Raw genomic sequence first — 1,153,433 nt, 5'->3', positions numbered from 1 at the left:
AATAGAGTGTGTTAAACAAAATATCCTTTTTTTCTTTTCTAATCCTTGGGTATAAACTGCATGCAATTATTGAACATACCACCCTTTGCCATTGCACATCTGTACATATTTGGATATATTGAAATGTCTAATCTTGTAAAGATGCTTGCTGTTTGAGGTGCCACCCCACCAACTAGGATTTGTTTATTAGCTAGTGTGAAGCCACTAAACTAGTACATTTATAAACAAGTTAATCACTGGTGGCTTTTCAGAACAATTAAGTTGTATGGATTCCAGAACTGTGATGTATTTTCTTCCATTATATGAAGTTGCCGTAACCACAGTACTCAAATGGAGTAGAGCTTTTGAAAACCAATTTTGTTCTGTTTGCTTGGCTGCAGTGGTCATTAATTGAAACAAATATTTCTGTTTGTCTGCTGCTGAAAGTCCTAAAATTACTGTAGCAAAGTGGGTTGCATTCAAATTGTCAATTATTAAATAAGGAATAGTTCTGCAAAATGAGATTATGGTTGGATAACTCTGGAGTACATAGAAATGTCGCTGTCTGACTGCTGTTTCTGGGGTTGGTGTTTTTTTCCCCCCTGCCAACAACTATGGTAATTGGAAGGATCAAAGACAGATAAGAGCTACATTTTAAGTGTCCACTAATTTGGGATGTCTTCATCTTTGTGCACACATTTGAGATACCCAAGATATCTCTAGTGGGTGCCCAACATTAGTGGACATTTGAAATCTTAGCCTATGATCCTTTGCATGTGGCATACAGGAAATTAGAATTCCCTTCAGTCTGGGGAGGTTGTAACTGTGATTAAAATGTTTCCTTGAATCTCTTTTCATGCTTCAAATGCTACAGATAGCAATATATCTTTCTCTTAAGAACTTTGTGGATCCTTAGGTTGTTTAGGACCTGCTTCTTATTAATTTTGCAGTAAGAACCTCATCTGGGAAGATGCTGAGCATCTCCAGAGAGGTAATCAGCACTCTCAACTTCTATTGATGTCATTAGGACGTGAGGGTTCTCAGCATCTTCAGGATCAGGCCCTGTGTCAAAAAGTACTCTGGCTAAGCAATACTCCTATAGTTATTGTATTCTTCTCTAATTTTGATCTTAATTGGTGGCAATGGCTCCTCTGACCAGGGCCAATCTTTGTAAATACAAAGGGTCTTGGTTGTAGATATTTAAAGAAATTTGATCTTTGAAACTTGTATTGTCCCTGCAGTTCAAAGGGTTTGGAGATTTCAGAATTGCTTCAAGGAACACAAGTATTTCCTCTGACCACCCATTCCTTGCAGCTCAATGGGAATTCAGGTATGTGATAGAGGTTGTCTGGCCTTCATCAGATCATACTTCATAGGTCTTTTTAAAAAACGTCTTCCAAGTGGAAAGGATTTGCAAGGATGTAGGGATTTGTAGTATTTTGTCTCTTTATTCAGATCGCAAAAGGGAATTGTTGACTGAGGAATTGATGGAAATGGCATCAGTTCTATTTGTGAACATGCCATCCCCGAGGGGTCTTTCACCCAGTCTGTTAAATACTTCAGATGAGCTTCCTGGGAACAGCTCAGAAAGCTGAGAAGGGGCAGCCCACATTCATTTTCTTCTGTTGTAATATCTTCTATTTTTATCTTTGGCTCTTTCCCATACCAAGGGGACTTTGAGATGGACTTGTCTAATGGTGGGGAGGGGGGAGCGAAATGAGTTTGGTGGCTTAATGCAGAGACAATAAAGAAATGAAAACCTAGGGAATATATTCATCTTAATAGTTTCTGTTCTTTCTGTAATGAGGGAGGCAATGCCATGTGTCCCACTCTGGTTAACTCTTTTTTAAATGTTTTATTGCTTAAATAACCAATTTTATCCACCTTTTGTATAAACTACAATTCCCAAGTATTTCATAGAATCATAGAATATCGGGGTTGGAAGGGACCTCAGGAGGACATCCAGTCCAACCCCCTGCTCAGAGCAGGGCCAATCCCCAACTAAATCATCCCAGCCAGGGCTTTGTCAAGCCTGACCTTAAAAACTTCTAAGGAAGGAGATTCCACCACCTCCCTAGGTAACCCATTCCAGTGCTTCACCACCCTCCCAGTGAAAAAGTTTTTCCTAATATCCAACCTAAACCTCCCCCACTGCAACTTGAGACCATTACTCCTCGTTCTGTCATCCGCTACCACTGAGAACAGTCTAGATCCATCCTCTTTGGAACCTCCTTTCAGGTAGTTGAAAGCAGCTATCAAATCCCCCCTCATTCTTCTCTTCTGCAGACTAAACAATCCCAGTTCCCTCAGCCTCTCCTCATAAGTTGTGCTCCAGCCCCCTAATCATTTTTGTTGCCCGCCGCTGGATGCTTTCCAATTTTTCCACATCCTTCTTGTAGTGTGGGGCCCAAAACTGGACACAGGACTCCATTTGTATTGACGTATTTGAAAACTTGATTACTCAAGGAAGAGGAGCTCCTGGGGTTGTTGTTTTTCAGTGAATGTTTGTGGGGAGACTTGTCAGAAGTACTAGATTGGCAAGTATCAGAAACAGAACTCTTCTGTCTGTCCCTGGGACATGCGCAGCACAGGCAGCAGCTGTTGCCGGTTGCTCCACATGGCCAGCATGCTTGCCCCCCCGCCATGCTCCAGGCCTACTTTATCCTCTTTCCCCCTGCTGAGACTGCCATTGGTATCCTTGCTGGCAATGGTGTTTTTAGTGATCCCTTAAGAAGAGAGCAAAAATTATTAGCTCCTAAGCCACCAAATAGCTCATCGGATGGAACTAATTTAGATCCAAACCAACCTCTTTTGGATCTAATACAGTTATCTAGAGGTGAAAGGCACCATATGTCACAAACAAGTCTTTGGACTATTGTGCCCCAGTAACCAAGGCACTCTTAATAAAAATGGTCTTGCATCCACAGATAAATGTAGGATATTAGACACCTTTACTGTGTGCAAAAAAAAAAAAAAAAAGGGATGCAATACAATTTTCTGAAGCATGTTTTTTTAAGTTTCTACAAATCTTGCTCGTTGCAATGGGTGTTGTAGAAAATCCTAAGATTAACAGAGAGACACATGAACTGTACTTGTTTTCTCCTTCGCTCTCCTCTCTGTCGACATGTCTGTTTAGTGTGGCCCTGCTTTAACTCTTGAAGCTACATCAAGCACATGGAGTGATGTAACCTCTATGAACACACTGTAGCTGAAGCAGAAACATATGGCAGCACAAGGAAAAGTCACCTATGGGTCATAATCCTTTGCTACTTAAAAATAGCATTTACAGAGAATCCTTTTCAGAGTAGCAGCCGTGTTAGTCTGTATTCGCAAAAAGAAAAGGAGTACTTGTGGCACCTGAGAGACTAACAAATTTATTAGAGCATAAGCTTTCGTGAGCTACAGCTCACTTCATCGGATGCATTTCAATGCATCCGATGAAGTGAGCTGTAGCTCATGAAAGCTTATGCTCAGAGAATCCTGTGAGGATTCCATGAAACCCATGGAATTTCTGCTGAAAGCTCCCTTCCCTCTAGGGCAGGAATCTGCAGTCACATGGACCAGCCAGGAGATATGAAGTTTGTTATGCCCCAGGAAGCTTGAGAATCCTCAAACAGATTCTGTTCATCAAAGGGTCTTTGTGCCAAGGGGGTTGGCCTAATCTGTGATGCTGTCCATCTTGCCCATCACCACAGGGAACCATTCTCTCAGTTTCATTGACTGCATTTCCAGAGCCTGTCTCCAAGCAAGACTCAGTCATGGAGCAGCTTTTAATGCTTCTCTAACTAATATTAGCTGGGAAATCTACACAATCTTGAAGAAGCCATGTGGTGGAGGGTGGTTGTTCCATTGAGTTTCCCCTCTTGTTCCCACATATTGAAAAATTTTGCAGCTGCAGAATTAGCCACAAAATTCACCATTTGCCACAGAACTGTGCTAAAGAATCTGAGCTTTCAGTTTTAAAAAACTTGTGTTTGTAGCCCATATGGATGCTGAGGTAAACTTGAAGATGTGAACCAATATTAAAACAATGCAATGATGCCTGTGTGAGCCTGCAAACAGCCTAAACCACTATTTCTAAAAGGTGTGAACTATCACATTCATCTCATTCATGGCCCTATGGCTTCTCTAGCCACATAACCTGGCATTTCTCTAAGATGCCATAGGATTCAACATTTCACTGCAGAAAGGCATGCAGCATTTTGTTTTGTGGCTCCCTTCCCTGCGGGCAACTGCCAGTTGCCCTGCAGCTTTTCCCCCAATGGGGAAGTTAATTGGATTACGTGTATGCTCCCTGAACTGTGCTATGGAGCAAGAGGAATTTGGGGAATCAAAGTGAAAATCCAGCTGCGCAAGCCAAAGTGCAAGCAGGAGCACTAGGCAGCCTGGAGAACAGAGCAGGCGCTAAGGGCTGTGGAATGAAGCCTGGAGAACATAATGTAAAAAAATTATTGAATAAATTAATACAATAATTTAATGTGTCCACATAATTCAGGAATCACACTTACTGCTGCAGAATTTGGTCCCATAGTGCTGCAGATCACCTGGAGCCTGTCCTGTGATGTTGCTTTCCTTCCCTCTGCTCCTCCCAGCTAAGAAGAGCATCTGGGCCAGTTTGGTTGTTTTTTTAAGGAAGCTGCTATTGTGTGTTAACAGATATGCAAACACGAATGCCTTTGGGCATCAGAATCGGTCAAGCCTTCCACTCATGTTCTATTAAAACATTTTAAAGGAATTTCTCTAGCCAAATAGGTGACTGGTTTTCAGAAGGGGTCATTCAGTTTTAGCAATGGCTCCCTAGTTTTTTATTTTAAAGTTATTTCTGACTTGGTCAGCATTTTACAGGACTGTCATAATACTGGGAATTCTGGGTAATTAAAACCGTATCAGTTTGATCACTAATGGCAAAACACATCTGTTGCTATAGATCTCTCTCATTTTTCAGCTCCCTCTGTGGGATTCTGGTGGTGGGGGGGGGCGTTATGCGACATCAGTTAAATCTGTCTATTACCACTCTCAGGGTTGGTGCCACAGGATACAAAATAACAAGCATTGGCTAGAGCTAACTAGGGCTGGCTGTAAGTGTGTGAAGTAGTTCTTTAAAAAAAGAAGGGGAAAAAAAAAAGACAGGGACATCCTGAACCACAGGCTCTGCTGCTTTCCCTGTTTCAGCTGCTTGGCTCTTTCTCTGGAATATAGTGCTTTCCTATTCCAAAATATTTAAGCTCCAGAGCCCCAGTGATTGTAATGTACAATTCTGTATTTAGAAGTCATAAACTCAGTGGATGCTTAAAATATACCACTGCAATGTGAAAATATCAAGTGTACCTTTGCAGAAAGGTTTTGCCAGTGGAAGTCCCCTAGAATTGTAAAGTATGGAAAGAACAGCCTCAACCCACCCCAAGTATTGGTGTTACATTGAGCAAAAGTGGCTTTCGTATGAAAAAGGAGCATTTTGATCTCTCCAAAAATGGAAAGGTTTAATTATATGGGCATGATTACCAGATTGTCTTCTGGATATTCTGGATTAGTTATTTTTAATATTGGAAAATTTGGATTTCTAGAAAAACCTTTTCCTCTGAAACTCTGTGCTAAGCTGGCACAGCATTTTACAAAACCTACATAGGATTATAATATACCACTGTATTTTATAACATTTTCCATCAGCTAAGGACCTCGAAGTTCTTTACAGACAGTAATGAACTAATCCTCTTGAGAGGTAAGGAAACATTATTTCCCTCATTTTACAGATGAGAAAAGTGTGGCATAGTTTCAGCCATCCTTACTCATGTGGAGTAGTACCTTACTACGTGAGTAGTCCCATGGTTTCAGTGGCACTGTTTGCATAGCAAAGTACTACGCAACATGAGTAAGGCCAGGTCTACATTACAGACTATATTGGTATAACTATGTCGCTCAGGGTGTGAAAAATCCACACCTCTGAGAGACATAGTTCTACCAACCTAACTCCTCATGTTGACAGCCCTATGTCAACAGGAGAGCTTCTCCCACTGGCATAGCTACCGCCTCTTGGCGGTGGATTAACTACGCCAATGGGAGAAGCTTTTCATGTAGGAGCGTCTTTACTTAAGCACAGCATCGGCACAGCTGCGCCGATGCAGCATTTTAAGTGTAGACCTGCCCTAAGAGGAGCATAACAGAGCCCTGAGATATTAAGGCTAGGATTGTGCCTCAGCCCAATGCCACCATGCAGGTGGTATGAAGAAGTAAGGTTTCTCTTCACCCTCCCAAATTGCAGCTCTGGGTTTGATGAGCAAAGCAGCAGATAGAGACTCATACATCCTCCTCCCCATGAGCTAGTAGTTGGGGGCTGGGGTGTGCATAGGAGGCAGGGAGTTATCAGAATCTTGGTTTCTCCCGTACACAGAGCTAGCCAGGTGTACGTGGGGGAGTATGCCAATCCAAAAAAGATGTGTAGTAATCTAATCATCCCCTGGAGCAAGAGGGAGAATTGTGCCTCTGAGCCACTCCACAGACATAGGATTGATCCTAAACACTCAGTCTAGCCTTAATGATTTGACCAGGGACACACACAGCCTGTGGCAATCACAATAGAACCCCAGTCTCTTGACTCTTATGTCTGTGTCTTGACCACAGGGCTATTTCTTCCTTTGATTCAGTGGGGCTAGTTGCACATATAAGGGGAGTAGAATATGGCCAGCTTTTAATAGATCTGTTGCCGTGAAACATCTGAGTTAGAAATGGAACTGATTAGTGAGGATCCTCTTCTGCAAATAACATTTCCCTTTTGAATTTTTACACTCTGGCCAATTGTGTGATTGAGTTGCTGGTAAGTCTCCCATTGACCTCCGTGGGAATGTCTTATGAAGAAAAATGGTAGGATGGAGCCCCATTGGTTACCTAGAGGTTGTATTACAAGGACTTGGCTGTGTATCGTGTTCCCTTTTGTGCCTCACCTGCTGACAGTGATATGACAGCTGTCTGTCTCAAGCCTCAAGAAAGCACATCATTTCTCTAACATTCTGTCCCCCATTGTGGGGTACTAATGAATGCATGGGGCAGTGCCATATCAAGGGTGTTCTGCGTCCAATTTAGAGACTCAGATCTGCCCTGCTCCTCCTCTCCCTGGCCCACAATTACCCCCTCCCTCCGCCACTCACCACTAACTACTATTACAAAGAGATCTTCTTAGCCCGCTCTGAAGCAACCTCATTAATTAGCAACCCCAGTCTGTTTGTCATGCTTCTGAGTTCTCTACAGAAATAGCTGCCAGATTTCTTTACCTTTCCTGTCCCATGCATGTTCTTAGGTAGTCTTGATTAATTTTAGCTTGGTGAAACTCCTTTCATTAGCAATGATAGTTAATTGAAGACAAGAAGAATATGCAGTGCTGTTTTTTCTGTTAGGGAAACTCCCACCTAAAGACCCTTTTGAACAAGTAGCTAAGAAGAGCAATGGGTGTCTTTGTTTCCAAGTCATCCTTAAAGATTTGCTTGAAGAAACTGACCAAGAGTTCTATCTTGTTCTCAAAACTCTGAATTTAAATCCCATGAGTAGCTGCTTGCTAAGTTTCGAGCAAGCCTGTTTAGCTCTTCACTGCTGAGACTTTTCAGTTTCTTGCCTGTCAAACAAGGAAACCTTTCTCAGACTGTGTAAATACAATGGAGTCAATCGTCCAGTTGTGTTCATATTGTGTCTAAGATGGGGCTGAAGGCCTCACATTCAAAAACTGTTTCAGGATCTAATCACCTTTCATCCTTTGCACATACACCTGGCATTACTTTCCTCCCTCAAGATCAATTCTCTTTGAGCTGCATAGATATTCCTAATGTTTCAGCTTGTGGAGTAGCAGCTTCCTTGCATGCAATGAACCCAGAAGACCATAATTCTGATAAAGCATCTCAAAGGCCACCAAGTAAATGACAAGTTGTTTGAATGTCAAGAGCCAGACTCTGCAATTTTTTCCTCACACTTACCTTTTTTATAAGATCATACACCATATTTCAGCCAAAACAAGAAACAAACTCTGAAATGTTTGTTTGCAAGCTATCAGCTTCTGAGTGAAGTTCTGGCATAAAGCTTCTTGTGTGAAGCCTCAATTTTTGTCTAAAGTGTCAAAAAACACCCCAACCTGATTTCATCATGGACGATTGCCTCTACCCATGCTGACCATCTTGTCATGAGTTGGCATTTGAATATAGCGCTAATCTGCTTTTTCAACACATCCCAATGTCTAGTAGAAACAGAAAATATGGTATTATATTTGAATGATTCCAAAAAAGAACAACTTTTGGACCAACCATTGCAGGAACTTCTCCAACAAGATTCAGTAAGTGGTTTGCACATGGGATGAAAGATGTGATAGATTTACCTGCTGAATTGTATTCAGTGTTAGCTCCACGGTCATAGATTTGTTCACTGCAATCAGCCATATCAAAGCCATATTTTTCAGCTTCTCTAAAATAACCTTGGTAATGCCTTCCCTTGTTTTTGGTGTGGATATCAGTGAAATCTACAAAGCTCTCAACATTCCATCTTTCAAAACGTCAACATACCTTAACACCTGAGACACTTGTTCTGCTTTGGAGAGGTCTGGAGTGTAATCAGCCATAATAAAGAAGTATTTAGCTTTCCTAATCTTGTTGAAAATAGTTCTGCTGCTATATTTCTTGCAATCCTACCAATACATTTTGAATTTGGTTTGGTATCTCACCTTTTGCAGTACTGCGCTTAATAGTTTCAATATGATCTCGCAACACATTATCATACCTTGCAAGCAACTCAAATAAACCCCCCAAAATTATCATTTAGAGGACTGTCTAATATCTTGTCTGAATCTTTCAAATCTAAATACCGCTCGCATAAGTACAGCAAAATATCCAAGGGCTGGTGTAAAATATTGTACCACATGCCCTTCTACCTGCCAAACCCAAATCAACGTCCTCACCAGCTAAGGAAGGTGCAAGTAGCAGAACTGTCCACAGATTATCACCAGGAACATGGTTGAACTTTGTGCATTTGAAGAATCTTTAGTGACCACATGCACTCTTCTGATCTTTTTCAGGGGTCTGTTGCAGCTTGCACTTTTGAGCACCACTATTATGCTTGTAGGTATTCATGGCAGAAATCAGTTGACCAGAAGAATTCACCCACCATGCTCTTCACGAATAAACTGTGAGGTTTGGAATGACTGCAGTAGCAGGAGAAAGATACATAACTAATAGCTCTGAAGCTAAAAGGTCATAATATCTATGGCTATAGCTCAGTCTCACAAAATGTATGTGGAGGGCCACACGGGACCACAGACCTGCCCAAAATATATTTTTAAGCTTGAGCAGAGTCACTGAGGCCTATGTAGATATTTTTCTAGAGCTGCTGCCTCACATAGCTACCTGAACTCCTGATGCAGCCTCATACAGTACCCCAGGCTCTCCTCCATTCCCTCATGGGCAGGCACTGCCCACTTATTAGTCCCTCCATCAGCACACTGGGAGTGGGTGGTGCCTGTATCCATAGAGGAGCATAGTATAGCAGAGCTGGGAGTTGCGGCAGCCTGGGCAGTAGAAGATGTGTGGGTGGGGAGGGTGGCAGGCTCCTCCTAAGAGCTGGGAGGGGGCCAGAAGCAACAGGGGATGTGGACCCTCCTCCACTGGCCACCCAGCATAGGGTGACCAGGTGTCTGGTTTTCAACCAGAACACCCAGTCGAAAAGGGATCCTGGTGGCTTACCACTGACCAGGCCATTGACTGTCCAGTTGGCGGCACTCCGCAGGGGTTGGCAGGCTCTTTGCTGGCCACTGGGCAGGGTGGCTCCCAGGAAGCAGCCGGCACGTCCATCTCCTATGCTTAGGGGCAATCAGAGGGGTCCAGGTGCAGCCCCTCCTGCAGGCGCAACTCCCATTGGCCGGGTCAGGGCAGGGGATGAACTAGTGCAACTTGCAAGAGCTCAGCAGGCAGCTATTGAGGGGTTGTGGTGCAGGTCTCTCCCACTGCTGCCAGCCCCCTTCTTCTCCTCAGCCACAGAGGAGTGCAGCCTCAAGCTGCAGTGCGTGCTCTGCGGTGAACCGTGGTCCATTGCCCGCACCTAGAAGTTCAAGGTATGTATTCCCGTTTCTGAGTGCTGGGAATGGGGCTGCTGGAGGGGATAGGAGGAGAACGAGATGAACCCAGCACCCGGCCCAGCCACCTCGCAGGGTGGGGGCGAGCCTGGCCCAGCAGCACTGCCCCAGCACCTCCTCCGCCCCAGTAGCGCTGCCCCCCAATCTGGGACAGTCCTCCGAGTCCGCCGCTGGCTCCAGCAGCCACGGACTCTGGGCAACTCCCTCCCCGCAGCCTTGCCCCCTATCATTGCATCCCTGCCTGTCCCATCCCCCCTGCACCCTCATCCCCCCCACCCTCCCATCCTTGCAGCCGTCCCATCCCATGCTGTCTCCCCACACCTACCCATCCAAGCTCAACCAGCAGCCAGGGGCACAGAGCAGAAACCCCTCAATGCCAGGTGTCCAGCCTTTGGCCTCTTTGCTCTGGGGCCCAATCTTCACGCCCATCACAGCAGCACTGCAGCCCCCTGGGCGAGGGGCCTGTGGGCACAGGATGTCTCCTGCAGCTGGGGTGACCAGGTGTCCAGTTTCCATCTCCCACTTTCAAACTGTTGCAGCTCCTGGCCTTCTCCTGGTTCCTGTTTGGGCCTTGCAGTGAAAATAAGTACGTGAGCGAGGGAGTGGGGGATGGAGTGAGCAGGGATGGGGCAGGAGACAGGTTAAGAGTGTTCAGTTTTCTCGAATTAGAAAGTTGGCAGCCCTAACCAAGCACCTTGTATGGACAGGCTCTGAGCCAGGCCAACAGGGAGGGACAGGACAGGGCTGGCTGGGCAGAGGCTGCACCCCCAGAAAGACTATACTCCCCACTGAATCTCACTATACCACCAGCCCTGTATCCCCAGAATTTGAGGGACCCTGAATCTCACTGCACCCTGTCCCTAGAAAGACTCCCAACTCCAGTGAATCTCACTGTACCCCCATTCTCAGAAGACCCTCCCGTTTTGATGTGGATGTCAAAGGCACCTGCAAAGCATTAAACGTGGCGTGGAATGGCCCATTAAGGGCACTAAACACTGGCCTGAATACACCATTCAGGGCAGTCAGTGGGGCCTTGGATATAGTTTTTATATATATAATATAAAAGCTTATAAAAAGATATAAAAGCTTTTGTGATACTAACCAGAGAAGCCTCGTGACCCATGATATACGAAAGGAGTGAGAAGGGGGGAAAATAGTCATAAAGAAAAAATAGGGCTCTTTATGGCTTCCTAATGATCCCAAGCCCAGTTCCACTGGAACCCTTTGAACTCTGCTTCACGTGGCCTTGATTGGGAAGATTCTTTTCAATATTTGACCCTTTCTTCTTTGCCATTTTGTTGGTGACTGTATCTTAAATCTTTGGGATACTCAACGGAAAAGAAATATGTGGACAATATGGTCCTGACTATAACACCCCTTTATTGAGCTACAGTTGTGATGCATGAAATCATTGCAAAATAATAAAAAAATGGTTGGAAGACAAATACCATAGATACAGTCCCTAGAAACCACCACTCACTTTAATTGAGAGCAGCTGCAATATTGCAAAAGCACTGCAAAGGTTGCAGTTCATATTTTCCCTCCCTGGCTTTTCTAAGGGAGCAAAAATCCATTTAGACCATATATATTCGGGACTGTTTTTGTGTGCATTTTTTTTTAAATTGCTCACAATCCGTTTAGATCATAGAGGGTCTACAGCTTGAGGAGCAATGTCTCTGCCATCCTCTCTATTTTTATGCTTGCAAAATTATACATGCAGTGTTTTGTGCCTATAAAATCTCCAGTCAAATGCACAAATGGGCATCTGCCAACCCAGATCGGTGCGTGTCTGTCTAACTATTCAACTTTCACAGGCAAAATGTGTGTGCACAAATAGAATATTACTGTAGAAATAAAATAGACCAGAAAATGTTTATTTTCTATCTCCCTTTTTAGAGTCTTGTTTAAAGATGGATTTTAATGTTATCCCGTTATTATTACCTCTGGGAAAAAAAACGTGAAATTAGACAGTTCTCCCCATGCTCATATCTGTAGTAAAGCAATTGTTAGAGCAAGGAGAGAGTTAAAACCTGGTGTTCTTCACTCTCACCAATGCCTTGATCTGGGACTACAACATCTCCCTGTGCCAAAGTGGTCAACTGCAAAAATATTCCTGTGTGTATATCTGGAAACGTGAAACAATTACTGAGAAACAAGTATTCAACAAACAACTTAAGCAGCCCAGGTGCACAACTTACACTCATAACAATGCTAGAAAAATAAACCATTTAATTCTCCTTAAAACCCAGTCAGATGATCTTCCACTTAGCCTTTTGGACAGCAACAGAGCTGGCTTTGCATACCTGGCACTGCCACCCCTAAAGACCAAATAAAATGGGTGCAGCTCTGGGGGTGGTGGTGGAGGGTGGTCTATCTAATTTTCTTTATACACACAAAAGCCCTCAAAGGAAACACCAGCCACATCCTGCCAATCGATAGTTCGGGTAGTTAGTCTGAGGCAGTTTTTCTATTGTATTTAAGTTTAAAAAAAGGTACAGATACCAATTTGTAGAAGGCTATTGGCGACAGTGCAGAAGAAATATCCTACTGCAGCTTAGCTTACAGATTGATCCCTGTAGTTTTGGGCATGGCTGTAACTACCTCATCAGACCTGTGCCAAGTTTCTCTCTTTCTTAAATAAGAAAAGAAAAAAGGAATTTCATTTTGTTTTCAAATCTAGGGCTCCTCCATCCAAGGATCGCGAAGCACTTTATAAACACGAATGAATTCTGCCTCATGCCATCCTGATAAGGGAGAGCAATAGTACTATTCCCTTTTTACAGGTGGGGAAACTGAGGCAGAGAGAAGCTAGGCGACTTGCCCAAGGCCACATAGGAACCGTGTGGCAGAGTTGGAAAAGGACCCCAGATCTCCCTGACTCTCCAAAATCATGATTGGTGTGGAGAAAGTAAATAAGGAAGTGTTATTTACTCCTTCTCATAACACAAGAACTAGGGGTCAATGAAATTAATGAAATTAATAGGCAGCAGGTTTAAAACAAACAAAAGGAGGTATTTCTTCACACAATGCACAGTCAACCTGTAGATCTCTTTGCCAGAGGATGTTGTGAAGGCCAAGACTATAACAGGGTTCAAAGAAGAACTAGATAAGTTCATGGAGGATAGGTCCATCAGTGGCTATTAGCCAGGATGGGCAGAGATAGTGTCCCTAGCCTCTGTTTGCCAGAAGCTGGGAAGGGTGACAGGGGATGGATCACTTGATGATTACATATTCTGTTTATTCCCCGTAGGGCACCTGGCATTGGCCCCTGTCGGAAGACAGGATATTAGATGCACTTTTGGGCTGGCCCAGTATGGCTGTTCTTATGACTCCAAGTCCTGCATTTTAGCTCTACTGTAAGTTCATCCTTCTCCTCTAATGATCCATTTCCCCTGCTAATATTTCAGAGGAGCCCTATAACGTGGTGAAAGGGTTCATAATGAGATTTTATTCTGTGGAATTTTTCTAGGGTTCCGCCACCTAAACATTACTTTGGGGGTGGGGGGCAGAAGGACCCTCCCTTCACCATGTCCCACAAAAGATTCTCTGATGGAGATGGGACAACTTGGGAGGTCTGTGCAAAGAACTATATTTGCTGCGTACACTCTTGCTGTTAACAAATTGCTCCAATGGGAGGACTAACCAACTAACTCAGTTGACATACTAAAACGGATTCCCTATTTTATAGAGATGGAACCTCACAGTTAACTCATCTGCTAGACTGTGAAAAATGAGAAAAGATAGAGCACAGGCTACATGAGGGAGAGAAAACAACAGCTAATGGGAAAGATTTTTTTTTCTTCCTCTGTTGCTGTCGAGGGAGGTCAATACATCTTTCTCACTGTGTGCTCATTTTTCTTTATCAGTCTTCAATCTTTTCCCTCTTCACTCACTCCATATTTGGCTCTGTAACATCAGTGATAACTGTAATCCAACTTGCTCAAACACTTCAGAGAGGGGAACAAAAAAAAAGATACCCAGACAAGTTATTGCAGGAATTGTCAAAGGAAAGATATTTCATGCAAAATCCACAAAGTAGTACTCAAGAGAGCCCTATAGATTATTTGGATCCAAATTGCATTCTGTGAAACCTGGGCCCACTGCAGTGTTGCCACATGTTCAAGTCAAGAGCTGCCTAAGCAAGCCCGCAAAAGAGGCTGTAAAACGGCAGGCACTGATTTTTGAATGCTCCCTTCAGTCAGCTTTGGCAGCCTATGAAAGTTACCTAAGAAATAAGCACTCATATTGACTCCTGGAGTAGCTAGTCCATCATATAACAACCCTCTTCTCTCCTCATCCTCCACCAAAGTTGTATTGCCTCTGTTAGTTAGCTGTCTGCTATGACTAGGCCTCTGTCCCACCTCAGATAGTGCAGGATTGCTCCTGACTGAGTAATTTTTGCTTTTAGGCTTGCCGCAATGTTGCCAGGTCAGTGAGTTTCACATGGCCTTGGACAGCTTTTGAAAGCTGGTCACATTTTTAAAAGGAGTCATGGATAGTTCTTGTGGGAGGACTTTTTCTTATAGTGTAGCCACATTTGGCAGCTAAGTGAGGATAGGAAATAAGTCAGTCACAGCTAGTGTCTGAAATTTGGAGGTGAGACCAGGCGCAGAGGCACAGCTCTGGTGGCTAATATACCCAGGAGGAATCCAGAAGGAAGGTCCAGCCAATGAGAGTGAACAGATTGGGACAGTTTGATTTCAAAAGAAAACATTATCAAGGTATGTAAAATAATGAGGCTTGAAAAGATTCAAATTTTATTGGTTAATGTCAGCAAACACTGATTTCACCATACACACCCAAACCGATGAAAAAATACTTCCATCAGTAATCAAAATTTACAAATAGGCAAAGTGAGAAAAATGCTACTTGAGAACTTTTTAGAGTTTGATTTGAGGATATTTACTTTCTATATTTTGACCTGAGATGTTACCAATTTGTGGTTTAAGAGTTTTAAAGCTTTAACTTTTTGAACTTCAACATCTGCTGTCACTAAATAATTATTATACCCTCTTTTGTCTGAGTCCCACCCAAAATTTTATGCAACTGAAAATTTAAATACATAAAAATTGGAAAAAAAACCTTTAACCCACAATTTTGCACAACGGTGACAATTTAATTAAATAAAAATCTAAAAAATTATTAAAATAACTATAGATATTATCCATGAAAATTATTTTAAAAAATTGAATTCTGCCAAGCCTAAAAATAATGAACAGCAGAGAGAAGATAAATAGGATACTTTTGTTCACCTTTTCTCATAATACAATAACAAGGGGGCAGTCAATGAAATTAAGAGGCAGCAAAATTAAAACTAATAAAACAGTGCACATGTATTCTGGGGAATTTATTGCCACAAGATGTCATTGTGGACAAGAGCTTGGCAGGATTAAAGAAAACAACTAGATATTTATATGCATAATGTCAGGAGTTAAAATAATCCACAGAAGAACAAGATTTGTGGAATAGACGTAAACCCTCCTGCTTCAGAGCATCAGTCTACTGGGAGCTACGAAGACGATTTCCCTGAGGACAGTGTGTTTCATAATTGCTTAGGGCTGGGTTTCTTGCTGCTTCACGTGGTGCTGGCCACTGTTGGAGAGAGGATGCTGGATTAAATGGACCATTGATCTGATCCACTATGGCAATTCCCATGTTTGTTTGATCTGCCCCATGCTCATTAATTAGTACTGCTTTTCTGTAGCAGTTTTCAAAGCCATGCTGTGGCATATTCTTGTCAGTCTCTCTGGCAGCATTGACCAGCAGGGGCAGCATAGGTTAAAACACTGTGGTTAGCTCCATCAAGAGCACAATTACTCTAAGGGGGAAAAAACCAACCCAAATCAAACTCTATGATAAGTCTCTCCCTGCCCTGCTCCTAAACAACCCAAAACAAAAACAACCAGCTAGCCTCAGACCCCCTCTTCCCAAGTTTGTGGGAAACCCAATAAGCCAGGTTTGTTTTTTTTGTTGTTGTAATGTATTAGCTGTAGAAATGGTGGTTTACAAAAGTAGTTGTAAAATTGAACCCAATACACAAAATTCACAGTTAAATCAAATCACAATAGCATTTTAATTTTTCTTCATGGTCACTCTCTAAAGATAGTAAGTATTGCTCTTGAAATCTGTGAGATATGTTTTTCCCTTGTGTGGTTTTTGTCTCTGTAGCTGATTCTTGTCTGAGTCCTGTCTATCCAGTGAGTGATTCTATCTACTGCATATGATCGTAATAATGCAGTGCTTGTTTTTTGTCTGCTGATGCCCATTTTATGCTGTTCTAACTTTGCTATTGTTTAGCTGGGGAGTTGTGTTGAATACCCCTGAGAATACCTCAGTGTTCACTGTACAAAATTAGTATAATACAGTCTTATCCTAATTGTATGCCCTTTCATACGAGTAAATCCAATGGCAGGGCCTGATTGTGCATCTCTTATTCACAGAGGTTGTTCCAGTGAAGTCAAGGAATACTCACTTAGATGAGGAAGTGCTCTCCACGTGAGTAAGGGATGCAGAACTGGGCCCCTAAAAATTAAATCCTAAGCAAAAGATGTAGGTATTTTAAAAAACATAATCTTTGAATTAATTGAGAGGTTAGAGTTGCCCTGTGGTTGTGGACTTGCTCAGCAGTGCAGATCTTTGGAAAAAAAGTTACTGTCCCAACTTTCTTCTCATCTGATTTGCATTACTGTTCTAGCCACTTCATCCCCTATTTGGACAGAATGTTGAGGATTCACAAAAATACCCTAGGGTTAGATTGTGACTTGGGCTACCCACCCACCCGGGGGAGCAAAGACTCCCCTTTCACTTCTACACAGGCTGCCCCAATCTGGGGTCCGGGTGCACAGGGGCAAGTGAGGCTAAATGCCCACTTGCTCCCACTTTGACTCCACTTCTGCCCTCAACTTGCTGGCCAGTGCAACTCACCCACTAGGGTGAGAAGGTAATAAGTTACTGCTGGTATATGAAAGCAGTAAATTACTAAGCCCAGGGAGGAAACAGGAAGGGATTCACGGCTGCTCTGGCTCAGGGGATCACAGTTCCTTCTCCGAAATGCTGCTGAGGTGGCATGGTCGTGCATTGCTCCTTACAAGGGGCTTCCCTTTGTGACAAAATCTAGCCCATATCTCTTACATAGTACACGGCTGCCCTGGGTCTCTAAGCACTTTCAAAGATAGGTAATTATTATCCCCAATTTACAGAGGGGAAACCGAGGCAGAGAAAAATACAACTTGTCACACAGTAGGCAAGACAGGGACTAGAACCGAGCACACACAGCTACCAGTCCAGTGCCTTAACTTCCAGCACACACTGCCTATTACTCACAAGTGAATTTGGAGAAGAGAGTCTTCCATAGCTTCTTGTTTCCAACCAAGCATAATAGGCTTTTTCTACAATATTATATAATATATGTATGTTACAAATTAATCAATACAATAAATAATTTATAAAACTAGGGAAAAGACAGATAGATAAAATGTCTCGTGTCATTTAACTTAAACTTGCTATTCTCTGCAACATCCACCTCCAGCTCAGAGGAGAACACGAAATAAAAAGGGTGAAGGTAGAATAGAGAATACTTTGCTTCCCCTTTGAAATAGCATCTCTCAATAGGTTAATGAAATGCTTTGCATCACCCTGTGTCTCTGCTCTGGGTGCCCCTGTGTATCTGCAGGGCAGATGGGGAAAATAGCATGCAAGGGGTATGATCCCCAATCCCCTTGGTACACCTATTTAGGACCTAGACAGAAGTCTGATGCTAGCTCTCCCTGTGTCCCAAGGGGACATGGCCAGTACCTGTGTTCCTTGAGGGGGACTGTAAGCTGTACTTTTAGAGGAGAGCTCTGCAGAACTCTCCCTCCACTGTTCCCTGATGCTTTCTGTCTGTGCCTGGCCTGCACAAGCAAAATACCTAAAAGCAATTCCACTTGTTGGCTGTTTTTCCCCCTAGTGCTCTAGAGAGAAGGGTCACAATGTGGACTGTAGGTCTGACTATGTGTTACAATACAAGTAAGATTTCAAAATTAATTGATAAATGGGTGAAGTGGAGGGAAATATTTCATTAGGAATGCCAGTTATTGTTCCAGTGTATCAATTAACTAATGAGACACTAACAAGAAAGCAGGGATGATTAAATTACATACTACTGCTTCTTCAGAGTTCAAATTACCCAAGCTTCACCCTCTTGCACCTTCACTTTTTTGAGGTTAAGAAGTTAAATAGTGACATGTGTCATCATAGTCACAGGGCTAGATTCTGCTTTTAGTTACATTGGTGTATATCTGGAGTAAATCCATGGTATGTCAGTGAGTAGAGCCCAGATTTGCTCGTGTACATGAGACCAGAATCTGGCTCATAAAATATGAAATTTCTTTTTCTTTTGATCTAATCCACAGTGTAGCTGGAAACAAGAAAGCCATATGAAGCCCCAGATCATACAAGTCAGTCTTTAAAGATATCAACTTTCTTTTACGATCTGGGTGGCCCTCACCATGTCTGGGAAAACATTAACCCAGTGGCCCTGGTAATGCATCACCTGCTTTTTTCCAGACTGCTGTAATCAATTTGTCTTTATGCACCACATTACCAAAAGACACTATTAAAATTCGTATCTGTGTGTTCTCCCCAGAGTATAAACCATCAGAGATCACCAGGGTTTTGGAGTTTTTTTGTGGAGATGCAAAAGTTTTAATTACATTTAAAGAAGGATCAAATTTCTTCTCTACAATTGTTTCAAATATATCTATTAGAGTCATAGAGGGATATTTTGCCTTCAAAAACCTTGATTGACCCCCAAATACAGGCTTTTATTTAAATTTCCCAGAGCCTCAAAACTGTTCTAGGTAGGAGAGCGTTGTCTTTAATCAGTACTTTCAAATTCCATTGGTAATGTTTGAGTTTTTCTTTTAAAGGCTTTAAATCACTTCTGCTTTAAACTCTAAGCTAGTAATTCAGGGAGCATAAGAATACATTTTGGCCTCAAGGACCTTAATTGCAATTAGGATAATTTTTAAGATACTTACAGTATTCATTAAGAGCTGAACCCTGATGTCATTATCCTGGCAAAACTACTGAAGTCAATTAGAGTTTTTCCCAAGGAAGGAATGAGTAAGACCTGAGTAAAGCCTTTAAGATTTGGCCCCAAGATACATATTCTTTGCTATCAATCAGGGGGGAGACAATACCTTTTGATCTAGCAGAACTTGGTTTCACTGTTACACTAACATTTCTTGGCACTGTGGTGAAGGAAGGAGACTCAGCTCTTTCTCCAGATGCTTCTCCCTGCTAAGCACACTCCCAGAGGAGAGAAATATATCAAAACGGGATGTCTTTGGATTGGGAACCTTTCCCTTTTGTACTGGAAGCCTCTTCTCTTCAAGAAGCACCTTTGAAAAGTAAAAGCAACTTGAAAATAAAAGAAATTGATTAGAAGAGAAAGATACTGTTAAAAATAATCCCATAAAGAACATTATAGTAAACAACCTCTGAGCAGAAGTTGCCAGTAACACCATAGCAAGTACACATATGAGTGCCTCTCCACTCACTCCATCATACCCACCACCTATGCCCAAGTGTGTATTCTGCGTAAGTGGAAATCCAAGGGAACCCTGGGTTACTTGTTGTGGGGAACAAAACTCTTTAGAACTCAGACCCTGTAATCCTTCTCTCTAGACATGTAAATGTGGTTTAGCTTTTCTAGTATTCCACTTTAATGACTCCAAGTATCTCCTTTTATTATTACTTGTTGTAATATTACAGTTCCTGTCTGTTCTATGTACATTGTCATAGTTCTTAATTTAATAGGGCTTTGTGTATTTACAAAGATATAATGGCGACAGCAAGAGGTACTGTCAGTAAATAGTATCGCTATAAAGGTGGTAAATTCTGTTTGCCTTATTCATACTGGACTCCTGCATTTTATTACTACTGCTGATTCTACACCCATAGCACATTTCATCTTCCAAAGACTTAAACAAGAGTTAGCTATCACAGCAATCCTGTCATGTAGGTATTATTATTGCTATATCCATTTTACAGATGGCTCTCAGCGTTTTTATAAAATGTTACATGACTCATAGCAGCTTGTCCTCTCCACAGAGCAAAATTACTGACTAAATAATGACCTTGGAAGCAGTCCACCTTCCCCAAACATACTGACCCTCAGCGATCTTCCACCATCTGCTTATTCCCCCAAAACCTGAGGAAGTAGATCAACCTTGCAGCATGCCCTGAAGGTTAATACATTTGGGCTACATCAGACCTAGGAGGGGACAGAATTCCAAAAGCAAAAGAGAGTGTCTCTCTCTTTTAAACCAAGGGGGCTCAAGTTTGAGCACCGTTGCTGTTTGCATCTGTGGCAGTATCTCACAAGGTGATTTATAGCCTATAATAGGTCAAAACCAACACCAGGGTCGCTTTCTCATAAATTAATGTGGTTCTTTACTGATTCTGTCTTTTCAAATATGGTGAGTCCTGTAAAATAGAGCCCACGGTCCATATACACGCAGTGTTTGATTCTGCAAGGTGCTGAGCACTTTGCCCTGATCCAGCAAAGCACTGTAAGCATGTATGTAGTCCCATTGAAGAGGCTGGGACTATCTGCTTTGCTGGATCAGACCCATAGCACTTAGTACATTGTATTATGGAGCTTTCAATGAAGATAAGATGGCTTGGTTGGACAATATCATATGTTTAGAAATACTGAATAATGCTATGTGGATTGTATTATAGCCTGGACAGCTTGGTTATTTTTCATTGATTATTTTTATTGTTTAGCTAAAGTGATTAATTTATGAAGACTGCATTTAGAATTATTTAAATACAGGCCAACTCCAGTTCTCTGAGTGCCCCAAGCATGTCCAATCAGTTTAGATAAATGAATTTTGGATCTGAGGAACAAACATATTTTGGATCATGCAACATTCCGATAGCTGGGGTTTGGTTAATTGGGAAGTTACCTGTAATTTATACTCAAAGGATCTTATACAAAACTTGCTAAGTGTCCTCTGCAGCCCCACTGTCACAGGAGTGAGTGAGTGGGGCTGAGAGAGCAGGGCTGCAGAAGGCTCCCTGCACGACCATGCGGCTGCTGATACTGGATTCCGGCAGGCACAAGGTTCGGGGGAGGCTGCGGTCCTGGCAGAGCACAGCAAAGACCACTGGGCTAGGGCCTCAAGAAGGAGGATAAGCCCTTGGCTGCAAGAGAGAATGTTCCTATGCTGAATGGTACCCGCTCAAGGATGGAACCATTCGGCAGCAAGGTGGTCTCTCCCGTGGTGGGGCATGTCTTCCTCCTTGTAGCCTTGGCTCAGTGGTCTCCGCTCTGCTCCACCAGGAACCCAGGCTTTCCTGCACCTTGTACCTACAAGACTTGGGTGTCATTGGCCCCATGGCCATGCAGGGAAACCACTGCAGCTCCGCTGTCACAGCTGTGCTCACTCGCTTACCAGCCAGGAGTGTGGGAGCTGTTCAGCAGTGGGGTGACCTTCCCTGTCACTGAGGTCTCATCCTCCTTCTTGCAGCCTGGCTGGAGATCTCTGCTGTACTTGGCCAGGACCACAGCCTTGTGCCCTGGTGTCTTGGGCTCCTCAGCCATGCAGGGTGCCCCCTGCAGCCTCCTGTCAGTGCTTCCCTAGCCCTGAGCCCAACCCTACTGTCCCCCTTAATTTCTTGCACCTGTAAAAATAAAATTTGATTAAAATCAAAACAAAAAATGTAAAATAAAAATAGATTGTAATCGTGAAAATGGGGGGGGGGGGTGAGAGAATCAAATTCTTCCAAACCTAAGGATAAGCAATCAGTGTTCCGCCTGGACCAGTCTTCAGTTCAGAGTCCAGTATCTGCTTGCAAACTGTCAGGGACTATAAAACTTTATCTCACTGGAGAGTTGAGAATCTCTCTTTTCCAGTGCTATTAGGCATTAGTTGCTAGCCTTGGTCAGTTACAAGGTAATAGACCTTAGAATGGCCACATTATTATGTACTGTAAAGTTATTTTAGGTAATATTCTGAGGTTTCTAATAAGTGTTATTACATTGGTTTTCCTTCCATTAAGGTCTGCATGGCTGAACTTACGATACTAAGGCAGCCTGACTTTAAAGGTGGAGGGATATGAAAAATAGCATCAATTAAAAAAAAATCTAAAGCATACCTAAAAAGAAGTTTCTGAGAAATATGTAGCACATGATAGGGCCAATCCAGCCTTCTTTGAAATCTATAGGAATTTAGACATTTAATTCTTGTGTGAGCAGACTGAATAGAAACAAGATCAGGCCCAAACAACACATGATGCTATGTTGTGGTATAAAGATTTGTATTAGCATTGTTTGGGATGACTTGCGTAATACACTTGTGTATTTACTGCTCATGAGTAATGCAGTCAGCCTAAACACACACCAATGAAAATGGAGAGTTTTGCCTGAGTAAGGACTAAGAACTTTATCTATCTCTGTATTTATGTTGCCCTCCTCACAGGAGGAGTAGTATCTGAGCACCTTCCAAGCATTCAAAAATAGAAATAAAAATAAGAACCTCTTTCTGTTTATAGGATAAAGAGCTTAATTTATTTCTTTTAGGGGAGGTGGGAAGACAACTCAAATATGAGAGTTTTGCATTTTGTTCTGAATTTAGATAGTGTCTGTGGCCATTCTTATCTTGCAGGAATTAATTCCACATTCTGTATCTTGATCCTTTGAAAATAATTTCTCCTGTCCCCCCACCTTACTGGTTGAGAGTTTGATGGGGACATACCCGTCTTAGGAAGTCATGGTCATGATGGAGAAGTGATCTGTCAGGTAAGTAGGGCCAGTCCCAGGGAGGGCTTTGAATATCAGGACATAAACCTTGAACTGGACTCTGTGTTCAATGGGGACCCAGCACACAGGAACTGGAGTACTGGGATGGTGAGTTCACAGTGATTGACATTGCTAGGCAGATTGGTTGTGTTGTCTTTTTTTATTTATTTAAAGAAATAGAGCATTTTCAGGACATGTGACTTTGGATATGTCCACACTGGAATAAAACACCCGTGGCTGGCCCGTGTCAGCTGACTTGGGCTCGTGGGACTCTGGCTGTGGGGTTATAAAACTGCAGGGTGGACATTTGGACTCAAGCTGGAGCTGGGCTCTGGGACTCTCCCCCCTTCCAGGGTCCCAGAGCCCAGCTCCAGCCCAACCCCACACATCTACACTGCAATTGGCCACTGGACAATCAAGGTGCTAAAGGAGCACTCAATGAAGGCAAGGCCATTTTGGAGATGCTAAATGAATTTTTTGCATCTGGCTTCACTGCAGAGGATGTGAAGGAGATCCCCACACCTGAGCCATTCTTTTTAGTTGACAGATTTGAGGAACTGTCCCAGATTGAGTTGTCAATAGAGGAGGCTTTGAAACAAACTGATAAATTAAACAGTAATAAATCACCAGGACCAGATGGTATTCACCCAAGAGTTCTGAATAAACTCAAATATGAAATTGCAGAACTACTAACTGTGGTATGTAACCTATCACTTAAATCAGCTTCTGTATCAGATGACTAGAAGATGGCTAATGTGATGCCAATATTTTTTTTAAGGCTCCAGAGGCGATCCTGGTAATACAGGCCAATAAGACTAACTTCAATTCCAGGCAAACCGGTTGAATCTATACTAAATAACAGAATTATCAGGCACATAGATGGACATGTTATGTCAGGGAAGAGTCAACACGATTTTTGTAAAGGGAAATCATGCCTCCCCAATCTATCAGAATTCTTTTAGTGAGTCAACAAACATGTGTGTTTGCTGGGAGGGAGCCTGAGTGAGTGTCTGATTGGCTGCTAGCCTGCAGGGGGCGGGCATTAGGGTGTCTGTGTGTTTGCGTCAGGGAAGCCTGGCTGTTTAAAAATAGCCGGAGCCTCGCGAACCAGCTGAGCGGCAGCGGAGCAGCGGGGACAGCAGAGCAGCTCACAGCAGGAGTTTGCCTGGGACTGGTAAGTATCCGAGTGTGTGTGTTTGCTTGCTGAGGAAGTATCCGAGCGTGTGTTTGCTGGGAGGGAGCCTGAGTGAGTGTCTGATTGGCTGCTAGCCTGCAGGGGGCGGGCATTAGGGTGTCTGTGTGTTTGCGTCAGGGAAGCCTGGCTGTTTAAAAATAGCCGGAGCCTCGCGAACCAGCTGAGCGGCAGCGGAGCAGCGGGGACAGCAGAGCAGCTCACAGCAGGAGTTTGCCTGGGAGTTCGCCTGGAGTGAGCCCAGTGAGGCTTACATCTTGCCAACGTCTCTGAGGAAGCTCCGTAGTAGGTAGGTGATATGGAAGGGGGGAATTCAGCTGTTGTGACCTGCACTGGATGTGCCATGTTTGTCTTTCTTCCACAGGACAGAAGCGACTTTGTCTGTACAAAGTGCAAGCTGGTCTCCATATTGGAAGAGAAGATTGAAGGTCTGGAGCAACAGGTAACGACCCTGCGTTGTATACGAGAGACTGAGGATTTTCTGGACCAAACTCAGGATAGCCTTCTAGGGGCACAAAGCTCTAAAGATGTAGAGCAGGTTGCACAGAGGAGCCAAGAGGCCAGTGAAGAAGCTTGGCAACATGTGACCTCCAGAAGAGGTAAGCGGAATGTCCGGGTTCCAGTAACACAGACACAGGTAACTAACCGCTTTCATGTTCTCTCCACAGGTACCAATGCGGAGAGTGGACCAGATGATATGTCTGGGGGGAGAAAGCAGAAGGAGACTCCGCTGGTTGGGAGGCATGAGATGCGATGTCCTGAGGTTGGAGGTTCCACGACCACCACTCCCAAGAGGAGAAGGCGGGTGGTGGTGGTCGGGGACTCTCTCCTCCGGGGGACTGAGTCATCTATCTGCCGCCCTGACCGGGAAAACCGAGAAGTCTGCTGCTTGCCAGGGGCTAAGATTCGTGATGTGACGGAGAGACTGCCGAGACTCATCAAGCCCTCGGATCGCTACCCCTTCCTGCTTCTCCACGTGGGCACCAATGATACTGCCAAGAATGACCTTGAGCGGATCACTGCGGACTATGTGGCTCTGGGAAGAAGGATAAAGGAGTTGGAGGCGCAAGTGGTGTTCTCGTCCATCCTCCCCGTGGAAGGAAAAGGCCTGGGTAGGGACCGTCGAATCGTGGAGGTCAACGAATGGCTACGCAGGTGGTGTCGGAGAGAAGGCTTTGGATTCTTTGACCATGGGATGGTGTTCCATGAAGGAGGAGTGCTGGGCAGAGACGGGCTCCATCTTACGAAGAGAGGGAAGAACATCTTTGCCAGCAGGCTGGCTAACCTAGTGAGGAGGGCTTTAAACTAGGTTCACCGGGGGAAGGAGACCAAAGCCCTGAGGTAAGTGGGAAAGCGGGATACCGGGAGGAAGCACAGGCAGGAATGTCTGTGAGGGGAGGGCTCCTGCCTCATACTGGGAATGAGGGGCGATCAACAGGTTATCTCAAGTGCTTATATACAAATGCACAAAGCCTTGGAAACAAGCAGGGAGAACTGGAGGTCCTGGTGATGTCAAGGAATTATGACGTGATTGGAATAACAGAGACTTGGTGGGATAACTCACATGACTGGAGTACAGTCATGGATGGTTATAAACTGTTCAGGAAGGACAGGCAGGGCAGAAAAGGTGGGGGAGTAGCACTGTTTGTAAGGGAGCAGTATGACTGCTCAGAGCTCCGGTACGAAACTGTGGAAAAACCTGAGTGTCTCTGGATTAAGTTTAGAAGTGTGTGCAACAAGAGTGATGTCATGGTGGGAGTCTGCTATAGACCACCGGACCAGGGGGATGAGGTGGATGAGGCTTTCTTCCGGCAACTCACGGAAGCTACTAGATCGCATGCCCTGATTCTCATGGGTGACTTTAATTTTCCTGATATCTGCTGGGAGAGCAATACAGCGGTGCATAGACAATCCAGGAAATTTTTGGAAAGCGTAGGGGACAATTTCCTGGTGCAAGTGCTAGGGGAGCCAACTAGGGGGAGCGCTTTTCTTGACCTGCTGCTCACAAACCGGGTAGAATTAGTGGGGGAAGCAAAAGTGGATGGGAATCTGGGAGGCAGTGACCATGAGTTGGTTGAGTTCAGGATCCTGACGCAGGGAAGAAAGGTAAGCAGCAGGATACGGACCCTGGACTTCAGGAAAGCAGACTTTGACTCCCTCAGGGAACAGATGGCCAGGATCCCCTGGGGGACTAACATGAAAGGGAAGGGAGTCCAGGAGAGCTGGCTGTATTTCAAGGAATCCCTGTTGAGGTTACAGGGACAAACCATCCCGATGACTCGAAAGAATAGTAAATATGGCAGGCGACCAGCTTGGCTTAATGGTGAAATCCTAGCGGATCTTAAACATAAAAAAGAAGCTTACAAGAAGTGGAAGCTTGGACATATGACCAGGGAAGAGTATAAAAATATTGCTCGGGCATGTAGGAAAGATATCAGGAGGGCCAAATCGCACCTGGAGCTGCAGCTAGCAAGAGATGTCAAGAGTAACAAGAAGGGTTTCTTCAGGTATGTTGGCAACAAGAAGAAAGCCAAGGAAAGTGTGGGCCCCTTACTGAATGAGGGAGGCAAGCTAGTGACAGAGGATGTGGAAAAAGCTAATGTACTCAATGCTTTTTTTGCCTCTGTTTTCACTAACAAGGTCAGCTCCCAGACTGCTGTGCTGGGCAACACAAAATGGGGAAGAGATGGCCAGCCCTCTGTAGAGATAGAGGTGGTTAGGGACTATTTAGAAAAGCTGGACGTGCACAAGTCCATGGGGCCGGACGAATTGCATCCGAGAGTGCTGAAGGAATTGGCGGCTGTGATTGCAGAGCCCTTGGCCATTATCTTTGAAAACTCGTGGCGAACGGGTGAAGTCCCGGATGACTGGAAAAAGGCTAATGTAGTGCCCATCTTTAAAAAAGGGAAGAAGGAGGATCCTGGGAACTACAGGCCGGTCAGCCTAACCTCAGTCCCTGGAAAAATCATGGAGCAGGTCCTCAAAGAATCAATCCTGAAGCACTTAGAGGAGAGGAAAGTGATCAGGAACAGTCAGCATGGATTCACCAAGGGAAGGTCATGCCTGACTAATCTAATCGCCTTTTATGATGAGATTACTGGTTCTGTGGATGAAGGGAAAGCAGTGGATGTATTGTTTCTTGACTTTAGCAAAGCTTTTGACACGGTCTCCCACAGCATTCTTGTCAGCAAGTTAAGGAAGTATGGGCTGGATGAATGCACTATAAGGTGGGTAGAAAGCTGGCTAGATTGTCGGGCTCAACGGGTAGTGATCAATGGCTCCATGTCTAGTTGGCAGCCGGTGTCAAGTGGAGTGCCCCAGGGGTCGGTCCTGGGGCCCGTTTTGTTCAATATCTTCATAAATGATCTGGAGGATGGTGTGGATTGCACTCTCAGCAAATTTGCGGATGATACCAAACTGGGAGGAGTGGTAGATACGCTGGAGGGGAGGGATAGGATACAGAAGGACCTAGACAAATTGGAGGATTGGGCCAAAAGAAATCTAATGAGGTTCAATAAGGATAAATGCAGGGTCCTGCACTTAGGATGGAAGAATCCAATGCACCGCTACAGACTAGGGACCGAATGGCTCGGCAGCAGTTCTGCGGAAAAGGACCTAGGGGTGACAGTGGACGAGAAGCTGGATATGAGTCAGCAGTGTGCCCTTGTTGCCAAGAAGGCCAATGGCATTTTGGGTTGTATAAGTAGGGGCATAGCGAGCAGATCGAGGGACGTGATCGTTCCCCTCTATTCGACACTGGTGAGGCCTCATCTGGAGTACTGTGTCCAGTTTTGGGCCCCACACTACAGGAAGGATGTGGATAAATTGGAAAGAGTACAACGAAGGGCAACGAAAATGATTAGGGGTCTAGAGCACATGACTTATGAGGAGAGGCTGAGGGAGCTGGGATTGTTTAGTCTGCAGAAGAGAAGAATGAGGGGGGATTTGATAGCTGCTTTCAACTACCTGAAAGGGGGTTTCAAAGAGGATGGCTCTAGACTGTTCTCAATGGTAGCAGATGACAGAACGAGGAGTAATGGTCTCAAGTTGCAATGGGGGAGGTTTAGATTGGATATTAGGAAAAACTTTTTCACTAAGAGGGTGGTGAAACACTGGAATGCGTTACCTAGGGAGGTGGTAGAATCTCCTTCCTTAGAGGTTTTTAAGGTCAGGCTTGACAAAGCCCTAGCTGGGATGATTTAACTGGGACTTGGTCCTGCTTTGAGCAGGGGGTTGGACTAGATGACCTTCTGGGGTCCCTTCCAACCCTGATATTCTATGATTCTATGATTCTATGATTCTATGTGGACCAGGGTGATCCAGCAGAGGTAGTGCAGTTGGACTTTCAGAAAGCCTTTGACAAAGTCCCTCACCAAACGCTCTGAAGCAAACTAAACAGTCAAGGGATAAGAGGGAAGGTCATCTCATGGATCCGTAACTGGTTAAAAGGTAGGAATAAATGGTCGGTTTTCACAGTGGAGAGAGGTTAATAGCAGGGCCCTCCAAGGATCTGTATTGGGACCAGTGCAGCTCAACATATCCATATAGGATCTGGAAAAAGGGGTAAACAGTGAGGTGGCAAAGTTTGCAGATGATAAAAAATTACTGAAGATATTTAAGACCAAAGCTGACTGGGAAGAGTTACAAAGGGATCTCACAAAACTAGGGCACTGGGCAAGAAAATGGCAGATGAAAGTCAATGTTGATAAATGCAAAGTAATGTACATTGGAAAACATAATCCCAACTATACATATAAAATGAAGGAGTCTAAATTAGCTGTTACCACTCAAGAAAGAGATCTTGGAGTCACTGTGAATAGTTCTCTGAAAACATTTGCTTGATATGCAGTGGTAGCCAAAAAAGCTAACAGAATGTTAGTAATCATTAGGAAAGAGATTGATAAGAACACAGAAAATATCATAATGCCACTATATAAATCTATGGAATGGCCACATATTGAAGATGACATGCAGTTCTGGTCACCCCATCTCAAAAAAGATATATTAGAATTGGAAAAGATACAGAGAAGGGCAGCAAAAATGATTAGTGGGTGTATGGAACGGCTTCCCTATGAGGAGAGTTTAGAAAGACTCGGACTTGTCATCTTAGAAAAGAGATGACTAAGGGGTGGGGTATGACAGAGGTCTATACAATTATGAATGGCGTGGAGAAAGTGAAAAAGGTAGTGTGATTTACCCTTCACATATCACAAAAGCCAGGGGTCACCCAATGAAATTAATAGGCAGCACATTTAAAACAAACAAAACGAAATACTTCTTCACACAATGAACTAATGGAACTTGTAGCCAGAGGATGTTCTGAAGGCCAAAAGTATAAGTAGGTCCTAAAAAGAATTAGATAAGTTCATGGAGGCCCATCAATTGCTTTTAGCCAAAATGGTCAGGGATGTAACCTCATGCTCTGGGTGTCCCTAAATGTCTGACTGCCAGAACCTGGGACTGGATGTCAGGGGACAGATCACTCAATAAACTTCCCTGTTCTATTCATTCCCTCTGAATCAGAAGACAGGATATTGGGCTAGATGGACCACTGGTCTGACCCAATATAGCCATTCTTATGTTAAATGCTGTAGAGCAGTCTAACAGGATGAATTTTGATGTACTTCTTCTTTCTATGAACATTAGGTACTCACCTACCGGAGCAATGGGTGCTGTCTTTGTTCTCGTAAGGATGCGGGGCCTAAAATTTAGGTCTGCAGACTCTAAGATGGCTAATGTTTCTACAATGCCACCAGGAGTGAGTTTTCTTTTGTACTGGTCAGCCTATTACATGGTGTAGGCTGGGCTGTAGATTTCCCTTGTCAATGGAGATATTGACAAAGTAGGGTAATGTCAACACCCTAGTAACAAAATATGATTAGTATGTGCCAGGCATTTTCTACTATCCTCTACCATCCAGGAAGGGATGGTGCAGAGTCACAGATGATGACTTGGTTGCCATCAGTGCTCCCTTGCCTACTTGTGTGAATGGGCTGAATTCTTTGATATGTTTATGATTCTGTATTCAGCCTACTGTTCTTCATGCTCCAGGCAGCCAGCCCCATGCAGCTGATCTTCTGTGTGATATCAGATAAATCCTGCAGTGAGAGAAGCAAATTCTAGGGTTGAGTAGAAGGAGTCTCAGTTTACTATGTGATGTATGCTCCCCATTTTTCCCCAGGCAGGTTATTCACAAACAGGAGTCTGAAAACTCCACGTGTCAGCTCTCACATAGTTTCTTTCATGGTCTTTCATCATGGAAACCAGGTTTGTCTCGCCTTACAGATGAGTCCAGCTGGTTTCCTGATGTTCACTGAAAGCAAGGGGAAGCCAGGCAGAGGCCCCTTCCTCCATACAGATTCTAGACAGCATGGCTTCTTGGAGGAGCCCCTCACAACAAGGCTCTTTCAAAGCCAGCCACCCCAGGAGCTATCCCCCAGAGGGGAGTCTGATTAGGTGGGTAACCCACACAAGTAACTGTAGACTGTGAAGACTTGCATAGGGTGGCCCTGCATGTCTAGGTGGAGACAATCTATGGGTACAGTGACACCCTGGCATCCCAATGTTCACCCCTGTCATGTAATTAGGATATATTTTGTATAAAGTATGCCTTGTGAGGTATCATTCTAAAAGTCGACATTAATATCTCATTGGATTGTATATGCTATTGTCGTATGTGAAGTTATGAAGTTTGGCTATGTATGTGTTACTGAAACATGTTGTGAGATTGAAAACACCCACAAGCAGCCTTTTGGGTACAACAGTAAAAAGGCCAAACAATGTTCATGGCTTATTGAGGAAATGCACACAAGCACAAGGATTACCCCAGGAACTGTGTACAATAGAAACTTCTCAAAAATAGCACTACACAATGGGAACTGTTTGACCCAGGTCACAGCAAAAGAGCTTTCCAGCAAGTGGGAAGAATTTATAAAAGGGGGGAAATGATATAATCATAGGACCTCTCTCTCTCCCTACAACAACACACCTGGAATCACCTGAGGAACAAAGACTGAACTGGGGGAAGGGATGGTCCCAGGTTAGAGGGATTTCTAGCCTGTGTTTGAAAACCTGGGAAACCCAAGCAGAAAAGCCAAGGCAGCTTGTGCCTTAAGAATCTGCCAGTCTGTTTATCATTCAGGATGAGAATTTGCTAATTAATATCCTACCTATCTAGTATGTTAAGCTCATCTTGCAGTTTTGTTTATTTATTAGGTAATCTGCTTTGATCTGTTTGCTAACACTTAAAATCTATCCTTTTGTAGTTAATAAACTTATTTTGTGTTTTAAGCCAAACCAGTGTGAGTTTGACTAAGGTGTCTGGGGAAAATCTCAGCTTGGTTACCACAAGTGTGCATGGTCCTCTTCACATTGAGGGACAGGTAGACCGAGTATGAAACCCATATACTGGCCACATTTGATCAGGGCAGGACAGTACTGCTCTGGGGTCCAGGGCTGGGAGGCTGATGGTTAGAGCGCCTGCATGTGACTGCAGCTGGGTGTGTCCCTGCCTGTGTGAATGCTGGTGAAAGTGCTGGCTTGGAGGGCTTTGTAACTTGTCACAGTAGCTGTGTGAAAGGAAGCCCAGGCTGGTGGGTCAGAGGGCTCAGTGGTACCCCAGTTCCAGGTGGCACCCTGGGGGGAACCCATCACAGGTACATCTACACAGCAAAAGAAACCTTGTAGCAGTGAATCTCAGAGCTCTTGGTCAAATGACTTGAGTTCACTCTGTGGAGCTAGAAACAGTACTGTGGACATTTGGGCTCAGACTGGAGCCTGGGTTCTGAGACTTGGCGGGGGGGGGGGAGGGGAAATCTCAGAGCCTAGGCTTCAGCACAAGCCCCAATGTCTACAGTGCTATTTTGAATGCTAAGAACTTGAGTCAGATGACCCGGGCTCTGAGACACACTGGCTGGTTATTTTTTTGTTTGTTTGTTTCACTGTGTAGATGTACCCTAAAAAGGTAGGACTTCTGCCCCATCTGCAGCCCTCCCCACTCACAGATCTGAAACCCTACAGAGTGGCTTCTCTGGGGCTGTGAACTAAAAAAGGGAAACATGCCTCAGAGCTGGATCTCCCCTCTTTTCTGCCTTCCCTGGGCAGATCCAGAGGCTTCAGTTCACTTTGCTCATGGGAGCAGAGGAGAGCATGGTGGGCTGAGTAAAGACTTCAGGATTTGGTCTAATAAATTTAAATCTGTATATTGAGCCTGATTCTCCTCTCACTAGGAACTCCATTGCCTTAAATGGATTTGCTCCAGATTGACACCAGGATAAGCAAGAGGAAATCAGTATACTATTTACAAAATATAATCATGTAAATGATTTGTAACTCTATAGTGATTGAATTAGAATGCAGTCTAAGGAGTATGTTAGGATGTACACCCCTGTCCCTTGAGGCATGTGTGAATATAGTAACACAGCTTGTCATGCTGTGTTTTTACATTTTTAAATCTAAATAACATATAACATTGCATATAATACATACCTTAAATGGCAGATGTGTAGCAAACATATATATACAGGTTTAAGCAGCAAGATATAATTAGGTGTGGTTTTGGTACAAGTTTTGCTTCAGGTTTACTTTGTTCTTTCAGCCACCCATGTTAATTATACAACTAAGCTCATACCCTGGAGAGTTTTCATTTTTTTGTGATTATATCATGGATGTTTAGTAATATCCTTAGAAAAATAATAAAAAACATGAATATTTGGAGATAGGATATTTAGGACTTTGAATATCTAGGTTTGGCCCCTTCTTACTACTTTCAGTCTCACTCAAAAACTTCAAAAAATTTTCTTTGCCTTTAGATAACTAAGCAAATTTACCTCAGTATTCTCTCTCTTGAGAACTATGGCACCCGATATCTTAATATCTGATCATCTCATAATCTTTAATGTACTTAATTTCATGATACCCATGTTAGGTTATGTACGGAGGCACTACTATGTCCATTTTATAGATGGGAAACGGAGGCAGAGAGATTAAATGACTTGCCCAAGGTCACATAGGAAGTTTGTGTCAGAGTAGGGAACTGAATCCATGTCTCTCAAGCCCAAGGCTAGTGCCATGACAACTGTATCAGCCTTTCTAATTAAGTTGCTCATGTAAGGAATATGGAGGAAAAGCTATTTAGTTAGCAAATTTGGAAAATGTGTAAGTACAACCACTGTAGACCATTTAGGGTGAGCATAATTTTTTCTTAAAGATTTAAAAATAGTAACAGCAATGCTACTTTATTAGACTACACAGTAGTTAGGAGTGCAATGGCAGTAGAACACTATGAATCTGAGTCATAAGGCTGTAGATAAAAATCCAAGGGCAGATCTTTAACTGCTGCCAAATAGTCATTGCTCCAGCCAACCAATGACCATTGAATCCAGCGGAGGATCTGTCCCTCTGTGTACATTGTTGACACTTGTTTCATTGAAACTGTATTATACTAATTGGTAGTGCCTGAGCAGGCAGACCCAGAGTAATCATTGTGAAAGTTTGCATAATAGACATTAATTTGAATAGGAATGCTGACTTTTTAACACCTTCTGAAGTATCTACTAAGCATCTACTGTGCGCCAAATAATTTATTACACAATTTGTAAAACATAGAGCAGAAAAATATAGTTAGCCACTAATTTCTAAACTCCAATGGTAATATGCTTCCATGGTGTAAAATATTTTCCAGTAAAGTGCTGAAGAGAAGCATTTTTTTCGGCTGAGCTCACTGAAAGTTCAAAGGATAAATATATCACAATGACAAATTGCAAAATGCTATTCATACATGGAGGTAAAAATTGTTCCCTCATTTGTTTGTATTTCATATAAGCTGTAAAATTGTTATTTCCAAAGAAAATACAGAACAAAATGAATTCTGATTAAAAATACAAGTATTATTAATGGACCTTAGCAGAAATTTGTCTTAGCTTGAAAAGAAAAGTTACAGAAGCTGAATGTGTTCTCTTTGGGTGAAATTCACTCCAGCACAAAGGGTATACATAGGGCTGTCAGCACCACTTTATCTCTGAATCAGCTCCCTACAAGGTGGGTGACAACTGGATTGGCCAGTACAAGGGATTTCTACAGCTCCTCCATGCTGGGAGAGTGAGTGTGTGTTGGGGGGAGAGAGAGCTGGGTAAAAGGTGACATGGGCACAGATCTAGTGGCTTCATCCTGTCCCCAGGTGGGCATGGGAGGGCAATTCTCAATCCAGTCCTCATGAACTTCACCAGCACATTATGGTGCTAAATGGACAAAGTGTATTTCACTCTTTAACCTTGTTTAAGGTAAAGTTTGTTTTGTACCCCATCAATTCCTGCCTACCTTACACGAAAGCAGATACTGCAAGCCCAGGACTATTCATGTGGGTAAGTCCTAAAAGTCTTGACAGGATACAGATCTCTGTCTTTGATTTCTTATGAAGAACAGGGATTTTCAACTGTCACTCCTGTTTCATCGTCTCGTGTTAGGTCACAATGAATCAACAAATTCTGAGGGTCAAATCAGAAAGATACATTCTAAATGATTAAGTTAAAAAGGAGGGAACATGGAATTCTGAATAAGCAACATTAAATTGGATCTTTGCTGTAGCTCACGAAAGCTTATGCTCAAATAAATTTGTTAGTCTCTAAGGTGCCACAAGTACTCCTTTTCTTTTTGTGAATATAGACTAATATGGCTGCTACTCTGAAACCTGAGTTAATAATGTTATTGGTATAATACATATAGTAACATAATGTGCTGGGATCAGAAGCGTTAACTAGCACAAGCAAAAGTTAAAACCTTAAAAGTCAATACTTTCACTACTCATGGTTTTCTCTCTTGTATTTTTACTATTTTAAAAAATCACTTATGGAATTAATATACTATGATTTCTCATTCCAAATAATTATGTCTGTCTCTTTCTCTCTCTCACACACACACATAGCATTCTATAACAACAGGACTATTATAGAAAATGATCTAAAACATGTGGACTGCAGCCAATATTTGGATATGGTGTAGTTAATTCTGGAAGGTCTAAAAAGGAAATAATTCAACTCATTGCAGAGGAAAATGTGCTACTCTTAAATACTTTTAATTACAAAGAATCGTATCAAAATATGCAAGCTTGCACTCCAAATATTGAAAAAAGAGCTGATTCTACAGAGTTTGGGGATGGGAGCTTTTGACCAAATTTCTAAAATTGTGTGCAAAAGAACGTGTGCACTTCTGTACCTTTCATCTGGTATCTGTGGAACACCCAATGTGTAATCTTCAGTGGTTTGCTAGATCACACACTATGCATATGCTTAAATATTGCTGCTAAATGCTATGCGTCTTGTGTGACACTCATGACTTCAGAGCTCTATCATTAATTCCTGCAGCCCGGTGGCCTGCAGCCTCTCCTGGTCACTGGCGCCTGCTGTAGCACCTGCTCTGCAGGTAACTCAAAGACCTCTCTTCACCTCTGCCTCTTCTTCCACTGCTGGATCAGAGTGGGGAAAGAGCACTTGGTGGCTGTAGTTGGGACAGAGATGAAGGGTGCTCAGTACTGGCCCCAGACAGACCCCATTCAGCTTCCTTTCACTCAGCTGGCTCCCAGCTTCCCCTTCCAGAAATCGTCAGCCACATCCAAACTTTCCGCTCAGCTTCTACCCTAGACAACCCTCCCCCATTTCCTCCCCACACAGCCACACTCCACCTTTTCCCAGCCATATCCTCACCCAGCCACTTCACCAAATAACTTCCATCTTCCCTCCAAAAAGCCCCATTCAGCACCCAGCTGCCTCCCTAGCTAGCTCCTGGCACCTTTAGACATCCACCAGTTTTCACCTATCAACACATCTAGTACCTGCCACTCACCCCAGCACTTTACTCCCTACACTTAACCGCTGTTAAGTATTCTGCAGCTCCTTCTCTTTTTTCCTTCCTCCTCCGCATTACTTTGAGCTGGGTGTGTTGAGCATACGCTGAAGTTTACAAAGATATGCAAATTAGATGATTTATTGATTTGCATAAATGGTCACACGTGAAGCTGCTCAAAACTTGGCAGCTGTACTTAAATGCTTTACTGGACTGGGGCCTCAAATTGAGGTTTGTGTGGGCCTGTTTCTATGCGCTCTCACAACCCAGGCTTGTACGGCCTTTTGAAAATGTGATCATTAATGTTTGCCAGATCAGTAGTTTTACGGAAAAGGAATATTTCTACCACAATAATTCCCTGCCCAATTAGTAGGGGCAGTACAGAGCTGTCAGTCCTGCTCAGCAAGGCAGAAGACCCAGACCCTTTCAGGCATTTTCAGAGATGCAGAGAAACTAATTGATGGACTGCTTCTGTCACCCTTCCTCAAACTGAGTGTACCTTACTCCACATGAAATAAATAGCAGTATTCACAGAGTAAGGTGCTACTTAGCATGAGTGAGGGTGGCAGAATTAGGCCCTTATTTATTTATTTATTTATTTATTTGCATTAAACAAACAAGAGTCTCCAGCCCAAATGCAAAGAATCAGATCTTCATATGGAAAAAAATTCTGAATTATAGGATGATTCTGGTCTAACAAACATATTAATCATTGAAACGGAATTACCAGACGAGATCTTCCTTTCTTCCTTTCTTCCTCCTCCCACATCTGCACTAGTGGAAAGTAACAAGCAATGACAATCCCAAGAACATAGATGAGAAACAAAGCTATCCAAAAGAAATCTAATAAACAGAGAATTTAAGATATTAATACAGAGACTTCCTCTTAGAGAGCCTTCTCTTTGCATCACAAAGATTGTACCAGAAATCCAGTGTATAACATTGAAACCTGGTTGCAGCTCTGCATATTTCTTGGGCTGAAGCCCATGGACTTTTGGCCCACAAGGTGGACATACTACACTTTGGGGCTGTGTTTACACAGGGGAATTTTTACCAAAAAAAATAAAAATAAAATCCCACACTTGCTAATTCCAGTGCAGCTGCACCAACGTTAGCAACAATGGAATCCTTAGTGTAGACAGCTTTCCGGCTCCGGCAGACGTTTTCAGCATTGTGTCAATTAACCCTGCTTTGAGTGGGGTTAATTGACACAGCGCTGAAAATGGCTCTGGAGATGAAAACTCTTATGTGTAAGGGCTCCCAGAATTGCTAAAGACGGTGCAGCTGCACTCATATTAGTAATGGTGGGAATTTTCTGTAAAAATTCCCTAGCGTCGACAAGGCCTGAGAGCGAGCCTTACATTTTTTTCTGGGTCTTGTTTGTCAATTTCAATTTTGCATCCCTCATGCATTATCTCAGCCATCTGCAGATCATTGATTTTTAAGGCCGCAGTTCCTTTGATCGTAGTAGGTTGGGTGGAAAGAAAGAAAAGAGGGGAAGATTTGCAGTTCACTCTGGTCCCTCCGATACATATTCTAAAGGTTCTTCACACATACAGTTTGTGCCCACGCTTTTCTTTCTTGTGTTTTGTATTCCTGCAGAATGAAGGGAGCCTAATCAAACAGGACCAGTGAAAATGAGAGATATGGTTAGTCATAAATGAAGGTGATAGTCTCAGGAATCCAATTCTCCTCCTGGAAGGACGAGTTTTCCATGGATAGACAGTCAAGATACAAAAGATGTTGCCTTGGAAGATTATTTGGTGAGTTCCTAGAGTACCCAGTTTAGGTTCCAAGGAGGGCAATACTGTTCCTGAAATGGATTTATGAGTTTGGCCACTCTGATGACCCACGATACAGGGGAATATAGACAGAGCTGCCTCAGCTATCTGTTCACTGGATAGGGTAGCCACTTGCACCTATAGGGCTAGATCAGTGGTTCTCAAGCTATGGGGTGGGTCTCCCAAGGGAGGTGTGAGAATGTGTCAAGGGAGGTGCGAGCTTTGTGCTTTTTTTTTTTTTCTTTTTAAAGAGCTCTGGCTCTTAGTCCCAGGTAGCTGGGGCTCATGCAGAAGAGCCATGCACACCCAGGACAAGGGGGATAAAGAGGAAAACCAGAGGCTGGAGCCCTACTGCCCTGGGGCTGACAGCTGCAGTCCTGCCTCCTGGCTCTTCCCCTGCCCCCTGATCAATTCCTCACCAGGAGGTCAGCCAGGCTCAGGCTCTCCTTCCCTCCCCCTCTCCCCAGTCCCTCACCTGGAGGCAGTAGGGCTTCAGCAGTCAGCAGGAGCACAGAAGTAAGGGTGGTGATGGGATGCTAAGTCCGAGGTGAAAAGTGATGACGAATATCACTTTTCACATTGCCACCCTTACTTCTGTGCTCCTGCTGGCACAGCGCTGCTTTCAGAGCTGGGCTCTCGGCCAGCAGCCACTGCTCTCTGCTCTGCCTTCAAAGCTGGCTGGAGGAATATGTTGTGGGGTGTTTTTTTGCAGGGGGAGGGGAGACAACTACAGACACAAAGAAGGAGGACCCGATCAAATAAGTTTGAGAACCACTGGGCTAGACTGTGCCTTTAAGTTACTTACCCAGCATTCAGGGCACTGCTGAACAAAGTCACTCTAGGAGTTGCTCCACGAAGGTCTGTCTCTTAGAAGGTGCAATTCTTCTTGTACCTCCAAGAAGTAGAGGGCCAGTGCATGCTGCACAATCCCTTAGAATGTTGCAAACTACTCCCCTGTCCATGTCCAGAAATCCTTGCTTGCTGGCACTGTAAAAGTTGCAGCCAAAATTTGCCTTCATCGCAACCCATAGCTCTCCTGTGAATTTTAGAAGAGAGAAGTCTTTGCACTTCGATTGTTCCTAGCTCTTTGCACCCCTCCTAAGAACACTCAAACAATGGCCAAGCACCATCTAGCACATAATGTGCTTATGCTGTGGCCCACAGGCTGTTTTGCAGCATTCAAGGATATCTAGCCACCTGAAAGACCACTGATAGAATCATAGAAATACAGGGCTGCAAGGGACCTCAAGAAGTCAGCTAGCCCTGCCCTCTGCTCTGAGGCAGGACCAAGTAAACCTACACCATCTCTGACAAGCGTATGTTCAGCTTGTTCTTAAAAATGTCCAATGATGAGAGTTCCACAACCTCCATTGGAAGCCTATTCTAGTGTTTAACTAACCTTAGAGTTAGAAAGTTTTTCCTAATATCTAGCCTAAATCGCCCTTGCTGCAAATTAAGTCCATTACTTCTTGTCCTACATTCAGTGGACATGGAGAACAATTAATTGATCACTGTCTTCTGTAATAGCCCTTAACATATTTAAAGACGGTTATCAGGTTGCCCCATCAGTCTTCTTTTCTCAAGACTAACCATGCCCAGGTTCTTTAACCTTTCCTCATACATCAGGTTTTCTAAACCTTTCATCATTTTTGCTGCTCTCCTCTGAACTATCTCCAATTTGTGTGTTCCCAGAACTGGACACAGTACTCCAGCTGAGAACTCACCAGTGCCAAGCAGAGTGGGACAATTACTCCCCCCCATCTTACCTATGACACTCCTGTTAATATACTCCAGAATGATATTAGCCTTTTTCACAACTGCATCACATCGTTGACTCTTATTCAATTTGTGATCCACCATAACGCCCAGATTTTTTTCAGTAGTTTTATTACCCAGCCAATTATTCCCTGTTTTGTAGTTGTGCATTTGATTTTTCCTTCCTAAGTCATATACTTTCACTTCTCTTTACTGAATTTCATCTTATTGGTTTCAGAGCAATTCTCCAATTTGTCATGGTCGTTTTGAATTCTGATCCTGTCTTCCAAAGTGCTTGTAACCCCTCCCAGCTTGGTGTCATCTGTAAATTTTATAAGCATACTCTCCATTCCATTATCTAAATCATTAATGAAAATATTGAACTAGGACTGACTCTTCCAGAATCCCACTAGATATGTCCTCCCAGTTTGACTGTGAACCATTGATAACTACTCTTTGAGTAGTCTTTCAACCAGTTTTGCAACTACCTTATAGTAATTTCATCTCGGCCACATTTTTCTAGTTTGCTTATGAGCATGTAATGTGGGACTGTGCCAAAACCCTCACTAAAATCAAGATATATCATGCCTACTGCTTCCCCCCCCCCCCAATCACTAAGCCAGTAACCCTGTCACGGAAGAAAGGTTTGGCATGATTTGTTCTTGATAAATCCATATAGGCTATTCCTTATAACCCTATTATCCTTTAGATGTTTACAAACTGATTGTTTATTAATTTGCTCCAGTATCTTTTCTGGTATCAAAGTTAGGCTGACTGGTATATAATTTCCTGAGTTCCCTTTGTTCCTCATTTTAAAGATGGATACTATATTTTCCCTTCTCCAGTCCTCTGGGACCACACTTGTCCTCCATGAGTTCCCCAAGATAATTGCTAATGGTTTTGAGATTGCTTCAGCTAATTCCTTAAGTATCCTGGGATGAATTTCATCAGACCCTGCTGACTTGACTACATCTAACAAATCTAAATATTCTTTAACCTCTTCTTTCCCTATTTTGGCTTGCACTCCTTTGTCCTTGTTGTTAATATTAATCATGTTGAGTATCTGGTCACTATTAACCTTTTTATGAAGACTGAACCAAAAAGGAATTAAACACCTCAGTCTTCTTGATGTCAGTCATTAGCTCTCCTTCTTTGCTAAGGAGAGGATCTAATTTTTCCTTCATCTTTCTCTTGAACTTAATGTAATTAAATAACCTCTTCTTATTGCCTTTTATGCCCCTTGCTAAATGTAACTCATTTTGTGCATTTACCTTTCTGATTTTGTCCCTTTTATGCTTGTGCTAGTTTTTTGTGCTCCTCCTTAGCAATTTGCCCATGTGTTTCTACTTTTTGTAGTATTCCTTTTTGATTTTCAGGTCATTAAAGATCTCTGGATGGAATCATGTTGGCTTCTTACTATTCTTCCTATCTTTCTTTTGCATCTTGTGTTGTGTAATATATCAGCAATTCAGAGCATCTGAGACCCTGGCTAACACAGGTGGGAGTTATTGGCAGTGTGTACTCAGAGAAGGGCTCTTGTGTATGGGACTTGTGTATCCCCATGGTTTAACACAGCACGAGCCTGTTGACATCAGGACATAGTTCAAAGTCTGTCTGTTTTCCCAGGCTTTCAAGAAAGGGGAGGACTGAAAAATGAGTCAGGGAAATTATTTTAAAAATGTATAATCTTACATAAATTTTAACCTATAATTTATAATGAAGACTGGCGGTCTTTTTAAAAATATGCTCTGGCTCAACCACAAGATATGGGGCTTGAAACTGGGTAAAATTCTATGGTATTATGAGAGAAGTCAGACTAAATGATCTAATCATCCCTCTGGCTTTAAAATCTATGATTTTTACTGAGACTGAATAACTAAATATGTAGCAGGAGTTAATTAATTTATTTAATCAGATATGTCAATGTTTTAAATGTTACATAATCCAGGATATATGGCACATTTAATACAAATCTAAGTATTTAAATAAATACATCTCTAATTCTTCTCTTCCTAATGATAAGATTGTAAGCTCTTTGGGCAGAGACCATGCATTCTTTTATGTGTGTAAAATACTTATCTCATGATGGCTGCTACCTGAGTCAAATAATAATAATAATTATTAATAATTCTTGGGATCATGATCTTTGTTGATGGACTAATGCTTAAAGCTAAGCCAAAACCTTATGCAGTGTTTCCTGGAGGAAAGTAGAGTATTCCAGTCAGGCTGTCGTCGTTCTCCTTTATGGCTGCTCCATTTAATGAACACAATATCAAATTCAGGGATACAGGGTCTAGGTGGAACAATGATCCTTACTTGACACGATTGGTTAGCTGTTAAAAGGAATGGGTGCCTAGATATCTCCACTGACCACTAGGGTGGAAAATCAGGGACTACATGGCTACTTGGGAACTTGTTCAGCAGTAAGTGGGAAAGGGCATAAGAAGGTTGTGTAGGAGTATGTAGGCCCATTTAAGGGCCAGGGTGGAATTCACAAATAGAACAACCTGGGGATAATGCAGAAGACTCCCCACTCTGTTCTAGTGGCCTGTTTAAACAGGAAGAGGAAGCTGAACAGGGTGGGAGGAGAATGGAAGCTGAACAGCCTGCAAAAGGGTGGTGAGCTCTCTCCATCTCTAGAAGGCTAGCCTGACGAGGCACAGAGACTTTGTTTGGGGAACTCTGAACCCAGGTCCTGAGGTAATGGTCCGTGAACTGTTATTTCCAAGTACTCCTTTCCTGGGGCTCCATTAAAGAAGACTTACTTATTTTGACTAGTTTGTTTTGGCTTATTATTAATCTGATCTGTGCAAGATAATTTATTGGTGTCAAGTTGGGGGAAAGAAAGGTGAGGATCACCTTCAATGCCACTCCTGGGCATAGGGGAATGCATAGAATGGCCCTTCCTGTTACAAGTATCTTCAGCCAGGGTGGGCAGACAGCATCTGTTTCTCATACTATTGTGTCCTTTGAGAAATATTGGCTCACCTTTTGATTACAGTTTGATGCAAACATATCTGCTTATAAGGAGTTGCCTCAAAAACTTTGCAGCTTGAAATCCATTCCGTGTACTATATGTCCTCTCTCCTTCTGTGTTCAGGTACCCTGGATATGAGAGGCTTGAATTAAAACTAAGCTTTGTGATTAGTCAGAGGCAGATTTCTATTATAAATTCTTCCTTCTTTGGTCCATCAAGAATACCATGTTGATTCAAGTTGTAGCAATTTTCAGGGGATGAAGATGCTACAGATGAATGATGAACTCATGGCCCTTTATATCTCAGATGGTAACACTTATTTGTTTTCTGTTGTTATTGCTATTCATTTGTATTGCCCAACCAGGATTAAAATTCTGTCATGCTATGTACAGTACAAACGCCAGTACAAAAAATGACAGCCCCTGCCCTGAACAGCTTTCAAAGTAAGACAATTCTGGACAGTTGTCTGATGTGAATGTTGTCTGATTATGTCATTACATTAATACCTTTGAATCATAGCATTGTCACCAGAACTGTTAAGAACTTGGTGAAGACACACATGACTATTAATAGCCCATATGGGATGAATCAATAAGAACAGTGGTTTTGGAGATAAAAGATCATAGGAATCTTATGTACCATTGTCTTACAGAGACATCAACAAGATGAATGGATGTTATAAAAATTATTTACTGCTCCACCTGAAACTATTGATTTTTATGATCTTTGTTTGAAATCTTGCTCTTTCATGCAACAGTTAAATCTTTTGATGTACTGGATGGACTTGGAGATCTTCAGATTTCAGAGCTCTGTGTGGGTACAAAATTTGTATCCTCATCCAATCTGTGATCTGCAAACATGGTCCCTGGATATAAAGCAGATATCCACAGATTTCCAGGGCTCTAGATATAACATTTGGATCCACATCCATCCACAATCCGCAAACATGGTCCCCAGATATCCAGAGATTTACAGGGTTCTACAGATTTCTTCACAATGTGAAGAAAACTGAATATCGTTCAAAGTGGCTTTCTGTCTGTAGGATTCTTGTGATAGTCCATCTGTAAAATCTCAGCGCTATCTCTATCTTCATGGCTAGTTGCTTTGTGAGCTCTGTTTCATCGCTGCTTGGCCCCATTGTCCCTGCTGATTGTAGCTTATTTGAGAGGAAAGAGGCAGTCCTGGAGGCAGCTACATCTTAGCCTATTGAGAGCTTTGAAGATAATGACCAGGACCTTGAAGTGGATATGGAATTAGATGAGAGGCGACAGTAGCCTATGAAGCACTAGTGCGATGCTCCCAGTGTTCTGTTTTGGGAGATGGATGCCTTCGTGTAGTCTTCACAATCAGCTCTATGTAGAGTGAGTCCACCCTGGCAAAGATAAAGGCATGAATAACTGTGACTACATCTGCATCTGAGAGGAAAGAATGGCAGAAGATGGGAAAAGACACTTTGGGATACTAGCTGAGGAGTTTGGTAAGATTTTTAAACCGAGCACCTCCTAGACAGTTGGAGGACACACCTTTTGACAAAGGGCTTCAATCAGTCCCTTAAAGTGTTCCTCTTTCCCATCAGTATAATCTCCACCCAATCAAGTTTCATTTTGAGCCAGCTGCACTTCATCCAGGAGCTGTTTTTCTTTCAGAGTCTAGTAGAGATGACAGGTTTCAGGGTGTTAGTAGCCGTGTTAGTCTCTAGCCGCAAAAAGAAAAGGAGGATAAATTTGTTAGTCTCTAAGGTGCCTCCTTTTTTTAATAGAGATGAGTAACTGCATTGTCTCTTTCTTAGCAAGTGCAGCTGTAATATTGAGAATTTAGTTAGACATATAGGAGGGAAGGCAGCACCAAAAGGTCCTGACTGTTGCATGTGAGAGGTCTTGTGGAGAAGTGAACCTGGTGAGCCAGCACTTAGTGGTTAATTGTACAGAAGGCTCATGAGAGGTCTAGAAGTACTAGTGTTTGCCCTTTTCCATGGGTATAAGAAGATGCAATGCAATTAGTTTCAGAGTAGCAGCCATGTTAGTCTGTATTCGCAAAAAGAAAAGGAGTACTTGTGGCACCTTAGAGACTAACAAATTTATTTGAGCATAAGCTTTTGTGAGCTTCAGGAAAGCATATGCTCAAATAAATGTGTTAATGCAATTAGTGTATCTCTGTGCCATATCCTGGTGTAGATACCTTACTTTTCAAATTATTTTTTGTTATTTGCATCAGAAGTGTCACTTATGAATCATGCTATTTGCAAGATTCGTACCTTATTGTATGTCTTATACCCCTCACTTGGAGCCTTTGTGCAGCGGTTTGGAGGTTAAAGTGAATGGGGCAGGACAAAATAACTAAGTCACTGGAGGAAGCAAATAAGTAGCTATTAGAAAGGTTGGTTGACAAACCTTTATGCCTGACAAGCTGTAGTAGAGGAGCTGAGGTGCATTTGTACAGCTGCCCAAACTTGGCTAGTTCAGGTTTGAGAGAGAGGACCGGTGGTGCTGGGACACTTTTTATAGTGGGGGTGCTGAAGGTGAACACCATATATGTGGGTTATTATTACGTCAACCCCGACGTGCCGGCAGCATCCCCAGCACCCCTAGTTCCAGCGCCTATGGCAGAGGACTGGGGGCAGTGGGAATCCCCGGTACCTGTCCCTTTAAACCTGCAGCAGCAAGTTGGGCATGGACGGTGCTGGACACGTGAGTTGGTCTCCGTGTGCTCTAGCCTGCCTCTGCTTCCAATGCTGCTGTATTTCTAATGTTGTATCTGGCCCCGGTCCAGCCCCCGATCCTAGGGTTTTCGCCCTGCCTCCTACTCCTCCTCGATTTGTTTTTTCACACAACCCCCTCCTATTTTTTCCACCCACGGGCAAAGGTGTTTTTGTTTCTATTCATCCCAGTTTAATCCGTGGGCAGGACTCGCCTAATAATATTTCTAGCCCCAGCAGCTCGCATCACACACACGACCACAGCTCTCGCTCGCTCGCTCTTTTTGTTTCAATGATCGCTCTTTCTCTGCCGCTCCCCAGCCCCCCATCTCCACAGTGTGCATGACTCCTGGCCAGAGGGCCGAGTCCCCCGTGCCTTTCCAATGTGTCTTCTCGTACGGGGTCCTGAGCCGGTCCCCGGGCGATAGCCGCCGCTTGCTTCCCATTTTTGCAAGAAGATATTTCCCTCCCTCCCTCCCTCCTCCCCCCCCCCACTTGGTTTGCTCCTGCTCTGCTTGCCGCGGTCCCCCCTCCTGGCACTTGTAGGGCTGCAATTCACCCTCTCTCCCTCCTTCCCCACCCCCCCTCTTGAACTGCTCCGCGTTACTAGCGATCCCTGTTCCCAAAGCGTACGGGAGAGAGAAGAGAGGAGAGTCCCGTCCCCCCCCCCCCCGCCGCCGCCGCCGCCGCCGCCACCAGCACCGCTACCACCATCACCTCCTCCTCCTCCTCCTCCCCTTCTCTCCTTTTTGGCAGCACCAGGACGTCCGGTGTGTGGTGGTGGCAGCGGGCGGCGAGCGCTCGGGTTGAATCCCCCCCCCCCCGCCGCCCCCCTTTAGCTCTCAAGGTGCTCGGAGCGATTGTTCCCGGCTGAGCGGCGGCGGCGGCGGCAGGCGGCAGGATGAGCACGCGAGGGGAAGGAGCCGGCCAGCCTTCCACTTCCACTGCTGCCCAGGAGCAACCTGCAGCCACAGCGCCTCAGAAGAGAGGACGGGGCAGACCCAGGAAGCAGCCACAAGTCAGTACCCGCTCCCTACACGGAGCGCGCGCGAGAGGAGGCGAGCGTGGCCATGGACGGGCTCCCGCGGCCACTGGAGTCCCGGGGACCGGGCGGGGGGGGGGGGGGGGGGTTGTTGCGCGCCCTGCCCCGCTAAGCGGCCGCCGGCGGGGGGGGGGGGGAAGGCGCAGCGGCGGCGGCGGCGCGGGGTGGGTTGCCGGGCAGAGGCGCTGGCTATTGTGCGCGGCGCGCTGCTGCTGCTGCTGCTGCTGGCGCTGGCGGCGGTAGCGCTGTTCAATGGAAATGTGCGGCGCGGAGCCGGCCAACCAGCGCGCGCTGGGTCATCCCCGAGCCGAGTTTGAAATTGCGAGAGGGCGAAGGGACTGAGCTGCGCTGGCGCCCGCCTCTCGGAGCCTTTGCGAGCTCCGGGGCTGTGGGGGTCGGGTCCCACCGCCGGCTGCTGCCGCCTCCGAGCTTGACCAGCCCAGCCCCTAGATGCCGGGGCTGCGGCTGCAAAGTCGCTTGGCTTTTGCTCCCCTCACCCCACCCCACCCCCTTCGTGTGCACGAAGGTGCCCCCCACTCCCGGCGGCGAGGGGGGGAGGCTGCTGGAGCGGGGGGGGGCAGCGCCGCAGTCCCGACACCTTTTGCATTTCCGGAGCCCTTTGCCAGGCAGGTCGTTCTTCCACCTCCCGGGGGGGCTGTTCCGGGTTCTGGCTGCGGGCGGGGAGAGCCCCAGCGCTCCCCCCTCGCTTTGCACCGCTGGTCAGTTTCAGGGACTCCAAAAAGGGCCCTTCTTCACTTGCGGGACCCGACAGGGGTTGAAGCTTGCTAGACTTGTGCCCCCCGCTCCCCCCCTTCATTTCCTGCAGTGACATTGCCACTCTGCTTCCCCGAGTCTGGCTCTTTTCACCCCCTCTGAAGCGATGTATGCTGCGGGGATTTTGCCTGCGGATGCAACCAATTAAGCTTGCAGCTTTGCAGAGGCAGCACGGGGAAGCACCGAGCTGGAGGTTTTGTTTGCCATAATTCTCAGGCTTCGGAAATACCGATTGGAAGTGTGTGGGGATTTCTAGTGAGCTCATTTAAACTGACTTCCGCGGGCTTTAAACGTGTTTACTCCATTCGTTAGTATCCCACCACTTCCTTCAAAGCGTGTCAGATGATTAGAAAATATTATGGGAGCTCTGAGATGCAGAACATCCTCGAAAGCATTCTCCTAAACTGGGGCATATGCAGCTGCTCCTGCTCTCCAGTGTGCTCCTGAAAAATGCACAGAAAATACTTACGGAAAACCACAAAACCGGAGCCCCACGTTTTCCCGCTCTGCCCTGTGACACTTAATTAGCTTTGCGATCTCAGCTTTATACCCCACAAACTCACTTTATACCTGGCTCCGACAACGTGGTCTTGCAACAAAACCAACCAGTAGCATTGGCTCTGCAAGTTTTGAGCATGGCTTTTTTTAGCATTTGAATAGCTCGGAGAGAAAGAAAACTGCATCTCCTAAAACGTGTTCGATCCAGATGTGCACCATGTCTCTGTGGCTAGCAACTGAGAATCGTATCGTTTAGTCTCCTTTCCAGACTATATAAATGTACCAGGGAATTTAAAATCTAAAGGGTTTTAGGCTGGTTTAAGTTAACAAACTGCATTTAATTAATTTTACCACATCCTGTAATCTGAATGAAATGTTCAATATTTAGAACTAGAAGAGTTTTACAGTATTTATGATTCACTGAATAAATATTTGGAATCCGAACTATTAGTCATTCATATCCATTTTAATGACTAGTCAATTTACTATCAAACACAGGGACCAGTTAAGAAAATTGCTAAAATAATCACTGTTCTTGTTTAGATGTGTTAAACTTTTTTGTTACAGATATTTTATTTCCAAATATATATATGGTATGCCAAAAATCTGTTGTAAAGAAATCTTTACATTTACATTTTAACAAAAGACAATTAAGTTTGGACAAATGCAAACTTCATAATAACAAAGGAAAATAAAAAAAAATCTATTTGTGCCCTTAAGAGAAAACTGCAGATTACTTCCCAGTTTTTCAGTATTGAGCTTTTTCAAAAAATGTTTGTGATAGAAACTACGTACCATAGTTGTATACTCTTATGATGAAACGTAAATGAAATGAGTAATTAATTTTGAAAAATGATCTTTCCACAAAGTTCACAGTCGCCATCCCTGTTAACAATTTGTGTTTTCTGGTATGTTTTACAGTTATTAGAATATGCAGATTTCCCTTATGTTCTTACATAATTATAATTTAATTGAAGTCTCCTTTTAATATGCAAACTAGAGTTCTCTACTTCACTTTAAACTTTGTATCATTTATACTTCATGTTTTTAGGTAGTTCTTCAGTTGTTGTTTATACTTAAGGTCTATTTGGGTAGTGTCTTGTGGAAATTCTTGCTACAATAGCATGTTTTCCTGTGTTTAGGAACCAACTGGAGAACCATCTCCTAAAAGACCAAGAGGAAGACCAAGAGGAAGCAAAAACAAGAGTCCCTCTAAAGCAGCTCAGAAGGTGAGATTATGAGAGAGAGAGAGAGAGAGAGAGAGAGAGAGAGAGAGAGAGAGAGAGAGAGTTCTTAACAATTACTGTCCACTCATCAGTTAGTTTCCAAATTATTCCAGTCATTCAGCCTTTGAACTGTAGAGTTTGAACCATTTTTAATAATGGAGGCCACATATTTTCTGCATTTTACCTTTGTAAAATCAGAGTTAACTTTTGCTGCAGAAAGATCCTAGCACAGAACATATGAGGTCAATTTAGTTTTTGTACAGTGCATAGAGTATGAAATAATATGACATATTTGAGATATTGATTGAGATCTGCAGCTAGCATTGTGGTCTAGAAAGAAAAACAATATTATTAATTATTAATAATATTTTCCAGTTTAAGATTTAAAAAGTCTTCTATGCATAAAAATGAAAATTCATTTCCTGTACATTTATTTACATTACTACTTCAAACCAAATCTGTCTATTAAAGCTAAGTGCTTTGTCAAACATATGGTAATTAGAAGTAAATCCAATTATGTGTTGATAGAAATATTTCTTGAAATTTACAGTTTTAAAATGTGATGGTAAAGTAAACTGTGAGTTACAGTAACAGCCTGCTATGTATTGTTTAGTAATCACTTTCAAAGAGGCTGTTTCTTGAAGCAATATTAGTCTTTTGAACCATTCCTACAATTTGGTGTTGCTAGCAGATATATACCATAGGGGTTCTGAATAGTTTAGCAATGATACAGACCAGTCCAATGAAGACAGTCCTTTTAGTTCATTGATTTTAAATTGCAAGTTCAACCTGAAAAACTAGCTTAATTTAAATTTGCCAATACTGTGCATTATAAAATCTTGCTAATAAGGCTAATAATACATTTATATGTGACATTTTTTTGGTGAACATAAGAAGTAAATAGAAGTATGCAGTTTTGAAAATAAGTACAGGAGTAATGGTTCTGTGGAGGGTTCCACAGCAATTAGCACTAATTTACGGGTACTAAGTTGAAAACAAAAGCTTATGAAATCTGGGAGTGAACTGTGGTGCTTAAGTGTATCAGTGTCTTTTACTCTTTAGTAGTTATATGGTAAAATGTGTTTTGGAAGATGGCTGTTGGCTTATCTAATTATGGTTAAATTTTAAATGTGGTTTACTTTGTGCCTGAGGGCACTGACCATGTTAAGTTTGATAGTTTTCAGTGTTATAAATTACCATAGCAACTAGTGATAAATATTAAGTTCTTTCATGTCTGTTTTAAATGTTTTGAACATTAGCTGAAGGAACATTTTCCTATAGTGTTTGAATTTCCAATTGTTTTTTAGTGTCTGGGCTGGGAAAAAACAGTATATTTAATCAATAAATGTATAAATTAGTAAAAATTGTATTTTTCGGGTTAGATATTTAAAATGTACAAAAACCGCTTTGCTACCCTAAAAAGTGTAGGTATTTAGGGTTTTTTTCTTTGTATTGTTAAAAATGTATATCAGAATAAGTATTAAACAGTTTACATTTAATTCTTCAAAAGAGAGAAAACAAATTTTTTTATTAGTTTGGAAAATTGAAATTTGAGATTAAATATTTTGAATATTACTGTTGGAAGAGTAGACATTACTGTGTGTAATATTTCTAGCAAGAATAAAATTTTAAATTAATTCTTCATGGAAATGTATATTTAAAAGATATTTCTAGTAGAAATATTAAAACCTGTTAATAAATCTGAGTGATTTAAAATCATCATAAATTAGAAAAGACTTTTTTATTATACAAAACTATATATTATGCAGTTTAGTTATGTTCAGATCATTTTGGTGCATGTAGTTCCTTTTTAGTCTGAATTAAGAACTGAACAAGTTAAAAGCACCTTTTCAATTTTCAGAGTTCACCAAGTAACTACTGTAATTAAGGCAAACTCCGCAGAATGTTATGTATAATAAAATTTGACCAAGGGGCACATGTCTTATTTACTATTAAAAAATCTTTGATGTTTCCTTAAATATAAGTCTGATGTTTTGTTTTGTTTTTTTAATTTTTGTGATGGAATGGTTGTTAAAATAGGTATCTTGGGTAAGATGCACAAGTTTTTGTTAAATATTCTGAAGTGTAAAACAGTTGTAGAACTTTTAAAAATAAGTAAATCAATAAATAAAGTAAAAACTTTGGGATCATGTTTCAACTAACTATTTGTTGCCCTTTTTTAAAATAGATGTTGTAATATCACATTTGACACCTCAAAGTGTTTATTTCGTACAATTTCTTTTCTGATAAATTTCCTCATAGTAAACCTGAATTGAAAAGTTTGCTCATTTAAAAACAAACAAAAACTCATAGCTCAGTTGTTGTTGGTATCATTTTTTAAAATAATGAATTACAGTTGTAACTTTCTGACATATATATTAATTGAAGGGCCTCTATATCCTTTTCCAGTTCTCAAAGCCTTGCTTGTTAACATTGCTAAGGCCCTATACATGTAAACTTGGTTGCTGTACATGCAGTTGAAAATTGCTGGAATTTCTATAGAATAGTGTGTGGCCTATGGTTTTCAAAGTGAGCTCATTGAAATGTACTATAGTGTTCACAACATGTAAGATAAATGTACACCACTAGAACCCACAGAGCGGACCTGAGAAGGCACTCATGATTAATTGATCGGGTATTCTCTTGCAAACCATTACACATAACAATTAAAAATGTATTACACAAACTGGCAGGGAGCTAAAAATACTCACACAAGTATTGGAGCTTTGTTTTGTTATACTTTAAAAAGTAAATACCCTTAAATCAGTTGAGGCACCATTTTCCCTGTGATCATGATTCTGTGGTGTATTTAAAATTTCTTGGTGTATGTTTTTTGTTTTTGTTTTTTTTACTTGCAGAGCTTGTGTTTGGACTTAGTAAACTGGCCTTGGGGCATTTGAAAACAAACTGTGCTTGTTAGGAAATTAGCAATGTGAAACTTGACAATGCATGCAGAATGTTGCAAGACCAATTGGACAGCTAATAATGTAGCAATTACTCTAATTTCAGGTAATACACACATAAAAACTGACTTGCCTATAATACATATCTAGGCTTGGAAAGGTAGTTTTTTATCCGTAAATGTTTGTTGGTGAATGTTGATTTCACTGTTCACACACAAATCAATGAAAAATATTTCCATCAATAATAATCAAAATTTTCATATAGGCAAAGTAAGAAAAATGCTGCTTGATAACTGGAGTTTGATTTAAGGATATTTACTTTGCATAATTTGATGTGATCACAATTTGTGTTTGAATGATTATAAAGTTTTATCTTTTTTAATCTCAATGTCTACTGTCATTAAATAATTATTGTCTGACCCTCTCATAATTTCCTACAACTGTGAAAATTTAAATTGATACAATTTTTTAAAAAATGCTTAAAGCCCATGATTTTGTGCAACAGTGAAAATTTAAATAGATGAAAATAAAAAAGGCTTAGAAACAAACCAATATCAGTCAAAATTATATAAAAATAGAATTTTACCAAGCTTATACATATTTATTACATGTATTCATTAGATGAATACATCAGGTAAGCCTGCAATTTACAAAAAAACACCCCAACCTCTCAGTCGCTTTAATTTTCCACCAACAATGAATGCAACTAACATATTAACAGATGACAAGTAGGAGACAGACACAAAAGGACTCTAATCACATTGTACTAGAGAGTTCAGAATTACTCTATCATTGGAGCTTATGTCTCTGAACAAGACCTTCTGTCATTCATTTAAACCAAAAATTGGAGAATAAATGGAGGACTTCTCTTTTCTAAGGATTATCTGTTTGACTTTGCAAAAAGGACAACATATTGACATCCCTCCATTATCTTCTTGGTTGCTCCATACCTATGTTTTATTTGTTAGACCGAGGTAGCACTGTTACCAGTACATCTCCATTTCCCTTATGCATTCAGGGCTTTTCTTTGTTTAGCTCCTATATTTGTGCTTGATAAAATTTCCCATATTTGGAATGAAGAAACGCACTTTTGGAGTAAAACAATAGAAATAGTTACTATGTGCCATAACAGAAAACTTCAGAAATCCCAAGAAGTGCTCTTATGTCAAATTCACCTTCAATTTAAAAGTTTAGGTCAACTAAAATAGAGTCATTTGTTTTTCATTAGAATGAAATTAAATAACTCAAAAATACATGAGTTGGGAAATGCACACTTTGCAAACAAAAGTTAGTGGTACTGTTTGTATCTGCACTTTGTTATATGCCTTCTATGAGGAGAGGTTTGTGTCTCTAAATTAAATAGTTGGGTGAAATCCTGGCCCTGTTTAAATCAGTGAGAGTTTTGCCACTGACTTTTTTGGGGCCATGATTTCACCCTAAATTGGTTGATGAAAATCTAGTTGCCTTATGAGGAAAAGTTAAAAAAACTGGGCATGTTTAGCCTTGAGAACAGAAGATGTGGGAGGGGCAACCTGTTAACAGTCTTCAAATATATTAAGGGCTGTTGTAAAGAGAACTGTGATCAATTGTTCTTCATGTCCACTGAAGGTAGGACAAGAAGTAACGGGCTTAATCTGGAGCATGAGAGATTTAGATTAGATGCTAGGAAAAACTTTCTAACTGTAAGGGTAGTTAAACTCTGGAGTAGCCTTCCAAGGGAGTTTGTGGAATCTGCATCACTGGAGGTTGTTAAGGACAGATTAAACAAACCTGTCTGGGATAGTCTAGGTTTACTTGGTCCTGCCTCAGTGCAGGGGATGGGACTTGATGACTCTTGAGGTCCCCTCCAGCCCTGCATTTCTATGATTCTATATGATGTACAAGTGGTCATTGCATCTAAAACATGGAGACTTCAGCCACTGAGATGTTTTCAGTAAGATGTGTCAGGCAGGACAACTGTTTGGCCCTAAACTGGATAAATATGACATGGAAGCTGTAACAAGATTAGTCTGTTCAGTACCTCAGAGTCCTTTTATTATTGTTTTTAACAAAGTGACTTCAGTAGAGGGACACTTAATTGTGCAAGTTCTCTTGACTAGTTTTGACAACAGTGATCTTTGTTGAGAGAGCTATCAATTACTCTAGCTAACCTATGCCTATGACACATTTTATCTTGACTTCTCAACAGATCATTTTGCAAAACAGAGTTTACAAGATATGGATTCTGTTGCATTTGTGTTTCTGCTTGACAATATATGGATGCCCGAAGAGCACTTTATATCCATTCAATTATTTACACTCATCTTGTCTTGTTAATTGCTTTCAACTGTACAGTTTCAATTTCTGCTTGGCATTGCCCACCCATAGACCAGGGAGGCGCTGGTGGTGGGAAAGTCAGACTCCATTTTTGCTGAGCCCAGTACAGTGTGAGGCTATGAAGCAGTTTCAAGTTGCCTTGTGCTACCAAAGCTTAGATGAATTGCAGACCTTTCCATTGACTCTTAACTGTCTTTAATATGAAAAGGATTGAAATGGCAATTGTGATAGCATGAAAAATACAATTTTCTAAGACATATTTTGTGCTCTAAAAGCTATTTAATTCAGTTCCACTCCCAAAATGTTTTATCGCAGCAATTAATTGCTTATAATATTGCATATAAAAATGTGTTAATTTTAAAAAAAGAAAAACACCCTTAAACTGCATATATGCTAACCTTCCCTCCCCTTGCTCAGCCCTCCTCTGTTTTATGTTCAGTGTTAAATGTTGTTGTATTATGTTATATAGAGCAAAGTCATGTCTCAGCATGTTGTGTCTTGTGCTGAGATATAACCCAACACAACACACCTTACTCTACATTGCATCAGAGGATTAAAAAGAAACAGCTTCCTTTGATTAAGCAGATATAAACTGCAATGCGTAGCTGAGATCACTTGCAAGCTGCCGTCTAAATAATACTGTTTGTTATGTTTGGGAGGTTTGGTGTTCTCTCTAGATTTATTCCTCACTCAAGACATAACAGTGTAATGAAAGCAAACAGCTAGCAGAGTAGTTAGATTAAATTGCTCTAAATACAGTATCTATTCAAAAGGCAAACTAGTGCTGTTGGGTTGATGTGTTTAACTTCTTGTTAATTACATTTTACATTATTCCGCACAATTTTATTTATTTGACAGGATCACTACTAAATAACTAGTCATGACTCCAGGTATTTATATTAAGTGTCAATACTGTGGTCCCAGAGTAAACTTGTGCTTTATTTGTCAAAATATTAATATTAATAATAATTATATATCCAAGTGAAAAAATGGAACTATGTTTCCTAGATTCCTTGTCTTTACTATAATCTTTTTATCATTATTTTCCTTCTTGTTTGTTCAAGAAGTGTTTTGTCTTTGCCTTTTAGAGTGAGATAAAATGTCCATTATGGAAGTCTTTGTCATTCATCTTCTGCAGTTTAGTCTATGGAAACCTTCCTGTTTGCTTACAGCATCTCTCTGTACCAAAACATAATGAATTGGAATGCACTGCTGTTTTCCCAGCTCACCTCTGGGAAAGATTTGGTTTTGATAAGACCTATAGAAATGTTATTCTTCTGACATGAGGTGGAAATCATATACAGCACTAACATAGTGCCTTTCATTACAAAGGGTCCCGAAGCACTTTACAAACTGATATACAAACTATACACAGGAAACACTATTCACTACTGAAACGTAGCCACCTCTGGGGTGAAACAGATTGTTAACAGCACTCAGCCACACTGCATGACAGTTTAGGACTGGAAATGAAGATTAATTATTCAAAGAAATCTGCATGTACTCTTTCCAGTCAAGATACTTTATATAGACTATGTCAACTTACTGGGATTTTTTAAGTTTGATTTCAAGACCAGGTTTGCTGTAGATCTGAACAAGTTCATGTTCATTTTTTTAAGGACATTGGCAGCATGATCTTATTTTTAAGAGTAGTAAAACCTTAAAAAAAGGAGGGGGGTTGTTGGTCCTTTACTAAGATGTAAAGTGTTGATTTAGAACATTTTAAACTGATCCTTTCTTAAAAATTAATGCCTCAGATAGTTCAAACAATAACTATGTGTCTATTGGACATCATATACTAAAATTAATTTCTGTTTGCATTATCCAGGTTATAAGGACATAATAATGAAAGGTTTGAAGGGAAACAAAAACCTCTTAAATAGCTAGAGAATACAGCAAATGTACTTCTTTAAAAAGTATTCTCATAAGAGGGTTTCACCTTACATGTAACACTGGTATAAACTGTTAAAGAGCAAGTTTACTCTTTTAACAACTCTAAGTGATAATTTTGCCCTTTAGGAATGTGAATTTTATTTTTCACACATTTCTTCTTGCTGAGATTTATTTCAAGGTCATTTTACTGCTCTTATAGTGTAGGGTTTATAGGGATTGGCCCCAGTACTTTCCCAGCTCTTTTGTGGGATTCATTTTACATGACAAGGCATTATGCACATTTTACAGAGATATATCAATAAGTGATTTATGTAATGAGACAATTGACTCCTGAGGGGAAAGTCAAATACACACACTGCTGTGAAGAAGCAATATATGAAAACACGTATGCACCAGGTATTCAAAAAACCTTGATTCTAAGGAATGATTATGCACATAGCGTGAAATCCTGGCCCCATAGAAGGGAGTTTTGCCATTGACTTGAGTTGGGCAAGGATTTTACCTGTAGTTCACCTACCTAACTACCATTATTATTAATCAGATATTGACATATGCATGGTGGACATACTTTGTCTGTAAATAACAACATTTTATATGTAATTTTTTATCCAAGGATTTCAAAGTTGCATTACAAAAATGGGTAAGTATATTTATCCCACAATCACCAAGCAAACTAATGACAGAGTCCTGAATGGAATCTGTGTTTTCTCTGTTTGAACTCCTTGCAGTAATCGCTAGGCCTTGCTTACATATTCTTTACACGTCCTTTAAACTCTGAACATCCTTACACGTACATACCTTATACATCTGAACATCCTTACACGTACATACCCTAGAAGTGGCACCTACTGTTGAAATTCCTTCAACCCTTAACATGAAAGCATATTTTGGAATGATGAAAGGTATGTTCAGAGTTTAAAGGATGTGTTTGTACCTGAAAAGGAAAATGTTACTCAGAATCAGGAAAAAGAAAAGGAGTACTTGTGGCACCTTAGAGACTAACAAATTTAGTCTCTAAGATGCCACAAGTACTCCTTTTCTTTTTGCGAATACAGACTAACACGGCTGCTACTCTGAAACCTGTCAGAATCAGGAAAGTATCACTAAGTAGAAATACACACATGTTCAAGATGATATTCTTTGTCAAACATGCTGATTTGCTTTCTGAACATTATCAATAGAGAAAAAACAGGCAGACTATTGCGAATAGTTCATCAGTTTAAAAGAAGTTTCCTTCCTTCTTGAAACAAACTGTATTCTTTTTACCCCACAAGAGGGGATTTTAGTATCTTTAAGTTTATGCTATGAAATGTTAGAAAAAGGAATCTCAAGATTCAAGCCATGGGGGGAGAGAGAGAGAGAGAGACTTAATGTCACCCATCTAATCAGCAGATACATAATTATGGATCATATTACAAGAAATATGTTCCCAGTTACCAGCACTGCTAAATAATGTTGGCTTATAAAATATGTTGTTTTTTCACTTTACAGAAAGCAGAAGCCACTGGAGAAAAACGACCCAGAGGCCGACCCAGAAAATGGGTAAGTATTCCATTTCCAACCATTTGATTTATTTTTCTGCTTTATAAAACATGTTTTAATGCCATTCTTTAGAAGAAGACTATTTCTATTTCATTTTTTTAAAAGAATGTCTCATTTCTTTCTGTTCTGTTGGGTCAACGAAAGGGTTAAGGCAGCAGACACGTTATCTCAACTTCCTACCTTTAGACTCTGATAGTTTGTTCAAGACACTTTACTACTAAATGTTTTCTGGCATTGAATACTCTTATGTCTCTTATCAGCATGAAAAGAGTCTCAACTCTTCCTTCAAAAAAAAAGAGTAACAATGAGATAACTTGTTCCGTAATTGAGTAACAAAGGTTAAAGGGGGTATTATCAGGCATCAGAAAGTGATTATGAAAGGTGATAAAATTCAAATGCAGTGTGTACAAGATAAAGTTAAATAAACAAAACCTCTTTGTCTCTTTAGTAATGGTCCACAATCCCTAGGAAACAGAGTACATTTCCTCGCCAAAATCCTTAAAAGGAACAAAAATAAATGTTGGGTAACTTGCACCAAATGTTTTCCCTGTATGGGCCAGCTGTATACCTCACATAGAATGGGTGATTTTTTTTTCATTTGTCTTGTTATTAAATTTTAAAATATTGCTCTTTCACACTGCTATTGGCTCCCTGGATGTTGAAGTCAGAGACAAATGCATTTTTGGAAAGTGCCCTTGATCCTCTTGTCATACAGATTTCTGGTCGCTTGGAGTCTAGAAATTCAGTGTTCAGTTGTTGAGTACTTCTTGTATGCATCCTTTTTTACTTCTCTCCGTTTCAAAAAGAAAGTGATGAGACTGTCACCTGAAAAGCATCTATAGGTGTTAATGGGAGAAATTGAAGGTGCAACCGTATGTTCCATAATAAATTCTCTATCTAGTTTTCCTTCTCCCATTACCTTTAACTTCTACACTTCTGTCCTCTATTTTTTTCTATACTTCTTTTTCCTACCTCATCTCTTCTTCATTCCTTTATTATGTTCCTTCTTCTCTTCCCTCATCTTCATGTTGTCATTTTCCCTCCATTAGCTCATCCTTTCCCTTTCCAATATATATTAAGATTGTTGTCAAGACATCCAAGCTTCCTAGAGCTAAAACAGCACCACCGGAAGCTTATAACTACAACTGACGTTCCCCAAAGTGTCAGCAGCTAAGCACAAGAGAGGAGGGATGGCTTTAGCATACACTATAAAAATAGTCCTATTGTGGTCCAGTGATAAAAGTGCCTGGGGATCTTCCTCTAATATTGTGGAGAAAATCAGACAGTCATATACAGTATATACTATACATGTCTACAGTATTTAGACTAGGCAAATTCTTTGTATACAGAGAAGAAGCCCATTGGCATTAGGAGATTAGATGGTTTATAAAAACTTTCATGAATTGGTAACCTTCTCAAAGGTGGCTTGCATAAGACAAACACTAAATAGCTCAGTAAAACGTTTAGCGATTTCTGTCAGTTTCCTTATAAGGTTGTCTAGAGTTTACTAGGGCCTGAGATTGTATATGTGGATGCTAACTGAACTTGTCTAATCCTCATATTGGGTGCAGTCCCCAGGGAGGCAAAATGAATGGCTGTTTTACAAGAATAATTTATAACATCCAAGCCATCTATACTAGGTTTGGTATATGTGGTTGTAGGCAGAAGGTTGTTAACTCCATGGGAATGGAAAGTGTCACAGTCTGTGGTGTTAAGAGGTGCACCATCCCAGGCATTGTATCTGGAGTTTAAGAGGTTTCTTCTCTGAAGAGAAAAAAAAGGTTATTTTTGTTATAGTCGGCATATTACACTTTGGTTTGTGTAGCTTATGCTGGCAAGAGCGAGCAGGCAGTAGCAGCAAAGAAATAAATACAGTACAGTTCTTTGGGTGAAAAAATTGAACTGCAGAAATAAATTCTTGACTATCCCATAGAGGCAATCTTCACTTTGCAACAGTTTAATGCTTTCCAACAATGTCATTCATTTCCTTGAAATTAGGGAGTATTTTAAAGCCCTGCAGTATTTTCTTATTGCAAATATTAGAAATGGAATCCTTTACCCATTCACTACTGTACTGGATGGTTGTTTTTTTAGTGAATTTTAGAAATAATATATGAGCTTGCACCTAACAATGGGATAAAGTTGTAGACATTGGGAAATATAAGTGCCATTTTCTCTCTCCTGCTTTTCTTTTTTCCAGCATGAGTCAGGCTTATGGGCTCCTCTTTACATGTGGTAAAATGGAGAGTCATATCACATTTTATACATGAAAAAATATTGTTAAATTATTAGGAGCCATTATCATATCAACAATTTTTTAAACAGTATATGCAGTGGAAATTAGTGAGGGATTCTACCTAAAAACAGATGGGCATGGCATAATAGGGCCCACTGTGTTTTAACATCTATCTCAGTGAGTCTCAAACTTTTTTACTGGTGACCTCTTTCACATCACAAGCCTCTGAGTGTGACCCCCCCCCCCAATAAATTAAACACACTTTTTAATATATTTAACAACATTGTAAATGCTGGAGGAAGTGGGGTTTGGGGTGGAAGTTGACAGCTTGCGACCCCCTATGTAATGACCTCGTGACCCCCTGCGGGGTCTCGACCCCCAGTTTGAGAACACCTGATCTAGCTTCTGTTCAGAAAACACCGCTTTTTATCACATGAATTTAATTTGGGTTTTTAAAGTATATTCTTTGTTAATCTAGTACGTTTGTATCAAGCATTACTTTAAACAGTTTATGTATCAATTAAAATAAGGAATGTGTATATTTCCTTTGTGTTTGTGGGGGGCAAGAAATTGTATAGGATGGATATTTTTCTAAGTTTGTAACCTATTTTTGTGAGTTTAGAGGATTTGTGTCATATGTTGTTCATCAAATTGTAAAGTATTATTTCTGCTGTTTCCTTCAATATGCACATGCAGAAACAAACTAGCTAACAGCCTTCTGTAGAATTTTGGTAGCCAGTCTTTCTGCCAGTTCAAATTAAGTATTTAATATTTGTGACTCACAGTTTTTTTAGAAGAGGGACTAAATCTAGTTGACTGTGAATGTATAAAACCTGGAGAAAAAAGCTGAAGTGAAGAGAGTGGAAACCTGATTTACCAGAAGTGTACAATAAACCAAGTTATATTTTTAATAAAATAATGTGTATTTGAAAAATAGTCCAAGAAGATAAGATCCTTGTCTGTTGAACAAACTATAAAGAGTGAGTGGCTCTATAGGAAATATATATTTGGTTATAAAGAAAAGCCACCCACATTTAGAATTAATTGATTAAAAGCACTGAAGATAATAAGGAAAAACCAGATGGGAACCATCATATTTGGAATAAGAAATTCAGTTTCAGTTGTAGTAGACCCATCTGTCACCACAAGTTGCTGGACATATGTATGCAGTACAATAACATTTTTGGGGGGAGAAAATCCTATTATTTTACTGATGAAAAAAATTTCTTTGTGTACTAGTTACTCTTTAATTTTAGAAGTTTTGTTACAGGGATATGATCTAGGTTCTTTGATGCCAGTGGAACATACAGATGAAGCAACCTGGCTTTTTATTAGGAGAATTACTATTGTATGTGTCATAGATGTTCACAGCAATTTACAGAGATAATAAAGACATGAGGCCCCATTGAAGTTGATCGGAGTTTTGCGATGGTCTTCAGTGGGGCCAGGATTTCATCTGTGTAGCCTAACCCTACTCACACTGGAGTCAGTGAGAAACAGGAGTAGGTCTCCATTGCCATGTCCCAAGGAGCTTACACTTTAAACTTCCACATTTTTTACATTTGTGTAAGGCTAGTAACCTGACTGAAGTACTGTGTTGGGGCAGGAGCGGAACGGAGACTGAATAAGCAGTTATAATACAATTCATTCCAATGGATCATATTGAAAAGTCCTGGAAATTTCGCAGACTTCTGGTGCTCTCAAACTTCAGTTTAATGGCGAAACCTGAAACCTCATTCTGATGATGATGCTTTAAAAGGGTATTTAGGTTTGTCTTTCTTTTTTTCCCTCCAGACTGGTTTTTAGCATTGTCTGATTTCACCCCCACGTTGTTTAAACGGAAACACAACTTTTCAAAGGCACATAAAATAGCCAGGCATATTCCAAAGCTCAATATGCAGATGTTATAACTTTGTAAGGGGTCTGGAGTTGATGTGGGTAAGTGACTGACATAATGATATAATAGTATGAAACTATCTGGTAATGGATTGTGCAAAGGAGGGACAAAACTCCAACTATAACTTTCTTATAACAACAGAGGGGAAGTAGTTAATTTCTAAGCACAGTGCGTGCACAAACACACACACACACAACCATTGAAACACAAATTTGTAGTGATAAAACAAACAGAACTAAACTCCATTTCCCTATGCAAGGGTTTGAGCTAATTTTAACATGCGTGGGTGGACAAATCTATGTTTCTGAAGTCTATGGAAGTTGTGCCATTGACTTCAGTAGGGCCAGGATTTCACCTTAAATGCTGAAAATTAGAGTAAGAGGTACAAAACTGTTTTTAAAAAAGTGAAGAAAATGATTTCTAGCTGATAACTTTTTCTCCAAATTGTACAAATACATTAGAAGCAAGAGGAAGACCAAGGACAGGGTAGGCCCATTACTGAATGAGGGAGAAAAAACAGTAACAGAAAATGTGGAAATGGCAGAAGGGATAAATGACTTTTTTGTTTCCGTTTTCATCAAAAAGTTTTATAGCAATTGGACATCTAACTTAATGAATGCCAGTGAAAATGAGGTAGGACCAGAGGCTAAAATAGGGAAAGAACAAGTTAAAAATTACTTAAACTTACTTAGATGTCTTCAAGTCACCAGGTCCTGATGAAATGCATCCTAGAATACTCAAGGAGCTGACTGAGGAGATAGCTGAGCCATTAGCGATTATCTTCAAAAACTCATGGAAGACGGGAGAGATTCCAGAGCACTGGAAAAAGGCAAATATAGTGCCCATCAATAAAAAGGGGAATAAAGACAACCCAAGGAATTACAGACTAGTTAGCTTAACTTCAGTACCCAGAAAGATAATGGGGAAAATAATTAAGCAATCAATTTGCAAACACCTAGAAGATAATAAGGTGATAAGTAACAGTGACCAGGGATTTGTCAAGAATAAATCATGTCAAACGAACCTAATAGCTTTCTGTGACAGGGTAACAAGCTGTGTGGATGAGGGGAAGCAGTAGATGTGGTATATCTTGACTTAGTAAGGCTTTTAATACCGTCTCACATGACCTTCTCATAAACAAACTAGGGAAATACAGCCTAGATAATGCTACTATACAGTGGGTGCATAACTGATTGGCAAACTGTTCCAAGAGAGTAGTTACCAGTGGTTCACAGTCAAGCTGGAAGGGCATATCAAGGGAGATCCTGCAGAGATCTGTTCTGGGTCTGGTTCTGTTTAATATCTTCATTAATGATTTATATCAGTGGTGGGCAATATTTGAGCTGCACATGGCCCATCAGGGTAATCTATTAGAGGGCCGCGAGACAGTTTGCTTACATTGATTGTCCACGGGCATGGCCGCCCGCAGCTCCAAGTGGCTACGGTTCACTTTTCCCGGCCAATGGGAGCTGCAAGAAGCGGCAGCCAGCACGTCCCTGTGGCCTGCACTGCTTCCCGCAGCTCCCATTGGCCGAGAACAGCGAACGTCTATGTAAACAAACTGTCTCGCAGCCCACCAGTGGGCGTGCGTGCCCTGACGGGCCGCGTGCTGCCTGCGGGCTGCAGGTTGCCCACCACTGATTTAGATAATGGAATAGAGTGTACACTTATACAGTTTGCAGATGATACCAAGCTGGGAGGGGTTGCAAGTGCTTTGAAGGACAGGATTAAAATTCAAAATGATCTAGACAAACTGAAGAAATGGTCTGAAGTAATTAGGATGAAATTCAATCAGGGCAAAGGCAAAGTACTCCACTTAGGAAGGAACAATCTGTTGCACATATAAAAAATGGGAACTGACTCTCCTAGGAAGGAGTACTGCGGAAAGGGCTCTGGGGGTCATAGTGGTTCACAAGCTAAATATGAGTCAACAGTGTAACACTGTTGAAAAAAAAAGCAAACATCATTATGGGATGTATCAGCAGGAGAATTGTAAGCAAGACATGAGAAGTAATTCTTCTGCTCTACTCCATGCTGATTGCGCCTCAACTGGAGTATTGTGTCCAGATCTGGGGGCCACATTTCAGGAAAGATGTAGACAAATTTGAGAAAGTGTAGAGAAGAACATTTTGCCAAAAATGATTAAAGGTCTAGAAAACATGACCTATGAGGAAAGATTGAAAAAATTGGGTTTGTTTAGTCTGGAGAAGAGAAGACTGAGGGGGGACATGATAACTAAGTTTTCAGGTACATAAAAGGTTATTACAAGGAGGAAAGAGAAAAAGTGTTCTCATTAACTTCTGAGGATAGGACAAGAAGCAATGGGCTTAAATTGTAGTAAGGTCGGTTTATGTTGACAATTAGGAAAATATTCCTAACTGTCAGGGTGGTTAAGCACTGGAATAAATTGCCTAGGGAGGTTGTGGAATCTGTCATTGGAGATTCTTAAGAGCAGGTTAGACAAGCACCTGTCAGGGATGGTCTAGATCAGGAATCTCAAACTCAAATCATCATGAGGGCCACATGAGGACTAAGTACATTGGCCCAAGGGCTGCACCACTGACGCTTTTTCATATAAAGAAACAAAAGCCCCCTCCTCTGACCCGGCCCCGCCCCCACTCCACCCCTTCCATGAGGCCCCGCCCCTGCCCTGCCTTTTCCCACCCCTTCCCTGTTCCCATTCCAACCCATTCCCCAAATCCCCACCTCTGCCCCGCCTCTTCTCCACCTCCTCCCCTGAGCACGCGGCTCCCCGCTTCTCTCCCCTCCCTCTTGGAAAGCGCTAAGTGCTGCCAAACAGCTGTTTGGCGGCAGGAAGCATCTGTACGTAGGCAGAGGAGCAGGGTTGGGGTGCGCTGTGGGGGGGAAGGGGGCTGGCGGGTGAGGGGAGCTTGGCGGACGCAGGAAATAACTCTGGAGGGCTGGGGGGGTGGGGAGCTTGGCGGGCTGTGGCAAATAACGCCGCGGGCCTTGTGTTTGAGATCCCTGGTCTAGATAAATAATACTTAGTCCTGCCTTGAGTGCACTCGGACTCAACTAGAAGGCCTCTCGAGTTCCCTTCCAGTCCTATACTTCTAGGATTCTAGGATTCTCCAGATTTCATCACAATGCAGTTTGAAGTGGCTGAGATATCAAACATTAACCTTGAGATTTATTAGTAGTAAGATTTATTAGTAGTATTTGTATTAGTATTAATGTAGTTCCAGAGTTCCCGAACAGGATCAGGGTCCCATTGCTCTAGACACTGTAGAAATACATATGAAAATACAATCTAACGGAAACATTAGATCAGCCATTAATGTAGTTGAGCTGCTATAATAACTGGGGTCTCTCTAAGCCATAATTTAAGCAGAACTTCTGTCTTGGTCTGGTCTTGTTGAGCTGGGGTGGGCAAACTTTTTGGCCCGAGGGCCACATCTGGGAATAGAAATTGTATGGCAGGCCATGAATACTCACAAAATTGGGGGTGGGGTGCAGGAGGGGATGATGGCTCTGGTTGGGGGTGCGGGCTCCGGAGTGGGGCCAGAAATGAGGAGTTCAGGATGCGGGAGGCAGCTCCGGGCTAGGGCGGGGGAGTGGGGTGTGCGGGGAAAGTGAGGGCTCTGGCTCGGGATGCGGGCTCTGGGGTGGGGCTGGGGATGAGAGATTTGGGGTGCAGAAGGGTGCTCTGGGCTGAGAACGAGAGGTTCAGAGGGCGGGAGGGGGATTGGGGCACGGGGAGAGTCTCGGGGGTGCAGGCTCCAGGCGGCGCTTACCTCAAGTGGCTACCGGAAGCAACGGCATGTCCCTTCTCCGGCTCCTACGTGAGGTGAGGCACGGCCCGGCGGCTCTGCACGCTACCCCGTCCACAGGCATGGCCCCTGCAGCTCCCATTGGCTGTGGTTCCTGGACAATGGGAGCTGCGGGGCTGGGGTGCAGAGTGGAGGCCCCTGGCTGCACCTGCGCATAGGAGCTGGAGGCAGGGCCATGCCATTGCTTCTGGGAGCCACATGGTGCAGCCCCTGACCCTGCTCCCTGGCTGGAGTGCCAGAGGGGGCCATGCTGCTGCTTCTGGGAGCCACGTGGAGCAGCCCCAGACCCTGCTTCCTAGTGGGAGCTCGAGGGCGGGATTAAAACAGCTGGCAGGCCGGATCTGGCCCGCGGGCCGTAGTTTGCCCACTCCTGTTGTTGAGCCTTATGAATGAATCAGTGCACGCAAGACTACTGCCTGTGGACGGTCATCATTTTAGTCACCTAAAGATCTTGGATGGGCTTTTATAGCTATAGTGGTCAGACTATTTACCACTGTCCTCACAATTCCTAAACTGAAAGTGTAGACAAGTGACATGAAGTCAAGTTACGTGAAGAACAAGTTAAAAGTCTTAGAAAACATCATATTTATTTCTGTCGTTTCCAAACAGGATGATCTGCAAAAAGTATAATCTCTCAAAAGGCTAGAATGATTGCAAAAGCAAGTTATCCAGCAACCTTTAAGATTATCTCTAATTACTGGTGAATTTTTAAAGATTCATAATTTTGCCATTTAATTATTTTTTTTCCATTTGACATTCTGGAGAAGGAAAACAACTTCTCCATGCTGGAAGCCAATGAATGGAAAATATGCCTTAAAAACATGTTATTCTGCCTTGGATACATTTAGAGAGGTGTGTGCGTCTTCATTTCTGTACAAGCTTTGGCTAGGTCTAAGATAAGATTAAAGTAAAGGATTTTGTATGGAGCCAAATTCTCGCTGGTATAAATGGGTGTGACTCCATGGATGGCAATGGAGTTCTGTCCATTTATACCAATAGAGAATTTGATCCTAGATCTTTATGGTCTACAGTTAGGGCATGTCTACACTTAAAATGCTTTGTCAGCGCAGCTGCATCATGCATTGGCGCAGCTGCACCACTGTAGCGTCAACATAGTGCTGTCTACACGACGGGTTAGGTTGGTATTTTTCACATCCCTGAGTGACGCAGTTGTAGCGATATAGGTCTGTAGCATAGACCAGACCTTAACAAGGGCTTTGATTTATATTATCAAAAGGGTAGTTCACTGTATGCCGGAATGGGGTAACACAAGATGTCCAAGTTAGCCAAAGAGCAAAACTTTGCATTTCTATAACATTTTCTATCTGAGCTTCTCAAAGCATTCATAGTCATTAAAGGGAAACTGTCAACTCAGATTGGCCCCAAACAGCAAATGTTCATGGTTGAAAGTGAGGGAAATGCAATATGTAAGGAAACAGTATCAATAGTGAAAAGTAATTTGATATTTTAAATGTTTGTTTTTTATAATCTCAGGTGTTATTAGTAACATAGGTAAGAAAGTTAGTGTATTTTAAAATGATTTTTCATTTGACAGTATCCCTTAATTTTCATAGTACTTCCTGTCAGGTATGTAAGTATTCCTGCATCCCCTTTTTATGTTTGGGAAAACAAATTCAGAAGCTACATTGCCAAAAGGGTAGCCCACTTTTTCTGAGGGCATATTGCGCCTGCAGTATGTGTAGCCACAGTTCAGTTGAAGGTACAGTTCTAACTACTTGTGTCTCTAAGGACCTGACTGTACAAATCAGTTAGGTAGAGGTAAAAGCACTCAGATTTGCTCCTGCAGTTCAGTTTTTTGCCATGAAAATTTTGTGGGTATAAAAGGAGCTGTTGAGCCTCAGCCCATTGAAAATGCACTCCATAGAGGCTAGGAGCCCAGATTTTAAAAGACATTTAGGTATCTAACTTCCATTGAAATAAATGGGAGTTAAGCAGCTAAATACCTTTAGAAATTTGGCCCTAAGTGTCTTGCCCAGGGTCACATAGGAAATCTTTGGAAGAGCCAGGAATAGAACTCTGATTTCCTGACACTTGCCTTGTATCATAGGACGGTTGTCCTTTCCTGGTAGCTTTCACTTGGCTACAGGTTAGTTGATGGAGGGAAGCACACGTTTGAATTGTTTCCCAAACCAATGCATCTGCTTGTTTCCAATTCCTATAGGCTAACGATGCACCAAGCACATGTCTAGCTGTCAGGACAATGACGTAGGGAAGACTTGGAAGGGCCTTGCAAACTCTTTGTGTACAAGATGGATGAGGGAGTGTCAGGACCAGCGTGAGTTTCTGTAACTGGGCTCTATTTTCCTATTTTCTAGTTTCTTTCTGACAGAAGTGTGAATCCTAGTGAACTTATCTCCATCTTCATGCATATATAACTCCTTCATTTGTCTTTTAAAATAAGAAATACAATCATCAAACCTAGCTGCATAATTCCTTAAATGTTTTGAATGTAAGTAATCTATTCTATTGAGACACAAGCTGATTTTTGCTACAGATACTGGACATGTCCAGTTAAAGGCCTCCCACCAGAGCTGGCGCTAGGCATAAGCAGACTATGCAATTGTTTAGGGGTCCTGAGCAGCTCATGGGGGCCCCATTTGCTTTTTTAAATATTATTTTCATAAAAACTTACCTGTGTTAGTATTTTACTCATTTTAAACACTATAGGTTTTCAAAGAGATCCGAAAATGAACGCTCCAGGATCAGCTTAGTTTATTAGTATGTGTTGGGGACATGGTGGGAAATATTCCTGATTAGGACCCCCATGGGCTAGCACCTCCACTGAGTCCCACTTCAGAAATAAAAAAGTCAACACCTTACATCCTTGAATATATGGGGGCTGGGGGGAAACCTGACACAATGAATGGAATACCATGTGTAAAAGTGTCATCTGATAGTTAGGCTGAGAGTCAGGACTCCTGGATTCTCTTCCAGTTATTATTCTCTATGTAGTATGGGGGAAGCCACTTAATGTCTCTGTGCCCAGTGCTCATTTACACTATGGCCTCTTGCGGTAATGATAATTTCCTCCCATTTTATACTGCTAGAGTGGTGATGCTTAGTGTAAATGAAAATAAAGCCTTTTATGCTTAAATTCACCCATCTGAAATAAGAAGTTTGATAATACTTATTAATTGTGATGCTTTAGTCCTGATTTTGCATTCTTTACTACCCAAATAGGAGATCTGGATACAATGCAGGTTTGAGTCTCTTCCGATAGTTTTGGGATACTTAATGTTTGGAAAATGCTTTGAGGTCCTTGAATGAAATCATTGCATGCCGTAAGTGCAAGAATTATTATTATTTCCTTTCCCTTAATTATAGGACAAAGCTTTGCTTCATATTGAAATTCAGCATTATATTTTAGTTAGAGTACAGGATTTTCAACAAGAAAGGGGGCTGCTCTCATTAAATACAAGCACCTGATTCAGGAAAACCAATTTTTAAACCAACAATAATGTACTTCATATGTGTCTTTAGTAGGCATTGCCCATTATATTCATATGTCTACACTCAAATTTGGTACAGGTTCAAATTAAAAAAGTGTGAAGAACCCAGCACATTTACAATAGATCGATTATTTTTCCTTTTTGCAACCTATGTGCAGTGTTCTTTAGATCTTAAAATAAAAATAAAATACCGGGACAAAACCTGCTAATTGAATCTGAAAACACTAACATCACAGAAAGATGAATCCAGATCTTTACCATTTAAAGAGTCAATTAAGGTATGTAATTTAGCAATTTCAGATGCATCAGTGACATTGTCAATAAAGGAACAGGATACCTGCTAAGGTCTTGGAGAATCCAAATATTTTCATTCTTCAGGGAGACTCTATAACAGGAAGCACCAAGGCCCAGGGAGGTAAAAGACTGAATGAAAAAGCCATATGTTGAGGAACATAGGTTTCAGAGTAGCAGCCGTGTTAGTCTGTATTCGCAAAAAGAAAAGGAGTACTTGTGGCACCTTAGAGACTAACATGCTCTAATAAATTTGTTAGTCTCTAAGGTGCCACAAGTACTCCTTTTCTTGTTGAGGAACATGTAATCATGACGTTATAGATGATAACATTTATAATGCACTGTTTGTTCTGCAATCTTTTGTCATTTTCCGTTCAAAGTGATTCTGATTTTACAAACCACTCTTATCAGCATGCTCTGTGTCAGTGACTGTAGATGTAGTATAACTTCCCTTATTTACAAGCAGAAGGAACTATCAGTCACAGAGTTTTCTTTTTTGTCATTGCTCATTTGGTTTGTCCAGCTTTAATGTTCCCTTGATTTCTTGGTGGAAAAGTGACCTTTGTATTGTGCAAGAGTATCCTCAGGGCCACTCTTAGTTGACAGATCTGAGGAGAAGGTGCTACATCTATGAATATGGCCATCTGTAGGCTTCATTATTTTTTTCCAGAGGCTGACATTGCAGAATTCAGTACTTTCATGGAACATGGCCCTTGTGTGTTTTACAGTGTGGCTAGAAGGACTGTATACAAGGAGAGCTGCTTTCCATGAGGAGTTGGATTAGATGACCTCCTGAGGTCCCTTCCAACCCTGATATTCTATGATTCTAAGTCTTTCACATGAGGTTATTTCTTGCTTTACCTGTTGAAAAATTAATTCGTTTCCTATTGTTTGGACGTTAGGCAATTTAATATATGTATTGTGTAATTTGACATATATTGGGGAAGAAGATTCCAAGATAGTAATTCTTGTCAAAGTAATTTATGGAAGCTAGTAGTGCATAATGTGCTCTTTTGTTTTGTTTGTTACAGTAGAACCTCAGAGTTACGAACACCTTGTGAATGGAGGTTTTTTGTAACTCTTAAATGTTCAGAACTCTGAACAAAATGTTATGGTTGTTCTTTCAAAAGTTTACAACTGAACATTGACTAAATAAAGCTTTGAAACTTTACTCTGCAGAAGAAAAATGCTGCTTTTAGCCATCTTAATTTAAATGAAACAAGTACAAAACAGTTTTCTTACCTAGTCAAATCTTTTTTTAAAAACTTTTCCTCTTCTTTTAAGCGATTTATGTTTAACACAGTACTGTACTGTATTTGCCTTTTTTTTTTTTTTTGGTCTCTGTTGCTGCTTGATTGAGTATTTCCAGTTCCAAATGAGGTGTGTGGTTGACCAGTCAGTTCATAACTCTGGTATTCTTAACTCTGAGGTTCTACTGTACATTCTATTTGGACATATCATCATAAGTTTATTCTTTTCTAGACTGCCAGTCTAAGTGTCTGTAAATTGTTGGGTCAAATTCTGTTCCTAGTTACAGTGATGTACATAATAATATGAATAAGCTAAACTTGCAGTAACAGCATTAATTTTAATGGATTTACACCAGTGTAAATGACAGCTGTATCTGGCCCATAGAGGTCTGTATGCTTTGGTGTACCAATGGGCGTAGCCTACATTTTGGAGCCATTAAAATTATTAATGAATCAGTCAGGTTTAGAATTTTATGTTTTACATCCTCTCTGTTTAGAATAACTGCTTAGCACTTAAAACTCATTAAAACTGGTAGTTCCAGTATACAGGAAGAATGGCAACTTTATTCAATACTTTACCTTAATCCATCTTGACTGTTACATCAATTATCCTAATAAAGATCAATTGGGAGCTTTTACTAGTTGTAATACAAACACATATCTGAGCTTTGCTATTATGATCTTATCAAAGTTGCACTGTGCTAACATATTCTTGGGGTTTCCTTAGTAGTCACACACAACTCATTCGTACTCTGCCCATTCATACTGCATTGTTTCCTGTTAATGATGCTTTGAGAAATCTGCTCAGGAACCCTTTTCCATCATTTGTTTGATACAGTGCTTGGCTTACAGCATTAAAAATTTAGAGCAAAAAAACCAGACTCTTGTGGGGTGCAGGCCTAGGTATAGAGACAGTTTATGCCACCATTAGATGCAACAGAGGTCTGTCTCCCTGGACTGTATTGGCCTGATTTTGGAAACACTTCATTCAGAGAATTCATGTTGAAATCAGTGGAAGTTTTCCAGGCATGAAACAGCTGTAGTATCAGGCCTTATATGCGAGGTAAAGATTGTTTCAGTAAATACTTCAGGTGGCTATGATCAAATAGACTGAGCTGGGATCCAGGAGACGTAGAAATCTTGGTCCCATTGAAGTCAATGGTTCTTTTCAATTCATCCCTGGATTCTAGTTCTTAGTCTACCACTGACTTGATGTGTGACCTTATGCAAGTCATTTAGCTATCGATAAAATGGGGGATTATTATCGTGCTAACATAAAACTGTGAGATCTGTTGATGACAAAGAGTGACATAAATGCCAAATATTCATCTGCTGCACAGATTTAAAATGTTCTTTGTGTTTTGTTCAATGTTGAGTAATTGTGAGCATATATCATAATAACAGTTGAATTTCAATAAGTTTGGTACACATCTTACTTAAGTAGTGGTGTTTTGGTTAGAGGAAGGTGGAAGCACCTTCTACAGACAGTACAACATTAATAAAGGATTGATTAGACTTGTACAGCAATTTAGGATGGGAACGACAAATGGACTTAGGTGTTGCAACACTGAGTGTCAGAGTGCCCAAGTTTTAGGCACCTAAAAATCACAGGAACAACACTGCAATCCACAAAGATGAGTTAGGCACTTAGTTTCCCTGTACAATGAATGGGGAGAGATAGGTGCCCAAGATAACAAGTGGGATATTCCAAAGAGAGAGGTGAGTGCTAAACTTCCTCCTTTCTCAGAGACAGAGTCCTAAGTCTAAGCTGCAGGGAGGCACCTAGCTCTGCTAGTGATTCATGAATGGGAACCCTTTGCCTGGAGTCAGGCAGCTTAGGAAGCTAAGGTGTTTCTTGTGGGAATTAATTAAGTGCCTGCCTCGCTCCACAGAAAATAGGGTGTGGGATAGACGAACCCACCTTATAACTTCTAGGCCAGTGGTTAGGGTGCTCATGTGGGATGTAGGAGACCCAGGTTCAATTCCCTCAAATGAACAGGTGTCTCCCATATCTCAGGAGAGTGCTCTAACCATAGGACTACGGGATATTCTGATTTATGTGGCGGAGGGGGGCATCCCTCTATCTCTCCTGTTGAAGCTGTTCAGCTGTGGCTATGTAATGAAAGAGTGGTTGGAGCAGTGGGACTGGACACAGAGTCTCCCACGCTCTACTACTGAGTCATTCATTGTCTCTCTCTCTCTGACCCAATGACTGATCCACTGTTGATAAATTCTTAGTCATTATAGTTCTATGGTTAAATCATCCCCCTCAGAGTTGGGAGATTCCTGTTCAAATCCTTTCTCTCCACCCTCTGGCAGAGAGCATGGAATGAACCTGGGTGTCCCACATCCTAGGTGAGTGCTCCAGCCACCGAGCTAAAAGTTATAAAGTAGGCGACTCCACCACTTTCTCATCCAGCTTGATTTTGAATGGGACCTGATCCAGAGAGCATGTCTACAGGATCAGGCCTCAGACACAACTTAGGTGGCAGAACACCTATCTTCCCCCCCAATCTGTGGAGTGCTTTGGGGCTTAGGTAAGCTGCCTAAAGGGATATTGGAATGTACATACCCATTGGCAAAAACCTAGGCATCTAGGGAACTTTTACCATGAAAACTTAGGTGCCAAGTGAGTTTAGGTGCCTACAGGATTCGGTGAGAATTTATATGTAAATACCTATGGTGTTGTAGAACTAATATTTAGTCTCCTCTAAGTTACACTAACACAATGTCATTGACTTCAGCTTTTGTGCAAAAGAGAACTTGTCCCTGAATCTGTAAACTCTCTTGGGAGAGAAGGTTCTTCTTCGATTACGGTCCCTATATTTATCACCCTGTCTGTGTGCATGCACTCCATGTTCCTGAGACTGGAAGAGTCTTGCTAGTAGTGTCTGTTGGTCTCTGCCTGCACTTTTTCACTTCTCATGCTCGGATCTGAGAGTAAAAGGGGTGGTGCAGACCAACTACCTCTCCAGTTCCTCCATATCACAGCCTGGTCTGAAACGGAATCCTTCCAGTGTCCATGGAGCTGATCCTCCTATGTTGAACCTATAAATAGTATAAACTAAACATTGTATAAAGCAAAAATTTGTAGTTAATTTAGTTAATTTATTAGATATTTAGATTTTGCCCACTCTCTTTCATTTCTCGGGCACAGAATTTCAATTATGCCCATGATTCTGGGCTTCAAGAACTGTGTCTTCTGCCCTGCTCCTTCCCAATCAGCAATGACTAGCAGAGGTGCCTCTACTGCCTCAGAGAAGTTCATATCTCCACACATTGCAGTATCTGTACAGAGGGCTGAGGCATGGAGGAGTGCACCACCCAGCACTACCACTTTGGACACAGGGACAGGCAAAGGTAAAGCCAAGGACTCCTCTTCTCAGGCTCACCGTGAGGACAAAGAAATCCTCTTTAAAATCTAGAGAAAAATTCCCCTCTAGATCCACTTCTAAGGGAGGGGCTGAATCTCTGGCATCCCTATAGGTCAAGTGATTCTCTGCAGCCAGTGCAGAAAAGCTCGAAAAACCATCGAAGCCATGGTATTTACCTGCAGGCTGCAAAGATTAAGAGTACCTCCACTTCAGCACCATTAACAGGAGAGGGTCTGTTGGTATTGAGTAAAGAGAAGCATCTGAATTGGGAGCCACTTCACCTCATGGCCTGGTATTTTTAATGGATGGGTGTCAAACCTAGTGCAGAAGTATTTGATGGCTGTTAAAGCCACCATTTAACAATAGCAGAAAAGAATCCACCAGAAGGTGTTACTTAACTAAGTGTAGGGTGACCAGATGTCCTGATTTTATAGGGACAGTCCCAGTATTTTGGGTTTTGTCTTATATAGACGCCTGTTACCGCTACCTCCTGTCCCGATTTTTCGCACTTGCTATCTGGTCACCCTAGCTAAGTGGAAAAGAGTCGTTGTTTGGTTTCAGCATCATGAAATCTCCCCAATGGAAACTGTAATTGCTACTATTTTAGATTGTCTACTTGCCTTGAAAACCTTTGGTCTTTCCCTTAGCTCCCTACAGGTTCATTTAACAGCAATTAGTGCCTGTCACCCTCTTATTGATGACTACCCCATCTTCACCTATCCTGTGACTAGGTGATTTCTGAAAGTCTTGCTCAGAACCTTCCCTCCACTAGCCAGATCTGCTTCAACATGGAATCTTAACTTTTAGGCAGTAACTAAACCACCATTTGAACCACAAGTGACATGCTTGCTGTCCTGTTTATCTCTGAAGGTCACCTTCCTGGTGGCCATCACTTTGGCTAGAAGGAGAGAAGAACTAGAGAAACACAGATGGCTGACCATATTTCATAAGGGTAAGATTTCATTGAGACTGCACCCAAAGTTCATCTCCAGAGTAATCTTAGACTTCCACACGAATCAGACTATAACTTAATCATGTTTTTTTCCTTAAGCCTCATATCACCAATGAGATTCCCTTCTCTGAATCTACATTTGGCACTCATGTTATATTTTCCAAGAACACAGCCCTTTAGGAGATGGCCTAGGCTCTTTGGGCCCTAGCAAAACATATGAAAGGACAAGCGTTATTTTCACAAAGACTATCCAAGTGGATTTTGGGCTATATTTTGCTCTCTTGCCGGTTATCTGATGCACCTTCACCTTAAAGAGTGAAGGCCCACTCCACCAGTGCAAAGATCACTTCAGTAGCCTGGCTGTGATGTATATAAAGCAGCCACGTGGAGTTCTAGTCATATCTTCACAAGGCACTATGCCCTGGTACACACCTCCTCAGCTGATGCATCATTTGTGTCAATATGACATTCCAAGGTGCAGTCCAGACTAATAAGGGGATGTGTCACCACCTGCTCTACAAACTTTGGTGCCTCATAATAGTTTGCTGCTGAAACTTCCAACTTGGCACCTCACAAACAACCAAACAGCATGCAGATCACATCATGAGTGTCTGTTTATAGCTCCAGGCCTGGTCCAGCAACTCTGACCCTAGCAATCTGTCAGCAACACACCAGACATACACTGGCTTCAAGCAGCCTTGGTTACTACCCGCAGGGTGATCCCAACACACTCCCAGTTCTGAATTTTCCCCCAAACATGTATTCTGCATTCTCAAGCCCTCCCCTGGGCAGTCCAGATATATTTTATCCATTGCCCCTGGAAGGGGATTAATATAGAACAGTTTGCTACCATAAATGGAGTTACCCACACAGTTCAGTTTAAAGACAGCACTGGTTTAGTTTTAATTAAAGAATAAAACAAGTTTATTTAACTACACAGATAGATTTTAAGTGAGTACAAGTATAAGGCATAAAAGTCAGAAATGGTTACAAGAGAAATAAAGATAAAATGCTCTTTAAACTTAACAAACTAGACCTGGTTCAAGGTGAAATTCTTACCATATGCTCTCAGCAACAGGATTGAGCAAATTTCAGATCAGGGTCTCTCCCAAAGTCCATAGGCTGTTTCTTTTATCTTCTTAGGCAGAAAGAGAGAAATGGATAGGGAGAGAAAACTTGGGATGTTTTTGCTCCTCGCTTTCATAGTTCTGTCACCCTTTGAAATGCATTTTCCTGAGGGTTACCCCCAGATAAAGTTCATTCTCACTGTGAAGACATAGACAAAAAGTCTTGTTGTGAAAGAGATTTCATACTGTTGTTTGCTAAAATGCAGGTTTGCCATGTCTCCCTCTTACTGTTTAAAGGACTTGTTTATTACTTATATGTACATTCATATAAACACACACTCCTGTGTTTAAGACCTGCTTGACCAGTCCTGCCTAACCAGGGCTACGTGGGTTTGAACAAGTGCTACAAACATAACTAAGTGGGAATACATAACTTTCCATATAATGTTGCTACACACATTTCATCATGATACTATAGATCAGTGAGTTATTAGTTTTCAAATGATATCTTGGAAAGGCATGTTTTGTTCAAAGATTATTACAATGGTGTATAGAATATGAATATTGGGGTGTATTCAGTCTCAGTTAGTGGTGCTACAGTCATCAGTACCATAGAGATTCTCATACCCTCTGCCATCATGAGATCTGCTTGTCAGTCACCCACAGTGGGATACACATAGGGACCAGCACTCAAAGAAGAAAGAGAGGTTACTTACCTTCTGTCACCAGAATTCTTCAAAATGTGCGGTCCCTGACTGTATTAAACTACCTGCCCTCCTTCTCCTCTGCTTTGGATCATAATACTCGATTCACGGGAGAGAAGGAACTGGGAAGCGGTCAGTTCTTACTATCCCTCTTGTCCTTGGATCAGAGCTCGAGGAGGGAAAGAGCACAGTTGCAGATCAACAGACATTACTAGCAAAAATCGTCTAGCTCAGGTGCCTGGAGTGTTTTCCTACCCATAGTGAAATCGAGATAGGAACCACACATCTCAAAGAACTCTGGTTACAGAACATAGGTAACCTTTCTTTTCTGTGCATCATACCATTTGTTTTTAACAGCTAGATTGAAATTCTGTAGGTATAGCCAAGAAAAAGAGTCCATAGCACAGAGACCAAAAGAAAAATGTTATTTTAGTCACAGTTTGAAAAAAAAATTGTTTTAAAACCAGATTTTTTAATAATTCTTTTTACAAAAACAACTTCAGCTAGTTACTAGGATATCTTCTAATGGCACATCCAGTGATGGTAAACTGGGTGGTACTTTATGAAGTCCAAGGCAAAGAATAATAATCCCATATAGAGAAAACTCCTATGATTTAGGGTAACAGACCCAGTTGGAGCTATCATGATCTTTCTAAATAATTTGGGTGGATCAAGAAATCTGTGTTAATGCATCATTAAGGTTAAGACTTTAACCATTCAAATGCAAACAAATTCACGGATCCAAAGTAACCTTAACTCTGCCCTGCTTCACATAGAGACTCCTTTGTAGTTATTGCCCCCATCCCTTGTGTCCTGCATTCTTTTGCACCTGAACTCCCATTTACTTCAGTGGGAATAATGCAATATGCAAGAAGATGCTTAAAAGGATTCATTTATTTATTTGCCTCTTTGCTTTTGGTTAAAACCTGTTAGTTTGTGTTAAAAAGGCTCTCATAAAAGGTATATTATAAGAAACACAGGGCCTGATTTTCTCCAGCATCATACCATGTGTCTTCATTTCCATCTGTGCAAAGGGGATTTTACTCCCACACTGTGTTCAAGTCTGACACAAGCTGCAAGGCAGGGAAGAATGATATCCACATTCTTTCTCTTTCTTCTCCTCCAGTTCAGTATTTGAATCCCCCTTTTCCTCATTCAGGAGTACATAAATGTCATGGGTACGAGCCTTGAAAAATGTCTGGTTTGTAGTAATCTGAGCATAAAGCATTTGAAAAATTGAAAAGGACATTTATTTAATTAAAAAATGTCTGAGTGGATTTATTTGGAAACTATCCTAGAAAATAGAAATTTCAGGTAACCGTTGAGAAAGTCATACAGCAAGTGGCAGAAAATAGGCATTTAGAATGAATACACTCTCTGAATCTTAACTACAGAGCTAATCCTGCAGCATAGCCTATATCAAGTGTAAGCAGAATTAGAGCAGGCAACTAGGAATCTGCATGGCTGGGTTCTTGTCTTGGCTCTCCTAGTAACCAGATGGGAGCCAGATTGTACCCTTCTGTTCTGATATAGTGTTTTCAAAGTAGGGAAGGAGAGTGCAAAGGTGCCCTGTCCCTTATTTTTCACAGCAGTGGGGCACAATGGCAGTCCCTGTGTTTCCTAGCGTGCAGGAATTGATACCTCAGCAGACTCCCTGAAGTGCAAAGCATCCTAGAGGGGCAGGGGGGAGGTGGTACCAGAGCTCGCCATGTACTGATCTGCATTTATTTATTTGTATTGCCAAGGTAGTTTGGAGCCCCAGTCATGGACTAGGATCCCCATTGTGCTAGGCACTGCAGAAACAGAAAAAAATATGGTCCCTGTCCCAAAACATTGATCTGGTACATCTCGGAAATATGTTGCACCTCTGAGGGTTTTCGTAGCAGACAAGTCCCTCCAGTGTGCTAGGGAACACCGGGAGGAATTTCCTAAGCTTAATTTCCTTCTTGAAGTCCCTTGGGGAGGTTGCACACTGCTCCTTAAAAGCACAGCTGAGCCCTCCAGAACCTTGGGCCAGTCATTTAACATCTCTGCTCCATTTTACCAACTGTTAAATAGGGGATAATAATATCTACCTCACAGGGCTGTTGTACAGTTTAATGTTTGAATTGCACTTCCAGATCCTTGGGTGAATGGAGCTATATATGGGCACAGTATTATTTTTACTATATACTGTATACAGAAAGCAGTGAAAACAAGATAAGCTCTAGCAATAGTGACAGGAAATATAGTGGAGATCTACTGACCTGAAGGTTAAAAAGGAATGCACTCTCCGGTATAATGCTCAAAGAATTAGTGTCCACTGGACAACAGATTATCATCCCAAATGGAAATAATTTTCCCTACAGACTAAAACCTTTAGCAAACTCCTCAACTGCCCTGTAAAAGTCCCAAGTTATTTTCTACCAAATGCAGTATTTTTCTCCATAAGATGGGGAAGGGGGTTCCTAACAGTAATTGTACCTGGGACCGACTGTGGAGAATCTCCTTTCACAACCTAAGTACTGTGGGGGGTGTGTTCGCTCCCATCTGATTGTGGTGATACCCATCAGTCTTTTGAAAAGATATCCCCTTCCACAAAAATGCTTCAGCACAAAAATGTGGGTTCCCTGATGGTGTTTGTGCAACAGAGGCTGGCCATACTGTGTGATCTTGATCATTGCATCCATATGATGGACAGTTGCAGAGTGTTTAAAGGAACACACACACTTACACAAGTCATTCTTGCTTTTTTCTGTGGATAGTGATAGTTGTCGGAAGGAGAATCCTTTTCTGCAATCTGAGCACTGGCACAATCCATTGCTCTCCTTGACTGTGACAACGTTAGCATCAAGTGATAGAACTTCTCCACAGCAATAATCACTAGAGCCCTGCAAAATCAGTGGATATCTGCTTTATATTCACAGATATCTACATCCGTGGATAATTTTGCGGCATGCAGATCGGATGCAGATACATATATCTCCACACAGGACTCTAATAATGATGTCTTCAGGCAGGGTGTGTGTTTCACTGTCTGCGCCCAGGATGTTGGTGTGCAGGTCTGCTTTGGAGAGCTCTCTTGACTATGGTTCTGTTTTGATCTCTAACAAACCAATACAAATAACTTGAGCCCCAATTTTCAGGAAAATGAGAGGTATATAATTAGAGGTGACTAATTAGCATTCAGCAGAGTACCAAGGCACTGGAAATGGTATTTGTCCAAAGGCAAATATTGCTTAGAGCAATAATGATAAAGTTATGTTCACTTTAACTGATTATTGCAGGAAGATACTTGTAATAAAAACGAATACTGTTAGTCAGCCGGTTACCAGACAAAACACAACATAACAGACAATTATTTTCCTGCTACATTTTTGTTATTAATTTACTGTTGCCATCAAAGGACTAAATGGTGGCTTCTTTCCAAGCACCCCAAGCAAGAGGCAGCCCATTTTTGCAGAGGCAAACCAGGAGCCTCAGAGTCATAGGCCATGCCTATACTATGGACATTACATTGGCACAGCTACAGCACCATAGAGCTATGCTGTTGCAGTGCCAGAGTATAGATGCAGGTTTCAGAGTAGCAGCTGTGTTACAAGTATTCCTGTTCTTTTTAGAGTACAGATGTACACTACAGTGAAAGAAGGGATTTTCCCATCACTGTAAAAAGATAACGCCACCTCCCCGAGTGACAGTCACTAGGTCATCAGAAGCATTCTTCTATTGACCTACCCTCGCCAAAACCAGGGGTTTAAGTAGACATAGCTGCAGAGTTCAGGGGTGTTGATTTTCCACACCCCTGAGTGCCACACCTATATTGACCTACCTTTTATATGTAGACCAATATATGTAGGCCACAGTCTACCTCCAGTTTGCCCCATGCTATGGTGGGGAAATACACTGTACCATGTCAACGCCTGGTACAGCATACCTCCTTCAGAACCCCAGCACTGCTGAGTTGGCAGGTGTGGTGGGGGCTGAGTGGGTGATTTGAGCCAAGGTAATGTCCATTCTCTGCCCTTTCTAGGAGATTCCCACCTACGTGTGAGGGAGGAAATGTAGTGACCGGCAGTGGTTGCTTTCCCTCCCCACAGCTACTTATGACACAGGAGATAAAAGGAGCACATTACACCCTTTTACTCCTCTGTGCAGCCATACAAGCTGGGCCATGATTTCACCCATAACAGACATTGTTTATTTTATAAAGGAAAAAGTGCATCTAGACCATCAGTTTTTGGTCAAAGAGGTGCAGTGGAATCTCAGTGCATCCTGAATCATAATGAAAGGCTTTTTATCTACATTTACTGTAAACAGAGTCTGGAAATTAAAGGTGTTCTGAAAACAGTTACTGTTAATTTGTTTCTTTCTCAGAAACCAAAGTGTCCAAAGACCTTGAAAGCCCATGTGCTTGTAGCAGTGACATAAGGGTTAGGATTGGCGAGCTAAGACTGCATGGTGATCATTTTAGCTGCCTCTTTTAAATAATGTTAGTTGATAGTGGAAAAATTGTAGTTTTGATATATAGATCAGAGGGCCAGATCCATCTGATACTTTCTGCTTTGGCAGCATAGAGCAAGTGGAAAGCTGACTTCATGACTTCACCAGTCAGCTGAGGATCTCCAGGTGGCACAGTGCTATTAGCTGGTTCTACAGCTTCTTCCTACTCTGTCATAGGGAGTGTGAGTGGAGCACAGTGCTGCTCTTATTTATGCTAAGAGCTATGTCAGCCTATGGAGTAGGCCAGAATCTGGGAGGCACAGTTGTGGCCCTTACACTCTTTCCTAAGCTGCGCAGTTTGTGATGTGTTTCTCAAGAGGTGCAGCACAGAATCGGGCCCATAGTGTGTGATTTTTAAAACACTGTTTACACTGAATTTGGCCCAAACATCACTAACACAAAGTCTGAATTTGGCGTCTCTGGGTGGAAAAATATAAGTATTGGATAATGGTTGAATTGTGAATGAAATTGACACCTTCATGGAGCATTTTCACACTTGAAGAAAATAGAAAGCGAGACTGTTATTTCTGCAGATGGAAATATACATGACTAGTAATATTAAGTGTTATCTTTGCTACATTTGAAAATATTTACATTTAAATGTGGGTTTTCTCTCTCAGACATGGTTCTTCTGTTTGGGCCTTGAGTGAAGTCATAATCCTGTGATTGACATCACAATGTATAATCATAGAAATTACTGTGATCTCACAGCTTTATAACAATCCCAGAAGGATGGGGGATATAGCTGCAAGGAAGGAAATTGCTGTTTAAACTCAAATATTTTTGGTAATTATCAGAAATAGTTAGATAAAGTATTAATATACAGTTCCATAGGACCAAATTCATCCCTGCTGTCACACTGTTGAACTAAGTGGAGTTACAACAGAGAGGAACTTATCCTTTTGTGTCTGGAAGGGTTGATGGCAAACATGTGAAGGGGAAGTGAATTTATGCTTCAATGTAATATATTGGAAAGTTTACCTTTGTATGAAAGTCTTCCTTTATCTCTGAATTTCCTGGCTTTTTTGGATTTATATTAGGTCCTTAATGTTATTTCAATGTATTTGTTGGTGTTTGATGTCCTCTATGCTAATTTTATTGGGGAGAAAGAGATACTTAATGATAATAAAAACAAGCTTTCATTGAGGATCGCTCAGTATTTTCATGAACAGTGCACAGATTCCACGTGGAAGTCCTCCACACACGTATTAGAACAGCTATAACATTCATTTCAAGGCAATAAGGTTTAAACAGATCTTACTGAGCATTTCAGCATCTACTTTCCAAAGTTAAATATTATTGCCATTTTTAATTTTTTTTTTAAATGTACTAAGGTCAAGAACCGCAAAGGTATTTGGGCCCCGACTCCCATTGAAATCAGTGGGAGTTAAGCACCTAACTCCTTTGAGGCTCTTAAAATTAAAGACCTGCAATACTAATATCTCATAGAAGACTTTAAAATGAAGGATTCTCATTCCTGGCGGGTGTAAACAGGTGGAGTAAATAGTTATATTTCTGCAAATTGGGCACTCTGGTTTGATTTCCCACTGAAGTCATTTATTTCTGTGTAAAGTGTGCGGAAAACACTACCAGATCAGAATTCTCCCCTCATACTATACACCTGCTAGCACTACTTTGTATATATGTGAATGATTACACAAAATGGAGACTCAGGCCTCTTAGGGATAAAGTATGTGGAAGGTGTCACTTGCACACTGTTGTAACTCACTAGTTATGAAAATAGGCCTCACCTGCCCCCTACACCATTTTTTCACTGGTGCTATTCCATTGAATTCAATTGAATTATTCCTGATTTAGACTGACAGACCTGTAAGTAGAGTCAGGCCCAGTGTGTATTAGATCTCTTTAGTGATTGGAAATGTGTGTCTAGGTTTAGAATAGGACATAATCTTGGACACAGAGGGACTAATTATACTTAGACATACTCCAGTGGCACATGGGTGTAATTAAGTAGATCCGATTTTCGGTTACACAAAAGCCACTGTGGTGGCGTAAAGGAGGTGGCAATGGGCTCTGAGAATACCTCTGCTCAATGGGCCTTCTCAGCTGGCATAGAGCTGGCAAAAGGGCTTTGTGACAGCTTTGCTCTTGGGCCCTGGTGTAAGGGATAAATTTGTGGGGGATCGACTGGCACTGTGCTTTGGCTATTCTCTGGTTTCACCCAGAGCTGGGCAATCTTCTGGCTGCCCTAGGATACAAGTGCAAAGGTAGCATAAAACTTGTGCCAAGTGCAAGAATGGAGTAACTGATAATGAGGCCTGCTGACTTCACTGGAGTTACTCCTGATTTACTGTGGTGTAAATGAGAGTGGACTCAGGTTCAGAACCTGTACAGTCTTTTTAGTGTGGTGCAGTTATGCCTAAGGGGTGACAAGCAGAGTTGAAACTATTCCCATCCTTACATTGTGTATCTTCATGCTCAAGAGCAAGCAAAGTGGGGTATTCCTGGCCTTCCAAATGCTGGTGTCTGCTAGGTGATATTCCTGCAGCAAACTGTGCTATGGGTCTAACAAGGAGTTGCTGATTCCCCTGCATTTCTTTATCTTCCTGCACCTTCAGGTGCCTAGGGCATCCACCAGTTTCTGCCATTTATTTTGGTCTTCTACTGGTCTGTTTAGGCCTCTGAGTGTCATGCTGGTAGATTTGGCTTTGTTCTCTATTGTTCTGCATAGTGTTTTTCTACATCACCCTCTTTTTATCTTTCCAAGTGGTGCCCATATTATCATTTGCTATAGAAATCATGTTGGTGGCATCCTTAAATCTTGTCTTACATATGTCCATTGTTGTCTGCTTACCATATTTGATGCTTTAGATCAGTGGTTCCCAAACGTTAACAACCTTTGAACCCCTTTCACTAAAATGTCAAGTCTCGTGAACCCCCTCCTAAAACTGACTATTTCCAGGGATTTTCTCCTTTACCTGAGTATAAATTATAAAAGCAGTGATCTTGGAAATATAAAATTTGTTTTTATGACATGCTTATTACACACTATTTATTATTAATTATTATTTATCATTACAGTATTTTTATTACATTATGAAAACGGCAACACTCTTCCAAGATCTCACTTTCATAGCTTTTATCACTTTGAAATACGCCTGTTATAAGACAAGGCTCCTATGTTTCATCAAGGAGTATCAGATGTGAAACAGCATGAAGGTATTTAAGAAGCCAACTCAAAGAGTTCCTCCTATACAAGCATTCAGGTCTTGAGCAGTCCAGGCAAACAACGCACATTACAACAAAGCTTAAACATGTTCTTCATAATAATTTTAAAAACAATACTAGCTGCCTGTTTAATTTTAAAATAGCAAAAAATATCCACCTCCGTTTCCATTTCTTATAAAGAGTCTTGAAGTTTAAATCTCCTCAGGGTGATAGATATGCTTGCTTTGATTTGCTTAACTCTTGGAAGTCCAGGGGCTCCAGGCTGCTGGCCCCGTGCTGCTTGGGTTCCATAGGGACAGCTCTGTCTGCCATTAGGGAATTTTTTCCCGAGAACCCCTGTAACATTTTGTGAACCTCCCGGGGTTCACGAACCCCAGTTTGGGAACTACTGCTTTAGATTGATTTGTTCTCCTTAGAATTTCTGATGTTGCAAGAAACTCTTTCCAGTGGACTCTGAAGATATTCCGTGGCCATTTACTTTGGAATGAGTTGGTCTTCTTATCAATTTCTGTTGTAGATTTCCATGACTGTGCTCCATAAAAGGAGGACAGACATGATACTGGTGTTAAAAATTTTTGTATCAGGGCTGATTATGCTACTTTTCCAAATCTTTTCAAATGTATTAAAGTTGTTCGTCGCTTTTGATATTTGTTGTATGACATCTAGCTTGCGATCACCAGCTTTGCACATCTCACTCCCTAAATTGGTAAAATGACTTACTACTTCTAGTATTTTTCGTCCACTCGGTTGGTTATTTTTAGGACATTGCTAACCATGTATTTTGTCTTCCCTTGTTGATGTGGTATCTGCCAAAAGTTGGGTCTTCCCTTTCCTTAAGCAATGTGTTGAACTAAGTAGAATAATGTCATCAGCAAAGTCAAGGTCATCCAATCGTGCTTTATTATTGGTCCATAAAATTCCTCAGTTGGCTTCTGTGGCTACTTTCTTCATGACCTAGTTAGTGCCCAGTGAAAACAATAAGGGAGATATAATACACTCTTGCCTTACTCCAGTTGTCACGGCAAACCATTGATTTCACAGTGTTTGACTTCAAATTCAGCAATATCGTAATTCTAATTATGTTTACTGGTATTCCATAGTATCCCATAATTTTCAAAGATTGTCTCCGTGTATGCTATCAAAAGCCTTCTGGAAATCTATAACATTTATCATAAGAGATGGTTGCCTCCCCACCCTTTGTTCTATACTATGTCTGAGAACAATAGTATGGTCAAAAGCCTGCTTGTTCCTCTCTCGGTTGAAGGTCTATTTGTTTGTTGATACGTTCCAGGATGATGTTACATGTGATTTTCCCAGGCACTGAGAGTAATGTGATTCGTCTCCAGACACTGCAGTTGGTAAGGTCACTCTTCTTTAGCAATTTTACTATAAGGCCTCACTTCCACTGTGTTGGGTTCTTTTCTTCATTCCTTATTCTATCCAAAAATCTAAGGAAAGTCTCGAGAGCTGTTTCGTCACTTGCTTTAGCATCTGTCCAGTAATGTTATCCTTTCCAGCTGCTTTCCCATTTTTGAGTTTACTGATGGCTTTTCTAACTTCTTCCATGGTAATATCTCCTAAACCAATATCAAGCTCTAATGGTGAGTCTTCATTACATAGTTCTAGTAGTTCACTTGGACCTGGTTTATTTTAAACAGTCTGAAATGCTCTGCCCATCTTTTCCTTTGTTCTTCTCCTATACTAAGAATCTTTCCATTTGCATCTTTAATAGGGCCTCCAGTACTGCTGAAGTTTCCTGTTAGCTGTTTGATTGTCTTATACAAGGCTGTAAGGTCACCGCTTTATCTAATATCTTTAGCATCTTGATATTTTCTATCAATATGTGCCCTTTTATCTCTTCTAGCACTCCTATTTAGCTCTCTATTTAGAGGTCTGTATTTTTTTTTTTTGGCCACTTGTTTGTTCTCTTCACATATCTTGGCATTCAGGAGTGTTGGCTTTATACTTCTTTTCTTTCCCATTGCTGCTCAAGTAGCATTGATAATCCATTTTTCCCTTTTGGATTTCACTGTTACTAGAACTGTATTGGCACTTTCTAGACAGCAGTCTCAGATGTCTTCCCACAGGTATGAGTGTCTTGGTTTTCTTCAGTTAACTCCATTAGAACACTCAATTTGTTTTTCAGTTCAAGCTGAAAAGCACTTTTAGTGTTTGCATCTTTTAATTGTGCACTGTTGATGTGTGGTCTTTTAACTGTCGTAATCGTCTTTAACTTAATCTTCAATTTAGCAATACACAGGTTATGATCACTATGATCCACACCTGCTTCCCTGTGTGTATGTACATCTGCCAGTGAGTTCCAAAACATTCTTGAAATGCAAAAGTGATCTGGTTCTTTGTAGTACCATCTGGGAAGTTCCATGTCACTTTCTGGATTTCTTGATGAGGAAATATTGTTACACATATCACTTGGCTGTTCATACTGCAAATTTCTACTAATCGTTCCCCATTTTGGTGCGTGTCCAATCCCCTGCCACATTTCCCATAATTTTATCCAACCCATCCTGGTTACTTCCAGCATTTTGTGTTAAAATCACCCATAGTCACTATGATACCATGTTTTGGGACCTTCATTAACATATCATGTAACAAATTGCAAAAGCATCTTTTTCCTCATTTGGCTTTTCGTTGGCTGGTGCATAGCATTGTGTGACTGTTAGTTGAAAGAATCTAGTCTGAAAGCCCACTCTAAAAATTCTTTCATTGACTGATTCCCACTCAGTCAGTGCCGGCTTTGCTTCATTCAACATTAGGATTGCTATGCCAGCTTCATGTCTACCATCCACATTCCAAGAGTAGACTGATGCTCTTATTTGTTTCTCTGAAGTGCTGTTGGTTCGAACTAAACTAACACACACTAAAAAGCAAATTCCACAACCCTCTTACCCCTTGTGTAGAGAATCTGATACTCTTTTCTTAAGACAAACAAACAAAGATAAAAGGCAATAAGGCTCAAGTCCACAAAGGTGTTTAGGCTCCTAACTTTCATTGAAGCCAATGGAAGTTAGGAGCCTAAATACCTTTCTAGATCTGGGCCTTAATGGGTCCTTTTGTTTGTGCTTTCAGAATGTAGAGCTGGGGAAGGGGGTGGGGGTGAGGGGGAATGGGACTAAAACAAACCTTTCCAAGGGCCTCACTGCTTGTCCTACAAGAAGCAAGTGGTTTGCAGGACAGAGTGGTTTGTTCATATCTGCAGCAGCTTAATTCCTCTGAGTGTTTGGAGGGGAAGCGTTTGGGGGCAGTGCATAAGGTGTGAGGCACAGGCAAGCTACAGAGGTTTTGAGACCAAAAATATGTGTATCTGGTGGAAACAGGCAGAGAAACACCAAATGCCTTTTATTGCTCTTGTTCTTCTGTTGCCTCTTGCTACCCAGAACCCCCAAATTCATGTGGAAGCAGTCTACACAAATCCTATTCCCGACTCTGTGTGGAGTGTGCTTACTAGGAAGACATGGGGGACTGGGAATCAGGACTCCTGGGCTTAGTTATTATATTGCATTAATATGAGCACCTTTGTAGAACCCAGATACTCTCATACAGGTTGTTGTTCTCTCACCTACCACAGCATTGAGAGGATTTGGTGGCAGATGTTCACGATTCTATCACCTGATGGCACAGAAAAGAGAACCAAACACAGGCTTCAAGTACTTCCACTCATTTGTTCTGGTACCAGGCAGTGAGTTTGATTTATCGAAAAAAGAAAAGGAGTACTTGTGGCACCTTAGAGACTAACAAATTTATTTGAGCATAAGCTTTCGTGAGCTACAGCTCACTTCATCGGATGCATTCAGTGGAAAATACAGTGGGGAGATTTATATACACACACAGAGAACATGAAACAATGGGTTTTATCATGTTAGCCACAAGTACTCCTTTTCTTTTTGCGAATACAGACTAACACGGCTGCTACTCTGACACCTTTGATTTATCGAGTTGCCATCTTATGCTTCAGTGTTATACTGTACATATTTTCCTGAGAGTAAAGAACAATAGCCCTGTACAAGCCACAAAATATTTTGTGCTACATTCCTACCTCTGGAGGGCAGAAAAGAAGCACAATGATAATTTTAATGGTATTTGAAGGGCCTAGGTCCTGCCATGGCTAGAAGCATTTTGTCAGCTCATTATAAGTACTTTCATAAACTGTTTGAAGCACTAGTTTTGGACCAGCAATCATGAAGGAAAGTGTTCAGTCCCTGATCTAGGAACAGCACTTGCATTACTTATGGCTTTCAACAGGTTTTGGGGAAATTTTTGCTTCCTTTATTACTAATTAATTATTTTTATTATTATTATTAATTATAATAATTATTATTTTATTTGTTTATTATTGCTGGGAACATTTGTAGGAAAACAGGATCTAAGTATTCATCTGCTCAACTTGTTTATTCCTTATGTACAGTATCACTAATCCTCTCTTTGTGACATCACAATCATTTACACAGCAACAAACTGTGATGTTGCAAACAAAGTATTATGACTTCAGGTGCAGAATAAGCAGATGAACTCTTAAGAAACAAGTTTTCAGGTAAATGCCCCTATTAAACAATGAAGTGGAGGGGGGGAAAAAGAAAACATATGAGGTACATTATCAAGAGTTGTCTCAAATAAAATGCTTTTCAAAATTTCCCATGAGGTCATAACATTGTTTTCGCTGAAGGCAATAAAAACAAATTTTATGAATCCCCCAGAAACTAATTTTTGACATCAGTATCTCTTAGAAATGCCTGAAGTTGCCAATTAAAGCTGCCATGTCGGAATGAAACTTGTTTCCGACAACTTGAGTGCTGAGCTTCAAGACAATGCAATTTTAAACATCAAAGTTATAAATCATTAAAAAATCACAAGGAAGTCACAATATGCATTCAAGATAGCTGTAAGTAGATTTAGAAACTATAAATTTCATTATAGCAGTAGAGTACCTTGTTATAGTTCATTGAAAAGTAGCTGGAACTTTTTAGATTAGAAACCAGGACTACATCTTTCCATGTGTTTGGGAAGTGCTTGAGCACATTTTGGACACTTGTACAATCTAAATCATAAATACAAATAACTTTCCAGGAAGTTTGTTTTTCTAGAAAATAAAAACCCATAAGATAATACAGGACTCCCCCCAACCCCTCAAACACATTTTCATAAGAGTTCCTGTTGCTTTTCAATGGTATATTAGCAGATGTATTGTTTTTGGTAAAATAATACATAATCAGGGGAGATGGAATGATTTGAGTAACTACTAATAGGTATCAGTCCTTTACATTCTACAGTACGTCATTGATTTGAATTTGGCTCAGATCAATAGTGAACAAAAATTTTTACTATCTGAGGCAATCTGAAAGAAATAACTTAGTGATTTCAGTTCAGTGCCTAGAAGACAGGTGTTCATACCATTAAAAATCTCTACTAGTAAGATTTGCTGAACTATCCTCGATATTAGAGACTATCACCGATGATGCAACTGCACCATTGCTAGAGGTGCTGTAATTTTTACAATTATATTATGAAAACCTACTTTGAATACTAGTAAAAATGCCTGAGCTTCAACTTGACTATCACCTTACTACAAATGCAGCTATACCATTGCTGGCTGCTATTGTAATATGGGGTACTAAATTCTCCAGTGTGGATGCACCCCCAGAGGTAGTCTCTCCAAGTCAGGCTTAGTGGCATGGCAGAGCTGGGAAGCTTGTTCCATCACTGTGTGTGCTGTACCTATTCTATACAATAAGGCAATACAGAACTTAACGGATGAAATATTTCAGTAACTTTCTCCCTTTTGTTAGGGGTGGGTGGGAGGGGAAACCTTAAGGAATTGAAACAATGTAACTGCTTTACATGACAGAAAGAATAAGGATGAACCATGTTGTCTAGTGGTCACAACACTATATTAGGAGGCAGGAGACCTGGGGTCTGTTCCCAGCTCTGCAACCAACCTGTTGTGTAACCTTGGGCATGTCACTTCACCTCTGTTTCCCATCTCTCTCTTTGTCTGTCTTGATTAAATACTTATAAAGAAAAGCTCTTCAGGACAGATACGTCTCTCACTACACAGTTCTACTGTGCATAACACAATGGGGCCTTGATCTTGGATGTAGACTCTAGGCATTACTGTAATACAAATAATAATAAAAGAACTACCTGGGATTTGTACCAATTGTAGAGTGTAGTTGGTAAATATGTTTCCATGAAGCAACTGAGCTCTCCTGGGAACAGCTGAGTTGTAACTATGCAGTCCCGTGTATTCTGAAGAGTTATACTTAAGCTACAACATACAGTAAAACCTGCCTTAGAGACCATCTCTAGAGAGACTACCTGTCATGAGTGACTACATGCAGAGGCCACGGAACTTTTTCCTCTATAATTTAACTGTGGAAAAACCTGAGACGAGAGACCACCTGTCATCTGCGGCCAGCGACCACATTTTCTTACTGCCTTCAGAGCTGGGCGTCTGGACAGTGGTCGCTGTTGGCCAATGCCCAGCCCTGAAGGCAGCACACACCACCAGCAGCAGCACAGAAGTAAGGCTGGTAATACTGTACTGTACCTTTGAAGAGAGGTCATCTCTTACAAGCGACCACTTTTGCGAACTTCCATGAGTGGCTGCTCTTGGCAGGTTTTACATATAATATACCCACAAAGATTTAATTGATATAAATTCCAATCCTCTGATTTACTGCAAGAGAATCAGTGGCCTTGATAAGATTCTCTCCTGGATCCCTGCCTTTGTTTTATAAATTTTCTCAGTCCATATCCAGAATTAATGAGGTTTATTATTCTTTTTAGAAGTTTAGTTGATTGGTTAGTGTGCCTCAACACTGTCAAAAAATTGTGGACATCAAGAGAAGGATAATTCCATAGATTCCCCAAAAAGCAGGTTGCAAGTATGATCCACTTGCAGTTTATTGGTTTCCTGAGGCTGATGATACCACAAAACTTCTGTGCTTTTTGTTCAGTGTGTAGTATATAGTCACTTCTCAGACTACCACTATAGAACAGTTCTGCCATACTTTGATAGAACCAAATTCTTCATGTGTGTTTCTGTGTGTGTTGCGAGTAGTTAACTTTCTTAACTGATGCCACCCTCCACTCCATATACAGATGACCCATTGGGACCATTCATGTGAAAACGGGCTGCAGCAATGGGCCCAGAGTAACCAAATGGATGATGTGGCTCTTGTTTACCCATAATTAATATATATATATATATTTTACTATTTCTTTCCATAAGATCATTTCCATGTAAGGACAGAAGTTCACGCCCATGGAGACTTAAACAAATAAAAACAAAACAAAAAAATCCAAAGAAATCCCAACAACCATGCACAACAATATGGCCCCAGGCCAGTGTTTTTTTCTCTGGAGAACCAAGAGGTGGCAAAGTCCAAACCAAGAAACTGAAGATCTGTAAGGGAGTTCAAAACAAACAGATCAACTCCCTCCCTAGGTTTCTGCCTCCCTGCCAGGCTTGCTGAGGTTCCTGATGTTCTTGAAGATCTGGCAGGCAAGTCCAAACAAACAAACTAAAAGACTTATGATAAATTTCAGAACAAATAAATCAATCTCCCACCAGGCTTTCTTCCTCTAAGGCATTTTTGCAGGGGTTCCAGACATTCTCCAGAGATCTGGCAGGCCAGTCCAAACAAACAAAGTTCTCCCTGTCGCTGGCAGCAGTTCCATCTCCATTCACAGTTCCCAGCATGCTCCATTGGGAAGGCCCATGAATCATAGCAGTCCTGGGACTATACTACTTATGATTCTCTCTCTGGCTGGCTAAGAGAAAGGGAAGCCTCTCCCTGCCCACACATCAGGGCTTCAGTTCCAGGCCCTACACAGAGTTAATAGCCTTGGTTCACCTCAAACCATAAACTGCCACCCTGGGACCACTTCCTCTCTCTCAGTGGCTGCCTCCTTTTTTCCCGAGGTCTGTGTTTACAGAAAATCCCCTGGCAAGGGGTAGCATACTTTGGGAGACTTCCCTTAAAGGGCCAGCCTGCCACATTACAGAGCTAATCTGTCCACACTTGCTCTTCAGCATCTGTCAAATCTCAGTGTAGGCTTAAATATAATTGTGGTTAATAAATTACTTATTTTGGTTAGTTAATGACAATCTTATGCTGCTCAACAGAGTCTGCGTGCCTAAGATATACCCACCCATCATCCACTACCTTGTGCCCATTCCCTTTTTTTGAGAAAGACAGAGGAAGTGTCTATTCTATGCCAATGTTTCTCAACCTTAAATGATTTCCAAATTTCCCTCCCCTTGGCAGAGTTTGGGTAGCATCTCTTTATTTCCTATAGTTTTAATTATTGTATCTTCTACCCCAATAGTGGCCTGTTAAGTGACTTATACACACTGAGTTTTGTAACCCAATTTTGTTTGCACCTCTTGAAACAGAAGAAAGAAGTCTCACAAATGGTATTTAAGTAATAAAAATTGAAGCACAGGGCATTTCCTGGGCAGTAGGACTTGCTAGGAGGCATCATTGGCTTTCAACTGATCTTCCCAGCTGGTCACCCATCCTGAGGAAATGCCCTGTGCTGATGTTGCTTTATGAACTGAAGAGGGTAAACAGGCATGCACTTTTTATGAGTGATGCTATTTCAGTTGTATTATGTGCAGGCCATTTACAGAGAATCAGTGCCCTGTACACTTGTCATGTAGATTGCCTGAATTATCTTTTAGCTTTAAGCTCTTGTCGAAACAATACCTACACTGTTTGAACATTTGGCTTACTTCCGCAATTCAAGCACTGATCCAATTTCTAAGGGTATGTCTACACTGTAGCTGAGAGTGCATGTCCTAGCCTGGGAAAGTGCTTCTCAGTTTGGGTAGTCAGACACTCTATAGCACACTCAAAATAGCACTGTGGACATTGCAGCACAGGGGACAGAATGGGTTAGCCATTTGAGTACAAGCCTGCCCACCCCCCAGGTCTGTACTTCAGTGGCTACCCCATGTCACAACGTCCACACTGCAATCTTTAGCATGCTAGCTAAAGGAGCCCTAGGATATCTGTCTTCCCGGGCTGGGAGGCATGCTCCCAGCTACTGTGTAGACATACTTTGAAGGTATTAGGCAGTAAAGCTGCTTGAAAACATAGATTAGGTTGTATGGAGATAAATGGAGGGGGCATATTCAATTTTGAGCGCTGGTATGAAGTCCTAGAGTCCATGAAACAAAGAAATGAGAGTATAGTTATTAGAGTCCCCTCTTTCCACTGTATCACTCTTTTTCCCTGTGCCCAGTCCAATGGGATATGGCCACCTCCTTGCTTCTTTTGTTTTGCCTCATTAGTATCTCAGCCTGAGAGAACTTTGTTCCCAGTAACATTTATCCTAGTGTCCAGCGTAGCCTTCATCAGGAGCCCTGGGCAAGCAATAAACCCAGCAAATTATTCAGCATGGGGGGAACCTTCTAAAATAATAGTGATAGGTTTGGTCTGCAATCCAGTTTGGATATGCAAAATAACTAAAACAAAGAAGAGGAAGAAACCACCTGGTATTTATCAGGTAATCTATACCCATCAGTAGATGAATAAATAGGGAAATATTTGGTACATTTTTTGACTCATGCTCTGCCTGTGAGACACCCTAGAATCTGGTTGAGACATATTGAAAAATCAGTCACCTTTGAGCACATAGAGGTATTTTTTAGGCATGAGGTGGGTGGTTATTTTAGTCTCGGTTTCTCAGTAACTATACCTGGAATGATTACATGAGTAACAATGTGAGACATTTTAATGCCAGAAGAAAGTAATGAGTGGTGTTCACTGGAATTCTTCATACCCACACCTCCTTTGCAAACTGAACCATAGCAGAGCAGCGGTCTCCTGCAGCTGTGAGCTCATAAATCTGAGAATCAATCTAGGTTATGTCGATTTAATTCGTACTAGCCCTCTGTCTTTGCCAAGAATCAAACTGGTGTATTGGAAGGTTTTGATACCAGATCTTGGGACAATCAGACACATTAACTGAGAGATTTGGAAGCTCAGGAAGTTGAGATTGGTTTCATTTTGATTGTTTTTCCCTATCTCCAAAACAGGTCTTTTATTCTGTTGCCTGATGAAGTAACATTGCCAGTGACTAGTTTGAAGGTATTTTGGTATTGAATTGTTTAGATATTGACTATAGTTTTCAGTTACACAATAAAGCCTGATGTGTGTGTTATAATGCCCATGTTCACTTTACAAAATGCTCGTGGCCCGGGGTCTTTCTGTGATGGGTGTATGGCCTGATTAATGTCTTCATTGCCTGCTGCAGACTTCAGAAATTCTGTATAGTCCAGATGCAGGGAGCTGATTATGATGGAGGAGTAGCATGTAGGGAACCATGTGCAAGGCAATTAGGTCAGATCTGAGCAGATGGGGAGAGCTTGAGTGACAGTGTCCAATTTGGGGAATGGGAAGGAGAATGTCTTTGGGGAGATGGGATGCTTTCTGGGAAATAATGAATCCATCCCTGAATGGCTTGTGGCTTGTGAGGACCTCAGACACTCATAACTGAGCAATTCTTAAATATATTTAAACACCTAAGTAAATTCCCAAGCAAAAATCTTGGTTAAATCGTAGTTATGGTTGAGCAGATTGTAACCGAAACACCAGCCTTCTATAAAATACTAACTAATATTTTTAAACTTGGGAAATCCAACATTAAAAATTATACTTTAAAGAAAAAAAAGCAGCCAAGTATGAAAATACTTAGTCAAGGTTGTCCAAAGAACTTTTTTCTCTGCCCATGTTGCTTCCCTCAGAACAGCCAGTACTGAAGACAACCTTTTCCACAAAGAATTCATAGGTACATTTAAGCATTGACTCCTATCAATAAAGAATATATGTGACTAAAATACCTTGCTCTTTATTAGAGTTGTTTGGCATATGTTAATGAAAATGAAATGTTGACAAAAAATGGAACCAATTCTTTTAAAATATGAATTCCTACCCAACTTTCCACCAACTTTCAGTCTTAATCTTAAACATGCACCATACTGTCATCTATATCAAACTGTACCAGTGTTTATATCATTGTCCAGTTAACTCCTTTCGTTTAAACCATACAGACCCCCCACTGTTTCAAAAAACAGATACACCCGCCACTTCATTTGTCACCCATTATGTACATGTCAGTCACAGAGCTTCTGCATCTACAGATAGAAAATTCTAAGGTCTAAATATTTAATTTATGTCATTTACAGGGTAAGGGTAAAGCTTAACGAATTGGCAAAGGATCACACTTCATATGTATGGAACCAGTGCTTTATCATCCTTATTTACTGTGGCATGTTTTACATGCAGACTGTTCAAGTACAATGTTTTTTCCAAAAGTAAAGTGTTTACTGACATAGACTCATAAAGTATTTAGGAAAAATGCTTCAGAAAATATCATTCATGAAGATGGCAATAAAAAAATGCCACTTTACAAAATAGCTATGAAGGTTGGAAGACTGCTTAACTGAGCAGAGTTAAGGTTGTTCGGATCACTTTATTGAATATTTCCATACTTTCCAATATTTGATATGTTTTTAAGTTAAGTTACCCAGATTTAAAAAGTTTTTAAAAATGTAATATGCTTATAAGAAATTTTCTAAGAAGATTAGTGTTAACTGCTGCCTCAAGTTTTTGTTGTTGTTGGTTTTGGAGGTTTTTTGCCTGGAAATTAATATCTTGTTATTCTAAAGGCATCAACTTACAGCACCAAGAAATTGTACAGTATGGATATGACCTTCCAGTAACAACCCCTACTGGCCAAATATGGCACTGCTGGCACCCCCTGGCTTAGTTTCCTTCCAGGGGTGGGTCTCCTCAGATCTCCACACACAGGTCAGTGCTGGAGATGTGGCTTAGCCCTCCAGCTGTGTCACAAAACAAGAAGCCCAAATAAACTAGAAGGGCCTTGGAACAGGACCCATAGGGTGAGCTGAAGAGAAGTAGAAGAACCTTCTAGTTTGTTTGGACTTCTTGTTTTGTGACTTGGCTGGAGAGTGTCTTTCTCTGCTGTGGGTTAGAGCACTGAACCCAGGCTGGTTCTCCAAAGTACCCTTTCCTCTGCAGACCCTCGCTCAGGGCCTCACACAGGAGACTGTCCACTCCCTGTGGTTCCATCACATTGTAATATAAAGCAGTGGGTCCCTGGCTAGTTCTCCTGGAGTCTCTGACCACCTCAGCCCCTGGCTCAGGGCCTTTCACAGAAGCCTGCCCATTCTCCATGGTTCCAACCCCCCAGATTGAGCTCTTTCAATCCTTTTTAAGGCCTAATAATGTCTATTAATCTATCACCTGACCCTGGGTTGTCACACCCCCTGAGGCTGGGAAGTGTATAATTAATTATGGCACAGGTATGGCTGGCACCATCTTCCCTTAAAGGGCCAGACTCCCTGTGACAAATACACTTGCAAGAATACCTGCTGAATGAATCAGTTTCTAGTATAGGGTTGCCAGGCATCCGTTTTTTGACTGGAATGCCTGGTTGAAAAGAGACCCTGGCGGCTCCGGTCAGCACTGCTGACCAGGCCGTTAAAAGTCCAGTTGGCAGCACAGTGGGGCTAAGGCAGGCTCCCTGGCTCTGCGTGGCTCCTGGAAGTGGCCAGCATGTCCCTCCAGCTCCTAGTAGGTGCAGGTACAGGTGCGAACAGGGAAGCTCCGCACACTGCCCCAACCCCGAGCACCAGCCACTTCTCGGAGCTGTATGGAGCCAGGATGGGCAGGGAGCATTCCTTAGCCCTGCTGAGCCACCGACCAGGAGCCGCCAGAGGTAAGCGCTGCCCGGCTGTAGCCTGAACCCTCTCCTGCACCCCAACCTCTGACTCCAGGTTGGAACCTCCTCCCGCACCCTAACTCCCTCCCAGAGCCTGCACCCCAACCCCAGGCTCCAGCCCTGAGCCCCCTCCCAGAGCCTGCACCCTGCACTCCCTCCTGTACCCCAACCCCTGTCCCAGCCCTGAGCCCCCTCCCAGAGCCTGCACCCTGCACCCCAACCCCCTGTCCCAGCCCTGAGCCCTCTCCTGGAGCCTACACCCCACACTCCCTCCTGCACTCCAAACTGCTCCGCCCCAGCCTGGAGCCCCCCCTACAGCCCTAATCCCTCATCTTCCGCCCCACCCTGGAGCCCGCACCCCCAGGCAAAGCCCTCACCCACACCCCAGACCCCTGCCCCAGCCCAGTGAAAGTGAGTGAGGGTGGGGGAGAGCGAGTGACAGAGGGAGGGGGGATGGAGTGAGTAGGGGTGGGACATCAGAGAAGGGGCAGGGCCTCGGGGAAGGGGTGGGGCCGGGGGCAGGGCAAGGGTGTTTGGTTTTGTGTGATTAGAAAGTTGGCAACCCTATTCTAGTACCCAAAACCAAGGAAGTACTTTTAAATGAGTAACTGGTCAATTACTGAATCAGCTAACATGACTCTTTAAAGAAATGGAATTAAAGTTTAGTTTATCAAACTAACATTTGATAAGCAAAACTATGTTAATCTCTTAAACCTGATCCAACTCTCATTAAAACTGAAGGAAAGGCTATCATTGACTTTAATAGGAGTTGATCAGGGTTTTATAAATGAATTAAGAGATAGATCTGTTTAAACTTTAAGGTATAGTTCTTACAAAACATGATTTTGCAGGCAGGTGGTAATTTAAGTTTTGACTTTAATAACCAAACAACATATACGTTATTTGGATGATGTAATTAAAGTTTAACATTGGTTTCTGTGCTGGTCATTTGAGATTTTCAGACAGTAGGAAAATGCTAGAATAAAATTTTAGTTTGACTATTGCTGTAAATGATTTTTTTCTTTAGTACTGGAATGCAGTTTACTGTGCTGAACAATAAGAGCTGTTTGTTGAGCTAAAGTCCAGGATTTTGATTTTAATATGTTTGTCTCTGTCTCTTAGGCCAGTTTGAAAAAAAAAATATTAAGTAAAGGAAGCAAATTAGGTGAACTTTTTTTTTTTCTGTCTTTACATGAAAAGCGTTTTTTTTTTCCTTTCAAACTCCAAAGTATGCCTCTGGTCTGTTTGTTTATTGCATTTTCAGGTCAGGTAGAAATCATAATGCTCAATCACCTGAGTTTTGTGGGATTAAAATCTCTTCCTTTACATTTATGAATGTAGTTTTTGGCATGTAGTTTCCTTTGGTTTCATTTATATAAAAAACAACATAGTAATAATAATATATGCACCAAGAGAGTGAATTATGAAGTGGAAAATTTAAAATAACAATGAACAAAACGCTGATCTCCAAGTAGAATAATATTTCTTCTCTGTGCTTTTTGGTATTCTGCTCCCCTGCTGGGAATTTTGCACATGTCAAGTGAGCAGAATATCAGATCTGTCAATCAATCTTATAGAAAAATCCTTTACCAGTTAAAAGGGTTATAAAGAAGTTTAATTTGGTTCTATAGAAATTTCTTTAAAATCCATTTTAGAAAACTATATGCTTTCTTTAGGGATTTTGGGGCATCCCATATAATTCTATAGCGAGGATATAATTCTGTATTAAATACTGTAGGACAATTTTTGTTTTAAAAAACCTATGGAGCATTTATTTTTTTCTATTAAATTCTATAGGATTTTTTCCATAAGGAGCTGTGAGAATCATTGTGCAGAATTTAGCCCTAAATGTTTACAGGCTTGATGTTATAAAGGGCATTAGCAGATGTAGAGTGCTTGGGACACATACAGGCAGCAAAATGAACAAAGGATACGATAAAGAAAAAAAAGATAAAATTGGGAAATAGGGAAAAAATGAACAAAGGAAAATTTAGTTTGAATATCAGGAATATTTCCAAAGAGCAAGATATATTAGATCATGGAACAGTCTCCCAAGGGATGTACTGGAAACCCTACTGCTTGAATCACTTAAGGGACAACCACCAAGTTAAAATGAAATTTGAGATAAGCTTAGCTATAATTGCTGACACCCTACTGACCAAGCTGTGGGCAGCAGTAAGCACAAAAATAAAATTAAATGTTTACAATTCTCCTCCCCTCTCGCCCTGGAAATTCTCTCGTAAATGAGAAAATGCCAAAGACAGCTGAATATTCATCATTATGTAACATTGCAGATGCCATGATACCCAGGAGACTTATGTTGTCATCCAGGCCTTGAAAAATCCACTCCCCCATTCATATGTGATGAATAGGAAGCTTTCCCTGGCAAGTACCATTAACTTTTACAGAATGTAAGTATTCAGTGAAAAAAAGAAAGTCTGTAGTCTTTATGGTCACAAAGGTTACCTTCAAAACGTGAATTGAATGTAAATCAATATGGTGCTGTTTGTCTGAGTCTGCAGATAGGCAGTTCCTGTGCCTCTGCTGGTGCTCAGAGCTTTGCCAAGGGTCTTGTCATATTCCATCCCTGCTATTTAGAATCCTGTTGACAGTGGTGAAATTGAGAAGTTGTAGCTATTCATTTGGAGGAGAGCTCAAAAATAGAAGCTGGAGGAGAGGTAGAGTAGCAGAGACTATCTCATAGTGATAGCAAACAGAAGGCTTTAGAGTAGCAAACAAAGTGCGAGAATGTTCTTTCTCTCTTTCATCAGCATGGGAGGGGAGGGAGTCAATTCATCAGAGGCTGGTATGAAAGAAGGAGTCACCAAGCAAGGTATAGAGACACTACTCTGGTAGGAATCCCAAATCCCAGCACCCTTTTCTTTTTCCCTGCAGCTAGAGGAGTTTTGGCTTTTCACCTGGGTATTGTTCCTAGATTTTGGGGGGATAAATATGGGTCTTTCTTACAGGTTGTTGACTAGTAGGTTTAGTCCTCTGACTGATGGCTCTGTCACTAAGGGGTGAATGAGAAAATATGTGAGGCTGTAGGTGGGAGAGAAAGAAAATGTGGGGAAAAATCAGAAAAGAGAAGTATGGTACTGACTGGGAGAGATTTTGATGGGTAAAGGAAGAAGACACAAAATAGAGAGGTAGAGCATAGAGGTTTAGAACCCATTGTAGGAGGAAAAAGAAAGATATAGAAGGTGGATGTAAAGAGAAGAAAAAGAAAACAGACACTGAGGACAAAATGGGAAAAGACATGCCATAATCTGTTATACCACAGAAAAGAAAGGAAAAGTGGAGTGAAGACAGGCAGGGTAAGAAAGTACAGCAAACGCAAGAAAGCAAGCTATGCTTCACACAATTTATTAGAAAGTTGATTTACAATATTTTTCAATCAATGGACAAAGAAGTCATAAACATATTGTGAGGAACAATCCTGTATTAGCTTGGAGATGGACTCGATGGCCTAAAAGGTCTGTGACAATTCAAACTTGTGTGATTCTATGAAAATATTAACATTAGAGAAGCATGTGGGGGGGAAATCATAGCAGAGATTGGAAAAAGAGAGAGTTTGGGTGCAAACCCAATCGCAGTTTAACTGATGGGCCCAATGAACACTGATGGATATCAGTGGAAAGACTCCCATTGGCTTCAGAGGAGAATGGAGCAGGCCCTGTAGCATCATTTTCCAATTATACAGTATCATCTACATAGCTCAAAGTTTAATTATAGTGTTCCATTCTCAGCAGGCCAGCAGTTCTTTCTAGAAATAGGAAGAAAAGGAGAACACCAGATTGGAACCTCCAAAATGTCTAAAATGAAAACAGAAAATATTAAAAATAGACCAAGATCAGGGTGAGTCAATTTTTATCTTAAAGACGGTCAGTGACACTGGCTGCTGTTTAAGAAGAGTTATTGTTTCTGGAAAGTCGTGCTGAGCAGTTCTGAATGAAAAGTCCATACTTTTAGAGTAGCAAACAAAGTGCGAGAATGTTCTTTCTCTCTTTCAGCAGCACGGGAGGGGAGGGAGTCAATTCATCAGAGGCTGGTTTGAAAGAAGGAGTCACCAAGCAAGGTACAGAGACACTGTACTGGGAAGGTAAAATAGATTGGGAAGGTGGGACCTGATCCAAAGCTCACTGCAGTCAAGGGAAAGGTTCCCTTGGGCTTTGGATCAGGCTCATGTCTCCAACACACATAGCCAGAAAAGCAAGTATAAAAGTTTATAGGCATTGAATTTTTGTGAGTGTTTCCAAAATTGAGACCCAGCCTCTGACTAGAATGTTGGTGTAGCAGGGTGAGGAGCCTCTCATATAAATCCTACCAAACAGGCTATTTCTGCCATTAGTGTCTACAGTTAAGGGGGTGGAGGGGAAATAACACAGAGCTGGTTAAATCATCATCACCCAGCAAACTCTACACTCTAGTATCACTCTAGGAATATTTAGATAGCATTCCAGTGTTAGTTACTCAACATGGTAACATACTTTATCCCTTCATGCCAGCTAGGAAACCAAATATCATTAAGATTCCAGGTATTATTTTCCAGTTTCTTTTTGCCTTTTCATTATAGATGGGTTCATCCTTCATAATCAGTTTTACCATAGTGGGTACCAGATCACCCATAAATGCAAGCAAGTGAGGGTTTCTATAATTAATCAGGAATTCCTAAAACTCTAACATTCTTTGACCATATCTGGTGTTCTCAGAGTTCTAAACTTTATTTGATCACTAAGTTCCTTTACATAGGCTTTCTGGAAAGAGCACTCTATCTATATTTTCACAGCCAGGCTCTCCACCCACTTGTGCCATATGTTCCATTTAACATTGCAGGTCAGGAAGTTTAGGAGAGATACCTTTCACATCTACTGACGATTAAGTATTCTATATTGAGTCACTTTTTTGGTTTAACTAGCTCCAGCATTTCACAGATGGAGCTTTGTGCTAAAGAAATGGTAATTAAGGAGGGCTTTGCATTTCCACTGAAGAGTGCTGACTTCTCAGCTTTGCTTTTATAGTTTGGTACTATAGGAGGCAATGGCAGACAAAGAATACTTTATATACGGATGGAAAAACAGATTTTATAGACATGGCTGAAGCTATCAAGGAGTTTAGATAACTGGGAGCTTCCATCCCATGGAACTGTGAAGCTCTGCAGGGCTGAAGCTTAAGCTCTGCATGAGTGAAGTTGGAGAGAAGTTTTGGTCCAGATCCACAGCTGGTGTGAATTCTTACAGGTCTGACAGTTTACACCAGCTGAGGCCCTCCCCTGTGTTGCATCTGCTATTGAAAACAGGTAAGCTGTTATCTGGGTTAAGCTACCAGAAAACCATCAGCCTAAGGGCAGAAACAATGAAAACTACAGGAGCTGAACAAAAAAAGGCCACCCCCTGGATTTCCAGGCAGTCTCCACCCTCCATATCACATTTTAAACAATGTTGGTGTGAGGGTAAGCCAATATGCTATCTACTGCCAGAATGAAGATATAACGAAATTACAGCCCAGGTATTGTGTATAAGGGTGATTCATACTCATATATTTACCTTGTGAATTATTTGCATTTCATTCATTTAATCCACAGAAAATGAGATACCTGAGGACAATAGACCAATTTCTGCTTAGAGTTAAACACATGCACACAACCCCATTGAGATCCCTAGGGTTGCAGGAACGTATCTCACAGCAATATTTGCCCCAATATCTACTCTATCTCACAGACTTAAACAGAAAGTAAAAAGGTCTCCCTTTGCTTACACACACACACACACACACACACACACACACACACACACGCTGTGAAATCTGGCTAAGCAAACAGAACTCTGATGCATTTGCCCAACAGTTGGCCAAGTTTGATAATCCACTTATAATAAGTAAGTGAATTCTTGAAGGATCCTAGTATAATAGAGTACCTGTTACACTGTAACATTTACAGCTTCACTAACATGCAGCCAATATATAACAATTATGTCCCCTGCCTGTGCCAATATAGGCATTACACCTCTAACTGCATTTTAGTGCTGCAGGTGATAGGATAGAATTGTTTTCATGTACAGTTAAAAACACATTTTGAGCCTGGTTTTGAAAAGTGACCTTAATTTTTGTTCCTGCAGTTTTGCTTCAGGAAATAATTGTGGTTGCTGTTTTTAGCATTTAGAATTCTAACAACCTAGTTTCACCTACAAATTAGGCAATTAGACATCTAAGAACTAGAAAAGGCACCTGTGAAATTCCACTTGTAGTTATTTCTGGGAGCAACATTCTGGCCAGAAAATCATTGGCTGAATTCAGGCCCCTTTAACTTTCTCTCCCTCTTTCCCCTCCTCCCCCCCCAAAAATAACAACTCCTCAGGGCCTTTAAATTGGTTCATCACAAAGCAGTTATTGCCACAGTTCTAGTTCTTGTTAGGTTTGGTTAGGCCAAGGAGACTCAAATATTTGATTCACCTGAAAAGCCAGTGATCTAGAGCAGTGACTCATAAGAGCGACAATTTGTATAAAATATAATGTCTTTGTGCGACTATAGTGTTAATGAAAGATGCTGGGTAGACAGTCTGAAGAAAAGAACATTCTGCATACAGAGAAAAAGTAGAGTATATGCAGGAGTATTGCAGATTTCCTCACACGATCCCAACAACGTTCCTCAACCTACCGAGGGACCACTTAAAGGATGAGGGAGTAGGTTAGGCTTCATCTTGTCCTCTCAACTTAAATCCCCCAAAGGGTGGAACTTGAGATGGGGAATTCTCTTCACTAGGATCTGAGACCACCAACTCATTTCACATAAGCCATCGAGCAGCTGTCATGTTGTAACAACTTTAGGTCGCTAGCAACCTGGTCTATAGTTGAACTCATGACCTCAAAGCAAAAGCCTCTATATCTCATTACCAGTCCCTGAGACGTCTGATCCCCAAATATATCATATAAAAATACATACTTATAGCTTACTTTTGAAATACATTACATTGCATTTGTGCATGACTGTAGTAAAGTCACAGTGGGGCAAAGATGTCCTGTTGCGTCAGCTCTTTTGTTCTTTTTTACAGTGCCATATGGCATCTCTGACTTGCACAATAAACAATAAATGAGAAGCAAGTGACTTGCACAGCCAAGGGGATATTTGACCCTCGGAATAGAAATGAAGCTTCAACTTTAACTGCAGTATCTCTACTGAGATGCCTTGAATCAAGGTTAAAAAATGGGCAGGCTGTCTGCTGTGCAGTGAAACTGCAATTGTTTGTGTCTCCATGTATAATTTTTGGTGTGTTGTAAATGGACCAGTCTTCATTTTAACACTTCCATTTGCCTGTCTTCAGTTCTGGAAAATGCACAGTTAAAACATGTTTACCTGTGTATTTGCCAGTTTGGAAGCATTGTGTACATGAGACCTTACTGTGAGGGTGGTGTTGGGGTTAATTTTAACTCACTCAAATTCACCCCAATAGCTTGTCCCAAGTTGGATCATGGTAACATAAGTTTAGGCAGGAAATAATATTCCCCCCAAAACTTTTAAAACCGTGGACTAAACTCATCCTGGGTACAAGTTAATTGTGTCAATGGATTTACACCAGGGTGAATTTGGCATGACCAATTTAAAGTTAGAAAGGTTCAAATCAGAAATAGATTCCCCTCAGCTAGCTCAGAGAGGTGTGCTGTGCCAGAGGCCTCTGGTGTTCCAGATAAAGGTGCAGGTTCACATCCAGAGGAGAGCCAATGAGGTTTCTACCTCTGCTCTTTCATAGGGGTTACATGGAGGACAAGAGCAACTTTGGTTTCCACAGGGGATGTTCTGCTGTCAATGGCTGTCATTGTGGCAATGCTGGATTAGAGCATGTCCCAAACACAACAGCTATAGTTTTCCTAGGCTAGTAATACACAATTTTAGACCTGCTCTGGTCCTCTGTGGCACCCCTGTACAGCTACAGCCTCTGTCTTGTCAGACTTCCTGCTCTCAGGAACCCCATGTCCTCTGGGTTATGCCAATGGAAGCCTGCATAATTCAGAAGTTAGTCTTTGTCCTATAAATTTAGCCTGTAATATGGGATAGACCTTGAGGGACTAAATAAATAATAAAATGTATTATTCACTTATCACTTTAGTATCAGCATCTCACAAATATTAGAGACCTAAGCTAGACAAAACCCCTCTGAAATGTTATCCCCATCTTAGAGCCCAAGAAACCAAGGGTCATTGAATTGGCCAAAATAGCACAGGAAATCTGCTGCACAGCCAAGACGAGAATCTAGATCTAGCAGACCAATTCCTTATCCACTAGATCAGATGTCCTCCCTTCTCACCTATTGCACCTTAAAGCAGTTTACACAATGTTTTTAAACAGAACATCTGTGTTCTCAGATGCTTTAGGATACTGCAGTTTAATCTTATCCCTTGTCGGGATTCCTATCAAAGATAGAGTAGCAGTTACAAAGGGGTAATCTTTTAAAAATATGTTTAAAGAGGGTTAGTTCAGATCAGGAAAACATTGCTAAGTAAGGTATTGCCTGCAACTCTCATGCTGAGGTAGATCAGAAGTAGTTTAAACCTAGACATCATTATTTTACTTCGCAACGAACCAGAGGTACCAAGGTGAATGCAAAAAAAACCCTAGTGAACATGTGAATACCCTGTGCTCAATACAGAGACATTGCTAAAGGCTGTGACAGTACAGCTTCTGTTTTCACCAGGCCAGTAAATTAAGTGATAGAACTGAAATTCCACCCTTGTTTTAGGTCCAGTTAGTGAAAGACATAGGAAGGGAAGTCATGACCTCTGACCTTCTGGCTCCGGATACATTCTCTTTGGTTAAAAGGACAGTTTAGTAGTAGCAAGACAAGGGTGTCTTTTGCCAGACCCTGGGTTTCCCACAACAATTGGAATGTCGTCAGGACCAATTTGGAGCAGTTCAGGTTACTGAAAAACTAATCCAGTGGTGCCTGCATATGTACTGCATCATTCCGTAGTCCAAATTTAAGAAGCTTAGTTCAAAAGCAAACAAAAAACCTGTACTGTGCATGTCCAGGACGTGGTTTTGGAATACTCAAAACTCAGTCAAATCAGACCACAGCTGTATTGTCTTCTCTGGGAAATCTCAGCAGCTTTGGAGAGAGGACAAGATGAGACACCATGCCCGCCCCCCCGTCACCCTACACACACCTGTTCTGCCTACTCCTGTACCCAGCGTATCCATTCTCTGCCTCCTCCCATGTCACAAACCTGTGGAAAGCCCACTTCAGGATCCAGAGGAGAGATGGTGGCTGAGCCCCATTTTGGAGGAGAGCCACATCACATGGAAAAAATGGCGTACGTGTGTGGCTCTGTGGGGTGGAAAAGGGGATATCCAGGCCAGCAGTATTTGCTGTTTATATTACAGTAGTTCCCAAAACGTGCTATGTCTTCTACAGGCACAGGCCATCCCCAGAAGTGCTTACAATCAAAAAGACAAAACACAGACAAAGGGTGGGTAAAAGGGACACAATATAAACGCAAAATGATCAGGCGGGTGATTAGTACATCTTGTTATATACACACACACACATACTCTCCCCAGATGCCCTTATACCTAGCCATTGTTTCTTCCTTTTCAGTTCTGTTAAATGCCACTATTCTTGGCCACTGTAACTTGGTTTGTAAGCCTTGCCTGCTATCATTATTATCTACAAAAAAATTAACCATTTATCTACTTTTCATTTTAGTTATTTTAATCCTGTTTGTTGATTAGGCCTTGTCTCATTTCCATTTATTTTCATTATACTTGCATATTGATTGATATTTATTTAATTTATGACGAATGTCCATAATGAAGCTCTGAACTAGTCCCTATCATTTAGTGTCTGCAACTCTTTTGTAGAAACCCCTTTAGATTTATGTACATTGGGTAGAGAAGAGATCCAGCTTTTCAATCCGCACATGCATTTCTTATCTGTATGCTATGTGTGCCAAATTGCAGGTGCAAGTTTGGAGAGACCTACATGGGGTCCTTTGAAAATTTGGTCGTGCAAGATGCTGAAGTAAAACCTTGGCCCCAGTTCTCCAGAGCATTCCGGCTGCTTTGTGCTATCCCAACAGTACAAAGAAAACATAGAGTTGCAGATCTGGGAACTTGAGGACTCTCCTTGCCCAGGGAAATTCTTAGGCACTCTAGACCACCATAATGGATCCTACACCCTCTTCCTGCTGATAGGGACGTGGTTGGGTGCTTCTGCATCCATCTGATCCCCGGCTGCTGTAACAGTCCCTGAGGACTTTTGAGACCCAGAAGAAGGCAGAGCACCAACAGTTGTAATTTGCAGTATGGACTAGGTCAGTGCTTGACAGCTTCAGGATGAGGATATCACAAAGGAGAAGCAAGGCCTCCTCCAGACTTGCACTGAGCACTCCTTGACCCTTGTGGAGAATCTGGCCCACTAGCTATAAATCCAAGCAGAGAGGAATTAAGAGATATAGAGGCCAGGTAGAAAAGATTTGTTTTAAGATGAGATTTGAAAAGAGATGTAAGATGATGTACAGTAGGGAGAGTTCCCAAAGGACAAACAAATGAGTGTGATATTAATATAATACACAATAGTGAGTAAAGGGTAGTGTATCAGGTGTGTTATCATATTAGGACCGTGTGTTAAATTAAATCACTAATGCACACTCTTCAGTTACATTAATTAATGTGCTCTGCTACTCATAAATTCCACAAGGATGTCATCTTTTGTGGTACTGAGTGCCTCTTTCAAGATGCTGAATGCCATCAATTGGTGGCAGTTGTAGGTACAAATCAACAGTATGCAGGACTGGATCAGTCGGGAGGCTAGTTGATTACTCTTTCCTCCATAGTAAAGGGCTCATTTAGGTCAGAGATGAAAATGAGTTCCCCTTTTTGTGGACATCACAAAACTTGTACAGGTTTCATTCAAGAGACGCTGAGGACTAGAAGAACAGAGAAAGATTGGGATGCATGGCAGAGCAGTGTGAAGCATGGCCAAATTCTCTGCTGGTGTAAATTAGCACAGTTTACAGGGAGTCAGTGAAGCTTCACCAGTTCACACCAGCAGAGAATTTGGCCCCTATGTCTGCCCTAGCTCAAATCAGTGTTGTTAGTCTGTCATTTTCACTTGCCAAGTAGATGGACAGGGATGCCAAAATAGTACCAAATGTTTGACCTTGCCCATGGGGGATTTGACTAGATAGTAGTTAGAGTTATAACTTATTAGCCAATCAGACAGTCCCCTTTCTTCAGCCCGATTTATAGATTACCAGATTAGGAAACAGGTAATTAAGTCTGTCATACCATTCTTTGATGCTGAAAAATACATATTTATTTGGTACTCCTGAGAGTAAGGCTCCTTGGACATGGTTGTGTCTGCTGACTGCATATGCACATACTGGCATGTTGGTGAATGCATCCCAGCCCAGACCTGCTACATCCACTCTCATGTCGTACTAGGCCTCTCCTGAGCAGAGAAGGTTGTGCCAAATTACACGTGGGCTTGGTTATTCTGTGCAAAGGGAGTGGGATGATACTAAAAATCATTTCTGCTTGTGCCTTCTGCCAATATCTGGGATTCCTGAGGTGAAATGCATTAACTCACTGCACCACTAGCCTTGTCACACTCCATCCTGGACTCTATTATTGTATTGAAAGCACGGTGCCAAAGAGAGCAAATAAAGAGAAGAATGGAGCTAATTTAGAATTTGTTTTGCTTTCTGCCATAACCTTTACATTATACAGTAAAAGCTGCATTATCCGGCACTTTACCAAAGGGAAAGCTCTAGAAACTGACATTTTGGGAGGGAGTGCAGGCTCTGGGAAGGAGTTTGGGTGCAGGAGGGGGCTCGGGGCAGGGGATTGGGGTGGAGGAGGGCTTTCGGGGTGCCGGATCCAGGCAGTGCTCACCTTGGACAGCTCTCTGCAGGCGGTGACATGTCCCTGCTGCTTCTAGATGGAGGAATGGCCGCGGGGGCTCTGTGTATTTCCCCTGTCCCACCCCGAGCTCTGGCTGCACAGCTCCCGTTCGCCAGGGACCACAGCCAGTGGGAGCTGTGGGGGCGGTGCCTGCGGGTGGAGGCAGTGAGCAGAACTGCCTGGCTGCGCCTCTGCCTAGGAGCAGCAGGGACATTTCGACACTTGTGGGGAGCTGCCCGAGGTGAGTGCCACCCGAATCTAGCACCCCAAAACCCCTCCTGTGCCCCAACCCCCTGCCCTGAGCCCCCTCCTGCACCCAAACTCCCTCCCTCGTAGTTAACTGGAATTTTTGTCTTTCTGGCACCCTCCATTACCCCAACATGCCTGATAACAAAGCTTTTACTGTAAATACATTTTAATACATTCTTACCTTAATTAAAATTAAAAGACATAAAGTAAATTAAAGGCACAACATTAAATGTATGTTATTGACCTGAAAGCTCTTTGCATGTCTTTGATAAATATTTAGCTGGTTTGGCAGGCTGTGGAGCAGATGGGGGATAATTTTACTTTGTGTTTATTACTAACATTAAATTAAATGTATCTAGATATATACAGATGGTTTCTGTTTAATAGTATTCCTCTCCCCCTTGCCATCACATATTCCTTTCCTCTTCCACTGTAAGAGCTTCGGTGTAGGGATTGTGGGCGGGATTTCCAAAAGCGTCTAAGTGACAGGCGCACAGATCCCATGAATGTCACAGGATTGCCAACACCAAACACTCAGAATCAGGCCCCCAAAATCATGAGATTGGCTTAAAATCATGAGGGTTTTTTTAAAAATACATTTTTAAAGTTTGCCTTCTGGTTTTTGCACCCTTTGGATGCACTCAGTTCAGGTTTTCAAGCTTTTCGCAGCAACCATGAGGGCTGGAAAGTTACTTTAAAAAGGCAACAAAAAAAGAAACAGAATCTCACATATTCACATGACTCAAGGAGCTGGAGCTCTAAGAAATACATCAAATATTGCAAGACATTACATGAGACTTGTGCTCTTAAAATTCTACTATGTGTCTTTGTACATGTTTATACAGCCCCTAGCACAGTGAGGCCCTGATTCTGACTGGGGTTTCTGTGTGCCTCTGTAATATAAGACTCCTAGACAGGAGTAATGCTACTGACTTTGACATGACTGATGATGATATATGTCAGGATTACCCCTGTAAATAAACCTATCTAGGATCAGGCCATAGGTACTTTGCAAGTGAATGTAGTTGGTAAGGTGCATATCAGAAGAGCATCTTTCAGACTGTACCAGAATAACCTTTACATAGGAGTATTTCAGGAAGGTTTTAAAAAACCTGTTCTAGGTGATGTCAGGTGCAGCAGTTGCAAGGCAACCATTCTGATCTACCATATAAATACATGTTTATAAATTATTTACTCAACTTTTCTGGTCTGTTGGGTAAAATATGTATTTAGGGCATTTTTGGGGGGAAATGTATCATGTGCCCAGCGAAACAAAACAGCTTCTTCAGCTTCTTTTCTTTTATTCAAGTCTGTTGGTTAAATCTAGAGAGCCAATTCCTGCAATCTTCACTCAGACAAATTTCCCATTGAAGTCATTTTTGGAAATGGCCGACTAAGTGGAACCTCGCTAGTCGAAACACTGTATAATTCTCAGCAAAAAATGTCCGTCTCTCCCCACTACACAGCAAAGATTTAATAGCCCAGGGCTGTAGAGAGGTTTCATGTTACAGAGTATTTTTACAAAATATTCTGCAGAACATTTACTGGTATGTTATGAATGATTAACACAAGCAGTTAGAATTGAGCTGCAATTGTCAAAACAAAGGGAGAAACTCCATCTGGGGGGCATTCTCCTTGCTTTTTTATTGTGCTTCTCTGCTCACCCCCTAGCTTGCAAATTGGAAACATTTGCAACAGGGCAAATCCAGTCCCCATTCCTGTAGCCATGGACAATCCCCTGGCAGTGGGACCATTGTGGTTCTTCTGCATGGGAGTTGCGCATCCGCTGAGTATTACAGGGCTTTTTAGACAGCACGTGGGGGCGGGACTTAGGTGGGCCAGAGAAAGAAGCAGGAGCAGTGCTTGAGAATTTGTTTCTATGTGTATCGTCTTCCCAGCAGAGTTGAGATGGTGCATAAGGGATAAAAGTCACTCATGGTGTGGAGGTCCTCTGGCACCAATTAAGCTCTGTATAGGGAGTGTGTTGAGGGGTTGCTGGTGATGTAACTATACATCCCCTAAGCACCAGCCCTCTATAAGTCAGAGTGGAAGGCCATGGTAGAAGTGGGCAGGGGGAGGTGCTGGAGAGCCACATTTGCAAGGATCCCATAATCACAGTACTTCATATAACACAGAGGTTGTAGCCACTACTCCAGCCCAGGAGCTGGAATAGCAGCCATGAGGAAGTTGTGCAGCCACTCACCTGCTGGGCCTGACTTCAGGAGATGGAATTCACATCCCCAGCCATTCACATAAACCTTGACTAATTGAATATTATGTGTGTGGCATGGATTTCACCCTGGGGCAGTAAAGCGCTGCCTCATTGCCCTATGGGCTTATGGGAAGAATGCATCTCTATCGAGCACCTAGCCCAGTTACTGGCCTATGGATTTGCACCACTGTCTCTCCCCATCATGAGCGTGATTTATCAAGGATCTATTATATCTTCTAATTTCTCCATAGACTCCGACCCAGACTGGCATGTAAAGTCTCATTTAGGACGTGTCCTATCCAAGTAAAAGAAGAAAAATAAGCATTCTGATCAAATTCGCATGATCTACCTGCTGAGTCACTTTTCAGGGCTGAGTATCTTGATCATTATTCTGTTCTTTTTCCTCTTCAAACTACCTGGCTAGCGTTCCTTTGTAGAAATGGAAGATATATACTAAGTAGCATCCAGGCTTAGTAACCTTCTCATTTCTTTAAGCATTCGAATGATTTTAAAAAGAGCCAAACCAAGTATTTTTGAAATATGGTAAAAATCATTTGCTCTCAAGCTGACTGCTGTGTGCACCAAGTTTTGCTCTGTGAGCCAGATTTTACTGACAGTTGTAAACCCTTGAATCTAGGGGTTTATAATGGAAACTGCAACTCAACCTTCCCTGAAACTGTGCAGATGCACTACTGTAATATAGATTTAATTACATGCTGTATAACTATTGCTTGTAATGAAAGCACAGGACATGCAGCCTTCTAGCATCACACAAACTGTTTATGTTTGGGATGGTTTGCAGGTGAAAATCTTAAAATACAGGCTCTAAACTGCTTGAATTCACTCCTTGAAGCCCTGGGTTGTGAAGTGATTTATTTGAGCTACAGCCTATAGACCATACATCACCTTCCTGGTTGGCTTTGTTGGCACCTTGTCACATTCTTGCGGGCTTGAGGAATTCATTGTTCTTGTTTGAACTGATAAGAACAAAAAAGGATTTTCTGCCTGAGACCTTGGGAAAGGCAGAGGGGGTGGAATGTTGACATGGAACAGCAGGGCTGCACTTTCCCAAGCTTTTCAGCCTTTGCATCAGCCTGCATTCTTCAATAGCAGGGAAGCACTGACTTTAGGTGTGTTGGTTGCAGCTTTAATTACTGTCCTCCAGAAGCAGGGCTCGTGGTGTTGGTGTTGGTGGTGGTGGTGGTGGTGGTGGTGGGGCGGGGTGTGTGTGAGGGGAACTGGATTGTTTCAGTGCAAGAGATAGAATTGCTCAGAAGAGATTCTAGCATCACGTAAAAAGATCACAATCGCCAAAAAGGAATGCTAAACTTGAAGTGTCTTATGATTTGAGCCAGTCCCCTGAAGGTCATCTAATTGTGTGTGTGGATTTTAGGAAAGGTACCACACTGATCTTTTTCCCTCCGTTGTGTGTAACCCCTGGATGCTTCACCTATTACTCAGGCAGATCGCATAAACCTGTGGGTTGCGGCTGGCCCTTGAACTCAGCCTTTGGGAGACAGTAAATGTAATAAAGATTGAGAGCATCATTTTACTGCTTAGAGGCTGTGTTTTGCATATCACCTAGCACAATGGGGCCCTGATCCATGACTGCGGCTTCAAGGCACTACTGTAAAAAAAAAGGAATGCATCCGATGAAGTGAGCTGTAGCTCACGAAAGCTTATGCTCAAATAAATTTGTTAATCTCTAAGGTGCCACAAGTACTCCTTTTCTTTTTACTGTAAAACTACTACTACTAATAATAATTAGTAATAGTAACACTTGACAGTTTCAAAGCACTGTAAAACTTTAGTCTCACAATAGTGTCGACAAGTATGAAACATTATCCCTATATTAGGGATGGTAAAAACAGAAATTAGGTGACTTGCTCAAGGCCACATACTAAGTTAGTGGCAGGGCTAGAATGTGAACCAACGAATCTTTGGATTCCCTCCCATGGTCATTCCTATATAGAGCTGGGGTTCCTCAACTTTTTTCCCTGAGGCCCACGTGTGCAGCTGCAATAGGCACTGCAGGCCCACTGTTAACACTTCTCGAGGAAAATTATTAATTTTAATTATTGCATACATATAAACTATAACATTGCAAATAAACAATGTACATTTCCTTTTAATTTAATGCCAGCAGAGCATCTGGGACTGTGTTGCGGCCCACCTCTGGGAACCCCTGCTGTAGAGGATGCTATCTCTCAAATTATCTGAAAAATGGTCTGTGCTACAGGTCTGAGGGCAGCATTTAACATTAAATGGGTGAGGTCCCCACATGAAGAGAGAGACTATGTTATTGTTTGAGTAAAGGGGAATTGGCTCAAGATGCACCCTTCAAATAGAACAGCATATTTGACTTCTGATACTCTGACAAAGGAAAGCCAAGAGTGAAAGGGGAGAGAATAGTAGGGTTTCCAGTTCTTGCCACTATAAAATCCTGTCCCTAATAGTTTTCCCAATATTTGAATGGCTCCAATGACAAACTTGCAGGAACCACAGACACTGGACTGGAAACACTTTAGAGGTGCCTTAGCAGGTATAACGAGGGGTAGGGCCAGGATACACTCTTCCCCTGGACGTAGCACATGGCTCTAGTGGCTAGTGCCTTTGCGGGCACAACCTAGGGCGGGAAGCAGGCTGTGCTTCCCGACCCTATAAACTTATCCCTCCCCTCAACACCAGGCCCCAGTAAGAGAGAGAAAGAGTCAGGCTCTTACCCCTTTTCCCCCACACATCCCCCCGACTGAGCATATGACACTCTGTGGACAGCACCATAGTGGGTGGAAAGGGTGAGGGACTGGGCCAGGCTTTCCTCATTCCCCCCACCAATCACACCCATAACCTCCATCTTCACCACCTCTGGGATAAAAACCTTCGGCTATTGGTCAGCCTTGTTAGTTCTGTAGCTCAAGTGGACAGAGTCTGTCTGGAAGTGCTGTAGCCTTAAGGTTCAAGCCTTGCTAAAGATATGCACTGTGGGGGTAGTTACATTTGTATGTGACAGAATTATATTTAATTTTCTCATTCTGAAAAATGGTTGTTGACTAGGAGTCAGGAGACCTGGGTTCCAGTCCAAGACTCTATGGTAAAAGGGTAAATGGGCCACAGCTGGCCCGGGTCATCTGACTCAGGCTTACGGGGCTGAGGCTGCTGGGCTGAAAGTTGTTATTTAGACCCTTGCAATGTCCCAGAGCTTGGGCTCCAGCTCAACCTTGAGTACCTACACAGGGATTTTTCAGCCCTGCGAGTCTGCATCAGCTGACGCAAGCCAGCCAGAGTTTTTTATCCCTTTGTAGAAATAGCCTATCACCAGACTGCTATGTGACCTTGGGCCAGTCACTTACCACTCTGTGCCTCAGTATCCTCATCTGTAAAATAGGGATAATGATACTTATTACCTTTTTGAGCTCACCAGATGCAAACTGCTATATACATGCAAAATAGTTAATGTGATCAGCATAAAATGCACTGATGATAAGGTTTTATGGATCCCCTGCACTCATGGGAAGGTTTTTTTCTGGAAGGTCAGATTAGTCCTCATGACTTGAAGGAGTTAGCATTCAGCTAAGGCACATTCTGTACCTATGTTTTATAATTAGTTCACAATGATAGCAGCTGTAATTAAACAGTCAACACTTATCTTAAGGAGCAATTTCCATTATGACTTCATTAAAGGCAAGAAAAATCTTAGCAGAAGCAACTGGGGTTGTAGAACAGGCCAAAAACCCGCAGTACAAGGTGAAGTAGTCATGTGTAATACGTGTGAGTGGATGGGTGGATACATAGCTCACAAAACTTGTGTCAGTAAGAATAGTCTATAACACAGCAATTCTGTTTTCTGCCTCCACATTCTCTTCTGCTCCCTTAAAGAGGGATGCTTTTGGCACACATAAGAGCAACTGTAAGCATCTGCAGCACTTCCTGCCATGGTAGTGTTAAGTGCTGAGTTTTTACAGTGCAAACGTTACATCACCTGCACCTGTTCCTCTCTTGCCACACACAATGCTGCAAGAATCACAGGCCCCATGCCTCAGCCCTTTCAGAACTGGTCCCATTGATGTTTGTGAATAAAGGCTGCATGATCAGGCACCACCTTTGCAGGTTGTTTTTTAAATTGTTTTATTTTAAGATGACCCCTATTTATTACATCTGTTTCTCCAAGACCAGCTCTTCTGACATTCCTCGAAACACATTGGTGAGCCTGCCAGCTTTGAGCTTTGCCTTTTTCTCATGCTTGGAAGCTGCCCTGCTTTCCAGGATTGAGCTCACTGACAGTGTATCACTGCTCTCTGCTGGAGAAGCTCTGAGCTAGGCTAGGCCTCTCTGGTCTCAAGCTGGTTGTCAGGAATGCAGATGCGATGGCTGAACTGATAACCTCTAAGCCTTCAAGATCAAACTCGACATAAGACTTATTCATGCTTGTCATACAGTGCAATTTAGGAGCTTTGTTGTGCGGGCTGGAGACAGATTCTTCAGAGAGGAGGATGAGAAAGATAAATACAGCAACACTGGCAAGACCCAAATATCTGCAGGCACATGGATAAGCGCCCTGGTACTACATGATAGGCACTGTAGTGATGGTCACAGATTTCTGCATTAGACTTTCCTGATTGCATTTGCAGCCATGTAATATTTTTATATGCAGGTGTAAGAATTTTCTTCTGGTTAGATGCAATAAAGTGCTTTCATAATGTTGTTGGTTTTTTGCACAGGTGGGTGTGGCAGGCAATCAGTCAGTAGGGTGCTTTGTTCTATTTCTAGGAGTAAATATTGAAAGTGTTTCATTTGGGTCTTATTGATTAGATTTCAGGAGCCATGAAACTTAACCTTACTGTGGCATAAAGTGTTGCTGACATATTCAAAGGCACAGACGTGTAATCTGTGCTTCTCTGCAAAAATCACAGGTGAAAACTATATTAAAAATAGTCTCTCCAGCATGAGCCCTCTTCACCCCCCAAACACACACACAATATATCCTCTAATTTTTTATACTTCTGCAGATCTGGTATCCTTTTTACTTAAAAACAACTTGATGAATATAAATAATAAAAAGGCAGCTTTACAACAGCAATAAAGTGCTATTATAGTCTGCAGCATTCCAAGTGAATTATTGCTGTGCTGTCAAAGAAAACAAAAACATTTGGGAAGGACTGTTTATTTTACAGTGGTTGACCAAAAGTATGCAAGTGGTTATAAAAAATGTAGACAGCTAAGGATGGGAGGTTCCACTTGCTCATTCTGAAAACCCATTTACAAACCTTTGACACTGACTTTAGAGCACTGGAGATAATGATAGGCACTTCCCACGGGGAAACACAGGCACTTCCATATCTCTTACACACCAGCATTCCCTCCACTCCTTCTCCACCCCACAACCCCACAGACAAAAGGCATGGTTTTTTTATAACTGCAGTGGAACAGTTAAGCATGCTGCAAGCAACTATTTCTGTGGAGCTGTTGAGCTTCATAATAGTTTTGCACTACAGTAAGGTGTAGCATATCTGTGGATTTATTTGCCTTGCTGAGAGTTTGCTAGGAGTTTGTCTCTCTTTTATTAAATCTGCACCATTCAAAACTCTACACAGAGCATGTCATAAATATAAAGGGAAGGGTAACCACCTTTCTGTATACAGTGCTATAAAATCCCTCCTGGCCAGAGGAACATCGTGTTACCTGTAAAGGGTTAAGAAGCTCAGCTAACCTGGCTGGCATCTGACCCAAAGGACCAATAAGGGAACAAGATACTTTCAAATCTTGTGGGGGGGGGGGAAGGCTTTTGTTTTGTGCTCTTAGTTTTACGTGGTGGTTCTCTCTTGGGACTGAGAGAGGCCAGAGAGAAATCCATCTTCTCCAACCCATCCTAATCCAAGTCTCCAATATTGCAACCAGTATAAGTAAGTCAGGCAAGGCGGATTAGTTTATCTTTTGTTTTATGTGAATTTTCCTGCAGGAGGTTAACTACCCTGCCTTTAGGTAGAGAAAACTCCAGCTCAAAAAAGAAAAATCCCTTTGTAAAAAAACTAACACCTCTGTTTCCAGGCAAATAGACAGAAAACCCTCTAGCTGCTCTCAGCTTTAAAAAAAAAACCTCTTCAAGTCTGTGCTTTTGGTTCAAAATGATCTCTAGTTCAAAATGATCCCACCGCTCTGCCACCATGTCAGGGTTCCTTCCCCACTCTGAACTCTAGGGTACAGATGTAGGGACCCACATAAAAGACCCCCTAAACTTATTCTTACCAGCTTAGGTTAAAAACTTCCCCAAGGTACAAACTTTGCCTTGGCCTTGAACAGTATGCTGCCACCACAAAGCGTTTTAAACAAAGAACAGGGAAAGAGACCATTTGGAGACGTCTTTCCCCAAAATATCCCCCCAAGCCCTACACCCCCTTTCCTGGGGAAGGCTTGATAAGAATCCTCACCAATTTGTACAGGTGAACACAGACCCAAACCTTTGGATCTTAAGAATGATGAAAAATCAATCAGGTTCTTAAAAGAAGAATTTTAATTAAAGAAAAGGTAAAAGAATCACCTCTGTAAAATCAGGATGGAAAATACTTTACAAGGTATTCAGATTCAAAACACACAGGATCCCCCTCTGAGCAAAACCTTAAAGTTACAGAAAACAGGAATAAACCTCCTTAACACAGGGAAAATTCACATAAAACAAAAGATAACTAATCCGCCTTGCCTGGCTTACCTATACTGGTTGTAATATTGGAGACCTGGATTAGGATGGGTTGGAGAAGATGGATTTCTGTCTGGCCTCTCTCAGTCCCAAGAGAAAACCACCACGTAAAACAAAGAGCACAAAACAAAAGCCTTCCCCTCCTCCCCCCAAGATTTGAAAGTATCTTGTTCCCTTATTGGTCCTTTGGGTCAGGTACCAGCCAGGTTAGCTGAGCTTCTTAACCCTTTACAGGTAACAGGATGTTGCCTCTGGCCAGGAGGGATTTTATAGCACTGTATACTGAAAGGTGGTTACTCTTCCCTTTATATTTATGACAGAGCAATTTTCTGCCATCAGTCTCCCAGCATACAGAACTCCTCGCTGAAATCAGTGCATCAAAGTTGGTAGTAAAATGTGACCTATAGTGGTGAAGTGAAGAGATTTTCCATGTTAACTGTTTCTTCTGTCACCTCCTGCTATGTATTGAGCTCTGTCATCGTCCACTAACCTCAGCACATAACTGGCACTGAGCATCTCACAGGTTCAGGCCCAAAATCACAGTATACATAGTTGGTAATATAATTGAGGGCTTGATCCTGAGTTCCTCATGGATTTCATTGGCAGTATTGAATACAGAGCCAAGGATTGAGTCCTAAATCCTTATATCTGGATGCTCATGGGCTAAATGCAACCCTCTACATCCTAAAACACATCTCTCAACTGTCTTCTCTTTGTAACTGTACAATGAGGACGAAGTTGATCATCCATAGGATTTTATTACTAGTGAATCCAAACAGCAAGCCATCTCTGTTCATCTGATACAGTGCAAGCAAATGTTATGCCTGAGTGCCTTTATTCTGGCTTGAAAAATACACAGAATTTTTAGGTGTATTTCTTAAGGCTGTCAAGCGAGTCAAAAAATTAGTCGTAATAAAAACATTAATCACACTGTTAAAGAATAATGCAATACTATTTATTTAAATATTTTTGGATGTTTTCTACATTTTCAAATGTATTGATTTCAATTATAACACAGAACAAAAAGTGTACAGTGCTCACTGTATATTTATTTTTATTACAAATATTTGTGCTATAAAAAGCAAAAAAAATAGTATTTTTCAATTCACCTCATACAAGTACTGTAGTGCAAGCTCTTTACCATGAAAGTTGAACTTACAAATGTAGTTTATGTACAAAAAATAACTGCCTTCAAAAATAAAACAATGTAAAACTTTAGAGCCTACAAGTCCACTCAGTCCTACTTCTTGTTCAGCCAATCATTCAGACAAACAAGTTTGTTTACATTTGCAGGAGTTAATGCTGCCTGCTTCTTGTTTACAGTGTCACCTGAAAATGAGAACAGGCATTCTCATGGCACTGTTGTAGCCGGCGCCGCAAGATATTTACCAGCCAGATGTGCTAAAGAGTCATATGTCCCTTCATGCTTCAACCAACATTCTAGAGGACATGTGTCTATGCTAATGAGGGGTTCTGCTCGATAATGATCCAAAGCAGTGCAGACCAACGCATGTTCTCTTTCATCATCTGAGTCAGATACCACCAGCAGAAGGTTGATTTTCTTTTTTGGTGGTTCAGGTTTTGTAGTTTCCACATTGAAGCGTTGCTTTTTTAAGACTTCTGAAAGCAAGCACCATACCTTGTCCCTGTCAGATTTTGGAAGGCACTTCAGATTCTTAAACCTTGCTGTAGTGCTGAGTGCTGTAGCTATCTTTAGAAATCTCACATTGGTACCTTCTTTGCGTTTTGTCAAATCTGCAGCGAAAGCATTCTTAAAATGAACAACAGGTGCTGGGTCATCATCTGAGATTGTTATAACATTAAATATATGGTAGAATGTGGGTAAAACAGAGCAGGAGATATACTGTTCTACCCCAAGGAGTTTAGTCACAAATTTAATTAACCCATTATTTTTTTAACGAGCATCATCCCCATGGAAGCATGTTCTCTGGAATGGAGGCCGAAGCATGAAAGGGCACATGAATGTTTAGCATATAAACCTTGTAAACCTTGCAATGCTAGCTACAAAAGTGCCATGCAAAATGCCTGTTCACACTTTCAGGTGACATTGTAAATAAGAAGTGGGCAGCATTATCTCCAAAAATGTAAACAAACTTGTTTCTCTTAGCAATTGGCTGAACGAGAAGTAAGCCTGAGTGGACTTGTAGGCTCTAAAGTTTTACATTGTTTTGTTTTTGAGTGCAGTTATGTAACCAAAAAAAAAAATCTACATTTGTAAGTTGCTCTTTCACAATAAAGAGACTGCATTACGGTATTGTATGAGGTGAGCTGAAAAATACTATTTCTTTTGTTTATCATTTTTACAGTGCAAATATTTGTAATAAAAATAATAATATAAAGCGAGCACTGTACACTTTGTATTCTGGGTTGTAATTGAAATCAATATATTTGAAAATCTAGAAAAACATCCAAAAATATTTAATAAATTTCAATTGATATTTTATTGTTTAAAAGTGCAATTAAAACTGCGATTAATCATGATTAATTTTTTTAATCACGATTAATTTTTTTGGGTTTATCACATGAGTTAACTGCAATTAATAGACAACCCTACAAATTATGAACCTGATCCAATGCCGTCTGTAGTCAGGGGAAAGATCCATCGAATTCATGGGGCATTAGATCAGGCTCTAGGTGCAGCTGTCATGATTCTGGCAAGAGGCCAGTAGGGTCTCAGTAGGGGTATGTCTGCACTGCAATAAAAAACCTGTAGCTCTGAGACTCAGAGCCCAGTTCGGCTGACTTGGGCTCGTGGGGCTCAGGCTGTGGGGCTATGAAATTGCTGTGTAGATATTCGGGCTCGGGCTGGAGCCACCTTGCAAGAGGTGAGGGTCTCAGAGCCCAGGCTCCAGTCCATGTCCAAACATCTACACTGCAATTTTGTAGCCCCACAGCCTCAGCCAGGTGAGCCCAAGTCAGCTGATCTAGGCCGTGTGGTGGGTCTTCTATCACAGTGTAGACGTGCCCAATAGGAAACAAAATTCACCACCCTTCAAGAGCATGTGAAGATGCTTCTTCATAGAGTATATTTGTTCATAGTTCCCGCTTCTCCAGGCCTGGCAAGGGACACTTCCCCTGGATCACTTTCCCCTCCCCCCCACCCCTCAATGTCTGGAAACCAGATTACAGTTGGCAGAAGCAGCCATCAGGTTTCAGAGTAGCAGCTGTGTTAGTTTGTATCCGCAAAAAGAAAAGGAGTACTTGTGGCACCTTAGAGACTAACAAATTTATTTGAGCATAAGCTGCAGCCATGTATTTACAGGAAAAGTATGATTGTCTTTTTGGTGAAAAGATCAGGTTCCTTTCAGGAAAGACATCATCTGATTTGAGAGAGGCTTTCTGATTGCTGCCCCCACTCTGTGAAATCCATGGATTGATCATTGCTATTGCAGGTCACAACATAAAAGTTGGCTAAAAATCTTAAAGATTCCAAAGCAATCTTTCAGTTAATAGTGAAAATAATAATAAAAAAAAACCACTTCAGCAAATCCACATGCTGGCTGCTAAGTAGTGGAAAGATCAGGTTGGGTCTGGTGCTGTTTTTAGCTGATGTCCTGCAGGGGGGAAAAATAGAAAGAAAGCAAACTGCTAAAGAATTTGATTCATCCACTGCCCTATTCCATACACACGAAACATGCGCACACTTAGAATAGTTGTTAATGAAGAGCTGTTTATGAAGGAAGCATGTTAATCCCAGTGAACCTGCCTTTCATAAACATGCTGGGATTACTGAGTCACTGCTGTTTACACATTTTCCTTCCCTTTAACTGCACGCCCTTTCCCATGTGTTCATGGAGTGCATGTGAATTGGTCTGAGGAGAGCTCCTGGGAAGTCCCCAAGTAAGCCCCTTTATGTGGAATTTCATTATAAAGTCAAGGTGGGAAGTATCTATGAGCCTCTTGACAGCTGATCAGTACACTTGCCATTCATTTACCACACTAGTTGATCACTGGTGCCAGAGAATGTACATTGTTACCTCCCATTGCTACATAATTAAAGTTATCTGCTCTGACTAGAGGAAAATAAGCATGGGAAAGCCTTGTGTTGATGTGTGCCAAAAGCAACCTTGGGCAATGGGAGAGAGAGAAAGCAAGCAAGAAAGAAAGAAATGATGTGTGGTACTTGGGCTTTTTGCTGCTTGTATTAGAATCATGCACTGCTATTTCTACTGTTTTTGCCAATTGGCATCAGTCCACCTTTTCTGTTCATGCTCAAACAGCCAGGAACACTATGGTGAGAGAGGAAGCCCCTTCTCATATACTTCTAGCTGAATTGCCAATGTTTTGTGTTTGTAGTGGATCCAGCAACAAAACAAAACAACCCTGTCAAATCAGCTGTGTTCATTAACAAATAAAGCCACTGAATAATATTGCAGTGGCATCTTGGTACTCTGCCATACTCTTCCGAGTGCCATTTCATGCAATACCGTCCATAAAAGGATTTTGATTTACTTAAAGGCAAAAACAAAAGTGTGTGTACATTTCTTTAGACTTGAATAGTTACTTTGTTAGACCAAAGAGCCAAAAGGAAAACCCCCATACCACCTTCTAGTCAAGTTTAGATAAAGGTGAATGAACTTGATCTAAACTGATCCAGTTGATTTGAACTTTAGCACAGCTGAAAAGTACAAATCAATTACAGTTTCTCCTCTGTACAGAAAATGGTAAATGCTGAATATAAACAGAATGTAACAAGAGAATCTGAGTCATCAGCTTGCATGTGCAGCCTGGGCATGCATTAAATGTGTCTTGTGTCCAAATTATAGCCACTGAAATATCTTTAGGGGGACAGAAAAATTTTGGTGAAGAGAGGGAAAGGTCAGAAAAACCCTAGCTATTTAAAATGTATGAATATAGAAGTAGCCTAAAGATGTTTCAGAATTGTAAATATGTTCTGGCAATTTTAATGGAGTTTATACTGGTCAGAGGTTTGATCCCATAATTAACATTTTGTGATTGGTTTCAGAGTAGCGGCATGTTAGTCTGTATCTGCAAAAAGAAAAGGAGGACTTGTGGCACCTGAGAGAGTAACAAATTTATTTGAGCATAAGCTTTCGTGAGCTACAGCTCACTTCATGTGATTGTTAGTCCTGATAGTCCAAATTCAGCCCTGGTGGAAGCAGGCTCACTGTCACTAGCATCAGTAGTATTGTGCCTGCATACACCACGGCTGAATTTTGCCTACAGTATCCAACTTGAAAAATGATCTTTAGGCTTTTCATCTAACCACTGATTCTGAACCAGTCTTACAGCAATACTGCTGATGTGCCCATGCATAGGGCCATATTGTACTCTCTGCACTGTTTCCTTCTGTGGACTCCAGTGGGAGCTACTTACTAGTTTTTGCATCTCAAGACTAAATTTGGACCATAGTATTTTCTAAAGTAACTTGCCATCAAGAGTGATGGAGGGGAATATTTCTGTCAGGAACAGTGTGGTTTCAGTGGACTCAGACACTTTTATTTCTAGAATTTATTGGTGCCTGCACATACTTCTGTGCATGAAAACTTCCTCTTCTTCAGCTGGCATCCTGTAAAGGCACAGCCTGCACTAAGAGTGATTTATTCAGCTTTCTAAGAATTCTAGACTAACAATGTAATGTGTTTTGAGAAGCCTAATAATTGTTATTTAAAATGGAAAAATCCATATTTTAAAAAGACCTGCCCCCCTGCGAATTCATAGAATCATAGAAGATTGGGGGTGGAAGGGACCTCTGGAGATGATCTAGTTCAACCCCCTGCTCAAAGCAGGACCAATCCCCAACTAAATCATCCCAGCCAGGGCTTTGTCAAGACGGGCCTTAAAAACCTCTAAGGGTGGAGATTCCACCACCTCCCTAGGTAACCCATTCCAATGCTTCACCACCCTCCTAGTGAAATAGTTTTTCCTAATATCCAGCCTAGACCTCCCGCACTGCAACTTGAGACCATAGCTCCTTGTTCTGTCATCTGCCACCAGTGAGAACAGCCTAGCTCCATCCTCTTTGGAACTCTCCTTCAGGTAGTTGAAGGCTGCTATCAAATCCCTCCTCACTCTTCTCTTCTGCAAACTAAATAAGCCCAGTTCCCTTAGCCTCTCCTCATAAGTCATGTGCCTCAGCCCCCTAATCATTTTCGTTGCCCTCCGCTGGACTCTCCAATTTGTCCACATCCTTTCTGTAGTAGGGGGCCCAAAACTGGACACAGTACTCAAGATGTGGCCTCACCAGTGCTGAATAGAGGGGAATAATCACTTCCCTCAATCTGCTGGCAATGCTTCTACTAGGATGACCAGATAGCAAGTGTGAAAAATGAGGACAGGGGGTGAAGGGTAATAGGTGACTATATAAGAAAAAAACCCAAATATCAGGACTGTCCCTATAAAATTGGGACATCTGGTTACCCTAGCTCCTACTAATGCAGCCCAATATGCCATTAGCCTTCTTGGCAACAAGGGCACACTGTTGACTCATATACAACAAGGTATTATTAACTGGTATTTATTCTTCTTGGTATTTCTGAGATGCTGATTAGAGAAACAGTTTTTATCAATAGTGAAATATAATACTTTTAACACTTGCCACTTACACAGCATTTTTGAAACATACTCTCTTTTATGCGAAGCTTTAAGAGCTATCTTCATTCCATTTAGTAGATGGGGAAATTGAGGCAGAAAGTGAGTTAGTAGCAAAGCTGGGAATAGAAGTCAGTTCTTCTGACTCCCAGTTCATTCCTTATCCACTGGTCTCTGCAGCCTTTCCAATCCCTAAATACGTTCTGATAATAAAAACAAGAAGTAAATATATTTTATAACTGTAGAAACAAAGCTTAGCTGTTCTGGTAAGGTTTAGCTCTAACTAATGCAAACATTTATTATGAAGTAAATTGTATCTTTCAGTTACTGCAGTTAATTTTAAGCAAGAAATATAGCTTTGTTTAAATGGAAACCTAGTTGCAGTTTTTAATTCCCTCCTCTCCCCCCCCCCGCACCCCTCCCGGTCTCCTCATAGTTGGGAATACTTTGAAAATGGAAAACCTAATCATTGGGCCACTTAGTTATATAGGTGTGAGCAGATTACACAAGTACTCCATCATTGCTCTTCTTCCTGCAAGCAACACTCTGAGCTATAGCTACCGTGTATGCTAGATTCATATTCCAACGCGATCCAGGGAAAGTCAGCTGGTAGTAAAATACACTTGGAAGCCCTCTCACCTGAGGAAAATGCAATTCATGAGTGATCTAGGGACAAGCCTAGTGAAAAAGAGGTTGAACTCAAAATGAAGAATCAAGTTCCACTCACGATTCATCCCTCAATTTCAGCAGGCCTCCCTAATCCATACAGCTTTAGTGTCTTCTGAATCTAGGGCATTTGCTTCTGGAAAGTCTACGACCTCTGTGTACAGTGTCTAGACTTGGTAACATTACACAAAGAGCATGGAGAGTCTAGAATTTAATATCCTTTGGGGTACTTTTGCTTCCTTGCTTTTTATAGACAATGAGTAAGTCTGTGAGAGTCATGTAAGCCTAGAATTACAGTAGATGTTGTAGGCCTTGTATATTCTTTATGGCAAATGGTAAACTGCAAACGCTCCAGCCTCAGTTCTATTTAAATGTTAAGGGCCAGACTGTTGGCTGGTATGAACTGATGTAGTTCCACTGAAGTTGATGGTGCTATGATGATTTACACCAGCCAAAGTTCTGCCCTGAATAATTTAATGTAAAACAGGTGCTTTATTACCTAACTCTAACCCTGACCCTTCAGCACTGTAGGACAACTAAAAACCATCCATCTTCAGATTCTGGCAAAACATTGCAATGGCCAGATACACCCAGGCTGAACACATTTTTCAGGAAGTGAGAACTAGTTCAGACACATGTAAGGTTAGTTACAAATTCTGGTAGCCTTTAAGAGTGGCTTTTTTTTTTTTTGCCCTTCATAGTAGAAGCACATGCAATGAAGCAGGACCAGCAAAACTGCTCCCTTCATTTGCGTTGGGTTTATCAATGAGCAGAGATTCTTGGGCGAGCTACCACAGTCTTTCTCCCAACGTTAGTGAGCCTTTCACATCTCCACACACGATGGGGAAAGCTCCCCCAGCAATTTGCCTGTCTGAGATATTGAAGCAACAGCCACGATGGTGTTTTTGGGTAGGGAGAGAGATTAGGGATTAGAGGAGAGTTTGAATGAGTTCTTGGTTGGAGCACTCAGAAACTGGGATCTGTTTAAACCTCCAATCTTGCTACATTAGTCAGTAGCTCAAAGCACTAACACGACTCCTTCCTACATAAAGAAAATATTTTCTTGAGGATTTACAATAATATTTGTTCAGGTAAATAACACTAGCACACCAGCAGAAAGGGATCTGAACACTGGAACCCTTTGTCTGCATTCACTGAAGCTCTGCAATAAGTAGCTTGTGGATTTCCCCCTATTTGTTGTGTTTTTACAAGAGGAGCTTATGTTATCCTGAGTGCTTCAGGTCCTCAGTGACAGTCAGTGCATGACTCCATTTGCGGTGACTCTCATGAACTCTGCTTATTCTCTTATCTATTTTAGGATTTTATATTGCCACTCCTCACTATAGTGTCTGAGCATCTCGCATGCAAAATCGATAGTAATAGCAATGGACATGGTGGATTTCATGGAGCCTCTTCTTCTTCTCCCTTCTTGGCATAAATGCCCTGTTTAGGGTTTGGATTTATATGGTTTGGTTTTTGGAGCGTGCACTTGGGAAGGTGGGGGTGCCACATTGCGAATGTCTTTCTTGTTATAGTGGAAAGGCTTTATTTGAAGAGGAAATGTTAAGATACCTTTACACTGCAGCCAGGCACATAATTTGCAGCTTAATCTGGACAGTGTCGCTAAATGTAGCAGTAAGGCCATGGCAGCACAGGGTTCAGTGCAAGCTGTAAAAGCCCCACAATCCTTCTGGACACATACTGGCATTGCTAGCCCATGCTGAAGCCTGCACCTCTGCATCTTCACTGCTATTTTAAGAGAGCTAGCTAGATTAAAGCTAGCATGGGTGTGTCTACACGAGTTGAAGATTACACTCCCGGCTACAATGTAGATGTAGCCTTAGTCTTCTAATTATGCTTGCTAGACTTGTCAGACCACTCCATCCCCACGTTCGTCTTTTGCAAATGGACAGGCAGTTCTGTAAAATGGAGGAAAAACTCTCATACATGGGAATTATACCAATCAGAAAAGTTTCTGCCACTTGCCTGGTATATTCTGACCCTTCGCCCACATCAGTTACACTATTAGTTGTCCCCCTTCATTCTCTTCCACCCTGTCTGCTTGTGTATTTACACCACACACATCAGCATGTGAGCTGGCACCTCTGAATGCTAGTATACACTAAGAGGGAACACAGGTGATCCTTCTGTTCCCTTGGGTCTCTCTGGAACTCAGCTCTGATGGGGCAGGGTTAGGAAGAATAATAGACTTCCAGATTGCTAGATTTTCTAAAAGGGATGGTAAAGGTAACTTGTGGGAGGTGGCAAAAAGCATTTTTGTCACTTAGTAAGGTGAGCTGCATAATCATTCACAGCAGCTTCTGCCCTTCTCTGACTTATATTGAGCTGTGCATTGATTTTATATTCTGTCTAGCCCAGATTTGTTGGCCTACAAGTGTGAATATGGTAGATTAAAAGCATTTTTACAATTGTTAACCATCTTTATTTCTGTTCTGAGAAATACAGTTGCACAGTCTCTACACGAGCTTTCCTCAAACTCTGCTTCCTCGTCCACTAATACCCTCTTTCCCATCTGCCTTTCTGCCATAGCTTGGGGCCCAGCTGCTACTGCTACAGGAAGTAGCCTGTGATAAGATTACACATCCTCATTGCTCTGTTGCAAAGGAAACTCTGTTGTCTAAGAGATATGCCTGGTTGAAAGCAGTGTTGCGCTGATCATACGTTCCTGGTCTGATGGATTAAGAGTGTGCTTATAATTTGTATGGAAGGAAGGAGAGCCGCCTTGCATCTCCAAGTGTGGGCTTCAGAGACCATTCAGTCGCACATGTGTTTCTTCTCTTCTGTCTCTCTGTTCATTTTTGGCCTCCTACTTATTTTCTCTCTTTCTAACCCTACGCTTCCAAACACCACCATCTATTTAGTCAGTCTGGTGACTGCAGTTTTATAACAATCTGCCTACTTGTTTCCTAGTGGAAGAATAAAAGAGAAAGCCCTGTCTCCCCCACTGACACTCACGCTGATGGTCTTGGCTGGGGAACAGATACTGTTGGCAGAGATCTGAGAGGAACTCACAGTGGTAGCAGAAGAAAAGAATTTGGCAGGGAGGTGAGCCACATGATTCTGATTCATACTGTACTCTTGAAATGTGGCAGGAGGGCTAGGAAAGGCTTTTAGTGCCAGCACAGAGAAAGCAGAGACACTCACATTCAAACATCATATTCTTTTTATAGCACAGGCATGCCTCACAGAAAAAATATTGAACTTGGCCTTCCAGTGTGAAGAAAATAGGCCCAACTGTGATTTTACTGCTTGAGTCACTCACTTAATCAGTTACTGGTTGCATGTAGGAAGCCTTCTATTAGGCTGACTTGGAAAATTTGTTTTTAATTAATTAATAGTGACACTGAGCTGTTTTTTCATTTGCTCAAAACTGTTTTCATTTGTAGTTTCTTTTATGTAAAAATACTCTTAAGATACCTTAATTCAAAAGAGTAATTGTTTTAATTCAGGCACTTGACTTAAGTGCCTTATAGATGGGTTGTTTTTTGTTTTGTTTTGTTTTTTGGTAGCCGATGTTAGTATTTTCTTAGAAAAGCTACCCAATTAATGCATTTGGGGCCAGATTGTGTTACATTTACTCATGTCCCTTATCATATGAGTTATCCCACACATGGAGCAAATGTGAGTAAGGAAAACAGAATCTGGTTCTTTATTTGTTTTAACATCATACCTTGAAGCATAATACGCTGCGGAGAGGCTGTAGACCAAGTCTGATTTAATGTAGTTTTACTAGTTCTGAAAAAATCTAGTTCTCCTTTGTCAGTTCACCCTGTTGTAAAAATTTTAATGACACAAGACCTGCTATTGGGTAGACCCCTCAGTTTTATTCTGACTAAGCTCTGTTGTCTTTTAGGGAGTTGGCTAGAAACACAATTAGAAAATTGTAGCTGATTCTTGTAATGTAAGTCTCCAGAACCCTGCACATTTACAAGGCCCTTGTTGGCTCAAAGGCTTATTGCTTCCCCATGTGCCATAAATCTGTATCTCCATCAAAAAATGTAGGGGCTGTAGTGTATGGAAGTTCTTCTTCCTCACTGAGTGTGTCTCTGACAGATTTATATTGATGGTTACACTGAACTACAGTCACAGACTTCTATTATATTCAAGCTCCACTAACTCAGTCCCTATTTCCTGTTTAAGGTGAGACAAGGTCCTGTATGAATGAGGGGTGAAATTACAGCTGAACTCTCTAATTGCTGTTACTACAGGAGAACCTTTAAGAAATATTGCAAGACCTTTTGTGTCCAGAGCTACCTCTGCACTCTCTTCACCAATTTGCTTTATGCTAAGGCAGTCCGTGTTTCCTCCTCCCCCTCGCCCCTGGAAAGAAAAGTCAGTAAATACAGTATATTTAAGTAAATCTAATTATATTTATAAAGGGTATTTGAAAAAGGTCAGAAGTACTTTAATGCTTGAAGAATACAGCTAATTTAAGTTCCCCAAAACTTTCAAGACCCTTCCTGGATTTTTAATTAACAGCATGTAAAATGCAAAATACTAAAAGTTAAACACCAACTAATGTTATTTCAGGCTTCAGGCTTAGGCATGTTAGTTTAACACTGCACAGATCTAGTTTTGGAAACAGTACCTGTTCCTGCTTAGATACATTCATATCCTGATGAACACTCCGAAGATTCAGAGGGGTAATCACAATGTTCTTCTGTCTGACCTCAATAGTAGCTACTTCCTGCTGGCTCATGGATGATTGTTGAGTGACTGAATCACTACCGAAGGGTATATGTTTAAATGCTGGCCACAATTCCTGAAGCAGAGAAGTGAACATAAAATGTAATTGATTTATCTGATTTGGTTTAGGTTTAGGTAGGATTCTCCCTCACCCCAACATTTCATGGCGATAGGAAGAGAGAAAAATCCAACGCTTTTCCAAAGCCCCAAAGTGACATGGGGCAGAAAGCCCATTGAAAATCAAGTTGAATACAGTAGGAAGATATATATATATATATACACACACAGAGAAAAAATGTTTTTTTTCATGTTCTCTGTGTATATATATATATATATATATATATATATATCTTCCTACTGTATTTTCCACTGCATACATTTGATGAAGTGAGCTTTAGCCCACAAAAGCTTGTGCTCAAATAAGTGTGTTGGTCTCTAAGGTGCCACAAGTACTCCTCATTCTTAGAGCATCACTAGGTGGCATAAAGATGCTGTATCAGCTGCTTTGCCTCCACCATAATGCAACCAGTGACCCAGGTTCAGCCAGAGAATTGCGGGAATGGCCAGATTTCCTTGATGATCCAGCAATCTCTGATTAGTAGAAATGACACCTCCGGGTGCCGGGCAACTAGCATAAATGAGAGGAACTGAACCCGCCACAGGATTTAAGAGAATGCAAAGCGAGTTTAAAGCTCCTGTAGCACACCCCTCCTATGTTGTGCTGAGCACTTTTTGGCCGCAGCTCAGCATCTGGGCCAGTCAAGCTGTTTTTATTTTATAGAAAGTTTGCTTTAATCAGTAGTTTGATTTTAGGGTTTAATGGTGGTTTGGCTGCTTCTAGCAAAAAATAATAAATAATCTGAAAACATTTCTGGCTTTGGATGAGAGGGGACTTCAAACCATTCCAGATCCCAAGCCCATCAATAAAAATCCTCACTCTTTTTTATTTTAGAAGAGAGGACTGGTATGAAACTAGCTAGCTATGGCCCCCCATTAACCACAATATCTGAGCCCCCCACAATCGTGAATGTCGTTATCCTTTCCATGCCCCAGGGAGGTAAGGAAGTGCTATTATCCCCATTTTACAAAAGGGGATCTGAGGCACCGAAAGACTAAGGGCCAGGCTTTTAAAGCTATTTAGACAACCAAAGATGCAGATAGGCAGCTAGTAGAATTTTCAAAAGCGCCTGGGCACCTAACTCCCTTTGAAATCATCAGTCTGTATCTTTAGGGTCCTAAGTACCTTTAAAAATCTGTCCCTAAGGGTGCACTTCCTACACTAGAATAAAACACCCATTGCTGGCCTGTGTCAGCTGTCTCAGGCTCATGGGGCTCAGGTTTTGGGGCTATAAAATTGTAGTGTAGAATCCTGGGTTTGGGCTGGAGCCTGGGCTCTGGGAGCTTCCCCCTTCGTGGGGTCCAAGAGCCCAGGCTCCAACCCAAGGCTGGATTCCTCACTGCAATTTCATAGCCCCAGACCCAGAGCCCAGCGAGCCCGAGTCAGCTGACACAGGCCAGCTGCGGGTGTTTTATTGCAGCGTAGACATACTGTAAGTGACTTTCCCGAAGCATCCAGCCTTGTCTCTACAAGATGTCAGTTGCTTATAATTATACAGCTTTATCTTGTTTTGCTTTTTTTTTCAATAAGGTACAACTTGAAAAATATACAGTGTCCCCATAAAATCTTCTATAGGTGGTTGATTTGTTTTCTTTGTACTACAATTAATGCTTCATAACAGCTAGTAAATCAGTGGTTAATTCATGGAAATTTTTGAGCACAGCCAAATGTACAAAATAGTAAAAAGAGCATGTGTTTAGATTATATAGCCTCAGCTTGGAAGAAAGAGCTCCAACTTTTCACGCTTTTCCATGATAGCCTGATTTGACCACTAGTATGCATCACAGTCACGTTGATTTACTGTACTATTTCTTCTTTTAAGTAGTTTTAAAAAAAATATTACCAAATATGTTAAGGGCTGTTTGGTGGGGTCACTTTTAGAAATATATTTTAAAAGGTCAGCCATCTGCACGGCTTTGAAAATAGGGCTCAGTAAATCAAGTTTTGGTGTGTGCGCATGCATTTGTGTGAGTGTGTGTTTGTATATGTGCTTGTGTGTGCCTTTTGCAGGCTCTGCATTTTTCTTTGATGACCTATTTTCGTAGTTGATACTTATCTTGCAGAAGATGCTCTTAGGATGTATGCATCTGATGGTAATTAAAGAGCTGGTGTGTGGAGACGTGCACCCCTTTTGGAGGGAGCGTAATTAATGGCTTGTTCTGTCAGCGTGTCTGTTCTCTGCTAGAATTAATTGTGTTTTTCTGTCATGGGGTTCTTTTAGTATCTTATCCTGCAATGCAAAATGCTGAGTAGCTTCAATTCCCATTGACTTTAACGAGAGTAAAGGGTGCTCTGCACCTGGTAGGAAGCACTGGCCCCATGCAACCCGCAGCCCTTTGTTTCCATCTCTGTCCATGTAAATACAGAGATAATAGGAGAGCAAGGCACAATGCCACATGGCCTTTCAGAATGGCTGAATTCTCATTTTTGCCTACAGGTCAGATTCTGCGACCCTTACCTATGTGCAATAGGATGGTACCTTATTCCTCCAGGAGTCCCATTGAAAATGATTCAGCATGAACAAGGATGACAGAATCTGTCTCTGTTTCCGTTTGATTAAAGATTCAATCCCACTCTTGTTAAAATGGCAAAATCCCCATTGATTTTGATGGGAGCAAGAGTGGGCCCTTATCCTTAATACTGTGTAGCAATGGCTTGGTATTGAACTAATTGGCAGTAGGCAGAAAGTAGTTCTCTCTATTAGTCCCCTGAATTGATTTTTAATTATTAGACGATAACTGTCCTTTTAACATTGCTGGGCTCTGACAGATAGTCAAGCAACCAGTAACGTAACAGTGCTCTGAATAGGCCGTATTTTGTTTGATTATACAACTCTGTATCCTCTGACTGCCATTGCGCTCCTTAATAGATGTAAATCCATGAGGACCATTAAAAAGCATTTAAAACGAATAGTAAAATGAACAACATTTGCAGAGCAATAAAGGTACCACCTTTGCAACAACTTCATTCCCATTTTGAAAAACGCTAGTGAATTCATCTCCAAAGTTGCAAATAAATAATATTTTATTAGGTTTCAGATATGCATGCATGCACACACAGAGCCTAACGGGAACAAGATTTTTAATTCACTCCTTGCTTATTCCAGCAAATTTTCTTAAACAGAACATAAAAAAAAAGCATATAACTGGATTTATGAGGAAACATATTGCAGCTAGGGACACACTGTGAAAAAAAGTCATTAAGATTGTTCGGACCATAGGAAGTGGGGGCAGGGGAGGAAATCATGTTTATTGGAAGAGTTTAGGTGAGGATTACTTGAAGTTATTCAGTTCAGGATTTCAGTAGCAGATAAAATCTTCTAATTCAGCCATAAAATCTGTATCTGATTCTTCACACCAAACAAATAACAATAAATGGTTTTAGTTTCTCTGGAGGAAATAGAATGAAAAAGCCACAGGGCCAAATTCTGATCTCACTTACATGGGTGTCAGTGAAATCTGTGGAGTTACTCTGGATTTACACTGATGTAAATGAGAGCAGAATCTGGCCTATAGTAGACAGAACATTGCCACCATACATGGCCTAGGGCTATTGGGTATAAAAATATTTTCAAGTAGATTCGTATTGTTGTAATTTAGCTGACAGAATCCTGGTAAGCAAACGTGGACATAATGTTGCATAACAAATTGTAGCTTAAATAAAATCTGGCTGAATTCCATGGGTCTGATTCTCCACATATTGATACATACACTGGTTTAAATCAGGATTTAGCTCAGCTGAAGTAAATTGAGTGGCACTTATGTAAGTGAGAGAAGAAGCAGGTCCAATATGTCTTGTCTTTTGTTATTTGCCAGGTGCTGTCCTGTCTTGCCCTATCTAGTGAGTTTTATTTCTGTCTGAATGTCTCCGTATTCTCAAGCTGAACACAGACAGGCATGTCTTTCATTCTCTAGTGTAGTGTGATTCCTGCATCACAGTTCATAGACTGCATGTATTATTTTTGTATATACATGGAGCCAGATCTGTAGCTGGGGTAAATCAGCGAAGCCACATTGACTTCAGTTCTACCCCAGATGTGGAGCTGTGCCATTGTTTCTGAATATTTCTTCTATTTTCTGTTTTGCAAGCGTCAGGGTCACGTTCTCAACGGGTGTAAATCTTCGAAGCTTAATTGACCTCAGTGGATTGACACTGATTTATACTCGCTGAGAATTTGGCCCCTCAAACCTTATATCAATTTAAAAAGATGAATTAGAAAAAAAACAGCAGGAAAAAGAAATAAGCAAAGTTGTTGCTGTAGGGAAACATTTAAATTATGCAATACTAAAAAATGTGGTATTCTGAGTATGGCCCTTTAGTTCATCCTAAACAGAGTTAGTATAGTTTCAAAAAAATAAGGAATCTTTCAAGGAGGTCTTTGAACATTTTCTTCGAATGTTCATTGCATCTAAGATCCCATTTTTTGTGTGCCTTTATTTGCTCCAGAATACCGCCAGACAGCCAACAAAGGAGTGCCTGTGCTCCCAGGAATTTTCTGCATTCCTCTCTGGAGTAGGCATTTTTCTCAGCTACAAAGGCCCTTTGGCGAATTCCCTCTAATCATTGGATTTACCCTGGGCTGTGATAGGTGCCATTCATGGACTTGGTCTGCTGTTTGATTGGGCTGGGGCACTAATGGGCTCTTTTCATGATAAACAAAACTAAGGAACGTTACTGGAGGAATCACAAAGCTGCTCTTGTAGGGAAATGTGGTTCTTTCTCTCTCTCTTTCCATTTTCCCCTGTCCTCTCTTTCCCTTTAGTCTTTTCCTCATTCTTTCCCTGTTCTTATGAATGTACATTCCTTTTGGTCTATATGGCTATTTTTAGTAGCAGATCTTGTGACCTTTGTACACCCCAGTAAGTCAGTGGGCCAGTTCAAGGCCATTGTGGACCTCAAAAGTTTCCTTAAACTCATATACAGTAACTGCATGGCCTCCTTTTTTGTAATTGATTTTACATACCTTTGGAGGAGGGATGTGTAAGGAGTCTGATTCAGAGGTTTCCTTCCCATTGTGGTAGGTTCTTCTGAGTTTTCATCCCATAAATAACTGGCATTTGGGGAAGGAGGGGAAGGACAGGATGTTAAGGAATGTCTCACCTTGGCATCAGAATATGAGTTCAAGTTTCCATTGCTCTTAATCTCTGGGTATGTCTTCACTACCCGCCAGATCGGAGGGCAGCGATTGATCCAGGGGGGATTGATTTATCGCGTCCAGTCTAGACGCGATAAATCAACCCCCGAGCGCTCTCCCATTGACTCCTGTACTCCAGCACCGCGAGAGGCACAGGCAGAGTTGACGGGGGCGTGGCAGCAGTCGACTCACCATGGTGAAGACACCATGATAAGTCGATCTAAGAACGTCAACTTCAGCTATATTATTCACATTTGAATACACTTTAGAAAACATATTTGCAGGTGTTTTCTCCCTAGCAGCTGGTTAACAAGTACTATGCTTTTCTAGTAATGGACATGTTGAGAAAAGTAATAAAAATTAGGTTTTCTTTATAAAAATTTATGTCAGCAACCAAAGAACAAACAATACTGCATCTTTTTATTTTTTAGAGGGGAGGAACCAAATAAAATGTAAACCTTGTGAAGCTCCTTCTAATAAGGATGTTTGATCCTGGGAATGGCTAACGCCATTAAGCCAGCATGGAGTCTCATTGACTTCAGTAGAATTCCATGTGGGTAAAATGGTCCCTTCAGATGAATTCCTTTGCAAGATCTGTAGTTCCTTTCATTTAAAGATCTCAAACCTTATTTGATGAAACCTTCCATTAGCCCTGTGCCAGGACGACAAACAAAATATTTCCTGCAAGAAATTCTGAAGGCAAAGACTTTGAAAAATTTTGATTAAAAAATGTTGGGTTGCCCCCTGGAAGTTTCAGAGCAGTTTGTTTTTCATTTCAAATTGATTTCAGTTTTTTAAATCGAAAATAGAGAAATAAAACATTATTTTAAGTCAAAATGAAGCAAGTTTTCGTTTCAAAAATTTCCATGGGAAAACTGAATTTTTTTTAATTGGAGTTGACATTTTCAAATGCAAAATTTCAGTTTAAATTAAACTATATTTTTTGGTCAGGAAAACTTCTACACATTTTTTTCACCCAGGTCTAGTAATTTTATAGACATGTAAACTTCCATGTAGAGTCTGATTCTCCTCTCCCTTGACCACTTAACTCCATTGACTTCTGTTTTCCTTGGTGTAAGTGAGAGGAGAATTAGGCCCAGAAATAATAATTGATTTGTTGAAGGCTAGGCTGTGAGTCAGTGGTGGAGTTGGGAATAGAACCTGGGGTGCTGAATCTCAGTTCCCTGCTCTAAGTACAGTACTTCTCAAGAGCATTTCAATGTGTGATTTTACCACCTCTAGTGAAAATAACAGAATGTTCCTCACAAAGAGAAGGATGTAAGAAACATGTGAAATGGAAATCAAAGCGTGGCCTACCATGTCTGTCTCACATGGTTTCTCACATTTATTAACTGATAAATAATTTTCCCAGTGGCAGTCGAACCTGAAAATGTCATGAGGGAAGATGATATATTGCAAGAAAGTTGGGATGCTATTCTAAAAAAATGTGAACAGTAGATCAACAGATTGCCAAGCCAAGGCAATACACTTGACAACTCCATGTTGTGGTACACTGGACATCTCTTATAGTTCTTCAGAATAGGATTCCTGAACTCAAGCACCTGATGGCAGTGGTTAGTTTTGTGGAATCATAACATTTATACTGTAACCATGCCCAATTGTAATCCTTTTCTGGGACAAGCTACTGAAGGCAATCATTTTTTCTTCAAGTTTTCATATAGCCCTAGCATTTCTTTCTTTCTTTCTTTCTTTCTTTCTTTCTTTCTTTCTTTCTTTCTTTCTTTCTTATGTTGACATGTGAATGGCAAAAGCTAAAACCTGAAAGATACAAGATTCAAAATGATTGTCTTACTTGTGAACAGGTATGAGCAAGAAACATATGACAGCTGGTTAGTTAGAATCTTAATGGACCTCGTTTAAGGGGGTCTACCACTCAGTTCAATGTAAGTGGCTGTAATTTAATAAGTACACTACAGCCTGATTCTGATCTCACACTCGTGTAACTTCATAGACTTTAGAGTTATCACTGATTTACACAAAGGAAACTGAAGGAGTACTTGTGGCACCTTAGAGACTAACAAATTTATTAGAGCATAAGCTTTCGTGAGCTACAGCTCACTTCATCGGATGCATTTATCCAATGAAGTGAGCTGTAGCTCACGAAAGCTTATGCTCAAATAAATTTGTTAGTCTCTAAGGTGCCACAAGTACTCCTTTTCTTTTTGCGAATACAGACTAATACAGCTGCTACTCTGAAACCTGTCACAAAGGAAAGTGAAATTAGACAATAAAGCACAGATTTTTAAAGATTTTTCAGATGTTGCTCCACAAGACCTGAGTGATTTAGAAAGCTAAGTCCCATTTTCAAAAGTGACTTAGGAACCTTAGTTGGCTTCTAAGTGGCTCCTAAGTATCTAAATTGGCTTCTAAGTGCCTAAATCACTTGTGAAAATGAGACTTAGCTGTCTAAATCACTGAGACTAGCAATGCTGAATGGAGCAGTGCCTAAATACCTTTAAAATCTTAAGCTAAGTATTTATAATTGTATCTTTTTGATTTATTTTTGACATGTTTGTATGTGAGGAAGAAAGAATAAAGTGAATATGTTAAAACTGGATGGAATTTTTCAAGAGTAGAATTTTTTATATTGAACTGAAATTGGTGCTTTTGTAGAATCATAACAAACACAGTGTAATAGATAGTGTCATTAGGTTAAATCAGGAAGAACAAACAATTTATTCCATAGATATATAGAAAACTCTTATTAAACACATTGTGTATTCTATGCCAAATCTTGGTCCCATTTGGACAAAATTATCATTGACTGCTTGTAGACCAAGATCTTCCTCTCTGGATTATGGAACCAAGTTAGTGTCTTAAAGTTGTAAATTGCCATTCCAAGACTATTTTTGACTCCATATCCCCATAATTTAGGCAAAAAAAACCCCAAAACTCTTTACTGGTGTAAATGTGTATGCCTAGTCTTACAGCAAAATAAACTTTTTTGTGAAAGCTTGAGGTTAATCTGACGTTCTGGTTTTGAGTTACAGTTCTTAGGGGGCAAAAGGTACTTTTCCATTTTTAAGGAAATTGTTCTAAATTTTTCATTCACTCACAAATCAAAAAATGGTTAGGCTCAAAGACTGAACTTGTTTGATTCCCAAACTAAATCATAGGCCTCTTCTTACCTTTTCAGGGACCCTAATTCCTTCCTAACATTTTCAAAGGAGGGGCAGGGACTTATATAGCTGACAGAGCTGGGGAGAGATTGAACGAGCCAGCAGCTCAGCTGACAGCTCTAAAATGAAAATGAATGTGAATAATGAAAATAAATAAGAGGACATGTGTCTTTGAAGAAAGTTGGGCTAGAAATGATTGTAATACAATACAAAACATATAAGCTGTCAGGGCTATCTTAGCGTTGACCAGAATGATCTGGAAAAAGAGATAAAAAGTGCAGTGGCAAAATTTGCAGATGATACAAAACTACTCACAATAGTTAAGTCCAAAGCAGACTATGAAGAGCTACAAAGGGATGTCACAAAACTGGGTGACTGGGCAACAAAATGGCAGATGAAATTCAATGTTGATAAATGCAAAGTAATGTACACTGGAAAACATAATCATACCTCACTCAAGAAAGAGATCTTGGAGTCATTGTGGCTAGTTCTCTGAAAACATCTACTCAATGAACAGCGGCAGTCAAAAAAGCTAACAGAACATTGGGAATCATGAAGAAAGGGCTAGATAATAAGACAAAAATATCATATTGCCTCTATATAAATCCATGGTACATCCACATCTTGAACACTGCATGCAGATATGGTCGCCCCATCTCAAAAAAGATATATTGGAATTGGAAAAGGTTCAGAAAAGGGAAACAAAAGTTATTAGGGTTATGGAACAGCTTCCAAATGAGGAGAGATTAGTAAAATTGGAACTTTTCAGCTTGGAAAAGAGACGACTAAGAGGGGATATGATTGAGGTCTATAAAATCATGACTGGTGTGGAGAAAATAAATAAGGAAGTGTTATTTACTCCTTCTCATAACACAAGAACTAGGGGTCACCAAATGAAATTAATAGGCAGCAGGTTTAAAACAAACAAAAGGAGGAATTTCTTCACACAACACACAGTCAGCCTGTGGAACTCTTTGCCAGAGGATGTTATGAAGGACAAGACTATAACAGGGTTCAAAAAAGAACTAGATAAGTTCATGGAGGATAGATCCATCAATGGCTATTAACCAAGATGGGCAGGGATGATGTCCCTCGCCTCTGTTTGCCAGAAGCTGGGAATGAGCGACGGAATGGATCACTTGATGGTTACCTGTTCTGTTTATTCCCTCTGGGGCACCTGGCATTGGCCACTGTCGCAAGACAGGATACTGGGCTAGATGGACCTTTGGTTAGACCCAGTATGGCCCTTCTTATGTTATGTTCTTATGGACTCTATGGTCACTCTAGCAAGTCATTGTTTCCCCTCAAATCCTATCTGACTTTGTTATTTAGTAAATGTTATCTGAGGGTACATTAGATTCCATAGGCTAATTTCACAGATTTCACAGGCTCTGATGCTCCGTGCAGCAAAGTAAACCACACCCAACAGAGTGAGTACACATGCTTAACCTGACAGTTGTTGAAGGCCTGGGGAAAGCAGAAAAAATACATCATAGCAGCTGAGTCCCATCAAAGCCCCATCATTGCAAAGGTGCAATCTCCAGAACTGTAATATTATACCAGGCAGGGACCAAAGACCAGTGGTCTTTCAGCTGCCCATTATCAAACTCCAAACCTCAAGTGCACAATTTATTATTAACAATCCCTGTTATTGTGAACATGCACTTGGCTCTCATCGTCGTATCTTAGGGGTTTAATGCATTATAATGTCTTAATTAAACAATTTAATGTATTTAATGCACGCTTCAGGATGTATTACATCAGGCATTGTAGCCTCAGAGTGCACATACTTTAATTGGAACATGTGACTAATGATTGTATATTCATCATTCCAATCTGTGTTTTGACATCTCTATTTTTAATTCTTTTTTTAATTACACAGCCCCCCCCAGAACAGTCAGTGCCACTAACACAACAACAGTAATAAAAGAACATGAATGCAACATTATGTTTGAGACTATAGCCTTGATTCCTAATGATACTATCTCCAATGATGTGTTAACAAATAGATTTCCATAATTAAATCTTGCAGTTTATAACATGCTAGAAATGTAAGGTGCATTTAAATAATGAAATCTTTTCCTGATGAATATTGTTAAAAACTAGCTCCATTCTTCCCAAAGAACCGGTGCTATAAAATGCCCAAAGTGGCTTAACTGCTATCCAATATGTTAATTTCAAATGACAGACTAATAGCCTTTGAAGTCTAATTCCTGATTGCATCTAATAAGCTGGTTTTTATAGTGCCTGAACTTTAAAACATAGGCCTGCAGCTAAACTCATGTGGGGAAGTAACCATGAGGTCACATTTTAACAATGATTGAAGGTGAAGTTCTTTTGGTGTTCTGTTGGAGACTAGAGTGGAATCATCAAGGGGTCGCCCTGGAGGTCAGCGTCTCCAGCAACAAGCTCCACTTTTGTGCAGATTTATTCTCCATGTACTTGAATTTCCTAAGAACGGTAAAAGTAACAGTTTGAAATCAACGGCTGGTTATGTAAAATATCCCTTTCCCCCCACATGTAGGACATGCTGACTTGGGAGAGAAGGATGTGCACACATGTGTTGTTCCACCTTTGACAATGCATTTCAAAGAGACTGATCCACAGCCTCAGATGGCATTTATTAGTTTTTACACCAGACAGTTTATGCCACTGGAAGCTTTGGTCCATAATCAAAGCCTTTTGGATTATTTGATTCCTGCATATGTCATGTTGAGTAATTAAACCACCGATTAAGTTAAAAAAATACTGAAGTGGGACAGAAAATTACACTTAAAAATACACTCTCAATGCAGTACTGCAAATTAAATCAGAGTCCTTTTTACAGAATACACAGAGAAATCCCTCCTCTCTTTAAGTATCAGTGATGCTAATAGGATTTAAATGACCAGCATCAAGGGCACAATAGACAACAGTGTACATATGCGCATGTTTTAGCCATCCTTCTCAAAGTACATGTAGCATTTACTTCCTCAAAAAGCTATAGACCATAATGCTTATGGTTCCTTGTTCCTCTATTTCCGAGCAGATTTGCTGTGGCGAGTTGCTTCCCATCAAGCAGTGTATTCTCAGTTCTAAGCCTGGCTTTTCTCTCATTTGCACTAGAGTAAATCAAAAGTAATTTGATTTTCAACTTGTGTTAGTGTGAAGAGAATCATTCTGTCTGTCTGCTCTTCATATGGCCCTCACACAATTGCTGACAAGACTCAAGAGACCCAACAGTTGGTTGAGGCCCAGTCAGATTTTATTAGAACTGGTCAGGATTTTTTTGACAAAACTTTTTTTGGTTGGAAAGTACCAATTTGTCAAAACCAAAACTTTTTGTGCGAAAAGGTCATTTTTGATGAATTTCCCATTTTGAATTTTTTTTTGAAAATGTTCTGTTTTGACATTTTCAAAATAAAAAGTTCTGCATTTCACTTTGAAACAACTTTTGTTTCAAAATTTGTAGGTTAAAAAAAAGACAAAGATCAAAATCAAAATGAATGTTTCAATTGACCCAATCCAAAAAAAGTTGGGATTTTCAGTTCACAAAACTTTTCAAGATTTCAACTTTTTATCCTGATTCGAGGTGGGAAATTTTTTTGAAATCTTGAAAATTCTCATGGGTTGGAAAAATCATTTCTTGCCTAGTTCTAGATTTTTACACAAAAGTATTTCAAATTGATAGTATATGCTCTGTTTTGGGATTTAAAAAGCCATAAAGAGATTAAGGGCCCATCCTCAACTGAAGTAAATTGGCATAGCACCGTGATTTGGTGATGATTCAATTACTCTTTGTATTTTTAGCTCTCACATGATTAGAATTAAGATACAAATGTTCAACAGTGAGGGTAATTGGTCACTGTAGCACTTTATTTAGGGATGTGGTGAATTTTTCAACACTTTCAATCTTTAAATCAAGATTGGCTGTCTTTCTAAAAGCTATGCTCTAATTAAACCAGAAATTATAGGCTTGATGCAAGAGTCACTGGATGAGGTTTCTGTGTTATGCAGGTGAGACTGATCTCTTCTGGTCTTAAAATCTTTGAATCTATGTTTTGTGTTTTAGGGTTTGTTTTAGTTTAATAGTATTTTGTAAATTGTGCCTTGCTTTTGTGGGCACATCCAATTTCCTGTTGTGTTAAGGCTCCCACATGTTTCTCCAGAAGTATAAAGGGGCCTTAAAATCAGCAGAATTCCCCATAGAAATACCTATGACATAAGGGGGCACCCTAGCTGGCATGGAGCTAATGCCAAATGACTCTTGCAGCCCCTTTTAGGGATAGGGAGAGCAGGACAAGGCCCATGCACCACTGCACACCAAGTACTCCTGGTTGCCCACATCCTCATGGGGGCTATAAGTAAGTAGCCCAAGTGTCAGTAAAAACAGTTATGGGGTACAAAGTTGGTTGGTCTACCTTCCCCACACATCTCTGCTCCCACACTGAGTGCATCTCGAAAGGCACAGGGAATTGGGCCCCTTGTTATATGGCTTGGTTAACCTTGCAGAACTATACTCTGTGTAGTTGGGCCTCATCTGAATTCCACTGTAATTATCTTTACAACATAGATCATACCTACACCTTACAAAATTCAGGCTCAAAGCACATCCTTTGAAAAGGGTTTGTTTTATTTATTTTTCTAGGAAACAGAAGTTAGCAACCTATGGTTTGTACTGACGCTGTTTTCCTTGTTTCTCATGCTTCCCTGTCCCTTCCACCACCTCCACTCCTCACAGAAAAATTGTTTAACTTGTTGGTGTACTATATGCAATAATCATGTTACCAGCTCAATCATGTTATCAGTGGAAATGTCAAGCCCTGTCTTTCCATAAGCCCCTGTGCCTTTCAGCTCTGGTACTTTCAAAACAGTACATATCAAAGTGATTGTTAAGCCTGGCATCAGTACAGACTTGTGCTGGGACCTGCCTCATTTTGTATAAATTTTATTACCTCTGGAATTTTAAAGGATATTAGGTGTAGCATGTCCTACGGGCAGGAAACAAACAAGGGCTTGATTTTAACTCTGATTTGAATCCTAATACTTTATAGTATAGGAATCACTAATTTCTATTTAGTCTTTTTAATAGCCTCTAAGCCAAGTTCTGCCCTCAGTTACACCCATGCAATCTCACTGCAGAGAGTGAGGGATGAAAACTCCAATGCTGATATTCTGGATTTAAACCAGTGTAACTGAGATTCAGTCTGGCCTAAAATCAGTAGTTTTCTGTTTACATTAAAGAAGACACATCATTTCATAAAGCCTGCTATTCTGTGGTAGAATTTGAGGATAGCAGACTTAGAGAATTGACAGAAGCCAGTCAGTGCTAGTCTTAGTTTATTCAGAACATAATGTTAGTTGGCATGTGATGAGATCACAATTTCTATTAGCTGTTAATTGAATTTATTACAGCGGTCCTTCCTGGTATCGCTTCAGTGGAGGTCCTGTCAATGTTTCCATTATAAACTCTGTATATTAGCGGTGTATAATAGCCATAAAAGTTCTCTCCAGACTGAAATATAGTGCACAAACTCTTAGCTTAGATCCAAGAACATTTTTCTTTTCCACAAAATTTGAAGGAAATCGGTTTGGCCATGATTTATTATTTAGAAGATGACAAAAATAGTATTTTGGCTGGACTTTGCCATTTTTTGCATTCCTTTCACTAAAAAAGAAACAAATGCTTTTTAAGTAATAATTGTCTGTACTGTTTTTATGTTTAACAAAATTAGAGAGCTGGTCAAAAAAAATACTTCACATATGTTTGACTGACTGCAGCAAAAAATGGAGGAAAGTATTACATATGTAAATATGTCATAGTACCATATACCTCTTTATGGAGTGGATTCTATTTTAGGCCTGATACAATTCTTCTTCTTCTTAGTTGGCAAGGTTCTCTCACTTTGGAAGAATTGTTTAGAAATCTTATTTTAAAATATTAAACTCAATTTGGGAGTAGGACTAAGAATTGCCATACTAGATCAGAGAAGTGGTCCATGTAGCCCTATGTCCTGTCTCTGACAGTGGCCAGAACCAGGTGCTTCATAAGAAGGAGCAAAATCCCCATAACGGGAAATTATAGACCAACCTGGCCATAGGGGAAGTTTCTTCCTGACCCGAGGCTTTTAATGGTTGGCGTATGCCCAGAAGCATGAGGATTTAGATGTACATCTCATTGTTTGTGAACTTTGAAAAAAGGCACTAATCTACATTTTCAGTTTGCCATTAGTTTCTGTAACTATGCATATAGAATCAGGCAAAAATAAACAATTAAATGTGTTAGATTCTGCTGTAATTTATACTCTGTGCATCCTCAGTTAATGGGATTCCACAAGTTATAAGTAAGAGCAGTCTGAGGCCCAAAAGGATATAGAGACAGTGGGTGGGTGAGGTTCTGTGGCCTGCAATGGGCAGGAGGTCAGACTAGATTATCATGATGGTCCCTTCTGACTTTATCATCTGTAAGTCTATGAATCACAATCAAGAGTTTATTCACCTGTTGGGTGGGAGGAGCCCTCCACCACCCAATCCCACCTGTCTCCTCTGGTTTCCAATAAGCTCGCAACACTGTGTGCTGGAGAGAGGAGTTGACACACTATCTCTCTCTGGAACCCATCATCAAGCTATCTGAATGCCTTTTGCTGAGTGTAACGATTCCCATAGTGCGACATGCTGTTGATATTCGTCAGTGTTACCATCACTGAAAATTGTTGTAAAGAGAATCCTGGGTAGAGAGGGAGTTTCCCTGTTCTTCAGCATGGGTAAGCACCCTTGTAGGCCTGACAGCTCCAGAGCAAAGGCAGAAACAACTGGTGATAAGGTTGGGATTTTTTTAAAAAAATGTGAGCAATATGAAGCAGATGTCTCACTCTTTAATAAGTTCCACACACAGTGGAGGGAGGCGTTTGATACGCCTCAAATATTAATATGTTTCTGAAATCCGATTACGGGCTTGTCTACACTGGCAAGTTTCTGCGCAGTAAAGCAGCTTTTTGTGCTCAAACTGCAGATGTGTACGCACTGCCAAGCCACTTTGTGAGCAGAAACTCCTCAGTTGCAGCGCTGCAAAAAAACCCCACCTTGACGAGAGTCTTAAGGCTATTTGCGCAGAGGCTCCAGCACTCTATTGCCAGTGTAGACACTTGATTGCTTTCTGCACTGTAATTGGCCTCTGGAGCTGTCCCATAATGCTTCAAGCAACCGCTCTGCTTATTGTTTTGAGCTCTGCTGCCCTGGAGACATGCGCCCCTCCTCTTTCAAAGCACCGTTTCTGCCAGCCGTTGGGTGCTGTGCTGATCTGCTCCGGGACACAAAGCAAACCATTAATGTGGAATGCTTGTCCTGTTGAACACAGAGGCAGGGATGTGTGTGTGTGTAGAGAGAGATTGTTGTGCAGAGAGCCCAGGGAGGGAGGTGGGGGCTGATGTCGAGGTTTTCCCTCCCTCTGCCTCATGGCAGGTTGCTTCCTGCCGCTGTCTGAACTTACAAGACAGCATGCTGACACACTCTGTCCCCCCAAACACAATGTCTCTCTCTCCCCCCCATACACACACACACTCCCTGCCACACACTCTTCTCTCCTCCCCCCCCCCACACTTCACTTGAAAAGCAGCTGGCAATGTAGTAGGATGCCCATGGAACAATGGGATTGGGAAACCTGCATCATGTGATGCTGTGCCTGCTCCATGAGGCACTGCAAACCCTTCCTAAAGCACCCTGCGGCCAGTTTCACAGTGGGATAGCTACCACAGTGCACTGCTGTCTTTGCCGTTGCAAGAGCTGCTAATGTGGATGCGCTCCAGCATCACAAGCAGCACAGCTTGAACACACAACAGCAGTTTAATTCCAGCATTTTAATAAAAGTGGTATAACTTGTGTCACAGAAACTTGCCAGTGTAGACAGATCGTAATACTCATGATCTGTGGTCAAGCTCTATCACTAAAATGGCTTGGGGCGAGATTCACCCATGCAGTACCGCGGGTTTTCGTCACCCAAATGTAGGTGTAACCAGCTCAGAGAGGAACATTCCAGGAGAAGGATGGTCTGCTGGTGGGTAGAGGCATCATAGGGACTATTACAACACTTGCTTTGCTGCCAGTGTATCAGTTAACATAGGCGTGAACTGAGGAAAGGAAGCATGGGTGTGACAACACTGCCCTACACAGATCCTTGGCGGCGTCTTTAGCCTCCTGTGGCACTGCAGCCTGGAATAACTTAGAGAAATTTTTTCAGCTGATCCAACTCTGTGTAGGGAGACTGTCCCTATGTTAAGTGGCATCAGGACAAAGGAGTGCAAAGGCAAACTTTAAGCCACTTTTGCATCTCCTTACCCATTGCACACTATGCATTTCAGCTGTACCTCTGAATCCAACCCTTCTTTAAAAAAAAAAAGATGAAATGTTGTAAGCATCATTAGTATGTAATGTAAACTGCATTTGCTCAAGAAACTCCCTGAAAAAGCACAAGAACAAATCCGCACAGACACACCCCTGGAGCCCCGACCTGGGGTATTCTATCTGCTACTCAAGATCCATAAACCTTGAAATCCTGGACGCCCCATCATCTCAGGCATTGGCACCCTGCCAGCAGGATTGTCTGGCTATGTAGACTCCCTCCTCAGGCCCTTCGTTACCAGCACTCCCAGCTATCTTCGAGACACCACCGATTTCCTGAGGAAACTACAGTCCATTGGTGATCTTCCTAAAAACACCATCCTAGCCACTATGGATGTAGAAGCCCTCTACACCAACATTCCACACAAAGATGGACTACAAGCCGTCAGGAACAGTATCCCCGATATTGTCACGGCTAACCTGGTGGCAGAACTTTGTGACTTTGTCCTGACCCATAACTATTTCACATTTGGTGACAATGTATACCTTCAAATCAGCGGCACTGCGATGGGTACCCGCATGGCCCCACAGTATGCCAACATTTTTATGGCTGACTTAGAACAACGCTTCCTCAGCTCTCGTCCCCTAATGCCCCTACTCTACTTGCGCTACATTGATGACATCTTCATCATCTGGACCCATGGAAAAGAAGCTCTTGAGGAATTCCACCATGATTTCAACAATTTCCATCCCACCATCAACCTCAGCCTAGACCAGTCCACACAAGAGATCCACTTCCTGGACGCTACGGTGCTAATAAGCAATGGTCACATAAACACCACCCTATATCGGAAACCTACTGACCGCTATTCCTACCTACATGCCTCTAGCTTTCATCCAGATCATACCACTCGATCCATTGTCTACAGCCAAGCGCTACGATATAACCGCATTTGCTCCAACCCCTCAGACAGAGACAAACACCTACAAGATCTCTATCATGCATTCCTACAACTACAATACCCACCTGCTGAAGTGAAGAAACAGATTGACAGAACCAGAAGAGTACCCAGAAGTCACCTACTACAGGACAGGCCCAACAAAGAAAACAACAGAACGCCACTAGCCATCACCTTCAGCCCCCAACTAAAACCTCTCCAACGCATCATCAAGGATCTACAACCTATCCTGACGGACGAGCCATCACTCTCTCAGATCTTGGGAGACAGACCAGTCCTTGCTTACAGACAGCCCCCCAATCTGAAGCAAATACTCACCAGCAACCACACACCACACAACAGAACCACTAACCCAGGAACCTATCCTTGCAACAAAGCCCGTTGCCAACTCTGTCCACATATCTATTCAGGGGATACCATCATAGGGCCTAATCACATCAGCCACACTATCAGAGGCTCGTTCACCTGCGCATCTACCAATGTGATATATGCCATCATGTGCCAGCAATGCCCCTCTGCCATGTACATTGGCCAAACTGGACAGTCTCTACGTAAAAGAATGAATGGACACAAATCAGACGTCAAGAATTATAACATTCAAAAACCAGTTGGAGAACACTTCAATCTCTCTGGTCACTCGATCACAGACCTAAGAGTGGCTATACTTCAACAAAAAAGCTTCAAAAACAGACTCCAATGAGAGACTGCTGAATTGGAATTAATTTGCAAACTGGATACAATTAACTTAGGCTTGAATAGAGACTGGGAATGGATGAGTCATTACACAAAGTAAAACTATTTCCCCATGGTATTTCTCCCTCCCACCCCACCCCCCACTGTTCCTCTGATATTCTTGTTAACTGTTGGAATTAGCCTACCTGCTTGTCACCATGAAAGGTTTTCCTCCTTTCCCCCCCCTGCTGTTGGTGATGGCTTATCTTAAGTGATCACTCTCCTTACAGTGTGTATGATAAACCCATTGTTTCATGTTCTCTGTGTGTGTGTATATAAATCTCTCCTCTGTTTTTTCCACCAAATGCATCCGATGAAGTGAGCTGTAGCTCACGAAAGCTTATGCTCTAATAAATTTGTTGGTCTCTAAGGTGCCACAAGTACTCCTTTTCTTTTTGCGAATACAGACTAACACGGCTGCTACTCTGAAACCTTGGCTGGTTTGGACACTTTATTATTATTTAAAGTTTTAAAACTACCAAATCATCAATGTTTGCCAGTCTGCTATTGCACAGGTTCAGTAATATTTAAATGCTCTCTTTTACATACTGTTTTCCAGAGTGAATGTGGTGCTTGTGAAAGGTGCTAGACTGACAGCCCTGGAAATTGAAGTCCTCTGTTAATCCCCATGATAGGACCAGTGCAGTCTGGTCTCGGCATGTTGATGCCTGGTGATGTTATTTGCTCCATACGTACTTAGAATATTAACAAATCAAAGCCCTCACCTGGAGGCATGACAGAGCAGTAAGCCTCCTTGCCAAGCCTTGGACTCTGCCGGGATTGCCAACAAGGGTTCCAATTAGTATCAGTTGCAACATGGGTGGTTGTGCAGTGAGAACCTGTCTGTGGGGAACTGGGCTGACACCACCATGTTGTTTCACAGCAGAGAGACTTTATAAAGCATGTGCTATGTCTGCGTTTAGTCTTTAAGGTTTCATAAAGCAACTGATGTGACAACCACTTTGAAGGAGCCAATAAGATTGTGGTGTCACTGAGCTGCATCTTAATCTCATCTGTTAAATGTAATATACAAAGTACTTGACCCAGAACATACGCATGTAGTACTGCATTGCACATGTGGCATGCCTCGTGTGAGGTGTCAGCCTTTCATGGAATTTTGGCTTTTCAAAGAACACTACCACTGCAGCCTAGTAAACATGGTGGCCCATGGGGAAGGGGTGAGTGTCCCTCTAATCTACACTGATGTGATACATCATAAACTGCACTGGACAAAGATCCTTTCCTGAAAGTGCCTATATTATGGATAGGCTGACATAGTACAGTGTTTCAGCTCTCAAAGCATCATTACATCAGAGTTGACAAAGATTCATGCAGATGTGATGGAAGATCCGTAGTGCAACTATACTCTGCTTTAGAGACTTACGGGATATGAAATGACCAAAGTAGACATTAAAAGGATTAGACAAGATAGATTCTTCTATGTTATGTAAACTTGGCAATTAAAATGAATTTGAAGTTGGATGGGGCCTTGCTAGAATTCATAAATGCAAACAAATACTTTGGCTTTAAGATAAACTCTTTGAAGTAATTAAGCTGTTTCTCAAAGACTATAGGAAGGAAGAGAGATTGTGATTGTTAATTCTGTTTTTAAGTATGTAGGAAATGTTCATGTAGGTAATGGAGATAGTTTGACAACTCTACCTGCGTTTTGCCACTTCTAGATTGGATTACTGTAAGGTGGTCTACACTTCAAGCCCACTTGGAAATCTCACCTAGTACAGAATGTGTCTGCTCACTTATTTAGCTGTATTTCCCACCTGGAGCACATTATACCGCTGCGCCATAATTTGCCCTGACTGGTCTCCAGGTGCAAGTTGTTGGTTTCAACCTATAAATCTTGATGTGATTGATACCATCATAGAGACCACCTCTCTACTCATGTGATGTTGCAACAGGGGGTTGGCAGAATGGGATTTCTTAGTGAGGGGTTCCCCAACTCTGAAACTTACTCTTTCACTCTCACATTGGAGCCAAGATCTTTTGAACTTCTGAATACATTGCAGAGCCTATGTATTCTCCTAGGTGCTTTGTGTGTATGTGTTGTGAGGGAGGAATGTGTGTGGGGTTGGCGGGTGGGGTTGTAATGTAGACTGGTCCAGGAACACACAGTAGCGTGTGTTGTTACAACAAGAAAAATGTCCTGATTTGGGCCAGTTGGAAATTTTCCATCAAAACTGTCTTTCTATGGAAAATTGGGCTTTCAACTGAATGAAATTGTTTGTTCTTGCCTGACCCAGAAGTGACCCAGATAGTTAGGATGAATTCTGAGCATAGGGAGATGTACAGTGTTGCCCTTTAATTACTTTGCTTATCTGGGAGAAGGAGGAGGCTTTATAAGGACATTTCATTGTTCCTGTGAATTTTGTGGGTCAGGTGGTATAAATTGATTTAGCTCCATTAATGTAGAGCTAGACTGAGGATGCAAAAGCCGATCTGATGCATCAGAGTGGATCTTGTTCTCTATGCATTCATTTAAAAATTGCATCCGGAGTGCTAGAGGAGCACATTTTTTTAAATTAAAAAAATAAATCAGACTAATGTTATGCAAGTTCTGCTTTTTTCTTTGTCAGTTATTTATGGCACTGGAAATTACAAATTAACATGGGTCCCCAGGAAGTATTTGATCTAAAATAAGGAAAATTCCTTTAAAGGAGAGATATTTAAAAGGCCAATTGTTATTTATTTTATTAAGCACATAAGGGTTATTTGGATCTGTGTCCTGGCAATAATTCCTGTGTTTAGAGTGATGCTGATGGGAAAATTATATCCAGCAATTTATGAAAGGTGATACTGTGTCAACAGATATGCAGTGGGTTGGGACATGTGACAATAATCTTCCATGGCACTCAGAGCTTTCAAACCATATGCTTTAAATCGTTAGTAAAATATATTGCAGAACAGATTCCTCCCCTCCCACCCCCAAAGAAAATAAAAAAAATCTGTGGGAAGAGTGGGAACTAACAGAGTTGCTGCTGTGTGGATCTTCTAGGAACAGGGTTCAGGAGGAACTGGGGAGGGGAAACTATGGCACCTCTTGTTCCAGTGATTGAATTAGGTTGATATATATGAGGAGATGACTGGGAGGAAGGATAGACTTGTGATATTTTGAGCCATAGGATGGAGATTTGCTTGTAAAAATTTACCATTTGAACACTCTTGAAAAAGTTTTGCTGCAGCAAAGACAAATAGAGCAGGATGGTCTGGGTTCTATACCCATTGTAAGACCTGCATCAGAAATTCATGTGGGAAACAATTTTCAATATGGCCTCTGTTTTCAAGCATCTCAGTTTTTGAGTGCCCAGCTTCAGAAATCCTATGCCTGATTTTCATCCACAGAATCATCATCCTTTTGAAAGAAGTACAGCACATCCTAATGTATATAGGTCAGCGGCAGGCAACCTGCAGCCCATGGGCCACACACGGCCCATCAGGGTAATCTGCTGGCGGGCCGCGAGACAGTTTGTTTACATTAACCATCCGCAGACATGGCTGCCCGCAGTTCCCAGTGGTTCACCATTCCCAGCCAGCAGAAGCTGCGGCAAGCTCTTAGTAACAGAACCTTGGGACAATACTAAGTTCTTGGAGCCCTTTTGAATAAAAGAGAGCGCACAAACTTGGGGGAAAGGGAGAGAGCCTTTTTAAATTGAAACTGCACCTCTTTGGCTCAGCCTGTCAAACTGAAAGTTCAGAGAGGAGGAAGCACCTCAGACCACAAATAAACTTCATTTGAGAGTAATGGGTCAAAACGTGAAATCCTTGCTCAGGCAGAATTGTCAGTGAAGTCAGTAAGAATTTTGGCGGAACAAAGACTGAAGCTTTTTATCTGATGTTAGTAATTATTACTGGCATTTCTGAACCTCCTGCAGGCGGCGCTCATCTTACCAAGAAAGGGACTGTGTTTGTGGAAGCAGTGGCAAGGGAGTCCTACGCCGAGGCAATAAAACAGTTTACATTCTGCATTAATATTGGTTTAACCATCATAAAAAGAACATGAATGTTTAAAAATTAAACATTTTTTGTTTTAATACTAAACACTGACGTTTTTTCTTCTGATTTTTAAACCACCATTAAACTAGGCTGGAAACTGTTTTACAGTCTCTTGCCGTATCTTGGTCACTTTTCAGCATGAGAACTGCCAAGCAGCAGAAGGCTCCAAAAGGTTAATTGTAATTGAAAAGGTTATTTTCAAATGCACATCGGTGTTTATTCATGGTGAGAGGTGATTCTTACCTTTTGAACTTTTTGACTGCTGGCCCAAGTGTTCTGATGTGTCAAGCAGATTGCTATTTCCAGTTAAGCACTGAGTATAGGGGAATAGCTCATTCAAACCCATTTGAAAGATCAGCAGTAGCTTTATGATGGGATAGGGGGCGAATCAATATTTTAGGAGCATCTTTCAACACAGTCATTAGTTTTATCAGTCAGAAGTTTTTAAGACAATCTTTCTTAACCCACCACCTGAATAAGTGCCAGTATAAAGCACTTTTCCACCAGCTGGATGCTTTCACTGATCCTGTTTGCTAATAAGAGTACCATTGTGTGGCTAGCAAATTCACACATCGAGAAACAATGAGCTAGGTCCTCAGCTGTGCTGAAATACTTGCTGCAGCTCAGATGGGGTGTGGCAGGGGAGGATGCAGGGTGGTGGTGCAGTGGAGGGCACAGGGGATGATAGCTTTTTACTACCTTTGAACTTCTTCATCCCAAGAGGTAGAGGGGAACCAATCCAGTCACTGTGTAACTTAAAGCAGTCTTAGAGCTGCGCTAATTGGAACCAAGTACTTGAGGCCCCAGAATGCTATTTCCACAGCTGGGAATTGCTGAAGAGGCCATGCCTCCTACACCGAGCTGCTCCTCGGACTCCATACCACCTGATGACTCCTTGGATAGCAGGCTAACCTGACTTTCCAACTGCTTTTCAGTGCCACAACAGAGCAAAGTTGTTTGGGTGAGAGAAGCAGGGGAACAGGACCTGGGCCAGTGTGTCACTTACTTAAAAGCTCCTCATTCTGCCTCTCATTGTCTCACCTGCAAATGCCTTTCACTAGGTATCATTTAATTTAGAGCTATTTTGCTCCACTTTCAGGGACGAGCCTTAAGTTTCCCTTAAATAAGGAGTTGCTTAACACAGACAGTAAGATTAGTTCCCCATTTACTCTACTTCCTGCTATGTCCCTTCTCAGCCTTGGCCCAGTCCATTTCATAAGAGTATCTGTCACTGGTGCTTGAAGTAGGATTGTGTCTTGAAACACTCTCATTATCAAAAAAAAAGATTAAAAATACTATTTCTTGTAGTGAAATCTCTAGGATACTTTTTTGTCAGGGACACAGCCAGCCAACTAGATACCGTACAAAAAAGCCCCAACAGTGACGCTTTGTCCTACACCTCCACCATATCCCCATAAATAAAATCCATTTTAGCAACATGTCCTTCTAATTTCATTCAGGTTCCATCAAACACATTATATATGGCTTTGGACTGGAGTCTGCTCTGGCAGTCTGTGCTCTATGTCTAATACCAATAAGTGTAAACTCAAGAGGAAAAAGTAGGATGGGCAAGAAAGATAACTATGTTTGAGTATAGAAAGTAGAGGGTATTGATAATAAGGCCTTTTATCTAAAAGAGTACTATAGAGAGTAGAGAGTATGATAATAAAGCCTCTTATCTAAGATCAAGTTTAATATCTGTTTTGTTCTTTGGAAACAGTATCTAAAAATGTGCCGAGATATGGATTCCATCAGAGGTCTTCCATCTCTAAATTCTATGAGCCCATATCAGTATTCTGAGATTTGTACGGTTATACAATTGCTGGAGTTTGTACTGCTGGTTACTTCAAGGGCTGAATTTTGTTTTGAGCTATTCACTCACAGCACTCATAGAAATTCATAGGAGTTGAGAGCTACTATCTAAGGGCAGAGTTGTTTTTTCTTTCCAAGGGTGATCCAGAAGCACTTGAGTTTCAAACTTGTTGACAATCTGTGTAAAGATCTAGTGAAGGCTATTTAGCTGTACAGCGGTGGTCACCAACCAGTCGATTGTGATCAACTGGTCGATCCTAGAGGATCTCCCAGTCGATTGTGATCTCCGGTGGCACAGCGGGGCTGCTGCAAAGACAGGCTCCCTGCCTGTGCAGTCCTGCAATTGGTAGAGCAGGGGTCTCCCTCCGCGTGCTGCTCCTGCCTGCAAGCACCACCCCCACAGCTCCCATTGGCCGGGATGGGGAGCTGTGGCCAATGGGAACTGCAGGGCGGTGCTTGCAGAGAGGGTCAGTGCACGGCAGCATATGCCACCTGCCCTCCTCCCCCCTCAGGGGTGTGTTGGCCCCTTCCGGGAGTGGCGTGAGGCCGGGGTAGGCACGGAGCCTGCCTTAGCAACAGCTATGCTGCACCACCAACCAGTAGCTGCCAAAGGTAAGTGCTGCCTGGCGGGAGGCCGCACCCCAACCCCCAGTCCTGAGTCCCCTCCCGGAGCCAGCACCCTGAACCCCCTTCTGCACCCCAAGCTCCAGCCCTGTGCCCCCTCACAGAGTCAGCACCCCATACCCCTTCCAGCACCCCCAATCCTCTCCTGCACTCCAAGCCCCAGCCCTGACCCCCCTCCCAGAGTCAGTACCCTGTACCCCCTCCTGCACCCCAACACTCTGCCCTAGCCCAAAGCGCCCTTCTGCACCCAACTCCCTCCCAGAGCTTGCACTCCTCACCCCTTCTGCACCCCAACTCTCTGCCCCAGGCTCAGCCCAGAGCCCCCTCCCATACTGCAAACCCCTCGGCCCCAGTCCAGAGCCCACACCCCCTCCCAAACCCTTACCCCAGCCCAGTGAAAGTGAGAGTGGGCGGGATGGAGAGAGTTGGCAGAGCTTTGGGGAAGGGACGGGCCTGGGGGAAGGGGTGGGGTAGATCCCAGGTTGCCCTTGGATTCAAAAAGTGATCTTGGGCATAAAAAGGTTGGAGTGCACTGCTTTACAGTATCTGACAGTATCAGAGCCTGTCATACCCTTTGAAATGAGGTAAAAGCATACAGCCATGACCACACCACCTCATTCTTCAACTGCTGTTTACAGAAGATGGAAGAATGCACTCTGGCAGTAACCCAGCTCCCAGGGAAATTTTGGCCAAACTGGAGGATACTGAGGGAACTGAATTGCTACCATATTTTTGTAGGAGTGACATTGAGAGCTGTGTGTAAAGCATGTATATCTTTCAGCAACAGACTGTTTGTCTTCTCACTCTGATTGTTAATGACCATGAAATGCCAGCAGGAGGGCAGCCAGGACAGTGATTCTCATTCTTTCTCTCTCTCTTTGTAGCTATCAGGGATTCTAACACACTGGGATAATCATAGAATCATAGAAGGTTAGGGTTGGAAGGGACCTCAGGAGGTCATCTAGTCCAACCCCCTGCTCAAAGCAGGACCAATCCCCAATTTTTGCCCCAGATCCTAAATGGCCCCTTCAAGGATTGAACTCACAACCCTGGGTTTAGCAAGGCCAATGCTCAAACCACTGAGCTATCCCTCCCCCAATGAAATAATATAGGTTGTCAGTCCAAAATAACAACACTTTACAAAGTGGAAATGCAAATTTCCTGTGATATTCCTGAGGAGCAGGTGGTATTTCCTGATATATTGTTTCTGACCTTCAGGGAAAATGATACTATGAATTGGCTTAGGAAAACAAGCATGGTATCAAGGTCCAACATTTAAAGTGAAACAATGAGAGTCTTTTCAGTGGGATAGTAAAGTTGAGATGAGCAAAAGGGCTTAGATTTTAAAAGTTTTTTTTAACTCTTATAAGTGGGCTGGCATAGTGATAAAGCAAGCCTCATTTTAGACACTGTGGGCTAAACATTGCAAAGTTTGTGATACGTTTTTGTGTGGCCAAAATCGAATGCAAAAAACTATTTAGCACAAACTAGTAGATATTTATAAAGTTGCATTACTTATTGATGGCGTGGCTTTTTCAATTTTATCCCTGGGTGCTAATACTTGTGCACCTCCAGATCAAAAGAAATATATTTAATTGTGCTCTTAACTGTAAAATCACAAGTAAAAATAAATATGTTTCCATTCATTTAATTTTGCTTGGAGAACATGTTTGATTACGATCAGCAATTGTGAAAAACTTATTTGCTCTCATAACTTCTAAAAAACACAGGGCTTTTGTTTTATAAAAGAGGCTCAATAGTTGGGTCTCTTGATCTCACTGGCCACTTTGTAGTCCATGTGAATGAACTTATAAAAAGATATCGGTCTATTTAAATAATGTCCCCTACATTTATTCAAGTTACATCCAGGGTCTAGCTAAAGGTGAGACTGAAATCCCATTCTTAGCTTCTCTCACATGGATATTGGTGCACATTCATATATTGTATTGTATTGTATATAAACTAGCTCATGGCCGGGAGATCTGTCCAATACTTAGGCACAACATGATAAACCATGAGATTAATTTTCCTTTGGCAAAACCCCACAACCCTTATTTATATTAGCTGTCCGTTCTCTTGTGTGCATTCCCATTGGTTTCAGTCAGGTTGGCTTCATTAGCACTAATCACATGAATTAGGGTTTGCAGTATTGGGTCCTTTGTTTTAGGGGATTTTAAGTTGTCTCCTTAACTTTGCTTGAACAGTTATTTGTTATGTAATTCCTCTGTGTGTGTGTGTGTGTGTGTTCATGTAAGGTAATACTACAAAACCTGATTGCAATGATTGATGTGACTAACTTAAGGCTGTGAGTCTATAATGGAAGTCACGGATCCCATGACTTTCCAGGAGTTCCGTGACTTCTGCAGTGGTCCGTGCGACCAACCCAGTTTTGGGTCACTGCATCCCCCACTCCCAGCAGCAGTGGCAGTCCCGGGATGCGCATTGCCCCCTTCCCACACCAGCCATAGTCCCGAGCCGCATGTTGCTGCCCCACCCCAGCACCAGCCACGGTCCTGCGCTAGGTGCTGCCAGTCCCTCCACCCCACCCCAAGCACCAGCAGTGGTCCCAGGCCACGTGCCACACCCCTCCCCCAGCACCAGCGGCAGTCTCCAGCTGCCCCTGCCTCGGAGAACTCGTGGTGCCCCTGGGACCCCCCTAGTGCCCGCAGAAGCCCCCTCCAGAGCACCCAAGATTTAATCAGGGGTATATAGTACAAATCATGGAGAAGTCACGGGCCATGAATTTTTGTTTGCTGCCCGTGACCTGTCCATGATTTTTACTGAAAATGTGATTAAAACGAAGTCTTACTAACAGTCCACTGCAAATTTTTAAAGATGTAGATATCTGACCCTTTATTCATAGATTTTAAGGTCAAAAGGGACCAAGAGCTCCACTTTGTCCACTTTGTGACCTCCTGTGTAAATAACAGAGACCATAGGTAAGGCTGTGAATCTTTCACAGAGGCCATGGAAGTCACGGATTCCGTGACTTTCCGGGACATATGTGACTTCCGCATCTGCAGCGGCTGGTGCGGCTGACCTCAGGGCCAGCCCAGCAGCTGGGGCAGCCCTGGCGCCAGTCGCACCAGCCACTGCTCCAGCAGCTCCAGGCAACTGGTCCTGGGCACTGCCCCGGAGCAGCGGTCCAAGAGCAGCAGCGGCACTCCATGTCACCCCCCGGCCTGGAGGAGCAGCAGCAGTGGTGGGGCCCTGGCCTGCCCCCTGGCTGGGAGCAGCTGCAGTGCCCCAGGCTGCCCCCCGGCCCGGAGGACAGAGGAGTGGCGGTGGGGCCCCATGCCGCCCCCAGCCTGGGAGCGGCAGCAGCAGCGGGCCTGGGCTGCCCCCCCCGTCCTCTCACAGGAGTAGCAGTGGCAGCAGGGCGCTGGGCCAACCCCCACCCCTAGGAGCAGCAGCGTCTGCTGGAGCACTGCCCGCGCCCCCCCTGCTCTCCTTGAGCAGGTAAGATTTAATTAGGGGAATGGCCATGACTTTTTGGTTGTTGACCGTAACCTGTCCATGACTTTTACTAAAAACAGCCATGACTAAATCATAGCCTTAACCATAAGCCATAGAATTTTATTATGACTGATATTCTCAAGAAGATTGTGTGTGAAATTACTGAACACAGAAAAATCCCTTTATACTGGCTGCATTTGGCCACAGTTGGCAAACTGTAATATTCAGGTTGGCATAGTTTTAAAAGTCAGAGAAGCAGTGTGGTCCTGTGGATAGGGCACTATGCTGGGATTCTGGAGACCGGTATGCTAAGCCCAGTTCTGCCACTGAACTGCTGTGTAACCTTGGGCAAGTCATTTCCCCTCTTTGTCTCTCTCTTTCCCCTTCCCACCTTTTCTCTGTCTTCTCTTTTTAGAATGTGAGTGTTTGGGGATTGTAAGGTCTGGGGGCAGGGACTGTCTTTTTTGTTGTGTATTTATACATCACCTAGCACAATGGGGGCCTGGTCCATAACTGAGGTTCTCAGGTACTACAGTATTACAAACAAATCATAATAATAAATTAATAATATAGTAGTAGTAGTAATGGGGACCATTTCTCACTAAGTATTTGTTTGTCATAATGAGGCCCAATTTCAGTTCAGAAATCTAGGTCTAAGTCTAAATCCTGCAGCAGCGAGTCCAAGAGCCCAGGTCTACAGACTTGGGCTCACACTATGGCACTAAAAACAGCTGGGTAGACTTTTGACCCAGACGTGAACTCCCTGGGCTTCAGCACCGAAGTCTGAACATCTACAGAACTATTTTTTAATGCCGAAGCATGAGCCTGAATCTGTAGACCCAGGCTCTGAGACTGGCTGCTGTGGGTTTTAAAACCCAGTGTAGACATACCATAAGAGCCACAGTAAGATAAATAATAGCGATTTGGAAACACTATGGTATTCTGCCAAATAGAATCAGAACTGGGCAGTCGGATTGCTGAACTTCAATTACAAGATAAAAATTGTTTAAAAATGAAGTAAGAAATAAATTTCAGTCATTTTCACTGTTCAGATTACGAGGGTGTGAATAGCAGTGTGCATCGAAGTACTGCACTATTATCTCTCACCATGTGGACACTGTGGGTGCAAACTCAAAGGTTCCTAGTGTAATCCTCTTCAACCAGGACTACATTAACATGAACTAGGAACCTTTTATTTCACGTCTGCAACATCCACACAGGGGAATTACAGTGCAGCACTTCTTGTAATCTGAACTATGGAGCAATGTATACAAGGCCTAAAAAAATCTTAATCATAAAAATAGAGTAGACCTTACTATTATGAATTAAGATCTTCTATGATTGTCCAGATCAGTAGCAGTAAGTTTGGGTCTAATCCCTGTTCCTTAAAATAACCAGAATACAGCAGGTCAATAATACCACAACAAGCAGGCACCATTCCATTGCACCAACATCTATAGTTTGGAAAAACAGATTAATCTACATTTCTCATTTTATACAACAGAAATAACGTCCCTGTAATAAAAACATGATCACAGGAAGAAAGTCTCTGCTGTGAAAATAGGTGATGTGAATTTTTGATCAATGTATCAGCATGAATTGAGCAGCAGGAGCACATAGTTTTGTGCCAGTGTCCTGTTCTGTTTGTATTCCAGCAGCCATACTCCCTTGCACTGCCATTCGGTCAAATCTCACAAGCTAAACAAGAATTGACAAGGTCTGTACTTGACACCTCCAGTGAACACATATGCAGAAGGAAGTGGCACTGGTGATTCACTGGGCGGCACTCTTCCTTCTGAATCACTTAAGGAACCAATGCCCCAGGCAGGTGTTAAAGTGCATTGTGCAGCTGGAGGTGTTGTCTTTCAGATGAGATGTAAAACCAAGGCCCTGACCACTTGTGGTCATTAAAGTTCCCATCGCACTTTTCAAAAGAGTAGGTGTATTGACCCTGGTGTCCTGGCCAAATTCCAGTTTAGATAATGACATCCTTCCTCCCCTGCAGCTTAAACTGGATATGGTATTTTTCACCTCATGCCCTAAACATATGTAATGGTGCCGTGCTGTTAAACAGCTGCCATATCTCATCCCAGAGACGGCTGTGTTTCAGTGGGGAGTGAAATAGATCCCTGTATAGGGTTTGTAAGTCACTTTGGGATCTTACAAAATTACTCAGGATCGTTAAGTCCAAAGCATATTGCAAAGAGTTACAAAGAGATCTCACAAAACTGGGTAAGAAAATGGCAGATGAAATTCAGTATTGATAAATGCTACGTAATGTACATTGGAAAACATAATACCACCTATACATACAAAATGGGGTCTAAATTAGCTGTTGCCACTCAAGAAAAAGATCTTGGAGTCATTGTGTATAGTTCTCTGAAAACATCTGCTCACTGTGGGGCAGCAGTCAAAAAAAAGCTAACAGAATCTTAGAAACCATCAGGAAAGGGATAGATAAGAAGACAGAAAATATCATAATGCCGCTGCATAAATCCATGGTACACCCACACCTTGAATACTGCGTGCAGTTCTAATGACCCCATCTCAAAAAAATGTATTAGATTTGGAAAAGGTACAGAGAAGGGCAACAGAAATGATGAGGGGGATGGAACAGCTTCCTTATGAGGAGAGATTGAAAAGACTGGGATGGTTCAGCTTGGAAAAGAGGCAGCGGAGGTGGCAATATGACAGAGGCCTATAAAATCATGACTGCTGCGGAGAAAGTGAATAAGGAAGTGTTATTTACCCTGTCACGTAGCACACGACCCGGGGCTCACTCGATGAAATTAATAGGCTTAAAATTAATCTAAGGAAGTACTGCTTCACACAAGGCACTGTCATTCTCAGGAACTCATTGCCAGAGGATGATGTAAAGGCCAAAAGTATAACTGGGATAAAAAAAATTAGATATAGATCCATCAATGCTATTAGCCAAGATGGCCAGGGAAGAAACCCCATGCTCTGGGTGTCCCTAAACTTCTGACTAGTAGAAGCTGGGACTGGACAAGGGATTGGATCACTCAATAAATTGCCCTGTTTCATTTACTCCTTTGAAGCATCTGGGACTGGGACTGGCTCCTGTTGGAAGGCAGGATACTGGGTTAAATGGACCATTGGTCTGAGCCAGTATGGCCATTCTTATGGTCTTCCTTTCTGAAAGATTAAAAATGATGTGCAAATGTAAGGTGATATATTTTACTACTGTTGTTGCTATTATTGGTTAAAGCATATTTATATGCTTTTTAGAAAAAAAATTCCAATGTTTGACCCAATAATGACAGTGTTCTGATCCGTTACAGATCTCTGACAAAATACCTTGTAATGTAAAAATAAATTTCTTACCGGTGTTATCAATAATACCTCAAGGGACAGATTTTTCCATCTAGATTCTTTATACAATTCTCTAAGCACTTCCCAAAATGCAAAAGTATGCATATAATGATATAGGGTCTGATCCTGTATGTTTATCTGCATAGATAGATCCTTGCACACACATGGATCAATCTGTAGGATTCAGGCTTTTGTAGGATTTGTAGGATTCAGGATTCAGGCTTTTCTCTGTTTTCCTTTCAGTCTGCAGGACCTGGATTTTGTTAATTTTTGTTGGTGGTATCATGGGAATGCTATATCAGTGAAGTGGGTTTTGCATTTTGCTCTGAAGGGCTCTGAGATTCAAGGACATCTTGATCTCTTCCAGGAACTTAGTCTCCTTTACACACAAGTCTGACCCAGGAGCTCGATAGTCCCATTGTTGCACTGGAATCCAGCTGTGATGGAAGGTCATGATTATGCAGTATAGGGTTGTCCCCAGATAAGTATAGCCAATGCCATTGAAGGCTTTGAAGATGAGGAGTCAAACCCTTGAACTTGACTCAGTATTCACTAGGGAGTCAATGCAGAGAGTGGTGCATTGGTGTCTGCTGTGCTTTCTACACCCTGTGTTACTAAGCACACAGGCTGATGTATTCTAAACCATTTGTAGCTTTTTTAACATTGGTGGTTTCACTCTGAGACATAGATAATTTCACTAATCAAGCCAGGAGATCACAAACGTGAAGATCACCAGCAAATCTGAATCTGACAATGAGTGGTCAGTTTTCTTACTAGCCCTAGATAGAAAAGGATGGTTTTTAGGCCCAGGGTTGTTTGGGTATCCAGAAGACACATGAAATTGTCAGTTTAGAACTTGACTGTTATGCAAAATGCAATATTTACTATTAAGAAAAAAATAAGCACAAAAGGTAATTGAATATGTAAAGAAGACTAAAGTTAGGCGATATCACCTTCATGAGCTCTATTTGCTTGATGTCAAGAAATTATCTAGACTCAGTAAAAAAGGACAACTATACAATACCCAATGAACCACAAATGAGCGAACTAATCACAAATTGCTGAGGGTATGTGCCAGTGGGTGCAAACAGAAGCTGAAGTTAAAACATGGCTAAAAAAGTCACATGTTTCTTAATATAAACCCATCTAGATTACCCCCGAAGACAAACGTTCTTGGTAGATGATGAAAGACAAAGAGGCAATGGTAACTCCAAAGAGGCAACAGTAACTCCTATGCCATCACTCCTCCTCACCCTTTTAGTGCTCCTATAAAAATGAGCACCCTAGCTGTCCCACGTGAAAGAGAATCTAACTACAACACCTAAACAGACCTGCATTTCTGCACAAGTTGCTGTACTGATAGGTCATTAGATCTCTTGTGCAGGGAGAATGTGGATCCAACTATCGTCTGCCTTAATGGTGGGTTGATTCCTTATTTACAGGAAGGGGCATATCCCTCTACTCCCAAGAATAGTGCAGCTAGCAGACCTGCCATCACCATTGCTATTTTCCTCCCATCTGGGAAGAAGGGGACTCTTTACCTCTGGTCATCACTATTAAAGGTCCACTCTAAAGGGGTACAAGATATATTTGATCCTAGTAGCTCAAGAAAACACAACACAGAGATAACAAAATCAGATTATTCCTATTGACCCCCAAAACACAACCTTGCAAAGTGGTGGGATGCCCTTGACATAAGTGAAAGCCCAAAATCTATCACTTAAAAACATACAACAAACCAAAGACACATCAATAACACAAAAGTCACATATAATGGATGGGTAGACAGAAAGCAGAACAGTAGAGGTCCACATTTAATGGGCAGCACAAGCTGAGACCCCCATCCCCCTGTCTTTGCACCTATCAGGCAGGAGGGATTCACCAGTGGCAGCACACCCTTTGTAAGCAATTTACAAAATGGGGAAGTGTCAGTCCTCATGGCGTTGCCCCTGCAATAGAACTCCAGTTACAAAAACACTCACATCAGCAAGGAGAGACATACTGTGAAATTAAAGAGTGTCTGAAAAGGATGCACGTTTATTAATACATAACCAACTACCTGAATCCTGAAGCCAGGAAATCCTGATAGCTGATGAAAGGCAGGGAGGCAGATATACTCTCCTTTGCACCATCATCAGCCTCTCATATATCAGCATGCCCTAGCTGTCTCACTGCCAAGGCCTAACAGTCTTGTAATTTCCCGATCTCATATAGGCAGATTACGTGCTGCGGCAAACCCAGCTGCCATTCATCTCACATGGTGGGTTGATGTGTAATCCCCTGAAAGACATACTTCCCAGTGCTAGCCACAGCAGGATTTTGGGGCCAACCCATCCCCTTCATTTATCCAGCAGGCCGTTCTTACCTTGTCTCCCAGAATCAGCCAGCCACAAGTGCCACTAACTGGCATCCCCAAACCACATATTTAACTAACCAAAAATAAAATCTGCCTAGTGGGGGGGCAAAGGTGTTTACATTGTGGGATAAATTCTTTCAACCAAGAGCAGTATTTGTCTCAGTGTTTATAATACACTTATATCTAATTACTTTATTTTGTCTTTTTAAAAAAATAGAGAGTGAGTGCCAGGAAATAGAAGTTAATTGTTGAGTAATGTGATTGGCTGAAATGTTCCTTTCAAGACGGTTCCTGAACAACAGTACATTTTAAAACTAGACTGCTTTCCCAGTGGCATATGGTGCTTTGTGATATGGGAACAAGGAAACCACTTTAAGCTGTAACGGCTAGCAGGGTTGTAGTTAAGTGCTTTAGGCACTGCATTCTTGATGCAGTATCATGTTACGGTAATATTATGAAAAAAGGTGCAGGGGATTTGCATGCATACCTAACACACATATCTTTGATGTTCATAATGTTAGATCCAAGTAACAAATGTGATCTTCAGGTTAGACACAGCTTCTAAAAGACTACTAATCAATTTTAGCTAAACAGTTACATAATAGTTCTTTTTAAATTATGGAGAAAATTCTTTTCTATTAACCTGGCTTAAATTGACAGTAACCACAGTGACTCACTGATTTCAACAGTTACTTCAAAATTACATTGTGGACACCAAGAGTATAATTTCTCTCTGTGTGTGTTCACATTTACTTAAATGAAAACTTCAGAACAAAGACCAAAAATACAGTCACAATCAGGACAAATCACAGACACAAAAAGAAGATATCCATACCCTCCCCAACCCAGACTTTTTGTCCTGAAAACTAGATGATCAATCCGGCATGTTAGGTCCCCATGCTGCCCAGTGTTCCACTGAACTTGTTTGATTTTTCTCCATCATTGCCAGCAACTGAATAACTGCACAGTAGTGTGAACTAGAGTTGCAAGTGTGTCACTCTGTGCCAGAAGACAGGCTTGAACAGCAGCTCTGCAATAGATAGTATAAAATCATAGTATTAACAATTGCCAAATTCTCAAAGAAAATACATGGCAAATGTCTGATCCAGGTAGGTGCTAAATCTTCCGGTGTCTGAAAAAGTCAAAAATCCAGTAGTCCATCAATCTGGCCACACAACAGTGTGACTCTCAGTTTTGAAGCCAACAAATCCCAATTGTGGATGTTCAAGGAGCAGAATTGTAAAAAGTGTTCCATTGTCTCCTCTGATACAGAGCAGGTTCACCATGGGCAGCCTATAGCTACTATGTGCTTTCCTCATATGTTACCTCAAACAGACGGTTTACAATGAGATACCCACCACCATACATGTACTTGAAGGGAATTCTGTTATTTTAAAGGTACAACAATGCCCCACTGACACAATTTTCTGGGCAAGTCAGTACTGCCATATGGAGTTCTGAAAAATACCCCTTAAGTACCCTCCAATATAGATGTTTCTTAAACTGTGAGCCTCCATGCTGGAGTGCTGTTGCCTGAATTTGGCAATTGGAAATACGCCTTGAGGCAAGTTGTATATAAGAGGGAGCCTGCTGGGCAGGAAGAAAATTCCTTTTTAGGGGCTGCATCCCCTTTTCCCCACCAGTTAACTCATTTCTTCTCCTGTGACAGTTCCCAGTAATACTGGATAATAAGTGACCATCTCCTGCCCCCAACCATACAAACCTTAAGAAAATTAAAAAACAAAACCAACAACATCAAGAAAGCTTCAGGGCACATCACTCCCAAAGCCCCCTTCTTTAACTGGCAAATAAACTATATGTCTCTTCACTAGGTTACATTTATTCTCCCAGAGCGTCTGAAAAAATAACCAGGTCAGTTTGACCAACAATTTTCTAGGGGAGGAAACACATATACCACATAAATGCAAAGAGGTAACAGAAATGTTTTAATTAACATCACCCCTTCTGCCAGCATCAGGGTCCACCTCTTCCACCTCATCACCTTAACCTGGCAGGAGGCAAATTGCTTCTCCTTGCTTCTACTTCAACTTGGCTACTGAATTACTGACAAAGGTGAACCCCAAAATATCTATAACTTTACCAGAACTCATCCCATGAGGAAGGCAGGTTCACCCTATCCAAAGGTTTGGCTTGATCCAAAGCCAAAAGTCCCCTCCCACTATTCTTGTCGCCCAATTTCAAATACTTTCTACAAACTACACAAAAGTGCCTGCCACTGTGCGACATTTAACTGTGTTAGACTGGCAAAGATGCAATAATTTTCCAGCTATTTTCCCCAATCTCTCGGCTAGAATGGAAGCCAACATTTTGTAATCTATGTTCAAAAGAGCAATAGGCGCCCAACGCCTAATCCTCTTTGTCTGCCAAAAAAAACCCCAAAAGGCCTTAATAAAAGGAAGATTCCAATGTGCCTCTAATCAAGGCATCATTGAAAGCACATGAGAGCACCACAGAGAAGGGATCCATAAATCTCTGATAAAATTCCGCTGTCAAACTGTGCATCCCCAGGGAAGTTCCCTTCTTCAGTGGCAAGATACTCCTCTGCTGGCCTCACAAGCAAGTCGTGTTCCTCATCTACCAGTGTTGGAAAACTTGCAATACTATTCAAAAACTGCTACTGTTACTGCTGCTGCTGCTGGAAAGGAGGAGTGATTTGTCCCTGAAAGAGTTCACTGTGATATTCCTGAACTATCCTCAATATGCCAATGGTGTCCCTGTGGACCTGCCCTTTGCTTAGGATATTCTAACCCCATCATACTCCTCTGAGGTCTCTTTTCCTTAAATCCTGCAGATATATCAGAGGAGGTTGCCCCACCGTTTGTCCTAAAGTCCTTTGCAAATGTAGCTGATTCCAGCTTTCTCCTGTAGCATTGTAACATTTCCTTCTTAATTCCTCTAAAGACCTTTGTTTCTATGCATTCTCCAGCCTGCAGTCAACTATCAAGATCTCTCAAATAGCTCTGCAATGCTAAATAATGCTTGTAATCAGTTGAATACAGGCAGCCTGAAAAAGGAATGTAGAGAAATCACTAGGCTCTGCTTGGTCAATTCCCACTGTTCCATTTGGGATGCATAAAACTCCCAAACTGTTTCTCGTACCATAAAGATGTATTCAATCTTTCTGATTAAAACAGCATTATTGAGTAAGGTATTTAGTTTCCTATAACTGCAGCCAAACATCACTGTTCCATACTCTGCAAGGTATGGACCAAGCAGTGGTCCGAAAACTACAGATTGCATTGCACAGCATCTGATCACTGTGGTAGTTTTCACATACACCCTGTCCAATCGATTACACAATTCCCATCTAAAAAAATGTAAATGCTCCCTCCTTTCTTAAACGAGGATGCCCAAAAACATCCGTTAACCCAGGAGTATCAAACACAACTTCTAAGTAAGTTTCATCAGCTTGTAATGCTGTAGGTTGCTTCATTCTCTCAGGTTTCAGAGTAGCAGCAGTGTTAGTCTGTATCCGTAAAAAGAAAAGGAGTACTTGTGGCACCTTAGAGACTAACAAATGTATTAGAACATAAGCTTTCGTGAGCTACAACTCACTTCATCAGATGCATACAGTGGAAAATATAGTGGGAAGATTTTATATACCCAGAGAACATGAAACAATGGGTGTTACCATACAGACTGTAACAAGAGTGATCAGGAAAGGTGAGCTATTATCAGTGGGGGGGGGGGGCGGGGGATGGGACCTTTTGTAGTGATAATCAAGGTGGGCCATTTCCAGCAGTTGACAAGAACAGTAAGGGGAAATAAACAAGGGGAAATAGTTTTACTTTGTGTAATGACACATCCACTCCCAGTCTTTATTCAAGCCTAAGTTAATTGTATCCAGTTTGCAAATTAATTCCAATTCAGCAGTCTCTCCTTGGAGTCTGTTTTTGAAATTTTTTTGTTGAAGAATTGACGCTTTTAGGTCTGTAATCGAATGACCAAAGAGATTAAAGTGTTCTCCAACTGGTTTTTGAATGTTATAATTCTTGACGTCTGATTTGTGTCCAGTTTATTCTTTTACATAGAGACTGTCCAGTTTGGCCAATGTACATGGCAGAGGGGCATTGCTGGCACATGATGGCATATATCACATTGGTAGATGTGCAGGTGTGCACACACCGCACAACAAAAACACTAACCCAGGAACCTATCCTTGCAACAAAGTCCGTTGCCAACTGTGTCCACATATCTCTTCAGGGGACACCTTCAAGGGCCTAATCACATCAGCCACACTATCAGAGGCTCGTTCACCTGCGCATCTACCAATGTGATATTTGCCATCATGTGCCAGCAATGCCCCTCTGCCATGTACATTGGCCAAACTGGACAGTTTCTACATAAAAAAACTTCAAAAACAGACTCCAACGAGAGACTGCTGAATTGGAATTAATTTGCAAACTGGATACAATTAACTTAGGCTTGAATAAAGACTGGGAGCGGATGTGTCATTATACAAAGTAAAACTATTTCCCCTTGTTTATTTCACCTCCTACTGTTCTTGTCAACTGCTGGAAATGGCCCACCTTGATTATCACTACAAAAGGTCCCCCCCTCCCCCGCTCTTCTGCTGATAATAGCTCACCTTTCCTGATCACTCTTGTTACAGTCTTTATGGTAACACCCATTGTTTCATGTTCTCTGGGTATATAAAATCTCCCCAGTATATTTTCCACTGTATGCATCCGATGAAGTGAGTTGTAGCTCACGAAAGCTTATGCTCTAATACATTTGTTAGTCTCTAAGGTGCCACAAGTACTCCTTTTCTTTTCACTCTGTCAGTCACTGCAGCTAAACAATTAAAATCCCCTGTACAAAATAACTGTCAAGAGGAGCAACCTCTATAAAAAGATCTTTCCTCAGTTGCTGACACAACAATACCTCACATGCAAATAACAGTAATCAGATAAGAATCCCCTTCCCGGCTGCAGTTCTACCACGTTCTGTACCTACACTGCATAAGTATAAAACAGTATCCCTACTCCTTTGTAATTATCCAGCCCTGTGGACCAAAAAGATAAGCCCCTCTTCCAATCCCTCTGAGCTTCCATGTCACACCTGGATCCCCACCAGATCCAAATATTGCCCCTCCAAAAACTAAAGGTCATCTGCCTCTGGCACACACTCAGAATGAAACATATGTTTCACGTTTCAACTTTCAGTACCATCTAAACAAAGGCTCAGCTCCAAGTTGTTACAGGTACTTGTGATCCTCATCTAGTTGTCCACCATTTTACTGCTGATAATCCCTCTGTTTTACTCCTCTCTCTCACTCTTTCCTTTTCTTTGACCACTTTTTTTCTTATTGACTAGTCCATTGTTGTCAACTGGGGGGCCTCCTGAGTCCCCAGATCCTGATCCCAACTCTGGTAGTTCTTTCTGAAATAGTTCAAGCCCAATAACACTCAGTTCTGCTTCCCCAAATAAAGGTGCTTGTAATGCCTGCTCTCCGTCATCTGCAACAGCACCCATATAGAAAACCTGTTACCCGTTAGAACTGTGAAAATTCTGTGTAGTTTGGAGAGCTGCAGGCCACCTTCGGCTACTTAGCATTTTCTGTGGATCCTCTCCTTCCCTGTCTGATTTCACAAAACTCTTCTTTTCCTGAAGCTGAGTATATCAAAACCTGCTTCCCAGCTAACAAGTCTGCCATACCTGTAGCCTGCCTATCCATCCCTGGTGATTGAGATTCCTGCATAACCAGTTGTGCCTTCCCCAGTTTCTTCTTTCCCCCCGCCCACTTCTGATAGTCTTCCCCCACATTACTAGGGTTCATATCCCCATCTGCATCATCTCATCCTGGCTCTCAGTGGTTCCCACTCCGTCACCCTGACCCTCTCCATTTCTGAATCAGTAACGAACAAAGTCCCCCAATCCTTCCCCCAGAAGTAGAGAAGCCCTGCCAAAACCCTTGTAGGGTTGCTCAAAATCCTTTGAGCCTCTGGCTCAGGGAAGAAGGAAGGTTCCTTGCAAGGCTTGGAATGATTTCTTTCCCTATTGGGCCATGTCTTGGGGCACTGACTATAAATATGTCCACTTCTCCCACGCATGTTGCATCTACTGAAGTCCCTATAGTCCTCACAGTTGTGTGCATTAGAACAACAGCTCAGGTGACTAGATGTTCTGATATTATCAGAACTGTCACGATATTAGGGCCTTTGTCTTATATAGGCAAATATTAAACCCCCTCCCCCAAATCCTGATTTTCAACCTTGCTATCTGGTCACTCTAACCACAGCACTGCAGTTTCTCACTCCCCAGACACACTAAGATGCTCTGTAGAGCCACAGGTAAAAAAAAAAGTGCATGGCTGCCCAGGATCCCTACAGTAACCCCACTTCAAACCTAAGTGAAATATATTGGGGAGATGTTGCACTGTAATATTTATCTGGAAGAGTTTAGTGATGCCTTTAAATTCACCATTCCAAACCCTAAATCCATCAGAAACTTTAATTGGAGGCTGCACCACTTTAGTGTTACGTGGAACTCAGTGCAGCACTTTTGCTTCATGTGTATTTTCACTGCAGAATAAAGTAGTCACAGGCTTCATAGCAGGTTGGAATAAAGATTGACCACTATATCACCCCAATCTCTAGTCCCCTAATTCCAAACCGTTCCCAGAAAAAAAATCCTCTTCGCCATAAGAGTAAAAGCTGACATAGCATTCTCTGCTGCCTGGCAGGTATATCACGGCTTGCAGGCACGCAGGAGAGAATCCTAAAGAATCTTAACAGAGCCCCAACAACAAAATCCCTAGTGGGACTTTTGTCCATGTCCCCTGTATAGTGCAGACCAATCACATATCTCTGCTGAGACACCCCAGGGCAATGCTTCCATTGTGAGGGGGCTTGCCCAGAAGCCTGATCCCAAATGGCTGTGACTGCTGCATGGGATTTCTTCCTACTCAACCCCTCAGGGACCCCCACACTTGAAACAGACACCTCGGGTCTTTCCTTATTGTCACTGTTCCTCAGTTGCTCACTCATGACAGGCCTTTGTGCTCCCTCCTAAGCACGGGGGCTTCCCCCTTTGTGTTGCTGGGAACCTCAGGGGCAAAAAAAACAAAAGTCCCCACTTCAGATTCTTTAAAAATGCCTCTTATGGGCCACTTTTCCCTCTGGTCATCTCAGATGCTGTATAATCCCCTGGATGGAGTTCCTTAAAGAGAATGGAGCCCCTGCAACAGAGGAGATCCCAGTACTACCCCCTCTCCACTTGCAGGGGATGGGAAGGCTACAGGTATGGCTACTAAATTGTCCTTTACCCCAATATTACTGATACAGCCCAACTGTGGCCAAGCTCCATTGTATTCCTGCCTCTCCTCAAGACTCTATGTAGTGTTTGAAATGGAGGACATGCCTTACAAACCATTTCCCAGAGTAAAGGGACATAGTTCCACCCACTCCTTTCCCAGATCTCCCTCTGGCAATTGCTCCCCAAAGCAAGGAGCTGCAAAGCAAACTATTTTCCCTTTGGAATACATACTCCTAATGTCTGTCCCATCACCCCAAATCCTTCCCCATAGCCCAGAGCAATTCCCAAGTCAGCTTCCCCACAGGTACCACAGAAACAAGGCTCCACAGCCTTGTTCTGTGGAGGCACCACAGAAACAAGGCTCATTGGGTATGCTCTAGGAATTATTCTGGGGAAGGTCTATGGCCTGAGTTATACAAGAGGTCAGACTGGATGATCACAATGGTCTCTTCCAGCCTTGGAATCTATGAATCTATTAATCATAACATCAGCTAATAACACCACAGGATCCATCAGTCTGTGCACAGTAACTTCTGAGTCAATCTCCAAATAGATGGATTCTTCCACCTTCACATCCAGAGAATGTACTGGAGGAATAAAGCCCCTTTCAGTCCCCACCATCTCAGGCTGCTGCCATCTTGGCAGGAAGAGGAAGTGAGAGCTTTTTCTCTCTCACACACACAAACACACTCCATTCCTTTTGCTATGGTTACCAGGATGTTACGGTAGGTTATTACCGAGGCCGAGTATTCATCTGCAAATCAGTTTTTTAACAGCTGATTTCAGCTGAATAAAGAGGAATTTAGCTTTGCTAACATCTTTTAAATTTATTAGTACATACTGTGGATTACAGCATACTGTATACGGAGATATTGCATTTGTTGTCTGGATGGTAAAAACATAGCAAAAATTCAATTTGGCTTTTATGCTGCTTTGCAAGGATTGCACAAATCATTTGTTTTGAACCCTGGGGAACACATACCTGTGATTCTTTTTCAAATATAACAACATGAGCCAAGTGCAAAATGTAATGTACCATATACCAAAATGGTTCCACATCAACGTCTTCCCTGCAAGTCTGGAAATGGATTACTTACAATAATGCAGCACTAAGCCCAGAGACGACCCATGCCAGCAGAAAGTGGGAGGGCAGAGTGAGGGCAGCCAGCTTCAGCAGTGTAAATGAGCATGCTAAGTCCATGTGAGCATGCTCAGTACAAGCTAAGCACCAAAAGTGGCGGGGCACGTTACACCGGGCCCACTCCCCTTCCCCCATCATCTCTGACTAAGTCACTAGTATATTTCTGGTACATGGAAAATATATTTATATTTTGATTGAAGGATAGTGATTCCTTTATAAAACTTTGCTAGGATTTTGGCAAACTCCACTAGAACTCTCTCAGAAACTTTCCAACAGCAGCATCAACTTCCTGGATTATGGTTGCCAGGTTTCCAGTTTTCGACTGGAACGCCTGGTCAGAAAGGACCCTGGCAGCTCCAGTAAGCACTGCTGACCGGGCCATTAAAAGTTCGGTTAGCAGGGCTGACAGGCTCCCTGCCTGGCTCTGCACGGCTCCCAGGAAGTGGCAACATATCCCTCCAGCTCCTAGGCATAGGGGTGGCCACAGGGGCTCTACGCATCGCCCAAGCCCCGAGCACCGGCTCCACAGCTCCCATTGGCTGTGGTTCCCAGCCAATGGGAGCTGTGGGGATGGCATCTACAGGTGGAGGCAGTACACAGAGCCACTGTGCCATGGCTCCGCCTAGGAGCCAGAGGGACATGTCGCAGCTTCCTGGAAGCCACCTGAGGTAAGCACTTCCCAAAGCCCACACCCCGAAACCCCTCATGCACCCCAGCCCCCTGCCCTAGCCCCGAGCCCCCTCCTACACTCAAATTCCCTCCCAGAGCCTGCACCCCGAACCCCAACCCCCTTCCCTAGCCCTGATCACCCTCCTGCACTCTGAACCCCTCAGCCCCAGCCCCAAGACCACTCCTGCACCCTAAACCCCTCATCCCTAGCCCCACCCCAAAGCCCACACCCCCAACCAGAACCCTCACCCCCTCCCGCACCTCAACTCCCTGCTGCAGCCTGATGAAAATGAGCGAGTGAGTAAGGGTGAGGGAGAGCGAGCAACAGAGGGAAGGGGGTTGGAGTGAGCAGGTGTGGGGCCTCAGAGAAGGGGCAGGGCAGGGAGTGGGGCAAGGGTGTTCAGTTTTGTGCGATTAGAAAGTTGGCAACCCTAACCTGGATGCAACAGTAATTATCAAATATAGCACCTTAAAAATATCCGTTTATCTCAGGCATACAAAAACATCTCTAGTCAACCAATTGTCTACCAACACATTTGCTGAGACATTCAAGGCATTCAGGATAAACATATTGGCCAGATCTTCAGCTGCTATAAATGGGTGTAGCACCACTGATTACCCTCATTTCATTGTAGGCACCTCTTTTAGAGGGAAATCCTCCTAGCCTATGGCAGAGTAGTGGAAGGACATAAATGAAACTGGCTTGTTGAGAAGGACCAAACCAAGTGATCACTTACAATGAAACACTGGACTCGCACTGAAATATTATCAGAAATTGGATTGTTGCTGTTCAGCATGGATGACTCTCAGATATATACGCTAAGGTTAGCCACGATGGTTATTCAAATGATCTCCACTGTAGCTTATCCAATGTAATTGTCAGGTGCCAATTCCAAACCATCAGAACATCCAAAGGCATAAACCCTGTACAAAACATGGCTGTGAAAGAGGCACAGTACAGATGATATCATCCACATCCCCTGTAAGTCCCAGCCCACCCCGAAAGAACATGCTTCTCTTCATTCACCTTCTCACGCCATCTCATTCAGTGAGATCTGAGTCTCTCCTCCTTTCCTTTTTTTTTTTTTTTTTGAAGTTGCTGCTGAAAACATGAAACAAAAGGCAGTGGCTGCAGCAGAGCATGCAGATAAAAGGGAGGAGAAACTGTCATTGGCTGCAGCTGGGAAAGTGTTACTTGGAAAGACATGCATGATCACACATGTATGATGCTGTGTCTCAGATTCCTTGGCTTAGGTTATTGAAAGAATTTGGGAAGAAACTGGACTCCTGTCAAGTTGCACCTTGGGACCAGATTCACAACATCACAAAAATCAGCACCACAGTGGGCACTAAGTGGGACCTTAGTTGGAAATGTTATCAGAAAAGGCAAAGAGACTGAACCACCTTCTCTCCCTTAAAAGTAGTCCCTCTAGATTCAGGTTGAGGCATATTGATTGGGCATCATAGGCAAAGTCCGTTAAAGGGGTTTTCAACCTTTTTCTTTCCGAGACCCCCCAATATGCTATAAAAATTCCACAGCCAATCTGTGCCACAACAACTGGTTTTCTGCATATCCAGTAGGTTAAAAGCTACGGCCGGTGTTAGAGGATAGCAAGTAAAGCAATTGCCCAGGGCCCCACACTACACTGGGCGCTGCAAAGCTAACTTGCTTGGGCTTCAGGTTCAACCCTGGGTGGCAGGGCTTGGGCTTCGTCTTTCTGCCCTGGGCCCTAGTGAGTCTAATGCTGGCCCTGCTCTCTGGTTTATTTTGACGAACCCCCCTAAAACCTCCTCCCAGGGGGCCCCGGATCCCTGGTTGAGAACCCCATATCTTATATGTTCTGTGGATAAACAGGTAGCTTCAGTTCCCGCAGCTGTCAGTTTGTCACCTTTCAAGAGCTCTTAAAAAGTCACATTAAAGTTTTAAAATTTAGGGGCTTGTCTATACAGAAACGTAGTGCATGGCAGGCTGGGGTATGAATTTACATTGCATCAACATGCCATGTACTAAGCAGCCAGCAGAGCCTGCTGCCACCCAATCAAAGTTCCGTCGTGCACTATGGTGCACTGCTGTTTCAAACAGCCACTTAGTGTGCTGCAGGCTGGTGCACTGTATATTCTCACCCCGGCTTGCCACACACTAGGTCTCTGTATAGCATGGGCAGCAGGTAGCATAGGCAGGGGAAGGCTGTGCCTCCCCAAACAGCCTGTTGTGGCCTTGCTCATGCTCCACTCCCAGACTCCAGCCTGCTTCCAGTATCCTTCCCACGCTTCTGTGATGCTGGGGGCAGGCAGGCTGGGGCGGGTGCACATAAGATATCAGGGCTGGGGCCATGCCACACTGTGCATCCATCTAGCGCTGGGGGCACTGGGAATGCACCGCCTGCCCGGTGCTCCGGGGCTGGGGGCATTCTGGACACTCCACCCTCCTGGAACTGGTCCAGCCACACCCCCCACCACACTGCCTCCCTGATGTGCTGAAGCTGGGGGTACGTGGGGGGGGGGCGGCAGCTGCAGGAGGAAGGTGCTCTGGGCTGCAGTGGGGGACAGAGGCAGAAGGGGAGGACCAGGGGCTAGCCTCCCTCAAGGGCGCATTTACCCGCTACCCATGTCATATAATATGCCAGACAAGCCCTTAGTTTCAGAAAAGTGAATGGAATGGGGGGAATGCTAAAAAATGAAGAGGTGGGGCAGAAAGAGAGCAAGGAACAGGGAAAATGATGATGTAGGCACTGCTATCATGACATGCAATGGAGAGAAGACTTTTTGTGCCTTCCTCCAGTCAGTGAATCTGAGCAAGACCAAGCAGTACAGTTTGGCCCTAAATCACAGCTTCTGATAGTTGTGGCTATTAGTGGGCTCCCAGATTTGAATTCAATATAAACACATAGAAATGACTTAAAAAAACTGATTTCAGCTGAGTTACACGGTCGTAAACCCAGTGTAACACAGTGGAGAATCTGACTTCTACACTTCAATCAGAGTTATAAGCCCCTTTAGAATGACTAATTATTTGTAACCTCTACTGCCCTAGAAGTTTAAGAGAAGTGTAGTTGATATTACAATTGACATATTTAAAATAATCAAAAATGTTTTGTATCAGGGCAACAGAGTGTAAAATATATTCACATTCACCTACTGTGCACTGAGTCTTGATTACATCCTTGATAAATTGTTGGATATTGTTGATCAGTAATTAACAGTTGACAAGAAATGAGACTTTTCCTATTTACTTGCCAACAATTCTTTTCAAACTTGAAGAATTCTTTGTGGAAAATCTGCCAGTAACTCTCAGTTATCCAGATGTAAATCAATTTAAATTAGTGTTACACTGGAATTATCCTTCTGTAAATGAGAGCAGAATCTGACCCATTGGCTCTTTCCCAGGGATTTCTCTCATGTTTTGATATTTTCCCCAGAACCTAAAACTATTAAAAACATAACAGGCGTCTAGCCCTCTGTTGTGAAGATAGCCTTCACTATGTAAACATAAAGGGTGAAATCCTGGCTCTGCTGAAGTTAGTGACTAAACTGCCATTGACACTAGTGGGGCTAGAATTTCACCGAAGGTGACCAAATACAAAGTCCATAAAAGTACCTAGATAAAAAGTTACTATTCCTGTTAAATCCTAAGCTTGACAGGCTGAAATTTCCCTTTAATATGCTTATCATATTGGATATACATGTAACATGACCATTTCTGTTATCTGATTGGGTTTTCCTAGAACTAAGTTTGGAATATGCAAACAAGGATAGCTCAGTGGTTTGAGCATTGGCCTGCTAAACCCAAGGTTGTGAGTTCAATCCTTGAGGGGGCCATTTAGGGATCTGGGACAAAAATGGGAGATTGGTCCTGCTTTGAGCAGGGGGTTGGACTAGATGACCTCCTGAGGTCCCTTCCAACCCTGATATTCTATTGAGATAACTGAGTTCCTTGCTACTGTCATTAACAATTAGGATGAGAGTGGAGTTTACATTGCTATAGGCTAAAGGATATTGGTCTCCAGTGGTGTGGCTTGTGGGAGTTTGTGGGTTTCTATAAAACTAGGTCCAGCAGCAGGTCAGTTTAATAAACTAATAAATAGTTTTTCAATGATCCTACTTTGTCTTTGCTATTCAAATCTAAAAGTAGGACCAAGTAGGATAGAAAATAAAGACTAGAAATAGCACAGATTTATCAAAATTCTCCACAGATTACTGTTATCCCAGTTTATGAGACTACACAGATCACTATGAAATCTTTGCACTATAAGGGCCTGATGGTATTACTGTTAGATTCTAATGACCCATGGCTGTGTGCATACATAGACACCATGGTTGCCTGTTAACTGCAAACCTGGGCTGTAGGCAATAGAATTCATGATCTTTTGCTCCCAAAATTTTCAGGCATTTTACTTACTGAGCTAATAGAGAATATGCTGTAGCTCTTGGTGACGGTTGGCCATATATGCTGTTTTTAGGTCTCTAACTACTGTAGTGCACAGTAGTCTCCAACTGAGAAATCTGCATACCTGGTTCTATTGGATAGAGGGCATTAATATGCATTAATATAAGCCAGTATATTACAAGTTCTGCACTGTGGGTTCATGTATGCAGTTAAGAAGCTAAAAGCAGCCTTTATCCATAACTAAGGATCCACTCCAAATATCCCAAACAGGGATCACCAAATATGCATGTCTTCCTCAGTTATCAAGTAAGCAGGGGCAAGGTTGGGTTTAAACTAGTTGAGGAAGGTGTGGGTTACACCAGAAATTACTGTGCCACCTCTTGAAATTGTTTGGAGGGAATATTTTTTAGTTTGGATTAATTTCAGTTTAGCTAGTATTATTTGAGTTCTTGAACCTTCTTGGATGTGTAGGTCAACAGGGATTTGTGCATATCATTTTACACTTCTGCTAAATTAGAGCTACAAATACTAGGGTGACCTATGATATGAGTTGATTGTCTAACTACAGTACTTAGTTGGCATTAGTGAAACCATCATAACTGCCATTAGTTTTTCACCTTTCTTGCTAATCTCACCAACAGAGCTACCTATGTTTGATTGTATTGTCAGTGTTGATATTGTACTCGCTTGTGGGTAAAACAGAGAACTTTAGTCTCCAGGGATTGTCCATCTAGCACCTTTCACAGCACTAAGCTCACTTTAATAAGGGAGAGAGACAGATCCAAATGCAGACTTTTAATATTTAAGAACAGTGTGGATTGCTATACTTCGGGGACAGAAATCAATTAGTGGATTGAATTCATGCATAGTATTTTCATCTGTAATCATTATATATGTGTTCCAACATTGTTCATTTTATTTAAAGGAAAAGCTACGCATATTCTTTCAACCAACACCATGAAGTTTCAAAATATAACTTATAACTCAGTTATAGAAATCTCCCAATTAATATTGAAAACTTTGGAAGGATTACTTGTATGACATTCAGCAAAGTATATGAAAGCCCAGGTATGCACGCTAACAAGGGCTAACTTGGCATTCCTATTTGGAAATATAAACAGGATGATAATGAGCAGGAGTATGGAGATGATATTGCCTTTGTATTTGGTACCGATGAAACAACTGCTGGAATAATGTGTCCATTTTTTAAAAAAATGGATTGAGTTCAAAGAAGAGCAACAAAAATTATTTATGGACTGGAGATCATGTCTTACAATGAGAGAGTAAAGAAGCTCAAACTAGTCTACAAAGAGAAGGGTTAAGAAGTGATTTGATCAGGGTCTGTAGTTCCCTACTCAGGTAGACGATATCTGATTTATAGACTTTTTAGAAGAGGACGTTGTAGTCATTGAGGCAGGATATAATGAGGCCTGAGCAAGATATTTGGCTGTGGGGAGGGAAAGGAAAGGATGCATCTTGGATGTCGAGAAGGAAAAGGTGGCAGGATTTGGATATGACCTGGATGTCAGGGCAAGAGAAAAGAAGTCAAAACTAATCCCTAGGCCTAGGTGACAGAGAGGGTGGTGGTGATTGTCAGCAGTGATAGAGGATTAAGGAAGTGAAGAAGGTTTGTTAGGAAAGATAAGGAGTTGGGATTTAACTGTGTGAGGTTTAAGCTGAGGACAAGACATCTGAAAGGTCTGTTCATGATGTCACCACAGTTGTTTTTTTCCATCCAAAGTGCAGTATCGGCCCATGAAAGTATACAGTTAATTTTATTTTGCTTTAGCTAGCAAATAACACAATTTTAAAGTTGGTGAAGAAAATCCTGCTATATTCTAGTTTCCATTTTATACTAAAAGAAATTATTGCTATTTAAGTTCTCTTCTCACAGGAATATTTTTAATATCTGCCAGCATTTTAACACTTTTGCTTTGTATTCCCTGTAGTGCATGAATTTGAGGACGCAGTATAAGACAGTGTCTTATAATCGTGTTTGACCAAAAGAGGTGAATTTTTCTTTCACGTGTCCAGAATTGTGACTGATATTCCACGCAATATAAAATAGTCTACTTTTAAACAAGGCAAAAAATAAGACTTGAAAGTTATATATTGGGCTAAGCTACTCCAAATGTGATCTTTGAAATAAACGAGACTACACATCTTTGAGAACAGTCAGAGATACCACCCTTTGCTGTACAGAATCCATAAGTGACACTCTCAACTGATGGAGTCTTTTATTCAGGACTCTCCAGTTCTGTGTACAATGTTATTTTGCTCCAAAGGATTTCTTTAAAGTCCTTTGTCTCTGGCATTTTTTTATAGATACTAACTTTTTTTTATATCCAAGATGAATTCTCTTTTACCGCAGCAAGTTGGACATTTAAATGCAACAGCCTTTTGAATTAGAGGTGTCTCATTTCAAGACACTCATTGGAAGATGCAGAGATCTGTTAACACAATGAAGTGAAAGCTTAGTGAGCAGAGTAGGTTACATCATTAACTTGTCAAAGAGTTGACAAAGGAGCCAAAGGATACATAGCCACTATAGTCAAAGAAAGCATCACTACAGCAGGACACATATGCCCTGATTCTGTGCAGTCAGTTTCCCTGAACTCTCTCATTGCTTTCAAGGCTGGGGACACTCCAAGCCTCAGGAGACCAGACTAAATCTCGCTTGACTTTACCAAGCAATATTTGCAGGCCCTTATGCAAACAAAGCACCCATTGATTCAAACTGCAGGAGACCAGCCCATAAAAATCATTGTTTTCTAAGTGGCAAAGCTTTAAATGTCATGGGCTTCAAGGGAATATGCTGATTTACGCCAGCTGAGGATCTGACCCCTGCTTTAAAGCTTAATCTAAGTCATACAGTTCTTCCTTATAAAAGTATAATAAGCAGCATATCCAAGATCACAAATCCACAGTATTTTGAATCACAAGAACTCTAGCTAGCAAGCTCTCAGCAGTAAGATACCAAAGGTCCCAAGTGAGTAAGAGTCTCATAAAACTTGGTCAGTATCAGAAACAGTTTCCAGGCAGGCAAAGTACAACATTTTCCCTTCACGTTTTATGAATGACTGCAGTATTGTGCTTCAATCAGAGTCCTCTACTAAAGCCATTCATAAAAATAAAAACAAAACAAACACACACAAAACTTTCTAGGTTCAGTCTGAAGCCATTGGGTGCCAGAGGCTGGGAAAACATACTGGCAGCTCTAACCCCAACTGGTATTGAAAGTATTCAAGGATCTTTTTGGTGGTCTGAAATGTATGAAGTGCTGTGTGGAAGGGCAGCTGGTAGAATTACTGTGACACATACTAGGCAAGGAGCCAGAGCTGGCCTTGTTTCAGACATTGTCTTTCCCCTCATTGAAGTGTCAGGAGCTAATTCATGGAAAATTTGGTGAGTTGGCAGCTCTTTCAGTGGATTTCATTGAGCTACAGTGTGCAACAGTCACATGAATGCAGGGTCCACTGCCAAAAAAAATGGGGATTTCTGAGTTGTAGGAATCAAGTCAGCCAGAGAGAATGTCTGTGGATTTTGTGTGGTTTGGGAGTAAACATGTGTACAGGTGTAATCAACAGGGGGAAGAAAAGTCAGGGGAGTGCTAATGATTGAGATTATTGATGAGCTTCATGAATGCTATTCTTACAAATGATTCTTTTGAACCAAATAATGTCTTTGCACCAAGACTCATTTCCCAAGAGGCAGCAAATGTGCTAATCAGCCTAGGGCCTGTAGTCACCTGGGAAAGACATCAACAAAAAAAGTGTGCATTTTTGATCGCTTCTCCACTGCACAGAATGGAAAAGAAAGGATCAACGCTAAGATTTTAAAAAATGGACGTAGTAAATTGCACTTTCTTTTCTAGTATTTCCTTAGAGGTTTATGCACAAATACAAAAATATATCAGTATCAGGACTCCATAGAATTAGAAAGATATTGCAGATAAACAAAGTATCTGTTGCTAAAACAGAATGCTTTGTGGTGGGGAGTCTGAATTGATCCTAGCATCAGTTACCTTTGTTTTACATTTTCATTGATTTTTCCCACCCACTAAAATATTGCTCTTAAGGACCAGATACATCAAATTGTTTATTTTGAAAAGTTTATGCGATTTTCTAACACACTATAATGAAAACTAGCCTTTGGATATCAAGAAGACTTGTTGGCTTATGCCCAAGTAAGGAGACAAACACAGGTCTTGAGCTGGGAACAGGCAAAGTTGGGAATAGGCAACACATCCATAAAGCAATGGCTAGGAAGAAAAGCATTAGATGCAACGACTTTGCTTTGAATATATATAAAAAAAATTATGTGGGTGCACATTATATGGGTTTCCCATTAAAGTTATTGGGAAAACTCCTATTGACTTCAGTGGGGCTAGGATTTCACTATCTGTGAGTGCTAAGTAGTTTTGTTATTTTGTACCTTTACCAAGACCTATGGAGATCATGCTCTACAGATCAGCAGAGTCAGTCATCAGAGATAGTATTTCAGATAGGACCTATGAGCTTGGTATGTGTATGTTAGCTCATCCGTCCCCCCATCCTCTGCTGGAATTAACTGTGTTGCTGGAATAAGTAAAATCGTCAGGGGTCTGCAATGGTGTTGTGCGCCCATTCCCGGACCAGCCAGAACATAGGGCCACAGAAATGCCACTTTTGGAGTATGAATGTGCACCTGTTCCTACACAAACAGTTCTGAGGGACTGAATGGGGGTCAGCCTGCTTACAGAATGCACAGTGTCAGATATGAGGGAAATTTCTGGATAATATAAGCTTCCCAAAAGTTACTTGATATGTACTCACACACATAAACCAAAATCTAACACAGTATCAATAAAATTACTTTTGAAACTAAACTAAAATTTCATCTTTGGGGACAAATTCAGAGGGGATATAGAAGGTGCTATAAGGCAGACTTCCTTAGAGTAACAGACTCCTCTACATTCAGATTCTATAGCTGTTTAAACCCCCTCTTCGGATGTGTAAACCTGCTGTAAGACACACCCTGAGGAGCTGGAGAAAAGTGCATATTAACGCAGCTCTCACCTTGCTTTAACTTATCCTTTACATATATGTCTGCCTCCACAGAGTGTGCATTACATCAACTGAGACACCTTTATATGTTGGGTGAGGGGACATAAGTATGTCTAGGGCATCTGAGTGAGTGCAAGAGATGTGCATTATTTTTCACATCATCTTTGAATTTGGTCCTTTGTCTATATGTTGTTTCAGACATTAGAAAATGAAATATGGCCTCAATGTATTTTCTTGTTCATAAAAGGGCTAATATTTACTTTTCTTTGCAGCCGCAACAAGTGGTTCAGAAGAAGCCTGCTCAGGTAAGAAATGTTTATATGAATTAATTTTGTAGATTACCTTAATATCCTTTGTTCTTGAGCATGTAAATTAGCAATGTTTATTGTAAGTAATGTAATTAGTACTTAATAAATGGAAAAATGCACTGAACATTTAAATCATCCATTAAATCCACACAACAAAATAAACCCCACTTGTCCACTAAATATTTTTCAGTATAATTACATATAGGCCCCATTTCAGCCAAGTGTTTACATATGGGCTTAAGTCCATCCATATTCAGAAAAGTACTTACGCATGTGCTTAGTGCTTTGATGAATACAGACGGACTACTAAGGGTACAGAGAACTCTTCTTGATATAGGTCTGCTTTTTTTTAAGGAACAGAACTTTTGCTAGACTATCTTATGGTTTGAACGTATTGCTGTAAAAAGAACCTGAATTAAGAATAGAAACAGAAAGTTCTAGTGGTAAAAAGATATAAGCTTTCCAAAAGCATGTGTAGGAGTCCAGTTTCTAAAAAAAACAATAAAACTACAGCCATGATTAATGAATGGTGTTGATACAATAATATTGCACTCTCCTAATGGTGGAGATAATATTCAGGGCAATGCAGTAGGAATTCCACACTAAAGCTCAAATTCACCATCCCTCCCAAGCAGCAGAGACTCCAGGCACAGTTCGGCTGTGCAAAGAAGGACAGGATTCTGGGTGGGGCCTTGCATGAGGTGCATGCTTCTTACATGTTGCAGAGCTCCTCTCCGCAGATGGGCAGTACTACACAGTGAGCAGGGTAAAGGTAGACTAAGAGAAGGCTTGGACCAGAGGACCCTTTGCTGCCTAGATCCCACTATCCTCCCCTCCCCACATAGGGGGCAGCAGAAGAGGCAACAGAGGGTACGTCTACATGGCAAAAAAAAAAAAAACACGTGCACCAACGAGTCTCAGATCCTGTGTCTATAGACTCAGGCTTGCTGGGCCTACGCTACAGCACTAAAAATAGTTAAGTGGACGTTCCAGCTCTGAAGCCTTGGAGGGGAGATGGGTTTCAGAACCTGAGCTCAGCCAGAACATCCATATGGCTATTTTTAGCAGTATAGCACAGAAACAGAGAGCCCAAGTCTGTGGACCCGGGCTCTGAGACTCACTGCTGCAGGGTGTCGGGGTTCAGGCACCGGGCTGCAATAGCCTCCTTGGTGCAGCTTTGCAGCTGCTCTGCAGCCAAAGGTGGGCGGAAGGATTCCTCTCCATGCTGAGCACTAGAGTTAAGAATTGCCTCTTTGGAACTCTCACTTTTAATCTCTGAACTTTGCCATATTTATAGAAAACTAGAAATAAAGTAGAGAATGTATTTAACATGGAAGTAGATAGATAACTCTTGATTTCTAAAAGGTAATGTAGCACTAGAACTATTGCTAAAATTCTGTTGACAAACAGATACATTATAAATATGAATGCAGTTATTTGTATGCCAAGTAAACTCAAATAACTTTTTTTAAACCTCTGGCAACAGTGGTTTTCAACACAAGTACTGACTGGCCTTTACCATAGCAGCTGTAATAGGCATTGCTCTAAAACTACAATGAGCAAAGCCTCTTGCTGTCCCTCCGCTCTGTTTCATGGCAATGAATGTAGATTATCGTCATGGGTGCACACATACTAAAATGACTCCGAGGCTGAAAAGGAGGAGAGGTAGCAATAGGAAGTTTGACATAATTGGCATAATTCACTCTGTCCAATTGCCTTTCTTTCTTTTCTTTTACACTGCTGAATTTCCCTTTAAAGGAGAGGAGTTCAGACTCAGAATTAACAGCAAGAACATGAGCTCATGCGAGTTTCCTAATCTGAGCTGCCTAAGGAAATAGTGATAAATTATATAAACATGCGGACTACATGGAAGTTCATGAGGATAATGTAAATCTTACCCTGCATTCAGAGGAATCTCTTCCTTTTCCATCTGTTTCCTTCAAAATATCCTCACAGATGGCTTTTCAATGTGGCAGTCTGGATTAAGTTAGAAGCGTATCTTTTCTTCATCAGCGGGGCTTTGAAAGGTTACGTTCAAGCACAGCTATGTGATAGTGAGAATGTTGCCACAGTTTGGTCGAATAAAAGAAGCGTAACCCTTGATCAGACTTATCATTGAATGCTGTGGTTTGAATTTCTGGAGATGTTCATTCTCAAGGATTTTGGATTAGTATTAGTTTACATCCAGCTGCTGCCCTTGTTGCCAGCTCAGATGGAATGACTGTTGATTGTTTTGCATTTTAAAAGGCACAGAAGCAAAAACAGATAGTTCCTCTTGTAGTCATAACAGTTCTGTAAATGTCACCATCTCCTAGGTTTTAGGCATTCTCCAGGTCTCAGGCATTCTTTAAATCTCCTTTTATGGACAGCTGCTGTCCAGTTTAAGGCCATGACAGTGCTATGTAAAAACCTATGATAGCTTCAAACATCCACAGAACCTTGAGGATTTCCCATCTTGCAGGTGGTAAATACAACAGCAAGTTCCACAGGGAAGAGATATGTCCACAGAATCAATGCAAACATGTAAATCAGACGATCTGTATGTATTCATGATGGTCACCAGGTGACTTGTATCAGTGGGGAAACATACACACAGTACAGTGAACTTGTATTGGAAAATCTAACTGCAAGCCATTAGTAAGTTTACAGTCTCCATGAGGGATAGGTGTCTAAAAATTTCGAAAAATGAGAAGTGTCAGATATCCGCTTCAAATATGTTTTAGTCACCAGAAAAAAACAAACAAACAAACAGATCTTACTAGTACGATCTACCATATTCTCATTTAAGTGACTAAGTAAGGACTAAGTAGCCACTTTCCTAATTTTTAAATGATTTGTAACAGCTGGATCCTCAGCTGATGGCATATGGATTAGCTGCGTATGCATCCAATGAAGTGAGCGGTAGCTCACAAAAGCTTATGCTCTAATAAATTTGTTAGTCTCTAAGGTGCCACAAGTACTCCTGTTCTTTTTACGGATACAGACTAACACGGCTGCTACTCTGAAACTTGCATACTTAAGTAATACAAAATAAATTGATATTTTTAGGGAAACATCATGAAAGTTATCAAAGTTTTTTTGGGGAACAGGACATGTTTTATTTTTATCTTTTCTGCAGCATAGAAATAGTCTGAGTATAAAACAAGCTTTTGAAACTGTTTATTTATCCAGGTAGAGGGGGAGCCTAAAAATCAGAGATGTTAGAATCTCTAAAAGAAAAGGAGTACTTGTGGCACCTTAGAGACTAACAAATTTATTAGAGCATAAGCTTTCGTGAGCTACAGCTCACTTCATCGGAAGTGAGCTGTAGCTCACAAAAGCTTATGCTCTAATAAATTTGTTAGTCTCTAAGGTGCCACAAGTACTCCTTTTCTTTTTGCGAATACAGACTAACACGGCTGCTACTCTGAAACCTGTTAGAATCTCTGGATCTCATAACTGAATTCAGAAGAGAGAACATGAGTCCAAATATATTTTACCAGCAGTTAAGTAATTTTTTTTACCTAATAGTAACTAAATTGCTTACATATAAAAAAAACCACCAAGCAAACGAACACAATAACAACAATAAGAGGAAAAGAGAAAAGCATTATTTTTGAATAGGTACAAAGGCAAATCAAGTACATTTTTGTGTGTGTCTTACTTGCTAATTAAGGTCCTGGTTCAGGAACGAACCCCTGTCATTATTAAAGTTAAGCATATGCTTAAGTGTTTTCCTGAATTGGGGTCTAAACTTTGCTCCAGCGACTTGAACATCCGAAGTGCTGCCTACCCTTTGCAAGGAATGGCACGCCTTCAGTGCTCATTGACTCAATTATTCAATATCACACAAGTTTAATCCTCTAGGGACTAAAGTCCATTGGACTTAATTCATCTTCCCCATTGACTTCAAGTGGCTTTGAATCAATCCATTAGCGCATAAGGATAAATCTAGTTATTCTATGTTTATTGAAGCTGAGAATTGGAAGTTTATAATTCATAAGAGGCAGGAAGCTTTATTGTCCAAAGCACATATAGTTTTTACCTGAAAGTAATTCCATAGGGATGACAAGCACCACTGCAAAAGAATTTCCAAAACTTTTGGTTATCTTGCTTTTTGTTTGTTTGTTTGTTTGTTTATTTATTTTAAGCAAATATTGTCTGTGTTTACGGAGACTTCAAGGGCTGTGGTAAGGATGGTTGTTGGAGCTGGTCAAAATTTTTTTCACAAAAAGTTCACAGCAATTTGGCCTTTTTTAAAAAAACAGACTCTTTTGCCAAAAATTGTTGATATTTTTGAAATGTTTCTGTTTTTTTGTGAAAGTTTTGTGACATTTTAATCAAATTTTTAAATTGAAATTATTTTTGAAATCATCATTAAACATTTTTGCTTACCCAAAATGCAGCTTTCTATGAACAAAAATATTCTATAACAGTTTTGGACATGATTTTGATTAAAAATTGTTCTTAAATTTTACAGAAACTTTCATGGAAAATGGGTCAAGTTTGAAACAGTTTTTCTGTGTTTTGACTAGCTCAAATGTTTATATTTAAAATAACTCTAAACATTGTTTGGCATAAAACAAATAAAAATTAGAGCAGGGGTCAGCAACCTTCGGCACGCGGCCCATCAAGGCATTCCGCAGACACGGTCCCCCGCAGCTCCCAGTGGCTGGGAACGGGAGCTGCTGGGGGTCGTGCCTGCAGATGGTCAATGTAAACAAAATGTCTTGCGGTCCACCAGCGGATTACCCTGATTGGCTGCGTGCCGAAGGTTGTTGACCCCTGAATTAAGTAACAACAAGCTGATGAATTGCAGAATCAGGTTCAAAAATTAGGAGGTGGCGCTGCTCTCCAGTGTGAAAGGAGAGAGACAAGTTTGATTTCTATTCCCAACCTCTCACTTTCCCACCTGACAGTGCAGCATCGGCGGAGTGCGTAAGCCTGGTCTACACCACAACGTTTTGAAAATAAATAATCACACTCCTTAGTCAACATAGCTATGCCAATAAAACCACTGAAGTAGATACAACTATGCAGACAGAAGAATGCTTCTGTTAGCATATATCAGGGTTCCTTCCCCACTCTGAACTCTAGGGTTCAGATGTGGGGACCCGCATGAAAGACCCCCTAAGCTTATTCTTACCAGCTTAGGTTAAAAACTTCCCCAAGCTACAAACTTTGCCTTGGCCTTGAACAGTATGCTGCCACCACCAAGTGTTTTAAACAAAGAACAGGGAAACAGACCACTTGGAGAAGTCTTTCTCCAAAATATCCCCCCAAGCCCTACACCTCCTTTCCTGGGGAAGGCTTGATAAGAATCCTCACCAATTTGTACAGGTGAACACAGACCCAAACCCTTGGATCTTAAGAACGATGAAAAATCAATCAGGTTCTTAAAAGAAGAATTTTAGAAAATGTTAAAGAAAAGGTAAAAGAATCACCTCTGTAAAATCAGGATGGAAAATACTTTACAGGGTATTCAGATTCAAAACACAGAGGATCCCCCTCTGGGCAAAACCTTAAAGTTACAGAAAACATGAATAAACCTCCCTCTTAACACAGGGAAAATTCACATAAAACAAAAGATAACTAATCTGCCTTGCCTGGCTTACCTATACTGGTTGCAATATTGGAGACTTGGATTAGGATGGGTTGGAGAAGATGGATTTCTGTCTGGCCTCTCTCAGTCCCAAGAGAGAACCACCACGTAAACAAAGAGCACAAACAGAAGCCTTCCCCACCCCTCCGCCCCCTCCCCCAGATTTGAACAACAGCATTGCATACGATGTAGCTAATATCATTCCAGTAGACGAAGGTGTGGCTATGCTGGCAGAAGAGCTCCTTTTGTTGGCTTATACTGCATCTACACTAGAGGGCTCTGTTAGCATAGCTATACTGTCATAGCTATACCAGCCAGGACTCTGTAATGTAGACTCACTCCAAAGCAACTTCTGTCACTTCAAATGATGAGGGTGTAGGATTGTTAGGTGTGGTTACTACAGGAAGTTGTCTCTAGTCTTCTTTGGGCAGTAGGATGTTACCATGACAGCGTGCCTCAAAGGTTGTTATGATAAGCAAGAAAAAAACCCACCAGGACAGATTTTGAGAGCTCTAACAGCACACCAAAAGATGTCTGTTCAGAAAGAAAAAATAAAAACAAACAAGTAATGATTAGCAGTTTAGTGACTGATTTTGTAAACAGATGAAGCAATAAGCTAAACTGTATTAAAGAACTAGGGGTTAGAAGAGGAAGTCACGTTTTTTGGAAGGGAGTTTCTTGTTGTTTATATGACATCACTTCTGAGCAGAATCTAAAGAATGTTACTGAGCCCTAGGCTCTTTGTAGATCCCCAAACTGGTCTAAGATTTGGATTTCCTTGGTTCTAAATATTTTATGTAATTTTTGTTTATTTTGTAACTATATTGAGTGACATTTTTGAGACTGCTGCTTCCCAGAAACTCCTTTTTAAATGAGTTAAACAAACCAACTGGGATTTTTCCTGGCCAAGAAGGAAGGGAAGAGGGAAAAATTACCTTTAAAAAAAAACATGCTGAGGTTAATCACTTTTAAAAAGGTCCCAAATCACAAGACCAATCTGAAGAGCTCAGTTCATGTTTGTAAGGTGATCTGAAGATAAAAGTAACTGGGCAAGCTCTAAGCATTATTATTACTCTATTATTTTGCATTTAAATGGTGCCTTTTATCACAAAGTGCTTACCAAAATTGTGTAGATGCATCAAGTTGGAAATGCAGACACCTGTTAGGCAGAGGGTGACCAATGAGCCAGCACAAGTATAGCTCGCTACATTGAAATTCACCTTTATAAGAACTAGAGTTGATCATGACTGATTTGAACATATTCCCTTATGAAACCTATTGAAAACATCTATGATAAAGCTATTGAAGGGTTTACTTAGCATTTCCACCATTTCATCAAGAATATAGAGTATGCCCCTCAGGACTTTATAAAGTGAATTACAAATACATGCACACATCATGACCCACTCCCTCAAAGCATTTCCCTAATCCTGCCCCAAATGCGTAGCCCAAGAAACCAAACTCTGCTCAGGAGGGGAGTTTCTGTGGAAGGGAGGGAAAAATCTTCCCTAGGCTGAACAGCCTCAGGGCTGGAGTATCCATTGGAGTGTTGGCTCCCCTCTGGAAGGGGGAATGAAGGATCACCTTGTGGTTCCATGGAAGTTAGGTATCCAGACACTTTTGAATATCCTACAAAGCACCTGTCTTCATCTTTAGATGCCTGAATACCTATAAAAATCTGGTCTTTAGTCTCTCTGGCCCACATCCTCCAAGGTGTTTGACTTCTACAGAAATCAGTGAGAGTTAGGCACCTAAATACCTTTGAGGATCTGGCATGGGTAGCGCGTGGCTCCAGCATCTGGGGAGGCTGGCCCAAGTTCTGGAAAATCCCCCATTGCCTGGACCGTGGTCCCACCCCTGCTCGGCCTCCTCCACCTAAGGCCCCGCCCATGCTCCACCCACACTCTGCCCCAGGCCCCGGTCATGCTAGGCTTCATCCCCCAAGCCACCCCTGCCCACCACTCACCAAGTCCCTCCTCTCCTCCACTCCCTCTCATCCGTGGCCCCCCTACCCTCTGAGTCCTTCCCCCTCCCCTGAGCAGCGGGGGGGGACCACAGGAGGGTGGAAGGACCTAGCAAGCGGCAGGCAGTGGGCACCTTGAGGGAGGGGGGTGGAGGAGAGGAAGGAGTCAGGACTCAGCTAGTGGGGGGACCATGGAGGAGGGGGGTAGAGGAGGGGAAGGACTCAGCAAGCAGCAGGAGGCAGGAGCCTCTTAGGAGAGGAGAGAAGGGACTCAATGAGAAGTGGCAGGGGCCTCAGTGGAGGGGCAGAGCAGGAACGGGAAGAGGCGGAGCATGCGTGGGGTCAAAGGCAAAAAGCGGGAGAGGACTTCAGGGGTGGAGGGCAGGCAGAGCCACCACAGTCCAGTCATCCACACTCTCAAAGGCAGTGGGTCAGCAGTTGTGCCTCAGGGGAGGCTTAGCCCCCTCTGGTCTATTCTACCCATTGCCTATGACATCTGGGGATCTGCTCCCCATCTGTAAAACTGGGGAAGGTACTGCTTCCCTCCCTCCCACTAGTGATTTGATCAATGGTGGTAAAGCATATAGGGCCAGGTTTTCACAGGTATTTAATGCCTAACTCCCTTTGATTTTGGTGCCCAAACACCTTTAAAAAGCTGTCCATTGGGCACTATATTTAATTTGTTCTCATGCTGTCTGGACAGCACTGAGGACACTGAGTGTGTTATGCACCTCCATGATGTTTTGTACTGGGGCTGGAGCTTTCCCCGGGACTGCCCCACTCTGGGTAAGGCACTGCAGTTTGGGGGAGCCTTGTGCCATGGGCTCAGGGCTTCTGCCCGAAGGGAGCACCAGGGGTCAGCCTCAGCCCCGGGGGCTTGGGGCATCGGGTTTACATACCACGCACATATCATGGACCCTCGGTTGACAACCGCTTGACTAGATTACCTTCTTGGGTCCCTTCCAGCATTTCATTTCTGTGATTCTGTTTTGAGTGCCATAATTTCTGGGTGCCCAACTTGATACACCTTAGAGGAGCCTGATTGCCAGATTGAGCACCCATTCTCTAAATTCAGACCTCTTGAAGGTATCTCCAGAAAGACATCAAAAAATTAGAACTCCCAGAATCACTAGTTGTTTTTGAAAATCTTGGACTTTGTCTTTCACCTGTAACAACACAATCAATAAACCAGTTGTGACAGGGCCTCTCTCCATGTTGCCCCAATGGGACACTACTCACGCTGTCATAGGGCTGCCAACAATTTGTTGCCACCTCTCATTGTCCGGTGCAGTGGCACTTTAGCCCTTTGGCCAAGGCACACTTGAGTCTCACCCCTTCCAAGTATTAAAGTTAAAAACTAAAGGAATACTATGAATTCAAAACTAGGGTTGTCCAAAGTGTCTTTGGCAGGATGCCACCCTTCTCGTCAGGACTTGTCTTCATTCAGCCAGTCAGTAGTCTTCCTGGTCTCAGTTGTTCCATCCCCCAGGAGGTTTGTCCAGGCAGCAAGTGGTCTCAGATTATTGGCTGAAACCAGGCTTCCCTCACCAACAGAGAAACAGAGCTCTAATATCCTTGTTGGTCAGCCTCAAATCAAGCTGGATATCCCTCTTCACTCCTGACATGTTACTGGTGTGGTGGGGCAGAGGCAGTTTGGTCCACAGGCCCTTTATAACCCCATCCTTGCCAGTGTGTGGCCTGTATGCCCCGTCACACTAATCACTGAAGGTGATGTTAGTTGGAGTTTTACTTCAAAAAAGAGACATTTATCGTATCCAGGAGACAGGGTTTCATAGAACACCTGTAGAGTTATGGGTGTTTAGCAACTTTTACAATCACATTCATAGATCCTAATACCAAGCTAGTTAAGTCAATGGAAAGACTACCATTGACTTCTTTGGATTTTGGATTAGGTCCTTAAATGCTTGGATGTACTAAAATAATACAAGGATATAACTGATCAACTACATCAGAAAGGGTGGAAGATGAAGCACTGATGTATCAGATTGTTCTTCTCAGAACTGTACCACATCTTCTCAGATGACAAAACTGATTCATAGTTTAATTTCCTATATGAAGATATCTATTACCCAGTGCTTGAAATCTCCAAGCCCGTTGATCTTTTCAGACTGGTTTCACATTTTGTACTGTAATACATATAAATATTTAGTTATGAAGTAGCAGAAATAAAATAAGAAATTTTGGGCAAATATAGGAACAACAGAATGATTAAATGAACCAGTGAATATAATACATTGTCATCTATTAAATATTGAGTCTTTGACTGTTATTGTCAGTTAAGGTCCTTACATACCAAGCACAATTTAAAAAAAAACAATTTGTTGAGTGGAAATTGCTGTGTGCTCCATCATCATTTATACACTTCTTGGGAGAAGACGATTGGGAGAAAAACATTTTATTCTTTAGGGATTCCTCAGTATTTCTGGCATTTTATAAAGTCTCACTCTGGAAACTGTCCCTTGAAGATTAATTGATAAGCCCCAATCCCCCAACTCCTCCCCCCAACACACACACCAAAAAACCCCTTGGAATATGAGTCGGAAGCATTACACAGCTACTCTATTAATGATGGGCAGTTATAGAATTGTTTTCTTTGAAATCACAGTTATATCACACGACACCAGTGCTGATTGCTGTCTCCGAACATTACCACATATGGGCAGCCAATCAGAGCATGATACCAGCACCTTTGCTAAGACCATGCAAGCATACCAGCGTGCCCCCTCATGTGCATTAGAGTAAAAAATGCAAACAAAAATCATGAAAATCCATAATGCACAAAATCACAGAACACACACACACATTTTAAAAATGTTTAATCACTGCTGAGTCCACATCCTTTGGAATAGAGCTCTCACCATGCCAGCCTCTGGCAGCGTGCTGGGAGTAAGCAATCTTGCTTGTTCATTGGCTCTAACTTGAAGGTTCCAAAAGGCAGCATTATCCCAGTGCTGTGCTGGCCTGTGCAAAGGGCTGGAGACTGCGGGCATCCTGTTGCAATAGTAAAATGTGATTTGTAGATACTAAGGTCATTCTGATCATCTAGTCCGACCTCCTGCACAATGCAGGCCACAGAATCTCACCCACCCACTCCTACGAAAAACCTCACCTATGTCTGAGCTATTGAAGTCCTCAAATCGTGGTTTAAAGACTTCAAGGAGCAGAGAATCCTCCCTCAAGTGACCCGTGCCCCATGCTACTGAAGAAGGCGAAAAACCTCCAGGGCCTCTTCCAATCTGTCCTGGAGGAAAATTCCTTCCCGACCCCAACTATGGCGATCAGCTAAACCCTGAGCATATGGGCAAGATTCACCAGCCAGATACTACAGAAAATTCTTTCCTGGGTAACTCAGATCCCATCCATCTAATATCCAATCTCAGGGGATTAGACCTATTTACCCTGAATATTTAAAGATCAATTAATTACCAAAATCACATTATCCCATCATACCATCTCCTCCATAAACTTATTGAGTAGAATCTTAAAGCCAGATTGATCTTTTGCCCCCATTGCTTCCCTTGGAAGGCTATTCCAAAACTTCACTCCTCTGATGGTTAGAAACCTTCGTCTAATTTCAAGTCTAAACTTCCTGGTGGCCAGTTTATACCCATTTGGTGCTGAGCTGAAATAATTCCTCTCCCTCTCCTGTATTTATCCCTCTGATATATTTATAGAGAGCAATCATATTTCCCCTCAACCTTCTTTTAGTTAGGCTAAACAAGCCAAGCTCCTTATGTCTCCTTTCATAAGACAAGTTTTCCATTCCTCGGATCATCCTAGTAGCCCTTCTCTGTACCTGCTCCAGTTTGAATTCATCCTTTTTAAACATGGGAGACCAGAACTGCACACAGTATTCTAGGTGAGGTCTCACCAGTGCCTTGTATAATGGTACTAAAACCTCCTTATCCCTACTGGAAATGCCTCTCCTGATGCATCCCAAAACTGCATTAGCTTTTTTCACAGCCATATCACATTGGCAGCTCATAATCATCCTATGATCAACCAATACTCCAAGGTCCTTCTCCTCTTCTGTTACTTCTAATTGATGCGTCCCCAAATTATAACTAAAATTCTTGTTATTAATCCCTAAATGCATAACCTTACACTTCTCACTATTAAATTTCATCCTATTACTATTACTCCAGTTTACAAGGTCATCCAGATCCTCCTGTATAATATCCCGATCCTTCTCTGAATTGGCAATACCTCCCAGCTTTGTATCATCTGCAAACTTTATTAGCACACTCCCACTTTTTGTGCCAAGGTCAGTAATAAAAAGATTAAATAAGATTGGTCCCAAATCCGATCCCTGAGGAACTCCACTGGTAACCTCCCTCCAGCCTGATAGTTCGCCTTTCAGTAGGACCCGTTGCAGTCTCCCCTTTAACCAATTTCTTATCCACCTTTTGATGTTCATATTGATCCCCATCTTTTCCAATTTAACTAATAATTCCCCATGTGGCACAGTATCAAACGCCTTACTGAAATCTTGGTAAATTAGATCCACTGCGTTTCCTTTATCTAAAAAATCTGTTACTTTTTCAAAAAAGGAGATTAGGTTGGTTTGGCACGATCTACCTTTTGTAAAACCATGTTGTATTTTGTCCCATTTACCATTGACTTCAATGTCCTTAACTAATTTCTCCTTCAAAATTTTTTCCAGGACCTCGCATACTACAGATGTCAAACTAACTGGCCTGTAGTTACCCGGATCACTTTTTTTTCCTTTCTTAAAAATAGGAACTATATTAGCAATTGTCCAATCATTCGGTACAACTCCTGAGTTTACAGATTCATTAAAAATTCTTTCTAATGGGCTTGCAATTTCAGGTGCCAATTCCTGTAATATTATTGGATGAAGATTATCTGGGCCCCCCAATTTAGTCCCATTAAGATGTTTGAGTTTTGCTTCTACCTCAGTTACGGTAATATCTACCTCCATATCCTCATTCCCATTTGTCATGCTACCATTATCCCTAAGATCCTCTAGCCTTATTAAAGACTGAGGCAAAGTATTTGTTTAGATATTGGGCCATGCCTAGATTATCTTTAACCTCCACTCCATCCTCAGTGTTTAGCGGCCCCACTTCTTCTTTCTTAGTTTTCTTCTTATTTATATGGCTATAGAACCTTTTACTATTGGTTTTAATTCCCTTTGCAAGGTCCAACTCAACTCGACTTTTAGCCTGTCTCACTTTATCCCTACATGTTCTGACCTCAATTAGGTAGCTTTCCTTGCTGATCCCTCCCATCTTCCACTCCCTGTATGCTTTCTGCTTCTTCTTAATCACCTCTCTGAGATGCTTGCTCATCCAGCTTGGTCTACAACTCCTGCCTATGAATTTTTTCCCCTTTCTTGGGATACAGGCTTCCGATAGCTTCTGCAGCTTTGATTTAAAGTAATCTCAGGCCTCCTCTACCTTTAGATCCATAAATTCTTCAGTCTAATCCACTTCCCTAACTAATTTCCTTAATTTTTGAAAGTCAGCTCTATTGAAATCAAAAACTCTAGTTGCAGATTTATTTTTGTTAATCCTTCCGTTCAGTTTGAACTGAATTAGCTCATGATCACTTGAGCCAAGATTATCCCCTACAACCATTTCTTCTATGAGGTCCTCGCTACTCACCAAAATTAAATCTAAAATGGCATCCCCTCTAGTCAGTTCAGCAACTACTTGATGAAGGAATCCATCAGGTATCGCATCTAGAAAAATCTGAGCCCTATTATTATTACTAGCACTGGTCCTCCAGTCTATATCTGGGAAGTTAAAGTCTCCCATGATCATGCAGTTTCCATTAGTATTTACTTTATTAAAAACATTAAAAAGGGCTCTATCCATATCCAAATTAGATCCCGGAGGTCTATAGCACACCCCAAGCACTATCGTAGGAGAGGCTCTACTAGTTATCTTCCCCAATGTAATTTTTGCTCAGACGGACTGTCTTATCCATTGCATCGCTTCTTATTTCTTTACATTCTACCTCATCATTGATATACAATGCTACTCCACCACCTTTACCTTTATTTCTGTCTTTCCTAAACAGCACATACCCTTCAATACCTGTAGTCCAGTCATGACTATTATTCCACCATGTTTCTGTTATCCCTATAATATCTGGTTTCACTTCCTGCACCAGTAGCTCTAGTTCCTCCATTTTGTTACCTACGCTCCTCGCACTGGTGTACAAACATCTTAATTTTTGCTGTTTGGCCTCGCTCACATTTTGTACCCTATTAGGCACAGTCATTCTACAGCCAGTATAACCTATTAGACTAGTATCCACACTGCCGTCGCTCCTTATGTACATTCTCCTACCAACGGCTGTATCCTTTCTTACTTCATTTTCTTCCCTCTCAATGCTAAAATCTGGCATGGAGTTTACCTGGACATCTCCCAACCATCTCCCCCAAATTCCTAGTTTAAAGCTCTCTTTATCAGTTGTGCCAGCCTCCATCCTAGAAGTCTATTTCCTTCCCAACTCAGATGAAGTCCATCCCGAGAGAACTGCCCTCTATCCATGAATGCCTCCCAGTGGCCATACATCTCAAACCCCTCCTTATAGCACCACTGCCTAAGCCATCTGTTGACAGTCATAATCTTGTCACACCTTTGTTGCCCTTTTCTAGGAACAGGCAGGATCCCACTAAAGATCACCTGAGCCTCAATTTCCTTAAGCGTCTTCCCCAGCCTAGCATAGTCTCCCTTAATACTTTCCAGCGAGAATCTAGCCGTATTCATTTGTTCGCACATGAAGGATAATTAGGGGATTCTTTCCCACTCCCTTTAGGATCCTTTTCAACCTCAGGTCTACATCCCGTATCTTAGCACCCGAAAGACAGCACACCCTTCTATTCTCTGGATCTGCTCTGGTTACAGGCCTGTCTATTCTATCACATAGACCTGCCTTTTCCTGGTGACAGTGCTATTCTCCAGTCTCTCCCCGTTCCCTCTGGCTGCAAGTACTTTCCATTCCTATTTTCCCTTATAATCCTCTTCGACCCATCCTGTATCCCCCGGGGCTCATATTTGGTGTAGTCTCCCTTGACTCTTCCCCTTTTCCTATAGGACTAGCCTCTCTTCTCTTCTTCCTTGCCCTTCCACCTTCAGCAACTACCTGCTGAGCCCCTTCTTCATTTTCCAACTCTGCAAACCTGTTCCTAAGCTCTATTTCTCCTTCACTAGCCCGTCTTTTCCTCTGCCTGGTTCTTTTAGTCACATGATTCTACTGACCACTTTCCTCACCCAGTCTCCCCTCAAAATTCCCCAGCCCTGCTTCCATCTGTAAGTCTGAGCTTTTCTCTTCAGATACCTCATGTCTTTGCTCCATCATCTGCTCAAACCCCTTCCTAAACTCAACCAGACTTTCCACCTGCATCTCCAAACCTCGGATCTTTTCCTCCATCAGCTCTATCAGACAGCATTTCATGCAGAAAAAACTCTTACCAGGTCCCCCCTCCAGGATCATGTACATACCACAGCTTCCACATCCAGTCATCCTCATTGTGTCTTCCACTACACGACTCACTCCCACAGCTGCCTCCGTATCCGTCATAGCCTTCCCACCTAAGTCCTGTTAATCTGGGAAACACAAGCCATACCAAAAAGACCACCCCCCACAGCAAAAACAAACCCCAAACAAGCACCACAATACAATTACGGATATCATGGTACTACTGTGGTTATAGACACAGGGTAATATTTTCAAAAGCCCCAAAGTGTAAGCAGCTGAGGTCCCATTAAAAGTCAAGTCACTTATGCACGTCTGAAAATTGGATTTAGGCACTTTTGAAAATTTTGCTCACAATCTGTACTTTTTTTTTAAAATGATCGCTAATTTTGTTTAAATACACTAGAGTATTGCCATGATACCCTTGCTTTACCTTAGCCCTGTTTATAGCACTTGAGACTCCTGGCATCTGATGAAGTGAAGGGAAAACCAGCATGAAAAATCATTCCTAAACTTGCTGAATTTTCGGTCAGCAGGCTGCTGAAGTAGTTTGATTCTGATCTCTGAACTCTGATTGTTTGATTCTGATCTCTGAACTCTGGTTTTGAAGATTATCTGCCACCCAACATCCATGGGGGAAAAAAGGAGAGAAATAAAAAAAAAACAAATCACATACATTCTGCCTGAATTTTCATCTTTCGTTTCCCACATCGCAGTGTATGATGTCTCACAGAGTTACAACAATGGCTGCTCTCACAGATAGGATGGGTGGGGGGTGGGGAGGGAAAGAGAGCATTGTATTGAAACCAGATTAGGAGTCTGACAGAATGAAACACTGAGCTCTAGGACCCAGTAGATCTACAGTCAGGACAGTGAATGGGTTTTTTCCCCCCTATTTCCCATGGCTATTTTGAGGCAAAATCTGGAAACTAAAATCAGAACAACAAAGGGACAGATACAATATTTTAGGCAGCCTCCCCTTCACTTTAACAAAGTCTTCCAAAGAAGAATGTTATATAATGAGGCGTTAACTGTAATTTATTTTAGTTCATTTCTTTACATTTAGGAAGAGGAAAACAGATGAACACTGAGGTATAAACTTCAATAAATCTTTCTTTGTCTTCAAAGAAAAAGTATTTTGTGCATAGGTTTCCGTCAGGAGCTTTTTTCTGTTAGATTATAGGGTTTAGATATGTTCCATTTAAAAAGAAACGACCATAAAGTTCTTTAGTCAGTACCATCCATTAAGTGAGACAGCCCCAATGTATTTTTAAATCGAACTATCCAATGTAGAAAAAGAAAAGGCTCAGCTCTGTGGTAACATGAATCACTTAACAGATGGAACTCGAAAAGTTGGTTTCATGCGCCATGATGAAGAGGTCCATACTTTATTGCCTTTTCCACCAGACTGCTCAGAGATATTCAAGAAGTTGAAAAATCTTTAAATGCATGGCTCTAAATCCTTTAGGAATTGAACATATTAAGATGACAAGAAGAGTATGTCATTAAACTATAACTACCCTTTTTGGATTACCAGGTATTTGTAGATTTATGGGCAAAATGGCTTAAATTAGGGATATATTTTTAGCCTGCAGCATTTCATAATAAAATAGCAACAGAATTTTTTGCAGTAAAAAAGAGAGGGAAAATGGGGGTTCTTGTTAAAGCCTACACAAAGTTTTCTGATTTTTGTGTTCTTTTGCCTGCACAAGGAAGTGCTCCATGGTTACACAATCAGTAAAGCTTGCAAGGAAACCATTTACATTACCCCATCTCACTCAGGAGTCCTCGTTGCCCTGCCTTTCACTGCAGACCCGCTGTTTAGTCTGAAACTGAAAATTAAACCCAGCACTTCAGCTTTCAAAGTTAAATACTCTGCTTTGCTGCCAGCACACAGCCTCACCAGTGTCTGTGTGGTAAGATCTAGGATTAAAATCTTCAGACATTTTTAAAACGATTTTACAAGGCTTTTAGCCTGTAGTGTTTTCTTCTTTCATTGATTTTGTTGATTTATTATTTATTTATTTAAGAGCCAAATCATTTAGCTCTATTATACCGCACGGTCTCACATGAACTTTGTTGAACCAAGGCAGAGGACCCAGCTAGCTTTCTTTCAGAAATACGTTTTTTATTCTAGGAGCTTTTCTGAGCACTCTTGGGGGAAGGTAGAACCATATTTATTAAACTCTTCCTTTCATGAGTGAAAACAAATGAAGAGCAAACCAGTGAGATTTAGAAACAGTAATAATAAAAACAAAATTCTCCAACTCAACTTCCCCCCCCCAAAGAATGTGCTTGTTATGCCCCCTTGTAGCAGCCTTCATTTTCTTTTTGAAGTAGGTTATGTAAATGACCGAGTTGTTCAGTGTTTAGAAGCCTTCATGACTAGCACTCATAAAAATGTCATTGTGCACTTCCACTTTGAAAGGCTCTTTTATCTTACCTTCCTGAAGCTCCTTTCCAATGGATAAGCATGCTTGAGCAGGAAGCTGCAGGTTGGCCTTCCCACATTGCTTGGCCCTAATGAGGTGTGTACAGCTCTTGGCTACCGTTTTTCAATCTCTTTCTTATTACTTCAAAGCGGCAGCTTTGAGGTCTAAACAAGTTTTAGCACTTGTCAAAACCTTTCAGCTGTGTTTCAAGTGCTAGATATTAATACATATAATATAAATTTGGCTACTCAGAAAAATCATTGTTGCCACTTGTCAGTAAATTAATTATAATGCTGTTGTAAGAGGTAATAACCAGGATTTGAATGTCATTGGACATTCCTTATCAGCCTGCAACAAGCAATCACTCTTTTGAGGAATTAAAAGGACAAATCTCTCTCCTCGTCTTTTTATAACAGGAGGCCCTGTTATCTGATTGGTGCCTCTTCTTTCCTATTCTAAACATACACTAAGGATATGCCTACACTGCAATTAAAAACCCGCGGCTGATGTGTGCTAGCTGACTCGGGCTAAGGAGCTGTTTAATTGAGGTGTAGACATTTGGGCTCAGACTGTTGCCTGGGCTCTAGGACCTTGCGAGGGGGGACGGTCTCAGATCTTGGCCTGCAGCATGATATGTCTACACTACAATTAAACAGCTCCTTAGCTCAAGCCCTTAAGCCCAAGTCAGCTGCCATGAGCCAACTGTGGGTTTTTAATTGCATTGTAGACATACCCTATGGAGACTCTCACTTCAGTGAGATAGGAGATCATGATGTTAGGCTTGGCTAAGACAGGTCATATGGATTTCAACCCACACCTTTATTCTGGATTGTTGTGTCCCTGTTCTTTCATATTATGGCATCTCACGTATATCAAAAACAAAATCATTGCTGTAACACTGACTGTAATTAAACAGGTGGGATGCACAGAAATATATGCTGTTTCATGTATGAGTCCTTAGGAGCTCTTCAGTGGTATTATAGATTATATCATTTCCACCTGCATTGACAGCAACATCTCTCTGGTACTGACAATCTACCATCAGGAGGAAGAGTTTATACCAAGGCCTGTAATTTGTTAGTGTAGTGCACAGGCCTAAATACTAGGAATTACTGACCGCAGAGCTATGTGCTTGTTAATTTATTATTATTAATTGTTATATTTATATTGTTTTTAGCACCACAAACCCATCCAGGTCATGGCCTCATTATACTGTGTGCTGTGCAAACATATAGTAAATTATAGTTACTAACTTAAAGGGCTTACAGTCTAAAAGACAATTTGTAAAAGCTGTTTCCAAACCTTGGGATTTGCCAGTCTGCCACAAGGTTGTATAAGGTCACACTACTGATTCAACCAATATGAATTAGGAATGCCTCCTTACTTTCTTTAATATTTTATTTCACTCCTAGGTAACCCGGTTGTGTCTTTTAGCATGTGAACTCTCCAGGGCAGGGTGTCTCTCTTTATCTGAGTTTGTATAGCGCCCCCAAGATTTCTGCAAGCAGGATTTGTCCCCAGAGTAAATGCTGTACAGAATATATGCTTGAACTCTGCTCTGTGCAAAAAGTCCGCTGACCAGTTATAAGAATTGCTCAATTTTTCCAGCTGACAGCTTTTGCTGTGGTTCTAGTCAGGTGAGTCCATATTTTTAAAGATATTCAGGCATCACTCCGCTCAGTGTTGCAAGGCCTGAGAGACTTAGATGGCTGTCTTATTTTCAAAAGTGACTGAGATACCTAGGAGCCTAAGTCTCATTGACTTTCAGTGATACACAGGCTCTTAAGTGTGTAAGTCACTTGCAATGCTAAGTGGAGTGATGCCTAAATACCTTTAAAAATATTGGCCGTGGATCCAGATTTTGCCACTCTTACTCACATTTACTAGAGCCTTACTCTGCTATTAAGTAACATCATTGATTTTATTGGGACTATAAGCAGAGTAAGTGTCCCATTCTGAGGTGCAGTGCCAACCAGTCAAGGGCTGTGTCACCACCTGCCTTGCAACCTGGGGTGCCTCACAATGCTTTGGTGCGGTCACTCCCAACCTGAGCCCCTCACAAACAGCCAACCAGCATGCAGGTCACACCCTGAATGTGTGTGTATAACTGCAGCCTTCCAGGAACATTGACACCAGCAGCTTTGGTTTCTACCTGCAGGGCGACCCCAACACACTCCCAGTCCCAAATTTTCCCCCAAAATATGTGTTCTGCACTGTCCAGCTCTCTCCTGGACAGTCCAGATATTGGAGGTCTGTTGCCCCTATAAGGGAACAATATCCAACTGTTTGTTACTTTAAATGGAGTTACCCCAGAGCCCCATTTAACCACAACACTGGATCAGTTTTGATTAAAGAATAAAACAAGTTTGTTTAACTGCAAAGAGATAGGCTTTAAGTGAGCACAAGTACAAGGCATTAAAGCAGAAATGGTTACAAAAGAAATAAAGATAAAACACTTCCTAGTGCTAAAACTTAACAAACTAGACTTGGTTCAAGATAAAATTCTTACAAGCAACAGGGCTGACCAACTTTCAGGTCAGGCTCTCTCCCAAAGGCAAATGGCTGCTTCTTAGGTGAAAGAGAAAGTGAGATGGACAGGGAGAGATACCTTCGGGTGTTTTTGCCTCTCACTTTTATAGTCCTGTCCCCCTCTGAAATGTATTTTCCTGAGGATTACCCCTCGATAAAGTTCATTCCCACTGTGAGGATGGAGTCATGGAGTCTCATGGTGAAAGAGGTTCCATGCTGTTGTTTGCTAAAATGCAGATCAATATGTTTCTGCTCCCCTTCATTGCCAAAGAGCGCTCACTTGACAGGAGATTGCCAATCTACTTTGATGACACCTGGCTAGAGACATTGGCTTTTCCTTTGTCTTTTGAGAAATAAGTTTACCCCCTCCCCAGACTTGTCTGGTAAACACATTTCAGACATAATTTCAGCTTGTGTTCATAACTTTACATATAATGTTGCTACAGACATTTCACTATGATATTATTGATCAATGAGTTACTGTTTTCAAATGATACCTCAGAAGGCATATTTTGTGCAAAGATTATTAGACTAGAGTGTAGGCTGTGAAAACAGTATGCATTTGGTCAAAGTAAGGTACTACTCAGTGTTAGTAAAAATGGCAGAATCTGGCCCATAACCTTTGCACATGTGCATTAAATTCATATACCAGATTTTATCATCGACTTTATGCATATGTATTAACTGGGTATTTATTAGCCCTATTACATTTGCAGGAGGTGCCATTCTTAAATAACTTTACTGTGTTAACTGTTTAAAGTTAGATTTTGCCTGGTCCTTACATGGGTGCCTTTTTTTTGCCTCCACTCGCCTTCTGCAGCTGTAACAGTAGCAACAGTCTCCAGTGGTTCCTGTTACAATCCTGCTTTGCTCTCCATGGAATTCCAGAGGAGTTAGCAACAGACAATGGTCCACAGTTCATAAACTGGTCATTTCTGCAATTCTCTTTGGCATATCAGTTTAAGCACTCCGCATCAGGGCCTTACAATGAACAGTAAGAGAAAGCTGTATAAATAACAAAATCATTTGATTTTTAAAGAAAGCCCTGGCAGATTCAAGGGATCAATTACTAAAATATTGCCAAAACTTTAGTGCCAACAAGCTTCTTGAGCCAAAGATAATTAACCTTGAAGTAGTGACAAAAGAATTTTACACGAGGAAACTAGAACAGAAGAAATACTATGGCAAAAATGCCAAGCAGTTACTCCCTGTTGCAAGTGGGAGAGAATGTTAGATTCAGCACCAAAGTCTTATGTCATAATTACCCTGTGAGTCAGGCTTGAAGGAGGAACTGAAGACAGCCAAAGGAGACCAAGGAATACACTGATCTTGAGAACACCCAAAAAGCTACTAACAGTTCTTACACACTGACAAAAGCAACACATGCTCACCTGGTTATTCACAATGGCAAACATGAGGAGCAGCAAACAAAGACACCAGGAAGGAGATCCACCTCAGCAGCTGATTAGGACACTGCAGAAGGAAGTGTTTTGAGAACAAGAAGTGGCTGGCCATGTGATCAGAAAGGCGTTGAGGTTCTGATAGGGTACTTAAGGGCAGCTGTACCCTGAGCGCCATCCTAGCTGTTTCTACTTCTAACTTTTATTAAGTAGTTGGATTAGTTTGTGGTTGTTGTTTTTATGATATTACAGTTTATATGCATTTGATTTTCAAAACAAAAAAGGGGTGGGTGAGAAGGAAGGGAGATATAACAGTGCACTGGAGTCAGGGATATTAGCTCCTGCCACATGATGGGGGTTGTTAACCTTTTGATACCCCAACCTATGTCATGCAGATGTAGCTAGGAAATAAAGTGTAGTCCTTGCCAGAATTCCTGTGTGCCATGCTTTTATTGCAGCACCTTTTCAAGAGAGCCAGGCAGAACAGCAGCCCCTGCACACTGAGAAGTATTAGGAATGCTCGTTCCCACTTCCCTGAGGGCGCACAGCACCACTTAGGACCAGGGAGCATGCAGAGGTGTGTCCCAGCCTGCCCCTACACATCAGCTGGCTGATCTGGCCAGCCATACAAGGAGACAATAAGATGCACCACAGAAGGTAATGTGGTAGCAGTTTTTCAGCTTCTATGTGCCTAAGAGCATCTAAAGAATGTCTCCCAGTGCTCCCATTGGGAGGGTGTAGCTAGACACCACCCCTTATTCTATGTCATAATTAAGTCCATACAGGAGAGGGTTGAGAGACATTTAGTAGTTGTTCTCCCCACTTCCCACCAGTCCCCCTTTAATTGCCTACAACAGCAGCAGTTACAAAGAAAGCAATTTTTTCAGATAAATGCAAAACTGGGTTACATAACCATCAAGTTAACTCAAACAATGCCTGTCTCTTACAGCTAAGACAACTGCATTAAAAGTGTTAAGTTTGCAAAATCAAGCACTCAGAAGTTAAGAACTGCCCGAATTAAGGATACAGAGACAACCTGAAAGTTTTGCTTTTCAGTTGATTGCTTAGCTGATTGCACCATTTCCATGATCTGTGGTTTTGTTCTTGATTTTGTGGCATGTCCATCGGTACAGGACCATTTGTGTGTGGATCTAGCACTGGTGTTGATGCTCCATCACACAGTATCCTTCCCTTTGTTTTGGAGCTTTGTCTCAGTGCCTGGTCCTATTGCATGCAGCAACACCAGATACAAGTCAGTAGGTCTGTGTAAAATACATTATCCTCTCATGAAGGCACTGTATAAGACTGTGATGTCTTCTTCTCTAGTGGCTCAGTCCTGCAAGGAACTGAACAAAGTACTTAGGCACGTACTTCACTTTAAACATGGGAATAGTCCCACTGACTTCAGTGAGTTCCCTGAATACTTCATAACAGCAAAGGTTTGCACATGTAGGAGAAGCAACCCTAGCAGGGTAGCAAACAGGTTTCAGAAGATCCTGTTCACCTCTCCTTTTCTATGGCTAGACAGGAGAGGGCTGGGAGGTTACTTTTTCTATGGTAACATAAAGCCATGGCATAGGAAAGGTTGAGAATCATTGACAACATTCTGATAAATTTAACTACTTCTGCCAGCTTCAACGCCGGGAAGTGTCGCCCAATCTTAGTATATAGTACACCTGCCCTTCTTTCAAATTTCTGTTTAAAGTGCTCTTCTTCCATGGAATCCATAACCACTAGTCCACCTCTGTAAAAATGCTATCTCCACAAAAAAGATTATTTATTACTTTACTTCCTCTGGATCTCCCAGTTCAGGGCAATTTCACCTGTATTCCCATCTGTGGTCTGTCGAGGGCACCCATTCTAGTCTCCTGGCTCCTCAGCCCTCACTTCTCTTGGGCAAAGACATGTATCTCTCTGCCTCCTGACCAGGGTTTTTCCAGGCAGCACAGTTCCCTGCCTACACTGTAATATCCCCAACACACCAGACTGCGTAAAGAGGCCTCTGTCTGTGCTTTGCTTTCTCTTCAAAAGCTATGAACAGCTGTAATTGCCACCAGTCACAAGTTACCACTGATCCCTTTCTAAACAAGCACATTTATTCTTAAGGTGAATGCATTACATAATAAACAATAAAAGTTCCTATACGTAGGCTAAAAGCTTACCCAGGAAGGATGGTGGCCCCACTTGGACAGAAGGTCCTGTCTGTTTGCTGGATCAGAAAGAAGGCCCTGAGTCAGTTTAAACTCATGCTATTTTATCCAGAAGTCCTTTCTTTGTCAGTTGGTCTCTGGAGAATCCAGTTTGACCTGTATATGCAAATCTCTCCAGACAATGGAACTGCTCTGCAGGAGTTACAGCCTGAGGGAATTTGCCCCCACTGTTCTTAGTTCCTGGAGGAGCTACGGTCACCCTTCCCCCTGGAGTTTCATACAATCCCTGGCCCACAATGATACACGAGCTTAAGACAGTAAGGTCTCCTAAAGATATTGCAGGAAATTGCCATATCTATCACATCTAATTTTTGTTCTCTCTCTGTTTAGGTGGTAAGCACTCCAAATCAGCAAGCATATCATCTTCTGTGTTTTGTACAATACCAAACAGCCAGTAAATAATAACTACTGTGTAGGTTACTTACAAATATCTTTCTTCTACTGTCACTTCTAAACTAAGTATTCTGGTCTTAGTGTTTGCATAGAAGGAATTCAACCAGGCTTCAGACAAGACAGTTGTCAGTCTGCAAGTCAATATTCCACTCCCCTTAGCAGAGTAAAAACTTCTCTTCTTGAAAAGCTCTTCTTCCAAACCAAAATGATCCACAGCATTGCCAACCTCAAACATTCAAAAATCATGAATCAAGTCCCAAAATTATTAGATTGTCTTAAAATTATGAGATTTAAGAAAGAAAGAAAGAAAGAAAGAAAGAAAGAAAGAAAGAAAGAAAGAAAGAAAGAAAGAAAGAAATATGTCCTTTTTACTTGATTTCTGGGGTTTCAGCTTTAGGGTGCCCTTGGGTCACATTTTCAAACCTTTTATCACAATCATGAGGGCTAGAATCTTTCTTAAAAAAAATAGCTAAGATTCTTATGCAATCTTTTGCTGGAACTTTAAGAAAACCATTAAATATCGCAAGACTTGTGATAACATTAAAAGAGATGGCAACACTGGCACTAAAACATACCCTTTGGCAGTGAAGACGTCTCTTCAGCTCTCCATCGGTGGCTGTGAAACACTTACTTCCACAAACACCTTCCCCAGAGACTGCTGCCAGTAACCCCCACTCCTTCTTTCTGATAGGGTGGTCAGAAGTCCACCTGCTCTCAGAAAGAACCAGTTAAAGTTGCAGTGTTCTCCCAACTAGCCAATCATAAAATGATGCAAGTGGTCACGTAGCTGTACTCTTGGGGGAATTCTGCACCATTGCACAATGCAGACCCAGCATCATGCTGTTTCTCCTTCTGGATCCCTGGGTTCTGAGGGATAGGAAAGTGGGTGTCTGGGCTTGGGGGCAACCATGGCTGGGCTCTGGGAGGGGAGGGGGTGTAGATATCTGGGCTGGGGGGGCCCAGTGGCTGGGCTCACAGGGAGGGGTGCAGATATCTGGGCAAGGGTGAGCCTCACAGCTCGGCTCTGTGGGGGGAAGGATTTTGGGTGTCTTGGCTGGGGAGGCACCGTTGGGCTCTGGCAGGGGAAGGGGTGTGGTATCTGGGCTCTGGGCACCCCACTGCTGGGGTCTGAGTTGTAGGGGGTGGGTGTCTGCGCTAGGGAGGGCCCTGCAGCTCTGGTGGGGAGGGGATGTGGGTATCTGGGCTGGGGGGGGAGCTACAGTTGGGCTCTGTGGGGGAGGGGTTGTGGGTATCTGGCCCCCCTGGCTGGGCTCTAGAGGGGAGGGGGCAGCGAAACAGGAACTGGGTTATCATAGGGGTTTCTTTAACTCTCTCCTCCTGGTGGAATTTGTGTGTGTGTCTGTATTATTACAGACATACTTGCTGACAGATATTTTGAAATAAATTACCAAAATAATTTAAAATGGCATGATTATGTAGTATTATTTTGAGAAATAAAATGTGCAGAATTTTGCAGAACTTTTAAATATCATGCGCAGAATTTTTAATTTTTTAGCACAGAATTCCCCCAGAAGTAGTAGTTTAACTGTTGGGTATGTGAAATGGATATCTAGAAAGTTCAGACAACTCAATTCTGCCCTCTACATAGCCTTAAAAATCATTGGTGATTTCCAGGCTGCTCCTCATACCATTACTAATTAAATGCCAAAGCTAATACAACTTCAAAGTCAGTAGAAAGCAGCATTTAAAAAAACACACCTATATGTGTTATGTTAAGTAAAGAAAACAGAATCCAAGGTCATCATTTTCAGCTGAATAGTCACTGACGGCTTTGAGCAAAGCGGTTGCTCATCATGATCTTGATGAGCCTCTGAATTTGCAAAGCGTCAAAGCAATGTGTTTTAAAACAGCTTCTCCCACTTCTAGTATTGCCAGCACAAAGATGGCTTCAGATACTGATTTTCCTCTAGCCTGAACTGTTACAACTGCCTCCTATGTCATTCTGCCAGATGGGGAGGATGAGTGGGGAAAACACATCATCTATTTATGAATTTTATAAAGGGTTTAAAAGGTTGGTTCAGTACTGGAATATTCTGAACCTTGGTGAGGGGGGAGTAAAATTAATCCCCACACTTGCGGTTCTGTGACAACTTTCATTGCAGTAATCTAAACACCTCCCCTGTCATGACTGTAAAGGAGTCGTTGCGAGGAAGAAAATTGTGTATCTGCATGCTCGCCTAGTGCCTTTCTGGAATTTAAATACTAATTGAAAAGACAAGGTCAGAGGGCAGCTGACACTTGACTTTGCTCTCTTTCGTCTGGCCATGGCTTTGATCATGCTACATCTTTCTTTGTGCCTGGTACTCCAGAGAGTAACCCAGGGTCATGGCCTGTTTGCTAGTCAAGAGGTATAAACCTGCTGGCTTAAATATTTGAGGCCCATGGTTTAGCGGGGAGGGGGGCTTTTGCTTCATGCTTTCCACATTTCCCTCATAACCCAAAGCAGACTAAACAAAACCAGTGTGAAATCTCATGGCTTGATGCTGCTATGGTTATATTTTTTAAGCTGTCATCCATTCATTTGTACTTGTGTTTATTCCCTGGATTTACAGCTTTTTTCAGCCTTTTTTTTCTTTTTTTTTCTTTTTTTGGATGTTTGAAACCTTTTGAAAAGGGATTGCAGTAAGCAGTGGCCTATGATTAAAGCCTAGTGTTTTTTTTCTCGATGCTGCTCTTGTACAGCACTGTCACACATGGTAGCATTTAGGAGCCCTTCACAGCTGAGGTGTTTCAAACACTAATGAATGGAAGTTTGGTCATATAATGCAGACGAGCTTTAAGGCATGCTTTACTGAATGGTGTACTGTAGTGGCCTGGGAAAGGAAGAGAGTTATAAACTGTGTCAGTTAGCCACCCAGACAAAATGAAGCCATGTGGAAAATCAAATCTATTAAAGTATGAAGACTGTTATAAGCTGTTTTAAGCTGGTCATTCTTAAAAGGTCTCACTTTGCTGTAGGGATAAATGTTTACCTATTCTTCCTAGATCTTTTCACATGCTGTCTTAGGAGATGATGTGCAGCATTTGATAAAAATCAACTTCACACTAACAGCCCTTTTATCAGAAATGTTTATTGTCTGCAGTTTACCAACCATGTCTGGAAAGGTATTGCACATTTATTAAATAAGCAGTGTGAAGAGGATTGTACGGCAGAGCTGGGCCTGCTGAAGGAAAACGTCAAGGCCAGAGGGATGGGGAGAGGAGAGGAGAGCAGCTGTTGTTAAGAGAGGGGGATGCAAGGATATATGTCAAATTTACTTTTTGTGGCTAACCCACCTTCAGACACTGCATCTCACCACAGAGTTGTTTTTACATGTATTTTAGTGTTCAGACTCAGACTCAGAACTTGGTTAATCTTTTAAACAACAGTTGAGAAACATCCACTCAAACAAATTCTCTTCTTAATCTTTGAAAGAAGTCAGGCTAAAGGAAAGAAATTCCACCTAGTGCTTCAGGGTTGAAGTTGCTGCCTTAAACCGAGATATTTTCCTATTTTCCTTCATTTTGTTGTCTGAGGACATCAGAACTGAAAGAGCGTTCTGGTGTTAATGAAGATGCTGCTCTCCTCTTTGCTAGTGTAAACACATGAGTAAGGTTGCATCTAGTTAATGTACCTCTGGCATGAGAAATGTCGAGATCAAAGTCACCCCAGTGTCAAACCCAAAACAACAAGATAATTACGATTGTACTCAAAGCCTCCTCCAATTCCTAGCTATTTATTTAGTCTCACCTCTGTTAAGTCAACGTAAAAGCAGCAGAGGTCCTAAAGAATTAAAAGTGGGCAGACTGAAAGACAACTGAAAATGAATTGATGTGGTCAGCCAGGTCAGAACCTTTTCCAAGAGGGTTGAGGTCCCCAAGTTCTTGGTTTCTTTCCGAACTCCATCTGGTGGTAAGAGGTCAGATCCACAGTCTGGACAGGCATAGCTGGACATTGGAGGAGAACATTTCCTTCCAATTTACAAAATTACTAAAGATAGTTAAGTCCCAAGCAGACTGTGAAGAGTTACAAAAGGATCTCTCAAAACTGGGTGACTGGGCAACAAAATGACAGATGAAATTTAATGTTGATAAATTCAAAGTAATGCACATTGGAAAGCATAATCCCAACTACACATATAAAACGAAGGGGTCTAAATTAGCTGTTACCACTCAAGAAAGATCTTGGACTCATTGTGAATAGTTTTCTGAAAACATCCACTCAATGTGCAGCGGCAGTCAAAAAAGCAAACAGAATGCTGGGAATAATTAAGAAAGGGATAGATAATAGGACAGAAAATATCATGTTGCCTCTATATAAATCCATGGTACACCCACATCTTGAATTCTGTGTGCAGATGTGGTTGCCTCATCTCAAAAAAGATATATTGGAATTGGAAAAGGTTCAGAAAAGAGCAACAAAAATGATGAGAGGTATGGAATGGCTTCCGTATGAGGAAAGATTAATAAGACTGGGACTTTTAATAAGACTTTTCAGCTTGGAAAAGAGATGGCTAAGGGGAAATATGATTGAGGTCTATAAAATCATGACCAGTGTAGAGAAAGTCGGTAAAGAAGTGTTGTTTACTATTTCTCATTACACAAGAACTAGGGGTCACCAAATGAAATTAATAGGCAGCAAGTTTAAAACAAATAAAAGGAAGTATTTCTTCACACAACACACAGTCAACCCTGTGGAACTCCTTGCCAGAGGATGTTGTGAAAGCTAAAAGCATAACAGGGTTCAAAAAAGAACTAGATAAATTCATGGAGAATAGGTCCATCAATGGCTATTAGCCAGGATGGGTAGGAATGGTGTGCCAGAAGCTGGGAATGAGCAACAGGGGATGGATCACTTGATGATTACCTTTTCTGTTCATTCCCTCTGGGGCATCTGTTGGAAGACAGGATACTGGGCGAGATGGATCTTTGGTCTGACCCAGTAGGGCCATTCTTATGTTCTAATATACATGGGTATGGAGGTATCATGGAGGAGGACTCTTGAAATAATGTAAAAGTTATAAAGAGGGTTCATTCGGCTTAGGAAGTAATTATGATTTATGCAAAAGTCCTCAGTGGCAACCATGTCTGCCTTTGTAACTGAAACGCATAGACACAATGGTAATTATTTATTTTGTGTATTCCAGGAAGAGACTGAAGAAACTGAAGAGACGTCCTCACAAGAATCTGCAGAGGAAGACTAGGAGACCACACCATTCGATTTCTACCTCATCAGCAGTTGGGTCTTTTGAAGGGAGAAGACGCTGCCTTGACCACTTATTTTCTATGCCATGGTCTTTCCACTTATGCCTTGGGGAGGGAGGGGGGAATCACATAACCTTAAAAAAGACTATATTAATCACCTTCTTTGTAATCCCTTCACAGTCCCATGGTTAGTGAAAAACTGCTGTAACACAAAGGGGACACAGATTACCGATGCAACTTTTAATTACTGTTTTCTTTTTTCTTAACCTACTAATAGTTTGTTCGAGCTGCTAAGTAAGGGTGACTGGGTCAGGAAAGCTTTGAATCAGATTTAAGTCATTCACTGCACTGCATATAAACAGGAGACTTGTAACATAATTATAACGGGCATTGAAATAGGAAAGGCTCGGTGTGTAACACTATTGGCCTTACAACACCTCCAAGAACCCACTCCCTAGCTTAGTAAACTCCGTTTAGAACACCAAAGATAAGAGATAGATACTACTCTTTTTTTTGTAACCTTCTTGTAGATTTGTACTTGATTTTTTTTTAAACTTACTGTTATTTCAGGAAGAATTGAGAGCTGATTTTTCACTTAATTCAGCCGATAATCAAAAGAAAGGAAAAATAGGTACTTTCATTTTGCAAAAGGGAAGAAAGACAAAGATACGTTGTATACTTACAGATACAAACATATCAGCAGAAGTAGTAATAAACAAAACTCACAGCACTCATCTTCAGGAAACTAGAAATTCAGGTAGACTCAGCTTTCCGCAGAGCCAGACACGTTTTACAAAACTAGAGGTGACTAACACCAAAATACTCTCAAGCCATATAAAGACATAGATTTATCAATTACAGTGGTTTTGGAGGAAAAAATCATGAAAAGATACCCCAGAACGAATCAGGAACTTACCTGAACCAAGAAAAAAATGTTTTGTGTGACCTTACCTAATTTCACCCCTCATGTATCAATATTTCAAAGGGAATGAATCTCTTCTCATTACTCACCAGTTTTGATGTAAGAATCAACACCTTGTACCTCAAGTGAGCTTGTGTATTACTTTAAGCAATATACATTGACATAGGATGGTTCACTGGGCAGTTTTACTCCAGTGACATTTCTCCATCTTTTTCACTCAAAGCAGCACTTTTAGCAACAGATGCAATATTACCCCACTATTCAATACTACCTCTGATTTTTACAATTAACTCAACAGCCTGATAAATACATGCTGCTATACACATACAATGCAGGAAATTATTATTGGGTAAATAATCATGAATATCTGTATTTTCTCCTTATTTTTTCTTCAACACTTAATGACGCAATATTTTCAATGTGTTTCAGCATGACTATGTATTTTTCTTTTTTTAATGTACTTATTCCTATTCTCTGCTAGATTTCTGTGTAATGTACTGTTAACTTGAATATATTTTTGTACTGAATTACTCATAGGTTTGTAAGGATAATTTTCAATGACACTACATGACATAGAAAAAAATTAGCTGTAATGTTTAAATATTACTGTCCAAGTTTGTACCTCAAATGAATTGTTTAAAGAAATGGACTAATCGATTGACAAAGACCTACCTCCAGACTTTAAATGGAATGAACTTGTTACTTTCAGCAATAGTTTGAGATGTTTGAAACAGTTAGGACTGCAACTAATCCCTAATTCAAAACTATTTTTTGTAAAAGAACTTTGCTGGAAATGAACACATTTTAAATTACTTTCATATTAAAAACAAAAAACAAAAAAAACCTTCAAAGAAACTTGAAGCTTTGTAGGTGGGAAGCAACAAGCTCAGCTTTTGCATAATGCAATCACAAATATGTGTTTTTTAAAAAAAAATTAGTAGATTGTAAGAAAATACTTGACAAGTATTTTCATGTATTTTACACAAATGTGATTTTTGTAATATGTTTCAAACCTGATTTATTTTAAATGCTTCTTATGTAGAGTTTTTTTATTCCTCTCTCTCTCTCTCTCTCTCTCTCTCCTAGTCAGTACATCTGCTTTGTGACATTGTATTATTAACTGGGCCGGGGGTAGTTTCTCAGGAAGGCTTCTATCGGTATGGCTTTAGTACTGAGTCAAATGCACCTAAAGATAACTACTTACTGGATTCTTCAAAGACATGATATCAAGAAACAAGGATCTCCTCAAAAGACTGCAGAGGGCTCATTCTCGGGGATTGCTGAGAAAGAGCTGATCAGAGTAGTAAAACTAGACATGTTAATGTTAACTAAACAAGGGATAATCATATCCATTCTGCAGCTCATTAAAGACTGCATCCATTGCCCATTGAAGTCAATGGAAGGACTCCAGTTGACTTCAAAGGATGCTGGATCAGGTTCTAACAATTTCATGTTCAGCAAATGTATTTTGCTTTTTTAAAAAACACAGTGTTCAACAGATGAAACAGAAGTAGTTGATGCATGTGGATCTAGCTCTGAGGGACTTACAGCTCTGATGAAGTTCATCTTATATTGTCTATATATTGTAGTACAATCAAAATACATTACTACCTCTTAGGGCCTACTATACCTCATTTTTCAGACTGAAAACTGCTTGTGGCCATTGAAACAGTGAGAACATCATAAAATTTTTTATATATATAGTTTATTTTTATGGGAGATAAATTTTATAGGACTGTTCTTTGCTGTCATTGGTCACTAGTAAATAAAACTGGACATTAAACTTTTCTACCATTTCTGCAAGATAGGTATGTTTGCAGGAAACAAGTTTCAAGATGTTTAACTGCAGTTTACTGTTCTCCTGTTCCTTTTTTGCTTTGTTCTTCATGTAGAGTTGCTGCCTATGATTGTACTTTGAATCGCTTGCTTGTTGAAAATGGTCCTTTAATGGATTATCACAGTCTGTTCGGCACAATAAACATAATAGCCTCTGTGATCCCCAAGTTGTTTGATTCTTAGACTTTTGTCACAGCTCCATGAAATGGGTAATAAAGTTTGGCCACAGTGGGCCAAATTTGTAAAAGTTTGTATGCAAGTCATTTTTGTGTGAGAACCATGAATAATGTACAGATCTTTGCGCTTGCGTTAAAGGGGAGTTGTTTTTAAAGACTTTAGTAATCACAGGGTTAGTTTGAAAGATTATGGTATATGCCCACATATGGTATATGTCCCACATGTTTGCAACTGTGCCTCACTCTCTTACTGTGATTGTTCTACTCTTATTAGTCCATATAGTTAGTTACGCATATTCTCTGTATTAGTTTATTTCCAAGCTACTTTTTCAACATACCTAATCTATAACCATTATTTTTTTTAGTGTTTTGTGGCATGTACTTTTTGAACTTGGTTATTTTGTAAGGCAAATAACCTAGAACATAATCCCAACACAAATACTGAGAAGTAATATACATAATTTCAGTTCTGAAGCAGAGATCTGAGCAATTTCATTCATTGCATTTTCTGTCTCCTTTTGCTCCAATCTTGTTCCTTGCTCAACAGTGTTACAGGACCATTCCATTTCACATTTCAGTCTTCCTGGTGGTCTTCCTCCCTCTGATTGCCATCACTCAACTCTTCCGGTTATTTTATCTGATCTTATGCTCCAGCTGTAACCCGCCCACCTAGTGGATCGGCCAGCTCACTGAACTTCTGTAACTGTGCTTAACTCCCCATATCTTCTTATTAGTCATTCCTCTAGATAACCTCACTCCCACTTGTCTTCTTGAGATATCTTCCAATAAATCTATCCATGAGGCACTTCCCAATGGGACTGCTCATGTTTAAAACATGCACAAGTGTTTGCAGGATCAAGACCTATGTTTGTCAGCTCCCACATTCTGCTCTGTCCAGTACAACTGTAACAAAGGTTATGATAAGCTTTCACCTCTGTCCCTAAACTCACAGCAGTTCATTTTCTCACATCAGTTTTGGGGAGTTTTCTAAAGCTGTTGCTGCAGGAACTTGGCTAGTAGTCCTTTTTTCAGTGGTTTCACTGCCCATGTTTGCAACAGTGCCTAATGCATGGTTTCTTACACCTCCCTCTGAACATGTGGTGCTGGCCGCTGTTGGAGACAGGATGGACCATGGATCTGATCCAGTGTGGCAATTCCTGTGATCTTATGCCCAGAAGACAGGATGCAGCCTTGTCATACCCCATTCTTTACCCGACACCATAATGAAGTATCATTTCTATCCTTCACACCTTTGCATTCCTTCACATCGTTTTTCTGTTAATTTCCCCCATCTCACTAGGGACACAGCTGCTCAGAATCTCCCATAGTCTTCCTTTCTCCATTTATTTTTAAAACCCAAGAAATATTAGTCTGGGTGCCATATTTTTCTTTTAATTGGAAACTATTGTGACTTATAGCACAATCACTCTCTCATTATCATTATCACAACACACTTGTTGTGTGTGTGTAAGAGAGAGCATGAGAGAGAGAGAGGAAATACTCTGGCTGCCATACTTTAAAAACAAATTTATTTTTGTACATTTGCACTCCGCTCTCCTTCTCATGTACTGGCATGATTTACACTTTTCTTCATTCCAGAGTGGCTCTCCCATTCTGCTATGTTCCCTACTAACACTCTAACAGAAGCTACTTCACCTTAGTCCTTGATTTCCCCATGTAATCGCTACAGTTGATTTATTGTGTCTTCCCTATGGACTGCCTGGTCTAGTCATATGTTGTGCTAAACCATTACCTTTATGTTGCATTTGTTCTCCCTCTGTTTTCCATCATTACTACAGAGCTTTTCTGCCAATTAGCTTGCCAGTACCTTTCTTGCTAATTCACTGCAATGCAATGAACAAGGTTTCAGAATCATTCCTTCCATCACCTCTTTTCCATTCTAATTACCTTTTTCCCCCAACTGGGGATCTCTTTCCTACCTCCCTTTAGTATTTCCTTTGGTTCACCTGCTACAGACACTCATTCCTTCAATCTTTGTTTGCAGATGCTCCAATATTCAAAGCGAACAGTCTTGCGGTTAGTACAGTCTGAAAATACATGAAGTAAATTATTATTAGCAATTAAGATACTAGACCAGTGGTATCTCTGATAAGGAAATGTGTTGACCATTTGTGCTCCAAATAGTAGGACTGCCTCAGCACTAACAGTAAAGAGTTGCCTCCATAATCTACTCTAGTTATAGATATAGCAGACAATCTTATTCTTCTCATCTACTCAATAGCAAAAGGGGAAATTACAAGATTAAACAATTAGAGGTATAGACCTAAATCTTCAAAAAGGGGCCTGATAATAGTGCAGGCATAATTAATGACAGCAAAAAAGTCAGAGCTGTCATATAAAGTAATAGACTTACTTCAGCAACAGTGAGGCAGCTCCTGGAGAGGATGAGAGCAGTGATCCTAATGTACACTATATTAATGCTCACCAGGGAATGAAAATAGTGTAAGTGAGGTATGAGTGGATCACAAAACTGAGTAGAAACCCTAATTTTCACTAGAAGAATACTCTGAAAGCAGAAGTCACAGCATTAAAAATATTACTTCCAAGTTGTGTGTCAGTAACAGGCTATTGGGTAGGACCACCAAAGACTATGATTTTAATCTGAGGGTTTTTTTTTAATTCAGAAAATCCATTAAATGTATATAGTCCCGCAAGGCATTTTATTCTTAGTTCATAGAGTAGACAGAAAAATAAGCACAGTTTTATTACACTGGAGCACATTCACCCATAAAAACATAGTTTTAGGACTATCACATAATAAAACAAATTCTAAAACTTAAATCAACATTTGAAAACAATCTGCAACTCCGTGGGAGGGGCTGCTATGGGCTTGCCTGGACTGCAGAGGATCATCCTTAAAACTACCGTAAGTCTGTAAGATAAGGATTTTATGAGGCATGATTAACAGAATGTTCAAAAATGTATTTACAATGCATTGGACTGTAAAGGAGCTTGAAGCCAAGCAGTATCAGTCTCCTGTCCAAGACACTGTTAGGCCTGTATTGTTGCCAAACTTCACAATCTATACATCTTGGATTGTTTGGGTCCATCCACATCACACAACAAATAGGCAAGAACCCCAATGAAATGCCAGGAACATTGAGGTGCTGCCTGTTTTCTCCCAGGCACCTCATTTTGGCTCTGCCTTCCACAGGATGAACCACAGGAGTCTGTCTAGTTTGCTGTTCTCCTTCACCAATAGGGCGCGTCGCTTAGAGAACAGTCCAGCTTTTGCAACAAGATAAGCAAATCTGGAGAGGCAAATAAAAAAACCATCAAAAGATCAGCTTGTGCCAGTGCAGCGGTTTCGCGGGCCTTAATGTTCCAAATGATCCTGAGCTCCATCTGAGCTCCTGCCTGTTTGTTCTGCTACATCCTCTGTGACTCTGGCTCACCAAGCCCACAACTGTGTCTTGGGACAGCCTCCCTCCATAAGTCAATCAGCCTCACTCTGTTTTCCTCCATCAGAGATCATCTCTTGGCAACCCAGCGTTATCACACCCAGTTACGCCATCAGTTGATGAGTTCCAGCTTCTCTCTCACTATTCTACTACCCTTATCAGCTGGTCTGTTTTCTCTGTTGGCCAGGGTACTCACAACCCCACCTCATTCCTTCTTCTCCTGCCCCAAGCTTCTTTAAAATAAAATTTAAAACAGCTACAATGAAGAGAAAAAGGTCTGGCATTTGACAGCCTGCTACCACTCTGCCTGTCAAGGTCAGGACAACACTGGCTCACTCTGGTCCCACAGACAATGTCACCTTAACTATTTATAATGAATCTGTAGAGGCTTCACAACCATGCTTTACAAACTGCCACCAGACAAGGCAAAGCTAAGGTTCCCTGCTCCAAAAATGTGCTTATCAATGATTCCAGTAAAACCAGCCTCCGTACTGTTGGCAATGCAAAAACCTCCGGCTCCCACTGATAAGCAGTACCTTAACTTGATCATCTGAATTCAGATGAGCCACTGACGTGGGGCTATAATCGCTCTACTTCCCTGGCACATAGTAGGCACAGGCAGGTCTTAGCTGGGCCCCTGGACAACAAAGGCCCATGGAATGGAACCGGGGCTTTTGGAAGCCATAGTGAAAATCCCAGCCTCAAAAATAATCCCAGCTGAATGTAACATCAATGAGGTTTTTTTATAACTATGAACCATCACTGTGTGTGTTAGGGGATTATATGTGGTAGAATAAGTTAATGTGGCCTTAGAATTTAGCTGTTGCTGCTGTGGAAGTTGTAGGTTGTTGCTGCGGAATTTGGTTCCATTGTGCAATGGCAACACAGGCCCCTGATTGCAGTGCCTTCCCGTCTGTATGTGATGTCACCCACAGCTTTCCAGAGATCTCGCTACACACTCTGCTTTTATTTTTCACATTTTCCTTAGGATTCTGATGACTTCTCCATCATATCTCAGAATAGTCAGGTTTTGGTTACATCTATCAACATACTCTAGTCCAAGTGCAAAGAAATAGTGACACAACAATGGCACCTCATTAATTCTGGGCAAAGAGTTAGTCAGCCCATGTTAAATTTCAAAAGCTTTTTTTATCCCAAACCCAATCACACTCATCTAATGGGAGGTTAAATCATTCAAAGGTGCTTTACTGCATCATCGTTCAAAGGCATCTCTGAAAGAACAAAAAGTAATTTTGCCACAGCTGGTGATTAAACTACTAAAGCTCAAATTGTGCCCTCAGATATACATACACAAGTCTCTTTGACTGAGAATTGGATGGTCTTATTTGAGCGCAGAATTTGGGTTATCTACATGGGAGAGAGGGAGGTTTAAACCGGATTCAGCTGAGGTAATCTAGTTTGAAAATACTTGCATACACACACCACAATTCATTATCACACACTAACTGTCGTGAACTCTGGAGCCTCTTTAGTTGTGAACTGACTTTGCTGTGAATTGAGTTAGTGCAGTGCATTGTTTGTGTCCACGCAATGCTACTACTGCACACTGCTTTAGCAGGCCTCCAGTGGCTATCCCACACACCATGTGACTGAGCTGCCCTGTCTGTTTGGCCTGTGTGGCCTCCCCTGCTCTCATTTCAAGTTGACTGGGTGGCCCCTCTCCTGTTTAAAAGTTGGCACAGGGCCAGATTTTGCCCATTTGCTTTTGGATTTGAGCCTATTCGCACTGCTGCAATATTATGCCAGAAGCCCGACAACATGTATCAAGCAGCAGCTTGGAGCTGTGCTGACCCTAGATCTCATCACCATCTGGGGAGATGCCTGGCTGCAGGAAGCTCTTGGGACCAGCCACCATAATAAAGATCATTTTGTGAATGTTGCTAAACAGCTGTCCATGCGCGGGGTCACAACTGGGATAGGCTGGATAAAAAGCACACAGCTCAGGAGGCCTTATATTAAAACCATGGATGACAAGAAAAAAATCCATCAGGAAAAATCCATCCATTTTTTTGAAGAGCTGGACAGGATTTTGCACAACTACTGAACCCAGGAAGGTTGTGGAGCCTGCTGGCTGCTGTCTTCCCCTGTCCCCTGAGGACAACCAGCAAAACTCATTGGAGAGTGAGCATGAGGAAGACAGTGAAGAGATCTCCCTGGAAAGCCAGATCTCTTTGGGACTCAGGACCCTGATGCTGGCCAGGTAGAAGGCAAGCCCTTCTAGGCCAGGGCTGAGGAGGCCGATCCTATGAAAGGAACCTCAGCATGTAAGTAGCTAGCTTCACAATTGTTCATTGTGCTATACGGCCGGGCCACCATCTGTTCCAGGTGCCTCATGGCCGCAGCCAATGTACATGGATGAGAGCTAAGACACTTTCCAGTCCGAGCCCCCTCAGCCCTTTTTGTCCATTCAGCCCCCTCCCCCTACACATTTCCAAGATGGCAGCTGCTCCAGCTGGGCAATCAGCTGCTTTCTCATGATAAAGACTTGAGTATCAACCATTTTTAGGCCTATGCCCTGGAGAGCACATGCCCATCTATCTATTTTCATTTTCCCTTCCCTCATCTGGCCTTCCCAGAGAACCCCTCCCTTCTTCTTCTCTACCCCGTTCACCAGCTTAAAGTGACGGCCAGCAGCATGGTGCAGCCACGGCCTGTATCTCACCCCCTCCTTCCATGGCAAATTCGAATAATGAAAACATGCCATTGGGGGAAATATGAGAGTTTATTGAGACACTGGTCCCAAGGCAATAAGTTTAGTTAGTGCTCTCAGTTTACATGAGGTAAACGTGGACATTCTGTGTTTGTAAAGTTACAAAGAGGACAGCCCCCTGTCCCTGCTGAGGTATAAAGCCCATTCCTATAGCACACAAGCTTTACTGTAGCAATAGCAAAGCTCTTAGGGTACATCTTTACACTGCAATAAAAGACCCATGGCATGGCAATGGCTGGCTCGGGTCAGTGGTGTCAGGGTCTTGGGACTCAGGCTGTAGGGCTAAAAATGGATGTGTAGACATTTGGGCTCAGGCTGGAGCCTGGGCTCTGAGACCCTGCAATGGGAGGTGGTCTCAGAGCCTTGGCTCAGCCTAAGCCTAGTCATCTACACTGCAATTTCTAGCCCTAAGCCTGGTGAGCCCAGGGTCTGACACTCAGTGCTGTGGGGGTTTTATTGAAGTGTAGATATGCCCTTAGTGGCTTTTCACAGGCTTACATACAGAACGACTGATAACAGTGACTGCTTCACACAATCAATGCAGAACCCTATCTGTTTTTCTCTGTGCTGTCATCATGTCTGCAGGGGAAATAAAGCAAAATGTAAGACTGAAAGATTGCTTAGCTTTTGTCTGGACATGATGAAGAATAGCTGCAGGGTCATTCCCCCCTGGTATAGCTCCCCACAGCATTTCTGGGGGGACCATCTTGGTGAATAGCTTTGCGACATATTTTGCTGACCTGCCCTTTGCGTTTTTCAGTAAGGCCATTCTCTGTCTCGTAGTCATTAGCCTCAGTACAATGTCATTGAGAGCCAGGACAGCCTAAAAGGGATGTAGAGAGGATTGCTATCCAGCTCACCCCCAGATTCACCCCACTAACCCCTGCCACACCTTAAGGGCACCTGCAAGGCACAGCAAAATTGCAAAGTCAGTCCAGGAACATATTTCCCAACCTCCCCCTCCCCCGATCGCTCCTCTCCACAAGAATGAAAACATAATTCCTCAACCACAGACACAGACACACATCGCCTCCAAGGCACGACAGCAAAGCCAACCAGCATGTTCCGCACAGACCAAAAGCCAAGTGCACACACCACTTACCATCTCTGAGGTACCCCCTGCCCCTGACTGGGGAGAATCTCAGGGAGGTAAAGTCAGAAATGCACATATCAAAAATACTATCACAGCATTTGTAGAATACAAACAAGAACCACCTTTGGGGGGAGAGGTTTAAATCCTCCCTCAGCCATGCACCTGCACCAGCCTGATCCTCAAGGGCAGGGCCTTTATCGACAACTGAGCAACTGGCAAATGTGAGGTGGGGCAAACAGAAAAGTCAGGTGGAAATGTTCACAGACTTCATGGCAGAGTCCCCTCCAACCCCCCTGAAAACAGTGGAGAGGCGGAGGCAGTATCTGAGGACAGACAGGTGCTCTCCAGAGAAATCGTGGGAGTGGTGAAGGATAGTAGGGACAGCGTTACCATGGCAAAAATAGGGAGCTACAGAGGCAACTTCTGGAGGCAATACAAAGACAGGAGGCCCCGTTGCAGCACATGTTGCTGTTAGGGCAGCAGACAATGCAGTACAGCAAACCCGCATCCAGCCACGTGATGTAGCACAAGAACAATACAGGCTACTGGGAACAAAAGCAACACCTCCTTGCCATACCACAGCAGCACTCCCAGAGGCCATCCCCTTCACACACCCAAGATCAGAGCATTGAGAACAATTGCACCTCCTCTTTTGAGGCCTCTACCTCTCCTGGTACCTTCGAGCCTCGCCACTCAACACCAGAAGGCTCACGAACAAGAGGCAGAGGCCAAGACGGCTACTCGTCAGTGACTTTAAGCTCCTCCCCTCTTTTTGTGTTGTGCCTTACATGGCATTGTTGCAGTTTGGTTTCACTAAGGTTTCTTGAACAGTTGGTTAACACAGTGTTTCAAAAAATTTTAAAGCGTTGTTTCATTATCATTTCACTTAAAGGTTTAGTTTTCCTTGGTCTATAATAGATTGTTTAATAATAAAATCCTTGACAGCATCATTCAGAAGGTGTCGACAATGTATCATACCCAGAACAGCTCTACGTTTTCTATCGTTCATAACGTTCTACAAAAGTATCTGGGCAAAGACACAAAGTAAAATAAGGAGTGCCACCACAGTGCCCCTCCACCATCCAGAAACAATACTGAACTGTTCAGTCCAACCCATCCCGCACAGGTTAACAGCTCGATGTACAGCTGCACCTGACAGTACTGCTCTAGCTGTTTCCATTTTGTACTGGCTACCTTGCTGGTTGCTCAAACTGTTGAGTAAGTCTCTGCATCTCAGCCTCCCACCCAGCATTCAGGCTTTCTCCCTCACGCTCACAAATACTGAGAAAAATACAACGTGCTGCCCTAATTTTAGGCATGGTTTTTCTGCTGCTTCCCACCCATTCCACAAAGAGCAAGACTTTCCTTTCAAACGGCAAATGCACACTCCACCACCAGTCTGCCACTTGGAGATGGTAGTTAAACAGTTCTTCCTTCTGTCCTAGCAGGCTGTGAATGGCTTCATTAACCAAGGAAGCAGAGGATAAACTGGAGCTCCCAGAATAGACGGAGCCATGGCCACACCATTAATGTCCATAGAGTTCCTGGGGGCCAACCTTCCTTTCTCTATTGAGGTAAACAGAACTGAGTTCCAAAAGATCCTAAAATTGTGGATCCTTCCAGCCACCCTCAATGTGTGTCTAGTGGTCAAACAACCCTTAGAGCACCATGGAGAAATACCCCTTTCTGTGTATGGATTCTCATTCCTGATGATGTGGGGAGGGGTTGCACCAATAATAGGCATATCAGGCCCATGAAGAATACCATGCATGCAAAGCCATCTATAATCTCCTGAGTGTTATCAAACTTTATAAACCAGTGCAATAGCCTCTTTTCCATGTCATCAAACACCTGCATTACAATGACCCCAACCGTCAATCTCCCCATGTCAAGTTGGTTGCTTATGGACTGGTAGCATTTGGGGGTGGTCAATTTCCAGATGGCAAAGGCAACCCGCTTGGTCAGGGGTCTGAGGCACTGCCTGTTGGTACACTGCTGCTCCAGCTCCAGCATTAGTGCAGCACCGCTCTCCAACAAGGTTGCCTTCTGCATCCCAAAATTCTCTCTCCACTGCTGGTCATCTCAGGCCTGCAGAATGACCCTTTCCGACAAGTCCATGCTGGTTTCCCAAGCCCAGAAATGGCACTGCAGGGTATGAAGCTGCTCCAGGAACTGCTCCTATACTATCAGTTGCTCTGTGTCTTCTTCTTCATTCTCATCCACTGCCTCTGCTGTTGGAGCTCCTGCTACAGCTGGAGGAGGTGCTACTGCCATCATGTCATCTGCTCGGTGGTGTGCTAGGTGCCGTCCCAAGCTGAAGTCATCTGGTTTGAGTGTTGAAATACAGCCCAAACAGCCTCTGCATATTCAAGGTTGCCAGCATAGCAGTGCAGAGCATTGCCAGGTTTATGCTGGCCGATGGTAATGTGAAAGTGGTGCTAGCCCACCCAGGAAGGAAGTACGGGGCAGAGACAGAGGAAACATGGGAATTTTTAAAAATTTGAATTCTCCTGGCTTCCGCTATGCATTTTACAATGCACAGCAAGAAAAATCACATGATGCACACTGTTCAGCAGCAAAGCAAAGGGCCATGGGATGGGAAGCCATCACCCTATTTACAGAATGATGCACATTGAAAGAGGGCACAAGTGCCTCATGTGAATGCTATTTGTGCAGCTTGTGTACTGCACGTTACCTGACACACATCAAAAAGCTTTAAAGGTTTAAACCCCGCAGGGAGAAAATCCAGTTAACTATATGGCACAAACTAACTGATATGAAGGCACTTTTTCCCTTCTTCTTAACAGTGACATAAAATTATACATAGCATCTCCTGTCCTGATTTCCATAAGAAATTGATTTAAAAAGGAATATAGGAAACATTCATTTCCTCTGGAACACAGGAAGCATTCACAATCTTCTTTCCATCTCTTTTCCCTGAACAACTTCAGGGTTGTTTCTATTCTTTTTCATAATTAGCCTTGACCTGGAAAAGCTGATCTTGGTATTGCATTTTCCGCATGCTCAAAAAATTAAGCATCGACATACATCTGCCTGTAGTATGAGGATTTTCTTTTGTGATCCTCTGAACTCTAAATTATGAGGAAACTCAAGGTCCGATAGACACCTCTGGGATGTGCAACCCTAAAAGTCACTAGGCTTGAATAAACAAAGGCCCTTCCTGACAATGCCAAAACCACAAATCATTGTGTTGCTGCATAAGTAATTTGGACAATAAAGACCCAAGATGATGAACATACGTCTTCCTGTAGGAGATTTTTTCTTATGTATTCCTTATAAACCTGTTTGAATGAATGAATGTGTGTGTGTGAGAAAGAGAAAGAGAGAGTATATACACGGTCACATGGACACTCATAATTGGGGTCTGGTAGTATAAATGTTTGATTGCCATCAGTTTGGGATGGCTGCTTTGCTCCCAAGCTTTGTTTTTAGTGGCAAGAATTAAAAAAGCTAATATCATACTAATACTTAGCACTTACGAACTGTAGCTCTTCTTCAAGGCACTGCATGTATGGAGAGACTAATATGCTGTTCCTAATGAACTTGATATTTTGTTATTAATTCATGTTCACAGTGTTTTCACATTAACTACAAAATTCTCTAGAAAGAATGAAAAAGTGCAAGCCGATCAATCAAACATTCAGAAGTAAACACTCTTTGCCTGTTTCACATTATTAGAGCTAAAGGGCAGATAAAGCCTTAGATATTATAGATAGGGTTGCCAACTTTCTAATTGCTGAAAACCGGACACCCCCAGCCCTACCTCTTTTTCTTGAGGTCCCACCCCCTGTCCCACCTCTTCCCTGCAAGGCTCCCCACTTGCCTCTTCCCATCTCTGTGCCATTCTACCCTCGAGGCCCCATTCCCCACTCACTCTTCTTCCCCCAGAACCTATCTCCTGCTTGCTCTTCTTCCTCCTTCCCTCCCCATTGCTTGCTGCACTCCCCCCTCTCCCTGCCTCCACCTCTCCAGCTGGACTCCCTCTGCTCCTGGCCTGGGAGCTGCAGCTTGATGCAGAGCCTGCTGCCTGCCTGTCCATGAGATTTAAGTAGGAGTCAACCCTAAAGCAGGGACTGGCATGGGTTGATGACCTGGCAGTTGATGACCTGGTTGATGACTTGGGGCCTCAGGAGAAAGAGGTAGGGTAGTGGGTGTCTGGTTTTCAGCAATTAGAAAGTTGGCAACCCTACCTACAGTATCTAAGGCTTTATCTGGCCATTTGCTCTAATAATGTGAAACAGGCAAAGAGTGTTTACTTCTGAATGTTTGGTTGATTGGCTTGCTCTTTTCTACCCGCGGAAACCAAACTTTCGGTGTCCGATCAGTAAATCTGACCAGACACGGCCAGGTCCCCTTTTCGACTGGACTTTCTGGTCAAAAACCAAACACCTGGCAAACCTAACTACAGACTTAATTTTTTTAAGGCCCCATGGCCTTAGCTCACTGGATGATGTCAGAATCTCAGTTTTCTGAGCTTTCCCAGATTTATGTTATTGTAAATGACATTCGAATCTGCCCCATTATTTATACACACATAAATACCCGTAAATATTCAACTCAATCTGCAGAAAGTTAATCCCAATAATCATTTACTAGTGATAAATGTTTAAAAACATCCCTACAGAGATGCTTGGAGAACAGACAGGGCAATTACAAAATTTAAAGTAATAATAATCATAATTTGCATTATTGGCACCTTCCATTCAAGGGTCTGCCAGGCTCTACATAAACAATAATGAATTTTCAAGAGTGACTCAGGCCCAGATTTTATAAGATATCTAGGCATTGCTGTGCTCAGTATCGCAATACCTAACTGATTTAGGATCTTAAATGTCATTTTCAGAAGGGATCTGTGCACTTTGGACTCCAAATTCCACTGACAGTCAATGGGATTTAAACTCCTAAGTGCCTAAATCTATTTTGACAATGACATTTAGGCTCCTAAATCCGTTAGTTGCTGCGACGCTGAGTGCAGCAATGCCTAAATACCCTTGAAAATCTGGGTCTCAGTGACTTAGGGCCCAGCTCCTCAAAGGAATGCAGGCTCCTCATTCCCATTGAAATCAGGCCTAAATACCCTTGAGGTTCAGTATCTAAGTCACTTTTGAAAATGGGACTTAGCCCCCTAATTCACTTAAGCACTTATGAACATTCCACCCTATGTCTCATAACACCCGTAGCAAGAGTAGCTGTATCCCCATTTTACAGGAGCTATGTAGTGGGGTGGGAGAGTAATAGAATCCTGGCTTCTCAATCAATGCAGTATTCTGAACAAGATACAAGCGGTGGGGAAATCTTGCTGGAAGCTCTACCAAGGGGGATATTACAGCAGCCCAGCTCCATGGTCAAAAAGGGAAGTAGAGCTGTTGCAAGTTCATTGTGGGATAAATAAAGGTATGGCTGTGCTAATTGCACAATTGAAAAATATTTTCATACTGTGTAGGGCACCTGACTTTTAGAAAAGGAGCCCAGATTCCAAGGCAGCTCACCTGGCTGGCTGCTGCAAAGCTATGAAGTCTATAAGCATTGGGAACCTGGGTTACTAAGGAGCTGCTAGTCTGAGAGCCAGGACTCCTACGGCTTTTAGGCTTCCAGAGCCTGTCAGCTGCTAGGCAGGGTGCCCAAGAGCAAGAAGTCTGGAAGCCCAGGCTCCCCAGCAGCCTCCAGAAAAGCTGCCAAGGAATCGGGTGTGCAAGCTTCAAGTTTCAAGTTGAAGTCGACAAGTTTCAAACTGGTGTCTGGCAGAATGTTGTCGAAATCGAACCATCTTTGTGAAAAAACAGCAAATTCCAAGAAAAAAATATTTTGTTGACAATTTTTCCAACCAGCTCTACTTATTTCTAACTGGGATGTGTCTGACTTCAGCTTTCAGCCATGGTTATGCTCTTCTCTGCTAGATTAAAGAGCCTGTTAGTATCCTGTATTTTCTCCCCATGAAGGTATTCACACAGTGTAAGAAAGCCACCTCTCAATCTTCTTTCTGATAAACTAAAATGATTGAGTCTCTAAGTCTCTCACTCAAAGACATTTTCTCCAGTCCTTTAATCCGGTTTGTGGCTCTTTTCTGCATTCTCCAGTTTTTCAACATACTTTTAAAAATGTATGTACGAGAACTGTCTGCAGTATTCCAGTACTGGTCTCACCAGTGCTGTATGCAGAGGTAAAATCCCCTCCCTCCTCCTACTCACTAATCCCCTGTTTATACATCCAAGGATTGCATTAGCGCCCCCCCTTTTTTTGTTTTGTTTTTTTTGCTACAGCATCACAACAGAGCTCCTGTTGTGTTGCTTGTCCTCGATGACCACTAAATCCTTTTGAGAGTCACGGCTTTCCAGAATACAGCCCCCCACTATGTAGGTCTGGCATGCATTTCTTATTCCTAGAAGTATAACTTTGCATTTGACTGTATGAAAATGTATGTTGTTTGAATGGGCCCTGGTTACCAAGCAATCCAGATTACTCTATATGGCTGTTGTCCTCATCATTATTTACCACTCTACCTAGCTTGGTGTCATCTGCAAATTTTATCACCAGTGATTTTTTATTCACTTCCAGATCATCAGTGAAAATATGGACCAGTGTTAGGCCTAGTACCAATCTCTGCAGAACCCCAATAAGAGCACTCCCATTCTAGGCTGATTCCCCTGTGATAACTACTCCTTGAGATCTGAGACTTCCCTGGGTACCCATCCTACAATCCCGGGCTCAGTTTCCAGAAGAAGTTCATTCTGGGAGATTTCACAAGGTCATTGGTACACTGTAGGGTGGTAGTGAGAGGACTAGTTGAACCATTCCATCTTGCCTGCATCCAGAGTGGCACAAAGTCTGTTCAGGCTGAGCCAGTTACGCTTTAATTAGTTATTAAATCTGTTGAAAGGGTGTTTGTGCTTGTGATACTGGCGAGACAGGGGCCAGCTCGTGCCAAGGTCCCCATGTCTCAACTGGAGACTGACAGATACATCGCTGGTGGGTTAGTATCGATAGAATAGGTATTAGAATTAAAGAAAGTGTTTGCATGCTTGTGAGTTGCTGCGTGCATTAATCTTACTTATAATATCTGTGTTCTATACTGTAATGTAATATTTGTGCAAGTATATTGTGAGCTTCTGTGAATGCATGAATCGCCATACAGGAGATGGGCATTAATTAGCTTGAAGAGCTGCTCTTCCACAGAAATCATTATGCCCCTTTCAAAAGAGGAGACCCATCGATAACAGATGGGATCTGATTGGGTCTTACAACTGGAAACTCCCTACATTGGGATTGAGGAATGGTCAACAAAAAGACTAAAAAGAAAAGGAGGATTTGTGGCACCTTAGAGACTAACAAATTTATTTGAGCATAAGGTTTCGTGAGCTACAACTCACTTCATCGGATGCATTCAGTGGAAAATACAGTGGGGAGATTTATATACACAGAGAACATGAAATAATGGGTGTTACCATACACACTGTAACGAGAGTGATCAGGTAAGGTGAGCTATTACCAGCAGGAGAGCGGGGGGGGGGGAGGGGGCAGGGGAACCTTTTGTAGTGATAATCAAAGTGGGCCATTTCCAGCAGTTGACAAGAACATCTGAGGAACAGCCTGGGGGTTGGGGGGAGGGAGGGAAAGTGAATAAACATGGGGAAATAGATTTACTTTGTGTAATGACCCATCCACTCCCAGTCTCTATTCAAGCCTAAGTTAATTGTATCCAGTTTGCAAATTAATTCCAATTCAGCAGTCTCTTTTTGGAGTCTGTTTTTGAAGTTTTTTGTTGAAGAATTGCCACTTTTAGGTCTGTAATCGAGTGACCAAAGAGATTGAAGTGTTCTCTGACTGGTTTTTGAATGTTATAATTCTTGATGTCTGATTTGTGTCCATTTATTCTTTTATGTAGAGACTGTCCAGTTTGGCCAATGTACATGGCAGAGGGGCATTGCTGGCACATGATGGCATATATCACATTGGTAGATGTGCAGGTGAACGAGCCTCTGATAGTATGGCTGATGTGATTAGGCCCTATGATGTTGTCCCCTGAATAGATATATGGACACAGTTGGCAACGGGCTTTGTTGCAAGGATAGGTTCCTGGGTTAGTGGTTCTGTTGTGTGATGTGTGGTTGCTGGTAAGTATTTGCTTCAGGTTGGGGGGCTGTCTGTAAGCAAGGACTGGCCTGTCTCCCAAGATCTGTGAGAGTGATGGGTTTTCCTTCAGGGTAGGTTGTAGATCCTTGATGATGTGTTGGAGAGGTTTTAGTTGGGGGCTGAAGGTGATGGCTAGTGGCGTTCTGTTATTTTCTTTGTTGGGCCTGTCCTGTAGTAGGTAACTTCTGGGTACTCTTCTGGCTCTGTCAATCTGTTTCTTCACTGCAGCAGGTGGGTATTGTAGTTGTAAGAATGCTTGATAGAAATCTTGTAGGTGTTTGTCTCTGTCTGAGGGGTTGGAGCAAATGCGGTTGTATCGTAGAGTTTGGCTGTAGACAATGGATTGTGTGGTGTGGTCTGGATGAAAGCTGGAGGCATGAAGATAGGCATAGCAGTCAGTAGGTTTCCGGTATAGGGTGGTGCTTATATGACCATCGCTTATTAGCACTGTAGTGTCCAGGAAGTGTATCTCTTATGTGGACTGGTCCAGGCTGAGGTTGATGGTGGGATGGAAATTGTTGAAATCATGGTGGAATTCCTCCAGGGCTTCTTTTCCATGGGTCCAGATGATGAAGATGTCATCAATGTAGCGCAAGTAGCATAGGGGCATTAGGGGACGAGAGCTGAGGAAGCGTTGTTCTAAGTCAGCCATTAAAATGTTGGCATACTGTGGGGCCATGCGGGTACCCATGGCAGTGCCGCTGATTTGAAGATATACATTGTCCCCGAATGTGAAATAGTATGGGTGAGGACAAAGTCACAAAGTTCAGCCACCAGGTTTGCCGTGACATTATTGGGGATACTGTTCCTGATGGCTTGTAGTCCATCTTTGTGTGGAATGTTGGTGTAGAGGGCTTCTACATCCATAGTGGCCACTACAAAAGGTCTTTTCCCCCCGCTCTCCTGCTGGTAATAGCTCACCTTACCTGATCACTCCCATTACAGTGTGTATGGTAACACCCATTGTTTCATGTTCTCTGTGTATATAAATCTCCCCACTGTATTTTCCACTGAATGCATCCGATGAAGTGAGCTGTAGCTCACGAAACCTTATGCTTATATAAATTTGTTAGTCTCTAAGGTGCCACAAGTCCTCCTTTTCTTTTTGCGGATACAGACTAACACGACTGCTACTCTGAAAAAAGACTAAAGATTCTTACTGTTGTTCTGCTCTACTTCCCATGAAGATGAGTCACACAAGTGGACTCCTCTCATCAGCTGAGTTTGCTGCTCAGAGCAATGTCTGGAGGGGGATAAAAACCCCAAACAAAAGGCAGTAGGTATCCCTATGTTGCTTGGACTCTTGGGGAGGCCAGGTGTTTCTAGCCATAAATACAAGATACCCAGAAGCTCAGCTTGGGTTAGTCCTAAAAGTCAAAGAGAGCTAACTGATTATAGAAGCCTGTATTACCTTTTGAAACCTAGGACAGTAACTCATTTGTGTGTCTATGTTTGCTTGCTTTAATCTTGTAAATAACTCTCTAATTTCCTTTCCGTATTTAATAAATCTTGATATAGTTACTATAGGATTGGCTACAAACATTGTCTTTGGTGTGAGACATACAGTGCAATTGACCTGGGGTAAGTCACTAGGAGTAAGAGATTAGGAGTAATCAGAATATTGCTGTGATTCTTGATGTAAGGGTCTATATATCATAGAGATATGTTGACCTGGGTGGCAAGACAGACCAAAGGGGACTGTCTGTGACTCCGTGTTCAGGCTGTTGTGGAGCCAGAGGAGTTTGCCTATGGTGCAGTTGATTGGTGAAATCTAAGTTTAGAACTCACAACCAATTTGGGGTTTGTGCCCTGGTTTTCAACAGTCTTCCCTGAAGCTGGTACTTACACTCTCGCATCACTGTAAGGAGTACCACAGGGCTTACCAATTATTGTTCATTTGTATGTTAATTGGGTCACTGGCTGAAAAGCGTTCTACAAATTTTCTAGGGGGTTTAATTGATTTAATTTCTCTCAGGTAGCCCAGGGGCCTGATTCTTCATACAAGCACAGAGTGGGTATAAAAAGCTGTTGTTCTGATTTGGTATTGTTTTGCAGTGGTGTAAATGATAGCACAAGTAGGGTGACCAGAAGTCCCGACTTTATAGGGGCAGTCCTGATATTTGGGGCTTTGTCTTATATAGGTGCCTATTACCACCCCACCCCCTAGGATTTTCACCCTTGCTATCTGATCACTCTAGGCACAAGGTGCAGGACAATGGAGAACCAGGCATTTGTGCATTATGGGTATTACTTCAGAATGGTGACTGGAATAGCTCTATGACATCTGGTGCTTTGCTGCACTTAGAGGATGTCTTTCTCTGCACAAACAATGTAAACGTTTAAGCCCAGTTTTTCAGTATGTGTGTGAAATGTGCTGCCTTATTGCTGCTGAAGTTACTTTGGTTTCTTTAAAAGTAAGTAATAATAATTGATCAAATAATAATAAAGGAAAGGAAAAGTACATCTTACATAGTATTAGACAAGATCCAGTCCTACTTAAATAAACAAAGAAATAAAATGATCGTCTAGGCACACAGGACCCAATTCAGGACAGGAATGGTGGTCCGATAATTAGAGCATTAGCCTGCACTTCAGGAGACCTGCATTCAATTTTCTTTTCTCCAAGTCACTTAGCACCTCAGTTGACCTTCTGTAAAATGGGGATATAATGCTTCCCTATCTGAAAGGGATGTTGTGAGGAGCTCAGGCCATGCAGAAGGACCATTCTCCGCACAAATATATCACAGCCATTCCCTCTAGGAGGTCTGCTCAGTACTATGGCTTTAGTCAAATAGCATGGTAACATCCTACTCTGACAAATGGTTCTTGCAGCTGGTATATTGCAAGACTGTGACACAATAATGACTGGAGAACTGTGAGTGATCAGCACTGCCCCTCTACGTTAGCAGCAGCCAGAGAACAACATATAGGCTAGGATAAAAGGACCTAAAAAGAACTAGCCTATCGAATTTGTGGGAAAAAAAGAAAGGAGAGAAATCTTCAAGTGCCCTCTTTCTCAGCTCTGCTTGATAGCAACATGCAATCGGTATAGAAGCAAATGAAAGATTCCCAGGTCTCATTCAAGTGGGCCAAAATTGGGGATAGTAGCATCACAAATTCAAATTTTAAAAATCCTTCAGAGACCCATTAGTTATAGCACAGTGCAGAGTGTAGACCTTCCCAAAACTGAATGCATCCCTGCCAAGACAGGCAAGTGAGGAAGATAGAGCTCTGTGAAGGAAAATATGAAATGCTGGTCTTTGGGAAAGAACCATGCTATATGTTAATAGCATTCCCCGCCTTTAAAAACATCCCTGTGATTTAGCAAATAACTGAAGCATATGCTTAACTTTAACCATAAATTTGAATAGCCGTATAAAGTCAATGGCAATGTTCTCATGCTTAGAATTAAACACATGCTTAAAGACACAGTTGTGGAGGGCAGTCAAGGGTTGTCATCTGCCCCTACCTCCTTTACACTGGCTACATGTATCATTGTTAGCAGCATGCAGGGAGAGGTAGAGACAGCAGCTTCTGCAGGGCCCTTTCTCTCCCCTCTCCCAGAGGTCGGGAGGACTGGAGCCACTCTGCCTTTCCAACACGCCAGCCAGCAAGCAGGAGGAAACAATCTGCACCCGTGGCTCAGGGCTAGAGCAGATGACTAACCCCCTGGAGCTACTGGTGACAAAGGGAGGGCTCTGAGACACCATCTGCTCCCTGGTCTGCTCAATTATGTGTTCTCCCTTACTTGGGGCTTGGGGCAAAGCCAGAATTGAACTCCCTGGATCAAATCCTGGCCCCATTTAAGTCAGTGACTTCAGTGGAACTCAGCTTCCATCATTTGCTGAATTCCAGCCTCCTGCACCACAGCATCACAAGGATAAATGCATAAGGGAGGCTTAGAGGGAGAAAAAATAAAAATATGGATAGGAACTCCAGAAGTGATACCTAACAAGCAGCTATCACTTTCCAAATATTTTTCTTCTATTAATTTTAAGGGGGAAATCACTTGGTGGTAAATGGTGGATAAACTAAAACCAGCTGCACCATGCTAGGCAGCTGTCAGAAAGCCAGACAAATTCTCTGGATATATAGGAAGTCTGATTTTTAAATCAACTGAAGCTATTCCAGCACTATCAAAGTCACTGGTAAGAATATAATTAGAGTACTGAGTGTGATTTTGGTCAACTTATTACAGGAAGAATATTGCTAAGATTAAAAAGGTGCAGCAGATGACAACTAAAATGATTCAGGGTTTGGGAGGAATGAATTATATAGAAAGGTGAGTCAGATTTGGCAAATATCTATTTTAAAATAAAAGGAAACTGGAAGGGCAGAGGGGAGGTCCCATGGAGGTATATATGATCCTGAGTGGGGAGTAACAGATTGATAGGATAAGATGCTTAACAAGTATCTAATTTACAACCCAGAGGTCATGGACTGAAATGGAGGAGGGATCTAGTCCATAAACAATTCAGGAAGAATTTCTTTATACAAGGGGTAATGAGAAGATAATTTGACTGTTAACTTTGGCAGTTTGTTCTAAGCGGTGAACAACACCAGTTCTGGGGGGGGGGGGGGAGGAGGGGACATTTTTGAAAAAGGAGCAAGCACATGAGTATATACCCCTGACCAGATTTTTGAGATTAGGTTAATGAGAAATAGGTTGATTTGTATTTCCTGAGTTTACAAGATCACACCTCAGTGGATCATAGTGTCTCTTCTTGACTGCTAATGTCCTTATATGTGTCTGTTTTTATGTGTGTGTATGTTAAATAAACATAGCCACTAATGTGAATTTAAAAACAGTGCTAACATACTTGCCCGGTAGATCTCTAAGATATATTCCTTTCCATTTTATGTTTTTCTTCATGGGAAGGAATCAGAATTTATGCTTCAAGGTTAGCCCAGCTGTTGAAAATTGTTCCTATAGTCCAAATGTCTTCAGTTTTTCATGTGATGTTGCTAGTTTTCAAACACCTTACAGAGTAAAAAATGTAAGAGTTATGTAATGAAACAATATCAGGGGTCCATCTTGTCGGTTCTCAGCAGTGGCCATTATTACATATTTAAGAGGAAGATGTAAACCTCATAACACACCTGATTATATCACACTAGACCATATAGGAAATTTTCATCCTGAGTCCAACTAGCAATATTGTAATTTTACACTAGTACCGTACCTGCAGATGCTGTAATTATTCATATGTCTAATTTTTTTTATTTCTACTAAGCTATGTCCTGCAGCAAAAATTCCAAAGGTTAGTTATATATTGTGTAAGAAAATATTTCTTTTAACGTGTTTTACTTTTCCTGCCATTTTATTTCATTTAGTGCCCACTTGTTCATACAGTACAAGAAAGGGTAAATAGAGTGCTGGAACCCGCTTTCTCTGTACCGTTCATTATTTCACATACACCTGTCATATCACCTCTTCTCCTTTCCAAAGTAAACAGCGCTACAGTGAAATCCTGGTCCCATTGGAGACAATGGGAGTTTTGTCTTTGGTTTCTATGGGGCTAGGATTTCACCCCTAATCTCTTAGGGCCTGAGCTAGACCATTGAAGTCAATGACAAGATTGCCATTGGCTTCAAAGGGTTTTGGATCAAGCCCTTAATTTGTGTTTATGTGGCCTGTACCACCCTTCAAATTATTTTTTTTCTTTCTTTAGTTCTTTTTTTATGAAAATGAAATGCAGTATTTAGGAGGAGATCGTACCCTTTATTTACATGATGCCTCTAAAACATTTTCTGTATTATTCTTTATACCTGTCTTAATACAGACAAACATCTTATTGGCTGTTTTCACCCCATTGAGTAGTTCCCCTAACCCACCTCTTGTCTTCACTGAGCTGTCCAAAGGGCACCCATATGTCATGTCATGCACGAATATCATACTACACTGTTAGTGGGATAGCAGGGTATCAAAGAAAGAGCACAGTGCAAAAACAATGGCTTAGTAAGAGTGCAAATCACATTTAAACCTTACCACCATCCAAGTTTCTGTTTCATATTTTCCAAGCATTATTCAGGCCCAACAGATTATTAGCTACTCAGATTTTTATTTCTCACAACTTTATATCAAACATTTAAAGATTGATCTCCTTGCTAAGATGCTACAATGTCGTATAATATAATTAACTTAACACAGACCCTGGATAATCATTAACTTCTTTGAACTTTCAATTGATCAGGTGCTCAAGTCATAATGCAGTTTCCTGCTGAGAAGAATGGCTGTCCAAAGACACACTCTGATTGACCAGCTGGGCCTTTTTGATGACACCACAACTGTGCACCAACTAAAACAATATCCCTACACCCACTACGTGAAATACGCATTGCTGAGGTGTTGGAAGGAACGTTACTGAGAGGACAGAAACAGCACAGACAGCTGATAAAAGGGGGACTGGTAGGGAGGGGAGAAAAGGAAGAATGAGGGAGAATAATGATAAATTTTCTCGGAATTATCAGTAGCATGTTGTGGCCTGTGCAGCCAATTTTAAGTGACTTGCAAGTGTAAAAGCTAGACAGGGAGCTGTTCAGTACACCAACTTTAAGGCCCAGTCCAGCAAACCTGAAAGCATGTGAGTAGTTCCAGAATCTGGCCACTATGAGAACAATTTTCTATGTCCTAGGCACTGTATAGGTGCATTGTGTAAGATTCTTTCAGTAAAGATCCTCAGTCTCTACAAAGATTCTGCTTCCCCCTTCAGGTACTTGTGTAGCTCCCACCAGAGCATCTACACAGGCCAATTTCATCTACTGAAGTCACTGGTGTTACACCAGGGATGAATATCACCCATTCTCTATTGAGAAATCCTATAGGATTTAATAGAGATGAACCCATTAAGGTTCTGTCGAAATTATCCTAAAAAACTATGGAATGTAAAGGAGAATTATATCTTTTCTATTGTTTTTTTAATCCATCCTGTTGAATTCAGTAGTAGGCACAGAAGTCTCCACTAAATTCTAAAAGAAGGTTAAAAAAATCATCAAAAGGCTATCACTTTCTGTTTAATTCTATAGGACCTTTACGTGAAGTCCTGAGGGAGACTTCTATATTTTTAGTGACCTATCCCCTTTTTAAGCCACTATGACAATTTGTTTGTGTTTTTCCAGGCTCAAGAGACTGTCACTGAGCATAATTTTGTTACTCCCTAGCCCCATCCATCCTGGCAATTTCAGTCAAACATGATTCTCAGTCAAAGGCAGTTTCTTTGAGCAATATGGTTGAGGCCTAACTGATTTCAATGGGCTCTGCATGGACCCAATGGTCTACTTGCAGGACTGGGCCCATTTTAGGATCATTGAGCTCTGGCTTCTTCAAGGACCTAGGTTAAACTTTAATTTAGGATATTTTGGTCTGGGATACAAGTGAAACAAAACGTGCCTGAATTCTCTTATGGAATTACTACCCAGGGCTTTTTTGTGTGCGTGTTTGTGTGCTCTCCCATCAGTAAACAACGTAATTGTGATCAGCTTAAACATTAAAACAGAAGCAGCAACAAATCTCCAGCTTTGCTTTGTAACCTTTCTATTTTAGGTTACCAGGTCTATATTTTATCATCAAAGAATATTTTTAATGGAGGAGGGAAAAATACATAACAGAATTAGAATAGTACAATGTAAAACAGAGTAAAACAGATACGGTGAATTGCTTCTTCCTGTGTTTGATTAGTAAACTACACCATTAGTAGCATAAGTGCTAAATGATTAGGCGTTTTTAATTCTATATTTTTAACCAGAGTACATCACAATACTTTGAAAAACCATTAGTTCCACATACATCTGTAATTTGTGGAGTCACTGCAATAAAACTGTAGTAATCTTGGATTAGGGCAAATGGCTAGCTTGCACTCTAATGTCCTATGGTCTGTGTTTATCCTGAAGTTACAACAGGCCATAACTTGTTTGTAGCCATAGAATTTGTGTTTATGCATAGACTTGCCATAGCACTCTTGAAGGCTTTTAAGAATTAATATAGATGTGGCCTCATTCATACTTTATCACATATTCAAAAGATTAGAGCTTGGAATCAAAATCAGAAAACTTCTATACACTTAAAAGTGTTTTTCTAAGTCTTCATGGGACGAATAAGCCTTATGTCTGGCGATGAGTAAATAAATTAGCATTCTAGTACTAAGTGCTCTTAAAATAGCTTTGCTATAGATCTATCAATTGTTTATATTTCTTGAATAAGCTAGAAACAAAGAAAGCCTTTTTGTAAAGGTTTATGAGCATTTTTCCATGAAGTACGAGTCAAACAAAAGATCAAAGCAATCCATAAAAATAATTTAAAAAAAAACCTTGAAAAAATGATCAGCATGTTTTAGGTGGAAAAATCTATTTCGGGCAATTAGAAAAATGCTTTTATGGCTTTTTAATAAAAAATGAATTACCCAGTCCCGGTAGACATAGTATATAAATATTAGTTTCAGCTTTATAAGAAAGCTGATATTGTAATATTTTAGCAGCCACATCGTAGACTGGTATGAAAGGGGCTGTAGTAGTAACAGAGAAACCTATCTTCTAAGTGCTATTAGAAAAAGGTACATTCTTGGGGAGAAATCGTGGCCCTATTGAAATCAATGAGAGTTTGACTTCAACAGGCCCAGGATTTCATCTTGTCTGTGGTATACAGGTATATGTGTTCCAAGAGGTTGCATTGAGCCTCTTTGAGAAAAGATGACCTAATACCTATTACTGATGCTGCACTCACATCCATGCACAACACCTTTGACTATGGTGACTATGACCATGCAGGCAAAGGAATCTGCCTGTATGGTTCACTTGCAGAATCAGGGCCTTAGCTGAGATCCTCAAGCCCATATCATCATGCAATCGTAGCTTAAACCTGAAGTTGCAGAAATGGAATCTACTTGTTCATTTAAATTCACCAGGCATCATGAATTCCATTTGAGGAGTTGCTCTGGAATTGAGATTAATTCTTGGGATAGGTTAGGGATGCATTTTTATCATTGGTGATATGATCATTTAAAAATGAGACAAAGAAAATAATAAGCCATGAAAGTGAGGCTTTAAAAGCAAAGCACTCAATTCTTATCTTAAACCAGTATAACTTTACTGCAGCCAAGATACTCCAGTTTTATGCTGGCATAGGCAGAGAGCAGCATTTGGCCAAATGGTCTCCAGTATGCATTTGATACAAAGCATTTGTTGTGGAAACATGTACAGTGTCTCTCATGTGGTGGCTATGGTTAACATTTTCAAAAGCACCTAAATGACTTAGGAACCTAAGTCCCATGAGATTTAGGCTTCTAAATCATTTAGGCACTTTTGCAAATTGAACCCTTAATCTCAGTAAATACAATTCAATAGCTGATTAATAGTTAAACAACATTAGCAATCGGACTCCCTTGACTTAACAAGGCTGCTATTTTATATTAAATAAATACTGTTTACAAGCCACTATTACACTTATGAATGCGAGTAACTACTTATGTAAGTATTCTCTCACATGGGTAATGCTTGCAGGATTGGGACCTTAAGCCTCATTTTAGCAAAGCACTGAAGCATGTTCCTAGGTTTATCACTCTTCAGTAAGTCAGTTAAGCAAGTGTTTAAGACCTTTGCTGAATAGGTCTGGACTGCTGCGTCGGGGCGCTAGTGACATTTGAGAAGGTCTGACTCATAGTCGGAAAGCCTCAACAAATCTATTTGTAAACTGATTGTCGCTGATCTACAATACCTATTTAATGCCTGGGTGGATCTAAGTTGACTGCATATTTAAGAACTATAAAAGGTACTAAAGAACTACAAAGAAATACTTGATCATAAATAAACAATTGAGAAATATGTTGCTGAACAGTGTCCAATTAACTACCCTATGCTGTAACGAAAAACCTACTTAAAACTGATAATATGTTGTCAAGTAATGTCATGTCAGCTTTCAATAAGATAATGAATAATGCTTCTCATATTGTGTAAATCATTTTGTAAAAAGAAAAGGGGATCAGAATAAAGCTTGAACACTGAACCACACATAAATATTTTTTAAAAAGAGAAAAATGACTACACACTGGCATTGTCTTCATTTGGGAATAAGTGGAGGCGGTGGCCTTCATTAACCAATACATGGCCAGCACTTTGTGTCTAGCTGTACCAGTACTGTGTAGACAAGGGCATGCTGGGGTTGGACCAATAGAGATCATCAGTATTTACTGCAACTATGAATAGAAATAAACTTTGATGAGCCCAATCAGTGCAAGCCCCTGCATGTCCCTGTCAACAGTTAGACCCCAGTCTTGCAATTAATAGCACTAGGACAAACTGCTGCTATCAATGGGAGGTCTTGGGCTTTCAGGGTTAACCATGGTACAGCTACACTGTACGTTGGCACTCACATCAGAGTCGGGGCAAAGCCCCAGTGTAGACAAGGCCTTTACTGGGGACTGTTGTATTTTTTTAAAATATACTGTAATACTTGTAAAGTACTTCCCAACAATACATATTTTCAGTATTTATGACAGGCACCCTTACCTTTTCCTCTCAGCATGACAATATACTTTTAAAATAAATATTCATAGGTTCATAGATTCATAGATACTAAGGTCAGAAGGGACCATTCTGATCATCTAGTCTGACCTCCTGCACAGCACAGGCCACAGAATCTCACCCACCCACTCCTATGAAAAACCTCACCCATGTCTGAGCTATTGAAGTCCTTAAATCATGGTTCAAAGACTTCAAGGAGCAGAGAAGCCTCCCTCAAGTCAACCATGCCCCATGCTACAGAGGAAGGCGAAAAACCTCCAGGGCCTCTCCAATCTGCCCTGGAGGAAAATTCCTTCCCGACCCCAAATATGGCAATCAGCTAAACCCTGAGCATATGGGCAAGATTCACCAGCCAGATACTACAGAAAAGTCTTTCCTGGGTAACTCAGATCCCATCCATCTAATATCCCATCTCAGGGGATTAGTCCTATTTACCCTGAATATTTAAAGATCAATTACTTACTTAAATATTGTTAGTTTGTCCCTTCATTATAACCTCATATATCCTTTTCCACATCCCAGAGCCATTTACTAGGATCATAAGTGTAAACAGCTTGTGACGTAAGAATTCCAGACTTTAAAGCTCATTTGTAGACACTTTGCAGCATATGTCGTTTATTAGGGTTTCCATTAAAAAGTATTCTGTTGCCATACTTTACAAACATAAAAGAATGAATAATTGCAAATGATTACTTGATAGGAGACTTCTGTTTTCAATGGAGCTTGGAAATATGTAGGAAATCAGTGACAAAAATGTACCTCATTGACCCATTGCTGGTTATGTCTTTTTAACTCTCATTTCAAAAGAGATACTACTCCCTTAGGGTGGGGTTTTTTTGTGAGGAAAATATTGTTTTTGTTTTTCTGTATATTATTACTGCTGTGCATAGTAGACTCACTTGTCCCCTTTATTTATGACATCAGAGGCCTTGAGCCTGCAATGAGCTCTGTGCAGAAAGACCACTGTAGCTGTGAAGAGCTCCACTGACTACAAGTCACCCATGCTGAGCTATTGCAGAGCCACTGCCAGGATTCTAATACCAACCAAGGTCCTGCCCATTTATATTCTTGATCTTCATACAATATGTTGGGTTTTTAAAACAAAAATTTAAACTCAATAGCCTTGCAAATAAAAATGTTTATACTTTTGCAGGTTTCCTTATTCTCTGTTAAGATGTTCCCCAATTTCACTTAGAATTAGCTGTTTCTATTTTTGGTGGGGGGAAATATGCTAAAAGTTGGTAAGTTTAACTCTTGCTCATAGTATGTCCATGCATATAGACAAAGGGCTTGATTCTCAGTTGACACCACTTTCACTTTATTGACTTCAATGGAGTTAGTCAGGATTTATACTGAGAATAGAATCTGGCTCAGCGTCTGAACTGGATGTCCAGAGAATAACAGGTATAACAAAAGAGTGGCGGCAATTAGAGCTGGTCGAAAAATTTCATACTTCAACTTTTTTAGATGAACAAATGGGACACACTTTTGGTGAAAATATTCATGAAAAATTCAACCCATTTTTAAACGAGCTATAGAGCTGATCAAAACATTTCCAATTTTGAATGTTTTTGATGAAAAAAGGAGACAAGTTTTTCATTAACATTGCGACATACTCCCACCCCCCATTTTTTAATCAGTTCTAGTCATAATGGAGATGCCATAACACTGGTACCTTACTCAAAACTCTGTTGTGATTTTTTTACCCTTGATTGTGTCACAATCACACACCTCACTACTTGCTTTACTGGTATAAAACATGATGGAGAATAGACAGGTAAACAGGCAGAGAGACCTGACTAAGTATCAAATTAGACCCTTGGATACGGGCCCATGAGTCACTGTGACTTCAATGCATGCACCTATCCACAGGCAGAATTTGTCCCTCCAAAAATTATTCTGTACAGAGGCAGGAGTTTTACCTCAGCCTTATGCATCTTACTGAATAAAGTTCCAAACATACAAACGTGCACATGAATAACGTTGTACACATGAACATTCCCATTGAGTTCAAAGGGACTACTTATGTACGTAAAGATACTCATGTATGTAAATGTTTGCAGGACTAGAGCTCATGTTAGCCTTTACTCAGCTAATCAAAATATCCTTTCAATCCAAGTACTATAGACTATTAGTTTAAATGTGATAATTATATAGTTTCATCACCTCCACTATTTGATGGTAAAGATATATATTAAGCAGAAATATGTTACATCATTGTTATCATTTTACTATATGACATGATTGCTTAGTATCTGCTGACATTTTCTTCACTTACCATTGTTATGGTGTGTAATGGTTACATTCTGTAGCCCTACCATTTAAAGAAAAACAAACATTTTTAAAATTAGAAACCCACTGCTTACAGCTGGAATCAAAATCCACATTTCAGCAAATAATTAGCACGTCAGATGTTTGTAAACCTAGACAAATTATTTCATAAGAGGTCAACACCAAAACACCATTATACTGCACCAAATCAAAGTAATGCACATAAAGGGCCCAGTTCTGCTCCTATTGGAACCAAAACTCCCACAAAACTCCCACAGTTTTCAACAGTCAGCCAGATCGGGTCCAAAATGCAGACTTTAGATATTCCATGAAATATTGACCATCTGGAATTTATTATGAAGCAGAAATGCCACCAAACTGGAAATTTCACATAGGAAAAAGAAATCACATTGTGCTTTTATCCTGATAGGCTGGAAATGATGTAACAGAAACATTATGATTTATAACAAATTTATAAGCTGTGCAGGCAGGCCATTCCCAAGGGACATATGTGGTAAATGGAGAATACCAGTGGCAAATAGAATTTACATCAAAGCAATCCAGCAAACCTCAAACACTTATTACTCTATTCATGACCTTTGTTAGTACACAGAGGTAGAATACAGCTTAACATGTAGCATTTATCTAAAACTAAACATTTTGGTTTAAATGATTACTGAAAATGAGATGAAAACTTTATATAAACTATTCAAGATACATTTTTATCATTATGCTCCATTGCCTGTAAATCCTGAAGAAAGTTGATTAAATCAACACTGTTAAAAATATTGGGTTGCTTAGCGAATACAGTATAAATCGTCCACCTCAGGGATCACGATTTGAGCATAATTAAGTTCTGTGATTGTGGTCTCAGTTCAGTTTTTTGTGGACACTAGCCCACATGACAAAGAGCAGCAAATAATGAATCACAAATGGCAATCGCTCCACTAAGGAGAGACCCAGAATAATAAAGCTAGCACTGAGACTACATTACTTCACACCATAGAAGTTGGTGGTGTACAGCATGTACAAAATGGAGGTAGTAGTCTTTATAGAGCTCAGGGGGAAAATGTCCCATTATTCTGCACACAGAATTATGCTTTACCAAGCCTGACCTCTGTAGAAATCATAAATAATAATAATAGGAGTGTAAATCTTTTATTTGTATCACAATAACACCCAGAGGCCAAGATCAGGGCCCCATTGGGCTACGTATCATACAAACAGGTCGTGAGCGACTGTTTCTACCCCAAAGAGCTTATAAGACAGACAAGGTAGAAGGAAAAACAGGCATAGAGAGTCCAAGGTCGCACAGCAGGTTGGGGTGGAGAGAGGAATAGCACACTGGTCTCCTGACTGACACACCACTACCCCATTCCTTGGACCACACTGCCTCCCTCACTGCTAATTAATTAAAGCTTTTATGTTGCCTTTTGCACAGTGCCTTTCTACCAACACTAATGTATTAGAGTTTTATGAGTACTGCATTTACCCAAAATTACTTAGGTCCTGTCCATAATTTCTCATTGCGAAGAGGCTTTGGTTCCTTCCAGAGATTGCTCAGAGCCCCTGACTTAGCATCAGTGAATCTGGGACTTCTTGTTTTCATGGCACTCTAAATATGGACAAATGTTGCTCACCTTGCTCTTGCTGCATCCCACACAGGCTCAAGTGATCATACTTTCCCCCCATTTATCTATACATAGAATAGGAGTTATTTCTTCTAACAATTGCAGACTTCAGATAAGTCATCACTGGAAGGAGAAATCTGGGGGCAGGGGGTTACTTTTCTGAGGCTTGTCTGAGGATTAGCAGCCCACTGGAGTGTTTAAAAAGTGCAAACATCCAAACATTAAATTAAATAAAAATGTGGCTTAATGGCAATAAAATAAGGGCCAGCTTCTTACACTATTAGTCACACTTAGTAATATCTTAGGGTGGGATTTTCAAAAGTGTCTATATAATTTAGCATCACGTTTCTTTGGAAATCAGTGGGACTTGTACTCCAAAATCACTAAAGCACTTTACAGAGTAGCAGCCGTGTTAGTCTGTATTCGCAAAAAGAAAAGGAGTACTTGTGGCACCTTAGAGACAAGGTGCCACAAGTACTCCTTTTCTTAAAGCACTTTAGAAAATCCCATCCTGGCTCTGTGACTAGTTCCATGGATTGCAGTGGGGCTGTTTGTGGAGGAAGGTCTTACTCAGTGTGAGTAAGAATGTCAGATTCTGACCCCAACAATGGAGATTAATTTTATGCAACTATCTGTGATTTATAACAACATATGAAAGGCATCATCAGTTACTCTGCGTGGGAATGCAATGGAATTTCTGATCAGATGATCAAAGACCTCCCAGCCTGTGACAAAATTAGGCAAAATTAGGAATAAAAATTATGGCCTAGATCTTCAGATGTAGCTTCATTGACTTCAATGGAATTATTCTGATTTATAGCAGCTGAAGAGCTAGACCAGGTTGCCATTGCCCAGCCCAGTACAGGCAGATGGAAGCATATGAAACCCACACATGAGATGATATGTCTTTAACATGGCATACAGTTGGTTGGAAAATGAAAAATATTTTCAGCAAAACCTTTCAAAAATGGCATTTTTATGTGTTTATGTATTTATTTAATGATCAGGAAAATGTATGTATTTTCACTGAAAAAAAGAAAGAGAGTGGGTGGGTTGGTCTGGGTTGATTTTTTTTGTTTTGGTTGGTTGTCTTCTTTAACAAAAAAAAAACTGTTTGCTTTTTTCAGGTTTTGAAAACCTGGAAAATTTCCAATACAATGAAAATATTCTGCCAGAAATTTTCATCACCAGCTTTGCTGCACAATCCTTGACCCTTTGGTGTTGGTATCTGTCAATTAGGCAAATACATTAAAGAAAACAAATGTTAAGAAGACCTTTACTTTTTCCCAGATATGCTGCAGAGCTCTGGCTGAGCCTCAGCTGAATGGTTTGAGAATTCTCACTGCTTAGTGGAGCAGCCCAGAGCCCAGAGGCATAACATAGCCCCTCCTTCATCTGCCAATGAGTGGACTATCAGTACGTAGAGCTGCCTTGAGGTCTGGGAGGCAAAAGCTATTAAATCTAAGATTCAAAGCCAGATCTCACACTTGAAAATGCAATGCGCTAAGTGTAGGCCACCAAGACAATCCATGCCATTTCTTTTATATTCAGTCACCCAGCTGCAGTGAGAATAGTTTTTAAAACCCCAGGAAAACATTGGTGTATTTATCACAGATTAAATGCACAAAGAAAAAGAAGGATGCTACAAGGTTAAACTATTCAAACATACTTATAATGTTGGATGTCAAACAATAGCATATTATAAAAAGTACCATGAAAGGCCTACTCCTATAGCAACATTTAAAGAAAACATATGACAGCAATAAAAATGATTTCCACAACTCTTTCACCACTTGTTCTATGTGGGAAAGATAAGAAATAGTCCTGCTCTCCATTTTTTTAAAGAAATAGCTCTCTCAAATAATACATTATAAAAGAACAGCTGTGTGTATTGAGCCTCTATTGTGTGTCATAGGTTATTGCTTTTCTGGAACATGAATTGTATTATTAGCCCTGGTTTGCAAACTTCATAGAATATCATAGAATAGAATCATAGAATATCAGGGTTGGAAGGACCTCAGGAGGTCATCGAGTCCAACCCCCTGCTCAAAGCAGGACCAGTCCCCAACTAAATCATCCCAGCCATGGCTTTGTCAAGCCTGACCTTAAAAACTTCAAAGGAAGGAGATTCTACCACCTCCCTAGGTAACTCATTACAGTGCTTCACCACCCTCCTAGTGAAAAAGTTTTTCCTAATATCCAACCTAAACCTCCCCCACTCCAACTTAAGACCATTACTCCTCATTCTGTCATCTGCTATCACTGAGAACTGTCTAGATCCATCCTCTTTGGAATCCCCTTTCAGGTAGTTGAAAGCAGCTATCAAATCCCACCTCGTTCTTCTCTTCTGCACACTAAACAATCCCAGTTCCCTCAGCCTCTCCTCATAAGTCATGTGTTCCAGTTCCCTAATCATTTTTGTTGCCCTCCGCTAGACGTTTTCCAATTTTTTCACATCCTACTTGTAGTGTGGGGCCCAAAACTGGACACAGTACTCCAGATGAGGCCTTACCAATGTTGCATAGAAGGGAACGATCACGTCCCTTGATCTGCTGGCAATGCCCCTCCTTATACATCCCAAAATGCCATTGCCTTCTTGGCAACAAGGGCACATTGTTGACTCATATCCAGCTTCTCGTCCATTGTAACCCCTAGGTCCTTTTCTGCAGAACTGCTGCCTAGCCATTCGGTCCCTAATCTGTAGCGGTGCATGGGATTCTTCCGTCCTAAGTGCAGGACTCTGCACTTGTCCTTGTTGAACCTTCTTTTGCCCCCATCCTCTAATTTGTCTAGGTCCCTCTGTATTCTATCCCTACCCTCCAGCGTATCTACCTCTTCTCCCAGTTTAGTGTCATCTGCAAACTTGCTGAGGGTGCAATCCATGCCATCCTCCAGATCATTAATGAAGATATTGAACAAAACCGGCCCCAGGACTGACCCTTGGGGCACTTCAATTGATACCGGCTGCCAACTAGACATGAAGCCATTGATCACTACTCATTGAGCCTGACAATCTAGTCAGCTTTCTATCCACCTTATAGTCCATTCATCCAGCCCATACTTCTTTAACTTGCTGGCAAGAATACTGTGGGAGACCATGTCAAAAGCTTTGCTGAAGTCAAGGAATAACATGTCCACTGCTTTCCCCTCATCCATAGAGCCAGTTATCTTGTCATAGAAGGTAATTAATTTAGTCAGGCATGACTTACCCTTGGTGAATCCATGCTGACTGTTCCTGGTCATTTTCCTCTCCTGTAAGTGCTTCAGAATTGATTCCTTGAGGACCTGCTTCATGATTTTTCCAGGGACTGAGGTGAGGCTGACTGGCCTGTAGTTCCACAGATCCTCTTTCTTCCCTTTTTTAAAGATGGGCACTACATTAGCCTTTTTCCAGTTGTCCAGGACCTCCGCCGATCGCCATGAGTTTTCAAAGATAATGGCCAATGGCTCTGCAATCACATCCACCAACTCCTTTAGGACTCTCGGATGCAGCACATCCGGCCCCATGGACTTGTGCTTGTCCAGCTTTTCTAAATAGTCTCGAACCACTTCTTTCTCCACAGAGGGCTGGTCACCTTCTCTCCATGCTGTGCTGCCCAGTGCAGTAGTCTGGGAGCTGACCTTGTTCATGAAGACAGAGGCAAAAAAAGCATTGAGTACATTAGGTTTTTCCACATCCTCTGTCACTAGGTTGCCTCCCTCATTCAGTAAGGGGCCCACACTTTCCTTGACTTTCTTCTTGTTGCTAACATACCTGAAGAAACCCTTCTTGTTAATCTTGCTAGCTGCAACTCCAAGTGTGATTTGACCTTCTTGATTTCACTCCTGCATGCCCGAGCAATATTTTTATACTCTTCCCTGGTCATTTGTCCAATCTTCCACTTCTTGTAAGCTTCTTTTTTGTGTTTAAGATCAGCAAGGATTTCACTGTTAAGCCAAGCTGCTTGCCTGCCATATTTACTATTCTTTCTACACATCGGGATGGTTTGTCCCTGTAACCTCAATAAGGATTCTTTAAAAAACTTAAGGATTCTTTTAAAAACTTCATTATAGCTCATGTGGAACTGGTCTGAAGGGGCTGTTTCTAGCGCTGAGTTCTACAAGAATTAAGGAAGTGGTTCAGTTTTTATTCCATTTATCTCCCCGGTGAACACAAAGGTTCCAGTTTACTTTATTTAAATTAACACTGAGTTAGACCATTAACTATATACATTCATTAAAGTTCATCATCACATCATGACCTGTGAAGTATTGCCAGGTGTATGTATGTTGTTATGTCAGTTGCATTTTATTTCAGAAGGCTATACTCTCGCTTATATTTTAAAGCATGGGTTGATTCATAGCAATACCCCTATAGTCAAATTTGTGAAAGATGGATTTTTGGAAATGCTCTTTTGTACTTATGGAAGACATGCAGGCTCTCTTTCAGTGGAATCACTAAATAATAATAATACAATATATTGCACATATCTGTCTTTCATCAGAGGAAATCAAAGCAATTTGCAAACATTAATTAATTAAGCCTCACTGCACACCTATAAAGTAGGTAAAAATTTACTTTTTCAAATGGCTAAACTGATGCACAGAGTGTTTAAATAACTTTCTCAAGATCATATGGTGAGCCAGTAGCAGAATTTGAAATAAAATCAGCAATAACCCTACCTACTAGATTACTCTGACCTCCTCATTTCCTGGAGCTGAGTTTCATTATGTTTGGCTCTGCAATACCCCCCCTTTTTAAAGAGAGAACTAGAATAGACTATAGGCTTGTTGTGGAATTTGAGATATTTTTACCAACCCTCCTAAAAGCTATATTCTTTTTAAAGAGGGATGATTCTGTGTCAAAAACCTGTCCTGCCATGCTGCCCTGACGGCCTCCCCCCACCCTGCCCCCAGCATTATGGAGACTTCTATTTCTTTCTGCTTTTACCTTTTTCTAATGTTGCTGGAAAATGGCTTTTTTAAAATGAGGTTATACTCTCAAAGAGCTGGCTTAGTGGGAGAGCAACAAAGACATGGGTCAGCATCCCTTTATAGCTCTACTTTTCCTTTCATTTTCATCTCTCTCTCTCTCTCTCTCTCTCTCCCCCTTACTCTCCAGTTATCTGGGGCTGGAGAGAGCTAGGAATTCTGCAGTTCATTTTGTAACATGTTTTACTGCCTTCCCTATTTGTTTAAGGTTTTTGAGCTTCAAATCAAAGCCACACACTTCCAAATGGCCAGATTTAAGTGCCTCCTAGTTCTTCCCTTTCTAAGATGGAGCCTGGTTAAGGGATCTTAGTAAAATTGGGCTCTTTTACTGTTTTATTTTTAAATTTTCTGCAGATAAGTGTCAATTCTTCTTCTATTGTAAAGCAAGAGACCTCTGTCTTTAAAATTAACTCCAAATAGTTGGTCTGGACATGAACTTCACAGCGAGTCCCTCCTCCATCCTGGCTTACATTTTCCCATTAATTTCTCTTTCCCTTTCATCCATTTATTGGCTGATGAGTCTATAAATACACTTCATCTGCTTTTACTTTGCTTTTTAAGAATAAACCAATACCCAACATGTTGTCTTGATTATGTCCAAAAGCAAAAGCCTTGCATGTTTCTAAGTAGCAGCGATAGCTTGAAACTTGACATTTTGTTAATTGTGTCAAACTGGATTTTCAATGGGTCATTTTGTCATACATCTAAAACGTAAATGGATTCATGCAGAAGAAATGCCATATTTGAAAGGAGTGCAGGGCAGGATTATACAGGCAAGCAATAAAAAAAGATCAGATGATTGATCCCAAGATGCGATAAAATTTCCCTCCTTCCTACTCCTCCAGCCACCTCAGACCTCTGCCTCTGCCCAGCCTTTCCCACTCCTAAACAACATATAACAACCTTTCCTTTTTGAGAGGTGTGTTCAGCTGTAATCACAGCTGTGCTGCTTTTTCCTTCCTGAAGCATATTCTTCATTCCCATTGACCTCAGCATAGAACTTCGCCATAGTGCTAGGCATTGTGCAGGCTTCCTAAACTCCTTAAAACTAACGGTCTTGTGCGAATGTGTGTTGTGGATTAGAGCAATCAGTTACAGAATAGCCAGAGTGTTTACATTTATTCTGGGGACAATTTTCAAATGCATGAAAGACATCCAATTCCCATTATTGGTATTATTATTTATTATTTGTATTCTGGTAGCATCTAAAAGCCCTAATCATTGACCAGGACCCAATGTGCTAGATGCCATACAAAGACGTAACAAAGAGAAAACAGTTTCCTCACCCATAGCATTTATTTACAAGTTAAATAGAAGGCAAGCGACAACAAATGGAGGCAGTCAGACAGATTGGGGAGGACAAGAAAACGAATTAATGTTAATCAGCATGATCAGCAGTGGTCTCTGCATACCAGCTGCCAAACCATTGTTCCATTTGGCAGAGCCTTTGGTGAGGAACTTTGTCAAAGGCTTTCTGAAAGTCAAATTACATTATATCAGCTGGAGCACCCTTGTCCACATGCTTGCTGACACACTCAAAGAATGCTAATAGATTGATGAAGCATGATTTCCCTATACAACAGCCATGTTGATTCTTCTCCAACATATCATGTTTATCTATGTGTCTTTTCTGTTCTTTATTATAGATTCAACCAATTTGCCTGGTACTGAAGTCTGGATATTTTTTTTTAAATTGGTGTTGCATTAGGTACCCTCCAGTTATCTGGTACAAAGGCTGATTTAAGCAACAAGTTACATACCACAGTTAGTGGTGCTGCAATTTCCTTTCTTAGTTCAGAACTCTTGGGTGAATACCATCTGGTCCTGGTGACTTATTACTGTTTATCAATTTATTTTAAAACCTCCTCTAATGATACCTTAATCTGAGACAGTGCCTCAGATTTGTCATCTAAAAACAATGACTCAGATGGAATCTCTCCCACATCCTCTTCAGTGAAGTCTGATGCAGAGAATTCATTTAATTGTCTTCCTTAAGTGTTCCTTTAGCATCTTGATTGTGCCCCACTGATTGTTTGGCAGGCATAATGCTTCTAATGTATTTTTTTTTTAAATTGCTGTTAGTTCTTTTGTCCTTAGCTAGTTGCTGTTCAGCTTTTTTCTTGGCTGCCTTATACTTTTACACTTGACTTGCCAGAGTTTATGCTCCTTCTATATCCTTCACTGGGATTTGACTTCCAATTTTTAAAGGATGCCATTTTGCCTCTAACTGCCTCTTTTACTCTGCTGTTCAGCCATGGTGTCATTTTTTGGCCCTCTTATTGGTTTTTTTCCATGTAGTTTGAGCCTCTATTATGGTGTTTTTAAATAGTCTTCTTGCAGTTTGCAGGCATATCACCCATGCAATTGTTCCTTTTCATTTTTGTTTAACTAGCTTACTCATTTTTGTGTAGTTCCTCTTTTTGAAGTTAAATGCTATTGTGGTTGGTTTCTTTGGAATTTTTCCCCTACAAGGATGTTAAACTTAATTACATTATAGTAGCTATTGCCAAATCGTTCAGCTATATTCACCTCGTGGACCAGATCCTGTGCTCCATTTAGAATTAAATCAAGAATTGTTCTCCCCTTGTGGGTTTCAGGACAAGCTGCTCCAAAAAGCAGTCATTAATGTTATCTGCAAATTTTATCTCTGTGTCCTGTCCTGAGGTGACATATACCTAGTCAATGTGAGGACAGTAGACACCACCCATTATTATTGCATTTTCTGCCTTTGTGGCCTCTCTAATTTCCCTGAGGATTACACAGTTCCTGTCACCATCCTGGGCAGGTGGTCAATAGTATATTCCTACTGCTATACTCTTATTGTTCGAGCGTGGAATTTCTATCCACAGAGGTTTTATGGTACAGTTTGATTCATTTAAGAATTTTACTTTATTTGACTCTGCTTTCTTTCACACATAGCGCCACTCACACCCCAGCATGACTTACTCTGTCATTGCTATATATTTTGTACACTGATATTACCATGTCCCATTGATTATCTTCATTCCACCAAGATTCCATGATGTCTATTCTATCAACTGCCTCATTTAATACCAGCCACTCTAGTTCACCCAGCTTAGTAGTTAGACATCTAGCATTAGTACACAAGTACTTGTACATTTTGTCAATATTAAGTTGTTTGCCTTCATGTGTTATGTTTAAATGGGACTCTTTTATGTTTGACTGTTCCTCACTAGCTCCCACCTGTACTTTATCAACTTTTTTCTGTCCTCTTTACTGGGATATGGAATTCCCCCTTTAATAAATTCATCCCTAAGGGATGATTCTGCTCAAACCATGTGGTCCTCTGCACTTCTTGGCTTTGCCCTGCTCTTAGTTTAAAAAAGCATTTTGTTTTGTTTATAGACTGCCTTTCCCTACAAACTGGTTTAATAGATTCAGTTATTTGAATCACCAGCTAGCAAATAGTTGCAGAGAATTTTTGCTTGAAACAGATGAAGGGTCAGAGCCTGCAAACACTTATGCATGTGAGTAGCTTTACTCATGTGAGTAGTAGTTCATGAACTACCTACAAGAGTAATGTCACTCATATGTCAGTGTTTGCAGGCTAAGGAACTGATCAAAAGCTCAATGAAGGTAATGGAAATACTCCCATTGATTCCAACGGGCTTTGGATTATGCCCTTAAATTGCATAAAAACTCAACTCTTTGCAACACAGTTATTAGCTAAGAAGGCAGAGTTATGATATAACCCACCCTCAGTGAGGTTTATAACGAAAAGAGCAGCTCAGTCCTCACTACAATGGTGATGCTGTATGCTGCTGAAATAAAAGGATGCAGCACATCCCCTTTTAACAGTGCAAGTGTCATTGCTCTGTTGTGCGCTAGCAGCATGTGACCAAGTTGCTGCTGAGATCTTGCCTCTAAATTCTATCAAACATGAAGTCGGATGCTAAGAGCTTCAAGGAAATAGTAGGAACTTTGCCCTTTTCTATACGTAAAACTTTATTTTATTATATTAGTCATTAGTCTCCATATTCAGGTTACAAATGATCCCAGGAAAATCTTTTTTTTTTAATCTGTGAACAATAAGCAAAACTAAACAAAAAGGTGAAAAATACTCAGGAGGCAGCACTGTTAGCAGGATTCAAAAAAGGAACTATAAATAAATCTGTGACCTTGCTGTCATGTCGATACATATTTTCAATAGAAAAGGCTGATGGAATTTTTGATATATTTGGTCAGAAAGCTTGCCTTCTCTTTCCATCAGCCACCACAGGAGTGGAAGGGTTTTTTTATTTCCAGCTGTAAGCCAATATCTGTAATGAAGTGGATCCTTGAAGGGGACCTTCAAAGGAAAAATAGCAGTCTTTTACTCTTTATGATTTATGAAAATGACCTTTAAAGGCATTTTTGGGGAGGGGGTTAGGGTTCTTCTCCCCTTCTCCTTCCTTTTGACGTCAGTAATTCAGGTCTTGTCTGACTTAGGTGATTTTATGGATGACTGGAGAACTGGTATATGTATCAAATCACAAGTACTATGGAAGTGAAACCTGAGTAACAGAGAAGATATAATTTTTACTTAAATGTTTAAAAACTTTTAGGGGGTTGAGTGGGGAGGGGACAAGGGGTTGGAGAAATACTAAGAATTCAACACTCCTGCTTCAGCATGAAGAGAACTCCCAATACATAATTCTAAGTCAACCAAGGCAACTCCCAACAAAACCAGTGAAGAACCAGATTTGGCATTCCTGATGTTTCGAAGGTGAAAAACGATCAGTAAAATTTACCTTTTTTAACAAAAGAGCTTTCATTCTGTATACAGCTTGAAGAACAAAATGAAAAGGGCATGAACACACTTTTTTCCTTTGCAAATCGTTTTTCAGGCTCTGGCCCCAGTTCCCCAGAGAATCTAGCCTAATAATTATATCTCATGCCCTTTCAGAGTGTAACCCTTGCCTTACTTATCCTCTCCCCACACCCTTTGCTAATTGCCATCTGTCATAAACATACAGCTAAGGGTAGCATAAAAACCCTCCTTTACCTGTCAGGGGTTAAAAAGCTCAAATAACCTGGTTGGCACCTGACCAAAAGGACCAATAAGGGAAGAAAATCCTTTCAAATCTGTGAGGGGAAGGTTTTGTTTGTGCTCTCTTTGTTGTGCTCTCTTGGGACAGAGAGAGGGACCAGGCAGGAAAAAAAATCTCTCCTAAAACCCTACCTGAAATAAACATCTAAGATTACAAAAATTGTAAGTAAAGCAAGGAAATGCATTAGATTATCTTTTGGTATAGCTTGTGAATTTTCCCTATGCTAAGAGGGAGGTTTATTCCTGTGTTTTGTAACTTTAAAGTTTTGCCTAAAGGGAAACCCTCTGTGTTTTAAATCTTATTACCCTATAAAATTACCTTCCATCCTGATTTTACAGAGGTGCTTCTTTTACTTTTTTCTTTATAATAAAGTTCTGCTTTTAAGAACCTGATTGGATTTTAGTGTCCTAAAACCCCAAGGGTCTGGTCTGTGCTCACCTTGTTTACCTATTTTGTTGGTATATTATTCTTAAGCCTCCCCAGGAAAGAGGGTGAAGGGGCTTGGGGGGATATTTTGGGGAAACAGGAACGCCAAGTGGTCCTTTTCCTGAATCTTTATCTGACTCACTTGGTGGTGGCAGCAGTAACATCCAAGGACAAGGAAGAATTTGTGCCTTGGGGAAGTTTTTAACCTAAGATGGTAGAAATAAGCTTAGGGGGGTCTTTCATGTGGGTCCCCACATCTGTACCCCAGAGTTCAAAGTGGGGAGGGAACCCTGACACCATCCCCTGCTATGTTATGTCTAATTTAGTTTGCAAGCACATCAGGGAAAGAAATTACTTGGTTTTATTTGTCTGTAAAGCGCCATGCATATTTATGGTACTGGATAAGCAATAATAATGTTCCCTGGCCTATAGAAAACTATAGAAAACAATACCACATCTAATGCCAAGCCCTGAATGTGGTCTGCAGTTTTGGCACCAGCTATTGTACTTCATATAGCATCAAATCTCATGCAGAGAGAGATTGAGTTCTCCCACAGACCAAACCCCATTGGCCTTGGAAAGCAGGTTGCTGCCTAAGCTGTGGGAAGCTTTAAAGCACAAAGCACACAGCACTGATATGTTAGTGCTATAGAATATATACCATAATGCAATGGTATCTCAGCCAGCTATACCACTCTATGTTTTTTATAAATTCTTATATGGCTGATTCAGATCTCCTACACTCTTATTACTATGTTCTTATTTTGAAAGGGATGTGGTACTCCCCTCCCTAATCAGCTTCTACTTGACTTGCCCTTGTCTCATGTATTTATTCATTCAGCACCCCGAATAGCACAGTGAAGTAATAAATAAATATACTTTGAAATCACTATGATACAAGGCTTCAGTCCAACAAAGCACTTAAACATCTGGGTGACCTTATGCATGAGAGTAGTCCCATTGGTTTCAATACAACTACTCGTATTCTTATAGTTATGCATGTACTTAAGTGCTTTGCTGTATTAGGGCCCAAAATTTGGGTTTTTTCCATTAAACCAAGAAACTCTTTTACACAGAAGACTGACCCAAGAACATCAAGTTTGAAGTCAGATCTTAGAACCAAGTTTAGGGCTGATTCTGTTCCTATTGAATCCAATAGGATTCTACTTTTGTTAACGTCAATGGCAAAATTCTCAGCAGGGTCACAAAGAAGTAACTATTTCATATAAAAATACCTTGCTTATGTTGCTTACAGACTGTATCTGTAGTAGCAAAGTGTTACATTGATCTTAAACATGTTACTTTTGTACAAAAATTTTGACTCTGAGGACAAGACTTTCTTGTGTACAAAATATACCTGTAAACAAGTACATTCAATGTCATGATAAATGAAACTGACATTTTCTTTTAATTTGTACCGTTTAATTTGCACTGTCAGCTCAGTAATGATTACAACTGTTGATGGAATCAACAAATAATGTAAAACACTGAACTTCGGAATTTCTGTTTGATTGGACACTAGTTTTCCTGCAGCTTTCCTTGCATTTTTTGATGATTTTGTGGATTGTTTTTTAAATGATTTTATCATAATTAATATGTTGGAAGATTATCCTCTGAAGGCAAACAATGGAATTAACAAATAAAATGCCATTCATCATGCTGGTGAAATCTCTGGAATTAGTTGTGAGTTATAGCTGCTGTATGTTCTTGACGTGAGCACTTTTTGTGCTAGTCAGTTGTTGGCAAGAAACTGAAAATCATCAATCTAAAGAAGAGGTTAATTAAATTTTAGTCTTGTAAAGATGAATGAGTATGAGGGGAAAAGATGCAATACCACACAGTGGAAAATGCCCCAGCAACATTTAACTATGATGTAAAGCTAACAGTGATTCAGATGCTGTTTGAATAGCGCTTGGTAGAGCTCCTTCAGGAGACATATGTAAGAGTGGGGGCAGGGGAACCAAAGGGGATATTGAAAAGGAGTTTCAGATTTCTTCCCAAACCTCAGAGCCTAGCTCAGGATAGTCTGCTAGGTTTTATTGCTTTGTTCACACATACAAATTAGCACTGGAGATCCTTAAAGCTAGGGGTTTTTTAAAATCTTTTGCGCCTGGTGCTGATGAAAGAAAACATTATGTCTTAGAATATGCAATTACTTAGTTCCACACAAATTCAAGATGTGTGAAAAGATGGGGATACTTTAATCACAGGGAATTTCCTACTAGACCATTTGAAAAGAGTACTCCTAAAAGCAGTGCCCTAATCTGGTGCTCCTGGACAGAGGAATAAAACATACACTAGTTTTACAGTAATACAATAGCTATGTTCCTACCGTATGACTAATTTTAAATTACTTCCATGACTGTTTCTGTCATCAAATATTGACTTTAGGACACAGAGTAACTAGTCAATAGAACAAAAGCAAACTGAGGCACTTAACAAGAAGAAAGGACATGTGCTTTCAATTATACATTTTTATTAATAATTATTTAAGCAATTAATTATAAAAACAATCCTTTAACTATAAATCAATCATTAAAATTATCTGTTCTACATTTAGACTTTACTGCAAATAAAATCTTTTGACTCCTTTTGTTCGCATGACAAATATAGATTAAGACCCTGATCCCTGCATGTAAATATCTTTATTCACAGGAATGGCTCCATTGAACTCAGTTGGCTACTCATGTAGGTGCATAAAGCCCCAACCCTGCATGTAAGTATTTTGTTGAATTGGGGCCTTATTGCATCAAATCTTATGCACATGAGTAAAATTACTCACATTTACATTCGTTTGCAGGGTCTGTCCCTTTATTGAGTCTGGATTAGACAAAGTCAAAAATAGATCCTGTTAATATGCCATTAAACCTCAGATATTCACAGGCTTGTTTTAAGCATGGTGACAGATTGGATTTCTGTATCTTAGTATAATCACACTGTAAGTATAACATATACATCCACCGCTAAAACTTTATCTAATACCTTTCAACACTCTCGAGACCAACAGCAATTAAATTTGCTTTAAAAATACGTCTTAAGGTTATTCACCAAGTAAAAAAATACTTGCAGTTGTTACTTGCCAATTTGTATAGAAATGTAACAATAGATTAAAAACTACATATGTGTCCTAGAGTGGAAATCATAGAACCATAGAAAGGTAGGACTGCAAGGGACTTTAAGAGGTCATCTAGTCCAGCCCCCTGAGCTGAAACAGGACCCAGTATACCTAGTCTATACCAGACAGCTGTTTGCCCAACCTCTTTTTAAAAACCTCCAGTGATAGGGATTCCACAACTGCCTTTGGAAGCCTATTCCAGTGCTTTAACAAAATGTCCCCTTTGACTTAGACACACCCAGACAGATATGAAGAAAGTTACTACATAAATGGTCTAATTGTGCTCGATTTGAGCTTTCCAACTCAGCATGTGGAAAAATTATAACCAGGGCTGGTTGAAAAAAAGTTCCATCAAACCTATTTGACAAAAAATTGGGGGTTTTTGGATAACCCTTGTGTTTTCAAAAAGTTTCTGCTTTCCATGGAAAATTTCTTCTTTTTGTTGAAAAATCAAAAACTTTTGACTGAAAACATTTTTACAATTTTTTCATTTTTCTCTAAATTTTCTCACCAGCTATAATCATAACAATTTAATGCTAGTACAAACTCATTTTATCTTTCTACCATGTTAATAATACTCTGAGGAAGAGCATCTTAGAGGTACAAGTGTGATAACTGAAAATGCTCCCCCCCCCCACACCTAGACAAAACTTGCACTCAGTACTGTGAATTTTTCTTTTTATAATAAAACAGGATTCAAAAGAGGTTTTTTCACCACTTCACTGTCTGTCTGTCCATCTTAGGGTTTTAGACTTCTACGCATCATCTGGCATTTGGGTATCTTCCATGTAAAATTGATTAGCAATAGCTAAATTCCTAGTAGACATCATGGGGTCTTTAACCTCTCTGTCTTTTGGGGATATAAAAATTCTGTTCTCTTCTTCTCATGGAGGAGATTAAACAGGACTTTTGAGTTTTAATGTAAGCATTCAGGAGATACAAATCCAAAAATTCCATAGCATAGTTTCAGTTAAAACCTCTGATCCTACAACTGGATCTATGCCCATGCAGAGCCCCAGTAAGTCCAAAATTATTTCTAGAAGCCTGAAAGTCAGCGAAGAGCCATTGTGCTAAATGTAACCATTTTCCATGGTGTGAATTTAACTTTTTTAAGCTGGAAGAAATTATTTAGTTTAACAAATGCTCTACTACAGTGCACATTTAGCTTTACCTCAAGTGACCACCTACTCTGTACATACAGAGTGAAACTGAAGATTTGGGGGCCAGCATCTGGCAAGGACTTGTGAATGATAATTATCTTTTGCAAGTGAAAAACTATATTCTGCATCAGGTCTCAGTGGGGTTTAATGCTGTTAGAGCATACCAGGTTTGTTTTGATCCGTATGGAGTAACACACACAGCTTTCATTTCACACTAATAACATCCCCATATCTGGGATACACACCAGTCCAGAGGCTACTAATTAAAAGATAGAATTAACTAAACACAGTTCAGTACAAAACATATGAAACTTATTAAAACTTAAAGTGACTGCTGGTTCTCAATATAAGCAAGAGTATTGTGGGAGGTTATTTAAGCACATTTTACTTCAGCATATTAAAAATTTCCTGCATCTGCCAATTCAACACATAACATTTTAACGTTTCATGTAAAAACAACAGTGAACTTTTAAAGAATAATGATTGGTCCGGCACAGCATAAAAATAAATTCTCTTTGCAGTGTTACCATAATTTTATGTTGTTTTGTTCTCAAAGAAGGTTTTAGAACATTCACATTTAAGAAGCATAGCAGCAAAACCGAGCCACCTTTTGTGTATTTATTTAAGATACCAACAAAATGTTTGGGGCCAGTCTGTACAAACCCTACTCAAGTGAGCAGTAGCTAAATAAAGCTAATGGGATTACACATGTGAGTAAACACAATCTGGCCCTTTTATAATAACAGCACATCACCTACAAGCAAGATTACCCTTTGAAATGGAGGAAGCCATTTAACCTGTTAGCTTCTTCTTTTTTTAATTCTACATATAAACCAATATAAACCATATAACCCATATAAACCAATATTGAGGTATGATGTAAATGCAATGGAATTTATGTGACCATTAGTTATTCTTATTTACATTTTAAAAGTATCCCCACATTAAGTCCCAACAACATTATCTATGATCTTTGAAACAAATACTCTTGGTGCAGATACAATATCTCAGTTGGCAGAGCCTCTTTTCCTCAGTTTTGAGTGTCTCAAACATGCTACAGCCTGTACAATGAGCTTGATGTCTTCATAGGTGACTTATTGAACTCATTAGTCCTAATGCTGCTGTGATGAGATTGCATGTAAACTTACTTTTTAATTACATCTATTTAGCTATGTGAATTGAATCCAGTAATAAGACTAATTAATTAATGTAATTTACAAATGCATGAGGACTGAGCATTTCAAATGGGTAAGGACCAGTTTATCAAATTGTCCTATTTCCAGAATTAGTTAACAGGATTCTGGAAGTGACAACTTCAAAGTTAGTAGAAGAATTTAAAATCCAATAAGGAATCATTGTGGCCATAAGGGCATTTTCTTTAAAACTGATTATCCCATTGCTTTAGCTCAAGAATTCAGTAAAAAAGAAAGTAAAAGGTAAAACTAGTAATAAGGGCATTGGAAAAATTGGTACTTCACAGACCCATCAGTTACTTAATCTTGACTGAAGGTCCTTTAGTTCCCAATTAATAGATGATAAGAGCTGAAACCACTGACCACAGAAGTCGGTGTTATGTGGCTTATCTGTCATCTGTGTGCTATTTGTCTGACAAACAGTGCCAGCCATAGTATTTTTGGGCAGATCAGTGAAATAAATGTTCACTCCCCCACTCAGTGTTCACTCCCACACACACACACTGCACTCATTTCTGTTCCACTACTACACTTCCACCACAAATAATAAATGACAATTAGGCCACAGGACTCATTGTTAAGCCAGGATTAGAGGGCCAGGGGCCTCTGGTCTTAGTCCCATGCTTATCCCAGGTAGTGGGCCACACTGCCTCTCATGCTATTCAACTGCCTCTTCTTGTAGGCACAGGTCACATTGATTGCTCATCGGGGAGCCATCTCAACTGCAGACAGCCAGCTGGGAGGGTGCTTGAAGAAGCCCTAGTGGTGTCAGTTTGTGACTGGCAATGCTGTTTTACATCCCCACCCCCACCCCAAGTGCCACACACTGAAGTGATGTGTTCCCCAAAATGGTGATTGTGACTGTGGTTTTCCCAAGCCCCAAAGACCGGTGTTACTGCACTATGTGTCCTCTGGTCCACCTGCAACACAAACTCCTCTCCATTCAGTCTCCTGTTTTCTGTCACTCTGTAACCTTATAAAGATATCACAGCCTGCTTGTACAGCACCTGGCTCAACAGGGTCATGGTCCATGACTGGGGCTTCTTGTAGAGTTGCCACCTTTCTAATTGCTGGTAACCGGACGCCCTCCCCCTGCTCCCTACCGTGCCTCTTCCCCCAAGACCCTGCCCATGCTCCACCTCTTACCTTGAGGCCCCACCCCTTCCCTGCCTCTTACCCCAAAGCCCCACCCTCATCGCTCACTTCTCTACCACCATCCCTCCATTGCTTGCTGGATCGTCTCCCCCTCCCTCATCCCTCCACCCCGAGCTGGGCTCCCTCTGCTCCAGGACTGGGATGGAGCCTGCCTGCAGGTAGGAGGTGGCCCCAGCTGGGTAGGGGCTTGCACGGGTTAATGACCCAGTGCCTTCCCGACCCCGTGTTAACTGGACTCTTGGTGTCCAGTCAGTATATCTGACTGGACACACTCAGGTCTCCTTTTCGACTGGAATTTCTGGTAAAAAAAAGGGCACTTGGCAGCCTTAAATGGCACCTGGACACAGAAACCAAAAACCAGACTGTCTGGGTAAAACACAGATAGGTATCAACCCTAGCTTCTAGGCACTGTGGCAATACAAATAATAAAGTAATACTAACATGGTTGAACATGGGGGGGGGTGTCACATATTAGATCCTTGTTACCATAGCTGGCTTTTGGAGCTCCTCAATACAGAGATCCTAGCTGTGAACTTCAGGGTTAATCTTAGCTTGCTTTTTTGTTTTGTTCTGTTTTGTTTTTAGTAATTTCTAGCCCTTTTCCTGGTAAAGGTGGAATTGAGGCTGCATTGTAAATTGACATAATGCAATCACTGGTATTCCAAAGTTCCTAAAAATTATTTCCCCTAAAGACCATCATTTATTATTAATTAAACATTATTAATTATTAATTATTTATTATCATTGTGGTTATTGATGTTATTATTATTATTATCATCATCATCCACTGAATATCCATCCATGGTTGGTCTTTGGGGCTTGGGAAAACCACAGTCACAATCACCATTTTGGGGAACACATCACTTCAGTGTGTGGCAATTGGGGTGGGGGTGGGGATGTAAAACAGCATTGCCAGTCACAAACTGACACCACTAGGGTTTCTTCAAGCACCCTCCCAGCTGGCTGTCTGCAGTTGAGATGGCTCCCCGATGAGCAACCAATGTGACCTGTGCCTACAAGAAGAGGCAGTTGAATAGCATGAGAGGCAGTGTGGCCCACTACCTGGGATAAGCATGGGACTAAGACCAGAGGCCCCTGGCCCTCTAATCCTGGCTTAACAATGAGTCCTGTGGCCTAATTGTCATTTATTATTTGTGGTGGAAGTGTAGTAGTGGAACAGAAATGAGTGCAGTGTGTGTGTGTGGGAGTGAACACTGAGTGGGGGAGTGAACATTTATTTCACTGATCTGCCCAAAAATACTATGGCTGGCACTGTCTGTCAGACAAATAGCACACAGATGACAGATAAGCCACATAACCAAATAGTACATGGTCTAAATCCAGTGTTCCCAAATAGCAGTACATTTCATCCACAGAAATTATCTCAAGTTATCCCTGGCTTGTAATATGCTTGTGTAAGAAACGAACAGTAGCACATTTTAAATTCTGGCACCACAATGGGCGGTTTTCTAGAGTTCAGTTCTGCAGCTTTCGCCTTATAAATTAGTGTTTCTGTGTGTACTTTCAAAAGTTTTAATAGGGATAAGGAGAAATGAGTTGTTTTTTCTTCCCCTTCATCAGCAAGGAAAGCAGCTGGAATACCAACTACTCTACTGGTACATTTTCCTCCTGTAACACTCTTCAGCTCAGGAAACTGATTCCTGGAGGTCAGATATTGATAATGAAACATGAGAGACTTGTCAAGTTCTTTACAGTAAAATAACAGCCATCTTTACCTGGAGCGAGCTCCATGAAGATCTTTCCATTTAAGATATCTTTGATTTACTGGAAAATTATAAGTGTTTTGTCTGTGTTTAATGTGTTTTCTGGATGGCTACTATAACAAAGACATTGGGTGAATGGTTACTATACCAATAAGAAATACAATAAAAATGTTTTATGCAATAGAATTTCTAAATATTACAACACTAGGCAAACTACAAGGTAAGGTATCTGTGGTTTATTACCTTTCACTCACCACTTCTCTCTCTGCCAAGTATTTCTAAATGTCATGTAAATATAATTCATATGTTTCACAGATTGTGAACAACTTTTCCTAAACCTTTGACCACCATACACAATGGCACCCAAGCTGAACATAATTTTAATTCAAACAAGACTGCAGGCATCTACAGTTCCTTTTGTACTTCAGGTATAATGTCAAAATGTATAGATACAGGAGTATATGTGATTCCTGTGCAGACAAAAAAAAACCCAATGTAATGGTCAAGTATACTAAAGACAATGTAAAATAAAGTTCAGCTGGACAGAGTCGACTGTCCTTTTTGTTGATGCAGCTTGCACGCATAAAAATGAATTGTGGGTGCAAATCTGAGTACCTTTGTCTCTGACTGATTTGCAATCTCAATCAGTTAGCTAAAGGTAAAACTACTTGGATTTGGCCCTGCAATACAACTATGGGTGCAAAAATGTGGGCACAAGTTTGTGACTGCAAATTGCATCCACAAAAGGGAGACCATCCAGCTGAAACTTCACTTCATAATATAACCTAGCTTATATCTTCTGCGAAGAAAGGCCCATGGTTTTATTTTAGATGATTTAGGACACAGGTTCCCCAAAGATCCCAAAACTGCAAGCTGCTTGAGGCAGGGCCATTTACTATATGACCCCAATCCTGCAAAGACTTAGACATGTGTTTATCTTAACTACTGTGCAAAGTTCCATTAAGCATCCCTGTAAATCTGGAGGATTGAGGCCCAAGTTTGTACAGTGCCTAGCACAATGGGGCCCCAAAACATTCAAGACTTCTAGGTGATACAATAATAATTAAAAATAATATAGAAATTGGATCCACACAGGCAGACCACTGCCTATATAGAGTTTCCAAAATTTTCCACTTCTAAAGTGAATTTCATGTTACTGAGTTTTCAAAAAGAAAAGGAGTACTTGTGGCACCTTAGAGACTAACAAATTTATTAGAGCATAAGCTTTCGTGAGCTACAGCTCACTTCATCGGTTGCATCCGATGAAGTGAGCTGTAGCTCACGAAAGCTTATGCTCTAATAAATTTGTTAGTCTCTAAGGTGCCACAAGTACTCCTTTTCTTTTTGCGAATACAGACTAACACGGCTGCTACTCTGAAACCTGAGTTTTCAAAGATCTGTACTTTGAACCTGCACTGCAAATATATAAAACTATTTCTGTCATAAATCCTTTCCCTAAAAGTATTTGGACTTTACTTTTTAACACTTGCTGCTGTTTTACACATGTTAAAATGTTTTACAATAATGAGCACTAGATTTAGCTGTAACTAGGAGCTCAGCTGGCATGGCAATTAGCTCAGAATAAATACCTAGAGAGAGACCATGTAATGCTCAGGCAATTAAAAAGGGGATCAAGGACAAAGAACAACTTGGACAATGCAACTGTGAATTCTTAAGCTGGCTTCAATGTAACTATTACATGTCTCTTTTTGAAGCTGCCTTACAATAGCAGATACTATGAATCTCTGTATAATCTACTAACATTTTGAAAAATGAAATGAAAATTATTTACTTTCTTTTGAAAATCTTTCACCAAAAATATTTACAATTTTCCGACCAGCTGTACAGCAGAGTCGTGGCAGAACTTTGTGACTTTGTCCTGACCCATAACTATTTCACATTTGGTGACAATGTATACCTTCAAATCAGCGGCACTGCGATGGGTACCCGCATGGCCCCACAGTATGCCAACATTTTTATGGCTGACTTAGAACAACGCTTCCTCAGCTCTCGTCCCCTAATGCCCCTACTCTACTTGCGCTACATTGATGACATCTTCATCATCTGGACCCATGGAAAAGAAGCTCTTGAGGAATTCCACCATGATTTCAACAATTTCCATCTCACCATCAACCTCAGCCTAGACCAGTCCACACAAGAGATCCACTTCCTGGACGCTACGGTGCTAATAAGCGATGGTCACATAAACACCACCCTATATCGGAAACCTACTGACCGCTATTCCTACCTACATGCCTCTAGCTTTCATCCAGATCATACCACTCGATCCATTGTCTACAGCCAAGCGCTACGATATAACCGCATTTGCTCCAACCCCTCAGACAGAGACAAACACCTACAAGATCTCTATCATGCATTCCTACAACTACAATACCCACCTGCTGAAGTGAAGAAACAGATTGACAGAGCCAGAAGAGTACCCAGAAGTCACCTACTACAGGACAGGCCCAACAAAGAAAACAACAGAACGCCACTAGCCATCACCTTCAGCCCCCAACTAAAACCTCTCCAACGCATCATCAAGGATCTACAACCTATCCTGAAGGACGAGCCATCACTCTCTCAGATCTTGGGAGACAGACCAGTCCTTGCTTACAGACAGCCCCCCAATCTGAAGCAAATACTCACCAGCAACCACACACCACACAACAGAACCACTAACCCAGGAACCTATCCTTGCAACAAAGCCCGTTGCCAACTCTGTCCACATATCTATTCAGGGGATACCATCATAGGGCCTAATCACATCAGCCACACTATCAGAGGCTCGTTCACCTGCGCATCTACCAATGTGATATATGCCATCATGTGCCAGCAATGCCCCTCTGCCATGTACATTGGCCAAACTGGACAGTCTCTACGTAAAAGAATGAATGGACACAAATCAGACGTCAAGAATTATAACATTCAAAAACCAGTTGGAGAACACTTCAATCTCTCTGGTCACTCCATCACAGACCTAAGAGTGGCTATACTTCAACAAAAAAGCTTCAAAAACAGACTCCAACGAGAGACTGCTGAATTGGAATTAATTTGCAAACTGGATACAATTAATTTAGGCTTGAATAGAGACTGGGAATGGATGAGTCATTACACAAAGTAAAACTATTTCCCCATGGTATTTCTCCCTCCCACCCCACCCCCCACTGTTCCTCTGATATTCTTGTTAACTGCTGGAATTAGCCTACCTGCTTGTCACCATGAAAGGTTTTCCTCCTTTCCCCCCCCTGCTGTTGGTGATGGCTTATCTTAAGTGATCACTCTCCTTACAGTGTGTATGATAAACCCATTGTTTCATGTTCTCTGTGTGTGTGTATATAAATCTCTCCTCTGTTTTTTCCACCAAATGCATCCGATGAAGTGAGCTGTAGCTCACGAAAGCTTATGCTCTAATAAATTTGTTAGTCTCTAAGGTGCCACAAGTACTCCTTTTCTTTTAGTCTATTCCATGTAAACAACATACCAGCTCATGTGTGGGGTTCATATGCCTGTTTTGGGCTGGCTAAAGGCATCCTAGGCTGGATCTGCTGCTGCTGCTGCTGTAAATCAGAATAACTCCAATGAAGCTACACCAGTTTCCACCAGCTGAAGATCTGACCTTTAGCTTTTCCTCCGTATTTTGCCTATTTTTTATCACAGGCTGGGAGATCTATGATCATCTGACCATGCTCCCATTGCATTCCCGTGCAGGGTAGTGAGGATGCCTTTCATGCCATTATACCTCCCAAATAAAAATTAATCTCTATTTTTATGGCCAGGTTCCAATACCTTTACTCAGGGCTTTAGTATCTTGCTCTATAAACAGTTGTTCTTTCTTCAATGGAACTATTCCTGGATTAACAAGCTACTCACTATGATCAAGGCTGGCAGAATCTGGCTGTAGTGAATAAGGTCCTGTCTTCTTTCCACCTGGGGAAAAACAGGCTGTGCTCTTTTACCATAGACCATGCTGTATAAATCTACACTTCTGTAAAACTCTTAAGACGACTCAAATTCCATAACACAAAACATTCAGACAATTATTCAGGGTTTCCTCCAAAGCCCTACAGGGTGGTGGCCCACCACAATTTCATTTTTTACCCCTACACATTTCCTTCCTGGGAAGCCTACACCCACCATTAACTTCATCTATGATAACGCCAACAGAAACAAAGTTGTCTTTAAAAAGAAAAAAACCCCACACATTTAAGCTTCTACCACAGAAACCTCCTGATGGCTCGATTTTCATTCTTCCTTAAAAATCCTGTGTATAACTCCTGATTTGTACAAAGGTGAAAAATATTGAGCTTTAACTACAACATACAGAGAATGTAGAGCCGGTGCCATCACTTTAAATTTCAGTGGTTTCTGTCCTTATTTTTGTTTTGTTCAAGAGACTGTACACAAGCTAAGTAGTATTAAACTCAGTAGCCTTTGCTAGGCTGCAGAAATTGTGGATGCAGCTGAGCAATAATCCATTGTCCCTAGCAACTAGTGAAAATTGAAAGAGACAGTTCCAATCCGGTTTCATGTGGGAAGGAGCGTAGGAGTAGTATGAGGGTGTTAGTGGTGTACCCAGAGGCCGAGTGTTACTAATATGTAATTAGAAATTCTAATAAAGCTGAGTCACAGGTTATTCAGCACTTTCCTCCTTTATGATCTCTAGAGATTCCTATGACTAATGCAACAGTCACTGACTTGGCCGAAAACGGTATAAATGCCTCACAGCATACAACGCACTGAACAATCACAAACGTTTCAAAGAAGCCAGGCAATGATTTAATTCTGCCTACCTCCTTACCCAGAATCACTCGCAGTTTATGACGGATATAAAAAGAATAAAGAACAAACTATGTATTGTTTAGGCTTACACTGGGTTCTGTTTTGAATTTTAAAGAAATTCCAGCTACTACTCAAACAAGAAACACTTAACTGACTGCAGGAAAAACAAATATATTGCAGTTACAAATATAAAAACTGTATTTGATCACCTTCAATGGATGCACTTTCTGGAGAAAGGAATTACTATTATAATCCAAACACACTCCACTTGTGGAGAATTAAATAGGCATTCATGTGTTTTACCTCATATGCAGTTTGCAGCTCAGCAGTTAAAATCCAGAGTCTCTTTCTCCTTTATTTGTTGTTTGTGTTCCATTCCAATCCTTCATGCACTTACGTATGTGTGTAACTTTGCAAGTCCCATTGGCTTCAAGGACATGCCCCTGTGTAGACATTTGTAGATTTGTGCTTTTGAATAGGGAGGAAAAGATACATGAAAATTAATCTATTTATTGAGGTACTGAGATTGTCCCCATTACTATAACATCTGAACACCTCATAATCATTAATGTATTTACCTTCAGAACAACCTTGTCAGATAGGGAAGTACCACTTTGTACAGACTTGGACCTGAGATAAAGAGGGTGAGATCCACGAAGGTACTTATGCACCTAAACCCCAGACTTAGGTGCCTTAGTCTGGGGTTTAGATACCTAAGTCCCAATTTTGGCTCCATTGCAAGCCACAAAACTCCCATCAAACCATATAGGTGCCTAAACTCACTTGGCACCTAAATTTTTCAAGATAAAAATTCCCTTGGCGCCTACATTCCTGGGCAGGTGCACTGCTGTCTCCTCTAGGTGTCCAGAAATCTATCTTCCATATAAGCCCCAGAATGATTCACAAGCCAGAGGAAGACAGGCCTTCATCAATCTAAGTTGCACGCAGGTCTGATCCAGTCGGTGTGTTCATGGTTGCCTACTGGCTTGGGTCTCCATTCAGAATCCAGCTGGAGAAGGTGCTCACCTTATAACTTTTATCCCAGTGGTTAGAGCACTCACACAGGATGTGAGAGATCCAGGTTCAATTCCTCCCTCTCTGCCAGAGGGGAAGAAGGGATTTAAACAGGGGTGCCCACATCTGGGAATCTCTAACCACTGAGCCATGGGATATTCTGACATGAGGGTGGGGATGTTCCTTCAATGTCTTCTAGTGAAGCTCATAGATAAATAATGAAAGTGACTGGAGCAGCAGGACTGGAACCATGGTCTCCCAACTCCCGGCTACAGAGTCTTTCCCATTCCAACTTTCTCTTTGGCCAAGTGACTACCTAAGTGTGGATAAATAGTTAAACAGCCAACCACTGAGCTCACGAGCAATCTTCATTCTTTCTCTAGTGCAACTAATATTTAATAATTAAATTAGTTAACTGGAACAACTTAAACAGAAGAGACTGAGGGAGCCCCCTCACAACATAATATCCAATAGCCCTTGGTTAGAACACTCAGCTGAGAGGTGGCAGATTCCTCTTCAAATCTGTTCTCCTCAGCAGGCAGACCAGGGACTTACACGGGTGGGTTCCTATGTCCCAGCTGAATACCCTAACCGCTTGGCAAAAGATTACAACAGCGTGCCTCCTTGGGCTGTTTGATGTGGTATTAGGTGATCTCTGAGAATACCTACCTGATTGGGGCTAGATGCCAGACAGGTGGAGGAGTAGCTATCCTTTCTGTTTGTGGATTGCTCTAGGTCTTAGTCAGGAAATGGGTATCTAGTCACCTAGAGTGAGGTTGCACTGCCATATGCCGAGAGGCCATAGGTGCTGGAACTAGGGGTGCTGGGAGTACAAGAGCACCCCCTGGCATTAAGTGGTTTCCATTATATACAGGGTTTATAGTTTGGTTCAATGGCTCTTAGCACCCCCACTGTACAAATTGTTCCAGCACCCCTGCCAGAGGCAGAAACATAGGTGCCTCGGGAACTCTTATAGCAAAAATTTAGGTGCAAGAGTGAGTTTAGATGCCTACAGGGTTTAGGTGGCAGCTAATCAGCAATTTTGTGGATCGCAGTGGTGCCTAAAAAGATGACTTAAGCAGCTAAGTACCTTTGCGGATCTGAGCCTAAGCAATTTGCCCAACGATACAAAGGCAGTGTGTGGTAGAACCAGGACTTGAACTCAGTTCTTCTGAATTTCAGGCCAGCATCTTAATCATCAGCCTGTTCTTAATGGCCATTTTGAATGCCATGGTGTTCATAGAATCATAGAATCATAGAATATCAGGGTTGGAAGGGACCCCAGAAGGTCATCTAGTCCAACCCCCTGCTCAAAGCAGGACCAAGTCCCAGTTAAATCATCCCAGCCAGGGCTTTGTCAAGCCTGACCTTAAAAACCTCTAAGGAAGGAGATTCTACCACCTCCCTAGGTAACGCATTGCAGTGTTTCACCACCCTCTTAGTGAAAAAGTTTTTCCTAATATCCAATCTAAACCTCCCCCATTGCAACTTGAGACCATTACTCCTCATTCTGTCATCTGCTACCATTGAGAACAGTCTAGAGCCATCCTCTTTGAAACCCCCTTTCAGGTAGTTGAAAGCAGCTATCAAATCCCCCCTCATTCTTCTCTTCTGCAGACTAAACAATCCCAGCTCCCTCAGCCTCTCCTCATAAGTCATGTGCTCTAGACCCCTAATCATTTTCGTTGCCCTTCGTTGTACTCTTTCCAATTTATCCACATCCTTCCTGTAGTGTGGGGCCCAAAACTGGACACAGTACTCCAGATGAGGCCTCACCAGTGTCGAATAGAGGGGAACGATCACGTCCCTCGATCTGCTCGCTATGCCCCTACTTATACATCCCAAAATGCCATTGGCCTTCTTGGCAACAAGGGCACACTGCTGACTCATATCCAGCTTCTCGTCCACTGTCACCCCTAGGTCCTTTTCCGCAGAACTGCTGCCGAGCCATTCGGTCCCTAGTCTGTAGCGGTGCATTGGATTCTTCCATCCTAAGTGCAGGACCCTGCACTTATCCTTATTGAACCTCATTAGATTTCTTTTGGCCCAATCCTCCAATTTGTCTAGGTCCTTCTGTATCCTATCCCTCCCCTCCAGCGTATCTACCACTCCTCCCAGTTTAGTATCATCCGCAAATTTGCTGAGAGTGCAATCCACACCATCCTCCAGATCATTTATGAAGATATTGAACAAAACGGGCCCCAGGACCGACCCCTGGGGCACTCCACTTGACACCGGCTGCCAACTAGACATGGAGCCATTGATCACTACCCGTTGAGCCCGACAATCTAGCCAGCTTTCTACCCACCTTATAGTGCATTCATCCAGCCCATACTTCCTTAACTTGCTGACAAGAATGCTGTGGGAGACCGTGTCAAAAGCTTTGCTAAAGTCAAGAAACAATACATCCACTGCTTTCCCTTCATCCACAGAACCAGTAATCTCATCATAAAAGGCGATTAGATTAGTCAGGCATGACCTTCCCTTGGTGAATCCATGCTGACTGTTCCTGATCACTTTCCTCTCCTCTAAGTGCTTCAGGATTGATTCTTTGAGGACCTGCTCCATGATTTTTCCAGGGACTGAGGTGAGGCTGACTGGCCTGTAGTTCCCAGGATCCTCCTTCTTCCCTTTTTTAAAGATGGGCACTACATTAGCCTTTTTCCAGTCATCCGGGACTTCCCCCGTTCGCCACGAGTTTTCAAAGATAATGGCCAAGGGCTCTGCAATCACAGCCGCCAATTCCTTCAGCACTCTCGGATGCAATTCGTCCGGCCCCATGGACTTGTGCACGTCCAGCTTTTCTAAATAGTCCCTAACCACCTCTATCTCTACAGAGGGCTGGCCATCTCTTCCCCGTTTTGTGTTGCCCAGCACAGCAGTCTGGGAGCTGACCTTGTTAGTGAAAACAGAGGCAAAAAAAGCATTGAGTACATTAGCTTTTTCCACATCCTCTGTCACTAGCTTGCCTCCCTCATTCAGTAAGGGGCCCACACTTTCCTTGGCTTTCTTCTTGTTGCCAACATACCTGAAGAAACCCTTCTTGTTACTCTTGACATCTCTTGCTAGCTGCAGCTCCAGGTGCGAGTACATCAAGAAGGTTTCAAACTTCCAGGCTACTCAGTATTTTTTTACATCCTTATTCCCATTGAATTGTACCTTTTTTCTCAAATATTCCCACTGAAGATAATTGGCCTATTTGTGGAATAGAGTTACTCAAAAAAATAAGAATATCAGAATCTAGCCTTGAGAGACCAGGACACAGGCAATGTTAAAGAAATTCATGAGTCTGTTTACCACTTCCCTCATGGGAAACCTTATGCCTCACTAATTGCTAATAGAATACAAACACCACTACATTTTCATATGTCCAAAAGAAAGTGCTAACCATAAATGCCAGCACATTAAAAAAAAACACAGTAGAACCTTTAGTGTACACTTTGCTAATCCTCCCTCATAATTCACACACCTAAATGTGCAACCTCTCCCCACTTCTCAGCACAAATTAAATAACAGAGAACTATACTGCGGTCTCATATTACTAAGACTGACTATTACTTTTACATAATACACTTTTGACTTGGGCTGTCAAGTGATTAAAAAATTTAATCACGATTAATTACACAATTTAAAAAAATCATGTTTAGTCATGCAATTAATCACACTGTTTAACAATAATAAAATACCATTTATTTAAATATTTTTGGATGTTTTCTACGTTTTCAAATATATTGATTTCAATTACAACACAGAATACAAACTGTACAGTGCTCACTTTATATTTATTTTTGATTATAAGTATTTGCACTGTAAAAAAACAAAAGAAATTGTATTTTTCAATTCACCTAATACAAGTACTGTAGTGCAATTTCTTTATCATGAAAGTTGAACTTACAAATGTAGAATTATGTACAAAAAATAACTGCATTCAAAAATAAAACAATTCAAAATTTTAGAGCCTACAAGTCGATTCAGTCTTACTTCTTGTTCAGCCAGTCATTCAGACAAATAAGTTTGTTTACATTTGCAGGAGATAATGCTGCCTACTTCTTGTTTACAATGTCACCTGAAAGTGAGAACAGGTGTTCTCATGGCACTGTTGTAGCTGGCATCGCAAGATATTTACCATCCAGATGTGCTAAAGATTCATATGTCCCTTCATGCTTCAACCACCATTACAGGGGACATGCATCCATGCCAATGACAGGTTCTGCTCGATAACAATCCAAAGCAGTGCGGACTGATTCATATTCATTTTCATTATCTAAGTTAGATGCCACCAGCAGAAGGCTGATTTTCTTTTTTGGTGGTTTGGGTTCTGTAGTTTCCACTTTGGAGTGTTGTTCTTTTAAGTTTTCTGAAAGCATGCTCCATACCTCGTCCCTCTCAAATTTTGGAAGGCACTTCAGCTTCTTAAACCTTAGGTCGAGAGCTGTAGCTATCTTTAGAAATCCCACATTGGTACCTTCTTTGCATTTTGTGAAATCTGCAGGGAAAGTGTTCTTAAAATGAACATGTGCAGGGTCATCATCTGAGACTGCTATAACATGAAATATATGGCAGAATGCAGGTAAAACAGAGCAGGGGACATACAATTCTCCCCATTTTTTTAAAGAGCATCATCTGCATGGAAGCATGTCCTCTGGAATGGTGGCCAGAGCACGAAGAGTCATACAAATGTTTAGCATATCTGGTACATAAATACCTTGCAATGCCAGCTACAAAAGTGCCATGTGAATGCCTGGTCTCACTTTCTGGTGACATTGTAAATAAGAAGAGGAAAGCATTATCTCCTATAAAGGTAAACAAACTTGTTAGTCTTAGCAATTGGCTGAACAAGAAGTTGGACTGAGAGGACTTGTAGGCTCTGAAGTTTTACATTGTTTTGTTTTTGAGTGCAGTTAGGTAACAAAAAAAAATCTACATTTGTAAGTTGTACTGTCATGGCAAAGATATTGCACTACAGTACTTGTATGTGGTGAACTGAAAAATACTATTTCTTTTGTTTATCTTTTTTACAGTGCAAATATTTAAAATAAAAAATAATATATTCTGATTTCAATTACAACACAGAATACAATATATATCAAAATGTAGAAAAACATCCAAAATATTTAATACATTTCAGTTGGTATTCTATTGTTTAACAGTGCAATTAAAACTGCGATTAATCGTGATTAATTTTTTTAATCACAATTCAGTTTTTTGAGTTAATCATGTAAATTAACTGTGATTAATCACCAGCCACTTTAGACCCTTTACTAATACACTATGAAGTATGATAAACACTCATTGCTAATCTATATATGTCAAATAGGTAAACAAAGTAAAAAAATTGTTTGTTTATTCATTAATTCACAAAGTTCAGCAATCTGCAATGAGTCATTACTGCAAATTAGACAAATTATAATCAAATGTTATCCAATCTAATACTTTAGCCTAACTTCTTAATGAGGTTGCAATTGTCTATGACCACTCCACCAAAGACAAAAATAATGTAAGATATTAACACAGTTTAGAAATGCTTTTAAAACAGTTATAGTGCTTTACTTTGTTGTTTAAGATAAAGTATTTACAGAAAAGTGTAATATTTTACAACAACACTTCTGGTACCTCTAATTAAATTGTGTGAAAAAAGCCATCCTTTTGCTTTCATTATTCAGTCACAGTAATACAGCCACTGGGAACTACAAAAGTATTCTTCACACTCAAAGCCGAACAAGAATGGTTATGACAAGTAACTGCAAAAATCAGTTTCTGTGAATAAGGGGTTTTCTTTTCCATTTATGGTTCAGTTGCGACTGATTTACAATAAGCATAATGGCCCTGATTCAGCAAAGCACTTAAGCATGTGCTTTATTCTGCTGAACAGGAATAGACTAAGGCCTGAGTTTAAGCGTTTCACTGAATCAGGATCAATGAGACTAAAGGAATAAATGCTCTTAATCTTGGTGAAGGTGCATTATTTTGTTAATATACATTTCTTTTAGAGATTATCTGCAGACTAATTCCCCTCACTGACACTAGTGGAACTCTTCAAATCCTGATTTACTGTGGATGTAAGGGAGAGGAGAATCAGGCCCATAAAAAGAAATAAACTCCAGTTGCACTAAAAAATATGGCTAATAACATTGACCCTGATTTAGGAAAGCACTTTAGCACGTGCTTAAGTTTATCCTTATACAGAAAAACATATAAGCATATGTTTAACTTAGGTATATGTGTAAAATTAATTATGTGCTTAAAAACTTTCCCGAACAGGGATGTTTTCCTCCATCAGGTCCATTATTCAGAGTAACTTTCATCTGCTTTAATGTGATTATTCTATATATATTCTGAAATGAGTTTTCTGTTTAGTTAAACAAACTTTTTTTTTAAAGAATTGAAATGTATTTAAAAATAGCTGGTAAAGGAATCATAGACTCAACTTGCTAGGACATATTTCCACTTAATGCAAACAAATAACTCTTTAAAATATACTGTTTGTTTTCAAGTTGGAACTGGATGTTCCATTTCATGTGATGATTCAGTTATAACTCACAAAACATACCAATATACTCAGACTTTGTTTTGAAATAAAATTGGTCTCTAAGCCATGTCAGTAATTTTTAATATGTTGCTTATAACTTTTTTCTTCCTCTTTTTTTTAATAAATACTTTGTGTATGTCGACACTACAAGCTAGGGGTGTGATTCCCAGCTCATGTATACATACTTGCACCAGCTCTCATCTGAGCAAACATACTAAAAGAGTAGTGAAGCCACGGTAGCATGGGCAGCAGTGGCACAGGCTAACTTCTCCGAGTATGTAACCACAGGGTCCAGGCGGGTTGGTTTTCAAGGTAGCTAGCCCATGCTGCTGCTGCTGAGGTGAGAGCGCAAATATGAGTAAGCAAGCTGGGAATCACACCCATCACTCCTAGTGTAGATGTAGCCTTAGAGTGAGCTTAAAATATCTGTTAAAATGCTTTCCTGTGAATTATTACTTTCCTATTTAAAATTTATATCTTTAAAATCAGGAAATGCATGTAGTAAGAACAGAATAAGTAATAAAGTCAGTGTGATAGAAAAATAAATATAGCATTTTTGCCTGGGTTAAATGTCAAATGTAAGGAAGTGCAGAACATCCTTACTTCCTATAGAATCACTCATCCTTCCTCTACTGAGACTGCTTCCAAAATGCTGTTATTAAGTCTGGGAAAGGATGTGACAGAAAATCATGGTAAAACACTTGAACACATATGGGTTATAGACTTATCTATCATGAACTATATTTATTTAACAAAGGAGCAAAGGCATATTCCATGAACAAATGTAACATACGGGTCTCCATAATTGCACCTAAACTTAGGTAATGCACTATGCAGTGTTTGATTTAGAATGTTAAAATATTAACAGAAGTTTGCTACAGCATAGTGTTCCTATCAAAGTGCAATGACTCATAAGTATGCTAAATTCAAACCAGATGGGCATAAACACTAACTGAAAAAAATCAGATATTTAGAGGTCAGCATGGGTCTTCATAAAAATGAAGCCCTTGTATGAGTTACTGAAAAATGAACTTCAGTGATAAAAAAGAAAACAAGAGAAAATATTAGTGATTTTATTTTAATTATACAAGCCACTGTCAATTAGAAGAACTAACATTTACAAAACTTTACACGGCTGTTTTAATTTGAAAAAGATGACTATGGTAATCTTTAGACTTCAGATAAACAGCACTTCAGAGTCTCCCGTACAGTAAGGGAGAAAGGGATACATTAGCTCAGTATGCCACGCTAATATTCTATAAGAATCTCTGTGCTTCCCATCAAGGAGTAACCCTGATTATAGATTAGTATGGTACAGAAATCTTCAATCACAGCTCTGTGGCATGATGCCAACCTTAGCTTCTCTTTGAACCTGACCACAAAGGGGGAAAAACTCTCATTCCTGTTGTCATACTAAAACATTTCTGATGCTTTGTTGTTAAAAATGTGTTTTGTTTCGTTTTTCTTTCCTTATGTTATCTAGTGCTCTCTACAATTTACAGATTGTCTGAAATACTTATTTTAAACTTTTATACCCTACCAAAAGAAAAATATGTGGGCTCAAAATTAATATTGTTTTTGACTTATGGTGAAATTCCAGTGATGTTTAACTTGGACTGCTATATCTGTGCATTTTAAAGAGAATAGAAAAGAATACTTTTTGAGCTGAAATGTGTAATGGGAGTTCCCTACTATTTTGTTGCTGGAATCTTGGACAACAAGAAAAATGACACGTCTATAATTTATTCCTTTTAAAACATACAGCCTAACTAAGTAGAGAAAATAAGAGTCCTACCAGTGCTATAAACTATTAAGGCATATGTTTGTATCCCTGCTCCCCGATTAATTTGTTAACCACTACCATTTAACCTCCTAATAAAAACTGATTGTTCAATGTATATTACTGTCAACGATTTTATATTCCAAACCATAATCTCTTGAGGCCACAAGTCAGCAAAAGATATATGCGGCTTCCATAATGCAGAAGCCCACGCAATGCTGTTGTAGCCAGTTTCTCTAGGCTTCTGGGGCCTCCTGCAAAAGGGCCATAATTTTATTTTGGAGCAATATTCCTTTACTTGTGGCATGTGTTTTACCATGAATGGCAAGGATTTTTAGACAAGGTAACGGGTGAAATCCTGGCCCCTTGTAGTCAATGGGGAACTTTATCATTGACTTCAGTGGGAGCCAGGATGTCACCCAATGAATGTAAAGGGGTTTCAGATAGATGCTGTAGAACCTGTAGAAGTGTCGTCACAGTATTTCCAAGACAAAGATCCAAATTCTGTGCATATTTTCTTTTTGGAGTGCCTAATGATTTATTATTTGTATTGCAGTAATACCTAGAGATCCAGTCCAGGGATTGGGCTCCATTGTGCTAGGCACTGTATACACATCTAAAGAAGAGACCTCTCCCAAATCTAAGCAGAGCTAACAGAACTCTAAGTCACTTCAGAGCTGTATTCCAAGCCAATCAGGGACATTGGTTGCTTCTACTCACTGCGTAGTGGAAGAAGTGGCTGGGAAAAGTTGGGGCTTCCTGAATAGCCTTAGGAAAACTTTGCTGTCCTATGCTGGAACCCTCAGTTTAAAAAAAGGAGTGAATATTTCTGAGCAGGCACTGGTCTTCTGGGTGATCTGGAAGACAGTATGAATCTGCTGATACTATATTATTTTGAGAAAGATGTAGGGATAAGGGCCCATAAGTGTTGCTATATATAATTGGAGTTATTTTTAATTGTAACATAGTAAGAGAACCAAAAAAATGCCACCATGGCTAAATAAAAAAGTATAAGAAGCAGTGAGAGGCAAAAAGGCATCCTTTAAAAAGTGGAAGTTAAATCATATTGAGGAAAATAGAAAGGAGCATAAACTCTGGCAAATTAAATGTAAAAATATAATTAGGAAGGCCAACAAAGAACTTGAAGAACAGCTAGCCAAAGAGTAATAGCAAATAAAAAATTTAAGTACATCAGAAGCGGGAAGGTTGCTAAACAACCAATGGGGCCACTGGACAGTCGAGAGACTAAAGGAGCACTCAAGGATGATAAGGCCGTTGCACAGAAACTAAATGAATTCTTTGCATCGGTCTTCATGGGTGAGGATGTGAGGGAGATTCCCAAACGTGAGCCATTCTTTTTAGGTGACAAATCTGAGGAACTGTCCCAGATGGAAGTGTCATTAGAGGAGGTTTTGGAACAAATTGATAAATTAAACAGTAATAAGTCACCAGGACCAGATGGTATTCATTCAAGAGTTCTGAAGGAACTCAAATGTGAAATTGCAGAACTATTAATTGTAGTCTGTAACCTATCATTTAAATCAGATTCTGTTCCAAATGACTGGAGGTTAGCTAATGGGACGTCAATTTTTAAAAAGGGCTCCAGAGGTGATCCCAGCAATTACAGGTCAGTAAGCCTGACTTCAGTACCTGGCAAACTGGTTGAAACTATAGTCAAGAACAAAATTGTCAGACACATAGATGAATAAAATTTGTTGGGGAAGAGTCCACATGTTTTTTGTAAAGAGAAATCATGCCTCACCAATCTACTAGAATTCTTTGAGGGGACCAACAAGCATGTGGACCAAGGAGATCCAGTAGATATACTGTACTTAGATTTTCATAAAGCCTTTGACAAGGTCCCTCACCAAAGACTCTTAAGCAAAGTAAGCAGTTATGGGATTAGAGGGAAGGTGCTCTCATGGATTGATAACTCGTTAAAAAATGGGAAACAAAGGCTAGGAATAAATGGTCAGTTTTCAGAATGGAGAGAGGTAAACAGTGGTGTCTCCCAGGGTTCTGTACTGGGACCAGTCCAGTTCAATATATTCATAAATGATCTGGAAAAAGGGGTAAACAGTGAGGTTGCAAAATTTGCCGATGATAGTTAAGTCCCAGGCAGACTGCAAAGAGCTACTGCAAAGGATCTCTCTAAACTGGGTGATGGGGCAACAAAATGGCAGATGAAATTCAATGTTGATAAATGCCAGGTAATGCACATTGGAAAACATAATCCCAATGATACATATAAAATGATGCGGTCTAAACTGGCAGTTACCACTCAAGAAAGAGATCTTGGAGTCATTGTGGGTAGTTCTCTAAAAACATCCACTCAATATGCAGTGGCAGTCAAAAAAGCGAACAGAATTTTGGGAATCATTAAAAAAGGGATAGATAATTGGACAGAAAATATCATATTGCCTCTATATAAATCCATGGTATGCCCATATCTTGAATACTGCATGCAGATGTGGTCGCCCCATCTCAAAAAAGATATATTGGAATTGGAAAAGGTTCAGAAAAGGGCAACAAAAATGATTAGGGGTATGGAACAGCTGCCATATGAAGAGAGATTAATAAGACCAGGACTTTTCAGCTTGGAAAAGAGACAACTAAGAGGGGATATGATAGAGCTCTATAAAATCATGACTGGTGTGAAGAAAGTACATAAGAAAGTGTTATTTACTCTTTCTCATAACACAAGAACTAGGGGTCACCAAATGAAATCAATAGGTAACAGGTTTAAAACAAACAAAAGGAAGTATTTTTTCACACAACGCACAGTCAACCTGTGGAACTCCTTGCCAGAGGATGTTGTGAAGGCCAAGACTATAACAGGGTTCAAAAAAGAACTAGATAAGTTCATGGAAGATAGGTGTATCAATGACTATTAGCCAGGATGGGCAGGAATGGTGTCCTTAGCTTCTGTTTGCCAGAAGCTGGGAATGGGCGACAGATGATGGATCACTTTTTACTTGTTCTGTTCATTCTCTCTGAGCACCCGGCATTGGCCACTGTTGGAAGACAGGATACTGGGCTAGATGGACCTTTGGTCTGACCCAATAGGGCCATTCTTATGTTCTTTCTTTATAAATAAAAATTACTTTCCTTTCTGTGGCAGTGGATAGTGTTTGAGTTCCCTGCTGCAGAACCAAGGAAGACAATTTGAATCCAACAAATCATCATCCTATACTCATCAAATCATTTCTTCAGACTTGTTTCTTCCATGCTGCCCATGTGGAGTCAAATCAATATTATTATTTAAAAATAAAATTTCAAATAAAAAAAACATTTTATTGAACCATTCCAAAATAAGTAACCATGTAAACCTATTACTTTAACCCATCACCCGATCCCCTCCTGGCTGCTTTCTATCAGACCTCTTCTGTCACATCACATCTAAAATTAGGCCCTGATCATGCAATGAGGTCTTCATGGTCAGACTTCTGCTCTTGTGGGGAGCCCCACTGCAATTGATGGGCCCGTGTAGAGCTCATTGCAGGATTGAGGCCTTAGATTGTAAGGTCTTTGGGGCAGGTAGTCTTTATCCTGTAAAATTCCAAACATATTGCTGGCACTATTCACATAATAATCAAATAGTACTAGTGATAAATAATAGGCCAGAGTGAACCTGCAACGGAGCAATCTTGAAAGTAAAATCTTCATCGAGAGCTAGATGTATTTTAATTTAAAATGCAGATAGTATCCAAAAATGGGCTAACAGCTTTGAATGCATAGAGCCTTTCTCAGCCTGTTCCTGTGGAATCTAATAGCATAATTGCAACTGTGGCAGTTGAATGGCTGGTAGCTTTCTTCCTAGTGTGTGTACATTGCATCTCTGGATCTGCTAAAGTCACTGTCTTAATTGTAAGTCTCTATCTCTCATCACAGCAGATACTGCTGCTTTTTTCTTCTTGGGTTAGTACAACATTGGAACATAACATGGTTCTGTTTCCCAGACCCCTTGCAACATTGCCTGTAAGCTGGGTCTTTTTCTCTCTGCCCTTTGTGTGCTTTCCATAGTATACACACTAGCCCATGATGCCTGAGTTCTCAGTCGACCTGTTTCTGTCCTACTCTCTGGGGGCCATTAGCCTGAGCCCATGTACTTGGTCTGCAGCACTACTTTGATCTTTTTTCTGGACAGTCCAGCTGCTCTTGCTATTTGGTGGCAGTTCTCTATTAGCTCAATGACCAATTTAATTCCACCTGTATTGCGGAGCCAGCTGCAATGTAATCTAGCAACACTGATAAGCAGCAATATTAGACTGTAATAATATGACTAGGTGCTGCTGATATACAATAAAACCAACCCAGGCCAGTGAGCAAATGCAGTGAGAAACCTACAAAAGAAAAATGCATCCGATTAAGTGAGCTGTAGCTCACGAAAGCTTAAGCTCAAATAAATTTGTTAGTCTTAAGGTGCCACAAGTCCTCCTTTTCTTTTCTACAAAAGAAGAGATGTTATTGCTTGAAGATTATAGTTGTTGATGCACAGGAATACCATCCACTGTAGAGCAGCTGGGCAATGCAAGCCATGGATCTGATCACAGCACAAAACCAGAATATCCTCAATGTGAGAGGAAGGGAGAACAGTCACCATGAGCTCCGTCTAGCATTCTAACCCCCTATAAAGACACATTACAAGGAGTTGGACACCTAGTTATAGTTATGTCTATAGTGCTACGTAAGCCCAGGGTCTGTGGAACCCAAGTCTGCAAAGCTCCATGCTTGTAAGCCCGGGCTTGAGCATCCACGAATCCACACTGAATAGAGACCATAGGTTTACAATTTCTGGACCCGACTGTCACCCATGCTCAAATGTCTACACTGCCGGCTTCCACACACTCTCCCACACTGAATTCACCATAGCCCTTTGTGCACTGTGGGAAAATTAGACTGTCCATCCTGTGGCACTTTACAGGAAGCTGTTGCAGTCTACCAACACATCCAGCTGAGCCCTGGGTCTGCACCAGGGTTTTGGGTCTGCACGGTACCAGTAACCAGAGCCAGCAACATGGAGGAGTCACCATTTGAAGAATTTGTCTTCCTTGGGCTTACATTCCTGTTTCATGAAACAGGCAGAGCATCAACGAGCTGCTGGTGGACATTTCGGCAGTGTTTTCTGACCTAGCAAAGGCACCTGTTGGAGGAGGAGGATGATATGTCAGGCAGGCCAGCTGCCATTACAACACCACAACACCAGTTATAAACCACAAAACCAGTAATTAAATAAAGTGCACAACACAAACAATGAACAGTGAAACCAGTGCAAACAATAAATTCCTTCCTTTTGTGTGTCTCCTCCCCTCCCCTCCGCCCCTTCTCTCTCTGCTTTCTAGCATGTTTAGCACACACTGCTGGAGGACTGCAGTGGACGAAGGATTGCTGGGTGTACATTTGCCCTGTTTAACTAGTGTTCAGTCATGGTTTCATGGACCACCCAACTATGGTATTGTACAATGCATTCCTGGTCTACAGGACATGGTACCATGGAGGGACCCAGGGCATGGTGCATGTGGAGCAGCAGGCTGTACTCTTGCCCATTAGCACAAGCAGTCTTTCAACAGAGCACAGCAGAAAGTCCCGTCTTTCTCTCTCAAGCAAGTTCCTGCACCAGCAACTACAGTGCAAATCTCTCTTCATGCACTGCACATCTCTCCTCGCACTGCACTGCCTGCGCTTTTCAACTTGCTGTGACTCCCTTTCCTTTTGTTATTATACCTATTTATTGGCCTTGAACAGCATGTTGACGATAAGTTCATCATGAAAATGCTGCTTCTTTGACCTTTTTGCCAGAGTTCAAAATCTCAGGCTCCTTCTGGGGCGTGGCTGGGCTGCAGGGTATGAAAGCAGACATCAAACTGTATATTAATGTCTCACTACTTCAATGCATCCTCAGAGAAAAGTGACTGTGGAATCCCAAGGCCAAAAGTGATACTTTTTAAAACTCAGCTTCGCTCTATTCTTCAGTATTCAGGAACACTTCAGTTCTCAGAAGCTCCATGGAAAATGAGTTAAGCAGAGTGAAAAGAGTGCACACACAATGGTAAGGGGAAATTCACAAATGCTATATATTTAAAAATTGAAGGCTGGAGATGTAGGGGTGTGTGTGTGCTGTGGTTTACTACCTAAGTTTTCTCAGTCCTTTCAGGCATTCCACATTTTGGAGAACATAACAATCCTGGAGGTTCCTGAATGGCAAAGGGACACTCTAGTCCAAGCAGGGTGAATTAAAATTAAAAACTGAGGATTTAAAAAAAATATGAAAAATCAGATTTTTTAATTTGAATCAGATATTTTATTGTTAAATTGAATTTTTTTAAAAATAAGCCTGTTTAAAATGAAATCAGAATTTAATATAAAACATGTTAAGGCCTAAACTTATTATAAACTCCTAAACATTTAAATAAAAAATTAAATATGTTGAATCCATGAGCTTCTATCAAAAACTGAGTTAAAGGCTGCTTTTCTATATAAAGAAAGAACCAGGGGAAAAACATCTAACTTTTGAGATCAAACTTTATAAATATGGCACAATGGATCATGCATTGTGTTAAGGGCTTATTTTGTTTAATAAAAATAAATGTTATATGGTGTTTTTTGTGTCTAATTAAATTCCAGTTACCTTCCTAATGCAACTTGACACAAATCCTGAGCAGAAAGTTAATTATCTTGTAAATAAGCAACATATCATTCACCATAGCAGTAACCATTTTCTAACATACTAAAAATGTACAATCAATTAATAAGAATCTGAAAATATTAAACTAGATAATTGCTTATATAAATGTATATAGTTATAGTGTTACACCTTGTTAGGTAGCAAAAAGAGGTACCAAATCTTGTGTAAAGGCTATACTTAGCTGTAAATCAATATGTATCATTGGCTGTGGAACCCTTTTAATTGTGGAGGTGCTGAAAACCAGCTCCCTTACCCCTGTCTGCAACCCCCCAGCTGGAACCAGGAGCAGAGCCATGTCTCTGAAGGGGGGACCCAGACAGGGATAAGGGGAAATGCTGGGGGTTGACACTGGGGCAGGAGAGGAGCTCAGGCCTGGGGCCCACAGCCGGGACCCTGCGCTCAGGGCCAGTAGTGGAGCCCAGCCCTGGGGCCAGCAACCTGGATCTCAGGAGCGGGGGCCCTGGTGCCGGGCCCCAGGCATTGGGCCAATGGCCAGGGAGCGGGGCCAGAGCCCCAAGAGCAAAGCCCCAGGTGTGGGGCCTTGGACACAGAGCCAGCAGCTGGGAAGTGGCCTGGCAGCTGGGACCCGACCCCTGGGTGCAGGACCAGTGGGTGGGACCCAAGCCCCGGGCGCAGGGCTGGAGAATGGAGTTCCAGGTACAGGGTCCTGGCGTGGAGAGCCCCGGCGTGGAGCCTCAGGCACAGGGCCAGTGGCTGGGGAGCAGGGCTGCCGGCCAGGACCCAAGCTCTGGGCTGGGGACTGGAGGCCTGGGCAGGGTCAGCAGCCCCGCTTAAAACTTGGGGGTGCTGCAGCACTCTCCACACCCCTAGTTCCCATATCTATGACATATATTAATATTTATATCAACCAATGAAAATGCACCTTTCTTTAGAAACTAACTGAAGTAAAAATGGAAAAATTGATTAAAATTGATTATTTAAACCAGGCTTTCCTCTTGGTGATCTAAACCATGATTTAAATTGCCTTGCTTTAAAAATCAATCTACCCTGACTCCAAGCTAACAATGGCAAGCCAGCCCTGTGTGCTTCAGAGGTTTTCAAGCTTATGGTGACTGAGCAACACATGCATGAGTGGAGTGGGCTGGTGTCCTACAGAAGAGGGCCCAAAGAATACATCCTTCCCTGAAGTGTGACTACCTATCTGGAATTCCTACCGCTGGAAAAGTTTGCTGCTATCAGGGTCAAAATTCATGATGGAATCAACAGGATGCTGCATTAGTGACCACATGGATTACTGCCTCTCTACAGCTTACAATGCAGACTGCTCTGACTATACCTACCTATAGACTACATGCAAATGCACATGATAATGGGGATTCTCAAAGAACTGCACAGCCAGCCCACAAGTTATGACACTTTGCTGTATGCTTTTTACTAAACATATTATGTTCCTGGGTAACACCCACAAGATAAATTTACATCAAAACTAGCCAGCCATGTGTCAATGGGCAATTAAGGAGAATCAACTTATCCAATGGGCCCCTCCTGAGGACTCCTCAGAGAGCATATGGACAATGGAAGCCCAGTGACTCAGCAGGGCATGTAGAACATGTGATTCCTGACTCCATGTCTGAGACAGTAAATTTCCATGCACGTGGACAGAGAGGTATAAATTGGAGACTCTGACATCGTCTCCCGGCCTCTTTCCTGCTCCACATCTCTGGACTGTGATTTCTAACAAAGGGAGCTTTGAACAATGGACTGAGGACTCCAATCTTTTGGATGTACTGAGAGACATGTTACAAACTGGCAGATTTAACATCACTGCTATTATCCTGATCTACTGACTCTGAAATCAACTGTAATGTATAGGCTTTGCTTTAACCATTTAACAACTCTCTTATTTTCTTTTTTTTATTACTAAATCTTTAGTTAGTTTATTAAAGATTGGCTGCAGTATGGTATTTGGTGAGAGCCGGAAGTACATATTGACCTGAGGTGAGTGTCTGGTTCTTTCAAACTGGAAGAACCAAATATATGTGATTTCTGGTTTTAATAATCATTTATCACAGAAGTCTGGTTTGTCTGAGTGGTACGTGAGGGTCTAGGGGGCCTGAAGGAGACTGTCTGTGGCTTGATAATAACTAATATAGTATTTTGGAAACACACATTTGTTACTGGTTTGGTGAAATCTTATGATAGAATATACTACCAGTTTGGGGTACGTGCCCTATATTCTGGCAGTCTGATCTGAGATTGGTACTCTTAACTGTGTCCCAAACTAGGCAGCATGAAACACAACATTGGATGTCTTTTGAGTTCTGAGGGATTCCAATCAAACTCTGACAAACTGAGAGCCAATAAAGAAGTGACAGGTTTCAGAGTAGCAGCCGTGTTAGTCTGTATTCGCAAAAAGAAAAGGAGTACTTGTGGCACCCTAGAGACTAACAAATTTATTAGAGCATAAGCTTTCGTGAGCTACAGCTCACTTCATTGGATGCATTTGGTGGAAAAAACAGAGGAGAGATTTATATACACACACACAGAGAACATGAAACAATGGGTTTATCATACACACTGTAAGGAGAGTGATCACTTAAGATAAGCCATCACCAGCAGCAGGGGGGGGGAAAGGAGGAAAACCTTTCATGGTGACAAGCAAGGTAGGCTATTTCCAGCAGTTAACAAGAATATCAGAGGAACAGCGGGGGGTGGGGTGGGGGGGAGAAATACCATAGGGAAATAGTTTTACTTTGTGTAATGACTCATCCATTCCCAGTCTCTATTCAAGCCTAAATTAATTGTATCCAGTTTGCAAATTAATTCCAATTCAGCAGTCTCTCGTTGGAGTCTGTTTTTGAAGCTTTTTTGTTGAAGGATAGCCACTCTTAGGTCTGTGATCGAGTGACCAGAGAGATTGAAGTGTTCTCTAACTGGTTTTTGAATGTTATAATTCTTGACGTCTGATTTGTGTCCATTCATTCTTTTACGTAGAGACTGTCCAGTTTGGCCAATGTACATGGCAGAGGGGCATTGCTGGCACATGATGGCATATATCACATTGGTAGATGCGCAGGTGAACGAGCCTCTGATAGTGTGGCTGATGTGATTAGGCCCTATGATGGTATCCCCTGAATAGATATGTGGACAGAGTTGGCAACGGGCTTTGTTGCAAGGATAGGTTCCTGGGTTAGTGGTTCTGTTGTGTGGTGTGTGGTTGCTGGTGAGTATTTGCTTCAGATTGGGGGGCTGTCTGTAAGCAAGGACTGGCCTCTCTCCCAAGATCTGTGAGAGTGATGGGTCGTCCTTCAGGATAGGTTGTAGATCCTGGATGATGTGTTGGAGAGTTTTAGTTGGGGGCTGAAGGTGATGGCTAGTGGCGTTCTGTTGTTTTCTTTGTTGGGCCTGTCCTGTAGTAGGTGACTTCTGGGTACTCTTCTGGCTCTGTCAATCTGTTTCTTCACTTCAGCAGGTGGGTATTGTAGTTGTAGGAATGCATGATAGAGATCTTGTAGGTGTTTGTCTCTGTCTGAGGGGTTGGAGCAAATGCGGTTATATCGTAGCGCTTGGCTGTAGACAATGGATCGAGTGGTATGATCTGGATGAAAGCTAGAGGCTTGTAGGTAGGAATAGCGGTCAGTAGGTTTCCGATATAGGGTGGTGTTTATGTGACCATCGCTTATTAGCACCGTAGTGTCCAGGAAGTGGATCTCTTGTGTGGACTGGTCCAGGCTGAGGTTGATGGTGGGATGGAAATTGTTGAAATCATGGTGGAATCCCTCAAGAGCTTCTTTTCCATGGGTCCAGATGATGAAGATGTCATCAATGTAGCGCAAGTAGAGTAGGGGCATTAGGGGACGAGAGCTGAAGAAGCGTTGTTCTAAGTCAGCCATAAAAATGTTGGCATACTGTGGGGCCATGCGGGTACCCATCGCAGTGCCGCTGATTTGAAGGTATACATTGTCACCAAATGTGAAATAGTTATGGGTCAGGACAAAGTCACAAAGTTCAGCCACCAGGTTAGCCGTGACAGTATCGGGGATACTGTTCCTGACGGCTTGTAGTCCATCTTTGTGTGGAATGTTGGTGTAGAGGGCTTCTACATCCATAGTGGCTAGGATGGTGTTTTTAGGAAGATCAGCAATGGACTGTAGTTTCCTCAGGAAGTCAGTGGTGTCTCGAAGATAGCTGGGAGTGCTGGTAACAAAGGGCCTGAGGAGGGAGTCTACATAGCCAGACAATCCTGCTGTCAGGGTGCCAATGCCTGAGATGATGGGGCGTCCAGGATTTCCAGGTTTATGGATCTTGGGTAGCAGATAGAATACCCCAGGTCGGGGTTCTAGGGGTGTGTCTGTGCGGATTTGTTCTTGTGCTTTTTCTTTTTGCGAATAAAGAAGTGGCCAGACTGTAGGTGATGTAATCTAATGGTCAGAACAGGAGTTTTACCTAATGGTAGGAGCAAAATCAGAGGGCAGAACCAGAGGCATAGCCAGGAGACGAGCCACTGGTTGGAGTCAGGAGTCAAAAGTTCAGAGGACGATAGGGACTAGGGCTGGAGAGGGAGAAGACACAGACTGGAGCAAAGCCGGTACAGGAGGCAGGCCTGGTGCAGCTGTAGGCATGGAATGCATTGAGCAGCCACTGCACTGCTGCTGCTACAAGACTTAAATGGTGATCTCTTGGGCCTTCTGTCCAATCCGGAAACACAGTCACTTAGTGATGGTTTATTTGCCCCTGATGAGCTCATTGGGTTGCTAGCCCACAGTTAGCTGAGTTCCTGACACAGACCAAAGGATGTGAAGGGAGTCCAGCAATCTGGAGACTGTTAATACACAATGAGGCATTTGAAAAAGTAAAGAAAATAATAAGTGAAGCACCAGGCCTAAAGCACCACAGTACCTGCAGAGCATCTACAGCTACAGGGCAATGCCTCAGAAGAAGGCTTAGCAGGAGCACTGATAGACCTAGCATTCTCTAGTAGAGCCCTGACAGACACAGAAAGAGGATAGAAGAGGCGCTACTGACTGTGCTTTCTGAATGGAATGATTCCATCAATTCATGTCTGGGCACAAGGCGGGTGTGCAGTCTGATTATGAGCCAATAGAAAGTATCCTGAAGAAGCCAGTGCTGAGTGCACCCAAAAAAACACAATGCATGTTATTGAGACCGTTATTGATGGGACACCAATGGAACAGGGAATGCAGACATGGGGGGGTTATATTGGAAGCAATTAAGCCACGAGGATAGTGCCGTGCACAGAATTTAAGATGTTCCATTTGTTCAACTCAACCTGCATTCAGCTTTACTCCTTGCTGATGAAACACGGTGGCAGTGTCTGAGGAGTAAGTTCTATGAAGTGCAACAGCTGGCAGCATGAGCCACAGAATTCGGTCTGAAGGCCCCGGGAGCCTTGCATTTTGCAGACACTAAGCTAGCCCGGCAATGGCCCTATGGAAGGAGGCATGTGAGCTGTACACAGAACAGGCCATGCAGGAGGATGCCAGCCAGCGGGAAAGTAAAACTATCATTTTACCTTACTGGGAAACAAGGTGCAGATGCCTGAACTTCTCTGAAGCTCACCATTGCCTCAAGCCACCCAGCAGCCTTAGGAGCCATGGGGACCCACTGCTCCCAGAAGCAGAACACAGCTGTGGAATGACAAAGAATTTTCACTGGAGACCAATCCAAAGGGGAGGAGACAGACCCCTATGCTACTGCCTTACACACATTGGCTGCTACTTGCTATTTTAGGGACTTGACAGACTCCCTAATTCAGGATAGAAGAGTCTGCAGCACTTGGGATCACTGCCTGAGGGAGTGGCTGCCTTGGGAAGTGATCTGACATTGGACAGATATTTAGACATGGGACATGTAGCAGAAGCCTGAAGAGAAAGGGATGAAAGCTCTAGGAGACACAGCAACCCCAGCAGTACATGCAGTGAGACAACATCAAAGGTCAGTAAGTGGCCAGGATTCCATACACATAGTGAGATGCGTTTACTATGGCAGATACCATGAGTGGGTAAAGAAGTGCCCCTCAGTAGGACTTGCAAGAGGGGGATGGTACATCAGACAGTGATGAGGTATCAGAACTCTCTCCTTGAGTTTGAAAGCTTATCAGGCTCAGACTGTAGAACAGAAAAGCAACTAGGGATAATATCAACCTCTGTGCATGCAACAATGTTAATAGGGAAATGCCCTGTGTGATTTCAGCTGGGTCGTGGGGTCTCCTGCAATTTGGTTCCTCGGGTTAAATTGGACTGGAACTCACTCATTACAAACATCAGGTACAATCTACCGATGTACAATGACAGTATAATGCAGCCTGTAGGAAAAGTGACTTTATAGTAACTAACCTGAAAAATAACAGATGTTACCAACTGAGTTTGTAATAGTGGATGGTGACCACCACATAACTCTCTGGGGGAAGTAAGCCACAGAAGCCATGGATCTAATCAGGGTGCAGTGTCAGAATTTTATAGCTGTAGCACAAGAAGCAAAAGAGGAACAGTGGAGACAATTTTAAAAACATAGGGGGATGTTTTCAAAGGTGACAAATGCTTCAAAGGAAAGCTTCAGCTGGAAGTAGGCCCCACAGTGGAACTGTGTGCTTCCCACAAAAGAAAATTCCAGGGGTGCTACATAATCCAACATGCAAGGAGCTCAAAAGTCTGCAGAGCAGGAGAATCATTCCACCTGTAGAGGCCAGTACAGCCTGGGTAAACAGCATGGTGGTGGTAAAAAAGCCATCAGCTAAATTATGCATCTGCATAGATCCAAAGCCACTGAACCAGGCATTGAAAAAACGCCACTAACCACTTACCACAAGTGATGATATCATGCCAGAATTTTCCAAAGCCAGAATTGTACAGTCTGTGATCTGAGGAAATGAGTGTTGGCACATAAACCCTGGATAAAGAGTCCAACATGCTGACAACTATTGCAACATCATTTGTTTGACATGGATGTCTGCACATGCCGATGGGCATAAGCCCAGTGCCAGAGGTCTTCCAAAGAAGACTCACCCAAGTACTGGAGAGACTGCTTGGGATGAAAATAATTGTAGAAGATACCTTCATTATAGGTAAAGAGAGCAATGATACAGAAGCAGAACGAGATCATGATAGAAAACTACAAGCTTTTCTACAGGAATACAGGGACAAGAATATAAAACTCAATGCAGGAAAAAATGTGACTTAAACAGCATGAGGTGGCATACATTGAACATCTGCATACAGTTCATGTCCCAGTAAGATCCCAACAAGATCGAGGCAGTCAAAGAAAAATGCCAACTCCCCTGGATGTGAAAAGGGTACAGCGCTTCACAGGACTGATACATTTTCTGTCCAAGTTCTGCCCACACCTATCTGCAATAGCAGAACCCATATGTCAGCTCACAAGGCAGGATGTTGAGTGGGACTGGGCAGGTCCCCAACAGCAAGTGTTTGACATGCTGAAAGAAAAGATAATAGATGCCCTTATCCTGATGTACTACCAACCAAGTGAGCCACATACACTCTAGTGCAGGGGTCGGCAATCTTTCAGAGTGGTGCGCCAAGTCTTCATTTATTCACTTTAATTTAAGGTTTCGCGTACCAGTAATATATTTTAACGTTTTTTAAAAGGTCTCTCTCTATAAGTCTATATATTATATAACTAAACTATTGTCATATGTAAAGTAAGCAAGGTTTTCAAAATGTTTAAGAAGCTTCATTTAAAATTACATTAAAATGCTGATCTTACGCTGGGCCAGCAGCGGGCTGAGTGAGGCCTGCGGTCAGGACCCTGGCTGGCAAGGGGCTGGCAGCCAGAACCCCAGACTGGCAGTGGGCTGAGCAGGGCCGGCGGCCGGGACCCCAGACCAGCACTGGGCTGAGCGGTTCAGTCCGCTGCCACTCAGCCCATTGCCGGTTTGGGGTTCTGTCCGCTGGCTCCTGCCAGCCAGGGTCCCGGCTGCTGGCCCTGCTCAACCCGCTGACAGTCTGGGATCTCGGCCCTGCCCACATAGAGTGGGTACCTACCTTCTCCCTGGTTCTAGCCCATTCTCTTCTTCTCTCTCTGCACTGAGCTGAGGATGGGAGTGCACTGAGCACAGGGCTGGGGGTGAAAGAGCAGGCTGGGGGTTGGAGTGTAGGGTCTGGCAAGGAGCTAGAATGAGGGAGGGGTCTTAGGGTTGGGGCAGGAGGTTTGGGTGTGGAGCGCTTACGTGGGCAGCTCCCATTTAGTGCGAGGGTGCAGTTGAGAGTGTGGTGGGGGGGATGCAGGAGCTCCCATTTGGTGCTCAGGGTGGGGGGTGGGAATGTGGGGGGTGAAAGAGTCAGGGCACAGGGTGTGGGGGGCTGGGTATGTGTGGGGGATGCAGGGGTCAGGGCAGGAGGTTGGGGTGTGGGGGGTGCAGGGGTCAGGGCAGAGGGCTCAAGATGTGGACTGGGGTCATGGGGGTGCTCCCAGCCCCCTGCCCAGAGCGACTCATGGTGGGGGGTTGGACTGGAGGGGATATGCCCTGATTCCACCCCCCTTCCCTGAGGCCTCATCCCCACCTCTTCTCCACCTCCTCCCCAGAGCAGCGAGCTTGCTGGGGCTCCGCTTCACCCCCTCCCTCCCAAGGGCCATCAGCTGATCGGCGGCAGGGAGGGAGAGGAGGAGGGGCAGGAACCCAGCATGCTGGGGGAAGAGGCGGGGAGGGGGGACCTTGCCTGCCCTGCAGCAGCAGCCGGCAGGACCAAGCTTCGTCACCCTGCCCTCGCAGGGGTTGGAGAAGAGCGGGCAGGATTTTTAATGGCACTCTGCTACCTGCTGGGGTCCCGCTGCCGGCCCCGCTCAGCTCCCTGCCGGCCTGGGTTCGGCAGCCGGCTGAGCGGGGCCAGTGGCCGGGACCCAACAGGCAGCAGCATGCCATCGGCTCACGTGCCGTCTTTGGCCCTCGTGCCATACGTTGCTGATCCCTGCTCTAGTGTGATGTATCAGAGAAAGGACTGTGCATAACTCCTTTCCAGGAGCAGTTGGTTACTGATGGCAGCAGAGGCCTGCCACAGACTGAACAGGGATACACCCAAATAGAAAAAGGTCTTCCGGCTCTGGTTTTTGGAGTGGATTGATTCCATCAGTACACCAATAGCCACCCAGTAATAGTGCAATCAGACCTAGACACAACCACAGCAAAACCCCTTCTTAGTGCTCCAAAGAGATTGAAGTGCATATTGATGTGCCTTAAGTGCTACCCAGCAGAGATCATATATTGTCCAAGATGATTACTAGTGTTAGCTGATACCCTGAGTAGGGCATATATACTCAGCATTAGCAAGTTGGGGAACGGGGATCAGGACACTGAATTCATTAACATACCACACTATCTCCCAGTTTCCACAGTGAAGCTGATGTAAATCAAAGAGACTATAGAAAAAGACATCCAACCACAGGCAGTCAAGAAAGCACTACTAGCAGAGTGGCCAAAAGACTCTGCTTCCTATAAAAGGTAGTCTGCTGTAGCCCACTGAGGAATTATGGATAGGACACAGAAGCAGTTAAGAGAATATCAAGATAAGCAGGCAGTTCACTACAGCAGAGAGCAAGGATCTGAGGCTACTTCATATAGGTGAGCAGGTTTGAATCCAAGCATCAAATAGCCACATAGAGCAATGGCAAAAAGCAACGGTCCAAAATGTAGTGGGAAACAGAGCATATGAAACCAAAGACAACTACATAGTAGTGGCAGATAGCTGGCATACCCACACAGGCGGTGCTAGTGCCAGGACCAGGAGAACATAGAAAGATCCTCAGCCATCAGCTGTCCTGATGTCGGAGAGTAAGAAGAAATGAGACATATGAGCAACAGAAGACCAACAGAACATCACCCAGCAGAGTTGTCATAAATATAAAGAGAAGGGTAAACATCTTTAAAATCCCTCCTGGCCAGAGGAAAAACCCTTTCACCTGTAAAGGGTTAAGAAGCTAGGATAACCTCACTGGCCCCTGACCAAAATGACCAATGAGGAGACAAGATACTTTCAAAAGCTGGGGGGAGGGAGAAACAAAGCCTGTGTGATGCTTTTGCCAGGAACAGAACAGGAATGGAGTCTTAGAACTTAGTAAGTAATCTAGCTAGATATGCGTTAGATTCTGATTTATTTAAATGGCTAAGAAAATAAGTTGTGCTGAATGGAATGTAGATTCCTGTTTTTGTGTCTTTTTGTAACTTAAGGTTTTGCCTAGAGGGACTCTCTATGTTTTGAATCTGATTACCCTGTAAGGTATTTACCATCCTGATTTTACAAAGGTGATTCTTTTACTTTTTCTTCAATTAAAATTCTTCTTTTAAGAACCTGATTGCTTTTTCATTGTTCTTAAGATCCAAGGGTTTAGGTCTGTGTTCACCTATGCAAACTGATGAGGATTTTTATCAAGCCTTCCCCAGGAAAGGGGGTGTAGGGTTTGGGAGGATTCTGAGGGGAAAGACATTTCCAAGCAGGCTCTTTTCCTGTTATATATTTGTTAGACGCTTGGTGGTGGCAGCAATAATTTCCAAGGGCGAAAGGTAAAATAGTTTGTACCTTAGGGAAGTTTTAACCTAAGCTGGTAAAAATAAGCTTAGGGGGTTTTTCATGCAGGTCCCCACATCTGTACCCTAGAGTTCAGAGTGGGGAAGGAACCTTGACAACGGTGAAGACAGCAACAGGGTTGAAGCAAGTCCCTCACCAACAGTGAAAAATCAAAACAAGACGTGGAGGTCTAGTTTGAGGATCGGCACACTTGAAGGACTATGAGGCCTAACAGGACACAATAGGATGGCAACAATGGCTATGACCTTATGGTGGGCTGGCACAAAAGACGCAACAACAAAGCATTAAAGGGAAAGATGTGTGTAACCTGCATGAAACTAAGAGGGAGAAGCACAGGTTGCAGGAGGGAAGAGTGGGAAGAGTTTGGAGGAGGCACCAAGAAGCCACTCTGCAAGCACAGGGGTTGAAATGGTAGCATTTTGGTAAATAGTTGTCTTAATAAAGAGCCAGTTTAGTTTTAGAAATATGGAGCCCTCTCATGTTATTACCCAGAATGTGGTACATGAAACAGGGACTGTGTTGGTTTAGCACTGTCCTATTTCCCTTGAACATCAAGGAGGAGTATCCTTCACACATATTCACCCTTCTTTCTCACCACAGGCCTTGCATTTCTAAACCACAATGATGCTGTCAGAAGCAAAGTCAATAAAGACCAAAGAAGTCCTGAGGTCAGGCAACTTCTGAAGCTGTGAATGTAAGTTCACTTTCTTCCTTGTTGCTCATATAACTACCCAAACTGCAATACACTTGTTTTATATTTTATCGGACAATTTTAAAAACATTTTTGAATTGTATATCTTCTTTTTCTTCAAGTAACTGACATCAAACTCAGTTAAGAGCAGGACATAGACTCTTCCAGATGCATGGCATGCTGGCTTGTTGGGTGGCAGAAGATGTGTTAGGGATAGTCTGAATAGCCTCAGTAAATGGAGTCTTCTGATGATAGCGCCAGTCCTTGTGAGACGAAAGAAGCAAATCGAAGGCCCCCCAATTTATAAGAGCAGACGTCTGGGATGAAATCCTAGCTCCATTGAAATCAGTGGCAAAATTTCAAATAACCTCAGTATGAAGAAGATTTTACCTCTGGAGAACACCAAGACTGTCCTGGTGAAATACTGGCTCCATTGAAGTCAATGGTAAAACTTCCACTGACTTCACTGTGGCCAGGATTTCACCCTCTGAGATTATTGCAAACACTTTTTATAAAAATCAGCTTAGATAAGGTCCAGTAAGTGTCTTTGTGTAGTAAGGGTTATTTCAGGTTGCTTTTCCTGTATAGGAAAATGATTTTCCTTCTGTAAAATGTGTGTGTAAGTTTCTCACCTCTTTTTGTATCCTCTGTTGTTATTCATAGAATCTACAGAAGGAAAGGACCTATTAGGTCATCTTGTTTTTCCTGCCAGCACAGAATTGTTCTTTATCAAACATTTATTAGGGTCTTGTTTAGACTAGTTTTACTTGTTCCAAGCAATAAGGCTTCTGCACTTCCCGTGGGAGATCATTCCACAAGTTAATAGAGCTTTCTAGCAGGAAGTTTTTTCTTGATTTTCAGCCTACATTTTCCTTCTTAATTTCATTCTTTCAGTTATATGACCAAATACCTAATTTTTTAGGCTATTCTATAGTACCCATATCATTACAGTAGTCTCTCCCTTCTTGGTGCGTATACCCTGCAGATCTGTGTGCACTGTTATCATGACCCTATAACCATACTCTACATATCACACTCACTTTTTTATAGATCAGTTCCTGCAACCCCGTTACCATTTTGTTGCTGTTCTTTGAACCCTCTCTAATTTGCTAATATCTTTCTGGTAATGAATCACCCAGAATAGAAATCAACATTCCCATGTGTGATCATACTAGAGAACGACTATTACCCCCTTTGTCCCATGATGTGATGCTTCCTGGATGCAGTCCAAAATTGCAGTGGCCTGTTTTGCTGTCATAACTCACAGCAGATTCATGTCTAATTTGCTGTCCGCTATTTCCACTAAGAAAGACTCTCTTGATGATCCTGCTTCTATATTTCTGCATTCCATTGAATGTGTTTCAGATTATTTCTCCCCACATATACTGACTTGTTTTTTTCCAGTTCATATTTCAATTGTAATTTTTAAATGTTAGAAAAAATTTGCCTTTTAATTTTCTTCAGGCTTTATAATGAGCAGTCAACTGAGAAACAAAGGATCCGGACACAACCAAACTCATAACAACATGCAACAATTTGAACCAAAGTTCTGTAGCTTGGCCCAAAACAGACTCATTCATATCCTCTGTTGATAAGGCACAGAGGGGGATATGTAACACACACTACTAGCAGCAGTAGCAATTTTTGAACCCAGTCCTTCTGACCTTGCTCATTTGAGTAATCTCAACTTCTTGTATGAGTAAGGACTACATATTTGCATGCGTAAATTATAGGCTGGGGCTGTTATTCTTAGTACATAGAAGGAACAAGGAGACAACCCTCAGCACAGAGAATTTTATACAAATAGAACAATTAGGTGTGAATATTTAAAAAAAAAAGTTTTTTAACCTCTCAAAGTAACTTTCTCTCGTCATGATTAGATAGGTTTTTTTTTGCCAGGAGTAGGCAGATAGGACAGGTACTATAAGAAACCTTTCTGAAGGTTACATTTTATAAAGTATTGTTTTGTAGTTATAGAGTGGAGAGCAATTTTTGCTGCTCTAAGTGAAAATGAAACATGAAATAACGGTGGGAGGAAAATGAAGTATATCTGTATCAAATTAAAATACAATTACTGAGTGACTTTGAAATAGCACTTCACATCAGTACTCTATGAAACACAGTGGATATTTTCACTCAAGAAAAATACATAGAAGAAAGATGTAAAGAAATTATTTTCTTCGTCCATTTTACAATTAATCATTCAGAACCCCAAAATTCACTACAGCTGTTTACAATAAAAAGAAATGCAAAGCCAAATTTGGCAAATTGAAAGTACATGGGAATTGAGACAAAAGTTAGACCAACAACAACAAAAGGAAGGGAATCATTTCATCAACTGAGAAGACAGATGAGGAATGTGAATACCAGAATTTTCCCTAACTCGTGAATGTTGATGGCTCCATCATGCTTTAATAATTTTCTCTCCCTGTACATGCCCTCCTCTGAAAACTTCCCACATAGTTTAACTTCATATCAAAATGTGGTCTTTCTCTGAAATATGACTGAAAACATTTCATTGTGAGGTTCTATGTTTCATGTTTATCAGTGATTTTCAAACTAAATTGTTCAGTTACCAAGTAAAAAGCAGGATTTTTTAATTTGTTTCTTAAATATCCTGTTCAGGAAATCCAATCTGCAATCTGAAAAGCAAGCTGGGTTCTTTCTGCTTCACATATTACCAACAATAGAGATTCTGCAATTGGGATTTGGTTAACAATGATGTTGATGAAGCAAAAGCCAGAATTGTAGCCAGCACACACTGTGTGCAAAGCCAACACAGCTAAAAGGAGTCAAGTGTAATAAAAACTTATTTTAATCAATAAAGTAAATTGAAATGACTTTGAATAAACAGTTGAGTAAGAAGGTGCTATTTATATACAACTGCTTTTCAAATAGATCCTCACATTGTCCCCAGTTCAGGAAAGCACTTAAGGTGATTAACTTTAAGTTGCTTATGTCCCACTGAAGTACAGTTTGATTTTCTTGAATGAGGACAAACTTAAGTGTATGCTTAGGTGCTTTCCTCAACTGGGAGTATTGATATTAAGATATTCATATCACTGTGTGTTTTTTTTTAAATTTTCATATATTTAATACACATATACTCAGACACAGAGTATTTCATGGCTTCTCAACCCTGTATTTCCTAAAGGCAAGCCTTAATACAACAACAATTAGCACAATATTGATATTTGTTAAGGATGCTTAAAAGACAAAAATGACTTATTAAAAGCCCCAGTTCAACAAAGCACATAAGTATATACTCATAGCTTTAATGGAATTTAAGAATATACTTATGTGCTTTGCTGAATAAGGCACCAGTCCTGCAAACACTTACGGCACTGTTAAAGATTGTAAAATTAAGCTCATGCATAAGTGTTTTCAGGATCGGGACCTTGGAAAAGTGCTTTTTCTGAATCAGAAGGATAATTGGGTTGCATTTTAATAATGTTTAGTGGCAAGCTATTTAACTTCATGAAGCATAACTGAAAATTATTTAGGAACAGAAAAACTCACTTCACTAATGAGTTGTGCAACTAGTTATTAAGGTATATGCTTCCACCTAGTGACTCATAGCAATAGCTTTTACATTTTAGAAGACTACAGTAAAAGCAAATAAACATATAGAAAAACAACATTCATCATCTATTAATGGAAAAGACCACAGTACTTAACTACATTTTGTTACTGCCACAGTATCTACTTTGAAAACAGGGTGAAAACGTATACTCTTTATTGATCAGCAATTATTTATAGCATTCGTTCTGCAAGTACCATGACATCAGTCCTCATCACTGGTATTGTGGGAATACTGAGATTTTAGTCACCTCTGTGTATAAATCACTGCACCACTTGTCTCTAGTTGTGCTGCTGCTGATCCTCCCCCTACAAAGGAGCTAACATGTGGCAGAGCAGGAGCAGCTCTATGACCATGGGAAGAGGCATTTCTGATGCCATGTTAGTAAGGGGAGCACTAGTGGTGACACCAGGATAACAGACGCTACTAAAAGCATCAGAGGCAACTTTTGTTTTTAAAGGGGAAAGCTTTAGCTTTTTATTTCTCAATAATGCAAACACATGTGTGTCTTCTTCAACCTGCCCTGTATTAGAAACAACAGCAGCTTTAGAGCCCTATCCTCCTGCCCTTAGTCTGGTAAGCAATCCCACCAAAGCCAACATGACTTCTTATGAGTAAGGACTACACACTTGCACATGAAAAAGTTACCAATAAGAGCCCTTAGTCTCTATGGTAATTAAAGAGTGATCCTGTGAGATGCTGAGCATTCTGCCCTGATCTAGCCAAGCACTTAAGTACTTGCTTAATTTTAAGCACATGATTAGTCATAGAATCATAGAATCATAGAATATCAGGGTTGGAAGGGACCCCAGAAGGTCATCTAGTCCAACCCCCTGCTCAAAGCAGGACCAAGTCCCAGTTAAATCATCCTAGCCAGGGCTTTGTCAAGCCTGACCTTAAAAACCTCTAAGGAAGGAGATTCTACCACCTCCCTAGGTAACGCATTCCAGTGTTTCACCACCCTCTTAGTGAAAAAGTTTTTCCTAATATCCAATCTAAACCTCCCCCATTGCAACTTGAGACCATTACTCCTCGTTCTGTCATCTGCTACCATTGAGAACAGTCTAGAGCCATCCTCTTTGAAACCCCCTTTCAGGTAGTTGAAAGCAGCTATCAAATCCCCCCTCATTCTTCTCTTCTGCAGACTAAACAATCCCAGCTCCCTCAGCCTCTCCTCATAAGTCATGTGCTCTAGACCCCTAATCATTTTTGTTGCCCTTCGCTGTACTCTTTCCAATTTATCCACATCCTTCTTGTAGTGTGGGGCCCAAAACTGGACACAGTACTCCAGATGAGGCCTCACCAGTGTCGAATAGAGGGGAACGATCACGTCCCTCGATCTGCTCGCTATGCCCCTACTTATACATCCCAAAATGCCATTGGCCTTCTTGGCAACAAGGGCACACTGCTGACTCATATCCAGCTTCTCGTCCACTGTCACCCCTAGGTCCTTTTCCGCAGAACTGCTGCCGAGCCATTCGGTCCCTAGTCTGTAGCGGTGCATTGGATTCTTCCATCCTAAGTGCAGGACCCTGCACTTATCCTTATTGAACCTCATTAGATTTCTTTTGGCCCAATCCTCCAATTTGTCTAGGTCCTTCTGTAGTCCCATTGAAGTCAAAGAACTTAAAGTCAAGGAAGCACTTAAGTACTTTGCTGAATCAGGGACCAAAATATTCCTCTCACTTATGGTTTACAGAGCCAAAATGGTCATCTATAGTAACCTCCCATTATTGTTAGATCATTAGTCCGAATCCAGCAACAGTTGGAAATGAGTGAAATGCCATTACCATCTGACAGCTCTTTGGTGTCCCATGTAATTTAGTTGGTTGTACTGGCAGCAGTGGTGGCAATCCCAGGAGAGCCCAAGGAAATGAAGGGAGTGTCAAAATGAATTGCACTATCATCTCTACAGCTGACCTCTCCAAGTACACTGTAGAGCAATGTGAGGAAAGCTTGCATTGTTGGCTTTGTGGGTAAACAGAGGGCTCCAGTCTTTAGCACTCTCCATCCAGTATCTTTCATGATCACAAATGATATGAAGGTGCAGAGCTACTCCTCAGTATCAGAGCTGAGGGTCATTATAAGATCCTGAATCTACAGAAACAAACAATTCATATCAGTTAGTCTACTATCTCTTGTAGAAAATAAAAAACAATTTTTCATGTTCCTTTTTCATTCCGTTTTTGTTTTAAAACATTTTTAAAAATAATTTGTGTAATGGCAAAATATGCAAATGTTTAGATTAGTTATTTTAATATAAATAATAAATCTTAATGTAATATACACAGAGAGACATTATGGTTTTACACAAATTAAAATTGTAAACTAAAAATGAAATATTTTATCATACATTAAAAATCAGAAAGCATATTTTCTTCCTTTCCTATTCCTGTTAATTTCTCTCTTCCTCTGCTTATGTATTATTTTATACTGGAACGTGGTTTGTCTAAATGATAATTCTGTATATAAGAGAATTATTTTGTACTGATTTAGCTTCCCTTAGTGAAGTTACTGCTGCTCATCACAGGGGAACTCAGAACTCAGACTGAATTTTAAAATGATTCAATTGATCAAAAGTACAGTCACTTTCTACTAAATAATAAACATTTTGTCATGAAAATAATTAATAGAATAGAAAAATATCTATTTACAGAAGAAATTTAATTCTTCATGTGTATAGTTAATACTGCACAGTATTTACACCCACAGCATATAAATTGCAGCCTACCTATTTTAAAATGTTTCATAGTATTGCCCCAGAATTTTCAGGCTTTTGAAAACTGTGGACAAAAATTCCTCTTAGTTGAAAGTCTCTATATAAATTCCTGCTCTAGCACTGATTTAGTAATCAAGGTTGTTACCATCTGACAAGTGGCTAGAGTCAAATACAAAATTGGTTTTAATGGTTTCGTTTGCATTTGCTTTTCTTGATATTAGATTTTTAAATCACAATCATGATTTATGCAGAATGGTACCTTTTTTGGTGTTAAAACAGAAAAACAATTGTAATAGAACCAATAAATTAATTCAAAGCTTACATCACATGACCATGTTCTATTTTCCTCAAGTTTTAAGGAAGATTCAACTTCATGGAAGTGTATGAATGAATCCTAAAGAAATTGCAGTCTCCTTGATTTACACTGGAATCCAATACAAACCCTTTTCCAGAATGTATCCAGATTTATTAGCAATGACCAGATGGGATCATAATATAACCTCAGGGAACAAAACTAATGGGTTTCCCATCAAGTCATATTTGGATATGATCCAATCACTATTAACATATCCAGATTCATTAGGAGTCTCTGAATCCAAGCACAATTCAGCTGAGAAGTTACTGAGAAAGATAATTTTGGAAATTATTTAATTTCTTTCCCATAGCAAATTCACATTGCATCTAAAGTTGAGGTAGCTCACCATATGAGCAGCTGAGTGTTCTTTGTTTGTCATGCAACAATCACTGGGGTTAGAAGGGCTGGCCAGAAGCTGTATTCCTTAGTTTGCTTCTTGCACTTGTGAGGTCTTCAACAGAAACAGGGAAAACTCAAGTCTTCAAAGGAAGTGTAGGGAAAAGAGGAAGTCATCTGCAAATACTTTGTTTCAAATATATTTGCAACTTTTAAAACGTCCTATGTACTCAAATCTGCAAAAGTTTTGGGTCTCAAAAAAGATTTTACATGCATTTTATTTACATCTTTTCATGTTATTGTTAAACAAATCTGGGGTTGAATTTAGGTTTTAATCCTTGCACTTATAAAAATCAGTGGCAAAATTCCTGTTGATTTAAATGGTACAGGATCAGACACTGAAGTGGATACATGTCCCACAGTGCCTACATGTCCAATTACTTTGTAACTGTACATATGCATGTAAATGAATTGTGTGTGCCTGTTATTATTTTATCTTTCTGTGTAAGTATATTTCTCCATGTTAAACAAAAATTTGTTTTCTTTTATTAAAGTTAGAAAACAGTGCCTCCGTTTTGAACACTAGTTCATAAATTAATAGAACTGTACAATCATGTAATTGTTTTGTGGATTATTACTATTTTTAGAAGTAAAATATTGTTCTTGGAGATTTTATTAAAGAGACATATTTTTGTACATTTAAAATAGTTTTTATCTTTACCTTTATATTCCCTTATGCATAATACATTCCTGGGAAATTAAAAATGAAATTACTTTACCCAATTAGCATTAATAATAGAGTAAGGAATGTGTGCAGCTGTAGCAACAGTAGTTGCTAGATTCCTGCTATTTCAATAATAGTCCTGGAAGCACAAAAGTTTTGTTTTCTGTGGGTTCTGAAAAATGTGTTTTTACTACAGAATTAGTAGTCTGGTTAGAATTAATTTTTAAACAACAAATGTCCTTTCCTGCATTACTAATGACACCTTAAGAATTTTAAAAATCCAATTTACTTTTCATCATCTATGCTGCTAATTTAAGTTATTGCATATATCTACATTTGGACAATGAAAACAGCCCAGACATTTTTACTTACATTTCTGGTCAGTTTCACTTTCTGGTTTTCCTGCCAGAATATCTGGGCTGCAACCACCACATGGGACTTTTAAAATCCAAACAAGACAAGCAAACAAAACAACCCTCTTTTCAGTGATTTTTTTTTTAATTTCATGGGAACATTTGAAATGATTGATATTAGAGTCTGGCAAAAACTTTTCTTTAAAAAACAGAATACTAAATTTTGGGACATGCTCCTTTTACATTCTTCAGTGATGGAATGATATGTTTTTTTTAAAAACGGCAGTGTGGGAAAATCTTAAGAATTTGGAAGGTATTCCTAACAAATAATAATTTTAAGATATTTTAAAATTTGAGCATGAAATACCAATGACAAGTGTGATTTAAGTGTGTTGTGCTATAGTTATAATTATAAAAATAGTCACATGGCTAAAACAAACAAACAAATATCGTAAAACTTTTTATTCTTTTAGATAAGTGACTTTTATAAAATTTAAAAATGTTGATTGAAAATTAGTGCTATATTTAAACTAAAAAAGTTTAATTTTCTTTAATATTAGAAACAAAGTTATTTTAAAAGAATTTGACTAGCTCATGTTTGCAGCGTATTAAGAAAACCGTATCAGAATTTTCCTGTTCCCAAAACTGTATCTGATACTCGTGGTGCCATCTAGTGGACAATATTATTAAAGCAAACAGTGCTCACCAAAATAAGGATCAATGTTTTTATTTACTCACCGGACTGGTACAACACTGGGTACAGCAGTCCAGACTTTCCTAGACTGGCTCCTGATTAAATCATTTCTTGGAGTGAGAATGTAGTTCATGGCGTCTTTACTCAGAATGTCAATAAATATTCTAATTAGTGCCAATTGTGTTTCTAGGACCTAGACTGAAACGAGACCTGCAACTCATTTGACTTAGGCCACTGAGCAACCATCAGACACTAATGACTGTCACTAGGTTTAATTTGAATCAGTCTCCTAGAGATGGAAAAAACACCATCTCTCATTACCAATCACTCAGGCCATCCAGTCTCTTTCTCTAGACAGTTTTTGTTTTTGTTAGTGATGGGAGGATAACAGGAGGGAAGACAGATTAGAGGGAATCTCTCATTTCCTCTCCCTCCCATGACCCTGGGGTCCAGCCATGGAGGGATTGACCCCATTTCCTCAGGAGCATATCAGTGCTGTATGGAGTATTGGTCAGGGAAACTTGCTCAGGAGTTACACAAGGGTGATAAATGTACTACCTCCAAACTACCGTCCAGGTAGCAAGGGACCATGCTAAGGAGATGAACTCTGATCCCCTGCATGTCAGCCACATGCACAGATTGTCAGCCTGGCCATAAGGTCTAGTTCTTCAGTTTGTCTACAAAAAATTCCAGACAGTCTGTCAAATAATTTTTTAAAAGTGATGCAATTAGACTTCTAAAATGTTGGACAATCTGAGGGCCTGCAGGGCTCAGATTTTTGTTTTTTAAAACAAGCAAAACAATTAAATTAAAAATCCACAAGCAGTTTTCCCCTTGGGGACAGAAAAAGAGAAGGAAAGACCCACACTTGACAAATACTAATCACATTGCTTAATGCATTGTTGGAAGATGCTCAGGTTTTACATTAAAGGACGTGGTTTAAGAACCAGAGTAGAATACACTAGATTAATCATATCTAAATTTAGGGTGTTTTCCCAAGATGTCTTACACAAACACAAGAATGTTTAGGCTGTTTAGGAGAGGAAGCATGTCCCAGTGGTTAGAGCACTAGCCTAAGACTTGGCAGAGTTTTAGTACAATTCCCAGCAGCATCATAGACTTCCTGTGAGACCCTGGGCATTATGTACTTCAGTTTCCGCCACTATAAAAATAGAGATAACAGTACATCTCTACCTCCTGTGGTTGTGTGAGGATAAATTATAGTAGAGAAGTTGCTCTGTTATAGTTAAGGTTGAACATCACAGCAGCTGATGCAGAAAGTAAGTTTTCTAAAATATGCATGCTTACTTGGATCGTCTTGAAAATTTGCTGTCTCATGAGGATGTAGGGTAGTGTTAGTGGTCCACATTCGGGTCATTTAAGTACAGGGTTCCCAAGATACAGCCCCCCACCCCAAAACTCCCAGCATTTTACAGAATCACCTGGTTCTTTAACTGATTTTTTGGACACAGCTAGGGCTCAAACGATGGTTCCAATTCTCTCCAAACAAATCCCAGTCACTCGGGATTTTTCTTAGCTACTGCACTTCAGCAAATGCTCCTTTGGAGAAGCAATATTGAAAAAGTTAAAGGTAAAGTTTGTAACTCCAGGTCAGAATTACATCTAAAAGATGAATGCACATATGGAGCAAAACTAGGGTTCTGTCCTCAGTTCTATCTACACACCTACATAACTATACCTCCCTAAGTTTAACACACTTTATTCTGTTCAAAAAACTAGGAAATTCAAATGAAAGGTTAAGGTAATGCAAATATAAACTTCTGAAAAAGCATGAAATATAGTTAAAGTACATGCCACTCCTTCACTGCAATCTTAACTCTAACCCCTGGAGCTGGCAATAGCAACTGGGAATGACTCAGTAAGGGTGGTGCCATAAGCAAAAGTAGAGTGACAAAGAGACATGCCATTGTTTGCTGGAATTTTAACACCACAATTATCTGCATGCACGTAGCTGCTTTCATTACATTAGGTGTAGGCGTATTGAATGGAGGGATTAGCTGGAACAGGCTGGAACAGCTGTCACTGTGATTTGAGGCCAGGTGTACATGTACTTTGAGACATCAAGTGTGTCCCATTTCTGCACTGAGTTCTGTAGGTCACGTCAGTAGTGGTGAACAGGAGTGTTCTTGTGATGAGGACTGTCAGCAATCTGGTGAAGGAGCCATAACATTTATCAAGTCTGGGGTGGTTTGCATGGAGTACGCTCAGTGTTTTGAGTTAAGGCTAGGAGTAGATAGCTCCCGTTGCTATACCTAACTTAAATGCAAGCTTCACCTTAGCACAGAGGATCTAGATATCGTTCTACAGTGCTCATATGCACAGTTCCCCAAGTTTTCTGTACATCTGTAAATGTAGAATACTAGTATGGGTTTTATTGACCAGTTGGTGCATCACTCATAGGGCAGAATTAAGGTTGCATTGCAGGAATGGTGCTTACCTTAACTATGTATTCAGGGCCAGCTCTAGGCTCCAGCAAAACAAGCAGGTGCATGGGGTGGCACATTTCTAGGGGCGGCATCCCGGCGCCAGCCATGCTGCCCCTAGAAATGTGCCCCCACTGCCCCAGCTCAACTCTGTCTGCTCCCCTGAGCATGCCGCCACCGCTCCGCTTCTCCCCCCTCCCTCCCAGGCTTGCTGCGCGTGAAACAGCTGTTTGGCGCAGCAAGCCTGGGAGGGAGGGAGGGAGGGAGGAGAAGCAGAGCAGCGGCGTGTTCAGGGGAGCAGGCAGAGCAGAGGTGAGCTACAGCAGGGGGAGCCACAGGAAGCAATGGGGGGGAATGCAGCACGCCCGGGGGAGAAGGTGGGGCCGGGGATTTGGGGAAAGGGCGGAGTTGGGGCAGAGCCGGGGTGGCACAAAAAAAAGTGGGGGCAGCCAAAAAAAATTTTTCTTGGGGTAGCAAAAATCTTAGAGCCGGTCCTGTATGTATTTCCTGATTTTCAGAGTGTAGCTGAACTTGATGTTCTGGAAGGGCATGGGGTATGACCAGGCAACCTGTTACCGATCAGCTCTGTGCTCTTGGAGAACCAGGGTGCAGTGTCTAGCCTGTCTGACTCACGGAAGACCTCCCTGCCCCCAGCCTCTGCCTGAACCAAAGCCAATCATAAGAAAGACTTACAAAAAGCAATGAAAAGGTGGTGGAAGACATACCTAACCCCCTTTGGACAAGGGTGACAGGATTAAGGAAACCCTCCTAGCCTCATTTGCATCGAAGATGGGACAGGGAGGCATCTCCATTAGAATACAGAATGAAGAACAGAAATTCCAAGGCAAGAACCACACTGAACTCTGGAACCAGAAAAGCAGGGAAGCACTGCATGATGGGGAATCTCTGCTCCAGATGTTAATGACCCCACGCCTGCACACACCTAGCTGAGTAGTTATCAGACCAATTCTAGAAAAAATCCTTTATTGGGATCCAAAATACTGAAGCTGCCTCATGCCATTGTGAGCTCCCTCGAAGGAACATAGCCGCCCATAGCCAGGAACGACCAGTTCTTATTGTTGAGCCTGAACAAAACCTTGGTATATTCACTTGAGCCATCAGTTTACCCATAAACAAATCTAGTGATTCTCCCTTGAACCACTGTTCTCTCCCTACAAAAACCCCTACCCACACTCAAGTGCTCTGATGCCTGGATTCAAAATCTGCATCAGTTCCATAGGGACTTCATCTTCTACTGACTGACCATGCTGAGGGCTCAGTCTGTCTCCAGCACTCCAGACCCTCAGTTACCACCACCACCACCACCTGGGAACCCCAATCTATTCAAGCTTCCCAGAGTGCTGAGAACCAAACTCTCTCTCCAGGTATAGCATTCTGTCCCTGACTTGTGTGATCAGTTATAGGTTTCTAAACCTGGCTTTTATAATCTAATACAAGTTAGATTTAATAACTGTTTTATTTGTTTGGTTCCCCTTTTATGGTTATTACCCATCAATCACAACTTTCATGGTTAAGCTGGTTGCTTCTCTTGCTCTCTTCCCCCCCGTAGATGTTTTTTGGCTTCTCATTTGCTCTGCAGCAACACTCCTTGTACCTAAGCTAAAGATTTCTGCAGCACCCAAAAATCTTGTGGGGTTTGCTCATCAAGTGGGTTACTACCAGAACTGTAACATGGAAGTGGGGATAGGGACATGCTGAACCTGGGGCATATATGGGTGGCAGCTTGGAAGTGCGGCTCAACCCAGCCTACTGAGTCCAGGGACATAGAGGGGTCAGCTTGGGAGTGCCGATTAATCCACACTCTGTTAATGTGTGGGGGTTTATCTGATTCTGCAGCTGGAAGAACCCAGCCCTAGGGAACCTAGGTCCTGCAGGATAGCTCCATTAGGAAGAAACATGCAGAAGGGAGAAGCAGAGCTCCATATGAGAACACAAGTGACAAAAGCAGAACATGGACAGAATTACAGAACCACCCCCAGCAGAGTAACCCTAATAAATGAGCATACCCCAAAGTAACAGGCAAATCTGCTAACAAACCTTAACTGTGTTAATGCAGTTTCTGTTAGTAAATAAATTAAAGATTGAGATCGCTCTTATGATGGTGACAGGGACCATATAAATACTCAAAATTGCACTTAATGCTGAAAGAAAAGCAGCATGAGTATTTGATTTCCAACACATCATTACCATTTTCTTCATAAGAGTCTGCAAATCTCATACATTGCAGAGACTATTGATTTTTGTTAGGAACACCTGAAAGTCACTAACTTGATGGCCAGTAACCAGTGTCAGGGGAAGAGGAGATTCTTGTACAAAAATGAGCCCCCTGCTATAACGATTTCTTCAACTACTGTCGCCAATGCAGATGCTAAAGAGAACATTAAATAGAATATTTTAGAGAAAGATGGAGGCAGCAAGGATTCCAGGAAGAATTTTTTCAGTCCCACCTGTTTCTATATCATTTCAGGAAAAATTGTACAATCCTACAAGAAATGGTTTACCTTGGACAAAAGTTCCTACAAAACATCCTTAGTTATAAAGAGACTAATCTACAGTGAAGACTTTCCATAATAAACCCCATTTTTTAATGTGTCTCACACCTGCGTAGAAACTGGATCAGACAAAGCTTTTGAGAGACATGACGGTTTGAAAAGTCATAGGTTGTAACATTTTCCATACTGTCAAATCTCGAGAGGTTTGGATTAGACACTTCCAATTTGTTTTACCTAGGGGGTCTCCTAAAAGATACCTTTATATATTTTCAGAAAGCCCTGGTGTTTATATTTCTCTGTTACTTTGAATAAACCCACCTACAAGTAAATTACTGGAACTAAAATCAACACTTGGCCACAAGGGCTATGGGCCAGATTTTCAAAGGTATTTTCATGCCTAGGCACCTAATGTGATTTTCCAAAGCACCTAAGCAATTCAGGCACCTAAATCCACTTAATTTCAATGAGACACCCGTAACTGTTTAGGTTCTTTTGAAAATCCCACTGGGTGCCTATCTGCATCTTTAGGTACCTAAATACTTTCTAAAATCTGACCCTATGCCCTTCCCCTAGCCCTGCAGTAGTGGGAGTGAGAGACAGTCACTAATTTCAACCCAGAGAATGTGAGGTTTTGTGTTTTTTTTTTTTTTTAGAGTAATAAAATATTTACCATTCACTATATCATTCAACAATGAGGTGCTTAACCACATTAGAGATGAAAAGATCTATTAGGTAGACCATTTATTCACCACCTCTCCCCAGCCAAGAAATAATTAAGTGATACTTAAATGGAAAAGTGAACTGAAAATAAACATTTCAAAATTCCCCATCTGCTGGAACTAAGACATGAATTCAGTTCATTACTACATAAAATATTCCCCTGCTCTTTTCTGGTTCCCTGAAATTGTTGCTATAGCACTTATTATGCTATGGCTACAGTAGCAGAAAATTCCAGTGGAGCTGATGCACAGGGGGTTCAGATAATTTATTTTTTAAAAACCCTACTTGAAGTTCTTCATCTTTATCCTTTTCTTGTGCTATTATACAACAGAAACTACCTCCTAAAAACTTCAACGTTCACAGTGTTGAAAATTAAGGAAAATTATAAAAATGCAATCATGAATGATGATAGAATCATAGAATATCAGGGTTGGAAGGGACCTCAGGAGGTCATCTAGTCCAACCCCCTGTTCAAAGCAGGATCAATCTCCAATTTTTGCCCCAGAACCCTAAATGGCCCCCTCAAGGACTGAACTCACAACCCTGGATTTAGCAGGCAGATTACCTAATAAACTATCACTTGGTTGACATGAGAGATCCTCACTACTCAATTATAACAAAAGTATTTTTTTTTTTCCAATCAGACCATCTACTTATCAAAATGTTCTTCTGCATTTCTGGAACAGAGATATTTAAGATAAACCCTACTTTGTGTTTTCTCCCAGACTGCCCCTTATGCTTACAAAGAGTTTCCCATAAACAGCCACAAAATTAACTCATCATCCTCCTTCAAAATTCTCCTTTCCCATGGTGTCTACAAAAAGCTTAATAACCACTAGGCTGCTGTTGTACAGACCATTGCCTAACATGCTGTCCAACACTATCAATGATTTCTTGAATCCCCTTGTCTAGCTATATCCATCTGTTGTCTTGTTTTCCTCTTAGACTTAGTCCCTGCCTGAAAGGGCTTACAAGCTATCTTTTTGTTCTGTTTGTAGAGAGCCTGGGGCTCGTAGCCACTATGGTAATAGAAACAATAAAAATAAATTTATAACAAAGATGCGAGAGCTGAAATTTTTCCATCATCTAAAAGAGTATAAGGCATTATAAATCTTGTGCTGCAACAAACCTTCACTTTATTACAATTAAAGTCTTCTCACACCTTTTGTGTACACAAACACAGCTGTTCAATAAAGCAGAGTTTGTTTGGACTGTAAATTCAAAATAAAGTTGTATAGTATTAGTGTACAGCCCCATACGCATTCTTTGCAGACGCTCTTCAGAGTAAGACGATTTTCCTGTGGCACCACTGAACCTCTGAAAAACGCTCAGTCCTCCAGCTCGTGCCTACCTGTGGTGATAGCAACAGAGGCTCAGGTGGAACATGGGGGAAGAGGTTAAAGGGAGAGTGCCAGGGCAGAGCTGGCAAGATAAATAAAACAAGGAAGCAGCTGGAACATGCCCCCATTTCTGGTCCTGTCAGAGCAGGAAAGAAATTGACAAAGCGCTCTATAAAATCTAGAGCAGTAGGCAATCATTGATTCCTCTCCCACAAGCATGTATATTAAAGCTTGAAATTACCCTGATTTTATCTACTTTCTTTTTTGCAGAAGAGCAAACAAACATGACAACTCTGGGCTCCCTCTGCTGGTCCTAGAAAGAGCCAAATTCTGTCTTCGGTTACACCTGAGAAACCCTTAAATGTCGTATTTTCTGTTTTTCAGTATGACAGCTGTAATGAAATCAGCAGATGGATATTTTCAAAGTACAAACACCAACTATATATTAACTGTACAATATTGGGTAAGTTTATACCTTAATCTACTTACGTAACCAGGTCAAATTTGAAGTCTCATTATAGGAAACAGACAAATACACAATATTCAAACAGATTTTATGCATACATTTCCCTTATTGCCTCCTAATAACTTCTATCTATTTAGTGTTCTATCCTGTGGGACCTTTTCACCTGGATTTTACTTGAGCACTGAAAGGGAAAAGAAATCCCGCCTCCCACAACTCATTAATAAAAAAAAATTTCTCTTGGAATCTAGAAAAATTTCTTAAGTAATGACAACACCAAGCTGACCAACATTTGTTTGTTTTTAACATAGTATCAAACTGGTATCTCTCTTTCCTTTAAAAAGCATAAATCTTATTCCCTTTGTGTTGCACAGTTACCATATATTACACATACAGATGTAACCACTGGGCAATCAGAATACTTAGGTCCCAGTCCTGAAATACACTTTACATGGGTGGGGATCTGTGGGTAAAAGATCCTTCAATGGGCAACATATTGCACAAGTGGGATCTTAATTATATCCATTTTTTAAACAAGAGCCTTTCTTAAAAAGATAAAGGTATAGGGTAACATTCTCATATCTGTCATTATGTACTACTGTTGATTAATATGCAATGTGTAACTGGATGTAGTTAAATAGCATTTGCTATGTAATCACATGATACTTGGGATCTTGTGTCTACTCTGTAAACCATGATACAGGAATATCAAATTAAGGAGATATTTGTCTACTTTAAAAAGAATCACACATGTATTGCCAACATGTTTATTTACCTATATTACAACTGTTCCAAAAATGTTTAAAGTATAAGTTTTGTTCTTTATACTGTTTATGCCTTTGCATTCTTTCAGATGGACAATGAAAATCTATTAAGTCATTTTACTTTCAATTTCTCAATGCTGTAATGTTTGGGTTGCAAACACTGTAACACAAGTTTTCTTTGTTTAAAAATAACCATTTCTACTGGAATTTTAAAAGATAATCACTAACATTTTTATTTGTTTGGGTTTTCTATGTTTTGATTTGAACCAAATTTCAGTTTATAATGTCTATATAAAGTCACATAATATGTTTTCATAATTTAATACTTCAGTATTAAAACAAACATCAGAACTCCAAAAAAAGAAGTTCTACAGGAAAATTAAAGGGACACTGTCAATTTACAGAACGTGCTTCCGTCTAAAAATATGTTACCTCCTATAGTGCATAGTTGGTTCCATGGTTTCTCCACTTGTTCCTGTGTTCAAGATCAACACAGCAACAAGTGAGAAAAATATTTTAAAATGCATAACCACAAATTTTGGTCAGGGGACTCAAAAGCAGGTGAAACACTTAACTCATTTTCTTTTAAAATTAACTAGATATAAAATTGATGTCCCTTTCATCAATTTCTGATCTAATAGATTCTCCAGACTTAATGATAATTTATACTTGGTAGCTGGACCCAGCCTGATCACATACTCTTAATCTTTGGTGGCCTCTGTTTTCTACATAGTCTCTTTTCCACCCTTCAAAATTTCTTCAAAGCTACCAAGCTAATCCCTTGGCCACCTTGGATTTGTTTTTTCCTTTAACACGTTTTGCCTTAAGCTTCTTCCTCTGTCTGGGATTCATCCATACTGGGTACTGTCCATATTGGTCTAAAAGATTCTTTTTGTTTCTTTTAATCTGTGTGTCCATCTTAACTTTGTCTGAAAAAAGAAAGCATTTACAGAAGTCAATAAAAACATTTAAATCAGCTTCATACAAGATACTTAGAAACACAAGATTTATAAACAGTAACCAATATAATCTCTCTTCACACATGCCACAATTTTTTCAGTATCAGGAATTTCCCTAAGAGATTTGTTCGGGCCCCAAAAAAATGCAACACAGGATGATCCCTTCTGAATAATGCTGTTTGCCATGGCAAAGGAGCTGGTCTGGAGCGTGCATTTGAACAGATGCTCTTCCCCAAGCCAAGTATTGGTTGTTGAGAGCAGGAGCTAGTTGCTGGATGGAGGGGGGAGTGTGCAAACCCATGGAATCTAGGAGCAAGAGCTGGTAATGGAACCATGTTGTTAGGAGAGAGGAACAACATGGACTATGATATTACAGTTCAGAACTACTATTAATTATAGATACTGTGTTTTCTCTAATGTTGATGGGTGAAATGAAGGGTCACTAGTACCAACTAAAATGAAAAACTAGTTTAAAAAAGGCAATTCCCCTCCCCACCCCCATTGCTACTCCATTCCAGGCTTGAAAACCAGAAAGGCGGTGGTGGGGAGGGACATGAGAGAGAAAATGGTTGCAGGGAGTCCACAAAATAAAGGGGGATGGGAGGGTGGCACACGCAGGGAGTTTGTGGGAGAAATGGAGGGATGCACGGAGCCCCCTGGGTGTGCACTGAGCTCAGTCAACAGAAGCCATGAAGCGGCTGATCCACAGCATAGATTCACATCTGCAGGTTTCAGAACCTGGGCTTCAGAGTAGCAGCCGTGTTAGTCTGTATTGGCAAAAAGAAAAGGAGGACTTGTGGCACCTTAGAGACTAACAAATTTATCTGAGCATAAGCTTTCGTGAGCTACAGCTCACTTCATCCGATGCATTCGGTGGGAGAGGAAGATGATGTCTGTCTGTATCTTGTAGCTCACGAAAGCTTATGCTCAAATAAATTTGTTAGTCTCTAAGGTGCCACAAGTCCTCCTTTTCTTTTTTGAGAACCTGGCCTGTGTTTCCCTCTGGAGCCCAACAAATAGGGCAGCAAAATTAAAACCAAACTCACCACCTTGATCTTGGACTTTCTCGGGGGTGATCACCGTGGCTATTTCTTTAACCTCCTCCATTACAACATCAGCATTTGCTTTCAGGATGTTTTTTAATCGGCTGAGTTCCTTCGGCGCATTCTTCTTCCTTTTCTCAGCGCGCATCTTTCTCTTCCATTTACTCCTTAAACTCTTGGCCATTTTTGATTTTAGCTGAGATGAGGGAGAGGTGATCAAACAACCACCACCAACGTATGGTCTGAAAGTGGACACTTCGCGTGTAAACCCGCCACTTCCCCTCGCCCCCCCACAAGCCCCAGCCCCGGACACCGAGCGGGCGAGGAGAAGCCCGGCCCCTAGCCCTGTGCCGGGATGTGGGTGGGCTCCAGGCGGCCCCTCCCCCCACTCGCCGGACACAGCCGGGGACTGAGCCCGTCGCCGGGCCGCCAGCGCGCCGAAGGTTTCCCAGGAAACAGCGGGCGCCTCCCGCGGGCTGGAGCGCGGCTCGGCGGCGGCGGCGGCGGCGCGGCGGCGTTGGGGGTTCGCTACAGCAGGGAGGTCTCAGCCCACAACCGCCCCGCGACGCTCACAGGCGGCCGCGCACACCCCTCCCCCCCTTGGGGAAGGCCCCGGCGGGGCACGCGACCGCCGGGCTCGGCCACTTCACGGGGCGGGGGCCGCAGCTGGGCACGGGGAGGCTGGGCTGGGCCGGGCCGGGCCGCGCGCGCGCGCTTCACAGTCCACTCACCGAGAGTCGCCCGGAGCCGGCTCCCCCACGCGCCCGACTGCCAGTTGCGCAACAGCACCCGCCTTCCGGTGTCTGTGCGGCGCGTGCGCAGCCCCGCGGGGCGGGGGGGGGGGGATGGCGGAGCCCGCGCACGTACAGAGGCACGTGCCGGGGGCGGGGCCTGTGAGCCGCGGAGTTAACCCGTTCGGGGCGGGGGCGGTTGGAGCAAACCTCTCCGGCGAACGGGAGCGCGCGCGGGGCCGGGCGCGTGGTGACCAGCGCGGGATCCACCTTGGCTGGGGCCCTGGCTCCCCTCCGCAGTCACTGGCTCCCCGGGAGCCGCTGCGCCTTGAAGCAGAACAGCTACAGAAACAGCGGCCAAGAGCCCTGGGGGCACCTGATGGACTAACGGACGTGGTGGAGCATGAGCTTTCGGGGGTGAATTCACTCACCCGTTTGTATTGCCCCACAAAAGCTCATGCTCCACTACGTCTGTTAGTCTGTGAGGTGCCCCGGGGCTCTTGGCCGCTTTCACAGATCCACGCTAACGTGGCTACCCCTCTGATACCAGCTACAGAAACTCGCACATTACCCTGTATTCTACAGTCTCTAGGGTCTAGACATGGGGTCACCGTTTGCAAGGCACTGCTGCTTTCCCCGCCGTACAGAGAGAGATCTGAGCTGTTGAGTTAGAGACTAGTTTACGCAGAGGAAAGTGCTTTATCTAGTAAAAAGCCCAACGATGCAGGTTGAAAATACCTAGGAGAACTTGGTCCTTCAGCAGTGTTAATAAACTTACACATTAGCTATATACTGGAGGATGGCTAAATTAGTCCTCCTGCATTTGTTTCATGAGTGATCATATTTGCATACTAAACAATGTGTTCAACAAATCCAACATTTTATTCGCTGATAAAACCCGAGAGAAAATAAGGTGCTATTTTCTAGACAAAATTAACAGTAAACACACACAATGTAAAAGTAATTCCAAAGACTCATGCATCGGACCTTGTTACTGAACATTTAAAATTTTATTATATTTCTTAATACAGCTCAAATATAACAGCAGGAAGAACATTCACTTACAGTCCTCCTTGACCAACTTCTCAGCAAGCCAAACGCATACCTGGTCCTAAACTATCCCAGTTCTTTATTGCCAAGAACAACTTTCACTTTGCCTCCTCTTATTTTGCCCTCACTGGCTTTCCAAAATTTCACCAGCCTGGAAAACAGAACCCACATTCACACCAGAACTCAGGTCTTCCAAGTAACAAGTGCTGCTGCTAAGCAATGGTTTACATTTTCAGTTCTCTCCACTATCTGATCTTTGGAGCTCTCCAATCTGTACAGCTAGATGAACAGATTTTAGGATTAAGATTTTCCAATCTTAATGCATGCAAACATCTATAATTCAACGTTTTTGTGTGTGCAAAACCACATTCCATTTTTTAATTATATTTATGTTAATCAACAGCTGAAAGATAGGCAATAAATAATTAAGCAATCTAACTCTCTGTATTGTTCTGTTTATACTTGTCCTTGGTAATAAAATAATCTCATAGCTCTAAACCAGAGTAGATTAAAATCTTTTAAAGGAAGCGTAGTTATGTTTTACTAGTTAATAATTTCAAGTATTTCAAATCAAGATCCTATTAATATACATTTTTAGAATGACAGAATTTTAGCTTATGTAAAATATCACTATACACTAACAAAATGAAGAGACTTGATCTATTATCCAGACAGACTTATGATTCCAAAGGAACCATCCACAACAATTATAGGATAGCAGAAATAAAATGATGGGATTTTCTGACTGTTCATGTTAGGGCTATCAGAAGTTGACAAGCAAGCATTTTCATCAAAAACTACCCTGGTCACAAATTAAAGCCATTACAAAAGTAACTGAAATGGCTGCAGCGTGCAACTAAAGTAAAATATATATTCTGAGCAGAAACACATCAGTTACATAAAACCCTTTCATTTCTAAGAAAAAGATTCAGTAACCATGGAATGGAAAAATAGTAAGATTCGGTCTCAAAATATACTGCAGTTTGTATATAATCAAAACCAATCCTATTTAGACACAACCCTCTATACACCACATTTCACTACTTATGGAGGAGTTTCACCACAGATCATCTACAGTTATTTTTTATTTAATGTTTCTAGTAGGCGCAGCAGGTGCAGGAACAGATTGATGATATCCAAGTAGAGATTGATGGCAGCCAATATATACTCTTCCGGGGACAGTCTGTGCATCAGTAAATGAGTGTCATAGATGATAAATCCGCAGAACAGCAGCGCTCCCGCAGCAGCAAACAACAGCTCTATTGTCTCACTATAGAAAAACAGCTATAACCAAATGATAACGTGAGAAGGGAAAACATTTGTAAGTTCAAATTTCTTATACAAAGGCACTTCAGTATTAAAACAAAACTACAGTTAGACAATTGTAAATACTTTGCCCTTGTACTGGAATATACATATTGCTAAAAGCCAGTAGTAGAAGAGAAAATTCCAAACTTTTGTTTTCCCCACTCAAAAGAACACCCCCACCCTTGAGGTCTTAGGTCAGTGTCACCATTCTTCTAAGAGATGTGGATTAGATATGATTTACTTCAAAACTCAGTATATTTAACTCACAGTAGTGAAGTTAAGCATGTGCATAAGTGTTTGCAGGATAAGGGCCTAAATGAGCTGGGGGGGGGGTTGCTACTGGGTGATGCAAAGTATTGTCCAGAGGCTAAGCACACTGCTTTTGCAGTGCTCCAAACTGAAGGAGTAAGACAATGACAAACTGAGCATGTATGAACAAACTGAACAAAAAAAGTGCAAGCTGTATGCTAGAGCCTTCAATGTTGTCTATCCCAGAGGTTCTCAAACTTCCATTGCACCACAACCCCCTTCTGAAAACAAAGTTACTACACGACCCCAGGAGGGGGGCTGAGACCGAGATCTGCCACCCTGGATTCTGGATTCTGCCCTGGGTCCCAGCAAATTTATGCTGGCCCTGGCAACCCCATTAAAATGAGGTCCCAACCCACAGTTTGAGAACAGCTGGTCTCTCCCTATCATTCCAAATTTGTGCTATTAGAAGCAATGCTTCAGAGGAAGCTCTACTTTCAGGACAGTAATAGTGAAGGACAATGGGGGGGGGGGAAGTGGCCATCCTGCCTGCATCCAGTCAACTCAGATATCTAGTTAGGTTAAGTTCTTTCCCAATCAAACATACTCCCAATTTTACACTGCCAAAACCAGCATCCTACTGAAATCAATGTGAAAAATGCGGTCAAGAGGTTACAACATAACCTGTGCCAATAACATTCATAGATTGCATCAGCAATACCCACAGTTTTTGGTCTTACAATATAAATGAAAGATTTCTACAAAATGGTGACTGAACAGTATATTTTAATAGTTTAATTACAGATAATTCATCACTACATTAATTTGTAGTCAATTCCCTTTATAGTTAGCCAACTGGAGACACATACATAATACATTGGCTTATTATAGATCAAGGATAAAATTATCAACAGCACTCAAGTGACTTAGGAACTCAGGTTTTATTAAAAGTCAAAGTGTATTGAAAATGGGACTGATGATCCTAAGTCACTTTGGCACTTTTGATAAGTCTATTCCAAGATTTGTATAAATTTTACTTTGAGTTCTCAAGCATGTCCTATTCTAACAATTGTATTCTTTTAAAAATATATATAATTAGGTGTTAAGTATTTTGTTTTAGTTACTAGTTATGTCAAACAATCACTTCTAACCCCAAACACAATACATCTTACCCTCAAGAGACTGGAGAGGATGAAAATCCACAAGCAAGCAAACAGCCTGGAAAAAAAAAAAAGACATTCGTGTGTTAGCTATATTACTATTATTTCAAAATTTTCTTCAAATTTTTCCATCCCACAGAAAAACACCTTGAATACTCTAACAGTTATTCTCGCATATACATGCGAATACACACAAACACTCCTACCATTCACCCACAATCTCTCTGTTGCAGGTAGCAATGAAAACTGCTGTTAATGATTTGCTATTTGAAAGTTCCTTGATATTTCAGTGAAAAATACAAATAAATAGTTTGTTAGTGTAATACTAACATTATAGTTTTAAAATTGTTAACATAAATAGCACAACTGCAAAATAAACTATTTGCCAAAGGAGGGACCTATATAGAAACAAAAATTAAAACTCAGAATACCCATAAGATTCCCTTAAATCAATTACGCAACTCAGCTTTCTGTAGGCCTGACTTTTATTCCTGTATCTATAATACTTGTGCTTTTAAAATAGTCCAATAAGGGAACCTACCCTGCTCCGAATTTGCTGAAATCTCTCTTGGACTGCAAAGTATACACAGTCAGCCCAAGAAACACAGCAGTAGTCAGAATAAAAGCTTGTAAGACAACTGATACATCATAGAAAGTCACTGTAAACAGAAAAAAGTCAATTATTTAAAAATAGCATGCTGTGCATATAAATAAACATTGTGATGAGTTTTCTGTATTTATAGATTGTCAGTGTGAGAAAGCTAGATTTGACCTCACAATCTTGAGACTGATTTGTACGCTACACACGTACCATATGCTTCTACATTTGCTGGTTCTTAACATTTTTGGTATAGGGTTAGCTTTCTTAAATGGGCACGTCAAACCTTTTGTACCTGTGCTAAAAAACATTTTCAGATTTGTGCAAGGAAAGCCAGATCCAAGAGCAGAGAGGGAAGACAGGGTACTAATCCCATTCCTGCAATGGGAAAGTGGTATCTTTTCTCCTACTCTTTAACAGTCAAGTCATAGGGCTACAAAGCAAATGTAGAACTTCTATTTTTTCTATTTAATAGGAAGAAAGGATGACAATCTGATTTCCTCCCTCTGCTCCCAAGACTTTGCTACACATGTTGAAATCATGTGTGCAAATCCAAAATAAGAGCTCCGACACCAGCCAGGTCACATTTGGCAGTTTTAAACAGCAATGGGTGCAACATGTCCGATTCCTTTCCCTATTTCTGTCTGAAATCAACAGGCAATATTTGAATGACTACTAGCGTTTGTTTACCTGTGATAGCAACAGTCAATGCTTCCAAAAGGGTCTATGAGAAGAAATGGAAAAAAAGCATAAACTAAAGATATTCATATGAAAACACTGTACACATTCATCAGTTTGTAGTTTAAGTATTTTGCTACATAATCTTTTACTATATGCAGAATGTACCAGGTGCTATAGAAACCTATTTTTATTTTACAGCCTATCACCTTCCTTTCTCCATATATGGTACATGACAATTTTAAGTTATGTGGCTAACAAATTTCCCTTAAATAACAATAAAAAGGTAGGTACGTTTCTCAGCACTGTTGTTATAATAGAACTGTTTTCAGTTTCTCTGTCTGTATATTTTTCAGTATTAAAATACTTTCTTAGGGGAATTTTAGGACTATGGGTGGAAGTATGTACTTGTGTCCTTAACTCCTTTCCCTTGACCAACTAGCTTGAAATCAAATCCACTACTGTTATATTGGCACAGGACTGAAACAAAACTTGGAATTTTCCTTAGTTTTAGTATTAATTAAAGAAAGCATGAGGGGGAAAAAAAAAGTTTTCAGAACAGTACCTTGGCTGTTTTTATCCTGTTTACTCTTGGGGGAATTCTGTGGTACTGCATGCCGGCAGAAAATGCCCTCCCCCCACTTTGCTTCCCTGCAGAAAATGACAGGGAACCAAAGGGAAGCCAAGGGCTGGGATGTGAGGACGACCATGGGTGCAATTTTTTTTTTGAGGGTGAGGGGGCCTTGCTTCCCCCAAACAGAGATGGGATATGGGGGACACACGAGGTTTTGTGCCACTGCCCTCCCCCCACCACATTTCTGCAAGCGCAGAGCTGCCCAACTGAAGGAGGCTGTGTCTGGGCTCCAATGACTCTGCAGCTGAATGCCACCTCCTGGATCCTAGTGCCAGTCATGCTCTCCTTCTATGTGCTGGGACCCTTCCTGTTTTCTGTGCAACAGTGAGTGCCTGCAGTGGGGCTGGGTAAGTGGGGGGGCGGGGGTAATGAGGAAGTAGGTGGGGGGAAGGGGAAGATGCAGTCTGGGGGAAAAGGGAGCGGAATAGGCCGGGGGAGAGGAATGTGTGAGTGAGGGGAGGGGAATGGAGCAGTGGGGGAGGAGGAGGAGATGGGGAAGAAATGGGAATAGGGGAATTGCAGGGGGAAGCGGGAATCCAGCATGCGGCATCCTCTCAGCAGCAACTGGGGCTCCCACATTAAACAGGCCTCACTGTGACAAGCCCCAGCTCCCTACACCTGGACTCGCCTGATGAGCCTTCCCACACCAGATCCCCACCCTACTGAGCCCCAACCAGCTGCACTTGGACCCCGACCCTCACCCCACCTAGCCCCACTCCCCCAGCACCCAGACCCCTCCCCAAGCCCCCCACATCCAGACCCTCCCTCCCTGAGCCCCAACCACCTTCACGTGGATCCCCTGCAGAGTCCCATTGCCCCTGCATCTGGAACCCCCAACGAGTCCCCATGCATCCAGATCTGCCACTGAGCTGCTTGCACCCAGATTGCCCCACACAGAAACCTCTCACCCCACACCTGGATCTCCCCACACTAAGGCCCTCCACACTTGGATCCTTCTGGGCTGAGCCTGTGCACCCACACCTGATGCGCCTGGCACAGAGGGGCAGGGCCCTGGGGTGTTTCTGGGGCAGGCCTTTTTCAGGGTCAGGTGCAGCCTCACTGCTAAGTCCCTGTACTGGAGGAGGGAGGGTGGGGCTTCAAGGTGATCTCCCACCTCAGTGCAGCCAGTGGTCTGCGCTCCCCACTGCCACGCTGGAGCCACATTTATTTATTGACAAATAAAATTTGCAGAATTTTAAAATATTGCGTGCATAATTTTTAGGCAAAGAATTTCCTCAGGAGTACCTGTTGGATCAAATCAACTGTTCTGAGCCCTCACTTTCTTTAAATCTATTATGTCCCAAATTTACAGTTTTGTCCTATCCTTTTTGCAGTGTGTTATGTTTAAACTGTTGAGGAAATCTATTGGAATGCAACATTCCATACTGTACTTGGATGCAAGTTTTACAAAAATTATTTTATTTTAAACAACTGGACTAAAACCCTAAACGTTTTCTGCATCACAAGTACAGAAACAGACAAATATAAATCTACATTCCAATTTAGATAATGGACCCACTGCATGGCTTTTGGAGAAAACATCTTTGTGTCTTATAAGTCAGGAAAACCTGGTAGATATCTTCAGATTTGAAGAATACAATTTACACAACTTCTTCCAAGATGTCAAAGCCAGAGAAATGCTAGTGGTGCAACCAAAGCATCTCTTTTTGGCAGACTGAACTGTCCCATTACTTGGGACAAGAACTCCTTAGGCTATTGGAGGGGACTGTGATAACTACAAAATTCTACATATGGGCTGATTGGTAGTTATATATTATCATACATAGGATCAAAATTTGAGACTAGCTCATTCATATGGTCTTTGGATTGGAAACACGCTCAAAACTCTTAGCACCAAGAAGGAGAAAATCGATTTTAATCTTGTATACTAGAAGCCACTACTGGTCCCTGTCAATGACTGTGCTTGATCTCAGCTATCATTTTTTTAATGGTTTAGTAAGTATGGTAACACAGAAATTTCCTTGAGTCCCATGTTTCCTATTCAGCACCTTATAGACAAAAAAAAAAAAAAAAAAGTCCTTAAAGTCAAGGGAGATATTAAAAAAGGAAGAAGACAAAAAAAGAAAAGAAAACTTTGTTGAGGACTGTTTAAAGCCCGAAGACGATGTAATCTTTCCATAAGGAAGCTTGCAGAAGACTGATTGGAGGATATCAGGGAACAAGGTGTGGCCGGAGCATACCAAAATTCTGAAGGACTGAGAATTTTATACTATACCTTGCAAAAAGGTACAATGAAATAAATTAGCCACCACTGGTTTGTTTTAAAAAGTTATTTTCAAATAAAATTTACATTAAGCATTACTCTTGTAAAGAATGAAATGATAAGGATACTTACAAATCCAAAGAGTAGGTATAAATTAACAGGATGCTGATGTCTATACAGGGTTAGTGCTAAAATCATAACCAAAGATCCAAGCACAGATACCAAAAGCAAAGCAGGGCTGTAAAGTTTAACACAGGAAAGTCAGAGTTAAATAAAAGTAGTAACACTACTCTCTCTCGATTTTCTTAAGACGCTAATACTTATACCATATGTCTACAGTAATACTAAAATGAGGGGTGTGAGAGTTCCTTTTACCAAAAGATACAGGCTGTTAAGAGATCTATTAACTGGATCTAAAACAGCGATCTATTACACCTATGTTTGGAGGGGAAAAAATAAGCCCACTGCATATGCAAAATGTAAGAAGAAATTTTTATCTGTAAACAAACAAATCCATAACACTTATACATGCGGGCTCTAATTCTGCGAACACATCCGAGTAATTTTATGCACTAATCACACAGAATTCAACATAAACATTAACTAGTAATTTGCTGCTGAAATGAAATTGATAAAGTAGTTCCCCAAGCAAAACATAAGAAGTTTCAGAATTAGATGGGGTGTTTCTAACTATGGCCATGTCTACACTACAGAGCTTACAGCACTGTAGCACTGCTAGTGCAGACGCTCTAAGCCAATGAGAAAGAGCTCTCCTGCTGACATAGTACTGTCTACACCTATGCTTAGGTCAGGCTTGTGTTGCTTATTCACACCCCTGAAAAATATAAATTATACTGACTTAAGCTGTAGTGTAGACATGGTCTATAAATATAATTAAGATTTTATATGGTATCCATTATACAGCATTTTGTGCAGCTGTTTTATTGAAATTACAGAGAAAAAAAGAGTTAAGGCAAAATTACAAGAGCATATGTGGCACAGTGCCTGAGAGGGAAAGTTCCAGATGGAATACTACAGATGGAAAACCAACTCAAATAGGATCAGTTGTGGTGAAGGGACACTAGTAGAAACAGTAAGGAACATTGGGGAGCAGCGGATACAATTTCTGAAGCAAAAAGAATCAGGTATGAAGAATTTCAGGATAATTCTCAGTGAGTCAGCAATGGCCAGAAAGCCAGAAACAGTGACTGAGGATTGGGCGAGATATGGTCCAGCTTCCTGGGACATGGAAGTGACAGTTTGACTATAGAGCATTCCAAATGCTGAGTCAAAAAGCAGGGAGTTAGGAAGACATTAAGAAAAAAAACTGCATTAGTTGAGATGTGAAAAGATTAAGGCATGTATCTCAGCAGAGAGAGGATCAGGATATGTAAGAAGACAGGAAAGAGAAATATAGGAAGAAAGTAAACAAGATCTAGTCAGATTCCAAGATTTCTAGTAGAGGAATACAGTTAAAGAAAATTATAGAACCAAAGACAAAGAGGCTGTTTTACTCAGAATATATCTGGGAGATGTAAAAATATTAATATAATTAAATATCCCCTCTTACTTCCCTCCCACAAATTCCAAAGTGACCATTGCACCAGCTACATTTTACTTTTTGAAAAGATTTCCCATTTCATTTAAGAACTTTACCTTTCATGCACAAATGTCTGAACTGGAGTAGAGTACAGAAAAATTGCAGATGTCACTGTGGTCAAAAGAACTTGAATTGAAAGAATACTGTAGACTTTTCGTAGAAAAGCTAGGATAAAGAAACAAAAATGACATGTCAACTTTGAATACTCATTTCTGAATCACATTTTAAGACTTTAAAGTAGACAGCAAATTCAATCTGAGTTTGCAATGTGATATGGAAGCAACAGAAACTGATGTAATTACTGAACTGCATAAAAACATGCCACAGAGCAAAGCAGTAACAGTTCTTTCACCTTACAGCTTTGATGCACCTGTGCAGTATGTGGAGATATAACTAGGTGCAATGGGATGAAAGAAAGAAAATTTTGGCTATTAGATCATAAACAGTCTCCCAAGATGGTAAAAGACCCATTAGGGATTTTACATTAGGCTGGACACAACTCTATAAAAAAGACTGCTGAAAAATCCTGTATGGGCAGAGACATGGTCCCAAATGATTTAAGTGTACTGAATAGGTTTATAAACACAGACTCCACACATTTAGAGCAAAAAAAAGTCTCTTCACATCAGTAGCCTTATGTCACCACCTAAATTCTTAAGATCAAGAAAAAATATGTTTTTCTACACCAATAGATTTAAAACCTCCAGTCCCCCTGACTAACTTTTTAAAAGCTGTTCTAGAAGCCAAATTTGACATTTATGTTTCCTCCATAACATTGTTTCAGAGTAGCAGCCGTGTTAGTCTGTATTTGCAAAAAAGAAAAGGAGGACTTATGGCACCTTAGAGACTAACAAATTTATTTGAGCATAAGCTTTCGTGAGCTACAGCTCACTTCATCGGACGCATAACATTGCTTGAAGTTCAAACTGAATACTAGAGACTAAATCACCTAGTGAGAAACAGGTGAAATCTGAATAGAGGAGTTCACAGCCTCTTCCCCGCGTTCTGATAAGAGACAGAACCTCAAGTAAGGAGGGTGAACGCCTTGTGCAGAACGCCAGTGCAAGGCGGGTGTCCTGCTTAAATTGGATTTAAGTGGTGCACTGACTTTCTGCTAATGCTGCATAAAGATAACTTTCTGGATGAAATGTGAGAGTAAACTATCAATTAAAGCTATAACCATCAAGGGATGGATTAAGCAGCTGGGAGAGCAGGAAATTCCTCGTTCAGGAATCTCAATTATATTTGAATCCACTTTTGATAATAAAACAAGTTGACCTTCCCCTGAACTGTACTCATCCTGGGTACTGCTTGGTGAGTGACCCTAAAGTGGCTACTAGAAGAAAGCCTACTATTAATCAAAATAGCCATATGGTGTTTTTAGACCCAATGACGGGAGCTGGATTAAAATGCCCGCCCCTCAGACTGCAGCACCCGGGGCGTACGCCGGGAGACAACAGGAAGCGAAACACTGGCAAAGCCGAGCCACAGCGGCAGCGCGGAGCAGCGAGCGGGCTTGTGCTGCACTGAACCCAGAGCGTCCCCTCCGTGGCTACCGGGGGCCCGAGGGGTAAAGGCCCCGCGGGGCAGGGGATGGAGGAGTCCACGCTGAAGGGGGACCCTGCCGGCCCCGCAGCGGGAGCCCCTCACGCCAGCGGGGGGGCGGGGGCTCCGGGTCCGGGTCTCACCCATGCGGATGTGGACACTGGCCGAGGCCACGTTGCTGCCGTAGTTGAAGTCATCCTCGAGGGAAGACCGGGGGTACCGCGGATCGGCCGCCGCCGCCTCCATCGCCGCTGCCACCTGGCCAGCCGCCTCCGCCCGCGGCTGCAGCCAAGCGACCGACGTCCGCTCCGCCGGCTTCCGGGGGAGAGAATCAAACGCCGAGACACCGAGCCAGCCCCAGAACCGCCGAGCGCATCGATGGCGGGGACGCCTGGCTCGCGAGCCGCGCGGGGCGGGAGCTCCACGTGGGGCAGCCTGGGACTGCAGCGCCCGGGCCGCCCCGCCTCGCCTCGCCTCGCCTCGCGCGCGCCCTGACGGAGAGCCTCAAACGTTGCTCCCATCTCGGTGAAGGCTCGCTCTTGCCCGCGGGGCGCACGGTGGCTGTTAGTGTTTAGGCGGGCGGGGTAGTTCCTCCACACTCATTCAACCCCTAAAACCCTTGATTCAATTCAGGGCCAAATGGTGTTTCTGCAGCTGCTCGAACCCTGCCCCAGAAGCCTAACTAATAGATGGCTCCACTCGAACGGTAACAAAAGATGTATGAGCATCTGATCAAGCTGTTTACAAATGGGCTAAACCCAGGGATGCTTAGACCCCTGTCGGTCGCTCCAACATGGTCAGGCAGGTATTCGCAATGAACCCTTAAAAGTTTACTTTTTTACACCCTTTAGCAAACAAGCAAAGTCATGGCCAATGACTGACTTCAGCTAAAAACCAATTTAAGACAGTTCACCCTTCTTTTGACTCTGAATCCATATAAGGTTTCAGAGTAGCAGCCGTGTTAGTCTGTATTCGCAAAAAGAAAAGGAGGACTTGTGGCACCTTAGAGACTAACAAATTTATTAGAGCATAAGCTTTCGTGAGCTACAGCTCACTGCATCGGATGCATTCGGTGGAAAATACAGTGGTGAGATTTATATACACACACACACACACAGAGAACATGAAACAATGGGTTTTATCATACACACTGTAAGGAGAAAGAAAAGGAGGACTTGTGGCACCTTAGAGACTAACAAATTTATTAGAGCATAAGCTTTCGTGAGCTACAGCTCACTTCATCGGATGCTATCCTCTGTGTATGCCGTGTTGGTGTAGCTGTGTCCTGTGACCTGTAAGAGATATTACCTCCCACACCGTGTCTCGCTGATATCCTGCACTGTAAGGAGAGTGATCACTTAAGATGAGCCATCACCAGCGGAGGGGGGGAAGGAGGAAAACCTTTCATGGTGACAAGCAAGGTGGGCCATTTCCAGCAGTTAACAAGAACATCTGAGGAACGGTGGGGGGAGAAATAACATGGGGAAATAGTTTCTTTGTGTAATGAGTCATCCACTCCCAGTCTCTATTCAAGCCTAAGTTAATGGTATCCAGTTTTTCAATCTCCTTTCTCCCTAAGGCCTTTCTTCCCTATCTCTTCCCTTCCTTGCTGACAAATAGTTTTTCCTTTGCACCTGAGTTCACATAGGCCCTAATTTTTTAAATAACACTGGTTTGTGGGGTGGGCCATGTGGACTTATTTTAAGACAAATTCTCTTTGTCTTATTTAAAACCATCTGCAGTCAACCCTATATCAGTAAGAGGCCTTCTTTTAAAAACTTCCCTTTATTGCATTAAGAAAAGGAGTACTTGTGGCACCTTAGAGACTAACAAATTTATTAGAGCATAAGCTTTCGTGAGCTACAGCTCACTTCATCGGATGCATTTCAAGCTTATGCTCTAATAAATTTGTTAGTCTCTAAGGTGCCACAAGTACTCCTTTTCTTTTTGCGAATACAGACTAACACGGCTGCTACTCTGAAACCTTTATTGCATTAGTTATTCTTTGAACCAGACATCCTCCCTACTTCATTCCTTATGACTCAATACTTTCAAGGTCTTTCTTGCTAGTTAGGGCCTTTCACTACAACACATATTTCTTGAACCTAACTTTAATTCTCTAATTATATATTCTATACCTCAGCTGGCAATTACACCTCCAGCTGCATTGCAAACCTACCCTTTGTCTGCAGCATCAGTGGGAGTTGAGGGGGCTCAGAACCTCCAAGGGTTGCTCAGCACCTGGCAGGGTTAAGCCCTAACTCACCATTTCTATTAAATAAAGTTCCTTTGTGATATAGCAACACTGAATTTGATTTATAATAGATTTTCTTTAGCATGTGGATAAATATGTACCATGAGAATCTACAATGTACTTCACATTAACAGCTGAATATAAAGTAAATATAAAAAAGGAGGGGGTATAAATATAAGTAGAATTAGTGTTTGTAGGAAAAGTTTTTCACTATACTGACACAGGTCTGTTCCACTCACTGTGATGGTTTTGTGAGGCTTTAGATTTGTTCCTCTCTCCTAGAAGCCTGTTTTTAAGCCAGAAATGCCCAAGGGGAAATGTGAAGGTTGAAAAAGCAGCTTCTCCAAAATGGTTTGCCTCAAAATTATTATGTGGTAGTACATCTCTTTCCTCATTGAGTCAAAGTAAACAACAACTATGTTCTGTAGAAGTTTTCAGAAATTATTAATAGAGGTAAAGGAGGCCTTTGGCTCTAGAATTTGCTCCTGATGTATACCCCTCTAAGCCTAGTTGTGTCACTTTAGGGTACAATACAAAGCATATCTTTGTTGAGGCTTTCTCCTAATAATGGGATTGATCCTGTAAGATGCTTAGTACCCTCAGTTAAATTCAGGGTAAATTGAGGGTCTTCAGCATCTCACAGAAGACACATAGCAGTTTGCACGATCAGGCTTTATAAATGTTGGATTTCACTTGGTAACTTGACCTTTGGCTGGTTATTTCCTGCCTGTGAACTCTTTAAGCAGGTGATTTTGGATGATCTGATGGGCAAAGCAAGGTGGTGTTCCCTTATTTTAAAAAAATAATTTAGTTATATTAATTATTAGTTACATAATTAGTATGCCAAAGATGCTGATATATTGTAGGGTTAGACACTTAGAAATGCTGTAATAAATACATGTAATACATACAAATAATTTTTTTTAAAAATTAGAAACAATTGAAATGGTAAAAAAAAGTTAACCGCAGTGCCTTCTAATTGTGTACTTCTCCCATGAGAATCTAAACATACCAATTCTACGATGCTGTGATAAAATGATTCTAAGCAAATTTTTCAGATATTCAGTTGTTGTTTCAAGTTCCTACATGGCAGTCTCAGAGGAGAAAATCTTATTTTAAAATTAACATCATTTTCTACTCTGCAAAATTATTATGGTTCTATTAATGTCATTTCGCATTTTTAGACACTGAAGAGCAAAATCATTCAGCTTCAGTCCTGGATTCTTTGAGCCTCAGAATTAGTGAGGACTGGACACTTTCACATCTGCAAGGCTATTCCAAAGTACACTTACAAGCATATACATTACATTGTAACTACAAAATGTAATGATGTTCTTATGAGGCAGGAAGTCAGCACAAAGAAACTCAAGGACAGATGTGCCATCTGCTGCTGTAATATCCTTGATAGTGATTGTGAAAATCCACAAATCAGAGGATGAGAGTTTATCTTCTTTAATACTTCATGAAACAGACAAACTGCTGGTCTGGCCTTTGGCAATCAGAGTTCCAGGCCAGCCTTTCATTCTTCTAGGATGAAGTACTTCTCTGAATGTTTCCTTTAGCTGTACATACACCTTAGCTTTACTTGATAAGACAGTACATTGCTATTCATCTTATGTCCTGTCTACACTACAGTATTTGTCATTGTATATAACCAATGAACTGTAACGAGGTTGACTTCACACTTTGTTCTTGATCATATATCTTGATCTTGAAATATATTGTGAACATATATTTCATACTGTGGTTCAACCTTGCTAGCAAGCAAGACCTTAGTTCAAAACAGGTCTGTTGCCTGCATACCATTGGGAGCACTTTTGTGTGAAGATGTGAAGTATCAGATGTGTTAGGGGAAACATTCTACACAAAAGAATAAATGGACACAAATCTGGTATCAGGAATCATAACATTCAAAAACCAGTAGGAGAACACTTCAACCTCTCTGGCCACTCAGTAAAAGATTTAAGGGTGGCAATTTTTCAACAGAAAGTCTTCAAAAACAGACTCCAACGAGAAACTGCTGAGCTTGAATTAATATGCAAACTGGATACCATTAACTTGAGTTTGAATAGAGACTGGGAGTGGCTGGGTCATTACACATATTGAATCTATTTCCCTAAGTTAATTATCCTCACACCTTCTTGTCAACTGTCTAAATGGGCCATCTTGATTATCACTACAAAAGTTTTTTTCTCCTGCTGATAATAGCTCATCTTAATTTATCTCACAGTTTGTATGGCAACTTTCACCTTCTCTGTATGTGTATATATATATATATATATATATATCTTCTTACTATATGTTCTATTCTATGCATCCGATGAAGGGGGCTGTAGCCCACAAAAGCTTATGCTCTAATAAATTTGTTAGTCTCTAAGGTGCCACAAGTTTTCCTGTTCTTTTCACACAGTGGCTGATGCACTAAATTTCTCTAGTATAGATGAGGCCTCTGTGTGAAGCTACCTTTTCCTGAGAAATCTATTACCCCATCATCTAGCAGCTTTTCTGGGCTGTTCAGTTACTCAGTGATCAAACATGGGGGAAAAAAAACATAGCGTGCAGCACCAGAGCTATCAGACAGGTTTGAAAAAATGCTCACAATGAAATGAAATGAAAATGTGTGACAAGGCTGATGGATTCTGGTATCAGCATACAGTTACAGAAACCTATGCAAGCAGTTAAGACATAGGTTCTGTACTTGAAAAAAAACATTAACAATCCTCTAGACTGGTACCAGCAGCTGAAGCAGGATAGGACAGCTGCCTAGAGTATTCTAGAGTACACTGAACAAACAAAGCTGTGCAGGTACTATGTATGCATGAGCAAACTTTGTTAGCCCATGAGAGAGACAGAAAAGGAATCTGAACTGAACACACTGAACCGTATTTAATGTAACTTGGTCAAATTGACACGTTGAAACATGATTACACCAAGCATGGTTCTATTTCTAAATTTGACTTTAGACTCAAATTTCCCTCTATCCCATATACAACTGGTTTTCTCTCACAACTTATTACTGCACATTGTTCATTTAAATAATGATGAATCATGAATTTTTATATGTTAATATTAGCATTTCAAACTTTCTCTGGTGTTTATTCATAATTTTACATCCTTTTCACATCTTTCAAGGCAGTATCGCCCATTTGATCCTTGACAAACTGGGGAATGAGTGTTTTTAGGGTCAAAAGCAGGTTGAGATCAGTCTGTTATTTTTAGTTCAGCCTTTGTTATAGTAGTCGTTACTCTAGTGAAGTTAAAAAAGGAGCACTACCATTTTATTTCATGTACAAGACTGGGAAATCTAGAGTGTTACTGTTAGGGTTGCCAGGCGTCTAGTTTTCAACCGGAATGCCCAGTCGAAAAGGGACTCTGACAGCTGCTGACTAGGCAGTTAAAAGTGTGATCAGTGGTACAGTAGGGCTAAGGCAGGTTCCCTGCCTACCCAGGCTCTGTAGGGTTCCCAGAAGCAGACAGCATGTTTGGCTCTTAGGTGCAGGGGCAGCCATGGGTGCTCCACATGCTGCCCCTGCCCTGAGCACCAGCTCCTCAGATCCCATTGGCTGGGAGTTTGGCCAATGGGAGCTGCGGGGGCAGTGCCTGTGGGTGATGGCAGCACGCAGAGCCCCCCATGGCCCTCCGGCCTCGGGGCCACAGGGACATGCTGGCCACTTCCAGGAGCCACCTGAGGTAAGCGCTGCCCAGCCAGAGCCCACATCCCAACTTCATAACGGAGCTCACATCCCCTCCCAACCCTCTACCCCAGCCTTGATCCCTCTCCCACACCCAAACTGCCTCCCGGAGTCCGCATCCTTCAGCCCCTCCAGCACCCCAACCCCCTGCCTCAGGTCAGAACCCCCTCCCACACTCAATCTCCTTCCAGAGCCTTCTGCACCCCAAACCCCTCATCCCTGGCCACTCCAGAGCCCACATCCCCAGCTGGAGCCCACCCCCCCAACCTTCTGCCCCAGTCCTGAGCCCCCTCCTGCTCCCCAAATCCATCATGCCTGGCCCCACCCCAGAGCCAGCACACCCACCTGGAGGGCTGCGTCACCGAAACCACCTGAGAGACCACAGACCGGGGTCACCACAGACTGGGAGAGGAGCAGATGCATACCCAGTCGGGGTGCTCGCAAGATGTGGGTGCCACTCTATTACAGCCCTCCACTAAAAATTCCCTGCTATTAGTTCTCAAATGTTTAATTATAAGGAGTGTTAGCTAGAGCCTTAGTTAATCTCAGTTGCCCCAGCAGCTAACTGGAAGAGAGGTGGTCTGTTGCACAGTCTCTAGTAAATACTTTGAAATTCACCCAGAAGCAAACATTCCAGCTCCCTTTAAATCAGATTGTAAGTTCTTCAGGCAAAGATCATGTGTTTCTATTTGTTTCTCCAGCACCTAACACACTGAGCCCTTGATCTGATTGGGGCCTCTAAGTGCTACTGTAATACAAAAAATAAAATAAGAGCCTCATGGGTATAAAAGCATAACCCAGTTGCAAACCTCTTAGATAAATGGTGGATAAACCCACTCAGTAAAGTGGGGCAGGAACCATCCTTGTCACATGCATGCACAAGCAGTTAATGGAAAATGAACACCCAGGGGCCAATAAGGAAGATGAGAGGAAGGAGTGGGGAAAAAGAGGGAGACTAATGTCTAGTGGCAACATCTTAACAAGAATCTCAGTTTCCCCTCCTCCCCACCTGCAGGTGTTGGGATTGGTAGCAAGGTGAGCTTGCTGGACCCCTACCATCTTTTGTACTGACTGGCTAGAAGGTGTCAGATAAACTTGAAGCCTTCCTCCCATCCCTTTCTGGTGGCTATAAATGAACTGGAACATTCTCTTTCTCTCTTAGTTTCCTCCCACTACCTCAGAGCCACTTAGCTTCTGCAAAGGGGTAGGTGTTTGTTTCAAAAGGCCACAGTCACAGTTGGTGGTCCAAAACTTTGACTTACCTTGCTTGTACATCAGAATTACACAGGGTCTGTATAATTCTATGTATTTTATGTTACTTTCAAACAAATGCTTCAGTGTGTTTTCGCTTTAAACAACATGCACCAAAACCACTATGCACGCACAACTGATGAACTAATCACAGCACTGAAGCTAGACTGGATAAGCTTCTCCATTCATCCTGTCAATATATCTCAACCCTCACCTGCAACATCCCTGCTGTTTCAATTGTTAATATCATTTGAGCAAATCCTACCAATTGTGAAAATCTGTGTGATGGCTTTGCAATGTGTACAAACTGTATCATGATCAGTGGAACTGGAGTCGGAGGGAACAATTTCCTGGGGACTGGGATTGGTGGGGCATAAGTGGAAAAGGAGAGTTAGGCTGAAAGCAACTCAGCCACAAGGACAGAGCAGCACATAGAGTTTAAGAAAAATCCACTTGTTCAATTTAATCTCATTCAGCTTCCATCTTTACTGATGGAAAAATGGTGGTAGCTTCTGAGGGGTGAGTTCTGTGAAGTTCAGCAGCTGGCAGCGTGAGCCATGGAAGTTGGTCTGAAGCCCCGGATTTTGCAGACACTAACCTAGCCCAGCCATGGAAGGAGGCATTTTGAGCTGTACTGAGACCAGGCCATGCAAGAAAAGACAACCAGCAGGAAAGTAAACCTCTTATTTTACCTGACTGGAGGCACAACACCTCCAGAAGTACATGCAGTGAGACAGTAGCAAAAAAGAGCCAGGAATCCATCCCTATAGTGAGATGCATTAACTGTGGGAAACAGCATGAGCAGGTAAAGGAGAAGTGCCCCACACTATGACACCTTGCAAGGAATGTGACATTTTGAACCATTTTAGCAGTAAAAGGTCTCAGAAAGATTCAGTCAGACATCAGACAACAAAAAGAAAAGGAGTACTTGTGGCACCTTAGAGACTAACAAATTTATTAGAGCATAAGCTTTCGTGAGCTACAGCTCACTTCATCGGATGCATTTGGTGGAAAAAACAGAGGAGAGATTTATATACACACACACAGAGAACATGAAACAATGGGTTTATCATACACACTGTAAGGAGAGTGATCACTTAAGATAAGCCATCACCAACAGCAGGGGGGGGAAGGAGGAAAACCTTTCATGGTGACAAGCAGGTAGGCTAATTCCAGCAGTTAACAAGAATATCAGAGGAACAGTGGGGGGTGGGGTGGGAGGGAGAAATACCATGGGGAAATAGTTTTACTTTGTGTAATGACTCATCCATTCCCAGTCTCTATTCAAGCCTAAGTTAATTGTATCCAGTTTGCAAATTAATTCCAATTCAGCAGTCTCTCGTTGGAGTCTGTTTTTGAAGCTTTTTTGTTGAAGTATAGCCACTCTTAGGTCTGTGATCGAGTGACCAGAGAGATTGAAGTGTTCTCCAACTGGTTTTTGAATGTTATAATTCTTGACGTCTGATTTGTGTCCATTCATTCTTTTACGTAGAGACTGTCCAGTTTGGCCAATGTACATGGCAGAGGGGCATTGCTGGCACATGATGGCATATATCACATTGGTAGATGCACAGGTGAACGAGCCTCTGATGGTGTGGCTGATGTGATTAGGCCCTATGATGGTATCCCCTGAATAGATATGTGGACAGAGTTGGCAACGGGCTTTGTTGCAAGGATAGGTTCCTGGGTTAGTGGTTCTGTTGTGTGGTGTGTGGTTGCTGGTGAGTATTTGCTTCAGATTGGGGGGCTGTCTGTAAGCAAGGACTGGTCTGTCTCCCAAGATCTGAGAGAGCGATGGCTCGTCCTTCAGGATAGGTTGTAGATTCTTGATGATGCGTTGGAGGGGTTTTAGTTGGGGGCTGAAGGTGATGGCTAGTGGCGTTCTGTTGTTTTCTTTGTTGGGCCTGTCCTGTAGTAGGTGACTTCTGGGTACTCTTCTGGCTCTGTCAATCTGTTTCTTCACTTCAGCAGGTGGGTACTGTAGTTGTAGGAATGCATGATAGAGATCTTGTAGGTGTTTGTCTCTGTCTGAGGGGTTGGAGCAAATGCGGTTATATCGTAGCGCTTGGCTGTAGACAATGGATCGAGTGGTATGATCTGGATGAAAGCTAGAGGCATGTAGGTAGGAATAGCGGTCAGTAGGTTTCCGATATAGGGTGGTGTTTATGTGACCATCACTTATTAGCACCGTAGTGTCCAGGAAGTGGATCTCTTGTGTGGACTGGTCCAGGCTGAGGTTGATGGTGGGATGGAAATTGTTGAAATCATGGTGGAATTCCTCAAGAGCTTCTTTTCCATGGGTCCAGATGATGAAGATGTCATCAATGTAGCGCAAGTAGAGTAGGGGCATTAGGGAACGAGAGCTGAGGAAGCGTTGTTCTAAGTCAGCCATAAAAATGTTGGCATACTGTGGGGCCATGCGGGTACCCATCGCAGTGCCGCTGATTTGAAGGTATACATTGTCACCAAATGTGAAATAGTTATGGGTCAGGACAAAGTCACAAAGTTCTGCCACCAGGTTAGCCGTGACAGTATCGGGGATACTGTTCCTGACGGCTTGTAGTCCATCTTTGTGTGGAATGTTGGTGTAGAGGGCTTCTACATCCATAGTGGCTAGGATGGTGTTTTTAGGAAGATCACCAATGGACTGTAGTTTCCTCAGGAAATCGGTGGTGTCTCGAAGATAGCTGGGAGTGCTGGTAACGAAGGGCCTGAGGAGGGAGTCTACATAGCCAGACAATCCTGCTGTCAGGGTGCCAATGCCTGAGATGATGGGGCGTGGCTGACTTAGAACAACGCTTCCTCAGCTCTCGTTCCCTAATGCCCCTACTCTACTTGCGCTACATTGATGACATCTTCATCATCTGGACCCATGGAAAAGAAGCTCTTGAGGAATTCCACCATGATTTCAACAATTTCCATCCCACCATCAACCTCAGCCTGGACCAGTCCACACAAGAGATCCACTTCCTGGACACTACGGTGCTAATAAGTGATGGTCACATAAACACCACCCTATATCGGAAACCTACTGACCGCTATTCCTACCTACATGCCTCTAGCTTTCATCCAGATCATACCACTCGATCCATTGTCTACAGCCAAGCGCTACGATATAACCGCATTTGCTCCAACCCCTCAGACAGAGACAAACACCTACAAGATCTCTATCATGCATTCCTACAACTACAGTACCCACCTGCTGAAGTGAAGAAACAGATTGACAGAGCCAGAAGAGTACCCAGAAGTCACCTACTACAGGACAGGCCCAACAAAGAAAACAACAGAACGCCACTAGCCATCACCTTCAGCCCCCAACTAAAACCCCTCCAACGCATCATCAAGAATCTACAACCTATCCTGAAGGACGAGCCATCGCTCTCTCAGATCTTGGGAGACAGACCAGTCCTTGCTTACAGACAGCCCCCCAATCTGAAGCAAATACTCACCAGCAACCACACACCACACAACAGAACCACTAACCCAGGAACCTATCCTTGCAACAAAGCCCGTTGCCAACTCTGTCCACATATCTATTCAGGGGATACCATCATAGGGCCTAATCACATCAGCCACACCATCAGAGGCTCGTTCACCTGTGCATCTACCAATGTGATATATGCCATCATGTGCCAGCAATGCCCCTCTGCCATGTACATTGGCCAAACTGGACAGTCTCTACGTAAAAGAATGAATGGACACAAATCAGACGTCAAGAATTATAACATTCAAAAACCAGTTGGAGAACACTTCAATCTCTCTGGTCACTCGATCACAGACCTAAGAGTGGCTATACTTCAACAAAAAAGCTTCAAAAACAGACTCCAACGAGAGACTGCTGAATTGGAATTAATTTGCAAACTGGATACAATTAACTTAGGCTTGAATAGAGACTGGGAATGGATGAGTCATTACACAAAGTAAAACTATTTCCCCATGGTATTTCTCCCTCCCACCCCACCCCCCACTGTTCCTCTGATATTCTTGTTAACTGCTGGAATTAGCCTACCTGCTTGTCACCATGAAAGGTTTTCCTCCTTCCCCCCCCTGCTGTTGGTGATGGCTTATCTTAAGTGATCACTCTCCTTACAGTGTGTATGATAAACCCATTGTTTCATGTTCTCTGTGTGTGTGTATATAAATCTCTCCTCTGTTTTTTCCACCAAATGCATCCGATGAAGTGAGCTGTAGCTCACGAAAGCTTATGCTCTAATAAATTTGTTAGTCTCTAAGGTGCCACAAGTACTCCTTTTCTTTTTGCGAATACAGACTAACACGGCTGCTACTCTGAAACATCAGACAACAGTGAGACATCATGACTTTCCTTAAGAGTGCGAACATAGCAGGTTCAGGCTATCAGGACAGGAAAGCAATGAGGGACAATACCAACCTCTGTGCCTGCAACAGTGTAATGCCTATGCAATTTCAGCTGGGTAGTGGGGCCTCCTGCAATGTAATTCCTTAAGATGAGATGGACTTGAACATACCCATTACAAACAGTAGACAAAATCTAATAATGTAGAATGAGAGTATAATGCAGGCCGTAGCAAATATGACCTCACAGTAACTAATGTGAAAAATAACACATAGAACTGAAGTTTATGGTGGTGAATGGTGAGCACCACAGATCCTTCTTGGGGAATACAGCCATACATGCCATGGATCAGATCAGGGTGCAGCATGAGAATTTTATAGCTGCAGTGCAAGAAACAAAAGGAGGACTACCATGAACAGCAGAGGCAAGTATATGGGGATATTTCAAATGCAATGGGTGCCTCGAAGGAAAAATGCAACTGAAAGTAGATTCCACAGTGGAACCTGTATGATTACTATGGAGGAAAATTCCAATATAATCCAACATGCAAGGCGCTTGGAAGCCTGCAGAACAGGGGGCATCATAGCACCTGTCAAGGTCAGTGATGATGAAGTATCCCATCAAGTTTGACAGATGAGCTACAGTCACTGATTGGGCTCACCTCAGGACCCACAAAGACCAGTTTTGGACCTGCAGCACTCCTGCAGGAGAAGACAATTGGAGACGGATGTGTGCTGCTTTTAGCTTTATACCTTACACATTTCTCTTTGATTGCAGCAATCTGTGAGCTCTTAAAGTCTTTCAGACTCAGGTGGCAGAGCTGCTGCCATCAGGTTTTGTCATGGGCTAGGATTTTCCATGTGTTAAGGTCAAATTGCAAGATTGGATATTAGCCTTGAGAGTGTCTTTGTAACATTTTCTTGGTCTGCCTATAAAACGAGTTACAGTCTGCAATTCTCCGTAAAAGACAGCCTGCAGTATTCTGCTCTCAGACATATGAACCACATGACCACACCATCTCAGCTGTGCTCTCATGATAAAAACTTCAATGCCTGTGAAGTTGCAGCACTCAAGGATCTTGATATTTGGAACCAAAACTTGTCATAATTCCCATTATTTGCCATAGACATCATAGGTGGAATTGGTCAAAGCATTTTATGTGCGGTCAATAAATAGTCTATATAACACAGCCATAGAGTGTGGTGATCACAATGGCATGGTAAACATAAATTTTTGTTTGCAGTCTGACACCTTGTTCATTCCAGAGACGATGCTGAAGTTTACTGAAGACATTGTTGGTTTCCCCAATGCACTTCATAATATCATTCATTGCAATTCCTGAAACAACAGGTATCTGCCTAGGTATCAAAATTTGTCAGCAACTGTCATGACCAAGTTGCGGGCGGTCGGAACAGGAGTTGGGAGCCAGGTTGGGTCAGATACCAGGAGATCAGAGTCTAGCCGTAGGAGCAGGTAGTGCAAGGGAAGCAGTATGAGTCTGCTGAGAGGAGATGGCCAGAAAGATCATCATAGAATGGAGAGACAGAGAACCATGCAGAGGCCAACCCCACTGGAATGGAGTAGACTCCAGAGAGACAGTTTGCTAGATTTGAAGACAGGTGACAGGGAGTCAGAAAGGTCACTCCTGGTGTGGTCAGCTATTGATACCAAACCATCTCAAAGACTCTGTAACCAGCTGACTCAGTGGTAAAGACGAGACTCCCAGTTGGTGATGTGCTGGCAACCTCTGGCCAAAGGGGCACAGGTTGGTGGTGTGGGCATCAATTATTTGTTTTTAATGTTTATGTTAAAATGTTTGTAAAATAGGGAAGATGTATCATGATCAGTTGGACTGAAGTCAAAGGGCCCATGTTCCCTGGAAGGACACCAATGGAACAGGGAACACAGTATGGAGGGAGTTAGGCTGGAAGCAACTCAGCCACATGGACAAAGCAGTGCACAGAGTTTAATAAAGTTCCACTTGTTCCATTTAACCTGCATTGCTCTTTGGGAATGAAACACAAATGGGGTCATGATAAGATTTACAAACACCTTTACACGTGTGACCTGAAATTTACAAACATTAAATGTCTTGTGGTATAAAGCCAGATGCCAGGGTTGGGCTGGTGCACAGCATCACTCATCCAGCAGGAAGTGATGGAGGCATTGTGTCTCAAGACACTCAGCATCTACAATACCTTTAGAGTTAGACAGCATGCCCCACGTGTTTCCCTCGACATCCAGCTCTGCTGGCCATTCTTGGAAGGGAGAGGTCATGTCTCTTCCTCCCATTTCTAGAAGCTAGTACACTATCAGTATTCTAGCCATACAAACTTGGCCCAGTGAGAATAACAATTCTTTGGCCTAACTTGACACTTTTCTTGCCATTCCTGAATGTGTGTGTCACTCTGAGTGTGCATACATGGTAAAACAGCCTTACTGGGGTGCACTTGAGGTCTCAAGCAGGAAGAGTGAAGTCTTAAAAATGTACTGAACACTTCCCAAAATGTTACTGAACAGCATCAGGAGTGGATGGAGGAGATTGGCAGGTCTACCCTAGTTGGGGGGAGGGTTTAAGGGCTGGAGTTGGGTATGCTGAAGGGTGGGGGACTGGCCTTAGCAGATCTGATCCAAAGCTACAAAGCTGAATTGCTAGGTGGGGTTTGCGCTTTTCTGCACCATCTCTCCTTAGTGCCTCCTAGTGGCTGGGCTGGACCCTTTGTTCCGGCCAGATCCCTGGGATTGAGCAGCCCATCCTTGCACCCTCTCAGACTTTACTAGGAGACAATGTCTGATGTCAGGCTCCTGGGTGTGGCCTGCGCAGGCTGAGCAATAAAAAAGGCCTGGCTGTGGCAACCTTGTTCCCCAAGGCACCACCATTCCCTCCCTGGAACCAGCACCCCAGAGCTAGCTAGTCAGCATCTCCTCTCCCGCACAGCATCCCCAGAGCCAGCTCTAAATCCTCTGCATCTCCCCTCCCCCACGGGCAGCATGCAGGGAGCCTGGGAGAGGCAGCACCACCCCCACCAGCTAGCAGCAGTAGCAGCCCAAGTTCCTCCACAGCTGCCTTTCTCTGTGGGTGGGGAAGGAGACCTACCAGCTTGGCACTGTGCAGCTTCTGAGGCTGCTGCAGCTGCACCAGCACTACCAGGTGGGGGACAACATTTTATCTACTGTATTGGAAGCAAGCACCCCTCATCCTTACTATCTTGTTCAAATAATGCGCCTCATGGTCCTTCTGTGAGAAAAAATGTATTTTAAATTGGTTTAAAACACCTTGTTGGTTACATATGGTATATTTTAATGACTCAGTGAATAAAATCTAACACTCATAGATGAGCAAACATTTAATATTTATTAATAACTGCCAACAAAATCACTGTAATGCAAAATGGGCCCTTTTCAGGTGTGGTTTCTTGATTCTGGTTGAAATAAATAGTCGTTCACAACTCTTCAGCAATTATTTTGAGTGTCACAAGACAGCAGTAATTTTGTGAAGAGTATCACTCTTTTGCTTAGCAGAAAATTACTTCTGTGGTAGAATTTTGGTTAATTTTCCCTAAGAAGCCTCTCAAGAGCGTGACAAAATTGACAGCGAAAGTGTTAACATAATAAGTCTAATAAATTTAAGCTGAAGAAAGCCTAGCATTTCATATCCAAACGTTCTTTTCTCTTCTTTAGGAATATCCTTAAATTCTTCACATGGACAGAGGCAGCTCGTGGATGGATTTCAAGACATCAATTCCAAAGTATTCCTTAGATAACACTACTGTCCCAAAGTAATCTGATATATGGAAGGGCTGGTCTACACTACACAGTTAGGTCGACATAGTTTATGTCAACCTAACTATATCAGTGTCTACACTACAGCGTTGCTCCTGCTGATGTAAGTGCCCTACTACACCACATAATAACGCCATCTCCACAAGAGGCGTAAGGCTTATGTCGGTGGAGTTAGGGCGATACAGTGTGTGTGTAGACACTGCATCCCTTACATTGGCTGTCTTGTCAATTTAATGGCAGAAGCCATGAAATTGACAAGAAAGCCCAGCTGCTAGAGCCCAGCTGCTCCCACTGCTCCCCTGGAGGCTGGGCAGCCTGGGACCTGCTGCCAGCTAGGAGCTGAAGCCTGGGTGGCGTCGTACACCACTGCTGGCTGGGAGCTGGAGTGAGGAGCCTGAGTGCTCCCCCACCTCCTCCCAGAGATGGGCAGCTTTGTCATTTTCACAGCTCACTGAGCCATGAAATTGACAAGGCTGCTCAGTTCCTGGGGGAGAGCAGGTGGGGGGGCCGTGGAAGCTGGACCCCATTCTCTGGGGATGAGAAGCCCCCGGCGGCTTTCCCCGGCTCCCAGCAGGGAACTGGTAGGGCAGAACTCCCCAGCAGCTTTCCCAGAGGGGAATGGAGGAGCAAGAAGTCTCCAGGCACCTTCCCCTCTGCTCCCTGTAGGGAACGGGGAATGGAGTGGGTGGGCAATCCTCTGGGAGCCTGGGATTCTGAGGGGCAGCCAAGCTTCTGACAGGGAGCTGCCAGCAGAGCTGAGAGATGGGGCTCTCAGCTCCCCACACTGCCCCTCTTAGGTTGGTGGAAGTGCTCCTGGTGAGGACCCCACCCCCACCACCCGACTCAAGAAGGGTAGTATGGACATGCACCACTACAGTAACTGCTGCGGTGACTGTAAGTTGACCTAATATAGGTTGACTTAGGTTTGTAGTGTAGACATACCCTGACTCTGTGTGGCGGGGCTCCAGTCCCAATGCACCCAACAAACAACAAACTCAAATGCCCTGTCCAGTACCTCTGGGATAGCTACTCAGATAAAAGCAGACTATCCACAAACAAACCATAGTATGTAGGGCTTACTTCCCAGGTCTGCCCAAGTAAACTCCACAAGCTTTTGGGGTCAATGGGGTAAAGGCCAGTTATCCAAATTTAGGTTGTTTGAGCTATGGGTTTCTGAGACACAGGCCCCCTAAAATTCATGTGACATCAAAATTTTACAGCTGTTTTAATGCTCTTTGTAGTCACTTACAGCTCAAGCTATGGCTCTGATCCTTCCCAAGCTGATGTCACTTGTTTGGCTTTAATCTACTGATGGCCGTCATGCATTGCCCCTTGAGGAAACAATATTTTTAAAGTTATTCCAGCAAAAAGTTGCATCTCCAGCATGTCTTGAGGTGTGGCGATATACCAGAAAAAGTCATTCGCCCTTGTGCAATGGGATCAGAACTCTATTAGCCTGCCAGAGAATTTGTGAGGGGTCTCACATCAGAATAAATGAGAGTCTCACATCAGAGCTGAAGGTGACATGGTGTTGCCACTTAACCCGAGCTGCACCCCTGTCCTGTGAGTCTGAGTCCTGTCTTGAGTGACTGTGTGTTGTGCATATTACTCACTCTCTGCCAGCATTCTGCTTCAGCTGATGGAATGCATCTGCAAAGCTCCTAGTTTGAGATGACATTTCAAAGTGCTGCAAAATACACAGGGGCATACTCAGAATGTTTTGAAAATTGTTATGCCTCATCAGTCTCGGGAAGAATTAGCAGTGCAAGTCTAGGCTTATGCAGTGCCCCTTTTCTCTGCATTAGCCCAGGAAGTGGTGCAACAAGTCTGGGGTTCTGAAACTCTCTCACTTGTTGCCTCCACCTGGCAACTCATTACAGCCCACCTTTCTTCCTCCCCTAGTTCACTTCAGCTCTACCGGGGCCATGGAGGGGCCAGGTGGAGAGCAGAATTCATAGCTGAGGTGTGACTACAGTTTTTTGTACTTGTTAACTAGTGGTGCAAGTACGGTGGTACAGTATGGTACGCTGTACCAGTAAGATATTTATAGCTGGTACGGTGTACGGGAAAGACACAGGAGGAGCCTGCTGTAAAGCAGCCCCACCAGAGGACAGGGCTGGGGGGCAGTACAGCAGCTGTGCCAGAGGACTCTCCCAGGAACAGCAGCAGGGAAAGGAGCAGAACATGGGGTCGCCAGGCAGCCACATGCCAGCAGCTCCTCTGGTGTGGCTGTACCACCCCCAGCCCAGCCCACAGCCCTTCCATGCGCCTGCATCTCCTGAGTCATCCTGCCTGGGGTCTGTACAGCAGAAGTCTCTGGCGCAGTGAGAGAAGGACAGAACCCCCCACCCCCCAACAAGGTAACATGGGATGGATGTGGATCATGGGGAGGGGACAGGGAAAGCACGGGGGACCCGGGCTGGGGGCAGGGCATGGAGGAATCATGTGTGTGTGGAGGGGTCATGTCCCCCCCCCACCACTTTGTTTCCCTCCCAGGAGTGCTGCATACCTGCAAGAAATGATTTCTACTTGCATCACTGGGTTTAACTATGTTAGTTAGTGGGCTGATTTTTTTACTGAAATAGTTATACTGATACAATCCCTACTATGGATGCAGTTATGTCTATATGGGTGCTGTATTCCATTCCTTCCCGTACAGGAATAACCTATACAAAAACTTATAAGACACATAACTGCATCAATGCCAGGGATATTGCACCATTTAAACTATACTGGTATAGTTAAAATGATACAACTTATGCATGTATTTCCTACCTAGCCCCTTGATAATGCCCCTCTCACTTCTACCACGTCCTTAAAAAACAAGGGAAATTCACTGCCCCAAAACATCATTCACAGAGTCTTGTGGTTGAATGGCCTTGCCCACTTCCAGAATGTGAAATGCACCAATATTTAAACCTCAAGAAAACCAGTAAATACAGAATTAAGGTAATTTCTATCATCTCTTCCCCCACCCCATCCCCAGCACCGTCTCCTTTCAGCAATGCCTTAACAAGGCCCAGAGGGAGATCATAGGACTCTACCATTCCTGAACCCAGAATGCAAAGCTAACATGGATAGTGTAGGGAAAACTCTTAAGCAGGCTTCCCTAGGTCAATGGTAAAGCTTCGGTCAGACTTAGCGAAGATGAGCACTACATATACACAACCACTTCGCCTACTCTAGGCAAACCATGAAAGACTTGCTAGATGTTAACATCTATACGTCCTGCTCCTAAGGATTTATTGAGCCATCATCTTCAGTTAGTCCCGACTAAGCCTTTGGTACATGTCATGTGTGACATTGTAACGAGGAAATTTTGTTAACACAGTAACATGCCGAGACCACTGCCCACAGCTGGAATACCAATTGTTATGCTTATTGCTGAAAGCAGCTAAAAGGCGGCCTTTCTGAAACCTTAGCACAACTAACCGGCCAGAAGGGGAGGGAGGAAGTGAGTGACCACAAGGAGTAAATATGACCCTGTGCCCTCCTGACTTGAGCTTTTTCCAAAGCATGCGCTTTTGCAAGATGGAAAGTCTGGCAAGAGTTAACCCTTTGCCAGACTTTCCATGTGAAATACAGCTGGTTAACTGATGGAAAACTACATACTACAGGCTGGAGAACTTCACACTTAGCTTCTGCTCAGCAGGTTTTTGAATGAACAAGCCATGTAATAACAAATGGGGTATAAGAAAAGGAAGACATCTGAGCTCAGTGGAAACTTGAACACTTGGATACTTGAACACTTGGACACCTCTCAAGTTCTTCTGCAGACTGAAGGCCAGCCCCTGGACATCTTACTCGAGACCTCCTCCAGACCTTGGATAAATATGAATCTGGGATTTTGGGGGTGTTTTACCAACCCATTGCAGACGTGTGTAAGTGCTTGAGACTCAATAAAATAAAGCTTTAAGTGAAAGCACTCTTGATTTGTACTGCCTGTGCCAGCCATCTGTCAGTCGGATGGCTATGTCCCCATTGAATTTATTTCCTGCCACCACCTCATCAAGAGTAAAATTTACCTAGAGCTTTGGGTTCAGAAACCCTGGGTAATGATACCAGACTGCTCAAACTCCCTAGGACAATAAGGCAGTCCCATGGCAGAAAGGGTACATGGCTCTGAGTGAATGCCACTGCTGAAGTGGGTTTCTTCTGGGCACTGAGAGCACCAGTAGAGTGTTAGAAAGGAGTGAATCACTCTTATATTCCCCTATCTTCTTGACATACCGAGTGGAATATCAGCCTTAGGAGATGACAGCAGCAGTCATTCTAGCAGCCCTGAAACTCTACAGAGGGTTTTAAAAACTCTTTTTCATACATTCTCAGATGTTGGCACCAAAAGGCCTGTTATGATCATCTACCTGAATCTCCTGCATATCATAGTCCAGGGAAAAAAGGGATCCCTGATTTGCTGCACCTCCCTTCAAATGGCAGTGCAATCTCTGGAAACTTGCTGCAATTAATCCCTGGATCAAACCAGCTACACCTAGCACAGGGAAAGTCAGTAGGAACATATGAAGAGGAATGATTGGTATAGCATTGTGTAGGATACAGCCCATCATGGGAAATGGCAGATTTTGTTAGGAATAGGTCAGGTTTGGTCATCCCTGTGCCTATTGCCAACTCCAGGAAGGCAGAATGAAGGTTGTCTGGGAGATGTTGCCTTAACTCTTTATTTCCTGTTTTTCAGAGATGTAAGTATTGGTGCATTTCCTGTTCCGGAAGGATTCAAGGGACTGCTAGTCAACCGTAATTCTATGTTAATGAAGGTTTGGGGCAATTACTTTCTGAAGGGGCAAATCTTGGGTCCACTGTGGTCCATGACTGGTGCTCCACACACTGTCACCTCCTTGCTCAGCAGTTGCACAAGTTCTGACCGTAGATCTGCTTTGAAGCTATTTTTTGCTTTCTTCTTCATTGGCCTAACCAACTGGGGATCTGTCAGGCCACTGAGGAAACCCTATATGCGAGAGCAAGGGGCCCATGGAAGAAAGCATCAAGATTTGGCCTGAGGTGAATGTAGTGCTGGGGAAAGTGATCAGATTAACCACACTGGTCACTGAAGTTCTATTTATGAAAAGAAGAGTTATCTCTACAGAAACACAGTGCCAATGTAAACCACACCAGACCTATAAGCCTTAACCCTTTCTAGAGGGATCATTGCTAGGTTGAGAGATTAGTAGTGCGAACATTAGTTCTTAGCCTCTGTCTTGAGACTGCTATTTAGGGCTAATTGTAGTGGCAGTTTTGAAAATGTGGATACCTATAGACAAGAAATTTCTGTAAGCCAATGAACAGCTTTTTATGGAACAAGTATGCGCTTTAACTAATATTTTTAAGTGGACTGCACTGTGCTATACTCTGCAGGAGAATTGCTATACTACACAAATGTGAGCTGTGATGTTCTAGTGATGTGCTGGGAAGGATCATTGAACAGAATTATTTTTTTTCTCCGTCAGGAAGTGGCCAATGTCAGGGTAGATAATGTCATGCCTATGCCTGAATCTTAGTACCTGGGTAAGGATATTTAAGTGTTCTTTGATTGTAGTTTTTAACAGCACTAATGTAGGGTCTGCTTTTCCTCCTTAACCCCAAACATATTTGATTCTAATTCACATGCAAATTCTTTCTGCAAATAGATTGCTGCTGGGAATGTAGCCTGAGAAGCTTGCAAGCTTTCCTGAAACTTATGCTTCCCATGATGATAGTAAATTATGAAATTCCATGTTAAGGGCCTACTAGCTCTCTCAGAATATAAATGTAAACTATTTATTCAGAGAGGTTTACAAAGAGGCTTACTGTCATCTTGCATTTGTGGGATTTGTTACATCTATACAGAGTAGAAAACAAATATAAAATGGTGCTAGAACTTTTTAATCTTTATAGCCATCTTGATCCATCAACAATCTAAAAGAACAGCATATAGATCAGAAATGTTATCCAAGATAGTATTTTAAAGTACAGATTAATTTTAACACCATTTGGCTAGGCTGTGGAACAGTTCAGTTCCTCTCAATATGAGAAAATGCATCAATCTAAATGCCTACCATGATACATTTTGCTCCCCATCCCACTAGTACTGTTCTCCTACAAAGCTGCAATGACAAACACAGAGTTTTTGTTGTTTCAGTCTTCAAGCCATTATCAAAATGTGGCTGGGCATTCACCCAGCAAAACTGCTTCCTCAAAAGCTCTGCATTAGCAAGCTCCAAAATAAGTTTTATGACAATAGATGAAGTGGTCAGATCTTTCAAAAATAATTATTGGTGCTGAATGTTAAGTAATGCATTTTAAAATTAATTAATGCATATTTAAATAGCAAAGCATCATTACTATAGCATAGAAGAATTAAGCTCCCTTGATTTGATGGGGGTCAACTAAGCCTTTTCCATCACTCTGTAGGACAAGTTAGAAAACTGCTTAGCAGTAGCTCACTTGAGATTTCACTGGTCCTCAGCTAAATTGGAGAAACATATCAACTACAGTTTGAGCAATGTAAAATCAGTACAGTAATAATTCAGGCTGTCGATTAGTCGTAGTTAACTCACACGATTAATTACAAAAAATTAATCATGATTTTAAAAATCACAATTATTTGCAGTTTTAATTGCACTGTTAAACAATAATACAATACCAACTGAAATTTATTATAAATATTTTGGATGTTTTTCTACATTTTCACATATATTGACCTCAATTAAAATACAGAATATAAAGTATAAAGTGAGTACAGTGCTCACTTTATATTATTATTTTTTATTATTATTACAAATATTTGCACTGTAAAAATGATAAACAAAAGAAATAGTATTTTTCAATTCACCTCCCACAAGTACTGTAGTGCAATCTCTTTTTTGTGAAATGCAATTTACAAATGTAGGTTTTTTGTTTGTTACATAACTGCACTCAAAAACAAAACAATGTAAGACTTCAGAGCCTATAAGCCCTGGTCTACACTAGGAGTTGAGGTCAAATTTAGCAGTGTTAAATCTATTTAACCCTGTACCAGTCCACACAACGAAGCCCTTTTTTTACTTAAAGGGCTCTTAAAATCGATTTCTTTACTCCACCCCCGACAAGGGGATTAGCACTGAAATCAGCCTTGCCGGGTCAAATTTGGGGTACTGTGGATGCAATTAGACGGTATTGGCCTTCGGGAGCTATCCCAGAGTGCTCCATTGTGACCGTTCTGGACAGGACTCTCAACTCAGATGCACTGGCCAGGTAGACAGGAAAAGGCCCGCAAACTTTTGAATTTCAGTTTCCTGTTTGGCCAGCGTGGCAAGCTGCAGGTGAGTACAGAGTTCATCAGCAGAGGTGACCATGCAGAGCTCATCAGCAGAGATGACCATGATGGAGTCCCAGAATTGCAAAAGAGCTCCAGCATGGACCAAACAGGAGGTATGGGATCTGATCACTGTATGGGGAGAGGAATCTGTGCTATCAGAACTCCGTTCCAGTTTTCAAAATGCCAAAACATTTGTCAAAATCTCCCAGGGCATGAAGGACAGAGGCCATAACAGGGACCTGAAGCAGTGCCACGTGAAACTTAAGGAGCTGAGGCAAGCCTACCAGAAAACTAGAGAGGCAAACGGCCGCTCCAGGTCAGAGCCCCAAACATGCCGCTTCTATGATGAGCTGCATGCCATTTTAGGGGGTTCAGCCACCATTACCCCAGCCGTGTTGTTTGACTCCTTCAATGGAGACGGAGGCAACACGGAAGCAGGTTTTGGGGACGAGGAAGATGATGATGATGAAGTTGTAGATAGCTCACAGCAAGCAAGTGGAGAAACCGGTTTTCCCGACAGCCAGGAACTGTTTCTCACCCTGGACCTGGAGCCAGTACCCCCCAAACCCACCCAAGGCTTCCTCCCAGACCCGCCAAGTGGAGAAGGGACCTCTGGTGAGTGTACCTTTTAAAATAGTATACGTGGTTTAAAAGCAAGCATATTTAATGATTAATTTGCCCTGGCATTCGCGGCTCTCCTGGATGTACTCCCAAAGCCTTTGCAAAAGGTTTCTGGGGAGGGCAGCCCTATTCCATCCACCATGGTAGGACACTTTACCATTCCAGGCCAGTAGCACGTACTTGGGAATCATTGTAGAACAAAGCATTGCAGTGTATGTTTGCTGGTGTTCAAACAACATCCGTTCTTTATCACTCTGTGTTATCCTCAGGAGAGTGATACCATTCATGGTCACCTGGTTGAAATAGGGTGCTTTTCTTAAGGGAACATTCAGAGGTGCCTGTTCCTGCTGGGCTGTTTGCCTGTGGCTGAACATAAATGTTCCCCGTTGTTAGCCACGGGGAGAGGGGAGAGGTGAGGGGCTAGCCACACAGTGGGGGGAGGCAAAATGCAACCTTGGAATGAAAGCACATGTGCTACGTATGTAATGTTAATAGCAAGGTTTACCGTGAAAGAGTGTACCCATTGTTCTATAAAATGTGTCTTTTTAAATACCACTGTCCCTTTTTTTTTGTATAACCTCCCTAGACTGCTCCATTCTTAGTCCATTAAAGCAGTTTTCCTGAGACATCAGTGACTTCAGTTTCAAACACTTGGGTGATTTCACTTTTGTTCAGTAGTTGCATGTGCAAAAAAAAATTTATGCCTTGGTTTCATCATCCAAATGTACTTGAATTGGTCTGATACTTTTCAGAGAATGGGATAGTCTGCTTGGTCTACCTTTACGTGAGAAATTACATTGCTTTTTTAGTCATGGTGCTGTAAACCAAGACAAATCCATGCTGATAAGAACTATGCATAATATTAAGAGAAAATAATATCTAGAGATAAATATTGAAATTCCATTACAGCTGTAACCAGCCAAAAGGTGTCTCAGACTTTTTGGAAGACAGATTCTATAACATCCCACAGCATAAATAAATACATTGATAACATCCACCAGGGCAAAAAAAATCTGTCTGGTAGAATTTGAAGCTTTTTATAGTGTGCTTTTGCCTAAGGCTCTGATCTGAGTTAATGCTTAGCACTTCCACACCTAATTTAGAGCTACATACTATCCTCTTCATCATGACATGCAATGAACCAAACTGGAATAATTTACTGCAGAAAAGGCTAGGCAATAACACTGTGCCATGCTTAAAAGCTCACATAGCACAGTAATTTGGTGAGATGAGAATCAGGGTAAGTAGATCCATTTAAGAACAAGTAAAATTATACAGTACTCAATGGAGTTAATGCTGCTCCCAGAAGAATTATGTTAATTAATGATTTGCTTGAGCAGTGACTCTGGGAAAGGGCTTTAAGGCCCTGATTCAGCAATGTGATTAAGAACATGCTTAGCTTTAAATATGTGTTTAAGTCTGGTTTTAAGCATATATGTAAGTGATTTGCCAAATCAGGGCTCAAAGGCCACACATGGCTTACTTGAGTACTGCATTGCTATATCCTCCAATTGTGCACAGCAACCCTGTAAGAACAATGAAAATAAGACCCACACTTATGCTAGGAAAATGATGTAGTGGTGTTAAAAATTCTTTTATTGCTAGTGTAAATGGTTTTGTTCCATTTATACACAAAGTGTGATTGAGTACAATCTGCTTGCTCTCTTTTGTGTTGAAAATGGTTTTGTCCTGTGCACATTAGTAGGTAAATTACTTTCAAGGTGAGTGCAGGAGAACCTCTTCTTGACAACTGCTGCAACCTTTGCAAAACAGATGGGCTGTAAGAGTCTCCAGCATATCTCAGTGAAAGTCCCTCAACATTACTGACTGACACTCCCAAGCACCCACATATTTCCTATGTCTGTTTTTAAGCTCTGCTCTTTTCTTATCCTAAGAGTGGAGAAGCAGGAGTTTATACATGCACAGACAGCATGTGCTGAAGACTCTTCGAGTTGCATATTTCCTGTGCTTCCTAGACAATATTGTAGTATTCTATAATAAAGAGGACAAAATGACCCTCAGTCTCATCAAGTTTGTCTATTAATGTTGTTTGATCATTTTATTGATAAAGGTATTCAGCTTCAAGAAAAGTAACAAACCAGTTAAATGAAGGAAATGTAAAGAAATTGATGATATATCAAAATAACTTTGGTCAATACGTAGCCTGTTTATATTCAAGGAAAAGAGAATACCTGGTGTCTAAAGATTAAGCATTTGATGCATTATTAAAGAGTTTTAATCACTGTTGAATATTTTCTTGGATGTATAACCTAACTACAGTTATTCTGGTTTTAGGGTAACAGTTTTCCACTTTATTGGCTAACTGATCTAAATATCCTAATAGCAATAGCCCAGCTGTTGAGTATTTGCACATAGCAGAACCCTGTTCTGTCATGTGTGGCAATATAAATGAGATAAACTGTACAAACAAACTTCCTATAAATCTTTCATAATATGCAAATACACACAGCACTAGAAGCTAGTGTAATATAAAATATATACCGAAAACATTCATTCACAGTAAATATTACAAATCTGTTTCAAATAATTGGGTTGCATTCATTTTGCTAATAAAAATATTACAGTGTTGCCCAGTTTTATAGGCCCTTGATCTTGCAGAGATTTCCACACACACGCTTAATGCACTGTTAATTATCCTATAGCTTTCAATGAGACTCCAGATAGTTGTAGCTAAGCATGCACATACATTTTTGTACAATCAGATCCATAGTGTGCAAAGGAACTATATAAGCAGTGGGGATGGAATCCTTCTGCCATCTTCTACTACAAACCTGTTGCCAGGGCACAAAGCATCTGTGCAACGCCCCCAGCAGCTTCCCTCGCACGTCAGGTCTGTAGTAGCAGCATTTGTGGCGGGCTGCATTACAAGTGGCATTTGGCCAGTAGAATTGCAAATTATGATGGGTGGTGCATATAAGAGGCATGGGGAGGCTTAGCCTCCCCAAAATAAAAAAGGCTGGCCATGCAGGGGGCGAATGCCAGATGCGGATCATCTCCCTTTGGAGGTGTGCTGCCAGTCAGTCTCCTTTGTGCCTGGGGAGTAGGAGCACTGGCAGCTCCCTAGAAGAGTGCGGGGGCACCAATGCCTGGACTTTGGCCCTGCCCCCGACCCTCCCCTAAAGGGTGAGTGACGGGGGGAAAGGGTGGAGAGGGATGGGGGAGGCCTTGGGGGAAAAGGCGGGGGGGGGCAACCTGTTGAAAATAAAGCCAGTTTTGATTTGTGAGATAGCAAAAGTGCATCTAAAAATGATTTATGCTCTTTAAAATGGTTTTCTTTTTATTTTCCGCTCCCCTGCGCCCCCTCCCAAGTTTATAAAATAAATTCACTCCTGAGGGGAAGCTTTGATCAGCAGATTTATTGGCTTTTTACCCCAAACCTTTCACATAGCAGTTTATAATGGAATTGGTGACAAAGCATAAATACAAGAGTGCTGACAGCTAGAGCTCCCAGTAAGGTTTCCTCTTCCTCCAGAAAAGCCACAGTGCATTCGTTAATTTGGCAGATGTGTTCTTGTTAGCCATTAGAGGATTTTTTGACTCCACAAATGAAGACAGAGCATGCAGTGAAGCTCCAGTCCTCCAATGAGCTCCACCAGGGCAGACCCCGGGGCTTATATGGAGCCCCACTGACTTCAATGGGTCTCTGAATGGGACCACGAGACTGCTGGCACAGAGGTCACTGTAGAAGAGGGATCTACGTTTTGCAGTTTCTAACCACCGCCATTTTGAGTTATATGAGCACAAAAACAAAACAAAACAAAGGTATGGTATAGTAACAGCACTTCTCTCTCTGCCCCTCGCAGAACACAAATGCAGTATTGAACTGATTTTGCTGAGATTAATACACAAGATTCACCTCTGGGCTGAGACTAAGCATGGGAAATATCAGATAGTCAAATAATAATACATACTGAACACTTTTCTCTGATGGAGCATGTGCTTAACTTGAAGTCAATGGGACTATTCAGGTTCTTAGAGTTAAGCACACAGTTAGCGGGATCAGAGCCTACATGCACAGTAAAATATGTTCCTGGTGAAAAGGAAGATGCCTATATATGAGGAGGATATTGTGTGCATCTCAGATTAGTTGTGTATTTATTGTGCAGCCTGTTGTAATTTTCACCAATATACCATCATGCTAACAGAAGTTAATACCTTCAGTAGACTGACATTAAAAGGCACATAGCTTGGTATTTGTAATTAGGTTTTTTTCTTGTGAAGTGTTCTGCCTCAACATCTTAACAAAAATTGTAACTGATTTAAGTTCCTTGTTCCAAACATTATGGGAAAGTGTAATATAATCCAAAGTCTGCTTAAACCACTTAAAAACACGAACAAGTCCAGATTAACCAGTTTCAAGACTAAACGCAAAAGGAGGTTGGACTTGCAGTAACCTCAACTGATCAGAAAAAAAAAAGGGAGGAAATTGCTGGCAGCTATTGTTTAATCTCCATGGAATGCAAGACATTTCTGACATGGACGTTGGGACTGAAAATGGCTTCTGGCTATTTTTATTCAATCACAATGGGAAGACTACAAAGGTGCAACTGAACTGGAAAAGTAAAAGCCTAAGGCACAGATTATTTCCTTATGTTCAGTAAAGGAAAAACTGCTAAAGTATATAAACATCTGAGGTGTGCTTGCAGTAGAAAATGTATGCTTTATTTTCAGCCATGATGTAGCTGCAATGGTGTTAAACATGGAGTGAGCACTACTGTAGACACAGTTCAGGTGATTTTACTGTGTGTCATAGAAACCTGCCCAGATCAAACCTATGTGACAGTGTTAAAAATGCCAGTCTCTTCTGCACTACTGCTCCTACTGTTGCTGCCAGCAGTGGAGCTGCATCGGGGGGAGATTTAAAGAGAAAAATCATGTATATAAGGCCTCCCACTGTCTGATGTAGAAAAGAAGATGTTATACCAACACTTGATACACTGGATAAACTTCCAGGAATGTTACATATGAGCTGCATGTGTTTAAAGCAACAGATGAAGCCCACTCAAAGGTCGAGCTGGCTGGGCAATGGTTTTCCTCTCCCAGGAAACATTTCAATATGTCAAAAATGTTTTCCATCCCGAATCAGGATAAAAAGTCAAATCTCATAGTTGAAAAGTCATAACATTTTCACAAACTGACAATCCACATTTTTTTATTTGGGTCAATTGAAATGTTTTGGTTTTAACGTGGGACTTCTCAAGGGCTTAAAATTACACACATGCTTAAGTATTTTTGCTGGATCCCAGGGCCTATGTCACAAAACTGAGGTAGCCCAGAACCATATGCATGGCTGATATGTGATACATAGTGCTGAGCACAGAAGAGGCAGGGCCAATCTTTGTGTAACCTGCAAACTTTATCGTTAGTAATGGTATGTTTTCTTCCAAGTCATATTTTAAAACGTTAAAAATGGTGTAGGACCAAGAACTGACCCCAGCATGACCCCACTAGAAACATACATGCTCTATGATGATTCCCTGTTTACAATTATATTTTGAGACCTATAGGTTAGCCACTTTTTAATCCATTTCATGTGTGCCATATTGGTTTTGAATCATTCTACTTGCTTAATCAAAATGTTGTGTGGTACCAAGTCAAATGTCTTACAGAAGTCTCTTATATCAACATGATCACCTTATCAAACTTAGATCTTGTCAAATAAACTTGATATCTTTATTTGACAAGATTACATTTTCCATAAACCAGTGTTGACTGAAATTAATTATATTGCCCTCCAAGCCAATGAACCAACTGATTGGATCAACAGAATGGTGACAGAAAGCCAGGCAAAAGTCAGGCAAACTGCCAGTCTGCATCTACCCTAAAGACCTGAAAAGAGCACTAAAACACATACCATATCTCCTTCCAACCACTGGAGAAATATGGCTAAATCTAGCAAAAGCCCTTTTTGTTCTGGATGTCAAAAATGGCTCTTGGCAAGTTAAGCTGGACACACAAAGCAGTTACTTGACAACTTTTTGGACCCTGCTTGTGCAACAGTAGTGGCTCAGAATGCCCTTTGGAATTACAGCCAGTCTAGTAAATATCAGCAGCAACATGTGAAGTCCTGGAAGGACTGCCTGGAGTGGAGGTCACTGCAGATTATGTTCCAGTGTGTGGCTGGGGTGAAACAGTGAAGCAACAATAGCTGTCAATGATCACAAATTGACTCCACTGCTAGAAGGAGCAAGAATGAATAACCTCAAGTTGAACAAAAAAAGTGGCTTTTGACTAATTTGATTTGTATTTGACATCTGCTCCCAAATGAGGGAATACATCTGACTCGGAAGATGGCCTAGCACTTCTGGATATGCATAAGCAGCGTAACATGTAAGCAGTACAGCGTTTTGTGAATTATCTTGCAAAATTTCTCTTACCCATCTGATGTGTATGCAAGGCTACTATATCTGAGAGGGAGTCTATCAGAAATGGGAGTTGCAACATCACAAAGCAGTTGAACAGGTAAAAGCATTTTTTATCCAGGATCCAACTACAAAGACAATGAGGATGCTACAGTGTGATGCAAGTCGGAAGAAGAAACAAGCCTGCTGCAGGAAAGGCAGCCTGTAGTTTTTGCATCTCTTTTGCTTACAGAACAGTGATATATGCAGGTAGAGGAGTATGCTTTGGTATTCACATGCCAGAGGTGATCAGCATCGGAACAGTCGAGATGTGATCAATGTCAGTTCAGACAGGCCCTTATGCAGGCCATGCAGCTCTGCTGCTGCCACCTCCTCCGCAGCTCCCACCTGCCAGTTATTTAGTGAGTTAAAGCATCTGCCCAGTCCCTTCCTCTGCCAGCTGCTCTGTGGGTCGGGATTGCTGGGACACCACCTGCACAAGGAACTGCTTGCACAGCGGTGGTGGTATGGTTAGCAGCTTTGGCTGCCGTGGCTGGGCCCAGCACAGCACTGCTCTCTCCCCTCAGGCAGCAGTGGGAGCAAAGGCAGGCTGGTTTGAAAGGGAGGCAGCAGATGCCATGTAAGCAGCTTGCGTGGTGGCCGCAGGAGCTGCTGGTGGAGCCACGAGGATCTGGGAGACAGCAGCACTGCCATGACCTGGAGGAACAGATTGGCCAGGTGGTTTGGTCTGCCCTGGCCCAGCAGCAGCAACAGCGATGAGCACTGTAGGCAGGCGGCAGCAAGTTGGTGAGAGGCACTGCGTGCCCTGCCGGGCCATCATGATGATGATGTAGTAGTGTGGTGTTTAGACGTTGCTTGTAATTATTAGAATTGGGAGCACTGGCTGTTGGGGGTCTGAAAGGACAGGAAACAGGAAGGAGAGGAGAGGAGTTGAGAGGCTGGGAGAAAGCTACAGAGGGTGCAGCAGCAACTTGGTAAAGATGTTTCCACTTTGAAAATAAAGTCCTGTTGAAGCTTGTTAGTACCTTGCCTGGTTAATACAACATTTTGGTGATGCAGATGGATCTTCTGCCTCTGAACCCACCTGCGCCCTTTCTGCAAGGCCCAGGTGAGCCTCCAATTGCTTTTACTACCTGGATCCATATGTTTGAGACTTATCTGCTTGTAATCAGTGCTACGGAGATTTCTGAAGTAAGAAAGCATGCTCTGCTAATCCACTGCCTTGGAGCAGAAGGGCAGCATATATTTTACACTTTTCCCCTTGCAGATGATAAATATGAGACGGCACTCACTACATTAAAGAATTTTTTTGTGCCAAAAGTGAATGTAGTAGCTAATCGCTACAGATTTCGCCAGCGTGAGCAGAAACCAGGGGAAACTATAATGCAATATATTGCTTCTTTGAGGAATCTGACTGTAATTTGTGACTTTGGGAATATGGCAGATGAGATGATTACAGACCAGCTCATTGAGAAAACAACCATGCTTCATGTAAGAGAACGCTTACTTCTAGTGCCACAATTTACACTAGGAAAAGCAATAACCATTGCTACTCAGATGAGTCAGCTACAGCTGAAGCCAAAATAATGGATACAGGAGGCACAGTCCAGGCTGTGACTCCTTTGCAGAAAAGTTCACTACCGCTGCAGACACACAACTGCAAGAGTAAAACTAATGAAAAACCACTGAATCAGCAAATTCAAAATACAGTAAACACATGCTTTCGCTATGGATCCCCACAACACCTTGCAAGCTACACAGGATGTCTGGCAAAAGTAGCTCAGTGCAATCATTGCAAAAAGATTGGACATTTTGCTAAAGTATGTCGCAGTAGCCAGTTCAATCAACAGGTGCATGCAGTTACAATACCAGAGGTTACTGTGCTGAGCATGGACAAAATCACTACTGCACATATTCCAGAACAGATAAAGTGCACTGTAAACGTTTCCGTCATACCCTTAGGCAAACCACACACTATTCAGCTAATGTTGGACACTGGCCCAGCAGTATCTATACTACCTGATTCCATCTATCTGCATTATTTTAAAGATGTGCCTCTTACTGAACCCAAACTTCACTTGGTGTGCTATTTGAAAAACCATATTCCAGTACATGGCTGCCTGCCAGCAATAGTTACTTTTGGTGATTGCTGTGTAACTGCAAAGTTCTACATTGTCCACAAAGGCACTCCTATCCTTGGTAGAGATTTATTGGCTGCTTTAAACCTCAGGGTAGTTAATGGACGAATTGATCTTCCTCAGCAAAGCACTCTTGCGGTACACACACCAGTTTCAGCTGGGACCCAACACCAGATTGAGGAGAAACTCGGCTGAGCTTATGGGTTTCTGCATAAAGTTAAAATGTCAAATAATGTGATGCCTGTATGACAGAAGTTACGGCGCTTACCATTTTCTGTCAGGGAAGCTGTTTCAGAGGAACTTAGAAAACTTGTTCAAAAGGACATTATTGAAGAGATCAACTCCTTGGAATGGGTTTCACCTATAGTAGTGACGCAGAAGAAGGGTGGAGGCATTCGCCTTTGTGTGGACTTAAGGGAGCCAAATAAAGGTATTGTGATTGACAGCCACCCTCTTCCTCACATAGAAGAAGTATTTGCAGAACTCCGTGGAACAAGGATGTTTTCTACTCTTGATTTGCAGAGGGCATACCACCAGGTTATGTTGCATGAAGATAGCAGAGACCTCACAACATTTATTACACATGAGGGACTATTTTGTTTTAAACGTGTTACATACAGTCTCGCATCTGCCCCAAGTGCCTTTCTGAAGAATCAACATGGAGTTCAGAGCTATCTGGATGATATTATCGTGGTTTGGAAATACTTCTGAGAAGCATGACAATAACCTGCAGTCTGTACGAAACTGCATCAGCACAGCAGGCCTCCAACTCAATAGATCCTAATGCAAATTTAGACAAACTGAACTCTCCTCTCTGGGTCATACAATTTCACAGGCTGGACTAAAACCTGATCCAGCTCATATCCTGGCAATTTCAAATGCTCCTCCCCCAACAGATTTGCAAACCTTACTTTCCTTCTTGGGTCTTACCTCCTGGTATACAAAATTAATTCCCAATTATGCTTCTGTCATTGAACTGTTATGGGAATTACTATGGAGAAGTTTAACCTGAGTTTCAGAGTAGCAGCCGTGTTAGTCTGTATTCGCAAAAAGAAAAGGAGCCATCCTTTTCCTGATGCCAGCCATCACCTTCAGCCCTCAACTAAAACCTCTCCAACGCATCATCAAGGATCTACAACCTATCCTGAAGGACGAGCCATCGCTCTCTCAGATCTTGGGAGACAGACCAGTCCTTGCTTACAGACAGCCCCCCAATCTGAAGCAAATACTCACCAGCAAGCACACACCACACAACAGAACCACTAACCCAGGAACCTATCCTTGCAACAAAGCCCGTTGCCAACTCTGTCCACATATCTATTCAGGGGATACCATCATAGGGCCTAATCACATCAGCCACACCATCAGAGGCTCGTTCACCTGCGCATCTACCAATGTGATATATGCCATCATGTGCCAGCAATGCCCCTCTGCCATGTACATTGGCCAAACTGGACAGTCTCTACATAAAAGAATGAATGGACACAAATCAGACGTCAAGAATTATAACATTCAAAAACCAGTTGGAGAACACTTCAATCTCTCTGGTCACTCGATCACAGACCTAAGAGTGGCTATACTTCAACAAAAAAGCTTCAAAAACAGACTCCAACGAGAGACTGCTGAATTGGAATTAATTTGCAAACTGGATACAATTAACTTAGGCTTGAATAGAGACTGGGAATGGATGAGTCATTACACAAAGTAAAACTATTTCCCCATGGTATTTCTCCCTCCCACCCCACCCCCCACTGTTCCTCTGATATTCTTGTTAACTACTGGAATTAGCCTACCTGCTTGTCACCATGAAAGGTTTTCCTCCTTCCCCCCCCTGCTGTTGGTGATGGCTTATCTTAAGTGATCACTCTCCTTACAGTGTGTATGATAAACCCATTGTTTCATGTTCTCTGTGTGTGTGTATATAAATCTCTCCTCTGTTTTTTCCACCAAATGCATCCGATGAAGTGAGCTGTAGCTCACGAAAGCTTATGCTCTAATAAATTTGTTAGTCTCTAAGGTGCCACAAGTACTCCTTTTCTTTTAACCTGAGTGTGGACAATGGATGCACAAGCTAGTTTTGAAACAGTGAAAGACTTGATTGTACATAGTCCAGTACTTGCACTATTCAGTCCTGCATTGCCCACAATTGTATCTACTGATGCGTCTGATTATGGACTTGGGGCTATTCTCACACAACTGAATGAGGACAACACAGAGAGGACTGTTGCATTTGCTTCAAGGACAGTAAGTAATTCTGAGAGAAAATATTCTACAGTTGAAAAAAAAGGACTTGCTTGTGTCTGAGCTACTGAAAAATGGAGACGTTACCTGTGGGACCACACGTTCAAGTTGCTCACAGACCACAGCCCTTTGACGACATTGCTTACCATGAAAGGATTGGGAATAATGGTAGTCAATTTACTTCCCTGGTTTGAAACTTTTCTAGCACAGAGGAGCATTTTACACAGAAGGTTATCCCTATATTACCCTCAAGCCAATGGGGAAATCAACGGTTTAACAGAAGTTTGAAAGAGTTTGTAAACGGCTAAACTGCAAGGGCGATTGTGGATACCCTTCACTACTGATTTCTTGCAAGCATACACAGCATGGCATAATGCAAAGATCACCCGCAGCGTTACTTCATGGGAAACAGATGAATACTAAACTGAACATTGCTGGATTGTTAAAGGCACGACCTGAAGCCCCAAATGAGGATGATGTGAGAAAAACAGTTGAACAGAACCAAGCAAAGACTGGGGCTTTCACGGACAAGCAGCGGGGTACTAAGGAACCAAAGTTTGAGTGGTTCCTTCGTTAGAATATGAAAACCTGGAATTTTACGCAAAGGGGACCATAAATTTACAGCTCCTCTTAAAATCATAGAGAAGAAGGGACCTTACACCTATTGACTTTCTGATGGGTGGGTATGGAATGCTTCTTATCTTGCACCTGCCTGTGCACCAAGAGAAGATTATGCCAACACCCAGTCTGCATTGGATGACTTCACCGTAGTACCAACACAACAAGACATTGCACTGGAACCGCTTGAGAGACGGCCTGTCAGACCCAGACGACCACCTGTCTGGACTAGAGACTATGTTATGTAGTATCTACAGTGTTTTCAGTATAATATTTCTGCCAACAGTATAGTGTCTTGTTTCATATTTGTTCCTGTGGTTAGAACAATAATGTTTATTTTAATTGGGAGAGTTTCTTAAGAGAGGAGGGAATGTGGTGTTTCACATGTGGTGGGCCATCATGATGATGAAGTAGTAGTGTGGTGTTTAGATGTTGCTTGTAATTATTAGAATTGGGAGCACTGTCTGTTGGGAGTCTGAAAGGACTGAAAACGGGAAGGAGGGGGGAGGAGTTGAGAGGCTGGGAGAAAACTACAGAGGGTGCAGCAGCATCTTGGTGAAGAGGTTTCCACTTTGAAAATAAAGTCCTGTTGAAGCTTGTTAGTACCTTGCCTGGTTGATACAACAAGTAAGAGTAGTCCAAGTTCCATGCAGAACTGGAGGAGGTCTATTCCATGCCATTCATCAACAAGATCCTCTTCTGCAAGGTGCAGCTGCCGGACTGGGGCAGTTTCAGTGGGGAGTCCTCCTGGCAGGTGCCTTGTTGCTCCTTGCAACCCCCTCCCTCCCCTAAGCACACTCCGATCCAGCCTACCCATCCATCATTGTGTCTCTCATTTCAAGGTGTGTTGTCCTTCATTTTGAGGGTTATTCTCCTCATTTCAGAGTCCGGGGGTTCAGAGGTATGCCTTTGACAGTGCTCCAAGTCAGATACCTCTTAAATCCCTTCTGTCTCTTCCTCTTTCCCCAAAACCAGAATACAGTGAATTACCCAAAAAGAGCTTATACTTGAATCTTAAAGAAAGCAGTTCAACTGGGAAGTTAGCAAACCAAAGTAAAGAGTATAAAATCATATCAAGCCTAAGTCTGGATAACAGCATAGCTAGAAAAGATAGAAATTCATATATGTGAGTGTATTCATAGAATAAACAAATCTTGCTTTTTAGGTCTCCCCTGTTTGTCCGTCATAGTGCTGCAGCATCTCAGAGGCTCACGCTCAGTTGGTGACCATTCCTATAATTAATTTCTCAGGTGCCCTGCCTATAACATGTCTAACAATCCTTGCAGTCATTTTGAATGAAATATCAGTTTTGACCAATACGTTGCCATATAAGCCACAGAGTCGTATGTTGTATTTGAATAACTACCGAAGCGATTATGCAGATGGAATATCATAGGAAGAAAGGACGTTTCTCTTTATTTCCCCTAAAATAATAGCCATTGTACACTATAGTTAAAAAAAGACAAGTTAACCCCCGCCCTCCAAACTGTACTTATTCTCCCTCTATTTTCTGTGGTGTGCTCTAGCATTCTGAAATCTCCTTTGATCCTGCTGCATATAACATATTTTATTTGCGATCATCTTGGTCAAAATGAAACCTATTACATGTTAATGTTTTCTCCCTAAGGGGGTTTTGCATTCTCTTGCTGCCTTATTAGACATGGATTAATCTCCTTTCATCACCTTGGAATACAATAATCCTGTATTCCTCAGTAATAACAGACTATATGAAAGAATTCTTGCCAGACAATATCTGGTCTGTCTCAGGAACACCAGAGATATGAGGAAATTGGTAAGCAGAATGGAATCCTATATGAAGGACAAAGATTCATATTTAAAATTGTGAGACTTGAAATGTAGGCAATGGTGCATGCTAGACATCTAGGCTACACTAGACATTCTCAAAGTGTGGACCACTGGTGAGTCATGCAACGCTAGCTGGTGGTCTGTGAAGAGCTGGCTAGTCACATGGTGCTGGTTTTCCTTGTATCCGGCTGCTAAATTGTGTTAAGACAGGTAAAATAATTAATATTACTTTTCCTACTAAGCAACAGCTGTAGTTGCCACAGGGAAGTGGTACAATCATAGATGGGGGCAGGTGGTCTGCACAGTTGGAATGGAGACGAGAATGATCCATGAGACTATTTCAATAAAGTTGCAAGTAACTCGAATGTTCGAGAACTTCTGATGTAGGCACTTGAAGCACGTCTCTGCAAAGCATGAGATGTTTTTCTGACCACATGCGGAGCTCAGAAATCAGACATTGTTATCAGATAACAGCAATGTGTGCCTTAAGTAGTCAGTCTGTAAAACATGTAATGAATATTTAAGTAACCAGGTAACATTTCCCACTCAAAATTGGTATGGACTTATTTGTAGCAAAGAGGACAAGAAAATGCAAATGGGTTTGGGGAGCCAATCCTGTGCTACAATTGGAGTGTCAGCTACTGGTATGCTGTGGTATTCCCCAAAGAATGACAACTGATATCAGTTCACCAGGGATTAGTTTGTGCAGTTTCATAAAACATGAGAATCTGAGCACACAACCTCAACAACATCTCACAGTCCATTTCATGGAAATGGAATCAGAAATCAAAGCTTAAGCAAAAGCAAGAGTACAAATTTATGGAAAAAGATTCTCAACTAGTACACTACTTCAAAAAAAAGCACCAATAGCTGCCATATACAGAAACCAATGTCCAAGTGAACCAAACACTGCTCCCAACAGCCAGCAAACTATTGCAGGCAAAGGATGTGGAAGGACCAGAAACCACCATTTTCAGCATTCCCAAGGTGAAGGCATGTTATGATCCAGGAACCAAAGAATTACCAGTTTTTCAGATAGTGCAGGCTATAGGTGAATCCAGCTCTAAATGAACTAGGAGGGAGGAAAGCAGACACTGGTCTACAAGTCACACTAAATTCATACCTTGTGGAAATGGCTGGACAGTTAAACTGACATTTCAGAATACTCTTCTCACTGCCACTGAATTAACTGCTTCCCCTGCTCCTGAGCCAAAGAAGAAACCTGCAAGCATGCAGAACAAAGATACATTGGAGGAGGTACCAGTGTCATTTCACTACACGTGTGAGTAATTGAAACATCAACAAAATGTAAGTAATATGTAATGGATAGACAGTGAATGTTCAAAAGTAGAGGCACATTTTTGGTCCTTAGGACTTGATTCACCACTGTGTTACTTCAGTTTTACTTGAGTTTAACTTCTAGGATCACTCAGTGGCAAATCAGGCCCTGATCTGGTAATGTATGGGCAGACTGCTGCAGAGCCCCATTGACTTCAGTTTCATATAACTGATAAGTATGTGAAGCCAATGAAGTCATAGCCATGAAAAACTGATGAAAGGGGAGGAGAATCAGACATGTTTTAACATCTACAATGTCACTGCGCAATAAGTCATTATTAGTGGAATCTACAATACCCACTGTATACCACAGCAGTAGTGAAACAAGAAACTTTCCTAGGGCATCAACAAAGCTGATGTCCAAAAATGTTTTAGCATGATATAAGAGCTTCATAAGGTGAAACTGCAGTTTAGGAAAAAAAGAAAACTATTAATTTCAGATCCATTCTAAACAGAAAAGGAAAAAACTGCCTGCCAGCTAATGTTATTTTCTCAAAATATAACTCTGTCCAGAGTAGCCTTATATTAGTGAAAAATAAGCTACACAGGATCAGAGTGAAATTAATTTCATGGTTTCAAATCCATTCCTTAGAGACCTGGCATTGAAATGATAAGGCCGTGGTTCTCTAACTTTTTATTACACCGATCCTCTCATTAATCACATTCTGTGTCAGTTTAGGTGGCCCAGAATACCACTGTCTGAGAATCACTGCAATACAAATGTTTCCTTAAGCTAGCAAATTGACTTCTTTAAGACTAATATACCTTCTTCTGCCACTAGGGGTCACTTTCTCTACATTCTAGTGAAATAGCACACTCATTTAGCAAATTGAGTCACCATGAAATATTCACCTTTGTGTTTAATTTTTTAAGTCGTTTGCCATTTGTTTAATGGAAGCTGAAACCCTGCCATGGCTTACAAGCCTGGAAGCAGTGCTGTGTCACCAGATTCTTCTGGCTTTGTGGATAATGGAGATATTCATATTTGCAGTAAAGAAGTAGAAAATAAAATTGAAAATAGCACTTCGTTCTGTAGGGTGAGAATTCAGATCACTAAACTCGCATGATAGATTATTTGAGGTCTTAATTATCTACAGTCTTAAATAGCTGATATTTTCTTCTGAGTTGTTTTAAAGCACATGCACATTTCAAAATGCCTAAATCCTACCACTTTTATTATTCCAGTTTTAATAATGCATGTCGTATGCAGAATGGCTGGATTAGCCTCTTGCTCCAAAGAGAAGGGGAGAAAATGTTGAAATATGAGAGTAACACACTCCAAAATAAATCAAAACATTATATATATAGTGACCATATTTCCCAAGGGGAAAACAGAACACCAATCGGGGCGAGTCCCAGCTGCTCATTCAAGGTGCCCCTCCCCCCAGACTCTCACTGGTCATTTGAACCCTGACAGCCCCCGCTTGAGGCTGTTGCTTGTTGCTGGAACCCTGCCTTTCCCCCATGCTCCCCTCCCCAATCCAGCCTCCCCCCTGCACGGGGCTGGCATCTCTGCTCGCCCTCCCTGCACCTTCCTCAGCACTGCACCCCACTTTTTTGACAAAAGTGGGCATTTGTCCCATTTACTCTTGCCAACTTGATCAGTTGAGATATATATATATGTATATATGGGAGGGGTTGCAAGTGCTTCAGAGGAGAGGATTAAAATTCAAAACGATCTGGACAAACTGAAGAAATGGTCTGAAGTAAACTGGATGAAATTCAATAAAACAATTGAAAGTACTCCACTTAGGAAGGAACAATCAGTTGCACACAGATAAAACAGGAAATGACTGCCTGGGAAGGAGTACTGCGGAAAGGGATCAGGGGGTCATAATGGATCACAAGCTAAATATGAGTCAACAGTGTAACGCTGTTGCAAAAAAAGCAAATGTCATTCTGGGATGTATTAGCAGGAATGTTGTACGCAAGGCACGAGAAGTAATCCTTCTCTGCTCTACTCCATGCTGATTAGACCTCAACTGGAGTATTGTGTCCAGTTCTGGGGGCCATATTTCAGGAAAGATGTGGACAAATTAGAGAAAGTCCAGAGAAGAGCAACAAAAAATGATTAAAGGTCTAGAAACCATGACCTGTGAGGTAAGATTGGAAAAATTGGGTTTGTTTAGTCTGGAAAAGAGAGGACTGAGAGGGGACATGATGACAATTGTCAAGTACATAAAAGGTTGTTACAAGGAGGAGGGAGAAAAATTGTTTTTCTTAACCTCTGAGGATAGTACAAGAAGCAATGGCCTTAAATTGCAGCAAGAGAGGTTTAGGTTGGACATTAGGAAAAACTTCCTAACTGTCAGGATGGTTCAGCACTGGAATAAATTACCTAGGGAGGTTGTAGAATCTCCATCACTGGAGATTTTTAAGAGCAGGTTATACAAACACCTGTCAGGGATGGTCTAGATAATATTTAGTCCTGCTATAAGTGCAGGGGACTGGACTAGATGACCTCTCGAGGTCCCTTCCAGTCCTACAATTCTATGATTCTATACCAGAGGTAGGCAAACTACGGCCTGCGGGCCACATCCGGCCCACGGGCCTGTCCTGTCCAGCCCCTGAGCTCCTCGCCCGGGGAGGCTAGCCCCCAGCCCCTCCCCTGCTGTCCCTCCTTCCCCGCAGCCTCAGCTCACTGCTCCTCAAGCTCACTACTCTGGACAGCAAGCTCCTAGGGCAGCACAGCTGCAGAGCCCGGCCTGACCTGGTGCTCTGTGCTGCATAGCGTGGCTGCCTCTCCTGGTGCAGTCACAGGTGCTCCTGGCAGCGCAGTAAGGAGGCAGGGAGTGGGGGTTGGATAGAGGGCAGGGGAGTTCAGGTGTGGTGGTCAGGGGGTGGGGGTGTAGATAGGAGTCGGGGCAGTCAGAAGGTGGGGAACAGGGTGGTTGAATGGGGGCAGGGGTCCTGGGGGAGCAGTCAGGAAGGAGGGGGGGGTTGGATGCGGTGGCAGGGGGAAGTCAGGGGCAGGGGGTCCAGGGGCAGTCAGGGGACAGGGAGAAGAAGTGGCTGGATGTGGCAGGAGTCCCAGGGGGCCATCAGGAAGGAGTGGGGGGTTGGATGGGGTGGCGGGGGGCCGTCAGGGAACAGGGAGGGGTGGATGGGGCAGGGGTTCCTGGGGGGGCTGTTAGGGGGAAGAAGCGGGGGGGTCAGATAGGGGGTAGGGAGCAAGCCATGTCTAGCTGTTTGGGGAGGCACAGCCTCCCCTAACCGGCCCTCTATAGAATTTCAGAAACCCGATGTGGCCCTCAGGCCAAAAAGTGTGCCCGTCCCTGTTCTATACGATAAAGTTTTCCTCCATTACACAAGAAAAAACAAGCTCTTTATAGCCAAGTTTTGATATTTTCTTCCCAAAGCATTCTCTGTTCTCCCTCCTTAAAACTCCTGCATATATTGACCTTCTTTCTCAGGCTTCTGCTGCTTCAAGTGCTGCTGATTGCAAATTATTGCCCTTGACTTTAATTTAACCATAACTGGGCTTGCTAAATTCTAATGGCTGATAGAAACCAGGAGGTAGCTGGTAGAGTCATTCTCTCTGAAACCAGCTATTGAGGGTCCTATCATTATTTTTCCACTTCAGGAAAGACAAGGAAAACCTCAACTAAGACTTTCTTTTATTGGGAGACAGCACTAGTTTCATTCCAAAGTTAGCTGAGGTGTAGTTACACTGTACCAATCAGTTCACCCCTTCATCAGGGAAATTAAAAATAGTTTTCTTTCTGCTTCTGGGAAGAGTTTAGATAGAACATTGCAGCAATTTAGAGAAGGAAGAAAAATACTTAACTTCCTGTCACACCCCATCAGTATCGAATTGACTCACATACACAAGCCATGTGAAAGAGAATTCTCAAAGTAGTAGAACTAATGCTTGGTGGGAAAACATCATCAGTCTCTTGAAGATGGGAAAGAACAGAGCGCTCACGCTTTCCCTTGAGGAGCCCCATTCCCAAGGATCAGATGACAAGAAACCTCGTTCCCTGTTGCACAATTCCCAGAGAACCTTCTTTTCCTAGTCATATAAAAAGTAGACTGAACAAAAACACTTCTAAACTAACTAGCTCTGCTGTTACAACACATCAGCTAATTATTCTGGGTTTGCAGTGCTGATAACTATATGAAACCAAAATTTACTAGCACCATACATTTATCACACTAGTGAAGATCCTTCCATGGGAAAATTGTTCCACTGTATGTAAGCATGGCCAAAAATAACAGGTAAGGATTTTGACCCTGTGCACCATATTTATCAGGTCTCTGCTACAGATTTAGTTTAGTTATGCCGTTCCTGAGGCAAAGAAGCAAGGAAGCACACCTCAGTACGATGTCTATGGGGCACTGATGGGGAGTGATACAGAGCAGGTCTTGTCACAGCTTCTAAAAATGTGGGAGTGGGGGCACCCTCTGGCCCTGACCTTTTTCACTCAGAAACACCTCTTCTGCTTGATCTGTTTTCCCAGTGGATGTGTCCAATCTACTTGTGATGTAAAGAACTCAGTTTCCTTGGAGAGAAGCTTAGGGCATAGATCTGGAAAAAGCAATACACCTATGTAATACCTTCTTCTCTTTTCATACTGAGATCACTAGAGGTGGTAATGAGCTGGACAATTGTGACTTTTACTCTTTTTCATAGCCTTTGAGGTTTTCAGAAGAAATTATCAATGAGGCAAAGAAAATATTAGGAGAGAATTTAGAAGAGCTTGGCAACTTTTTATTTTAATATAATAACAAGGTGAGTCTGATGATCCAAGTAAGAGTTGAGCACTCATAATTGCCATTCTAAATCAAACAGATGGAAAAAGCCAAGTCAAAGGGAACAGTAAGAACAACTGTAAAGTCAAATAGAAGGAGAATAAGGTCCAGTGGAAAGCTGAAAAGAAGAAAATGCAGATACAGTGAAGGAAGCCAGGAAGGAAGTTATCACTGCCATCAGTCAGGATGAACCCGTAATAAATGATGGCAAAGTTTTCACACTTCATCAGCAGAGAAAACCAGCTGAATATTAGATAGAATAATCCTTCCAGCAGGCTTGCAATAGTTAAATAGTCTATTCTGGCCTCCACAAAAAGTTAATAGCTAGACATCACTAGATTTTTTGATGTGTTAGATATCAAGAATATATAAAAGTACATGTCATAAGCACTTACCTCTGTTACCATCACATGTGCCTCCCTGGTGTCCTTTTTTTTCTGCTTGAAACATAATATGATAGATTTTGGACTTCCAATATTTCCACTTATATGAAGAGGAAATATAAGGAGAGGAGTATGAGGGAATCCACGTCTGAGATTGTTATCAAAGAATTCCAAAAAACAAAGAGGTCAAGAGGCTATCAAATAATTCCCTGGATGGTTCTGAGGTTGAGAAATATTTCAAACCAATGTCAACTTGAGATATATGTGGGTTTTATTTTTGTAATGTTTGTCTTTTTATTTTCAAATTTAAGATACAGTATGACAAAAGTCCTCCATCTTGCCTGCGGCGATAATATAAACAGATAACAGTGGAGCTGTAATCTCATTTAATAGTTTGAAGATAGTCATTTATTTTTTATCTTTCAAATCTGTACAATATTTTAGACAGTTTGGAAGAGTTTCTTTAACACGCATCCTATATGGTCTCTAGCCAGAGTTCACTTTCCACATTGTCTCATGTGAAATTCCCCTGTAAGGGGGCTCTGTCAAACCCTCCGACCCTTTTTTCCGCCACCCAACATCAATTCACTACATTCTAAATATACTGTTACTAGATCCTTCCTTACAGCCTGCTGAAAAGTTAAAGTTGTTGGAAGTTGTCTGCAGAAAGACAACTCTCTTTTACTGAGCTGAACTACTGCAGGTGCTAAATGCAATGAGGCAGATTTAAAGGATTTTTCCAAGTCAGCTCAGAGGAAGTGATTATCTTGAATTTATTAATTGGTTTCTCATAAATTAAATAGTGAATCATAATTTTCCCCACTTGCTAGATTGCTTAGAACTGAACTTGATGCTCTGATAGAATAGCACATACTTAACTGTAATGAGAGGCTTGTGGTGATCTTTTATTTTATTTCTGGGAGATGTTTCAGATCTCTGACCTGAGAATGAAGGACAATATCTGCAAATCAGAAGTTATAATTAAGATAGTCAAGAAATACTTTTTAAATTATTTTAAAAAGGCTGTTTCAAGCAAATCTAGGTTTCCCCCAAAAACTATTCAATTGGAAAAGAAGGCATCTAAAAGCCCCAAGACCTGGAGTGAAATTTACTCCCCCACTCCAAGATCCAATGCCATGCCAGCCAGCCAGCGATGAGAGTAGATGAAGGGGGTGGAATAACAGCATAGACAACATATCCAGAATTGATATAGCTATGGTTTTGTGGAGGGAGGTAGGGGAGTAGTGTATCAAGATTTTCTGTTTATACAAGAAGGATCCTGTGATATGCTGTGCTCAGGACTGTGTCGGCAGGAGAGACATCCCAGTCACCAGTGGTCTGTAGTTATCACCACCAAGCAACTTGTTTGCCTAAAGCAACTTATTCTCCAAACCTATCAGCTCTGGACCATGTTGGCACACGAGCATTGCTCAGGGTCTCAAGGACTCCCTATAGCTACAGGCTCAGTGGTGAGCTGGAGCAGGTTCACTAGAACCGGTTGTTAAATTTAGAAGCCCTTTTAGAACCGGTTGTCCCTCGCGGGACAACCGGTTCTAAAAGGGCTTCTAAATTTAACAACTGGCCAAAAATGGCACCTTAGGTGCCAACTCCATGAGTGCTCCGGGCTGGGGAAAATTTGGTGGCACCGGCAGCTTCCTGCCCCTCCCTGCGCCCAGCCCCCGCTCACCTCCGCTCCGCTTCCGCCCCCGAGTTATGCGCCGCCCCGCTCTGCTTCTCCACCCCCCGCAGCTTCCCGCGAATCAGCTGTTCGCGTGGGAAGCTGGGTGGGGCTGAGAAGCAAGCGGCGGCTTCGTACTCAGGCCCAGGGAGGCGGAGGCAGAGCGGAGGTGAGCTGGGGCAGGGGGGCGCGAGGAGGGCTGCCTGCACAGCAGCAGGTAACCGGGGGGGAAGGGCACAGGGAACCGTTCCCCGCGCCAGCTCACCTCCGCCTCCCTGGGCCTGAGCGGGAAGCCGCCTCTTGCTTCTCAGCCCCCACTCCAGCTTCCCATGCGAAAAGCTGATTCGCGGGAAGCCGGGGTTGTGGGGGGCGGAGAAGCAGAGCAGGGGGGCACGTTCAGGGGCGGAGGCAGAGTGGAGGTGAGCTGGGGCCGGGTGCGGGGCAGGGAGCTGCCAGTGGGTGCTCTGCACCCACCAAATATTCACTGTGGGTGCTCCAGCCCTGGAGCACCCACGGAGTTGGCGCCTAAGGCGCCACTTTTGATGTGATCAGTGGAGGGAATGGCTGCTCCCCCTGCTCCCTCCCTAGCTACGCTCCCCCACCCTTAGGAGCCAGAGGGACCTGCTGGATGCTTCCTGGGAGCTGCCCCAGGTAAGCACCACCGAGACTCCCAACCTCGCCCCCGGCAGGTCCCTCTGGCTCTTAGGAGTGGGGTGGGCACCCACTACGGTGGCCCATGAGACCCTCCTATCCACTTCTGGGTGCAGTCAGAGGACAGGGGAGGGGGGTGGATGGGGCAGGAGTCCGGGGGGGGGCATCAAGGAATGCGGGGGGTTGGATGGGGCAGGAGTCCTGGGGGGCAGGGGTGGGCCACAACCCCCTCTGGGGTGAGGAGGGAACAGGTTGTTAAGATTTTGGCAGCTCATCACGGGCCACAGGTTGGATAGCTTTGTCTGAACGGTCCTGAACTTAAGGTAAAAAATAAGATTCAAAGTGCAGTTCTACTCTGAGATTGGAGAAGGGAGGGAGCTCCATGTTTATTTTCTCTAATTGAGTCAATACCAGATTTGATTCATTGGCAAATAAAAAGATTTTTTCAATTGCGAGTTCTGAAAACCCAAACTGGGATCTGAAATTTAATAATCTGAAAAATTATTCCTTCCAATGCATGCATGACCACCAGTAATAAAGACTACAATCTGAATTTAGTACGGCTGTCAAATGATTAAAAAAATTAATCGTGATTAATCGCATGACTAATCACACGGTTAAACAATAATAGAATACCATTTATTTAAATATTTTTGGATGTTTTCTACGTTTTCAAATATATTGATTTCAATTACCACACAGAATACAAAGTGTACAGTGCTCACTTTATATTTATTGTTTATTACAAATATTTGCACTGTAAAAAACAAAAGAAATAGTATATTTCAGTTCACCTAATACAAGTACTATAGTGGAATCTCTTTATAATAAAAGTTGAACTTACAAATGTAGAATTATGTACAAAAAATAACTGCATTCAAAAATAAAACAATGTAAAACTTTAGAACCTACAAGTCCACTCAGTCCTCCTTCTTGTTCAGCCAATCGCTCAGACAAACAAGTTTGGTTACATTTATGGGAGATAATGCTGCCTGCTTCTTGTTTACAATGTCACCGGAAGTGAGAACAGGTGTTCACATGGCATTGTTGTAGCTGGTGTCACAAGATATTTACGTGGTAGATGCACTAAAGATTCATATGTCCTTTCATGCTTCTACCACCATTCCGGAGGACATGCATCCATTCTGATGATGGGTTCTGCTCAACAATGATCCACAGAAGTGCGGACCAATGTACGTTCATTTTCACCATCTGAGTCAGATGCCACCAGCAGAAGGTTGATTTTTTGGGGGGGGGGTTGGGTTCTGTAGTTTCCCCATTGGAATGTTGCTCTTTTAAGACTCCTGGCAGCATACTCCACACTTCATCCCTCTCAGATTTTGAAAGGCATTTCAGATTCTTAAACCTTGGGTCCAGTGCTGTATCTATCTTTAGAAATCTCACATTGAAGCCTTCTTTGCATTTTGTCAAATCTGCTGTGAAAGTGTTCTTAAAACAAACGTGCTGGGCAATCATCTGAGACTGCAATAACATGACATATATGGCAGAATGCAGGTAAAACAGATCAGGAGACATACAATTCTCCCCCAAACAGTTCAGTCACAAATTTAATTAACGCATTATTTTTTTAATGAGCGTCATCAGCATGGAAGCATGTCCTTTGGAATGGTGGCTGAAGCTTGAAGGGACATATGAATGTTTAGCATATCTGGCACGGAAATACCTTGCAACGCTAGCTACAAAAGTGCCATGTGAACACTTGTTCTCACTTTCAGGTGACACTGTACATAAGAAGCAGTCAGTATCTCCTATAAATGTTAGCAAACTTGTTTGTCTTAGCAATTGGCTGAACAAGAAGTAGGACTAAGTGGACTTGTAGGCTCTAAAGTTTTACTTTGTTTTGTTTTTGAGTGCAGTTATGTAACAAAAAAAATCTACATTTGTAAGTTACACTTTCATGATAAAGAAATTGCACTACAATACTTGTGTGAGGTGAATTGAAAAATACTATTTCTTTGTTTATTATTTTTACAGTGCAAATATTTGTAAAAAATAATAATATAAAGTGAGCAGAAGTGATATTATCAGCTAGGCAGGCTGGTGACCCCTGCAGCTAAAATCCTGAAGCATGAGCATAAGATGTACACCAGAAACATAAGATGTAAACCAGAAACACTTTGTATTCTGTGTTGTAACAGAAGTCAATATATTTGAAAATGTAGAAAAAATCCAAAAATATTTAATAAATTTGAATTGGTATTCTATTGTTTAACAGTGCAATTAATCACGATTCATTTCCTAATTGCAGATATCCCCCTTAGTCTCCTCTTTTCCAAGATGAAAAGTCCTAGTCTCTTTAATCTCTCCTCATATGGGACCCGTTTCAAACCCCTAATCATTTTAGTTGCCCCTCTCTGAACCTTTTCTAATGCCAGTATATCTTTTTTGAGATGAGGAGACCACATCTGTAAGCAGTATTCAAGATGTGGGCGTACCATGGATTTATATAAGGGCAATAAGATATTCTCCATCTTATTCTCTAACCCTTTCTTAATGATTCCTAACATCCTGTTTGTTTTTTTAACTGCCGCTGCACACTGTGTGGACGTCTTCAGAGAACTGTCCATGATGACTCCAAGATCTCTTTCCTGATTAGTTGTAGCTAAATTAGCCCCCATCATATTGTATGTATAGTTGGGGTTATTTTTTCCAATGTGCATTACTTTACATTTATCCACATTACGTTTCATTTTCCATTTTGTTGCCCAATCACTTAGTTTTGTGAGATCTTTTTGAAGTTCTTCTTTGGTCTTAACTATCTTGAGCAGTTTAGTATTGTCTGCAAACTTTGCCACCTCACTGTTTGCCCCTTTTTCCAGATCATTTATGAATAAGTTCAATAGGATTGGTCCTAGGACTGACCCTTGGGGAACACCACTAGTTACCCCTCTCCATTCTGAAAATTTACCATTTATTCCTACCTTTTGTTCCCTGCCTTTTAACCAGTTCTCAATCCATGAAATGATCTTCCCTCTTATCCCATGACAACTTAATTTGCAAAGAGCCTTTGGTAAGGGACCTTGTCAAAGGCTTTCTGAAAATCTAAGTACACTATGTCCACTGGATCCCACTTGTCCACATGTTTGTTGACCTCTTCAAAGAACTCTAATAGATAAGTCAACATGTTTGCAGTAAAGGGAAATCATGTCTTACTATTGCCCAACAATTTACATTCTTCTATGTGTCTGACGATTTTATTCTTTACTATTGTTTCAACTAATTTGCCCAATACTGATGTTAGACTTACTGGTCTGTAATTGTCAGGATCAGCTCTAGAGCCCTTCTTAAATATTGGCATTACATTAGCTATCTTCCAGTCATTGGGTACAGAAGCTGATTTAAAGGACATGTTACAAACAATAGTTAATAGTTCCACAATTTCACATTTGAGTTCTTTCAGAACTCTTGGGTGAATGCCATTGGTCCCGGTTACTGTTACTGTTAAATTTATCAATTAATTCCAAAACCTCCACTAATGACACTTCAATCTGTGACAATTCCTCAGATTTATCACCTACAAAGGACGGCTCAGGTTTGGGAATCTCCCTAACATCCTCAGACATGAAGACGGAAGCAAAGAATTCATTTAGTTTCTCTGCAATGACTTTATCATCTTTAAGTGCTCCTTTTGTATCTCGATCGTCCCAGGGCCCCGCTGGTTGTTTAGCAGGCTTCCTGCTTCTGGTGTACTTAAAAAACATTTTATTACCTTTTGAGTTTTTGGCTAGTGTTCTACAAACTCCTTTTTGGCTTTTCTTATTATATTTTTACACTTAATTTGGCAGTGTTTATGCTCCTTTCTATTTACTTCACTAGGATTTGACTTCCACTTTTTAAAAGATGACTTTTTATCTCACTGCTTATTTTACATGGTTGTTAAGCCACGGTGGCTCTTTTTTAGTTCTTTTACTGTGTTTTTTAATTTGGGGTATACATTTAAGTTGAGCCTCTATTATGGTGTCTTTGAAAAGTGTCCATCCAGCTTGCAGGGATTTCACTCTAGTCACTGGTTTCAGAGTAGCAGCCGTGTTAGTCTGTATTCGCAAAAAGAAAAGGAGTACTTGTGGCACCTTAGAGACTAACAAATTTATTTGAGCATAAGCTTTCGTAGCTATAGCTCAAATAAATTTGTTAGTCTCTAAGGTGCCACAAGTACTCTAGTCACTGTACCTTTTAATTTCTGTTTAACTAACCTCCTCATTTTTGCATAGTTCCCCTTTCTGAAATTAAATGCTACAGTGTTGGGCTTTTGAGGTGTTCTTCCCACCACAGGAATGTTAAATGTTATTATATTATGGTCACTATTTCCAAGCGGTCCTGTTATAGTTACCTCTTGGACCAGATCCTGTGTTCCACTCAGGACTAAATCGAGAATTGCCTCTCCCCTTGTGGGTTCCTGTACCAGCTGCTCCAAGAAGCAGTCATTTAAAGTATTGAGAAATTTTGTCTTTGCATTTTGTCCTGAGGTGACATGTACCCAGTCAATATGGGGATAATTGAAATCCCCCACTATTATTGAGTTTTTTATTTTAATAGCCTCTCTAATGTCCGTTAGCATTTCATCATCACTATCACTGTCCTGGTCAGGTAGTCAATAATAGATCCCTACTGTTATATTCTTATTAGAGCACGGAATTACTATCCATAGAGATTCTATGGAACATGTGGATTCATTTAAGATTTTTACTTCATTTTGTCCTTCTTTCTTTTTCAGTGTCTATGTCAGGGGTCTCAAAATCAATTTATCTTAGGGCCAGTGCCAGTCCTCAAATCCTCCCAGCAGGACAATAATGTCACTGAAGATGGTGTTCAGAAAAGAAAACGTTTATATTGTATTTTTTATTTTGAATTTCTTAGAAATAATAAAGCTGTCATACAACTATATACAATTCTTCTCCGGCCAGAGAGTTTTTAGTGTTTGCCAGAAACCTGGCAACGCGTCAGTTCTGTCAGTTTGTTGATGTTTGGCCTCAGTGACTGAGCAGTTAAAACCTTCAGGATTGCATCCGATAGTTGTATTCGGTATTTTGACTTGTTTGTATTAATTGTGGAAAAAAGGGATACTGCCTCAATGGCTGACTCTGCCTGACAACTAATGATGCTGCCTCCATGGCTGACTCTGCCTGGCAACTCGTGATGGTATCTCTGTTCCTGTCCCCCAGCCAATGGGAGCTGTTGGGGGTGGTGCCTGCAGCAGACATTGCCTGCAGCATGTCTGCCTCCATCTCTCCTCTGCAGGCCGCAGTGGGGAGGTTCTTGGGTTGCAGATGGCCCGTGGGCCAGGACTTTGAGACTCCCTGGTCTATATCTTCCCTAATTTTTCATCTTTTTAAATACTTCAGTTTACAGCTTTGTGGGGGCCCTCAGATTCTAACCTCTTTACCCTTATCTTTAATTATGGGAGGCTTTAACTAATTAACCCACCCCAAGATAAGGGTTTACACCTACCTTAATCTCTGAGTTCATGATCAACTACAGTAGAGCGGTTATCAATAGAAGGGGGACTCCACCGTGCTGAACAGAGACTATATCATGCTCTTTCTGTAATAATTACTTTTATTAGCAATGAAACAATCCCCTTACGGTCTCACCAGAATAAAGGGGCATCAGTGGCTTGCAGTCATCCTTTTACTTCACTCCAATCTGGACTAACAGTTGAGGGCTAATCTGGTCCTCAGCAGTACTTGGAGCAGCTCCAACTTGTGCCTCCTGGAACATCCCTAGGGACTCCTCTAGACAAAGGGAATTCCCAGTTGCTCTTTTAGGGATGAGGATCTGGTTTGATATGTTGAGAATTTGGAATACCAATTTAAGCTGGCTCCTACCCTGAGTTATGCTAGTGCACAAGCAGGGGGGATGTGAGCACAGAGAGCCTCTTGCAAACATAAGGCCATTTACTGGTAGGGTGACCAGATGTCCCAATTTTATAGGGACAGTCCAGATATTTGGGGCTTTTTTTTTTAATATGGGCTCCTATTATCTCCCACCCCCGTCCTGATTTTTCACACTTGCTATCTGGTAATCCTATTTTCTGGAGCACTCATGAAAGTTCTAGAGGTGGTCCTGGAGCCATTTCAGAAGAGAAAAACATGGCAGATCCACAAAGCAGTGAATCTTCCAATTTAGCTGGAGCGAACCTGCAATTATTAGATTAGGCATTAAACTGGCAACATTAATGTTGTTTCCATGATACTAACAGTTTGTGCTGGATTTGCTACAAGCAGAGGCTGCTTAAGACAATCTGCTGCCCTAGGCAAACCTTCAGTGTCACCACCACCCCTTCTATCCCTAGAACAGGGGTAGGGGAGCATGCCCTGTGAGACTTTCAGGGCTGGAGGTGCTGGTTTGTCGAGCCTTCTGGTGGTTTTGTTAGTTACGGTAGAAGTGTGGGAGCCAAGCACCAGGTTGCAGTGCTACTCACTCAGGTTTGGCCCAGCCACCCCTCCATTATGACAGAGGGGTATCTGGGCCAAATTTCAGTGAGTGGAGTTGAGACCTGGCACACAGAGTCACGGCGCCACTCAGGTTTGGCCTGGCTGGCCTTGCCAATCTAGGTAGAATCTGCCTCCCTAGGCCTCTGGCTAGTTTGCCCATAGTTAGAGTGGTTCCTGGACAAAAGTAATATAATTTCAAGGCATAATTTTGTTTTGTAGAGATGATCCAGTACTACAACAGTTTGCTGAAGCAAATCAGTGATCATTGGGCATGTCTATATATTATGGTTTGGAGAGATTAAAATAAATGTGAATGAGAGAGGCCTGCCCATGGACGAGACTCATATATATATACAACCAGTCTTCTCACTTAACTCTGGCAAGTGGCATTAATCTTACTCTTCATATTTACTGCACTCTGTACTTACCAGAACATTCTGAAAAGTGATTTCTGAGTGGAAGTAAAAATAATTCCATTTTAAAACAGGAAGATTTACATTTGCATTCTGTCTACTGTCTGGGGGGAAAAACTTGCTACTTTATATCAGGGAACAAAGCAGTAATGAAATGGTATGAATTATCTGTGTTTGTTTGTTATGACTATTTACTTTTTAGGGCTTCAGATAGCTGCTTTTTTTCCCCCTTTCATTTGAATATAGTACTACTGAGTTCAAGTTTAGAAATACATTTTCCCCATGGACAGAAGAGTAATAACTTTTTTAGTGTCATGTCAGATTATACTCTGGGAGTCATGAATTATCACAGCAGTGATAATACAGTGCATTAGGAGGTACAATCATAGGGCTGTCAGAGTGCCTTTTTCTTCTACTGTACATCCTCCTCACGAACTTGTGTGGAATTTAAATTGAGAGCTGATGGCAGAAAAGTCAATCCACCAAGTTAATTTAGGACTTCAAAGTACTTTTCAAGCTATGTTCTGAAGCCCTTGTGACAGGGTAATTTATTGACAGAAACTCCTTGCCACATGTTGCTGTATTTTTCAGTTCCTGGCAGTCTGTGCTGACAGACATGCATCATAACATTCTGTTTTTCAGTTTTATTACTTATACGTCATAAGTGACATCCTGGATCTACTGAAGTCAATAGTTTTGCCACTGACTTTAATAGCGGCAAGATTTTACCATTTATGCACCGAGCTGTATGAGAAGCTGTGTGGAATGAGCAGACAGAAATATCAAGAAAACTTGAGCTCTAATCCCAACTTTACCACTGATTCGGGCAAATCATTTAGGCCCAGATTTTCCAAAGGGACCTCTAATTTTGCATGTCTCAATTTTTGGCTGCCCCGCCCTAGATACCATGGCCTCCTTAATGGGAGCAGCAGGTGTTCACCATCTCTGAAAATCAGGCACAGGGTACCTAAAGTTGGGTGCTCAAAATCTGAGGTACTTGAAATTAGGACACTTTTAAATATGTGCTTTAGGCTCCCTGTCTATAAAATGGGGATAATATTCCCTTACCAGTCTGACGGGGGCTTAAATGTAAAACACAATATTTTTATTGTCTACAGGTATTAAAAAGCCAAGAGAAACCTTTGCCCTAAACTACGTCCCAGGAACACCAATTCTGAGAATAGAGGAATCAGACTTGTTGAAAATTATGTCATACTTGCATCCTAACTTCTCATTCAAGATTGTACTTGTAGATTCAGGCACATTTATCTCTCATTTACACAAAACAAATATGTAACTAAGTATTCCCAGGTGAAAATCATCTCTGGGCATTCATTTAAATATGTCTATACAAAGCAGTCAAGTATTTTCATTTGGAAATTGCCTTAAGCAATTAATTAAGATATGATTCTCTGTATCAGAGACTCCTACCCTCTCCCCCTTTTATATGTCGTGTCTTTAGCCTGCCATCTAAAGGGACTATCTATAAATTATCTGTAAGCTTAGCACAGAAAAAACTGTTATACCATGAAATTGGGGCAAATAAAATAAGGAGACCACTATTTCAAATATAGATGAATATATATCTTTTATGTCTGCTTTTAAGTCAAACTTTTTTTAAAATGGCTAATTCATTTAAATCTTTCTTTTTATACACACAGCATGCCTTTACATTACTCAGCCTTTAATTTGGGCCAAAATGGAATTTGGTATATCAGTATACTTTATCTTTATATTTATGAAATGCACCTGTCATATGTTTTAGGCACATGTACAAAAACACATAATTTACTACAACAAAGTAACAAACACACTCAAAAGACTCCAGCAGTCTCCGCATCATCATCTATTCCGTTTGGATCCCCTTAAGCTGTTCCTTCAAGCAAAAGCCTTTGTATCGGGGGTGATGTTTTGGGGTTCATTCTGGCCAGTAAGGGGTCACTGTCTTGTAACCCTGGGTTTCTTGTGGCTGTGCAGCTTTGGTCCCAAACTCTGATCTAAGCAGCCTGCCAGAAGCCCACAAACCTCATTGTGGCTTTGCCCAACCTGATTACTCCTTGCAGGCTGACCTTAGAACCCTTCCAGCCCTGAATTTTCCCCCAAATCAGCCTACTGTAGGAACAGTCCCTCTCACTAGACCTTCACAGACAAAATGTTAGGTTTGCTGCCTTTACAGAGACAGTAAAACACTCCAACCTGTCAGCTTTCTAGAAGCACCTACTTTACTGAACATACACTGCACTGATGATTTATAATGAAAGCCACATGAGTTTGTTAACAGAAGACCATGGATGAAGTAATACCAAGTAAAAGAGAGAAAAGCAGAGATGGCTACAAGCAAATAAAAATGAAAACACACATCTAAAAGTCTTAAACTTAATCTAGCAAGATGCAAGCTTTGTTCAGGCTGATTTCTCTCAGTCACAGCTGCTTTCCAGCTTTTACTGGCTAGCATGGTCAGGACCCATCATAGAGATCAAATCGCTTAGTTTCTTTGTCTCCTAAGGTAAAAGATAAAGATAGAGTCTCTCTTTGTTCCTTATATTCCCAAAGGCATGTCTTTGTTTTAGGACTTGTCTACACTACAGAGTTTTGGCGATGCAAGTTACACCAATGGACAGCCACTGCCATAATTAAACCACTGTTGCATATCCACACTATGCTCATTGTGTTGGTCCAGCGCATCCACAATAGCAGCTCTTTCATCAACACAGAGAGCAGTGCAATGTGGGTAGCTATCCAGGAACGGCGAACCATGGCCACTGGGAGGCATTGTTGAAACAACCTGAGACGTTGAAATCAGAGAGGTCATGATTAAGTCCTAATGCAGAAGGCCTGGGATGGAAAATGAAAAGGTACAACTGAAGCAGAAGATGGTATGATTTAAGAGGGGTTCTGGGGCTGCTTTGCAATGGTCCAGATACCCCAACAGCCTATATCCCTCATGCACAAGCGCCAGGGCTGGGTGGGCCTTTGTTAGAGGAACAGACCGCTCATATACCTCTTGTTGTTGTTGACAAATTGTAACCTAACTGCACGTACACTACGGGGCAACCTACTGTCCTTTTGACAAACCCCACACCGCTTGAACTCCATAAAAACATGTTTCTCACAGTTATATTCAACTGACATTTTATTTTACAACACGGCCTGTTTTGTTCCCAAAACATGCTCTAACCGTTAGTGTTTTTTCTTAGCAAGATTTTGTAATTTGCTGAACGAAGAAGATGTTCAACATTTCGCATTAAACATTTATCTGTTGGTTTGATTATTTCACCTAAAAAGTTATTTGGGTTCTTGGCCTCTCTTAATTTGTCCACCAATTCTGCCCCTAGAGCTAAATGTTCCTGGGTTAAACAGAGGCACTGCAGCACGTATCCCAACGTGATGATGATATTTAACACAGTCTCCATACACAAACTTGCTAATTTCTTTAATTTTACAGTTCACATCATCTAAAGACCAGTACACACAGTCATGATGCCTCTGACTGGGGGCATCTATGGCGCACCTAGGACAATCCTCATTTTGTTTCTCTCTCAGGCAGTGCTTGATGATTCCATGCACAGCCGCTCTCACAATTGCACGCATCACGGCTTTACAGTTATGAACTTGCTCAGGCTTAATACCGAATTTCTCCCTCAACTTTATATAGTACAGGCCTATAGAATAAGCATCCCCCGCTGTTTTGGCAGTCTGTTGAGCATCTGGTTTGGGGTCTGGGCAAAAACAGATCAGGCCCAATCTGCTCGGCCCTTCGGAGCTGTCGGTGTCCAGAACCTCCAAGTCCTGCAAAGAACCATCACTCAGCTGCTGAAAAATAGACAGTAAGAAATACATGTAAGGCATCTTTGTATTTTTTCATAACGTGATTTTAAAACCTTTTACACCATGTATCAAGAGACCCCTTCTGCATGCAGCTTTTAAAAACAACAAACAAATGAAATAGGTCTCTGTGCAGGCTTGATCCAAAAGGCTCTAGGCAACCGAACATCAGTGACCGGGTCCCTGCCAAACCATTCCTTGAACATTCTTACATACAATGTACCTATGCCTCGTCTCTGTACAGCCCTTTGTTTGATTTGTTTGGGTTCTCCTGGCCAGGGTCCGGAGTCTCAAACAAATCATGGCCCAGTGGTCTGGCCTCATGTTTCTCCATTGCGTCGTTCTTGCGGGTACAGGCATTGTTAGCTAGCTGTGTTGCCCTGCTCCCATGATCCGTCTCAAACACTGTTTGCCACATGGTGTGTTTGTTTCTTTGGGTCCCATAGCAGCGGCCGTATAACATCTCTTCATGAGAGGGTTGACTGCCGGTGTTGGCCAGGGCCTTCTAGGTGCAGCCGTCTTTAATCATCAGACCCGTTTAAATAGAAGCTCCTCCTTACTTAGGGAGGGAAAGCAACGGCTGCCCTAAACTATTGGCTAAGCATATCATGCAGCCTTCTTCAGTTTAGTAGTCGGCACCTATGGTCATCAGTCCTTGTTTAGAGCTTCCTTGTTAAAAATCCAGTCCAGAGAAATGAAGCAGAAAATGAAGACAAAATGGGGATGTCTCAGTTGCCTTTCTATATCCTCTGCCATGTGCATGGAAATTTACTGTCCCAAAGAAAGCCCACAGTCCCTCTTTGTGGAAAGTTACTGGGCCAAGATGGAGTCCAGGTTCACATGAGCATATCACATGTCCTTACATGGCTTGACTCACAAGGGGTGGCCACTGGCCCTTTGAGGTCTGAGGCATCCACAGGCAGACTTACTAGGACAAGTTTCTTCTCTGACCCATTGTTAGAGTGAAGTATCCTTAACTGGCCATCAACACATAACTGTCTAGCCTTGAGGTAAATCCTATCTGGTGGGTGTTACCCAGGAATATAACATATGTATAAAACACAAGTATATAGCCAATATTCGTAACTTTAGATACAAAGATGATACATGGATTTAACCAGAATAATCATATTTGATAGACTGTAACTTTTCCATTGACATTTTACATGATATACTTTGTATAAGAGTTGTTGCAATTGGGTAACAGGGATCATACCAACCAGGTCACAGGAATGGTCACTTGCCCCTCCCCAGATGCCTTGGGGGAGGCACATTCCAGAGGGGGCAGGGGGAAGCTATCCCTGTCCTGTCCTGCCCACCAGCTGTGCTCAGGTATGTGCCTGGATAAGAGTAGCCTGGCTGCCTGAGCTCCCTGGAGTCGCTCTGCCTGCCGCTACTGGTGAGTAAGAAGGGGAGCTTCTTTCTTGCAGTGACAGGGCAAAATGGGAGGCTCAGGGGAGGGAGGAAGGGAGATGCTGCCCCGGACACTGGGGATGATCATCATGGGGGAGGGAGGCAGGGAGGCAGCAGAGGCCAGGGCTGGGAGTCTGGTGTGGGATGGGGCAAGGAAGGAGCCATCAGCCATGTTGGGGAGGCGGAGCAGCAGGGCCAGGGGCTAGTGATGGGGAGGGTGTTTGGGGGAGGCAAAACCCATGGGGGATTTCTGTGGGAGAGAGAGGTTTCTTGGCCTGGGTTCCTCTGGCCATACAATAAGCTGGATGGTAATCCGTGATGTGCTTTTAGTAATGCACAAGATTCCTTTAAAGCCATAAGGGTAGGAAACAGGTATTTTACTTTAAATAAGGCCCTGCTTGAGTTCCAGATGTTGCATGAGTGCAGAATCAGATTCATATATCATGAAAGGAAACCAAACTTCTCCTATGATCTGGGCCAGCCTACTAGTAGCTGGTGAGCACTTAAAACTCCAGTGCATCCTCCAAATCTTTGTTGTGTGTTGATATGAAATTCAAAGTAGGGGGAGTATAGTCTTGTGGTTAAAACACTGGCTTCTCTTTATAAGACCTATATATTATTATTATTTTGGCACAGACTTCCTTTATGCAAGTTGCTTAATTTCTCTCTGCCTTAGTTTCCCTATTTGTAAAATGGGGATATTTCTTAGCTAAGAAGGGCATGTGATGATGAACTTGTCTGTGAAACTTTGGAAGACTGTGCTGTGGAAGGACAAAGTATTTATTAAAATATTAGGGATGAGACTTTAAAGAATGGGTGCTTAAGTTAGGCACATAGGACATTATCTTGCACCACTGAACTCAAGGTTACCACTGCCATTGATCTCAATAGGAACAGGATCAGAGCCCTAAATACTTATTGAGGTTCCTAAGTGGCCCAGTTTTTCACCCATCAGTTTCATTTTTGAAAAATTGGGTCATGTATTTTGGAACCAAACTGGGGAACATATTTAAAGGGGGGGGGAGTCTTGGGCTGTATGTCTGGAGGTTATTGCCTTCTTTGAGGCAACAATTATTGCTCTTTGGGCATTTTAAAAAAATCGGCAACCAATACTTGTAGAACATTTAAGAGCTATTGTCATGCAAGGGTATGGAACTGAGGAACTGATATGCGAGCAATATCAAGGTAACTTGGTGCAAGTTACTCATTCTTCCTTGGCTATGAATATGTTTTGCAAAATTGTTATGAAAATTTACCAGCGGAGGCACAAATTTTACTAACCTGAATTTACAATATTTTAATGAAAGCAATATTTTACTTGCTTGTTTCCCCCCAAAAATGTATTTACCATGCATGTGTGGAGTTTTGCAAGGCAGAATCAAGTCAGACTATGGGAAATGCTTCAGGAATGAGGGCTGATTAAGTTAGCAGTTCCAGAGTTTTGTGACTAATAATGTGGTACTCCCTAAATTAGTAGATTAGGGCCCAATCCTTCAAACATTTCTACACATGTGCAACATTGTTTACACAAGAAGTCTTATTGAAATCAATTAGAGTAGTGATGTGGAATGCAGCTAATGTTGGTACGTTGATTACTTGTGTGAGTACTATTTGCAGTGTTTGTACAATATGGTTTCAATCCGAGGATCCTATTCTGCACTTAATGGAGGAATAAAATCTTTAGCAGAAGCTATGAAGAAGACTCTGCTGTCTTCCTCTTTAACTGCAATATAGCAAGGTTTCTCCTGAGAGAAATAGCTGCTTTGCTTTCATCACTACACTTAAGTGCCCTTACCACAACTCAGTTAAATTGTATAAAGTAGGTACACTATCACATTTTGATCTAATATGTACTTAAACACCCATGTTTTAGCCAAGCTTTATACCAAAGATTTTTTTCACAATTCATGAAGTAATTTCATCTAGTCATATACCTACGGGCATTCTGTATTAACAGGAAAAGGAGCAGAATATTATTGCAGCCAGCTCACAGAAGACCTCCACTCACTGTGCAGCGACAAGGGTTAAAAAGCAAACAAAATGTTAGGATTCATATGGAATGGAGAGTAAAATAATGCCAGTGTATGCCCTCATCTGGAATATTATGTGCAGATCGGATCGGATAAGGATAAAGCAGAAATAGAGGGAGTTCAGGCATGGGTGCTGTGATTTATTTGAGCATAAGCTTTTGTGATACAGACAGATACAGACAGACATCGTCTTCCTCTCCCACCGAATGCATCCGATGAAGTGAGCTGTAGCTTACGAAAGATTATGCTCAAATAAATGTGTTAGTCTCTACGGTGCCACAAGTACTCCTTTTCTTTTTGCGAATACAGACTAACACGGCTGCTACTCTGAAATTAATGGTACAGGGAAGGTAGACTGGGAACCTCTGTTTACCCTGTCTCACACTGTGGGAACAAGGGGATATTAAGTGAAATCGAAAGGCAAATTCAAATCTTGTAAAGGGAATTATATTTTCACACAATGGAAAACTAGCCTGTGGAACTCACCGCGATCTTCACTGAGGCCAGAAACTGAGAAGGAGTCCAAAAACGATTAGACATTTATGGACACTAAGAATATCCAAGTTATAATAGTAATTATACATTAAAAGAAATACTCTGAGGAATTTTGGAAGGGATATAAACCCTTAACATGCTGTAGGGCATAAGCTAACCTACACTATTGGGAAATAGAAGTAAACTTTTCCTGGGGCACCTTACACCATAACTAGGGTTTCTTGAACTTTGTTCTGAAGCATCTGGTACTGGTCACTGTTGATGACAGATTACTGGAGTGGGTTGATCGCTGTTCTGATCCAGTCTGGTAATTTGGCAATTCCTATATTTCTGTGTTCCTGTTATTAGAAGCAAGTGTGACAGATTTTTGGAGTCCATCTAGATTTAAAATTGAGGGTATTCATATATATATTTAAAATAGCCATTAAATTAACCCTATTCAATATGAATTCTCTAGCCAATTTACGCATTAAAAATAAAGGAAAACAAAATAAAAAAATTAAAATCTTAGTAAACTAAGCAGCATCTGTTGTTCATCTTGTTAAACTGCCATCTTCACAATAAATCCTGAGTTGCTCTGTTTATATTACTGAATGCTGGAGGCAGGGTCAGAAAAGGTGGGTAAATATGCATTTATTTTGTGGATTTCTAATAGTGCACTATAGTGCTGCAGTTAATTCTATATTACCAGCTGCCTCATCATTCAGTTTATTTTTACTTTTTCTGCAAATGAAATATTCCTTTTATTACAGGTCAAAAACTCAGGTGTTAACAGGATATTCATAGTTAACAGCAGGCTACATCCTTCTATATAGTTCAAGTGCATTGCTCACTTTGAGCCTTTTAAGGTGTGGGTCCTCAACCTCATTACACACTCACCCCACTAGTATGAAGAAATATAGGCCTATAATGTTTAACTATAGTTTAATGCACTGTTGTGTTCCGTGTATGACAGAGCCATTGAGCTTTCTTATGCTACACAAAATAGTTCTGAGCGCTTGAGTTCTCTTGTGCATCTAGCTATCCCTTTCAATTAACAGGAGAATAGACTGAACATGAGAGTTACTCCAGGCCTGAGTTCAATAGAACCTCCCAGTGTCTTGTTTGATCTCAGGGGCTCTAAAGAATAATTTTCCAGTCCTTGGTGGTGTTCCATGAAAGCATCAGCTTTATTTTGCTCTTGTGATAGCATCTGTTATAGGGGTACAAATATGTGGTAATTGTTCCAACTTAAAAATAAACCATACAAATCCCTCTTCCTACTAACAGCAGGGTATATCTCTGCAGTCATTTTTCCACCAGATGTTCTTTTTAGGTGTTTCTATATCTGAGGGAGAACACAGTTTCCCAAATAGGGAGAGACAGGAATAAATTACTTTTGTGTCCCCTGCTTGTGAATGGACCAGACCATTTGCAGGTGATTCTGGAAACATACTTTCTCCTGGGGTCTTTTTGGAGCACAAACTGATTGATAATGATGTGTCAAGTTTCCAGAATATATGAAAGATCTAAGGTTGGCTGTAGAGTAATATTTCCTGAAAGCTGGGTTGCAAAAGTGCTTACGCTTTTTATTAAGATGGCCACCATCCAAGTCCAGCTTTACCCCAGGCTTATGACAGTCAATCTGGAATTCTGTAGGGGGCCAGGAGTACTGCATTCCTCTCCAGGTGGGCAGAAACATAGGATCACGGCTAAAGGCACGTCAACTTGAAAAATCACATTTCTGTCTGAAAACTTTGTACGAACTAACAAATAGGATTACGAAAACCAAGAGATTAGGGTGTGTGTGTGGGGGGGGGGAAGAGTCTCCTGTATTTTTTTTCAGATTGTTCAGTTTTTTGTCTTGATCACACTTTGTATATAGTCAGTGTCACAGTGTCCCGGTAAGGTCTGTTCAGGCTAAATTTGGACTGTGCTGCAGGCATCATGTATGGGGCAATGCAACACCACCATAACCTTAAAATGGTGCACCTTTACTATCAGCAGGTTTCAGAGTAGCAGCCGTGTTAGTCTGTATCCGCAAAAAGAAAAGCAGGACTTGTGGCACCTTAGAGACTAACAAATGTATTAGAGCATAAGCTTTCGTGAGCTACAGCTCACTTCATCGGATGCATCATCAGAGCAATGAAAGCCAGACCCCCCCCCCCCCCCAGCTTCCTCCCAAGGGAGGGCCCCGCGCGCCAGGGGCGGAGAGGAGAGGGGGACACCGAGCAGCTGCCAGTGCACTTATTGGAAAACCCGGGAGCTGGGCGGGTAGGACGGGGAAGCGCAGCCACCATATCACGACGCCCCTCCCCCCCCGGCGGGCAATACCACGGGGCGGGGGCAGTGACTGGACCCCCCCCCCCCGCGCGGAGGGGGAGTGGCTGGCGGGGCCGGCGCTGAAAGAGGCGGAAGGGGCTGGTCTGCTGGAGCAGAGGTGAACGGGCTTCCGCGGCACGACGCGCCGCCCCTCAGGGCAGGCGCGGCGGCTTGGCGGGGCGCGCCCAGGCGGCGGCGGGGAGGAAACATGGCCCAGGCCCGCGGGAGGACGCGGCCCGTGAGCGAGCTGTGGGGGGTGCTGCTGCCGGCGAAGGGCTTGGAGACGGAGGTACAGGAGGAGCAGGACGACCCGGACCCGGACCCGGACCCGGACCCGCTCTTCTTGGACGCCTCTGAGCTGTGCAGCAGCGGGCGGGTGCTCCGGACTTCCCTGCCCGCCCGCCGAAAGGGTGAGGAGCGGCGCGCCAGGGCAGGGAGACCCTCCCCGCGAGCCCGCCTCCCTCCTGCCTTTCGGGGGGGCGGGACACGGCCCGCCTCGTCCCTCCACCTGCTCCCTCATAGGCGCCTCTGAGGGGGCTGGCAGGGTGGGTTTTGTTGTGTATTTCGGTGACACATTTACCCAACTTTCCGCTGCTCCTCAGTGCCTGGAGTAAGCCAGCGCTGGGGCACTTTCCTTTCCCTCAGCCCAGCGTTTCCCCCCCCCCCAGGAATTGAAATTGGGGGGGGTGTTCAAAAATATGGAGGGGGGTGGGGGAGGACTGATGAGGGGTGAGACCATTAGGGTGAAGGTGGGCTTTATGGCACCATAGTGAAAACTGAAAAAAAAATGTTTCATGGCCATTTTATTAGATTTAACTCATGTTTTTAAAATCATCACACACATTAAAGTTGGCAAAAAGAAAAGGTTTCAGAGTAGCAGCCGTGTTAGTCTGTATTCGCGAAAAGAAAAGCAGGACTTGTGGCACCTTAGAGACTAACAAATTTATTAGAGCGTAAGCTTTCGTGAGCTACAGCTCACTTCATCGGATGCATTTGGTGGAGAAAAAAAAAATTAAAGTTGGCTACACCGCTAGCACCCCCCCTGCGATGCGCTATAGTTACATCCTTCTTGGTTTCTTGTAATTTTGCACAGCTCTGTTAATGAACTTCTGAAATGCAGTGCGTTCATTTTTGGTGGCTTCTCACACGTCTGGTACTTCCAGTCCTTTGTGATAGGCTCTTGATCAGGCAGAAGGTGACTCCTTTCAGAACACAGACTCTATTCAATGAGGAAAAAAGAACGCTCCTCTGTAGCTGTTATGACTGGGAGTAGCAAGAAACAAATTCCTACTTTTTCATCCCAGGAAACAGCACAAAAATTCAGTCGAACCACTTGTGGTGATAAAGAAGTTGAAGTCAAATCTTCATTTGTTTGTCCTATGATATTCCACTCTGCGTTCAAATTCTCTGATCTGTCCTGGCATTGCAGGTAGTGCATCACGCTGTCAGCATTTTATGAGACGGGCATCTGAAAAAGCTGCATAAGGTTGAGTAGAATCCAGAAGTTGCTGTTGTAGAGATGTAAGAATCAATCTGTGTACTTTAGGTTTTAAGCTGGCTTAACAAACACTTCTTGTCCTCTTCATTTAAGGAGTTAATATAAGTGTCCTAATTAGTCAACTTCTGAACTGAAGTCTTTGCTTCTTCCAGTACTTTAATGGATCTCTCCCTGATTGAGCCAAGTGTAGCTTCCATTCCCGAGCACAGATCTACTACTGTTGTAGCAGATGCCTGGATGGCATTGTTTAATCACCCAAGTGATTTCACAGTAGATCTACAAAGAAGAATGGCTATTGTCTTCTCTGAACTTAGTAGCAAAAGTAGTCCACTAGTGTCATCACTTAAAACTCTCCCATCTCGGTAGATACTTTCCAGAGCCAATAATAGTGGTTATAGTAATTTTAAGCCAGCAGCCAAGGATCACTCATGAGAAAGCCACTGGGTTTTCCCAAGTTGGACTAATTTGAACTTCAGTCCCAGTGTATCTTCTATATTTTCCAAAACCTTCAATCCTTTGGGACTCTTGCTTGGAGGAAAAAAAAAAAAGTATAATGAACAGCTGTAGCTCGAAAGCTACGAAAGCTTATGCTCCAAATAAATTTGTTAGTCTCTAAGGTGCCACAAGTACTCCTTTTCTTTTTGCGAATACAGACTAACACGGCTGCTACTCTGAAACCTGACATTAAATTTATAATTTTTTAAATGCCTTTTGAAGATTCTGCAGCTTGTACTAGTTCTAGTTGGAGTAGATGGTCTCTGCAGTGTGTATAGGAGAGATTAGAATTACACTTTTCTCTGAGCAAAACTGGTACTTCATTATGACATTCAGAGAAGTTTGCAGTTCCATCAAATGCACAAGCAGCCATCTCTTTGGGGTTCAATTTACAAGCATTTAACTCTTCTAAGATGTCAGAGATGCAGCCAATGTGTCTTCTATAACCTGAATGTCTAGAAATTCTTCTACTGGCCTACCACTGACATCAAGATAATGTACACAGAGACTTAATACTTGGTCCGTGAAGATCCAGAGTTCAGAGGTGCTTTCACATGAGTTCACCTCTGACCCTGGGAGGGCATGGGGGAGAAGTCATCTTGCTCATTCCTCCAGCCACTCACACCGGCCGCTCACTGTGGCCACTGTTGTTTGTTGTGCCACTGTTCACTCCACCACTCCATTGCCAGTGGCCCTGACACATCACCTGCTACTGCTGCCATTAGCAACTGTGACCTTGACAAGTTGATCTCTTGAGGTTCCACCCAGCTCTCAGTGATTTTCAGTTCTCAGTGGGGGAACCTCACAGTGAGTGCAGGCTGAGCTGTTTCCTCTACAGAAATGCTGTCCTGCAGCAGCTCTAAGCACTTAGAACTGATTATTAGTGATTTCAGCTCTAGTGACCACTTAACAAAACAAAAGATTCTCTATGGAGACTAATAAGCTCTATCTTTAAATAGGAGAGAGGGGCAGGTCAAATAGTGCCTGTGACTCTTAGGCACAACCCACATCACCAAGCAAAACCCATGTCTCCTCCCTTGGGATCTGCCATCCAAACCCCTTGCTTAGTGAGTGCAGTTTAGTTGAGGGTGCTGGGGCTCAAGCAAGTCCTCATTCAGACCTTGCTTACAAATTATAATTTGAAATTATAATTTTGGCCAACATTGCCGAAATGAATGTGCTGACAGTGTCAGGAAAAAACAGCTGTATGAAGCAGCTAGTCTTTGTTCAGGCTTTTCAAACCTATTATACTTTTTCAGGTAGAAGTATTTTATCTTGCCCTGAATATGCTTCTAAAGTGTGTATTAATGTTTCATTTTCAATTTCAATTCAAGTTTCCAACCAAAGACTAAATTAGCAACACTGCTTGTAACTAGTTAACCACTGGGGAAGGGGGAGTGTTGAGGAAATTCAGGGAGGGTATACACCCCCACTGGGGGTGTGTGCTGTAGGGAAATCTCTACCTCAGCCTGCCTCCCTGCCCCCCCACCCCCAAGGCTTACCTGGAACTGGTTTCTCATGGCTCCTTTGCAAGGGCCTGCCCACAGTCCTGTGGCTTGTAAAGCTTTGCTTAGAGTACTGTATAGGAAACAGATGTTTTTAAAACTTGCATTAGCTAACTTTTGAAACCCACTTAACACCTAATATAGACATTGTTTAACACCTTTAAAATCATATTAGCCCATCTGTAGTGGGGTGGTTACCCGCGCCTGCCCTTTGGGGCTTAAAAGCCAGCCCTGGGAGAGAACCAGGGCTGAGGGCAAGAAAAGCTAGGCTGATTGGGGAAATGGCTGCAGCTGGGCCTAAAAAGGGACAGCTAGGCTGAAGCTTAGCCAGTCTCTCTCAGTTCAGAGAGAGAGAAGGGCCTGGCTGTAGGGACCTGAGGGAGTACCTAGATTGGAGCAGGGCTGAGGGGAAAGGCCAGGGGAGCTCTGGCAGGAAACCCCCAAGCTGCAAGGCCTAGATTAGGGCCTGTTAGGTATTGGGGTTGCCAGGGGGCAGCCCATGGGTAGATCGAGGCAGCAGATCCCACCCCACCCTTGCCGGTGATTAGTGGCTGATACACTGCAGTCTGCCCTGGGGAGTGGGACTAAGCGATGACTGGCAGTAGCCAAGACTGAGGTGAGGTGGGGGTAGTGGGTGGGGGTTCCCCAGGGAGGGGAAACCCTCAGGGATTGTTGGGGTTTACTGCCAGGGGGCAGCACCCCAGTGGGAGGTGGCACCAGGTCCTGGGAGGGACTGGGCCCAGTGGTAAGGCAGATCACTAGATGGCAGAGGGTGCTCCGGAGGCTGACATGCTAATTCGCACAGACGAGCAGCAGGAGGCGCCGCTGGGTGAGTCCGCTCCATTACACCATCAGTTTTAAAGGTGGTAAACTGTGTCAATCATAGAATCGTAGGACGGGAAGGGACTTCGAGAGGTCATCTAGTCCAGTGATTCTCAACCAGGGTACGCAGAGGTCTTCCAGGGGGTACATCAACTCATCTAGTTATTTGCCTAGTTTTACAACAGGCTATGTAAAAAACACTACAAATTAAAATTTCTTACAGACAATGACTTGTTTATACTGCTCTATGTACCGACACTGAAATGGCGGCATAATACGGTATTTATAATCCAATTGATTTAATTTATAATTGTATGGTAAAAATGAGAAAGTAAGCAATTTTTCAGTAATAGTGTGCTGTGGCACTTTTGTATTTTGTCTGATTTTTGTAAGCAAGTAGTTTTTTAGTTGGGGTGAAACTTTGAGTGTACAAGACAAATCAAACTTCTGAAAGGGGGACAGTAGTCTGGAAAGGTTGAGAGCCGCTGTTCTAGTCCAGTCCCCTGCACTTATCGCAGGACTAACTATTATCTAGACTATTCCTGGCAGGTGTTTGTCTAACCTGCTCTTAAAAAAAATCTCACAACTTCCCTAGGCAATATATTTCAGTGCTTAACCACCCCAACAGGAAGTTTTTCTTAATGTCCAGCCTAAACCGTGCTTGCTGTGACTTAAGCCCATTGCTTCTTGTCCTATCCTCAGAGGTTAAGGAGAACAGTGTTTCTCCTTGTAACAACCTTTAATGTACTTGAAAACTGTTATCATGTCCCCTCTCAGTCTTCTCTTCTCCAACACTAAACCAACCCAGTTTTTTCAATCTTCCTTCATAGATCATGGTTTCTAGACCTTTAATCATTTTTGTTGTTCTTTAGACTTTCTCTAGTTTGTCCACATCTTTCCTGAAATGTGGTGCCCAGAACTGGGCACACTACTCCTCTTGAGGCCTAATCAGTGTGGAGTAGAGTAGAGAAGAGTTACTTCTCATGTCTTACTTGCAGCACTCTTACTAGTACATCCTATAATTTAGATTTTTTTGCAGCCGTGTTACACTGTTGACTCATATTTGGCTTGTGATCCATTCTGACCACCAAAAAGAAAAGGAGTACTTGTGGCACCTTAGAGACTAACACATTTATTTGAGCATAAGCTTTCGTGAGCTACAGCTCACTTCATCGGATGCATTTGGTGGAAAATACAGTGGGGAGATTTATATACACACACAGAGAACAATGGGTTTTGGAGAGTGATGATAAAACCCATTGTTTCATGTTCTCTGTGTGTGTATATAAATCTCCCCACTGTATTTTCCACTGAATGCATCCGATGAAGTGAGCTGTAGCTCACGAAAGCTTATGCTCAAATAAATGTTAGTCTCTAAGGTGCCACAAGTACTCCTTTTTCTTTTTGTGAATACAGACTAACAAGGCTGCTACTCTGAATTCTGACCACCAGATCCCTTTCCGCAGTACTCCTTCCTAGGCAGTCATTTCCCATTTTGTATGTGTGCAACTGATTGTTCCTTCCTAAGTGGAATACTTTCGTATAGAATCATAGAATATCAGGGTTGGAAGGGACCTCAGGAGATCATCTAGTCCAACCCCCTGCTCAAAGCAGGACCAATCCCCAATTTTTGCCCCAAATGGCCCCCTCAGGGATTGAACTCACAACCCTGGGTTTAGCAAGCTAACTTTGCATTTGTTCTTACTGAATTTTGTCCAGTTTACTTTAGACTGTTTCTTCAGTTTGTCCAGATCACTTTTAATTTTAATCCTATCCTCCAAAGCACTTGTAGCCCCTCCTATCTTGGTATCGTCAGCATATTTTATAAGTTTGCTCTCTATGCCATTATCTAAATCATTGATGAAGATCTTGAACAGAATCAGACCCAGAACTGATCCCTGCAGGACCCTCACTCAATATGCCCTTTCATCTTGACTGTGACCACTGATAAGTACTTAAGCCAGTTACTACTTCTCCTACCATCAGTGGACATGGAGATCAATTGATCACTGTCCTCTTTATAACAGTCCATAACGTATTTGAAGACTGTTATCAGATCCCTCCTTAGTCGTCTTTTCTCAAGATTAAACATGCCCATTTTTTTTAACCTTTCCTCATAGGTCAGATTTTCTAAATCTTTTTATTATTTTTTGTTGCTCTCCTCTGGACTCTCTCCAGTTTGTCCACATCTTTCCTAGTACGTAGTGTCCAGAATTGGACACACTATTCCAGCTGAGGCCTCACCAGTGCTTAAGAGAGCAAGACAATTAATTCCTGTCTCTTACATAATACATTCCTGTTAATACACCCAAGAATATTAGCTTTTTTTTTTTTTTTGCAACTGGATTACATTGTTGATTTATATTCAATTTGTGATCCACTACATCCCAGATTCTTTTTAGCAATACTACCACCTAGCCAGTTATTCTTTATTTTATAGTTTTGCATTTGATTTTTCCTTTCTAAGTGAAGTACCTTGCGCTTGTCTTTATTGAATTTCATCTTCTTGATTTCAGACCAATTCTCCAGTTTCCAAGGTCATTTTGAATTCTAATCCTTTCCTCTAAAATGCTTGCAGTTCCTCTCAGCTTGGTGTCATCTGCAAACTTTATGAGTATACTCTGCTCCATTAGCCAGGTCATTAATGAAAATACTGAATAATAGCAGATCCAAGACTGACCCCCGTGGGACCTCATGAGACGCCCCCCTCCACTCCTGTTTTGACAGTAATCCATTAATAACTACTCTTTAAGTATGGTCTTTTAACCAGTTGTCCACCCACTTTATAGTAACTTAATCTAAACTACGTTTCCCTAATTTGCTTATGAGAATATCATGTGGTATTGGGTCAAAAGCCTTACTAAAAACCAAGATATAACATGTCTACTGCTTCCCCCATCCATTAGGCCAGTAACCGTGTCAAATTAGGAAATGAGATTTGGTGTGACATAATTTGTTCTTGACAAACCCATACTGGCTATTCCTTTTAACCCTATTATTCTCTGCCTGTATAAGTGTGTCTATACTAGGAGACTTTGCCAGCATAATGTTTCTAGTTTTGATAAGGACTAAGTCAAGTTAGAAAATGACCTTTGCCATCTCTGTGGGGCTGAAGAGATAAGGAATTTGTGACTTGTTATGGCAATACTAAGTCATATTTGTTTATTGCTATTTGCTCATCCTGTGAGCTGTTTTGCAGTATGTGAAAATCTCTCACAAATTTTCCCATATAATTTATAAGTACTCCGTTTATAACCAAATTATGGAAAATGTTCCTAATTCCTTCACTTGGCTCATTATTTTATGAGTTATTAAATATTTATCACACTGAAGTGTAGAGTTCAATGGCACCCTGACTTTTTTTTTTTTTTGGTTCCCTGTTAGCTAAAGAGACATAGATGACCACTAGACTAGTCCTTGCCTATTTAAATTATTTTAAAGAAGGAAACTGAATGTCCTGAATGAGCTCCTGGTAGAATCTATGCTTAAAACCATAGACCCCAGTTCTACTCTATTACATCAGTCCGGCTTTATAGAAATTGGCCCACAGTATGATAGGTCTTCAACTTTATCAGCACCCAGGAGCACAGACTTAAATGTTTTCCTGGCTCCTTATATTTTTTTTTCTTCCACATATATGGTTTTTCATTGTCTGTCTGAAACCTCAGATTAGGGTATACATTAGAAGATTTATTAAGACATTAGACTGAAATAACTACCAAACAACAACTACTTCTGTTGTACCCTGAAATTCTGCTGAGCTGCTAGCTAGTCAGTCTGGCCTGGTGTACGTTTAAAAGTTAGGTCAACATAGCTACGTTGGTCAGGGTGTGATAATTGCATCCCTGACCAGTGTAGCTATGCTGACTTACCCCCCAGTGCAGACACAGCTGTGTCAATGAAAGAATGCTTCTGTCAATGTAGCTACCATCCCTTGGGAAGATGGTGAGCATACTCTAGTGGAAAAACCTTTCAGTGTTCCCTATGCCTACTCTATGGGTTTATGCTGGCATAGCTATGGCAGAGTAGCTATGCCAGTATAGTCTCTCTAGGTGGGAATGTCTAATACCTGACCATTGGCTGAGTCTGCCAAGTTTGCTTCTTGTTTTTTTTCCGAACCAGATTATCCAAAAGTTTTGGATTTTCCCTGAGACTTTACAATAATTTAGTTTCTACTGTATTATATTTTAAGTTCCTACTGTTTCAATTGGAATAAAAAAATGTGTAGCTTACTGGCTATATGGAGTATAGCCTGATGTGTATTGCAAAGATAGTGTGTTCAAATCCAATCATGATTGAACTTTTATTACACACTTTGTTCTCACTTGATTTAGTGAGATTATCAATTAATTCTTGTCACTTTTGTAACAAAAATAAACTGTATTCTCGTTCCCTGACCTCTTTCTACTTGTTTGTCTTTCCTTAGATTTCAGAGTAGCAGCCGTGTTAGTCTGTATTCGCAAAAAGAAAAGGAGTACTTGTGGCACCTTAGAGACTAACAAATTTATTAGAGCATAAGCTTTGTCACGAAAGCTTATGCTCTAATAAATTTGTTAATCTCTAAGGTGCCACAAGTACTCCTTTTCTTTTTTCCTTAGATTGTGAGCTTCTCAGAGCTGGGACTGTCTCTGCTTTGAATGTTTGGAAAGTACTACCAGAAACTAATAACAAAGCTTATCATTGTATATAGCTATAATATGGGCAAGGGGTTGTGTCCTTTTATTGCAATCAAAGTGTCCAAGAACTCAATTATTTTTGACAAAATATTGTCATTTTTTTGAAATAATGAAGTTTAAAATTAGTTTTAAGCACATCACCAAAAACATAAAACTCTAATTGATTTGAATAGTGCAAAATCTGACTATTAGTAAGCAGCTTTAACTGCTCATACAAATAATACATACCAGAAAAATTATTTGATGTATTGTTGACTTCAGCCACCTACAGAAACATAAGCATGTTTTTTAAATTGATTGTCTGAGATGTCTTTTTTTTTTTTAAAAAAAAAACTTACTACTGTTAAAAACAATACCTAAGATTATTATAACTAAATTACATCTGAAACATTTTTAAATATTTTTGGTTTGTTTGCTTTTACTTAGTGAATTTGTTTATGCAAAATGCAATAAAGTTTTCAACAAATTGTACTTTTAAAATTTCAGTTATAATACAGGATGAAAGATCCCAAAAGACGTATGAAGTGGTTGGATGTTTTCCTTTACTTGGCCCTTGGTGGAAAGTTAATGTTAAAGTTAAATTGGTGGAATCAAAGTATTTTGTGCAAGGATATCCGTCATACTTCCTACGAACTGATATAGAGGAAAACCAAAACGCAGTTTTTTCACTCTTTTTTAAAGAGTGTTGTGTTCCTGACTATTTCATAGAGGAGTTTTTTAAGTGTTTTTCTGAGAGATCTGCCCTGAACTTCAGAAACCTTGAAGAAAAACTTAATCAGTTTCAAGAGTCAAAATTAAATCTTCAGAAAGGGAACAAATCTGTTGAGATGAAAAATTTTGATATTTTTTATTATATTATGCATTCATGTAAGTATAAATTATATATTATTGGACTATAAAAATAACAGTTATGCTTTTTAAGATTTTTATCCATGCTAATGTGCTGGTAGAGCATGTTTGTAAATCAGTATTGATCCTGCAAAGATTTTTTCCTGAGCACATAAAGAGGACTACTCCCGTGCTTGTAGTTAAGCATATATGCAAGTCTTTGCATGACCTGGGTCTTATACCATATAGATGGAACAGGAATCAGTTGGGGGGGAAAAAAAAGTAATAGTAGAACCCGCTTAAATGAAGATCTGTTAAGAGTTAACTTCCATTTCACTCGAAAGTGCTGGTAGTACTGCTTAACTTGACATTTGATTGAACTAAAGATTGGAAGATGTTTCAGGTTACCAGATTTTTTTTTTTTTTTTAATATACTGTGAATGTTGTGTACATATCAGGGCAGGTAGACTTGACTACGAATGTGAAACTGACTATATACATAATTCTGTCAAATGCACAATTTATTCAAAGTGGAAATTTTTTTTTAATCTGTTTTAGTAATCTTACTTGTATCGGTAGTATATAAAAGCTTTTTCAGACAGAGAACTAAAGAACCAGTTCTATTTACGTTTTTTGGAATAAAGCCTAAGCTAAGTAATCAAATTGCCTTCTGCGAACACTTTTTTTGTATTTTAATAAATACTTTCTTGGTTTGTGATGAATATATAGTTACAGGAAAGACTGTTTTGGTAGCTTTGAGTTTCCCAGTGATAATGGAGTTCCTGCCGAGACTTCTACCACGTCATTTTTGCAATATTATGAAGGCGGTGAGCTGGCATAAAGTGACCAAACAGAGCAGCAAAAGTGATGAAAAAGAAAAAGTTTCTCCTGAAGATGAGACACTACCAAAATTAGATGAGATGTTAAAAAAAGAGCCATGGAAACTTGGATTCAGCAGGGTAAGTAACATGAATTAATTGCATTTTGATCATCATAGAATTCAGTACTATTTGTTCAAACTGTGACCCTTGGTTATTTGGATGGAGGCTGATTCTGAATGTTTCTTTTTGAAGAGAGAGAACTTTTCTCTTTTCAACACCATCCTGGGCAGCTGCACTAAACAGAAACCTTCTGGATATGTCTGCAGTACTTGCAGCGGGGCTCGCACCAGAACCCTAAAAATACCTGTGTAGATATTGCAGTTGTGGGGAAGAGGTGTGGGCTTCAGAGCCTGAGCTTCAGCCTGAGGTGTAACATTGAAGCACTGTCCACACTGCTTTAGTGATCTAGTGCCAGCAGGAGTCTGTGGGTCCCAGGCTGTAATGCTTGCTTCCAGATGCAGTGTAAACATACCAACTGGGTCCAGGAATACCTTATCTACCCTTGTTAGTATTCTTCCTAATCATTGTGCAACTGTTTCTAATATAATTTTAAATATAAAGGAATCATTCAGTTTCTTGGTATACTGCATGGAAGAAATGGAAATTCTTTCCGGTTGGGTGAACATGGGGAGTTTCATATAAAAGATACTGAGCTCCTCAAGATAATCTTGGTTTCCCATTGCAGTAAGGCTGAGTAAAGGTGCTGTGACAACCATAGTTAAGAGTTCAATGTTAATGTAGACTTCCATGTACATATCTATATAAGACGACTCCAGAAATGTCACTCTAAAATGTCTGAGCTGGTGTGAAGCGATGGAAATAGCTACAAGTGTGGAAGAGAGCTCTTTTAGTTTTAGAATAGTATTTTGTTTAACTTTTTTTTTTTTTTTTCATTTGCAGACCCCTAAAACATTTCAAATGCAGGTGCGGACCCCTTTGGAAATCTTACACATAGTTTGCAGACCCCCTAGGGGTCTGCAGCCCACAGGTTGAAATCACTACTTTATGGTAACGACAACCTTTCGTGGACCATTTAGACATAGTTCACAGACTCCTAGGGATCCCTTGATCACAGGTTGAAAACCATTGGTTTAGAATATCACCCAGTGAGGATTGAATCTGAATTCATGGTCTCCCCAGGAAAGCGGGTGTGGGAGTTCTTACTACCCCCTAATATCCCCCCAAGTGGTCCTTTCCATGAGTTTAAGTCACTTGGTGGTGGCAGTGTTACCTAATCCAAGGTACAAGGGAGAATTTGTGCCTTGAGGAGTTTTTAATCTAAGCTGGTAGAAATAAGCTTAGGGGGTCTCTCATGCAGGTCCCCATGTTTGTACCCTAGAGTTCAGAGTGGAGAGGGAACCCTGACAAGAATACTAACAAAGGTGAGAAAAAATGGGAAGTATTCATGAAACAGAAATCTTACAATATTTCTTTTTAAAAACTAAAATGTGGTATATTTCATTTTGGAAACGCTCTCTAGGATTCCCAGCTGCCTCCCTTGTGGTTTGCAGGGAGTCAGGGACCAGGGGTGGGTAAACTTTTTGACCCAAGGGCCACATCAGGGTGAGAAACTGTATGAAGGGCCAGGTAGAGAAGGCTGTGCACATGTCCCCAAACAGCCTGCCCCCATCTGACCCCTCCCACTTCCTGTCCTCTGACTGCCCCCCTCAGAACCCCCCACCCATCCAACCCCCCCTGCTCCTTGTCCCCTTACCATCTCCTGGGCCCCCCTCCCCCCGAACCTCTGCCCTATCCAACAGTCCCTTGACTGCCCCCTGGGACCCCTTGCCCCTTATCCAACGCCCCAGCCCCCTTATTGATCGGAACAGCATGTCTGGCAGGCGCGCTGCCCAGCCAGAGCTAGACATGCCACCGCTCTGCCCTGCAGGAGCGTGCAGCCCTGCAGCCCAGAGCACTGCCCATGTGGCGGCTTGGCTGCGGAGGAGGGAGAATAGCAGGGGAGTGGCTGGTGCTAGCCTCCCTGGCTGGGAGCTCAGGGGCTAGGCAGGACGGTCCTGCGGGCTGTAGTTTGCCCACCTCTGTCAGGGATCCTGGAAGCTGTTGACTGAAATTATTGTGATTCTTGTTAGTTTCACTGCTGCCTATCACTGAATAGTGGCAGTGAAACTGACCAGACTCTTGTTGTCATGTCAATAGTTATCTTCTCCAGCACCAGATTCCTGGAAGTCAGGCAGCTTGGGTTACCCATTAGCCTGAAAGCCTTGGGGTTCTTGACTCTGAGGCAGTCCACATGGCAGATTGACCCAGAGTGGCAGACCCTTGAAGCCCGGATCCCCAGCAGCCCACCAGACATGCTGCAGGACAGCTGGGGGTGTGACCTGCTAGTAAACAATTCAGTTTCAAAATCAAACTTTTTGTAAAACATTTTAATCAAGCTGCAAGTTTAGACAAAGTTTTGTTGGAATTTTTCCAACCAGCTCTAATTATAAACCAGATCTTGTTGGAAGCAAAGCTATTAATACGTGTGTGAATAGAAATGCATAGTATAGATTTTAAAAGCAGTAGGATCTGAAGGAATATTACACTTGGTAATTAGTGAGGTGGTGGTTTTTTTTTAATTAAGGACAGACAAGTTTGTGTTGGGGAAGATTGGCGTGTGACTAGAATTGGAAGGACTGAGTTATTTGGTGTTATGAAGTGTTTGGTTGTATGGTGATGAGGTGAATGAGTCTGTGTTGGGTAGTGGAAGCCAGGAATTGATATGAGTAGAGCTGGTTGGAAACTTTCTGATAAAACTTACTTTAGTTGGAAAATTCCCGTTTGGTAGTGTGAAACCTTTTGCTGAATCTATTAAAGATTCCACAAAAATTCAGTCAAAATGCTGGCAGGTTTCCCTGTATCTAGGCCTCCCTTCTCCTCTGACAGCTCTGGAGGCTGAAGAGGCACAGCTCCCATGCATGCTATTTCCCTGCCACCCTTCTATTTCTCCCCAGCTCCCGGGGACCGGCAGTGTGTGTCTGGCTCCTGGAGGGTTGGAGGGAAGGCAGAGTTCCCCAGGCTCTCTGCCTTTCTAATAGCTGGGGTGGAAGGCTCTTGAAATTGACAAGAGCATTCTTTGAGTGCAGCCAGGAAGCCAAAAAAATTCACTTTTGGTTTTCCAGAAATGGATTTTTTTTAAACCCTTCTCTCTCTCTCACACTCGCGCACACACAGAGAATATTTCTTATTTTGTGTTCTCTCTCTCGCGCGCACACACACAGAATATTTCTTATATTTTGTCCTGCTTCTAAACTAAGCTTTTTCTCAAAAAATGCAAATATTGTCATGGAAATGGATCCCCCATTTTCAACCCCTTCACCTTATCTCTACTGGGGGGAAATGAGCAGGAGCCTCTTGTGGACACTGGGGACAGGAACTGACATAAAGGCCTTTAGATATTTCTCTTAAAGGCACCATTTAACTGTTCTGTTTTTTCCATAATCTTCTTGACTGCTGTAGTTGGGTAGGATGATGAAGGAGGGCACATTGGAACAAGTTGATTAGTGCTCTAGAAGAGAGGGAAAGTGTGCATGTGTGATAAGTAGTGGGAGAATGATTTCTTGGCTGAAAGGTTTTTCTCTTTTATTTTTTTTAAAGATAACTGAGAAGATTGCCTAGAACATTTTACATGCTGTCTGTCTTGTGGGGGGTGTGTGTGTGTGTGTGTGTGTGTGTGTGTGATAGCCTGTGTATTTGCATTTTCAGCACAGTGGGGGCTGTATCCTGATTTGGGCACTACCATGTTATAACTAGTTAAAATAATAAATACTATGTTGGTATGTTTATGTAGTCCATTACATATGTTTCAGCAGCAAATAATTATAGATTTAAAAGGGGGGAATAAAAGCTTCCAGGTTCAGAAAAATATGCATATTTTAATACCATATATTTTAATATTTGGTGATTTAAAGAGACAAAATGTAATGCTGAATGACTAGTGCAAGGGCTGGTCTACAAGAGAATGTTTCACCTGTTTAATGGTGTGGTTTTAAAACTAATCTAGCTAAACCAGTGCAAATGGATATGTGGACTCTTCAGTTTGACAGGCATATTTTGGTTCACTTTAAATTGATTAGGAATTGGTTTAAGTTTAAACTGAAGCAAGCTTCTCTTAAACCACAATGAAAGTGTTCTCACAGAAGTTTGCAGTGGCTTAGGGTATGTCTACACTAGAAACTGTGCAGATGCACCACGTTCATGTAGACACTACTACAGCTATGGAAACAGTTCTTCTGTTGCTGTAGTAGATCTGCTTCTCTGAGAGGCAAAAGCTTTTCTTGACCTAGCAATGTCTACACTGGAGCTAAGGCTATGTTGGCCTTATATTTTTATATGTAAAATAATTTGAGAGGTCAATGCTTACTTTTTGTGGGGGTGTGTTTATAAAGATCTCAAAACGGAAACAATTTGATTCTTGATCACTGTTTTTACCATTGTCTATTCTTTAATTTCAGAATGGCTGTTTTGTGAACTCTTTCTTACAGGCTATTGGTCCTTAAAGTGAAGTCAGCTTTTGCAATGAGGATATGAATTATTAGGATGTCCAGTCCCATTTGAGAGCAAATAAAATAATCCCAATGTTTATAAGTAATCCAGTTTTCCTAAATCTGTTTCTTCTATAAGAAGAAAGGGAAAAATATTAAAGCAATAGATGTAAGCCCACTGAAAGGAAGGAAAATGTGAATTAAAACCATTCTATCCTACTTTGCCAATCAATATATTGCAGCAAATGAGATCTTATTTACATGTGTGCTATAATGTGTACACATGCACTCAAATATTATCACATGTATTGTATCATTACTCTGTAGCAGTTTGCTCTTTTATTTGGCTTGGTGATAGTTTGGGTAGAATACAGATTTGATACAAACCTCTTTTCTAGTACCCAATTTCTGTTGTGTGGGTGGTTTGTGTGGTGTTTTTTTGTACAATGGTTCAGTTTTCTACAACAAAATGACAGTTGGCATTGATCAAGCCCCCTCTTGCTTTGAAATTCCTTGCTTTGTTTGGTTTGAGAAGTAGTATAGCTAGAACTTGTTAAAATTTACTTATTGTCTATACTTATCTTCTGAATTATAAATTTGTATTTAATGACAAAGCATTAGCTCTGCAGTTACATACCAATGTCTTGTGAAATAATTTAAACTTTTTTTCCTTTTTGGTGGGAAGATAACCTACAGAGAACTGAATCTTTCCAATTGTGAGGCAACTTGGGCAGCCTTCTGTCAGTGTGAGCATCTCCTCTGGAAGATTCCGGAATTGCAGAAGAATGCATTAATAATATACAATAAGCTCAAGCAAAGATGTAGAGAAATGGGGCATACTTATGAAGAACAAGACATTTTGACCTCTTTGGTTTCTAAAGATATGTCCATTGAATGTGCCTGGCAATCCTTGAAATTCATGAAAGATGAGAAGATAGTGACTGGTGAGAAGAAACTGGTATTTCTTTCTCATCTTTACAAATCTGAAAAAGACATTGCACTTTCTGTAAATCGTCTAATGACAAATGACCCATGGCAGTTGCATGTTGATGTGAGAGAAGTACTTAATGTTAAAGATACCACCAAATCAAAAGCAAATGGAGATGATAAAATAAATAGTACTCAGCCTCCTGAAACAGAGCAACTGGAGGGCAGAAATGCCCCAGATATACAAACCAACAGTGACAGTGATTTTCTTTATGATGAACCGGTACCAGACATAGAAACTACAGGTGAAGCAGAAGTGGACCCAGATCAAATGAAAGCTGTGGAAATGATTTGTTCTAATCCAGTGACAATCATAAGTGGAAAAGGGGGTTGTGGGAAGACTACTGTAGTTAGCTGCCTCTTTCAGTATTTAAAGCAGGTGGAAAAAGAAGTGGCAAGTGCTTGTAATGATTTTGAAAAGGACCTGGATGCATCTGCTGAATGGTATACCTTTAATCATTTTTGTCAGGAAAACATTTGCACAAAAAACGTTTTAAATGTTTTACTTACTGCACCTACAGGAAGAGCAGCTAGCCTGCTGAATGAGAAAACTGAGCTTCCTGCTTACACTCTCCATCAGGTATATAATATTTGTGCATTCTCTCTCCAAAGATCTTTTAGTATAGTCCTTCTTATTGTGTACAATAATCAGATTGCTAACTGAACCTCTTATAAATCTTTTAACTGTTCATAATGGCGTTTAATAAGCACAGCTTGTCCACATTTAGGAGTCAGCCTTGTTTTTCAAAAGTTTACAACTCCGACTTTTTGCATTATGTCAGCTGCAATTTTTGGCCTTCTTTGTTTTAAATGTGTGTTACAGTAGCTTCTAGAGGCATAAAATTGATGAGGGGTTTTCAAATGACTTTTTTCACCAATTCCACATATCCTAAAAAGTCCATAGAATTTAAAATTAAGGGCAAAATTCTGTCTTGACATCTGTGTGGCAGATCTCTCTCCAGTGCTCGAAATGCACCAAAATCCCATGGATATTAAGAGAGATGGATTCCCCATGTGTAATATTTTCCTATTTATTGTAGGTTTTTTAAATTTAAAAAAAATTGGGCTTGACAAAGATCAGGCACAATACAAACTTTGCCTCCAGCAAATACACTGTTAGTCTACCAATCACCTTTCTTATCAAGAAAATAGATGCTCTTTGCCCAAAAGGGTAGCAGACTGTTATATCAGACCAGTGCAATAAGTGAATTACACAGCTGAGGATCTTCCACTTCATATGCTCTTCCACTAGTCTCGAACTTTCAAATCTAGAAATTATCAAGAGAAACCCAGCTGATCTCCTTTTTGTTTTAGGGCTCTATATTTTGAGGATGTGCTTGTATATGCCTCTGTATAAACAGTTTTAGTTGATTCTGCTCTGCAAAAAATGTGTTCTGGAGGTGTGTATGTGATTATTGAAGAGTAGGATTGAACCTTTTGAGCCTGTAATGATTCAGTTTCATTATATAAACTGAGATGATGGCTGTAGTAAATATAGCATGGAAGATCCCACATTTTACTTGTTATAAGGAAGTTATTTAAATTTGATAACTTCAGTTGTTGTTTCTTGAATGGAAGTTAAATTGTATATTTTGATTGGTTTCTAGGTCATCTACAGTTTTTATTCATGGAGGTTAAAAGACGGACGAATTCCGTGGAAGTTTTCTACTGTGACAATTCTGGTTGTGGATGAAGGGAGCTTAGTACCTGTACAAACGTTTAGTTCAGTTTTAAAATTGCTGTGTGACCACGCTCAACTTGCCAAGCTTATTATACTTGGTAAGTGAAGAGCAATAGTGTAAATTTAGTCTAATTTGAAAATATTTCCTGAGTTATGCAATATGTGAGAGAACTTGCTGTGTGTTAGTGTGTTTTATAAAGCGTAGTAGTTCCAAATAATTAGCGGAAAGAAAACCAGTAGAGGTATGATATGATCACAGTTAGGTGCTTGAAAGGCATGTTCTATTCCATAGATTTTGCTACTCTTGCCATAAAATCATAGATGAGATGGAAAATAATTTATATCATCCCGCCTACCACCCTACCAGTGCAGGATTATTCTATATTGTCTATCTCCTAGTGTCTTGTCTGGTTCTAAAAGTATTTGATAATGAGGCTTTCACCACTTCCCTTCGGATTTTTCAACAACATCTTTAAGTGGTGTGTTTCCCCTTCCCCCCCCCTCCCCCCCCCAGTTCTTTAACACAGCTTGGAGAGAATGTTGACAACATATGAACTGGACAGAAGAAAAGTAAAATATTATTTTTAAGGTAGTTCAGCCAGTCAGATCCGGAACTAACTTGTTTTTAATCTAACAAATAGAACAAAGTAGCATGAAAAGAAATTAGGATTTTGTACTCCTGTGCCCACTTTTGGAGATCACATTTTTGTCCCACCAAAACAAATGCCATGATTTAAATGTATAAATCCCCATAGACAAGTCTGATTTAGTGTTGACATTCACTATACAGAAGAGATTTAACAGGAAGGCATGTCATCAAGTACGAATGGCTTTTTGAATTAGGAATATAAAACATGCTCCGAACAATGATTTTAATGTATTGTATACTGAAGGGAATACAATTAGAACTATGCAACAACCTGATTCAAAGAAATTCCATTTTGGGATTCTTGGAGGGAAGCATAATTTTGCAGAAATGGTATTGAGCAGGCATGTGATAACTCTGTCTTGTATTATAATGGAGGTCAAGTGCATATTTCTTTTCACTATTTTTGGAATATTTCCCACGGATACTATGTTCACTGTTTACCACTGATCACAAATGCTATTAATATTTCTTCTCTTTAGGTGATATTAGACAGTTACCCAGCATTGACCCTGGCAACATGCTCGCTGATATTTTTGAAGGTCTAAAATCTAGAGGCTGGTCTGTGGAACTGAGAACTAATCACAGAGCTGAGTCTCAGCTAATTGTAGACAATGCCACAAGGTAGGAATTTTTTTGTATATACTGGAGGAATTTTTTTTTATAGAAGTCCTTTTTTTATTTAGTCTGCAAAATGATAGGGGCACTGAGCCATACAATAGAATTATGTGACTCAGTGTTTCTGTTGCAGATCTCTTATGTTCACAAACCTATAACTCTGGAAAAGAAATTACAGCTGAAATATGCACACCGAGGAGCAATTTGAACAAAAACATTGAGTAAAGTATGCAAAGTTGTTTGGTTTTTTTTTTTTTGAATGACAAGATGCATATTTAAATAAAAAGAACCCACCAAAATTGGAGACTGACTTGTTCACTCTTTATAAATGTAACATTTGGTCCCGCTGATGTCAGTGGGACTATTCATGTGAGTTAGTGTTTGCAGGCCCTGATCCTGTGAACGCTTAGGCACATGAGCAGTCTCAATGCCATAGGCCTTGATTCTGCAAACTGCTCTGTGCAGGGCGACCCCTCTATCCTCATGAGCAGCTTGCAGAGTGAAGGTTTTGTTTGCAACTAGTTTTTTGAATTGCTATATAAAATTTGATAAACATGTTCAGTATACTTGTCTTTATTCTGACCTTTCATTTGCAATTACACCTTATAAATGGTAGTTTACCACAAATCCATGATAAACGGGGTAGATAAAATCAATGACTTAAAAAGAAAAAGCTTTCAAATTTAATTGAACGACATTTGTCATCTTAAAATAAATCTGTTTTACAAATGAAATTTGCAGTGATGACAACCTATGATCAGGCCTAAATTTATTATTTATTAAAATAATTTAATTAAAAACAATATGTTGTAGCACTCGACCCTCCTCAAATGTTAATGAGTTACAGTTTGCCGGCTCTTTTAACTATATACAGAATTGGGGAGGGGGCGCAAACATCTTTAACTTTCAATTCATGCTTTATTAATATGCCACAGGTTATTGCAGTAAGTATCTGTTACTTCCAGTCTTTTACAAATGGAGTAAATAAGGTTGCCAAGCCTCCCGGTTTTGCTGTGAGTCTCCCGGAATCAGGCTCTATCTCCTGGAGTCTACTGCAGCCAAACTGGGAGATTTTAGGCTGCTAAAAGTCTGGCGGCGCAGCAGGGGCCCAGGGCTAAGGCTGCCTGCCTGCCCTGGCCCTGTGCTGCTCCTGGAAGGGGCAAGCATGTCCCTGTGGCCCCTGAGGGGGGGCAGGGGTCTCCACGCGCTGCCCGTGCCCCAAATGCTGACTCCACAACTCCCATTGGCCAGGAACTGTGGCTAATGGGAGCTGTAGGGGCGGCCCCACAGGGGCCGCAGGGACATATTGCCCACTTCTGGGAGCAGCGTGCAGATGGGGCAGTGCCTGGAGCCTCCTGGCCCCGCTTACCTCTGGCAGCTCCCAGTTGGTGGTGCAGCGAGGCTAAGGCAGTCTCCGCTCCCACAGCTCCCATTTGCCATAGTTCCTGGCCAATGGGATCTGTGGAATTGGCACTCAGGGCATGGGCAGTGCGCAGGGCAGGGACACGCTAGCCACTTCTGGGAGCAGCGTGGGGCCAGGGCAACCAGGAGCTGCCCACACCCCAACCCCCTGCTCCAGCCCTGAGTCCCCTCCTGCACCCAAACTTCCTCCCAGAGATCACACCCCTAACCCCCCTTCAGCACTCAAATCCCCTGACCCAGCCCTGAGCTCCCTTCTGGACCCTGCACCCCGCACCATCTCCTGCCCCCCAAACCTCTGCCCCAGGCTCAACGGAGCCCCCTCCCGCATTCCGAACCCCTCAGCTCCATCCCAGAGCCTGCACCCTTCACCACACTCCAAACCTCTGTCCCAGCTGGGTGGGGGAGAGGGAGCAATAGAGGGAGATGGGATGGAGTGAGCAGGGCAGGTCCTCGGAGAAGGGGTGAGGCAGAGGGCGGGGGTGGGGCAAGAGCATTTGGGTTTGTGTGATCAGATGGTAACCCTAGGAGCAAATGCTGGTAATTACATTTTTCCAAATATCAGTACTTTCATTTTCTGTTGTGAAGAAAAGCTTTTCCTTTACTACTTTTGGTTTTTAATTGGCTAGCAGGTACAAAGACAATATTTTCTTTATTTGATCTAGCTAATTCAAAGTTGAAAAACTGTATGGGAATAGAAAAACGAATTGAAGAGGAAACCAATCTTGTCTTTTCTAATCTATCAATAAAAAACACGTGAGAATGAGCTTTACTAATTCTACAAATGTGAAGTTGATAGGGGCTAGATTTTGAAAGGTATTTAGGCACCTTAACATGCAGATAGGTGACTAGAGAGATTTTTCAAAAGCACCTAAAGTTAGGCTCCCAGTGGGATTTTCAGAGATGCCTATCTGCATCTTTAGGGACCTAAATATCTTTACGCAGGGGTCACGTTTTGTATCTTGTGTGGGCTAGGTTTATTGCATTCATCAGGGGCGCATCCCTCCATTGTAGCCCACAAGCTGTTTGTGTCCCACTTTCGCACTCTCCTCTTTCAGGAAATCCTTGCAACTTCACCACTATAGCTGGGGCTCTGTGGCCCTTTCCCCCTATGCCTGAGGCTCTGTCTCTCCCTGTCACATGCTAGGATCCTCCAATTTCCTCCTCTCACTACAAGGGTCTTTGTGCCTCATTCCCTCCTCCTTCACATATCAGGGTCTCCCTTTCTTCCCCCCATGCTAGGGGCTGTGTGCATGCCCCCACTATTCTCCTCTTCCTCTATTGCCAGAGTTTAGGTGTCAACATGTTAAACTCTGTTGGGAGAATGTGCAGAGAGAAGCTGAGTATTGTTATGCCGGAAAGCTTTAATGGTGCTATCAACCAGTACTTTGCGCTATAGACAGTTGCAGAGGTGCTTGAAGCAGGGGTTATGCTCACTGGATGGCAGGAGCTCCATGTGTAGTCTTATTTTTTCCCCTTTGTTTTCCAATTTTCCAAAAATCAATAGGATTATTGCATATTATGCCTATAATATTCACTGAAATTTTGGAATTGATCATATGTGGCATTCAAAAGTTATCACTTTACAGACAGACATCAAGACGTGCTATTGAGTTGATTATAAGGCATAGACAAGTTTTTGGCTCAAAAATGGCTCCTGTTGACCACAATCAATCAATTCACTAATTACAGTTAATTCCTCCTTTGTATAATCAGTTGTTATATTTTGAATTTAAAACCTGTTTTGGTAAACATTCTTTTTTTTCTGATCAAGCAACTTTTATCTAGCAACAGTTTTTCTTTAACTAATAACAATTTTAAAATGCTGTTTTTGAGCATTTTTAATTCTAATGTCCATTCAAATGCAGATTGACACAAATCCCAAGTAAAAAATTATCCTATAGCAAATAAAACATTAGTCGTTCACCATTTTCTAACACAAGAAATTTAAAAATTAAGAATCTAAGTAACTGTACATTGAGATGTATAATTGCTTAAATAAATGCAAATACACTATATCTTCCTGGTTTAACAAAAATGAGTGCCAAATGTAGTGTAAAAAGAGTATATATATTTACCATAGAACATCAGAGTTACGAATACCTCAGGAATGGAGGTTGTTCATAACTCTGAATACAACATTATGGTGGTTCTTTCAAGTGTTTTACAACTGAGCATTCGCTAATACAGCTTTGAAACTATACTATGCAGAAGAAAGATGCTGCCTCCCCCCCCCCCTTTTTTTTTTTTTAGTTTTTACATTTAACACAGTACTACACTGTATTTTGCTTTTTTGGGGGTCTGGTCTGCTGCTACCTGATTGTGTATTTCCGGTTCCACGTGAAGTATGTAGTTGCCTGGTCAGTTTGTAACTCTGATGCTCATAACTCTGAGGGTCTACTGGAATTGCAAATCCAGTGTTTTATTTGTTATACTAAGCAATGAGAATGACCTCTTCTTTAGGAAAATTTAAAAAGTTCAAATATAAAACAAGATTAAAATAGATTTAAATGCAGACTTCCTGCTTGCTGATTTACACTTTTAAATATTAAATCAATCCACCCTAATGATAAATGCAACAAATGGCAACTTCTAAGAATGACTAAAATACAGCCAATATTTAGGTTATTAGACCTATATAACCATATCTTTCTGCTCAAGTTCAAGTTTTTTCTTTAATTTTTCTTAACTCTCTTAACATTTAATATTGTCATTCATTTTATTGACTTAGGCTCTGAACAGGTGAATACTTAAGCTTGTGCTTAACTTTCAGCAAACAAGTAATCCTGTTGATTTCAGTGTGACTACTCACGTTCTTAAAATAAAGAACATGCCTAAGTGTTTGAAAAATTGAGGTCTTGGGGCCCTGTCATGCAAGGGGTTTAGTGTCCTCATCACCCTTTGACTTTAACAGTTTAGGGTACTCTGAAACTTCCAGGATTGGGCCTTTTATAGAGAATCAAGTGCTGTAGACAATTATTCATAAAATTTACCATTGCCAATTATAAGAGTGTTTTCTTTAGTATTCTGAATTCCCCCAACAGGACACTATCTGGATGGTTACTAAATAACGATTGCAGCATTGCAGGATTTAGAAATTAAAGAAATACTAATACTTTACTGTGATTTTTAGTTATGATCAAAAAGCTATGTCATTGTCTGTATCGGGGTAGTCAATAGGTGGACCTCAGGCCAAATCCAGACAGCTGGACGCTTTTGAATGGACCACAATCTTTTTATTTCCTTATTGTTATAATTGTTGTTTCTATATTATTTTTTCTCTGGTGTCTGGACCTTGACTATACCTTGACCAAGAAATTTGAATCTTGACAAAAAAATAATTGAATACCATTTGTCTATTTTATAGAGGTTAAAGGAGATGTACAATTTTATGGACAAGTAAACTTAACTGTGATGCAAAAGGTTGAGATGCACAGCTAGAATGTTTTAGTATTAAACTATGTTTGTCTCTTTTTTTCTTTTGTGGTTAAGAATCTCTCGGCGAAAATTCCCAGAGTTTGACTCAGTGATCAAAGTCTGTGACTGGAGTGAAAAGTTGACAATGCCAAGCCCTGAGAAGAAATTTATTTATGTTGTTTTGCCTTCTGGACATGGTGCTCACTGTATGTTTGTATACTCAGTTAACAATTTGTTAATATTGCAAAAACTCTCATTTTCTCCTTTTGCAAAGTGTAACAGACATAAAATCAGTTTTATGTACTATATTACATGAATGAACCATTTCAGTAAATTTGAATTAGTCTAAATTATAGAATATGAAATTAGATTTTCAGTTATTTATCTTTTGACTTATAAGCTTGCCTATCAAGAATTAAATGCATGTATAGCAGTTTAAAAAAACCCAATTAAATGGATACATCATTATTTATATCAATTTACCGTAAGGGGTACCATGGCACCAGGTGATAGGAATGGTGCAGAAGGCTCTATAGCTTAAGACCACTGTTTTCAAAAGTTTATCACTATTATCAGGTGCCAATTTGAGAGAACTTTAAATGAGGCTGGATTTCTAGAGGATAGGTGCTTGATCTGACAGCACCATGGGTTAGCTTTTTTGGGGAGCTGGTGGCAAAGCCATCAACTCTAGATTTTGCTTCCATCCTGTTGGTCAACAGTGTTCGGGGTGGGTTTTTTTTAATTTTTAGGGTCTTTTGTTTGTTAACCTTTGAAATATTTTAGATCTAGCAAAATACAACTGTATTTTGTAGTGATAACACTTGTGTGTGTGTGTTTTGTTTTTTTAAGACATCCTAACCCCCCCACCCTCTCATAAATATAATATGGGGAAAGGAAAGTAATTGTCACAGTATTAACGTGTTCAAGTTTCTTAAGAAATTTACTCAGTGGACAGAACACTTACATTTATTTTCATACGGGCTATGTTACAAAGTTCAGACGTCTAGTTTTAGGGCTTTTTTTTTCTTCAAAATTTAATACTTAAATCCCCTTTAAACTGTCCAGTCAAAGGATAACGCCAGAGGTGTTTTTTTTTTTTTATTTTAATTGGGTGGAATATATTGTAAAAAGCCATGTAGCTTAGGGGAGCAAGAGGTTTTTCCCATGTCTTTCTCAGCACCATAGTCCCCCAGATTTGAGATATGGGACATCTGCATTGCTTGCCACAGTTTTTTATTTTATTTTTTTTTAAAATGACGCTTCCTATTTCAGGTAACCAAAAATTAGCACACTGGGGAATTGAAACAAGTTAAATAAGCAAATTCTGTTGTCATATTGAATTTGTATTTTTTTTCTCTTAATTTTCTTTGTCCATTATCAGATTTGCAAACTGCCATAAAAACTTTACTTGAAAAAGGACCTGGACTACAAGATGCCAAACAATCACAGTTCATCGCTTTCAGAAGGTATCAAAGCACGTATGCAGACTTTGAAAGAACTCTTGCTAGCATTTTTGTTCTAAAAATGTCTAAAAACAGAGTAAAAGAGACACTGGTGGTGGTACTGGCAAAAATAGGCCAGTTATCTTCTCTCTCTGGCTTAGATTTATTTTTTTTAATGTGGAATGTTGATAGCTTAGTTTTCTACTGCTAATTTATGTGGTTCCTTTTGCACTATGTACTTTGCCAGAAACTATCCGCATGGATATTCATCTTGGGGACAAGTAGCTCTCTGCTCAAGGTGCTTTGAGGGCATCAACATTTCACATGCCAGTGGTAGCAATCGAGTGATAACAAACTTTCAGACTTGAATTGGAACAGCATTCCTTATTCAATTTTTGACTCCCAGCTTGTATGTTTGACCAGCTTTATAAGCTAATTAAGATGATTCTTGGTCTTCTAAATTCCTTAGGATCTATTTTTCTTCATGATCTAGTCTCATGTTAATCTTGTTAAGATGTTCTAGTGCCAAGCAAATAATAATTCTCTGCAAGCTTAATTGTCTTACCCACCCATATCTCAGTTTTTCAATTGTCTATATTACATTACAAAATATTTGTCATTTTGTAACTTTCCAAATAATTATTGGAGTATTCATTGTACCACACAAGGTAATCTACACTGGGAATGCCGTTGCAAGGGGTCATGGCCTTTATTTGTCTTTTCAGCCAGGTCTGTTTCTTCTAAGATTAGTTCATTGCCTGTGCACATTTGTTTAGATTGCAATTGCATTTTTACTTATTTCTAGACTGCGTTGTATCTAAATGGCTGGTAATTTAAAAACCCCCTCCGACCTCAAACTTTTTGCCTAATGCAAACGAGACACACAATCAATAGTTGAGAGGCTCTATTTCTGACTTTGCCTCAGATTTCTTGTGTGACATTGTGCTAGTTGTTTAATCTCCCAAAATGGGATAATATCTGCCTGACTATCACAGGAGTGCTTTGAAGCTAAATTACTTATTTGTAAAATGCTTTGCAATCCTCTAATGTAAACCACGTAACAAGAGAAATTGTTGATCTAACATCCAATAGGAACCAAGCCTGCAGCATTAAATTGTAAAGAAAATTGATCTTCTGATGCTTTTCTTGGGGGAGGGGCGGAATTTGAAGTTGTAAAAACCCCAAATTCTAAAACATTAGTAGTGATTTTTGGATATTTTACCTATATTTTATTTATATTGTGAACAGGAAGTGGTTCTGAAGTTGTTTTGTTTTTAATTTCTCTTATCTGCTTTGAAGAAGATCTTTCAGAATATTTATCATCAGACCTAAGTCCTCTAAATTCTACCACACTGTTATTGATTAAGCTCCATTTAAATGTACTATTTAGCAAATCTTGTGGGAACATAATCTGCAATGACAAGATTTTAAGAGTTCTTAAGACCTCCAGGTTTCCAGAAAAGAAACATGAAAATGGACTCCTTTTAGTTCCAAAGAGTCTATGGACAGACGAGCACTAATACCTGAATATACTAATTCTTGTTTTGCTATGCTGTCTTGGAAGCAAAGCCAACTTACCTAGGTATAGTTTTTGCAAGCTGCTTGCCTTACTTCTTCTGGAATTAAAATAAAACAAAACTGTTCTTTTGCAGCAGCATCTTCTGAACTACCTCTGAATTCAAACACTTTTTGTAATGGTCAGTAGAAGATTGTTGTTGCTAAATATGTGTCCTCTTTCAGTTTGAACACACTTATTTCTAGATAAATGTCCATTATTCTTTGTATATGCCTCGTGTTGGTAACGTTGTGCCTCTTTCATGTTTGTAGGCAAGATTGTGATTTAATAAATGAACTCTGTTGTCAGCACTATTCAAAACATTTAACCAGGTAAGGCAATGTTTTGAGTCTAAAGGTATATAGTGTGTATTCATTGCCTTTCCTCCCTTCATCTTATTTTATGTTTTAAAATTGTTTCACGCAAGGGGCCAACATTCTAAATACGCTAAATGAAAATATTTTAAACTTGAAAAATTGTTTTTTGTACAATGCATTTTGGCATATCCTCTAATAGCCAGCAGAAAGGTTCCGTGACATTTCTGGAAGTTTGATGAAAACCCCTGGGTCTTGGCTAGTGATCCTCTCTCTTGTTAAAAGAGGTGTTAATGTCCTAAAGTCAAGTTTTTTGTGAACTGTTGCTGAGCATTAAAGTTGACCTGCAAACAATTATTTAAAAAAAAAAAATTGAGTTACAGCTATTTTTTTGGTGCTGTGACAGGACATGCCTATCATACTCCTGCTTCTTCCACAAACGCAGACCACTCTGAGACTTTCTTATTGATAACATTGGCATATACTTTATTTACAGTGTCTCAGTCCTTCCACCAATATGGATCAGTGCATTGACACGTTTGCACTGTTTTCCAGCTTTCTGGCCTCTCTCCTGACAAGGGTTGGATTGAAGTGCCTCTACTCAGAGAACTCCCCTAGAAGGCTCCCCTAGCGCGCTCTCTCTCCTTTCCTCTTCCAGAACCTTTTTCTTGTGCTTTTTTAACCCCAGTTTTATCAGGCACACCTGTGACCAATGAGGCCCTCCTTGAGGAAACCTAATTGGTGCTAATAGTGATGAGAGTGCTGAAGCAAGGTCCACCTTTTGGTACTGTCACAGCTGCTTTGTTTTTAAAGAGGTTCTGAAATGTGTGTTTAATACTTTGCTCATATTTATAAGGTTAAAATGTCAAATGTGGTCTTCCTTGTTTTTTCTATAGGCCTTTTTGCGGAATCTTAGAGATTCAACACCTTAATTGAAGGGGTTGGTTGCTGAATCTTTAAACTTGGGTTTTGGTTTGTTTGTGTGGTTTTTTTTTTTTTTTTTTTTTTTTTTTAAACTGGGCATATGCCTTTTTTTCCCTTTGACTTTATGGTGTACAAAGAAGGCATGAAAGGCTTTTTTAATGTTTTTGTTTTTCCCCCAGGTCCCTTGGTTTTAATTTTTTTTTTTTTTTAATTTTTTACCTTAGACATAATCAAGAATGTCAAGTTTTTTCCTTCTTTTTAGTTTTTCTGGAGGACGTTTCGGATGTCTGAGGGATGTTTTTCAACAACAAAAGTTAAACCGTCTGACTGAAAATCCTTTACTCTTTCAAGAGCTTAGCTTTCATTCTCCGCTTTTATGGCGTCAGCCATTGCTAAGGTTAAGATTTTGTCCTGGTTATCTTTAGTAAATGTCATGGACAGGAAGCGAGCAATAAACAAAAATTCACTTGAAGCCTGTGAACTGTCTGTGACTTGTACTAAAAACAACATGGTGGCCGGAGGGAGGGTGGAACTGACAGTCCAAGTGGCGAGGTGGCTCTGAACCCTGTTGCTGGGGGGTTGTGGAGGGGGAATCCCGCCCCCACTGTAGCCATGGGGTGGGAGGGGGGGAAGCTGAACCAGTCACAGAGGTTCATTAAAATCATGGAATTACTAAATCTTATCCTTATATTGTGCTTGTTCTCCAGTCACCATAATCTTTAAAGAAATCTAGGACCCACGTTTTTAATGTTAAAGACTGGGGTGGGAAGTCAAAATGCTTTGACTTTTTTTTTTTTAACACATTTAAAAACCCCAAATAGGGAACAAACCATATATTTTTTTTTTTTTCCTTTGCAATTTACTTGTACTTTTAATGGCTGCCATACTTACTTACAATCATGATATGGCTTTGCAAAGCTCCTTGGTTTCTAGATATGGAAGGTGGTGGGGGTTTTTTTCCCCTTTTTAGAAAGGATGGGTTGGTTTTTTTTTTATCTTCTAATTTTAAAATGTGTTTGTAACTTCAACTTTTGTGAAACATTTTCTGTGCTAGACTCCTGTGCAGTGGACTGAACTTCATTTTTAATTGACTGAGGGCTAGGGTATAAATTTAGACTACAGACTGAAGGGTAGTATATAGTTTTATCTCCTGTTGGTATAAGTGAGAGAGAGGACTGAATAAATTGCTTGGATAGATTATGATCTCTGTGTAGTAACCAAATTTGTAAGTATTGTTCGTCCAGTATCTTATTGTCCCTGCTTATCATCACCCAATGGGAAAATATGCTCACTTTCAGGATGATTCCTGTTCCTGCTCGTTGTCCCTCTTCCTCCCAAACCACCTATCTTCCCCCATTACTTACCTTTCTTCTCTGTGCATTTCTGTCCCAAAGGCAAGTCCCTTCCACTCCCTTCTCTTTGCAAACTGCAAAAATGATCAGTTACAAAATAGTCATGACTTCAGCATTAACCCTTCAGTGAGATAGGAGAGTTATTACCTCTTGAAGCCATGACTTCATATGGTCCTTTCATAGAGTCAGGAAGCCCATCTATGTTTATATTTGGAAGGTTATCTTCACAATTACGAAGGCTAGCAATTTTATTTTTAAATGAAAGCTTAGTGTGCATATCTGAATCAGTCATATGAGCCACACAAATACATTGAGTGAATTGCAAATAAATATTTGTTTTGTTTCATTTTTTTCCCCCCTCTCCTGATTCAGAAACCATAAAAATCGACTGGTGTTCCAATGTGATGACAAAATTTGTTCCACGAGGAATGCCTATCTCAAGGACCTTCTTCCAAAAAATAACACAGTTTGCACAAAGGAAAGTGACTCTCAGAATCCTAATCAATGTGAATGCAGAGGGTGCTGTAGAAGAAAAGCCTTCCTGAGTGGACAAAAACTACCTGGTGATTTTGGGGGCAGTGCTGAGGATGACAGACGACTGTGCAATGGAGAAATATTTTTCATAATGGATGTATGTATTCTTTTGAACAATTAATAATTGTTAGGACTTACCACAAAATATCTGGCTACAGTCTTCATTGAGGCACAGTTCCTCTTAGCCCACAGTATACATTTGACATCACAACATGCTCATGTGATTCAGCATTCTTGTCACAAAAAAGAACTAGAATTGCAATAGCAGAGATTTTGGCAGAATGTTGTGGGGAAAGTTCTTCAGCAGCTGGCCTGACTTGTCCAGTGCTATGAACCCCTTGCTGTTATGAGTTTCTTTCAAATGTGAGTGTCTGTGGGGTTGTGTTGGGTGTTGGTGTTTTTTTTTTTTTTTTTTTTTTTTTTTTTTTTTAAATTGCAGTAAATATGGTATTATCTTAAGGACAAACACTTGGTTAAAATCCTGAGAACTGGCTTCTCCCTCTTGGGTTTGAGGGAAATTCTGAGGAAGGAGGGTTTATGGCTGCTGGGTAGTGGGACCAGGTAGGCCGAGGAGTCCTTTCACAACAATTCAGGGGCGGGGAGGGACAAAGTTGCATCAGCATCTCCATTTTCACTTTCCTGCTGAGGCCATCGTTGCTTGTGAAGGGGTTAGAGGGTGGTCACATCCCAGAAGAGGATGAGAAGATGGTAGGCTGGTTCTGTCCTGGGGGACACAAGAACAAATGGGTATAAACTGGCCACCAGGAAGTTTAGACTTGAAATCAGACGAAGGTTTTTAACCATCAGAGGAGTGAAGTTTTGGAATAGCCTTCCAAGGGAAGCAGTGGGGGCAAAAGATCTATCTGGTTTTAAGATTCTACTTGATAAGTTTATGGAGGAGATGGTATGATGGGATATTGGGATTTTGGTAAGTAATTGATCTTTAAATATTCAGGGTAAATAGGACTAATCCCCTGAGATGGGATATTAGATGGATGGGATCTGAGTTACCCAGGAAAGAATTTTCTGTAGTAACTGGCTGGTGAATCTTGCCCATATGCTCAGGGTTTAGCTGATTGCTGTATTTGGGGTCGGGAAGGAATTTTCCTCCAGGGCAGATTGGAGAGGCCCTGGAGGTTTTTCGCCTTCCTCTGTAGCATGGGGCATGGTTGACTTGAGGGAGGCTTCTCTGCTCCTTGAAGTCTTTAAACCATGATTTAAGTACTTCAATAGCTCAGACATAGGTGAGGTTTTTTTGTAGGAGTGGGTGGGTGAGATTCTGTGGCCTGCGCTGTGCAGGAGGTCGGACTAGATGATCAGAATGGTCCCTTCTGACCTTAGTATCTATGAATATGGGCCTGGGGTAGTCCTCACCAATGGCCAGGGGTTTGGCTCATTCTGCACTCAGCTCCAGATGCTGTTGTGGCTTCCTATATAGCTAGTGCTGCCAATGTGAGAATTAGGAACCTTGGCCTGGTCCTGCCCCGCCTGCCCCACAGTGGCCCCTGCAGGCCTGGGGTAGATACTGCAATACTGGCTGGAAAGAAGATATGAGAAGTCTGGGAAGGGGTACTTGGTCCTGTGCCCGTAGTAAATGAGGCCCCTGCAGGTAGGGACAGCAGTCAGAAACCAGATCTTCTGGGGACTAGTATCTAAGAAGCAGGAGTAGAGACAAACCTGAATAAAGGACAGCAAGTTGCTATTTCCTTACAGGGTGTTTGTTTTGAAATAGGGGAGGAGTCAACTGAAGCTTCTATCATCAAATATGCTTTCTTTGGATTAAGCCTATTGTGCAGTGTTAATATGATTCCATAGCTACAGCCCTTAAACTGTGTACATGTTGATCTGATTTCTACTACAACCTGGTCATGAAGTCTCCTCACATGCTTGTTCTATAGGATGTAGAAGTCAATAGGTGTCGTTTATTGACCATCAGCAGCACATATGGCTCCAAATTCACTGTGGTTTATGAGGCACTGAGGAGAGAGTGTCAAATAAGGCATGCATGGGCCAGAACTATTCACACATTTCAGGTAAGAACTGTAATTCAGCACTGTTATGTCAACCAGTAAAAAGCCCGACTGCAGTGTTGCTCTGTAATTTCACGGGAAGATTTGGTTTCAGGAGCACCCTTTAGACAAAGTCCTTGAAGATAACGTCTGAACAACCTCAGGGTGTGAAGGAAGGAAGTGGTGTGACACCGGCTCTTTTGTTTACCCTCTCACTGGGATTAGCTGAGTAGCTTTATAGTAAGTCTGAATGAAGGCACTGATTGATCCAATGGAAATTTAACTTACTATCCAGTAATAGTTAAAAAATAAAAATAAGTTACACAAGTTGACTAGTCTAAATCAAATTCCATCATGGACATCCAGTATTGTGAAGCATTAGTTACTCCATTTTCTGTAGGCAAGGGGGATGTGTGAATGTAGTTGACTTGTTTTGTTGTTATGGACATGGAAATTGAAACAAACTTGAGAGGCCACTGCCATTCCTCTGAGAAACTAAAACTTTGAGAATTTAGGCAAAGAAGTCTCCTTCATTTACAGACTTGTTCAGAATCCTGCCTTCTATTCCAACTTTGTCTACATACTAGTATGCACCTATGTAAGTAACTGCATGCCCATACTTCCATAGTTACTGATGGCACTTCTCTAGTGAGCCCTTTTTCTTGTTATTTTAAATACTTTTAATTTAAGAGTTCTTAAAAATCTGTGTGTGTTTCAGGGTTCAGAGGAAAAAACAATTGTCTATGTAGTCGGGAATGCAGGCCCACAGCACTGGCAGCATGTATACACAGCTGTGACACGAGGACGCTGCCGGGTCTATATCGTGGCTGAACCGACTCAACTCAGGAAAGCAGTTACTACCAAGAGCTTTCCCAGAAAAACTCGCTTACAACAACGTTTAAGAGAGACCTTTGCAGAAACGAGCGACTCTCCAGAACAAATGTCATCTCGCCTAAAGGGTTGTTTGCAAAGTCAAGGGCATGATGTTCAACCTGGTCCTATTTCAGTAACTGAGGATATTCCCCTTTCTTCTGTACCTGTTGAAGATGACTTCATTAAAGCAGAAGAGTCTGCCGTTCTTAATGACATACAAACTAATAATGGACAGTGGAGTACTGATGAACTGGCCAGTGCAGGTAGTGAGACTCCCATTAAATCAAATCCATGTAAAAGACAAGGCAGTTCTACAGATAGTTTTGAAAGTCCTTCAAAACTTACCATGGTAAGAAACCCTTTAAAAAGTATTTAAAATAAAACTTTTGCATAGAGCTGGTTGAGAATTCTTCAACTAAACATTTTGGCAGAAAATGCAATTTCATCAAAACCAAAACTTTTGGGGGGAATGTATAAGTTTTTAATTAATCTTTTGTTGGGAAAGTTTCCTCAGGTCTTGTATATGGAATGAATGAGAGGATGAAGCTTGTCAGAGTAATTAATGGTTACTGTTTTGAACTAGTTATGATCTTTAGAAGTAATATTTGATAAATTGTTATTGATCGCACTGGCTGTTTGACTTGTTCAAAATGTATTAATAATTGATGGCTATAAACAACAACAAAAATTGTAGGGGCTGACCTGCTGTGCAAAAACTACAATATTAATATAAACTGTCTCATTTCTTTTATACACATTAAATTCTACTAAAGTCTCTCCTGGGGTTTGCCACTTGTGTATTAGTTTAGAAATTATTTTCAAAAAACATCTGTCATAAATGAAAAATTTTTTTTTTAAATGATCCTTGTTGCATAGTAACATTTTTACTATATTTTAAGTGCTATTTGCAGGCCTCATCACACTCTCCCTGTTTGTTTGACAGATAAATGCAGAAGACTCGCCTCTTGGGTCAACTAGACTTCAGAATCTGACTTTGAGGAGCCCAACTCCCAAGCAGCTTTTTGGACCTTAACAATCAAGTACATTAATTAATATGACACTTAAATATGTTATACAACTCCCAATAAGGTATTGGAACAGAGAAAAAAAGTCTGGAGGATCAGTCTTAATTTTTAAAATATTGTGCAAGTTTGTTTTAGGAGCATTGTTTTTAATATGGACTTTTTTATATTCAGAATTTAACTTGTGGTTAGCAGAAGATATGGCCAACTTTTTCTGGAATGCTAAGATGTCTGTATATTTTTTTTATTGTAGCTGAACAAATAACTTTTAATAGATGCTTTGAGGTCCTAAAGATCTGTTGTTCAGAAGAAGGGAATTTCTTGGTCTATATAGTATTTAAGCCTATATAAATTGTTGATGCAACACGAAGTATTACGGTTTTGATAGTGGCAGTCAGTTCACACCCATGTTAAGTCTTTAGTCAAAATGCATAGTATAATGTGTATTATTTTTCTTCTGTACCCATGTCCTCTACATAACTTCATGGAAGTTTGGGTGTGACAAATAGGTACTAACTAGCATGTTGCCACCATACAGGATCATGAAGTTGAGTCAGATCTTGCTCTGAACAGATTGTAATGAAAAATAGGGCTTTTAAGGTGTGGTCAAGTGCCAAATGTGAATTTCTTCGCTTGATGCACTGGAAGTTTCCAGATAGGCAAAATAGTCAAATTTTTTAAATTTGCACAATTAATATATATAAATTTGGATGGCTTGTATTTGCCTAGCACAGTAGGGTCCTGGTTCATGACTGGGACTCCTAGGTTCTGGAATAATACTTCGCATATTTCATCATAAATTATTTAAAATCCTAATATTTGGCTAAAGAGGCTTGCATTTCTTGTCCTAGATACACCTGTGGTAGAAATACTTTAAAAAAAATTTAAAAATCATGAAATGTGATATCTCTGCAATAGTTTGTAAATATGCTATTTTTTTCTGTTGTCCAATACATGCAGATACCATCTCATTGTTAAGAATATTGTCTTCAAATCACTGTTTATTCCATTTTGTACAGTTTTTTCCATACAAATATTTGCAAGTTGAGTTCCCAAAATCCATACATAGACGATAAATATCATGCTATTAAAGTATTAAATTTGTACAAAAATACTTTACAGTTTAATACTTATTTGTTACAAATAAAAATACATATTTAAGTGACTCATGAACTTTGTTTTTACATGATTTGGGGTTAAATTTCATATTGACTGATCTTCTGGCAGTGCTGAAACATGATGCTTGTGTGTGCAGGGCAGGTGAGCTTGTTCATATAAAGGAAAACAGCATGGGGGATAGTCTTCCTAAACAATTTATATTGACCCAAAACAAATCTGGTTGTAAGATAATTGATTAGATATGAAGACTCTACAATTAATATACAAATTCAGTATCTCTATATTCACCAAATAACAATAATTACCAATGACAACTTGAATACTGGAACAAATCAAAGCAGCTGCTGGTGAACATTAAAAGCAACTGGCAGTATTTTATTGCTTCAAGGGGGGTGGGCAGGAAAGACTGTCATATTTGTAAAATGTATTAATTCCAATTTCTAAAAACTTGTAAGGGTAAATATGAGAAGGCTGAAAACAAAGCCTTTTTTTAATAGATTTCATAAGTAAGTAAAGATTTAGATTTGTATGTCCTTGTGTGAATCATTCTCATTTGAATGGATTTTACATCAGTCCTCCATTGCTACTAGTAGCTGATACAATATAAAAATTTCCACTTGAATTATTTAAATCAAATTAAAGGATTTTTTAAAAAAAAAGTCCTTTAATTTTTATTGAGTAATCCTTCATCAGAAGTTTCCCACTACCTAAAACATCTCTGCTTAAAATGAATCTTACAGTTCCAAGACACATCCCGTCTAGTACTTCCACTGCATAGGGAATAACGTAACTTCTAATAAAATTGTAGTGCAGTTGGGCAGTAAACTTTACCACACCACCCTGCAGCTTCCTACGTGCATCTTTGTTAAAACACTTGAACAGCACTTAGTGTGATGGCTGCACCCCTCGTGCTGCAGCACAACCAGCGGAACAATAGTTCACAAAACACTACTCTAACCGTATTGGGGCAGCATACCCCTCCCTATCTCATGATCCCCCCCCCCCCACTCAGTAGCCAGCTAGCTTTATTAAAAAAAACCAAAATCCAGACACCTGTGGAAAAAGACTAATCCTAGTTTTTCTGCTCAAAAAATAATGATGCGGTTAAGACAGGAAGGAGCAATTCAGTCTCTTTAAAAGGTCTCCCTTTCTGCTACTTCAGGGAAGGAAAAAAGAAAAGTCCATTAGCCATTTTCTTTACTCAATATCATGACTTCTCTGACATCAGGTTTAGTTGGGAATAGCACTACTCAGTGGCCATCACATTAAAAACCATACTCAGTTTTTAAAGTAATCCATGAAGTAACACAAACCTTGAGAGGGATAGTTAGACCCTCTGTGCTTTTTAATGCCACATGACATCTGTGCCTCAAGTGTCACAGAAATCTGAAAAGGGGATTTAGCACCATATATTGTCTCTCATTTCTGAGTGTCCCACTAAAATAACTTGTTGCTATATTGTGTTTGTAGGTTCTCGTGTCTCCACACTAGCAGTATGGCCGGTTTGTTGAAGGAAGGCATTATTTTGGTCATTCCATTCCTCAACTGCTAAAGTTTGTTGATCTGAGGTCATCTTCTGAGAGGCCAGTGGGTTTCTGCTAATAACCAGTTCCAGTTTATTGCCAGATTCTGCTATAAGAGGCACAACTAGACAGCAGTCAAAATCTCTGGTACGAACATGATTTACCTGAAAGATTTAAAGTGTTGGTTTAATTTTATTACTGTTTTAGATGTAGAAAAGAAAGCAACATAACACAAGTATCTAAGAAACACAGATGTTATCTAAAATATGTTGGTGGCCCTCGACATAAAGTACACAAAATACAGTGGTTTAAGGAGAACAGAACTTTTTTCTGATCGATAATCATGTCCTAGCATTAACTGCACTATGGTAAATATTGAATAAACATGATTTTTATTTTTCACTTGCACTAAGTTCACTAATATAAATATAACAGATGACTTATAACATTTCAGTCCTCTTAAGCAGGTTTTCCCAGAATTGTGTCTGATGAATACATAAAACATTTACACTGAAAGTGGTCAGAGAGAGAAGTCTAAAAAAAAATTTCCAACCCATTTTAGACTCTAGTTTCAAAAGAAATGTTTGTAGTAAGTTCTGTTTGTGGTAGCTGTTATCTGGTGAGAGCAGGGACTGCACCGATCAGATAAGTGACTGATCACTTAGACTACATGCAGCAATATCTCAAGAACAGTGAGCACCACAAACTGAGGAGGAACATACCACAGGAAAGTTGGAAATTTCTGCTCAATAGTGAGCATTTGTTACTCCCTGGGGGAATTCTGCACCACTGTGCATGTGCAGAATTTGTCCCCTTCAGATTTCTTTGCTTCCCCGGGGAAAGCAAAGGGAAGCCACTGGAGTGGTCATGTGACCCTCCCCAGCAGTATGTTTCAGGTGCCCAGGGCAGCCAGCAGAGAGGTAAACCACTGTGGGGTAGGGGTGGGATTGGGGAAGGCCAATCTGATGGCTCCTAACCTGGGATGGGTTCAGCTGCTAGTCCAGAGGTGGGCAAACTACAGCCTGTGGGACTGTCCTGCCTAGCCCCTCCCCCGCAGCCTGAGTGTGCAGTGCTGCCAGCGCTCTGGCCCACTGCTCTTGCCAGGCAGGGCAGCTGGCTCCGGCATGGTAAGGGGGCAGTCAGGGGTGGGGTTGGAAAGGGCATGGGAGTCCCAGGGGGCCAGGCAGTTAGGGGAAAGGAGCGGGGGAGGGTTGGATACGTCAGGGGTTCTGAGGGGGCAGATAGGTGGTGGGCACCAGGCTGTTTGGGGAGGCACAGCCCTCCCTACCCAGCCCTCCATATAGTCTTGCAGCCCTTAGGCCCAAAAGTTTGCCCACCCCTGTGCTAGTCCCAGTGGGCTGGGGAGGATGGGCCAGGTCAGACCCATCCCCAGATTTCTCCTGCAGGTGTAGGAAGCGGGGGGGGGGGGGGGGTTGAACAGCTTCCGGCACCCCTCAACTGCAGGAGGAGGGATCCCTGTACCGGGAGCTGCTCCCTCATCTGCCCAACCCCCGGGCATACAGACCCCCTCATACCCAGACCCTCCTGCCAAACCTCACCCCCTGCCCACATTCAGAACCCTGCCAATGAGCCCCTCTCCCCCTGGACTACCCCAGTGAGTCACCGAGCCCTGACCAGCTGCACCTGGATCCCCACTCCCACAGCATCTGGCCCACCACACCCAGACTCCCCCTTCCACATTCACCTGGACCCCCCACCATGTGGAGTCCCATTATCATTGCATCCAGAACCCCTCCACCCCCCAGATCGCCCACTGAGCTGCCCACACCCAGATTGCCCCAGACAGAACCCTCCACACTTGGATCCTGCCTGCCCACACCTGGTGAACCTGACACAGAGGGGCAGGGCCTTGTGGTGTTTCTGGGGAGGGTGGTGACCTTATGGTGTTTCAGGGCCTTCTGGTGTTTCTTGTCATTGCACTGTGTCAGAGTTGATTAACAAGAGGTGATTCAGGATTATTATTCAAGTATACAAAAACATGGTTCACTTCACCGCTGAGTCTGTGTCCTGGGGGTGGGGGGAACTGCACAGTGATCTCCCATGCCATGCTGGTGCCTCCACATTTATTTGACAAATAAAATTTGCAGAATTAAAATATTGTGCGTAGAATGCCCTCAGGAGTAATTTGTACACCACCTTGGTGTTTTGAAGTATCTGACTTTATAAAACAGTATTATTTGGCTTTATAGAAACTTAGATATATTTAGAGTTTAAAATGTATTGGTATTAACTTTTCTCACCTGGATGTCTATCTGATTTTCTTTAACTACTATGATGCAGAATAACTGAGAGACACAATATTGTACCAGTAAACACATTTAAAATGCTAAAAAGTTGCACTTATTTTCTAGAGCATGGTATAAACAGAATATGGGCAATATGGTCATTCCAAACAAGTGACAATAAAACGTTCTACTCTATTATACCATCACATGTACATTTTATATATAAATCCCATACTACACTTACCACATACACCTTTTACAAAGTAAACTGTATACAAAGTATGGATAGTGTTACCTGTAAAAGTCTGTCATATGGCTTCAAACCACCTAGATCCCCAGGTCCAGCTGGTCTAATGTTTTTAACATACACGCCTTTTTCCAACAAACCATCTGAGACACTGAATCCAAAGTCCTCTACGTCTGATTCCTTGTACAAAGTTACCTGTTTGAAATAATTTAGAGATAACAAAAGCAAATGATTTTCCACATTTCTGCACTGCTGCATACTGTCACAGGTTTTTCTGTCAATGTTTATTTCATACTAGAATGATCATTTACCTATTTCGCATTTCTAATTTGGAATGTCATTTGTGAAGACTTCTTTTGTAAAACTGTTAGGAGAATATATTAATATGTTTTTGTATACTGAAGTAATAATCCTGAATCACCTCTTGTTAATCAACTTTTTTACCCTGTTTTAGCCTTTTTCTGTTTAGTTCTCTCATCGTATTCTCTGATTGCCCAGATCTTAGATACGTGAATTAGAATGCTTTGCTAATCAGTTTTTATGTACTCAGCACCCTTTAAGATGCAGTACTTGGGTGTTGGCTAAATAAATGTGGGGTGTCACTTGTTTTAATAGTTTTAACTATCCCTCTATTATTAACTTCAAGAAATTCAGTGCGAGTGATTAATGGAAGAGGCCATGATATCAGCTGAGCTTGATTTTAAGCTTCAGGTTTCCACCTAACAAAAAGCCTTTGGGTTGCAAAGCTCCTAATTTTCTAAAGTGCATCTGTATAACTTTCTTGTTGGGAACAGATTCGTAGTTTGGGTTACTGGTCTGAGTGTTAACAAAGAGTTTGTTTCTAGGGGTCCTGATAGGAAAGTCTGATGTCAAGCAATAGAATGAACAGAAGAACATTGCATTAGCATTCAGCTTTATATTGATTCTTCTGTAGCTTCCATGGCAATAACTCCTACTGGTCAGGTTAATAGTAGCATTGGCAAGTTCCATCACAGCATGTTTGGCCAGATGCTAGTCTCAGTTGTATAAGGCCTAATGTCAGGGACAAAAGAGTGCTATAGGAGCTAAAATAGGATCTTTATCAAGGTATAGCTGAGATTGCCCCAGTCAGAAAGACCAAGGGATAGTCGACTGGTGATAGGAGAGTATCCAAAATGTAAGAACAAAAGCTTGTAGAATTAAGTATTTTTGGGGAAAGGAAAAAATTGAAGGTTTTTCTGGAGTCCTGAAGAGGACCCATTTTACCCTGCATTGTGGTCATCATTCTTCTGATTGAGGCAGACTAGGGGATAGGGACAGCTTGCTGCGCAGAAAGGTTTTTTTTTTTTTTTTTTTTTTCCAATCATGATATCTCAGTTGAGTTATCTTAATATGATTGAAAAGCTCCATTGAGATGCACAATAACATGTGAAACTATGTTACCTACCCATGGTTGCAGCCTAGGCTCTTTAGCTAACACATGTTCTTCGTCGAGTGCTTGCACATGTCCATTCTAATGTAGGGGTGTGTGCGCCCCAAGCATAGTTGCCAGAATTTTTTCCCTTTGTCGTATCCGTTGGGTCAGCTCCAGCACCCTCTGGTGCTGCACATTCATAGCACTGGTATAAAGGGCCCTGCCAATCCCGCGCCCCCTCAGTTCCTTCTTACTGCCCATGACTATTACTCTCATTTCTCAGGCAAACTTCCCAGTGGCTTTCTCCATTATTTCTCTTCTTTCCAGTGTATATAGTTGTTGGATGCCTTCACGCTTAGTTAGCGAGGTTCATCTGCTCCGGATGCCAGGGCGTGCCTCAGTCACCAGGCTTAAAGTCCTGCACTTCCTGTGGCAAGTTGATGCCATTGAGCGACTTACAATCAAGTTGTCTCAAGTGCTTGGGGGAATTTCATTGAAAAGACTGCTGCCAGAGCTGCAAGGACTTCAAACTTCGCACCAAGAGGCCCAGGAAGTGAGACTGAATGTCCTTCTCATGGAGGCAGCTTTAAGACTTGCTTCTGAGCTGTGCTCACACTCTGCACCAAGCATCTCAGTTTCAAGGCGGAGCACTCCCTCTACTAGTCATGAGTCCCCATCCCTGGTGCCCAAGAAGAAAACACAGGAAACAGCCAGAGAAGGGTCAGTCCCTGGTGCTGAGGTCAGGCAGGCACGAGGACCAGGACAGAGTGAGACTCGTGTCGGGCCGCCCCTCCCCGGCACCACAACAGCTGACACCAAACTTCAGAGGCACCACTCCCAGGCAGACAGTGCACCAGTCAGCTCACAGTACTGTCTACTCCAGAGGTGTTTGTGGCAGCCAGGGACTTGATTTCATTACCGGTTCATGTGTTCCTGGTGGCACAGGACTTAGCACTGCCAGTACCGCTGAGAGACACGGAACCAGCGTTCAGCCACCGTCCAGTACCAAGACCGCCCTCTAAGGGAAAACCCCCTATGGTAGCCTCATCCCAGGCTTCTCTGCAGCACCGATCATTGGCACAGAGGGGGTCCGCGCCACCCTGATTGCCACATTGAGACTGCTCATCTTCATCAGAGTTGGAAGTGGGGTTCTACTCTTCCTACCATCGCAGCTGCCCACACTGCTCCTGGACCATTCCTACACTGTCGTGGCCACGAGCACAGGGGTACCTCTGAATGCTTGGCCACTGTCCATAGGGGCTGGTAACTATGTAATGGCTCTTCTGGAACTCTTGGTGTTTCCCCCCAGGCCCGGGCACTCTATCGAGGATCTCCTACTCGGTAGCCTCCAAGAGCAGAGTACCTCTGGTACCTCGCTATGAGACCCCTGATCTGGACTCTGGTACCGAGCCCAGCATCGAACCTCCAAGAGGAGGCCCCGCAGGTCCTGGTCGATATAGCGGAAAGGGTGGAGACCCCTCAGCTGGTCCTAGCTTCCTTTTCCCCAAATGAGGCTGTGGTGGCAGCAGGTGTGTCCACTCCAAAAGATGACCACAAAGCTTTCCAAGACTTACTAAAGCGAGTGGCCTCGAATCTAGGCCTCCAAGCAGAGATGGTCAAGGAGGCAACTCAGCCTGCTGGACAGTCTGTCAACAGCGGGTCCCTTGAAGGGGGCTCTACCACGCAATGAGGCTACCATGGACCCAGTGAAGGCGCTGTTGCAGACCCCCACTTCCTACTCTCCCATGGCAAAGCCTATGGAGCGGAAGTACTTCGTACCAGCCAAGGGTTACAAGTTTCTATACTCGCATCCTCCCCCAGGATCCCTGGTGGTAGCGACCGCCCGAGAGAGAGAGTGCCAGGGTCAACTGGATGCAACACCTAAGGCAAAGAGACCTAAAAAGTTGGACCTGTTCAGCCAGAAGGCCTACTCCACAGGAGGACTGCAGCTTTGCATAGCAAGCAAGCAGGTTCTGCTGTGCAACTGACTTCAATATGTGGGAGGCTATATAAAAGTTTGAGTTCTCCCTGACCACGGAGGGGAAAACAAACAGTGGCGAGGGCCTTCTTACAGGCAGCTTCTGGTTGCAGCTGATACTGCAGCCAGATCTATGGCCACAGCAGTGACCGTGCACAGAAGCTCATGGTTGCCATTGTCAGGTTTTCCCCAAGAGGTACAACAAACCCTCCAAGATCTCCCTTTTGAAGGGTCCGTTCTCTTTTGGGAGCAAACCAGTGCTAGGCTCCATGGGTTTAAGGACTCTGTGACCTTGAAATCCCAGGGGCTATATACTTCAGCAGTATCCAGGAAGAATTACAGGCCCCAACAGATTGTCTGTTACTTTGCCCAGCCAGCCAGGACCAGCAAAGGCAGAAGAGCAGGCATAGACCTCCTTTGCCAGCCTCAGCAGGGCCATGCAGATCGCCTCCAGACTGTCAGGGAGCTTGAAACACTCATTTTGATTAAATGCTTGAGGTCGACATCTCAATCTTCACTATCAAATCCATTTACTCCGTTTTCAAACTGCCTGTCCCACTTCTTCAATGCCTGCACCCACATTACTTCAGACTGTTGGGTTCTTAGCTCAATAGAAGTGGGATATACCCTCCTGTTTTTGTCTACCCCGCCTTACTCTCTCCCCCCCCCCCCCCCCGACCCTTTTCACAAGCAAATGTTGGAACAAGAGGTCTAATCCCTCCTTCAGGTGGGAGTCATAGAAGAGATTCCGCATCACTATTCCCATTACTTCCTAATCCCGAAACCCACGGATGTTCTCAGATGTATTCTAGATCTGTGTGGTTTCAACCACTATCTCAAGAACTTAAAGTTGCACATGGTCTCCCTAGCTTCCATCATTCCCTTTCTAGATCTGGAGGATTGGAATGCTGACCTCAATTTAAAGGATGCATACTTTCACATATCGATTTTCCGAAGCCACAGAAGGTTCCTAAGATTCGTCGTGAACCAAATACGTTACCAGTTTGCAGTGCTCTCATTTGGGCTGTTGGCTACCTCACAAGTTTTCACCAAATGTATAGCCGTGGTGGCAGCTTTTCTCAGGAAACAGGGAGTGTACATCTTCCAGTACCTCAACAACTGGCTAGTCAAAGGCCAGTCCAGAGCTTAGGTGGAATCCAACATCCATCTCATCCAATTGACCTTCTTGGCCCTAGGCCTACTGATTAAATGCACAGAAATTCACCCTTATCTCAGTGGAGAAGACAGAGTTCATAGGTGTGGATTTCGACTCCATCTAGGCTTCTGGAAGACCAGTTTTGGGCAATTCAGTCTTGATAAGATCCCTCCACACTCATCCAATCACAACAGCTTGAAAATGTCTGAGTCTTCTGGGTCACATGGCATCATGCACTTACACAGTTTAACATGTGAGACTGCGTCTCAGACTTCTCCAAGCCTGGCTGGACACAGTATGTTCACCTTTGCAGCATCATCTGGACTGGTTTCACCATCCCTACTCCAGCCACTGACTTGGTGGCTGAACCACTGTGTGGTCTGTGCAAGAATGCCCTTTTTGCAGCCCCCAACCATTGATGTCTCTAGTCTGACGTGTCAGCGCTGGGCTGGAGAGCCCAATTAGGGTCTTTCAGGACTCGGCTTTTCTGGGGACCATAGGCCTTATCTCTTAATATCTATATCAGAGAGCTCAGGGCAGTCCATCCTCTTAGACTGCTCCTGCTGCAGCTACACTCGGATCTGATCTCCCATGACCAGAGTTGTACTCCACCTGAACCTCAGCTCTCTTCATTTGTCAGCCTGTAAGCTCCATAGCTGAATCTTGAGGAGCAAGTTTGCTCAGAGCAAGTCTGTAGAGTCCTGCTAGGCAGTAGAAAACCACTTACCTTGCAAAATGGAAGTGATTCTCCATCTTGTCCTCCCAATGCAGAGTTCTGTCCAAGCAATCCTCTTTGCAATTCATATTGGAGTATCTTTTGCTTCTGAAATAACAGGGTTTGGTTGTGTCTTCAGTCACCTAGCAGCCATTTCAGCATTCCATACCTGGGTTGACAACCGGTCTGTCTTTTTGCACAAGATGGTTATCTGTTTTCTTAAAGGCCTGGAGAGATTAGACCACCAGGTAAGCGAGTCGATTCCTCTCTGGAACTTAAATCTCATCTTGTCAAAGCTTACCGATCCCCTGTTCAAGCCACTGGCAATATGCTCATTAGTGCACCTCTCCTGGAAAGCAGCCGCCTTAGTGGCCATCACCTGAGCCAGAAAGGTTTTGGAGATCTGTGCCCTCGCATTGAAAACCCTGTAGATGATCTTGTTCAAGGATACGGTGCAGTCAAGCAGTCTTTCTACCAGCTGCAAGCGAACAGCGAGGAACAGCACCTACACTCCGTGGATGTTAGATGTGTCCTGGCATTCTGCATACAAAGAACCAAACTGTTTCGCAGATCAACCCAGCTCCTTCCCATCTCCACACAGAGGATTTCACCCTGGATTACATCATGCATGTTACAAGCTGGCCGGCGTTCCGCTTCCAGCTAACCTGTCTGCTCATTCCACAAGATCGCAAGCCTCCTTGGCCGCCTTCCTAGCTCAAGTCCTTATTCAGTATGTCTAAGGGCAGTAACCTTGTCTTTGGTGCACAGATTCTCGATGCACTATGCCATCACATAGCAGGCCAGAGACTATGCCAATATCAGCCACACAGTCTTGCAGTCAGCTTGTTCTTGAATTCCAAACCCACCTCTCATATAACTGCTTGGGAGCACACTACATTGGAATGGATGTATGCAAGCATTCGAAGAAGAAAAACGGTTACTAACCTTTCTGTAACTGTTGTTCTTTTAGATGTGTTGCACAGACCTACCTTCTGTCCCCTCTTATTGGAGTCAGACAATAAGAAACTGAGGGGGGGTGCAGGGTCGGCAGGGCCCTTTATACTGGCGCTATGAGAGCGCAGTACTAGAGGGCTCTGGAGCCAACATGATGGATACTACTAAGGGTAAAAATTCTAGTAACTGTACTCGGGGCATGCACACCTACATTGGAATGGACATGTGCAACCCATCTAGAAGAACAAGAGTTACAGAGGGTTAGTAACTTTTTTTTTTATCCTGCATCTTAATGGGTCTTTTTCAATGGTTCTCAGCTAACTCAACTGAGATATCATGATTGAAAAAAAAAAACCACACATTCTTTTTGCCCATCAAGCCACAGGCTTAGAGACCATCTCCTCCCTTTCCTCACTCTCCTGCAGGGAAGTACATTACTACAGGACCAGCATAAAATCTCAACTAAAGCCTAAAATAATTTTCTTTTGCAGTGAAGTATACCCTTTTGCCTTTCATCATTGTGTAAGATGTGATCTTAAATCTTCCAGATAAAGGTACAGTATGAAGTATAGTACAAAATATTACAAATAATTCTGTTCCTCCACTCTTATCATTTCTTATCACACCTCAGATTTCATAGACAGCAGGAATGGTGGAAAGGCATTTCAGGTATTGCTAAATGTATAGTCCGATTAAGAATAAAAAAGATTTAGTATGTACTGATAGCTTGATATATAAGGAGGAGTCCTGAAAACTCTTCCAGAAATCTGTTGTTGACAGACTTTTGATTGTTATATGGCAGTTATGTCTGATTGTTTTGATCTCAAGTATATTTCCAGCTGTTATTAGCACTAAGCCATTCCAGCAAGGCTAGAAAATAAAGGAAGAAAATATTTTTCAGACAGATATTTGTGTGTACATTTTCTGGTAAGAAGAAAATAATTAGTGCTGGACCAAGACATGTTCTCTTTAAATGAGCTCCCTTCTCTCTACTCCACATGAAACATTACTATCCTTTTGTAGTGAACTGCTCATCTGAGAAAACTTCACACAAATTCAATGTAAAAAAAATGCAGTGCAGTGTCCCACACCAGTTGAAACTCAAAAATGCCTTATAATGTTCCAGAAAAAGATGGTACAGTCTTTGAAGGCAGCTCTTTTCCTTTCAGGAGCTAAAGTGGAACCAAATCCCTCCTTTGATTAGCAAGCGAGAATTAGCATAGAGAACACACACATTCTGTTCTATAGGTCTGTAGGAATTTCCATACTGGATCAGGGCAGGGTTCTTCTAATCCACTATCCTGCCTCTGACAGTGGCCAGCACCAGATGCTTCTGAATAATGTGCTAGAAACCTCACTGTGTAACGTTCTGCCCATATGGATAGCTCCTTCCCAATTCTGCATGAGAATTTATATCCCTTAGGATAAAAAAAAATCATATCTAACTGTTGGCGCTCTCCATAGCCTGTGCTCCTCATTATGCTAACAGGACACCCCCACTATATCAAAATAGCCAAAGAACAGGAAAACTTAACTTCCTTGTGACAGAAACTGACTGTTTTTGGGTACGTTTAGGTCCGTAGAAGAACCAATTTCAGGTGTTGGTTTTGATTGCTTATAGCTAAATGAACTAACTGCTGAGCAAAAAAACCCAACACCTTCCATACAGTGATATAAGGTGTGGCAACTAACAATGTAAAGGTGCTGCTCCCTGTACTATATTTGTAATTGGGGGTTGAATAGTGAGGGGTTTTTTAATCTGTTGTGTCTGTTGGTGTTGCTATTTTAGGCCCCTATTCAGGAAAACATTGAAGCAGGTACTTAAGTCTTGTTAACCTTAATGGGACATAAAAACATACCTAAAATTAAGGCAGTGCACTGAATTGTTTCCATAATTTTGAATTTCATAGATTTTTAAGGCCAGAACAGGGACTATTAGATCTTCTAGTCTGATCAGTATAATGTGGGTCATAGAATTCCATGCAACTACCCTGTATTGAGCCCAATAACTTGCTTGACTAAAGCACCCCTTCGTGAAAAACATCTAGTCTTGATTTGAAGGCTTCAAGAGATGGAGAATGCACCACTTCCCTTGGTAGTTTTGTTTTAATGATTAATCATCCTCCTGGTTAAAAAATTGTTCCTTTTTTCTAAAGTAATTTTTTTCTGGCTTTAATTTCCAGCCATTGGTTCTTAGTATGCCGTTCTGTAGGTCAGTGACTCCCACAGTTCTGTGATGGCATTTTTTGGCTCTTGCATCATACTACCACAGAAATACCAAGGTCCAGACTGCGGTGGCAACATTAGCAAAAGACACGCATGCATCTGATGAAGTGAGCTGTAGCTCACAAAAACTTATGCTCAAATAAATTTGTTAGTCTCTAAGGTGCCACAAGTACTCCTTTTCTTTTTGCTAATACCATCGGAATGGATTTTCTTTCTCAAGGATACATCCAACCGAAGGGATTTTGAAGCTTCCTTGGCTACTCTCTGGGCGTCCCCAGTGGTGACCTGCCTTGTAAGAGCCACAGTGACCTGGCTGGATGACCTAACAGCCCTAGACCAGAACTATCCTGACCTCAGGGAACTGGATCAGATAGCAGAAACAGAGATGGCAGCACCATCTCTTAAGAGCTCACTATGAAAACAGGCTATGCTCTGGCCTGATTTGAATCAGACGACCATGTTTTTTGGATCTGGTATTGGAACCTCCACTGCATCCTCCAGTGAGAGAGGCCATCCTTCACCAACATCCCATCCTCCATTCAGACCCTGGCAGTCTCTAGCTGGCAGCTTGGCTGTTGAGAGGGAAGCGCTAATTTCCCTTGGATTATCCTCCAAAGTGATTCTGCTGACCTCCAGAAGAACTTTAATGCTAAAGACCTATTCTTCCATATGGGAACAGTACAGTTAATATCAAGAAAACAACAGAAACCAGAAGGACACTGGTATCACAGCTATGCAGGACAGTATAGAAAAGGGACTTCAGCCCAGCACTATATAGCCCATAAGGTGTCAGCCATAAGTGTTTTGCACACAGGGTCCTTGGTCTGTTTAGCTGACAATCCTCAAGTTTGAAGATTTCTCAGAGTGGTCAGAGCAGCTAGATTACAGTCAGAACAACCTTTCCTAAGTGGGGCCTGCCACTTGTGCTAAAACCCTAACTACCCACCCTTGGCTGCAGTGACAACACTCGCATCATTCTACCTGTTCATCAAAACCTGCTCTTTGGTCACTCATGTCTACTAGCTGAGTCTTGGAGTCAGCAATTCGTTCTATTCAGGATCCATAGTGTTTTTTCAATGACAAGATGGTTCTAAGGGTGCTAGGACCTCTTACCAAAAGTGAATTGATCTTTCCATGCTTCATCGGGAACAGTGCTCATCATTCTGTCCAAATCCACAGCACCCTACTGAAAAGCTGTGGGATAATCTGGACATAGGCAGAGCACTAAAGATATACCTCAAGCACACTGAATTGACAAAGCTGATCCGTCATCTTATTTGTGTCCTTTGACTCAAAGTGCCAAGGTCTTCACACTATCCCTGGCAGATAGATTAAATTATGCATTCTGGAGGCATACAAGACATCAGCCCAACCTAGTCCTGAAGAAAGCAGAGCATGCTCTACAAGATCTCTGGGAAGATAAAGTACAAGATTTTTCTGCATATGGAGGAAGTCTGTAGGGCAGCAATATGGTTGCCCATCAACATATTTATTAAATATTATAAGGTGGACTTTCTGTCCTCTGCAGAGGCCTTCTTTGAAAGGAAAGAAGTGCATGTGGGGACCAAAGAGAAAACAGCAACAACAAAATACCCAAACTTGTACCATTCAGGGATTTACTTCGGAAGGGAGATTTCTCTATTTAAGTCCGTTTCTTTATCTGTCCCTATTGTTTGCTGCTTGCAACTTCCCCTATGAAGGTTAAAGGATTGGAAAACATGCCTTATAGTGATAGAAACCACTGCTTAAGCTGAAGCTTAATCTGTTTTATCAAAGAGAGAAGGTTAAGGGGTGACTTGATCCCAATCTGTAAGTATGTACATGTGCAACAGAAATTTTGATAATAAATAGCTCTTCAGTCTTGCTGAAATCTTGCCAATAGAGAGAGAACATGATCAATGACTAGAAGGTGAAGCTAGACAAATTCAGACTAGAGATAAGGTGCACGTTTTTAACAGTGAGGGTAGTTAATCGTTGGAGCAATTTACCAAGGGTTGTGGTGAATTTTCCATCCCTGGACACTTAAATCAAGATTAAAAAAAAAATCAATCTAAAGAAGAGATGCTTCAACTCAAACACAGGTCTTGGACTTTGAAGCAGGCATTAATACTGTGAAGTTCTATGGGTCTGGAGTATGCAGAGGCTTGGCAGGATTCAGTTTAAATCAATAGATGTTGGTAAATGATGGGGGTGGGGAATCCATCAGAAACAGTCTGCATGAGAGCAGCCTCCCACTCCTACCCCAGGCACCTGTAGACATCAGGTGTCACTGATCCGACAGCAGTACAGCCTTGCCCTGCTGTCACAGCCCCACTCATTCACTACCTGAGAGTGCCAGTTCTCTGCTCTGCCTTGCCAGGCCTACACCCTTCCCCACAACTTGCACCTGCTGGGATGAGGTGTCACTGGCCCTGCAGAGAGCCTTCTGCAGCCCCACTTTCACAACCCCACTTGCTTGTTCACCAGCCAAGAGTGAGAAGCCAGCCCCAGGCAGGAGCTGTTTAGCAGCGGGGTGGCCTTCCCCATGGTGGAGGGATCCTCCTCCTCCTTGCAGTCCTGGCTAGGGGTCTCTACTCCATCAGGCCAAGACAACAGCCTCTTTTGCACCTAGTTGTCTTGGGGCCCCCCTTCAGCTATGCAGCTTGCATGCCAGTTAGTCTATCGCACATAATTAAGATTACTGTTACTAATCATATTCAGAGACTTTGTGCATTGTTTTTGGAATGACTCTTCTGGAGGGAAGCCGGAGAAGGAGGGGCATAGCCAGTGTGGGCTGTGGTGCACTGCTGCACTGCCTCAAACTGTAAATGGTTGGTGAGTAGCCCAACAGTATTGTTGGAGATGTTGGGCTGCAGAAAGAAGATTATTGAGTAAAAAATTCCTCATTTTTCACTAGGTTAAAGAGCCCTTTAGTAGCTGACATTTTCTTCCTATGCAGGTTCTTTTACACCAAAATCAAACTTTAGCTGGCTATAAGGATTCATTCTTATGTACTACAAGTTGCTTTGAGACTTTGGCAGGGATTCTGCTGCTATGAGATGTATTCTTTCATACTGCAGGCTCTTGCTGATTCCATCTAACTTCTCTAGACCTCAGGATCTACTGAATATAAGGCATTTGCTTTTTTGCACTGAAGGCTGTTCCTTGTTGTGTCAATATATTTATATTCTTAACTCTTAACTGAAGTTTAAAAAATAGAGGAAAGAGAATGAGTTTCTCTAAAGAACAAAGTGGCAATATTATTATTATTGGCTTGGTGACCATTAAGTTGTTGAAAGGCAGTATTCTGCAGGTAGCTTTCCTTTATGTTGTTCGGGTTATAGGATTTTTTTTTTCACCCTGAGATATAATTGGGAATATCTGAAAAATTCCCAGAAAAGATCTGCTGTTGGAAATCTTTTGCTTTGTATTTAAGATTCACTGTGAGCAAAACCTTTTTCACCCAGGCAGCTCAGTTGTAGCTTGCTTACTTGTAACTAAACTGGCTTATCTGAAAGGTGCACTATTGTAGATAATAAATATATCACCTAAGCTATTTTGTATTGTTTAAGCAAGTAATTTTGATCACAACTGTTTTGAAGTTTTGGCCTTGGTTGAAGATTCATTAGACTTTTAAAATGGCATCAGTAGATCAGGAAAACATAAAATCTGAGATGGAAACTTAGGAAATTAAATGCTCACAAATTTTAAGTCAAAATTTATGAAGTAATGAGTCTTTAAAGCAGCATCTGTTTCTATTCTCCTCCTCCCCCCCCCCCCAAGCTCTGGGAAAATCTCTGGATGTTAATTTTTTACATCTAGAGCAGACTGAGTCAGCCATTCAAATTTCTCAACTTGCTTGTAATTTCAGGCAGATGACTATTGAGAATGAGAAAGTTGAAACATTATCTGATTGTTAAATTCTTTTGCTGACAAAGGGACTAGAATAGAGTTGTGTGAAACTTTTTTTTTAAGAGTCCCCTGTGCTATATAGAAAAAAGAATCCACATGCTTATAATTAATCCCTTGATTCACTAGATACTTGGGTGCTGATGTAGCAATACATTATCCAGCTTAAGAGTTGTTTACCATCTACATTTTTTTTAAAAGAGCTGGAATGACAGTGTTTAGATTCTGATATGGTTTTCTCATTTAATTTTAATCAATTGCTTAAGAGATCCTCATTGCATGAAAACAATAATACAATGTAATTGTGTATAATTGGTAATGAGCTTTACATTAAGTTTTATTTTATGACCTTGATCTTTTTTACACACTCACAAGCTGAGGATAGATTGGTTCTTGTGACCTTATTAAGAACCTTGCAGGGTGAGGGTCTGACTCAGCTGGCTTCTAGGCACTATCACGATATGTGTGTTAAATAATAGTTCTTCTTAACCTGATGTTTTCTTTTTCCTGCCTTAACAGTGACAAGACTACATATGCATGGCTAAGCAATATAATTAAAACAAATGCCTGTCAGCTTACTACAAAGTCTGCAGTGTTAAGCAAGTCAGTCATTCAGTTTTATATTAACTTACTGATAGGTGCCTCCTCTAGGAAGGGCAAACTATTTGGTTAGATAACACACTCATAAAGCTGTATCTCTAGTCAGACCCATTTAGGGTTCCAGTCTGAATAGTTTTAGCCACTCCACTTCTTCCTCCATCTGCATCATAACTGGATTAGGTTTTGCTTGCATGTGTGTTATAGCAGTGGGCTTTTTCATCAGTACAGTACTATGTTCTTACTCTTTTACAAGTGAAAGTGAATTGACTAAGAGTCCAGTTCTATTAGCATCATTACCATCACAATCTGGCAAACCCAATACATGAGACCTCTATCTGCTAATCCTGTTTTTTGGATTGAAGTTAAGGTGTGATCTACAAGGGATATATGCCCTGATTCAGCAAGGTGCTTAGAATGTGAGTACTCCCATTAAACTCAATGCAAATATTCTTGTGCTTAAGTTAAGCACATGCTAGGCACCTTGATGGATCAGAGACTTTGAGGGAGCTTAGACACATCCCATTCAGACTGCCTATCTAATCACAATTTTCCAAAACAGATGTGGTTCCAGAGGTGTATGCAGCTGACCCAGACTCAGACTCTTGCCTGCAGGGGGTAGAGCATTTTCAGTGGTAAGATCCTCACTGTAGAATACTTAAAGGCTTTTTTGTGCCACAGCTTGTTCAGATCCAAATACAAGAACCACCTTTTTACCTTCCCCCCCCAGTAACAACATCAGCTCACACTTAGAGAGTGGGAAAGCTAGAGAGAAAACAAACACATGTATGTATTGGAGGCGGGATGAAAATATTGCCAGTTAGGGAACACCCAGTGCCATCTTTAATTATTGCCTATTGCTTAGATAGCATTGGGGTGGAAAAGCTCAATAGGGCTCATTCCTCCAGATTCTGATTCTTCTGTCTTCTGTGAATGGAGAAATGTCTATAATGAGTTTGATCTCCTGCTCTGTTCCTAGCTTACTTGGCATGCTAACTCCTGGATCAGTTTCAGTTCTTTTGTTTTTTGTCAAAGGAAATGAACCATCAGGGAGACTGAACCTTATTTACTTTGACTTGAAAAACTCCAACTACAGCCTTATCCAAATACACAAGGCAAAGATCATTGTTCTATTTTCTGTTTCAACATTCTTCCATTGAACACTTAATAAGTACAGCTTAGTTCAGGGCTGACTTGTACTTTCCCTCCCTCCCCTTTATTTGTAAGTGATAGTGGGGGGAAAAATGTAGAGCAATACTTTCCCCATCAAAACAAAAGCAACATTGTTGTGACTATAACAAAGGTGTTTTTTTTTCTAGTAATGTTTTGTTTTATTGCACTGCTGCATAGCAAAGCCAATAAATATCAGTGAAAACCACCTGGTTCTGTGTGGAGAATCATTCCTATAATTCTTCTATTTACCCTCAGCATGGTTTGATTAATATATATGGGCAGGAACAGTGAATTTAAGTATGTTACCTAGCACCCAATATTGTGTGTGTCTTATGACCGCATTTTTTCAAGCCCAAAAGAGAAAAATCTCTCCCTGGGGAATTTGCATTGTCTGTTGCAATCCAGAACTTTGAGATACAATATCTCAAATTTTAAAATAACTACTTGGCTACCCTTTTCCTTTTGTTACCTCACGGCACTTTACAGTAGGTTCTTGGGCCAAAGGTTTTACCATTTAAAAATATAATTAGCCTCCCCCTTTTTTAAACTGGCTAGTAGTGCCACAAACTTCTGAAACACAGCAAGTATTTCCTACAAAAACACCTATTGCTACAGAGTATTCATGTCAAACATCTTTATGGCGATGCTATTTTGTTCTGGAATCCAACACTTTTGGCTATTTTGCTACATTCCAACTCTTTGGTGTTCCTTTCCTTTTAAAAGCTGAGAATGTTTCTAGTATATTTTTCTCTCAAGGGTATAAATAAAAAGTGATCAGTACCTAGGATCACTGAACTAATGGGTACAATCACAGCAGAAAGAGAAATCAGCAGGTTCATTGCTACATAAAATGAAATGCATGGAACCAGATTTAGAGAATTGAGAAAATTAATGATTTACAAAAACAAGTGTGACAAAATTAAAAAAGGATAGCACATGATGTGAAGACTAAGGCTTTTGGTGGGCCCCCATTGCAGGATCCGGTCCTTGGAAGTTTTTACAAAAATACAAGATAAACATTTTAGGAAGGGTTGGGATGAGAAAATCTTGACAGAAGAGATAGATAGTACTAGGAAACTCAACAACTTCATTTCTTGCAGAGTAGAAAAACATTGTTATTCTATCTCCTTTCAGAGAATGTAAGAGTTACAGCAATAAAAAAAAATAGCAGCTGAAGAGAGAGAAGGATGAAAGACAGGGACTTAGAGGTAGCAAATAGAATCTAACACCCAATAGCAGAAATCTTACTCAGCAGCATGATAAAACAAATTTGTCATTGAAAAGGAGGAAAGGCAGGTTTTTATTCCCTACAGAAGAAAACGGCCTTTTTGCTTGATGGTAAAAGACCTTAAGGATCCCTTCAATGTAGCTTTATTCTCTGTCTCACATTAACTGGACAGATGTAAAAAGTACAGTCTTCAAGAATTTTCAAGTCCACTAATCATTTCACATCAAACTGAGAATCAAATGGCTTCTGGAATGAGCATGTATTAAGCTAACTGATCCTATTGATTCATTACAGTGGCAATTAACTCCTCTTCCAAATAACAGATCCACTGGCAGCTGCTATCTGGGAACATTTAATTTGGTACATGCTAGGGCTGTGAGAGACATGAAGGTTCAGTACAGGAATAGAAACCTGCACGACTGTGTGCAGAGATTAGACACAAATCAACATGTGCAAATTCTCTCTCAGGTTTGAGACTGATGGCTTTTAACCTCTCATGAGGAACTCCTCCATAAACTGGCTCCTTCAGTCAAGGGGAGACCCCCTCCCTCCTTACCTTAGATGTCTCCTGAAGGACAGAACATCCCAAAACTTGATGGGGAAAGGGGAATACAGGAGAGTCACTGGATTCACACCAAAGTTTCACAAACTTCTGGAAACACTGGTTGCAGTTCATAGACACATCATACTTTAGGTTCAACAGAGCAGACTTGAAATTTATTATGAATATTTTGCACAGCTTTACCGAAGATGGCCTTCAGCTGCACAGTCACCTTTCTGCCACAGAGCATGTCTATGAATACCTGTCCCCAGGAAATGAAAAGCTAACCTGTTTTATATAAACCACATTTCCTAGACTTCTGCAAACTTAACACCATTAATTTGGCCTTGAATGGGGACTGGGAGTGGCTGGTTCGCGACAAAAGCAATTTTTCCTCTCCTGGTATCGACACCTCCTCATCCATTACTAGGAGTGGACCACATCCACCCTGACTGAATTGGCCTTGTCAACACTGGTTCTCCACTTGTAAGGCATCTCCCTTCTTTTCAGGTACCAGTGTGTATATATTTATGCGCGTATCTGTAATTTTCACTCCATGCATCTGAAGAAGTGGGTTTTTTACCCACAAAAGCTTATGCCCAAATAAATCTGTTCATCTTTAAGGTACCACTGGACTCCTTGTGTTTTTGTGGATTCAGACTAACACCTCTGATACTATTTCCTGGTTTGAAGATTATTTTATCCCTCTCACAGAAAAGGGATCCCAATGTGTTGAATGGCTACTGTGAATGTTTAACCTCTGTCCTATAGATTTCAAGTTGGTCGTCTATCAAGTACATGTTAGTCTATGTTAATTTGAAGAAGGAAACAACTAAAACAGTGTAATATGTTGCAAAGCAACGATGGGAGCCACAAGCCAATGTGCATAGTTTTCTAAAGTTTTCATATTTTCTGCAAATTAAACTTTGTTGTCTCAATAAATACATTGTGAAGAGATGAATGATCACAGTTGTCAAATCAAATTATTAGCAGATTCTCCTTGGAAAAGAGCAGTATCCACTGAGGATATGTTTTAAAAGCAAACAGCAAATGACAATGCACCTTACTCAATTTGTTCCCCCATAAAAATATATCATTAGTATGTTGCAAGAAGTAATATATACAGCCCCAAAAGCCTGTATATGGGATCATTATGAAAAGTACTTAATATATCACACATAATTAGATTCCTTATGCTGCATGCATTAATCCAAAGCAAGGATTGCTGCTAAAATAAAAATTACAGACCTTGTGTAACTCAACGGGCGTTGGTGACATGATTTCTTTCATTTCCTGTTTAATTTTTCTCAAAACCACAGACTTTCTCCCCACATCTGATGGCAGTGTGTTACTGCGGGTAGCCTGGCTGTAATGTGGCCTCACATTGCTTCTTTCCTGGAAACTGGCTTGTCTTCCCAGTTGGCTGCGAGGCTGTGGATTTTCATGATTCAAGCTCATTGTACTTCCTGACATAATTGTTGCCTACAGCATTAACAAACAGGTTTTTTAAAAAAATGTATAACTTGGATTAAAGAAAGGGTTACTTTATAACACTAGGCAAAATTCTTTAATCTCTTGTCAAACCAAAATCACTTCAGGGCACAGCAAAAGGCAGGTGGATAGACATACAAACTGGTTGTAAATCACTAAAAAAAAAAAAAAGCCCAACCGTGAGCAAAACATTTTCAGATGACATTTTAAACCAAAATGCCAAAGAAAGCATTAAAACCGCTATTTTTATGAAGCCAAACACCCTGAATGACTGAACAGTACAACTGTTTACTTACACTGAAGATATTTTTAAAATAAAATGACAGCCAAATTCTGGAACATTAGCTTGCCCTAGAACTTGAATAAAAGAAGGCATTTACTATAGTGGCATATACAGATTACAAGGAAAAATACGTGAGCCAGCAAAGTGTGAAGACAACCCTAGAACCAGCACTGTCTTTGATGGTGACTAGACACCGGCCACAGAACAGCAGATCATTTAGAGTAGCTGCTTGAGAAGAAACCAAATATAATAATCATGCTGTAGCAGTAACTTTCCAAAGTACCACCAGTATATGTGAAGAGATACAAAGCTGTGTCTCCTGCATCAGTTTCATTCTCCCAGGAACAGTAACATTCTCACTGGTAATATTGCTGTGGATGCAAAGGGTGAAAACCTGGATCCACTGAAATCAAAGGCAAAACTCCCACTTCATCCCTAAGGTAGAATAGCTTAATATCAACAAATATAAATATAGAGGAGGAATTGTTTCCTCTGTGTTGTGGAATGTAAAAATCTAATCAGATGCCCTTAAACATTCAGTTTTACTTTCTGCAAGCACTGGGGGTACAGGTTGTAACCACTGCTAGGGCAGGGATTTTGAAGAGGAATGGAGTCTCCTCTTAGATTAAGGAAGAAAAGTCACAACTCAAGGGGGCAGAGGATGCAAATAGCCCTCCCCAAATATGGGGAATTGAGAAAAAAATCAGGTATGTTTTTGAGTAGAACCACTGGTTCTGGATTCTGTGCTGCCCATGTTCCCGTCAGCACCAGCACTGCCATAATTATGTGACAGTACTATGGTTGTAACAGCTTCCCAACACATTAAGCGTGACTTATGATGCTCCCTTGTGAAACAGCAGCAGCAAGACGACTTGATAAAGTGTATTTCACCTTGCTGTTTGGCTGAAGACCTTGACATGAGCAATGAGAAGGGAGTCCTAATGAAGGAAGTAGGGACAGTACTTTAAAAACAGACACAGCCCATCTTAGCCTTCTGATGCAAAAAGACATCTTGTCATCCATTGGGAATCCTACTTCTATAATGTTATGTGGACAGATGTCTGTTCAGAATTGTGCTGGCCATACAATTACATATAGTGATAGCAGTAAAGCACTCAACCACAGTTTTGATTTTTAATTTTTAAATCCATAAATTGATGGTCGAAACTGTAAGAACGTCAATTTGTTGAAATATCCATTCCTGTTATCTATTTCCATACCCTTTTACTGTGCTCTGAATAATGAAAATCACAAGAGAACCGTGTGGTACCATGCCATAGATAACCACAGAATTAAACTACTGGTAAACTGACATTAGCTTTTCTCTTAATTTCTCTGTCTTGCAATTACAAGTATTTCAGAATCACATTAAAGTAACCATACATGCAATATGGAAGCCATAAATCTGAGCATGTACAGATCATTTAGAACTGCAAAAGTTTCACCCAGTTATGCCATTCACATTCCTTGAGGTTGCTAAGGGACTTCATATGGACATAAAAATGAAAATGAGATTTTGCCAGCTTAGGAGCTCAGGAAATTGAAAAGAACATAAAAGAACATATTTTTAGGATTTTCCATTTGACAGCTTTAAAACTGTCAGTATATTCTTAATTGTTTTGATTAAAGAACTTACAGAAAATGTATTACAAATGCACAGTTATTGTTTCCTCCTTCCCCAAAGTCATCTGATACAAAGTTAATATGGAGTTCAGATTTGCAATTAACTTCAGGGTGCAATGTGAAAATACAACAAATTTTCTTTACTGTGAACATTTCTCATGCTGTTTTTGTTCACAAGGTGACAGATTCCTGTTAAAAACATTTGAGATGCTGTTTTTCTTTTATGTTCATCTTAATCAAAGTAAGTTACAGACCAGAGACAAATTATAACATGCCAAGAAAAACTTCATAAAGCGGCTCTAAGGAGAGGGATGCACTGCTGCTGGAAAATTCTGGCCACTTAAAAACTCTGCACAAAATGCTGCATGGGTTAGCAGAGCGCACAGCAAAAGCTACAAGACAGGAAGCTTTTGGGTGATCATGTTTATCTACTTTCAAACGCATAATATAACAGAAAATAGCTTTATTTGGGGGGGGGAGGCAGCTGCACAAGCAAAAATATAAACATAAAGGGTAGGTACCGAGAGAGTCATGTTTCTCAAATACAGACGCCTGTCAGCCTTGTCCTGTGGAAAGGGGTTAAAGCTTTTAAATGAATTTGTGTGATTAATGCAAACTTAAAGAAAAAAGAAGAAGAGAACAGAAAAATGAATGTAAGACAAACAAAAAAGTTACATCTCTATTAGAAAGATTGTGCTACCTCTAGTTCCCTCAGAATTCCTGACTGGCCACAGGTCTCTAAATCCTCCAGTGCCTGAGACCAGAAGTTTTCCTCCTGGTCAGTCTCACTGTTGCCGTGGGCACCTGAAAAGCTGGGTTCACAAAGAGAATTTCAGTCAAATGTACAAACACCACACAGGCTTCACTTTGCAGCGTATCAGTCGCAAAAGTGTCTTGTCACACACAGCAGCTACAACAATAGGATGTCAGTGTTACGCTGAGAGGTACCGGTGACTGCTTGGATCACAAACCTCTGAGACTGGATGTTAATGCACCTTTCAATGAACATAACTGTCAGGAAAAGTTAAACAGAAACCCCCTTACCCAAGGCAAAAGGGGGTTGTGAATCTGCCCAGGAGTTCGGACTGAGTGGTAGAGGGCTTTTGCTGAGCATTGTTTGTGTTTTGTGTGTGTTGGGGGGTGGGGGGGTGCATCTACTCTATGAACCTGATCTGTGAGACTTGGTGTTTTCAAGCCCATGCCTGAGCATCCGTCCATCCTACATTGTAAACCTGGACTTACAATTGCTAGACCCAGATCTTACAGCTATGCTAAAACATCCCTACTGCGCTACCCAGACCTTCAGACTCACGTCTATGGCTTGAGCTATGTCAACACTGCAAAATGACAAAGCTTAGACATGAGTGGGACTTGGGTTCTGACCCACCCCTTAGCAGGGTCCCAGGACTTGGGGTCTTAAGTGCTTGCTGACCTGAGCAGACTGATTTCTGTGTGGACAGAAGGGGAGCTTGGGCTCAAATATCAGTCAGAGCTTGGGCTTAGTGTGCAGTGTAGACACACCAAGAGAAGGGAGAACACACAAAAGAGAAAAGGAGTACTTGTGGCACCTTAGAGACTAACAAATTTATTAGAGCATAAGCTTTCGTGAGCTACGAAAGCTTATGCTTTAATAAATTTGTTAGTCTCTAAGGTGCCACAAGTACTCCTTTTCTTTTTGCGAATACAGACTAACACGGCTGCTACTCTGAAACACAAAAGAGAGAGAGAGCAGCAGAGGCAAAAAGCAAGGAAGCCAAGTAGGAGCCTGTCAACACGGTGTGACTCTGGAAAAACCTAGTGGGAGCTTTTGGGTCTGGTATTGGGTAAAGAGGCTTAGGACTGTCAGTTAAGAAACTTCTCCTTTTGTTCCTGGTTCCTCCTGTTTTCAGAGAAACAAGACTTTGTGCATTCCTTGTAAATAAACAAGATGACTGCACCAAAAAAGAATACCAGACTCCATCCATTTCTACTTCCAACTGGAACATCCCCAGAGCTCTGAACTCTGACTAGCTGTTTAGATTAAAAAGGAGAAACATTACAATAAGAACGTGAGAGTAGGTAGGATACAAAAAGTAGGTGATAGCCAATCTCCCATACACAGGCAATTACTAGCAGCTGACTGGTTGTAAAAGAGGTGGATTTTGAGCAGTGTTTTAAAAGGGGAATGAGAAGTAGATTCTAAGAACAATCTAATGTAAATTTCCTCCTGTAATAACTGGGACATCTTAATGAAAGTTAGTGAACTAGGCATCATTAGAGTTCATAGCTAATCAGTGCAATGAAATATTTGTAATTAGGCTTTTCCATCTACAGATTTCCCTTGTGGTAGGCAAAGAGGGCCCTCATGTCTGCAAATAATGTCTCACAAACTTATCTAGTCCAAGAAGAAATCCTGACATTTTCAGCTGTCTCCTTCATTCTATGCTACATTTATCATAATCAATTTAGCCCCATCCCTGCCTCCATCAGAGCAACTGCTGCAATTGCTGTATACAAACCACAGCCTGCAGGGTATAGATTCTCTTTCAGGACTTCAACACTATTTCACAGACTTAGGGCTTGATCCAGCAAAGTGCTTCAGCATGTGCTTAAGCCCCAATGAAGTCCATTCCCAGGACCATTCTTATTGTTGAGGATTCATGCTTTGTTTCATAAAAGTGCTGAAGCCTTGTTACCAACTTTCTCCTGCAAGATTTTGCTAACAGTGACACATAGGAGAGTGGGCCAGTAAGAGAGAGTTCTGATAAAAACAACCAATTTACTGCAGAAACAATACAGAGTGACACCAGCACAGTATTTTAAAGGGCTAGCAGGGCTTGTCTGGAATGACAAGAAGCTCAGAAGAAGTGCACATGTGCACGCGCGCAAACACACACACACACACACACACACGAAGCACCATTATGGTGGTATTTCTGTGCTTCCTTGATAAACAGCATATTGCCAAAATAGTACGATCAGTACTCCATTAACATAATAGCTTTTAATGCCACAAACATTACAGCTTGACATGCTTCACACACGTGGCATGTATGCTTCAAGGATTCTTTCTTACAACCACCATCAGGCAGACTGTGGCTGGCCATTTCAAGCAAATGGGTCTCCTTTCACAATGTCTTTCCATAGAGCGCCAGCGTCTATTCTAAGATATTGCTCAGCACTGGTGAGCATATCTGCTCAGATACAGATGCAGTTACTTTCAAATGCTGTTTCAGAAAAGTCTTTGAGCTTAAAAATTGGCCTTTTCTACCATTCTGAGCACTTATGTTTAATTACTAGCATTGATTTCAAACAACCAAATATGTCCAATATTGTATTTTACTAATATAATGTATGTAATCCATATCTAATCCAGTATTTTACTAGTGCAGTGAGTCCTGACCTTTTTTGACTTGAGCCCCCATCGCATGGATCAGTGTCTGAGCTCTCCTACTGTTGGGTCTCAATGCCATTCCTTGCCTGAAGCATTTACTGTGTTTTGCCTGTTTTCTCCCCATTTCTCTCTCTCCTGTTGCTTTTTGTCTCTGCTTTCTCTTATTCTGCTATTTATTTCAATCATTTCTCTGGTTTCACTCTCTATTGCTCAGTCTGGAGTTTGTTCTTTTCCCTTCCCCTTCCACCACTTCTTTCACCTAATTCTCACCCTCTCTCTCACCATGCTCCCTTAGGTACCTCCCTGCTCTTTCCTCTGCAGTTTACTCTGAGTGGTTTCCTTGACTTGCCCCGAATACTCTCACTTCTTTCAGTTGCCACGTGTTCTTTCTCCTCTCTGCAGCTGCACTACACAATACAAAGCAGGCAGAAAAACGTAATTTTTAGTAAAAAGAAAAGGAGTACTTGTGGCACCTTAGAGACTAACAAATTTATTTGAGCATAAGCTTTCATGAGCTACAGCTCACTTCATCGGATGCATTCGGTCCGAAAGCTTATGCTCAAATAAATTCGTTAGTCTCTAAGGTGCCACAAGTACTCGTTTTCTTTTTGCGAATACAGACTAACACGGCTGCTACTCTGAAACCTGTACTTTTTAGTGTTACTCAGGGGAGGGACAAAGAACTTAGCTGGAGGCAGTGGCAGAGGGGCTAGAGCCCTATCCTTTCCTCTGATTGGCTGGAAGGATAGGTAAGTCCCTCAGAAGAGTCTGGCTTCAGTTAGAATGGATGAAATCTAACTATTAACAATTCCAAGTCCTATTAGAAACCAATTCAACACCTTCAGTTATTTGAATCTCGGTATGTAGAATATTAAGACCCAGATTCTCAATCAGTCAATGAAATTGAGGAAATCATTTAGGAATCCCATCAGCAGTGGTATAGTCCATCTTCTAGATACTGTCTTCAGATAATCTTTATTGTTATTTGTGCTGCATGTCTCAGAGGATTTTCACATTGGTAAGGAGGAAATAGCTTTTGTATGAAGTATAGTTCTATTGATTTTGCTTTTAAAGGACAGCTGGAAAATATGTTTATTTTCAACAAATTAAATTATATTTTTTATTACCCAGATTCTTTGTTCATCTATGATTAAACTTTTCAGCCTGGTATTTAACTGGTCCCCAAACAGTATATTTATCAAACCCATGATTATATCTGGTCTGAGAAACAAAGGATGAGTTTGAACGGATGCTAAATGTGCTTCTTTTGGTAAAACAAAGCTATTAATTTAAAAACAACTGGGAGCATATAGCAAGGATGGATGGATTCCCTTACTAAAGGTTTTACACTAGTAATCTCAGTAGTCAGTGTCCAAGAAGCCTGGTCTTCTGTTTGCTCACACATGACGGTAAAGTCAATGTCTTACTTTTTCATTTTTTCAGAGCACTAACATGGAATTAACTGTCTGTGAAGAATTAAAATCCCTTCACCAACAGGACTGGATGTTTTACTGTCTGGCTGGTAGAAGGGTGAAGAATGGTATTTTCATAGTTTAATGCCACTTATCACGTCTGGAACAACTTCAGTTAGAATGGATGAAATCTAACTATTAACAATTCCAAGTCCTATTAGGAACCAATTCAACACCTTCAGTTATTTGAATCTCGGTATGTAGAATATTAAGACCCAGATTCTCAATCAGTCAATGAAATTGAGGAAATCAATGGGACTGAGATGCCTAAATATCTTCAAGGATCTAGGCCTAAATCTCCACATCTACTAGAGTACACTTGTTGCATCCTTCTGGTTAAGTATCAAGAGGCAATCTTGATCCACCTAGCAATGGAAGACTTGGATACTTTAATCATAAGGTGTTTGAGGTGGAAGGAAATGACTAAGAATGAAGTTTTATTGAGTTAATCAGCTCTTTTTAAGATATAGACTAACTGCTCTCCTCACATCTTGCTTTTTTCAGCTGGGTAAAACAAAGGAATAATGATCTCCTGGAAGCTATGGAAGAAGGAGTTAACCTTGGTTATGAATGGTTCCAGAGTACTGAGAACTATTTTGGCGTCATGGAAGATACAGTATGGCTTATATCTTCCAAAAGCAGAGATTTTTATGGAAAGGATTAGATACTATCTGTTTGAATGGATGGGTCAAATCTAGGCCTTGCTGTAAGAAATCCAGAAGAGCTGGCATACCTATTTTCCTGGGCTTGTTCTATCTCTCTTGACCCAACAGGAGAACTTTGTCCAAACTCTTGCTTGATCCAGGAGGGTAAAAGGCCTGCATGAGGCTATGAGAATCTCTATTACTTTGGATGAGTATCCTTTCTTGTTTAGGCCTTGCCACTTAGGATGTTAGGCTCAGGTAGTCTGTACTGGAATGAGAAGTGGGCTCTGGAAGATCCTGTCACCTGGGTAGAAGCAGCAGAGACCTCTGCAACAGTTCCACTAAGACTGAAGGCTACAGCCTTTGGAGTGATAAGAATTTCTGTTTTTTCCTCCCTTTGTATCCACACTTTCTAGCAGTGGAAGACGGAGGAAAACCTAGAGTTGCTAATTCATCTGTTCCCAGTGATTCTTGGTTCTCTTTCCTTGTGAAGAGAAGGCTTCACATTTCAGCTGGATGTGTGTAGGTCCACTTGAAGCTGGCCTAGCTCACTGGATATTAGCTGGATTACTGCTGGGTTCAGGGGCCATTCCAAAAATGGTTTATCTAATGGTTTAGCTAGTTTGCTTTTATGCTCAGCGTGGACTTCCCTGATGGAGACTACCAGGAAAGAATCTGCATCATACTACCGTTCAGACTTGAGCTTCTTGTGTGTCCTTGCTGTTTTGTGTGTTGTATTGAACCAAGACATGCGCATTCCTCAGATAATCCTGGAAGTCCCAAAGAACCAATGTTCTTGCCCTCATCACTAGGCAGTTGATGCTGTGTCACCTTTCTGACCCTGACCACATTTCCTGTGTATTGTTTTGGATAAGATGGATGGATGGATAATGCTATGTTCTGTGACACCATGGAGACCAGTGTCTCGATCTTGTTAAACTTTTCCAGAATTGAGAAGACTCTAGCTTTCCTTGCGTCCTTTTCGAGTCCTAGGAGAAAAAATCCTTTGAGGAGAGATAAGGGAATGGTTCTTTAATGAACCTATGTGCCTAAAGCATGGAAAGTGTCCTCTGGGCAACTTCCTGAAACATCCCTGGACAGCATTCTGTATGTCAATTAAGAATGGGCACTACTGAGTCCTTAGATTGAACCCCAGGACTGAAGGAGCTGGTAGAACTTCCTGTTTCTTTTCCTGTTTTGGGCTTTTTTGGTTGCCTTCTGGAGGGGGAGGGTGACTTCTTTTCTACTATCTGAAACCTACCAAGGGAAAAGCACCTCAAGCATTTTTTTCTTTGACATTAACACCTAATGCTATGCCTTTTATGCACAGAAACTCATGTTACTTACAAGCCTTGCTTTCAGCTTCATAGCCTTTCATGAATGTCACTGATCTATACTTACAGAATCATAGAATATCAAGGTTGGAAGGGACCTCAGGAGGTCATCTAGTCCAACCCCCTGCTCAAAGCAGGACCAATCCCCAACTAAATCTCATGCCGCATGAAGTAGAATCTTAGAAAGGAGAACCTGAAAAGCTGGGTTATTAAAGGTATTTTAATTCAAGATCTGTGCTCATTTTTTAAAGAAAAATTACTGCAATTTTCCTGCAGTTGTAAATCTCACATAACAAGCATGTGACTTACCCACTTGCTGTTGGTCTGTCCCATTCATCATCACTCAGTCCTGTGTCATGAAAAGGGTGGTTTCGTGGTCTACTGGGAGGGGACAAGTTGTCTCTTTGCTTAGGACTCCTCCATTCATAAGCATTGAAGTTGTATCCTGAAGCCTGATAGGTGGGACCTAAAAAATTAATCATATACTTGGGACTCTATAGATGTTCAAATAACTGAAAATGCATATATTTAATAGCCAGATGTTCAAAAACTTGTACCCATAATTTGTGGGCACACAACTGCTGGTAAGTTTTTGTGGGTACAATTAGACACTTAGATGTCTAAGTTGTACTCACAATTCGTTGTGAGCAAAAAGAGAGGCCCTGGAAAACCAGCTGAAACCAGATATTAAATACCTGCAATATAAATGAAGCCAGTTGTCCTAGATTGTGTCTCTGCCCCCCGCCCCTCTACTCCAGGGCTGTTCATCTAGTATCTTTGATAAGTATCACATTTTCTTGAATTTTCAAGAAAAACAAAAAAAAGAGGCAATGGAGTTTAAATGTAAAAAAGTGAAAAGTCAACAGCAGCGCTGCCTGAAGCAACGTAAGATTACCAGTATATGGTTTATGGGTGTTACATATTTCATATTTTAAGGTATCCTTAAAAGCACTTTAAATTAACCAGATCCTAGTGATAGTCAAAGTGGCAGCCATTATGCATTCAGCTCCAGTTCACACAGAGACTTGGCCAGCAGCCCTATCATCTTGTGCTGTGATCCTGTCATATCTCAAAATGTAAACTGGATTGGATGGATTCGGTACTTGGAAGGGAGCCCCCCAAAAGAACACCTACCTGCTATATGAAGCAGTATTAGGGATTCAATAGCTGGCACTCTTCTCAATGTTTCAATGTTCCAATATAGCATTACAGGGCACTGTGCTGCTCTAGGGGGTACAGTCCTTATACAATGTGATCTCATGGTAGTTTTTATACAAATGGAGGGGCTAACCTCACTGTCCTGGCCAAATTCTATCTCAGGTTAATTACATTCTGCCTACCTAAATCTCCCCAGAGTTTCCACCACTTAAAATTCCCCTGCATTTGGAATAAGATATTCATTACTTCCTATCCTTAGGTGATATCCGTACTGTTATGCCTCATTAAACTGTTGTTCCATTTCATTGGTGGAGAAAGTGTTCCCTGTACACAGTCTGTGACCTAGATGAAGCCTGGAAAATGCTTTGGAATCTTCTGGGAGGAAAGACCCTATAAAAATGTCGGATCATTCTAACTATAACTTGACTTATTGAAGGGGGGAAAAAAAGATTGGATCTGAACCTTAGGATTAACCGTACTTTTTTGTAGAGTCTTCTACCAAGGGACCTTTAACTTCCAGGTAAGAAGTCTACAGCAATAATCAGAACTGACCTGCCCCAGTTAAAGTTCTTATTCTAAGAATGGCACCTACCCAAAAATGTTTTGGCCTAAAAGGCTAGAATGCTACCAGCTGGGCCATAATGACAGCTATTGTCTCTGATGATGGCTGGCCTGAGCATTCTTTGTGATCCTGCAAGTTAGAACTATTTTAGGTTCAGGAACTATTTACAGTTACAATATTTCATTATTTTGGTCTGACAGAAGCAGACATATGAGAGGTGTGTCTGTAAGAAGCCATATGTGTGATGCACGTACACTTTACTGTCAAACTAAATTACAGCTGCATGGTGAACATTTTGCTTTCCATAAGGAAAATGAAATGACAGCAGTACAGTGCATTCTAGCACACTGTCAAAGTAATCTATTTGTTTCCCTGGACTGAAATAGAATAGCATAAAATCCTGCTTCTTATAATGCACCTTGTCATGCCTCTGAACATGATTTTAATCTCACAGCTCAATTGGATAGAAAATCTAGTCAAAATAAATATCTAAGCAGGTTAAATTAAATTTTTAAATTAGATCATTAAGGATTTAATTTAAAACAACAAAACCAAAGCCATTCAGATTTATAGCTGCGGTTGCATTTTACTACTATTACTGCCTTGCATTAATAAAGCACCTTCCGGCTCAGAAGCTCAAAGTACTTTACAAACAATGAATTTAACCTCACAATACCATTAAGAGGTAGATCAGTATTACGATCCCCATTTAACATATATGGAAAATCAAGGCATAAAAAGGTGAAGTGTCTTGGTGGTCAAGTGATTTATCAAAGATCACATAAGAAATTTATGGTAGAGGTAAGAACAGAACCCAGGCTTTCTGAGGGTATGTCTACACTGCAATTAGACTGATCCATGCAAACTGGCTTGGGCTCACAAGGCTTGGGTTAAGGGGCTGTTTATTTGTGGTGTAGATGTTTGCTCCGGCTGCAGCCTGAGCTCTGGGACCTTCCCTCTTCACAGGATCCTAGAGCCCGGGCTCCAGTCTAAGCCCGAACATCTACACTGCAATTAAGCAGCCCCTTAGCCTGAGCCAGCTGGGTTGGGCCAGCTCCGGATGTCTAAACGCAGACCAGACATAACCTGAGTGCCAGGTGTGTGATTTAACCATTAGACCAACCTTCTTAAATCTAGCATAATATGCTCAGGATTGGCAGGGATCTCTGAACAGTGCATGATGTTACAGTAAACACTCTGGCACCAATTCTCCACTGCATCTGAGCTCAGTGGGGACAGAGTGGAGACTGGTGGCACAGGGAACAAACTGCGCTCTGAGTGCAAGTTAGGGCTACACAAAGGCTTCACATATGCCTCTGAAATAAGGTCCTCAAAGAACTTTAAACCAGTAGAAGATCAGATATGGCACAGCTCCGTTCCACCAGGTTCCTTCCTTTCCTTGCCCTACCTGCATGCATCCTCAGACAGCCCCTGACACACTCCTGGCCTCCCCTCTTGATAAGGGTTGGGAAGACTGCCTTGAATAGAAGGTGGCAGAGCAGTCTCTGCCACATTTACACCAGTGGAAAATTTTCCTTGCACAAGGGCATTTCTCCACTGGCTATCTCCAGACACGTAACATTTATTATGTGCGGCTTGTACAGTCTGGAGAATTCAGTCCTGTATGTGCTGGAATGTCTTAACAATTATTTCAGTGAAACTTTTCTTATTTAATTTAATGTGGGCTGCATTCCAAATATGAAGAACCCTATGCAATGACCCGACACATCCCTGCAGCATCTAAGGAATTGTGATGATGAACACCTGGTACAGTAGATTCTAAAAGCAATCTTGATATTAAGCAGCTTCCAGTTAATATCAACATTGTGCTGGGAACCAGTCCCCTCCCATTAATATCAATGTTAATGGGATTTGGATATTGGCAATGGCATGCCACTTATTCATGATTTGATTTTTTTTTTTTTTTTTAAAAAAGGCCCCACCTGCAGGCAGGTTTGTGAGGCTGCAGGCAGGGAAGGAAGTGCTAGGATGTGCCTTGCCTGGAGGCAGCCCCACAAACCTACTTGCAGCCAGTGCTCAGTCCGTCCCAGTACTTCCTTCTGGATCGGCAGCCTGGCAAACCTGCCTGTGCACAGGGACCACACAGGAGGTAAGGGGCTGTGCACTGGGAGGGGAGGCTGTGGACAGGGCAGTAGCAGGGAGTGAGGCTCCAGCCCAGATGTCAGAGCTGCATGGTACCTCTCTCTGAACTCTCCAGTCTGCAACCTGCTGGGGGTGAGGTGGGATCAGGAGGTGTGGGGAACTGCATACAGGTTAGGAAGCAAGGCCCAAACCCTAGAGAACATAGGGCAAGATCCAGTTCAGCCCTATGGGCCCCCAGTGGCCCCACTCACTGTAAAGAGCTGCAGTCCCCCTCCCTGCGGCAGTCCTGCCTACTACTCAGGCTATTTAAGAGACATGATATATACTGATGCAAGAATGGGCCAGATTTTTTAAGGCAGATGGAGGAGATTTGTTTGCAATTATTAGATTAAGAAGGTGAATCATATATAGTTTTGATCTGGCTTTTGACAAGGATATAATCACTGGAGCAACATGAGCCCCCCTTTCACAGGTGACAACCATTCTCCTAGTACTGAAAAGTCTAATCAGGGAATTGTTGTGATTCCTTCATTTAATCCATCTCCGGAACCTTTTTGGCAATCTCAGCAGAGAGGACAAGGCCTCTTGGTCATGGAGTCTGAACTAAGCTCTCATCTTTCTTCAGGATGAAATCTGAGCACATTGGTGGGGTAGCGTAGGGAAGTTTACACTGTCAGTGCTTGCACTGAACCTGTTCTGTAAGTAAAGAGAGGATTCTCTCCAGATCAATTCAAAGAGGAAACAGAGTTGTCAATCTAGCAACTTTCATAGCACTATCTTCCCTTAAAATTATCAGAAAACTAAAAAAAATATAAAATTATTTATTCTATTAATCAGATCAAAATGGTGGGGGGGGGAGAGGAAAGATACAAATGGGTCAAATTCATCCCTACTGTAACTCCAGTGAAGTCAACGTACTATCTCGGCTCGACTATGAGAATCATATTTTAGGCCAAAGAAAATGTAAATATAATCATAAATTAACCAACAAAACACAGAAAAGAGGGGTTATGATCTAATGCTGAGAGACCCTTTTGTACAACAGAGAGTTACTGCTAGGATATGCACAATAAGACCATAAAATACTTAAAAATTAAATACAAAAAACCCAGCAATCAATAGTGACATCAGCTACTTCTTGCTCTAATACTATTAGACAGGCTTGAAAGGAAGATTGTCAGAGAGAAAATGACAGGTGCTTCATTTAGCCAGACATACATTAATTATATATAAGCAGTTAAAGTAATCAGCAAAGAATTTCAGTCTATCAAGTCTATCTATCAATATCAATATATTGGGCCAAGGTCTGTCCCAATTTTCTGTATGGGGGTAAAACACAGCAGACCAACTGATCTGAGTGCCCACACCCTAGAAAGCCTTGACAGAAATGTAAAGATGAAGACACAACTGAACAATTAAATGAAATCAGAGGGAGGAAGAAAAATCTGTTTGGGTTAGGGGATCTGTCTGTGTAAAGATGTACTGTGCACACAAGTGGTAGCACAGAAATAATCATTTAAAAGACAGTCAAAGAAAACATATGACGATGTTTGGAAGCCTCTTTGTTCTTTTGTAATTCAGAGTAATAAAGAACTGCCTACATTTTCTACAGCCTAAAAACCTTACGTCTTATCTTACATACTTAAAGAGAATTATTTAAAAAATACTATTAAATAAACAGTCAAATATAGCTGTAGAAGTTTGAAGGTAATAAGAAGCCTGTTATTTCTTTAATTAAGTAATCTCTTTAAACACAGTGATTACTTCAAGGACTAAAAGTTTGAGTCATGTCATGGGAATGAGGAAGAAACAAAAGAGTAACAAATCACTGAATGATCTCTCATGTTCCCCTTCAGCAGTTTACAATAAATCTTCATTGTAGTGAGCTTAAAAACCAATGAGAATGGACCTCAGATACTCAAATTAACAAACATCTTCAATGTGTTCTGTGCCTTGTATTAATCTAATCTTGAAGGATAAACTCATTTAGTGTGGATGAACTATGGATTGGGCCATTCAGACATTTGTAAAGCTAATGCAAGCCTGTTAATATATTGATAAATGCCTCATACCCCATCACAATGTTATGAAAGAACGAACTCAAGGCCACCTGAGTGTAAGAAATAACACCAGATACTAAGGTGTGTGGTTGTAATGAGACATGTTCACACTGTGAAGTACAAAGTTGAAAGTTGGCGGGTAGGATTTTCTCTAATGTGGAGAAAGGTGATTCATACATCTAATCACTTCTATGTTAAGTGGTGGTTGAAACTGTTCTTGTACCTTGGCTTCCAAAGCTGGTATCAATACCTGAACCATCCCATGATTCTACTGCGCTGTCCACACTTGGAACTGTAGTAGAATAAATGTCTGAGAGTTTACTTGGTTTCTGTGTAGAAGAGGTTTCATCTTCAGCATCACTCAGATCACTTAAGTGACCAGAGATGGAAAATTTCTTAGGGCTTGCAGCTAAATAGGGTTTAAAAAGAAACGTGATTATAGCCTCATTACAAACTAAAAAGATACTTCCCCTTCCTTCCACTATGGACAAGACATGTCCCATGGTACATACATGTTCAAATATTTAAGGTGTAGAAATTACTGGTTCAAGAGCATAAATGTGATTCTAGCCATACTCACCATCTGTCTGCTTCTTGATTTTCAAGGTGACGGTCTCTCCTGCCATCTGTAACAAATGTATGGCTTCACTCAAAGGTTTTCCTTTCAGACTGCTGCTATTTATTGCTAGGATGCGGTCTCCTATGTGAATTGCACCTGTCCTAAAGTATCAGAAATAAAACACTGAAAAGATCAACAGTAAAAACAGCAAAGCCAATTTCTTAGCATATTTTGAGAGCATATGTGAGTGTATTTTCAGTTGTTTCTTTTAATTTAACATGTAAAGTATTATTACTGGAACTACTTTTAATCAGTACATTTGCCACTAAGGATGCATAAATTAAGTTACCTCTGCTGCAGTGCCAGCAGCAGAGAGAATGCACAGCAATGAAGATTTCTGTCTCCTTTGCTGTGGCAAAATGTGGGTGAGCTGATCATTTAAGGAGTCTGAGTGGTGCTCATTTGTTAAAAAACCTAAAATACTTTAATAACTTTAAAGTAAATTTAATGTTTTCAGAAGTACCACATTGACAGCACGGGAAACTAAAGTCTCATAATCATAGGATAGATGCATCAAGTACAGTGGTAGCATGAACAACCACCCGTCGTTGCACCAATATGCCTGTTCTGTAGGAATCACCTCAAGAGATGAGAAGATGCATTGTGTGTGTGTCAATACACATGGTTCATTTCCTTTGTATATATTTGCTTTTCTGGTTCATTCAGTTCTTGGCCTCTCTGTTTAAGATGGCTAGCGAAGGCGTCAGTTGCAATGATTATATGTAGTGGATACCTCCCCATCAGGATCTAAGGCCAAGACTTTGAAAAGTGACTAGTGATTTTGGGTGCCCAACTTGGGACACCTTAAAGGGGCCTGATATTCAGAGGGTGGATGCTTAGACTTTTCTAAAACCCAGGCTCTGTTCAGGTATCTCAAGTTAGGCATCCAAAATCTCTACTCACTTTTTAAAATCTTGACCTAAAATCACCCACTCATTTCATAGAGTTTCTGAACATCCACAAGATGGTTATGGATTTGAACAGTGTCAAACAAATAATATCTCCATAAACTATTAATATTGCTCTTACAAAATAGTACATTTATAACTTGCATTAAAATAAGTATTACTGGCTTGTTCAGTGGATTTATTGCTCGTGTGTGTGTGTGTGTGTGTATATATATATATATATATATATATATACACACACACACACACACACACGAATTTGTATTGCTCTGGATATAATACACACACACTTACTTATAGTAACTACCCTTAAACTCATGCCAAATTTCCATGAAATAAACAGATAAGGTAACTTCAATATTTGCATTATTTCCTATACCACACTTACTGTAGGGAATGTTTAACATCCTTAATTAATATTATCTAATGTAATTTCCAAGCTTTTAAGGGTGCCACTACATGTATGTGTAAAAGCACATACACAAATGCAGACTGTGTATGTATGCATATACAGTATATATGAATATACACAATCTGTGTGTGCATATATGTGCATTTTATATTTTTATACACACACACACACACACACACACACACACACACACACACACACACACACACGAGTCTTTTAGCTATTCCACTGCCATCTTTTCAAAAGGAGTTCATAAAATCTTTATATAATGGAGGAGTCTGGCTGGCGGAGCTTTCTTAGGTGATTTACAACAAGGTCAGCAGTCCTTATCACGTTAGGAAAATCATGCTGTAGGTTCAATAACATCCAATATCCAAAATATTGCTGAGCTTGGCAAAATCACAGGAAACATAAAACAATGACAAAGATTGGAAATGGTTAGTTTATCTATTTTCATAGATGCTGGGATAATCAACACATTCCTAAGTAAGAAAAAATTAGCATGTCCATGTGAATGAATAAAGAAATGAACTTTGTAAATGGAAGTCATATTAATAATTGATTCCAATTTACCTTTCAGCGAGTCCGCCTTTAGTAAGACTTGAGATGATTATTGGATCAAAGGGCTCTTCTGTACCAGAAATTGTGATCCCAAGTGGACCACCATAACGCTTGAGCTCTACAGTGTAAATAATTGCTCCAGAACTCTCCTGTTCATCTGCAATAAATGCCAAGAGGACGCAATTGGTTTCTTATGAAAGAAGGAATGAAAAGAATAATACATTCAGACAAGTGACTGGAAATCAGACAGAGCATCCTCAAAGGATTACAGTTCAGATACAATTTTTATTCATTATTCCACTGGTTTATTTCATAGAACAAAAATAAGAGAATCTCTCATTTATTTTGCTTTTATGGCAAAAAGCCAGTCCCATCGAAGTAAATGGCGGATTTCCCATTCACTTCAGTGGAACCAGGATTTGATCCTTAAGTTCTAAAATCTTGATGTGTATGTTTTCTATACAAACGTAATTTCAGGAGGGAGAAGTTTGAGGTCATCATAGTCTTAGTTGACCAGCCTTTATTTATGTATTTATTTTTTTTAAAGAAAAATGTGATATTAGGTCAATGTTTTTGAAGGGCATGTTTTGAGTCTCCACTACTAATATAATCAAAAATAATTCCTGGTGTCTATGTATCAACAGACATCAAGCTAAACCATAGATCGACTAGGGTCATTTTCATGAAATCATTTGTATGACATCTTGGTTTTTTTGTCTTAGCACACAATAATCAGGGAATGAAGAGGGAAATTTTAGTGGGTAACCAAAAATACAGTTCTCTACACATTGCCCAAAAGGTGCCACAGCAAGAGAGCAATCAACTGTAATGCTTGTAATTTGTGAGAGGAATCTTAAAAGTCAGATTATCCTAAAACCAAAATAACAAATGCTCACTTGCCCTTGTTTATGATATTGGTATTCACCTAGTGTGGTAGGCACGCATTCTCAGATCTGTGGGTAATGACATTTTGAAATGGCTCAGTAGGCACTGATAACTCTTAAGATGCATATTCAGCAAACATTACAGGAACTAAACCATGACAGGCTAGAGTTTTTAAATGTTCTGCTCATTTAAATCACAGAGTTTTAAAATAAAGAAGGAAATATCATGTGTCAATGGCACAGGTCCATAGAGAGAGTAGCTTTCTTTTAACACTGTACAATGCACTGTGTTAGAATAAGGGAAATGATATTTTCTTTAAAGCTATTCTGTCTCTCTCTGCTTTGTTGTAAAGCTCCTGTCTAGAATCTTCATCAGTTCCCTTTTATCTAGCTTCCTGCTATAGATTTAAACAAACAATACACATATCATCAAAGCAAAGCAAAGGCTTGTGTTGAGAGAAGAATTAGTAACGTATTCAGCAAAGGTTTCAGAGTAAGCAGCCGTGTTAGTCTGTATTCGCAAAAAGAAAAGGAGTACTTGTGGCACCTTAGAGACTAGCAAATTTATTTGAGCAGGAGCTTTCGTGAGCTACAGCTCACTTCATCAGATGCATTCAGTGGAAAATGCAGTGGGGAGATTTATATACACACACACAAAGAGAACATGAAACAATGGATTTTATCATACACACTGTAAGGAGAGTGATCACTTAAGATGAGCTATTACCAGCAGGAAGGGTGGGGGAGGGAAGGAGGAAAACCTTTTGTGGTGATAATCAAGGTGGGCAATTTCCAGCAGTTAACAAGAACGTCTGAGGAACAGTGGGGAGTGGGTGGAGAAATAACATGGGGAAATAGTTTTACTTTGTGTAATGACCCATCCACTCCTAGTCTCTATTCAAGCCTAAGTTAATTGTATCCAGTTTGCAAATTAATTCCAATTCAGCAGTCTCTCATTGGGAGTCCATTTTTGAAGTTTTTTTGTTGAAGGATAGCCATTCTCAGGTCGTAATCGAGTGACCGGAGAGATTGAAGTGTTCTCTGACTGGTTTTTGAATGTTATAATTCTTGACGTCTGATTTGTGTCCGTTTATTCTTTTACGTAGAGACTGTCCAGTTTGACCAATGTACATGGCAGAGGGGCATTGCTGGCACATGATGCATATATCACATTGGTAGATGCGTAGGTGAACGAGCCTCTGATAAAAAGAAAAGGAGTACTTGTGGCACCTTTGAGACTAACAAATTTATTTGAGCATAAGTTTTCGTGAGCTACAGCTCACTTCATCGGATAGTGTGGCTGATGTGATTAGGCTCTATGATGGTGTCCCCTGAATAGATATTGCTGGGAGGGAGCCTGAGTGAATGTCTGATTGGCTGCTAGCCTGCAGGGGGCGGGCATTAGGGTGTCTGTGTGTTTGCGTCAGGGAAGCCTGGCTGTTTAAAAATAGCCAGAGCCTCGCGAACCAGCTGAGCGGCAGCGAACCAGCGGAGCAGCGGGGACAGCAGAGCAGCTCACAGCAGGAGTTTGCCTGGGACTGGTAAGTATCCGAGTGTGTGTGTTTGCTTGCTGAGGAAGTATCCGAGCGTGTGTTTGCTGGGAGGGAGCCTGAGTGAATGTCTGATTGGCTGCTAGCCTGCAGGGGGCGGGCATTAGGGTGTCTGTGTGTTTGCGTCAGGGAAGCCTGGCTGTTTAAAAATAGCCAGAGCCTCGCGAACCAGCTGAGCGGCAGCGGAGCAGCGGAGCAGCGGGGACAGCAGAGCAGCTCACAGCAGGAGTTTGCCTGGGAGTTCGCCTGGAGTGAGCCCAGTGAGGCTTACATCTTGCCAACGTCTCTGAGGAAGCTCCGTAGTAGGTAGGTGATATGGAAGGGGGGGATTCAGCTGTTGTGACCTGCACTGGATGTGCCATGTTTGTCTTTCTTCCACAGGACAGAAGCGACTTTGTCTGTACAAAGTGCAAGCTGGTCTCCATATTGGAAGAGAAGATTGAAGGTCTGGAGCAACAGGTAACGACCCTGCGTTGTATACGAGAGACTGAGGATTTTCTGGACCAAACTCAGGATAGCCTTCTAGGGGCACAAAGCTCTAAAGATGTAGAGCAGGTTGCACAGAGGAGCCAAGAGGCCAGTGAAGAAGCTTGGCAACATGTGACCTCCAGAAGAGGTAAGCGGAATGTCCGGGTTCCAGTAACACAGACACAGGTAACTAACCGCTTTCATGTTCTCTCCACAGGTACCAATGCGGAGAGTGGACCAGATGATATGTCTGGGGGGAGAAAGCGGAAGGAGACTCCGCTGGTTGGGAGGCATGAGATGCGATGTCCTGAGGTTGGGGGTTCCACGACCACCACTCCCAAGAGGAGAAGGCGGGTGGTGGTGGTCGGGGACTCTCTCCTCCGGGGGACTGAGTCATCTATCTGCCGCCCTGACCGGGAAAACCGAGAAGTCTGCTGCTTGCCAGGGGCTAAGATTCGTGATGTGACGGAGAGACTGCCGAGACTCATCAAGCCCTCGGATCGCTACCCCTTCCTGCTTCTCCACGTGGGCACCAATGATACTGCCAAGAATGACCTTGAGCGGATCGCTGCGGACTACGTGGCTCTGGGAAGAAGGATAAAGGAGTTGGAGGCGCAAGTGGTGTTCTCGTCCATCCTCCCCGTGGAAGGAAAAGGCCTGGGTAGGGACCGTCGAATCGTGGAGGTCAACGAATGGCTACGCAGGTGGTGTCGGAGAGAAGGCTTTGGATTCTTTGACCATGGGATGGTGTTCCATGAAGGAGGAGTGCTGGGCAGAGACGGGCTCCATCTTACGAAGAGAGGGAAGAACATCTTTGCCAGCAGGCTGGCTAACCTAGTGAGGAGGGCTTTAAACTAGGTTCACCGGGGGAAGGAGACCAAAGCCCTGAGGTAAGTGGGAAAGCGGGATACCGGGAGGAAGCACAAGCAGGAAGGTCTGTGAGGGGAGGGCTCCTGCCTCATACTGGGAATGAGGGGCGATCAACAGGTTATCTCAAGTGCTTATATACAAATGCACAAAGCCTTGGAAACAAGCAGGGAGAACTGGAGGTCCTGGTGATGTCAAGGAATTATGACGTGATTGGAATAACAGAGACTTGGTGGGATAACTCACATGACTGGAGTACAGTCATGGATGGTTATAAACTGTTCAGGAAGGACAGGCAGGGCAGAAAAGGTGGGGGAGTAGCACTGTATGTAAGGGAGCAGTATGACTGCTCAGAGCTCCGGTACGAAACTGTGGAAAAACCTGAGTGTCTCTGGATTAAGTTTAGAAGTGTGTGCAACAAGAGTGATGTCATGGTGGGAGTCTGCTATAGACCACCGGACCAGGGGGATGAGGTGGATGAGGCTTTCTTCCGGCAACTCACGGAAGCTACTAGATCGCATGCCCTGATTCTCATGGGTGACTTTAATTTTCCTGATATCTGCTGGGAGAGCAATACAGCGGTGCATAGACAATCCAGGAAGTTTTTGGAAAGCGTAGGGGACAATTTCCTGGTGCAAGTGCTAGGGGAGCCAACTAGGGGGAGCGCTTTTCTTGACCTGCTGCTCACAAACCGGGTAGAATTAGTGGGGGAAGCAAAAGTGGATGGGAATCTGGGAGGCAGTGACCATGAGTTGGTTGAGTTCAGGATCCTGACGCAGGGAAGAAAGGTAAGCAGCAGGATACGGACCCTGGACTTCAGGAAAGCAGACTTTGACTCCCTCAGGGAACAGATGGCCAGGATCCCCTGGGGGACTAACATGAAAGGGAAGGGAGTCCAGGAGAGCTGGCTGTATTTCAAGGAATCCCTGTTGAGGTTACAGGGACAAACCATCCCGATGAGTCGAAAGAATAGTAAATATGGCAGGCGACCAGCTTGGCTTAATGGTGAAATCCTAGCGGATCTTAAACATAAAAAAGAAGCTTACAAGAAGTGGAAGGTTGGACATATGACCAGGGAAGAGTATAAAAATATTGCTCGGGCATGTAGGAAAGATATCAGGAGGGCCAAATCGCACCTGGAGCTGCAGCTAGCAAGAGATGTCAAGAGTAACAAGAAGGGTTTCTTCAGGTATGTTGGCAACAAGAAGAAAGCCAAGGAAAGTGTGGGCCCCTTACTGAATGAGGGAGGCAAGCTAGTGACAGAGGATGTGGAAAAAGCTAATGTACTCAATGCTTTTTTTGCCTCTGTTTTCACTAACAAGGTCAGCTCCCAGACTGCTGTGCTGGGCAACACAAAATGGGGAAGAGATGGCCAGCCCTCTGTAGAGATAGAGGTGGTTAGGGACTATTTAGAAAAGCTGGACGTGCACAAGTCCATGGGGCCGGACGAATTGCATCCGAGAGTGCTGAAGGAATTGGCGGCTGTGATTGCAGAGCCCTTGGCCATTATCTTTGAAAACTCGTGGCGAACGGGGGAAGTCCCGGATGACTGGAAAAAGGCTAATGTAGTGCCCATCTTTAAAAAAGGGAAGAAGGAGGATCCTGGGAACTACAGGCCGGTCAGCCTCACCTCAGTCCCTGGAAAAATCATGGAGCAGGTCCTCAAAGAATCAATCCTGAAGCACTTAGAGGAGAGGAAAGTGATCAGGAACAGTCAGCATGGATTCACCAAGGGAAGGTCATGCCTGACTAATCTAATCGCCTTTTATGATGAGATTACTGGTTCTGTGGATGAAGGGAAAGCAGTGGATGTATTGTTTCTTGACTTTAGCAAAGCTTTTGACACGGTCTCCCACAGCATTCTTGTCAGCAAGTTAAGGAAGTATGGGCTGGATGAATGCACTATAAGGTGGGTAGAAAGCTGGCTAGATTGTCGGGCTCAACGGGTAGTGATCAATGGCTCCATGTCTAGTTGGCAGCCGGTGTCAAGTGGAGTGCCCCAGGGGTCGGTCCTGGGGCCCGTTTTGTTCAATATCTTCATAAATGATCTGGAGGATGGTGTGGATTGCACTCTCAGCAAATTTGCGGATGATACTAAACTGGGAGGAGTGGTAGATACGCTGGAGGGGAGGGATAGGATACAGAAGGACCTAGACAAATTGGAGGATTGGGCCAAAAGAAATCTAATGAGGTTCAATAAGGATAAATGCAGGGTCCTGCACTTAGGATGGAAGAATCCAATGCACCGCTACAGACTAGGGACCGAATGGCTCGGCAGCAGTTCTGCGGAAAAGGACCTAGGGGTGACAGTGGACGAGAAGCTGGATATGAGTCAGCAGTGTGCCCTTGTTGCCAAGAAGGCCAATGGCATTTTGGGATGTATAAGTAGGGGCATAGCGAGCAGATCGAGGGACGTGATCGTTCCCCTCTATTCGACACTGGTGAGGCCTCATCTGGAGTACTGTGTCCAGTTTTGGGCCCCACACTACAGGAAGGATGTGGATAAATTGGAAAGAGTACAGCGAAGGGCAACAAAAATGATTAGGGGTCTAGAGCACATGACTTATGAGGAGAGGCTGAGGGAGCTGGGATTGTTTAGTCTGCAGAAGAGAAGAATGAGGGGGGATTTGATAGCTGCTTTCAACTACCTGAAAGGGGGTTTCAAAGAGGATGGCTCTAGACTGTTCTCAATGGTAGCAGATGACAGAACGAGGAGTAATGGTCTCAAGTTGCAATGGGGGAGGTTTAGATTGGATATTAGGAAAAACTTTTTCACTAAGAGGGTGGTGAAACACTGGAATGCGTTACCTAGGGAGGTGGTAGAATCTCCTTCCTTAGAGGTTTTTAAGGTCAGGCTTGACAAAGCCCTGGCTGGGATGATTTAACTGGGACTTGGTCCTGCTTTGAGCAGGGGGTTGGACTAGATGACCTTCTGGGGTCCCTTCCAACCCTGATATTCTATGATTCTATGATTCTATATGTGGACAGAGTTGGCAGCGGGCTTTGTTGCAAGGATAGGTTCCTTGGTTAGTGGTTCTGTTGTGTGGTTGTTAGTGAGTATTTGCTTGAGGTTGGGGGCTGTCTGTAAGCAAGGACTGGCCTCTCTCCCAAGATCTGTGAGAGCGATGGGTCGCCCTTCAGGATAGATTGTAGATCCTTGATGATGTGTTGGAGAAGTTTTAGTTGGGGACTGAAGGTGATGGCTAGTGGCGTTCTGTTATTTTCTTTGTTGGGCCTGTCCTGTAGAAGGTGACTTCTGGGTACTCTTCTGGCTCTGTCAATCTGTTTCTTCACTTCAGCAGGTGGGTATTGTAGTTGTAAGAATGCTTGATAGAGATCTTGTAGGTGTTTGTCTCTGTCTGAGGGGTTGGAGCAAATGCGGTTATATCGTAGAGTTTGGCTGTAGACAATGGATTGCGTGGTGTGATCTGGATGAAAGTTAGAGGCATGTAGGTAGGAATAGCAGTCAGTAAGTTTCCGGTATAGGGTGGTGTTTATGTGACCATCGCTTATTAGCACCGTAGTGTCCAGGAAGTGGATCTCTTGTGTGGACTGGTCCAGGCTGAGGTTGATGGTGGGATGGAAATTGTTGAAATCATGGTGGAATTCCTCAAGGGCTTCTTTTCCATGGGTCCAGATGATGAAGATGTCATCAATGTAGTGCAAGTAGAGTAGGGGCATTAGGGGATGAGAGCTGAGGAAGCGTTGTTCTAAGTCAGCCATAAAAATGTTGGCATACTGTGGGGCCATGTGGGTACCCATCGCAGTGCCACTGATTTGAAGAAAGAAAAGGAATACTTGTGGCACCTTAGAGACTAACAAATTTATCTGAGCATAAGCTTTCGTGAGATGCATCCGATGAAGTGGCCTGTAGCTCACGAAAGCTTATGTTCAAATAAATTTGTTAGTCTCTAAGGTGCCATAAGTACTCCTTTTCTTTTTGCGAATACAAGACTAATACAGCTGCTACTCTGAAAGCTGATTTGAAGATATACATTGTCCCCAAATGTAAAATAGTTATGGGTGAGGACAGAGTCACAAAGTTCAGCCACCAGGTTAGCCGTGACATTATCGGGGATACTGTTCCTGATGGCTTGTAGTCCATCTTTGTGTGGAATGTTGGTGTAGAGGGCTTCTACATCCATAGTGGCTAGGATGGTGTTTTTAGGAAGATCACTGATGGACTGAGGCTTCCTCAGGAAGTCAGTGGTGTCTTGAAGATAGCTGGGAGTGCTCGTAGCGTAGGGCCTGAGGAGGAAGTCTACATAGCCAGACAATCCTGCTCTCAGGGTGCCAATGCCTGAGATGATGAGGCGGCCAGGATTTCCAGGTTTATGGATCTTGGGTAGCAGATAGAATATCCCAGGTCAGGATTCCAGGGGTGTGTCTGTGCGGATTTGTTCTTGTGCTTTTTCAGGGAGTTTCTTGAGCAAATGGTGTAGTTTCTTTTGATCAGAGGGTAATGGTTTGTAGAAAGTGGTGTTGGAGAGCTGCCTAGTAGCCTCTTGTTCATATTCCGACCTATTCATGATGACGACAGCACCTCCTTTGTCAGCCTTTTTGATTATGATGTCAGAGTTCTTTCTGAGGCTGTGTATGGCATTGTGTTCCGCATGGTTGAGGTTAAGGGGCAAGTGATGCTGCTTTTCCACAATTTCAGCCTGTGCACATCGGTGGAAGCACTCTATGTAGAAGTCCAGTCTGTTGTTTCAACCTTCAGGAGGAGTCCACCCAGAATCCTTCTTTTTGTAGTGTTGGTAGGAAGGTTTCTGTGGGTTAGTATGTTCAGAGGTGTGTTGGAAATATTCCTTGCGAAAATAGGATTCTAGGTCACTACAGAACTGTATCATGTTCGTGGGGGTGGAGGGGCAAAAGGAGAGGCCCAAAGAATCACTGCTGGCATATATGCCTTTCATATCTAGCATGTACATTTGCTTCCTAGCTGGGACACCTGTTAAATGGGTTCTGGCCCGCTCACATTTCCTATTGGATGCATTTTTCCTGCAACCTGATTTCCAGAAAGTCACCATCATAGACAAATAACACCCAAAATCCAGCTGGAAGTGAAGAATGGTCATGTGATGAGTTTGCACAAAACTGTTGCCACTTTAACAACAGAAAGGACTGCAGACTCCACTCATCGCTTGTTTGCTCATTTTCAGAATGTTGGCAAAGTGCTTAGAGATCTCAGGCTTAAAAGAGCTACATAAATGTGGAACTTAATAAAGACGAACCATATTGTTAAAAAAATAACTAGCAAATTATGGGTCAAACTGAAAATGCAGCAGTTGGTATTTACTGGGTGTTGACAAAATACTGTAGTGTCCAATTATCAATAAGGAGGTATGGTGTAAGAGTAAGCAGACATTAATCATATGATAACCAGTGTCTTCATTCCTACAGAAGATTTACAACTATTAGGGGATGATAAGAAAGGAGGCCAGTCTATTACCTGTTTGTTTTGCTCAGCTCTACTTAAGACATTTAATGACATAGCAGAACAGTTTAAAATTGCAGCATTACTTATTGTTAATGTTACTTTCAGTCAACTTGAGTTCTGACTATTTAACAACATGAAAAATATTTGGCCTGAATTCATAATGATAGCTGTTTTTGCTGCCAAATGGAAGACCTAGATTTGTAAAGGCTTTTCAGGGTTGCAGGTTCAGGTCAATAGAGGTGATGACATAACCATCAGGGTGAAAAGTTGGCAGGAAAAAACGAGTATAATTTCTTGGGCTCAAGTGCGTATGTGACCCCATGGTAAAGAGGCTGAATCAAATTAGATCTAAACATGTTAGGATTTCCTTAAGCTTGGTGAAATTTCCCCTTGTTGCCTTTCACCTACCCATGCAACTTGTAATAATTCTTTGATTTTGCATTTGATACAAGTACTGTAGTCCCTTAGTGCTGCACTATCTCTGCTATATGTGCTGGTCTCTGTTCTGCAAAGTGATATTTGCTAAATACGGACTGGAGTGTGAAGCAGAAACACAACTGCAGAGCCCTATTAGCATGGATCACTTCACTAGTGACCACACCACTTGGGTTGGCTTTGAAGAGAGTGACAGAAAGCAGGCATTTTGTTTTGCTTGAAGAAGTAAGAGGTAGGAGAAAAGGCAGGATAAAGACAAACAGAAGGGTGAAAGGTTTAAATAAAACCAAGCTGAAGGTATAATGATGCATTCAAAGAAAAAGTAACCAAATGAAAGAGAAAGAGAATGCAAATTGGAAGGAGAAAAAATCTAGGGGGAAGAAAGATGGTAAAAATAATTTGCAAAAATAGATGATTAAAAAGAACCTTAGAGGGAAGAAGAGGAGAAAAACAACCCAACACCACCACAAAAATAAAGGATGGAGCAACAGAAGAATTTAAAAATAATCATTAAAAATCTTAGGGCTTGTCTATGCAGCAACATCCAGGAAAGTTAATCTGAATGAACAAAAGTCTGAAGTTAAACTGCATTAAAATCCTCTATGAACACCCTCATTCAGAATTAAAGAGGCCTTCCAATTCCAACTTTGGTTTAGTTTAGTTCACTTCCAAAATGAATTAAGTTAAACTGAAGTAAGGCCACTTTAATTCTGAATAACAGCATCAGCACAGGGATTTAATGAGGTTTAACTAATCCACTTCAAATTAACATGTTTAGTTCATTCAGACTATTTTTTCTGGAAGTTCCCATATAGACAAGCTCTCTATGTTACACTGTGGTATAGAAACTGTTTTAGAGTGCTCTATGACTACTCATCTATAAACATCAAGCTTCATTTCTCTTAGGGAACTTCCAATTAATGATCAATTTTATTGAGTTTAAAGAAACATCGTTGTTCCATGCAGCCCTAGTTGAGAGAAAATAATTAAATTAATAAGTCAGGGGATGACAACCTTTCAGAAGTGGTGTGCTAAATCTTCATTTATTCACTCTAATTTAAGGTTTCGCGTGCCAGTAATACATTTTAATGTTTTTAGAAGGTCTCTTTCTATAAGTCTTTAATATATAACTAAACTATTGTTGTATGTAAAGTAAATAAGGTTTTTAAAATGTTTAAGAAGCTTCATTTAAAATTAAATTAAAATGCAGAGCCCCCCGGACCGGTGGCCAGGACCCGGGCAGTGTGAGTGCCACTGAAAATCAGCTTGCGTGTTGCCTTTGGCACATGTGCCATAGGTTGCCTACCCCTGGTATAAGTAATATGCTCAGTTAAAATTCATTTCAATTAAGGTGGGTAATTTGTTTTGTTTTACTTTTTGCCACCATTTTTCAGAATGTTCCTTTTTGATATTTTGGGATATTGACTGAAAGCTGCTTTTTAAAATTGTTAATCACAGCATATACAGACTGGAACTCATTCAATTTTTTTAGTATAATCTGCTTAGAAAATTATGTTCACTATGTCTACAATCTGTCTTTGTTCCAAAATTTGAATAGATTTGGTTACACAGTAGATAATAGATTAATTAAAACTTACTAATCATATTTGTTAGTCATGCAGGAAGACAATTTAATTTGTAGATAAAATAAATGATTCTTGATTATATTCTAGGTATTATATTAATTTATTCATAAAATTAAGAAACATTCATTTGCAAAAGTAACTTAGTAAGTGAGGGTCCTATTCAGACTAAAATATACACCATCTACCAGGGTGCACAATCCCAAAAGGCAACATATGCTGCTTCTGAGCAGACTGAGGGTAAAATCTTGGCTAAAGTGAAATCAATAGCAAAATTCCTAGGCTTGCTCTGGGACAACACCTGAGAGTTTCAGAGATGTTTAGAGTTGAGAGGGGAACGTGTAAAATTAACTCCTGCCCTTCTGGTATTTCTTATTTTAGATTCCAATTGCATCCCATATTGGTATTGCACAGGCTGCTAGTAATCTACACTTTTGATTGGGGAGGGAAAATAGGAGAACAGATAGGAGGAAGGTAGGAGACAGGATCCAGTGCTGTTGTAAATAGAACAAGGTGGGAAACAGTTTTCAAGTCCTGTGAAAATTTTTGAGATTTCAAAATTTTTTCCCCATTCTGCATCAGGACAAAACAGAGACCTTACCAGAGAGGGGTGAGAGACAGAGACTGACCCACCCCAGAACAGTCTGGTGGTTAGGGCACTTATCTGGGATGTGAGAGGCCCCGATTCAAGGTGCTGCGCTGAATCCAGCAGTGCAGGGGCTTGACCACTGTAATTCTGGTTATTCTGGTGTGTCCCTGCCCCTTTTGTTGTGACCAGAAATTCCATCCTGGACACAAGAAATCGCCTCAAAGGAAGTTTTGTCAAAAATGATACATTTCAGCAAACAGGTTTAGTGTCGATGAAGCGGCATTTTCTGAAGGAAAAAACATTTTGTCAAAAAATTTCTGACCTGCTCTAGTTTCCGACCTCTAAAAAACACAAGTTACTCGTGCGGGGTGTGTGTGTGTCTCACACTTTCCATTGTTGAATGGAAACTCCTGCTCCTAATCACCTGCCTACAATGGCTGCAGATTCCTGCCTTTCTTCCATTAGCTGTTTCACTGAGCTTTGTAAAAGAGGTGTCAGGTAGGGCATCTCTTCGGGCCATGTAAGCCTTTATTTCTATAACTGTCTGACATGAGTCAGCCATGCCAGCCTCTCCCTCTCCCTCTCCCACATTAGGGTGTCTGAGGATGCATCTGATGAAGTGAGCTGTAGCTCACGAAAGCTTATGCTCTAATAAATTTGTTAGTCTCTAAGGTGCCACAAGTACTCCTTTTCTTTTTGCGAATACAGACTAACACGGCTGCTACTCTGAAACCTGAGGATGTACTGAGTATGTTTAACCAATTCCACATCCTCATCCTTATGAGCCTGATCACCATATATTGTAGGACAGAATTCAGTTTTTGCGATCATTTGGCTAGCTGGATCCAAAGTTACTTTTCAAAAGCCAATTTCTGCAGATGCTGCTGGGTTTGCCCTTCATTAATACTGATCAGACCAGAAGTCATTTCTTTGCTGTTTTCAGCAGTAGAAAAGAATTTAAGAACTTCTTTGCTGGCATTCAGCTACAGGACAAGAACATTAAAGTGTGTGGGGAGCTAATTTAGTCAGTTATAACATATAATTTAGATGTAGCTACTTAGATTGCAAGCTGTTGGAACAGGGACCTTGTTTTTGTTAGGTGTTTGTACAGTACCTAGCATAATGGGGTCCAGGACTGCGGCTCCCCTGGGTGCTACCAAAATACAAATAATTAATAATAATAACTATATTTGGACAGACCTGCTTTGGCATTAAAATGCCTAGCAGAACTCGCTCTATTCTCAACAAGATAGGGATTTGCTTCCATGAATATATGTTTTGGGAAGTTTGCTGGACTTATGGACTGGATGTAGTAATTGACATAGTGTGCAAAATGGTGTTTGCCCCAATTCTCCATTAGGGGCTGATCCTTCACTTTGCTAAGCACTCTGTTCCCAATCCAGCAAAGTACTTAAGTACAGGCTTAACTATAAGCATGTGAGTAGGCCTGCTTAAGTCAAATTTATGTGCTTAAAGTTAGGCATGGGCTTAAGTACTTTGCCGGATCAGGGTCACAGGCCTGATCATCAAAGGCACTAAGGCATTGTGTCATGATGCCAAGCGTTGCAATACCTATCTTTTAGGCACCTACAAACTCACAGGAACAACACTGTGGTCCACAAAGCCAAGTTAGGCACCTAGGCTCCCTATAGAATGCATGGGCAGAGATAGGTACCTATGAACATGCTCCACAAGAGCCAGCATGCTTGGTAGGGAGTCAACTAAGCTAGCCAGCAGGAGATGCCAAGGAAAGGGGTGTGTCCTAAACCCTCTTCTCTCCTGGGGATGGCGCCTAAGTCCAGGCTGCAGGGAGGCAGCTAGTGTTCCACAGTTGGGGACCCCCTCCTGGAGTCAGGTGGTTTAGGCACCTAAGTAATTTCTTGTGAGGATGAGTTAGGTGCCTACCTCACTCCACACAAAATGGGGGGAAGAAGAGGAGCATGAGGTGGTGATGGTAGCACTGCCACCACCTGCCTTATAACTTTTATCCAAGTGGTTAGAGAACTCCCCTACTCAGGTTGAACTCCCCCCCTCTGCCTAGGGCAGAATCGGTTTGGAACTGGGGTCTCCCACCTCTCAGGAGGATGCTCTAACCACTGGGCTATGAGATAGTCTGAGGTGGGATTAAGTAGTTAATGACTCTCAAATGACACTCTCCTGACAGGTGAGAGATGCTTCTCCCCCTGAGGCAGAGGGGGAATTGAACCTGGATTTCCCACATTGCAGGTGAGTGCTCTAACCACTGGGCTAAAAGTCGTACATTAGGCACCTCCTTCTCTACCACCTCCTCCTCCAGACAAACTTTGAAGGGGACTCAATCTGGTAGGCAGCTTCTGAGTCCCATAGGTGAGCCAGGTACTGCTTCACCTATCTTCTCCTGGTTCATGGGTCGCTCTGGGCCTTAGGCGAGAGGTAGGCATCTAGGTGCCTAGAGTGAGGCAGCAGTGTGCATGTCCAGAGGCAAAAACACAGGAATCTAGAGATCTGTTATGCTGAACATTTCAGTGCCAAGTTTAGACACCTACAGTGTTTGGTGACAGCCGAGTGGGAGATTTGTGGATCATAGCAGTGCCTAAAACCTGGATTTAGGTTCCTAAGAACCTTTGTGGATCTGGGCCAGAGCAGCTTGCAGAAACAGACCCTAAATCAGGATTCTGTTTTATGTGTCTCCCGTCCTTGAAACAGGGAAGACTTACAGGGTCACATAAGGGCAAAATCAACATGATGTGTCTACATCTGAGGGGGTAAGTATCTCCTTGGAATACAGAGTAACTTCTACTACTGCAAAACCCCTATAAGTAATATAGCCATGGAGATAATTTTAGACTGCATAAAGCCCTGTGTTTACTTTTATTCTGAACGTCTTTAACTGACATTAATAAATATGTCAAATTTAACACGTTTTCTAACTGCACTCTACACACAGAATAATAATCCTATGCTCTAAAAGACATGAAAGTGCATATAACTACGTCACCATTCATACCGGAGTTATCTTCATCTTTGCGGATCTTTAGTTTTACAAGGTCCTCACAGTGCTGAAGGATCTGAACAGCATCTTCCATGGAGCAGTTGTCCAGTCGAATGTTATCTATGGCAAGCAGTTTATCACCAAGTTCTAGCGTTCCAGTTCTGTAAACAAATGAACAACATTACATGATTAATTAGTAACATATAAATATGCTTTTTAAAGTAGTGTTAACTCTCATGTACCATTCAAATGGATTTTTAATAACTTTGAAAAAAAACTAATACATCTTTTTCATTTTGGTTTTGGATGACAATCATCAGTTTTAATTAATGGAGATTGAAAACATATTATTTATTCTTCCAGTAAAATGATTCAATTGATTTGGAAACTTGACAGACCTCAGAACTCTTGTAAGAGAGTTTCTATGTGCACAGAAGTTACATGGGGCACAAGCTGAAGGCAATACTTTCCCTGAAAATTTGAAAGATCTCACCTGTGAGCAACACTTCCTTTCTTGATATCAGAAATAACAAGGGGGTCCCCTGGTTTTCTACTGGATGGAGCTGTAATAAAGTACACACACATATATACTATTTATATACATATGTAGATAGATAGCTATACTACACAGACCATTTTATATGTACCTAAAATATACATAACATATACTCATAAATTACACACACGAAAACTAAATTAAAAGAATGATGCAAAATCAAGCAGCCAAGAGTTAGGAAATGCCATATTAAGGTTGCCTATGCAACCTTAATTTAGTCCCATTGTGCATACGCATTAAGATTGAGGCCAGGCCTTCACTTGGACCACTTTGCTGATATAAGAATAGCAGCTGTGTTAGTCTGTATTGGTAAAAAGAAAAGGAGGACTTATGGCTCCTTAGAGACTAACAAATTTATTTGAGCATAAGATGTAGCTCACAAAAGCTTATGCTCAAATAAATTTGTTAGTCTCTAAGGTGCCACAAGTACTCTTTTTCTTTTTGCTGGTATAGCTATACCAGCTATACCAATATACCAGCAAAGTGATCCTAGTGTGGATCAGCAAAACTGTGCTTTTTATATCAGCAAAAGTGTGCTTTTGTCAGAATAGCTTATTTTAGCCCCCTTCCCTGCAAAAACTACACAGGTAAAAGCTCAGTTTTGCTAATATTACTGTCTACACACCAGGCGTTTTTGTAGTACAGCTATGCTGGTCACAAATCACACTTTATCATAGCCTGGGACCTGGCTGATATAGTTATGCTGGCAGATGTCTGTAGTCTAGGAAATAATGGCTACAGCCTAGAATTACATAATCACATTCTATTTGACCACCTGTGAAAAGTCTGGTTGAAGTGACTCGCCCAGCATCAGACAGGAATGCTGCGGCAAAGGCAGGGATAGAATCCAGTTTTCTGGGACAGCATTCAATTGCCTTAACTATTAGTCCATCTCCTCTCTCTTCCTGAAATTCACTGCCTCATTCACTACACATCATCCACCCTTCTGTAACAAATGAACCAGGGGTACAATCTCCTTCACTACACAACCCTGATTCTTCCCCAGAGCAACTCTAACTTATGCAAAAAATAGTATGTGATCATATAATTAAAGACTGTATCATAATGCAAACACACAAGAGGGCATTTCCTAACTATTGAGTGTTTGACTTTGCAACCTTAACATTCTTTTAACATAGTTTTTTGTATGTAGTTTCGTACATTTTTAAAAAAGCAAACTGAAAAAAAATCCACCATGTGGCATCATATTTAACACCCACATGGGTCATCAGCAGGGTTGGAACCTTTATATCCACCACACAGACCTCTGCCATTTGAGCTAAAGGAGTAATAATGGATAGTAGTAGTAGATTGTCATCATCTATGTGGACCAGCACTAGAGGCAGAAATTTCTACTGAGCATGTGTGATTTTTCAAAGGCTTATAGTTTGGCCAGATTTAGGCAGATTTTCATGGAGATGGCCAAAGGCAAATCCCTGACACAAAGGCCACCCCTGGTCAAATTTCAAGTCCCTGTTCCAAATCATGGAGACGCTAGAGGTTTTCAAAGCAAAAAACTGCCAGATTTTTTTAATGTGAGTAAAACACTGTATTTTCCCCTAGCATTGTTCTTGGAACCAGCTGAACTGTCCTGGCTGTAGTTCTCCCAAAAGAGGCAGACACCTGGCATGGAGAATTTCAGCCCAATTGGTTAAAGAATGGCAAAGTTATAAGCAATTAAAAGCAGGGTCTCATAATGGGAAATGTCAGGCAATTTTAAAAGTAGGTGATACTACCAGCCCCTCTTTTAATAATTATTTTATATATAAATAAATCTTAGATTAATCTTATATTCTAAAACTGATTGGGGATGTCTTTGTCACCAAAGAATTTTGATGAGGTTAATACTAGGACCCTATCTTGCCTTTGGATTCATTCGAGACCCGTAGGCCTGTGCAGAGTCCCAATGAAATCACTGGGCCTCCCGATTACTAGATTATTTTAGCAAACATACTGATGGGATCTGCAAAAAGAAAACATGAAAACACCATGCTATTGTAATATTGCTTTTTCTGAATTTTGCTCGATAAGGAAATTTAGCTGTATTTTTGAAACTTCATGCTTAGTATATTCCTTTTTATGTAGCTATTGAGATCCCTGCACAGTGAGAGCCCCTACACACCTGTATTCTGAACTAAGAACAGCCATACTGGGTCAGACCAAAGGTCCATCTAGCCCAGTATCCTGTCTTGCGACAGTGGCCAATGCCACGTGCCCCAGAGGGAATGAACAGAACAGGTAATCATCAAGTGATCCATCCTCTGTCGCTCATTCCCAGCTTCTGGCAAATAGAGGCTGGGGCACCATTCCTACACATCCTGGCTAATAGCCATTGATGGACCTATTCTCCATGAATTTATCTAGTTCTTTTTTAACCCTGTTATGGTCTTGGCCTTCACAACATCCTCTGGCAAGGAGTTCCACAAGTTGACTGTGCGTTGTGTGAAGAAATACTTCCTTTTATTTGTTTTAAACCTGCTGCCTATTAATTTCATTTGGTGACCGCGAGTTCTTGTGTTATGAGAAGTAGTAAACAACACTTCCTTATCTACTTTCTCTACACCAGTCATGATTTTATAGACCTCAATCATATCTCCCTTTAGCCATCTCCTTTCCAAGCTGAAAAGTCCCAGTTTTATTAATCTCTCCTCTTACGGAAGCCGTTCCATACCCTTCATCATTTTTGTTGCTCTTTTCTGAATCTTTTTCAATTCCAATATATCTTTTTTTGAGATGGGGTGACCACATCTGCACAGAGTTTTCAAGATGTGGGCATACCATGGATTTATATAGAGGCAACATGATATTTTCTGTCCTATTTTCTATCCCTTTCTTAATTATTCCCAGCATTCTGTTTGCTTTTTTGACTGCTGCTGCACATTGAGTGGATGTTTTCAAAAAACTATTCACAATGCCTCCAAGAACTCTTTCTTGAGTGGTAACAGCTAATTTAGACCCCATCATTGTATATGTATAGTTGGGATTATGCCTTCCAAAGTGCAATATTTTGCATTTATCAACATTAAATTTCATCTGCCATTTTGTTGCCCAGTCACCAGTTTTGAGAGAATCTTTTGTAGCTCTTTGCAGTCTATTTGTGTCTTTACTATCTTTAGTAATTTTGTATCATCTGCAAATTTTGCCACCTTACCGTTTACCCCTTTTTCCAGATCATTTATGAAAATGTTGAATAGGACTGGTCCCAGAACACCACTTTTTAACTCTCTCCATTCTGAAAAGTGACCATTTATACCTACCGTTTGTTTCCTATCTTTTAACCAGTTACCAATCCATGAGAGCACCTTTCCTCTTATCCCATGGCAGCTTACTTTGTGTAAGAACCTTTGGTGAGGGACCTTGGCAAAGGCTTTCTGAAAATCTAAGTACACTATATTCACTGGATCTCCTTGGTCCACATGCTTGTTGACCCCCTCAAAGAATTCTAGTAGATTGGTGAGGCATGATTTCCCTTTACTAAAACCTCAACAAATTATGTTCATCTATATGTCTGACAATATTGTTCTTTATTATAGTTTCAACCAGTTTGTCCAGTATTGAAGTCAGGCTTATAGGCCCGTAATTGCCAGGATCACCTCTGGAGCCCATTTTAAAAATTGGCAAAGAATGGCAAAGTTATAAGCAATTAAAAGCAGGGTCTTATAATGGGACATTAGCTATATTCCAGTCATCTGGTACAGAAGCGGATTTAAATGATAGGTTACGGACTACAGTTAGTAGTTCTGTTCAATTTCACATTTGAGTTCCTTCAGAACTCTTGGGTGAATACCATCTGGTCTTGGTGACTTATTGCTGTTTAATTTATCAATTTGTTCCAAAACCTCCTCTAATGATACCCCAATCTGGAAAAGTTCCTCAGATTTGTCACCTAAAAAGAATGGCTCAGGTTTGGGAATCTCCCTCAGATCCTCAGCCGTGAAGACAGATGCAAAGAATTCATTTAGTTTCTCCGCAATGGCCTTATTGTCCTTGAGTGCTCTTTTAGCACCTCGATTGTCCAGTGGTTGTCGTCCTTCAGGGAGCCATCGCTCTCTCAGATCTTGGGAGACAGACCAGTCCTTGCTTACAGACAGCCCCCCAATCTGAAGCAAATACTCACCAGCAACCACACACCACACAACAGAACCACTAACCCAGGAACCTATCCTTGCAACAAAGCCCGTTGCCAACTCTGTCCACATCCTCAGCCGTGAAGACAGATGCAAAGAATTCATTTAGTTTCTCCGCAATGGCCTTATTGTCCTTGAGTGCTCTTTTAGCACCTCGATTGTCCAGTGGTTGTCGTCCTTCAGGGAGCCATCGCTCTCTCAGATCTTGGGAGACAGACCAGTCCTTGCTTACAGACAGCCCCCCAATCTGAAGCAAATACTCACCAGCAACCACACACCACACAACAGAACCACTAACCCAGGAACCTATCCTTGCAACAAAGCCCGTTGCCAACTCTGTCCACATATCTATTCAGGGGATACCATCATAGGGCCTAATCACATCAGCCACACTATCAGAGGCTCGTTCACCTGCGCATCTACCAATGTGATATATGCCATCATGTGCCAGCAATGCCCCTCTGCCATGTACATTGGCCAAACTGGACAGTCTCTACGTAAAAGAATGAATGGACACAAATCAGACGTCAAGAATTATAACATTCAAAAACCAGTTGGAGAACACTTCAATCTCTCTGGTCACTCGATCACAGACCTAAGAGTGGCTATACTTCAACAAAAAAGCTTCAAAAACAGACTCCAACGAGAGACTGCTGAATTGGAATTAATTTGCAAACTGGATACAATTAACTTAGGCTTGAATAGAGACTGGGAATGGATGAGTCATTACACAAAGTAAAACTATTTCCCCATGGTATTTCTCCCTCCCACCCCACCCCCCACTGTTCCTCTGATATTCTTTACTTGGAACTGCTTTAGAAGATCTTTTGCTAATCGCTGCAGCTTTGCTTTGTATGGTGTTCTTGTTAACTGCTGGAATTAGCCTACCTGCTTGTCACCATGAAAGGTTTTCCTCCTTCCCTCCCCCTGCTGTTGGTGATGGCTTATCTTAAGTGATCACTCTCCTTACAGTGTGTATGATAAACCCATTGTTTCATGTTCTCTGTGTGTGTGTATATAAATCTCTCCTCTGTTTTTTCCACCAAATGCATCCGATGAAGTGAGCTGTAGCTCACGAAAGCTTATGCTCTAATAAATTTGTTAGTCTCTAAGGTGCCACAAGTACTCCTTTTCTTTTTGCGAATACAGACTAACACGGCTGCTACTCTGAAACCTCTATTATAGTGTCTTTAAAAAGTTTTCATGTAGCTTGCAGAGCTTTCACTTTTGACACTGTACCCTTTAATTTCTAAAAAAGAAAAGGAGTACTTGTGGCACCTTAGAGACTGACAAATTTATTTGAGCATAAGCTTTTGTGAGCTACAGCATCCGATGAAGTGAGCTGCAGCTGTAGCTCACGAAAGCTTATGCTCAAATAAATTTGTTAGTCTCTAAGGTGCCACAAGTACTCCTTTTCTTTTTGCGAATACAGACTAACACGGCTGCTACTCTGAAACCTTTAATTTCTAGTATCAGAGGGGAAGCCGTGTTAGTCTTGATCTGTAAAAGCGGCAAAGAGTCCTGTGGCACCTTATAGATTAACAGACGTATTGGAGCATAAGCTTTTGTGGGTGAATACCCAATTCGTCAGATGCATGACTAACCTCCTAATTTTTGTGTAGTTTCCCTTTCTGAAATTAAATGCTACAGTGTTGGGCTACTGTGGTGTTTTCCCCACCACAGGGATGTTAAATTTAATTATATTATGGTCACTATTACCAAGTGGTCTAGCTATATTCATTATATTGGACCAGATCCTGTGCTCCACTTAGGACTAAATAAAGAATTGCCTCTCCTCTGGTGGGTTCCAGGACCAGCTGCTTCAAGAAGCAGTCATTTAAGGTGTCAAGAAACTTTATCTGTGCATCCCGTCCTCAGGTGACAGGTACCCAGTCAAGATGGGGATAACTGAAATCCCCCATTATTATTATTATTGAGTTTTTTATTTTAATAGCCTCTTTAATCTCCCTGAGCATTTCACAGTCACTATCATCATTCTGGTCAGGTGGTCAGTAATATATCCCTACCGCTATATTCTTATTATTAGAGCATGCAATTTCTATCCATAGAGATTTTATGGTACAATTTGATTAATTTCCGAATTTTACTTCATTTGATTTTGTGCTTTCTTTCACATATAATGCCACTCCCACAGCAGCACGACCTGTTCTGTCCTTCTGATATATTTTGTACCCTCGTATTACTGTATCCCATTGATTATCCTCATTCCACCAAGTTTCTGTGATGCCTATTATATCAATATCCTCATTTAATTCAAGGCGCTCTACTTCACCCATTTTATTATTTAGACTTCTAGCATTGGTATATAAGCACTTTAAAAACTTGTCTCCTTTTAGCTGTCTGCCATTACACGATGTAATTGAATGGGACTCTTTTTTGTTTGATTGTTTCTGATCAGACCCTGCCTGTGTTTTATCATTTTCCATCCTGTCATCCTCACTAGGACATAGAGATTCTCTATTAATAGATTCTCCCCTAAGGGATGTCCAGACCACGTGCTCTTCCGCACCTGTTGGCTTTCCCCCAGCCCTTCGTTTAAAAACTGCTCTACAACCTTTTTAATGTTAAGGTTGGAGAGCGTTTTCAGAACCTGAAGGGTGCATAAGAGTGCATAAAAAGATACAGATGGTAAGTTCAATGCTGAGGCTGAAATTCTGCTTTTAGTCTACTTTAAAATAAAATTAAATGATTAATAGTTTGTATTTGTAATCATCATGTGTGAATTTCCTTTGATTTTTTTACACTCATTTAATATTCCAGAGAGGAAGACTATCCTGAGGTTAAGATACTGGCCTGGAACTCTGGAGATCTGGGCTCAATTTCTGGCTCTGCTGCAGATTTCTTCTGGGATCTTAGGCAGATCACATAGTCGGTCTCTGAGCCTCAGTACCTGATCTATTGTTTGTCTTACCTATTTAAATAGTAAACTATTCAGTGCAGCTACTGATCAACCTGTGTTTGTACCATGCCAAAATACGAGGCCCTGATCCCAGTTGGAATCTCTAATAGGGAACTGCCCATCTCAAATTGGGTGGGACAGTTCCAAAATGCAGAGTTCATGTCCCAGTCCTGGGTTGAATGACTCTGGGACAGCATTTGTCCTGGATTACCTGCAGTGCTGCTCTGTGCCTGCCCAAGGCTCAGGGGCAGCACCAGCCTCTTCCCGGTGGGGGAGGCTGAGGTGGGCCTTAGCCCCCGCTCATCACAAGGCCCCGCCCCCTGCTCTTCCTCTCCCCTGCCCAAGTCCCCACCACCTGGCCAGGTCAGTAGCTGGAGCCAGGCACTAGTAAGAGCTGCCCAGGGAGCACAGGCTGCTGGTGGGGAGTACTGGACCCTCCCCCTGTCCTGGGCAACGTGCCTCAAGGGGTGGAGATATGGGCTGGGGGCTGCTCTCACGTACCCATCAGCCTACTCAGGGCAGGTGGAAGCTCCAGGGCTCCCCACAGCAGGGGCAGCTCTTACCATAGCCTGGCTCTGGCTTTTGACCTGGCCGGGGGAAGGGTTAGGGAAGAAAAGGAGCAGGGTGCGGGAGTTTGGGAGAAGAGGAAGGGAGTGGGGTTTCTGCATGTGTCCTGCTTTTGCTTTTTGAAAAGGTGGTAACCCTAGTCTGTAAGGATATGTCTACACAGTCCGTTGAATCGAGCCTCCCAGGCAAGATCAACAGACTCTGGCTTGTGAGGCTCATGCTATCACACCAAAAATAGCTGTGAAGACAGTGCTTTGAAGCTGTGGCTTAGACTCTGAAAAACCCACCCCCTCCCTAGGCTTCAGAGTCTGAACTCCAGTCTGAAGCACAACGTCTGCACAGCTAGTTTTAGAGTGGTATCACGAGCCCTGTGAGCTTGAGTCTGTTGACCTGGGCTGGGAGGCTCACTGCCCTGGGCTGTGTACATGTACCCCAAGTGCTACTGTACTATTACTATTGAAACCAGAAAAGGGAAATAAAAATCCCTGAAATCTATGGGAACCAATAATGCAACGGCCCCCTCAACATTACTGCTATAACAAAATCAGAATCTACACCTGCTATCATATATCATTACAAACATGAAACACAGGCTGTGGTCACTAAAACATCCATGAACTTTTTTCAAAAATGTTTCCAACAAACTTGGATCAAATTATGATTTTGGCCAGGAAACCAGGCAAAAGCGTTCTTTCCCCCTAGTGTCCAGCCAAAGCTAGGCAATTGCAGCTGAGTTTGGCTTTGAGTTTCCAACTTTGTTTGAACTCAAAACTCAAACTAAAATCCAGAGGCTGTACTCAAACAAAGTCAGCAAACGAAATCATTGATGCACAGCTTGTGATAACCCCTATTTGTTAGAGAACACTGTTTACTAACGGGACTAAAAAGCTCATTGAATCCATACGTAAGCAGTTCTTACAGTTGATTATTTTTTGTTCTTAAAAGTGCATAATTAATATTATGATGGCTCATTTGGGGCTGCTGAGAACTGTCAAGTAAATCTGCACATTGTGGATGTGGGCCCAATCCTGCAAACGCTTGAAATATTATATACATTCCTTACTCTTATTCTATGAGCTATTAGCTTCAGGGGACCACTTCTGGAGTAAGGTACAATTTGTGTGAGTAAGGGTATCAGAATCTTATTATTTATATATAAGCACAAAAAAGAATAAATGACCTGCTAATCTTTTATGTATTTTTAAGGTTTGCTTAATGTAAAGTGCCCATAATGATTTCTGGAAAATGAGTCAAGATAATTTGCTTCCAGGATCAAACCTGGTACAACTACTGCTTTTGAACCCCTTGAAACAATTTTTTTTTCTGGTCCACCTGTGAATGGAGGTTAATAATAAAAATTCTGATGATGCCAGAACTGTATCCATACTAACAGACATTGCAAGAACTGATTTATGCTCATGAACAGATAGTTCGATACCTGAGTACAATGTAAGGCTAATACAAAGTAAATAAATAAAAATAGATTGTACGTATAGATACACCCATACATATACATAAATACTATTCAACATACAACTCCTCAAATATTTTTCTCCTTGACACTAAATATCACAATTAGCCGCCTTTTCTCTAATATATAATGAAAACACCATGAGGTATCTCAAAAAAAGCACAATTCTGCCCCACTTTTATTTGAAGACATATTATTATTATTATTACTATTATTCTAATAGATAACCAGTTTTTGTCACTCATTTTAGAGTGGCTGCTAAAGACAGGCTTTACTGAGTGTGCATACACAATATTCTTCCATTTTACAGTTTCTACAGTGGGATAATATGCAACAGTTCTTTTATGCCAAAGATGTATGATTTTCACATTTTTTGACTAACGTTCAAATATACTTAATAAATATGGACCTCATCCTGAAAAAATATATGCACATGTGAAACTTTACACATAAGAGGAGAGTGCCATTGAACTCGGTTATTCATGTGTGTAAGTGTTTGCAGGACTGGGGTCTATATATGTTTTGGTGTATGATATACAGGACATAGGAAATTACAATTTTCATATTACATTAGCAAATGTATCTTTTTAACACCTTTCAATGTATTTTTGAAATATGTGGCTATAATAAAGTAGTTGGTGTGTCACAAAAATCAATCTTAAAAAAATCTATATTCCACTACATTGTTTAAAATCAATATAGATGGCAAATAAATTAAATCAAATTTAAACACCTTACAATTGCTGAGGGCTGACCTACTTAGTAATTTCCATGAATTGGCTCTGTTTAAAAAAAGATGATATTGCCTAGCATATTGTTGTGTCCTACTTGATTCCATTAGAGCTAGGAAAAAAAACTGGATAAAAATTGTTTGCCAAAAAATGCATATTCAGGTCAGTGGAATTCACCAAATTATTCTGTCTGGAAAAAACCAACAAACTTGAGAACGTTGAAAAGTTTTGTTTAGACATTTTTGAAACAAAATGTTTCAATTTGAAATGACTTTTTGTTTCAAATTTTCCTTCAGTTTTATTTTTACAAAAAGTAAAAAAGAACAAAAACCCAAACGTAAATCCTTTGGGTCATACAAAATGTTTTGATTCAAAACTATTTTTTTTCAACTTTTTAGTCTTGCTGAAAAAAAGTAGAACAATTTCTTTTTGGGTCAACCTGAAATGAATTTTTTCTCCGAGTTTTTAGTTCAGCTCTTGAACCAGAAAATCAGTTATTTACACAGTTCTAGTTTCTGTGGCCTGGTTTAAAAAATGGAGAAGTTTTAATTTCCAGAAGCAGTTAATAGGGTATGAAATTGGTGCTAACTGCAGTATGAAAGATAGAGTCACTTATCTTGGCAGACTATGGACTAGGCTCCTGATTCAAAGCGTATTAATATTAATGGAAAACAGGCCTTTCACAGGCCCCAGAGGTGGATGCTAAGGGGACCCATAACCCATAAAAAAATTTTGGGGAACCTTAAAAGACTTAACTAGGACCTTCTTTTGGGAGGTTAAGGGTGTAAAATTGTGTGTGTTAGAGCTGCATCTGACAAGCCCATTGTATTGAGAGACAGTTGACATAACAGTTACGTGAAAGCCAGTGGCTTTGGTTTACAGGGATTCACATGAACTTTTCTTCTGGTTTTACTTCATTATGATTTGTGCCCCCTTAGTTTCTATTTTGAATGAATCTTAAACAAGGTGAAATTCAGCTCCCAAAATTGAGTTGCACATGGTTTCCTCCAAAACTCTAAATCAGCTCAGGTTCATTTAGTACTTTGTCCAGATTGAGAAGCTTTTTGAGAATCAGGCAGTAGTTTCAAGTAGGCTTATTTATTGACCAAGAAAAATGAAAGAAACACCTTCACCTGGACCCCCCCTGCAGAGTCCCATTACCGTTGCACCCAGAACCCCCAACAAGCCTCTGTACATGCAGATCCCCCCCACACCCAGATCCACCACTGAGCTGCCCACATCAGATTGCCCCACACAGAACCCTCTCAACCCACACCTGGATCCCCCCACACTTGGATCCTGCCTTGCTGAGCCTGCCTATCCACACCTGGTGCACCTGGCATGGAGGAGCAGGGCCCTGGGGTGTTTCTGGGGCAGGCCCGGTCCTTGCACTGTGTCAGGATTGGGTGAGTCCGTGTCCAAGGGGGATCTGCACAGTGATCTCCCACCTCTGTGTAGCCGGTGGCCTGTGCTCCCCAATGCCATACTGGAGCCTCCACATTTATTTGACAAATAAAATTTTCAGAATTTTGCAGAATTTTAAAATATTGTGAGCAGAAATTTTTGGCACAGAATTTTAATTTTTTTGGCACAGAATGCCCTCAGTAATAATACCGATGGCACCTCGGACTAAGTACCTAACTAGCTCCTCTAGAATCTTTACATATGAACTGAACAAGAGGGGTAGCAGAAATGACCCCTGAAGACTCCTGCATCAGAGTGCTTGCAGGAGTATTGACTACAGAGCGTCTACATGCTTACCCCTATCTAGCCCAAATGGATATTATATCACCTGATCTCATGTAGTATTTATGCTCTAAGCTTGATAGCTCCAGCTTTGTGGAGAGTTGAATTTCACCCACAGTGCATGCAGATTCTTCCGTTGTTTTGTTTTTTAAATGAAAGCATTTAGAATTATGACAGTAATGTCAATAAATGGCATGAAGATATTAATGTGCTATAAATGCTCTAAGTGAAATTAGTATAAAACATTCACCCTGTTAAATCACACTGGCTCATTTCTGAGTTAATTGGGTAGAACAGAACAAAGTATTAAACCAAGCACAAGTACAACTGATTCAAGGCTTTACAAAGGGTCTGAAATCTACCAGACAAATTTTCAAAGTTTTAGTTAATGAGGGGGAGGATAACACTTCAAAACCTTTGTATTACAGTAAATTGAAAGAGAAAAAAAGACATCTTCATATAAATACATATAAATAACATTATTAATACAAGTAAAAATTATTTTTTATAAATAATCAGGAAATCAACATTGAGCCAAGGTCTAATAACTAAATAGAACAACCTCTTCCTAGATCTTCCCATTGTTCAGCATTTTATTTGTATGAATGTTTCATGTGTTACCACTCCTTCTGTTGGCAGATCTATGATTTTAATTTGCATCAAACTGCATTCATTATTGAGTCTAACAATTCTTGATATGCATATATAACAAATGGGAACATAATAATCTGAACCTACAGTGGTGCATCTCATTTGTTCTTCAGATGTCAATCATAGTGCTTAATTACTCACTGCACTTTTGACTAATTTTAATCTGTCGTGCTGCTAAAAGCTTTGATAATATAAATCAAAACACAAAAAAAACCTACAGAAATTTCACAAAGTATTTTGCATAAACATAACTCTGAATAAAGCCAATGGTTTAATTAAGGCCACAAAAAGCAATGAAATTTTAATTCCTATCAGGCCAGATTCATCACTGGCATCCGTGCTCCATGCATAATACCCATTAACTTTAATGGGATTGTGCCTGCTTGCACCAAGGGCGGGATCTAACAAGATCAAGTTACAGACCAGAGCCACTTTTTACTGGCTGCTAAAAAAAGTTAGAAAATTAAAAAAAAAAAAAAGTGTTTCAAATGTAAAATGACAATGTCAAAGTGTTAAGAAAATTAAATAAATAAAATTTCTCTCATTATTTTGACCTGAAATCTGCTTCCTTAATTAAATTACTTTTTCCTCTATGACGTGTCCATTTTTGGTGTGCCATTAAAGTGTTACACATGAGTGCTGATCTGCTGGCACTGACACTTTTAAAAGTATAAATAGTTTTGAAGCTATTTGCTTAACTTGTGTGGGTCCCTACACCCAGGAGGAGTCCCTCTGAAGTCAGTGCAGAAATCTCTTGCAGGACTGGGGGCCTTGCTTTGCTAAAATTGGCCCTGATGCAAGAAAGCATCCCTTGTCAGGAAAGAACTTTTGCTTGTACCAAAGTCCCATTGGCTTCTGTTTTTAAACTGACTATACTGGGACTTTGCATCTGCTTAAGTTCTTTCCTGAATTAGGGCACATATCAACTTAAATTTGACTTATGTTTTAGTAATGGCAAACTTGACCATGCCTCTTCAACTAGCTATAAACATAATAAGGAAACTACAAATATGTTAGAAGGAGATACTTGATAATAGATAGCATTAGCATTGCTAACCGACTTTCTAATGTGCTGGGGGGTGCTCAACTCCTGGACTCCGCCTCAGGCCCCACCCCGCCTTTTCCCACCCCCATTCTATCCCCACCCTGTCCCTACTCCATCCCTTCCCCCAAGACCCCATCCTGCCTCTTCATGTCCCATTCCACCCACTCCCCTAAGCACACCTTGCCCTCGCTCATCCCCCTCCCTCCAAGCGCCTCCTGCACACTGCGGAACAGCTGATCCACAGTGGGTGGGAGGCAATGAGAGGGAGGGGGAGGCACTGATCAGCAGGGCTGACAGCGGGTGCAAGGCGCTTGCGGGGTCAGGAGGGGGGAATGGAGCTGGCTGCCAGTGGGTGTTCAGCACCCACTATTTTTCCCCTCAGCCCTGGAAGACCCTCAGAGTCGACGCCTATGTTGCTAACCATTACACTGGCTGGGTACAGCACACACACAAAGAGGTATTTCAATTGAAACTGATTACAGCAAATGATTATATATCCATTTTTAGCTATTTAATACCTTACAATAGTGGGCTTAAAATTAATCATAATTACTTACAACTTATGGTGATACCAAGTTCCACGTTATGCTTCTTTGGTAGTTTTACATGAAATGTTCCACTACTTGGTATGACTGATTCTGTAATGAAAAATAGATGCTTTACAGGCTGCAGTACTTGCAAGGATGTGGAGTTTTAAGTGTAAGCCAATGAAAATACATTAACAACACTTACATCACACCTACCCATTCATGAAAACAATGTAGGAGTTGATGTGAAAGGAGCATGACACATGCAACATGTTTTATATCAGTGATGGTAATGTCACTGCATAAGGTAAGGGTCTGTAGCTCCATTATTCTGAGGTTTAAATCTCAACTGATGGAGACTGCATGTGCCTATCAGTGGCTTAGTCCACATCATCTCAGCTGAGGTGCAATTTTGTGCGTGCACGTACATGAAAAACTTACTGTTGTCAGGTACCTTTTAATTAAAAAGACACAAAATAAGTCCTTCTGATTTCAGGCACTTTTTGATGTAGGTCTAAGTCATTTTGAAATATTCATCTAAATAACTGCAGTGGATTTTATTTCTCAGGAAAAGTAAAGGAACAAAAGTACAGCACAGTGAGGGAAAGCAAGGAGCCAGCTGAGGCAATGAAAGTTTGAACACACAACATTACATTCCAGTCCTGACTCGTGGCATCTCCATTGCCCCAGATAAATCAGACTGCATGTTGCAGTGGTTTAGAGATGTAAATAAATACCACTAGCAACTAGAAGTCCGATTCTGCTCTGGTGAAGTAAATGGGAGTTTTGACATAGACATTATTGGGAACAGGAGTAGGCCCAAAGTTTGCAACACAAAACTCATTTTCATTTGTGACCTCAGACAGATTTAAAATTTGCTCTCCAGTTGTGCATGATGTTATTTTTGAATATTGTATTGGCTATGTATAAAAATGTATGGATAATATGCAATAGTCTGACCATACTTTAATGGAAATGTGCATGATAAGGTATCACTCATAATTATTACTACAGCAACCCTTAGCTGGGATTTTGCATAACATGACCATTATATGAAATTCCATTTGTAAGAATATTTACACCATGCAAAATCACTGCAGAACTGACACAGTAATGACTTCTACGGAGCTATTACTAAATTAGTGGAGCTGTCTTAATGGTTCTTAATATTTTATATAGATACATAATATTAATTTTAAAATGTATTTAAAAAATAAGATATCTATATATAGGGTGCGAGTTGGTGGGTGTTTTGGGATATACATTGTTTATATACTGTGCATATTACATATATAATCTGTGATTTTGTATTCTACATGCTTCAATATCTTAAAAAAGGTGAGGAGCCATAGGAAAGTAAAAGATGCATTGGCAATGTTATGCATTTCCTGACTTTTATTAATTTAATTTTAGCATATAATTTACATTGTTGTTTTTAAAGATTAAATTCTAGTGATATTCTTTCTGGTCCATACCTCAAGAATAGAACCATTAAGATTTCTTCACTAACCCACTGTTTACATAACACTTTTCCGAATAGCAAAACATGTCATTAACAGGTAACACTCTATAGGAGATTGTAATACATTTAGGAACATTCTGCTGAGCTAAGACTAACTCTGGACAGAAATATGTTTTCAAATAACAAAGAGGAGGAACTGTCACCATAACTTTCTTCAACATTTGTCATTTCCACTGGGGTTTGGAGCACACGAAAGAGGGGTATGTGTAATGAGAAAGCTGCACCTACAGGCACAATTTTCAGAGGGGCAGCTTCCCAAACAAATAGCATATGTGAAAATAAAGTTCCAGCCTCATATGCCTACCAAATAAAATACACTTGATAATCATTCTTAATACTGTCTTGCAAAAAATACATCTACATATACATTCATACCTGCAACATCAAACTCTATTTCTAAAGTGACCTTGCCGGTGATAGAAGAGTCTCTGAGAAGCTGATTAGCTTCTTCAAATGTGCTGTCTTCTGTTGGAATTCCATTTATTGCCATTACTCTGTCTCCTATTTGTAGAACCCCACACCTTGATACACAATAATAAAAATTAGCCTTCGGATGTACAGGTAACCAGTATCCAGTTATACAAAATAAATGCCATCTGACCTTTAAAAAGGATGATATATCAGCTCATTCTATGCAATGGCAGCTAGCAGTTGTATCTACTATAGAACTAATGTGGTTCTACATGAAACCATGGTATTACAAAAACATATGTAGGTCCCGTTGAAATGTTCCAAGAAGAATTAATAATTCAAAAGTCAAGCATTTCTTATGCTGTGATCTGAACTAAAACTTAGCAGAGATGGATGTGGTTCCTCCATTGCAAAGAGTTTATTAGTTTTGAAGTTCAGAGATTTTTTTAAAAAATGGATTCTCTCCTTTTTAATTAATATAGCCTCTAGTCTGCTGTTGAAGCAATCAGCAAGATAAAGGCACTGCTGCTTGTTATTTGTCTTACACCTGACCAAGAATATAAAATTTTATTATCAGAACAGGGAGTTCATTATGTGCTACATTTCCACTGAGCAATGGTCCAGAATTTCTCAGAAATCTGAAAGCAATCAAACCAAACCATCCCCAGGCATTGTCAGCAAGATATAGTTAGAAGCAATCATCTGAAAGAGCCTCACCTTTCTGCTGGGCTGTCACAATCAATATATGAAATCAGAGGTGGAGAAGACAAGGTCTCAGTGGCAAACACACTTCCTTGGAGCTGTACCCCAAATCCTACAATGGGGTCAGCTGTCAGCGCTACTTCTGTGGTTTCTGTGTGGACAACCTGCCCAGCCAGACCAACAGTGCTAGAGGCTAAAGACACTAAAACAGAGCAGACCAGAGGGAAAGACATTCAGATACAGACAGTAGAAATGTAATTGCTTTCTAATATAATCCATTGTATAGATTTTAAGGGCAGAAGGGACCATCATGATAATCTAATCTGACCTCCTGCACATTGCAGACCACAAAACCTCACCCACCCACTCCTGTAATAGACCCCTAATCTCTGGCTGAGTTACAGAAATCCTCAAATCATGACTTCAAGTTACAGTGAATCTACTATTTACACTAGTTTAAACCTGCAAGTGTCCCATGCTGCAGAGGAAGGCGAACCCCTTTCCCCCGGTCTCTGTCAATCTGACTCAAGGGAAAATTCCTTCCCAATCCCAAATATGGCGATCAGTTGGACCCTGAGTATTTTGGCAAGACCCAACAGCCAGACACTCAGGAGAGAATTCTCTGTAATAACTCAGAGCTCCCCCATCATACCATCTGGTATCCATCACTGGCTGTTGGGGAATATTTACTACTAGCAGTTACAAATTGGCTACATACCATTGTAGGCAGTCTCATCATACCATCCCCTCCATAAACTTATCAAGCTCAGTCTTGAAGCCAGTTAGATTTTTTGCGCCCCATTGCTCCCCTTCGAAGGCTGTTCCAGAACTTCACTCCTCTGATGGTTAGAAACCTTCGCCTAATTTTAAGCCTAAACTTGTTGATGGCCAGTTTATACCATTTGTTCTTGTGTACACATTGGTGCTTAACTTAAATAACTCCTCTCCCTCCCTGCTATTTATCCCTCTGATATATTTATAGAGAGCAATCATATCTCCCCTCAGCCTTCTTTTGGTTAAGCTAAACAAGCCAAGCTCTTTGAGTCTCCTCTCATAAGGTAGGTTTTCCATTCCTTGGATCATCCTATTAGCCCTTCTCTGGACCTGTTCCAGTTTTAATTAATCTATCTTAAACATGGCAGATCAGAATTGCACACAGTTTTCCACATGAGGTCTCACCAGTGCCTTGTATAATGGTACTAACACTTCCCTATCTCTATTGGAAATACCTTGCCTGATGCATCCTAGGATTGCATTAGCCTTTTTCACAGGCTCATCACATTTGCGGCTCCTAGTCATCCTGCAATCAACTAATATACCCAGATCTTTCTCCTCTGTCACTCCCAAATCCAGATTTCTCCCCCGAGAGCAACAGGCCCCTCACTGACTGTGGCACCTCCTCCTCATATGGGACTCAATCCGGCCATAGGGATTGAAACGGATTCCTCCCATTCCCAAAGCACAGGCTCCTCTCCATCACCAACTGAGCTGAATGAGGGTCTTATTGGTGTAATAGCAGGACACAGCTCAACAGTTATGACTCCACCTCAAGGCTTGAGATTGGGAATATCTTGCTGTATTATCTCCTGATTGTTCTAAATTTACATATAAACTTAAAATACGGCTTTAATTGGTGTTTGAATATATTTTGTTCTTTCTTTATATAGGAATTAGACACAGTGCTAATTTCTAAGTTATCTGCAAAAAGACTAGAGTTTTCAGGTGCCTAAGTAGCCCCTGGAATCACGGTGAAAGTTGCCTCCCCATCCCAAAATCTGAAATGGCACCCCTGCTCCCCACATTTTTAAAACATCTGTGCTAAATGGTGCTCCCTACATTTTTAAAACATCTGTGCTAAATGGAAGACAGAAATCTGGGGCGGGGGGTGGGGATGTGACCCTTCGTGCCCCACCATGTGTCATTTCTAGGGGGTGCAAATATGCTTGCTCACCCTGGGCACTCAAATGCTTAGTTATAGCTCTGCTAGCTCCTGTAAACTTCTTTGAAAATCTCTAATATTTTATTCATTAGCAACAGGGCTAATGTCCTCGACAGGCAGGAAATCTCACCACCTGTGGTGTATATTTATGTCAGGCTATTTGAGCTATATAATACCAATTAACCACCCTTTTCTGCTTTATACCACAGTATAGACAAACATATTTGGGGAAAGAAGTTCTATATACTCCTTCAAAAAGACCAATCTTTTAACTCCTATAGAAAGCTCCCCCTATGCTTGCAAGATTCCTATGTTTTGGACAGATGTTTTTGCTCTCTCTTTATGTCCATTCCATCTCAACTGACTGCACTGTGACACAAGTCAAGAGAAAAATGACTGAGATTCAACACTGATACCTACATAAAATGAGTAGGGTGCCCTTGGGTACTTTGATCCCTGCCTAATGAGGTCTTTTATCATTATTTATAAGTAGCCACTGGAAGCCACTATTATCTTATACAAAGAGAATGGGCACCAATTAATTCTGTTTCTAATCAAACATGTAAAGCACTATTTGCAGCGGTATCCCTAAATACTCCAGCACTTATGGCACTGCAAATGTTTTTCCAGTACAAATCTAGGCTACTACTCACTCCTCCTCTAAATTCCTTGAAGGCTCATTTCTGCCTACAAGGAATTAGCTAAAATTGAATGGCTCATTGGAGGGACAGTTTGCTTTGTCATTTTTTAATGAGTAAAAACAAAGTTACTCCTTGTTATTAAATACATTTTGCATGTTACAAGTTGTTAGTACAGCTGTAGAAAAATCATAATGGTTTTCCTTCCTTGGGGTTTGTGTAAACATTTCCTTCAGTTTAAGGTTTATAGCACGAGTTTTTTGCTTTGAGTTTCAAGTTAATATGATTTTGCAAACTCAATTTGCAAATTGAGTCAGTACCAACTGTAGTCAATAGGAGTCTGTCCATTGGCTTCAATGGTTTTGTATCAGGGTCTCAAGACTGTTTTTTCATGTCACTTATCTTCCACTCATCTAATTAGGCACCACCCCAAAAAAGAAATTGACTATGAACATTTTATAAAAACAAAAACTCCTCACTCCATAACCTTAAGCAGCTTCCTCAGCCAAAAGTACTTTGTATTCTTATTAGCTTCCCTTAATTCTCCCCTCCTCATCTTTTCTTTTTTTTTTTTTGGTCATCATCTTCCTGTTTAGTGCATCAGCTTCCTGTTTAGTCTAATTTTAGCTAGCCAACTCTTTGGGGGCAAACATAAAAGGCTTAAAGGGACTTTACCTCAATCACAAAAAGGCACACACTGTCCAAAATGAAAAGCTAACAATTCTGCAAGTAAAACACAAGAATGCAATAATGGAGTCCCCAATCTATCAACTGCTTAGGCCTTCCACTCTTTTATATCTGTCATTCATCAGCAATATCTTTTTACCAACTTTTTTTTTCCTGGCATCTAAGCTACTATAAAGTTTTGACCAAATCAATCTGAACATACTAAAAACATGCTTGATGAAAAACAAAGCTGGCTAGATAGAAGTGCACATATTTTTATAAACTGACAAATTCAATTCAATTGTCTTCTGCAATTTTACTTCAACAGTTTTCCACCATTTTGATGTAATGAACTGTGCCACAATCTAGTTCACAAATATAGATTTGGAGATCTCTGGAGCTTCATGTTGAATGTTAGAAGAGAGGAAAGGAACTGGGGTTACATTCCATCAGCCATATTTCAGCCTTCTTTTTCTGTCCTGGCTTCACCTATGACTTTTTTGTTTATGTTAAACTCTGTAAGCTATGGAACAGAAAGATTCTGTGGCTTCTCTGAATTGGTTTTTGATTTTGAGAGTGTATAGTTCATTCTTTATTGCTATGATTAGGCCAATTTCCCCTGAGATGTTGACAGTAGCATCATCCGTGTGTAAACTGTCAAGTCCCTTAAACCTCCGTTAGTCATTTTATAAATGTAGTGCCTATTTGCAGAATCTCTTGCTATGAAAATGGGGGTGATATTTTGATCAAAGTTCTCCTCTTGATCAATAGAAACTCCTAAAACAGATGACTGACATTTTTCAAATGACTTTTTTGGTTGAAAATGGCTTTAAAAATTATGAGGCCATTTTGCTTTTTCAATGTTTTTGTTTTTCAAAAATTTGTGACATGACTTGTTGGTGTATAATTTAAACTTTTTCAATCAACTTACCATAAGACTGAGGGTGGCAGAGGAAGAATTTTTTTAAACTTCTACAATGTTCATTAGGATTGTGTTAGATATTGCTTCTTACTCAATGAGGTTTAAATAGTGTACTAACCACAAATAGGTCAGAGAATGATTACATCTAAGAGATCTAATTTTTTTTCATTTTATAAGCAAATCATGAAGACCTCCATATCATAGTTTTCTCTGCCCTTTTGGGTGGCATCATCAGCAACTCAGGCAAAATACTCTGAGGGTCTATTTTCAGACACAGAATCAATATTTTAAGTAGGTACACATTTTTCTCTATACTTATGCCATTATCAGATCACTTCTCATAGTCAACCAGGCATTTTGCACTAATGTCAAAGCCAGTTCTTTTTGTTCTCTAACTTTTCCTTTTGTTTCTTCATTTGCAAGTTGAAATATGTCTTGAGGAGTATATCTAAGGTAAAGTGCTTCTGTCTTATTTCATATTCTTCAATTATTTTAATGGCATAATCATCAATTGATCTTTGCCATTTTTTAGGAGCCGAAGAATTGTGGATGGGCTCGCATCTTGAATGAAGCAGATGTTGAAGAGCTGTGATTAAACTTATGATCACAATTATATTTCAATGACTAGGTATCTGTCTAGGTATTTCTAATGTCCTTGTTACCGTAGTATCTGATTACTGTAGTATATTCAGTGACTACAATGGCATTAAAATATTTCACTTGCGAAATCAAGCTCATCAATGTTATTCTCTTTCACTTTGAAGTTTCATTCAAGAGGCCAGTTGATTTTGAAGCTAGTTTTCTGCACTTTTTGAGATGAGAATGAATATTCTCTCTTTTGCTACTCAAATCTTGATAATGTTTATATTTTACTTTACGAGAATTATGTTTTTGTTAATTCACCCATCCCATAGCTTCTTTCTGACCACTTCTTTCAACTTGAGACATGCTGAGTTAGATAAATTCATACTCAAATGTCTTGTAATCACTAAATACTAAACATCGATATGCAGTAAGAATGAAAAACAAACAAACAAAAACCTCGGGTTTCAATAATCTGAAGACTGAAAATGTAGATAACATGGGTCTATATTTACATGGCTATCAGATGTCCCACCTACCTGCCAGAAGTTTCCAAGTCCTTGCAAAGCAAACCTCCTAACAGTTCATAACTGCACAAGTTCCCCTCTTTAACATCAAATGACAATCATTCCACTCACTAGCCACACCCCTCTCTCCCATCACCAACAACTCAACTTCTTTCCCTCCCTCAGCTTTCTTCATGACAACTCTGATATTTGACTGAAATTAGGGTCTAATACTTATAGTGTTGAAACACTTCCAAATATATATTTTGTTCATGTAGGTACAGCGTCTAAGTGTGCCACCAAAGTTCAAAAAATGAATAAAATCTTACAACCAATAAAACTCCACTGGAGGATTTGCACAAACCTGCCGCCCACTGCTGCCAGTAGAGGGATATTTTCTGCCTAGCTTCTAGGGTGTGCGCAGTGAAGGCCCCCGAAGCTTTAGCAACTGTGCAAGGGCTTCTTGGTCCTGTAGTTTCACTGCAGTAGGGATCAGACTGTGCCACTTCCAACTACTTGAGGGACATCTAAAAGGCTCTGTGGATAGAGGAGGCGGCAGCCCTGGCACGGCAGCTCCCTCTTTCGGAAGTCCAGGATATGTAGGTAGAAACAGCCACATGATGCACTCTTGAAGAGGTTGGTATGAAGGGAGGGAGGACTAAGCACCAGACCTCCATCTTAAAAGACCTCAAGGATGAATGGAGACATAGGGGTTGGTTAAGGCCTTCATTGGTTGGGATAGTTTGGCTGAACATCTGAACTTTTGGATGCTTCTGAGAACCGAGTCCAAACCTTTGGAAATTTCCCTGTCTCTAAAATTTGTCTGGAGTTTGACTATGGTGTATTAGGGCTTTGGGTACTGTTGGTGTATTTCTGCAAAAAAAGCATGTAGGATACTGGCTGCAGTGAATCTTTGTTAATTCTGAGGGCTAGTTTATTGCATGTTTTTATACATACATTGAATACGTAAGCACCTATTTTACTAAATGCTCCTACGTGTAATGTTGTTGGCCTTCCTTGGGACCGGTTTACCGTGTGCTATGCAGTATGTAGATTTGTAATCTTGAATATGGGGATAGCATATTTGTTATTTTTATTCCCCTAATAGTGACAGAAGAAGGACAAGAATTATTAAAAGGAGAACAGGGGATATTTTAGCTGCATAATTACAAGTTAGCAGGGGAACTTTGGCAAATGTAAAATGCTCCATATTCCTAGAGGCAGTGGAGAAATTAGTCAATGATAGCAATACGTTGTAGATGGTTGTCATTGGGTGTCCCATGCTGTTTCAGCCACTAAAGGGTTAATAGGGAAATGAACTGCTTGCTCAGCTAGGGCTGACTGGTGGACTCACAACAACTACAACTGTAAAAGGACTGCAGAGCAGAAGGGCAGGGTGGCTGAGAAGCCACAGAAAACAAGAACCTTGAGCAACAGGCTAGTGAAAAGCTGCCCAGGAGACCAGACCCTCTGGAGGAGGGGACTACAGGAGTGACCTGGACAAACAGCCTGCAGGACAAGCCTGGTAGGAAACAGCCAGGGAAACAGTAAGAGGTGGGGAGAGCTTGGAGCCAACCGCTTTGTATTTACACAGCCACACTGACACCAGCATTTGGGGATTTAAACCCTACCCAAACAGTGACATGATTGTTTCCATAGTAAGTAACATACTTCAAAGGTGAAGTATGTGATGGCATGGAGGTGTCTTAAATTTTCACAGTCACATGTTTGGGAAGCCCTGTATAAGTATTGCAGTCATTATAAACTCACAACAATAAAATGTTTATAGTACCCTTTATTACCACGAGTTTGGGATGAGCATATTAGTTATGCAGGTTTTTCTAACAAAGGGCAATGAAAACTTTATCACACCCTTCACCAACATATCTTCTCCCTTTCCCTCAGCAGACAGAGACTTATTACAACTTAGATTTAAAACTGTCCCACAACAATCTGACTGATTAGAAATTGGTCACTAAACCCAAAATAGATTGTGCTATTGCTCTTCTAGGCAAAAGGCAACAATCTATTTCTGACATAAATCATTGTTGTCAAGCAAGGACATACGACCAGTCTCCCATTAATCCCCTACAAAAGGAGCTGGTAGGCTTGTCCAAATTCTTCCACTTGGCAGTGGAAGTGGCCATATCTCTTAGGGACATAAGAATTGCCATACTGAATCAGAACCTATGGCCATCTAATGCAATGTTCTGTCTATGACAATGGCCAGCACCAGATGCTTCAGAGGAAGGTGTAAGTGTAACACCAACAGGCCCCGGTCATTGGCAGGTGGGATTGAACCTGTGATCTCTGGAGCTAAATGCATGAGCCTCTACTTCATCAGCTAAAAGCCATATGGCTCTTAGCTAAGGCTGTAGAGCAAACTCATTAATCTCTAAGTGGTCTTGGTGCCACTAGATGGGACAGAACCACACCCCGAAGGTGTGGGGTTACATAAGGACCCCACAGTGGGCAGATGTAGAGTAATCAGCCCCTCCTCCCCACTTTAGATGTTACCCTAATCTCTATTAGTTAGGGATTGGTTTAAAACCTGAAGCATAAGGTTTAATATCGCTTCCTGGGTTGGCTGAATCCCCAGTTTCTCCTTAATGCAGGAACCATTCTCATATGTTGCAGTGCATATGTGATTAAAGGGTGAAAATCACCCATATGCAGAATGTAAGTACGAGGCCCCACCCATATGCCACTTACAACCTTTTATGTTGGCTTTCTGCACAGGTGAGAATTTGACTGAAAGACGTATGTTTATTAAAAACATTCTAAAAATATCATAAAAACAAGTAGTGACTGTCTCCAGAGGCAATAGCAGTAATTAAATTGCCTCAGGTAATAATAGTTTCTTCAATTGCACAAAAGGACCACAGTCTGACAGGATACCTCCATCTCAGGAAATATTTTTGCCTTGGGCAGTATTTTACTGCTATCCCTTTCCAACTCAGTTAGTATTTGTTTAATAATCCCTCTATCTCTCTGCATGCATAGAGAGAGAAAGAGATTGATACTTTATAATACTTAATCCTAGTATGGATTGACACAGTATCTCCTAATGATCTTAAAGGATATATTAGCAGATGATATGTCAAAATATGTATTCGATCAAATGACTGATCAGATAAAAAAATCTGATGAAGGGCAAAACTGTATGAAAAGAGTTGTACTGCTAAAGAAACAGGCAATCCCACCTCCCCCGCACCCCGCAGTGTCACATGTTATTTGCTATTTCCCACAAAAATCAGAGATGATTTACATTGGTAAGAAACTACCATTTTGCTTTGATAATGACAGATTTTTGAGAGGGGGTGGTGCTTTGTGCTGTGGTGGAATCCCACAATTTCCCTCACCACCATCCCCAAGAGAAACTTGTTCAACTGTGGAAATAGTGAAAATTCATCTCTGACTAAAGCCCCGATCCTGCAAGCTGAACCAAGCAGGAATACCCATTGACCTCAATAGATCTCCATGTGGGCCAACCCTTATGTCTGTGCAGAATCCAGTTCAAGTCAGCGGGGATCTGTGTAGGCACAGGAGGGTCATCACTGTGTATCAGATTGCAGGATCATGTGCAAAAACTCTCAGAATGAAAGACGGTAGTTTGACACGCTCTACTTAAAGTGGGCCTGGATTTAGCAAAATAACTATATAAAAATGCCCCCTCTGCTGAATGTATCTGGTACCTATTTATCACGAAATGCCCAGAGAGATTAGAGAGACTATAAACATAGAAAACTCAGTAATAATGGAGGATTTCAATTATCCCCATATTGGTTGGGGTACATGTCACCTCAGGACGGGATGCAGAGATCAAATTTCTAGACACAGTTAATACTTGCTTCTTGGAGCAGCTTGTCCTGGAACCCACAAGGGGAGAGGCAATTTTTGATTTAGTCTTAAGTGAAGCCCAGGATCTGGTCCAAGAGGAAAATATAGCTCAACCGCTCAGTAATAGTGACCAGAATGTAATTAAATTTAACATCTCTGTAGGGCAGAAGATACCAAAGAAATCCACCACAGTAGCATTTAACTTCAAAAAGCGGAACTACACAAAAATGAGGAAGCTAGTTAAACAGAAATTAAAAGGAACAGTAACAAGAGTGAAATGCCTGCAAGTTGCATGAAAACTATTTAAAAACACCATAATAAAGGCTAAGACTAAATGTATACCTCAATCAAAAACAGTAAGAGGATCAAAAACAGTCTACCATGGCTAAACAACCAAATAAAATAGGTGGTTAGAGGCAAAAGGCATCCTTCAAAAATTGGAAGTCAAATCCTACTGAGAAAAACAGAAAGGAGCAAAAACTCTGGCAAGTCAAGTATAAAAATATAATTAAGCAGACCAGAAGAGAATTTGAAGGATATCTAATAAAAAACACAAAAACTAACAGCAAAACATTTTTTTAAGTACATCAGAAGCATGAAGGCAGCCAAACAATCACTAGACGATCGAGGTGCTAAAGGAGCACTCAAAGAAGACTAGGCCATTGCAGAGAAGCAAAATTAATACTTTTGCATTGGTTTTCTCTGCAGAGTATGTGAGGGAGATTGTCACACCTGAGCCATTCTTTGTAGGTGACAAATCTGAGGAACTTTCCCAGATTGAGGTGTCAACAGAAGTAGTTTTGGAACAACTTGGTAACAGTAATAAGTCACCAGGACCAGATGATATTTATCCAAGAGTTCTGACAGAACTATTAACTATGTTACATAACCTCTCTCTTAAATCAGTGTCTGTACCAGACTAGAGGATAGAGAATACAACACCAATATTTATTTAAAAGACTCCAGAGGCGATCCTGGCAATTAGAGGCCAGTAAGCCTAACTTCAGTACCAGACAAGTTGGTTAAAACTATAGTAAAGAACACAATATTCAGACACATAATTGAATACAATTTGTTGGGGAAAAGTCAACACAACTTTTGTAAAGGGAAATCATGCCTCAACAATCTATTAGAAGTCTTTGAGGAAGTCAACAAGCAGGGGGACACGGGTGATCCTATTGATATAGTGTAACTGGATTTTCAGAAAGCCTTTGACAAAGGACCACATCAAAGGCTCATAAGGAAACTAATCAGTCTTTGGGATAAGAGGGAAGGTCCTCTCGTGGATCAGTAACAGGTTAAAAGATAGGAAACAAAGGGTAAGAATAAATGGTCGGTTTTCACAATGGAGAGAGATAAATAGTGTGGTCCCCCAAGGATCTGTTCTGGGACTAGTGCTGTTCAACATATTCACCAATGATCTAGAAAACAGGATAAACAGTGAGGTGGCAAAGTTTGCAGACAATACAAAATTACTCAAGATAGTTAAGTCCAAAGCTGATTGCAAAGAGTTACAAAGAGATCTCACTAAACTATGTGACTGGCAACAAAATGGCAGATGAAATTCACTGTTTGAAAAATGCAAAGTAATGCACATTGGAAAACATAATTCCAACTATACATACTAAATTATGGGGTTTAATAGCTATTACCACTCAAGAAAGAGATCTTGAAGTCATTGTGGATAGTTCTCTGAAAATGTCTGCTCAATATACAGCAGCAATAAAAAAAAAGCTAATACAATGTTAGGAACCATTAAGAAAGGGATAGATAAGAAGACAGTAAATATCATAATGCCATTACATAAATCCATGGTACACCCACACCTTGAATACTGAATGCAGTTCTGGTGGCCCCATTTCACAAAAGATATACTGGAAATGGAAAAGTCACAGAGAAGGGCAACAGAAATGATTAGGAACAGCTTCCATCTGAGAAGAGATTAAAAAGACTGACTGTTCAGCCTAGAAAACTGATGACTAATGGGAGATATGGTAGAGGTCTACAAAATCATGACTGATGTAGACAAAGAGAATAAGAAAATGTTATTTACCCCTTCACAGAAGACATGAATCAGGGGCACCCAATGAAATTAGTAGGCAGCAAGTTTAAAACAAACATAAGGGTATACTTCTTCACACAACGCAAGTCAACCAATGGAACCTTTTGCCAGGGGATGTTGTGGAGGCCAAAAGTATAAGTGGGCTCAAAAAATAATTAGATAAATTCATGGAGGATAGGTCTATTAATAGCTGTTAGCCAGAGCAACCTCGTATATTAAAATGGTATGTATTTTTATGATGACTGTAACGATTTTAGATAGTTTCCTCATACAAACTGAATAATAAACTCACCCAACTGTGCTTAAGTATTGGAGGGGTCCAAAACTAGCATTGCATACCCATCCAGAGAGTACTGAAGCAAACTACACTAAAATAATATATATTTTTAATCATGGGTTACACAAACTAGAAGTAATCAACCAATTTTAGTGTTGGATGCCAACATTGCAATTGCTGATTCCTGCCCCACAAATCAAACTCACTGACACCTAAACTATTGCTGCTCTCCTGGCTACTTCTCTTTAATATATTTACCAAAGTAAAACTGCAGTAAATTTTGTGCCTTTTCTCTCATCTTGTTTCCTCAACCCCCATCTGTTGCACTCTTCAAATGACTGCTGTTACCACCTACATGAGCTTTTGAAGTCCTTCTTTTTCATTCGCCGCCTCATCATTGTTCCGCGTGGGCTGGTGGAGTAGAGGCTGCGAGGTAAGGTCCCCATGTTCAGGGAACTCAGGCTGTATGCACTCATGGAGGTAGGAGAGAAGGACGAAGACACCAAAGCTGCTGTAAAAAATTGGACACTTGGCACATAGCACTCTATAGCAGGGAACAGTGTAGCAAAAGCCTGCAACTCACTCATGAATCAATGTGTATGGTACACAAAAATGGTTTGTGTATCTAGTAAAGACACATATCAAACCTTAGGTGTGACCCTAGATAACAGCATAGCCAGAATTTCAATACTACGTGAGCCATAAAAGGAAGTAGGAGCTGGGAACTAGCAAAAACACTATAGACACAAAAATAAAAATATGTACTATATACCTTATTTTAAACAAAGTATATAAAATAAATATTTTTGATACACAATCATGAATCAATGTAAATCAATGTGTCTGGATATTGACTCTAAAAATGCCTTTTTAATAGGTGATTTCTGATATAACATTTGTAAACCATTCTTTTTATTCTAATATTATACTGCACATAAGGTGTTGAAACCTAATGATCTAGTATATGATTTAAAAACCAGGTCACTGAGAATTTTCAAGCCTTTCCCCATCTACAAAGACTGTCCAATTAAAGAAAGAAAAAGGCACAAATTGTCAGAAATAACCTTGTCATAGTTATGAAAAAAGTGTGACACCCATAAAACTGAAATGAGAGAAGTATGAGAGGAAGAAGAAGAAAAATATATATATATGTCAGGAGAAAAAAGCATGGAACATTACGAAGGTTTTTTTGAGGAGGCGTTTTCTGGAATTTCCAGGCTGGCATCCTGCAATGGTCAGGGTGGTAGGTTTTATAATGGTGGTAGGTGATGAGGCTGTTGTGGTTGTTGGCACAGGAATCCCAGGTAAGTTGCCTGTTGCTCCTTTGAACCTTCACTGCCCTCATGAAGGGATGACAGAAAATAAGAAAACAAAAAGGGACCAGAGAAGAGGGAGAGGTAACCGAATAGAATAAATAAAAAGTAACAAAAATGAAAGCAATTTGAAAAGGGGGGAAAATTAATGTGGCGTTGTCCCTTTTCTTGGTGATCAGCAAACACTGTGATCAACTTCAGGGATGAAAACATTTCATCTTCCGAGAAATAATGCTTTTTTTCCCCAAAAGATAAGTACTGGATCAATTTCTAATCTCCCTCTTGCCTTAAGAGCTAAGATTAAAAACTTTTTAGAAAAATACTTAAGTCAACATTATTGAGATGTATGACTAGTAATTACAAGTTTGCAAATCTCCACCTGCATTTAGAAGGACTTGTATATATTAAGAAAATAAAAAGGGTCTATAAATCACATTTCCCATAATGATTTGAAGTGGTTTACATGTCAGTCATTTCAATTTTCTGCTTTGACATTTTAAATTTTGCCAGCATCCATCACTAGTATTATATTACCCTGGGGCAATAAACTACTTCACTCAACCATCAACACAAAAATCCTATCTTGGGGCTTGATTAAGAAGGACAAAGCAAAAGTCTAAAGTCACTATTTATGGTTTTGCAGCATGATCATCAGATCTTTTCCTTTTCCTGATTAAAATTAAGACCATATTTGATTCCTACTCTCAGGTTTGTGCTCAAAATGGGAATGGCCAAAATTTGTCAAAAATATAAATGGGGTGGGGTGGGGAGAAGGGAATGGCTCATGTTGTTCAATTTGCCAAAACCCAGGGGGCTGCTCCTAAATTATACAAAATGGTACAGATAATAGCTACCCTCGTTTTTAGTACCGAGATGCATCTCTAGATGCACTGTGGTCTGTTCATTCTGAACAAGATGGAACACAGTATTTTGTGACCTGTAGTCAGTGATTAATTTGTAATGAAAGAGGTGCTGTGGCACAAACAATTAGGTGCCAGGCTCAAACAATTTTTTAACTTTCATAACTGACGCAGCACCAGAGGTGCGGAGGCTATGAACTGCCAAGTCTAGAGCCCTGGCAAACCCTAGAACAAAATTAAGCACTGCCTGTATTTGCCATTGGCTTCACCTTTGTAGTAAAAGTAAAATGAGGTGGGATATGTCAAACACTATGAGCTGCATTTCGTTCAAGGCCTAACTAAATGCCAGAGGAAAAGCTATAGTTTTCCTCCATTTTATATTATAGAAGTAGGATCTCTTTCTTGGCTGAATACATTAAATCTTTTGTATCTAAATAGAGATTCATAGATACTAAGGTCAGAAAGGACCATTCTGATCATCTAGTCCGACCTCCTGCACAGCGCAGGCCACAGAATCTCACCCACCCACTCCTATGAAAAACCTCACCTATGTCTGAGCTACTGAAGTCCTTAAATCATGGTTTAAAGACTTCAAGGAGCAGAGAAGCCTCCCTCAAGTCAACCAATCTGCCCTGGAGGAATCTGCCCTGGAGGATAATTCCTTCCCGACCCCAAATATGGCGATCAGCTAAACCCTGAGCATATGGGCAAGATTCACCATCCAGATACTACAGAAAATTCTTTCCTGGGTAACTCAGATCCCATCCATCTAATATACCATCTCAGGGGATTAGTCCTGCCCGCCCTCCCTCCCCCACCCAAACCCCAGTGGAATGTTTCATTACAACAAAGGGTAGGTGAGGGAAGGTAAAAGGAAAGGAATGTATTGGACTTAAAAAATAAAATATGTTTTGCCAACACCACTTTGTAAACCATCTGAGGGTCACCTGCAGTGAAATTAGGACATTCAGTTCCTGGACAGAACCACTAAGCTTCACTTCACAGTCCAACAGACCAATGGCTGAACAGCTCACTGATCTAATTCTAATAAAAGTAACCCTGAAGAAATCTATAAAAACTTACATATCAAGCAGGGTAATGCGGCCAGGAAAATCCTAGCAGCCCTAGTAACAATCTATCTCAATATTTTGTTTTAATGAAGCAAACTTATTGTAGTTTCCTATCATAACTTTTCAAATTCAACTGATTCTTATTCTGATAATCTATGTCAATTTCTGAGCTTTAACCATGGTGTAAAAATTAAAATCTGATAAGAATAATATAGCCAGGCGGATTTTCATTATATTCAGGTTGCTATGAGCCCTGTTTAATTAAAAAGGCTGCTTCCAGCAGGAAATTATCTGGCAGCTCTTGCTGTTTTCTCTCTTGAACTGTGGATAGGTATAAAAAGTTTCCTATGAGGTGGAAAGTCCATACAAATTACATTTCCATATCTTGCAGAATGATCATTCCAATTCAATAAGAATTCTGTATAAACCTATAGCATGTACATTAGTAATTCATTGAGCCATTCCGGTCCAGGACTTCTTAATGCTGTAGTAAAATTTATGAGGCAGCAGTAGACAAAGGAATGAGCTTGGCATCCCAATATAAAAGAAAAAAAACCTTAAAAACAAATGGGGTCTCTTGCTTTTTTTTTTTTATTATTGGATAAACCCTTTATTCATCCATTAACTCTCTTCAGATATTTTAGTTGGTTTGGGGTTGGGTGTGTTTTTTTTTGCCAGTTCATAATTCAGAACACATTCTAGGGTGAATGATAACTGCGTTCAACAGCGAGAGCCTTAATGACTCAACAGATCATAGAATCATAGAAGATGGTGATGCAAAGTACTCTTATATCATCCAGCCAATGAAGGATTGTTCCCAAGGGTACATTTGTTTCAATAAAGCATGTTTCCTCTTGAGTAGGCTGTGATTTTTAAGTAACACCACCTGGGAGTCTATACTCAAAACATTTGGGCTCTTCTGGTTAATTTAAGGCAGCTGCCTTGTTGTCTAGGGAGAGCTCCCCTAGAAAGATATCCTTGCATATAACTACAAAGGTATATTCACCAACTCTCTTTTTTTTAATATGACTGGAACTATGCAGGGGCACTTTCAACAAAACATTTTCTCCTCATTTTTAGGGATTTCTGAGGATAGATTGAGGTAAACAAACAGTACACAGCTTGCAAGGGGTTTTCAGAAGTATAACCCGGAGAGCTGAAAAGAAAGGATACAGATAAAATTCCCTTAATATCTTTTCCCTGAGTTACAGCAGTGGCAGTAGATATGAACATGCAAGAAAGAGGAAGTGGGATCTAGTGTTACAGATCCCCTTACCGTGTTCTGGTCCCTTCAGTGCTAGCCGAGTCTGATGGTGAGGAAGGATCTCAAGTTTGACATTGTCTACTGTATTAGCCAAGAACTGTGTTGCTTCTGCCAATGTACAGTACTCCATGCTGGTACCATCGATGGACAGAATATGGTCTCCTACATGTAATGCACCACATCTATACAAAGGGAGAAAAACTCAGTATGATAAAGTGTGCTCTTTGCTTGGTATATGAGTTTTATAGCCTTCAAATTGGTCATGGCAATTATGAGACTGTATTTTTAGAGAGAAAAAATTAATATTTTATAAGGATTGTCACTGGCCAAACTTTAAGTCTATTAGTACAAATCTTAAATACAAGTCGGTAAATACAGTATATGTCAAGACATCACTCACAGAACTGGAATGGTATACTAGTTGACTACTAGTATATGTGTGAATGGCAGCAGAATAAATGAGAAGAGCTTAAGGAGACTCAGCAAGCCTGCTCATATCCCTCACACAAGCACCCAGTTCATCATTTTTTGAGTTATTCATAGTTAAACATTTATTAGTACAAAAGCTGTAAATGATGATGAAATTATGCAGTAGTCAAACAAATAATGAAACCAGGGCTGGCATGGTGACTCGAGGAGTGGGGTGGGGAGGGGGCTAGCTGCTACATCTTGCTGCACTCAAGAGACTGGCTACTGGATGAGTTGAGAAATGCAAACACAGCAGTCAGCATCCCGACGTACCAGTCAAGTGGACAGCTCCTTTAATTGGTTACCCCCTGTGGAATGGGAAAAAAACAGAGGGAGAAAATTAAAGCATCCTGCACCATTGAGCTGGAGAACCCCTCTGGATCAATGGCCGTCACTCTCAAAGGTTCTACTGTAGGGTAAAGCCCACAGTGGAGCTGTAGACTCACTGTTACAAGTGGCTGCTACTAACAGCACCATTTTCAAAGAGGAATTACAAGGAAGGGTGGCTGGGGACATGCAGGAGAAATTTGCTGCTGAAATAAAGTATTTAAGGCAAATTTTAAAAAAAGATCCCACAGCTTTTGTACAGAGATTACACCATCTGGGGCAGTGGTGGGCAACCTGAGGCCTGTCAGGGTAATCCATTGGTGGGCCACCAGACAGTTTGTTTACATTTGCACAGCCGCCTGCAGCTCCCAGTGGCCACGGTTCACCGTTCCCAGCCAATGGGAGCTGCGGGAAGAGGCACAGGGCTGTGCTGGGAGCTACTAACCACGAACCAGAGCCACTGGAAGCCGTGGGCAGCTGTGCAAATGTAAACAAATTGTCTGGCAGCTCACCAGCGGATTACCCTGACAGGCCGCGTGCAGCCCATGGGCCGCAGGTTCCCCACCACTGATCTGGGGGGAAAGTATCTTATTTTTTTTTCCATTTGTAAATATAATTTTATCTCGCATGGAATTTTTCAAATGGAGCTGAAAAAGGGATTTTCCTTATAAAATAACTCAAAAATACAGAAGCCAGTCTTTCTAATACCTCAGTGGTATTCTAAAATACTAATAAGAAAAAAATCCAAGTATAAGGAGTTCCATTTCACTGTGCCACAAGAATGAATGATGCACCCTAAAAGAGCACTTCATGGTTGCTACGTCTCAAAATGTACTTACTTTGACAGATGTTTCATACTATGGGAATTACTTGAAGAATTGCAGCAGGGTATTTATTTTTAATGCTAATCACTGCTGCCACATTATATTTAAAAAAAACCAAGCAAACCTTCAAATTACTGTGCAGCACAGCATAAGCGAACAGGTTCAGACATACTAGAAAGAGGAGACAGTGTTTGTTTATGGGATGACATAGGATATTGTTGGGGGCTGGTTTGTTTTTTCTGTAGTTTAATGCTGTGTGAATGAGCAAAAGTAAAATGGTGTCTGGGAATCTTTTTAAAAGCTCTACATTATAGAGCTACTGTTTGCCAAGAGGGGTTAATTTTAAACTTTAACAAGCTTGAGAGTGTCTTCTTCAGTCAAACTCATCTAAAATGCCATGGGAAGTTTTTTTAACAGCAACAAAAATACTAATAAGATATAAAATGGATGTGTAATCCTATAATTTAGAGCCTTCTGTAACACTCACCTGTCTGCAATACTTGCAGATTTGATTTTGTCTATGACAATGACCTGTTTATTGCAGCACATCGAGGTAGTTAGTGCAACCCCAAGAGCAGCACCAGGAGTTTTGGCAACTTCGACTAGCAATGGTCCAGATGCTGTTGCTACCGAATCTGTTAAAATTAGACCAAAAAGAGTATTTCAGTATTACACCAATTTGGTATCTGTGCCATTTTCATATTTCATTTTCACAGAAAATCTCTACCACTACTGTATTGCTCTAGGCCGCAAACAGAAAAAGCACATTGGACTGGGGAGTTCCAGAGGGAGCGATTATGGGGTTTAAAGAATTAACTAGGGAGCCTCTATTTTGAGTGTGGAATGAATGAAAGTGAGAGCAGGTCAGTTTCTAGGGCTGTGATGCTTTGCTTGAAAGCTCAAGAGAGGGCCGTAAGGTCATTGTTGATAACAAGGTGTGGAGGTTAGGCATACGAGAGTTCTGACTTGAAGAACCCTATGAAGCAGCAGATAGATGCAATTCTGAGATGGAAAGAAAGAACAGAATGACTTGCTAAGAGACAACAACTGAAATAAAAATTCATCAGGGACAAAGTAATTTAAGTAACTAAGGCAGTGAAAAGTTAAAGATGTTTCAAATATCTGAATGAAGACCAGTAGAACTACATAGATAGGAAGTGAATAGATATAAAAGTATAAGATGTATAAAAGTGCATGCTGGTTTAGTTTTGGAGAAGTGGAGGGCCTTTTATAGTAACTGAAATGACAAAGAAAAAGGTGAAGGAACATGTGATGAGAGGTGGAATCACCAGAGACTCAGGCTGAGATAACAGAAAAGACCATTGTGGAGAAAATGGAAGAAGGTGACAGTATGGCAACTAGAAATAATATGAAGAGCAAAAGAGAAAGGTGTGTGGCGTGATTCAAGAGACACCTGCCATAGATGCCCTGTCCTTAAAAAGGAGAAAGAACAGTCCAAAGACAGTAACTCAACAACTGGCCAAGAAGAAAGCACTGAATAGAAACCAGAAAGAAAGAAGCAGCAAATGAAGCTAATTAGCTATTCTGTGTTGAGGAACTAAGCCCAAAATATTTGTTACCCAGATCAAGAGAAAAAGAGGGTAGTCTGGCTCCTGAATGCCAAGATAAAGCATGCGATAAGAGTGAAGTATATTCTGAAAAATAACTGGGGAATCCCTACCAACTATTGACAATCAGGCAACAAATGAGACAGGTGAAGGGAGATTTGATAAAATGAAGATGCATTTCAGGGATGTAAGACGACAACTGAAAACTGGGATGAAGTAAATGATCTTTTCAGAGGTGCTCCCAGTGCCAAGCATCAGTGGAAAAAGGAGAATATTAACATTGCAGTAAACTTAATGGATGTAGAGAAGGAGTTTTCGTTCACAGAACACTGGGATGGATGCCTGCTGTGAGGAGAGGCACATGTTTAGATGTGACAGTCCTCACAGAAGCTGCCGGGACTGAAATTGGAAGTGTTTATTAGCTGGGATTTAAACTAACTAGGAAAACGTAAAGGGGACATGAGGTCTTTTATTGAATCTTAAAGAATCTGTCATGTATTTCCAATACACAAAGTGTGACAGAAAATGGAATTCTGCAGAAGGGGAAGAATGTGATGGCATGATTCAAGACACATGTGCAATAGATGTCCTATCCTTGACAAGGAGAAGGAACTATCCAAGAACAAGCCAAAGATAGTAACTCAACAAGTGGCCAAGAAAAAAGCACTAAACAGGTACTAGAATATTAAGAATGTGAAATGTTGTATTATTGTCCCAAAGCATAAATACAGGGGAGAATGTGTGTGGGAAGTAAACAAACAGAACTGGAAATGCTATTAAGTAATGGAGGTTGCGTGGTCCTCATAACTAGTATACAGGAATGAATGGGAGTGAAGAGAAGAAAGAGGTGGTGGGGTGGAATTGTTCATTATGTTAGAGGTATTAGCTAATTATTCTTCACAAAACCTCCTGTGAAGTAGATTGATATTATCATGCCCTTCTTGCAGATGGAAAATTCAGGTAGAAAAATTAAGGCTAACATTTCCAAGAGTGGTCACTAATTTGGGGTGCCTCAATTTTGTGCCCAACTAAGACCCCTTGGGCCTGATTTCCAGAGGTGCTGGACATCCATATACATTATTAAAATCAATGGAAGTAGAAGGCACTTAGCAACTCTGAAAATCAGGCCAAAAATGACTCAACTTGAGCTCCCAAAACAGAGGCACCCAGAAGTATCCTTTTGAAAATTTTTCCCTAGTTGACTTGCCTATGGCGGCAGAAAGTGTTCATTGCAGAGACTAGAACTTATGAACTCCTGGCTCCCAGTCCTGTGCTTGTTGTCATTTTTTCAGCTAATTTTGTCTACGGATGTTTGGAACTACAAACAAACTATTTAAGCATCAGTATTTTATGGTACTCTGTAAAGAAGAAAGCCATTTTTGTAATAAATATTATGGCAAAGGGCTGTACCAATGAAAATTCTTCAAGTGATAAACTTTAACCTGGCATTGGCCCGTCACTAGAAAGTACTTCCCATAATCTATGTCTCCTCTACAACAACAAAGAAAAAAGAAGATGCTAATACCATCTGGTGATACTGAGTCAATGTCTCAAGATGCTGCTGCAGTGCTTCCAAAGTTACTTGTAAAAGGAAAAATCAGCTTATGCCCTGGCAGCATTTCTAGATATCTGTTGAGATGTACTGGGAAGGTAAACTAAACTAAGGTAGACAAGGTGAATAAATAAGATAACTACATTAGAGAAAGCAGAAGAAAAGAAATGGAGTGTGTCTAACTGAGAAAAATAAGCACAAGAAAGAGAAATCTGGAAAGGATAATCAAGTGCATATCCCCTGACGGAGAAGGATTAGTTTATCATGTTGAAATAAAGCATGGATATGAAAAATGAATCATACAGATATAAATTATTCATGTCTAAAGATGTTTCAGTCATTAAGATATTTACACCATGACTGAAGCATTTACACACCGTGTTGATTTCCTGGCTATGTAATTATACAAGATATACTGATGAATGTTTGCATGGAAAACACTCTAGAATTTTTATTTCGTTAATCAGTTTCCCCACTTCTGAGCAGTGAATCTCAATCAGTATACAAGGCTTGATTAAAACCTCCCAGAGGCTTTGAAATTACTTTCTGCATGCTAACAACAACCTTGCCTAGATTCATATTTCTTCAGATAAATAGTAGGGAACTGTTTTTGCTTGTTAACTTTGATCATTAGCAAAAAGGCCTATCATATTTAATGTACTACTCAAACCAGTGGCAGGTTTAGAGTTAGTGGGGCCCTGTGCGCAGTTTCATTTTCACCCCCCCCCACTCCCAGCAGTAGTGATGGCGGTGGCTGGGAGCCCCGGGGCCTTTTAAATTGCTGGATGCTGGGGTAGTTGCTCCTTTGTTCCCCCATCAGTGGCCCTGAGTGCAGGGGGTGCTGCAGAACCTCCACGTTTTATGTGGGGCTCTGCTGCCACCCCGCACCACTTATGTTAAAAAATATTGTTAGGAGCACAGAACCAGCCTGGGTCCTGGGGAGACAGGGAGGTGCCTGAATCCGGCCATGGGAGCTGCAGTGTGGCCACAATGGCTAAGGGTGATCACAGCTGCCTGCTTTGCAAGGACCCAGCGGCCAGGAGAGACAAGCAGAGATCAGTGTGCGGAGGCAGCGGGGCGCTCAGGTGGCTGCTGATGGAGCCGTGCCCCACCCCTCACCTTCCGGTGGGTGTTCAGCCCACGCGGGTCTCTGCCCACTTCGCTGGGCCGGCCAATGGGGCAGCAGCAGAGCCCACAGAGCCTTGGGCGTCGGGTGGCAGCAGGGACCCCAGGCGCGGGACGGCAGCAGAGCCCCATATAAAACTTGGGGGGTTCTGCAGCACCCCCGGTGCCCCTAGTTCCCGCACTATGTTTTGGGGCCCCCTGTTGTTGGGGGCCCCGTGCCATGGAATGGTGTGTTTCGAGGTAAAGCCGCTCCTGACTCAAACAGCGATGGGCAAACAGGTCTGGATAAAATAAGTCACCCCTCATCCCAAAGCAAATGCAAAGTGAACAATTTGCAAAGTTCAAAAAGTCTTGTTAACTTTTAATTTTTTTCTGTTCAAAGTCTACTAGTACCCTCTGGTTTCAGCAAGGAAGTGCTGAAATAACATGAGAACAGTGTTTCTGGAGAGATTTCGAGCCCTATTTCTAACTGTATGTGCTCTCCACTTTTCTCTTGTATAAATGGAAGAGAAAGGGAGGTTGCTTCTTTGGGAGCTCTGATTCTTTAGGTAAAAGATTATCACCTTAAAAGGACAGGCATAACCACCACAACCAAGTCAAGTTGGAAATAATCATTATAAAGCAGTTTTAAAATAGAGAAGAGGAAGGGATTTCACACAGTCTGTTGAGCGTAAGAAGGTAGCAGCTGCTGAAACACACAGCTACTCAAAGACTACTACTGTTATTCAGTCTGTTATTTGGGTTCTCCAGTGGCATCTCCCTCCGAGGTGCTCCAAAGTTCTACAATCTGTTCACCTGAGAGAGATAAACAGTAAAGCCTGCATAGCTCTTTTTTGTTGTGCTTCTCTGACCAAAGCCAGTAAAAATGCAGTGAGCCAAAAAGAAAAGTAAAACCACCCACAATAGCTGTTCGAGGTCAACAGGATATTTAAACATGTGGGTTTCTAATGGCAAGTGATCATCAGTACATGAATCACAGGCATTCACAAAATCCGATTCCTCCCAAAGTGAAAGGAGAGATCGTTGTCAGTTCCCAGTAGTTCCTGGTTTAATCAGAAAAGAGATCCAAACTGATGGAAAAGCTCTGCCAGTTTCCACAGATGTGGAAAAGAAAGCACCTTGCCCTGTTACAGGAGTGCTGCATGTCTGTATATATGTAAACAGTCGGGCTGTCAAACGATCAAAAAATTAATTGTGATTAATCGCGAGATTAAAAAAATTGCAATTCATCGCAGTTTTAATCACACTGTTAATAATAGAGTACCATTTATTTAAATATTTTTGGATGCTTTCTACATTTTCATATATATTGATTTCAATTACATCACAGAATACAAAGTGTACACTGCTCTTTAGATAATAAATTTTTATTACAATTATTCGCACTGTAAAAAAGATAAACAAAAGCGATAGCATTTTTCAATTCACCTCATACAAGTACTGTAGTGAAATCTCTTTATTGTAAAAGTGCAACTTACAAATGTAGATTTTTTTTGTAACATAACAGCATTCAAAAACAAAACAATGTAAAACTTTATAGCCTACAAGTCCACTCAGTCCTACTTCTTATTCAGCCAAATGCTCAGACAAACAAGTTTGTTTACATTTATGGGAGATAATGCTACCCACTTCTTATTTACAATATCACCTGAAAGTGAGAACAGGTGATCACATGGCTCTGTTGTAGTCTGTTGCAAAGTATTTACATGGCAGATATGCTAAACATTTGTATGCCCCTTCATGCTTTGACAATCATTCCAGAGGACATGCCTCCATGCTGATGACGGGTTTTTCTCAGAAACAATCCAAAGCAGTGCAGACTGATGCACATTCATTTTCATCATTTGAGTCACATGCCATCGAGGTATAAGGTTCTGCATTGGAGTGTTTCTCTTTTCAGACTTCTGACAGCATGCTCCACACCTTGTCCCTGTCAGATTTTGGAAGGCACTTCAGATTCTTAAACCTTGGGTTGAATGCTGTAGCTACCGTTAGAAATCTCACATTGGTACGTTCTTTGTGGTTTGTTGAACCTGCAGTGAAAGTGTTCTTAAATCAAACAACATGAGCTGGGTCATTATCCGAGACTGCCACACACAAAATACATGGCAGAACGTGGGTAAAACCAGGGAGAAGGAGACATACAATTCTTCCTCAAGAAGTTCAGTCACAAATTTAATTAACACATTATTTTTTTTTTTTTAACAAGCATCATCAGTGTGGTAGCATGTCCTCTGGAATGGTGGCCAAAGCACGAACGTGTAGCATATCTAGCACATCAAAACCTGCTACAAAAGTGCCATGCGAACACCTGTTTTCACTTTCACATGACATTCTAAAGAAGCAGCGGGCAGCATTATCTCCCATAAATGTAAACAAACTTGTTTGTGTTGGCAATTGAACAAGAAGTAGGACGGAGTGGACTTGTAAGCTCTAAAGTTTGACATTGCTTTGCATTTGAATGCAGCTATGCAAAAAAAAATTGACATTTGTAAGTTGCACTTTCACGATAAAGAGAGTTCACTACAGTACTTGTATGAGGTGAATTGAAAAATACTTTTGTTTATCTTTTTTACAGTGCAAATATTTGTAATAAAAATAATAATATAAAGTGAGCACTGTCTACTTTGTATTGTGTTATAATTCAAATCAATATATTTGAAAATGTAGAGAGATCCAAAAATATTTATAATAAATTTTCAATTGGTATTCTGTTATTGTTTAACAGTGTGATTAAAACTGAGATTAACTGCAATTAAATTTTTTAATCGAGTTAATCTTTTTTGAATTAATTGCTTGAGTTACGGCAATTAATTGACAGTCCTACTAAAAAAGTTAGTCAATAGACAAAGTATCAATAGATGATGCTCAAAAATATGTAGCATAATTTCACCTGGTTTTAAAGGACCAACAAAACTGGTCTTTGAGAAATGCAAATGGCTGCTTCTGTGTAGCATCAATTGTTAATATGCAAAATTGGCTACAAAAGATCATAACCCTTGAAACTCAGGGCAGAGTGAGGTTCACTCAATGAGTTCACACAGGCCCTAAACTTTTGTGATTCTTCCCCTGGATCACCTTAATCCTTTAGTACAAATGCTCCAGCAGCTCAGAGATTTCAAAACAAAACACAACACAGCATCATGCTGCAATCCAGGTTTTTACAGGGCCAGTTCTTCACAGCCAGCTATGCATCTCCTCCCATGACCCGCCCTCTGCACCTCTTATCCCAAATAGCCCCTCCTTTCTCTAGCTGACAAGCTACATCTCTGCTCTGTATGGTTAGTACACAGCACAGCTCCTTCATTATGCTAGGGCTACTCAATAGCTCCTTCATCCTTCCAGCTCTACTCACTATTGCTACTCCTTGCTCACCAAAATAGCATCCCCCAAAATTGCTGCAAGTCAGTGCTGTGGATCTCTTACTTACTATCATTATGGCTGGGAAGAAATAAGTCAAGAAAGTGAAAAATCTCAATAAAGCAATGAGACCTGTAGATGGTATCAGTCACAGTGGTGAGACTTATCAATCAACAATCAGTATTAGTGGTAATGCCTTCTGAAGTTCCAAGCAGCCCTGTAAGGAAAAGTAGCTGGCATACATAGGTGTGATCGTGATCATGATTTTCAGTACCAACACTGAAATTAAAGACTCCTGTGCACTTAAAAAATAATACAATAATACAAAAGGAAGATAAGGTGCCACTGCACTTACGACTGAGTATAAACATAACCAAACTTGCACCAAAAGTGGAGAGGAAAGCAGAGGAGAAATTCCTCTTGTTTTGTTTTGGGCACATCACTGTTATTTATACATCATTTACTGTGACTAAGGCATTGGTGATGGGCACCAGCACACTGCCCAAAAGACAACTTTCCTTACATAAGTGATTCCAGAGAAATGCAAAATATTCCTCAGTTCATCTCATCTTGCTCTCTATAGATTAGAAGAAATGATCACCCTTGATCTGCTTTCATACCCCACTCTAAAGTCACTGGCTTACAAAAGCTGTTGGAGCATACTGAGACATGCTATTCCCTCATAAAAACATAAAAATTGTCATACTGTATCAGGCCAATGGGCCATCTACCCCAGTATCCTGCATGCTGACAGTGGCCTATGCCAGATACTTCTGAGGGAGTGAACAGAACAGGGCAAAGTATCCTGTGATCCATCCCGTCATCCAGTCCCTCTGGCAATCAGAAGTTTAGGAACACCAGGAGCATGGGATTGTGTCCATGACCATCTTGGCTAATAGCCACTGATGGACTTATCCTCCACGAACTTATCTAATTCTTTTTTGAACCCAGTTATACTTTTGACCTTCAATATATCCTGTGGCATCGAGTTCCACAGATTGACTGTGTGCTGTGTGAAAAAGTACTTTCCCTAGCAGAAAATTCTTCTCCACCATTGCTACACCTCGTATGATAACACAGTGATCAAAGTAAGGTTTGTGCTCTCACACAAACCAAGGGGAAAATCAGACATTTTTAACCACTTGCATGTAAAACAGGCTTCCTCTAGTAGCAAATAAGGCAAGCTTTGAGCCTGAAAGAAGAAGAGAGGGAATTCTTTCTAGCCCAATTTTTGAAAGTGCTTTTTCCAGAAGCACTTTCAGCACAGTGAGGTACTAATAGCACAAACTGCAGAAAGCACCTGTAGCCCATGTCCCTCAAATATTCTGTGCTGAGAGCATTCCAGAGCAACTGGAGTGCTTTGTCAGTGTATAACTCTCCCATTGCACTAGCCTTCTTTTCCGGTATCTCAAAGCTCTTTACAAGTGCATTCGGCGTCACCATGCTTCTGTGATGATCAGTGGGTGCTGTAGGTGGCAATCTGTCCCCTCCCTCCATCTTCTGTCAGCACTCCTCTGATCTTCAAAGTGAAAAGCTGGGACACTGTGGCTGGGAGTGTCACAGAGAAGCGTTTTGGTGGTAATAAGGAAGGTTGTTGGTGAAATGGAAAGAAAAAGCAGCACTCTCTTTTCCTCTCCCACTTTGAGAATGAAAAATTGGGACATTTCACAGTAGAGGACAGCATGGGAGAAACAGATTTTATCCCTCCCTGATTCCTAAACTCTTCCCCTTCAATTTAGCTCTTACCCTACCCTCTCTTCCTCACTCCACAGACACCTGCATTTCTTCCTCTATGCCTCCTCCCTCTGCCATCTCAGATGCTGCAGGGACTCCTGCCAGGAGCCCCCTGTGGCAACCAGATGTACTGCAGCCCCTAAGGACAGGAGACAGAGCTTCCTCGGGGCCAGCCCAGGACGGGGCAATTAATTCCTCCAGGAACTAAGGTCCATCACAAACCTCACCACCTCCTGATCCAAGTGCAAGGCACATTTCCTTGATCTGTCCTCTCTAACATGAACAGAGAGCAACACATGCATGTGTAAATTTCAAAACAGAACACTCCAGTGCATACAATTCTTGCCCTAGGGAGAGGATGAGAGGACATGTTTGTCATGAGATGTTTGTCATGTTCTTAATCCATTACTGGGGGACAATTAGATACTATGGTGATGAGCACGGTATAAGAGCCAAAATAAAGTTGAATTGATATAGGACCTAGAGCAGCTCCAACCTTCTGGTACCACGAGCTGGTCCTGCTCCTGGCAGTACATCAGCTGCACTACACAGTGTCTCCAGTATCATTGATAGGTAGGGAATTATTGGTGGGGCTTAGCCCCATCAACTCCTCAAAGCCGCATGCACGAATATCATTCTCCATGTTTTACATATGGAGGGGCTGAGGCAGAGATATATTCAGGTGCAATTTTTCAGAAGTGGTTAGTGATTTGGTGCCCAATCTGAGACATGCCTGTGCCCTGATTTTCAGAAATGCTGGGCACACACAACTCCAATTAAAATCAATGAAAGCTGCAGTTTGAAACGGGGCCAAGATGTGTCTACTTGGGCATCCAAAATCAGTGGCCACATTTGAAAATTTTAGCCTCAATACTTGCTAAAAGTCACAGGAGGGTTGTGGCAGAGCTGGGAGTAGAACCTAGGAATCCTATTTCAAAGGACTGTGCTTTAGCACCAAGAGAATCTATACAAATAATTTCAGTGTCCTACACATGGTTTCTTTGCTGAAGACAATGGGAGCAATATAAAAGCACTCAGGGAATCCTTGCTCTTTCACGTTCACATTTTTCATTAACTCACAACCCATTCATTATTGTCAGAGAGTATCTTAAACTGCACTTAATATATCTTGCTGTCTTTTCTCTGGTTTTCTTATTGTATGTTTAAAGATCATTGTTTTAGAGCTATCCCCCACTTGATGTCCTTCAAAAACACACTCTGCCCCCTCCCTGTAATACTATGGAGACACTGAAGTTGTCCTGGCTTTCTCAGTGGTCAAAATGGGGGAACCTGGTGGTACTTTGCTATCACACCCCATCGACTATGCTTGACAATCCAATAATCATATCTCCTTGCCATGGCACAATCCCTTAATTACCCAACACCCCCTTTTCAGATCCTAATCTGGTGGCTCCTTTTCAGCCTCCTCCAACTGTGTGCTGTTTCCATGGTCACTTGCATAAAGGGAAACCATTAAAGGGACCATCTGCCCATTTTCAAGCCACAGATTGTTTTTGTAGTGGAAGTGAGCAAGTTCCAGGGGTAGGGTAGCTTTCCTCAGCTCAGTTTCTTCAATCCCCTCTCACCCAGGGCCCTTGTCTCTTCCCCTGTTGTCTTGCTCCCCTGCAGGTCTATCAAAGACAGGAAGAGAGGAAGCCCTTGGCACTTATTTTGTTTGGTTTTGCTTTTGACACAAGCAATGGGTCCTGTGAGGAGAGGCAGCTTGAATATTGGCATGGTGTACCGAGGCCTACCAATACATTCAAGCCCTGCATTTTTCATTACTAATATCTGGTCATCCTTTGTTTGGCTCATTCTTCTCTCTCTCTTTCTCAATCCCATTTACTTTAATTGTTATGGCATTTCATTAATTCAGATTTAATGTCAAGCAGATGATTAACCGAGTCTCACTATCCCCTCTTCCGCACATGGTTGATGGTTCCTTAATGTCATCACTCTAACTTTCAAGGGGGTTATATATTTTATTTCAACTCCCATAATGCACTCCAGGGTGGCTTGTCTCTCTAATCCTCACTTTGCAAAAAAAGCTAGCGTCAGTGTTAGCCATGGACTAATATGGGTCTATTTAAAAAATGGGACTTGGGTGGAGGCTGAATGGTTTAGGAAAAAAAGTGGTAGCAGCAACAGGGAGAGAGAGCACAGCTGTTACAGAGAAAATGTCTGCAGCATCTCAAGGGCAGGGGAGCAACATTACAGCCAGCAATGACCATTATCAATCATAATATTATTCTATTCTTCATATTCTACTGTCTATAAAGGTCATGAGTAAACCATACAGTACTGGCATTTATATTCAGTTTTACTATGATAAAATAATGTTTGCACCCTGGCTTCATTCATGCTTCATTAAACAGAGTAACCTTTTTTATTTCAGATCTTGTGGGAAAATTAGAAACATCCTCAACCAGCAAGCACTAATAATGAAGGCTGAAAAGCCAAAATCATCAACAGTATTTCTAATTCTTCCTCAAGAACGGGAATAAAGAAAATATTAATATGCTTAACGATGTGTGACACTTTAGCCCCAAAATATATTTTGGAATGGAGTAAGCTGGTACTTACAACTGCAAGCAGTATTCAGGTAGTGAAGCACGCAAGTTTATTTAATAATATAACAGCTATTTAAAAATTAAAGGGCATTCTTGTTCAAAGGGTTTGTGGCAACCTCAGAAGCCCACTGTATAACCTACCAAAACATGCGTTTTCACAGTGCCTTGGATTTTGGAAAATGTGTGTGTTCCATCAAGGCTGCAAAGTGAGTAATAAGAGCATAAGAACTGCCATACTGAGTGACATCAATGGGTCATCTAGTCAGGTATGTTTTTGACAGTGGCCAGCATCAGAGCTTCTGGGGGAATGTAGTGAACAGGGCAGTTGGAGTGATCTTCCTCTGTCTTCCCCTCTTGGCTTCTGATTGTCAGAGTTTAGGGTCACCCCAAGCATGGGGTTATATCCCCGACCATCTTTACTAATAGCCATTGATGGATCTATACTCCATGACCTTATGTAGTTCTTTTTTGAATGTAGTTATGTTTTTGGACATCACAACATCCTACGGCAATGAGTTCCACAGGTTAGCTATGCTTTGTTGAACAAGTACTTCCTCTTATTTGTATTATACCTGCTGCCTATTAATTTCATCAGGTGACCCGTTTTTTGTATAATGGGAAAGGTTAAATAACACTTCTTTATTCACCCTTTCCACACAATTAATGATTTCACAGACCTCTATTATACCTCCCTTATTTGTCTTTTCTAAACTGAATAGCCCTAATATTTTTTAATCTTTCCTTGTATGGAAGTCGTTCCATAGCCTTGATCATCTTTGTTGCCCTTCTCTGAACTTTTTCAGTTCCACTATATTCTGTTTGAGATGGGGTGACCAGAACTCAGTACAGTATTACAAGATGTGTGTACACCATGCATTTATATAGTGGTATTATGATATTTTCTGTCTTATTTGCTATCCCTTTCCTGACAGTTCCTAACATTGTGTTTGTCTTTTTGACCACTGCTGAAGTTTTTGGAGAACTATCTATTGTGCCTCCAAGATCTTTCTTCAGTGGTAACAGCTAGTTAGAAACCCACCATTTTACGTGTATGTCTGGGATTATTTTTTTCAATGTGCATTACTTTTCACTTAACAATATTGAATTTCATCTGCCATTTTGTTGCCCAATCACTCAGTTTTGTGAGATCCCTTTGTAACTCTTTGCAGTCATCTGTGGACTTACCTATCTTGAATAATTTTGTATCATCTACAAATTTTGCCACCTCACTGGTCACTCCCCTTTCCAGACCATTTATGAATATGTTGAACAGCACAGGTTCCAGTACATATCCTTAGGGGACCCCGCTATTTACCTCTTTCCATTGTGAAAACTGACTGTTTATTCCTTCCCTTTGTTTTCTATCTTTTAACAAGTCACAGATCCATAGAAGGACCTTCCCTGTTATCTGATGACCACTTAGTGTCCTAAGAATCTTTGGTGAGTGACCTTGTCAAAGGCTTTCTGAAAATCCAACTACACTGTATCAACTGGATCACCCTTGTCCACATGTTTGTTGACACCTCTAAAGAATTCGAATAGATTGGTGAGGCATGACTTCCCTTTAAAAAAGTCATGTTGACTCTTTCTCAACCAATCATGTTTATCTATATGTTTGATAATTCTGTTTTTTATTATAGTTTCTACCAATTTGCTCAAGGCTGAAGTTAGACTTACTGGACTGTAATTGCCAAGATTGCCGCTAGACCCCTTTTCAAAAACTGGCATTACATTAGCTATCTTCCAGTCACCTTCTGTAGAGGCCTGTTTCAGCAATATGTTACATACTACAGTTAGTAGTTCTGCAATTTCATATTTGAGTTCCTTCAGAGCTCTTGGGCAAATACCATCTGGTCCTGGTGACTCATTACTGTTTATTTTATCCATTTCTCTAAAACCTCCTCTATTGACACATCAGTGTAGGACTGTATTTCAGATGTTGCTCACAAAGGAGAGCTCTGATGTGGGTATCTCCCCCAGATCTGCGGCAGTGAAGACTGATGCAGCTTCCCCACAGTGGCCTGGTCTTCCTTGAGTGCTCCTTTAGACATCTGGTCGTCTAGTGGCCCCATTACCTGTTAGGCAGGCTTCCTGTTTCTGATGTACTAAAAAAAAAAATCTTACTGTTAGTTTTCGCGTCTTTAGCAAGTTGCTTCTCAAATTTTTTCTTGGCCTGCCTTTCTATACTTTTACCCTTAACCTGCCAGAGTTTGTGAACCTTCTTATTTTCCTCACTAGGATCTGACTTTCTAAAGGATGCCTTTTTGTCTTTAATGGCCTCCATTAGTCTTCTGTTTAGGCAAGGTGGCATTCTTTTGGTCCTCCTATTGTCTATTTTATTTGGGGCATACATTTAGTCTGAGCCTCTGTTATGTGTTTTTAAATAGTCTCCATGCTGGCATTTAACTCTTGTGACTGCTCTTTTTAATTTCCATAAACAAGCATCCTCATTTTTGTGTAGTTCCCCTTTTAAAGTTAAATGTTACCATTGCATTTTTTTAAATGATCCCCACTACAAGGACATTAAATTTAATTATGTTATGGTCACAATTACCAAGCAGTTCATCTATAGTTATCTACAGATCCTTTGCTCCACTTTGGACTAAATCAAGAATTGCCTCTCCCCTTGTAGGTTCCAAAAGTAGCTGCTCCAAGAAGCAGTCATGTGTGGTGTCTATAAATTTTATATCCACAACACACCCCAAAATTATATTTATTCAGCCGATATGAGGATAGTTGAAATACCCCATTATTATTGCATCTTCTGCAGCCTCTCTAACCCCCCTTAGTATTTCACAGTCACCGTCACCATCCTGATCAGGTGGTTGGCAGTATACTCCTACTGCTATACTCGTCTTATTTAAGCATGGAATTTCTATTCAGAGAGATTGTGTGGTACAGTTTGACTCATTTATGATTTTTACTTTATTTGACTCTATGCTTTCTTTAACATACAATGTCATGCCCCCTCCCATAACCTACTCTGTCATTCCTGTATATTTTATTCTCAAGTATTACTGTGTCCCGTTGATTATCCACATTCCACCAAGTTTCCATGATGCCTATTATATCAATATCCTCATTTAATGCCAGGCACTTTAGTTCACTTTAGTTCAAGGCAGCTTATGTTGACCTAACTATGTCAGAGTGCACACTACAGCCTTGCTCCCACCAATGTACACTGACATAATAACTCTCCCTCCAGGAGAGGAGTAGGGCTTATGTCCGTGTAGTTAGGACGATGCAGTGGGCTGGTCTACACTACCAAAGTAAACTGATCCAACTTACGCAACTTCAGTTACGTGAATAACGTAACTGAATTCTAAGTTGTTAGATCCACTCACCGCATTGGCTACGCTGCACTGTGTCGATGGGAAAGCATCTCCCATTGACTTCCCTTACACTTCTTGGGAAGGTGGAGTACACAAATCGATGGGATTGGACTTTAACTGCAACAGCAGCTCCAGCCCATGTCATCCAACTTCTTTGCTTTTATTCAAAAGGACAGTTATTACCATCTTTGAGACCATCTAAAAGACTGTCAGAAAAGGAGGGTTTTCCCTTCTAAAACTCTCTCCTGCTGAAGGGAAAGGAAACGAGAAAGGCTGTTAAAATGAAAGCCTTACTTAATCCTTTACATTTCAAAGGCTTTCCCTGTTTTTCCTTCTTTTCTGTGTTTTGAATAAAAGATTAAAAGGATTTTTAATGGTGTGTTTGCCATTGTCCTGAGCAGGCTGAGATTTCCGTACACCAAACCCTGAACATTGTTTTAGGCTGGAAGAGACTGGGTTATGTTAACACCTTTGGCCCATATATTCCATCATAATTAATACAACAGTTCTCCCACCACCAGGCCTAGTCAAACCCCCCAGGCTCAGGAATAAAATCCTCAGGTTTTGAAGCCTTCCCTCACTCACTGGACACTCCCTTCTCCTACCAGGGTCCCCTTTTTAGGCTCAGCACTCTTCTACCTCCCACCAGCTCAGAACCTCCATCAAAACTCAACCTCCTACTTTATTCACACCCCTTCTCTCTCACTCAGTGCCCTGCTGGTCACAAACCCAAACAATATGTTGCTTAACTGGACAAGCAACAGCAGAAAGAGTCTCTAGTTTTAAGAAGCATGTGTGGGGGCAGGGGAGGGGGGGATGGGAGGTAGAGTCCCATACCTGCCTCTTTCTGGCTAATCTCAATTAACCCCAAACAAGCCTGCATTCTTTGCACTGCATATGCCCCCCTCTTCTGCCTGCCTGAAAATCATATGTTGCATGGTAAGTGCAGGTGGCACAAGCTCAGTTCCAGCCAAGCACACTACAACTGGTGGAGCACACAGGGGCTGGGAAACTCATGCCCCTACTATGAATCTCTCAGTGGCATGAGATGGTACTGCAACATGCAATACTGCACCCATATTATAGGTACAACCATTTATAGTCCATTTGACAACTCGGGCATTATGACTGTGGTTTAGCCTCCCAATTTCTAATGACTAGCTGCTCCTGAAGCCAGCCCACAACTGTTACACAGAATTAGATTGCTGTGAAACAGCTCATAAAGACAGCCTGTGTGGAACCTAGAATTTAGCCTACATTTGATTCAAGGAACTGTAAGGTGGAACAATACTGCAACCCTGACTAATGTCTTCATCCCAAGAAATAAGAGGATCTTACAGCAGTATAGATACAATTTAAACTCTTCTGCTGAAAGATCCTACAATAACAACCCATTGAGCAGTGTTTTCTCCATTCTAGAGGGTGTGTGCATGCATATATCACTGCTCTACCCGGCTGTTAAAGTTCTGTGAGTAAATAGGAAATTGAAATATACAAGAATCCTGGTCTCTTCAAAAGGAGCCAAGTTCTTGCAAGGTTCTGTACTTGCCTGTTTGCATAGAGTAAACAGGCAGAGTAGAGTGACAGCACAATTTGCATGTGTGCCTGCAAACTAAAACACAGCTGGTGTTTGATGTCTGCCAGCATGGAAAGTGTGCCTTTTAGCGCACACCGCTATAGAGAATATAAAGTGCTGCAATGCCCATAAATTAAGTCCAGTTGCCACAATGTTTCTAGCCTTCCATTTAACAGCAACAGCTGTAATTAAAGAGCCCCTTTACAAAGCTTGCAGAACACAAAGCTCCTAACTGCCAGAATATGACAAATAGGAAGAGCACTTTGAATACCCAAACTATCATACCCTCTGAAACTGACGGAGTTCACTTGTGTTATATTAGACCCCACAACTTTACAAGTACAATGACATTCCTGAAAGCTCCTGATCACAAGGTATGCACAGGACAATGTTGCTAACTTCCAAATTCTTGATATTAACCAAAATGGTAGAGCTAATATGCCAAAAAATAAAATAAAGCCTCTGAACATTATTTTGAAGGTAAGATTAATTGGATTGTTAACTTATTATTTATTATTTACACTCTGATGGCAACCCCAGTGGGCAGCTTGGCAAAGTCCCTGCCTTGGACTGTTCACTTCAGACTTGCTTTTGCTTTCATTGAAGTTAAGAGGAACAGGAATGGGCCCTCAGTTTGTATGTTGTTTGGGGCAGGGACTTTATACCCATCTGTTAAACAACTGAATACATGTCTTCACACCTGTTGGAAAAGCCTGCTGGCACATTACAAACCATTAAAAAATAAAATTAAAAAAGAGAATAGGTTGCAAGTGTAAATTTCTGAAGCTATAAGCTTGTACCAGCATAAATATCTGTTACTGAAAAACTTTGGTATTCTTTCAATAGCCAGTGCACTGGCTTATGACGTGCTACCATGACTGGATTTGATATTCATGGACCATGGTTTAGAATGAGAGTGTTGCAGATATCGAGGGATGCTAGAAAGGGTAAGAAGGGCTATCAAATGCCAGCTAGTGATGAAATGAGATGTTAGTAGTATTAACCAAGAAACAAGCTGGTTAATTGTTCTCCAAATCATACTTCTAGTATTGTCTGAGGAGCAATTCAATAGAAGAACAGATGGATTTAAAGAGGGCAGGGGTGAATGACAGTCCAGAATTTAGGTAAACAATCTAACATTCAAAAATGCTGCTCTTGGAAAGCACTCATAACATATGCACTTTGATACAAAATTCTGGGTATGGGTTAGCTCATGCCTATATATTAGTATCTTTCCCCCTGTCTACACACACAAGTAGCTGGTACCTGAGCTGGTCAAAAACCACAGAAACATTTCTGAAAATTAAAAAAAAAATCACTTGCAAAAAAATTTTCATTGAAACCTCGAATGTTTGAAAAAATCCAACTATGCTACAAGCTGGTCAAAAACAGCAAACAATTTTTTGCAAGAAAATTTGAAAAATAACAATTTAAAAATTAAAAAATTTCCAATTCCTGCCCATCTTCCATCCTAAAGGTGAACCTCCAAGCAAACCCAGAATTTCTTGTTTTGTCCTCTTTTGTTCCTTTATGATTCTTTTTATTTTAAACTAAAGGGGCACATGCGGAGTGTTTGTTTGCTTTTACTTTTGAAATATTAGGATTTCACTGTCTTCACTTTGCTTGTGGATTCTGGCAAGGTCTATTTTAGATAATATGGATAGTGATTTCATATGACACTGTTACCTCAGCTGCATCTCTTCCGCCACAAATGAGTGGAGAGGGGATGCTGACTCAAGAACATCCCTCTTCAAAGTCTCCAAATCTTGCTAGAGACCTACAGCAAAGCAAAGCAAGCGAGGACCTAATAATTCTAATGTACAAAGAGGCCTGCCAAGTGACACCAGCTTTCAGACTTTGCCTGTATGTCAGCTGGAATCTCATGCATCAAGCCGAGCTATGAGCAGGCTGCAGGCATTTGCCTGCGGTTGTGCTTTCCAGCCTGATGGGGTCACTGTGGCCTGTAACCACAGGCCTTCTCCTTAGCAGCCCCTTTTAGATTATAGCCAGGAGAAGGTGGTGGGTGCAGCACAAGGTGAGGGGGCCAATATTGCCCCCAAGATCCTTCCTAAATCACAGATTCCCAGCAAAAACAAATACACACCATTCCTCCTCTGGCAAACCCTCACCCTTCCCCAAGAGCCATAAGGATCCCACGGCTGCCAGCAACTCCAAGCACCTGAGCACTCCATCTCCTTTCTGCTTCCCCATCCAGTTAACCTGCCAGATAGCCCCCACATTACTCTTAACATTAGCTCCCAGAGAGAGAGCCACTGGCTTCGCCTCAGACAACCTTCAGCAACCACCATCTCCATTTGCCAAGTTTGGGCACCTCCATATCCTACACCTGCCATTGCTAAGAGCACAGTGTGTTGACTGTAAGCTACTGTTTATAGTGATATGATATGGTTATATTAAAAAAATTGTATAAAAGGTCACTTAGAGCATCACAAAAATGCAAACATGAAAAAAGCAGACAAATCATTTAAAAATAATTAACATTGAGACAGTCTTTATCCATTATTACACATACACACAAAAACAATGTTAAAAGATTATTATTAAGGTTGCAAAGTCAAGCATTCAAAAGTTAGGAAATGCCAGAATTAAGATTTGTTTGATTCCCTTGTGCACATACAACATGATAGTCATTAATTGTATGAACACATACCATTTTTCCACGACTCCTGCCTCATTTCGTGCACAAGACGGACAGTGCTCATTTAATGAGCAGTTATTCAATATTTTGTGTTATCCTCATATTCAGTGTGTGGCCCCAGGCCTTATTTACTGCACACTATCCAACGCTGCTCTGAAGACAGAATTATTAATTTCTACATGGGCTTTTCTATGGTGTTTATCATTATAACATTTGAATGTTTCACAAACATTAATGAATGTAAAAAGAAAAGGAGGCCTTGTGGCACCTTAGAGACTAACAAATTTATTTGAGCATAAGCTTTTGTGTAGCTCATGAAAGCTTATGCTCAAATAAATTTGTTAGTCTCTAAGGTGCCACAAGTCCTCCTTTTCTTTTTGCGGATACAGACTAACACGGCTGCTACTCTGAAACCTGTCATTAATGAATTTATTACTACAATGTCCCTGTGAGGTGAAGAGAGTGGCCAATGTCCCCATTTTACAGAAGAGGAACTGAGGCTGAGAGATTAAAGTCAAAAGTATCCACTAATTATGGGTGGCCAATTTGAGATGCCTGGGACGTGATTTTTTCAGAGTACAGTAAAGCCTCAGAGTTTCAAACACCTCGGGAAGGGAGGTTGTTTGTAACTCTGAAATGTTTGTAACTCTGAACAAAATGTTATGGTTGTTCTTTCAAAAGTTTACAACTGAACATTGACAATACTGTTTTGAAACTTTACTATGCAGAAGAAAAATGCTGCTTTCCCTTTATTTTTTTAGTAGTTTAGTACTGTACTGTGTTTATTTTTTTGTCTGTCTTTGAGGCTGCCTGATTGAGTACTTCCGGTTCTAAATGACGTGTGTGGTTGACTGGTCAGTTTGTAACTCTGGTGTTCGCAACTCTTAGGTTCTACTGTACTTACCAGTATATAGAACCTTATATATTCAAAGCACAGCTTGCATTGATTTCAGTAGCAGCTGAGAGTGCTCAGCACTTCTGTAAATCAGACCTCAGGGTCTCATGCTGGGCATCCAGAATATGAGGAACACACAATTAGTGAACACCTATGAAAAGTTTGCTTTAAATGACTGGCCCAGCATCACACAGGAACCCTGTGGCAGAGGCAGGAAAAGAATCCGATTTTCCAGAGCAGCATTCAACTGCCATGAAACCATCATTTCCCTTCCTACACTCCCCTGCCTCATTCACTACAAATCTTTAAACTTCTGCAGTAAGTGAAGCAAGGGTCTTTCAGACAACAGGGATTCTACACACAACAATCTCCTTCACTACACAATCCTGATTCATCCCAAAAGCAGGTCTAGCCTGTGCACTGAATGAGGCCTAGAAAAAAAAAGTGATTAGGTAATTAAAGACTATTATAATGCACACGCACAAGGGGGCTGAATTAAAGTTTGCAACAGCAACCTTAATTCTGGCATTTCCTAATTTTTGCATGCTTGACTTTCCAACCTTAATAAAATCTATTTAACATAGTTTGTCTGTTATTTCCTAGGTTTTGAAAAAAGCAAACTGAAAGGGTACTGGAAAGGATCATCAGCAGGGTTGGAACCTTTAGATCCATCACACAGACCTCTGCTACCTGACCTAACAGAGTAATAGATTGCAGTAGTAGGCTGTCATCCTCTGTGTGGACCAGCACTAGAAGGAAATGAGACACACCCTTTGCCAGTGAATTTCAGAGATATTTGCTGACAGTAGAGGAATTGAGAGACTCAGAAATAATAGGTCAGGGATAGTCAATTATTTTTTGTCAAGGTCCAAATTTCAAGAAACATTTTTCACACCACAATAACAATAATGATAATAAGTCAATAAAAAGATTTTGCAGTCCGTTCAAAAGATCTGGTGGTCCAGACTTGGCCCGCGGTCTGCCTATTGACCACTCCTGTAGTAGGTTCTGTTACAGTTTGTGTGGGGGTGTGGTGGGGAGGGGAGTGTTCTCTAGTGGTCACAGTTCCTTCTGCCTGTTCCCACCAAACTTGATTCCTTCTGCTCTGTCCTCTCTAATGTATCTCTGTCCCAGTCCTTTCTGTCCCCTACCCTGGCACCTCATATCCCAATCCTGTACTCCTCATTTAGTATCAACACTCAAATTTCTAATCTCAGTCCCAGTTTCCTTGCCCAGCCACTCCCAGTCTCTGACCCCCGACTCCTTGTCCATTGTCAGTCTCCCTCCTACATTAGCTCCCAGTTCTTCCCTGCCTGTTTCCCTCCCCAGCTCCCAGTCTCCTTGCCCAGCCCGCCTCATTCTCCCCCTAATTCCTAGTCCCAGTTTCCCTTCCCCACTGCACCAGCCTCCAGTCTGAGTCTTCCCCCCATAACCCTCAGGCTCACTGTCTTAATCTACTCCTCAACCCTGGCCCGATTCTTGCCCATTCTGCATTTGAATCGGGCAGCTTGCTCCTCCTCATGGCCGGCATCCAGCAGGGGGAACATTGGAAGTACAGGAGAGACAGTCTTTCTACTCTCAGTTCTGGTGCCTGGACCTGGAACTGGTCCAGTTCAGAGTAGCCCAGAGTTGCAATTACAGTAAAAGTCCTGCTAAGCCCCAGAAATGAGCATGTTCAGTACAGATGGAATCTTCAAGGAATTTAACTGCTAAGCTCTAGACAGTTTCTACTGAGCATATTTGAGCTGTGATTTTTCAAAGGCTTATAACTCAGTGGGTGGATTTTCACAGAGACAGCACAAGGCACATTCTGACACACAGGCCATTCCCTTCTAAATTCAGGGTCCCTGCTCCAAAGCATGAAGTGCTAGAGCTTCTCAAAGAAAAGGTTGCTAGCTGGTTTTTTGTTTGTTTGTTTTTTGATATGGATAGAGAACATATTTTTCCCTAACTTAATTCTTAGAAATTGGTTGAACCATTTTGGGTGAAATTTTCCCAAAAAATCAGCCTGAGGCAGACACTCAATATGGAAAATATCAGCCCAAATGTTTAAAGTTTGAAAAAGTTACAAGCAACTGAAAACAGGGGAAGTGTCAGGCAACCTTAATAGGCAGTGTTACCATCCTCACCTATAATGAAGAGAATGTACACATTATAATTAAGGATGCAAGTTTGCCACGGAGATCACAGATTTTTGCTTTGCACTTGGCTTTTAATGTAAACAAGGCAGCTGACACCTGGCTACCATCCTCTGACAAACTAAAGAATGACAGGTTTCAGAGTAGCAGCCGTGTTAGTCTGTATTCGCAAAAAGAAAAGGAGTACTTGTTGCACCTTAGAGACTAACAAATTTATTAGAGCATAAGCTTTCGTGAGCTACAGCTCCGATGAAGTGAGCTGTAGCTCACGAAAGCTTATGCTCTAATAAATTTATTAGTCTCTAAGGTGCCACAAGTACTCCTTTTCTTTTTAAAGAATGACAGAATACACTGCGTGAGACAAACCAGCAACACGAACACTTCTCTGTGATTTATAACATCAAAGGCAGATATCTGAAATCTGGTCTGTTACATGAAAACCTGAAACTTAATCAAATGAAATTCACAGTAGCTGCCAATGTATCAGTTTCTCAAATATGCTTTAGGTGAGGGTTTGTGCAGTGTTCTAACTCCACACGAAAACTGGGGTGGACTATAAAAGTTGTCTCAAAGCTGGCAATTTGATACATCTACATCCTGTCTTCAAGTTAGTGCTAATGACAAGAGAGAAATGCTGATTAAATTATAAGCACAGAATGTTAAAGCACAATATTCTCTTTTCTTGACAAGAAAAAAATGGAGTCTTTTAACATTATGTTATCTTTGCGGACACTATTCATACCACATATAGAGTGAGGTGGTTTTGGTTGTTTTTTTAAAGTGCACCACAATTAGGTCCTCAGCAATGCAGTCAGGGGTACGTTCCCCCACCCCCCCAATATCCTTGCCAGACACAGCCAGCAAAAGCGCTAGTGCTGATGCAGTTATACCAGCAAATATGTTCTGTTGATGGTATAGCTTATTTCTTTTGGGAACTAGTTTAACCTATACCAGCAAAAAACCCCTCTTTTACCAATATGGGCTGTCCCCACTCTGGGTGGGTGGGTTGTTGATATAGTTGTACCAGGATAACTATAATGGCAAACTCCTTCAAATGTAGACAAGGCCATATTCTTTGTCCACTGGGGCCTCATCTAAAGGCCACTGAAGTCAACAGGCCATTGAAGTCTTCCTATTGACTTCAGTGGGCTTACATCAGGCGCCAGTAAATTATAAGGTAATACTGTGGGGCCATGCGGGTACCCATCGCAGTGCCGCTGATTTGAAGGTATACATTGTCACCAAATGTGAAATAGTTATGGGTCAGGACAAAGTCACAAAGTTCAGCCACCAGGTTAGCCATGACAGTATCGGGGATACTGTTCCTGACGGCTCGTTGTCCATCTTTGTGTGGAATGTTGGTGTAGAGGGCTTCTACATCCATAGTGGCTAGGATGGTGTTTTTAGGAAGATCACCAATGGACTGTAGTTTCCTCAGGAAATCGGTGGTGTCTCGAAGATAGCTGGGAGTGCTGGTAACGAAGGGCCTGAGGAGGGAGTCTACATAGCCAGACAATCCTGCTGTCAGGGTGCCAATGCCTGAGATGATGGGGCGTCCAGGATTTCCAGGTTTATGGATAGAATACCCCAGGTCGGGGCTCCAGGGGTGTGTCTGTGCGGATTTGTTCTTGTGCTTTTTCAGGGAGTTTCTTGAGCAAATGCTGTAGTTTCTTTTGGTAACTCTCAGTGGGATCAGAGGGTAATGGCTTGTAGAAAGTGGTGTTGGAGAGCTGCCTAGTAGCCTCTTGTTCATACTCCGACCTATTCATGATGACGACAGCACCTCCTTTGTCAGCCTTTTTGATTATGATGTCAGAGTTGTTTCTGAGGCTGTGGATGGCACTGTGTTCTGCATGGCTGAGGTTATGGGGTAAGCAATGCTGCTTTTCCATAATTTCAGCTCGTGCACGTCGGCGGAAGCAGTCTATGTAGAAATCCAGGCTGCTGTTTCGACCTTCAGGAGGAGTCCACCCAGAATCCTTCTTTTTGTAGTGTTCGCAGGAAGGTCTCTGTGGGTTAATATGTTGGTCAGAGGTGTGTTGGAAATATTCCTTGAGTCTGAGACGTCGAAAATAGGATTCTAGGTCACCACAGAACTGTATCATGTTCGTGGGGGTGGAGGGGCAAAAGGAGAGGCCCCGAGATAGGACAGATTCTTCTGCTGGGCTAAGAGTATAGTTGGATAGATTAACAATATTGCTGGGTGGGTTACGGGAACCATTGTTGTGGCCCCTTGTGGCACCAGTCCTTGCTTACAGACAGCCCCCCAATCTGAAGCAAATACTCACCAGCAACCACACACCACACAACAGAACCACTAACCCAGGAACCTATCCTTGCAACAAAGCCCGTTGCCAACTCTGTCCACATATCTATTCAGGGGATACCATCATAGGGCCTAATCACATCAGCCACACTATCAGAGGCTCGTTCACCTGCGCATCTACCAATGTGATATATGCCATCATGTGCCAGCAATGCCCCTCTGCCATGTACATTGGCCAAACTGGACAGTCTCTACGTAAAAGAATGAATGGACATAAATCAGACGTCAAGAATTATAACATTCATAAACCAGTTGGAGAACACTTCAATCTCTCTGGTCACTCGATCACAGATCTTAGAGTGGCTATACTTCAACAAAAAAGCTTCAAAAACAGACTCCGAGAGACTGCTGAATTGGAATTAATTTGCAAACTGGATACAATTAACTTAGGCTTGAATAGAGACTGGGAATGGATGAGTCATTACACAAAGTAAAACTATTTCCCCATGGTATTTCTCCCTCCCACCCCACCCCCCACTGTTCCTCTGATATTCTTGTTAACTGCTGGAATTAGCCTACCTTGCTTGTCACCATGAAAGGTTTTCCTCCTTTCCCCCCCCTGCTGCTGGTGATGGCTTATCTTAAGTGATCACTCTCCTTACAGTGTGTATGATAAACCCATTGTTTCATGTTCTCTGTGTGTGTGTATATAAATCTCTCCTCTGTTTTTTCCACCAAATGCATCCGATGAAGTGAGCTGTAGCTCACGAAAGCTTATGCTCTAATATATTTGTTAGTCTCTAAGGTGCCACCGGTACTCCTTTTCTTTTTGCGAATACAGACTAACACGGCTGCTACTCTGAAACCTGAGATAGCTGACCTGACAATCAACCAGGCTTGTCTCATCTGAAACATGTCAAAGGTTGGAAAACAATATTGAAATATACCCAAAACATACCCCATATATATATAGGTATACCTTGTATACCCAAGATATACCCTAATAATCCTTTGTCTTTAGTGATAAACAGTTCAGCCCCTGCTGCTTGTTGCATCCTGTGAATTTCCTCTATTGTTGACTCCACAATCTCTGCTTTTCCCTATGGCTCAGTATACAAGTAGGTCTACATTGTGAGGCAGACAATACACAATGTGCACAGGACCGGACAGGGAGATAAACACTTATCTCCTGCCTAAAAGAAACATGTCCAAGGTGTGTCACCTCTTGGTGACCTGCCTTCAGTCCAAGACCTTAAAAATGTAACTCTTTAAATATTATCAGAACATATATTTTGTAATGACTATGATAACCAGTGGGCTACTAGCTTTCAATAGAGACCTCACGTGCCACTCTTTGGTGAACTATTATGCAGATGTCTGCCAAGGGGATCCCTGTAAAATCCTATGCACCTCCTATAGCTGCTTTCAGTTGGCACCAAGAGGTCCCTGGGTCACAGTATGGAAAATCCTAAACTTATGATAGGTTCCTAAGGTTTATATTAACTTACATGTGCGGTTGTTTTAGTTAAGTTTAATCTGAATTAAATACAGAACACAACTAATCATTGTTTGAATATTCTGTTTATGACATTGTTGAGTCAAGACCTTTGAAGTGCAATTCTAAAGTGACACTGTATGAGAAGGCATTGTACAGTTCTATATTAGGGTGTCTCCATGATTTCCAGATCCAATTTGTTCAGTTCACAAGTAAAAAGATGGGTTCCCCCGTCCCAACTGTCACGCCTGCAAACTGTGCCTGGGATCAGAAAGTCAAGTCGGAGTGCTTTCCTTACTGAGAATATACTATTTCCATAGGCCAAATTCTAAAATCTGTGAAACCTCACTGGGTCTGATTCTGATCTCACACCAGTTTTATTCCAGAACAGCTTCAATTGAGTTATTCCAGATTTAGGCAAAGTAATTAAAAACATATTTAACTGTAAGCACCTGCTTAAATTCATCCCTGTTCAGTAAAGCACTTAAGCACCTGCTTAAATACTTTGCCTAATTTGGTATAATGTAAATCAGAATTTAGCCCATTGTCTCCCAAGTTCAGACTCTCAGTTACACTTATTAATGATGTTCTAGGCTACGGACTACAGGGCTTGCAGGCCACTCTCCCTTAGGCCAAACCCACCATGCACAGCACAGCCTGCATGCCCTGCTGATAAAAACTGAAAAGAGGACATACTTGTTCAATTCAAGCTCTTCCCTTCTCTACCCCTTCCCCAGAAACTGTTTTGGGAAGGTTCTAGTAAAATGAGCAATGTTCACTTTTCCACCAGATATTTGGTGGAGTGATTGCTACTGTTATTGACACTACTGCTGTTCCTTCCTGGACAGGCTTCTTTCTCCCACCGCCTCAGTGAAAACAGCCCCAGCCCTTTCTAATATGCAGGAATTCTATTCCATCCGTAGTCTCCTGGTTTGCTGCAGTGTCACTAAGCCAGCTCCAGTGGCTGACATTTTTTTAATTGGATTTTTCTGATTATAGAGTTTCTCCTGCACTGAACTGTATGCCATGTTGAGACATTTCTTTAATCTTTGAGATGCTTAATTATCAGCTTGCCTTTGTGACATCATGACATTTTTGTCCTGAATTTAAGCACTTCATCTGCCTTGCTCAATTCTTTTTCAGACTCTCATAAAATGAGAGTACTTATTATGCCAATTAGTTTGGTTTTATCCAACTCAGTAAGTAACGGATGAGCCATCCTAAAGAATGAACATTTGTTTAATCTCCACTGAGGTTTAGATGTGTGCATATGGTTGGGACTGCAGTCCTCTTTCCTGCTACTCTTCCCAGCCCCGTGCCCAGCATATCAGGGTAGTCTTCATTCAAGGTGGCGAGACATTTGATTAATCCTTTCCCCATCTGTGGCACTACAATTATACTTCATAAAAGATAGGGAAAGAGGACATTTTTCTCTAACCAGTAAGGCAAATTCCTTGTAGAAGACATTCTTCAGGCTGGAGGATTGGTCGCATATACCTGCTGGAAGCAGGCAGCAATTCCATGCCTATTCTAAAAGGCTTAAAAGTTAGCAGCTATAATGCTAACACCAACCAAACAGAATGCATGCTCTTCATTTTTAGAGGTGGATGGTTTCATCCAGGTTGGTGGATGTCTACCTAAGAGAAAATAAACAATACAAATATGTCCACACTCTCATATGGGTTTCAGAGTAGCAGCCGTGTTAGACTATATTCACAAAAAAGAAAAGGAGGACTTGTGGCACCTTAGAGACTAACAAAATTTATTCGAGCATAAGCTTTCGTGAGCTACAGCTCACTTCATCGGAATGCATCCGATGTCTTCACTTCTCTGTGTCCAACTTAACAGAAAGTATAGCACATAACATTTTTCTATTATAAATGGCTCTCTAAATAGAATGAATCCCCCTTCTCTCTTATTATTTCAGATAATGAAACTTTATTTTTACTTATTCTGTAAAAATAAAATTTCATTTCACCTTTATAGTTTTTCTCTCATATAGAACAATGTTCATGAAGTGTCATTTAATGAGCCTTTGGTTTCCAAAGTCCTAGAGAGAAATGTTAATTGGGCCCATTAGAGTCATTTGTAAGCTATAAGATACCACTCAACTCTTTTTACTTCTCTTCAGGGACAATCATGAAGTTTTGTAAAGAAAAAAAATTCCATAAGTGTATAAGGTAATTCCTCCCTGTTTTTCAGTAATCTTCTACTCACAGACATGGATAACGAATTAGAACAACAAACAAAAGTAGACAACAAATGAGAAAGCCAAGTGAATTTAGCAGATCCAGCATAACACATGGGGTTTGTAACACCATCTATTACTAAAAAGAAAAGGAGTACTTGTGGCACCTTAGAGACTAACAAATTTATTAGAGCATAAGCTTTCGTGAGCTACAGCTCACTTCATCGGATGCATTTGTAGCTCACGAAAGCTTATGCTCTAATAAATTTGTTAGTCTCTAAGGGTCCACAAGTACTCCTTTTCTTTTTGCGAATACAGACTAACACGGCTGCTACTCTGAAACCATCTATTACTAAGGTTGCCTGACGCTTCCCATTATAAGACCCTGTTTTCTGTTGTTTATAACTTTGCCAAACTAACCATTTTGGGCTGAAATTTTCCATGCTAGATGTCTGCCTCAGGCTGTTATTTATTAATTATTACTTTTGAAAACTTCAGCTAAAACAATTCCCGCCATTTCTGAGAATGAGGCTCAGGGAAAAAACATTGTTTTGCCCATTTTCAAAAGTTTTGTCAGCCTTTACATTGAAAATCTCTAGCACCCCTATGCCTTTGAGCAGAGACTTGAAATTTGGAAAGGAGTTGCCTTTGTGTCAGGGACGTCTGTTTGGCCATCCTCATGAAAACTGCCTGAATGTGGACAAGTTATAAGTCCTTGAAAAATTGCAATTTGCACATGCCCACTAGAGACTTCTTAGCGTCTAGCACAGGGGTCAGCAACCTTTCAGAAGTGGTGTGCCAAGTCTTCATTTATTCACTCTAATTTAAGGTTGTGTGAGCCAGTAATACATTTTAACGTTTTTAGAAGGTCTCTCTCTATAAGTCTATATTATATAACTAAACTATTGTTGTATGTAAAATAAACAAGGTTTTAAAAATGTTTAAGAAGCTTCATTTAAAATTAAGTTAAAATGCAGATCTTATCAGTTTAATGCAGTGCTTCTTAACCTGGGGTGCACAAACCCCCTTGGGGTGCGAGATGTCCTTTCTGGGGGCGTGAGACATGAGATTTTTTTAGAAGGTAAATAATCAAAAACCCAAGTTAAGCACAGGCACATAAGTACAACTACTTTGTTTCATCAAACTTCTGTATTTATTAGCATTATACATTTTTTAAAGATTAGTGTAATATACAAAGTTTTTAAGCTAATTGTAGTGTAATTTTTGATAAGGTCTGCAGAGCGCTGGGCCGGCTGCTGGTACCCCAAGCCGGCAGGAGGATTGAGCAGGACTGGAGGCCTGGACCCTGGCTGGCAGGGGGCTGGGCAGCTGGAGCCCCAGACCAGCAGTGAAGTGAGTGGGGCTGGCAGCTGGTATCCCAGGCCAGCAGCAGGCTGAGCTGGCAGATGGCTGGGACCCCAGCTGGTAAAGGACTGGCAGCCGGAACCCCAGACTGTCAGCGGGGCTGAGCTGGGTGGCGGACATAACCCCAGACTGGCAGCGGCTCACCTGCCAGCCAGAATCCCAGACGCCGGCCACGGTCAGCCCACTGCTGGACAGGGGTTCCGTTCACTCAGGCCGGCAGCGGGCTGAGCGGGGCCAGCGGCCAAGACCCTGGCTGGCAAGGGGCTGGTGGCCGGAACTCCAGACCGTCAGCGGGCTGAGTGAGGCCGGCGGTCAGACCCCCACACCACTCGGAGTGGATGAGTCATTACATAAAGTAAAACTATTTCCCCATGTTATTTCTCCCCCGCACCCCACCCCCCACTGTTCCTCAGACATTCTTGTTAACTGCTGGAAATGGCCCACCTTGATTATCACCACAAAAGGTTTTCCTCCTTCCCCCACTCCTTCCTGCTGGTAATAGCTCATCTTAAGTGATCACTCTCCTTACAGTGTGTATGATAAAACCCATTGTTTCATGTTCTCTGTGTGTGTATATAAATCTCCCCACTGTATTTTCCACTGAATGCATCCGATGAAGTGAGCTGTAGCTCACGAAAGCTTATGCTCAAATAAATTTGTTAGTCTCTAAGGTGCCACAAGTACTCCTTTTCTTTTTTGCGAATACAGACTAACAGGGCTGCTACTCTGAAACCTGTTATCATACAAACTGTGAGAGGCTAATTAGTTAAGATGAGCTATTATCAGCAGGAGAAAAAAACTGTTGTAGTGATAATCAAGATGCCCATTTAGACAGTTGACAAGAAAATGTGAGGATACTTAATTTAGGGAAATAGATTGAAAGGATCAGATAATTTGCATTTAGAGTACCATGGGATCCAGGCCTTTTCACAGTACAGCTATTAGCAGTCTCTTTCAAATGCCAGATCCCTGTCCATGCGTCATGCCAAAGTTTTTAATAGACTAAATCTTTGTTAACTTTAAGTTTAGGACCTGCACCGGGTCCTTGGCTCCCCCAGCTCACAGTGTCTTTCCAAATTCATAACCTTTGCAAGGGTCCTGGCTCCTCCCATTGCTGCATTTGGAGGCTGAAAAAGTTCCTCAGGACTCTAGATCCTTTGCTTTATGATGCTCTGTGAAGCTTAAGAGCAATCCCAAGGGTACCTTTTTCTTCATCACATCTTGCCCTGAACATGGGGCATGGTTGACTTGAGGGAGGCTTCTCTGCTCCTTGAAGTCTTTGAACCATGATTTAAGGACTTCAATAGCTCAGACATGGGTGAGGTTTTTCATAGGAGTGGGTGGGTGAGATTCTGTGGCCTGCGCTGTGCAGGAGGTCGGACTAGATGATCAGAATGGTCCCTTCTGACCTTAATATCTATGAATCTATGTTTCTAAAAGTGTTCTTCAGGTTGTATAGATTACACACCATGCCTCTTGGACCATGCAGATGCTAGACAGTGCCCTTTCTGCCCGGTGGGTCCTTAGTAAGTCTTTATAAAGAGTTACTAAATAACAAGGCAGATTTTTGTAAATGTATCCTTTTAAAATTATGATTGCGCTTTAAGTATTCTATGCACCAAATCTTTTAGCTAAAGTGACCCAGTAGGTAAGACACTTGAGAGAATATTTTAAAAAGTGTAATTGTAAAGCATTGATAACTTTAAAATATTACAAGTACTTGTCTTCAAACTTTCCAGAAAACAAGCACATTAGAACTTTCCCCTGTGTAAGTATATAAGGGAGGAAATATCATGTTCATCTCAGAACCTTGGGTACAGCTTTGGCGAAGCAGCTGCTACTCAGTGGCTCTATAGTCAGAGTGATTTTTAAAGACCTAGAACTCAAAATTGTCATTTTGCAGGAAACAATTGTTGCTTCCCACTGTTCAGTGAAACTATTGCTACAAACAAAAAAGTACTGTAATTGCTAGACAAACAAGTCAAATATGCAAGCTAGGATTAGAATCCTGTTCCTTTAGTTCTAAAAACAAGAATACAGGTCCCTACTACTTCAGCTAAGAGGAAGCCTCTATTACAGAGGTAGGTTATAGAAGGATCTTTATGTTCCCTCACAGCTGCAGCCCGCCACCTAATGCTCACTATAATCTAACAATTGATAATATTTTTGCTTAATTACAACCTCTTTACTGCAAAAATTCCCTATGCAGGAATTGTCAAGGAGATGTAACAAGGTAAACAGCTTGAAGGGGCAACAATAAGCTATATTTTAGTTAGAGTTGCACAAAAATGTTAGATAGAGGTCAAAATTCTAAATCACGGTACTATTTTCATGATCTGAAATCTAAGCAGATTGATTAATTTTCTTCAAACTTTTCAGAAATGTTTTCATTAGCTTTCGGAGTAAATATAGTAATTATAATGATGTGATTCAGATGTTCTTGAAAAGCCTGAAGAGCATCTTCCCTATTCTGCTCAATATCAAAGAAATCTATTGATAAACTTTTATTCCTCCTCTTGGATGGGAACAGTGGGATTCTTAATTTGGAACTCGTGTCAATATCTTGTTTTGCGACTATAGTGGCACTTTTACAGGATTTCTCATCTGTGCCCAAAAAATCTCTGAAATCCAGCTTCTCCTTGAAGAAAACATGAGCTCAAGATTTGTTTTCTTGGGAAAACACTATCTAAAATAAGGCATTATGAAACTCACTTGGTTAACTACGGTACAATATTTCTAGCCTGAACAATTTGAGGACTTAGTTCAATCTAAAGTAGTAATTCTCCATGTAGAGATCATTCTTCTACCCTATACCATGTCCTCTAGAAACAGATACATTCCAGTGCAGAACAACAAGATTCACTGTGGGTATCTCTGGGAAAAAATGTCCCCTGTGTATTATCTCACAAAGCCAATTGACTTGGCTCATATGTTTTCCTCTTCCTGAAGAGATTTTTAAATCACTCATTGATGAGAAAGTGCAGTTAATCTCTTGTCAATGGCTTAATCTAAGGACTACCGTGAAAAATGAAAAAGCCATAAAGCCCATGCAGTTTATACTATCTCTGCAAGATACTAAATTTAGTGAAAGATTTTCATATCCTACTCCTGCGCAGACACACATGGACTTGCAGCATTATTTCTTTCTCATAAAATCAGAAATATCTGTAATCTCCCCTAAATCTTATGAGCAACCATCTTGTTTGATCATCAAAACAGAATGAGATGGTTTCGGGAAAAGAAAGACACTTGGCAGATTGCCATCTCTACTCCTCCAGAACTTTCTATGCTCTGAATTCACTGTAAAGACCATTTTCCTCCAGATGTCACTGAAACACACATTTTCCTATCATTTTCAGAGATGAATCTATTATTTCTTATTCTTATTATTTCAAAGTCCTCTAGAAACTATATCCTAATGTCCTCCATGAATCAGTCTTTTAAACAAGACACATTTCCAAAGAAGAAGCAACATGCAGATAGTATCCCTTTCATGTTGGTAGGTTGACAAGCTTCTTTGCCCAACTCAGCAAGGCACTTAGGCATGTGAGTAAGTTTAAGCACATGCATAGTCCCATAAAGTTCAATGCAGCTGGAGGGCCTTCAAGAAGAAAGTGACATGGTCTGATCAACAGGCAAGGAATGCTATTACTATTATTGGTATTACACTAGTGCTTAGAACCCCAACTCAGATCAGGGACCCATTGTGTTCGGCTACGTACAGACAAACAGGAAGAGGCAGTCCCTGCCCTATGCTGTTTACAATCTAAACAGACCAAGCGGGGGGGAAGGAGGGGTCAGGGAAGAGAGGCACAGATAGCATGTCTATACTGCATTGTAAATCCAGGTCCATGGGATTTGAGCTTGTGAACTCAGTGTTTCCAAGCCCATGCTTGAGCATCCACACTGCACAGTAAACCTGGGCTTACAATTACTGGATCTGGGTCTCTCAGCCATGCTAACATATCCATACTGTACTACGCAGACCTTCTGACTCAGCTCTCAGGCTTGAGCTGCATACACAGTGCCAAATGACAGGGGGGCTCAGGCTCTGATCCACCTCCCCAGCAGGGTCCTCACTTCAGACTTATTTGTGTGTGGATGGAAGAGGGATTTGGACTCAAACCTGAGTAAGAGCCTGGGCTTAGTGTGCAGTGTACACACAGCTAAAGAGATGAAGTGACTCGCCAAAGATGAAAGTGTAATATAGTAGAACCTCCGAGTTACGAACACCTCAGGATTGGAAGTCGTTCATAACTCTGAAACGTTCATAACTCTGAACAAAACATTATGCTTGTTCTTTCAAAAGTTTACAACTGAACATTGACTTAATATGGCTTTGAAACTTTACTATGCAGAAGAAAAATGCTGCTTTTAACCATCTTAATTTAAATGAAACAAGCACAGAAAGAGTTTCCTTACCCTATCAAATCTTTTTTAAACTTTCCCTTTATTTTTTTTAGTAGTTTACTTTTAATGCAGTACTGTTCTGTACAGTATTTGCTTTTGGGTCTCTGCTGCCTGACTGCGTACTTCTGGTTCCAAATGAGGTGTGTGGTTGACTGGTCAGTTCATAACTCTGGTGTTTGTAACTCTGAGGTTCTAGTGTACTGGCCGACAGTACAATGACACCCTACCCCTATGACTGTGACGTATGTGATGGTGGTGGTGGAGGAGAGGGTGCAGGAGAAGCCAAAGAGCCATCATTCTATTCACCTCTCGGGGCTGTCAAGGCACTCTGCACAGCCAGTATGTGGTCAGGACTCATTGCCTTCTGAGCACCACCAGCTGGAGATGCCTGGAGCCAGGAGAAAATTCGTTCTCAGTGCAGTCTTGTCCTCTACCAAGCCTGTGCAAATTTCAGAGAAAATACTCTCTGGATTTGAAGCTAGTCCTGTCCAGTACACAGGGGAGTGCGGAGAGGGCACATCCTCTGAAATGCGGGCCCAGCTGGAGGCTTAGGTCTTGACCAAAGCCCACTGAAATCAATGGGAGTCTTTCCATTGACTTCAATTAGCTCTGGATAAAGCCCACAGAGCATTCCCAAGTATTTTTAAATGATTATTTTTAGGTGGAGAACAAAATGAATCTGGTTTCAATTGTGATGCCAGATAGCACTGATTTATCCAGACAAGCACCAAAGGTGAAAGGGCAGATGTTTGGAAACACCTGACCTCTACTCCTCTATGGCCTCAACATCACCTGCATTCATGTTTTCTCCAGAGAAGTTCTCCACCCAAATGGCTGAGCTACCATCTCCTTTCTGGCTGTGGGGCCATTGTGGGTCTCCAGCAGGAAATATCCAAGGCCACCACTGCTTTGCTGATAGTGGAAGGAGCAGATGAATAAACGAGAGTATATGCTGTGTGAAGAAAAAGTACTTCCAGAAGTAAGAGAGCTGTTCTAGGATAAACACCTGTCTGAAGTTTTATTTCTAAATGTCAATCTTTTCCAAAGCCTGGGCATTTGAATCCATGCTACGTGGCAAAATTCAAACAGGTCACTTTCCTACCAGGCAGGAATAGAACGAGGCAGTTGAGGAGGAATGGATGACGAAAGGCTCCCAAAGGGAGAGGAGATGCTTCAGTTCAACTGATTGTCTTTCCTGCCTACTGCTGCTGTTGATCCTGCACTTTGTGATGTGCACAGCATGTTTCAGAATATGTCTTAACCAGCCAGGGATGTAATGGCAGGGGGAGGCATGGGGCAAGTTTAGTCAAATTTCTCTGTACTATATAAAGGCAGAAAATCGATATATTAGTATTTCTACAGTGTCATGTGTGTGCACAGTGCTGTACAAACATATGCTGATGTAAAAAGGCAAGCTCCCCATCATCAAGAGCCTTCAATCTAAGTAATACAAATGAGGGTGATGGAACGTCTCTCCAAAAGAAGATGAAACATATGTTCAAAACTCTGCTGTAAAAAAAAAAAATCTACTCTGTCTCACATTCTGGCCATGTTCACCCCTCATCAAATATCTTCACTGGATTCCTGTTGTATCCTGTATCAAAATTCAAGCTCATTTTGCATCTCACAATTTATCTCCTTCCTACCTCCTTCTGCTCTCTCACACACCTTCTTTGCACAACTGTTTCAGATATTGGTGGTTGCATGACTTTTGCCATTATGTTGGCAGCTACACTGGCAAAATAAAATAAGGACTCCTGCTACAGCAAGTAAACCTCCCATTTGTGCAATCTGGATAGAAATGCTTACACACTTTATCTACTTTGTACAAATGTAAGGTAGTCACTGAGAGTTCCTTTGCTAGGATCCACAGGATGGTTTCACTGTACAAACCATGAAATATCAAGTCTCTAAATTACAATACTGCTCACCTCTCAGTAAAAGGGATGGATAGTAAAATGTCACAGATGGCTGCCAGAACTAAAGCTCAGAATTTCAACATACCCATTACTGAGACATCATATTCTATCAGCAGAGTCGCTTCCTGTCCACACTGTTTCAGTATACTCATGGCTTCAGCATGTGACGTTCCAAGGAGTCGAATTCCATCAACACTCAGCAACCTGTCACCAGGTTTGATTGTGCCCTCTCTGAAGAGAAATTAAAGGAACAGTCCTTATTAATTTAATATCAGGTAGTTTGGAGATAATAGCCACTTATGCAAAGCGATTCACTCACGCCCCTTCTGACATCTGTCCTACTTGACTTTACTCTTAACATTTACTTTGACAGTAAAAATGTTCATGGGCCATTGTGAAAAGGAAATGGCTTTAATCGGAAAAATCAGTGATGGGAAAAACCACCCATCACTAAATAATCAAGTCACAGTGGACTGCTATTAGGTATTGTTTTGTTTTGTTTTTTACAATATATGCGCTCTCTCTCTCTCTCTCACACACACACACTCATGAAAAAGCAGATTGCTAACTGTAAGGGATCACCTCCTGATTTTCATCCCTCAACCCATTTGGACAGTTCTCTTCTTCCCCACTTGCTATCTGAAAGAAAATTGGCTAGCAATGCCATCCACTCTCCTAGGCATATATCACAACATATCCTGAATTATAAGAGGAAATGAAAGTATTCCTATTCTTAACCCAGGTTTCAGAGAAAAGGGCAGGGAGGGAGAGAAACAGAAAAAAAAAGAAGACTGATCTCTTGAACATTTGTTATTTATTAATTTTAGCCAGAGACAAAATTTCTAAGCATTAGCCAGAGAATGCAGCGTCCTTTAAAGAAACTGTGCGTTTAGTTCCTTTAGTGTTTTAAGGACACCAGTGCCATTTCTGAAAATGTAATTGACATATAGACTCACTTATCAAAATAGCTTTTTTCTCCTTTTTCGTACAGACATGGGATTTATATATATGTATATACAGAGAGAGAGAGAGAAAATATGCTAATAGGGCCACATCCTAAACTGCTTACTCAGGACTGATTGAGTGGAAATTAATCCTTTGAAAGGACTGAGCACGAACGCAGGTCAGGATTGGCTCTAATATTTGCCCAGAAAAAACCCCCCACACATCTAGATCATTTGTTTCTGTAGTGCAAGAGAAATACATTTTGAAATACAGTGTGGAATTAAACTGTACATTAAGGTTGCACTACGCATCAAAAGATCGTTTGTAAGCTGTGAAGAGCATGCGATAATCCCATCACAGCATTTTTTAGGATTTCTAATTCATCTCTCTCTCGCTATATATATATTTTAAGTGTGTGACAGGCAATTATGAAACAAGCAGCTCAGTCTCTTAATTAAAATTCATGCTATGTTGTCATGCGCCAACTTCCTATGGTTGCCTATTGTTATTACAATGAAATGCATAATTTTTTAATTTCAAAGGATTGGTTTTGAATGTGTCTATTGTACTCCACAGATGTCTGTCTTAACTTCTGCCCCAGACAATCTAACCTTTCTCTCTTTCTCTTGCTACAAAGGAAAATGAATTGTACCTGTCAGCAGGCCCTCCAGGTCTAACACATGTTATTACAACAGGACGAGATTTATTTCTGTCATCATGTGCTCCACCTAGAAAAGGGAATAAAACACCCTCGTACTTTTTTTTTTAAATGAAAACTCATTTCCAAAATGCAATTCCAAAGGCTTGCAGCATGCAGACTTACAGACTGGTTAGAAAAGCAAGAATGATTAAGCCACTAAAATATACCTAGGTGGCTGCATATGTGGAGTAGGGCTATGCTAGTTTAGAATACAGGTGATTTCTACTCTACTGCTCCTTTAGAATTGGATTTGTTAAATGAGGATATTCATTTCTTAACCTCCCACCCCCAAATTCATTCCTTTTTTTGTTCTCAGAACGCCCTCTTTACGCCGACATTAGCACTAGGTATCCTGAATACTTTGCTGCACCGAGGAGGGGAAAATCTGTACTTAGAAGAGCACAACAATGACCACTGGGAAACCCTACGCATTGAAAAAGACCGAGGACACTGCTTTCCCTGAGATTAGGATTCTGTTACAGGTTCTGTGGCCTGCAATGTACAGGAGGACAGGCTAGTTGATCATGAATGCCCTTCGCATTCATTGAAGTCTATGAGCTAATAAACTCCCACAATTTACCACAGGAGTATCATTATCTAAAAGCTGCATAAAATTTTTCTGTTCTCTAATTCAGTGTGAAGACTCTCATTCTACTATAGAGACTGGGGATGTTTCTCAACTATAAATCAAATTTTAATAGCTAGCTTATACAAATAGTGTATAAGATATCTCCTTTAAGAGCCCTGATCCCATTGCAAATGGTAAACTTCCTATTTACTTCACTGGGACCAGGATTTGGCCTTGTGCGACCCAAAGTCAGGTATGTTATTGGCATAGTGGATTCATTACTATTGCTCCATAAATAAAAATGTATACCAGTTCATAAACACAGAACATTAAGTATAGAAGAAATTATGCATTAATCACACATGATTTACAAACCGTAGACAACAAATCTTGAAATATGATTGCATGGTATCATAAAAATTTATTGCTAGTTTGCTTGTGCTCATCTAGAAATTCAGATTATTCATGTTTAGGGATAACTTACCTCGTATTACGAACCCAAAAGTGTTCCCTTCTTTATGTAAAGTAACTTCCACCGTTCTAAATATTACACCCGATCCTTGTACAGCTGAAAGATTTAAAAGAAAAGCTTTGTCTAATTATACCCATAGCTCTGCACTGCTTCCAAGCAAGCTCTTGCATTTCTGATCATACAACTGTAAGAATTCAACTATAAAAGATAGTTTTTAAAAGCTGTAATTTAACTACTTTAACTTACTAAGAATATTGTAGATCAGATCTTTAGCTAGTATAAACTGGCATAGACCTACTGAGTTCAATGGAGAGTGATTCCAATTGACAGCCACTGAGGGATCTGGCTCTCCGTGTTTGAAGGTATGTCTACATTGCCCACTCCTTTTAGCAGTGTGTAGAGTACATATACTACACACCCGCCTAGCACAGGTAAAAATAGCAGTGTAGATGGGGAGGTACTGCCTAAGCAAGCAGATAAGGACATGCCTGAACCCTGTAGGTATGCACCCTACTTGATCAGGCAGTGCTTCCCAGCTGTTTCCACCCCGCAAACTCTCCCCCCCCACCCCATACACTGCTATTTTTTGCAGTGTAATGTCCTGCTGCCTCTCCACTGCTGGAGTCCTTTTCTATTGCAGAAAAAGGGTCCAGCAGTTCCTTGTGGCAGGGAAAGGCTTCAGCAGCAGGGAGCTAGCTGTCAGAGCCTTTCCCCACTGCAGTGAAAGACTCCAGCAGCAGGGAAAGCCTTTGGCAGGGCAGAGGCAGTGGAAAGGCTCCGGCAGCTCTCCACTGATGAACCTATCCTCACTTCCTCACCCCAGACAGAGCCTTTCACTGATGCATGCATCTACACACCATAGCATGGACACAGCCTGCTTTTCACTACATTGTGTTGTTATACATGCCCTACTTGCCATGCCAGGGATGTGCACTGAGGGACAAAGATATCAAGTCAATTGCTCGAGGTCAGTTAAAGAGTCAGTTGCTCAACCCAGAATCCAGGAACTTTTACTCTTGTTGCTCAAAAGGTATAGTCAAGATTTTTAGGCTACAAATCTCACCAACATTAAGCTTATTTTTTTTGACACTGCAAAGTCAGTTGTTTCCAGAGGCATGTTGAAATCAGTTGAAAGGGCTGGTGCATAAACCAAGATGGTTAGGGAAAATAAGCCATTGTATGAAAGTCGAAGATGTTGTTGTTAAGAAACAAAAAGTCATTTCCATTTAATTGCTAATAGAAAAAACTTTGGAAGAAGTGGGGAATTCACTGTTTCAAAAAAATGCAAAAATCAACAGGAGAAATATTTGCAAGTTTCTACCAGGGTCTTACAAACAAGGGAGCACACAAGGAATTAAAAAATTACTTAATAGCATTGTTCCATGTTGGACTTGCAATTAGCATTGCTGCAGTGTAAATAGTTAAAAGATCAGGATGCTGTTAATAAAGGCCATACTAAAGGTCTCTGTGGACAGAGGGGACAAAATTCTGGTGCATCCACAAAATACAGAGGGGGTCCCTCACCTACATATTGAGTTCTGTGCAAAATGGAAAAGGAATAATGGGAGTACTATTCTCTGCAGCACTGACCCGGTCACAAGGATTCTGTGAGTAAATTAATGCTTACTCCATCATTACTACTCCACTGGAAGGTGCCCCCACAGTCTGAAACCAAAACTATCCATCTCCCCCAGTAGTGCAGTTTCAGTATGCTGGGAGAATGACAAGGTCTGCAAAGCAGAAGCTGATATACAGAAATATTCCTACTATATTACAAGGCATAGTACATATAATATTCAGTAGATGTCTACAGGGATAACTAGGATGCTATTATTTAGTCTCGTTACCAGCTACATTTGCACAAAGAGGTCAGAAATTCTGAAAACTTAAATGAATGGTTATGGTTACCACTCTAATATAGCATGACAGACACACATTTCAACTGACCAAAGTTGCATATATACCAACAGTGCCTAAACTAGAAAGTAGATTTGGTTAGCTTCAAAAGAAAAAAAAATGCTAGTAGAATAACCATATCCACTGCTTAATTTATTTAATTCAAATATCCTAATTCGGAACACAAAGTTCAGTTATCCTCAACAACCACTAATCAACAACAAACATTCAAAGCACATTAAGGAAGTTGCCAAAAGTTCATAAAAAAATTCAACAATTAAAGTTAATTGCCAGTAGCTAGAACACAATGGGGTTCATTAACCCTTGCCCCTTGAGGCACCATAATGCATCAGGAATGTAGAGAGATCAATGGGATACTCTGCTTCCAGTATGCTTGAACCCTTTGTTTAGGCAGGAAAGTCCTAGCAAGCTGGTTTTGCAGGTCTTTCTTCCTTTTCTTGTCCAGTATCAGTGAGAACAGACCTTTCCTACCTGATGGGTGATATGAAGGAGCACCTACTTTTCTTAGTTGGCTGTCAGAGCTTCAGCAGCTAGCCTTATGCCAGCCAGCTGCCACTAACAGTCCCTCCAATTCCAGTCCCCACCTTTCCAGCTCACCATCACTCCAACTACCACTACCCATCCGATTCCTCCCAACTGCCACTAATTCTCTCTCTCTCTCTCTTTCATACACACACACGCACACACCCCTACCTTAAAAAAATTGGGGATGGATGGGCTAAGGAAAGAGGGAAGGAAGATGTTAAGTAGGACTGCATGTACTTTTTCTCATAACACCACCCAAATTAAGTTAAGTCAGCTAGCTTTGGGTGTCAACATGAACTTGAATCTTGGAGTCCATTTTGGACAGCTTGAGGTCCTCCATTCACTCACTCAACCACATAGCTCCCAGCACATCCCCCCATCTACTTAAAACAACCCTCCATGCCTGATGTCTTCAGGGGGCAGGTGATCTGCTGGCCAGCTCTCTCCCCCACCCTTAGGCTCACCCTTACCCCCATGACTAAACTCTTTAGGGAGGGACCATCTGGTCCACATCATCCCTCTTGCCTCTTCTGTAGTTTGCCTATTATATCAGTGCAACCTAACATACCTCTGAGCCTCAGTCTGAGGTAGAGGTCAGTGAGGTGGCAGAGACACAAAGAACAGCAATGTTTGTACACCGAGAGGTAGGCAGGTCTCCTATCACCCAGAAAACCCTTATCATGAATCTGTTGAGGGTTTGGACTTGAAGAGGACAGGGGGAGGAAAGGAGTGAGTTGGCAGTCCCTGATGATGTTATGGGGTGAGCAAGTCACTCCTCAGTCATGAGCCCAGAAGTCACAAAGGTAAGGTATTCCGCAGAGAGGGCTTTGTGGGGCTTTATGCATGGAAGGGGACTGCATCTTAAAAGGAGGAAGGCAGAGGCACAGGTAAAACTAATGGGCGCTATTATCTTCTTGAGATATCTTATTGCTAAAACAAAAAGGTGGAGAGGAACTGAAGACAGAGGTACAGGGGCAACAGGAAACAAAAGTGGAGGTTCGAGTTCCTGTTCTCTTCCCCAACCCTACCCCATAGCTCTCTTGCCTCTGAATATATCAGATGTATTTCCCAATACCCTCAGTTAACGGTCATCTCCAAAGTTATGGGGAAATAGTGAATAAGAAATAGGTACAAACTGTTGCCTGTATTTGAAAGCTGACTTTCAACGCAACTTGTGCTTCTCAGTCATTTAGGCAATTTTGAAAATCCACACTACATAATCATTTGATTTGACCATTTCTGCACTCTGCAATAACAGTAGTGGAAACACACATTTTTAAAACCTCTTATTGAAAATGTACGTTCTGTTATTCTGTGTGTAAGATGATTTCAGTTTACCCGTCCATTACTTACAGACTGGAGGGAGCTCATACTCCACTTCTAGAACAACCCTCTCGCCAACATTCTTGAGGAGGCTGATGATTTCATCATGGCGAAATTTTGTCAGGTTGATTCCATTCACAGATTTGATGTAGTCTCCCACATCCAGCTGATCACTTCTGCAACAGACACATGTTCTTTTCCGTAAACTTGTATGCCATGTTGCCAGATTAGCAGACTTGCTTTCAATTACATTTTTAGTGTTGATAAAAAAGAATCTTGCCACACAACTAAATTCAACCAAGCAAAACCCTTCTTGTGCTGACTTTCCAAATAGCAGAGTGACATTTCAAGAATTTAATCTAATCTAATACATAAAATATATACAAAGAAGAGAAGTATTAGAGACTTAAATTTTGATGTAGGAAATCAGGAGCGCATAACCATGCCAGTTACAGTACTCAGCTATATCTGGGATGATTTCTCTTCCTTCTTGTGCTCTTTTAACCTCCCTCCCCCCCCCCCCCCACACCACCCGCCACCTCTCTCTGTTTGGGCTACTGCCAGAAGTATTTTCTGGACAAGTTGTTGCCTCCACAGCCAACATCACAACTACAGCAGGTAAGCCAGAGCCCATCAGCACATATTCTGCTCAGTTACTTGGAATGATTTGTCTTAAACTGGGTCTCTCCAGCTGCATCTCCCCTCAGTTACAAATTGTTCCGCTTTCTCAGTAGCCAGTGAGCTATGATGGTTTTTTTTTTTTTTAAATCTTCAACAAACAGGTCATCAACAGTCATTTGAAACTATGATACTACCTTATCTGAGCTTTTCAACTATATTTTTCCTTAACATTATGTATAGTGTGTTTTTGTAGGTTTTATTCGAGGACAACAATTAATTAAATTTAAACCATTTATAAGAAATTAAATTATTCTTGAAATGATGCATCATCAGTATTTCTGGCTTTTTATCAGAGCATCCTTGAGGGACGCAACGGTTCAACTACTATTGAAATGTTTCTTATATCGCTTCTCTGCTCTGATGTGCTGCCTTACAGATGCTGGTAGTCACTTATTTATTAGTGACCTTTTTGATGCGTTATGTATTTTTTGAAGCAATCACATCTTATAATGTATTTTGTGGCTTGAGATGTGGTTACCTAGCAGCGATTCCTCCTTGACGAAGGTTAGACACTCTTGGTTTCCCATCCTTGTCAATTCCACCCGATACCGTAAGCCCTAGGGTGGTGCCTTCTTTTTTCATTAATTCAACTATTGTTGAGCCCTTGAATTCCTCTGTTGAAAGAAAATTATTGGCATTATTAAAATTTAAATAGTATCACAGATGTCATTTTTAAAAAAAAAAAAACTATTTGATCTACCTCCCAAGGAAGTAATTTTGTATTTTAATAGGGAAAAATGTGTATATGTGACTGCTTTTTATATTACAATTCACAGGCTTGGGCCACAGGGCTCTATGTATAGATAAGTCTGATGTAGATATTCCATAACAGGTTATTAAAAAATGCACCAATAGGCTAGTATACTCCAGATTGCCGATAAATAGAAAGTGTGGCAAGGCTTATATAAAAGGTAATTTTTCTGTATTCTATTTCACAGTCTCAAATCGCTTTCTTTTCTTTGATTTCTCTTTCTAAAACCAAGGTTTAAATTATACACTTTTGTTGGATAACAAATTGCTGGGATAAAATAAATAGCTAGCAAATGATGTAACTGAATTTTGGATCCAGACTAATTTTGAGGCCATTACTATATGTCAATGCTAACCAGAATAATCAGGCATAATAAGATTTCAGGAAGAAATAAAATGTGTCAGGTCCAATCAATTCTCTCTCTAAGATAAACAGAGTTCCACTTTCATCTACGGATGAAAGGTGTTTGTTAAATGCTATTCTAATCGTTATTAATGTAAGATCCAGTTCTGTCAGCTTTATATTGAGTATCACCTTTCTCTACAAATAGTCTGACTGATATTAATGGGACACTTGCAGAGTCAAGTGCTGCTCCTATGAGTAAGGGTGGTAGAATCTGGTTCATAAGTGTCCAATAATGCCATACAGAATGCCTTGTCTTCTAAAGCCTGATTTTGAAAGGTAGCCTCAAATATAATTATTTGGGCACAATTTTGCACCCACAATTACCAATGCAAAATCAGAGGTTGAATGGGGTCCCATTTAAGGCAGGGCCTCAGGATACACAGACTTAACTAATTAGCCTCTCACTGTTTGTTTGGTAACTTCCAACTTGTCTGTATGTGTGTGTGTATCTATATCTATATCTTACTATATGTTCCATTCTATGCATCCGATGAAGTGGGCTGTAGCCCATGAAAGTTTATGCTCTAATAAATTTGTTAGTCTCTAAGGTGCTGCAAGTACTCCTGTTCTTTTTGCGGATACAGACTAACATGGCTGCTACTCTGAGACTTATAAATCTGTGTTTTAAAAGTAGTGGGGCGTATCTACAACGAAGTGATCATAATAGTCAGTGAGACTCCTCAAAATGCACTGAAAAATGTATCCCAGTAAATCAATACATTCTAGCCCTAGGAAACACCATGGAACAAAATATTGCTGTGCTTTTTTCCCCTTTATAAAAATCTGAGAGTGAATTTAGTGCCCACGAAAGTAAGTTAATGGTGGTACTAGCCTAAGCCAAGCATATCGTGCATTTGTCTGAATAGGATGTAAGATTCTTTACAGAGCAGTGCCAATGCAATATCATTGACCTGTGAACACCCCTGCTATTCCAGTCCTAAGAGAGAGGAGGAGACTGGCAATTGTGGCCAATTGTGCAGTTGTTTATAAGGATGTGCACAAATGAGGACAAGGAAAGGTCTGCCAGCTTTATTTTAATTTGCAACTAATATGGGAACTGAAATTAGAAAAGAAAGTTCTATTATTTGTCAAACTTCAGAGTGGAATAAATGACATGAGTTTAGAAAATTCAATGAATTGTAGCCTAAGGCTGAACATACTGTGACAAAGCTCTGTCCTTGCCTCCGTGGGTCCTGCGTTTCCTGGCGGATTTCGCTAGCCTCAGAGGCTCACTGTGACCCTCCACGTAACCCTTCTTTCTCTAGAGACAAGGGTCACAGTCTACTGAGCCATTTTCATCATAAGCCAGTGAGGGAGGTGAGGAGAAGTTATCCTTCCTTGCACAGTCTCTGTTGTCTCCCAGTCTCAGTGATTAATCAGGGGCAAAGATGGGTGGGGGAGCCCGGACCCACCCTCTACTCCAGGCTCCAGCCCAGGGACCCTAATAGTATCAGCTGTGGTAGCTGACCTTTTAGAAACATGACATGTACAATTCCCTGGGCTATTTCCCCCACAGCAGCCCTCACTTCCTCAAGCTCCACTTCACCCTTACCTCAGGGACTTCTTCCTTGTACCTGATATGGTGTGTACTACTCAGTCTCTCCAACAGCACAACTTCCTCCCACAGCTCCTGACATGCACACCCACCTGACTAACTGGGAGGCTTTTAACTAGTTTCAGCCAGCCCCTGATTGGCTTCAGGTGTCCCAATCAACCTAGCCTTCTCCCTGCCTTCTGGAAAGTTCTTAATTGGCCCCAGGTGTCTTAATTGACCTGGAGCAGCTGCCATTTCACATTTCACTTGGTACCAGGGATTTGTTTAGCCTGGAGCTAATATTCCCACTACTCTTCCATAGCCATCTGGCCTTGCCCCGTCACAATACTTATAGTTCTATTTTCCATAATCAGCTATAATAGAGACCTCAGTGGGTTAGGTAGCTTAGTGGTTTGTGCCCTTAGTACCAACTCCTCCCCCCCGGGGGCAGGTCTTGTAGTCCAGGCCCTCTTTTAATCAGAAGTGCAGTGAGATGGGCAGCGGTAGGGGAGCCCAGGCCTGCTCACTCCACCAAGCTGTGACTCAGGGCCAAAGGAGGGTCAGCAGTTTCTGGTCCCCAGAGGTACCCTCCAAGTTACCCTCCCTAGGCCTCTTCTTACTGTCTGCTGTTCTTCCCCAGCTTCCAGTTCAACATGATGTGAAAAGAAAAAGCTGTTGAGACAGAGAACAGGATGTTCCTCTCCTTTGAATTCCTGAGATAGCACAACTCGCTCAGTGGTTTGAGCATTAGCTTGCTAAACCCAGGGTTGTGAGTTCAATCCCTGAGGGGGCCATTTGGGGCAAAAATTGGGGATTGGTCCTGCTTTGAGCAGGGGGTTGGACTAGATGATCTCCTGAGGTCCCTTCCAACCCTGATATTCTATGATTCTTGATTCTATGAGTCTGACATTGGATGCATCTGTTTGGAGAATAAAGGGTTTTGAGAAGTCTTGGTGAAATAGTACTAGCTCCCGGGTCAACTGGTCTTGTAGTGTACTAAATGCCTTGCCACAGCTTTTGGTCCAATGGCCCCTTTTGGTGAGCTATCCTTCACCAGGTGTGTCAAAGGGGCAGCAATGGTCGTGAAGTTTGGGGTGTACTATCACTAGTACCCCAATAATCCCCCCAAATGCTGGACTTGTTTTTTTGTGAAAGGGATGGGGCAGCCCTTTAGGGCTTGGTCTTTGTCCACCAGGATTTGTAGCTGCCCTCCTCCCATCACTATATATGCAGGGTAGGTGACTTCTTGGGTGGCCAGCTAACACTTGGTTGTGTTTGCCATCAAACCTGCCTTCTTGAGAGCCCGTAACACCGCACCCATGTGCTTCATATGCTCGGCCCAGCTCTCACTGTACATGACAATATTGTCGATGCAGATGGCCACAGTACATGACCCATGTGGCCACAGTACTCTGTCCATCAGCCACTGGAAAGGAGACAGTGACCCCATGAAGTCTACAGGGCATGGTTTTGCAGAGAAGGTCTTTTTTTTCTTCTTTAGACTTAGGTGTCAAGGGGATTTGCTAACATGAACAATGACAGCTCCCATTCCCGACTGGATTGGAAGGTCTTGGAGTATTTGGTGGCATAGTCCAAGATTACCAGTATGTATCTGTGCCCTGCTGAAGACTTCTCTACAGGCCAGGATCACGTCTATGCCTGTTCTCTTGAAGGGTACTTCCACAATGGATAGTGGTACCAGGAGGGCTTTTGGGACCTTTTTCTGGCCTGTTCACTGACTTTATGGACAAGAAGCATAGTAGTCTCATACTTCTTCAAGGATGTCTGGCCAGCAGAACCTCATAGTCACATTGTCAAGAGTCTTCTTCCTCCCCAAGTGACCTCCACATGGGGCTGTATGGGCCAACTGCAGCACCCCCTTCCAGAATTTCTTATTTTTCCTGTCTTAGGATCCTTCATTGCCTGGTATGCCGTCTCCCTCATCAGTTAAAAATGAGGTCACTGTTTCAACTGCTGTGGATCTAGTGCTTTACCACCTGCATGGGTGAATTGCTCATAAACAGTGCTCAGGGTTGGGTAATTTCTTCTTTCTTCCACAAAGTCTCCCTCATTGGACAGCAGGTCTAGGTTGAAAGGTGGTGGAGAATGCTTATGGCCCAAGTTGGGTTCAGGCAATGGGTCCTTTATCCATTTATGAAGATGGTCCTACTCGAGGGTGTTGGTCCTCCAAGCCCCAATCTTCTTGTGGCCCCCTCTTGGCCACCGTGGCTACCCCTGCCTTCCTTGGTCTTCCGTCTCCAGCTCTGCCTTTTTTTACAGGGGCGTCTGACCACCCTTTGACCACTTCTTCAAAGAACTTCCAGTTGTGCCCAAGTATGACCAGGTAAGCCAGGTCTTTTGCCATTCCAACCTGCATCATTTCAGTATGTTCTTGCATGGCCAGTTGTACTTCTCTTTGGATACAATTGTACATCTCCATGGATACACAGGAGATAGATTATGTCCCAAGTTGTACCTCCTGTCCTCATCAGCCTCTCCCAGACCAAAGTCTGACTATGGACTGAGTTTATCAGACCATATACTGCTACACCATTCATTTGAACTGGGACCAGATCTTCCCAGGGCCCCTCTTCCAAGCCCTCTTATTGGCTGTTCAAGTCTGCCCATAATCACAGTCCATGAATAAGAAGCCCTTTCTGAAATGTCCCTACTGAACACATACAAAACAGCTCCTGGAGGGAGGAATTGGTCTCTCTGTTGATTCTTTCAAGGGGAGAAATTCCTTTGGATAAGGTCGTTCAGCCAGGCCAACCACAGCCCTCTTGGTCAGTGGAGGGTGGACTTCCAGGCTCTTCTCTTGACCTTTGTGCCCCCCTCCACTAGGGTTGGGTATCCAAGCCTCGCTAATTACGTTTGTTGGAGTTCAGGCATTGGTGCTCTGCGGGGACTGGGGCTTTGCAGGACTGACTTTTGGAGTTTCTGCCTCTAGCCCAAGGGACATCAGGTAGATCTCTGCCAAACTCGACCAAAGTTTCTGACCAATATCTTACCACGCACTTGCATACCCCCTCTGGAAGGATTTAAATGAATTGTTCTACAAAGATCTTTTCTGTCACCTGGTTTGCTGTACACATCTCTGGCTGGAGCCAACACCAGCAATGTTTCTTCAGATTCTGGGCGACAGCCCATGTCTGTGCACAGGGGAAAATTTCTCAAGGTGGAACTGCTGTTGGTAGGTTTCTAATGAGATGCTGGAGGCATCTAGGATAGCTGCTTTGACATGAGAGTAGTCCTGAGCAGTTGTCGCATCGAGACTCCGATACACCTCTTGGGACAGTGTGGTCAAATAGGGGGCCAACAGAGCATCCTAGCTCTCCTTGGTCTATGACAGCCATGCTCTCCAACGTGACCAGGAATGCCTCAGGGTCATCCATGGGCCCCATTTTGGTTGGCTTCACCGGGATGCCTGGGCTTTCATCAGCGTTCCTCCAACCAATGGTTAGACTCAAGGCTGCCTTGGGTGGTTGTAGGAGCGTCGCCACCTGCTGGACTAGTTGCTGCTGTTCCTGCTGCTGTGCCATCTGCTGCTGGGCAGCGAGCTGCTGGAGCAGTTGGCTCTGCTGTTGCTGGTTTTCAAGAACCCATATTAGCAGTTTCTCTACATCCATCCCTGTCTTTTTTTCCCCACCTCCTTTCTGGTCTACTATCAGCCCTGGGACACTATGATGCCCACACTCTCCACCAAATGTAATAGAGTCCTTGGTGGGTTTAGGTGGCCTAGTACTTAGTGCAATTAGTGCACCACCCCCCCAGAAAGCAAGTCTTGCAGTCCAGGCCCTCTTTTAATCAGAGGTGTGGTGAGGTGCACAATGGTAGGGGAACCCAAATCCACCCTTCCACTGGGCTCTGACCCAGGGCCCTAGGAGGGTCGGTAGTATCTGCCCTTGACGGTGCCCTCCAGGTTACCCTCCTCGGATCACTTCCTACCATCTGCTGGTCTTCTCCAGCTTCCAGTCCAATATAAGGTGAAAAGAAAAAAAAAGGCAATCAAACCATCAGCCCCAACTGGGCTCACCATACAGTTTTAGTCCCTGGGGGCTTCTCTGGTGCTCTTGTTAGGAGCATACAAGGGAGGTCTGTCCTCCACCCCAGCCTTCCGCTTCTGATCTGGGTTGTTCCCTTTTCAACCCTTTCTCCAATTGTAGCATGCTCTATGGGGCTGTATGGGTGGGACTAACTGGGTATAGTACTTTCCTTCAATCCTTTCCAGTCCAGTGAGAGGCTTGTATACCCTATTACACCATCTAAAAAGTATTAAGCACACTGGTAATATACCATCAAAACAGATCTGTGATATGAACCAAAACAATTATTTTAAGGTCAAAAGTTAAGAAATAAAATATGACTTAAAGTTTGTAAATGCCAATGTTTCAGCTTTTCAAATACATTTTAGAACTTTTCCAAAGCCACCAATAATATTAATAAAATAATAATAATAATGCAATTGCACCTGCAGGCCCCAGTAAGGAATTGGGTGCTATTACGGTAGACTTAGTACACACATACAATAAAAAGAAAGTCTCTGCCCCAAAGAGGTTACAGTACAGGGTGCTGAGCATGCAAAGACTTGTATATATATTTTACAAACTGTGAGTAGTCTACATGAGCTTACAGTCTAAGTAAGGAGAATAAGTTACCCTTGGGTAAGTAAGTTATCCTTACCAGGTAAGAGTCAGCACGGGTGTGGATTTAACCAATATTTTTATATGTGCCATTTTACTATAGACAAAAAGTGTCCTTTACATTTCCTGATTTTTACTCAGCACAGTACTTAGGCAACAAATATATAATAGAGTATTTACTATAAGAACTAAGCTCTGAAAACAATGTTATTTAAAAAAACACTCTTGAATTGAATGCTTCTCTCAGTTACACTGCTGCAATCCCATAATTGAATGAGCCTGCTTTTCATTAGAATCTTATTGGTGTTCTGAGGTCAAAATCTGTCCTGCACACCACAGAACTATAAGTAACCATCATCTTGGGACAAGAAAATTTCAATGATAACAGAACAGGTGCTCAAATACAATGGTCATGAGTACCGGTATAAGAAGATAGATGGAGTTGCACCCTAAGTGAAATCCAAGAGACTCTATGACAAGATTATTATTTCTTCAAGAAGAATAGGATCATGGTTACAGTAAAAGTTCCGTTCATGGCTGGAATTTTAAATCTGACCATTGTGGGTATTTGTTTAATTAAAGAAAATAAGTTGATTTTCATCTTTTGCTGGATGTAAATATTATGTGTTAATGAACAGAAAGCAAGAAAATTAATTGAATCATCAGAAATCATTCTCTTCTCAGAAAAAGAATGAGACAGAGATTTTCACAAACTACAAACCGAGAGAATATTTACTCAAAAATATATTCAATTAATATATAAAAACATATGTGCTGATTCCAAACATTTACTGTGCATTTTTCAGTCCTTTCAATGAAAGTTGGGTTTTCATTAGTTTCAAGAAAATACTAAAAAAGAAAAGGAGTACTTGTGGCACCTTAGAGACTAACAAATTTATTAGAGCATAAGCTTTCGTGAGCTACAGCTCACTTCATCGGATGCATTTTCCATGCAGCCGATGAAGTGAGCTGTAGCTCACGAAAGCTTATGCTCTAATAAATTTGTTAGTCTCTAAGGTGCCACAAGTACTCCTTTTCTTTTTGCGAATACAGACTAACACAGCTGCTACTCTGAAAGAAAATACTATAAAGTCTAGATTTTCAGGAAATAAACTTGCAGTTTAGTTTATTCTGTGCAGGGACTAAAAGCCCATGGATCTTAAAAAACTACTTGTTTCTGCTGCTTATTTTTGACCATAAGACATGACTAATTAATAATGGAAATCTGTGAAGAATTTTGATAATGCAGTATCAATTTCCTCCACGAATCAGCAGAATTCTGAAAGGGAGGCATTTTGATTTTACATTCTAAATGGGCCTCTTTTGTGTCTTAACAGATCATATAAGGATTTAGAGGGTTGTTCAAAAATATAGAGTAGCTTCTTGAACTGGATAGACTTCATGGCTCCTAATGCTTTCAGCTCATTGTTGGCAGGCATTGTTTTCTGGCAGTCTCAGGAGAGACAAATATAGAAAAGTTATGGATAGGATTTAAAAACTTTATTTATGTATGGTGAATAGGGGTCTTTTTCTGGATGAGTACCATTAATTTCTGCAAAAAGAAAAGGAGTACTTGTGGCACCTTAGAGACTAACAAATTTGTTAGTCTCTAAGGTGCCACAAGTACTCCTTTTCTTTTTGCGAATACAGACTAACACGGCTGCTACTCTGAAACCTGTGATTAATTTCTGCAAAATCCAAGCTTTCATTTAAAAAATTTCAAATCCTTCTGGCTGTGAAGAAATCCTTGAAATATGAATCAAACATCAACCAATACGGAGCTGTCTTTCTGAGTCTGCAGACAGACAGCTCCAGAGCCTCTACTGATGACCACAGCTTGTCAAGCTGCAGCAGAATGAAAACTAACAAGTCACGTTACAGTAAAAGAATGAGAGACGACTAAGGCCTACGTCTACCCTAAACATTTCTGCCAGTATAACTATACTGGTAAAAGCCTCCTAGTGTAGATGTAGCTTTTATCAGCAAAACAGTGCTTTTGCCTGCATAATTTACCAGCAAAATAAGTTATACCAGCAAAAGCACTTTTATGTTGGTATAACTGTGTCTACACTAGGGTTTTTGTCCGCAGAGAAATCGTGTCATTAAAAAAAAACATACTCCCTAACTGACATTGCTTTACTGGCCAAAGTTTCTCATGTGAATCTGACCCAAGTCACATGTAGTACCTAAGAAGCTGAAAGATAATTTTTACAATAAAATATAATACACAGAAAACAGGACCCAAGTGTTTTATTCATTTAAAATGCAAGGGACATAATTTTGGGACATGGCAGCACAGATTTTTTTTCCCCACTCAGCTAAAAGGCTTAGTCCAGGGGTCTCAAACTCAATTCACCTTAGGGCCAGTGCTAGTCCTGAAATCCTCCCAGTGGGCCAATAATGTCACTGATGAATGTGTTCACACCATCTCCCAGCCCGTTTCGCCCCTTTTCCCTTGCTCCCTTGGCCTCATGCTGCCCCGGCTGACTCTGGCCAGCGACTAGTGACGCTGCCTCCATTGCTGACTCTGCCCAGTGACTAGTGATGGTATCTCTGTCCCTCTCTCCCAGCCAACGGGAGCTGCAGAGGGAGGTGCTTGCAGCAGACAGCCAGCAGCGTGGCTGCATGGTTCTCTCTTCCGTGGCTCCGCCAGCCGCAGCAGGGATAGGGAACTGCTTGCAGTGAGTGGAGCTGCCCAAGTTGAATGACACGTTGCCAAGTGCAACCCCTGGGAGAGTCCCAGGAGCAGCAGGATGGAGCAATGTTCGGGGAAGGGGCATGTGAATCTCTCCTGCCCGCTCCCTTCCTGCTCCTCCACTTGGCCGGCAGCCACGAGGGCTGGATGAAAGAACTTTTAAAAAAGTTTCTGTGGGCTGCAGTGGGGAGGTTCTCGGGCCGCAGATGGCCCGCAGGCTGGGACTTTGGGACCCCTGACTTAGTCCTTGGATTAATAGGTGTCAGGTACGTTTCTGCAAGTCTTAGGTATGCAGACTGATACCTTAGAAGCCACCTCTCCAGGTCAGGAATATGGCATACTGAGTTGGTGGAGCAGCGTGGCAAAGATAGTGAAGTTACTTATGCTTTCCCATTCTGAGGACAGAGGGCCTCTGTCTCCAGGGCTGTCAATTTGGCATCTTTCATAAATTCACTCCCAACATAAATACATAAAAATATCAACAAATGAAAAAAAAATCCCACATGTGCACCAGGGGAGTCCAACTGAACTTAGCTAGTAGAAAGAGAACACGTCTACATTTTTAACAAGAGTCACAGGTGTATCATTTAACCTGGAAACAAAAATATATTTGGCAGACTATTGGAAACACTGCATAGTAAAATTTGCACTTTTATTTTTATGGAAGTCCTTTCAAATGAAGGAAAGAAACATTAAGTACATGACAGGGTCATCCAGCCTTACCGGAATAAGTCCATTAGTAGATTTCAGAAGTGAAACAGTTAACAATGGTGACATGTAAGGTTCTCTCTACTGTACAAAAATAACTGTTTAAACATGATTGTGAAACATGAGTGTAGCTCAATCCTTGTTAGTTTGTTTAGTTAAAAACCACACACAGAGATTAGGGAACTGTGTTTTAGCTTTAATATTGACGAAAGTTAAAATATAATTCCCTAACATATTCATAACATTTCTTTCCTGTCCACACAAAAGCCTCGTCTACAGTGAGGTTTTTGTCAAACTCTTCCAGTAGTGTCCAAGCAGCAATGCTGCTTCACCAATGCTAGCAACAGTGGGAATTCTAACCAACTGCTAATCTGTGAGGTTTTTAAATTACAGTCTTGTCTGGGCCTAGCTGTGACACAAGATCATTTCATACCAACTGGCAGAGGGCACAGGGGGTTCATAGGACTGTACAGGAATCCCATGGGTCAGATATATACATAATACTACATACTAATGTGAGAAGTATGGGGAATAAGCAGGAAGAACTCGAAATGCTAGTAAATAAACACAACTATGACACATTTCAGAGTAGCAGCCGTGTTAGTCTGTATTCGCAAAAAGAAAAGGAGTATCCGATGAAGTGAGCTGTAGCTCACAAAAGCTTATGCTCAAATAAATGTGTTAGTCTTTAAGGTGCCACAAGTCCTCTTTTTCTTTTAACTATGACACAGTTGGCATCACAGAGACTTGGTGGGATAATACACATGACTGGAATATTGGTAAAGGGTACAGCTTGCTCAGGAAGGGCAGGCAGGGAAAAAAGGGAGGAGGTGTTGCCTTATATATTAAAAATGTATACACTTGGACTGAGGTTGAGATGGAAATCGGAGACAGATTTGTTGAAAGTCTCTGGGTAAGGATAAAAGGGGTAAAAAACAAGGATAACGTCATGGTAGGGATCTACTACAGACCACCAAACCAGGAAGAAGAGGTGGATGAGGTTTTTTTTAAACAACCAGCAAAATCATCCAAAGCACAGGACTTGGGGGTGATGGGGGATTCAACTACCCAGACATCTGTTGGGAAAATAACACAACAGGGCACAAATTATCCAACAAATTCTTGGAATGTATTGGAGACAATTTTTTATTTCAGAAGGTGGAGAAAGCTACTAGGGGAGAGGCTGTTCTAGATTTGATTTTGACAGATAGGGAGGAACTGGTTGATAATTTGAAAGTGGAAGGCAGCTTAGATGAAAGTGATCCTGAAATGGTAGAGTTCCTGACTCTAAAGAATGGTAGGAGGGAGAACAGCAAAATAAAGTCACTGGATTTCAAGAAGGCAGACTTTAGCAAACTCAGGGAGTTGGTAAGTAAGATCCAACAAAGCAAGTCTAAGGGGAAAAACAATTGAAGACAGTTGGCAGTTTTTTCAAGAGACATTATGAAGGGCACAAGAGCAAACTATCCCACTGCAAAGGAAAGATAGGAAATATGTCAAGAGACCACCCTGACTTAACCAGGAGATCTTCAATGGTCAAAAAATAAAAGAGAGAGTCCAACAAAAAGTAAAAACTAGGTCAAATTAGAAAGGATGAATATAAACAAACAACACAAGTATGTAGGTACAAAATTAGAAAGGCCAAGGCTCAAAAAAAGATCAAACTAGATAGAGACATAAAGGGTAACAAGAAAATATACAAATACATTACAAGCAAGAGGAAGACCAAGGACAGGGTAGGCCCATTACTCAATGAGGGGGGAAAAACAACAACAGAAAATATGGAAATAGCAGGGTGCTTAATGACTTCTTTGTTTCAGTTTTCACCAAGAAGGTTGGTGGTGATTGGACGTCCAACATAGTAAATGCCAGAGAAAATGAGGTAGGATCAGAGGGTAAAATAGGGAAAGAACAAGCTAAAATTACTTAGACAAGTTAGATGTCTTCAAGTCACCAGGGCCTGATGAAATGCATCCTATAATACTCAAGGAGCTGACTGAGGAAGAGGAAATCATCTTTGAAAAGTCATGGAAGACAGGAGAGATTTCAGAAGACTGGAAAAGGGCAAATATAGTGCCAATCTATAAAAATGAAAATAAAGACAACCCGGGGAATTACAGACCAGTCAGCTTAACTCTGTACTCGGAAATATAATGGAGCAAATAATTAAGCAATCAATTTGCAAACATCTAGATGATAATAAGGTGATATACAGTCAGCATGGATTTGTCAAGAACAAATTGTGTGAAACCAACCTGATAGCTTTCTTTGACAGGATAACATGCCTTATGGATAGGGAGAAGTGGTAGACGTGGTATATCTTCACTTTAGTAAAACTTTTGATACTGTCTCATAAACCTTCTCATAAAGAAACTAGGGAAATGCAACCTAGATGGAGCTACTATAAGGTGGGTGCATAACTGGTTGGAAAACCATTCCTGGACAGTAGTTATGAGTGGTTCATGGTCATGCTGGAAGGGAATAATGAGTGGGGTCCCGCAGGGATCAGTTCTGGGTCCAGTTCTGTTCAATATCTTCATCAATGATTTAGATAAATGGCATAGAGAGTACACTTATAAAGTTTGCAGATGATACCAAGCCGGGAGGGGTTGCAAGTGCTTTGGAGGATAGGATTAACATTCAAAATGATCTGGACAAACTGGAGAAATGGTCTGAGGTAAATAGGATCAAATTCAATAAGGACAAATGCAAAGTACCCCACTTAGGAAGGAACAATCAGTGGCACACATACAAAACAGGAAATAACTGCCTAGGAAGGAGTACTGTGGAAAGGGATGTGGGGGTCAAAGTGGACTACAAGCTAAATATGAGTCAGCAGTACAATACTGTTGCAAAAAAAAGTGAACATTATTCTGGGATGTATTAGCAGGAGTGTTGTAAGCAAGACACAAGAAGTAATTCCACTCTACTCCGTGCTGATTAAGCCTCAATTGGAGTATTGTGTCCAGTTCTGGGCACCACATTTCAAGAAAGGTGTGGACAAACTGGAGAAAGTCCAGAGAAGAGCAACAAAAATGATTAAAGATCTAGCAACCGTCCCATGAGGGAAGATTGAAAAAATTGGGTTTGTTTAGTCTGGAAAAGAGAAGACTGAGAGGGGACATGATAATGTTTTCAAGTACATAAAAGGTTGTTACAAGGAGGAGGGAGAAGAATTGTTCTTCTTAACCTTTGAGGATAGGACAAGAAGCAATGGGCTTAAATTGCAGCACAGGAGGTTTAGGTTGGACATTAGGAAAAACTTCCTGTCAGGGTGGTTAAGCACTGGAATAAATTGCCTAGGGAGGCTGGAGATTTTTAAGAGCAGGTTAGACAAACACCTGTCAGGGATGGTCTAGGTAATACTTGTCCAGTCCCCTGCACTCATGGCAGGACTAAAATGACCTCGAGGTCCCTTCCAATCCTATGCTTTTATAATAGTCCACCAATATTGGTATGTAATGTCACTACTGAAAGCCAGTTACCCAATGGACATTATAATCATTGCAAAATGTATTTCTGGATAATATTTAACGAGTTATATATCTCTTCTGAAAATTAGGCTCTTACAGTCTTGGACTTAAGGCAGGTCTCCAGGAAGTGACATTCCTCAGAGATGTTCCTTTCAGGCAGGAGGTAACTGATGCCTATCTCCCTGTCTGGCCACTTATGTACTGTGTGCCTATTTGCATACTGAGTGAGGTGTGAATTGAGAGACAACATTTACAAGAGAGGAAATCTACAGGAAGAAACAAGCAGCAATGGGTTGTTCTGGTTATGAATGAAGACAGGATTGATATGGTATATCTTGGAGTGCAAAGAATCCTTTACCTAGAAGGAAAATTGACAATGTGCTTGTCTCATAAAAGAAGAGTCACAGCAAGTCTGGTGGTAAAGCGCTGCAAGGATAGTGGGTGCTCTATACACTACAAACCATGAGAGTACCCTGTTAATTAAATCTAGGCTTCAGAAGGCATATTATGAGGTGTCTGACAACACTGGTTATCCCCGGGAAGCATCATACCAGTCTGTACAGGGTTAGACAGTGCTAGAAATGCAATCTGCCACTCTGCACTAATAATCCCATCATTGCCACACTGGTGATACAGCAATGTTCGGAGAATTTAACAAAAACACCAGCACGGATAACACTACTGATGATGACACAAATGAGAATTACCCACGATGATCAACCTCACAATTAAGATAGAAGCAGAATTTGTATGAGAATAGCAGATTAGGTCTTCTGCCCTCCTCTCAGGAAAAAAAAACAATCCTTTGTGGGTTTTTGTTTTTTGATGCCAGATTGTCTACTCTCATCCTGTGGAAAACTCTGGCAGCTAGTTAGTGATGGCTGCACCGGGGTAAGATGGAGAGCTTTAGGATAGCAACACAAAACGTAGTGATACAAGGCAGGAAGAATTCCTCAAGTCTGTTCTCTTTCAGTGCAAGTTCTATTATATTTCCATGCAGCAGTTGGTGGATGAGATACGTCATCCCAAGCAGCAGAGTAAAAGATTTGATCTAGGTGATTAGATTGAAGTCGCAATGTCTAGATTACCATTGCCCCCTCTCAAAGTCATGTGCATTTGGCACAGAACAAAGATAGGGCATGACATAAAATCAAGGATTTGATCAATAACTGACCTCAAAACACCAGTCATGACAGGTACGCTGATGTTCAGTGATCCCACTCCAGAGAATACACAGATGATGAATTCTTTGTAGGAGAGGACAAAGCTGCTGTTGCTTTGCTTTCATGAAGAAAAATAGTGCGTGGAATCAATACCAAAAGAAGAGATGGTTTGGGGTTCCGAATGGAAAAAATGAGCTCTTAATTTTGGCCTTTGATTGGGTGACAGTGCAATGACTCTGCACCAAAAAAACCCTTCAAAATAAAATGTAAAACAGTATCTCAAGCAAACAAACAAACAACCCATTCCCACCCCAAAATTCTGAAAATCTAAAAGTATCCATGCTCCAAAAATCTAAAAGTGTGTGTGTGTGTGTGTGTGTGTGTGTGTGTGGTGGAAGAGAGGGAGGGGCAGAGTACAGAGAGGTTAATTGGAGTTACTGCTACTTGGACGACTGTACCTGACTCCTTTAAGAGCTAGGGCTTTTGTGAATGCTTACTCAGGGACTACTACTTCTTCTTCCCCTTATTCCATTGTCTGGAGTCAAGTTGTTGTGCAAGCATCCACCATCTTCCTCTGTCAGAGGTGGCACTAAGATCCACCTGCTGACCATCTCATTTGATGCAAATCATCCATTGCTTCCTCAGCTTTCAAGGGGCCTCTTTCCTACCACCTTCTCCTGTCATGCTATCTTCACAAGGTCCTCTTCATTCATCTTCAGTATGTGTCTGAACTGTGAGGTCGCGCTTCCTGGATTTTGTCAGCCACATCACAAACTCTAACTTGCAGCATAATGCTGTCATTCTGCAATCTGTCCTTCGTGTAACTCTTTTTTATTGCATGAAGACATCTAATTTCAAAAACCTGTAGGCATTGCACTTGCAGTCTTATTTGCCCATGCTTCTGCACAGTACAGCATTACTGGATGAACCATTATTCTATATAATTGAGCTTTCTGTCTCAGTGGCATACACTTGTCCTATGCAACATCTGAGATATTATTCCACACTCTTCCAGCACTACCTAATCTGGACTGTATCTCACGTTCGAGCTCACCATCTTCCATAACCCAGCTGCCCAATACTTGAACTGGTTGGTCTGGTTTAGTCGTGCTCCATTAATCTCTATATCCAGTTTCCCTGTGAAACCTCTACTGACCCACATAACTTCATGTGACACTGAGTCACCAGCAGAGACACGTTTTCTCTCAGCCCAGGAGTGTTTGTCTATCTAGCTAATTGACATGTAAATTAAGCATTGTATTGTTTCACAATGTGCCTCACATTCATGGTTTAAACTGAATGCTAATAAAGAACAGACATGTGAAGTCAACAGAAAATCATCAGAGAATATATGCTATGGGCTTTACTGACTCTGTGGACAAATACAATGACTTTGGGGGAATATAAGGGGAAGGCAAAGGACACATCTTTGTCCATCATTCAGGGGGCAAAAAGAAGAGCACATTTTGCATCTCTGAGCAGCGGATACCAGCCAGGTAAGTTGGTGAGGCTGAAAGGAAGCTTTAGGTAAAAAAAATGCTTTAGACAGGGATGTCTAAGTGTAGTCTCTAAGGAGACTAAAACCAGTTGGAGAACACTTCAATCTCTCTGATCACTCGATTACAGACCTAAGAGTGGCTATCCTTCAACAAAAAAGCTTCAAAAACAGACTCCAACGAGAGACTGCTGAATTAGAATTAATTTGCAAACTAGATACAATTAACTTAGGCTTGAATAGAGACTGGGAATGGATGAGTCATTACACAAAGTAAAACTATTTCCCCATGTTTCAGAGTAGCAGCCGTGTTAGTCTGTATTCGCAAAAAGAAAAGGAGTACTTGTGGCACCTTAGAGACTAACAAATTTATTAGAGCATAAGCTTTCGTGAGCTACAGCTCACTTCATCGGATGCATTTGGTGGAAAAAGCAGAGGAGAGATTTATATAAACACACACACACACACACACACACACACACACACACAGAGAACATGAAACAATGGGTTTATCATACACACTGTCAGGAGAGTGATCACTTAAAATAAGCCATCACCAGCAGCGGGGGGGGGAAGGAGGAAAACCTTTCATGGTGACAAGCAAGGCCTACCTTGAAACCATGAAAGGTTTTCCTCCTTTCCCCCCCCTGCTGCTGGTGATGGCTTATCTTAAGTGATCACTCTCTTTACAGTGTGTATGATAAACCCATTGTTTCATGTTCTCTGTGTGTGTATATAAATCTCTCCTCTGTTTTTTCCACCAAATGCATCCGATGAAGTGAGCTGTAGCTCACGAAAGCTTATGCTCTAATAAATTTGTTAGTCTCTAAGGTGCCACGGGTACTCCTTTTCTTTTTGCGAATACAGACTAACACGGCTGCTACTCTGAAACCTGTCTCTAAGGAGTGTAAGGCAAAGAAAAAGATCATCCTCGTCGATGTCACAGTCTCCTTTGAGAACAGGACACTGGCCTTTTGTGAAGCCCAAGCTCGTAAGCTGGAAAAGTATGCTCCCCGGCCAACACCCTGAGAGCGAAGGGCTACGAGGTGCAGATGGACGTCCAGATCGTCGGAGTCCTGGGCGCCTGGGATGAGTGTATGCTGCGGACCTGCGGGATCGGTCAACGCTACGCATGGCTCATGCGGCACCTCATGGTCTCAGACACCATCTGATGGTCCATCTACACCGAACACATCACCAGCCACTGACAGCACCAGGAGGTGTGAGCCAGAGCGACATCGTGCATCGACTACGAGAAAGGGACAGAGAGACTTTCTCTGTTGGACTATATGAACTGGAACCAAAAACTCAATGAACGTTAAATCTCACAAAATGAGGGTCAATCCATTCCCATCATTGTATCCCCTCATTATACTCCACACCTGAACATAGCCATTATATGAACAACATACCCTCATATCTCAATGTCTGTACTTTGACCCGTTAACCGTTTACCTCCAAATGGGGATGTTGCAGATTCTGTATTCCTTACGCCATCTGATCTTAAACCGAACTTTGCACCCCTTGATAATCTGTATGTTATTCCCTGATAACCAGAAACTTCTATGCTTAAATTCTGTACCAATCACTTTTTTTTAAAATATCATCTTAATAAAATTTGTATACCTTTTGTTTTACATGTGTAAGCAGAGCCTGAATGAGCTCTCCCTGACATCTAGTGATGAGCTGGGGAAGAGACTTCAGGAGCTGATCTTGTTTGCATGGGCACACCCACCCTGCCTAGGTGCTCAGCATGATGGAATTGCTTGCCCAACTGGTCACTTGTGGCTGGTGTTGGATCCTAAGACTCCTTGTTATTGGGGCAAGAATAATAGAGTGTTGTTATCCTTATTGTGTGAATCGAGAGCAGAAGAACTGTACCTGGCATACCCCGATGGAGGGACTCACCCTCAACTTAACGGCACTCGCTAGGCAGGGGACATGGGTTCCAAAGCCCAGTGAGTTGAGAGAGGGTGTGGACAGGTACTTGTACCTGGTGATGTGGGCTCTGCTTAAGGGTCCTAGACACCATTTGACCCTTTCTCTCACCACTGTGTAATAAAAGAGCTAATTTAGACTTAATTTCTGTCTTCCTTATCCTTTCTCAGTATCTCTTAATCTTTATCTTTGACAATAAATTTACAATTATTTCACTATAAATACATCTATGCACTGAGGTGTTATAGAGGACCTGATTCTGAGCTGTACCAATCAAGCTGGGTGTATACGGTTCCCCTGGGAATAGCAAACCGGGTAATTACTGTAAATGTCCAGTGACAGGAGCTGGACACTACAGAAGGATGCTTCAGAGGAGCTTAGGGATGGGGTACACCAAGTTTTAACCTGCAAGGCAAAGTAGGCTTGCTTTGTTATTTAGACTGCAATTCTCATCTCTTCCTCTGAGAATCTTCCTCAGACGCAGGCCCCACATTAGGCTCATATGTTGGAAACTCCATCAAAAAGTGGCTTGCCTCATTTAAGAGACTCAGAGTATTATTTCTACCTCTCCTTTACTTGTTCACATTTTACTAGATGTCTCCCCAGTTATCCTTTACAAATGGTGCCACAATACCATCTCTCCTTCCCTTGTGGGTGGTTTACCAGTTTGAAATGTAAATCATGAAAGCCTAGGGCACTGTCTTTGGCCTTTGTCACTGCCTGCTTGGCAGCTCACTTTACTTCTTTGTATTCATTTTCATTTATAAAGATATCCAGTCCTGTTTTTAAAACATCAAGTAATGGACAATTCACCACATTCCTAGGTAACTTTTCCAATAGTTAATTACTTCACTGTTACAGGTTGTGCCTTATTTCTAACCTGAATTTGTTTAGCATCAGCTTCCAATAATTGGATCTCATTATGCTTTCTTCTGCTAAATCAAAGAGTCATCTACTGTCAAATATCTTTTCCCCCATGTAGTTACTTGTACACCATGATCAACTTTTTTTTTAGGTCAACTAAATAGATTGAGTTTCTTAAACATCTCACAAAAAGGCATATCTTCATTACCTCAAGACATTCTTGTAGCTCTTTTCTGAACCCTGTCCATTTTTTTAACATCGCTTTTTAAATATCGACACCAGAATTGGACATGGTATTTCAGTAACTGTTTCAGTAGTGCTGTATACAGAGGTAATATCATCACCCTATTTCCACTTGATATCCCCCATGCTTAGACATCTGAGGATCACATTTGCCTTCACAGCTACAGCCTCATACTGGAAGCTCATATTCAGTGTTACTGCATTCCAGGATATAATCCCCATTCTATAAGTAAAGGAGTACTTGTGGCACCTTAGAGACTAACAAATTTATTTGAGCATAAGCTTTTGTGAGCTACAGCTCACTTCATCGGATGAATCCACTGAATGCTCACGAAAGCTTATGCTCAAATAAATTTGTTAGTCTCTAAGGTGCCACAAGTACTCCTGTTCTTTTTGCGAATACAGACTAACATGGCTGCTACTCTGAAACCTGTCATTCTATAAGTGTGACTTATATTCTTTGTTCTTAGATGCCTGCTTCCATTTGACTGTATTAAAATGTACGTTTTTCTACTGATCCCACCCCTTACAAAATAATCCAGGTCAGTCTACTTAAATGACTATCACTATTTATCACTCCACCAATTTTTGTCATCAGAAAATGTTACCAATAATGATTTTATATTTTCTTTCACCTAATTGATAAACAGCATTGAAAACCATTCTGCCAAGAACAGATCTTTGTGGGACCCCAATAGAAACAACCCTGTTGAATGACTATTCACCATTTACAATTACTTTTGCGATGTATCATTTAGCAGTTTTAATCTATTTAATGTATGCTATGCTGTTTTTATATAGTGGTACTTTTTTCAAATCAGAACATTTTATAGGAATAAGTCAAATGCCTTACCGAAGTCTAATACATTATGAAAACAGTTACCTTTATCAACCAAACTTGTGGTTTCATCTAAAAGCTATAGCTTTTGTCTGACAAGCCCTATTTTTCATAAAATGATGTTGACTGGCATTAATTATGCAACCATCCATTAATTCTTTGCAAATTACTTTCCATATCACCCTTTCCATAATTTTGCTCAGGATCTGTTTCAGGCAAATCAGCCTATAGTTATAAAAGTCATCATATTTACCCTTTTAAAATATTGGCTTGACATTAACTTTTTCCCAGTCAGCTGGAACTGCCCCAATGTTTGAAGATTTGTTAAAAATCAACATTAATAGTTCATAGAACTCCTTGGCCAATTCTTTTAATGCTCTGCAGAGCAAGTTATCCAGATCCATGGATTTAACTTCAATAGTTGCTTTTTAACATCTTCTCTAGTTACTGATAAAATAGAAAGTATTTCCATATCATTGTAAAGATATGAATACATCATCTTGTTTCTTTCCAAATACAAAACAGAAACAGAAATATTTACTGAATACTAATGCCTTTTTACATCACGATTGACAATTTTATCATTCATATCTAATATTTTACCTATACCATTGCTAGGATTTCTTTTATATTTAAAAAAATTCCTTTTATTTTCCTTAACCCTATTTCCTTAACCCACAAATTCCCTTCATCAATTGTCAGCATTCCCTAAATGCTGATGTGTACTCATTGCTATCGGCTTCTCCATTTTTCCATTTGCTTCATATATTTGATTTATTTTTTACTGCTGCTTTCACTTTCCCTCTTAACTAGAATGTTTTTCTTGCCTTCTTTTGTGATTTTGGAACTGTGTTATTCTGGGCATCTAATAAAGCATTTTTAAACAACTCCCAGTTATTATTCACATTTTTATGTTAATTTTCCCCCCATTCAATTCTTCTCATGATAATTTTTAGCTTTGGGAAATTGGCCTTTTTAAAGCACCAAGTATATGGGCTTATGGACAGGACTATATTCTGTTTGCACATAACACATAAAATCAGGCCATGATCACTTGCATCTAGGCAACCATCAATGTTTAATCATCAGGATTTATTACAGGAAGTCATTCTGCCATTAATATTAGAAGACTTTTAGGTTCTGTGCATTTGTGGGAACAGTTGGGATGGGTTGCTTCCTTGGATGCATAAATAGCCTTTGACAGAGTGGAGTAGCATTATTTATGTGAAGATATTTGACTCCAGGGTTAGGCTCAAATTTCCTCCATTAGATGCAGGTATTATGAAACCCCTAAGGCTGCTGTACTTACCAATATTATATACTCTGACTTTTTTTTTTTTAAATTTTACTTAGAGTTGTAAGACAGCAGTTTCCCTCATTCATTTCTGTAGCCTCTGGCTGTGGCCCTTACATACAAGGATGGAACTGATGGTATGAGGATGTGAGGAGAATATGTTAAATTTGCATTATATCCTCCTGGGTTAAACTATTATTCACAGATATAGAATGTTAGTAAATTTTAAAAATGATATCATGCAATTTGAAGTTTTAAATAGCAACTATTCTCCTGACAGCAGAGGCAGTAGCTTTCCCCCATTTCGATTAATAAATAGAAATATTAAGTATTTAGGATGCAAGATTCCTATTATTTATAGGCTATACACAGCTGAACTATTCTATTCCTACTTTTTAGTATTCAGGGAGATTTGGCATGATAATTATATTTGCCATTGTCTCTGTTTAGAAGGATTAGATTTTGGAAAATTAATGTTCATATTGTCTACAGATGTTACCTATTGTCCTTTAGAGGAAAGATATTAATGAGAGAGAGATTTTTCTTTTGATTAATTTAAAGGGGAATGTGATCACATATTACTCTCAAAGCATGCCACAAGGTAGGAGAGCTTTCTTTCCCATTTATAAAACTTAATACATAATTTGTCAACTCAGAAAAAGAAAAGGAGTACTTGTGGCACCTTAGAGACTAACAAATTTATTTGAGCATAAGCTTTCGTGAGCTACAGCTACACGAAATATGCTCAAATAAATTTGTTAGTCTCTAAGGTGCCACAAGTACTCCTTTTCTTTTTGCGAATATAGACTAACACGGCTGCTACGCTGAAACTTGTCAACTCAGGTTTGCTTAAAGAAGTCTGCTCTAGCGGACATTCGATGTAGATGCCAATGGATTTAGCCAGTGAAATGTTAATAATAACTACATTGCAAATTCTTACATGTGACTGACATATCTGAGAAAAATAATATTTAACCAATTGCTTAAGGCACTTACCATGGATCCACAGGATCAGTGCTATGACCTCAGCTTTGGAACAGTCTCTGGGAGGACCCCTTCAGTGTGTCAGACCGCACAGGGGTCCCATTTTTCCTCCAGGGTAAGCCAGTCGGCTTCGCTGTCTCCTTAGACTGGGCCTTCAGCACTTCCGCTTCACACTGTAAGCACCATTCAGTGAGTCCCCCTGAGAGAGACCCCAGAGGGAGACTTGTACAGTCTTAGGGAGCAATGCACACCACAAGAATCTGCAGTGACGCTCAGCCAGCACTGTCAAACAGTAGGGTTTATTAGTCAATTGGCACACAGCATAGGGGGTGCTTGGTGAGCAGAGAAAAATGAAGGTTAAAGCACAGCCCATTCTGGGTAGCAAGAGCCCTGCCAAGCTGTAATGAACCCCATTGCTCAAGCCCTGTCTGTCACTCCATCTGATACTAATGGAAACTGCGTGATCATGGGAGACTTTAACTTCTCAGATATAGACTGGAGGACCAGTGCTAGTAATAATAATAGGGCTCAGATTTTCCTAGATGCGATAGCTGATGGATTCCTTCATCAAGTAGTTGCTGAACTGACTAGAGGGGATGTCATTTTAGATTTAATTTTGGTGAGTAGCGAGGACCTCATAGAAGAAATGGTTGTAGGGGACAATTTTGGCTCAAGTGATCATGAACTAATTCAGTTCAAACTAAATGGAAGGATTAACAAAAATAAATCTGCAACTAGAGTTTTTGATTTCAAAAGGGCTGACTTTCAAAAATTAAGGAAATTAGTTAGGGAAGTGGATTGGACTGAAGAACTTATGGATCTAAAGGTAGAGGAGGCCTGAGATTACTTTAAATCAAAGCTGCAGAAGCTATCAGAAGCCTGTATCCCAAGAAAGGGGAAAAATTCATAGGAAGGAGTTGTAGACCAAGCTGGATGAGCAAGCATCTTAGAGAGGTGATTAAGAAGAAGCAGAAAGCATACAGGGAGTGGAAGATGGGAGGGATCAGCAAGGAAAGCTACCTAATTGAGGTCAGAACATGTAGGGATAAAGTGAGACAGGCTAAAAGTCGAGTAGAGTTGGACCTTGCAAAGGGAATTAAAACCAATAGTAAAAGGTTCTATAGCCATATAAATAAGAAGAAAACTAAGAAAGAAGAAGTGGGGCCGCTAAACACTGAGGATGGAGTGGAGGTTAAAGATAATCTAGGCATGGCCCAATATCGAAACAAATACTTTGCCTCAGTCTTTAATAAGGCTAAAGAGGATCTTAGGGATAATAGTAGCATGACAAATGGGAATGAGGATATGGAGGTAGATATTACCATATCGGAGGTAGAAGCGAAACTCAAACAGCTTAATGGGACTAAATCGGGGGGCCCAGATAAACTTCATCCAAGAATATTAAAGGAATAGGCACCTGGAATTGCAAGCCCATTAGCAAGAATTTTTAATGAATCTGTAAACTCAGGAGTAGTACCAAATGATTGGAGAATTGCTAATATAGTTCCTATTTTTAAGAAAGAAAAAAAAAGTGATCCGGGTAACTACAGGCCAGTTAGTTTGACATCGTAGTATGCAAGGTCCTGGAAAAAATTTTGAAGGAGAAATTAGTTAAGGACATTGAAGTCAATGGTAAATGGGACAAAATACAACATGGTTTTACAAAAGGTAGATCATGCCAAACCAACCTAATCTCCTTTTTTGAAAAAGTAACAGATTTTTTAGATAAAGGAAATGCAGTGGATCTAATTTACCTAGATTTCAGTAAGGCATTTGATACCGTGCCACATAGGGAATTATTAGTTAAATTGGAGAAGATGGGGATCAATATGAACATCAAAAGGTGGATAAGGAATTGGTTAAAGGGGAGACTGCAATGGGTCCTACTGAAAGGAGAACTGTCAGGTTGGAGGGAGGTTACCAGTGGAGTTCCTCAGGGATCGGTTTTGAGACCAATCTTATTTAATCTTTTTATTACTGACCTTGGCACAAAAAGTGAGAGTGTGCTAATAAAGTTTGGAGATGATACAAAGCTGGGAGGTATTGCCAATTCAGAGAAGGATCGGGATATTATACAGGAGGATCTGGATGACCTTGTAAACTGGAGTAATAGTAATAGGATGAAATTTAATAGTGAGAAGTGTAAGGTTATGCATTTAGGGATTAATAACAAGAATTTTAGTTATACGCTGGGGACGCATCAATTAGAAGTAACGGAAGAGGAGAAGGACCTTGGAGTATTGGTTGATCATAGGATGACTATGAGCTGCCAATATGATATGGCTGTGAAAAAAGCTAATGCGGTTTTGGGATGCATCAGGAGAGGCATTTCCAGTAGGGATAAGGAGGTTTTAGTACCATTATACAAGGCACTGGTGAGACCTCACCTAGAATACTGTGTGCAGTTCTGGTCTCCCATGTTTAAAAAGGATGAATTCAAACTGGAGCAGGTACAGAGAAGGGCTACTAGGATGATCCGAGGAATGGAAAACTTGTCTTATGAAAGGAGACTTAAGGAGCTTGGCTTGTTTAGCCTAACTAAAAGAAGGTTGAGGGGAGATATGATTGCTCTCTATAAATATATCAGTGGGATAAATACAGGAGAGGGAGAGGAATTATTTCATCTCAGCACCAATGTGGACACAAGAACAATTGGGTATAAACTGGCCACCAGGAAGTTTAGACTTGAAATTAGACGAAGGTTTCTAACCATCAGAGGAGTGAAGTTTTGGAATAGCCTTCCAAGGGAAGCAGTGGGGGCAAAAGATCTATCTGGTTTTAAGATTCTACTCGATAAGTTTATGGAGGAGATGGTATGATGGGATAATGGGATTTTGGTAAGTAATTGATCTTTAAATATTCAGGGTAAATAGGACTAATCCCCTGAGATGGGATATTAGATGGATGGGATCTGAGTTACCCAGGAAAGAATTTTCTGTAGTATCTGGCTAGTGAATCTTGCCCATATGCTCAGGGTTTAGCTGATCGCCATATTTGGGGTCGGGAAGGAATTTTCCTCCAGGGCAGATTGGAGAGGCCCTGGAGGTTTTTCACCTTCCTCTGTAGCATGGGGCATGGGTGACTTGAGGGAGGCTTCTCTGCTCCTTGAAGTCTTTAAACCATGATTTAAGTACTTCAATAGCTCAGACATAGGTGAGGTTTTTTTGTAGGAGTGGGTGAGATTCTATGGCCTGCGCTGTGCAGGAGGTCGGACTAGATGATCAGAATGGTCCCTTCTGACCTTACTATCTATGAATCTGATCTCCTTCATCTGACTCCCAGGTGTGCCCTCCATTGCTTCCCACAGCCAACACTTCACTTCCACCACACACCCTTCCCCCTGGGCATCCTTTGTTCCCGAGTTGTGGAGATGCAGCTTAGCTTCCCCGCTGAGAGATGGGGAAGACCATCTCTCTCTGGGTCATTGGATGCTAGGTGTCTGCATCTAGGCATTTGGATTTGCCATTGCCCTCTCAAGAGCTCTACTGATATGGGATCTAAGACTCCAGACAGTTAGGCACCATTCACACCTATGTCTTAGCCAGCCTGGAGAGCACACAATCCCTTTTCATCCACGAGGTAACAATGCAGCATATGGGGAAACTGAGGCACACATAGGCTTCATTAAAATATTACAAAAAATTCCCACTTTGGAATTAAAGGCCTGTAAAAGCTGTGATTAAACACTTGGGATAACTTCTTTGCATCTAAGATGCATGAACCTGTGATTTAAACCAAGTAAATCAATTAGGTTTCTAATTTACAAAGATACTGGGGGCTTAAATCCCTAGCAGATGCCTTTGAAGCAGACGGTCTCATTTAGCATTCAGTCTGCTTTTGGTCTTCCCTGTGAGCTCACCTTTCCCCATCTCCATTTAGAAGACTATGGGTAAAATTGATCAATTGGGCCACAGTTTCTCCACACGTAAATGCAGATATTTTTTATCTCAACAACTAATCTGACCCTCTGAGCCCTGGAAACAGATTATTAGTCAAGTTACCTAGCAGCTTGATATCCTCTTTCTAGAGAGTAAGTCAAACAGCCCAGTTACAGAAAAGGACAGCATCAGAGACAACCTAGTGGCATGAAATACAGGAGCAGAGAAGGCAAAATTTGCTTCTAAATAATGGTAAGATATCTGTAGTGGTGATGCAATTTACAATCAGACATCGCACTATCCTTGAGCTATGTGTGATCTAGATATATCATATCTATTTTAAATGTAAATTTTTATCTGGGAATTGGATGTTTCCTTATTAGAGATTTTTCGTACTGATGTATCTATTTGCTTAAACAGAACTGTTAAAACTTTGTGTGGCCTATTATTGCTAGGGAATGTGATGGATATGAGAGATCTGACAAGCGTGGCATAGAGTTATATTGGCTTTTGTTTGGTAATCACAAACACATTTAATTGTTTGCAAAAAGAAAAGGAGTACTTGTGGCACCTTAGAGACTAACAAATTTATTAGAGCATAAGCTTTCGTGAGTTACAGCTCACTTCATCGGATGCATTTGGTGGAAAAAAAAATTGTTTTTAAAATTTAAAATTTAATTGTTTGCTTACTCATTTGTTTTATGGACAGCCACAATCCGGAAATGCCTGCCATTGGAAAAATGGCAGCTGGAGAAGAGAAGAGAGGAGAATGAAGTTATATATATAGTCACAAGGACAGGACAAGAAGCAATAGGCTTAAATTGCAGCAAGGGCTGTTTAGGTTGGACATCAGGAAAAACTTTCTGTCAGGGTAGTTAAGCACTGGAATAAATTGCCTAGTGAGGTTGTGGAATCTCCGTCATTGGAGATTTTTAAAAGCAGGTTAGACAAACACCTGTCAAGGATGGTCTAGCTCAGGGGGTTCCAATGTTTTTTAATTTCAGAGGTTAACATGTTATAAAAATTCCAGGGCCAAGCAGGTGGGGCTCTGGGCTTCAGCTGCCTGAGAAAGGGGGTTTGGGGCTTCAGCCCTGTGGGTGGGGGGTGGAGATTGGGCTTCTGTCCCACAGGGCAGGGGGTCTCAGGGCTCCAGCCATGGGGAGAGGGGCACTCAGGGTTCAGCCACCAGATGGGGGGGACTTGGAGTTCAGCCCCAGAGGATGCTGGGGAGCTCGGGGCTTCATCCTTGTGGGGCAGGGAGGGGGCTGTGGGGCACCAGGTCTTCTATCCCACAGGACACTGGGGCTCAGGCTCCAGGCTCCCAGCTTTTGCTTTGTGAGGCACCAGAGCTTGGAGCTTCTGCCCCATGGGGCACCAGGGCTCCCAGCTTTAGCCCTGCGGGACAGGGAGTCTTAGGGCTCATGGGCCCCCTTAAATGGCTTACAACACCCCAGTGGGCCATAGACCCCCAGTTGAGAACTCCTGGTCTAGATAATACTTAGTGCTGCCTTGAGGGCAGGGGACTGGACCAGGAGACCCCTTGAGGTCCCTTCCAGTCCTACATGTCTATGAGCAGTTCACATAACAGAAAATGGTGTGTTGGAAATTATTAAAGATTACTTAATTTTTCTACTAAATTTTACCTATTATAGAGAATTTGAGGATGAAATTTTGTATGTAATCCATAGGCTATTATTGATTTATAGGGGGCAATGGAATATTTTTAGATACTCTAAAATAGAAAATTGTCAGTAATAAAGTGACAGCATTAATTCAGAAACAGCACCACCAAATTAAATGTGAGAAATTTAAGGTTTACAAAAAGGAGTCGCTGATGGTGAGCGAGGGCTATATTTTACCATTCAATGTGACCATTAAGTTACTGATTAGTGCACTACCAAAAAAACATTCAGAAAAGATCAAGGCCAAGGCTGGATTAAAGCACTACAAAATAAAATACTGGTTTACATTAAAATGTGCTGAATCACAGAAGTGCTGATGACCTTCTCTGCCAATAAGTATTTCAAATCCAGAAGGATTTCAATTTCTGTTAAAGATGTTTGCCAATAGAAAAAAAATCTATACTTCATAAGTTTCCTCCATACTAGCCCATGCTCTGTATTTAATAATCAATCTCTTTACTTGTTCTCTGGAGTTTAATGTCTGCATAATGAACTAATGGCAAAGAGAAATGAAGACAGATGCATTCATTTGCATGAGCTAATTTATTACATAGCCAATCTTACTGAACACAGCACTGCAGTAAAACATTGAGCCATAAGAATGTACTGAAGGTTGCTTTCTTTTGCAATTTAAAATGCAAATATTTCTCACCAAATCAATCAAGAAACTGAAGTGGTACCATATTAGCACACAACAGAATGAATGTTAGGCTATAAGGCAGTAAAAAGCCTTTAAATTTGAAGGTTTTTTTCATCTACAGTATTCAGTTCTCAAACCAGAATTCCTCGTGAGACGCAAATATAACATGCCTATATCATCCTTGAGCAATATTGTTATTCGAGGTAAAAGTAAAAACATTTCCAGTCAAAGTACAAAATGTGACATGTCCCATGAAAATGGACACACTCTCTCTCTCTCTCACACTCACACACACACACACACCCCATCCTGATGAATCTTAAGCTCTGAAAACTTTAGAAGAGAAGAAATATAGAAAAGACTAATGTCAGTGTGTCTCAATATTAAGAATATTAAAACAACCAGATACAAATTCTGGTTCATGTATGTCCCAAGCATGTGTGTCTTGCTTATCTTATCCATTTCAATGACTCTCTTTTTTCAATATCCGGGTTAATGCAAAGAAAACATTCAATGGGGACAAAAACAGGAAGGAAGAAATAATTGAAAGATTCAAGTGAAATGAAAGAGTAAAAGTTTCAGCTGAATGTTATCTACCAGGTTAAGATGCTGTCTTTAATCTGAAGCAGAGAAATTCTCTTGTGTTTTACATATGATATATACTAGAGATGCAGCATTAAGATATGCGACATATCTATGGTGATGTGGCTCACACATTTCTATGAGAATACATTATTTCTTCTTTTCTAAGAGAAGGATTATGAGAGAACAGGTGATTTCACTTTGAGGTGAAAAGACATCCTTAAACTTAAACAAAGCAAGTGTCTACTTGAGGGCCTGCTTTGTCAGGGTACTTCATTCCATGCAAACTCTGCATCTCACAGGATCCCTCTATCTCCTTCTCCTCCACTTCAGTCTCACTGTTAAAACAGTATACTGCCACAACCATTCAACCTTGTAGGAACAAGACCAGAAGTGGAAGAAGGCAGCTCATGACCTGATTTTCCCTTACTCCCAGCAAAGAATTTGGGATCTGACTCTTGTTTGATGTCAGCTGTGAGACCTAGCATGTCTGTTTATTCTGCCATTGCTTTTACTTTACCCTTTATTATTACTTTTAATTTTTCTAGGGCACCACTGAGCTCCAAAGATCTTTGAGCTTACTCCCTCACATGGAGACTAGCAATGTTGTTGCTAAAATTGACAGAGGCACATCTGCACTGAGATTCACTATTGTCACTCTAGAGTTTGAGTTCCAGAGGTGCTGAGCACCTGCACTTTCCATTGATTCAACTGGAGTTTCAGGTGCTCAGCTCCTCCGTTTCCTTGAATTCTCATATAAGGCAAAGATGGATTGTTAGTATCCTTGTAGTTCCTTCTCCTCCCACTGAAACTTGTAGAGTAAAACAGCATATTATTGCAATGCTCAGATTTTGAAATCACAAAAGGCAATTTTCGCTGTAATTTTTTCCCTCTTGTTTGTCTGTTACATAAAAGTTTAGGTAATGACAACGGGTTGAGCTCATTTGTTTCTATTTTTAACCCAGCTGATACAAGAAATGCAAGTCCCCAGACTTGGCTCTTGATTGAAGGCACATTGGTATAATTTTAGGTCAGTGAGGGTAGGGTCACCAGTCTTTAACTTGCAGGAGGTACTTAAATGTAACTTGTGGTTTCTTTTTTCTAGTTACAAATTTATTCCCATTTAGGGTCAGGACACCAGTATAAGGGATACCATTTGAAAAGCATGGAGATAATTCTTGGCTTTATTTCCATTTTTATGACATCAGCTCTCCTTACCCACTTGATGGGAGAGTATCCCTTTTGTTCGTATCAGTTTTAATGGGCTTTATGGAGCTGAGATTTACCTCACAAAAAGATGATATATTAGAAACTATCTTTATTCCTAAATATGTAATAATCAACTCATTAAAATGGACAGAAAGATTACCTTTGCCTATAGGCTTGATTTAAGATTTCCCTATAATTTATTTCATACCCATAGTAGAGGATCAGGAGAGACTGCTGACTGTGTTTAATATTGACAGAAGATAGCTGTCTAAATTGAAGCAGCACTAGACTACCTCATCTAAAGATTTGTTTTTTCAACAGAACACACTGTAATTCTGACCATTTTAAAATGTATACGTTAGGTCACCCCCACCAGGGATTCTTAGACTAAAAGTAGATAGAAGTGGTGCCCCCTGCTTGTATAAAAGCATCTAATAAAAGTCTTTGTCATGATTTTTGTACAAAATGGTCAGCCATTCTATGAACTTTTCTCCCAAAATAACTATGTATAAACTTCTACGCTGATTCCACCCCCATGAGAAGCTTTTCTGCTTGTAAATAAGCTATCTAAAGGCCAAGTCTGTGCTAGAAAAGAATGTTTGTTGGTACAGACATACTGGCAAACCCTCTCAGTGTGGACATTGCTAGCAAAAAAAGTGCTTTTGCAAATACACCATGTAGTGGTTTGTCAAGTGAAATAAACTATACAGGAAAAAGCATTTTTATTCCAGTATAACTATGCCTTCACTTGGGCTTTTGATGGTATAAAAAATGTAGCAAAAAAAATCCAAATCCAAATATTGGCAAAAGTTTCTAGTATGGACCTGGCTTAAGCATCGTGGAGAACAGTCATACAGCAAGCTCCATTCTGGAACTTGCTCCCTTGTTGGTTTGACAAAGCCTTAGTTAGCTAATCATTAGGCCATGCTTCAAGGTCCATTAGCTTACTGAGGTTTGGCACAAGTTCTTTGGATAAGAGGTATCTTATATCTCAAAGCTAGTGTGGTATATCTCAGCTCCTCCAATTTATGGAGGATGTTGGGAATTAATCCAAGGAACACTTGCCTAATTCTAATTGCTGATAGTTGTTATGAACTTGTGGAATTAATTTTATGTTTATAATGTTTTAAGGGAGTCACAGAGTTGTGCAAAGGATACATGTGTTATAAAACCAGATATAAATTAATAAATGAGAGGTGGTGTCTGAGTCTTTTTAAAATGAAAGTTGATGAACTGCTGTGCTTAAAGGCCATCTGGTTCTCAGGTATTATATTAGCCACTACTATTAAAAATATTAGTAACTAGTGTAGTTAAAATATTGAAATCTGTCTATCAGTCAATAAATGGAATATTGTAGCTTCCTACTCCAGTTTCTATATATGGAAAATGGGGATTTCTATCTCCCAGAAATGTTGTGAGGATCATACTACTTGAAACATGGACTATGAAAAGCACTTTGTACTATCGGTTACAACCATTTCTAGGTTATCTCAGATAATACTTAACTCAAACTTATTTGTTTAATTATTATTATTTTTTGTTGTAGGGGTAGTCTGAGGTTCATGCTTTCTATATGTTCTCCAACTCCATTTGCTTTTTATTATATATTTCCTTTTTGTTAACATATAGAGAGTAATGGACCAGAATGTTAACAGTCTCACTAGATCTTTACACCACATTTATCAGCATGGTATGTGAATGGCTTGTTGGGCCTCTGATTTTGCCAGCACAATTTTGCAATGAGTTTCAAATGCACTGGGAAAATGTTAAGTTCTTACTGACTTTATTAAAGGCCCACCCTTTTGGCCAGAACTCAATCTGAAAGGTTTTAGAAAAATCACACACATTTGCCCACAGGTGCTGGCTTCCTCCTTTCCCTGGGAGTGCTCAACCCCCACTCAGCCTCAGACCCCAGCCCTTCCTCCAAGTCCCCACTCCCACCCCACCTCTTCCTGCCCCGCCCCTTCCCACCCAGTTCCATCCCCTCCCTGCTCCCCCCTGCCAGCGCCTCCTGCATGCTGCGGAACAGCTGATCAGGGTAGATGGGAGGCACTGGGTGGGATGGCGAGAAGTTGATCAGCGGGGCTGCCTGCAGGTGCTGAGTGGGAGGGGGGAGCTGGCTGCTGGTGGGTGCTATGCACCTGCTATTTTTTTCCGTGGGTGCTTCAGCCCTGGAGCACCCACGGAGTCAGTGCCTATGCATTCACCCCACACAAATAAGTTTTGGGGTTTGTTTTTAAAATGTCAGACATATTGCAGCATTAATAGATTTCATGGTAATGATGCAGTCTCACTATGGTCTTGGTCCATCAGCAACATTCCCCTGGGTATTCTAGGAGCTCTATCAATTTTGATCTCTCAGTTTTGCTTACATAAGCAAAACTTCCAGGATCAGTTCTTTACAGAATTTGATAGGATCTGATCACTCATGGCTTTCTGGGAGACCTATAATTCAGCTGTAACATGTGTGTGTTCTTTCTTTTCCAAAACCTTGTTTTTCCTCTATGACAGAGGTTAGCTCATTTTCCATATTATTTATCTGCCAATTGCTCAGAGTCACAATGTCATCTACTGTGGGAGAAAGTTGTACTGTGTGGCAGATTCTTGTCTCATGGTTATCAACTTTCAAGCGAGGCTTCCTACTGCTCCACTGATATAATCAACTAATATTGGAGCTTGGCACCTCTCCCGGCCTTGATCAATACAGTATATACTCTGTCCACTTTAGGGAAGTAAATTCAGGATACTGTTTCAGGCTTATAAATTACAGCATTCCTTTCTTGATTTCAGTATGGTGCCCTTCTCCCCCCAAAGTTGTGTTCACGTTTCTTACACTTCTGGTCAGACTTCCTCTGTAACAGGGACAGTTTAACTTTCTGTACCAGTATTAATTCATGGCTACTGGATACAGCTGTCTTTCATTGGTTCTTCACTGTATGATCACACTAAGTGACATAAACAGCCATGTAGATAAAATGTGAAGAGAAGGTCTGAAGATTGCACAAGGATAATAAACAGTACCCAAAAGAAAAAATGTCTATATTCTACAAACATTGTATTTTACTTCAGAAGTTATCAAAGCCAGCCTCTATTCTAACATAGAGATCTGAACTATACATTCCTTTGTATCAAAATTAGGTGTATTAAAGTCTAGAGACATTACGAAGTGAATGTGGAACTAAAAGTGTACTCCATAAAAAAGAGCCCTTGATTCCTCCAACTAACCCCCTAACTCACTTGTGGCTTTGCCACTCATTGTGGACATCCCAAACTTCTGTCAATAAAACCTATTTCACACTATTATGTATTCCATATATATACTCTCTCTCTCTCTCTCTCACACACACACACACACACACGATCAAGGAAGGCATATGAACTCTAAAAATATAAAAAAGAAAAGGCATCTGATGAAGTGAGCTGTAGCTCACGAAAGCTTATGTTCTAATAAATTTGTTAGTCTCTAAGGTGCCACAAGTACTCCTTTTCTTTTTGCGGATACAGACTAACACGGCTGCTACTCTGAAACCTGTCTAAAAATATAGTTACTGTCTTTGATTCCACCAAAAGTAAAAGGAAGTAGCAGATTCTCTTTTGGAAAAAACTGGCTAACTTTGCCTCTCCAACATGAAATACATATTAGGTCACTTTTTCTTCATATTGGAAAGGCTGATGCATAATAAATTATTGAACAAACAGTAAATATACTTTGGTATACAGATCTGCTCAGCAGAGTGAATGTACTATTCATTCCCTTGCTATTATCAGGCCCCATATAATCTTTTTATAGAAACTGAACTGGAGATTTTTATAAATGTTCCATTAATGTCTTTAAAAAAGTTTGTAGAGGATGCCTTAGAGGAACAACTTAATTACCTAAAACTCCACAATGCAAAAAAAGAGAAAAACTGCCAACTGAAGGAAGACTCAAACAGGCACGCGATTAACAAAATCCAAAAGTCTCCAGGAGACCACCAGATTACTCCAATCTTGAACAAATAAAGCAGAACCTCTGCTGGCTGTTATTACCATTTATACATTTCTACCTATCATATTAGGGAGACAGAATTTCAGAATTTCTAACAACAGACTCACTTTCTCTGACAAATTCAGGAGGATTTTCTCTTTTGAAAACGTCCAGGAAAAGTCTATTATTTGTATTTCTAAAGGCAGCCGTCACATTAGTATATAAACAAATATATTCATTAAGATTGACACGGACTTGTTTCCCTCCCTAAGTTTGGCAGCTGGCCATGCCTCCAGCTAGGAGCTGAGCGAGGGGAATGTCACCGCTTCTGGGGAGCCCCACAGTTAAGTGCCACCCAGAGATTGCCTCACCCTGTCCTGTGCCCCAACTCCCTGCCCCCTCCTATACCCAAACTCTGCTGCTGGGGGTGGGGGAGCCTGGTAGGGAACCTGCCAACCCCGACAACCCCCTCCCTAGCACCAGCAGGGGTCCTGGGCTGCCACCTGCCTCCCTGAGCACCTGGTCCACCCTCCCCCAACACCCACAGTGTCCCCGGGAAGCTCCCCCAAGTTTTAGTTGTGGGTATTTTTAGTAAAGGTCATGGACAGGTCACGGGCCATGAATTTTTGTTTACAGCCCATGACTTTTACTAAAAATACCCATGACTAAAATGTAGTCTTAATAATAATCTTGTTTATGTAACAATCGAGGGGTTTCTTTTTTCATTTTCTATAACAGATAAATTGCTTTTGTGGCTTTTTGTGCAATGATACCAACACAATAAATTTTAGGGGAAAATCATGTTTTATTTCACGTTAAATTCTTGAAAGAAAACTGATGAGTTTTCAGTGTTGTAGGTAGCTCTGCAGCTGTTTCAAAAACTAGTTCAAAAGCCTCCAGTCAAACTACTGACATACATAGTGAGTAGAGAAGCCAACAAACATGACAATTTCAGTATCTCATCAAAAATGACAATCAGAATATGTCTTTGCAAATATAATGAGAACAGCAGGTATAGAGACACTTACTAGAAACTTGCATAATCACAGGTTTCAGAGTAGCAGCCGTGTTAGTCTGTATTCGCAAAAAGAAAAGGAGTACTTGTGGCACCTTAGAGACTAACAAATTTATTAGAGCATAAGCTTTCGTGAGCTACAGCTCACTTCATGCATCCGATGAAGTGAGCTGTAGCTCACGAAAGCTTATGCTCTAATAAATTTGTTAGTCTCTAAGGTGCCACAAGTACTCCTTTTCTACTTACTAGAAAGTCAGCTGCATTTCACAGATCAAAAAATCTGTTTCTCGTAGGAAATTACTTAAAACACGCAATATCACTGATTGCTTAGGTGAACACTAATGGATCTCTAAGTGCTAAAAATTTCTTCAGTTGTTGGCAAGTGTGAGAATTTTAAGCTGATAAAATGCAGTGTAGAAGGAAAGAGAAAAATATGCTTGTCTGCTCTCAAGAAAAGGTCAGAGACATCTGTAATCTGACCAAGGTGGTGCCATTTGACTTCCTAGTGTCATACGTACCACCATAAATCATTTCCCACATGTGACGCTTCCAGGGATGCCCAAGGTTGAGAGGCACCTCGCTATCACCTGCCCTTAGCATGAGGAAACCTTGTCCATGCCTGCCGTGGATCAGCTCCCTGACTCCGCTGGCCACAGGCAACACAAACATTCCCATCTAGGTCTGCGGAGACCCTGTTCTCTCTCTCTCTCCGGCAATGGTATGGAATTACATTTTCGAGGGGGGTGGGGCGCAGTATTGGGCAATGTCCAAATCTTGAAGGGATCTCTAGTGGAAGCACGTCAATTCTTCACCTAGTTGGCTGGGACTGGCAACCTATGGCACATTTGCATGCAGACTGCTAGTCCAATCAGGGGCACATTTTGGGGTGCACTTCGGTTTATTTTTCCTCTGTTTTCTGTCATGACATGTACAGGTAAAGTCTGTAAAAACCCAAAATCCTGATCATCCAAATGAGCAGTGTGTCCCCCATGCTCACATGGGAAAACAGGATTTTTGGTTCCGAGGGTGGACAGAGAAAAGTCAGTAGCTTCAGGAGACGGAAGCCTCCTTATTTCTGCTTGAGTTGGGGGAGCTGCAAGGAAGTGGAGGGCAGTGGGGGAGGCCCAGGGGAGCAAAGGATGGCTGCCCCCCAGAACCCCTGGCTCCCCCTGCCTTTGCTCTACCCCAACTCCCAGCTAGGGACACTGCTGTAAGGATGGCCCTCCCACCTGGCTCTGACCAAGGATAATACTGTTACTCAGCTCCAGCTCCATCCCAGGCTGCAGGTAGCTCCGGCTCCTGCGCTCCCCTGACTGGTCCCGGCTGCAGCATCCCTGTGCTCTGCTCTGCCTCTGAGCACAACCCCCTTCCCTGCCCTGGCTGGCATTTGCCAGCTTGGAGGATGTTCTACACCTGGGGAGGAAAGGGCTGGAGCCACTGGGAGCTTGGGGTAAGCTGGAGCTGGGTATCAGAACTGTTCTTACATCAGATCCCCCAGCAGGAAGCAGGGCAAAACAGCTGAAGCCTAATGGGACAAACAGAACACCACTTGTGGCCAGGATCTGGCCCACAGGCTGCTAATTGAAGAACACTGCTCTACAGGTTAGCAATAGGCACCTCCGACCATCTCCTTGGAATGTCCAGCTCTTCTTCCACTGGACACTTGTAGTATTCACAGATTCACTGCCTCCAAAGAAACAGTGCACCCCAGTTTACCAGTTACACCTCAGATCACCACTCCACTTAACACAGATAATTTAGATATGTTTATAGTGAAATCAAGTAAAAATTCATTTAACAGAGTACATAAATTCAGCAAGTAGTAGTATTGGAAACAAATGATTACATATAAAATAAACCCATAACATGTATTCTAGAACCTAGTCTTACTTAAATTAGATACTTTCATGTTTTATAGAGCAATGTTCACTCAAAGTCCTTTCATCAGTTTACAGCCAGGGTTGGTGTGACCCTACATTTGTAAGACAAACTGTCTTTTAGCTTGTCTCCTGAGTGAAGAATACTGTACGTTTCCTTGCATTACTTGATATACAAATCTAATCCATTGATCTTAGTTATAAACAAGACACCATCCTGCTGATTGTCTTTTCCTGTAATTTTTCTCTCTTGTAGATTTCACAATCTTATCTTTGGTACCTGGCTTGGTACACCAACAGGCATCCATTTTAAGACATACAATACACAACACACACATGACCAAACAGAGAAGTGTCTTATCTCCTGTCTGAAAGGAACACATCCGAGGTACGATCATCTTCTATACTCTAAGAACTCCCATACCTAAAGAACACAATTTTCAGTATAGATATACAACTCCTTAAATATTATCTGTATTACATTTTGCAGTGATTATGATGACCAGTGTTCTACTGGCTTTTGGTAGGGACCTTACATGCCACCCTTTAGTGAACTATTACGTATATTCCTGATCCAGAGGATTCCTGTAAGACTATGAACCCCCTGTGCCATCTGCCAGTTGGCACCAAGAGGTGATTGGGTCACACCAAGTTCTTGTATGCTCTAAATTTTTCCTTCCCCGATAAGGCCTATGGAACAGGTAAATTCTGATATTATGACTTGTTTCTGAAGGAAGAACTTTCTATCAATCTGCATGAGCATGAATAGCCAATGAAGAATATCTCATACTTTTATAAAGAATAAAATATTAGCTAGGCTAATATTGTATCAGTGAATGTGGCTTGTCGAACACACCAGATACCTGAACGCTTGTAAAGTCTGAAATAATCAGAAACCAAAAGTAAAGCAGGCTTGTTTTGATAAATATTAAAAGGATGTGCTGGTACCTTTAGCAAGTTTTAAAAAAGCTGCTACTGCACAACCTATCTGAAGAAAATCCAAACTTCGTCCATTGTGGCAATTGCCAGGAGCACAACAGGGTCATCTCATTTACATAAAATGAATCAGATTGTACTTGCTCTCATCTTCTGCACACTTGTTCCTCCTTCTGCTCTACGAAGGTAACTCCTGATCTCACCATGGGTGCAGGCGGCCTTGTATTCAGTGCCATTCTGGCACAGAAAGGCAGTTGGGAGCAAGATTTGACAAGGCCTAACACCCCCTACATATCATGGAGCCAGGCTCTGCAGGAACACAGGATTTTTTTGGGAAGTAGGACAGTAGTGAGTTAAGGAGGACAGCATGGAACTGCTGCTGAGTAGATCAGGCAATGCAGAAGCTACTGCAGTTACATTACTGCTCTGTAGCCTAAAGCAAAGGAGATTTCTCCTGCCCAGGAAAGGTCCCCACTGTGCAGCCCAATTACTTGGGCTGAGTGCTGTGTACAGGATTTCACTCAGAGGAGAGAAAGCAATATGGTTATAATTCCCATCTCTAAGTCAGTAAAGCCGCAAATAATTACAATACCTGCCAAAAATTACAGTTTGCAAAAAGTTCTCCCCAATATTTTGGTGAACATTTCAAGCACTGAAACTTCAAATTACGAACAATCTGCCATGCTAAACACATTTGGCTTAATAGGTTTTCAAAGAAATACAATGCTTATTTTACAATGATTATTTTACTCCTCTGTGCTACTCAAACAGATAAGGAGACGTCCATTATTATTCAGGAAAGCACTTCAGAACTTGCTTGAGTCCATCCCTTTCCAGGTTTCAGAGTAGCAGCCGTGTTAGTCTGTATTCGCAAAAAGAAAAGGAGTACTTGTGGCACCTTAGAGACTAACAAATTTATTAGAGCATAAGCTTTGGTGAGCTACAGCTCACTTCATCAAATACTCACCAGCAACCACACACCACACAACAGAACCACTAACCCAGGAACCTATCCTTGCAACAAAGACCGTTGCCAACTCTGTCCACATATCTATTCAGGGGATACCATCATAGGGCCTAATCACATCAGCCATACTATCAGAGGCTCGTTCACCTGCGCATCTACCAATGTGATATATGCCATCATGTGCCAGCAATGCCCCTCTGCCATGTACATTGGCCAAACTGGACAGTCTCTACGTAAAAGAATGAATGGACACAAATCAGACGTCAAGAATTATAACATTCAAAAACCAGTTGGAGAACACTTCAATCTCTCTGGTCACTCGATCACAGACCTAAGAGTGGCTATCCTTCAACAAAAAAGCTTCAAAAACAGACTCCAAGGAGAGACTGCTGAATTGGAATTAATTTGCAAACTGGATACAATTAACTTAGGCTTGAATAGAGACTGGGAATGGATGAGTCATTACACAAAGTAAAACTATTTCCCCCTCCCACCCAACCCCCCACTGTTCCTCTGATATTCTTGTTAACTGCTGGAATTAGCCTACCTTGCTTGTCACCATGAAAGGTTTTCCTCCTTTCCCCCCCCCTGCTGCTGGTGATGGCTTATCTTAAGTGATCACTCTCCTTACAGTGTGTATGATAAACCCATTGTTTCATAAAAAGAAAAGGAGTACTTGTGGCACCTTAGAGACTAACAAATTTATTAGAGCATAAGCTCTAATTGTTTCATGTTCTCTTTGTGTGTGTGTATATAAATCTCTCCTCTGCTTTTTCCACCAAATGCATCCGATGAAGTGAGCTGTAGCTCACGAAAGCTTATGCTCTAATAAATTTGTTAGTCTCTAAGGTGCCACATCCCTTTCCAGACACCATTTAAGCACATGCTTAACTTTAGGTATGTGCTTAAATCCCATTGCCTTCATTGGGCCTCTTTTGCCCACTGTTGCAATTTTATCACTACTCTCCCAATATTTGGTGTTTTTCTTAATTCCCATCTCCTGCAGAAATGAGAGAATATGAGAAACTCAGCTTTCAGTCAAAAAAAGTAGATTTCTAGTCCTCCTGCTTGCAGAGAAAAGCTGGACAATGAACACTAAAAGATCAAACATCAGGAGCAAATAAGAAAAAAAACCCCAAAAATGTATTATTTGTAAAGTCTCATGGTTTTGGGGGGCTGACTTGTGATTTTTGAAAATGTGGGGCTGGCAGCACTGCTTTATGAAGGTGCTGGAGTGCTGATCTGAATAGGGATCATTACCTGAATTAGGGCCATAGACCCTGCCCAAAGGATGTTGCAATCTAGTACACAGACAGATTAACAATTCAGCTGCATAATATATCAGGTGCCAGTCTGAATTTGAATTATGCAGGCATCTTGCTGAGATGAGAGGAAATAATCTGTCTCTCACTCTGTAACCTGTCTGTCAGTGCCAACACCACCTCCATACTCAGGATTAATTTTACCACAGAAAAGAAACTGCAGAGCTATCCAGTGATTCAAATAAATACACACACACAGTATGAATTCTAAGTTTTAAAATGCAATTTGGGTATAATACTACTACACATCACTTTAATTAACTATCATTACTTTCAGAAATTGGATAAATCCCAAGGAAAGAATCAGTCATTTGTTTTTGGGTCATGCAAAGACATGATAAAATTGACAAATACACAGTGGATGCATTATTCATATGATGAGGGTATCTAAAACAAGCTCTGTTCCAAAGAGATGTTTAATCCATTTTATCCCCAAAAGCAGGGAATGGAATTAAACACAGGGCATTTATTTCATGAAATGCCTGGTTTGGGCTGCAGGTTTGTCACGGTGATAAAAATGTCATGGATACAGTGACTTTACAGGTTTCAGAATAGCAGTCATGTTAGTCTGTATTCGCAAAAAGAAAAGGAGTACTTGTGGCACCTTAGAGACTAACGAATTTATTAGAGCGTTTCGTGAGAAGTGAGCTGTAGCTCACAAAAGCTTATGCTCTAATAAATTTGTTAGTCTCTAAGGTGCCACAAGTACTCCTTTTCTTTTAGTGACTTTACAGTTTGTCCACAACTTTTCCTTGTGTCTGGGATTTCACAGGCTGCAGAGGTGTAAGGGTCACGCGAGCCATAGGCTGACCATGTTTGCTGTCACAAAAGCTCAGGGCAGGTGATCCAGCAGCATCTGGGCCAGAAAAGGAGTGGGGCATCATGGGAGAAAGCCCCACATGCATGCTGTGTGAGAGCCAATGGGCTGGAGCCAGGAGCTGGTCCAGCCCTTTGAGACAGGCGCTGTCGCTGCAGGGAGAGCGAGGAGTTGGTTTGTTCCGCACCTCCACCTCCCTTCAGGGCCCTCCATCATCCATGGGCAGGACCAGATCCCCAAAGGACATCCCACCCTAACAGCAGGACTGGACTTAACCCCCTCCCTCATGTGGCCCCATCGCTTTCAGTGGTGTTCCTGTGACTTTACATTCCATTTCTCCTTAAACCTGTGACTTTTACTAAGTTTACTTTGACTGTTCTGTGATTTTTGATCAAAGATGCCATGACAAATCTCCAGTCCAACTTACAGAATCCTAGAAATATAGGGCTGGAAGAGACCACAAGAGGTTATTAAGTCCAGTCTCCTATGCTGAGGAAGGACCATGTATACAGAGATCATCCCTGTCAGGTGTTTATCTAACCTGTTCTTAAAAACTTCCAATGATGGGGATTCCACAACTCCCCTTGAAAGTCTATCCCAGAGCTTAACTATCCTTATAGTTGGAAAGTTTTTCCTAATATCTAACCAAAATTTCTCTGGCTATAGGTTAAGCACATTAATTCTTGTCTTACTGCAAGTGAACATGGAGAATAATTGATCCTCATCCTCTTTATAAAAGCCCTTGTCTTATTTGAGGACTGGTATCAGGTACCCCCTTAGTCTTCTTTTCTCAAGACTAAACATGCTATTTTTTTAAACCTTCGCTCATACGTCACATTTTCTAAACATTTCATCATTTTTGTTGCTCTTCACAGAACTCTCTCCAATTTGCCCATATCTTTCCTAAAGTCTGGTGGCCAAAATTGGACACAGTTTTCCAGCTGAATCCTCACCAGTGCCAAGTGCAATAGGACAATTACCTTCCGTGTCTGACTAACAACACTCCTGTTAATACACCCCAGAATGATATTAACCTTTTCGTAACTAGAATTGCTGTTGTCCCATATTCAATTTGTGATCACAATAACCCACACATTCTTTTCAGCAATATTATATCTACCCAGTTATTCCCCATTTTGTAGCTGTGGATTTGATTTTTCCTTGCTAAGAAAATAAAAAGACAGAGAATGCCATGTGAAACTGCTTCAGAAGTCTTACTAAAATCAAGATATATCATGTTTATTGTTCCCCGCTCCCCAAGGCCACTACCCTGTCAAAGAAGAAAAGTATGTTGGTTTGACATGATTTGCTCTTGACAAAACTATGTTGGCTATTCCTTATAACTTTATTATCCTCTAAATCTTAAGACTGATTGTTTAATCATTTATTCCAGTATCTTTCTAGGCATTGAAGTTAGGTTGATTGTTGCAACAATTCTTAGATTGGCTATCACTTCAAACTTGAGACATACATTATACCTTATATTAGGGTTACACCTTTTGTTTGTGCCTCCTGTCAGCTTTTGTCTTAAGAGCCAAGGGCATCTCTCAAATAAGGCAGAAATGGTCAATTCACCTTCAGATTTGAACAAATTCTCTCTTATACACAGAGACAGAAGCTGAAGAAAAAATTAAGGGGACTTCCTCTACCGAAGATTCTTGAAGACTATTTTCCCAATGGATAGGCAGATGGAGAAGAGTACTTTGTTCAAAAGATGAGGACCTCCTTTTTCCAGGTTTTTTAATTGCTCATTGTGATGGGGTGTACCCCCCTTAGTGGTACTGAGAGGGCTGAATTAGGCCAGGTGGGCCCAATCAACCAATTACGCCGCAAATGAGGGAGATAATCTGCATGGGGAGCTAATTGCGAGGAAGCTCACCTGTGAAGGAAGAGGAAGTAGGCAGAGTCAGTATAAACCCAGGAATCTGGTAGCAGCAAAGGCTTCCCAGAGGAATTTTGCAGTCAGCCTCTGTTTAGTACAGAGGAAAGGAGGGAACCAAAGGAAATAGTAGGACCCTGGGGGCCTAGATCTGTGAGAAGGGCATACACTGAAGAAAGCAGGGTGGGAAGAGAGCCTGTGGGATACAGAAGGAAGCAGCCCAGGGAGTAAGCAGCAAAGCTGTGGACTAAACAGAGCTTGGCTGCATGTTCAGGGATCCTGGATTGGAACCTGAGTAGAGGGTGGGCCTGGGTTCCCCTATGTGCCCCTGGGGAAGTAGCACTGTTGGGGCAGTGAACTGGAAGATTGCTGGGTCACTGGAGGAGTGACAGGGTCAGGGCAATGGGTGTGAGAATTACCGGAGGCCCCTTGAACAGAAGAGACTTTGAAAGATTATACTCTTGAAGTAGGGAATGCTGAGTGACCTGGCTGGAGGGCTGAGTGGCAAAGAGGCAGCAGCAGCTCCTGGAGTGAGAGAGGAGCTGTGGACCAAAAGAGACAGAGAGAGACAGTGTGCAACAGAAGTGGTGTCGGCATCATGGAGCTAATCCCCAGAACAGCCAGGAGGAGGTGCCATTGCAGCAGTAAGTAGATCACCCCTGTCACACTCATCAACCAGAGATGGTGTAAATGCTACTCCCATTCATGGCTGAAACTGGAAGAATCTGTGCCAAGCACAAGACTTTTAGACACTGGTTCGTCTCATTTCTTCCACAAGGATTATATTGGGAACACAGAACACAGTCTTATAAGTGTGCGTTCTTTTCCCAAATGAAGTAGGCACATTGAATGCAAGTCTGTGATGGACCATGTGGCACAAACTGTTTCATACGTAACTTTAAACTTCAATAATTCTCTCCTCCTCTCTCAATTTCAATTTAAAAAAATTCCAAAAGAATACAATATAATAAATAGATACTTAATCTAGTTGAGTTTTATTGCCTCATGATGTAAAATACTACCCAGCTATGGTACCAGCAGCGATCTGTATTCACCTCAGGAAACACTGAAATATACTGATTTTTATTGGACTGGAAAAACTAGTAGGTGACCATGTAATTAAAGATTGCATAATAATACACACACAATAAAGGCAGCACAGGAAATCTTTATTCTGGAGCTTTCTAACTTTTGAGAATTTGACTTTGCAATCGAAACAACATCCATTAAATGAAAGGGGGCAGAAGGGAGTTGTTTGCCTATGTTTCTTTAGATAGAAAAAAACAATTCTGTTATGCCCAACTGCAGTGCTTTCCTCCATCACTATATCATCATCAGGGTTTGAACCTTGGACCTCAGCACTGCAGCACAGACCACAGAGACAGTGTGACTAAGACCAGGTTTATACTTCAGACCTATATCGGTAGAACTACATTGCTCAGGGGTGTGAACAATCCACACCCTCTGAATAACACAGTTATACCCCCCTAACCCCCTGTGTAAACAGAGCTATGTTGACAACAGAGCTTCTCCCATTGGCATAGCTACTGCCTTTCAGGGAGGTGGATTAACTAAGCCAATGACAGAAGATCTCCTGTTGGCGTAGGGGCATCTTCGCTACAGCAGCGCAGCTGCACTGATGCAGTGTTTTAAGTGTAGACCTGCCCTAAGTGGCACTCGGTCTGTCATATTCAGCTCTGAGTTCCAATCCCAGCTTGTGTAACCTTTTAGTGGAATATCAGGCCTTGCTCAATAATAAAGGCTGTGAAGTCACAGATTTAGTAACACTAGTCAGTAGAGCTGAGACTTGAATTTCTGGTATCTGGTACTGTGCATCTTCTAGGAGGTCAAATGGTATTGTGGTTGGGAGAGGGGGTGGCCACATCATTTATTTTGCCTGTGTCTCATCAGAGGAGGTTCAGCTTTGCGTGGCATGCTGGAGTGAGATACCAGCATCGTATATGCACTGTGCTGACGTAATGTTGAACGAGTTTAGCAGTTAGCCTGAAGCAAGCTCTGCTGAACAAAAGACTAATGGGAAATGTCAGTTTCTAACACCTTATAACTTGGCCCAATTACTATTATTATTTAGCACTTATATTGCAGTAGCGCCTAGGGGGTTAACCCAATTGAGGCCTCATCGTGCTAGGGCTGTACAAACACACAGAAAATCACAGTCCCTGCCCCACAGAGTCTACAATCTAAAAGACAAGACATGATCGATTGGGGAGATAAACAAGAGAGCTGAGGTGGGGATGGCATAATATGGGACATATACAATTCTTAGCCAATCAGAAGCAGTGATCACAACACGCCACCTACCTAGACAGTCTGAATAGATTTTTCAAGAAGACAACAAAAAGCACTTTCTTGACCCGAATGTCAAAGTGCCCCATGCAAACCAAGAGGGCATTATAGTACTTGAAAAAAGCAGTCAGTTTTTTTTTATTATTATTTTTTTTATAATGAAAATGTGAGGCAACCTAAATATAGAGCATCACTAGAGAATATAATAAATCATAAACCGCTTGGTAAAACTAACAAATGATTTGGCTTCTCTAACATGCAACGTATTGTTGTGAAAATGGGGTAAGGACAATTAAAATTTAAACAAGCTGGTCTACCTGGGATGCTCTGTCTCCTCACAGCCAATGCTCCTTCAGGTGGTTTTGTCTGGTTTGCAGATTTAGTATAGGGACTCTCATCTGAAAACAAACAAAACAAACAGTGAAGGTTTCAGTTTCAAATACGTTGTAAGTGATGTATTTCAACATAATTTCTGATATAACTAGCAATTTTCTTCTCTCCCACAAAAAGGAACAATTTGATTACATACCAGGAACACTATTAGTCCTATAGGATTGTCATAAGGCAGCCCCACTCTTGTAAGGAAGGCTGAGCACCCTTGTAAGGAAGCCTGTGGCATAACAGTTTCCTTCCTTCTTAGGCCCCAGAAATAGTCCAAAGAATCTTCCAAAGTATAAATTTAGCCCTTGTGGGATTCATTTAATACAAAAGTCCCATCCATATAAATCATAACAAAACAAGACCCATAAATGAGAATTCCTCCAGCATATTCCTAACAGTATATATACTATGCGTCATACAAGGCCTGCAGTTCCTCACCAAGTCCTTGTGCTCCAGTGCCACCCGGAGTCCATCACCACATCCCAACACTCGAGTGCACTCTTGTCCTGTCCTATTATTAGGACAGCCACCCCAGCCTTTCCAACTGGAGTACAGCTCTACTCCCATGTTCCTCTGGGTCCAGCTCTCAAGCCCTGGAGCTGTCAGCAGGTAAGCTCCTCCACTGGTTCCCTGCCTTCAGGCCTCTGCAGCCCATGGCTCTGGCTCTACAAATCCTCCTGCCTTTAGCCCTCTCCAGCACTCTTCCCCCTACCTTTCTGGCTTGGGGATACCAGCCAGCAAACCCCTCTTGCTGCTTTCCTTGCCTTCAGCCTTCCCCCAGGAAACACCTTCTTCGGTCTTCCAGGACCTCCTCCAGTCCCCTGTTCTCAGGCAGCTCTCACCTGTCTGCACTGAGACTCTCTTTCATGGTTTCCTTCAGGGACTTCCCCTCACTGGATCTCTCTCCAGGCCTTTATAGCTCATAGGTGCTGTGCCACCCTCTTAACTGACCAATTGGAAGCATCTGCTCTGGCACAGGAAGCTTGATCTACTTCATTTACTGGGGCCAGCCATTCTGTGACAAACACACAGAATGTCTTCGGTATCCTAGCCAGGGCAGTGAATAAAATGCACTCTCTCTGAATACAAGAGCCGTCACTGGCTACATTGGAAGTATAAGGATGAACATTTTTGAACACTCACTCTCTCTTGGACAAAGGGCAGACTCCAGCTGTGTAACAGAGGAGAAAAGCACTGTGTAAAGCTCATATTGCAGGCAGCCTTTACCTGTATCTGGCTACGGGAAACTAACTGTTCTACTTTAAAAGGACCCTGGAAAATGTGAACTTTCCCCTTTTCACTTTAAGAATCCTTGCTCTCACTTTAATGACTCTAGTAGTGGGAAGCCTCCCATCCACATTAGCTACAAGAAGCTTTATGCCTTTATAATTTTGAGTCTCTGTAAGAAGACATTCCTTTTGATTTTGGGCTCTGCTCACAGAAGACACCTCCTGTGTTGCAGGCAGTGATCAGTGAGAGTGTCAGCCAACCATTTCCAGACTCAGCCTGGCCAAACACTTTCCTACCCAAAGGATGACACTGCACCCACTGACAATGGGCTTGCCTTCATGCACAGCAGTGCAGCTGCGCTGCTGTAGCGCTTTAGTGAAGATGGTACTAAGCCGATTGGAGACCTTCTCCTGTCAGCATAGTTATTCCACCTCCCCAAGAGGCTGTAGCTATGTCAATGGGAGAAGCTCTCCTGTCAACCTAGCACTGTCTACATGGGGAGAAGGGGGAGAGAAGAGGGTATAACTATGTTATTTGGGGCATGGATTTTTCACGCCTCTGAGCAATGTAGTTATACTGATATAGGTTTGTAGTGTAGACCTGGCCTAAGTGGGATTAAGGGTGATGCTCCTCTTGATCAACCTTGATCCTTCCGAGAGACATTGGGATTGGCTAGCAGGGCAGATGGGCCATCCATTAAAGGCAGAAGCAGGTAGAAAAGAGTTGCTTCCTGCTCCCCCATAGCAACCTTCTCAATGTGGGGAAAAACAGTTTACAGTGCACCTTTAAATATAAATTACCACCAGAGAAAGACTTCAATAGGAACTGTACGTGTTAATTAGGTACTAGTATTGATAGTGTTTGCTTCACTTCCTCAATCAAAAGAAAAAATAAAAGGGAATTAGATCCTACTTTGTGGGTCCTTTAATCTGGTTCTCGACCAACTCTTTATGCATTATCAAATATTTCTATTTGCATACTTTTTTCTCTTTAAATTGGGAAGGACCAATTAGTTTTTAGAATATGCATACAGCCATGCGTAAATACAGATCAATAGCTCCTAAGTTATCTAGTGACATCTTGAGATGCAACAAAAATCAGTAGATGAATAGTATAAACATATTTTTGGCCATCAATTTTTCTTTCTAATGGACCCTCTTGAGATTTTTTTCCTCTCTTTACTGATTACTGTATTTGTGACATGTAAAATCTCAGACTCCATTAAAAAATTATATTGGAGGGTAAACCATTCATTTTTATTCAAATAAGATAAAGGGTTTCATCAGCATAATTTAAAACCAGGTCTCAGATAAAAGACACTACAAAGAACAGTTCATTTTTTTTCAAACTACAGATCCTCTACAACAAAGTCCACTTAGTAAGGCAGACTCAAAAAACAAGCTTCTGAACATTAGCAACAAGGTAAAAGGCTGTTGTACAGTCATGCCCCTGGAAGGGAATGGAGCGAATAATTAAAAGCATCTCAGTGCATCAGGTCTGCAAGATATCATTGCTTCTACTACAGTAAGATTAACTCCCATTGCCATAGAACTATACAGTCATAATGAGAAAAATAACACAGCCCCTGCTATGCTGTATCCTAGAATGAAGCCAAAGACAATAACAAACAGGCTGTAGAGAGAGACAGAGACAGGATACTGAAATGGATTTAAGTCATGCCTATGTTAAGACAAAAGTGGACTTTGGAGGAAGCATCATCTATCCTTCCACCTTAAAAAAAACAGTTTTGGTAAAGCTAATATTATTGTATGAGGGGATACAGTTCTCTTGGATTTTGAAACACATCTGGAGAGAGAAGTTAGTGCTTGTGAAAGAAGATGAATTGATCTTTCTCATCCACAGAAAAGGCAACGCACAGCTACTGGCAGTACAAGGTTCCCCACACTATCCCAATAGGGGGCAGTTTAGATACCCCATCCATGCAATCTTTAGCTCTTTCTTATTAGAAGATGCCAATTGTGATGTTAACTATTGTGGCAGCAAAACTTTTCTATTAAGAAATGAACAGAGATCATTCATGTAGTTTCACATAATCTGATGAACGATGACGATGTCTGGTTACTACCAATATCTGAACAGGGGACTTATAGACAAAAAATACCCATTGAACAAAACAGTCCTGTCCTAGTGCTCCTTGTTAAAATATTCAATTGAAATTAATTACTTTAGGCAGACTGGAGAGAAGACAAAGGGAAGAGGAAGAGGAATTCTCACAAGTAGACATTCAAGCCCTATTTCTAAAGAGATAAGTAAATCAACTAACATTTCCTGTGCAAACAGGATTTTCCCAGTACCTCACTGCATTTTAGGGGGTCCTGGTCTCAAAGTGAAGATTACAAGGCTCGCAGGTGCCCAGGTAGATTTGAGTAGGTACTTTGTGTTGCCAGACCCCTCGAAGAAGCAGTGCAGACGGTTGCACTATGAAGATCAGAGAAGAGAAGAGGGGCCAGTTAGTCAAAGTTTCCTGGAGCCAGTAGCTCATATGGCTGATAAGGCACATCCGTTTCATAGCCAACGGTACACACAAGGGAGTGTTGGGGCAAGCATCACATCCAACTGCTTTGACTTTCCTAACTGAATGGAGCAGGTACCCATTTTGCAGCGGGGTAGACTGGAGGTGGCCTTTCAGTGTGAGACTGAGTGAAACTTGAACCTTCAGGACTGCAGTTGAGCAGCTTAATGACTCAGCCACTGCATCTCTAGCCAACACCCCAAAAATGTAAGGGTAAGAAGCTACAGATAATCTCCATACCCTTTAACTAAAGATTAGGTGAAAGGGTGGTGGATTTCAAGGCTTGTTATATGGAGAGGAGTTATGTGGCACAGCAGAGGGGCATTCCATTATTCAGATTAGATTATATTCAGGAGTATAAATATCATCTAGATAAAATCCTGAATGTAAATATATACTGATTATTTAACATTCATAGGGAGATATTCCTACCCTTTAATTAATTTCTGTTACACTAAACTAAGTGTTTTGTTACTGAGGAGCACAAACATTTATCTGCAGCACTTTCACATACACAACTTCAAATTTTGCCTCTTAATTCACTAGTTCTTTCCCATTTCTAGAGAGATCATACTGCAGGTGTTCATTTTTACGACAGTGGAAATAGCATTGCTATGTAGATGCAGTCCTTGACCTGCATTCATTGCATCAATGGATTTTTTTTTTTTAAATTTCCTCTGGCTGAGAGATTAGACAGTCTGTGGTAAACAAACAATTTTTAGTAAGTCACTATGTTGTACTGCGGTAATTGCTATGCTAGCAGATTCTTTAACTTAATGACTACAGGAAAAGCTTTTCATGTTAACTATCAGGTTTCAATTTCCATGGCTATGAAGACAGACAAATTGCATATTTCTTGTAGTTGTTTGTACACAATACTGAGCAAATTACCAGAACATTTTCATTTACATCTTTCATGACCAGAATGCAAAACTAATCTTTGAGGAAAAGTCTCACAGATTACTGACATATGAACTTCTTAAATTGGTAAGCAGAATAGCCTTCATTCTTTTACCTGTCCTTTCTAAAATTATTGCTGCAAATAGTAAAATGTAGTGATTACATATACATCACATTACACCTTCAAAGCCCAATACATACATACACTAATTAATTAGACCTATCATTATCACCACTGAAATCTTTACAAATGGCTTATTTTGTACATAATTAACATTAGTGAGATCCTCCTGGTTCCCTGTGCACTGTAGGGCAAAGACCACAATATCTAGTTGCAAAGATTATAGTGACCACCACCACCACCGCATATTGTACAGGCAACTGGTGCAATGTGTCCACTGCCTATCCTTCTAATTAATATTGTCTCATTGTTTCTTTGTGCTCCCCAGTCTATCTATCAGCATCCATGTCTCTGGGGCAGAAACCATCATTTAGTTCTGTGTTTGTATATTATTCCTAGTGCAACATGGCCCTTATGCATGACAGGGGTTCCTATATTCTACTGTAATAAAAATAATAAATTCTTACTACAAACATATACACTGTACAATGCATAAATAGAGGGCTTCCTTGTTTGTTCCCTTCCCCACCATTTCAAGTATCTGCTCCTGTACCTAGCCCCCCTCCCAAAAAGAGAGAGAGAGAGAGAGAGTGTACTATGTGAGATCTTTGTTGTACTCAGTTTGATAGCCTTCTTAAAAAAAAAAAATTACTAAGCAGTGACAAGACAGTGAGTAAGAGGAAAGTTGTAGGATACCTCCTCCACAGTACAGTACAGGCATTCAAAACATCAATCAGTTTAAGATGACTACATTATTTATGTGTCACAACAGATGACTGTGAAAGTAATTGATAACAGAACTTTGCCTGAAATACCTGTAATACCACCAATAAGAAGAATCTATAAGACAAATCCCTATGTCAACACTTCATGAGTCCCTCTTCCAAAACCTTATTAAGCAGCATGAGATATGTGCTTTAGCTGCTGCTGCAGCTTGTTTGGGCAATAACTATGGAGCCAATATACAGTAAGGCCCAAATCCTGGGCAGCAGCATCACAGCCTGAGAACTGGGCTGTGCACTGCTCTGCCCTACAGGATGTGAAGGGGATCTTTCTTACCCCAAACTGCAGCGCAGTTGTGGAGCCACCACTTTAGCTCTCCATCATGGGAAGGAGATGATGGGAAGGGATCCACATGCAATGAGCCCTCAGTCCCACCCCGTTGCCTCTCTATAGCACAACTTCACTCCATTCACATCTGATGGGACACCCCCCTCTTTACTCCACCACTTACTTGCACAGAGGAAAAGCACCTGTTTCACAAGTCTCTGTTGCTATAGAGGCTGGTGGAGGATTTGACCCTAAATTAATGTGTCGGATGCATTTCAAGCTTGTTTGTTTTGTACTTCAAGACTCTGGAGATAACAGCTAAAAGGAATTGTAGCAACAGTGAACTTGGGTGGCATTTTTAAGGATGAAGAATTCTGTCCCTCTAAAGGCATTTTCCCCCTATACTTCACCCCCTCTCCCTCAAAGGCCCCATAGTGGGCTAAGTTAGACTTCTGATTTAGGAGATCTGAACATAGCACTTTCAAGAGCCTAATAATGCTGCTCTTGGGTAGATCTGAGGACATGGACAAAGAGACATCAGTTGTTCCCATCTCCAGGTTCTCATCATGCCGAGTTCTGATATAACCTCAGCCTCTGTTAGCCCATGGAGTTTGGGATATAACCCCAACACAAAAAGAAAAGGAGTACTTGTGGCACCTTAGAGACTAACAAATTTTAATTCCACTCTATACGGCTAAATTCAGTGCCTTGCATAATGACAGGTTTCAGAGTAGCAGCCGTGTTAGTCTGTATTCGCAAAAAGAAAAGAAGTACTTGTGGCACCTTAGAGTAATTCCACTCTATACGGCTAAATTCAGTGCTTTGCATAATGACAGGTTTCAGAGTAGCAGCCGTGTTAGTCTGTATTTGCAAAAAGAAAAGGAATACTTCAAGTACTCCTTTTCTTTTTGCGAATACAGACTAACACGGCTGCTACTCTGAAACCTGTCATTATGCAAGGCACTGAATTTAGCCGTATAGAGTGAATTAAATTTGTTAGTCTCTAAGGTGCCACAAGTACTCCTTTTCTTTTTGTGAATACAGACTAACACGGTTGCTACTCTGAAACCCCAACACAGGTGCACAGTGTTATGCCATCACATCTTAAGCTGGCCCAGTGTATTTTCGGCACCCACCAGAAAATTGTAGTGCTCTAGATTTGTAGCTGCTTGTTCTGTGTGGAGTAGTATGTTTGGGGAACAGTACAAAAACACATGCTTTATCCATATATTCGCCTGTACAAAAAAGTATTGATCCTGATGTAATTTTTAAAGAGACAGTATAATGATGAGGATGATATGTTGAGTTATTAAGAATTAGTCCACAACTGCTGAAACTGCATTGTCTCCAAACAAGTTAGTTTGTCAAAAACGACTGAAATTAACGAGCACATGCCTCACATTTTCTGTCTTTGGAATTCCTAAAGCTAATATATCTGAGTCACAGGATGACAGCTCTAGTATTCTTGAAACTCATAACGAAGAGCATTATGAATAACAGGAACAGAATTCAGACACACAAAGGCAACAACACAGATCTTACTCCACTCTACATGACACTTCTTCTGCTCTGTCAACTCTAGCTAACATTAGATTAGCAATTCTACTGTTTGTTACTGCTCTGCAGCCATCAGATTCAGAAGGGAATATGTTCTTTAGATTTATCCAAAACTCTCATTTTCTGCAGAATATCACATTTGTGGCAGCTGTTAAATGCTAAAGGGTTGGGTTGCTAGGACCTCTTTGGTTACATCCGTAACTTGTGGTTAGAGCAGGGGCAGGCAAACTTTTTGGCCTGAGGGCCACATTAGTTTTCCAAAATAGTATGGACGGCCAGTTAAAGGAGGCTGTGTCTCCCCAAACAGCCAGGTGTGGCCCAGCCCCCACCCCCTACCTGATCCCCCCCTGCTTCTCGCCCCGACAGCCCCCTGGGACCCCTGCCCCATCCACCCTTCCCTGACCGACCTCGGACCCTCTGCCCCTGACTGCCCCATCCAACCCCTCCTCTCCTTCCTGACTTCTCCCTGGGACCTCTGCCCAATACAACCACCCCTTCTCCCTGACCACCCCCGGAACCCCTGTCCCTGACTTCCCCCCGCCGCCCCATCCAACCCCCACCTCCTTCCTGACTGCCCCCCATTCCCTGCCCTCTGACCACACCAATCCCTCTCCACATCCCCGCCCCTGAACTCCCCTGCCCTCTATCCAACCCCTCCGCTCCCTGCCCCTTACCACGTTGCCTGGAGCACCAGTGGCTGGCGGCGCTACAGCCATGCCACCCGGCTGGACACAGCGCAGCACACACACAGCGCAGCACCGAGCACCGGGTCAGGCCGGACTCTGCAGCTGCACTGCCCCAGGAGCTTGCCATCCCGTCGCCCAGAGTATTGCGCCGGTGGCGCGGTGAGGCTGTGGGGGAGAGGGGACAGGAGGGGAGGGGCCGAGGGCAAGTCTCCCGGGCCAGGAGCTCAGGGGCCAGGCAGGAGGGTCCCGTGGGCCATAGTTTGCCCACCTCTGGGTTAGAGCCCTTCACAGCAATAAAGAAACTTTGCAATTTCTTACAAGCCCAAAGGTTGGAGGATGCTTAGGGATAGTGGGCCCACTGAGGATAGAGCCTACTACTATGAGTAATCCTACTGAAGACAATTGCAGCCGTATATTCCTAATTGAAATGAAGACATTCTGGATGACAACATATTAAAGAAATTTCACAAAATGTATGCAATATCCTGCACAGGTCAGTAGCAATATTCATGTGCAAATTATGGATAGTAAATCACATCTTTGAAAAGGTCAACTTTACATAGCAACCTGATGAAATCAAGAACAGTATGCCTTATACAGAAAGTGAATTTTACTTTGTATAATTAATATTTGCAAAGTGCTTTGGAGATTAAAAGCCCCATGTAATGCTAAATATAAAGTATAGTTTAGAGTGGATGAAAAACAGCTGTATCTAAGTGGGAATAGTTTGTGATGCCCCAATGTCCTGAAATTTTCTAGGAATTATTGTGTATTTAGAAAATCTACCCAGATTCTCTATGTTACGCTTGGCATCAACATTTTCAGCACAGTAAGAACTGCTGTTAATAAAGCCATTGAGAAAAACATTTAGGAGGAGGTTGTTCTTGGAAGGAAGAACATTTTGGAATATTTACTTTTAAATAATGCAAGAGCCCAGATTAGAACTAATATTATGGATTGACCAGGGTTACCACAATGTCTCAATCTGTACTGGAGAGTTTGATGGCCTATAACAGCAGAAAATAGAGGCAGTGCTGGCCAAACGTTTTCAACATTGTGTAATGAACACTGTCTGAATTTACAGGTTTCACAGAACAGCACAATGTCAACAATCTACTACACATATATTATCCTTTTTCAGACTTGTCATGAAAAATTTAAGCATAAAAAAAAGTGATCCGCCATTTTACAACCAGTGGTGCAAAAGGGTAAAAATTGCACGAGCACCTAAGTCCCATTTTTCAAAAGTGGCTCAAGTGGCACTGATTTCCAATGAGACTTCAGCTCCTAAGTGCCTAAGTCACTTTTGAAAATGGGACTTACGCAATTTTTAAAATTTTACCCAAAGAGCTTTACATTCAAAACTTTAAATGCCGGAATGGTCATGAACGAACTGTACCTCTAAACAGCACAAATATGAATGTAATCATTTTATTCACTTTTTGTTGCACTCTGTGATTCTCACCCTTACCCTCTAGAAATCATCATTAAGAAAAATTAAGGCCTTCTATTTTCCACTTATTTGGAAGTTTTGGGGGTTTGTGTGTGTGTGTGTGTGTGTGTGTGTGTGTATTGGAAGAAACAGGAGGAAGAGGATGTTAAAAATCCTGAATATATTATTTCTCCTACACTTAGCCGACTGTCACATGCTGTATCTGCAGACATCATTCTCAAACAGTACTAGCATCCAGCAAATAACCATTAGCACTCTAAGATGTACATAAGGTGAAAGACAGTTGAATAAATCTTTATTCTACTCTCTGAGTTCTGAATCGTCTAGTTCTTTAGTACAGAACCATCCCAATGATAATCTTGAGCTAATGGAAGCTACAGCACTCTGTAATTATGTATCTTAAATTCCAACCGATATCTAAAACACCCAGTGATTTTTACTGTCTAAAAGTAAGCTAAAGATAAAAGTCACTTAAAAAACTTAGATGCCTAAAATTAAGCTACATAACCAATATTTAGGCACATGAATAGAAATGGCCTGATTCTCAAAAGGTGCTGAGCTCTCATACAGTCCTTTCGCTATGGGAGATGCATATCTTTTTAAGATTGCCTGTAAAAAGGCAACTGGATATAGTAAAATTGCCTCTGGAACTGTTGGCATACAGTGAAACTCTCCTTCAATGAATTCTCTAATAAAGAAGAAATCCTATTACAATAACACGTTTTTAAATCTACCAAGCAGAGATTACTTCAAATCCTATAAATATTTATTTCTCTGTTTGTAAAAATGTCAAATGTTTGCTAAAAAGATTAAACCCAGTGCCATAAAATAGAATAATTACTGAACCATTAAATAATCTAACCCCCATTTTAGGTTGTAAAGTGGGGTACTATAACAGTGTCTTGAGCTGCCATGTTTATTGTCTCTGCAAATGATGTACAGTGCAGAACACAAAAATGAAGTACATGGAGTTTATTCACATCTGCTAAAAATGGGAGAACACGCAGTAGTAAGGGATGGAAATTACTTTTCATATCACTTACTCCATCTCTTTACCAATGCATGATTGTGCTGCATAGTTCATTTTATACTGCTGTGGCCAGTCTAGTCCCAAATGATGGGGCTTCCACCACTATCTTTTAGAAGAAAATTCCTCAGTGAAATAGCTCACACTGACAGGAAGCTTTTCCTGATATTCAACCTAAATTTTCCTTTTCTGAACTTCATCCCATCATTCCTAGTTAGATTCCTAACTGTAGGATGCTTATCCAAACCACAGACCTTTCTGGTCCTCTCATCACAATGTATTTTGGCTGCAGAGACAGTTTGGTTTTGCAAAACACATTCACAGAGAGCAGCCATGTTGCATTGTTTTGACAAAGCATTGCATACTGATGCAACATCACAGTATGTGTGCATCAGCTTTTTAAGCACAACCTGAAAATTATATCCTGTGTGATAACTAAGATATCTTTATACACTAACTAAAACCCACACAAAAACATTTTGCATTGGTGGCTAGCGATCCCCCAAACAGAAGCTTTTGTGAAAAACTGTCCCTAGAAATTTTTTTCAAATGTTGGCAAGTTTGTAACCTCTTAACTATAGAGTCAATACTGTGACACCATAATAACCCTAGCCATAGAGTAGGGAGAAAAAACCAATCCTCTCCTTTGCCCCCCTTTCTCCCACTCTAGTAGGCACTTACCTTTGCTACTTTACTGTTTTCTTTTATAAATGTTTATATTTGAATAACCTTACTGTTACCTTTGGATCCTCTTGCTTCCCTCCCCCCTCTCCTTACAGCTGTACCTCAGATCCCGTCCAGCTAGATTTTTACTGACCTGTTGAGACTGAGCAGCCTTGGTCTTTGTTCATGACTTATTAGGGGGAAAATAACAGGCTTGTAGTGTGGTAACATTTCATCCTGATAAAGCCTTTTTGTGATTGTATGGTTTGATAAAATCTTGTTTTCTTGTAATCTATTATTACATCTACCCTCCTGCAGTTAAAATGTGATAGCAGAATGTTTCCTGGATATTTGATCTGTACAGATCCTGAAAGATACATCTACCGTACTGGTGGTTTCGCATATTCTGATGTCCTCTATGCTTCCTTGGATCTCTGCTAAAGCTTTCCTGCAGGTGAGTTGCCTAGAACTTAAAAAGCAGAAGCGGTGATTGAAACTCCCACAAGGCTATTTTGAAGTCTAGTGAATTTTCCCTGAATAGCTGTATATGGATACTCATCTTTTCAGCAGTACGTGCTGGAGAACTAGCCAACCCTGGTTTCCCTATGTGCACAGCAAAGCAGAACAAGCATATTCACTTCTGCTACTGTCATATCTGGCAGAGATCTGAGGGAGGATGTGTGTGTGTGTGTGTGTGAGAGAGAGAAAAGGTACCTTTTATACAGCATGCCAAGGAAAACAGAATCCAGTTTTGAAAATGAATAAATAAAATAAATAAATAATATAATATAAGGCAGCTGAGAGAATGATTGTCACACTGAAATTAAATACAAAGGCAACTATTTAAGAAAAAAATCTTTTCACTTTATATTATTGCTCATTTAAACTATATATATTTGTGTTTGAACAGCAAAATGGGCATGAAATGTAATATAACAATCTACATGTCTGTTGGAAGAACAAACAGCCAGGAAGCAGATTTGTTTGTTAAGGTTTTCACAGAGGCAGGGGATATGGCTGGGAGTAACAGAGGATGGCATTTAAAAAGAAAAGAAAATGTAGGCTGACTAAAGGAAGTACTTGCTAACTTGCAATAGGCTGTGGAATAGTTTCCCAAGGCAAGCAATGGAAACTCTATCACTAGACACATTTAAAAGTAGATTGCAAAACATATGATTTACTGCAGGTAACATCAGTCCTGCACTGGAATGGAGATAAAAGGAAATATTTTTTATTAGGTTATTTAATCTCTTCTGTGTCTTTGGAAAGTATGACTGACCTTTTACGTTTGACTTGGCTTCAGGATATATAGCAAGCTGGCATACCAGACTCTCTCTGAGTCCACCTCTGTTCAAGTTTTAGGACCTGATAAATAGAGGCTATCTGAACTGTTTGTCCACTTTCCTGTCTACCTCCAGTCTAACTCATGCCTGAATTAATGCCTTGTAATACTATACCAAATAATATCATAATCAAACTGGTGGACATGTAATACACATAAAATATTATAGGAAGCTCCCACGTCCCTCAGAAAAATGTACAAGTAAATTTTAATCTTTCCCAATATATCAGTCCTCCAGCTCCTTAATTGATATTGTTGCTCCTCTTGGAATTCATTGCAAATATGTCCACAATCTCTCTGGCCCTGAAATTTTCAGAACTGAACACTATCTAGCTATCATCAGAACTGTATACACAGACCCTATTGTCTCATTGCTTTATAATATGAAAACACAATTTGTTGCTTGCTTTCTCAAATCCAACATTAATTTTCAAGGCAGGGGATTATTATTATATTTTATTTATTGTATGTTGGTATCATACTGTGTAAATTTACAGCCTGCAGCAGTAATTTTTAGTCATGGGGTTATTCAACGTATAAAATGCTCTTAACACAGCCACTGGGAAATGTACACATATAATGTAAAACCATATGCATTAAAACAATAAACCAAACTGACACATTTTAAGACAGAGCCCTCACCAACCCACAAAATATTCAGCCCTTCAGGTAAAAGTTTGAGTAAACAGATAGCACTTTCAACATGTTCTTAAGGGACAACGCTCATGCTTTGTCAGACGACCAAGGGGAAGTGAATGTCAGAGTTGACGGAATTCCACTAAAAATAGCCTGTCTCCAGATTTTTATATTTAAGTATTTGTCAGTGAGAGAATCCAGGCTGATTTCAGCAGCTGGGATGGAGCACAGGTAGAATACCAGTTTATAAGATACAGTATACAAGACCCAAACCATAAATGGCTTTACAGATTCCCACACCTGAATGAAACAGAAATCAAGCACAGCCTGCGGAGCACAGTTGTAGTATGAAAAAATGCCAGAAAAAATGCCATTAGTTAAGCAGGAAGCCACATTCTATGCTAGCTAAAAGCTCTACCCGGGTAGCCCAATGCAGAGCACATTGCATTAATCTCACCTGGAAGTGACAAAGGCATAAGTAACTGTGGCAAGATCCAGAACTGAAAGAAAAGATCACAACTACCTAGGCCGAGCAAAGATGGAGCAAAACAGTCTTGGTCAACTGCTCTTACCTGAAAATTCTAGAGGAAATGAAAGTTCTAATAGATACCCTAAAATGCAAACCTTGTTAACAGCAGCAGGGATCCACTGAGGAGGAATCTATATTCTAAGGTGTGTCTTTTGAATGTTTCCCCATGTCACTCAGCATCACCTCTTCTTACGTAATTGCTGTTTCAGTTATAGCAACAATGGCATAATATAACAGCAAATGCACACGTCTAAACCTTTTGACGAAGGATGGGTATCTAGCACATCACAGGAGGAGTATTATTTTCCAGAATTTTCCTGATTTCATTTTTGTTTTTAAGATAATGATTTTTAACATTTTTTGATTTTTGGCATTATAGCAAACGGGTGCTTCCATGAGATACTAAGGAGTTGAGGACCACAGCCCTTCATGAACTAACAACAATGAGGGGATGTTTAGGCAAATTAACTCAGGTTGTAATACTACCAGAGAGCTACCACTGCCTGAAGAGAGGTTCACATATACTGGTTCAAACTTGATTATCCATGGACCAACAGACAAAGAAAGGATTTTTGGTTAAATAGCCTGAGTCAAAATTGACTCAGGGCCTACTTTGTGATCCAGCAAACAGACAGGACCTTTGGTCCAAAGTGGGCCCCAATCCTAAGGGAAAGGTTGAAAGGTTTTTGGCCCACTGGTAAGACATAGTGCAGTGTTTCTCATATGTGGCCACTGTGGTCACATGCAGCCACCAGACACTTTTCTTGTGGCCACAGTCTCCTGGGCTGTGATGGGGTGGGGATGGGTGGCAAAATAGGGGCTTGTTACAGTGTGTATGGTAACTCTTGTTACAGTGTGTATGGTAACTCTTGTTACAGTGTGTATGGTAACACCCATTGTTTCATGTTCTCTGTGGTTATAAATCTCCCCACTGTGTTTTTCACTGCATGCATCCGATGAAGTGAGCTGTAGCTCACAAAAGCTTATGCTCAAATAAATTTGTTAGTCTCTAAGGTGCCACAAGTCCTCCTTTTCTTTTTGCAGATACAAACTAACGCGGCTGCTACTCTGAAAGAATGTTTTCTCTGTAATGCATTTTACTTAAGAATAAATATGTTTGCTTATAAAGGGCTGTGTGGTAAATTAACTGTGGCAATTATACTGTGTACCGTCTCTGAAGAGAGAAGCGAATTAGAATGCTAAGCAGGCCTGTCTTTTGCTGGGAAGATTACCAGTATAGTCAGGGAACTGTTCAACCTGGAAATGCCCCAGTCAGAAGGGAGAGAGACTCATGTCTCCACCCAAGAGATGCAATGACACGGGGAACTGGAAGCCTAGAGGGTGTCCTTGTTGGATACAGGTTGCAGTTGCCTTGAACTGACACCAACTAAGACCTGGGCATCATGTATGGCTAAAGAGAACAGGAGTTCAACACAAAGTTTCTGAACAGTAGCTTCTCAGTCTAGTCTAAAGCCATCACATGCAGGCTTTTGGGCCTTATAAAATCTGGACATGTATAATTTTGGCTGACTAGGATTTCAGGTGCTTTTGAAAATATCCCCTGAAAGAATTTACAAGCACAAATCCCACTGACTTTCAATGGAACTTGTATACCTAAATCCCATAGGCATTTTCAAAATTTCCCTCTTAAAGTATAGAAAAATTATACAATACAGAGCCTGCTTAGGGGTTTTTGTTTTGTTTTTTGATTAGACTTAAAATACACTTTGCCGCAAACTCCCCTCTGTGCCCACACTCCACAAAAACTCCATTACTGATTTCTGTCTCACTGCCACAAAATAATAAATAGTAATAAACTGATTCTCATCCACCACGCTCACAGCCTGAGCTGCATTAATATGAATGAACAACTCTGGATCACAAAACTCTTGTCATTTCTACCCAAAATGGTGTTTTGTCCTGATTTAAAAAACCCCAGGAGACTGGCCCCCCAAAGGATCTGCTGGGCAACTGAGCTGGTGGGAATGACAGTAGGCTGGGTGAGAACACATTTCAGAGTTTGTCATATGAAAATGCTGCCTCTAGTGATTAACTCCCTCAAGACAGCTCTCCTTCCTGATGTCCACATGGAGTCAGACTCCAAGCATTGCTGAGAGTGATTAGCCTCCAGAGAACCCGGCTACACCATTAGCATATCCAGAGGGCTACTGACCCTGACTGAATGCCAGTGTCCATGCTTCTCCTCACCTCCTCCACATCACAGACCAGCACCACACTTTGGCAAGGACCTAAAGGTAGGAGCAACAAAAAGGAGGCAAAGGACTGAAAGTGAATATGGTTGAGAACAAATATGCCCGGCATATGGAGGTCGGGTGGGGGTGTGATATGAAGGAGAGAGCTAGGGAGGGAAGAGTAAAAGTAGAGAAAAACAAAGCAAGGATAAGGAGAGATGAGAAAGGAGAAGCACAGAAAATAAAAAGGAAAGAAAGAAGCCCCGCTCAGAAAACCTTTTATCATCTCCAACTCATGCGTCTAACCCCTCTTACATTCACCTCCCAGACCGCCAGTAAATCATGTCCTAAGACTGTATTTAGTCACCTGTCAACAGAAACCACAAACACTCAGCCTTAGATTTACGATTCTAAATGTAGACTCCCAAGTTTGAAAATACTGGCTAATGTAACTTGACAATGGACACAGAGGGAGTCAATATCACAGCTGGAATTAGTCCCTTGCTCAGTCCTTGCACTGGGTTGCCAGGCGTTTGGTTTTCGACCAGAACACCAAGTCAAAAAGGGACCCTAATGGCTCTAGTAAGCACTGCTGACCGGGCCACTAAAAGTCCAGTCAGCAGCGCAGGGGAGCTAAGGCAGGTTCCCTGACTCCGCGCAGTTCCTGGAAGCGGACGGCATGTCCGGCTCCTAGGCACAGGGGCAGCCCTGGGTGCCCTGAACACCAGCTCCACAGCCAATGGGAGCTGTGGGGGTGGTGCCTGCGGGCAGCGTACGGAACCCGCTGGCCCATCCACCTAAGAGCTGGACATGTCAGCCGCTTTCGGGAGCTGCCTGAGGTAAGCGTTGCCCAGCTGGAGCCCACACCATGAACCTCCTTCTGCACCCCAACGTTCTGCCCCAGGTCATAACCCCCTCCCGCACTCTAACTCCCTCCCAGAGCCTGCACCCCTCACCCCAACCCCCGCCCAGCCCAGTGAAAGTGAGTGAGGGTGGGGAAGAGTGAGCGACGGACGGAGGGGGGATGGAGGGAGTGGGGGCAGCGCCTCACAGAAGGGATGGGAAAGGGGTGGGGTCTCAGAGAAGCGGCAGGTCAGAGGGCAGGGCAAGGGTGTTCAGTTTTGTGCAATTAGAGCTAGCACTATACTGCCTCTCATGCCATTGAGCCACCTCTCCTCCATATGAACCTGAGGTCATGCTCCTTGCAGGTAGGCTTCTTGTGGTGTGTCTATTGCCTATACTTGTGTAATTTTGCCACCATGCAAGGTGATTTGGAGAGGACCCCAAAGGCCAGTGTGAGGTGATTTGGAGAGGAATGTATTTAGGAGAATATGACAAATTTACAACCCTAGTCATCTTTTTCCTAACTTATTTTTTTAACATAAAATATTTTGGATCAGATACAATTTTCTTTCACCTTTTGCTCAAAAAAGTAGCAATAATACATCTATAATCACATTGATGGAATAAAAAAATAAGTGTCAGTAACCATCTTAAGCGAATTTGAACACATCTTCGCAATAAGGCAGCTGCTGTAGACTCCCAAGTTTGAAAATACTGGCTGTTAAATTAAGCGATAGGCAATATTGCCTATTGTTACTGAGATAAAACAGAAGCTTACTGAGACTTACAAGTTTAAAAACTGAATAAAATGATGACAAAGATTGAACAAGGCCTGTTCCTAATTCATACAAAGATCTATACGCATGCAAAATGTCATGTAAAAAAGTCATTTTATGGTTTTCATCTTTAATAAAAAACTAAGGTGAAGAACAAAAATTTCCCTACATTTTTAAACATTAGATTTCTCCAAAAATGGATATTTTACTATATGATAACCGAACAAACAGGTCAATCACAAAAAGTATTATTCCCAGGAAAATTTCTCAGACAAGTTAGATCTTGTATAAACAGCAGTAGTAACACTTTTCCTATGTTAGGCCCCAATTCTGGAAAGCATCCCTATTTCTGAGAGCATTTAGGCATATGCTTAAGTCCCACTGAAATCTGTGCCATGTAAGCTCCTTAAAAGTTACACATTTGCATGAGTGCTGTCCTGAATAGAGATTCTTTCCAGAACTGGGATCATATGTCCCAGTTCTGCAAAGATTTATGCATATGCTTAACTGTAGTGTCCTTTGGAAATTAACAGGTCTTTTCACCATGAGTAAAGTTAAGCTTCTGCATAGTGTAAATCTCACTATAATCTCTGGTCAAGCTTTTCAAACCTGGGATCTTAAAGTTAAGATCCTAAATGAATTTAAATAAAAGTAGCCAGATCAAATCAGTCCTCTGGTAGTCCCTGGGACTCACCAGAGCAGGATAATATTTTATGTCCTACAGTAACACTAAAGAACAGTTTGTTTAATTTAGCTTATGGGCTCAGCATGCAGATACTTGGCAGCCATAACTCATTTCCATAGCTGTGTTTCTCTTCCCACCACCCCTGGTCTATAAGCAATTAATTTATGCCAATTGACCAAAGTCAAGGAACACCACAGTGTATAGTGCAGCAGTCAGCCTGTCTAGTGGATGGTCTGATTAGCATTTAAAATGTAACCCTATTAATCTGAATGTAGCTTCTGAATTTTATATAGCTGCGTAACTATTTTCCTAACAATTCATGTGCTAAATTCTACATGATTTTGCTAAAGATCATCTTTAACTTGACAGCCTGAATTTAGTAAGATAAAGCATACACAGCAAACAATGCACATGAGCAACTCTGGTTACAAAATAAAATAAAATAGGCTTTATTAACCATGAGGAATGGACTAGCTAAAGCACTGGGGCATGAACAAGAGCATCACTGCAAAATAAACATAATGAAATTGAACTATTCCAAGTATTCAACACACACCATAGCCCTACATCTATGGGTAAAATTTGTGACTTCTCCTTCCAAAAGGACTATATTATTAATTCCAGTTATGAGACACTGCAGCGTCAGATGAAGAAAGCCCAGAGCTTAACTCTCTCTCTCTAGTTGCTTATAGGATATGGCCCAATTTCACTGCAGTATCTGTGCACCTATCAAGTGTTTAAAAATAAATATAACAATCGCTCTCTTCCTTCCTTTCCAGACTATAGGAGATATCATTTGATTTGCTTATAGGGCGTGTGTGTGTGTGTGTGTGTGTGTGTGTAAAGAATTTGTCAAGGGGAAGTTAAAATGGACAAATAATTTTCCATTTAGTAATGAGTGTAGTGAGGTTTGTGGTCATTTCTATCTCTTGCAGGAGTGAGTTCCACCAGTCTAAGTTTAGCTTCATTAAATGTTTGGATTCCTGCATTCATAAGCCACTCCCTACTGCTCAACAGCTTTACTGTTCCTTTGGAATCTAGCTGTTGTAGGAAGTCATGGCCACAGATGAAGAAGTTACTCTCTCAGATTCTTAGGGCCAATCCCACGGAGGGCTTTGAATACCAGAACAGAGATCTTGAAACTATATTCAGTGAAAAGTCTGTACAGAGAACAGAAAGATTGTGTTGATGGTGGCCCATGTTTCTAAGTACAGTAAAAGGGCTTCTGCATTTTGTACGAGATGGAATTTTTTCAGGGCTTCATTCCTAGATCAAATGAACTGCAACAACCCAGATGAGAGGTCAAATGTATGGATAACTGGAGCCAGGTCTGTGTCTGCTAAAATATGGCACAATTTTTTCCACACAGAGTCTTTTTACCTATTGATCTCTTGGTTTCCAGCCTCTGCAAAATGGCGGCGTAACTTCAGGCTAGAGCATGGAAGTCATAGTCACTGCTAACAGTTCAGCCAGTGTCTTGGAATTGCCCCCCAAGTGTTAGGAGAGTGCTTATCGTAGAGGATCATGTTCCTTTCCTCTTGTTTTTCTAACAGACCTCTATTAAGCTAGACCAATGCATTTATATACGAAAGTCTAATAACCCAATACAATAACTTTACCTCACTGACCCAGTCACATACAGTATTCATAAAATTATTACAGATCAGTATTCTTAGATTATTACATAGCAGCTCCACATCCACCAAACTTTTCTCTTCCTACTAGTATCACCTCAGTCTTGCTCTGATCGTATATTGCTGGCACTTCACCCTGTATTGTCTCATCAACGCTCCTAACGGATGCTGAATACCAAGGGGAAGAGGACTAAGCTTTGTGGGACTCGTAGGCATGGACACGAGTTGGAAGAACAGCTGCCCATGAGGATTCTCTGGGCTCAGTTTGAGAGGAAAGACATAAGCTATTACAGGGTATCGCCATTCACCCCTCTCTGTTGCTTATGGAGATGGAACAGAAGTATTTGGAGATCAGAAGTATCAGATGTAGCAGAGAGGTCCAGCAGACAGTGTACAAATGTGATTTTCTTCTCTGGAATGAAGAAGTCATTCACCAGAGCAACAAGTGCTGCCTCTGTACAATGCTCTGGCCTGAGACTAAGGCCTTGTCTACATTACATAGTTTTGTCATCAAAAGCTGCCTTTTGCCGACAAAACAGTGGAGGTGCACACACTACATAGCTACTTTTGGCGGCAAAACCCTGCTGTTTTGCAGACAAAATAAAACGACCTCGATGAGAGTTGTAGAGCTTTTGCGGCACAGTTAAAACATCAAAGGATCAGTGTAGACACTGTTGTTCATTATGTTGACATAACTGGCCTCCCCCAGTATGCCACAATGCCTGCCATGACCCGTCTGCTCACTGTTTTGAACTCGTCTGCCCTGCAGGCATGCACCCCTCCCCTTTAAAAGCTCAAGGAAACTTTGCCATTCCTCAGTGTAGAGAGCTCCCAGGACTGCTCAGGATGCCACTCCTGGTAGCTAAGGAGGCTGTGGGAGAACTCGAAGGGAATCACAGAACTATTAATTCATTAATTAATCATCAGGCAGGCGGAGTGGGCTGTTGCTGAAGGGGGGGGGGAGGGAAACTGCTGTGGGGCAGGGGGGTGATGTGGGGGAGTTTCCCCCTCCCCAAGAATTGGGTGTTCAGGCTGCTGTCTGAATATAAAGAGACGGCATGCCGACATACTCACTCTCCGCTGACATACACACTGCCCCAGCACGCACTGGTCTCTGTCTCTTCCTCTGCACATAGTCCCTGTCACACACCTCCCGACCCCACCTCCCCCACATTTCTGTTGAAAAGCAGCTGGCAATCTAGTAGGATGCCCATGGAATGATACGATTGAGAAACCTGCAGCATTTGGTGCTGTACCTGTCTCATAACGCATTGCAAACCCTTCCCAAAGCACCCTGCAGCCAGTTGCACAGTGGAGTAGCTACCCATAGTGCACTGCTCTCTGTGTCAATGCAAGAGCTGTTAATGTGGATGTGCTTTTCTGTTACAAGGAGCATAGTGTGGATGCACAACAGTGGTTTAATTAAAATGCTTTAATTAAACAGGTATAAATTTTGTCAACAAAACTCTGTAGTGTCGACATAGTCTGAGTAAAATCTGAGGTACTGGAAGCTGATAAGTGATATGGGAGGCTGTTTGCTAGCTTCTCTATTAGCTTGCATACAAAGATGCTAAGTATAAAGCTTCCACCTGCCTTGTCTGTTAGATGCAATTACATACTTCCATGGTTAATTGAGAAAGTTGCCTGAAGTTTAGTGGAGAATAGCCAGAAAGCCTGAAGCAACTTAGGCTATTAGGCAGACTATCTGTTCTTTTTTTCCCCTTTACCTCTCATCTTTTCTCTTGCAGAGCAGTCTTAATGACAACAGAGACATTACAACATGAGGTTTAGACTCGCTGCATGTTACAACTCTGTGAACAACATACTGCACAAAAGGTTACTTCGCTGTAACGGGAGCTCTCAGAGATGGCTACCTGCAGGAGTGCCTCCATGCTGTCAGGTATGCCTGTGAGTTTCTCATCTTCACCAAAAGCCTTTAGAAAACTTGGACTATCAGGGCCACGCATATAGTTCCTTTAGGGTACTGACCATTCAGGATCAAGGTTATATAAGAATATGCAGCCTTGCCCAGCCCTTTAGTTCCATTCACTACTTCAGAACCCACTATATGGACACCAAATACATGGGAATGGAGGCTGGTTGGGCAGACAACCATCTCAGAGTATTCCAATTACACAGCAGTAACCTGTTCTCCTTCTTTGAGGGTTGCCTACACAAATCCACACTCTTGCAAATCTGTTAACAAGAGGCTGTGAGTCTGAGGAAGATTGTACTGAAGACTAACATTATACCAGCCAACTGCGCATCAGATCTTGAAGCTAAATCAAGGTGGTAACGTTGTATGAATGCATGCAATGGACACGGGATACTATAAAATAAGTAACAACTATTTAAGAGCAAATCCTAGCTCTTCTTCAGGTTTTCCTCCATGAAGCCAACATACTTCCTACTATACTCTATGCAGCTATGGACATTGCATAACACAGACACAACCATTTTTACCTGAGCATATTATGCTGGCCAGAATCAGGATTTCTCCCATATCTGTTCACAGCCACTAACATCATGTATTCACACCCTGTCCTATAAACTGCCTCTCGATGACCCTCACTATTTCAGTGTATGGAGTGCTTGCGAACTGTTAAATCAATAGCTTAAGCAGGAACTGGAATTTATACGCAACAATTTATATTCTATTTTATGTTTATGTTTTTATGGCTTCCCCCTTCCTTCACACCTCTATTACCAGTATGTTTATTTAGATTTTTAGATCATGGGAGCAAGAACTTTCTCTTCATACAAGCATCTAAAAGAACCAAGCCCCCACTCGTCGCTGATGTTAATGACTATGTAAAATGCATGACAAGAGTGAACTGTACCATACATTTGCATAAAGGGTCTAAACCTGAATTTGCTTTTTTGCCTCTGACTAAGCAGAAAAAACAATTAAGATGCAACATTACTGCAGTTCCATTTTCACAGATTTGTTGCAGATAGAAATTTTAACAGTTGATGTTGATAATCAGAAAAATCACACAAACTCACCAGCAATACGGATCTGAAGCAGATGAGAGGATATTATTTTTTCAGAACTTCATATTGCAAAACTGCAGTATTTGTGCAAAACTCAACAATTCACAGTAACAACCTTATGAGGTAACAGCTAGTCTTGAACGATCCCTTTCTAGTTAAGGTCATTGGAAAAAATGGTGGCCAGCCAATTTTGGCAACAGCTGACATCCTATAATGTTTGGATCCTCAATTATAGTTCAGACTGGGCTGTGGAATGGAATAGCATTAATCACAGTGGTCAGTGATCTCAGAGTAACAGACAAAGGCCAGATGGCCTAGATATGTCAGTGGCCTTTTGCCCAGTCAGCGATGAGACACTACTTACTTGACTATAGGACCTGGCAGAAAAGCATGCATTGACTTAAAGCGGCTCAGCACTTTCCTTTCATTCCTTGGTAGAGAACTGCCTGACCCTTCCAGGCTACACTCAGTTCTGAGGTCCACAGTTCCCTGTTCCGTTACCATTCCTGATCAATGCTTCTGTAAATTACAGTATTTGTATGAAGTTACATAGTCCGTGTAATCAATATGCTGATGACATGTAGCTCCATGTCTCGTACTTCTGAAATGTCTGGCAGAGATAGGTATTTGGATAAAAAACAGCTGATTTGTGTCCCCCTCAGGTAAGACAGAAATTATGATGGCCAGGAAAGGGAAGCATTGAAGAACAGCCAAATACAACCTCTAGTCCCTATTCCATTTCCCCACCTACTGTCAATGTGGCTTGCAATCTTGAAGTGTTACTCCTGAGGGCATTCTGCAACAAAAAATTAAAAATTCGGTGCCAAAAAATTAAAAATTCTGCGCACAATATTTTAAAATTCTGAGGCTCCAGCATGGCACTGGGGAGCACAGGCCACTGGCTGTACAGAGGTGGGAGATCACTGTGCAGCTCCCCCCGGGACACGGACTGAGTAGTGAGACTTCACCCAACCCTGACACAGGGCAAGGACCGGGTCTTCCCCAGAAACACCCCAGGGCCCTGCCCCTCCATACCAGTGCACAGGTGTGGGCAGGCAGGCTCAGCAAGGCAGGATCCAAGTGTGGAGGGGCTTAGTGTGGGGGGATGCAGGTGTGGGTTGAGAGGGTTCTGTGTGGGACAATCTGGATGGAGGAAGCTCAGTGGGTGGTCCAGGTGCACCCAGGTGCAGGGGATCTGGATGTACAGGAGCTTGTTGGAGGGTTCTGGGTGCAATGGTAATGGGACTCTACAGGGGGTCCAGGTGAAGGTGGTTGGGACTCAGTGGGGGTGGGATCTGGGGGTGGGGGTGATAGAACTTGGCAGGGGGGGTCTGGGTGTGGGGGTCTCAGTGGGGGGCATAGATGCTGGGGGAGTGGAACTCAGTGGGGTGAGGATCCAGGTGCAGCTGGTTGGGGCTTGGTAGGAAGGGGATACAGATGTGGGTGGCTCATTGGTGTGGTCCAGGTGCAGGGGGAGTGTGAGTGGGGCTTGTTGGGGGGGGGTTCTGGGTGTGGGGGGAGTGAGACTTAGTGGGAGGGTCTGGGTATGAGGGGGTCTGGATGCATGGGAGTTGGGGGACCAGCTCCCTGTACAGTGATTTGTCCCCCTGCAGCTGAGGAGAGATGGGTGCAGGAAGTGTAGGGGGGGTGGAGGGGAGCGCTAGGGAGTTTGCATAGCTTCCTACAGCCGGGTGAGAAATCTGGGGGTGGGTTTGACACGGCTCTGGATGCTGTGCAGGGGAAGAAGTAGTCCTGTCCTCCCCAGCCCAACCAGGATTAGCAGCTGAGCCCGGCGCAGGGTAGGAACCACCAGCCTGGTCTTCCCCAGTTCTGCCCTCTGCCCCACAGTGATTTACCTCTCTGCCGGCTACCCTGGTCACCTGAAACATACTGCTGGGGAGGGTTGCATGACTACTCTTGTGGCTTCCCTTTGCTTCCCCATCAGAAAGTCATTATTCTGTGGGGGGAAACAAAGAAATCTGTTGCGGACATAAATTCTGTGCATGCACAGTGGCGCAGAATTCCCCCAGGAGTAAAGTGTTATTGGACCCCTTGTTGGTCCTAGATAACCAGATAGCGCAATGACCAAAAAAATCTAACCAATCATCTATTGCTAACCAGAAAAAAGTAGCCATTCGACTTGGCCACAGAGATCCAAACCTTTGCCACCTCGGGACTGAACTAATGCAAGCTTGTCCACAAAGAGTTCTCCCACTGTCCAAGAAAGACAGATGATCCTTGTGGAGATTCAATATGCAGAAGAATCAAAAGAACATTCTGCAAGGAATAAGTGGACAACAGGGCTGTGTGCTATTTTCCCAGGAGCTAAGACACAAGAGATCTCTTTAAGAATGGATAGGCTTCTGAAATCAATGGGTAAGGATCCATTGTTCATATCACCACTAATGACACTGCACCGCAGGATCTCTCACAGATAACAGATGACTTTACGGACCTCAAAAGTGTGCCAACAATCTTCTCTGAGATCCTCCCTGTCCGATGAGTGAAGAAAGATGGAAGATTGTGGAAGTGAGCCATTGGTAAGGAAAGTGGTTTAGGGTGGAGGGTTTTGGTTTTGTGGACCGTTGGTCCACCTTCTATGGCAGAGATGGGCAAATTACGGCCCGTGGGACTGTCCTGCCTGGACCCTGAGCTCCTGGGAAAGGAGGCTAGCCCCCGGCCCCTTGTCCCTCCTCCCCTGCAGCTACATCACTGCGCAGGCAGCGCTCTGGGTGGCAGGGATGCACGCTCCTGCAGGGCACCACGGTAGCATGTCTGGCTCCAGCCGGACGGTGCAGCTGCCACACATGCTGCTCTGAGGTCCTGGGGGGAAGTCAGGAGACAGGGGGCAGTTGGATGGGGCAGAGTTTGGGGGGGTGGTCAGGACGGGGAACAGGGGGCAGTTGGATAGGGCAGAGTTCAGGGGGGATTAGATGGGGGGAATCCCGGGGGCATTTAGGGGCGGGGGTCCCAGGAGGGGGCAGTCAGGGGAGAAGGAGCGGGGGGGTTGGATGGGTTGGGAGTTCTGAGGGCAGAAGTCAGGAGGCGGGAAGTGGGAAGGGGGAATAGGGGGTGGGGGCCAGGATGTTTGGGGAGGCACAGCCTTCCCTACTCGGCCCTCCATACAGTTTTGCACCCCGATGTGGCCCGCGGGCCAAAAAGTTTGCCCACCCCTGTTCTATGGGGAGAAGTTTAGACGGCCTCCATCTCAGCTGAAGGGGAACAATCTCCTTGGAGACAGTCTGGCTAGATTAATCAGGAGGGCATTAAACTAATAACAAGAGTGGAGGGTAAAGGAAGGGAAAATATGAGCACTCAGCATAAAAATCAAGATGTTGAGAACAAAATTAATCAAGGAACCAAAGCAATTTTTAGCAATTTATTTTTTAGCAATTTAAAGCAATTTTTTAATTGCCTACACACAAATGGTAGAAGCATGAGTAATAAACAAGAGGAATTGGATTTGCTCAGCTATGAGCATTAATTTGATCTTGCTGGTATTACTGAAATCTGCTGGGAAGATCTGCCCAGTTGGAATGATAAAATTAATGGTTATAACCTAGTTAGGAAGAATCAAAATGGGCAAAAGGGAAGGGGGAGTGGCACTGTCAGAAATGTCATTACCTGTTTCTGAGTGACTGATAATTTGGAAGAAAATGATCTTGAATGCTTATGGATCAATGCTTGAACAAAATGCAGTATTAGTTGGTGTCTGCTTCACACCACCAAATCACACTAGGGAACAAGATGATCAGCACCATTTGCACCTATCCATAACGTCTAGGGAAAAAAAACTGTATGATCACAGGGGACTACAGTTTGAGTTATATATATTACACATGTCATGCTGCCAGTACTTGTACTTTTCTAAACATTATAGATGACAATTTCCTAACTCAACGAGTGTTGCATCTAACACGGGGGAATTCTTTATTAGCCTTTGTCTTAACAGATAAAGGAGAACTGATCACAGAACTAAAAATTAATGGTAACTTAGATAAAAATGACTGTGACTTGATCACACTTATAATGTGCAAACTGAATAAAGTCCAAACCCGTAATATATATACCTGATGTTTTAAAAAGGCCAGTTTCACAAAGCTGAAAACAATTAAGTGCCAAATCAGCTGGAAGGAAAACTTTAATCAGAAAAAAAAGTGAATCATCATTGGGATGTTTAAGGACACTCTTAAAGTTTAAGAACACTTTACTAGATGCCCCAAAAGCCACAATCCCACAATAGAGGAAGGCGGCCAGATTGGTTAAAAAAAATCATCCTGGTTTAGAGGGGGAGTGAAGGCATCTCTGAAATAACTTTTAAAAACCAGTATACAACAAATGACAGAAAGCGGAAGTTGATAGCAATCAATATAAATCGGAAACTGGGAATTGTAAACAATTGATCAGGGGAGCAAAGGGACACAAGGTGAAAGCTATAGTCAGCATAGTTAAGGACAAGAAGAATGAGTTTTTAAAGTATAATAGGAATAAAACAAATCCTAACAATGGAACTGGTCCATTACTAGACCGAAATGGTAAAATTATCAATAATAATGCAGAAAAGGCAGAAGTTCTCAATAAATATATCTGTTCTATATTTGGGTAAAAAAATCCAGATGATATACTCATATCCTATAGCACTCTTTTCATTCCACTAGCATCTCAGGGGGATATTTAACAGCAGCCACTAATATTAGACTTTTTAAAATCAGCAGGTCCAGATCCAACTTGTATCCAAGAGTTTTAAAAGAGATGGCTGAGGAGCTGCTGGACCATTAATGTTGATTTTCAAAGAAGTCTTGGAGCACTGGGGAAATTCCAGAAGACTGGAAGAAAGATAATGTTGTGCTAACATTTTAAAAAGGTAAACAAAGTGAGTTGGGTAATTATCAGCCTGTCAGTCTGACGCTGATGCCAGATAAGATAATGGAGTGGCTGACAGGGGACCTGATTAATAAAGAATTGAAGTATAATATAATTAATGGAAATCAACATGAGTTTATGTAAAATAGATCCTGTCACACTAACATTTTTTTAATGAGATTACAAGTTTGGTTGAGAAAAGTAACAATATTTATGTAATAGACAGACTTCTGTAAGGCATTTGACCTGGTACCACAAAACACTTTGATTAAAAAACTAGAACAATATAAAATTAACATGGCACACATTAAATGGATTGAAAGCTGATTAACTAATAGGTCTCAAAACATAACTATAAAGGGGAAATCATCATCAAGTGGATCAGTTTTTGGCCCTACATTATTTAACGTTTTATCTGTCACAATAGAGTGGCTGCCAGGCCAAACTTGAGTGACGCTGGGACCCTGTATGATTGGTCGTGATATCTGAAATGGGGAGCTGGGCCCAGCCCTGCAGGACAGGAGCCATGGCTGAAGGATGAGTGTGGAGCAGGCTCACTCTCCAGTTGTGCAACCGTCCCTGACACAGGCTCCCCAGCCAGCTGGGGCTGTAGGGCAGGGGAGAGCAGGGAGAGCAAGAGCAAGTGGGCTAAGAGGAGCCAAGCCTGCTCCCCATCTTGATGCTGGGGAAAACTCGAATTGTGTACCCCCCTGGCTGGCAGGGGGATCTCTGGTGTTTAGTGTCTGTTTCAGTTAGGGTCCCCAGATGTAAAAAAGATCTTTGAGAATCTAATTCTCTCCTAGCTTGGAGGGCTGCTTTGTGTTTTCTTCTGTTCTGTGGTAGCCTGTCTTCCACTCTCACTTAAAGGCATAGTGACCTCAGATTACAAGGGTGTAGGAGGAACCTTGTTAGAGTTCTCTGCCCACAAGAAGGGGCAGGGCTGGGAGAGCAAGGGGTCTGAGAGAAGTTGAGCTGAGGCTTGGGGACCAGGCTAGGGAGGGGTGTTAGGAGTGTGGGAGCACATACTTCTGTGGTTTTTTCTTTTATGTCTGAAATTTTAAAAACACAAAGTGCAGTCAGTGGGCTGTCTTAATAAAAAGTTGGGGAACAACTGGTGTAGATAGACACCACAACTATTATTCAGTTTGCCTATTCAGGGGGAAATTCACAATGTCACTCCCAATATGAAAATGCCATAGTCTGGGCACCAAAAATTACCTCCATCTCTATGCCTCCGCACAGCAACAACACTTGGAGGAAATACTTTAGCTAGATAGCCCTGCAATGAAACATGAGGGAATTGGAAGATGGGCATATTCTGTGATGTGCCCTTATCTTTGCAACTCAATCCTGCCATAAACAAAGCTGAGACTACCCTCTCCACAGTCAGTGTGAGATATAAAATGTATGTCTTCATCAAGGTTCTTCAAAAACAGCAGGAACTAGCAAATAGCATTCAGCAGAGTCTATCTTGGGACTTTTTGAGGAAATTGATCCAGATGCCATGGAGGGTCATGATGTACATATATTCCCCATTCTTGTGAATTTTATTGTTACCTTCTTTGAACTGATGTTGAGTGCGTTCAGATATTGTATTGGACACCCTGTAGATAGCTGTCTTAATACTAATAGTCTGCATACTTTATTTTATCATAATGAATGGTTAATAGAGCTGGTAAAAATTATGGGATTTTTTTATTATTATTTTTTGCAAAAAAAAGTGCAACTTTTGGTTTTTTGAAAAATATCAGAATTTGAAAAATATTTTTACTACCTCCTATGCTTAGTAACTACACTACAGAACACATTGGCTTTCATTAAACATTCTGGCAAAACATTCTGCAAATATCTATCAGCACAAGTTGGGAAATATGAGTTTATTGAAATAAAAACAGTGTTTCTGCTGGGAGAGTCCAACTATTACTACACATCACATGCTAAGAATGCTGGTCAAAAGTTGTTCTATTTGTCACAGTTTTAAATTTATGTTTTTACAAATGCACATATACTATATTTATATATGTTTCTCACATTGCTATCTGCTTGATCATTACTTTAATCTTCACTTTTTGTTATCACTATTTACCTTCAGCGTAACACATATGCATCATCTCCTACCATAAGTGACCACCTGGCTTGTTAAAACAGTAACTGGAAATCAAAATCTATAGAATGTAATTCCTCAGATTATTTTTTAGGATCTGATCCAAAGCCCAATGAAGTGAATAGGAGTCTCAAAAACAACAAGGTCATATTCCAAACCAATTTGAATAGTCATAAACAAAGCAATATAAGAAATGATTTTCCCATCCCCTTTTGATCAGAAAAAAAAAGATAAAGCTAAAGACAAGCGTTTTACTGTAGAACCTTCCATTTGACTGAGAAAAAGGATACGTTGTAAACTTCAACAAAGAAAGATTGGTTGTCTTTTGCTGGATTACAGCCCGCTGGAGTTTTGTATGCGTGCTGTGCTTTAGTTTAAGTTTGCTTGGAACTGAACAACTGTTTATTTTTACAGCTATAGAAAAGGAAATGTCTTCTTGTCCAGAGGTAGAAACTATAGAAATGTCAATTAAAAAAAGCATTTTAAGCACAAAGAAATTAATAATGTAACATATCTTTTGTACATAACATTCACTTTAGCAAGGGATACATAAATCAGAGCGAACAGATGGAGAATGTATACCATACTTTCCTTTCCTTCTTTTCATTCAAAGGTACTTTGAACTGATACTGACGGACATGTACAATAGTTTTAGAAAGAAAAAAGGACTCTATGGTGTAGCAGTTATGAAATTTCATGAACTTAACCAAGGACTTTGGATTTCTTAATATCAGTAAAATTGTAAAGCTAGGGTAAACTAGCAAATCTGTGAGGAAGATAAAAGATTAAAATTAGGTTATGTGCACATTATAAGCTCGGGGTACGAGTCCCTGGTTCATGTACTTGTATAAATAGCATATAGCAATTCCACTGTTAGCAGAAGCAGAAGCATGTCTGAATTGTGCTGCACACATACCCACTGGTTTCAGAAGGGCTTGACACAGAACAGCCATGCCTCCAATGCTGCTATCAGTGCTACTGCAGCTAGAGTGCTATTTATATTCACGGTAGCTCAATGAGAGCTACCATGAGTATGTGTGTGTGAGTAGGGGAATCAAACCCCTAACTCATAGTGTAAACATAGCCTTAAAGTGGCGATAATATTACTAAAGAGATGAACGACAGAACCTGTAACAGCAGCATGTAGGCCCAAATAGCGAGTTTCCTTCTTAGGCAGTTGTGCAGTGGGGAGAGGGAATAAGGAGCATCCCCCTTACGTGGCCCACACATAAGGGACAGCTAGAATTGTAATCCCTGCACTTGGAGGAGTTAGTGACTGCTGCCAAATCACAGTCCTGGAGAGTAACTTACTGGAATGGTCATGGGAACAGAGTTATAGCTCCACCCCACTTCCGTGCTACAGGCAGGGAGGTGGGGGGAGGATAAGGAAGAGAGGGCAATGCAGCATCATTTAAAAGGCTGTCACAGATTGCTCTCTCCCAGAGAAAGGAGGGCACTCCCTCTCCAGTGGGTTGACTGCACACTGTCCCCAACTCAAGGTACTACTGTCTCAATGTCACAATCATAGAATCACAGGACTGGAAGGGACCTCAAGAGGTCATCTAGTCCAGTCCCTTGCACTCATGGCAGGACCAAGTATTATCTAGACCATCTGTGACAGGTGTTTGTCTAACCTGCTCTTATCTAGTCCATAATGAACTGCTTAAGAAAAACAAAGGCCATTAGGACAGATTCAGTCTACATTCAGCCCACATTTACATCCAGTAAGCCTTGTTTACATTAGCATAACAACTTGAACGAGGAGTGCAGGATTTGGCTTCTTATCTTCTGTCACAAAATCAAATAATGTGGGATTGAAAGTCCCAGCCCAGTGCATTTGTTTTAAAATGTAGTTTGTAATGATTCAACTATAGTGACTTATAATGGAATAAAAGCCAGTCTTCCATTGGTTCTGAGCTATTTCAGCTTCTAACAGTATAAAATTGTCCAAAAGTGTTCAACTCAAGCCATGTACTGAGATATGGGGCAAAGGTAGTTGTAAAACTTGCAGATTAAATTTTGAAACACAAACGTTTCTGTTTCAGAAGATCTATTTCTCCAGAATCGTGCTGGGAGAAATTTCATATACTATTTACAACTCTCTTACTTTTTTTTACTGCACCAAATAAACAATTGATGTTATCTCTTGAGTATGCACCTGTATGCGCTACAGAGCATTTAGAATTCAAAGCTTTGAGTTAAAAACATGGTTGCTGGCTCATAGGATGTGGAATGGCACATGGCAAATACTGATGGAGGTGAATAGAAATCCCATTATCTCCACTGTTACTCATTGACATCCCAAAGTTGGAATATTATTTTAGGAATACCCAGTCACTATGCTACGACATTATTTCAAGAGATACCTAGACTGAAGACACTTTCTCTGAAAATAAAGCAAAACACATGATTATGTCTCTATGAGAAAGGAGGCATAAGAAGTAGCAAAATACATCCCACCTGTACCTAATAATACATTCATTATCCTGGTATCTTAGGGGAGTTGAATCATGCCACATGCAGAGATTGGTAAACAGAACAGTCTTTAATAATAATCTGCTCCTGAGCAGATTCATGAGCTAGCTAGCTACCCATATCTGGATCAAAACCAGACAGCTTCAGCAGACAGTAAAAAAAATAACACAGGAAACCTCACTCACAAAAGCTCCAACAGTACACAGCTCTGTCACATGTAGGAAGAGATGGGTTGTGAATAGAGGGGTGATATTCTCTTAAATTCTCCCCACAGTCTAAGATCAGCCCACCTGTGATGCCATAATGAGATGATACTCACAGGAGATTGTGAAGACCTTCAGAATCTGATTAACACTTTTCTTTCCTAGGGTACGTCTTCACTACCCACTGGCTTGGCAGATAGTGATCAATCTATTGGGGACTGATTTATCGCATCTCATCTAGATGTGATAAATCGATCCCCAAATCGACGCCTGTACTCCACCTCGGCAGGAGGAGTAAGCAGAGTCAATGGGGAACTGCTGCGGTTGACTCGCCGCCGTGAGGATGGCCAGGTAACTCGAACTAAGATACTTCGACTTCAGCTACACGAATAGTGTAGCGGAAGTTGCGTATCTTAATTCAAATACCCCCCCCACCGCCCCAGTGTAGCCCAGGCCTTAGATGTGATCAGAAGTGAAATAGCTAATGTGGACGTTTAAATATTCCATATTAAGCTTCTGAGATAATACTGAGATGAATATAGACAGTTCACACCTCTCAGAGCAACTGCTTTAGGTTGCCTTACAATGATGTTTACATCAGTCTTATTGATTTACAACTTGACATTTTGAAGGGTTCCTTTGCAAGTATAAGGTGTGATTTTTCACAATGACAACTTAGATTCTGAAACACACGACTACAGCTCCCACAGTACAGTACAGCTGACTTATCCCCAAATAGTGCTCCCAAGGCACTGCAATATATTGTCATATGGTGGATCTTCAGGACTGTGCCTTGCTCACACTTTAAAAAAAAAAAGGCAGCTGTACCTACTTTTCTTTTACAGAGCACAACACACAAGTAAACAGCATAAGAAGAAAAGGCACCCACTCATGGCAAGAGCACAGGGACATAAACTTTCTGGGTTGTAATTTGCACTCTTTTCTGCCAGTAAGACTATACATTATTTTCTTTTTCATATGATTTGCAAACAGTGTCACATTAGAACCCCCTGTATCTCATGAAGCTAAACATGCAAAATGAAGGTTAAAGAGGAGAGAAGAAACTATTTCTTCCCCTACACCCCAGATGCAAACGTTGCCCACTGTCAACGTGTCTCAGTCTCCCTCTGTGCCTCATCACAAAAAGTCAGTTATAGCAGCCAGTGACAGAGACTTGCTCTTTAGCTCAAGCTGGAGAGACTCATGCTTTCAGGTGTAGAAGTGCCTGGTTCAATCCTAAAATGGTGAACATCACACAAACTTCCTCAATCTTATAGACTGGGATCAGGGTCCCAAATTCATGGTTCACAACTCTCTCTACAAAAGCCTGTACTTCAGGAAATTATGGATCTTGTTTTAGATCTGTTTATTATAGCATTGGCCTATCTGTAACTACGGCAACAGCAAACAGCTGTTTGTTAAAGTACAATACCTCCATCGTGCAGTTTGATGGGATTATCTGCTGTACCATGCAATGTGCTAGAAAATAATGTATATTTTTTAAAAGTAAATTATGCAGATATTTTGCTGGGAACTCTCAAATGACTTTCATACTTACTCCTGAAATCTGAGCTAATTTGCCAATCTTTTCAGCAATGTGAATGAGACAATTAGGAAACATAATTCCTGGAATTGGTAAGTATTAACTTTCCCAACATTGGCTTCCCCGGTTTGCAAACTTGGGAAGAGTGCTAAGAAGGAAGAGTAGAGGTGTGATAGTCAGGACTAAAGGGATTTGGAAGAGATGGAAAGTAGTCTGCACAACATCTATTAACAATTATGCCAACCTCCAAAGCCAATGCCATCAGTCCCTCACTTTCATTAGCCATAAAACAAAAGCAAAACATAAACCATCAGAAAAAGGAGAGAAAAATGCTTCTGTTTTATATTTAAAAATACCAGATTGCACAAACAGTCCCAGTGAAATCAGTCATTTGGAGAAAGGTGAATAATAGTGACAGAATTGAGCCCACAATTATTTTGGTTATAAGGATATTTAATTTGTGGCCAGTATTTTGAGCTTCAAAATTTAAATTCCATACTTTGCTGAATCTGTAATTTCAAATGCCCTTGGTTATACTCAGATATCCAGCTTTAAATGCATGCAGTTTCATTTGTGTCGGAAACCTACTGAACGCTAATGGCCTGGTTTTCATAAGTGCTGAGCATCCATAACTCCCACTGAAATCAGTGGGAGTTGGGGGTACTCAGCACATTTGCAAATAATGCCATAAGAGTGGCTTGATCACTACTCCTGAGAGCTGGAGAGATTATTTTAAACCCAACCAGATGGACACTGGGTAACTTTGAAAAGTATACAAATGGGGCTAACGTATTTAACGGTGTCCCTCAGAATACAGAATTTAACTAGAGCTGATTCACTGGTCTTTACATAATAGGTTGGAGTAATTTGGGTAACAGCTATCATTTAATAAACTGACTGAAAATATATTAACCCATACACCACTTCTTCCTTTTATTGGCTTGTTCTTGTCATAGTGCTTGCAGATTATTCCTATTTTTCAGTACAGTCATGGTTACAAATTTACACTTTGAAGGTATTCGTACCATTATTGGCAATCTATGTATCTGATATATTTTAAAGTATTTTAATTAATTTAGTTGAATGAGCGCTCTTTTGAACCAACAGCTATTGGGAGAATTGCAGAATATTTATGATTTGAACCATTAACAATATTTGCCAGGCTACTCAACAGTAGCTGAACTGAAAACTCTCCATGATTGTTCCATTTGTTAGACTGTTGATGCTAGTTCATTAAAGAGACACAGACTTTTTTTTTTTAAATTTCACCCAAAAAACACTCAAAAAAGAAGGGATTTTGTTTGAAAATGTCCATCTGTTGGTCCTGTGTTTTCTCATGTAGAATGGAATATATAGCTGTGTCCTCCTTTTGAGATTTTCTATATATAATTTATTCATGTACCATAGTAAAGTATGACTTTTTACATCTTCATACCTAACATATACTTATAAAAAGTTATTTTTTAATCCAATATCTTCCCATCTTAAGTTCACTTTTTCTAACGCCTATTTGTAATATCTAAAAATCTATCAAAAAGCAAAGCTATTTTAAGCAATAGAGCTTAACATGCACTAGTTCAACTTGCTAGTACTGTATGTACATACGTTTCCACCTCTTTCCCCTTTATGCTTCTCCAAACAGTTATGGACCCAGTTCAGGAAAACATCCCTATTCAGTGCAGAATTTAAGCATACTAAAATCAATGAGACTTAAACACCTACTTAAAGTTAAGCACATGCTTAAGTGCTGTCTGAATTGGGATCTAAATCTGTTATGCACATACCACCTTCAATGCATCACAGCAAAATAATTTTTTAAATGTTAATAAGAGTACACTGTATTTGCGTATCGACCAATGATACTTAAGAATACCTGTGGGCATCCTTAATATGGCAAAGACACTATTCGCACTATAATTGGTTCCAGGAGGCTGAATGTTTGCAGCTAATTCTCCATATGACACTTTAAAAAAAAATCATGAGTGTAAGCCTTTGGGAGATTCCTCTTGCATCTGCTGTGTCCTATAAAGCCAAATGCAAACTGAAACCAAGTTCACTTATCTTTTGACACAGTAGTTTCATGTCTAAATCTCTTTTGTGGTTTTGAAAATCTCAGCCACAATGCTGAACATCTGACATCACAGCTGCCATGGTAACAGATTTAGTCCAACAGATTTAATTAAAAAATAAAATAAAAAAGTTTAGGATTAGTCTGCTAAATGCATATTTAAACACATGCCTGATTTTCAAAAGTGGTAAGCACCCAGTAGCTCCCATCAAGATAAATTTATGACAGAACTTTAATAGAATATAGAGAGATTTTCATCACTGATATTTAGAAGGAGGTGTGCTTCTTGGGTTTTTCATATTGCATGACATTCTAGGAAGTGACACTGAATGAGATTTAGACCAGGAACACAGGTCCCAGAGATTAAGGTCCTTAAGAAACAGACATCTGTCAAGGTCTGAATCACTGGATATTTGTTAAGGTTCTCCTGGGGAACATGTTGCTTGGACAGCTGCCAAAGAAAAGATGTGATGACATGGCTGAGATGGAGACTGTATGACATGCCCTTGCCTTCAGGATACCATTGATTCCAAAGAAAAGCATGAAGGGATCTTAAACATTATGTGGCCTAGGACATGGATCCTAGGATCTGAAGGCACTGTTGAGATACGAGACAGCAACTTGTCCTGAGGATTTTAGAGACGTAGGGTGAAATCCTGACCCCATTAAAGTCAATGGCAAAACTCTTTCTGACTTTAATGGGCTCAGGACTTTACCCTAGTTTATGATCAATAGATCATTCCAGCTTCTGTCATAAGTCTAGCTCCCAGATTAACTAGTTTCTGTGTCCAAAGAAGAGATCTGTATGGATGAGTTATAAAGAAACCACGCGTGTCATTGAGTGTACTCTTTAAAGGGTGCTTCCATTAGTTGGGAATGTAAACATAATACATGGCAGAAGTAATATCACTCTTCAATCCATCACCAGGCAAGTTGTGCCAGGGAAGAGCTGCCTGACATGGAGAGCACTGGCATAAAGAAAAGAAGACAGGAGAAAAGAAAGATTTTGAGGAGAAAGTTCCACAAAAGTTAGAAAAGAGGCAACAACATGGACTATCTGCTAGCTGCTGCTTGGTCTCCAGAGGCAACCAAACTGGAGCTAAGAGTGAAATGGTTGGAACTGGCAAATGGTTTGCATTAAAAGTTCTCAAACTGCCTTTACCAAACCCCAAGAGTACCTTCAGGATTTCTAGAGGTACAAGCTCATGAAAAAGCCCACATTAACTTGCAAATATCATTGCCAAGTATCAGACTGCCAACAGAGAGAGACTTGTACAGTGTGTGTGTGTCAACTGGCTACAGCTTTTAGTAAATAGAACAGAACAAAAACAATCAGACCTAAACCAAGCCGAAAGCCTTTGCCAAACTTGACTGTGATCCATGTGCACTGGTAATCTGCTTCATTACAGGAGACTGAAACATTTGTTGATTTGTGAGATCTTACCATTGGACTGATTACCCAGGCCCCCAAAACAGTTTAATCTGATTTGCTAGGCTTTCACACAGACACTTTCCCTCCGTCCATTACAAATCCCTCTGCATGTTAGTACTCTAGGTTTAAGTCTCAACACCCTGTCCCAAGCACATGCTTGATGAGACAGTCACTTGATCCAAAACTTCTTTACAACTGCTTTTTGGGCCACCCCAACTGACAGATCCAGGATGGGAACACGAGTCCTGCGTGGATCATCAATTTTGGATTGGGATGACAATGATAAATAGGTTTGTGCAATGCCCAATTGATGCCATCAGGTGCAGCTGGTTTCTTTCCTCTTCTATGCATCTGAAAAGGGTCTAACTTGCTTTGCCAGCTTCCCTGCCATTTGCTGGATCCTCTTCTGTTTGCTCACAGATCAAGTTCTTTATTCTATTCTCTAACTTGTGGGCAAATTTGTTTCTTTGGAACAAGATACTTTGCTATGCATCATGTCTCAATTTATTCCTCTGCATATGTCCCTGCTGGAATACCTGCGAGTAGATCTTCGGGGATAGAAAATAATTTCCCCAGGGTCTTTCCATTCTAATTTGACATTTCATGGATGTTTTTTGCTAGTTTTAGCCTCTCCTAGGTTTCAGAGACATTACATACATTGCAGAAGTTAATGTGTACATATACTGAGAATATATAATAAATTGCATATATCCAGTATGTATATACACATTGTATTAAAATATATAAACACTGTACAAAGGGTTTTAAACAAATCGAAAATGTGGTTATAATTATGTATAAGAATTGTGATGCTGGAATCATATACAAAAGACAAAGAAGGAATGCACAATGAAGTATTTCTTTTTGCCACCAATAATTACATTTGCATCAGAAAAACTTTTGTCACCATCATTTATCATTTTTTAGTGATGGAAATTCATGGTTGTATGGTTATATTTTCTGTCAAATTGAGTGCCTATGGGTAGTATTAAAAATACTTGTTTTAGCTTATTAGAATATCCCTGAGAAGTCTGCAAGAAATATTAACATATACGGTTATATCTCTAGCAGTACTTAATTTACAAAGCTCATAGGATTGACAGGCAATAATGATACAACTGGCAGCCAGCCTAATCTGTGTAATGACCTGCATTTCACAGTTGTTAACACAGTTATCAGAATTAGACTATCTCCAAAAACCTATAGACAGATAGAATCATTTTCTTTTTTTTTTTAATTCAGCATGTTACCTCTCAAGAACAGCAACCCTGGATGTTATTTTAATGTGGTTTTCCTAGCTGACAGTACTGGAGCTTTTAATAAGGTATAAGTCACAGTGGCAATACTTTCTTTAAGGGCTCTAGCCTGCAAACACTTATGCAGTCTCAATTCATAATCAAGCTCTGAGAATCTAATGCATATGAGAATTCAAATACAATTCTTTATACCAAAATCAATTTCAGAATGTACCAATATGTACAAACATATTGGAAGGGTAGGTATGTTCAAGCTATTAAATAGAAAATAATAGGAATATGAAGGGCATTGAGTAAAATTTATGATTGTAAGACACTAAAATATAGAACCAGGACCATGTTTTTAACTTGTTCATATAAATCCTCTGAACCTTTTCTTCATTCCAAGTTATTTAGTTTCTTCATGAGGCTGTGAATTATTTGAATCATTAGGACTTCACCTGACAATATTATGCAACGTTCCCCTCCTACGTTTACCGTACAGATTCGTGTGTTAACAACTCAGTCATTTTTATTTAAAAAAAACTTTAAAGTTTCATGGCTCCAAATTGTACAGTTTTTAAATTTCCATAGAAATGAATGTAATATTTTAGTGTATATCAAAAAGCTTCTTATTCAAACGCCATGTATAGTCTTATCTGAATGTTAAATATTTTCAGGCTCCTAATTAAATATTTATTTGGAATTTTAGAAGTAAGAGATGGAAAAATCCTACAGTATTCGGTTCCATTCCCACACCCTGCCATTGCAAAGAGTTCTCTATAGTACATCTTCTAGCTTTTTGGCCACTCTAGAGTTAAAATCTATGGTACTTTGACCACTTCCTTTGAGAGACCAGACCATAGCTTATTGCACCTCACTGTAAAGAATTTCCCCAGATAGCTCAAATTTTCATTTTCTTCATTTCATCCAATCACTCCATATTATACTTCTCTATCGTTGGCATTTACATCCTTCAAATAGTACTGGACCATTTCCATATGGCCTCTTAGACCACTGTTTCCAGAGCAGTCAGCCAAAACCTTGACTCACTACATGAACTTTATAGAGATCGGGGGGAAGGAGCATAGGAAAGAAAGGAGAAAGTAAAACCTATGCTATCTAGATACAATTGAAATTCCTGAAAGGCACTCCATAACTGGCTATTTTAGTAAATGGAAAAGGTCAGTGCAACCTTCAAATGAAATACAAGAGTGTACATTAGCATGTCATGGTTTAGTCATTCAAACATATATAAAACGGTTGATATTTTTTGTATAAAGTGAACCACCTCTGTTTCTCCCTCTCTGAATTATATGTTATAAACATTAGGAAACAAAGCTATTTCTAGGAATAGCTGATAGTTAATAATAATCAACTGGCACACTAAATTTAACCTGAATTTCATTAAAAGGTTTTCCATACAATCCAAGCTAAGAATTTACATTTTTATGTTCAGTTTTTGAAGTGCAACAGCATGTCCAATATCTATTACAATTTTTTCCACTTAAAAAGTCATTTCCTGGGGATTAAACTGTTAAACAATCAGTTCTTTTATGAGGCTATTTCTAAAGATACTTGAAATTCAGAAATCTATACTACTACTTTCTTTTTGCTTATTTTGATTTCTTTGCAATCAGTGGCAGCATATACAGCACTATATTCCTTACTCTCTAGACAATTTAATTAAAGGGAAATCCCTTTAGAAAAAATATATCAGAGTTTTTACCATGCATTACATTTCAGGTGGAATCAAGAAGGTGCTTCACATAGCAAAAAGATGTTTGAATTTTGGAAGGAGCATGCTTTCAATTCTGCTTGGATTTCAAAAACTGACATGTTGATTGACTATGTCCAATCAAAACATTGTTGCAAAGTGGCATGTGCAAAGCAAAAGACAGTTGCATTAAGGTTGCTTTGTTTGCTTTTTGTTGTAATAAACTGATACACAAGTGTATGAATTACACCTACCTGTCCTATTGCTCTCTCTCAAAAACAAAGTTGTAAAATGTAGAATTAATAAAATTCTGAGATTTAATACAGCATATTTTTCCTGTCACTATTATTCCCAGGGGTCTTACTTTTTATATCAGTCTTTGTAAAGATTACTGCAGCAATTTGTGCCCTGAAGCCACCATTCCTTCAAGTCTTGCTTGACAATGCTATGCAAGTTTATAGTGTTAGTAAATACGATATTATGATGGAGATAATTAGGAGGTTGTAAATAAATGTAATATGCAACTTAAAGTCTGAGGGTGAAACAGGGACAGCAAAGCAAAATATAGCTGTAACAAATTACTTTATTGTTTAATAGAGTGGGCTATATAAATCACAATTTTACTAAAGTATGGGAAAGCTATACTAATTTCTAAAGATGCAGTATTGCTTTTCAATATGCATTAAATAGTTTCACCCAAGACTGCAGATCCAGTATCTGCTCTGGAAAAGATATGGCTCTAAAGTTTTGACCTATTGCCTTAAACATGGCAAAAGAAAACAAGTAACTTCTCTAGGAGAGAATGGAATCTTCAGAGTGAAAAAGATTTAACTGCAACATATTTGTGGTTGTTGAACCTCTATTCAGAAATGGAACAAGACTTTGTCTCAAGTGCACTGCTACTAATTTTCTAAAAATAATTCATCCAGTAAAAAAAGATATACCTAAAGCAGGTCTAAAGCAAATTTAAATGCAAAGAGATTTAAATGCAAAGAGATCTGTACAATTGGAATAAATATTTATCTCACAAGGAGGTTGAAGGCTTAATCACTTAATGTTTGTGAAGTTCTTTGAAATCCTTGGATGAAAGGTGTTATATGGGTTCTAAGTACTTTTATTACTATTTACTGCTTAGTTTTGGTTAGTATTCACACTGCCTATACATCAAAGAGATGTCAGGAGCTGTAACCTAGGTGTTTGTACTCTGTACTAACACGCAGGAGACCTAGGTTCAATTTCTTAGGTGAAATCCAAACCCTAAGGAAATCAGTTACTCCCATTAAGTACAATTGGATCAGGATTTTACCCTTATTTCTTTACAGATTTTTAGAAAAAACACAAGTATCCTCTCTGAGCCTCTCAAATCACTAGGGTTGTGCAATTCTTTCTTTAGTTCAGAAAAAAGACAAGAACCCAGCCACCTCTAATTTCAGCCAAGAGAAGATATTTGACTTCCTTCTATGATGCATCTGCTCTCCATCTGCCTGAGAAAAAGGCCTGGAAAAAGTTCCTTGTACCAGGATGGCAGGGCTCTCTCCTGACCAGTCTGTCAGCAGGTGTTAAAACCCTGACTAAGGATGCTGAACTTCTGCCACTCACATATGCCAGGTGTGTTTCATTAACTCCATTGGGAAGAGAAGGGAGTTGGGAACCACTGTTTATGATGAGGGTACTAAGAAGCTAGGCCATAGAAGGATTCTTGAGGGAAACCCCAGCAAGCGTCACGCTGAAGGAAGAAGTTTAGGTTATTGTTTATGTTATTGTTTATGCTGTCATTGTTTGTAAGGTACCAATAAAGCCAAATCATTGGAGAGTGGAAGGGGTGAGTTTGGAGTAAGGAACTATGTGCTCTGCTGAGGAGAGGGTAAGGATTTTGCCTGTTCACAATCCTTAAAATGGGTTTCCCACATTTCTGTGCTGAGTTACACACCAAACACGCTTAAAGCTTCACAATTCAGTTGTTATCAACAATAATTATAGGCATATAATTAACTGCTTTCTAACATATAGGTGTTCATAAAGCTATTCCCTGAGTCTTAGTGGATTCTTTCTGGTTTTCATCTTTGGAAATGAAATATGACCACTATTGTAAAATCATTCCTGCATCAAAACAAAGAGTTACAATTCTTTATTATCGGGGGGGGGAGGGAGGAAGTCTTGCATGTACATAAAATAGTTTCTCACACCACTGGACCCTTTCCTCATTTTCCACAGCTATGAATGCAGAAAACCAATAGAAAAAGCATTAAAGGGAGTAAAGAATATTTCAAGTGAAGATCATCTTTAATTTATCAAGGGAATGCAGAAGTAAGTTTTAAGAGAAAATACACTTCAACTCAGTAGAGCACTAAGGTTTATGACTTTGGATCTGTCCCCAAATCAATTTCCCACCCACTTCCCCCATCTCATGAGGGTTTTAGTCAAAGACAAAACTCATTGTGGAAAAAGTTGCTGAAAGTGAAGGATTAATTTTATACGGAAAAACTTTAATGAATAAAATGATGATCACTGCTACTCAAACAAAGTTTATATAATAATGGTCATACTAGATCAGACCAAAGGTCCATCTAGCCCAGTATCCTGTCATCCCACAGTGGCCAATGCCAGGTGCTTCAGAGGGAATGAACAGAACAGGTTATCATCCAGTGATCTATCCCCTGTTGCCCTTTCCCAGCTTCTGACAAACAGAGGCTAGGGACACCATCCCACCCCCCCTGGCTAATAGCCATTGATGAATCATAGAATATCATGGTTGAAAGGGACCTCAGGAGGTCATCTAGTCCAACCCCCTTCTCAAAGCAGGACCAATCCCAACTAAATCATCCCAGACAGGGCTTTGTCAAGCCTGACCTTAAAAACTTTTAAGGAAGTAGATTCCACCACTTCCCTATGTAACCCATTCCAGTGCTTCACCACCCTCCTAGTGAAAAAGCTTTTCCTAATATCCAACCTAAACCTCCCCCACTGCAATTTGAGACCATTACTCCTTGTTCTGTCATCTGCTACCACTGAGAACAGCCTAGAGCCATCCTTTTTGGAACTCCCTTTCAGGTAGCTGAAAGCAGCTGTCAAATCCGCCCTCATTCTTCTCTTCTGCAGACTAAATAATCCCGGTTCCCTCAGCCTCTCCTCACAATTCATGTGCACCAGCCTCCTAATTATTTTTGTTGCCCTCTGCTGGACTCTTTCCAATTTTTCCACATCCTACTTATAGTGTGGGGCCCCAAACTGGACACAGTACCCCAGATGAGGCCTCACCAACGCCGAATAGATCATGTCCCTCGATCTGCTGGCAATGCTCCTACTTATACAGCCCAAAATGCCATTGGCCTTCTTGGCAACAAGGGCACACTGTTGACTCGTATCCAGCTTCTCATCCACTGTATCCCCTAGGTCCTTTTCTGCAGAACTGCTGCCTACCCACTCGGTCCCTAGTCTGTAGCGGTGCATGGGATTCTTCCATCCTAAGTGCAGGCCTCTGCACTTGTTCTTGTTAAACCTCATCAGATTTCTTTTGGCCCAATCCTCTAATTTGTCTAATGGAACTATCCTCCATGAATTTATCAAGTTCTTTTTTGAACCTTGTTATAGTCTTGGCCTTCACAAAATCTCTGGTAAAGAGTTCCACAGGTTGATTGTACATTGTGTGAAGAAGTACTTCCTTTTGTTTTAAACCTGCTGCCTGTTCATTTCATTTGGTGAAATTAAACTACCGTACTGATTTGTTGAATCATCATCAATGAGACATATAGTCACATAAAACTGCTAGGGAATGTTGAGAGTCAAAATATAATCAGCTTTGTAATTATTTAGGCTTTAAGACAGCCAGTTTAAAAGTACTTGCTTAGTACATACTGAAATCTTTGTTAGGGCTGAACAGCTAGAAGGAGGCAGGGAGACCATTTTGTTTCACACAATGTGTCACTCACTAATGAAAATACTGTATTGTGATCTTAATATGATCACCCCAGAGAATTATAGAAACAAAGCAGAATTGATACAATAGAACACAAACCAAAATAATTAATTAAAAGCCAAACAAATAACATTTTAACTAAGGTTTTTTAAACAGTCAGATACTATGAGTTTCTAATGTGAAACACTAGAGAATTCTACCATCAAGAAGCATAAAAAAAAATAAAGGATTTGACACCAAATATCAGGTCAGAATAAAAGTTTTTTTTAATAGGGCCACACTCTACATTAAGGTTCCATTTACAAATGGTTTATAAAGAGTTAAAAATTGATAGATAGATGCATGTTACAGACATGAGTAGTACATGTTACATAGATGGTTATAAGCACTTGAATAGAAAGTATTACAGATGGTTATAAGCAATCTTTTGATCACCTGGACTCTATAAAAAATTAACTAATCACTTATCAAAGCATCAATTAATCATCTATTTGCTCTTTATAAACAAGCTTAATATAAAGTGTGGCCTTTTAAGGCTTGATATGTTAGGGAACACAAAGTATAGAAAATCACCTCCGGAACTTGGGATATATAATATGGAGTCTTGTATATAATTAAAAACTGTACAATCAATGTTTTTCAAGAGAAGCTGTATAATAAAACAGTTTTGTCCATTTTACAGTACTACCTGCAGAATTGTGTTACAAGTGGAGATGATTTAGGAATCATCCAGAAGGAATACCAGCCAATAAAGAATTTAAAATATTCAGACCTAAAGTATTACTATTTTTAATTTCTGTACATTAGCACCATGAATGTGATGAGCCGTAAGTGTGAACCAGAGAAATCTAAACCAGATGAGTCAAAAGCCAAAGCAGGAAAATCTCTGTTGATGAGAATAGGAATTTTTAATTACTCTGTACTTGATTCTTCCACCCTCACATTCTGTAGTGTATTTGCTCAGGAGTAGTCACGCTGAAATCAATGGGACTCCTAGTATAGTTAGATGTTACTCAGTGTGAAGATGGATGGCAGACTCAGTTAACCAGGGCCAGGAGCTCACCCTCAGGCCCTTTGCTAATATGCTTCTCAATAAATAAATTACTGAATTATAGAAATGAAGGGCTGTAAGGCACCTCAAGAGGTCATCTAGTGTGGGGTAGTCAATACGTGGACTGGGGACCACATCCGGACCACGAGACACTTTTGAATAGACCATAACATATTTTTATTTACTTATTATCATTATTGTCATTATTTTTGTATTATTTTCTCTGGAGTCTAGACCTTGACCAAGAAATTTGGACTTTGACAAAAAATAATTGATTACTCCTGATCTAGTGCACCCCCTTGAACTGCATAATGAACAGCAAATGGAACAAAAAATCACAATGTAAAAGTAACCATTTGGGCCATCAAAATGACTCTTTATTATACTATTACCCCACAGTAAGCTTCAGAAAGCTGTAAGTCTCCCAGTTTGGGACCTTAATTGGCCTGATTTGGCATTTCTCTTCATTTTGTTTGTTTCAGTTCCAAATGATCTGATTGCTCATTCAGGAAATTAGAGATTTAATAAATGGTAACATTTGCAACTACAATTAATATTTGGTTGAAAAATTTTAACCTTCAAAACTGAAGTATGCTTTTAAAAAAATCAAGCTCTAGATTAGTAAGACTGCAGAAACTCAGATACAGAGTTGAGTGTATTAGTGCCATAGATATTAGTATCAGACCCAAATGAAGCATGCTGCTGCAAAGTGGAATCTCATAAATACTGAAAAGAAGCAGGCCAAGAATAAAAACCTGATGTAGTTCACAATTCAAGGAGATGAGTAACTGCCCCAGTAATATGGTAAATCTATTAGTAACTACAAGTCACACAGACAGTCCCCATGGATTCAAGTCACAAAACCTACATTTATAGGAAGAATATTTGCAGGAGAAGCTTATCAAGAATGAAAATCCTTATAATGAAAACCTACAGAGTCAGAGAATAAATTACCATAAATGCTTTATATTTCAGTTGTATGGATAATAATACTGATATGAACTTGATTCCCTCCCCACTCAACTCTTCCCAAATATCCCACATGACATTTGTTCCTCTAGCTGAGAATGAATGGGGGTTTTACCCACTCCACACTCATATGTCTCATTTGGTTTTTTGTTTGTTTTATTATTTTTACTACTGAAGACTTCATCTTTGAAACAATGGAAATCATTTTGTTTAATTTGTTCTTTTTTTTTTGTTCTATAAATCTCAGAAAAGAGACATTTGACAGGGAAAGTATGTGTTGATTTTTTTTTCTCACAATCATTTCAGGAATCTTAAAAATATTCTTTTGGGGCTTATTCCTATGCTTGACAGAATTTTCCAAATACATAATTTAGGTCTCCATTTATAAAATATGTAGAGGATACATTATGTAAAATAATCTCCATGAAGAAAGAGCGCTAACCATCACTGTCAAAGCCTTTAAAATTGTGAAATAATTGCAATTTTGTGATGTACGGTGAAAGATTAATAACGTTCTCTTTTCTGCTACTCTATTTGCTAAGTATTCAACAACCATATTTGAATTGCAGAATTGATTCTTTGCTTAGTTCTGAAAGCATCAAACCTCTGATCAATCACAGTGGAAACAGTCTATTCAGTTGTCAATGACACCCTTTCTCATATTAAAATATTTTTAAAATCTCTGTAGTAAACATTCATCTTAGGCAGGGGAGAAAAATTTTCATCATTTGCTCATAGGTATGTAAAATTTCAAATTTGGTTATTTATCAAGCAAATGTGGTTGTTTTAAATTTTGGGCTGTGCTCTCATTCTCTCAAGTAAATAAAAAATAAACACTTGCTGAGATTGTCTAAAGGCATCTCTCTGCATTGTTTGGGTTGGGTTCTGATTTATCATCAGGGTTTCCCATCCCAATTCTATTTTGTGCGTCTGAATCCCACTTGGCCCTGTAAATGTAGTCTGATCCTCAATTTAATGTAAATTATAAAGTCACTGCTACCACCAGAGAAAGATGAAAGAGTGTCAGCACTGAGACTATGTAATGTAATTTATATTAAATTCAAGCAAATATTTTAATATTTAAATAATATGATGGATGTCGTCCATCTGGTTTGAAGTCTAGATCTGATCATGTAAAATTTCATGATAATTTTGCAAGTCTTATTTGGTGTCATGCCCTCAGTCTGTGTTCAGTATTTACCCAGGCTTGTCAATCTGTTTTGGAACAACAGTTGTCTTTAGGCTGCCATCTTTTTACTCCTCCTATCTAACCAAATTTATTCGTGGCATAAGCAAACAATATTTTTATGTCTCCTCTGTTATGACAAACACTCCAGATATAATGATACTTAGATGCCACAATGATAAGTGGCACAGATTTACAATATGTTAGATAAGTAGGTATTTGTCTCTCATGTAACTGCTGTAATTAATGTAGTTCAAAGTGTTGCTCCATTTTCTTTTTCTACCATAATGAAAACCAAGTTCTAAAATTCAAATGGAAAATTAAGTCACTAAACTATTTGTCACAAAATAACTAAGGAAATAGGATATGCAGAACTACTAAGAGAAACTGTGGCATATTATTCAGAGTAGCAGCCGTGTTAGTCTGTATTCGCAAAAAGAAAAGGAGTACTTGTGGCACCTTAGAGACTAACAAATTTAATAACAAATTTAAATTTGTTAGTCTCTAAGGTGCCACAAGTACTCCTTTTCTTTTTGTGGCATATTATGACTCACAAATTGGTATACGTAGTGAAGTGCATATCAACAAATGGGGTAAATGAGAAATCACTGCCTTGACAGCTTGAGAAAAGAGGAGGAAGTTCATATTATAAATAAATTAAGAGATAACCTGAAAATCTGCACAAGTAACCATAAATCACCTAAATGTACAGAAACCAAATATTTAGGTCATGTTAACAAATTTGTATCACTCAGATAATCCCTCTAGTGAGTCACAGCTAGATGCACATCTTGAATACATTTCTTTCAATTCAAATCCTCTCTTCAGAGGAAAGGTATATTCTGAAATAGAAATGTACATCTGAAGCAGTTCAGACGAGAAGATATTTCTTAAGTCTCAGGAAAACTTTAGGTTCTGTGACTTCACCCTCAAATTTTATAGGCCTTTCCAAACAATTTCATACTAAAACATCCATTCTAAGAGCTCTTTTCCTCCTCCCTGACCTTTTAGTTTGCCCTATTTTCTATTTCTAGATCCAAATAAAGACACACTCACCCTGTAGCTCTTATCCTACTTCTCTTTTTATGGTAACATGGATATGAGCATTTAATAAAAAAATAGCTGTCAAGAGATTAGAGAAAATTTTACTCATTTCATTACTCTCTGACTAATTAGAGATAAACAGTAAAAAAGCTCATTAGGATACTATCTGTGGACTTATAGCAACACTTTAAGTCGAATAATTACAGTGTCATTTGATGTGCAAAAAACCTGCAAATACTGAATGGAACTTTCCATGGGCAATACTAAAGAATTGGACTTTGTCCTATTTCTTCTCAGCTAGATTAAAGCCATCCATCATTTCCCGGTAGCATCAACAATCTATAGGTTTAAAATCACAGCTCCATTTAGAATTTGCAGATGAAAAAGACGGGGCTACTGCCCCCTCTTTTATTTGCAATATAGATTTAACCGCTGGGCTCAAGACTCTCCAAATACAAAAGACATTAAAACATAGAGAAAACAATTACTAACAAACCACCCTTTTTCACAAACCTGATTGTCTTTCACCTTTATTCTTGACACAACCAACTACAAACTCAATACGATTCCTTATTTCCAAAATAAATGCAGCAAAAATGAGAAACTGTTCAATGAATTTTCAAAAGTTCTGTAAATAGGTGTGTGTTCAGAGACCAGTAGATAACTCAGCTATTTTACTTATCCAGCTTAAATCTGGACCTGTAGCTGTTGCCCACCCTGAATGCTACTATCTTAAGGGTATGTCTACACTGGCAGAGTTATATCGTTGGCAGTTATAGCGCCGCTCAGAGAGTGCTGAAGGGAAACCGCTGTTGTGTGTTCACACTGTTAGCTTCCTGCGCAATTGCGTGTTCACGCTTGCGGCACTTGCAGCGGTGTTCGGAGCGGTGCCCTTTGGCAGCTGACAGACCATCTCTTCCTCTTCTGTCGCTAAGAGTTGTGGGAAGGCGGAGGAAGTCGTTGGGCATCCTTGGTCCTGTCCCAATGTCCCATGATGCATTGCTTCACAACCCAGCAATCCCTGTGCTTCCATCTGCATTTGGCGCCATCTTTCAACTTCTGTATACTGCGTGCTCTGCCTCTTCGGTCTGCAGGAAGAGATCCCGCACTGTTGACCAATATGCTGCTCACTTTCACTAACACGTCACAAGTGGCAGTGGAGTTATTCCTTAAACTACAAAGGCAAAAGGAATTCGACACTGATCTCCCCACACGTAGTAGCTACGACACGAGATTGCTTGTGGCATTCACGGAGATGCTGACCACAGTGGAACACTGCTCTTGGGCCTGGGAAACTAGCACTGAGTGGTGGGATCACATCATCATGCATGTCTGGGATGATGAGCAGTGGCTGCAGAACTTTCAGATGAGGAAAGCCACATTCATGGGACTGTGTGATGAGCTCACCCCAGCCCTGCGATGTAAGGGCACGAGAATGAGCTGCCGCCCTGCCGTGCCGTTGGAGAAGAGCCTGGCAATTGCACTGTGAAAGCTGGCTACTCCAGACTGCTACCAATTGGTCGCTAACCAGTTCGGAGTGGGAAAGCCGACCACTGGCATCGTGTTCATAGAAGCGTTCAGGGCCATTAATCACATCCTGCTCCAAAAGACCGTGACTCTGGGCAATGTACGTAACATAGTGGATGGCTTTGCACAAATGGGCTTCCCTAACTGTGAAAGGGCGATTGATGGCACGCACATTCCAATTCTGGCACCAGACCACCTTGCCACTAAGTGTACATTAATCGGAAGGGGTATTTCTTAATGGTTCTCCAGGCACTTGTGGATCACTGTGGGCATTTCACAGTCATTAATGCTGGCTGGTCCAGAAAGGTGCATGACGCACACATCTTTTGGAATACTGGCCTGTTCAGGAAGCTGCACGCAAGGACTTTCTTCCCGGACCAGAAGATCACCGTAAGGGAAGGCGAAATGTCCATTCTGATCCTGGGAGATGCTGTTTACCCCTTAATGCCATGGCTTATGAAGCCATATCTGGGGAACCTTGACACCAGCAAGGATCGGTTCAACAACAGGTTGAGCAAGTGCAGAATGACTGTTGAGTGTGCTTTTGGCCGTTTAAAGGCCTGTTGGCGCTCCTTATGTGGGAGGCTGGACCTGACGACGATATTCCTATGCTTATAGCCATGTGCTGTACGCTCCATAATATTTGTGAAGGGAAGGGGGAGCGCTTCACTCAGGCTGGACTGCCGAGACTCAGCACCTGGAGGCTGAATTTAAACAGCCAGAGACCAGGGCTATTAGAGGGGCGCAGCATGGGGCCATAAGGATCAGGGATTCCTTGAGGCAGCAATTTGAAGCTGAAATCAACTAATACTTGTTGCTATGCTTGGAAGTGCAGTGTTTGTAATGCTAGGAGGTGATTGAGATTGGTGCAGACAATGCACTATGAAGGTTTAAGAAAATTGCCGGTTGCTTTGCATGGCTCTGTTTGCTTTCAATTAATGGAATAAAGATTGCTTTCAAACCAAAACAATTATTTTATTAAAAAACAACAATCAGAGGAGAGAGACAAACAAAAAAACACATCAGCACTGTGGGGGATGGGGGAAGGGAGGGTCCTAAGAGGAGATGGGGTCCTGGGATGGTTAAAGATTTGTTTCAGAGTAGCAGCTATGTTAGTCTGTATCTGCAAAAAGAAAAGGAGTACTTGTGGCACCTTAGAGACTAACAAATTTATTTGAGCATAAGCTTTCGTGAGCTACAGCTCACTTAGCTCATGAAAGCCTATGCTCAAATAAATTTGTTAGTCTCTAAGGTGCCACAAGTCCTCTTTTTTTTTTTTTTTTTTTTTTAAAGATTTGTGTATGTCCAGGTATCATATGCAACCTTGTCTTTTGGAGTACAGTGCAGCGGGTACTGTACTTCAGCAGGGCTAAACTGCGGAGGGACAGGTGTTGAGTGCAGTGAGTACTGGGAGTCCACAGGGCTGGACTATGATGGGGCAGGAGTGGAATGCAGCAGGTACAGACTGGAGCCAGGAGGTTGATAAGAGTGTGTTGGCGGTGTCTGGAGGGCGGAGGGGAAAAAGTTTTTCAACAGTGGCTGCAGAGGAGGGCAGGCGCGGAGCTGCTTGATTTGCAGTGCTAGTAGCGCTTGGAGTGTGTCCACTTGGCTCTTCATAATGTGTAAGAGCCACTCCGTGGCTTCATTCTGGTGTGCTGCATTCTCCTTTCGGTCCCTCTTCTCGCTGTCCCACCACTCTTTCAGTTCTTATTTTTCGACTGTGGAGTGCATCATAACATCAACAGAAAGTCCTTTTTAGTTCTTCGTGGGCGCTTTCTAATTCTGCGCAGATGTACAGCTGGCAACAACAAAGATGGAGGCTGGGTTCCCAAGGTCATATCTGTGAAGCCAAAATGCAACATTTTACAGAAGCAGTATTGTTTGCAACACACAGACCACTGATTCAGTGATTTAAAACACAGCTACTATTCACATACCTATCACTAACTGGTTGACCCAAGGCAAGCACACATGAGCCACAAGACCCACAAAATGGTGAGTAACTGCAGGGGCAGGGGAAATCAGTGTTCTAGGACTGTACTGTACACTGGGCACATTGCTCTTGGGGAGAGCCAGCACTGTAGGGGGGGACCTTATAATCATTACTGTTTCCACATTTTCCACAGTCTGTGTTCATTATGAAAGATATCTCGCTGCTGAGGGTGAGCAGCGAATCAAGGGAGGGTCTTCTCTAAAACTGTTGCTTCCGTCCTGACCCTTATGCAGCTCGCCTGTGTGCAGCAGTGGTTCCACACCTAGTGATGGCAGAGTGGCGTGGAAAAGTTACCCTTAATGGGGCAAGAAACAAAGCAGCTCTGCCAAAGAATCTGCAGCAGCGGATTGCCAAGTATCTCCATGAGAGTTTCATGGAGATCTCTGAGGCAGATTCCTGTCAAGTGAGGGAGTCAATCAACACCCTGTTCCGCTGCTCAGACTAGGCATGTGGTGGTACGCGCATCATACAGACACAAGCTTGCTTTCTGCAACCCTCCTGCCCCCAACAACTTGCTTCAGTGATTCCCAAAATCAAAGCCACTTACCAGGGGCCTCCTCTCCTGTTTGTGCTTCATCAAGCGCCGACAGCTTTGACTGGCCAGCCTCCTCTGGAGTAGAGAAGAGCTCCTGGCTGCATGCATCTCTGACCTCCAAGTCATCCTCTGGATCCCCCTCCACATCCTTGTCCAAGATTTCCTCCCCCTGGCTTGGTCCACTCTTGACTGGCATGTGAGCCACAGAAGTATTCACAGCGGCCTTCGCAGTGGAGGTGGGGTCGCTGCTGAGTATCGTGTCCAGCTCTTTGTAGAACCGGCAGCTCGTGGGCGCAGCACCGGAGCGTCGGTTTTCCTCCTGCACCTGGTGGTAGGTGTTCTGCAGCTCCTTCACTTTGAGCCTGCGCTGCAGTGTGCCCTGGTCATAGCCCCTTTCTGTCATGCATTGTGAAATCGGTCCATAGGTGGTATAATTCCTACGGCTAGAGCGCAGCTGGGACTGCGCAGCCTCCTCTCCCCAAATGCTGATGAGGTCCAGCAGCTCGGCATTGCTCCAAGCGAGGGATCGCCTAGTGTGTGGAGCAGGCATGGGCACCTGGAAAGATATGCTGAGATCACTGCACGCGTCACCGAGCAAACAGGAAGGGGACTTTCAAAATTCCCAAGGAATTTAAGGGGTGGGGCTCATGGTTGGTCACCTGAGGATAGGGCAGTAGAATTCAAACCAATGACCAGAGTGGTGAGAACAGGCATTGTGGGATACCTCCCGGAGGCCAATCGCAATGCTGTAATCGATCAGGGTGTCTACAGTGGCACTGTGGTGCTGTAGCCCTGGCACAGAAAGCTGTATGCCTCTCCTCAGGGTGGTATTTTTACAACGCTGCAACTGTGCAGTTTTGACGCACTAAGTGGCTTGACAGTGTGTACACCTTGGGAGTTACAGCACAGAAAGCTGCTTTACTGCACAGAAACTTGCCAGTGTAGACAAGGCCTAAGAATCTAGACTGATAAAGGAACCATGAATAATGGGTAGTCATCCTCATGGCAAATCCCAAAGGGACGTTGCCTCCTTGCAGATTTTGCACCACACATATCAATCTCAAGCTAGGTCCTTAAGGTGGTCTGACTGGATGTTCAGTTTATGTCTGTCTCTGATGATCTTATTACACCACCCAAGTTTTTGGCACCCGTATGATCACCCGTGAACAATAGATAGACCAGGTTTTTTACTGTTGTTGTTACTCATTATAGCCAAATTTAATTCTGAGGTCACAAATCTTGCCAGCAAACTAGACTGCTTATTTTGAAAGAAATAAAAATCAGTGGAGGAGAAGAACACAGTAGATGTGATACTGCCTATATGGAAGAGTAAAGCAAATTAGCCTGGTTAGAAGAAACGTCACGTGGCCAAGGGGCAAATCAAAGAGCTCCTGTGAAGTCATTTGTTTAGGGCCCAGTTGCAAAGGTCCATATTGAACGTGTGACACTGTGTGTGACTTACTTAAACTCTTATGCCATGTAAACTGCGAAGAGTTGACTCCATGGAGAATGAAGAGAGACAGAATACATGGTATGTCTGGAGGATGTGATGGAGATTTCTTGTTAAGCAGGAGGAATGGGAGCTCTGCAATGTGTTGCAGTCAAAGGCAAGACAAAGGGGAAGTCAACCTGATTTCCTTGGGGCTAAGGTTATTATTCCCTCACAACTCTCAGTCAACATTAGGCAACTTGTATTCAACATTACATGGCACTGGAGCATGAGAAGTGAACTAACAACTGCTGGAACATCCTATGGCTGCTGGTTTGACAATGCCATAAATATAAAGGGAAGAGTAAACACCTTTAAATCCCTCCTGGCCAGAGGAAAAACCCTTTCACCTGTAAAGGGTTAAGAAGCTAAGACAACCTCGCTGGCACCTGACCAAAATGACCAATGAGGAGACAAGATACTTTCAAAGCTGGGGGAGGGGGGACAAAGGGTTCTCTCTTTGTCTCTGTTATCTTTGGCCAGGACCAGAGCAGGAATGCAGGTCAGAACTCCTGTAAAGGGTTAATAAAGCAATCGAGTTAGATATGCATTGGATTCTGTTTTGTATAAATGGCTGATAAAATAAGTTGTGCTGAATGGAATGTAGATTCCTGTTTTTGTGTCTTTTTGTAACTTAAGGTTTTGCCTAAAGGGATTCTCTATGTTTTGAATCTGATTATTCTGCAAGGTATTTACCATCCTGATTTTACAGAGGTGATTCTTTTACTTTTTCTTCAATTAAAATTCTTCTAAGAACCTGATTGCTGAAACTGTGTCATCTTATGTTTTTGTCTAGCACAGTGGAGCCTTGATCCAAACTGGGGTTTGTGGGTGCTACAACAATATAAATATTATGGTCCTGGTCCTGTAAAGACTTACACATTTTGTAACAGGACAGCCTGCCTCCCAAGTGCCTCTAGTGGCCAGGGGTGCCTCTGCAGCACCCTGCCTCTCTTTACCCTCTTCAGGGCTCCTTAAGAACTCCACAAAGGCATCTGTGTGTGTAAACACCCCTCTTTAGGTCTGGATTTATCAACACAGAAGTTCAGTCTGGGTGGTCTGTAGTGAGGAACAATCAATGTATATGTTTGAAAAACGAGAAGACCACAAATTACTAGAAATTACTTTTAAAAATGTTGGGGGTGGGAGTAAGTGTAATTGGATCCCTTGCTACATTTTAAGTCGCTAGATGTTTTGTGGCACCATGAAGTTCCAGACAATTCTGTCACTCCACAGTGCAGTTGTTACTGCAAGTCTAAAACACAAAGGAGGAATCCCTTTTACATAATTCTTTTCTTGGCCTCTGAAAGAATGAGGGGCAATCCACCACCAACCACCTCCTCCTACTAGCCGGAGAATGGCTGCCCAATCCGTTTACTTTCTGGAATCATCTTTGGGGACAGATTATGATGAACAGTATTAAAGTCATATTTCATAGCAAGCAAAACTGTCCCACTTCCCATACTAAGGCAGGTTCTTCCTGTATCATGTATGGAAATATTAGGAATTGGTGCCTTTTCTCACCTATAACCTGAAGCCGTATATATTTCTGACATCTCTAGATAAATAAAAATCAAAATTTTCTCTTTTACCCTTTTTGGTATTAAACTTCCTTTAGGATAACTATGAAATAAAAGAATTACAGTTAGCTGAAGTTTAGTTAGTTTGGTGGAAATATATCTGTGTTGTACAGAAAGGCCCTGACTAGCAAAGAAAAGAAAGGCCTCAAAATCAACAAGTTATAAGGCCAGAAGGAATGAAGTAAGGAGGATGTCTGGTTCAAAGAACAAATAATGAGATATGGGAAAGTTTCTAAAAACAATGCCTCCTCTGATAGGAGTGACTGCAGATGGTTTTACATAAGACAGAAAGAATCTGTCTTAAAATGAGCCACATGGCCCTTCCCATCCCACACACCAAGATTAAATTAATTGATCTTTAAATATGCATGGTAAATAGGTCTAATGGCCTGTGATGGGATGTTAGATGGGGTGGGATCTGAGTTACCCAGGAAAGAATTTTCTATAGTATCTGGCTGATGAATCTTGCCCATATGCTCACGGTTTAGCTGATCGCCATATTTGGAGTCGCGAAGGAATTTTCCTCCAGGGCAGATTGGAAGAGCCCTGGAGGTTTTTCGCCTTCCTCTGTAGCATGGGGCATGGGTTGCTTGCTGGAGGATTCTCTGCTCCTTGAAGTTTTTAAACCACGATTTGAGGACTTCAATAGCTCAGACATAGGTGAGAGGTTTTTTGCAGGAGTGGGTGGGTGAGATTCTGTGGCCTGCATTGTGGAGGAGGTCAGACTAGATGACCATAATGGTCCCTTCTGACCTTAGTATCTATGAATCTATAAAGCTTATGTGAACCCAGGTGTAGGTGGAAAAACCATTGGGCAGCAAGAAGAAGGGGAGGAAAGGCGGTTATAAACCTTATCTGGATTAAGACTGGAAATAAGGCTGAACTGTCTCAAATTTGGTTTTTAGTTGAAATCAGTAATTGGCAATGACAACATCTGATTGCTAACGGGTATAAAAAAGTAAACTCTTGCTCATACCTGCCTGACCACATTGGAGTCAACCAACATGGGTCTATGCACCCCGGTGTTAGCTTGTTTGTAAGTATCTTGATCAAATGTTTATAAATGTTTTGTTACTGTTTGAATGTAGTAAATTACTTATTATTTGGGCCTTCTAGGCATGATTAGAGCAATTGTATAAGTGCCATTTGGCCTTTTGATTTAATAAAGAAATGTACGGTTAAATTAGTGTTTGGTGGTTTCCCATATTAATAATTTAAAATATTAATAATTCCAACACTTCATATAAACTAATCATTTTTGTAACCCTTAATATACACCCACATCATTACTCTTCTTTGAACCATTCTCTTTTCTTCTATACTTCTCCAAAAGCAGCTCTCTCTTTCTGCTTATGCAACATCTGCTTTATTTCAGAGTTCCCCATCACTCCCTTCTTCCTCAGTAACCTCCTGTCATATCCTCATTTTCTCTATTTTTCACTTCTCTGCTCTTTTTTCTTTCCTCTTCCACACCCATATCTCTCCTCCATACTTCCTCACAATGTTTCACCTCCTTCCTCCATTTTGCCCACAATGACTCATCTCCTCTTTCATCCTTCCAATGACATCTCTCTCCTGCTAACTAGAAATAGCCCCAAAGTTGGAATTTGCATGTGGCAAGGGGCCCCAGTAGATGACTAGGGTGCCAAGTATTCCTGAAGATTACACTCTTCTCCCCACATGCTACACCTCCCTTTCCCTTGCATCCATGTAACTCTGCCCTTAATTCAGAAGAGCAACTATACAAATTGATACTCCTCTAAGCACCAAATATGCATAAACAGGAAGCCAATCTGGCCTGAAAAGAAAACACTTGCAGTTAGGCATGTAGAACCTGCATTTGTGTGCGCAAACTGGGTAACTGAGAACACAAAGGTAGGTTTTGTACACATTTTTACAAGTACAAGTCAGCTGACAGTTTCTGAAAATCTACCCTATCATGTCTGACAAGTGCATTCTATTCCTGCTTTTGTATTGGACTGGGACTCACGAGATCACTATTCCTGGTTCTGCCTCAGACTTCCTGTGTGAATTTGAGCTAATTGCTTAATCTCTGTGTGCCTCTTTTCCTTCTCCATAAAACATGGAGCAAACTCCCCTAACATGCATTGATGGTGAGGATAAATTCATTAAATGTTTACGGGTCACTTTTACGTCACTGGAGAGAGATTCAGACCAGAACCCAGAAAGATGCATGTATAACAACATCAGTATGCCAATTCTGGGCCCCTATTATTTAAAGCTCAGATGGGCCACCTTCACCCAAGCCCAACATTTACCAGATCAATAAAACAATATTCTAAACAACTTTCTCCTCTTAGGTACTTTCTTGCTCTCATTACCATAATGTCTGAGCAGTCACAGACTTTACTGTATTTATCTTCACAACTGCCATATGAGGTAGGAGAGTGCTATTTTACAGAAAGGGAATTGAGGCAGAGAGAGGCTAAACGACCATCCAGGAAGTCTATGGTGGCACAAGGCCTTTAACCTATATCTCTGAAGTCCTAGACAAATACTCTTATCTCTGGACCATCCTTCCTCAATTTGAAACCAACTTTGAAATTCATATGAAAGCATGCAATTCTGCATTCCATTTTGAACTAGTGTCCTCAAATGATCTCTGCACTTATTATGTATATTAATGTAAATACTTTTTCTTATCTACTGGAGCACATCAGCCACTTGTCATCTGCTTTGAAATACTGTGCGTCTGACAAGGGAGGTATTTCACTTCTTGCTCTCTGTCAAACTTTCACCAAGCTTGGGTAGTGTATAACTGCAAATTAAAATGTCCTGAATTATTAATGTGAAGCAGTTTGCAATTCTTAAGTATATCACTGGCCAAGAAATTTGTTGTCCGAACTTGTGAACTATGGTCAGGTTAGAGAGGAAAACAAAACAATTTTTCCCTCCTTCATTACTTTTCATAACATAATCAAAGTTTTCTTTTGAACAAAAAGACAATGCTTGCAAACTACTAGTACTCATTAAATACAATAAATCTGCTTCTTTTGTTCTTCACATGTGCAGTGCTGGAAATCCTAAACAGCAATTACAGCAGGAACATTTTCTTAAGAAAAAATTATTTCTTTCCTTCTCCTTTGGCTGCCACAAAACAGAGATTGAGGTTTCAAAGCTTCCTTAAAACAATTCTTTCAAGCAAACAGCATTTTAAGTGCAAATGGAAGGGAGAAAGAAGAAAGAAAAATCTAGGACAGTAATCATGTAATTTGTTATCATCTACCAAATCTAGTGGCCATTTCAGGAATGGGAGCCAGGAGTCTAATCCTGACGGCTGCTGACTGGCTGTGTGGCATTGAGCCAGTCACATGAGTACTCTATCTCCATTTCCTCATCTGAGAAATGGATAAGTATGATTATTATTATTGCTAACTTTCTGCAGCATGTTCAAATCTCTGAATAAGATAGGCTTTTTAAGAGCAAGTTGGGGTCTAGAATCTGGGCTCCCATTACTCCTGGAATGTAACACAAGTAATGTTTCCAGAAAAGACAACCCATGTTACTTGCTGGAATGGTCCAGCAGGAATTGTATGAGCATTCACCAACCCCAAAAGAACTTCCTTTTTGGAAACGACCAATGGAACTGAAAAGTAACATTTAAAACTGATAAAATAAATGCTTTTTGCATAAGATATAATTAGCCTTTGGAACTCACTGCCACAATGTATCAATTGGGCCAGGAGCTTAATGGGATTCCACAAAGGATTAGATATGAATAAAGGGAATAACCACAGTGCTTTAAAGAAGATAAAAATCATATTTTTTAAAAAGGACAAATTTTTATAATACAGGGTATAAACCAAACATTAACAGAGAGGTTATGAAGAAACTTCTCCCATTGTTATTCAATGATTGTACCCTACAGGCTTTCTTGCATCTTTTTCGGAAGTATCTGCCATTGCTGAGAAAAGGCTACTGAACTCTTTGTGGTCCACTTATTTCAGCCTATGTGGCAATTCCTATGTACCAGCTGCAAATGAAACGTCAAAATTTTGCTCCAACCCTCTATTCTCTCTTTCTCTTGATAGGTTTCTATGCTATTTCAACAACAAAAAAGGGACCAGAAACACTAAGGGCCTAGATTTACAAATGTGGGCACTTAAAATATATGTGTAAAAAATACACAGGCAGCTGCTTTCAAACCCACTAATATATGCGCAAAAGCCCAACTGAGCATGCAAATCAAATAATTGTGCAGCTAAGTATCTATTTACAAAACTCAACCAACACGTGCAATTTTTTGAAAATGTACCTTGAGTCCCTATCTTTCTAAATTTGGTCCTATGTTTAGAATTATCTGAGTGTGACAAATCTTAAATATTGTTATTCCAGATATTCTTCTTTCTTCCAATGCAGGCTTCATGTTTATTTTTTTATTTAAAATTTTGATGAGCCTCTCTCTTTTTTACAAAAAATATACTAAGAATAAAAGGCTGCTAAGTTAGAATTTATATTCAGGATCATTTTCCATGTACATGTTAGTAATCAGCTGTTATAATCAATATAATGTGATGCTCAGAAACAGTGGAAATTCTAGGGGAAGATATATGTCCCCCTCTTCATCTGTTCTAAATCCTTTATCACCCTTTTCATTTTATCCTTTTGAAGATTTTTAAGCCAAATGTTAATGAGTCACTTTCCCCCCATATTATGTTGTCTCAGCATATAGCCTTGTCAATGTCAGCTCATTATATGATTAAAAGCAGGCGGCATCAGTAGCTACAGTGAAGCCTTGAATCCAAAATTTTAAATGTTAAAATGGCTATTCACAGAATCTTTAGGAAATGCTGATGCTAATTCAAACTACACACATAGTTCCAGCACTTATGTCCTGATGTGTCATGTGGATGGAGTTCACATATACAAAGTAACATGTTAACTTTAACCTTTGGAGACCAAAGCTAAACATTCTGATTCCTACTGGTTATGAGTAAAATTAATTGAACTTATTGGTTGAACTTATTTAGTTCTTGTTTTATTTATGCAGATATTTCCACTGCTTCTGTAGAACTTTAGACACGTGACACAATCTTAGTGAACAGTACTTTTCAATCACAAAATCATCGCACTAGTTGAGTTAGTTGTCCCTACTCAGGAGAGATCCTCTCTCCCAGTAGCTAAGGATGGCGTGGGATTTGCTTCTCACACAGAGATTAACATACATAATGGGTTCCTCATCTTCAGCTAGCAGGTTTAGTCCTCTGACTAGTTAGGTGTCTGATAGGACTTCCAAGTCCCACGCATAAGTGAATGAAGTGATACACATAAAGGTGTATGAGAGTGAAAATGTCAATACGTGTGAGGTTTAAAGGAATAACAAGAGCGGGACAGATGGAAAGGTTTGAAAAAAGAGAGGCATGTTATTGGGAAAGACAGAATTTAGTGGGCAATGGGAGAAGGAGAGAGAAGATATGTTAGAAGACAATAAAATGTTAGGAAAGCAAGACCAACAAATATAATACAGTGGAAAGGAAACAAACCCTGAAGAAAGCTCAGAAAATGACACTCTGATGAGATACATCCGTTTTATTACTTGATAATAAATACAAAGAGAGCGGCTTTGACTAGACACACTGCCAAGGGTATTTTGCACCCTGGCTAGTGGACTCAGTCTTTGCCCAGTTAACTGTCAGGTAAATGTTTCAAACCCTGAAATCAGGCACCTGACCTGTCTTTTGTGGGCTCTGGTGTCTGGACCGTAGCCCTGCCTGCCATTCTGCCGCAAGGCCCCGCCCCTGTTTGGCCTCTTCCCTCCGAGGCCCTGCCTGTGTTCTACCCCAAGGTCCTGTTCCTGTTCGGCCTCTTCCCTGCCCCAAGGCCCTGCCCACTTCTCACACAGGGAGGAGGGAGAGGAAGGGAGCACCCACCGGCAAACCCAAAAGTCAGTGCCTGTAACCTGAATCCAATTCTACTTTCCCCTCTGTAAGTGCATGACCATCTTGACTGCCTCACATGAATCTTGCTATGCTTTTTAAAAAGAAACAAGACAAGGAATTATAAAATAAAAGGAAACAGCTTCTCTCCAGAAATTCAGAGTTCTGTTAGCTTGCAAAATATTGGCAATAGTCCATTTAAATACCATATTCTAGAAGTTTTGGGCTAGATGCTACTCCAGTGACCTGTCATACATACTATAAGAGGTCATCAGATAGGAGCTTCTCCACTGCAAATCTGTGGAACTGAAAGGCATGCTCTGTACTCCAGCTCATCACTCTGCTCTTCATTTTAGCCTCATCTCAAAGTATTTGGAATATGATGACAACAGAGAAACTTGGCTGAGCACAAACTTACAATGAAACCTTCTTAATGTGCTGTTCAGTGGAGGAGGCAGTTAACCATGAAACTAATTTAGCTTTGAACTTCAGTGGCCTACCAAGCAAATGCCAGCAAGTTTTCATCATTACTATGTGCCGTGTAACATGCACTATATTGTGTAATTATGGTTTACTGTGTGCACTTCACATAAGTGGCTTTCATAAACTCTTTGGCATGCACAGAATAACACAATACTGCAAAGTGCTATATATGTACATTTAAGGTTGAGGAAAAATTGGTTTTATATTGTATTATCTTAGAAATACTATGTTGTCAGGTAATTTAAGACTAAGCATATGCACAAAGGAGCAGAGTTAACCTCAACTATGGTGCTTCCCAATTTTCAAGTATTCAACTGTGCAATTTTAGCATTCTTTTAGAGCCCAGTCTAACTCTCAGTGAAGTCAATGGGAGTCTTTCCATTTACTTCAGTGAAAGCTGGTTTAGATCCTTATAGTTTTTTTTGGATCCTGACTTTATATGAGGACCTTAAACTCTATTACTAGTTAATGGAATCCAGTCTGCAACCTTTAAACTAGGTAGGACGGAGTAAAATTTTCTACTTAATTTTTTAAAAATATAAGTAATAAAATAAAAAGAAACAGCTTTTCCCCAAGACTTCAGAGTTCTGTAAGTTTGCAACAAATTGGCAACAATCCATTTAAACTCCATATTCTGGAAGTTGTGACTAGACATTACTCCAGTGACCTGTCTTGCACACTTTAAAAGATCAAAATGTTGGAATTCCTCCCCTGCAAATCTTAGTAACTTGGAAACCACTTTGTATCCATGTAGTCCAAAACTACTCAACAATTTTCACTCCAGTATTGTTTTAAAAATCATGTAAAAGACCGTGTCTGCAAAATTTCACCCCATAGCATATTAAGTTTTCCTCATGAATAATTGTGTTTCCCCTTGCTGCCATATGCTGGGTCCCACATTTGCCCCTTGGCGTGTTGGGAGGTATGATGGAGATTCAGAGTGATAGAAAGGAAGGCTGTTCTAGATAGCAGCTTCTGCAGCTACAGTGACTTTTGCACCAAATGAAACAAAATGATGTGAAGGGAATACACTGGTCAGTGCTAGATACGTGCTGGTCAATGGCAGATATGCAGAAGGACCAGGGAGGGGAGCAGAGTGGCAAAGTCTGTGAAGAATAGTGGAAAAGGCAACAGTGGATTTTAAAAATAAGGAAGGTAGTTAACATTGAATGGGAGCCTGAATTGAATGGGGAACTACTGGAAATGTTTGAGGAAAAAGTTATTGATGTTATGGGCAGAATGCTCTGTAAGCATAAGAAGGCAGATGGAAGTAATATGGACACAATGGAGTCTGGAATTATAGCTCACACAAGCAATAGAGGAGGTAGCTGCACAAGGGAAAAGGATGAAGGCCTGGTTGAGGATTAAGCATTAATATAGCTAAGGCAGATATATACAGGTGAGAGGAGAAGTGACACCAAGGCTTAGGACAGTAGTCATGTAACACAGATGCTTTATACTGCAGCATTTGATTTTTAAGTCCTAAAAGAGAGAGAGAAACACTGAGAAGGAAACAAGGATTTCAGGTTGAATACACAGTGTCTCTGCACGTGCAAAGAGCAGGGCTGGGCAACTCTGCTAGAAGGGCCAGGGAACATCCAGAAATAGGGTCTGGCAGTTACTAAACATGCTCAGTGACAGTTTCTGAAGGTATATGGGAGGTTTTCATTGAGGGCAAGCAGTATTGCAGGTTCCACACATTCGCTGTCTGAGAGGTGAGTGGGGATGGGAAAGTTATAAATATAGGAGTTTATATAGCCCACTGGACTCAGTGGCTGATTGACACAGGACCAAGAGACGTATCTGCTGTGTGGGATGGATTCCAACACCTGTATCACTTTGGATGAGGCTACAGATTTCTTGTTTCAACAAGAACTGAAGAGACCAGTCAGCTATTAACCCAAGGACTGGAACACTGCTAGCCGTAAGGATCCCCAGATTTTTGTGTGTTGACAAGGCTCTGGAAAAGAACAGAGATGCTGCCATTCTTCTCAGGGTATGTCTCCACTACAGAGCCTACGTGGGCATAGCTATGCCAGTACCGCCCTCTAGTGTAGATGCAGCCTACAGAATGAGTTTTTCTATTGGTGTTAGGAACACTAATTCCCCGAACAACATTAGCTACATCAGTGGTTCTCAACTTATTTATCATTGTGGGCTGCGTATGCGGGCTGGCCAGCTGCCCAACCTCGGACCCTGGAATTTGCAGGAGCCCCAGACCTCTGGAGCTTGTGGGGCCAGGCAGGTGCCCCGGACCTCTGGAACTTGCAGGGCCAGGTGGCAGCCTCGGACCCCCGACCCCGCGGGACGGGCCAGCAGCCCTGACTCCGCCGTGCTGGGGCAGCCCAGACCCTACTGCACCGGGCAGCCGGGAACCCAGACCCCACCACGCAGGCTGGCTTTTAGCACACAGATGAGCTGGGCCGCAGCTGTGTGCTAATTGGGCCGCATGCAGCCCACAGGCTGAGATATGTTGACAGAAGCCCTCTTCCATCAACATAGTTGTGTCTATACTGGGGGCTTTGTCAGCACAGCTATGTCCATCAGTTATGTGGGTTTTTTTGTTTTGTTTTGTTTTGGGGTTTGTTTGTTTGTTTGTTTTTTTAACACCCCTGGCTAATACAAGTATGCTGATATAACATTTCAGTGTAGATCAAGCCTCAAGCTCTGAAGGATCCAGGTGACACACACACTAAATATTATGGCTACATGCTAGAGTCTGAGAAATCCTCTGTGCGAGAAGATTAGAGGGGAATGTGTTTATATACATGTGCTGATGTATAGAAGTGTAAACGTTATGCTGAAACCTTGCATTTAAACGTGTAACTGCAACAAAGAACACCAGTAGATTTGTTTTTAGGTTTTGTTTAAAAAGTTTTTTGTGAGTATTCCAAATACCATTTACAATGTTTGTGTATTTATTAAATGTTCGTTTGCTAAAAAAAAAAAATGGTATGGTACTCTGTCTTTGAAGCTAACTGGGAACTGTTAATGGCTACATTCAGGCTTTTACATACAATAGGCCTGAATTTGACTCTGTTTAAAGCTATCTGAAAAGTTCTGAAAAGACAGAACTCTGGCCTCTGTTTCAGCGAAGAGTTAAGCTGAGGTACAGGAAGGAGGGGAGCGTAATAGAATTACCCAGAATACTGCCTCAGCATCCCTCTAACCTGTTAGAGTGGCAAATGAGAATAATTATGTTTGGAGTTTCTCCTGTTGCTCAGCAGAAACAATTCAGTCTAAGATATTTAGCTGAAAGAAACAGGGATGAAGTTACAAATTTACTTTATCAAGATAGAAGGGAAACAAAAAAAGTGTCAAAAGATATACACAGCTGAGCACCAGGCAGAGATAGCTAAAATTAATGTTTAGGTGACTAATAGGATTAAGTGGAACTAAAATGTATGCAACTTATATGTGAATACTTTATACATTTTACATATAGGACTTACATGAAATCATATATTGACTCACAAACTAATGTGAAAGTGGTACTTTTCATACTATAATTTACCATACAAATGTCTAGCATTTACTAAAATACATGATATAGTAATTAAGTATATGCCATACATATATCATTTCCACATGAGAGTTGAAGGTAGTTAGAAGAGTAGAAAGGACTAAGAAATGACCTTTTGGACTTCATAGAGGATGACACTAGCTAGACAGAGTTAAACAGGAGCAAAGGCTTCACAGAAGGCATATAGCCTGCTTAACTACGGAATTGGGCCAAGTAAGTGGAGGATCCAGTGGCAAAGGCTATGCTTGATCAAGAGTGAAGGAGAAGGCAGAAAGCAAAAGACTGTTGACTATATACGGGAGAGTCATTTGCATATTATGACCAGATAGATGAAATAAAAACTATCATTGTTCTCTGACATCTTGATTATGTTGACTAATCCGAAACTGATGGCTGACAAGTAAAATCAGAGCCAGAGAATGCGGAGAATTTAACTATTAGAATAAAGGCCTAATCAAAAATGAGAACATGGTGGGGAAATGCTAGCAACAAAAGACTCCCAATGATAGAAACACAGGCCTATTTTTGACACCAAACATGTTGTTCATTCAAGCCAAGGAGCCCTGCAAACACAGTGAAGAGCTTCATTTGTCTATCATTCATTCTCCTCTTCTTCTTGCAGAGAATACTGCATCCATCAAATTACATCTGAACAATTGTTCTAAACTGGTTTGAACAATTTAACAAGTTGTCTAGAATGTTAAATAAATATTTGGCATAAAGTTTCAGTTACAAAAATTATGATGTCTATCTGAACAATAATGGTTTTGGCCTTGGATTTAGCACAACAGAAATTGATACCAACAAAAAAATTAGAATGTTTTTCCCTCCTGAGAAAAATATTGTCTTCTTCTAACTACACCTTTGAAAAATATTTTCTTCTTTTACAACATGTGGACAGGATATTGTTGTGGTCACATACTGTTTTTCATCAGAGTTAAGCTTATTGTCTGGAGAACAGGGTGGTTTTTTTTTTGGTTTTTTTTTTAATGAGCTGAGTTATATGGAAAAAAACAAACACACACAAGCTGCTGGAAAATTAATTGGCGAGCATCAGTCAAAACCAAAAAATGTTACGAGGTTATCAGATGTCTTAAATACTGAAATGGAAATAAAAGATACAAAGATTAAGAGAGTAAGATTCAAATGTGTTGCACGGAAGACAATAGAAGAGGATCTCTCTCTCTTTTTGCATATGGTTTGTTAATAGCAGTGATGGCAGACAAGTGTAGTGCACACTTCTCTCAAAGCAGACAACCAATGGTTTCATACCAGCTGTTACTGGGACAAGGAGTGAACGGAGTTAAAATTATTTCAGAGAATGAAACCAGCTTGTGTTCTGCTAAGTGATGGGAAGTGTAAAAGAATTAAGATGGGTATGATGTATGAGAATATTAATTCCAGAGGTAACTGTATTTAAGTGGCGTAACAACTCTCAACACTAACAGACTAAATTATTGTGCCAAAATCTGCCTTATACAGAGTTCACTAGAAAAAAGGATTATTCCCTTCACTCAAAACAACAAAAGAGAAAAACTGAATTTCAATCTGATAAATGAAGAATAAACCTACTAAACTAAATTAAACATTACCAGGCACAGATTTGAAGGAGAGAGCCCCTCAATAGAAGAATAGATTATTTTAATACATGTGCTATGAAAAAAAGGATATTCTAATGCCTTTACATTACATTTTACACAGTAGGAAAATACATTAGAAAAGTTTAATTACAAAATTCTCCTCTTCCCCCTTATTGTTCTGGGCCTATCACACACATTTGCTTTCATGCTTCTACAAAATAAAATATTAATTGATTCTGAGCTGTACTGCTGACTAACTAAAGAATTTTGATATTTCAAGCTGAGCTCATACAAATAGTTTCATTAATATTTAGGACTTTACAGTTCTTCAAATATAGTAATAACCGTTAATTGTTTCACACAACTAAGTCTGAAAACAAAAGCTTCTCATTTTCTTGCAGCTACATATTGTTACTATAATGTTAGAAGTTACTACAAAAAACTTTTCTTTAGCATTGATATTTTACACAGAGATGGTACAAGGATTTGATAGTATTAGTAATTGGCATTTTTAATATATAAAATGCTATTTTTTAAAAACTAAATTTTTACTCATTTTGGAAAAGGAACATTTTTTATCCAAGGAGGTTTAAAAATAGCTGCTCTAAAAACAAATAGGACACAAAATAAGGTTCAAATAGCATTTCAAAGTATTGACAGATCAAACTGAAGGCAACAGTGATTCATGACAACATAAAAGGAATGCTTCTATAATGGGCAAATTAACTTCACAAGGGTAACAACATATCAAAGCCATCAATTTATCAACCCCCCCATATTTAGTCATGTACAACCCATTTTTTTGGCTCAGATATTATAAACATGCAGAGGAACACCTATGAGAGAATATAAATACTAATACACCAACAATTCAAAAATTGCATCTTTGATACAGGTTCTGGATCTAGCTGCTTTCAGTAACATACAATATATAGTAACACATGCAAGACTTCTACTGATCAGTTAGCAAGAATACAAAAACAATGGCACCCCCTAATAACTTTAGCACTTGACTTAAAGACAAATTCCCTTTTAAGGAATGAAATCATAAACCTATCTTATGCTTCTAATATGAACACATCACGGGACTCTTTCAATTAAAATCCTTACCTGTATATTCACAGAGTTCTTTGTTATCTGACAATAAATTGTAAGGGCAGGCATATTTGAAAGTAAAACCATTAGGCTATATTCATGGAATGCTGCAACAGAGCCACTGAATGAATAACAAGGAAAGCACAATACCTTTAGCAAGTCTCCTCAGAATCTGACAGCGGCATTTAAAAGAGACAGCTATCATTCTTGCTTACTGCCTTCAGTGGTAAAGTGTACTCTTGGCTCTGCTCTGCTGGATGCAGCAGAAACATATGAATTCCTTGCTCACATACCAGAAGAAAGGTAGTCCCAGTGGGGAGTGACAAAGCTTAATTCCTCTTGGCTGATGCAGAGATCAGCTTCATGTCATCTAGCAAAGCTGTGCCATTCACTACTACTACCACCGCCACTTGCAGTACGAGATCAATGGCTTAAAATGCAGTGTTTCTTTAGCAACTACAAAGCATCAAATAGTATAAAATGCTAACAATGATACCAGACGGAGCCATTCTTTCACATTCCCCTGCTGCGCACGGAGCGCTGGTTTCTGTTCTCGGCAAAGGGCCATGCATTTCAGCAAATTTAGGGATTTCCCCCCCACACACACATCTTTCATTTCCTTTGTGATTTGCACTGAACAAGAAAACAAAAGAGTAGAAATGCTAGTTTTGAGGGGGAATATTTTAAAATGAAAAATATGTTTTAAAGGATTTAGATTTTACGTTATATGAAGGTAGGAAAAAAACCAAACTATCTGCATACCTGATTTTATCATCTGAAAAGCATTTTGATAATTTTAAAATAATTATATTAAGGTAGTGGAAGCAAGGGATCAGAGAGAAAGAGCACAGAGGGATATAGTTTTGTGGGCAGGACCATGAAGCATTTGATCACACAAAATAAATAAAATGATGCTGCATAGAAAATATGCAATAAATCGGGTTCACTCACCAATTCCCAACCTCCCCAACTCAAATGTGGGGAAAAGAAAAAAAAGGAAAGAAATTCAGATCCACTTTTAGGGCATCTAAGAATCAACTTGTTCCATTTCATAACAAATCTATCCAAACCTTACCAAATTTTACATATGGAACAATATTGCTCCATTACTTCAGATGTTTTACAGTCTCTTATCTCCATTCACAAAGAAATTGAACATTCATTCACAAAATGATGAAGTAAAACATGATGCTTAAATGACAGCTCCACCATACCTTTACAAAAAACCACAATTTTTCTAAACGACAAAATCCAACATTGGATCTGTGAACTTAAAAGCAAAAATTTAAACAAAACTGTATAAAATTTTAAAGGCAGATTTGTGTCCAAAAGATAAATGGTTCACTTAACAATGTCAACATTGTTCGTTTAAAACATTAGATAATTATTAATCTATCACCCCTTCTCCTCCATTTTGGGAATACATTTAACATGGCTTCATATACTCCATGTCCTGTTCATTTTCTTCTATTTTAAAATTAGCGAGGGTCTATTCTGACATTTTTAACCAAGGTTGCAGTTAACTTGATCAGTTGGTGCTAAGGTGCACATGTGCTACACTGGGGGATTAAAAGATAGAAGGAGGATTAGATTTCTGGGGAATGTGGGGGAAGTGGCAGGGAGGAATACAATGTTTGTCATAAGCCATACATTTTGTAAATGTTAATAAAATTCTGGAAGTTGCCATGGAAAAGGCCATCCAAAGAAACTCTAAAGGGGAAATAGATTATTCTTTAAGACAGTGGTTCTCAACCTGTGGTCTGCAGACCCCTGGGGGTCCATGGAATATGTCTAAGGGGTCGGCAAAAGACAGAAAACTGACTGAACAGAAATCAGCTATACAACAGAGAATATATTTCCAAAGGGGTCCACACCTCCATTCAAAATTTTCTAGAGATCCACAGATGAAAAAAGGTTGAGAACCACTGCTCTAAGTACTTCATCAGACAGATCAGTTTTTCTCCATTTTAAATCAGAATTTCCACTCCTCTGTTTTTTTTATTTTCACCTTATTAGGGGCATCCTATTCCTCCTGGTTGTAGCAGTACCCACATTTTGAAGAGACTGACCAGGCATAGTTTATCAACACAGCTACAGTGTCCTAGACTGACCCACTGACAAGAGATTGTTTTGTTTTCATTGGAAGCTGATGAGAGAATATCTGCTTACCTCTTCTCCAGGCCTGTTTTCAGCTCCCATAGCCCTAAGTTCCAAATAATGGAACTATTCTAGGCAGTAGTCAGTCTGATGTCCCTTGGTTGCAGATTTGAGTATATCACAGTGTGGGGGATTTGGGTGGTCTGCCTCTGTAATTGCTGAGTTGTGACAAGTTACGGGCTCTGTTTGTGTGTGGTGGGTTGGGGAAACATGGGTTTCAGCCAGTGTTATTCATGGAGGTCCTGAAAGTACTTGTGAAATGTTGAGCTATTAACTACTGTTTGGAGCCTTGCCCTTACAGAATGATGAAATCAAACAGGGAGGCACTGGATCCATCATTGACGGAACGATCATTATCTTTTTCAAAGGGGCAACTTGCCAACATTCCTTAAGGAAAGCATGTGATTTGGCCCATGCTTAAGTCTCAATACCAATAATGTCATCAATTATTACCCTGTCTTTAATCTTTCATTTTTTAGGAAAGATGATTGAGGAAATACCGAGTCTCTTCATATTTCCTTGTTCCTTGTCAATCCAATTTTAGCCATGTTTATGGTGAGGAGATTGCTCTGGTCTTGTGGGTCAATGATGCCCTTTTGGCAGTGGATCAAGATCAAGCGTCCATATTGGTTTTTTTAGATGTATCAGAGACTTTTGATGCCATGAAGCCTGGCAAGGATACATACAGTTGTTTAAGTGGCTCCAAATCACTACTCTGAGAGAAACCAGAGGAGACTATTGGATGATTTTTCAGCTGTCCCAAGAGCTCTATTCTTTCCTGCTTATTGTTCATGGTTCCACCATTTTCTGTATTTTATTAGGAATCAAAAATCTCTTTTACAGGACAGTAATTGTCAGGATGGCTCTTCTTTTCTTTTAGACTCTGATTCAGGAAAGTACATAAGCATATTCTCATTTGTGTGTAAGCACTTTCCCTAATAGGGATGTTTTTCTGAACTGGGGCCTTAACAATAGGTACCAAATTTTTGTTGCTGCAGAAATGCTCTGGTAGAAGCCCAGTTCTTTGGGATTTTCCTGGGACGTGTGACATTTAAACTTGATGCTGATCTAACTGATCTTTTGGAAAAAGGGTTATGGACAATGAAAAAGCAATGAAAGCCTTGTCAACATAGTGAATGGTAAAACAGATACGAGAATACTGCGAAAAACTGCAAACACGTGCACACAGTGGGTATATATAAAATTGGGTGCATGCAATTTTTTTCTTACCCTTGTGTCCACAAGATTTTCATTATTTCCTAAGTGAACATAACTATTTTTTTCATTACAAACAAAACAACAAATGCATTAGTAAATCACACATCTTAGAATCTTCGCTGATTTGGCCTCCCTCCTTATTACTTAAAGGACCAACTATTTCTCCAGAATTTTCTCCCGATATATATGTAAAAACTTTTTTTCATCTTAATCCCTTTGGGTAGTGTGAACTCATAGTGCCTTTTTTGCTGACCTCATTATTTTTCTTACAAGTCATAAATTGCTCTTATATAGTATTATATGTACCACACACAGATTTGTACAACTAAGATTATATTTGTAAATATTCAATTGCATGTCATTAAATGGAAGCAGCTCATTTTTATGGGATAAAATAGACAGGATCAATATATATATTTCCTCTCAAAGGTCACCTTCTACCTAATCTTTACCAACCCATCTCTAGGGAGAACGCTTCATAACACAACATCAGTTAAATTCCTCTGAAGTAACCTAAGACAGAAAATTAAAATGAAGAAAAATATGCTTGTTCTATATGGAATAAGAGATTGCAATTTTTATAAAAAATAATATTCCAATATGAAAGCAGGAATTTAACTTGCTGATATTTAGAAGTGGTCAGAAATTTTCCATCAAAGTGACTTTTGCATGGAAAATGAACTTTCTGGAAATTGAAATTTTATGTGGAAAAATTTTGGCAAAAATTTTTAGTTTTCCGTTGGAAATATCTAAATGACATATTTAGTTTCTGGTCAGTTCAACATTAATCTGTATTCACAGAATCACAGAATATCAGAGTTGGAAGGCACCTCAGGAGGTCATCTAGGCCAACCCCCTGCTCAAAGCAGGACCAATCCCCAATTTTTGCCCCAGATTCCTAAACGGCCCCCTCAAAGATTGAGCTCACAACCCTGGGTTTAGCAGGCCAATGCTCAGACCATTGAGCTATCAACAAATTCTGGTTCCAAATACTTAGTCAGTGACTTCACCAATTCAGTTGTCTGACTTTCTTTAAAACTTGGCAGCAAATATATACTACTTAATATTATTTTCTTGATTTAATGTAAATTATTTTAATAGATTATAATAAGACTAGTCATTAATATAGGTTGTCAATTTCAAATTTATTTTAAATTAATTTAAATAAAAAATCCAATTTAAATGAAAAATATGATTTTTAAAAAAATATAAATTTCCCCGCCAACCTCAACAAAGCATCACGGCAGCTCAGGAGAGGGAAAATTAATATCAAACCAAGCTGAAATGAGATGTTTTGATTTGGTTCAACATGCCAAAATGAAATATTTTGATTCAGAAAGGTCAGGTTTTTCTCTGTTGGAAATAGTGAAACAAACATTTCAACAACACCAAACCAGCAACTTGTGAACTTTCCACTCTGCACAACAACTACAACAAAATCTGGTATTTTGGCTTTTATCCTGATTTGGGATTTGATTTTTATCCTACCTTACTGATGTTGATTCCAACAGTCGTGATTTCCATTCTAGACCCTCAATCTTGCACTGTAATGTGCATGGATGAATTTCAGTGTTCTGTGTAGTTGCAGTGGTTTGCCCATTTCAGGAATGGAGCATAAATACACAGCTCATGAGCCCATTATTACAAACATTTAATGAGGGCAGGGGAAAGCATTTTATTAAAGTCATGGTGCACTTCCAGAATTGAAGTTTACTTCATATAGAACAATTTTTTTTTCACTTTCTTGATCTTAACTCCATCTTAAATTCAGACACCCAGAGTTCTCAGGTGATTAAACGACACTTGGTTTCAGTCTCATGCATCTTGATTCATACAGATGTATTGGTACTTTGTACAACGGCCTATTTTGTATGCCATTGCATACATAATTAACTAAAAAGAGACTGGTTTCAGAGTAGCAGTCGTGTTAGTCTGTATCCACAAAAAGAAAAGGACTTGTGGCACCCATTGTTTCATGTTCTCTGTGTATATAAATCTCCCACTGTATTTTCCACTGAATGCATCCAATGAAGTGAGCTGTAGTTCACAAAAGCTTCTGCTCAAATAAATTTGTTAGTCTCTAAGGTGCCACAAGTCCTCCTTTTCTTTTTTTAAAAAAAACTGTAGGTGCCTGCAAAGTAATAGCATTTATTTCCAGCCACATTTAAAATATAACAATAATAAAGACAGAGGAGGTTGCAATCATCCCTGCTGAAATAGTTTGGTAACTGAGGGAGTGCTGCCCAGTGAAAAAATGAATGATAATGGCTAGAGATTGTCAAGAGAAGTTGTCAAGGTTCCTACCCCACTCTGAACTCTAGGGTACAGATGTGGGGACCTGCATGAAAAACCCCCTAAGCTTATTCTTACCAGCTTAGGTTAAAAACTTCCCCAAGGTACAAACTTTGCCTTGGCCTTGAACCATATGCTGCCACCACTAAGCATTTTATATAAAGAACAGGGAAAGAGACCACTTGGAGATGTCTTCCCCCAAAATATCCCCCCAAGCCTTACACCCCCTTTCCTGGGGAAGGCTTGATAAGAATCCTCACCAAATTGTACAGGTAAACAGAGACCCAAACCCTTGGATCTTAAGAACAATGAAAAAGCAATGAGGTTCTTAAAAGAAGAATTGTAATTAAAGAAAAGGTAAAAGAATCACCTTTGTAAAATCAGGATGGTAAATACTTTACAGGGTAATCAGATTCAAAACACAGAGAATCCCTCTAGGCAAAACTTTAAGTTACAAAAAGACACAAAAACAGGAATATACATTCCATCCAGCACAGCTTATTTTACCAGCCATTAAACAAAAGGAACTCTATTGCATTTCTAGCTAGATTACTTACTAACTTAACAGGAGTTGTAAGTCTGCATTCTTGATCTGTTCCTGGCAAAATCATCACACAGACAGACCAACCCTTTGTTCCCCCCACTCCAGAGCTGAAAGTATCTTGTCCTCTCATTGTTCATTGTGGGTCAGGTGCCAGCTAGGTTACCTTAGCTTCTTAGCCTTTTACAGGTGAAAGGGTTTTGCCTCTGGCCAGGAGGGATTTTATAGAACTGTGTACAGAAAGGTGGTTACCCTTCCCTTTATATTTATCACAGAAGTCTAAAAGTGAATTTTTAAATCTATACTTTTTATTATTTCTAGCACCCAAAAACCCAAGCAAGATTAGGGGCCTATTGTGCTAGACCCCATATGAAGATATAGTAGAAGAAAGTCCTTGCCCTGAAGCTCCTAACTGGAAACAAAATGCAATAAGCAGATGTCACAAAGAACAGGAGATATTTAGAACTGGTCAAAACATGGAATTTCCATTCCACAGGAAATTCTTATGTTTTAAAATTTTCTTTCATCCCAAACTGGATCAAAAAGTTGACATTTTAAAAATTCCCAGAATTGTTAAAAATTTTGTTTTGAAATATTGAAAATGATTTATCAAAATGTTTTGCTCCACTAATGTTTTGAAGTGCTTCATGTCAATAAGTAGGAAGCCTTTGTTTTGACTTAATTTTTTCAACTATTATATTATATATTGACTAATATAGTATCTTATAAAAGTCAAAAGTGCTTCGATCTTACATGAAATGCATCAAACTTACCAAAACAAAATGTTTCAATAATTTTTCATCAAAAATGTCAATGAAATCAATACATTCCTGTAAAGCAGTTTGATTTAGCTAACTCAGCATTTTACAACCATAAACTGTTCTGCCAGAAAATTTTTGTTTAGCTGTAGAGATGAGAGGGGGGAAGGTATCAGTAATCAAATCCCATAGTAGCATAGGTCAGCTATGTCCACAACTTGTTGGTTCCCAATTGTTTGAAAGGTGATTTTTATGTATATATCTATTAAATAAATATCGGCTATGCCTGACTGATGTTTCAATCTTTCCAGAATCAGTTGGCTTATTTCTTTAAGGATTTACAGCAAAGGAAAGTCTTGAGGAGGGATAAGAAGAGGTAGAGGGCACTGACTTCACATATTCATGCCAGCAAGGCATTCCATGCATAAAGGGCAGAATGAAAGAAATCAGACACCTGTAGTGAACTTGACAAACAGGCTGATCAGATTAGCATCTTTGGGGGAGTAGAGGAGGTGGGACAGGAAGAAACACAACAGGAGACAACAGTGGATAAACAGAGATGGACAGAGTCAAGAAGGACCTTGGTGATCAGAGAAAGAACTTTAATTTGAGCAGCAGAAAATGGCAAATCAATGAAAGGATTATCTACTGGAGTAATGGTGGTTGATAATTTTACCATTTTTCCAACCTGAGCAATAATGCTTTGCTTTCTACTGATATACTGCCCTTGTGGTTTAAGAAGATTAAAAAAAAATCAGTACTCTTCCCCCCCATTCCTACTTTGGCAGAGTGCCTATGATTTTGGAACTCCCTTCATCCAGAGATCAGGATGAGCTTGTTTTACATCTTCAATGGAAAATCCAAAACAGACCTCTTTGCAGACCTCTACTTCTGTTAAATGAAGCTATACATCTACACACACCAGCCATCCCCTAAATAACCAGTCCTATGTGGAAATAATCCTGCTTCACAGAAAAACTAGACTGTTCATAGACAACAATGAATCTTTTCAATACTTAAATACAGTGTCCAAATACCATAGTAGTGGCACTTAACATGGCCCTAAAAGCAAACCATTAATTTTTAAAAAGTAGGGAGTGAGATCTAGATAGAAAATGATTAGATTTGGCAACCTAGATATCCCCAGTTCAACACCTATGAGTCAATCTATGCAAGATTAGTCAGTATTGCCTCACCCTGGGGTGCCTTGTAAAATGACATATTGAAGAACAAATGTTTCAGTATTGAAAACCCGAACATTTTGTTGATTCTCCAATTCATAAACCATGGAACTACTGTCTGGTACCACTATGCTTTCATGAATTAAAAACAAACAATCTGGTTTTCTGAATGCATTTTATAAAACTGCGTATAATATTAAATTATAAAGAATGTGCACTTTTTCTACCTAAAATTAATTTTCCAGTGAACATCACCTACAGTGAATGCTCTACCATACATTGTGTCCTTTATAGTAAACTGTACAACAGATGCACAAAAAATGCATGAATAACTGGTGAGAAAATTGAAACAGTCTTTTTCAATAAAAATGTGTAAATGCAGAAAGGCTGCAAATTGTTTGTTTACATGGAGGAACTGTCCTTTGCAGACCTTTGAGGTATTTACTACAACACAGAAATTTCATTCTTAACCTAATTTCATTTACTGTAAACTGCATGGTTCAGCTGTTCTGGCCAATGCATTGACAAACGCATAGCTTTGCTTTAAAAAAATAATTAGGGGCTTGAGAGGAATTGTAATATATTAATGAAATGATACCGTATGTGCTATAATAATAAATAATAATAATAATAATAATAAAGAACCTTATCTTAGCAGCTCTATTAAATTCTGTCTTTCAAAGGTGTCACTAAATATAAGCTGAACTATGTGAGATTTTAATTTGGGCAGAAACCTACATGAGAAAAAGATGCAGTCTGTGAACCATTTTGGATACAGCACCACTTTTCACATGAATCCATAACACTGCACCATGTTTCTTTCAATTTTATGAATCAAAACTGAGAAAAAGAAAGAGGGTGCTTTCTTTTCAGAACACTGCTGAGAAATCTTCTTAGCATCTTCTGTCAGTGATTCATAAACAACCTGTAGTCTTCCAAATATAATTAAATAAATCACCACCCAGATAGTTTTTCACCAATATTGGAAGCAGTAGCATTAAGGAAAGAAAATGATACTAAAAAGGATTCTGCACCAATGTTTGTGGATTTCAATAAGAGAAACTATAAATAACCGCCCTCCTCCACCATGCACACTCAGCCTAGTGGTGGTGTCTGCCAACAGCATGCATATAATTACAGTCTCTGGGATTTAATGTAATCTCAAAACTAAGGGATGTCTCTGTTTTACAAGCAGTTTCTACATGATGTAGTACATGGTTAAAGACTTCCGTAATTCCAATCTCTAAAGGGCTTTATACTTTTTCAATTAGACACAAAGCTGACCTTCCTGCTGTTGCAACATCCTTTATTTTATGGAAAACAGAATTAGCTTTTGAAAAGCTAGGCTACTAAGAACATTTCTTCGCTCCCAAAGGTGTTTGGATTTGAAAAGTCCTTTGGGGGCTGGTTAGGGGATTTTACCTGTTCTAATCAAATTACTATAATACAATCTACATATTTATCCTTTATACAGTGGAGTACAGATGCTAAACACAACACAGTTTAAACAAATAAAATGCTGTTAAGAAATTCCTATACTCACTATTACCAAGTGAAGTAAAAAGTGGGGTAAAAAGCCTCTTGCACTTAAGAGAAAACAGCTGCTTTGACTCTGCCATTTAAAATCAAAAGATGATCCCAATACCACTAAAAAAAAAGTAGAATAATTATACCTTTCTCTAGTTCTATTACTTGCTTCTGTATTTAATTTTGATACATTATTTTAATAATTTAACAGTTATGTAAATGTGAACACCATATGAACAGATAAAATACACCAAATGTTGGTGCCCATGATGCATTTAGCATAAGGTTCTAGGAGTTTTTCAGGTATGAACTTTAAAAATTTTTATAGGCAAAACTTTATGTCCAAGAAACCCTGAACGGACAATAAGAGATAATAACTAAGGCAATGCAGTACAAAGATGAGGTGACACAAGTCACTCTATATAAATAAAAGTTTCAACCCACAGCAATTTCTGATGGCTGAGTTATAAATCCTTGAAAATACAGAACTGAAAGGGAAAACCTGATTCACTGATGGAATTATATTCCCATCTCTGCATAAATTGCAAGATGGCAAGGTTGCATTATAATTCCTTTGTTACAATGAAGTGTGTTTTACAATGAAATTAGGACTGACAAGGGATGCTTTGGATGCTATTTGAACAGTGACCAACCAGCTACACAGTTTCACTCTTTCACTCAGAGTATCACCTGTCAGAACATCTCAGGTGAGAAGCAGAATCTGTACACCTCTTTCACCTGTCCAGTACATAATAAGGTGTGGAGAGAGAGAGAGAGATCAAATATATAAACATGAGACTGGACAAAGAAAATGAGGAGGAGAGGGGAACTACGTTCCAAATTTTAACACCTGGAAGCTGACAGTGCTATGAATATGTTGAGTTAGTTCTACAGCAAGTGGGGTGGACAAGTGACTAACATGCTCAATATTCTGAACTAATCCCTGCGTTTATGTAGCTCCACCCTACACCCCTCCACATTATGCCATGAAATAACACCAGGATTTAGGCTTTTGAGGGAGCAACGTTTTTATGCAGAGACGAAGCTGCAATGGATGCAACAAGATGGACAGAGAGACAAGGTTGATGAAGTAATATCTTTTTTTGGACCAACTCCTGTTGGTGAGAAAGACAAGCTTTTGAGCAACGTAGGTCTGAAAAAGAGCTCTTTGTAGCTCAAAAACTTGTCTCTCTCACCCACAGGAGGTTGGCCCAATAAAAGATATCTCAACCAATTTGTCTCTCTAATATCCTAGGACTGACACGGCTACAACAATATTGCATACAACAAGGTGGACATTAAGCAAAGAAAAATGTGTTGTCTAAACCTTTTTTTTAAATGGTCTCTTTATCTGAAGTATATCCTCAGCATTGGCTGTTCTTTGGCAACCTTCACACGATGTGCCAGTAAATAAATTGTTTAAAGGGCCAAGTCTCTTGTGTTTCAGTGTACCATACACATCATGTTTCCATAGCCTAATAGCTTTTTTAGGAGGGTGCACTGTGTCTTTTTATAATCCTCAACACTGCACCCGAGGGATAGTCACTCTACGCCTCTCTTCATAGTTTCCAATAATTTGATGTCTTTCATTATCCTATACTATGAATTTTAAGAATACAATTGTTTGATAGCATTTTTTGAAGCATCTTTTGATCAATTAAATGATCAAAATAATATATATAGATAGATAGATAGATAGATAGATAGATAGATAGATAGATAGATAGATAATATACCAATTATATCGAAAATGAATTATTTCAATCCTCGCACCTAGAAGTAAAAAAGAAAAAAGAAACAAAATAAAATTCACTGAGGTTTATCTCCATGGATTGCTTCTCGGCAGATGTAATGACCTAGGTCACACTGTGTGGCACTAAACATTTTCATCCATCATAGCTCAGCAAGGGGAAGTCATACAGAGCAATATGGATCATTTGGCAAGTTGAGCCCATTAAACAAAATGAGTTTTAAAACAGCCAAAGGAGAGATCTAGGAACAAAGAATGAAGGCCACATCCACTCAAAGGGGAATCATATCCTGAAAAAAGTGACTGTGAAAAGGGTCACTGTGGACAAATAACTCAACATGAGCTCCCAGTGTGATGCTGTGGCAAAAAGGGCCAATGCAATGAGTAATCAGTTGGAGTCAGGAGGTGTTTTTACCTCTTTATGAAGAATTGGTGAGACCAACACTAGAATACTCTGTCCAGTTGTGGTGTGCATTAGAGTGGGTGCAAGAAGAGCCACAAAAATTACTTGAGAGCTGAAGAAAATGCCGTATAGTGAGAGGCTTAAAAAGCTCAATTTACCTAGCTTACCAAAAAAAGAGTGAAACCTGACTTGATCATTGTGTATAAGTACATCCACAGAGATAGAAAATATGAAGTACCAAAGGGCTCTTCAGTCTAGCAGAGAAAATATAGCAGAAACCATGGCTGGAAGTTAAAGCCAGACAATTTTAAATTAGAAATTAGGCACAATTTTTACAGGGTTGATTAAACAAACTACCAAGGAATGTAGTGGATTTTCCATCTCTTGATGTCTTCAAGTCAAGACTGGATGCCTTTCTGGAAGATATGTTTTAGTCAAACAAGTTTTTGGGCACGGGTAAAGGCATGGAATTCTACAGTTTGTGTTATACAGTAGGTCAAGCTAGATGCTCTAATGGTCCCCTATGCCTTTAAAAACCTATGAGTAAGGATAATAATGTGATTGCATACGGCTATCTGATACTTCTTTTTCCCCCTTTAAACTGTAGAGATTAGCAATAATTGAAAGTGGGCAAGCAAAACTCTAAAAGGTGTTTAGACCATTCTCATCATGAAATATTTACATTAGGCAGATCATGAAATGCCTTGTGTTGTACCAGTCTGAAATCTGTGCACATAAGATTTGATTAAAACTTGGAATTATCTGCAAAACCTGTTTCAACAAAAATAAATGAATAGTTTGTTAATATGCTTAATTTTTAAAAATTCTTCTAAATATCAAAAGCCAAAGTATAACAAGAAATATTGGCTATTTAAACCTCCCCGTATTTTCATTTAACCTTTCTTTGTTCTAGACTGGTGGTGGGCAACCTGCAGCCCACCAGGGTAATCCACTGGTGGGCTGAGAGACGGTTTGTTTACACTGACCATCCAGAGGCACTGCTCCCTGCAGCTCCCAGTGGCCACGGTTCGTGTCCTGGCCAATGGGAGTTGTGGGAAGCAGCGGCCAGCCCATACCGCTTCCCGCAGCTCCCATTGGCTGGGAATGGCAAACCACAGCCACTGGGAAGCCATGCCTGCGGACGGTCAATGTAAACAAACTGTCTCGTGGCCCGCCAGTGGATTACCCTGACAGGCCACATGTGGCCCGCAGGTTGCCCACCACTGTCCTAGACTATTGTGTAGGGTTGCTGTGAATTATTAAACAAATGATGCTTTCCATCCCAGAGGTGACAGTGTTTACAATACGGTCATATCCTCCCTTTCATCGTAAAAATAAGGGCAAAGAGCCACAGCAACATACTACATAAGTAAGATGTGCAAGTTAATACATAGCATATCCTCTAGGTCAGGAAAAGAAGATGTTTGTAGTGAGTATGGTTAGAAAACTTTCTCATTAAGATTTGAAAAAAAATTATCAGACACCTACTAGGACAGCACACATACAACAAATGCTGGCATGCTCAAAGACAAGGTGTTGCAATATTTTAACATGCCTCTCAGGGGAGTAAAAGCTGGATAACCCACAAACTTATCTTAGGACCATTCCACTATAAATCATTAAGTATTTTAGTGGCATCCCACTGCTATTCATCACATTTTTAATAGCACCTTTTAAAACATCCTTTAAAAAAATATAGAAGTCAGGCCAGATATAACACTAACACTCTGAAATTTGCACATACCCTGGTCAATTTTTTGTCCTCCCAACTGCTCACAGTATACCTATAACCTCCCAAGATAAACATAGCATTATACACGATATGATCAATAACAAACCATGAGCAGCTAAATATAGATTTTTAGCAATGTATTAATAAATGGCCTGATAAAGAACCAAAACCAATTTGTCAACAGAACAAATGTTTTTCCCCAGAAAATTAAAAGATTCACAAAAATCTGTGTCAAAATCTGAATATCTGTCCACAGAGTGTCCAGTCATCCTGGTATCTATACTCAGAAGAATACCGTTCTGCTATATTATTTGATTATTTGTGGTAAATCATTAATTCCTTTTTCCTAATGCTCTCTTGAAATTTTGTACATAAAACTGGTACACTGATTTCCTTTTGCACCAGATACTGGTATTAAGTAGTGTTTTATAAATATATACTGCTCCTTGTTTGCCATTTGGTAAATTATGGAGCAGCAGATGTGATTTCGTAATTAAAGCTGAAGCTCGCTTTTCATTACAAACCCAGTTTTCATCCCAACCCTCCAATTTCACTCAAAAGATACTGTATTTTCTGAAATATTGCATGACAGATCTCATCCCATGACAGGTAGAACTTTCTGGGAAGTGTGATGAAATTCTTCTAATGATTTGTAAAGTCATGGATATTTGAACATTGTCATGAAGTTCACTGTGACGTTATTTGATTAAAATATGACCACACACATAATTGTTGAAACCATTGTTATATATCTGCAACAAATCTTGTACAAAATGTGGCATGTAAGATGTCTATGAAAAGGTTATGATTTCCTGGTTATGATTATGCTATCTGTATGCATGTATTTAAAGTTATGAATATTGTCTCTATACTTTGATTTCAGATGTTTGCTCCTGGGGTAATGCCTACAAGGTAGCTAGCCAGAACATCTTGGAGGGACTATTCAAATTGAGTGGCCCATCAAAAGAGTATTTAACTGACAATGGACCATGGGAGACGCCCATCTACACTTAATGGAATTGCCTGCTATGACTAGGAGAAATGTGTGAACATGTGACTTGTCCATGTGATTCCAAATTCCATCTTGGTGCTGTAATTTTCCACAGTAAGAACAATGGAATTCCTTCCACATGGCAGAAGCTATAAAAGGCCCTGGAAACGCCTCCATTTTGCCTCTGTCCTGCTCCAGCCTCTTTCTGCCCAAGCCTCTGGACTATGAGTTTATACTAATGGGAGCATTCTAACCAATGGACTGAGGACCTTCCAATGATATGGAAACAACCAGAGACTTGACTTAAGACAGCAGTTTATTCCATCACTGCTACAAGCCTGAACCAAGAACTTTGCAATTACTGTATGTATCTGATTCCTTTAACCAATTTTAACTCTGACCTTTCTTTCTTTCTTTTTATGATTAAACCTTTAGATACTAAAGGACTGGCATCAGCATGATTTTTGGGTAAGATCTAAGCTATATAGTGACCTGGGTGTGTGGCTGGTTCTGTGGGATCAGAAGAACCTTTTACTGGATAAGACTGGTTGTAAAGTAACATTCACCTTTAAATCCAGTGCATTTGGTGGTGATATAAGACCTGGAATTCCTATGGAAACTGCTTTTATGACTTCTTGTTAGCCAGTGTGGTGGAACAGAAGTTTACTTTTGTTGATGGTTGGTATATCCTATGGGCACCAGTCTTTGGGTTTATCTGACCTATTTCTCAGCAGTTTGTCCTGAATTTGGCATCCTCAGTTGTGGCCCACTGAGACTCAGTTACACTGAGTCTTAGTACTTTTTTGGGGCTTACGAACCAAACTCTCAGTTTGTTCTATTTTGCTGGTCTTTCTGAAGAGAAAGACCTTGTACCATTTTCATGGAGGTTGGAAGAGCAATTACTAAAATGTATGAAAGCCTCTGCTGTCACACATGTGTAATTCCTAAAGTTGTGTGTAGAAAAGCCAGAACTTAAAAACTGCATAGCAGTTGGGAATTGACTTCAAATCCCGGTTATGATGCAAGCTGGTAATATTCTAAACAAAACGAACTCTCACCCATTCATATAGCCGCCATTGTTTCACTTACTCTACAGATTTTCCAGGTTTCAGATATTCCAGGTTTCAGACTGATATTTGGGGTTACTGTTGTTGCTGGTTGTCTTGTTGTGTGGGTGACTGTGCTGATGTGTGTTGGCTGTGGTGGGATAATTGTGTTGATTTGTGTATGTGGCAAATGAGGGGTGTGTGATGTCATGAGGAGTTGTGTGTGTTTGTATCTGCTGGTTGTTTTGTTGAGAGGCCAATTTTGAAGATCTGTGGCACTTGAGCCAATTAATCCATCATCTGTGTGGTCTCATTCATACAACCAATGACTCCTGCAGCAGTCAGGGTGATTGGTGCTTAATTTACCTCTGATATGATAACAGTATAGGTAGGACTCCTGGCACAGCATAGATATATGCCTTACTGTAGCTGTATACTGCGCACAGGTACAATTGGTAAAGTCATAATGGTTGGGAACCTGAAAAGTAATAGACAGCAAAACCTAGTGATTATTCAAACTGGTGAAATTTTGAACAAAAAAAGATCTCAGTCATGCTTGTAACTTTTCGTCACTTCACAGTGACTCAGACATTTTAGCCTTCAATGTGACATACAGATAGACAATCCTGGAATCTTATCATATAGATGTAATAAAAACAGCTTATACTAGAGGTGGGCAAACTATGGCCCGCGGGACCATCCTGCCGGTCCTTGAGCTCCTGGCCTGGGACGCTAGCCCATGGCCCCTCTCTTGCTGCCCCCCTCCCTCGCAGCCTCAGGTTACTGCACTGCCAGCACTCTGGGCGGCATGTTTAGGCGGTGGGGAGCGGGGATTGGATTTTTTTTTTTTTACACTATACAGTGTGCATTTAAAATCTGTATTATGCCAGCTGTTGTACTTCAGCAATGAAACTAAACTTGGTACCACAAAGAAGGGCAATGAACAGATCCTCTCTATGAACTTGTTTAGAAAGAGCTATATTTACTTAATTGATCAAACGGGAGTCACAAAGGATGAAATATTTTGCAGAGGCATATGCTAATAGCACTGCACCAACCTTTAAGCCCTACTGCTTACAGAAAAGAACCATGAAACTGTCGAGATGACGGAAATGCTCCAGAGCTTCTGTTCAGAATGCAGAACAGCATAATAGCAGCACAATCTATTTATTTATTTATTTTTAAAATAAAGTTGAGGGAGGGGTGGAAACAGTAACAAGAAATTAGAAAGTTGATTGATACAAATTCACCATCTATCACAGCTTGAAAAAATGAATTCACACTCTTACCCTTCCCCACTTCCCATTACAGGTCCCTCAGCAGTGCTTGAATGTTAGCAGTGCTGCTAATGGATAAAAATGGAAACAAATGCATGCAACAAATCACTGTATGCTCTTGTGCCAGCTTTCTCATTCTGATTCATCATACACAGAACTTCATGTGACTACTGCATATTAAAGTCAATGTTCTACCTCTTCATTACCATTATTTCTCTTTCACTTCAGAAGTTTTTATTCCTTGAGATCTCTGCTTGAATAGCTTGTCAGAGAACATTTAAATCAATATTTGCATGCGTGTGCCATGCATCCGGATGCCATCTCATTACAATATGAATTCCTATAATTTCTGTCAAGGTGCAGAAACACAGTAAAAACTGTTTCAGATGATTGAAGATTATCGCCATCTATCTCCATCATTTAGAAATCTGAGGTAACGGAGGATTTATCATCAGCTCATTTCACACCTGATAAAAAAATCTAAATAAAGATTGAATGCAGCATTTTCTGTGATGCATGAAAATTAATTGCAGCTCAAGCAGAAAACATTAAAGATTCACCCTATATTTGGCCAGTGCTGGGATGCTTTATCTAAGTACAGCCTACTGCATTGGAGATCCAGGTTTAAGTCACTGTCGAAAAGCTGTGGTATTACAGAGTGTTTATATTTGATACAGAAATCCAGAGCTCGATGAGCGGTGAGACTGCTTTTTGGGTGAGAAGAGTTCTATAGTGGGCAACGCAACTAAGACAGCATATGTTTATGGAGAAATAGCAAGCCCTGGCTGGGCTCCAGGACACAGATGCCTGTGCTCAGGGCCGACCCTAGACCTAATGGTGCCCCAAGCGAGGAGAGTCTTCAACACAACACGCCCCCCACCCCGCCATTTGTTAAACTTCTGAATACCTTATTTTTATTGCATTTGTAGCCCACTTCACAACTTTGATGCATGATTTGCGTTTGTGATTTATCTCTGTTATACAAGATGATAAATTTTCATGCTAGGATCTGTAAATCTGTATTTATGATAGATAGATAGATAGATAGATATGTATAAGTATATAAAAAAAACTCATTTTCTCAAAGCTTATAGAAACTTTTTAGTTTTAAGAATAACTGAAATGTACTAAAATCAAGAAATTGAACCGTGCACCAACACTGAGTGGACCAGTATTAACTAGCATTACAGTAGGTGACTGCCTCAGAATGTTAACCCTGATTCTTTAGTCCAAAAGGTGCTTTTCTCACCTTTGCCCTCAAAAGTTGAAGCACAGCGTCAGATAGATCCAAAGACCGGCCAATGGCATTTTCAAGTGATAAAATAGCTAGAGATGTCAGTCTCTTGTCAGCCGTCATCGATCAAAGACATGTTTTAATGAGCCTGAGCTTCAAAAAGCTGTGCTCACCACTTGCAACTGTGACTGGCAGCGTGAGCAGAATCCTCAAAGCTATCCACGCATTAGGAAAAAAGTGTCCTTCAGCGCTGCATCATGAATGAATTGGAGAACTTGGAGTGGAGAGTGCTTCCCCTCTTGCAAAATATGATGGATGTTGTCCAATTCGACAAAAGGTCTTTATCATTGATGCTGGAATATTTTCCATGTGTCGGCATTCGGTGAAGGTCCGAACAATTGTTTAAGAGTATTTTCCTGTCTGTCAGCAGCTTACTAAGTCAGACAAAAAAACCCAGATCTTTTCATGGCGCTTCATTTGTCCAAACTTTTCTTCAATGGACACTCAAGCAGTGTCAACAAGAAAGCAAAAAAAACTCCCTCCTGAATTTTTCTTCTGAGCTTCCCATCACCACATCTCTGCCCTCATAACCAAACTCTCTCTTCTTCTGATGAACACGAGTTTCCTTGAAGACTCAAATCCTAAGTTTTCTGCCATTTCTTTTAAAGCAGTGATGGCATCTTCAAATCCATTGTCTCTATAGGCAGCAATGAAATCAAGGCAGCTTTTCATCAAAGTAGCAGTGCTCACGATGTCCATCGACTGAGTTTGCAGTGTCTTGCTTATTTTTTATTGGAACAGGAAACACGTGAGACCAAAAATTTGAAGTCAGTGATCTGGTTTACCAGGTTTTGCACCTTGTGTCGGATTCTGGCCTCGGCTTTACTCAACTGCGCCAGTTCCATCAGGGCATCATAAACCTCAGTCACTTGGTACCTCACTGGCTTTATGATGTTAATGCAGCCAGGGGCGACGAGTTATATGGGCTCATGGTGCCTATGCTCCAGGAATATTCAGGGCCCTGGGACCCAGCTCCACCAATGTTCGGGGCTGGGTCTCTCCCCCTGCCCTGCCTGCTGCCCCCGCATGCCTCCCTAGAATCATCTCCCGGCTTTCAGGCTTTGAATTTTAATCAATTTGCAAGTTTCTATGTTAAAGAAGATTGATGCTATAAGACGCAGGGACTCATATCCTATGCAGCACATTACACTTAAGTTATCCAGAAGGGGCCCCCGCCCCCCACACACGTCATCTCCTCTGTGCTATCCCATCCCAACACCAAAACACACGCTACCACTAAGCATAAAGGAGATGTGGAAGAACCAAGGGGAACCCTACTCCTGCAACATTTATGCAGCATGTCTGCAGAGAAGGCTTTGGCTAATTGGAAGCCCCAGGCTCCCCCTCTTTGCTGTCACTTTATGCTCATCAAGTTGAGACTTTTTGATTCTGAGGTATGGACAAATCTGCTCTCCTTTTTCGAAAGGATGGAGATGACTGTAGAGGACTCTGTGATGTTGGAAATCACTTTTCTTTCTGAAAAGTTTGTTCTTAATATATTTAGCTGCATCTCCTCCTCAAGATAGTATCGCTGAAGGAAGTTAGCAAAAATAAATGATTTCCAGTTGGTTAATTTTGTGCATTTAGCAGCACTTTGTTTATGGTCAATGTCACTGTTTTCCTCTTGACAGTCAGTCAGTTTCAGCCTTTTTGATAAAATCCTTAAAAACACCAGGCCAGGAGCATAAAAGCCCTTTCCAAGATTTAAAGGATTCCTCAACCATGGGATGCTGTTCCAGGACAGAGGTCTGCTGGGAAGAGATGGGTTCCACTTAACCAAGAAAGGGAAGGGCACCTTTGGTCACCGACTCATCAACCTAGCAATGAAGGCTGTAAACTAGCTTCAAAGGGATCAGGTGACAGGTAGGTATAAAAAGAGTGACCTTAACAGAGGACTAGGTTGTTTTTATTTGCGGGAGGGCTGGGGGGAGAAGGGAAGATTGGAAAATGAATTAGCAGCAACAGGAGGGAGAACAGTGGACAATATGCTTGTAACAGGGTGCACTCGCCTCTTGTGAGTGCCCCCTTTGGCCAAGTGTGTGCATGTACTCTCTCTCTCTCCGATTGTCTCCAGAGGAGGGACAATATCTTCACCCTCTTGGGGCTTTCTGGCTACAGATCTCCAGCTAGGCCACTACAGTTCAGTTCCCGCCTTTGGGGTGCTTCACTGTCCAGGCCACTTCCCCACAGTGGCTATTGAGGGTTGTGGGGGGACCCAGTCCCAGCCACTACTCCGGGTCCCAGTTCAGGGATCCTGTAGATAGCAGCTATCTGCTGTGTCTCTTTTTCTAAGTCACACTGCTGATCTAATTCCACTTCCCCGTGGCTGTGCCATCTTCACACTTACCTCAAGGCCTTCTCTTGATGGAGTCCCCGCAACCAGCTCAGGGCTCCTTCTCACTCTCCCTGGCTTCTGGCAGCACTACCTTGTCAGAGATCCTGCAGCTCTGTCAACCGTCCACACACCATCCACACTCTTTCAGCTCCAGCAAGGAACTGAGCTCCATATGGCCCTGCAGCTCTTCTTATAGTAGGCTACGGGGCCCTGATTGGCTGTGTCCTACACAGTCACTCTAGGCAGCTTGGAGGACCCCCCTCCACTGCCCTTTTTTGGGGTGGGGTGTGGCAGGACCAGGAGACCTCCAGGAGCGGGTCTCACAGGGTCTGGTATACCTCATCACAATGCTCAACATCTTAGATGTCCACACACAAATGCAAGGAGTAGGGAGAATAAACATGAAGAATTGGAAGTACTAGTACATAAGCTAAATTATGATAACTGATATTCAGCAGAGACTTGGTTGGATAAATCTCATTCCTGGAATATTGGTACGGGGGTATAGCTTAGTTAGGAAGGACAGGCAGGGAAAAAAGGAAGGTGGTGTTGCATTACCAATATAATATACTATTGTTCTCAGGTTCAAGAGGAACTGAAAGGTAGACCAGCTGAAAGCCTCTGGGTGAAGATAAAAGGAAACAATAGGTGCGACTTCATGGTATGGGCCTACTATACACATCACCAAATCACAAGGATGAGGAGGCATTTCTATAACAAACAACAGAAATATTCAAAACATGAGACTAGGTAGTAAGGTGGGATTTTAACTAACCAGACATCTGTTTGAAAAGCAATATGGTGAAACAAAGTGTCCAACAGGGTCTTGGAATGAAGACAAGGTCTTGTTTCAGAAAGTTTAAGTCAGGGGTCTCAAAGTCCCAGCCTGCGGAGGAGAGACCGACGTAGCCACACTGCCAGCTCTGTCTGCTGCAGGCACCGCCCCCCCTGCAGCTCCCATTGGCTGGGTAAGGGGGACAGAGATACCATCACTAGCTGCTGGGTAGAGTCAGCCAGGGAGGCAGCATCATTATTTGCCAGGCAGAGTCATCCATGGAGGCAGTGTCACTTTTTCCCACAATTAATATAAACAAGTCAAAATACCGAACACAATTATCTGATGCACCCCTTGCTGCAATCCTCAAGGTTTCAACTGCTCAGTCACTGAGGCCAAACATCGTCAAACTGACAGAACTGACATTGCCAGGTGTTTGGCAAACAAAGTCTCTGGCAGGCGAAGAATTGTATAAAGTTGTATGACAGTTTTATTATTTCTAAGAAATTCAAAATAAAAAATACAATATAAATGTTTTCTTTTCTGAACATCATTATTGTGACATGTATCTGTGGTATGCTTGTGGCCTGCACCAAGGCTATATCATGCTGTGTGGGCAAACCGCCCCCTCAGTTCCTTCTGCACCACCAAGTCTCAGAGGAAACTCTGAAGCAAAGGGGAAGGAGAGTGAGCAATGGAGTACCCATATGGACACACATCTCAAAGAACTACAGTTACTTCACAGGGCAAGTAACCTCTGTTCCTTCTTCAAGTAGTGTACCTATGGGTGCTCCACTCTTGGTGGCTCCCAAGCAGTATCTCCCATAGGAAGGGGGCGGAGGGAGGGGAGCTTCAGAAAGGAGTCCATGACATGGGAGAGAACTGCACTGCCAACTGAAGCATCAGATCTGGAGATACAGACCTGGCAATACAGTTTAGACAAGGTATGTACCAAAGACCACGTAGCAGTTCTGCAGATTTCTGAAACTGGAAAATTTTTAAGGAGAGCCATTGATGTAGCTTGAGATCTGGTCAAGTACACCAATAGGCTGATAGGGGGCGGAATGTTGCCAGCCTGGTAGCAAGCGATAATACACTTGGAAATCCATTCAGAGAATCAGGGTAGAGATGTCAGAGGTGTTTGACCTGCAATCAAAACAAAGGGTCTACTGGATTTAGAAATAGTTTAGCTCTACCTAGATAGAAGGATAATGCTCTCCTGACGTCATCGCACATCTAGAGTATTGAGAACAGTCACCAGGTTACAAATATGCAGTTTCAGAGGAAAAAACACCTGAAAAGAGTCTGATCTGATTCAGATGATATTCAAAAATCACTCTAGGGATAAATCTGGGGTGTGGTAATAAGGACATCTTATTCCTGTAGAATATTGTGAAAGGGTGGGGCGGGGGGAGTCTGCCATTAAGGCCCCAATCTCTATGACCCTGAGGGCTGAGGTAATAGCCACTAGCAAGGCTGTTTTCCCAGATAAATACCATAAGCAGCAGGTGGCCATTGGCTCAAAAGGGGGTTTTGTGAGGCTTCTTACAACCAAGTTCAGGTCCCAGACAAGAGCAGAAACTTTTGTCTGTGGGAAGAGATTTGGCAGGCTTTTCATGAACCTCATGGTTGTGGGGAGGAAAAACCCTCAATCATTGTATGAAAGGTGTAGTGCTGTACAACTGAAGATGACCATTTGTATATTGTTGCTACCACTGTTATACAATTGCAACAAATCTTGTACAAAGTATATCAAATTGTCAATGAAAAAGTTAGAATGTGTCAGATATGATTATCCCAGTTAAATCAATGTATCACGGCTGTATCTGAAGTTATGAATATTGGTAATGTATCTCAAATATGCTTGTTCTTGGGATGACACCCATAAGAAAAAGAGTACTTATGGCACCTTAGAGACTAAGGAATTTATTTGAGCATAAGCTTTCGTGAGCTACAGCTCACCTCAATCTCTCTGGTCACTCGATTACAGACCTAAAAGTTGCAATTCTTCAACAAAAAACTTCAAAAACAGACTCCAATGAGAGACTGCTGAATTGGAATTAATTTGAAAACTGGATACAATTAACTTAGGCTTGAATAGAGACTGGGAGTGGATGGGTCATTACACAAAGTAAAAATATTTCCCCACGTTTATTCCCGCCCCCCCCAACTGTTCCTCAGACATTCTTGTCAACTGCTGGAAATGGCCCACCTTGATTATCACTACAAAAGGTTCCCTCCCCACCGCTCTCCTGCTGGTAATAGCTCACCTTAAGTGATCACTCTGGTTACCGTGTGTATGGTAACACCCATTGTTTCATGTTCTCTATGTATATAAATCTCCCCACTATATTTTCCATTGAATGCAGCCGATGAAGTGAGCTGTAGCTCACAAAAGCTTATGCTCAAATACATTTGTTAATCTGTAAGGTGCCACAAGTACTCCTTTTCTTTTTGCGAATACAGACTAACACGGCTGCTACTCTGAAACCCACAAGATAGTTTACATCCAGTCTTGCCAGCCCATTGTGAATGGACTTTTCATACTTGATGAGCCGTTAAGAAGAACTAACTCTCCAGATAGCTCTTCCTGAGGACACCTCAGACAGGAAGGAGCCAATGGCCACTCCAGTAATTCAGCAAAACACGTAAGGGCATGTGATATGGACATGTGGCCTCAGACTCCATCTTTGTCACTAACTTTCTATCTGTAGGGGCTGTGGTTTTTGTTAGGGACAGTACATTTCTATGCAATGGCAGAGGATATAAAAGACACCTGAGACAGCTCCATTTTGCCTCATTCCTGCTCTAATTCTCTGGACTGTGAATTTACAACTAAAAGGAGTATTTTGAAATATGGACTGAGGACCTTCCAATCTTTTGGAAGTTACCAGAAAGACTTTTGTCACATTGAGGATGAGAGGCATCAGAGGATAGGCATACAACAACTTTTTCATCCAAGGCAGGAAGAAGGCATTCTCCAGGGAACTATGATCTAACCCCGTCCCCTGAGCAAAATAGGTGGCATTTTTGGTTTGTAGTTGTGTCAAAAAGGTCTACTTCTGTAAACCCCCATGTCCGAAAGATTTCAAGCAAAACCTAGAGATTCAACTCCCACTTGTTGTCTTGGGAGAAGCACATGCTGAGCATGTCGACCATGACATTCTACATGCTGGGTAGCTACATTGTAGAGATCCTTATGTGATGCTTTATGCACCAATTCCACAGATTTATTGCCTTGACACAGAGGGAAGAGGATCTTGCTCCTCCCTGCCAACTGACATAAAACATGCAAGCCATATTGTCTGTCATGACTTTTATGGATGTGTCTGATGAGAAGAAGGAAATGAAGACAGGCATTTCTGACTGCTCTGAGCTCCAGAAGGTCGATATGAAGGGTGATGTCTTTGCGTGACTACCTGCCCTCTGCTGTCTGAGAACCTTGATGCACCCTCCCCCCATTCTAAGAGAGGGGCATCCACGGTCACTGTTTCTGTTGCCACTGGTTGAAGGAAGGGGACGGCCACCCCTACACTGCAATGAATCTTTCACCAGTCTAGGGAATATTTTATCTGCTAGGAAATCAACACCTGCTTGTCTAGATGGTGTCCATTTTTTCCCCTGAACAACAAATGACAAGTGTTATTACATTTTTTTCTTTCTGGCTTGCTTTTTTTAAACCGAGTCTCCCCTATTGGGGATCTGTCACAGGTGACTTCTCCTGACACAAATGTCTGCCATAACAATATGGGAATTTGTTAGTTTCTATTATAGGGCAAATGAAAAATTAAATTTGCTGCCATATAACTTCTCCTCATAACATTTTGACAAATGACAAAAATAACTCTTCCTTTCTACCCATATGTCTAGGTATTATATGAGCTGCATCACCAGAGTGCCTGAGTACCTCCCACAAGTTAAAACAATAAAAATCTCACCCTTCAGGGGAGGCTTCCAAGATTTCAGCTATCCTTTGTTCCATAAGTGAGAGTGAGGTTACTATTGTTGGAAAACTTGTTTACTCTTCTATTCAGGTTTTTATTCTATGCCTATCTGAATACCTTCCAGAAGTGCATTAAGACAATCGTGTGTGATTCATTCTTTCTTTCCTTCTCCCTTCCACACTCTTGAGGGAATGCTGCATGAAAATATTTATAAAGTATATTTTTATTATTTGTGTTCCATGTAAGGTGTTTATATAAGTTTAAAAAAAAAGTGCGGGGGGGGGGGCTTCTCTCACTTGGAATAGAAAGCAGTGAGGTTTTAAGTGGCTCTCAGTTCCTGCGGGAATTTGTTCCACAGTTTGGCCAACCCAAGAGAAAGCTCTGTCTCCAGCACAGACAAGCTTTACTCTTGATGCAAACAGTTCCAGTGTGTCCAAAGAACAGGGTTCTCAAGTGGATCCTTATCCCAGAGCTTAAGGCATTTTTTGCTGTCCATTATGTGTAGGGTCCAACCAAATTCACGGATGTCAAAAACACATCCTGGACCGTGAAATCTGGTCTTCCCCTCAAATCTAGTCTTTTGTGTTCTTATACACAAGTACACAGTGTTTTTCAGACCATGGGTCCTGACCCAAAACTCTATTGTCAGGGGTCGCAGTATTGCCACCCTTACTTCTGCACTGCTGTCAAGGTTCCTTCCCCACTCTGAACTCTAGGGTACAGATGTGGGGACCTGCATGAAAACCTCCTAAGCTTACTTTTACCAGCTTAGGTTAAAATTTCCCCAAGGTACAAACTATTTTACCTTTTGCCCTTGGACTTTATCGCTGCCACCACCAAACGTCTAACTCCGGTTACTGGGAACGAGTCTGTTTGGAAATGTCTTTCCCCCCAAAATCCTCCCAAATCTTACACCCCCTTTCCTGGGGAAGGTTTGATAAAAATCCTCACCAATTTGCATAGGTGAACACAGACCCAAACCCTTGGATCTTAAGAACAATGAAAAAGCATTCAGTTTCTTAAAAGAAGAATTTTAATAGAAGAAAAAGTAAAAAGAATCACCTCTGTAAAATCAGGATGGTAAATACCTTACAGGGTAATTAGATTCAAAACACAGAGAATCCCTCTAGGCAAAACCTTAAGTTACAAACAGACACAAAAACAGCAATATCCATTCCATTCAGCACAGCTATTTTATCAGCCATTTAAAGAAATCAGAATCTAATGCATATCTAGCTAGATTACTTACTAAGTTCTAAGACTCCATTCCTGTTCTGTCCCCGGCAAAGACATCATACAGACAGAGACAGAGAGAGAGCTTTGTTTCTCCCTCCTCCCAGCTTTTAAAAGCATCTCGTCTCCTCATTGGTCAGGTGCCAGCGAGGTTATCCTAGCTTCTTAACCCTTTACAGGTGAAAGGGTTTTTCCTCTGGCCAGGAGGGATTTAAAGGTGTTTACCCTTCCCTTTATATTTATGACAGCTGCCTTCAGAGCTCGGTGGCTGGAGAGTGGCAGCTGCTGGCCAGGAACCCAGCTCTGAAGGCTGGGCTGCTGCTGGTGATAAGATAAACAAATATTTACAGATAAACCATAATAAATGTTGCTTTATATATACACATGCAAATGATACCAATGATACCATAAAACTCAGGGTTTCTTTCTCAAATTTGTTACATTGGTGTGACAGGTTGGATAACAGAAAACCCCTTGGGAACTGCCAACTGATGTGCTGGGACTACCTCTAAGCCCGTTTTCCCTGGCAGCTTTGGACTTCAGAACCCCGCCTGGTTGTGCCAGACACACTAGCCTGCTACGAACACAGACCCAGGTCTGAACCACATGCCACACAAGCTGCAGGCTTAACTGAAAACAGCTTAAGAAGTGTTCCTGTCTCCAACACTCAGATGCCCAGCTCCCAATGGGGTCCAAACCCCAAATAAATCCATTTTACCACGTATAAAGCCAATACAGGGTAAACTCTCAAATTGTTTGCCCTCTACAACACTGATAGAGAAATATGCACAGCTCCCCCCCCCCCACACACAAGGTATTAATACATACTCTGGGTTAATTAATAAGTAAAAAGTGATTTTACTAAATACAAAAAGTAGGATTTAAGTAGTTCCAAGTAATAACAGACAGAACAAAGTAAATTAACAAGCAAAATAAAAGAAAACACACAAGTCTAAGCCTAATACTGTAAGAAAGTGATTATAGATAAAATCTCATCCTCAGAGATGTTTCAATAAGCTTCTTCCACAGACTGGACACCTTCCTAGTTTGGGCACAATCCTTTCCCCTGGTATAGCCCTTGTTCTAGCTCAGGTGACAGCTAGGAGATTTCTCATGACTGCAGCCCCCTTTGTTCTGTTCCAGCCCCTTATGTATCTTTTGCACAAGGTGGGAATCCTTTGTCCCTCTCTGGGTTCCCACCCCTCCTTCTAAATGGAAAAGCACTAGATTAAAGATGGATTCCACTTACATAATCACATGTCACTATAAGATTTCATTACCTACTTGCCAGCACACAGGTATACAGGAAGTCTTAAAAGTAAACAGAGTCATCTACAGTCAATTGTCCTGGTTAATGGGAGCCATCAAGATTCCAAACCACCATTAATGGCCCACACTTTGCATAATTACAATAGGACCTCTGAATTATATTTCATATTTCTAGTTTCAGATACAAGAAAGATACATTTATACAAATAGGATGACCCACACTCAGTAGATTATAAACTTTGTAATGATACCTTACAAGAAACCTTTTGCATGAAGCATATTCCAGTTACATTATAGTCACACTCATAAGCATATTTTCATAAAATCATATAGAGTGCAACATCACAATTGGTACAATGTCTTCTCGATGACCAGAAGAAAAAAAAAATAGTGGCAAAACGTGAGAAACATGATATTTTAGTAGCAAGACTGATATTTTATTTATTTATTTTTGGTGGCCATTCTACCATATCACTCCTGCTAGAAATATTTAATTTAAAAACAGTATGTTTCTCTTCTCATTGAAAGGGAATAAATGTATGTGGATCTCCTGTAGAAACTCACACTTAGTTTCCATGCAAGTTTAAAATGTTTTTTATTACCTGGTCTGCTACAACAATGGTTTTCCCTGACTTTCTAACCTAGAGGCAGAAGATGATTTTAGGTTGAGGGTCCTCTTGCATTATGACAGATGCTCCTCTTGCCCAGGCTATGCATTAACTCTGTCTCAGCCAGGCTCCTATCCTGGGAGGCCAGGAGTCTGAGCTGCTCAAGGAGAGATTGGCTCAGCCACCAACGGCTGCTCTCTCGGTGAGTCTTCTTTACTGGGGGAACCCACCTCTGACTCACTAGCCTTCCACACGTCTCACACTTCCATTCATTCATCTGCTCTATATACACAATCCTACCACGTCACTCAAATGAAGATTCGCTTTCCAGTCCCCTCCAGGGAACAGGAAAGGCCAAGCATCATACAAGACATCTCTACAGTGGATGGGATGGGTTTCCAGCAGAGTGGAATGACCTTTTCCCTGGCCGTTGCACAGAGGCCAAGTTCTTCTCTCTCATATCCCCAACCCTCAGGCACCGCTTTAGTTCCTCTGGCAATAACAGTAATAGAAAAATAGACGGAAGGGCTCCAGCCTTAAAGTAAACTCTTCAGAGGTCTCTGTCCCCCCTACCCTTCCTGTTTCCCCCATCATCTCTGGGTCCAAGAAACCACAAACACGGCTTCCAGATGTAGACTCCCAAACCAAGGCCACCACACAGCCTTCCAGGGTTCCAGTCCAGCACCATGAAATTAGATTAACTACCTCAATCTAATATGTCTCCTTGCCTCTGATGGACACAATCTGGCTCATTTAGCCTGAAAGAAAAAGATGCTTTACAATGTACACCATGCAGCTGAACAACAGATGCCATGAACACACAATGAAATTCTATGGCAACTGACAGAGCATCCTTACACACACATACATAAGTTGTTCTGTCTCATACATCACCTCACCATGATGTACTTTAAGTCAAGAAGACAGAGGTATAAACTCTTCAGATTTTTTAAAAATATTTGATTCCTGCTGCACAAAAAGGTTTACGAATTCCACCAGGGAAAACAATTGCTGTAACTGCCAGAATAAGCAACTTTTAAGGGTAAGGCATATTGATTTGGGGCTAATTACCAGTGCCCATTTAAAGATCCAAACCTGCATAGTTAGCAACTTGTATTTAAGAAAGAGTTCTTCAATTTGAAAAGAGTAACAATGACAATTAATTTAACTTGCTGAATCCTTAAGCATTACTGTAATTATAGCATGTCAGAGAAAAATTATTCAACCCCCCTCCATTTTTATATACGTCAATAACAAGCAACAAAATCAATATACTTTCCCAGTATTTTTGATATAGAAGAGCAGTACATATCAGGATCTTACGGAATTCTCATATGTAAAAACTAACTGCATTTAGGATAAAGATATAACAGTATTTAAAAGAATCTATAGACACACAAACTTCAGAAAAAAAGATACATACTGCATACTTGACTTTTCCTTTGAAGCAGTGTTCACAGGTCCCAAATTAGTGTTAATTGACTCCCTCTACTGGTAAAACCTGGTACTTCATCAGGAAAAAAAATGTGTCTATTTGCATCTTCCTAGTGTATAAGATTTGAACATGCAGGTGAACTGACAATATCATTCATAGAATATCAAGGTTGGAAGGGACCTCAGGAGGTCATCTAGTCCAACCCCCTGCTCAAAGCAAGACCAATCCCGAACTAAATCATTACATTACATTTGGCTAAGGTCATTGTGTAGTCAGCTGGAAACAAGGAAATAAAATCAGTAGATTCTAGAAGATATATATAGTACATTCTAAAATATATAGCCTGTGGATAATGCTTATCACAACTATGCAGTATATTGAGCCCAGTCTCATTAAGGGATTATGAATTAATATTTTGTAGTATATGTTCAACATTGAAATAATCTGGAGTTTAATTGTACTTCCTGACAACAAATTCATACAAGATAGATATGATAGATACGAGAACTCTTGAAAATATATTCAGAATTTATTTTAGCTGTCACTAGTACATTAGCTATCACGAGTATGAAATGACATATATTCTGCTTTCCCTTTCCATACAAACTTTATATTTTTATTATTAAAGAGAGTCTTAAAATAAATAATGAAAGATCCATGAAATAGTACATTGAATTTTTGTTTAAATATTTATGGAATTCTCTAAAAAGAAAGCTGCCTCTTGCATTTTACTCTGAAACCTTTAAAAGGAAAAAATAGTTATGCATGAATGAACCTGAATCACTGCAAAGTAATTTTAACAGTACCTTCTGTCTGGCTTTGCTCTCTCCATCTGAACAGAGAGGCAAGGTGAATCAGCAAGACTAGCCAAGAGAGTTGAGCAAATCTGTTACATTTCTGTGCTACACACATGAGAAGGAAAGGTTGGTTACTTTATACTGTCTATCAAAGTAATTCTTATCCACAGTCACTTTCAAGTCTATGAATAAGAGTTAAAACATTTTCTTTTAGGTTATAGCAGGGTAACTGGCTAGTTCTAAAAAAGGGGAAACATGCTGAATTACATAAAAATGACACAAAATTATGAACGTATATAAGCATGGGATACCCTAGTACCATTTCAGTGGATGTGAATATCCAACAAAACACCCATTCACAGGCAACTTTAAAAATGTCTTCGGAGGAGCAGTCAAATGAGCACACTGCATGCATAAAATTTCTTTTTAATGTTTTCCCATTCCTCTCATTCTCTTTCTGCTGCTTCAGCCTCTAGCTCCAATATGCACAGCATGCAAGAGAGTAAAAACTTGCAATCTCTGAAGTACCCTGTGCGGATGCCCCAGAGAGAGGGAGAGTTGTATTCACTTTCACTCTAGTGCTATTAGTGCAAGTGGCACAAAGCATCTGTCAGAAAACAGAAGAAATGGAGGACAAGAACAAGTGGAGAGCCAAAAGGAGGGAGCAACCTACTGCTGCTCAAGCAGGATTCCCAGAACCCCTAGGCTCAGCCCTAGAATAATTCCAGCAGAGTAAATGGTATTTTCCCTAGATATATAGGTTTTTAAAGGCTCCATAATATTTTTGAACTAAAAATAAGTAAAAACTCTAGTCTAAACAGTGTAATTCTACCGTAAATACAGTGTTTGTGTCCCTCTATTATAAATAGAGAGAGAGAGAGAGAGAGAGAGAGTGTGTGTGTGTGTGTGTGTGTGTGTGTGTGTGTGTGTGTGTGTGAGAGAGAGAGAGAAAGAGAGAGAGAGAGAGAGAGAGAGAAGATGATCTCTTACGTAGAGATGTTTGCAGTCTTATTTTTTGTACAACATGAACATTAAGGCTGGATATTTATAAACATTCAGCACCTACAGTTGGGGTCAGATTTTCAAAAATGCCCAACTTCCAGAATTTGCCACTGTTGTCAACTGGAGCTGCTTGCTGCTTAACACTTTTTAAATTCTGGACCATTTATTTACATATATAATGAAAGCCAAATGCTTTTGAAAACATGGGCACTTAGTTAAGTTCCTAAATGAAAGCTTGCAGGTGCTGAGCTCTTCTGAAAAATCTGGCCTTCCATTCATCTCTGCTTCAGATCCCACATGATCAAATAAAAAAGAAAATCACAACACACTGTAAAGAGAAACATTTCTCTGTGGATTACATTGTGCCCAGGGTTGCGACTCTGACATCACAGCGAGGTGCATGAGCTGTACCACTATACGAATAGCCCCAGATCTGACTTTGACTCAGACACACCCTTCTAAGTGTCTGATTAATTAGAGTTCAGACATGATGACATGGAGAAGAGATATTTCTGGTCTCTAAGTGTTCTATTGTACCATTTAGTATCACTAATCCCAAATATTTAAAAATAATGCATCAGGCCCCCAAAAACTTGAGATTACTTTAAAACATTTGATATTTTAAAAAATAATATGTTTGGTCTTTTTATTTTCCTTCTGGTTTTGGATCCTGTAGAGTCACATTTTCCAGGTTTTCTCCTGTAATCATGAGAGTAAAAACTTACTTTTTATTATAAAATGAAAGCTAAGATCCTTTCTTAATTACATGACTCCAGCAGCAGGGCTTTAAGCAAAACACCAGCTATTGCAAGATGTGTGATAAAACCTTGAGTTAGTTGGCCTCATGGTAATTAAGGCACCCTGCTCTACAGGGAATGAGATACTCTGAAAAAAAAATCCAATAAATTCTTTTAAGACTATGAAATAGTCCTGAAATAAATTTTCTGTAAAATAAATTGTACATGTAGAAGAACTGATTGTGCCCTTGGTACTGCAGCAATCCCAAACTCAGCTAGAATGATGATTGCCTATTCTGTTCATTCCCTATATTCTTATGTAATTTTGTAAATCTTGCATCACATATATGCTCTCACAGCTATATATGACATAATACACAAACAAATGTGCGTGTTTGTGCACGCACATGCAGGAACACAAAATAAAATAGCCATTTGGGGGCTAACACTGTTTTCAGTTATTTCAAATCATGTAAGTCTGAAACTTGGAGTATTACCACCATTTTAATAACAATATAAAAAGTGGCTCACATTTTTGACCAACTGAAGCATACTTTTGTTTTGCACAAGTCTTGCACATTATTCACAGACTATTTAAAAATAAGATAATTTTACAAACTATTACATGAAAAAGAGAAATCAAAGGGCAGAGCAAGGAAAAAGCTGTCATGCCTAACCAACAACTAGAGGGGGAAAATACACAGTGTGCCAAGACTGTTTGCTTGATTATTAGTACAGTTTAGATATATTCGATTTTTATTTTCTACTGAAAATGGTATGAAAACCGTTCTGTATTCTATGTCCTTGTAAAAGCTTTTATTAGAAGAAATAGAAAAAAGAGTCTGATTTTATGTAGTGCCTTTCATCCCAGAGGGCTTTACATAAACTAAGGAATTAGAAATTACTAGTGCAGTAATTGTTTAGGTAAACATGGCAGCCATTATGTGAACAACAATAGCTTACATAGAGCCTCAGGCATCAATCTGTTTTATTGAGAGAGATGGAATACTGGCTAGCATGCTGAGATTATTTCAAACTCCTTTCAGAAGGTACAATGGGATGTTTAACTTCCACATGGACAGTCACTACACATGGACAAAGAGAATGCCAATATGTCCCAACCTAAGGATGGCCAAGAAGCATTCTATAGTACTGCAGTGCAGTGTTAGCATTTGGGAGGAGTCTAATTAATCCTATTCAAAAGGATAGTTTTAACAAAGTATGCTGCAAACTGTCTTTTATAATGGGAGGGAATCCCAAAGATCTATCAAGTCAATCACATGCATGCTTTATACTGATTTTTCTGAAATGCTGGAAAACCAGGGTAGCAAAATATATTTCTTGAATTTTGTAGACAGAGGGCAGCAGGATCCAACCAACAGCATTGGCACAGAACTATGTGCAGATTTAATTAAACTTTCACTCTCGCTAAGAGCACAAATCTTTGTATGGTGGTAATTCTTATTCCCCAGGATGCTAAGGAAAGGAATTTTAAAAGGAAGCAAGCAAACTGTATATATGTACATGATTTCAAAACCTTGCTTTTATTCTAGCTGGCATTTCTTCTTGGCATAAAAGAAATTATGTGGTCCTAGTAAAATGTTAATCCTCTCAAGTCAATAAAAAATTCTGAACCAAAATGTCACTGCAGCTTTCCCAAAGGAACACACAGAAACAATATAAATTGTAATATAGGGAAAACAGAGCATGTATTATAAATGACCCCTTGTGTTGTAAAGCCCAGGTATTTTGCAAACCCAAGAAATATATCACCAGAATGATTCATATTCGTGGAGCTGAAAGAGTCTGAAAAATTGAATAGAAAGAGTCTGAAGAATTAATCTTAAGAAGATCATTTTTAATTGACTCTATAGGCTGACTGTAGGAGTTCAGCATTTACTTATAACAATAAATGCGTATTAGCCAGTAATTATCAGGGACTTTTCTGTAATTATAACTGATAATGCATACTAATCTTATGTACCTAATTGATTAATGTAATTAAGTTTGAACAGTTCTGTGGGGGAGAACACCGATTTAAAAAAAATCTAGGAGAATGGCATACAGAAATGTGTCAAGACATAAGAAATTCATCTCCTTTGGCTGGAGAGAATTGATTAACCCTGCTTTGCCCCTGACTGAAAATACAAAGCACATTTCTAAGATAGCTTTTCCTAGGGCTTGAAAGGAGATTAGGAAGCTTTCCCAGGGAAGTACATCAGTGCATCCACCTCTAGGAAATCTAAACTTACTTAATTTTTTTTTAAAAAATTAATTTATTAGCCCTATGCTGTGAAGAGAGCAGTCCAAATGTGAACCAAATATAAGCCAATGCAGAAAAATTTTTGCTTCCCCTAGTCAGAGATAACCATGTAGGCAGTAGTGAAACTAGGAAGAATCACATAAGTTTCACACCAAGCAGAGGCAGGCACCAGAGTTATGCACCGGTAAGGAACATGCAAAAATGGAGGTAAGGGAGGGGTAGTGGAGACAACCCACTTGAAGCAGCCAAAAAGCTGAGCAAGATGAAGAGAGGCATGTCCGATGCAGCAGACGGGGAGTACAGAGGAAGGCAAGAGAATGTTTCTTCTTCCTTTCAGCAACTGGAGTACCTGGAGCCACTTCCAAAGTTTATCAAAAATCTACTAGCGGATATAGTAAGATGAACCCAAGTAGAATGCAGGGTCCTATTTAAGTGCTACTACAAGTGTTCTAGAATAACCTCTCAAGAACTTATTTGCAAAACAGGGTGAATTCCTTGCTTTCTTCCCAAGGTTCCTGGTATAAGGCCCTGTTCGAAAGTAAGTATATGCACAGAAATATAAACAACAGTGATTAGAACACAAGACCTTGGAACTCATGACCTTCTGGCTCCCAGGTCAATGCACATTCCCCTAAGGCAGAGGTGGGCAAACCTATGGCCCGCGGGCCACAACCAGCCCACGGGCCCATCCTGCCTGGCCCTTGAGTTCCTGGCTGGGTAGGCTAGCCCCCAGCCCCTCCCCTGCTGTCCCTCCTCCCCTGCAGTGATGCCGCCACGTGGGCAGCGTGGCTGGCTCTGGCCGGGTGGCACGGCTTTCAGTCCCGCTGCTCTGAGCGGCATGGTAAGGGGGCGGGAGTGGGGGGGATTGGATAAGGGGCAGGGGGTTTCGGGGGCAGTCAGGGGACAGGGGGCTCTTGGATAGGGAGTGGGGTCCTGGGTGGGGGGCAGTTAGGGGCGGGAATCCCGGGAGGGGGACAAGGAACAGGGGCGGTTGGATGGGGTGGAGGTTCAGGGGGGCAGTCAGGGGACGGGGAAGTTGGATAGGTGTGGAAGTCCCAGGGGGGGCCTGTCAGGGGACGGGGAGCAGGGGGGGTTGGATAGAGGGTGGGGTCCTGGGGGGGCAGTTTGGAGTGGGGAGTCCCGGGAGGTGGTGGTCAGGGGACAAGGAGCAAGGGGGGTTGGATGGGGGTGGGGTCCCGGGGGGGCGGCTAGGAGCGGGGGATCCTGGGAAGTGGTGGTCAGGGACAAGGAGCAGGGGGCATTGGATGGGTTGGGGGTTCTGAGGGGGGGCAGTAAGTGGGAAGGAGCGGATGGGGGTGGGGGGCAGGCTGTTTGGGGGGCACAGCCTTCCCTACCAGGCCCTCCATACAGTTTCACAACCCCGATGTGGCCCTCGAGCCAAAAAGTTTGCCAACCCCTGCCCTAAGGCTACATGGTGTTCTGTGGGGAGTGAATAGCTCTGTCTCTGCCATATCTGTGTACAACCCCATGACTTTACCATGCTTCAAAACAGAAAGGAAATTAACCTGAAATGGGGAACATTTTATATAATATAGGATGAATGACATATCTGGGCTCTTTATGTGGAAAAAAGGAAAATGGTAACTCCTCTGAAGTGGATACAGCACAGCAGAAACTGTTCCACCAACAGAAGAAGGATGCAAATAGATACAGAGAGAAAACAGATATTAAAGGACATTGAAAGACATTTGGAATAACTATTGTGACAGACCCAGACCAGTGGGATACAGGAGTCTGGTAGAAGGCAAATATATTTGCCACTGGATGAACAGTTTTCTGTTCCCTGAGTGAGCAGAGCAGGGGCCACCCTATATCAATCAGGAACCGTCCAGAACCAATTAAGACAGGCAAGATAATCAAGACACCTGGAGCCAATTAAGAACTTTCTAGATTCAATTACAGCAGGCAGGCTAATCAGGACATCTGGTTTAAAAAGGACCTCCCATCAGTTAGTAGGGGGGGGCGTGCCAGGAGCAGGGAGTGAGAAGGTGTGCTGCTGGAGGAATGAAGAGTTCAAGCATGATCAGGCTTCAGGAGAAAGATCCTGCAGTGAGGATAAAGAAGGTGCTGGAGGGAAGGTAGTGGAGAAGTAGCCCAGGGAGTTGTAGCTGTCACGCAGCTGATACAGAGAACATTGTGGACAGCTGCTATCCACAGGGCCCTGGGCTGGACACTTGTGTGGAAGGTGAGACCGGGTTCCCCTGCATCCCCCCAACTCCTAATCGGACACAGGAGGAGTTGACCTGGTCTGTGAGAAACACCAGAAGGGAAGATCTAAATTGGAAAGGGATCTGCCCTGTCCCTGACCCACTAGGTGGGACACAGAGACTGTGGGGATTGTTCTCCGTTTCCCTCATGCTGGCCAGTGATGAGGTTAGCTGAGTGGACAGCAGGTTTGAGCCACTAGCAAGAGTGGCCAAACTGACGGCTGCTGTGAATCTGAGGCAAGCAAATCCACCAGTAAGCACAGGACCCACCAAGAGAAGGAACTTTGTCACACTACTAAGCAAAAAAGAAAATGAAATGGGAATGGGGCTGTATTAATAGAGACAGAGATTTGGAAAGAAAAATCAAGACGTTTTGACACATCCGCACCAAAATATTGCAAAATCTCGTAAGTCACCATCACCTATACCCAGCCCAAGGTAAAACAGTTCACTAAAGGAGTAGAGAAGGGGTTGGGTTGGGTTGTTTTGGGTGTCTAATAAGCTTCCCTAATTTAAACTTAGTTCAAGTGGACTGCTTGCCTAAATCAGTACAATCTAATCTGTTGAAAAAAAAACATATTTTTAGACTTTAATAATTTAATATTACACAGACTCAGTCCAGGCTGCTATCCATCTTTCACAGCAATACAAAGGGCTGTTCGTAAGGTCACAGAGATATTGTAGAATTATGTTATGAAAGTTCCTAGGTAAACTTAAGAGAAAAGAAAATATCAAATTCCTAAAAATCTTTAGTGGCTACCTGTGGGATAGGAGATCGCTGTAACAAGAACCAGAAAGAAGTTCACTTACCTTTGGAAATAGCCATCTATACCCAGACAGGAACTGACACACAAATGGAGTGAATTTTCAGCATTTTGAGCCACCCAGTTCCCAGTGGAAATTGCTAAAGCTTCAGAGTTCACCAACGTGATATTCTAGTACAAAGTATCACAGGAATCTGAATTTTAGACATCAAGCTCAGCATTTAGTACTGGCTGGTACTAAAAGAGATAAAGTCACAGTGATAAAGTTTTCAGTCTCTACAGATCGTTTGCTCCACAGTGCCAGTAGCCTTTTCTGCCCAGTGGTTTGGAGAAAGATACAGTTCCATCACACTGAAGATGGAGGGAGAGGCCAAAGATGATTTTCCCAGAGGACCAGACAGAAATCAAAAGCACTACTTAGTAGCAGGGGTGCTGAAACAATTTGGATAGAGGGTTGTGCTGACAACCATTGAACCAAACTATAATGTCTGTATATAATGGAAACCACTTCAAACCAGGGATTACTCCCACACCCCCCAGCACCAGCACCTATGCTTAGTAGAAGTGGGCAGAAGAAAAGGGAGGGATTGTTATGAAGGCCTTAGGATGAGCTCTTGATCCTCTATAACCATACTCCAAGACTAAAAGTTATTGGCCCAAAGTCAGGGCAATCTCAAGATGGGCTAGAGCAGGGATCAGCAACCTTTCAGAAGTGGTGTGACGAGTCTTCATTTATTCACTCTAATTTAAGGTTTCAAGTGCCAGTAATACATTTTAACATTTTTATAAAGTTTCTTTCTATAAGTCTTTAATATATAACTGAACTATTGTTGTATGTAAAGTAAATAAGGTTTTTAAAATGTTTAAGAAGCTTCATTTAAAATTAAATTAAAATGCAGAGCCCCCTGAACTGGTGGCCAGGACCCAGGCAGTATGAATGCCACTGAAAATCAGCTCGCATGCCATAGGTTGCCTACCCCGGGCTAGAGTGTGGGCTGGCTTCATCCACACCAAAGAGAGTCTTATCAAATTCTGTAATGCAAAGGCTGAATTTCATTGACAATTTACATTACAATAGTGTGCCCTTTAGCGTTACATACCTGGATAAAGATTCAAATTCAGATACATAGTTCATATGGACCACCACTGCAATTCTCCATTTAATAATCTGAATAACTGTGAACTAGTGCGTAAAAGGAAAATCTGCACAATGTTGCAGTTTATCAGAAAACATTGGCATTGTCATTAGCTGTAATAAACCACACTAGTAAACCACTAACACCTCAAGAGCAGCTTAAGCAGTAGAACACATTAGTCAAATGATATTTAACAGGAAACTGTATTCTGAACATTGACTCTAAAATAGCATGATAGAGGTTCCATGTTTATTGTGTCTCAATAATTTGTGTCAGATATGCTAAGTTTATAAGTTAAAAGGATAGGTGAAAAAAAAATCCCAGCTTTGGAAACTCAGCCTGGGCTTTGAGTTAACGGGGTTTTTTGGGTTATTTCCATCCCATACATTATCACCAGTAATAAAAGCACTGGTAACAGCTGTTTAAGCCCTCTGCTGTTAGTAGGTTTGCACAGAGTAGCTGACTGGAATTTAGTAAACAATTGTGAAGGTCACAAAATGGAAAAGGATCCAGTTCATACGATGCTGGCTTTGCAGTGCTTATGAAAAGTTCACTTCAAAGTAAATATTGTTGCCTTTTCTTCACAGGGCAAGAAAATTTGGAACAGTATAGCCTCACAGGCACAACTGCCATGCAAGGAAACCTACTTGACCTTACCTTAATGTCCATGGCAACCTGCAATTTAGAGGAAAAGGGCAAGAGAGTCCCTACTTGCAAACAGTCAACTGATGCCATCTTCCCCTCTTTACTAATTCCATTTAGACCTTGAAATGCACTGACATTCACTATCAAGAAAGCAACATTAAACAAGTTTACCCTACAGACTACAAGTGCTCCTGTGGGACCTGCCTCACATCATTAACTGACACAACAACATACTGTACAGAAGCAGCCTCAAAACAGCTCTCGGGAAAAAAAGACCAACAAACTTACGTGCTGTTAAAGAAAAAGGGCTAGCTATACTGAATAAAAGATAATCTCTTCCATTCTTTTTCCTAACCTGTTGCATGCTATAACAAAGAGGTCTCTAATCGCATAAACAAAAGATCAAGAGGTTCCTTATTTTTTGTGTACTTTTCTGCGTTCTGATCCCAAATCCACTGATGTCAGTGACAGTCTTCAGTGGGCTTTGGATCAGGCCCCACAGCATGTTCCTTTCAGCCCACGCTGCCAGCTCGAAGTACCATGGGTTTGCACAAAACGTAACAGTAGAGGCTTTGACAGCGTGTGGTATGAGCTTGTGACAAGGTGAAGCAACAATATCCTAGTAAACAAGGGGTTAACCCAAACTTTCTTTGTCTCTTCCTTCTACAGGTGTTCAGGAGTAGCTGAAAGGACAAAAGGGGGAGAGTGCATTGGGAAGGTATTCCCCACCCATCTCTGATGGCTGAATTGATCTGCAGATACAGGAAGCTTTTGTTACTCTTTTTGCTTATGTTGTCTTGTTTTGATTTATGTTTATCTCCCTGGAAGAGACTTAACAGCGTGTTATTATGTCTCTGCTCTGTTACTCAGTCATCCTGCCAGCTCACAATGCTCCATAGTTATTTCTCACACACTGTAGGTAAAGTTTGGAGTAGAATTAGGGCCAGTGTGAGCAGAATGAAACCTGTAGAACTAGGCTCTCTCTTAAAGACATCAAAATTAGTGTAAATAATGATGATGATCAGAAGAGGACTCTTAGTTCCAGTGGGGAAGAAGCAGTAGGAGTATCAATAATGTGATTCAAATTCCCTTACTAACAAAATAAAATTTCTAGAAAATAATGTTTTTCTAAGCTTTTCCATCAGGTGCCAGCAGCTCGCTGAAGCAGAGTTACACCATAATTTTCTGCTCCTTTGTTCAGCTCTACAATCTAAGTTCAGATGGAACAAATCCTGCCTCATCTTCACATGTACATAAGGTCCTGAATCCAGCTGATCTGGTATTCAGCAGATCTGGTTCTACTGCATGGACTGAGGGGGCAGCTCTGAGGGCAGGATATGGAGATCCCACACGGTGGTCTGCACCTCTGCACAGTGTGCAGCTACGCTCCGGGGGGGGGGGGGGGACTCTCTGCACTGGGTATTTGGAAACAGGCTGACTGTGGTAATATAGAGCCATCAGTCCACCTATCCCAGGGGAGGGGCAAGCAGAAGTTACTGTAGTCCTAAGGCTGCAATACTAGCCATACTTTGGATATAGGATTCCTTCCCTTCCCTTGACTGAAGAGAAGCCCCCTGCACCAAACCCTTTCACTCAGGCTCATCACGGGGATCAGGATTTGCAGCTTCTCACCCTGAACTGTGAATTTTATTTCAGAACATATTTATTTCATCTCGCATTTATTAGCTGATTGCTGGTGGTATCTACCGTCTAACCTGAGATTTGGTGGCAATGAGCCAGATTCATTCCTGTGGGCATACAGGGTGAAATCTGCTCACACGGCATGTATCTGTGGAAGTAGTGTCCTGGGAAAGGGGGGATTTATCCCTGTGAAAGGGTGGCAGCAATACTGCTGCCATCTTCCCCTGAGTATTCTGGTGACAGCCATACACTCTGAATGAGCACATCTCTGACTGGTCTGACCCAGGCACTTTGGGGCCTGTGCTGGCTGATTCTGGAAATCCAAGGAGGTAATCTAGCCCAATGGCAGTATGATTTAGGCCAAGGAACACTGTCCGAACACTAATATTGAAACAAGAAGAACATTCATGTTTAAAAAGCAATTTCATATGTTGAATATGTAGTTTCACTATTAAATCAGTATCAAAGTAAGCTGCAAATTGATTTACAGTGCCAGATTCCCCTCTCATTTATGCTGTTTTAAATGAGGAATAACACCATCAAAGTCAATGAAGCTACAACTGAGTAAAATTGGGGTCTTTTACATTGAGCTCTAATACTGTCAGAATCACAAAACAATAATTAAAATTACCACCTTGTATTTGCCTTTTATCTTCAAGTAAATGCAATGTCAGAATCTGCTACTAGTGGAAGCCACATTCCTTTTATGATATGCCAATTATAATTAGAAATTTTATTTCAAATACACCTCTGTTCATTCCTACCAATTATTCTTACCTTTTGAACCTTCAGACTGTTGAGCTAAGCAAAATGGATTCAACTTTCCTTCTAAATGAGAGAGACTAAAATTGAAGTATGAGAAAGAAATGTATCTATATAATTAGAGTCCAGGATTGTCATGTGTGAGTAATTCTGAAGCCTACAATATCTGTTGAGCCAGTGTGAAGCAATGGAAACAGCTACAAACATGGCTGAGAGCTCTCTTTGTTTAGATTACTACCACGTTGACTCATCACTGGGATTTGCGGACTGTCACCATCCAATTTTTAAGTTGTCAGCCATTTTGACTTTACGAATTACACCTGTGTAGTGTTACAGCTACAATAAGGCATCTGCCATGCCAAGAATCAGACCATTGCGATTTCAGTGGTAACTTAAACTAACCACCACCTTTACTCTATAGTTAATTTGCATGCAACTATTTAATTGGCTTTGTGCGGGCGACTGCACAGATGGAGGATGGAGTGGCTCAAGTGCCACACCTATGCAACAGCACAGGCTTTCAGCTACTAGTTCATTTATATGTGCCCTAATTCAGCTGAGGTTTTGCTCCTCAGATATGTATGGTTCTTAGTTTGAGCTAAATGGAGGCCTTTATTTAACTCTTCAACAGTTGTAGAAAGCTACTAAAACATTTCTCCACTATATAATCCTGCAGCTAGTTCCTAGAACAAAAGTTTAGAGGAGCTCAATATTGTGTAAACTTGGGTTTAGGAGGCAGAAACAAGGCTAAGAATTTAAAATTTGACCTCTATAAAAAAATTTTGTGAGGTTAATTCACCTGCTATTTATGTCTGGCAAAAAAAAAAAGTGCTGCTGCAGGTGCAGATTGGAGAAACTCATTTGTTATAAACCTTCAGCAGGCAATTTAATCACATAGCACAGCAACTTAATGTTTCTTCAGCACTTCTGAAGGAAGACAGAGAGAATCATTAGACACCAAATTATATGTCATCTCAAGAGCAATTAGACTGGAAGCTGAAGCACTTTCATCACTATTAAAAAGTGCACCGTAGGATTTTGATATGAAATATAAGGCAGCAGTGCTGGTTAATTTTTCTGAGACCTTTGGGATGAGGGGAAGGTTGGTGAAGAGGTTGAAAGTACTTAGAAGGAATGGGAAGGAAATGAGCATGCAAGAGTGATATACCATGAAGTAAAAAACAGCAGGAAGCCAGGACCCTGCATTGAAAGTACTGGGGAATGAAGACTACATTTGCGGGACTCCATAACGTCTAGTGCAATAAAACCACTCAATTTTTTTTATTATACTAGCACATTCTCATTACCATAGTTAAAGTTGTGTCAGCACTTTCATTTTTATACCCCTATTTTCAGCAGATTATAATTCAACTGCAAAAAAGAGTGTGTGCTGAAAACTGCACACAAGTCTCAGCCTGGAAGCAGCTGTTCAATTTTTGATGAATAATTTATTTGTATTTATTTATTTATTTAACAAATTTGAAGGAAAACAAAATAGAAATCATTCTTATAGAATTTAAACCTCCAAGAATTTCCCCTCTTCCTCCAAAACCCTATATTTAAGTGTTGGGAACAGATTAATACAGGGCTTGAAAACTGTACCCAACACCCACTGTTCTGAGGACAAAGTCTGGGGTTATTAGCTGGGATAAAAAATACCTGGGCTATCAGGCCATGTCCCAAAGCCATGCAATTTAAAGAAATAAATTGATTCCATTGTGTACTACATTTAATTGCATCATATGGTCCATCCACTGTTTTTTTAATTTAACGTAGTACAACTTTTGCTTTTGTTGTATTGTCTTCCTTTTCCTGTCTTTGTTCTGCTCTCTATGAAAAATCACACTATCTTTTTCTGTTTCAGTGTCAGTTTCTCCTTTTAATTCTCTTGCTCGCTCTCCATTCTATTCTACCCTTCCCGGCAATGTGTTCTCTATCTCCTCTCCCATCTTTTGTCTTTCTCATTTCTTCTCCTACTTCACCCCCCCCACACACACACACCCCTCAAATTACCCACATTTCACTCTACTATGTAGTTTTACTTTCTCATTTATCCTATGAAACTCCCTCCTCACACCTCATCCCCTCAGACAACAGGGCTTGGAAATGTTATCAGACACATAGTAGCCAGAGGACTAACCTGAAATCCTATATAAATGGAGAGGAAGAGTGCACCATCCAGGGGTAATGCCAATGTGAGAACCCAGCCCCTTTCCCCAGAGGTAAATAAGCTCAGCTATTCTACCCCACCTTCAGCTTCTATCTTTACTACTCTCTCTCTTTCCCATCCCGTCCCACTGCTGATACTCAAAGCTTTCCAAAACAGTATCAGAGTGAAAATGACTTGATTCTAGTCACTTTCACAGAAGCCCACAGGGACCTGAATAGCAGAATCTTTCACTTTGCTACAGCTTCGCAAACCTCTGAGCAGCAGCACAAGACACTGCAATTGGTGTGTTGCAAGTACTGCTACTGACTGGTTAAGAACTGGGCACATCCTATTATATTTGTAACCCAGTCGCCCCTGCCCTCATCCCAGCTTGCCTGTTTGTTTCACTTATCTCTTATGTACAGTACCATACCTAGCACCATAGGACTCAACCTGCATATGGTCATAGGTGCACCAAAATAAAATGTTAAATAATTAATAATGGTAATACTGAAACTGTATGCAGACTCAGGCAGAAAGTACTCCATTTTTTTTTTACATTTGGAAAATTATTTGGGACAAGTGAGCAGAAAGGAAGACATGCCACTCCTGCAATTTCCCAATGAGAATTATGTGGCTCCAACTTTTAGAGATCACTTTCCTAAATTCACTTTTCAGTGAATAATTGAATAACTACTTTTAAAAAACTTAGCATGATCAGACATAGCTACATATTAAAAAAGTGTGTCTGGGAAGCAATGCCCCAGACCTCCTCAATAATTCCTCATGCTGCTCGCAATCAGAAGGCCCTGAGCTATGCCCTTTCTTGAAATCCTGTGGGATAAACTAAGAACCATTTTCATAACCTGTGTTGAAACAATCATACCTAGTAAAGGGAAGCTTCTGCCTTAGTATGAATCTTATGAAAACAACAGTATTCCTCTAGTCATTCATTCACTGAGCTACATAGATTAGCCTAAATATTTGTACTTAAGCAGATATCTTATATTTAACCTCATTCAGCTCTATTTGAATGGTTAGCTATTTTCAGGTGAATTCTCAGATGGTATGTGCTACTATCCAAAATGGAGGAATCACAAGCACCGTGCAGACAAAAGGTATACTTATCCCTTTACAGTCACTGCCCTACCCACCCATACCTCATAGCAGGTCTGGTTGATTAGGCTGAAATTCAGACATGACTGGTTGTCTCTTCTTGCCTCTCTCCCGGGTCTTCCTGTTGTCTTTTTCTTTCTTGCCTCTGATGCTTCCCTCTGCCCCCTTCTCTCACTTCTGCTCCTCACTTTTTAACTCTTCTCTGCCTTTTCTGTTTGGTTTTTTTGCCTCTACTACTAAAACCAACTTTCTTGTTAACCAGCCTGGACTTCCGTTCTTTGTCTTCTCTCCTCTGCTTCCATGGTTTGCTCCAAAACTTGCCCTTTTTCCTGCCTCTCTGCTTTATTCCTGTCTCCATTTTGTAATACAAGCAAATATGGTCCTGCAGCTTAGGCACAGACTGGTTTTTGGGAGGCTTGAGCTCTATTCCCACTTCCACCACTGCTTTCCTGCGTTACCCTTGGCAAGTCATTTACTCTCATTGTGCTTCAGTTTCTCATCTGTCTCACCTGGAGACAGTGTTATGAGGTTAAAAGATAATGTTTGTAAAGCACACTGAGTTTCTTGGCATGGAAGGCACAGCTCTGCTCCCAGCCACAGCCCCACTCCCGGCTCTGTTCCCTGGCTCCCAGCCCAGCCATAGCTCCTCTCCTGGCCCCGGCTCCGCCCCCATCCTCAGGCCCCACTGCAGCTCCGCTCCTAGCCCAGCCCCTTCCCCAGCTGTAGCTCCAGCCTTGGATGCTGGTCCCGCTCCTGGCTCCCAACAGCAGCTGTGGAGGGCATGGACAGGGGTAAGGGAGGGCACGGGGTAGAAAGTTTTGGGAACACTGATTTAAACTAAGGAAAATATATTTTAAAAAGTTATAAACATTGGAGAGAATGAGGGAAATAGGGACCTTTCTGCATACACAGTGGAAATGCCCCAAGATTAAAATTTTGGAGAAAAACTACAAATAGAATTTTAAGATAACCAGAGTTCTCTCACAAAACCCATAGCATTTTTATTAGGTTATAGTCCAAAGGAGGTTGTTGACTCAGGGATAGTCCCACTGGTAACACAACTACTACTAATAACCAGGTGTGTGTCAGTTCATTTTTGGAAAAGAACTGATCCCCCTAACATTAGTGGCATGGAGAAACACAGTATAAGAAATCATTCATGTATGTTAATGACAAAAAAAAGATTTGGGATTATAATGCTGTGATTTTCTTAAAATGAAAGAAGGGAAAGAAGGATTATAACGGAGAACTAAGCACAGTAAATCAAGGATATAGATGCATGACATCTGTCTGTCCTATTGTACTAAGAATCTTGGTACAGTAGATGGTTATGCAGTCAGCAGCTGAGATGCACCTCATTGATTTACAGTGTAATGCATTGCCTATTTCCATGAGGAAACCAAATACATAAATATCTTAATTCTCTTTCCATCTTCTCTATCAAATTCCAAGCAAGAACCTCGCAGTAGTATCAGGTGAATTAAATAAAATATTCCACTCCAGAAACACTTTGGGGTTTTGGGACATATAAATGATCAATTTGTAGAAATGGTACATTCTAGTGCATGATAGCCTGTTGGCAGTGTACCTCCTGGTACTCACAGGCGCACAGCCTCAGTGGGCATTTCAGCACCAAGTACAAGTGGGAATGGCACAATTCTGTACTAAGCCACAAACCTGAGCAACCTTCTGTAAGAAGGATGGATATCCACATGAAAGTATGCATCCTTCATGTGCAGAGCTGTGAAAAAACCTGTCTTTATCCAGGGACAGAATTACTTATGCTAAATGTGACCATGAAGATTCCCAATTTGCAAATAAACAGAGCTGACTGAGGTCAAGAATGGATTTCCTTCCTCCATTTTTCTTGGGAATCAGGAAATATTTTGAATATAATCCTTTCCCCTGATTTTGAAGTCATATTCATTTTACTACTCTGTCTGATAGGAGATTCCACTTTCTGCAGGAGGATCTCCTCGTGAGAGTAGTTCCCGAAAAAGGATAAGGAGATGAACCCAATGGGATAGACAGCAAGGATGGTATCCAGAACCCACTTGTCTGTTGTCATCCTCCAGTGTATGAAAACTGTATTAGCTAAATGCCAAAATGGACATCAGTGTTGAGTGGAGATGGCATCAATACTGGTTTGCAGCTCCCGATCATCCTGTCAAAAGTATCTATTGGCTGGGAAGTGAGGTTGACTGGATGTGGATGAAATGATAGGAGCAGTTAATCTAGATGATTGCACCCTCTGTTGCTTCTGAGGCAGCTCATGAAACTGCTGGTGACAGAAGGGCTGTGGCAATGGCTTGTGCTTGTGGTATTCTCCCCTTTGGGGTTGGGGTATATACACACCCAGGGAGCAGAGAGTTGCCATGGAGTCTTTGAGTGAATGTAAAAACTTGTGTGTTTTTTTCACTGAAGAGGTTGGTTTCATCAAAGTGCACGTCCTCTATCATATTTTGGACCTCCCTTAAGAACCGCAAAGAGTGTAGCCAGGATTCACAGCCCATAACTGTGGCCATTACCATTGGTCTCAATGCCATGTCAGCTGCATCAACAGCAGCCTGTAAAAAGATTCTGGCTATCAATCTGCCTTCATCAATAAGGGTTTGAAGCTGAGCCCTATCTTCTTGAGGGAGCTTATCTTTATCAAAGTCCAACAGCTTGGAATAGTTCATAAAATCATATTTGGCATGGTAGTTGGATATTCAAAATTGGAGGCTAGGGAAACCATTCCTCTCTAGAAGTTCCAAGTGCTTGGCCTCTTTATCCATTGGAATAGCCGTTGGGTGCTGTTGCCTGGTTCTTTCAGTGGCTGCCTGAACAGGTGACAGTAGGGCAGAATGAGTAAATAAAAACTCTGCTCCCTTAGTGAGAATGAAGTATTGTTTCTCTGCCCTCTTGGGAGCAAGTGCACAGGTTGCTGGCATATGCCACACGGCTCTTGCCAGATCCAAGATGACTTCATTCACCAGAAGCTCTACCCAACTAAATTCTGTTGTTTGTAAGACATCCATGAGCTTGTGACGTATCTTCTTTGAATCTCTTCTAGAGAGATTTGGAGTTTATCTTTGTCATAAATATAAAAGGAAGGGTAAACACCTTTAAAATCCCTCCTGGCCAGAGGAAAAGCCCTTTCACCTGTAAAGGGTTAAGAAGCTAGGTTAATCTCACTGGCACCTGACCAAAATGACCAATGAGGAGACAAGATACTTTCAAAGCTGGAGGGGGGAGAAACAAAGGGTCTGGGTCTGTCTGGGTGATGCTTTTGCCGGGAACAGAACAGGAATGGAGTCTTAGAATTTAGTAAGTAATCTAGCTAGATATGCATTAGATTATGATTTCTTTAAATGGCTGAGAAAATAAGCTGTGCTGAATGGAATGGATATTCCTGTTTTTGTGTCTTTTTGTAACTTAAGGTTTTGCCTAGAGGGATTCTCTATGTTTTGAATCTAATTACCCTGTAAGGTATTTATCATCCTGATTTTACAGAGGTAATTCTTTGTACTTTTTCTTCTATTAAAATTCTTCTTTTAAGAAACTGAATGCTTTTTCATTGTTCTTAAGATCCAAGGGTTTGGGTCTTGTTCACCTATGCAAATTGGTGAGGTTTTTTTTTTTTAACCAAACCTTCCCCAGGAAAGGGGGTGTAAGGTTTTGGTGAGGATTTTGGGGGGAAAGACGTTTCCAAACGGCTCTTTCCTAATAAAAAATCCAGTTAGACATTTGGTGGTGGCAGCGAAAGTCCAAGGGCAAAAGGTAAAATAGTTTGTACTTTGGGGAAGTTTTAACCTAAGCTGGTAAAGTAAGCTTAGGAGGTTTTCATGCAGTTCCCCACATCTGTACCCTAGAGTTCAGAGTGAGGAAGGAACCTTGACAATCTTTCACGCTTCTTAGCGGCTCTTGAAATTGTCTGCGGTCATCTGATAAAGCTGGAGCAACTGCCTCATCTGGAGATGAGGATAATACCTCTGTCAGTACCTGTTCACCACACTCCTCCTCCACTTCCTGGGCTCTGGGGGATGTTCTGGCTGATCTCTTGGAGGGGAGAGGTGATCTGCTTCCCAGTAGAGCCTCATGGACTCCAGGTACCATGTATACAGGTCCCATAAACCCTAATATGGCCAGTAAGAGGGGCTGAAGGTAATCCAGAGAAGTCCCCAAGGCACAAGTCCCCAAGTTTGAAGGTAATCCAAAGAAGTCCTGTGGAAAATGTCCCAGTATATAAGATTGAGACTGAGTTTAGGAGAGACTCAATCTCCTGTCTGGGCTGACCTCTCTTCGTGGAGGTGATGTCTGTCCTTCAGCCCCATCCAATCCTCCTGATGAAGAAAAAGTTAGGTCCATTTCCATTAGCGATGAAGTCAGGATGCTACACCTGGTGGACTGGATAGGGGATGAACTTCTCTTCCCATAGTCTCATTTGTTGGAGTCAGACTCTCACTGGTAAAGACTGGCTCCACCAGTAAGGGAGACTGTAGCACTAGGATGACAAAAATATCCCTTCAGAGCAGTATATGTCTCTATCCCTCTTGGGGGATATAGAGTCTTGTCTCCTATTGCTGCGAGAGCTCTCAGTGATCATTGTTTCCTTCTGCAGAGATGATGCATGGCCATCCCGCTGACTGTCCTTGACTGGAACCAGTGGTTCTCTCTGCTTTTAGTGCCAGTGTTTACATGTGGCTGGTACCAGAGCCAGTGCCATTGTCTATGTGGAGGCTGGTACTGAGGTAGCCTTGCTCTTTTATGCCTTCTGTGGAGGGCAATGAGGCTCTGAGACTAAACTTTGGGATATAAATTAAAAGAGTCATCCAACTTTGGATTTGGGGAGGGAAACCATCCTTTTAGAGGTGGACTCAGTCGGGGGATCTGCTATTTTCCTTGTCTCCTGCTCTCCAGAGTGTCTCCTGCTCTCATGGGAAGATCAAGAAGAAGAGTCCTTAGCCTTATTCCTCCCTGTTCCTGAGTCACACAATGTGGTGCTAGAAGGTTTGTTCCTGAAGTACTGGGGGGACCCCCTAGCTAGGGTCTGACTGAGGACTCATTGCATTCGCCATAAAATGTTTACTAAGCCACAGTTCCTGCACTTGCCAGGTTTGGCTGGGAAAACAGGGGCAAATACTGCACTTTGCAGAGACATGGGCATCTCCTAAGCAGTAAAGGCACCATTGGTTGTTGTCTGCAGGGCAGGTTCCCCTAGTGGGAGGAGGCTTTTAACGAAATAAACTAACAATAACAGCAGAACAAATCTCTAATATTTACAGTTTGAAGACAAAGAATCAGCTCTGGGCACTGGAGGGTTCTGTCTCAGACCATGTGGAAATATAAAGGAACTGAAGAGGCAGTTGGTCTGCTCTGCCCGTTATGCACTTGCCATGGAGCACAAGAAGAGCAAGGGTGCATGTACAGACTAACAGACATGGCTAGCAAGAATCTTCTGGTCTTAGGTGCATGAAGAGCCTGGGTACCACTGGTGGAATACACAAAGGGACCAGCGCTTGAAAATGATGATTTTTTTTTTTCCCAGAGTCCAGAAAGTCACTGCAATGTACCTACTGAGCTTTCCAGATCTGATTGTGAAATAAAAGTCAGAAATGTGCCAATTCTTCTCAGGGTGACTGATAATATATTTCAAAAACTCAATTTAATCATTTTACCAAGGTGACATACAAGAATGAAAAATAAAATGGGTTTTGAAGAAAGCAAATACATTACAAGCAGTTACTAGGGGGAAAATTAAGCTACCACATGTGAAACGCAGGAGCAACAAGAAAGATTAAACAACATGGAAAGGATCAACAACCCTCAAGATCCTATATTTTGTCATAAAACTGAATAAAATCAAAATATATAGGAGATACAGTGCATGTGTGATGAAGCATTTTATAAGGTGAGAAAGACTTAGGCTAAAAAGTGGTCCCTAAACATTAAATCACACACTGATGGGAGAGAAGAAAAAAAATTGGGATAAGTGAAAAAAATATAAAGCTTATGAATAAGAGGAATTAACAAGTTGTGTAAAACTGAAAGAATCCAGGGACAAAGAAAACTAAAGGGGATCCAAATACAGTAATTATTAATATGGATAATAAAAAAAATCACAACTATAATATCACAGGAAGTCTGCTCATACACAAAGGTTATATAAATGGATAACGTAAACGATAATTTAAGTTGGCTGGGTGAAACATGCTGAACCATGAGCCATTCAAATGAAACAAAAAAGGAAGACAATTTAAATACAGAGTTAAATTTAACAGCCACACTGCACAGCACCCAAGGGGCAAGTCTGCTCAAGAAAAAAAATACCCTACAGCTACAAAGACAAAACAGTCACCAGAAAATATATGCCAGGTTTTGGCCAAGTAAAAATAAGAAGAATACTGATTGTATCTGAGTGACAATAATGTACAAGAAGTCTTTTACTAACAAGTAAATATATGAAGATGGTCACTTTTAAAGACAAGGTTAGAAAAAAGTATCTATTCTGAGGGATGAGAGTATAGGGACAGGGAAAGGCCTGGCGCAAACAAAAGATGTAGAAGATGTGGTGAAAACCAGAGGGAAAGAGTAGAAAAAAAGCCAATGCTTTAATCTTTTTTTTCTTCATTTTAAAAAATATAAGTTTCTAGTTTTTTAGTCATCAAGGTAGCCTTCAGACATAAACTAGTTGCTAAAATCAAGGTTAATCACAATAGTTTTTTCTCATCCATCATCGGTTATTCACTCTCACCCCTTCAGCTGCTTATGGCTTGTCTTTGGGTACCATAAAGACTTCCCAACAGAGACTATTTGAGGGTGGTTAGCCACCCCCAGAAATACTATGGTTGACCCAGAAATGAATACAATTAAGCATCATAATTTAAACTGACAAAATATAAGTCGCTATATAATTCTGAAAATAATTGAAAAGCATATACAATCATAATTAAAGGTTAACAAAACCATTACAAATAAAACAAATACCAAAAACATCCAGCCAAAAAAAAAAAAAAAAAAAAAACGGGGAGGGCACTTCACACGTGACCAAAGTGGGAACAGCTCTCGTTAAAAGTCTATGGGAATTGGCCCACTTAATCCAGGGCTGAATTTGGATTACAAATGCCAAAATGATTTAGTGAGGCACAATTAAAAAAATTGGGTGAACAATATATTCAAAGTCACAGAATAATCAAACTAAAACCAGATTAGAATGACATCCAAGAACCAGTCAGTTTGAAATGTCAAGATTCAGAAGGGCAAACAGTAACTCAAAGTTAAGATGACTATCCAGTCAACAGCTAACAAACAAACAAACAGAAACAAAAAGACACTACAAACTACTCAGTGGTATCCCTGATCCTTTAAATCTTATTGCATTTCCTTGGCACGCTTCAATGAATGCCTTCATACCAAATCACATTTAACCAAAATCCCAAATTAGCAACAATTTTCTCAGATAATTTTCTCTTGCGCCTCTCTGACAACTACTTTTTTCATTTGTCTCTTCAATTATTGCAAGATTGTTACCCTGAATTAAAATCAGTTATTAAAGGCCTTATTGTTCATCTCAACATGTTACTAAATCTAAAATCTTCTCCAGTTTAGCTCAGATTAATTTTTTCTGTTGTGCTCTCAAAAAATACTTGTATATTGTTGTTTCTTCAATTAATTCAGGAAAACAAGGTTAATATTGATTGTTTTAACTTAGGTCTATGCACAGTATAACTTTACTAGCGTGTCTCCATTCTCTGTGATCCAGATGATAGATTGGTTTAAACGTTTATTAAGGATTTTCATGTTTAACATTTATTTCTCATCAAACAACTCCATCTTTCCTTTTTATTATTATTGTTGTTCACATACTCTCTTCAACATCCAGCTATTAGTAAATTCTAGTCTAAGAAATCAATTTCAGCTGACAGTATAGTGGTGCAACCACACACATGAAGCTACTAACCACTTGAAAAAAGCATTGAACTAAACACTTGAAAAAGGCATTAAAAGGATTTATGTATTGGCAATGATGTTATATTTTTGCACTCCACATACAATTCCTATTCTTCCATCAATACATAGGAGAACTTGCATAGTTTATACTAATGGAAGTATATTTGTGGCCACCTGCAAAAATGAAGAGATTAACCTCTCCATAATAGTATTTATATGATCAACATTGTAACTCCTAATTGGATGTAAGATATATGTTTTAAATTGTTTAAACACTCTCGGCTGTGCCTGTGATAAATTTGACTTTAATATTTAATGTACAGTAGAAACAAAAGCAAGAAAAATTTAAATTGAAAATGTTTATGAGTGACCTAAAATGGATATTTAAAATAAAAAAAAAGAAAGAAAAAGTAATCATGCCCTTTTTTCCTTCATCATATCTAAAGAACATCAGAAAAGACATTTCTAAGTACTTTTATTGCTTGCTTTTTATCTTAGACATATCACTGAGAAGACCTGAAACATCTGAGTAGGAGAAGACATGATACAGACACCTGAATTGGAGTCATTGACTTGCTGTCTGCCAAATGGTCAGAATGGGAAAAGGATACACAATCAGGTCTAGTCAATAGGTGGACTGCAGGCCAAATCTGGACCGCCAGACACTTTTAAATGGACCGCAAAATCTTTTTATTTACTTATTATTATCATTATTGTTATTATTTTTGTATTATTTCCTCTGGAGTCTAGACCTTGACTATATCTTGACCAAGAAGTGTGGACCTTGACAAAAAATAATTGATTACCCTGCAGGTAATCCTTATTCTTCTGTAACTATAAGAATGATACCTATCCAGATTAGCATTTGCAGAGTGTAATATTTGATAGGCTACACATACTATTTCTTTTGTTTTAATCTACTTTTCTTTGCCTACCCTTAATAAACACTGTTTTCAGTGAAAGCATTTGAGCCTTAGATTGTTTTCATAATACCACTGAGATACATCTTTGGAAAGAAGGAAACCCTTTGTCCTCTAATGAGATATAGTCAGGGAGAAAACTGTACCAACCCTGCACCCTTGAGATGAGGTAACCCATAAGAAATGCCACAGCAGCCTGTATCTGAGTCAACACAGGCATGGGGAAAGTCCAATGACCTTGAAGTGTGGTAGGAATAGGGGACAGTGGCATGTATCCCTCTGAGAGACTGTATTTTATTCTTTATCAATCATGTTAAAATAACAGAGGTATTAAAATAAAAGTAAGATTTTGGTTTAAACTGAGCCAAGAACTATTGTCAAAATTGTGAAAACTGGGTGCCTAAAATTAGGAACTGAAATATATAAGTGGTCTGATTTTCAAAGGAGCTGAGGACCTGCAGCTCACAGTGATTACTGAGAGATTTCTGAATTCCACATTTTTCTAGGCTGGATTTAGAATCAGGTTTGACAATGGTATGAAATGCAGCTGATACATGGAGAAGAGAAAATATGGGCATGTTTTTTTGATCACTGGGAGGAGATTGTCCATGAATACTACCAGTTAGACTTCTGTCCCCTAGCAATGCCTGCAGACAAGGAAATCTCAGGATGATACAGATGTTTCACAACAACTTGCTTAACAAGTTTTCCCCAAAATGAAAGATTTGATAAAGGCTGATGGTTGGCACAATTATAAATAATGAGAGTTTACTACTTAAACAGAGTCTCTGCTAGTGATTCTTTAAGAACACCGGTAACCTACCCTCCCAAATGCAAGCAGTGAAAGTCTCTGAAAAAACACATTTATAGCAGACCACAGACTACTGTGGATTGTAGTCAAAAACCTGAAAATCTTTGGCATCAGGTAGGTATCCCCATGCTGTTATTTTATCATCCCTCCTGTTTTGTTTTTTTGACTCCATGTCCCATGTTATGATTGCAATCTATTTAGGGCAAGGATTCTCTTTGAATTACATGTGTATACAGCACCTAGCACAATGGGGCTCTGATCCTTGATTTGGGCCTAGACTACTACTATAATAAAAACAACAACAAACATCACCACCTGGCTTTGAACTTCTACTGCGGACTCTCAGAACTAGCTCTTTTGCCTTTTGTATTTGTTGCACTTCTGCTTACATGACAGCTCCAAAGGGGTTCACACAGGCATAGTGGGAATTAATGCAACTCAATCAACATTTGTTTGTACAGCAAATTTCAGTGCAACTCCTCCCCCTTTGTTAAGGGGAAATACTGCACACAGCACCTCTTCCCTGAAGACTCCTCAATACTCAATACTGACTGTACCCTATTTTTCACAGATTTGGTACAAAGGGCCTGGTATACTTAAGTGGTGATATGGACTATTCTATCATTAGTGCTTTTGCTTTTCCAGGGCATTCTTCACATTACAAGGCCTTCAAAATGGGGACCATATGGCCCCAAATTATTTTCTCCTGTTAGAGATTAACATGAGTTATTTTGTTACGTGTCAACAATGTGCCCAAGTGCTATACAGACAAATGCCCCAAAGACAAGAGAGAGATTTTTTTTTCTCTTCTTTAATTTTCTGGTCAATCAGTGGGTGGCAATCCACTTTGTTTATATGGGTTAGCATTTAGCATCTTTGGAGAGAGAATTTGAAAGGAGAGGGGGCAGGCAACTGACACACTGGAATACGTAAACTCCAAATGGAAGCATGAGGGTAGTGACTCTCTTAGCAGGAATATCACACAGATTGACATCCTTGCAACAAAGCTCGTTGCCAACTGTGTCCACATATCTATTCAGGGGACACCCTAATCACATCAGCCACACTATCAGAGGCTTGTTCACCTGCGCATCTACCAATGTGACATATGCCATCATGTGCCAGCAAAGCCCCTCTGCCATGTACATTGGTCAAACTGAACAGTCTCTACGTAAAAGAATAAATGGACACAAATCAGACGTCAAGAATTATAACATTCAAAAACCAGTCAGAGAACACTTCAATCTCTCTGGTCACTCGATTACAGACCTAAGAGTGGCTATTCTTCAACAAAAAAGCTTCAAAAACAGACTCCAACGAGAAACTGCTGAATTGGAATTAATTTGCAAACTGGATACAATTAACTTAGGCTTGAATAGAGACTGGGAATGGATGAGTCATTACACAAAGTAAAACTATTTCCCCATGTTATTTCCTTCTCCCCCCCCCCGCCACCTCCTACTGTTCCGCAGACCTTCTTGTCAACTGCTGGAAATGGTCCACTTTGATTATCACCACAAAAGGTTTTCTTCCTCCCCCTGCTGGTAATAGCTCATCTTAAGTGATCACTCTCCTTACAGTGTGTATGATAAAACCCATTGTTTCATGTTCTCTGTGTGTGTATATAAATCTCCCCACTGTATTTTCCACTGTATTTTGCATCCGATGAAGTGAGCTGTAGCTCACGAAAGCTTATGCTCAAATACATTTGTTAGTCTCTAAGGTGCCACAAGTACTCCTTTTCTTTTTACACAGATTGGTGTCCTTTATTTAGTGGCTGCATACTCATCAAGCCAAGCAACAGCGTTCTTAGTGGCCAAATGGAGCTCTTGGAGCCCACTGCTGAATGTGGTTAGTGGGCACTGCTCAACAATGTGTATCCCTATATGCAGATCAATAGCATGTTGATGAGCAAGAGCGCTGATTAAATTCTGCTTGGCTGTCAATAAACCCTCAATGCTGACTTGTAAAACTCGGAGTGCATGCCCCAATGATATGGAAGCCATGGGATTGTACATTTTTAAGGTTATCGGAAGCGGCGATACCAGGATTCTTCAAGTATGAGCTTGGGGAATTTGGCTGGCTAGGAGGATCACAAGCCTCCCCAGTCAGTGCCAGGTACTGACAGGTGGCACGATGAGAACACTGATCCATTGACATATAAATCCTTTCAACAGCCACAACAGGTAAGCTTCAATAGCTTCCAGCAATGTCACGACAGCTGAGCTGCGGCAGTATAAGCAAGTCTCAAGAGTGCTAGGTGATTCCTTCCACCGGGCCCTGAAAGGGCAATTTGCAGGAGAGCAGCTTGATGGACTTGATGACCTTGCAGAACAACCGGTTCTAAAAGGGCTTCTAAATTTAACAAGCGGTTCTAGCGAACCGGTGGGAACCGGCTCCAGCTCACCACTGATATAACTGGTGAGGTTTCTTTACCTCTCCCTTGTGGCAAAGGCACTTTTCCAGGCACACTTGGTGATCAGCTGTTTATGGGGTGCTTTTGCCCTAATGGATTTACAACCTTTCTTCTTGGCCTGGGAAATTTGCTGTCACAAGGTCTCTTTCTCCTCTCTTATAGCCTTGTTTTCACCTAATATTATGTTTCATTCCTATTTATTCTTCCCCTAGATAGCATCTACTTTACTTGCATACACAGAGACAGTACACTGATGCACATTTTATGTACTAGGAGAAAGAACCCCTTCAGCGTAAATCCTCTTCTCTGACAATGTTTTCTGTACCTGACTGTTTGTAGACATTCAGAATGATGGTAAACAATTATGATCTGCTGTGATTTTTGAGAACAGCGGCATTATTCCTACTGACAGTCAGAATGGTGGATCTTTCTGTTAGTCATTCAAATGCATTTAGCAACAAACTGATTAAATGCTCTTTAAAACAACCTCCTAAATGTGACTATCATAAAACTTATCTACAGTAGATCAAATGAATTTTAATCTACTGAGGTCATAATATAGTATATTCAGTACTACTCCATACATTGCAGTGTATAACCAGGACATTATGCCACCTTTATTTCTTTCACAGACGCATATTGTAAAAAAGTAGCAGTATTCTCACACCCTAAAAAGCTAATAAATATTTTCTACAAACTATTTTATTGCAGTAAACAAACTATTTATGCTTCCACAAATCCAATAATCATTTAAATAAAACAGCACACTAGTGATAAAAATATAGATAGTAATAGCTGCAGTAAAGACTGTAGTAATTGAGAATATATAATACCACAAGGGAATTTTTTTCCCCCTGGTATAACTATTGAAGTCAATGGAGTTACAGCAGGGAAAAATTCAGTCCACAGTGTCAATTCCCTACATAGTCACAGTATAAAAAGATGCCTATCACAGTTTTTAAACAATCATGTAATTCACAATTCCCGAATAATGTAAGAGTGCTGAATATTTAGCACATGCCAAACAAGTAATTAAACTGGTTTACAACTTCAATGCAAACAAAGTAAAAGGGCTTTTGTTCCCTCAGAGACAAGAAAAAAAGCTAGGCCATTTTATTACATTTGCATTCTGTGCTACAAAAATAAGGAACAACACGAAGAATACATTTTTGCCTTCACAAGGGGGCTGGACTAGATGAACTCTCAAGGTCCCTTCCAGCTCTACATTTCTCTGATTTTATGATTTTAATGTTCAATGCAACCAGGCCTCTAGGCATCTCACCCAAGAATTACTCAAACCAATCCATCACACATAGGAAAAACATATTGGGTGGCAGTTTCAAAAGTGCCTAAGTGACTTAGAGCAACAAGTCCCACCAGTTTTCACTGGGACTTGTTCTCCTACCTCACTTAAACTCTTTGCAAAATCCCACGCATTGTCTTCTCTGGGTGTAGGTGAAGTCCCATCCTCTATTTTCTTCAGTGAAGAGAAGGATACTTGGCTTGTTCCATTAGTATTGCAGAATCTTTTACTGACTATACTTGCACGTATACTAATGGTCAGGCCCAAGGAGAACTAGTTGATTAGTCTTAAAGTAATCCCACGGGGGAAATGCAGAAAGGATCCGATTCCAGATACAAGGTAGAGCTTTGGGTTCTTTTTCTATTCAAAGCCCTTTGGCTATCACCTGAATGGTGAATGGTTAGTATCTAAAATTTCTTAAAGTGAGTCATTTTTGCTTTGTGGTTAGTAAGAGAAAGTAATTCAGGAAACATTCCAAAATCATGGAGAAGGGTTTTTTTTTCCCCAAGCACTACAGATGACTTCCAAAGTGACTCACTTCAGAAGAATGAGGCTTTAGCTAACGACTAAATTTCAAGTAGGTAAAATTGGAGGGGAACAGTGTAGTAAATAGTGTAAACAGGCCACAGGCAAAAGGCTTGTCTACACAGTAGGGCAACGCACGCTACGGGGTATGATTTCTAAAGCAGTGGCTCTCAAGCTTTCCAGACTACTTAATCCCTTTCAGGAGTTGATTTGTCTTGTGTACCCCCAAGTTACATCTCATTGAAAAACTACTTGCTTACAAAATCAGACATAAAAATACAAAAATGTGTCAGAGCATATATTACTGAAAAATTGCCTACTTTCTCATTTAATCATGTAATTATAAAATAAATCAATTGGAATATAAATATTGTAGTTGCATTTCAGTGTATAGTATATAGAGCAATATAAACAAGTTGTTGTCTGTATGAAATTTTAGTTTGTACTGATTTCGATAGAGCTTTTTATGTAGTACTAGGCAAATATCTAGATGAGTTGATGTGCCCCGGAGAAGGCCTCTGCATACCCCCAGGGGTACATGTACCCCTGGTTGAGAACCACTGTTCTAAAGTTGGGCATTTATTGGTCTATATAGACACTACTGGTGAGCACTAAAGGTTCCCTAGTGCACTTTAACTTAGTACTAAATCATTACTATGTAAGAAATCACATCCCCATGGTACGCATTATCCTATAGGCGCCGACACCATAGGTGCTCCAGGGCTGGAGAACCCATGGGAGAAAAAATATGTATGCTCAGCACCCACCAGACACAGCTGTTCGGGGCTGCCATAGCCAATCAGCTGTTTTGCGGCACCCCTGATGAGTTAGGCAGAATGAGGGCAGGGCCTCGGGGAATGGGGTGGAGTGGGGGTGGGGCCTTGGGCAGAGCAGGGATGGAGCATGCCTGGGGAAAATTAGAAGTCAGTGCCTATGCATTATCCCACCATGTAGACAAGCCCAAAGAAAAAAATAAAGAATTCCATTCTCTATTCTTTGATATTAATACCTTTACCGGAGATATACTGTAACCTCATCTTCAAATATAGCACTTTTAAGTAGAAACAAGAGAAGGATAAAAAGCAAGGGCAGACAGGTCATTTACTAAAAAGTGAGAATTTTAACAGGTTGAGTTGAAACCCAACTGTCCTCCAGATAAACCATAATTCTGCTATTTTGTTTCATGCTATTAGAATCACAAATTAGAAAAATATGACCAAATAGTATTTATTTTCAGTAGCTCCAACAACATTCTAGGCTTCTTCTAACTAAAGATAAAGGGCTGATCTCAACCCATAAAGCATTCATATTGTAAAGACAGACAATGAGAAGAAGGAAGTGCAATACACCTTTGCGTTAGCAAATAGAAATACAGGCATGCCAATTACCCAAATTTACTCCTCAAACGTGACAACATCAACTAGTGAGTTTTTTATAGGCTTTCAAAAGGACAATACTTCTGAAAGACACCACCTTAGTGACTCCAGAGCAGTCATTCATTTTATGCACTCTTGTCCTGAAAGGAACATGGTGAAGCCATCTTAAGTTACCTGAAAGGTGAGTCAATCTTTATTGTCCCCAAATTATCTTCCACATTTCTACAATAAACTGTCAGAGTGGTTGAAATGTTCCTATTAAAAACATAAGAAAACTTCCATTGGTACAATCTTTCAAGATACTCTTCAAAAGTAATTTATAAAATTTAATATTTGAGAAGACAATTACAAAGAACTATTTGTCTGCCTGTCCAATATTAAATGAGGATATACTCCAACATATCTTGGTAAGAAGGCAGAATGAAGTATTAAAAAACTAGTTGCTTTGCAGCATGACTGTTAAATGTTAGTTATTTCGGAGTATATCCCTATGTGATACATTTCCTTTGTACTGCAAGGACAACCTCAGAAAGCATGACAACATAATAATGCTAGGGAAGACAACCCTCTTATTATTGCTGCAGGAAATAAAACACAGCTTAATGTCACTAAAGCACATGTCAGAGGAGATAATGATGATGTGTACAAATGAATCTTCTCATCATGAGCAAAGAACAAAGTACCACCTAAAACTGAATAATAATTATATACAAATCACAAATGGCATCACCATCTGCTTAGTGTGTATTATGCTCTCATGCTATCAGAGGGTTTGTTTTACATTTTTTGCCTAAAACTTGCTAAAAGTCTTTCCTTTTTATTCAAGTGACATAAATTACAAAGTAGTGCAGCAAGCATTTAGACTGTATAACAAGGGAAATGCTGGCTCCAATGGGTGACTCACTACATAGCGATTCCCCAAACTACTCATTATACCAAGATGATGGTGCAGATGTACACTGGAGAGCAACAACAGAGAAAGGCATTTTTGCCTTCCTAATTCAAAATATAGAAACTGAAATTTGAAAAACAAGCTCAGTTCTTGTTCATTATCTGGGATGAGGCATTTATTAATAATACATTAAAAATTAATGAAAAATCTTCTCCATTTCCTTTAAAATTTTCCTTTGGAGCACATTCCAACACGCATTGTTAGTAAACTGACTTAGATTTTGGCTACAGAATATTTACATTAAATAAATACCTATATTACTAATGATCTTCCAATGCAAATTGAGTTAATGAGATTTGATCCTTTGGAACTCCTGTATCTGTCATTTTCCTTTGCTCATGAATGAGTTCCATTTAATTTTTTTTTTAAATCTTATGAAGTACAAGTCTGAATTCTTCAAAACACAGAATACAAAAAAGTCAAAATATTAATCACGCATGAATATACTTTTTTAAAAAAATACTTAATTCTGCTAGAAAGGCTCATACTATAGACACAGTTAAGTGTAGAAAAAATATTGGGCCATCTTTTAATGATGCAATTGTCAAAAAGAGAATAATTTAGAGACTTTTGGCAAAAAAATAAAATCTAGAAATATACAGAAAAATAAAACATTACAGATATTAACATTTATTTAACAAAGATGTACTTTATCAGCTATTTCAACATCTGATTCCAGTTCTTCACCTACATGAAGGAAGTTCTGTTTTCTTACTGAACCGATACAACAGAAAAGGCTTTTTGTTATTACAATCAAGATAACAGGAAAAGGTAGGACACAGTACGCTCCTGTGGATTTAACAGAGAATTGTTTTCCTCTCTACAACGTTTGTCTAGAAATTGCTTCATGACCTCGCATGCACTGGTTTCAGTATACTGTACATAGGGAAGTATGTTACCTTTCCTTCTTTATGCCATACAATTACATTATGATTGTAGATAGAAGAAAAATTTTAGGCTATCATACAAGTAATTGTCTTCTTACCTGTATGATGCAATCATAACTTTTATATACAAATTCATATACGCTATTTACCAGATAAGCGGCTGACAATTCTTGCTGGACTTAGGACAATTTTATGATATGGCACTTGTGAAAGAGAAAGTAGCTTTAGGTTTTCAGATATTACACATGTAGTCAACAAGAAGGAAGGCAAGCTCCTTTAAAAAGAGATGGCAGCTTACTTGCCAGAAGATCTGACTTCTAGACAAAAGAGGTGGGATTCTTCTTCCTGACATTGTCCTTCAATGTCACTGCAGCTGCATAAAGGGACCTTAGAAACCTTCAAACTGATCAGGGCAGAATTCATCCACCATATAAACTGAGTAAGGTAGCCACAAGCTCTGGCTTAAGGTGCATATCAGAGTAAGTCTACAGTGCAATTAAAGACCTGCAGCACACCGCAGCTGACCTGGGCCAGCTGACTTGGGCTCAGGGGCTATAAAACTGCAGTGTAGATGTTTGGGCTTGGGCTTGGGCCTGAGCTCTGAGACCCCTTGAGAGGGGAAGGTCTCAGAGGCCAGGATCCAGCCCAAGCTCAAGCCCAAATGTCTACACTGCTACTTTTAGTTGCAGAGCCTATGCCCTATGAGCCTGAGTCAGACATACCTTCAGAGGCCACCTTAGGCCCTTAGCACCTGGGCTGCTAGTTTTTTGCTGCTCCTCCAGGGGTGCAGCACAAAATTGTACCCAAGAACGGATGGTCAAATACAGCACAGCAATACACATCAGAATATGTAGCTTTATGGAGTCCATGCTCCAGGTATTCTCTGATTCCCTGCTGGGATCATCTGAATTTACTCACAAAGGACTATCTGCCATTAAAGACATGCCCCCCGTCCCCCTCCCCCAAAATGCACAGAGCCTCACTGACTTCAAAGGGTCCATTGCAAGGAACAGCTTGCAGGATCAGGGCCTTGTTCAATAAAATTATCATAGTCTGCTCATTCCAACAACACTGAAATCTGACCCCGTCTGAATGCGTCCATAGCACCTGATATTTCAGGCACTAACAAATGGACCATTTAATTGTGTGTTCTCACTTCCATTATTAAGATGTGATAAGTGCTTGTAATGTAATTTATAATTGTCGAACTATAACGCCACTATAAACACTGGATTTAAGCTATCAATCTGGAAAAAATTGTTTTTGTTCATTTAGAGATTTTATGTTGACAGTTCTCAAATAAATTGACTTGTCATCTTTAGGTAATACAAGTGTTTAAGAAGAAAAATGTATAAATTTTATCACTGAGTAAAATTCTGAGGTTTAAAAACTGGCTACTGCTTATATGCAAATAACTTTTCTCAACAAAATTCTCATGGGCTGATGTGAAGGCCATTATGGCACACAAAAAAGTAGCATTTTATTAGGTTAATGATATAGGAACTAATAAATACTTAAATGTTAAACCATAAAAATAGCTGAACAAAGGGTCCACTAAATCAAATGCACCCAAAAAAGCAAACCAACAAAACTATCTACTTGTACTATGTTATGCCATGAATTAGTCTTGGCTGAATAGCCAATTAATCTTATAACCTCTTTCTCCTCTCCTTCCCATTGTCTTGTTTCCCCTTATTACATCATAGTTAAGCTGCACCACAAACACTGCAATTAGATCTGTGTGGGCAGAACCTTGCATCTGCACTGAATTCTACTGAAGCCTATGGAGGTCCCTGTAGAGGCAAACATCTTCCTGTTTGGGCCCAAATGCAGGAATAGGGTAATTAGCCCAACCCTGTAAGGGTTTATCACATGCATAACTATAAGAACACAAGTTATTGCACTGAAACTAATGAGCTACTCACATGCTTAAAGTTAAATAAACACACAAGTTTTTGCTTGATTATGACCTGTGTGTTCCTATGTCTTTGTCTAGCACAATGAGACCTCAATCCTGATTTTGTTAAAGTGCGTAGTTAGAGAAAAGCTGTTGAGGAAAGCATGTTTTAGACTAGAACTGCACAAGCAGCTATAATTTGATCTAACTGACCTTTGGTGGAATAGCAGCAAAAAAACAAAAAACAAAACAAAAAAAACCACTAGCATGGAGGAAAATTAACCATAGGACCAGAAGACAAGCATATATAATTTATACGCCAGTCAATGGAGAAGCAGCAGTGCTGGCTTAATGTTCATCTCCCCCTCTCCCAGTTACACAAACACATGCTCTGTACCTCAACCATTTCAAACAAGAGCACACTGAATTTTATAACCTTCCTGGCAGCATTTAGGATGCAATCATGCCTTTGTGACAAACACTTATAGCACTCTTAGAAATCACAACAGCTGAGAAATGAAGGTCAAAAAATCAACAATTTCTGTCCAACAGTTATATTTGTTTGTGTGTAAAACCAAGATCAATTTGCCTCAAGAACGATGCATAAGTTCTCTGTCTTTGATGATGCACTCCATGAAATTCTACAGTTACAACAATGTACAGTGGTGCTATTAAGGAGTTTTCTTACTGTACATTTTATTGCAGCAGTCAGGTTAACATTGCCTTTATGTTCCTGGGAGGTTTGTGTTGAAAAGCTAAAACTTTCATCATTACTGGACCCCATTGAAATAACCACTATTACACACAGTAACTTTACAAAAATGAATATTCTATCATACCTGTATTTAGCACTTTCCTGTATTCCTGTTCCAACCCTTGACAGAGATATTTGTATATAAACACAAATGACTCTTCTAATCAGCCTTCTCCTCTTGGCATGTTACAATGCAGTGTTTGTGACTGCAAAATCACTTCTGCAGTAATAAATTCAATACTAGGAAGTGTTTAGTAAATTGGCATTTATTGGTGGCTCTGATGTCCAGAGGAACCTCCGATTCCAGGGACAGATTCATATCTACTGTGCCGTACAAACACCTACAGGAACAAGTATCCCAAGAACAGAATCACAATGTGAATGATTAGCAAAAGAAAGTTTAATCCCCTAAAGGAGGAGCTGCTTCCCCACTCCATGTCAGCAAAAGAAGAGACAGAACATGGTAATGAAACTAGACAGAACTTTAAGCTATTTGGCAAGTAGTGAAGGTGAAAATACACTCAGTGATAATTGAAGGCTAATAGTCTTTGCCTAGCAATTTAATCAACAGCTGATCTGATTCACATAAAAAGGAGAGATTGAGCAAGTAAGAATGGAGGGCTGAGTTTTACTTTGAATTGGGCAAAAGCACTTAGCCTATACTGTGACTCAAGATCACCATGGTAAAGTTTATATATGGGAGCAGACTTGTGATCAGACTGTAAAATGCCCACATTGTTTTCTCCAAGTATTATCCTCCTCAATCTGAGCTGTACTTTTGTGTTGTTAACTTGACCTATATGAAGAACATAACAGACATTAGTACATGTGCAAGGAAGTCCCAGATAGAAAACTTACTGCTGCACATCAGTACCTGATTGTTTCTTTAAATGCAGTTTCCCTTTTCTAAAGAGAGTCTATGCATATGTTCAGACCTTTGTAAGGAGATTTAGACCCTTCTTTCATTAAAAATATCCAAAATAGTTTTAATTTGTTGACCTTCAGGGAACACTGAAAATCCCATCTATTTGCTCATTCTATTGGGGAAGAATGAGTTTTGGAAACTCTGGGGCTTTAAGTAGGCAGTAAATAATGATGCAATATGCCCACTGTGGCCAAAACCTAGAATGCACTTAATCTTCCCCCTCTAGTGACTGGTGTGTGTGTCTGTGTCTGTTGAACAGGTTGTTGTGCTAAAAATTAGTTCAGCTGTAAATTGCTATTTGCATATTTAACTCTTACAATCACAACAATACTTGCATATGGTCCCTTGGTAGGACAACCACATCAAATCTCAAATTAAACTGGTCCCTGAAGCTTAAATAGCTTACTTGATTTAACTACCTGACATTAAATATTAGCTAATATAACTCTTAAGATAAATTTAGTGCTTTCTTTAAATTATTTCATTAAAAGAATCTCCATGGGGTAGTAATAGCAGCTCCAGGTCTTGAAACACACATGGTGTGGTGTATGGAGGGTTGCTCACAGGGTTTCTCTCTACAGCATAGGATACATTGTCTGCTCTGCATTCCATTGCCCTGTGGTGGTGATTATGACAGCGGGACAAACCCTAAGCACATACAATGTATAGCCAACAACGGCCCTGTGTTTTGGGGTTTCTTGTTTTGAAGCACATTCCCTGAGTGCATGCCCAGAGCCAGACAATTCAACATTTGGATAGGGCAGAAGAGCTGCATCCCCCCTCCCTACCACATAATTAATGCTGGACTCATTGTCATTCAGAATGGGCAGGCAATTTCACCAGACTACATATGAGTGCTGTTTAAGATGAGTGAGCAGAAATCTTAGAATAAAAGTTTGCCCATTCTAACAAATTGGGCTGGGAGAAGCTCCTGTCTGATCAATTCACTGATCCATCTTCTTGATAGTAAAGTCACAAACAAGAGCCATTTCTGTTTAGCTAGATGGTGGAACCACGGAATGGGCAGCGAGGGAAAGGAGGGAAGCCACCACAGTGCAACTAGAAACCCACCAATCCACATGGGGGAAAACTACAATGGAGATTGTACAAATCCACTTTTAGGATTAATTGTACCATTATGGACAGCATCAAATATATTGCTTGTTAAGCGAGATATACCAGAGAGAGTTGCATTATCCAACAACATACTTTTCAGAGGGGCTGTTATAGGAATTCACACACACACACACACACACACACACACACACACACACACACACAGGGACGAGTTTGAGACACTTAAGAATTCCCACCTCCACTTCATGCATTTAGTGGAATGGCTTCTTGCTGCAGTCATTGGTGAGTGTGTGGACAAAACCTGCTGCAAGCAAAGCTGACCCACCAGCCGTGTCAAGTTGGAGGGAGGAGTTCTGGCAAATCTGTTTAAGCCAGATGCATTACAGGATACAAAGATTTTTGGTGGTTGAGGTCAGTGGGAGAGGAAGCAGTAGTGAAAGAAGTGGTTATTGTTGAAAAGGGTGAAAGTTGTAAGAAGACAGCAAGAGTTCTTGTCCAGTCCTACTTTCATGCCCCCACCAACCGTATTGGGAGTTGGCGTTTCATTGAAACAGACCAAACTAAATTCCTCCATCCTCTTCCTTAGCCTCTTTTGTCCTCTTCTCGAGTCCTTTTTTCATTTCTTGAGTCACTCTATTTCATTCTCTTTTTCAGTTGGCATCCTCTACAACTTCTGTTGGAATACACTCTCTTCCTTTCTTTCACTCTTGCTGACCATTTCTGCTTTCCTTATGACAAAGCCCATACACTGTTGTGCATTCAAGGTCCTGAGAGAGATTGATGATCCCTAGAGTAAGGGATAGAAAAGTGGAGATCTTAATTGAGGGGCTGGAAAAGGAAGATATGGAGATCCCCCAGGGGACAAAGATAGGAAGGAAATACTCTTGTGCGAGAGAACACTATTTCTCCATCCCTCCAATCCACAGTCTCTCTTATTCTCTCCTTCTGCACTCCATCTTCTTATGTGGTGTCTCCATTACTGGAAGTTTGCAACCATGGTAGCCCAATCTGTATGATCCGCCGCTAATCTCTTTGTGGATGAATAGTCCATTTGATCAACACAGGATACCACATCATTCATCCAAGATCTTCCTTTTCTGCCTTGTGTTCTTCTACCATCAACTTTTCCATCCAGTGCCCATAAACACGTATTGCCCACTGAACCTCTTAAAAAGTACTACTCAGAGAACTGAATGGCATTTGAGTCCCAATCATCTCCACTTTTTTTGGTTGGTTATGCAGTCTGTCCGTGATATTTTCAGAATTCTATTGTAACACCATATGGCAATTAATAGAATGTTATATATTCATGGTAAATACGCCCAATGGCCTGTGGTGGAATGTTAGATGGGGTGAGATCTGAGTTACTACAGAAAATTCTTTCCTGTTGAGTCTTGCCCACATGCTCAGGGTTCAGCTTATCACCATATTTGGGGTTGGGAAGGAATTTTCCTCCAGGGCAGATTGGAAGAGGCCCTGGGGTTTTTTTGCCTTCCTCTGCAGCATGGGGCACGGGTCACTTGCTGGAGGAGTCTCTGCACCTTGAAGTCTTTAAACCATGATTTGAGGACTTCAATAGCTCAGACATAGGTGAAAGGTTTATTGCAGCAGTGGGCAGGTGAGATTCAGTGGCCTGCATTGTACAGGAGGTCAGACTAGATGATCATAACGGTCCCTTTTGACCTTAATATCTATGAGTCTATCTATTTCAAATTAATGCAATTTCTTTATTTTCAATTATTTGGATGCCCATACTTCACAGCTGTAATTTAACACAGACCAAAGGTAAGTTTTTAAAGTCAGAACTTAGTTTTCAGATTTATATTCCTCCTCATCCAATGTTTGTTCTTCCAGAAAGTTTCTTTCACTTTTACTATTCTGGAGCTGACTTCAATATCCAATTTTCCATCTTCTGTAATGATGCCTCCTAGATAGCAATTTCCTACTTGCTCTTTGGCTGTCTATGGCATAAAAGATGGTTACCTTTCATAACTATTGTTCTTCGAGATGTGTTGCTCATGTCCATTCCATTCTGCAGGGTCCTGCACTTAGGATGGAAGAATCCAATGCACCGCTACAGACTAGGGACCAAATGGCTCGGCAGCAGTTCTGCGGAAAAGGACCTAGGGGTGACAGTGGACGAGAAGCTGGATATGAGTCAGCAGTGTGCCCTTGTTGCCAAGAAGGCCAATGGCATTTTGGGATGTATAAGTAGGGGCATAGCGAGCAGATCGAGGGACGTGATCGTTCCCCTCTATTCGACACTGGTGAGGCCTCATCTGGAGTACTGTGTCCAGTTTTGGGCCCCACACTACAAGAAGGATGTGGATAAATTGGAAAGAGTACAGCGAAGGGCAACAAAAATGATTAGGGGTCTAGAGCACATGACTTATGAGGAGAGGCTGAGGGAGCTGGGATTGTTTAGTCTGCAGAAGAGAAGAATGAGGGGGGATATGATAGCTGCTTTCAACTACCTGAAAGGGGGTTTCAAAGAGGATGGCTCTAGACTGTTCTCAATGGTAGCAGATGACAGAACGAGGAGTAATGGTCTCAAGTTGCAATGGGGGAGGTTTAGATTGGATATTAGGAAAAACTTTTTCACTAAGAGGGTGGTGAAACACTGGAATGCTAGGGAGGTGGTAGAATCTCCTTCCTTAGAGGTTTTTAAGGTCAGGCTTGACAAAGCCCTGGCTAGGATGATTTAACTGGGACTTGGTCCTGCTTTGAGCAGGGGGTTGGACTAGATGACCTTCTGGGGTCCCTTCCAACCCTGATATTCTATGATTCTATGATTCATTGTATGCATGTGTGCTCACCACATGCACTGGTGCTGGAAGATTTTCCCCTCAGTGGTATCCATAGGGGACCAGCTCTAGCGCCCTCTGGAGTGGCATGCATATGCACTGGTATAAAGGGCGCCGCCAGCTTCCCCCTCCCTCAGTTGCTTCTTGCCAGAACTCCGACAGAAGAGAAAAAGGGTGGGTCATGGAATGGACATGAGCAACACCTCTCGAAGAACAACATTTTCAAAAGGCAACCATCTTTTGGTCTTCAAGTGCTTGCTCATGTCCATTGCATTGTAGGCGACTCCCAAGTAGTACCACCAGAGACAGGTAGGAGTTCATGGATGTCAATTGCAACACAGCTCTGCCAAATCCAGCATCATCTATGGCTCGCTGGGTGATGGTGTAATGCGTCACGAACGTGTGTACCAAAGACCACATCGTGATCCTGCAGATGTCCTGGATAGGGAGGTCCATGTGCCAGGAAGACACTGAAGATGCCTGAGCCCTAGTCGAGTGACCCTTCACTATCGATGGAGGCACAGCCTGTGTGAACTCATAACAAGTACAGATGCAGGTGGTCATCCAATTTGAAATCCTCTGCAAGGACACCGTAAGGCCCTTCATCCTGTCAGCTATCACAATAAAGAGCTGGGTCGATCTGTGAAAGGGCTTGGTGCACTCCAGGCAGAAAGTGAGGGCGTACCCGACATCTAAAGTGTGCAGATGCCTCTCCTCTTTGGTCATGTGCAGCTTTGGACAGAACACCGGGAAGAAAATATCCTGGTTGACATCCAAGTGTGACACCATCTTTGGCAGGAAGGCCGGATGAGGCCACAGCTGGACCTTGTCCTTGTAGAATACCTTGTACGGGGGCTCTGAAGTGAGAGCTTTAATCTCAGAGACATGTCTCAGTGACATAATAGTTAAAAGGAATGCAACCTTCCATGACAAGTGTAAAAGGGAACAAGAAGCCACAGGCTCAAAGGGTGGACCTGTGGGCATGGAGAGGACCAGGTTGAGGTCCCATTGGGTCCCAGATCGGCGGAAAAAGTCTTTCTAAGTCCTTCAGGAACCTAATCGACATCTCATGCGAGAATACCGATCTACCTTGGATGCGAGGATGGAAGGCCAATGTGGCTGCCAGGTGCACCTTGATCGAAGAGAAGGCAAGGCCCTGGTGCTATAAGTGAAGCAGGTAATCCAGGATGGACTGCAGAGATGACTGGGTCAGGGAGATATTCCACTCCAGTGCCCAGCAGGAGAAATGCTTCCACTTTGTAGGCTGCTCTGGCTGTGGGCTTTCTGCTTTCCAAGAGAACCTGCCGTACCTGACTAGAGCAGATGTGTTCCTCTGGATTCAGCCATGCAGCATCCAAACCATGGAGTGAGGTAAGGTTCAAGTGAAGGAGCTGACTGTGATCCTGCGAGAGTAGGTCCAGGTGGCTGGGAAGTGGCCATGGAGCTGCTACAGCCAGGTCCGTGAGCATGCTGAACCAATGCTGGGCGAGGCCATGATGGGGAAATCATAATGACCTGTGCCCTGTCCATCTTGATTTTTGGGAGGGCTTTGCTGATGAGCAGAATTGGTGGGAAGGCATACATCAGGTCTCCTAACCAAGACAGGAGAAAGGCCTCGGAAAGTGAGCCTCTGCTGAGGCCCTGTAGAGAGCAGAACTGATGACACTTTCTGTTCTGTCTGGTGGTGAACAGATCCACCCGGGGAGCTCCCCACTTCCTGAAGAGCATTCTGATGACATCCGAGTGAAGGGACCACTCATGGTGAGAGAAAAAGCACCCGCTGAGGTGATCCACCAGCATGTTTTGAATGCCGGGGAGGTGCGAGGCTTCCAGGTGGATCACATGCTGAACGCAGATGACCCAAAGACTGAGTGCCTCCGGGCACAGAAGCGACAAACAAGCTCCCCCCTGCCTGCTGACATACAAAATGGAGGCCGTATTGTCCTTCACCATCTGACTGGACAGTTAGGGAAGGAAGACACCGCAAGCCAGACAGATGGGTCTGAGCTCCCTGACTTTTATATGTAACGCGAGCTCCTCTCAAGACCATAACCCCTGAGTCTACAGTATTCCGAGATGTGCTCCCCAACCGAGGTCAGACACATCTGAAACCACAGAGACCGTGAGTTGCGGGCTCGCAAACAGCACACCTTCCAATATCAGAATCAGGTAGGACCATTACTGCAAGGAGGTGGGATCGTGATGACCTTGTCCAGGTGATGTCTGCCTGGGGAGCTGACCAATGCCAGCCACATCTGGAGGGGATGCAGCCTGAGTCTCAGATGTCAGACAACGTACGTGCATGCTGCCATGTGCCCCAATATTCTGAGACAGACCCGGGCAGTGATGAGTGGACGGGAAGTGACGTTGGCAATCAGATCTGACATTGCCCTGAATCTGGCTGTGACGGGTTGCCCCCCGGTTAAGATGCCACCTGATGTGCTGAGATGATAGACTTTAGATGATCATAATGGTCCCCTCTGATCTTAGTCTGACCTCCTGCACAATGCAGAGATACCACTGAGCCCACCTGTTCTGCCAGCCTGGGCACCCTTTTTACCTGTCTTGCTAAGCCATGCTCTCCAGCACACACACAGGCAGTGCCACACCCAACCGCAGAACGACACAGACATTGAGATCAGCTCTGGGAAGACTCAGCTTAAAGGACTTGCCCCAGCACTCAGGTGTCCACCTCCCTTGGAGTGCAGACCCAAAGGTATATTATGAAATCCACCTCCTCCCTCAATGTGGAGGAAGGTATGCACAGCCTATTCCCCTCCCTCCCACCAATTATGAATTGCACAAACTGGGTTATATTATAACAAGAAATAAGTTTATTAACTACAAAAGGTGAATTTTAAGTGAATATAAGAGATAACAGACAGAACAAAGCAGATTACTGAGCAAATAAAACAAAATATGCAAGCTAAGCTCAATATACTTAAGAAAGAGGTTACAAAATGTAATTTCTTACCCTAAATGTTATTTTAGAGGTTGCAAAGTTTCAGTAGCTTAGAGGTCCAGTTATATTTCTTTTCAGACTGGATCCCTGTCTCAGTCTGGACTCCCCCCTTGCCTGCCCTTTGGTGTCTGTAGCAGTCTTTCTTCTTGGGCAGACAGGCCATGGAGTAGAGTCCCGTTTACCTCCCTCCCCATCTTAAATAAGGTTTACATAAGGCGGGAATCCTTTGTTTCCCAAACTTGACCACCCTCCCCTTTTAGTGGAAAGTTACAAGAAACCCAAGATAATGTTTAGTATCAGGAGACAAGACCACCTGACCTAGTAGTGTCACAGTTACATCCCACGACGCCTTCTAGAAGGGAGAGAGATTAATATCTTCACAGTTGTCTTGTTCTTTCCAAATGGCCCATCAAATCTGATGGCTGGTCATCTGGTGGGTATTTTCCCAATATACACCCAGTTGTAATTGTTACATAGTCCATATTCCTAACTTTAGATACAGAAAGGATACATGCCCACAAATTGGATAATCAGATTCAGTAAATCATAACCTTTCCAATGATATCTTATATGAGCTATCTTGCGTAAAGTAAATCTCAGTTATGTCATATCCATATCATAAGCATATTTTCATAAAGAATATGGAGTCTAATGTCACATTGGCTTCTGGCAGGAATGCTTGGGTAGAGTCGAGTACCACTCCGATTAACTTTATCTGTTGGGCTGGGATCAACATGGAGTTTTGTTTGTTTATCAACAGGTCCAGAACTTGACAAATGGCTCACAACATCTCGATGCTGTACTGGACGTGGACTGGCCCTTGATGAGCCAATCATCGAGGTATAGGTGGATCTGGATACCCCGGCATTTGAAGTAGGCCGCCACCACCGGTATGTACTTCATCAACACCATTGGCACTATTGCTAGGCCAAAAGGGAACACCGCAAATTGAAAGTGGGTGGTCCCACCCACGAAATGTAGCAACTGTGACCATGAAATATCAATGTGTAAAAGTAAGCGTCTTTCAGGTCGAGGGCAGCGTACAGTCACAGGCATAAACCACAGAAGACTCAGACTCACTTGCTTCTAATACCTGACCTCGTAATAAATAGACAGTTTACAGAATTAATATTCTAGCGGTGCAGCAAACAGAAAAGGATAAATCAGTGATCTTGTTCCTCTGCTCAACAACTCTGAGTATCAACTTGAAATATAAACCAAGGTCAATGGGGTCTTTCTGAAATATTCACTGATTTATTTATTCATAAAATCTTGTTAAGGCTCTGGCTTGCCATAATTACATACATTAAGATGGCAAAAATAAAAATAAAATTTCAGGTGGTATTTTGACCTCTTAAATGTAATAAATAATTATTCTCATCCTCATGATTACAGTAATTTACAGGATGTAATTTAAGGTCCTTCTAAACGAAAATTATTGTGGAGAGCTCCTGAATGGATATTGCTGAGACAAACTATTGTATTGTATGACCCAGTATTCAATTCAACCCTGAGTAAGAGCTGATGGGACTTTGGTACAGCATATAGCTATAGATTGTCTTTACAGAAGTGGGTTAGAAGAAAAGGAGTACTTCTGGCACCTTAAAGACTAACAAATTTATTTGAGCATAAGCTTTCGTGAGCTACAGCTCACTTCATCGGATGCATTTGGTGGAAAATACAGTGGGGAGATTTATATACACAAGAGCTGAGGAAGCGTTGTTCTAAGTCAGCCATAAAAACGTTGGCATACTGTGGGACCATGCGGGTACCCATCGCAGTGCCACGCTTCCTCAGCTCTCGTCCCCTAATGCCCCTACTGTACTTGCGCTACATTGATGACATCTTCATCATCTGGACCCATGGAAAAGAAGCCCTTGAAGAATTCCACCATGATTTCAACAATTTCCATCCCACCACCAACCTCAGCCTGGTCCAGTCCACTCAAGAGATCCACCTCCTGGACACTACGGTGCTAATACGCGATGGTCACATAAACACCACCCTATATCGGAAACCTACTGACCGCTATTCCTACCTACATGCCTCTAGCTTTCATCCAGATCACACCACACGATCCATTGTCTACAGCCAAGCTCTACAATATAACCGCTTTTGCTCCAACCCCTTAGACAGAGACAAACACCTACAAGATCTCTATCATGCATTCTTACAACTACAATACCCACCTGCTGAAGTGAAGAAACAGATTGACAGAGCCAGAAGAGTACCCAGAAGTCACCTTCTACAGGACAGGCCCAACAAAGAAAGTAACAGAACACCACTAGCCATCACCTTCAGCCCCCAACCTCTCCAGCGCATCATCAAGGATCTACAACCTATCCTGAAGGACGACCCATCACTCTCACAGATCTTGGGAGACAGGCCAGTCCTTGCTTACAGACAGCCACCCAATCTGAAGCAAATACTCACCAGCAACCACACACCACACAACAGAACCACCAACCCAGGAACCTATCCTTGCAACAAAGCCCGTTGCCAACTCTGTCCACATATCTATTCAGGGGACACTATCATAGGGCCTAATCACGTCAGCCACACTATCAGAGGCTCGTTCACCTGCGCATCTACCAATGTGATATATGCCATCATGTGCCAGCAATGCCCCTCTGCCATGTACATTGGTCAAACTGGACAGTCTCTACGTAAAAGAATGAATGGACACAAATCAGATGTCAAGAATTATAACATTCAAAAACCAGTTGGAGAACACTTCAATCTCTCTGGTCATTCGATTACAGACCTAAGAGTGGCTATCCTTCAAGAAAAAAGCTTCAAAAACAGACTCCAACGAGAGACTGCTGAATTGGAATTAATTTGCAAACTGGATACAATTAACTTAGGCTTGAATAGAGACTGGGAATGGATGAGTCATTACACAAAGTAAAACTATTTCCCCATGTTATTTCTCCCTCCCACCCCAACCCCCACTGTTCCTCAGATGTTCTTGTTAACTGCTGGAAATGGCCTACCTTGCTTGTCACCATGTAAGGTTTTCCTCATTTCCCTCCCTGCTGCTGGTGATGGCTCATCTTAAGTGATCACTCTCCTTACAGTGTGTACGATAAAACCCATTGTTTCATGTTCTCCGTGTGTGTATATAAATCTCCCCAGTGTATTTTCCACCAAATGCATCCGATGAAGTGAGCTGTAGCTCACGAAAGCTTATACTCAAATAAATTTGTTAGTCTCTAAGGTGCCACAAGTACTCCTTTCCTTTTTGCGAATACAGACTAACACAGCTGCTACTCTGAAACCGGTCATGGTTAGCTGTTTCTCATATGTTGGGAAGTTACGGAGGATGTTTATTACCTTTGGGGAAATTATGAAAAAGTAGGACAGGTACCACAACTGTAAGCAGTCAGACTGCTTGAGGGGGAAGGAGGATGCACAAGAGGAAATTCAATTCTTCCAGGCACAGGCAAATTGAGGCTTTGGCAGCTGCAATGTGTTCAGATCCCAAAAATGCTTTCCAAAGGCTACAAAAAATAAAACTTGTTACTGTAGCAGAATCCATCTGTTATTGTTATTCTCCAGCCACCATTAACAATATTTGTATTTTAAAAGTAATTTGTATATGTTCAGCAGACACTTTCCTTAACTTTTTTTCTTCTTTTACTGCATGTCCCAATACTGTGCAACTTTTAGGATGATGCAGTCTATAGATCACATGGGATTTTGCATAATATGACTAATATTTCTGTAATAAGGAATAATTACTATTTTAGCTAACACTGGTAGCATAAAATACAATGAGTTTTATACTGCCTATATAACAAACAACTGGTCACGGCAAATCCCAGAGCTGTAATTCCACTGGGGTGTTCTGGTGATGTAAAACTACAGAAGCAACACTTGAATGAGTTGAGAACATTTTGAAAATTATTTCAACTTGTTATCATTAGAACCTCCATCTACTTTTTTTTTTAAATTTATCTTGTGGGTTTTTTTCCCCCACTGTTGCAGCAGCTCCCCAGCACTGCGCTTCCTTTGTCCAGGAAGCTGCAGCAGTCACAGGGCAGACAGCATGCTGCACAAAGAACCACCTCTCTGAAGTTTTTTTACTAAGCTGGAACACTTCTAGGGCTGCCCCTCTTCAGGGATAGGATCAAGGGAGGTGATCAGAGAGCACTTTTTGAGGTCTTGAAAGCTGCTTATAGGCAGGGGAAAGGAGTGTCACAGGGTTGGGAATTTGTTTTTTCTTTTTGAGGTTTGTTGTAAAAGTTTACAGTGTAAGTGAAAAGGAGCCGGAGAGGAGCTGGAGCTGCTGCTGCATTAGAAGGTCTCTTTATGGGGAGAAAACTGCTCTTCTAGCCAGATGGTGAACTCTGCACTCTCCTTTAGTCTTGGCAACCCTGGCAACTCAGTTCATCTCCCACAGCCACTCTACCATGATGGCAAGGAACAGGATCTAAAGGGGCTCATGGTAGCAGTGCTGGAAAGGACGTGGAGAGGGAGTACTGATGGGAGCTGAAATCATCAATGATGGATTTGCTGCTGTACTATTACCCATCATGGAGGCCAGACAACATTCAGGACCACAGGGCAAGAGCATCCTGGTTGTTGCACAGGATGGAAGTAACATCTTCCCCACTGTTCTCAGCAGTGCAACCTCCCACTTTGCTGCTCCAGCACTAGGGTTATGTGCAATGGCTCATTGAGGTTGGTTGAGGGCAGACACTTGCCAGCAGCAGCTTCAACATATCTCACCTCCCTTCCTGGCACCGAGCAAGTGACGCTAGACTAAGTCAAAGATCTTAGGTTTATATATTTGAAAAAGAAAAAGTAAGAACAGGAAGGGTAAGATTGAAAGGGAAATCCAGTCAGTTATTTAAAAAACAGTTAAAAGTAATTTCAGGTTCTAAACCTGCTTCTAGTTCCCCGTAGCAAACCTTTGAGCTTTACAGTCAAGTTGTCCTGTTTTTACTACGATGGTCAATTAATCACAATTAATTCAAGCGATTAACTTAAAACAAATGAACTCGATTAAAATATTAATCATAATTAATTGCAGTTTTAATTGCACTGTTAAACAATAATAGAATACCAACTGAAATTTATTATAAATATTCTGATTTTTTTTACATTTTCAAAAATATATTGATTTCAATTACAACACAGAATACAAAGTACACAGTGCTCACTTTATATTATTTTTGATTACAAATATTTGCACTGTGAAAAAAAACAAAAGAAATAGTATTTTTCAATTCACCTCATACAAGTACCGTAGTGCAATCTCTTTAGTGAAAGTGCAATTTACAAATGTAGTTTTTTTTTGGTTTCATAACTGCACTCAAAAACAAAACAATGTAAAAATTTGGAGCCTGCAGGTCCACTTAGTCCTAATTCTTGTTCAGCCAATCACTAAGACAAACAAATTTTTCTACGTTTACGGGAGATAATGCTGCCTGCTTCTTATTTATGTCACCTGAAAGTGAGAACAGTCATTCGCATGGCGCTGTTGCAGACAGTGTTGAATAGTACTTACATGCCAGGTGTGCTAACATTCCACTACAGTACTTGTCTGAGGTGAATTGAAAAAATACTGTTTCTTTTGATTATCTTTTTTACAGTGCAAATATTTGTAATCAAACAAAGTGAGCAGTGTACACTTTGTATTCTGTGTTGTAACTGAATGAAATCAATATATTTGATCTCATAATTAATCATGATTAATTTTTTTTTTTTTTTACTCGTTTGAAAGCCCTATTTCTCCTCCTGCTATATGGAAGACCCAAACAGACAACAAGGAAAACTGGATTAAATGGACTACAAAGAGGAACTACCCGAAACAGATATATGGAAAAAACAGGCAAATATTTTCCCTCTATTCACTTTTGGTTCTAATAGTTTTAGGTGTTGCTTCTAACAAAAGTAGCGCAGAACTGTTTTCAGATTATGATGATGCTCCTTGAATCAATACAAATATTCAAGTTAAGGTTTTCAGAGCGTCTTCATTCATATTTGTGCATCTGTGTTTTGTATGTATGCTGTAGGGTCATATCTTAATCTCCGCTACACAATTTTAAAACTCCACACCCAAAATGACATTTCTTTTTCCAGTTATGAGGTGGTTAAAATCTGGTCCATGACATGTAATGTGACAATCTGAGACTTCAGCACAACAGGTGAGTTATAGACTTGGAGGATGGAAAAATACAAAATGTCTCAGCTTTTTCTTCAAACCAGACCCTTAACATTATTTAAGCTTGAGATTTGATTTGCTTTTACTTTAGCTCAGCATTTTTAACCCTGTCCCTTGCACTTGTTTTAAAATGGTCTATGAAAAATTTGGATATTTAACTGACTGAAGCTGAAGTTCAGATAATGACATCCAACCATATAAACAAGTAAACCTTGGTTTCCATGGCTCCAGTATCTCAAGATAGTGACAACAACATGGGAGTAAGGAGAGGGAGGGGAGAAGGAATGCAGACTTGTAGTAATACTCTCCAAAAGGCAGAAAAAATTGTTTAAACAATTTAGCTAATCCTGGACAAATCGGGAAGGGGCTTTGCAAAGCCTTCCAGAAATAGGATAACTAGTGAATGTGGTATCAAACGAATTAGAGGGGGAAATTAATGTATGGTGACTTTATTATATGGTCCTTTATACAGCTGGTATATTCTATGATATCCTTTAAAAATAATCTGGGATTGAACATGGTTTAAGATTTTTTTTAAATTTATCTGTGTTTGTAAATTCTAGCTTCTCTAGGTTCTTGGTATGCACAGTTTGCTTTGCAAAGTGTATGAAGCAATGTCCTGTTTTAATATGCACTTTTTTTCCATTTCAATTTATTGGTGAAACTGGGTAAGACCAGGATAGCTAGAAAAAGACATTCAAAAGAACTAATTTAGGTTATACATTTTTTTCTTGAGCCTCATCCACCAAGGTTAACTTATTCCAGAGACATTACAACTAACTGCTACCCAATTTAATTAAAACACATCTGTGATGGGGTTTACACACCCCACACTATGGCAGAGACAGGGGAAGTACTGGAGCAGTATGGAGCCAGGAAGGTCCCATCCCTCCGGCACAGGCAAGCATGCTCCTGCAAGACCACCGGGGATAAAGAACGTTTCAGCAGCCCAAGGCGGGTGAGAGGAGAAAGGAGACCATTTCCTGGAGAAGCACCACTCTGCAGCAATAGGAAAGGAAATTTCCACAAACTTCCCCCTCCTGCCACCAGGCGCTCCCCAAGAGGGAGGGAGAACTGTGGACAAGGACTTGAGAAGGCATTATAGGCATTGGCCCTAGACTGTGGGGGACTGGAAAGAAAGACCCTAAGTCCAATGTGACTGCACTGCAAACTGAGACACTGTGGTGGTAGGAACTGGCCCAGGGGAAGGTGAGCAAGTGGACCAGCCAAACTTAGGCTGGTTCATGCTGCTTCACTTACTGAGCTCCCTACCCATCATAGAGCTATGACCCTGGCCCCAAGCAGGGAAGGGCTAAGGATTACCATTGAAGAGGCCAGTCCAGCTAAGACCTCATCTAGAGGGCGGACACACCATGAACTAACAAAGGCTGAAGTCGGAGGCCTAGACCAATTCGTCTGCTGACTGAACAAATCACCCCACAATGACATCGCATCTCTAAGGCAAGTAATACTAATCCAGAATCCTATAGAGCAGTCTACACATTAAAATATTACCTGTATTCAGTCCAGTTGTGATTCTGAATATACAAGTAGCTTAATAACCAAGAAAGTCCTATTTTTACACAGACACTTTTCAGAGTAGAACCATCATGTAAAAATAGATAAAACGCAAACATATGATTTTATAGTGAAATTTTAGCAGAGGAAAATGAAAAGGTAGTTGAGATTCTGAATATCATTCCTTTTATTTGAGATTTTATCAGAGTAAGGAGGTCTCGCAAAAAGCAATAATTTCCAACTTTATTCTCAATTTAATATATCCTGCATTGTTTTATTTCTTTTTCTAGATATGTGTTATGCTATATCCAGAGTTGTGAATTGTTTTCTGTCTATAAAACAGGAATATTTTCCCATCTTTGTAATGCACTTATCCTCCCTGTATAAACCAGCTCATCATTATTGGTACATTGTGAAATTTCTGAAATCCATTCAGTGGTTCAGACCTTTTCTAATGTCTATTGTTATGGGATGCATAAAAATTTCACATGAAGAAAATGTGCGAAAAAAACTATTTATAATAAGTGGAAAAGAGCTATGTTTGAATCCAGAGGAGAACTTACCTTTTGTTTCAGTAGCACATTCTCTGTTACATATTTTCCCATTACTTTTATAGTTTACACAATTATACGTATGCTCAGCATATTCTGTATTACATTACATGTTATCTATGATACGTTTCAATTTCAATTTTTAGTCCAATAAATAGTAAGAAATAATCTTAGAGAGCAAGATAAATAACAAATTAGCAAGACAGAGTCAACTATCTCTATTTAGCTATTCAAATCCTTGAGAAGACCTTACTTCTATGCTGTCTGTAATGGGGTCACTCATTGGCTAGCTATTGACACAGAGCTGTGTGACACTGTACTGTTTTGCTACTGCCCAGTGCATCTTCTGGCTACCTAATCTTTCACAGGGTGACAGAGTGCACTTTTACACTGTCATTACACTGTCACATTTTCATAAACACAACAAATGCATGCCTCTCTCAAAAGATGGTACTGTATAATAAAAAAGGCAGAGCAAATTAACATTGATTTACAATTAGCCCCTTACAGACCATCAGTAACACATATCTGGTCATGGCTCCAATACTGGAATAGGAAATTACATTCTACTGTGCATCTGTGCCCAGCTTTAACAGCACACAGTGCAATGTTTTTTCAGAAGAGTGAGTCTCCATTAGTGCATGTGCATGCATACACACACACACACACATGCTGAAAATAGATTGAAATACAAAGCTGCCATCAGCAGAGCACAGCTACAAAGAAGCCTATATCAGTACGAAAGATTTGTTTCTTCTTGTGCTCACTGTGAAGTAAGTGAACATGGACACGAAGAGCCATGCTAAGAGAGACAAGTTAAGGTGCAGCATTAATATGTGAAGTCACATACAATTTGAAATGTTGTGTAGTCTATGGCGCTCTGCCCAGCACAGCTGAAAGGCATGTACTCGTGCAAGCAAAGGTGGCAGTATGTCACTTTTATGCCCTCTTCCCCTCCTGCAGCCTTGGGGCTCACCAGAGGCCAGTTTAGCCTCAGCACAACTTGGAACAACCTCAGAGATGCTCTAATATGCACCCATCTACAACAGCCCCTCATAGGCCAGACCAGCAACTGGAGACCATCAGGCTGCAGCCCAAGCTGTGGGACCCTCCCACCTTGCAGGGTCCTGGAGCTCAGGCTCCAGCCTAAGCCCAAACATCTACACCACAGCTAAACAGCCCTTTAGCCTGAGCCCTGCAAGCACAAGTCAGCTAGCAAGGGCCAGCCAGAGATGTCTAATTGCACTGTAGACATACCCTGAGTGACCTGGGGATTTTCCTTACAATAGGAGAATCCCCAGGTAGCTGATGACCTGCCTTTCCAGCATCTCTGTTCCATTAGAGCAGCACAATGCAGCCCTGTGGGATGGTAGGTGGCTTGAAGATCTGACCCTATATATTCAGGGGGATTAATTCTCTAGTCAAGTTATTAAATTGGCTATGCTGTAATTTGTTTTAAAACAGTCTTTATAAATATTCTTTACAAATATATTCCAAGCTCAAGAATCTGGAAAAAGAAATATTCTGTACTTCAAAGAGGATACATTTATGCATTCGATGAAGTGAGCTGTAGCTCACAAAAGCTTATGCTCAAATACATTTGTTAGTCTCTAAGGTGCCACAAGTACTCCTTTTCTTTTTGCGAATACAGACTAACACGGCTGCTACTCTGAAACCTGTCATTTATATTACTAATACCTTACAGTTATGTGTGTTCCATTATGAGCTGGAACTTAGTGTTGAGAAGTAAAACAGGAAAGCAAAGGCATATTCTACTGAATATAGCTGCTTTGATTAATTATTAAACGACTGATATATACTTGGTACTTGAAATGGCTTTTCAAAGGGTCCAGTGTTCCCATTAGCAAATTAACTGCTACTCTTGGCAGTTGGCAACCATTACCTGCAACAATGACATGCTTAAAGTATGTGAATAGCCTCCACTTAGGCTACCTAATTTACTTGGTTATTTCAATACCGATTTCCTCTAAAGCTTTAAGTGTGTGTTCTCTGTTTTACAACAGATCTCCAGCCCTCCGCACCCAATACTTTGCCTATCTTAAATTATCAAAAAAAAAAAGTCTCAATTTTCTACATCCATTTACTCCTGGGGGAATTCTGCACCACTGTGCATGTGCAGAATTTATGTCCCCCACAGATTTCTTTGCTTCCCTGCAGAAAACTGACTTTCTGGGAAACAAAAAGAAGCAACAAGAGTGGTCATGCAACCCTCTCCAGCAGTATGTTTTGGTTGCCCAGGGCAGCCAGCAGAGAGGTAAATCACTGTGGGGCATGGGGTGGGACTGGAGAAGACCGAGCTGGTGTCTTCTGCCCTGCACAGGGCTCAGCTGCTAGTCCTGGCTTGGCTGGGAAGAATGGGACTTCCTCTTCCCCCGCACGGCCTCCAGGGCCATGTCAGACCCACCCCCAGATGTCTCCCCCAGCTGTAGGAAGCTCTGCAAACTCTCCCTCCCTGCACTTCATGCACGCATTGCTCCTCTGCTGCAGGGGGAGGGGGTCACTGTATGGGGAGCTGCTCCCCCATCTGCCCAGCCCCTGTGCACCCAGACCCCCTCATACCCAGACTCTCCTGCCGAGCCTTTCCCCACACCCGCACCCGCACCCAGAATCCCACAACGAGCACCACTACCTCATACCTGGATCACACCAATGAGTCACCCACACCCAGATCCCCACCCTACCAAGCCCCAACCAATCACACCCAGATTCCCACCTCACTCCCCCAGCATCTGCCCCCCACTAAGCCCCACTGCAGACCCGCCTGTCGAGCTCTATCACCCTATACCCAGAGTCCCCCTCCACTGAGCCCCAACCATCTTCACCTGGACCCTGCTGCAGAATCCCATTAGTGTTGCACCCACAACCCCGCAGCAAGCCCCTGTGCACCCAGATTTCCCCCACACCCAGATCCCCCACTGAGCTGCCCACTCCCAGATTGCTCCACACAGAACCCTCTCAACTGACATCTGGATCCCCCCACACTAAGCCCCTCTCCACACTTGGATCCTGCCTTGCTGAACCTGCCTGCCCACATCTGGTGCACCCGGCATGGAGGGGCAGGGCCTTGGGGTGTTTCTGGGGCAGGCCCGGTCCTTGCACTGTGTCAGGGTTGGGCACAGCTTCACCGCTGAGTCTGTCGTCCTGGGTGGGAGCTGCACAGTGATCTCCCACCTCTGTGCAGCCAGTGGCCTGTACTCCCCAATGCCATGCTGGAGTCTCCACATTTATTTGACACATACAATTTTCAGAATTTTAATACATTATTCACAACCTTTTTTTTTTGGCGCAGAATTCCCTCCGGAGTAATCCATTGCATCCACAGTTAATTTCATGCAACACACCCAACCTCTTTATCATATTTTAAAGCATCCAGGAGTCAATTAAAAATATTAGACACAAACAAAAATTCTATTCAGGCACAAACACACCCAACAGAACGCAATTCATGATGCCAGTTAGTCAATGAAGTATAATATAATGGAAAAGCTAAAGAATCAGTGTAAATATATAATTGCAGTGAAAATACTAAATATTGTTTCCTTTAGACAATAGGTTTCCCATGGAAGAACAAATCAAAATGACTTTATAAAGATTACAGATATCAAAATATGAGCAGTTTTGTTGTAGCCATGTTGGTTCCAGGATATTAGCGAGACAAAGTGGGTCAGGTAATATATTTTATTGGACCAACTTCGACTGGTGAGAGAGCGCTTTCAAGCCACACAGAACTCTTCTTCAGAGCTCTTTCTCTGTGTAGCTTGAAAGCATGTCTTTCTCACCAATCAAAGTTGCTTCAATAAAAAAAAAAAATTACCTCACCCCCTTCTCTCTTTGTTATGAGCATTATTTAGATTTGGACCAAAAAAAGCGGGGTGTTGGGGGGGGAGGGTGGATAAAAGACAAAATAATTTCATCCAAAATTTTCTGTGAAAGTTTGTTTTTTCTACAAATTTCAAAATAATTTTCAAAATTACTTTAATTTTAGTGGGAGGGGAAAAATACACATTTTCCACCTTTTTTCTAGTGAAAAAGAGGGAAAAAAAAGGGGAGAAACATTTCCAACCACCACCAAAATAAAATTTTATTTTTTGAAAACAAACTGAAAATTCTTCTTAAAACTTCTTTGCTTTGGCTAAAAAAAAGAATATTCCATCAAAAAAGAACTTTGACGGAAATTTTTAAATTAGCTTTTAAGCATTAGAAATGTCTGACAGTTCAAAAACATACATAGACTTGCCATTTTCAAATCACTACACAATTAATTATATCTGAATTCCTTCCAGGCTATTGTCCAGAAGTCATTCAAATGGGACTTTTCCCTAGATTTGACCTATGAACTTGAAGTTAAGAGGTTCTGTTCTCCAGATAGAAAGTTTCATATTTGCAACGTTCAGCAAGATTATGAACCTCAGTAATCAAAGTCTCAGCTGTTGCCCCTTGCATCTCCTATTAAATTTGGCCCTTTCATATCTAATATGCTGTCTCGCTATAAAATGGCCATCAAAAGCCTCTGTCAGTTTGGTATATTCATTCTTTTCCTCATCAGTAATGAGTAGGTACATAGCATATCATCAGCAGCATCACGCATGCAAATATTAAAGCATTTACCTGGTATTCTTGTGGTTTCTCTGTTAAATCAGAAGTCATATGGATTAGTTTAAATCTATGGATCCAACAAGGCCAGCCGCCGGAGATGCCAAAAATCAAACTTCTCTAACAAAAGGCTTTTGTGCTACAGTCTCCATTGCTGCACTGCCACAAGACTGCACCTTCCTCTTGCTATAGCTTTCACAGGTATCCTCCCTGATTTTTAACTTTCTCTACTCACTCACCTGAGCTAGGGTTGCCAACTTTCTAATCGCACAAAACTGAACACACTTGCCCTGCCCCTGCCCCGCCCCTTCTCCAAGGCCTGCCCCCGCTCACTCCATCTCCCCTCCCTCTATCGTTCACTTTCCCCCACCCTCACTGACTTTCACCAAGCTGGGGCAGGGAGTTGGGATGAGGGCTCCGGCTGGGGGCGTGAGCTCTGGGGTTGGGCCAAAAATGAGGGGTTCAGGGTGTCGGAGGGGGCTCCAGGATGGGGCAGGGCGCTGGGGTATGAGAGGGGGTGAGGGCTCCGGGTGGGAGTGCAGGCTCTGGGGTGGAACCAGGATGAGGGGTTTGGGGTGCAGGAGGGGGCTCCGGGCTGGGGGCAAGGGGTTCAGAGTGCAGGAGGAGACTCAGGGCTGGGACAGGGGGTTGGAGGTGCAGGCTCTGGGAGGGAATTTGGATGTGGGAGCTCAGAGCTGGGGGTTGGGGTGCAGGAGGTATGCGGGGTGTGAGCTCTGCGAGGGAGTTTGAGTGTGGGAGGGACTCATGGCTGGGGCAGAGGGTTGGGGTCCGGGCTCCGGCCAGGCAGCACTTACCTTAGGTGGCTCCCAGAAGTGGTTGTCATGTCTGGCTCCTAGGCGGAGGGGCCAGGGTCTTCTCACGCTGCCTGCAGGCTCCACCCGCACAGCCCCCATTGGCCACGGTTCCCAGCCAATGGGAGCGGCAGAGCTGGTGCTTGGGGTTGGGGAAGTCCACAGAGTCCCTGTAGCTGCCCCTGCGCCTAGGAGCCGGATGTGGTGGCCGCTTCTAGGAGTTGCGTGGAGCCAGGGCAGGCAGGGAGCCTGCCCTAGCTCCACCGTACCACCAACCGGACTTTTAGCAGCCTGGTCAGCGGTGCTGATCGGAGCCACGAAGGTCCCTTTTTGAAAACTGGCCGCCTGGCAACCCTACTCACCTCTCTGGCAGTTTGACAGAGGGGTCTCTCTTTTCTTCCCTTCACTCCTTTAGAGAGAGGGATTCACTCAGTGCTGACATCATGTAGAGTGAGGACAAACCACAAAGAGCCATGCCTTAAACAGCAACCAGAGAACTTCCCAAGCAGAACATTCCTACGTTTATTAAGCTCCACGCTGCAACACATCCTGATAACTCTATAACTACTTGACATGTTCCATCACCTCAGCCTACACTTCTGCTTCCACCTAATCCTCAGGGGAAGGGACCAAGGTCGGGCTCATTCTCAGTCAAATAAGCTCATTACTTTGGTCTAACATGCAAAGTGAATATAGTGATCTAACTCAGTAGCCACTTTCGTATGCAGAGTTCTTGAGCAGGCACTGACTTCAAAGGGAAATTTGTCTGAGTCAGAACTGAGGATGTGGCCTTAAGTTTCTACACTACTGAATTTGCTTTCACATAATTTCTCCCACAATATAAACTTATTTAGTGACTGATTATCACTGGAAGCAAAGGTGAACACTTTCCTTTCAGAATGACTACCACTATCATATTAAAATTTTCTTAATTTAGGGGATAAGTTAGTCTGTGGAGTCTAAGTATAACTGGTGACTTGGAAACAAAGTAGGTGCATTAATGTGGCATACTGAGCTTTTGTTGAAACCTTAAAGAACTAAAGTCCTGTTTTACACCTACTTCACTTCATGAGTCCACCTTGTTGCAACCTATTTAGGTCTTACTTTGCACAGACCTGAAGAAATAAATCCAAGCTGCCATAACATAAAATATTCATGATATAATTCCAGCCAGTGTCCATACTGAAACAGCAGCTTGTTCACCCTTTCCATTCTTCTGAGTATAATTGACAAACCATGCCTGTGAGCCCCATTGTGTATTCACGAATGGGACCTGTGCATGTAGTGCTCCCACTTGTTTTTGTGTGTGCTTATAAATGCGTTTAATTTCTGACCAACAGAAGTAGATGTAATATCAAACTGCTGTTTCAGTATGATCAGTGGCTGCAATTTCATCTCAAATATTTTAAAAACAGATAGCTCTCATACATTAAAACAGGTAGAAGTTGTATTTGATCTTATTTTTTACCTAAAATTATTTTATTCTGAGTAAAAAAAATATTTCCTGCTTACTGCATTTGACAGTCCCTCTAACTTAACTTTTTCCATTACAAGACTGCTCTCTTTTCTTCATACTTCAATAGATCAACATTTTGGGGACAGAGCTAAATATGCTTTACTTAATTTTTTTTTTTAGTTTTATGCTATTTATTGAAAAACAACATTATTTAATTTCTATAGGCAGGCTCATGCATAAAACTATATTGGCAAGAATAATTGACTTTTTCAAAGAAAAGAACTTAAGAGTAAACTGCACTGGACTGGGTAATCAATTATTATTGAATTTTGTGCTCCAGGCTAGTGTTTCTGTCAACAGAAATCCTTCAGACCCAGGTTTTCTACTTCAGCTTTAATGAATATGGTTGAAATCATGAATTGAAATGAAATAATGCAGAATAAACTCTTTGTTTTTTAACTCTGAAAGAGTCCACCTGTGGTTCATAATTAAAATACTACACTATAGCAAATACTTACAAAATTATATTAAAAACAAACACTTTTTCAATCCAAGTAAAATCCATCTCCCTAACAGAGAGTGAAACAATGTATAAATATTTAAAGTGTCATTGTGACATATATATAAAAATACATAAATTTATAATAAATAACAAACCTTTATGATTTAAAATGGTCATTCTACCCATGTGTTATTTGTAACCAGGCATGCACTTTCACCATAATTTTCTTAAGGATCCAGTGCTACGAACACTTACTGATATGAGTAACCCATTATAGTCAATGGGATTACTCGTGTGAGTGAAGTTATTCACATGCATAAGCATTTGGGGGATCAAGTCTTTAGCTATATTATGGCAGCGCAGTTTAGCATATCCAAAGCAAGAATTTAAAAAAAAAAAACTCTATCGATCTTCTAGATCATAAAAGAGTCATACAAACAGACCACTTAATTCAGATATTCTTTGGAGATAGCTAATTTAGCTTTTTGCATGGTAGGTTTTTGTTTTGTTTTTTTTAATCTTCATACACATTTGGAGATGCACTGAAGAACCTATTAAAATTACAGACTAAATAAAAAGAGCTGAATTTGCAGATCAGAAGACTGTTTAAATTTCACTTCCTGTGCTTATTCTCTGTGTAGTTCACCATTTACATTTTTTGCTCTAGCTTTGAATCAAGACATTCCCAGCTGTCGCATGGCAAGCCCAATGACAGGTAGTCTATACGTTTCAAACTCTGGACTCACCTATCAAATCAATTAACTGTCATCTTTCCACTTTGTTGAATACCACAGAAATTCAGTTAAATAAAAAAATAGCAAAGACAGTAATGACGCTGACAGCTCACATTTCTTAAAACAAAAGCTCCGACACTGTAAATGAGAGAAAGCCCATAGTTTACAATCTACTTTTACATGTATTGTTGAGGTTCAAATGCAAACCTATCCATTTACTATTTTCAATCAGTAAATGGAAAAATAAAAAACCTTAATTTATCAAGGAAGTGAGTGAGTGTGTATGGGATACGTTCAGCTTTTTTTCTCCACAGATGATTGTTATGTGGCTGTAGGCCACAGACATGCAGGTAAAATGCTGGCCGTTGCTGTTTCTGGAACAAGGATTCGTGTGGTTCTCTTGTCCCATACACCTAGTTTTACTGAACCTCAACTATTTGCTCCTGTACACACACACACACACACACACACACACACACACACACACTTATAATTCTTAATTCATAAAAATTATACTTGGGAAAAACAAGCAGGGACATCCTGTTCCCCAAGGCCAAAAAATAATATTTTTAAAAATTTAAGTCAAACAATTACCTGCAGTACAAAAAATAAAAAAGAGAAGTGACATACAGCAAGACAAATCTAGCTGAATCTAACATCAAAATGTATGTATTATCATCTTGGTATTCTGTTACTTTGCCTTTTCCCCCACACTGTGATCTGTATTACATTAAACCATACCTCCACCTTGTAAGTGCTACAAACTGAAAGTATGGGCCTGGCAGAGAGATAAACAAGATAATTAGTGCTTCTCGGAAACTCACTATTTACCAACATCTCTCCTACAGTAATAAAAAAGAACAATTCAGCAGGGCTCATCCATTTGTTAGTTTTCTGAATGCCTGAGAGTTACAGGGATTTTTTTTTATTTTGGTTTTAGACATCATATGATGGCCAGTCACTTTAAAAAGCCAATTAGAAATTAACAATGAATAGCAATTACAGATTAATACATTTTAACTTGTTAAATAGATGATCGTTAAAAATAAAATTATTCTTAGAAAAGTTTTTTTTTTAAGCTCTGCATTTTACACAGACATAATATACTGCCAATTTGTACATAATTTGAAATTCCTCTTATTTGTGTGAATCCCATTTCCAGCTGGTGGTGTTATACATCTACCTATGGCTAGAAAGCTGTAACTGTTTTGTCTCCCATTACTAGTTATCAGATAAGACATGCCTCAATTTATCTTTAAATGAAAGATCACTAATCAAACTGCATTTGCTCCCATGCAAATCCACTAACAATTTGCCATAGTCAGTAAAAATACCAATGTAGTCAAACTATATATATATATATAAGTAGCCCAGCAGCCATTACAGATAAATCTTTTCACATAAGACCCTATAACACTATTTTAGTGAAATGTGGGAAATATATAGGGTTTACACATTTCCTGGAAACACAGTATAAATGATTTTTTATACAACTGAATGGTGTCTCTTTTCACCACTTTTTTCTTATTAATACTGATGTAAATCTGAGTTATATTAATCATACTAACAGCACTAACGTAGAAATATGCTTAAGAGTCTAATAAAATTCACTCGTCTGTTATTCAAGAAAATAATCCATCATGCCTGGAAAAGTGGTTGTAAAAAGTCCAATTATCTGTAAAACACAATGGACCACCAATCCTTTGGGCTGTAACTAGAATGACCTTCTACTGTTTTGCTCAGTCTCTGGAAACAATTTTTGTGACATACAATCTATCCTATGAAATCCACAAGCCATTAAGGTTCTTTATAATAGGCTATCTTTAAAGGAGTAGTTAAAAAAGGCATTGTTTTCTAGCTGCCCAATAACACAAGAACAAATCAATTAATGAATTACAAATCAAACCTGACTTTGTTACTTTGAGAACCAATAGCAGGCTAAAAGAACAAACGGAAACCTTTCAATAGGCAAATCCTCTCACATTGCCGTCCCTCTCCTCCCCCTCCCCCACACAGTTGCTTTCAACATACTGTCCATTATTCCATGCCTGAATAAAGTTATATTAAGACAAGGAAATTATCTTTAAATGTAACAAAAATAATAAGAAAAAAAATCTTTACACTGATGTGTCAACAATATTTTTAAAGATTTTTGAGAAATGATTGAAAGTTTATGGAGAATCAAGAGAAGGTTCAACAGAATATCAGTATTCTAATCTCAAAAAGATTCTTTACAAAATTACTATCCTTGTATTCTGGAGGAGTGGGGAATAGTAAAGTTCATAAGAGGACCTCCAATAACACAAATGCTAGGAACTCTGAATAACGTTTTTGGATGTCTTCCTCGGGCTGTGCTAGGCACAGCATTTCAGACTATCAAATTGTCACTATATCCAGAGGTGTTTCAAAGAGACCAGTGATTCCACAATCCTACTACATTCCACTTGAATTATTAAAGCACAGTTATAACCATTGGCCTCAACAGCTTTGATCTCAATGTTTCAGAACTCACCCACACCTCTCCCTTCAGCACTGAACCTAGCTTGCAATTAAAAATAGTAAAATACTTGTATACTATTATGTATTTTATTGATTTGTGATATATTGTCAATCAATTTCCTTTGTAAACACAACTTACTACAAGAACTGATAAAACAGCAGAATTTTGGTAATGTATGTTATCCAGAGAATTTCATTGGTGTTTGTCAAATAACATTCAGCAAATGGTGTTCGACCAACTATAGGCCTAGGTGAATACAGAGTGGGGAGGAGCATTTTTGAACAAATTGGACCCCAGCTATTTCTCAATGCTATTTGGCCATCCCTTCACTTTTGGTATCAACTTTTCCCCTTTCCTAACATCTTCTCGCGTCATCTTCAGTTTCTTTCTCTTTTCATTTTTCTCTCTCTCCCCAGCCCATCATCATTCTCTCTTCCCCCTTTACCTACATTCTACCTCCTTTCAACCGCTCCTCCTATATTTTCGCTCACCTCCCTCCAAAATTCACTTTTTTCTAAACTTATGCTATTAATCCCTCTCTTCCCTCTCTCATGCCTTTCTTGCCTCGAAAGCCCTGCCCCGATATACGAGTACTGGAAATTTTACCCGATACCTAAAAGCATGAGGACTAGAGCTACAAGCCACATTCTGATACTAAAGATGTGTCCAGTGTCCCGGGGCAACACCCAATTGAGAAACTAGTTCCACCCAGGTGATCATCCCTGAACTTGCTCAGCAGCTCTATCTTTTTTATCAGTATTTGGAAACTAAGTATCTGACAAAACTGAAGAGCCTATGCTCACACCAATTCCTCGGTGACTGCTAGCTAGTAGAGATAAGGAGCGTATTTTGTCTCACACATTCTGTTTCCCAATGATCACACCACAGCCTTCAGATTGCTACCAGGGTTGGTTGAGATTTCCACTACTTTACACCTCCTTCAGTCTCCTGGCTGCTGCATTTCAGCAACCAACAACCTACCTTCCTAATGAATATCAGCAGAGCCTACCTTTGCGGCTGCTCAGTATTCTCCTAGGCAGCAGCAGAGTGATGTGATTCTTGTCTGTTTCACTGCTTCCCACAGTATTCTGATTGGTAGCAGTGACAATAGAAGCTGAAGCAAGAGAAAGCACTAGAGCTGTCAGTTTGCACTCAGGTCACATGATCACATTTGAAATATTACTTTCAGAACCATAAGAGCTAGAACTTTTTCTAGTTTAAAATGGTTTTAAATGAAAGCTGAGGTGCTGCATATATTGGCAGTAATTGTCCAAAAAGGCTTCCTTCTTACCTTCGATGTACAGACTTTTCATAACACATTATAGAATACGAAATTGTTAGTCAAGAATTCTATATTCTTTCTATTACAAAAAACACTACACTAAAAAAAATTAAGGTTACAAAGTACAGTACACAAAATTAGGAGAAGCCAGAATTAAGATGGACTCTTCAACCCTAATTTGTCCCTCCCTCCTTTGAACATATGCATTTCTGATACAGTTTTTAATTACATGATCACATACTTTTTCTAAATCACAGGACCTTGTCTCCGTCAATGACCAGGACTGAATGGATACTCAATATTTTGTTTTATTATTATTATTGTTCAATATGTGGCCCCCATGCCTGGCTTACTGCACACTATTGAAGTCCTGTTCTAAAGAGAGAATAATTAATTTCCTCATCAACTTCTCTATGGCTCTCATCAATGTAATATCTTAGTGTTTTACAAACAATTAATTTTCACAATACATCTCTGAGATTAGAGGTTATTACCATCCTCATGCTCCTGATGGGAAACTAAGGCAGAGACCGATTAATGTCAAAGGGCTCCATTAATTTTGGGTGCCCCATTTGACATGCATAGGACCTGATTTTTTCAGAGTATATAGCATTATGTAGCACTTTATATGTGCAAAGCACAGCTCCCACTGACCTCAGTTGCAGTTGTGAGTGCTCAGCACTCAGACAATGAGAATACACTATTAATGACCACTAGCAAAAAGTTTGGTTTGAAGATATATATCACTGCTATATGATGGCTGCACATGTAGGCATACCCAAGCTAGCTTTGATCGAGCTACTCACTAAAAATATACTCCTAGGAGAGTTCTGTGCCACTGCATGCACGCAGAATTCATGTCCCAGGCAGATTTCTTTGCTTCCCTGCAGAAAAATGACTTAACAGCGAAGAAAAGATAAGCCACAAGAGCAGTCACATCCCCCTCCCCAGCAGCATGAGCTAGCCACCCAAGTACAAGCCTGCAGGAATGTACTTGGGTGGTTAATCTGTGCCGCTGCTGCTTCACTGCTATTTTTAGTGAAATAGCTCAATTAAAACTAATCAGATATCCCTACACGAGTTGCAACCACACCTCTCAAATACGGTGTAGACATACCCTTTAAATGATTAGCCTACCACCACATAGGAACTGGCAGAGGCAGGGACAGAATCCAGCTCTCTAGGGCAGTAATCAAGTGTCTTAACCGTTCTTTCTCTTCCTGCAATTCTCTGCCTCATTCATACAGACATTCCAACTTCTGCAACAAATGAGGTAGGGCTTCTACAGACAACACCCTCCTTCACTGCACAACCCCAATTAATCCCCAGAGCACAATATATCCTGTGCACTGAATAATGCAGGGTCCTATTGGAAAAGATAGCATATAATCATGTAATTAAAGGATGTATCATAATGCATATGCAAATGTTTTCCTAACTTTTAGGTGCTTGACTTTGCAACCTTAATGTTTTTAAGGTAGTTTTGTGTGTGTAATTTCCTAGGTTTCTAAAAAAGGAAACTAAAAATCAGAAAATGTAATCATGTGGACCATATGGACACCCAAATGGTTCATAAGCCAGACTGTAACATTTAGAGCCACAGCAGACTACTTCCACTTGAGCTCGTGGAGTAACTGACAGCAGTACTAGATTGCCATCCTCTATGTGGACCAGCACTAGAGGGAGATGAGACACACACTTTGCCAGTGGAATCAGAATCATAGAATTAGAGAATCATAGGATTGGAAGGGACCTTGAGCAGTAATCTAGTCCAGTCCCCTACACTCATGGCAGGACTAAGTATTATCTATACCATACCTGACAGGTGTTTGTCTAACCTGCTCTTAAAAATCTCCAATGTTGGAGATTCCACAACCTCCCTAGGCAATTTATTTCAGGGCTTAACCACCCTGACAGTTTGGAAGTTTTCCTAATGTCCAACCTAAACCACCCTTGCTGCAATTTAAGCCCATTGCTTCTTGTCCTGTCCTCAGAGGTTAAGGAGAATAGTAAGTTTCTAGCCCTCATGGTTATAGAGAAAAGCTTCAAAATATGACCATAGTACTGTATTTGTACTTATATGGCCCACTTTATCATAGAATCTAAGTACCTCACAATCTTTAATATGTTTATTCTCACAGCACTCTGTGACAGTGGTGCTCAAACTTTTCCAGTAGTGCCCCACCTTAGCAGTAACTGAATCTGCCCGTGCCCTCCTCCATTACTGCATAGCCAAGGCTTCCTCAGCAGTGGAGCTTGGGGACAGGGGTGGAGCTTGGGCTAGAGGCAGAGATGGAATAAGGGCAGAGCTGGGCTGGCGCTAGAGAAAGGGCTGTGGTCAGAGCTGCAGCTGGGATCACAGCTGTTCTGGGGGCGGAGCACGCAGCAGAGTGAAGCTGCAGCTGGGGCTGGAGCTGGTCTGTGGGTGGAGCTGGTGGTGAAGAGGACAGGAGGGTGGAGCTGGTCCTGGAGGCAGAGCAGGACTGGGGATTGAATGGGGTTGGAGGCTGAGCTAGTCTGTGGGTGGAGTGGGGCTGGAAGCATGCTGCTCTCTCCCCGCCCCTGCTGTCTGCCCCCTTGAACATTCCTCTGTGCCCCCCTAGGAGGCATGCCCCACAGTTTGAGGACCACTGCCCTGTGAGTTAGGCAAGTACTGTTATCCTCATTTACAGGTAGAGATTATTAGGAGGCTGTTATAAAAGGGAAAGTCTTAGAAACTTGGGAGTCTTTTTAAAAGATTCTGTAAAACATTTTCCATGTTCCAAACAGTAAAGAAGTGTGGAGAAAATGTGCTATTTTATTTCTTCATTTATGTTTATCAAATGTTTCTAGCCAAGAGGATTTTGTCTTCTGTTGTGCTCACAGATGTGTATGAATGTTTGAATAGTAACTACAGATGAATTATGTAGTTTAATTAAATATGAATTTATATAGAGTCCTTGCTTAAGCAATGCAGTTTTATAATACAATTCGGTCAGTGAGACACTAACATGTATAGTTCTCTGCAGGTAGGAAAACAATACTTCTGTTAAAAGAACAAGAGTACTTGTGGCACCTTAGAGACTAACAAATTTAAGGTGCCACAAGTACTCCTGTTCCTTTTGCGGATACAGACTAACATGGCTGCTACTCTGAAATCTGTCAATACTTCTGTTGTGCTAGGAGTAGAGTCAAGTCTTGAAGGTCACTTGGGGGAACAAAAGTGTAATCTTTCCTGTACTGCATATTTAACAGAACTTTGGATTTATGCTATTATAGTTATTCTATACAGTTATTTAAAGGAGACTGGTTTATTTATGTAGTTTTAAGAAGCCTACAGTGGTAACAGGCTCAGACATCAGTACTTCAATTTTTTGCACTAGCTATTGGAACTTCTTTCTGCTAACAATTAGGAATGTAGACTATTGTTCTTTCTTTCACCCTCAAGTCCAACTCTTGTTCTTTGTCTGTTAAAATAAAGATTTTCATATGCCATAGCTCAAGAAACATATTTTTATAAGAAATGTCACCCTGTTGCTACTCTTCTCTTTAAATTACTTTGCTGCTATGACACTGCATATCTAATCATTTAGAATGGTGAACAGCTAATGTGTTCCTACTGTCCAATATATTTATATCAGCTTTTTCTGATAACCCAATTTCAAACAAAGGAATTTAGAGATGTGGGCAGCCATTGAACTTTCTGTTTCCTGTGGTGAATGTGTAAGTGCAAGTATTTATCATGGATATGTGAACTTGCATCATGCATATAAAATGATAGGGTTATTTTTCTCTTTGGATACTCTGAATTGATTTTGACATTGAGTTAGTTATATGAGCTAAAGTTAAGCTGATAGACAAAAAGCAGTAGGTAAAGTGTCTATTCTGCTACAACCATCCCGCTCTGAAATTCTAAAGATTGAATGGATTTTTACTATTTTCTTCAATAGGGTATAATTGCCATGTATAGTACATTATCACAAAGAAAAGACAGCTGTTTGTCTTAAAAAATATTTTGTCATTTACCTTACATAGACATTGTTTACCCACTAAAATATATTATAAGGATCTTATTTTCGTTTGCTTAGAATATTGCCTAACTTAAAATGTTTTAGGCTGAAATTTTCCTTGTTGGGTGTCCGTCTCAGGCTTTTTGGGGTAAGTTTCAGTGAAAATGGTTCATCTGTTACTGACTGGGGGAGAATGTTTGTTTCTTTCCATGTGAAAAAAATGCTTACAACCATTCCACTGAGATGCTCTAGTGCCTCCATTCTTTGGGAACAGGGACTTGAAATTTGTCGGGGGGGAGCAGGGGGTCATCCTGATACCAGGGATGTGTCTCTTGCTTTCCCTATGAAAAACAGTGCAAATTTGGCCAAATTATAGCCTCGGGGGGAGAGGGGGTAAGGGGAAACAGTTTGCACATGCTCAATAGAGACTTATTAATTTGTTGGCTAAACGATCTAAGGATGCCATTTGTACAAAGCACGCTCCATCGTGTGGCTGCAGAGGCACACTGGATTTTCCCTATAATTACTGTTATGGGTTGTTGTGGGCCACTTTGACACCTGGCAAAGAAAATGAGACCAAGGAAGCCTGTCTCCCCTGTACTCTCAATGCTTCTGGTGCTCAAGCAATGTGGAGGTGGAAGTGGCCTGATTAGATGCACAGGTCTCAAGAGATAGACTTAAGGTGGGGGATGTGGCAGAGGAAGTAGATTGGGACAAGAAGCTTCAGGGAGGAAGAGTGGAATTAGGATCGGGGTGTGAGGTGGGGAGCAGAAAGATCAGATGAGGAGCCAGAGTGAATGGGGACAGGGACAGACTGGAAAAGGAGATTGTGGGAGAGGGAGAAGAAGGAGATTGGAGCTGGGATGGGGGAAGACTGGGACTTACTTCCTGAGGGATGACCTAATACTGGCTGGGCAAGGAGACTGGGACTGGAACAAGACGCTGCATGGGGGATGGCAGGATGTAGAATAGGAGAAGAAGCTGATGGAGAGAAAAGACAGGATTGGTATAGGGACAGACACCATTACTCAGCAAATGTCTGTGAATTGGGAAGGGGTTGCAAGTGCTTTAGAAGACTGGATTAAAATGTGAAATGATCTGGACAAACTGGAGAAATGGTCTGAAGTAAATAGGATGAAATTCAATAAGGACAAATGCAAAGTACTCCACTTAGGAAGGAACAATCAGTTGCACACATACAAAATGGGAAATGACTGCCTAGAAAGGAGTACTGGAGAAAGCGATCTGGGAGTCACAGTGGATCGCAAGCTAAATACGAGTCAACAGTGTAACACTTGCAAAAAAAGTGATTGTTCTGTGATTGTCTATTAGCAAGACACAAGAAATAATTCTTCTGTTCTACTCTGCACTGATTAGGCCTCAACTGGAATACTGTGTCCAGTTCTGGGTGCCACATTTCAGGAAAGATGTGGACAAATTGGAGAAAGTCCAGAGAAGAGCAACAAAAATGATAAAGGTCTAGAAAACATGACCTATGAGGTAAGATTGAAAAAATTGGGTTTGTTTAGTCTGGAGAAGAAGAGACTGAGAGGGGACATGATAACAGTTTTCAAGTACATAATAGGTTGTTACAAGGAGGAAGGAGAAAAAATAATTTTTAAAAATGGAAGCTGAGATTCATTCAACTACTTACTTGACTCCAGACGCTAGGACTTTAGGGGGAAAAAATCAAGTACCACAGGACTTGCAGTGAAATCACAAAAGTTGGCAAAACTGCTATTTGCATAATGAAAAATAGATACCTTAACCTCAATATACACAACCTGAGCTACTGATGCACAACCCCTTAATTATCACACAAAATGACAAAGTAAAACTTTAGAACCACAAACAAAACCAAAATAAAACAATGACAAACCCACCTATGTAATGCAAACAAGAATTCTTTACATCCTTTGTGAAATGAAGGTGGGAGACTCTTCCATGCAGGGAAGAATTAAGCTGTTTCTGACCACAGTCTGATTTTTAAAAAGTCCCTGATAATCCAAACTACCAACAGAGTCAGGTGGGATTGGCCCATGGCAACTTGGCCAACAAGAGAGGCAGACAGCTACAGCTGTCCAGAAACAGCACCAGCCTCACTGCACCTCCCAGAAAGACACTTGCAAGGCAGTCTGACTTACAGTACATATACTGCACCATAGGTCACCACCACTATTATCATTATAACAGAACTCAGTAGCACTACCATAACTGCAAAGTTTTAAGCATTCCCTTTATAAAGTCTGTCTCGCAGTGCAAAGCAACACAATTTGGGCATTCAGCACAACTTAGCAGTTAGAACTAACTGCTTCCATTGAAGTCCAAGACAAAGTTCCCCCATTGACTTCTGTAGGAGCAGAGCGAGGTCAACACAGTGTTTTTGAAAATTTAATCTGTGAAATTATACAAGTCAAAAAAATAGATTTGTAGTAGTTTGGGGTTCTTTCTTGTCATTGTTTAGCTTCATTTTTTAAGTAAACTAGTTAGGATTTTTCCCTTTAATTTTATAATATAAAAAAACAAGATCTAAAACAAAACAAAAACGCTTTAATTCCCAGATATAGAGGTAATGTGTACTGATAACTCTAAACCAGTGTCTCAGTCTTTCCAGACTACTGTACCACTTTCAGGATTCTACTGATTTGTCTTGCATACCTCCAAGTTTCACCTCACGTAAAAACTATTTACTTATATAATCAGACATAAAATACAAAAGGGACACAGTACTCTATTACTGCAAAATTGCTTACTTTCTTATTTTACCATATAATTATAAAATAAATTGACTGGAATATAAATATTGTACTTACATTTCAGTGTACAGTATACACTGTATACTGTATACTGTCAACTGTCATGGCTTTCAAGTGATTAAAAAATAATCACATTTAATCGTGCAATTAAAAATATTAATCGCACTGTTAAATAACAACAGAATATCATTTAAATATTTTTGGATGTTTTCTACATTTTCAAATATAATTATTTCAATTACAACACAGAACACAAAGTGTACAGCGATCACTGTATATTTATTTTTGACTACAAATATTTTCACTGTAAAAAACAAAAGAAATTGTATTTTTCAATTCACCTAATACAAGTACTGTACTGCAATCTTTTTATGATGAAAGTTGAACTTACAAATGTAGAATTATGTATAAAAATAACTGCATTCAAAAATAAAACAATGTAAAACTTCAGAGCCTACAAGTCCACTCAGTCCTATTTCTTGCTCAGTCAATCACTCAGACAAGCAAGCTTGTTGACATTTGTAGGAGATAATGCTGCCTGCTTCTTCTTCACAATGTCACCTGGAAATGAGAACAGGAGTTTGCATGGCACTGTTCCAGCCGGCATCACAAGATATTTACATGCCAGATGCACTGAAGATTCATTCATATATCCCTTCATGCTTCATCCACCATTCCAGAGGACACGCGTCCATGCTGACGACAGGTTCTGCTCAACAACAGTCCAAAGCAATGTGGACCAACACATGTTCAGTTTCATCATCTGAGTCAGATGCCACCAGCAGAAGGTGGATTTTCTTTTTTGGTGGTTTTGAGTTTTGTAGTTTCTGCATTGGAGTGTTGCTCTTTTAAGACTTCTGAAAGCATGCTCAATACCTCCTCCCTCTCAGATTTTGGAAGGCACTTCAGATTCTTAAAACTTGGGTTGAGTGCTGTAGCTATCTTTAGAAATCTCAGATTAGTACCTTCTTTGCCTTTTGTCAAATCTGCAGTGAAAGTGTTCTTAAAATGAACAACATGTTCTGAGTCATCATCTGAAACTCCTATAACATGAAATATATAGCAGAATGTGGGTAAAACAGAGAAGGAGACATACAATTCTCCCCCAACGAGTTCAGTCACAAATTTCATTAAAGTATTATTTTTTAATGAGTGTCATCAGCATGGAAGCATGTCCTCTGGAATTATAGCCGAAGCATGAAGGGGCATATGAATGTATAGCATATCTGGCATGTAAATACCTTGCAATGCCAGCTACAAAAGTCCCATCTGAATGCCTGTTCTCACTTTCTGGTGACATTGTAAATAAAAAGTGGGCAGCATTATCTCCTGTAAATGTAAACAAACTTGTTTCCGATGAAGTGAGCTGTAGCTCACGAAAGCTTATGCTCAAATAAATTTGTTAGTCTCTAAGGTGCCACAAGTACTCCTTTTCTTTTTGTTTGTCTTAGCAATTCATTGAACAAGAAGTAGGACTGAGTGGACTTGTAGGCTCTAAAGTTTTGTATTGTTTTGGTTTTGAGTGCAGTTATGTAACAAAAAAAAAATCTACATTTGTAAGTTGCATTTCATGATAAAGAGATTGTAATACAGTACTTGTATGAGGTGAACTGAAAAATAATATTTCTTGTTTCATTTTTACAGTGCAAATAATTGTAATCAAAAACAATATAAAATGAGCAGTGTACATTTTGTATTCTGTGTTGTAATTGAAATTAATATATTTAAAAATGTAGAAAAACATCCAAAAATTTTAAAAACTTTCAATTAGTATTCTATTATTTAACAGTGCAATTAAAACTGCAATTAATTGTAAATAATTTTTTGAGTTAATTGCACGAGTTAACTGTGATTAATCGACAGCACTAATATACATTTGTGTGCATTTGCTAACATTTAGAAACAGATTGGTGATAAATAACTGCCTATGCGGATGAAAGCTGCCTAACCTTTGTCATTAACAAGTAGTATGTGATTTAACTAATAAGAATTTTTTTTAAAAAATCAGAACACATAACTTGAGGTATGTCACTTTCCTTAGTACAGGTTTAGGGTTAGAGTTATTTTGATAACAGGTCTGGTCTACAATTTGACCTGATTAGCATTATCAGCACAAAGTTATTTTTCAAGCGAGTCAGGTTAGGGAATGCAAAGACATTTCTGTATAATATTTTCCTAGGGCAGGAGTTCATACCATAGTCTTGCACATTATTCTCTGAGAAGACTACCTTAACCTTTGCAGTTTTTCTGCAGAGGGTCTCTCCCTGACCTCCCAAAGTGTACATTCCAAGGGGGTTATCACAAGTTTAATATTAGGGTGACCATACATCCCATTTTGGCCAGAAAAGTCCCTTTTTTAAGTCCTGTCTCGGCCATCCCCACTCCCCCCCCCCCCCCCCCCAAGAGGCATTTCTCCCATTTGCTCTTGCTAACTTGATCAGTTGGCAAGAGCAAACAGGACAAATGCCCACCTTTGTTAAAAAAAAGTCAGGTGTGGTGCAGAGGAACATGCGGTGGACAAGCGGAGATGTCAACCCCTTGCAAGGGGGGAGGGAAGCAGGAGGGGAGACAACATTCCAGGATGCAGGGGCCCCCACAGGGTTCCAGTGAGGGGGCAACAGCCTTGCGGGGGGGAGGAAGCAGGGTTCCAGCGACCAGCAAGAGCATGGGGGGTGAGACCCTCAGGCGAGTGGTTGGGGGTGTCTCATTTTCTCTTTGGGAAATATGGTCACCCTATTTAATATTAATTCTGACTCGTCTCACTGTATGTGTGTTTCGTTATTGGCAAGGGCTGCTCTTCTCTCACTGCACATACTTCCCTGTTTCTTCATTCCCTCCTCCCCTCAATAGTTGTCTCCGGCTGGAGGCTACCATCCCACAGCTGACCCTGAGAGCAGCTCTTGTAGCAGTGTTATCTAGTAAAGACAGCTAAACTGGCTCCTCATTTCCAGGTGCCTTTAGAGGTGTTCAAGCTCCACTTTGCCAGACAAAGAGCCCACCGAAGCAGTTGGAAACAAGGAGAACAGTCAGCACCATGTGGCCCTCCAGATAGCCTGAGAACTGCTACTTCTGACTCAATCTCTAATTTATTCATTTTGCATCTATACCCCCTGGAAAGGCCGTTAGGTCTTCTTTTTCACCAAAGATTTCCTCTAGCATGGCTTGGAGGGAGTTCTCCAATTCAGAACCGGGGCCTGAGTTTCCACTACAAGTAGCTGATGCTAGCTTTAGGCAGATTTCAGCTTGAAAACATCCAACTGATCCAATTAATTTTTGTACACATAATAGTCAAGTTGTCTCTGAATTAATTCTGTACATTTCAGATCATCAGGTTTGGCAACCTGTTGCAACATTAGCATTTTTATGGTTCCCTAAGTGAGTGCTTAGCTAGACAGGGATCTAGCATAGCACTAAAGCACATACTTATCTTTACGCACAGAAAGTCATGTATGACCATCCTGTACATTAGCAATTTCCCACACACACCTATTTGGTGTTCTTTGGTGTTTTTGAATATTGAATGATATTCTGAAACTACCAAGTTTAAATTTTAATAGTCACTATTAAGTATGTACAACAAAATCTTTACATAATATGTTTATACTACTCATTTAGAATTCTTAACTTTCGGTCTTAAATATCTTAACCATTACAAACAACAGCAGGCTAAAATTTGACATACAGATTGCCACTTGGATGTGACATTTTCTACCAAATAAATTCCTGATCCTGCAAACAGATGTGTGTAACTTTAGCCACTCAAATAATTCTATTGACCTTACTCATGTGAGTAAAATTACATATATGGATTTGTACTAATGAGGCAAAAATACGTAAATTGGTTAAATCACTGACACAGCAAACAATCCATTATCATTTCTGCTCTATGATTTAAAAATGGCTTGGGGGGTGACCAAAGGGGGTCTCTAAAATATTTTATTGTTCCAAAAAACAGTATTATGGCATCAGAAGAAATATTACACATCTTCATATAATTATACATGCTATGCTGTTAGATTTCTGGTAATCCAGTGGCCTAATCTTTAATAAATGTAAATTTTATAATCTGGACATGTGCAAGAATTGAGAAAAAACAAAATATAACAAAACATGCACACAACGTCTTTTGTCTTAAAATGAGACCTTATAGTTAATCATTTACTTTCTATAAACTGGAGCCTTTTGAGTTTACATTGAAAAATAGCTAAGCACATGCCTACCTAATTTTCAAAGTATTTTAGCTCTAAAAATGCACCATGCAATAATGCCTCATAATTTTTACTAACTGTTTATTGTATATCCTGTAGTAGTTCCCTCTGCACCGGAGATAAGGTTGTGATATTCTCCTGATATTCTCCTAAAATTCCCCCCCCTTTAAAACCATCATCTCCACAAAGACCTAATATCATGGCCACCAGCAGATACTTTTTGGAGGCTAACAAAACTGTAGCATAGGCTAGTTATATACTCACTTCTGGTATTACCCTGTCCTGAGTACTGAGCATACAAACAATAAATAACATCCCGTAACCCATCTGCAATGAAAGTCAGAGCCCAGTTCAGAAGCCAAATTGTCATCCTTTTATATTGCAAATGCCACTAGGGCATTGTTACTACAAATACAATTATTTTGTAAAAGTTTTATGTTTTACAATTTATTATCAAACTGTAATCTGTTGAAATTTGCAGTTTAACAGAGGCAAAAATCATGGATCATTCAGGATTTAGATTAGCTATTTTTTTTTAAAAAAAGTAAAACAAAATGGTGCCTCCGTATTGACTATGTAACAGAGAAGGTTAGAGCATGCCAACTCCATTAAGGGGTAAACAGTGAGGTGACAAAATTTGTAGATGATACAAAACTACTCAAGATACTTAAGTCCAAAGCATACTGCAAAGAGTTACAAAGCAATCTCACAAAACAGGTGACTGGCCAACAAAATGGCAGATGAAATTCAATGTTGATAAATGCAAAGTAATGCACACTGGAAAACATAATCCCAACTATACATACAAAATGATGGGATCTAAATGAGCTGATACCACTCAAGAAAGAGATCTTGGAGTCATTGTGGATAGTTTTCTGAAAACATCCACTCAATGAACAGTGGCAGTCAAAAAAGCGAACAGAATGTTGGAAAATCATTAAGAAAGGGCTAGGTAATAAGACAAAAAAATATCATATTGCCTCTATATAAATCCATAGTATGTCCACATCTTAATGCCATCCACAGATCTGGTTGCCCCATCTCAAAAAATATATTGGAATTGGAAAAGATACAGAAAAGGGAAACAAAAGTTATTAGAGGTATGGAACCACTTCCATATGAGGAGAGATTTAATAAAACTGGGACTTTTCAGCATGGAAAAGAGACAACTAAGCAGGGATACGATAGAGGTCTATAAAATCATGACTGGTTGGAGAAAATAAACAAGGAAGTGTTATTTACCCCTTCTCATAACACAAGAACTAGGGGTCATCAAATGAAATCAATAGGCAGAAGGTTTAAACCAAACAAAATGAAGTATTTTTTCACACAATGCACAGTCAACCTGTGGAACTCCTTGCCAGAGGATGTTGTAAAGGCCAAGACTATCACAGGGTTCAAAAAAGAACTAGATAAATTAATGGAGGATAGATCCATCAATGGCTATTAGCCAGGATGAGCAGGGATGGAAAACTATGTTCTGAAGTGTCCCCAGTTTATGGTTTGCCAGAAGCTGGGAATGGACGACAGGAGGATGGATCACTTGATGATTACCTGTTCTGTTCATTACCTCTGATGCACCTGGCATTGGCCACTGTCGGAAGCCAGGATACTGGGCTAGATGGACCACTGGTCTGATCCAGTATGGCAGTTCTTACGTTATTTTCATTCTGCATTGGAATGAAAATAAAAGCTTTTGTATTTTTTTTTTTTTTTTTTTACAAAATGGAATGGGGTGGAACCCTCCATTTTCAGACTGAAAAGGTTAAGTTCCTGATTAGTGTCTACACCTCTCTGGTCAGAAGCGAATAGAGCGCCTTGGAACTCAGAAATCTTCCCATCAGAAATTTCATCAAACCAATACGTCTTTGTGAAATGTTTCGGTTTTGGCAAAACGATGTATTTCAATGTCAAAAATGTTCCAAGAAGCTCTACTATGTAACATTCTTACTGTTCAGAAGCAGTCTAGATAATGTAATAAGTATTTTTATTATGCAAAGCTTCATTAAAAGGAACAAGTTGAGTGGCAGAGTTTTAATGGTGCACAAGATGAATATAATACTTGCTCAGGCATCTTATGTAATAAGCACCAAGTTTTCTGAGTACCTGGGGCAGTAATTTCATTATCCATTATTGTCACAATGTTACGTCTCATTTAAATGAATGTGACACCTGCAATACTAATATAATTATGAATTTGTGTAACAAGAATACCACTCAGAATAGTATGCAACACTGTGAAGTCAAATAATCTCAACAAAAATAATGTAGCTGATGCGGCATCTCAAAATAAGGCTAGCCGTTTATGAATAAAGCTTAAAGGAAATTAAATTAAAGAGAGCTGTAGTAAAAACTTGATAAAAAGGGGGAAATTCAAAGTTGGGACCATCCATTTACCAGGAGAGCCTTCACTATTTCTACCCTTCGTTCGCCCTATTGTGCCAAAGCAGTATAGCTCATCCGATTTTCCATGAAGAGGGCTTCAGAAGAGTGGCAATGCTATATACCATCTAGCTTGAGCTACAATACCCAGGTGCAAAAGGGGAAGTTAAGGACAGAGTAAGGTCAACTTTTATCCAAAATCCCCAGAGGCCTATTCCATTTTTAACTCTATTTTCTTGCTTTTTGTGTGGCTGTTTGATCCTGGAGTTATTTTAATACAGTTTTTGCATTTCATCAATTAAGAACATGAGAAATATTACTGCACATGTGAAACGACTGTTTGAGTGAATCCTCAGCTCCACTAGACAAATTTAAATAGAATTAAAATGTTTACATTTCTTTGGACATAAAAGTCCAAATACATAATATTATTGGGGGGAGGAAGGGAGGAAGAGGGCATACCAGAAATGCTTACACTATTTGAGTGAACAATAGGTCCTTGATTCCATTAGCTCTGAGCTGTTGACATTTGTATCAGTAAATACACTAGAAGATCATTTCAACAATGCAAAGAATTTTCTAAACATAAAGGAATGCCAAAAGAATCATTATTAAAAGGCTTGTTTCAGAGTAGCAGCTGTGTTAGTCTGTATTTGCAAAAAGAAAAGGAGTACTTGTGGCACCTTAGAGACTAACAAATTTATTTGAGCGTAAGCTTTCGTGAGCTACAGCTCACTTCATTGGATGCTCATGAAAAGCTTATGCTCAACTAAATTTGTTAGTCTCTAGGGTGCCACAAGTCCTCCTTTTCTTTTTGCGAATACAGACTAACACAGCTGCTACTCACTGAATGCATCTGATGAAGTGAGCAGTAGCTCACGAAAGCTTATGCTCAAATAAATTTGTTAGTCTCTAAGGTGCCACAAGTCCTCCTTTTCTTTTTATTAAAAGGCGTGTCATTCCTCTATAACCTGCACTGTAAAAAGCGAATTGCTGGAGCATAGTTAAGTAATATTTAAACATGGAATGTACATTTAATTTTATAAGTTACATGAAATGCAGGTTAAAGAGCAGAAGTTTTAGCAACAGCAGCAGCATGCATTGACATTTTGTACAACATAATTTAAGTGAATATCACACCTCCCACCAAAACTGTGACATACAACATACTTGAAAGAGTAGACAAAAGAAACATTAAGAAGCAATTACATTCGATGAGATAGCTTAATAAAAGACTCTGGTGTTTGATGACTGATGAATAGTCAAATCTTTAGAGTTTGAGTATCTTGTAATACATTTTATTAAGTAGCTGTTTGAAGTTGCAAGCCCCATGTGCATCCAATGGCAGAACTATGCATTATGTTTTAGGTGGTTATTTAACTCTGGATTATGAGCACTGATGAAAGTGGCAGAGAACATGCATACCTACCCACTTGAAAATATTTATTGTACATTTATTTATTGTACATGAGCTTGGCAGGTTAAAGTGTGTAGAAAAAATATTTATCATTTTATTCTATTAAGGGGAGTCAAAATGAAAGGAGTAATCACTATTAAGCATTTGGTCCAGTCACACAGCTGTCTCATGCTAATTTTTAAAAAAATTAGCAAATAAATCATAGGTACATACATTTGATGTTGGTTTGCTTGGTTGTTTTTGTTAAAATATGTTCTATTACAATCTGTTAGGGAAACACTAGCTTAACACTACTAATTTGATATATAGCCCTGTGATTTGCGTGACATGAATAAAGCTAAAAAGTTGCATGTTTTCATTAACTTATTTCATTTTAAAATTCTACAATGTTTTGTAGTTTTAAATTTGATGTTCCTGATGTAGAGTACACAATTGTAAGATGGTACCTTGCCAGGTTAATCTTTTTTAAAAAGGAAGTGCTTTGCTTAACAGATCTCAAATCAGTTGCACATAAATCATCCACATTACTTTAATGTAATTTGTGTAACATTAAGCACTTATTAAAAAAAAAAAAGCTCAGAGAATATTACTAAGGTCGGACCCATTAAACACCCACACAAAATATACACATCATATATTCAACAAATATTGGACCTATCCCCAAAAGTAAGCCATCTTGTTTGACCAGCATAAAAAGTTTGATGCAGTTGATCTGAACTATTTTTAAGACATGTTTACTACTTGCATTTTCATAAAATCCATTTTTTCAGCATTTAACCCTAAAAAGATTATATTATGAAAAAACTACACTTTACTCAGATGGAATCAAGAGGAAGTGATGGAAAAGGAAACTGACAGCTACTTGAATGGTACATACACATAAGAGTACATTTAATCTTTATGTTGCCAGGAAAAGGCAGAATACAAACTCTGCAGAAAAGCTCCCAAATCACAAGTCAAAAGAATAGCAACTCTATTTTTTGTGCATGACTGATTATACTGTCAACACCTTCCATTACAGAATGGCATAATAAACTCAGATGTCTGTGAGTAGCTTCTTTCCCATTGTCCCCTCAGGCATTTCTGGGCATTTCCAATCCCTTGGGATAAGTCAGAGAGAGACCAGGAACTCAGAACACTGACAGGTACAGAGAATTATTCAAGTGCATTGCAGTTTATAGTACAGATTTTGCAGGGGTCTTAAAAACAGCCATTCTACTTTGATGTATAGCTACTACTGCAGACGTATGACAGCAAATTAAGGAGGGGTGGGGAACCCTGATTACTTAATTCCTGAAGCAATTTTGAACATGCAGCCGCAAAGAAGCCCACTTGAGTTACTTTCTACTGTAAGGATCAGGGCACAGTTCAGACACAAAGGACTGACTTTCAATCAACAAATATTAATCATCAACTTGAACTTATGCAGGAGCAATTATTTTTTTAAAAGCCATGTAGTAGAAATATGAAGATAGTTATATTTATATATAAAAGTGTTCTAAAAAGGCTATCATATCAGTTTACAACACAAAGTCGTCTAACAAAAGGCTTGCAACAGTAAGAATCAATTAATTGCACCTGAAATATTAACCACTGCTACAGACCCTGCTTGATTTGAAAGCTATGATAGTTTTTCTTTCTAATTTCCTACCAGCAAATTTAGACATATAAAATAAATAATAGTAGTCTAACGCTTGTAATACCTGCATGAGTTTCACATGTAGATATCTATCCAGTGTTAGCATTTTGTAATAAAAACAATATTGAATATTTATCACAACAGGAAAACATTAGGTTACACAGTGCTTACTTCGAAAATGCTCTGAAGCATAATAATAGACATCCTCATAGCCCTCATGATAATCCTCCTCAGGTCGGTACTTTTTGCCTTTTCTTCTTCTCGATCTTCTTATCTGCTTCACAAAGCCCAAGAAACGTTCCATCTCTTTCACCAGTGCACAGTTAACAGCCCAGTTTACCTTTTGCTGGTCTTAGCAGCTAAGCTTCACATAAAGCTGTTTGAGCATGAATGAACAGCAAATATAGATGGAGAGCTGCACCCTTTGACTAGCCACTCTGATACCATTAAAAAAACAAAAAAAACCCCCAACAGTTTCAATTATGACAAAGCATTTTGTTTTACCTTTAAGAGGACCTTTATCAAATCCATTGTTTTTATGTTGAAAAATTGCAATCAAGGTAAAGAAGGAAATAAAGAGAAGTGTTTGATCAGCCTTTAAACAAAACAGAACAAAGTTCAGAAGATCTGCCTGACAGCAAGAGGAATCCCAGCACTAGAATTTCACTATCCTATGTCTCCATCATTTGAAGTGGAGCTGGGGGGCGGGGATACATGTTAGTCAATGGACTCAACCATATCTGAAGGCAAAACAGTTTTCTGTAGCCTGTTAATAACTACCCTGATGTTTGCTGTGGCACATGCTCAAGACCTCATTTCATTTCATTTGTTTTAAAAATGTTAACCGTGCTGATCCATTTCTGATACCACACATGGTGGATGAACAAACAACAAAGTGGTTTAATCCATATAGACAGCCTACTCACCGATAAGTGTGCATGATGAATGTGTTAATTGGAGCAGCAAGGAGAAAGCTCGGCAGCTGCTTAAAAATGACATGTTTACCCACAGGGCATTCATGTATTCAAATCATTGTTTGATCTAAATATTAAAATGTACTTCACAGAGAAGCTCCTTATAGATCCAGTATGGCTATACAGTAATGCAAACAAAGAAAGCTACATCATGACACACCGTACTGCCTACGCTATACTGTACTCATCGAAAATCCTAGCTGAGTTGTAAAACTTGAAAAATAACCCAGAGCAAACCAACCATGCATGAAGCAGAACTGTTCTGTTAGCAAAAAGCCTGAAAAGGTGCCCACATTTTTCTGACTACTTGTTTCTGCACTCCACAAGCATTCTCTAAGATAAGCCAGGAATTTCACAAGCGTTTTTGACAAAATTCCCCTCCTTTAAGAGGGAACAAAAGCAAATATCCATTCAAATCCAATCAGTTGAACATTTACCAGTTTGTTTTTTAACCTCACCACCCCAGTAAACTGAGTGAGCTCTTTATACGAGTAGGAAACCTCCAGTCTGCTGACACGTTTGGAATGCAATTAATCACATCAGTCAAATTATCTTGTACCTACTTACCTACCACCCCGACATATCCTGTTCCTCCTTACCCAAAGGGAATTACTTTGAAAGCCTGGTCACTACAGTTACTTGATGAACAAGTCACTAATTCAATTCATTTTAGGTTATGTCTATACTACGAGCTAGGGGTGTGATTCTCCTGCTTGCGTACGTAAACTCGTGGTAGTTTAATTACAACTAGTGTGAGTATCAGTAGCAGTGTAGCTGCAGTAGCCTGGGCAGTGGAGGTGCAACTGAACCATGCCCAGTACAAACACGCCTGAAATCAGAGGGTACCTACTTGGCACAGCTAAACCATGTCTTTGCTGCCACTCCCCATGTATGCTACTGCTGCTACACTACTATTTATACTTATGCTAGCTCTTGTCAAGCTACTGGGAGTATTTGTACACAAGCTAGGGAATCATCACACCCTTAGTTTGTAGTACAGACATAGCCAAGTATCATAGCTCTCATATGGAAGTTACTTTTTGTTACATTCCTGAGCACTGAGATTGTGTGATAAAATGATGGAAAACAACATGACTGATGTTTTTAAAAAGGAATAAAACTTTGTATAGGCATTTTTATGAACAGATCACGGCATCCTCCAGAATTTTAGTTACTCTCTTTTTTTGCTATTCTGTTTCCAAACAGTACAAAACATATTAAATGAAAATTGTGACACTTTTTATGCAAATATTTAGAATATAATAGCAGGAGAGGCAGACTCCCCTGAAGAGCTAAGTCTTATTATTATTATTGCTTAAGTGCTCGCAGTCTATAACTCTCTCCCCAGCCCCTTTTTCAATTAGACATTAACAACATTCACCTTTTAGACCGAGGGTGGGCAAAATATGCCCCGTGGGCTGGATCCGGCCCATCTAACATTTCTGTCCGGCCTGTTGGGCTCTTTGGGCTGCCCCCTTGTGATCTCTGGGCTGCACACAGAGTCTTGCCAGCAGCAGCCGGCTGCAGCCAATTCTGGGAGTGGCGTGGGGCCACAGCATGCAGGCAGCTTCCTGAGCCCTGCTGCGCCACCGGCTGGGAGCCACCTGTGGTAAGCACTCTCGGACAGAGCCTGCATCTCACACCCGCTCCTGCACCTCAACCCTCTACCCCAGGTCAGAACCCTCTCCTGCACCCAAACTCCCTCCCATCTGCAGCCCATGATGATTTACCAAAATTCATGGAGTGGCCCGCCCTGCAAAAATTATTGCCCACCCCTGTTTTAGACTGAAATTTTCCAGACTTGGGCTCTACCTAAAGGTGATATTTTTTTTTTAAACAACTAAGTAAAAATGGTTCAGCCATGAGGGGGTGAAGAAAACTTTCCCCAGTATAAAACAAACTTTGAGACTTTTTAACTGCCCTACAGTACAAGTGGCTAAGGTTTGAAAGTTGAAATTTGGCATGGATATGGCCTTCACTGAGGAAATGGGCCTCTCTTTATTATTGTTATTAGTTCTTTTGTAACAGTGAGCCTCACTCTGGGATGAGGGTCCCATGTCCTAGGCACTGTACGCCCATGGACAGTCTACACCTAAAGAGCTTGAAGTCAATCCCATGACTAGAGATAACAGGTTGAGAAAACAAATAGGAGGAGACAAGGTAACAACAAAACAATCATGACTAGAGTAATAAGCGAGACAAAGTGGCTGGCTTTAGATAACTAGATCTATGAAGGTAGATGTGGGGATCTGTGGATTTCTTGGATAGGGCTTTCTGTAGGATTCCACTGGTGAAACTGATCATAGTGTCCAGAAAGTAGATGCTAGTGTGGGAATGTTCCAGAGAGAGTTTAATGAATGGGAGTTTAATGAATGGTTGTTGAAGTTGCGGTGGAAATCTGAGGGAGTTTAAGTTGTCTGTCCAGAAGATGAAAATATCTTTGATGTATCTCAGGTGTATCACTGGTTCCATGGTGTGTTTGTACAGAAATCCTTCCTCAAGATGGCCCATGAAGAAGTTGGCATCATCATGCCTACCTCCATAGATCCAGTAAACATCAAAATACACTTAAGAATCTGTTAAGTACAGCCCATCATTCAGAAGCCACAAAATATGTTCCAAGGGAAAATTCCAGGATATGCACCTTAACACACTCAAAACCGCCTTCACTAAAACAAGGACACTGCACCAGAGAAGTAGATCACACCATGGAATGGGCCACCCAAATACGCAAAGAGAACCAGCTTCAATACAGAAATAAACCCCTCCAACAGCACACTCTTAGCTGTCATCTACCATCCCACACAGAGACCCATATCATCAAACTACAGCCCATATTCCATGGGGACCCAATCTTAAAAGAAATCTTTCCTGAAGCCCCTCTTCTGGCCTTCAAACAACCCCCCAACCTCTCCAAACTCATCATCAGAAGCAAGCTTCCCACAGACCAGAACTAGGGTTGCCAACTTTATAATTGCACAAAACCGAACATGCTATTCCCGACCCTTCCCTGAGGCCCTGCCCCACCCACATTCCCAAAGGCCCCGCTCCCACTCACTGCATTCCTCCTCCTTTGGTGGCTCACTCTCCCTCACCCTCACTCACTTTCACTGGCCTGGGGCAGGGGATTGAGGTGCAAGAGGGGGTGACGGATCTAACTGGGGGTGCAGGCTCTGGGGTGGGGCTAGAAATGAGGGATTCAGGGTGCAGGATGGGGCTCTGGGCTGGGGCAGGGAGTTGGAGTGTGCGCTCCAGCTGGGGGTTCAGGCTCTTGGGTGTGGCTGGGTATTATGGGTTTGGGGTGCTGGAGGGGACTCCAGGCTGGGGGTGGGAGTGGGACCAAGAAATTCAGAGTGCAGGAGGGGACTGCGGGTTGAGGCAGGGTGTTGGGATGCAGGAGGGGGTACAGTGGGGCTGGGGATGAGGGGTTCAGGGTGTGGGAGGGTGCTCTGGGCTGCGGCAGGGGGTTGGGGTGCAGGGGGGGTGAGGGCTCCGGCTGGGTGCAGGTTCTGGAGTGGGCCTGGGGATATGGGGTACAGGAGGGGCTCCATGATTGGTGGGGGCTCAGGCCTGGGGCTGGAGCTCAGGCTTATCTTGGGCGGCTCCTGGTCAGTGGTGCAGCAGGACTAATGCCTCTGCACTGCGCCCCAGAAACGGCATCAGGTCCGGTTCCTAGGTGTGTGGGCCAGGAGGCTTTGTGCGCTGCTCTCACCCACAGGCACCGACCCCCAGCTCCCACTGGCCACAATTCCCAGCCAATGGGAGTGTGGAGCCAATGCTCAGGGCGGAGACAGCACGTGATTCCCCATGGCCCCCCGCCTAGGAGTCAGACCTGCTGGCTGCTTCCAGGGTGCAGCACGGTGCCAGGACAGCTAAGGACTAGCTTGCCTTAGACCCGCAGCACCACCAACCGGACTTTTAATGGTCCAGTTAGCAGTGCTGACCATATCTTCCAGGGTCCCTTCTTGATTGGGTGTTCTGGTCAAAAAACGGATACCTGGCAACCTTAACCAGAACACACCTACTCAAAGTGGCATCAGCCCCTGCCAGAACAACAGATGCAAAACCTGTGGACATATCTCCACTGCTACAATGATCAACACCCTCACAATACACCTTTCAAAATCCATGGGTCCCACAAGTGCCAAGTTTCTTATCTGCTGAGTGTACTCACCCCGGCTTCCCCCAGGCCCTGCCCCCACTCCACGCCTTCCCCCAAGGCCCCACCCCCACCCGCCCTGCCTCTTCCTGCCGCCATCCCTTCCCAGTTCCCCGCCCCATCTCCTGAGCATACTGCACCCTCGCTCCTCCCTCTTCCCCTCAGCGCCTCCTGACACCATGAAACAGCTGATCCACAGCAGCCAGTAGGCGCTGGGAGGAAGGGGGAGGCACTGATCTGTAGGGCCTGCCAGTGGGCAGGAGGCACTGGGGACGTTCTGGTAGGGGGGATGGCAGTCGGTGCTCAGCACCCACAGAATAAGTGCCTATGATGGGTTCTACACATGCCTATCACAATACGTGGTGTACCTCATCCAGTGCACTAAATGCCTCAACAACAACTGTGTGTGTGAAACCAGCTCTCAAATGAACTCACACAGGAAAATGTTAGAAGAGAAAAACACCCTATCATCTCTGGGTGAGCACTTTCCACAAAGCAATCACAATATCTGACCTATCAGTCCTCATCCTCAAAGGAAACAAACAACATTTTCAAAAGATGAGCCTGGGAGCTTAAATTCATCGCTTTGCCAAACACTAAAAATCAGGGTCTTAATCGAGACACTGCATTTATGGCTTATTTCAACACACTGTAACCCACTAGCCTCTGTTTTTGTCCTGTGACTACAGCGGTGTTAACGGGCCACTACACCTTGAATGGTCCCTTTACAATATGTGCTAACTGCTTATGCTAAACTATCTGTTTGATCTCCTATTTAGCTGTGACACTCTTAGGGCTTGTGTTCCTGGAAAGTGTTACAGTTCCCGCACAGGTTTCAGAGTAGCAGCCGTGTTAGTCTGTATTCACAAAAGAAAAGGAGTACTTGTGGCACCTTAGAGACTAACAAATTTATTAGAGCATAAGCTTTCGTGAGTTACAGCTCACTTCATCGGATGCATCCAATGAAGTGAGCTGTAACTCACGAAAGCTTATGCTCTAATAAATTTGTTAGTCTCTAAGGTGCCACAAGTTCCCGCACAGTGCTTTAGTGAAGAGGGTTCACCCATTCACATAGTTAATCCACCTCCTGGAGAGGTGGTAGCTAGGTCAGCGGGAGAAGTGCTCCCTTGTCAACATAGCGCTGTCTACAAGAGGGTTAGGTTGCTATAATGATGTCACTCAGGAGTGTGGGTTTTTCACCCCCGAGTGACACAATTGTACTCATATAGGTCCATAGAACTTTCCCAGACCTGAAGAAGAGCTCAGGGTAGCCCAAAAGCTTTTCTCTGTCACCAACAGCAGTTGATCCAAGAAAAGATATTACCTCTCCCACCATGTTTAATACTTTGGGACTTACACAGCTACAACACCACTGAATAATGTAATAAGCACAGTTCTAGCACACCAACTGCCTGCCGATTTTCTAAAGAAAACCGATTTTACTTGAAGTTTTGAGCTTTTGAAAATTGCATACTGAGCTTCCACAGTAGATTTTTTCCTCACAAAGCTACACATAGCTAAGAAAGGGTTCATTGTGCACAAGTGTATGGCTAACTTGGCAAGGTAGTGAAAAAAAATATACTGAAATATATCCCTGCAAACTGAGAGGGAGACCACCAGCTGGGAAAAGGTTCTTGCATTCCTTGTAAGGTATGAGAAGATTGAGGGCAAGGTACCTGTGCAATTTCTAAGATGGGCAGGAGGGAACCCATATCTTGATACATAGTGCCCATTTTGGTCAATTTCACAGTCACAAGATTTTAAAAATCATAAATTTCATGGATTCAGATATTTAAATCTGAAATTTCACAGTATTGTAACTGTGGGCGGTACCAATCCAAAATAGGGTCATGGGGGGGTTGCAAGGCTATTGTAGAGGGGTCACGGTATTGCCACCCTTACTCTCTGCTGCTGTCTTCAGAGCTGGGCAGCTGGAGGGCAGCTGCTGGCCAGGTACCCAGCTCTGAAGGCACCGCCACCACCAGCAGCAGCTCAAAAGTAAGGGTAGAAATACCATATCATGCCATGCCACACTCACTTCTGAACTGCTGTGGCAGCCACACTGTCTTCAGAGCTGGACTCCCAGACAGCAGCCGCTGAGTTTCCTGAAGCCAGGGGAGGTTCCTGGAGATGGGTCTAACCTGACCTTGGGAGTGGCTCATGTACAGGAAGAGGAAGTCCTGTCCCTCCTCAGCCTGTTCAGGACTAGCACCTGGAGCCCGGTGCTTGGGAGTTAAAGTGACCTTGCAGGGGAGGGAGGTGAGTGACCTCGGTGCTCTTCCTCCCCCCACCCCCGATTATGGGGCCCTGGGCAGTTGCCCACTTGCCCACCTGTAAGGCTAGTCCTGCCTTCCCCAAAAAGTGACCAAACCTTCCCACCCCCATACCATGCCACCTCACTTCTATGTTGCTGTTGTCCACAGCACTGCCTTCAGACCTGGGCTCCCGCCCAGCAGTTGCTGCTCTCCGGCGGTCCAAATCTGTAACATCTGGTCTCCCCTATAATAGTCAGATTTCACAGTTCGTTTTGTTTTTCACGGCCATGAATTTGATAGGGCCCTATAGATACACCTTAGTGTATCACTACAACAACTATTCATATCTAAGGTGATAAATAGGGCTTTCCAGTGGACTCTAGCCAAAGAGCTAGTTGATTTGCTGACAAGTACTTTATTCATCTGTTCCCCTTTGTATAAATACCAATAGCAATGACTAATATTGCCAGTATCCTTATTTTCATTATTTTTACTAGACCATGTATGTTTTTTGTGGGGGACTTCCACACAGCTAAAGCTTCAAGTATTAAAACCAAGCTACAGCAATCCAAAAATGATGCAAGTTACCAGCCCTCCAATTTCACACAGCTGTTATTTTTAAACCACTGAACAGATTTACTGTTATTTCTAACTTTCCAGAAAACTGTATATTTAGAGGCAGTGGTGTAATATCATTAGAGATATATACCAATTTTTTAATCTAACTTCTACCCCGCAAGTTATAACTGCAAGTCTCACCAGAGCTTTAACTATGGAGCTATTAACAGTTACTGCCAAATACAACAGTTCAGAGTTATGGGATTCTCAGCCTGTGGGTCATAACCTCCAGGTGGGCTGCAAAAAGTGTCAAGGGGCCATGACCACTTTGCTCTTCTTATAGGCTAAATGGAATGACATCTCAGCTAGATGCAGGGGGGAGGAAGTCCTGTAATGGAAAAGGTTGAGAACCTCCTTAAAGAACAGAAAATAATATTAAAAATTATCTAATAAAATATATTGGACTAATGTGAAATGAAGTTATTTTAAATATGTAAAATAAACATGAGATGCTTCACCTATGCCTGTACATTTGAGGGGGAATTGCATTATTTGAGAAATATTATAAAATGAAGACTATTTCAAAATGCATAGGCACAAAGGGGGTAGAGCTAAAAGTTCTGTAACAATTCCTGACTACTGAGTGCTTCACTGTGTAACTTTACCAATATATTAATTCATAAAATCATCGAATATTAGGGTTGGAAGGGACGTCAGGAGGTCATCTAGTCCAACCCCCTGCTCAAAGCAGGACCTAATACCCAACTAAATCATCCCAGCCAGGGCTTTGTCAAGCTTGACCTTAAAAACCTCTAAAGAAGCTTTGCATATGAAATATATATTTAATACATAGCCCATACTATATTTAACGGTTTTTAATGTCTTCAATGTGTTTTACAAATATTAAGACTCAGAATATACCTATGAAGTAAATGTTATCACCATCCCATTTGCAAATGAATAAGCACTGCATCTTGAATCAAATGTTACAAATACAGCTTTCTTAAAGTGAAAAATTTTCATTTCTTTTCCCATATCTATCCACCAATCTGTAGCCCACTCTTGGGAATATTTCATTTCTCACTGACAACACCGGGAACTCTTTTAAAAGTTTTGGCACCATGGGGTTTTTATAATCCCCACATAAAATCCTTCTAGAGTTTTGCTAGGAAAAAAAAAAAAAAAAAGACTGAGGTAAAATTTTCAAAAGTGCCACAGTGACTTAGAAGCCTAAGTCCCAATGACATTAGCTCCTAAATGACTTCGTTTTTGAAAGCGTTATTCTGAGTACAATGTGGCAGGTTAAATGTGGCAGACACTCTGGGCTGTGTTGACACTAGAATTTTTGCACCCATAATTCCCAACAGGTGCAAAGCCATGGCTGGAAGTTGTAATGTAGACAAGTCAGGCTTTTTGGATGATCATATTTCCAAAAGACTTAGCCAAAAATCTTTATGTGTTGTACTCTCTTGGTCCTGATTAGAAGTAGTGTCTTTGATTAGCTTGAGGTGGGGGGAAGCCATGAAAGTTAAGGCATTTAGTTGTTTAGATGTTAACTGCAATTTCCATGAATACAATAAAGTTCACAATTCAATTTTTGGCCCTTATGAAACTCTGGTGATGACAGCATTTCGTAATGTAGTTATATGTCTGCTCTGACAATTAACTCATTTCATATAAGCTACCAAGAACCACACAGTGATACCTTTCAGATAATATCAAACCTGGGCCTGATTCAAATCAGTGACCTGCTGGCCAAAGGCTTCATGACAACAATTAAGTAAACATGACATTAAGATACTATGCTCTTGGGAGAGCTGAACTAAGACCTCAGAAGATACGTAGCATAAGATCCACATGATCAAGATCAGAGAATGCTACTGCTTCAGAATATGGGTTAAGATGTATAAGCTTCACCTCCCCATCTGTGGTAGCCATAGCAAATATTAGTTGTTACTATCAGTAAAAGCTCTACATTTAACAACCCTGTTTGCATACAATTATTGTTGACCATTCACCAAAGCATAAGCAAATATTTGGTTCTGAATGGAATGTGGTCTAATAAAATTAATATATTCATAGATGCCCAGAGAAACTGTTCTGTAAAGTCTCACATTTCATAAAAAGAAAAAGGAGTACTTGTGGCACCTTAGAGACTAACAAATTTATTAGAGTATAAGCTTTCGTGAGCTACAGCTCACTTCATCGGATGCATTTGGTGGAAAAAACAGAGGAGAGATTTATATACACACACAGAGAACATGAAACAATGGGTTTATCATACACACTGTAAGGAGAGTGATCACTTAAGATAAGCCATCACCAGCGGGGGGGGGGGGGGGGGAACCTTTCATGGCGACAAGCAAGGTAGGCTAATTCCAGCAGTTAACAAGAATATCAGAGGAATAGTGGGGGGTGGGGTGGGGGGGAGAAATACCATGGGGAAATATGCATCCGATGAAGTGAGCTGTAGCTCACGAAAGCTTATGCTCTAATAAATTTGTTAGTCTCTAAGGTGCCACGGGTACTCCTTTTCTTTTTGCGAATACAGACTAACACGGCTGCTACTCTGAAACATGGGGAAATAGTTTTACTTTGTGTAATGACTCATCCATTCCCAGTCTCTATTCAAGCCTAAGTTAATTGTATCCAGTTTGCAAATTAATTCAAATTCAGCAGTCTCTCGTTGGAGTCTGTTTTTGAAGCTTTTTTGTTGAAGTATAGCCACTCTTAGGTCTGTAATCGAGTGACCAGAGAGATTGAAGTGTTCTCCAACTGGTTTTTGAATGTTATAATTCTTGACGTCTGATTTGTGTCCGTTCATTCTTTTATGTAGACACTGTCCAGTTTGACCAATGTACATGGCAGAGGGGCATTGCTGGCACATGATGGCATATATCACATTGGTAGATGCGCAGGTGAAGGAGCCTCTGATAGTGTGGCTGATGTGATTAGGCCCTATGATGGTATCCCCTGAATAGATATGTGGACAGAGTTGGCAACGGGCTTTGTTGCAACATGTTGTTTCATGTTCTCTGTGTGTGTATATAAATCTCTCCTCTGTTTTTTCCACCAAATGCATCCGATGAAGTGAGCTGTAGCTCACGAAAGCTTATGCTCTAATAAATTTGTTAGTCTCTAAGGTGCCACAAGTACTCCTTTTCTTTTTGCGAATACAGACTAACACGGCTGCTACTCTGAAACCTGTCACATTTCATAGTGAGTGAATGAGAATGAACCAGCTTGACAAGTTAGTTACCAGAAAACAGCCTGTAGAACCTTGATCTGACTAGCATAAAGAAAGTTTATAGGTACCCAGGAGAGAAACTCATCAGCGAGCTCTACCTATTTCTTTTTTTTTTTTTTTTTTTTTTTTTTTTTTTTTTTTTTAGAGTTAAACATTTCTGATGAAAGTTCAGTAGAAGTGTAATAATGAATGAATGATAGACTGGTTTACTAAAGCATAAATCCACTTTTTAAAAGGTATCTGGGGAAAGAATGGGGGGAAGGGTTAGATTGGTATTTATGACAGGTTTCAGAGTAGTAGCCGTGTTAGTCTGTATTCGCAAAAAGAAAAGGAGTACTTGTGGCACCTTAGAGACTAACAAATTTATTAGAGCATAAAGTGAGCTGTAGCTCACGAAAGCTTATGCTCTAATAAATTTGTTAGTCTCTAAGGTGCCACAAGTACTCCTTTTCTTATTGGTATTTATGTCCATAATAAAATAGGCATGGCATTAAGATATTATACATTTAAGAGAGGTTGATACCTCATTGGGCTTAAAGACATGGACCTTGGGACCATCACTCCTCACCTACAGTATATAGTTCACAGCAAAAAAAAAGTCAAAGCTTTAGACAGGTGAGCCCCACATACCTGCTCAAGCCAGTATATAACATTTCTGCTATTGAGAGGCAACACTGGGTTTGCCTCATTGAGTTCTGACTGGAGAACACACAAGGAAGAGAACACAACAAGTTGGCACAGGAATCCTGCTTAATATTACCCCTCTTGGGACAAAAATAAAACTGCATTTAAACGGTTTCTGGAATTCGACTGAACACAGAAAATCTCCAAAGTACAAATCTCTTGAGTTACAGCATAGATTTTTCATGTGAAAAACTTAAATGTATTGCAGAGATCCAAGAGACAGGAGGGGAGGGCTTATCTTCTCCAGCCCTCTTGCAATTGTGGGATGTACATCTGATAATCTACAGTTTTTCGATGCCGAGACCAAAAATCACAGACATCCTGATTTCCAGAAGTTGTTATCCTGTCAGAGCCTTGTCTTCCCTGACATTCTAGTTTCTCAGTTGCAGATGTGGAATTACATATTCTCAGGATTCAGAGTAGCAGCCGTGTTAGTCTGTATTCGCAAAAAGAAAAGGAGTACTTGTGGCACCTTAGAGACTAACAAATTTATTAGAGCATAAGCTTTCGTGAGCTACAGCTCACTTCATCGGATGCATTCTCAGGAGAGACTGTGGGTGATCACGTACCCTGAGCTAATAGCCTCTAGAACCAGTCCATCTGAAGCAGGCTTCTGAATACAGGTTCAATCTTCTTCCAACATTTGCCTGCTGAGACCATCATAAAAATGTTGACTATTTGAAATATTATACTAATCTACCCTATCATTCAATATTAGATCAACTTCAAGATCCTGGTTGGTCCTCACCTTCGAAGTCCTTAATGGCCTAAGCAGTATTACAAGAGCCTTCTCTATGCTACAGCTTCCCTAGCAATGGCACCAATTCAGACATTCTTGTGGGGGGGAAAAGAAAGGGAAAATTCCAGTCCCCATTCATCTCAACACCCAGCAGGGATCCCATTCCAGTCCTCACTTCTCCCCTCCTCTTCCCTCCCGTTGGGGCCCTGGGTCTCCGGCGCCAGGGAGTCTCCCACCTCTCTTACCTCTACAGTGCATAAGCCTGGGCTGCCAAGAATCAAGCAATCGGTGGACTCCCCTGCACTCTAGAAACAGACTCCTCGTGCACCTGGTCAGCCCACCATTTGGCTCAACCACACCTCCATCTGGACAGAGGGGTAGCTGGGTCAAATTTTAGTGGCATTGTGCCTGCACCATTGGAGCAGTGCACCAGACCACTCTGGCATTAGCCATACTGATTTAGTAGGGGCCCAATGCCTAAACATGGTCAGGCCACAGCCTCTCCAGCTCTGCGGCCTATGGACCTTTCAGCAAGTATTTTGTGCCAATTTTAGCCTACTTTACTTCAGTTCATGACTGGTCACTTTAAGTATTTACTATTAATTATTCACCCAAAGTCACACAATGTTGTTTGTTTCTGTTTCCTGATTAGAGGATACAAACTTTATAAACCTTTTCTGTTAATAAATTATCCATAACCATTCATAATTATTTGACAGATCTATTGTGCAAATAACCAGTTTTTCAAAATCGCTGTGCAAGCACTTCCAACATATACTCCGAAGTTATTCATAAATGTTAGCATTCCTGATTGCTTTTGCTCTCTGCAAGCTTTTTAGCAAACAAATACACACTCACAAATCAGTGTATAACCAATGCTAATGCTGTGGAACGAGGAAAGGTAGCAGAGAAGGGATTAACTCACAAAAATATTGGTTAATTTTGTGAGAGAGAGAGAGAGAGAGCGCAAGAGCGAGTGAGCCTACACAGAGCTCGTAAATATGCTGCAAACTGCTGTAAAATCTTCATAACCCTATTTAAAAGGGTCACTGTCAACTAGAATTGGTGAAAAATTTATGTTTTGAGGGAAAAGAATTCTAAGCCTTTTTTTTCCCTCCATTTAAAAAAGTTTCAGTGGAAATACAATTTATACATTCTATCCCAGGGCTGGCCAACCTGTGGCTCTGGAGCCACATGTGGCTCTTCAGAAGTTAATATGTGGCTCCTTGTATAGGCACCAACTCTGGGGCTGGAGCTACAAGCACCAACTTTCTAACATGCCGGGGGGTGCTCACTGCTCAACCCCCTGGCTCTGCCACAGGCCCTGCCCCCACTCCACCCCTTCCCGCCCCCTCCCCTGAGCCTGCCATGCCCTCGCTCCCCCCTTTCCCCCAGAGCCTCCTGCATGCTACGAAACGGCTGATCGGGAGATGTGGGGAGGAAGGAGGAGGCATTGATCGGCGTGGCTGCCGGTGGGCAGGAGGCACTGTGAGTGGGAGCTGCTGATGTATTACTGTGGCTCTTTGGCAATGTACATTGGTAAATTCTGGCTCCTTCTCAGGCTCAGGTTGGCCACCCCTATTCTATTCCTTTATCTGTTTTTTCTGTACCCGCTAGATGAACTGTCTCAAGACCAGGTTACAGGTGGTCCAGCCCAGTGGGTGGAGCAGGAGTCAGAACACGAGTCATAGTCTGAATGCCAGAGCCCAGGGTCAAGAGAGGGTCAGACCGAGGAATTGGAGCCAAATGTCAGTACAGAAGTCTGTCCAAATGCCAGAGCTAAACATCAAGGCAGAGGCAGGAATCAGTGCAAAGGGTCAGAACTGGATTACCTGGAGTTGGGGAAGGCAGGAGCAACGGTGGTTCCTGTGCAGGAGCAAGGCTGAGACAGGACTCAAACAAGTTCCAGTGCAGGGATTAGGTGGGAGCAGGACAGAAGCAAGGCAAGCACAGGGAGACAGAATCCACCAGTCTGTGCCTTGAGCAGCCAGAGAGCTACTGCTGGGCTTAAAAACAAGCTTGCTAGCTTCCTCAGGCAATCAGGTGGGGCGGTCTTTTAGCCTGCCTGGCTGATGTGCCCCAGCTTTGCTCATTAGGCCATCAGGTGACTGAGCAGGTTCAGCTACAGGACCTGATTCCTGACACTAATAGCTGAAACACACAAAAGTGGATAAACAGAATGTAACCTGACACTGCCACAGAGACACCCATTACCATGATAAACACCAGAAAAAGCTGGATTTGCTTAGTGTTCCGAGTTTACTGACAGTAGCTCTACTGTTAAGAATTAACTAGGTTTTGTCTCTGACAGGACTTTAGAAATTCTCTGGAGCTGAAACAGTAGATTACTTTTATTTAAAAAAACCCTAAAAGTGAAAAATACTCTTTGAGGGGTCTGAATTGAGGGTATTTTGATCCCTGGCAAGTGTTTCTAGGAAAAGAAATAAATGGTCAAAAAGAACACTTTTGAAATCTTGCTTGGTATGTCTCATTCAATTTTGTACCCCTTTTGCACATAAAGTATACATTGTACCAACTTCTAAGTTCATACAGAAATAAATATTTCCCTCATTTGAACTACGAACTTCCATTTGCAACAAATCTTTTAGCCTTTTTCTTGAAAAATTGGTTTTTCCCCCCCACTTAATTAAAAATAAAAATACCAAAACAAAGTTGAAGTTCAACATGAAGGTGGGAAGGAAGGAAGAAGAGGGAAAAAATGCATTAGACATTTCACTGGCACATGAATGCCTAACAGATATGTAAATCGATGATGTTGAGGTCAGAATTAAGGTTTTGCATCACACCATAATCCTGAGGGCATGTGCATTGTGTTACTTTATATCTGGAAGGTGACAGGGATTTATCTGAATAAAGGTTAAGTGAAAAATGTGGTGTGTGTGTGTGTTAAAGTATGTTACAGAAGAATACCTTAATTGGACATTTCTTTCCTTTTAAAGGTTTGCGTAGGATACTCTTTATTCTTTTCTAGACAAGCTTTTAAGAACATTATCCTTAAAGTAATATTTATCCTTGAAATCATAGTAATAACTCTTAGATAGTCCATGTTTCTTCTTTCTTTAAAAAAAAACAATAATTCCCAGACAAGACTATTTTGACTTGGAATTTCCTTGGATTTTATAAAATATTTAACATTTTTCCTGTGGAGCTTGCAAGTTATGCAGAATGTTCTCTTCTCCCCCATGCTTCCCCTCCATTTTGCTTCCAACCTCATAATCCTCGCTATTTCCCCATTGTCACTCCCTGCATCATTGACAAAGAAATATGCATATTATGTGGATTTATTTGGGAAGTTCTAGGCAGGTAGATGAGCAATCTCTCCTGTCCAGAATAGTCACTTTATCATCCTATATTGTTCTCTCTTCTCCTGATCCCGCAGAGCAGCCCGCCTGCTATTAAATGTGGTTCTCTCAGCCATTGTGGCTGTCTGCATTGGGACTACTTGAGGTAGGTGCTTTCTAAGCCCTATTTGGGCCATGAGTCACAACCAACAGTTAAGAAAGCACACAGCATTCAGCTGTGTGCATTCTGAAGCATGTAAAAGATTCATATGTCATTTAGGAAACCCACAGAGAGCAAGTATATAACATCCAAAAGCTCAAAACTGGTCTAGGGCTCCAGTTCTCACCAAAACCAGCAAACCAAAATGAATTGGAAGTTTTTACCACAAACCATTTGAGTTGTGATGAGCCAATGTCCAAGAGGAAAGAGCAGATTTTGAAACCTCAAACATCCCAAATACTTTGTCCAGTTTGCTCAATCTTTCCATTTTGTTGTTACCATTTTGCAGGCCCAATATATAAAGATACAAAATTTAAAAAATATGAAATTTTGTATTAGGAGAGGACTTTTTAAGCTGATCTGCTTAAACATGCTTGGGTCCTCAAATTTGATGAGCAGTGATAATTGTACTCTAGAATTCTAAATTGAAATGAACTATTAAAAACTGCATGAGAAATTTACAAAAAAAAAAACAAAACCAAACGTTTCCCCCCAGTTTTATATAGTCCTACTGCACAAGGTGTCAGACTACTGAGGGAGAATTAATGCCATTCATAAAAGTCTGAATTTCTACACTTTCTACTTTTTTTCCCCCAAACCTTTTCACCTTAGCTTAACCTTTCAAATATAACTTTTGAATTATTATTGCAACATTCTAAAGAAGGCTTTTCAGAAGTATTTACAAACTTAACTGTGCATTCATTTTTTTGGTCTGAGAGTTGTTCCTTACATTCTCTGCTATACTTCATTATTCATATGGAAACTATTACCTTTAGACTCTCATAATATAGGGCCTGATTATGTAAATACTGATAACTGCTCATCACTGTACACAGTCTCACTGAATTAAATAAGACTGCTCAGGGCAGTATGCACTACGCTAGTTAGTGTTTGTGACATCAAGCCCCAATTCTACACTGGTGTTGCCAGGTTCTATTTTCAGACATGTTCACACCATAAATTGTAGGTTTACATGGGAAAAAAATATATACTGATGAAGCAGAAATAATCTTATGTTGGTAGAAAGAATGAGCTCAGGTGTGAGCAATACAATACAGTGCAATATGGAAACTAAGGGTGACTGTTTGACATTTAATATTCCAAGATGTCTAAACAACCACAATAAATTTACAAATGTAGACATGCCACACTGTTAAATTTCATTTCACGCTCAGTAAGCAAACATTATCAAACTATAAGCATTGTCATCTTTTGTCTTTTTAGCTAGAAATCTTGTAGCCAATAAAGGTTCGACCTTGAAATATTTCACAGATGGATGAGTTGGCTTGGGTTTGCTAGTCACTCTGTTATGAAATTTACAGACCAGGACAATTAGGTCACTATTTACTGTTGTAATTTCTGGCAGGTGACTATAGGCCACATTTTAGAATACTGTCACTGGAATACAGCAGCAAAATGTCAGAAAATTAGTGTATATTAATTCTGATAAAGAAATCCTGATAGAGATTTAGAATGTGAAAATCATGTTCTTTGTATATAATATTCTTAGCAATACTTTTAGAGGTTTCTATTTTATAATAGATTTCTTTGCGGGGTTTCTAATAATTTCACAAAACTACAAGAATATCTTATTAAACTATGGAAAAATATATGGTTGTGTGGGAAAGGATGATTAATTATATGACAGGCTGACATAAGACACTGTTCATCCATTTTTTGCATGGACTGCACCTACTCATCAAAAAGAAAAATTACAAGTCTTATTTGCCCAAGGGATTATTTATGGTTTTCGGATACTGCCACTCCATTTGAAACACAGCACTGAATCAGCTAAGTAAATTAAACAAGCAAACATACAAGTATTAATATGTGCCAACTCTCGTGATCTATATATCTTATATATTAGGAGAGCTATATATTCATTGTCAACGGTATAAGCTGCAATACATTTTCAATGGTATAAGCTGCAATACTTAAGGCTGCAGCATATTTCAGTATCACTTCAATTTCCACCCTATAGTAAATACACAATCACATTTTAAAGAGAATAAATATTCAGTTCACTCTATTAGTATTAAGTCTTCAATCTAAGTATTAAGACTGATTTAATATGAATTGAAAAACTGTGAAAAATAACTTAAGATTCAAAATAAGTGGCAAAATACTGCACCTGGACAGTTTTAAAATATGCACTGTACACGTTTTAAAATTAAAAAGGTAACAAAAAGTAAATTAAAAGATAATTAAAAATCTTCATTGTTACCTTTTAGACAAGTGTATTAGTCTCCCCAGTGTCTGCATGCTGGCCCCAATCCACCAAAAACTTACGCACATGCTTCATACACATGCACTCAGTGGAGTTCCCCAAGGGTCGGTCCTGGGGCCGGTTTTCTTCAATATCTTCTTTAATGATCTGGAGGATGGCGTGGATTGCACCCTCAGCAAGTTCGCAGATGACACTAAACTGGGAAGAGTGGTAGATACTCTGGAGGGTAGGATAGGATACAGAGGGACCTAGACAAATTAAAGGATTGGGCCAAAAGAAATCTGATGAGGTTCAACAAGGACAAGTCCTGCACTTAGGACAGAAGAATCCCATGCAATGCTACAGGCTGGGGACCAACTAGCTAAGCAGCAGTTCTGCAGAAAAGGACCTAGGGGTGGTGGACGAGAAGCTAAATATGAGTTAACAGTGTGCCCTTCTTGCCAAGAAGGCTAACAGCATTTTGGGTTGTATAAGTAGGAGCATTGCCAGCAGATCGAGGGACATGATCATTCCCCTCTATTCGGCATTGGTGAGGCCTCATCTAGAGTACTGTGTCCAGTTTTGGGCCCCACACTACAAGGAGGATGTGAAAAAATTGGAAAGAGTCCAGCGGAGGGCAACAAAAATTATTAGGGGGCTGGAACACATGACTTATGAGGAGAGGCTGAAGGAACTGGGATTATTTAGTCTGCAGAAGAGAAGAATGAGGGGGGGATTTGATAGCTGCTTTTAACTACCGGAAAGGGGGTTCCAAAAAGGATGGATCTAGACTGTTCTCTGTTGTACCAGATGATAGAACAAGGAGTAATGGTCTCAAGTTGCAATGAGGGAGGTTTAGGTTGGATATTAGGAAAAAAATTTTCACTAGGAGGGTGGTGAAGCACCACTGGAATGGATTACCGAAGGAAGTGGTGGAATCTCCTTCCTTTGAGGTTTTTGAGGTCAGGCTTGACAAAGCTCTGGCTGGGATGATTTAATTGGGGATTAGGTCCTGCTTTGAGCAAGGGGTTGGACTAGATGACCTCCTGAGGTCCCTTCCAAACCTGATATTCTATGATTCATTTCACACAGTGTGTTGTTACATTGAAGTCACTGGAAATATTTGGACTGCATAAAGTGAAGCATGTGCTTAAATCCACACAGGATTGGGAACACTGTTCTCTCCCCCATCCTTCCCTTTCCCATCTTTATGTTTTATGTCTCTTGTTATTCTTATCTAAATTAGGACCTAACGCTGGTGTGCTGATGCCACTACCTATCATGCTGGCAATACTGGGGGCTCTGGGCTGGGGCAGGGGGTTGAGGTGCGGGATCTGGGCTGTGGATGTGGGCTCTGGGGTGAAGCCAGGGATGAGGGATTTGGGGGTGCAGAAAAGGGCTCAGGGCTGGAGTGCAGAAAGGGGTGTAGAGGGGGGTGGGCTATGGGAGGAAGTTTGGGTGGGGGCTTTGGGCTGAGGCAGAAAGTTAGGGTGCAAGGCGGAGATGAGGACCTCGGCTGGCAGTGCGGGCTATAGGGTGGGGCTGAGGATGAGGCGTTTGGAGTGCAGAAGCTGGCTTAACACTGGGGCAGTGGGTTGGGTGCAGGAGGGAGTTTGGCTGCGGGAGAGGGCTCAGGGCTGGGGCAGGGGGTTGGGGGTGTGGGTTCTGGGAGGAAGTATGGGTACAGGAGGGGTCTCGGGCAACTTTAGCCTACCGAAGTCAATAGAAAGATTTACATGGACTTCAATGAGATTAAGTGGGTTACATAATAATCTTTTTTTGGACAAACTTTTAAGCTCCAGAGAGCTCTTTTTCAGGTCTGTTCTTCAGGATCTGAAGAAAAGCTCTGTATAACTCAAACGCTTGTCTCTTTCACTAACAGAAATTTGTCCAATAAAAGATAATTACCTCACCCACCTTGTCTCTCTAACATCCTGGGACCAACACACCTACAACACCACTTCAGTGGACTTCAATGAGCTCAATCAGATCCTGAGTTCTGAATTCAGGATTGTGTGGTTCCCCTGCAACATTTTAATGATTTCAAAAATAGTAGTGCAGGGTGGCGCAGGGGAAAATCCCTAGCATGTTTATTGTGTTTGCAATTCCAGCTCTTCCAAGGGAAACGTGGAATCTTGATGTTGAGACTTCTGACTGCTAAAAGCTGGGACCGGACGACAGGGAATGGATCACTCGATAAATGCCCTGTTCTGTTTGCTTCCTCTGAAGCATCTGGCACCAGTCACTGTCAGAAGACAGAATGCTGGGCAAGATGGACCATTGGTCCCACCCAGTATGGCCATTCTTTTGTTTCTATGACATGGCAGGTAAATGAAAGAGAAATCTTAAGACAGTTGGAGGAAAACTGCCACTTTGTGGTTCTGACTTTAAGATTCAACTATTTTGTAATACAATGAATATGTATTACAGCACTGATGAGTGTCAAGATGCCATTTTTGCAACAAAAACATTTTGGAATGAAAATAGTTCTGTCACTAATCATGGAGGAGGACAGACCATCTGTTTTTGGAAAAGTATGCTCCGTTCCTTAATATTATGTATGCTGATTAGGTTAAAAAAAAACCCTTAAATTGTATATTAGTGAATGTATAAATGATTCATGGGCAGTCTTGTCTTTTATTTTGCAAAGCATATTAAGAAATGTCTTGAGGGAGAGAATTATGAGTCATATTTAAGTGCATCAAATAAGGATTTAAATTAGATTTAATATGACAGTTAATTTATGTCAATGCAGACCATCTTCTCAGAGACCCTTCTGGTGCCCCACACACACACAAGAGAAGAAAGGAACACACCAATACTGCATACCAACCAGCAGATGGTTGTTGCCAATTTTATTGTGAGGCTCATGGTCGTTGCTTTATTTCTTAAAGACCCAATTCAGAGTCAAATGAGTAAATGAGAATCTGAGCTTTTAAGTTTCTAGCCCTCCTGATTGCACAGAAAAGCTTGAAAATGTGACTTGAGCATATTCTATAGGCTCAGAAACCAGAAGACAAAAAGAGCCCTATTTTTTCTTTTAATCTCCTGGTTTTTAAGACCAATCTCATGTTTTTTGGTGCCTACGTCATGATTTTTGAACTCTCTGACTTAACAATCAAGAGGTGACTGGTTTAGGTTTAAACTTCTATAATCCCAATGCAACGAGAAGCAAATCTTTGGATCAGGATGCCTTTTTAAAAGAACGATTTTAGCCAGCCCTCCCCTGGCCCCAAACCACCTCCAGGAGGGACCTACAGCAATTGGGGGAGAGGCTCCCCTCCCCCCCAGCCGAGGTGCTGCTGCAGGGAGTCCTCTCTCCCCACTGTAACCCCCGGGCAGCCTGCACCTCAAACCCCTCATCCCCAGCCCTACCCCAGAGCCCGCAGAACCCTCTGCCTCAACCCTGAGACCTCCTCCCACACTCCCATCCCTTCGGCCCCACCCCCACCACATTAATTTTGTTATGTGCAATAATATGAAAGTGATGTGTGACACATCACTTCCATATTGGTGTACATAACAAAATTCATTCCGCACATGCAGGGGAAAAATTAGAGGGAACACTGACCCAATATACAGGTAGACCTAAACCTGATTGAGAGGGTAGTTGGGTACCTTTCTTTTGTAACTTTGTAAGGGCTTGTCACAATCTAGGCCTCAGAAAGTAAATTTAATGATCTCTCTCGTGTGTGTGTGTGTGTGTGTGTGTGTGTGTGTGTCCCCGTCCCCTACAGGTCTATATATGTAGGTGGGTAGGGAATGTTTATTTAGTAGTAGCACTCCACTTAATGGTTACTCACCGGTGGAAGACCTCAATTGTAAGTTTCACCAGACTGTTAGCAAGTTAACTTCTGAGGAATAATCTATCAAGTGAGACGCAAATACCCATCTGCTGTGTTTTTCAACATAACATTTTTAAGTGGCAGCACATCAGTGCTCAAGGGAGGTTCTTTGATGAAAGACACTATGTTTATGTCTATGTACGTTTACTTAAAAATGGAATGCAAAACAATGTTCAAATAATGTTAACTGTCTGATTTCAAAGGAAGAGACTGAATAGCCAAAGCAGAGTTTGACCCTCTTCTAAACTCATGCAGATGTATTTTTTAAAAGGCACATCAATATGCATTAAGGATAGAGAGCTGTACTTAATTTTGCATCTTTCAATTATGATTAGTATAATTCAGACTCTTACATTAGTTATAATGAGACTCAAAACCAAGGCCTAGACCACTTATGATTATAAAAGTCCATGGCACTTTTGTACAAGACAGGTTGCTAATCATGGTGTCTTGGCCAAAAATCCAATTCATTGTGGGAAATTACATTATATTTTTGCTAAATAAAAGCTTTCTATTGTTTCAATTGGAGAAGTTATTCTTCATCTTCCTTCCTGGGTTAAAAAATTGTGTCTGCAACTGGTAACTGGTGCACAATAGCTGCAACGTTTCACCCTAGAGGGTTCTGCACTTCATTGGTGAACAAATAATCCCTTTATACAGAGTCCATGAAGAGCTTGGTGATACTACAAGATGAAAGCACTGAAGAGCTCTTCAAGACAGACAACGTGCCTTCCTCTTTATTTGTACCGTGTCTAGCACATGGTGGACATAATGCCATAATAAGGAAGTGTAGGTTATTATATACTTAAATTTTTTCTGTATTACTGGTAATTTTAAAAATTGGTTTTTCATGAAAGGTTATTCAAGCACATGCTAGTATTTACTCAAGAGAACAGCAAGGTCATCTGGTAAACAAATATCGTACAATTTCCTATAAACATGCACAGAACGGGTAAATGACTGAGCACCTTCAATTCTAATGATTGGTTTACATTTTTTTATTTAACTTTTATATTGCTGTAGTGCCTAAAGACCAAACAGGTAAGAGGCTCTATTGTACTCTCCGATATACAAAGATACAGTAAATGATTTTGAAGTATAGCTTCAAAATGGAAAGATCTAGATATTAAACAGGGGGGGGGAAATAACTGAGAATAAAACGATTCCAAATATCAGGGAACCCATGGTCACAGGCTCTATGATACAGTGTTTAATACATGATCACAGAGTATTTTTTCCACAGGACCCAAGCCTCATTCAGTCATAGAATCATAGAAGATTAGGGTTGGAAGACACCTCAGGAGGTCATCTAGTCCAATCCCCTGCTCAAAGCAGGACCAACCCCAACTAAATCATCTCAGCCAGGGCTTTGTCAAGACAGGCCTTAAAAACCTCCACAGATGGAGATTCCATCATCTCCCTATGTAACCCATTCCAGTGCTTTCCCACCCTCCTAGTGAATTAGTGTTTCCTAATATCCAACCTAAACCTCCCCCACTGCAACTTGAGACCATTACTCCTTGTTCTGTCATCTGCCAGCACGGAAAACAGCTGAGCTCCATCCTCTTTGGAACCCCCCTTCAGTTAGTTGAAGGCTTCTATCAAATCCCCCCTTACTCTTCTCTTCTGCAGACTAAATAAGCCCAATTCCCTCTCCTCATAAGTCATGTGCCCCAGCCCCCTAATCATTTTCATTTCCTTCCACTGGACTCTCTCCAATTTGTCCACATCCTTTCTGTAGTAGGGGGCCCAAAACTGGACGCAATAATCCAAATGTGGCCTCACCAGTGCCAAACAGAGGGGAATAAACATTTCCCTTGATCTGCTGGAAATGCTCCTACTAATGCAGCCCAATATGCTGTTAGCCTTCTTGGCAACAAGGGCACACTGCTGACTCTCATCCAGCTTCTCCTCCACTGTAATCCCCAGGTCCTTTTCTGCAGAACTGCTTCTTAGCCAGTCGGTCCCCAGCCTGTAGCATTGCATGGGATTCTTCTGTCCTAAGTGCAGGACTCTGCGCTTGTCCTTGTTGAACCTCATCAGATTTCTTTTAGCCCAATCCTCCAATTTGATTAAGTCACTCTGCACCCTAACCCTACCCTCCAGCATATCCACCTCTCACCTCAGCTTAGAGTCATCCATGAACTTACTGAGGGTGCAAATCCATCCTATCATCCAGATCATTAATGAAGATGCTGAACAAAAATGGCCACAGGACAGACCCTTAGGCACTCTGCTTGATTCCAGCTGCCAACTAGACGTCAAGCCATTGATCACTACCTATTGAACCCGACGATTTAGCCAGCTCTCTCTCCACCTTATAGTCTATTCATACAATCCATACTTTTTTAACTTGCTGGTAAGAATACTGTGGGAGACCGCATCAAAAGCTTTGCTAAAATCAGGGTATATCACATCCACCACTTTCCCCATATCCACAGAGCCAGTTATCTCATCATAGAAGGCAATCAGGTTGGTCAGACATGACTGGCCCTTAGTGAATCCATGTTGACTGTTCCTGATCACTTTTCTCTCTTCCAAGTGCTTCAAATGGATTCCTTGAGGACCTGCTCCATGATTTTTCCAGGGACTGAGGTGAGGCTGATTGTTCCCCGGGTTCTCCTTCTTCCCTTTTTTAAAGATGGGCACTATATTTGCCTTTTTCCAATCATCTGGGACCTCCCTATATTGCCATGAGTTTTCAAAGACAATGGCCAGTGGCTCTGCAAATCACATCAGCAAACTCCCTCAACACCCTTGGATGCATTAGATCCGGTCCCATGGACTTTTGCATGTCCAGCTTTTCTAAATAGTCCTTAACCTGGTCTTTCACCACTGAGGCCTTCTCACCTCCTCCCCATACTGTGCTGCCCAGTGCAGCAGTCTGGGAGCTGACCTTGTCCGTGAAGACCGAGCCAAAAAAAAAAACAAAACATTGAGTACTTCAGCTTTTTCCACATTATCTGTCACTAAGTTGCCTCTTCCATTCAGTAAGGGTCCTACACTTTCCCTGACCTTCTTGTTGCTAATATACCTGTAGAAACCCTTCTTGTTACCCTTCACATCCGTTGCTAGCTGCAACTCCAATTGTGCTTTGGCCTTCCTGATTACACCCCTTCATTCTAGAGCAATATTTTTATACTCCTGCTCATCAGTTCCCGGGGGAGTCAAAGTCTGCTTTTCTGAAGTCCAGAGTCCGTATTCTACTGCTCTCCTTTCCTCTTTTTGTCAGGATCCTGAACTTGACCATCAGGATCACTGCTACCCAGGTTGCCACCCACTTCTACTTCCCCTACCAATTCTCTTTCCTGTTTGTGAGCAGCCGGTCAAGAGGACCACAGCCCCTAGTTGATTCTTCCAGCACAGTGTACAGGATAAACCTGATCTCAGGATGTGAAGGATACTTGTCTGTGGGTTCCCTGCTTCATTTGTTGCAGAAGTTGGAAGGTGTGTAGTAAATGAGGCAGCATATGGTAGGAAGAAAAGGATGGGCTCATGGTTCACGCAGTTGATTTGCTGCCCTGGGGAATTGAATTCTTCCCCACCTCTGTCAAATATGATGCTAGACAAGTCACTTAACCTAAACTTTTCACAAGTGGTCATTAAATGTGTTCTCTTCAGTTTCTGAGTGCTCAACTTGGGATCCTGGAGGTTCCTGATTTGTGATCACATAATTAAAGCCTGTATCATAATGCATACCCACAAGATGGTCAAATTATGGTTGCAAAAGCAACCTTAATTCAGTTATTTGTTAACTTCTGAGCGCTTGACTTTGAAACCAACAATGTTCTTTTAACAATGTGTGTGAGAGATTTTATATTTATGTTGATATTGCATCCAGTTCTACAAGGAACACAGTTTTCCTTCCAACTTCATCTTCCCATTAAACATTTCCTTTCAATGGTAAAACCTGTGCGCCAGCTTTGGAGCAGCAAGAGATGGTGATGAAAATGGGGGTGGACAGACCCTGCGGCTGGATTTCCAGCTCCTGAAATAGTGGCATTGTAGTGAAGTAAAAGAAATTACCTTGCTTCACCCAGTGCCCCCCCTCATTCTTCATGCTCTTCAGTTTAACTTTTTAAGTCAACTTCCCCATCCATTATGGCCACTAATTTGCAAGTCACTGCCAACCAATAAAGACTCGAACAAAAAAATGGTGTAACTCAAACCAATTGCTTTTGGGGTCACAAAGAAAAGTGTGCACAGGAGAAGTGGATTTACTCATACTTGAATTTTTTAAGTTCGTGATCTGAGCAAGCATTTTTTGAGGATTATAGTAGAGGTTATGGTAGAGGTTAGCTGCTATTATTAGTTTGATTGTTTGTGTTTTGTAATTTATAGTCAAATATATATAGTTTTAGAGTACTAGAAAACTTTATATTATATATACACACACACACACTTTATTTTTTTTTAATAAATATATATATAGTTTTAGAGTACTAGAATTGTTTACTTTTATAAACAAAGAAAAAATTAACAAAAAATACTATGATGGAAAAATATTTACAATCCCATTGTGTACCCAACTTGGCAAGCTTCACAAGGCCTAGCAGTACTTCAGATTAATTGGGACTACTATTAGATAGAAGTGAACCACTCAGATGCTTCATTCATATAGTTTAATCACAATGTGACAGGTGGAATTTATTACTGTAATTACTGATGACTCAGGCTGAGTCTGTCATGGAGGTCACGGATTCTGTGACCTCCATGACTTCAGCAACCTAGTGCCGACTTCGGGGCTGCCTGAGCCAGGTAGCCCTGGGTCAACAGCAGCAGTTTGGGTGTGTGAAAGGGGACATGGGACAGGGAGGCGCTTACCTTGGGGTGGGGGGGCTCCTCAGCTCCCACTGGCACGGGAGCTCCTAGGTGGCAGAGGAGCCGGGGGCTCTGGTTATGCAGCTCCTAGGTGATGGAGGGGCCAGGGGCTCTGCACACTGCCCATACCTGCAGGATCCACCCCACAACTCCCATTGGATGGGATTCCCGGCCAACAAGAGCTGTGCAGCTGATGCTTGTGGCCCCTCCAAAGCCTAGGAACTGCAGGGACTCGCAGAGCCAGGAAGGGAGCCCCTGCCAGCCCCGCAACCCTCCCCCCCCAGCACCAGCAGGGGTCCCAGGCTGCGCGCCGCTGCCTGCCCCATCCCCATCCCCAGTGGGGTCCCAGGCCACCTCCCCCAACACCTGTGGGGTCACCAGACTGCACTCCCCCAGAGCACCTGTGGGCCCCCACCCAAGTTTTAGTTAGGGGTATATAGTAAAAGTCCTGAACTGGTCACGGGCCATGAATTTTTATTTACCGCCCATGACCTGTCCATGACTTTTACTAAAAATACCCGAGACTAAAAAGGTAGCCTTACTGATGACCAATTTGGGCAATGGAGTGCCATTTCAGCATCCCAGCAAAACTAACTGGGTTCTAAACCAGCATGGATGATTGAATTTCTTACATTGTCTCAGCCATAAGATTTCTAGCATAAAGTCTGAGATATCTGAATGTTCCATGTAGAAACCGAACATGTTTCTTTCTCATTACATCTTAAGACCTATTCTGTGTCTTGTCATGGTATATAGCATCCCATTCCTTGCAAAAGGACCTTGCTATGTTCCTCATTCATAGGGCCCTACCAAATTCATGGCAATGAAAAACACACCACACACCAGGAAATGTGGTCCCCCCCATGAAATCTGGTCTTGTGTGTACTTTTACCCTATACTATACTGATTTAATGGGGGAGACCAGAGTTTCTCATATTGGGGATCCTGACCCAAAAAGGAGTTTCAGGGGGTCACAAGGTTATTTTAGGGGGATCGCGATATTGCCACCCTTTCTTCTGTGCTGCCTTCAGAGCTGAGCGGCCAGAGAGCAGTGGCTATTGGCCAGGATCCCAGCTCTGAAGGCAGCACCCCACCAGCAGCAGCGCAGAAGTAAGGGTGGCAATACCATACCAGGCCATCCTTACCTCTGCACTGCTGCTGACCATGGCTCTGCCTTCAGAACTGGACTCCTGGCCAGCAGTCACCGCTCTCCAGCTGCCCAGCTCTGAAGGCAGCGCCACCACCTGCAGCAGCACAGAAGTAAGGGTAGCAGTACCACAACCCACACAAACAGTAATCTTGTGCCCCCTCCACCCAAACTCCTTTTTGGGTCAGGACTTTATATAATTACAACACCGTGACATTTCAGATTTAAATAACTGAAATTATGAAATTTACAATTTTTAAAATCCTATGACCGTGAAATGACCAAAATGGACCATGAATTTGGTAGGGCCCTACTCATTAATTTCGGAAACAGAAGAATCACACCTGTTTCAGGTAACATCTTTGTACATTGTACATCATAAATTAGTGCTTTTCTACATCTTTATGAATTTACACACATTTGCTACTTTTAGAGCTCATGTGGCTCCCAAACAGAATATTTCAAAGGCTCATCAGTTACAGTAATGCATCCGATGAAGTGAGCTGTAGCTCACGAAAGCTTATGCTCTAATAAATTTGTTAGTCTCTAAGGTGCCACGGGTACTCCTTTTCTTTTTGCGAATACAGACTAACACGGCTGCTACTCTGAAACCAGTGGTCAAATAGTTGCTAAACTATACACAAAATTTAATTCCTCCTATGTATCCAGACACAATGTTCTGTACCTTCCAGAGTGAACTAGAAAAAAAAAATCTATTTCTTTGTCCCTTATGCAGTGTTGTTGTTTCAGTGTTGGCCCCAGGATATTAGAGAGAGAAGGTGGGTGAGGTAATATTTTTTATTGGACCAGCTTCTGCTGGAGAGAGAGAGAGAGAGAGAGAGAGAGAGAGACAGAGACAGAGACAGACAAGCTTTCAAGCTTACACAGAGCTTGTCTCTCTCATCAACAGAAGCTGGTCCAATAAAAGATATTACTTCCCCCACCATGACTCTCTACTGTGGACTAAAGACAAGAATAAAACATGTTTTGCTTTATGTATGCCCCATCTGTTCAGATAATAAACCATTTTAGGTTTCAACTGTTTTAGGGTTTACAAAAATTAAGTATTCTGAAAAAAACCACAGTGCTGTTTAGACTTACCCCTCTTCAGAGTCAATTCCAAAACTATTTACTAGTTAAGCCCTAATTCTGTTATTAGCTATGTCCTTTCCAGTAGGGCTACATAAGAAAAATTCAGAATAAGCCTCTAGAAATTATTTTTCACCAAGGATTTGCATCAGTGTTTTGTTTTATTGCATACTTATAATAAACAGATGTTTATATGTTTAAAAAAACCCTCATTACTTTAAACAAAAAGCCATTTTGGGGCAGTGAGGTGAGAGTCTAAGAAAAAACTAAATCCTGTGTAACGGAGGTCATTCTTTGATAAAGTAACATTTTTCGTACTTCTTTATTCTAGTTGAATCTTTGGAACTCACAAGCACTTGGCTAGCAGAAAAAGCTGTGAATTTCACCGACTTGTCGTTAGTTCCATTTATACTCCTTTTACACAACAGCTGCACTGAAGGAATATAGTATGCAATACCCAAAACCCATTTAAAATTCTTACCAAAGGATCAATGACTAGTCCTCACTAAAGAGGGAGGAAGAATGGCTACACTGGACAGGAGGATTTACACTACTAGCTTCTCAGATATAACTATATTAAATGAGTACGTCTGAAGAATTGTTCCCCTGATCCCCATGAATAACAGCAAGTAGGATTGTGTACCCCTGTACGCTGTCCCCTTTTACTGTCTAAAGTCTTAGTTCCCATTCGAAAGTGAGGTTGTGAACCCTATATGCTGCCCCAGTTTACTAGTTGTCAGAAAGCCTAGTTCCCACTGGAAGAAGCATCTAGTAATGGCATATACAATGAAAAGCATGGAGGGAACTAATCAGTCTTCTATATTAAGCTCCTGTTTTCTACTGAGGGAATGGCTGGTGGATATATTTTATCACCAGATGTTATACAAAGACCTCTTTCCTCATATTTGGATGTAGTTTTGAATGCCCAAAACTGTAGCAGCCCTTTCTTATGATAAACCTAAAAATAGTCTCTGCTGAACCTCCTTACAGCCAGGAAATGGATTATTTACATTGAGGACCAGATGCTTTACCCTCACTTATTTAAAGAAATTGGTGATAATGTTAATAACATTTTTAAGTAATTCACCTGACTAAGCATGAAGCAATCTGGAGCCCATCTGTATGTATTCTTACTCATGTGAATAGCCCTCCTGGAAACAGTAACCCAATGTGACTGGTTTCAATAGGAGTTATATAAGTAGTGACTGCAGGATCAGGCCCTTACTCTTTACGTTTCGATACCAAAAAGTTTAATAATCAGTTTGCAACGCTACTTGTGTAAAAATCAGAGAAGAAAGAAAAAGTTTAAACTTTATGATGGTATGAGCAAACCTATTACAGGTTTCCATTTTGGTTGTACAGTTCTCCACAATGGATGAGTAGATGTTAACAAACTAGACATACATAGCATGTATAGATTTTTAATCGTTATAAAGATTAAGTGTCCCTTCAAAAAGGAAAAGATATTCCATCTCCCCCCAACTACGCTCCTAAAAAACAACAACCCCCCCAAAAAACCAACCAACCAACCTTTGGCAATCAAATCATACATTAAAAGACATCTTTAATTGAAGTCAACATAGGTATAAAAATCTAATTGTTATGTAAGCAGAAAACAAAACTAATAAAATATCCATATTTTCCAAGAGAAGATGAGGACCAAAACTATTACAATTGAACCGCAGAGTTAAGAACACCATGGGAATGGAGATTGTTCGCAACTCTGAAACGTTTCTAACTCAGCCCTGGTCTACACTAAGAGTTGAGGTCGAATTTAGCAGCATTAAATCGATTTAACCCTGCCCCGTCCACACAACGAAGCCCCCCTTTAAAAAAAAAAAAACTTAAATGGGTCTTAAAATTGATTTCTTTACTCCACCCCCGATAAGGGGATTAGCACTGAAGTTGGCTTTGCAAGATTAAATTTGGGGTACTGTGGACACAATTAGACAGTATTTGCCACCGGGAACTGTCCCAGAGTGCTCCATTGTGACCACTCTGGACAGCACTCTCAACTCAGATGCACTGGCCAGGTAGACAGGAAAAGGCCCGTCCCTTCTAACTGCCCTGGTGTCTGGCTGCGCGTAACCAGCTGCCAGGCGACTTGCTTCAACCTCCCACACCGCCATAAACATCTACCCCTTACTCTCTCAGATATTGTGAAGCGCACAGCAAGCAGTAATAACAATGGGAATATTGGTTTCACTGAGGTCTGAGCAAGTCTGTAAACTGCACCAGCGCGCTTTTAAACATCCAAATGCACATTCTACCACCATTCTGCACTTGCTCAGCCTGTAGTTGAACAGCTCCTGACTACTGTCCAGGCTGCCTGCGAATGGCTTCATGAGCCATGGCATTAAGGGGTAGGCTGGTTTCCCAAGGATAACTATAGGCATTTCAACATCCCCAATGGTTATTTTCTGATCTGGGAATAAAGTCCCTTCCTGCAGCTTTTGAAACAGACCAGAGTTCCTGAAGATGCAAGCATCATGTATCTTTCCCGGCCATCCCACACTGATGCTGGTGAAACGTCCCTTGTGATCCACCAGTGCTTGCAGCACTATTGAAAAGTACCCTTTGCAGTTTATGTACTCGCCGGCTTGGTGGTCCGGTGCCAAGATAAGGATATGGGTTCCGTCTATGGCCCCACCACAGTTAGGGAATCCCATTGCAGCAAAGCCATCCACTATGACCTGTACATTTCCCAGGGTCACTACCCTTGATAACAGAAGATCTTTGACTGCGTTGACTACTTGCATCACAGCAGCCCCCACAGTAGATTTGCCCACTCCAAATTGACTCTCGACTGACTGGTAGCTGTCTGGTGTTGCAAGCTTCCACAGGACTATTGCCACTCGCTTCTCAACTGTGAGGGCTGCTCTCATCTTGGTATTCTGGCACTTCAGGGCAGGGGAAAGCAAGTCACAAAGTTCCATGAAAGTGCCCTTACACACGCGAAAGTTTTGCAGCCACTGGGAATTGTCCTACACCTGCAACACTATGCGGTCTCATGAGTCTGTGCTTGTTTCCCAGGCCCAGAATTGGCATTCCACGGCATGAACCTGCCCCATTAGCACAATGATGCCCACGTTGGCAGGGCCCGTGCTTTGAGAGAAGTCTGTGTCCATGTCCACATCACCGTGCTGACGTCGTCTACTCGCCCAGTTTCGCTTTGGCAGGTTCTGGTGCTGCATATACTGCTGGATAACGCGCGTGGTGTTTAATGTGCTCCTAATTGCCAAAGTGATCTGAGCGGGCTCCATGCTTGCCATAGATGGCGTCTGCATGGAAAAAAAGTGAGGAACGATTGTCTGTCATTGCTCTGACGGAGGGAGGGGCGACTGACGACATGGCTTACAGGTTTGTCTTACAGGGAATTAAAATCAACAAAGGGGGTGGCTTTACATCAAGGAGAAACAAAAAAATGTCACACAGAATGGTCCCTTCAAGGATTGAACTCAAAACCCTGGGTTTAGCAGGCCAATGCTCAATCCACTGAGCTATCCCTCCCCCAGCATTCCAGGCAGGACTGAATCTCCATTAAAAACTTTTCAAGGTGCCCCTGACAGACCTCACCGAAACAATTGTCGGCCGTTGATTTCACAGAGGGAGGAAGGGGGGATCAAATGAATACAAAACAAATCTGGTCTATTTCTTGTTTTGATCCACTCCATCTATCTTTTACATCTTTGGCTAGCAGCAGACAGTGCAGTAGGACTGCTAGCCATCCTCATCTCCTGGCTGCTTGCCAGAAGACAGTGCAATAGGACTGCCGGCAGGACTAAAGAGAATGACCTGGTCAAGTCACTCCTATTTCAGTCCCTGTGCCCATGTCTGCCCAGGCGCTCCTGACCGACCTTACCGAGGCGGCCAAGAGCACCTAAGACATGATGACGATGGTTATCAGGCCAATTGCACTGTCTGCTGCCACAAGGCAATGGGTTGCTGCTGCTGTGTAGCAATGCAGTACCACGTCTGCCAGCACCTAGGAGATGTAGGGAGACAGTAAGCTGAGCGGGCTGCACGCTTGCCATGGTATGGTGTCTGCACAGATAACCCAGGAAAAAAGGCGTGAAATGATTGTCTGCCGTTGCTTTCACAGAGGGAGGGAGGGAGGGAGAACCTGATGACATGTACCCAGAACCACCACGACAATGTTTTTGCCCCATTAGGCATTGGGATCTCAACCCAGAATTCCAATGGGCGGCGGAGACTGCGGGAACTGTGGGATAGCTATCCACAGTGCAATGCTTCGTAAGTCAATGCTAGCCTCCGTTCTCTGCCAGCACTCCGCCGAGTTAATGCACTTTGAGCATTTTGTGTGGGGACACACACAATCGACTATATAAAAACGATTTATAAAAACCGAGGTCTATAAATTCGACCTAATTTCGTAGTGTAGACAGACCCTCTGAACAAAACATTATGGTTGTTCCTTCAAAAGTTTACAACTGAATATTGACTTTATTCAGCTTTGAAACTTTAGTATGCTGCTTTTAACCATCTTCCTTTAAATGAAACACAGAAAGAGTTTCCTTACCTTGTCAGGGTTCAGAGTAGTAGCCGTGTTAGTCTGTATCCACAAAAAGAACAGGAGTACTTGTGGCACCTTAGAGACTAACAAATTTGTTAGTCTCTAAGGTGCCACAAGTACTCCTGTTCTTCTTATCTTGTCAAATCTTTTTTAAAAGCTTTCACTTTATTTTTGTAGTAGTTTACATTTAACAGTACTGTACTGTATTTGCTTTTTTTTATTATTATTATTTTTTTGGTCTCTGCTGCTGCCTGATTGCATACTTCTGGTCCCAAATGATGTGTGTGGTTGATCAGTCAGTCAAGATTCTACTGTCTTTAAACAATAAATGTTCCTATTACAGCTTCCAAATTTCAATCCAAATATTTTTTTAAAAAAACTATTGTAGATAGTTATGTCTCCTTTATCTATTGATTACATCAAATTGTATTGATTTCAGCCATGTAAAACATGCAAGTATATTCTCAAACTCAGAATAAGGCTGATAAACAGCCTAAGCCTCAGTTCTGCAAAAACTTAAGGACTGGCTTAAATTTAAGCAAGTGAGCAGTCCCAACGAATGCAAGTTAACTTAAACAAATATACAAGTCTTTGCAAGGTCAGGGCCCTAGTGGGTGTGTTTACATCTCTACATACCCACCTACAAGATAGCTATTGTACAAAAATAACAAACCCAGTTTTTAAAAGTTTAACAAGCTGACAACATGATGCTTGTATTTCAGGGTTTTTCCAAGGTTAACTTTTTAACTTCTAGATTATGCTAAAGATTTGTTTATGTAGAACATGAATAATTGTTTGTTGCCTAGGCGACAAGTCAAGAACGCATGTACAATTCACACCAAATACTCAAAAACGTTTTGGCTGAAACTACATGTTCTAAAATTAGGTTATATTTTTCAAGTCCCCTATATTTTAAGCACAAAAACTAAAAATCAGCATTTCTGTAAACTATTTATTATTTACATCACTATTTCATGACTAATGGGTAGTGGGGAGTAAACATTATCTAGTATAAATCTGATTGTTATGTAATCAAGTATTTTATTATTTTAGGCTTAAAAAACAACAATCATAATTTGGTAAAAATTACTTTTTTCTTTCACCAGTCAGTGCTGGAACTTTTAGGGTATGCATATATAGCAACTAGACACTTGTGGCTGGCCTGTGCCAGCTGACCTGGGCTCGCAGGGCTTGGCTGCAGAGCTGTTTCATTGCTGTGCTTGGGCTGGTGCATCGGCTCTAGGACCCTTCAAGGTGGAAGGTTCCGAGAGCTCGAACGTGGAAGTCTACATAGCAGTGAAACAGCCCTGCAGCCTGAGTCTGAGTCAGCTGGCAAAGGCCAGCCATGGGTTTTTCTTTGCTGTGTCAATGTTTCCTTAGGGTAAGTCTACCCTGCGATAAAGACACATGTGACATGGCCATGGCTGGCTAACTTGGGCTACCGGGGTTCAGGCTGCAGAGTTACAGAATTGCAACATAGATGTTCAGGCTCAGGCTCTGAGACTTTCCCCTCTCGAGAGGTCTCAGAGACCAGGTTCCAGTCCAAGCCCGAATGTCTACACTGCAATTCTACAGTCCCACAGCCTAAGCCTGGTAAGCCTGAGTCAGCTGACCTGGGCTCTGAGACTCAGAGCGGGTTTGTGGTTTTTGTTTATTTTTGCAGCGTACACATAACCTGCACCGTAAGCCCGAAGTTGGCTGAACTCAAGTTAGCAGACCCTGGGTTTCTTAACCAACGGCTTCAGAGTCCACACTGATTTGTAACCCCAGGTTAGAAATTGTTGAACCCTGAATCTCGACCCGGGGCTCCAGCATCTACATAGCATTATGCAGGCCCAAGTCCAATCACCCATATCCCAAACTTCCTAGCGTTTTCGCAAAATGTAGTTGCTCCAGTCCTTTGTTCACAGTACACAGAAAACTTGACTGTCCACCAAACTTGACTGTTCAGAGGACAAAAAGTCAGCCCGTGGGATTGTGGGATACTTCTGGTGGACTCCTAGCATGTGTGTCCAGTGGGGCTGCATCTACACTGCAAAGCAATAGGGCTTGAACCCTGGGTCCCGACTAAATTCACGCTCCACCCCAGGGGGAGGGGAGGAGGGTCCTGGCATCCTGGGTGCGATCCCAGGATCAGTGCAATTTGTGCATAGACAAAAGGGGGGTTAGTCTTGAGCCTGAGTTCAAACCCTAGGATCACATTGCAGTGTCTTCAGTTAAACACTGCTTATCCTGAAACAGCTTCCTTCTTTTATATTTCATCTGATCATCCACCGAGCAGTTTATAAAATTTTTAAGCAAATGGTATTGCAAACTCAAAGAAGGATACAGCAGTCCGAAGTTCATGCAAGAATACATTATGAGAGTCAGAAAGCATTACACTTTCAGGGGTATGGAAGAATGCCTGGAAGAGGATATCTGCAGCACTGACACTTGACTAAAGGAAAACGAATTTCTGCTTAAGCTCAACAGTAAGACTACTATTTCCAGATGTAAAACTCCCTTGTTCTCCTTGCTGCTATGGATTCCCCCCAAATCAGAACCTTTCACATATTTTTCTCTACCACCTCAATACATTTGTTCATCACTCAACCTTTGGACACAGCCTGAAATCTTTACCCCAAAGCGTGTGAGAAATCCTGCCTTATCTTGAATTTATAACAAAGGGATTCCTCTTCCTTCTTAGGTGAGGAGACTGTGATGTGGTGTCGTCTTCTCTTTGACGATATAAAAATATACAACCCATTGAAACTTACAATCTACTATCTTAATTCAGATTGCCATATTTTAGACCCAGCCACATGATCTGGCTTTTTATACTCTCAAGCCTGTTCTACATACAAAGCTGCGCCAGTTTAGCAAAAGGTATGTTTTTTTAACTGATTTAAATTGTTGCAAACCTCTGTGGGGATGCATTCATATTGGTTTAAAACTAACAGACATCAATTAAGTGGGGAACAAGAGAAAGCGCTTTCCTGGTGTCTGGTCTACAGTTATGGACCCCAATCACCACAAAAGTTTATTGCTTTCAGAACAAAATATAAAACTCACTTCTTTGACTTCATTTCCTCACACCAGTGACTAAGATAGAAGTTGGGGTGGGAGCAATTATTGATTTGGCAGAAGGGAGAGAACTGGAAAATTTGTTTTTATGTATTGGATTTTGTAATTTTGTTAGGTGCTCAGATACTATGCTTGTGAGCTTGGGTCAAATGAGATAGCTACAGATCCTTACGTAGGCATTTCCAGTAGACTAAAATCTGATGTGTGGACATTAAAGGGCTGTGGCCACGGTTCCAGCCTGTAAGACTGCAACAATGACCACAGAGGAAGTCACTGATGCCACAGTCTCTGACTCTAGATTAGAGAAGTGTGTTCCGTTGGCCCCAGTAAGCCTCAAGAAGTTTCTTGCCAGGAGTGGGTCTATGTATTTCTCCTATCATACAACTGCTGTTCTTGTTTATTTTTGCTTAACTTTTGCACATTAATAAACTGTTGTGTAGGTGGTACGATGAACAGTTAATCTTTTCATTGTACAGCAATATGTCTGTTTCCCAGAAGGAGCCTGCTGGAACAATGGTACATGGCACAGCACCCAATATCTGTTGAGCCCAATTTTTACCAACCCCCAGTTTGAGAACCCCTGCATAAGATCCTCCAGCAACAATAGCTATTATGCATTACAAATTCTTACACTTGAACCAAAGCATAGCAATGTATGTTAAATGGAAACTTAGTGGAGTCACGGGGCTCAGTTCCAACAGACATTTTGTGTAAGTAAAGATAAAGCTATCAATTTGAAATTAATTAAGACCTAGCCTACATTAGAAAAGTTTCCAGTTTAGATACATTAGCAAACCTTCCTACTGTAGATGCAGTGTATATCAGTTCCCAGAACACAAGCCCTTTTTTTACACCCGTATGTTTACACTAGCACTTTTGCCGATAGAGATGTCATTAACAAAAAAGAATCAGGCCCCTAGCTAACATTAATATACTGACTAAAGTTTCTATTATAGACCTGACATAAGAATCCATAGCACTAATTTAAAAAAAAAAAAAAAGTGAAAAGTGTGTTAATACCATGTTCTCCATTGTTTCTTTCATGATAGAACCTTCACAATAGAAAAAAAATACACTAGTGCAGAGGTGGGCAAACTATGGCCCGCGAAACTGTTCTGCCTGGCCCTTGAGCTCCTGGCCCAGGAGGCTAGCCCCCACCCACTGCCGCCCTTCCCCGCAGCCTCACCTCACCGCGCCACCAGCGCAACGCTTTGGGCGGCGAGCTCCTAGGTCAGCACAGCTACAGAGCCCGGCCTGACCCAGTGCTCTGTGCTGCACGGCGCGGCTGCCTCTCCTGGTGCAGCCATGCTGCCAGCCACTGGTGCTCCTGGTAGTGCGGTAAGGGGGCAGGGAGCTGGGGAGGGGGGGTTAGATAGAGGGCAGGGGAGTTCGGGGGGCGGTCAGGGGCATGGATGGGGCAGTCAGAGACCAGGGAACAGGGGGGTTGAATGGGGGCAGAGATCTCAGGGGGGCAGTCAGGAAGGAGAGGAGTGGTTGGATGGGGCAGCGGGGGGGGTCATGGAGCGGAGGGGCAGTTAGGGCCGAGGGCGGTCGGATGGAGCAGGGGTCCCAGAGGGGCAGTCAGGAAGGGGGGGGACTTGGATGAGGTGGTGGGGGGCAGTTAGGGGTGGGGGGTCCAAGGGCAGTCAGGAGACTGAGAGCAGGGGGGTGGATGGGGCAAGGGTCCCCAGTGGGCCGTCAGGGACGGGGTGGGGGGGTTGGATGGGGGGGCAGGAGCCGGGCCTTGCCTGGCTGTTTGGGGAGGCACAGGCTCTCCTAACCGGCCATCCATACAATTTCAGAAACCCGATGCAGCCTTCAGGCCAAAAAGTTTGCCCACCCCAGGACTAGTGGCTACTGCATTAGCACCTCGATGGAAAGAAACATAGTGAATGTCAATTTTAGAGAGTAAAATAGTTGATTTACGATTTTGAGAAGTGGAGGTTAAAGAAATGGTTGATTGTGAGACGGAACTGAGGAAAACAGGCATTAATTGTGCTATCAAAATAATGCTGGGGAAGTCTGAGGTCACTTAATATTCTCAAGTAATTTAGGAGCCTCCTGTTCACCCAGTTATACCAGTAGATGCTCCTTTGGAGGATTGACCACAGCATTCCTCACACCTATGACTGTCTGATATACAGGTTGTCACTTGCACCTTTTCCTCCTATCTTGAAAAGACAAATACATTCCCTAAACAGTATGCACAACACTCAAACCTCGTGTAACTAAAAAACAAAACAATTTCTGGAAGTTTACAGTACCAGAATCATAATTAAAATGTTCAGTATTACATAGCAAATATGGGCATTACTGAAAGCTCCTTCAAGCTAGCCTTTCCACTTAAATACTGAATATTTGTTTATTTTCTTGGTTTACCATATAACAAGCACTCCAAAGCTATGCTAGTCCCAATACAGTGTGAATCATCCTCTTGGATGAGAGAGAGAGTTTCCTCCCTAGAAACTAAGACAGACTGTCTATCCTACCTGCTATTTAAAGATGGTAATTACCAAAAATACTTGCTTAGAATATTGTTAAAATAAAAACCAGCTTTCAATCAAGACACACTCTTCCATTTGACGTCAGGGAAACAGACAAAAAAGAACACTGTATGAAGTCATTTTCCAAATTATACCAACAATTTGTCTTTATTTCAAACATTTATTTGATCAAGTGATTGGCAATTGTATTACTGCTGGAGATATATTCACTCCCAGTAATCACTAATCTTTTGCATAGATTCCAATTACAGTTTCTTGTGCATGGTTAAAGATTGCACAAGGCACCCTACTTTGGCAGTCTTCATTAACATACGACTCCCAAGAGACACTACAGTAGCCCAGGTAGTTGCAGTTCAATGCTGAACTGACCCAAAGTAAAACATTTCAATACAGTTTGAGAAACTAAAATGCTTTGTCAGGTCAACCCAACCTGAAAAAAAAAATTTCATTTCGATTTGCCTGATGGAAAATTAAAAAAAAAAAAACCCACAAAATCAGAATTTCAATTTTGTGGAAACCATTTCCCACACGAAACCATTGAGGAAAAATTCCTTACAACATCTAATAAAAATGTAGTAAGTCAGCCAACACACAAAATTCAGGAGGATTGTTTAAGTATGAGAAACAGAAAAAGAGCAAATTGAACCCCAGAATGGGAAAGGATCAGCTACAGCAAGAAGACTACAATTTTGTTATGTAATTATTATATTGTTTTCAAAGCTGATAGTTAAAGTAGGAAGTTAACAGTAGCATAAATCTCCTCTAATATATGTCAGACATTCATAGATTTGAAGGCAACAAGGAACCATTATGATTATCCAAATCTATCCTCCTGCTTAACACAGGCCACAGATTTTCACCAAGCAATTTCTGCCCTAAACCCGCTAACCTGTGGTTGAACTAGAAAGACATCCAATCTTTAAAGACTTCAAATGATGGAGGATTTGCCACATCCCTTGGTAAGATGTTCAAATGGATAATAACCCTCACTGTATAACCTCTGCATTTTATTTCCAATTCGAAATTTTCAAAGCTCAGCTACCATCCACAGGAGCTTCCACTAACTGCAGGGCATTGGTTTTTAATTTTTAGTAAAACATCACACTAGATTTAAGCTCAGATTTATATACTTCACATGCTGTCTCACTCTCTTATTTGCTTTTTTAACAGAAAGAAATGAAATGATAAAACAAAATAGCGTAAGAATGACGCTGACACCGTTGAAGAAAGGACATTCCTAGTGCTTTGTTACATTAACACAGCAACCAGCAGCTGTTACCTGCCCAATTGTAGTTAAGTTGATCTGGTTTGGATGGGCAGAAGATGGTGAAATGTGTTGTTAGGTGGGTTATCACACTTTGTTTCTTTGAGTATTAGTGCTTGCAAATCTCATGGTGTTGTTATGGGATATGCCCAGAATGTTCAGTTTGTCAAGTTGATTAGACATCTATACTGTGGGTAACACAGAACTTCTAGGATAACAAGACAGTAATGAAAATACAGCTTAGAAAAGCTAACGAGGATTTCCTTCAGAACTGGAAGTCAGGTAATGGAACAGGCATTGTAGAATGCAAACAAATACTGGGGGGATGGGAGTGAGCATCTGGGATAGCGTGTCTGAATCAGTAATTCTCACGTACCAGCATTATTATTATATGCTTGGTCTGCCTCATCTTGGCTGTGTTCCATGACAGTCAGTACTTACCCTGACTAATTTGAAATTTTGCTTATATATAAAAAAACATCCAACGTCTCATTAGGACAAACATTTTTCTCACATCTCTTTTACATCATCTATTCCCCACCAAAAAAAAAAATCTAACTCCTTGGTTTGCTGCATCTACTTAATGGTGAAAGGCACTGGATGACAAACTCAGCACAAATGTTGGTAGCTGATTGCCAAGTCACATTTCGTCAACTCTGACAAGTCATGTGACCAGCAGCCTAAGGAGAAGCACGTTGCTGCCACAGTGTTCACAGTTCCTGTCTGCTCAGAAAGCAAGAGACTAAGATAGTATATAATATACGAGTCTCCTGTGTACAGCATCTTCCATTAGGTTGTTCATGGCAGGATTTTTATTCATAAACCATATGAAAAAATCATGTCAAGTGCTGTTATCACTTTACCTCCCTACAGAATAGAAAGGTCCATAATTTCCTGCCCTCTTTGCTGCTCTTCAGACCCCCCATAAGGCCTGTATGGGTCAGAACTATCCCAAGGATTTTAAATGTATCCTCAGTGAAAGTCACAGCAGCTAGCTCAGTTTACAAACTGGGAGAATAACACACACACACACAGACCTGTCACCACTAGGGCCACTGTGTAGAGCAGGCAGGAGCTTTCGCCTAGTTGTTCTCCTTTCCCCTCCTTGACTCAGCCACTTGGCATACTGGTGAAGTCTATTGGCTGCAGAGCGGGAAGAGGAGAAACAAAGGGCTTGTCTACTCTACTGCTTAAGTCTATGTAACTTAGATCGCTCAGTGGGTGTGAAAAAGACACACCCCCTGCATGACATAAGTTACATCAATTTACAGCAGTGACTACACCGCTTTAAGACATTCTCCGCCAACATAGATTCTGCCACTCACTGAGGTGGAGTAATTACGCAGATGAGAGAGCGCTTTCCCTTCAGCGTAGCGCAATAGTGAAGACAAGCCCAAAGAGTGACTGGGGAATAAGCAGCACCTGCCCATTTACAAAACACTAGCCCCCACTACTACCAGGGGACACAAAGGGAGGAAGGAGAGGTTAACACAGACAGGGAAAGGAGACAGAGATGTAGGTATGGGAGAATATGGGAAGGAGGAGAGACATATAAAGGGACACATGGGGATGTGGGAGCCCTGAACCTCCCCAATGCTTGAAAGGAGAAAAAAAGAAAGAAGAAGCCCCACATTATCTTTTTTCTCCTCAAAGAAAGAGGGAAGGTACTGTCTGAAGATGCACGGCGTGTGTGTATAAGGACAACAAGCCTGTCCTGTTACCACTTATTTGTAATACAGTAGTGTCCACAATGGGGTAGGCACTATTCAAATACATAGTAAGACACAGGTTCCCCAAAAGTTACCAGAGGATCTGAAGATTCTAGAAAGGGACAGTGGGCTTTCGTATCAAGATAAAAGCTGAAGGAAGAAATCTGTCAGGATAGTTGGGTTGTTTGGGTTTGAAGGATCACAGGTCCTTATACGAGGGCTTTCATAGCTGCAGATCAGCATCCAAACATCTGGCTACATATCTGAACCCCTGACCTTTAGAGGCCTTCATATTTAAAGTACATTAAAAATAACCTGAATATCAGAGTGCACAGGCTACCCTCCAATGGCTATAGGGTTTCAGCCCATGGCATATTTGCAGAATTGTCCATGTAGATGTAAGCAGAGTCAGGATGAGATCTACCCTGACATCTGGTGGAGAGTCGTGGTGGGTTGTGGAAAAGAACTTCAGGGGCTGATCTCATTTGCATAGACACACCCACCCCGCCTAGGTGGTCACTTTGGCTGCTGTAGGAGCCCCAGTTTCTCTGTTATTGGGGCAGGAATAAACTGTTATTATCCTGATTATGTGAATCAAGGATAGTGGAACTGTACTTGGCCTTTTGTTATGATGGAGGGACCCACCATCAACTAAGCAGCACTCGCTAGGCAAGGGTCATGGATTCCAAAACCCAGTAAATGGAGAGAGACTGGGGGACAGGTATTAATGCCTGGTGGTATGGGCCCCCTGGTGAGGGTCCTACATGCCAATTGAACCATGTCTTCGCTCTACTGTAGAATATCAGAGCTAGTTTTGATTCCAATAGGAGTCTAGTTACAGGCTGCTAAACTGAAATCACTTTAGGCCAATGGTACACCAGCACTGAGGCTCCCCTACTACAAGCTGAAATCACTAAAGAGCTAAAATTACTAAGAGATGAAATCACTGAGCATAGTGTTAAGTAGTGGGGGGGGGCCCAAAGCTATATTGCGGAGCAGTTAGCAAGATGGCTGGAGCACCTCATGGGACGGCTGATGGAGCGGAGCGGAGCAGTTTGCGAGACAACTGGAGCAGCTCACGGGATGGTTAGTGGAGTGGAGCAGCTGCCAGACCAGAGCGACTCATGGGATGGCTGGTGGAGCAGAGCAGAGCCCCACAAAGAGGTGGGGCAATTGGCTTCGAACCACGTAAGGTACCCCTTAACCGCCCCCCAGCCATTTCCACCCAGGTTGGCAGATAAAACTCTGCAGATAAACTTTTGAACTCTGGGGCTGCACTGACCAGGGACAGAGACTTTTGCGTTGTTGGATTTTTGGGACTTTGGGTGACTTTTGGGTTGCTGGACTCAAGAACCAAAGACCCAATTTGCTTGGGGTGGGTTTTTGCTCATGGATTGTGTTATGAATCCTGTTGGTGGTGTTCCCCCAACATAACGCCACATTGTTTCTCTGTTATTAAAAGGCTTTTGCTACACTCAGACTCTGTGCTTGCAAGAGGGGAAGTATTGCCTCTTAGAGGCGCCCAGCGGGGGTATATATTTGTCCGAGGTCTCTGGGTGGGGGCTCGAGCCAGTTTTGCATTGTGTTATTGGAATGGAACCCCTAGATACTGAATCCGGCCCTTGTTGCTGCCAACTCTGACGGGCAGAAGCGTTACATAAAATATCATTTTAAGATGTTCCAGCTCTGTCTTATTTTTCCACTCTTTGACACCAACATGTTGACCCTCTAAACTTTATAATATTAGAAATCTAAATTTATTCCAATATTTTTTCCCATTTGTTATCAAACAACCTCCTGAAGGAATAGTTTTAGGAGAGAATTTGTTTGTTTTAAACAGCCTTATCTGACTTCTCATATAAGCAAGAAAATGCTTTTACACATTGCTGGCACATGGATCTCTAAAACTAAAAATTTCAACTAAACCAGAGACTGAACCTTCAGAATAAGTTGGAAGCTAATCATAGTAAAATACAGGATGCAGAAATTAGAACAGTCAACCTCTGACCAGGATGAGGTGTCGAACACTATAATAGAAAATAAGGCAGCACAAACAAGACAATGTAAGGTTAATCCTGCACCACTGAAATAATGGACATGTTGTCATCAGAGTCAATGGGAACAGGACCTTAATGGCCAAAGCTAAATTAATTTGCAGGATTTCTTGAGTAACTGAATATTTTTTAATTTTGAGTAGATAAAGCTACAGAGCTGTCATCTTACCCTCCTTCTGACACATGCACATACACAAAGCAGGTCTCTCTTTTTGACCTACAGACTAGGTAGGTGTGAGAATGCCTGTGTGAGAACAGGAACTCTCAGATTGGCTCATTTATTTCCATTTTATTGCTTACTAACAAAAACGGAAAAAGCTCTTGTTTATTTTTCCTAATTTCTCACATATTATAATACATATTGGCATCATGGCTTATGTCTCTTTGTTTCTTCCTTAAGCTTGGCATATTTCTTACGGTATGTATTTAGAGCACGTGTCATTTTCTCAGCAATTTTTGAACTGTATGTTACAGACCTGACCAAATCCCTTTACTGGATGGTAACCAGTCCATTGAAACTGGACCCAATCTTTGAATCTCAGGAGTAGCACTTCTGTCTTGCGGGGGTTATTAAATTGATAAAAATAAAACCACCAAAAATGACATTTAGTTTTATGTAGATAGCCCTGAAAACCCCTGATTTTTGGACTTCTCTTTGTATGCAATGTAATGAGTAATGTATACTATATATAACGTAACGTTATAGATATATGTATATATTATGTAAATTCATAATTACAGTAGTATATACGTTAATGAGTAATCTCTTTGTAATGTTCCCTAGTGCACTTTAACATAGTACTGATTCAAAGAGCACTATGCTAAAATGCACTAGAGAATCTTTAGGGCGCACCAGCAGGGTCTACTTGGAACAATTAATGCACATTAGTGCATTTTAGAAATCACACCCACATAGTTTGCACTACTGCTCTGTGTAGACAAGCCCTTAGATACAAGTAACCTTTCTGGGGTTTATTGGATAAACACCAGTTTAATTTTTTTCTTGTATAGGGGGTGTTTTATCCATGTTTATCTGTTAAAACTGAAAATCAGAAGCCATACTCATGTGCTTTCAAGCCAGCTGGGTCAAGGCAGTGTCTAACTCTGGACCTCTGTAACCCAAGAGCCTCTAGATGCCAACTGGCAGAGGGGTACAAAGATCCCCCAGATTCACCAAAAGACTATCATGTAAAGTCTCTAATGTCTCAGTGGTCATCATAATCACTGCAAACCATATATATGGCTGTTGTGCGGGGAGTTATGTATATGTACTGAAAATTATGTTAAGGTCTGTAACTTGGGACGGCTCAGCAGAAAGGTGAAAAGCAGATTTTCTTTCTTGTAAAAAAATGTTTGTCTGTTTACATGTAAATTAAGTACTGTATGTTTCACAATGGGCCTTCACCTACAGTCTGAGCCAAATGTTAATGAAGGATTGTGAAATCTTCGAAGAGGATATTTACTGGAAGAATTAAACTAGCAAGGGAGACCCTATTTACAAATAAGGACAATGAACTTTTGGAGGCATAACTAAGGGGTATGGAGGTATATCCTCAATCCTACCCTTTGTGAGGCAAAGTCACCAGCAGGCTTGATCTTATGTTACAGGATCTCAGCCAAAGTGGTTGAAAACACTGGAGATAGCTACTTTGTAGGAGATAGGGGAATGACTTGTTAGTTCAGTTTAGGCTCTAGAAAGCATGCTATGACTTTGTTTTATATGTAACCATTTGTTTCCAATATTTTCACTCTCTATCACTTGAATCTCTGGTTTCAGAGTAGCAGCCGTGTTAGTCTGTATTCGCAAAAAGAAAAGGAGTACCTGTGGCACCTTAGAGACTAACAAATTTATTAGACCATAAGCTTTCGTGAGCTACAGCTGAATCCGATGAAGTGAGCTGTAGCTCACGAAAGCTTATGCTCTAATAAATTTGTTAGTCTCTAAGGTGCCACAAGTACTCCTTTTCTTTTTACTTGAATCTCTGTTTTTGATAATAAAATTAGTTTTGTTTCCACAAGCTTTCTCTCTCTCCCTCTCTAAGTATAGTGTGTTCACAAAGTGTGGATTATGAGCTAAATCTTTAAGCTGGTACTTATAGATTTCTTTGGGAATACTGAATCTGAGAGTTCTGTGAGTGATCAGTGGAAGAGAGGCTGCTCAGAGAACTCAGGGGTAGTGTGTGCCTATTGCTAACCCATACAGAGACAACAAGGCAGATGGAGGCCTGGATGGCCAAACTTATGTTGTCGGAGGGTGGGGGTTACAGGGAGCTGATCCACAGCAGCCACAGACAAGACTTCTTCATGCTAAGGGCAAGTGGTGACAGAGTGCCTCACATCCTTGGAGGCCCCTGGGAAGCATCACAGCCTCCAGGATACACTGACAGATACAGACCTCCTTTCTGGCCCCTTCCTTGGGATGTGGGATTCTCCAGTCCAACTGCCCTAGTCCCTGACTAGTGCTCTCATCTCCTATGCCTACCCAGTCACTTACGCAGACTCCCCCAGAGTTCCACCACACTGCGAAGCACTCCAGTTTATAGTTTAACTCCTCTGGGACCATGTGGCAGGTAAACTAACTAAGACTTTTCACAGAAGTTCTTAAAATGACAAAGTCACTTTTATTCTCAAAGTATACAGGAGTTACAGATCATTAAGTAAACAACTACTGCCTAAATGCTCTCTCTGCAGAGCCTAATACTTACTCTCTTTGTGTGAGTTCTCAGCCCTGTGCGTACATCAGGTGAGTAGACTCATCCTGTCCTCTGCCTCCTGCAGTCCTGTTGCCTGGCAGTTTTCAACCAGTGAGTGAGTAAAAGACTCAAGCCTTTCAGTAAGATTTCTGTTCCCACCCATCAGGGGACCAGTCCTTCTAGAGCCCAAACTGGGAAAACCTGCTCCTTAGCCTGGCCACTGTATGCAACATGTAATCATAGCTGATGACTCTTGTGTTATCCCCGGAGGGAGGTGTCAGTCATTACAATAGGGGTGGGCAAACTTCTTGGCCCGAGGGCCACATTGGGGTGCAAAACTGTATGGAGGGCTGGGTAGGGAAGGCTGTGCATCTCCAAACAGTCTGGCCCCCGCCCCCTATCTGCCCCCTCAGAACCGCTGACCTATCCAACCCCCCTGCTCCTTGTCCCCTGACTGTCCCCTCCTAGGGCCCCCGCCCCCTAACCACCCCCTGGGACCCGACTCCCTATCCAACCATGCCCTGTTCCCCAGCCCCTGACCACCCCCCACCTGGAACCTCCACCCCATCCAATCGCCCCTGCTCCCTGGCCCCCCTTATCCTAATCCTAATCCATCCCCCCTTATCCAGCCCCAGCCCCCTTACCATGCTGCTCAGAGCAGCATGTCTGGCAGCCAAGCCACCTGGCCACAGCCAGATACGCTGCCGTGCTGCCCTGCATGAGCGTGCTGCCAGCGTGGCTGCGGGGGAGGGGGCACAGCAGGGGAGGAGCCGGGGGCTAGCCTCCTGGGCCAGGAGCTCAGGGTCTGAGCAGGACGGTCCCATGGGCCAGGTGTGGCTCGCGGGCCATAGTTTGCCCACCTCTGCATTACAATAACCTGCTCTTACTTTGTCGCTGACATCTCTAGGCAGCTGCAGTTACATACTAAAAACGTAAGTCTCTTCAAAATGGTGCTTACGCTGTTGGGTTTAAGTGAAGGTCACTGTAACAGGGTCACACTTACCTCTCGCAAGTGCCCTCTGGCTGCGTACATGTGCCTGTACTTTCTCTCTATCTGTTTGTGGTGGGTCGTCGGTAACTCAGCCCAAGCCACACGCGGTCTGTGTGATAAAAGCAAAGCAAACCCCTTCCAGGGTATAAGTCCAACTGGGGGCCTATTTCAGTGCCCTCTGTAAGATCCTTTGATCTGCAGCCCTATCCTGGAACTCACTCTTCAATTAGTCCAGGATGGCCTATCACAGTACCCTGGCTAAACTGTTTCTCAGCCCCTTCTGGGCTCCCTCAAATTATCCCTGCTCTTCGAGCAGTCCCGGCCTGGTGTGAGGCCATGTCCTCTGGGACTCCCTCCCTAGAGGCTCTTCGCCTCTCTAGGCCTTTCTGGCCCCATCGCTTCAGCTGGGCCACTTAAAGAGTTCAGTTCCCCCTTCTGTGGTGCATCAAAGTCCAGGCCACTTTCCCAGTGACTGGTGGGAGTGACCCAGGCCCACGCTCTAATCTGGGTCCCAGCCCTGGGACTCTATACATAGCAGCTGTCAGCCATGTCCCTTTAAATAAATTGTGTTGCTGCTACAATTCCCTTGGCCACTTGCCCATGGCTCCAACATGTTATTCACCCTTACCTCAGGGCCTTGTCCTGGTGGAGTCCCAGCTACAGGCGCTGACTCCACCGGTGATCCAAGGTTGGAGCACTCATGGGGAAAAAAAATGGTAGGTGCTCCGCACCCACCAGCAGCTGCCCCGATCAGCGCTTCTTCCTCCCCCCAGCACCTCCCGCCCACCAGTGGCCACACCGATCAGCACCTCCCCCTCCCTCCCAGCGCCTCCTGCCCGCAGCGATCAGCTGTTCTGCAGTGCGCAGGAGGTGCTGGGAGGAGAGAGGGAAAAGTGGGGGCAGGAATAGGTGGGGGAGGGGAGCTTAAGGGAAGGGATTGAGACGGGGCAGGTCCCAGGTTGGAGCAGGGGTTGAGCACCTCCCAAGAACCAAAAAGTCAGTGCCTACAGTCCCAGCAGCCAGCCCAGAGCACCATCCACTCTCCTCCAGCTCTAGCAAGGAACTGAACTTGCTCTGGCCCTGCAGCTCTTATACTAGCCTACCAGGCCCTGATTGGCTGCTTCCCACACAGCTGCTCTAGGCAGGTTGGAGGACCTCTCTACTGCCCTTTTCTGGGGTGGAGTGTAACAAGGCCACAAGGCGTCCAGCAGGGGGCCTCAGGACCTAGTCCACCCCATCACAGTCACTATTTGTAAACAGATTTATACAGACCTACACCTTCCCAATGGTGCAGCTCAATGTACACGTTGGTATTCATGAAAGCTTGACAGACCCATAACTACAGCAATCTTGCCTGTCTCTCTTGTTTATTTTTTAGGTTCAGAAGATAAATGTTTCCACACGACTCAGCGTGCACACACATCATTTAATAGAACTTAGCCTGCAAACTTAGACTGCTCCTTTGGTTTTAATGCCCCTTCCCTTTTTAATCTGTATTATACAAGACTCAACCAACTGCCAGCTCAGCAATGGTTCTTTTCCTTCACATTTTACGTGAAGATAAATCCAGTCTCAATCAACTATGAGAGTTGAATTCTGGTTATATATTAGTCAATAGCATGTGAACAGGTGGCATCAGCTATGCATAGCCATGTTTCTACCTCATTTTTCAGAGTTTATGGATATTAAATCTCTACCCATTTTGTAACTTTTACACACACACCTTGCATCAGGACAGTTAAGAGCTACTTGATAAACTGTCAGATCTCCAGATGGACAGAAGCTCTAGAAGGAAGGGGCTCTCTACCAGCATCTATTGGCGAACACGGAAAAGTATGATATAGAGAGTTTATTTACATAATCTGTCTACCCAAAAATCCTCCAGTGACACTTTGGAGAGTCAGAAGAACTGTGCACAAACTCCAAATTGGTGGGTTAATGGGACTGAACTCCGAGAGGAAGTAGTAAGGAGCTCCTACTCGTGGCAAGGAATGGCTTCCTGGTGGCAAGCACTCTGCTCAGGGATCCAGGAACCCCTTAAGACTTTATGAAAAGATATTGCAGTCTCATTTCTGCACCAAGAATTAACATAGAGGCATCTTTTGTTGAAGCCACAGAAGGCAGCCACAGAGCACCTACCCAACACCAATAAAGCTGAAATGACTATTGCTGAGTTAGGAGTTGGAGCCTCAAGACCAGATCAGGCAGCTAGAGGACTAGGAACTGGAGCTAGGGACTGGAGACAGGCCTGCCTGAGTGCACTCCCAGGTTCTGGGACTAAACTACCTAATGACACCAAACCACGAGTGGGGGTTAGTGGAGGCAGCAGGGGGAATAATTACAGGTTAAAGGACATTTGCTTATTAGACACTGACTCGCATATATAGAGATCTGAATTAAAGATCTATTGCCAAAGATAGCATGTAAGTGTGTGTTTTATGTATTATCAATTTATATATATAGCAGATGTTTTTCCCAAGTTGATTCGGTATTCCTGTGACTCTAATAAAGTTTTCCCTTGTTTTATAAGCAGACTCAGTGCTTGCAAGGAGGGATGTATTGTTGGTTAAGGGTGTCGACAGAAGGTATTTAGTGATCCAATAAATATTGGATGGGGGCTTATGCCAATGGTGTTTGTTAATTTTAAGAGGAACATCTAGACTTTTGAACCTGGCCCTTGTTGCTGCTGACACCTGGCAGGATGGTTACATGCCAATCCCTTACTAATTTACACTGCAACTACAACAGAGATCAACAGAAAGATAGAGAAGCAATGCCAGCCCCTTCACTTTTTCACCCTCTCTTCCCTCCACAAGAATTCAAGACAGATCAAAGGCCTTCTCCACCTCTGTAGGAATAATACCACATTTTCCTCTTGTCTTATTGGTTAAGTATGTTTCAAAGTTTAGTTACAGTCATAAAAAAGAATTTAGGGCCAAAATGACAAGAAATATGAAGGGCAGTGGTCAGGACGCACTCTTCCTAGCCTCTATGATATATTAATATATCCATAAGAGAAAAGTCTAGCAGTCAGCAGTGCTGAAGTAATGATGCTGGGATCATTACAGAAACAATTAGATACCAGCTTGGGGAAAAAGTATTCAAGTACACTGCCCAAATGGATGCTCTACAACTTGCATGTCAGGCCAAATAATAATGAAGACTCACTCTAGATAACAATATCCATAGGCATTTTGTTCTGCCAATAAGCAACAGCCTAATAAATGTCAGAGCCACTTGATTAAGGTATGTTAATATTATGAAGACAAAGTGTGTTCACCTTCATAAAGAGAGTGAAAGGCAAAATACAATGATGTAAGCCTGGAAGTTTGGCAACTGTACTAAACATTGCAGTATGTGAGAGACCTTGAGAAATGTCAAGAATGAGACATTCAGACTCCTGGAGGGTCTTCAAAAAAGTTAATGGTTTTTTTAATGGTAAATAAAAATAGAACATAGTAGTGAAATCAATGGGACTACTCACAGGTGGAAAGTTTAGCATACGCATATGTGTTTGCAGAATCAGTTTGCAGAAACTATCTTAAAGGGTTCAAGAAGTCTCTTCTCTATTGATATGCTGGGATTCGAAGCACCTATCTTGTAAGATGATTTTAATAGGACTATGCATGAGCACATGGGTCCACTCACACAGATCAGCTTGCAGGACTGAGGCCTAAATTAGTTAAGGACTTGATGGATGAATCACTTGGTGATGTTTTATGATCTGTGTTATACAGAAAGTTAAATTAAATCATCATAATGGTCCCTTTTGGTTTTAAAACTTGATAAAATAATGAGTTTCATAAACTATATGCATAAGTGCCCCAATCACTGAAAGGAGGACAAACTCCCTCAACAGGTAAGAAAAATAATCTCCATTTCTTTGCAACACAAAAAAAAAAAAAAAAAAACCCACCCAGCTGCCAAGAACTAGTACCTTTGAAGCAAAACAGATGTTAATTCCCAAAAGCTATTCATTTCACATACATAAAACAAGAGAAATTATTTCCATTATATTATAAACTATAACTTAAGATAGGTCAAAAACAAAGCCTTGTACCAGAAGACACTCAAATTTGTGGAAAATTGGATCCAGCTGTACATCCAAACTTTTAGGCTGGCTCCCTATCTCTGGGCTGAACTGAAATTCTAAACACCCCTGGACTTTGAGGAGCTCAGATACAGATCTGAAAATTATAATTTAAGTCCATATCTAGCTATGACACAGAACATGTTTTGATTGGTGCTCAAATTAGAAAAACTTGTTGGCTCTGCATTGCTTTCCAGAGTACAAATTTGTTTTTTTGTCACCCATATCAGTAGAATATACACCCAGAGCATTTCTGATTCATAAGATGGGATCCTTTGGTATGTAACCATCTTTCAAAATACAACTGCAGTGTAAGCTGCTATTTGTGCTCAGATGGCATGAGTGTTCTACGAACATGTTTTTAATATCTTCCTGACTCACTGGCTTACATTTAATCTTTATTTGACCAAGGCTTAAGAACTGCTCTCTAACCTTAAAATTGATTTTAGGAGCAATTCACAAGTCTCAATTAATACGCAAATTTAGATCCATTATTCTGGATGTATAGTTTGGATTTTTTTTTCCCAATGTGCATTACTTTGTACTCATCAGCGTTGAATTTCATCTGCCATTTTGTCACCCAGTTAAGTGAGATCCCTTTGTAATTCTTCACAGTCATCTTTGGTTTTAACTATCTTAAGTAATTTTTTTTATCATCTACAAATTTTGCCACCTCACCGTTCATCCCTTTTTTCAGATCATTTATGAATACAATGAACAGCACTGGTCCCAGTACACATCCTTGGGGGATCCAAATACTTCCCTCTCTCAATTGTGAAAACTGACCATTTATTCCTACCCCTCATCTTATCTTTTAACGAGATACTGGTCCATGACAGAACCTTCCCTCTTATCTGAGGACTCCTTACTTTGCTTGTCAAAGGCTTTCTGAAAACCCAAGTGCACTATATTGAGTGCATCACCTTTGTCCACATACTTGCTATCAACCTCAAAGAATTCCAATAGATTGGTGAGGCATGATTTCCCTTTACAAAGTCCCTGTTGATTCTTCCCCCATGTATCATGTTCATCTATGTGTCTGATAATTCTGTTATTTGCTATAGTTTCAACTAATTTGCCAGGTACTGAAATTAGATGTACTGGCCTGTAATTGTCATGATTGCCTCTGGAGCCTTTTTTTAAAATAGGCATTACAGTATCTACCCGCTTGTCATCTGTTACAGAGGCTGATTTAAGTGATAGGTTACATACTGCAGTTAGTAGCTCTGCTATTTCACATTTGAGTTCCTTCAGAACTCTAGGGTGAATACCGTCTGATCTTGGTGACTCATAATTGTTAAATTTATCAATTTGTTCCAAAACTTGCTCTACTGACACCTCAAATCAGGGACAGGTTCTCAGATTTGTCACCTAAAAAGAACGGTTAGCATGTGGGAATCTCCCATATCTCTGCAGTGAAGATGGATGCAAAGAATTCATTTAGCTTTTCTACAAAGGCCTAGTCTTCTTTGAGAGCTCCTTTAGCACATCAATGGTCCAGTGGCCCCACTGACTGTTTGGCAGGCCTCCTGCTTTTGATGTACTTAATTTTTTCAGTTAGTTTGTGTGTCCTTAGCTAGTTGCTCTTCAATTTTTTTCTTGGCCTGCCTTATTATACTTTTACATTTGACCAGCTAGAGTTTATGCTCCTTTCTATCTTCCTCACTAAAATTTCACTTCCAATTTTTAAAGGATGCCTTTTTTCCTCTGGCCACCTCTTTTGCTCTTCTGTTTAGCTATTGTGGCACTTTTCGTTCTCTTACATTTTTTTTATTATTATTATTATTATTTGAGATATACATTTAGTTTGAACCTTTACTATGGTGTTTCTAAATAGTCTCCATGCAATTTGCAGGCATTTTACTCTTGTGACTTTTTCTTTTAATTTTCATTTAACTAGCTTCCTCATTATTGTGTAGTTCCCCTTTTGAAGTTAAATGCCACAGTGGTGGGGTTTCTTTGGCATTTTTCCTCCTACGAGTATGTCAAATTTACATTACATTATGGTCGCTATTACCAAGTGTTTCAGCTATATCCACCTCTTGGACCAGATCCTGTGTTCTAAGTAGCTCTAAATCAAGAATTGCCTCTCTCCCTTGTGGTTTCCAAGAAGAACTCATTTATGGCATCTAGAAATTTCATCTTTGTATACCATTCTGAAGTGACAAATACCCAATCAATATGAGGACAGTCGAAATCCCCATTATTATTGCGTTTTCTGCCTTTGTAGCCTCTCTAATCTCCCTGAGCATTTCACAATCACCATCACAGTCAGTATATTCCTACTACTATACTCTTATTGTTCAAACATAGAATTTCTATCCATAGATATTCTATGGTACAATTTGATTCATTTAAGATTTTTACTTTATTTGACTCTCCTTTTTCTCACATAGCGTTCCACTCCCCCACCAGCGCAGCCTTCTCTGTCACTTCTAAATATTTTGTACCCTCATTATCCTCAATCCTCCAGTAGTACATGATGCCTATTATATCAATAGCCTCATTTAATGACAGGCACTCTAGTTCACCCATCTTAGTATTGAGACTGCTACTCGATAGCGACCACATCCTGACAGAAATCTTTCCTGAACCCCTTCTTCTGACCTTCAAACAATCTCCCAGCCTCATCATCAGAAGCAAGCTCCCCAGAACACACCAACTCAAAGCAGCACCAGACCCTGCCAGAACAAGAGATGCAAGACTTATAGACATTTTCCACTGCTACAATGATCAACACCCCCCACAACACACCTTTGAAGATTCATGGGTCCTACACATGAGGTACAACATCTGGTGTACCTTGTCCAGTGCACTAAATGACCCAAGAACAACTACGTGGATGAAACTATACAACCCCTATGCTCTCAAATGAACTCTCTCAGAAAAATGATAAAACCACCATATTACCAGTAGGTGAATATTTTTCACAAAGAGATCACTCTATAGCTGACCTCTCATCCCTCATCCTCAAAGGAAACCTGCACAACTTCCTTGAAAGACAAGCCTGGGAGCTTAAATTCATAACTTGCAAGACACTAAAATTCATCGACTGAATACAGACACTGGATTTATGGCTTATTACAACAACCTGTAATCCACTAAGCTCCCCTACCACCCACCCCCCCCCGCCATAACTGAAGACATGTTAACTCATCACTTCACCTTGAATGGTCCTTTGAAATACATGTTAACTACTCATATTAAACAATCTGTTCCACCTTGTATTTAGCCATGATACTGTGAGCACGTTTCCCAGATCTGAAGAAGAGCTATGTGTAAGCTCAAAAGCTTGTCTCTCTCACCAACAGAAGTTGGTCCAGTAAAAGATATTACCTCACCCAACTTGTCTATTTAGACTTCTAGTATTTACATATAAGCTCTTGTACATTTTATTACTATTCTATTGCTTGCCTTCATATGTTACAGTTAAATGGGACTCTTACATTTGACTGTTCTTCAATAGCACCTATCTGTACTTTATCAGTTTCTTTCCTTTTTATGACAGGTTTCAGAGTAGCAGACGTGTTAGTCTCTATTCGCAAAAAGAAAAGGAGTACTTGTGGCACCTTAGAGACTAACAAATTTATTTGAGCATACGGCATTTTCCACAGAATGCATCCGATGAAGTGAGCTGTAGCTCACGAAAGCTTATGCTCAAATAAATTTGTTAGTCTCTAAGGTACCACAAGTACTCCTTTTCTTTTTCCTTTTTATGAGGATATACAGTTCCGTCCTTAATAAATTCATCCATAGGGGATATGTCTGCTCAAACTGTATGCTCCTCCACACCTTGCCCACTTAATATATAGGCAGAACTTTCTTGCAATGACCCTTAGGGTGAAAGACACAAGGAGTTTCCTGGTATTTTACACAGGGGTGTTATTTAGACACTCTTCATAATCTAAGAACCCTTCCATCCAGGTCATGGATAGTGGAACCACGTTTGTGTCATTCAAACTTGTCAAGAAGCTTTTGTAGAGCTAAAGTCCTGTGTGGTCATTTTTTCTGTGTTAGCTTATTTGGAACCAAACAGTAAGAGGAACGGGAGTAAGAGGTGGATGGCAGGTCCTACTTGTCCCAAGTGATACAAGGCAAAGAAAAGATATATGTTTATATCACAAAGCTTCTATCTGTCCAGAGAAGTACAGCATATACCCCCCCACACACACAAACACGCAAAATAAACTGCTAGCTGTACTGACCTTTGTGAGACACTTCATGCATTATCTCTTGGGGAAATGGTTTACCCTGAGGATGTAGCACACATCCCTGAAGAGACTGCAGAATTTTCAGCATCCACAAGGACAGCTGGCTTCATGGTTAGCACAGCTATCTCATTTGAATGATAAAATTGTGTATTGCCCAGGGAAAGCATATCATCATATTAACCAATTCACAGGAGAAATCCAGGTATGACAGATCACTCTAGCTCAATATACGAGTTATAATCTTATGAGCCAAAACATTGTAAAAAAAATTGTTTTTAATTTCTGTATGGCTTCTATTTAAAGAGCTGTCATACTACAAGGGCTCAGCAAAATCTTAGCTCTTTGTTAAAACTTCAATAGTAAGTCAAGTATTGCAATTGTGCAGCGATGGTTAGCCATGTTGGACCCAAGATATTTTATTGCATGTGCACTTTGCAAGTTTTTCAAACATGGTTTACCAAAAGTTTGTCACGTTTGAAGATATCTGATTTAGAAGTAACAGACACTTGTCCTCACTGAGAACGAAGTCATTGAGAAGTAGGACATTTTTAAAATTAGCTGCTTTGGAGTTATCTGATCACAAAGAGCTTCTGAAAAAAACACTTTTATTTAGAATATTGAGATATGGGATCACTGAAAAAACCACCAAACAGAGTTTTATCAAACTTTCCTGAAACATCCATCTTTGGATTCAGAACAATGATGAGACATTGGAGCCCAAAGTGTAAATACCTCCCACCCCCTACAAAAATTATGCCTCTGTTATGTCAACTATAACAAAAGTATCACCAATAACATATTTCCACAAATCAGAAGAATAGCATGTACAATACTAAAAACTCCAAATCAGAAAGATATGAATAACTTACCTATATTAAACTTTTACCAGAAATAATTTCATCTGAGCAGCAAGTTAAAAATATAGCAATGACTGTAGCTCTGTGTGAACAGAGGACCCTATTCTTACTTATTGAGAAATTAAATAATAATACTAATAGTAGCCAAGAATGTTCTCTCTCTCTCTCTCTCTCTCATATGATAAATGGTATAGGAGGGAGCTTTACATGAGGAAGTCTCTAAAAGGATTTCTTCCTGGAGATTACCTCAGTTTGTTTCAGAGAAAACTGCCACAAACATCAAAGACATCTATGGGATCCACAGTAGGCCAGACCCATCCACACGTAGTCCTGTACCCCAGCAGCTGTCTCCCCACTCCTTTGTATCATGGCTACAGAGAAGAGCCAACAGAATGATTAAAGGATTAAAAAACATGCCTTATAGTAACAGACTCAAAGAGCTCAAGCTATTTAATTTATCAAAGAAAACATTTAGGGGTAACTTGATTACAATCTATAAAGTACAAGGGGAATTAATATTTAATCTAGCAGAGAAAGGTATAACACAACCCAATGGCTGGAAAATGAAGCTAGACAAATTCAGAAATGGAAATAAGGCATACATTTTTAATGGTGAGAGTAATTAGCCATTCAAACCATTTACCAAGGATTGTGGTAGATTCTCCATCACTGGCACATATTAAAATCATGATGGAATGTTTTTCTAAAAGATGCGCCCTAAGAACTATTTTGGGGAAGTTCTATGGACTGTGTTATACAGGAAGTCAGACTAGATCAGGGGTGGACAAACTTTTTGGCCTGAGGGCCACATCAGGGTTGCAAAACTGTATGGAGGGCTGAGTAGGGAAGGCTGTGCCTCCCCAAACAGCCTGGCCCCCACCCCAATCCACCCCCTCCTACTTCCCACCCCCTGACTGCCCCCCTCAGAATCCCTGACCCATCCAACTCCCCCTGCTCCCTGTCCCCTGACTGCCTCCTCCCAGGACGCTACCCCTATCCAACACTCCCTCTTCCCTGTCCCGACCACCCCGACCCGTATCCACACCCCCGCCCCCTGACATGACTCCCATGCCTATCCAACCCTCCCGTTCCCCGTCCCCTGACCGCCCCATCCAACACCCTCCTGCTCCTTATCCAAGCCCCCTGCCCCCTTATCATGCCGCTCAGAGCAGCAGGAGCTCACAGCCACGTGACCCAGCCAGAGCCAGCTACGCTGCCCAGAGCGCTGGCAACACAGCAAGTTGAGGCTGCCGGGGAGGGAGGGACACCGGGGGGAGGGGCCGGTGTTAGCCTCCATGGCCTGGAGCTCAGGGGCCAGGCAGGACAGTCCCGCGGGCTGGATGTGGCCCGCGGGCCGTAGTTTGCCCATCTCTGGACTAGATGATCACAATGGTCCTGTCTGGCCTTTGAATCTAGACTACCAGGGGCTTTCAAACCTCCCCACCCAGGTGCAGTAGTTCCTGGGTACCCTGGGAAGGTATGTGGAGAGATCTAGAGAAAAAAAACTAATAGAGCTATAGCTGTATATACTTTTCTGTGTATCTTCCAAAGAGCCAGAGTGGGGACAATGTGCATCCCCTATGTCTTGTCCACAGCCTGGCCCCAATTCAAGCTCAGACCACACAGAGAGCCCTCCAAAGGATATAGGAAGAGGGGAGGGCATGTTGTCCTGGAGGTGGCAGCGCTCCCTTCTTCATGGAGGGGATCCATATATGGAGGATCCTTCCATGCTCAGATCGAAGGGGGAAATGATCTGGCCACTGCTGCTTTTGTTATAAAAGTATATAATGCCAAAATATTTAATGTGCTGACACATGAAGTTACTATTTTTAAAAGGTTCTAACTCTCAAACTCAGAGAGAGTCCAGTAAAAAGAGAACACCTGAACAATAATTTGTGAAAATGGGGAATAAATGCCTTGTAGGCAATCCTGGAAAACTTTTCCCTTATGAAATACCATTTATACACATGCAATTCAATACTTGTGGCACCTCAGAGACTAACAAATTTATTTGAGCATAAGCTTTCGTGAGCTACAGCTCACTTCATCAGATGCATTTGGTGGAAAATACAGTGGGGAGATTTATATACACACACAGAGAACATGGAACAATGGGTTTTATCATACACACTGTAAGGAGAGTGATCACTTAAGATGAGCCATCACCAGCAGCGGGGGGGGGGGGAGGGGGAGGAGGAAAACCTTTCATGGTGACAAGCAAGGTAGGCTATTTCCAGCAGTTAACAAGAACATCTGAGGAACAGTGGGGGGTGGGGTAGGGGGAGAAATAACATGGGGAAATAGTTTTACTTTGTGTAATGACTCATCCATTCCCAGTCTCTATTCAAGCCTAAGTTAATTGTATCCAGTTTGCAAATTAATTCCAATTCAGCAGTCTCTCATTGGAGTCTGTTTTTGAAGCTTTTTTCTTGAAGGATAGCCACTCTTAGGTCTGTGATCGAGTGACCAGAGAGATTGAAGTGTTCTCCAACTGGTTTTTGAATGTTATAATTCTTGACGTCTGATTTGTGTCCATTTATTCTTTTACGTAGAGACTGTCCAGCGTGACCAATGTACATGGCAGAGGGGCATTGCTGGCACATGATGGCATATATCACACTGGTAGATGCGCAGGTGAACGAGCCTCTGATAGTGTGGCTGACGTGATTAGGCCCTATGATGATGTCCCCTGAATAGATATGTGGACAGAGTTGGCAACGGGCTTTATTGCAAGGATAGATTCCTGGGTTAGTGGTTCTGTTGTGTGGTGTGTAGTTGCTGGTGAGTATTTGCTGCAGGTTGGGGGGCTGTCTGTAAGCAAGGACTGGCCTGTCTCCCAAGATCTGTGAGAGTGATGGGTCATCCTTCAGGATAGGTTGTAGATCCTATCTATAAGTTGAGTCATTACACAAAGTAAAACTATTTCCCCATGTTATTTCTCCCCCCCAACCTACCCCCTACTGTTCCTCAGATGTTCTTGTTAACTGCTGGAAATAGCCTACCTTGCTTGTTACCATGAAAGGTTTTCCTCCTTCCCCACCCCCCCCCCGGCTGCTGGTGATGGCTCATCTTAAGTGGTCACTCTCCTTACAGTGTGTATGATAAAACCCATAGTTTCATGTTCTCTCTGTTTGTATATAAATCTCCCCACTGTATTTTCCACCAAATGCATCCGATGAAGTGAGCTGTAGCTCACGAAAGCTTATGCTCAAATAAATTTGTTAGTCTCTAAGGTGCCACAAGTACTCCTTTTATTTTTGCGAATACAGACTAACACAACTGCTACTCTGAGACATGCAATTCAGTGTCATCTAGTGCATTCCAAAAACTGAAGTATTGCTTTTCAAAAGTATGTTTGTATCAGAATAACTCCCATTAGAGGCAGAGAAAAACAGCCCTACCCCATCCTTCAGAACTTGAACAATGATAAGAGAGAATGTACAACTCTCTACAGGCAGAAGCCTGCACTACTTAAGTCAGTTGCAAAACTCCCATAGCCTTAAGTGGTACAGGGTCAGGTCTTATTCTAGATTGAAACGAAAAAGCAGTGCCAATTAAAATTTCATCACAAAAACCAAATATGCTCTTAACACTTCTCTAGTACAGTTTTTTAGAAGTCTAAGATAAAATAAAAAGTTGGAACAAATATTTCTTTAAAAATAACAATCACCTGATTTCTATTATTCTGAAACCTGCAATATTTTAAAATCTACACTAATTTTCCTGTGCATTTCTGCTAATGCCAAAAAACTTTATATAATTCAATTTATAATGAAAGTAAAACAGTTTTACTGTTATAATACTGCACATCTTAAGTGTTATCAGCATGTATGTGTCTAAAGTATCAGGACTATTCCAAACATAGACTACCTTCATTTATTGCAAGGAACAGTGTGTATAAAAGTGTGCTGAGCTAGCAAAATGTTATTTAACTCTGTCTCTGACAAATCTGCAAGCACCAGCTCTCACAGCAATGTATTTAAAAGATCTCCAATAATCAATCAAATGAACAGGAATCCAATAAAGCACTTTACTGTCCCTTCTCAGGGTCAGTTAGTTAATTTAGTAATAGATTTGCACATAAGAAGTTGCCTTTCTATATAACTGTCATTTCATAATGGAGAATCCTCACAAGTACTTCATAATTTATGTCACACACACAATTAATTTCAATCAATGAAACAGGCCATCAACCGTACTGAAAATATGGTCTAGTTCAATTTAGCAGCATTCAGAAGCCTCCACAAGATGAGGCATGTATTTTCCAATCAGCACCCCTACCTAATTATTGATTGTGAGCAGTTATTCGCTTTTTTCACATTCCTGGAAGCTTTTCCACCCCAAGGCACTACGTCTGGTAATGACATGGCAATGCGGCTATGGAACCTCACACATACTTAAGAGCTCAAGAAGCTCAAATTATCGTCCTTTGAAATTAATAATTCTTCTCAAAAATGGTAAATAAAAATATTGAAAAACATAGAAAGGTTTGTGTTTTTGTAAATTTAATTTAAATTCCCATCCGAGTGTTCATCTGAAGCATTACCACTACTGGTAGCAAATAGATTTAACTTTATAACCCAGCACATCAGACTCCCTTTGTCAGAGATAAGGTGACAGGGCCTGCTTGGCTACACCAGCATGACCCTTGCACATTCAATTCTGGGAATAGAGAAATCTGATCCTTTTTGAGCTGGATTTCCTGTTTCCACATGGGGAAGATCAGTATCTGAAGTGGACAAATGACAATCTCTGGGTAGGTCTATACTGCGATAAAATACCCACAGCACCAAGTCTTGGAGCCCAGGTCAGCTGAGTCACAGGGTATGTCTACTCTGCAATTAAAAACTCATTCACGGGATTGGGCTGCAGGGCTAAAAACTGCCATGTAGATGTTCGGGAACCCAGGTTCTGAGACCCTCCCCCCTCACAGAGTAGACATACCCTATGATTTCAATTTCACTTACTAAGTTCTTGGATATGTTGGGGTTTGTACTAGCAAATTGGAGCTAGACCCCTTACAGAAAATGGTAAATCCAGTAAGCAACACAGTTGAATGAGATCATTCGTGCCTCCCTAAGCAGAGGCAAGAAACCAGTTTCCCTCAAACGAGAAGTTGTTAGGCCTTGGCTAAAGATATCATCTCCTGATATTATTCCTAACTTGCTCTTTCTGGTAGAGGGTACTGAAGTAAGTCTAGCACCCTTGAGCGGCAGGGCTCAGGTTTCGGCTTCAGCTTCAGCCCTGGGCAGCTTCAGGTTACAGCCCCCCGCTCGGGACAGTGGGGCTCAGACTTCAGCTTTGGCCCCCCTGCCCAGGTCAGTGGGGCTTGGGTGGGCTCAGGCTTTGGTCCCTCCTCCTGGGGTCATGTAGTAATTTTTGTTGTCAGAAGGGGGTCACAGTGCAATGAAGTCTGAGAATTGCTGACTTAGGTGGACCAGACATGTCATCAGAATGGAAGACCACTGCCTCCAAAACAGACCCTGTATGAGGAGCTGAGTCAGGGCAAAAGAAAGAAGGGTCGTCCATATGAGTGCTTCAGAGATAACTTGAAGAGCAATCTCCAGTGAGTTAGCATCAATCTCAAAGAACTTGAGCAAATGGCTCAGAATAGGACGCACTGGCAGTCTCTGACAAGATTAGCATGCAACAGGTTTGAGTGGGATTGAAGAAATTGTTTCCAGGCTGCACACGAAAGGCACCACAGAGCTGCATCATCAAATATGAGGGATATAGACTTCCCATGCCCTCAGTTAGGCTGACTCTGTGCATCAGTGTTCAGACTTCAGAGCCACCAGCATAGCCATAGAGGAGAATTTAAACAATATAATCATCATCAGCAGCAATGGCCTACTACAACTACAATCTGGAGATCAAACACACAACACATGGTTCTTGCATTGCAGGTTATTTGGAAACTACAGCTGATGCACAATATGGTGGTGTTTGCTCAAAAGCAATAGCAGCAGACAGCGTATTATACCACTTTAAAGTCTTCATCGCTTTCCATGCGTTTCTGGGAGTGATTCAAGTTACCGATACGATCTTTAAAGTTCTCCACAGTTCGAGTCCTAGCTACATGAGAAACTGCCTTTCCCCTCCATATCACAACAACAGTCCCTCGATCTGAATGTCCAGGAGGTGGACACAAAGTATTTTCAAGTGGAAGACTCTGGCGGCAAACAGCAGAGAGCGTAACAGAGGGAGTTTGCCTGGGATCTGTCTGAGAGGAGGTACGCTAAGGGCTGCATTAGGGAGGCTCTGTTGGTGAGTATCTGAGTGTCTGTTGTGGAGACAGTTTGACAGTTTGACCATGTACTTGATTGGTTGGTTGGTTGAAAAGTGTGATTTGGGAGTTCTTTGTTCCTGGTGAGCCTTGAGTGGGCCTGACTGTTATAAAAAGCCAGTCAGCTGCGAACCAGCTGAACTGCAAACAGCAGAGAGGCTAACAGAGGGAGTTTGCCTGGGAGAGCCCACCGAGGCTTACATCTTGCCGGCTTCTCTGAGTAGTTACTACAACTCCTGAGGAAACTCGTAGAAGGAAGGTAATATGGATAGGGAGCGTTCAGCTGTTGTGACCTGCACTGGATGTGCCACGTTTGTCTTTCTTCCACAGGACAGAAGCGACTTTGTCTGTACAAAATGCAAGCTGGTCTCCATATTGGAAGAGAAGATTCAAGATCTGGAGAAACAAGTATCGACCCTGCGTTGCATACGAGAAACTCAAGATTTTCTGGACAGACATCAGGATATGCTTCTACAGGCACAATGTTCTGAAGATTCAGAGCAGGCTGCGCAGCGGGGACAGGAGGATGGTGAAGGAATTTGGCAGCATGTGACCTCCAGAAGAAGAAAGGGGAGCGTCCATGTACCAGCAGTGCAGATTCAGTTAAGCAACCATTTTCATGTTCTCTCCACAGGTACTAATGCGGAGAGTGGACTAGATAATACATCTGAGGGAAGGAAACAGAAGGAGACTCCGCCGATTGGAAGGCATGAGATGCACTGACCTAGGGATGGGGGTTCCACGACCACCGCTCCAAAGAGGAGGCGGTGGGTGGTGGTGGTCGGGGACTCTCTCCTCAGGGGGACTGAGTCATCTATCTGCCGCCCCGACCGGGAAAACCGAGAAGTCTGCTGCTTGCCAGGAGGTAGGATTCACAATGTGACGGAGAGACTGCCGAGACTCATCAAGCCCTCCGATCGCTACCCCTTCCTGCTTCTCCACATGGGCACCAAGGATACTGCCAAGAATGACCTTGAGCAGATCGCTGCGGACTACGTGGCTCTGGGAAGAAGGATAAAGGAGTTTGAGGTGCAAGTGATGTTCTCGTCCATCCTCCCCGTGGAAGGAAAAGGCCTGGGTAGAGACGGTTGAATCACAGAAGTCAACGAATGGCTACGCAAGTGGTGTCGGAGAAAAGGCTTTGGATTCTTTGACCATGGGATGGTGTTCCAAGAAGGAGGAGTGCTAGGCAGAGATGGGTTCCACCTAACAAAGAGAGGGAAGAGCATCTTCGCAAGCAGGCTGGCTAACCTAATCAGGAGGGCTTTAAATTAGGTTCACTGGGGGAAGGAGACCAAAGCCCTGAGGTAAGTGGGGATGTGGGATACCGGGAGGAAGCACGAGCAGGAGAACGCAAAAGGGGAGGGCTCCTGCCTCATACTAAGAAAGCAGGACAAACAGCAAGTTATCTCAAGTGCCTATACTCAAATGCAAGAAGCCTGGGAAATAAGAAGGGAGAACTGGAAGTCCTGACACAGTCACGGAATTATGTTGTGATTGGAATAACAGAGACTTGGTGGGATAACTCACATGACTGGAGCACTATCATGGATGAATATAAACTGTTCAGGAAGGACAGGCAGGGCAGAAAAAGGTGGGAGAGTTGCATTGTATGTAAGAGAGCAGTATGACTGCTCAGAGCTCTGGTATGAAACTGCAGAAAAACCTGAGCGTCTCTGGATTAAGTTTAGAAGTGTGAGCAACAAGGGTGATGTCGTGGTGGGAGCCTGATATGGACCACGGGATCAGGGGGATGAGTTGGACGAGGCTTTCTTCTGGCAACTAACGGAAGTTACTAGATTGCAGGCCCTGGTTCTCATGGGAGACTTCAATCACCCTGATATCTGCTGGGAGAGCAATACAGCAGTGCACAGACAATCCAGGAAGTTTTTGGAAAGTGTAGGGGACAATTTCCTGCTGCAACTGCTGGAGGAACCAACTATGGGCAGAGCTCTTCTTGACCTGCTGCTCACAAACCAGGAAGAATTAGTAGGGGAAGTGGATGGGAACCTGGGAGACAGTGACCATGAGATGGTCAAATTCAGGATCTTGACACAAGAGCAGCAGAATACGGACCCTGGACTTCAGAAAAGCAGATTTCGACAACCTCAGGGAACTGATGGGCAGGATCCCTTGGGAGAATAACATGAGGGGGAAAGGAGTCCAGGAGAGTGGCTGTATTTTAAAGAATCCTTATTGAGGTTACAGAGACAAACCATCCCGATGTGTAAAAAGAATAGTAAAATATGGCAGGCAACAAGCTTGGCTTAACAGTGAAACCTTTGCTGATCTTAAACACAAAAAAGAAGCTTACAAGAAGTGGAAGATTGGACAAATGACCAGGGAAGAGTATAAAAATATTGCTCAGGAATGCAGGAGTGAAATTAGGAAGGCCAAATCACACTTGGAGTTGCAGCTAGCAAGAGATGTTAAGAGTAACAAGAAGAGTTTCTTCAGGTATGTTAGCAACAAGAAGAAAGTCAAGGTAAGTGTAGGCCCCTTACTTACTGAGGGATGCAACCTAATGACAGAGGATGTGGAAAAAGCTAATGTACTCAATGCTTTTTTTGCCTCTGTCTTCACAAACAAGGTCAGCTCCCAGACTGCTGCATTGGGCAGCACAGCATGGGGAGGAGGTGACCAACCCTCTGTAAAGAAAGAAGTGGTTCGGGACTATTTAGAAAAGCTGGACAAGCACAATCCATGGGGCCGGATGCTCTGCATCCAAGAGTGCTAAAGGAGTTGGCGGATGTGATTGCAGAGCTATTGGCCACAATCTTTGAAAACTCATTGCAATCTGGGGAGGTCCTGAACGACTGGAAAAAGGCTAATGTAGTGCCCATCTTTAAAAAAAGGGAAGGAGGAGGATCCTGGGAACTACAGGCCAGTCAGCCTTACCTCAGTACCTGGAAAAATCATGGAGCAGGTCCTCAAGGAATCAATTCTGAAGCACTTACAGGAAAGGAAAGTGATCAGGAACAGTCAGCATGGATTCACCAAGGGCAAGTCATGCCTGACTAATATAATTGCTTTCTATGACAAGATAACTGGCTCTGTGGATGAGGGGAAAGCAGTGGACGTGTTATTCCTTGACTTCAGCAAAGCTTTTGACATGGTCTCCCACAGTATTCTTGCCAGCAAGTTAAGGAAGTATGGGCTGGATGAATGGATTATAAGGTAGATAGAAAGCTGGCTAGATTGTCAGGCTCAACGGGTAGTGATCAATGGCTCCCTGTCTAGTTGGCAGTCGGTATCAAGTGGAGTGCCCACAGGGTCGGTCCTCGGGCCGGTTTTGTTCAATATCTTCATTAATGATCTGGAGGATGGCGTGGATTGCACCCTCAGCAAGTTTGCAGATGACACTAAACTGGGAGGAGAGGTAGATACGCTGGAGGTTAGGGATAGGATACAGAGGGCCCTAGACAAATTAGAGGATTGGGGCAAAAGAAATCTGATGAGGTTCAATAAGGACAAGTGCAGAGTCCTGCCCTTAGGACGGAAGAATCCCATGCACTGCTACAGACTAGGGACCAAATGGCCAGGGCAGCAGTTCTGCAGAAAAGGACCTAGGAGTTACAGTGGACGAGAAGCTGGATATGAATCAACAGTGTGCCCTTGTTGCCAAGAAGGCCAATGGCATTTTGGGATGTATAAGTAGGGGCATTGCCAGCAGATCGAGAGACGTGATCATTCCCCTCTATTCGACATTGGTGAGGCCTCATCTGTAGTACAGTGTCCAGTTTTGGGCCCCACACTACAAGAAGGATGTGGAAAAATTGGAAAATGTCCAGCAGAGGGCAACAAAAATGATTAGGGGACTGGAACACATGACTTATGAGGAGAGGCTGGGGGAACTGGGATTGTTTAGTGTACAGAAGAGAAGAACGAGGGGGAGGATTTGATAGGTGCTTTTGACTACCTGAAAGGGGGTTCCAAAGAGGATGGAGCTAGACTGTTCTCAGTGGTAGCAGATGACAGAACAAGGAGTAATGGTCTCAAGTTGTAGTGGGGGAGGTTTAGGTCGGATATTAGGAAAAACTTTTTCACTAGGAGGGTGGTGAAACACTGCAATACGTTACCTAGGGAGGTGGTGGAATCTCCTTCCTTTGAAGTTTTTAAGGTCAGGCTTGACAAAGCCCTGGCTGAATGATTTAGTTGGGGATTGGTCCTGCTTTGAGCAGGGGGTTGAACTAGATGACCTCCTGAGGTCCCTTCCAACCCTGAAAATCTATGATTTCCCATATTGATCTGACATAGCCCATGTCTTGACCTTCAGGGATGGTGAATCTCTACTTATTTCTCTGTGGAGATTCAGTCTATTCTACACTAGCATTTTTGCTGGTCAAGGTGTGAAAAACCACACACTCCATGACTGACATAAGTTCACCGACAGAAGCACCGGTGTGGACAGAGCTATGTAGGAGGGAGATGCTCTCCTGCCGACATAGCTAGCTCCACTCACTGAGGGTGATTTTATTATGTTGATGGGAGAGCTCTCTCCTGTCGGCATAGAGCAGCTATATGGGAGACCTTATAGCAGTGCAGCTGCATTGGTACCGTTGTGCCACGGTAAGGTCTCTAGCGTAGACATAGCTTCAGTCTCTTTAGGTTTTGTTTGATTTACCTAATCTTGAATTACGTTAATATGTATGTGCACCCAGAGACACTGAGAGGTGTGCATTTTTAAAAATCAGCAAACACTTAATCACAATAGTTAATCTAAATAATAATCCCGCAAAAACCCTATGAGCAGTTTATGACCTGATTTCCACTTGATAAACTAATGACTTAGACAGTTAAAGTCTTACTATACAGCTATTAGATGTGGTGCTCTAAAGGGTCAGATTCCCCCTTACATTAGGGTAGCTTTGTGCTGATCTGCTGGCATATAGCTACCCTCATGTCTGCTAATGTGGTAAGTAGTAGCAGCTGACCACATTTTAGAGGCTCCTCCAGTGATAAAGAGCTACCTCAGTGGAGCTTATCACTCCGCCTGCTCCCTGCAGCATGATTTAAAGCCACCTTTGCACATATTCTTAAGTATTCCTTGGACACCACCAAGAATCTAAGCCAAGAGAGAAGCAACTGGAGTTCATCTAAAAACAGTACTAAATAATTTACCTAATTTAAGAAAAAAAATTTCCATCAGAAAGACAGGACATTAGTTACTTAAAAATGCAAAACCATTTATTATTGTAATTCTAACCCAGACAAGCATCAATACATTTTATACATTTGGGATAATGATTTATAAATGGGGTTATGATTCATAATTGGAATGTACTATCTGCACTGAGATAACACATATGGTGAAATGGTTTTGGTTATAGTTTCAGGGCACTGAAAAGTAACAGAGGAATTTGCCAACCATAATAGTGACAACAACAAAAGAGATAAAATGCTACTAATGAATGTTTTTGCTACTAACAGTAAAACAATATCTGAAATATTTCCAGTTACAGGCCATTAAAAGATAAATTACATGCTAATGCAAAGCTATTAACCATTTAAAATTGAACAAGCCATACCTGCTCCCTGGCCTGACCATCTAGTTGAACTAGTTCATGTAGAAATTCTCTTAAACACTTCAACAGGTCTTCTTTCACTAAAACAACTAACAGCTGATGTATGATTTTTTTTTTTAAAGAAATAACAACACACCTAAACTAGGATCAGTACAATGCTCCCAATAGACAGTAAAATGAATACATTCTGAAGCTGGGGTAGTACAGATAAGTACCGTACTATAAAAGGATTTACTCTCTACCCAATATTTGCACCTCACAGAATCATAGAAGTGTAGGACTGGAAGGGACCTCAATTGTCATCTAGTCCAGCCCCCTGCACTCAAGGTAGGACAAAGGTATTTGTCTAACCTGTTCTTAAACACCTCTAATGAAGGAGATTCTACAACCTCCCCAGGCAATCTGTTCCAGTCCTTCACTACCCTGACAGTTAGGAAGTTTTTCCTATGTCCAACCTAAACTGACCTTGCTGCAATTTAAGTCCATTGCTTCTTGTCCTATCCTCAGAGGTTAACAAGAAGATTTTTTTCACCCTCCTCCTTGTAACAACTAGGGTTGCCAGACGTCCGAGTTTTGACTGGAACGCCTGGTCAAAAAGGGACTATGGCGGTTCACTGACCAGGCTGTTAAAAGTCCGGTCGGCGGCACAGCGGAGCTAAGGTAGGCTCCCCCTGCCTTCTCTGGCTCTGCATAGTTCCCCAGAAGTGGACGGCATGTCCAGCCCCAAGGTGCGGGGGTGATCAGGGAAGCTCTACATGCTGCCCCGCCCCCAGCGCCGGCTCCTCAGCTCCCATTGGCAGGTAACAGAGACCTCTGGTCCCTCCGCCTAGGGGCCAGACATGCCGCCCACTTCTGAGAGCAGCGCGGAGCCAGGGCAGGTAGGGAGCCTGCTATAGCCTCACTACAATGCCAACCAGGAGCAGCCTGAGGTAAGCGCCGCCCGGCCGGAGCCCACACCCCAAACTCTCTGCCCCAGTTTGGAACACCCTCCCATACCTTTACTCCCTCCCAGACCCTACACCCAAACTCCCTCCCAGAGCCTACACCCCACTTCCCCTCCCACACCCCAACCCCAGCCCTGAGCACCCTCCCAGAGCCTGCACCTCACAATCCCTCCTGCACCCCAACCCCCTACCCCAGCCCTGAGACTCCTCCTGCACCCCAAATTCCTGCCCCAGCTTGGAGCCCCATCTCGCACCCTGAACTCCTCATTTCTGGCCCCACCCTGGAGCCCTCACCCCCTCCTGTACCCCAACCCCCTGCCCCAGCCCAGTAAAAGTGAGTGAGTGAGGGGGCTGGAGTGAGTGGGGGTGGGGCCTCAGGGAAGGGAAGAGGCAGGGGTGGGGCAAGGGTGTTCTGTTTTGTGCAATTAGAAAGTTGGCAACCCTAGTAACAACTCTATGTATTTGAAAACTTATGTTCCCTGTCAGTCTTCTTTTCTCCAAACTAAACAAACCCAATTTTTTCAATCTTCCCTCAAAAGTCATGTTTTCTAGACCTTTAATCATTTTTGTTGCTCTCCTCTGGACTTTCTCCAATTTGTCCACCTCTTTCCTGAAATGTGGCACCCAGAACTGGAAACAGTATTCCAGTTGAGGCCTTATCAGCACGGAGTAAAGTGGAAGAATTACTTCTCGTGTCTTGCTTACAACACTCCTGCTGATGCATCCCAGAATGATGTTTGCTTTTTTTGCAGCAGTGTTACACAAATCCACTATAACCCCCAGATCCCTTTCTGTAGCACTGTACTCCTTCCTAGGCAGTCATTTCCCATTTTATACGTGTGCAACTGATTGCTCCTTCCTAAGTGGAGTACTTTGCATTTGTCTTTTCTGAATTTCATTTCTCCAGTTTGTCCAGATCATTTTGAATTTTAATCTTATCCTCGAAAGCATTTGCAACCCCTCCCAGCTTGGTACTGTACACAAATTTTATAAGTGTACTTTCTATGACATCTAAATCATTAGATATGAAGGAGGGATACTGAGGATAAAATATACTTGTATTTGTTTTTTAATACATTATACTACATAGATCCATAAGTCTGCATCAAAAATTAGACCTTTCAAACCTTGTACTGAGACAGTTTTCGGTCACGTTCTACAAGAAGATATAAATTCAGTATACATGTTATGTGAACTCAGAATGAACACACTTTCTGTCAAAAACTCCATCATACAGTTATAACACAGTGCCATCTGCTGTACATTTGTTGCTGTACAAATGACAAAACTTCCAACCCAAAATATAAAACTCATATGTAGGTTTTCAAAATACCTAACACACAGGCTACCTTACTGTAATTTTGCCACTGATGTTTTACATGAAAATAAGACTGAGCACTGCATATTCAATTCTGCAAATATACAAAAAGCTCTATGTATGCTAGCACAAGGGTGGCTGCTGAACACAGAAATCAAATGAGACCATGGGCACCACTGCTTCTATTTCCCAAAGAAAAACTGATTGTTTTGGTCACAGCTGGAGTTTACTTGAGCCTTCTTCAATAAAATATTAATATGCACATTTTGCTACATTCCCTCATTAACAACTAATTATGCCACAGACGGCAAGAAAGCTACCAGTTTTCATGCAGCTTTTTCTTGCTTACAAATACTCTCATGAACACATACTGATTTTTTAAATATCTTTTAGAGAAAATGGAGAAGAAAAAATGGGGTAAGCACTATTAGGAAGTTGGAAGATCTCACTGAAATATGATTGCATGTTACATCTTAGAGGTAATACTGTGCAATATAACTGCTTTATCACTAGTTTTGATGAACATGAAGAGTAAACAGGGAGTAGAACCTGAATTATTTACTGATATTCATGCTATTGATATTCCTTTTATCAAAAGGATCCTTACAGGCTCTCAAGAATCCCTTACCCTTTCCTCCAACAATTTCATTCTTCCTGTTAAACTCTAAATTCACTTTCCTTCTCAATGGCCAAAAAAGGCTCTCTTTAACTAGGAGAACAGAGGAGTAACCTCTCCAGAGTTTGATATCAAGAACGCTCCCAGAGATTAGGCAACAAGAGATGTTAAAACAGCAAATAGCCACGAGATACCACTTGCTCACATGAGCACACATTGAAGCAACTGAGGTCCACTATTCTGAGAAGCAAAAGACTTCAGGCAGTTCAAACCTAGCATCACCACAGATGTAAAGGCAAAGCAGTCACCTTTTAGAATGATCTATAATGACCCAGTATGGTTTTGCAAACAACTGAAGAGCCCCTGTTGTTGGCGAGAGGGTACAGTCTCCTGCAGGAAGCAGAGGCATGCTAAGATGCACTAATCAGATATTAAATTCTACTACCATGCTGCCAAAATGAAATAATTTCTGGAAATGTTTCGCATTTCTTTTCTCTAAAGAAGAGTGGTGTATGTTGGGTATTTGACTCAAGTAAGGGTCTTATTGCTATAATTCAGTATGTTACAGTAATAACTTAAAATACAAAATATAAATCACATGTACATTGTCATTTTGAGGAGCATTTGGGCTCCCCAAACCCCAATATCCTACTTTACATTAGACTAGAATAAACTGAGAATGTATCAATACATTGCTTTATGCTTTAAAAACTGGTCTTAAGATCCTTTGTATGTTTATAGGAGCTGAAATGTTCTGGGTAGATGTAACATTTCAAGGAGGCTACTGCTGGGTTTGCAATGGTTTTTTGTTTGTTTTTTAGTATTTCAGATATTGCCAACTCTTGCAATTTTATCATGAGTCTCATGATATTATCTTTTTTAATGTCCCAGATCCTGGAATTATATGATTAGATGAGCATGACAGAGTTTATCAGGCCTTCTCTGTTGGAGGTGTTGGCCCCTTGAAAGCCCCCTATTCAAGAAAAACCCACTACGGCCAGGCTACTAACAAGACTTGGTAGGTGGGGCTCGTGCAGGAGGTTGGACTAGATGATCAGAATGGTACCTTCTGACCTTAGTATCTATGAATCCAAAACTTCTTCAGCGTAGACAAGCCACTTGTCTGGTTTTAAGTCAGACTGTCCTGTTTTAAAATGTTTTTTCCCAGTCCAGTACTAACATAAAATTGGACTTGGTTTTGTCTAGTACAGGAGTCAGCAACCTTTCAGAAATGGTGTGCCGAGTCTTCATTTATTCACTCTAATTTAAGGTTTCACATGCCAGTAATACATTTTAATATTTTAGAAGGTCTCTTTCTGCAAGTCTATAATACATAACTAAACTATTGTTGTATGTAAAGTAAATAAAGTTCTTAAAACGTTTAAGAAGCTTCATTTAAAATGAAATTAAAATGCAAAGCCCCCCGGACCGGTGGCCAGGACCCAGGGCAGTATGAGTGCCACTGAAAACGAGCTTGCGTGCTGCCTTTGGCATGTGTGCCATAGGTTGCCTACCCTTGAAATATTTCAGAGTAGCAGCCGTGTTAGTCTGTATTCGCAAAAAGAAAAGGAGTACTTGTGGCACCTTAGAGACTAACAAATTTATTAGAGCATAAGCTTTCCGACGAAGTGAGCTGTAGCTCACCAAAGCTTATGCTTTAATAAATTTGTTAGTCTCTAAGGTGCCACAAGTACTCCTTTTCTTTTTACCCTTGATCTCTTATCACAGATGGGGGATGCCATTTTGAAGAGCATGCCATTCCACCCCCACTAGCACAGTGTGTGTGAAGTCACAATGGTGGAGGTGGGATGGCACAATTTTCAAAATGGCATCCTCCATGTGGTGTGACCTTGCATGCAGTCACCCCGGTGACAGTGGGAGTCACACAGGCAGGGCCAGAGTCACACGAAAGCTTATGCTCAAATAAATTTGTTAGTCTCTAAGGTGCCACAAGTTCTCCTTTTCTTTTTGCGAATACAGACTAACACAGCAGCTCCTCTGAAACCTGCTATTGCCAGAAGTACCAGAATCTCTGGTATCTGGGGGATGGATGAGTGTCACTCTACTTCAGGGTATGCTGACACAACCCAGAGAAGTGAGCCTCCCAGCCTGGGTTGACGGACTCTGAGTGGTGGGGCTCATGCTAACACTCTAAAAATAATGGCTGTGTAGTAAGCACTTGGAAGTGGTTCCGGCTGGACCTCAGGCTGTGAAGCCTAGGGAGAGGGATGGGCATACAAGACTTAGGTCCAGCCCAACTTCAAAGCACTTTCTACACCAGGGGTGGGCAAACTTTTTGGCTCGAGGGCCACATTGAGGCTGCAAAACTGTATGGAGGGCTTGGTAGGGTAGGCTGTGCCTCCCGACATAGCCTGGCCTCCACCCCCTATCCGCCCCTTCCCACTTCCCGCCCCCTGCCCTCAGAACTCCCGACCCATCCAACCCCTCCGCTCCTTGTCCCCTGACCACCCCCTCCCGGGGTCCCCTGCGACCCAACCCCAACCCAACCCCCCTGCTCCCAGTCCCCCGACCCCATCCACACCCCTGCCCCGACAGGCTCCTCGGAACCCCATGCCTATCCAACCCCACCCCGTTCCCCGTCCCTTGACCACTCCCGCAGAACCTCCACTCCATTCCACTACCCCTGCTCCCTGTCCCCTGACTGCCCACAGAACCCCCCCGCCCCTTATCCAACTCCCTGGCCCCAGCCCCCTTACCATGCCGCTCAGAGTGGCATGTCTGGCAGCTGTGCTGCCCGGCCGAAGCTAGGCACACTGCCGCTCTGCTCGGCAGGAGCGTGCAGCCCCGCTGCCCGAAGTGCTGCCTGCGCGGCAGCATTACTACGAGGGAGGGGGTACAGCATGGGGTCGGGCAGGGCGGTCCCGCGGGCCGTAGTTTTCCCATCTCTGTTCTACACAGATATTTTTAGAACACCAACATGAACCCCACCCCCTCATGCCTGTCAACCCAAACTGTGAGGCTCAATTCTGTGGGCTGTGTAGACATACCCTCAGAGGTCTAGAAGGGCTAGGCATAGGCCTGGCAATCCGGTACATTGAACTAGTCCAATAATACCAAGTGACCACCTGCTATTTGACCATGATCAAATACTGTCAAATATTCCATCAAGAACACCTTGATGTAAGAGGTAACCTGCCTTTTTACATGGTGCCCTCTATTAACAAAACTACTTCAACATCTTGATCATTCACTTTACTATATACTGCAAAAAAGTTGAACTGAAAATTGCACATCTTGATTTGCTGGAATTTTCTAGAACAAACATTGTATGTATATCTTTATTTGTATACCAGGCCATCAAGGCACATGACAGTTTACAAATCACATTGAACAAGTGACAGTCCCTGCATCTAACTGATCACAACACTATGAAGAATAACAGTGTCAATTCATGACTCTCAAGTTTGCAAGGAAGATGATGATGAGAATTCTAATCTCCACTGCCTGAGCAACGGGCATGAGGAAGAACTTTTCCAAAGTGACAAAAGATGCTTCAGTTAAAATATCACAGCAAGACAGATGATTGATTTGCTACAAACCGAACATGTGCAGAAAAAGCAATAGGAGGGTGAAATTCTCCTGGGCCACAGTAAGCCTGTCAACCATGAAATATATGCAGCTACATTATTGAAGTCACTTACAAATTAACACTCTCTTTACAGAGAATTTGAAAGCTTTGAAAGAGTCACAGAGGCTAATGTTTGTGTTAACCCAAGAAAATGAGGAAAGGCAAGCAGTTTTGCTAAAAAAATGTTAATGGTGAATCTTGGTTCCTTAAGCCTTGGCATCTATTTTCCCAGCCATATGCATACCCTTTACATGTGTAATTCACATTAGCATTAATTGAAGTTAGTTACACAAATCCCTTGTGAATCAACAGTAGATTAAACCCCAGTGTTGAAGTAATCCGAAAATTAGTAATGCTAAGAAGAGAATATAAGGTGTTTCATTTGCTCAATAAAATCAGAAACAAAAAATAATGAAGAACAGGATAAGTTTAGCAAGGATTTATGGAATCTTTCCATCTATTACAGGCCTCGGAATTCAAATTTCCCCAAGAGAAACAGCTCTCCCTGAAATGTTATGTGTCACAACTCATCTAAGGGTAAGGTCTGTCTGGGAAGTTTGGTAAAAATCAGACCCTAGTTACGATGTTTCGAAAAAGTAACTATTTACATTTATTCTAAAAATGTCTAAAGATATTTTGGTGAATAATCTAAAATTGCTTGGTAGGAATTCCTGACACATTAAGGGTTTTTTTTTTTTTTAAACAAAAAATTCATTCAGTCTTCCAAGCTCTTGAATTCAACAGTTTATTTTGATCTGTTTGACCCAACAGGCTAGTCAAAGATTGGGGTCCTGCAGATATTTCAGTTGGGGGTGGAAATTGACAAGAGAGTCTGGTATTTTCTTTGATGCAATTTTGTTTATTTACAAGGAATGTATAAAATTCTGCTTCTCCAAATGCCGGAAGGACTAGAAAAACAAGCATAGTTTCTTAGCTTACAGTCCCCAAGCCTCGTTAACCAACACCAGACCCACCTCCCCCCCAAAATCTCTGTAGCTTTTCCCTGGGTCATATACTGTGCTCACAGGCTGCTGTTTGGCTCTCTTGCTTTTTGTCTCTGTTCTAACTTATTTTCTGTCTCTGTACTCTAGTTTCTCTCCCTCCTCCACCCCCCCCCACCACACACAAACACACACACTCCTGGTCACAATACCAAGCGGAACCCTCCACCCACAAGATGTTAGTTTCTGGGCAGACTATATTAGGCCTTGTTTTAAGTGTGGCCCCTTAAAATGTTTCTTGTTTGTTACAATTATTTTAAGTGTCTTCCTGTCTGCTTTTGCTCTTCATTTAATGTCTCCCCACTTCCCATATGATCTCTATCTCTCAGCTCAAAACAAGGAGAGTTAGCATTATGGGAGCAGCCAGGTCTCTGAGGCAGGGAACACACTGGGAACCCCTGGTTAAAATATATAAATCACCATTTTCCTATTGGTGGGAAAAGCTGGGGGGACAAAACTGCATTAAGAATTGCTTCTGATCAGAGGAGAACTATCTGGAAGTTGGTTGGACTGCTGTTTTGATCCTTCATTCTTTGGAATCTCTTACTTCAGTGTGTACTAAAATAATTCAAATGGAAGTTTTGTGATTCTTCAGTAGACAATACTGTACTTTGCCTAAGTATAGAATCTTGACAAAATTGCAAAAAGAGAAAAAAATAAAACTAAAGCAAAAATCAGTTATTCACAGGGTTTTTCTAATCCCACAACTTAATCCATACAGTCCTGTTTCGGTTAACCAAGGCAGTTTTTCCTTCACCAAAATACTTAGTGAAAATTTTAAATTGGAAACTCCCATATTTTAAGGCCAAAATCCATTTGATCTTTCTACAATATTATTTAGGCAAAACAATTCAACATCTAAAGGGTCATTTTCCAAAGAAACACTGAAAACCAAATACCTTGCATATGGTGATTGCTTATACACCAGAATGTTACTATTTTTCAGGCTTAATCTCCAAGGTGACATGTTCACAGGAAATTAACTACTGAGCTGCTTTGTCACTGATCCAGTGGCCCCAAATTCCCTCCCCTCCCCCCATAGAGCATAGTGATGCACTGGCTACTATTCTAATCTGCAGACTAGGACGAGAAGGGGCTAGGTAAAAGCTGCCGTGAAGGAGCTGTGCTGCAGCCTTGCGGCATGCTGATGGGTTAGGATGGACTTTCATCCCAACTAAATCCAACAGGTTTCCTGATCAAAACCGGTTCACTCAAACTTTGTGCAGGTAGGAATGATATTCACTCTTAATGAACAGCCTGCTGATCATGGCTGGAAAAAGAGTGTCGTCTGGAAAACCTACAGCTTTCCCACCTCCATAAATATTACTAACAAACAGAAAGACTATGGAAAACGTCTACCACCTGTTATTTCCCAGTTATAACACAGTGCATACTAAGAAACCACCGAAATCTGAAATTTTGTGACCAGCCTCAAAAGTGCCAGTAATCATCTGTGTTTTAGAAGCTGGAGTCAAGGCAGAGCACAAGTGCAAAACATATAAGTAACAGACACAGTACTAACTACAGAAACTTTGCCAAATGCCACATCTTGAAGTGGTGGCTTTTTGGGGGGCTAGAAATGTGGAGAATATCAAATTATAGTTGAAAGTTAACCTCTTTCCCTCCCACATATATACCCATTTAAAAAAATATGCTCACGGCTAGCGACTATCATAGCTGGGGGGGTTTGCTAATGATTTTGCATATCCACCAATGTTGATTTTGATGGCTTAAATTTTCATTGCTACCTGACAGCCAGTTTGCAAATAAAAGGCCTTCAAAATGAACCTGACATTTTCCAGCCCTTTTCAGCTAAATCCAAGCAATCTAGATCTTCTTAGTGCCCCATGCCATCTTCTTGTTTTTCCCACTATGAAGTATTTTAAATGTCTCATTTTACTTTGAAAAATGACTATAAAAATGGCACCTCTCTACTCCACAGATCTACTTCCTGTGTATTCAGTCACATCTATTTGATTCAGTAATTAATAAGTTTACTACTTCTTACTCTCATTAAAAGTGGAGCACAGTTATTGTAGAGTTAGCTGGATTCTGTTCTGGCTCACACATCATCCATAGAATTGATATAAATGTTGGGACAAATTTTGTCTCCAGTGATATTAGGACAACCTCATGAAAAGTTGATAATATGGTAGCAAAGGTAATATTGAGTGAGAAATCACTGCCAGTGATTATGTATAAGCCAGAAGGAAAACAGTTTGCCTTTCACATCTCACTTTGAATGTGTAGGGATGGCAACTAGCCCTAAAACAGCATCTTTTTATTTGTAAGATGAGCAGATTTGTTATGGAAGTCACTGAATATGACATGACAAAAGTGGTGAAAACATCTGTTGACAGCGCTGCTGATGCCACATCATTGCTGAAAATACCATTACAAAATTTCCTAAAATCACCCAAAGAGACAAACATGGAAGCTCCTGATGGCTTTATTAAAGAGACATTTTTCAGAGCAGAACCAGCACTTCAATATTTGTTACACAAACTTGAGAAATATTTGTTCAAAACTGAAAGAAAAAAAACTCTAGATGGAATGTGAGCAATACTAGAAGAGAGATAGTAAGCAAGAGCACAATATTTGATATGCGATTTACTCGGTCAGCCCAGGAAACCAGAACTAAAACAGAAAACATCCTTAGCAAAGATCTTCCTTCCAGAAAAGTCATACCAAATAGTGACATGTATTTTATATAAAGCTGTTCAGATCTGGCTAGCTCCACGCAGGGTCAAGAAGCAAGACAATATGCTGAAGAACAGCTAAGGCAGATTTGGATTGTTGCTGCTTTAAGTTCTCCACCAGGTCATGCAATCCACATGACTCTGAGTGGGAATAACCATTTACTGAATACAGACACTCATTTTCCACCAGTGCTAAATTTGATATTAGCGTTTGTCTATAAGACTACTAAGTTTGTCTAAGACTACCTTGAGGCCCATCATCTATATAGGTTCTGATTTCTTGTCATGTCATGGAAACATCACAATTAGATTGTTCTTTTCCTAAGGATACATGTGTCAGCAGCTGCAAGAACAGTGCACACTAAAATGAAAGAAAACCTTCCTAAGGAATCAAAGTGTCACAGCGTTCTGCTTTTATTTTATATAAAATAGAAAATTGTGACTACATATAAATTAATTCATTCGTTAATTCTGTGATAAGATACTCAAACTGATTAGCTAGTTCTGTTAACTAGACATCAAAACAGATTGTCAAACACCATAACAAGCTGGATTAATAGTTGTGGCACTCTGTACCTCAAAGCAGCACCCTGGTATGATGGGTTGTCACCCCTGGGGTGCAGTCTGGGCCCAGACTGAGCCCTGGGGGTGACAACCCAACACATCACATCTGGAACCCCTATATTCACCTGTCATATAATTATGATATATTTCATAGAAAGCATGCCATAGTAAGATATTATATGAAAGGTCATGACCTGCTGAAACCCATTCTTCTGTCAAAATATGTACATCGTTAGTGTGCATGAAGTTATAAGATTTTGCTGTATGGGTTGTTACTGAAATATATTGGAAGATTGAGAGTCCCCATTGCTAGTTCCCCAGTGACAACAAAGGAGGTGATCCACCCAGGAGGGTGTTAACCATTAATCAAGAGGGGAGTTGTAAACAAGGGATGTTCAATGCTGTAGGAAGGTTCCACAAGCATCACACAATGGGGGATTGTTCAGCTCTGACTCAGCAAAGCCCACCAGGACATGTCTGGGATAGTGTTTTCCAGGCACATGGACTAAGGATATAAAATAGAGGACAGAGGCATCATGTTTTGACCTTTCTCCTCCCCCACCTATGCTAGAAGCAACAAGAACGCTGGGAAGATAAAAACTTGCACTGAGGAGACTGGTCCCATGCTTAAAGGGGAAGCCTGCATATTAAGAACTATAACCTACCGGCAACATCCAGTGGGGTGAGAAAACTGCTTGATCTAAATACTGCCTTGTTTAATGTGGTTTAAGATACTGTATATAGACTGTGTGCTTACCTTTTATTTTCTTTGGTAACCATCTCTGACCTTTTGTGCCTACCACTTATAATTACTTAAAATCTATCTTTCTGTAGTCAATAAATGTGTTTTAGACTTTGCCTAAAACAGAGTGCTTTGCTTGAAGTCCTTAACAAATCTCAGCTCAGTATACAAAGGCTAATGTGTGTGTCCTCTCCACATCGGGGGGGGGGGGGAATGGGTAATAAATTTACACTGGTCAGATTTCTGACAAGGGCAAAACAATATATTTTGGGGGTACAAAACTGGGAGCTTAGGAGATTTTTGGTGCCTTTCTCTGTGTGATTCATGAGTTGCTCAGGAAGCATTCACGGAATTTAGCTGGGTGTGGGGTTCAACATGCTGTTGTGCTAAGTGATAACAGCGCCTGGAGGGGTTTGCTGCTTGTCACTAGCAAAGCATTGTGAGCAACAGCCCAGGCTGGAGAGTTAAGGGGGCACAGCGGCACCCCAGTTCCAGGTTGTGACAGGATCCCAGAGATATAATAGTATAAAAAAGGTCATAATTAATTCTAGAAACCATTCAGCAGTGGAACAGAAAGAGCCATATCAACACAGACACATTATAAATTATGCCTCATTGGACATAATCGAAATCTCATTGAAATCATTGAGAAACTTTTCACTAATTTTGGTGGTATCTGGATAAAGAACATAGAGACTAAAACAATCTATTATGGAACAGCCTATAAGGAATGTACCACCACTCCTAATAACCAGTATCTTTAATATGATTGTCAATGAGATAAAACACCCAGTCAAATAGTAAATAAATATTGTAATGCTTATTTTTCCTCACCCAGTTGTCTACATTTTAATCCATGTCCCAGTCTTAAAAGTATACCACACATTCTCAGAAAGGTCCAATGCAACACCCAGTTGGAATGGCAATAGAAAGCGCTCCATTGTATGTCTCCCTGAAATGAAGTCCTAATGGTAGCCACATTCTACAATCCTTAAAAACATACAAAATTATCTTGAAGTCAACTGAAACTTTTGTCTAAGGATCACAGAATTTAGCCCACTGAGCGTTTATAGGATCACCGAACACCCTTAAATATGCCCAACCTTGACAGTATCACACAAGACAAATGATTATAGACCCCAGTAATTAGGCTTTTGTTAAAGCACAATTAAATGAGATTAGTAACAGCAGAGTCAGTAAATCTATATTTAATTTAAACTCACCAGTGAACTGAGGGGAGCTCCTCAATCACTTGTTTTATTTTGTCTTAATTTAATGGAGTCTCCAACTCATTTTTACTTTTCTAATCTACAGTCTTTAAAGGAATATTTTCAAATAGAAAGTTACACATTTGTCCTGATTCTGCACCTTGAAAACAATTTAATATTTCATTTATTATATCAGGGTCTCTTCTTTCATGCTATTTTCCTGTTTTATTGTCATTTCAAAATATCATGACAGGTATTGCGGATAAATTGACTACATATTGGCACAAATAATGTAAATTCTATTTTTGTACACTTTCCAAATGTATAAGACATACTAAGCAAATTTCTCAGTGAAGTTAGCGTGTTGGTTCATCAAACCTTGATGTTACTCATAAAAAAAGGCTCAGATCGGTGGCAAAGGTGCTCAACCGGGCTTATTGTCTTCATAGGCTCAATGGTCACAGACAGGTACACTAACATCTGTGCCCTCAACAAGATATCAGCTCAGCATAACATAATGCTATCCCCTAAGCCATTACAAAGAAGTTCCTCCTATGACTTCTCTTTTATACATTGATACAAACAAGTTAGGTACTGCACTCTAGATCAGGCCATCTGCGGCCCACGAGCCTCCCCAATGTGGCCAACAGGGCTCCAGCAGTTTTCGGGCCAGGTCTCTCTCTTGGCCCCACCTGCCGCCCCAGGGGCCCCAGCAGCACAGCGGAGGGAGCGGCTCATTCCAATGGCTGCCAGCCCCAGGGCAGGGCTGTGCTTTGGCACGCTCCCCCCCGCCCCGAGCACCCCTGCAGCCAATGGGACATTGTGGGGGTGGTGCCTGGGGGCAGCAGCATGCGGAGGCCCCCCAGCCCACCCCACCCCACCTTCGAGCCCCAGGTAAGTGCCACAACCCCGGCCAGAGCCTGCACCCCCACTCCCTCCCCACATACTCACCTCCAAATGCCCTCCCAGAGCCTCCATCCCCTCCTCACAACCCCAGCCCCCAAACGCCCTCCCAGAGCCGGCACCCCCTCCCCCTTTCCACACATCCCCAGCCCTCAAACTCCATCCCAGAGCCTGCACCCCACCCCTCGCCCCATCCCAGAACCTGCACCCAGCACCCAAACTCCATCCCAGAGCCTGCACCCCAGACTCCCTCCCCCATCCAAATTCTCTCCCAGAGCCCAACCTCTCACCCCTTCTGCATCCAAACTCCCTCCCAGAGCCTGTACTCCAATTACCTTACCCCAGACCTCCTCCCCCATCCAAACTCCCTCCAAGAGCCTTAGGCACGTGGGGGGCAGAGTTTTTTTGGGGGGTGGGTTCTGAGTGGCATGAGTGACATTATTGGCCCCCTGGGAGGATTTGAGTACTGGCACTGGCCCTAAGGTAAATTGAGTTTGAGACCCACCTGCTCTAGATTTTGTTAGTTACCACCCTTATTCTTGTTCCTGCTAGTTCAAACAAAACAGCTTCATTCATAATCCTGTTAGTCCATCCTTATCTTATGAGGGGTCAGGGTGTTCCTGTACCATCTCTTGAGCATTTGTTCACATTAGTTATTTTAGAACTCTAGTGTTCTTGTTCCATCCTCTCAGATCAAGAATACACTTAGTTGGCAGAATAGTAACACACCAGGTATTAGCTAAGGCCAGACCTATTTTGGTTCACCTTGTCAGCTATGCCCAGGGCTCCAGCAATGCCCACACAAGCACGTCCCCCTTCTCTGCAACCCCTTCAACAAAGCATCTCCCTAGTAGAAAAAATATGATGGATTTTAACTGGAGTCAAATGCCATCTATACAGTAATTTATAAAGATTATCTTTATAAACTGCTATACAAGCTATACAATATACTATAAGCTATACAAACTGAAGATACACATCTCTTTTCCAGTAGAGACCCCCATTCATCCAGATCAATTTCTTTGTCCAAATCCTTCTCCCATCTTTTCATCTGGGTTGTTTTCTTAACTTTTTTTCAATCAAAATTGTATACATCTTAGAAATTAAGTCTTTCTTCCAGATTGCCCCTGAGTTGACTCCTCAAACATAGCTAAAGCTCTAGATAGAGCTGCCTCATATCCAGATTTCACAATAAAACTTATGACCTGAAAATATGGGATCTTTACAGTATTTATGTAAGGGGACTGTTGCCCCCTTACTAACATTCAGTGGAGGTGTTTTGGTTGGCTAGCTCCCAGTACTAAAAGGGGAAGGGTCTATGTGAAACCAGGACCTTGAGACTGATGGGGAGAGGCCAATGCTCCTGGTCAGCCTGAATGACAGGGCGAGCAGGCTAATCAGAGAGTCAGGAGGCCAGGGAGGTCCCATCCTCTGTGTGAGCTGGATTTGCCTGGGTCAGACAGAGTGGGGCCGAGCTAAGGAGAAAGCAAGGGTCCAAGCTAAGCTGGGGAGCAGAGCTGTGCCAGATCCAGAGGGACCAGAAAAAATGCCCCTGTCCTGGGAGGAGAGCTGCAGCCCCAAAGCCAGAGGCACAGCCCAGAGCGAGCAGACTTGCCTTGGGAGCAGAGCTGCAGCAACCAGAGCCAGAGGGACCAGAAAAGCAGCCCAGGAAGCAGGTCAGTGCTGAGAGTGGAGTCACAGAAGCAGCCTGCAGAGCAGACCTGTCCTGGGAGCAGGGCAGAGGGGCCAAAGAAGCAGCCCAAGGAGCTGGAGGCAGAGCAGCTGCAGCAGCGCTGAGACAGAGTGGTGCAGCTGGGGCTGGAGCTGGGTACGGTGAGCAGCTGGGCAGAGCGAGGGGGACCCTGGGCAGCGGGCCCAGCACAGGGAGACGCCTCAGCCAAGAGGCTCTGCAGGCTAGGCTTGGATCATAACCCTGACAGGGTGGGCGCGACACTGGGAAGAACAGTCCTACCACTGAGAGTCTGAGAGCGTGTGGCCACCACCAAGCAAGTGTCCAACCCACAGCATCCCTGCAGCAAAGTCAGGGCCTGAGAAGAAGGCCTGGGACTTACAAGGAACAGACTGTGAACTGCCCTGACTTTCCAGAGACACTGTTTGTGATGTTCCCTGCCACAGAGCGGGTTGATGTGTTTCCTTTAACCTTTCCCATTTTTCCTTATTCTTTTTAAAATTAATTGTTGATTAAATAACTTGCATTTGCTTTAAATTGTATGTAATGGTCAGTGGGTCAGAGAAGTGCCCAGTGCAGAGAGAGTACCCCAGAGTGGGGACACCCTAGCCCCTGTCCTAGGTGACCACAGCAGGGTTGGAGGTCGAGCCCCCCAGGAATCCTGGGCCCAGCCTTGTTGGGGTTACGAGGACTCTGCCAGACAGGAGAGTGGAAGGGGAGTCCTCAAGGACAGGGAGGCCGTTGGGTAAAGGAAGTGGGAGCAAGGAGTCAGATCCTTTCACTAGCCCGCTTCACCGGGGTAGTACAGAAGCCAGGAAAGTTCCCCACAATAGCGGGACTATTCCCCCGCTTACATTTACATTATTACATACCTCTTGGTCTGATTTCAAATCAGGACCCAGAAACAGCTGTCCAAATTGAGTAATCTCAGCTCCTACCCCACAATGAATAGTCAGTTTGATATTTCTTATGGAGGCATCAAAGTGCTACATACCTAACTATAGCAGTGCAGACAGGGAGGCACGTTTTGCGGGACTAGAGAGAGTTTAAGATATGTACCTGGGTATATACCCATACCCTTCAGATGTGTAATCCAGGCCTCACTGACTACTCTGCTATTTACACCCATGCTACAGGGGCTATGCGGGTATGTAACTACATGCCAAAAGAAATTTGCAATGTAGACATACCCACAACATAATTTTTCTTAAGATCAAATGCATTGCACTGGCTGTAAATCAATTCACTTTGTTGCTAGATTAAAAGGATGAAAGACTTTTCTGAAGCCACTTCATGATTCTGCCTTTTTCATTTGACAAAAGCATTGGTATTAATCATTTTAGCAGAAAATTGTAGTATCACCAGTGTCCACATATATTTGGACTTCTACAAAAGCCTACAAATGGTTCTATATGTTCACCATGTATACTATGGGAGTTTTGGAGAAATGTTTAAACAATTTCTTCATGTCAATTAGATAGAGGAGAATCATCAACATCATCACCATCATTCAGATTAGATTACATTTTATCCCACCCCTACAACTCTTATAGGGTAGTGTTGCCAGCCATTATAGGGGTGAGCAAGAAGGGTGGTCACTATTAATTTTTTTGCTCCGCTCTGATGAGCTGACCATTTTTGCTCTTTTGCTACGGATTAGCTAATTTATTTTATTTTATTTATTTATTTGGCTTCGTCACTGGGGAGAAGGGGGCACCAAAAACATATTTGCCATGGCCGGCAAAATTGCTAGGGCTGCTCCTGAATGTCGCCATTTTGTTAGAGATGATCTAACTTAGTAGGTACATGGGAAAGTAGAATTAGTCCTGTTTTAGGAGAAAAAATAGGGAAATAATATCTTGACAAGTGGGAAGGAAGGAGATCAAGGAAAACAGACTGAAATCTCAGGAGCCCACATATATCGGCTAAATCTACAACACAGTTATTGCTGTTCGGCATAGCTTTCAAATGAGGGACACAAATCTGATACACAGAGAGTCAAAGAGAGGAATAGAAGGGGGAGAAACACACTGCAAGAAACTTAAATTTGTTGATTGCTCCATGACATAAAATTCTATGAGATCACCACGTATCAAAATGTCTACTTAACTGATCGTTAAACAAACGATTGTATTATAAGCTAATAGGAAAATAACACTAATGAATTAACTAACTTCCAGGATATTTAAGAATGAATATCCTTTCCTAGTTGAGCAAATAATCTTGTGTCTTCTGCTGCAGATATATTTAAAAATAATATTCGCTCTATAAAAACTTTTCCATAACTGGGTCTTAAAATTGGTTAACCTTCCCAATTCTGCTCAGTTTTAGAACTAGTCGATGATATATTATTGGGTTTGACAAAGTCATGAAAGCTCAGATTAAGCTTCTATTAAAATATACATTTTATGACAGATTTGTCAGGTTAAATTTATTGCTCATACATATTTCTGGTTCAGTAGTATCAAATTATCCCAATTTGAGCTTTCATGATATGATTTCTATCACGAGAGAACATTATTTGGCAATAAATTTCATAAACTACACTAGTTTGATCCCCATAAAAAGTGATCATAAGAAATTCACTCTCAGAGACAAATGTGTATATTTTGTTCACTCATTTTGCTTGGCTTAAAGCTTTACATTCTACAAAAAAAAGTATATGTACAGCGCATGTGTATAACTTATTACACATTAGATAAAGGAACACAGTAATATCTTTATGTATTCATATATGCACACAATTTACTTAATTACTAAGAGGTCTAGTCTTCTGGCACTTCATATATTTCACTCCCACTGACATTAATGAGAACTGCACACAAATATGATACAAGTGATTCATAAGTGATTTAGAAGAAGAAAAAATAAAACTGTACATTCTAGGGCTGGAGCAAACAATGGGGAGATGCCTGTCTCTCTCACCCCCCTCCAATTAATCAGTTATGGCATTTGGAACAGTTTAAGAATGTCCATCTTCCTTTTGATATGGATGCCTACACCTTCTGCCAATTCCTTCCCTTACCCAGACACAAGCACACATCCTACTCATTTGTATTATAGGCTCTAGAAGGGCCTAATGGCCTATTATTCTCCTTGATAGGTCTCTCCTTTCTTGTCAGAGGCAGCCTTCGGGAACTGTAATCCCCAATTCGAAGGTCACGGAGTCTCATCTTCAGGAAATGATCAGCTAGCCTGCTCATGAGTTCTTGTGTCTGGTCTCCTCTAAAGGAAAGTCAGGTAGTCCCTTCCACTCAGTCCAATTGGGAATCACTTTATAGGTGTGGCCGGGTAACCCACTCCCTCACTCTTGTGCAGAACCACTAAGTTAGTAGGACATGGGAGAAATCTGATGGACTTTGTGGGTTTTCAAAACATGGCTGTGCACATTAGGGCTTCAGATCTGGAATTTTTATTTTAAAATAGCAAGTTAGCAGAACCAAGCACAATGGGGGCTAAATCCTGCCACATAGAGACTCTGGAAATGGGGCACTTCTATAACTTGATACCGAGTGTACTGGGAAGAATGGGCTATCCAAATATTAGACTAGAGTCACCAAGTCAAACTCTAAAAAGGAGACCTCACCTACGCCCGTGGGAGTAGGAGACCCCTAAACATCTCATTGAAATAGAAGAACACCCACCAGAGGACATATCACTGAGTTATTCAAAAAGAAAACACTATTGACAAGGGGGATGCAAATTTGGTTAAGGGTGGGAAGTTACAAGGATTAGGAAAGGAAGCTGCAGGCTTGATTTAGGGCCTCAGTTTTGGCTGAACATCCATACCAACCCTCTGAATCGTTCTGAAGCCCTCCTATCATGACTATTTACCCTATGAATCTTTTGAAAACAAGGGTCACTAAACTATCATGCCATAGTGCTTTCTATGAGGATTTTGTACTGGTTTCCGTAACTGTAATATATGACAGTTGTGATATCTTGTGATAAATAATTTAATACTGTGCACACAATATTAATTGGTCTACTAGAATCCCTGCATCTGCTACCACAAAATTAAACACAATCTACTTTTATAATTTATTGAACTATTGTTTAAGCATTTCAAATCTTCAAAAGGTACCTCGTGGACCACATAGGGTTATGCCTTAATTATAGGTTTCCAGTCAGTTATTGATACTAAGAAGATAATTTATTTGGCAGAACTGCCACTCTTCTACCTAACTGGGACTAACTGTATGATCGACATAATGTGGCCAGTGACCAACAGTGCCATTCTTGGTAAGGGAAAAATGTCATGATTCCTTTTGAACTCAAGTCTCTAGAATTGTTTCTTGTCTTTAGACCTAGGGCCAGATTCTCTATAGCCCTGTGCCGTGTAAATATTCACACCAGAGCAAAGGGGGCACAAGCTGTATCACTTTACTCAGTAGTATTTTACACCTACTTTGCACTGATGTAAATGAGTACCCAGGTTGAAGACAAAAGAGAATCTGGCCCATTTTATTTAATAATGGATGTGTTTTATTATCTACTTACAACAAACTTTTCGTGCCACACTGTGCCCCTTGATACAGCTACACACACACAAACTACACAAATAAAGGCAAAGGCTAGATACTAAAAACAGGGGACAATATTTTATTTATTAAAAATAAGGAATGTGATTGCTGCTCTACTTCACCCTACTCATGCTCTCTTCATTTTAGTGCCCTAATCTTTTCCTGACTAGTTTGAGTGCTTGCAATCTTTGAAAAGCTAAATCTTTGCTAGCATACTGTGAATAGTAATGAATAAAAGTGGGGAGGGGGAAGCAAGCTGAAAAATTTAATTTTAAGACAAACACCAGCTGCAGTTCAGCTGTGCAACAATTAATGGATCAGACAGGGCCCTTCTTGCCTCCCCCAATACCATGAAGGCAGAGGCATTTTCTGTGAGATTTACTTGACTACTTTAACAATAAAACTAAGAAGATACAAAATACACTGCTGGATAAATGAGAGACATTAAAAGAAAAAGTTAGACATTTATTGTACATCAAAATTTAATATGCTTGAGGGCAGAAGAGAGTCTATGAATTTAAACAAGTGGAGATGAAAGTGCTCAGCAGGGGGAAAAGGACATTGAGAGTTTTCTACATTAGAAAAAAGAAAAGGAGTACTTGTGGCACCTTAGAGACTAACAAATTTATTAGAGCATAAGCTTTCATGAGCTACAGCTCACTTCATTGGATGCATTTGTTGGAAAAAACAGAGGGGAGATTTATATACACACACAGAGAACATGAAACAATGGGTTTATCATACACACTGTAAGGAGAGTGATCACTTAAAATAAGCCATCACCAGCAGCGGGGGGGGGGGGGAAGGGGGAAGGGAGAGAAGGAGGAAAACCTTTCATGGTGACAAGCAAGGTATGCTAATTCCAGCAGTTAACAAGATAATCTGAGGAACAGTGGGGGGTGGGGTGGGGGAGAAATAACATGGGGAAATAGTTTTAGTTTTACTTTGTGTAATGACTCATCCATTCCCAGTCTCTATTCAAGCCTAAGTTAATTGTATCCAGTTTGCAAATTAATTCCAATTCAGCAGTCTCTCCTTGGAGTCTGTTTTTGAAGCTTTTTTGTTGAAGGATAGCCACTCTTAGGTCTGTAATCGAGTGACCAGAGAGATTGAAGTGTTCTCCAACTGGTTTTTGAATGTTATAATTCTTGACGTCTGATTTGTGTCCATTCATTCTTTTACGTAGAGACTGTCCAGTTTGGCCAATGTACATGGCAAAGGGGCATTGCTGGCACATGATGGCATATATCACATTGGTAGATGCGCAGGTGAACGAGCCTCTGATAGCGTGGCTGATGTGATTAGGCCCTATGATGGCATCCCTTGAATAGATATGTGGACAGAGTTGGCAACGGGCTTTGTTGCAAGGATAGGTTCCTGGGTTAGTGGTTCTGGTGTATGGTTGCTGGTGAGTATTTGCTTCAGATTGGGGGGCTGTCTGTAAGCAAGGACTGGCCTGTCTCCCAAGATCTGTGAGAGTGATGGGTCGTCCTTCAGGATAGGTTGTAGATCCCTGATGATGCTTTGGAGAGGTTTTAGTTGGGGGCTGAAGGTGATGGCTAGTGGCGTTCTGTTGTTTTCTTTGTTGGGCCTGTCCTGTAGTAGGTGACTTCTGGGTACTCTTCTGGCTCTGTCAATCTGTTTCTTCACTTCAGCAGGTGGGTATTGTAGTTGTAGGAATGCATGATAGAGATCTTGTAGGTGTTTGTCTCTGTCTGAGGGGTTGGAGCAAATGCGGTTATATCGTAGCGCTTGGCTGTAGACAATGGATCGAGTGGTATGATCTGGATGAAAGCTAGAGGCATGTAGGTAGGAATAGCGGTCAGTAGGTTTCCGATATAGGGTGGTGTTTATGTGACCATCGCTTATTAGCACCGTAGTGTCCAGGAAGCGGATCTCGTGTGGACTGGTCCAGGCTGAGGTTGATGGTGGGATGGAAATTGTTGCAATCATGGTGGAATTCCTCAAGGGCTTCTTTTCCATGGGTCCAGATGATGAAGATGTCATCAATGTAGCGCAAGTAGAGTAGGGGCATTAGGGGACGAGAGCTGAGGAAGCGTTGTTCTAAGTCAGCCATAAAAAAGTTGGCATCCTGTGGGGCCATGCGGGTACCCATCGCAATGCCGCTGATTTGAAGGTATACATTGTCCCCAAATGTGAAATAGTTATGGGTGAGGACAAAGTTACAAAGTTCAGCCACCAGGTTAGTCGTGACATTATCGGGGATACTGTTCCTGACGGCTTGTAGTCCATTCTTGTGTGGAATGTTGGTGTAGAGGGCTTCTACATCCATAGTGGCTAGGATGGTGTTTTTAGGAAGATCACCAATGGACTGTAGTTTCCTCAGGAAGTCAGTGGTGTCTCGAAGATAGCTGGGAGTGCTGGTAACGTAGGGCCTGAGGAGGGAGTCTACATAGCCAGACAATCCTGCTGTCAGGGTGCCAATGCCTGAGATGATGGGGCGTCCAGGATTTCCAGGTTTATGGATCTTGGGTAGCAGATAGAATACCCCAGGTCAGGGTTCTAGGGGTGTGTCTGTGCGGATTTGTTCTTGTGCTTTTTCAGGGAGTTTCTTGAGCAAATGCTGTAGTTTCTTTTGGTAACTCTCAGTGGGATCAGAGGGTAATGGCTTGTAGAAAGTGGTGTTAGAGAGCTGCCTAGTAGCCTCTTGTTCATACTCCGACCTATTCATGATGATGACAGCACCTCCTTTGTCAGCCTTTTTGATTATGATGTCAGAGTTGTTTCTGAGGCTGTGGATGGCACTGTGTTCTGCATGTCTGAGGTTATGGGGTAAGCGATGCTGCTTTTCCACAATTTCAGCTCATGTACGTCGGCGGAAGCACTCTATGTAGAAGTCCAGGCTGCTGTTTCGACCTTCAGGAGGAGTCCACCCAGAATCCTTCTTTTTGTAGTGTTGGTAGGAAGGTCTCTGTGGGTTAATACGTTGGTCAGAGGTGTGTTGGAAATATTCCTTGAGTCGGAGACGTCGAAAATAGGATTCTACGTCACCACAGAACTGTATCATGTTCGTGGGGTTAGAGGGGCAAAAGGAGAGGCCCCGAGATAGGACAGATTCTTCTGCTGGGCTAAGAGTATAGTTGGATAGATTAACAATATTGCTGGGTGGGTTACGGGAACCATTGTTGTGGCCCCTTGTGGCATGTAGTAGTTTAGATAGTTTAGTGTCCTTTTTCTTTTGTAGAGAAGCAAAGTGTGTGTTGTAAATGGCTTGTCTATTTTTGTAAAGTCCAGCCACGAGGAAGTTTGTGTGTAAGGTTGGTTCTTTATGAGAGTATCCAGTTTTGAGAGCTCATTCTTAATCTTTCCCTGTTTGCTGTAGAAGATGTTGATCAGGTGGTTCCGCAGTTTCTTTGAGAGTGTGGCACAAGCTGTCAGCATAGTCTGTGTGGTATGTAGATTGTAATGGATTTTTTACCTTCAGTCCTTTCGGTATGATGTCCATCTGTTTGCATTTGGAGAGGAAGATGATGTCTGTCTGTATCTGTACGAATTTTTTCATGAAGTTGACAGATTTCCACTCTATACGGCTAAATTCAGTTCCTTGCATAATGACAGGTTTCATAGTAGCAGCCGTGTTAGTCTGTATTCACAAAAAGAAAAGGAGTACTGGTGGCACCTTAGAGACTCACAAATTTATTAGAGCATAAGCTTTCGTGAGCTACAGCTCACTTCAGCGGATGCATTTGGTGGAAAAAACAGAGGGGAGATTTATATATACACACACAGAGAACATGAAACAATGGGTTTATCATACACACTGTAAGGAGAGTGATCACTTAAGATAAGCCATCACCAGCGGGGGGGGGAGAAGGAGGAAAACCTTTCATGGTGACAAGCAAGGTATGCTAATTCCAGCAGTTAACAAGAATATCTGAGGAACAGTGGGGGGTGGGGTGGGGGGGGAGAAATAACATGGGGAAATAGTTTTACTTTGTGTAATGACTCATCCATTCCCAGTTTCTATTCAAGCCTAAATTAATTGTATCCAGTTTGCAAATTAATTCCAATTCAGCAGTCTCTCCTTGGAGTCTGCTTTTGAAGCTTTTTATTGTTGAAGGATAGCCACTCTTAGGTCTGTAATCGAGTGACCAGAGAGATTGAAGTGAAGAGATTGGGCATTTGCTCCAACCCGTCAGATAGAGACAAACACCTACAAGATCTCTATCATGCATTCCTACAACTACAATACCCACCTGCTGAAGTGAAGAAACAGATTGACAGAGTCAGAAGAGTACCCAGAAGTCACCTACTACAGGACAGGCCCAACAAAGAAAATAACAGAACGCCACTAACCATCACCTTCAGCCCCCAACTAAAACCTCTCCAACACATCATCAAGGATCTACAACCTATCCTGAAGGACGACCCATCACTCTCACAGATCTTGGGAGACAGGCCAGTCCTTGCTTACAGACAGCCCCCCAATCTGAAGCAAATACTCACCAGCAACCACACACCACACAACAGAACCACTAACCCAGGAACCTATCCTTGCAACAAACCCCTTGCCAACTCTGTCCACATATCTGTTCAGGGGATACCATCATAGGGCCTAATCACATCAGCCACACTATCAGAGGCTCGTTCACCTGCGCCTCTACCAATGTGATATATGCCATCATGTGCCAGCAATGCCCTTCTGCCATGTACATTGGCCAAACTGGACAGTCTCTACGTGAAAGAATGGACACAAATCAGACGTCAAGAATTATAACATTCAAAAACCAGTTGGAGAACACTTCAATCTCTCTGGTCACTCGATTACAGACCTAAGAGTGGTTATCCTTCAACAAAAAAGCTTCAAAAGCAGACTCCAACGAGAGACTGCTGAATTGGAATTAATTTGCAAACTGGATACAATTAACTTAGGCTTGAATAGAGACTGGGAATGGATGAGTCATTACACAAAGTAAAACTATTTCCCCATGTTATTTCTCCCCCCCCCACCCCACCCCCCACTGTTCCTCAGATATTCTTAACTGCTGGAATTAGCATACCTTGCTTGTCACCATGAAAGGTTTTCCTCCTTCTCCCCCCCCCGCTGGTGATGGCTTATCTTAAGTGATCACTCTCCTTACAGTGTGTATGATAAACCCATTGTTTCATATTCTCTGTGTGTGTATATATAAATCTCCCCTCTGTTTTTTCCACCAAATGCATCCGCTGAAGTGAGCTGTAGCTCACGAAAGCTTATGCTCTAATAAATTTGTGAGTCTCTAAGGTGCCACCAGTACTCCTTTTCTTTTTGCGAATACAGACTAACACGGCTGCTACTATAAAACCTACATTAGAAAGATTCTGAAGCAAGGACTACTAGCAGACCATAAAACGGAGAATCCAGGAAAAAACATTGCCAGGGCTACAAATAGCTAGATCCTCTGTCCATGGAGAAAAAAATCCCTCTAGCCTGGTAGATTGTATTGAAAATAAATTTTTGATTTCTTGGTTTAACAAACACCACCAAAAAATTGCAGGGATCAACATGCCGACGTTTGCCAAAATGAACAGCAACTGCGTGTCATCCACATGGAAATAACACCACATGACTGTCCAAGTGCAAAATAAAGCTCAAAGTCCTATCAGAATGGAAATTAGATTTTAATTATATAACGAAATGTTAGTGAACACTCAAATCAGAGCACAATGATCCTTTTAGCTACAAACACCAGCCCTTGGCTCCAACCAAGCTGTGCTCAGTGCAGAACCTGAGAAGGGATACAAACGTAACTGTGCTCCTACAAGCTGCAATTGTCTATTCATGGCGACCAGTACCAGTGCTTAATTTGTGCCAGGGCTTGCCGGGCCTGAGCCCTGGCACCTCTAGGCTTGCTGAGTCAGTTACAAGTTCCAGCATGGGCAGCAGAAGGCTCATGCAGGCTGCAGAGTGCCTTTCTGGGCTGGGGCTGCAGTTGCTTCAACCACAGGCTCCGGCATCACTGCCTCCCTGGCACTCCTGCACAAGCCAGCAACACCCTGAGCCTGCTGGATACCCAGTCGGTGCAGCTGCAGCTAAATCAGCGCAAGCGGAGCTCCCAAACCCTGGGCAATGAGTCTTTTGGGGCCGAGAACACCACCTCCAAGCAGCGCTTCTGCCAGTGCCCCCTTCCTTCCTTGGGGGCTTCCACAAGGAGACTGCTGATCTCTGGGAGGCCCAGAAGAGGCAGAGACTCCCCAATGCTGGCAGCAAGAAGAGAGGTGAGGCGTCAGGAAATGGGGAGGGGACCATGTGGCCAGGGCACAGTATGGGGCAGGAGGAGCTGGGCACCAGGGAAGTTCCGAGAGGCAGCCTCAGCGCCACGGGAGGTGGAGCAGGCACATAGAGCAGTCAGAGCGGGCGCACAAGATGCACCAAGCAGGGATGCAGCTCCATACTCTGGCCGGGGGGGCTGACCTGGCTGCCACACCCTCCTGGCTGCCAGAGCCCCCAGCTGCAGCCAGGCTCAGTAGTTCACAAGCAAACGTTATTTTGTTTCACTTCATCTATAATTTGGATTTGACTGTTAAATATGGGCATTCAGAAGGTGATAATGTTCCAAGATATGAAAGCAGCTCGACTGTCAAGGGGAGAAAAAGAAGAAGTCAGGTTAACATGTCCAGAGGCAGCCCAGATCAAAATCAGACAAGATGCATAAATGTTACTAGAAGACTCTCTCTCATGTCTGGAAAAGTGTAGGAATCTTAGAACTCTTATGCTCCAGCCTGGGTGATCTTCATAAGGCAAAGTTCTGCTGGTAAATCAGCTGTTTTACACTCAGTGATAGATTTTTAATCTGTACTTCATTCATAGAAAAAACGCATTGATTCTCACTCATGACTGAGACCCTCCATGAATTTGTGCACATTGCAGGAAGGAAAGAAAAACAAAAAACAAACAAAAACTACCCCTCAAGGATGATGCATAATAGGTTTACCTTGTTAGTTTCACAAGTGTAATTAAAAATATTTACTGATACTCCATCATTCTATAGAGTATATTTTGTAAAATAATGGTGAGTAGAAGTCTCTATAGAACTATGCTACAAAATCCTTGTGGGGAGTTGAGTTTTCACCAGCAGCTTTTAGTATACATGATAAAGTGTGAAGTTCAGCAAGATTCTCCTGTAGCAAATCACAGATATCACACACAAAAATCTTAAAAGCGCTCCCACCTTCTGGGTTAAAGGAAATTAGGTATATATGCCGATGACAATATTTTTGTATGACCAAGAAAGTATCTCTTCAGTACCCTCCTTTGAGGGTTATATTCTGTCCTCCCAGTGACAGGCAGAGTGATATTTGGATGGATGCAGGTTTCATTTTTGAATGTATAACTCCATCATAGGCAAAATTGAACCAGATTGCTGGCACTTAAAATTAAAAAGGTTATAGAGTAGTTTTTAAACTAAGGGCTGGAGGAAAGCCGACAGTGTGGAGGAGCACGTGGTTCAGAGAGACACATCCCTTAGGGGAGGATCTATTAATGGAGATTCCCTATGTCCAAGTAAGGAGGCGAGGATGGAAGATGATAAAATACAGGTAGGATCTGATGAGAACCAGTCAAATAAAAAAGAGTCCTATTCAATTACATCACGTAATGGGAGACAGCTAAAAAGTGACAATTTTTTAAAGGACTGATATACAAATGCCAGAAGTCTAAATAAGATGGGTGAACTGGAGCGCCTCGTATTAAACGAGGATATTGCTATAATAGGCATCACAGAAACTTGGTGGAATAAGGATAGTCAATGGGATACGGTAACACCAGGATACAAAATATATAATAAGGACAGAACTGGTCGTGATGGTGGGGGAGGGACACTATATGTGAAAGAAAGCATAGAATCAAATGAAGTAAAAATCTTAAAAGAATCAAATTGCACCACCGAATTTCTATGGATAGTAATTCCATGCTTGAATAATAAGAATATAGCATTGGAGATATAATACCGACCACCTGCCCCGGGGGAGATTATTGAGTTTAATTTTAATTTTAATTTTAATTTTAAAAGGAGTACTTGTGGCACCTTAGAGACTAACAAATTTATTTGAAACAGCTCATGAAAGCTTATGCTCAAATAAATTTGTTAGTCTCTAAGGTGCCACAAGTACTCCTTTTCTTTTTGCGAATACAGACTAACATGGCTGCTACTCTGAAACCTGTCATTTCTCTAATGGGGGATTTCAATTATCCCATATACCCCAATAAAGGAGAACTAACAACTTAAAATGCCTTGTTCAAAAATTTTAAGTAACACCTAACTTTCAAATGCCTGAACAGCAAATGTAACTTTTGTCTGCGTAGTAAACACTGGCATTTTATCTGTTTGAATAATCAAAGTGATGCTTTCCGTGCCCTCTTGATTGTAAAGATTTGAACTGCTTCCTGAAAGTCCACAGTCTGGCCCAGCTCATGGTCTATTGAGATGGTTGCGAGGCCGACCAGCTTCTCCTGTGTCACTGTGGAGCGTAGATGTGTTATTAACTTCAGCTTGGAGAAGCTGCGTTCTCCACTGGCAACTGTTACAAGAAGTGTTAGAAGTATGCGCAGAGCAATAAAAGCATTTGGAAAGAGAGTGGTAATCTTATTTGTGCACATATATTCCAGAACAGCCTTTGGAGTTGACCCTGCTGAAATGTATCTTGAAAGGGCTTTTAGTTCATCACCTAAATCACTCGCATCAATATTGCACATGTCATGTGTCAACACTGTCTCTAGTGCCTGCATTGCTGGTGTAGGTCTTCTTCAGGTATAGTGAGGAGTTTTGGAAAATCATACAACATCCCAAATATACTGCTGTGTTCCTTGAGCTGCATGAAATGTTCAACTGACTGTATTGCATAATCTAGCACCTGGTTAAACAATTCAACTTTGAATTGTTGTTTGGGACTCTTATGGGATTATCCCGTGCCTCATAATCAAAATGTCATCTTCTTCGGTGACTCTTGTATTCTTGAATGGGTGGGAAAAAACTTCACCGTGAAGTTCTTCTGCCAACTTCTGTGAACTCCTCAGAATGTTTTGAAATCCCTCATCTGACCAGTAAGACTGTAGGTCTGACTTTGCTTTGTCCAGTTGTTCCATTGCTCCAGATATATCAAGGTCAACACCTTGGAGTCTCTTGCTTACAACATTTATTTCAAACAGTATGTCATGCCACAAAACTAAGCCACACAGAAATTGGAAGTTACATATGTTTCTGGTGATTCCATTTCCCTCAGCCACTGTTCTCCCACAACCATTCCTGTCATAGCATTATCCTCCATAATGGCAACTATGGCATCATCTATCTTCCCAATTTGGTGTTTGATAGGCTTTATTGCCTCCACTCGACTTTCCCCATCATGTGGCACTCAGTGGTTCCAGTGTCAGAGAGGATGTTCCCAGATGTTGCTTCAAAATTTGCTATCAATGAGTTGATGCAGAGAAAAATACATAGATGCTTTGAATTATATTAAAAAATTCAGCAGCCTCACTAGAAGCTGATGCTGCATCACTGACCCACAAAGTTCAATGAATGAATCGCATGGGACAAAAAAAGCTCGAGGGTTTAACTCTCAGATCCGTATCTGTACTCCTCTGTTCTTTCCTCTCATGTTGGCAACATTATCATAGCCCTGACGCCACGTCAGCTATCACAATTCGCGTATCTTCCAGCTTTTTAACAAGCACATTTGTCATACCAGCTCCTGTAGTATCATCAACGTCAATAAATTCTAGAAAATGCTCTCTGACAGTCACCATTGCAGGGACATTTTCACTAGGTTCTGTTGTTGTTGCAAAACGCACCATTAAAGTCATTTGTTCCGTATGGCTGATGTCAGGTGTGCAGTCCAGAATAACAGAGTAATATCTTGCTGACTTCAGATCTGCCACAATCTTCTGTTTGACTTTTGTTGCCAGTAACTGTATGATCTCATTTGGAATAGTTTTTCCAAGGTAGTGGTGTGTATACGTTTCTTGGGTAGTGACTCTTAGATGCTCCTGGAGCACAGCATCCAACTCAGCCATCAGCTCCACAATTTTAAGGAAGTTTCCATTGTTTGGCACATACAGCTGATCTGAAGTGCCATGCAGTGCTAGGTTTTGGGTAGCAAGCATTCTCACAATGGCAATGAGCCTTTTCAGAACATTCTGCCAGTAAAGAGACTCTGATGCAATCTTCTCTTGATGCTGATCGTTTATGGTGGCCTTTAATCTTAGTCTCATCTCAAGCTCTTTCCACCTATGGAATGTTCTCTGGTGATTTGCTGCCTTCTCAGGGAATGCCAGATTTCTAGCCAGATTTTTCCAGTCCTTTGTTCCTGTAGAACCAATGTGGCTGGAACGTTAGAGTGGAAGAGTTTGCAACAAAAACAGGATGCAGCATTCTGGGTTTCTGTTTTTTACATAAGCCATGGCCTCTCCACTTTGTGACCATTGGGGATTTCACGCCAGTAATGTGTTGGATGGAAACTTCTGTTTTCATTGTCTTTGGGGAACATGAAGTTTTTCACTTGCTGTGGCCCATGCAGTACAAGAAAGTCCCTCAGGCTATGCTCAAGTGGGTCCACAGTTCTGGATCATCTAGACTTAAGGAAGGAAACTCAGCAGCAGCTGTTTCATGTGCCTCCACCACACTCTTCTCTGATCTACACTTTTCTTCAGGAATGTGCATGGTAACATCCATTTGAGATGGAGATATGGATACTGCAGTAGCTGCCAGGTCACCTGCACTCTGACTAACTCGAAGATCAGGCATCTCCTCACCACTCTCATCCTCACTGGGGCCAGAAGGCTCACCGTGAACATTTGTGTCTATGTATCTCAGGAGAGCTCATTCCTGCTTAGATAGAAAAGCTTCCTTTGCTTTCTCTCTTTCTTTTTCTGAATGCTGCCCCAGAGGGGCGTTTTCTTCTTTCACTCATGACTGCTGTTCTGTACCAGCTATAGGGGCTCTCAACACTCAACTGAAGGGGACAAATAAGCAGGCTGGTAGCAGGGCCTGAGTGCAGGAAGATATCAGCATCTTAAGGGCCTAACTGGCTCCTACTACTTCAGTTGACTGCCTGTTCTCCTCAAGAGGGTTCAGGGAAGCAGCAGGAAACAGGAAGCTCCCTGAGAAGCTGGTGTTAATCAGTTCAGGCTCCTGGGGGTGCTAGAGAGGTACAAAAGAGGCTCCTCCTCCTCCTCCTCTCTCTCCCTGCAGCTCCTGCTGCTTTCTGTTATTCATTCTCACCTTTTCTCCTGCCTGCCTGTTATGTCTCTTGTGCCCTCCTTCCTCCTGCACAGCACTCCACCATCTCTGTGCATCTAGAGCAGAGAGAATACATATGCACCAGCAGCAAAACCAATTTTCTACACTCTGGGTCCTAGTGGCGTCCCCCAACAGTTTGGCAACTGAGGCAGCTGCCTCAGTTCGCCTCATGGTACGGCCAGCCCTGTGCCAGACTTAAAAAGCAATACCAAAAAAAAATTTAAGTACATCAGAAGCAGGAAGCCTCCTAAACAACCAGTGGGGCCACTAGACGATCAAGCTGCTACAGGAGCATTCAAGAACAATAAGGCCATTGCAGAGAAATTAAATGAATTCTTTGCATCAGTCTTCACGGCTGAGAATGTGAGAAAGATTCCCAGACCTGACCGATTCTTTTTAAATCACAAATCTGAGGAACTGTCCCCGGTTGAGGTGTCATTAGAGGAGGTTTTGGAACAAACTGATAGATTAGACAAGAATACGTCACCAGGACCAGATGGTATTCACCCAAGAGTTCTGCAGGAACTCAAATGTAAAATTGCAGAACTATTAACTGTGGTTTGTACCCTATCATTTAAATCAGCTTCTGCACTAGAAGATAGATAATGTGACGCCAATTTTTAAAAAGGGCTCCAGGGGTTATCCCGACAATTATAGGCCAGTAAGCCTGACTTCAGTACTGGGCAAACTATAGTAAAGAACAGAATTGTCAGACAAATAGATTAACATAATTTGTTGGGGAAGAGTCAACATGGCTTTTGTGAAAGGAAATTATGCCTCACGAATCTACTAGAATTCTTTGAGGGGGATCAATAAGCATGTGGACCAGCGGGATCCAGCGAATATAGGTTTCAGAGTAGCAGCTGTGTTAGTCTGTATTCGCAAAAAGAAAAAGGAGTACTTGTGGCACCTTAGAGACTAACATTTGTTAGTCTCTAAGGTGCCACAAGTACTCCTTTTCTTTTTTCCAGTGAATATAGTGCACTTAGATTTTCAGAAAGCCTTTGACACGGTCCCTCACCAAAGGCTCTTAAGCAAAGTAAGCTGTCATGGGAGAAAAGGGAGGGTCCTCTCATGGATCAGTAACTGGTTAAAAGATAGGAAACAAAGGGTATGAATAAAAGGTCAGTTTTCATGATGGAAAGAGGTAAATAGTGGTGTCCTCTAGTACTATACTGGGACTAGTACTATTCAACATATTCATAAATGATCTGGAAAAAGGGATAAGCAGTGAGGTGGCAAAATTTGCAGATGATACAAAACTACTCAAGATTGCTTTGGACTTACTTTTGTAGCTCTTCCCAGTCAGTTATCTCCCAAAACTGGGTAAGTGGGCAACAAAATGGCTGATGAAATTCAACATTGATTAATGCCAAGTAATGCACATTGAAAAACATAATCCCAAATATACATATATAAAATGATGGGGTTTAAATTAGCTGTTACCATTCAAGAAAGATCTTGGAGTCATTGTGAACAGTTCTCTGAAAACATCCCCTCAATGTGCAGTGGAAGTGAAAAAAAAAGCTAACAGAATGTTGGGAATCATTAAGAAAGGGATAGATAACAAAACAGAAAATATCATATTGCCTCTATATAAATTCATGGTATGTCCACATCTTGAGTACTGCATGCAGCTATGGTCACCCTATCTCAAAAAAAGATATACTGGAATTGGAAAAGGTTCAGAAAAGGGGCAACAAAAATGATTAGGGGTATGGAACAGCATCCATATGAGAAGAGATTAATTAGATTTGGACTTTTCAGCTTGGAAAAAGAGACAACTAAGGGGGGGATATGATAGAGGTCTATAAAATCATGACTGGTGTGGAGAAAGTACATAAGGAAGTGTTATTTACTCCTCTCATAACATAGGAACTAAGGGTCACCAAATTAAATGAATAGGCAGCAAATATAAAATAAACAAAAGAAAGTATTTCTTCACATAATGCAGTCAACCTGTGGAACTCCTTGCCAGAGGATGTTGTGAAGGCCAAAACGCTAACAGGGTTAAAAAAAAAATAGATAAATTCATGGAGAATAGGTCCATTAATGGCTGTTAGCCTAGATGGGCAGGGACAGCGTCCCTAACCGCTGTTTGCTAGAAGCTGGGAATGGGCGACAGGGAATGAATCACTTGATAATTACATGTTCTGTTCATTCCCTCTGGGGCACTTGGCATTGTTGGAAGACAGGATACTGGACTAGATGGACCTTTGGTCTGACCCAGTAATGGTATGTTGCCCCATTTTCTACCCACAGTGGGAAAACCCAAGCTGTTCTATCAGGAAATTGCTAGCCATGTTACTAGCTATTCAGCCTGGCAATGAAAAGAGGAGAAGAGCAGGAAAGGGAGGGACATATAATGTCTTGTCTATTTGTATAGCAAGGACTTCAGGGAACAACAGTTTCTCATCATATTAATGTACAGCACCTAGCACAATCAGACCCTGATTTCATTTGGGATCTATTGTAATATAAATATATGACATACATAATGAAAATCTTCCACTTTCCTGTGAGCAATGGAGAGAAGATTCCCTGTATACTCTTCTTATACTCATGGTAGCTAAGAGGTCTTTCATTTGTTTAGGGAGATCTTTTTTTAAACTTAGTAAACACCAAACTCTGTAAGGTTCTGTCCATGACTTTCAAATGACCACAGAGAAGAGAGGATAAATTGTGGATCAGGATGCACAACTTCAGCATCTTGTGTGTCAGCTGCTCATGCAAGATCAGTCTCAGTTCACTGTCTGGGCTCTTCCTGAAGGACACCTGGCCTAGTAAGCCCACAGTGACACCATTTGTGTTTCTTAGTTTCAGGAGCCATACACCAAATCTTAAACTGAAACCCCAGTATAGCATGTGAGATCCTATAATATGCAGGACATTACATCACTCCAAATAAGAAAACTAAAACCTTGACAGAAAACAATCCCTATTAATTCCACAGAAAAAAAATGCTGAGCAATGGCCAGTCCCACAACTTACTGGGTAGAAAAAAGTGACACTATTTGGAAAACAAGTTTAATAATATAGTTTGTTTCTTCATTCCTAGACCAGCAGGAGCAAAGGGAACACCTCATGTTACTCTCAAATGATCCATAAATGGCTGACTCATGAGCAATGTCAATGGGCTCTGGAAAAGGAATTGCATCCGGCTTTTTGAATGTTAGTGGAGATAGAAAAGGAAGGGAGGGAGAAAAAAGTATGGCTGAAATTACTTTATATTGCAAAACATATTTAGAAGTGAACCTGGATGTTGCATTAATATTTGTTCTCGTTGCATCTTTATTGTTTGTATTTTATTTAATGGGGAAAGGATGGGGCACTTGACTGCAGTGAGTAGTTGTAGAAGATTATGCCTGTGTGAATAGAGAATGGAAGGTCTTGCCTGCATAAACTCCAAAAAGCTCAGAACTTGCTTGAAAGATATGTTTATTAAAGAAAACAAGACTCATAGAAGATATCATTACTACTCAATGGGGGAATAGATGCCTCAGTGCATATACCACTATTACTCCTGGTGGAATTCTGCACCACCGCACAGAATTCATGCCCCCCCTGCAAATTTCATTGTTCCCTACAGAAAATTACTCCAGACTCCCACTCCACTGATCCCCAACCAGCTACACCCAGATCCCTACCCTGCCAAGTATCCCAGCACCCTGAGCCCACCACACCCAGAACCCCTGTCAAGTCCCATCCCCCCACACCGCCCCGCACTGGAGTCCCAACCACCTTCACCTGGAGACCCCCCTGCAGAATCTCATTGCGTATGCAACTGCAACACCCCAACGAGCCCCCATACATCCATATCCCCCACTGAGCTGCCTATACCCAGATTGTCCCACACAGAACCCTCTTACCCCACACCTGGCCCTTCTACACTTGGATCCTGCTGGGCTGAGCTTCCCTGCCCACACCTGGTGTGCCTGGCACAGAGGGGCAGGGACCCGGAGAGTTTCTGGGGCAGGCCCAGCCCTTGCACTGTGTCAGGGTTGGGTGCAGCCTCACCACCAAGTTCCTGTCCAAGGGAGAGGGGGTGGTCTGCAGGGTGATCTCCCACCTCCATGCAGCCAGCAGCCTGTGCTCCTCGCTGACATGCTGGAGCCTCCACATTTATTTATTGACAAACAAAATTTGCAGAATTTTTCAGAGTTTTAAAATATCACTCTCAGAATTTATCTTTTTATTTATTTTTTGGCGCAGAATTCCCTCAGGAGTAACTAATGAGCTACAGAGCTTATGGAGAATGAGGGAGTTATGAGGTGCACTTCAGTTTACCTTTTGATATGATCCTGCCTAACTGCAAGAAGTTAAAACAAAGGAAGCAGTTAGTGGGGAAACAGGAAATGAAACAATCACAAAGATAACTATCGGGGGTAGCCGTGTTAGTCTGTATACATGAAAAACAACAGCGAGTCCGGTGGCACCTTAAAGACTAACAGATTTATTTGGGCATAAGCTTTTGTGGGTAAAAAATCCACTTCTTCAGATGCATGGAGTGAAAATTACAGAAGCAGGCATTATTATACTGACACATGAAAAGAAGGGAGTTACCACACAAGTGGAGAACCAGTGTTGACAGGGCCAATTCGATCAGGGTGGATGTAGTCCAGTCAAGAAAATATCAGGGAGAAAACAATGGGAAGAGCAATTAATTGAGAAATACTCCCTGTGTGGCTCCAGCTAAGCAGACAAACTTTATTCTTTCCATTTCTGAACCCAGGTTGAAAGGGGATACCAACATTTAAAAGATACTGGGCCTAGGAAGGAAGGCAGATGGGAATGGGTTTTCAGCTGCTGCCATCAGCGAGGAATGCTGACAGACACACAGACAGGGAGAAACTGCAGCGAGCCGGGTGACTCTCCCAGCCGGATGGGAGTAACTGGGATGAATGGAACTTACAAAATCTTGCAGGGAAAGATTACAGTGTAGGTAAAACCCATGCATACAGTGTAGGCCTTCTGTGTGTTTATCTCTTTGCTCTGCATGCTATACACCTTTAGGTGAAGAAACAGTGCTTTGTTTTGAATAAGTAGTTTTTAAGTCACTTTAAATCAGTAGCTGTCACAGGTTCTGGGAGGAAGAGGACCAAACACGGCTGAACCTGTCAGGTTAGGAAAAAGGGTGGCCTTGCATAGTAGGGTTGCCACCTGTCCATGTTCCAGCTCCCACATGATAGACTCACCATCACATTTTGCATTAAATTGGCAGACTCAAAAAGGCCAAGAACCGCCTGGGCCATTAAGACCAAGCTATGCGTGTTACCCATAGAAGTCTCCCAAACATCAGTCTTGATGTATTCTGGGAAATTTGCCCGCTTGCTGTCCACCTCTCACACCAACACCTTTCACCAGCACTACATTTAAGATGTAGTTTATGATCACATGCATATCTTCAAATAGGCACAACAGATCATTAATACATTTGGAAAAAATACACATGGCTCTGCTCAAAACTGGGCTGATATGGAGATGTGTTTATAACAAAACACTTATAACCGAGAGCCCAGTGCTCACTTTACACTAAATTTTAAAACATTTGCTCTTGGATACAAACCAATCCACACAATAAAATAAACTTGTAAAAGAGTTAGTTTCAGTTTGGTTTCTTTCATTTTCCTCACTAGCGTTTCAAGAGTCTCCCCTCAGTATCTAAGCATATAAACCCCAAGATACAAGAACAATGCAGACCAAAGCTCTCTTTTCCCCCAAGAATTTGCCAGTTTAACCATGCACAAAGTGTTATGGTTATGGAGCCATAAAAAATTATGGGAATTAGAGAAGTGGACTGGACTGAAGAACCCAAGGATCTGAATGTGGAGGAGCCTTGGAATTAGCTTCTGCAACTTTGACTTAAAGTATCTGAACCCTATATCCCAAGCAAAGGGAAAGAAATTGTAGGGAAGGGTTGCAGACCAAGCTGGATTAGTAAGGATCTCAAAAGAGGTGATTAAGAGAAAGCAGAAAGCCTATATAAGGAATGGAATATGGGAGGGATCAACAAGGAAAACTCCCTCTTGGAGGTCAGAAAATGTAGGGATAAAGTGAGAACCGCCAAAAGCTAAGCAGAGTTTGACCTTGCAAAGGGAATTAAAACCAATAGTAAAAGGTTCTATAGCCATATGAATAAGAAGAAAACAAGGAAAGAAGAAATGGGATCACTAAGCACAGAGGATGGGCTGGAGATTAAAGATTGTGTAGGCATGGCCCAACACCTAAACAAATACTTTGGCTCAGTTTTTAATTAGGCTAATGAAGAGCTTGAGGGTAATGGCAGGGTCACTAATGGCAACAAGGATATGGAGGTAGAAATCACCACATCCGAGGTGGAAGTCAAACTCAAACAGCTTAATGGGACTAGATTGGAAGGGCCCAGATAGTCTCCATACAAGAATATTAAAAGGACTGGCACATGAAATTGCAAGCCTGAAAGCAAGGATTTTTAAGGAACCTGTTAACTCGGGGTCATACATTCTGACTGAAGAATTGCTAAGATAGTTCCTGTTTTTAAGAAAGAGAAAAGAAGTGATCCAGGAAACTACAGGCCTGTTAGTTTGACCTCAATTGTATGCAAGGTCTTGGAACAAATTTTGAAAGAGAAAATAATTAAGGACATAGTGTTGACCAGTAACCGGGGTAAAATACAACATAGTTTTACAAAAGGTAGATCGTACCACACCAACCTGATCTCCTTCTTTTAGAAGATAACTGATTATTTAGACAAAAGAAATGCAATAGATCTAATCTACCTTAATTTCAGTGTGGCATTTGATACAGTTCCACTTGGGAAATTATTAGTTAAATTGGAGAAAATGTAATGAGAATTGAAAAGTGGATAAGGAACTGGCTAAAGGGATGACTACAACAGGTCATACTGAAAGGTGAACCGTCAGGCTTGATTGAGGTTGCTAATGAAGCTCCTCGGGGACTGGGTCTTGGGACCAATCTCTTAACATTTTTATTACTGATCTTGGCACAAAAAGTGAGTGTGTGCTAATAAAATTTGCAGATGACACAAAGTTGGGAAGTATAGCCAATACAGAAGAGGACTGGAATATCATATAAGTAGTTCTGGATGACCTTGTAAACTGGAGTAATAAAAATGGGATGAAATTTAGTAGTGCAAAATGCAAGGTCAAGCATTTAGGGACTAACAACAAGAATTTTTGTTATAAGTGGGGGACTTATCAGTTGGAAAGGGCAGATGAGGAGACCGGGGTGTATTGGTTGATCCCAGGATGACTATAACCTGTCAATGCAATGTAGCAATGAAAAAGGCTAATGCAGTCTAGGATGCATCACGTGACATATTTCTAGTAGAGACAGGGAAGTGTTAGTACAAGGCACTGGTGAGACCTCATCTGGAATACTGTGTACAATTTTGGTCTCCCATGTTTAAGAAAGATCAATTCAAACAGATCCAGAGAAGGGCTACTAGGATGATCGGAGGAATAGAAAACCTACCTTAGGAAAGGAAACTCAGAGCATGGCTTGTTTAACCTAACTAAAAGAATGTTGAGGGGAGATATGATTGCTCTCTCTCAATACATCAGAGGGATAAATAGCAGGAAGGAGAGGAGTTATTTAAGTTAAGCACCAATGTGGACACAAAAACAAATGGATATAAACTGGACACCAACTATTTTAGGCTTGAAATTTCTAACCAACAGAGGCGTGGAGCATTGGAACAGACTTGCAAGGGGAGCAGTTGGGGGGTAAAAAAAAAAACATACCTGAGTTCAAGACTGAGCTTGATAAGTTTATGGAGGGGATGGTATGATGAAACTGTCTAAAATAGCATGTGGCCAACGGCGACTGCCAGTAGCAAAAATCCCCAAGGGCTGGAGACAGGACACTAGATGGGGAGAGCTCTTAGTGCCAACGGAGAATTCTTTCCCAGGTGTCTGGCTGATAGGTCTGGCCCACATACTCAGATCTAAATGATCTCCATATTTGAGGTCAGGAAGGAATTTTCCCCTGAATCAGGTTGGAAGAGACCGGGGGGGGGGGGGGGGAGTTTGCCTTCCTCTGCAGCATGGGGCACAGGTCTCTTGCAGGTTTAAACTAGTGTAGATGGTGAATTCTTTGTAACTTGAAGTCATTAAACCATGATTTGAGAACTTTAGTAACTCAGCCAGAGGTTAGGGGTCTATTTCAGGAGTGGATGGGTGAGGTTCTGTGACCTGCAATGTATAGGTGGTCAGACTAGATGATCATGATGGTTTCTTCTGACTTTAAAGTCTATAATATGAAATATCTCAAATGTTAAAGCCCCGAGTTTTAATCACTATCAAGGAAAGATCTGACAATGACATTTTTAATTGACATGGTAAAAATATAATTGTTTTGACTGATAGTCTCTTACATATATTTTACTTTGAAAGACAGATCTTCCATTTTGAATCTACATTTTGAGTTATTTGTCTGCATTTTTAATTTTATGATGGTCCTATGTCAGTGGGAGTTCATGCAGGAGCTGACATGTTATTGCATATATACACAATCAAATACTATCATGCTTCATGGGCCATGAAGTTTGGATTTTATCTAGCATGAATTAGTAAATGTTTTTTAATAAACAGTCTTCTCCTTAATTACAGTAGAAGTTTCTACAGCACATCAATCATCAATATGGTGACATTCTTTTTAATTGGATGAGGGAAACAATCTACTTTCTTATAAACTTTGTATAGCCACTGTAGTAAATACTGCTTTGTACGAATTGTAGCTGATGCATTTAATTTGCTATTTATTGGGTTATTGATTATATGACAGACTATTTGAGAGAGGAAGTTATTTGAAAACTTATACTGCTGCTAGACTTCACTTGTTCCATAGAAAATGATTTTCTAAATGTAGCTGTTGCTTAGTAGTTTTGTTTTAAGTAATAAAACCAGTCCAAGTTTAATATAATATGGTATTTTAATGTTTGTGAAGAATCGTCTTCTGTTTTGAGTTTACTTTCAATTTACTTGCAAAGCAGCTTTTATCCCTCCAGATTATTGGAAATCTATAATGAAGATTGTTAAGTGAAATGTGTTTATTTGTAGACATTTCATTGCAAGTATTTTATTTTGTTTAAAATAACTTGCATTTGTTTTACAGATTTAAGAATTCTTCCGGGAGGACTTACTGATTTGACAATTTTTTGTACTGTTCTTGAAAGATGTACTTTAAGATTTTTGTATCAAAGATACTGCAACAGATTGCAATGAAGCCTGCTCAAAGGAACACTGTCATGCTAAACCTATTTTTTTTTAAAGTTTCTGTATAATTTACTTTTCACAATTGATGCTGTTTTCTCTAACACTCTGATTGATTTATATTAAACTAGACAGACAAAAAGTGAAAAGAGAAACTAAGGTACATAGGTGAAACAGCTTGCCTGAGGTCCCACAGCAGATCAGTGGCAAAGCCAGGAATAGAACCCAAGTCTCCTGATTCCCAGTCTAATAACCTGCCCTGGAATAAGTCGGCTTCATAAATCAGTAGATCAGTTTCATTTTCTTATGCCCTAATAATATTTACTCACCATTTCTACAAAGTGCATTCTGTACTTCACAAATAATTAGTTTACCATCTATGCCTGGTTGGCAAGTATTGTCCTGATTTTACAGGAAGGAAAGTTGAAGCAGAGATACTTAAATGATTTGTCCAAGATCATGAACAGAGTCAGTGGCAAAACCATGATTATAATTCAGGAGTTACTGGTTCTCAGTTCTCTATTCAGTCTATAGTCCTTTTTAGAATTGTGGCATTGTGTTTGATGCCCAACAGTCCAGGTGAATGTTTAACCCTCCTCCCACAAAGAAATGTTTTTGTTAATACTTAAATATAACACACCAAAACATTTCTCTATTCAGATTTTCAAATTCTTTTTTCACTTTAGGACTAGAGAAAAAAATGGAGGAGATAAACTATATTTTCACATTTCCCCAAACAGTAAATGGAATTGTATGAATCTTGGTAGGTTCAAACTGCAGGCAGTATGAACAGTTTGTTTGGTTTCTACTCACTTTGAGTTTACACTCCTTGAGTTAGAGTTTGTGTGTGTTTGTCTCTGAATTCAATCTCTGTGAAATTCAGACAAAAATGTTGAGTTTCTCATGTTTTTTAGGGAACATTTTGAGAAAACAGTACTGAGTTGCAGGCCACTTGCAAAAATTTTGCACAGCTCTGATAAAAATCGTATTTTGTAATATCCCAAGCCAAGTATAAACTCTGTCTCCTAGCAATGGCAAACCAAAATGCAGAAGTTTATAGGGTAAGTTCTCATTTAGGTGGTGTAGGGGGGAAAATCTCTACTTCCAGTGAAACTGGCGAGTGATCTTGGTTTTTGTTTTGTTTTTTAATTTAGACTGTGTTTCAGGGTGAAACTGATGTGTTTAAACATGGAAAAAATGTTGCAGATCTATTTTTGATTATTCTTCCATGTAGTTTAAACTGAGTTAGCTAATGATCACTTGAATCAAAGCTGTCCTCTATAACCAGTTCTTCTATGAGGTCCTCACTACTCACCAAAAACCAAATCTAAAATGGCATCACGTCTTGTTAGTTCAGCAACTATTTGGTGAAGAACTCTGTCACTTATCACATCCAGGAAAATCTGGCCCCTACTATTATTTGTAGCACTTATCCTCCGATATATATCTAGGAAGTTGAAGTCTCCCATAATCACAATTCCCAGTAGTATTTATTTCATTAAAAACATTAGAGAGATCTCTATCCATATCCAAATTGGACCCTGGTGGTCTGTAGCACATCCCAAGCTCTATATCAGAGGAACCTTTAGTAGCTTTATTCCCTAAAGTAGTTTTGGCCCAAACATACTCTGTTTTATCCATTCCAACACTTCTAATTTCTTTAAAGTCTACCTCATAATTACTATACAATGCTACTCCACCACCTTTGACTTTATTTCTGTCTTTTCTGAACAGCACATACCCTTCAATGACTGTACTCCAGTCATGATTAGTGTTCTACCATGTTTCTGTTACCCCTGTAACATCTGGTTTCACTTCCTGCACCAGTAGTTCTAGTTCCTCCATTTTCATAGAATCATAGAACCGAAAGAGACCTCCAGCGGTCATCTAATCCAGTCCCTTGAACTCGTGGTAGGACTAAATATTATCTAGACCATCCCTGACACAGGTGTTTGGAGATTTTTAAAAGCAGGTTAGACAATGTTGGAGATTCCACAACCTCCGTAAGCAATTTATTCCAATGCTTAACTACACTGAAAGTTAGTAAATTTTTCCTAATGTCCAAACTAAACCTCCTTTACTGCAATTTAAGCCCATTGCTTTTTGTCCTGTCCTCAACAGTTAAGAAAAACATAAGAACATACGAATGGCCATACTGAGTCAGACCAAAGGTCCATCCAGCCCAGTATCATGTCTGCCAACAGTGGCCAATTCCAGGTGGCCCCAGAGGGAGTGAACCTAACAGGTAATGATCTAGTCATCTCTCTCCTGCCATCCATCTTCACCCTCTGACAAACAAAGGCTAGGGACACCATTCCTTACCCATCCTGGCTAATAGCCATTAATTGACCTAACCTCCATGAATTTATCTAGCTCTCTTTTAAACCGTTATAGTCCTAGCCTTCACAACCTCCTCAGGCAAGGAGTTCCACAGGTTGACTGTGCGCTGTGTGAAGAAGAGCTTTCTTTTATTTGTTTGAAACCTGCTGCCCATTAATTTCATTTGGTGGCCCCTAGTTCTTATACTATGGGAACAAGTAAATAACTTTTCCTTATTCACTTTCTCCACACAACTCATGATTTTATATACCTCTATCATATCCCTCCTTAGTCTCAGCTTTTCCAAGATGAAAAGTCCTAATCTCTTTAATCTCTCCTCATATGGGACCCATTCCAAACCCCTAATCATTTTAGTTGCCCTTCTCTGAACCTTTTCTAATGCCAGTATATCTTTTTTGAGATGAGGGGACTATATCTGTACGCAGTATTCAAGATGTGGGCATATCATGGATTTATATAAGGGCAATAAGATATTCACCGTCTTATTCTCTATCCCCTTTTTAATGATTCCTAACAACCTGTTCACTTTTTTGACTGCCACTGCACACTGTGTAGACATCTTCAGAGAACTATCCACAATGATTTCAAGATCTTTCCTGATTAGTTGTAGCTAAATTAGCCCCCATCATATTGTATGTATAGTTGGGGTTATTTTTTCCCCAATGTGCATTACTTTACATTTAACCACATTACATTTCATTTGCCATTTTGTTGCCCAATCACTTAGTTTTGTGAGATCTTTTTGAAGTTCTTCACAGTCTGCTTTGGTCTTAACTATCTTGAGCAGTTTAGTATCATCTGCAAACTTTACCACCTCACTGTTTACCCCTTTCTCCAGATCATTTATGAATAAGTTGAATAGGATTGGTCCTAAGACTGACCCTTGCTGAAACCACTAGTTACCCCTCTCCATTCTAAAAATTTACCATTTATTCCTACCCTTTGTTCCCTGTCTTTTAACCAGTTCTCAATCCATGAAAGGATCTTCCCTCTTATCCCATGACAACTTTTAATTTACATAAGAGCCTTTGGTGAGGGACCTGGTCAAAGGCTTTCTGGAAATCTAAATACACTATGTCCACTGGATCCCCCTTGTCCACATGTTTGTTGATCCCCTCAAAGAACTCTAATAGATTAGTAAGAATATGATCTCGCTTTACAGAAACCATGTTGACTTTTGCCCAACAATTTTTCTCCCTCCTCCTTGTAACAACCTTTTATATACTTGAAAACTGTTATGTCCCCTCTCAGTCTTTTCTTTTCCAGATTAAACAAACCCAATTTTTTCAATCTTCCCTCAGAGGTCATGTTTTCTAGACCTTTAATCATTTGTGTGGCTCTTCTCTGGACTCTCTCTGATTTGTCCACATCCTTCCTGAAATGTGGCGCCCAGAACGGGACACGGTACTCCAGCAGAGGCCTAGTCAGTGCAGAGCAGAGCGGAAGAATTCCTTCTCGTGTCTTCCTTACCACACTCCTGCTACTGCCTCCCAAAAGGGATGTTCGCTTTTTCTGCAACAGCGTTACACTGTTGACTCATATTTAGCTTGTGGTCCACTATGACCCCCAGAGCCCTTTCGGCAGTACTCCTTCCCAGACAGTCATTTCCCATTTTGAACGTGTGTGACTGATTGTTCCTTCCAAAGTGGAGTACTTTTGCATTTGTCCTTATTGAATTTCATCCTATTTAGTTCAGACCATTTCTCCAGTTTGTCCAGATCATTTTGAATTTTAAACCTATCCTCCAAACACTTGCAACCCAAGCACTTTTGTTACCCAGGATCATTGTATTGGTATACAAATATCTTAACTGCTGCTGCTTGGCTTCGCCCACATTCCTCACCCCAAGTACAGTCATTCTACTGTCAGTATCGCCTATCTGACTGGTATCAGCACTATCCTTCCTCTTAAGGTCCATGCCCCTACCCTTTGCTGTTCCTTTCTCCATTGCTGTATCTATTCTTACTTGATTTTCCTCCCTCTCAACGTTAAAATCAGGCATGGAGATTACATGAGCATCTCCCAACAGTCATCCCCAAGCTCCTAGTTTAAAGCTCTTTTAATGAGTTGTGCCAACCTCCATCCCAGAAGTCTATTTCCCTCCATACTCAGGTGGAGTCCATCCCATGAAAACTGTCCTCTGTTCATGAATGCCTCCCAGTGGTCAAACATTCCAAAGTCCTCCTTATAGCACCACTACCTAAGCCATTTGTTGATCATCAATCTTTTCTCGCCTTCACTCTCTGCAGGGACAGGCAGAATCCCACTGAAGATCACCTGAGCCTCCATTTCCTTAAGCGGCTTCCCCAGCCTGGCATAGTCTCCCTTGATCTGTTCCAGCGAGAATCTAGCTGTGTCATTTGTTCCAACATGAAGGATAATCAGTGGATTCTTTCCTGCTCCCATTAGGATCCTCTTCTGCCTCTGGTCCACATCCCGTATCTTAGCTCCTGGCCGACAGCACACCTTTCTGTTCTCTGGATTAGCTCTGGTGACAGGCCTGTCTGTTGTTCTTCGTATATCTGCCTTTTCCTGGTGATGGTATGATTCTCCAGCCTTCCTCCTATTCTTTCTGGCTGCAAGTCCTCTGGTCTTTTATTCTCCCTTGCAATCTTCTGCAAGTCATCCTGAATCTTCCTGGAGCTCTGAACTCAGGTATCTTCATTGGCTCTTTCCCTCTTCTTACTGGACTAGCTGCTTTTCTCTTCTTCCTTGCCCTCCCTTCCTCGAGGAGGACTTAGGCACTCAGTTCTTGCTCAAAAGTTTGACTGTGCCTTAAAATTGTAATAATCTAATAGAATATGACATGCCAATTTTTAAATCTACTATTCCATTACAAAGTAGTTATTCTACACAAAATTAAAACAAAACAAAACACTAATTCTGTTTGTGAAGCTTCTTACCTTTTCCTTACCACAGCTCTATTGCAATATGGCTCAAATGTGCCCTGGCATTGTAAACTTCAGAGGATCAAAAATGTTTTAACCTCATAGAAACGGGGTGTGTGTGTAAACAGGAGAGAAATGTGGCTAAATAAGGAGCCCACTCTCCCAACTACCCACACTTGGGCATAGCCACTAAACCATCTCCTCTACAAAACTTCAGAAGTCATTGGAACAGGTGGAAAAATGAAGAGGGGAAGAAGTTCCTTCCTTTAGAGAGCAGCAGCTGCTCTAAAAAGCATTCTCACTCCTACACTTGTAACTAAGAAGGTTCATATAAAAATAAACAAAATGAGTTAGTGTTGCTCTGAGATGGACTGACTCATCCGCTATGGTTTGTGACTCCCTTTAGAAGGTCAGACAGTGCAGCCACAATTTCAGAGAGAATGACAGCAAGTCAGCCAACCTGTTATACTTTCACTGAGGGGAACCAGATTAGCATGGGTCTACTGGCACCAGCCCACAGACCTTAGAGGCATCATGCATCTCACATGACATTTCATGCATTCCCACTGCACAAGCGAAATGTTATGAATTCAGTGGAACTCTGGACTGAACGAGGGTTTGGACTGCAGTTTAGTTTGGCCACCATTAGGGGCCAGCATGGAACTTATGTAGCAAGATGGCTTTTCTATTGTTAACCCCAGCCATAGGGAACCCCACTGGAGAGGGAGGCGGCTTCAGCAGACGAGCTTCATTTCAGAAAAATTCTAGTGTGGGAGAAGGGGAGCAAAGTTGTGTCAGTATCCCTGCTTCTTCCACCCCAACAGGTCTCAGCTGCATGTGGGGAGTTAGTGAACTGGTCCCACTAGTGCTGCCAACTTTCAACTCACACAAAAGCAAATATGCTTGCCGCCCCGCCCCGCCCCACCCTCCTCTGATGCCCCACCCATGTCCCACCCCTTCTGAGGCCACACCCTCGCACACTCCATCCCCCCTCACTCACTAGCTCATTTTCACTGAGCTGGCTCAGGGGGCTGGGGTGCAGGAGAAGGTGAAGGTTCTGGTGGGGGTGCAGGCTCTGGGGTAGGGACAGAAATGAGTGTGGGAGGGTGCTCCGGGCTGGGATCGAGGTGTTCAGAGAGTGAGAGAGGGGGATCAGGGATGAGGCTCAGAGGTGCAGGTTCTGGGCAACACTTACCTGAAGCAGGTCCCACCCAGAGACTAGGGGTGGAAGGGGGAGAAGGGAGAACAGTCTGCGGTGAGAGTTGCTCACTGATGGCCAGTTTGGGGCAGGGACCAGGACTCTGTTTGATCTGTGCTCAGCTCCGGCGCAGACTGCCATTGCTGCTTCTCATCCCGCCAGCGAGGAGTAGCGCTGACAATGCAGTGGTCAGTCAACCCCACAACAGCCCTTACATCTCCAGGGGACACACAACAGAGCCAGCCAGTGAGGAGCTAAAAAAAAAAAAAATCAGAGGGAGGAGACAGGAACCAAGGTCTAGGGGAGCAACTGCCCCCCTGCCCCATAGCAGTAGTGTAGTCTAAGGTCAATGCAAAGAGTTTATCCACTTCTCATCTGGGGAATATGAAGGTTAGGTTAGGTTAGTTTATCGACGTTTTTAAAAAAACTTCTACACCACAGCCCCATAGGAAATGACACCCCTACTTCAGTGGTGTGTGCATCAGTGCCACAACAGCGGAGGTGAGAGGAGCAACTACCTTTGGAAGAAGGGACAAGGAGCAAGTGGGGAAATGAGTGGGGGTAGGGGAACAAAAGAACTATTGCAGAGGAAATGTGGACAAGAGCTACTGGGGAAAAGGGTAGTTGAAATGAGTAGTTACTTGAAGGAAAGGTAGGTACAGGGGCTACTGGGGGAACTGGAGCTGTTATGGAGAGAATGGGTTAATAGGGGAACAACATGAGGGTGAAAAGGGCCAATGCCAGCTTATAGCAGCTCTCACACAGGTTTCCTCTTGCCCAGCAACCACACTTCCCTCAAGCACCACTGCTTCCCTTAGCTCCCCCACAAGATGCCTGCGTCCCCCTCTCCACCCCCTCTGCCTGAGCCCTAGACCTTCTTCTTATGAAGAGTGCAAGGAACAAGGCCCTTGCCTCTTCCATACTTGCTCTTCATGCTTGGAGAACCCTCTCAGGGAAATAAAACCTCAAGGGAACACCTTTCACCAACACTAAATCCATACAGGATTTTAAAAACTGATGTTTGTGGCTCTATGCAAATTACTTGTCATATAAGAAAATAGATATATTTGTCTAAAATGCCACATGGAACTACACAAAATTTGTCAGGTATAGAATCATAGAAACATAGGGCTAGAAGGGGCCTTGAAAAGTCATCAAGTCCAGCACCCTGCACTGTGGCAGGACCAAGTAAACCAGACCAGCCCTGACAGCTTTTTTTTCAGCCTTTCATCACAGGTCAGGTTTTCTACACCTTTTATCATTGTTGTTGCTATCTGGACTGTTTCCAATCTGTCCACATCCTTCCTAAATTGTGATGTGCAGAACTAGACACAGTTCTCCAGCTGGGGCAGGGGTGGCCAACCTGAGCCTGAGAAGAAGCCAGAATTTACCAATGTACATTGTCAAAGAGCCACAGTAATATGTCAGCAGCCCCTCATCAGCTCCGCCTCCCCGCCCCTGCTCTCAGCACCTCCCACCCACTGGCAGCCCCGCCGATCAGCGCCTCACCCTCCCTCCCTGCACCTCCCAATCAGCTGTTTCGTGGAATGCAGAAGGCTCTGAGTGGGAGGAGTGAGGGTACGGCAGGCTCAGGGGAGGAGGCGGGAAGGGGTGGAGTGGGGACAAGGCCCACGGCAGAGCCAGGGGTTGAGCAGTGAGCACCCCCTGGCACATTGGGAAGTTGGTGCCTGTAGCTCCATCCCCAGAGTCAGTGCCTATACAAGGAGCCACATATTAACTTCTGATGTGCCGCATGTGGCTCCGGAGCCACAGGTTGGCCACCGCTGAGCTGGGACCTCACCAGTGCCAAGTAGAGTGGGAAATTAACTACTGTGTCTTACATACAACACTCCTATTAATACACCCCAGAATCATACAGTATTGGCCTTTTTTTTTTTTTTGCAGCTGCATCACATTGGCAAATCTTTCAGTTTGATCCACTATAACTACTTTTCAGCAATTCTACCACCTAGACAGTTGTTCCCCATTTTGTAGCTGTGCATTTTATTTTGTAGCTATGCATTTTATTTTGTGATTTACTTTGCACTTGTCTTTATTGAATTTCATTTTGTTTAATTCAGACCAAATCTCCAATTTGTCAAAGTCATTTTGAATTTTAAACCTGTCCTCTGAAGCACTTGCAACCCTTCCCAGCCTGGAGTTATCTGCAAATTTTATAAGCAGATTCTCTACTCCATTAGCCAAGTCATTAATGAAAATATTGACTAGTACCGGACCCAGGAATGACCCTTGTGGGACCCCACTAGATACACAGCAAATCACTGATAACTACACTTTGCTCTGTCAACCTGTTTCCTCACTTCCCCAGGTGAGACGGGTACCCAGAAGTCACCTACTACAGGATAGGCCCAACATGGAAAATACAGAACACCACTGGCGATCACACACAGCCCCCAGCTAAAACCTCTCCAGCACATCATCAACGATCGACAACCTATCCTGAAAATCGATCTCTCACTCTCCCAGACCTTGGGAGGCAGGCCAGTCCTCACTTACAGACAGTCCCCCAACCTGAAGCAAATACTCACCAGCAAAAACACACCACGCTACAGAAACACTAACCCAGGAACCAATCCCTGCAACAAACCCGTTGTCTACTCTATTCCCAGATCTACTCTTGCGACACCATCAGAGGACCCAACAACATCCACCACACCATGAGGGGCTCATTCACCTGCACACCTACTAATGTGATATATGGCATCAAGTGCCAGCAATGCCCCTCTGCCATGTACATTGGCCAAACCAGACAGTCTCTATGTAAAAGAATAAATGGATACAAATCAGACATCAGGAATGGTGACATATAAAAGCCAGTAGAAGAATACTTCCATCTCCCTGGACATTCAGTAACAGATTTAAAAGTAGCCATTCTTCAACAAAAAAACTTCAAAAACAGACTTCAGGGAGAAACTGCAGAGCTACAATTCATTTGCAAACTTAACATCATTAATTTGGGCTTGAATAGGGACTGGGCATGGCTGGCTCACTACAAAAGCAATTTTCCCCCTCTTGGTATTGACACCTCCTCATTAATTATTGGGAGTGGACCACATCCACCCTGACTGAACAGGCCTTGTCAACACTGGTTCTCCACTTATAAGGTAACTCCTTTCCCTTCATGTGTCAGTATATCTATGCCTGTATCTGTAATTTTCATTCCATGCATCTGAAGAAATGGGTTTTTTTACCCACAAAAACTTATGCCCAAATAAATCTGTTGGTCTTTAAAGTGTCACTAGACTTCAAATACAGTCTTTCAACCAGTTGTGCACCCACCTTATAGTAAATTCATCTAGACCACATTTCCCTAGTTTGCTTATGAGACTGTAATGAGGAACTAAGTCAAAAGCCTTACAAAAATCAAGGTATATCACGTCTACTAGTTCCCCCCTACAGGCAAGCCCAGGGTCTCTCCTATCCAGGCCCAACTAAGACATCTGCCTGCCATTCTTGCTGAGGTAGTGGGAGCTGGAAAGGACAGCTGCTTAAGCCAACAAAAAGTCTTCTCTTTTCCTGATGCAGGAAGGAGGGCATAGGCGGTCTCTGAGCATAGCCTAGGAAGGGGAGACAGTAAGGCATCCAAGCTATGGTGAGCCAAGGAAAGTGCATTTTACATATAATGTATGTACATTTTAAATGCAAATTCATTAATTTTGTTCTGCCACTGGCCTGCTGGGTGACCTTCAGAGGCAACTTCACCTCTGTGTCACCATTTCCCCATACGTAAAGGGAGGATAATGATATTGGCCTCTTGTGTCAAGCGCTTTGAGATCTACTGATAAGACTACTATATAAACAGCTAAGTATTCTTGATTTGAAATTGATAAAACTTAATGCTTTCCCTAGCTCTGGCTGCCTCAGGATCTCCCCTCCCCTGCTTTGGCTCAGGAAGACAAGCATGTGCGCACACACACAACTCCCATGGCCTCAGAAGAGGAGCACTCACACCAGATTCTCCTTCTTAGATGAAAACTATGGCAGGAGGGGCAAGTCAGGAATTTTTAGGAGACACACCCAGGGATCTAAGAAAAATGACAGCAGGACAGAAAGGAAAGAGGGAGTTGTGCTGGGTTCCCCTCAGGTTGCCACCTGGAACTGTGGTACGACTGAGCCCTCTGACCCACCAGCCTGACTCGTACTGTATTGCAGTGACAAGCTGCAAAGCCCTCCAGGCTGCACTTTCACCCGCACACATACAGGTAGGGACACACCCAGCTGCAGTTACATGCAGGCTCTCTGACCAGCCCCTGCATAGGAAGGCTACAGCTAAGGAAACTCCCAGCTCATCAGGCATGCACCCACTGTGCAATATAAACCCAAAATTATACCTTCTTGTGTTGCACAGGGAACTGTACAGAGTAGTCTCATAAAATTCACTTTCACCCTCAATGTGGACAGGAATATGCAACAGCCTTTACCCCTGAGTTATGATTCCTATACACTTCATTCCAACTCACTGGTTTAGATAAAGCTAAAACAAGTTTAACTACAAAAGATAGATTTTAAGTAATTATATGAGATAGCAAACAGATCAAAGCAGATTACCTAGCAAATAAACAAAAAACGCAAACTAAGCTTAATATACTAAAATGATGGGAAATCACTCGTTACCGAGTATGACCATCTTCCATGGGAATTATGTATCCTCAGGTGGCTAATAAGGCCAATCCTTGAACCACAAGTTCTATTGCAATGAGGGCAGATGTTTTCAAGCTCAGCAGAAGGCTGTTGACCATGACTGGAAGTCGGTCTCTCCTTCCTTCTGCGCCTCTTGTCCTTTTCAGCTTGTTGGCGAACAAGTTCAAAATGCAGGGGACCATCACGTAGGACTTCACTCCATTTTAAGCAATCCTAGGCAAGTGTCTCCCAAGTGTCAACGTCAATATTACACTTTTTTAGGTTGTCCTTCAGTAAGCCCTTATATCACTTCCATTGTCCACCCATGTTACGGTACCCTTCTTTCACCTGTTTTGGGAGGCAATGGTCTGGCATTCGGACAATGTGACCAGTCCAGAGGAATTGCTAATGGATCATCATTGCCTCGATACTGGTGGTCTTTGCCTCTTCCAGGACACTAATATTGATGCGCCTGTCTTCCCATTTGAACATCAGAATCCTACAAAGGCAGCATTGATGGTGCATCTCAAGGACTTTCAAGTGGTGTCTATAGGTTGTCGAAGTTTCGGACCCATACAATAGTGTTAGGAGAATAACAGCTTGATAAACAAGAAACTAGGTGTCTGTTCAAATGTCGTGATCTTCAAAAACCCTGTGCCGTAAATGAGAAAAAGCTATACTGGCACAGCTCGGGCGATGTTGAATTTCTGCATCAATATCTGCCTTGGATGAAAGATGACTTCCCAGGTAGAGGAAATTATCAACATTCTCCAGTGTCACTCCATTGATTTTGATAGATGGGACATGCAATATCTCATTTGGAGAGGGCTGATAGAGCACTTTAGTCTTCTTGATATTAAGAGTGAGACCAAGACATGCGTAAGCATCAGCAAACACATTCAAGATAGTTTGAAGATCCTTCTCAGAGCGGGCAAAGATTGCATTGTCATCAGCATACTGAAGTTCCACAATAGATGTTGTGGAGATCTTACTCTTGGCTTTCAGCCTGCTAAGCCTGAACAGCTTTCCATCCATTCTGTAAAAGATTTCAATGCCAGCTGTAAACTTCCCAACAACTAGGTAAAGAATGATGGCGATAAAAACCGCAAACACAATTGGAATGATGATACAGCCTTGTTTTACTCCTGTTTGTACTTTGAAAGGTTCGCTCTGGGAGCCAGTGCTGTTAAGAACATGTTATCATGAAGCTATTTTAGGACATTGATATATTTATCAGGACATCCAATCTTAGAAAGTACAGTCCAAAGTGCATGGCGATTCACTGAATCAAAGGCTTTAGCTAAATCAATAAAAGCCATTTACAGTGGTTGGTTTTGCTCCCAACACTTGTCTTGCATATGCTGTGCTGCGAAGATCATATCCACAGTTCCACAACATGGTCAGAAACCACTCTGTGACTCTGGTAAAATTTCTTCCGACAGGGGCAGAAGGCGAGTTGCAAGGATCCGCGCCAGAACTTTGCCTGCAATGGCTAGGAGGGAGATACCACAATAATTTCCACAATCTGCTTTATCCCCTTTCATGAAGAGGGTGACAATCAGGGCATCCCTCATTTCACTGGGTATCTCCTCCTTTATCCAGATTTTAAGGATAAGCAGGTAAAGATGCTGAATTAGCTCTGGTCCACCGTCTTTAAAGGCTTCAGCGTGGATCCCATCTAGACCTGCTGCCTTGTTGTTCAGCTGCTTGGTGGCATTGTGTACCTCATACAAATTAGGAAGGTCTCTGATCTCATCCCTAAATGGTCATTGAGGGATTTGCTCAAGGACTTCATCTGCAACCATAGAATTACGGTTAAGGAGAGCTTCAAAATGTTTTTTTCCAGAGAGAATTGATGACTTTGTTGTCCTTCAGAAGTGCGGTTCCATCCTTAGAGAGAAGAGGATTCATACCATGACAAATTGGCCCATAAACAGCCTTGGTGGCACTAAAGAAACCACATGTATTGTGGATGTCTGCGAGATGTTGGAGTTCTTTCACTTTCTCAGTCCACCATTTGTTCTTGAGTTCTCTGGTTTTATGTTGGACTTCCGCCCTCGCCTTGGCATGGGCTTCTCTCTTTATATTACAATTTGTGTCATTCTGCCAAGCATGAAATGCCATTCTCTTCTCATTAATGAGTTGCTCAATTTCAGCATCATTCTCATCAAACCAGTCCTGATGTTTTCTGGTTTGGTAGCCTATGGTCCCTCACAGGCATTGATGACTACTGCTTTCAGCTGGCTCCAGTGTTCCTCAATTTTTTCCAGAAACTGTGATGAGAGCTTTTCTTCTAAGACTACTTGGAAGTGGTCATGCTTAATAGGATCCTTCAAATCTTGAATCTTCAACTTGTGCCTGACCTGCTTCTTTTGCAGCCTCCATTTGGGAGTGATCTTAATTTTCATTGTGGATCGAATAAATAGATTGGGTATGAATAGCAGAGTCTCACCCTAAGAGACGATACAAGCAGGCTGCAGATTCTTAAGGGGCAAGCTGCACTTGCTTTACAGTTTGGAATTCCCAGGTGTTTCATTCACAGGCTAAAAATCCCTTTAGCTTGGATCCAGCACTTCCCCCAGTTCAGTTTTTGTTCCTCAGGTGTTTCCAGGAGTCTCCTTGGGTGAGGAGTGAAGAACACCAAATGAGGTCACTCCCTGCCGTATACAGCTTTTGCATATGGCGGGAACCTTTTGTTCCCAAGCTTGGTTCCCAAACCAGTCTGTGGAAAAATACTGACATCCCAAGATGGAGTCCAGAGACATGTGGTCTCATCGCATGTCCTTGTAGAGTCATAACAGCCATTATTTACAGAATGTCTGTAGCATTCTCAGGAAAGCTCCCCAGGTGGGAGATAAGCTTATCCTAAGGCATATTGTTTTTTCCTAATGGCCCATTCCCCGCCCACTCTCTAGACTGAAAGCATCCCGCCTAGTGGGCGTTACCCAGGTCTACATTTGAAATACAGATATATAGTCAATATTCATAACTTCAGATACAAAAATGATACATGCATACAAATAGGATAATCATATTTAGCAAATCATACCTTTTCCAATGACACCTCACATGACTTATCTTGCATAAAATACATTATAATTATGTCATAGTCATATGATAATATCACTGACAAATATAGGATGCAGTGTCATAGAAGTTAGCTTGGCCAAAACCAGTGGGCGTGGGCTTGTCTGCATGTGAGCACTTGAGATGGTGCCCCTTAATGAAGGGCAGAAAAGATGACAACAGACGCACTTGTTCTGGGAGTGCAAAAAAATAAATCAATAAGAAACGTGCTCTTCACCTTAACACATGGTCATGTTTTTGCATTTGATACCATTTTATTTTTTTAATTTTGATGTCAAATATCTTTTTAATTACCAGATGTAATCTTAATTCTGTACACTCACTCTACTTCAGGACAAAACAACCACCAAATGAGTAATTTGGGGTGAAGAATGAATTCTTCTCATAAACGTGCCAAAACTGCTATATTTGTGACTGCTCAGCACTGAGCCACAGAGTTTGGAGATAAATTGCATGAACACTGAAACTGTTCTCCCTTCCCCTCAGGCTCATAGTACTCCTTTTTGTGACTCTCACGTAGTCGTCTCAAACTTGCAGTAATGAAAAGGATTCTCTGATTTTAATAGCTCATTAGTTAAAAAAAAAATTACAAACATATCTAGCACTGTACACTTGCATAGCTCTTTACAGACAGACATTCACAAAACTGTTCCCAGAGAGTAGTTATCAGTGGTTCACAGTCATGCTGGAAGGGCATAACAAGTGGAGTGATGCAGGGATCAGTTCTGGGTCCGGTTCTGTTCAATCAATGATCATCAATGATTTAGATCATGGCATAGAGAGTACACTTACAAAGTTTGCAGACGACACCAAGCTGGGAGGGGTTGCAAGTGCTTTGGAGGATAGGATTATAATTCAAAATGATCTGGACAAACTGGAGAAATGGTCTGAAGTAAATAGGATGAAGTTCAATAAGGACAAATGCAAAGTACTCCACTTAGGAAGGAACAATCAGTTGCACACATACAAAATGGGAAATGACTGCCTAGGAAGCAGTATTGCGGAAAGGGATCTAAGGGGTCATAGTGGACCACAAGCTAAATATGAGTCAACAGCGTAACGCTGTTGCAAAAGAAGTGTACATCACTCTGGGATATATTAGCAGGAGTGTTGTGAGCAAAACATGAGAAGGAATTCTTCCACTCTGCTCTGCCCTGATTAGGCATCAACTGGAGTATTGTGTCTAGTTCTGGGTGCCACATTTCAGAAAAGATGTGGACAAATTGGAGAAAGTCCAGAGATGAGCAACAAAAATGATTAAAGGTCTAGAAAACATGACCTATGAGGGAAGAGTGAAAAAAATTGGGTTTGTTTAGTCTGGAAAAGAAAAGACAGAGGGGACATGATAACAGTTTTCAAGTACATAAAAGGAGGAGGGAGAAAAATTGTTCTTTTTAATCACCGAGGATGGGACAAGAAGCAATGGGCTTAAATTGCAGCAAGGGCGGTTTAGTTTGGACATTAGGAAAAACTTACTAACCGTCAGTTTAGTTAAGCACTGGAATAAATTGCCTAGGGAGGTTGTGGAATCTCCATCATTAGAGATTTTTAAGAGCAGGTTAGACAAACACCTGTCAGGGATGGTCTAGGTAATACTTAGTCCTGCCATGACTACAGAGGACTGGACTAGACGACCTCTCGAGGTCCCTTACAATCCTATGATTCTATAATACCCTATCTCTGTGTGAGTTTGCAGATTATTTGTTTAATTCCTCTGACATATTATACAGACATTAAATGAATTTTAAAGATATATTTTAAAATTAGTAGAGTAATTCTAGCTGATTCTCTACAAACATAGTGCTTTCTATTGTTCCTTTAAAAATATTTAGTTCCAAAAACAACAGGCTAGATGATCAGTTTGTGATTTAGCTCATAGTAAGGGGCATTATGCTATGGTGCTGTTCTTACAGCATCCCAGGATGAAGACTGTGCCTCAAAGAGTTAATCGCCCTCCTTGTGTCCCTGCTGCTCTGGAGAGGGAGTGAATTTTGACAGGTGAACACTTGTCGCAGCATACACCCCAACTCACCAGCGTCACTACACCCCGGGGCATATTGATTGAGATAGAGTCAAGCCTCCACCTACCTGCATGGGGATGGCCGAATGCAGTCATTTTGCAAAGCATGTTTCACTGTAAGCAGTGGTACGGGACAAGGGAGTAAGAGATCACCTAATACCCCATATACTCTCTTGTGCACAAGACAGGCCATGATGTGGCCCCAAATAATTGAAGGCAATGGTGGCAACTCCATGATTAAGGGCGAGTTCTTTTTTTCAGTAAAAAAGGGTTTAAATCCCTATTTAGGTATGTAAAGTGTTGATACTATAACTAAAATTACAATACTCAACCATAGGGTAGAGATTTAATTTTCTGGAAAGCTGCAATTGAATCTATTGAGCACTTCAGGAGTTCAAAGAGTGAAAAGTTACTCCCTCTTGAAACCTTATTGGTGTGTGCATGGTTTTGTTTTTAAATCTCTGTAAAATGGCTTTGTTTTAAAACCTTCAAACATTAGGCAGACTAAGAACCTAAACAAAACCTATATATAAAAAAGTAAAATTCTTAGCATTAATTAATTGTAACTGTTTCTATTCACAGAACACTTCCAGGAGAAACCATGACACCAGGACCCACCACATGGACACTAACCAACACCCCAACATTATCAACTTACCAAGACTGCCCCTTACCATAGCTGAATGATCTGTACTCTCCAAAGGACTGAACTTCTTCCCCATCACAGAACCTGATACCATACTAACATATGAAGATTCTCTGACAAAGAATTATTTCACAAGAAAGATGACAACCCACAACTATCACGTCCCCACTGGCAGTCACTAGAAAAAAGAATAATCTTATTGGACAACCCACAGTGGACAAAACCACACACTTAGTCATTATACTGATTGCTTCAGGGGAAAAACCTGACTGTGAAATCCTTAAACATCACATCCAGCACAATCTCTGCACTACCAAGAGGATAGCAATACAGTCCCTGAAAGCAAATCACCAGACAGAGATCAAACCCAGCAGGCCAAGATGGTGCCATCGTAGTCCTCAACCATGACAACTACACCAACAAGGCCAACTGAGAACCCATCGACACCACTTATTACAATGTCACACGACAATTCACCCCGTAATTTAAGGATACCATCAAATCCTTCCTGAAACTCCTCCAACCTCATCCCCCAGCTAACCCATTCCGGAGACCTTCTATATGCTTTTCAAGATACATAAACAAGGGAACCCAGGCAGAGCCATCATATCTCATCGGGGCACTGTTACTAAAGGAATATCAAGACTCATAGAAACCCTCCTCAAACCACTCACCTCACCAAAGGGCCAGTTCCTCCAGGACACAACATACTTCCTCCAGAAACTCAACATTAACAACCGCCCTCAGAACATCTTCCTTGCCATCATGGATGTCACACCTCCCTATACCTCAACATCCCTCACCATAAAGGCCTTGCTGCCTCCCTCAAATATCTACAAGACAATGGACAACATTCACCCAAACACATCATAAAACTCAGCCATAACAATTTTGCAGTCAGCAAACACTCTGTCCAAACCATGGGAACAGCTATGTGTACTAGGATGGCTCCCCAATATGCCAACCTCTTCATGGGCCACTTTGTGAAAGAATATCTGGACAAATATATCATTGGTTTCATGGACAACCCGCAGTTGTCTCAGATACATGATATTTTCATCTTCTGGAGAGATGACCTACATTGCCTCATATTTCCACCACCCATCCATCACACACTAGAACATTCCCAAACAGCATCAACTTCCTGGACACCACGATCAGTTTAAACAATGGAACGCTAAAAATGACTATTTACAAGAAATCCACAGATCACCACACCTACCTTCACAGATCCAGCAATCACTCCAAACACACCAAAAAACGTGTTATCTACAGCCAGGCACTCAGATACCCATGGAATACGCTCCAAGGAGCAAGTCTGGGATACACACCTTAACATATTTTACCATCATCATCAAAAAAGGACACTCCACCTGAGAAATAGATTGCATCATGGAAATAGATTGCAACCAAATACCCCAAGAAAATCTGCTTCAATGCAAGGGAAAAAAACCTCACCAACTGCACCAACCCACTCCCACCCACCCCAGAATCCATACACGGTATCAAACAATTACAACCCATACTCTATGGGAACCTCATCCTCAAAGAAAAATCTTTCCTGAACTCCCTCTTCTGGCCTTCAAACACCCCAAGCTCATCAGAAGCAAATTCCCAACAGACCAAGACACACCAACTCAAAGTGGCACACCCACCTTCCTGCCAGAACAGATGCAAAACCTGCAGACATACCTCCACTGCTAACGTCATCAATCCCCACCCCCACTCAAAAAAACCACCTTTCAGGATCCATGGGTCCTACACATGCCTATCACAACATGCCGTGTAAGAACCACCTTGTGCGTGAAATTAGACAATCACTATGCTCAAAATGACAGTATGATTTTCACACAGAAAAATTATGAGACAAAAACACGTCACCCGTAGGTGAACACTTATCACAAAAATATCACTTTGTATCTGACCTCTCAGTCCTCGTCCTCAATGAAAACCCACACAACACCTTCAGAAGATGAATTTAAGTCCCCAGGCTCATAACTCTGCTAGACACTAAAAATCATGGACTCAATAAAGACACTGTTGTAATGAGCCATAAATCCAATCTGTCACCCACTAACTCTCCTTTGTCCTACAACTGCAGATGTGTTTACTGCCCATTTCACCTCGAATGGTCTCTTGCATCATGCTAACTGCTTATGCTTAGCAATCTGTTCCATCTTGTCTTTAGCTGTGACACTGATTATCATCTTTCCCACACTTGAAGTGCTCTGTTTAAGCTCAAAAGCTGGTCTCTTTCACCATCAGAAGTTGGTCCAATAAAAAAAATAATATGACCTCACCCACCTTGTCCCTACTCAAGAAAGCAGACAAAACACTTTCATTAAATGAAGAGATGTCTACAATTTTGCATGCTAGAACTCTGGCTCACAACAACATTTTAGACATACCTTCTTCTTAGAGAGTAAACAAAGTCCCTAGCCACCAGAGCTGGAAGAGAAATCCCTGCTCCTGCTGAGCTTAGGAGTTTCATATAGCAAGTACTTTCCAAGCAGATGTGGTAGCAGGGCTCATCTCTTGGTTACAGAAGGACAGGAGCTCTCTTCCGATGACAGCTCACAGCTGATTAAGTATTGCTTATTTTCCTTTTGTTCAATTTTTCTTGACAATTTTTTTCCTACAAAAATATTCTAAACAAATGCTTTTGGAAAAAAAATTCTGTTCAGTGGGAGGGATACCATTTTCACACCCTTTTTAATTTTGACTTCTCCTCCTCCAGAAAAAGAGACCGAAGGGGACAAGAAGAGGTTAGGGTGAGAGAAAGCGGGATTTTCCTTCAAAAATGAAACGATTAAAAAAAATGTTGTTTCTGCTTAAATTTTTGATTTGGTCAATAAGCCATTTTTTGTCCAAACAAAAACAAAAAACTAACAGAAACCCACACTTCAATGAAAAATGTTGGTCAGCTCTACTTAAGAGACAGCACTGATTCTCCATCTCAGTTCTCCTCTTCTGCAGAGTCACAGAGCACAGCTAAGGGATGGAAGCATGGTTGCCAGTCCTGCTGTGATACCAGGACTATAAGAGAACAGGAGCTGTCTCCGTGCAATGAGCAAATTACTTCCATGCAGCTGGGCACACACTAATTTTGAAGGCCTGGATCCCTGACCGTCCACTTCCTTTTTTGGCCCCACACCAGATCCATTTCACAACCCCACCAACTTTGCAGACCACTGGATAGGATGCAGGGGATAGAATGTTCAGACTCTTCACCTACATTGCACTGAGTTGTTCCCATAAAAGGGGAAGAAATTAATGCTATAATAAATTTAAGCTTTCTTGGTTAAATGCAGTCAAATTAAAAATAAAGCTTTTTAGTGCCATTCACATATGAAGTCACCTTTTATGGATAACGAACTCGTATAGAAGTTTTCTGGACAAAGAATGTCATACAAAAATGCTGTTTTCAGACTATGAATTGTTCTAGCTGACAGCATAGTAGGTACTATAGAATGAGATTTACTGCATACGATAACAAAAAATCAAGTTTTATATATGAAATGAGAAAAAATATCCCACGGGAAATCTGCACTGAACCATAAATCATGAGAAGAACATGGAGATTAGACTCCTAGAAGCACTGCACATTAAATGAACAGTATACAATTCAAAATCAATTGAGGCAAATTCAGTACTTTTGCTATTATAGTGCAATAACTGTCACTTTGAAAGATGAAAGTTGCTTATTTCAAAAGATCCCATAAAGTAATTCTTTTCCTACCTAAAATATAAGTATTTTTAAACTGTAGTGTCAGTCAGCCAAACAAATTCACAAAACACCTTAGAGCAATGTACTTCAATCAGTTGAATATTCATATGGGATTTAGAAAAATATCTCAATTCACTGACCTAAATATTATAAAGCAAGCCATCACTATCTTCTAGAGGCAACTTTGGAAAATGTTAATTTCTTATCTGACAATTAAACTACTACTGTCTTAACAATACTTCGCATTCCTATAGCATCTTTCACCCACATACCTCAAAGTACTTTATAAACATCAGCTAATACAGTGTCTTGCTGCAAAAACTAGGTAACTGTATAAACTGATGATGTTTGCAAAATATTTTGAGGTACGTGGGTGAAAGACGCTATAGGGATGCAAAGTATTGTTACACCTACATGCAATTTGAGATTTTATGTTAATTACATATAAGTACAAAGGTGTCTCAAGTCACACTTGGCACTGTAAGGTTCATCCAAATTACTGAAGATTGGGAATTAGTGAGAAAGTGAACATCACATGAAAAAAGCAGGGAGAATATGTCACAAAAAGGTACCTTCCTCATTTACTTTGGATTATCTTAGTTTTACTATTTGTGTCAGTATATTCTAGTATAATAGCAAAAGTACTACAGTAATAGAGCACATCTTTATATGTAAGGAAGTCATAGCAATTAGAAGGGCTCCACCTCAAAAAATCCGTATTAAATAAATATGGGAGAGGGATAGCTCAGTGGTTTGAGCATTGGTCTGCTAAACCCAGGGTTGTGAGTTCAATCCCTGAGAGGACCATTTAGGGATCTGGGGCAAAAATTGGGGATAGATCCTGCTTTGAGCAAGGGGTTGGACTAGATGACCTCCTGAGGTCCCTCCCAACCCTGACATTCTATGATTCTAATGGTGCGGGGGGTGGGAGAACTACTATCAAATTTGCATTTTTGCTTCCCTCACCCCTCTGTGATGTGGGGGAAGAAGAAATGAATGGCAAGCCAACATTATGTTGGCAGCCACCTTACTAAATTTTTGTTTCTATGAGTGGTATGTTAACTCAATACTTTAATGCTTTCATTGCTGAACTACTAATGTTAAACCCTACTGCTCTGGGATTTAGGGTCACAATTACAGTGCTGTCTTGCCAAATACGAAAAATGTTGAATTTTTCACTGCAGTTGATATAATGGCTATCCCAGTAGAAGTCAAGTCAATTTAAATGTTAGAAATATTGCCAACTCAGGAGGAGGTTTGGAAAGCATGCAAGAGTCATTAATGCTCATCTACAACTGCTTTCTAGTCCCCATAACAGCCATCAGCATTCAATAAATGAAAGATACAAGGCAAGGCTAGATTTGGAAGCAAGTTAACACACTGCACTCCTAACAAAATAAAATATTAAAAACGAACATTTTAAAGTCATGAATAAAATATGCATACAGCTTACTGCTGCAGAAAGAATTTATCACCTTTGTGGCACAAAATGATAAATATAAAATAGATTAAATTAGATCATACATGGTGTGCTGAGATGTAGAATACAGGTTTTAAAATCAACAATAATTTGGCAAGACCTTATTATTCACAAGAGTTATGCAAGTCATCCTACATTCCTGTTAAAAACTTGATATGCCAGTACACCATCATGTTTTCTACAACACATATTTTATAGAAAAAGCTACTTTAGAAATGGTTAAAATTTTACACAAAATGTTATTGAGACTATTTTCTTAATCTCTCCACCTGTGGAACTCAGTTTCCCTTTCCACCAGGAATTCAAAAGTACAAGAATCAGGGAAAGAAAAATTATAACTGATAAAGTTATAATGGCATAAAGTTCCAATCCTAACCCCATATGGTTGCAAGGCATCAGATAGCTTGTTGCTTCAAGACTTACAGTTACCTGTATATTTCACCTCAGACCAATTTAATTTTGTCTGGACATTTCATATTGGAGGGCAGTGTGAGGGGAGTAAATATTTCTTTTGCAGATTGATTTATTATTTTTAAAAAGTGGATGTTTGAAGATGAACAGAGGTCTGAAATGTTAGAATAAAACCTGGGGAAATGGATTAGTGAACAGGGCACAGGTGAGATAGTCAAAAAATTGCATGATAAATAAATTTATCATGTGGCTATGCAATTTGTCACATGGTTCCACAATTTTAATCTCTCACAATTTTATTTATATTACACACACACACCTACTGGCAACTAAGGTTCCAGGAGCACATATGCCACCAACCCAAATCCTTGAAAGGATAGTATGATGAATTGGGGTTATGACTGTACAATTTTGAATTCTGACAGATATTGTGACGTTGTGTTACAAAATCTGCTGTATTGTCTGTGCTAAACATTTGTGTGTCCAATACTGACAGGCCCTGTAACATGTATACACTAGATCAACTTTTTGGCCCGAGGGCCACATCTGTATATGGAAATTGAATGGCAGGCCATGAATGCTCACGAAATTGGGAACTGGGGTGCGGGAAGGGGTGAGGGCTTCAGCTGGGGGTGCGGATTCTGGGGCGGGGCTGAGGGGCTGCAGAAAGGTTCCCCAGGCTGGGATAGAGAAGTTTGGAGGGCAGGTTGGGGCATAGGAGGGGGTGCAGGCTCTGGACGGCACTTACTTCAAGCAGACCCCAGAAGCAGTGATATGTCCTCCCTCTGGCTCCTATGCAAAGGCATGGCTAGGCGACTCTGCGCACTGCCCCGCCCACAGACACTGTTCCTCCAGCTCCCATTGGCCATGATTGCCGGCCAATGAGAACTGCAGGGGCAATGTGCGGAGCCCCCTGACTGCCCCTACGCGTAGGAGACAGACGGGGATATGCCGCTGCTTCCAGGAGCCGCATGGAGCCCTGGCACGCGCAGAGCAGTGCAAGCTCCAGACCCCGCTCCCTGGCTGGAGCTCAAGGGCTGTATTAAAAATGTCTGAAGGGCCGGATGCAGCCCCCGGGCCATAGTTTTCCCACCCCTGCACCTAGACAGACACAATGAGAAGGTACTTAGGACTTAGCAATCCTATTTAGGTACAAACATCTCAAACACTGGGTAAGCTTCTTCCTTAAAAAACCAGTTTAGCTGACTCCTGATGGTAGAGAAGGTAGAAGCAATGGAAACTTACCTGGAGTGGAACAAAAGAGGCCAGGTGATTAACAGGAATTTAAATAAAGAACCACACAGAAACAGAGGGTGACAAACAAGACGACAATGCATGAGGCAAAAGAGAGCATGGTCACAGAAGCTGGGAAGGGTAAAGAGCATAAAAGTGTTAGTCTGTGAAAAGTGTGTGTGTGCATGTTGACTGCTTCACAACTGCTGTGTACCCTTGAAAGAGTTAAACAGTAAACCAGCAGCTTCACACCTTTGGGATGGAGTTCCAGGCACAGTGACCAAGCCATCCTGTATGTCAGAGACACTCCTATTTACAATCCCCCCTTAATTTAATACAGTTATCTCCCACATAAAAGTAATACAAAAGCATCAATTTATGCCAGATTCAAAAAATCCAGCTATGTTACCAATATGTCAGCCACATGTGCAATCAGCATAGGCTGCAGAGCCGGGGCGGGGGGGCACCCAGGCCATGGTCAACCACTTTTTGGCCAAACCATGGCTGTGACCATGTGTGATGTTATCTGATTAAGATATGATCATATAGATCATTGTTGCAACCACTGTTATATATCTGCAACAAATCTTGTACAAAATGTGGCATGTAAGATGTCTATGAAAAGGTTATGATTTGCTGTTTATGATTATTCTATCTGTACACACGTATCATTTTTGTATTTGCAGTTATGAATATTGACTCTATACCTGGATTGCAAGTGTTTGCTCCTGGGACAACACCACAAGGTAGTTAGCCAGCACATCTTGGAGAGACTATTCAGATTAAGTGGCTTATCTGACAAGTGGCTTATCTGACAAGCACAACTGACAAAGAACCGTGGGAGACACCCATCTACACTGAATGGACTGTCCCTGCAAATGTACTGTCTGGGGTATAGGTAATGAGTACCTACTGTGACAAGCAAAAGTATGCAGGGACATGCGACTTGCCCATGTGATTCCAAACCCCATCTTGTCACATGTGATTTTCCACTAGCTGTTCTGAGGGCTTTGTTTGAAACAATGGGTTTCCCTCCACATGGCAGAAGCTATAAAAGGCCCTGGAAACACCTCCATTTTCCCTCTTTCCTGCTCAAGCTTCTGGACTATGAACTTATACAAATGGGGACAATCTAACCAATGGACTGAGGACTTTCCAGTGATTTGGAAGCAACCAGAGACTTAAAAAGCCAGCAGTTTATTCCATCACTGCTACAAGCCTGAACAAATAACTTTGCAATTACTGTATGTATTTGATTCCTTTAACCAACTTTAACTCTCCCCTTTCTTTCTTTTTATGAATAAACCTTTAGATTTTAGATACTAAAGGATTGGCAACAGCATGATTATTGGGTAAGATCAGAGTTGTATATTGATCTCAGTGTGTAGCTGGTCTCTTGGGATCAGAAGAACCTTTTATTTGATGAGACTGGTTGTAAAGAACCAGTGTTTAAATCCAGTGTTTTGGGGGGCGATACCAGGACTGGACTATCAAAGGAAACTGCTTACCTGACTTCTTGTCAGCCAGTGTGATGAGACAGAAGTTTACTGTTGTTGCTGGTTAGGTATATCTTATGGAGGAATAAGCACCAGTTTGGGGTGTGTCTGCCCTATTTCTCAGCAGTTGTCCTAAATTTGGTATTCTCAGTTGTGACCCACAAAGGCACCATTATACCATGTGCACCACAATGCAATGCCACTCACTCTAATTTGGAGGGGTAGGTGTAGGGGCAAAGCGTGCTACATTCACTATACTTCAGCAAAATCATAAATAAGGTAAACACATGTTTCTACGTGATCATTTAGCAAAGTAATACAAGGGAACTCATATTGTGTCTATTCAGATAGGCTTTATTAGCAAATTAAGTACTACAAATCTCCCGGAAATTAATTTGAAAGTGTTAGTCAGTATGGTTCTGGGAGACGGGTGAGTAAGTACTGATTCCGAGCAGTCTGAAGGTCAAGGAGATTAGGTGGTTGGACAGAGGGTTCCAACACAGAGGAAGAGGTGCCAGAAAGAAGGTTTGTGCTTGAGTGTGTGCCTAGAAACCCCAAGATTAGGGTTGTTCCTGGACTCTGTTAAGGCTCCAGGAGCTTGAAATACCTGGATTCAGAGCCGCAGAGGCTTGGCTTCCCCTCACGGCAGTTCTAGTGGGTAGCCAGTAGGGACCACTCACTAGAATCTGAGACACATGGAAACAAGTTAACAGACAAGCTTCCAGCATTCCTTGCCACCTTCACAGATCTACCGCAATGTATATAACACACTCCAAAAAGGCAAATCATTTCCATCTCTAACACAGTCCAAAAAGCAATATGTACCCCAGTTTTATCCAGTTAACTGTCCTGCAAAACCTTGCTAGAAACTTCATACTCTTATAAACAGACACATCTAAGTATTAAATAGTCCATTAATTTGGAAAATTAGTCTGTTTTAATTGCTGAGATCACCATTAAGCCTTTGCATGGCAGCAACTTGCATTTCTGCTGTGCTTAATTAAATAATGTATTTCTGGAATATCAAGGTCCATAAACTTTTAAGAAGGCCCAACGTTGCACCAGGATCCACTAGAACAAGTCCTTAACACTGATTTATAGTCCCACTGAAGCCAATGTGACTCTGTGGGTCTGCACAACTAGCTCAGGCCCATACACTACAAATTTACACATTGAATCTTCAACTCTGTCTGGTACATGTTCAAGAGATAAGACAACTCATTAATTGAAATGTATAAACGCTGTGAATCAATTAAGATTTTGTAAAGGATAGGGAGATAGTGCTTTAACTAAAGGCTCCAATCCTTAGGTATATGCTTAAAGGTTTTCAGGATCAGAGTTCAATGGCTCAATTTTGTGTATATTATTCAGGCATTCAACGTTGCAGGAGGTCAGAGTTCCGGACCATGTGGCAAGACAATTTATTCCTTAGGTTGTCCTGACACAAATCCAGTAAAAAAGGAAGAAAATACACTTTATATTAAAATAAGGCTTGGAAAGTTTCAAGTCTTATCACAAGATGGAGCCTTCTCTCCTAAAGCACAGCTCTTTAGCATTTTGTCCCTCTTTTTGCATCCACACAGTACATTGATAAGTTGGGAATTATTTTATCACAAAACTATGTACCTTTGCATGAGAGCTCAAAAACAAACTGCTGCTATATTTTAAATGCTAGTTAAAACAATACTCTGTGTAGTTCAGCTATATAAATAACCTGTAGCAAATAAAACGAATTTGGCCCCTTGCTATATTTGCAAATTGCCCACAAGCATTTTACAATTCTCAAATTAACTAATTTGAAATTATAAGAATTTATAGTTGTTGCTCTATATCTACATCAGCTCTACGAAGAAAAAGATTATAAGAATGATCTCTCAAACAGCACTTTTCATATATAGATCCCACAGTGCTTTATAAATAACTCTAGATTTGTAGGCTTCAAGCAGTTCATTGCAGGTATTTGCAATATAAAAAGCTGTAGCTATGTTCTTTAGTTTTGACACAAATCATATAATATTATTTCTGCTTCCTGGATGTAAATGACTAACTCTTAGAATCAGGTTACAGGTGTGAAGACTTGAAGTTGAGCTCAAATTTCACTTTCCCTGTATATTCTCTAAATTACCTTAAAATGTCATGTTTCTATGAATATTTATTTTACTAAACTTGTCCAACAGAATAGTCAAAGAAAGCAAACTCAAAAAGGATGTAATCACAGCAGAAGAAAATGCAATTTTTTTTATTTGAGCAAATATTCACTGAATTTTTGGAAGGGTTTATCTGCTCCTACTGCCTAGTAACTAACAACGGGCGGAAGAGGATGCAAGGCCCTAAATAACTGGAGCTACTAATGTTCTCTCTTCAAGCAGTTCCTCCTTTAAATGTGTTTCCCGGCTAATTGACCCGCTGCCAGCCAGAGAAGAGCCAACTCTCCACACTCGACATCCAGGAGATTGCTAAAGCAGTCGCAGCTCTAGGCCAGTGTTCTATCACCCAACCAGCCGAGCAAATGAGAGTTTCATCCCATTTTTCCTGTCTTATGGTCTCATCTGACTCCAGTAACTGTGGATCATGGGAGAGACTGAGCCTTCTAACTTGCCCTCCTTGAAAAGTTGTACTTCAGCTCTACCTCTGGGTTTCTTTGGGCCTTGTGGGTTATGGAAGGCCTCAAATACAGGCTTGACACAGCCTGCAGGATGCAGCACGATGGCTGAATATTGTTATATGGAGGTAGGAAAAAGGAATGAGACCAGTCCTTTGTTATTGCACATAATGCCCTGTCAATCTAGAGCCAGCTGTGTTCCCAGCCATGTTATCAGTTTCCCTCTTCCACAACTAGCAGTAACAAGATTGCTATAATAGAGTACTAACATTGAACAGAATCACAGTTTCATTCTCTGTGGAATAGAATCATGGTTTCATTCTCTGTGGTCATAAGAGGAGAGGGGCATTTTTCAGGAGGTGAAGGTGTTGATATATATGTTCCCCGCCCCCCCATGAACTGCCACTTTTACCAGGGTTAAGAAGCTAACTTCTAATAGTATTGAGTCCTAATACTGCTTTGGTGAAGAACAGCTGTCCCAATTTATAGGTCTTCTATAATCAAATCTGTTAAGAATCTCTCTCACTCTCCCACACACGCACATTGAGGAACCCCTCACAGGTCAACAGTAACAATATTTCCACTAAAGAATTTTAATCAATATTAAACTTCCTGAAAGAATTTTGCTACAACTGAAATTACATTTATTATAATCCACAGCCGATGAGAGGGCTGTTCTGTAATAATTTATGAAATGTGTGACCTGGTTATTGGACTATTTACCGTATGCATATATTGAGTTAATTCAATAGCAAGACTGTCAGGAATATAGGCAGGAAGGAGGACAATAGACCAGATAATGTTGCTCCCCCAAACTCCTCCTGAACTGCTCAACCTGGTTTAACCAGAAAACAAAGGGATACAACAGGACCTGGAGTTGCATTAAAAAGGAGTGTCACTCTTTTGCAGGAATGAGGGGAGAGAAAACTAAGGTGAACCAAGACTCCAGAGGTTGGGGAAAGTTAAACATGCCAAGAGTGGGAGCCTCTGCTAAGGGAGGACAGGACTTTAAGATACACATGCTTGTAGACCTTTCGTTTTAAAAACCTTTTCTCTTGTTATGCTTTGTACCACTGTTAACATTAAACACTACTTTGTTTTAATAATGCTGTTTTGGGTCACTTCATTCCCCACTGGTCACAAGTTCCCAAAGGAAAAGGTACTGTAGAGTGGGAGAATTGTGGGATTTCCCCTATGGGAGAAAGGGTATCCAGCTCCATAGGTGCAGCTAATCCTGTAACTATGAGAGACAGTTTGCCATTTCAAAATATTTTAATAGCTGCTGACTTATATTTGCTACTTTACCTTACCTAGAGGCTAGACAAACATTTTTCTATGCTTAGGTCAAAAGTATTATCAAAAGGCTTCAAGCACTTTGCATTAAATCCATTAAATTGCTCTGCTGCAAATGAGGTTATATGTGGCTTGAAGCTGTCACATAAAAAAAAAATTCCTTTTCAGGTCCAGTGGAAATAGATGACTTGTTGTGCCAGGGTAAAATCACTTATGGCCTGGAGAAGGATCTTGTGTCTGAATAAAGCTGACATTTGCTTTCTATATTACACATCTAACAAACAAAAGGTAACTAATTATGGGGCAACGATTCCTTCACACTTTAGGAGAGTTCATAAACCAGAGAACACAAGTTTAAGTGGTTTATGATGCTGCCAAAATCCTAAAACTCCAAAATTCACTTTTTCCTTTTTGTTTTAAATTATATAAAGATCACTGTTATACTAATAGGACTGCTATACTCTCACTCTTTGTCAAAGTGACTTTCATATTCAGAAATTTCCTTTTCTCCAATGAAGTAGTTCAAATTACCGCTTTCTACCTGAAATTCTTATTGCTGTGGTGACTGGTTAAAGCTTGTAATTGATGGGTATGCCATATTTGTCAATAAAAGCAATAGGCTGTGGTGTGTTTAGAAACAGATTGCAAGTTTATATACACAAATTGAGAGAAACATATTAGAAAGGCAACAGTGTGTCTAATATTTACCAATAGCTTGCTAGAATGATGAAACAAGTGGACTAATTTCCACAGAGACAAATCATATTACATCTAGTATAGTTGCAATACTACTGTCTGGAGAATAAAGCACAGATCCTCTCTCAAGCATAGAGAAGGAAAGCAATACCCTCAACTGATTCTAAGGGTATGTCTACTCTGCAAGCTGGGGATGAGAGTCCCACATTGAAGAGACATACTCTAGCTCTGTATGAGCTAGTGCACTAAAAAGAGTACAGTCACAGTAGCATGAGATGCAAGCCATCCTGAATCTTAGCATCTCGGATGGGTATGTACTCAGGTACGCCATTGATGTTGCCACAGCTACATTCTATTTTTAGCATGCTAGCTCAAACAGCGCTACAATGTGTAGTCTCCTTGAACTGTGAATCACTTCTGCAGCTTAAAATGTAGACATTACCTTTATTACAGGTACAGTAAGGGTAACATCTGGATAAACAATATTTTACATTTAGTACAACTGCAGCTAATTCTTCTGAAAATTATTCCCTTAGAAGGGGGACACAATTGCATATTTTTGAACACCCTTTAAATTGCAATAACGTGTTAAATATTTTATTTAAAGGGTTGGTTTTTTGCCATTCATAGACTTAAGGCCAGAAGGGACCATCATGATAATCTAATCTGACCTCCTGCATATTGCAGGCCACAGAACCTCACCCACCCACTGCTGAAATAGACACTTAATCTCTGCCTGAGTTACCAAAGTCCTCAAATCATAATTTATAAATACTTCAAGTTACAGAGAATCCACTATTTAGAATCCTCTGTTCACTTGCTGGCCAGGAGCTCAGGGGTCGGGCAGGATGGTCCCGCAGGCTAGATGTGGCCCACAGCCGTAATTTGCCCACCTCTGACCTAAGAGATCTTTTCCAGCTCTAATTTCTATGAAAATAAAGGACAGCTCCACTTTCCCTTACTATAAAGGGTCACATAAAAGGCAAAGAAGAGCTAAGGCATAGATGCATGGGACTTCTGACGCATTCACTTGAAAAAAGCAAGTGAACAGAGGATTCTATATTTAGAACTTTATATTCACAGCCATGTGGTAATATAATGAATGGCCTGGATTTTCTAATCAGGTATTTGAAGTCTCACTACTGGCTATCCACATTGTCATCTCAAGCCAGCTTCTATTGGACAATATGAAAACCACTTCTACAAATGGCACTTAAATAAACTATATTAGCACAAACCAGAAATCCTGATGGTGGCACTAGAACATCTGCCTCTTCTTAAGCCAGTCTCCTGCAGGGCACGAGGAGGTCCAACCTACACCTTCTCATTCCAACACTAACAGATCTGCCCCTCCGCATCTATGAAAGCACGAGTTTTCGTTAATTCAGCATGTTAAGAAGAGCCCCTGTCTCCAGGCATATTTGAAGCCCCAGTCCATGTAATAACAGGCCATTAGTGAAGTGGGGGGGAACAACTTATTACACAATTTCATGCAGTTAATTTTAAACGGTTCTCAATATGTAAAACAATTGTGAAAAAGCAAAGCATAAACTTCAAACAATTGTCTAAAATGTTGTTCAGGTATAACTAACCTCAGAAACTTTCAGAATAAATATTCTCTCATATTCCAAAGATTCAACAGTGTTGTCATGACAGCACTTTCTTACTTTTATTTAAAAGGACAGAGTCTAGACTAAAAGACACAGAATCAGCAACTCCAAAATCAAAAGCGATGAAGTCAGACAATTCAACTGCCTGCAAGTAAATATGCAATAAAGAAAAAAGAAGCTGAAATACAGAAAATGTGCACCCACAAAACACAGTCAATAGATGGAATACTCAAAGACAATGACAAATAAATGTTACTACTTCACAATATGTTTTCAACAAACTGACAGCTAGGCTGATAACTGGTTTCAGAGTAGCAGCCGTGTTAGTCTGTATTCGCAAAAAGAAAAGGAGTACTTGTGGCACCTTAGAGACTAAAATTTATTAGAGCATAAGCTTTCGTGAGCTACAGCTCACTTCATCGGATGCATTTGGTGGAAAAAACAGAGGAGAGATTTATATACACACACAGAGAACATGAAACAATGGGTTTATCATACACACTGTAAGGAGAGTGATCACTTAAGATAAGCCATCACCAACAGCAGGGGGGGGAAGGAGGAAAACCTTTCATGGTGACAAGCAGGTAGGCTAATTCCAGCCGTTAACAAGAATATCAGAGGAACAGTGGGGGGTGGGGTGGGAGGGAGAAATACCATGGGGAAATAGTTTTACTTTGTGTAATGACTCATCCATTCCCAGTCTCTATTCAAGCCTAAGTTAATTGTATCCAGTTTGCAAATTAATTCCAATTCAGCAGTCTCTCGTTGGAGTCTGCTTTTGAAGCTTTTTTGTTGAAGTATAGCCACTCTTAGGTCTGTGATCGAGTGACCAGAGAGATTGAAGTGTTCTCCAACTGGTTTTTGAATGTTATAATTCTTGACGTCTGATTTGTGTCCATTCATTCTTTTACGTAGAGACTGTCCAGTTTGGCCAATGTACATGGCAGAGGGGCATTGCTGGCACATGATGGCATATATCACATTGGTAGATGCGCAGGTGAACGAGCCTCTGATAGTGTGGCTGATGTGATTAGGCCCTATGATGGTATCCCCTGAATAGATATGTGGACAGAGTTGGCAACGGGCTTTGTTGCAAGGATAGGTTCCTGGGTTAGTGGTTCTGTTGTGTGGTGTGTGCTTGCTGGTGAGTATTTGCTTCAGATTGGGGGGCTGTCTGTAAGCAAGGACTGGTCTGTCTCCCAAGATCTGAGAGAGCGATGGCTCGTCCTTCAGGATAGGTTGAAGATCCTTGATGATGGCGTTGGAGAGGTTTTAGTTGGGGGCTGAAGGTGATGGCTAGTGGCGTTCTGTTGTTTTCTTTGTTGGGCCTGTCCTGTAGTAGGTGACTTCTGGGTACTCTTCTGGCTCTGTCAATCTGTTTCTTCACTTCAGCATCATCAAGGATCTACAACCTATTCTGAAGGACGAGCCATCGCTCTCTCAGATCTTGGGAGACAGACCAGTCCTTGCTTACAGACAGCCCCCCAATCTGAAGCAAATACTCACCAGCAACCACACACCACACAACAGAACCACTAACCCAGGAACCTATCCTTGCAACAAAGCCCGTTGCCAACTCTGTCCACATATCTATTCAGGGGATACCATCATAGGGCCTAATCACATCAGCCACACTATCAGAGGCTCGTTCACCTGCGCATCTACCAATGTGATATATGCCATCATGTGCCAGCAATGCCCCTCTGCCATGTACATTGGCCAAACTGGACAGTCTCTACATAAAAGAATGAATGGACACAAATCAGACGTCAAGAATTATAACATTCAAAAACCAGTTGGAGAACACTTCAATCTCTCTGGTCACTCGATCACAGACCTAAGAGAGTGGCTATACTTCAACAAAAAAGCTTCAAAAACAGACTCCAACGAGAGACTGCTGAATTGGAATTAATTTGCAAACTGGATACAATTAACTTAGGCTTGAATAGAGACTGGGAATGGATGAGTCATTACACAAAGTAAAACTATTTCCCCATGGTATTTCTCCCTCCCACCCCACCCCCCACTGTTCCTCTGATATTCTTGTTAACTGCTGGAATTAGCCTACCTTGCTTGTCACCATGAAAGGTTTTCCTCCTTTCCCCCCCCTGCTGCTGGTGATGGCTTATCTTAAGTGATCACTCTCCTTACAGTGTGTATGATAAACCCATTGTTTCATGTTCTCTGTGTGTGTGTATATAAATCTCTCCTCTGTTTTTTCCACCAAATGCATCCGATGAAGTGAGCTGTAGCTCACGAAAGCTTATGCTCTAATAAATTTGTTAGTCTCTAAGGTGCCACAAGTACTCCTTTTCTTTAGGCTGATAACTAAGAGCTATATTGTAGAGTATAATAAACAATGCACTTGCCCCAAAATGTATAGGAATAATGCCCCCATTTTTTATGGGCCAGGTTTCCTGGCTCAGCTACATTTTAGATGATGCACCAGACTCTCTCCTCTATCTGAACCATAGGAGTATACCAGGGAATTCTCTGGCTGTGGTAAGCCATGAGGGATGTAGTCCAGCCAGGGAGCCCCACCCATAGAGGGGAATGGGGCCACAAGGTATCTGTACTACAACGGCATTTTCAAACTAAAATTATTCCGTATCCAATTGAAAACCCCAGAGTGTTTAGTTTTGGGTGTTCAGTTTTTCAACGAAAAGTCAAGATGTTCCATGGAAAGTAGACACATTTTGTGAAAGATTTCATTTAGTTGAAAACCCAATGTTCCACTGAAAAAAGTTTTGAGGAATGTTTTCAACCAGCCCTATCCATGATCAGCAACAATCACATCTGTAGGTTTTCAATAATTATTAAGCATTTAATTACTTGTCATAGGCACCATAAGACTAAATAAAAAAAAACCCAGTGGCAAACACTTCTAAGCACACTAGATTTTCCAGTTGATTGAGTCACTGGGGAACTCTTCCTCATAACAACCATAGTCAAGCACTGACTACAGATGAGAAGTCTCCCTGTAGTCTTGTTAAAGCATTCCAGTTCTCTACAGAGGAGTTACGCTGTAATGTTAATAAAAGTGTAATGTTATAAATTGTTGGGAATTAAAGAACCATGTTGTCCTTGAAATTAGATCAGTCTCTGTAAATGATACGTGGTTTATCTCAATAAATGTAAGAATGAGTCTTATCAATGTGGAAGATGACCCAGTGCTTTAATAAGATTTTATTTGGATTGTGCTGATGAGTATTTTAAAGAAACAGTGAGACACATATATCACATTGGTATAAAAAGGCCCTGCAGAAAGCCACACAGCCCCATCCTTTTGAGAATACAGATATTTCTAAATAATTTGTAAAGATGTGTTCTTACATTATATATCTACATCATAATTTTCGTAAGAAAATTGAAACTAATTAATTAAATGTATTAAACGTATCCAACTAAACTAAACCATACAAACTAAAAAAGGCCCCAAGCACTATGACAACAAACGTGTCTGTCTCTGTATTTCCACTTGATGTTCTTACATGATATTAGCCTACATGGATACAGTTTGGTTTTAAAACTTGGACTTCCATAGAAAACACATATTTGCTTTAGTTCTGTCAGATGATAAAACACCAGAACAGCAGCTCTAAGAGAATGACAACAACAACAAAAAGATTCCCAAGTACTAGTAAAATATTCTACTACAGAATTGTTATTCTATGTCTTCTGTCTAGTATAAAGGCAGAAAATCAGTCAAAGCTGTTTAAAAAAAATGAATTCATTTTTAGTCAACATTTCTGTGAAAAACTTATTTCTTGGGTAAAAAATTCAAAATTTGAAGTTTGGTAACCAGCCCCTAACAACAAAGAGTAGCGTTGAGGGCAGAATGCCAGTGGACACAGAACAAGTAACTAGAGGTTTGGGATAGAATGCTTCACGGCAAGTACGCAAAACAAAGCTAAGTCATAGGGATAATATCTACAATTTATCAAGAATAAATAATTTGTCCAAGAAGTCACCCCTAGTTTTTAAGGGTGGATTGAACTAACTAAAGGGCACACCATTTAAGAGAACAAAAAAGACAGGAAAATCCTCTGACATTTACATCTCTACCACTGAATCATAGAACAGAGGCAAAAAGTACGAGAGAATATAGCAAACATAAAACATAACACAAACATTTCTCATTAAAGGGCCCAATTCTCCTCCTTTTGAAGTCAATGGCAAAATTCCCATTTCATTGATGGAGCAGGTTCAGGCCCTAAGCACACCATTATCTTTAAGTTAGCTGCAACACATGGAGTTCTAGCCTGTTGAATCCCCGAACATCTGCATATGCCTGGAAGTATTCTTGTAAAAGTTTTGTGAAAATACACACGAACGTGTACACGCACACTCAAACAGAAGATACTTCACAAATTTCTACTGCTGTGGCACAAAATTATTCTCTTTGTTCCAAGAGGCTATGCTTTACTTTACTGCAGGATATATACGCACCAGCACTCACACACATTAGACTGGGTGTGTTGCTCCAAATATTTGATTTTTACAGTGGTTTCTCCATGTTTCATCAGGACTGTTGTCTTAAGATTAACCGATACTACATCATTTCTCCTGAGATCTGCTTCTATGTCTAACTATTTATTCCTTATGAAATTCCCTCCCCTTTCACATTGCAGACAAATTTATTTTGTAAGCAAAGCCACTGCCCCATCATCAACTTTAGGGAACTGACTTTTCGGTTTCAAATCTGTAATGTTTCATAAACTGCCTGTTATATCTCCCAGTTTATTTAGAAGCTCACATTCAGCTTTAATTACATCCTCCCAAAGCATAGTGGAGAGAAATAGCAGGCTCCTTTTTGGTTCCTAAGGGGAAATTTTTAGCAGAATGATTGTTTATCACCTCCTGTTAATTCTGAATGCCAAGAATCTTAATTACATTTTTGGCCATTATCAGAATGAAATACTTTTTAAAACCAGTCAGATAACTCTCATTTCCTCCTTCCAGAATGAATGTGAGGATACCCAGGTTTGACTATTATTTTTAATATTGTTGGATTACCCCCTTTTTATTCTAGGAGAAAATGAGGAACTTCTACCTCTTAACATGAACAGAAGATACTGGGTCAATGGAATTTGTATTTGCACTGGCAGATAAATTCTACCTACATAAGATTCCAAAGACTACAGAAAAGACTAGCTTCTTTAGCCATTTAAGGAGAACTATTTCCCAGTACAATTGCTGTGTTGTTACCATCACCTATTAAGGCTGCCATGATGAGATCTTTCTCCAGTTGCTTACTTGCTCATCAAACTTGCCAATTTTAAATCTTTTGGGCTGAAGTTTTCCATGCTAGTTTGTCTCAAGATGAATTTTTTTTTAAAGTTACAGCCAAAATGGTCAACCATTTCCAAGAATGAGGTTACAAAATGTTGGTGGGTTTTTCCCCCCTGCCAAAGTTAAAATTCTAGTTACCTCTTCTTTGAGAAGCTCCTTTAGAAGCAGGGTCATGGCCTTTGTGTAAGAAATGTGCCTTTTGCTGTCCCTGTGAAAATCTGCCCCAAACTGGCCAAATTATAAGATTCTGGTGGCGGGAGGAAAGAGGGGGAAAATCGCAATCTGCACCTGTTTAGTAGAGGCTTGAAAGTTAACAGCTAAATTCCATAAGGATTCTATCCACACTGGGCATACAACACCTACATATGATCAGACTATGCATGCACCATCTCCATAGAACAGCTGTGCATGCTCCATTCAAATCTAGAGGGGTGAAGCCGGGCTTCCCCTGCAATGGCTTCTCCAGGCCAGCATGTAGCCAGGCTGCAGAAATTACAGCAGGGAGCCTCTCTCTCTCTCTCTCTCCTTTGATCTCAGTGACCCTCGGCTGGCACCCATCCAAGCAGTGTGTAAGAAGAAGCTACCAGACTCACTGCCCATCCAGGATAGTAGCCACTGACAGATAGATATATTCTCCATGAATTTATCTAGGTTTTTTTTTTTAAACCCTGCTATAGTCTTGACCTTCACAACATCCTTTGGGAAAGAGTTCCAACATTGACTGTGTTGTGTGAAGAAATACTTCCTTTTGTTTGTTTAAATCTACTACCTATTAATTTAAATTTGGTGACCTCTAGTTCTTGTGTTATGAGAAAGAATAAACAACACATCCTTATCTAATTTCTCCACACCAGTCATGATTTTATAGACCTCTATCATATCCCCGCTTAATTGCCTCTTTTCCAAGCTGAAAAGTCCAAATCTAATTCATCTCTCCTCATATGGAAGCTGTTCCATACCCCTAATCATTTTTGTTGCCCTTTTCTGAACCTTTTACAACTCCAATATATCTTCTTTGAAATAGGGCAACCACATCTACAGGCAGTATTCAAGATGTAGGTGTACCATGGATTTATATAGAAGCAATACAATTTTCTTCTGTCTTATTATCTATCCCTTTTTTAATGATGCCCACCATTGTTCGCTTTCTTGACTGCCGCTGCACATTGAGGGGATGTTTTCGGAGAACTACCCACAATGACTCCAAGATCTCTTTCTTGAGTGGTAATAGCTAATTTAGACCCCATAATTTTATATGTTTATCTGGGATTATGTTTTCCAATGTGCATTACTTGGCATTTATCAACATTGAATTTCATCTGCCATTTTGTCACCCAGTTTTGAGAGATCCATTTGTAGTTTTTTGCAGTCTGCCTAGGACTTAACTATCTTGAGTAGTTTTGTATCTGCAAATTTTGCCACCTCACTACTTATCCCTTTTTCCAGATCATTTATGAATATGTTGAATAGGACTGCTCCCACTACAGACCCTTGTGGGATACCACTATTTACCTCTCTCCATTCTGAGAGCTGACCATTTATTCCTACCCTTTGTTTTCTATCTTTTAACCAATTACTGACCCATGAGAGGACCTTCCCTCTTATCCCACAACAGCTTATTTTGCTTAAGAGCCTCTGGTGATGGACCTTGTCAAAGGCTTTCTGAAAATCTAAGTACACTATATCCACTTGGTCCCCCTTGTCCACATGCTTGTTGACCCCCTCAGAGAATTCCAGTAGGTTGGTGAGGAATGATTTCCCTTTACAAAAACCATTCTTACTCTTTCCCAACAAAGTATGTTCATCTATGTGCCTGACAATTTTGTTCTTTACTACAGTTTCAACCAGTTTGCCTGGCACTGAAGTCAGGCTTACCGGCCTGTAGTTGCCGGGATCACCTCTGGAGCCCTTTTTAAAAGCTGGCATCACATTAGGTATCCTCCAGTCATTTGGTACAAAAGCAGATTTAAATGATAGGTCAGAAACCACGGTTAGTAGTTCTGCAAATTGCACATTGGACTTCCTGCAAAACTCTTGGGTGAATACCATCTGGTCTTGGTGACTTATTACTGTTTAGTTTATCAATTTGTTCCAAAACCTCCTCCAATGACATTTCCATTCTTTTTAGGTCACAAATCTGAAGAACTATCCCAGATGGGTCAAGGTTGGGAATCTCCCTCACATCCTCAGCCATGAAGACCAATGGAAAGAATTCATTTAGTACCTGTGCAATGGCCTTATCGTCCTTGAGTGGTCCTTTAGCATCTCAGACATTCAGTGGCCCCACTGGTTGCTTAGCAGGCTTCCTGCTTCTGATACACTTAAAAGTGTTTTTGCTATTACTTTGAGTCTTTGGCTAGCTGTTCTTCAAATTCTTTTTGGCCTTCCTAATTATATTTTTACACTTCATTTGCCAGAGTTTATGCTCCTTTTTATTTTCCTCAGTAGGATTTAAACTTCCACTTTTTAAAGGATGCCTTTTTGCCTCTCACTGCTTCTTTTACTTTGTTGTTTAGCCACAGTGGCACTTTTTTGGTTCTCTTATTATATTTTTAAATTTGGGGTATACATTTAAGTTGAGCCTCTATTATGGGGTCTTTTAAAAAGTTTCCATGCAGTTTGCCGGATTTCACTTTTGGCAGTGTACCTTTTAATTTCTGTTTAACTAATCTCCTCATTTTTGTGTAGTTCCCCTTTCTGAAATTAAATGCTACAGTGTTGGGCTGCTGTGATATTTTCCCTGACACAGGAATGTTAAAAATTTAATTATATTATGGTCACTATTACCAAGCAATCCAGCTATTTTCACCTCTTGGACCAAATCCTGTGCTCCACTTAGGACTAAACCAATAACGCAATGGGACAGAAGAGTAGTACTTGAGGGATAACAGGCAGGTGGATATGGGACTCCTAGAGATTACTCCTCTCTAGAGCCTGGAATGGAACCCACGATTCCTGAGTAGTGTGAAATCCACTAAGTGTCTTTCTCATCCCCCTCTAGCGTGGATTCACATAGAAAGAATGACAACTAACTATTGCTATCAGTTACTCTGTTTAGAACAATCGCTTGAGCTAAGGTTCCAACCCTCTTGATAACCATGTGCGTATTGATGCAATGCCACAATGGCATTTCTGTATTTTCAGGGTTTGTATAACACACACACACACACACACACACACACACACACACACACACACACACACAATATTAAGGTTACAAAGTCAAGCACTCAAAAGCAGGTGCACTTCACAAGGCAGAAGTCCAATGGCAAAAATTGTATGCAATCATGTAATTAAAGACTATATTATAATGCATATGCGCAAAGTGATCTGAATTAAGATTGACACACAATGGTTTCAGTATTCTAGCCTTATATACATATACATACACAGAGACACACACACACACAGGTATTTTAATGAGTTTAGTGAAAAGATACCATCATTGCCATACACAAACAAGTAATTCATCCACAACAGATACAGCTTACATTTGTAAGCATCCCAGTATTGAAATTCACAGACTGCCGGGGTTTCATGTATTATTGTCCACAGAATTAGTTGAGAAATCCACTTCTTGCTTTGTGTTCAATATGAGTCTGCAGTCAGCCTGAGAATTGTCACCTCCTCTATTCTCAGTGAGAGAATTTAACTCAAACTTAAAACACAACAATTTAAATGTCTGTGTTGTGTGTGGTCTAGTGGATACAGCACTAGACAGGGATTCAGGAGTCCTTGTTCTATTCCTGGTTCTGCCACTGGTCCGCTGGGTGACCATGGGCAAGTAATTCAGCCTCTGTACCTCCGTTTCCCCATCTGGGGCTAATGATACGGACCTATTTTGTAAAGCACTTTGAAATCTACTGTGTATATGTATTTTATGGAAGGAGAGAGAGAGAGAGAGAGGGTATTATGTTTTAGTCACCTTATGGCTAAACAGTCACCTTATGAAACTCTCCTAGAATGCGTAACTGCCTCTGAAGCCTCCTCAAGTATTCCTTTCCCAGCTCTCAAAACCTTGCGTTTATTCCCTCCCCATAAAATAAAATTAAAATAAGTTAATACTGCAACAGTGCCAATGACCTCAGTCAGGATTCTGGCCATGTTTTGCCAGGCATTGTACAAATACACAGAATAGCACAATCTCTTTTCTAAGTCTAAAGCCCTGATCCTGAAATGTACAGTGCATGGGCAAACCACTGCACCTGTTTAGACTGCACCATAAGTCAGTGGGGCTCTATGTGGGCCAATGCACTGCATATTGCAGGACGGGAGCCAAAGCAGACACAAACAGATGCGGTTGGAGAAAAGAATATAAGTTAAATCAGAATGGTGATAGACATTAAATAGGTTTCTTTTTTAAGTTGATTTTTACGTTATTTTTAATAAACATAGGGGGCATGAGTAGAGGTAGCTGAATGACACGAAATTCATGTGAGTAAATAGGAACAAGGGAGGGCAGAGAAAGGAAGAAGGGGCAGGAGTGACAAAAAGGTAAAAGGAAAGAAAGGGAGATGGGGAGAGAGTCAGACTCATAGTCCTGCTATCTGCAAGTGGAGCAGGAGGATGAGGGGCAAAATCAAGAGACAGAAAATAATATACAGGATCCAAATTATAAAAATCACAGGCTGTAATGGTTTGTGGAGCTTTCTAGCTATTGATGGGAAAGTTCCTGGTATTTCTGGTGTTTGCTCCAACCCCAAGATACCCAATTCCACCTCCCTCCTTATGTGGCTGACTAGGGAGAGGAGATCCTAGGACCCACATTAAAATCCAGTTCAGGGAGGCTAAGGAAACCCAGCTGGAAAATAATAAATACAAACTACAGTACTGATTTATTATTCATTTGCATAAATAATGCATAATTTTCCCTAGTCTTTCTAAAATTTCAGATTGAAACTGCCACAGAATTTCCAGTCTGCTGCACCAAAGTGACACAGAATCCAGGGACACTGCTGGAGAACTTAGATCCTGTTTGCCATGGAGTCTCAATAATGGATAACCTCAGCTTGAAGGGAAGAGGCTGAGACAAAGCAGTTGTATGAAAGCAGAATTCATTTTTATTGGCACCATTCATAATATGTGCAGGTGGCCTAAGACAAACACTAGTTTGGTTACAGTCATACTTCCCCTTCAGGAAGCATTCCACAGGATACCAAATCACCTGTCTCACTCCCAGCAAAAGGTCTGCAGAACCAGAGACACCAAGTAAATGAGCATCTGCCAGATTCTAACTTTTCCTGTTCCTTCAAAATGCTTCAACTTGTCACCAGATCACAAGCAAAGGAGAAACAGCGGGGAGAGAAATATATTTCTAAATACATCTCATAACATGACAAGATCAACGACAATTTAATAGTCCCTTAAACAATCATATGTTTGTAGAAACATCCCAGTAGCTGCTGTTCCTTTCATCCAACACTTTTGAAACACTTAAGTATACAGTAGAGAGCATTCTGGAATGAGTCTTTCCAACAGTGCAAATTTGATTCAGTAGATCTATTCATGTGCTCTGCACTAGGGAAAATTGGTGCTTACCTACTACCTTACTGGTTTGGGGCCGACTCAACTACCAGCTCATCCACATAGATGCTGAAAGTCTGATCTCACATTTCCAGCAGACAGGCAGAGAAAGAATAATCATTCTGAGCCTATGTGCAGGTGGGGATCTGCAACAGGAGGCCACACAGACCTGTGCTACAGGCAGCTGAACTGAAAGATTGGAATTGAAACTGGAGGATTCTTCAGCATGCAACTTTCCTTTGGATTCCAATAGCATCAAGGTGTCTCCCCAGTCACAAAAGGCAGGACAGGGAAGTATATGGCACCCAGGGCAGTAGCTGGGTAAGGGATCTCTTGCCACTAGGGAGGAGAAAAATGATATATGTAAATTTCTCCTATATTTACCATCCCTGTTCCCTTGGACCTTGGTCTCTTGTTTGCAATATGTCCCTTATTTTTTTTTCTGAAAGAATGACAAGTATGCTTCATTCACTGCCCCAACCATGTGCTTCAGCTCAGATTTGGACAGATCACCTCTAGATTTAAGAGTTAAACCAATATTTGACCTACATGGCTGCCAATGCCAGTTGCTACTCGCCTTGTACCTGATAAAGGGGAGGCATTTCAGGCATATACATGCACAGGTAAACATCTGTACCTCAGTGGATAAGCACAGATATAAGTTGGAAGTTTTGGATTACTTGAATTCAAATAAATGCACATTGGACCACATCCACCTTGCCTTAGTCACATGATTAGTCCCAATAACTCACATGAGTTAAGCAAGCAAAATTTGACAAACTATGCTTATAAAGTAGGAATAAACGGTCAATTTTTATCATGGCAAAAGGTTAACAGCGGGGTGTCACAAAGTTAAATACACTGAAAAAAGGGGTGAGCAATGAGCTAACAAGATTTGCAGATGACACAAAATTATTTAGGGTAGTCAAGACCAGGAGACTGAAGCACTTCAAGAGGGACCTAACCAAGCTAGGTGAATGTGTAGAAAGAATAGTAAATATGGCAGGCAAGTAGCTTGGCTTAAAAGTGAAATCCTTGCTGATCTTAAACACAAACAAGAAGCTTACAAGAAGTGGAAGATTGGACAAATGACCAGGGAAGAGTATAAAAATATTGCTTGGGAATGTAGGAGTGAAACCAGGAAGGCCAAATCACACCTGGAGTTGCAGCTAGCAAGAGATGTTAAGAATAACAAGAAGGGTTTCTTCAGGTATGTTAGCAACAAGAAGAAAGTCAAGGAAAGTGTGGGCCCCTTACTGAATGAGGGAGGCAATCTAGTGATAGAGGATGTGAAAAAAGCTAATGTACTCAATGCTTTTTTTGCCTCTGTCTTCACAAACAAGGTCAGCTCCCAGACTGCTGCACTGGGCAGCGCAGCATGGGGAGGAGGTGACCAGCCCTCTATGGAGAAAGAAGTGGTTCGGGACTATTTAGAAAAGCTGGACGAGCACAAGTCCATGAGGCCGGATGCGCTGCATCCGAGAATGCTAAAGGAGTTGGCGGATGTGATTACAGAGCCATTGGCCATTATCTTTGAAAACTCATGGTGATCGGGAGAAGTCCCGGAAAACTGGAAAAAGGCTAATGTAGTGCCCATCTTTAAAAAAGGGAAGAAGGAGGATCCTGGGAACTACAGGCCAGTCAGCCTCACCTCAGTCCCTGGAAAAATCATGGAGCAGGTCCTCAAGGAATCAATTCTGAAGCACTTACAGGAGAGGAAAATGACCAGGAACAGTCAGCATGGATTCACCAAGGGCAAGTCATGCCTGACTAATATAATTGCCTTCTGTGACGAGATAACTGGCTTTGTGGATGAGGAGAAAGCAGTGGACGTGTTGTTCCTTGACTTTAGCAAAGCTTTTGACACGGTCTCCTACAGTATTCTTGCCAGCAAGTTAAAGAAGTATGGGCTGGATGAATGGACTATAAGGTAGATAGAAAGTTGGCTAGATTGTCGGGCTCAACGGGTAGTGATCAATGGCTCCATGTCTAGTTGGCAGCCGGTATCAAGTGGAATGCCCAAAGGGTCGGTCCTCGGGCCGGTTTTGTTCAATATCTTCATAAATGATCTGGAGGATGGTGTGGATTGCACCCTCAGCAAGTTTGCAGATGACACTAAACCGGGAGGAGAGGTAGATACGCTGGAGGGTAGGGATAGGTTACAGAGGGACCTAGACAAAATTAGAAGATTAGGCCAAAAGAAATCCGATGAGGTTCAACAAGGACAAGTGCAGAATCCTGCACTTAGGACGGAAGAATCCCATGCACTGCTACAGACTAGGGACCGAATGGCTAGGCAGCACTTCTGCAGAAAAGGACCTAGGAGTTACAGTGGACGAGAAGCTGGATATGAGTCAATAGTGTGCCCTTGTTGCCAAGAAGGCCAATGGCATTTTGGGATGTATAAGTAGGGGCACTGCCAGCAGACTGAGGGACGTGATCGTTCCCCTCTATTCGACATTGGTGAGGCCTCATCTGGAGTACTGTGTCCAGTTTTGGGCCCCACACTACGAGAAGGATGTGGAAAAATTGGAAAGAGTCCAGCGGAGGGCAACAAAAATGATTAGGGGACTGGAACACATGACTTATGAGGAGAGGCTGAGGGAACTGGGATTGTTTATTCTGCAGAAGAGAAGAATGAGGGGGGATTTGATGCTACTTTCAACCACCTGAAAGGGGGTTCCAAAGAGGATGGATCTAGACTGTTCTCAGTGGTTCCAGATGACAGAACAAGGAGTAATGGTCTCAAGTTGCAGTGGGGGAGGTTTAAGTTGGATATTAGGAAAAACTTTTTCACTAGGAGGGTGGTGAAACACTGGAATGGGTTACCTAGCGAGATGGTGGAATCTCCTTCCTTAGAAGTTTTTAAGGTCAGGCTTGACAAAGCCCTGGCTGGGATGATTTAGTTGGCGATTGGTCCTGCTTTGAGCAGGAGGTTGGACTACATGACCTCCTGAGGTCCCTTCCAACCCTGATATTCTATGATTCTATTCTATCATTCTATGATGAATGGGCAACACAAAGGTTAATAAATTCAAAGTAATACATATTATAGGGAACAATTTGAACCCTCTTACCGGGCTCTAAATTAACTGCATCAACTCAGGAAGAACTGACCATCACCCTAGACACCTTAATGAAGATCTCTGCTCAATGAGCAATAATGATAAAAAAAAGCAAAAAAAAAAAATATATTTTATATATACATACATACACACACACACACACATACATATACACATACATATATACACACACACACACACACACACACGAACGGGATGAAAAGTAATAAGAAAAATATTATAATGCCTTTACATAAAAAAAAAAGTACACCCTCACCTGGAATACAATGTTCAGTTCCAGTCTTCCCAACTCAAAAATAACATAGCATAAATAGAAGGTATTCAGAGACAGGCAAGGAGAATGCTAAGTAGCACAGAATTTTTCATACCAAGAAAGGTTGAAAAGACTAGGATTTTATTGATTTTAGAGAGGAGATGAATCAAGGTGGGACCATGATACAGGTAAACAGGGAACTTCTGTTCATCCACCTTAATAAAACAAGAAAAAGGAGACACCGTGAAAATGAAAAGTGGCAAACTCAAAACTAATAAATGGTAATGCTTTTTCACATAATGCAAAATCATATTGTGGAACTCATTCTCACAAAATAGTATCAAGACCAAGACTATTTGGATTAAATTAGACATTTATACAGGTAGCACGAATATCCAGTTATAGTAAATATTAAAAACAGGCACTTTGGAAGGCATATAAACCCTCATGGCATGAATATCAATATCTAGCTATTGGGAAATTACAATGTTATTCTTTGAACAAAATTCTCTTTTCTTTTCTTTTAAAAAGAATACAAACAATCTATTGCAACACTATGGTTGAGATTTAAAAAAAAAAAAAAAAAAAACAAACATCAGAAGATTCAGAGTTACAGAGCCAACAATAACCCTAACACTGCAATTATATATGAAGGCATTCAGGTTGACACAGCCCACCTGTGCCAGGAGCTTAGTTATGGTTGTGAGAGAATTATAACTTTGAAGTTACTGATTTTGGTGCATTTAAAAATAGTCATAGTATCATTTTTGGATTTAACTGGAATATTTCTAATTTTCATTGTAACTGGGATTAAAGCTTCAAATACAAAAAGTATATCCTGACCATATTTATCCGAAGCATTTCACAATGAAACAGATACCTCAAATCATATTTGCAAAGCAGTAAGGGACATAATTAAATTGTAATTTGATACACAGAATTCTCATTCCAGGAAACTTAGCTAATTCTTGAATTTAAATATCATCATCAGACTTTTAAGGAGAAAAACACTATTTTCCAAAGAAGTCATGCGCTGAATTTTAACTATATTTATACAATCTATGCTGTATATAAACAAGCAGCCTAAGGAATTGCTAGACCTTTAAGTCATGCATTCTCCTAATCAAAGTGACATTTTATTGGAATCTCCTCCATCCACTTGTATCTTTGCATATCACAATACACCTAACATTTAGTTTTGCTAATTCATGAAATTTAAAAAAAAAAAAAAAAAAAAAAAAAAAGTCGCTTTAACTGACACATTTTAATAAAAACAATCACATTCTAAAGAAATGTGACAAATGTGGGGATTGATTTAAATATCCATTATGGTCTTCATATATAGTAATATACACCTTTAATAATACCTTTATAATTAACTACCTTTCCTCGGTACTTATAAGCATTTTTCCACAAGTCTTCTCTACTCTTCAGCTCCAAGCTCTTTCCTGTAGCTTGTCTAGCTCACCACAACCTTGAAATGCCCCATTCCACATTACCACAAAGGGGCTCAAGTATCAGGAAATTAATATAGCCCAACAACAGAATTTATTCCTAATGTGTTGGAGTCCAGGATGACCTAGTTGGAGGTCTCATCAGCCATGACTGTGGCAAGGTAGTATAAATCTGGTCAAAATGAATATCATTCCTCATGTTCCATACATATATCAGTGCCTCGCAGTACACATACCCAATATGAGCAGAACAAACTTTCATAATCACAATTTCCATCCAGCTAGAGATCGACACAAATCACAACTAAAAAAAAAAAATCTAGTAAATAAAACATATTATTCATCACTTTCCAAGATTATAAAAATTATGAATCTTAGTATATGTATGTTAAACTATTTAAGTATTTAAATAAGTGCATATAAATGCACTGTATCATCCTGGTTGGCAAAAAATACCCGTTTTACTGTACAGATTACAAACTTTGTTTTAATGGTTACCAGCCAATGAGAATTCACCTCTCTTTATGAAAAGTACAAATGTAAAATAAGATTAAGCTCAATCATTTAAAATCAAGCACTCCTGCTTGATGATACAAATTCATAATTCAAATCCACTTTGATTTAAATCTATCCACCCTGCAAATACATACAAATATTAACTGCTAATTAGACTAATCTCATTTTTTCATTGACTGGGAAGGTCTGGGGCACAAAAAAAATAATATTTTTCCCAAAATATTATTAATTTTACAAGTTCTGCATCTAACTTCTCCATGACTTAATATGATTCCATCTTCAACACAGCTAATGGTGTAATGCATTTAGCAAGTCTGGTGACCATATTTATGTTTGATGGGCGAAGAGGCAGGGCCAACACATAGAGCCATTCATGTGTCTTAAGCCTAATGTATTGGATTCTACAAATCAGCTTTCCTTCACCTTCACTTTCGGCTCCTAAGGATAAATGCCATTTTTTTCCTTGGCAGGAATACTTGTTATGCACTTTACTCGGAAAAGGCATCCATTCCTCCGCTTCTATTCTACCTATACCTTCCCAGAAGCAGCAAATAGAAAACCTTACCAACGTAAAGACGTGGACACAGATTGAGAAGAGCATTCTACTGATTTGAGAACAAGATAGAGTTGAGTAACACCCAAGTTCCAATTTCAACTTGCTGACTTCCTCCATGACTTTGCACAAGTCATACTATCCGTCTCAGTTTCCCCAGGAGATAATACCTACTTGTCATCACTGTAGCAAGGGTTACTTTATAATGTTTATAAAGCATTTCAGAAACTGAACGATGCTACATGAATATAAATTATTATTAGAGTGTGCTGTTCATATCTTGGACCAAGCAGATTCAATTTTTAATAGCTTTTTTCCTCGTTGAAATCATTTTTATACAATTAGATTGCAGTAGCACCACTAGGTGCGATAGCACTTCCCACACAGAGGAAGAAAGAGCCAATGTGCCCAAAGAACAAAAAATCTAAAAAGGAAATAGACAAAGGGGTACAACATATAGCAAAGTAACAGTGTGAATAACTCCTAGATACCTTTTGTTTTTTAAGTTAAATGCACTAGATTCCATTGTCCCTATTCTTCTTTCACAATTCTTCTACTCACACCGGTTCCCAGGTTCAGTCCCAATTCCTTATGCACTTTCCTCCCCAACATTTGATCCTCTTCTACCATGTAATTAAATGCTTTAACTCATAAGATGAAGTAAAAAGTGCAGGCTTTTCAAGTAAAATTTTCATGAAATGGAATCCTGTTTTAGGACAATAGAGGTTTTGGGTGAAATCTTGGCTTCATTGGAGACAATGATAAAACTCCAATTAACTTCAAAGGGGCCAAGACTTCGCCCTAATTATTTAATACTAACGTCTGTCCAGTTTCTAGACTGATCAAGGGAATACATAAAAAAATACCAGAGTTACAAATTGACCAGTCAACCACACATCTCATTTGTAACCAGAAGTACACAATCAGGTAGTAGAGACCAAAAAAAGTAAATACTGAACAGTACAGCTAAACGTAAATTACTAAAAAATAAATAAATAAAGTGGAAGTTTTAAAAAAAAAATCTGACCAGGTAAAGAAACTGTTCCTGTTTCATTTAAATTAAGATGATTAAAAGCAGCATTTTTCTTCTACATAGTGAAGTTTCAAAGCTGTATGAAATCAATGTTTAGTTGTAAACTTTTGAAAGAACAACCATAATGTTTTAGAATCATAGAATATCAGGGTTGGAAGGGACCCCAGAAGGTCATCTAGTCCAACCCCCTGCTCAAAGCAGGACCAAGTCCCAGTTAAATCATCCTAGCCAGGGCTTTGTCAAGCCTGACCTTAAAAACCTCTAAGGAAGGAGATTCTACCACCTCCCTAGGTAACGCATTCCAGTGTTTCACCACCCTCTTAGTGAAAAAGTTTTTCCTAATATCCAATCTAAACCTCCCCCATTGCAACTTGAGACCATTACTCCTCGTTCTGTCATCTGCTACCATTGAGAACAGTCTAGAGCCATCCTCTTTGAAACCCCCTTTCAGGTAGTTGAAAGCAGCTATCAAATCCCCCCTCATTCTTCTCTTCTGCAGACTAAACAATCCCAGCTCCCTCAGCCTCTCCTCATAAGTCATGTGCTCTAGACCCCTAATCATTTTTGTTGCCCTTCGCTGTACTCTTTCCAATTTATCCACATCCTTCTTGTAGTGTGGGGCCCAAAACTGGACACAGTACTCCAGATGAGGCCTCACCAGTGTCGAATAGAGGGGAACGATCACGTCCCTCGATCTGCTTGCTATGCCCCTACTTATACATCCCAAAATGCCATTGGCCTTCTTGGCAACAAGGGCACACTGCTGACTCATATCCAGCTTCTCGTCCACTGTCACCCCTAGGTCCTTTTCCGCAGAACTGCTGCCGAGCCACGCTATCGGAGGCTCGTTCACCTGCACATCTACCGATGTGAATATGCCATCATGTGCCAGCAATGCCCCTCTGCCATGTACATTGGCCAAACTGGACAGTCTCTATGTAAAAGAATGAATGGACACAAATCAGACGTCAAGAATTATAACATTCAAAAACCAGTTGGAGAACACTTCAATCTCTCTGGTCACTCCATCACAGACCTAAGAGTGGCTATACTTCAACAAAAAAGCTTCAAAAACAGACTCCAACGAGAGACTGCTGAATTGGAATTAATTTGCAAACTGGATACAATTAACTTAGGCTTGAATAGAGACTGGGAATGGATGGGTCATTACACAAAGTAAAACTATTTCCCCATGTTGTTTCTCCCCCCCACCCCACTGTTCCTCAGACGTTCTTGTTAACTGCTGGAAAAGGCCCACCTTGATCATCACCACAAAAGGTTTTCCTCCTCCCTCCCCCTGCTGGTAATAGCTCATCTTAAGTGCTCACTCTCCTTAGAGTGTATATGATAAAACCCATTGTTTCATGTTCTCTGTATGTGTATATAAATCTCCCCACTGTATTTTCCACTGAATGCATCTGATGAAGTGAGCTGTAGCTCACGAAAGCTTATGCTCAAATAAATTTGTTAGTCTCTAAGGTGCCACAAGTACTCCTTTTCTTTTAGAGTACAGACTAACATGCTGCTACCCTGAAACCTAATGAGACCTGTAAACTGAAGCTCAGTGTAAACTCAAAATCTTGTTTTTCCTCACCAACAGAAGTTAGTCCAATGAAAGATATTACCTCACCCACTTTGTCTCAGTAGTAAAGTTAAACATATGTGCAAGCGATTGCAGGACTAGACCTTTATCTGCAATAATTTTCAGTGACAACAAAAAATTTTAAAGTAGAACCAAGAAAATATTAATCAGATATTAATCAGATTGCTATGTTTTTAGGGTAGGTCAAATTTAAACTTCAAAATACTAAACTTGCAAGCCTACATTTACATTAAAATGATTTTGTCGGCTTATGTCCATAGGAATAATCTAGCCAAAAGTATACTTTAAAAAAAAAAAAAAAGGTTATATATTCTATGTAACTGATTATAAAACATGTTTTGCAGAAAGAGAATGTATGCATGTGATTACATAAAACTTAGAAATGCTTTCTCATTCACCAACTGATGTATTAAACATTTTTTACATCACACATTTCACGTAAATATATTGGACTTCAGTTTTAATAATTGGAAGACTGGAAACCAAAGTAAAAATTGCAGGGAACAGACTGCGTATAATTAGAGTATGCATTTACTATTAATCATATAATAAAAAGACACATTAAACAAGTAAATTAAAGACTACTTTTTAATTAATTTCTCTAGAGTATTAGCCTAAACATGAAGGAGTTGTATGATTTTGAGAAACAGGGCCTATCAGGCTACTATATTATTTGTTTTACTGATCTGCATCTATGCCATAGAAAACCAAACAAACACACACATCTAGTTACAAAACGAGGTCTGTCAGAAAAAAATACCGTCAACTCTGAAAAGATCATGAAGAACTGAGCAAGGAGTGCAAGAAGAGGAAAAGATTTCAAATGCAATGTGATGTCAAGGGCAAGACACATTTTTCAGGTTGTCTGGTACACCACAATTCAACTGTAAAGGAGTTGCTTATATTTAAGCCAGCTACTTGGGGAAGTTGTTTTCTTAAAATTCTGGGAGTTGTGGCTTTTTGTTTGTTTGTTTTTTAATTTTATGTAATGTTGTAGTAATATATTTCCAGGTAAATTTTATTTTGTAAGTGTGGCTTTACTCATTGTTTACTGACCATCACTTCTTATAAAAATGGGCGTCAGGGTGACTAAATAATCAATACTAGCCTGTTAAATGAAAGTAGAAAGAAAATGCACTTGAGTCCCCAGCTGACCCTTTTCTTCTCATTTCCAGATAGGGTGACTAGACAGCAAGTGTGAAAAACTGGGACAGAGGTGGGGGGTATTAGGCACCTATATAAGAAAGACAAAGCCCCAAGTATCGGGACTATCCCTATAAAATCGGAGCATCTGGTTACCCTATTTCCAGGGCAGACAATTAATGACAGATAATCTTCAAAAAATGCACGTGTGTACATAGATTGTCTCATATCATACTACAGTAATGTTTAAATAAATGCACTCCAAAAGGTGGAAACAGAGATATAAATGTATCTAAGCAGAATGAAGAACTAATATAACTTGGACAGGGATACAGATCATACTTCTCCCCCACATACCACAAAAGTGTAGATTAGTATACCTCAGTACAAAGGAACAGTTTACCCAAGCTGATACCATCTCATATCCAAATGCTAGGATTGAGTCTTTCCATTTATTTGTTCTGACTCTTTCAAACACAATGAAAAATAAATTGAGTCTACAGGCTTTTTATTTTAAAAGAATATAGGGAATGTGCATGTGTGTGTAGATACATATATCCCACAAGCCAAAAGGTCATTAAAAAGATTTACATAGGCTTTATTCTTTTGAAATTTGAACCAACATATTTACCACCAAAATTAAGGTCCAAATTTATTTGCATTTCCTTGACCTGAAAGCCCATGTTTGTCTTACATCCTAACTACCAACAATCAGGGCCTGCAGTCAAGCTTGGGACCAGCTAACTGACCTAACAGATGTACAACCAGATTGATCAGACCCCAATTGGCTGAGAACCACCTCCAAGCCTGCTCTTAAGCTCAGCAACAGCATCAGGGCTGCAGCTGCTCAATGCTTGTGCCTAAAGCCGCAACCACTCCTGTGCCTGCCTTTTTCGCAGCCTTGCTCAGTTCCTGTCTCTGGCTCCGACCACTAGGCATGGCTGCCCATAGCGCTACTCCATGACAATAATCATTGGTCAGATTGGGCTGGGTTGCACAGAGACCCAAAACTTTAGCCTGGTGGCTTCCATCTTGTGTTCAAGAATCTACACTTTCATTTAAAAAAAAAAAAAAAAAAGATAGTCAAGTATCCCCCTAGTGGTTGTTAATATAGGGTTCCCATATTGAAGATTAACATAAACCCGAGCAGCGTCTGCCTGAATGTACAGACAACCTTAAGCAATTGCTCAGAGACACACAAACTCTCCCCTCAAGCCAAATTATGACAATGTTTGTCACTGCTAATCAAAGCATGTAAGGAAGAAGAGGGATAATTATGAAGACTTTCAGAATCTAAGTGGTATTTCATTTTGGCATCATGGATGGGCAGAGCTTGGGAAAGTACCACCATCTATACTTTCCCAATCTTACCCATGTGAAAATTACAGTCGTCAACACAATTTCATACTAAATTGCAACACTCAAGAGAACAAGACAGTCTCAGGCACGCTTTAGACTTAAAGTGTTTACTTACTGGTAAATATCCTCTAATTTGTCAGATAAGATCCTGAAACACAAAAGCCCCAAATTTAAAGCTACCAAATTATACTATTAGCTGATCAGTTGCATTGTCCCTCCTCCATCCCCACACCCATATACATTTAACCAATTGTTCTACTGCTGAATTGCAAATCCTGGATGTTTATCTAGCTCCTGCACAGTCTGTAAACAGACTTATCAGTCTCTAAGTGAACAACATCGAGTTTTAAAAGGACTACAAATTCTAATTTCAAAATGTGTTTGTGTAATACAAAGTATTATTTCCACTGGTTCTACCAGATCATAGTACACACACAAACTCCTACAACAAAACAGTCAAAAACTTGTATCTTATATATTATTTGTGTGGTTGGGGACGGGTGGTTGTTATTAACAACTCTAAGGGTATGGCTACACTATGAAATTAGGTCGATTTTATAGGAGTTGATTTTTAGAAACTGATTTGTACAGTCGATTGTGTATGTCCACACTAAGCTCATTAAGTTGGCAGAGTGTGTCCTCACTACTGTGACTAGCATCGACTTACAGAGCAGTGCACTATGGGTAGCTATCACACAGTTCCCACAGTCTCTGCTGCCCATTGGAATTTTGGGTTAAGCTCCCAATGCCTGATGGGGCAAAAACATTGTCACAGGTGGTTTTGAGTACATGTCATCAGGCCCCCCTCCATCCCTCCGTGAAAGCAACGGCAGACAATTGTTTTGTGTCTTTTTTCCCGGGTTACCCATGCAGATGCCATACCACGGCAAGCATGGAGCCTGCTCAGCTCACCATCACCTTATGTCTCCTGGGTGCTGTTGGCAGATGCGTTACTGCATTGCTTCAGAGCAGCAGCTCCTTGCCTTCGTGGCAGACGGTGCAGTAGGACTGATAGCTATCATATGTCTTCTGGGTGCTCCTGGCAGACCTCTGTGAGGTCGATTGGGGCACCTGGACAGACATGGCTATTCTCCTCTTAGAACACCAAATGGGAGCCAGAGACTCCAAGTCATTCTCTTCTTTAAGTTTCGTCTCATGGAGATACAGTACTGCCTGGAATATCATGTGAGCTGGAGGCTTTTGCCTCTGGCTGCTCTCCCGGCCAGCAGCACCGCGTGGTCGCACCCACCCCAGTCTAGCCCTTGCTCATGAAGTCTGGACAGTAGTAAGGAGCAGTTCAGCTATAGGCTGAGCAAGTGCAGAATGGTGGTAGAATATGCTTTGGACGTTTAAAAGCTCGCTGGCACTGTTTGCTGACTAGGTCAGACCTCAGCGCAATCAACATTCCCATTGTTATTGCTGCTTGCCATGTGCTCCATAATATCTGTGAGAGTAAGGGGGAGTAGTTTATGGTGGGGTGGGAGGTTGAGGCAAATCACCTGGAGTCCTATTTTGAGCAGCCAGACACCAGGGCGATTAGAAGAGCACAGCAAGGCGCGCTGCACATCAGAGAGGCTTTGAAAACCAGTTTCATGACTGGCCAGGCTTTGGTGTGACAGTTGTGTGTGTTGTGTGTGTTTCTCCTTGATGCAAACCCATCCCCTTTGTTGATTTTAATTCCCTGTAAGCCAACCACTCTCCCCCCTTCGAAATAAATTAACTATTGTTTTGAAACCATGCATTCTTTCTTTATTAATTAAAAAAAAAAGAGATAATGGACAAGGTAGCCTGGGTGGGGTGGGGGAGGAGGGAAGGACAAGGCCACATTGCTTATTGTAGCCACACTAAAAATCAAACTGTTTGAATGACAGCCTTCTGTTGCTTGGGCCATCCTCTGGAGTGGAGTGGCTGGGTGCCTGGAGCCTCCCCTGCCCCGCCTTCTTGGGTGTCTGGGTGAGGAGGCTATGGAACATGGGGAGGAGGGTAGGCGGTTATACTGTACATGCAGCGAGGGTCTGTGCTCTTGTTTGCTTTCCTGCAGCTACAACAGATGCTTCATCATGTCCGTTTGCTCCCCCATTAGCCACAGCATCGCATCCTGCCTCCACTCTTCACACTCAATTCTTTCCTGGCCTCTGCCACTGAATGCCTCCATGCATTAAGCTGTGCCCTGTCATCACAAGTACATGTTTTTCCACCTTAAATCTGTGATAACCTCAGGGATGGAGATGATAGGGGGAGCGTAGAAACATTCTACGCTCTACGATTCTGGGAGGACTGCATGGTCACCTGTGCTGCTGAGTTCGCCACGCTGACCAAACAGGAAATGAAATTCAAAAGTTCCCGGGGCTTTTCTGTGTACCGGGCTCACAGTTCAAAGTGCTGTCCAGAGCATTCACAATGGAGCACTTTGGGATAGCTCCTGGAGGCCAATACCATCGATTTGCGTCCGTACTACCCCAAATTCGACCCAGTAAGTTCGATTTTAGCACTACTCCCCTCATCAGGGAGAAGTACAGAAGTCAATTTTAAGAGCCCTTTAGGTCGACAGAATGGAGTTGGTTGTGTGGATGCAGTCATTTTTAAATCGACCTAATGTGGCTAAATTCAACCTAACCCCGTAGTGTAGACCAGGCCTAAGCAGTTTACCGATGTACTCCTCAAATAAACTATGAAAACTCCCTTGAATATATTATCTGGTTATCTTGAAAAAGAGTTGTATGTCTAAGTCTCCTTAACCAACACACAGGATATCACGCTATCTACAACTATGCTAGAAAAACAAAAAATAAGAGGCACAAATCTGGCAGGAAGAGATGTGAAGGCAATGTAGTTTGCTAACAGTTCTCTTGGCCTTCTCTGAAAGAGATCTTGGAACAATATAAGGAACTGACTCCACTGCAAAAGGCAACAAGAGACTCACCCTAATTCAGTGCCTGAATAAGCAAACACAACCCCACACAAGTCAATGGAGTTGAACTCGCCTTCTACCAGCAGTGTATTTAGCTCTGATTCTCAAAAAGAAAAGGAGTACTTGTGGCACCTTAGAGACTAAAATTTATTTGAGCGTAAGCTTTCGTGAGCTACAGCTCACTCCATCGGATGCCTCCTTTACTTTTTGCGAATACAGAGCAACACAGCTGCTACTCTGAAACCTAGCTCTGATTCTGTGGCAATATTTTCCATGCGATTTCCAACCTAGTTTCAGCATAGTTTCTCTCTAACAGAACACATTACTATATCAAAAATCCTCAAACTGATCTCTTATTCAAGCTATCATGTAAATAATCCATTCCTTACATGAAAGTACAGATGCTTTACTTACACGCATTTTATCACTGAAGTTAATTCTTCATTGAGTAACAAAATGGTCTGATTACTCCAGAAGAATAACCTTACCTTAAACATTGGTCCCAATACTGCCATCACTGTATCGACATATCACACTGATGTCAACAAGAGGTTTGTGCAAACAAGGACAAAATTAGATCCTTTGCTTTGCCATTTGCCCATGGTTTATGCACAGATATCAAGATGACAGATGGAGAACGATGTTTTAGCAGAGGAGTCAATCCATTACGCTTATAATTAAGCTTGTTAAGTCCAGATGCCAGCAATTTCTCAACTAGCTAGTGATGACCAAGATTGCTTATACTTTGTCCATTCTTACTTCTTAGTGCTTGGTGATAACAGAGAAATATACAAGCTCCATGAAGAGGCCAACCCTTCCCCAATTTAAAAAGCTGACAGTTAAAGAATACAAAGTTTATTTATTTGTACTGCAGTAGTACCCAGTCAGGATCAGGGCTCCACTGCATGATATGCTATACAAACACATAGTACACGCTCCTTGACGCACTGAGTTTACAATCTAAATAGACAAGACAAACGAGTCAAAGGTACATGAATTATTATGTTTTTTCCCAATTTCCTATAAATTAGTTCCCTCACAAAACACAGCTATCCCAGGCAGAGGCTGCTTTACCCCCTGCTGACCTAATGTGCTTTCCCTCATCCTGCTAACCTACAGCACAGAGGGGAATGGGAGAAGAAACAGCTGATCAAATGGTGCCTACTTCAGAGTGAGAGAAAGCATACAGTGATCATGGCCAGTTCCTGCTCACAGTATCCTCTGGCCACTGCTACCATTCCTGTCCTGCCACTCAATATCTCACAGAATGAAGAGTCATTCATGAATATCATATATACATACATACACATACACACACACACATACACACACACACTTCCTGTCTATGCTAAAATATATTCCCTGGGTTCAAGTGTAAGCACACATTTGAATAGTATTAAAGGACAGTGTCAATCCAAAATATACTTAATTTAAAAAAAATTCAAAGTAGTTTCAGGTCACACACCTGCCTGAATCCCTCTGCCAATTTTTTTTTGGGGGGGGGGGATAAGGGAGGGAGGAAAGAGGGAAGCAGAGACAATAGGAGAGGTGTTACAATTTACCTATTGCTTAAAATGCTTGTTTTATTCAAGCACCTACAATATAAACTAATTGAGATGCAAGTCCACCTCTACAAAGATAAATTAAAAAGGTGCCATTTATCTGTTAGAGCTGGAAAGGTTACAACACTCCATATATAACCAATCTTTAAAGGAGGCATCTGTTGCTATCGTATTTACCACACAAAGCTAACTGGATGTGATGGTAAATTGTGATTCTGTTTTAAAACAGTACGTCCGTTTCAAGAATTTCTTACATCTTAACAGATTTCTCTCTCTCATTTTTAAGTAGGCTCTCTTTAAAAAGAAAATGCAGCCTGCTTATTCATTCCAAGAATAAACAAAATTTAGGTGCAGGAAGGTAGGACGTCCCAGTACCTTTTTTCCTATTTTAGTCTATAGAGAGGGACTGTTTCTGACATTGTAAAGGGTTGGGCACACTATCAGCTCCTACCAAATAATATGTATACTTCATTTTTCACCAGTTAAAAAATAGTTCACCAATGCAAAAAATAATTCTCACCAATACTCTCTGGCTGGCAGAAGAGGCTTTAAACAAAACAAAACAAAAACCCTTGAACCATGGACAACTGGACTATTGAGTGCAATTGTAAAGGGACTAGTTATATAATTTATATTTTGCTAATTTGTATCCTTAAAAAAAAAAGTCTTGATACCTAAAAATTGGACTGACAGTTAATCCACATAAGCACATGTTCCAGTCACTGTTACACTCATTCTCCCCTCATTTGTTACATCCACTTTGCACTTATTGTCTTGTTTTAAATTCACAATGTAAGGTCTTCGGGACAGGAAACCATCTCTTACTGTATATTCATGCAGCACCCACCAGAACCTCAAACCAATTTATGTCTCTGCTGCACAGGTAATACAAATAAAAAGTAATAAAGCTGGCACTAAAGTTTTGAAGGAAGTGCTACATTACACAGGAATCATGGTTTATTATTATAGTTCACTAAAAAAGTACACAAACTTAGTTTCTATCAGAAGTTTTGTAAAAAAAAAAAAAAAGGTTATTGAGTACGTTTGGCAATATATTAGAACATACAAAAATATGTTTTGCTATTATGGAGAGAATATTCATGTTCAGTTTACCTCCCCACAAAAAGATGCCAGTAGTTTTGATTGGCATGCACTCTCAAAAGATTAGTTTGTTAGTGTGCAAGGAACCTGGTCTTCCATTCTCTTTGATTAATAATGTAAAGTTGGTGATCAAAGTTATAACAGCCCACAATTCGGTAAAACATTAGATGCACAACTTCTTATATATCAATGACACCTAGATAGACAATGCTTCAGCAGCTATTATAGTGTAGTTTGTATTAGCTGAAAAATCAGCACAAGCCAAAGGAGGAAAATCAGCAAGGAAGTAGTGGGGCTGTGCTATGAGCATCCAATCTGAAATATAGTTCTCCTATTCCGAGCTAGATTGAATATAGGAAGTTCATCTTGTGAGAATCCCCCATGCAGTTGAAACCAGCTGTGGTGCACATTGTTGTGTCACATTACAGAGTACAGTCATAAACTGCTTACATACTTTACCAGTGTGGTGTTCTACGGGTTAAGACAATCAGTGCTTAGTAACTTCAACATACATTTGGAAAACAAATCTTTTGAAAGAGTTTAGGATTTTATTGCCACCATGTTGACCATAAAACATCCCAGACATTGTTGGCTCACTTCATATAACTACTTGTATTCTTGACCTATTGGTTAAATCAGGATTTGAGACGAATAATTTGGAAATTTTATTTAGATCATGGAGTGACCATTAACTCCTGCATTTTGAGGTTGCACCTCTCCTATTAAGGTGATGAATCTCTTTTGATGCTTCCCCCTTTGAAGGGCTTAGAACAGTGGATTTGTTTTGGATAATGGATAGCTTAATCCACGTTGTCTCACTCAATGGTTTATATGAGAAATTCCTGACAGGAAGAAATCTTTTCTTATTTTGTAGATCAAGTTGTTCTGATTCAGGCAGAGCTGTCACCAACACCTTTTTGAGAGTACAAATCCTACATCTCCCCTACCTGAGCTGGGAGCACTTTGTTCAAAAGTTCTGAAGACTCATATCCTGTTCATAAAGGTCAATGAAAAGAATAGGGCCCATTATTGGTGAAGATTGTCAGTCCCTCCTGGAAGGAGCACAGGTTGCTGGCTTCCCTTAATAAATAGCATATATTGCTAGTGATTCAATAAACTGAGGATCGGCAACCTTTAGCATGCAGCCCATCAGGGAAAGCTGCTGGCAGGCGGGACCATTTGTTTACCAGCAGCGTCTGCAGGTTCAGCCGATCACAGCTCCCACTGGCTGCGGTTCGCCGTTCCAGGCCAATGGGGGCTGTGGGAAGTGGCAGCCAGCACATCCCTTGGCCCATGCTGCTTCCCACAGCCCCCATTGGCCTGGAACAGCGAACTGCAGCCAGTGGGAGCTGCGATCAGCCCAACCTACAGATGCTGCAGGTAAACAAACTGTCCCGGCCCACCAGTGGCTTTCCCTGACGGGCCACGTGCCAAAGGTTGCAGATCCCTGTAATAAACCATCACTAACTGGTGACAAAACTGGTTAACTAACACCCTGTATCTAGCTTTCCATTTTGGGTTAATATTACTGAAAAAAGTTAGGGTAAAACAACCAACTGTTTGTTGGCTTCAGAGTTCCTCATCTTATATGGATACCACTGGGTATGACACAGAAACAGCTATGGTAGATCTTTTCTGGCTGATGGATGAAAATCAGGAACACATGATGATCATTTTACATCCACATTCCTTCAGTGATGTTGCTCAGGAAGTGCCCTTGATTGGCTGCAGCAGATCACAGGGGAGGTGAATGGGGTTTGCTCTTGTATGACTCTTTTCCTCTCCTGCTACAAGGATGATAATGAGAAATTGTTCTTGCATCCCTGAAGGGATTCTTGTGTGGGATTCCACAAGGTCCCATCTTGTTTAATGTGTAGCTGTTGGGAGGATTAATGACAAGACATGTGTGGGAATGAGGTCAGTATGCTGACGACACCCAGTTTTTTAATCTCCATCTCATGCTAGAAAGCCGGAGCAGCCTTCACCCTACCAGGTGTTTGGTTAAGATTAAGGCATGGATGAGGACTAGCTGTCGGAGAAACAATTAAATCAAACTTAAATGTCGGTTAGTCGGGAAAAGCAATCAGAAGATATGCCAAAGATAGCATCTGCCTTTTGTTGTTTGAGTTTGCAAATTCGGGATCAGATTAAATTTTCAGGTGGCAACTACAGCCAAGCCAGCTTTTTCTTTTTTATATATGGCTAGGAGATATTCTTTCAGATATAATCCTTGTCATCCATTCCTTTCTCACCTCAAGATTAGACTATTGCAACATGCTTTGCATGAGATTACATTTTAAAATCATCCAGAAATGGAGATCGTGCAAAGTCTGTAACCTGATTTTTAAAGCACTCGATATTGTTGTATTACACCACTGCTCTAATCTGCATTTGATACCCATAGGTTTTTGGGTAGACTTCAAGGTGTTGGGTTTGACCTACAGAGCCACAAAAGATTTAAGAAATTTATCATCTGAGAGATTGTAACTGGCAGTATTGCTCAGGGAGAGAGGCAGCCAGTGGAAATGCTCAAGATGGAGCAATCCCCAGTTTAACAAACAGGGGATTGTTGTCGTGGGGGCCTGCCAGCTTTGGGACTTGGCCTTCTCCCTTCATGCAAATTTTGTTGACCTTCAGACCAAGCTGCAAAATCCATCTATTTTTTCTGTCTTTGGAGGAGCAGCAGGGGAAAAGAAAGGGGTTATTGTCTCATTTTTTCTGATACTGAGCACTGTGTTGGTTAGTGGGGCAAGATTGTGGGAGTCAATTATGACAACTGTATATTTAACCTGTCAGGCATTCCTAGAACTAAGAATAGGTGCTCACTTATTTCATACAGAACAAAATAAATACACTTTTTAAACTGTGTGTATACACTAAGTGATACCAAGCAGTTCTGCAGGGACCACACAAGACAAGCACATGGATCACTTGATGATTACCTGTTCTGTTCATTCCCCCTGGGGCACCTGGCATTGGCCACTGTTGGAAGACAGAATACTGGGCTAGATGGACCTTTGGTCTGACCCAATATGGCTGTTCTTAGGTTATTTGTTACATTCCTATCAAACTTGATCAGCTATGAAGCTGATATAAAAAAAATTTTATTTATCTAATTTAACTTGATTGGAAGGCATATTGAATAGTATGAATTCCAGAAATGTTTTTCTTATCAAAATATTTGCTCAAATGTCACCTAAGAAAGCGTTTTATAACTGGATTTGGTTTAGTAGCTTAGACAGAAAAACTGGGGAAAGTGTGTCCTGAATTTTAATGATACATCTTACACTGGTGAGTCTTCACATGTCATTTCTGAAATGACAAGGTTTACCACAACGGCCATATGTTAGTTTCATTACTCAACACAGAGCATAATTCCAGACCTCTAAAAGAGGAAGCTCACTCCTGGTAAGCTTAGTAGTGGAATCCAAGAAAGACCAGTCACTTCATATGCTATTTCATTATGGTATTAAATTATGGAGGTAACAATACCAACTCCATAGTTAAAGGATCTGTTGCAATTTGCAATGAAACAGGACTAAAATCCCTCTTTCACATTTTAATTTACTGGATTTAGTCTCTAGATTTGACACAATAATTCTCCAGAGGCCAAGTGAATGTTCCATACAATTTATAAAGAAAAATATTTACCAACTTTTGCAGGAAAGACATTTAAAAAAAGGAGAATTTTTAAATGTTAACTTGTTTTCCTCACTTTGCTTTAGATCTTCTAAATAAACAACCAAAAGTCCCGTATCACTCCTTCCCTCTTACCCACCCGCTGCCACACATACATACACCCACCCTACCTCATCGGTATTCTTTGAAACTTAAACACAAAAAGTTATTCTCTTCATTCAGAATAGAGATAGATTTGATCAGCTAACATTGGCAAAACTCAGTTACATTATTTGAAGTCAAAACAAATTTCCATTGAAATTTTGTTTTCAAACTCTGACGAGCTGTATCCCTGACTCAGCATCTATGTTCTCTGTACATAACTCTATTGAGCCAAGGAAACAGACTGAAGAGCAGGAATTATGACATTGCCATAATTTTGCCAGAAGGGGACAAGTACAGATATACAAGACGTGTGCAGGGTGGGGTCAGGGAGGTTCCTCAGCTGAGCAGGGAATCCAGGGTTGTAGTGAGAGTCTGGTGTGTTTGCATCAAGATACCAGTCTTCGTAAGTTTCCTCAGCACTCCAAGGTAGCAGTACCATGGAGAGCTTTTAAAGAGTCAATGACCTTGCACAGACACAGCTGGTTACACTGGGCCTTCTGCACTACACCTCTGGCGTACTGGACAAGATGAGTCTCTACACTGATGCAACAGCATTTGAAGGGTTCCCCACAGCAATGCTTCCCTGATACTGCTGCATTGGTGTGGTGGAGAGCAGAAGCAACAGGAGCAGGAAGCCGTTTAAGAGTTAATCCCTCAACATAGATGCACTGGGACTGACTTACAAGGACTGTCACGCAGCTCCCCACTCTCCTAACGTGGCCTTTCTCTCCTCACTGTATATCCATCACCCCTATGGCTCCCACAACATGCCCATCCACACAACCTTGATTTCCCAAGTATACAACACTATGGGGAGCCAAAGAGGTTCCATGTGGAGCCAAAGATGAACAGGCAGCTACATATAAAGAGGAGCTTGTGTGTTGAGCAGGAATGTTGAGGAGAGGGTGAGAAGGAATGTGTGTAGGTCCACAGAAGAAAGATATATGACTTGAGGGGGGAAGGGCCTGGGGAAACAAGATTTGTGTTCTGACAAGCCATAGGTGATCAGTCATAGTTGACTTCTCTGTTCCCCTTCTCTCAATAACGTTTCTCCTACCTTAAGTTCAATTTTCCCCCCATTCAGCCCTACTAGTCCCATCCAGCCACATCACCACATATCCCATGGCTCCATAGTCACAGGATCCCACCTAACACCCCCGTATGCCCCACTCCTGTATATTGCTCCCCAAACTCTCCAGATCCTTGCTCCTTGACATACTCCCCATCATGCCTCCTACTTCCCTATTACATTCAGCTTAAAAAAAAACCCAACAACTTTGTGCATATGATATGCACACATCAATGGTTAAAGCTAAACATGGAAGAGAATTAAGAGAACATTGTGTGGAACTGGGTTCTACAAGAGAACATGGAGAAAGAATGCAGCTCTCCAAGGGGCAAGAGAGACTGTAGAGTGGAGGGGCATGGGAAACATCAGATCTCAATAGGAAATCATTCTTATCCATACCAACAAACTCATAAGCATTGAGATAGTAAGGCATTGGGAAATTAAACTTTGGAGTTCAATTTGCTAGCCCACATAACCTACCAATATTAACACCACAAATTATTTTTATTACATTTTTATTAAATGTATTATGGCAGCCCTTACAAGCCCCCAAATGAGTTCATAGTCCCATTGTGCTAGGCACTATACATACAGTTCAATACCAGGCAAACTGGTTGAAACTATAGTAAAGAATAGAATTATCAAACACAGATGAACACAATATGTTGGGAGAAGAGTCAACACAGCCTTTGTAAAGGGAAATCATGCCTCACCAATCTATTAGAATTATTTGAGGGGGTCAACAAACATGTGGATAAGGGTGATCCAGTGATTATAGTGTACCTGGACATTCAGAAAGCCTTTGACAAAGTCCCACACCAAAGGTTCTAAGCAAAGAATGGAGTCATGGGATAAGAAGGAAGGTCCTCTCATGGATCAGTAACAGGTTAAAAGATAGGAAACAAAGGGTAGGAATAAATGGTCAGTTTTCACAATGGAGAGGTAAATAGCAGGGTCCCCCATAGATCTGCATTGGGACCAGCGCTGTTCAAAATATTCATAGCTGATCTGGAAAAGAGGGTAAACAGTCAGGTGGCAAAATCTGCAGACAAAATTACTCAAGATAGTTAAATCCAAACCTGACTGTGAAAAGTTACACAGGGATCACACAAAGCTGGGTGACTGGGCAACAAAATGCCAGATGAAATCAATGTTGATAAATGCAAAGTAATGCACACTGAAAAACAATCCCTATACATACATGATGAGGGAGTCTAAATTAGTTACCACCATTCAAGAAAGAAATCTTGGAGTCATTGTTGATAGTTCTCTGAAAACGTCTGTTCAATGTGCAGCAGCTGTCAAAAATGTGAACAGAATGTGAGGAACCATTAGGAAAGGGATAGATAACAAGACAGTAAATATTGTAACGCCACTATATAAATTCACAGTACGCACACACCTTGAATATGACATACAGTTCTGGACACCCTATCTCAAAATAGGATAAATTAGAATTGGAAAAGGTATAAAGAAAGGCAACAAAAATGATTAGGGATATGGAACAGCTTCCATATGGAGAGTAATAAGACTTGGATTTTCAGTTTAGAAAAGAGATGATTAAGGGGGATATGAAAGAGGTATATAAAATCATAAATGGAGTGGAGAAACTGAATAGGGAAGTGTTATTTACCTTTTCACATAATGTACAAACCAAGGGTCACTCAATGAAATTAATAGGCAGCCCATTTAAAACAAATATAAGTACTTCTTCACACAACACACAGTCAGTCTGGGGAACTCAGTTCCAGGGGATGCTGTGAATACCAAAAATATAACTGGGTTAAAAAAATTTAGATAAACCTATCCTCCATGAACTATCAGTGGCCATTAGCCAATATGGTTAGGGACAAAACCCCATGCTCTGGGTTTCCCTAAACCTTTGACTGCCAGAAGCTGGGTCTGGACGAATGGGGATGGATCCTTTGATAAATTGCCCTGTTATGTTCATTCCCCCTGAAGCTGCTGTCAGAAGCCAGGATACTAGGCTAGATGGACCATTGGTCTGACCTAGTATGGCCATCCTTACGTTCCTGTGAGACAGTCCCTAGCCCAATGATCTTATAATCTGAATAGACAAGACAGTGGATGCTCCATCACTGATAATTTTTAAATCAAAATTGGATGCTTTTCTAACAGCTATGCTCTAGGAATTATTTTGGGAAGTTCTATGGCTTGTTTTATACAGGTCAGACTGGGTGATCACAATGGTCCCTCCTGACACTTGAATCTATGAGAAAGGAAGTATTATCCCCATTTTACAAACAAACAGAGAACTGGGGCAGAAACAAACAAAGGCTAGAGTCAAGAAAGGAGGAGGGGAGACTTAGGCTCAGTCTTGAAATGCCTGACTATAGATGCCCTGCCATCCAGTGGAATCCTCAGCTCTGACTTAAGACACCCAGACTCCATATACAATGCATACGGAGAGTTAGGTGCTTAAGAATGAGACTCTCAGAAGTCAGCACACTGAGTAGGGACCTGTCTAAGGTAACCAGTAGGAAACAGTGAGGAGCCCTGCCCTACAAAGGTAGTTATGTACTTATCTCTGCTTCAGATTTACAGCCATGAATCCTCTCCTGCAATTAGATGCCTAAGTCAGGTCACCCCTTTCTTGCAAAAAAAGGCAAGGGGAGGTGGTTGTGGTCACGATGCCCTTACACCCCCAGATCAGCGGTTAGCCCTTACTAGTGATGTGAGAGACCTGGGTTCAAATCCCCATTCTGCCTGATTTGGAAGTGGGATCTGAACCTGAGTGAGTGGCCTAACCATGGGGATATAGGGTATTCTAGGGTGGGTCTCTCTCAGTCTTTCCTATTGAAGTTGTTCCACTCTGTAGGAAATACTTAAATATTCACTGGACCAGAAAAAGAGAGAGTATGCTAACCACTTGGCTAGAGTTATTTCTCACTCTCTCTCTGGCCCAATTAATATTTACGTATTTCGTATTACATACAGAGAAGAACTACAACAACATGAGAGATTGAGAGAGACGTACCCCAAAACTACCAATAAACCAGTGTTTAGGCCCCTTATCTAAGAGACAGGAGACACAGGTTAAAGTCCTTGCTCCAAATCAGGCAGAGCAGGAATCTGAACTTGGGTTTCCACACATCCCAGGTGAGTGCTCTAACCACTGGGCTATAGCTTATAAGTGGACCACAGCTACTTCCTTCTCTCTTTGGGTTAGGCATGCTCTAAGAATGCCTGGATTGGGCCCTGCAGGCAAGATAGATGGGGAAATGCCTAATTTGAGAATCCCACTGGGGTTTACACACCATATTCCTGGGGAAATACTGCAGAACTGCATGCCCACAGAAAACACCCCTGCAGAATGCCTGTGCTTCCTTGTAGAAAATGACAGGGAAGCCATGTGGCCATGAGCGCGGTTTGTGAGGGGGATTGCTCTCCCCCAAACAGAGGTGAGACATGGGGAGAGCTCCCCCCCTCCCCTCCCCACTTCTGCCAGCACAGAGCTGCCCAGCTTAAAGAAGCTGTGTCTCCGCTCCCCTGATTCTGTAGTTGAATGCGGCCTCCTGGGTCCTAGTGCCAGTTGTGCTCCCCTTCTATGTGCTAGAAGCCTTCCTGTTTTCTGTGCAACAGTGAGTGCCCACGGTGGGGCTGGGTAAGGAGGGGGCAGGGGAAATGAGGAAAGAGGGGTGAGGGAGTGGGGAGAAGAGGCAGTGGGGAAGGAAGGGAGGATGAGATGGGAAAGAAAAGGGGAGAGGGGAATCGTGAGGGGGGAAGCAGGAGTGCAGCTTGCACAGTCCTCTTGGCAGCAGCTGGGACTCCCCCATTAAGCAGGCCCATCGAACCCTCACCCTGACAAGCCCTACCTCCCAACACCTGGACCCCTCCATCCCCCCGACGAGACCCCACACCCAGACTCCCACCCCACTGAGCCCCAACCAGCTGCACCTGGACCCCCACCCCATCAAGCCCCACTCCCCCAGCACCTGGACCCCCTCCACTGAATCCCCCACACCCAGACCCCCCCTGCTGAGCCCCAACCACCTTCACCTGAATCCCTTGCAGAGTCCCATTGCCTCTGCACCCGGAACCCCCTCTCCCCCGCAACAAGCCCCCGTACATCCAGGAACTATATAATACAATTCAAAATAAACTACATATGTATTTATTAAATATTCCTTAAGAGTCAATATGAAATTCAATTTTATTCTGTAATTTTTGTTAATTTGGATGTAAAAGATGGTTGTGATATTAGGTTAGAATTAATAGCTTATATACAAAAAAATTATACTAACATGATGTATATATAAATGTATTGTAGACTACCTGAATAAAAATATTGTCTGAAAACAGCAGAGGAGGATATTAGCACAACTGGCCCTAAACCACAATTTAACAGTATTTGTAATTGCCTTTAAAGTCAATGCCATACCAAACTGCCACATTAGCGAGAGATGCATCTGATTTCATTTCATTAGTACACTGGCCATTTTTCTGGCCAGTTTGAAAGGTTTATCTAATCTACTCTACTATTCAGGTTCAAGAACAACCTGATTCAACAATGATTACTTACTTTGATCACTTTATGTTTTCCTGAATTCCAAAAAAGAAAAGTATGATCAAATTCTAAGTAGCACTGAAATTCTGGTAAATTAATTAGCTAAACTTGAACAATATACAATGAAACATACATTAGAAATAAACTAAACTATTTACTGTAGGTTCTGAAGAGCTTTGTTTACCCTGTGGAAATAAAATATAAAAAAAAAAAAGCATCAATGATAAGAGTTTCTAAATTTTAATTTGTTCAGCGTCATAATGAAAACAGATACTACATAGAAAATATGAACAAGGATATGAAGCGTTAAAAATCAGCATCTTAGCTGATTTAGAAAGACAAAGTTAAAAAAAAAAAGAGATATCTAATAGTAATTGTACACACTACTAAAAAAATTTAAGGCAGAAAGCACAATACCCATTCCTAACTGATTTTTTTTAAACACAAGGAGGATTTTTTACTTTTACTATCTCTGCAATACACATATTAGATCATCTTTGAAAGTTTCCACATTTCTAAGGAACAGCTAGCATATTGTGACAGTTCAGTCACCTACTCATTTCTGTGTTTTTCCAGAACACAGCACAACACGTTTACTCACGTCAAAAATATGCATCTAGAGTTTAGCATACACATGTAATGATGTATTATATTAACGTAACGTAAGAGAATACTTAGTCTTCATTTCAACCATGAGAAACTAACATTTCCATTATCCTTTTTAGTTACCACACATTGTAATCTTCACTACTTTAGTGACTTACAAACACACACAACACTTCTGAAATAGGCTTCAATATCCAGCCTGAGACCAGAAGTCTCTTCCTTAGAGCAGATCAAGCAATCTCACTTTGAATATTTTCTTGGTTCGTTCTTAGCAATACATAAATATATCCAATAAGAAAACAGTCAAAAGAAATAAATTCCCTGGCTCATTAGTCGATAGGCAAACCAAAGACCTCCTCTACCATCTAGAGGAGTATATGCAACTGTACATTGGAACTTGATTAACAAGTGGTATAACATACAACTTTATACATATAATAATGAAATAGGTACAGTCTAAAATTCCCAAATGTTAATGTTTTACTGGATTTTTTTCTACGTATACACATAATCCTTCCATGAAACAGTGACAAAGTAATCCCTGGTGACAGAACTTGTTCTTGCAGTTACAATGACAAAGTTGCTGTTTTATTCCACATAAAATGAAATCAAACCATTGCTGGTTTTGAAAAGTGACCAAAAAACATCAAATCCATCATTTTGTAACAGGATTTAACTTTAACCAAATAATCCTGTACTATAAGGTTTTATTTAAGAATGTTGCTACAATCCCTTGTTGATCTCCTTAAAGTTTTCTTAATGGGATTTGCAATTTTTCCCCCAATGTTATTAAAACTGTATGAATACTTAAGATGCCATCATTCCCTCTGAAAGTAAATTGCAGGATTTTTTCCCGGTTTCAGAATTTACAGTTTTGAAGTCCGGCAATTCTGACAACTTCCAAGGACCAGTCCTTTAGACCCACTCCTCGTAGCCACTTCCGCACATTCCTGGAGAGCTAGGTGCGATCTGTAATTTACATTCAGCTAAGAATCTAGAAATTACATTCATCGATCACCAGTAAGGATCATAAATAAAAAGGCTGCTGTTTGCACAAAAGCAGGTAGAGGCTTCACTTTAAAAGTTACCCTATAATTTACCTTCTTGAATGGCAATTTATAAAATGAAAAGGAGTACTTGTGGCACCTTAGAGACTAACAAGTTTATTTGAAAAGGAGTACTTGTGGCACCTTAGAGACTAACAAATTTATCAGAGCATAAGCTTTCGTGAGCTACAGCTCACTTCATCGGATGCAAATGTATCTGATGAAGTGAGCTGTAGCTCACGAAAGCTTATGCTCTGATAAATTTGTTAGTCTCTAAGGTGCCACAAGTACTCCTTTTCTTTTTGCGAATACAGACTAACACGGCTGCTACTCTGAAACCTAAGTTTATTTGAGCATAAGTTTTCGTACATCCGATGAAGTGAGCTGTAGCTCACGAAAGCTTATGCTCAAATAAATTTGTTAGTCTCTAAGGTGCCACAAGTCCTCCTTTTCTTTTTGCGAATACAGACTAACACGACTGCCACTCTGAAAACAATTTATAAAATGTGTGACCTGCAAGACACCGCAAAAATAAGCCAAGTACTCTACACACATTCTCAGAGTTACATGAAGATACTGCTCCATTGGTGCAACTTTCTGCGTGTGGACATGCCCTAAAAATTGCAATCCAGTACTGGTGCAACTCCACTGAGAGACTGAAAACCGCAGCAGCTTTTACCAATAGGACTGCATTCAAGTTTTACACCCATTGAACCGGATTTTCCCCGTTTACACCAGCGTAACTCCACTGCTTTAGGAGATTACCGCCGATTTACCCTGCTGTAAGTAGGAAGCGAATCAGGCCCATCCTTTAGAAAAGCACTCCGATAATGAATTTCGCACATACCATCTACAGCCCCCTCCCCTCCGGGTTTCTCCTTGATCACACCGCCTCGGCAATTTCGTAATCCCCCCCCACCACCACCCCCGCGCAGCGCCAGCCAGGGGTCGGGCTCCAGAGAGCACGAGGAAAGTTTGCGAAGCCTCTCTGCGAGGCAGCGAGCCCCCCGCGCTCACAGCCAGCCGGAGGGGGGAGGCCCGAGGGAGAAGCCCCAAATCCGGGAGCTGGCGCGCTGCCCCGGCCGGCAAAGTTAGCAGCCAGCAGCAGGGAAACGTGCCCGGTGCGCCTCCGCGCCCGTCACTCCCCCGCTCCCCCTTTGTGCCCGGCTCCCGGAGCAGCTCTCCGCTCCCTCCCCCAACACCCGCCCAGGCGGCGCACCGGCGGAGACCGGACCTGCCTGCCGGGGAAGGAGGGAGAGCAGGAGGCCCCGGCGGGCACGGCAGCCCCCGCCCTTCCCGTGCCCAAGGCGCCGGTCCCAGCCCGCCGCCACCGCGGGCTCACCTCGCTCCGGCTCGGCTTGCAGGCAGGTGGGGATGTTCTTCTTCCAGCCCGGCATGGTTCCCGCGCGCACCCGGCTCCTCACGGCTGCGGCGGCGGGCGGCACATTGCAGCGTGAGGCGGCGGCGCCTCCTCCCGCCGCACTCCGGGGGAACTCGGCGGCTCCTCCGGGCAGCGGCAGCCTCGCTGTGGCAGGGGGAGGAGCAGCTAGATGCGGGCGGGGGGCTCCTCTGGCCGGTTCAGCCGGGGACAGGGCGGGAAGGGCGCTCGCCTCGCCTCGCCTCGCCGCTCCGCCGCCGGCCGCACAATGGAGACGAGGAGCGGCGCTGGGCTCCTGGCGGCGGGGCCCCCGGCGCAGTCCCCGCAAGGCAGGCAGGGAAGGGGTGTGAACCCGGCGCCGCGGGGGCGGGCAGCGCCTCCCCGCTTGGCCTCCAGGTAAGAGGCGAGCGCCGCGGGTCTCTCCCTCCCCCGCCTGCAGGCAGAGCGGTGTATTGTCTTGGGGAACAGCGCGCCCCGAATCCGTAGCCCCACGTCTGGCTTCCTTGTCACCCCGGGCCAAAGTATTTATCAAAACACCAACTTCTGCCCACTCAAGGCAGGTGGTTTGCCGGTAGAGGCAATCAAGCTGCTCCTGTCGAGGGTGAGTGTACAGCTACAAGCAGATCAACAAGAGCCTGCGGCTCACAAAACTCCTGCAGCTTTAGGGCACCACTGCTCTTTGCCAAGGCATCCCCCTGACAGCCCCTTTGGGCCTTTTAGAAGGCACAGCTGAACCAAGGGTCCCGCACTGGGTCTTTCTCATTTGTAATGGAAAATGTATTTGGAGACATGGTTTCCGCCTGCAACAATTATCAAAGCCATTTTAGGATGGAAAGAGGCCATCTGCAGCTAGATTCCCCTCCTCCACTGAAACAGCTGTTTCATCTTACATTGTCTCCAAGGGAGGGAAAGGTCTAAATCTGTTCTGACAGCATAAATCATGAAATAACTTGATCACTTTCAAAACAGGTGGGTTGGGAGAGGAGATTTCTTGCCAGAATAACATAAGAACAGCCATAGTGGCTCAGACCAATGGTCCATCTAGCCCAGTATCCTGGCTTCCAACAGTGGCCAATGCCAGGTACTTTAGAGGGAATGAACAGAACAGGTAATCATCAAGTGATCCATCCTCTGTCATCCATTCCCAGCTTCTGGCAAACAGAAGCTAGGGACACCATCCCAGCCCATCACGGCTAATAGCCATTTATGGACCTATCCTCCATGAACTTATCTAGTTGTTTATTAAATCTGTTAGTGTTTTGGCCTTCACAATATCCTCTGGCAAGGAGTTCCACAGTAGTGTTGTGAGAAGAAATACTTCCATTTGTTTATTTTAAACCTGCTACCTATCAATTTGGTGACCCCTAATTCTTCTGTTATGAGAAGGAATAAATAGCACCTCCTTATCTACTTTCTCCATACCTGTCATGCTTTTGTAGACCTCTATCATATCCCCCTCCTTAGTCATCTCTTTTTCAAGCTGAAAAGTCCCAGTTTTATTAATTGCTCCTCATATGGAAGTTGTTCCATACCCCTAATAATTTGTGTTGCCCTTTTCTGTACCTTTTCCAATTCCCATATATCTTTTTTGAGATGTGGTGACCACATCTGCACTCAGTATTCAAGATGTGGGGGTAGCATGGATTTATACAGAGGCAGTATGATATTCTCTGTCTTATTATCTGTCCCTTTCCTAATGACCAAAAACAACCTGGAGATACTGTGGTGAGTCACTGTGCACTGGTAATCACACCTTAGATTCTAGTCAAGTCAATGCCCAAAAATTTCATTAACACAATTCATTAAGATTGAGCCATCGTGCCCCTTGCCCTAGACTACTGAGTGCATCTATACTTGCCCATCTGGGAAAAAAAATCAGGAAATAAATCAAAGGTACACACCACCCTTTGGAAATAGTATTGACAGCCCCGAGATCAAAAGACCCATATTTGCACCACAGTCTCCTAGGACCTATTGCAGCATACCAGTTTTCAGGATAACCTCCTTGGGCCTGCAGATTTTAGAACACTTTGATTATTAGAGCCAGCTCCTTATTAGGGGAGCTGTATCTGGGGACCTCTTAATGAAATGACCTCAATTTGCACTGCTGACTCTATGCCAGGCACAGCAATATTATGATGGGGCAGAAGTACCACCACAGTTAAAGTTACGCCAGCTTTTATATTTTAACAGGGGGGAAAGAGCTACAAAAATTCTGGGTTTGGGGGTAGCATGTCCTTTTAAAATCCTTATTGTAGTTTGAGCACTGCTTAATTTTTCTAAGGCAGGTTGTAGAGGGAAAAATATTGTTAGATGTTTTCTATGACTGTTTTAAAAGCTATATGGCTAAACTTTTTCTAGTGTCTAACATTCCCTTCAAAATCCTTTTTCACAGAAACCACAGTATTTTGAGGGATGAAATTGATAAGTATGAACCTTTGCTTTGTGTAGATTGGATGAATTATTGTAGAAAGTTGGGGGAAGGGAAAATCCCTCTTTATTTTTCATGATAAACAAATTAGTGTTTCAACTGATGACAGCATCCTACCAATACATTTGTCAATGTTCATAGTAAACCAGTCCTTAAAATAGGGCTCTTTTATGGGTGCGTTTTCCTGATGCTCAGATACCCCTTGGATCACCTTGACATTGAAGAGAGTCACAGCTACTTGCTTTTCTTTGATCTCCAGCCCATTGTTGAAGAAAAGGGTGAAGAGCATGCAGCATGATTGCATTCCCCCAGTGCTTCTGCTTCCTAGAGTCTTTCAGCTTCTCTTTAGGTAATGTTATTTTCCTTCCCAATACTTCTAAAGAAAAATTGGAGTATACATTTGAATTTTAGAGCACTCCAAAATATTGACTCTTAAATTAGAAGCTTTGCTCTCAAGGCAACATGTCCAGAAGGTGCTCCTGCAGAATGCAGGCAGAAAGCAACTAGTATGCACAATACATATTCTTAGTAAGCTGTCTAGGTGAGGATTCAAACTTACAGTACATGGGTGCCAGTCAGGTTCAGTGGCCACACGATGTTACCCACTCATGGTTTGTTTGTTTTTTTAAGTCAGGAACAGGGTTGGGAAGAGGGGCAGAGGTGGGATCCTGGGCCCCAGTAGCTGGGCCGCTGGGAGGTGGCCCCTCTCGGTTGGGCTCAGGGGTCTGGGGGTGGGAAGGGGGCCCTCTGTGATGCTGGGCTCGGGCTCAGGCTGTATGGCGGGTGTGACAGCCACGGCATCAGGAGGTGGACAATCTTCGGTGGGGGCCCCGCCCAGGAAGGAGGTTGGCTGCCCCGCACCACCGAGGGATGCCCTCACTGATCTCAGGCTGCTTGCAAACTCTCCGGCTTGCAACAGAACCCCCATCCTGCTATACAGGTGCAAATGACTTTCTCTAGTTTGTCAACTTGGCCCAAATCACATTATAGATCCAAATTTAACCCTGAATAACTTTTTAAATATTGCTTCCCCAAAGGGGCAGTAAGTGCTGGACACTAGCTGAGATCAATTCTGAGTGGATGATACCTGTTTAGGGAGGATCAGAGCCATAGTTTGATCCCAGGTATAGGGCATGGATGGACAGATACAATTTTGATTTAAGGAATTGAATCTCAGAAATCCTTTGCTCAAATGACCTCCTCCTGACTCTCATGAGACAGCACTTTTCAAGCAACCTGAATAAGCATATAGATTTTAGAGTACTTTGAAAATTGACTGTTAAACTCTAAGCTAGTCTCAACCTTAACTATAGTGGTGGTACTCCCCCAGAATAAGAAAGATTCTGGTTGCATATGGAGCCTGGACCTTGCAAAGGTAGATGTGGGGGATGTTCTCCTCCCCTCTGATTCCCAGTGTGATTTCTGGACCAAATGGTTTAGTAAGCACATATAAAATATAGTATAGAGCCACCAGTATTTGGTCTATTTTCTTGTCTGTTTCCCCCCCCCCATCTAATGTTGGCCAGCCATTGGGTTTAGGCAGAATTGTCATGCCTATGATCTTTATGTAAAAAACTGTTTTATTGAAAGAAATCCTCTTTGAATAGATACAGGTTTCAGAGTAGCAGCCGTGTTAGTCTGTATTCGCAAAAAGAAAAGGAGTACTTGTGGCACCTTAGAGACTAACAAATTTATTAGAGCATAAGCTTTTGTGAGCTACAGCTCACTCTTTAAAAAAAAAAATGGCAGGTGAAAGTAGGTACCTTAGGGACTTGTATGCAAAGTTGAAAATGTCTGTACATGCCTGGACTTCTGTTTCGTAGCCTATTGGGATTCTGTTTAGCATTTAAAAAAAATCAAAAAGAACTAAAACTGAAGCATAGTAGGGCCCTTCATTTTTTGTGTTTTTTTTTTTAAATTTTCCTGTGAATTTCAGTGTTTATTTTGATGATAACAAAAACAGGTGAAAATCAGTAATTTTCACTGACCTACACACAAGCTGGCACTAATAGATACAGTTCTAGATGCTTACTTTATCACACCTCTTACATTTGTATGGCTACATGCTAAGGTTAGTAATAAATTAAGCTAAATTGACTTTAGCCACTTATTCTGAAATAAGAGTGTCTGCACACACACATTTGCACTGAAAAAACTAATTTTGTTTTAATTCACTGATTTTTATTTTAGTGCCAGCTTGTGTGTAGTTCAGTGCCTAAAATCTTCCCTTTCACCTCAAACTCACACACTTGTATGCCCTACTTTTTTGGATTCCCCTTCCCTCCCACCCATCTATGCCTATTATTTTCTCATTCCATTTTTTCTGCTTCTTCTTGTATACCCCTTCCCAATATTTCTTAGCTTTCATCCTGCTAATGTAAACAATCTTCCAAAGATATCTTGCTTTCATCTGTACTATGCTTAAGCCCCTTTGTTTTCAGTTTAAACCAATTTTTATTAAAAAAAAAACAACTCTGGGTTTTACAAAAAGTATTATTCAGGGTTTTTTTATTTTCACCCTACTTTTGTATCATTCAAATATATAAAAAAATAACTTGTTTAATTATGAAAATACAATACTTGCATGAGATATATATATTACAAGAATACAATAGTCTTTGTGTATATGCAAAGCTACCTGTTGTAGTAAGGCTATGTATTATTCTAGAACAGTGGTTCTCAACCGGGGTACATGTACCCCTGCGGGTACTGAGAGGTCTTCCAGAGGTTACATCAACTCATCTAGATAATTTGCCTATTTTTACAACAGGCTACATAAAAAGCACTAGCGAAGTCAGTACAAACTAAAATTTCATCCCGACAATGGCTGGTTTATACTGCTCTATATACTATATTTATATTCCATTTGAGTTATTTTATAAATATATGGTAAAAATAAGAAAGTAAACAATTTTTCAGTAATAGTGTGCTGTGACACTTCTGTATATTTATGTCTGATTTTTAAGCAAGTAGTTTTTAAGTGAGGTGAGACTTGGGGGTACGCAAGACAAATCAGACCCCTGAAAGGGGTACAGTAGTCTAGAAAGGTTGAGAGCCACTGGTTTAGAAGATACACACAATAAACAAACAGATATGCACACAAGCTCTGAAGTGTATATGCATCTGAACATACTGATGAATCTCATGCCCACCAAATACACATTTCAAGCTCTTAACAGATAACGGTTTACGGATCTGATGCACTAAAATGGGAAGAAAATGAAAATCTGTATCTGAATATGTTTCAGAATACAAGGAAGTATTTGAAAATTTAAAAAAACAAAAACAGGAGAAAAGGATGAAGTTGAATGTATGCGCTGCAAATGGTGTGGCCCAATTATTAAATGTAAATACTTACAGGCTTATAGTTCTAAGTCTACAACAGTAAACTGTTTATTCAAATGAAAAGTTTTATTTAGGGATTAGAGATGCATTGTTTTCTTAAATAGAGGTGGAATCGTGTTTTGAGTTCTGTTTTAGTTCTGCAGCAAACTACACTGAATTCCATTCACCAAAGCATTAGTCTACTGAAAACTTTTTTCCCTGTCCTTCTATCCACCAAAATAAACCCCGATATTTATCCAGAAAAATTATTAATAGCTTTTTCTACTGATTGTCTGGCTATGTAGACTCCCTCCTCAGGCCCTTCGTTACCAGCACTCCCAGCTATCTTCGAGACACCACCGATTTCCTGAGGAAACTACAGTCCATTGGTGATCTTCCTAAAAACACCATCCTAGCCACTATGGATGTAGAAGCCCTCTACACCAACATTCCACACAAAGATGGACTACAAGCCATCAGGAACAGTATCCCCGATACTGTCACGGCTAACCTGGTGGCAGAACTTTGTGACTTTGTCCTGACCCATAACTATTTCACATTTGGTGACAATGTATACCTTCAAATCAGCGGCACTGCGATGGGTACCCACATGGCCCCACAGTATGCCAACATTTTTATGGCTGACTTAGAACAACGCTTCCTCAGCTTTCGTCCCCTAATGCCCCTACTCTACTTGCGCTACATTGATGACATCTTCATCATCTGGACCCATGGAAAAGAAGCTCTTGAGGAATTCCACCATGATTTCAACAATTTCCATCCCACCATCAACCTCAGCCTGGACCAGTCCACACAAGAGATCCACTTCCTGGACACTACGGTGCTAATAAGCGATGGTCACATAAACACCACCCTATATCGGAAACCTACTGACCGGTATTCCTACCTACATGCCTCTAGCTTTCATCCAGATCATACCACTCGATCCATTGTCTACAGCCAAGCGCTACGATATAACCGCATTTGCTCCAACCCCTCAGACAGAGACAAACACCTACAAGATCTCTATCATGCATTCCTACAACTACAGTACCCACCTGCTGAAGTGAAGAAACAGATTGACAGAGCCAGAAGAGTACCCAGAAGTCACCTACTACAGGACAGGCCCAACAAAGAAAACAACAGAACGCCACTAGCCATCACCTTCAGCCCCCAACTAAAACCCCTCCAACGCATCATCAAGGATCTACAACCTATCCTGAAGGACGAGCCATCACTCTCTCAGATCTTGGGAGACAGACCAGTCCTTGCTTACAGACAGCCCCCCAATCTGAAGCAAATACTCACCAGCAACCACACACCACACAACAGAACCACTAACCCAGGAACCTATCCTTGCAACAAAGCCCGTTGCCAACTCTGTCCACATATCTATTCAGGGGATACCATCATAGGGCCTAATCACATCAGCCACACTATCAGAGGCTCATTCACCTGCGCATCTACCAATGTGATATATGCCATCATGTGCCAGCAATGCCCCTCTGCCATGTACATTGGCCAAACTGGACAGTCTCTACGTAAAAGAATGAATGGACACAAATCAGACGTCAAGAATTATAACATTCAAAAACCAGTTGGAGAACACTTCAATCTCTCTGGTCACTCGATCACAGACCTAAGAGTGGCTATACTTCAACAAAAAAGCTTCAAAAACAGACTCCAACGAGAGACTGCTGAATTGGAATTAATTTGCAAACTGGATACAATTAACTTAGGCTTGAATAGAGACTGGGAATGGATGAGTCATTACACAAAGTAAAACTATTTCCCCATGGTATTTCTCCCTCCCACCCCACCCCCCACTGTTCCTCTGATATTCTTGTTAACTGCTGGAATTAGCCTACCTGCTTGTCACCATGAAAGGTTTTCCTCCTTCCCCCCCCTGCTGTTGGTGATGGCTTATCTTAAGTGATCACTCTCCTTACAGTGTGTATGATAAACCCATTGTTTCATGTTCTCTGTGTGTGTGTATATAAATCTCTCCTCTGTTTTTTCCACCAAATGCATCCGATGAAGTGAGCTGTAGCTCACGAAAGCTTATGCTCTAATAAATGTGTTAGTCTCTAAGGTGCCACAAGTACTCCTTTTCTTTTTGCGAATACAGACTAACACGGCTGCTACTCTGAAACCTGTGATTTTCACCTGTTTTTGTTATCATCGAAATACACTGAAATTCACAGGAAAAATTAAAAAAAAAAAATGAAGGGCCCTACTATGCTTCAGTTTTAGTTCTTTTTGATTTTTTTTTTAAATGCTAAACAGAATCCCAATAGGCTACGAAACAGAAGTCCAGGCATGTACAGACATTTTCAACTTTGCATACAAGTCCCTAAGGTACCTACTTTCACCTGCCATTTTTTTTTAAAGTTGCCTATTGCATGAGATCATATTCTTCTGTGTATTTTCTATGGGCCCAGTCCTGCTCCCATTGAGGTCAGAGGAAAATTGAAAAAAGTTTACTATTGAAATCAATAGGGGAAGGATTAGGCTCTAATTTGTAAAGACAACGTGTGGGCTATCTTTCTCCCTCTGCCATTAGTTCTAGTATACACCAAGAGCAACATTTTTTAAATCACATAAAAGTGTCTTAGGAGCCTGAGTCCTGTTTGCAAATATCATTTGGTGCTTTTGAAAACATTATTTCAAGGCTACAGGCTCCTTTCCTGTTTCAGGAAGAAATTTATTCACTTTTAAGTGTATGTGTTCAAGCCCACTCAGAACATAAGAATGGCCATACTGGTCTATCTAGCCCAGTATCCTTTCTTCCAACAGTGGCCAATGACAAGTGCTCCAGAGGGAGTAAACAAATGGGTAATCATCAAGTAATCCATCCCCTGTCCCTCATTCCCAGTTTCCGGCAAACAGAGGCTAGGGACACCATCCCTACCCATCCTGGCTAATAGCCATTGATGGTCCTATCCTCCATTAATTTATCTAGTTTTTTTTAACCCTGTTAGTGTCTTGGCCTTCACAACATCCTCTGGCAAAGAGTTCCACAGGATGACTGCGTTGTGTGAAGAAATACTTCCTTTTGTTGGTTTTAAACCTGCCGCCTATTAATTTTGTTTGGTGACCCCTAGTTCTTGTGTTATGAGAAGGCGTAAACAACACTTCCTTATTTACTTTCTCCACACCAGTCATGATTTTATAGATTTCTATCATATCCCCCCCTTAGTCATCTCTTTTCCAAGCTGAAAAGTTCCAGTCCTATTAATCTCTCCTCATATGGAAGCTGTTCCATTCCCCAATCATTTTTGTTGCCCTTTTCTAAACCTTTTCCAATTCCAATACATCTTTTTTGAGATGGGGCAACCACATCTGCACGCAATAATCAAAATGTGGGTGTACCATGAATTTATATAGAGGCAATATGATATTTTCTGTCTTATTATCCATCCCTTTCCTAATGATTCCCAACATTCGGTTAGCTTTGATTGCCACTGCACATTGAGGGGATGTTTTTAGAGAACTATACACAATGATTCCAAGATCTCTTTCTTGAGTAGTAACAGCTCATTTAGACCCCAACATTTTATATGAATATTTGGAATTATGTTCTCCACTGTGCATTACTTTGCATTTATTAACATTGAATTTCATCTGCCATTTTGTTGCCCAGTCACCCAGTTTTGTGAGATCCCTTTGTAGCTCTTTGCAATCTGCTTGGGACTTAACTATCTTGAGTATTTTTGTTTTGTATGCAAATTTTGCCACCTCACTGTTTACTGCTTTTTCCAGATCATTTATGAATATGTTGAATAGGACTGCTCCCAGTACAGACCCCTGGGGGACACCACTATTTACCTCTCCCCACTCTAGAAACTGACCATTTATTCGTACCTTTCGTTTCTTTACTGATCCATGAGAAGACCTTCCCTCTTATCCTATGACAGCTTACTGTGCTTAAGAGCCTTTGGTGAGGGTCCTTGTCAAAGGCTTTCTGAAAATCTAAGTTCACTAAGTCCACTGGATCCCCCTTGTTCACACACTTGTTGACCCTTTCAAAAATTCTAGTAGGTTGGTGAGGCAAGATTTCCCTTTACAGAAATCATATTGACTCTTCCCCAACAAATTATGTTCATCTATGTGTCTGATAATTCTGTTCCTTACTACAGTTTCAACCAGTTTGCCTGGTTCTGAAGTTAGGCTTATCGGCCTGTAATTGCCAGGATTGCCTCTTGAGCCTTTTTTTAAAAATTGGTGTCACATTAGCTATCCTCCAGTCATCTGGTACAGAAGCTGATTTAAATGATAGGTTACATAGCAGAGTTAGTAGTTCTGCAGTTTCACATTTGAGTTCCTTCAGAACTCTTGGATGAATACCATCTGGTTCATGTGACTTATTACTGTTTAATTTATCAATTTTTTCCAAAACCTCCTCTAACAACACTATCTGGGACAGTTCCTCAGATTTGTCACCTAAAAAGAATGGGTCATGGTTGGGAATCTCCCTCACATCCTCAGCCGTGAAGACCGATGGAAAGAATTCATTTAGTTTCTCCACAATGGCCTTATCGTCCTTGAGTGGTCTTTTAGCATCTCGAACATCCAGTGGCCCAACTGGTTGTTTAGCAGGCTTCCTGCTTCTGATATACTTTAAAATGTTTTTGCTATTGAATCTTTAACTAGTTCTTCAATTATATTTTTACACTTCACTTGCCAGAGTTTATGCTCCTTTCTATTTTCCTCAATAGGATTTAATTTCCACTTTTTAAAGGATGCCTTTTTGCCTCTCACTGCTTCTTTTACTTTGCTGTTTAGCCAGAGTGGTATTTTTTCTTTTTGGCCTGTTGCTGTGTTTTTAAATTTAGGGTATACATTTAAGTTGAGCCTTTTTTCTGGTGTCTTGAAAAAGTTTCTATGCAGTTTGCAGGGATTTCACTTTTGGCACTGTACCTTTTAATTTCTTTTTAACCTATTTCCTCATTTTTATGTACTCAGGAGAATAAATGGAATAAAACTTCAAGATCCTTTTGTACCGTCCAGATTCCAATTCACTGGGTCTCCTCCACTACCACTAATTCCTTGCCTTTCCAATGGGTCTTCCACATTATGGATGGAATAAAGCTCCACTGAGCCCTAACATTGCCCTTTTTGATCCTGCAATTTGCTCTTCGCCATTGTCAGATTTCTGCAGAATTCCGTTTCAGTGATACAAATTTGTAGTGGATTGCCATGCTTTTGTCTTCAGTTTACAACCACCTAGTTTCCACCTAATTCATAGTGCCGTCACTTTTAAAAAAAAGTAAAAATTCCTTGGGACTGACTGCTGGATTTTGCAAGGTCCCACAGGAGTCATAAAATCCCAGCTGCTGTTTTGGATTTGCTCCAGAGCTATTAAAAAATTCTAAATATGGACTGACTTTTTAGGAACAAGCACATTGAATATTAAAGAAGCATCTGATGTTATTTCTGCCACTGACTAGAACTAATAAATTACCTCTATAATGTACAAGATTTTTAATTTTTGTAGAGTCTTCTTAACCAATTATTTGCTCTTTCTGACAAGCATCTCCATGGAATTACTGGAAGAATTTGCAGGGTGATATCAACTACTTTATTTGGGTGAGTTTGAGTGCATTTTTGTTGTTCAGATTAGCAACAGATTAACTGTGTTGAATTGACAACTGGCTTTGGATCGCCAGAAAGTGGTCGTCCATTTGTTAGGATACATTTCTTACAGTGAACACATCACACCAATACTGTTATGTGCTCTGGCTTCCAGTTCATTTGCATGTAATTGTTTTAACTTTAAAAAAGCTTCAAGTGAATTGAATTCTGATTTCTAAAGAGACAGCCTTTCTCCTTGTTTGATCCTTCGCACTGAGCTCTTCAGAGATGTTAAAATAAAAAAAATCCTGATTTAATCAAGGGGGATGGAGGTAGGATATTCTTGATGAGGGCCATATGTGAAATGTCCTTCCTATTTCAATTAAGAGACTAAATGTGTTGACTTCCTAGTCACATAGCAAGTCCATTCGTTCTCCAAAAGCTTAGGTAGGAGGAATAAGTAGTTGGATGCTGGTGATAGTTCAGCTGTGGGGGAAAGGTTGGGGGCATTTAAGAGAAGTTATTATTGCTTTTGGAAATTGGGTGGGATTTTAGTAGCTTTTTAATAACTGTGCATGTGATCGGAGTACTATGTGGATGCATCTAAACTGAAATAAATAAATCTGAGGATTTGGAGCTTTAAACATATTTGTATTCAAAATACCTAACCGTATCGCGCAGGCATTTGGGATTAAAAACAAAGCTTTAAAAGCAAAGAGAACCCCTCCTTCAGAAGAGGACATCCAAAATGGCATTTGCAAATTTCTGTGGTAAGTTCTTCCAATTCTTACAGGCCCTGCTACTGCATTTGGATCTGTGCAGGTAGACACCTATGCCCATGCAGAGCTCATTCACTTCAGTGAGACACCACACAGATGGAAGGGTCCACCCATGAAGATCCAGCTGCAGAAGTAGGACAGTGATGGCACTGTAATTTACACTGTGCACTCTAAACTGTTCTAGCTGGCAGCTATGTTAGGTTCTTATCAGAGAACAGACAGAGACCCATATTGTGCTAGCAAATGGTTACATGGTTACATATACACATATATAAATCATTAATAATGTGATGTTAGTTCATTAAGAGGAAGATACAAATCTTGTCATACCTGAGCACTGGGCACACTGAAACTCTATTGTATAGAGTATTGTCTTCTCTGTATATTTCTGTTTGTTTTTCTTCTCCTGTATTTTCTTTTATTAAAAAGGCTTCTTATCTTCAAAGCTGTTTGTCACAGTGTAGCAGATCAGATCAAAAGGTTCATGGATGAGACATTCAGGGTATGCCTACACTTGAAGTTTTCAGTGTTTTTTAACACATTAATTAGCAAATGTTAATGGTGGGCAAGCAGGGGCACGCCTTCCCCCAATGATCATCAGGGACACAGAGCTCCTCTGCCCCTAGGGCCAGAGTGGGGGCACAGAACATGCCCCACCACAAGCAGACAAATTTAAATTCTTGTACATGCCCCTGAGTGTTAACAAAAATGGTAGTACTACATTCTACTGCAAACACTGTTTGTTAATTGTGTACCCAGACATGTATTGCTAGCTGTACTGAACCGTAAAGTACCAAGGAACAAATGCTTGTATCTTGTCCACACTAGAACGTATACAGGGCCATCCCTACCCATACGCAAAGTATGCAGCTGCATAGGCACCAGGAAATTTGGGGCACCAAGTTCCTGGTGCCCTACGCAGCTGCGTGCTGCTCCAGCCCCTGCTCTGCCTCTTCCCCATGGCCCCCTGCCCCATCTCTTCCCACCCCTTCTCTGCCCCAGTCTCGCCCCCACTCCATCCCTTCCCCAAAGCCCCCGCCCCTGCTGCACCACTGCCCCACCCCAGCCCCGCCCCGCCCCCCTCCCCATAGGACTGCAGCAGGGGTCGGGCCTGCACTAACCAGCAGCGGGAAGTGGGCTGGGGTGAGTGCTGGGGAACGGTTCCTCCCTTCCCCCCAAGCCTGCTCCTGCCTCCTGCAGAGGCCTGGGGCCCCACAGCACCCTCCCCCCCACACACACACACACACCCCAGCAGGCTTCACAGGACCCCAGAGTGGCTAGGAACAGCCCTGAATGTATAGTTCTGTTAATATTTGTTAATTCATAGCTGTTAAGACATGGCTAACTATTGAACTATAGACATACCCTTAGGTAGAAGATTATGCTAGAAGGGTTTGGAGTCCAGCTTCAGCAACAGAAGCTAGTGCCAAAGGTCCTGAGTTCAAATGCCACCGATGGCCCGAACTGGGAGTCTTTATATATGCAGTATAGCACCAAAGATGACCCTTGCATTCCTTTCTAACCCTATGAAAGGTGTGCATGGTTCTTTAAAAAAAATAAAAATAGGTGCTAAGATTTTCCAGATTGACTAGTGATTTTAGCCCTGCAATATTTGGTTGTCCAACCTGAGACATCATAAAAGAGCCTGTTTTTTTTAGAAAGTACTGAGAAAAAAAGTCAGATCTTTTAGGTATATGAGGTTGGGCACCCAAAAACAGAGTCAATCAATATGATTAATCATTTTAGGAAATCTTGGCCATCGTCCCAGCTTTGAGATGCTTGCACCTTACCAGTATAACCTATATCCCATGAAAAATTTGATGGATAAGGAATTGGTTAAAGGGGAGACTGCAACGGGTCCTACTGAAAGGCGAACTGTCAGGTTGGAGGGAGGTTACCAGTGGAGTTCCTCAGGGATCGGTTTTGGGACCAATCTTTTTATTACTGACCTTGGCACAAAAAGTGGGAATGTGCTAATAAAGTTTGCAGATGATACAAAGCTGGGAGGTATTGCCAATTCGGAGAAGGATCGGGATATTATACAGGAGGATCTGGATTACCTTGTAAACTGGAGTAATAGTAATAGGATGAAATTTAATAGTGAGAAGTGTAAGGTTATGCATTTAGGGATTAATAACAAGAATTTTACTTATACGCTGGGGACGCATCAATTAGAAGTAACGGAAGAGGAGAAGGACCTTGGAAGTATTGGTTGATCATAGGATGACTATGAGCTGCCAATGTGATATGGCTGTGAAAAAAGCTAATGCGGTTTTGGGATGCATCAGGAGAGGCATTTCCAGTAGGGATAAGGAGGTTTTAGTACCGTTATACAAGGCACTGGTGAGACCTCACCTAGAATACTGTGTGCAATTCTGGTCTCCCATGTTTAAAAAGGATGAATTCAAACTGGAGCAGGTACAGAGAAGGGCTACTAGGATGATCCGAGGAATGGAAAACTTGTCTTATGAAAGGAGACTTAAGGAGCTTGGCTTGTTTAGCCTAACTAAAAGAAGGTTGAGGGGAGATATGATTGCTCTCTATAAATATATCAGAGGGATAAATACAGGAGAGGGAGAGGAATTATTTCAGCTCAGCACCAATGTGGACACAAGAACAAATGGGTATAAACTGGCCACCAGGAAGTTTAGACTTGAAATCAGACGAAGGTTTTTAACCATCAGAGGAGTGAAGTTTTGGAATAGCCTTCCAAGGGAAGCAGTGGGGGCAAAAGATCTATCTGGCTTTAAGATTCTACTCGATAAGTTTATGGAGGAGATGGTATGATGGGATAATGGGATTTTGGTAAGTAATTGATCTTTAAATATTCAGGGTAAATAGGCCAAATCCCCTGAGATGGGATATTAGATGGATGGGATCTGAGTTACCCAGGAAAGACTTTTCTGTAGTATCTGGCTGGTGAATCTTGCCCATATGCTCAGGGTTTAGCTGATCGCCATATTTGGGGTCGGGAAGGAATTTTCCTCCAGGGCAGATTGGAGAGGCCCTGGAGGTTTTTCGCCTTCCTCTGTAGTATGGGGCATGGTTGACTTGAGGGAGGCTTCTCTGCTCCTTGAAGTATTTGAACCATGATTTAAGGACTTCAATAGCTCAGACATGGGTGAGGTTTTTCATAGGAGTGGGTGGGTGAGATTCTGTGGCCTGTGCTGTGCAGGAGGTCGGACTAGATGATCAGAATGGTCCCTTCTGACCTTAGTATCTATGAATCTGTGAATCTACTGGATCTGATCACTGTATGGGGAGAGGAATCTGTGCTATCAGAACTACATTCCAAAAGACGAAATGCCAAAACATTTCAAAAAAATCTCCGAGGCCATGAGGGACAGAGGCTACTGCAGGGACGCAACACGGTGCCACGTGAAACTTAAGGAGCTCAGACAAGAGTACCAGAAAACCAAAGAATCAAACGGATGCTCCGGGACAGAGCCCCAGACATGCCGCTTCTACACTGAGCTGCATGCAATTCTAGGGGGGGCCACCACCACTACCCCACCCCTGTCCGTGGACTCCGATGATGGGGTACTCTCCGCTATGCCTGAGGATTTTCCGGATGGGGAAGATGAGGAGGAGGAGGAGGACGAGCCTGAGGAAAGCACACAGCACACCGTTCTCCCCAACAGCCAAGATCTTTTTCTCACTCTGACTTGAATACCCTCCCAACCCAACCAAGCCAGAGAAGGGACCTCTGGTGAGTGTACCTTTTAAAATATAATACACATTATAAAAGCAAGCATTTTTTTAGTGATTAAGTAGCACTGAGGTCTTGGGATGCATTCGTGGTCAGTACAGCTACTGGAAAAGTCTGTTAACGTGTCTGGGGATGGAGCAGAAATCCTCCAGGGACATCTCCATGAAGCTCTCCTGGAGGTACTCTAAAAACCTTTGCAGAAGGTTTCTGGGGAGAGCAGCCTTATTCCATCCTCCATGGTAGGACACTTTACCACGCCATGCTAGTAGCAAGTAGTCTGGTATCATTGCATGACAAAGCCTGGCAGCGTATGGTCCTGGTGTTTGCTGTCATTCAAGCAACATCCTTCTTTATCTCTTTGTGTTATCCTCAGGAGAGTGATATCGTTCATGGTAACCTGGTTGAAATAGGGGAATTTAATTACGGGGACATTCAGAGGTGGCTGTTCCTACTTGGCTGTTTGCCTGTGCCTGAAAAGAAATCCTCCCCGCAGTTAGCCGGGGGAGGGGAAATGGGCGCTGAGCTGTTCGCATTTGGCTAGCAGGGATCTTCCCTGATACTAGCCACGTGGTGGCGGGAGGGGTAAAGCGATCATCCCAGAGAATTGGATGGGCGGGGGGGTTAGTTTGGTTTCTGCTGCTGCACGTTAACAGGAAAACCGTAGCACTCAATGGCCAACTCAACGTGCTTTGCTTGGTATGGGAGAGGAGGGCGCTGCTGTTATGAAGGTTGCAGAAGCTGAAAGACTATGGCTTACCATGGCCGCCTGCAAGCCAAATTCTGTTGCCCGGCACTGCGTGTGTGATCTCTAACACCAATGCTCCAGGCACTCAATATAAGATGCAACATGCGACCTTGTACCAAAATCACATGTACTATGTAATGTGAATAGTGTTGTTCACTGTGAAAGAGTATAGCCATTTTTCTGTAAAATGTATCTTAAAATACTTCACTCCTTTTTTTTCCTCCAGCAGCTGCAAATGTTTCAAGCCTCCCTCCGTCCCAAAGGCCATCTCAGATAAGGCAGCGAAAAAAAACGCACGCACGATGAAATGTTCTCTGATCTCATGCAGTCATCCAGCATTGACAGAGCTGTGTGGAGGGACACAATAGCAGAGTACAGGACAGTGACCAATGAACGTGAGGAGAGGTGGTGGCAGAAAGATCAGAGGAGGCATGAGGCAACGCTGGGGTTACTGTGGGATCAAACGGACATGCTCCGGCTTCTGGTGGAGGTTCATGAACGGCAGCAGGATCACAGACTGCCGATGCAGCCCCTGTTTAACCACCGTCCCTCCTCCCCAAGTTCCATAGCCTCCTCACCCAGACGCCCAAGAATGCAGGGTGGGGGGGAGGGGAAGGCTCTGGGCACCCAACCACTCCACCCCAGTGGACAGCCCAAGCAACAGAAGGCTGACATTCAAGAAGTTTTAAAGTGGCCTTTTCCTTCCCTCCTACCCTCCTCCCATACCTCACCCGGACTACCTGGTGAGTTATCTCCCTATTTTTTATAATCAATTAATAAGGAATACATGTTTTTTAAATAATAGTGACTTTATTTCCTTTGCAAGCAAACTGTGATCGAAGTGTGGGGGTGGTGGCTTACAGGGAATTTAGAGGCAACTAAGGAGGCGGGTTTTCATCAAGGAGAAACAAAACAGAAGTGTCACACAGTACCCTGGCCAGTCATGAAACTGGTTTTCAAAGCTTCTCTGATGCACAGCACTTCCTGCTGTGCTCTTCTGACCACCCTGGTGTCTGGCTGCACGTATTCAGTGGCCAGGCAACTAACTTTAAAGCACCCAGATTTGAAAATTTTGGTTTTGGGGTACCATTAAAATAAAATGCTTTAATTAGACTCTGTCTTGTTCTTTCAGAAAATTAGTTCTGTAGCCCTTTAAATGACTTACAAAACTACCGGCTTAATGAAAACAGCAAATTTTGAATATTTGCAATCCAAATTACTGCTTTCTTTTTATGCAGATATTGAATTATAAATCTAAGTAGATTATTAACTAGAAACAGTCTTTTAAAAATAAAGGTACTTAGAACTCTTGTACCATAGAGAGTTTGCTTTAGTGGCTAAAATGGATAAAGAATGAAATTATCAAAAGCTCTTAAGTGACTTTCAATGAGATTTAAGTGCCTAAGTGATTAAGTTTCTTTTGAAAATGGGATTTAGGCTTCTATAGTGGGATTTTAAAGAGTGCTTAACTTCTAGTGATTTCAGTGGGAGTTAGGTACATAGACACCTTTAAAGATCTGGTCCCTAGTCACTTTGGCCCAAATACCTTTGAGGATCTAGGTGCTTAACTTCCATTGAAATCAACAGAAGTTAAATACCTTTGAAGATCTGGGCCCTATGTACGCTTGAAAATTTTACCCCAAATCTCAAAAATGGATGTTCATTAATGATGCTGAAAACCCACCATAGTGAATTTTTGCACACATTTCTTCCCCAAATGTAAATGAGATACATTTATTTAATTTAATGAAAAATGTAAGTGAACCCAACTTTATTAAATTCTTACTATAGTTTCTATAGTACTGTTACTCTATATAGTATTGAAATCATCATAGAAAGACCTTTCCATGTGTATCAAGAAAAGTATTATACTCTTTAGAATACATATTTCTATCCTTTATATGTACAGTCCAATAAAAGGATGCTAGATGTGCATTTTATAACTGAAAACACTGCATTCTTACATAGAAATGATAATACATCGGAAGAACATTGAATAAGGATGCACAACAATAGAAGCCTTGAAGCATGCTCACCTTAAAATGAGATTTAGTATTAATTATGAATGTTGAGGTAAGACTTCGTTACTTTTTAGCCTGCTTATGTCCTGATCTAGCAACAGACTATGGATGTGCATAACTTGAAGTATCTGAATATTCCCACTGATTTCAATGGTACTACTCACATGCTTAAAAATTAGCACATCCTTAAATTCTTTCCTGGATCAGAGCCTAAATCAGTACCATTGGGTCAATCCAGCAAGTCTTCCATATGCCGAACTCATATTGAAGTCAGTGGGAGTTTCATCCACTGAGGGTAAATAAAAAGTGTAATACAGAAAAGTGCTGATAAAAAAAACTTTATTTCCTGGCCCTAGTCACCTGACATGGGACAAGATTACAAAAGGAGAAAAAAAATCCTGCCCCAGGACAAGGGTCTGTATCCACTGGAGAAGTGGCTATTGTTACACTGAGGGCTTGAATGCCTGGGCCCAACATGACGTACAGCAGTAACACATTCACATTTATTACGGTTAATACTGACACTTTAGAAATATAGGCACTCTACATGATGAGGCCATTAGACAATGGGTATAAAATCAATATGGCACATATCAATGGATTAAAAACTGGCAGGTCTGAAATTGTAATTGTAAATGGTTAATTCCCACAAGAAGGTGTTTTTCTACTAGTCATACAGCCAGGAACAAAGAATGCAGGCCGTACTTACAGGGTGGAGGACTATCTTGGGAAGTAGTGACTCTGAAAAAGACTTGAGATACTCGGCTATCCATGAACTGCCAGTGCGGTATTGTGGCTAAAAGAGCTAATGCAATCATTGGCTGTATCAACAGGGGAATATCAGATAGAAGTAGAGAGGCATGGGTGGCAGGTATAATAAACCAGGGGAGGCAAGCACAGCTGCTGCCACGGGACCCCGGATGCAGGTTTGTGCAGAATATGGTACTTTAACTTGAATAATGTATACGATAGTTCCGTTGCACTTAGGAAATATCTATTTTGAGATACACTGCCCAAATATTTTAATGCAGAGCTGTGAACTCAAAATAATAATCAACTGTGGTAAATTCATTTAAGGTGTTAGTATCCTACCCTGCAATCCTTGCTGAGACAAAAAATAAAAACAAGTCAGACAAATCCTGCCCTCACTTTCACCCCTGCAAACCCACTGAAGTTACTTGAACTGCAAAAATTGGATAATTGATTTCTGTGAGTGTGTTTTACCCAAGAAGGAACAAGATCAAGTCTCTAATGCAAATTAAGAGGATATTTATGATGTGTTTCATTTTGAATTGGTAATTGGCTTACTTGCTGATTTTTATTTATATATTGGGACTGACAATCACCATTACCACTCCCATGCTGTTATACTCCTCCTAAAAATCTTGTAACAAGTGTATTGTAGGTTTGGATTTTCCTTGAACATTTTATTGCCTCTCTTCACAATGTATTTTGTATTGGTTGCTATAACAGATGGCTCTAATAACAACTGATTGCATTAATTATAGAATAGTTTACATTTATGTAGTGCATTTCATCCTCATGGGAATTCCAAAGCATTTCACAAACTACTGGTATCACTGTACATGATAATTACATTAAAAGTTTAAAAAGTTTGAACTCAGATTAATTGGAATGTATTTAAACTGTCTCTGGTTTCAGAGTAGCAGCCGTGTTAGTCTGTATTCGCAAAAAGAAAAGGAGTACTTGTGGCACCTTAGAGACTAACAAATTTATTTGAGCATAAGCTTTCGTGAGCTACAGCTCACTTCAGAAGTGAGCTGTAGCTCACGAAAGCTTATGCTCAAATAAATTTGTTAGTCTCTAAGGTGCCACAAGTACTCCTTTTCTTTTTTAAACTGTCTCTGTAACCTTTCAAAAAGGAGGGAGGGTGAGGCAACTTTGGAACTAACTTGCTGTTTTCCTGAAGAAGAAAAAAAAAAAAAGACTAAAAGTTTGAAAAAAAACATTAAAGTAACATTCTTTTGACAAACTTGAACTGTTGGGAAAACTAATTGGTTGTTTCTCAGCAAAGAGACAAGATGACTGAATTAATACCTTCTACTGGACCAGCATCTGTTGTTGAGAGAGACAAGCTTTTGAGCTTACACAGAGCAAAGACTGAACCCTGCTGGATGCTGAGCTTTCTCAGTTCTCTACAGAAGGAGAATGCTCAGTACATCAGAGAATTAAACCCTGGGATTCTGGAGAACTCATTAAGTTTTTTTTAATAGTACCTTGAAAATTAAGAATTGAAGCATATTTTAAAATAAATCAATCAATATATTGTAGTCAGAGAAAATAGCACTTGTGTCAGTGAATGCAAACACTGATGCTTTGTGCTGTGTTCCTTTCTCTCACATCATACAATAGGCAGATTTATATCAAGTGTATTTATTTATTTTTTAATGAAACTCCCTAGCTAATAATTTTCACTGTGATATACTTTGATGATAGTACAATATTGTGCTACCTGGAGAAAAAGAACTACATTTTACAGTGTATTCACTCTCTCTCCCAACAGTAACGCTAAAGAAGTTGAAATACCACACATAAGGTGACCTATAATTTTACGGAGCAATAAAATGTCGTAAATAAACTGTAACACAACCTACTTAGCTGGGTAAGCTGCAACTACCCCTAATTATGCCCAGATCAACAAACAGTGTCACCAATAATTAATTAGTGTCTCACGATCCCTGATGATTCCCCCCTTCCCCCCACTCCAAACACCCATGATTCTAATATATCAGATTCTTCCTGAGGGATAATATAATACCCCAACTCAAATTTTCCAGACAGGCTTAAAAACGTTAGGGTCAGATCATCTCCTCCCACGTTAAAATTCACATGAAGTGCCTTTCGGGGAGGAAATCTACACAAAGGTTCTCTCACAGAGATTTTCCCCCACCCATGACCCCATTGGAGGGTTTGCTCCCTGCCTGTGGAAAAGGATTTTGGACCCATTCCCAAACCTGCATGATCCCAGGACATAGCCATCCATGCTGAGGTTCTGGGTTTCCTCAATGGCTGTGACCTCCACAGAGCTTCTTCGCTTTCTGGCAGCACAGCCTCAATTGGGATCATCTGTGAATTTCATTAATGTTCACTCTGTCATTAATAAAGATGCTAAATGAAACTGGCCCTTACACTGATCCCTGCAATTCCTCCTTAAAAGTCTCCCTTCCACCTCAATATATTGTCATTTAGTTTTACCCTTTGTTTACAGTCCTACTATGGCAATATTTGAATTCAAATCAGTTTGACAATTTTGAGTAATATTTGAGAAGATGCAATCAAGTGTTTTACAAAAATTCAAACATGTATTGCATTCCTGTTGTCCACCAAGGCCCCAGTCCTGCAGCCTTTATTCATACAGGCAAGGCTTATGTGAGCGGTTCTGATGATTTTTACCACCTTAATGGAAATCCACAGGGTCAGCAAGGGACTATGCAGTGGAGAGCAACTGATCCCTGCTCCACTTGTGTATCATTCCCCCTGCCTCTTCAAGCCCAGCAAAGCTCAGAGTTTTCTCCAGGGTCCCAAAGGAATGTTCCATCAAGCTGTAGCTCTCACACCCCTCCTGCTAGGGGTGGTGGGGGAGAGAGAGATCTACTGATTTTCACTCCCTTCTGCTTATGAGAACAGAGGAGTCAATCTATTGAGGATATTATGAACAAAATTAAATCATAGCACCTTATCACTAAAAGCCTGCTGCCACAAGGTGCTGACCCCCTCCTACTGGAGAATGTTGACCATCTGCAACACACTTTGAAATCAGGGGGAGAGAGGAGGATAGTCAATATTGACCAGTATGTGCTTGCCCACTTGTGTTTGAGTTCTAAGGACTGTTCCTTCTAGCACAGGTTTCTCCCCTTCCCCCCAGAAATCAAATAATTCTGACCAAAAAGTATATCAAAACATGTGTTGGACATTTTTAGGGAAATTGTGAATTCCAAAACTGAGGATGTTATCACATTTCCACTCCACTGGTCCTCTGTCATTGACATAGGAATCTCAGTTTTCCATCTTGGGCACTCTCATAAGAGATCCAAACCCTGCATTTGGTCTCCCCCAAAATGAAGATTTGCAGTAGGTGTGTAACAGGGTTCACCAACCACAACAGCATCTTTTCCAGGCTTGGTCAGGCATAGCAGCTTTCTCCCCATATGGCACCCCCATCAATGGTCACTCCATTGCTGCAGTGGTCTCTCATCCCATAATTCAGTGTTCCCTTCTCACAACTCAGCCCTCCAACTAGGTCACTATATGGTCGTCCGCCCCATGCTTCCAGGGTATCCAAATCTCCCCAGACCAGCTCTCTGGATGACACCTCCAACAGTCTTGTGCCACTTCCCAGTGGCTGATAAAGGGAAAACTTGGATTCCCCTGTGTTCCAGTCCAAGGACCCTATAACGAGCAGGCAAGGTCTACACAGCCCCCTCATTGTTGCTGTTTTCCTGGGCTTCTTTCTACTCTGTCTTCTCTGGTCCTTATTCTTTACAACTCCTCTGGGGTTGGGGCTTCTTCCCAGGCTAGGATCCCAGGGCTCATTTTCCCCCTGTGGATTGTGGTTGTTGCTTCCATCTCTGTCGTTATCATAGTTGTCTTCTCCCACCCAGCGAGTGACTCCAGGTTCGACCCCCTACTACAAACTTCCTCTCGTTATATTCCTTACATAGCTTCGCCCCCAGATGGGCTTCATCAGCAATTAGAATTTCTTCAAGTGCTTGCACCTGTCCATTCCACTGCAGGTGTGTGCATGCCCTGAGCAGAGTCACCAGAAATTTTTCCCTCAGTGGTACCATCAGGGTGGCTCAGGCACCCTCCGGTGCCATAAGCATATAGTGTGGTATAAAGTGCCCATCCGACCCCGTGCTCTTCTTTCCAGTTCCTTCTTTCCAGCCAATCGCCAATGTAGAGGGGTAAGAGGGCAGGTTGTGGAATGGACATGAGCAACACATCTCAAAGAACAACAGTTATGGAAAGGTTAGTAACTTTTTTTTTTTTTAAATAAATCCCATGGCCTCCCTTCAGGTGCAATTCTGAAGGTTAATTGGCCTCTTCTGGTCCATCTTAACCCCTTTAGAGCTGGTGTGGGGTGAAAACCCCATCAAAAGGTGCATAAATAACTATTTTCTGGACTTAAATTTACATTTTAATACCCAAATTAAGGGTTTGGATGTTGCTATTTGAAAACTGGGCCCACAAGCTCATTAAAGTTGTTTTAATGTTTTGCCATTCAACTTAAAGCAAACCAATGTTTTCCCACTCTACTTAAGGAGATAAGTTGTAAGCTCTTTGTGGCAGAGACTGTATCCTTGAATGTTTTACAATGCAGCCCTGTAGTGCTACCATATGTAAATATGAAATAAGGATTGATTGATCACAGTTTTATAAACACACATGGGTTCAATAACTGTGAAAAAGAAAAACAATGAAAATTCTACCATAAGAGAACACCATGCATGTATGAAGTGCCTACACTGTATCTTACTCAATCTTGTTCTTTACTTTTGCTTGTGATGCTTTTCCCTTGTGGTGTTTTAGACACCAGATTTTTTTTTTTAAATAAAGACAGATGACAAAAAGTATTTTGCTTTTTTTGGTATGTGTAATTCTGAGTACTGTTAAGTGTCACCAAAATACTATATATTGTTTATTTCAAAAGAAAAGAACGTCCAGGTAGAGTAGCTTCTCCAAAAAAAAAAAATCTACATAAAATACCCAAAATCTTGGAATATATCACAGAATAAACAGGGTAGGAAATGGAGGTACATGTAAAACATATTGCAGAAATAGGGTTGCCAACTTTCTAATCACACAAAACCAAACACCCTACCCCTGTCCTGTCCTGTCTCCACCCCTTCATATCCAGCTCTTAAGTGTAGGGTTAGCCAGGGAGTCTCCACATGCTGCCCCCACACCCACAGGCACTGCCCCTGCAGCTCCCATTGGCTGCAGTTGCCAACCAGTGGGAGCTGCGGAGCCAGCGCTTGGGGTGGAGGCAGTGCACGGAGCCTCCCTGGCCACCTCTGGGCTTAGGAGCTGCAAGGACATGCCAGCTGCTTCTGGGAGCCGTGCAAAGCCAGGGCAGGCAGGGAGCGTGCTTTAGCCCCGCTGTGCAGCCAACTCAACTTTTAATGGCTGCCAGGGTTCCTTTTCAACCAGGCATTCCAGTTGAAAATCAGATGTCTGGCAACCCTATGCAGAAATACCATGGTGCTCATTTGTAATTCTGGAATTTTAATTTCCGTGTCATAATATTGTTTCATCCAAATTACTCCAGTTTTTTCTTGTGAAGAAACTTATTAATCTTCTTTAGTCTAACAGGAAGAAAAGCTAAAAGTTTGAATTTAACTTATAATGGATAATGAATTTTAAGCTTGAAATGATTAGTTTGGTTATTGGTAGGTACATATTTTTATTGAACAGCTTGAAGCCAATAAGAAGGATAATTTCTCTAAGTCAGTGCATGAACATACAAGATGTTTCTCCTTAGACTACTGAAATATCAAGTGTATATAAATCACATTTGGAGAAAATAAATTATTCTTCCATGCTTTGTATGAGGTGCTTACAAGCTTTTCTTCATGCTAAAAATTTATTGAGGGGAGAGAGGGGAGGAAACAGATCAGAGACAGTAAAGTCATTAGGAAATGATGGAGTATGTTGCCAAATGTCAACAAATGTGTTCCTCCCCCAACTTTGCTTGAGCAAGAGGAAACATATCCACTAGTAAGTCTTGAAAATGTACAGTGGTTTGTACAGATGGGTTAGTTTTTATGCTTGTAAAAAAAGCATTCTATACATTAAACATTATATAGAGGTATAGATACACACATACATACACGGCAACTTTGTTTCCATTTTTTTATTTTACTGAATATACGTTGACCCTTTCCTTAATAAACAGGCCTGTAGGTCAATGGAGGAATGTTAGTAAAGACATTTGTATGAAGTATTGTAGCTGTGTTGGTCCCAGGATATTAGAGAGACAAGTTGGGTGAGGTAATATCTTTTATTGGACCAGCTTCTGTTGGTGAGAGAGAGAAGCTTTCAAGCTTAACAGAGCTCTTTTTCAGGTCTGGGAAATGTACTCAGTGTCACAACTAAATACCAGGTGGAACAGATTGTGTAGCATAAATGGTTAGCACATATTTCAAAGGACCATTCAAAGTGAAGTGGCTCATTAACATCTCTCCCAGAAGCCTGCCCAGTGTAAGTTTATTACCCAATCTTCCTCTCCCTCAGTGTGGAGAGGACAATGCACCAGCCCCTGTTCCTGAACAGATTTCCTTTTGCACTTCAAACACACTGTTTTAGGTTAAAAAACAAAACAACAAACCCAAAACAGTATATTAACTACAGAAAGATAGATTTTAAGTGATTATAAGTAATAAGTGTACAGATCAAAGTTGGTTATCTAAGAAATAAAACAAATTCATAATGTGAATTCTATTAACTAGACAAGATTTGAATCAAGCAGTGTCTCACCCTGATAGACAATACAAGCAAGTCACAGATCTTCCATACACAGGCTAGAAATCCCTTCAGCCTGTGACTACCTCCCCAGTTCAGTCTTTGTTCCTGAGGTGTTTCCAGGTGTTTGGGGGGAGTGAGGCCAAGTGATGATGTCACTTTCCCTTTTATAGCTTCTGCCATGTGGCAGGAACTTCATTGTTCCAAATAAAGCCCCCAATACAGCTAATAGAAAAGTATAGGCACCAGATGGAGTCCAGTGTCACATGAGCTGGTCACATGCTCTTGCATGCTTTGATAAATCATAGTAGGTGCCATTACCCATATTCTGGCTAGAATGTTCACAGGAAAGTCCATCAGGTGGTGATAAGCTTCATCCATGGCCCATTGATGGGTCATCAACTTGAATAGTTCATTACATCCAATCTTGCCAGCACATTCTGAAACTACCTTGTGGAAGTTACCACAGGAACAAACATTTAAAATACAGGTACTTAGTCAATATTCATTACTTCAGGTACAAAAATGATACATGCATACAAATAGGATAATCATTCACCAAACCATAACTTTTCCATTGACATTTCACATGATATGCTTTGTACAAGATACATCATAATCATGCTAAATGTGGGGGTGCCAGGTGTTGCTTTGGGGTACAAAGCATCACAAGTGGGTTATAGATTGTTGTAATAAGCCATAAATCTAGTGTCTGTTCAGTCCATGATTTTTAGTGTCTACCAAAGTTATGAATTTAAGCTTCCAGGCTTGTCTTTTGAAGGTGTTTTTCAGGTTTCCTTTGAGGATGAGGACTGAGAGGTCAGATACAGAATGATCACTTTGTGAAGAGTGTTTGCCCATGGGCGACATGGTGTTTTTGTCATTTTTCTGTGTGAATTCATTTGAGAGTGTAGCAATTGTCTGGTTTCCCCCACATTGTTGGTCGTGGTGCATTTAGAGCAGTGGATGAGGTATACCATATATTGTGATAGGCATGTGTAGGACTCATGGATTTTTAAAAGTGTGTGGTGGAGGCTGTTGATTATTGTAGCAGTGGACATATGTCTACAGGTTTTGCATCTGTTGTTCTGGCAGGGCATGGTGCTGTTTTGAGTTCATGTGTCCTGGTTTGTGAGGAGACTGCTTCTGATGATGAGCTTGGCAAGGCTGGGGGATTGTTTGAAAGCCAGAAGAAGGGTTTTGGGAAAGAATTATTTCAGGATGTGATCCTCATCAAATATAGATTATAATTGCTTGATGATACCTTGTATGGATTCCTAGTATCCATAGCTGTTCCCATGGTATGGACAGAGTGTTGTTGAATGTTGAATTTCATCCTCACTGTAACGGCTTATAAACCCAGCTCAGGGTGAGATTATTTCTTTGTTCTTCCACAAATTCCCCTTCATTGGACAGTAGGTCTAAGTTGATGGGTGGTGGCTTGTCCCAATGACCTTGGTTGGGTCTAGGCAACAGTCCTTCACTTGTAAGGATGTTCTTTCTCCTGGATCTTCATCTTCCTTTGAGCCCCCTTCTTCCCAAGGCTCTCTCAGCCACTGCGGCCATCTCCTGCCTTCTCGGGTCTTCCGGCCTCAGATCCACTTTCTCCATTGAGGCATCCCACCACCCTTTGACATTTCCTTGAAGAACTTCCAGTCACACTCAAGTATGACCAGGTAGATCAGGTCTTTTGTCACTATGGCCTGTACTGTTTCTGGGTGTTCTTGTGTGGTCAGTCATACTTCTCTCGTTGGGTAGGGTCATATGTCCTATGGATACACTGGAGGTAGATTATATCCCCAGCTTTATCTCCTGTTTCCACCAACCTCTCCTGGACTAAAGTCTGGCTATAGCCTGAGTCTACCAGGCCTTGTATTGCTACTCCATCCACTTGAGTTGGGATGAAGATCTTCCCAGGGCTCCTCTTTCAAGCCCTGTTATTGGCTGTCCAGGTCTGCTTGTAGTTAAAGTCCATGAATAGGCAGCATTTCTGAGGTGTCCTTGATGGCCACATGCAGAACAGCTCCTAGTGGGCAGAGTTGGTTTCTCAGTAGTTTCTCCCAAGGTGGGGAATCTTCTTGGATAGGTTGCGTGGCCATGCCAGGTGAGCCCTTCCTGATCAATGGATTGTGCATCCAAGTTCCCTCAGCTAACCTTGTCGGTATTTGCATATGATGCTCCTCTGGGACCCAGGGCACACAGAACCAACTTTCAGTTTGTTTCAGCCTCTGCCACAAGGGACATCAGGTACTTCTCTACCAACTCAATACTGCCTCTGTCAATGTTTCCAGCCAATGTCTCACCACATATTCGTGTCTTCCTGCTGGAAGGATTTGGGTGAATTGTTCTATGATGGTATTTTCTGCCACCTAAACACCACCAGCAGTGTTACTTCAGGCTCTGAGCTACTGCCCGTGGCCGTGTGCCGGAGGAATTTCTCCAGGTGGAACTGTTGTTGATAGGTTTCTGACAAGATGTTGAAGATATCAAAGATGGCTGCTTTGACATGCAAGTAGTCTGGGGCAGTCATTGTGGTGAGACTCCAGTATGCAGCCTGGGCCAGTCTGGACAAAGTAAGGGGCCAATCTGATGACCATCTGCTCAAAAGTGACAAGGAACATCTTGGGGTTGTCCGTGGGCCCCATTTTTGTCAGCTTTACCAGCTGCATGCATACCAGTATGCAGGGTTGGATCAGCATTTCCCCTCTAATGGATAGGCTCACAGTCATCCTGAATAAGCCACTATTGTTGCTCTTGCTGTCATGCTGCCATATCCTTAATCATCTGCTGCCGCTTTTGGGCGGAGAGCCACTGGAGCAGTTGGCTCTGCTGTTGCTGATGCCGCTGTTGGTTTCAAGAACCCATTTTAGCAGTTCCTTGATATCCATCCATGGCTGAGTGTGTGGTTTATTTTTTCTTTCAGCCTGATATAAGGCCTGGAACACTATTGTGCTCCTGTTTTCTACCAAATGTAATAGGTAGAAATAGAAATAGCTCCTTGTTGAGCTGGGTTGTCTAGTGGTTAGTGCCTAGCCAGTATGGGGGCAGTGGTAGTGGAGCCCAGACCTGCCCACTACACTGGGCTCCAACTCAGACCTGCCCACTACACTGGGCTCCAACCCAGACCTGCCCACTACACTGGGCTCCAACCCAGGGCCCTTGGAGGGTCAACAGTGTTTGGCCTCCAAGGGGGCCCTCTGAGTTACCCTCCCTGGGTCACTTCCTACCACTACTTTCCTTCCTCAGCTTCTGGTCCCAGATAAGGTAAAAAGAAACAAAACCGTCAGCCCCAACAGGGCTTGGCATATGGTCCTATTCCTTCAGGGAGGCTTCTCTGGCCCCTTTGCCAGGAGCCTTCAGGATAGGTCTGTCTTCCCTCCCAGCCTCCCCATTCTGAGCTTGGTTGCTCCCTTTTCAACCCTGTCTCTAGTTGGAGCATGCTCTGCAAGGTTGGAGGAATGGTGCTACCCAGGTCCAGTATTGTCCTTTAACCCTTTCTGGCCCAATGCGTGGCGTTTGTGTACCCCATCACACTCACCCATAACAATTTTATGCTTCGCAACAAACACTTTGCCCAAATCATGGGAACAGCCATGGGTACTAGGATGGCTCCTCAGTATACCAACCTCTTCATGGGCCACTTTGAAGAAACTTTTTGGACAAATGCACCATGAAACCAATGACATACCTCAGATACTCCAATGATAGTTTCATCTTCTGGACAAAAGACCTTAACTCTCTCAGATTTTCACCACAACTGTAGTTGTCTAGAACAATCCCTCACTAGCATAAACTTCCTGGACACCACAAACAGCTTCAACAGGGGACCTCTACAGACAACTATATACAAGAAACTTCACAAGTCCGGTAACCACTACAAACACACCAAGAAATCTGTTATTTACAGTCTGACACTCAGATTCCACAGAATATGCTCCGAAGGGAAAGTCTGGCACATACACAGTATTACACTTAAAACTGCCTTCACTAAACCAAGACATTCTACCAAAGTATATAGCACCATGGAATACGCCACCCAAATATCCCAAAACAACCTGCTTAAATACAGAAATAAAGCCCCCTCTGACCTCACACCCCTAGTTGTCTCCTACCACCCCACACTCAAACCATATGGAGTATCATTAAACAGTTATAACCCATACTTGATGGGGACCACATGCTGAAAGATATCTTTCCTGAACCCCTCTTCTGGATTTCAAACAAATCCCCAGCCTCTCCAAGCTCATCCTCAGAAGCAAGCTCCCCACAGACCAGGACACACCAACTCAAAGTGGCACCAGACCCTGCCAGAACGACAGATGCAAAACCTGCAGACATATCTCCATTGCTACAGTGATCAACACCCCCCACAACACACCTTTCAAAATCCTTGAATCCTACACATGCCTATAACAACGTGAAATGTACCTCATCCAGTGCACTAAATGCAGCGACAACTATGTGGATGAAACCAATTAATCACTATGCTTTCGAATGAATTCACACAGAAAAATGATAAAAGACAAAACCACCACATCACCTGTGGGAGAGCACTTTTCATACTCTCTATATCTGACTTATCCGTCCTCAAAGGAAACCTGCAAACCACCTTCAAAAGACAAGACTGGGAGCTTAAATTCATAACTTTGCTAGACTCTAAAAAGCATGGACTGAATAGAGACAATGGAGTTATGGCTTATTAGAACAAATCTATAACTGACCAATTCCCAATCCTCCCACCTCTGGAGAGGTGTTAACAGGCCACTTCACCTTGAATGGACCCTTGAAATATGAGAGAGAGAAGGTGGATGAGATAGTATCTTTTATTGGACTAACTTCTGTTGGTGGGAGAGACAGGCTTTTGAGCTTACAAGCTTGCCTTGGTCCAATACAAGATATTACCTTACCCAAATTGTCTATCTTGGGACTGACATGGCTACAACACTGCATACCTTGAAATAAGGGTTAACTCAGTGGTCCCCAAACTGTGGGGCTCATCACCCTGGGAGTGCGCAGCAGGGCCTGGGCCAGCCCCCATGGGGGCAGGGAGGGAGCACCACCCAGCCCCACTCCATCCCAAGATACAGCTCCACTCCACCTCCAGCCCAGCTCTGGCCCCAGCTGAAGCTCCACTCTGTCCCCTGCTCCACCCCCAGCCCAGCTCTGCTCCAATTCCCTCTCTGCTCCCAGGCCAGCTCTGATCTAGGCGAGCTCTTCCCCCATCCCCAGTTGTGCCCCCAGCTTCGCCTTCAGCCCAAGCTCCTCTGCTGAGCCAACTATGCAGTAATGGCGGGGGTAGGGGGCAGGCCACAGACATATTCCATTACTGGTAAGGGGGGTCGTGACGGGAAAAGTTTGGGCACCACTGGGTTAACTATTTATGCTAAACAATCTGTTCCACCTGGTATTTAACTCTGACACTGTGTACATTTTGCAGACCTGAAGAAGAGTTCTGTGTAAGCTCAAAAGCTTGTCTCCCTCACCAACAGAAGTTGGTGCAGTGAAATATATTACCTCACCCACTTTGTCTCAGTTGACGTTTGGCAGCCTGCAAGATTCATGTGTGAGCTTGCTCTGAAGTACTTGGGTATACAGAGTGCTTACCTTTTACACTGAGCAAATAGAAATCATACCAAATGTAAAATAAATTAAATTGTCTTTTATCAGGAAACAAGTATGATTGTATGTGAACTATACCATAGTATGGTTTATTGTGCATTATTTTGAGATAAAATAGACTGTATTGTGCTGGATGTTTTTGTAAAAATTTAAAATTCCAATACATGTGAGCACATTGTGAAAGGGTAGTTTCTGAAAAATGAATTTCTCACTTGGTATGTTATAGCTAGTCAGTAAAGTGCTTGCTTTACAATTCAATGAGGAGTCAGGATGGCATCATGAAAATAAAATATCTTTTCTGTTCCAATTAATATATTAAGTATGCACTATCAGAAGCTTTTAAGATCAGTTCAATTCAATTTCACTCTCCCAGACACACCTCCTTCCTCCATGCCCTCTCATATCATATCCTTGAAACTCTTAGGGCTACCTATATGCATAACTATGCAGAACAAAACCACAAATGTGTTAATTTGAAATTCCATTTAACTAGCTTTTGAATTTCACCCTACTCTTCTTTGAGGCCAATACTGACTCTTATCACTTTGTTTCAGAATAAAGTGTCATATGATTCATGGAAACAGTAGCAACTGTAGATGCTTGTGGGGCCGCAACTTTGTGGCTTCACAGATGATCATAGGCTAGCTTTAATCAGTCCTTGCTGTTTATATATAAAGTTATAAAATTCTCCTTTTAAATTTGCATTTTATTATCAATGTATTTGAATGCACAGTGAAACTCAGATCTTCTGCTGGAATTAGTGAATGTAGATTTCAACACATTTTAAATGTCAATTAATTCTGAAAAACTGGAAAATGTTGAAATCTGCTTTACTAGGGCAGTTCTTTATTATGGCAACATAATAGTATTGCTAGTTACTCTGTTACAGCAAATAGTAGTTCCAACTTCTTCCTTACCAGCCCAAATTGAAGAGTATGCTTTCTCGAGTCTCTACCGGTATCTTAAGATGCTACAATAGAAACTCCCAGGGTAAAATCCTAAATTAAAAACTGAACATGTAGCCATGAAAGAGAAAGCTAACTGCTGAAAACTTCAAAGGACCGAGAATATTTCAGCTAGTCTAATACAGAGCTCTTGAACTGGGGGTGGGCCTCTTTAGAAAGGTGCGGAATGTATTCTGAGGGTGCATGAGACTTTTAGGGGAAAAAACGTACTGTGTACATTTTACCCACAGCAATGAATAACTAGCAGAGGTGATTCCTCCAGACATATCAGGTCCGCAGGTGGTGTTGTGCATTTGATTCTAGGTGGCGCTGTGCATTTTGACAGATTTCTGTTATAATGCTTGCATAGCATTATACAAAGTCATTGACATCTATAAGTTAATTTGTTTGCTATGATACGGTCTGCACATTTAATTATAACCATTAACCACAATCACAGTTTTGCTTTTGCTCTTATTACAATGGATTGTTGGCTCAGTTTGAGTGACTGCCTTACTGTTTTTAATATTTAGTGAGACTTTCATGTTGATTTTTTAAATCGGTATATGTACTTGAGTGGTGGGAGGAGGGGCATAAACTACTACAGACCCAAAGAAGGGGGGTATTATCAAATAAGTTTGAGAACCATTGGTCTAATAAAAAAAATTCTAAAGCTCTTACACATTAACTTTAAACTATTATGAACAGCTGCTTTTGTAGGTGTGATGGGTTTCCCCTGGGGTGCCACCTGAAACTGGGGTACCACTGAGCCCTCTGACTCACCAGTCTGGGCTCCCTCTCATACTGTGCTGCTGTGACAAGCTGCAGATCAGCTCCTGATCCTACACTTTCACTAGCATTCACACAGGTAGGGACACACCCAGCTGCAGTTATATATAGGCACTCTGACCAGCCACTGCATGAACCAACAATAGAGAGGCTACAGCTAAAATAACCACCAGCTTCCCAGCCTAGGATCCCAGACCAGTATAAATTTATTATCCAGTTCACCTCCCCTTCAATGTGGAGAGGAAATGCATACGGCTTTGCCCTTTGAGCTAAGATTTCCAAGCACTTCATTCCAAATTTACTGGTTTAGATTAAAACATAAAATAAGTTTATTAACTACAGAAAGATAGGTTTTAAGTGATTATAAGTGATAGCAAACAGCTCAAAGCAGATTACCTAGTAAACAAAAATGCAAACTAAGTTTTACATACTAGAAGGATAGGATTTGAATTAAAAATCTCTCACCCTCACTGATGATATAAGCAGGCTTGCAGATTCTCTGGACACAAGCTGCACTTGCTTTGTAGCTTGGGATCCCCACCCCCATTCCAAGTCCTTTTCTTTTGTAGCTTCTCCTAAGCATTCAGTTGTGGGGGAATGAAGAACAAGCGGTGATGTCAGTCCCTGCTTTATATAGCTTTAGCATATGGTAGGAACCCTTTGTCCCAAACTCAGTTGTGGAAAAACACTGATATCCAAGATGGAGTTCCATGTCATGTGGCCTGGTCACATGCCCTTTTATACCTTGCTGAGTCATAGCAACCATTACTTACAGGCTATCTGGAATGTTCTCAGGAAGGTTTACCAAGTGGGGGATAAGCTTCTCCTAATGCCTATTGACAGGTTTCAGAGTAGCAGCCATGTTAGTCTGTATTCGCAAAAAGAAAAGGAGTACATGTGGCACCTTAGAGACTAACAAATTTATTAGAGCATAAGCTTTCGTGAGCTACAGCTCACTTCATCGGATGCATTTGGTGGGAAATACAGGGGGAGATTGATATACACACACAGAGAACATGAAACAATGGGTTTATCATACACACTGTAAGGAGAGTGATCACTTAAGATAAGCCATCACCAGCAGCGGGGGTGGGGGGGGGAAGGAGGAAAACCTTTCATGGTGACAAGCAAGGTAGGTTATTTCCAGCAGTTAACAAGAATATCTGAGGAACAGTGGGGGGTGGGGTGGGGGCGAGAAATAACATAATACTTTACAAAGTTATTTCTCCCCCCCACCCCACCCCCCACTGTTCCTCAGATATTCTTGTTAACTGCTGGAAATAGCCTACCTTGCTTGTCACCATGAAAGGTTTTCCTCCTTCCCCCCCCCCCCGCTGCTGAAGATGGCTTATCTTAAGTGATCACTCTCCTTACAGTGTGTATGATAAACCCATTGTTTCATGTTCTCTGTGTGTGTATATCAATCTCCCCTCTGTATTTTCCACCAAATGCATCCGATGAAGTGAGCTGTAGCTTATGCTTATGAAAGCTTATGCTCTAATAAATTTGTTAGTCTCTAAGGTGCCACAAGTACTCCTTTTCTTCTAACACCTATTGTTTTTCCTAATGATCCATTACCTTGAATAGGCCCTTCAAAGACAGCTATGTAGAGTGGAAGCATTTTGCCTAGTGGGTGTTGCCCACATGTAACTACATTTGAAATACAGATACATAGTCAATATTCAGAACTTCAGATACAAAAATGATACATGCACACAAATAGGATAATCATATTTAGCAAATCATAATTTTTCCAAGGACACCTCACATGACTTATCTTGCATAAAATACATTATAATTATGTCATAATCATATCATAATAATATCACTATGAAGAATATAAGGTGCAGTGTCACAGTTGGTATCATATGATACCTGCTGTAGTTTGGTTATGTTTGTGTTTGTTAAATAGATTCCTTTTGTTTCACAGTGCTAATTTCGGGCCTTAAATGTAATGATAACTTAGTGCATATTGTCCTTTATTCTCACATACAGTCAATGGGCAGTTCCATGGAGAGCATGAGTAAAGAATATGTACCTCCTAGAGGCAGAAATGAATGCTCACAATATACTGATCTTTCTTGGCTAAGTGCCACATTTTCAGGTTATCAGGCATCCATGTCACTAAGGGGTTAGTTCTTACAGATAGCTAATGTTCACTGTGTTTCTGCTAGAATACATTCAATATAAAATATTGATACTGATCTCTTGGAATTAGCATTAAGAAAACTAGTTTGTTCAGGATAATGGTATTAAAGAAGAGTAAAAATGAGAACTGGAAATAAGCTAATACAATCCTTTTTTACAATATGAACATCAAGGGAAGAACTGAGAAATGTTGTATATCTGACCTTGATTTTGGGAAAGATTCTAAATCTTTGCTAAGGGGTAAAATAGAACACTTTGAGATGTACAAAGTGGTTAGAGATAGTCTCATAGATTTACAGAGGGGAGTTCATAGTTAAAAAACTGGATTTGATGAAAAGGAAACACAGAGCTAAATATTTTCAGAGTAATGATGTCCAAAATGTCTCTCAATCTCTCTGCTCACTTCACTTATACATTGAACACAAGGGGTGATAAAATGGAACCCTTTGTAAGTCTGCAGATAAGAGTCTTCAGGGAGCAAAAAAATCAACATTATCATTTATGATCTTTATGAAAGAAAAGAGAAACACACTGGAGGGACACTCCATTAGCACCACCAGATCCTGCCAACAAGTCAGTAATATCTGGTGTAAAAAAACCTGGTGAATTTAATAAAATCAACATGGGCACCTTACCATCGTCCTTTGCCAGAAAGAGATAATCAACCAAGACTATCAATACAACCTTCATTCCACACCCAGACCTGAAATCAACTATGGGATTCAATAAATCTGTAGAATCCAAGTATAGTTGGAGCTGCCCAGTAGCCTTTTTCTCAATAATTTTCCTAAGAAAAGGAAGTTTGAGATGGGGTGGTAACTAGCAAGGTCATTAATATCTAACCACCGTCAACCATTTAAAGTTAGGTGGAACTTTACCCTTCATAAGAGACCTCCATTAGGGGCCCATAGTTTTTACTGGCCTTAAGCCATGAAGAATGTGGGTCTGTCTAACAAGTCAGAAGAAAGAAAGCTGGTCAGCATGTTCCAAATTTCAAATTTCCAACAATTTTCATTGAAGATTTTTGGGTTTTCCAACCAGCTCTAGTGCTGGGAAATGTTATTTACCTGGGTCTGAACAGGGAGTTGGACATTGGGGCCTAGGGCACCCAAGAAGAGTTAAACTCCAAACTCTCCTGGACTTATTGGTAGGATTCTGGTAGGTCCACTGCATAAACTCCAACTTCCACTTCCTCTGCTTCATGTCACCTTATAAATGATGACTCCCGAAATGGATGATGCAGAAAGTGTCCTGATGCCTCCATGTCAATATTTGAGGACAGATAGTTACAATTGTCCACTGTTGCAGCCTAATGACCTGATGACTTTGCAGTAAATATCCTGTAGACCATTTCAGAACCACATTGGGTCCATCAATCTCCAATGGTGAGGAAAGGTCTGCACCACTATTATTAGGAGTGGTTAAAAAATTAGGATTATATTAATTAGAAAGAGGGGATTTATTCAGATGTATAAAACATATGATGGGAAACTCAAAGTTGAAATTAAGAAAGGACTAGAACTAAGGAATTTCAGACACATTCATAGAATCAGAGAATATTAGAGTTGGAAGAGACCTCAGGAGGTCATCTAGTCCAATCCCCTGCTCAAAGCAGGACCAACACCAACTAAATCATCCCAGCCAAGGCTTTGTCAAGCCGGGCCTTAAAAACCTCTAAGGATGGAGATTCTACCACCTCCATAGGTAACCCATTCCAGTGCTTCACCACCCTCCAAGTGAAATAGTGTTTCCTAATATCAACCTAGACCTCCCGCACTGCAACTTGAGACCTTTGATTCTTGTTCTTGTTCCTTACAAAGAGGGTATTTATTGTGAGGAATGGACTATCAAACTTATTATTCATTAATATCTGTAGTGCTAAACAAGTTTAAAGATAAGATCACTCTCTCAAAGAACTTACAATCAAAATACATGATATCAGGGCTTAAATGGGAGGTGGTGGGATGAGTGGGTGTATGAGGATACGGTTACCATAACCTTACCCAACATGCCATCTTGTATTTTAGAATCAACTCTTTTCTTTCATCATAATACATTTTAAAAGGAAGTCTCTTCCACTTCAGTTTGCAAAGAAAGCTTTCAAAACACAAACTGAGTGTAGCAATACAGTGATATCTGCACAATCTCTCTGAGAGGTGAAAACTATCACTATTCATCTCAGTTAGGTGTTAACTCAGATGTCAAATGATGAAAATAGAAATATCAGCATTGTTAACTATTTCATTGGTAATAAAATAATGTAGGAAAAGAAAGGGAGGATTGCAATCTGTTGAGCATGATGTCTTATTTAGATTCCATGAGTAGGTGGCACACAGGAGACACTACCACTGTTTATTTTTATCAGTCAAGCAGTCAAGCCTAAGAGTATCTGAGCCTCACTTGAGGGGAGTCAAGTAGGAGGAGCTCAGTAGAACCCATGGGTATAGCTGATCCCCAGTGAGGAGACGCCAAATCCACAAAGGCCACTGGAACCTCGCCCAGCATATGTAATCCTAATTTCAGCACTTGCACAATCTACTGTGAGTTTTGTTTCACTGTGGTGTCATTTTATGGGCAGACCCTGGAAAAGTAGTACCACTTTCCCCCCCCCCCCCCCACTGTCCCCAATTTGTGTCCTGGATGGTATAGAGATGGATGATAGGGGATTGGAAGCAACAAACAGAAAAGTGTCAGAGTGGTGACATTTAGCCAAGCCCATTGTGATTATGTGGCTGTGCAAATGGTTACTTAGTCGACCTCTTTTCTGAGATGCCACATAAATCCACAAAAAAATGTCAATTTTCCAGCAATCTTCCACTCCTCTTCATGTCTACCTGCCAGTTCTTCTTCACATGAAGAGGTGTCTTCCATAACTGGGAGAGTTCAGTGGATTTTCTTCACCTGCTCTGTTCAGTGAGTTTCTTTTACCTGCATCTGCCCTTTCAATAATAGAGTGGGAGGCAACAAAAGATTCAACCCACTAAGGACAACAGCAAAGACAAGAGTGACCTGTTCTATCAGGCCTTCTCTAAGAGACAGAGTGGGCAAAAGCAATGAAGGGGATCACTTATGGGAGCAGATAGAGTATGAAGGAAGGAGGTGGTTGCTCTCCAGGGTTCCTAAATTATACAGGAGTGGAGTTACTCTTGTGGAGATTACTCACAGTGTATGCTCTGGACCTTCTCTTGCTACTCAGTCCCTAAGTAAAATTTTCAGATCTACGCAGCTGACAAGGGGGCCTGCCTTGTGACAATCTAAACCCTGCAAGAGTGGATCCTTGCTCCTGTGCAGGTTAGGAAATGCAGAAAAGGGAAAGGTTACTGCCATGTGGAACTACTAATCTTTAGAGATCTCTGCTTCTTTTCATTTTGGAAACTGTAGTATGTAGTTCGTCATGTTGCTGTATTCTCAACTTGTCTTTCCATCCAGACCAAACAGAATCCCCTCCCAAAGAGCTCCTAAACCCCAGAGGAGAAATATTCCACTATTACTATTCAAATAAATAACCTGCAGTGGTTAGAGTAGTATGCTTTTAGAATTAATTCAATATAACTGAAAGTTATAAAATAATTTTGTAATCAATTAGAACCAGTGCATAATGTGGCATGGCTCTGCTGCATAAATCAGGGGACTTTGACATATAATGTAGTCCTAATGTGTTTCACAGTACTAGGGGGCTTTGAATTTAGCTGTGCATCTTTTTAATTCTACAATGTGGTATTGACCTTTTTCTCCCTGGCATTTTTGCTAATGCTTCCAACACAAAGGGAGGAGTCAGTAAAAGAAATTGCCATTGTAAACAGAATTAGAAAAAAGAGTTAAGTACATAGAAGAAAGAAGAAATATAAGATATTCATGCTGGCTAGATAGATAGACTTTAATGGCCCACATGAACTCCATCCTTCCCAAACTGTTGCTATTTCTCTTTACAAAATATGTGTATTGATTTTCTAACTGAATATATACAATGATGTGATTAATATCAATTCTGCACATCTATTTATACATAAGCCTCCACAATAGCTAGGATTTATAGTTTTATAAGGATGCGAAATAGAAACAGCAAGAACAATTCTTCCAAACCACCTTACAATATCAACAAAGTGAAATGATCTGTAAGTATATTAACCTAAGGGCAGCCATATGTTAACCAAAACTCTGATAAAAGGAGTACTTGTGGCACCTTAGAGACTAAGTACTCCTTTTCTTTTTTGCGGATGCAGACTAACATGGCTGCTACTCCAAAACTCTGATGTCTCCTTCACATACAGAAACCAGAATGAATAAGCGACAATGATGGCTTAGTAGGCTTTTATTCAGTGTTAGATGGCTTTTGGATGATTCTTCTAACTAGAAAGATAACAAATTAATTAGAGCATAAGCTTTCGTGAGCTACAGCTCACTTCATCGGATGCCTCTGTATCTGTGCGAGTTTTTTCATGAAGTTGACAGATTTCCACTCTATACGGCTAAATTCAGTGCCTTGCATAATGACAGGTTTCAGAGTAGCAGCCGTGTTAGTCTGTATTCGCAAAAAGAAAAGGAGTACTTGTGGCACCTTAGAGACTAACAAATTTATTAGAGCATAAGCTTTCGTGAGCTACAGCTCACTTCATCGGATGCCTGTATCTGTGCGAGTTTTTTCATGAAGTTGACAGATTTCCACTCTATACGGCTAAATTCAGTGCCTTGCATAATGACAGGTTTCAGAGTAGCAGCCGTGTTAGTCTGTATTCGCAAAAAGAAAAGGAGTACTTGTGGCACCTTAGAGACTAACACATTTATTAGAGCATAAGCTTTCGTGAGCTACAGCTCACTTCATCGGATGGCATCTGATGAAGTGAGCTGTAGCTCACGAAAGCTTATGCTCTAATAAATTTGTTAGTCTCTAAGGTGCCACAAGTACTCCTTTTCTTTTTGCGAATACAGACTAACACGGCTGCTACTCTGAAACAAATTAATTGTACAGAAGGGCATAGTGGGAAAGGAGTAGAGTATTTAATAGGAAGGCAAACTAATTAAGTTGGTAACAATTATAGTAGTAGGCCTCTCAAACTATGATCTAATCAGATATCACAACCTAAACAGGATTGGGCTGCATCAGTATTTGGATGAGAAAACCCAGATGCTGCAGGAAGTAGTGTTGATGATTCAGAAAATGTCAATCTGACTCAATAAAGCAATACCAAGAATGATTTTAGGAGACACTATAGTGCTTAGATGTATTGGCTTTCAGATGAGATGTAAAACTAACAATTCTGGTGTCTTATAGTCATTAAAAATCCTATGCCACTTTTTGTTAAAGTTGAACTGTGAACTTGTTGCCCTAATGCCTAACTCAGTTTCAGTCTGGGTTCTTACATTCTACCTATCTACATCCCCACTGTAGTTTCAAGTAAATATGTTATTTTTCACTCCCGGGCCTAAACATTCATGTTGTATTCCTGAGAGATGTTAAACAGGTGCTGTATTGCTTCTCAGAAGTGGTTACACTTTAGTGCCTGGCACAGTGATTCATATACAAATGCCCAAACCTGCTCGCATAAATAGGCCTATTGCAGTTGATAGGACTATGAGAAAGCACGTAGATTTTGGCCTGTGGTTTGTGCAATCAGGATGAAATGCACCCAAACAGAGAATGAACACTAGGCCTATAGACCATGTATGTCCCATGTAAACCTTGTATTGACTTGAATGGTGCATAGGCTTTGGACGTGTGCCCAGTGGCGGATTTAGTGTTAGTGGGGTCCTGTGCGCAGCTTCATTTTCAGGGCCCCGACCTGGGGACCCAGCCAAGAAAAAGAGCATTGTCTCTTATCTCCCCCTGGTTTTTTATTCTTTTTTTCTTCATCCTCCTCCTATATTATAAGTAATGGGAAGTAAATGAAATAAAGTGAGATACCTTGATTGGGGTAGGGGGTTGGGGTGAAGGAGGGAGTGCAGGGGGTGGGCTCTGGGAGGAAGTTTGGGTGCAGGGTGTGAACTCTGGGCTGTGGCAGGGGTGCGGAAGGGGAGCAGGGGGGCAGCGCTTACCTCAAGCAGAGGGGCTCCCAAAGTGACCGGCACACACCGGCCCCCCCCCCCCCGGAAGCAGCCCCCAGGTGAGGGGAAGCCAGGGCGTCTCCACTTGCTGCTGCCCACAGGTGCTGCCCCCACAGCTCCCATTGGCCACAGTTTCTGGCCAATGGGAGCTGCAGAGTCAGCACTTGGGGTGGGAAACCCTGCCCCCAGGGGCTGCAGGGACATGCCGGCTGCGTCTGGGAATGAAGCGGTGTGGAGGGAGGGAGTCAGAGCAGGTAGGGAGCCACCTTAGCCCTGCTGCTGGCACTTTCTGCGTGCCCCTTGAGGGGAGGGGGGCAGTGGGTCTCTGTGCACTTCCTGGGGCGGGGGCAGTGTGCAGATCTGCCTCCCCCCCTCCCGGAGCGTGCAGAGACATGCCACCAGCTGGCCGTTCTGGGAGTGGCGTGGGGCCACTGGCCACGGTATGCAGGTAGCCTGCCTGCCTGAGCCCTGCTGAAAAGCCGGCCGGGAATCGGGGGCTGGTTGTCAGATATTTGTCCTGCATTTTGGGGGGCCCCCATGTCATCAGGGGCCCTGTGCCACCGCACGGTTTGTTTTATGCTCAATCCCCTCCTGCCATTGTCACTTCAGAGTTCACTTGTTCAACTTTTGCAGTCGTCGTGGTAAACCCACAACTTGTCAAGTGATCAGATAATTCAGATGTTTCCTCGCCCATACTTTTTTATGAATGTCCACTATTCAATACTTCAAGCTTATTAAAATAGGATGACAAACTGTCTTTTTGCTTAGCTTCATCTTCTTGCCTTGCCTTAATTTTTTGGTGTTTTTGACTGCCACACTGTCATGGACTCACAGATTGTGCCCACTCTTGGCCCCATGCGGTCCATGGTGGGGTGCCCCTTTCAGTGAGATAGCCCTTCTCCCGGGGGTCCACTTTCTCTCGGGGTTAATCCCCTCCACCTCCTGGAGCCGCACCTCTCTGAGTCTTAGCACACCTGTGTCTCGCCGTGGGCCCCCTCAGGGAGTCCACTCGCTCTGGACCCTGGGGCCTCCACCCCCTGAAGGGGATGATGCAACCCTGTTCTCTAGACCAGAGTGACTCTCAGCCAGCGTAAAACGGGAGGTTTTATTGAGCGTTGAACACAGCACAGGAAACTCTCAGGGCCTCAGGCCTGGCCTCCCTCAGCACAGCACATCCAAGTCTCCCCTGCATCCGGGTGGGCTCTGCCAGCTCCCTCCCTCCATCCCAGAGCCCTCCCTGCTTCCCAGCTGGGCATCTGATATCACCGGCCCCACGCCCCGCCTCTGTCCATTGTCTTCTCTCCAGGTAAACAGGGTTGTAAACAGGGTCACCTAGGCCTCCTCTCCTCTCTTCGCAGCCCACTGTCCTCCCACTGGCTGTTACTCCTGAGCTGGGCCTCCACGTCACCAGTCGCTGGGGTCTCCATTCTCCACGCCAGTGGTTGGGGTCCCAAGTCCTCTCGCCACTCCTCTGTAACAACAAACTCCCTCTCCCATCACCTTGTTAAACCCATAGCACCTAGGGAAACTGAGTCCCACCCCCTCTGCATGCAAACCATAGAGAAAACCAAGAAAATCGCCCATAGGAAACAAGGAAAAACAAGAAACTCCACCACTTCATCACACAGACTCATACTGTCGCTTCATTATTGCTAAAAAACTGACCTCGATTTTAGGCAGATTAAAAATGTCTGAAAGAGCAGGGGGCATAGTCATGGGTGGGCCTGGGTTGGCCGTGGACCACCCACTTAAGTTTAATGCCAGTGGTGCTGGAACATTTTTAATAGTGGGGGTGCTGAAAGCCAGACCCCTATCCACCCCTGGCGTGGGTCCAGACCTGGGCATGGGCTGCGGGGTGGCAGCCAGGACCATAGACACGGGAACTAGGGGTGTGGGCAGGGCTGCCAACAGAATTGTTGGGCCCCTGGGCAAGGTGGGGGGGCCCTCGGGCAGAAAGGGCGGGGCTGGGGGGGTCAGCCTCCTGCAGCCAGCCCTTCAGCACTGCCTGGGCTGCGCTTCCCGAGGCTCCGGCAGTGACTTAAAGGGGTCGGCGCTCCAGCCACTGCTGCAGTAGTGGCAGTGTTGGCTGGGAGCCCCAGGCCCTTTTTAATCACTGGGCCCTGGGGCAGTTGCTTCTTTTGCCCACCCTGGGTGTGGCCACATTTTATGCGGGGCTCCGCTGCTGTCCCGCGCCACTTATGTGAAAACATTGTTAGGAGCACAGAAGCACCTAGGGTCCCGGGGAGACAGGGAAGTGCCCAAGCCCAGCCATGGGGGCTGCACTGTGGCCCTGGCAGCTAAGGGTGATCGCAGCCACCTGCTTTGCAAGGACCCAGCGGCCAGGAGAGGTGAGCAGAGATCAGTGCGCAGAGGCAGCGGGGCTCTCAGGTGGCCGCTAATGGAGCCGTGCCCCACCTCTCACCATCTGGTGGGTGTTCAGCCCATGCAGGTCTCTTTCCACTTCTATGGCCCAGCCAGCAGGGTGGCAGCAGAGCCCGCAGAGCCCTGGGTATGGGGTGGCAGCCAGGACCCCAGGCGCCCTGGAGGCAGCGCACGAGCGGAGCCACCATGGGGCTGGAGAAGGACACAGGAGGCACCAAGATCTTCATGGCCGAGCACAGCTTCGGGCGCCCCAGGGAGGCAGCTGGGACACTGGGTGCGGGGAGGCAACCAGGACCCTGGGCATGGGGCAGAAGCGGAGCCCAAAGAGCCCTGGGTGTGAGGCAGCAGCGGAGCCCTGCATAAAGCAGCACACCCCACACCCCTAGTTCCTGCACCTACATTTTGGGGGCCCCTGTCATTGGGGGCCCAGTGCCGCAACATCATATGTTTCGGGGTAAATCTGCTCCTGGATGTGCCTCTGCATAGGGGTGAATTTCACTCTCAGATTGTAAAGCACAGTAAAGATACCACTTAGATAAAAATCTCTATACAACTGTAAGATTATTAACATCATAGAAAAAACAGCACCAAATCTAAAGAGACCAATTAGCGATGTAAATACATTTAGAGACTCAAAGTTTTCATGAAGGAACATGTTGTGGAAAGTAGACTGAAAGTATTAGGCTCATGGTGTAGCATAATATATTATTACATTAGAGCAAAGGTAATAATTCATTCTACATCTGGGAGATAATGTACTGGAGGGCAATAAATGGACCACATCAATCAAGACTGTCATAAGAAGTATAGAATTATAATAACCACGTCTATGCTGGGAGATGGCGCCTTCCTGGAAATAGCAATGCGCTAGTTAGCAAAAGAAGCATAGACTTGAATTGAAGCGGGAATATTTGTTTAAAACAAGTAACAAAAAAAGTCATGATAGTTGAGTGAATGTGATTACATCAGGCTTTAGTGTATCTACAATTACTGTGCAGTCAAACATCTGTGTCTAAAAATGACTTCATTAAACAACCAGAGTATATGCTAGAGTAAAGCTTCATACATTTTTGGCACCGTGGAATCCATCCTGTGTTGAATGTATGTATTATTAAACAGGGCGTCACTCAGATGATATGCTGCGAAGAAATGCGTAAGCCTGTGTTTTGAATTCTATGATATGCTTTCATTGAAACACCAGGATATTTTAAAACTCAAAAATCTCAAAGCTGTTCTTCACCAATTTCTTTGTAACTAAGTTGTATAAAAGGAAAATTTTGATAAATTCTCAAGAGTTTAAAATAAAAGGTATATAGGTGCCTGACTCACATTGATTTCAATGGAAATCAGGTGCCTAAATACATGTAAAAGTATGGGCCACTGTTGCAAGATGTACAGGATGACAGAGTTTGTTTTGGGTTTGTTGGTTTTTTTATAGTTTTTCCTGACCATCAAAAGATTTAAATATGATAGAAAGGAAGTTTTATCTTGGAATGGATTTGAAAAGCATAGCAAAAATCCTCAAATAGTTGCTTGACTTGGGATGGGACGATTCTATTATTTGTAGACATACTGGATGCTAAGCATTTAAGGATGCAGATTTGCCTGGTACTGATTCCTAATTCAGTGTATATACTAAAGTGTATATGAAAGATACAATCCTTGGGTCTGGCTGAACTATACTTGGTGCAGGGCTTGAGAGGTGTAGGGAAAGAAAAGTCAAACATTACTGTGTTGCACCTTTATGCCTCCACCAGTCCCCTGGGACCAGTCTTCCTCAGGGCTGCTCCAGCTTGCAACTGCTGGTAACAAATCTGACTAGTTAGGGATTTACTCATGCCAGAGTAACACTCAGATGCCCAGTTAGGGCAGCTTTATGTCCTCTTTGCATTGCCAGAGCAATGGCTAAGAGGTTAGTATTCTCCGAATGCTATTCATGTCACCAAACTCCATCACTGTTACCTTCTCCTCCCACCCATTTGTTAGTTTTTCACCACCTCTTATCTCTCATCATATGCTTAAGGTGCTGGTCTGTGGGCCCCCAATTCCCCAAAATACCACTGCGATACAAATAATAATTAATAATGGTGTGGTGCAAAAGGGCCATATGGGGGCCAAGTGAGACTCTGTGTCTTCAGCACATAAATATTTCAGAGTCTAAGTCTTTAGTCACTGAGCTAAGAGTTCAACATTTAAAGTCCCTAATCCTGCAACGTGCTAAGCATCTCCTGAAGTAAGTGAGAGTGGGGGGTATTCAACATGTCTCATAATAAAACCCATAGTCTTTAACTGCTCAGTTGTTTCATGTTCTGAAGACATCAGCAGGTATATACTTCTCCTCTCCCTTGTTCTCACTTCCCCCCAGTCTTGTGGAAGCTAGAAGATGTGGGGTTGGAAAGACCTTAAGGTAGAAGGGGGGGCAGCAGGGATTCTAGACAGGTGGAGGGAGTTACCTGTGATGGGATCGCAGATTTCTAAAATGGCTAGCTGCTCCAGTGCTAGCTAATGGCTAACTGCTCCAGTGCTGAAGTCTGTATGTTCGGAAGACTAGAATAATAAAGATGTGCATAAACATTTACATATGTAAAGTGTGAAGGTCATCAACATGTTCTCTCTCTCTCCCATTCTGTCTTCTCTGTAGCCACCCAAACTTGTGGAAGACAACCAGAGCGGAGAAGGTAGGGGTCTCAATGTAAAAGTCTGAGGAAGATAAGAGAGATTTGGATAGTTTCAGGAAGCTGTGGGAAAACGGTGCCAAAAACAGTTCAACCACTTCACAGCATCTGGGTTTAGTATTAAAAATACATCTTTCCATTTGATGTATAAATAGAGATATTGACAAGATGTTGGCCTTCATAGGGATATGGATTTCATATGTAGAATCATCCCTTTCCCCCATTAGTTAATGTGATATTTTCTCCAGGTAGTAAATCCAGAGCAATATAGAACTAAGGCTCAATTGCTATTTCCTTATGTCAGCCTATTGACCAGATAAGAGTTTCTTTCCATATTGTACATTTCATTCCATACAGAAATTTCTGCAAAGAACCAAGGATTATAAGGGTGATGATCTTCCTTTTCCACTATTTTGAGTTGGAGGTGTGAGATTTGTTTGAACCTAATCACAAAAGAAAAATTGGATTTAAGAGATAGAATTGTTTGATCTAGCCTGGAGCCTAAATAAGAAATGTTAAATTCAGGAAGTGATAAATACCTTTTAATTAACTCCTGCTGGTTCATGATTTTTTTTAAAAATCATGTAAGAATCTCTTAATAAAGATTTGTATAGGAAAACAGGGCATCTGTTCAAACAAAAATAAAGATGTCTGAGGCTGAGAGATATATTCACTTTGGTTACTTGTGTATGTGACACAGACTAAGTAAGGACAACAATTCCAATTTTGATAGATACTCTATCACATAACAGTAATTCAGATTGGAAATCACTTACAGAGAGTGAGAAAGTGAGAAACAAATATCTACCAAAGTAGAATCTGAAGGGTAGTTAGACTGGAGAATAGTTTGGACTACCCTCAGAAGTGTGACTTCATATTCATATTAAATAAACACAACTTTGATTTGCTAGAATTAATTTTGAAACCAAAGAAGCAAAAACATATTAGTTTTGATGATGCAAAAGTTGATATCTTGGGGGGAAATGAATGATGATGATTACATATAATTAAAGCTTATTAGAAAGCAAATAACTAATCCATTAAGTGCTGCATTTGCTTGTTTAAATTTCTCTTATTTCAATTAAAAGATTAGAGATACATTTTAAAAAGCTTTTCCCATTGAACAATTCTGTTTATCTTTAGGAAAACTAAATAACTAAAAATCAAACAAAAACACAACCATTTTTTCATAGATACAAGTAATTAAAATGTTCCATATAGTCACAAAGTTGTTTGGGGGTTTTGTTCAAAAAGGGGCAGTGTCGGGTTTTCAGCTAATGCCAATACAATAAGCAATAACTCTATGCATCTATTTTACATAAAAACCAAACACAAAAGGCAAGTTGACAATTCCAAATATAAAATTATATTATTTAACAACTCAGGTTAGCACTTATTCTTTTTTTCCCCTTTACATTTTCAGTAATATATTTGCAGGCTATAAAAGACCTCTGATTATAACAAAAATGTCTTGAATATCTTATGTTCTTATAAGCAAACTCAGTTATCCTGTTAGCAGCTAGTTCAACATACAGGTGCACTGCAGTTATTTCTCTTAAGATACTACCCTGTAGCTTTTAACCCCTTATTTATGCGCTTCCTAATGTACACCATTACATACACTCAATCTTTTTCAGGGAGCTGAATTGCCATGGAAAGATACATCAATGGATGCTATTTAATCAAGAGAGAGGCACAGAAGAATCTTTATCAGTCAAAACAGAGGCCAAAGAGGAATCATAAAAAGCACAGCTCCAGTTAATTGTCTCATCGTTGACATTAATCTTGTGCACAATACAACACATTAATTTCCATTTAACTCTTTCAAATGCTTTTGTACTTACGAAAAGCAAGAAAAAGAAAAGCTAGTATGATGCCTAAACCATTCTTATGACTCTAAATTAGATACTGTATTTCATTTTTACTAAAAAGAAGGAAAATGACTGGAATACAATGACTTAAGGAAGAGGACATGACATTTTATTCTAACATTTTACAAAAAAATCCTAGAATTTGGCCCAGATCCACAAAGAAACTTAGGTACAGAAACTCCAGATTTAGGCACCTAAATCTTGGGTACAGGTGCCTATGTCCCAGTTTTGGCTTCACTGTGATCCACAAAACTCCCCCCAAACCCTGTAGGGTCATGAGTGAGCACCTTCAGCTGAGCCTGAGGACTAGTCAGCCCAACCGCCAAGCGTGTTAATGAGCTCAATTGTATTGCAGTCAGATTGCTTGATTGGCCAGCCCACCTGATTGGCCTGCTTTTAAGCTCAATAGCAGCAAACTGCTGGCTGCTCAAAGCTTTGGCTTGTAGCTATGGTTGCTCTTGTTCCTGTTCTGCATGAGTGCTGGTCTTGATTCAGCCCTGTTCCTGACTCTAGTTCCCACTCTTGGCTCTGGTTTCTTGCCCCCTTAGCCTGGTTCTATTCATTGAGCTAGACTGCCCCCCCTGACAGTAGGTGCCCAAACTCACTCAGGGCCTAAGTTCCTGCTTTACTCTACTGTCCAAACACTATCTCCCAGATAATTCATAAACTGGGGAAAGAAAAGCATTCATCCACCTAAGTTGCACGTGGGGCCTGATCTGCTAGGTGTGCTCATAGGCTACCTATCAGGTCATGTCCTATTCAAAATCTGGCCAGAGCAGATAACTTATAGTCCAGTGGTTAGAGCACTCACCTGGGATGTGGGAGACGCTGTGTGAGGGGGAAGAAGGGTTTTCAACAGGGGTCACATGCACTGCTGTGGAAAGTGCTCTAACCACTGGGCTATGGGATATTCTGATGTGAGGCTCCCTCTCTCTCTCCTGTTGAAGTTGTTCCACTGTGAATACATACTTAGTCACTGGGCCAGAGAGATAGACAAAATGACTCTGTAGTCTAGTGCTTAGGACATGCACATGGGAATCTGAATGCCACTCCTACTGCTCCATTCATTCATTCACTTTCCACAGTGGAACACGCTTGACTGGAGAGACTGAGAAAACCCCAAATCAGAATATCCTATAGCTTTGTGGTTAGAGCATGCGCCTCAGAAAGGGAAGACCCCTGTTCAAATCTTTACTCCCCCGTCAAGTAGAAAGGGGCGAATTGAATCTGAATTGAATCATGTTGCAAGTGAGTGCTCTAATCCTCGGCTTAGAGTGATAAGGTGAGCAGCTCCTCCAGCCGGTTTGTGTGGAGCAAGGGAGACACCTTGCTCACTTCCCCAACAAATGCCTTATGCCCTGGAAGGTAAAGCTACATGGCAATAAAAGTCCATCGTTGGACTGGGTCAGCTGACTTGGGTTTGTTGGGTGCCAGCTGTAGGACTAAAAATCACAGTGTAGATATTCAGGCCTGGGCTCTGAGACCTACCCATCTTGTGGGGCCTTGGAGTCCAGGCTTCAGCCCAAGCCTGGATGTCTACACTGCAATTTTTAGACCTGCAGCCTAAACCCTGTAAGCCCAAGTCATCTGACCCAGGCTCTGAAATTGAGTGCCATGAGTTTTTTATTGCAGCATAGTTGTACACTTAGCTGCTTGACTCCAAGGGGCAGGTTCCTGTTCCTGGATCGCTAAACTGAGATAGGCACATCCTTGCAGCAGGGGCTGAGTTCTCTCGATTTGTGAGAGGGGTGGGACTTAGCATACACCCCTCTCATTGGCATCTCCCATTGGTCAGCTTAGGCTGCTAGCTTTGCACACTTTTGTGGATCATATTCTAAAACATCTCCCTCTCCCCATTCATTGTATAGGGAGCCTAGATGCCTAACACAGAATTTGCAGATTGTGGTGTTGTTCTAGTGATTTTCTATATGCCTATAAGTTAGGCATTACAACACTTAAGTCCCTTTGTGGATCTAGGCTTTAGTACTTAACAGAGCGTTGGTGCGCTATCCAGCACCATCCTTAGGTCAGTTCTAATTCAGAGCCTTACTGTTAGCCCAAAGATTGTTTAGTTTATGAAGAGAACACCTGTAGCCAGAATTATCTGAACTAAAACCATTTCCTCCTAAAATGCTCTTATTGGGCCCAGTTCACTGTTTCACTGCACTTTGTGTAGTCATTTATACCAAAGCAAAGTGGGTGTACCATTGTGATCTGCATTTACTTTTCACAGGCATTAATGATCCCACATGCTAGAAGTAGTGGGGGATCAAGCTTCAGAATGTTATTTAAACTACTTACTGAAAGAAATGGCTAGTAATGTTAAGCCTTTCCTTGATTATCTTTGCCATAAATATAAAGGGAAGGGTAACCACCTTTCTGTATACTGTGCTAAAAAATCCCTCCTGGCCAGAGGCACATCCTGTTACCTGTATAGGGTTAAGAAGCCTTACAACTCCTGTAAAGTTAGTAAGTAATCTAGCTAGAAAATGCATTAGATTTTCTTTTGTTTAATGGCTTGTAAAATAAACTGTGCTGGAGGGAATTTATATTCCTGTTTTTGTGTCTTTTTGTAATTTAAGGTTTTGCCTAAAGGGATTCTCTATGTTTTGAATCTGATTACTCTTTAAGATATTTACCATCCTGATTTTACAGAGGTGATTCTTTTACCTTTTCTTTAATTAAAATTGTTCTTTTAAGAACCTGATTGATTTTTCATTGTTCTTAAGATCCAAGAGTTTGGGTCTGTGTTCACCTGTACCAATTGGTGAGGATTCTTATCAAGCCTTCCCCAGGAAAGGGGGTGTAGGGCTTGGGGGGGATATTTTGGGGGAAGACGTCTCCATGTGGTCTCTTTCCCTGTTCTTTATTTAAAATGCTTGGTGTGGCAGCATACTGTTCAAGGACAAGGCAAAGTTTGTACCTTGGGGAAGTTTTTAACCTAAGCTGGGAAGAATAAACTTAGGGGGTCTTTCATGCAGGTCTTCACATCAGTACCCTAGAGTTCAGAGTGGGGAAGGAACCTTGACAATCTTACAATGATGATTTAAAGTATTCAATCTCCATCTCATGCTTGATCTACCAGGGCAAAGCTAAGCGAGTCAAGATTCACCTTATGAGTAGGATAATCAGATAACAAATTGAACCAACTGTTTGATCAGTCATTCCACAAACTTAATAGATTCCATTCTGGAATAGGTTTTATGCATGGCATGTGTGAGTAATAGATATGCAATGGCCCTGGGGAGAAGAGTCTCTTTAGATATCTGTCAGAAGCTGAGCCATCTCAGATATAAATCTATTCATAGCTTCAGATGACCAGCAGTGTGCAGTAAAAAGAATAATCCTCTCCAAAGAGAAGGTTTAAACTACTGTACAACATAAATCAACTTTTGTAATAAAAGTCAGCAGCCATTTTTAAGGTTCATAATCTTAGAAGAAAATAAAGGAAACTCCTATAAATAAGTACTTTAAAAAGTCTAATGACATGTTAGAAAAGGTACTAAGTTATCAGAAAGAATGAATGTGTTATTATCAAAGTATTAATTGTGGATCTCTGTTTTACTTTCCATACATATTTTGGAGGGGGACCTGATGGCTCAGAGTATTGGTAATGGATTGGGGAGACTTTTAACTATCACTTTAACCCCATCATGTGTTAGTAATAACCAAAGGCTACTAACATCTAACAGCTGTTCAGTGACCTATGTGAAATGAGCTTGGTGGCCTCCGTCCACTGTCTGTAGGAAAGTCCCCTCCTCCCCCCGACATGTTTGATACTAAGGTTTCGTCAACCCTACCAATTTATGTAGGTACAACTACATCACTCGGGATGTGGTTATACTGACCTGATGTAGACAGCGCTATGTTGACAGGAAGGCCTCTCCAATGGACATAGCTACCACCTCATGGGGAAGTGGAATATCTACACCAATGGGAGAAGCTCTCCCATCAGCATGGGTAGCATCTTCACTAAGTGCAACAGTGGAGCAGTTACACCACTTCAGCGCTGTACGTGTGGATAAGCCCTAACTACTAATCTTATTGGCAATCTTGGCAGTGAAATCAAGGATTCAGTAAGCCACAATGAATTATCCTCTCACCCCTCCAGAACAGTCTTGAGGCACATTGGAAGACAGCATAGGGAAGCTCACACTCTTACTGCCTGCTGTGTCTGTTCTGTGGATAAACAAAAGCTTTTAGTCACCAGAGCTGTTAGTGCAGCATCTTTCATCAGCACTAAAATTCACACACAACCATTTCATGGAATGTGTACCATGTGTTTTACAACCCCATGACCTGAACTGTCTGACTCTTATGTGAATAGAGGACAGTCTCCATTTTAATTTAAGATGTGTGTGTGTCACTTTTTAAAATAAGCATGAAAAATGTCATCCCTGTCTCCCAATATTAACTGTCTTTAAAATGCAATCTTTGATGCATTACCAAATGGATCTACTATGATAAAGGGTTTCCCTTTTCTCTTTCACAGTCTCACACTTCCCAGGCTAGCAGATGCTCAGCATACTGCAGAGGCTGCACTCAGCCCCTAGAAGAAGGGAACTGTTTCATATTACTCAATAGTAACCCCTTCAGCCGATTTAAAGCTTTTGTTAAACTGTGATCACTAACCCGCAAACCTATGTTAACTAACTCATACTCTCATTTTGAATGTCCTACAGGTCTTGGTGTGAAATATCTTTAGTATGGCACAATAGGAGTTTTCTGAATGGCTGCTAATAGTGTTATAATTGTTATAATAATAGTTTTATTATTATTTTTTATCTTACAGCAGTGCCTAGAAATCCCATGAGATCAGGGCCCACTGCATTAGGTACTAAAAGACAGTCAGTCCCTACCACAAAGACCTTACAATCTAAATAGACAAGACAAAGGATGGGAAAAAGGGAGTACTATTATTAGCCTGGTTTAAGTGTGTCAGTATTTTCCCATGAAATACACATGTATTACTTTTCCTCTTTCTAAGTTAATTTCCATTTCATAACTACAAGATAGTCCCATACTCACTGAGTTTCATATTGCATCCTGGTAAACCAAGTTCGGCCGATTGCAGCTCCCACTGGCCACGATTCGCCACTCCAGGCCAATGGGGGCTGCAGGAAGGGCGGCCAGCACATACTTCGGCCCGTGCCGCTTCCTGCAGCTCCCATTGGCCTGGAGCAGTGAACCGTGGCCAGTGGGAGCCACGATTGGCCGAACCTGTGGACGCGGCAGGTAAACAAACCGGCCCGGCCCGCCAGGGGCTTTTCCTGAACAAGCAGCAGACTGGCTTTAAGAATCACTGCTTTAGTGCTTTCCTGAACTGGGGCTTTACGGACTATGGTCTGACTGTCAGAAGTACTGAAAGTGGGGGTGAGGTAAATATCTTTTACTGGACCAACTTCTGTTCGTGAAGAGACAAGTTTCTGAGCTCCACATAGCTCTTCTTCAGAACACACACAAACCCCATCTAAGTCCATGGGATTACAGGTGCTCATCATCTTGGAAATCTGGCTATATATTATTCACTACCCAGAAATGTATTCAGATTTGTAGGCCTGCTAGCTACTGTAATTTCACATAAACCGTAAGGATGCAGTCATAGTAAGTCTGTTATGTAAGTGAAAGCCATTGAAAGTGTGTAACTGCTGGCCTCTGGTATCACTGAGGCAAGGACAAGTGTCTTGATTAGCAAAGATTTGTTCTTGTACTGGTATTTTAACGGTGCTGGAGAAAAGGGAGGAAATGCAGGTCATCCACAACTGCTGTAATTTCCAGCAAACCTGTAATTATACAGTGCTTCAGATTCTGTGATTGTCGTGGCAGTTTCCCTCCCTCTCTCTTGAGGTCTGATTCTACAACCCTGATTTACAGTGACTTCAATGAAAATACTCACAAGAATAGGTGCTGCTCAGCTGCAAGGCCTGGCTCTTTGTATTGAACATCTGTACACTGGTGTGCCGCTGCTACTTGCCTCCCACTCAATTGTGTTATAATCTGCTGACATTCCAGTTTGAACCAATGGGAAATAAGCATAGGCTTCTTTGCATACTACAGTGAAGTTCAGAACACCTAAAACTATATATGCACAAGGAAGAGCCTCTGCCAGAAGGTCTAAACTTTAAAGCAGATGGAAAAGCCATGATAAATCCCAGCACAGGATTTTTTGCTTGCATCTCATTTCCAATGGAACAATACTTTCTTGCCAAGACATATTCCACTTCTTGCTTTTATTTTCCCATGACACTTGCTGCGCCATTCAGCCTCTCCGTTCTTCCTCACATCCTGCCTTACATGTGCTTCTTTTGCTTTCCCTTTCATAGATTCATAGATTCATGGATATTAAGGTCAGAAGGGACCATTATGATCATCTAGTCTGACCTCCTGCACAACGCAGGCCACAGAATCTCAACCACCCACTCCTGCGAAAAACCTCTCACTTATGTCTGAGCTATTGAAGTCCTCAAATCGTGGTTTAAAGACTTCAAGGAGCAGAGAATCCTCCAGCAAGTGACCCGTGCTCTATGCTACAGAGGAAGGTGAAAAAATTCTTCCAATCTGTCCTGGAGGAAAATTCCTTCCCGACCCCAAATATGGCGATCAGCTAAACACTGAGCATATGGGCAAGATCACTGATCTCCTCTCCAGCATGGTGTCTCACCACTCGTAGACTGTAATCTCCATTTAATACAGTAATTTTGTCTTCCTGCATGTTGGTAAGGACTACGCATGCTTATGATGCATATCAATAATTCATAATAAACATTCCCAAAGAGGACCATTCCATTTATCTTCAATGGTCCTCTAGGAAGGGGATGAATTAACAGATTATTCCTTTACAAAGAATCTTTTAAACTTTTTTCTTCACTGTAAGAACACCGAGCATGTTGGCAGTAGAGCACTGTGCTTGAATTGAAGAATCTGTGAAAGGGAAAGCAAAAGAAGTACATGTAAGGCCCGATGCGAGGAAGAACGGAGAGGCTGAATGGCGCAGCAAGTGTCATGGAAAATAAAAGCAAGAAGTGGAATCATGTTCAGAGAACATGAAACAATGGGTTTTATCATACACACTGTAAGGAGAGTGATCACTTAAGATGAGCCATCACCAGCAGCAGGGGGCGGGGAGGAGGAAAACCTTTCATGGTGACAAGCAAGGTAGTCTATTTCTCTGTGTGTGTATATAAATCTTCCCACTGTATTTTCCACCAAATGCATCCGATGAAGTGAGCTGTAGCTCACGAAAGCTTATGCTCAAATAACTTTGTTAGTTTTTAAGGTGCCACAAGTACTCCTTTTCTTTTTGCGAATACAGACTAATACGGCTGCTACTCTGAAACCTGTGAAAGGGATAGTGCATCTGCAATTTTGTGGGTTCAAAATTATGGATTGGATTGAGGCCCCTTTAAAACCGTGGCCATAAATGTTGCTTCTGATCAGCTAGGAAATTTTACTGAACATAAACTCAAAGATAATTTTCCACCAAGAGCTGAGAACACTGCTAATATCATGTTTCAACAGAATGTCTGGTACTTAAAAGGCCAGTAATTACATTTTTATACAAAAATCAAAACTGGAAGAGCCAAGAAGATCATTGATTCAAAAGGATGAGCTTTACAGACAGGTTTTAATGAATTTGTTGCTTCCTAAAAAGTCAAAATTGATCTCTTTTCAACATTCCTGATATTGGCTATTAACAGAATATAACTGATCATTCCAAATTTAAAAGTCAAAACCAAATACTGACATTTTAAAAAATTGCAACAACAAAAAATATATATAGTCAAGTAACTTACTACCTACTGTCCATTTCGTGGTTGACATTTAAAATAGTATACCTCTCTGCCAATAGAGGAGAATACAATTATACTGAACTTTAGGCTAGAAATGACACAATACTCTGATGGAAAGCTTTATAGAGATGATAGTCACACTAAGAAATACATTAGAATATGTTGTGCCAAGTATATAGTGACCTTATTATGATTATATTAATAGAGAAAACCTGTTTACTTGTTTGTAAGGCTTTTTGATATTTTAAAATAATCAACTCAGAGAATGTGGTATTCATGAGTATGTTATATACTGTTTCTTCCTATAGAGATCAATGCTTTATGTTTCTGCTGAATCTATCTGGTCTTGGCTCTGCAGTATAAGTGATGAGTCCATGCTTTCTTCTTTGGGTTGTCAGCTGTACACATTTTAAATATGGAAACCTAATTATGGTCCCTAAAGGCATGAAGCTTCTTTAGGTCCTGTATGTTTGCAATTAGTAGTTGCTGAAACTCCTAAAATGTTATTAGTCACACACTTACTTAGCTTATCAGTATCCCTTTAATCTCCCAAAAATATACATGAATGTTCTAAAAATGAATTTAAATTAAATCATATTTAAAATAAGGCCATTTTCATTTCCAGTCTCCAAAGAATGGAACAAACAGAAATCCCAAATTGAAAGTTAGTGTGTTCTACTTAACTTTTTAAATAGACAATAATGAGACAAGTCATTCATCACCATGGGTGAATATTGTAAGAATAGCTGTTGGAGGCAGTGGCTACTCTCCCCTGCCTCATGATAGTGATATAATCTTTGAAACTATGACCTATGTCATGAGGCTAATGCCAAGAAGTACAGAACAGTCTCTTACACACCTGTGTGTCATACATTATTAGAAATAACAAACATATTATCATTAGATATTTATCTATTTCAAACACCTAAAAACTGGCAAAGATAATAAGAACATGTCCTCAGCTAGTGTAAACAGATGCAGCTCTGTTGAGTTCAATGGGGTGATACCCAGGAGCTGAAGTTCTGGTCCCAAATTTGCTGAATTTTGAAGATTATGGTAATGGCAGAAATGCACTGGCACAGGAGTCCCAAATGCTGACCTCTGTACTAGTAAAGCTACCTGAGTCTTTTCTTCCTGGGTAGTCTAAAGTCTCCCTCTTATGGACCAGTCCAAAGTCCATTGAAGTCAGTGGCTCCTAAAGACTTTGATCAGCTTTGGAATAAGCCTTTAATGGATAACCTTCTCTACTGCGGTTGCAGCACCACTGCCTGCCTCCCATTTAGTTGTATGTGCTGTAAACCAGTAGTTCTCAAACTAGGGAAAGCCCCTAGCTGGCCAGGCCAGTTTGTTTACCTGCTGTGTCTGCAGGTTCAGCCGATCGTGGCTTCCACTGGCCACAGTTTGCTGCTCAAGGCCAATGGGGGCTGCGGAAAGTGGCGTGGGCCGAAGGATGTGCTGGCTGTCCTTCCTGCAGCCGCCATTGGCCTGAAACGGTGAACTGCAGCCAGTGGGAGCCGCGATTGGCCGAACCTGCGGACATGGCAGGTAAATAAACCGGCCTGGCCTACCCGGGGCTTTCTCTGAACAAGCGGCAGCTCTAGTTTGAGATCCACTGCTGTAAACCACAATAAATCTTGGTAAATGTGTATAGTTGCCCTGTATGCCTGGGAAAAATGTATTCATATATATTTGGAACTTTTTTCTTTGAACATTTGATGTTGGAAGTATAAATAATCATTTCAAGGTGGCTGTCAGCTACTAACTAATTATCATGCTAATCAAAGCTGGTTTCAAGATGTGGTTTAGATTCATTATCATTGTGGTATCCCAGTAACTTGAAGACCATTCACGTTTAAATGCAAAGAACAACAAATTTTATTCCAGGGGTCTTACTGGCACCTTCTCTAGGTGTGTGTTCCTCATGACATAGCTTTCCTCCTCCCCACTCCCCCACCCACAGCCCCCTTCTCCTCCTCCTGGTTTCTTAAAGAAGCCACATCTCATAAACAGTCATTCACAAATGCTGTCTTTCCTCTCACCAAACATTTTTTTAACAGCTATACAATAACAAATTATCCAATTTAAACCTTCAAAATTCAAGTAATTCCTTTGGATGTTACACCACAAAGTCCTGCAGCCAACATGAGGGCCCACTGGAGCATAAAAGTCTATGCACATCACCTTTGGCACACCAGCAGCTGCGGGAGGCAGACTTGGAAGTGAAATTGGAGCCACTGCTGGGACAGGAAAAGCCTCTGTTGGAGTCAGGCATTACCTCTTCAGCTGCTGATTGAGTAGGGAGGATTTCCAGACCTGCTTCACCTGTGATGATCTCCCATACCTGCACTAAATTACTGATATGCCAATGAGACCCATTGTGCAATTCATATGTTAGCGCTCCTAGATGCCACATAACCTGCATTGGAATGAAAGCTATGGCCCAAACTTGGATGCTCTGTGTGGTTTGCGTGCACATACACATTGCCCCACCACCAGGGTCTTCACTGTAGCCCTCTGTTTCTCATTGGTGTAACCTTTGTAGTATGCCTGAAACTTCTGTATGTGGTTGTGAATCTCCCATGGACCTGTATTCCTGGGATCTTTAAGAAAGGGGAGTAATAAGTCTAATGATAAGCACAACTCTCATCCCAGCAAGCTGGGGACTGACCTGTAGCTCTCTGGAGTACAGGCCGGTAATGTTGTAATAGTGAGCAGAAAGCCTACGGAAAAGGCAGACCCTGGGACAGATGAGCCCGAAGCTCATTCTTCAATGTGCGATTAAATCTCTCTACACCCCCATAAGCCTGAGGGTGGTATCTGAAAGTGCAGCCATGCCAGATCTCTTTATCTGCTAGGAAGTAGGTGAAACAAGCAGAAACAAACTGCAGTCCATTATCAGTAGTTATTGTGTAGGAATAACCCCAACTAGAAAACCACTCCTCCAGTCAATCACAGATGACTTGTGCTGTTACAAGGCTATAGCTGCTACCTCTGGCTATTTAGAAAAAAATATTGTAGGCTACTAACAGAAACCACTGGTGCTGTGGGGCAGGTGTTATTTCTCCACATATATCTAACCGTATGGACTGCCACAGCCCAGGCCACAGCAGGGTATGGATCATGGGTGCACCAGTTGGTTTATAGAATTTATCACTAAGTAAACATGGTTCACAATTCCTGACCAACTTCTCAATGTGCCTATCAATTCCTGGCCACCATACCACTGTGCGAAACCTCTGCTTCACATGTAGCACTCCAATGTGCCCTTTGTGGGCAGTGGCCAGAACCTCTGCCTGCCTGGCCTCTGGTACTACCACCTGGGAGCCTTGAAGTAGACCATGATCACCTCATGGCAACAACAATTCATATTTCATAGGGAAATAAACCCCCAAATAATCTGGAACAATTTTTGACCAAACCTGACCAAGACTGACGAACATGTCTGAGAACTTCTTGTAACACTTCTTCCTGAGTCAGTGCCCCTGACAATGATTTGAGAGTGACAAGAGAGAGATCAGTCTTTACTGATTATCCTTTTCCTGGCTCATAACCCCCACCCCCATTTCTGTGGATTTATCAGGCAGAGCCCAGGACATGTGATCAGCCACCTGATTGAGATTACTTGGATGGTACTGTACTGAGAAGTCATACATATGTAGGCAATCAACCCATCTATGAATACAAAGGGGGGTCGATGCCCTGACCCACATGATGTTGACAGTGTGGTTAATGCCTGGTGGTCAGTGCGTAATGTGAAAGTGGGGCCATAGAAATAAAAATGCCACCTTTCACATGCCCACATGCATGCTCAGGTCTCCTGCTTCCCTGCCAAGTATTTCTGCTCAGCTGAGGAGAGTGCTTGGGAGGTGAATGCCTCTGGGTGTTCCACCCGCTGGAAAGCATGGCACTGAGAGCTCCAGGTGAGGCATCACATGTGACAAAAGTAGGGGCTCATAAGGAGAAGTGTACCAGTGTGGGATCTGATGTAATATGTGGTTTGAGCTGTCACACTGCCTGTGAACTCTCTCTTCCAGACCACAGTCCTGCGTAATAGGGCCCGTAAGGATGAAGTGAGCAAAGCATAATCTTGCACAAAACAAAAGCAATCGATAACTCAAGAAATGATAGTTCTGACTTGTCTGTGGATTCTGGCAGTTGAACAATGGCATCCACACTGGACTCCAATGGGGTCCACTTGCCAACAGATGATGACCCACAAAATCCTGATAAAAAACACACTTCTCCATTTTCAGGGTCAGATGATGGTCCTTAAATGGGGTTAGTATTGCATGTAGGGAAGCATCATGGTCAGAAAGAGATGATACGTGAACCAGGATGTCAACTAGATAGATGACCACCCCAGGAATGCCTGCTAACACGGAGGCCGTGACTTTTTGGAAATGGCTAGGGGCTGAAGATAAACCAAAAGGCATCCTTTTAAACTGAAAGAGGCCCCTATGAGTGAGAAAAGCCATGAAGTTCCTTGAATAAGGGGCTAATGGTATCTAGAGAGATCCCTGGCATAGATCCAAGTTAGAGAACACAGTTGAACCATGACATTGTGTTGCCACTTCCTCCTCAGTTGGTAGGGTATAGCAGTCGGGGATGATTGCCTTGTTCACTTGGTGCAAGTTCACGCATAAGCGTAGTTCTCCTTTCTTTCTTTTTTGCAACAGCAAGGTTTGACACCCACAGTGAAGAGTCAGTCGCTTCTGTGATATCCTCCTTGAGCAAGCAAGAAATCTCTATGGCTATGGCTTCCTTTAATGTCTGCGGAATGCTTGTATAATTGGGATGGCCAATGGATCCACCCGTGGATGATGCTCATTGCTACAACAACTGCTGAGTCCAGAGGAGATCTTGGGGAGCATGTTTCGCCAATCATTCCACACAAGGTGGATTTCTGTGTTCTGCAAGTCTAATACTTTAAAGCCCAGTGCCTGGAACAGATCTAGCCCAAGAAGGTTGGCCCCAGAATGGGCCATGTAAAATGGGAACACTCCCACTTCTTGTTGATAATATGACACAGGGAGATCTATCATCCCCAGGAAAGTGATTTTTGCATTGCCATATCTGGATAGTGTGGACTGCACAAGACAAAATAGGCAAAATAGCTACAGTATGTGATATACTTTATGAGTGAGACTCATGCTCCATTGTCAACCAGCAGCAATATCTCCACACTTGTTAAATGGCAGGGGCAGATTTTAAAACTCTCCTGGTCCTGTGTAAACTGAGTTGATCTCCTCAGGCATGGAATCTTCCTCTATCCCCGAGTCATCGATATAGATGACGGCTGGGGCAGAGAAACATCATCTGGCAAAATGGTTACGTTTCCCACATCAGTGGCATGTTTATCCCTGGGTTGAACAATCTCAGAGCCCGACAGTGATGGGCTTGGCCACAGTTGCTGCGGTGAGGACTCATGCCGGCACTCTTCTCCTGCAACCGCCAAGGATTGGGAGCAATCCCCTCTGTCACCCACATGGTTACCTGAACCTATGTCAGTACTGTACTGGGATTGCTGCAGCAGTGGATGGTGTGAATGATGCCCTTGATGAAGAAGAACAACTCAGAGAGGTCTGAGTCTGGGAAAAGGTCTGAGCCTCTTAGGTTGCAAGTTCAAATTGACACCAATCTCCACTGTCCTGTGGAGTGTCAGGGAATCTGGTTCTATCAGGAGGTGGAGTGTGGGGATGAAATCTGCTCCATAAACTGATCCTGAATCATCTCGTCAGTTAGGATTGCAAATTTGCACATAACTGCCAGTTTCTGGAGGCTGGCTACAATTTCGCAGACCGATTCCCTGGGGAGCTGCACTCACTACCAAAACTTAATAGCATAGCATTGGGTGTGGGGTGAAAGTGTGCTGCTAGTGCCCTTACTGCCTCCTGATACGATGTGCCAGTACCCAGAGTGGAGAAGATCCAAAAGCTTTTGGTACCTAGTATGTGAAGAAGTGTGCACTGGTGAGCTTCAGGTGCCACTTCCAGACCAGTTGCCATCAAGTACACCTCAAATGCTGTGATCCATCTGGTCCATAGCAAAGGTGGGTCCCCATAGGATCAGGAATGGGGCAGGTGCTGTTACAGAGGCTGAGAATTGCACAGTAGCCAGAGGCACATTTGGTCACACCCGGTTTAGATCTTCTGTCTAGAGGATGAAAATATCATTAATGTATCTCAGCAATGTAGTAAGAGGAATGTAGTAAGAGTAGAAAGAGGGCCTGAAATACAAGCCTTGTATCAGAGGCCTGGTATGAGGCCTGAGGCCTGGGTTAAAGTAGTCATGTTAAGTTGTGAGCAAGAGGCAAGGCCTTCTCACAGAATCTGGCAAGAACAGGGTTGATACTGCAGAAACACATTCCTAAGTAGTGCTAGGCACAAGAATATATATAAGCAAATACATTCCAGAAAGGTGGTACCAGAACACCTCCATACCAGCACATTCCCCAAAGATAACAGGAACATCCTAAAGATAAGGTCAGGATGACAGCATGATGAATAGCGATGTTTTGATCGAACCTACAGGTACAAGGCAATGGGTGGCACCCTAATATGTCAGAGTGTGGCAACCTAATATGTCAGAAGCAATAGGTAACCTGTTTGTATTGGTGTAATAAGATGTATCTCAAAGGGAGTGTCTTTGGCCAGTTGAGGGGGGGAAGGGAAAGTCCCACCATTCACTGAGCTGCATCCATTGTCATGGGCATACATGTGCTAGTATAACTGTAGACACTGATCCTGGGAGCTTCATTGACAATAAACCTGGCTGGATGCCTTCATACCTTAATGGATCTTGTGGTAATTGAGCAGTTCGCTCGAGGTCTGCTGTGCCAGCTGTCTGCGAAGAGCTGGGACAGCACACAGGAAGAACACACACATGCAGCCGAACATCTGACCACAAGGTATATTATGGGTTTTGTGAAGCATTTTCCTGGCAATTCTTCCTTAAGGAGGCCCATGAGGGCATATTGGAGAATCATCCTAGTACCCACAGGTGTTCCCATGAGTACTAGGAAAAGACATAAAAGACCATATCATCTGTGGGCAAACCCTTTTCACAAAGCGATCACTCTATAATTGATTTTTCTATACTTGTGCTCAAGGGAAACCTCTACAACATCTTCAAAACGCAACCCTGGAAACTTAAATTCATAACTCTGCTAGACACCAACAGCCAAGATGTAATAGAATCCTTGGTAGGTTAGGTGGCCTAAGGCTGCCTCCCAACGGGCAGGCCTTACTGTCCAGACCCTCTTTTAATCAGAGGTGCAATGAGGTGGGCAAAGGTAGGGGAGCCCAAGCCCACCCACTCTACTGGGGTCCGACCCATGGCACTAGGAGGATCAATAGTGTCTGACCCCTGAAGCTGTCCTCCGAGTTATCCACCCTGGATCATTTCCTACTATATGCTATTCTCCCCCAACTTCCAGTCCAATATAAGGTGAAAAGAAAAACAAAAGGCAACCAAGCCGTCAGGTCCAACCAGGCTCACCGTACAGTTTTAGTCTCTCAGGGACGCTTTTCTGGTGCCCTTGGCAGGAGCCTTCACAGTAGGTCTGTCTTCCTCCCCAGCCTTCCCCGTCTGAGCTGGGCTGCTCCCTTTTCAATCCTGTCTCCAGTTGGAACATGCTTTGCAGGGCTGGAGGAGCAGAGCTACTTGGGCCCAGTACTGTCCTTTAACCCTTTCCTGCCCAGGGTAGGGATTTAAGAAACCAGAAATTGGAGCCAGGAGGAGGAGGAGAATCCCCAATGTGGGTCACAAGGAAGAGAAACCTAGAGGTTCACAGGGCAGACTACAAGAAACAGGGTGACAATCCCAAAAAATTGATGGTTTATTCTATAATTAGATTAACCAAACAATTAACAGAAGAGCTTCTGTAGCACCACACTGGTTAAAAAGAAGCCAAACACAGTCTTCTTTAGGCATTCCAGCCCATGGTTCCCATCCAGACAAATTGATCTAATATACTGAGAGGTTATTGAAAACCTAGTTCACTATATGTGAGGTTCTATCAATCCCAAGGGATCAGACATTTACCCGCAGGTCAATATGTATCTCAGATCTTATTCAAATATAACTGTTAGCCAATCCTTAGTAAACTAACTAAAGATTTATTAATAAAAGAAAGAAGAGAGTTATTGAATGGTTAAAAGATTATATATATTACAAATGCTTGCTAGGTCCTTATATCAGATTTGTAGCAATGATGGATGAGTCTTCTGGCTTGCAAAAGTCTCTCTGGAATCATCCCAAAAGGTTAGAATCCAAATGCAGCTTAGAGTCTGTTAGTGTCTTTCCTTGCATTTTCCAGAGTATTCCAAGAAAGTAATTGGAGATCCCAGTCCTACGGCTTGAATCATGGGAGGTAGGTGAATGCGCATTGGGGGAGGCTAGTCCCCAGTCCCCCTCTCTCTGCCTGAGGCCCTGCCCCTTCTGCCCACCCCCACTTCTGCCAGAGCCCAGAGCACAGCCCCCCCCCATGGCTGCCGCTCACCCCCACACACCCCAAGCCCCAGCGCACTGGGCAGGTGGCATGGCCGGAGCACCCCGAGCCCCAGCACTGGGTGGGTGGGCAGGCGGTGTGGCCGGGGTACCCCCAGCCCCAGAGCGCTGGATGGACAGCGTGGTCCCAGAACTGGGAGGACGGGTGGCATGGTGCAACATGGCCCCAGTCTGGGGGTCTTGTGCACCGCGGCCCATGCCTGCCTCAGCATCTCAGCCACAAAAGGGAACAGCAGGCAGGAGGGGGTCTGGAGGTGGAGGGTGGGTGGGGCCACACCAGGCTGTTTGGGGAGGTACAGCCTTCCCCTTCCTATGATACCCACCGCCCCAGCTTGAACCTTTCCCTGTTTAAAGTTCAGCAGACTAGAAATGTGGGATCAGGCCCGAGGCTTCACTTTTATAGCTGAATCAGGCTGTCAAATGTTTTGAGCACAGCGCATGACTGAGGATTCTTTTTTGTTGAACACACACTGACCCACTACTTTGAAGTTAACATTCAATTTCCTGTGAGTACACAGATAATCTAGTTACATTCATTTACATAAGGCAACAGCTGGGCATTCATTATAACAGGAATAGATAAGCTGAAGACAATGTAGATAATATTATTAGTTTCCTGGAGTGTCTTGAATCTTTGATCTTAAGGTTAACTGAACATAGTCGCATACATAATGTAAGGCAATTAAGACATGAAAAAGATTTAGCATCTAAAAGCTAATTTGGTTACATTGGCAAACGTCTAAACAAGGACACTGCCAAGGCAGGAGAGGGGCAGCTGGAGGGGGCTAAACTACTAAACAAGGACACTCCACCTGAGAAGTAGATCGCAGTATGGAAAGGATGACCCAAATACACCAAGAGAACCTGCTTCAATACAGAAAAAAGAAACTCATTGACTGTACACTCCTAGTTGTCACTACCCACCTCCCACTAGAACCCATATGGGGTGTCATCAAACAGTTAAAACCCATGCTGAAGGAAACTTTTCCTGAACGTCCTCTTCTAGCCTTCAAACAACCCCCCAACCTCACTACGCTCATCATCAGAAGCAAACTCCTCATGAACCAGGACACACCAACTCAAAGTGGCACCAGCCTCTGCCAGAATAACAGTTGCAAAACCTGCAGACATATCTCCACTACTACAATGATCAACACCCCCACAACACACCTTTCAAGATTCACGGGTCCTACACATGCCTATAACAACATGTGATCTACCTCATCCAGTGGATGAAATGCCCCAGTAACAACTTGGTGGGTGAAGTCAGACAATCACTACGCGTTTGAATGAACTCACACGGAAAAATGATAAAAGACAAAAACCCCACATCACCTGTGGGCAAACACTTGCCACAAGACGATCATTCTGTGACTGATTTTTCAATACTTGTCCTCAAGGGAAACCTGCACAACCCCTACAAAAGGTAGGATTACCATATGTCCAGATTTTCCTGGGCATTTTCTCTTTTTTGATCCTCTGCCCTCTTTCTGAGTGGATTTTTCAAATAACAGGAAGTGTCCAGGATTTTTGTGGAGCAGACATTGCAGCGCGGAAAGAGCAGGCTCTGTGTCGCGATTGGTCCCGCCGCTGCAGCTGCAGCTATTAGATCCCACCCACCCTGGCCCTGGCATCCAATTCTGAGGAGGGGGAGGGACCCCCAAATACCCTTCCCAGTACACACATCCCTCCAGCACTTCCTAAATACTCCAACACCTTCAAATACCCCTTCCACTACTCATACACCCTTCCTACTTCCCCCCAAAACTCCCTCCCCCACACCCCAAATACCTCTACCAGTACACACACCACTCCAGCATCCTCCCAAATACTCCTTCCAGCATCCTCCAAATGTACCCCTGCTCCAGCTGCTCCCTCCCTCCCACATCCTTGGTAGTGTCCTCTTTTTGAGAACCTGAAAGATACAAAAGGCAACCCTGGAAACTTAAATTTATAATTCTGCTAGACACCAAAAGCCATGGATTTAAGGCAGGGACACTGGTTTTATGGCTCTTTACAACAATTTATGGCACAAGGCACTGACAGCTACCCTTAATTACCCATTTCAAACCCTTATGCATAACAATCTAACCCCCAAATGCTCTTTCCATTTCAAGTGATCACTTCTCCTATGTAGTGCCCCTTCTGTTTAACAATCTGTCCCTTCTTGTGCTTAACTCAGAGACTCTGCTTCCTTCCCCAGAGATAACTGAAGAAGAGCTCTGTGTAGCTTGAATGCTTGTACCTTCGGCCAACAGAAGTTGGTCCAATAAAAGATATTACCTTACCTACCTTATCTCCCTCATATCCTGGGACCAACAAGGCTACAAGAACACTGCTAATATATAATACTATAGATCTAAGTAATTATTCTGTTAATTTTGTACCTTGTCACATACTTTGATCTAAGATCATCATTTTGCTTTGACCACGTACAATGCCTAGCAAAAGGGGGCCTCAGTCTCTGATTGGGCCCCCCAAGCCTGAATACAATATAAATAAATAACCTAGCAAGGATTTCCAAAGTGTTTGTCAAGGCGTCTATGTCTTTAGCTGTCTTATTTTATGTTCTCTGTCTCTTTCTGTAAAATAGCCAAACTAAACTGGGTGTCTGACAGTTACCTCGGGTATCTGCTAGCAGGCACAACCAAGCAAAAACTGAACTGAACACTGGTCTCCAAGGAGGTAAAGCTAAGTGATTGTAACTCTGCATGTGCAATGGGTCATAGGCTCAAAGATTGCAAACTTTTCTGAAATGGTACCACAGAACAACTGGCAAGTCCATTGTACGTACAGGGAGGGGCAAATGATCTTTGGCGTATAAAGCAACAGTTACAGTCATACCCAAAACTCCCAGGTTCCTACCTTATGACTTGAAAACTTATTACAGAGCCACAAGTTGTGTCTTCATAATCAGTGCTGCAGGAAGCTTTCCAATATATTTCTCTTTGCTTGGTACAGTAACTGTTTCCTATTGTGTAAAACAGCTTGATTAAATACAGCACGAGTAGATAAGTTTAAAGAATGCCACAGTCTCACGTCAGATCTTCACTGCTATCCTACTGAAGGCAACAGTGTATTTGTTCCTAATAATTGACAATCATGTTCAAAGCTGAATGTTTCAAATAGACGCTAATGTAAAGAAATGTGTGTTTTTGTTTGTTGAGTTCTGAAATAACACTAGCCATCCCTCCTGGGCCTTGGTCATATCAGATCTCCTGAGTTAAGCAAGTCTTATTTAGAGCATTACTTAGGTGAGATATATTTATGAAATTATAAGGTACTTAGTGAAGGAGTTAATTAATCAATAGATAGCACACTTTCTGTGAGTACTGAACCAGTGTTCCAGCATGATGTGAAGGGATACCATGCAGCTTAAGGTCTTTTGAATGAATGATACCATTAATATCTACCGGCCTTTTCACAAGAGAGAGGGTATTAACTGGTGCCCTGGCTAACTTCCACTGCGAGTAATTACATTTGACCTTCCTAAATCTGCAGTTTTAAATGGATATAGTATTACATTCTTCACTTAGTGTTCTAAACTGATGTGTACTGTTACCATGCTAAATAGTTTCTGTATGTCACTGCTGATGTGGCTGCATTTCAGTGAGAGATATACTGATCCTATAGTTCTGGTGGGATGACTCAGCATAGAAATCCTAGCATTTGTCAGTAAATTTACTAAGGAGGAGAGATTTTTCATAAAGACAAATCAAAACAAGGCACAGTGGTAAAAAGTGTCACAAACTAAAGCCTCTCCCCTCAGAGCCTAAGAGGAAGCCCTGCTTTCCCCAGGTTTCAGAGTACCAGCCGTGTTAGTCTGTATTCGCAAAAAGAAAAGGAGTACTTGTGGCACCTTAGAGACTAACAAATTTATTTGAGCATAAGCTTTGCATCCCATGAAGTGAGCCGTAGCTCATGAAAGCTTATGCTCAAATAAATTTGTTAGTCTCTAAGGTGCCACAAGTACTCCTTTTCTTTCTGCTTTCCACAGGCACTCTCCCCTGCCCTTTCTGTATCTTCAGTAGCCCTTTTAGATCCTGTCCCCTGAAAACTTGTGCAAGACAGGGCCAAGGAAACTTGAATCAACCTTCCTGGACAATTAGGGACAAGGTATTGTTGCATCCTCATGCAGGTTTGTATTTTAATGTGCAAAGTGCTTTGGAACCCTTTGGGATGCAAGACACTGTATAAATGTAAGATATGATTACTGATGTGTGGTATACTGGAGTGGTATTTGAAAATCTTTGCTAAATTCATTATTCAGGATGGCCAGCTTTTCATACCACTACTATTCATCTGTTTCTTTTCTTCTTTAGCGTATGAGTGTCCCATACCCACTATTCTAGTGACTGTGCTTCCAATTGAAATACTATTTTCATAACCCGGGAGCTATTTCTCTGGGCAAGTAGTTAAAGTTTCTATTAATAAAACAAAGAAATCATCCATGATCTTCAGTCTCTGCTGGAGTTCTGCAAATAAGAAATGTAATTTACACTTAGTAATGAAACTTGGACTGGAATGGAGATAGTGTGCACAGGTCATTCAGACACAGATCAGTGTGATTAACATTGGAACCAGGTTTGGCCTTTTGGCAGCAGCTGACTTACTGCATCCCCTCACTTAGGTAATATACCTACTGTGAGGGGACAGTTTTAAAAACCTGCTTAATATAAAGATGTGTTAGATAATTAGTGAATTAAAAATGGTAGCCTCAGCTGGAAGCTCCACAGGAACAATGTCACTGAAATTAACTTTCAGTTGCTGCACTTTTCACATCTATTTATAGGGCCTCCAACACAGTAGTATCGGGGCTCCTTCAACAGGCTGGTAACAAGTTGTCATCATTTCAAGTCCCTTGTCAGTCATAAACCGTTCAAATGATAAATTCCTCACAATTAAATGATCTGGTGCTAATTGCTCTTTTGCATGTAATTATCAGTGCAGATTTAATCAGTATGGAAATATCACTACATGCCAAAAAGTAAAAATAAGACTGGTGAAAAAATGCCTTAAAAAAACAACAACAAAAACCCTTGGTGGTCAGACTTTAGTTAATGCTGGAACACCATATTTGCTTATATCTCTCTCAGTGAGCATCTTTGGCCAAGACAGCTTTTGTAAGTGTAACCTTTCTGCCAGGTGGAGTCAGCAGCAACAAGGGCTGGGTTCAGTATGTAGGGGTTCCTCTTCAACAATACAACACAAAACTGTCTCAAGCCTCCACCCAGTGAACTGGGACAATTACACACAACCCCCCCCCCCCCCGGGTACCTCTAAGAGGCAATACTTCCCCTCTCCAAGCCTAGAGTCTGAGTGTAGCAAAAGCTTTTAATAAAAGGAGGGAATTAACTGAGCATTAATTTGGGAAGACACCGCAACTAGGGTTCATAAACACAAACCATGAGCAAAAGCCCCAAGTAAGTTGGGCAGTGTTCTTTTCCCCTCAGGTTCTTAAGTCCAGCAGCCCCAAAGTCCCTTTGACATGCCCATTCCTTCTCTGTACCGCACTCACAGCTGCTGTCCTTGGCCAGTGCAGCCCCAGAGTTCAGAGGTTCATCTGCAGAGTTCACCTCCCATGCGGTGTGGAAGGCGGGGAGAGGTAAGGAGGCACCTTTCAGGCTGCACTGCTCTGGCACTCGCCCGTCACCCTAACGGCTGATTGCCATGCCTCTGCTGGCCACTTGCCACACCTCTCTGCCAGCCACCCTGCTAGCCACTTGCCATGCCTCTCCACCAGCAGCCCTGCTGGTCGCACCTTTCCACCAGTTGCCCTGCTAGCCGTTTGCCATGCCTCTCTACCAGCCACCCTGTTAACCATTTGCCACACCTCTCCACCTGCTGCCCTGCTAGCCACTTGCCACACCTCTCCGCCAGCCACCCTGCTAGCCACTTGCCATGCCTCTCCATCATCTGCCCTTTTGCCAAGATGTCTTCAAGGCCTCCCCCACACTTAACACAGCTCTCAGTAATCTCAGCTCTCAGTGATTTCAGCTGTTAATGGGGGAGCCTCACTGCTGGGGCACACTGGGCAGTCTCTTGCAATAGAGACACTATCCCAAAGTAGGTTTAATACTTAGACCCTAAATATCAGTTATTTCAGCTCTGCAACATGTAACAAGACTCTCAATTGACTCTAAATTAGCTCTTTTATTATACCTTAGAGTGAAGAAGGGTCAAATGGTGTCTGGGACCCTTAAACAGCGCCCACACCACCATGTACAAGTACCTATCCCCACCCTCTCTCAACTCATTGGGCTTTGGAACCCATGTCCCCTGCTTAGCGAGAGCTGTTCAGTTGAGGGTGAGTCCCTCCATTGTGGTAGGCCAGGTACAGTTCTACTGCCCTCTGTTTACACAAGGATAACAACTCTTTATTACTCCTGCCCCAATAACAAAGAGACTGGGGATCCAACACCAGCCACAAGTGATCATTTGGGCAAGCAATCCCATCGTGCTGAGCACCTAGGCAGTGTGGGTATGTCCATGCAAATGAGATAAGCTTTTGAGGTCTTTTTCCAGAGCTCATTACTAGATGTCAGGGGAGAGCTCATCCAGACTCTGTTTAAGTATTCCTTAAAATAGAATAAATGGTAAGCTGCCTTTCAAAGACAGAAAAGTTTGGGCCATAGCCTCCGGGGTTAAGCACCTGGAAAGGAATGTTGATGACACTGAGAACAAGGCTGAACATGTGGAGGAGAATATACAAGATCTTAACAATGTTTAATAAGAATGTTCTGTGTTGGTACAGTGTCTACCACAATGGGGCCCTGGTCTATTATTGGGGCTTCTAGAAGTAATGATCATACAAATAAATAATAATTATTTAATTAATAAAGGACCAATTACAATTGGTCAAAACCAAGGAGTGGTTTTGGATTTGGTTTCACAAAATATTGTCATCAAAGTTTTGGAGCTGCTCTAACTATGCCTTTGCTATACGGCCCCTTTCCTACACACCCAGACAAGTGTGTGGTGGTTGTTAAGCAAGCTAATGACATGCTGCAAAAGATTAAAAAAGAAATTATTACCAAAAGAGTGAAGCAGAATCAAGGCCTGATTTTTATTTTCTTGAGGAGAGAAAAAAGACTTTTGCTTTGTATCTTTTAAATTTTTATTGTTAATGATCTCAGTTAATGTTTAATAGTACTAGATGGATTTGAATATGCCTTTTCTATAGTGACCCATTTCCCACAGTGAAGTAATGATGAAATATGTAATTCATTTGACTAAGTAAAATGTTGATAGAAAGGCTGTGGGTGGGGAATGGCATTGTAAACTTCCTTGTGCTGCCCAGCCAATATTCCACAACCCAAAGCAGGGGGAAAGCATCACAAAGATTGAGAAGGTCTTTCATTCTCCATGTCTTTTTCAGTCTTTCCTCATTCAGAGGAGCTTACTAAGGGTGACAATTATGTGGAGAATTTTGTGTGTGTGTGTGTGTGTGTGTGATATGCATACTTCTTCACTAGGAATCCTGAGAGCAGGTCACTAAATAGCTATCAGATGGCAACAGAATTCAATCACTATAGTATGAACTTGGGCTGGATATGAACCAATGTCATGGTCATAAAGGTTCCTGAGCTCATTACAAATCCACTGAGTTCTCCAAACTCTAATACTTCATTATCATTCTATACGGACACACATACATCAACATCTTTGTATTTTACCAACTGGAAATTGAAGACATTCTTTGCACTGCATTTATGCCAGGAAGATCATTTGGACACTTTTTGGTTTGGAGATCATGTTTTTTTCCCATCATTACAGTGGAGTGTTTTATAGTGAGGGTTGTTATTTAGATTTATATGGTCTGATCTAGTATTTAAACTTATTTATTTCTGTTTTTTGTTGGCTTGTTATGAATGCCTCTGGCAAAATATCATTAAAATAATAATTATAGAAATGATCATAATGATGAGGTAGAATCAGTATCTATTTTTCACCCTGAAAGTTGTCTGCACTCCATCCTCAAATGATTTTGTGATAAGTTAACTCTCTGGAAGGCATAGCATTATTTTTCTGATGCATGTTCAGCTTTTCTACACTAGAACAGAAAAAAAACAACCCCCCGACCAACTGGATCTCCTTAACAGTGTATTTCTTCAGGACTTCTGAATCAGAGCAGATCAGATCATTCTGAACTGATGTGATGTATAATGCCCATATCTGCTATGCAGTCAATTCCTCGCATTTTGTTTGAAGAGATAAGAATAAAGCTCCAGAATTTGGGTGAAATTGTTTTTATTACTGGACTCACAAGATTTATTATGGGCATAAAAAATTCTACTGCAACTGTCACAGGGAGTGATTAAACTTTACATATTGGGGTCCCTGACCCTGGCAGCATGAACTGGATTTGAAACACATCTACTGCTTTGGTCCTTATTTTCATATAGTCCTACTGTCAAACAGAAAATATTTAATCCTTGGAATTCAGTGCGTACAATTTTATTATTGTCTTTAAATCTTCCCCTTGTTTCAACTGCTGTTTATTAAATGTTCTTTTGACATAATATTTTCCTTTCTAAATGTGTCTGGGCTCATGAGGTGAACACAGTGGAGGCAAAACTGAATCTCTGACTTGAAACTATTTACGGACTGCAAGTAATGAAAAAGCAATGACAGATGAAATGGTGACTGTCTTTAGCATTTTGAATCCAGACTTCATTGCACTTGTTGATCAACTTTGAAAAATGAAATATGAACTGTAACATAATATCACTTCCAATGAGTCTTCTATCATCACATAAGGGATTAGGACTGCTACATAATTCTGCTTCTTCTGTAAAAGGGGACACTGTGACATAAAGAGGGGCTGATTGTTCCATTAGTTCTTGATATCATTTAGTACTTATGACATCATCAGCTATATGAATTGATATTTGCAGTCTGTAATTATCGGAAATGCTTTGGAACTGCTTACACAATTTGACATCTAGCCAATTTCTCATCTTCAGAATTTGTTGACTGCTGGACTACTGTACTCCTCCTTCCCTTCCCCAAAAGAGTGGTCTTTTTATTCTTTGGAGATTTGAAACAGATATTGTCTTTCGTGTGACTTAATTTGAATTTATTTTTGGAGTTTTCATATACTTTGGGGACTCAAAGGAGTTGCTGATAAATTAAGCAAATATGCAATAAATAGCTATCTACTGGATTTCAGTATGCATTAATTGTGACTGGACTCCAAGAGTGGGCTTAAAGATGAACTTTCATTATAAGGTGCCATCTTGTACCAGTACCCTGATTATTTCTTCATAGAAATCTTAGTTCCCGGTGTGAAAGAGGACTACAGGCTTGTGGCTTACCAGTATATCTATACTAACAAGCTACTAGTGGGTGCCAAATGATTTACTAGCAGGTATGTTGAGTGCCTGAAGCTATCATCTCCTGTGATGACCTATCCGCTCATCAGTTTGTTCAACACCATGGCATGCATCCATGATCCACTTCATCCTGCTGTCAAAGGCTCTGGTTAATAGGTACCTTCATGTTTAGAGATTTCTAAGTCAGGTAGGTCCATTTCTAACAGATAAATTTAATTTTAGAGAATTATCAGGTGAAGAAGGTCATCCTTTGGTGTCCTATAGTTAAAGGCTATAGGGCTTGTCTATCTGGCAAGTTATTCTGTAGTTTATGTTTGATGCGATAGAGAAGGAGAAGCCAGCAGAAAATTTCAAAGTGATCAGCTAGGAGAATGATCTTTGCAGCAGCATTCAGAATGGTTATGCATGGAGCAAGATTGCATTTGTTAATAGAGTGTCTTTTTCTGGTTTATCTTAAGTCACTTTGGAAGTGACTTAAAATAAACCAGAAAAAAGCAATCTTATTCTGGAATAAGAGTGTCCACATGAGGAGCTAATGTGGAATAGCTATTGTAAAATAGTTATTTGGAATAGCTATGATAGTCAATTATGTGCAAACCCTTATTCAGCAGAAAGCTCCTGCTGAGCTACATTTCCCACTTTCTTATTGCTCAACTGTTTTTTTAGGAAAAAGAAAGGAGTACTTGTGGCACCTTAGAGACTAACAAATTTATTAGAGCATAAGCTTTCGTGAGCTACACCTCACTTCATCGGATGCATTTGGTGGAAAATTTTTAAGTGAGTACTCCTTTTCTTTTTGTGAATATAGACTAACACGGCTGCTACTCTAAAACCTGTTTTTTTAGGAAATCACATTCAAAGAAGGGTGCTGTGTTGGTGCTTAATATAAAAATATAATAACAATGTTAAAAAGGTGCAGAAAATAAACAAAGGAACCTAATACCAAGGCTGTCTGTCCTTGGAGGAATGAAGGATTCAGCTGTGGAAACCAGAGAGCAGTACTTTCCTGTGTGGGGCTGGGACTGAAAACTATATTGTTGTAGAGAAATTTAGGAATAATCAGGCCATTTTCTCCCTTTTCCCCAGCTGTAAAGCTTGCCAGGCTGGGCATTTTCACTGGCTCCAGAGAACAGTTTTATAGCAAGCTGTTTATTATAACACAAAGAGAAAAATGTGCTAATTCTGTACCCTTAGCTGCACAAATAAAGAAAACATGTCATTGATTAACTAATGTGATCCCCAAAGCCTGTTTCTTTTTAACAGACATGGTTTAATCTTTGAGCAGCAGATGCACAAATTGTCTTAAGGCTGAAACTACAAACAGTGTGATTTTGTGAGGAGAACAGTACATGCAGGGAGACTATGGCAACAGTTGCAATATGCTATTTCTCTCTCTCTCTCTTTTGCAGCACTGCACCAAATCTGGCCTGGTGCCTTGCCTTGAAAGACACTTCGTTTCGAGCGCCATCCCCTGAGAGTATGGTTCAGCATCTTCTTTGCTGCGGTGATCAGTGTCTAGCAGTTCATGTGAAAATGGAGCTTCATTCCAGTTCTATTTCTAATCTTTCAAATGAGCAAATTAGTTATGAATTATTTATCGAGAACATTCAAGTGGGCACTAACAAAGGAAAATCAAATGTGCTTAGTACTGCCTTCCATGAAACTTCGGAGCTTTGGAAACGTATCCACCATGCTTCCAGTCATAGCTTCATTTTGTTCTGAAAACTTGACAGGTAGGGTTCACCTCTGCGAGGTTCTGAGCGCATCTTGTGATCTGCTTAGCATCCTTGCCTCCCCGTTGACTCAGTATTATGCAGAATTGGGTCCTTAGTAAGGGAACTAAAAGGCGGTGATTTCTATTGTGCTCTGAACTGATGTGTTCAAACCACTGAGCAAAGCAAATATATTCATTAAATAAAGCTAAGCCTCTCAGGCTCAAATATAATATGCTGAACAAGAACTGAGAGATTTTTTTCTCTTTGCTTTATGGACCTGCAGTATGTCCCTGATCCAGAAAAGCATTTAAGCACGTGAGTAACTTCAAGTACATGAACAGTCATATTAGTTTAAAGCTAAACACATGCGTAAGTGCTTTGCTATATTCAAGTCAGTGGGTTTCAGTATGGCGAATTGGCTGAATTGGCTGACATACTCCGACCCAGTTATTTAATCCACCTTTTTCTCATCAATACAAAATACAATAGATCACTGCCAATCTATTTTGACCACCTTCCAGATATTACAATATTAGACAACTCACTGCCTGGTAATGTATTTTGGGAACTGATTTCCTGAAGCTAAAGTTCTCTTCTTTCATTTGTGGACAAATGTCTTTCGATTGTTTTAAAATGAAAACTGACTCCCACAAATAGCCCTGGCCTCCTATAAATCTCCTGGCTTGTGCCAATTGCAAAATTCGGACTTTTTTATTGTAATAAACTAGCTATGTGTTCAACTTGAATTTTCTATGTGTACAAACTACCTCTCTGAGATGGCATCAGACCCAATCAGCTGTATGCCTTAGGCCCTATGCTGCTGAAAGCTCGTGAAAGTTCTTCTTTAGCCCAAGAGGTAGAGGCCCTCTGCTTTTGAAGAAGGAAAAAGTGGCTTTTATGCTATTTCTAGACCTCTGCTAGAGTAAAATATGGCCATTTGGGGAAGTAGAAGGAAAGGCATATCATGACTGGGAAGGACTTCAGGAGCCACACTGAGAGCATTAAGAATATTTTAGTGCACAGAGTTTTTGAAAGATGTTTATTGCTTGTTTTTAGAGCTGCATTTTGTGTCCCAAACAATATCAACAGATGTGACTTTCTGCTGGAAATGATTAATACATGTCAGCTCTCAATGAAAACTAACAACACCATTAACACTTATGGAGATATTGAAACAGCCGGTATTTTTGAACATTCTTTTGAAATTTAAGTATGTATTTTCACTGGGGGCAGAGCTGCACAACTACCCAGCGCATCCACAGGTGGCAGATCGTGGTAAGCTGTTCAAACTGGCCTGCTTCTGATCCAGAACCAAAATGTTGCCGCCCCTAGTCATTAAGCATCAGTATGCTGATGACGCTGTAGTGCTTGCTCACTTGGAAACAGGTCTTCAGGAGATCATCAGTGTCTTTGCTAAAGCATACCAGAAAATGGGACTGACACTCAACATCCAGAAGACAAAGGTCCTCTATCAGCAAGCTCCTGGGCACAACTCACAGCACGAGCAGTACAGATCCATGATCACCTTCTGGAGAATATTGTGCATTTCCCAAACCTAGGAAGCCACCTCTCAGAGGCAGCTGACACTGATGAAGAAATCTAGTTCCGGCTCAAATGTGCTAGCCGAGCTTTTGATTGTCTGAGAGAGAGGGTGTTTGAAGATTGCGACATCAGAATTAAACCCAAACTTATGGTTTACAAAGCTGTTGTGATCCGCACCCTATTTTATGGGGCTGAAACATGGATAACATATAGGAAACATCTTAAGGCTCTGGAGAAATATCAATGCTGTATGTGTAAGATTCTTTGAATTAAATGGGTGGATAGATGCACTAACATCAGCATCCTCTTGCAAGCTATATCACGAGCATTAAGGAATGATTATCTATCAACTTTGCTGGGCGGGTCATGTTGTTCGGATGCCTGATTCCAGACTGCTAAAACAATTTTTCTGTTCTCAAGTCAGCCAAGGCAAACATATTAGAGGAAGGCAGAAGAAACTTTACAGAGACATCCTCAAGGCTAATATGAGGAAATGTAATATTGACATCAGCTCATGGGAATCTGTAGCTCAGGATTGACAACATTGGAGGAATTGCTTGAGACAGGGAACTCAGCACTTTGAGAACCAGATGTGACTACATGTAATGGAGAAACAGGACTGACAGAAAGAGAGTGTCATGGCTCGAACCAGCTTCCCAAGTTCACTCACCCTGCTCGGTAATACATGTCTGCAATGTGGCAGAGTCTGTGGCTCTAGAATAGGCCTTATCAGCCATCAGCAGGTCCAGAGATAACTTGAAATGGACAATCCATGAAAGACAATCATCCTCAACTTTGAAGGATTGCTGATGATAATGTATTTTTAATATACATTTATTCTTATTTAACACATGATGGTTTACTGTTGAAGACAGTATAATTAATCACAGCAGTATTCCTCTATGAGGCTTTTTGCACATGAGTAATAAATAGGAGATATGAAGAGATTCTTGGCTACATGGTTTTGCCTTTTTGATACCATGTTTTTTATTTGTCATTCATATACATAAATTCACAAATAAGCCACCAATTTTATACATATGCATTATGGATGGACCAAGTTTAACACATGCCCTCAGGGCTCAGGAATTCTAGCAGTGGCCCTGGCAGCTTTAAATATTTACAGTATAATATTATCCTGAGAGGGCTGGGAAAGTGGATTGTTTAATCAATCCTATACTTTGTTCCTATTGCCAAAGCCATAAGAGAATAATTATCAAATGGATTTCAAAAACTGTTCATATCAATGTTTTTATAATTAGCTATTAACACTTTAATATGCAAAGATAGTCACAAAGGGCTGTACCCAAGAGGAAAATTAATTTTGAAAGAAATCATGACCCCATGGTGTGCTATAAGGAATTAGTTGTGTGGGGTCAGAGCCAAGGTTTTCCCAATTAAAAATAATCCTGTATAGTATCTGGATGGTTGCTAGGATCCACTGGAACCCAGAGTGAAAGGCTAATGGAATTTCTCCATTGTCCTCCTATTGGTACAGCTTTCCCTTCCCAGGACAATCACAGAGCATTTAGATTGCTGGCATGCAGGATGTGCAGAGACTTTTGTGGATGGTGGTCAAGCAATCAGTCACCCCAGAAGCCTTGTCTTTGCTAGGAAAAAAGGTGTGTTCTTAATTTGTTAGCTAACTCAAGGTAAAATCGTAGCAGTAACTAAGACAAGGCAGTTTGTAGATTTATAGATTTCTCACAAGGTAGCTGGTTAAGTTATAGACTATTAACTTGACCTGCTAACTCATAAAAACTACAACTGCCTTGTCTTCACTAGGATTTTACCTTGAGTTAGCTGACTCAAGTGAAGAGCACACCTTTTCTCCTAGTGAAGACACAGCCAGAGATTGTGTGTGTGTGCGCACGCATGCACATTTTTCTTGGTCAGCAGCCAGAGACAAGATTGGGAGCAGTGAGACAGCTGCATTTTAAAACTTTGTTTGCATAAGATGCAAAGGATTCTTGGCTATGGGAGCTTGGGAGGAAGAAATGGCAGTTTTGGAGTCATGAATGGGAAAAGGTAGGGAAGCCCTGCTCTAGTCTCATAGCATAGTCTCATAGTCTCAGTCTACTGTACTGTTCTGTCTTTGTTCTCTACACAACATTAATAATATGAGGAAACCAAATGAACACAGTTGGGTTCCAAATAACTGTGTTTACTAACTATATATAAATATACAAGGCCTAGCAGGATTGTGGTGGGTTCTGCAAGAGAACACAGGGAGGCCCACTAGAGAGCTTCCAAACTATTTAAAGGGATTGTGATGGGGTGTATACCCTATACTGGCATGAAAAAGGTTGACTAGAGCTAGAAAGCTCACTTAAGGTACCTGGACACTCTGGGTGGGTTGGCCAGCCCCATGTGATGATGAATCCCAATTGAGGGAGGAGCTGGGGGTTACTATAAAGAGAGGAGGTTTGTAATAAAAAGGGAGCTGTGGAGCAAGAGACAGGAATTCTGCAGTCACTCTCTGGGATCATTGTTTCATAGACTCGAAAGCTTGAAGGGACCACTGTGATCATATAGTCTGACCTCGTGTAGAACATAGGTCGTAGAACTTTCCCAAAATAATTCCTAGAGCAGATCTTTTAGAAAAACATCCTTAAATCTTGACTTAAAAATGGTCAGTGATGTAGAATCCATATAGCCCTTGATAAATTGTTCCAATGATTAATTACCCTCCCTTTCAAAAATTTATGCTTTATTTCCATTCTGAAGTTGTCTTACTTCAGCTCCCAGCCATTGTATTGTGCTATACCTTTCTCAGCTAGATATAAGAGTCCATTATTAAATATTTGTTCCTGACATAGATACTTCTAGATTGTAATCAAGTCACCCCTTAATCTTTTCTTTGTTAAGATAAATAGACGGAGGTCCTTGAGTCTATCACAATAAGTCATGTTTACTAATCCTTTAATAATTCTCATGGCTCTTCTCTGAACTCTCTCCAATTTATCAACATCCTTCTTGAATTGTGGGCACCAGAACTGGAAACTGTATTCCAGCAATGGTTGCACCAGTGCCAAATACAAGGTAAAACAACCTCTCTACTCCTACTGAGGATTTCCCCGTTTATGCTTCCCTGGATCGCATTAGCTCTTTTGGCCACTTTATTAGTCACATCAGTGACCTGGCCACTTAATTATTTACCACTTCCCAATTTTTGTGTCATCTCCAAATTTTATCAATGATGATTTTATGTTTTCTTCTGGATCATTGATAAAAACTGTTAAGAAGTTTAGGACCAATAACTGATCCCTGTAGAATCCCAATGGAAACATACTAGCTCAATGATCATTCACCATTTACAGTGTCATTTTGAGACCTATCTGTTAGCCAGTTTTTAATCCATTTATTGTGTGCCACGTTAATTATATATCATTCAAGTTTTTTAATCAAAGTGTCACATGGTACCAAATTAAACACCTTATAGAAGCCCAAGTATGTTACATCAGCGCTATTACCTTTATCAACCAAAGATATCATGTTTGTTTGCATAAATTAAATTACTGTCCTTTAATTCTTTATTAATTGAGTCTCGTATCAGCCAGTCCATTATCTTGCCTAGGCTCAATGTCAGGCTGAAAGGCCTATAATTACCTGGGTTATCCCATTTCCCCTTTTTTAAAAATGGCACAATAATCATTTTCTTACAGTCTTTGGGAACTTCTCCTGTGCTCCAGGACTTTTTGAAAATAAATATTAATGGTCCATCAACCTCCTCAGCCAGGCTTTTTAAAACTCTTGGTTGCAAGTTATTTGGACCTGGTGATTTAAAAATCACCTGGTGATCTAACTTTAGTAGCTTTTGTTTAATGTCCTCTGGAGACACTAGTGGAATAGAAAGAGTGATATTATCACCATATGATGAGACTATATCATCTGTTTTTTTTCCCAAACACAGAACAGAAATATTTATTGAATACTTCTGCCTTTTCTGCATTATTATTGGTTATTTTATGGATCCATTTCCATCTAGTAATGGACCAGTAACATTGTCAGGATTCTTTTTGTTCTTCATATATTTGAAAAATTCTTTCTTATTATCCTTAACTCTGGTGGCCATAGATTTCTTTTTGTGTTCCTTTGCTTCCCTTATCAATTTTCTACAATTTATAATTTATTATTTATATTAATTGCTATCAACTTCCCCATCTTCTATTTGTTGTATTTATTTATTTAATTTATTTATTATAGATACCTTCACTTCCCCTCCTATCCAGGTCATTTTTTAAACCAGCACAGCCTTCTTCCTCAATTGTGTCTTTTTGGGCATCTAGTAAGATGTTCTTGAAGGATTCCCCATTATCATTCACATTTTTCTAATTATATGCTTCCTCTCAGCTGATTTGGCTCATAATTAGTTTCAGCTTTGTGAAATGGCCCTGTTAAAGCATCAAGTACATATAGTACTGGTCTGGACTTTATTTTGCTTGCATATTATAAATATGATCATTTAACTCATGATCATTCTTAGATTCATAGATTCATAGATACTAAGGTCAGAAGGGACCACTCTGATCATCTAGTCCGACCTCCTGCACAGCGCAGGCCACAGAATGTCACCCACCACTCCTATGAAAAACCTCACCCATGTCTGAGCTATTGAAGTCCTCAAATCATGGTTCAAAACTTCAAGGAGCAGAGAAGCCTCCCTCAAGTCAACCATGCCCCATGCTACAGAGGAAGGCGAAAAACCTCCAGGGCCTCTCCAATCTGCCCTGGAGGAAAATTCCTTCCCGACCCCAAATATGGCAATCAGCTAAACCCTGAGCATATGGGCAAGATTCACCAGCCAGATACCCAGGAAAGAATTTTCTATAGTAACTCAGATCCCATCCATCTAATATCCCATCTCAGGGGATTTGGCCTATTTACCCTGAATATTTAAAGATCAGTTACTTACCAAAATCCCATTATCCCATCATACCATCTCCTCCATAAACTTATCGAGTAGAATCTTAAAACCAGATAGATCTTTTGCCCCCACTGCTTCCCTTGGAAGGTTATTCCAAAACTTCACTCCTCTGATGGTTAAAAACCTTCGTCTGATTTCAAGTCTAAACTTCCTGGTGGCCAGTTTATACCCATTTGTTCTTGTGTCCACATTGGTGCTGAGCTTAAATAATTCCTCTCCCTCTCCTATATTTATCCCTCTGATATATTTATAGAGAGCAATCATATCTCCCCTCAACCTTCTTTTAGTTAGGCTAAAATTCTACCTAAGTTACCATTAATTTTTAATTCTGTGATCAGTTCTTCGTTATCTGTTAGGATAAGACCTAATACAGATTTCCCCTTCATTGGTTGCAACACTTTTTGAGTTAGGAAATTGTCATTTTGTAATGTTAAGACATTCCAAGGATGTTTCAGAACTGGCAGCATGAGACCTCCAGCATATGTCACTCAAATTGAAGTCTCCCATGATCACACAGTTTTTTCCCCTACACACTATAGATAGATAAAAAGCTGGTCATCCTGTTCCCTAATGTGATTTGGTAGTCTGTAGCAGACACCAACTAATACCCTTCTTATGCTTTTGTTAGGACCTTGATCCATAAGTATTCAAGATCAGTTCCTTCTGAGTTATCAGTGACTCAGAAACAGATAATGCCAACATTATGTGAATCATCCCACTAGTTTTCAGTAATACTAACTAGATTGAATTTATGCTCTTAAATGAGCAATTCCAATTCCTCTTGTTTGTTACCCTGGCTCCTAGCATTGGTGTATAGGTAATTCAAGAATTTCCTCTCTTCATGTCCTTCAGTTCCTTGGTTAATTTTAATTAATCAGAGTGGAAGGAGCCCGAGGAGGGCAGAAGGGTTTTTAAGTTTATATTTACATGCTGGGACTGCTTCGGAGATTCCAGGGGAGAGCTCTGCAAATCTTAGCTCTGCATGAAAGATAAGCTTGGAGAATTCTAAGAATTCTAAGAAAGGCTGAGTAAGAAAAAGCCCAGGAAGCAGCAGCAAGGAGGTGAACTGACCACACCTTGGCTGCTGGTTATGGTTATGGGGTGGTAGCCAGTGTAGTAAGAGAGCCTGGGTCCCCCTACCAGTCACTGGGAAGGTGGCCTGAGTCTAGAGATGGAAACAAGGATGACAGAGAGCCTTGAGAGAAGGGTGGGAGGACAATGGGGCCTGGAATTTGGGCTGAAGACCTTGTTATAAGGTCACTGGATTGTTCATTTGTGGGACTTTGATACCCTGGAAGGGGAGAGACTTTGAAGTGACCTGGCTGATGGGTCAAGCCACAAGAAGGGCAACCACTGCAGGGCCAGAGCAGCTGTTGGCAAGGAGGCAGGAGACAATGAATGAACAGCTATGTCAAGCCCAGCCACAAGGGGGAAACCTAAGGTTAGCATACTCTTCTACAGGAATACTACCCAGTTCCTAGACCTATACATTACTTGAACCTTTTCCATTAGTCCAAAAATTCAAGAAAATCTTGATTTGTTCAGAATTACAATGAGTTTTGTAATCCCATTCTTGTCCCTAATGAAGATTAATGTGAAATTTAATTCACATAATTAAATTTCCCTTCTAATATGATTGGCAGGTCTAGATCTCTGCTCACAAGGTGGAGAATATTACAGGCGTTAGATGTCAGGATTAAGGCTCCCTGGGAAATGTGAGTAGAGATGGATGCAGTGATCTTATACGCAGATGAAAGTCCATTGACGTCAGTGGAGATTCTTAGATTTACATTTGTGTCACTGAGGACTGAATTTGGCTCACAGTGCCTAATCAGTTAATACTACTTATCTGAGTTTATTTCTCAAATAACATTTTTAAAAGAAAAAATCCTGAATGTAGTTTTAGTAAGAGAGAAATTCTTCCCTTCTGGGCTGTAGATGAATTGTGAGCTACTATATCCCTTTTTTGAAATGTCCACGGGGAATGGAAAAACCCCATGAGCCTTCTTGTGACAGTGAACAGAGACTCATCTTGACAAGTGGTGGACTACCTTTATTGTTCAAATGTTGTATGCTGGCAACTAGCATCATCTGCTCTTGAAGTAAAGTGGTACTGAGTCACTTTACCTTGCGTGATCCTGTTTTGCTCCCCAAAGCCACACTCCAGATGCCGTCTAGTTTTATCTGACTTATACATTCCAATTTATTTTTAGTCATTTGCATTCTGCTTAGTTCATGAAAGTGTACTTATGGTGTATTTTGTCATCTTTACATGCTATCAGTTGTAGCCCCACAAAAGAGGTGGAAAGCATACCCGTATCCCCCTCACATGAAGCATCCCTAATTTAGAACCAAAACTAGCAATTCTTTAAAAATGCTAGCAAGTAAAGCAGATTAGTCCTGAGACGAGCTTTGATTCACACACTGGCTATTTACATAGGATTTTCTAGAGACAGGTGTGGCCAAACCTGTCTGACATGTGGAACCTAGAATAATAAAGAATGAGACTTCAAGTTGCAAGTAACTTTCAGGGCTGCTGCTTTCTCACCACCATAGCAAGCTGCCTTGGACTGTATGTGGGGGAGGGGCGGATGTTGAGGGTGGGAGATTATCGTGTGTGTGTGCGCGCGCGCGGTCACTAATGGTTATGTGGGTAGAGGGAGAAATGTGCTTCACTTTTGTTTAGTTTTGTAATGATTCTAGATTGTATTTTTTAATTAAAATGGCAAGGTCACTTACAGCCCAGTAAAGATATTCTTTTATGTTGCTACATTTATATCCAAAGAAATAAACACAATTTTGGGGTGAAATACTCCATTATTACAGCACTGAGGCAAACTTCTTCTGTGCCTGTAACTCACAGCAACAGGAACAAACGGAAGCACATCATTTCACGCTCAGCTGTTAAACTTTGGCCTAGCTGCTGTGCACAGGTCATCGGAGCTGCATTTTGGCTAACCCTGTTATAAAAGTCTTAGCAGTCAACACAACTAAAGTGTGAGTTGTTTTCATTTCCTTTGTGTGAATCATAAACAGGGTTGTTTACTGCAGAAACTTCCAATCAGTTATAAATATCTGCAAGTTCACTGAAGGTAACGGTACGAAACGGGTGTCTGAGAACATAATGGGAATATACAGTGTTGTAGCCGTGTCGGTCCCAGGATTTGAGAGAGATAAAGTAGGTGAAGTAATATCTTCTATTGGACCAACTTCTGTTGGCGAGAGAGACAAGCTTTAGAATTTACAGAGTTCTTCTATGTAAGCTTGAAAGCTTGTCTCTTTCCCCAGCAGCAGTTGGTTCAATAAAAGATATTACCTCAACCCCCTTATTTCTCTAACATAATGGGAAGTCTGCTAAATTGCATAGATATAAATGAAAGCATAATTTGGCCTTTAGAAACTCTAGGTTTAGAGGTCTTACAAAGAGTGCAGATGCAAGTGGTTGGTGATCAGCTGATGACGTGTGTGAATAAAGAACCTGGCTTGACTTTCAGAACCCAGGATGAGTTTGCAGGGCTTGCCCTAAAAAAAAAAAAAAAAAAAAAAAAAAATCTTTGTGTCAGTAAACTGAACTCATCTGCTATAGAAATAATTGAGCAATGTCAACAATGGAACTAAAAAGAAGAGGAGTACTTGTGGCACCTTAGAGACTAACAAATTTATTGCATCCGATGAAGTGAGCTGTAGTTCACGAAAGCTTATGCTCAAATAAATTTGTTAGTCTCTAAGGTGCCACAAGTATTCCTTTTCTTTTTGCGAATACAGACTAACACGGCTGCTACTCTGAAACAATGGAACTATTCACTGTTTTCCCTGACTCCAATTTTAGAGTAAAATTTTATTTGAAAGGTTTCAAATTTTATTCTGGATGATGTATATTTGAAAAGTTTTGGACAGTGAAGACTGCAAATATACTAATTAAAAAAAAAAAAAAAAAGTAACCAGAGGGTGGAACCACTTCCAGACCTCTTGTTTAGAGCGTTCTAACTTCTCTCTTTATGGCATTTTGTTTGCTGAAACTTAATTTGATGATGAAAAATGTTATTGTAGCTGGATACTTTTGCAAAGCAATTTCAGACATTTTGACAGCCCCTTTCAGTGAATTATTTAATCACATGCATTTACTATTTTCAGCACTTTGGTCCTGATCTTGCTTCTTCTGAAGTCAATAGAATCACCAGGCCCCACAAACAGTTTTCTTTGCTTTTGAAAGGGGCATATCTGGACTAGCTGGATATGACATTTAAACAAATAAACCCTCTAAACCAAACCAAATGAACCCTCTACAATGTGATGTTCTAGCTGAGATGCTAAAGTCAGGAAACTCAGTTATTATTGCTATACCTACTCTAATTCTGTTTACTGGCACATAGTATTATATAGTATGTTAACCATAATACCTTTTTACTCAGACACCTACAACACCACACATGTACCCTACCCAATACAGTGTTCTATTACTGGTGATTTTTTGTTTTAGCTTAGAATTTCTCTCTGAATGCTATTTTTTCAAACTATTTTTTTTTCAGATTTAATCCTAGATAATTCCTTAGTGTCACCAACAGAGAAACATTATTGTAATAAGTTAGAGTTTCTTAGGTGTCTTATCAAGATTCAAAATTCACACTTACAAAGCAAAACACCTTTATAAATGACAGAACAAGTCAGGGTAACATTGTCTCTGGATCAAAATTGTAGCAGCTAGGTGCATTTGACTTACAGCAATAATTTCCTTTTATTCCTGCACAACCAGTTGTAAAAACCGATAACCAACTTTAAGTTTGTCATCCTAAAGGATTAGCTTTAAACCTTATACAGAACTACAGAATAATTCTTTACACAGATATATAGAGATGCAGTGCATCTTTTTCTTTCCTACTTGGTGGATTCAGAGTTCTTCTAACAAGTGAAAGTGCAAGTGCCTGGGTGTTCAAATGTGAACTCCATGAATGTATCTGTAAACCAATCTTACTTTTCACTCACCTTCAACACTTTGTAAATATATTTCCCACATATAAGTAAGATTTGAAGTATCTCTGAGACTAAATGGACAACATCTAACACTTGTGTCCATCAGGAGCAGTTTAGGGTCCCACTCCATCTGTTAAGTTGTTTGTGGTCATTTGGAAAATAATCTTTTCCACATTAGCCTTATCCATTTCTAAATTGCCCTAGAATAGTTGCATCTACTGTAGCTGAACTCCAGTTGTAATAAGTGGTCTTGTACGGGAAGCACTGTCTCTCCACCATGGCTTATGTTTCCTGGAGCAGTATTAAACAATATTTTAAGCAGTGCCCTGACTTTAACTAATGAGTTACTGAGGTCAACATACACAGAGATGAATGATGTTAAAATCAGTTTTACAAAGTGTTCAAGACTAGTGTGCTAAGGGCACAGGCCATATCTACATCTGGTGCAGGGAAAAAACGTTTCCTCTCTTAGCTGACCTCTGAGAGGCAGCTACATGCAGCTCCAGCAGATATCCTTGCCAGGTGTCCAGCTTCTCCTTTCCTCTGCATGGGGGAAAAAGAGGCCCATACAATATCCCTGAAATCCCAGAATGAGTAAAGGGCCAAACCCAAGAGGAAGGCATGAGCAGTGAACAGGTCCTGAGTCCTCTGTGGGACATAAAGCTTGGAGGACAAAGGATGTCTGGGATAGAGTATGGAATAAGTCCTACATATGGGCTAATGTTTGCGGGTAACTGTAGAACCAGAAGCCACCCCAGTATTGGATAGGGTACTATACAAACTTTTTTACAGCCCTTCTTACAATGGTCAGAGGTTATTTGAATGCAGCAGCATTCAAGCATCTATGCCTTCATGCTCTGTGAAGCTGTAACAAAAAGAGGATGGTGATCAATTGTTCTTCATGTCCACTGAAGGTAGGAAAAGTAGTACAGTAAAAGCTTTGTTATCTGGCATGTTAGAGAATGGGGGGGTGCTGGTTAGTCAAAAATTCTGGTTAACTCAGAGTTATACTTACCAATGGTGGGAGGGAATTTCGGTGTGGGAAGGGGCTTAAGGTTGGGGTGCAAGGCACTGGCTCTGGGAGGGTGTTTGGGTGTGTGAGGGGGCTCGGGACAGGGGGTTGGGGTGCAGGAGAGGTTTCAGGGGGCAGGAAGCACTCATCTTTTGCGACTCTCCACAAGCGACAACATGTCCCTGCTGCTTCTAGGCGGAGGCGTGGCCAGGCGGCTCTGTGCGCTGCCTCCGCAGTCCCTGGCCAATGGGAGCTGCAGAGCCAGCACTTGGGGCGGGGGGGGGGGGGCAGCGCACGGAGGAGCAGATTAGGGTCCAGCGCACGGAGCCCCGTGGCCATTTCTCCACCTAGGAGCAGCAGGGACCTTTCACCACTTCTGGGGAGCCACATGGAGCCAGGCAGGGAGCCTGCCAGCCCCACGTCAATCGGACTTTTAATGGTCCAGACAACTGTGCTGACCAAAGCTGCCAGGGTCCTTTTTCGACCGGGTATCCTGGTCAAAAACCAGACATCTGGCAACCCCATTGAAGATTTGTATTGGAAGATATCAGTATGCCGATTTCTAGAGCTTTCTGGTTGGTAAAGTGCCAGATAACACAGCTTTTACTGTAATTAGATTAATCTGCAGCAAGGGAGATTTAAATTAGATATCAGGCAAAACTTTTAAACTATAAGGATTGCAAAGTACTGGAATAGATCACCAAGGGAAGTTGTTTCAGAGTAGCAGCCATGTTAGTCTTTATTCGCAAAAAGAAAAAGGAGTACTTGTGGCACCTTAGAGACTAACAAATTTGAGCATAAGCTTTCGTGAGCTACAGCTCACTTCATCATTCGGAGGTTTTTAAGAACAGATGAGACAAACACATGGGGAGATGGATTAGAAGATAACCTCTCAAGGTCTTTTCCAGTCCTACATTTTTATGAAAAGTTCTATTGTCAGGAATTGTATTCTATACCAGTTATACGCTTTAATTCTGGTTAGTTTTTGTGAGCAGATGCCTTTTCCAACCTGCTCCCAAACATAATCCACACACTGTAGAGAGTTCAAACTCACCTAACTTATTTCAGAGTAGTAGCCGTGTTAGTCTGTATTCGCAAAACAAAAAGGAGTACTTGTGGCACCTTAGAGACTAACAAATTTATTTGAGCATAAATTTTCGTGTCACTGTAACTCCAAACAATTTTAACAAATACATCATGCACAAATGTGCTCCCAATGCAGTACAGTGTGCAAAATACCACCTTTTGGATTAGCTTGCTTTCAGCAGATCTTTGGGTGTTACCATAATATATAATAATTACTACTAATACTCTACCCACTATTTCATTTTGAACTATTTTGGTGCCAGAGGAGGTGGAGATAACTGGCATATCAGCACAATAGGTTCAAATAGTGTTTCATGACAGTCCAACAGTCTCCCTGTGACATTCTGAAACCTCTAAGAATCAAAGTGCTTCTGGGAACTGTGGAATACATACTCAAAAGTCTTTGCAACTGAAATTGTTTAGAATAGTCCTAGTGTTGACACATGGCAAAATATGTGGACACCATTTGTGCTTAAACCACTTATAATTCATAGGTTCAATGAGGAATGATACAGTTCTCTTCTGCAGATATTGCCATAGTATAGACAGTCAAAAATTGTTTTCAGCAGTTAATGATAGCAGAACTGAACCCATTCTCCTTGTCTGTATTGTTCCAATTGGCTCTCAACTGTCAAACAATCATTCAGGCAACAGGGACTAGCTGACCCTACTCTTTAAATGTTATATCATATCATCATTCTCAAACATGCATAGTCTGTAAGGACTGTTGCGCCAGCCAAGGTTGATGGTGTGCTGGATGTCATGTAGTGAAGTTTCCACATCTGGCTCAATTTTGCGAATCCAGGAATCTCTGAGGCAGCCCCGCAGGCAGTGAACATAAGAATGGCCATACTGGGTCAGACCAAAGGTCCATCCAGCCCAGTATCCTGTCTGCTGACAGTGGCCAATGCCAGGTGCCCCAGAGGGAGTGAACCTAATAGGTAATGATCAAGTGATCTCTCTACCACCATCCATCTTCACCCTCTGAAAAACAGAGGCTAGGGACACCATTCCTTACCCCTCCTGGCTAATAGCCATTAATGGACTTAACCTCCATGAATTTATCTAGTTCTCTTTTAAACCCTTTTATAGTCCTAGCCTTCACAACCTCCTCAAGCAAGGAGATCCACAGGTTGACTGTGCGCTGTGTGAAGAAGAACTTCCTTCCAATTTGTTTTAAACCTTCTGTCCATTAATTTCATTTGGTGGCCCTTAGTTCTTATATTATGGGAACAAGTAAATAACTTTTCCTTTTTCACTTTCTCCACACCACTCATGATTTTATATACCTCTATCATTTCTCCCCTTAGTCTCCTCTTTTCCAAGCTGAAAAGTTCTAGCCTCTTTAATCTCTTCTCATATGGGACCCGTTCCAACCCCCTAATCATTTTAGTTGCCCTTCTCTGAACCTTTTCTAAAGCCAGTATATCTTTTTTGAGATGAGGAGACCACATCTGTACACAGTATTCAAGATGTGGGCGTACCATGGATTTATATAAGAGCAATAAGATATTCTCCGTCTTATTCTCTATCCCTTTTTTAATGATTCCTAATATCCTGTTTGCTTTTTTGACTGCCGCTGCACACTGCATGGACATCTTCAGAGAACTGTCCACGATGACTCCATGACTCAGGTTCATGGAGAATCTGAGAGTGTGGCATGCTGGGTTGTTTTTGTCCATCCTGGCAACATGGTCGGAGAGCATGTAACATAATCTGAAAAGGAAAAATACTTGGGATTGAATCCTTTTTTGTTTCTTTTTCTTGTATCAATAAAGCCTGAAAGGTATTTCTTCTGGATTTTTTCTTTTATAAATAGTTGGAAAAGGTGAAGACTGATGGGTGTTCTCATGTTTTTACATTGGAAGTGCAGGTGTTGTATACCTTAGAAGACTAGCTTGATCTACATTAAATTTAGAAAGTCTTCATAATCTTTCCCATCATTTTAGACTAACAGCAGTATTACCACCACCAAACATTCAAAAATAACGAATCAGGCTCATACAATTTACAAGAGTTACTTATATAATCATGAGATTTAAAAAAAAAAATAAATGTTGTGTTCCTTTCATTTGACTGGTCTTGGAACCTTTAGGGTTCACATTTTCAAGCTTTTCTCCTCAACCATGAGGGTTAGAAACATTTTACAAGCCTCACAATAAAATCATGAGGATTAGGGATGCCGTGAGACAGCAGTGCTGCGATAGAGGTGTTCAGCTGCTACCAGGCTGTAGACAACGTCTGAACAAGGTTAGAGTGCTTGAAACGCCACCCACCTCCAGGAGGTGTCTACACGAGAGTACCACCATTATTGCCACCAATGAAGCTAAATCAGGGATAGTAGTGGTGAGAGAATTTTAGCAATGAAAACCCAGTGTAGACACCAGTATTATGACCCAGATAGTCAAAAATCCTGAGTCAGCTCTTCACAAAATAATGAGATTGGTTTAAAAATAATTAGATTAAAATAAATGCATTGGATTTCTTTTGATTTGCCTTCTGGTTTTTGACCCCTTAAACTGCACTTGGGTCAGATTTTCGAACTCCAGTCTCTCCACCCAGAAGGTCTAGAAAGTTATGTTTGTTTTTAAATGAAAGCTGAAGTGCTCAGGTTAGCACGTGTAGGCTACAGCTGGGGTTTTAAAGACAAAAACAACTGTCAGGAAGTGAAGGGAATTGGTTTTATTCAGATTGTTGGAAAATGTTTTTTTGGGTTCACAGCCTTCGAACACGGGCGAAAAGGTCGGGTTGGTTAATGCCTCTTCTCCCAGCTCCCTCATTTCTTTTTTGCCATCACAATAAATGGACACCCAGTACAAATCCATGGTCTAAACCAGTAAAATGACCGCCCCGCCCCACACCAGTGGGAGACTACAAGTCCCAGCATGCAATGCTCGGCCAGGCTCTCACAATGTAACTTCTATACCGCAACATGCAATGCGCCTTATGTTCTAGAAAAACTACAAGCCCCAGCGTGCTTTATCATAGACCACTTCGCCCGCTTCGGCGCATTGCATGCAGGGATTCGTAGTCTTCGAAGCCTACGCTTCTTTCCTCCGCCTCTTCCCCTCTGTAACCGCTGCCTCCACGTCCCGCGCACGCTCTGCGCCACGTACGCTGTGACATCGCCCGAACAGCAGCGCGAGCCTGCCTGAGCCAATCAGCGGCTACAAAATCGCGTCGCTCAGGCGGCTCGCGAGAGCCTGCTTGAACTTTGACCTCGTCCCAAGCGCGAGCTGCGGCCGTCTCGGGTTCTGTTCCTTTCCCCTCCTCCCGCCTGAGCGAGGCCGCTCCCTCCCCCCCCGTCTCACCAAGTGGCGATGAGCCTGCCCCCCCGGCGGCGCCCTCACTGATCCCCCTCCCTTCTCGCTCCGCGCCGCCCCCGGGGACACAGCCGCCGCACCCAGCCAGCGCCGTCCCCAGCAGCGGGCGAGGTGGAGCCGGCGAGGCCCAGAAGACACCCCCCACCGGGACCATCAACATGGCGAGCGCCTCCTACCACATCTCCAACCTGCTGGAGAAAATGACATCCAGCGACAAAGACTTCAGGTGAGCGCCGGGCCCCCCCCGCCCTGAGCTCCCCGCGCAGGCCCCTTATCTCTCCCCTGTCTTCTGAGCCCGCTCTCCGCCTGCGACCCGGGGGCCTCCCCGCGAGGCTGCTGCTCCTCCTATCGCAACCCGGGCCTGGCTCTTGTGCCCCCGCGGCAGGAGGCCGATGACTCCGGGGCCTGTGGCTCGTGGGCAGAGGCCCGGCGGTCAGAGCCGCGGCGGGGGCTGGCCTGGAGAGATGTGCGGTAGGAGCGCGCCCTTCCCCCGCCCACCCGTCGGGAAGCATTGCAGGGGGCGGTGAGCGGGGGTCTGGGCTCAGGGGGAAATCCCAGCCTCTCTCCTCCCCCCCAGGCTGGCCCCGAGTTTTCTGGCGCCCAGCGAAAGTTTAGTCTAAGTTGCTTGGCTTCTTCTCGGTGTGTGTGAAGTGGGGAGACGAGAGCCGAGTGCACCGTGCTCAGAAGTCCTCCTGGGGTTGAGAGGCGGGGAGCCACTAAGGGCTGACCTCAGTAGTTGGCGACCTGCGTGTGATTTCAGTCCATTAGCTCCATCGGGAGGCTGTCCCACGAGGGCAGGGTTGACGTTGATAGAAAAGCGTTGGTGCCTACTAGCCTTGTTGCACCTGTTCTGTGGTCAGACGGTTTCTTGCTCCAAGGCCGACCATGAAAGTCCATGCTTGAAGTTTTTGTAAGGGAAGCCTAACTGAAAATTATATCTGATGGAGGGGAAAGTGACTTAAAGTTTAGGATTTGTCACAACAGAACTAGAATTGTGCAGGTGCACTCAAATAGTAGCTGTTTGCTAGTAATCATAGTTCTACATCACTGTAGATTAAAGAAGTTGTGCATATAAACGTTGAATATTTGACAGTGAAATGACAACATAAAATATTGGATTTGTTTCATTATAAATATACTGTAGAAAACAAAGTTGAGGTTTTGTCTCCATGCATTAATTTTTTTAAAACATTTCTTGAACCAGCAGTGGAAGGCTAAATGTGTCAGCTACTGAATGCATCAGGTTAAAAATCCTTTAAAAAATTTGGGTATAAGCTTTCATGGGTAAAAAAAACAAACTTCAGACATCTGAAGAAGTCTGCTTTTTACCCATGAAAGCTTATGCCCAAATAAATCTGTTAGTCTTTAAGGTGCCTCCTCCTGATAATTAAGAAAAATTATTCTTTTGTATTAAATAGCTTAGCAAATCAAAGTTAAATCTAATTTACATCTTGTGTATATGGTACATTTGCATTTAACTCAACATGGACAATAGATTAATCACTTATTTTTGTTGTTAGGAATTTTCTGGTAAGTCTGATTCCTAGTTCTCACGGACTACCACAGTGCTACAATGTTTAGCTTGCAGTCACTGAAAGGGAATATACACATCCAAATAAAACTATTTCAAAGATCTTTGTATAATAAAGATGGTAGGTGAGCTCTGGTTTTCAATTTACAGTATATATAAGCCTTTGTGCACTCAATAAAGCAGTCATAGCATTTAGAGACTAGCTTTATTAGATTTAACTATTGATACTTAGTGTTCAGATTGTTCAGGAGAGTCTTTTGCCTGATTAGATAACTGGCCTAGAATGTTATTTTAAGAATAAAGCTACACCTCGACAAATCAAAGGCGTGCTATGTTTAATATTTTTTCCTTTATAAATTATTTAGGAGACCAATATTGTAATAGTACAACCTAACATGGAAAATGGTGTTTCAAATGTTTTCTGTTAAATCTTGTTTCTTCATGTTAAGAACTGTTAGAGCTTTTCCAAATTAATTTTTTTCATGCGATTAAATGTTTTATATTTTGCATTGGTGAGGAGAGTGGGTAGCTTCTAAAGATGTAGCTAGAGAGTTACCACTATACTTACTGATTTTGATGGGTTTAAAGTTTTCACAAAAAACTGGCCTGTGTGAAAACTGGCATACAATATTAGCCTAGAAAGTGCATTTTTCCAGCCAAAAATGTTTAAAGTTTCTTTGACAGTTTGAGTACAAACAGTAGAAGTATATTTGTTCTAAGTGGTTTTTAGATTTTATTCATTCGTCTATATTGAAAAATAATTTTGGACTGTTTAGCATGTTTGAATTCCCAAACTATAAAAGATATGGTTAAGAATTCAGGTTTGTGAAGTGACTTAAGTACTAACAATTTTTCTTAATTCCGTTTTATGTATTGTGAATCCAGTAAAATATTCAGAATATGTATTTGCATATGGAATGAAATCTTACATTAAGAATCTGCTTTTTAAGTCCCCCACTGCTGTAGATTTTTTTTTAGTAATACTTAAACCATACCTTAAAGAGGGATGATGGAGATGCACACTTTCTATTACCAAGGAAGGAGAGAATTAACTACATTAGATTGATTACTTGTTACATTAATAGTATTTTGTAGCCATTTGCTTTAACTGTCCAATCAAGATTGTCCTAAAAACTTTACTTGATACTAGAGAGACAAGACAGGTGAGGTAATATCTTTTTGGACCACTTTGTTGGTGAGAGAAACTTTCAAGCTTACACAGAACTCTTCTTCAGTTCTTTTGATATGGTCATTTGTAGTGTTTTGATCTCAAAATGCTCTTTTTAGAATTTGGAGCTCCTGGATGCAGCCCATGCTATAGCAGGCAGATTCTGTTCCCCAGGAAGTGTGGGATGACAACTGTGGTGAAGGTGATTTTTTGCAGCTGGGAGTCAAGGCTGCTGTTGCACTGCTGAAGTGCAAGATGAGTTGGGCATTGGGAAGCTGCTGGGGACAGGTGCTGAGGGAGTCTATAGAACCTGGAGCTGAAATAAATGGGAGCTGCCGATCAGAAAAGCAAACCCAAATAGGTGTTGAGAGGGCTTAGGGGAAAGCTGTAGAAAGGGAGTGAGAACCTGTGTACAGTTCACTTGACTATCTTAAACCTGGTCTACGCTGGAAAATTAGATTGAGTGATATAGCTACGTTAGTTCTCAGAAAAATCGTGTGTCCAGAGTGGCACAATTAGACAGACCTAACCCCCGATTGAGATGCAGCTGAGTCAACAGAAGAATTCTTCTGTTGACCTAGCTGCTGTCTCTCAGAGAGGTGGATTAACTACATGGATGGAAAAATCCCTTCTGTTGATTTAGGAAGTATCTACCCTGTGGTATTACAGTGCCATAATTGCATAGACATACCCCTGATCAGCAGCTGCCTTCTCCATGTCCCTACTTTTCCATTTCCTTCACCAAGTTCCTGCCTTGGCCTTCTTCATGTTAAAGTTGGTTCCCTACAGGTCTTTCCCTGGTTCTGCAGGATCCCACTGACATATTCAGCAACTTGCCACATGCAGCTTGAAGAAACTTTCAAGGATACTTTCTAAAATAAAGACTTGTAGCTATACTTCTATTGGTTTTATGTTTATAAAAGTTTGCTTTTACAAAATCTGTTTGCAGCAATTGAAAGTATTGTTTTAAACCTTGATAAATTTCTGTCTTCACACTTCCTATGAATTCCATTTTGGATAGTTATTCAGACCTTTACTTTAACATAGTGTAAACAGTAGAAGTAAATTAAGTTTGTGATTACCTTTGTTCTTGAGGAGAAATTACAAGATAAATGAAAGATTATTGCTGTTAGAAATGTTGTAAGAAGCTTTTCTTGTATCAATTTATTATAAAACTATAAGTAGTTAAAACTGGTGCTTTTTACCCCAGAATAGTGGTAGCAGTAAATGTTAATACTAAATTTGATCATTTTTCAGAGTAGCAGCCGTGTTAGTCTGTATCCGCAAAAAGAAAAGGAGTACTTGTGGCACCTTAGAGACTAACAAATTTATTTGAGCATAAGCTTTTGTGAGCTACAGCTCACTTCATTGGATGCATACAGTGACAACTGCACAAATTTGATCATGCGTGACTGAAACTGATGAGCTTGGGTTGTAGCACATTGTGAATAGTCCATATCAGTTTAGCTATAATGGTTTGGATATTCTTTTGGATAGGTTTATGGCTACAAATGACTTAATGACTGAACTACAGAAGGATTCCATCAAGTTGGATGATGACAGTGAAAGGAAAGTAGTGAAGATGATTCTGAAGTTACTGGAAGATAAGAATGGTGAGGTGCAAAACTTGGCTGTCAAATGGTATGTGTTCTTTTTGCAGTATAAACAATGGTCTAATCTTTGAACAATATAACTGACTTTTCTAATTTCATTGCTCAAATTAAATTGCATAGCAATATTCTTCTTAAATTTAAGATCTTTTCAAGTGACCCTTATAAGTGATTTGCCTTAATCCTAGTCTTACACAGCTTTTTGGTTTATGTCAGTGATCCAAATTATGATCCACAAATAGTTTGCATAGCACTTGCTAGTGGTCTGTGGAGAGCTAGCTGGTTCAATGGTGATGGCTCTCCTAATTTTCAGTTGCTAAATATCATTAAGAAGAAGTTTAGCCCTCCTATTACCTTTCCATGTTAAAAAAAATGCTGCATTTGCTATAGGGATGTTGTTTGATCTATGGGGAGGTTCAAATTGCAGTTGGGATTTGGGGAGGTGAAGTATGGTATTGTGAAAAAAGTTCAGAATAGAAACCTGAACACTAACAAATGACTAGGTTTGGGTATCAAAACACTCAGTTAATAGATTCAAAACTTAAAATATTTCAGGCTTAGGCTTGGATAAATGCATGGAAGAGTAGGGGAATAGTAGCAGGAACTCACCTGGTCTGGTTTTAGGTGCCTCCATCTCCCTTTTTTCCCCCCCAATTAAGGAGTCTTTACATTGTTGGTGTTTTTTCATTAATTCTCCCTTTCCCCTTTTTGGAGTCCAGTTTATTAACATACATTTCAAAACACTTACATTTTTCAGCCAGCTCTTTCTAGTTGGCTCCTGTTTACTTCAGGCTTATACTCCACAGGCCTTCTAAGGTGTGAGTCTGTGGAGTACCTCACACAGTCTTCCTGCTCCTTTAAGTCTTTTCTCTGACTGAACCCAGGTTGTCTTTATACCTTCCAACTGGTTTGGTTCCTAGTCACATGCTTGTATCATGTGACTCCTTTACTGAGTGGTAAACTTATTACAGGTGAGACTGAACCCAGAACTCCCTTAAACAGCCAGTTCGCCTTGTGACCTGGGTGTTTGGCTAGTTTGTTTGAGCTTGATCTTCTTTAGGTTTTGTCAGCCTTAGTTTGAACAAAGTATAAAATTTAATGTATGCATTTACTTTCTCTTAAATATTCTGGCAGTGATGGAAGTTTCATTAGTTGTGATATTTAAAATTAGGCTGGCCAAAACAATGGAAAATGTACTGTAGGCACCGGTGGAGGGAACATGAACTTTGTCTCAGACATATGATTTTATTATTATAGTAATACAATTATCAATATTCTTTTCACTGTAGCCAACAGAAACAGCAATGCTTAGGTTATCATGTTACATAGTATTACTGCTTTCTTCAAGGGAACGAAGAGGTTACTATTTTTTTGGCTGAATTTTAAACTTCTGAAATATTAATTTACGTGTGATAACTGAAGTTGTACCCCCTTCCAATAGAGTCTGCACATGGTATTTATGACCAGATTTGACAACTGCACAAAGAAAATAGCTTCAGAATTTGAAACACATATAGTTTGTTTATGGGAGTTCAACTGAGGTCTGGAAATGTGCTATTGTGGAAACAAAAATGAAAAACCAGCTGCATATTGTGTACATTTCAACACTTTGGTTGTAATTTCCAAACCTGGGGCCTGGAATTAGGAATTTGACTTTAGTCTCACACATTTGAAAATTGCAGCTTTAATTTATGTTAATGAGCATTGTTGGTGCAGTAGAAGGCAATCTTTTAGGAAAGGTGCAAGATGTGAAGCTATAATGGGTTAAATTGTGTATGGCATGATGGAAGTAGCTTTTTCCAGGTATCTTTTTACATTTTCCATTAACTCTGGTATACCAGCATTGGTAGCAACCATGTAAAACTGATCTTGATGCCATTTTTCTTGCCAGTTATTTGTTGTTTCTTTTGTTAGAAAAGGAAAGAAAAGTGCTTAGACACAATGGTGTTGAAAAATTAATGTTCATGCCAAAAGTGTCTATTTCTAAATTGCTTTGGGAATGGGTGAATGTGTACTTAAATGCTTAAAAACAAGTGGTGATGGTTAAATAGAAGCATGCAAGCATAAACCTTGCACAGGGGAAGATCCAAGCATAAATTGAAAGGGAACAACAGAGATGCAAGTACATGTAAACCAATGGTAACATATTGTAACTAAAAGGCTCAAATGAAATCTCTGCTTTTCCTACTCTTTCAAATCCTGGACATATTAAACACAAGGATTCTGGAGGAACCTGCTTCAATAAACCTGCAAATCTAATGTTTAGCAGGCTGACCTTTTACATTCTCATTCTTTCTTAAAGGATTAAACAGAACAATGAAATATAAAATCATTAAGATACTGCTTGTTTCTTGCATTTTTACTTTAGCAGCACTTGCAGACAGTGAATGGAAGAAAAGTTCTGCTCATGTCTTACCTTAATTCATTGTTTCACATATGCAAGTAACATTGTAATATTATGGTAACTGGTTTATGTTAGAAGGTCTTATTGAATTTACTCTTCAGACATCTTCAGAGGTGAAATGGAAACAAGAATGAGGTAGCGAACTTTGACTTCCACAAGATCAAGCAGAGTGTTAGCAGCAGTTTATGTTTCAGATAAAGCAATTTTACAAATGTCTTTGGACCTCAGTGTTGATGCAAATGATTTTAGCAGGTTAGGGAATTTAACTAAATCATTGCACTGACCAAATATTCCACATTACTGCTGGTGTAAGTGAGACACTACCTGCATCTTGGAATATTGGCAGTCGTTGCACAGTTTGGGCATAGTTACCAACCGACCCTTTTTAAGAGCTTCAGCCTGTTCAATTGGCATAATGCTTGTACCTGTATTTTACTTTATTTAATTAACTCTGTGAAGTGGATTGTAACCTTTTGTAGAACAATCAGTCTTACAGAACAATATTCAATTTATCATAAAGGGGAAGAGAAACATTAAAGAAAAGGTTATCAAGCAATTGCAAAACATTACATTAATTCTGCTTACAGATTGAGGCAGGAAAGAAGTTATAAACTCTTATGATATCACTTTCCTTTAAAAGGGGCTCTCTGGCATGTCCTGCTCAGTGGGTTTTTGTCTCTCAACAGATTGAGGCCCTCTTCCTTTGGAGGGGAGGCTCAACTTAATTTTTTTAACTTTTTGTGTTGATTACTTGTCTGCTCAGTCCTTTCCTTTCTTCCTAGGTTAGATAGTTTTAGGTATGTCATAGTGAAGTTTCTTCTTTTATTCTTCTTCTGCCCCCCAGAGCTCTAAAAACGCGCAGCACTACAGTGGTATCTTGTTTGCTGGAATCTCCCCACCAAAATTGGTCCTTCAGGTTGTGGTTTCTCACTGTTGGGGTAAATAGGCTCCTGGATTTCATGGCTGTACATTATGGAAGAGTAATCCATTGACCACAGCCAAAGGATATTTTATGCTTAGCAGTCACAGTATTGGCTCTGTAATAAGTGCAGTGGTTCTAGGGGGGAGTGGCATGCTTTTCCGAAAGGACCTCTTTCAGATGTGATTGTTGCCATTTTTCCAAAGCTGCTTGGTGCAGGGGCGGATTATGGTTTTGTGGGGCCCCTGGGCCAGAGCAAGTGGTGGCCTCTCCCCATCCCTTGCGCCTGCAGTCATCCCCCCACCCCTAGTGCTCCTGTCGGGGAATGGGTCAGGGCACGGGGACTCACCCTCTCTGCCTGTCCCGGGCAAGCCCCTGTGCCCCAACCCTACTCCCCGACCACAGCGCTGGCCAGAACAGGGCAAGCTCCCGACCGCGCTCCCCAGCTGGAGCACTGTGTGGGTGGAGTGGGTTGGGTTGTAGGGGGTGCCCATTTTTCCAGCGCCCCCTGATTGGCTAATCCGCCACTGGCTTGTTGTACTGCTCGTGGAAGGATAGAGTGACCAGATGTCCTGATTTTATAGGGACAGTCCAACTTTTTGGGTCTTTTTCTTATATAGGCTCCTATTACCCTCTACCCTCTGTCCTGATTTTTTACACTAGCTGTCTGGTCATCGGATGGAAGGCTGTGTGACCATATTGTCTGTCATTATTATTTGCATTACAGTAGTGCCTAAAGGAGCTTTCCTTTCCAGATAGACCAATATCCTTATGTGGATACAGTAGATATAAATGGTGATGTCACTGATAACCCTGAAGAGGGGAGAATCTCTTGAGACTTCTGAAGTTAGTATCTCTTCTATTACACATATAATCTAAAACACACCTCTGGAGCTTAAAGAGGAGGGCTATATCTGGCTAAACATACAAGTGACTCATATGTGCAGGGCTCCAAGTTTTCCCCTGTTCACCATTCTATTCAGAACACTTTGAATAGGAAATGAACTCTTTCGATTAAGAAAAAAAACTCCTTTAAATACTTCAAGCAGCTTTTTTTCCACCTCAAAGTATACGTTAAGGTTCTTATACTGCTCAGGTGGATGCTAATATTTTGTGGCTGGTTGAATAAATGTCAAACTCTAAAGAGAGTTTACAAGTGTTCTGGGGACTCCTTCCAAGATAGTTGTCTGTACAACCCAATTCCGGGTAAAATGTGGCTACAAAAACTGGCTTCTGGGGAACTTTCCTTCTTTCAGGTTGCCCCATTTCTGCATTTACCTGTCTTTTCTGTATCTGTGGTGTAATTCAAATTCCTTTCTGCTGCCTCTCTTTTAGTTATAGCCCCACAGACCCTACAGTTGTTTGAGTGACCTTTCATCTGCGCCTGTTTTAATAGTGCTCCCCTACAAGGGAAAAATGTCTTCTTGGGGTATATCTACACTATAATTTAAACCTGAGGCTGGCCCAAGCCAGCTGACTCAGGCTTGCGGTGCTTGGGCTAAGGAGCTGTTTAATTGTGGTGTTGACAGTTGGGCTCAGGCTGGAGCTCAGCCTCTATGACCTTGTGAGGTGGGAGGATCACAGAGCTCCGGCTGCTGCCCAAGCCTAAACATCTCCTGCAATTAAACAGCCCCTGAGCCTGAGACCTGCAAACCCAAGTCAGCTGGCACAGGCCAGCCCTGGGTGTTTAATTGCAGTGTAGACATAAACTTAGGCATCCCTAAGGGTATCTTATGAAATGTTTTTAAGAATAACTTGATGGTCACCTCCCAAAGGTTAAGTCCTTTAAATATGGTATCTCTTTGGACAAAGTGTTGATGGATCTGTTTTTCAGGATTGAACCCTACAGCCCAGGGCAAAAAGAACCCTTTGTCTCTCCTCCACCCAAACCCAGTTATTTTCAAAATGAGGCTGTTCTGGCTCCTCTAGAAAAGGGACAAGAATGGCAGCAAGACTATGATATGTGGTCACATGTAAGACTGATATTTAGGGCCCTGCGCAGATACAAATTTATATCTGCAGATGCAGATATAAATTGGTATCTGTGGAACCGCACGGCTCTCCCAGGAACTGCAGCGGCGAAAGAAGTAGAACGTGGGGCCGCCACTCCCAGGAGCCAGCACCCTATGCCAGCAGCTCCTCCTGTGCGGCTGTATCACCCCCAGCCTCAACCTTGTCCCTTCCATGCAGCTTTCTGCATGACTGCATCTCCTGTCTGGGGTCTGTACAGCCACACTGAAGCACAGGGCAGGGGGAGGTATAGCTGTGCTGGAGGAGCTGCCGGCGCAGGATGCTGGCACCTGAGAGCGGCGGCCCCATGTTCTATTCCTTTCGCCCCTGAGGTTCCACGGATACCGATTTATATCTGCACAAGGCTCTACTGATATTGTCTCAGTTTTGCTGCGTTATTTTCATAATAGCCCCAGCAAGGCTAGTACTCCCGTCCCTCCCTATCCACAAGGATCTGCTCAGAGGAAGACCATTAAGGAAATACAGGAGTATCCTTTAAAGCCTAGAATAGTTTCTGATGTCTTCCCTCACAAAACGGGCTCCAAGTGCATGTTTTCTGTGCTTTGTAATCCCCTTGTTTCTGTTGTTTTTCATGTTTGTTTCTAAATTATTTTTGTTTGAGATGTGCTTAGTTGGCAGGAAAATGCCAGCACAGCAGATTCAGTCTGGGATCTTGTTGCACACAACAGTACCAGTTAAAAGGTTCTGCAGGGCACTTTGTGCCTTCCTTTATACCTGTGCAACCCTGTTATGTTAAGTTGTACAGGTTTAATTGATAGAACATTAATTAACAATTCTATTGATACAGCGCTGGAATAAAATACAGCCTACCTGAGTTGTATTGGCTCTGCGGAGCAGACATGAGTGTAAATGCAGTAAACCCTTATCATTAATGAAATCAACAGGTAGAACTCTGACAATGCACCCCTAAAAAAAAATCTGATTATGATATGCACCGTCGCTTTTTGGAGCACAACAGCACTTGGAACATCTTTGGTGTCTTTTTGTATGGCGATCCTTCATTTACAACATTCATGTTGTCAACCAAGAAGTGTTTTATGTGCTGCTGACTTGCAAAATGTTATGATAAATTCTTGTTTGTTATTTTGTTGGCACTGTAGCTTAGGCCTCTTTTTTTCAGTCTGCCTAGGCATTCTGTACTTCTCATAAAGATGGTGGCGAGTCTGGCTATGGCTCTATCCATCAGTGCCTAAACAATTGGTTGGTGTAGCTGAGAGGATTCCTGACAGTGAGAACGGTGCTGTCATCTTGGAATCTCACAGCTGGGTGATAAATTGAGTCAAGAGCTCTTTTCCCATCTCTGCAATTAATCCACATTGTGGGTAAGCTCATTAAGTTGACAGAGTGTTCCTTTCAGATCCTCAGTGAAATAAGTAATTACCTTGAGCCTGCCAATATTGTTGCAATTAGATATCTTTGCATTCTAAGCCCCATGATATTGAGTCTGGGTCTAATGCATTGGCATGTTTTCATCAGCTTTGTATACGTAAAGCTTGGATTGTGGTGACCAGTAACTATCTACTGGCCTGGCTCTTTGTCCAGCATCCTCCTTCAGACTTTAAATTCTTTGAAGTGATGGTGGCAGACCTAAACTTTCCAGTAAGGTTGATCTGAAATTTTTCATGATTAAATGACAATTATGATGGGCTCTTAACTTGTTGGGGAGCCCAGTGTATCCACAAAAAAGCACTGAACTGTCTGTGTATGACAAAAGAATCTTCAGAAAGATCAGTTTAGGTTCCATTCATGGTCTCCATTTGCTGGGACTGAGACCACTATAATAAATCAAATTTCACATATCTTGTGTGGTCTCAGATTCCAAATGTTTTTGACGAGGCAGGTTGAAACGGCAACTTTCATATTAATAAAAATGTCAGTTTTTTAATCTTAAGTGTCATCTAAATATAATCGAATGTCATATTGTCATAGCAGCAAAAAACACCCACTTTTGCTTATGATTAAGGGTACAATTTTGTTATGGATATTTTTAGTAAAAGTCATGCACGGGTCATGGGCAAGGACCAAAAGTTCACAAAAGCCTTGACCTGTCCCTGACTTTTACAAAAAATATCCCTGACAAAATGGAGAGGGAAGAGGATCTAGTACCCTGCCCCACTGCATGCAGCAGCAGAGAGCTGGAGACCCTGCCACCCCTGCTCAATGACTGGGAGCTGGGAGGGATCCCTGACCCCGGGCAAGGAGTTTTCGGGGGGGATCCCCTGCTACCCTGCAGGGCTGGGAGGAGGGGGGCTGTTCCCCGCTGTCTGCGTGACTGGAAACGCAGGGTCTCCCACTGCCCATGGCAGCTGGGGAGGTGCGGGGGGAGGCCCCCCGACAGAGGCTGGGGAGGGGCGCGGCCCCAGTGTCAAAGGTCATGGAACTCACGGAATCCATGACTTCTGTGACATACTCGCAACCTTACCTACGATTGGCTCATCTTCCCTTCCATTGGTCACAAATCTGGCTATGATGATTCATGCTTTTGTAAATTCTAGGCTTGATTATTTATAATTAAATGCTTGTGTACATGAGGATGTTATATTGGATTACTTTGTTTGCTCTAAGTGCAGCAAAGTAACTATATTGATTTGAAGTGCATCCACACTGCTTTGTTATACTGGCTTAAGGTACTTTCCTTGTTAATCATTGTGTCCACAAACCTCTGCGTTTGTTCTGATTATGTGCTTAGAATGCTGCACCGTTATGGATCAGTATTCTGCTGATCGGTCTGTGCACTGGGATTTTTCTTGCAGTACATGGTGAAATGCCCATCAGAACCTGCAGGAAATATGGGGCATGGGGTCAAACTAACACATGTATTATTCCTCTCCTGGCATCCCATCATCTAACTATTTTGCCAGTGCCATTTTTGAATTGTTATCAGGCAGCATGGAAGATGCAATGCTGATCGCTGTGATCATGAGTCATTAACACAAACAGGATGATGATGCACCAGTATTGGCAGTCATGCAGCTGGATATATTTGGCTTGGCAGCTTTGAAGGTCTTTGAATTATGTGATATGGCTACAGGTTGAGGAGAAGCAGGAAGGTGAAATTGAGCAGGGCATTTATTTGGATCAGCTTTACGCAGTGGAACACCACTTCTAGGGTTGGCCAACTAGCACTGACTGGTCAGACAGGCTAGTGATGAAGAACTGGGACATCCAGTAGTTGCTGCAGAACTTCAGGATGTGGAAGACTGCTTTTGTAGGGATCTGTGTGGAACTCACTCTGGAGCTGCAGCAGCAGAAAATCAACATAAGAGTTTCCCTCAACATGTGGAAGCTCATCACCCTCAATTGCTACTCATCAGTAGCTAACCAGTTTGGTAGATCAGTTGCTAGGGGTGTGGTCATGATGGCTTCCAGGGCTATTAAGAGCATTGCCAAGTCATAAAGTTTGGCAATACACAGGTGATCGATGTTTTTTCACAGAAAGAGTTCCTGAACTCTGTAGTGGTTATTGATAGGCCCCAGATGCCTATTCTTTCCACACACTTCCCTCTCCCCAGCGTCAAGCTGAACACCTTAAGGAGGGCTATTTCTCCATGGTGCTGCCAGGTCTGGTTGCTCACTGTGAAGGTTCCCCAGTATTAATGTGCGTGATCTGGAAAGATCCACAATGACAGGATCTTTAGAAACTCAGGCCTGTTTGCTGGAAATAAGGGAATTTTTGCTTCCGGGACCACTTTGGACATTAAAAGAATTATTCCTCCTTTGATTCTGGGAGACCCAGCTTATCCTCTGCTTCCCTTGCTTATGAAACCTTTCACTGGACACTTGACCAAAGGAAAGGAGTGGATTAACTACAGTAACTTCTCACTTAAAGTCATCCCGGTTAATGTTGTTTCGTTGCTGATCAATTAGAGAACATACTCATTTAAAGTTGCGCAATGCTCCCTTATAACGTTGTTTGGCAGCCACCTGCTTTGTCCACTGCTTGCAGAAAGAGCAGCCTGTTGGAGCTAGCTGGTGGGGGCTTGGAACCAAGGTGGACCAGCAGCCCCCCATCTGTTCCCTGCTCCCCTAAGTTCCCTGTGCGGCAGCTGCCCTGCAGGCTATCAGTTGCCGGCAGTTCAGCTGTCCCTCCCCCCACTACCATGTGCTGCCGCTGCCCCTGCCCTCTGCCTTGGAGCTGCTCCTGGGAGCCTCCTGCGTGTTGTGCGGGGGTCGGGGGAAGAAAGGTGCTAATGTCAGGGTGTCCCCCTGCTCCTGCCCCCCACTTAGCCCATCTCCATGGCAGGGGGATGACAGGGCTCAGGATGGAGGGAGCTTGCTGGCAGCAGCTGCTGTCTCAACTTGCTGATTTACTTAAAAAGTTAGAGTGGGGTAAACAACTTAAAGGGGCAATGTGCATCACACACACACACACACACACACACTATCTCTCTGTCTGCCATGCTGTCTCCCCTCCCTCCGTTTGTGCTGCCTTGTAGAGTGTGAGGCTACATTAACAACAATGTGTTAACTCTTCAGGGCTCAGCCGAGTGCTAGTTCATCATTTAGCAGTAAGGCATTCCCTGGGAAATATCCTACCCTCTGACTTCACCACCTCAACCAAGCTTCACAATCATCATTGCTGTGTACAGTATTAAATTGTTCAAAACTTACACTGTGTGTGTGTGTGTGTGTGTATAAAATACAGTCTTTTGTCTGGTGAAAAAAATTTCCCTGGAACCTAATCCCCCCGTTTACATTAATTCTTATGAGGAAATTGGATTCGCTTAACATCATTTTGCTTAAGGTCACATTTTTCAGGAACATAACTACAATGTTAAGCGAGGAGTTATTGTATATCCTGAGTAGCTCCAGAATGACAGTGGAGGGCGTGTTTGGAAGACTGAAGGAAAGGTGATGGTGCCTCGTGACAAGTTTGGAGGTTTATCATCATTATGTGACTCGTGAGAAATACAGCAAGCACTTATCACATCTGTGAGAGGAAGCGAGAGAGCCTCAACAGTGGTGGGCGGAAGCAGGAGGTGGACAGACTTCTTGTACCTTATAGGCAGCTGGAGTGTGTGTCTTAGAAAAATGTCCTAAGCAGCCAGGAATGCATTGTGTTCTTATTTGGAACCAGGGGTTAGCTGCAGGTAATTAATGTATTGCAAACAAGGAAACTACCGTAATGTTTGTGTGTTGGTTTTATAAGGAATTGATTCTATTGGGGGATGGGAAGCGGAATGTTCCTCCATGAAATTTTTCATTTGAGTTGTATTTAAAAAAAAAAGTTAACAAATGCCAAAGGTAACAAATTACAGGAATGTCATGTAAACTGAAGATCTGTGGAATGGTGTGCAGTTAGGTTGATTAAAATGGATGTCCCAATTGGTATGATCACCAGGCTTACCAGTTCAGTGCAAAGTTGGGGTGCAATGCTTGACCTTTATAGCTCATTACAGCTCTTCATCTCTGCATTGTCTGGATCATGTCCCTTTCCAGGGCAATGAGGTTCCTTTCAAGTCTCTGTGATTGCTCCAGGAAACCATTTCTCTACCCTTCTGCCTTCATGGCTCTCTTTCAGGATGCAGTCAGTAGTTCGTTGAACATTTCCTCTTGTCATCTCCCTCCCCCTCCAACAAACAAAAACGTTTGTCAGCCTCTCAGCCAGGAAGGTAGAGAGATGCTTCTACCTCCACTCAACATGGTGGCAGACAGGTACTACTTGGGGAAAAAATAGTTTAAATCCTTCTATACCATTGTATTGTAATACAGCACGTAATACTGGTAGAATTCCATTCTGCATTATCATCAGGCTGGTTGCTCGTAGAGCCCTCCTCCACAGCGGTTTCAATCTGGCTGTCTACATGGGGTTCGTGTGTAATCTCTGAATCTGCTGTCATAATTTTTCTGGGCAGCCCAAGAATCCTTTCTGGTTGGGCTTAATGGTACATGTGAGGTCAAGGGAACTTTATGTGATGTCTTGGTTGTATTCTGTATTGTCTAGAGTGCTTTGTAGAGAACTGTCCACCATATCAGTCTGGGATGCAACCACTATCCCAGTCAGAAGCAGAGCTCTTTCCATCAGCTCAAAGCTGAAGTTCAAAGGAGGATCTGATAAATTAAAAACAATGGTGGGAGGACAAAGCAACATAAATCTAAATGTTCACTGACAGCAGAGGTGAAAGTAAGCCGGTACGCCCCGGTACGGCGTACCGGTAAGAGCCGGTGTGCCATACCAGGACTGGCTTTCCGAGAGGGCAATTTAAAGCCCTGGGGTAGTGGCGATGGGGCTGCGGCAGGGATTTAAAGGGCCCTGGAGCTCCAGCCGCCGCTATCTGCCCCCTGGGACCCCTTAAATCCTCACCGCAGCCCCGCCGCCACTACCCCAGGACTTGGGCAGCAGGGCTCAGGCCAGGATGTAAAGGGCCCTGGGGCAGTAGCAGCGGCTGGAGCTCCGGGGCCCTTTAAATCCCCGCCAGAGCCCCTCTGCCGCTACCCCAGGGCTCGGGCAGCAGGGCTCAGGCCGGGATTTAAAGGGCCCTGGAGTTCCAGCCGCCGCTACTGCCCCGGAGCCCTTTAAATCCCGGCCTGAGCCCTGCTTCCTGAGCCCTGGGGTAGCAGCAGTAGCGGGGCTCTGGTGGGGATTTAAAGGGCCCCGGAGCTCCAGCCCCCACTACCCTCCTGGGCCCCTTTAAATCCCCGCCTGAGCCCTGCTGCCGAAGCCCTGGGGTAGCGGCGGCGGGACTGCGGGAGGGATTTAATGGGCGAGGGTGGTAGCGGCGGCTGGAGCCCCAAGCCCTTTAAATCCCTGCCTGAGCCCTGCTGCCCGAGCCCTGGGGTAGGGGTGGGGGGGCTCTGGCGGGGATTTAAAGTGCCCTGGAGCTCCAGCCGCCGCTACTGCCCCAGGGCCCTTTACATCCCGGCCTGAGCCCTGCTGCCCAAGTCCTGGGGTAGCGGCGGTGGGGCTCTGGCGGGCATTTAAAGGGAAGGGCGGTAGCGGTGGCTGGAGCCCCGGGGCCCTTTAAATCCCCAATGGAGCTCGGCCACTGCTACCCCAGGGCTCGGGCAGCAGGGCTCAGGCGGCGATTTAAAGGGCTCAGGACTCTGGCAGCTGCTACCACAGTGGAGCCCCAGGCCCTTTAAAGCTCTGCCAGAGCCCTGGGATAGTGGTGGCAGCCAGGAGGCCCCAGGGCTCCTCAGTGATTTAAAGGGCCTGGGGCTTGCTATGGTAGCGGCAACTGGAGCCCTGGGCCCTTTAAATCACCCCCGAGCCCTGGGGCTCCCAGTCGCCTCTGCAGCTGGTAGCTCGGGGGTGATTTAAAGGGTCCTGGGCTCCCAGCCCCACTACCACAGCTGGAGCCCGGGCCCTTTAAATCAAGATTTAAAGGGCCCGGGGATTTAAGGACCTGCCTCTTCCAGTTGAGGCCACGCCTCTTCTGGTTGAGGCCACGCCCTCACTCAGGACTCCAGCGTACGGGTAAGTCCTCTAACTTACTTTCACCCCTTGCTGACAGATATGATATGGGGAGCTTTTTTTGTGAGACAAAGACCCTGTATGGACCAAGCTCATCTGGCCTCACATCTCTGATATCTGAAGATGGTAGTACCCTTCTTAAAGATAACGAATCAATCAAAGAGCTCTGTAAGGAACACTACCAAAAGTTTCTAAATCGAGTACTGTGAGTGACGACACCATCAACTCCATCCCGCAGCACCCAATCTGGGAAACTCTTGCCAACCCACCAACACCTGAGGAGATCTGCAAAGCAATTAAACAAATGAAGAACAATAAAGCTCCAGGTCCTGATGGCATACCAGCTGAAGTCTTGAAAGTGGGGGGAGAAACACTAACAAGCTTCACTTGTTGCTTCTCAAAATCTGGTGCACCAAAGAAATCCCTGCTGACTTACGTAATGCTAACATCGTTGCCATTTTCAAAAAGGGAGACGGGGCCGACTGTGGCAACTATGGAGGCATTGCCCTCCTCTCCATCACTGGGAAGATTCTTGCTAGAATCTTACTGAATCGCCCTCTTGCAGAGGTAGTACTTCCAGAGTCCCAGTGTGGCTTCAGAACATCACAAGACACCACCAACGTGACATTTTTCCTGGATCTGCCTGGCTGCGAAAATCAAGAACAACACCAAGAACTGTATATGGCTTTTATCTATCTGACAAAAGTCTTTGACTCTGTTAACCGCAAGGCTCTGTGGAAAATCATGTCAAAGTTTGGCTACCCAAGCAAATTTATCACCATTGTAAGATTCCTCCAGGCCAGATGACTGCCTCCATCCTGTGCAATGGCTCTACCTCTGTGCCCTTTGTCATTCGAACTGGCATAAAACAAGGTTTTGTACTGGCATCCACCCTTTTCTCCATTTTCTTAGCAGCTATGAAAACATTAATCCTAGATCGTCTACCACAGGGCATTGGCATCCAATATCGGATTGACAGCAACGTCTTCAACCTTTCTCATGTCCGTGCCAGAACTAAAGTAATATCGGCAACAATAACTGAACTCCATTATGCAGATGATTGTGCTGTAGTTGCACGCTCAAAGGAGGATCTACAAACAGCCCTTAATTGCTTCTCTGAAGCTTACAAAAGCCTAGGGCTAACGCTGAACATCGGCAAAACAAAAGTTCTCTGCAAGTCAGTCCCCAGTCAATCATCAGACCCAGCAAGAAAAATCTACATTGACAAAGAACTGGAAAATTTAGAAAACTATGCGTATCTTGGCAGCCATCTCTCACAGAGGACAGACGTAGACATCGAGGTTCAGCACAGAATTTGCTGTGCCAGCTTTGCCTTTGGCACACTGTCTCACTGGGTGTTCAACAATCGCAACATTAGAACACATACTAGACTTTTAGTTTCTAAAGTGGAGGTAATCCCAACTCTCCTCTATGGGTGCGAGACTTGGGTGACCTATAGAAAACACTTGAAAAACTTGGAATGCCAGCACCAGCACTTTCTTCGGAAGATCTTGAACATAAAGTGGGAGCATCGTCGCACTAATGTCGGTGTCCTCACAGAGGCCAACATCTTCAGTGCTGAGGCCCTGATTATCCAACACCAGCTGAGATGGAGCGGGCACTGTGTGTGCATGCCTGATGGACACTTACCAGAATAACTGATGTATGCCCAACTCACCAAAGGAGAAAGGAAATGGGGAGGCCAAAAGAAACGCTTTAAAGACATCTTCAAGATACACATCAAGAGATGTGGCATCAACAGCACACACTAGGAGACAGCAGCCCAGGATATGGTTAACTGGCCAAGACTTGCCAGAGAGGGAACGTCCACTCTTGAGGAAGATCACCTTGCCCTGGTCGCAGAAAAACACCAGAAAAGAAAGGAAAGAAAAGACAACTGTCACGCAGCAATCACTGCCCAACTGTGTATTCCAACACCACCTGCAATGTCTGTCAATGAGCCTGTGGCTCAAGGATCGGACTCCTCGGTCACCAAAGGACCCAGGAAAAACAAAACCTGTGAAAGATCATCCTTGACCTCAAGGGATCACAGACAACAGTAGTATCTCTTGGAAAAAAAAAATATGGTACAGTTCCACATAGTACAGGCAGGTAGTGGGAGTTTTATCAGAGGTTCTTTCATAGATTCATAGATACTAAGGTCAGAAGGGACCATTCTGATCATCTAGTCCAACCTCCTGCACAATGCAGGCCACAGAATCTCAGCCACCCACTCCTGCGAAAAACCTCACCTATGTCTGAGCTATTGAAGTCCTCAAATCGTGGTTTAAAGACTTCAAGGAGCAGAGAATCCTCCCTCAAGTGACCCGTGCCCTATGCTACAGAGGAAGGCGAAAAACTTCCAGGGCCTCTTCCAATCTGCCCTGGAGGAAAATTCCTTCCCAACCCCAAATATGGCGATCAGCTAAACCCTGAGCATATGGGCAAGATTCACCAGCCAGATACTACAGAAAATTCTTTCCTGGGTAACTCAGATCCCATCCATCTAATATCCCATTTCAGGGGATTAGGCCTATTTACCCTGAATATTTAAAGATCAATTAATTACCAAAATCACATTATCCCATCATACCATCTCCTCCATAAACTTATCGAGTAGAATCTTAAAGCCAGATAGATCTTTTGCCCCCACTGCTTCCCTTGGAAGGCTATTCCAAAAATTCACTCCTCTGATGGTTAGAAACCATCATCTAATTTCAAGTCTAAACTTCCTGGTGGCCAGTTTATACCCTTTTGTTCTTGTGTCCTTCTGGTATTTCTGCTGGAGCCTTTTGCTTTCACTTGGCACTGGGACTGGGTATGGGAGTGCCGTCTTGTTCATTTGCTCTGACAGTGTCTTGTAGATGTCTGCCTTTCAATGACTCTTCTTTAGGTGGGACTACAGTTCTCCAAAGAAGACGTTCAAGTTCAGGAGCTCTGCGGGGGTCCACATGGAAGCAGGGTGTCAAAATCTCTCATAGGTGGCTAGATCAGGGTCTGAAAGGAACTGGACTCTGCCCATCCAAATAGTATATCTTGCTAGTAATCTCAGACTTACAGCTCAAGTATAGAAGTGTTTTGTTTGTTCACTACATCTTACTGGAATTGTGTCGCAACATTCAACAAATCAGATTAAATTCTGTATAGCGATCTTGTAATTCCAGTATTATTTGTTAACTAAAATTTATGGGGTTGACATTTTCTACACCTACACAACTTGTGGTATTAAAGTTTTTTTTTATTTGACCTTAATTTTTCTAGGGCTCCCATTGTCAAATGCTGTGATATGTAAATGAAGCAAGGATCACACTTTAAATCAGATAAAACTAATTTGTGTCTGAACTTACTTTCCAAAAGTGTGATAGTTTAATCGCTGTTGTTGTCCTTCTAGATTTGTCATTTGCTTGATGTTTATTACTGTTTTACAGTAGACCTCAGAAATTTGATAGGAGCTTTCCAAGCATAGAGGATGAAATAGTCACTGCCTTGACTATGCTTGGAGCCCTGCAAATCTGTGGATATACACTATATATGCAGATATCTGAGGATCATGTTTGTGGATCGGATGCGGATACAAATTTTGTTTCTGCACAGGGCTCTATACACTATAATCTCTCTTTTATTTTTCCATAGATATCATCAGCTTGTTAAACTTCTGAGTGCCACACATATTTTAATAAGCTTCTGACTCACAGTGTGTGGATCAGACTTCTTGCAGTATCAGGAGTGTGAAATGCTTTAGGACGCAGCAGGTCAGGGTTTGAAAACTTAAGCTTTGTCTTTGTGTGTTTCTTAATTGCTTTGATCACTGTGTAGTTCACTCAAGCTTCATGGTGGTTTTCAGTTTGACTGTTACTGAAATAAAATAAAGCTACTCAAAATTAATTTTCAGTGCCCTTACACAACTCAAAAAATATTAGTTTTCTGAATACCTCAACTAAAACAAACGTGTGAGAAGCAGGTATATAGAGCTGCTATTCTGAGTTCAGTGTGAAAAAGAAATCTTGCTTCCATCCAAACATTTGTAACGTGGTCTCAGATAGTGTCTTTAGATTGAGTTGCTTTGTTATCGTGTTCCTCTCTTACAGTGGTTGTACATATTTTGATATCAGGAAGTTACAGTTCTTTGTAGTTGTGATCTTCCCAAGGAGCGACAATGGCAACAAAGTGGAGGTGGAAATCTTTGCGAAATACTTGGGTAAAAATTGTGACCTGGCAAATGTGTCAGACACTGTTCTTCTCCTGTCGTGTATACTCACCCAAAGCCTTAACCAAACTGTTTACACATATTGAGCAGTTGTAAGCCTTCTGATTTTACTGTCCTTAAAGATAGCATTGTGTAAGACCTCTTGATTGTCTTTTGCCTCCTATAGTTTTGGCTTTAGTTGCTCTGGTGTAGATACATATAACTGGGAGTGCAACTCGCTATTGTTGCCAGTCCTGGGTGAGTTACACCCATATGCTCTTGAACTAACCCATAGCATTTCTGCAGAAGTGGCAGCTGCAAAGCACAACTACTAGGGAAGCTCTCTATATATGGGAAGCCAAAACAGACACCATCATCCACTCATTTGGAGGGAGAAAAACAAATACTAGCTTGAGGAGAGCAGCATTGGCGTGAAATAAGTTTTGAGTCAAGTGTATACTATGTGTCTGCAGGTGTGGCTGACAAAGGGCTCTGTTCAGAGCAGCATTGTAGGTTTGATCTTAAGGAGAGAATTGAAAATTGGCAATAAGAGGTGTACCAAAAACAACGAGGGGGCAGGAAGTTGACAAAATTAGGGGGGAGCTATGTTACTTACAGCCTGGTTATTGTGTTTGGTAATTGGGGACCAAACTCTCTCTTGCTGTCGGGACCAATTTGGGTTTAGAACACTGTGGGGAATTGCACTCGTTCCCTGGAGTGAGATAGGTTGATTGTTATGCAGTATGTTTGACAGTAGTATGGGAGGTTAAAGAGTTGGTAATAGGGATCTGGAAATTTTTCCTCCTTCAAAGAATGGGGATCCTTTATCCACAAGGTAGGTTAACTACTTGGAAGAGACATTATGTATTGATGAGGGGCACTAGCAGAAATAAGAAGGCGAAGAAAATAAATGCACAAATCCAAAACAGGAAGGGGCAGACAGAAAGGAGTGACTTGACAAATCTTATGGGGGAGAAAGTTTTGTCATTTGCTAATACAGCGTTGCTGCAGATGAGTAGAATTTTTCAAGGAGTCTTTTAATAGGTGGGTAATACATTACTCTCCCCCCCTTATTTGAAGACTAAGAGTATGTCTACATTGTGCTGCTGTTGACGCATTGCGCCGTTGTTTCTTTCGCTGGTACTTAAAAAAGCCCCCCCGCAAAAGACAAAAGTTTTGCCGATGCAAGTGGCAGTGCAAATGTGGCTTTGTCGGCTGGAAGTATTTTGTCAGCAAAAGTGACGACAAAATACCGACAGAGTGTTTACACACGCTGACTTTTAGCAACAAGGCTGTGTCGACACAGCCTTGTCGCTAAAAGCTGCATAGTGTAGACAAGCTAGATTTGCTTTGTGTGATTCTAGTATAAAAAGTGACTATGTAAAAACAGCATTGTGTTCCCATTGTGTTCCATGATTGTCTCAGTGATTTACCTAATCAGTTTTTCTCTGTATTGAAGTATAGGGTTTTTTCCTAACTATCAATACCTATAATTTGCATTGCCATAGTGCCCAGGAGCCCTAGTCATATACCCAAGACCTCATTGTGGTGGGCACTGTACAAACAAAACAAAAAGTGGTATCTGCTCCAAAGAGTTTACAATATAATTATAAAACGAGAGGCAACAGATGGCTACAATCAGAGGACTACAGGAACTCCTCAATTAATGTTGTAGTTATGTTCCTGAAAAATGCAACTTTAATCGAAACGATGTTAAGCGAATCCAGTTTCCCCATAAGACTTAATGTAAATGAGGGGATTGGGTTCCAGGGAAATTGTTTTCACCAGACAAACAATTTAATACTGCTACACAGTGATGATGATTGTGAAGCTTGGTTGAGGTGAGGAGTCAGAGGGTGGGGTATTTCCCAGGGAATGCCTTACTGCTAAATGATGAACTAGCAATTGGCTGAGCCTCAGGGGTTAACTCTCACACTCTACAAGGCAGCAGGAAAGGAGGGAGGGCAGACAGAGACAGAGATGCACACTCTGTGTGTGTTTGAGAGAGAGATGCACATTTCCCCTTTAAGTATGAAGAGTGGGGTCAGAAGTACACTGCCTTGTGAATTAGATCAGCAAGCTGAAACCAGACTGCAGCTGCAGTTGCTGCCTAAGGCAGCAACTCCCTATCTTGGTGTGTCCCCCCTGCTCTATGAAAGATGGGGTAAGCAGGGTGCAGGAGCAGGGGGGAGGGGGACACCCTAATATTAGCCCCCCTCTTCTTCGCCTCCCCCCCACATAGCAAGCAGGAGTTTCGGGGAGCAGCTCCAAGGCAGAGGGCAGGGGCAGCGGCAGCACATGGCAGTGGAGGGAGGGACAGCTGAACTGCCGGCAACTGATAGCCTGCTGGGCAGCTGCCGCACAGGGAACTTAGGGGAGCAGGGAGCTGATGGGGGGCTGCTGGTCCACCTTGGTTCCAAGCCCCTACCAGCTAGCTCCAACAGGCTGCTCTTTCTGCAAGCAGTGGACAAAGCAGGCGGCTGCCAAACAACATTAGAAGGGAGCATTGCACAACTTTAAATGAGCATGTTCCCTAATTGATCAGCAACAAAACAACTTTAACCAGGACGACTTTAAATGAGGAGTTTCTGTACAAGGAACAGTGAGACCTAATTGATCAGCTTAAGTAGATAGTGGTCTCAGCACACCAGTGGTGTAGTCAGCCATGCAAACTAAATCTGAAAGTCAAGCTGTGATTTCTGGCTTGGGTTATCACTAGTAATAATGATTGCAGCCAAATTCTAAAAGTTCTGTGTAACTTGGACAGAACTCGACCATGTAGTTGGAATGTGCTTAAGCCTTTTGATAGGCAAGTAAAAAAAAAAAAATCCAGTTAATTCTTCAGCTGTCTTTTTTACTTTGGAATGCTAAGTAAAAAGTAGAAAATTAATATTTCACTGATAAACTGATGCATTTTAGTGCATGAGGGAAATAGAGTTGTTAAAAACAGCAGCATCTTCTTACTTTACATTGTAGACTTTTGGAGAACCACCACATCAATTATGGAAAAAACATTAGAAGAGGTAATAGTGTGGGGAAGGCTGGGAAAATGTTTAAGGAAGGCATGTTTTTACATTGTATCACTATACTAGGTTTTCCAGTAGTAATGCTAATTGGCCCATTACTATAGCAACTCATGATCGCAATATTTTGTGCAAATAGATGTAGCTGATTAAAGAATATGGGATTGCATCACCACCCAAATGGATAAAGCACTGAGTAAAAGAACCATCATAGATTTAATAAAACAAAGAAGACATGTAACCAGACAACCACTCCACCAGTTACAGGGCTTTCTTTGGAGTCAACAGAACTTAGATGCAAAGTTTCATTGCCTTTGTTCTTCCATCTGTTTATGTTGACACACATTAAGGCACTGGAAGGAGTCTTTGTGTGGTTATATCTCACTCGGAGCTCAGAGCATGTCTAGAGTAATGACGCAATCAAGTAATTCACTGTTACCCTGCTATGTCTATATATACTTGATTTTGTGAATGTTTTGGGGGGTCATGGTGGATAATTAGCCGAACATGAGCTCTCAGTGTGATGCTGTAGTTAAAAGGGCTAATGTTATCCTTGGATGCATAATCGGGAATCTTGAGTAGGAATAGATCGGTTATTTTACCTCTGTCTTTGGGATTGGTGCAACCACTGCTGAAGTACTGTGTCTAGTTTTGATGCCCACAGTTCAAGAAGGATGTTAATAAATTGGAAAGGGTTCAGAGAAGAACCATGAGGAGCATTTGAAAACATGCCTTAGGGTGATAGACCCCCCCCCCCCCGGAGCTCAATTTATTTAACTTAACAAAGAGAAGGTTAACGGGTGACTTCATTACAGTCTCTAAGTACTAGGCATGTAAATATAATTTTAAAAATTAACTGTTTAAACAATTACAATTATATTGTTTAATCAGTTAACTGATTAAAAGGAGAGGGGCTGGGGCTGCTCTGGCTAGCCTGGGGCTAGGGCTGCTCCAACTGGTGTGGCCCAGGGCTGGGGGTTAACAGGGTGGGTGAACCAGTAAGACTAATGCTTACCGTTTAACCATTTAATATTTTACATCCTAATAAGTACCTGCATGGAGCAAATATTTGATAATGGTCTCTTCAGTCTAACAAAGAAAGGCATAACATGATCCAATGTTATGGAAGCTCGACAAATTCAAAATGGAATTAAGGTGTACATTTTTGACAGTGAGGGTAATTAACCATTGGAACAATTTACCAAGGTTCACTAAATCAAGGTTGGATGATTTTTTAAAAGATGTGCTCTAGGAATTATTTTGAAGAAGTCTTGTGGCCTGTGTTATACAGGAGTTTCATAGTAGATGATCACAATGGTTCATTGTAGTATAGGAATCTATCTGTGTGTCTCTATTAATATGTTATGTACTGATGGTGAAGCATGCAAACTAATGTCAGTGGATACGGTAATTTTGTTACAAGTTGTGGCTTTAGCTGACAACTCTATTTGTTACTCCAGGGTTTGAGAGTATGAAGAAGTAACAACACTGATACAACATCTGTTGGATCTGGAGGGTTTAAAATTCCCGATACAAAGCAAATGTGTCTAAAACAGTGATTCATTGTGTCAGAAGATTTACAGGTGGTGGGTGGGGAAGGATTGTACCCTAAGTAACTGAAACTTGGTTTTCACATCAAGAATACTACTAAATAGAAATAATGCAGAAATAATAGCAACATTATCTCAACCCTGCAAACATCAGTATTAACAATGGCTCTGTGAATACATTTTTGAATATGTTTTGAAGGATTCTTAATATAAAAGTGGTATATGTAGCTGGATATCACTCCTGTTTAAACCTGCAGATTTATTTGCATAATTTTTTTGTTTTATTTCAGTCTTGGTCCTTTGGTGAGTAAAGTGAAGGAATATCAAGTGGAGACCATTGTGGATACCCTCTGTACTAATATGCTTTCAGATAAAGAGCAGCTACGTGATATTTCAAGCATTGGCCTTAAAACCGTCATTGGAGAACTTCCTCCAGCTTCCAGTGGTAAGAAATGACATTCTTCTCCCCTTCTCTGTTTTTAAAACATGAGGTCTAACTTTATTTCTCTATACCCAATTCTTTCATTGTAAGCTAGTGTCCTTCAGTGAACAAGATTCAGTTGTCCCTCAGTGACTGTTGACTTGAAATTCATTTTTGTTGGAGACAATCATTTGTGTGGTGCTTCTGTTACATACTGTTACCTATTTATGATATGTAAAGAGGTGTGGTAAACTTAGTCAAGTCACTGTAAAAACAGCTGGAAGTAATTTCAGATTACATCTGCTATAGATATCTATCTTAAATATTTTTGGGCACAATATTCCTAGGCTTGTTAACAATAGTAGTTAAATCTCATTTGGGTAAATTTTTTAAAAATTGACAATACACTTTTAAATTGAGATAACTTTTCTTTAATGGGATTGTGATCATTTCTTTTCCCAGTATGTGTTTTGAGATATACCTAGTGTTTCTAATTATAGAATTACAGTACTTCAGACAGCCTGACTTCCACTGTAAAATTAACAAGGCAATCTCGAGGAACTCCACTTGCCAAATGTTAGTCACTTTGTTCTTTTAAATCTAGAAGGTGCTCAAATACCACAGTGAGTGCAGTATGTGAATTTGACTGGGCTAGAAGAGAATGATAACTCAAAACGGATTTGGGGACTGGAGTTCTTGTGTTAGGTTGATTACAAAGGGCAACCTGCAGAAAAACTAAACAGTCTAACACAGTTATATGTCTGGATAAATAGAATTGGTAAAAAAAAAAATAAAGTGCTGAAATTTTGACTATGCTATAAACTGGAAGAAAATCAGCAAAAAATTGCTTGTTTTGAAATTTTTCAAATAGCATTGGTGGAGAATTTCTATTTACTTTCTTTTAACCATGGTTTGCAGGCCAAAAATGAATGCTATATGTTATGTTTGATCCACAGCACAATTTCTCAACTGTAGTAGCATAAACAGTGATGGTAGAATATGGCCACAATGTAGTGTCTAACATTTTAATTTTATTCAGCATAATTCACTTATGCAGATGATGCAGGGGTTCTTTAGGACTACTTCCGTTTGTTTTTTCTTGGCTTCTTTATTCCCTGGTATACAATTTCTTTTGCATCCTTTTTAGTCTCTTTTGTCTTTCCTCCACCTGTTCTTTACAGGGGAGAAGCTGACTCAAATCTTCAGAAAGATTTGAACTTGCTTCCAATTTCTCTGTTTTCCCAGGCCTTCATCCCTACTCTCCTGAAATCTGTAATACGGTAGTCTCTAAAGCGTTTGGGTATCTTATGGAGCAAATCTTTTCTCCAACTTTCTCCCCAGTCTTAGCTCAGAAAGAAATTATGGCATCATATTTTCTTGTCAGTCCCTAGTTACTGGATTAGAACTGGTTTTGTGCCTCTTTCTAGGCCATGCTGTCTCCTCTCCCACTTACCTACAGCCACTGGATGTATGCTAGGTGTTCTGACGTGTTTAATTAGACATTAGGAAGCAGTCTCCCTAAATGTTACCTATTTTGCATTATGTATTGAAATGTCCTCTCAAATGTCCTATTAAATATTTTAAAATTTAAAGATGTTTTATGCTAAATTAGAAGATTCTCACCATTAAGGCATATGTTAACTTAAAAAATCCTTCCCAGGGATGTGCCTACATCCCTTTAAGGTCTGCAAATAAAACAAAAACCAGTCATGCTTGTTTAACCTTTCAGAAATAAGCATATACAATAATTTATAAAAAGAAAGTTATAGTAAGTGATTTCCAGTTAGGCTTTTATGCTGGTTAATGAATCTTCTGGCAAAAAACGCCTAAACAAAGAGCTAATAATCATGAAATGAGGGGGGAAAATAGATATTTCATAGATAGATAATAGATCTGGGCTGCTTTTTAAAAAAATAAGTCAGTTTTGTTGCTTTCTGTAATCCTAGAGGCAAAGGAAAAAATGAATACTCATTAAACTAAAGGTTCTATTGCAAAGAGTCAAATACAGCCTTAGATTTATAGCTCTTTTAATACAATGCATTTGGACTGCTTGCTTTCTTCCTTTTCCCCAGCCTGCATGGTGATGCAAATATATCACCCAATAGTTGGTTCATCTTACGAGGTGAATTTTTTAGTTTATGTAGTGTAGTTAGGGATCTGTTAAATTAATAAACAAATGGATTTGTTTTTAGGGTCAAAACAGTAAAATTGTTATTTCTGCCTGATATAATTTTCCAAATTGCAGCTAAAACCTAAGTTTTAAAATTGTTCCCTTTGTAGCTCATAATGTTCCATGTTTACTGAAGACATTGCACACATGGCCAATCAGGTAGCATTGAAAGTTTCAGCCAGTGGGTGCCTGTCAATACTCTTGCAAATACAAAGCCTCCACCAGCCAATTGAGCACCATCACCACAAAGGATACTCAAGTTCATGCAACTGAGTTCATACAAATTTAGAGCAGTCCATGCTGGGGGAAGAGCCACAGTGAAGGTACAATGGACACAGTTCAACTTATTTTCAGTGTTTTTAAAAGTGAATTGTTAGCATCTTGCATAAACTAACCACTCAAAACACACTCTCAGTAATTTAAATTTTATGGATACAGTATTTTAAACACCTTTTCCACTATAAAATGCCCCAGCTAATTGCTATAGGATTATTTCAACTAACTTTTAGAAAACTGAATTAACAGAAGAATAAAACCTGAAAATCAGGGTGGATTTGATTTAAATCAGATTGATTTAAATCATGATTTAAATCACTAGTCAGGAAGACTTGATTTAATCATGGATTTCTACATAAAAGTGCACTCTTGTTGGTTGTTATAACCTTAATACATATTCTTCACAACTCAGAGATAGATGTAGGTTTCATTTTTAGAAGGTACACACTATACATTTTTAAAGTGATTGATCTGAAAAGTTTTCAGATTAGTTTTACAGCTATATCAGAAAATGAATGATTGTTTTGTTATTTCATTTACCAAAGGTAATTGAAGCAGATATTTATGAAGTCATTGGAGGTGAACTATCTCCAATTCAACAGGTTAATCATTAATATTTGGAGGATTTTCTTGCCATCCTGTATTAGGAGGAGAACATCACCAGAAAGTCATTTACATTGTTTTATTTAACTAAAACAACACCGTTATGTATTCTGGATTTTTTTCTTCAACAGCAAACATATAATATTTTAACAAAACAAACATATGCATTTTTGAATTCAGTTAAACATTCAGGTTTTTTAAAATCAGGTTTGTTTTTGTTAAAGTTGTTTTAACTAAAATAGTTTAAAAAAAAAAAATTAAAAAAACCCCAAAACAATTATTATTAAATCGACTGTGTCAGCCAGGTCAACATGAGAAACTTAAAATATTGGCTTCTGCAGCTAACTCGGTCGTCTTCCGCTTCATTTTCCTGTTTGTTCATAATCTGGAAAAGAAAAACAAGCTCTCCTGCTTTTTCAGGTCCCAAATGATATCTCAATTTGGAATGAATTAGTTCAAAGGAAGAAAATATTCTTTCTGCGCCGGGAGAAAAAGCTACTGCTGTTACTAGTGAGATTATCACTTCAACAGTCTCTGAATCCAAGTGCTTAAGTGACTTCCACCAGTCCACTGGTGTGACTTTCTTTAAAAACATCATCCACAAATATACATTTCTTGAATGGTTCAGCCTTAGCTCTGAAGTTTATTATAGTTGGCATTATGGAGGGATGATTGCTGGATGTCCATGTCATAGCCAACTTCTCTTCTTCAGCAGTTAAGGTTTACCCTGGTACCGAGTATTGAGAATATTTACAAGAAAATGAGATGGAGATAGTGCTTGTCCCATTCGTTTTTTTTTTTAATGCTTGTAATTTAACTCTGTCATTGCATATTTCTCTTTTTAAGATCTCATTCAGTTCCTTCCAAATTTCAACAGCGTCAGCAATAAAACAGCTATTTCCCTGCATTTTGTTCAAGGCTACAGAAATAGGCTTCAGGGCACTCTGCATTTGTTCAACATTTCTCTTAAGTCCAGTGTTGAGAACTTTGACTGTGACAGTGCCATCTATTTTTTCACAATTTTGTTCACAAACTGTCATCAGATTAGGTCAGTCTTGATATACACCTCTACCCCGATATAACACACATTCAGATATAATGCGGTAAAGCAGCGCTCTGAGTGGCGGGGCTGCATGCTCTAGTGGATCAAAGCAAATTCAGTATAACACGGTTTCACTTATAACACGGTAATATTTTTTGGCTCCCGAGGACAGCGTTATATTGGGTTAGAGGTGTAGTCCTCAAAATAGTCCACTACTGAATTCCATTGCATCTCTTGTGGGAGAGTTAGCTTGGTTCCTCCAACTTTTTTCAGAGCAGCTGCTGCAGAGTGGGTTGTTATGGAAGTATTTTGTAATTTCAACAACATTAGACTTTATTTCTGGGACACTGAAATCTTTGGTTAGGATGTGCATCAAATGAGCACTGCAACTGTATGTTGTTAGCTTGGGACTCTCTTCTAAATTTCTTTTCATCCTGGATACATTTGCAGCATGGTGTGTAACCAAGCTGCGTACTAGACATCTGAATTTTTTTTCACCGTTATAGCTTTTACTGCTACTTCTTGTAAGTATTCTGCTGTATGTACATTTCCTGTTGTTTCTGTAAGGAAGACATTCCCTTTTCCTTCTTCTGTTGTCACACAAGCACATACAACAGGATCGTGGTGGACATTGCTCCACCTATCAAGACTCAGGTTAACAATTTTACCCTCTAGACTTTTTGCACAGTGCTCAATTTCTCTTTCATACACTTTATCCAGCAATTTGCCTGCGACATCTGCTCTTTTGGGCGAACTGTATCCTGATCTTAATGACTGTATCACGTTAATGAAGTGTGGGTTCTCAATCATACAGAAAGGACAGTTTGTTGCATAAACAAACTGGGCAATTTTTTCACCAATTACCTCTTTTTGTAATCTGCTGGTTCTTATCACAGATTTATCTATGGTGGTTTTGGGATGATGGAGATTTTTTTTTTTCTTTTTGCTACAGGTGTTATACTGTGGCTATGTGACATACATGATGTGACTGAAACACTATCATTGGCAGATAACTCTGAAACTATAGAAAATGATGGTGATCTTGAAGGTAGATACAGTAACTCCTCACTTAATGTTGTAGTTATGTTCCTGAAAAATGCGACTTTAAGTGAAACGATGTTAAGCGAATCCAATTTCCCCATAAGAATTAATGTAAATAGGGGGGTTTAGGTTCCAGGGAAATTTTTTTTTGCCAGACAAAAGGCATTATATACATTTTAAACAATTTTAAACAAGAAATTTAATACAGGTATAAGTTTTAAACAGAGGAGGTGCCCCTGCCTTACCCTACACAGGCACAGCCCACTGGCACTGGAGAGATGAGGCAGGCAAGGAGGCTGAAGGTGTTGTAGGCTAGGAGAAGCACATTGTGCAGCAGCGGCAGCTTCCCCTACTCTGCAAGCACGGGGGGGGGTTCAACCCTCAGCCCACCCACTCCCCCCAATTCCCCCAAGTCCCCATCCTTGACCCACCTCTTCTCCCCCCCCACCGCCTCTCCCTTTACTTTGCATGCTGCGTCCTTGCTCCTCCCTTCCCTCCCATCTAAATGCCGCAAGCCAGCTAATTGCCACAGATAGGAGGGAGGGAAGGGAGCGGGGAGGCGCACTGAGGCCTTGCTCCTCCTGCCTGGGGCAATCAGCTGGCTTGCGGCGTTTAGGAGGCAGGGTGGGGGGAGGAGCGAGAACTTGGCATGTAGGCTCTTCCTTCCTCCCCCCCGCTTCCTGCCTTGGGCAGTCAGCTGGCTTGCGGTGTTCCAGAGGCAGGGGAGCCTGCATGCCAAGTCCTTGCTCCTGCCTCCAAAATGCCGCAAGCCAGCTGATTGCTGTGGGCGGGGGGAGGAGGGGGATGGCGCTGATCCGCGGGGTCTGCCGGTTGTTGGGAGGAGGAGAAGGGGGGTGCGTAGGGAGGCTGCCAGCTGTGGAGAAAGCAGGCAGCTAAACAACGTAAGAGTGGAGCATTGCACAACTTTAAACAAGCATGTTCCCTAATTGAACGTAACAATGAAACAGTGTTAACCGGTATGACTTTAAGTGAGGAGTTACTGTTGTCTTCAGAATCCTGTATGTTGAGGATGGATTCTCCTAAACAAAATAAGTCAGTGCAGTTATTTAATTATTATTACCATACTTCTCATTTAGTATTACTGTTTGCATTCACTGACAGTACTACTTTAAAGATGAAATTGTAAATGGAAGATCTGCCTATTTCAGCTATTTATTTTTTTATGACAGCTGCATGTAAAATGATAGTACCATAGAGTAACAACTACAGAATTGCAAGAATAGTCCAGAAAGAAGACAGGAAGTCCTTAAAAAGAAGTATGAAATAAAAGTTTACCAACCTGAAGATCTTGCATGTTCAGACATGTTCCTTTCATCATCTTCAACATAGCTTCCTCCTGAGAAGTAACACTTCATATGATGTTTCATTCAGGCAATCAGCCTTGCATTTCTTTGTTGCACTGTTGGCATTTTGCATGCATGCCTGTCTTACCCACAGGTAGAGGAACTTCATTAAAATATCAACAAACTGGATCTCTTTTACAGCCTGCTGCCATTATAGGTTTTCCCTTCTAGTGAGAAAATGGTATGGTAGATCTCAAATCAATGAAGCCTACACTCGGAAAGACCTCAAGACTTCTGGAATATGCTGCTCAGACAGTTTCACTTTTGTTTCTACTGCCTGTCCCTCCCTTCTCACATTTATCTCCAGACTTCTTCTCCTTGTCCAGATCTATTCCGCCCCCAACGATTTAATTGAACTTTTTGAAACTTTGCACTTTTAGAGAGAGATAAGGGATTGACTCTGTGTACACAAACTTGCAGAGGGACAATAGGGTTGAGGTCTGTTATTTCTCACCTCTCTATATATTTATTTATTTAAAAACATTTTTGCTCTTAACAAACATGTTATCTCTGGAGACACAAATCCACAGTTTGAGAACTGCAAAAAAACTAAGCATCTCTGGTCGTATCTTCTAAATTGAGCACTGAGTCCCATTGGGTAGATAGAAAGATTAACCTAAATAATCTATACAGAAGCCCTTGAAACCCCATAAGATTGGGTCCCTAATCCATGAACTATTGGAACTCATTTACAAAACTTTTCTTAAACGTTACGTGAATATATTGTCTCATACTATAGAATTAGAATTTATAATCCCTATTCCATGATGAGATATCTTTGAGCTATAGTGTATCTTAATTAAAACTATCTTTAGATAGGTTTTTTCCTCAAAAAGCATTTTATCAAAAACAGATTTAAATAAAAACAGATTGTTTTTATTTTTTAAAAATAATTCATTGATTTTATCTGCCCTGCTGAAAATTAATGATGACCTACTTAAACTCCTTGACACTTCACTATACCAGCTGTTCTTCACAGCCAGTTCAAGTTACCTCCTTACTTTTCCCAGTAAACTTTCTTGCTGCTGTTTCTCTTTATTCCCACCTACAATCTACTTCTGGCTCCACACACTTTCAGTCAAGAAATACCCCTTGTTGCAGGCTTTCAATGGCCTCTACTTTCTGCTGCTTCCATGCCAGCAGCTTTCTGTTTCTTTGAGTTGGATGCAGATTTCTTAATGAAAGAACATCTTGCTCAGTAACTGTTTCTAGGTAGAGCAACCTTTGTCAATTTAGGCTTATGCTGGACAATTAAATAGTCTTCATTGGGAGGAATTTTTGCTAAGTAATTTCCAACTGTTGCAAATATGACATTTGGTATATGACGTTTGGTATTAGATTTACACATTTTTACTGTCAAAATGCTAAGGTTTCGTTGTACTTTTCAGGATCTGCATTAGCGGCTAATGTTTGTAAAAAGATCACAGGGCGTCTTACAAGCGCTATAGCCAAGCAGGAAGATGTGTCTGTCCAATTAGAGGCCTTGGATATCATGGCTGATATGCTGAGCAGGTAAGCATCCTTGTTACAAAATGGTGATAGAATGTAATTGTTAATGCTATGTTTTAACTGGTTAAATCACCGTGAACTTGATTTTTGTAGTAATTCAATTTTAGGTGATTATAATTTAGGCTTTGTAAACGTGAAAAAGTTGAGTAACTTGTTTCAAACGAGGAAAATTGAACATAAATGAAACTTTGTAACAGAATACAAATGTTACATTTAAAATGTATTTAATTTAAACGTAGCTGATTAATCAGATAACTCATTATTTATCTTTTGAAGCTGTTGAGAACTTCTTTAGTTCCCAGTTTCAGTTGTCAGAATAGTTTAAAGATGTATCTGAAAGCAGTTAATTAGTTTCTTAGTTTTTCCAAATAATTCTAAATGCACTTGATATATTTTGTATGGCATTTTGGGAATACTTGGAATAAGAATGAAACAATAGAAGAACGAAATCAGTTCTAGATTCAGTTGGTTTGAGTTTGTGTTTTGTCTGTTTTAAGGCAAGGAGGACTGCTTGTTAACTTCCACCCTTCAATTCTGACCTGTCTGCTCCCCCAGCTGACTAGTCCCAGGCTTGCTGTGAGGAAAAGAACCATCATTGCTCTTGGTCACCTGGTTATGAGTTGTGGCAATATAGTTTTTGTTGACCTCATTGAACATCTGTTGACAGAGCTGTCTAAAAATGATTCCATGTCAACAACTAGGACATATATACAGTGTATTGCGGCTATCAGTAGGCAAGCAGGTCATAGAATAGGTAAGAGAATTTATATATTTTTCTCTGATTCTGCATATTTTTAGATGTGAATGATCACTTCTAATTTTCCTTTTTCAGGTGAATATCTTGAGAAAATAATCCCTTTAGTGGTAAAATTTTGTAATGTAGATGATGATGAACTAAGAGAATATTGCATTCAAGCTTTTGAATCTTTTGTTAGGAGGTAAGCTACTTTTAAGGTTTGGTTTTTTTTTTTTTTTTCTTTCTTACAAGTTGACTGTTTGTCATTTGACTGACTGACTGTATAAGAACTCATTGCTAGTCCTTGAGCAATTGAAAAGAGTTGAGGTAAGCCACAAGAAATATGTTCCTTTCCTGATGGAAGTGATGGTCTTTGTGGTGCAAAATACCTTTGCTGATTTTGAGTCAGAGATCATACCTGAATTGCTAAAGCAGATTTTTCAATCACTGTCTTGTAATTTCACTGATAATCAGTGTAATATGTACGCAGACTGGCACAATAGGCCATGATTTGCTATTCATATATAGTGACAGATAAGAAAATTGTATTTATAAATATAATGCTTATGGAACGTGCTAGATTCCCATTAGTGGAGACAGAACCTTCTTATTTCCAAAGGTACATCATAAGATTTGATAGCACTCAGATTAGAAGATCATAATGGTCCCATCTTGCCGTAAAATCTATGAATATAAATCAAAGGCAGCAACAGAGCATACTTCCCTGTCCCTCTACTTTTGCATTCCCTGAAGAGCTGAGAGGATCTTCTTGTTTCCTTGACCTCTGCTTTGACAGATTGCAACAGCAATAATTGTCACAGTACCTTTTGGGAGCTGAATTATGAGAACTGAACTACAGGACCACAAAGTGGCTAGTGAACTACATTTATATTTTGTTTGATTCTATCTATGGAGGTGAAACTCTGTATTTTTTCCAGTCTTCTAAGTTACCCTGTGTCAGTTCGGCCTGAGTTCTTGTATAGCAAGTTTCAGATTGTACTGAATGTTTGTAACTGAGTTGAATTCTGAGAAAAAACATATGTAATGGGAATTCTGATAGTATTAGATTTGCTAGTGGAATCAGTACTAAAGCATATAGATATACATTTCTTCTGTTAAAGAAGAATTGTTAATTGTTCAATATTAATATTGTACGTTAAACGTAATTTGTTAAATTTATTATGCAGATGTCCTAAGGAAGTTTATCCTCATGTGTCTACCATTATAAACATTTGTCTTAAATACCTTACCTATGATCCTAATTACAATTATGATGATGAAGATGAAGATGAAAATGCCATGGATGCTGATGGTGGTGATGATGATGATCAAGGTATATTTTCTCTTGGTTTTGGGGAGAAGAGCTAGTGAGCCTAAATTGAGAGGAAACGGAAATGATCAATTCTATAAGTCTTAATTCAAGTCTTTCCAAAACTTAAATGATTATGTGGCATTTTCATGTTTTGCTCTTTTGTTTTTGCGGGCATGGCCATTTACTACACTCAGTAAAGTGAACAGGATGATATTTTATATAGGTATTTAGGGCATCCATTGGCCTGGTATTGTGAGTTTAGAGGGATTATAGTAAAGAATGTCATAACTGTCTAAAAGTACTTGAATGGTGTAAACATGAGGAAGGCATAGGAATTCTTTAGTGTGACATGACTAGAAGTTGAAAGAAATTTAGAGAATTAATTTAAGATGTATATCAGGAAAAGTGATGCTTCTTTGCATGAAATGAGTGTTGTTTTTATTTATTTGTATTACCATAGCATTTAGGGTCTTAGTCAGAGATGAGGATCTCATGCTCGCTGCTGTACAAACACAGAACAAAAAGAATGTCCAGTTAGACTGGATAAAGTACCACAAAATATTGCATAAAACAATGCTGCAGTTGCAGAGGTGTGGAGTAGAAGACACAGAAGGTCTTAATACTACTTTGCTGTTTGACAAAGCTGTGCGCAGCAGCAGAGAGATGGAGAAGTCTGCAGGAGATAACACCATCAGTTTACATTTGGTTATCTTATCAGCTGTAGCGCTAGAAACTTAATTTTTGTTAAAAATCAGATGTTTAATTCTTCTGAAACAGAGACTAGGCCACCACTCTTGCCAGGGAAAGTTTCCAAGTTGCCATCAGTGGGTGCATTTCTCAGTTCCTCTTTTGGTTAGGTATAAAAAGTATAGAATGATTATATTGCTGCTGGATAGCTTGCCATACTTACTGAAACTTTGGCCCATCACTTAATCTGGATTTCAGAGCATAAGAACAGCAAACTCACATGTTTGTGACTCAGGTAGATTTGAACCTAAGCTGTCTCAGGTGGAAAGATAGAGCATTCTCCTACTGGGCCATCTAGCTATGCTTTAAATTAAATTAATTTTTATATAGTAATGTAATAATCTGCTTTACTTCTTGCATGCTCTGTTTCTGTTCTGTTTTCTTTGTGAAAAATAGTATGGTTGAGTTTGTTGATAAACAAGTGTCTTGCTCTCTTAAGCTGCTAAATAGTTTTACAAGGAGCCTCTTCAGTCCTATAGAAGTTGCTTCAGAGGGCTGTGTTCTCCAGTAAAGGAGAGTTAAATGGAATATTCTGATCAGGTCTATAATATAAATGTCTGACTTAGGGGAACTAAATGTTTAGGCTGTAAGAGTATATATTCTAACAGTTACAAAATCTTATGTACTATTTATTAAACATAATTTAGTTTTCTAAATTGGTCAATTTAACTTGAATTACTGCAGTAGAAATTGGCTGTAATACGTAGTCCAGAGTGGTACAATAAAGAATGTAGAGATATACGGAGAGATTTAACAAAACAAAACTGTGGAGTATTTAGGACTTTGAAAGACAATATCTTGTCTCTGTTCACAAAGCAATGTAGATTTTGTAAAATTATTAAAATCTGTACAGTTTCCTACCCTGGAAAGAACCTGAGACTTGTAAGTTTTGGCTTTTAGAAGTCACTGTTGCATATTGATATGACTCCTTTTTTATGGAATGGGATACAAATATAATTGTAGTGTATATACAAATGATAGGACTAACCACATGTTGAACCCATGCACAATTTTTGCTGGTATAATAATTCCCTCAACAAAAGTAAAATGTGAAGAGGCTAGTTTTCAGAATTTTGATGTGCTGTTGATTATTACCTTATTGTCTCATGTGATGAATATATATGAAAACATTCAAAATAAAAAATTTAGTAAGGCCACAAGTGTGGTGGGAATGACTTTGTCCGATTAGCAACTGAAGTTGAGGAGGGGATGTATGAGGGGGCTGGTGTGAGGAAGCTGGTAAAGTAGATAATTAGTTTTAGGTCTAAGGCAGTTTTGAATTACCTTTTGTATACTTCTGCTTTGTCTTGATTATAGACTGCTTCTTAAATTTCTTAAGCTAATATATTATCTGTCTCTGGTAAGTTTTACCCATTTAACAATCTGTTGCATCAAATAAATTTGAGTTCTTTAAAACAAAACTTTCTGTACAAATCTGCTAGCATGGAATGTCTATTTGTATATAATAGAAGTTCATTTTATTTTGTCAAGGGAGCGATGATGAATATAGTGATGATGACGATATGAGCTGGAAAGTGAGACGTGCAGCAGCTAAATGTTTAGATGCTGTGGTTAGCACACGACATGAAATGCTTCCAGAATTCTACAAGACCGTATCTCCTGCTTTAATAGCCAGATTCAAAGAGCGTGAGGAGAATGTAAAAGCAGATGTTTTCCATGCATATCTTTCTCTTTTAAAACAAACTCGACCTGTGCAGAGTTGGCTGTGTGATCCTGATGCAATGGAACAAGGAGAGACACCTTTGACAATGCTTCAGAGTCAGGTTAGCTGTCAGGATTTTTTTTAGTTCTTTGACTTTGAGAGAAGACCATGCTTGATTATGCATTGTGCTCTGGGTTCATGTGGAAAGTGGCAAAATCACTTTGTCACCAGCTTCTTATAGTTGTACACAGATTATGGGTTCTGACTCTTAACTCATATGAGAGGGACTGTATGGTAAATTGGCTCAGATACCTGCAGCTGCTCTGGAAACTGGAATTACCTGTTGGACTCATAGAGTGCTTATTTTATTTTAATTATTGGCTGCCCATCTCTAAAAATGCTGTGGAGTCTATGAACCTAGTTATTATTTGCCCCATTTTTATAAAACAAAACATTCATAGTCTGCGACTTATTATAGCTGTTTAGCTAAATTCAGAATAGGAGAAAAATTAAATTCTCACAATAAAAAAAGGAGACACTTGATCAGTAGAACACATTTTACCTGCAGAATAGAGAGAAGTGGCGGTACTATCAGAATCATTTCCCAAATTGATTTAATAGGGTAACTATGTAATTAATATATCTGTTTCTAGAAATTTGAGAGAAAAGCTACATGCTACATGGAAAACATGTTTTGATAAATCTGACCTTAATTTTTCAAGTTAAAATTTCCTGGGATAGTAATTGATTTGAAGATCTGAAACTTAAAGCTGTCAGTGTAGCTAGAAATAAAACTCTTCTGAAGAATCAAAGCCCAGAGAGACATTTTAGGCTTGAATAGAGACTGGGAGTGGATGGGTCATTACACAAAGTTAAAACTATTTCCCCATGTTTATTTCCCCCCCTCCACTCCCCACTGTTCCTCAGAGGTTCTTGTCAACTGCTGGAAATGGCCCACTTGATTATCACTACAAAAGATCCCCCCCCCCCCCGGCTTTCCTGCTGGTAATAGCTCACTTTAAGAGATCACTCTCATTACAGTGTGTATGGCAACACCCATTGTTTCATGTTCTCTATGTATATAAATCTCCCCACTTATTTTCCACTGAATGCATCCGATGAAGTGAGCTATAGCTATATCACGAAAGCTTATGCTCAAATAAATTTTAGTCTCTCAGGTGCCACAAGTCCTCCTTTTCTTTTTGCGAATACAGGCTAACACGGCTGCTACTCTGAAACCTGTCATTTTATTTTCTGTAATTTAGAATAACTGTAAAGGAAATGCTAACTGCCGAACTAGTTAACAGGTGTGTAATTTACTACAGGTTCCTAACATAGTTAAAGCCTTGCACAAACAGATGAAGGAGAAGAGTGTGAAGACTCGTCAGTGTTGTTTTAACATGCTAACTGAGCTGGTAAATGTTTTACCTGGAGCCCTAACACAACACATTCCTGTACTTGTGCCAGGTATGAAAAATGTATTAGTAAATCTGTTACAGGTTAACTGTGACTTTGACTTCAAAAGTTTCTAAACCTTAAATCCTGATATTTAAGAAAAAGCTTTGAAGTGTAGTTCTAAATTAAGACAATACTACTCAGCTGTAATTGAGGCTTAGCTTCTTTGTGAATCCACATGCATAGTTTAGTGGCATTTTTACTTTGGTTAGTCTTGGAGAACCAAAGTAAAAAGTCATAGGCTTGTAAGCTAGATTCATTTTGTCTGTTCTATAATCAGAATTGTTAACTTGTGTCTAATTAGAAGACCAAATTCTGCCCACATTTCCATTTGTGCAGGGCTAAATACTGCCCTTATTTTCACTTTTACCACCCATGCAGAATCTTTACCACTGGTTGTGATGGATGAACCAAAAAAACCTTTACTTTCAGATTTGTTGTAGAATTTACAGGGCTGGTAGCTAGAAAGCTCCTATTGGTAAGCTAGACGAATTTTGATAAGAAGCTACTGAGAAGCTACAAATATGCAATCTTCTATATCACTTATAATCACTTTTCAGAGAATGACACTTTTTTATATAAAACGATTAAGTATGTGTCTGCTTTAGAAGCAGCTAAAACTTCTAACTTGTTTCAGGCTCATGAAATAGCTAGGGATGTGTGTACACATACACGTTTTAATTATGATCATTTTGAGCAGTTGTGTTCAGAATTTCCTCTAGTAGTTAAAAGAAAAAGAGAGTACAAGCCATCAAATGGCCTATGTGTGCTGCCTAAGTGGAAGAAGTTTGGAAAGTCTATTACTTTAAATTAAAAGTGGGAAAGGCTTTCTGGAAGGAAATGTTTGAGCAGAAAACGTTAGCATGGTTTGGCTGCATTTTTTAGGACTTTTCGTTATTTCGGATGTTAAAAATAAATACATAAATAACACAACCTCTTTTCGTTTACAGGGATAATTTTTTCACTGAATGACAAATCAAGTTCCTCTAATTTGAAGATTGATGCTTTGTCTTGTCTGTACGTGATCCTGTGTAACCATTCTCCCCAAGTCTTCCATCCTCATGTTCAAGCACTGGTGCCTCCAGTTGTAGCTTGTGTTGGAGACCCTTTTTACAAGATAACCTCAGAGGCACTTCTGGTTACACAGCAGCTTGTGAAGGTCATTCGTCCTTTAGACCAGCCTTCTTCCTTTGATGCCACACCTTACATCAAAGATTTGTTTACTTGCACCATCAAGAGACTGAAGGCTGCTGACATTGATCAGGAAGTAAAAGAGAGGGCAATCTCCTGTATGGGCCAGATCATCTGCAGCCTTGGTGATAATCTGGGCACTGACTTGCCTACTACTCTTCAGATCTTCCTAGAGAGACTAAAGAATGAGATTACTCGGTTAACTACAGTGAAGGCTTTGACGCTGATTGCTGGCTCTCCTTTGAAGATAGATCTGAGGCCAATCCTTGGGGAAGGAGTTCCTATCCTTGCCTCTTTCCTCAGAAAGAACCAGCGAGCTTTGAAACTAGGCACGCTTTCTGCTCTAGATATCTTAATTAAAAATTACAGTGACAGCTTGACAGCTGCCATGATTGATGCTGTCCTGGATGAGCTTCCACCTCTTATCAGTGAAAGTGATATGCACGTTTCACAGATGGCCATCAGTTTTCTGACTACACTGGCTAAAGTGTATCCTTCCTCCCTCTCAAAGATCAGTGGGTCCATTCTTAATGAACTTATTGGACTTGTGAGATCACCATTATTGCAGGGTGGAGCACTTAGTGCCATGCTAGAATTTTTCCAAGCTCTGGTTGTGACTGGAACAAATAACTTAGGATATATGGATTTATTACGCATGTTAACAGGTCCAGTGTACTCGCAGAGCACTGCACTTACTCACAAGCAGTCTTATTATTCCATTGCCAAATGTGTAGCTGCCCTTACTCGCGCTTGCCCTAAAGAGGGACCAGCTGTAGTAGGTCAGTTCATTCAAGATGTCAAGAATTCAAGGTCCACAGATTCCATTCGTCTTTTAGCTTTGCTGTCTCTTGGGGAAGTTGGGCATCACATTGACCTAAGTGGACAAATTGAGCTCAAGTCTGTAATACTAGAAGCATTTTCCTCTCCTAGTGAAGAAGTCAAGTCTGCAGCATCTTATGCTCTAGGCAGTATAAGTGTCGGCAATCTTCCTGAATATCTACCATTTGTCTTACAAGAAATAACCAGTCAGCCTAAGAGGCAATACCTACTTCTCCATTCCTTGAAAGAAATAATTAGCTCTGCGTCGGTGGTAGGCCTCAAACCATATGTTGAGAACATCTGGGCCTTACTGCTCAAACACTGTGAGTGTGCAGAAGAGGGTACCAGGAATGTTGTTGCTGAATGCTTGGGCAAGCTTACTTTAATAGACCCAGAAACTCTGCTACCACGGCTCAAGGGATATTTGGCATCAGGTAGGCTATCATTCAAAATAAATATATATATTTAGGCTCTGTGTTAAGAGAAGGGAAGAACTTTTGTACTTCTGACAAAGAGTTTAAGTTATACTCAATAGCTTGCACTTGAGTTTTATTGTATGAAAAATCTCTTCTTGAATTGTGGACTGCTTCCACTGAATTTCAGAAAATGAGATCATGCTACCTCTTGACCCCTGATTTTACATATTGTGCACAAAGGCTTAAGAAATAAGACATTTAAATTTCATGATACATTACAGAGTAGTGATCTGAAATTTTTGTTAATTATCCAGTTGAACATTGTATTGATTTTATTAGATTTGTGCTTTACAAATAAGTATTTGAATGACCATTGTTTTTAGAATAACATTTTCCTTACACTGGAGGCAGTAGATAGTGTATAATGTGAATTGCTTCTACACTTTGATAATGAGAATCTGGCTTTAGAAATAATATAATGGTGGTTTTATTTCTGAATTTAGTAAACTTGTAAACTAACTCATGTAAAAGTTTTAAAGACCATGGAGACAGCAATGTTCCCCCCCCCCCCCAAAAGCAGCATACAAACAGTTTTGGGACATAATCAAAAGACTTCTGAAATATAAGGATGATAAGGGTTGAGGGATATATATGGTCATTGTACATAGTTCAATACAGTAATTCCACCTCTAAGGTTGTATTGATATCAACAGATATTTGCATTTGTTTAGAACAAAGAATTTCTTTAATTAAGGCATTCATTACGTAATGACTTTGGTATACAAAACAAGTTTATTTAATATATTCCTAATTAACATTTTCACATTAATCCCTGTTTACAATGTAATAATGGAAAATTATGAAAAAAACTTAACTTGCCAGCCAATCAGTAACATTTAATTTTAGTATTTTGAAAGAAGACATATTGTGAAGAGAGAAGATGATTTAAATATATTTAATTAAGTTAGCAATTTCAGTGGGTTTTTTTTTTTTAAACTAAAATGATGTTTGGTATTAGGGTCATCATATGCTCGAAGTTCAGTCGTTACTGCTGTGAAGTTCACTATTTCTGATCATCCACAACCCATAGATCCACTACTAAAGAACTGCATAGGTAAGTTTCTTATATGTTTTTTAAAATTAAAACCAAGTTTCTTTTTAAGCAGTTAATATTCAAACTTTTATATCAGGTGTGCAGTGTAAAAAAAAATGCATTTAAAACAATGCTTTGCAAGTATCTGAATTAAGCAATCACCAATGACGACTATTAGTGAGAGCTGTTATTAAAGACTGGAGACTGAAGCTTACTGGATGCCATTAAGGAAATGGTAACTCTTCAATATAGACCACTGAGGTCCCAAACTAGATAGCAATAGCTGCAAGATTGCTAACCATTGACTTTTTTAATTGTTAAATTTCTTTTCACGTGATTAATCTTACAATAAAATGTATATACACAGTCATGTACTGCATTAGAAACTGAAAGATTTCTATTACACATAATTTTTATACATTATTTGAAGAAACCAGTCAGCTGTAAAAATGTGTTGTTGATCCATAAATAGCCAAAATACTTGGAGAATCCAGTAAATCTTTAGGAGGAAAAACAAGCTTTGCATTGTCACATGACTTTCTGATCCTCTAGATCCACTCTTGTTCATGACCCTCGAGTATTGTGTAGTATGGTCAAACCCACTAGAGTGAACATTTATAGAATCTATTAAGTACATCATTTCTACACATGTGTTTAGTACTCTATTTTAGATCTCAAACTTTTCAGTCTTTATAAAATCATGTATTTTTAAAGCAAATACAAACCTTGGTCTAATTTTCATATTTCCAAGTGGGTTATTTTCTTATTATGACTGGGCTTTATTTTAGACCGTATCTGGAATAGGTATTACAGTGTATCTGTATTACACTTATGCTTTATTACTACACTTCCTCAAGTTTTAGGAAAGCCTTTCATAAATTGGTTGGGTAGCCAAAAGAAACTATCACCATTAATGATATGATAGTCCAAAAGCCTTTGTTAGTCTCCTTCTCTGAACTTAAATAATTCACTTACCTTCCTTCTTTGAGTCCATTTTTCCTACAGCCTTACTTGTATTTTGTTCTCGCTTCCATTACTGTTTGTTTGTTCTTGAGTTCTCTTTGAGAACTGCATTCTTTGTGGTAAGCGGTTTCATTAGAGTCACTTTTTTACTATTTGTTCTCTAAACTCCTTGCTGCATGGCGTCAAGGCCTCTGGCCTAGAAAAGTTTTTGATGGGTCTTCTTTCAGAATCAGCCAGTGTCATTCTTTCATAGGGCCAGAAGAAATTCGTACATTCCAAGGCCAGAAGGAACAATTGTGATCATCTAGTCTGATCTCCTGTACAACGCAGGCCATAGAACTTCCCCAAAATAATTCCTAGAGCAGATCTTTTAGAAATAAATCCAGTCTTGATTTAAAAATTGTCATTAACGGAGAATCTACCATGACCTTTGGTTAAATTTGTTGCAATATTTAATTACTCTGACTGTTGTCTTATTTCCAGTCTGAATTTGTCTAGAGCAGGGGTGGGCAAACTACAGCCTGTGGGCCGGATCCAGCCCCTCAGGGCTTTGGATCCGGCCCGTGGGATTTCCACCACCGCGGGCTCCGCGCCGCTCTGGGAAGTGGCCACACCATGTCCCTGAAGCCCATGGGGGTGGGGCGGCAGAGAGTTCCACACGCTGCTCTTGCCTGTGGGTACCTCCCCCTAAGCTCCCATTGGCCAGGAACGGGTTACCGGGGCCAATGGGAGCTTCGGGGGAGGTATCCACAGGCGAGGGAAACATGCGGAGCCCTGTGCGGCCCTCCCACCCCCATGACCCAAGGGCCACGCAGGGATGTGGTGCCGGCCGCTTCCCGGAGTGACACGGCGCGGGTAAGTGGTGCCAGGTTGGAGCCTGAACCCCTCCTGCACCCCAACTCACTGCCCTGAGCCCCCTGCCGCATCCCGCACCCCTTCTGCACCCCAACCCCCTGCCTAAGCCCCCTCCTGCACCCCGTACCCCTCCTGCACCTCAACCCCCTGACCTGAGCCCCCTCATATACCATGCCCCACTCCTCTGCCCCAACCTTTGCCCTGAACCCCTTCCTGCACACTGCATCCCCTCCCATACCCCATACCTCAACCCCCGGCCCTTCAAGCAATTTCGCCACCCAGATGTGGCCCTTGGGCCAAAAATTTGCCCACTCCTAGTCTAGAGTAACTCAAAATTATCTTGCTGGCCCAGCGAGCTAGGAACCCAATTTTTGTTTTGTTCCTGGACATCCAGCAGTGTTCCTCTCCCTTAGTCAGCCTTGCTTCCTCTTTATTTTTTGTTACACAAAAAGAAACAGGATATCTAGAATTTTTGTTTTACTTTTCACCCATTCTGTTTTTTTCCCCTTTTTACTTTGTTGCTTCATAGCAGCATCCCATAATACTTAGTAAGCAGTACTGTTGTGATCCTTAGTGCATTTATTCTGTCTAGGAAGTACTGTGTTACTGATCTCCACAGGATCTGGACAGCGGATAGTCTGTAGAGGTGTTTTTATCTTAATATATGTTGAATTATCCTTCTTTTCATGATAATTTTAAGAGAATTCTGTAGATGATTCTGCTAGGGTATTTTAAAATATACATTGGAAGGTACTTCCAGGAATTCATATTAGAGAATTCATCTTAAACTCCAGAGTTTACAATGGCTTATTCGTATGTATGTTTTAAGAAAATTGGAACAAAGAAATAAGGAGAGAGATGGCAGTCTTTGTGATTGTTTAATACAATTTTCAGTAATTATACAGGGCTTTCAACAATAAAAATTTGCCAATTTAAAAATGAGTATAAATGCTGGTAAAACTCATGAAACTTACTTTTGCGTAACAGAACATTTCTGTTTCAACTTCATTACACTAATACTAGTATATTATATATAAGGTATAGTTTCAATTTTACGTCATAGAATTATATCCAGTTATCACAATATTGTGCAGTATTACAGGCATATGCTTCACTATTCCATGTGGAAGTTTGCCAGATTTCTTCTCCCATGCCACTCCCCAAGAAAATAAAAACCCTATAACTAATATTTCTTTCTTCTGTAAAAGTAATATGATTTTATGTCCTTGTAGTTTTCAGTGCATATTATCCGCTCAGTTTAAATATCTAAGGTATAAAACCTTATTTGGTTGGTTGTGTCACTCAAATTGTGAGAGACACCAGAGATTACATGTACATGTGTTTTTCATATTGATTCTTATAATTTCTTATATTGTCTTTTCATATTCAAATATGAATATTACTCGGGATTTCCCCAGCCACCTTAGTGTGCTGTACATGCTTTCTGCAGTCATGCCTTGCATCACACATTGTTCTAGGCAGTTATGCAGCTGTGTAAACTGAAACTTATTAAAATCTTTAAGCTGATTTTAGTTAATGTATAGTTTAAAGCGTTGCTGCTAAATGTAGCAATGTCAGTTCAATCAAAAACAGTTTGCACAGTAAAAAGCTCTCTGTTAAAAGGTAAAAATAAATCCCATGTGGAGAAATATTTCCAGGTTTCTGAGAATAGCAAATAGAAACATCTCGTGGTGATTAATTTCTTGGCATATTTGCAGGTGATTTTCTAAAAACATTGGAAGACCCAGATCTCAATGTAAGGAGAGTGGCCCTAGTGACGTTTAATTCAGCAGCACACAATAAACCATCATTAATAAGAGACCTTTTAGATACTGTGCTTCCTCATCTTTACAATGAAACAAAAGTCAGAAAGGAATTAATAAGAGAGGTAGGTGAACTTGGTGAGACTGCAAAATATTTGTATAAGCTGATTTTTAAATTTTAGTAAATATATTCTTTTCTAATGTTTTTTGTGTACAGGTGGAAATGGGACCATTCAAGCATACAGTTGATGATGGGCTGGACATTAGAAAGGCAGCTTTTGAGTGTATGTACACTCTTTTAGATAGCTGTCTGGATAGGCTAGACATATTTGAATTCCTAAACCATGTTGAAGATGGTTTGAAGGATCATTATGACATTAAGGTAAATTATCATCTTGTACATTTACACTTAAACTTGAGTGTTCTGACGTAATTAATACGAAATATTGGCTAAACAGTGACTTCTTTTAAGTATTTTGCAATGTTTTTGCTGTGCAAATATTGTTCAGTTGACTAGAAAGCTGATATAAATATTACCTGAAAACTGTTTTTAAATATACAATAGGATGTATAGTGAATCATACTTGTACTAGGATGTTGCTGTTTTAAAACTCCTTTTAGAGCAAACTTAAAAAAAAGACCTTAATTGTGCAAAACTTAATTATCTCTGAATTGGTTTTCCCCAACTAGATGCTAACTTTTTTAATGTTGGTGAGACTGTCTACTCTTTGTCCAAGTGCAGTACTGCAGAGGTTGGATAGGCTTGTCGAACCCTTACGTGCCACATGTACAACAAAGGTACTGTCTTAAACTGATGCTTATGTTCTCGAATAATACTTTGAACTTTTTGGTTCTATAGAAATGTTATGAACCTGAGACTTGAATATTAAGTATATTAGTGTCTGAGAAGCTGTCCATATGAATTTAGTACTACCTGTAGTTCTGGACTGATGATCCACAATAGATTTACATCCGTAGACTTTGTGCATGACTCAACTGCATTTTAAGGCAAGATGCCCAAAGTAGTAGCTTCACTCATGTAAAGTGTACCAGTAGTCTGTTTATGCATACCCTGACATGGTTGAGTTAGTGCATGGCAGGGCAATCTTGGGCCTTCAAACTGAATCTGCTCTGTCAGGGCTTTCAATCCAGCCCGCGGGATTGCCAGCCCCGTGGCGCAGCAGGGCTAAAGCAGGCTGGCTGCCTGCCTGCCCTGGCCCCACGTCTCTCCTGGAAGCGGCCAACACCATGTCCCTGAGGCCCCTGGGGTAGGGGGATGCAGAAGGCTCCGTGCGCTGACCTCCTCTTCAGGCACTGCCCCCGCAGCTCCCATTGGCCGGGTGCTTCAGGGGTGGTACCTGCAGGCAAGGGCTGTGCGCAGTAGAGCTGCCTGCCCTACCCCACCCCACCTCCAGGAGCCACTGCCAGACATGCTGGCCACTTCTGGGAATGGTGTGGGGCCAGGGCAGGCAGGGAGCATGCCGCTGCCAACCCGGAGCTGCTAGAGATAAGCAGCGCTGGGCTGGAGCCCGAACCCCTCCTGCACCCCACATCCCAAGCCCCTGCCCTGAGCCCCCTAACCCTCTGCCTTGAGCCCCCTCCTGCACCCCAGTCCCCTGCCCTGAGCCCCCAACCCTCTTCATTGAGCCCCCGCCACACCCCTCTTGTACCCCAACCCCTTGACCTGAGCCCCTTCCTGCACATTGCACCCCAACTCCCTGCCCCAGCCCTACATTCGTTGCCCTGCATACAATTTCCCCACCCAGATGTGGCCCTCGGGCCAAAGTTTGCCCACCCCTGAGTTAGAGTATGGCTCTTTAATTTTAAATGTTATTGATCAAAAATAATTTGGGAGGCTCATGTAATACATCATATGAAAAATAGTTCCTAGTAAAATTATAAAAGAAGATAGAGAGGGAAAGAGTATAAATCCCTTTTCTAAGCTGAATATGCTTGTTCACATTTTTTAATTTTTTTTTAAAATTCTTTGGATTATTTGGTCTCCTCTCTGTCATTCAGAAGCCAGGCTGCCCATTTAAGCAACTTGAAAACTCAGATTTCATTGTAGAAACTGAATGTGGAATATTGAATATTTTTTAATTTTTAACTATAGAGGTTTAAAAGTTACTGGAGACTTGCAACTTGCTTCAGAAAGGTGAAATAAGCAGTTTGAAGGGAGAAGAGCAGTGTAAAATGGTGCTTTCCCCCCGTCTTTTGAATACTTCCTTACTTAAAAATAAGCTTGTTCAGGCAAAGAGCATCTTTTGGTTCTGTGCTTATACAGTGCCTAGCACAATGGGTTCCTGGTCTGTGACTAGGGCTCCTAAGATACGGTAATAATTAACTTCCACCTTCATATCACCTACACAATCTGCTCCTTATTTCACTTGATTGATTTAGGGAGTATTACTTTCAATGATGAAGTCCTGTCTGTGTACCATTAAAAGTTCTTGCTTAGGAATGATATCAAGAATATGCTTTGGTCCATATGTCCATTGCTGTATTCTGATTTGTGCTTTGGAAACTCGTGCTAATTTTTATAATGTTACTGATCTTACTAAATTGAACCAGTTTGGCTGCTATTTGCTTTGAATCTGTGTAATGATTTGCTAACTCAGATTTATTTATCTTTTCGTTAGGACTGTTTTTGCTTAATCTGCAATTTTCAGGCTCTAATCTATTTGTAAGGTTTTTTTAATTAAGACTGCTAAGCATCAGATGCACTACAGCTGTCCAGTCTCCTGTGGTTATCTTTATATTCTTTTCATCCTAAAAAAAGTATCTTGTGCAGTATAAACTATTTCAAGTGCTTGTCAAATTAAAGTGGTAATATGGAAGGAAAGATACCTTACATTGACTGGTTTAAGAAGAGCTCAGTTTTAAATATAAACTTCCTACATATACTACTTTTTCTACAGGTAAAGGCAAACTCAGTGAAACAGGAGTTTGAAAAACAAGATGAACTGAAGCGGTCTGCCATGAGGGCAGTAGCAGCCCTTCTAACCATTCCAGAAGCAGAGAAGAGTCCGTTAATGAGTGAATTTCAGTCACAGATAAGCTCTAACCCTGAGCTGGCAGCCATCTTTGAAAGTATCCAGAAAGATTCATCATCCACTAACTTAGAATCAATGGACACTAGTTAGATGTTTGTTCAAAATGGGGACCATTACGTTGAACCATAACGATGCACTGAATTGACAGGTTAAGAGTAAGAAACAGAAAAATATCTAATCTTCACATTGTTCCACTTTATTTACCTTTATGGAGACAGTTGGCTTTTTCCCATTGTTGCTTTTCTAGCATTTATTTCAGAAATACGTATTTCCATGATCCAGAAGTTGTAAACCACTCATGTTTTAGTGGATTTGGCCTCATGTGAAATGAAAATAAAAGATTAAAACATATGGTGTATGGAAATAGGTTCCAACATCCATTTGCCCTGTAATGTTTAGGATTAAAATGTTAAAATTTTGTGACCATGTTTTTTTCTTTTTTTAAATTTTTCTTCTTTCTGTAAAAACAAAACCACCATGTTTTTGTATAACTTTTATTCTTTTGTGTTTCAGCTACATAAATTGATTTGGCTGGCCGATAAGAAATTGTTCTGTGTAAGATTTATTAAATTGCAGAGGGTTTGGGCACAGTTTAAAAAATGCAGACATAAGCAAATGTCATTTTTAAAGGTGTGGGGATTAGAAAATAAATATCCCTATTGTGCACACTAACTTTGCATGAGCAAGTTTACAAATATATATTGTCTGTAAAACAGCATGTGCAGTTTATTCATAATACATGTTAAAATAAGTAATACTGTATCAGTGCAATTTTCAGGTATTTATTTTTACATAGAAAATACATTCATAGAGGAAGGGGAGAGGGTTAAATTTTAATCTGGTTTTCTAGGTGCAGGTGTGGTGAACTACAGTTATTTTTACAGTGAAAATAGTCTTGTCTGCTAAACCAACATGGAGGATGGATTCCCTGGGAGGTGTGAGGGTAGATAAGCAAGGAGGTTGGGATGGTTGGGCAGAGAATAGTAGGTGGGAGAAAACAGCATAACCGTGGACCCAGCTCACCCTCTCTTATAAATATGTTGCAGAGGTGGCTTCTTGAAAGGCCTCTGCTTTCCATCCCTCAGCTCTTAATACTGCAAGTAATGTGCAGAGGAAACTCTTCTCTTCTCTAGTAGTGTTCAGAAGGAATAGCACCTGTGTTCTGGCCACCTTGAACCATCAATGGACTCTCATACCTCAAGCATCTGGTGAGTGGGAAACAGAGGATCAGTCATGAAATGAGACCAAACTGGAAAACTAGATAGCAAAAAGATACGCAAGAAAATAAGTAGTAATAAATGGACAAAGACTGCAGCAACTTTGCCAGGGCCTAGTGAAAGGGGACATTGAAGTGGTGGGTGCTTGTCCATCAATTCGTTGGAAGTGGCTTCATCAGAAAAAGATTGGAAACCCACTGCCTTAAAGTGATTGATGTAAAATTCCAATCTCTGTTTCAGATTTTTCTCTAGTTTTGTTTGGCTTGATAACTTTTCAACATTTAGAAATTCTTGAAGCCCAATACTACCACCTGTTTCTGGCACACATTGATTCTTACAAGACTATCTGTAGCATGCTTTGTCAAAGAATGCTGTGGAGCTTAGTAGGTTGTCAGGATTTGTTAACTAACAGAGGTGAGTTGTTTAATTTTACTTACCAGTTTATACCTTGGTGGAGTTTTGATGCCTTTTACTTTAAAAGGACCTGTACTGGGAGGAAAAGTTTACATGAACTCATACAGTAGTTACAATTTCAAATAATGGTGCAGAAGCATCATTTGATATTGTAGCTTCTGATCTATCTTCAAAATCTTAAGGCTTGTGTAACTGGAAGTTGACTTCTGGAAATGGAGTTTATCTCCTTGAACTACCAACATATTTAAATGTAGTGGAAGGAGACTAATCAAGGGTGAAAAGTAGTGATGGCTGATTTTAGTGAGAAATTACATATTTGGAAAATGCACCTTTTTATTATTGGAACCATGAATTGAGTATTTTCTCTGCTGTGTACCTTCTGTTTTAACAACTGTACTAATTAAGAATGTATTGTGGCTATTAGTTAATAGCAAAATACTAGGATCTTATGTTGTCTAGTGTGCACTCACAATAAGTGAGAAGGGTTTATAAACTTAGACATAGGAAAGGAATCCAATCTGAAAATTAATTCAAATTTAAACTTAGTAAGGGATGCTGAAATAGTAAATTTAGATATCCGTGTAATAAGACTTCTCCTTGGAGAAACTGGTATGCTACGTATTAGTCAGTATTACAAGGTATCTGATGTTGTGGATACTCAAACTTACTTAGTTTTCTTGTTCCACAGTAAATTGCAATATAGCAAGCTCCAGGACTAAGCAGGAGCTTGAGATTCTATTTGGTTGACATTTCTCTGTAAAATGTGGAGTTTCAAGGCCAAACATTGAAAGATGTGAAAGGAAGCCTAGCACATTAAGCAGAACAAACAGTATATAAGCTATTCTTTTTCCACTTGTTGTAGTAGGGGAGGAAGAGAGAACTAAATTTTCTTATGCAGCAGAAAACTTTCATAGGACAAAACTACGGAAATTAAACTTCAGTAAGATTTCTGATCAGTAATTACAAAGAAACTCAAGGTCTTGCATCAAAGCAGGAAGTCACTAGATCAGATTTAAACATGTATTTAGGTGCGTAATGATACAAACAGTCACCTAGTGCGGCGTACAAAAGTGCTTGTCTGCACCTTCAGCACCTCAATACTTTTTGTAAATCTGCCCCCCCATCCTTCTTTCCTAGCATAGTTTGTGATGCAGACAGTGCTATTTATCATATGAAAGGATGATGTAAGAGTTTTTCAAACTTTAAGGTAAGTATTTGACAATATGTATATTAAACCACTGTTAAAAAAAAAATTAACGTACAACTCTGAAAGCTTATACTCGTTTTCTATTCTGACGTTTTCTCCCTCAAATTCGTCAGACTTGTTTTCTGCTAGGAAGTATCAGTAAAATGGCAACTGTTGCTGAAGCACCAGCACCATTCAGTTTGAATGAATTGAAACAGTGGCGAGTGTTTATAAAATCTTTTGAAAAAATCTTCGTACTCAGGCTTTGTCTACACTGGCACATTCATCGCTAAAACTTTTGTTGCCCAGGGATGTGAAAAAACACCTCCTGAATTACAAAAGTTTTAATGACGAAAAGCGCTGGTGTGGACCTGCTGGTGTGAACCTACTGCCTCTCGTTGGAGGTGGCTTTATTTGGTAGCCGGGAGAGTGCTCTCCTGGTGATAAAAAGTGGCCACACAGCACACCTTACGACGGTACGGCTGCAGCGGCACAGCTGCGCCATTGTAAAGTGTGCAGTGTAGACATAGCCTTAGTTAGCTTCCTGGTTTGTTTAAATATAATGGCTAAAAATAGCAGAATTGGTGATTGTATTTTCCATTGAATGTCTTAGCATTAGGCTATTATGAATTTGCCTGCAATAGGAGAATTGGAAAGAGAAACTTAATGAAAGCTTTGGAAAAGTATTCTCATACAATATTTTATTTTTTTCCCCATTGTTTGAGCGATTATCTGCTTACAGATCTTTCCCTATCAATTTCCTCTTTTCAGTGAGCAAACTGACTTTTCAGTTTTTGAATGTCACCAAAACTAACAGCTGTTTGTAGATACTTTACCAGTGTAGTTACTTTATCAGTTACTTTACCAAAGCCTGCACTAGGAACATTGGGGTGCAAAATGTTTTTTGATAAACAATTTAAGGCATGGTTCTCTAAAAAGTGACCATTAAAATGGCATCTTCCTATTCAACAGATTGCTCCTTCTGTGTATTGTCCATTTTTTGCTTCAGCAACAGGTTTTTGATGCCTTTTGCTCCTGTTATCGCTGTAGAGCCAGTGTGTTTAAGAAACTGAGTTGGATACGTCTACTAATTTTGCATCAGTGTTTTCCTAAATTCCATGTTAAACCTGTATGGACTTATGGAAGATACTGGGAACTCACAGGTATAACTTATTTGATCTGCAGAACTTCTATTACTGATGATATGAGAAGAAAAGAACCCTGTTTTACTATTAGAAGCCAAGTTGGTTTGCAGGACTGGAAGTATAGAAGAAACACATTTTAATTTCTAAATTGAACACTTGATATGAAGAAGTCTGAATCAAGAAACTTGCAACTACAGTGCCCTTTTTAGTTACTTTCCAGAATAGAATCTTCTATTGAATAACTTTTACTAACCAATTTAAAAAATATTTTGTTAAAGTGGGTTTTCTTCTCCCACGTCATCATTAATAAAAGTTTGACAGACCAAATAAAGTCCTTAGTTATACTTATTCAATCTTATCATCCATGAATTTGCACACATGCAATTGAGTGGAATTTACTAAAGTGATATACAAGTAGTAGTAGAAGTTGTGAAGAGGCCTGCCACTATTAAAAATTTGTGCTTAAACTGCTTTTTGTCTGTCTTCAAAATGAGATCATCTCAAATGGGAAAGTTGTTCAGTAACGTCTAGTCTTATGTAGAAATAAACTGTTACATCTGACAATGAGGTCCTTTTTGGCAATAGAAACTGAAACTTATGAATATCTTAATGGTGCCACATTTTAGCTTTCCTCCACAAAAAGGTTGAACAAAGAATAACACCCAATATACAAGAGTTGACAAAATCAAAAGAATTAAACTCAGCAACAGCAGTAGAGAAACTGCTGAAACGATTAGGGTTCTATATACTGAGATTTCTATTGAGCCAGGATGCTGTGTCCTTTGTCTTCCAGGCCCAGATGCAGCAGCCCTCACTTTTTCTGTTTTGACTTGAAAAGGCCCTCTACCACTTAAAAATCCTTCAGGGTACTTGCCTTACCCTGTGTCAGGGACAAATAAGTGCTTCCTGTTTAAACAGGGCTCTCCTCATGTCTGGAACCTGTAAGCTGCCCTCCTCTCTTTTTGACTAGCTCAAAACACCTTAGAGCTTTATTCTCATTTAATCAAAGGCCTTCTGATGCTGCTTTGGCAGAGAAGTGAGTATAAATGTGATTCAGACTCTTTTATACTATTGGAACAGTGTGAAGGAGCTGCAGAACAAATGATAATCAGGTCCCTCAATATCTTGTTTGTTAAAAGGTGGCAGTTTATAGCATTTGGGTTGGAGCAGCCCTTTCATAAGTGAGAGTTATTAGAAACATACCTTTCCATTACTCCAAATCTAGTTTCCTGTATGAGTCAGGAATGTCTGACTGAGATCATACCCACTAGCTACGCAACAGATTCAGGCTGAATCCTTGCCTATTTTTTTAAATGGCTTTATCTCCCATGACTACCTTCAAATAGGTAAACGTGAGTAAAATGGATTCCAGAAAATAAAAAGGGGTCTGTTTTGAGTCTCTCTGTAGTGGGTTCAAATCAAATGCAGTCTAAACTATACTGCTTTGAGTTGGTCTTTATTTAAAAAAAAAAAATAAAAATAGTGTTTGGAACAGGATTGCTGATAACACTATACAAGCCCTCCATTAAATCATACTGAATTTCTCTGGTCCTTCAAGTTCATGAGCTTGACCTATCTGCTAATAATCTGCAATTTATTCTTTGTACCTAACCTGTGTGATGATACAAAGTAATAAGACTATAATGGTAAATACTACATGCTAAGGTTCGACTTATGTCAGCTTTCCATTTTGCTTGTTTACTTAAACATAAGGAAAAACTCAGCTGTTGAAAGCTGGTTCAGTCAGTGTTTGTATTAGGAAACATTACCTCTTTCAAATGAGATGTAATAGTTATCTTCCATAACAACTCAAATTGAGACAAAATGAAAAGGTGATACATACAACTATGATGATTGTGTTAAAACAACCTGAAAAAAAAAATCAAAAAGCAAGTTTAAATGTATCTCAAACTGGCCAAGAATATGATCTCTGATCCATCTTCCCAGTGGGAATGATCTTCTAGCCTACAGTTGTCATTTGCATTCTAACCCAGATTATTTGAACTTGACACCTTGAGTATTGCCTGACAGATCTTAACCAAGATGGTATACTACTCCAAAGCAGAAACGCTTCTGACAGACCTTCAGTGTTTTTGGTCTATGCAGGAATATGGGCATTCAGGTCCTCCTGCTGATCTTAGCTCCACTTAAATTTCTTTTAAGGAAAATCTAGACCTGTGCCTAAGACCTTTTACCATATCTCACATTTCATGATTGAGCAATGTCATAAACGCAAGTTTTTCTAAGTCTGGTAGATCATCCAATGTTATCAAAGTTCCGTATGACAGCATTTCTGCGGCACAGCTTCTCTCCTCATTTGTCACAAATGGGTAATGCATCTAACCTGTGGAATTCAGAGTTCGTCCAATGTTGCTGGAGGTTCCAGGACTAAGGCCGACAGAATTTCTACCTCTGGGTGCAAAAAAAAGTTACTGGTTCAGTTCCTTCTGACCACATTGTTCTATAGCTTTTTATTCATTTTTGGTGCAGTGATTACTTCATTTGAACTTCTAGCTCCAGTCTCCCTTTCCAGAGCTGAGGAATTACCAGAGCAGCATTTTTCTAATAGTCTCTCAAACTCTCCTGCAGCAGAGAAACATTGCAAGTATCAAATCATAATCCAAGGGTGGGGAGTATGCATGCATGTGTTTATAGGCAGCTTTCCAGGTGCTTTAGAAGCTGAGATGTGCACTGCTGCCACATGCTCAGCCAGGACATACAGCTTTGAGACACACTGGCCTGCCAGGGCGTTAGCCCCGGCCCAAAGTCACAATTCACCATAGGAAGGGCCTATCAGGAGCATGAGAATTACCAAGGAGAGGAGACACCCATCATCAAACCCTTAGGGAAAGTCTTGCACCTTGCGCAAGTAAGATCTGCAAAGTAGTATTTCATTCATCTGCAGGGGCGTGCGTTGGTAAAAAGGTGTTGCTGGGTTGGTTCCCTAATAATTTCTTAAATTACAAAATTTTATGCTTCATATGGGGGGAACTTCTATTTCTGCCTAGTGTATTCATTGAAATTGTGCTCTCCCTCCCGCCTGCCTGCATTTCTGTGAATCACTGCTTGCTACTTTCCATTTAAATGAAGCATCTGTGCAGCAGACTGAAGGGGGTTTTTTGCTTTTTTTTTTTTTTTTTACCTGATTTTCTTTCTGCTAGCAGCTTCCCTCATTATTCAATCAACACTACTAGTCTGGTAAATGACTAGAATACAAATTGGAACTTTTTTCTAGAGGGGAAACAAATTTCTGCCTGATTTAAGATTAGTCTGGATAATTTCAAGTTGACTTAATACTAATAATTGGTTTCTACAGCTTTGGAAGAACTTTTGGTGGCCTGAGTTGATGGATAGGGCTTACTGAGTCCTGGAGCATCCAGAAACAACATTAGACTGTCTATGAATTCTATAGGTGAGGGGTGTCTCAGTTTTGAGGTTAGCTGCGCCTCTGTCTGCTCTATGTCACTCCTCTTAAGTCTCAGGCCTTTAGCTGCCCCTCTCCTTCCAAACCAGGGATTTAGTTTTGCAGTTCCCCTGCAATACACTTGTGTTTATTCTGTTAGGTCTGACCTTAGTACAGCACCTGCTGTTCTGCTGTCTCCCTGGGGCTGTGACAGCGGTTACCAGTGACCAGTCAGCTTTCACAAACCACTGTATATTTATTTTAGGACAAATGCAGAGAGAAAACAAAAAGCAATAACCAATTTACAGCCATGCTAAACTTACACAGGGTAACCATTGTCCACATGGAGATCTTGGCTGGGTTTCCAGTCCTTCACACCCTTCCCAGCAGGGTTTTGCCCTCTTGGTTACAGGTTCATGTCAGTTCTTTGCTCAAAAAGAGGGTGTCTCAGCCAATTTGGACTGACGCTTTACACCAAAGCTTTTTCTTTGTCGGCTAAGGCTCTTGACCCAATCTGAACCAGTATATGTAATTCCCTGGATGGGGGTGGTAATTCTCTGGAGGTGTTTACCTGTCTTTGGATCTGTAGTAATTACTGTCCACTAATTTTAGTTCCCAGGGGAAGTTCAGTAATCCCCTCCCATGGAGCTAAAATATAATCTCTAGCTCACAAAGCTACACATCACATTAATAGACACACAAGTTTATGAATAATCTCTGCCTATAGCATCTGGCCCAACTAAATACTAGTCTTTTGGCCCTTCTCACAGCAGTCACAAGAGGTCTTACCCATTTTGGATAAATGAGGAGAGAAGCTGATAACAGAAAATTATCAGGTAAGACATTTTTTGGTCTTTTCAAAACAGTTAAGCTTACATTCCCTACCTGGGACCTGCCTACAGTATTATAAGTTCTCATCCACTTGAACCAGTGGCATCTAATTCCCTGTACTTCTTTTAATAAAGACATACTTTCTGTTAATTATTGAATTGAAATATCGCTAGTACAAGCCTTTACTGAACTCTTTTTTCAATATCTCACTGAAGAACATTTTTTCTTCATTTTTCCCCAAACCTAAAAATCAATAAGAGATTGTTGTCCGTGAAGAACAGTTAAAATATAACTTAGTTGAATCCATTGATTAAAAAAAAATGTGTTTGTTTCCTTTTATCCAATTGCTGGGTCTGAAAGCATCTAAATTTTCCAGAGCTAAGTGGATTAAGTGCTGAATTACTGAAGCAGACAGCTACAGATTCCAAAAGGGACCAAAGCCTTAGTTCCATAGTGGATTCCTGGGTTGAAAGATCCTCTGGAACCACAGAGGAGATCTGGCAAGCTGCCCATGTGGTCATCCATCATTTCTATAAAGCAGTATGGACTTGATCTTCAATTCTTTGCAAAAGAAACCTATAGCAGGAAGGTGCCCAAACTAGATGATGGATGAATGGATGTGTTTTTAAAATAGAATCTGTAGGAGTCTTTTGCATTTCTTTTATCCTTCCTACTTTTTTTCCTTATTGCTCCGAATCCTAAACTAGTTTTGGATTGGGAGATAAATCAGGATCCAGAATGGAAAATTTACCTAATTTTCTTTCTGTAGTTGATCTCTTGTCCAATCTGACCTACCTGTGATTAGTTCTGTCTGCAGTGACTACACCTTGAGTCCATGTATTGTGACAGGGTCGGGCCGGATGAATACAGGAGAGTAATAGAAGGCAGATATATTAGCCCCAGGTTAAGTAAGTCCCTTTTTCCTGGATAAGGTAACAGGACAATCAGGAACCTTCTGGAGACAAGACAGACAGGGTGATTAGAACACCTGCAGCCAATCAAGAAGCTGCTAGAATCAATTAAGGCAGGCTAATCACGGCACCTGTGTTTAAAAAGGAGCTCACTTCAGTTTGTAGTGCACGTGTAAGGAGTTGGGAGCAAGAGGCGCAAGGAGCTGAGCGTGAGAACGCATACTATTGGAGGACTGAGGAGTACAAGCGTTATCAGACACCAGGAGGAAGGTCCTATGGTGAGGATAAAGAAGGTGTTGGGAGGAGGCCATGGGGAAGTAGCCCAGGGAGTTGTAGCTGTTGCACAGCTGTTGCAGGAGGCACTCTAGACAGCTGCATTCCACAGGACCCTGGGCTGGAACCCAGAGTAGAGGGTGGGCCTGGGTTTCCCCCAAACCTCCCAACTCCTGGTCAGACACAGGAGAAGTTGCCCTGGACTGTGGGTTCATGAAAACGGCCAAACTGAGGGCTGCCGTGAAGCTCAAGGGCGAGCAAATCCGCCAATAAGTGCAAGACCCACCAAGGTAGAGGAGGAACTTTGTCATAGTATATAATTAATATAGTTTGAATCAGTAGATATTGTTAAGGGTCTAGATGCCTCTTCTAATATGAATCCAGTGTTGCAGCACTGCTTTGAAAGTACTCATCTGGCAGTTGGGTGAAAGGAGCATGGCCAATCCATGAAGGCTGGATAAAGTCTGAATTGCCTCTGGAACAGTTAATGCAACCCAAACTAATCTCTGACAGAGATAGAGGTCCATCTGAGACAAGAATTGATTGCTTCCATTCTGAATTTGTCTGCCTGTTTCTACAAAGTATATGCAGTGTAGTTATAGCCATTTCAGTTGCAGGCTATTAGAGATACAAGGTGGATGAGATAATATCTTTTATTGGACCAACTTCTGTTGATGAAAGAGACAAGCTTTTGAGCAGCACAGAGTTCTTTGTCAGGTCTGGGAAAGGTACTGCCAGTGTCACAGCAAAATGCAAGGTGGAACAGATTGTTTAGCATAAGTATTGAGCACATATTGTAAGGGACCGTTCAAGGTAGAATGGCCCATTTACATCTTTGCAGTCATAGGACAAAAGGAGGAGGTTGATGGGTTACAGATTGTTGTTATAAACCATAAATCCAGTTTCTGTTCAATCCATGATTTTTAGTGTTTAGCAGAGTTATGAATTTAAGCTCTCAGGCACAACTTTTGAAGGACAGCTGCAACGGCACAGGAGCTAGCAAACAGAGCTGTAAACAGGGGAGTTTGCGTGGGAGTTCTGTTGGAGGAGAAGGTATTTGTACTTGGTTTTGTATTTGTAGTATTTGTGTGTGTAGGGGCTTTGTGTTGGGAGAGAAGCTGAACCCTGATTAGGGGGCGGGGCTTCTCTGACTAGGGATCCTATAAAGGTAGCCAGCCAGTCAGGCAGCGGCACAGACAGCCGTAGTGGCACAGGAGCTAGCAAACAGAGCTGTAAACAGGGGAGTTTGAAAGGGTAGTTTGTATTGTGGTGCTTGTTTGGGGGTTTGTTTTTGCTGTGGGGGGTGGTCTTTTGGTGTGGCTTGTGTTTCCCAGATTAACAAGATTTAGGTGGGAAGGCTATGACAGATACGGAGGCAGCTGTGGGAGTGACTCGTGTAGTGGAAGACACAATGAGGATGACTGGATGTGGAAGCTGTGGTATGTACGTGATCCTGGAGAGGGGACCTGGTAAGAGTTTTTTCTGCATGAAATGCCATCTGATAGAGCTGATGGAGGAAAAGATCCGAGGTTTGGAGATGCAGGTGGAAAGTCTGGTTGAGACTAGGAAGGGGTTTGAGCAGATGATGGAGCAAAGACATGAGGTATCTGAAGGGAAATGCTCAGACTTAGAGATGGAAGCAGGGCTGGGGAATTTTGAGGGAAGACTGGGCGAGGAAAGTGGTCAATGGAAGCAAGTGACTAAAAGAACCAGGCAGAGGAAAAGACGGGCTAGTGAAGGAGAAATAGAGCTTAGGAACAGGTTTGCAGAGTTGGAAAATGAAGAAGGGGCTCGGCAGGTAGTTGCTGAAGGTGGAAGGGCAAGGAAAAAGAGAAGAGAGGCTAGTCCTATAGGAAAAGGGGAAGAGCCAAGGGAGACTACACCAAATATGAGCCCCAGGAGGATACAGGATGGGTTGAAGGGGATTATAAGGGAAAATAGGAATGGAAAGAACTTGCAGCCAGAGGGAACAGGGGAGAGACTGGAGAATAGCACCGTCACCAGGAAAAGGCAGGTCTATGTGATCGGGGACTTTATATTGAGAAGAATAGACAGCCTGTAACTAGAGCTGATCCAGAGAATAGAAGGATGTGCTGTCTTCCAGGTGCTAAGATACGGGATGTAGACCTGAGGTTGAAAAGGATCCTAAAGGGAGCGGAAAAGAATCCCCTAATTATCCTTCATGTGGGAACAAATGATACGGCTAGATTCTCAGCTGGAAAGTATTAAGGGAGACTATGCTAGGTTGGGGAAGACGCTTAAGGAAATCGAGGCTCAGGTGATCTTTAGTGGGATTCTGCCTGTTCCTAGAGAAGGGCAACAAAGGTGTGACAAGATTGACTGTCAACAGATGGCTTAGGCAGTGGTGCTATAAGGAGGGCTTCGGGATGTATGGCCACTGGGAGGCATTCGTGGACAGAGGACAGTTCTCTCGGGATGGACTTATCTGAGTAGGGAAGGAAATAGACTTCTAGGATGGAGGCTGGCACAACTGATAGAGCTTTTAAACTAGGAATTTGGGGGAGATGGTTGGGAGATGTCCAGGTAATTCCATGCCAGATTTTAGCATTGAGAGGGAAGAAGATGAAATAAGAAAGGATACAGCCGTGGGTAGGAGAATGTATATAAGGAATGAGGGCAGGGTGGATACCAGTCTAATAGGTTATACTGGCTGTAGAATGACTGTGCCTAATAGGGTACAAAATGTGAGCGAGGCCAAACAGCAAAAATTAAGATGTTTGTACACCAATGCGAGGAGCCTAGGTAACAAAATGGAGGAACTAGAGCTACTGGTGCAGGAAGTGAAACCAGATATTATAGGGATAACAGAAATATGATGGAATAGTAGTCATGACTGGACTACAGGTATTGAAGGGTATGTGCTGTTTAGGAAAGACAGAAATAAAGGTAAAGGTGGTGGAGTAGCATTGTATATCAATGATGAGGTAGAATGTAAAGAAATAAGAAGTGATGCAACGGATAAGACAGAGTCCGTCTGAGCAAAAATTACATTGGGGAAGATAACTAGTAGAGCCTCTCCTACGATAGTGCTTGGGGTGTGCTATAGACCGCCGGGATCTAATTTGGATATGGATAGAGCCCTTTTTAATGTTTTTAATAAAGTAAATACTAATGGAAACTGTGTGATCATTGGAGGCTTACTTTAACTTCCCAGATATAGACTGGAGGACCAGTGCGAGTAATAATAGGGCTCAGATTTTCCTAGATGTGATAGCTGATGGATTCCTTCATCAAGTAGTTGCTGAACCGACTAGAGGGGATGCCATTTTAGATTTGGACCTCATAGAAGAAACGGTTGTAGGGGATAATCTTGGTTCAAGTGATCATGAGCTAATTCAGTTCAAACTGAATGGAAGGATTAACAAAAATAAATCTGCAACTAGGGTTTTTGATTTCAAAAGGGCTGACTTTCAAAAATTAAGGAAATTAGTTAGGGAAGTGGATTGGACTGAAGAACTTATGGATCTGAAGGTAGAGGAGGCCTGGGATTACTTTAAATCAAAGCTGCAGAAGCTATCGGAAGCCTGTATCCCAAGAAAGGGGAAAAAATTCATAGGCAGGAGTTGTAGACCAAGCTGGATGAGCAAGCATCTTAGAGAGGTGATTAAGAAGAAGCAGAAAGCATACAGGGAGTGGAAGATGGGAGGGATCAGCAAGAAAAGCTACCTTATTGAGGTCAGAACATGTAGGGTTAAAGTGAGACAGGCTAAAAGTCGAGTAGAGTTGGAGCTTGCAAAGGGAATTAAAACCAATAGTAAAAGGTTCTATAGTCATATAAATAAGAAGAAAACTAAGAAAGAAGAAGTGGGGCCGCTAAACACTGAGAATGGAGTGGAGGTTAAAGATAATCTAGGCATGGCCCAATATCGAAACAAATACTTTGCCTCAGTCTTTAATAAGGCTAAAGAGGATCTTAGGGATAATGGTAGCATGACAAATGGGAATGAGGATATGGAGGTAAATATTACCATATCTGAGGTAGAAGCGAAACTGAAACAGTTTAATGGGACTAAATCGGGGGGCCCAGATAATCTTCATCCAAGAATATTAAAGGAATTGGCACCTGAAATTGCAAGCCCATTAGCAAGAATTTTTAATGAATCTGTAAACTCAGGAGTTGTACCGAATGATTGGAGAATAGCTAATATAGTTCCTATTTTTAAGAAAGGAAAAAAAAGTGATCCGGGTAACTACAGGCCAGTTAGTTTGACATCTGTAGTATGCAAGGTCCTGGAAAAAATTTTGAAGGAGAAATTAGTTAAGGACATTGAAGTCAATGGTAAATGGGACAAAATACAACATGGTTTTACAAAAGGTATATCTTGCCAAACCAACCTGATCTCCTTCTTTGAGAAAGTAACAGATTTTTTTAGATAAAGGAAATGCAGTGGATCTAATTTACCTAGATTTCAGTAAGGTGTTTGATACCGTGCCACATGGGGAATTATTAGTTAAATTGGAGAAGATGGGGATCAATATGAACATCAAAAGGTGGATAAGGAATTGGTTAAAGGGGAGACTGCAATGGGTCCTACTGAAAGGCGAACTGTTAGGCTAGAGGGAGGTTACTAATGGAGTTCCTCAGGGATCAGTTTTGGGACCAATCTTATTTAATCTTTTTATTACTGACCTTGGCACAAAAAGTGGGAGTGTGCTAATAAAGTTTGCAGATGATACAAAGCTGGGAGGTATTGCCAATTCAGAGAAGGATCGGGATATTATACAGGAGGATCTGGATGACCTTGTAAACTGGAGTAATAGTAATAGGATGAAATTTAATAGTGAGAAGTGTAAGGTTATGCATTTAGGGATTAATAACAAGAATTTTAGTTGTAAGCTGGGGACGCATCAGTTAGAAGTAACGGAAGAGGAGAAGGACCTTGGAGTATTGGTTGATCATAGGATGACTATGAGCTGCCAATGTGATATGGCTGTGAAAAAAGCTAATGCGGTTTTGGGATGCAACAGGAGAGGTATTTCCAGTAGGGATAAGGAGGTTTCAGTACCATTATACAAGGCACTGGTGAGACCTCACCTGGAATACTGTGTGTAGTTCTGGTCTCCCATGTTTAAAAAGGATGAATTCAAACTGGAGCAGGTACAGAGAAGGGCTGATCCGAGGAATGGAAAACTTGTCTTATGAAAGGAGACTTAAGGAGCTTGGCTTGTTTAGCCTAACTAAAAGAAGGTCGAGGGGAGATATGATTGCTCTCTATAAATATATCAGAGGGATAAATACAGGAGAGGGAGAGGAATTATTTAAACTCATCACCAGTGTGGACACAAGAACAAATGGGTATAAACTGGCCACCAGGAAGTTTAGACTTGAAATCAGACGAAGGTTTCTAACCATCAGAGGAGTGAAGTTTTGGAATAGCCTTCCAAGGGAAGCAGTGGGGGCAAAAGATCTATCTGGCTTTAAGATTCTACTCAATAAGTTTATGGAGGAGATGGTATGATGGGATAATATGATTTTGGTAATTAATTGATCTTTAAATATTCAGGATAAATAGGCCTAATCCCCTGAGATGGGATATTAGATGGATGGGATCTGAGTTACCCAGGAAAGAATTTTCTGTAGTATCTGGCTTGTGAATCTTGCCCATATGCTCAGGGTTTAGCTGATCGCCATATTTGGGGTCGGGAAGGAATTTTCCTCCAGGGCAGATTGGAGAGGCCCTGGAGGTTTTTCGCCTTCCTCTGTAGCATGGAGCACTGGTCACTTGAGGGAGGATTCTCTGCTCCTTGAAGTCTTTACACCACGATTTGAGGACTTCAATAGCTTAGACATAGGTGAGGTTTTTCGTAGGAGTGGGTGGGTGAGATTCTGTGGCCTGCGTTGTGCAGGAAGTCAGACTAGATGATCAGAATGGTCCCTTCTGACCTTCGTATCTATGAAAGTGTTTGTACAGGTTTCCTTTGAGGATGAGGATTGGTAGGTCAGATACAGAGTGATCACTTTGTGAAAAGTGAGTGTTTTTGTCTTTTATAATTTTCCCCTGTGAGTTCATTCAAGAGCATAGGGATTTTCTGATTCCACCTCCATAATTGTTGGGGGCATTTATTGCACTGTTGAAGTACATCACATGTTGTGATAGGCATATGTATGATCTATGGATTTTGAAAGGTATATTGTGGGGGGAGGGGGTTGATCATAGTAGCAGTGGAGATGTGTGTGGGTTTGGCATCTGTTCTCGCAGGGTCTTTTGCTACTTTGAGTTGGGGTGTCCTTGTTTGTGAGGAGCTTGAGTCTGGAGTCTGGAGGAGTGAGCCTGGAGAGGCTAGGGGTGGTTTGAAGGCCAGAAGATGGGGTTCAGAAAAGATTTCTTTCAGGATGGAGTCCCTGTCAGGTACAAGTTGTAGTTTGATGATACCCCTTATGGATTCCAGTGTAGGGTGGTAGGTAACAACTAGGGGTGTGTGGTCAGAGGGGGTTTTAATTTCTGTATTGAAGCAGGTTCTCTTGGGGTATTTGGGTGGTGCATTCCATGATGTGATCTACTTCTCTGGTGGAATGTCCTTGTTTGCTAAAGGCTGTTTTAAGTGTTAGGTTGTATATGCCAGACTTTCTCCTTGGAGCATATTCTGTGGTATCTGAGTGCTAGCCTGTAGATAATAGATTTCTTCGTTACTGAATCTATGAAGGTAGGTGTGGTGATCTGTGGCTTTCTTGTATATGGTTGTCTGTAGGGTTCCATTGTTCTTCGAGTGCTTGTTCATGTCCATTCCACATTAGGTGTGTGCACGCCGCGTGCATGAGTGTCGGAAAATTTTTCCCTTAGCGGCTCCTGGTGGGGCCCCCAGGTGGTGCCACTGCGCCATGCATATATACCCCTGCCGGCCTGACCCCCTCCAGTTCCTTCTTACCGTCTGTGGCAGCGTTGGAACAACCTTTCTCTCTCTCGTAGAAGAGCAATCCCTTAGCCTTTAGAGTAGCTGTTACCAGTTCGTTTACATGTAGATTGTGTACACTTAAGTCATTAAGTACTTGGAGGCCTCCAGCACCTGCCCCAGGCCGCGGGGTATGCTGCAGGCCCACTGCTTCAAGGCTTGTGCCACGTGCTGCAAACCTATGCCAGTTAGTGATCCCCACGACTCGTGTCTACGTTGCCTGGGGGACGGACATCAAACTGAACGGTGTAGGATTTGGAAGGCGTTTAAGCCAAGGACAAGGAAAGAAAGAGACTTTCGCCTAAAGCAGCTGTTGATGGAGGCCGCATTGCAGCCGCTGGGCCGCAGCACCTGATGCCGGCTCAGGCTTTCTTGGTGTGTAGTGCCCCGGAGCCGTCAAGAGACCCGGCACTGGCTAAGCACCGTAAACTGTGGGCCTCGAAGCGCCAGGCCCCGGAGCACCGCTCATCCTCCCTGGTGCAGCCCCACAACCAAGCACCGGGCCACAACCAAGGCCAACACAAACCCCAGCCAGGCCCTAAGCCAGGCTTTTGAAGGTGCGCTTGAGGACAGCGTACCAGACCAGTCACTGGATCAGTCCCTTTGTTTCCTGAACCGCCTATGCCGTTTCTCCCGTGCGTGGTCCACCATTATGTCAGCCTAAAGAAAGGTGCGGTCGTTCCCCACACAGGAGGCCGGTGCCTCCAAGGCCCCAAGCGCCGATAAGAGCGGGAGGGCAGGGGTACTGGCGCTGACATCGGTGGTCCTGGCAGCACAAGCCCCACCGAGCCCAGACCTAAGTGAGCTCAGTACAGACGATGGGCTAGAGGGCATAACGGATCAGCCCTCTATGCCTGGCACCTTTTGAGGCTGCAAAGGACCTCATTGAGCTGTTGGTGGTGAGCCCCGTCCCGTATGGGGAGAACCCTCCGGCACCCACGCCTCGGGTGCTGTCAAGGGGTAAACCGGCCATGGTGTGCCGCTCGAGGACACCATCCTGGCACCGCTCCCAGAGTTGGTCCCGGTTGAGCTCTGACTCTGTGGACTCACACTTGCCAGGAGCCCAGAAGGAGGATGCGGCACCGGCAGCAGGTCGACACGAAGAAGCACTGGAAAGGGCATGCCAGAGACTGGCACCGGGAGGAGTTGAGACAGCCCTCTCCAGAGGACTCCCACAGATGGTCCCAGTCCAGGGAACGCTGGTCCCGGGGATACCAGTACTGCTGCCGCTCCCACTTAGCCAGGAGCCACTCGTTCCCCCACCGGCGCAGATCGTTGGCACCGCCATGGCCTTCACGATCGGTGTCACTGCAGTCCGGCGCTGACTCCGGCCGCTATAGCTACCTGCACTGGGGCCCGGACAGCAGGGACCCTCAGGGGAGCTGGCAACTCCAATGGGGGCCGCCAGGCCATTGGCCCTTCTGGACCCCCTTGGCCTATCAGGAGCGCCAAGGGGCCCTGTCCAGGACAAGTTACTCAGTGCAGCAGTCCTGGTCCCCACACCGACTCCAGATGGTGCCGTAGGCAACAGTATCCAGGCCTCCAGCATCCCCCCAGCATGGATCGGAGAGACCGGTGCTGATCCCAGTGCCATCCCATGGACTCCCTGCCCGGCCTGAGCCGGAGGCCCCTCCCATGGGAGATGGGGAGCAGGAGGACCAACCAGAGGGGGTCGAACATCAGCTAACCTTCTCGTCTTCCCCTGATAAGGCGGTGGCTGGTACAGAGGTGTCGACCCTCCGCTGATAGACCATAGAGCCCACCAGGAATTGCTGTGCAGGGTTGCCCAAAACTTGGGGTTGCAGGCCAAGGAGATGGTTGAGCAGGAGGACCCCATGGTGGACATTTTGAGCCCCGAAGTTCCATCCAGAATAGCACTGCCACTCATTAAGAACATTCAGTGCAACTATAAGACTATATGGCAGACCCCGGCCTCCAGTGCTCCAATGGCCAAAGGAGTGGAGCGTAAATACTTTGCCCTATCTAAGGGAGCACCATGGACAGCAGGGCCCAGCCCCTAAGGCCAAGGAGGCGAAACACCTGGACCTTTTTGGCAGAAAGGTGTACTCATCTGGGGGCCTTCAGTTGAGGATTGCGAACCAGCAGGCCATCCTCAACAGGCACAATTTCAACTCCTGGGCAGTGGTGGGGAAGTTTAAGGACAACCTCCCACAAGGTTCCCAACAGGAGTTCACGGCCCTGGTGGACAAGGGAAAAGCAGTAGCCAAGACCTCTCTCCAGGCCTTCCTGGATTTGGGAGACGTGGCAGCTAGAACAATCGTGTCAGGGGTGGTCATGAGGCACTCGGCGTGGCTCCAGGAGTCAGACCTGCCACCTGAGGTCCAGAATTCACTCCAGGACCTCCCTTTCAAAGGGTCTGGGCTCTTCTTGGACCAGACAGATACGAGACTGCATAGCCTCAAGGACTCGTGAGCTATGCTCAAGTAGCTGGGTATGCACACCCCGGCGACCCAGAGGAAGCCCTTTAAGCTGCAGCCTCCCCATATGTCAGTACCAGCCTCGCCATAGGCATGAGTCTTACCGTAGGCGAGGCAGGGATAACAGGTGATGGTGCAACAACAATAATAACAATAATGCGCTGGGCCACAACCAAGGCCAACGCAAACCCCAGCCAGGCCCTAAGCCAGGCTTTTGAAGGTGCGCTTGAGGACAGCGTACCAGACCAGTCACTGGATCAGTCCCTTTGTTTCCTGAACCGCCCCGTTTCTCCCGTGCGTGGTCCGCCATTACGTCAGACCGTTGGGTCTTACGCATGGTGCGGAACGGGTACTTGCTGCAGTTCGCCTCCCTCCCCGCTTCTCACTGCCCTTCCCCGTCCCTCTTCAGGGACCTGTCTCATGAGCATCTTCTAGAGAAGGAAGTTGGCTCGCTGCTAGAGGCAGGGGCAGTGGAGGTGGTGCTGCACAGCCTAAGGGGAAAGGGGTTTTACTCCTGGTACTTCCTCATCCCCACGGCCAAAGGGGGTCTGGGCCCCATCCTAGACCTGCACGGGCTCAACAAATTCCTGGTCAAGGCCCGGTCCTGCATGGTCTCTCTGGGCACCATCATCCCTTCCCTGGATTCGGGGGACAGGTACTCCACCCTCAACATGAAGGATGTGTACTTTCATATCGCCATCTCCGAGCACATTGGCGGTTCCTACGTTTCACTATGGGCCGAGAACATTACCAGTTTGCGGTTCTCCCATTTGGTCTAGCTGCGGCCCCAAGGGTGTTCGTGAAGTGCATGGTGGTGGCGACGGCCTTCTTACAGAGGCAGAGAATCCAGGGTACCCGTACCTCGGCGACTGGTTCCTGGTGGGCCGATCCGAGGAGTAAGTGCAGGGCCATGTGGAGGTGGCCCTGAGATTGTTCCGTGAGCTGGGGCTCCTGGTCAACATCCCCACGACCACGCTCGTACCCATGCAGCGAGTGGAATTTATAGGGGTGGGCTTGGACACGGTGCAGGCTAGGGCAAGCCTTCTGGTATCCAGTTTCCGGGCTATCCAGCAAGCAGTGGCCTCCCTGCACCAGTTTCCAACGGCAGCGGCCAGGTGCTGCCTGTGGCTGCTGGGCAACATGGTAGCATGCATGCACGTGGTCAGGCATGCCAAACTGAGGCTCAGGACTCTGCAGGTGTGGCTTGCTCAGGTGTACCGCCCAGGCACGGACCCCCTGGATTTGATAGTGACAGCCCCAAGGGACGTGCTGGACTCCCTGCTGTGGTGGCAGTCCCAGCCTGTGGTTTGCAAAAGCATCTCCTTTGCTGCCCACAACTGGACCTGACACTGGTGACAGACGCATCAGACCACGGATGGGGGGCTCACCTGGGGGACCTCATGATGCAGGGGTTGTGGTCCGGAGCAGAGCGGTTGCTCCATATAAATGTGAAGGCACTCAGGGCGGTTTGTCTCGCCTGCCAGACCTTTCACGGCACTCTGAGTGGTCACAGCGTGACAGTTCTGACAGACAACACTACTGCCATGTTTTATATGATCAAACAGGGCGGGGCTCTTTCTTCACCAGTCTGTCTCAAGGCTCTCCTCCTCTGGGACCTTTGCATAGCCCATGCAATTCATCTTGAGGCGTCCTATCTCCCGGGGGTACGAAACGAACTGGCGGACTCCCTCAGCAGGTCGTACCGCATGCACAAGTGGGTGCTCAGGGAGGACGTCGTGCTTTTGCCACCAGGGCGAACGTCCAGTGCCCGCATTTCTGCTCGTTTCAGGGCCGCAGCCCAGGCTCGCTCGCAGACGTGTTTGTGATCCCGTGGTGGGGGGGGGCTTGATGTATGCCTTCCCCCTGCTCCCCTTGGTGCACAAGGTCCTACTCAAGGTGCACAAGGGCAGGGTGGCGGTGATCCTCAGGCCCAGGCTGGGGCGATGCCAGCACTGATACACATCGCTCCTAGAGCTGTCGGTGGCAGCCCCAGTAGTCCTGCCCCTACACTGGGACCTCATTACACAGGACGGCGGGCGGCTTCTCCACCCAGACCTACAGTCACTGCATCCAGACCTACAGTCAGTGCTCCCTTCCAGTGCAGCAGATTCTGTTTGGCAGTAGGAAGCCCTCTACCAGGGTGGCCTATATGGCCAAGTGGAAAAGGTTCTCGTGTTGGTGTGAACCTGGACAGGTGTGACTGTGCCAGGGCCCAGTGCAGGCCATCCTGGAGTATCTCCTGCACCTCAAGCAGCAAGGGCTAGTCACGTCCTCACTCAGAGTGTACTTGGTGGCCATCTCCACCTTCTATCCGGTGGGGGGTCGGTGTTTTCCCACCCAATGGTGGGACGGTTCCTTAAAGGGTTGGAGAGGGTGTTCCCGTACTCCCACCCACCAGTCCCTCCATGGAACCTTAATCTGGTCCTCTCTAAACTCATGGGACCCCCTTTCGAGCCCCTTGCTTCTTGTTCCCTCCTCCACCTTTCCTGGAAGGTGGCATTTCTGGTTGCCATTACCTCGGCCAGAAGGGTGTCCGAACTGAGGGCCCTCACCTCTGAGTCACTGTATACAGTATTTCACAAGGACAAGGTGTAGCTCCGGCCGCATCCCAAATTCCTCCCTAAGGTGGTCTCCCAATTCCATTTGGGCCAGGACATTTGTCTGCCGGTGTTCTTTCAAAAACCCCTTACGGACCTGTGTCACTGCAGCTTGCACACCCTGGATGTACGTCAAGCACTGTCGTTCTATTTGGAGCGCACCAAGCCCCTTCGCAAATCTGCGCAGCTGTTTGTGGCTGTAGCTGAGAGGATGAAAGGCCTCCCAGTGTCGGCACAGCGGATTTCGTCTTGGATTACAAGCTGCATCTGGGCATGCTATGAGCTTGCAGGTGTTCTGGCCCCGGCGGTCATGGCCCACTTGACCAGGGTGTAAGCGACTTCCACGGCGTTCCTGGCACAGGTCCTGATCCAGGAGATCTGCAGAGCAGCCACCTAGTCCTTGGTGCACACCTTCATGACCCACTACACGGTCAACCAGCAGGCCAGAGCGGACGCGGCGGTTGGCAGAGCGGTCCTCCGAGCATTTGTTCCATGACTCCTACCCTCCTCTAGAGGTAAGCTTGTGATTCACCTAATGTGGAATGGACGTGAACAAGCACTTGAAGAAAAAAAATGGTTACTTACTTTCTCGTAATTGTTGTCCTTTGAGATGTGGTGTTCATGTCCATTCCACCTCCTACCCCTCTGTTGGAGTCGCCGGCAAGAAGGAACTGGAGGGGGTTGGGCCGACAGGGGTATATATGCACGGTGCAGTGGCACCACTCGGGGGCCCCACCAGCCCGATGGGAGCCACTAAGGGAAAAAGTTTCCAATGCTGGGGCACGCAGTGTGCGCACATCTAATGTGGAATGGATGTGAACAACACATCTTGAAGAACAACCGTTACGAGAAAGTAACCATTTTTTCAAGTTGATCGTGGTATCCAGAAAGCTGATGTTAGTGTGGCAGTTTAATGGATGTGTTGAAATTGTGGTGAAATTCTATGAGGGAGTTTAAGGTGTCTGTCCAGAAGATGAAAATATCATTGAGGTATCTCAAGTTTATCATTGCTTTTATAATGCATTTGTCCAGAAATTCTTCTTTGAGGAAGCCCATATAACCTGCAGACATATCTCTATTGCTACAACCACAGAATCATAGAAGTGTAGGATTAGGAGGGACCTCAGTAGATTACCTAGTCCAGTCTCCTGCACTCAGGGCAGAACTGCTAATAGCTGGACCATTCTTGACAGGTGTTTGTCCACCCTGTTCTTAAGAACCTCCAATGACAGAGATTCCATAATCTCCCTAAGAAGTTTGTTCCAGTGCTTAATTACCCTGACAGGTAGTTTTCCTGAAGTCCAACCTAAACCTCCCTTGATGTAATTTAAGCTCATTGCTTCTTGTCTTATTCTCAGAAGTTAAGGAGAACAATTTTTTACCCTCCTCTTTGAAACAACTTTTTATGTACTCGAAAACCGTTATTATGTCTTCTCCAGACTAAGCAAACCCAGTTTTTTTCAATCAACGCTCCTGCTAATACATCCCAAAATGAAGTTTGCATTTTTTTGCAACAGTGTTACATTGTTGACTCATTTAGCTTGTGATCCACTGTAACCCCCAGAATCCTTTCCACAGTACTCCTTCCTAGGCAGTCATGTCCCATTTTGAATGTATTCAATTGATTGTTCCTTTCTAAGTGGAATACTTTGAATTTTTCCTTATTGAATTGATCAAACCCCCCCCCCCCCGCCCAAAACACATGCCTATCCTTTCATGATTCATGGATCTTACACATGTCTATCACAATATGTGGTATACCTCATCCAGTGCATTAAATGCCCCAGTGGGTAAAATGAGGCAATCACTACACTCTCAAATAAACTCTCACAGGAAAATGATAAGACAAAAACACCCCATCACATCTGTGTGTGAACACTTTTTTCACAAAATGATCACTCTATATCTGATCTATCAGTTCCTATCATCAAAGGAAACGTGTACAACATTTTGAAAAGATGAGTCTGGGAGGTTAAATTCATTGCTCTGCTAGACACTGAGGCCTTTCTATACTACATAATTTTGTCAGCAAAAGTCAGGTTTCGTTGACAAAACAGCGGAGGCGTACACACAACAATCCTCCTCCAGGTAATTTAACTCTCCTGCTACACTGACCTAATAAAACACCTTGATGAGTGGCATAGAGGTTTCTATGACAAAGTTAGAGCCATGCAGTGTCAGTGTAGACACTGTGCTTGCTTATGTCACCATAAGTGGCCTCCAGGAGGTGTGTCACAATGCCCATCATGACTGCTCTGGTCAGCCATTTCAGCTCTGCCGCTCTGTGGCCAGGTACATAGGCATGCACCCCCTTCCCCCTTTAAAGCCCCTGGGATTTTTGAAATTCCACTTCCTGTTTGCTCAGCATGGAGAATTCATATTGCATCTTCCAGGCTGACCATGCTGGCTTTCCGCAGCAAACGCTCTTCCACCTGGAGTACACCAGATTTGTTGGATCCGTTGAATCTGTAGGAAGAGGAGGCGCTGCAGTTGCAGCTCCAATCCAGCCATATGAACTTTGATACCCATGAGCAGATTGCTCATGGCATGGATGAGCAGGGGCATGAAAGGATATGCAGCAGTCCTGTGTTAAGATCAAGGAGCTAAGGGAGGCATATCAGAAGGCAAGGGAGGCCAACCGTCACTCTGATGTGCCAAAAATATGTTGCTTCTGCAAGGAGCTGCACACCTTCCTCGGCAGCAACCGCAACTCCAATGCCAAGAGCCCCCTGGATGCTTCGGGGGGATTGGAGTCAGCAGCTAGCAGAGTCTCAACTCTGAGAAGGAAGTGGTGGACAAGGAGGTCTAGTTGGTGGAGGATGTGGGGTAGGTGACAAGGCTCTCCGGGGGTGTGTCGAGCAAGGACCTCTTTTTGATTCTGGACGGGTCTAACCAGTCCCAGCAGCCTGGCTCTGGCATGCCTGAAGCAGGAGCAGGGAGCTCCGATAAGTACTCATTTTGCTTTGATACTGCATATCACATGAAGTAGAAGTGTCTTTTTATTTTGTTACATGGTGCACATGAGGTACTGTTTGCCTCTGCTTTTCGTTCCCCTGTGCAGATATGCATCAGGGACCCTATAGAAAAGTTTGTTAATGCACACTGGGATTTCCCAGGAATCCTCCATAGAGATTACTAGGAAACTTTCCTGCAGATACTCTGCAATCCTCTGTTAAAAGTTCCTTGGCAGAGCTGCTTTGTTTCTTTCCCTGTTGTAGGAAAGTTTGCTGCAGCAATCGGCAATGGCTTCTGGAGGAACCAAAGCAGCACAAAGGAGAGCAGCATACAGACCCTCTCTGAAGCCTCAAGCATGCAGGAGATACACTCTTGCATCATTGGTTACTCTCAGTAGTGAGATGTCAGCATCGATCACCTCCCTTCCTCCCTGGAAAATGGTGTCAGGATTCAGGTCCCTAGATGCTTGTGATTCCCTTTTGAAACCACTCTCACCCTTTATCCCATCTTGCACCTTCCTCCCCTGGTCTGAACTCACCATGTTTATTGCTCTTGCCATGCTACGTGCTTGCCAAGGGAAAATGAGAGAGATGTTTATGTAACTTTTATGATTCAAGACTGTGAGTGCACTCACAATACTGATTCTGTGTATTGTTTCTTTTGGTTCTGCAGATGTGCCCTTGAGGGCCAGCTCCTACACATTGGCAGACCACCTCCATCAAATAAGGAGGTGAATGAGGAGGAGGAGGAGTAAGGAGGACATGTTTCAAGCAGTGCCTCAATTGTCTGATTATGCAGATGGTGAGCACAGAGCATGGAGAGAAACAACAAACAAAAAACTCAGAATGGATAGCCAGGAGAAGAGACAGGGGTAGACGTGGATAATAAAGGGGCAGGAGCAAAGATAAAGTTCATGGAGGACCAATCAGAGCTGCTCAGGTCTCTGATTGTGCTGCAGGCAGAACATATGCATATAGGCACCAACTCTGTGGATGCTCTGGGGCTGGAGCATCCATGGAAAAAAAAATAGTGTGTTCTCAGCACCCACCAGAAGCCTACGATCAGCGCCTCCCACCAGTCAGTGATAAGCTGTTTAGCAGAGTGTAGGAGGTTTGGGGGGGAAGGAGCAGGGGCAGGAAGAGGTGGGGGAGGGGGTGGAATGGGAGGGGAAGATGCATGGTGGGGCAGGAAGAGGCAGGGTGGGATTGGGGGAAGGGGTGGACTGGGGACAGGGCCTCGGGCAGAGCGGGGTCGAGCACCTTCCAGAAACTCAGGAAGTTGACGCCTCTGCTTTTCTGTGCTTGACTTCCCCTGTAGCCCATAGAGAACTGCCTTTCTTGCCCTCACCAAGGTCCCTCCGCCCGTTTCTCACATATTCCGGCTCATCACAGTATCCCTTGTATTCTACCGCTAGGCACATGCTTCATAATGACAGCTGGACTTGCACACAGCTGTGAGAGCCTCATTTGAAAGAGTGCTGCTTAGTGTCATGTCCCTTGTAAAAAATGGAAATCTGTGTATTGCTATTTAATAAATAGTCTTAAAAATACAATGATTTTTTTATTTGTGTCCTACACAGGGTGGTTGCAACAGAAATTCATACACAGGAGCAGTCAGCACATTTGCAGACTACAATTAATGCTCAGGTAGCAATCATTACAAGGGTCATTCAAAGTGGCAAGTAATGCCTGGATGAATGCTTTACAGAAAGACACATTACTGGGGCTCATTGTCAAAATGCTGCTTCAAAGCCTCCCTGATTTGAATAGCCCTGGTATCTGGCTGCTCAAAATCAGCCACCAGGCGATCTACCTCAACACTCCATGCTTGGGGAAACATTTCCCCCTTGGCTTCACAAATGTTATGCAGATCACAGCAGGCTGCAATGACCATGGGGAATATTTTCGTCACTGAGGTCTAACCTGCCAAAAAGGCAGCGCCAGTGACCCTTTAATCTGCCGAACGCACATTCAAATGTCATTCTGCAACTGCTGAGCCTGTTGAAGTGCTTGCTGCTGTGAAGGCTTCCAGTGTAAGGTTTCATGAGCCACAGAAGTAAGGGGTAGGCTTGGTCTCCAAGGATCACTATAGGCATTTCCACATCCCCTTTTGAAATCTTCTGGTCTGTAAAGAATATCCCTGCATGCAGCTTTCTATACAGTCCAGTGTTCCTGAAGATGGTATGTCATGCACCTTCGCTGACCACCCTGCCTTGATGTCAGTGAAACGCCCCTCTTGATCCACCAGTGCCTACAATACCAGAGATAAGTAGCCCTTTCTGTTGATGTACTCTGTCACAAGATGGTCTGGGGCGAAAATTGGGGTATGTGTATCATCTGTTGCCCCATTGCAGGTAAATCCCATTGCCACAAAGCCATCTACTATTTCCTGCACATTGTCCATGGTCACAGTCCTTTGTCGTAGCAGGTGATTAATGACCTGCACACTTGTATCACTGCAACCCCAATGGTGGATTTCCCAATTCCTAACTGATTTGTGCCTGACTAGAAGCAGTCTGGAGTTGCCACCTTCCACAGCAATCACCACAGACTTTTCCACTGTGAGGGCAGCTCTCATTTTGGTGTCCTTGCACCACTGGGCAGGGGTAAAGCTCCACACACGGTTCCAAGAAGGTGGCTTTGCATATGCAAAAGTTCTGCAGCCACGGCTTATCATTCCATACCTGCATCATGATCCAATCCCACTAATCAGTGTTTGTTTCTCAAGCCCAATAGTGATGGTCCATCATGTGCGGCTGCTCTGTAAATGCCAGCATCAGTCTTGAATTGTTTCTTTCCATGGTACGCAGCAGGGCAGGCACCATGGATTCCTATTTGGATTTGCAGCTCATGAAATACGGCAGGAAAGCTTAATTGTATTCATAATGCTCATCACAAGAGCAGTGCAGGATCCATCCTTTCAGGCAGAGATGGCGGGAGCAAAGTTTAAAGGGGCAGTTGAAAAATGGTGAGAAATGTAGAGTTAGAAGTCCATGGAATGAGGGGATGGAGAAAACTGCATCATGGGATGGTGATTCTACCCCCATGAAGCACTGTGATCCGTTCCCAGAACCCTAGCAGGAGAAGGTGTCAATTTTCACAGTGGGATAGCTACCCACAATGCACTGGTCTCCCTGTCAGTGCTAGAGCACCAACTGTGGATGAACTCTGCTGACACAAGGAGCATTGTGTGAACATGCACAAGCGATGTAATTACAGCAGTTTATGAACATTGATATAACTTAAGTCAATTTAACTCTGTAGTGTAGATATGGCCTGGAAATCATGGACTGAACAGAGACTCTGGATTTATGGTTATTACAACACTCTGTAACGCACTAACTCCCTCCTTTGTCCTATGACTGCAGAAGTGGTAATGGGCCACCCTACTTTGAATGATCCCTTAGAATATGTGCTAACTACTTATACCAAACAATTTGTTCTACCTTGCATTTTGCTTGAGCCCTAGTCTACACACAGAATTACTTTGGTATAACTACATTGCTCAGGAGTGTGAATAATCCACATCCCAGAGAGACATATTTATACTGACCTAAGCACTCATGTCGACAGTGCTATGTCAGCTGGAGAAGCTTGCTGACAGCTATTGCCTCTCGTGGAGGCGGAGTTATTAAGCTGATGGGAGAACTCTCTCCCATTGTCTTTGAGCATCTTCACCAGAAGTGCTACAGTGGTGATGCAAGTTTCTAGTGTAGACCTGCCATGAGATTCTGGGAATACCTTTCCCAGCCTTGGAAAAGAGCTCTGTGTAGCTTGAAAACTTGTGTCTCTTGTCAACAGAAGTTGTTCCTATAAAAGATATTTCCTCACCCCCCCCCTTGTTTCTACAAGTGACCTTCATGGGATTTTGCCTTACATTGCATTTGGACAGGTATGAGTAATCAGACTGCAAAATATTTTGCAAGCATGCCAGGTATCCTTGTCTCATCTGCCTCTCAGCAGTCACCATGACCTGTACGTTTCTACACCTAACTTCCAGAGGTCTTGGTTAAGTTTTCCCAATTGATTACCAAGATTTTAAATGGAAAAAGAAAAAAGAATCAAAACTACAGAAAACCAACAAATGATCCTCTTATGTTGAGGCAGTGTAAGTTTATATTAGCATGTCTTGTACTCAAAGCTTCTAAGCCATTGTTCTTGAGAATTTCTGAAGTTAAATTTGCATTAAATACATACAGTTTTGGCTTGTTGCTTTTAATTAAATTCTTTCCTGCAGGGATCCTAGTGGCAACCATGGAAAGAGGACTTCAGTGTTCCTGCATTCAAGTGGTGTTTTTGTTTTTGGGGGGAGGGAGATGGGGAGGGATTTCAATTCAGTGGGTGTCAGAACTGCCATCTCCATCCAATAATCTTCTGAAAATGTGCTAGAGGCTTTCACCTTTGGTGATATGGCTCTGAAGTATTTGTAGACTCCATTTGGCTGCCTACCTGTTTTATGGATATGCTGGTGTAGTACGGAGACCTCTCACTGAAATCATGGACTAGAGATAAGTTCTAAGTTTGTTAATAAATAGCCTTTCCCTTTGCTGGATAGGTGCCATTTACAGGAAGTGTTTCAACTCGAGCCCTTAAAGATTTTGTTTGAGAACAAGAATGTTATGCCTGACCGCCAAAACAAATAACTATTTTACCTCATCTATTTGGTCTTAACCTACACCCATCCTGACAGACTCCTCTTCGTGTTGCAGACAAAGAGGTGCTGCAGCCAGAAAGTTGATTGTACCAAGAATTTTTTATTTTCACCAGATTCCAAGAACAGAGTAAGATCTGCTATCACAAGAATTATTGATTCACATCATCTTATCCCCATTATCACTGGATAGTCTTTACTGTCAAGTTCATCTCCCTTAGAACTTGGTTGTAAGACTGTTCAGCACTTTACATCAGGGACTCCAGTCCCAACTGGTTCAATGACTTGCTCATTTTCTTTCACTGTAAACAAACTGATAGAAACTGCTATGTTACCACCAAGTGATTCAAAGGGATCATCATATCCATCTAAACAGGAAATTTGGCTTGAATTACTAGATTAACAAGGCACATGAATTTTTTGGTGTTAAGAATAGAAACATTTGTTTCTAATTTCAGTCTGTGAATGTAAACATAACTACTTTAAAAAAGAAAGTAATGAGAACATCAAGATTGACGGAGCAAGAAGGGTAACCAGAAGTCACCTACTACAGGACAGGCCCAACAGAGAAAATAATAGAACGCCACTAGCAGTCACCTTCAGCCCACAACTAAAACCTTTGCAACGCATCATCAAGGATCTACAACCTATCCTGAAGGACGACCCATCACGCTCACAGACCTTGGGAGACAGGCCAGTCCTCGCTTACAGACAGCCCCCCATCCTGAAGCAAATACTCACCAGCAACTAGACACCACACAACAAAAACACTAACCCAGGAACCTATCCCTGCAATAAACTCTGTTGCCAACTCTGTCCACCTATCTATTCAAGGGACACCATCATAGGACCTAACCACATCAGCCACACCATCAGGGGCTTGTTCATCTGCAGATCTATCAATGTGATATATGCCATCATGTGCCAGCAATGCCCCTCTGCCATGTAATTGGCCAAACTGGATAGTCTCTATGCAAAAGAATAAATGGAAACAAATCAGATGTCAAGAATTATAACATTCAAAAACCAGTCAGATAACACTTCAACCTCTCTGAACATTCAATTTTAAACTTAAAAGTGGCAATTCTTCAACAAAAAAACCTTCAAAAATAGACTCCAATGAGAAACTGCAGAACTGGAATTAATTTGCAAATTGGACACCATCAGATTAGGCCTGAATAAAGACTGGGAGTGGATGAGTCACTACAAAAACTAAAAAACCTAATTTCTCCATGCTAATTTGCCCCTATTGTTACTCGCACCTTCTTGTTAACTGTTTGAAATGAGCCACCCTGATTACCACTACAAAAGTGATTTTTCATCCTGTTGATAATAGCCCACTTTAATTGATTTGCCTCGACCCCTCCTTCCACCCCCCACTGGGTAAGGCAACTCCCATCTTTTCATGTACTCCTCATTGTTTTTGCTGATACGGACTAACACAGCTACCGCTCTGAGAACATCAAGGTTCATTTATGCCTAAACACATTGTGGAAATTCATGAATTCTTCTGTAATCTCCATCAGTCTCATGAGTGTCTTATTGAAAAAGGAATGATGCCCCCAGTGGGTCTAATATATGTTCTTGTATTGTTCCTAAAACTGTAGTAACTAAGCACTTCACAAATAATGTTTTGTTTTTGCTATACCTCTATGAGATAAGGAAATATCTTCATTTTATAAAGTGATTTTTGTTTTGCCCAAGGTCACACAGGAAGTCTAGGGGAAGTCTGAAGAATGGGGAACCAGACCCATTTCTCTTGAATCCTACTCCCAAAATATTTCTCCCATAAGACCACCTTCCTTTCTCTAAGATTCCCAAGAATGCTTGGTGGAACTTTCCAGAAGGTTTTTTTCCCTTTACGTTCATCCAACTGCTATAAATGTGAAACTTGCATACAGCAAGAGTAGGGCTATGATTTTTTTTTTTTTAAATCCCTTTACCATCCATTTTACACAAGGGAGTCTTCAGAGATGCATTACGCTTACAAATGCATTTGGAAGTGATTTTGCAGGGAGTTGACAAGACTGGACTACTGTCATAGTTTCAGTGGAAATCTGCCTTGATTTAGTTAAAAAACCACCCCCCACAAACACAACTAGAAATACGCAAGGACAAAATTTAAAAATGATTCAAAAAAGCTATGGAACATAGTCAACATGACTGATTACAAATATGAACATCGTAGGATAAGCCCAGGATAGGAGGCTGAAATGTACCTGATTGAACATACTTAAGTATTGCTTCCCTTCTAACATTTAAAATTGAAGGTTATTTCTATCTTAGATCTACGTCGGTGTAGAATTTGTTTCACTGCTGCTTGGATTGAAATAGTGGAAAATTTGTAGAATTAAAAATCAAAATTGAATTGAGAATTGTCTTTTTAAAAACAAAACAACCCAACCTGCATCCTTTTAAACTTAGCATCAGTCAGAGGCTGGTTTTTAGTTCATGGATTGATGCCTCCAGTGGGTTTTCTAATATATGTTTTTATTGTTCTTATAACTGTAGTATGTAAGCATTGAAACTTTATAGTAGGCTAGATATTTGATGCAGTGCATAAACTGGGAAGAGTATCTGTACCGAAGGGTGTGGATATCAGAGGGGTAAGTCTACCTAATTAATAGATTTCAGAGTAGCAGCCGTGTTAGTCTGTATTCGCAAAAAGAAAAGGAGTACTTGTGGCACCTTAGAGACTAACAAATTTATTAGAGCATAAGCTTTCGTGAGCTACAGCTCACTTCATTGGATAAATGCATCCGATGAAGTGAGCTGTAGCTCACGAAAGCTTATGCTCTAATAAATTTGTTAGTCTCTAAGGTGCCACAAGTACTCCTTTTCTTTTTGCTAATTAATAGACAAGAACTGAATAATTATGTACTTGTTTTACTTAGAGAATTGCAAGCTTCGAAAATTATTAGATCTAGTATTCATTCCTGACTCTTTGTGTGTAGTGTTAGGGAAATCACTTACTTTGTGTTTGTTTTAATTTATTTACCTATAAAATGTGGATAATGTTATCTCAAGGAGTGCTGAGAGAGTAGATTGACTGGTTAATGTTTAAACACTAAGGGCTTGTCTACATGGTGAATTAGTCTGCACTAGAGGGGTATAAATTCTATTGAATATTAGTATGTTGCACACTAACTGGCTTGTGTAGACCCTGCTGGCATGCACTAGAAGTTCCCACTTGTGAACTAATGTAGTCCTGTTTCAAACAGTTCCACGTTAACCCACACTAGGGAACTTCGAGTGTGTGCCAGCAGCGACCACATGCTCGTGCTCACTAGGACTGGCCCTAGACCAAAAGGCATTCCAGGTGAGGAGCATCTTTGGCACCCTCCTCCCCCCACTTGTTAAACTTTTGAATACCTTGTTTTTTATTGTATTTGTAGCCCATTTCACAACTTTGATGCATAATTTACATGCATGATTTATCCCTGTCATATAAAATGATACATTTGCACACTAGGATTTGTAAATCTGCATTTATTCATGCCATATATAAACAAATACACTCGTTTCTTCTAAGCTTATAGAAACTTTTTAATTTTAAGAACTGAAATGTACAAACATCATGAACTGTGCACCAACATTGGGTGGATATTAAATATTTAATATTACAGTAGGTGACAGCTTTAGAATGTTAACTCTAGTCCTTTAGTTCAAAAGGTCACTTTTCTCACCTTTGCCCTTGTGAACCTAAGCACAGCATCAGAGAGATCCAAAGATTGGCCAAGGGCATTTTCAAGGGATAAAATAGCAAGCGATGTCAGTCTCTTATCCATCATCGATCAAAGATATGTTTTAAATGAGCCTGAGCTTCAAAAAGCTGTGTTCACCACTCTCAACTGTGACCGGCTGTGTGAGCAGAATCCTCAAAGCTATGCACACATTAGGAAAAGTGTCCTTCAGGCCTGCATCATGAATGAATTGGAGAACTTGGAGCGGAGAGTGCTTTCTGTGTGGCAAAATGTGATGGATGTTGTCCAATTCAACATAGAGGTCTTTACCATTGACATATGAATATTCCCCATGTGTCAGTATCTGGTGAAGGTCTGTACAATTGTTCGAGTGTTTTTTCCTGTCCACCAACAGCTTACTAAGGTTATAAAAACCTTCCAGGTCTTTTCATGGCACTTCATTTGTCCAAACCTTTCTTCGATGGACACTTGAGCGGTGTCAATGAGTGACCAAAAAATCTCCCTCTTGAATTTTTCTACCAAGTTTCCCATCACCTCATCTCTGCTCTCCTAACCAGACTATCTTCTCTTCCAATGAATGAGTTTCCTTGAAGATAGGCTCAACTCTTAAAGTTTCTGCCATTTCTTCAGTAGTAGTGACGGCATCTTCGAATCCGTGGCCTTTGTAGGCCACAACAAAATCAAGGCTACTTCTCAGCAAAGTAGTAGTGGTCAAATGTCCATCAACTGAGTTTGTAATGCCTTGCTTACAATGTCTACTTAGAACAGGGTATTGTGCCAAACCACAACTGAGACCAGAAATTTGAAGTCAGTGATCTGATTTGTCAGGCTTTTCACTTTGTGTCAGATTCTGACCTCTGCTTTACTCAACTACATCATTTCCCTCATGGTGTTGTAAACCTCAGTTACTTGGTACCTCACTGGCCTTACTCTGTCAATGCGACTTTCCCAGTGAGTGTCACTCACTGGCTTCATGGACAGTTTTGTAACATTGTCCGTGAGGATCTTCCACCTGGTAACTGATTCTGAAAACAGGATGCATGTCCTTTGTAGTATTCGGAAGAGGGATACTGAATCTAAAGAAGATGACGCTGCATCAGACACAAGCAGGTTGAGGGAATGGCAGCCATAAGGCATGAAGAAAGCTCTTGGATTCAGTGCAAGGATCCTTGCCTGGACACCACTGTTTCTTCCTTCCTTCAGTCAATCAATCCATTTTGAATTGTTTTGCTGCCATAATGGTTCATAGTTTCTTTAAGAACTATTCATATATACACACACAAGCATGGAACAAGCATGAAAAAATCTTGTAACTGTGAATCAGTGTATACATTTCCTTTCCATTTTATATAGTGTGTTTCAGAGTAGCAGCCGTGTTAGTCTGTATTCTCAAAAAGAAAAGGAGTACTTGTGGCACCTTAGAGACTAACAAATTTATTAGAGCATAAGCTTTCGTGAGCTACAGCTCACTTCATCGGATGCATTTGGTGGAAAAAACAGAGTAGAGATTTATATACACACACACAGAGAACATGAAACAATGGGTTTATCATACACACTGTAAGGAGAGTGATCACTTAAGATAAGCCATCACCAACAGCAGGGGGGGGAAGGAGGAAAACCTTTCATGGTGACAAGCAGGTAGGCTAATTCCAGCAGTTAACAAGAATATCAGAGGAACAGTGGGGGGTGGGGTGGGAGGGAGAAATACCATGGGGAAATAGTTTTACTTTGTGTAATGACTCATCCATTCCCAGTCTCTATTCAAGCCTAAGTTAATTGTATCCAGTTTGCAAATTAATTCCAATTCAGCAGTCTCTCGTTGGAGTCTGTTTTTGAAGCTTTTTTGTTGAAGTATAGCCACTCTTAGGTCTGTGATCGAGTGACCAGAGAGATTGAAGTGTTCTCCAACTGGTTTTTGAATGTTATAATTCTTGACGTCTGATTTGTGTCCATTCATTCTTTTACGTAGAGACTGTCCAGTTTGGCCAATGTACATGGCAGAGGGGCATTGCTGGCACATGATGGCATATATCACATTGGTAGATGCGCAGGTGAAGGAGCCTCTGATAGTGTGGCTGATGTGATTAGGCCCTATGATGGTATCCCCTGAATAGATATGTGGACAGAGTTGGCAACGGGCTTTGTTGCAAGGATAGGTTCCTGGGTTAGTGGTTCTGTTGTGTGGTGTGTGGTTGCTGGTGAGTATTTGCTTCAGATTGGGGGGCTGTCTGTAAGCAAGGACTGGTCTATCTCCCAAGATCTGAGAGAGCGATGGCTCGTCCTTCAGGATAGGTTGTAGATCCTTGATGATGCGTTGGAGGGGTTTTAGTTGGGGGCTGAAGGTGATGGCTAGTTCCTCTGATATTCTTGTTAACTGCTGGAATTAGCCTACCTGCTTGTCACCATGAAAGGTTTTCCTCCTTCCCCCCCCTGCTGTTGGTGATGGCTTATCTTAAGTGATCACTCTCCTTACAGTGTGTATGATAAACCCATTGTTTCATGTTCTCTGTGTGTGTGTATATAAATCTCTACTCTGTTTTTTCCACCAAATGCATCCGATGAAGTGAGCTGTAGCTCACGAAAGCTTATGCTCTAATAAATTTGTTAGTCTCTAAGGTGCCACAAGTACTCCTTTTCTTATATAGTGTGTGTATATTATATTATGTACAGATATCATATGAGTCCATGAAATGGACATTTTTCTTTAACAGCATAATCTTGATTAAATCTGTACTTTACAGCTGGTTGATAATGTGGCCAAAGAACAGACTATTCAATGTGAAGTCTCTTTGTTGGTCTTTGCTTTTGACTATAGAAAAAAATGAATTTTTCTGTCTAATTGTATTCGTGAACAGAATATAGTGGGTTGGTAAAGACTGCACAATGCTGAAGATTTTGTTTTCAAAAGCTGCTTGCTGCATTGTGTAAGTGTTACAGAGCTAGTTTGCTAATTTTATACTGGTTACAAATAAAATTTTGTAGGTGTGGCAGACACTGGGATGGTTACAGAATGGTACAAGTTAGTGTAGTACAAGAACTGACACATGTATTCATTTGTAAGTACAAGTAAATATTTACCAAACACCTTTTTAGTCATTGCTGAGTATATTTTCAAGTTTGGGATTGTAGTGGGGTGGCTGCCCCACTCCTGCAGAAAAGGGGTTAAAAGCAGCCCTGGAATGGGCTGTGGCTGGAAATAAGGTGTGGCCAGCTCAATCAGGGCCCAGCTGGCCCTGATAAGAGGGCTGTGGGCCAGGAGCTGGGGAGGAGTCTCTCTCTTGCTCTTGAGAGAGAAAGACCTGGCTGCCTGGGGCTGAGAGAAAAAGTACCTGGAGTGGAGCAGGGCCAGGCCTATGCAGGTACTGGGGTTGCAGAGGTGTAGCTTGGGGTTAGGCAGAGGCAGCTGGTCCTATCCCCTTGCCTGTGATGAGTGGCCATTACAGACTGCAGTCTGCCCCACTGAGCGGGGGCTAGATGATGACTGTCGGTAGCCATTGAGGCAAGGTGGATTTAGAGGGTTGGGGGTTCCTCTGAGATGGGAAACCCAGAGCGTGGTGGGGTACTGCTGGGGAAGCACCCCAAAGTAAAGGGCACTGGGGTCCAGGAGGGACATGGGGCCAGTGGCAGGTGAGACACCAGCCTGCAGAGGGCGCTCCAATGCTGGAAAAGAGCCAATTCCAGATGACAAGCAGGAGGCACCATGCTGGTGAGTCCTCGCCTGGCTACAGTGATTTTTTTTTTTAAAACAAAATCCAATATAGCAACACTGAAAGAGAAGAAATTACCTGCAAATTCTGCTCAGTTTGCTTACCTTGGGGATCAGAAAGAAGAGGAGGAATTCACACTGTTTCTAGCTAGGTAGCAAACATAAAATGCTTAATGCTCTATTTAACTAGAAATTGAACTATTACATCAGAGATCCATAAACTAACAATATACAAGTTTAAAATAATAGACCAAAATCCTGAAAGCCATGTGTGGCAAATTTTCATTTGAAGTCAATGTGAGTTTTACTTGAGTAAGAGCTAAGGGTCCAAATGATTAACTATATAGGCTTCCAAAGCCCCATAAAAAGTGCATAACTTGAAGAAAACTCTGAAGTTTCCCTTTGCAGAGTTTTGCCCACATAATTTGGCTGCTCAACTCAGCCATCTTAGACTCCCCTGACCATAGTTCCTCATGAGACCCACAAAAAATGGTCTTTGGTTCCATTAGCTTTTTCTCCACTTGTTCAGTGAAGGTTCTAGGTGTAATCCTGGCTTGCCTCCTTGCTATTGTACAGAGCCTTTTGCAGGGCCTGGGGAAAGAAGGTAGATAGAATCCATTTCCCTGAAGGATGGGGAGATCCAGCCACAAAGGATCCCCCTGGTTCCTGGCTAAGGATTACAGGATTTGGCTGTTTGTATGTTAAAGCACAAGCAAGTTCCTTGCCTGTGCTGTTAATTGAGGACACCTCTGAACACTACAACAACTTAATGTATATAATTTTATTTTCATTTTTATGCTGTTTTACACTTCTTTCTTCAATATCAAACTTTACAGTTGATATTTTTACCTGTGGAAAAGCTGTTTTAGGTATATATTTCATTCTTCCTCTGACTCCTGTATGGTTGGACATGGTAACTAATGCATCTGGCTATATAGATGGGATAATACAAAATTAGTGTTTAGAAAAGTTTTTAGAACTCTCTCCAGCATTTCTAAACTAGTTAAATGTGTGGTGCATGCAGAATACTTGATTGTATGGTATCAAGCTTTACTTTTACTCTTTTGGGATCACCTGCTTTACTGTGCATGAATAACAGTTATTCCAATTTCTTGAGCAAACCTTTATGCTACCATCATGGATTCTCTGCTTACCAGGTGGCTCTGCAGTTTATCACCTTGGCATCACCACTGTCTGTGTCCTTTTCATTCTTTGGTGAGCTTTTGTTAATTTGTAATTTGTTCCCCAAATTATTCTTTTCTGGGTGTGATTCTTTAAGACTAGCAATAATAAATGATCAATATTACACTGGTGGAAAAGATTTTGCAATGCAAAACAGACCTTTAAAATACATTGAAATACTGAATGAAATAACTTTGATTTTTAGAATTGTTGACTAAAAATCTTAAAATCTATTCTGAGATGGTAGTATGCTTGTAAATTGTTTTTTTAGTTAATATGCTTAAGAACTTTCCAACCTTCATTAGAGAACAACATTTAGTCTAAACATAAGCTAATTATCTTTACTATTTTCATTTTAATTCCCACATTTTAAAATTGAGCTCTGGTTATGATTTTTTCCTCAGTCCAGTAATCTCAGATGCAGAAACCCTGATTAATTTCTGTTTGGAGCAGCTACTGGAAAAATTAGCCCCCTGAGATCAGATCTGTGCTCCCACAGTGTTGCTCACTCCACTAGGATGGAATCTGATGTCACCTTTCCAATATGGAGCATAAACATCTCCTCTCAGAGGATTATTACAAAACATGTACACAGCATCATCACTGTTCTATTGTAGTCATTGTAATGGTGTGGAACAAATCTAACATGAAACCTATTTATAAAGCTTTTTTCCTTTACAGTCTGCCAAACTATATAGTCTTGCTGTACAAGTGCTGCATAATTCCAATACCAATTTACAACACAATGGAAATTTAAATTAGCAACTGAATTTCAGCAGCCATTCAAAACATGAGTTATTTATATTTTCTTCCAGAAGATGGCGATATAACTTCATCAACAGACCACAAGCTACTAAACAACTCTACAAGATTTCTACACCAATAAGTCTAGTGCATGTGCAACCTCAGCCTTTCAGTAAGTTTTATTAAATAAATATTTTTTCACCAGGCATCTGCTCTTGAAGTTCCTCGTTGTGGCTGGCTCATATGAAGATCAATTTCAAGCTTTCAAGAGTCATTTACAACCTTAATTTCTGTAGTGTGTAGTAGGCCCACTACACAGAGGTTTTTTGATCTATTAGAGTTTTTCACAATTTCCAGTCATTATTACAATGGTTCATTCTCTTTCATAAGCACTGCATTTAAATAATGTAAGCTACATTTTTAAGACTAGCCTGTAAAATTGAATTTTATCAGATGTTTCTCTCTCCAAAATGCATGTTCTTCCTTGGATTGTAACCCATGAGAGACACGCTTCCATTTTAGTGCCTAGAGAAACTAGGTTAGGCCCTAGATTAGGGCCATTCCTAAATTCTAGACTAAAATTTGAAAAACAGATGGTAGGAAAAGGCAATTTTATGGCATAATTTACATACTCCCCTTGCTAGTTGTCTTCTCTCCCCCACGCTTTCAGCACTGGACTCGTGCATGAGTTTTAGCCTTTAGCGCTAGAAATGATAGCCATCAGATTGTGGTAAACTAGCATTTGAAAACTAACGTCACTAGTGCTTCCTTTGTTAAAAAGTGTATAATATTCCCCTGTTAGTAACTCTTAAAGTTACTAAGACCTCCCTGATACGAATGGACCATTTGTCTCTAATAGCTCCTGCTCACTCACCATTCTATACAGCCAGGTCCTGCTCAGTCCGAATCCAGGGATCAGTAGCAGAAAGGTACATGCCCATGTTGCGCCTTTGCCCCAACACTGCTCTGAAGTGTAGGCAGAAGAGAGCTTGACTGCTACTTGTCTCCGACTATTAGGCCAGAGCTCTTGGCCCAGTTGACCCAGGCAGAGGAGGCTGCTGAATGGATGGCTTGGCAAGCCTCCTCCCATGCCGGGTCTCCCAGGTCCTGGGCCAATGAGGAGCATGTTGTTGGCATACATTGAGAGGACCAACCACAAGTCCAGCTGCTGCTGCACCAATCCAATCATCCTCTTGTAGAGAAGATGGAGGAAGGGCTCAGTAGCAATGGTGTACAACTGGCTGGCCAGTGGGCAGCCCTGTTGCACCCCACTTGCCCTTTTTCTTCCCTGGCTCTTTTGGCTGCCTGAAGGTGTTCCCTTGGTGGTGGCAGGAGGTTAGGTAGCGGAGACCCTACCTGTGTCTGCTGCTGCCACCCTGGTGGGGGTGCTGGTGGTATCAGCAGTGGTGTTGGTGGCTGTAGCTGTGATGGTGGATGGGGGAGAACGCTGACGTGGTTGGGGATCCCCCCAGATCCAGTTCCCAACAGCTTTGTCCATGGGAGAGAGTAAGCCTTGTGCATGGCCAAATCGGGACCCGCCTTGAGGAGGGGTTGTAGGAACAGTCACAGAAGGGAAGGGTAGAAATATTAAAGCAGAGGTCCAAAACTATGGATGTCTGCTTCCAGTGAGTTTCATACAGGTGTTTGCAAAATTGGGATTAATGTGATGTGTGATATCTAAACATTTTCACACATCTATTCCATGCTAAATAATTAACAGCCCAGATACTGATCACGTGAGTCATGCAATTGGCCCACTCTGCTCTTCTGAATAGTTTCACATCTCAGGAAAGTGAGGGTGTTTTTTTGAAAAGTGCCGACCCAGAACACTGGCAGCATCTGACTATAGAGGGTTAAACTCTGAGTGTGAATTTTCATATCAATCGCTAACTAGAACAATTCCTCACTTGGATAGAAGTTATTTCTGTGTCTCTTCTGAGCTGAAGTACCTGAAGCACATAATTTAGGAAATGAAAAAATCTGAGTTTTTTGTTCTAATCATTTGGCCAAAAAGACACATTATTTCAGTAAGCAGGAGATTTCAAGAGATATTGTAATATGTGATTGTTTTTAAATAGGACCATAGGAACTCCATAATGGATCAGACTCATGGCCCATCTAGTCCATAATCCTGTCTTGAACAATGACCAGCACCAGCTGCTTTGGAGGATGGTTCAATAAACCAGCCTATAATGGCAAAGGATAAATTGGAGCCATTTAGTCAAACTGCTTTGATTTTACGCAACTCTGAATTATGGGTTGCATGGGTGTAAGTCAGAGCAGAACATGGCCCTTTGGGGGTGCCGATACTGATTTATATGTTAGGAAATTCTGCTTTCACTTGTCTGTGTGTAACTTCATTGACTTTTCTAATAATTAATATTGAAGCTGGAATTTTTCCTTCCTCATATTTATATTGATTGACTGATAAAGGAATACCACTTACCTTAGTTAATCTGCTGAGAGATGCCAGAGCAAAACTTCGCCCTGTGCGGGTATGCCTGAAGTATGCCTCAATGGTTATAGCAGCCTTGTACCTTCTATAGGTTGATCGAGTTTATTTCCCAACAATCGGATTTTAACATATTATCTCCCACTTTTAAATCATTGGTCTTTTGACTTCAGTGAGTTTGATGGCTGGGAACGGAAACATTGTTCCTCTCTTCTGTCCCCACAGAGCTTATCTGGAACAGATGATACAATCTGGGCCATCTTGCCTATTTTACAGTGCCCCCTTCATGGCAGGGATCCTCTATGGGGGGAAGTCCCCTGAGTCAGAGACATGCCACCTGACAGGGAAGAAGAGGTACTGAGGGCATTGGCCTTCTGTGGATCCCCTGGTTTCTGGGGGGATCCCACAACATTTTCTTTGTGTGTGTTTGTATGGGTGGGAGGTCCAATCTTCCCTGCTGAATCTCTTAGGGAGGAACTTCACAAGGGAGGTTTACAGAGATTTCATTGCTCTGGGGCAGAGGTGATCTGGGCCCTAGACAGACAATCTCTGTCAATGGGGGCCAGATCCTCAAGGCTATTTAGGCCCCTAACTCCCATTGATTATCTGGTGCCTCAAGTTTACAAAGGCCAGAGATTGCCACAGGATAATTCTCCACATTTAGGGGGAAGTTCCACCAGTGTAAAGGTCAGGCAGAGCTGTATTGGGACTGGCAGGGCATGTTGGAGCCTGGCAGTGAAGGACAGGGAAAGGGGCATGGTGAAATGAGGGTTCTCCTACACCCAGTTTTCCACTGGAATAAGTTCCATGAGATAAACTGCTGCTCTGCAGCTTTAACTTGTGCAGGTGCTGGGCAGCTTGGAATCGGGGAGTCAAGATGGACTCTGATAGGCCCCTTCTCCGCTGAACCTGAGCAAGGTCAGACACCATGCAGAGCTTAAATGTTTCCTGAAAACAGGCTGGACAATCTGAATAATTAAACCCATCCCTTGAGTAACAAGTTGCGCAATGATCTTGCAGTACCAGACGAAATAATTTCACAAGCATGAACTATTTTGGAGTAATATTTTCCAGTGTTTTAGGCACAGGCATCATTCCATTAGGATTAGGCATGCACGTTTATTTGTATTTTTTTATTTTAGAAATGCTTACTGTTAATAATGCAATGAAAATCTATTCTGCGTGAGTTTGTTTCCCATTTTCCTCCTCCAGTGTTCTAGGATTCTGATGGGAGTCAAAATCTTGTTCTAGATCACATTTGACACTGCCCTTCCCCTCAGTTGCTGACTTGTATAAAATACCAGAGGGAACCTCACAGGAAAAAGGGAACACTATGGATCTTCAGAGGTTACAATAAGGCAGAGTAATATCCATCTGTCAAGGTTCCTTCCCCACTCTGAACTCTAGGGTACAGATGTGGGGACCTGCATGAAAACCTCCTAAGCTTACTTTTACCAGCTTAGGTTAAAGCTTCCCCAAGGTACAAACTATTTACCTTTTGCCCTTGAACTTTATCGCTGCCACCACCAAATGTCTAACAGGGATATAATTGGGAAAGAGCCCATTTGAAAACGTCTTTCCCCCAAAAATCCTCCCAGATCTTACATCCCCTTTCCTGGGGAAGGTTTGATAAAAATCATCACCAATTTGCATAGGTGAACACAGACCCAAACCCTTGGATCTTAAAAACAATGAAAAAGCAATCAGATTCTTAAAAAGAATTTTAATAGAAGAAAAAGTAAAAAGAATCATCTCTGTAAAATCAGGATGGTAAATACCTTACAGGGTAATTAGATTCAAAACATAGAGAATCCCTCTAGGCAAAATCTTAAGTTACAAAAAGACACAAAAACAGGAATCTACATTCCATTCAGCACTGCTTATTTTCTCAGCCATTTAAAGGAATCGGAATCTAACGCATATCTAGCTAGATTACTTACTAAGTTCTAAGACTCCATTCCTGTTCTGTCCCCGGCAAAAGCATCACAGAGAGAGAGAGAGAGGCTTTGTTTCTCCCTCCCCCCAGCTTTTGAAAGTATCTTGTCTCCTCATTGGTCATTTTGGTCAGGTGTCAGCGAGGTTATCCTAGCTTCTTAACCCTTTACAGGTGAAAGGGTTTTTCCTCTGGCCAGGAGGGATTTTAAAGGTGTTTACTCTTCCCTTTTATATTTGACACCATCCCTAGACCGTAATATCCATCTCTGTTACTCAGGAAAAAAGTGACAAAGAGCATGGAACTACCAATGTCTTTCGGAACATAGAATTTGGCCATCAGTGTCTAGTCCACATTCTTTTATGATCCATTCCCTTTTATGTGGTCCTAAAGGAAAAAAGGAATATCCTCACATGAAATTAATCTGCAAGTAATGGTTGGCAATACCAAAGGAACATTTCTACACAGAGGAATCAAATAATATTCTTTCTTGTAGAATGAAAATATTGATTAGTAGATTTACTGCAGCTCCCTTCGTATTCTTACCTTTGTGAGCTACTCTGGAACCCCTTGAGATTAGTTTTTAAAATCAACTGAGCTGATTTGTCAAATCAAGCAAGTACTGCTCTTTTTTAAATTTGGGTCCAGTTTCATTCAGCTGTTGTCATGAAGCATTACTGCATTACTTGCCAGTTCAGGGTCCCTTTAATAAATTAATGCCAGCCATAAAAGAAGAAAGTGCATGCCCTTAGTGCCTCATGAAAAACACATTTGGGGATCAGATTTCATATTAAATGATTAACTAAAATACTGAAGGCTACGGTTGAATGCTCAGGAACTAAACCAAGCATTTTTCCTGCCATACATACTGGTAGCGAAGAGATGATGATTATTCATGACACACTTGTAATGGGGAGGGGCCAATGATGGAATGATCAGCTCATTTTGTTGTATTGCTAATTGGGAAGACAGAAGGCTGTCAAGGGGTAATTTATCACATTTAATTAAATTAATCTTATTTTTGCAAATTGTTGTATATTTTCCATTTCCTCTAACATGGTAGGTAAGTAATTTTACAAATAATTGAATATAAACATGCCAGGTTTTTGACGCCTATCTGAAAATCGATCCAACTGAGAGATTTGTCCATATCCTGTCAATCTGTATGAGAACTGCAAAAAAACACAATATTGGTTGGAGTCCTAGAATGTTTGAAGCAGAAAGTATAACATTTAAATTATTTATTGTGGATTCATGTTTTCAAGCATTAACAACAATGCTTAGTATTTATGTAGCACGTCTCATGTCTAAAGTGCTGTACGCACCAGTGAACTCATTCTGTAGGGAGGACCAATTTTCATTGTTGTTTATGAGCTGTGGTGGTATACATTTGGGACTAAATACTGCACACACCACACCAGAGCACCCATTGATGTCAAAAGGAGATTTACTCAAACATCAAGGGTAGAATATGGTTCTTAGAATAACCAAACTTTTGATTATTACATACCTTCTGACATTGAGCATTAGTTGGACAATATAGTGCTATTTTTGCCCTTTGTTTCTCTTCCTTCCAATCCTCCTTTCACTGCTTCTCTCTTGCTGGTAATATTTGTATCACAGCATTGCCTAAGGGCTGCACCTGAGATCAGGGGGCTGTTGTCTAGACACCATACAAACAAATAACAAGAGACAGTTCCTGTATACAATCTAAATAAACGAGAGACAAAGGGTTGGGGTGGAGGGAGGGGAACAGAGACCCCAAAAGGTGAAGTGACTCACCCAAGGTCACACGGCATCTCAGTGGCAGAGACATGACTAAAACCCAGATTTCCAAGTGTCCCTGTCCATTGAAGCACACTGTCTTTTCCTTCCCTGTCATTTTTCCTTTGCATTTCCTTCCTTACAATGACATCCAGATCTTCCCCATAGCCTTTCCTATCCCATTTGCTAAAGTTATCTACACTGAAATACCTAATATAATGCTGATATTTTAGGTTTTAGAGTTAACCTCAGAGGAGATTAGGAGGTGTTCACACCTCTGAACTACTGTTTCAGGCTCCTTGCAGACTAAGGAAGACAATCCTGCATTAGTTTACATTCAATTAACTTTAGGAAGATGTCTTCTTAATCATGAGAATTTAGATTCTGCAGAATCTGGAAGTCATGTAGACCATATAATTACATCAAGTATGGCACAAATTTGACACCATTGATCTTTTTGAATCATAATAACCTCTTCTCCAACTACTGAAACTGACAGTAGAGAGGTGACATGAACAGCTTTAAGAAACTGAACCTTTGAAGACTTGTGTTGTATTTATAAATATATAGGTGTCCTAAATAGGGACATATGCTGTCTGTTTTTTCTGTGTGTGGAACTTGTCTTGGACTGTAGCATTATTGTTTGCCTAAAGGTAAAGAGATTGTTCACTTGTTTTTGCTCAGTGTAGCATTCTGTAAATTGACATGAGAAACACTTCTTGACATGCATAAAGCTAAAACTGTTAAGCCACAGTTCAATATAGTGTGGATTTGAATTCAGAACACGATTCCAATATCCTGCATATTGCAAATACTGTGAAGTCTTTGTTGCTCTTTAGCCTCATGGCTACCACTGGTTTGCAGGTCTAAGACACCTCATGAAGCTCTGAAAGTGTTAGTGGTTGTATATATGCAGTATTGCCAACCTTAAACATTCAAGTCATGATTCAGAAATCATGAGATTGAAAACTAACCAATCATGAGTTTTTAAAATTCCAACTTTCTGGTTTTTGATCCTTTATGGTACATTTGGGTCACTTTCAAGCTTTTTTCCACAACAGTGAGGATTAGAAGCTTAGATAGAGAGGGGGTGTGTTTGTGAATAAAGCTGAGATTCTCACATAATCATTTGCCTCTAGGAGCGAGGGCCTTAAGTAATCAAATATTGCAAGACTCAAAATAAAATTTTGAGAGTTGGCAACATTGCACATCCATGTTAAACATAAATCCCTTTGACAGGTTTCATAGTAGCAGCCGTGTTAGTCTGTATTCGCAAAAAGAAAAGGAATACTTGTGGCACCTTAGAGACTAACAAATTTGTTAGTCTCTAAGGTGCCACAAGTACTCCTTTTCTTTTTATAAATCCCTTTGTTGGTAAAGTGAACTGACGAGATAAACATTAATTATTGTATACAAGTAAGTGACACATTCTGCAGTGTGCTTTGTCTGTGTGGGTTTGGCGTTTCATATGCTGCACCGTTCTGCCATACTGGATACAGTGCATGTGTCACTGTTTCTTGATAAGGTATTTTTGCTTCTCTGTCATGATTTTTAATTAGAATGACAAGTTTCACAGGTTGGAATCTTTAAACTGCAAACAAAATGCTGACTGAATCCTTGTACATTTCATTAACAGTCCAGTTCAGTGCTCTGAGGTCTGTGAAAACAAAACCTGGAACTATGCCAATTTCAAACCCTCCATTTCCACTAGTGAACATGACTATGGTTAACAGAGACAGCCAAAAAGGAAAAAGTATCACTGGCTGACTACATTGATTTTCTTATGAAGAGAAGCAGTACCTTGAACACAAGCCAAGTCCACTTCTAGAATTCATGTATTTGTCTTCCCAGTAAATTCTGACTCTGGAATGTAAGAATGGTTAATGTGGATTAGATTTCTCCTTTCACTCTATAAGCAGGTGTAATAAATATAATTGAAATTTGCACATTGCAATGCACTGGGACAATTTTGCTGGATAATATTAAATTAAGGGATTACAGCGGTAATCTTATCTACTTGCAAAGGTATGAATGAAAATCCAAGTCATAGCAGAGGCAATGCTGCAGTTACTTTAAAGGGACGCAACACAAAAATATCACATTTTTATTTGAAAACTTTGTACTGAAAGTTAATGAAAACACATTTTCTTTTTTCTATTTAGTGCATTTTACATCACTTTGTGTAAAGCCAGTTTCACTGTTTTCTGTCTATAATAAGTTTCTCCTTTAATTTTTAGAAATTTTCACAACAATTAGTAAGAGTACTGTAAGAAATGGATTTTTTCTAATAACTCAATTAAAAATAAGTCCCTTTAATTACTTACACAGGCAATTGTATAGAGTTCAGTGGCAATCATTGATATGTCCCATCTGCCCATAAAAACATGATATTTCATTTGCAAATTATACCTTGTCAGGATTTTAATATATTCTATTTTAAGCTTTATTTTATTCATTTATTTTTTTAAACAAAAGTCTGTTACAAAGAAAACAAATGGAAATGTAAGAATCCTCTGGTCCATTTCAAGGGAAAACTGCGTACTTGGATTCCGCCCCAGAGGTCAAACAGGATTATGATATTAGTTATTTCACTTGATGGACAAGCCTCATTTATGCCATCTCAGTATTCACTGGCAGAATCAATACGTTATTGGAGAATCCTGTACAGAACCAAGACATTTCATCTGAGGGAATATACATACAAATATCACTTTTCACAGCAGACTAACTCAGTCCCGGCAAGCTTGGGGACAAATTAAGCCCTGGATGGGAAGGTGGGTATGGAGGCAGTCGGGGTCCAGTGGCGATGGGGCACTGGGGGAGGCAGCGGGGGCTGGGGTGATTGTGTATGTGTGGGGGGGTAAGCTTGGGGCCAGAGCCCGCCACCAGGCGGCCAGGGAACAGAGCCGAAGCCCCATGGTTGGAGCCTGCCGCCCGCCACCCCAGGTCTGAAGCCCAACAACACCACCACCCCTGGGAAGGTGAGGAACTCACTGGCTGCCTGCTCCTCCAGCTTTTGTGTCTCCAGAAGGGGGCAGGGCCCAACCACTCCTGGCAGCCCCAGAGGAGGGGCTGTTGCTTTGTGCCCCCTCCTCCCCCTGCCAAGGAGGCTTTGGCTGCAAGAAAAGCTCCTGGTGGCTGTATTTGAGAAACACTGACCTTGAGCATGTATCTTTGATGAGAAGAGGGTGAAAATTGCCGTTTTTAATTAGAACCTGAGCAAGTTTTATTCAGTTTCTGAACTGGTGCTGGACATGGCCTATATTTACAGCTAATGTGGGTTCTGCCGTAGATCAGCAACACATCGGTAGTTATGCTTGTGTAAACAAAGCCCTAGGGACCCTGCACAGTGCTTAATGCACCGCTGACTATGAATGAAGTTTTCTATAATTATGGGAAAATTTGTTGTTTTTTTTTAAATTGAAAAATGTCAATGAACGTTAATTTCACCACATGCACAAACCACTGTAAAAATATCTTCCTCAATAATAATTGAAATTTACAGATAGGCAAAGTAAGAAAAATGCTGCTTGAAAACTTAGTTTGTTTTCATGCTATTTACTTTGTATATTTTGACATAGCTCTACAATATGGGTTTTAATAGTTATAAAGCTTCATCTTTCTGAATTTGTGTCTACTGTTAATCAGTAATTTAGTTTTACCTCTCCATTGTCTGACCCCCATAATTGTCCCCGTGACAATTTAAAGATTACAAAAAGCTAAACATAAACAGATATCCACCGAAATAAAACAAGTAATTGAATTCTGTGAAGCCTATCAATAATAGACATAAAACTAATAGCACAAATAGCTTCCCACATTTGAATGTGAATGTGACATTGTCTAATTAAAATATGACCATGCAGATCATTATTGCTACCACTGTTATTAATTACAACAAATCTTATACAAAGTGTGATGTATGGCCAGAAAGGGATAAGCATCCTATAGGATAAATGACAGAGTCAACCAATTAGAGGCAAGTGACTGGTGATTAGAGCCACTCCGTGGTAGACAGGCTAGAACTTTGAAATGCAAACCTATATTGTTAGAAATTAGAGATGATACTAATTGCATGTGTTTACTTATTAACCTTGTTAAATGTTAGCCATATAAACAGACCATTCCTGTCTGTCACTATAGCTATTGATTCAGAGGTCAAAAGGGAATATTAACATTGAGATGAATCTTGAATGCAATGGTGTCATTGTCTATGTGTCTTTGAAGTTTGTGATAGACTGCCTAATGAACAAATTGCCTTATGTTAATTTGTGTAACTAATTACCGGTGATGCTTAGGAAATGGATCTACTTCAAAAGTTCCCATGAGTCCCTACTGTTTGCCTAAGGACTCTGAGCTGTTAAAAGCCTGCTAGAAAACGGTATAAAAGACCTGTGGGACCTGATCATTTTATCTCAGATCTGCTTGAGCTTCATCAGGGGAAGTTTGAGTTGCAAGATTGAGATCCCAGTCCTAAGCTGGAACACCCTGAATAATATATTGGACATTGGACTATAACCTATGGACTAAATTCTAAAAGAACTCTTTGCAACTACAAAGCTCACCATCTCTGTTATGAATCTGAATCTCAAGAACTGTACATGTCTATATGTATACTGATCTTTTAACCAGTACTCTTTTCTTTTATTTAATAAATTTCAATTCACTTAAGAAGAATTAACTGTAAGTGTATATTTGGGTAAGATCTGGAATATTCATTCACCTGGGAGGTAATGTGTCTAATCCTTTAGGATTGACAGAACTTTTTTATATGATGAATAAGATTTTTAGTATTCCTCACCATATTTGACTTGGGTATCTGGGTGGTGGCCTGAGGCTGGGTTATTTTAAGGGAATTGTGTTTTTGGTTTCTAGGTAACCAGTAAGGCATTACAGAAGCTGTTTTGTGCTGGCTTGGTAAATCTAAGTATTGGAATATCCACCAGCTTTGGGGATTGCCTGCTTCATTCTTTGCAGTTCACCCTAATTGAGTGGCCTCAGTTGTCTCCCCTGGGACCCAGGGTGAGTAAATGCAATGTGAAAATGTTTTGCATATTTTTGGTTTTTTGTTACCTTTGGTGATCTAGTGGTTAGGTTACGAAGGCTACTAGGTTACAAAGGCTGAGAAAAGGAAATAAGGAATAAAGTAAATCCATATAAAAGTACTGAGTAAAAAAATGTCTTGGCATGTTGATATATTTGGGAATAGTGTCCTGGTATTACATTTTTTAAAAGACATTCAAATTCAATGTTTTGTGGAGAACAGCTGATTGATTTCAGTGAACTCAGAATAAATGTTTTATTCCCTGTTACCAAGCATGTCTAGCTCAATTAAAGATCTCTCTGGGCATTTCACTTTGAATGGTCCCTTGAAATATGTGTTAACTAATTATGCTAAACAATCTGTTTCATCTTGTATTTAGCTGTGACACTGAGCAAGTTTCCAGTCCTGAAGATGAGCTGTGTGTAAGTTTGAAAGCGCATCTCTCACACCAACAGGATTGGTCCCAATAAAAGATATTACCTTGCCTACCTTGTCTCTATAATATCCTGGGACCTACACGTGTAGACTGCATACAGATCTCTATGTATTTGTGTTGTAAAACATGAACAGGCAAGAATTAGGATTGCCAAATATTTTCTCACTACTGCATCTATGTGAGAGTGAGAACATATTCTTTAGTCACGTTAAAAACATTGTTTTTTTTTTTTTTTGGCAAAATGTTTGGCTGAAATTAAACTCATTTAATTTTAGATTAATACTTAAGTCTGCTTTTAAAAATAAAATCTAACGTAGGGGTTGGCAACCTTTCAGACTTGGTGTATCAAGTCTTCACTTATTCACTATAATTTAAGGTTTCGCATACCAGTAATATATTTTAACATTTTTAGAATGTCTCTTTCTATGTCTATAATATATAATTAAACTGTTGTATGTAAAGTAAACAAGGTTTTTAAAATGCTTAAGGAGCTTCATTTAAAATTAAATTTAAAATGCAGAGCCCCCCGAACCAGTGGCCAGGACCTGGGCAGTGTGAGTGCCACTGAAAATCAGCTCAGGTTGCCTACCCCTGAACTAGCATATGCTTGTGTCTCATGTCTTAGAATAAAATTGAGAGCAGAGGAAAAAGCATGAAAGATATGAAGCGAGTAAGAAGCATGTTCAGTATCAGGAGTATGAGAAACACTTCTGACTCATTGGCCAATGGACTAAGGCTCAGAAACTCTGGAAGGAAAGTTCAACATCAATCTGATGAGCAGTCAGCTCTTTTGGGAGCTAGCCGTTGAAGGTAACTAAATGAAGTGGGTGATATTATAGTGACTTACAAGCAATAAGAAAATCACTCTTCATATCTGCAGTTCAAGATCTTACTGAAGTATATCTTTACACCCAATTAATCAGTGTAGCTAATGGTGATTTTATGTTAACCAAGGAGCATGTGTTCCTATTATTCCATGTTAGCTAATTACCACATTTACATTCATGGGAGTTCTGCATGCAGATCAAGTGAAGAACCTAGTATCTGTGCATTCTCATTACTATGAAAAATGGCTTGGGTCTTTTGTGGGGTACAGTATCAAATAAATGGCTACTTGTAGAACTGGGTAAAATATTTGATTTTAAATCAAAAGGTCTAAATCTTCCCTTTGACAAGTTCTCAGTACCTCTATAAACACCTACAGCCCCCAACTAAAACCTCTCCAGTGCATCATCAAGGATCTACAACCTATCCTGAAGGATGATCCCTCACCCACAGACCTTGAGAGACAGACCAGTCCTCACTTACAGACAGCCCCCCGCAACCTGAAGCAAATACTCACCAGCAACTACAAAACACGCAACAAAAACACCAACCCAGGAACCAAGCCCTGCAACGAACCCCGGTGCCAACTCTGTCCACATATCTATTCAAGGAACACCATCATAGGACCTAATCACATCAGCCACACCATCAGGGGCTCATTCACCTGCACATCTACTAATATGATATATGCCATCATGTGCCAGCAATGCCCCTCTGCCATGTACATTGGCCAAACCAGACAGCCTCTACGCAAAAATAAATGGACACAAATCTGACATCAGGAATTGTAACATTCAAAAACCAATAGGAGAACACTTCAATCTCTCTGGTCGCTCAATAACAGACCTAAAAGTGGCAATTCTTCAACAAAAAAACTTCAAAAACAGA

General features: G+C 41.5%; 7 protein-coding genes and 4 long non-coding RNA genes across 27 annotated transcripts; 6 read left to right on the top strand and 5 right to left on the bottom strand.

Annotated features, from left to right (window-relative positions):
* The first annotated feature begins 896 nt into the window (after nt 1-896).
* Nucleotides 897-13,059, top strand: LOC122456096. Its single transcript, XR_006274758.1, has 3 exons — nt 897-1,309; nt 9,026-11,120; nt 11,165-13,059. It is a non-coding gene; the product is annotated as an uncharacterized LOC122456096 (long non-coding RNA).
* A 32,244-nt stretch (nt 13,060-45,303) lies between these two features.
* On the top strand, nt 45,304-214,759 carry HMGA2 (high mobility group AT-hook 2). Its single transcript, XM_038368665.2, has 5 exons — nt 45,304-46,124; nt 48,563-48,649; nt 57,250-57,300; nt 182,540-182,572; nt 211,701-214,759. Exons 1-5 carry the CDS (start codon nt 46,008-46,010, stop codon nt 211,755-211,757), a joined length of 345 nt encoding a protein of 114 aa, XP_038224593.1. The 5' UTR covers nt 45,304-46,007; the 3' UTR covers nt 211,758-214,759.
* Nucleotides 214,760-294,092: 79,333 nt separating this feature from the next.
* Nucleotides 294,093-304,957, top strand: LOC122456093. The gene is made up of 3 exons (XR_006274755.1): nt 294,093-294,140; nt 295,212-295,305; nt 304,254-304,957. It is a non-coding gene; the product is annotated as an uncharacterized LOC122456093 (long non-coding RNA).
* A 7,399-nt stretch (nt 304,958-312,356) lies between these two features.
* Nucleotides 312,357-315,166, bottom strand: LLPH (LLP homolog, long-term synaptic facilitation factor). The gene is made up of 3 exons (XM_038410062.2): nt 315,041-315,166; nt 314,313-314,505; nt 312,357-313,236 (listed from the first exon to the last, which is right to left on the bottom strand). Exons 2-3 carry the CDS (start codon nt 314,491-314,493, stop codon nt 313,073-313,075), a joined length of 345 nt encoding a protein of 114 aa, XP_038265990.1. The 5' UTR covers nt 314,494-314,505; nt 315,041-315,166; the 3' UTR covers nt 312,357-313,072.
* Nucleotides 315,167-316,024: 858 nt separating this feature from the next.
* Nucleotides 316,025-326,667, bottom strand: TMBIM4 (transmembrane BAX inhibitor motif containing 4). The gene is made up of 7 exons (XM_038387231.2): nt 326,230-326,667; nt 324,598-324,706; nt 323,074-323,179; nt 320,096-320,129; nt 319,349-319,466; nt 318,820-318,865; nt 316,025-317,374 (listed from the first exon to the last, which is right to left on the bottom strand). Exons 1-7 carry the CDS (start codon nt 326,330-326,332, stop codon nt 317,168-317,170), a joined length of 723 nt encoding a protein of 240 aa, XP_038243159.1. The 5' UTR covers nt 326,333-326,667; the 3' UTR covers nt 316,025-317,167.
* A 61,363-nt stretch (nt 326,668-388,030) lies between these two features.
* Nucleotides 388,031-423,945, top strand: HELB (DNA helicase B). 2 transcript variants are annotated; one of them, XM_038382309.2, is made up of 13 exons: nt 388,031-388,623; nt 397,696-398,076; nt 398,767-398,996; nt 404,088-404,969; nt 405,997-406,168; nt 407,199-407,340; nt 412,246-412,376; nt 413,552-413,636; nt 415,440-415,499; nt 418,130-418,388; nt 420,190-420,324; nt 421,019-421,522; nt 422,117-423,945. In XM_038382309.2, the coding sequence occupies exons 1-13, from the start codon at nt 388,422-388,424 to the stop codon at nt 422,204-422,206; spliced, it is 3,273 nt and encodes a 1,090-aa protein (XP_038238237.1). In that variant the 5' UTR covers nt 388,031-388,421; the 3' UTR covers nt 422,207-423,945. The 2 variants fall into 2 exon arrangements, 1 of the variants encoding a protein (XP_038238237.1); XR_006274745.1 differs by lacking the exon at nt 422,117-423,945 and having other exon boundaries at nt 388,141-388,623; nt 420,190-420,898; nt 421,019-421,151.
* On the bottom strand, nt 423,817-959,411 carry GRIP1 (glutamate receptor interacting protein 1). Of its 16 annotated transcripts, none has more exons than XM_043493765.1 (25): nt 958,713-959,411; nt 600,810-600,890; nt 554,865-555,000; nt 553,736-553,881; nt 549,953-550,036; nt 548,853-548,928; nt 547,341-547,486; nt 511,591-511,738; nt 509,497-509,666; nt 506,157-506,312; nt 505,333-505,485; nt 493,561-493,747; nt 492,808-492,953; nt 490,941-491,021; nt 477,063-477,132; nt 476,585-476,730; nt 461,795-461,972; nt 459,863-460,002; nt 459,506-459,691; nt 453,709-453,865; nt 447,277-447,388; nt 447,098-447,142; nt 444,428-444,661; nt 427,379-427,525; nt 423,817-425,001 (listed from the first exon to the last, which is right to left on the bottom strand). In XM_043493765.1, exons 1-25 carry the CDS (start codon nt 958,765-958,767, stop codon nt 424,768-424,770), a joined length of 3,414 nt encoding a protein of 1,137 aa, XP_043349700.1. In that variant the 5' UTR covers nt 958,768-959,411; the 3' UTR covers nt 423,817-424,767. The 16 variants fall into 16 exon arrangements, with proteins under 16 accessions (XP_043349700.1, XP_043349704.1, XP_043349684.1 ...); XM_043493769.1 differs by having other exon boundaries at nt 461,795-461,939; nt 958,713-959,117; XM_043493749.1 differs by lacking the exon at nt 958,713-959,411 and adding an exon at nt 778,480-779,494.
* On the bottom strand, nt 652,351-654,548 carry LOC122456088 (zinc finger and SCAN domain-containing protein 29-like). Its single transcript, XM_043493816.1, has 2 exons — nt 653,598-654,548; nt 652,351-652,897 (listed from the first exon to the last, which is right to left on the bottom strand). The coding sequence occupies exons 1-2, from the start codon at nt 654,133-654,135 to the stop codon at nt 652,788-652,790; spliced, it is 648 nt and encodes a 215-aa protein (XP_043349751.1). The 5' UTR covers nt 654,136-654,548; the 3' UTR covers nt 652,351-652,787.
* Nucleotides 674,511-696,907, top strand: LOC122456092. The gene is made up of 3 exons (XR_006274753.1): nt 674,511-674,522; nt 678,933-678,936; nt 696,691-696,907. It is a non-coding gene; the product is annotated as an uncharacterized LOC122456092 (long non-coding RNA).
* Nucleotides 891,208-895,882, bottom strand: LOC122456090. The gene is made up of 3 exons (XR_006274751.1): nt 895,839-895,882; nt 893,279-893,283; nt 891,208-891,372 (listed from the first exon to the last, which is right to left on the bottom strand). It is a non-coding gene; the product is annotated as an uncharacterized LOC122456090 (long non-coding RNA).
* A 91,863-nt stretch (nt 959,412-1,051,274) lies between the features above and the next one.
* Nucleotides 1,051,275-1,102,535, top strand: CAND1 (cullin associated and neddylation dissociated 1). Its single transcript, XM_038411866.2, has 15 exons — nt 1,051,275-1,051,718; nt 1,055,689-1,055,832; nt 1,077,619-1,077,773; nt 1,085,634-1,085,757; nt 1,086,252-1,086,508; nt 1,086,587-1,086,692; nt 1,087,678-1,087,823; nt 1,090,041-1,090,333; nt 1,091,538-1,091,679; nt 1,092,618-1,094,111; nt 1,095,112-1,095,207; nt 1,098,723-1,098,892; nt 1,098,985-1,099,149; nt 1,099,458-1,099,565; nt 1,101,686-1,102,535. The coding sequence occupies exons 1-15, from the start codon at nt 1,051,651-1,051,653 to the stop codon at nt 1,101,908-1,101,910; spliced, it is 3,693 nt and encodes a 1,230-aa protein (XP_038267794.1). The 5' UTR covers nt 1,051,275-1,051,650; the 3' UTR covers nt 1,101,911-1,102,535.
* Nucleotides 1,102,536-1,153,433: the final 50,898 nt, after the last annotated feature.

Source organism: Dermochelys coriacea, chromosome 1 (assembly GCF_009764565.3).
Source record: "Dermochelys coriacea isolate rDerCor1 chromosome 1, rDerCor1.pri.v4, whole genome shotgun sequence".
NCBI classification, from domain to species: Eukaryota; Metazoa; Chordata; order Testudines; family Dermochelyidae; genus Dermochelys; species Dermochelys coriacea.
Note: the sequence above shows the minus strand (reverse complement) of the source record. Positions and strands in the feature narration are given on the sequence as shown.

Bases quoted from the DNA above. Each gene is read 5' to 3' on its own strand.
- LOC122456088 (XM_043493816.1), bottom strand. From the start codon at position 654,135: ATGCCTGCTCCACACACTAGGCGATCCCTCGCTTGGAGCAATGCCGAG. The intron at 652,898-653,597 runs GTAAGTGGCTTT...TTGGCTTCACAG, and splicing joins AACAGGAGAGGAGGCCCCTG to ATATGACCTTGGGAACCCAG.
- GRIP1 (XM_043493749.1), bottom strand. From the start codon at position 778,612: ATGGAACGTTTCTTGGGCTTTGTGAAGCAGATAAGAAGATCGAGAAGA. The intron at 600,891-778,479 runs GTAAGCACTGTG...GTTTGTTTTCAG, and splicing joins TGCTTCAGAGCATTTTCGAA to ATGAGAGTCCCTATACTAAA. The intron at 459,692-459,862 runs GTGAGTATGGCT...AACCCTATTTAG, and splicing joins AATCAAGAAGCAGACAGATG to CTGCAAGCCCTAAGAAATTT.
- LLPH (XM_038410062.2), bottom strand. From the start codon at position 314,493: ATGGCCAAGAGTTTAAGGAGTAAATGGAAGAGAAAGATGCGCGCTGAG. The intron at 313,237-314,312 runs GTGAGTTTGGTT...TTCTTTTTTCAG, and splicing joins GAAAGTCCAAGATCAAGGTG to ACAAAGTTAAGATGGACACA.
- CAND1 (XM_038411866.2), top strand. From the start codon at position 1,051,651: ATGGCGAGCGCCTCCTACCACATCTCCAACCTGCTGGAGAAAATGACA. The intron at 1,087,824-1,090,040 runs GTATATTTTCTC...TATTTTGTCAAG, and splicing joins TGGTGATGATGATGATCAAG to GGAGCGATGATGAATATAGT. The intron at 1,090,334-1,091,537 runs GTTAGCTGTCAG...AATTTACTACAG, and splicing joins TGACAATGCTTCAGAGTCAG to GTTCCTAACATAGTTAAAGC.
- HMGA2 (XM_038368665.2), top strand. From the start codon at position 46,008: ATGAGCACGCGAGGGGAAGGAGCCGGCCAGCCTTCCACTTCCACTGCT. The intron at 48,650-57,249 runs GTGAGATTATGA...TTCACTTTACAG, and splicing joins CCTCTAAAGCAGCTCAGAAG to AAAGCAGAAGCCACTGGAGA. The intron at 182,573-211,700 runs GTAAGAAATGTT...TGTGTATTCCAG, and splicing joins TTCAGAAGAAGCCTGCTCAG to GAAGAGACTGAAGAAACTGA.
- HELB (XM_038382309.2), top strand. From the start codon at position 388,422: ATGGCCCAGGCCCGCGGGAGGACGCGGCCCGTGAGCGAGCTGTGGGGG. The intron at 398,077-398,766 runs GTAAGTATAAAT...ATGAATATATAG, and splicing joins TTATTATATTATGCATTCAT to TTACAGGAAAGACTGTTTTG. The intron at 398,997-404,087 runs GTAAGTAACATG...TTTGGTGGGAAG, and splicing joins GGAAACTTGGATTCAGCAGG to ATAACCTACAGAGAACTGAA.
- TMBIM4 (XM_038387231.2), bottom strand. From the start codon at position 326,332: ATGGAGGCGGCGGCGGCCGATCCGCGGTACCCCCGGTCTTCCCTCGAG. The intron at 318,866-319,348 runs GTAGGTTCCCTT...TTTTTTTTCCAG, and splicing joins TTCAGCAAATTCGGAGCAGG to GCTGTTTGCTTGCTTGTGGA. The intron at 317,375-318,819 runs GTAAGATGTATT...ATTTGGTTATAG, and splicing joins TCCTCTCCAGTCTCTTGAGG to CTGTTTTTCTATAGTGAGAC.